Consider the following 1,140,773-nt stretch of genomic DNA (forward strand, 5'->3'; position numbering starts at 1 on the left):
TGGGTTTTCTTCTTCCTTCCCAGTCCACCCCGCCCTCTGGTTGCTATCACTGCTAGTCACACAGCCAGTGGCGGGGGAGAAGGAAGGGATAAATGCGTTGTTAATTGTACAATTCAAGCAGCCCCAGGTAGTGTTTGGGGAGAGAAAAGCAGGAATTATCTGCTCACTCGGGTCTGTGCCTCCAAATATTCCTGATGCTTCTCCCTTCCGCTGGCCCCTGCCTGATCATGAATAATCGAGAGGCTGGTCGTGGTCCAATTGCCTAATGCAGTCACTAAACGCAAACATCTGGCCCCATTAAAAGCCAAAGCAGTCCCGGGAGGCACCACGCCCAAGGAAGATATTACCAAGAGAGGGTGGTAAGAGACACAGATTTCCTCTGCGGCCACATCCCAGCTTAAGCCAGGCGTCCCCAAATGGTCCATGAGGTGAGAGCGGGGGAGCTTCAGGGCCTCAGGCCATTAATCTCACTCAGGGCCCTAATGCCGGAGCACATTTATGGCCCCATCAGTCCTTGTGCCTCGTCTCCTTGGCGTCTCCGCTTTGTTAATACTCAGCGTCCGTATTTCCTGGTGACAAACTAGGTCATATCTGTGGCAAAGGGTACTCTGAAATCATACTGTGTCGTGCTTATGAAATGAAACATACATTGACCGCAGCCTGCGGATCCGTTCTTAATTCAGATGGAAAGGTCAAGCCCAGCGCAGGGGACAGTGAATGTCCCCACCCCTCGATTTCCCAGACACACCCCGTGAGCCTACGCGGTGCCTTGCGACCGCCTGTTGCCAGTGGTCACAGCTGAGCTGACACGTGTCACCTCGGGCCAGGAGCATTTAAGAGCTGGTGCAAGAGGCGTTCGCTCCCTCTTCTGTGCTGTGGAATTGGGGCGGGCGACACAGGGTGGTAAGGGCGCACAGGAAAGCAGCCTGTGTGACTGAGGCACTGAATGGAAGGCTGGTTTAAAATGTAGTGTTTTAATAGAAACTTGGAGGCACAGTAGGGCCGGCAGACCCGGCGATGACTGCCGTTGGAAATAGTCTTTACTCACAGTTCCAGGAGGAGGGAGCACAGGGTGCCACGCGGGCAAGCAGCAGGGCTGGTCGGGAGGCAGAGGAAGGTAGCACTGTGGGTGAGAGCCTTCTCGTGGTTTCCCCGGGAAGGAGGGGCGAGGCGGGGCGAGCTGGCTCAGGACCTGCTAGTTTGAGTAACTCCAGTGGCTCTGGGCTTAGGGGCTGTCCTGGTTGTCTGGTCCGTGGGGGATTAGAGCAGGGGGACAGTGAGTGTGCAAAGCCCGAGAGCCCTGTGCAGGAGGGGTCACTGTGTGGGCTCTGGGTTGGTTGGTCTGCACTCGAGACGTGTGCTCCTGGGTGAGCGGTTTGGGATCGTCAGGAACGAGCTGCCTTGGGACGGGCAGGCCCTCCAGGGTCGGCGAGGCCCCAGGTGTGAGAACATCAGAACCAGAAAACAAAGGGCGTGGTTGATACAAATCTGACCTCTCAGGAGGTGGCGAAACTCACTGGGCTTTGTGGGAGGGAAATGAAGCTTTGCTACGCGAAGCCAGAGAGACTTGGATTGATTTACTAGGGCTGCACACCGCTGTAGGAACACAAGGAAAAGCGTGGGCACGTGGGTGTCAAGCTGAGTCTCAGCACCCATATGGCATCTGTGAAGTTCATCCTTCCATCCATCCAGCCATCCATCCGTATATCCACCAACGATCTCGGCACACGGCTGTGGGCTGGGCCCAGGGCACTCATGGAACTCTCAGTCTTACCAACAAGTGAGACACATCAAAGGTAGGGGTGGTCGCGGGTAAGACCGCCATGCAGAGGCCAGATCTGCAGTGGGTAAAGAGAGGAGGCAGTGACAACTCTAGCGGAGGAATCCGGGAGGGCTTCTCAGAAGAAGTGGCATTTGAGTCAGGTCTTGATGGAGTTGTGTAAGAGTTCCCGGCAGAGACAATGGTCATGGATGTTCTAGGTGGTCTAGGAAGAGCACGGATAAAGGCAGATCTAGGCTTTGAAAAGAGTACAGTGGGGCAAAACCCCCCACAAAATCCAAAGAATGAATAGCCAAAGTTTTAAAAAAATGGGCAAAGGACCTGAATGGATATTGTTCCTAAAGAGACATACAAATGGCCAACAGGTGTCTGAAATGCTGCTTGCCGTCACTAGTCACCAGGAAAACACAAACCAAAACCACGAAGAGAGACCACATGTTAGGGTGGCAGTTCTCAAAAAGACAAGAGGTAACTGGGTCGCCTGGGGGGCACAGCGGTTGGGCGTCTGCCTTCGGCTCAGGGCGTGATCCCGGCGTTGTTGGATCGAGCCCCACATCAGGCTCCTCCGCTAGGAGCCTGCTTCTTCCTCTCCCACTCCCCCTGCTTGTGTTCCCTCTCTCGCTGGCTGTCTCTCTCTCTGTCGAATAAATAAATAAAATCTTTAAAAAAAAAAAAGAAAAAGACAAGAAGTAACAAGTACTGGGGACGGCGTGGAGGAAAGGGAGCCCTTGTGCTCTGCTGATGAAAATGTGCGGTGGCACAGTCATTATGAAAAACGATATGGAGCTTCCTCAAAAAATTAAAAGTAGAACTACCGTATGATCCAGCAATCCCACTCTGGGTGTGTATCCAAAAGGAAACGGAATCAGGATCTTGAAGAGATGTCTGCACCCCCACGTTCACTGCAGCCAAGATAGGGAGAAAATGCATCCGTCGACAGATAAATGGAGGAAGAAGATGTAACACACGCACGCACACGCACACACACATGTGCACACACAGTACATATGTGCACACTCATGCGTACACACACACGCACACATATGCATACACCCGTGTGCACACACAGTACATATGTGCACACTCGTGCGTACACACGCGCGCACACACGTGTGCACACACAGTACATATGTGCACACTCATGCGTACACACGCACACACGTGCATACACACGTGTGCACACACAGTACATATGTGCACACTTGTGCGCACACGCGCACACACATGCATACACACGTGTGCACACACAGTACCTATGTGCACACTCGCGCATACACACGCACACACATGCATACACACGTGTGCACACACGTACATCTGTGCACACTCGCGCAGGCACATGCATGTATGCACACGCACATGTGCACACACGCAATGGATTATTATTCAGCCTTGACCAAGAACGAAATCCTGCCATTTGTAACAACATAGATGAACCTGGAGGACGTCATGCTGAGTGACATAAGCCAGACACAGAAAGACAAATACTATGCGATGTCACTGATACGTGGAATGTAAAAAAGCCATAAAAATCCCCAAAGTAGGTTACCACAGGCTCACGGGTGGGAGGAATGCGCAGAAGTTGGTCAAAGGGTACAAACTTTCAGGGACACAAGGAATAAATTCTGGATCCTGACATCCGGCACAGCGACCGGGGACCGTAGCTCATGGCGCTGCCCTGCCTGCTGGAAAGCGGCTAAGAGAATGGATCTAAAGGTTCTCACCGCACAGAAGAAACGGAATCTGTGGGAGGCGACAGATGTGCTAACCTGATTGTGCTCATCACTTCACAAGGTATACATTAAATCGTCGCATCGTACGCTTTAAAAAATCACACCGCACATTGGGGCACCTGGGTGGCACAGCGGTTAAGCGTCTGCCTTCGGCTCAGGGCGTGATCCCGGCGTTCTGGGATCGAGCCCCACATCAGGCTCCTCCACTGGGAGCCTGCTTCTTCCTCTCCCGCTCCCCCTGCTTGTGTTCCCTCTCTCGCTGGCTGTCTCTATCTCTGTCAAATAAATAAAATCTTTAAAAAAAAATCACACCACACAACCTAATATATACAGTTTTTGTTTGTCATCACACCTCGACACAGCTGGAAAAGAACAGCTCAGAGGGGCTGGAACAGAAACACTTCAGGAGTGTGCTCAGAGACTTGGCGGGAAGGCCCGGTGCGTTGCATCAGAGTCTCTGTGCTTCCTGCTGCGGGCACTCAGAGCCTGGACCGCAGGCGGACCAGGAGGCCCCATGGTGAGATGGGCTGTCACGGCCCTCGCTTCTTGGGTTCCTCCTTCAGTGGCCCCATCTGTGAGATGTGCGATGTTTGCCCAGCCCGGGTTGTCACAGCAGAGGACACTCCCTTAAGCGCCTCTGCTCTCAGGAAGGAAAAGGAAGTGCTTTCTTGCCCTGGCAGCCATGGCCGGCCTCGCTGAGCAAGTGACAGGCTTTACCTTGGAAGCTAGATTGAACCTCAGAGGTCTTCTTAACCTAGACCTTCCGCAGCCGCTCTCCATGGGTCCAGATTGGCATACATGTCAAATTGTGTGTCATTTCTATTTTAAGGGGTTAAGGATATTCTCTTTCTAGAAGTATTTTTATTTAAAGAAGAAGAAGAAGGAGGAGAGGAAGAGGAGGAGGAGGAAGATGAAGAAGAAGAAGAAAAGACACCTGGGTGGCTCAATCAGTTAAGCATCTGCCTTTGGCTCAGGTCATGATCCCAGGGCACAGGGCAGTGCAACCAAAGGAATGAATAGCTAATGGTGGAATTTCACTCCACGGAAGTTTTGGGGAAGGGAAGTATGCATGATCGCCTCAAATCAGACTTGACCCCCCCCCCCGCCCCCCACTCAGAAGTGTGTTCTCACTCCCCTGCCTCTGTTATCACCGAAAACGGTTCTGGTTAGTTCTCCAGGCCAAGGTAAACAGCACAGAGCAGATAGGAGGGGCTTCCATGGAAGGCTCCCCCCACCTGGTGTCCCTTCGCGTCCCTCACCATGCCCACAATCATGCAGGCAAAGAAAAGATGTTCAATAAATGTTTGCTGATCGAATCTAAGTTGCGATGCTATCTACCACCCTCCAGGAAGCCAGAGCTGGGGGGCAACGAAATTCCCCGCAACACCCTGAAGCGCACTGATGACCGGGAGCCAGTGTTCGATGATGCCCCAGACCCGCAAGGTCCATGTTTTTCAAAGGCCACATAGACCACAGTTCACGCAGCCCCTTGGCCCCTGGGGGACTCACACTTGGTCGTGGGCTCTCCCACGTTAGCTCAGAGGGGACAGACACGGTGGTTTTCACTGCTCCGTGTCCTAGTCCTGGACCTGACACACAGAAAGCTCTCCATCCACACTTGTGGGTGAACGAGCAAACTGTTACCAGCACAGCGAGGTGAATGGCGTGGGGCTCCTACCCCCTCCCGGTCAGGAGGCAAGGCGGACAGTGCAGCCCAGAGCTGGGCGGGATTCCATTCCCCCGTGTAAGATGCAGAGGGTCTGGGCGGCTGGGGTCAGGTGGGGTCTCGTGCAGAGGCCGGAGGGCATGCTGGAGGAGCAGTGGGAGGGCTGGGGTGGGGGCATGAGCTCCCCTCCCGGAGCTGCTTTTGCAGAGCTGTGTTTTGCCCAGTAACATCATTAAATTTCCGCAGACAACTACCGCCCAGAGAACCGAAGACTTTCTCAGCTGACAACCTCTTTCTTGGATTATTAGGAACCAGCCCCCAATCCCTGGGTCAAAGCTGCATGGTCTAATTTTATCAGAAGCTTCTGGCACCATTGCCAACCTACGCCAGCTTGGGTGATCTCTGCTCACCCTTTCTCTTGAGCCTGCAGAGATGAAGTCAGAGGCCCCAAATGTTTTCACTGACCCAGGGCAGGGAGGTGGATCAGGAAAACATTAGCTCACAGACACCGACCCTGCTGCAGCTGATCCGACAGGCCGAGTGGTGGCCCTTCCTGAGCAGTGGGGCGGGGGCAGGGGTGCAGACAGCGAGCCCCGGATCCTCAGCTTGGAGACAGCAGGGCCGGGGGCGCAGGGAGCCTTGATGCTCTGTATCTGGCTCAAAAGCCGCTGAATGCCTTCATCCTTGGCTCTGAGAGCAGCCAAGCAGCCTTCTGCGGGGAGCCTGCTTCTCATTCCACCCACCCAGACGGGAAACCTGCTCCCAGAGCCGTTCTGCGCTCTGAGCCACGGCACAGTGTCACTGCAAAGGTGACAGTCCCCGGAGGGGAGGACCACAGTCTCCCCCTGCCCTCCCTCCCACCCCCACATGCCCACACCCCTCACCTGCATGGTCCAGGTGGGCTCAGGGTGAGGGGCTGCGGGGTGACCAGGAGGAGACTCTCAGACTCTCAGCTCCAAGTTGAGTCTGGACGACAAATCAGAAGGGACCAGCACGTGTCGAGGCCTCAGGGTGAGAGGGGGCAAGGCAGCATAGTAAACCCTGCACGGAGATTCCGGGGGGTGCAGGTCAGGACGGACAGAGACACAGCAGGGGCAGGCAGCCCTCGAAGTGTGCCTTACAAAGGCAGCGACCACAGGGGCAACGGGGGTGGGACCCCATGGGGGAATTCTGGGAAATAGTGCCAAGCACCTGGCTCAGATGATCCTGGGCATGGAGTGAGGAGGCTGGGGTATTTGTACCGCCACTCGGGTGAAAATGTTGCCTTCGGGGGTGGGGGGGGGTAGATATTGATTCCCAGGGAATTCTGGTCTGCACTTCCCAGCGGCCCTGAGGGCAGCTCTCGGACAGCAATGAGGTTCTGGCCTTTGGCAATCAGACTGATGTGCCTGGGACAGATGTGGGAGGCCCAGGGCCATGGGGGGCGGGGGGGAGTTGCAGAGAGCCAGCCCAAAGCACTGTGAGGGGGTCAGCACAGTTGGGGAAGATCGGTAGCAGGCGGGGGAAGCCAGCAGGGGCCTGACCATGGAGGTGCAGACAGTACGCTAGGCCACGCAGGGCTTTGTGCTGTCTGCCCAAGGAGCAGTGGAAAAGGCTGGAAAAGTCACCTGTCTGAAGGCTCTCATTTCTGACCACAGTGCAGAGAAGGGACTGGAGGCTCCTGTTCTGAGCCTTGTGTGACCTCCGACCCTTCCCCTTCTGTGTCTCACAGCAGCTCTGGCCTTTGCCTCTGACCCTGGGGGCTAGCCAAGCAAGACATTTCTGGAAGCAAATTTGTTTGCAAAATTGTACCCACGCTTCTTTGCAATGTGCCTTGGTGACTTTGGGGTCTGCCCAACCACAGGTGGGGGCCGTTTCCCTGCCTCCAAGCCCCAGGCTTGCTACGACCAGTGCAATGCGGTGGGCGTGACACCGTGCGCTCTGAGCCAAGACCCCACGAGGGTTTGCTTGCCTCTGCTCTCTCTTTTGGAATTCTGCAGCCAGCACCACCAAGCCTGCGCTGACCCGTTGGACAACGAGTCTCAGGGATCCCTCGCTGCATCACCAAAGCTAAGCAGCGTAGAACAGCACGCGTTTAATATCTCCGGGCTCTGTGGGTCAGGGATCAGGGCTTGACTTGCTGTCTCTCTGAAGCCCATGCTCATGGGGTCAGCTGGGGCCGAGGTCATGACGAAGTCCACCGGGGCCGGAATCCACTTCCAGGCTCCATGACGAGCTACTGGTAGGCTTCAGCTCCTCTGGGGCTGCCGGCCACAGGCAGGGCCCCCATCCTTGCCGTCCTTACCGCATGACGTCCCCAGAGGGCATTTTGCTGCATTGCCGAGTGTCAGAACGAGAAACAGAGAGAGAACTATCCAGATGGAAGTCATAGATATTTAGGACCTCATCTCAGAAGTGACATCCTGTCACTTTTGCTGTATTTTGCTCATTAGAAGTGCGTCCGTAGGTCAAGCCCACACCCGGTACTTGCTGAGACCTATGTCCTCCCACGGAGCGTCCTCGGACCTCGCCGTCTTGCAGACCTCCCTTTGTCTGACCCCATCGCATCTGGTGCCTACGCTGCCACTTGGCATTGATCACGTCCCTCTAAGAGCACCTTACCGTATCCACACTGGTCTTGGCGGCTCCTTCCATTCCCTGAGAGATCTTTGTTACCCACCAATCCAGCTCCCCGTGCCCCGTGACGGACACAAGTTCTGTGCACTGCTTCTACTTCTGCGTCCCCGGCTCGGCCAGAATCATGCCTTCCGTTGTGCAAGAACTTCAGGAAGGACAGCTTTGAGTCCGCTTTCCACTGTTACACAGGTGTGAGCTTTTAAAAACTGGGAGATCATAGTAAATACATAGATCGAAAGAGACAGTGCAGAGGGATCCCAGATACCGCTCACCTGCTTGTCCCCAACTGTATGAACTTGCATAACTATATGACAATGTCACAACTGGAAATTCACATTGATGTGACCCACCCACTTAATTCAGTTTCCACAACTTTCACACGCATCCGTTTGCGTGTCTATGTCCGTATTTCCTTCTATACAATTTTATGATGGACGGATTGTGTGACCACTGCCAACCGCAATAAACACACAACAGTCCCATCAAACGGATCCCTTGTGCTGCCTTTTCATATCCAGAGCCCCCTCTCTTTCCCACCTCCCACCCCCCAGGAATTTCGGGCCACAACTGATCTGTTCCCCATCTCTCATTTCATCATTTCAAGAAGGCTGTACCAACGGGATCATGTGCCATGTAATCTCTCGATGTTTGGCTTTTATCGCTCAGCATCACTCCCTTGAGATCCATCCAAGTTACTGTTTGTATCGATAATTTGTTCTTTTCTATTTTGGTTCCATGGTGTGAACGTACTACCGTTTGTTCAAACGTCACACTTTGGAGGACATTTGGGTAGCTTCCGATGTGGGGCTGTCATGAATAATGCTACTGTGAACATTCCTGTGTATAGATTTCGGGGTGGACGTAAGTTTTAACTTCTCCAGGATAAATGCCCGCGAGTGCCATTGCTGGGTCGAACAGTACGCCCTGTGTGGTTTTCTGTGAAACTGTCACACGCTCTTCCAAAACGGTGCTTGTGCTATCTCCCCTCGACGGGATGAGTGGGTCGGTTTCTCCGCATCCCCACCAGCATCAGAAGTCATCACTGGTTTTTGTTTGAGCCGTCTGATAGGTGTGGAGCTCGTTGTGGCTTTAATTTGGGTTTCCCGACTGCCTAGTGATGTTGTGTTTTAAACGTCACTTTTCACACATTCATCGCTGAAATGCGATTGACTTTTGTGAGTTGTTATTCTTTCATGTGGTATTACTGGGCTCACTTATTTGTCCTAGAAGTTTTTTGGAGGCTCCTTAGAATTCTCTACATGGATAGTCGTATCATCTCTAAATAGTTTTATTTCTTTTCGTCCAACCTATGTGTCTTTTATTTCCTTTTTTTGCCTTATTCCACTGGCTAAAACCTCGAGGTACAAAAGATGTCCTTCTTTTGTTTCCAATCCTATGGAGAAAGCATTTAGCGAGTACGTACTTTCGTAAGTATGATGTTAGCGGAAGGTTTTTGGTAGATGCTCTTTATCAAGTGGAAGAAATTTTCCCTGCAGTCCTAATTTTCTGAGAGTTTTTATAACGAATGAGTGTCGGATTTTGCCAAATGTGCTGGGGTTTTATTTTGCATAAGTTGGTAAGATCCTATGATTTTTCTTCCGTAGCCTGTAAATATGGGGGATCACATTAATTTTTGAATATGGACCCAGTCTGGCATCCCTGGAATGAATTCCACTTGGTCATGGTGTATAATTCTTTTTTATATATTATCGGATTCACCTTGCCAGAATTTGTGTTGCAGATTTTTGCATCTAAATTCATGAGACATATTGGCTTATACACTTTCTTTCTTTCTTGACACTATCTTTTTCTGCTTTTGGTGTCAAAGTAATACTAGCCTCATAAAATGAGCTGGAAGGTGTTACTTTCCCTTCTACTTTCTAGGAGACGTTGTGCAATGTTACTGGTTGCTGTAGGGATTCCAAAAGGTACACAGTTTATTATGGCTTACTGGCATTGACACTTTACTCAAGTGGTAAACCTTACTTCGCTTAGGTCTTTCTCACCTCCTCATTAATATATGTGTATTATATATATGTTAAGACATATATTAATATGTGTATGCTATATATGGTAATACATGTAATAGTATATATGTATTTTATACACATGCACACACATACAGACAAACAACATGTCAGCCCTATTCTTTCTTCTCCTTTTCGGACTCAGAAGATATAAATTAATTGTTTTCTTATTGTCTGAAGCCCTCTGAGAATCTGGGATGTTTTTTTGTTTTTTTCCCAGCTTATTTTCTCCCTGCGAGTGAGATTGGGAAGTCCTAGTGATCTGACCTCAGATTTGCTGATTCTCTTCTCTGTCACCTCCACTCTGCTACTGAGCCCATCCAGGGACGGTTCTTCTTCTCCTGGTTATTGTGTTTTTCACTTGTTAAATTTCCATTTGGTACTCCCTCTTTTTTATATATATAACTTCTATTTCTTTACTAGGAGTTTCTATTTTTCACGTGTTTCAGAAGAATTCATAATTGCTTTTTTGAAGCATTTTTTTATGATGGCTGCTTTTATTTTATTTTATTTTATTTTTAAAAGATTTTATTTATTTATTTGACAGAGATAGAGACAGCCAGCGAGAGAGGGAACACAAGCAGGGGGAGTGGGAGAGGAAGAGGCAGGCTCATAGCAGAGGAGCCTGATGTGGGGCTCGATCCCACGACGCCGGGATCATGCCCTGAGCCGAAGGCAGATGCTTAACCGCTGTGCCACCCAGGCGCCCCCATGATGGCTGCTTTTAAATTTGTGATCATTCCAATCTCTGATTCATCTCTGTTTTGGCGACTGTTGCTTGTCTTTTTTCACCCAGGTAGTGATTTTCCTGGTTCTTGACAGAGGAGTGATTTTTATTTTGATCCTGGGTATTTGGGGTGTGATGTGGTGAGACTCTGAGTCCTATCCCATTTTTCTCCTAGAGCAGGTAGTCTCTGTGGGAAGACGTAGGGTGAGGGCTGGATGGGCTGTATCCCACTGAGCCCCGCGGACGCCATCCTGACAATCGTGGAGAGCTGACTCTCTGTCTCCTTCTGGTGGGGTAGGTGACAGTGAGCGTTCCCGTTGGCTCTGGGAACACCTTCCCAGTGAAAGTGGAGAGCCAACCTGCCCCGTGTGATTGTCTCTGAGCTCCCCTGCCAGGCTTCGCAGACACAGGGATGGGAAGAGTGGACAGCTGACTCCCACTGCTTCACTGTTGCAGGGCAGGGGCGAAGCCTTGCTGACTCCAGGGGAGGGGAGAAGGGAACTCTTCCTATGCTCCTTTGTCGTGTCATGTCCAGGAGCTTTAAGTTGTAAGAGGGAGGACCTGGGAGGAATGCGGAGACTCTATTTCATCTGGATCTCGAAGTTCAGGTTATGCCATGATCTTTCTATTCTCTGTCTATTTCTTTATCTGTAAAATGGGCATAATAATGCCCACTCCACCTGCACTACATAATAGTTTAAAGAATTAACTAAGGTGCTTATGCAAATGAAAGTACAGTGGAAAATCTTACACTGGTAGAAACTTCTATTATAATGATGGTTATTTCTGAAACTAGGGTCTGGCAAAATGTAGCTTGAGAAGAGACAGGATAAGGGGTAGGGCTCCTCCCTCTTCATCTATCAATTTAATGTTGGTGAAAACAAACCGGACAGCCAGAAGCCAGCCTTCTATTGCCTATACCTTGTTTCTTTTGAGTCCGTGGTGACCTTTCTCTTGACGAGCAATAACCCTGGAGAAAGCTAGAGGAAAAACGAAGATTAAGGTCATGGCAAGGAGAAAGCAGTAAAGTAGCCTTAAAGAGCCTAATAAACCAGGATAATTGAATGTAGTAAGGGCCGTGGCTGGGACAGAGAGGGGTGTCTGCAGCACCATTGCCAGGAAAACAATCATAAAAGGGAAATAATGCTGAACCCGGGAGGGGAGAAGCAGGTCATAAAGGGGACCCAGAGCAGACAGGGAGGGTCATTCAGAATGGTCAGTAGTGGCCCTGGCTTACTTAGGGGCACGGGATGGGAATACAATTCCAATTGGAATGTTGTATTATTAATCAGGATGGCCTGGGTCTCAGGGGTCATTGGCCCCCATTCCTGGGAGGCAAAGCGTTCTGAACTTCCTGCCTTGGAAACTCAGTTCTGCCCCCTTGTGTCTGTGTGATCTTGGGGAAGCTTTTTAACCCTCCCATAAAATGAAGTTGGTAAAGGTGCCAACCCCACCAGGTTGTTTGAGGGTCAAAGGTGAGAGGGTATGAATCGTCCAAACTGCCCATCGTAGGTGATCAATGTATAGGGCCATCCTTTCCTGACTCCAAGCCCGGCAGTTTGACCTCAAGGGCTAGTGGCTCAGTGTTGGGAAGGGCAGGTCAAGGTGACCTTGCCAGAATTCTGTCCATCCCATTCTCCTGACTCCTCTTTCCCCCCTGTCCCAGTGGGTCTCCACTGACCTTACTGTGCCGGGGGCTCTGGAGGCCCAGTCCTTGGGGCTACCCCTAAAGAAGGGGTACTCCTAGATCAGAGTGGGGGCTGGGGCAAACCAAGAGCCAGCCCCACCTTCCACCCTCCTGCCCTACGTCTAGCAGATGCTGGGTTTGATGGAGATCAAGACACCCCACTAAACCGTAACTCACTATGCTGCAACGACCAGGTGTTTTCACCAACATTAGATTGATAGATGAAGAGGGAGGAGCCCTAGCCCTTATCCTGGAACTCCCTAGGGCGCAATGTCTGTCCCGTGCGTGGTGGAGGCCCCCACCCAGTGCTGCGTTGGACCCAGCTCCTACCAGCCCAGAAGAGCCAACTGTTAGATCTCAGGGATTTTGTAAGCCGGTTGTTAAACACAGACATTATTAAAAATTAGATTGTAAAAACTTTAAATAAGTGATATTGAAAACAAAGCTGATGAATACTCAAAAGTCCTCACTCCCTAATTACTGTGCTATTATCTCTGCCCTGGAGGGTGTTTTCTTCTATTGCGTGTTTCGGACATACCGTGTAGCAACGTGGTGGCTTGACATTGGCCATCGGCCATGGTGGGAGGACGTGCACCCCAGGAATCCACAACAGATCAGAGCTGCATTTATTGCTTGGTTGATTGTTCACGTTTAATACAGAGATGGAGAAGACGTTCATAACGGAGGTTAAAGTTAAAAGTGTGCCGTGTTAAATTATAAAAAGCACGAAGAATTCAAGAAACGTTCTTGCGGTATTTGGGGACTCCTCCCCGATTCCACGAAGAAGTCACTCAGGTCATCGATGAAGACGTGAAGTCCGGCAGACACCTTTGCTGTTTTACTTGTGTCTTAACCTAAGTGAAAACGGGAACCACGACTCCTGACGGAATTCCTCTCAGGGCGCCAGTGGTTAAACGTTCACCGGAACGGCACCCTGTCCAGAACAGCGCCTTGCGGAGAGGGCGGGCCCAGTAAATACTTCTTGGGTGTCTGCAATCAGTGAAAACAAGCCGCGAAGGGTGTGTGGGGCCATCTCACCCGTTTGGTGATGGCTTGGTGGTGGCCCTGTGTGTTTTCGGTGCTCTGTCCCCGTCCTCGCTCTGTGCCCTTTTGCCCGTGTTCAACTGTGCTCTGTCCCAGGGCCCCTCCAGCGGAGACAGGCACACAAATCACTTGCGGGTCTCGTCGCCGGGCAGGCCCTGACCCAACGGGCCCGTGGTGGGGACCATGCCTTGCATCCCAATGAGCTTCCGGGTGACGTCAGTGCCGGTCCTGACCACACTTTCAGCAGCAAGGTTCTAGCTGGCCTCCTTCTCCCGTGGGAGGGTCAGGGCCGCCACACCGTCTTTGAACTTGCCATGTCCTTTCTCCGCAGCGCTGGCCCCCTGGGTCCTCCCACAACCGGCCTCCGTGTATCTTCCAGGTCTCTGCCCAAGACAGAGAACTGTCCGTAGAAAGAGAGAGAGCCCTTCCGGGGTACTGTCTCGGTTCCCTGTACAACATCAGTGGTCGTCAACCCCTCCCCCCACAATGTAAGCCCCATGGGAGCTCTCCTGACCACCCGGGGACTTCAGAACAGCAGGTGTGCAATACCTCTTTGTGGGGCGACAGTAGTGATGTCACCGTTACTCAGGTGGTTAGGTCAGAGCGCTGGAAACCTGGGGGGTGCGTGGTGGGGTGGGGGGTTTGTCTCTCACCTGCGTGGAAGGAAGGACTTTTCTTAGGCGATGGGCAGCAGAGCCCTCTCTCATCATTTTGGCTTCTCTACCATTATGACCCCCAGCAAGAGTGCAAGCTCCAGTCCCCAGCAGTCTCCCTGTTCCCTTCGCCCTGGACAGATCCCCCTGGTGTGCAGGGATGGCGGTGTGACTGGCCCCAACCGAGGCTCTGAGTAAGGGCTGGCTGGCTGCCGCTTTCCAAACAGCTTCTGTAGAGCTTTGCACAAACATGGGGCATGGGGCCGACACCCAGGTAGCACTGGAGGTACATTCTGGCCAGCCCGGCGCCCCTGGCATACATCTCGATTGCAGAGGCTCTCTGGAGCTAAGCTGAGCTGTGGATTGTGTTGCTTTCCAGGGCTGGCTCTGCCAAGAGATGCCTGGATCCCTTCAGTTTTGGGAGGGGGGAGATGACATCTCCAGAGTGTCTGGAAGTTGCTTCCCTTGTGACTACTCTTTTTTTTTTTTTAATTTATTTAAATTCAATTAATTAACATATAGTGTATTATTAGTTTCCGATGTAGAGATCAGTGATTCATCAGTTGCACATAATACCCAGAGCTCATTACATCACATGCCCCCCTTACCACCCATCCCCCAGTTACCCCATCCCCCCATCCTCTCCCCTCCAACAACCCGCAGTTTGTTTCCTGTGTTTAAGAGTCTCTTATGCTTTGTCTCCCTCTCCGATTTCGTCCTGTTTTATTTTTTCCTCTCTTCCCCCATGATCCTGTGTTTTGTTTCTTAAATTCCACATATAAGTGAAATCATAGGATAATTGTCTTTCTCTGATTGACTTATTTCACTTGGCATAATATCCTCTAGTTCCAACCACGTCATTGTAAATGGCAAGGTTTCATTTTCTGTTGGCTGAGGAATATTCCATTATACATATATATATATATACCCTCTTGTGACTACTCTTAGCATTAAATCAACACGTGGAGTGGCTTTTGTTATTTTTACCCTCTACGCCCAGAGATTCGATGACATCAGCACACACCAGACGCTGAGTAGGACACCCTCACCGTGTGCCAGGCATACATTTCAGTCCGTTTAATCCCCCCGACAGTCCCATAGAACAGAATCTCATCCTGTCCCCGTTTGGAGACGAGGCACTTGAAGCTCAGAGACTGAAAGCCGGTTGCCCCAGGTTAAACAGCAAACGGGGAGAGTAGTGATCCAGAAGACCAGAAACTCAGCTGCCTAGACGAGAGGTGAGTACACGTCATCTGTGAGGGACCAGACCATACATAGTTCAGGCTTTGTGCGCCAGACAGGCTCTGTGCAACCCGTCACCTCTGCCCCTAAAACGTGGAAGCAACTGAGGACAATCTGTAAACAATGGAGAATCGTGGCGTTCTGATAAAACTTTATTCGGGAAAGCAGTACTCAGCTCCCCTCCAGCAGACACGTGGCCGGTGTGGCCAGTGTTCAAGAGAAGCCACAGGCGTGGAAGTGAGGTGTGTGTGCATGTGCGTGCACGTGTGATATCTCCTCTTTAAATGTTGGCTCCGATTACTAAAATAAAATCAAAAGTTCCGAGCAGACCGAGTAGGAAGTGTTCAAGGAGAGACTCTGGCCCACGGGCTGCCGGCTTACGACCTCTCTGCTCTGGAAACCTACCAAACAACACGGCCTTTATTAAGTAATAATTCATCTGTTTGCCCATATTTTATTTATCAAAGACCTCAGGAACCATCCGGCCGCACTTCTTATCAGCAGGAACTGACCAGCGGACAAGTGTTACCTCCCAGGGGTGGACGATAAATCCTGGCGAACCAGGAAACCCTGACATTTTAATTAGCTGGAACATTCTTATCAGCAGTGAATCCCGACCACGCCATTTCACCTTGTTTGTGAACCCCTAATTGGGAATCTCTGATTTGGTCCCTTGAGGGCCACCTCACACACACACACACACACACACACACACACACACACACACGGGCACATCCTCATTATTTTACCGTGGCGGCTGCCTTTGTATTATTCAACAGACCCCACCAACACCAAGAGCAGTTCTCGCACAGTTGCTCTCACTGGAGCATCTTGAAGTTGCAGAAATTAAAAGTAAAAAGGGGTTCTATTTGCCACGGCACCAGCAAAAAATACAGATTTTTTTTTTTTTTTTAAACACAGAACAAATACTTACTCCGGACCAAGCAAGGCAGTGGACAGAAGATGTCCTCCTCTCAGGCTCTTGGAGAAACCGGAATGCAGCGGGGACAGGACTTTGTTACCCTCAAGCACCATGTAACCTCCTGAAAGGCTCCTGCTTACCTGCCGTCTCCATGGAGACCTGGTGGAGGGGAGGCCGGGTGGGAGGGGAGGAGTCCCTGTTTCTTATGGATTTAGAAAACCCAAGCCTTCTAGAGAACCACAACTTTGGGGAGATCCCACACAAGGATTCCCCCGTCAGATTTAGGAAGGAGGGACCTCATTCGAAAGGGTCGTTAGGGGAAGGAGGGGGGCAGGGCACGTGGCAATGTGGGGAGAGCTCAGGTCTTGGCTCTGCAAGCATCGTGGGATTAGGCAAAAGGGTTTTCTTTCATGGGGAGGAGTGAGCAAGGCTAGGAAGTGCAGGCGTGGGCTGGAGATGACCGGGGTGTGGTCAGAGAACTTGTCACCAGGGACAGGCCTGTTTTAGGGGGGCTGGCTGCCGGCAATCCCTGAGGGTGGGCCAAAGGTCAGGCACCCGCAGAGCGGAGAGGCTTAACCCAAGTTTGGTTAACCAGCGTTTGTTGCTGCGGTTGACCAGCAAGGACTAACCATTTGTGAAGTGAGGGATGGGAATGTGGGGGTCTGTGTCTGGCCTTGGGGGAGATAAATAAGGCAACAGCATCCTTGAGTCTTATCTGGGTCACGTGGGGAAGGGTGTTTGTTCCCTACAAGCTGTTTCCGGAACACAGAAGGGTGAGGGACTTCCTAACCATGCTCTTTTCCAGGAGCACAGGACTGAGGCAAAATTCAAGGCTGTCACCCCCCCAGGGGTCACCTAGAATAGTCTATGGCTTACCGATATCTTTAGATTTCTACCGCCTTTGCCTAGAGCCATCTAATGAATTTTCTGGGCCTCTTCCTTCTGGAACTTTCCCTTCCATCTCCCCCAAAGGAGCTGGTCCCTCAAATTCTGGAAGGGTCTGTGGTAGGAAGCCAGGCTGAGGCTGAGCAAAGAGGCTTATCTCAGGTTTCCCTGGAATCTGAAGGAGGCCCTTCCCAAAGTCCACCCATCCCTGACCCCATGTCAGGCCCTGCCGTATGGGGATTCCAGGGATATCCTGGACCCCAGGCCTCCACCCCTTACCTAACCCCTTTTCACCCCTAATCCCCAGCCAGCTTGTTCCCCAACTGCAGACTCAGACTCTACCTACCAGGTTCTGTTGCAAAACCTGAGAGCTTTTCGATATCCTAATCTGCCTGTAAAAATATTGCCAAGAGCTGGTTGCCGCAGATACGGAAAGTTCAAACCTATTTCCATATGACAATAAAAATAACATTTATTGGCATCGTTATTAGAAGCACTAACAGTACCGTGGGCGTGGCTGCGTGCCAGGCACGGAGGGAAGCAGTTGTCACTGTGAGGGGATCCCTCGGATGCCGCCACAGCCCCGTAGAGCTAGACTTATTCCCATCGTACAGATGACGGGACTGAGGTTCAGAGGGGCTGTTACTAGCTGAGGAGCTGGGATCTCAACCCCCGGGGGGGGGCGGCCCTAGGGCAGGACTTCCACAACCAACTCCAGGGCTCCTCTGAGGGCTGCAAGGCAGGGCCATTCTGATTCCCAGAAATGATTATTTTTTACTTGTTGGCAGGTGGCGTGGACGCAGGACACCTGCCGGGAAGTCAGTGACCCTTTTCGCTGAAGAGGCAAGTGGGTATGTCTGTTTTAGGGAAAACTGGCTGCGGACCTAGGCATCTGGTTACCCCAATGCACTGTTTCTAGCCCCGTGCTGGGAACCGAGGTGCTTTTCCTTTCAAGAGGCTCTCAGAGTAAATGAACCTGAGATTTCATTAAGATAGCTATTGTGTGAGAAAACTGGGCAATCTGGTTGAACAGGTTTCGGTTTTGTTTTTTAAAAGAAGTACCTATTTTAAAATAAGATTAGTATTGGTTACTCCATCTGTGCAGCCAACTCACCTCTCTCCTAAACCTCGCGCGGTGGGGGGGGGAGGGCGGTGGAGAAGGGGAAGCTGGCGGCTGAGATTTGGGAGTCCAGCCTGGAGATGGAGCAGGGCCCGCGTGCTAACAGCAACACTAGCAGGGTGCCTGCCTATTGATGATGGAGTCCTACTACGCACCGGCCGCATACATCACCTCTCGTTCTTACGATGACCCTGGAGCCAGAGCTTGGCATTGGAGCCCCCTCCCCGCCCCCTGCCCTGAAAGTGGTTTAAATCTCCGTTCCACCGCCTAACAAGCTGCGTGGGCTTCAGCGGGCTGCAGTCCCCCGTGGGAGCGTTGGTGTCCTCAGATAAAGGCAAGCGTCCTAACGGATCTGCCCAACGGGCTCGGTGAGGAGGAATGAAATCATGCACATAAACACATCCCGCATATAAAGTGATGACTAAGTAAATATTCTTTTTAAAGGAGGCGTAATTATCCTCCCTGTACACAGAGGAAACGAGCCGGAAGGACCAGACCCACGTCATAAGGCTGGTGAGCAATGGACACGGAGTCGGAATACGCGGATGCAAACTCCAGCGGGCAGTCAGCAATGAACGGGGGGGGGGGGTAGTATTATGCTAAGGGTGAGTATCATCACTGCTACAGGCTGGAGGCTTGGGGTCCGGGACCTGAGCTGATCCCCCGGGTGTGACCGGCCTGTGGGGGGACCCCCACGTTGCCCGCGGTAACCACTGCTAATGAGGATGGGGCTCGCAAGAGGATTATCGAGAACAGCCTTGGCCTTGCTGGCGAAGCCGAAGGGAGGCGAAAAGCTCTTCTGAGCCCTGAGAATTCCTCTTTAGAGGTGACACGGCCACCTCTGCCTGAAATTTAAAAACCCCGCACACATACTCAGGGAAACAGATCAGGAATTTAAAAGACCTTTTCCAGGGATGCTGTGGGGCCACTTCTCTGGATAATGATTACAAGGATTACAGAGAGGCAGCATGGTGCAGAGGCTGCGAGCAAAACTGGCGAGTCAGCCCCCCTAGTGGGTTCGCTGTGCAACTTTGAGCATGTACCTTACCCTCTCTGAGCACTGCTCTAGTCCTTCGACAACACGGAGGCAGTAATAACCTACCACAAAGAGCTGGGGTGAGGATGGAATTAGAGCCTTGTAAGGTGCCCGGCACCTAATAAAACTCATGATAAAATGTAGCCATTATTTGGAAAGATGAGTCCCTCTTGGGGGTCACATTTGTCGGAGGTGGGTGGACTGATTTTGAGGCACTAAAAATCATTCTGTTTTGTCTTCACACACGGCGAGGTGGCAACCTCGAGCCCACTCCTGACCTCTCGGAAGGAAGGAAGTGAGTGAAGACCTGGCAGGTCCCACCACCCTGCCCTTGCCCCCCACTCTTTACCTGCCCCCGGGACACACCAGACCCTTCCCTTCAGTGTGCCTGAGTTCTACTCTGTCCTGGGGAGGAAGCCACATTCTTAGCCATGACATTGGCCTTTTTCTTTCTCACTCAAAAATAAATAAATAAATAAATAAATAAAGTTGAGAAATGTTCCCTTCTTGCCATCCTGCACCGTCTCCTCTTTCTCTCCCTCAATTTCTTAGGAATGAAATCACCCAAGATATAAATAAAATGTTCTGAATAAAGCTCCCCTCAACTGCAGCATAAGACATAGCTGCCTGTGTCTGTGACTGTAGCCAAAATAAATTAACCTCCAATGGAAGTCATTTTCATGTAATTAATTATTCTTGTATCAGCTGAAAGAGACAGGTGCACCATTGGCGGGCCTTGCCCGAATTTCTCAATGAACATCTTAAGAAGGCTACACTTAAAACACGCCAATGACTAGTGCACAGATACCGCTTTTGTCCTGATACTGTTTCTTGACTTAGAACCTTTATTTCTCAATTACGGCAAACTGAAAACAAAAGGACTCACATGAAAGGCATCGTGAAGTACAGGAGATGTGTGACGTGCTAATTAAGCAGCAAGAATGCAGCCTAGGGTGTCAGCTGATGTTTTCCTTCTCCAGCTCAAGAAAGGGGTTCAGGTTGCTTAGGGATTTATGGCAAAACAACCCGTGATGCGGTAAGTCTGTTATTAGCAAGAGTTCTTTCTGTGTCTTGGAGGTTAAAGCCCTGGCATGTTAAAATATTTGTACAAGATGAGAAAACAGGATGAATGAGGAGATGGCCAGGTGAATGTGCAACTTGTTGAATGAAATCATCTGAATAAGGGCTATCAGGGCGTTGGAGTCCCTAGTGGAGGGCCTTAGGGCTCTTTCCTTAGCATTCTTTTGAAACCATCAGAGGGGGACATGACATGAATCTGGGGAAACAGTGATTATACTGCGTGGCAGAATCAGACCGACCAACCCCAACAGAACTGGAAATGTGGGGCTGATTGAACAAGTTGTTTTCCAAAATAAATGTAAATTCGTGCACTGGGGGTTAGAAAAAATACAGGGTACAAAGAATTAACCTGAAAGCAACCTTATAATCGTAGCCCTTTCTGAGGCATCTGGTTTTAAGTGTGCCTCTTATTTATACGAGCAAATAACTGTATTTTAAATGCAGTTAGATATTTAACAGATGAGCTTAACCCGATCACATTTATCGTGATGTCTGATGTACTGGGGTTTCATTCTGTCATCTCGTTTGGTATTTTTCTATTTACCATGTCCCCTCCCTCCCCTTACTTTTTTTTATGCCTTGATAAAATTTCCTTCTTTCCTTTTCTTCTATTGTGTTGGAAATGATAGCTTATGCTTCTGTTTTTTTTTCTTTGCTACCCATACATGTTTTGAACAAATATACTTTACATTGTTCTCCAAGCCCAAAATTACATAGTGTCTCTGTTCTTCCTTCAAGCGAGAAAAGGGCCTCTTCCATCCCATTTTCCATGTTACTGTCCTATCGAAGAGCACATCTGTCTTTTGTAAACACAAAAATCATTTTTTGCTAAGTTCAGTGGTTATTAAGTTTGATCAAATTACTTAATGATGTCTTTATTCACTCTTGCTGCTTGTGTCCCACTCCTTCACCAGGGTGGACTTTTCTTTTCTTTTCTTTTCTTTTCTTTTCTTTTCTTTTCTTTTCTTTTCTTTTCTTTTCTTTTTTAATGATTTTTTATTATATTATGTTAGTCACCATACAGTGGACTTTTCTTTTTGCTGAAGTGCATCCATTAGTAGCTTTCTTGTGGAAGGATGGGGCCATCTGTGCAAGTAAAGTCTTTGCATCTTTTTGTGCATGGAAATATCTTTACTTTGTTCTCACTCTTGAGTGACAGTTTCCCTGGGTATATAATTCTAGACTGACCGTGAATCTTCTTCAGCTGTTTTATGTTTGAGGGCATCTAATGCCTCTGATGAGATGTCTGGGTTATCTTTGCTTTAGGGGGAAATCAACGTCTTCTCTCCAGTAGTGATGAATCTCTTCTGTTTATCTCTAAAACTCTGCAGTCACTAAAATTGTCTGTGTGTCACTTTACTTGTGTTTACCCTACTTAGCACAAGATGTGAAATTTCTAATTAAGGATCCAATATCTTCCCACAAAAACAAACTTCAGCAAATAGAAAAGACACCTCTTATTCCTGAACAATATGGCTTAGCATCACTACGGTGTCAAAGTCTCCGTAAAAATGCCAAGTTTTTCCCCCCTCACCCCCACCCCAGAGCCAGACAAGATGATTTGAATGCTCAGATGGAAAGATAGACATGCAAAATTAGGGAAGCCACACAAAAGGGAAATAAAGGTTAACTATTGTAAACATATTATACAACTTCTTTAAGTAAGAATGTGGTGCTGGGGCATAAGTAGACAGAAAGATCTACACAGAAGCCAGAAACACAACTGAGGACATAAGAAAGCTTAGTATGTGTTCGATGTGATGTCTCAAATCATTGGGGGGAGGGGGAAAGACAGACTTTTTAATAAGTGGTTTTGTAGTAGGTATTTATACTTGGACAAAATTGAATTCGTTCCTCATACCATAAACTAGAATAAATTCAAAATGGATTAGAAAGCTAATGGAAAGTGTTTTTAAAAAATTATGGATGAATTCCTTTTACAACATGGATGTGGAGAAATCTTTTCCAAATATGAAAAATCCAGATGCAATCAATAAAAAGACTGATTATTTGATTGCATAAAAATATACCCTTTATGATTAAAAAATCAATGTAAGCAAAGTAAAATGAGAAACCACAGAATGTTAGTATGACCTATATTATAGACAAATATATGTCCCTAATAATATAAATCCTAATATATGTTGTAATAATATCCCTAATGTATAAAATCCTTTTAAAAGGAAGGGGTGAAAGACCACAAACTTGATTGAAAACCAAGGAAAAGACATAACCACATAGTTCATAAATTTCAATGTACAAATAGCTCTTTTAGACATATGAAAAGAGATTCAATTGTATTCTGAACAAGAGGAGTAGAAATTAAAATGGCACCCAGGTACCATCTCTTACCTTTCATTCTGGCAGAAATTCTAGACCTGAACAACAGTCTTTTGGGGAAGACACAGTGGGATGCAAAATGGCTAGCCCCTCCAAAAGGGAATGTGGTGATATCCAACCAACCACAAAGCCCTTACCCTTCGATGCTCCGATCCCACTCCCAGGGACTTATCCTGAAGACACACTTCTGCAAACATGAAACAGCATATGAACAGGCTGGCTATTGCAGCCTTGTGTCTCAGAGCAAAATATTGGAAACAACCTAAATACCATTCCTAGGAGATTCATCGAAAAAACTGTGGTACATCGATGCCGTCAATTGCTGTGCAGTTGGGAAAACAATGAGGAAGACACTTAAGAATTGATAGAGAGGTTTCCAGGATGTGTTGTGACGTGAAAAGAGCAAATTGCAAAAGAGTATGGGAATATGCTAAGGGTGGTATGTGTGTGTGTGTAATTTTTTTTTTTTTCTGGAAAGGAACCCAGGAAAGATAAACAAGAGCTTCTTCTAACATTTCTTACAAGGTAGGTCTACTGGAGACAAATTCCTCACTTTTTTTTGAAAACATATTTCTTCATAACTTTTGAAGGATAGCTTTGCTGGGTCAGATTTCTAGGCTGGAGTTCTTTTCCTTTTATGACACATTAAATATCCCCCTCCATTCTCTTCTTGCTTGCGTGGTTTGTGAAGAGAACTCTGATGTAATTCTAATCCTCGTTCTCTGTACACAAGGTGTTTTTTTCCTCTGGCTTCTTTCAAGATTTTCCGTTTGTCTTTGACTTTCTGCAGTTTGAGCGTGATATGCCCAGGTGTAGATTTTTTGGTATTTATCCTCCCTGATGTTCTCTGAGCTTCCTGTAAGTGTTGTTTGGTGTCTGCTGTTAATTGTTAAAAACTCTTGGTCATTATTATTTCAAATCTTTCTTCTTCTCCTTTCTCTGTTTCTTCTCCTTCTGGCATCCCCATTACACACATTGTGTACATTTTGTAATTGTCCCACCGTTTTCAGTATTGTGTCCCCCTCCCCACCGCCTTTTTCCCCATTCTTCTTTTTATTTGCATTTCAGTTTGGGAAGTTTCTACTGACATTTTTCAAGTTCACTGTTTCTTTCCTCGACCATTGCCCAGTCTCCTAGTTTGCCCATCAAAAACGTTGTTCATTTCCGTCACAGAGTTTTTGATTTTTCGCATTTCCTTCTGATTCTCTATTCGCATTTCCATCTCTATGCTTACCCATCTGTTCTTGCACCTTGCCCACTTTTTCCATTAGATCCCTTAGCATATGAATCATAGTTGTTTTAAATTCCCAGCCTGATAATGTCAACATCTGTGTCGTACCCAAAGTCTGGTTCTGGTGCTCGGTTTGTGTCTTCAGACTCTCTTTCCTCTTGTTTTTTAGTGTGCCTGTAATATTTGTTGAAAGTCAGACATGATGTGTCGGGTAACAGGAACTGAAGTAAGGAAGCCTCAGTCTAGCTCTCTGGGATTCTTACATTGGTGGCCTGTGGTTCTTGTCCCTTGGGGACGTTCACAGGATGTGATCTGACAGCAGGTCTGTAGGTGCCTCTGCTCATTCCTGCCCCCCTCAGGCAATCACCTTGGGCCACTGTTGGCAACGTTTCAGCCCCCATTTGTGAGTAGAAAAGTCCTCCCCAGATGACCCAGTCCTCAGATACATGGAGTCATTCTCTGTTCGCTTTACCTTGCAAGATTTAACTCCCAAAGAATCTGGGTGTTTTTCAAGGGCAGTTAAGTCTTAAAACAAATTTTAATACTTTTTCCATGATTTCTGTGATTTCGGAGATGGAAGGAGGGAAGCACTGTGTGAACTCACGCTGTCATTTTTATGGAAAGAAACCTCTTCTTCCCGCCTATGGCTTTGAAAAAGAAATTCTGTTTCATAGAGCATGGATTGCCCTGGCATTTCGATTGCTATCTTAATTAGTTGTAGACAGGCATTTGCTTGACTTGCTTGGATAATGATAACAATCCTTTTGGAAGATTATTGACTGATACTTTAGATTGTTCAATCAAAACCCTTAAATTGCAAAATTACATATTTCAGACATGTATTAACTTCAGTAACAAAAGTAAAGAGGCCACATAGAATCTTTGAACATCATTGAACTTCCTGCTCTGATGCACAATTACAGTATTTTTGTGAAATTACAAAGAAAGTAAGAGGACGTGATCTTTCCTCTCTTAAAGGCAATTGCTTTCTTTTTTCTTTTTTTTTTTTCCCAGCACAAACTCAGGCATGTAATCTGCGAGGCCAAGCAGGGTTTCTACTACCTGCTCTTCCCAATTGTCGTTCACATTCAGTGCAGGTGATCAGCCAAGATGCGTTTGGGCGAAAATAGCAATTTTGCCCACCCCCAATCCTCTTTCTTTTCTGTCCCCCATCACCACTCCGATTTGGCCATAATTGTACCGTTCCCATAACAACAGCCAAATAGCTGGATCTTTGCGGAGGGCTTATAACAGGGTTGTCCACAAAGCTGCTGGCAATGCCGTGCAGACCCTGCATATCAGCATCTCACAAAAGAGACAGCTATCGGGGTGAACGTTCTTGGCAGCTCCAGACCTCACTTGCTAACTTGCTCCTGATTACCGCCTCGGCGTTCCCGAACTGAGGCCCGTATTTCTCTTACATTCCTCACATACACTCAGCCTTCCGATTGTCATTCCCTCGGGGCCTGCCTGGGACATTAAAAAAGGCACACGCAGAGAGAAAAACACAGCGGAAACCCCTTCTCAGCATATATGCTACCAAATTGCAGCAAAAATCAAAGAATAACGTTCTCGAGATCTCGGGGCTGTTCTTGAGATGGCATGGTAGCACAATGCCAGCGCCGAGAATCAAAACACCTTTACGGGGATCTCTCTCTTGCTCTCTCTCTCTTTATGTATATATATGTATGTATGTATGTATATATATGTATGTGTATATATGTATGTATGTGTATATATGTATGTATATATGCATGTATGTGTATGTATGTGTATGTATATGTAGGTGTATGTATGTGTGTGTGTGTGTGTGTGTACGTATGTATGTATTTTTTTCCTCTTTGCTGAGCCACTGTGTGATTTTCAGGGAGCAAATTTGTTGATCAGGATGCAAGAGCTGGCTGGATGAGAAGTTCCTTTGTTATGGACTGCAAGGTATGTCAAGCTAAGTTAGATGAGTTCTTCCCAACAGCTATTTTGATCTCTCAGTAATGAATGAGACAGCTGCGGCAGGTCACCCTGGCTCTGAATCCCATTTTCTGTCTGAACTGAGAACTGGTACTTTGCAAGCTGACAGTTCCTAGACCCTTCCTTTGTGAGTGTGCTGCTAACATGCAGAGTGACTTGGGTCAAAATCTGGGGTGTAGGGAGGGCAAGAGGAAAGGACAGTGGAAATAAGAGGTTGTGATTCGTGTTCACCTGTGAACCCAGACTCGGGGTTTGTTCCAGAGGCTGTGCCGAACCTTTTCACACAGAGGTGTGAAAGCCACTGGACAAAACTGTAAGCAGAGCCCAGGGGCTCCCTCCAACAGAAAGAGATCATGGGACACCTCCTCTGGTGTCCCTGGGAGCTGGAGTGGCCTGGGCTATGGGGCAACTTGATACCAGGCAGCTGGAGACCTCCAGGCTTCACGCTGGACCCATCAGAAATGGGTTTCAAATGCATCACTTGGGATGAAATTTTCGTTTTTACCCTGTCCGGGGACAATGCCAATATTTTGCATTTGCAAGAACTATTGTCTAATTTTCGAAGCAATTTCTCGTGTTTTACTAATGATTTGATTGATCCCACACGCCTTGAAATATGCTCTGATGTTTGACTTTGTAAAGTGTGGATCACAGACCAGCAGCATTGCATCCCCCCGGAGCTTGTGAGGAATGTACACTCCTGATCCCACCCCAGATGTCTCGAAGCTTTTAACAAGACGCTCAGGTGGTTCAGTGCACATGAGGGGTTGGGAAACGCTGTTCCGGGCTCATCCTTTGCAAATCTGTTCAGATTGCTCTCGTATCTGTATTTCCTTGGGATGGATGAATTTGTCATTTTTTAAAGATTTATTTATTTATTTATTCGAGAGAGAAAGAGAGAGAGCCGGTGGGGAGGGGCAGAAAGAGAGGGAGAGAGAGAATCTCCAGCAGACTCCCCGCTGAGCGTGAAGCCCGACGCAGGGCACGATCTCATGACCCCAAGATCATGACCTGAGCCGAAATCAAGAGTCAGACACTTAATTTCAGACCCTGACTGAGCCACCCAGGCACCCCGGTTTGTCATTTTTTATAAGATGTACTTTGGAACTTTAGCTTGAAAGCTCATCTTGAATAAGTGTGTGTACGGGTATGTATGTGCACACATGTGTGAGTGTGTACGTGCATGTGTGTTTCTCCCTTGAGGCCCCGGTGAGCCCAGCTGGGAAGAACATGAGATTCAGCGGAATACACCTGAATGGGGCTCATGACTCCAGAACAGACCAGCTGTGGGGCCCTGGACATACTACCTCATTTCTTTGAACCTCCGTTTGTTCAACTGTTCAGTGGCGATGTTATCAACCTCACCCAGTTCTTATGAGGACAAAAAGAATATACATAAAGCCCATAGCCCAGTGCCTGGTACATAGTGGGTGTTTAATAAATCATCGTATTGTTATCACTGTCTTCAGTTTCGTGGAGATGTAGCCTAATACAATAAAGTACACAAAGTTCAAGTTTTGGGCTTGGCGAATGTTTGCACGTGTATCACCTGTGTAACCCCTGCCCTGATCAAGGTACGGAATATCTCCAGCCCACCAGAAAGTTCCCTTATGTCCTTGTCATTTCAGAGAAATAGAAGATTCAAGCTTTGCCCTTGGGAAGCTTTACCATCTCTCTGGGACAAGAAATCTTAACGATGTGAAATTGTTAGCCATCATTAGTAGCTATATATTCGATACTGTGTTTGGGGCTGGTGCCTTAGTCCGTTTGGGCTGCGACAGCAAAAACATCATAGACTGGGCACCTTACACAACAAACACTTATTTCTCGCAGTTCTGAGGCCGGGAAGTCCAAGATCAGGGCACTGGCACATTCCATGTGTGGTGAGAGCCTGCTTCCTGGTTCACAGATGGCCCTCTGGCCGTGTCCTCACATGGTGGAAGGGGGAAAGGAGCATGTTGGGGCCTCTTTTATAAAGACATGAATCCCACATCATCCCACAAATGTGCTCCCTCCTAATACCATAATATTGGGAGCTAGGATTTCAACCTACAAATTTGGGGGGTAGGGATATCAACATTCAGTTCATTGCCTCTGGGGACTTATAATAAAGAAAATGGGGTTATGAGAACACAGAACTTTGGAAGCTTTGAGAAAGGCTGTATAGGGTGAGAAACTCTGAATTACCTCCCTGTCAAGGTGAGGCAGAAATTCTTCCCCTTCTCAGGTGAGGATCCTGAGTGTTAAGTTAGTGAAAGACCTGAGATTAGATTTTTATCTTGCAGAGTTCTTGTTCCCCATCTTTATTCTCTATCTGATTTAGGGTTAGATTGTCTCTAGGCATGGGGGACGGTTCCAATGTTCATGACTGCTATTGGAAAGTTCTTTATAGGATTGTCATGAATTTGAGAGAGAGGTAGCTTCACAAATGAGTTCTGGGAAGGAGGGTGTGACACTGGACATGCTTCTCAAAGGATGAGGGAACAAAAGGAGACATAGGATGGGACAGTCCTGGTTCCATCATGCCCAGTCCTGGTGGAAACTCTGCTTTAGATCTCTATGTATATACAAGCTATGGAACACAATACATTTAGACAATTTGAATCCTGGGTCGCCCTTAGATGGGACTTGAGTCTTGTAGGTTTGTTAAGCCCAAAAGCAGCATGTGCTGATGAGATAGCGTGCCAGACTTTCAGCATGGCCAACTCCTGACAAAGAGATGATGGCTCAGCTTATGGGAGAGTTAGTACAACTGGCCCATGCCCTTCTGGTACAGTGTTGCTATTCCTGAGTTGGGCCAGTCAGAGATGCACAAACTATGAGAACAGGGACATCTGTCTGGAGGTGGGGGAGGAACCACCTGTTCCCCCAAGCTTCTCAAAGCCAACCAAGTCTGCTGCCCTACTGACAAGATGCAGCCTGAGGAAATGGCAGCCAATGTTTAACAAAACATGTGGGTTGAGAAAATATTGTAAAAACAAAAAATGGAAAGGAGTGGGTTGGAGCAAAGGAAGCAAAGGAGAACCTGATGTGAGATGAAGCTAGAGAGGTAGATAGGTCTTATGCCTCATGATAAATAATTTTGTTATTATCTTAAGAATGCTGGGAATCCATTGGAGGGTTATAAGCAGGCTCTGTGACATGACCAGACTTTGAAATGATCACTCTGCAGTGGGACAACTGGACTGAGAGAAGTCAGGATGGGTCAGCTAAATAGTCAGGAGGCTACTGCAGTGAAATGGAGGTGGCTTGGATGAGTATCATGGTGGTGGTAGTAATGGTGGGGATGCTGGTGGTGGTGATGATGACAATGATGGTGATGGTGGAGGTGGTACTGATGGTGACAGTGGGTGATGATGATAATTGTGGTGGTGATGATAATGATCATGGTGGCAACAGCAGTGGTGGTGATGGTGTTGATGTTGGTGGTGATGGTGGTGGTAATGGTGTTGAGGGTGGTGGTGACGGTGATGGTGATGGTGGTGGTATTAATGTTGATGGTGGTGGAGATGGAGATGATGGTGGTGGTGGTGATGGAGGTGGTACTGATGGTGACAATGATGGTGATGTGGCAATGATGGTAATAATAACAATCATGGTGGTGGTGGTGGTGGTGGTGAAGAGGATGATGGTGGAAATGGAGAGAAGTAGAAATCTGCACAATATTTAGAAAGCAAAATGGGCCAAATTTAGTGCTTTTTGGAAATCCCTTAGAATTGGAGGATGAGGGAAAAGTATAAATCAAATTTATTTTGCAAAGAGTCTAGGGATTACTTCACGTTGCTCCTTGCTTAGTTGCACACACAGATTTGTTAACTTCCTTCCTATACTGCGGTTGAACAACGGCCTCAAATGGTAATGGTCTCCAAAGCAACCCCGCCGGGCACGTGTTTGTGATGGCCGTGGTGGACTTGAGGCAGCTGCGTGTTTTGACAGTCCTTTCATCGGGAGGCGGGGCTTGTTTCCCTTCCCGGGATCTGGGCTGTCCTAGCACTGTTTCGGCAAACTTGTGGGAGAAGTCACGTGCATCACCTCCCCCCACAGCATCTTGTCTCTGAACCCAAGCAGTCAAGACCTTGGTAATGGTTGCTCCATCCAACAGCCTGGTCCCGGAGGGTACCGTGATGCATTGCCTATTTAAATTAGAGGGGACTTAAATTACTCACTTTGAACAGTCCTCCCCATGGAAGAGATGAAATCGCAACTAGCAGAGAGATGCATGAGAAGTAAGGGGCAAGAATCTGCCAAGCGCTATTCCTCATCCAACCTCAGCTTCTTGGAACAATGGCTCCTAAGTGACTGCTCGGGTCGTGGAAGCACATGCAATTTTAGGAGGGTGTAAAATGAGGAAAATAAATCGATGATTTCACATGGTAACTCTTAAAAAGTCTATATGGTCCAGTTAGGTTATTTTTATTAACGTTTTCATAATAAAATGGCATTTCTTCCCAGGATCAAAGCTCATCAAAACAATGCCTTCTTCCTAGGAGCACAGGCACAAACTTTACTCTCTGCTAATTGTATAACTGGTTGAGACTTGAATGCATCAAAACATCCTTTGGAATAATTAGAGACACTTCACCAATAGGGGCACAAAGCGAAATGTGTCCAAACATATCTGAAATCAGCGGAGATGGAGCTAGGGAAATTAATACGGCGTTGTGTCATTTTACAGTAATTTAAAAGAATGCAGAATTTGGCTTTCAAAGGATATGCTTTTTCATTTAGGGTAAAATAAGGTGCACTCTCCAGTCAAAATAAGTGGCCCATTCGTGTAAAGTTAATGTATGAAGTACAATTTATCTCCAGGTTGTTGAAGGGAAAGCAATCATTTAAGGGGCACTGCTGTTCCCTGGGAAGGGAGCCTCCAAGACAGTTTTGATCCATTGATGAGCGCTGTCTAATACGCTCCCCGAGGTACAGTTTCCCTAAATCTATTAGACTTTTACAGTCTTCCAGGATGTGCAGTCTGGAGATGCTCCATCACACTGTATTAACTTGACAACGTAATGTACTGCCATCTTTTATTTTCATAGGAAGTACCAGGTTTGACCTTGAAACTCTTAACCACACTTTATAATCTTCAGCCCATCCTGGCAAAGAGGGGTCCCTAAGAAAAATGCCCCAGCAAGATTTGAGCCCATAAAACCTTGGATTGGAATGAGCGAAATGGGGGAGGTTTGGAGAGGAGGGGTCCTGGCAGATCTGTCTGGATCCAGGGGGGCAAGGGAAATGGGCAAGGGAGGAGTCATGAAAATTACCAACAGCTGCAGTTACTGAGCTCTCACCTTGTGGCAGACACTGCACTTCACAGGGTTTTCCTACTTACTCCTTGTGAGATTGGACAGAGGCTCAGAGAGGTTAAGTAAGTTACCCAAAGTCACCCAGCTAGTAAGTGGCAGAGCCTGGAATCAAACTCAGGTCTTTTTGACTCAAAAGCCAGAGCTCTTAAGCATGATGCAGTGCCTCACCCTAAAATAAAGTCTCTGCTTTTGAGAAAAGTTAAGTCATCTCGGGCTGTATTTGTCCATCTGGTGCCTTTGTGTATTATGCCTAACCCTTCCCTTCACCTGTCATAAGCTGATGGCTGGGCGTTTCCTTCCTGGGTCCTTCCCTAGGAAGACAGAGAGTCCTTCCCTGGGGGCCCAGGATGGTGTGCTAGGGATGCTGGGTGCATATGTTTCCAGAGCAAGAAATTGAAAGGAGCTGAAACGATAGCTCCACGCAAACCTCCTAGATGTCGAACCCATTCAGGGGCCATCCTTTGCTTTTCCTGGACCAATTGGTCCATAAGCAAAGGCCAGGGGACACCTGCAGGTGCCTGATCTCTGCAGATAGTCGGGCCTTTGGATGGCTGAACGGAGGTTCCGGAGGCCAAGTCAAAGGTGAACAGTTCACCAGCCAATGGTGGATACGGACATTGATGGGTTGGGCGGAGCACCGCACAGATCCATGGTGGATACTCGCATACTCACAAAGTTGCTTCTTCCTGCAAGCCATAAAGGCTTTTAATTATTGAAGAATGATCCTTGTGTCTGGCCAATTTATCAGCCTCTGGCAAGAGTAAAGAGTCAACCGGCTATGAATCCTACGTGATTACTAATAAGAACGACATGAAATGACACCAGTGCTGAGGAATGTTCCTGGTTGGGCTCCAGCCAAAGCAGTCCTGGATTGGGTGACCCCAGGTGAAAAGAGCTGCTTCTTCCTTGGTGGTTCTAAGTGGGTGCAGAAGGCAAATTCTCCCAAAAGGCAGGTACACATGGGGCCACGGCAGGATTGGGATGTAGGCAAAGACGGTGTCTAGTAGGTCGCCAGGTGGCCCCCCATCCCAGGATCATGATCACTCCCTCCAGGCAACCAGGGCACCCCCGGAGCCTCCTCTATGTACTTCTTCACTCTGGGGTCCAGGCCCAGGCATTCTGCAGTGGTCCACAGTGGGGACTTGGAGCCAGCATGCCTAGGCTCAAGTCACAAGAGAAACAGCCCAAAGATCCAACAGCAGCTGAACGGGCAGACTAATTGTGGGACAGCCATACAATACAGAAGTATTCGTCCATAAAAAGGACGGAATTCTCATAGATGATACAACGGAGACGGACCTCCAAAATGATGCCGAGTGAAAGAGGCAGATGCCAGAGGTCACATGTGGTAGGATTCCACTTACAGGAAGTGCAAAGCCCCAGAGACAGATCACAGGTGGGAGGTTACCAGGGGAGTGGGTGGGAGCGATGAGAAGAAACGGCTTACCGAGGCTGGGTCTCCTTCCCAGGGGACCCCGATGCTCTGGAGCTAGGTAGGGGCGGAGGGGCCGCAACCTAGGGAACGTACCACATTCCACTGAGTTATTCACTTTGATATGGTTACTTTATGTCCCATGAATTTCACTCCAATAATAAAATAAATGCAAAAACAAATCAGATCACAAGACCCCGTTAAACCAGGTAGGGAATGCCTTGCTACCCAACAGGGGCCAATGAGACACCTTGGTTCACGTCCACAGCTGGGCTGAGTTCTAGGAGAGCCGCTGTGTTTCTGGTAGAAGTTCAGAGAGCTGGCTTGCCTCACTCAGTGACCTGGCTCTCCCTCTCTGGAGCACAGATGCACCATCTAGAACCCCAGAGCCATCCTGCGGCGGTGGGGCTTCCAGCGGGAGGGAAAGGCCACGGGACCGTGGAGAGGCTGGCCCTACCTCCCCGTGGCAGCTACAGAGTCAACACCTGCAACAGCCCCCTCCTTGTCTTTTTGTCATTGAGAAGAATCAATTCTTTTTTGTTTAAACCATCCCAAAAAACAACAGAAGCCGTCATCTGTGGAGAGCCTGCTGTGGGACCTGCAAGAAATCGGAAATAAGGTGGGAGATGAATAATCTGTAGATCTATACACGAATAATCCAACATTGCATGGGGACCGCCACGTGTGGGCTATGGTCAGGGATGCATGGGAGCCCAGGGAAGGCACCTGCCCCTGTCATCCAGGTGAAGCAGTTTTTCACTCCGGGGAGGGGCTGGGGGCTCTGCCTGGGCAGAGCTAGTCTTGAGAGAAAAGACCTGGTAAGGCCCATGCAGGAAGCTGATCCCCGGCTCAGTTTTGCTAGAGTACAGCGTGAATCCGATAAAGGGGAAAAAAAATGGTAACAGACATATCTGCAGTCTTCCAACCACTCCCCGTGCTTGCCTTGCCATGTTAACCTGTGCAGGGAGGGTACGGGACCCAGGCAGAAGGCTGGAGCTGGCCGCTTTCCTCCCCTCGAGGAAGGACAGGGGGTGGGTTGCAGGAGAAGGGAACAAGGGAGGGGCATTAAGGAATCAATGAAGGAGAGAAGAAAATGAGATGAGCAGCTCCCATAAGAACCAGGGCTTTGAGGGGAGAGGTATGGAAAGTGGGTTTTTAGGACAGCCCTCTGTGTGTGAAGGCCTTCCATGAGAAATTGTCAGTAAAGACTCTCATTAAAGCTCCGTGCTTTTAGGGGTTGGATTTTCTGTTGGTCCCACTGCTGGCTGTGGGAGTCTCAGCCTCCTTTAAGGCAGGAAAAAGAACACTGGGTTTCCTTTGGCGACAGAGAGGGATAAGGTAGGGGATAGAAGAGATGTGTGGATGGCTGGATGGAGGGTCACTCCGTGGAGAATCCCTGGGCTCTGGGACTTTATCCTGCAGGTAGAAGGGAACGTTTGGGTGGGCGGACAAATTATGTAGCTTCCCTAATGCTCAATTACATCTATGAAATGGAAATCATGATGGTACCCGTCCTATAGGTCTGTGTCATGGGTGTTACACAAAACCGCACATAGAAATAGACTAACGAATTTCCCAGCACAGAGTAGACTCCTGATGAACCATCACTGAATCCGGATCTTCCTTTATGCCCCCAAACGGATCTGCCCCATGTCCTAGTCATCAAGGACCAAGCATCACTCTAGAGCTGTTCCAAAATTTGCACCAGAGCACCACAGTGGCAAGAGCTTTGGGATAATGTCATGTCCTTTATCCAAAGGAGGGGGCGAGGTGGGAGTTTCTGTGGGCAGAAGAGAAATACACACACCGTCTGCTTCATTCCAGGGCTCTGATCCTTGAGCTCGCTCTTTATGCTGTTTGAGAACAAGGGCCTGCCGGAAATGAGGAGCACAGATGAAAAGAGTAACGAACACGTGTTACACGTTTACTCTGTGTGCCTCTGTGCAGTACCTCCCTTAATCTTCACGACAGCCCTATGACATAGCTCCTGCTCTTTACGGATGGAGAAACAGCCCAGAGAGGTAAAGTACTTTGCCTGAGGCCACACAGCTAGGAAGCAGCAGGTCCAAGTCTTGAACCCAGACTGTTTGCCGTTAGTCTGAGCTCTTGAATCCGAAGACATGCGCCTCTCTCAGGAAAGCCAAGAAATCCCAGTAGAGGAGTGAAAATCCAAAAATACATTACACATAATCATAAACTTGCCTTGAAGGGCCAGATGATTAGATTCTATGCAGTTAGCATTTAAAAAAAGGGTATTTATATGTTCATCCTTACCCTCATAACCCATTCTGTTCCAATAAACTGTGCTCAGCTTTGCGGAGAGGTGGGGAGCGGCCCCAAATCGGATGGCTCAATGCACACACTATTTCTCTTGCAGGATCATTCCTAGAGGGGATTCCTGCAGCCAAACGACACCGAGTGTGATCATTGCAAAGCACAAACAGGATTAAAAGGAAAACATCTGTGTTTTGCAAGCCTGCACTAGCTTAAGACAAGCTGTGTATCTACCCAAATGCTCAGTGACTTTTGCTGCAGAGGGGGCTGGTGACTGTCTCGGCTGGGCGTTGATTAGAAGAGACGCAGAAAATGTGTTGGCGTCCCTGCACCTGAGTTCTTCGGGTGGCCTGGGCGTGAAGACACGTGTGATTCCATTGTGTCAGAGTGACTTGGACACCCTCCCTTTGTGGTGGTGGTGTTCAAGCCAGTGAGTCGTCACTACACGTCCCTCCTGGGATGAAGTCTTTGGAGTTTCAGAATAACTCCATGTATGTACTACTATTTTATTAACGCTTCTCAGATGCCATGCCGGGCTCTGAACTTCAAACAAACTAGCCCGGATTTGATCCTCAAAAGAGACGACGAGGCTCCGTCAAGATGCCCACACGCCTAAAGCTATTTGTTGGATCCAAAAAAAAATAAGTCTTGTTTTGTGGGGGGAAAAGAAAACTTAATTATCAGTGAATGAAGCAACTCTCAGAACATATGGTTTCAGGTTGTGCCAAGATTTGGGGCCAATTTATTACTTTATTATTACTGTTGTTGTTAATGTTTACTTGAAAGATGTATGAAGGCACTCAGTAAGTTCCTTTCTCGAGGACACCGAAGCTGGAGAGTCTCCGAAAGGCAGATTACAGATCAGAGCCAAAGCATTTTTGTCATACATCAGCATTAAAGGGTAAAAGATGTTCCGTAATGGCTTTTCCCCCTCTTCCTTAACAAAGAAAAGGCACTCTCCTTTGTTTGGGAAACCCACTTCGATGCCTTCAAGAACAATTTGCTTTTCTGCTTCCGAGTTTGTTCTTCTCCTTTGGCAACTGGGCTCAGCCTGCATCCGAACCAACATTGGGAAGGGATGTTGTTCTCTGTTTATACTTCCATGTTTCAGGGAAGACGTCATGGCTGAAGGAGATGCAGTTTGAGAAAAGGTCTGTTCCCTGTTCTCCGCAAGCCAAGGAAAACATGTTTTTAAAATCTTGCTAACACATTAGCTTTGGCATCTTTAAAACTCATTTTTCTCCACATTTTTGTGTCTCTCCAACTTGGCTGTCGGTGAGCTGCATGGCCTGACAAATGACCAGAGGCAGAGATATGCACTGTAGCCTCATCACCGACTGGCAGAGGGCGTCGGTTACAAGACTATTGCCCTCGTCCAATGGAAGGAGACAGTTTCGAGAGGGCAAGGTGCCATCTGTGTCTATAGACACTGTCTGGAGATGGACCACACGTGAGAGCAGACGTTCAATCGCAAATTGTTAGAATGGACCAGAAAGTAGAGAAACACAGCAGTGCATCCCCCACCACCCCACCCCCAGCCTCATGAGCTGGGTTTAGGGCTGACAAATGGAGTTAGGGCTTTACGAATGACCCTCTTACTTTGTTGACACACAGGTGACCCCTGTGTCCTCTAAATGGTGCAGGCCAGACATCTTTTCCAAGTCCTAATAGTTCCTTCCCTTTTGTAAATGGCCAAGTCGAAGCACATTAGTGCTCCCAGGGGGGCAACTCTTTAAATGCCTCCTGTACAATGGGCCTCAGAGGCCCTGCCTCCTTCCTAAATGGGCCTTCCTGCAAATCCCGGCACACTTCCTCACACTCAGGCATCAGCTGGCTCTGCCGCACGTCCTTGCTAAGACCACAGCAGCAACTGCTGAATATTTTATTAGTCACTGTGCCTGTCCATGCAGTCTGCACCTGGATGTCATCTTTCCTGTTGTGACACCCTTTTCCCTTAAAGGAGCCATCGGTGATGGTGTGTTATAGTCTGTTTAGAAACAAGTCTCAAGCAGGGTCCCCGTTAACCTGGAGAACATTATCCTTTCTGGGAACAGGTCTTTGAAGGTTTGTGCAGATTTGGTAGAAGGGAATAATCCTAGGATGGCCTTGCTTTCATGAAAGCCCCCTCTCTGTCCCCAACTCCCTTGCACCTAACCCCAGGGAAGAAATTTTAAAAAGAAAATGTGGGCCTAGAAGACTCCAAAGGTTGCTTTTTCGAACGGCAGAACTTTCTAAGAGTACTATTCTTATTCTTTGGTTTTAGAACTTGTGTGAATTCATTCATTCCTTCAACAGATGTTTATTTAATTTCTACTATGTCAGGCACTAGGCAAGTCACTGGAACCCAGCTCTGAACAGTGAGACTCCCACCTTGCCCTTGGAGAGCCGAAAACCTAGCGAGGGATTCATTCACTCACTCTTTCATTCATTCAGTACTGTTTATTGAGTGCCTATTATGTGCCTGGCATTGTTCTAGAGACTGGGATACACAGTGGTGGACAAAACAAAGGAAAATCATCCTGGTGAGAGATGGACATTTTTCAAATAATCACATAATGTATATGATTATAAAATGTAACAAGCGCAGTAAAGAAATCTTAAAAACACCTTCCCTGGGATTCTATACCCAGCTAAGCTATCATTCAGCAGGCAAGACAAAACAGAGATATTTTCAGATGTGCAACAAATAAGAGACTTTATTACCAGCAGATACTCAATGTCAGAGGCAGTGGACAAGGAAGAAAGGCGTGAGAAATGAGAAACAGTGCAAAAATTAATGAAATTCACTGGCAAAGGCAATGCGCTACTGCTTCTGTTAAAATGTTCCTTTCTGGTTTTAACAGAAAAAAATTACAATTAATGAAAATGAACAAAATAGAAAACCAAGTTAAAGGAGAAATATTACAAAGTAACAGAAACTGGATTTTTAATTGAACAACTGAAATAGACAAGCCTCTAGCAAGATTTAAAAACAGATGGAGCCTTTCCGCACTACCCAGAGAGACGTCCATAGGGTGTTGTTCTGTGCTCCCGTTGTAACTTAAAGGGAAACTTTCACGATGTCTGGAGCCCTCAATGTCCTGCAATTGAAGGAGGGGGATGTCCTTAAACTCCTTGCAGCGGGAACCCACTTAGGTGGCACCAACCTTGACTTCCAAATGGAGCAGTACCTCCACAAAAGGAAAAGTGATGGAATCTATGTCATGAATGTGAGGAGAACCTGGGAGAAGCTTCTGGTGGCAGCTCGCACCATTGTTGCCATTGGAACCCCAGCTGATGTCAGTGTCATATCGCCCAGGAATACTGGCCAGTGAGCTGTGCTGAAGTTTGCTGATGCTACTGGAGCCACTCCTATCGCTTCACTCCTGGGACCCTCAGGAACCAGCTCCAGGCAGCCTTCTAGGAGCCCAGCACGCTGGCGGTTACAGATCCCAGGGCTGACCACCAGCCTCTCCCAGAGGTGTCTTCTGTTAACCTGCCTACCATCACTCTGTGTAATACGGACTCTCCCCTGTGCTGTGTGGACATCATCATCCCTTGCGACAATAAGAGAGCGCACTCAGAAGCTCTGCTGTGGCGGATCCTGGCCCCAGGGAAGTTCTGAGCATGCGTGGCACCATTTCCCGGGAACACCCATGGGAGGTCGTGCCCCATCTCTACTTCTACAGAGATCCTGAAGAAGTTGAAAAGGAAGAGCAGGACGCTGCCGAGAAAGCTGTGACCAAGGAGGAATTTCAGGGTGAGTGGACTGCTCCAGGTCCTGAGTTCACCACTATTCATCCTGAAGTCACAAACTGGTCTGACGGCCAGCAGGTGCACTCTGTGTCTACTCAGCAGCTCCCTACTGAAGACTGGGGCACTCAGCTGGCCACCGAAGACTGGTCTGCAGCTCCCACTGCTCGGGCCACTGAGTGGGTAGGAGCAACCGCTGAGCGGTCTTGAGCTGCTCTTCCACAAAGGCAAACAAAATGGAAAGAAGGTTGACAGAAAATAGTCTCTTTAAAAAAGGATGGAAAAAACTATAAATAATAAATAGGAATAATGATAGGAATAGACAGGATAATAATAGACAGGAATAGAAACAGACATGAAGTTGAGCTCTGTTTTAATGAGGGAAATGAAATAAAATAAAATGAAATAAAATAGGGGTGGCTATTTGGGTGGCCCAGTCAGTTAAGCATCTGGCTCTTGATCTCAGCTCTGGTCTTGATCTCAGGGTCATGAGTTCAAGCCCCATGTTAGGCTCCACACTGGGTGGAATCATAAATTAAAATAATAATAATAAATAATAATAATAAATAATGCCAACAAATTTGAAAGCTTAGATAAAATGAATAATTTTCTTGAAAAATATAGACTACCAATATCAACTCAAGAAGGTTTAAAAAAATCCCAAATATACCAACAACCATTAAAGAAAATGAACTGGCCATCAAAGTACCCCCACGATCACCCCCATTCTCCCATATCTCCCACCTCAAACACACAGACCAAAGGCCCTGATTCTGTTTTACAGATGAGTTCTAATAAATCTTCATTGAATGGAGAGAGCTCCTATCTTATGAAAGATAAAGACTAGAAACTATGGAAATAATTGGCCAAACCAAATTCTCACAATGCTACACAGAGGGTTCAAGCATTTTTGTTCTATAAGGCAGTGCCCTGCTTGCTAGCCTATAAAGGGCAGGGTCAGTTACCTTGCACGAAGAGTCTGGAAAACAAAGGGGGATTATCACTGGTCATCCTTCACATGAAACCGTGTGTTCAAGTGAGAACTTTGTTTACTGTACAAACACCAAGATATCTCCCATGGGACTTGGATGACAGCATTGCAGAAGCTGGAGGTGTGCTAATCCGTTGTGGTCCATCTGAATGCAATTGCTAGAAATATCACTTCATCAGGAATGAGGAACTTGGCACAAATGCTAAACCAGCTGGGATGCCAGATCAACAGGTGGAAACCAGGACTATCCTGAGCAAATCAGGAATTTAGAGCCCATACCGAGGAGATCAGCAGTATTCTGGATGTGAAATCAAAATGCAAAACCAATAAACAGCATTCCTCTATAACAATGGAAACCAGTTAGGATCATGTAATAGGAGAAGACACACGAACATAATAGAAGAAAAACACATACAACAACCACCAAAAGTATTTAGACCAATTGTGAACATAATAAAAATTTTAGAACTTTATGGAGAAAAGTACAAAACATGGCCAGAGGTGGCGTTTTTGTTTTGTTTTGTTTTGTTTTGTTTTGTTTTAATGCACGAATAAATCACATACAAGCTTAAGAATGTTCAGTGTAATAAGGATATTGGTTCTCCTTCAATTAATTTATAAACTGAATTTCATCCCAACAGGATTTCTCAAGGAACTTTCCAAGTGGTTGTTTCAGAAGGGGGCTGGAGCTCCAGCTGTCAAACCCACATTCGAGGCAACAAGAAGAGGGAAAGAAGTGGAACAGAAGGGCATGCTCTAGTCTGACGCTCTCTGGTCCCACTCAGGAACCCCTGCTTACTTTGTAGCAGCCAAAATATAGACGTGGCCACATCTGGGAACGAGACAGGTGAGGAAATGTATCCTTTCATGTTGCATTCTGAATAATGTGGACGTGTTACCGAGGAAGGGGGGAGGGGTTGGTGAAGCCACCAGGAGGCTTTGGCACTCAACTTAAATGTCTGTCTTTAGGAGAGTGGATAAATAAGTTGCAATTACATTCACGGCGGAGTACAACATAGTGGCTAAAATGAAGCAAATAGAGGTACTTGGAACCATTTGGCTAAGCTTCAAAGCAAAAATCTCTTGCCTGAAGAAGAAAGTTGCAAAGTGACTCAAACTATATGGTACCATTTATATAAAGTTTAAAAGCCTGCAAAACAACACGGTGTATCTTTTATGGCTACGCGGAATACTCCTGTTGGGAAGATATAAAAACATGAGTGGGAATGAAAAACACTAAATGCAGCATGGTGGTTCCTTCTGGAGAGGGAGGGCGGGCAATGGGATCAGAGACAGCTACGTCAAGGATTTCAGTTCTACCTCGGATGCTTTATTTCTGCAAAAATGAGGAAAAAAAGATTTGGAGGAAAATACTGTTAAAGTTAAATCATGAGGACACAGAATGTAAGTTATCATTCCCTAAACATTTCTGTGTTTGGTGTTTTTCATAGTTTATGAGCTAGAAGGAGAGAGCGTGAGAAAGGGAAAGTTATGTAAAGACATAACTAATGAGGTGTAACTTACGTACAGTGAATTCACACATCTCAAGTGTACAACTTGATAGATCTTTACAAAGCAAATAAATCCAGAACATGGTATAGAAGTGGGCGCTTAGGTCCCCTCTCAATGATAGCCCCTGCAAAGATTCACCACCATTGTGACTTCTGCCGCCATAAATTAATCGTGTGTGTGTTTGATTGTTGCATGAAAGAATCACGCAGCCTCCTACAGCGTATTCTCCTTAATGGCTGGCCTCATTGTCTCGGCATCATGTCACTGGGGTTCATCTTGAGGGGCTGTCTTCTGGACTGTCTTGGTACCGATCCAGGGGGAAGGCAGGGGCTGCACGTTCAACGTGAGGAAGAACGCCTTTCACTTCCTGAGCCCTACAAGGCAGTGGGGAGGAAGATCTCAATTTTGGATGGCTTTCAGGACCAACAACCCATGGCTGTTGAGGGAGCCGTGACCCGCCGACAGCTGTAGGTGGATTTAACAACTCTCCCAAACTCCCTCCCAACCCTCAGTTTCCCGTTTCCCTCGTCTGATGTCTGCTTTAAATAAAGTAACAGCCAAGTGTCAGGGACTGCGGAGAGGCTTGGGACAGCCTTCCCATCTCAGGCCTCAGACAGCTCACCAGGGGCGTAAAAATAATTAAAGTTGCAAAGGGAGATGTAGGTATTATTTTTAGCCATATGTCCGAGGTTTGCCTCTCTTCGGTGCCCTGTTCCAGTCCCTCGCTTGCTGCCGGTGGTTCAGAAAGTTAACCCCTTCATGGCGTTTGTGTCAAAAATGTTAACTTACAGACTAAAATGCCAAGGTATGATATGCTAAAAATGCATGCTGGTGGGTCCTGCAGCTGGACTGGGAGGATGTGGCGCTCTGGAGTTCCTTGACATGGGCTCTGTTTCCTGGGTGTTGAGAGTGTTGGCAGGCTCTGCTCCCTCTCCCGCTCCCTGGTGTGTGGAGGCTGCAATGAGGGCCCCTGTCCCGGGGGGCAGCCGGCACACCAGCCAGATGCTCCCACTGGCTGCTCACAGCTCCCTGGAAGCCGTCATGGAAAGTCATGGACCAATGCAAGGCTCGGGTCCAAACTACGAAAAGCTAACACAAAAACAACAAATGGAAGGTGGTGTGAAACGCACACACATTACACAGACCACAGCCGAATTCAACATCTATTTTAAATGAGTCATTCTCACTTCCATATTATCACTTTGTTTTGTCTGCAGCGATGAGGCTGATCCGACTTGTGTATACTCTCTGTGGTCTCTCTGGAAAGATGGATTGCCGAAGATGACAGTCTGAATTTGACCGCCAGACCCGCGGCTCATGCGCAAAGACACCACTCCCAACTTACCTAAAGACCCTATATCATAATGGTCTTGTTTTTGCACAAAGGAGGGCGGCACTAATTATCCGGGTAAAACAGGACGCGGGAAGCTCAGAAACGCTCCTGGCGATAATGCCGTTAATAGTCATGCCTGTGAGTGGGAAACGCAGAATCGCGATGTTGACCAGGAGGAAGAGGGCAGTTCGGTTGCCTTAGTGAAGTTGATTCACTATCCGTGCCAAGGAGATACTGAGCTTATTTCAACAAAGAAGCAAAAAGGTGGTAGAGTTCAACCCCCGTTCGGTTTAACCCAAACTGGATGGGGTCTCTGGGCTTGTGATTCTGCTAGAGAGTCTGTCCAGAAAATTCAGCCAAGGAGAACAGTGGAAACTAATGAATTATTTTGGCTAACCTTTTGGTGGAAAAGGCACAGAACAAGTCACTGGGAAGGAAAGGAGGGGAGCATTGGGTGAGATTTCGATTTGGCGCCAACTCCTCTGAAGCTGTGAGAGACAGCTGGTGCAGTGGCCACTGCCCTAGTCCTATGACGGCGGCTCCCTGGGGCCACACAGCACAACGCCGCTTCTCCCTTTGCCACCTGGAGCGAGAGGAGAAACGTTCCTCGTTAAAACCCGAGCCACTTGTACATTTATCCAATCTTGGATCTTCCAGTGTATGCCCACAGCAGGGATTAGCAAACAACAAAATGCCATTAATACCTTAAAAAAAAAAAAAAAAAACAACAGCCCAAACCCAAAAGAACCTCTGAAGGATGCAAGCGCCTTTGCAGAGTTCTCTCTGAGCCAAAGTCCACGGACTTTCAATCTTGTTGAAATCACTACTAATTAATACCTTTTCACTGGCCGGTGAAAGAAAAACAATTTACAATTAAGTCAGGCAGCCTACGCAAAATCACTCTAACACCTTCTATGTATGTTTTGAAACGTGCTCTCACATTTCATGATCCATTTATTTTACAAGATGGGTAAACGGCACACAATTATGGTGATAATATGGCCGAGGTGTTTGGTTTTTATCTCTTCGCAGTAAATTGTGGTTGTTCAAGCCTTCACAGTAACGTTTGCATCCCTCTCTCAATTTCTTCCTATCACTTGACAGTAAATATGAGGGGTTTCTTTAAAGAATCTTGGTTTATTGTAATCATACCACCTATTCAAATAGCACTATAATTTAAAAATTTCTTGGTAGGCACGACTCAACTAAATTAATTACACTAATAAAGATTTTCTAGGATATATGCCTCTGAAAATATAATATTAAGTATATTAGCTCTATTGTGTGTCATTTTTCTCTGCATAGACAAAAAGTGCTGTCTGGATAATTGAGCAGGCAATTTTGCTTTTGAACGATACTATCAAAGGACACAAGGATTTAATTTCAGATTTTTTTTTTTTTTTATTAGAAGACTACATTCCCCCGTGTAATTCTCGGCACTGGATGGCGGCTGATGCATTTCAGAGATTCACGAGCAGTTGGAATGAACATCAAAAATCAAAGCCAGGCCTGTGGGGAGAGCTGGACCACGGAGGGCGTCTGGCATCTTAGACCTGGTCTCTTTATTGCTCGTTCCCTCTGAAATGTCCTTAGTCTACCTTTGCCAGAGGCATTCTCAGACGTGAGTAAAGGGAGTCCAACAGCCTGTTTGTAGAGTTCCAAAAGGATTAAGATTTGAAGGTGACAGCCCTGTTAGGATAATCTCTCTCAAAACTCGCTAAACAGTTGAGGGTAATATCCTTATACCTTTTGCCTGTTGGCTCTCTCCTGGGGGCAGTCTCAAAATGTTCTTGAAAAAGGTGTCTTAAGGAAACAGGCGATCTCACCTTTGTAGAGTACAGCAGGAAACCATGGTAATGTCACAGTGAGCCTTCCACCACAGTGACATGGGTGGCCTCCCATTAATTAGGTTAGGGAAATGCAGAACTGCACTACCATCTGGGGAGAGTAAAATGACGCACTCTTTTTTTCTTTTTTCATGCCTCCTGAATTTTGAATGCACTGAATGTGGTCACAGCCAAAACCATCCTTTAAGACCCTCTGACGTTTAAAGTTGAATGGGAGTTGACTGTATTCTAAAGCCCTTCTCCCCAGTCCCCACACCATCACGCCAAGTCTACGGAGAGAGACACAAACCTAAATGGTCATTTATATGACAATAATGACAACCAAGCTCTGCCAATACCACCCTGCATTTCGCAAAGTGGCTTTGCAAATATCAGCCCATTTGTTTGTGAGCTCAAGATGCCTTGCACTTGGCAGTGGTGGTGGTGGGTGGGTGGAAGGCATGTGGGGTTTGATTTATTTATTTTTTTTAATCGTAATAGGAATCAAAGCAAAGGGAGATGTGATCATTCTGCTTCGTAGAACTCCCTCTGCCCATCTCTCTCCCTCTCCATGAACACTCCAAATCTGTACTGAGCTCCGTGGACCTTCATTACATCTTATTTGGGTGTTATCCTTTAAGTGCTTTCCATGGCCGTTCATAAGCCCCCCCCCCCCCCCCCCGAATGGCAGGAGGTGACCATTTCCTGCTTCTCTGGGGATCACCCATTCTGAAATGTGACTCTTCCCTTTTTCTCCGATCATTAGGACTGATGGGGGAGCAGGTTTATGCTGCAAAGCCGGCACAGCTGTTTTGTGACTCATGGGAATATCATATTTAGCATGTTTTCCCCAGTGAAATGTATTTATTTAGATGACACATAATACTGTTTAAAAGCCAACCCTCCTTTGCTCTTATACTCAGCCTTATGGAAGAAAACAGGAGTGAAAACGCAGAATGAGCTCATTTGAGAGAGACAGCTGGTCAGAGAGTTCTCTCGGGCCATTCATGCAATGAGCTCACACTGGAAATCTAAACAATAGGGAAATTGACGCTGGGTACTGAACTACAGAGCCGGAGAAATAGGAAGTAGCTTTGCAGCCAGCTCCTCCTAAGTATCTGTGGCTCACGAATCTTGCCACTGGGGCCGGGAGATCACTGATTGCTCACAAGCATTCTGGAGAGAAAAACACAGCCATCTACCACTTGAGTTGATAGGGCATCTCGGGAAGTGATAGCAGCATTATGGCTTTTATCCTCTCTGTAGGTCAGCCTCTGGAAGGTAACAAGACCATTAGCACTTGAACAAGCCAGATGGCCCACTCAGCAGATAGCAGGCTCCCCACTTGACCCAGTCCCCCAGTTCAGCTGTTCCCAGACTTGGCAATACTGTGCCTTACTGAGTTAGAGCTCAGAACATCCCCCAAATATAGGGAATTGGGGAGGAGGCAGAAGTGACAGTAATGTGTAAGTGATAGACAGTCTTCCCCCTTTTTTACTGTTCTTGGTGATGTCTGGAGCACAGCGACTTTGCCAAAGCAGCATGCTGAGGGCACTCTCCAAGGGCTCCCATTTTATTAAGTATATCACCTTGAACTTGCTCACATTTGACCTCATTTCCCTCCTTCCTGCCCACCTGCACGGTCTTAAGATCTTCCTGTTTTCCTGTCATCAATTTCCCATCCCTTGTCTTTTTATCTGCTAACCCTGAGTTTTCTCTGTACCCATCCCCCACCTCCTTCAGCTCTTGTAAAAGAATATTAAATAAAACTGGGTCTGGCGCTGATCTTTCAGGAGTATTGCTCTTTGTACCTCCCTTTAGAGAAAAGTCTCTGTCCCCTTATCACCACCATTTGTTCCTCACTCCCTATCGTCCCCCCACTGTGTCAAAACAGTCCTCATCTCAATCGGTCAGTGGTTTAATTATTTCAAAAGGTCTTAAGTGAATAAAATTTCCTAAAGTCTTGAAAGTTTAAGCACATGTTTTTCAAACCTTTTGTAGCAGTGAACCCCTGAGTTACCCCACTGTTGTGCCACTCACTGCTAGACACTCAGAAGGGTGTGAATGTCTCCAGCTTCTGGCTCCCTGCACAGTCAAAGCCGGGGAAATTACTGTCAGTTGTTCTGTCTTGGAGGGCAAGGGAGAGTATCACAGTTTTCTGTGGATACAGTGATAAAGAGGATGATGGTGGTGATGAAGATGATGGTGGTGATGGTGATGAAAGTGATGGTGGTGATAATGGTGATGATAGTGATGGTGGTGACAATGATGATGATGGTGGGGATGGTGGGGATGGGGGTGATGATAGTGATGGTGGTGATGGTGATGATGATGGTGGTGATGATGGTGATGATAGTGATGGTGGTGACGATGATGATGATGGTGGGGATGGTGGGGATGGGGGTGATGATAGTGATGGTGGTGATGGTGATGATGATGGTGTTGGTGATGGTGGTGATAATGGTGATGCTAGTGGTGATGATAATGAAGATAATGGTGATGGTGGTGGTGATAGTGTTGGAGGTAGTGGTGGTGATGGTGGTGATGATGATGAAGATGACAATGAAGATGATGGTGGTGGTGATAGTGATGATGGTGATGATGGTGGAGGTGGTGATAGTGATGATAGCAGCAGTTAACAGCACCAAGGCACCATCCCAGCAGTTTGCATGTATTAATTCATTCAATCCTCAGGACATCCTTATGAGCCAAGTATTATTATCATAATCAATCTCATTTTACAGATGAAGAGACTGGGGCCCAGAGCCGTTAAATAACTTGCTTAAGGTGACATAGCCAGTAAAGGTAGAGCTAGGATTTAGAACCAGTCTGCCTCCAAAACTCACGCTCTCAGCCATTGCACTAAAGGTGCAGATGCTTTAGAGTTTTTGAGGTAGTACATCGAGAAGCAAATGAACTTGTATTACTGTTATGTAGAACTATCATTAATTATGTTTGGCAACCCCATAAGCAATGAGGATGAGATGGGACGTGAGGGGACAGAGAACTCCACCGTATCACACCTTTTTTCAAAAGGAATCTTATGTAGAAAATAAATATAAGCAGGACTATTTGGGGAATACAGGGGAGGAGGCCTGGTGTCTTATTTCCTGACCTCCCCAAAGACCCTCCCAGGTGGCCCTAGGGTGCTGTGGAACTCAGCTGGAAAGTTCTTTGGTTCCATGTGTGGTCACCGTTTATTACCTACCTGCGTGCTACCCGCCAGGTGCTTTCCTTATCAGTTTTAATCCTCAACACTGCCTTTGAGGTGAGGTGTGATTATCCTCATTTCACAGGCTCAGGCAAGTTTTGCAACCAGTCCAAGTTTCCCTAATCTAAGTTGGTGGCAGAGCTGGGGTTGGAATCAGGACAGCATGGCTGAGAAAACCTGCTCTCTCCCAGATGCATGGGCTGCTTGCTGTGCATTCCCCACGGGAGTGAGAGCCATCCGTTTCCCTTTGTCCACATGCTGACTCAGCCTCTGGGGCCCCGGAGGACTCCAGGGCAGCCGTCAGGTGCGGTTGCTCTGGGCAGCCCCTGTGTGGCTGCTCTTGCTCCCACGCCCCATCTATTCCTTGCCCTGTGGGTTATTTTGAAGTCCACGGGCTTCTCTTCTTTCTTCCAGTTGCCACCAGCTTGGTCCAGATGGAGGCTGAAAGCTGACTCATCTGTGCTGTAATTCCCCAGGCCCCGCCGGGGAGCTCTCACTGACAGGGTCACATCTGTGAGCCGACATCCTCTCCAGCCCAGCAGCCATTTGCACTGACAGGTCCCACACTCCTGCCAACCAACCATCCCAATTTCATCCTTGAGCTCGTGCAGCTCTCTCGGGTGGATGCCATCTGCTTGCAGTGATTTATCCGCCCTCACTTCTTTCCAATCTGGCTTAGAACATCCTCATATTGACCATGGTTTGATCTAGTACCTGTCTGCTGGAGAAGCCATTCGAACAGCCTCTGTAGACCAAGGCTAGAAGTCCATTCAATCCGTTAACTGATTTCTTTTCATCCTTTTCCCTGTAGAGAACATCTATGAGTCATACCATCCTTTTCAAAAGTGGAGTGAGCCACTGGGTTGGTGGTTTGTGCTCTGCTGGCAGGATGCTGACCTTGTCTGTGATCTGGGAGTTGTGTTGCTTAGTGACTGAAGTACCAGCTTCAGAGCCAGACTGACCTGCGCGGATGCCCTGTTTCCACCACTGCCCATCTGGGGAGCTTGCTGGACCAATACCACTTTCTCTTCCTTTGGGGAACTGCTCCCCCCACTCTCCATCCTGGTGCTTGTGCTGGGGTCACTGATCACAGGACACCATCCCCTCAGCCACAGTGATTGGTCCAGGGATGGGTCAACCAGAATCCTTTCCTGAAATTTTTCTAAGAGAGCCCATGGTGGAGACATTTCTACTCATACAGATGATCCAGATCTGCTAAGGCCCTTCCTCACGTCTCCAGTGGCAAAAAAATCTCCTTGAAGCAGGTGAGAGAGATGGCAATAAGCACAGAGAACAAGAGTCAAGGGACAGGGAGGGATCAGGGAAATGGGGCACAAATAGGAGGCTGGTGCCCCAGAGACCCGTTTCTGTGGTCTCCAGAGCTAGAGTGGCACCATGCCTTTCCAGTTATGGACAATGAGTCCTTTTTCCCTTGAGCTATAGGATTGGGGTCCTGTTAATTACAACCAATGTGTCCGGATTAATCTAGCTCCCCAAATGAGTTTCCTACTGAGTCTCTAGAAGTCTTTCCTCTTTAATGTCTTTAAAAGGCCTCTTTTCATGGGATTACTTTGAGAGTCTCTTGCAAACTACACAACAAAATCTGGGGGACCAAATTGTGTCTGGCTCTGTTCAGAGAATTCTCTACTGCTGTTTGGACAAACCCTTCTTTCTTCTTCTTCTTCTTCTTCTTCTTCTTCTTCTTCTTCTTCTTCTTCTTCTTCTTCTTCTTCTTCTTCTCCTTCTTCTCCTTCTTCTCCTCCTTCTCCTTCTTCTTCTTCTCCTTCTCCTCCTTCTTTTCCTTTCAGTGATCCAAACTACTTACAGAGCCCTTGTGTACATCATCAAATGCTGTCAGTCATCTTTTGAGATAGGAATCCATTCATTCTGTCAACAGACCTACTATGTGCCCATCTCTGTTCTTGGCACTGGGAATACACTGGTGAATAAGACAAAGCTCCTACTCTCAAGAACTTACATCCCAGTGGGCAAGACAAACAAACAAGTGAGTAAATACACAATATAATTTCAGCTGGCAGTAAGTCCTATGAAGAACAAGTAGATCAACTCAAAGAATGGCTGGGGGTTGGGTGCCATTTTGATAAGGTGTTGCTACGTGATCATAGAAGGCCTTTCTGCAAAGCTGACATTAAGCCATAAATCTCAATCAACTCAGGGAGTAAGCCATGGCATTCCAGGGCAAGTCCAAAGACCCTGAAGCCGGAATGAGATTAGCATAACGTCAGAAAGCAAGGCCAACTGGATGGCCTGAAAGGGAGGGGCAAGTCTGGGCATCTATTAGCCCAGACAGTACCTTTGTCTTAATTAGAAAAAGGTACGCCTTCTAGGTAGACTAATTACCACCATCCATCATGGTGCAGGCCACAACCTGGACAACTGTACCTAATAGTCATGAAGAAAGTCTTAGGAGATATGATCAGAGAGAAACTGGAACCAGGTCATATAGGAAGGACTTTGTTTGGATTTTATTCCAAGTCATCACTGAGAAATATTACGTGAGCCACATATGTAATTTAAAATATTCCAATAGCCACATTTTAAAAAGTGAAAAGAAACAGGTAGAATTATTTTAATAATAAATGTTATTTAACCAATATATACAGAATATTAATGTTAACATGCAATCAATATAAAAATTAATGAGATGTTTGTCATTGGTTTTCTTCATGCTATTTTTTTTTTCAAAGTCTGGTATATATCTTACATTATAGCATAACTAACTCAGGTGCTGCATTTTTATTGGAAATACTTGATCGGTATTTAGATTTCAATAAGTTTACAGTGGAAAAAGTAGATTTACAGACCCAGGTCATCCAAACATACTTAGAAGTTTTCTAATAATTGAATTTGGCATCAGTTTTTAAATTTAAATTAAATCCAATTAGAATGGATTTCCTTAGTTGCAGGAACCACGTTGCAAGTGCTCGAGGGCCACAGGAGCTAGTGGTTCCCGAATTAGATAGGGCAGGGCTAAGTGTTGTGGGAGCGACCGTAGGGTTGAGAGCAGGGGTGGCGCGACCTCACAGACCTTTGAGAAGGAATGTTCCGGAAGCTCTGTGGAGAACAGACTGGTAAAGGGGAGGCCATTCTAACAGTCGAGGCAGGACATGGCAGTGATGTGCAGGGACGCTAGGCTGGCGAGACAGGGCAGACCAGGAGCTGTGCTGAGCGGTAGGCCCCGAGACTTCGTGGGGAGAAATCGAGAACAACTCTAGAGCCCAGGCAGACTTTCTGGAACACTAATGGTGCTTAAGCGTCAAGACTCTTGAGTGGGCTTCTCGCCAAGGCTTGGATTTTGTGATGTGTGTGGTATTTGTCAATTTTTTCAAATGTGTTAATTTGTGGAGAGTTTTTACTCATTCTAAATAAATACCTTCATTCTTTTTTAAAAAATGTTATTTATTTGTCAGAGAGAGAGAGGGAGCACGTGCACAAGCAGGGGGAGCAGCAGGCAGAGGGAGAATCAGGCTCCCCGCTAAGCAGAGGGACCCACGTGGGACTTGATCCCAGGACCTCAGGGTCATGACCTGAGCTGAAGGCAAATGCTTCACTGCCTGAGCCACCCAGGCGCCCTTTCACCTTCGTTCTTGACTTTATTAATAATCTTTTTTTTTCTTAATGAGGATCTTCCAGATTGAATAAGCTTCAAATTCCATAAAAACACGGATCTTCCTCTACTGAAGGGTGTTACCCGTCCAGTTATGAAATTAGACTGCGAGGGTAAAATGACGACTCTGTCTGCATGTTTTTCCATAACGTGGCATTTTCATCCAGTAAGTTTTGTTAAGACAGTGCTCTGGTTTTTACAGACTTATTGATTCTTTTTAATGCTCCCTTCATGTTTTCCTAGAGCCCACGTTTGACCATACTGTCCTTCTAAGGGGAACGGGTAAGCAGACAAGCTAATTCTTGGGTATGTGCTTCCCCCACCCTCCAGCAGACAATGAATTTGTTCTGCCACTAGAAAGTGGTCTATCCTGACAGCGAAGATGTGGATTTGCAGTTGGATGCCTTGGCTCAATCCTGATTCTGCCTCACTTGCTGTGTGACTCTGGGCACATCACTGTCCCTCTCTGAGCCTCATCAGTTAAACCTGGACCATAGCACCTCCCACAAGGTAGTTATGCAGATTAAATGAAACACTCCGTCAGCCGTTTGCCTCATAGACAGTAGTGCATAGTCATTAATTGCTGTTATTATTATTTTGTCTATTTTTTAGTGCCTTTCCTCCATGATTTCCTGCTCCAGTCATTGTCTGTTAGTCAAGGCCAGGATCCTAACCCAGCTGCAGCAGGAGAGAGTCAGTCAGCCCATCACCCTGTGTAAGGACTGGATCATTGCAGCACCTTAACCAAGCGGTGGAAGTTTGCGTCACCAGGTGTGGGACCACCTGACACCGTGGGCCCTGATGCGAGGCACCCAGAAGCCCCTATCAGCCTCGATCTTGTCCCAGTGCCGGACATAAAAGTGAGCGGGAAGGAACACTCAGCAGCTACGCAAAGTGAGGCATGGGGAAGGACAACTGACCTGGACTCTTGCAAAACCTGTAAGGTCATGAAAAACGAGCAAGCAAAAGGAGGCGGCACGCTCAGGGAGGAGGGTCTGAAGGGACGGAGCAAACGGGCCCCAGGCTAGCCCGGACTGCTTCCGGTGCAGGTAAGAGAAAACAAAACAAAACGCTGGAAACCCATCAGGGAAGAGGAGGGGAAGGGTGTGGGACACAGGAGGTCGTGTTAGTTCTCTGGGTGTGAGGTCGGGCTCAGAGTCGTCATCGTCATCCGTGCAAGGCGAACAGCCAGACCTCCCCTACGCACCACTCTGTACAATGGGGATTAAATGAAAGACTCCATGTAAACAAAAAAAGAGGGGAATGTCCTTATTTTGAGGCGAGGCCTGATGAAGGAATCAGAGGTGACAGGAGAGAGGAGAGAGAGAAGGAGGACGGGGAGGGAAAGAGAGAGGGAATAGCACACCTCTAGTCCTGGTAAATGTAGCGGAAAGGTACGTGCGTGTTCATTGTATCATTCTTTCAACTTTTCTGTAAGTTTGAAATTAAAAAAGAAAAGATGCTGACCTTCAAAGCCTCTTGACCTTTACTTTCTGTTCAGTAACACATGGGGCCTACCTGTGCACGGCAATGAAAGGTTTCCATCAATACTGGACTAAATTTGGCCCCTTGCTAACACTGGTTAATGTTTCTCTGCAAACGTTGTCGTCCGAGCCAGGGCACTGCGGAGTGGGTGGCGAAGTGCGGCCAAGCTGGTGTGTTACACGGGACAGAATTCCCATGCGCCGGGATTGCCTGGCACACCCTTCACTGGAGAAGTATAGGTGCCCCCATGCTGGGTGTCCTCCCTCTCCAGGCGGCTTTGCTCCCTCCGTCTGCCCTCCCCCTCCGCCCTCCCCTTCCGCCTGGCATAGGCTTTAGCTGAAAAACCCGTCTCATCAATTGTCCCCCTGCCACCGGTTCTCCAAGATGCCAGCTACCTTAAGATCTGCATTTGCTGCCAAGGATCCGTATGAACCATCTTATTATTTAGGCTCCTGGCTTTGGGATGTATAATCTGGCTTTGTCTGTCTGTCTCAGCCTCCCTAATGTCTCATTCCATGGGTCAGGTTCTATCTCTTCCATTTATTTTATTTTATTTTTTAAAAGATTTGTTCATTTGAGAGACAGCTCGCACAGCACACAGGAGCGGAAAGGACAGAGGGAGAGAAAGAGTCCCAAACCGACTCTGGGCTCAGTGCAGAGCCTGATGCGGGGCTGGATCCCACGACCCTGAGACCATGACCTGAGCTGAAATCAAGAGTCGGATGCTTAATCGAAGAGCCCCCCAGGCTCCCCATCGCATTTATTTTTTTTAAGAAGGCCACAAGGCTTCCTCTTGGCATCTATCACAGAAGCCTCATCAATATCATTTGCTGTAGGAGAAGGAAGGGAAGAATGAAGGGGGGTAAACAGAAGGAACTCTGGGAAACAAACTGAGGGCTTCAGAGGGGAGGGGGTGGGGGGATGGGCTAGCCCGGTGATGGGTATTAAGGAGGGCATGTATTGCATGGAGCACTGGGTGTTATACGCAAACAATGAATCATGGAACATTACATCAAAAACTAAGGATGTAGTGTGTGGTGACTAACATAACATAATAAAAAATTATTATTAAAAAAATGCAAAACTAGAAAATAAATCATTTGCCGGCTTTTTCCCATTTTATTTTAAGTTTGGAAAATCTAGTGAAACAAAGGCGGACCTTTGTAAACTCCCATAATGGAACCAATCTTAGTGGAGCTGTGATAGTGGAAGAGCCATTCGTATTAGAATTCATTGTGTGTCTTCTATGCTAGGGTGTAAGTTCCTTGAGGACGAGGACTGTGTCCAATTCTCTGGCCCTCCAACTGCGACTGCGTCTGTGTATAGTGGGAACTCAACAAATGTCTTCAGAGAAGAGAAACATTCCTATCACTGTAATCATTCAGAAGCAACAAGCCAATTCCCCTTGGACTCAGCAGAAGGTTAACCATTTGTAAAGGCCTCCGTGGCCTTTGATGGCTTCAATGTCATTGTTATGCAAATGCGGGGGTGGGGGTGGATATTCCCTGGGCTTAGGGCGCCAGAAAGGAGGGAGGATTCAGCACAACCTGTACTCACTAGCCTACTAGTGGTCAAGGCCTCTTGCTTTCATTCCGCAGACTTTACTGGGAGCCAGAGGTCCCGCAGGAGCACTGAGCACCAAGGATAAATGACAGAAGGGCCACTGGGGCTCTTAAGGAGCACCGGTATCTTAGGGGAGGATAACCAAGTACACAAGTCCTAATCAGAGGAGGCTGAGAAAATAACTGCCACGGGAAGAAAGAGGAAGAGATTCCTCCAGAGTCCCACTTTGAAATGATCTTGAAAGCTCTCAGGATAAGAACTTCGCAAAATAATACAAGCAGCAATATTGGTAGAGCTTGTTGTAATCACAGAACATTTTAGTTGCAGGTTCTCGTCTACATGAAACATGCTCCTCTTTTCCTAGAACAGGAAACTCAGGCTCCCGGAGGGAAAGTGGCCTGGCCCAGATCCCGCAGCCGGCGGGGGCTGAGCCAGGACCTTCATCCCCAGCTTTTCCTCTGAGGAATTGGTGTGAGGTGCTGGTTGCACAGAGGCCTCATCAATTTCCCTCCACATAGACGCCGCCGGCCTGGGGTCACTCTGTTCTAAAGCTCCTTCAGTGACACTAATGAGGACCACTGTGTATTCATCATACCTTTTTATTCTGTTTCTGAGCTTGGCTATCTTGGGGCCTTGCTGGCCCTGAGAAGCCGCCTTCCCAAGGTTAACCGATCCCTAGAGACAGTAAACAACTCACCCGGAGTGTGCCTCTCACCTCAAACCAATCAGCCCAGAGCCCACTCCCTAATCCTCTCCTCCGTGGCTCCAAGCACGGGACAGCCTTTATGCCCCTGAGCACATTGGAATTCTTCAAACTAGCCATACTAAGCCTGATTCGCCTGCCTTGACCATTGCTTTTTGAGAAAACAATAGTGAAGGCCTTTGCCCACATTTCTCCTTCCTGCTGCTGCCTCCCCATAGACCCTGGGACTCCCCGGAGTGACCAGCAGGGCAGGAGTGCCCCTCCTCCTGGAACTGTGAGTAATGAACTATCTTTTCAATGGCCATCATCTCCTGATCTGTTGGCCTTGCCATACCTAAATTATAATAAAATCTATGTTTAAAAACAGTGACATTAGGGATGAAACCAATGAGGGCTTTGCAGGTCCCCGGGGAATTTGGGATCACCCCATTGAGAGGTCTGTCTTTCTCTTCCCCTTAAACAGAGTGGCTTCCCTATTATCTGGTTTACATAATGGACCTTTTTTTTTTTTTTTAAAGATTTTTTTTACTTATTTGACAGAGAGAGAGAGAGAGAGAGAGCACAAGCAGGTGGATCGGCAGGCAGGGGGAGAGGGAGAAGCAGGCTCCCTTCAATGCAGAGAGCGCCACATGGGGCTTGATCCCAGGACTCTGGGATCATGACCTGAGCTGAAGGCAGATACTTAATCAGCCGAGCCACCCAGGCACCCCCACAATGAACCTTTTAAATATGATTCAGATCATGGCACTCTCTGGCTCAGAACACTGCTGTGACTCCCCAAAGCTGAAGTTCCTATCATGGCCTTGAAGGCCCTCCTCCTGCACATGCTGACCTCCTGTCCACCACACTGGCCTCTTTGCTACTTAGGAACCCTGCAGGCAGGCTCCCCTTTAGAGTCTTTCAGGCTGCCTGCCACACTTTTTCCTAGATAATCCCCACGCTCAACGCCTCCCTCCCTCCCTCCCTCCCTCCCTCCCTCAGGTCTTTGCTGAAATGTCACCTTCTCCGCGCAGAGATACACTGCCTTCTCTGTTCTACCTTTTCTTTTTCCCCATCACACTTATTATCCTTGAATATGCAGTATAATTTATTTATTGTGCTTATTGTCTTGTCTCTCCCCTCCCCCCCCCACCCTACTGAGTATCAGCTCCACAGGTAAGGAACTTTGTTCAATTCCCTGATAAATTCCAAGGACTCAGAAAAGTGCACGGCGCAGAGAAGGCATTAAAATTATAATTTGTTGAATGGATAAATCTCCTCTTAAGAATTTGTTGAACAAAATTTCCTCAGTTAAAAAAAGTTTGCGGGGTACCTGGCTGGCTCAGTCATTAGACATATCGCTTTTGATCTCAGGGTCATGAGCTCAAGCCCGACGCTGGGAGATAGAGCCTACTTTAAAAAAAAAAAAAAAGGAGTTTGCAAATGGCTTGCCTAAATCTCTTTGACCATTTTCATGTCAAGGATGTGCTGGGCCTTCAGGATATCCACCATAAAAATGTCAAGGAGAGGTCTTCCAGCAAGATACTGAGAATGGTCACCTGAATGTCACTTCTGTTCTGGGCAAAATGGTGAATCACAGTAAGTAGTGTGGTCACCCAGCACCAAAGGAAAGATTCTAGGAGAAAAGCATCATTATTTGGGTACAGGAAAAAGAGCTTGATGACATCTCTTTTAGGGAGTATACACATACAAAAGGAAACACATGGAAATAATATTTTAGGTTTTCCAAGAGCCCTGGATGACGTTCTGCACCAGAATCTATTTTTAAACCTTCAGTTGGCACAGAATGGAGTGGGCAGGGTGGGGTTCCTTAATGGATGAGACGATGACTTCGGGGCAGAGGGAGAAAGAGCAGAGATGAACGGGCAGCTGTGGCCCGAACAGAGTCAACCGTGGGGACCCCGGCAAGGAGCTCTGGGAACGGTCCCTTGTGATGTTTTTGCAAATGATGAGCCAGAAAATGTGCCCGGTGAAGCCAGCGACTCAGTAGGTGACCTTGGACCTTCTGGGTGTTGAGACGCCAGGCCAATGGAGGCAAACGGAAGGAGGTCTTCAGGGCTGAGTGCGCGGGCAGGGAAGTGCCAAGCAAGCCTCGCTGGGGCCGACTCTGGTCATGCATCCAGGGAAAAAGAACTCTGAGCTGTCAGCCGTGACCCAAGGAGAGGGCTGAGGAGGCACTGTGCACTATTTCTGGAACACATCAGCCAAGATGAGAACGGAGTACTGGATCCTGGGTCATTAAAGACAGTTCATCATCTTGCTGCTTTAGGAAATGCCTCATTCTCCAAAGTTCTCTCCCCACACCGTCCACCCGCGTGCTGGGCCTTCCTCCTAACTTCCCTGCTCTCCCTTTGTAATTTCGTGCCTCTGAAAGGGGTGTTGCCCTCTACAGAGAGGGCTGGGGATCTTGTGAGTTCCTATTATCTTTTCAATCCCAACTCAAACTCCTCTCCCAGGACAGGGCTCAGCCATCACTGCTCAGAGTTGAAAGCACCTCTTCCGAAACACGTTAGGATTGATGAGGGAAAGGAAGGCAAGCTGAAGACAAAGCATAAACTGACACCCTGCAACCCCCCCCCCACCCGCTCTTGGGTGCGACATGTGTGACATTCTTCCAGGAAGCCCCCAACCATCTCAATGCTAACGCCTTGCTGGAGGGAAAAGCAACCTTCACTTGACAATGGCAAGGCCTCCAGTATCCTGTGAGTCTTCTTTACGTAGGAAAGTACTTTCTCACCACTCTGTTTCCTTACCTCCCCATCCCCACAGTATATAATCAGCCACCCCGCACAACCCAGGGCAGCAGCTCTTTCTGCCCACGGGTCCTGTCCCTGGGCTTTAATAAACCACCATTTTGCACCAAAGGCGTCTCAAGAATTCTTGGTCGTTGGCTCTGGACTCCACCCCACCGAACCTCACCTGTATTCCAAAACTGCATCAGGATGATCTGCGCAAAGCGGGCCTCTTGCAGCGTGAGCTCCTCAAAGATGAGAAGTGTGTCTTATACAGTAGGTGCTCAGTAACTATTTATGCGATGTGCGAGTGGGGAGATAATCTGTGTATCTCAAGACAGACACACACAGAGAAGAGGAATGTCCGGAGCCGACCACGGTGGCCCCGGGGGAGGGAAGAGGGTGGTGGGGAGGCAGGTGTCCTCAGTGTGGAAAAGGGACAGCTTCAGAGGACACAAGTACCATGTTGAAACCCTTGAAAGGTGTCGAGGCAGTGAACACGGTCACAGAATACTGGACCCTGAGGACACCAGGGAGAGGAGGCAACCCTCCATGTTTCAGAAACACTTTGAAACATTTATTTCACTCAAAAAAAGGAAGCTAGCTGCCTTAAATCTTCGTATGTACAAAGCATCGCGTTTTTTTTTTAATAAAATCAACTTTGTTATGGGGAAATTTACATACAATTAAACATTCTGTGATGGCATAGTTCGATGAGCTTTGACAAATGTATACGCCCACTAACTATCCTCACTGTCACAATGCGGAATGTGTCTGTTGCCCCAGAAAAGCTCCCATGTGCCCCTTTGGAGTCCATCACCCCCATCCCCCACCCCAGGCAACCAATCTCCTTCTTCTTGCTGTAGATTAGTTTGCCTGGTCTAGGGCCTCACGGGGACGTGGTGGTGTCTGGCTTCCTTCTCTCATCACTGGCTTTTTGAGATCCATCCCTGCTGTTGCATGTATCAGTAGCTGGGTCATTTTTTTTCATCCATCTATAGTATTTCACTGTGGGACCATGGTACAGTTGATCTATTTACCCACCAAGGACATCCAAGTTGCTTGAATAAAATCGCCATAAACATTTACGTAGAAGTTTTTTTCTGGGTAAGGGACAGTGCAGACACAGTGGTTACCAAATAAAATAGAAGAGACAGAATCTCAGATTTGGAAGGGGAGTTGAGAGGAGTCTTCACTGTTGCTGAGTCCAACCCTCTGCCTGCTGCTTTCTCTCCTGCATCACATCCCTGAAACCTGGCCGCTGGTCTTTACTTGCCCCCACTGACAGGGAACTCACTACCTCTCAAAGTAGCTTATTCAGTGAGGGGAAGCTCCAAATGCTCGAAACGTCTCCCTTCACTGAATTTCAACTGACCACTGAATACGGCCCACCCCCCAGTGCCAAAATTCAGTCTACTAACACGTGCACAGAGTCAAATGTGTAGAAATAGCCACCAGATTGACCTCAAGTGTTTCCCACTTTAGTCTACAGATCCTTTGTTATGCCAACCATTTCACTAGATTTATGGCTCCAGCTTGTGGCTCTCACTCTTAACCTGGGCCACCAGTTACTGAACACATCACTCCAGCTGTGGTTAAGCCGGCCCGGCACTGGCCAGCTCGTCCTGCTCTCTGCACAACCATGTTGACCCTGCCTTAGCCCGGGACCCCCAGCACACATGGCTGACTCTCACAGAGTGAGAGGCAGCGAGAGAGCAGCCTGGAGCCTTTTCTCACATGTGTTGCTATTAAACCATGTCCCCCCCATTCTGTGCTTCCCACAGTGGGTAGCAGATTTATGGAAATAGCACAGACTTGAAAATACAAATAGTTTCAAAAATGATTCAGACAACTTCATGGTTGAGAGACCCAGAATGGCTTATTATGGCAAACTGGGATGTTCTCTTGCTTTTTCGGCTGACATCGGGATAAATAACTGAGCTGGACTGGATGTTTCTGAGGCCCCTTCTAGCTCTCAAAGTTTGTGATTCTTTGTCCTCCAAATGTTCTTTGGTGTCACGGCCCATCCCAGAATGAAATCAATGGGGCCAAGAGGCTGGCTACGTTGTAGGTTTTCTGAGAAAGAAGGTAAACAAAAGAGATAGGAAGGAGAGAATGTAGGGAGAAGTAGCAATACTAAAAATTCCCCACATTGCTGAGTATGAGTTTGTGCAAAGGCTGCCCCTTCTTCATGTGGGAGGGAGAGAACTGCTACTCCCACATCCATGTTAAAAGCACAACTCATTTTAATTTACCTATTGTTTCTTCTAAAATGCTATGTACCCATCTTAGACTTCTTAGAAGCTAAGGAAAAAAATTAATGAAAAAAAAAAACCCAACTATGATCCTAGAAAGAATGAATACCCTTAATATTTGGGTGCATTTTCTTCCAGTCCTTTTTTTAATGTTTGTTTATCCATCTTTCTGTCCATCCCTCCAATATATACCCACGTCTTTCAAATTTTGTAAAAGAAAAATGGCACAGATAACTTTCCCCATTTAACACGATCTTGTCCATTTCCCATGTCATTGTTCTTTGAAAAATATGTTTAATGATTTCATAGTATTCCATAAAGTAGATAAGCCATAATGTATAATAATTCCTACTTTTAGACATTTGAATTCCTTCTGATTTTTTCCTATTACAAACAATGCAGAGATAAGCATTCTGGCACACGAATCTTCACGTTTTCAGTCATTTTAAAGATATTTCTATTGGAGTGTAATTTGGAGGCAAAGCATATGAACTTTCTTAAGGCTTTTCATATATGAGAATCACTAAATTATTCCCACAATCCCAGTCGTGTTCATCTCTCAGCCAAGAACTTTTCAGAATGACAGAGCAGATAAACTGTTTCACCTCCGAATTGAATATACTCAGAAGAGCAATGGGTAAAAGCTATACAGAAAACCCCGAATTTCTCACTAAGGATCCCAAGCCCCTAAGAGAGGAAAAAAGCGGTTAGAAGGACAATTGGAGGTAAATTGCCATGGTTGAAAAAAACCACATAGTATGTGTCCCAGTTGAAGCTGAAATGCCAAGGACCACAGGTATGTAAAGAAGATAAACAAGAACGGCAGGTCCAAGGCTATTAATGCATCTTAATTCTAGGGCAGTGTGCGCACAGGGCTAAACCTAGTCACCATCGCATTGGTTTGCTCAGGCTGGGGGCTTAACCAGCAGAAATTTGTTTTCTGACAGGACTAGAGGCTGGAAGTCCGAGATTATGGTGTCAACAGGCAGGTTCCTTCTGAAGCCCCTCTCCCTGGCTGGCAGGTGGCCAACCTCTTGCTGCCACTTTGCATGGTGGTCCTTCCGCGTGTGCACTCCTGGTGTCTCTTCGTGCTCCCAAATTTCCATTTCTTATCATGACAATGGTCGGATTGGATTAAGGCTTACCCTAATGACCTCATTTTAACTGAATTACCTTTTTAAATACAATCACGTGAGGTGCTGTTAGGACTTTGGCATATGAATTTCATGGAGGGACACAGTTCAGTCCCTAACGTGCACCTCCTCGAAGGAATGGTTTACATGGAGGCCTTCGTATTTGCAATCTGATTCCGCAGGCTTTGAAGGCAGGTCTAGGAGAAAAGTACCTGCAAAATACGCTTCCCCCAAGTATCTCACGGAGCCCTCAGGAATGATCTCTGGCAGACTCTGTTTCCAAAATGTCTACAACAATACCTCCTATCTTGCCTGCTCTTCTGCAATGTGACCTTGCCTCCTCTGCATTAAGAAGTAGAGTCTACTTGCTCCTCTCAAATGCGGGCTGGCCTTAGACTTGCTTTCCACCAGCAGACTGTGGTGAGAGTGATGCCACATGCCTTCCAAGGCAACCACAGAAGGGGCCATACAACCCCAGGAAAACGGCCTTTCAGATGCTCCCTCTGGGAATCCAGCCGCCATGCTGTGAGGAAGCCCAAACCACACGTGCATGGTCTGGTTAATAGTCCCAGTGGCGGCCAGCCTGCAAGCCATCCCAGCTCAGGTGCCAGACTTTGAGTGAAAAGTTCTAGGGGATTCCGGTCCTTAGCCATTTCCCTGCTGTGCCCTCATTGAATTCCTGACCCCCAGACCCTGTGAGCAAAGTGATGGTTTCACATCCCATTTTGGGATGAAAGTGAGTCAAAAGAGAGACTGTGGCTTATTCAAACATATTCAGCTGGTGGGTGATGGAACTAGATTAAAATCCAGCCCTCACAGTGTTCTGTCCCGGACTCCTTCCACCATTTACTCTGCCAACGAGTGTTAATTGTCTGTCATGCACCACACACTCTGTTGGGCCCTGAAGAGACACCAGGGACAACTGCATGCAGCTCCAGGGTGCAGAATGAGGGGGGTGGAGGACATTGCAGAAGGGCCAGCTACAATTCAGTGCAAGTGAGACTCGGTGGGAACTGGAGCTCTCCTCACATGGAATGATCCCGAGGATGGACGCCGAGTTGCTGAGTGCCTCAGGCAGATGACGGGGCTGAAGAGGCACGTTCATATCAGCCCCAAGTCCCCCATTCAAATCCCTGCCTGTTCCCAAAGGGATGTAGGAGCTTTCTTTTCTTTGACTTAGAACTTCTTCTTTTAGACAAGATGCTCTTTAAGGTCCCTTCTGATCGGTACTCGTGATGCTGACTGTACAGTATTTGTCCTCCCTACTCCAGGGGCAGGAGACAGTGTCAGGAGACAGGGGTTCAAATCCCAGCTCTACCTGTTTGCTACGGGCTGGGTAGCCCCAGGGAAATGATTAAAGCTTACTGAGCCTCAGTAAAGTGCACAAACACACTTCCTATCTCACAGGAGTTGTTGTGAGGATTAAATAAAGTGCTTATGTAAAAATCAGGTGGAGAGATGTCTATTGAATCTGTTGCTAAAGTCTGTCCCTTTCTCTAAAGTAATATCTCAAACCTTCCACCTTCTACTCCAAAAAGCTGCCAATTCTCTTCCTCTTTCTATCCCTAAAATAGCCAGGTCCTCTTTGAGGAGAGCAACAGAAGGGAGAGAAAGAAGAAAATATGAGCTACCTCTTCCTCAGCTTTGCCCGACCACTCACCAATGATGCTGTGCCCTTGCCCATCCCCGGACCTCCCTTTGCAGAGGACTGGAGAGCCCTCCCCTGCCCACCGCCCAGCCTTCCCTTCACAAGACGTCCCCAGGAGTCTTCGGGATCCTGAGCCAATGATTACGGACCCCTCCTCACAGATCTCCCTTTCTACAGTAAAGAGACTTCCCTCAAGCCCAAACTCCTCGCCATCTTCTACCCACACCCAAACTTCTTCAAAATGTCACCTGCCTCTCTCACTTCTCTCCCAGCTGGGGTTGGCTCATGGTCCCACTGAAACTGTTGTCACAGGTCTAGGAGGGCTGTGTTGTCACTAAATCCAGGAGTCACTCTTCAGCCCTTAGCTTTTTGATGCTCTGTCATATTTTGATGCTCTGTCATATTTGAATGAATCTGTCATTCAATGTAGATCCCTTGAAGTCACCTTTCTCCCCATCACAGGGACACCACCCTCTTCCACCTTGCCTCCCACCTCTGCTCCCTTCTTGTTGGCTTTACCCCCAAACATTCTCCTGTCCAACAATCGTATCTGTGTGCAGACGTCCCACGGACATCTCAAATCTAACAGATTCAAAATCAGCTCAGGTGTCTCTTCGAACCCCAGCCCTCCAATTCTGTTCCTCCATCTCTGTTCACTTGCTTAAGAAACCAAGTGCTCATTTATCTGGCTGCACCAGCTGGAAAACAGGCATCATTATCCTCCACACAGTCCTATCTTATCTATGGATCCCACCTTTACCTCCTTAATCCGCCTCTTCTCTCCCATCCAACTGTCCCTGTCATTCCCTACTTTAAGGGCCACAACAGTCTCCTCTCAGGCCTCCAGGCTTCTGATTGCCCAACCCAATCCAGTCCATCGCCTGAATGATGTGGCTAAATCATATCTGATTACGAAACTGCCCTGTTTAAAAACCTTCAGCAGGGTTCCATGATTCTCATGCCGAAGTTCACACTCTGAGCTTCCGCACATGGCGTTCCCTCTGCTTCGAACATCCTGCCTTCTTCTCCAGGCTGTTGATTCAACTCCTACTCACCCTTCAGACTTCTGTTTAGACTTTACTTCCCTGGAAAACTTTCCCTGATTCCCCACGGCTGTGAGATCCTTCTCAGATATTCCCTTAAGTGCTTTTGCTTATCGCACAGTTTCTGTGATTATTTCTCTTGCCTGGCTAGCCCTGGGGCTGGCACAAATCAGGACATTAATAAATACTTGTTGAAACGTAAGAAGGGAAGGAATTACTTTCCACCGATCATTCTCAAACATTCTCAGCAAGCATGAGGGTGACCTGGTGGGCTTGTTAAACCAGCTTGCTGGGCTCCCCCCTCAGACATTCTGATGGGAGTTTCTGCTTCTGTCGTCTGGGGGTGATGCCCCAGAATTTGCACTTCTAACCAGGTGCTGCTGTAGCTGCTGGTCTGGGACCACACGTGAAGATCTTCTGCTTTATACACTTGAAAGCAGTCCGCAGGTGAGGGATGGTTATTTTTAGAGAAGGCTGGCAGAAGTTTTTGGAGGCTTGGTACATTTCTGGTACCTCTCTTCTTTGTAGCTTCCTTAATAAGAAGATTTCACGAGAGTTTGGCTTCTTAAAAAGTTCACAAAGGTGAGTGGGCTCTAAGGTAACCAAAGCCCACGCCCCATTAGGGATCAAAAGCAGCACCTGGTGGCTCCTTAGTCGGTTGCCAGGCTACGGAACAAAGGTGAGGGTAGGATGGGATTAGCGGCTGGCAGAGAGTTTCCAACGAGCTACTGAGGCATGAAGAGAGGGGAGACCTCCCATCAGGAGAAGACTGTGGAAACCAGATGCAAGGAGTCCCTACGACCATTGCCTTGATTTGCACGTGGAAGGGCACACCATCCCCTTGTGGACAAGCTCATGCTGCAACTTGTCCTCTAATAGGACTGGGGAATATTTTTCTCAGAAGAACCACTGAGAACCCGTAAGGGACATTTCTTAATGAGTTATGGGTAAGAAATGACTTAGGCTTATCACCATTTGCTTTTAAAAAATAAGCTCTATTCGTTTATTTTTGATCATCAAATACAATTCACATTTGCAAATTTAAAAAGTACAGAAAAGCATGCAATTGCATGTCCCCTGAAGGACATTTTACTAAAGTTTGGCATGCATCCTTACAGGAAAAAAAAAAAAAAAACATAAATGGGGATTACTCTATGTATTCTTCTCTATAACTTTATAAGAAAAAACTTAACTGAATACGGTGGACATTTCTGCATTAATACTTCTAACTCTACTTCATTAACAGTCATAGAAGGTTTTATTGTGTGGATGTACCATATTGTACTTAACCTTCCTGGCATTTAGATTGATTTCTATTTTTTTGCTGTTATTAGCAATCTTGCAGTGGACAACCTTGGACGTATAGCTCTGTGTGTTTGTGAGATGGAATGGCTAGATCAAAGACAATTTGTATTTAAAGTTTAGCTACGAATTGCAGGTTTCCCTCCAGAAAGACTGTGAATGTATATTTCCACCAATAGTATGAGTGTCCATTTCCACATACCCTCACCAGCACTTGCGCTCATCAGTGCCTCAACATAGTTTATGAGCTCTGTTACTTTAATTTTTCATTTCTTGGATCAATTTCTTTGGGCACTCTTCAAACACATTTTTTCCCCTTTGTATTTCTTCCTGACTTGCCTGTTCAGTTCTTTGCCTCTCTTTCTATAGGGATTATTCATCTATTTTTCTTATTGACTCACAAAAGCTTTTTATTTGTAGAAAGATTAATATTTTCTCCAGTTTGTTGCTTGTTTCTCTTAACATTTTTTTCCCCACAGTGTCATATGGATGTTCTTGTTTTTTTAATTTGTATACAGTTGGATCTGTTGGCGTTCTATGAAGTTGCATATTTTCCTTTTAAGATAAAAAAATAAAATCATAATTCTATCTTTTTTTCTATGAGAAAAAAATGTTCTTATTAAGGAAACTATGAAGAAGAGAGGTACCAGAATGAAGCACAAGAGAAATAAAGACAGAGAGGAAGAGAACAGAAAAGAGAGCTGTATTCATGTTTCTTCAGTTCTCAGGAGATATGGAGTGATTCCCTCCTGTAAGGGCCTGAGATGCTGTGTTTCGAATCAGCTCCCAGGTGGACCACACTTGCAGTGTCGAGGCTTTTTACATGGCTGAAGATTTTAATTTAATTTAATTTTTTTATATTTGTGTCTATAGTTTTTAAAGGTAAGTATACAAGGATGAAGTGTTCTCTTCTTGAGACCTTTTTGGGCTGGATAAAATTAAGTGGAGACATTAATTGGCCATTATAGGCAGAAATATTCCAGCTCTGTGCTAACTAGTCCTCTTCTGAGCATTATAAAGGGGTTTCTCTGTATTATTTTTTATGAGAAAGAATAGCTACAGTCTAAACACATCCCTGAAGACAGTAATCTAATGAGTCATGTAAAAGGCAACATAGTCTGGTGGGGGAAAAAAATCTTAGAATAGCACTCAGGAGAGCTAGACTCCTACTCTGGCTTGAACTTGGTTGCTTTGTGGATGTTAAACTTCCCTAGCTTAGTGCCTTCAACTGTAAGATGAGGAGATGTTCGAGCCTCACTGGCCCAGGATGATACTGGAATAAAAAACTGGAGGACGTTTTGGAGTAGCAGTGATATCAATGCTCCTCGTACAACCTGTCGTATACTGGACTAGGCTTTCTAATTTCCAAACAAGTTTGCACAAAACTGTCTCTGAACTGCAAAATAAGTTGTAGCAAAAGAGGCTCTGGACATTTTTTGAGTGTCCTGAAGTTAAGAAGTTGCCTGTGCCATAGTCATGCCTATGCTGTCAGGGCATATGGTCACAGCTTGCTATTTGCAAGGAAAATAATGGGCATATGTTTCTATTTGAAAGGAAAAGGTTAAATACGGACCGGACTCAACTGGTGTGCAGAGCAAGGGTAGTTAGGGACAGCACTGGCAAGTTGGTATGAGGAACAGGAAACTAGCGTTTATTGAGTGTGAATTATCTCATTCCCTTGCGACAACCCCGTGAGATGGGAATTCTTTCTAACTTTTTACGGGAATTTAGAGTCAGCAATTTGCCCAGATTTCACAACTAGAAAGACTAGGACCTCAAAGCCCTTAGCTCCACTCTTACCCCTCACCCCCCATCTCTGAGCAAAGCAGCTTCACCTCTTTTAGCCTTAGTGACCCCAAAGTTAGTAGTGACAGCACCTCTCACACAGGGGGATGGTGGGGATTAGTGCCACGATGTTCCTGCCCAGGGCTGGCCCACAGTAAGCGCACAGTGCACAGTAGGTATGATTTCTCTCCTAGGCTCTCATAGAGCCCCGGAGGTTAGAAAAGACCCAGGGCTGTTGCAATGGAAAATAAAAGTAGACACGCCCCCCCCCCCCCCCCCAGTCTCATCCACCTGTCCTCAGGGACAACGTGCCCAAGGGTGTGTCTGTGCCATATGGGGCAGTGCCCACTAGTGCTTCCCTATGTTCCCGGGGAACAGCCACCTTTCGGTTGCTTCCTACTTTTCTGGCCCTGCTTGCATGGCGTGGGAAGGGGGCAGAGCCCTGGCAACAAATCTAGGTCAGAATCCACCTCCTCCATTCCGCTACTGTCCTTGGGCCTCAGTTTCCCCATCTTTCCTTCACATGGTCATTGCTGAGACTTAATAAGGGTGCGTAGTGCACAGTAGGTGTTCTGGCAGTGGGAGCTAGTTCCCTCACATGAACTTGGGAGACAGACATGGCTCTTCTCCCCCTCGCCTGGGGCAATAAACGGAACAATCCCAGCAAACGTGCACCCCGTGCTTCTTGGGGATCCGGCACCAAGCGAGGCGCACGCCCTGTCCCGCTGCCATCACCACTTACATGATCTCAATCATCACATGCCCCCAGGCTCCTCCAGGCCAACTGCCAACAGCATCAGACTGTGTGTCACCTTCCAGGCCTCCTCCCACAAAAATACTGGCCTCCCAGCCTCCGGAGCTCTTAGTTCACCCCATAAACTCTGCTAATGCTTACCACATGCGGCTGAGCTTGAGCGCCCCGCCCCACGCCCCTTCCGCGGGCTCCCCAGGCCTGGCGCTAGGAGACCCTTGCTCCCAAGGGATCCTTCTCCGTAGGTGGCCCTTCCCCGCTAGGAGAACTTCTCCCGAGGGGACACTTCCCGCTAGCAGACCCTCCCCCTAAGGGACCCTTCCCCTAACAGACCCTCTCCCTAAGAGATCCTCCCTCTAAGGGCCCCTTCCCCTACGAGGCCCTTCCCAGAGATGGGCCCTCCCCTCTGCGGGAAGCGGCCGGCGCTGTGGTCCCCGCAGGCCACACATGACCTTGGATGCCTCTCCAAAGCCAGCGTCCACTCCTGGCAACAGGCGGCGGGTCTACACCCAGTGGTGCCTTTTGTTGCTAAGAATTGGAAACCCGATCGCGCTGGTTTCTCCTTTGCAATCACAGTAACTTGGCGCTTAACCACTCAACACCCACCCTCTGGCCGGAGCGGGCGGATCCCGTGGGGGTGGGGGTGGGGGGCGGGGATGGCGGGCGGGGGGCGCTGGCAGGGGGCGCGCCCACCTGCGCGGGCCGGGCTGCTCTGCCGCCCGGCCCACCTGCTCCTCCGCCGCACGTGCGCCAGCCCACCTGCGCGCCCGCACTCCCGGAGCAGGGCTAGGCCGGCGCCGCCCCCGCCCCCACCCCTGCGGCCCGCGCCGCCCCCGCCCGAGCGGTCGGCCCAGCGCGTGCCGAGAAGGCGCCAGCCTGCAGTGCGCGCCGCGCGTCCCTAGGGGGCGCAGCTGGCGCGGGAAGCCGCCGAGGCGAGCCCGAGGCCCGGCGCGAAATTCCAGGCGGGCGGGCGCGGCGAGTTTGAAAACAGGCGAGGGCGTGGGGGCGGGGCGGGAGGCCCGCGAGCCGCCTCCCCGCGGCCAATCAGCTGCGGCGGCGGGCGCGGGCGGGCGGCGCGTGCGGCCGGGCTGTGAATGGGGCGCGGCGGCGGCGGAGGGCGAGCGCCGGCGCGCGGGCGGGCGCACTTTCTCCTCAGCGCCGGGCGGGGGCGGCGGCGGCGGCGTCTCCTCCTCAGCGCCCGCCGGACCCTCCGGGAGACGCGGCGCGGCCCGGGCGCTCCGGCTGCGGGGGCGCTGGGGGCGGCGTGACAGGAATTTCCCCCGCTGACAACTTCTTCACCGCCGCGCCCCTCCGCCGCCCCCGGCCCCCGCACCTGGCCGCTCGGCAGCGGCCACCGCCCGCCCGTCCCGCTCGCGGGGCCCGAGGCCGGGCGCGGGCGGCGGAGGCGGCAGCTCTTCCTCAGCATGGCCCGGGGCGGCGGTGGCGCTGCGGGCCCGGGGCGGCCGCGGGGGTCCTCGCCCGGCCCGGAGCGGCGGCGACGGCGGCCCCGGGGAGCCCGCGCGGCGCCCGAGAGCCCTGGCCGGTACGCGGGGGAGCGCGGCGGGCGGCCGGCGACAAAGTTGAGTGCGGGCCGGCGGCGCGGATGGTGGGCGCTCCTGGCGCTGCAGCTGCACTTGCTTCGGGCGCTGGCTCAAGGTAGGCGCGGGGCGCGGGGCCGGGGCGAGTCCGAGCCGTCGGGGCCGCGGGGCGGGCGGCGGGGCTTGACGCAGCGGGCCGGGCAGCCGAGCGCTCGCCTGGCAGACGCGCCCTGCGGGGCTCTGTCGCCGGCGGGACCGAAGCCGTGCGGCCCCCGCAGCCCAAGTTGGGAGCCGGCCGCTCGTCGGAGCCCGGCGCCCCCCGCGGGCAGCGGGCATCTCCGCGGGACCTCGGGGGCGCGGCGCCCGTGGCGGGAGCCGCCGCGCGGTCCTGCCCGGGTCCCCATCCGTCGCGGCCGGCCGCCCAAGCCCGGGGCGGGGGGTGGGGGGTGCAGACAGCCGCGAGCAAAACTTTGGGTGCCCGCGGCTTTGCCCCCAGCCTGGGCTCCCGGCGAGAGCGAGCGGGGCGGGGGCTCTAATGGGGAGCCCCGCTCGCGGCGGGGCTGAGGACTGGCTGCAACGCGGAGCTTCCCGCCTCAATCTGGGTCCTGCTAAAAACCCGGTGGACAGTAGCATCCTTCTCCGCTGAAGTTGGCTCGTCTGCAAAGGGTAAAGATAGAAGCAGACAACAAAAATGCAGACAGGAGTCGGTGCCTCCTTCGGGGGAGGTCTTTACCTCGGGGTAGCGTACCCCTGCTGCTGTTGGCAGCTCCAGGAAAGCTGACTCGGGTGTTCCTTAGCGGCGTGGGGGAATACTACTGTCACTGGAAGGAGCCGGCACTGACGGCGATGGGCGCTCTAAACTTAAATTAGCCGTGCGCAGTGTCCAGTGGCGGCGACGTACGTGCAGGGACGTGTAACAGTTGGGATGTAATCACGTCTGCAAGGTATGAACTCAACGACTGTCCCCGGGTAGTGCAAGTACTCACTCACGGTTCTCATGTTAACGCTGACCTAACGTTATCTCAACCGTGGTCGTCCCCGTCCCCGCCCCCTCCCCGAGGCTCTCCTAACACCTGCTTTCATGTTTTGCTGCGTGAAAACAAATTGCCGTATTTCTGGTTAACTCCTCCATTACTAGGAAAATTTTCATTTCACTTTGTGTGTGCGTGTGTGTGTGTGTGTGTATGTGTTTGTATGCGCGCGCTTCTTTTTGCCTAATGATCGACTTTGGTAGAAAAGCGTTTATTAAGTCATTTTGTAAAATGGGATCCGTAGATTGCTAGAGAAGCCGGGTTCAGATGGAGAAATCTAAATCACTTAGGGCTGACTTTTAAAATGGAGATGGTGTTTATTTTCTTTCTTTCTTTCTTTTTTTTAAAGCAGTGACTTGCACTTTGCAGAAAGCTTTGTACATTTGAAGATTTGTGCACAAGTTCACATGGTGGTAGTGGTGGGGGGAATCTGGTGGCCTTGTTTTTGAGTACATTACAAGGATTTCGAGTTATCAGTTGCACTCTGAAGGCTGTATATGTGTCACATTTTTACAGCTGTAATGCTAAGGAAAATACATAATTAAAATGCACCAAGGCAGCAGTTAAACTTTGTTAGGAATATTTTATTCCTTGTTGCAAGTGAAAACATTGGTATCTGTTTTACATTTATATGGTTTTTGAAAGTGTACAGGTCTTTTAGTGTAAAATTTCAAATGGGTTGTCACAAATTTTAAATTCATTGACAGACTTCTGTTCTCTGTGCTCTGTGAAATGTGTAATATATCCATCATTTTTTATATCATATTGAAAATTCATATTACTGGGGAGATGTCACCATTTGACAAAAGCTCATGTATCTTGAAAATGAAAATTCTGGTGCTGCTGTAGAGATTTCTGATGGGATGATGAGTTGGTCATATGCAAGGGAATATATTCTCTTGAATCTTATCAGATAAAATGTAACATTCTAAATGGAATACTCAACACCAGGCTGGAACTAGTCATAAGTACGTGTTATTGTGTCGCTAGGTGAAGCATTTCCTAATTTCTCTTTGTTTTTCTTCTAATGATATTTTATGTGGTTAGGGTTGGTCATGATATTTTGGGAGAAGGGCAACATTGACTAGTAAAAGTTACATATAGTTACATAGCCCAAGTTACATAATTGGCCGTTATGAGAAATACCAGGTTCAGATATTCCAAATATACCTTTAATATGTCTTGGGGTTTCTTTCTACATGGTAATGAGAATTTCTGAGTTATACTCTGCTTATTGGTGTGTGTTTGTTTGTAATACTTCTAGATTCTTAAAGAGTTAAGTCTTTAATTCTGAAACACAGGTGGCAATGCATACTTTCTTTATATTGTCCACCAGAGTCATACCTGAGTTTATTTAAGTAGGCTCCACTCCGAATGTGGGGCTTGAACTCACGACCCTGAGATCAAGAGTTGCTTGCATGCTCCATAGACTGAGCCAGCCGGGTGTCCCCAGACCTGAGTGTGGCCTTCTGAGGATGCCTTCTGAGGTGAAGGATGGTTGGGTCATAAGTATCATATACGTTTAGTCTGTGGTGCCCTAGTTTTACTGCTAGGTCTTTGATAGGCTTATTGATTCTGGTAATGTTTAGTATAGCCTCCTACATTAAATATAGTCTCGTGTATTAACAGTTTATATTCATCAGGCTGAAAGGGATAGAAATGCCCTTCTCAGTTATTGCTTTGGGGTTGTTCATAGTTCTCTGTTTCTCCTTTGGAGTTATCGCCACTTAGATCCATGTTTTTTTTTTTTTTTTTTAAAGATTTTATTTATTTATTTGACAGAGATAGAGACAGCCAGCGAGAGAGGTAACACAAGCAGGGGGAGTGGGAGAGGAAGAAGCAGGCTCCCAGCGGAGGAGCCTCATGCGGGGCTCGATCCCAGATCGCCGGGATCACGCCCTGAGCCGAAGGCAGACGCCTAACAACTGCGCTACCCAGGCGCCCCTAGATGGATGGTTCTTGGGAGTTTGGTGATCCTGTAGAACCACAGCTTGCTTTCCGGGTGATTTTGATACACACCAAGGTTTGAGAACGCTAAGTTAGATTGCCTTATGTCTTTCCTCATTCCAGTCACCTGCTGCTTTCCTGGAGCCTCTCTGGCTCCATGTTTCTCCAACCTGGGTATGCATTGGAGTCACGGAGGAGCTTTAAACCATACTGAAGCCTGGATCTCATTTCCAGAATTTGAGGTTTGACCTGGGTGTCAGATTTAAAAACTCCTCAGGTGATCCTAATGTTCAGTCAAGTTTGAGAACCGTTGCTCTAACCCTTTGAATGAGATCACCATGATGCAGTTTCCCTTTTAACCTTCTAGCTGGCCTTGGGGTTTTATTGTACTCCCCTGCCCCCCAAATTCCAGTGACCTTTATACACTTTGAACCTTTTATTTAAACTTGTTCCATGTTTGTGATCTCAAGGTTTGAAGTTTCTCCCTGACTTAATCAGCTTTTAATGACTTATTCTGTTTATTCCTACTGTTGGGCTCCTACTTTGTGCTAGTGTGCGGTATGCATCAGAATCACCAGTGAAATTTAAAAATACAGTCATCTGGGCTCCACCTCTGACCTGGAGGATCTCTGGAGCATGAATCTGTGGATTTAAAAAAGCTCCACAGGTGATGCTTGTATCTTTGTGCTCTGGTTTTATCCTTGTTGGCCAATCCCATAATCTCACTCAATTCTCTGTCATCATTAGTCTGACTTCACGTGGTCTGGATGCTTACCTGGACCTCTACCTGGGCCACTTTTCTCAGGTCAATTTCCAGCCTTGGATCAGGTCCACTAATTAGGCTTCTCTGCCACTGGTTTGCTGGAGAAGTCGCAAAACTGTGCTAATTGGGTTTGCTGCAAATCTAGCTTCCTTTTGGGGCCTTACGCTTTTATTACCCCAGAAGCATTTGGTTTCCCCTTTTCTTCTTGGACCCCCTTTCTCTCCTAACTTTGTGATTCGAGTTTCATCTGGAACTTGAGTTCCAGACTACCTACTTTACTGGAGAGTCTTCATGGAGAGTGCTACACTAAGTAAGTGCTCAGATACTGATTAAATTTTATTAGACCACTGCATGTTTGACAGATGGCAACTGGCCACTTGGTTGGTAACTGTCTTGTAAATCCAGTAATAAGCAATTATCACCCTCTATGCAGCCTTATGTATAGCCACCTGTAGCTAACCTTTACTGAGCCCTTCTTATGTGCCAAGCACTAGGTGCTTTATAAGCAGGCTCATTTACTCTTCACAACAACCTCTGAGAGGTAGGTAGCGTTTTGTACTCATTTTACCTGTGGGGAAACTGAGGCACTGAGATGTTAACTAATTGGCTTGAGATCCTGAGACTAGTAGTGATGGAGCCAAAATGGAAAGCAGGCTGCTAAATCTATAGTCTGTTAGTAACCACTAAGCTGGAGTGCCTTCCATGTAGCCTGGAGCTTTCTATGGGGAGGAAGAGCATTCAGATCAGTACCAAGGGAAGATGGTGGTTGATGTTTTCTAAATACTGTAGCGTTGTTACTGGACCTCAGATTTCAGGTTACCTTATTTACTGTTGTCATTGTTAAATTCCACTGGATAATTTGGAAGAGAGAAGAGGAAATACGCATAACCCCCTCCATATACCCATTCTTCTCCCATAGTAAAGTGACTGTCGCCATTTTGGAGTTTTTCTTCACAGAGAATTTTTTTCATACTGTAATTTTCAAATTCCAACTGAGAATAGGTTGTGGCAGTCTATTGGCAGATTTTAATGCCCCAGAATTGACCACTGGGAGTGTACCAACCATTTCTTTGAGGAACAGTTAGAAAATTCTTTTATCTGCATTCAAGTACATGCATTTAAGTCCTTTTTTTTTTTTTAAAGATTTTATTTATTTATTTGACAGAGGCAGCAAGAGAGGGAATACAAGCAAGGGGAGTGTGAGAGGGAAAAGCAGGCTTCCCGCGGAGCAGGGAGCCCGATGCGGGACTCGATCCCAGGACCCTGGGATCATCACCTGAGCCGAAGGCAGACATTTAATGGCTGAGTCACCCAGGCGCCCCTTAAGTCCTTTAAATGCAAATAAAGAGGTGCATTTTGTATGATACAGAATTGTTAGTTTGCTTCAGCATACCTTTTATCTAACCATGGTTAAGTTTAGCTACGTACTGGGATTATACCTAGCTGGGAAGTTTCTTGTGCCCTCAAATATTGGGGCAAAACAAAGTGGAACTCTGACAAGTTAGACGGGTAATTAAGTGGAATCAGGTAAGATGTTATTAAATTCAATCTACCAGTTGCCTTTATATTATTTCCACTCTTTAGAGCCCTTGCATGTTTTTTGTTTTGAGACATGAACTTGAGGCCGTCCTCTAGGTGTCTCTTAGATCAGAGGCCAGTAATGTTGGTTGACTGAATCTATAGAATGGAACAGATCCAGAGTGAATAGGAAAACAGAGAAACTGGGTTTTGACTAGGTCACAGCTTAAATTTCTGCAATAAGTAATAAAAGCTGTAGTGTTTCTTTTTTTTTTTTTTAAGATTTTTATTTCTAAGTAATCTCTGTACTCAGTGATGGGCTTGAACTTAAAACCTCGAGATCAAGAGTTGCATGCTCTTCCAACTGAGCCAGCCAGGTGTCCCTAAATGCTATAGTTTTAAGAGTAGACCCTTGAAGTCCAAATCCATGGAAGGTGAGTAAAGCTGAGGGTAGGGAATAAATATCAGGTTGAAAGGTAGAGTATAAAGAGGAGTTAAAGTAGAATTATCTTTTATTTATTTATTTATTTTTAAAGATTTTATTTATTTATGTGACAGAGACAGACAGCCAGTGAGAGTGAACACAAGCAGGGGGAGTGGGAGAGGAAGAAGCAGGCTCCCAGCGGAGGAGCCCGATGTGGGGCTCGATCCTGGAACGCCGGGATCACTCCCTGAGCCGAAGGCAGATGCCCAACGACTGCGCCATCCAGGCGCCCCTAGAATTATCTTTTAAAAAGTGAAGATGTTTAAGTTTTATTTGGTTAAATATTCCTACCAAGTGATGATACATTTCTATTGAATGTAACTGAGCATTTTAGTATGTGTAGTTTTTTTTATTATAATTGTTATTTTTTTATTATGATATATTGGTCACCATACAGCACATCATTAGTTTTTGACTCCAACATACCTAGAAGCTATTTTCTTAAATTTCCCCGTATGTTTGTAATCTCTTTTAGTAAAAAAGGCATAAACATTTGTACCCATGATCCTGACCAATATGTTTTGTCAGCTGGGACAGAGAATATGGTACCTCCTGCCATCCTTTTGTATTAGCATGTAGAAATTATTCCTATGTTCTTTAGTGAATCTCTGAAGTGCAAAAGTCTGTCAGAGTTGGACAGCTACTTACCTGCCACATATTGATCCTGTATCTGAGGCCTGTTTTGGAGAAATATATTATTAGTCTTAGAGATTCATCGTATTAACACTATTCTTGCTATATCCAAATATAAAAACAAATGATGTGATGGGAATACTGCTTTAGGAAACCCTAGTTGTTTATATATTTGCTATTCTAGTATTTAGGTGGTCTGGCCTCTTGACAGGCATCTCTAAAGCCTTAGCCTGTCCCCTACCCCCACAGTCTTTTGTGGGAATGAGAATACTTTTGTAAAGCTTTCCTAGGAACATGGATGTGGTGAATGGAAAAGGTGATGGACTAAGTGTTAGTAGACCTGGTTTTTTATTTCACTCTGTAACGAACTTGTGATATGAGCAAATCTGTTAGCCTCTCTGAGTCTGTTTTCTCACCTGTAAAGATCTAGTTAGACTAGATCTTTAAAATTGTTCTGCTCTGATTCTCTGATCTTCTGTATATAGTCATATCCTTTCTGCCCTTTACCAGACTCTGTGTCTTCTATCTGGGATTCTGTAACTCCATATGTCTCAGCTCTTGGAACCTAATTCTCTTCATTTTACTTTTTCTGTTTACAATATCAAAGACAAGTAAGATGCAGTACAGTATTTCTCCTGCTGTCTAGCACATGATGTATTTACTCTAGCCTGAAAATGGTTCATGTTCAAAACTTTAGGTTCTGTAAAATGAATTAGTGCCATAATTTATCAGTGTAAGCCTGCAGTTTGGAGAAATAAATTTCCTTAAAAATATGAAATGTTTGTTTATTTAAATGGCTGGAAGAAGAAAGGGCAAGAGTAATTGAAATCTACTGGAGGTAATTAATGCAAAGAGAAATTTAAAAAGATATGAAGTAGTGATGGATATGAAAATGTTTATATTTATAGGACAGTGACCATCAGTAATTTATAGAGATTGGTAGATGGTGTTTGTTGATGTTTCTGTGCTCAACCTAATGTTATGTTGGTTAATTGTATTCCTTAGGGACTTTTAGTAAATCAAAAAGCCCTCAAAATTAGAGGAAGAACTATTTTTCACTCTAACAGGCTTAGTTGGCATTTTGTTGATATACAATGTCTAGTGAAAATAACAGCTATCAATTAAATAATCCAATTTCTTGACAACATGTGTCAGTCAAGTAAATCTATTAATTTACTGATCTTTGGAGATTAGCTTGTTGAACATGGGCTAAGACTATAGTTTCTGCACTGTTTTTGGCTTTGGTAAGTATTTTTTAACCGACAAGGTGAGCCTTTGGCGATATGGGCTGTAGAAAATGGGCTAGGCTTGTGGGTTCATATTATTACGTAGATAAAATTAACCTTTGGTGCAATATTCTGTTGCCTCTTCTCCCTTTCAGAGTTCTCTTCTGTATTCTAGACATGATTCCTTATCATGAGAGGTTTGGAAGCTGTCAGATATGTAAGCTTGATTTTACAAAGATGGATGATCTTTCCAAGAAGAAAAAATATAGGGAGGTAACCAAAGAATGGTTGTGGCTATTCAAGGAGGAGGGCCAGTAGTTGCCTTTATGTATTTATGTATGTATTTGTTTATAGAGCACATGGGTGGTGAGGGGGCAGAGGGAGAGGAGGAGAGAGAATCTTAAACAGAAGTTCCTCATCCAGGGTGGAGTGCAACATGGGCTCCATCTCACGACCCTGAGATGTGACCTCAGCCGAAATCAAGAGTCAGATGCTCAACCAGCTTAACCACCCAGGTGCCCCAGTAGTTGCCTTTATTAAGAGTAATTGGTCGTGGGAATTTTAGCAGCCCAAGTAGAGGACTAGTTAGGAAAAAGATTTCAGGTAAGGAGGAATTTCGTAGCTTATATCACAGAGGTGTAACCTGTCCTACTTCAATAAGTAGGACATCTCCGGAAGTTGTAGTTTCTATGGGTTCTTTGGTGCGATCCTTAATTTATTTTGTGTATTTGTGGTTTATTCATGGAAGAGAGCCTATTTTCAAAGCAAAGTTTGGTTCTGTTTGCCCTCTTCCTAGGTGTCACATGTGGTGGAAAAAGAATAGGAGATTTTTATTTTGTGGACCAAGCCCTTATATACAATGAATGTCAGTGTTGATTTAATACATGAACCACCAGATGGCAATAGAAAAAGTGTTTATAGAGGATATAATCTGTAGTTTTCACAGCTAATTTTTTTTTCCTTCCATGGATACACTACTTTTCAGTATACTTATGTAATATACAAAATATTTGGCTGTGAGCAAGATGAGTTTATAATACCTGACAATGCAAATCACAACCAGCAAAGAGAATAGCAGTAAAGTATTACTAGAAAAAGACAATTTCTTTATACAAACATGTGTATGCACTGTTCCCAGAGGGAGTGGATTTCCAAATATGCAACTTTCGATTTATGTCGTATAGTTGTGCTTTTAGTTCTAATTTTTTTGTTTAGCAGTTAGCTTTACAGTAAGCTGTGATGATTTCAAGAACATAAGAGAAAACATGGCTGTTACCCTACAGCATTTTATGTAACACCGTTTAAAGGAGATACATGAGTTTATGAACGTTGAACATATTTATATATTTTCTGGCCAAAGGTATTTTTACTTTATGTCGAATTTGTTTTATTTTTGCCTTGTAGGCATGTCCCCTTTTTCTAAGTGTGTCTTCTTGGCTTTTCTAAGGTTTTTTTCTTTCCTTTTTCTTAGCTAAGACTCTTGGCTGCAAGCTAGAAACTCAGTCTGAACTACTTAAGAAAAAAAGGATTACATTGGAGGCATCCTGGGGTATCACAGTGTAACAAGAAGAATACCTTGAAACTTGGCAAATTTAGGATTCAGCTCCACCTTAGGAATAACTAGAGCTAAGTGTTCAAAACCTCTCAGGTATTGTCCTCTATGTCATCCTCTTTCAGTTTGCTTCTGTTCCTATGTTTGGTGTCATTCTTAACTGTCACTGAAAATTGGCTTTACCTCTGTGACTCAAACCCAACTATCATCAATCTTTGCATTTCTAATGCTTAGAACCTGAAATAAAAGATTGACTTAAAGCTTTGGTTCTGAGTCCAAAATCTGTGAAATGGTCAGATTGGTATTTTAAAAGCATAATCTCAACAAGGGGAGAAAGCATTTTGGTTGCAAAACTGAGAGTAGATTGGGACAAACCAGAATGAATGACTGATCTTTAGAGATCAGCAGTTGTGGTGAGAGAAGGTGGTAGTGTGGACTGGGCTAGGTTGACAGTGTTGGAGATGGACAGAGGTAGATGTTGTAGAGACAGATTTAGGACACACACACACAAATTGGATTTGTTAAGGTAGTTGTTTGGATATGGGCGGTGGATGAGAATATGTCATGGGTGATATTCAGGTTTCTGGCCTGCATGACTAGTTGGTTAGTGCAGTCATTTGCTGAGGTTGGACCACTTCAGTTTGGGAACTATGGTCATACTTGTGGTTTTTGATATGTTAATGCAAGGTATTTTTGGGGCATCCGAGGAGCTCTTAAGAAAGTATTAGATATACCTTTTTCAGTCAAATGTGAGGTCTGGGGTTTTGCTGTAAATATTTGTGGAGAAGGTATAGCCTATTGCTTCAGAGGATGGGATTGGCATAAAATAGACTGTCATTTACTAGCTGTGCTTCCTAAGGTTGGCTACTTAGTCATCTTTTAGCATTATTTCTCATCCCTGAAGTAGGTATAGTAATCGCACCTATTTCATAGAGCTGCTGTGAGGATCGGTTGGTATGGTTGCGGGTAAGGTGTTTAGCACCTTAGCAAGTACATAGCATGCATCCTGTCAGTGTTAAGTGGTGGTCTTATTCTTTATGCTCTTGTGGACAGGAATTGTGCCTCATTCACCTGTTCTTTTCCCATAGTACTAGATATTAATGAGCCACTGTAGGGCAGAGTGGAGAGTGTGAACAGTTGACATGACTGGAGTGTAGTGATGTTAATCTGGCTATGAATTGATAAACTGAAGGAGGAAGAGATTGGAGTGATGGGAGTGAGAGAATGATGGTGGTAATATTGGAATAAGTATTTGAACTGGGGTGGCACAATTGGAATAGCAGTATTGCTGTGGGGAGGTGAATAAGATGAGAACCAAGAAGAGGCCATTGGATTTGTTGATTAGGTGGGAAATGTTTATCTTTTTGAATATAATTTCACTACAGTTCTAGGACTATAAAGCAGATTGAAGTTGATTACAGAATGAATGGGTAGTGAGAAAATGGAGTTAACAGGTGTGTTCTTTGTTGAAATTATCTGTTGAAATTCTCAAGAAAAAGAAACTATGAAAGCATTTGAAGTGTGTAGCGACAAAATGATCTTAAAATGCCTTGGGAATATTTATACCAATTTGGAAACTGTTCTCAAGGTTGGAAAAAAAAGTTGGCTGTTGTCATTTGGCAAAATGGTAAGTAATCATCACAATTCCCTGAAGTGATCATTTTAGTTTCATACTTGGTGACTATCGCAGGTTTCTAACAACATTGCCACCAGAGCTGATCTAGAGGATTTCCACCTGTACCCTGCCACAGACACATAGAAAGTGTGGACAAAATATACTAAGGACAAACAAAAGCATTCCTGAGCCTGATAGACCAGAACATCCCAGGTACCAGAAGTGAACGGAGAACTCAAAGCCAGGGTATAATTGGGAGCTTAAGGCCTGCCCTGCTCTCAGATCTGGATGCAGCCTCCAAGGTGTTGGTCCTGAGGGTGTCATGAAGGAACAGGAGACATGGCCTTAGGTCTCCATGAAGAAGGAAGGTGGAGTTGAGGTCTTCCTACATAAAACTTTGAAGGGTGTCCATCTGTGGAGAGAAGACTAGAAAAACCTGGTCCATGGAAGTGCAAAGAAATATGTGGTCCTCCTGAGGTTGTATATAATTAGAAATAAAAAGAGAAACATCAGAATCCCAAAGTTGTACATCACTTTGGGGTTGGGTTAAAATTTAACATTTCTTACAGTGCAACTAACCCTCAAGCTGAGAAATTAGCATGAAATGTGGTACAGAACTGTGGAAACCAATGGAGCCCTTAGAAGTGAGTGTGAAACAGTCCTGCAAAGCAAATGAAAACCTGGGACTGTCAATGAAGAAACAGTTCATGCTAAAGATGAACTTGCAGTGTTAAAAAAAAAAAAAGATTGCCAGCCACACAAGGAGATGAATCAATACGAAGGAGAGTAGGCAGGTGTTTTAAGTAGGAGAGTTGTACTCCAGGAGGTACTCCGGGGCATTAAGACAGAGATTGCTTGGTTAAAATTATTAGAGATACAAGAGGTGAGACTATAATGAAAGAACACCACAGATGAGAAGATTTGGAAAAGGACCAAAGAGAACTTACAGAAATGAAAATTATGGTCTTTAAAAGTAAACTCAGTGGACAGGTAAAACAGCTGAGTAGTATAATTGAAGAGCAAACTACTGTTTTTTTTTTTAAAGATTTTATTGATTTGAAAGAGCACGAGTGGATGGGGCCAGAGCAGAAGGAGAGGGAAAAGCAGACTCCCTGCTGAGCTGGGAGCCGGGTGTGGGGCTTGGTCCCAGGACCCTGAGATTATGACCTGGCCGAAGGCAGACTCAACCCATTGAACCATCCAGGTGCCCCCAAACTACTTTTCTTAGGGAGGTCTGAGGAAATTGCTTAGAATGAAGTACTGAAGGGTCAAGAGTTGGAAAATGAGTCCTTGAAACACATGACCTTTAGTATGAAAGTCTAGCACTACCTTCTGCGAGCTTCCAGGAAGAGAAAACGGAGGGGGTGCACTATCTGAAGATATAATGGCTGAAAATTTTCCATAACAAATGCAGGGCCTAAGTTCTGAGTTCCAAGAAGTACAAGAAACCCCAAGCAGGCTACATAAAAATAAATTTATACTTAGACACACTATAGATGAAATACTAGAAATAAGGCAAAAAGCAGCCTGAGGGAAGCCATTGTCTAGACTGGCAGGCATTTTGTTTGGGTCCATACAAAGTAAAGCCTTTGTAGATAAAGACAAAGGTCACTCATAGACTTGCTGGAGGAACTACTAAAAGGTGTGCTTTGAGAAATTGAAACTAGAGGAAGGAGTGAGATGCAAATAGCAAAGTGCGAGGTGTTAGGAAGCAGTTTCTCAAATTTACTCTATTATAAGCCTTGTGGTTTGGGAAGAGTGAGCATTAGCAGTTTCCACTGATGTAGGGTGGACAGATTAGTTTAAGAGTGAGGGCAGCAGAGTTCATTCATTCATTTAGTGCTTACTGAGGGCTTTCAGGGAGCAAGGCACTGTGTAAAGCAATAAAGGTACAATGATAAAACACAGTTCCTTCCTTCATGGAGCTTATTGCTTATTAAGGTAGAGACACACCAAGAAAATACAATATAGTTGATCGTGAGGAGCCCTTTCAGCTGTACAGATGATTCAGAACCTGGGGGATGAGCTTCAGAGGGATCTTAGCAGGGATACAAGTAGGCAGGCTATGTTAGAGTCTGGAGATTCAGTTTAGGACTTGGGAACACAGAGATTCAGGTAGAAAAACACTGAACAACCTGAGTGAGAAATTTAGTGTCTAGATAATGACAGGATTTTGCCAGACAGAAGGACCAAACATAAAGACTTTGTGTTTAGCCAACACATTCCAAAAGGGCGTTCTTTACATTCCGAATTGGGGTCTTAGCTGTGAAAAAAATTGGACTTGGATCTTAGCTGGCAGGAAGCTAGATTAAATGCGCAAGGATAAACTACTCTTTTTAAAAGAGATTTTCAGGGTGGAGTGGGGGTGGGAGAGAGAGCCCTAGAGCAAGCACACACACATGCAGGGGGAATGGCAAAGGGAGAGGGAGTAGCAGGCTCCCTGCTGAGCAGGGAGTTCTGCGACCCCTATGGGGCTCAATCCTAGGACCCTGGTAACATGACCTGAGCCGAAGGCAGCCATTTAACTGACTGAGCTGCCCAGGTGCCCCAAGGATAAAGTACTTTTAATAACATTTGAAGAAGAGCATACATATGGAGGAACATTGTTAAGATATAAAGAAGTTCGGTGGATCAGAATTAATGGCAGGTGAGAATGTAGACATTTGTGATTTGTGGAAACTTGATATTATTGGCTGTTTTTTTTTTTTTTAAAGAATTTATTTATTTATTCGACAGAGATAGAGACAGCCAGCGAGAGAGGGAACACAAGCAGGGGGAGTGGGAGAGGAAGAAGCAGGCTCATAGCCGAGGAGCCTGACGTGGGGCTCGATCCCATAACGCCGGGATCCCGCCCTGAGTCGAAGGCAGACGCTTAACCGCTGGGCCACCCAGGCGCCCCTGGCTGGTTGTTTTTAACAAACTCCTGGACTTTGAAAATTACTTAAATCTAGTATCACAGAATATTATAGTTAGAAAGGCAGAGGTGATCTGTATCTCTCACTGCTGTTTTCTGTGGACTCAAACATGAAACCTAAGTTGTGTGCTTCTGTGTTGATGGATATGTTTAGTGAAAATTTATAATTTAGCATTTCATTAGCTTCATATGCAGCTTAAGATTTTTTTTTTTTAAACCACAATTTCTTTGCTTCAAAAGTTGTTCTTTCTTGGGTAAATAAACTGAATTTCATCATAGATGATATTGACAATAAACATGTTTGTAAAAAAAACCAACAAAACAACCCCACCCCCAAAACAAACAACCCAAAACAAACAAAACCCCAGTCAAACCTCATATTGCCTGTGACTTCTCCCAAATCAGCTAGTGAGGAAACATTGGGACACTACTCTGACTCTCATTCCCCCATTTTAGGGAACAGGTTGGCTTGGTTGGAGTCCTCTGTCTATATGTGTTGGTAGCCGGTGACCCTGACCAAAATGATGAGAATCTGAATTTTTCTGGCATCTTTTCTAGTGGCTGATGCAGTGTAGGAGGAAAAACTGTACTGTATTGGTATTATGTATGTTGTAGAAGGGGATCTAATTGACATGGAAAGATGTTCAGAATACATTAGGTGAAAAATGAGGTTATAGCATGCGTTGCACAGTGTAATAGCTTGTCTTTACCAAGTCCTCATGCACTGGGCACTGTGATAGAGCCTTTTTTTTTTTTTTAAAGATTTTATTTATTTATTTGACAGAGAGACAGCCTGTGAGAGTGGGAACACAAACAGGGGGAGTGGGAGAAAAAGAAGCAGGCTCCCAGCAGAGGAGTAGAAATATCACAATTTTGTTTTCTTTTACTTTTCTCTATTTTCTGACTGTAATGGGGCTTAGATTGCTTTTGAAATAATATAAAATCTTATAGAAAATATAATAGGTTTAAAAAGTAATGGGGATGTAATATTAAGTCAGAAACGGGAAGCTGTTTTATAATCTATGCAGCAAGTATGAATGAATAGACCAGCCTGTCTAGAAAGTATTTCTGTTATGGGAAAATTTTCTGAATGTTCTAATTTTCAAACAGTAAGCATTTATAACTTTTTAAAAAATTATGAAAGCAATTATTATTTACCATAACGTGGTATTAGTGGATTTTAGGAGGACTATGATATTAAAGTAGTTTAGTGGTTCATGCTGAGATTCCATTAATGGGGACCTGAGATTTTGGTGTGCTTTTCTGTTGGAGGGAACTTAAATTACTGTTTTGGGCCTTATTTTGTTCATTTATTTGAAAAGACATGCAGTATTTTAAATTACAGACTCCCTGGAAGAACAAAAACTCCTTTGAAAGATGGATGGATAAACACATTTGTACCATCGATTTCTGGTTAGTGCTGCTTATCTTTGTTTTACGACACTGGTGTCAAATTCTCCCAATAACAACTCCAATATCAAATCAATAAATTGAAGTTTTTATGGTATTATGTACAAAAAACTTGAAGCATGTAATTGTAAATGAAAATAAGGAGTAATTTTAAATTTAAATATTTTACATAAATTAAGAACTTAATGCTTTTGTATTAGATACACTATAAGTGTAAATTAGGAGAGTGTTAGGTATGAATGTGGTAGTGTGGTAGGCAACACTTAGAGTGGCACCTGGCTTACAAAAATGTACCATTTTCTGGGAATGGCCCTGGTACACAGCAGGGCCCTCTGTTGGCCATTTTTCTGCTGTGTCATCTCTCGAACTGTTTTTGCAATGTTCTCTGAGTCCCTGCAGCCTCAGAGCTGCTCTGGTTCTTGCCTGTGCTGAAGTGTGGCCATTCTGCTTTTCCTCGTGTTTATTTCTGAGGATATCCTCCTTTTTGCTTAAGCTACTCAGAGTTGCTTTTCTTTGAGCAAATGGTATTCAAACCTTTTAAAGGATGTGGACAGGGGTGCTTAATAATAAGCATTGCCAATAATTTCGAACCAAGTAAATATAAAATTCTAGAGGTCCTAAAAGTAAATACTTTAAGGCAAGCAAAGGAACATACATTGAGGGGCGCCTGGGTGGCACAGCGGTTAAGCGTCTGCCTTCGGCTCAGGGCGTGATCCTGGCGTTATGGGATCGAGCCCCACATCAGGCTCTTCTGCTATGAGCCTGCTTCTTCCTCTCCCACTCCCCCTGCTTGTGTTCCCTCTCTCGCTGGCTGTCTCTATCTCTGTCGAATAAATAAATAAAATCTTAAAAAAAAAAAAAAAAGGAACATACATTGATTGTGAATAGGCATATTAGTCACTGAATTTCAACAAAAGTTTTGACTTTGTTTTCATCTTTCTGCTTTTCAGACTAATTGGGGAGTGGGAATTCCTTTTCCTAACTTTGCTATAGATGCTTCTGTGCCTTCATTTTCCTTCCCCATTTCTGCAGCTCAGCTTAGTTCTGTAGCTGTGCTCCCCAGGCCTTCCAGGGGTGGGCTTGCCTCGCTCATTCCTGTCTGTCTACTGACGATTTCCGAATGGCCTTGTTTCTTCCCTGTCTCACCAAGGTTTCCTACCCACAGTCTTTCCTCCCACGTTCACAGGAGTTGGTTTCTTCTTTCCATGTGTGGCAGCATTTTCAGTCCACGTTTAGGATGTGAACTGTAGTTAATAGGTACTCTTCATAGGTGAAAACATCTAGAAAGCATGCATGACTAAAATAGGTGTGCCTTTGTTGTCCATAAGTCTTTTAATTTTATTTAGCCTTGGTGAGCAGGAAGAGGTGTAAGGTATCCTTCATTATAGGATTTTAGCTTGTACGGTTATATTGTATTTTATTATGTAGTGCTTATTTCTTGTGAAAAATTACATGAGTAGGTTAAAAAGTCACACCATGCCAAAGTATATGTAGTGAAAATGCTCTTTTCTGATCCTCTGTCCCCTGGTCCCCTCTGCTTGAGGCCATTACTGTTCCCAGTTTGAATATTCTTTTTTTTTTTTTTTTAAAGAGTTTATTTATCGGACAGAGAACAGAGACAGAGACAGCCAGCGAGAGAGGGAACACAAGCAGGGGGAGTGGGAGAGGAAGAAGCAGGCTCCCAGCAGAGGAGCCCGATGTGGGGCTCGATCCCAGAACGCCGGGATCACGCCCTGAGCCAAAGGCAGACGCTTAACGACTGAGCCACCCAGGCGCCCCCCAGTTTGAATATTCTTGCAATGATATTTTTAGTATGTGGGACCATATGTGTTTTCTCCCAGCCCTTGACTTTATGCAAAAGGTAACATACTGTTACTTTGGAGAAGGGCCTCAGCACACTTGTCTTCTTTCACTTAACATTGTATCTTAGAGATTATTTCATATTAGCACATGTAGATATCTCATTTTTAAATACATAGAAAATGCAATTTTAAGTCATTGGCTATGGTGTATTGGCATTATAACATGATAATGTCATGAGTTTAAGAGCTGGGTAAAATGCTGGCTCTGCCGTTTATGAGCTGTGTGACCTTGGACAAGTTATGTAACCTGTGTTTCAGTTGCTCCTTTATGAAATGAGAAGTTAGTATCTCTCCACAAAGTTTTCGTAAGGATAGAAGAGATAATGTATGTAAAGCATTTAGCGCAGTGTCTTGCTTAATAAATCATAGCTATTATTGTGCTCATTAATTTAGCAAATCAGATGAACCCCTAATGTGTTTCTCCTTCCTCAACTAAAATAAAATACACAGAAGGCATTACAAATTTCTTGACCTTTTAACTTACCTTGTTGTCTGTCCTTTTCTTCTAGTCCATTGTATTCTTTCCCTCCTCCCTTCCCATTCTTTCCTCAACAAATAATGTTTTGTATTTCTTTTACTTTTTGCGATATCTTGGCTTGTTGATGACTTTCCTGACCTATCATATCATCTCTGTCATTGCATTAGGTACCATCAGTTGTGGTTCATTATAAAACCTCACAGAGAAGGAATATTTCTGTTGATGATACTCCAGAGTGAATTTAATGTCAGCAATCGAAATTTTTCAAGTCACTAGGCAGAATGATTCTTTTTGTGACTGGGATTTCAGCTGGGATAGAACTGAGATTTGGATACAGATGGCAACTGGCAGAAAGTAATAACTGTAGGGCTGAGATGCCACAGAAGCACTTCAGCGGTGTGGGCCTGTCTGGGGTTGGCCCTAGGAGGCCAGTCATGAGGGAGGGAGAGTGTGCATGGGGGGGGGTGGTGGTGGTGGGGATACAGCAACCCCATTGTTCACTAAAAACTGTCAGGATAATGATAAGTCAGAGGCAGTGGGGCCTCATGGGGAATGGTATGCAGGGTGTGGTGTGTACAAAATAGAAAAATACAGTGTCTGTAAACTAGATGAGCTGCCTTACTGAGCTATTTTAATGTTCTGCTCCAGGATACAAGAAGTCTAACTGGGAATCCCCCGACCCTTTTCACAGGGGATGCATGGATCTCACTTGACAGGGGTCTGTCAAGCTGTCATGCTTGGAGGAGTCAGTATTGCTACATCTGGAAATATTTTTGCAGGGCCCTTTTAAAGGAGTTGAGCGTCTGTAAGAGCATCTGGGGGTTTAGACCTCGTGAGTTAAAGGTATTCACTTCAGTGTGATTCCATCTATACCCACCAGCTTGTATGATCTAAGCAAGCCAGCTTATATTTTAGAGGTTTCCTTTGTGCCCTCTTCAAGAGTGGTTTTTGGCTGCGTGGCCCTGATACTTTTTCACTATTTGGATGATGTGTATTTGTACTGTTTGATATTCTTAATGTTCTTGTCCCTTGTGAGTGTCTGTCATTGTATGCTACAGTGATGAGCAAGGATTGGTTATCCACTCCCAAGGTACCTGGTAATGGCCTGCATGTCCCTGGTCTGCCTGTTGCCAACTCAGATGTCTTTTTTTGCTGTAGAACTGTAATCACGGAAGGAAATACATAGAAATGCAGCACTAAAACACATTTGAAATGTTCTGTTCAAGAATTTCACTTTTTTGGGTACTGTTTCTTTATATGAAAAATCTGGTTTTCTCTTCCATTTACCTAAATCTAACCTAGTCTTAATAATCCTTTCTTCCCCCATTTACTTTTCTGAAAATCTGAACATTTAAAGAGATGATGGCTTGACTGTGTACCAAAGCTTTCTGAGAAATGGAGAAAATGAGTTTCTCTTTGCTTCATAGAATTGCCCAGAAGCGGTGGGAGGATTATGGTGTGGCAGAATCGTAATTCTTTTGCCCTTTTGAAATGGTTCTTCCAGATTCCTTTCCCCTTTCCCCATTCTGTTCTCCCCATTCTCCAGCTGATTCTGCTTTGCACACAAGCTCCCCTCTCTTCCTCTCCAGCCCCCTTACATGCGTGTACACACCCAAAGAGTGAGACATTCTAGACACCTGATTCTAATTTCCGGACGTTTACCCTCCTTTGTAGTTTTAGCTGCCTTCTGTTTTTCTCCCCCCCATCCCTTGTTATTATTTTACACATAATACCTGAAGTCTGTGGAGAAAGCTACAAGTAGACTAAAAATGTTTTTATATTATACAGAATAAGAACTCCTGTTCCTGTAAATCGCTACATAGTGTTCAGAATTGTGTATTTCGGCATCACAGTTCTTCCTTTAGAAAAGTAATTTTGTTTAACATTGGTTGATTTTTCTTTTGGTTGGTATATGAAAACCCTAAGGATAGAGGAAACATTTTGACCCATTTTTGTTCTTTACAAATAAGTCATCAGAAATCAAATCTGTGGTGCCAGTTCACAGTCTGCAGATTTTAGTCAAATATCTTGTATATCTTAAGCAGTTGCTCTGTTTAAACAGTAACTGTTGCAACCCTCTCAGAATAAGTCCTATTTGAGGTATGGAATTTGTTCAGTTACTCATCTGTGTTAAGAAAGGAAGTAAGACCTTTCGTATATCTTTTGCTGCTTATAGAATAAGGCCAAACTATATGTAACATTAAACTTGACAAAAAATTGTTTAAAATGATTTTGATAGATCTCAGGAATTAGAGAAATGAGTATGTTGGTACTGTCAGGGAAAGTGTGGCTTAAAAATATCAGCTAAGGCTAAGCAGTCTTACTTTAAACCCGTGCTTGATAAAAATTGAATGTAGCCTGTAGACTCTGATAGAGGATCATGAAATTCTTGAAGTACTGTATTTTTCTTCTGAAATTTAACTTTGCTAATGTACTACAGGATTTAGTGATACCTTGCCATTTAAAAATTTTAAGATATTTCAGGGCATATCATCAGAAGGCTCTTGAAATGAAAACTTAGTGTATTTAAGTGTATTTATTGTATGTGAAAAGAAAATCTCTTTTGAAACTCATTCTTTAAAAAAATCCAGAATGACAATGCTGTGGATTTTTTTGAGTTTGTTCATTTGTTTGTTTTTTTAGAAGCCTCAAAATCAAAGTAAAAATGAATTAGAAAGTCATCTTTGATTTTCCTGGATCACTTAATTTGAGTTTATTTCAGAGTACATAAAGTTTCTTGGAGTGCTGTAATGATGAGGGAATCCTGGGTGATCAGACGGTGGGCACTGAGCTTTGGCCTGTCCTGCCACCTCTGGTTCTGGGGGTTCAGCCCAGGACTGTGATTGAGGTGCATCTATCAGAACCTGCAAGAAGAACTCAAGGCATTTACTTGATGGATACTGAATCAGTGTAATGATCAATTTACATGAAAACCAAGCCATGCCTTTTTTTTTTTTGGTCAGCTTTACTGAGAAATAATTGACATACATCACTATAAATTTAGGATGTATAGCATGATGCTTTGATTTACATATATGTGCAATGACTGTTGCAGTAGGTTCAGCCAACATTCATCATCTCATATAGATACTATACAAAGAAAGAGGAAACAACATTTTTTTCTCCTTATAAAATGTGAACTCTTAGGATTTGCTTTTAATGATTGTCCTGTGTATCACAGAGCAGTGTTAACTGTAGTCATCCTGTTGTACGTTACCTCTCAAGTACTTCTTTATCTTTTTTTATCATATGAGTTTCAGGTGTATAGCTTTATAATTAGAAACTACACTTTACAGTAAATCATCACCGGAAGTCCAGTTTCCATCCATCACCATACAGTTGACCTCCTTCACCATTTCACCCAACCTCCTTCCTCTCTAGTAAGCACTAGTCTGTTCTTTGTATCTATGACTTTATTTTGTTCATTTGTTTTGTTTTTTTAGATTCCACATATGACTGAAATCATATGGTATTTGTCTTTCTCTGACTTATTTCGCTTAGCATTATCCCTTCAAGGTCCATCCATGTCGTTGTAGATGGCAGTATTTCATTCTTCTGTGGCTGAGTGGTATTCTGTTGCATAAATATATCGTATCTTCTTTATTCATTCATTTATCAGTGGACACTTAGGTTGTTTCCATATCTTGGCTGTTGTAAATAATGATGCAGTAAACATAGCGGTCCATGTATGTTTTTGAAGTAGTGTTTTTGTATTGGAAATAAATACCCAGAATTGGAATATCTGGGTCATATGTTAGTTCATTCTTGAGGATCTTCTATAATGTTTTCCATAGTGGCTGCACCAATTCTCAATCCCACCAACGGTGTTTTAGGGTCCCCTTTTCTCCACATCCTGTCCAACTCTTTTTATTTCTTGTCTTTTTGATGACAGTCATTCTGACAGGTCAAGTTGATATCTCATTGTGATTTTGATTTGCATTTCCCCAGTAATTAGTGATGTTGAGCATCTTTTCATGTGTCTGTTGGCCATCTTTGTCTTCTTTGGAAAAATCTCTATTCAGGTCCTTGGCCCATTTTTTTAATTGTAGTTTTTGTTGTTGTTGAATTGTAGGAGCTCTTTATATTTTTTGGATATTATCCCCTTATCAGTGATACACTTTGCAAGTATCTTCTCTCAGTAGGTTACCTTTTTGTTATGATGATGGTTTTCCTTGCTGCACAGAAGCTTTTTAGGTTGATGTAGCCCTCTTTGTTTATTTTTGTGTTTCCCTTTGTAGTCAGATTCACGAAGGTGTCAGTAAGAATGATGTCAAGAAGCTTACTGCCTATGTTTTCTTCTGGGAGTTTTATGGTTTTCGGGTCTTACATTCACATATTTAATCCATTTTGAGTTAATATGTATATGGTGCAAGATAGTGGTCTAGTTTCACTTTTTACATGTGGCTGTCCAATTTTCCCAGCACTGTTTATTGAAGGAAACTGTCTTTTCTCCTTTGTATGTTCTTGGTTCCTTTGTGGTAGATTAATTGTCCATGAATGTGTGGGTTTATTTCTGGACTCTCAGTTCTGCTACATTGATCTGTGTGTGTGCTTTTTTCCCCCTCAATACCATACTTTTAAAATTACTATAGCTTTGTAATATAGTTTGAAATCAGGTCACGCAGTACCTCAGCCTTTTCTTTCTCAGGATTGCTTTGGCTGTTCAGGATCTTTTGTGGTTTTATACAAATTTTAGAATTATTTGTCCTAGTTGTAAGAAGTATGCCATTGGAATTTTGATAGGGATTGTATTGAGTCTGTAGATTGCTTTGGTAGTATGGACATTTTAACAATATTCTTCCAATCCATGAGCATGGAATATCTTTTCATTTATTTTTGTCTTGTTCAATTTCTGTCAGTGTCTTGAAGTTTTCAATGTATAGGTCTTTCACCTTCTTGGTTATATTTGTTCCTAGGTGTTTTAGTCTTTTTGATGCAGTTGTAAATGGGATTGTTCTCTCAATTTGTCTTATGCGTTTGTTATTGGTGTATAGAAACACTGCAGATTTCTGTATGTTGGTCTTGTATCCTGCAAATTTACTGAATTCATTTGTTCTAACAGGTTTTGTGTGTGTGTGTGTGTGTGTGTGTGTGTGTGTGTGTGTGTGTGTGTGGTTTCTTTAGGGTTTTCTATGTGTAGTATCATGTCAGTTGCAAGTAATGACAGTTTTACTTCTTCCTTTCCAATTTGGGTGACTTTTCTTTTTGTAGCCTAATTGTTGTGGTTAGACCTTCCAATACTGTGTTGAATAAAACCGGCAAGAGCGGGCATCCTTGTCCTCTTCCTGTTCTTACAGGAAAAGCTTTTAGCTTTTCACTATTGAGGATGATGTAAGCTGTAGGATTGACCTGTATGGCTTTTATTATGTTGAGGTACATGCCCTCTGTACCCAGTTTGTTGAGAGTTTTTATCCTAAATGGATGTTGCATTTTGTGTAAAGCTTTTTTTCTTCTTTCGCATCTATTGAGATCATCATGTGATTTTTGTCTTTCATTTTTTTAATGTTTTGTATCCTGTTGATTGACTCATGGTTGTTGAACCATCCTTGCATCCCTTAAATCTCACTTGATTGTGGTGTATGATCCTGTTAATGTATTAATATTTGTTGTGTATGTGTTCAGGGGGCCTCTTATGATTGTATTTCTGTGGTATCATTTGTAATGTCTCCTTTTTCATTTATAGTTTTGTTAATTTGGTTCCTCTCTTAGTCTAGCTAAGGGTTTGTCAATTTTGTTATATTTTTTCAAGGAACCAATACTTCATTTAATTTTTCCCCCTCTATTTTATTTCTGCTATAATCTTTATTTCCTTCCTTCTGCTAACTTTGGGTTTGATTTGTTCTTTTGTTTTTCAGGCATAGAGTTAGGTTGTCTTTTTTGAGATTTCTTTTTAATGTAGGCATTTATTGCTCTGAATTTCGCTCTTAGAACTGCTTTTGCTACATCCTGTATGCTCTGGTATGTTTCCTTTTTGATTTGTCTCAAATTTTATTTCCCTTTTTAATTTTTTCTTTGATCCACTGATTGTTTGGAGATTTCTGTTTATAATTTCATGTGTTCTTAAATTTCTAGCTTTCCTCTTGTTAATGATTTTTAGTTTTATGCCATTGTGATCAGAGTAGATACTTGGTGTGAAATGTGTTCTTGAATTTGCTGAGACCTAACATATGGTCTATCCTAGAAAATGTTTGATGTGTGCTTGAGAAGAATGTGTATTCTGCTCCTGTTTGATAGAATATTCTGTATATGTCTGTTAGGTCTATTTGGTCTGTAGTGTTGTTCAAATCTGCTGTTCCCTTATTGATTCCCTGGGTGATATAGCCATTGTTGAGACTGGGGTATTAAAGCCTTCAACTATTACTGTGTTACTGTTTATTCTTTTAGCTCTGTTAGGTTTTGCTTTATATATTTAGGTGCTCTGATGTTGGGCACATAAATACTTAATATATCTTGATTGACTCCTTTATCATTATGCTTTCACCTTCTTTGTTTTTGCCAGTTTTAAAGTCTATTTTGTCTGGTATAAATATATCTACTTTCATGCTTTTATTGGATTACCATTTGCTTGAAATGAGTTCTTCCATTCCTTTGCTCTCAGTCTATGTGTGTCTTTAAGGCTTAAGTGAGTCTCTTGTAGCCAGCATATCATTGAATCTTTTAATTCATTTAGCCCTTCTGTGTCATTTGCTTGGAGAATTTAATGTGTTTACATTTAAAGTAATTATTGATAGGTAATGACTTACTGTTGCTATTTTGTTCATTGTTTTCTGGTAGTTTTAGAGATCCATTGTTCCTTGTTTCTTCACCTACTTTTTTGTGTTTTGATTTCTTTTGATATCAGTATGCTTTGACTTATATTCTCTTGTGTAATTGCTATAGGTTTTTCTCTTGTGGTTACCATGAGGCTTACATAAAGTATCTTCTGATTATAACCTATTTCAAGCTGATGACAACTTCAATAATATCTCAAAACTATACTTTTACTTCTCCCTCTCATATTTTAGGTTATTACTGTTAGAATTTACATATTTTTATATTGTATAACTATTACCACATTACTGTAATTATGGTAACTTTTACTACATTCATTTTAATTTTCAAACCAGAGTTGTAAGTAAATTATGCACAATCATTGCCAAGTTTCACACGCTAACTCTGACTATATCTTTCTCATTACTAGTGAGTTTTATGCTACTTTTTCATGTCCGTGTGATGTTGATTAGCATCCTTTTTCTTCCATTCAACTCCCTTTAGCATTTCTTGTAAGAGAGGTCTAGTGGCAATGAACTCCTTTAGTTTTTGTTTGGTCAAGTCTTCATCCCTCCCTCTTTTCTGAAGAACAGCTTTGCCAGGTATAATACTCTTGGTTGACAGTTATTTTCTTTCACATTTTGAATATGTCCTATTTTCTCTTGGCCTAATGTTTCTGTTGAGAAATCTGCCAACAGATTTATGGGGGGGGGGTCCTTTGTATGTAACTTCTTTACTTGTGCTACTTTTAAAATTCTTTGACTTTTAAAAATTATGTGTCCCTGTAGCCCTTTCTGGGCTCAACCTCTTTGGGGTCTTTTGGTCCCCATGGATCTAGGTGTCTTTCTCTCACCAGGTTCAGGAAGTTTTTAGCCAGTATTGCTTTAAAAATACTGTCTGTGCCTTTCTTTTTTCCTTTTGGAATTTCTGTAATGTGAATATTGTTTTGTTTTTTTTTTTCCATTGTGTCTTGTAAGTCTCAGGGTTTCTTCACTCTTTTTTATTCTTTTTTTTCGTTTTTCTTCTGTAACTGTGTAATTTCTAATGTCCTAGCTTCCGGGTCACTGATTTTTTTTCTTCACTATGGTTGAATCTGCTTTTGAAACCCTCTGTTGAATTACTTACTACATTTTTCACCTCTAGGATTACTGTTCCGTGTTTTTGTTTTTGTTTTTTTTCTTTTTTTTCAATGGTGTCTGTTGCTTTGTTGATTTTATTTTGTTCATTGTTTTCCTGATTTCCTTTAGTTGTTTCTGTGTTCCTTTGGTTCGTTAAACTTTTTTTTTTTTTTTTAAAGATTTTGTTTGTCAGAGGCAGAGATTTTTTTTTAAAGATTTTATTTGTCAGAGGCAGAGAGAGCACAAGCAAGGGGAGCGGCAGGTAGAGAGAGAAACAGGCTCCACATTGAGCAGGGAGCCCAATGAGGGACTCAGTCCCAGAACCCTGGGATCATGACCTGAGCCAAAGGCAGATGCTTAACCAGCTAAGCCACCCAGGCATCCCTTCATTAAACTTTTTAAACTGAATTATTCTGAATTCTGTTTCTGATAGTTAATAGGTTTCCATTTTTGAAGTATCTTATTAGAGCTTGTGTTATTGGAGCTTGCTGTGTCATATTTACTTGGTGCTTCATGATCCTTGATTCCTTATGCTGGTATCTGCTCATTTGAGTAACTGGGTTTCTTTTCCAGTCTTTACAGGTTTGCTTAGGCAGGGACTGACCCTCACCTGTCAGCTCAGTTTGGGTTTCTGCGCCTCTTGGTTATGTCCTTTTGCAGATGGGGTCTGCTGTTTATTTTTGAGTGAGCCAACTCTGACCTGTGAGGTTGGAGATAGGTGTTGTACCATCGACTGAGAACAGCTAGATGGGATGGCTGGCTTGAACACTACTAAAGTGATGCTTTAGGATGGGCCCTGTGGCTGCCTGGATTCTCTGGTCAGGCTTAGTAGAAGGTTGGGTATGGGAACTATATTCACTCATAGATTGGATTATGGGAAGCAGGACAGGACCCAGGGCCTATGTGGCTTGTTGTTTGGAGACCTGAATCAGGCCAGAGTGTGCACTGAATTCCCTGGACATGTGAGGCCATCACAGGGGGAAGGCCACAGGCAGCACTCTTTAAGTGCCACTATAAGCAGGCTGTTGGATGGGCTGTGTAGTTTCCCATGTGCTCTGATGTATTCTGGTTGGGCAGGCTGGAGGCTGTATTTATTAATGAGTGGGGCTATGAATTAGTTTCCCTGTCTGGGCACAGTGGAAGAAGCAGCTCTAAAGCTGGCAAAGCTCTTTGTTGTCTCAACTCAACTTGACCCACACCCTAAGTTCCCTGGCTGAACAGGTCTACTGGTTTTGCTCTGCAGACTGTCCGCTCTGCCTGCCCTTCTTTTGGCTTGAGTGCCACTGGTCTGCATGACTTTCAGGTGTTCCCACCAGCCCATCTTATCAGATGTGGCTAGGAGACACTCTCTACAGTGCGTGGGGCTGTGTGTGATCTGGCTTTTTATTTGATTGTAGGCACATTGGCTGTAGGGCGGGCAAATCTCCCTGTTTGAGGATCTGAATCAAGCCAATCTGTATACCTGCGGAGCTTCCTGGACAGTTCCACCGACATGATCTTACAGATGAACAAAGCCTGCTGGTTGGGATTATTTTTCTTAGGCACTGTGCTATGGACTCTGTCTGCCAAGATCCTTGTGTTGATTGTTGTCCAGTGTCTGGGCCCTGCAGATTCCCCTGCAGTCCCCACTGAGTTCAAACTAGTGGCTTCCACATAGCTACTCACACTGCTGGGGCGGGGGGCGGTGGCTGGTTGTCTCCTGGCATTATCTTTTCCCATTGGAGGATCTGGAGGTTCAGGAGAGACCTCTCTGGAGGAGCGGTGCTTTGCTGGCTTGGGGATGGGCAATGTGGTCAACTTTTAGCTTCTTCTCTTACCCTTCTGGTGCAGCCTGTTGTCTACTCTGTGATGCAGGGGCGGTGCTTCAGATAAACCCTGGTGTTTAGCATTTTCTCATTGCTGTTCTTGTTCTTGAATAGTTGTTCTTGTTGTGAGAGGGAGTGAAGTCAGGAACAACCCATGTTGCCATCTTGGTCACATCATTCTTCCCTCCCTCCCTCCCTATCTCCCTCCCTTCCTCTCTCTCTCTCTTTCTTTAAAATTTAAAGATATTGTAAAGATCTTATGGTATTTGAAGTTACTTTCTAAGAAAATACTCCTTGGGGTGCCTGGGTGGCTCAGTCAGTTAAGCATCTGCCTTCAGCTCAGGTGATGATCCCAGAGTCCCTGGGTAGAGCTACATGTTGGGCTCCCTGCTCAGTGGGAAGACTGCTTCTTTCCCTCTCCCTCTGCTCCTCCCCCTGCTTGTGCTCTCTTGCTTACTTACTCTCTCAAATAAAAAAAATATAAGAAATATAAGAAATACTCATATTTTGTCATGTTGTGACTGAAGTTATTTTTTAAGCTAAGAGTTAATAAAATAAATGTGGAGTTATTTTTGCTTACTTTGTAAGCATATTTACAGGTCAAGCTATATAAGAATATATAGGGAGAGGTTTGCAGACACCGTTATCCCTCCAGCCTTTTTGTCCTGTCACAGGTAACCATTTTTATTAGCTTCTCTCTTTTTAAAAATTTGAGGGGTGCCTGGATGGCTCAGCCGTTAAGTGTCCTGGGATCCAGCCCTGCATCGGGCTCCCTGCTCGGCGGGAAGCCTGCTTCTCCCTCTCACACTCCCCTTGCTTGTGTTCCCACTCTCGCTGTCTCTGTCAAATAAATAAAATCTTAAAAAAAAATTTAATTGAGGCAAATTTCACATACTGTAAAAGTAGCCATTTTATTTATTTTTAGAGATTTTATTTGTATGGCAGAGTGTGCGTGACCTGCAGCAGGCAGAGGGAGAGGGAGAAGCAGGCTCTCTGCTGAGCAGAGAGCCAGATGGGGAGCTCAGTCCCAGGACCCTGGGATCATGACCGGACCTGAAGGCAGATGCTTAACTGACTGAGCCACCCAGGCACCCCAAAAATAGCCATTTTAAAGTGAACAGTTCAGTGGCATTCAGTACATTTTTTTCAGTGTTCCACAATCATTGCTTCTATGCAGTTCCAGAATATTTTTATCACCCTGAAAGGAAATACTGTACCCATTAAGTGCTCACGCTTTCTTCTCCTCTCTTTCTTCTTGTTCCTGGCAACCACCAGTCTGCATCCTGTTTGTATGGATTTGGCTGTTGGATGCTTCATAGAAATGGAATCATAGGGGCACCTGGGTGGCTCAGTCGGTTAAACATCTGACTTAGGCTCAGGTCCTGATCCCAGGGTCCTGGGATCGAGCCCCGCATTGGGCTCCTTGCTCAGCGGGGGAGTCTGCTTCTCCCTTTCCCTCTGCTTGTCACTCCCCCTGCTTGTGCGCACGCGTGTGCATTCTCATTCTCTCTTGCGCCTCGTCAAATAAAATCTTAAAAAGAAATGGAATCATACAATGGATGAATAGGAGACCTTTTACGTCTGGCTTATTCCACTTAATGGTGTTTTCTAGGTTCATCCATGCCCTGTGTAGCAGCATTTCATATATTTTTTTTTATGGCTAACTATATGAATATGCCACAGTTCTTTTTATCCATTCTTCCATTAATGGGTATTTGTATTGTTTCTACTTCTTGGCTATTGCAAACACAGCAGCTGTGAAAATGTGGGTATGTATTTGAGCATTTGTGTTCATTTATTTGGGATATGTGCCTAGGAGTGAAATTACTGAATCACATGATAGTTCTATGTTAAATTTTTGGGTAATTGCCAAACTGTTTTCTACAGTGGCTGATCCATTTTACTCTCCTTCCAGCAACGTATAATTTTAATTTTTTTGAGAAATATAATTTTTTAATATATTTGTCAACATTTGTTATTTTCCTTTAAAAAATAAATTTTTGTCATACTAAGATATGAAGTAGTATTTTATTGTGGTTTTGATTTACATTTCCCTAATGAATAATGATGTTGGACACCTTTTCATATGATCATTGGGCATTTGTATATCTTTGGAGAAATGTCTCTTCTTTCTTTGTCCATACCTAAATTGCACTGTCTTTTTGTTGAGTTGTGAGAATTCTTTATGTATTTTGTATACTAAGGACTTTTCAAATACATGATTTGAATTTTTTTTTTCCATTTTGTTATTAGTTTCTTATTTTTCCCGTATTGTTTTTGGAAAAAAGTGAGTATACAAACATATTCTCATTTCCTCTGTCATACATAAAAGGTAGCATATTATATAGTTTTCTGTAATTTGATTTTTTCCAACATAATAATATAATTTGGAAGTCTCTCCATATTAGTGCATAGGGATTCTCTTCCTCCCACCCTTCCTCTGCTCTGTTTGCACAGTACGTCTTTGTACAGCTAAACCAAGTGCATTCAGCCAGCTCCAGCTTACTTGGGTTGTTTTTAGTCTTTTACTATTCCATATAGTCCATATTGAATAATCTTACATTGTGGGTATTTTCACACTTGTGTTGGTTTTTCTGTGTGGTAGGTTTTTAGAAGTGGGATTTCTGCAGCAAATGCCCATAATCTTAAATATGATCTCTTTCAAAGCAGAAACTCACTTATTCTTGCCCAGACTTCTTCTCTTGTGCTACCATTACATTTTAATGTTCCTTTATTCCTAAAAGAACTGCTATGTAGTGTCAGAGTTATGTTTCGCCAAGAACAGAGGCTGCCCCAGATATGGGTACTCATGAGTGTTTTATAGGAGATGATTGTTGTACTTCATATAAATGGATCTACTATTTTCAAGTGAAAATCTAAACAGTTAAGTGAATATCCACTTTGGATTTTGATTCTTGGTCATAGAAAACATTGAGAAGCACCTGCACCAAACTCAGGAAAAGTATGTCTCTTCCTTGCCACAACCCACTCTCCCAGCTACACTCAACTTTTTGATTATCCTTTTCTTTTACAAATGAGAGTAGTTGCAAAGATGGACTCCAAATACAAGTAAAAGTCCACCATTGTTATTGTTTATAATTTCCCTTTATTCTGTTACCTTACTGTCTGTGTTTACTTTCCTTTCCCTCTTTGAAGGGTCAACTCTGATGCATTTTCCTTCATGTAATCTTCCCTAATTCACCCAAGCTAGAATAGTGCCCCATCTCCCATACCATTTGCTTGCAACTTCACTATAATACTCACAAGTTTCACCTAGTGTTGTCATTACATATACATAAACTCTTTTATTGTACTGTACAGACTCCTTGAAACCAGGAATGTGTTTCTCAGAGGCTTGAACTTATTTCATGCTCAATTAGTTATAGCTGAGTGTCTTGTGTAAATTAATGTGTAAGGCTTTATGCTGTTTCTTCCTCTTCCTTGTTACCCCATAAGTGTAGATGTTCTTCAGGGTTTTATCTCTGGCCTTTTCTTCCTTGTGATTTCATCTACTCTGTGTTAGCAATCATTCCTAAACAGATGACTTCATCTGTATCTCCTCACTCCAGGCCTTGATCTGAGCTTGGGGTGTAATTCATCCTACCAGAACCCCAGATACAGTGTCCCTCAAGCCAGAATTGTCATTGCATTGTTTAGGGCTCTATCGGCCTGTAGTAAGCATTTGTATTCGTGGAATGAATGTATACATGAAAACATTTTTCTTTTCCTGAGTACTGAAAAATGTTACTCAGACCCTGCCTTGCCTACCCGTCTCATCACTTGCTGGGCCCCATTGTTTCTGTATGGAAATATTGCACATATATCCCCTGTTTTTCTGCTGTCTCCACCTGAATGGCCCCCCCCCCGTGTGAGTTACTACAATGACTAACAGCTTTTTCAAAGGATACCTGAGGTCTACCCTTTTAGTTTTAGAAACCTTACGTAGCTCTCCAAAGCTGACCAAGTTGAGCCTAGCATTAAAACCTCTCCAGACTCTGGACATCTCTGAACACCTTTCCAACCTGTTTGCTATTCTTCTTCTTCTTTTTTTATTTTTTAAAGATTTTATTTATTTATTTGACAGAGAGAGACAGCCAGCGAGAGAGGGAACACAAGCAGGGGGAGTGGGAGAGGAAGAAGCAGGCTCCCAGCAGAGGAGCCTGATGTGGGGCTCGAACCCAGATCGCTGGGATCACGCCCTGAGCCGAAGGCAGACACCCAACGACTGCGCCACCCAGGCGCCCCTGTTTGCTATTCTTCTGTAGTCTAGTCTAGTTTCAGCCAGTATTTTCCATCTCTGGTGTCCCCATCATCTACTGAGTCACTTGAGCTGGAAACCCCAGAGTCATCTTGAGTCTGCCTCTTGCTTCCTTGACTCCCCCTCTCCTGCCATAGTCAGTTAGTCAGATTTGCAATCCTATGGATTTTATTCCTTTAAATGTTTTTCAAATCTGTCTTCATTCTAACTAAACTTTCTGCCGATATTTTTGGTCAAATCCATCCCCCATACAGCTTCCAAAACCAAAATCTCACCATGAATCTCTGCTTAAAATGGCTCTTAACTGCAGCATTCCAGGATCTTCTCATAATCTGAGACTTGTTTTCCCCTACAGTGCAATCTGTTCTTGGGTTTCACTTGGCACTCTTGAAATACTGAATTGCTGGTAGTTCCACTTTGTTGCTCCCTTCTCCAGAACACACTGTACTGTTTTTGCCTCCTTGCCTTTGTTTTGCAGGTTCCTTTAGCCCTGCATACTGCTGTCTAGCCTCTTTCCTGCCCCACCTTCGGCCACAGGCCACCTTCAGGTCACGTGTTGAGTCTCAGCTCAGGCATCAGTGCCTTCTTGTAGTGTTTTCTGATTTCTCTATCCTTCATACTGTTTCCATAGTACCCTGTACATCTCCCTATCTTTGTACCTTCCTCATTGTAGTTGATTATAACACTCTCTTAAGCTAGTCTGAGAACTTCAAAGATTATTTTATACATTGATATAATCCTTGCACCTGGCACAGTGCCCAGTACACAACAGGAACCCAATAAATGCTTGTGGAATAAATGAATACATTGTATAACTCTTGTTTGTTTATTACCATTTATGCCTGTGCTTATTGAATTTCCAGAGCTTGTTGTAAAAGATAGGAAGAAAATATATGGTAAATATAGGCCAGCATTTGGGTGGATCGTAATATATCCAGAGACTTCAGAGAAAATTCCACTTCTAAGCTCATTCAGACTGTTGATCAAGTTCACTTTCTTGTGGTTGCAGGACTGATGTCCCCTTTCCTTGTTGGCTCTCAGCTGGGGCTACTCTGCTTCTAGAGGCCACTTGCCTTCCTTCTTACGTAGCCCCTCTACAAACCAGCAACAGCACATCAGGTTCTTTTCATACTTTGAAAATCTCTGGCAACTTGTGCTTTCAGTCAGAGGAACTATGTGCTTGTAAGGGCTCATGTGTCCAGATCAGGCCCATCAGGATAATAACCCTATCTGAAGGTCAAATGTGCCATAAGATATAACATGACCACAGGAGTGATGTCATCATATCCACAGGTTCTAGAGGTTGGGGCGGGGCACTTAACATTCTGCCTACTGCTGTGCTCATAGTTGAGTGATGTTTTGACAGGTTGGGTAAATGTTCTGTGTTAGCCAGTAAAGTGTCTCTTTCCTTGACTTTAAGTTCAGGGTTTATGTGACCTATTTCCATTTCTTCAAGTCCCTTGGTCTCCTATTCCTGCATATGTGACAAGGATTTTAATCATGTAACATATCTCATAATGTGGAAATAAGTTTGGGAGAAATGAGTGTAAGTCCCCGTAATGAGGTCTGGTATGTGTTCTAGGGAAAGAGGATTCATTTAAAACCACTGCATAGATTCTTTGGATTGTATGCAGAATTTTTTTTAAAGTAAACTTTTTATTGAAACAGACATACAGAAAGTACATAAATAACGTATTTGATAAATTTTGAACCAACAGAACATAACACATGTAATTAATACCAAAATCAAACTATTTAGAATGGTTACCAGTTTTCCAGAAGCCTACCTAGCCTATGGCTCCTTTGAAAGCAGAATTTTGTTTGCCCATTACTTTGATAAACTTTTAGCCTATTTAATCCTTTTTAAAAAATTGCTTTTATTTTAATTTAAGATGCAGGTATAAAAAGATAATCCTTAAAATTCTTGGAGCATGTGATAAGAGCAGTTAGGAGGTAGCTCTTAGAGTTGGCTGCAGAGGATGAGATGTAGTGATCAAAGGTGATGCAGGGCTAGATTCTTTATCTTCTCAGTAATAGGAAATGAACTCCCAATTTTCTAACCTTTAGTTAGAAAAATGGTTTTTGCTCTTGAAGCAGTAGTAAGCTCTTTTGTTGTTAAACAGAAACTAGAAAACTCTTCTTTAGGAAATTCATCCTAATGGGGTCAACTTGAGGTGGTTGTTGGTTTTTATATTTTAAGACCAGAATTTTGAGTTGTTCTCTTATATAATTTTATTAAACCTGTGTCAGAAGAAAGTAAAGGACAAGATTTCAGAGTCGATATGTTTGAAAATTCTTATGGTCGAACATTAGAAATTCTTTTTCCTGGCTTAGTTTTTCTGTTTTAACAGAGGGCAAGCTTGCCATGTTGAACTTTCTTTTTTTTAAACAAGTTTATTTACTTATTTTATTTTAGATAGCGAGAGAGAGAGAGAGAGCATGCGTGTGGATGAGAGTGCGAGTGGGGGAGGGGGGCGGGGGGGAGAAGGCAGATGATCTCAAGCAAGTTTTGCACTGAGCCGGATGTGGGTCTGATCTCACGACCCTGAGATCATGATCTGAGCTGAAACTAAGAGTTGGACACTTAACCAACTGAGCCACCCAGGCACCCTTGAACTTTCCTTTTTTTTAACAGAGAACAAGCTTTAGGAAACTATTCCAGCACCATATAATGTTGTAGACTCTGCTGGAATACCTGATTGTTTTGTGTCTCTGGAACTGTGCTTGTCACCACTGTTACCCCCCCCCCCCCCAAAAAAAAAAGCCTAGACTGTCTGAGAAGTATGGCTTCTTAAATTTCTCTACCCAATTACTTTTTGGAGGTGATGCTTGAGTTTCACAGACCCCTCTTAAAACACCGATTCTGGGGGCGCCTGGGTGCCTCAGTCGGTTAAGCGTTTGCCTTCAGCTCAGGTCATGATCCCAGGGTCTTGGGGTCAACCCCACATCAGGCTCCCTGCTTGGCGACAGGGAGTCTGCCTTTCCCTCTCCCTTTGCCTCTCCCCCCAGCTTGTGCTCTATCATTTGTTTTCTCTCAAATAAAATCTTAAAACTAATCCCGCAGGCTCTGACACAGTGCTCTAGCGGATGCGTTGGAGATCTTCAAGCAGTAGACCATATCCTAAACATTGATATGCAAGGATTCATGATCTGAACAGCAGTAGCCTATTTTTTCTGATTACATGTATTATGGTAATCCCAATCTTTTTAATATAATGTCCTAATTTTTATATGTAGTATCTTAACCTATTACTCTGTAATTTCTCTAACCTCATGGATTATTGCATACATTTGTATGTGACATAAGTAATTTTACTTTTTATTTTCATTGATTTTATTTTCATTGATATTCAAACTAACCTTAAAAGGAGAAAAATAAGGGTACATTTTAAAATGAGAATTTAGGCATTGCACTTAAAAGTTTTTTTTTTTATTGTAGTAGGCATGTGAAGAAGCTTTTTAAATGTAATCTTGGTTCCCAGGAACCAAAGTGATTTTAATTATAGACGATAGAATATAAAAGTAACTCCATCATAGAAACTGTCCTAAGGGATTAGAGTGCATATCTACAAAATAAACCAGCTTCTTGTGAAAAATTATTAACATTGCTAAGTAATGTAGTTTTATATATCTGCAAAAGAGGACTAGAACAATTGGTGAATAATGTCTTATAAATAATCCTCAGACCCCTTTATTTTCTTTATGAACTTTTGCTCAGCTAATTTTTCATGAACAGGAAAATCTTAAGGGTTGTTACAATCAAAGCAGCCGGCTTTATGAAACGGTGACTTAGGTGCATGGAGCAGATCTCCATTTGGGAGACCGAGGAAAGACTATGTCATTTGGCTGTGCCCATACACTCTCATGGGGGGAAAAGAGCCAACCAGAGAAAAAGGCAGAAGTCTACTTAGGGGTGTGTGTGTGTGGGGGGGTGTAGAATATCTCTTAACTTTAATAAGGTGGTTTGTGTTTTTTCCATCCTAATGGCTTTGGTTTTATAAAAATGGTACCTTTTCATTAAGAACTGCAGAGTATAGAAAGCATAAAGTACAAATCAACAGAAATCTTCCTCCCTAGATGTAACCATTGTTAACATTTTGATGAACTACTTTCCAGAAATCTCTCTCTGCCTTTGTATGTATGTGGAAGATACATATCCATTGAGGTGGGATCACATTGTGTGCTGTTTTGTAATCTTTCAACCATCTCTCAGTCTTCAAATCTATAAATATAGACATATACTATTTTTTTCAATGCATAGTACTCTTCTGTTAATCATATTTTCCTTAACTCTAATAGACATGGGAGTCGTTTTAGGTCTTCATTTTAAATCATGATGAATATGGTTAGGTATACGTGTTTTCCTGTTTGTCTGATAGTCACCTCAGTTAGCATAAGTACCTTGGGGGAGGATCGCCGGTCACAGAGTACATCTGTTTAGTTTCATATCACAGGCGGTGTTACTGTACCCTTTGCTTGGTCCTCAGGTCTGCATCTTCTCCCCAGCACTGCTCTGTAAGTTTTTTTTTTTTTAATTGCAAATCAGAAATATGCAAACTGATAGCCTTTCCCCCCACTTTTTCTTTCCTTCCTTCATTTTTTATTGCTTAATCATGATAAATGTAAACATAAGCAATGGTAGAGTATGCATCCATCACCCCGTTTCAGTAATTTCAACTCATGGTTAATCTTGTTTCATCTAAATTGTACCTAGTTCCCTTCGTCCCATTTATTGTGAAGCAAATTCCGGACATATTCTCATTTAATCTGTGTTAAATTATTTAATATCTCAATTTTATTTATATCTCTCCACTTACTACTGAGAATGAGTATCCTTTTATATACATATTGGGTATGAAGTGGTCATACATTTAAATTCAATAGTGAACTAGTTGATTTTTTTTTCCTGTGGTTTTATACCAATTACATTAGTGTGATTTAGCACTTAGGTTTAATAATCTTAAGATGTAGATGTAAAGATAAGGTTCAGTTCTAGGAAAGTAACTAGAGTTTGTGCTGGTCATACATCTCCAGCATTTGGTTCTGGGTGTGACATTTTGGGGACGTTGACAAATGAGGATATCCAGAAGAGTGACCAGTGTGGTGAAATTAGGGAATAATGTCATGCAGGGAATGATTGAAGGAGCTGGGTGGGGATCTTTAGTTTGGAGAAAACGAAACAGGAAAGAGAGTGGTGGAGGGTGACAGCTATCTGAAGATATGTCGTGTGGAGGGGCTTCAGGGATAAGGGAGAAGCTGCTGGTTAGGTAGCAATAAATGATATCTCCTCTCTGGCTCCTCATACTTTTACTGACTTTGTTTATGTACTGCTGATGAAAGCAAATGATTTGTTATGTGGTGCGATGATGCTTTTGGGTGTCTGGGAAACCCTGAGATGATCTTTATCAGGTTGTGCTCCACACATCCGTTTCTCCAAACCAGGACTTAACTTTGATATTTAAATTGATTTTGCTGTATAAGAAAATACTCTTAAGTTAAAAAAAAATGTTTTTCTAGCTAGAAAGCTGCTCTGTATAGGCCCACAATCCCATACCCATAGTTTCAAAATAAAAAAAAGTTCTGGAATAATTTTCATAACTCATTTGGAGGCAAAACTTGACCTGAACAGATGTCTTTATTTATTCCACTTGCTGTGAATATTCATACAATTCTTTGCAGAAATAGTAATGTGTTTGATTACAGTGTGCTTTCCCCGTACCCAGGGGATGTTATGTAATGCTGTATTATTACCCTTCTAAAATCCAAAGAAGTCTGAATTTTGAAACGCTTCTAGCCCAAAGGGTTTTTGTACCTATAATTGTTTTTTTATATGTTGAATGATATACTGTGTATTTTGATACCTGATGACTATGCATATGTAAAAAGAGGACAATAGTTTACACTTGCTTGTCCTTTTGGAGGCTCTGAAATTAGGTTAATATGTAGAACCTATTCAAATTAGGACTGCCCCAAAATAGCATGTTATTAGCATGGTATTATTCTATACAGGTTTAACATTCTTCTGAAAATGGAAAGAACGATGTGACAATACAGAGTTGAAATATTATAACTGTTGAGTAGAGATGTTTTCTAGAGGCAAATGGCAAGATATTTTTAAATGTTTTCACTTTATCCAATTTTATTAGTGCATTATGGTGTTATATTGAATAATTCAAAATGAAGTAATGTATCATAAAACAGAATCAGGCCTGTTTTAAGTCTACATTTATGACCTTTTTGAATTTGCTTTTAGGCATAGATATTGAAGTTGCTTGTAAATGGTGATGATGATTTCATTTTAGATCATGCTGACATCCTAGTTCAAGTGATCAGAATTGCGAGTGTTGTAAGCCATGCCCCAAACTTTACATAGAGAGAAGGACAGTATGGTTTAATAATGTGTTTATAAAAAGAAAAACAATTTGGTTTAATAACAGCAGGAGAATGTGTTATGTGAAAGTCTCCTTCCCTCAATCATTCTACCCAAAGATAACTATTAATTTTTTTGTGTAATTTTCTAATAATTTTATTCATATCAGTAATATATATACGTGTGTTTTTTAAAGAAATCATACAATAGGAACATATACTCTCTATTGTCTACTGCTTTTTCATGTATGTGTCTTAGAGGACTTTCTGTAAGTGTACACATAGTTCTACTTTCGTTTTGGTCACTGTGTAGTATTCCACGTATACCATAACTTTCATAGCCAGCCCTTGATGAATCTATAAGCTGTTTCTCTTTTTGGTTCTTAGAGGTGTTCATGCAGTAAACATCTTTGTATGTGTAGCTTGACATATGCTTGCATGAAAATCCTACAGGTAGATTTCTAGCATGGTAATGCTGGATTTGTACAGCTAACCCTATTGTTAGTGTTGAGTTATCCACACAAAGGTCTTACCAGTATTATCTTTTTACTGACTGTGTTCATGAATGCTGTTTATTCCCTCTCATGCTGCTGCTTAGTGTTAAAGTTGGTATGTTTTTAAATATAATAAACATTAGTTTTTTTTTTCATTTAAAGTCCTCTTTTGTTAATGACAAATTTAAATTTGAAAAATAATTTCTATGAGCCATATTTTTATTTTGTAGACAGTGATTGGTCCTCCTGTAGGCGCAGGTTCTCTGCTCCCACCCTTTGGAGTCCCCTTCATGAGGCACTCTTCTTATGACTTTGAGGAGCAACAGATTATTTCCCTTATCATTTTGATCTCCTTGGGAGGGAACAAGCCCCTTGTTTATATACTTTTTTATTGAACAGGTTTATTGAGATAGAATTCACTCATTCAAAATGTAAAATTCAGTAACTTTTGGTATATTCGGAGTTGTGCAGCCATCAACGTAATGAATTTTGGAACATTTTCATTACTCCCAAAAGAAACCTCACACCCCTTAGCTATAACTCCTCCATCACTTTAACATCTAATATAATTAGTGGTTTCTTAGATTAGCCGCCAATCTACTTTCTGTCTCTATAGATTTGCTTGTTCTGGGCATTTCATATAAATGGAGTTTTGCCATTTGTGGCCCTTTTGCATATGGTTTCTTTCACTTAGCATCATGTGTTTAAGGTTTATCCACCTCATAGCATGAATCAGTACTTCATTCTTTTTAGGGTTGTGTAGTGTTCCACTGTATAGCTATATCACATTTGTGTTTGTTTATTCTTTTTGGTGGTTATGAGTAATGCTGACGTGTACAACTTTTTGTGTGAATGTAGGTTATCATTTCTCTTGGGTATATACCTAGAGGTGGAATTGCTGGGTCATGTGATAACTATGTTTAAGCATTTGAGAACTCTCAGACTGTTTTCAAAGTGGCTGCATCATTTTATATTCCCACCAACAGTTTATAGTGAGAGTACGAATTTCTCCACATCTTTGCCAATACTTGTTTTCCTTTAAAAAAATTAAAAAAAAATCATAGCTATCCTAATAGGTGTGAAGTAGTATCTCATTGTGGTTTTTGACTTGCATTTCCTTGATTGCTAATAATGTTAGCATCTTTTTATGTGCTTATTGGCAATTTGCATGTCTTTGGGAAAATATTCAGATCCTTTGCCCATTTTTATTTTTGAGTTGTATAGTTCTTTATATATGCTAGATATAACTGTCTTATCAGGTATGTAATTTCTGGATATTTTCTCTTGTTCTGTGGGTTGGTTTTTCACTTTCTTGTTGCTGTTCTTTGAAGTACAAAAGTTTTTAATTTTGATGAAGCCTAGTTTACCTTTTTTTTTTTTTCTTGCACTTTTGGTGTCCTATCTGAACATACTTTTAGGTGACAAATTTGCCTGATGTAACACCTTTCTATTGGATACTGGTTCCATTAGATTGGCTATAGGCAACAAGTTTCTCATCTCAACTACTTATTGCTTGAGGAGTTGACAGGTGCAGCTTATTTTAAGGCAGTACCAACAAGCTGACTTTTAGATGTTTTACTTGGAAATACGTTTAAAGGCATTTTCATAAAATCTAGCTTTTATAATAAAATATAACCTTGTGATATGTTTTTGCATATTTATGGTAAAACACTTGTTATTGCTTACATTATAGGTACTAAAAAATATACTTTCGCAATTCCAGAATGTAGCTTTCTTGTGCCTTATTCTGAGTAGCATTATGCTGATTTTTTACACTAAGAAGATGGTGATTAATTTATTGCAGGTTAAAAAATACCTTATCCAAACTATTACTATATTAAAAGTTAACATCTCTAAAATTTTTGCTACTAATTGATAACTGAGATTTTTTTTTGAGATTTAAACTGATCTATTTTTGGTCATACACAGAAAGTTAAACATTTCTTTATTATTATAGTTTTAAATCTCCTCACTTTTTCCCCAGATAATTAATGTACAGGGCACGGCTTACTGATAGCATGACTAGAACTGTACAACTTAATCCTAGCAGGACTCCATCCTTTAATGTCAGCACTGTAAATTGTTCTCACATTATTCCTGTTATTCTGGTGTTGTATCTTATGTAGATATAAATTCTTATTTTGTGGGCGAAAAGTGATATGGTTCAGTAGGATTCAAGAACTTAAAAATTACCCTCCTTCACATTTCTAATAAGTGAAGTCAGAGTAATTAAAAAGGAATGATAATGGAATCTGTTCTCTATTTAGAAAAACAAATTTTATTGCCATTTATAATACATGCAAATGGCTGCTATTTATTTTATTTTTTTTTCTTTTTTCTTTTCTTTTTTTTTTTTTTTTAAAGATTTTGTTTATTTATTCGACAGAGAGGGAGACAGCCAGCGAGAGAGGGAACACAAGCAGGGGGAGCGGGAGAGGAAGAAGCAGGCTCATAGCGGAGGAGCCTGATGTGGGGCTCGATCCCATAACGCCAGGATCACGCCCTGAGCCGAAGGCAGACGCTTAACCGCTGTGCCACCCAGGCGCCCCGGCTGCTATTTATTTTAGAAAGAATTATTTTCTAGGCCCTAGGAAGACTCTGCATTTCATAATTAAATTAATGTTAGTAGAGGTTGGAATAGTTTCTAGGAATGTAATAATGTGCTGTAGGGGACAGTTATACTTTTAAAGGTTCTGACATGCAGCCAGTAAGGTGTTTCTATTTCTAAATAACTCCCCTTCCCCCCTTAGAGTAGATACAATAAGTATTTTGGTAAATCTCCCAAGCTTTTTATGATTCTCACATCATTGAAGGTGCCTAAATAATATTAACATTCTAAGTTAAACAGTTACTCAGCTTACTACTTTGACATTACCACTGATGAGAGTTGAAGGCTAAGTTGAGCCTGGGGAATGGGTTTCATTGTCTAGAAAAGGCTCTTACATTTCTCCTTTTCAGTATATCATAACCTTTTGTTAGGGCATTGCCAAAAAAGGAAGAGGCTGCTTACTTTAGGCTGCGTCTTTGATTTTGGCATTCTTACAGGTATACTGTGAATGAGTTCAGATCTCTTTATTTTTTTATTTTTTGAAAAGATTTTATTAGAGGGAGAGAGATAGGGAGAGATAGCAAGAGAGAGAGCACAAGTGTGGGTGGGGGGTAGGGAGAAGCAGGCTCCCCGCTGAGCAGGGAGCCCAATGTGGGGCTTAATCCCAGGATCCTGGGATCATGACTGTGACCCGAAGGCAGAGGCTTAACTGACAGAGCCACCCAGGCACCCTAGATCTCTTGTTTAATAAATTGGAAGCTAGTATGTTTCCTGTGGTTCTGTTGCTCTTAGGGTACCTGATTCCTAATGAAGGCCAAAATGCACAGAGTTAATGGGACCAGTTATTGGCAAAATTATGTTGTTCAAAATCTCCTTGTGGGATAGCTGAAATTTCTTACTTCTAGGGAGTCAACTGACTTCTGAAGAGTTGTTTGAAAGGAACATTTCGATACGGCACGTATTGCATGGTGCACTGGGTGTTATACGCAACTAATGAATCATCGAACTTTACATCAAAAACCAGGGATGTACTGTATGGTGACTAACATAGTATAATAAAAAATATTATTATAAAAAAATAAAAAATAAATGAAAGACAAAAAAATGAAAGGAACATTTCACTTTCTGAGAAAATGTTCATTACATTTCATAATTGTACGTTACCTTTTTTTTTTTTTTAAAGATTTTATTTATTTATTTGACAGAGATAGAGACAGCCAGCGAGAGAGGGAACACAAGCAGGGGGAGTGGGAGAGGAAGAAGCAGGCTCATAGCGGAGGAGCCTGATGTGGGGCTTGATCCCACAACGCCGGGATCACGCCCTGAGCCGAAGGCAGCCGCTTAACCGCTGTGCCACCCAGGCGCCCCTGTACGTTACCTTTTAATGAAGTCAGACATCTTCACTGCAACTCTGAAATGCTCAGTTTGGTTCTGCTTGCCTTTGGTTGGGCACCTACATGGTTTCGTGTCTCTCATTATCTCTGACTTCTGGCTAGGTGGTGACTTTATTTCCTTTCATACTCAGCCTGGATTCCAGGGTCATCTCTAGCTCTTAAATCAGTACCCTGAACTTTGTCATGTTAATGAACATCTTTGTCTCTGTTTTTTTTTTTTTTTTTAAAGATTTTATTTATTTATTTGACAGAGATAGAGACAGCCAGCGAGAGAGGGAACACAAGCAGTGGGAGTGGAAGAGGAAGAAGCAGGCTCCCAGCGGAGGAGCCTGATGTGGGGCTTGATCCCAGAACGCCGGGATCACGCCCTGAGCCAAAGGCAGACGCTTAACCACTGTGCCACCCAGGCGCCCCGTGTCTCTGTTTTTTAATCTGTCATGCCTATCCCTAATGCCACATAGACTCCTCTTCTTATCTGCCCTTGTGTCCACATTGCTCAGTACTTTTGTGTGAATTAGAACAACTTGGAAGACTGTTGTTTGTATTGGTCAGTGTTCAGTTCTGTAGAGAACAGGATCTAATTCTTCCTACTTTAAACAGAAAGGGAATTAGTGTAGGGAATTAAATGACTTGCTGAATTGTTTGGGGGGGTTGGGAGCGCTTAAAGGCATACTGTAGCCTGACCTGCCAAAAGCAATGCCCACATCCACTCTGTAGAACTGGGCTGCCAAGGGAGCTAATGTTCCAGCCTGATGAGGAAATTGACTGCTGAAGCGGATGACGCTGATCAGCTCCTGACCCCACAGTCCTGCGGCCTTGCCTGTCATCCACATAAGCGTGGTGGGTACGTCACACTGTTTCTCTCCCCACTTAATCCAGATTCAGTCGTAACTCAGTTGGATCATACAAAATTTATATTTTGTATGATTCATATTTTTCGTGATCTGATGATACTTAAGTCCAGTCCAGAACACCAGCAGCAAGAGCGATGGGAAATGTGGTTTTTAGCTTTCCTGTCTCTGTGATTTGCTGGTAGAAGGCTAGAGTGATTTGAGTGGGGCTGTGGTGTTCTCCACGAATGTATGGTTTCCCTCTAAAGCTGGTTCTTTGAAATTGCCCTACCATCCTTTCACTTGTCCTTGCGAGAGTGATTCTTCTGTTTGCGAACGTGGTAATTCCTATTCTACTTCACTCTGCTCCCTTTGAGCAGATGACTAGAGACTAAGCTTGAGAGGAAGAAGAAGCTATTATTCTTCTGGTCTTATCTCCTGTTACTTTCAAATTGCCGGAAGTAGCTGCAACACCACCGTGTGGAATGTAGGAATGAGGAGGTGAGCGTCAGCAAAGTGTCTGGGGACACAGACTCTTGGAATTGGGGTCTAGGAGGTGCAAAGGACAAGTATGAGGAGAGACATAAAAATGTTCTGGCAATTTAGAAACAAACTCTTGTGAACATTTGACACCACAAAGTTACTCTTTCCTTCTTGAAAACCTTTCTTCACTGAGTCCAGGGCATGTTATTCTCTTGTCTAACTGACCGAAACCCTTTTTCTATTTGCTTTGTTGATTCCTCTCCTTGCCTCAGGTCTCAGTCCCTCTTTTTTTCTCTTTGTGGGCAGTCTCCTGCTTAGTTAATTTCTGGCCTCAGCCTTTCCTAGAAATCTAGACTTGCACTTCCAGTGGCCTACATTGTTCTCCTTGTAGGTGTCTAGTACATCTAAAACCAAACTCTTGATTGTTTTCTTCCTCCCCATCTGCCCCTCATCCAGTGTTCCCCATCTTACTAAAATGCATTATGATTTACCCAGTAATTCAGGCCCAGAACCTTGGAGCTGTCCTCGATCTTCTCTTTCACTTCTCACATTCACTCTGTTAACAAATTCTGTTGATTCTGCCTTCATACTAAGTTCTGAAACTGCCACTTGTAATCATCCTTACTGTTGCCATCCTAGGCCACCATCATCACTTTAAATGGTTACCCTCACTTTACTCTTCGGTACCCAACAGCCAGAGTGAGTAAGTCCTGCTCACTTAGCCTGTAAATCCCGTCACACCTAGAATAGTTTCAAGTTCTTACTGTAGCCTACAAGGCTTTGTGTGTATAGTCTTGGCAGTCGTTCTGACCTTACCTCCTGTCTCTATCTGGCTTACTAAACTACTTCCACATTGGTCTCCCCAAAAACTCCCCCACCAAACTTACTGGGATAGATACATAATAGTACATACCTATTTTTCTGATCCCCACTAGAATGTTTCATTCTCAGGAACTTACTTTTGCTCCCTGCGTTATGCTTCCTTTGGCACATGTGTGCTCACATGTTTGCTCATCGGAAGGTGGGGGTAGTGAAATTATTTTAAAGGTCTTCGTGGAAGATTAAAGATTAAAGTGTCTTTTGGAGAGGAGCAGTTTGTAAGAAATAGTAAAATATATGATTGATTACAGGTAAGAGAAAGTAAGCATTAAGGAATGATACAAATACGAAACTTTCAAATTAATAGAAAAAATGGAATGAATGGCAACCTGACCAAAACAGCAGGAGTTAGGAAAGGAAAGGTGAAAACAGTATAAAAGAGCAAAGTAAAATAAATAAAAGTGAGTGGGCCAGAGACTTCCCTCTCTGCCACGATGAAGCAATTCGTCCCCCCTGGCTCCACCCTTTTACAGCTCAGAACTCCCAGAGGTAACACAACAAACAAGCATAGGAAGACCCCAAAAGGTGGAAAGAAGGTGGTGGACACTCTAGGAATCTGGGGACTTTAGAAATGACAAGAGGGTGGGTTCTTTAGTTTTCCATATTGTCTCCCATGCATCCTGGACAGCATATTACAGAAGCTTCCAACTCTGAACAGCCAACAGCACAGGAAAAACTCCAAGAAGAGTTTTTCCCTAGCCAAAGTAAAGGGAAAGGATGGTCTAAGAAAATTTTATGTCAGTACTCACCCTGCTCAAGCCAAACATCAAGGAAACCTCTCTTGTGGCACACAGTTTGAGCAGGGCTGAGCTGGGAGTTGACTCTACCACCTCCTCTCCTTGGGAGTGACACATATGCCTTTCAGTTGATCACTGTCCAGCAGAAGTGGAGAGTGTAGAACATTTGCACTAACAAATGGCCCTAAATAATTACATGAGAAGAGGAAAGGTTTAAAATCCGTAACCCACGCTCTTAACCTCAAGAAATTAGAAGAACAAAATAAACCCAAAGCAAGGAGAGGGAAGGAAATTGAAACTAAGAAAACAGTGAAAAAAAAAATCAATGAAATAAATTGCTCTTTCAAAAATAAAATTGGTAACTTCCAGCAAGACTGGCAGAGATAAAAAGGGAGAAAACACATCATAGTAAATAAAACTACAGATCCTGCAGCTACTAAAAGAATAAGGGAGTGATATAACTTTACACTCATAAATTTGACCACTTAGAGGAACCGAATCATTTCTTTAAAACTAAAACCCACCAAAACTGAATTAAGATGAAATAACCTGAATTAGTGGTGTAGCCATTAAATAAATTCTTCATTAAAAAGATTCTGAGAAATCTCCAGGCCCAGATGGCTTCACTGGAGGAATCAAGAGAAGAATTAATACTATTTTTATGTAATCTCTTCCAGAAAATAGAAAAGGAGGGAAAACTCAAACTCAATTTATGAGGCTAGTATTACCCTAACAGCAAAATCAGGTAAAGACAACACATATGAAAAGAATTCTGCAGTCAATATCTTTCATGAACTTAGAGGCAATAATATTCAGCAAAATATTAGCAAAATGAATCCATTTATAATGAAAATTTGTATATATGTATACATTTTATATATATATAAATTTTAACATGGCCAAATAGGATTTATTTCAGGCATCCAAACCTGGTTCAATATTTAAAAGTCAGTGTATAATCTACCATATCTGCAGGCTGAAGAAGAAAAATCATGTGACTTATCATTTGACCCAGAAAAAGCATTTGACAAAATCCAACATTCATTATGATTTAAAAACTCCAAAAACTAGGAATAGAGAACTTCCTCAGCTAGATAGCATCTACCAAAAACCTCTAGCTAATACCATACTTAATGGTGAAAGGTGGAATGCCTTCCCTGGAAGGCTGGGAAGAAGGCCAGGATGTATATTCTTACCATTGCTATACATAGTACTGGAAATTCTAGCCACTGTGGTAAAGCAAGAAAAAGAACTAAACAAGATATCCTCTATTAGCAGATTACATTATTATTTACATAGAAAATCGTAAGGAATGTTAGGAAAAAACTTGAACAGTGAGCTCAACACAGTTGCATACAAGATAAATACACAAAAATCAACCACGTTTTTATTTACTAACAAAGAACATATGAAAACTGAAATTAAAACCAATACTATTGATAACTGTTCCAAAAATATGAAATTTTTAGGTATAAAGTTGTATAGGATTTTTGTACTGAAAATTACAAAATGCTAATGAAATCAAAGAGCTAGATAAATGTTGACACATACTGTGTTCATATATTAGATTTAATGTAGTAAATGTGTTCTCCCTAAATTGACATAGATTTTATGCAATTCTGTAAAAATCATCTTTTTTTTTTTTTGTGGACATGGCAAGGTTTTCAAAATTTTGTAGGCATAGGCCTCAGAATAACAGTTTTGAAAAAAGAACAAAGTAGTTGGAATCATTCTGATATTAAAAGTTTTCCCTGTACTACAGTAATCAAGATGGTGTGGTATTGGCAGAGGGATAGACACATAGATCAATGGAATGAAATAGAGAATCAACAAATTCACAGAAGTATGTTCAGCTAATTTCTGATGAAGGTGCAGAGGCAATTCAATGAAGGAAGGATAGCCTTGTCAGCAGATGATATTGGAGCAATTTGACATCCGTAGACAAAATGGTGAAACTTGATCTGAAATTTATACCTTACATACAATTAACTGAAAATCATATGTAAGTGCAAAATTACGAAACTGAGACAGGAAAAAAAAATAATCATCAGGACCCAGGAGTAGGCAGTGAGTTCTTAGTGTTGAGACCAAAAGCACAATCCACAAAAGAAAAAACTGATTGCTTGGAACCCATTTAAGAACTTTTGCTCTTGGTAAGACCATGTTAAAATAATGAAAAGAGAAGCTACAGACTGGTAGAAAACATTTGTGACCAACACATCTGCTGAAAGACTTACCTAGAATATATAAAGAACTATCAATATTCAGCAGTAACAAAAATCAATTAGAAAATGGGCAAAAGAAATCAACAAACATTTCACTAAAGAGGATATATAAATGGCAAATAACCACGGAAAAAGACATTCAACATTATTAGCCATTAGGGAAATTAAAACTACGAGAAGAAACCACTGCTGAAGGTAAAATTAAAAATGACACCACGAAACACTGGGAAGCATGCAGAGAAACAGCATTACATCTACACTGTTGGTAGGAACCATCGCTGTAGAAAACGGTTTGGCAGTTTCTTATAAAACTAAATGTGCAACTACCATACGATCCAGGAGTTGACACTTCTGGATATTTACCACAGACAAATGAAAATGATCACATAAAAACTTGTACAAGAATGTTTATAGAAGCTTTGTTTGTTTACCCCCATACTGGAAACAAACCAGATATCCTTCAGTGGGTGAATGATGAAATAAACTATAATGCATTTATATCCTGAAGACTACTCAAAAAGGAGCAAAATCCTGATACCCATGATGTAGATAAGTCTCTACGCTGAATGTAAAAAATTATACTGAAATGTTACATACCGTGTGATTCTGTTTATATATTCGTAAATGATGAACTTCTAGAAATGGAGAACTTGTTACTGGTTTAAGAGGAGTGGCTCAGTCAGCTAAGCATCTGCCTTTGGCTCAGGTCATGATCCCAGGGTCCTGGGATCGAGTCCTGCATTGGGCTCCTTGCTTAGCAGGGAGCCTGCTTCTCCCTCTGCCTGCTCTGCCTGCCGCTCCCTCTGCTTGTGCTCTCTCTCTCTGATCAATAAATAAAATCTTCAAAAAAAGGGGGGGGTGAGGGTGTGAAGGATGTGGCTACAAAAGGCAACATGAAGGGGTCCTAGTGATGGAAATATTCTGTATCTTGACTGTGTAATATCCTGGCCATGGCATTGTACCTGATTGCTCAAGATTTTGCCATTGTAGAAAAGTTGATCAAGAGTGAATGGGGACCTCTTTGTATTTCTTAAAACTGCATGTGAATCTACAATTTTAATAAATTTTAAAAATGTGAATGGACTGGATTCTATCAGAAGACAGGATTAGAAATTGATTTAATACATACAATAGGTTATAAGTAACTCTTAAAATCCAGTTGTTAAAGATGAAAATAGAGATGAGCAAGAAGATACCATACAAGGATGAAAAGAGGAATGGCAGTATTGATATCAGATAAGTTGGAACTTTGGCTGAAAGCACTCAACATTATTATAGAGAACATTATGAATTGGTAAAAGCTTGCATTTATGAAGAGGATATGGCAGTGAAAATGGGTAGATACCAGACCACTCTCTAAAACACATAAAAGAACTAGAAATGCATGTAAATTTTAATAAATTTAGGTCAAAGCAATAAAAAAATCATCACCTAGCAAAGCCTGTAGAGCACAATAAAAACCATATGTGAGGGAAAATCTATAAATTAAATGTCTCCAGTTTAACAAAAAAATTCTCCAAATCTGCATATCCAATTGAAAAGTTTTTTAGCAATTAACAAATATTTTTTAGAAATTTTAAGATACACATACCGTAAATTTTACCATCTTGACCATTTTTTAGTGTACTGTTCAGTAGTGTTAAGTACATTCACATTGCACAATCAATTTCTAGAACTCCTTTTATCTTCCCCAGCCCCTGGCAACCACCATTTACTTCTCTATGAACTTGACTACTCCAAGTACCTCATTTAAGTGGGATCATCTTATTAAGTCTGGCTTATTTCATTTAATATAATGTTCTCACGGTTCATCAGGTATCATATTTCAGAATTTTTTAGAAGATTTTATTTGAGAGTGAGAGAGAGAGCACAAATGAGGGGGAGGGAAGGCGGAAAGGGAGTAAGAGAAAGAGACTCCCCCTGAGCAGGGAGCTTGATGCAGAGCTCAATCCTAGGACCCCGGGATCATGACCTGAGCTGAAGGCAGACGCTTAACCAACTGAGCCACCCAGGCACCCCTGGAATTTATTTTTTTCCTAAGAATTTCTTTTTAAGGCTGAATATTCCACTGTATGTTTTATACACACACAGCTGTATACACCCCCCCATTTGTTTATCCATTCATTCCTTGATGGATACTTGGATTGTGGCTATTGTGAATACTACTAAGAACGTGAGTGTACAATTATCTCTTCAAGATCCTGCTTTCACTTTTTTTCTGGAATTTTTTAAATTGCAGAGGTGGAATTCTTGGACCATTAAAATCCCATTTTTAATTTTTTGAGGAATCACCATACTGTTTTCCATACCTGCTGTGCCATTTTACATTCCTTCCAATAGTACACATGTGCTCCGGTTTCTCCACATCCTGGCCAACACTTTTTTTTTTTTTTAACAGTAGCGATCCTAACAGATGTAAGGTGTGTTATCTCATTATAGTTTTGATTTTCAGTTCTCTAATTAATGATGTTGAACATACTTTCATGTGCTGATTATATATATATCTTTGGAGAAATGTATGTTCAAGTCCTTTGCCACATATCCAATTCTAAACAATTAGAACATATGAACCTATAAACTGAAATAAACCTACAAGAGGGAATTAATAGTTAAAAGGTGAAATGAATGAGATTGAAAAGACAAAGTAGAAAAGATACATGAATCTAAATCCCAGTTTGGGGCACCTGGGTGGCTCAGTCGGTTAAGTGTCTGCCTTTGGCTCAGGTCCAAGCCCCAGGTCAGTTGGGCTCCCCGCTCAGTGGGGAGCCTGCTTCTCCCCCTCCCTCTGTGCGTGCTCTCTCTGTCTCTCTCCCTCTGTCTCTGTCAAATAAATTAAAAAAAGAAATCTAAATCCTAGTTCTTTGGGAAGGCTAACAAAATGGGTATCTCCTTCATGATACTAGAGAGAAAAGAATAAAAGTAGTAGTATTGGAAACAAAAAGGATGCAGCTGCAGAAACATAAGAATGTTAATTTTAAGAAAAGAGTGCTACAGGTTTATGGTAATGAAATCACAAATTAAGAAGGATTTCAAAATTAAGAATTATTTTCTGGCTAATTAATAATGATCAAAATCAACCTAAAGGAGGTGGAAAACTTGCATACACCTTTTAATACAGATACCATCAAGATGATTTTAAAGTATATGTGAAAGAATAAATGCCTGAACATGGTCAAGAACAGAATCAAAAGGATTGAAGGAGAGTTTGCTTTTTTCATATAAAGCCATGTATTTTGTCAGTATGGTTTTAGTGCTGGAATAGTAAAACAGGTCAGAGGAAGAGAAATTTAGATTCCACCGTATATGAGAAGGTAATACATATCAAAGGTGGTAGTTCAGGTCTGGGAAATGGATGATCAGTGATGGTCTTACAACTGACCATCCATCTGGAAGAAAATAATATCAGATACTTAAAAAATATAAAAATAAAAACCTTAGGAACAAATTCTATATTGATTGAAAAAGTACATGTTAAAGCCGTTATATGGGATGATCTCAGAGACCTTTGTATAAATTATAATAGGATAAAATAGGGAAATCTTGGGCACTTGGGTGGCTCAGGTTGTTAAGCATCTGCCTTGGTCCCAGGGTCCTGGAATCGAGCCCTGCACTGGGCTCACTGCTCATTAGGGAGCCTGCTTCTCCCTCTGCTGCTCCCCCTGCTTGTGCTCTCTCTCTCCCTCCCTGTCAAGTAAATAAATAAAATCTTAAAAAAAAAAATAGGGTTATTTTTTTATTTTTTATTAAGCATTTATTTTAATTCCAGTTAGAGTGTTTTATTAGATTCAGGTGTACAGTACAATGATTCAACATTTCCATACGTCATCTGGTGCTCATTGCAACAAGTGCATGTCTTAATCTGCATTGCCTTTTTAACCCACCTGCCACCCACCTCCCTTCTGGTAACCATCAGTTCTCTAATGTTATGTGTCTGTGTTTTAGATTGACTTTCTCTTTTTTTTTTCTTTTGCTTGTTTGTTTTGTTTCTTAACTTCCACATATGCCTGAAATCATATATTTATCTCTGACTTATTTTGCTTATCATTATACTCTCTAGTTCCATGTTGTTGTAAATGGCATGATTTCATTCTTTTTTATGGCTGAATAATATTCCATTGTGTGTATCTACAACTGCTTATTCATTCATCAATTGATGGACACTTGGGCTCCTTCCATAATTTGGCTATTATAAATAATACTGCAGTAAACATGGGGTGCCCACATGTATCCTTTTGAATTAGTGTTTTTTGTATTCTTTGGTAAATACCCATTAGTGTGATTACTGAATTTTAGGGTGGGTTCTATTTTTCACTTTTTGAGGAACCTCCATATGGTTTTCCACAGCGGCTGCACCAGTTTGCATTCCCAACAACAGTGCAAGAGGGTTCTTTTTCTCCATATGCTTGCCAACACCTGTTGTCTCTTGTGTTATTGATTTTAGCCATTGTGATATGAGGGGATAGCACACTGTAGTTTTGATTTGCATTTCTCTCATGGTAAGTGGTGATGAGCATCTTTTCATGTGTCACGGCCATCTGGATGAAGTCTTTGAAGAAATGTATGTTCATGAGTCTTCTGCCCATTTTTAAATGGGATTATTTGTTTTTTTGGTGTTGAGTTCTATAAGTTCGTTGTATAGTTTGGATACTAACTCTATCAGATTTGTCATTTGCAAATATCTTCTCCCATTCAGTAGATTGCCGTTTAGTTGTGTTTTCTTGGTTGTGAAGAAACTTCTTACTATGATGTCAAATAGTTTATTTTTAGTTTTGTTTCCCTTGCCTCAGGAGACATATCTAGAAAAAAGTTGCTACAGCCAATGTCAAAGAAATTACTGCCTGTGTTCTCTTGTAGGATTTTTGTGGTTTTAGGTCTCACATTTAGGTTTTTAATCCATTTTGAGTTTATTTTTGTGTATGGTGTAAGAAAGTGGTCCAGTTTCATTCTTTTGCATGCTGCTGTCCACTTTTCCCAACACCATTTGTTGAGACTTTTTCCAATTGGATATTCTTTTCTGCTTTGTTGAAGCTTAATTGACCATATAATTATGGGTTTATTTCTGGTTTTCTGTTCTCTTCTGTTGATCTTTGTGTCTGTTTTTTTTTTTTTTTTTTTTTTTTTTTTTGCCAGTACCATACTGTTTTTGAGTACTACAGCTTTGTAATATAACTTGAAGTCTGGAATTGTGATGCCTCCGGCTTTGCTTTTCTTTTCAAGATAACTGTGGCTATTTGGGGTCTTAGGATTTCATACAATTTTAGGATTGTTTTAGTTCTGTGAAAAACGCTATTGGTATTTTGATAGAGATTGCTTTAGATGTGTATGTTGCTTTGGGTAGTGTAGATATTTTACCAGTATTCTTCCAGTCCATGAGCATGAAATATCTTTTCATTTCTTTGTGTCATCTTCAATTTCTTTCACCTTTGTTTTATAGTTTTTAGAGGTACAGGTCTTTTGCTTCTTTGGTTAGGTTTATCCCTAGGTATCTTATTATTTTTGGTGCAGTTGTAAAAGGGAGTGCTTTCTTTATTTCTCTTTCTGCTACTTTGTTATTGGCATATAGAAATGCAAAAGATTTCTGTAGGTTGATTTTGTATTCTGTGGGTTTACTGAATTCATTTATCAGTTCTAGCAGTTTTTTTTTGTAGAGTCTTTGGGTTTTCTGTATAGAGTATCAAATCATCTGCTAATAGTGAAAGTTTTACTTCTTCCTGGCTGATTTGGGTGCATTTTATTTCTTTTTGTTGTCTGATTGCTGTGGCTAGGACTTCCAGTACTATATTGAATAAAAGTGGTGAGAATGGACATCCTTGTCTTGTCCCTGATCTTAGGGGAAAAGTTCTCAGCTTTTCCCCATTACAGATGATGCTCACTGTGGGTTTTTCATATATGGCCTTTATTATGTTGACGTAGGTTTACCTGAATTTGCTTTGTTGAGAATTTTCATCATGAATGGATGTGATACTTTGTCTTTTTCTGCATCTATTGAAATGATTATATGGTAACTTATTCTTATTGATATAATGTATCACGTTGGTTTGTGAATATTGGACTACCCTTGCAACCTAGGAATAAATCACACTTGATTGTGGTGAATGATTTTTTAAATGTATTTTTGGATTCAGTTTGCTGGTATTTTGAGGATTTTTGCATCTGTGTTCATCATAGATACTGGCCTGTAGTTCTCTCTCTTTCGTGGTGTCTTTATCTGGTTTTGTTATCAGGGTAATGTTGACCTCATAGAATGAATTTGGAAGTTTTCTTTCCTTTTATATTTTCAGAATGGTTTCAAAAGAATAGGTGTTAACTCTTTTTTAAGTATTTGGTAGAATTTGCCTCTGAAGCCTTCTAGTCCTGAACTTTTGTTTGGTGGGAGTTTTTTGATGATTGACTCAGTTTCTTTGCTATTTATTGGTCTGCTTAAATTTTCTATTTTTTCCTGTTTCAGTTTTGGTAATTTATGTTTCTAGGAATATATCCATTTCTTCTAGGTTTTCCAATTTGTGGGCATATAGTTTTTCATAATATTCTCTTATGATTGTTGTATTTCTGTGATGTTGGCTATTTCTCATCTCTCATATGTGATTTTATTTGAGCCCTTTCTCTTTTTTTCTTTGTAAGCCTGGCTAGAGGTTTATCAGTTTTACTGATTTCCCCCCTCCCCCCAGTGAACTGGCTCCTGGTTTCATTGATCTGTTCTATTGTTTTTCTTTTTCCAGTTTCTTTTTTTTTTTTTAAAGATTTTATTTATTTATTTATTCGACAGAGATAGAGTCAGCCAACGAGAGAGGGAACACAAGCAGGGGGAGTGGGAGAGGAAGAAGCAGGCTCATAGCAGAAGAGCCTGATGTGGGGCTCGATCCCAGATCACCGGGATCACGCCCTGAGCCGAAGGCAGACGCTTAACCGCTGTGCCACCCAGGCGCCCCTTTTTTCCAGTTTCTATATTTATCTCTGCACTAATCCTTATTATTTCCTTCCTCCTGCTAGTTTTAGGTTTCGTTTGTTGTTTTTCTAGCTCCTTTAGATGATTAGGTTGTTTGAGATTTTTCTTGCTTCTTGAAGTAGGCATGTATTCCTATAAACTTTCCTTTTAAAACTGCTTTTGCAGCATCCCAAAGATGGTGGACTCTTGTGTTTTTGTTTCATTTGTTTTCATGTACTTTCTTCTATTTCTTGATTGCCACATTCATTGTTTACTAGCATATTATTTAACCTCCATGTATTTGGGATCTTTCCAGATTTTGTGTCGTGGTTGATTCATAGCATTGTGGTCAGAAAAGTTGCATGGTATGACTTCGATCTTCTTGAATTTGTTCAGGCTTGTTTTGTGGCCTAATATGCAATCTATCTTTGAGAATGTTTCACGTGCACTTGAAATGAATCTGTATTCTGCTGTTCAAGGATGGAATGTTCTGAATGTATCTGTTAATCCCCCTGTTCCAGTGTGTTGTTCAAAACCATTGCTTTCTTAATGATTTTCTGTTCAGATGATCTGTCCATTGATCTAAGTGGGGTGTTAAAATCCCCTACTACTGTATTATTATCAATTAGTTCCTTAATGTTTGTTTTAACTGTTTTATGTATTTGGGTGCTCCCATGTTGGGTGCATAAATATTCACAATTGTTAGATCTTCTTGTTGGCTTTGTTATTAAATTTATATATATATATATATATTTAAAAGATTTTATTTATTTATTTGACAGAGATAGAGACAGCCAGCGAGAGAAGGAACACAAGCAGGGGGAGTGGGAGAGGAAGAAACAGGCTTCCAGCGAAGGAGCCTGATGTGGGGCTCGATCCCGTAATGCTGGGATCACGCCCTGAGCCGAAGGCAGACGCTTAATGACTGAGCCACCCAGGCGCCCCTAAATTTATATTTTTATATATATCTTTTGTCTTTTGTTACATTTTTTGTTTTAAAGTATATTTTGTCCAATGCGAGTTTTGCTACTCTGGCTTTATTTTGACATCCATTTGCATGATAAATGTTTCTCCATCCTCTCACTTTCAATCTGCAGTTGTATTTATGTCTAAAATGAGTCTCTTGTAAGCAGCATATAGATGGATCTCTCTCTCTCTCTTTTTTTAATCCATTCTGTCATTGTATGTCTTTGATTGGAGCATTTAGTCCATTCACATTCAAAGTAATTATTGATAAGTATTGTCATTTTATTTGTTTTGTGGTTGTTTCTGCAGACTTTTTCTGATCCTTTCTTCTTTTAATGATTTGCTGATTTTCTTTAGTGTTTCTTTCTCTTTATTCTTAGCATATTTACTAGTGATTTTTGATAGATGGTTACCATTAGGTTTGTATATAGGATCTTCTGCATATAGCAGTCTGTATTAAGTTGTTCATTTAAATTTGAACCCATTCTTTACTCCTCTCCTTCCTTTTGAGGTATATGGTGTTACGTTTTTATATCTTTTTATTTTGTGAGTTCCTTGACTGATTTTTTTTTGCATAAATAATCATTTTTACTGCTTTTGTGTTTCCTACTCACATACTGTTATTTCTGATCTTTCCTTTCCACTCAGAGAGTCCTCTTTAATATTTCTTGGAGGGCTGGTTTCGTGGTCATGAATTCTGTTAGTTTTTGTTTGGGAGACTCTTTATTTCTCTTCTATTCTGAATGATTGCCTTGCTGCATAGAGTATTCTTGGCTGCAGTTTCCCATTCAGCACTCTGAATATGTTGTGCCATTCCCTCCGGCTTGGAAAGTTTCTGCTGGAAAATTCCCTGATAGCCTTATGAGGTTTCCCTTGTATATTACTGTCTTCTTTTGTCTTGCTGCTTTTAAGTTTTTTTTCTTTATCACTATATTTTGTCAGTTTAATTACAATATGTCTTAGTGTGGATCTGCTTTTGTAGATTTTATTGGGGGTCTCTGTGCCTCCTGGATTTGTATTTATGTTTCCTTCCCCAAATTAGGGAAGTTTTCAGCTATTAGTTCTAAAATAAATTTTTTGCCCCCTTTTCTCTTCTGGGATTCCTATAATATGAATGTTATTACATTGGTGGAGTCACCAAGTTCCTTAAGTCCTCATTTTGCATATAATTGTTGTTGTTGGTTAGCTTGATGACTTTCCATTATTCTGTCTTCTAGGTCATTAATTCATTGCTCTGCTTTTTCTTGCTTGCTGTTCATTGCATCAAGTGTGTTTCCAATCTTCATCTCTGATCCTTTTTTTATTTTTTAAAAATCTCTGATGGGTTCTTTTTTATTTCTGTGTTAAGGGTCTCACTGATGTTTTCCACTCTTTTCTCAAGTCCAGTGAGTATCCTTATGATCATTGCTTTAAATACTCCATTGGGCATGTTACTTATATGTGTTTTGCTTAGATCTCTGGCCATGTCCTTGTCTTATGCTTTCATTTGAAATAAATTTCTTTGTCTTCTCATTTTGTCTGAGTCCCTGTGTCTGTTTCTCTGTGTTAGGTAAGTCACCTATGGCTCCTGGTTCTTGAGGGTAATGGCTTTATGAAGAAGAGGTTCTGTAGTGCCTTGCCATGTAGTATTCCCTGTTCCCCAGGGCCTGGGGTTCCCGAGAGTCTCTCCAATATGTGCTGTGTGTCCTTAGCTGTTTTGTCCTGGTTGCTTTATCCTTTAGGCCAGTTGGCTGCAGAGGCTTCCTTTGCCTGTTGTGATCAGTGTTTTGTCCCTGGCCTGAATGTGGCAAGTTTTAACTAGGTATGTCCTGGTCTACTTGTGAAATGAGACCTGTTGTCACTGTCAGTGAAACTGAGACTCTGCAAAACTCTCAGGTCAGGTGATGTGTTGTGAGCAGGGTTTTGGGCTGGTCTTTGGGGGGAGGGGGCCTGCCATGCTGGGGCTGAGGCAAGCTTGGCTAGGAAGGGTGGTTTCACTGGTGCATGGGGCGGGGGTGGTCCTTGGTGTAAGCAAGTTAAGTAGCAAGTGTAGGAGTTGCGCTGGTTCCTGTAGGTGACCCTGTGCTTATGCTGAGGGTGGGGGAGGGAAATGGTGCCTGCTAGTTCCTTTGTTCCTGGAGCTCTCTCTGTGAATGCTGTCTCTCTGGGACATGCTCAAAGATGAGCAAATAACCTCCCCACTGTGTGCCCCAGGTACTCTCCAGATTGCTGTTTTCAGTCTGTATGTCAGTGGACTGTTTGCCTGTCTTCTGCCCAAATACAGTTCAACGTGTCCTGGCTGTATTCGAGCCAAGTCCAATGACCTTTAGAACTCCATGCTTTAAGCCCAACTTGATGTCAGAAGTCATGAAATTTTGCCCCCTCACTCTCCAAGCCAATTGCTGTGGGGATTCATTTTCCCCTTGTACACCAGGGAGATCTTTTTAAACCAAGATTGGAAACTCAGAAGTTATGTCGCAAATGACAGCACATTTGGTGATATGAAATCTTAACATTTTCACTATAAAATATAAAAATATATTTGGAAAGTTATTTGCAATTCAGGTGATAAAAGAATAATATATATTGATAAATTAACATTAAGAAAACAAGTGATTAAAGAAAAGTGGGTAAATCTGATTAGTCAAATAATAAAGAAGCAAATATAAATGATCACCAACATGGAAAGTTTCTAAAATTTACTAGTAGTTATTAGAAGAAAAATTCGAAATAAAGCAAAATTTAAAAGCTTCTCGGTTCTGGTGGGGATGTGGAGAAAAGGTAGCAACATAATTTGATACAACTTTTTGGGAATGCAGTCTAACAACATCAATTACAAAACTTTTTCACACAGTGGGCGTAGATACTAATATGCATCACATGCACACATACTCCCTTTGACTTCAATTCCACTCTGGTGACTCTATTTGGAATAAACTGCCAACATGTGAGGTGATGTTAAGAGAATGTTTTATTGTGCTATTGCTTGCAGAGACAATAGAAAACAAAGCTAATGACCATTAATCAGGGTATGGCTGAATAAGCTATGATATGTGCAGATCATCTGCAGCCATGAAATAGAAGTAATAGGGCTGTGCCAGATGTCTGGGGGGGAATTTCAAGAGGTGTTGAGTATGAAGATCAAATTGCAGAAAGGTGTATGTATTCTGATTTTGTTGTTAAGCAAACAATAATAAAACTTCTATATTTGTATTTGTATGATTATGTAATGGAGAAAAATATAGAGGGTACGTATTAAGGGAAGAGAGAGAAGGAAGGGAAAGGAGAGACAACTAAAACCTCACTGAATGGTCTGTGTGATATCACCACCCTTATTTTTAGGCAATGTACAGAGTTCCTATATATTATATATAAATTGTTTACAAAGTATACATACATAATAACTTCTAAAAAGTGAACTTGAAAACAGACCCACATAGTGCTTTCTTTGTGCAGATCCTCTTTTAGATCATAGTTTTCCTTTGAGGAAGGTAACCACACTCTTGAAGGGCTGGGCTCAGCCACTTTGTTCATCCCACTCTTCTCTCTGACCAAATGCAAAGTCTGTCAGGAGACTGTCAGGTGCCCCCCAGTTCATGTTAGAAACTTCTCTTTGTGATGCTTTCTTCAGCTCACCAAGGGAGGTTGTTCAGGCCCCTGTGCTTTTCTGGCATTGTTTTTGTGACTCGGAGACAGTTTTCCATATTGTACTTTACATAATTGTCATTAGGCCATTATACCTTAGGGTATCTTATAAGCTCATATTTATAACATTGACTTACAGTCAGGTTCATCAACAAGAACTGGATGGTTGCAAACAAAAAAAGAACTGAAGATTTATGGGTAATGTATACAATCATATTGGCTTTAGGATCCAATTTTTTCTGTTTTATTTTACTTGTATGATATCTGAGAAAATTGATTCACTTAAGTAGTGGCAGTAGTTAATAGCTTTTAAAAATAGCTTCTCTTGCAATTTCAAGATGTGTTTTAGTTATATTGACATAGAACCTTAAAAAGAATTGTAGGAAGTTTATTTCCAAGCTGAATAAAAGTGTGACAGCTGCTCATTATTAACATAAATAGAAAAGAAAGCCCCCAAATTTGCAAGAAACAGTGAAACTACATTAAGAGCTCAGAATAGATGGATGTTATGTCTTCATTTTTTTGTTGCTCAGCTGAATATAAATGCTGAAAGCATGTTGCAGTCAGACGTCCCTGAGTCCTCTCTGGTGCATAATTTAATTTGGCACATATGTATTGCAGAAGCATGCTTAGTACATAGTTCTGCGAGAGTGAACATAATAATTCAACAGTCTCTAATTCAGAAAACAATGATCACTGACCTGATCACTGCAAGTCAAACATATTCTTGTATAACAATAACAAGAGAAACTTTATTTCAAGTCTTATACAAGTAGAAATTAACCTGATTATGAAGGGTAGTACTTTGGGGGACTTCAGTGGTTTGTACCTATGTGAATAACAGATTTTATTTCATTATTTTTAAAAATTTTATTTGAGAGAAAGAATGAGGGAGTACAAGAGGTGGGGAGGGTCAGAGGGAGAAGCAGACTTCCCGTATAGTAGGGAGTCCGACGTTGGACTTGGTCCTGGGACTCTGGGATCATGACGTAAGCTGAAGGCAGACACTTAACCGACTGAGCCACCAAGGTACCCCTATTTTATTTTTAAAAGATTTTATTTGACAGTGTACAAAAGTGCACGATCAGAGGGTGGGGGAAGTGTGGTGGCGCACAGGAAAAGGGAGAAGCAGACTCCCTGTTGAGCAGGGAGCAGGCGATCCCTGGACCCCAGGATCATGACCTGAGCTGAAGGCAGATGCTTAACCAACTGAGCCACCCAGATGCCCCTCATTACAGATCTTAAAGTAAATATATTACAAAAAACTGTTTATGGAAGCCTTGAAGTTTTGTTGCTGAACTTTGAAGCTTTGTTGAACATGCTTTGATAACTACTATGTTGTGGTACGTGGACAAAATGTCATTAGAAATGGCATTTTGGGTTTGGAGGATCTTATTTTCCATGTGATTTATTGGTTGTATAGTAAAAAAAGTTTATGCTGATAAAGTATATTTTCTGGTTTATTTAGGATCCGGCTTGTTCTAGATTGACAATATTTCCACAGCTTAAATATCTGAATTTCAAAAGAATACATTGATTGAAAAAAGATTTTGAAATATAACATATGTCAAGAAACAAATGAGAATTAAAGACTGAGCTAACCTTTTAATTCAACATAAATATATCGTGAAAGCAAATTAAAGTAGCTATCATTTTTTTTATGAGATCAGGTTTCCTGAAAAAAATTTTGTAAAATCCTATTTCGTGATGTAAACACATTAAGTATATTTTACTTACTCCTACAGCAAGAGGTATGATTTGCATTTTTTCAAGTTGCAAAGAATTAACATCATTCAATAATACGAGCTGTCATTTTTCCAAAATTTTTTCTTAATCTGAAGATAGAGGAGTATGGTAACCTCACTTATCAGGACCTGTGATATGTTTACAGAAACCCAAATTCCAGAATGGGTTCTTAAAAAGATCTATCAGTCCGACTGCTTACTCTGGTAGTGCCTTTCCTTTTAGTGTTTCCCTGGAGTATTTCCTACTCAGTCATAAATGACCTTGTAGTGTGAAATTTGAGATTTTTTTCCGCATTAATCGGCTTTTGGCAGTAATATCTGGTATCTTTGGGATGCACATCACCTTGTCTAGATTACGCAGTTTGGGCTGCTGTGACATCAGAGTCCAGCTGTTATCAGCCTGTTAGGATTACACTCACACATGCTATACTTTTGAATTCTTGTTTTCTCTCTCTTTCAAGGATAATAACTAAAAGATTCTTGTAGAACAATCTAAGTGTTCAGTGTTTCTGATGTTTGCATTCCTGGGTAATCTGTATTTAGTTTGGGTCTAATTTTTAAGATTTAGACTCTGAATTTTTCTGAACTGCTACTTTATCTCATACTCTTCTTAAAATCTTTCATGGAATCCCTATTATCTTAAGGATAAAATTCAAACTTTTAAGCTTGCAGGACTGCCGCTCACAATAAAGTTGGTTGTACGCTACATGTGGGCCCCAGTAAGGGATTGAGTTCCAGCAGTTTGTCTGTCTAAGCTCTGGGACTGCTGGCGGTGGTGGGCACTTCTCCAGTTCTCTTAGAGGCATCATATGGGCTAGCAGAGCCTTTACGTAAGGCTATTCATCTGGGTTTTGCTTTCTTTTTAAATATACATTATGCTTTCTTCTTTCTTTCAACACCACAGACCTGTGTCTATTATAGTCCTGTTATCTGAAACTACTTGAAGTTCTCCAAATGTACTACGTTCTATAGTGCCTTTCTTGTAATAATAATTTGAGCCAATATTTATTAAACACTAGTGCCGGACACTTTATTGCATTATCTTAGCTAGTCCTTACTAAATGAGGGTTGGTCTCATATTGCCCTCAATAAATACACCTGAGGAAGTGTTAAGTGGTTTGTCCAGGATAACATAGCTCTAAAGTGGTAGAATCAGGATTTGAACCCAGGCTCTTGATGATTGGACTCCGTTTTTTTTTTTTTTTAGATATAATTGATACATAATGTTATATTGGTTGTAGGTGTACAAAATGATGTGATGCGTATAAGTTGAGAAATGATCAGTACTTTAAGTCTAGTTACCACTACATATAGTTTCTTTTCTTGTGATGAGAACTTTAAAATCTGTTCTCTTAGCAACTTTCAAATATACAATACAGTATTATTAACCATAGTCACCTTGCTATACATTATGCCCCCAGGGCTTATTTATTTATCACTGGAAGTTTGTCTCTTTTGACCATCTTCACCCATTTCATTCACCCCCTACCCTTGGCAACCACCAGTCTGTTCTCATAGATTAGTCTGGTTTGCTTTTTAGATTCCTCAAATACATGAGATCATATGGTGTTTTTTTTTTTTTCTGACTTACTTCACTTAGCATAATGCCCTCAAGCTCCATCCATGTTGTCACAAATGGCAAGATTTTATTCTTTTTTATGTCTGAATCATACTTGATTGTATATATACCACATTTTCTTTATCTGTCATTCATTAATGGACACTTAGCCTATTTCTGTGTCTTGGCTGTTGTAAATAATGCTGCTGTGAGCATGGGGGTTCAGATATCTTTTTGAGTTAATGTTTTTGTTTCTTTCAGGTAAATACCCGGAAGTGGAATTGTTGGATCATATGATAGTTCTATTTTTAATTTTTTTGAGAAACCTCCAAATTGTCTTCCATAGTGAGTGTACCAATTTACATTCTCACAGTGCAGAAATACTCTCTTTTCTCCATATCCTCACCAGCATTGGCTATCTCTTTTTGATAATAGCCATTTCAACAGGTGTGAGTTCATACTTCATTGTGGCTTTGATTTGCATTTCCCTGGTGATTAGTGATGTTGAGCATCTTTTCATGTACATGTTGGCCATCTGTATGTCTTCTCTGGAGAAATGTCTATTCAAGTCCTTCACCTGTGTTTTAGTCGGATTGTTTATTTTGCCATTGAGTTTTATGAGTTCTTTATATATTTTGGATATTAACCTGTTAACAGCTATGTGATTTACAAATATGTTCTCCTATTTCATAGATTATTTCATTTTGTTGATGGTTTTCTTTTGCTGTGCGAAAACTTTTCTTTGATGTAGTCACAATTGTTTATTTTTGCTTTTGTTGCCTTTGCTTTGGTGAGAAATCAAAATATCATTGCTAAGACCAATGTTAAGGAGCTTACTACGTATGTTTTCTTCCAGGAGATTTATGGTTTCAGGTTTTAGGTTTAAATCTTTAATCCATTGAGCTTATTTTTGTGACTGGTATATGAAAGTGATCCGGTTTCATTCTTCTACATATGGCTGTTCAGGTTTCCCAGCACCATTTGTTGAAGAGACTATCCTTTCTCCACTGTATATTCTTGGCTCCTTTGTTATAAATTAATTGACCATATATGCATGGGTTCATTTTGGGGCTCCCCATTCTGTTCCATTGATCTATGCATCTGTCTATATGCAGATACCATATCGTACTGATTACTATGGCTTTTTAATAGAGTTTGAAATCAGGAAGTGTGATGCCTCCAGCTTTGTTCTTCTTTTTGAGGCTTGCTTTGGCTCTCCAGGGACTTTTGTGGTTCCATACAAATTTTTAGCATTCTTTGTTCTATTAATGTGAAAAATGTGACTGGAATTTTGGTAGGGATTGTATTGACTCTTATAGATTGCTTTGGGTAGTATGGACATTTTAACAATATTTATCCAGTTCATGAGCATGGAATATCTTTTCAGTTATTTGTGTCTTGTTAAGTTTCTTTCATCAGTGTCTTGTAGTTTTCAGTCTACCAGTCTTTTACTGTCTTGGTTAGATTTACTCCTAGGTATTTTATACTTTTTGATGCAATTGTAAATGATTATTTTCTTAATTTCTGCTAGTTATTAGTGTATAGAAACACCACAGATTTTCATATATTGATTTTTGTATCCGCTTTACTGAATTTATTCTAAAAGTTTTTGGTGGAGTCTTAGGGTTTTCTATGTATGATTTGTCATCTGCAAATAGAACAGTTTTACTTCTTTCTGATTTGGATGCCTTGTATTTCTTGCCTAATTTCTCTGGCTAGGTGTTCCAATACTATGTTGAATAAAAGTGCAAGAGTGGGCATCCTTGTCTTGTTCCTGACCTTAGCGGAAAAGCTTTCAGTTTTTCACCACTGAGTGTAATGTTAGCTATGGGCTTGTCCTGTATGCCCTTTATTATGTTGAGGTACATTCCCTCTATACCCACATTAGTGAGAATTTTTATCCTAAATGAATGTTGAATTTTGTCAAATCCTTTTTCTGCATCTACTGAGATATTAGATGATTTTTGTTAATGTGTATGACATTGATTTGTGGATGTTGAACCATTCTCTCATCCCTGGAATAAATCTCCCGTGATCATGGTGTATGATCCTTTTAATGTATTGTTGGAATTTGCTTTGCTAATATGTTTAGGATTTTTGCATCTATGTTCATCAAGGATATTCGCCCTGTAATTTTATTTTCCTGTAGTGTCTGCCTGGTTTTGGTATCAGGGTAATGCTGGCCTTACAAAAAGAATTTGCAAGTATTCCCTTCTCTTATGTTTTTTGGAAGAGTTTGAGAAATATTAAGATTAAGTCTTTTTTAAAAAGTTTGGTAGAAATTCATCAGAGAAGCCATCTGGTCCTGGAGTTCTGTTTGTTGGGACGATTTTGATTACTAACCCAATTAGCATTACTATTACTATTTTTAAAATTTGTAGAAGTTTTCTGGCATTTCCAGAGATTGAATCTGAGGTCACCTTTGAGGACAAAATGCTGCTTTGGGAAGGTCACTAAAGTAGGCTTTTGGTTATGTAGGACAATACGGGATCTTGTTCTGGAATGTGGAGCCAAACTCTTCAGGCTAATAAAATCTGAGGATTCCTTCCCCACCCCTCAGCTGCCACCTCACCACCACCACTGGAAGAAGTGTTGCACTTCTAGATTATTTTTTTGTAGGTCTCTAGGGATGCCAGAGGCCTGGATTTCTGGAAGAGAAACCTTCTTAATGGTTAGGTGAAACCCTAGGCTTTCCAGGGCTGGGTGGAATGTGGCCTCTGAGCAACCGAGTATTCATGTCAGTACTCATGTCTTTCAATAAGGAGATTTAAAAGCTTTGATCATATAAGGACAGCAATATTAGTGAAGTAAGAGTATTTTAAGAAAAAGGAATCTTTAAAAAAAATGCTGGAAAAGAACAATTACTCCATATTAAGTATGGCTAGTTGTATCTTTATTTGAATCAATATGGCAAAAATATCAAAGGAGATGATAAAAACATCAGAATCAGTAAGAAGAATGACATATAGGAAAAGTTATCAGTGAAACTGAGAGGAATCTTTGCTCTTCTTTAGTAAGAAAATTGAAGGAAGTTTTATTTCAGATACCAGAGCCTGCAGTGAGATTCCATACTTGCTGTTCCCTGAAAGATTTAATGTCTTCACTTCTGTTCGTTTCCTCATGTTTCTTTTCCTTTCTTGTATTTTCTGCATCTAGGTGTTAGCCTATTATTTAAAGTTGTACTTGGCCTTATAGACCCTGCTTAGATGCCACTTGCTCCAAGAAATTCTTCTCCATTTGCACAAACCAGAAATGATTTTTTTATGTTCTTCCTTTTTTTTTTTTAAATATTTTTTTATTATATTATGTTAGTCACCATACAGTACATCCCTGGTTTCTGATGTAAAGTTCGATGATTCATTAGTTGCGTATAACACCCAGTGCACCATGCAATACGTGCCCTCCTTACTACCCATCACCAGCCTATCCCATTCCCCCACCCCCCTCCCCTCTGAAGCCCTCAGTCTGTTTCTCAGAGTCCATAGTCTCTCATGCTTCATTCCTCCTTCTGATTACCCCCCTTTCTTTATCCCTTTCTTCCCCTACTGATCTTCCTAGTTCTTATGTTCCATAGATGAGAGAAATCATATGATAATTGTCTTTCTCTGCTTGACTTATTTCACTTAGCATTATCTCCTCCAGTGCCATCCATGTTGCAGCAAATGTTGAGAACTCGTTCTTTCTGATAGCTGAGTAATATTCCATTGTATATATGGACCACAACTTCTTAATCCAGTCATCTGTTGAAGGGCATCTCGGTTCCGTCCACGATTTAGCTATTGTGGACAATGCTGCTATGAACTTTGGGGTGCATATGGCCCTTCTCTTCACTACGTCTGTATCTTTGAGGTAAATACCCAGTAGTTTAATGGCTGGGTCATAGGGTAGCTCAATTTTTAACTTTTTAAGGGACCTCCACACTGTTTTCCAGAGTGGCCGTACCAGCTTGCATTCCCACCAACAATGTAGGAGGAATTCCCTTTCTCCACATCCTCTCTAGCAATTGTTGTTTCTTGCCTTGTCAATTTTTGCCATTCTAACTGGCGTAAGGTGGTATCTTGGTGTGGTTTTGATTTGAATTTCCCTGATGGCTAATGATTTTGAACATTTTTTCATGTGTCTGTTAGCCATTTGTATGTCATCATTGGAGAAGTGTCTGTTCATATCTTCTGCCCATTTTTATGATTTGTTTATTTATGTCTCGTGTATTGAATTTGAGAAGTTCTTTGTAGATCTTGGATACCAGTCTTTTATCTGTAGTATCATTTGCAAATATATTCTCCCATTCCGTGGGCTGCCTCTTAGTTTTTTTGACTGTTTCCTTGGCTCTGCAGAAGCTTTTTATCTTGATGAAGTCCCACAAATTCATTTTATCTTTTGTTTCTCTTGCCTTGGAGATATGTCATGAAAAAGGTTGCTTTGGCCAATGTCGTAGAGGTTGCTGCTTATGCTCTCCTCTAGGATTTTGTTGGATTCCTGTCTCACATCGAGGTCTTTCATCCATTTGGAGTTTATCTTTGTGTATGGTGTGAGAGAGTGGTCAAGTTTCATTCTTTTGCATGTAGCTGTCCAATTTTCCCAGCACCATTTATTGAAGAGACTGTCTTTTTCCCACCGGATGTTTTTTCCTGCTTTATCAAAGATTAGTTGCCCAAAGAGCCGAGAGTCCATTTCTGGGTTCTCTATTCTGTTCCATTGGTCTATGTGTCTGTTTTTGTGCCAGTACCATGCTGTCTTTGTGATCACAGCTTTGTAGTACAGCTAGAAATCCGGCATTGTGATGCCCCCAGCTTTGTTTTTCCTTTTCAACAGTTCCTTGGTGATTCGGGGCCTTTTCTGGTTCCATACAAATTTAAGGACTATTTGTTCCAGTTCTTTGAAAAATGTCATTGGTATTTTGATCGGGATAGCATTGAAAGTGTAGATTGCTCTGGGTAGCATGGACATTTTAACTATGTTAATTCTTACGATCCATGAGCATGGAATATTTTTCCATCTTTTTGTGTCTTCTTCAATGTCTTTCAAGAGTGATTTATAGTTTCTAGAATATAGGTCCTTTACGTCTCTGGTTAAGTTAATTCCAAGGTAACGTATGGTTTTTGGTGCTATTGTAAATGGGATGGATGCCCTAATTTCTCTTTCTTCAGTCTCATTATTCGTGTATAGAAATGCAACTGATTTCTGAGCATTGATTTTGTATTCCACCACATTACTGAATTGCTCTATAACTTCTAATAGTTTGGGCGTGGATTCTTTTGGGTTTTCCATATAGAGTATCATGTCATCTGCGAAGAGAGACAGTTTGACTTCTTCTTTGCCGATTTGGATACCTTTGATCCCTTTTTGTTGTCTGATTGCTGTTGCAAGGACTTCTAGTACTATGTTGAATAATAGTGGCAAGAGTGGGCATCCTTGTTGTGTTCTGATCTTAAGGGAAAGGCTTCCAGCTTTCCCCATTGAGAATGATATTTGCTGTAGGCTTTTCATAGATGGTTTTTATGAGATTGAGGAATGTACCCTCTATCCCTACACTCTGAAGGGTTTTAATCAGGAAAGGATGCTGTATTTTGTCAAATGCTTTTTCTGCATCTATTGAGAGAATCATATGATTTTTGAATTTTTCCTTCTGGATAAAATCTAAGACACTGATAGATTTGTGAATGTTGAACCACCCTTGCATCCCAGGGATGAATCCCACTTGGTCATGATGGATAATCCTTTTAATGTACTGTTGGATTCTATTAGCCAGCATCTTGTTGAGGATTTTGGCGTCCATGTTCATTAGGGAAATCGGCCTGTAATTCTCCTTTTTGATGGGGTCTTTGCCTCGTTTGGGGATCAAGGTAATATTGGCCTCATAGAATGAGTTTGGCAGCTTTCCTTCTGTTTGTATTTTTTGAAATAGCTTTAGGAGAATAGGTATTATTTCTTCTTTGAGTGTTTGGTAGAATTCCCCAGGAAAACCATCCGGGCCTGGAGTTTTGTTTTTTGGAAGGTTGTTTATCACTGTTTCAATCTCTTCATAATTAATTGGCCTGTTTAAAAAATCGATTTCTTCCTGTTTCAGTCTTGGTAGTTTATAGGTTTCCAGGAAGTCCTCCATCTCTTCCAGATTGCTTAATTTATTGGCATAAAGCTGTTGATAAAAGTTTCTAATAATCCTTTCAATTTCATTGGTGTTGGTTGTGACCTCTCCTTTTTCATTAATAATTTTATTAATTTGGGTCCTTTCTCAATTCTTTTGAATAAGTCTTGCCAGTGGTCTGTCAATTTTATTAATTCTCTCAAAGAACCAGCCTCTAGTTCTGTTGATCTGCTCTACTGTACTCCTGTTTTCTAATTCATTGATTTCTGCTCTAATCTTGGTCAACTGCTTCCTCGTGCGTGGATTAGGCCTGTCCCTCTGTTGCTGTTCCAGCTTCTTGAGGTGAGAATATAAAAACTGCATTTTAGATTTTCTATTCTTTTGAGTGAGGCTTGGAGTTAAGATGGCGGAGGAGTAGGGGACCCCTTTTTCATCCGGTCCCCTGAGTCGAGCTGGATAGGTACCAGACCAGCCTGAACATCCACGGAACCAGCCTGAGGCGCAGGAAGATGCATCTGAATCTCTACAAATGAACATCTCCAGTGCTGAGTATTGAGGTACGAAGCAGGGAGCCGTGAAACTGCGCACAGATATTGGAAGATAAACAGAAGGGGGAGGGAGCCACCGTGTTTGGGCACCGGGAAGCGGTAGCCACCTGCACGGGGGAGCAGGCGGACTTACGGACCGGCACCCGCAAGAGAGCAGGCTGAGACCGTGAGCTGGGGAACGCACGCTACCAGACTGAAACGGAGCTCCGGTGTGATCACTGGAACCAGACTGAGACCGGGAGCTCCGGGAGTGCACTGGGGTGGCTGGTGGCTGGCGGCTGGCAATGTTAGAAACCCAAAGGACAGAGACACACCAGCCCTGGAAGTGAGGGCTGGGACTCCGGGTGTGGGGCGCACATCCCGGGACGCTGCAGGCTTGAGCAGCACCAACAGTAACAGAGTTAAAGTGGCCAGAGCATCAGTGGAGAACGGTCCGCGATCCCTCTGTTCTGAGACAGAGGCTGAGATTTGGCCACTGCTACTCTGACTCTCAGAAGAGGCACAGCAAACCGCCAGGGAAAGCTGCCAGAGAACAAAAGCCTGGAAATACCGGCTCACAGTGTGCCCATCCCCATCCTCCCTCGCAGGGGACACGGGGACCCTACCCAAACAGGGTTGCCTGAGTATCAGTGTGGCAGGCCCCTCCCCCAGCAGGCAGCTTGAAAAATCAAGAAGCCCACATCCCTAAGAGCCCTATAAAACAAGGGCGCACGGCCTGGGTCCCGGTCAATAATTTGGGTTCTGGACAACCACGCAACCTCTCCTCATCAGAATGACGAGAAGGAGAAATTCCCCCCAGCAAAGAAAAGACAATGAGTCTGTGGCCTCTGCCACAGGACTAATGGATATGGATATAACCAAATTATCAGAAATGGAATTCAGAGTAACAATGGTCAAGATGATGTGTAGACTTGAAAAAAGTATTAACGAAAATGTTAATGAGAATATAGAGTCTCTAAGGGTGGAAATGAGAGTGACGCTGGCAGAAATTAAACATTCTATGAGCCAGATGCAGTCAAAACTAGAGGCTCTGACAGCCAGGGTGGATGAGGCAGAAGAACGTATCAGTGAATTGGAGGATGCTTTAGTAGAAGAGAAAGCTAAAATAGAATCTGGACTCAACAAAATCCATGCTCAAGAATGTAGGTTACGGGAGATTACTGACTCAATGAAACGTTCCAATGTCAGAATCATCGGCATTCCCAAGGGGGCGGAGAAAAACAGAGGTCTAGAAGAGATATTTGAACAAATTGTAGCTGAAAACTTCCCTAATCTAGCATGAACGTTCGTGTCCAAGAGGCAGAGAGGACCCCTCCCAAGCTCAATCACGACAAACCTACGCCACGTCACTTCATAGTGCAATTCGCGAATATTAGATCCAAGGATACAGTTTTGAAAGCGGCTAGGGCAAAGAAATTTCTCAAGTACCAAGGCAAAGGTATCAGAATTATGTCAGACCTGTCTACACAGACCTGGAATGAGAGAAAGGGTTGGGGGGGGGCATTTTTAAAGCTCTTTCAGAGAAAAACATGCAGCCAAGGATCCTTTATCCAGCAAGGCTGTCCTTCAGAATTGATGGAGAGATAAAGACCTTCCAAAATCACCAGTCATTGTCCAATTTCGTAACCATGAAACCAGCCCTACAGGAGATATTAAGGGGGGGGGTTCTATAAAAGTAAAAAGGCCCCAGTAGTGATACAGAACAGAAAGTCACAATCTATAGAAACAAAGACTTTACTGGCAACATGGCATCATTAAAATCATATCTCTCAATAATCAGTCTCAATGTAAATGGCCTAAATGCTCCCATAATGCCACAGGGTTGCAGATTGGATAAAAAAACGTGACCCATCCATTTGCTGTCTACAAGAGACTCAGTTTGAACCTAAAGATACATTCAGACTGAAAGTAAAGGGATGGAATACCATCTTTCACACCAATGGACCTCAAAAGAAAGCTGGGGTAGCAATTCTCATATCAGACAGATTGGATTTTAAACTAAAGACTATAGTTAGAGGCACAGAAGGGCACTGTATTATTCTTAAAGGATGTATCCAAGAAGTGGATATGACAATTATAAATATATATGCCCCCACCAGGGGAGCAGCAAGATACACAAGCCAATTCTTAACCAGAATAAAGAGACATATAGATAAAAATACGTTAATAGTAGGAGACCTCAACACTCCACTATCAGAAATAGACAGAGCACCCATGCAGAAAATTGACAAAGAAACAAGGGCTTTGAATGCCATACTCGACGAGTTGGACCTTATAGATATATATAGAACACTACACTCCAGAACCAAAGAATACTCATTCTATTCTAATGTCCATGGAACATTCTGAAGAAGAGACCATGTTCTGGGTCACAAAACAGGTCTCAACCGATACCAAAAGACTGAAATTATTCCCTGCATATTCTCAGACTACAACGCTTTGAAATTGGAACTCAACCACAAGGAAAAATTTGGAAGAAACTCAAATACTTAGAGACTAAGAACCATCCTGCTCAGGAATGATTCGATAAACCAGGAAATCAAAAATCAATTTAAACAATTTATGGAGACCAACGAGAATGAAAACACAATGGTCCAAAACCTATGCGATACTGCAAAGGCAGTCCTAAGGGGGAAATACGTAGCCATCCAAGCCTCATTCAAAAGAATAGAAAAATCTAAAATGTTCTTGCTTTTCTTACAGCAATTTTGTACTACTGACAGTACTTGATATAAATCTTCTGATATTTTTTAGTATGTGGAGCAATAGCTTTATAAAGAGCATATTTCATTTGGTATTAGTAGTGTTTATATTGTCTTGAGTATACAATACATACAGAGAGGTTTAGATTGCAGGAGACCTGTGAGTACTGATGTGCTCTCACCATGAGACAGGAGGAGGAGTATTCTTGGCAAGAACTGTTAGTGAAGAGAGAATGGGAAGGTAGTGGTACCAGTTGGAAACCTGGAGACTTTTCCTAAAGCCATTGCTCCTACTGTCTCTGCCAAAAGTACTTGATGAAGCAGGAGCAAAGGAACTTTTTCTCTGCTTTCTGATGAATCATTCAAGTCTACACCCTAACCATTGGGTCCAAGTACTCTCACCAAGGTGGTTTCCTATCCAGAAGACCTAGATATTTCCAACTTTCCTTTAGTTTCATTTCTGCCAAATTCTTGAGGCCGGGGGCTAATCCACTGTAAGAGTATTTCCCTGTAGCTTGATTTTTAATTGTGTTCTGAATTTAGTTTATATTCCTGAATGGTTTTACAAGTTTTGTTCTCCCCATGCCCTCAGAGGAAGTTATGTGCTTCTGAACCTCTCGGGTACCATTTTAGTAAATTACGAATTCAGTTCATTGAATGATACCCCTGTGGCCTGAAAGAGTTAATACAAGTTTCTTAAGTACCTTATTAATTCCCAGGGAATAATTTATGCATTAGAGTGTAGCTTAGTTTCTAGTCACTTACACACACACTATGGAATTTTTTTTTTCCCTTTGGAAAGTAGATTTGAACCTTTGAAAAACAAGTGGAGAGTGAGCTTAAATAAAAAAATCCTGGGGGCGCCTGGGTGGCGCAGTCGTTAAGCGTCTGCCTTCAGCTCAGGGCATGATCCTGGCGTTCTGGGATCGAGCCCCACATCAGGCTCCTCCGCTATGAGCCTGCTTCTGCCTCTCCCACTCCCCCTGCTTGTGTTCCCTCTCTCGTTGGCTGTCTCTCTCAAATAAATAAATAAAATCTTTAAAAAAAAATAAAGGATAAGTGTAAAAAAAAAATCCTGTTTCATAAAAAATGTAAACATGGAACATTTAGGTGAGAGAAGGGATATTGTTTAAAATAGTGAAGATGAAGCAGGCTCAAATCCCAGCTCAGCCCTGTACTTTTATGAGACCTTGGGAGGTTAATCTCCCTGTATTTTTCTCATCTCTGAAGTGGGGATGATGCTTATATCAGCGACAACATGAAACAGTAGGTTAAGCACTTAGTAAGTGCAGCCGGGTTATGCTCTAACACCTGGGTTCAGTTCTTGGTTTCACTACTTGATAGCTATGTGACCTTACGCTCAATTAAACTGTGATTTGTAACAACTCAGTAGTGAGCTATTTTTATTATTCATCACTATGACTTTTGGAGCAGATCAAATGAAGTAGGGGATAAAAAGTACCAGGTACTGTGTCTAGGACATAGTAGCAAATGCTGAATATCAGATAGCTTTTGCTATATTATTCATTACAGAAGGTTTATCTGTGGAGTTCCAGTTTTAAGTTGCAGATGTAATAAGCCACTTATATAAAATATTGTGACACTCTTCACCTCATTTCTTATGTTGTTAGGCTCTGTCCTAGCTCTGGAAGGTACTCCTCACAGTTTTATAAATGTCAGCAGAGAGTTTATGCGACTGGCTTGCTCTTCCTGCTCCTTTTTACCACCTAGGCAGCAGTATCTTGGAAGTGAACTTTAGTTTTGGCATTTTGTTCATTTCCCTTCTATATCCTCTTTTCTTCCTACTTTTGCTGCCTTCTTCCTCAGTTTTCCATTGCCTTCAGCTGCCCTGTGGTTGCAGTTAAAAAAAAAAAAAATCACGTATGTAGGTGTATGACTTTGGCATTATGAGGACTGTGGTTTTGTGAGAAGAGCAGAAACTTATTAGACTATGGTTCATTATTACCTAATGGGAAAGTCATTCTTAGAGTCTCTTATCTGAAAAAGAGGCCAGCTCTTCAGGCTGGGGATTGGAATGGGCTGGGGAGAGAGTGGTAGGAAGAACTCTGGTTTATAGGATGGAATTCTCCTTGACTCTTGGACCTGAGGGTGAATGACTAGGATGTCCAGAAAGGAGCTGCCCTTGTATTTCTCTAGTAGGGACCAGCTACGTGGAGGCAGATAGAGGACTAAGAGTGAGGCATATGGGCAAGTAGTCTGTGGAGTTCCACCTGCCTTTTGGGGCCAGAGCCACATGTACATTGAGCTAGTGTCCTGGGTTGGCAGATCTGAGGGATTTACTCCTTGGGCATTGTTGGACTGTTGATGAAGTGGTAACAGGAGAATGAAGTTCCACTTGGGGCCTTTATATATCCCATGTTATGCCATCTTTTTACAAAGTACAATAATGAATGTTCATGCTGTTGGTGCTGTATGGGTGAGGTGCCCCAGTAACACTAAGTTTGGTTTGGGAGGGTTAATTTATTTTGTCAGTTAGTATATAATGGATCAAAGGGAAAGAGTGAGAGACCACCCCCTCCTCCCTGCCGAGACCAGCAAATGACATAATCTAAAAGCAATAACAGGATGAATATGCCATGAAGGAAAAAATCACTTGGCAGTGAACTCAAAAAATTTTTTGTCATTGTCTGTCTGAGCATTATCTATTGAAGAGGCTGATTTATTGGAGATGGTATCCTAGGATAGGCATATTTTCTTTCTTTTTTTTTTTAATAAATTTTTTTTTTAAAGATTTTATTTATTTATTCGACAGAGATAGAGACAGCCAGCGAGAGAGGGAACACAAGCAGGGGGAGTGGGAGAGGAAGAAGCAGGCTCATAGTGGAGGAGCCTGACGTGGGGCTCGATCCCAGAACGCCGGGATCACGCCCTGAGCCGAAGGCAGACGCTTAACCGCTGTGCCACTCAGGCGCCCCAGGATAGGCATATTTTCATAGGGGAATGGATACAACATGATACCACAAATGTCTGAAACCAATAAATAACTCCCTTTGTCAGGATTCCAATCTACTGAATGCTCATTTGATATTACTTGTTCTCCAGTATAGTTCACCTATGAAGACAGATTACAGTGATCAGAGGTATTCAGTGTTCAGGGGTGTCTGGGTTGCTCAGTCAGTTAAGTGTCTGACTTTGGCTCAGGTCATGATCTTGGGGTCCTGGGGTCAAGCCCTGTGTCAGGCTCCGTGTTTGGTAGGGAGTCTGCTTGTCCCTCTCCCTCTGCCCCTCCCTCCTGCGTGCTCTCTCACTCTCAAATAAAATCTGGAAAAAAAAAAAGTGTTCAGTATTCAGTCTTTTTGGCAGTTTTTCATTTTCTTGTAAATGACTGGTAATGTTGATAAAATGTCCTTCTGCTCTATGTAATTAACTGCCTTTAAGTTTGTTTGGCCTGTTTGAGGTGTTTTTCCCGAGTCTGATCAACTCTAGAATTGTGAAAAGCTCTCTGGGCCATAAGACTGAGGATCTTATCATGGACTGCTGCTGTGTGTGGCATTTGCCGTGGCCAGCTAGCCTTTCCCTACTGATGTCTCAGCTTTTACTTCTTCTTCTTTTTTTTTTTTTTTTTAAGATTTTGTTTATTTTTCAGAGAGAGAGAGAGAGAGAGAGAGAAAGCATAAGCAGGGGGAGTGGCAGGCAAAGGGAGAAGCAGGCTCCCCGCTAAGCAGGGGGCCTGATATGGGACTTGATCCCAGGACCCTGGAATCATGACCTGAGCTGAAGGCAGATGCTTAACTGGCTGAGCCACACAGGCATCCCTCAGCTTTTACTTCTATAGTTGCCAAACATGTCCCGTTAGTTTTGCTCCATTTCATAATGCTAAACTTTGTACCTGTTTATAGTTATATAGTATTATAATTAATCATGCATGTGGAAGTTGGCTTGAAACTTAAAAAGTTAGACAACTATAATAATCAGTTTTCCCCCCGTTAAAAGTGAAAAAACAGTTTTGTTTTTGAGGAATTTGGCTTCAGATGGTTTTTATTTTGGGCTTGATGTTAAAAGAGAATTATGATAGAGTAAACACAATTAGTGACATCTGGTTGCTGCAAGGATCAATAATGACTGATACATAGATATCTACTTTGTGCTAATATACCTAAGTTTCAGTGGATAAAACTAGAAGAATAAAAACAAATTTGAAAGCTGCTTGGTAACTGCCTAAATGGCAGTTACTCTAAGAGTATACTGCCATCATTCTTAATGGGGTAGACTTGTACTTTCATGGATTGGTTAATCTTAAAAACCAGATGGTAGTTGTAGCAAAATTTCATAAAGATTTTATGTCCTGTGTTTTGCTATCAGCGAAAAGCATAAGAATTTATTAACTAGGAAAGTTAAACATTACCCTATCTCAATGAGAAAACAAGCATATAAGTAAGAATAAAAATTGATGAATCATTTTATTTACCTAATAATTTACTGTCATTACTCAAAAGGAACACAAGGGGGAAAATTAGAAAAAAAATGGACCTTAGCACCATTGTCTTCTACAAAGAGAAAAAATGGAGAAGAGACAGGAAAAATATTGCAAAATAACATAATTATAAATTCAAGCATTAGTAATTACAATAAATGTAAGGAGACTAGATGATTCAGTTAAAAGACAAAGTTTCTCAGATTGGGTGAAAAACCAAATCCAAGGAGAGGAGATGCTAGATTTACAAGAAGCATATCTGAAACATAAGGATACAGAAAGAAAAGAAATGGAAAATTATATTTCAGGTTTATTCTAATCAAAAGAAAGCTGGTGTAACTATATTAATAAGAGACAAAAGAGAAATTAAGGTAAAAGGCATTAGTAGAGATGAAGAAAATCTCTACACAATGGTAAAATGTTCATTTCATCAGCTATGAAAACTTAGGTACCCAGTGACATAGGTGTGAATTATATAAGCAAAATCTACAGAGACAGAAGAAGATAGCCAAATTCACACCCCTGTGGGAACTTAACCCTTCCGAATAATCGAAAGACCTAGCAGACAGAAAAGTCAGAAGGATTTGGGTGACTTAAAGAGCATGAATAACAAGTTTTACCTAATAGAGATACATAGAACATTATTTTCACTTCCTGTATAACCCATTTTTTTCAAGCACGTATGGAACATTGACATTGGTTATGTATAGACTGTAAAGCAAGTCTCAAATGTTTGAAACCTGTAGAGTATGTTCCCTAAGTATGGTGGAATTATGCAGAGAATCAATAATCAAAAGATAACAGGAAAATCCCTATATGTCTAAAAATTAAGAAATAAGCTCGCAAATGTCTTATAAATAGTTATATAAAAGTACCAGAGGATGAAAAATTGTCATTTAAAAACCAAAAAAAAAAAAAAAAAAAAAAAATCAGTGTGCTGCTGAAGTGTCATCATTTGGGTTTATTTTTCTTAATGCCCAAATATTTGATACTTCTATATTCCAGAGAGCTCCAGTATTTTTGAAATTTTTCTTTTCCCTGGAGGCTAGTGATCATCTAAGTTGGATTAGGAAAGTAAGTCTCTGAGCTAAATGGGGAAAAACTCATTCCTGCTGGTGGCAAGAGGGTGTGCCATGACCAGGAAGTCTGTGGATTTATTAGAAATAGAACATTTATATGCGGGTTTTAGTCCGTGGTCTGTGGCCCCTCTTTTTATTTACCTAGAGCTGGAAGACCAGCTGAGCATATAGTGTGACCTTGGTCTAGCTGCCTAAGAGAATTTGAGGCCCAGACAGGTTGAAGTAGATTATTTTTACTTTTGTATTTAAATAATGGTAACAGAGGCACCTTTAGGCCCTCACACATGCACAGGTTTGGGATTTAACCACCCTTTCTCATTTCTATTCCTGAGGAAAAGAAAGGAAACGTTGTCTGTTACTCCTGATTGTTGGTGATCTAGAGAAATTTACTCCCCGCCCTCCCCATTCCCTTTCCCTCTCTCTTTCCTTTTCAAAAAGATTCAGGCATTCCCAGCTTCTAGTAAGGAAATGAATTCAGGCCTACAGTTTGAAAGAGTGGGAATCTAAAGCAGAACAGACACCAGGTCGAAGAAGTAATTTGTCATGTCATGGATGCAGAAACACGCTATATATGGGGAGAGTTTGTTGGAGTAGAAAGTCTCTGTCTTGAGGAAAAATAAAGCATGGAAAGGTATGTTAAATGTCAGGTAGATGTGTGTTTCTGGTCATCATATCCCATTGGCTCATTAGTTTTTTGTTTTTGTTTCTTTTTAAATTTTCCACATTATCCCAATTTATGGTTTCTTTTCCTCAGTTTCTCTAACTTGTTACCTGTTTGTGTCATTGGTACCTTTTTTGAGTAGAAGCTGGATATGTAAGTGATGTACATGGCATGGAAAAACTTGACTATTAAGTAGATTATGTCCTTTTTTACTCATCTTACAGTGTCTTAATCCTGGGTCACTACTTACAAGTTTTAATGAATGTTTTTCATTTTGGCATAATTTTGAAACTTGATGGCATTTAGAATAAAAGTGCATATAAACTTAGTCCATATTTGGATTTGTAAAATATATGGACAAAGACTCTAGTGTTTTTTTTTTAAATAACCATAACTTATAAAAAATTAAAATACAAAATAACTGAGATAAAAGTTATTTTCATATTTCTATGTTTCTGCTCTTGTAAAATTCAAAAAATGTGTTGCTCTGACTAGTTATGCCCTGTATGTAGTTTCTTGATGGTTCATCCCAGAAATGTCTCTTTTGAATGCCCAGTGGGGCTGCCCACCACTCTTAGACCTGCTACAAATGATGATACTTCCACTCTGTCATGAACAGAAGCCAATAATTAGATTAATGTACACAGACCATGAGAATCATAGCCAAAGGGGTCGTGTTTGTCATTGTTGGGTGAAGGACCATCCAGAGTGGATTCCATACAAATGGTGGACAGAAGCAGTCTGACTTACTTGGGCACGTCCAGTGTGTCAGCCTGCATGCACTGTGCTTTCCGTAGGGCACCTCATGTGGCCCTTGTCATGATTCCTTGTGGCCGGAGCTGGGAAACCAGACCTAAGTGAGGCTGACCAACTTTCCCAGGTAACACATTTCATGGTTGAATTGGGTTCCAAATCAGCATTTTAGACCCCTGTCCATTTCACCAAGATTCAGATTATTTTTTAAGGCAGACAAAAATCCAGGGCTCTGGACAAATCGGGATAATGACTTTATTTTAGGCCTTATGTTTATGTCTGGAAAGTTGAACATAAAGGAAAATGTTGTTTTTGAAATGCTGTTTTTCATTGGTATTTATGATCATTCTAGAAATTAATTTTCTGTGAAAAATGTTGATAAAAGAAGCATCATAAAAGTTAAATTTAACAGTCTTCATATTTCATTTGCAAGAACATTTTTAGTCATTTAACGCTTTAACAACTCCTGAAAAAAATTAAGTCAGCTGATCAGTCTATATTTTTTTCATGTATATCAAAGTCACACATTTATTAAATCACATACAGTTAATTACATTTCATTGGGAATTCATATTGACTTTATAAGTCTAGAGTAGACTGTTTAAATAGCCCTGCTAGCTAATGCATTAACCCTTGCCCTTATTAAAAACATATCCTGAAGGATAAGGGCAAAATATGATTGACTATGCTGTGCTTAAATATTTCAAAATGAAATAAAATGAAACAAAGTTAAACAAGAGAACTACTGGACTAAACTACGTTAAAGAATTCTTGCTGCTGGGGCGCCTGGGTGGCACAGCGGTTAAGCGTCTGCCTTTGGCTCAGGGCGGGATCCCGGCGTTATGGGATCGAGCCCCACATCAGGCTCCTCCGCTATGAGCCTGCTTCTTCCTCTCCCACTCCCTTTGCTTGTGTTCCCTCTCTCGCTGGCTGTTTCTATCTCTGTCGAATAAATAAAAATAAAATCTTAAAAAAAAAAATTCTTGCTGTTGTGCTTAAAAATAATCCACCAGACAACACTTAATGTACAGATTTTTCATGAGTTATGGTGGGGTTACTTCCCAATAAGGCCACGTAAGTTGAAAATATTAAGTCAAAAATGCATTTAATACACCTACCAAACATCGTAGCTCAGCCTAGCCTACCTCAGTTGTGCTCAGAACACTTGAGTTAGCCTACAGTTGGGCAAAATCATCTAACACAAAAGCCAGTTTTATAATAAAGGGCTGACTCTATCATGTAATTCATTGGATACTGTGCTGAAAGTGAAAAACGGTCATGTGGGTACAAGACGGTTGTAAGGGCACTGGTTGCGCTCATCCTGACACCGCTAACTGGGAGCTGTTGCTCGCTGCTGTCTAGCATCATGAGAGTATGACACCGCTATTGCTAGCCTGGTAAAAGAGCAAAATTCAAAATTTGAAGTATGGTTTCTACTGAACACATATGGCTTTTGCACCATCATGAAGTTGAAAAATCCTAAGTTGAACCGTTGTTAAGGCAGGAACTGTCTGTATGTTGAAATGGTCTCCTTTCTAATCATATGATTCTAACAAGTCTTCATTTATTTTCTCATTTTTTTTGATTAAACTGGGATGGACCTATCTGGCCACATCTGTTTCTTTTTCAGTCATGTTAGGTGATAATTTCATTGATATATTGATATGCAGCAAGGTTTTTGTTTTTGTTTTTAAAGGTAACTGAAGATTTCAGAATAACTCATATCTAAAACGTGATCATGAATATTCTCTGAAATTAGGACTAAAAGTCTGTTAAAATATAAATGAGTTGTCATTCACATAGACAGTGGAATTACTTTTAAAATATAGATCTCCGTTGTTGAAAATGTACTGTTTGCCATTTGTAAATTTTTTTTTTTACAGATTTTATTTATTTATTTGACAGAGCGAGAGACAGCCAGAGAGAGAGGGAACACAAGCAGGGGGAGTGGGAGAGGAAGAAGCAGGCTCCCAGCAGAGGAGCCTGATGTGGGGCTCGATCCCAGGACTCCGGGATCACGCCCTGAGCCGAAGGCAGACGCTTAAGGACTGAGCCACCCAGGCGCCCCTGCCATTTGTAAATTTAAGTCTCAACACAACCACCGTTTCCAGTCAGACTTCTCTTCTGTTCTCTGCATCCACACTTCCCCATTCTTCTCTCTCCCCAGGTGCCTTTCAAGAAGTGGAAGCTGTAGTGGGAACACCCTTAATTTCCTACCCACCTGTCCACAAGTTTATTCATTTAGGCACTCATCCTTACTATCTGTATTTTAATGAAATTTCAGAATCTGTCCCCTGAATTAAATTTATTTATCATGCCCAGATTCATTATCCATTAAATCTGTTTTATGCTTTCCATATTCTTACCTTGTCAGGATGAGAAGGCAGGGCATAGACCTTTGCAGCACATCCCCAGAGTTGTCCTCTAGAGGCTATTTATCTAGTAATTAATTCTCCTTATGGCTGGTTCTGCAAAGTTAGAAATCACACAATTGTCCCAGCATTCACGACATTCCTCCATCCTGCCCTCCTGTCCCCTTACCGTGAGGCCTGCACTGTGGGAGTGGGACACCACATTAGCTCTTATGGACTGGGGCTCCTGATGAGGAACACTGCCGAAAGGGGGGGGGGGTTCATGACCTTGTAGAGTAAGGCTCCCCACGTCAATTTCATTAGGTTGTACGAATGTTTGTAGTCTGTGAGGATCTTCCAGGGGCTCACAGTAGGTCTGTCTGTAGGTTGGAAATGGAGACAACCTTGCCTTCCTCCAGTCATATGTACCTCTTAAATTATTTAGCCTTTTTTTTTTTGTGAAATACAGCACAAATTGCATAAAGCAGATGTACATTTCAACCAACTGTAGAATAAACACCTGTGTGATCATTGCATAGATCGGGAAGTGGGACACTGCTGGCTCCCAGAGGCCCTTGAGTGTGTTACTGGTTCTGTAACAATTAAGGCAGGTATTCCATGAGCTTATCCTCAAATTCCTTTGTTTTGATTTAAACAAGTTAGGAGGCTGCAGTTTATTTAGAGTATCTGAGATTCACTCCTTCATTGTTTTCACCAATCTTTGGATTTTAGTTTCCTGTTTCTCATGTTTAGTTTTCTGTATGATTCTGAAGATTTTCTTTGACCAAACAAGTAGGTGTAGTGTTATGTGTTTCCTAAAATTATTTGTTACAATGTAATGTAACTAAATGAAACTTTTTTCATTTTTTGAAAACCTCATATTATTCTGAGATTCAGTTTCCTGATGCTAATTTTAGTGTCAGTAATTTGCCATTCTTTTATTCACATGATGTCTTTCTTTTCAACGTTTCCTTTGAAAATCTGAGCTCATCAGAAAAATACCTGCTTGGCCACATTAATCTTTTTAAGTGTCTCTCTAATTTCTTTCTCCTTGAAATCATATGTTTATATCCGAATTTAATCTTTCAGAGACTCTGGACACTCCTGTTGATGTACACATTCATACTCATGATTGTAGCAGATGTGACATTTTGTTTTTGTGTCTTTTTCTCTTGCTTTGCCTGTTGATCAGTCTTTTTCCTCTTCTGTTTTTCTGCTGCCTCTGTCTCCATCCATCTTTCTCTCTTCCCTTCCATTCTCTCTTACTCTAACTTAAACATGGTACAGAAACGAACAAACCCACAGCACCAAGTTTTTAAACTAATGGTGCAAGTGCTCAGATTGTCTAGATATTATATAGCTGTGACCTGAGGGATGGAAGAGAAAGGCAAATAGATTTTAATGAGTAAGGAGTTAGGAACATGTTTTAGGATGTCTTGAGAGGTGCACATACTATTATGTGACCCCTGAGCATATCTTCTGCAATGACCGTATCTTCTTGAAAACAGAAAGATAAACCATGAACTTTTTCTGCTACTGGATTTATGATTTGGGATTAAGCATAACTTTTCTTCCCCATTCATGCTCTCTGAGTTATGTTCAGGTTTATTTCTCAATTATATTTGCTTTAAAAAACTGCATAGTAACACAAACAGCATAGCATAATAAAACTTTAAACCATTAATGATATTCATAAACCGATGTGTAAGCTTTTCCCATTCATCTCTGGATGAAGTAGTAGAAGTGATGATTTTTGACAATTTCAGTAGTTACTTTAATGAGGGAGGATAGCTGAAACAATTAGCTAATCATTAAAATGTTCTTTCAAGCTTACAGCATAAGTTAAGGTATAACTCATAAAAAAAGTTTTTCTATAGAAGCCATCTCAAAATAGAATTAAGTGTTGTCTGGAATTACTATGCACCTAGAATTTTCTGTAGGATTGAAGGTGGTAGCAGCTCTGAGCATTGATATTGATTTTGAAAATTAAACCAATTGGCAGTCATCCCCTGGAGGACGTGGTTCCTGAGACCTTTATATGTACTTGCACTACAGTAAATAAAAATTCGTTCTAGATGGAGGCAGAATGTGATAGATTTTAAGCATTTAATAAAAGCTTTAAATATTTTAACTATTAAGTTTTTTCTTGCAGTTGCAAATAAGGATTAAATAATGATGGTTATAGATAAGAATATGGTACACTCATTTCTAAGGCCTGGTTTGGAAGGTTAGTGCAGCTTTCCCCCAGAAATCTCTAAATTAGAGCATGGTTTTCAGACTGATCCTCAGAGCTCCAGAGTTAGAGGAGTTTCCTGAGGTATCACTTTGGGGGTAAGGCATACAGGTAGGGGTATGCGTGTCAAGGGTGGACATTGTTCCTCTCACCTTTCCAGCTCTGGTCTTCTTTTATTTATTTGCCTCTGTATAACAGTGTAAGATTTCAAGAAAGGCTGGCTTTTGTTAAAATGAAAAGTTGAAAAATCAGTGTAGTGTGGGGTGGCATCGATAGCTTTCTGTCTAGAATGGTTTTTCTTCTGTCTTTGGTTCTTTTTGCAAACCCCGGCTTCATGCCACACTGTGGGCACCTCCTGAGTGCAGCAGTTTGGTGAAAGCTGACAGTTGCTTTGCCCCTCTTTTCCCTCCAGTGTGGAACTCATCGTGGAGACACACTTAGTTCAAGGGATGGGCATGTGAGCAGCCGGGTCATTTGGTGTCCCATTTGGTACTTTTACACAGAAGTACCTCGGTAAGACTGCCTTTTTTTCTTGGATTGCTACTTGTCTGTGGGCTGACAAGTGACCTTCTTCCTGGCTCTGTGAGAGCTCTTGGGAAGAATGCAGCACATAGAGGGAGCATAGCCAGGGGACAGGAGCCCTGCTGCCACTCTAGGAATCTGGTTCCTACAAAGGTAGAGGCCTTCCACTCCAGGTCTACTGACTAGCATGGTGAGGACATGCTCGCTTGCCTGCTGTGTGGTGGTTTTTCCATGTAGAATTAAGAAGTACGAATGATACCTTAAGGAAGGTGGTGTGTTAGGGGCTATATTGTTAGGCCACTGTTGTTGAAAGAATCAGAGTCTAGGCTTTTAGTTTGTAATTTTAAAATTTATTATTTTTTTGCTTGCCTGTGCCGAGTTCATTTTGCATCTGGCCAGGAAAACATTCAAATAAAACATTTTGTATACCATCTCTAAACTGTCTGTTCTCAGAACAGGATTACTATGTGGTCTCTTAGTGCTGGTGACATTATAGTCGAGGGGATTTGGGGGCTCTCTGTTGGGAATACTGTGAGAATACCAGAGCAGATGCGCCAATTCCAGAGCAGTGCCTGCCCTCACTTTTGAGTTTACAACCTTACTTTCAAGAGTTGAGCAATTTCAAGACAGTATCTTTAGGCTTCGTGGAACTCTTTTGGGGGGATGCTACTATTCAGGGCATTCTGGAGGTCACTCTAAAAAGGACTAATATTCAGTAATTAAGCCTTGGAGGTAGGAATTCATACTGTAGCCATGACCCTTAGTGTCTTAGGACAAATTGAGGGAGGCTCTTTGTTTGGCTAAGTGAATTTGGAAGCTTTTGCCTGCCCTTGGGGGTTTTGTCCTCATTTATAGCAGTAGGCACTTTCACGAAGAAATTTTATAAGCAAAATATAATAACACTTTATCCATTTTATGTCTGGTTCTGCCGTTCTGCTGTTTGTTGTCTTTGCAAGCTGAATGACATCAGGGGCAGGAGAAGTGTTCCTTCTTCTTTCATGGCCTTCAGCATTCCTAGACGGGAGGGAGCATTCTTTAACATTCAGCCACTTCTGTTAGTTTGCTTCTTTAGTTTTAGAATGTAAACTTCAAGAGGGTAGGGGTCAGGTTAGTTTTACTCACCATTACATTTTTCTGTAGTCCCTGTGGAGTACCTGCCTTAAGGAGGTGCTCAGTATACAGTTTGTCGAATGAGTGAACAAAGCTCCTGGGTTATCTAAATTTCAGTGATGGCTGGGGTTGACTCTTATGAGGCCAGTGCAGAAGACAGCAGGTATTTTTATTTTATTTTATTTTTTATTATTTGAAATAAAGTAATGTTTATTTTTAATTTTTTATTAACATATGATATATTATTTGTTTAAGGGTTACAGGTCTGTGATTCATCGGTCTTACACAATTCACAGCGCTCACCATAGCACATACCCTCCCCAATGCCCATCACCCAGCCACCCCATCCTTCCCACCCCCCTCCACTCCAGCAACCCTCTGTTTGTTTCCTGAGATTGAGTCTCTTGTGGTTTGTCTCCCTTTTTGGTTTCATCTTGTTTCATTTTTTCCTCTCTTCCCCTATGATCCTCTGCCTTGTTTCTCAAATTCCACATATCAGTGAGATCATATGATAATTATCTTTCTCTGATTGACTTATTCTGCTTAGCATAATACCCTCCAGTTCCATCCACGTCTTTGCAAATGGCAAGATTTCATTTTTTGATGACTGCATAATATTCCATTGTATATATACCACATCTTCTTTATCCATTCATCTGTCAGTGGGCATCTAGGCTCTTTCCATAGTTTGGCTATTGTGGACATTGCTGCTATAAACATTGGGGTGCATATGCCCCTTCAGATCACAACATTTGTATTTTTGGGGTAAATACCCAGTAGTGCATCTAAGCAAAAAATAAAGAATGTAGTAAGGGCTTTAAATGACCCACTGGACCAGATGGATTTCACAGATATATAAGAACATTCCATCTCAAAGCAACAGAATACACATTCTTCTCTAGTGCTCATGGAACATTCTCCAGAATAGATCACATCCTGGGTCACAAATCAGGTCTCAACTGGTACCAAAAGATTGGGATCATTCCCTGCATATTTTCAGACCACATTGCTTTGAAACTTGAACTCAGTCACAAGAGGAAAGTTGGAAAGAACTCAAATACATGGAGGCTAAAGACCCTACTGGGTCAAGCAAGAAATTAAAGAGAATTTTAAAAATTCATGGAAAAATGAAAATGAAAACTGTTCAAAATCTTTGGGATGCAGCAAAGGTGATCCTAAGAGGAAAGTATATAGCAGTACAAGCCTTTCTCAAGAAACATGGATGGTCTCAAATATGCAACCTAACCCTACATCTAAAGGAGCTGGAGAAAGAACGGCAAATAAAGCCTAAGCCCAGCAGGAGAAGAGAAATAATAAAGATCAGAGTAGAGATCAATGAAATAGAAACCAAAAGAACAGAACAGATCAATGAAACTAGGAGCTGGTTCTTTGAGAGAATTAATAAAATTGATAAACCCGTGGCCAGACTTATCAAAAAGAAAAGAGAAAGGACCCAAATAAATAAAATCAAGAATGAAAGAGGAGAGATCACAACCAACACCAAAGAAATACAAACAATTATAAGAACATATTATGAGCAAATATATGTCAACAAATTAGACAATCTGGAAGAAATGGATGCATTCCTAGAGACGCAAAACTACCAAAACTGAACCAGGAAGAAATAGAAAACCTGAACAGACCCATAACCAGCAAGGAAATTGAAGCAGTAATCAAAAATCTTCCAACAAACAAAAGCACCCAGATGGCTTTCCAGGGGAATTCTACCAAACATTTAAAGAAGAATTAATACCTACTCTTCTGAAATTGTTCCCAAAGACAGGAGGTATTTTAAAGCAAGTAGACTTTACAGGAACACTGTTATGCAAATGTGTAACTCTGGGTAGCCTATTCAAACGCTAGGCCTGTAACATTAACAAATAGTGTGTGTGTGCATGTTGGAGCAAATCAGTGCATGTCAACGATTTTCTTTCCTGAATGTTTTAAAACATGTCAAGAATTTATGACAAGTTAACGCTGGGTTGATTGTCTTAAGTTTTGTAACCCTGGCCCAGTGCTGTGGCTGCATTCGCAAACACCTGGCCTGCTTGATTCTGGAGCAGTGGGAGAGAAACTCTTATCCTGTCCGAGTCTCCTGCATTAGCAGTCGTCCTGCCCCAGAGGAAAGGAAGACTGTACCCTTACAAAATTGTGAGCCCACTGGGGTTAGAGAGAGGTGTTGATTTGGGGAATTTCCTTATTGGAAATGGTTCTGCCTATGTGTTATATGATGTATTTAACACGGAGGAGCAACTCAATACATTCGAATAGCAAGGCTTCCAGTTGGCATTATAACATGTGCTGAAGAAACAAAATGGGGAGTTGACAGTCATATCTGTCAGTTTTCCACTTTGGTTGAGTTTTAAAGTGATGCTTTAAGAAGTTTAATGATGATCAAAAGAGAATCTTTTTTTTCTTAAAGATTTTATTGAGAGAGAAAGAGCATGCACAAGCTGAGGGGAGGGGCACAGGCAGAGGGGGAGAGAGAGTCACAAGCAGACTCCACACTGAGTGCAGAGTCCAATGTGGGGCTCCACCTCCCCACCCTGAGATTATGACCTGAGCTGAAATCAGGAGTTGGACATTTAACCTACTGAGCCACCCAGGTGCCCCAATCAAAAGATAATCTTAAACATATACCAAAGTCTCAGAAAAAATATATGATCAGATATCTCTGACACTGTAGTTTCTATGTTAAAATTATTTAATTTGAAAACCTCAATTGAATTAGTTCTAATTTTCTGAACATTTGTGGTAAGAATACTTATTTGTCTTGTAGTACATCCGTGTTACTTGCTCTTTGATTCTACTTTATGTCCCACCTACTGGTGGGTTCTCTTGTTTGTATTTTAATTTCCTAGAGTTGTCTTTTCCTTCCTTGCGTTACTGTCTTATCTTTTCACCATGTCCTGCACCTTCTCTGTTCGTCCTTTGCCTGCTTTTGATTCACTCCATTTAAATCTACAATTTGATTATCTCTTATTTGTTTATTTATAAATGTCTACAAGCAGTTTCAAATAGGTCAAGAGCAAACTATGCTTCTTGACAAATTACCCTGTGACTGCCTCCTTTTTAGAACTGTTGGCCAGAATTCTCCTTTGATCATGCAAAGTATACAAGGTCTTTATTGCATATTTATTAGAGAAAACACTATGTAGAGCATTATAATTGTTTCTTGACCAGTATAGCTGGGCAGGTTTCTAATTTCAATCAATTTCAGAGTAACTAGTGAAATTTACAGGGTGATTATTTAAAATGCTGTCCTGATGATAGCTAACAAAAGTGAGCTATATGCACAACCTGGCATTTTAAAAAACCTGTCTTAAGTATTCCAGATCTATACCTTGGAGCAGATGAATTTTTCAACGGCAGTCCTCATTTTCTCTACATTGAGTTATGTCTTGGTACCACACTTCATTGCAAACTTCTCAGACCTAAAGGATTTAAGGTTTATTATTGCAATTTTAGAGCAGGAGGGAAAGGAAAGAAAAATAATTTTCCTGAGTGAAGGGACCTAGTTCTTGTAATAGCATTTTGATCTGAGGACTATACTGTGATAAATAACTCTTACTGTAGAATCTGGATGAAATTAACCCTGGGAGAACCTTATATATCCCTGAGGCGTTAGGTGGCTGATTATGACTTTGTGTAATCTGTTTTCACACAGTGTAATACACAAATGTGTGTGTGAGCTGAGTGTAATCGCAACCTTTCTTTACCTTTTCTTGACTGTTTTTTTGAAGACTCCTTTTGGAGAGGATTTATCTAACACCCACTTGAATCTTCTCTTATTTGAGTAGGATTTTGGTGATGGTGTTCAAATATAAATGTACGGCAGCAGAAAATTTATACAATACCAAATTCATAATTATTCTTGGGTTTACTGTATCTAAACTAATGCCTTTTTTCATATTTTTCTGATATCCTTATACGTTTCTTTAGAATAATAAGGTTTTAAAATGTTTTTTGAAGTATAGTTTACTTTTTTTCTGACTTCAGAAGGAATACCTAAGATTTAAAATCCATTAATTTTTAGAAAATAAAAAAGTTTGCATTTATTTTGTAAACTAACCCTCTGCAATATGAAATAGTGTTGAAACATATAATTAAGGAAAATAATATTTATTGAGAATTGTATGAATATAAAACCAGCTTTCCTGGAAGACATTTTCATGTACTATCTTAAAGGTACTTTTGGGGACTGTTTGTTATACTTTTCTTTTATAGGTTTCCATGCTTATTTTAGTAGACTTCTAAGAAAAACTTGGATAATTTTAAGAAATAAACATTTGTAACTCCTCATTTAAATTATTTTAATTTTGAGGTAATTGTAGATTCATCTACTGTTGTAAGAAATAATACAGAGATCCTTTGCCTTTTTTTTTTTTTTTAAACTAAGTTTCTCCCAGTGGTAACATCTTGACAACTATAGAGCAGTGTCATATCTAGGATACTGACATTGATACAGTCAAGATACAGAACATTTCCATTGAAAGGATTCCTCTTGTTACCCCTCTATAGCCACACCTGTTTTCCTCCTGCTGCCCTCAACACCACTCCTGGCAACCACTAATACGTTCTTCATTTCTATAATTTTATCACTTCAAGAATTAAATAAAGGGAGTCTTATGCAATGTAGTCTTTGGGATTGCCTTTTTTTCCATTCAGCATAATTCTCTTGAGTTTTATCCAGATTGTTGTATATACCAATAGCGAGTTTCTTTTTATTGTTGAGTGTAGTCCATGCTATTGATGTCCCACTTTGCTTAATGATTCGCCCATCAAGGACATCAGGGTTGTTGCCATGTCTTGGCTATTACACGTAAAACTGCTGTAAACATTTGTGTATAGGTTATTTTGCAAACTGATTTTCCTGTGATGAAAATGGGCTTATGGGTATAAATGTTGGTTGTATGTTAGTTGAATGTTTAATGTTTGGGAAGCTTTTTCTGAGATGGCTGTACCATTTTGCATTGTCACAAGCATTGTATGAATGATCCAGGTTCTTTTAGCATTTAGTATTTAGTTCATCAGCATTTAGTATTGTCATTTTAGCCATTTTGCTAAGTGTGTAGTGATACTTCATTTGGATTTTAATTGACATTTATCTAATGTTGAACATCTTTTCATTTGCTTGTCTGTCATCTGGAGATCCTCTGTGGGGAGATATCTCTTTATGTCTCTTGCCATTTTCTAATTAGATTGTTTTTCACTATTGGCTTTTGAGAGTTCTTAATGTATTTTAGATACTAGAGCTTTGTCAGCCATGTGGTTTACAAATATTTCCTCTCTGTGGACTCTTTTCATTCTTGTAAGGGGTGTTATGTAGAACAAAATTTAATTTTGGTGAAATTGAATCAATCAGTTTTCTTTTTATGGATCATCCTTTTAGTGTCAAATCTAAGAACTTGTTGCCTACCTGTAGATCCTGAAGATTTTCTCCTGTAATTTTCTGTTTCACATTTTAAGTCTTTGATTGATTTAGAGTAATTATTGTGTATGGTTGAGGTTCATTTTTCTATCTGTGGATGTCCAGTTGCTTCAGCACCATTTGCTGAAAGGCTTCCCCTCCGCCCATTGAATTGCTTTGTACCTTGTCAGAAATCAGTTGGGGTACATTTGTGAGTCTGTTTTGGGTTTTCTTTTTTTCTTTTTTTAAAGATTTTATTTATTTATTCGACAGGATAGAGACAGCCAGCGAGAGAGGGAACACAAGCAGGGGGAGTGGGAGAGGAAGAAGCAGGCTCATAGCGGAGGAGCCTGATGTGGGGCTCGATCCCATAACGCCGGGATCACGCCCTGAGCCGAAGGCAGACGCTTAACCGCTGTGCCACCCAGGCGCCCCTGTTTTGGGTTTTCTATTTTGTTTCATTGATCTGTGTATCTTTCAGCCAATATTATATAATTTTTGGTAACTATAGTTATATAATAAGTTTTAAAATTGGATACTAATTTTTTTTTTTCAAAATTGTTTTAGCTATTCTTGTTACTTTGTATTTCCATATAAACTTTAAAATACTGTTCTCTATATCTACAAAATACTTTTCTGGGATTTTGATAGGAATTGCATTAAATCCTTGGATCGGTTTTGAGATAATTGCTATCTATGCTGTGTTGTCTTTCAGTCCATGAACATGGTGTATCTCTCCATTTGTTTGCCTCTTCTTTGATTTCTTTTATTAGCATTTTTTTTTATTTTTTGTTATACAAGACCTGTACAAGGCCTGTAAATTAAATATTTAATTTTTCTTGGGACAGTTACAAATAGTATTTTTAATTTTTGTGCCCATATGTTCATTGCTAGCATATAAAAGTTTTGTATATTTATCTTATTTCCTGTGACCTTGCTGATAGAAGACTGTACTGCTGCATTATAAATCTAAAGCCAGTGCACTTGAAGGAGGCGGAAAATGAACTAGAGTAACTTATATAGAGTAGATTGCTAGAGAATGGTGGTGATGGAAATGCCTCTTGATTTTAAAGACCTTGAAGGCTTTGAATATGTCATTCATTTTCAATTGAGATCTGTCACTTTTCATCTTGTACTTTTTAAAAACCTGGAGACAGCATTCTCTCCAAGAAGCCCTGGTTTCTCTTAGAGAAACAGGATGTTCAGAAACTAAGATCTGGGTGCTATTGCAACAGGCAGCCATTGCTTTTAAATTCTTTCCATGGTCAGAGCTAGGAAATGAAAATAATTGAGTTCACAGTAATACTTTGAAGTTAGCAGATTTTTTCTCCCTTCTTTCACTTTATATTTCTATCCTTTTTCTGATTCTGAAAATACTGGTTTGCTTAACCTACAATATACATTCATGTCTTAAAATGACACAATATTAAAACTACTAAAGTTCAAGATTTTTTTGCAGGTTTTTTTTTTAAGGGAGTACTTTCAATATATAATACTAAGGATGTACAGAGTACTGAGGATAAATGTTTCTTCAAACAGTTCTCTGTGTAAATATTTTACCCATTTGATATATGTATTGGCTTATTTCCATTTTTTAATCTGCATTTTTCATTTTTTTAGTTCTTTGTGTGTATGTCTATATCTATGTATACATAGACATTGATATATGTGTGTATATAATATACATAGGTATACAGACATATGTACATTTTTAGGTTCAAAAGTCAAAATTAAGTAAAAGTTATCTTTAGAGAGCCCTCACTTTCATCTCTAACCTTCCATTTTGATTATTTTTGTAAAAATAAGCAAATATTTTTTTCTTTCTCATACAAAAGGCAGTATTCTATATTCTCTGTTCTCCATCTTTTTTTATTTCACAATATATCCTGGAGATTACTCTGTGAGAGTACATAGATCTTCCTCCTTTTTATAGCTGCATAAGTACTGTGTAATTTTGCATGTGTAATTTTATTAGATGTTTTATCTAATTTATCAAATTTTATTAGAGAAATTCCTTTATAGGAATTTTACTTTTTATCAGTAATGTTTGTGATTTTTCAATTTCTTTTCAACCTTACCAAGAGACTGGGTTTTTGCCAGATAGGTGAGAAGAGGTGTCTCAGTGTAGTTTTAATTTACATTTCTCTTATGAGTATAGTTGAGCATCTTAAAATGTCTAAGTGCTTTCTCTTCTGTCAGCTGTTGGTTCATGTCTTTTGCCTATTTGTCTATCAGGTTTTTGGTACTTATTGTCTGGATTTTTAAAGTAAAAGGAACATTATCTCCTCAGGAAATGAATTGTTACATTCCAGTTTGTCATTTGTCTTATGATTTGCTTTTTGGGTGGGCAAGTTTCTTAATATGGATCTTTTTTATAGTTGTAATTTCATATGCTCTAGATCTTTATGCAGATGTTCTACATAGATGGGGTAAAGAAGTTAGGAATTACTTTTCATGTTTGCATTCTCTAGCTGCTCCCCTTTTGGGCTATATTTCAAATCAACTGTTGCTAACAGTGCATTATTCTGGGTCCTATGTTGATTAATTTTCTCACCATATACCACAGAATCACAGAACGCCACTATTGGCTTTTTGTCTATCCTAAACTTGTCATCTGTAAAACAGTTGCTTAGTGATGTTAATTATTTTTGTAGAACTGCATTCATGTCCCTTTTTTCTTTGTAATTAATTTCCATAGTCTGTGTTCCTTGGGTTTCTTGTCTAGACTAGAGATTTTCATTCTTTTTCTGTAAAGGGCCAAAAGTAAATATTTTAGACTCTGCAGGCCATGTAATCTTTGTCACAATTATTCACATTTGTTGTTGGAACATAAAAACAGCCTTAGACATTATGTAAATGCATGGACATGGCTGTGTTCCAGTAGAATATTATTTACAAAAACAGGCAAATTGGGGAGAGAGAGAAGAATGGGCAGATATGGGTCATGGGGCATAGTCTGCTAACCCCTGGCCTAGACCATTATATTTTAACTCCCCTTTGACTGGTTTAACTGCCTACTTCCTTGCTGTCCTTTTGAGTAAATTTAATATCACTCCCCTTAAGTATAAACTTGGGTAATGGAATCATGTGCCTCCTGCAAAATCAGTATATTGTTTGGATGATGATGATGATGATGATTAGATTTTATTTACTATACTTTTAATGTACACTATTATTACAGCATAAAATGAGTAGATAGAAAATTAGAATAGCTAGAACATGGTTCAATTCCTTCCGAGATCAGACGAGATCGGGCGCGTTCAGGGTGGTATGGCCGTAGACTCAGGGTGGTATGGCCGTAGACGGTTCAATTCCTATTTATTGGATACTGCTGCTGAAATATTCCCTTTGAGGATGAACATTGCAGAAAGACTGTTAAACAGCGATACTATTACATCATCAGATACTTGGTCACTATCTAAGTGATACTTGCAAGAGAAAATGATCTGCAGCTGGAAGGAGTCCTGTCACATTTTTGCAAGTATATTATTGTCCTCAACTAAAAGTAAACTTAATAATAAGGGCGTCTGTGGGACGCCTGGGTGGCTCACTCAGTTGACTGTCTGCCTTCAGCTCAGGTCATGATCCCAGGGTCCCGGGATTGAGTCCTGCATTGGGCTTCTTGCTCAGTGGGGAGCCTGCTTCTTCCTCTGCCTGCTGTCCCCTCCCCCCCGCCCACCGTTTGTGCTCTCTCTCTCTGACAAATAAATAAAATCTTTAAAAAAGTAAAAAAAAAAAAAAAAGCATCTGTGAGTTTAAGAAAATCTGAAACAGAGAAAATATGTAAAATTTAGTTAAATATACCTGAGTCACTTGTATAAGATTGATCATTTTTAGGCATTACAAAGAGAAGAAAGTGTTCCTAAGCTTCTCCTTTCCTGAAAGAGCATTCTGTGTATCTGCTATTGACATCAAAGTTACTCGTCTTCCTATTAGGCTACTGTTTAAGTGAACATTTAAAAATCACCCATTGCCCAGCTCACTTTTGTAGGAAGTATTTCAGTTCCCAAATTTTATCGGCGGGATTGCAAATCTGATATCTCTACTACCGTATTTCCATTCAGTTTTGGTGGTATTGAAGAACAGTCATTCTAGATTAGAGGGCATTTAGTGAAATCGATAATTGGAGTTTAAAGTTGGTATGTAAAGGTTTGGGTTATGGGATGGTGGAGCTAGCAGCGGACAGCAGCCCTGGGAGCTCTTGAGGACTTGCAGAGTCCGTTATTTGAATCCAAAGCATGTGCCATTCCCTTTCATTCATTCTTTCCAATTATGGAAGTGAAAAGCAGCCCGATAGGACCTGGTATCTCGTTTATGTCTTAAGAGTTTATTTCAAACTTCTCCGGGTTGTTATGAGAACTGAATGAGCAATTAACCTAGAACAGTGCTTGACACATGTAAGAGCTGAATAAAAGTTAGCCATTACACATAAAATCTGATAGCTATTAAATAATATAAATATTGCTCCCTGTTTTACATCTAAAAGAGTCAAGTCTGTGTAATTCTGTGAAATTGTGTTGTCCCAGATTGTTACACCTCATTGCTCTGTGCTGTGTCCTGCTGCCTCATTTAATAATGTAAATAAAGTTTTATTGAAACACACAATGCTCATTTGTTTAAGTATTGTCTATGGCTGTATTCATTCCACAGTGGCCGAGCTGAATAGATGTGACAGATTTTATGATTTGCAAGACCAAATATATTTACTATCTGGGTATTAGAGGAAAAGCTTGCTAACCCTTGGTATATAGGGTCTTCTGGTCCAGAGGAAAAGGGAATTAAAAGTTCTCAATTATGGAACAGCTTTCTGAGACCAATATTTAGTCTTCATCTCTTCTCCACCTCATACTGAAGCAAATGATTTTATATGAGAAGATAGCATCAAATGTTTTTTCAGGTCTTCATTTATGTTGCTACCAAAGAGCTGATTGTTAAGAATTGTAAATTAATAAAACATTTCAGATTTCAGAAAACTGAAAAACTAAACCCATAAAATTTGTGGTACATTTCTTTTCACTTCAGAATAAGTACCTATAACCTCATTGGCTCACAGTACCAGCTCATGCGTGGGACACAGCATGTTACTACCAAGTGAAAAGGACTTTTAAAACCAATCTTTGTTTTAAAATGTATCATTAATATTATCTGAATCACTCAGATTCAGAATCATCATAAACAGAATGAACACAGACCTAAACGAAAGTTTGAATTTAGACCTGATTTTAAATTAAATTCTGTGTATGATTTTAGAGAGTATGGTTTTGCTGGTGTGATAATGTTTCAAAAGTGAATCTGGTTTATGCATACGTGGCTTTTCAGAGCAGTCTCCTTCCTGGCAGAGGAATATCAGACAAGTGGTGTTTTTTAGACAGCAAGGCAGATGGCTTTCTTTCTTCAGTACGGGGTGTGCCAACCAAAAGAGACAGCTACACGAATGTTAACCCCTGAGGGAATGAGAAAACAATTGCTGTCAGTTGTTCTTTATAAGCCTGTGGCTTGACTTCAGAATGATGTGGAAAAGTAATCTTGCCTTTCAAGAAAAATAGGCGTTAAATGCACAAGTGCAGCCTATAATCTCAGTTCTTACTAAAATGGATGATGGTGTAATTACTTAAACTCTTAGGTCCGACATTTCTGGGATAATGTGGTGCAGAGTACTTGGGCCTGATATACCGCTTCCAGAATTTAAAAAACATCCTTGAAGGTGACACACATAGGCAATTACACTATAAAGCGAATGCCATGTGCCAAGATCGGAGTAGGAGCTTCCTGAGTATTGGTTGAGACTAGTTTTAGACTATATAGCACATGTTCTACTTCTGAACCAGAACAGGGCAAATAGCCCCCCACAAAGTAGGACACAGTTTAAAAATGGATTCACTCATCGTGCCCAACTTCAGGAAGCATAGGGATTACACCAAGTGGCAAAAGTTTGTCTTTTTCAGACTTTAGAGCCAGTCAGACCGGTGTCCCTAGCCTGCCTCTTTCCCCATCTCCACTATTTCCTATTTATTTTCACCTGAAAACTGTCATTCCCAATATGTTACCCAGCGGCAGGAGCTAGGGGGAGATGGCTGAGGGTACACTACACCCCTGAATGCATGTAATTTAAAGAAAGGCTCTTTAAATAGGAAGGGCTGTGGGTGCCTGTGTTTCATGTATTATGTACTGTGTATGTGACAGCTGACAGGAGTACCTATCAGAGTAGGAAGAGTTATACTCTGTCCACGTGCTTACATGAGAGGGAATATGTGTCACACACTACCAGTCAAGCTGAGAGTGGGACACATCTCATTTCAGAGTTTCAGTCTGAGAGGGAGAACTTGCCAGCATTTAGTGGGTGTTGAACAGACTAAGGACGTGTTACCTGTCTGCAGGAACAGAAGATCTAAATAGAACTTGTGCTCAACAGACATAGAAGGTGCCTAGCATGTGGCTTTTGAAAAGATTCTAAAATATAAAGAATTACTTTGGAGACATAGTGCATCTCTCGGAAAATGATTACATGTAAGCAAATTTGCTATAAATTTATAACTAGTGTAAATCTTGTGTCTTAAAAAAATCATGGCCTCGAGTAAAAAGGACACCAGAGAACCCTGGTTCTGGGTTCTTACCCTGGAACTGGATGAGATGACAGCAGAAATGTTAAAACTGGTTGAAATAAAAGAATTCAAGGAAGCCAAACTTGTAATAAAATTTAAAATTTATATTAAGACAATCAAAAGAAGACTTGATACTTGAAAAAGTGGAAGAGTAATATGGATGACAAACTTGGGACTACTTCCAGAGTGCAGGGGGAAAAAGTGACAAAGATATGTAAGTGTGAAAGTAGGTGTGGATGACAGATAACAGATCTTCGGTTCAACAGGTGTTCCAGAGCAGGAAACCAGAGCAGTAATCAGGGAAATTGTGATTGAACTTTCCTGTGCCAGGAAAGAGTGTAAGTAAATATCAAAAGGGTCCCCTGAGAACCAGTCAGAAGTAATGAGAAAAGGTTTCTACTTAGATGTATCCTGGAAAAATATTTGAATTGTAAGGATAAAACAAGCAGGTTACCTACACAGGAACACAAATTAGGTTTGTCTCAGTATCTTGTCTATTAAATGTCAGTAGTCTGTGGCCTGGTAACCATATCCAGCTAAGTTGTTCATACGGAATAAAATGGCTGTTCTCAGGTGTGAAACAACAGCATTCATATTTCATCCCTTACAAAGCTACTTAGATAAATAGTTATCCATTTGGATTTTAGCTTATTTCTCGACTTTGAAGGGAGAGTGTGAAACCACAAAGCCTCCCGACCTTCTGGGAGGTGAGGGTGCATTTATGTGGCATGTCTGATGATTGGCGGTTAGCAACACAGGCTCTCAGGCTAGTCCAGCTCCGCTGATCAGTACGTTGGGTCATCAAAAGGAAAATGAATCCCAAGCTTCAGTTAGAGCATTAAAAACCCACCAACCAAACATAAAACTAAAAATAATCTGACTATATTTCCTTTATAAAAGCTACATTTGAAATAAAATAACTCAGAAAAACTTGAAATTGGTAAATGCAAACAAAGAGAACATAGAAGTTCTGTTATTGCAAGACAAAGCATTAAAATGGGACAGAAGTAATTATGAAGATGAAAGGTATAAGCCACAGTAAAATAATTTTTATGGGATAGTTTACATCATAGTAAACATTACTGGAAGACGTAAAGAAAAGCAAAGTAATGAGACCTACTACTCTGTTTCTTTTGGATAGATTAAGTTAGGTAAGAAGAATGGTAGAGGTTATGAGTATTCTAATCATTAAGGCTGCTCTAAGAGATACACATTGAGAGCTTTACCCTATACATAGAAATGATGTCTTCTTAGGGCCCCGAGGAAATTTTTTTCTAGATCATAAATCTAAACTTCCAACAAACTGAGGATAGTACAAAATACATTCTCTAACCACAGTGAAATTTCAAAAATGTACATGAAAAAAAAACCAACAACCCAGATTCTTAAGTGCCTGCACATCTCCTAATAACTTTTGATTGAATCAAAGAGGAAAGCAAAACTAACAAAATGTCTAGAAGGAGTTCCTAGAAAAAATTATGGGAAGTGCATATTAACATGGAGATGTGATCAAAGCAGGACATAGAGGGAAAGTAATGTATTTAAATTTCTTAGCAAAAGTGAATAAAAAGTACTTCAGCTCAGATGTTATAAAAGAAAAATGTATAAAGTTATTAAGCATAAAAATACTAGAGGGTGCCTGGGTGGCTCAGTTGGTTGAATGTCTGCCTTTGGCTCCAGTCATGATCCCAAGGTCCTTGGTTCAAGCTCCACATCTGGTTCCCTGCTCGGTGGGTAGCCTGATTCTCCCTCTCCCTATGCCTGCCACTCCCCCTTCTGTGCTCACTCACTCTGTCAGATAAATTCTTGAAACAAAAAATATTGAAAACAGAATAATAGTTCAATTGTTAAATTTAAGTGTTACTTCTTTGGAGAAAAAGCTCTAGTATAACAGGTAAGACTTTAGATAGCCTAATTGAGACAGAAAACAAAACATGAAAAATTAGGAATGGAAAGGGTAATTAGGAAAAAATGTATTTTGTGTGACTATACAATTGACCCTTAACGTGGGGTAAGGGGGTGCCAACCATGTTTAACTTTTGACTCTCCAAAAATATAATAGCCTGTGGGTTACCAGAAGCCTTATTTATAACACATTTTTATGATATATTGTATTCTTAAAATAAGCTAAAGAAAAGGAAATGTTAAGAAAATCATAAGAGAAAATACATATACTACATTTATAGAAAAAAATCCTCATGTAAGTGGATCCACCCAGTTCAAACCTGTGTTGTTCAAGGGTCAACATATATTCATAAATATGAAACTCAGATGGATACTTTTCTAGGAAAATATGTTACTCAAATTGACTTGAGTAGAAAAAAAAACATAAAGATTTGCAATATTAAGAGCAGAAAGTGAGGATTAAAGAGCTAGCAATGCCCCTCAGTGCACATACACTCAGTTTTGTTGCTAAATTCTTTCAAACAGATCGTAACTATAGTCCTGAATGTAGAGAGTTCCTGAATGTAGAGAGATGAGAAACTTTTTTTTTTTTTTAACTTTTTACCGCCCCGTTGGTTGTCTTTCAGTCATCCATTTTTCCTTACTTTCTTTCTAAAAAGATTCCTGATTTTGTCAGGAATCCATTCCATCCTTAGCTTTGTGGGATGGGCTATGATTACCAATTAATGGGAAGGAAATGGTGCCAGCACCATTTGTTGAACAGACTATTCAATGGAAAGGAAATGGGCTTTTTCACAAGTGGGACAATTGTATACCCACATGCAAAAAGATGAATCTGGGGCCCTGACTCACACATACACTAAGATCAACTCAAAATGTATCACAGACCTAAATATAAGAGCTCGAAAGACAAAAAAAAAAAACAAAAACAAAAACAAAAAAACAAAAAAACCCAAAAAAACCAAACTCTTAGAAGACATAGGGCCTGGCAAATACTTCCTTAGATGTGACTTGAAAACCACAAGAGATAAACGAAAATTTTGATAAATTGAACTTTATCAAAATTGAAACTTTTGTACTTCAGAACACACCCAGTTTCCTCTTACCACCATTTTGAAACTAGAACAAGAGCCAATCTGATGACAAATCTACTACCTTGTGAGGACAGAGCAGAGGGCAAAACCCCGAGTTTTTGAGATCACTGGGCCCCTGAACTAAAGAATCTTAAAACTAGCTCCACCTCTGTAGTGATAATTACATGAAATGGTTAGTTTCCTTTTTGTGAAAGTTTGAGTTGGAGTTTCTGTTATGTGCTGTTGAATGGATCTTAAGGGATATACACTGAAATAAAAACAAGCTAGCCCTAGAAGATAGCACATGATGTATGATATAAGATGGCAGACTCTGTAGAATGTATTGGGAGAATTGCAAATTATAAAGATAGATTTTATTTCAAAATAGAGAATTACCTGAATTCTGACATTCTAGAAATTTACTTTTATTTTTGGTTATTTTCCCAAACCACAGGATTTTGATGATGAAACTTAAATTTTAGAAACTAGAATCCAGTTAATTTAAAAATATCAAGTGGAATTTTGCTTAGTACTAAGAATAATTGAAATTATGAACAAATCAATGGTGGAAAACTATATAGTCTAAATAGCTGTTAGGAGGTTACTTGATAAAATTTAGTATCTATTCCTTGTTTTAAAAGGAGAACTTAGAAGGACTGAAGGATGTGTTCCATCTTAATATCATCAAAGATGGGTCTCAAATTAACAGTCAACATCATTTATTACAGTGTAACTCTAAACACTTATTTAAATATCCCAAATAAGGTTATCAAGGCCATTGAAAAATTTCTTTTTGGAAGTGTGACACAATGTTAATTTGATACTGAAAAATAAACAGTGAATGGCAGAAAGGAAGCAAAATGATTGCAATTCAAAGATATTATATGGTTAGAAAAACCAAGAACATCAACTGATGAACTATCAGAAGCAATTTGCTAGGGTGCTTGTTTACAAATGAAGTGTATGAAAGTGTTGAATGCTTTGAAAACATCAAGTTTTTCTCCACCCCAGGCCCTTTACATATGGTGTTCCCTCTGCTCGGACCAATTCCTAACCATCCTCTCCCCACTCCTTACCACACACACACCTGGTCAACTCATTCAGCCTTCAAATCTCAGATTAAGTGACACTTCAGAGAACTTTGACTTTTCAAAATTGGGTCCCTTGTGCTCACACCAGTTCAGATTCTGCTTTTCTTACATAGCACTTACCTATAATCATGTATTATGTGGTTTTTGTTGTAGCCTGTCACTCCCTTCAGAGAACAGAGATGGTGTTTGTTTAGCTCACCATTTTATATCTAGTACCTAGATGCTATCTGCCACATAACAGACATTAAATACGTATTTGTTGGTGAAAGAATAAATGTATAATAATTTAAAACAAGTTTTATGAGTAACATAAATGTACCATGTTTAGTGATGTTATATAGCCATTTTCCTAATACAGCTTCTATGAACAACCCTCAGCACTGTCAGAGAGACCAATCTGGTCTCATTCTAATAAAGTTAATATGTAGTTCATTTGCAAGAATACAGGCATATCTTGGAGATGTTGTGGGTTCAGTTCCAGACCACTGCAATAAAGCAGATATTGCAATAAAGTAAATCAAATGGGTTTTTTGGTTTCCTAGTACATATAAATGTTATGCTTACCCTATACTGTAGTTTATTAAGTGTGTAATAGCATTATGTTTTAAAAATGTACATACTTTTGGGGCACCTGGATGGCTCAGTTGTTAAGCGTCTGCCTTCAGCTCAGGTCATGATCCCGGGGCCCGGGGATTGAGCCCCACATCAGGCTCCCTGCTCAGCGGGAAGACTGCTTCTTCCTCTCCCTCTGCCCCTCTCCCTGCTTGTGTTCCCTCTCTTGCTATCTCTCTCTCTGTCAATTAAAATCTTTAAAAAAAAATAGATAAAAATGTACCTACTTTTAAAATACTGCTAAAAATGCAAACCATCATCTGAGCTTTCAGGGAGTCACGGTCTTTTCTGCTGGTGGATGGTTCTGCCTCAACGTCGACGGCTGCTGACTGATCAGGGTGGTGGCTGCTGAAGGTTGGGGTGGCCGTGCCGTGTTCTCACAATAAGACAGCAATGCCGTTGGCTGCACTGATGGATTCTTCCTTTCACGAGGGATTTCTCTGTCGTGTGTGATGCTGTTGGATAGCATTTTACCCACAGGAGAACTTCTTTCGGACTGGGAGTCCGTTCTCTCCAACGTGCTGCTGCTTTATCAGCTCTGTTTATGTGATCCCGTGAATCCTTAGTGGTCCCTTCAACAGTCGTCACAGCATCTTCACCAGGAGTGGATCCCATCTCAAGAAACCACTTTCTTCGCTCCTCCATAAGACACAGATCCTTGTCTTATAAAGTGTGAGATGGCAGCAGTTCAGCCCCACGTTCAGGCTCCACTTCTGACTCTAGTTCTCTTGCCGTTCCCATCGCATCTGCAGCGACTTCCTGCATGGGATCTTGAACCCCTCAAAGTCGTCCATGAGGGTTGGAATCAACGTCTATCAAACTCCTGTCACTACTGATATTTTGACTTCTTCCTATGACTCATGGGTGTTCTTAGTGGCATCTAGAATGATGAATCCTTTCTGGAAAGTTTTCAGTGGACTTTTCCCGGAACCATCAGAGGAATCACTATCTATGGCAGCGATAGCCTTATGCAATGTATTTGTTAAATAATAAGACTTGAAGGTTGAAATGACTCCTTGATCTGTGGGCTGCAGAATGGATGTGTCAGGCATGAAAACAACATTTATCTTGCTGCCCATCTGCATCAGAGCTTTTGGGTGACTGGGTACATTGTCAGCAAGCAGTCCTATTTTGAAAGGAATCTTTTTTCTGAGCAGTGGGTCTCGACGGTGGGCTTAAAATGTTCAGTAAACCATCTTGATAATAGAAACACTGTCATCCAGCCTTTGTCGTTGCGTGTATACGGGACAGGCAGAGTGGATTTAGCAAAATTCATAAGGGCCCTAAGATTTTCAGAATGGTAGTGAGCACTGGCTTCAACTTCACGTTACCAGCTCTATTAGTCCCTGACAAGAGAGTCAGCTTGTCTTTGAAGCTTTGAAGCCAGGCGTTGACTTCTTTCTAGGTACGGAAGTCCTGAACGTCCTAGACTCCATCAAGCTGTTTCACGTTCCCTGAAAATCTGTTCATTTTCAGCCGCTTCAGTGATGATATCAGCTCGATCTTCTGGATAATTTGCTGCTGTTTCTCTATCAGCATTTACCACGTGTTCATCTGTACTTTTATATTATGGAGAAGGCTTCTTTCCTTAAACCTCATGAACCAGCGTCTGCTAGCTTCAAACTGGTATTCTGCAGTTTGCTCACCTCTCTCAGCCTTCATGGCATTGAGGAGAGTTAGGGCCTTGCTCTGGATCAGGCTTTGGCTTAAAGGGAATGTTGCGGCTAGTTTGATCTTTCATCCAGACCACTAAAACTGTCTCCATAGCAGCAATAAGGCCGTTTCACTTTCTTATCATTCATGTGTTCACTGGATTAGCACTTTTAATTCCTTCAAGAAGTTTTCCTTTGCATTTCCTACTTGGCTGTTTAGTGCAAGAGGCCTGGCTATTGGCCTGTCTCAGCTTTTGACATGCTTTCCTCACTGAGCATAATCATTTGTAGCTTTCAATTTAAAGTGAGAGACTTGACTTTTACTTGAACACTTATGGGATCTTGTAGAGTCATTAATTGGCCTAATTTCAATATTGTTGTGTCTCGGTGAAAAGGGGGAGCCCCCAAGAGAGGAGAGAGATGGGGGAATGGCTGGGCTTTGGAGAGGTCAGAACACAAACAACATTTATTAAGTTCACTGTCGTGGGGTGCCTGGGTGGCTCAATCGTTAAGCGTCTGCCTTCGGCTCAGGGCGTGATCCCGGCGTTGTGGGATCGTGCCCCACATCAGGCTCCTCCGCTATGAGCCTGCTTCTTCCTCTCCCACTCCCCTGCCTGTGTTCCCTCTCTCGTTGGCTGTCTCTATCTCTGTCGAATAAATAAATAAAATCTTAAAAAAAAAAAAAAAAGATTTAAGTTCACTGTCGTAAATGGATGTGGTTTGTGGTGCCCCCCCCCCAATTACAATATTAACATCAAGGATCACTGACCACAGATCACCACAGCAAATATAACAATAGTAAAAAAAAAAAAGGTTTGAAATATTGTGGTATTTCAATGTGACTCAGAGACACAAAGTGAGAAAATGCTATTGGAAAAATGGTGCTCAATTCAGGGTTGTCACAAATGTTCAATTTGTTAAAAAAAAAAAAAAGGCAATACCTTTCAAGTGTAATCAAGCAAGTTATGCCTATAAATATTTGTGAATTGTGAAGAAAATTTTAGAAAATGAACAATGAGGGCAGGCTTGCCTTTGCACATAAACTTATGATAAAGTTGTAATTATACAATCATTGCAATACTGGCCCAGGAGTAGGAAAATGAAATAGTCTAGAAGTAAACTCAAGCATGTGTGGAGATTTAGTATATTTCCAATATTTTTTATTTTAAATTAGTAGAAAAAAGATCAGTGGTAACCAGTCTTTAAGATGGCCTCCAGTGATCCTTGCCTCCTAGTGTTTTCACCCTTTTTAACTCCTTCTCGTAATTGGATAGGGCTGATATATGTAACCTAAAGGATATTATGAAAATGATAGTGTGCCTCTTCCCAGGTTGGGTTATAAAAGACATTGCACCTTCTGTCTTGTGCTCCATTGGATCGTTTGGTCTGGGGGAAGCCAGCTACTGTGTCAAAAGGACAGTCAGTCATCCTTATGGAGGGTTCATGTGGGGAGGAACTGATGCTTTAGTCAACAGCCAACATCAGCCTGCCAGCCATGAGAGTGTGCCATCTTGGAAGCAGCTGTCTCAACCCCAGTCAAGTCTTCAGATGATTGCAGCTGTGGGTGACATCTTGCCTTGAACCTCATGACGATCACCAAACCAGAACCTTAGAGTTGGAACCATTAATATATTTAGAAGAACGTAAAGCCAAATATTTTCATACTTTTGGGGTAGAAAAGGACTCCCTAATTATGAATATGAAATCTCCAAACCGTAAAGTAATATCAAGAACTTATTTATGACAGAGAAATGATACGAGTAAGGATGAAAGAAAAACCACAATTAGGAAAACATGTTGCAACCTGAATTATAAAAGGCACTATCTCTTAACTCTTGAAAATCATTAATAAGACTCTCCATATAGATGCGATGGCTGAGGACCTGAACAGGCAATTCACAAAGTAGAAATACCGATAAAGGAATAAATAGTAGTTATCCAAGAAATATACTTAAGAACAAGGTAAAATATGATGTTTCATATCAGATTGGCAGAGGTTAAAAAGACTGATGAGGTTAAAGAGATCCCTGGATCTGCAGCAAGGTTAGAAAACATGGGCGGGAATGTAGATTTGTCTCCCCTTTCTGGAGGGCAGTCTGACAGCATGTCTCAAAGTACACATACAAAGTGAGTACTCACGGACTTTAGCTCTTCTACTTGTATAAATGTGTCCCATGGTACAGAAAGATGTATATATTACTATGAACTCAACGTGAATCTTTGGGCTAGTCAAGTTTCTTCTTTTTTTTTCTTTTTCCCTCCTCCCTCCATTTCCCACCTCTTTTGTTTCTGTTTCCCTTTTCAGAAATTCCTGTTGGACCCTCCTGGATCTATTCTCTACTTTTTAACATTATGAGCTTATTTTTAAAATCTTTGTTTCTTCTCTATGTTAATAATTCCCTTAACTTTTCATTTTTTTTTAAATTTTTGAATTTTAAGCACTCTGTATACCCAGCATGGGGCTCATACTCACAGCCCCAAGATCAAGTGTCGCATGCTTTACCAAGTTGGTAGAGCCAGCCAGGTGCCCACAGTAATTTCCTTTACTTTAACTTCTGTGTTGCCTACTCTCTTCTGCCATGTCTGTTTTAACATTTAACTCCACTTCAGAAGTTTTGTTTTGCCAGTTGCTTTTAACTTCTAAAAATACCATATTATTCCTGGGGTGCCTGGGTGGCTCAGTCAGTTAAGCCACTGATTGGCTGGGATCACTGGTTGTGATCCCAGCGTCCTGGGATGGAGCCCTGAATCAGCCTCCCTGCTCAGCCGGGAGTCTGCTTCTCCCTCTGCCCCTCTCCCTGCTCCTCTGTTCTCTCTCGCTCTCTCTCAAGTAAATAAATAAAATCTTTAAAAAAACCCTAAAAATTAGAACACCTTATTGTTCCTGATAAATTATTTTTCCACGAGTCTATTCTGTAATGGGCATAATAGCTCTTGAATCTTTCTGAGGATAGTGATTAGAAATTTTTTTTTTTAACTTAATATTCCTTGATTTTCTTTCTTCCAGGGATAATTGTAGGTGGTTGGTGTTTTTTTTTTTTTTTTTTTTAAATCTTTCTTCTTTCCTCTCATGTTGTTAGATGGTCTCCAAGGGCTGGTGATCCTTGGCTAACTGTTCATAGTTATAAGTGAGGACTAGGTTAATTAGTAGGTTTCCTTTTCAGGTATACAGGTCTGTTTTCCCAGCTCTCTCTGCCCTTGAATGAGAGGGTTTCCTGCACCTTCCATGTAGAATGTGGAGCACATTGCTTGGCAGTTTTCCCTGTTAGCTGCTGCCTGGATAGGAAGTGGGCAAGCACTTGGGTTAAGAAGGACTTTATTTTGTTCTGGAGTGCTTCAGTGTCAGGTATTCCAGGCACAGTTGCTGCTTCCACTTCCCCCCACCCCTATCTTTTGCAGAGCTTTGGAGTTGTCTTCTTCTCTCAAGCTGTAACATCTGGGAACTTTCCCCAGATAAATCATCCACTTCGGGTTGTGTCTGGGATGCTTACTTGTCCAGCTGTTTCAGACTCTACTTCGTCTGTATTTGTTGACTTTGGACTGGAAGCTTCTGTTGGACACCTTGAGAACTCATTCTTCTCTTGGGGCACAGTTATCATTGCTCTGACTTCTAGGAGTCCCTTTTATTTTTGATCCCTCATTTTTAATGATTTCTGGGCATCCATAAAATATTTGATCTGCTAATGGCACCATTTTTTGTGTTCCAGGATTCTTCAGTTTTACTTAAATATAGAAGTTTTTACATCAGTTCACAAGGCCTTTCGTGGGAGAAGTAGACACTTGTGCTCAGATGACCTGTTCTTATTTTGTGTGTTATCTCCATGAATTTTTCCAAGATTTTAACTTTTCTTCTGCTTATTGTATTAACTGTTTACTCAGGGATTAGGAGTGTGCACATATCCTTATTTTACGCATGAGGAAATGCTGAAATCATGGTTAGGATTGAGATCCAGACTCCAATATCCCATCCTTGTAGCTCCTAGCACCTTCACTGTCTTTTCTTGGTGTTAGTTTGGTGCCTCTGTTTTATGTTGTTTACCTCAAAGTTTTGTGTTCCTTGCATTTCTGTTCATACCTGTAGGTAAGGAACTATGAATGAGTGTATTTCCTCAGCTCAAGAGAGAATTTCTCCTCACCTGTTGGCAAATGCAAGTTCAAGTACAGGAGCTTGACTTCAGACCACTTTTCTGAGGAAGGCACAGGGCATGTTTTAGGGCAGGGTGTACCCTTAGCTGGCCTGCTGGGTAAAGCAAATTACTCCACTTACTTTGTCCCTTTGTGGGCTCAGCTGTATTCTCTGTTAGGACCCCTCTGTCAGACATCTGTGCCCATGGCCACCCACCCCTTTCCTGGAGCGAGTGTCTGAGTCAGGCATTTGAAGTAGGGGGACTAACTCAGTTCTTCTACTCTCCAGTTAATTACTTGGCTGATTATCTGTGGTCAGCTCCCTCTTCTAGTCTGCACTGTACTGATTATGGGATTATTCTGAGGTTCTGCTGGGAAACTTTTCAACTGTTACGGTTTCCTTGTATTTCTTTAGATTTGCCATCATTGTGTCCTGTCAGTTTCAGAATTTTCCCAGAAATTCACTCATCTGTTTCACAAATGCTAGCATGATGGGTATTAGGAAATAAGAGTAAACAGAAAGAGAAACAGAGCCTATCATGTTGGAGTTTATAGTCTCATGGGGGAGAAGAGCATTAACTAACGGACTCACAAGTACACGTTCTCTGAGGAAAAACTGGTTTGCACGGTGGGGGCGTATGAAAGAGCTGACTTACTGGGAGAGGGAACGCCCTGGAATTCTACCTGGACTAAGTGACAGTTGGCCTGAGATATGAAGGAAGAGAAGACCAAGTAGATGCGGGCACAGAATGTGAAAGGACCTTACAGATGAAGGGGAACGTGGTCCACTGCTGTCACTCCTGAATATTTACTGCTATGTGCATTCCTTTTTATTGTATATTTCTTCTCTCATTTCTTAGAGTTTTGAAAGGGGAAAAAGTTAGATAAAGTATCTTGAACTAGGAAGCCTCAAGGAATAATGTGGGAAAATTAAATAAGCAAAAAACAAAAAGGGATCAAACTTACATATCGTAAATTGGAGGGCAATAAATACAGTAATACCAAAAACATCGTTGGGAGCCGGATATGATCTTTTTTATACTTATATATTTCCAGTTTTCTGTGAATGTGAATTGCTATTATAATCAAAAAAATTTCTTAAAAGAAACTTTATTTTATGGTTTGGCTTATATGTAAAAAATGCAGAGTGTGTTAATAGATGAAGGGGAGTATACATTACAAGTTTATAAAGATGTTAATATGTACTTGATGGAAATGGCATACCATTGGTAGCAAAACCAACCAATACAGTAGAAGAAAATTACTTTATACTTAAGAATTCTTACTAGTGTCTCATGATATAATTGTTTTAAAGCTGTTAAATGGTTCAAAATCTTCAAAGATTTTAAATCTTTGTATCCTACAAGTAGTGTTTTAAGAGTCACAGGAAAGTTGAGTTTTGGATACCTTGACATTGAAGTGTCTGCAGAATAGCTTGTGTGTTTGAGGAGCTGGCAATTTAATTCAGCCAACTTTGGTATTGTATCAGTTGGGATCGTATTCAGCGGCAAGTAACCTCAACCTAGACAAACAATTGCTTAAATAATTTAAAGAGCGTAATGTTTACATTTAATTTCACCTTTTTAAAGTTTAGGACAGGGAGAGTAGTTTTTTAATGTGCCATAAAGGAGCCAGTCTTTGTCTTCCTGATTTACCATCCTTTTTTGGCTTCTGTATTCATGATAACAAGGTGGCTGCTGCATTGCTAGAAATTAATATTGTGAGCTAGACAGGCAAAAGGAGGAAGGATATTCCAGTTGCGTTTGTCCCTTTTTATCAGAAAAAATACCATTCACAAAAACCTTACCCATTAGACTTCTATTTACGTATCACTGGCCAGAAATGTGTCACAGAACCATCTTTAACTGCAAGGAAACCTAAGAAATCCAAGCTTTTGATTTTAAAAGAGAGCTCATTGCTCTTTAAAGCAAAAGCAGAGTTCTATTAATAAGGGACAGGGTGGACATTGGTTTGGCAACTTGCTGTGTCAGCTACAGGAATTACTTATAGATGGTAATGGAAGTCAAGAGTGTGATTAAGATTGGTCAGAGGAGGATACAGAATAAGAAAATCAATGGAAGATCCTTGAGGAACTTTAGTGTTGAACGAACAGAGGATTATGTATTCTGAAAGGGCACTAAGGAATGACCATGAGCGGACAGTGGGAGGGTGAGTACCTGGAGAGCATAGTGTTACACAAGCCTAGGGAGATGGAAGAAGGCAGCATTCACATTGCTCTGTGTGCTGGTGAGTCAAGTATGCCAGGCACCAAAGTGTCAACATGTAGCAAAAGGATGCCATTGGTGATCCTGGAGAAAAGTTATTTTCAATGGTGGCCGTGGGTTGTGGAGTGAGGGGATAAATCAGTGACAGTGACAGTAAATGTTTCTCAGAGGCAAACTAATTCTAAGCAAAGTAGAGGGGTAGGGAGAGGGAGAGGAGTGATTGGGGTGGGGAGATGTGGGTGTGGGAAAGGTGATACTAGAGCATGGTTGAATATTGAAGGTGTTTGAGAAAGGAAATTACAGAAAGATTGCATTTCCCGAGGGAGGTGGAAGGTGTGGAGATCCAGAGCCCAGGGGGAAGGATAAGTTTGGAGGAAGGACGGATGTGTGGATACAGAGGGACTTCCGTAGTTTCACAACATGGAATATGAGCGGTGACCTCTTGTCTTCTGTCTTCCCTGGGAATTGAGAAAGGCATCATCCTCAGTTAGGACAGAGACGGTAGGCCTGGAGTCTGGAGGGGACAGACAAGATCGTTGATAACATACATTGTAAAGAATTTGGGAGAGTGAAGAGTTGGAATTGGGCTGCATGAAGAGCCTGGTCCATGGCTCGAGAACCTGCCTTGAATGAAGTTCATTCCTACCAATCTGCTCAGTGCCATTATCTTACATAGAAAGGATTGAAAAATATCAGTTGACATTTTTGAGTGATACCTAAGAGCATTTTAGAAGTATTGAACCGTAAATTTATACAAAAAACAGTTAAAACACATTTTAATAGTTTGTCTCTAAAACAAATTATAATAATGACTAACGTTTGTTGAGGACCTGCTCTGACACAGACAAAAACCTAAGCATAGTCTCTGCGTTATTTTTGCAGTCTTTAATAAGAAAGACCGATGAGGCAGGTATTATTATTATGGTCTCTATTTTTAAAGATGGCAGAACCTAGGCTTAAATAATTTTAAATAGCCTGCTCTCGATCACATTGGAACTGCATCTCTTTGACTCCAGAGGGGTGTTAAGTACTCTTGCGTGGATTGAATCATTTGAATCGTTTGAAATTGCCTGTGATAAGATAGTGGCAATGTATGGTTCATTCTAATGTACTTAACAAAATATTTGCCAAGGGCAGTGGACTGCTTTGTGCCAGGACTTACCCTAGGTATTTTAATTGCCATCATCTGTTGTAGCATTTTAAAATATTTGTAGTCTTAATTATCCTGATTTTTAAAATTAATATATCACATTAATGCTGTTTTTGAATAACATCCTTAGTTTCCTTTAAATTTGAGTATATTTTGATAGTGATGTTAACTTTGCCTGACTAAACTGACAAATCAAAATGGGGGTGGGGAGCTGCTGGGAATATTGTCGAAAATAAAGAAGAAAGCAGACATTACAAATCTCCTTTCTCACAACATGAATAAAACATAAAAATGCACTAAACCGTGATAGTTGTTAGTCTGCTTGTTTAATCTTCATTTTATTACCTGTGTCTGTCTAATCGTAAGCCAAACCATAAGATAAACATCAGCTTTTTTTTTTTTAATAAAGATTTTATTTATTTTATTTGACAGAGAGACAGCCAGTGAGAGAGGGAACACAAGCAGGGGGAGTGGGAGAGGAAGAAGCAGGCTTCCCAGTGGATCAGGGAGCCTGATGTGGGGCTCGATCCCAGGACCCTGGGATCACGCCCTGAGCTGAAGGCAGATGCTCAACGACTGAGCTACCCAGGCGCCCCACATTAGCTTCTTTTTTTTTTTTTAATTTTTTTTTTTTGTTATATTATGTTAGTCACCATACAGTACATCCCTGGTTTCTGATGTAAAGTTCGATGATTCATTAGTTGCGTATAACACCCAGTGCACCATGCAATACGTGCCCTCCTTACTACCCATCACCAGCCTATCCTATTCCCCCACCCCCTCCCCTCTGAAGCCCTCAGTTTGTTTCTCAGATTCCATAGTCTCTCATGCTTCATTCCCCCTTCTGATTACCCCCCTTTCTTTATCCCTTTCTTCCCCTACTGATCTTCCTAGTTCTTATGTTCCATAGATGAGAGAAATCATACCCACATTAGCTTCTTTTAAGAACATTTTTTTCTGATTATAAAAGCCGTCCATAATCATAGAAAAGTTGAAAATCAAGTATATATAAAATGAAATATATATATTTCACGTAAGAAATGTGGATTCATTTTTAATTCCGTAGGTTTCTGACTTATTATGTAGTTGTTGACTCATGATCAACCTGATCCTCTCCCATTTCCTAAGCTTGTTTTGGGTGAAGGGCAGGAATTTCTTCTCATTTCATCTCTGACTTGTGAACACCCGCAGGTATCAGTCAGCGGTATTAATTAAAAGTAAATCACCCACTCTCTCACTTCACTAATAAAATGTTAGTTCTTAAGTTATATTCTCATACTTCAGTTAAAAACTCCCATTTAAAATCTGAACTAAGAAACTTGAATTTTTTTTTGCATTAAGAAGTCTTTATTAAAAGGATACAAAGTTATGCCTATGGTAATGTTTGGTTGTTTATAAAGCTTGTGGAGGATATATGGCCAACTTTTTTTGGCCTTCATATAGTCAGATTGCATGCATATTTGAAACACTTGAAAAGTGTCTGGCTAATTGGACACTCTGTGTTGAAGACCTAATCTTAAACTGTGTAGTCTTGGTATTTTCATGTAACTTTTAGTTCAGGTATAAGAATTCTTAAAAAAAAAAAAAAAAGGCACTGACAATTAATTATGTGACCGAGAAAAATAATTTCCCCAAGTTAATTGCACAAATTACTATAGCCCTAAAAGGTTAATGATTGTCAAACATCTTTGATGCATAGAGCCTATTAAGTGCCAGTGTCATTTGAATAAATAACTTGACTAGTCCTTCTTTGACAAATGGTCTTATCCAGAGGACAACAATACACACTGCCCCCCCCGCCTTTTTTTATGTTTTAGACATTTTTTAAACTCTTCAACAAAGCAACTTAAATAAATTAATCTTAGGAGCCACAGTAGATTCTTATATTTCAAAATATAAGGTAGTAAAACAGTTTATATTTCAAAAAGCAACTATGATCATTTATTATACACGTACTTTATAGAACTGCAGTTCATAAATTCAGTTTTTGTATTTTATACAGATTTAGCGTAGGCCTTAAATAATTAGATAGAATTAATGCACAATTATCACTATGCATATCTGAAATGAAACTTCTTTTATAGCTATTCATAGAAGAAAACTTTGATATTTTAGTATTTAATACTAAATAATTAACATTATCATTAGGAAAACTTTAAGTTTAGCATTTAAAAATAAAATAAAATATTACTATATATTTCTTAGACTTTGTCTTTTAATCTTTTTATACTTTTTAGTGTTTTGTGGCCAACAGCAGGTTTCCAAAGAGTTAACTGGAATATACCTTATTTTCAATAGCAATACATCCTGAAGAATTGTGTGAAGAATACTAATTTCTCTAGGAGACAGTTTCTCAAAAAGAATCCCATGGTTCAATAAATATGGGAAAGACTGCATGCTGTATGCTTTTAGAAGTGTCACAATTTACATTAACATACTGAAAGATCTGAGAAAATCTAGAGCAAACAAATAAATCAATGTGGCATTGTCTCATCCAATGTTTCCCAAAAATACTTGACAGAAATTCTTGTTTCACATAATACGATGAACATCCTACGCATTTGCTGTGACCTTGTGTTCCATTACCATTTCGGGAAATACTATTATAAAAAAAATATATAATTTATTATATATTTATAATATATAATATAAATTATATATAAAATATATAATATAATATATATTAATTATATATATTATATACGATATATAATTATATATTAATCATATATGTTATATATGATATATAATTATATATATTAATCATATATATTATATATGATGTATAATTATATATCATATATAACATATATGTATATTTTTATATACATATAAATATAATTAATAATTATATATGATATAATATATAATATAATTTATATATTATATTATACATAATATATTATGTATTTATATATTATATAATATATATAAAAATTTATATATTATATATAAATATATATTATAATTTAATATTATATATAATATATACTATATATAGTTATGTTTTATATATATATATTGTACTATTATAATTCCCAGATCTTGAACCCCAACATTCAAATGTAGCAGATAAATTCATCTGCTATACTTATACATACACATGTAGATAAGCCCATCTGTATAAACAAATAGACACATTTATAAGGGTATATGCACACATATGTAGATAAACATACACATTTGCACATGTATTTAATCTATATGATACCTGCAATGTATAGCAGATAGTAGAATCAGAAAATATTTGTTGAGTAAATGGATGAGAAAATCTTAACAGTCTATGGCATATTCCCAACTGCCTTCTTCAAGATGCAGAAAACCACACCACCAGCCTCAACAAGGTGTGCAATTCATAAGTATATAGACAGATATGATCTTTTTAGGGACACCTGAAACATTAAAGACAGAATACTAACAATTTTTCGTACCGTTTCACTATTAAGTGTGTCAAAAGTAAAGGCCCTGGATTTTGGGTCAGGGCACCCAAGTTCAGGCCTACATTCTACCATTTTCCACCCATGTGATTTTAGGCAGGTAACAGATTTTCTCTAAACCTCAGTTTTTCTCATTGATGAAGGAAAATAATACCTACTTTATAGCATTATTGGAATATAATGTAATATATGGAATATATTAAAACTTATTATAATTCCTTGGAAGTAATGCTGTGAATGCTTATTGATCCCAATATGGGGTAAAACTTAAAAAACAAATGTGATTAACCTAAATTTTTCATTCCATATGTATGTAGGATAAGAAAATCCTATTAGTTTTATTTTTGAAGACACTTTAAAACTATGAACATAAAAATATATTTTTCTGATTAGTGGAGAATAATGAATGAACTTTTCCCATTCTCTTTAAAAACTTAAAACCTTCCTCTAAGGCTTCTGAAAACTAAAACCTCCTGAAGAGTTAGTATCTTTATGCTTTTAGCCTGAGATCCTTTGCTCTTGTTGACCTCTGCCTGGAACGTTCTTCTACACATGGAGGTTTGCTGCTTCACCTCATTTCCCTGACCACCTAAAAACTGCCCCTGTCGATCTCTCTCTCTCCCTCTGCTTTACTTTTTCTTTATGATTCTTGATCACTGTCAAATATTTATTATATATGTTGTTTGTAAGGTGAAATGAAGGTCACACCATGGATATAAGTAAGGTATTGTAATATTTTGTAATTCTGAATTTTAACAAAATTTCTTTGGAGCAAATTTGTGTTTGCTTGTGTAGTTTTCCTTACCTATCATTTTAGCACCTTAGAAGTAATCCAGCTGTTATTTAGTAATGATACTTCTGTAAAATTCTCTAGTAGAAATTGTATCAAAATACATGTGCTCTCTCTTCCCTTTCTGCATGGATATCTCTGTCCCTACAAGAAGGAAGCTGTGGTAAAAATGTTACATATTTTCACTAGCCAGTAATATTAAATAAACAATGGGAAAGTATTTCTCCTGACACATCGAGTCGGTAACAATAGGAAATAATAGAGCTACTTATTTTAAAATTATGTTGATAATTTTCAAAAATACTCTGGGGTAGAAATAAGACTCCTTTTATGCATTAGCATCCAGTCAGATTTTAATAACAGTTTATAATGTAAGGTTACTGATATTTGAATATGTGGAACATTTGTTTTTCCATTGTGTCTGTTAGAAATGTATTGTGTTTTTTTGTGGTGATACTTTTAGTACTATGCAGATTATAGTTTTGGGTATCAGGATTTCTTAACACTTTAGGTAAAAAGTTTTTCTTTTTTAAAGCGTTAGGGTTAAAGTTTTGTAAGAACATGTTTTAGCTTTATATAGCTTATGACATAGACTTCTGCAATAATTTTAAAACATACCTTTTTAAAATACTCTGTTTGGGAGGGGTGCCTGGGTGGCTCGGTCGGTTAAGCATCCAACTCTTGATTTTGGCTCAGGTCATGATCTCGAGGTCGTGAGATCGAGCCCCGTGTTGGGCTGGCTCTGAGCCTGCTCAGGATTCTCTCTCTCCCTCTCCCCCCCACCAGCATTCACATGCACACACTCAAAAAAAAAAAAACCAAAAAAAAACAAACAAAAAAAACTTGTTCAGGGTTAGAAGAGCCATCTAGATGGAATGTCTGATTTTTCTTAGGTCCTTCATGATGTTCAGATTCTTTTGCATGTTCTCTGTTGAGGTATTTTTGTCTTGCTCCAGAAGTAAACTCTTTTGAACGTCTGTAAGTATGTTCCTTCAGGAGCTGTGTCCAGTCCACCCATTCACTATTTGCAAGGAAACGCTGCTTTCCTAATGAAAATCAAACTCAATCCCTCCAGTTTGGTTTCTGATGGCAGGGAGTGGCAGGTGGACTGGGTGGCTTAGAGTCAGTCCGAGGGACTCCCTTTCTTCTGGGCTTTCTGTTAATTACAACTGCTACCACCATACTTATCTTTTGGGAGAATGTGTGTTGGTTTCTTTTAACACTTTGGCCCAAAAGGAGACACCATATGTCATAATTGAGACAAGGCTGTAGTGTTCAAAGACGTTTTAAGGGCATCGTTACTGAGTACTACTGAGTAATGAAGGGATGAACACAGAGGGAACTCGGACTCATGAACTTAGGCATCCCAGCGTTAGGGCTATGGCATGTTCGTCTTCAGTTGGTTCACACTCCTGACTGGACATAAGTGCCTTTTTGCATTTAAGAAAAAGGTTCCCCCCTTGAGCATATGTTTTCTCTGGGCTGATAGATAACACAGAGCTGTCCCTTTTAGGCACATGCCTCCTTCTGCAGGCTGAACTGGCTCTGGCCAGCATGCGGCGTGCCAGGGCATGATGTCCGCTGCCAGTCGTGCTCGCAACCTGGGCTCCTTTGTGCCTTCTGTTTCACAGCTGAAGCCCTCTCCTTTTTGGCAGTTGGCACTAGAAACAAGCTCATCTTTCTGCTAAGACTATCTCCTCACCAAAATAGAATAGAATCTGACCTACAACATCGTGCAAGAGCTGCGTATGCTGGTCACAGTGGAGTTTTTATCCTACGCCAGGTGTCTGTATTTTGAAGGTACATGTTGGTTTTCACTTTTGTGTTTGCAAAACTGTGTTAGCTCAGGCAGCTACAATAAAATACCATAGACTGGGTGTCTTAAACAGCAACATTTATTTCTTATACTTCTGGAGGCTGGATCAAGGATCCATGATCAAGGAGCTGGAAGATTCAGTGTCTGATTAAGGCCCTCTTCCTGGTTTGCAGGCTGCCATCTGTCTGTCTTGTCTTTTCTTTCAAGATTTTATTTATTTGAGAGAGAGGATTCATGAGAGTGTGTGCACACACACGAGTTGGCAGGGAGGGGCAGAGGCAGAGGGAGAGGGAGAAGCAGGCTCTCCACTGAGCACAGAGCCTGACGTGGGGCTTGATCCCAGGACCCCAGATGCTTCACCGACTGGGCCACCCACATGCCCTGCAGACTGCCATCTTTTTGATGCATCCCCGTATGGTGGAGAGAGATATAGTTTCTTCTGTGTCTCCTCTTATAAGGGCACTAAACACATTCATTAGGACTCCACCCTCAGGAGCTAATTACCTCCCAAAGGCCTCACCTCCAAATACCATCACCCTGGGGAACAGGTCTTCAATATGTGAATTTTAGGGGGACAGAAACCTGTCATCCATAGCAAAAACTGTATTGCTTAATAAAATAATGCTTGATGAAGTTCATGCATTTTTACTACATGCCAGAAACTAGCCTGGGAATTTTGCATATTGGGATTAACTGAGTCCTTACAACAATGCTGCATAGCAGCTAGTGTTATAATACTTATCTTACATAGAGGTAAGGAAACCGTGTCACATGGGAGATATATAACTTCCCCAGATTTGCCTGGTGATTAAGTGGGAGAGCCATATTCAAACCCAAGCTGTTTGGCCCCATAGCTCACACTCTAAACCACTGTGTTCGTACAAATATGTATTGCCCTAATTTGATTCTGTGTGTGTGTGTGTGTGTGTGTGTGTGTGTGTGTGTGTGTGTGTGTATTTAAAGATTTTATTTATATATTTGACAGACCATAAGCAGGGGGAGTGGCGGGCAGGGGGAGAGGGAGAAGCAGGCTCCCCGCTGAGCAGGGAGCCAGATGTGGGACTCGTCCCAGGACCCTGGGATTGTGACCTGAGCTGAAGGCAGATGCTTAACCAACTGAGCCACCGAAGTGCCTGTATTTATATTTTGATAGAAGGAGCTCAGGGCTGGAAACCTGGAGACTCTGGCTTTGTGACTAGACCACATTTGTGACTCTGGCAGTGTGGCTTTTTTGATCCTCAGTTATTTCAGGTATAAAACAGGGTGATTGTACAATGTTCATTGTTAAATTCCCTTCTCATTCTAAATGCTTGGCTTGTGGTATGTTCTTATATAGGCTCTAAGGTTCAGTGGTCTCTACCAGCTGCGAGTCCCATCTTTCAAATGCTATGTGACTGAAGTAAGAAAGAAGAATGTTATTAAACCTCATTTAAAAAAGTTTTTTGATGGTGCACTGGGTGTTATACGCAACTAATGAATCATCGAACTTTACATCGGAAACCGGGGATGTACTGTATGGTGACTAACATAATATAATAAAAAATCATTTAAAAAAAAGTTTTTTGAGTTTTTCAACGATGAAATGTGAACTTACTCTTTATAATACCTGTCACACAGTCAGGTAATAGTTGAATGGTGGGTGTAGTTTGAAATGTGAGTGTTTTTAGACTTTAGTGGAGGTAAGATATTGAAAATTGTTCCTTACTAATTTTTTAAAATTTCAAGTATTTTTATGCATGCTCTATGTATGTGTATGTATATATATCATATAAATATTATATTTTATGGAACATGAAATCTCAGTTTAAGGGATTTTTATCATATTCATTCAACAGATATTTATTGAATACCTACTATGTGTCAGGTACCGTGCTTGATGCTGGAGTATAGAGAGGATAAAGAGAAGATAACTTGCCCAAATGGAGTTTACATTCCAATGGTAAAGGCAGCCGATCAACAAGTAAACAAATCAGTGAATAAAATCAGCAGAAGGTATGATACCTCCTGGGCAAGAAGTAGCGGCATGCTGTGTTAGAGATGGGCTCAACTTTTAAAGAGGGCCGTTTGGGAAGGCCTCTCAGAAGCGGTGGCATTTTAACCGAAAGCTGACAGAGAAATAAGAAGGATCCAGCTCTGGGAGGACAGTGGGCAGAGGTACAGGAAGGGGTGGGAGGGGGGAATAGCATTTTTGTCCAGTTTGAAAGATTGAATAATGGCTCCCAAAGTTACCCAGGTCCTAAACCCTGGGACCTGTGAATGCTACCTTCCATAGTGAAAGGAATTGCATATGTGGTTGAGGATGTTGAAATGGTGACATTGTCCCTAAGTACAAGTGTCCTTATAAGAGGGAGGTAGAGAATTGAGAAGAAGGCCAGGCGACAGACACAGAAGCAGAGTTTGAGAAGATGGGTGAAGGGGTGAGGAACCAAAGAATGCAAAGAGTGCAGATCTGGATGCTGGAAAAGGCAAGGAAATGGATTCTCCCCTTGAGCTCCCAGAGGGAGTGCAGCTCTGCCAACACTAACTTTACTCCCTTTATACTCGTGTTTTGGGCTTCTGGCCTCCAGGACTGTTAAGAGAACAAACTTCTGTTGTTTTAAGCCACAAACTCATGGCAATTTGTTATAGCAGCAATGAAAGACTAAAACAGGTTAGTATTGCTAATTAACTATTGGTGGGAATGTGGGGTTCAAGGCTCTGATGCTAAGGGCTCAGAAGAAAGTGAGGAACTTGTTCTTGGAAACTGGGGAAAGCACATGTTTAATATATTTGCAGAAAGTTTATCTGAATTATGTCTTATGGTTTTATGGAAAGCAGAATGTACAAGCGATGAACTTGAATAGCTGAGGACATTTTTTTTTTAAAGAGTTTGCTTTGCTTTTTCTTCTCTTTTTTTTTTTTTTTAAATTTTATTTATTTATTTGACAGAGAGAGACAGCCAGCGAGAGAGGGAACACAAGCAGGGGGAGTGGGAGAGGAAGAAGCAGGCTCCTAGCGGAGGAGCCTGATGTGGGGCTCGATCCCAGAACGCCAGGATCACGCCCTGAGCTGAAGGCAGATGCTTAACCGCTGTGCCATCCAGGTGCCCCTAGCTGAGGACATTTTTAAGCCAGGTGTTGAAGGTGCTGTTGGTTTCTTCTTTTTTCTTTTCTTTTTTATTTTTTGCTCAAGTATAATTAATATACAATGTTGCATTAGTTTTGGGTGTACAGTATAGTGATTCAGCAATTCTATACGTTTCTCAGTGCTCATCAAGATAAGTGTACTCTTAATCCCCTTTATCTGTTTCACCCGTCCCTCCTGCCTACCTCCCCTCTGGCAGCCACCAGTTTGTTCTCCGTATGTAAGAGTCTGTTTTGTTTCGTAAATCCTACATATGAGGGAAATACGGTATTTCTCTTTCTCTGCCTTATTTAACTTAGAATTATGCCCTCTATGTTCATCTGTGTTGTTGCAAATGGAAGGTTTCATTCTTTTATGTGGCTGAGTAATATTCCATTGTATACATATACACCGAATCTTCTTTATCCGTTTACTTGTCGATGAACACTTGGGCTGCTTCCATATGTTGGCTATTATAAATAATGCTGCATTAAACATGGGGTGTATATATTTTTTTGAATTAGTATTTTTGTTTCTTTGGATAAATACCCAGTAGTGCGATTGCTGGATCATAAGGTAATTCTGTTTTTAATTTTTTTTAAAGGTTAATTTTTTTTCTAGGGACAGCAAGCGGGGGAGGGAGTAAGAGCAGAGGGAGAGAGGGAGTGAGAATCCTCAAGCAGAGTCCCTGCGGAGTGCAGAGCCTGACATAGGGCTCAATCCCAAGACCCTGAGGTCAAGACCTGAGTCTATATCAAGAGCCAGATGCTTAACTGAATGAGCCACCTAGGTACCCTGTTTTTAATTTTTTGAGGAACCTCCATGCTGTTTTCCGCAGTGGATGCACAAATTTTCATTCCCACCAATGGAGCAGGAGGGTTTCTTTTTCTCCACAAACTCACCAACACTTGTTATTTCTTGTGTTTTTTGTTTTAGCCATTCTAACAGGTGTAGAGTTGTATCTCATTGTGGTTTTAATTTGCATTTCCCTGACGATTGATAATGCTTAGCATCTTTTCGTGTGTCTTTTGGCCATCTGTCTGTCTTTGGAAAAGTGTTTCTTCAGGTCCTCTGCCCATTTTTAATTGGATTATTATTTTTTTGTGTTGAGTTGTCTAAGTTCTATATATAGCATGGGTATTAACCCTTTATCAGATATGTCTTTGCAGACATCTTCTCTCATTCAGTAGGTTGTCTTTTTGTTTTGTTGATGGTTTCCTTCACCGTGCAAAAGCTTTTTACTTTGATGTAGTCTATAGTTTAATTTTGCTTTTATTTAACTTGCCAGAGGAGACATATCTAGAAAAATATTTTTATAGCTGATTTCAAAGAAATTACTGCCTGTGTCTTTTTCTAGGAATTTTATGGTTTCAGGTCTCATTTAGGTTTTTAGTCCATTTTGAGTTTATTTATATGTGTGGTATAAGAAAGTGATCCAGTTTCATTCTTTTGCATGTGGCTGTCCAGTTTTCCCAATGCCTTTTGTTGAAGAGACCATCTTTTCTCCATTGCATGTTCTTGCCTCCCTTGTTTTAGATTAAATGACCAAAAAGCATGGGTTTATTTCTAGACTCTGTTGTGTTCAGTTGATCTGTGTGTTGATTTTTGTGCTAGTACCATAGTGTTTTGATTACTACACCTTTGTAGTATATCTTGAAATCTGGGATTGTGATACCTCCAGCCTTGTTGTTCTTTCTCAAGATTGCTTTGTCTATTCCGGGTCTTTTGTGATACCATACAAATCTTAGGATTATTTGTTCTAGTTCTGTGAAACATGTTGTTGGTATTTTGACAAGTATTGCATTAAATCTGTAGATTGCTTTGGGTAGTATGGGCATTTTAACAGCATGTGTTCTCCCAATCCGTGAGCGTGGAATATCTTGCCATTTGTTTGTGTTATCTTCAGTTTCTTTCATCACTGTGTTACAGTTTTCGGAGTACAGGTCTTTTACCTTCTTAGTTAATTCCTAGGTATTTGATTCTTTTTCGTGCAATTGTAAATAGGATTGTTTTCTTAATTTCTCTTTCTGCTACTTCACTGCTAGCATATAGAAATGTAAAAGATTTCTACACATTGTGTATCCTGTGACTTCACTAAATTCATTTATCGGTTCTAGTTGTTTTTGGTGGAGTCTTTAGGTTTTCTATGTACAGTATCATGTTATCTGCAAAGAGTCAAAGTTTTAATTCTTCTTTACAGTTTGGATGCCTTTTGTTCCTTTTTGTTGTCTGATTGCTGTGACTAGCACTTCCAGTACTATGGTGAACAAAACTGGTGAAAGTGGACATCCTTGTCTTGTTCCTGACCTTAGGGGGAAAGCTCTCGGTTTTTCCCCATTGAGTATGATGTTAGCTGTGGGTTTTTCATGTATGGCCTTTATCGTGTTGAGGTATGTTCTTCTAAACCTACTTTGTTGAGGGCTTTTATCATGAATGGATATTGTACTTTGTCAAATGCGTTCTCTACATCTATTGAAATGATCATATGGTTTTTATCCTTTCTCTTGTTGATGTGATGTATGACATTGATTGATTTGTGAATGTCGAACCACCCTTGCATCCCAGGAATAAATCCCACTTGATTGCTGTGAATGATTTTTTTAATGTATCGTTGGATTTGAGGATTTTTGCACCCAGGTTTGTCAGGGATATTGGCCTCTATTCCTCTTTTTTTGGTAGTGTCCTTTTCTGGTTTTGGTATCAGGATATTGCTGGCCTTGTAAAATGAATTAGGAGGTTTTCCTTTCTCTTCTATTTTGTTTTGGAATAGTTTGAGAAGACGAGGTATTAACTTGTTAAATGTTTGGTTGAATCCACCTGTGAAGCCCTCTGGTCCTGCACTTTCATTTCTAATTGTTGCTTATGGTAAACTGCAGGAAGAAATCCTGCCCGTGGAGTACAGCTTCAGTGTATGCCTGAGAGTCCCCGTGTGCCGTTGCTGATGCCTGCCCTCCAGACCATACTTTAAATAGCAAGGTTGTAGAGAATCATATTTATTTATTTAGTGTTAAACATATGTCATATGTACAGGAGTTTGAATTTGCTCATCAGCTTTCAAAATGTTTACCACTGACAGTGACTTAACTGATCTAATTAAAATGGTCTAAGCCAGTATATAAGAAGTGTGTATTCTCTTACTTCAGAAACTTTATTTGGCATGTCTCCTGTGCTGGGTTAAACAGTGTTCCCCAAATTCATGTTTATCTGGAACCTGTAAATGTGACCATATCTGGAAACAAGGTCTTTGCAGCTCTAATCAAGTTGAGATGAGGTCATACGAGATTAGGTGGCTACCAGTCCAATGACTGGTGTCCTTACGTGATGAGGGGAATTTGGACACAGTGACAAACAGGGAGAATGCCATGTGAAGGCAGGAGCAAAGATAGAAGTTATGCTGTTATGCTGCCACCAACTGAGGAATGCCAAGGACGGTTGGCAGCCACCAGACAGACGGTAGGAGAGAGGCATGGAACAGATCATTCTTCTGAGATCCCAAGAAGGAACCAACCCTGCTGACCTCTTGATCTTGGAGTTCAGTTCTCATGGGAGAGAATAAATTTCTGTTGTTTGAAGCCACCCAGTTTGTGGTATTTTGTTATGGCCACCCTGGGAAATGAATACAACTTCTGGTAAGTAAAAATTAGATAATGGACTCTAGCAAATTAAAAAAAAAAAAAAGAGGAAAATGTCACTTTTTCACAGTGTCAATGTTTACTATGTCTGCTTTCCAAATTTGGAGTTCTGGAAGTTTAAGTTAGCTCCTTGGTAATGGCTAACCTTTTGCTCCACGTAAGATTTAGAGTGAGGTAAAAAGATCTTGAACACAGAAGCAACATTAATATCAATCTGAGAAGGGACAAGAACTAGAAGGAAGGTTGCGTAAAGTGATGCCAGGTCTTCTGCAGTTTGTTTCTTTACTTGTAATTTTTGCCCTGGGCTGGCGAGGGAAATAATAGATAGTCTCTACAGAAGTCAGCTCTTAAAAATGATTTTTCTATCATTCTTTTCCTCTGTCCTATCAACCCCACATGACCTTTTTTTCCCCTGTGCAGGACTTAGAAATGCACTTTGAATGTAAGCAGTTGCTTATAGCAATGCCAGAAGTAAAAAGATGCCTTATTTTGTGGAATAGAGTTGTTTCTGGAAATTTTGCTTTAAAGTACATTCAGAAGTTATTTTTTCCTCTTAGTTTTTCTACTGTAGAATGGAAGATTTTTTCCTGCAAAAATATAACCCAAAATGTATTTTAAAAATTATTTAAAAGTAGATAAATGTATGCTATTAGCAAATAATAGAAATACTTTTAAAAGAGTATTTATCATTAATTCACAATAGCAAAATATACTGTAAGGTTAAAAAAACACAAATCCACTATAGAGGTGTAAGAAGAGGCATAGATAAATGCACTGATGTTCCACATTTACAATGGAAAGTATCGATATGTTAAAGATGGCAGCTGTCCCCACATTATTTCATAAATTCAGTTCCACTCAAGAACTGAATACTTAAAACATTTTTCAGTACAGACATTTTTAAACTTTGCAAAAGTAAAGAGAATAGTTTAATGAACCTCATGTGCCCATCATCCAGCTTTGATGGTTACCAGCATTTTGGCAATCTTGTTATAGTTCCAGGGATTCAAGGGGAGAATGTGTTGTTTTATGTTCCTGGAAAATTTTATTTGTTTATTTGAGAATGTGCCTGCAAGTGGGTGGGGTGGGGGTGGGAGAGGAGCAGAGGTAGAGGGACAAGCAGACTCTGCCCTGAGCATGGAGCCCCATGCAGGGCTTGATCTCATGACCCTGAGATCATGACCCTGAGATATTATCTGACTGAAACTAGGAGTCAGACACTTAACCTACTGAGCCACCTAGGGGCCCCTTCCTGGAGAATTTTAAAACAGGTCCAGAGATTGTCATGCCATTTTTACCTGTAATTGCTTTTCCTGTTATCTTTAGCTTAGTACTACTAAGCTAGTCTAGTCCATTATCATACCTAAAGAAATGAATATTTATTCCTTAATATCATCTAATTTCCCATCCATATTCAGATTTCTCAGGTTGTCTCTAAAAAGGCTTTTTATCATTGTTTTATTTGAATCTGGATGTAAACACGGTCCTTACACTATCTTTGATTATTTGATTTTTATGTCCTAAGTCTCTCTTATTTTATAGTGGCCTCCCCATTTTTATTTTATGCAGTTGATTTGTCGGGTGTGTGTATGTTTAAGTGTGTGTGTGATGGTGGTATGAACCTGATGCCTCTCTTCTTCCACCTGAGGCTTTAGCATCCACTGATGATTAGTGCCCAAAATCAGTATTTCCTTGGGGGTTGAAAAACAGTACATTTCTAATTATGTCATTCCTTATACTTTTATTCGATAGAATTCTTTATGGATCTTATCCCTCATCAGCTATATAGTTACCCTGAAATAGTTTATACCAGAAAGGCAGGATAAATGCTTGATTTTTTTCTTTTATCAGTTTTCAGAGTAATGAGCTGATGCCTGCTTGGCTATCTACTGTTGCATAAAAAATTACCTCAAAACTCAAGGGGCGTAAAACAACTGTTTTATTATACATCATGATTTGATAGGTCAGACATTTTGGAAGGCTTGACTGTCCATTTTGTTCTCTATGGAAGGTGTTCAGCTGGTGGATGGGCAGGTCTGGAGGGTCCAAGATGGTTGCACTCACATGTCTGGCATCTTGATAAGGGTAGTTAGAAGGGTAGGCTCCCCTGGGACTGTTGATCAGAGAGTCTATACATGTCCCCTCAGGCATGGTAGTTTCAGAACAGTTGGACTTTTTCCATAGCAGCCCGGATTTCCTGGAGAAGGAAAGAATTTGCAGCCATCTTTAATCTGCTATGATATCCTAGCAAATTCTACTGATGACCCATGATTTAAAAAAATTTAATATCATTGATTCATGAACTTTTATATATTTGAGGTCTTCAATCTGTTTCACTCATTAGTTTTATTGATACTCAGATTGTCACATTATTGCCAGTTGGGGCCCCTTTAAGTTGGATCTTGTGACCTTTTGATACAACTTCATTATTACTTTTGTGGTTTAAAAAAAATATATATATATATATAAAATACATAACATAAAATTGTCGTCTTAACCATTTTTAAATGTACAGTGTCGTGCAGCGTCACCACTATTTCCAAACCACTTCATCATTCCAAACAGAAACTCTGTAGCCATTCAAGCAATAACTCCCCATTCCCTCCTCCACCAACCTCTAATCGAATTATTGTCTCTATGAATTTGCCTATTCTAGGTATTTTATATAAGCGGAATCATACACCATTTGTCCTTTTGCTATTGGCTTATTTCAGTTAGCATAACGTTTTCAAGGTTCATCCGTATTGTAGAGTGTATCAGAATTTCATTCGTTTTTAGGCTACAAGTTCCATTGCATGTATATACTACATTTTGTGTATATCCATTCGTCTGTTGAGGGACACTTGGGTTATGTATACCTTTCGACTATTGTGAATGATGCTGTGATGAACATTAGCATACAAATGAGTCCCTGTTTTTAATTTTTTTGGGTGTACACCTAGGAGTGAAATTGCTCATTCTTAAGGTAATTTTATGTTTCGTTTACAAAGAACTGCCAGACTGTTCTCCACAGAGGCTACACCATTTTACTTTCCTACTAACAATGTATGAGGGTTCCAGTTTCTCTATATCCTTGCTGACACTTGTTATTTTCCTTTTTAACTGTAGCCATTCTAGTAGGTGTGAAGTGATATACAGCATGGTTTTGATTTGCAGTTCCTTATTGACTAACGATATCGAGCATCTTATCAGGTGCTTCTCAGCAATTTATGTGTCATCTTTAGGGAAATATCTATTCAAGTCTTTGCTCTTTCAAAAATTGGGTCGTCTTTTTGTTGAGTATCAGACTTCTTCAGATATTTCTGGTATTGAATCATAATTAGATACATTATTTGCAAATATTTTCTCCCATTCTGTAGTCTGCTTTTTCACTTCCTTGATAATGTCCTTTGATGCACAGAAGGTGTAAATTTTGATCAACTGGAATTTTTTTCTTTTGTTTCTCATGCTTTTGTTGTCATATCTAAGAATCCAGTGCCAAATCCAAGATCATGAGGACTTACCCTATGTTCTTTTTCTAGCAGTGTAATGGTTTTAGGTCTTATATTTAGGTTGTTGATTCATTCTGAGTTAATTTTTGTATGTTAGATGAGTGAATGGTCTGACTCCATTACTTTGCATACAGAAATCCAGTCGTCCTAGCACCATTTGTTGAAGAAACATTTCTTCCCCCATTGAGTGGAGATGACACCCTTCTTAAAATTCCTTTGGCCATAGATGTATTGGTTTATTTCTAGACTCTCAGTTCTAGTCCATTGGTAAGTATGTCTGTCCTTATGCTTTGCTTGCTGTGGCTTTATAGTAACTTTTAAAATCAGAAGTGTGAGTCCTCCAACTTTGCTTTTCTTTTTCAAGATTGTTTTGGCTATTTGGGTCCTCTTGGAATTCCTTATGAAAGTGGCTCTTGGTATTTGACAGAGTTTGCATTGAATCTGTAGACCACTTTGACTAGTACTGACATCTTAACAAGGTTTTGGATCCATGAACATGAGATTTCCTATTATTTAGGTCTTACATGATTTCTTTCAGCAATGCAATATTCGGTAGTTTTCAATATATGATTTTTTCACTTTTTTGGTTAAAGTAACCCCTGGTATTTATTCTTTTAGATGCTATTGTAAATTGTTTTCCTAATTCCTTTTTCAGATTATTTATAACAGGCATGTAGAAACACAACTGACTTTCATGTTGATTTGTACTCCGCAGCTTGCTAAATTCATTTTTTAAGCTCTATTATCTTAGGGATTTTGGTGATTTTTTTTTTTTTTTAATAAATCAGATCAGGTCATTTTCAAATAGAGATCTACTTTTTTCACTTTTGGACACCTTTTATTTATTTTTCTTGTCTAAGTGTTGAATAACTGGTGAAAGTGGGCATCCTTGTCTTATTACTGCTCTTAAGGGGGAAATCTCTCCGTCTTTCACCCTTGAGAATGATGTTAGCTGTGGGTTTTTTTGTAAACGTGCTTCATCATTTTGTGGAACTTGCCTTCTCTCTCTACTTTTTAGTACTTTTATCATGAAAGGATATTGGATTTTGCCTAATGCTTTTTTCTTGTCAGTTGTGATCGTCATGTGGTTTTGTTCTTTTGTTCTATTAATGTGGTGTTACATTGGTTTTCTTACATTGAAACTCTCTTGCATTCCTGGGTAAATCCAACTTGGTCATCATATGTAATTCTTAATATGCTCTTGGGTTTGGTTTGTTAGTATTTTGTTGAGACCTCCATTCTTTTTTGATAGTTTTGTTACTTCCTAGAATAACAAGTTGTCTTAGTCTCACCTTGCATGTTTCATGATCTAGCCCTGGAATCAGTCATTTCTGAAAATAATCCTTGTCCTTTTAGTGAAAATAGTCCTCGTTCCTTTTAGTGAAAATAGTATTTAGAAGCCACAGTTTGGGTTCTTGCTTTTCGGTGTTTGTAGTGGTCAGAGCTAGGAAATACATACAAATACATACATGTCTGTGAAATCATATACACATGCACACGTGTGTTTTCATAGTAATATAATAATACACTATACGTTTATTTTAAATTAAGTGAAAAACTGAGGCTTCTAATTCAAATGATAGATTAGTAGGGCTGCTTTGATTTTGTAATGGTATTCCTTTTCTTTTGGCTATAAGTCCGGCTTCCTTACGATACTACTCATTTGATTCGTCCTATGATATAAGAATAATAGTTTAAAAATAACAATACCAGTATTTCTATTTACAAAAAGTCTATAGAATGCCATTTAACATTTCTTTGCAGTTCTTTGCCTCCTCTCACCATCTTAGGCTACCTCCCTGTGGAGAGAGGTGCAGTGAGAGTTCAATATTTTAAAGTAACTTGAAGTAACGATTTTCCCTTTGTGTTTATACTATCAACTTGATGTATAGTTTAGTTCATTTTCTATTTCAAGAATTGCCTTTCCTTTGTTTTTATTTAATTTTTGATAATTATGTACTATTCCATGGTTTCAATGTCTCCATTTTAAAACAGGATATATACAAAGAGATCAATCCATGTCCCTTTTTATTTGTGTTAATTTTAGTTTCTTCTTTATTCCAATTATTCTATAAACACTGTACTGCCTTTTGCATTTTCACTTAACAATAAACAAAACAATATGCACATGATGTGGAGATCTCTCCATAGTAGTTTGTGGAGATTGTCCTTACTCCTTTTCTAACTGTACAATACTGATCCAAAAGGTGTTCTCTACACGTGGTTTGATAAACTTCCTCAAGTTCACATAGTAGAGAGCCATGAATAGCCAAGACACAGAGAAGAAAGTTTGTACTTTATTAGTTTTCAACACTGGTTATAAAATTCATTATTTAAAAGCATGTTTTTAGTATAGGGATAGAAAATAGATCAGTGGAAGAGGACAGAGAGCCAGAAAAGTACCCACAAAAATGTGGGAACTGCATGCATAATAGAGATGGCGTCACAGTGTCACCGGGAGAAAGAGTGAACTGTTTAATAAATTACGGCAAGATACTTGGCCATTGATATTAATAGAGATAAAAAACTAGATCCCTACCGTACATTAGGGTCAAAAATAAATATCACATGGTGAAGACATCAGAAATAGATTTTTTTAAAGATTTATTTATTTTAGATAAAGTGTGAGCAGGGGGAGGGGCAGCGGGGAGGGAGAGACAGAGAATCCCAAGCTGACTCCGCGCCAAGCACAGAGCCTGATGTGGGCCTCAAGATCATGACCTGAGCCAAAACCAAGAGTTAGATGCTTAATGAGCTTAGCCTCCCAGGAGTCCCAAACTTCTAAAATTTCTTGAAGTAAATGCAAAAGGATATGTATTTTTTGATATCTGGGTAGAGAAACTTTTCTCAAATAAGAAGCACAATTCATAAAGGAAAAGATAAATAGATTGGTATACACTAAAATAAAAACCTCGTATATGACCAAAACACAGCATATACAGTTTAAAGGCAGACCACATAGTTGACTTGTAACAAATGTAACTGCTAGATTTGTATTTAAAATGGATGATGGACCACTCATAAATCTGTAAGAGAAAGCGAAATGATTCAGAATCAAAATAGGAAGAGAGTATGACTAGTCTGTTTACATAAAAAGAAATCCAAATATCCAATACACATATAAAAATAGGTTCAATCTTACTCATAAAAGGTGATATGCAATTTGAAACAGTGTCCATCAGGTAGTCAAAGTGAACTGTCTGCCAATCCCAAATGTTGATTTAGAAGAGGTGCGCAAACAGGAACTCCAGTATATTCCTGTGGCAGGTGTCTGCCCTAAAGAAACTTTTGCACTTGATTCATAGACGTTTATTCAGCACAGTTTTAAGAGTGAAGAATGGGTAAACCTTGAAATTATGCATCAGAAAAGTGTAGGTAGATAAACTGTGGCTTCTTCATACCACAGAATACCATACAGCAGTTAAAATGAGTAGACTAGATTTGTAGTGGTTTAAGGTTCAAACCAAAGGTCAGATGGAGATGTGGATCCACAGAATCTTAGGCACATGGCTGGTGGAAGTGTAGATTGTTCTATAAATTTGGAAAGCAGTTTGATATTATATCATAGAATTGAAAATCCATATACTTTACAATTTAGCTCTTTCAATTCCAGTTACGTATCTAGGAGAAGAAACTCTTGCCATGTATATCAGGCACATATATGTGATGTTCATGACAGCATTGTTTAATAGCAAAAATTTTGCAAACAGCCCGGATGTTTATTGAAAGGAAAGGAGAAGAATAAACTCTGCATGTTCCTATAGTGGATTACTATATAGCAATCATACAACATGCAACGATATGGGTAATTTTTTTAACAACTTATTTGCCCAACTGGTATGGCAGAACTAGTAGTGGGGATGTTAATCAACTGCAGCTAATTGTTTTTGACAGACACCCTGGGGATAGGGCTTTTCTTACTTAGTGAGCTCTGAGTGACATCAGATAATAATGCTTTGTGAATGGGGCTTTTCCAGGGATCTGAGATAGGTCAAATAGTGACAGTGTTCTGGAGATGGCGGTTTTGAGGAGATCCAAACCTGGAGGCTGCAGAGCTACAGGTTTTTGTCAGTTACTGTGTTTGGGAGGCTGCTGGTTTGCGAGGTTGCTTGTTTTAAAGCTACTGCGGAGCTCAGGAGAGGAGGATACGGTAGGCCATACTGAACTGTCATAAACTCAGCTGTTCTAACCGAGGCTTAGCAGTTTTTCTAGGATAATGCTAGAGTTTCATAAGCCTTTGGTTAATTTCCAGAATTTTGAGAAGTTGATTTTCACAATTGTGCCAGCGTTTCATTGTTTTTATGGATGGGAGCATTTACACAGGTCCTTATTTCACTATTCTGGTAGTTCTGTGCCTCTGTTCCCAGTATGGATGAATTTTAATAGCAAGTGGAAATAGTAAATCCCTGACGATTACATATACCGTTAACAAATTTTATAAACTTAGAAACAACTAAAAGAACACATACATATATAATTACATTATATATGTATATGTATTTATATGTGGGGTGTGTGTATGTGTATATATAATGCAAAAATACATGAACATATAACTCTAAAAAGTATAGGATTCCAGATAATGGTCATCTTAGGTAGGGGCAGACCTAGGGATAGGATTGAGGATGAATGAGAACATGTATAATATACATAATATGTATATTATAATTAAGGTCCGGTTTTATTTTGGAGTAGTGAGTTCATTTTTATTACATCATTAAAAACGTATATACAAGCAGAAAACATTTTATGGTTGTGATTGCTTTCACATTAACATGTGACATGGGGAATGTTACACAATGGAGTTTTATAAAGATGCTTTGACCTGAACTTTGAAGCCATTTTTATGGCTAGAGGAATTACTTAGGGAGCATATCTCTATACAGTCTTACACGGGGACTGCCTCAGTTGGCCTAACTCCTGTATCAGGACAAGACAGATGGTTATGAAAGAAGTGATAGGCATTAGTGCCATTTTGAGATGAGTAGTTCTCTAATACTGCCCCTCCTAGGTCCCTGCCCACATTTGCATTCTTATTTTTTTTATATAATAATTTTTTATTAAATTATGTTAGTCACCATATAGTACATCCCCAGTTTTTGTTGTAAAGTTCCATGATTCATTACTTGCGTATAACACCCAGTGCACCATACAATACGTGCCCTCCTTAATACCCATCACCAGTCTATCCCATTCCCCCACCCCTTCCTCTGTGAAGCCCTCAGTTTGTTTCCCAGAGTCCATAGTCTCTCATTTGCATTCTTATAACCCTCAGCTTCATAATGTGCTCTGAGGGGAGCTGTCAACAGAGCCCGATAAATATCCAGATAATTCTATCCTTACTGAATTTTATACTTAAAGCATGATGTTCATGACTTGTGCAAGTGTTGAAAAGTTTTTTAGAATTATCGTGTGAAGATTTTGGGGCAATACCCACAACTGCATTGAATATGAGTTGAGCATAATATCATGGAGGCAGGATAAAAATGGAAAGGTAACTAAGAAAATGGAAATTTAAACAATTACAGTTTTCCCGTTTTAAAGAATGAGTGTTTTTAAAATTTCATTTTATTTTGATTCCAGTATATTTAACATACAGTGTTACATTAGTTTCAGGTGTAGAATATAGTGATTGAACAATACCATATGTCACCCAGTGCTCATCATGACAAGTGCACTCCTTAATCCCTGTCACCTATTTCACCCATTTCCCACCTCCCCCCCGCCCTGGAAACCATCAGTTCTCTATAGTTAAGAGTCTGTTTCTTGGTTTGTCTCTCTCTCTTTCTCTCTACCTTTGCTCAATCATATAGTATTTGTATTTCTCTGACTTATTTTGCTTAGCATTATACTCTCTAGCTCCACCCATGTCATTGCAAATGGCAAGATTTCATTCTTTCTGTGGCTGAATAATACTCCATTGTACGTCCGTGTGTGTGTGTGTGTGTGTGTGTACATACATATACACACACACCACAGATTGTTTATCTATTCATCAGTTGACGGGCACTTGGACTGCTTCCATAACTTATAGTAAATAATGCTGCTATAAACATAGGGGTGCATGTATCCCTGTAAAGTTTGTTTCTGTATTTTTTTGGTAAAAACCCAGCAGTACAATTACTGTATCATAAGGTAGTTGTATTTTTAACTTTTTGAGGCATCTCCATATCGTTAACCACAGTGGGTGCACTAGCTTGCATTCCCACCAATAGCGCAAGAGGGTTCCTTTTTCTGTACATCCTCACCAACACCTGTTGTCTCTTGTGTATTTTATTTTACCCATTCTAACAGGGGTGAAATCATATCTCACTGTAGTTTTGATTCGCATTTCCCTGATGATGAGTGATGTTAATGATCTTTTCATATGACTATGGGCTGTCTGTATATCTTTTTTGGAGAAATGTCTTTTCATGTCTTCTGCCCATTTTTAATTGGATTTGTTTTTTGGGTGCTGAGTTGTATAAGTTCTTTATATATTTTGGATACTAATCTTTTATCAGATATGTCATTTGCTAATATCTTCTTCTATTCAGTAAGTTTTCTTTTAGTTGTGTTGATTGTTTCCTTGGCTGTGCAGAAACTTTTTATTTCTATGTAGTCCCCATAGTTTATTTTTGCTTTTGTTTCCCTTGCCTCAGGAAGAATCTAGGAAAAAGTTGCTATGGCCAGTGTCAAAGAAATTACTGCCTGTGTTCTCTTTTAGGATTTTTATCAGGTCTCACATTTAGGTCTTTAATCTGTTTGGAGCTTATTTTTGTGTATGACATAAGAAACTGGTCCACTTTCATTCTTTTGCGTATTGCTGTCCAGTTTTCCCAACACCATTTTTTGAATAGACTGTCTTTTTCCCATTGGATATTGTTTCCTGCTTTGTCAAAGCTTAAATTGACCATATAATTGTGGGTTTATTTCTGGGTTTTCTCATCTGTGTTCCATTGATCTGTGTGTCTGTTTTTGTGCCAGTACCATACTGTTTTGATTACAAAAAGAATTACAGGCCAATATCTTTGATGAACATAGATGCGAAAATCCTCAATAAAATACTAGCAATCTGAATCCAGCAGTCCATTAAAAAAAATCACTAATCATGATCAAGTGGGATTTATTCCTGGGATGCAAGGGTGGTTCAATATTCACAAATCAATCAATGTCATACATCACATCAACAAGAGAAAGGATGAAAACCATATGATCATTTCAATAGATACAGAGAACACATTTGACAAAGTACAACACCTGTTCATGATAAAAGCCCTCAACAAAGTAGGTTTAGAAGGAACATACCTCAACACGATAAAGGCCATACATGAAAAACCCACAGCTGACATCGTACTCAATGGGGAAAAACTGAGAGCTTTCCCCCTAAGGTCAGGAACAAGACAAGGATGTCCACTTTCACCAGTTTTGTTCACCATAGTACTGGAAGTGCTAGTCATAGCAATCAGACAACAAAAAGGAGCAAAAGGCATCCAAATTGTAAAGAAGTAGTAAAACTTCGACTATTTGCAGATGGCATGGTACTCTATGTAGAAAACCCTAAAGACTCCACCAAAAAAACTGCTAGAACTGATAGATGAATTAGTAAAGTCACATTCTTTTGCATTTCTCTACACTAATAATGAAGTAGCAGAAAGAGAAATTAAGAAAACAATCCCATTTATAGTTGCACCAAAATAATAAGGTACCTAGGAATAAACCTAACCAAAGAGGTGTCAAATGAGCTGTACTCTGAAAACTATAAAACACTGATGAAAGTAACTGAAGGCAACACAAAGAATATTGTTAAAGTGTCTATACTACCCAAAGCAATTTACACATTTAATGTAATTCCTATCAAAATGCCAATAGCATTTTTCACAGAACTAGAACAAAGAAATTCTAAAATTTGTATGGAAGCAAAAGGAACCTGGATAACCAAAGCAATTTTAAAAAAACAAAAAGCAAAACTAGAGATATCAAAATTCTAGACTTCAAGTTATTTCACAAAGGTGTAGTGAGGAATGAGTGTGTTTTAACAGAAGTATCAACATGCAGCCTTGAGAATGGCAGTACCCTCCTGGAAGTTTTTTTCTTACTGAAAAACGTTCATAGAGGCAGTACTGGTAGGGTCAAAAAGTATTCCCAAAACTTTTCCTATGTGGAATCCATAGAAAATGGTAATTTTATGGTTTGTTGGGGAAAACAGCAAGGCTTTCATGGCCACAATAGCCCAAACCAAAGTTCACTGGTTGTGAAGACCTAAATTTGATTTCTGGCTTTACTTCTTTCTTATTCTTTGGGCTATTGTATTATACTTCTCTGAGCCTTAGTTTCCCTATCTAAACAATAGGGATAGTACTGCTTATTAGTTATGATTTTATATCTACTAATGTTTGACTATAAAAATTATCTCTTAGTTTCCCAAATACTTAAAATGTAAAATAACATTTGAATATTGGTCAACATGAGAGCAAATCCCATTTGTACAAATGCATAGCCTTTCAATTTTTATCATTATTTATGTACACTTGAAGGCCAGTGATGGCGTTTGCTACGAGTTTATATTTATACTGTCATATATTTGTGTGGATATCTTTACAGCTTTCGTCAATCAGGGCATCTGAGCACCTGCTGTATGTGTACCTTGTGCTAGTCATTGTAGGAGATATAAAACAAGCAGAAAACTTATGGCTTTTACGCCAATCATGAATGATAGAGTGGTGTCATTTACAGAAAATAATGTGCAGAAAATAAATGCAAAAAGACCTTAAGAGAGTGCTCCATGGGGCTTAGTGTGTAGTACTCCGTAGGATATGCAGGGGATTTGTGTAAGATCTAATTGAGATTCTTAGGAAAGGCGTTAATGAGGTCTGAAGAATTGAATGATCAGACATACAGAATGGTGAAGTTTGCCTATTCAGAGAGTAATGGGAGAGGCGCCTCAATATTTTATTGTGTCTTCCCAAGAAATTCACTTGGAACACAATATTCATTTCTGAGGAGGCAAGGACTAAGTTTTAGAAAAGAAATTCTCTTAGATACTATTATAAAGCTTGAGTATTTTGTTATGATTTTATTACTTCCCATCTGTGGTAGATATTTTATTGAAATTATTTGGATGTTATCATCATGCTGTGACAATGATGCTTTAAAGGTCATACACAAAACACAATTAAATTTGCCAAGGGAAATAAGAATATGCATTGTGAAAGCGAATAATTTGAAGTAGTTCCTTTTTTTTACTTGGGCCATTTTATGATGACATTTTGAGGTGTTTAAATAAATCACAATGTTGTTTTTCTTTTTGATTGCAATTTTCCCTTCACCGTTTGTGTAGGTTAAAAATAGAAACCAATGTGTTTAAAGTTTGAGTCTATTAGTCAATATAAACTTATTCTGAAGTCAACAGTAGGTTGTATTATAACTCTGTGTGGAAATTTACTAAAATTATTTAGCTCTTATGTAAATGCGATGGCTTCTGATTGATAGAGATTTAATTATGCATACTTTGGTTTATTATAAATTACATAAACCAACATTTCCGTACCTCTGTTTGTCATTAGTTTACTCATTAGGAGATCTCTACATTTCCTTTAGTTTAAGATTTTGTGATTTTATTTTACGTTTTCCCCCCGAAAAAGTAAGGAATGATTGTTTCTTTCAAATGTTTGGAAATTAATCCTGGAAAAGTTTTAGTTATTATTGCCCATCTCAGATTATTTTAATATGTGACTGTTTGAGTATGTTTTCTGTTTGATTTGTGATGCAGACTCAAAGTCACTGAAAAACAGATATTTTGGTTCTAATTTAAGGAGTGTTTGTTTAGGTAATGACTTATGCAAACAAAAATTCTCTTGCATCTAGGAAGAAAATGACAGATGATACCTAGCTGTCTGAATAAAGAGTAAAAAAAGCACAAGAATAATAAGAAAGGGAGATCCAACACCATATCAGGTTTTTGGTGTAAAATAGTCCAGTGGTTACTATCTATTAAAATAGTCTGTTACTATTGTCTGTTTCCATACTGGTTGCTCACTTTAGTGCTTTGAGGTGGTGGGAGCATGGCACATGTCTCTGGGTACTGGAGTAGCATATTCCACATTGCATGAAAGCAGTACAGTAAGTATCTGTATGTGTGTCTGTATCTGTATCCACCTGTCGTTCTCAGATCATCGAGAATTGATAGCATTAGTATTAACGCACTTTGCTGTCTTTTGTTTACCTAAACAATGTATTCTTCTGCCCTTAGCTTGACATTAGTTTAGGGGTACAGGAATACTTATTGGAAAAGTAGTTGGAGATGTTTAGAATTATTATATACTTCTGAACTGGATTTGAAAGCTCCTCTGGGCCGAAAGCCAGTTGATTCTTGTCAGTGTTTTTACATGACTGAGGTCAATTACTCCAGAGATTGAACAACTGCAGCCTTGGTAAATGGTTCACTTCTGTCCAGGGTACAATATAGGATCCTTTTAAATGCTGCCGTAATTGGTATTTTAATAAATGTGTTTTGATTGGACAAGAACGTAAAAGCTATTTTGGAGTATTTTCAAGACATGAAGTTTAAAATACTGTAACTTGTTAATTTTGTGTTCTGTAATGTGCATAATAAGATTGAGGTTTCAGTGTTTGTATTAAGTAAATGAAAATATTCACATGAACCTTTTAGATAAGAGGAGTTGCCAAATGTAGAAAGATTCTGAGCAGAAACAGTTGGATTTAAAAATTGAACTAGTTGCCAGAGGGCTTGGGTTCTGATTATGGCCTGACTACAAGCAACATTTGTGACTTTGGCCAGTTTCAATTTTCCCATTGTTTTTTTTTATTTTTTTTTTATGTTTTTTATTATATTATGTTAGTCACCATACAGTATATCCCTAGTTTTTGATGAAAAGTTCCATGATTCATTACTTGCGTATAACACCCAGTGCACCATGCAATACGTGCCCTCCTTACTGCCCATCACCAGCCTATCCCATTGTTAATGAAGATCTATTCCAGAACTGGCCTAGTCCAACTTCCTCATTTGTAAAACCTTCCTTAGTCCTGAAATACTTTCTGAAAGAAGTAAGTGTGGCATACTGATAGCTCTGTCAAGTACCCTGCTATTACAGGAGCTTGAAGTTTGAGGGGTGGGGTAGAGTAATTGGAAATAAAACTTGGGACATGTCCTGTCCAGAAATCCTAGAGCCTTGTTGCTTGACAAAACAGCAAGGTTTTATGCTGTCAGTGCACAGCTTGGAAACAAGTAGCCACTGGACTGAACACTGGTTTCAGTGTTTACCCTGAACATACTGTGTCAAACCACCTTTACAGGTGTGTGCTCTCCCCGTTCTCTGCAATCCCTACACCTCCTTAGTCCCATACTCAACTATTTTACTTGCCTTTTGCCATTGAAAGCTTTCGAGTTTGTCCCATGCTGGAGTAATATGTAGACAGAGAAGGATTTTGTGAGGAGAGTGGCATGATAAGATATGCATATAAAAAAATTTAACTTGAGCAGGGTTGATAGAACAGGGTCAAGAGTAGTGGCTTAGTAACTGACCCTGTAAGGAAGTTAACGTTTTTACTCTTGATTTTATTTCATTTCTTTCTTTTGTTTTGTTTTAATTTTCTTTAAAAAAATCCTCTTGCGTATGTTAATCAAGTGGTTGATTCAGGTGATTTTTTTGCCCTCATTTAAAAGCTGATGCACTGAAATATGAACTTAGTCAATTATCATCTCCCAGAGGTTCTCTTGGCGTAGAACTTGGATATGTGTGTTACACTGGAATCTTGGTTTTAAAAATGCATATATATATATATATATATATATATATATATATATATACACACACACACTATATATATATATATATATATATATATATATATATATATATATATATATAGTGTATACACAATATATATAAATGCAATATACATAAAATCTGTGGGAAGACTTTTCAGATATCCCAGACAATGTAAATAACAGATTTGTACCTAAGTAGCAAATGTGTTTCTCATTTCTCTCTGTGGAATTACCAGTTGTGTCTGAGGGAAACTTGCTAGATTCTTTTTTTCCTCCCCTACTGTACTGCCTTGGTATATTATTGCCAAGATCAGATACTCTGGGATCAGACAGATCTTGTTTACGTCTTGTCTCTCTTTCTTCACCTTTGGGCCAATTCAGTAATCCACCTGAGTTTTGATTTCTCCATGGATCATTTTGCAAATTGAATGAAACATCATATGGAAAGCATTTAGCTTTACCATGCACACAAGGGTGCGAAACAAGTCTTCCAGTTTTTGGATGTGTTTCAGAAGAAGGGATATCTAAGAGGAAGTATCACTACTCTCTGATCCTTCATTAAAGACTTTGTGTGTAAGCCACACAAAGTGTCCACAATAAGTGTGCGCACGCACACACGCACACACACACACGTGAGTGGAGTTATATTTATGCACGTTTGGAAGCATTGATATACACACAGAATGAATTTTGAAAGTCAGTTGATGAATTGATGAAGTTTCCAGTTTGTAAAATAAGCATGAACAATACATTTAGAATGTGAGCAGTCTGCTTTTATATTAAAATGGAAAAGAAGAAAATATCCATTCTAATTTTTACCTCTTTGTAGACAAGGTTGAGTAAATTGCAGAGTGTTGAGGCACAGAGCATTGGTTACCCATGGAATCAAGAACCCTAGAGGAAAGGGCAGAGATTATTTTTTTCACCCAAAATTGCTCTGTCTCTCCGTAATGGGTGGGGGAAAAACAAATCCCCCAAAACACACAGTGAACTGAGACGAGGAATACTGGTCTGCTCTAATGATGCTTGGGGTCAAAGAAGACCCTGCAAGGTGGCTTCTGTTTGCCCCGGAGTTCACAGCCTACTCAGAATTCTCTGGGCTTCCTGGAACTTCATATTAAAAATTTGATAGATCACAGCAGGGATTTTCAAACAAATAGCCATTACCAAACATTTGTTCTTTCAGTGACTGATAGAAAACAAAGCTTCTGTGCGGGCTCTTGCACAGGGCCGGGCTCCACAGATTTTGCATCATGTGAGGTGGTATTTTCTGTGACCAGTTCATGGTTGACTGGTGTCAGCAACGTGCTTCGGTATCTGTGATTAAAAGATACAAATGAAAGAACACATAAATGAAGGAAAAATAAGCATAAAGACAACATCCTTACATTCAGAAATATGTTTATCTCCATGTGTCACATTGGGAAGCCAGTCCTCTCATATATTTATTTTCCGGAAATCAGCTTATGTGAGGGACATGTATTACTTACCTGCATTATAAAATCCCAAGCTGGGTGCTATAACTTGGAGATAAAGATCCTTCATTTAGCAAACATTCCCCGGGTGCATATTATTTGTTGGGCACTGTTCTATGGGTTCAGTGTACAAGGATAAGTAAGAATTGCTCCTTCTCTTCAGGAAGTTCCCGCTTTTGTGGCAGAAACAGATGTGTAAACCAATCCTCTAATGGCTACTTATTGCATGACTGCTGTGTGCCAGGCTTGGTGCTTAGCTCTGGAGAGAGAGGCACCTGTAGTCCTGTTCCCGGCAATAGCCGGAGCTGAGAATCAGGTAAAGACCAGTGTACTTGTAGGACCTGGAGAATGCCATAGTGCACTCTTTTATTTTGTTGTATTTCTTTAAAAAGAGAGAGAGGGTGCGCGTACATGCGCAGGGGAAGAGGGAAGAGGGGAGAGGGAGAGAGAGAATCCCAAGCAGATTGCGCACACACTGTGGCGCCCAACGTAAGGCTCAATGCCACGACCCTGAGATCGTGACCAGAGCTGAAATCAAGAGTTGGACGCTCAACTGACTGTGCCACCCAGACGCCCCCATCGTTCATTCTTTTCTTTTGGCTCAAATAATTCACTTTATGACTAAAATGTTGCTTTCCTCTATTTTATATTATTACTTCACAATCCTCTTTATAGTCTTTAACCATAAGCTGTGGCTTTATTGATTTTTTTTTTAATTTACATTCTGGTTATTATTTCTGAAGGAGTTATTATGAAGAAATTCCATACAGCATCCCATTTGATAAATTACTGAAGAAATATTTAATATATTTGAGTATCTCATTTATCTTGTTATTCAAGGTGGTTTTAGCCAGTTACTCTTTGGTTTTTGTATGTTGAATTGATCATTCTTTTTAGGCACCTGTTTATATAAACTTATTGATTTGACCTGTACTTGAGTTAACTGTTTATAGTTGATATGTGGGACAATACCATCGATTACTTTATTAAATAATCATAAGTTGTTTTATAGTAATAGAAATTTTAAATTCTGCTTTTAGAACTTTATTTGCTTTTCCATACTCAACTGTATTCACTAAAGTTTGATAATAATGCATTATTGAATGGCAGTGCCATTTATTTACTGAAGGCTTTGCAATGTTTATTTAGCAGTTTCCAGTTTTGCAATAATAAGTGATGCTGATGTACAGTTCCCATTGCATTTTAAAGACCTAGCTAGTTAATTAGCTTAAGTGGTTCTGTCAGCCCTATTGATAGTTGGAGCCACATAGTGCGGGCTTGTCAGGCTGCTAAAATGAAACCTGTAAGAATGACATTACTGGGGTTAGCTTCTTTCCCTCCCCACCCTTGAGATAAGAGTTTGCTTTCTTTTTCATGACATAAAAACAAACCCAGGTAATGTAAACTGACACTTTGCTTCTGATTAACATGGATTTTTATTCAATATGGATTAGTGTTTTTCCACTCCTTGCTCAGGTTTCACCAGTCTTCATAAGCTTTCATCCCACCTTTCTCTCACGATGGTCTCTTTAAAGATTTTATTGTGTTTTTGTTTTGGATGTCGTCAGGGGCATTTCAGCAGTGCTCTTGGTTACTCTGAGAACGGGTTGCAGTCTGATCACATATTTGCTCCTTCGTCTATCACCTGGTTGCCCTCACCATCAGGGAGTCTTGCTTCTGCCTCTTATCCCTCTGTTGCCTTTTAGACATCCCTTATGGATGGGCTTTGCGGTGTTGCCACTTTTTGTTTCCATCAAATTTTATATAAGTTACGGAATTGCTCTGGAAGCATATATTTAGTGTAGTTGGTTTGGCTCTGGAATCCAGCCCTCCGGCAGGACAGGGGTCAAGGAGGTGGAAATGGAGAAAAGAGGAGTCCAAGTAGGAAGTGAGCGCCGTCCTCCTGAGAGGCTGAGAACCATGTGCTGTGTGCAGGTAGGCTGCCTGGAGGGAAATGGAACCCTGAGTTTGAGTTTTGGCATTGTTACATTTATGCTGGTGAGACATGGTCTGGAAATCCCCCAGCAGAGTTCAAGTGAATGGAGGTCTGTGTTTTATGGGATATGCGTTTGACAGTCACAGTGTAGAGGTATTCATGAGAGCAGCCACTGTTTATTGAATGCCTGTTAGCTACGGTGATAGGGGCCTTGCGAATATGCTTTCTGTGTTCTGTGCCTTAGTTTTCTCACCTGTAAAAGGGGTGTAATAGTAGGATTCTTGCGAAGAGTAAATGAGTTAATATGTGTAAAGTGCTTAACGGTATGTGACGCATAATAACTAACATTTAAATGTTGTCATCATCATCATCACAATTTAATCCAACATCCCTTTGCAAAGAGGTATTATTGTACACATTTTATAGAAGCGGAAGCTCCAGCAACCTAACTATTCTGTCAAAAGTGACATAACCAGTAAGTGACAGGGTCAGAATTTGAACTGCGCTTGTTTCTTTCCTTCCTTTGCCGTAATAAGCTCTTCACCGGTGGCTGCGTGGTGTAGAGGGAAGTTGGAGGATGAGATGCCAGACGCAGATGTTGTTTTGAATGTTAAATGGACAGGGCCCTTTCAAAACACTGGAAGAAGAGCTTTTTAATAACAGATATAACAGAATATCTTACAGAAAAAATGAGGTTGAGGCTTGGCTTTTGAGAGCTGCCAGGGAAGAACAAGGGGAAAAGGGAGAAGATCACTGTAAGACACAGGAGAGTTAGAATGAGAGGACAAGAGGACGATCACGTAGTTTCCACACTGAGGAATAAGCGCTTCCAAAGTGCCTGCTGGCCATTGTCGTCAGGTGCTGCACGCAGGCCAAGCAGAATGAGACTCGAGGAAAGGCAGTCTAGGTCACTCTTCGGTGTTAGCAGATTAAATTTATTTCCCTTTCAAGCGAGAACAATTGGCTCTAATTACAATCATAAGAAACAGAAACAAATGATACAGTGATATAAATAAATTGGGAGCTAAAGTTTGGATTCCGCCCCTTTTGCCGTTCGTGTATTTTATCAATAGTACATTCTAGCTTGTCGTTTGTCAGCTTAGAGATCCACTCAGTTATCTCACGCAACTGTGATGCTTCTCAGCAAATCTGAAGTGCTGTAGATACGCTACCAGGAAACGGTGAACAGGGTGCTAATGTTAACCTGGAAAAACTCCCTTTTAATGCAGTGATTTCTGTTATTCACACTAATTTTTCTTATTTTTCCTGTATTTTTTGTGTCTGTTCTCTCCATAATTAAAAAAGGCTGAGCTGACTTGACTAGAACTTGAGAGCAACATACAGTGAATTCTGGAGTGTAACTTGTGTAATGTCAGTGAGGGCTTGACAAGTCCTGGAACTTGGTTCACTAGATATGAACCTATTGCCTTGGATAGTAGGTCTTTTCTTTAATAAATGTACTTTGAATGAGGAATGAAGGAAGTCTCCATGGAGTTTCATATTGATAAAACCTACAAATAATTTATCTGACACAATGTAATGATATACATAATTAGTGTATTGTTTCAAAGTTTACCAAAAGCAGAAAACAGACTAGGCAAATTAAATTAAGATTTAATTAAATAGATTTTCTTTTATATAATTAAGTCAGGTTTTCTGCAAATTCACATTGTCTGTGTTCATGGGTGGGAGGCTTATGGAGCTAAGCTCAGGACCCTGGACAGAAATTGTCCCTGGTTTCTGCCCCCACCCCCCAACCTGTGACCCAGCCTGATCGATCTCCCTGGAATTCCTTGTCTGCAGATTTTCGCTCCTCACCAAGTACTGGAAGATGGCACACTATGAACACCCATAACCTAGGAACAACTAAATTTATGATAGGATGGCCTCCACCTTCTTTAATAAGAATTACATTTCATCTTAATAAAATCAGAGAATAGATATAAATTGGGATAGTCTAGGGGCAAAGCTTCTAATTAATTTGGAGTAATGAGATTCTTGGTGTCCATAATATTAATGTACTAAATATATAACTTGAGAGCCTACCATATACAAGATATTTTGTGGGATGCAAAGATGCGTAAGTCATAGTTCCTGTCTGGGGCAGTTTACAGTTTAAAGCATTTTCTTTTTATTTTTTTGAGATATACTTCACATAGCATAAAATTCACCATTTTAAAGTGCACAGGTTAGTGATTTTTAGCCTACTCACAAGGTTATATAAACATCGCACCATCTAATTCAGAACATGTTCATCACCTCAGAAGGAAGTTCCAGACTGACTAGACTGCCCATTCCCTCCTCCCTGCAGCCCCTGGCAACCACTAATCTTTACTTTCTGTCTTTATGAATTTGTTTCTTCTTATGATATGTTATTTTATATAAATGGAACTATAAATACTTGACTTTGTGACTGGATTTTTCCCTTCTTTTTCCTCTTTGGATAATGTTCCCAAGGTTCATCAGCACTGTAGTGGGTGTCAGTACCTCCCCCCCTTTTCAGTGCTAAATAACATTCCATTGTATGGGTATGTGGCATTTTATTTATTCATCAGTTGATGGACATTTGAATTGTTTCTGCGTTGGGGCTATTACAAATAATACTGTAATACTACTGTGAACATTCATATACAAGTTTTTGTGTGAAGATATGTTTTCATTCTCTCGGTTATGTATCTAGCTGTGGAATTGTCGGGTCATATAGTAATCTGCGTTTAACTTTTTAAGGTTATGTGGAACTTGACTATTTAGAAAGTGCTTTATAGCCTTTATATTTTTTATTCATCACAGTAACTGACTGAGAAAGGAAACTGAAGGATCTGGAAGGTTAGATGGCCTAGAGGAAAACTTGCATGTGCCACAGAAATAGACTTAAAATGAGGCTCCTGGATCCATCAGTTGATGTAGGGGAGAGCTGCAGCCTCAGTATTTATTGGTCGGGAAGGGTAAATGAAATGTGTGGTAATCCTGTAGCGGAAGCCTGTATTGCAGGGGTGTCTCTGTGTGTATCGTGGCTTTGTGTATATATAAGCAGGGGCAGACTTAAAACCATAAAACATGAGGTGAGTTGCAGAATGATAGACACAGTATAACATCATCCGTGTAAGTTAAGAAAACCATAAAGTCATACTCTATATTGCCGTGCACTTGGAAAAGTATAAAAATGGATGCGAAGGACATCTACCCATCTATCTACTGGTTGCTCTGCATCCCTACTACTGAACTTTACAATCTCTGCCATTTTTCCTTACTGTGTATTTAGCAAATTATTTCCGTTACAAGACTGTCAATTTCTTTAGCATAAAAAAGCATATTAACCATATTTTCCTACTGTTTTATCTCCATTGTCTGGTACAGTATGCCTTGCATGTAAGTGTGAAAACATGTTTTTGAATGGCTAGGCAAATGAATGGCTAGGCCGCTTAAATTATTTTGGGACAAGGTAGGGCAAGACTAAATAAATTAGCTGTTCTCTCCTTCTCGGCGTGTTGTCTCTTCCGTACCTTCATATTCCGCTAGTGTTATTGTAATATGAGGCTTGCAATTACAAGAGCAGTTCTGTGTGACATGACATGCTAATAAAGCAGATGGTGTGTGCAAATAAGCAGGGTAAAAGATATCTTTGCTGCAAAAGTCATTGCTGTCTCCTTTAAAGTATGGAGTATTTTATGATAGTAGATTTTATCTTCGTTGTCAAGGTAATGATTATGGATCCTATAAATCTTTATGGCTTTGTTGTATCAAGTGTCAAATTACACAGCTTAGGTAGTTGTAGAAAGAAAGATACCTATGATCAGATTTGGAAGTAGTGTTACTAACATTTTCACCTTTTGGGAAGGTGTTGGTCTCACTTCTTTGTGTTATAGAGAACTCCGTTTCCACTTTGGGTCTCCCTCGTTTCTCTTTATTGGCTTCTCCCCATGGGAGGAAGAATGGCAAATTGTGAAGTTTGGAGCCTGACAATAATATGGGTGAAAGTACTGTGTCTCCACGTAGCCTCTGTTCTGTTTCTCACTAAGTGCTTCACAGGTGGACAAGGCTCTCCTTTACTTCTTGCCTTTTGCCTCCAGGCGATAACTTAAAGGGGAGATGGGGTCCTGGCCTGATCTGTCCTGTTTCTAGTTCTGTGTCCCAGCCTTCCTGTGGCTGGGTGAATCAGTGAAGTCTTGCTCAGAACCTGGTCAGGAGGAAGGACATAGGAACCCCATTTTGACTTCAGGCCTAAGCTACATCCTTTAACAGAGTTTACCAGAACCTGTTGGGAGTGTTGTATGCTACGAATTCTCTACTAAAGCCCATGTTTTAATGACCCATCTGTTTTAATTCCTGTCGGTTATTTGTGGTTACGCCTAGTTGTTTAGAACCAAGAGAGGTGGTAGAGGTAAACCATACATTCCCTATGCACTCCTTTTCCTCCCCTGCTGGTGGTGATACTCCTGATTTTTACCATTCTTGACAGTTGTTGAAACTTGTTTCCTTACAATTATGTCTTGCAGAATCTTCAGCCAGCGTCTTGGCAGTATAGGAATTTACTCAGCTCTTTAGAAGAAATTTGACCTATCTGAGCCCATAAAAGCAGTTACAGTCCTAAGGGATTCTGTCAGAGCACACTTCTGGTAGTTGTTTTTATAGGTGGTGAAGTCATTTATTTTCACTTAGGAAAGTACCGCAACAGTTTGCATTCCTTCAAATACCCACTCAGCATAGGAGCATTTTACTTTAAAAAAAAAATAGATATTATATTTAATTGAATCTCAGATGCCACTAATTAAAAAGATACATTGTTATTTTATGTTTCACTAAAAAAAAAGGCTGCCAATTAATTGTAAGATGTCATTGGGTATATGCAACCCATTTCACAGATGTTAAATGTAAAGAAAAAGAACTACAAAACAAATGAGTTATATAGATGAGCAATTCTTCATTTATGGAATAACTCAGTGGAGGCAGGTTGGTGTGTTAGAAGATACACAGGATGGTGAACTAGGCATTTGGAGACTGAGGCACTCTAGTTGTGGCTGTAGGGTAAAATGTATACCATTTCTTTTTAAAACTGTAGAACTGATAGAATTTGGAGCACCTCCTGGTCTTTGCCCACATCTCCAGCATCTTCTCATGACACTTTCTCTTCTTCCTGCTTCGTGCAGTCGGACCTTCTTTTAGTTTCTCCAGCTGAGAAAGACTCTTTCAGCCCTGCATCCTTTGCATATGCTGTGTTCTTTCCCTGAGTCCCATTTTGCTTCTTTCTGTGGCCAAGTGCTACCGACTCTTCAAGCTTTTACTTAACTATGACTTTCTCTGACCCTCCAGGCTAGGTTTGATTGCTTTAGCGTACTAAGGCAAATATAAGTCTATGTACTTGCTACCTCTTGTATCTCTCCTTCAGTCACCCTTGTCCCAATTGTAGTCAGATATTTACTTGTGCAGTTATGTATTTGTTGCCTTTCTGCCTGCCCTGACAGTCTCTTCCATGCCGTATCCACTGTGTGTAGTGTGGTACCTGGTGCACGGTACACACCGAATAGACATTTGTTGAGTGAATAGAATAGTAGTGTCCAACAGTGACATATACTGCTGAGATGTGGCAAGTCGAAGTCTGAAAGTCGTCTCCTGGATTTGGCAAATGGAAGTCATTGGATATTTTAGAAGGCATGGTTTCAGTAGGGTGGTAGGGAAAGAAATGAGATTGCAAAATAGGCTAGAATGAAAAGAAAGACATAAATACTTGCTGTAAAACACTAGAACACTTGGAAATGATTTCTCTGATGATAGCACCTTTTCTTGGGTTTTACTAATTTGCTAGATGCTGTCAAACTCCTCTAAATTACAACAATAGGATAAAAAATAAATCCCAAGGCGTACTGTGGTTTCTTTTTTCAGTGGTTGTGAATGGAATGGAATATTCACTTTAATACAAATAATCACAAGTAGGCAGTTGAGAGCATTCTGCTCCAGAAAGAGCAAAGAGTAACGCAGCCGTTCTTGATCCCCTCTGCTTAGCACTAAGCCAAAAGTGCAGTCATTTAAAAAAAACCAAACAAACCTATCAGTTGCACCAAAAAATATTTATGCTTTCATCTGTATGCTCAACAGGATTTGAAACAGAACCTTAATAGAACCAACTCTCCACATAAGGATGAGATAATTTGAAAGTACGTATGTAGCAGAAGTGGCCTTGTGACGACGTTCATTGTGAAGACCTTCCAGAGTGTATTCTGAGAGCTGCTGTGGGCAGTGCTGTGCGTAGTGTTGGTCTGTTCTACTTAGGAAAATTAATCACAGTAACAAGTATGCACAACACTTTGGGAGGGTTGACTGTCGGAAGCACTTGATGTATGTTAACTCGCTTCCTCCTCACAACAAATCCTGTGAAGAAACTGTCCTTATTCTTTTTTTTTACTGATCAGGAAAACATAGCCCAGAGGGCTTCAGTAACTTGCCCAGGGTGGCAGACTTGGCATTCATACGCAGGCATTCTGGCTTCGGGATCCACATTCTTACCTACTGTAATGTACCACATCTTTGTGGGAACTTGATTATGAAGTCAGTCCCTAGGATTGCTACCATCCTCTCTTCTGTCCATTTTCTCACCCCCGAAGCTAGAGCACCTGTTCCCTCTTCACCTCTAGTGTGACTGTCCAGAGAAACACCCATGAGAGGCTTCCAGTCTTTCTCACCAGGGCAGCCTACAGGGAAGTTGCCATACTGGAGGCTTTCCAGGACACCACCATCAGCTCTGTAGAATTCTTTTGTGACAGGAGCTTCATTGTGGATTCGGTCGATTTTTGAATGCTGGTCAGGAATCCTCGTCACCCTTCAGCGTTGACCACATGGGAAAATATGTTCCCAGTTCCAACAGCTGATTTACATGTACGCTTTGGAACATAATCTGTCTTTAGGTTGGTAACTACCTGTGTATGAATTAAGTACTGAAGTTCCCAGTGTTGAAGAAATATGCTACGCTATTAAAAGAGAATTAACAGCTTTCTCTCAAGAACAAAACTAAGCTCAATGTGGCCTGGTATTAATCCCTGCCTAGAAGTTCTACAATCAAAAGGGCGAAATGTGGAAAAGCAAAGATAAATAAGTAAAACTGGAAAATATGCAAAGCTGTTCGAGATGTACCAGTGACTCAGAAGTAGATAATAATGAGAAATGCATCCAGCCCCGGTGGTTGTGAACGTGCTACCAAAGCATGGGGTTTTTGAAGTATTATTTCTCTGGCCCTCAAACCTCTTTGTCAGTGGCACTTTGGAGCGCCTTCCATAGTTATTGCAAAGGAAAGAATGCCCTAGAGTGAAAACGAAATGCTACTTAATATTCAATTTGATGTCCTTTAAATTTAAAAAACGTTAGTAATATAGTAGGATTAACGGTATTGTCGTATTAGCATTAAAATTTTCATGTTACTTTTTTGGGTTGGTGAATTTGAAAGTATTGTTTAACCTAAAAGATGTTAAGAGGTTAGGTGAACTAGCATTTATTTCACACAGTTTGATGGATTGGTAGCAGCAGGGAAGACTTTACAGCTCAGATGGTTTCAACACCCTTCTGATCTTCTTCTGCATTTTTCCTTTCTCATTAATTTTTCTTTCAGAGCAGTAACCAAATCATTTTACTGTATGTAGAAGAGGTGCTCAAGTAGTTGGGTGTTAATGAACTTCTCCTGTGCGTTTTATAGGTCTGTGCTTCTTTATCATATAGATCTTTATAGTCTTCACAGTCTTTGGGGAGAGGTAAGGGGAGGTTTTGCTGAATTTGGTGACATATATTGTCTTTTACAGAGCTTGGTATGTGGCTCAACAGTAAGTAGGATTATACGTTGTTTTAAAGAAACATTTTCATTGTATGTGTTTTAACATAAGGAGAATCTTTCTGGAAGAATTTGTCACATCTCAGAACACTAATTTTTAAAGCATAAGACTTAGATTGTTTTATGGCATTGTTGTCTAAATGGTAGTCGAAAGGAGAAAGGGCAAATTAAAGCCTTCTATCAATGATTTTTTTTTTACAAAATATTTCCTTGTCTGTACACCCACCTCTAGTTATTTCAGTGTTAAATTTAGTTTTTTACTAAATAATTGTCACATTCACAATTACTCAATCTTTTAAAACTGCACTTCAGATTTTTTGCTACTTTCTGATAGAAAACCTTTTGACTTAAATATTTTATGAATATGCTAAAATTTCATGTTAATGCTATTAGTTTAGATATGTAAAGTTTAATTTTCAGCATTGACTACCATATGTAGACTGGCTGTATTGTGAAATGAAATCAATAGAGAATGGACATTTTCTACATTGTGTACATGTTTGAAACTAAAGAACACCACTAGGTGGTGAAGTGCCTTTTCGTTAGTTCTTGTTTGGGTTGATACTCTTGTGGACTTGGCAATGGTTGTTACACCATAAGACTTACCTTTCCTCTTCTAATTTAGAGATGACTTTTAGAGTACTGTGGGTTTATGAGAACCTGCTCTTAACCTCAAATAATAGAGCTTCTCCGGGGGCTGTGTCTTTCCTTCTTGATTTCTGGGTACTTGAGGCTCTTTTGGAAAGTGGGCAAAGTTCTTCTTAAGATGAGCTATCAATTCCATCGACTTAAGATGCCTAGAGTGGTTGAGCCTCTCCTGTGGAATCTAAGTGCTACTTCCTTATTTCCGCAGAGCTGCCCTAGTTTTTTATGACTAGCCTGAATAAAAGCCAGATAGCCTAGGTTTTAGTTTGGTTCCACATTGGATGAATGGCATTTAAACTGAGACCTGGTAAGTTTGTAATGAAATTTGCATTGTGGTGAATCTATAAAATAAGAGACTGACGTCAAAAAAGAAATAACCTGGCTTTGGGAAAGAATTCTTGAAAATGGAAAGCGTTGTTGCTGAATGGGGGAATTAAATAGACTGGATGGTGCCTGAAATCAAATAATAAATTGGAAAGCATGAGGCGTGATTACCGATAGCAGTAACAGTAGGCATATAATGAAATAATTATTGATATACCTATAATGAGATTTCTGAAAATCAGAATAAAAAGAAAATTCCACAAGTATCTGATCAGAATAAAAGATGTTACCTTCAAGTGGAAGAAGCTCAGACCTTAGAATTCTTTTTTTTTTTTTTAAGATTTTATTTATTTATTTGACAGAGAGAGAGACAGCTAGCGAGAGAGGGAACACAAGCAGGGGGAGTGGGAGAGGAAGAAGCAGGCTCATAGCGGAGGAGCCTGATGTGGGGCTCGATCCCATAACGCTGGGATCACGCCCTGAGCGGAAGGCAGATCCTTAACCGCTGTGCCACCCAGGCGCCCCCAGACCTTAGAATTCTATACCTAGCTAAACTATTGTTACGTGGTTGAAGGATCAGTATTTGCATACATGCTATTGTTCTAACTATGAATCCTTTCAGAAAAAAATGAAGAAAATACTGTGGGCAGTGACAAAATCAAGGGTGAAAACCCCCACACACTATCATAGAAAAGAACTCATAGCTTATATGCAACCAGTGGAACTTGAATTGGATCTAAATAATTGTTATTAGACTGTGAAGCTAAGTGGATTTCTTTTTTTTTTTTTAAAGATTTTATTTATTTATTTGACAGAGAGAGACAGCCAGAGAGAGAGAGAGAACACAAGCAGAGGGAGTGGGAGAGGAAGAAGCAGGCTCCTAGCAGAGGAGCCTGATGCGGGGCTCGATCCCAGAATGCTGGGATCACGCCCTGAGCCAAAGGCAGACGCTTAACGACTGAGCCACCCAGGCGCCCCGCTAAGGGGATTTCTTGAAGAATACTGTAGAACATACAGTTTTTCTTCCTTAACACCTTTACAAAAGTAAAAAAATATATATATGTATATATATATATGTATGTAAAAAAATATATTTCTGTAGCTCTGTGTTCACATGCATTTCTAATTAATTGAAAACTCTACTCTGGCAAAACCTGGCACCTGAGGATGAAAAGTGGGAGTAAAGTGGGGATATTTAGGGTGTGGGAAATGGTACAAATATGATAGACTAGCCATTCCAGGGAAACATACCAGAAACAATTGATCTGATTTTCAAAAGTAATCATATAAAAATAGGTAGCATTTATTAAGTATTGCAGGGTTCTGTGCTAATATTTTATTTTTATGTCATTTTTCCCTGCATATTATCAGAGATATTAATGGGCAGGCCAATTTTGTATCCCAGCAAAAGTATAATAAGCATTCATTAATATTATAGATTAATTTCAAAGTTGTTTTTTGTTTTGTTTTGCTACTTCCTTTTCTCTTAAATTGAAATGTCTAGGGAATAATCCTAATAAGGAGTCAAAGGAAACTATTCTAGATCTAGCATGTAAAGAGAAAAGAATAATTTGGTTGGTGAAAGCTGTCATCCTTTTCCCAAGAAAATTGAAACACAAATGATTCCAATAATTTATAGTTTTTTTTTTATTATTATGGCCCATATAGTTGGCTTGGTTTATATCAGATGGTAGAGAAGAGTAAAATTTTTATTGAGGAACCAGGACCTGAGCTTTCTGTCTTTGAGAGAGGAGAATATGTAGTTAATTTTCATGATTCCTACCAAAAGAACAATGAACTTTCGAGCAGATTGGCTGCTGAGCAAAGGGAGTACAGAGCAGAGCTAATTGAATCTTCAACAGGGAGAATTTCTTGAGATAAGCAGGTTTCTATGATTTCATAAGATGGATTTTTTTGGGCAGTGGGAACATAAAAATAATAAATTCAGGAATGAAAAGTCAATCGATAAAGACCCTGAATTGTGTTTTAATCATGGAGTCAATTGCTTTTTATTTTTCATTTTTATTTCCCATACAGAGAAGTCTAAATATAAAAGAAATATTTCTAGGTAGTATTGTATTATAGGACTCAGTAAATTAAACTGGGTTTAGTTTTGCTTTTGACATCTGAATGGATTAGGAAAATTCCTTTTGGGCAACCAGGGACCAGGAGTTCAGACAGACACCATATCAATTTATTTGCTATGAAAATTATAATTCAACCTTGTAGAAGTGTTCTAATGTTATGTTCTTGGTAAAGAGTAGAGTAAAAGTAGGTAAAACCATTATACATTCTGAACAATAAATGGTTCTTGGCAAATACATACTAATTTTAGGAATGTTATTTTATAGTTCATTTTGAAAAAAATTGTAAAAAGATGACTTATTTAATGCTCAAATATGTGCTAACTAAGGCAGCTTATTGTAGACGTTTGGTACCTTCTGGAAAACCTTTGTTTAGATAAATCTTTTCTCTGGAATTGTCTCCTTAAACATTTGAACCTAACTATGCCACCCTCAAGTATAAGGGATTTATGAGCTTAGACTTGTGTAGGATACTTGGGAAATCTCTTCATGCTGATGTAACAGGAGACTTTAGTATTATCAAGGAAAGAAAAAAAATGTGAGATCTGTGAGGGTATGTCTCAATAATTTTACTGCACAAAGTTTAATCATTTTTTTCTGCTGATAGTCTGGCTGATGTGCAGTTTAGTTTACTTTTCTAGAATTCCCGTTCAAAAACAAAACACATTTATATGTAACACATTTTATTCTTAGAAAAATAAAACCTAAAATATTTAAGATGGACAGCAAAATGTTTTAAATTTTTTGAAAGTAGCCATGTCTAATTAAAGCCATTTCTAGCTAAATCAAGTCTTTATTTATTAATGTATTTATTTGATCTAATATATGGAAAAAGTATTCAAACCTTGAGGTCTTTGTTTTTCCGTTCTTGACTGTCATAAAATTGTCAGCTCTTTTGCAAGTGATAGAAAAGTTGTAGGAACTACTGAACTAAAAATTATCTTCTCTTTTTTTCCCCATAAGCTGCTGCTCAACAGCTGAGTGATCTCAGGGAGGCAGGCCTGTGTTACCCTCCTGTGGCAAAGATTTACACTTTACAGAGAACAGATTTATGGCCCTTATCTGTTGAAGACTTTTATGAATGACTGGTATAAATCAAGAACTGAATGACTATTTTTCCCTTTGAGCATAAATCTATGATTGGGAGATTGATTTCTGAGAGACTCTTTGGTAACCCATTTAAATTATCATCTTCTACCGATTTTCTGTATTTTGGCATAAACTGAATAAGTAAAATATAGCTTAATACCAGTGTGATAGATTTGTTTTTCTTCTGTTAGATAGTTCTGGAATTCACCTGGACCCCTTCTGTAACTCAATAAATAACTCAGTTAATAGAGTAGAAAACAAATTTATATAGCGGGAATCCCATTGATGGAAATAACTGAAGCAGCTGTATCTACCTTTTAGGGAGGAAAGGAAAAATGAAATATGTGTTTAATTTTAAAGGTACTTATGATAAAATGTGCCATTAATTGGGGGAAAAAAGAAGATGGAAAATGCCAGTCCTGTCTAGGACATTAGCGGACTACATTGGAAATCCTAGAAAGTATAAAAACATGTCAGCCCAAGATCTTTTGCACACAGTTTCTTAAGAGGCTTTCTTTCAGGAAGACCCATCTTTCTAGAAACAGCACGGAAGAGGTGGAAGCCCATCTAGAATGGAAAGCTAGATTCAAGCGGCTTAAAAAATAGTTTCACGGACAGTGCTGTTCTTCCTCTCACAAAAATTTTTGATTTAAATGACAACTTATAGGTAGAGGGATTACAAAATACATGAAATTATATTATTTTCTTTTCAGATAAATGGTCCTTTCCTTCTTTTCCTCTTGTTCTGTGCAGCTGTACAACTTACAGTGTGGAAGGAAAGGTTGGTGGGGAGATAAGAAGTTGATCCGGGCTAGATTTAAATGGAACCTTTAAAAATACAGTGCTGGTCACATAGTGGTTGCTTAATAAGTATTCGCGCAAGGGCAGAAGTAAGGAAAGCAGCCTGCTGGGGAGGGATGACATATAGCACTAGAGGGCTCTACGTGTAGCGATAGGGTGAAAGATGAAAAGAAGGTGGTCCCCTGGGTGAGTGGGAAAAGAGTGGGTTCAGATTGTGGCTCTGGACCTGGGCACCCTGGTCCCAGTCTCAGCAGCATCACTTATTACCTGTATGACCCCAGGCAAGTTACCTTCTCTGTGCCTCATTTTCCTTATCTCTCAGTGAAAATAGTAAGAGAACCTACCTCCTAAATTTGTTAGGAGCATTTGCTGAGTTTAATATGTAGGTGGATTAAAGTCCTTAAGATAGTAGCTGGCACATGGCTTCCAGCAAATGTCAGCAAGTATGACACTGACTAGACAGCCACAGCCATTCTCAGCACCTGTCTCTAGTTAGTCACCGCCTTTGGTCAGTTCTGCATTTAAATATTTCTTAAAGGCGGTTTCTCCATGCTGAAGGCCACAGTTTTAGTTTAGAGATTCCTAATTTTAATACAGTTGCTTATTTTATTTTTTTTTAAATAATTTTTTATTATGTTAGTCACCATACGGTATATCCTTAGTTTTTGATGTAGTGTTCCATGATTCATTATTTGCGTATAACACCCAGTGCACCATGCAATATGTGCCCTCCTTACTACCCATCACCAGTGTATCCCATTCCCCCACCCCCCTCCCCTCTGAGGCCCTCAGTTTGTTTCCCAGAGTCCATAGTCTCTCATGGTTCATTCCCCCTTCTGTATACCCCCCCTTCATTCTTCCCTTCCTTCTCCTACCCATCTCCCTGCTATTTCTGGTGTTCCATAAATGAGTGAAACCATATGATAATTGTCTTTCTCTGCTTGACTTATTTCACTTAGCATAATCTCCTCCAGTCCTGTCCATGTTGCTACAAATGTTGGGTAATCGTTCTTTCTGATGGCTGAGTAATATTCCATTGTATATATGGACCACATCTTCTTAATCCAGTCATCTCTTGAAGGGCATCTTGGGTCCTTCCACAATTTAGCTATTGAAAAAATGTTCAAAATCATTAGCCATCAGGGAAATTCAAATCAAAACCACATTGAGATACAGTTGCTTCTTTTAGTAAAATTTTCCTGAAGTCCATCCTGCCCAGTACGACTAGGTATTTTTCTAAAGTGCAGGTCCTACCCTGCTACTCTCCTTAAATCCCTTCTTTGGTTCCCTGTCATCCTTAAGGGATTTGTAATTAATCCTCAGCATAAAAGGCATTTAGCCTTCTAGAGAATTTAGCCCATGCTTGCCTTCCCAACCTCATCTCCTGACATATTTTATGAACATCATTTAATTCTTGCTACAGCCTTCCAGAGGATGTGCAGGCAGTCCTTGGTTCGCAAGGCGGAGCGGGACCATGACAACGATGGTGCAGGCCAGACTGTGTGAAGTGATCTTAATAACCAATGGGAAAGATTATAGTAGTTCCAGACCTTTAAAATTTTTTGTTAAAATGTCAAAAAGTCCCTTGCTGTTGTTATAAATGTGTAGGTAAATGAACTAATACTGATTTAGTACACTGTAGTGTAAAATATAGAAACGTTGGCAGTTGAAAATTTATCAGGAGCGGTGCGAACAATTTCTCCCTGCTTCGTCTTGTCAGGTAACATAATATGGAGCACCTTTGCTATGCCTTAGTGAATTTTCATACACCTTTCTAGGTTTGGCCCAGCTTCTAGCATTTAATCCTTTTTGCTTTCGATGTTATGAAATACCTCCTGGATTTCCTTTAATATGAAGTTTTTTTTGGTGGCATCACTTCCTCTGGACATCTTCATCCTTTTGCTCATTTATGTTGATAAATGAGTTGACTTCAGGAAGTCCCTGCGGCTGCACATCCAGTCGTTCGAACAGTGATGGTGTTAACATTATCATGGTCAGCTGTGGCTTCTGTAAGCCCATTTCCGTTTGATTCAAATTTCACTTCCAGTTTTACCACTGTTTCTTTGTTGCACTTTAATCTGTGTTTGGGCCAGTAGTCTCTTTGGATTACCCATTTTTGAAAGATGTTGAGTAGATTTATCACTGGGAGAGACAGGGAGGCAACACGGCTACCTGCTTTTCTGTCTGTGCATGAACTAGCAGGTTCGCAATGATCAGTCTCCCATAGGCTTTGGAAGAAGGGATGTGATTGGTCATGGATCATGATACACATCTGTTACTGAGGTAGTGAGTTATGGACTGAAGAGCTAGTGGTGAAGTTTGTCTTTTTATGTAATCCTTCATGGTTATATGCCTAGTAGGTGACATTTGAACCTTGTTATTTACCTAAACTGGGGTAATTGAAATAGAAACATCTCAGAACTGTGGAAAGCAAGGACTACCTGCATGTTATAACCATTTTACAAAGAAACTGAGTCTCAGGAGCCTAACATTACATAGCTAAAAAGTGTGAGAGACCCATTAACTTTTTGAATGTCTCTGGCCTTTAATGTTGTAAGGAGACATGACCCATTTCTTGAGGTTTCTGTTAAAATATTGATGGGATCTGAATTACTAGTGGATTGTTTAAAAAAAAAAATCATCAGCATGTCTGATCTGGTCTATAGCCCTGTAGGGATCCTGTCTCTTTGTAACTGTGCTGACTGTGTCATATTGCCAGGGCTTGCATGAAAAATGAACTATTGTAAAAATCTTCTGGAAGCTCAGGATACATCTGACTTTATATGAGTTTCTTAGAATGAATCAAGAGTCCTCAGCCTTGGAATGAAGGAAGGACTGACCCAGAACAAACCAAAAATCCCTGAGAAGGAAAGGAACATCCCAGCAGCCAAATGGAGAAAAGTGGCTAAATAGTTAGTGGTGGAGATACTGGTTAGGATGGGAGATAAACAGAGTGGGTAGGGATATTAAGTGATCTGACCCTCAGCTTCTGGGATTCAAGGATGGCTTCCGTGGTCTCTGCTCCATTCATTGGCTGGCGGGTAGTAGGAGTCCACATTAAATAGTTAAATCTGAGTGAGTCTGATTCTGAGATGGCAGTCTTGCTTCTAAAACTGTGGAGGCCTGCTTCGGAGCATCCAAAGTTATTCAGGGTAGGACAGAGCTGTGATATGGCAGTGCACTGAAAGGGTTACTACTAAGGCCTGGAAAGATGAAGGCTGAGAAAAAATGTGATTAAAGAAAAAAAGAGGCATTATTTAATGTCTCTAAAATGCTGGGCCTTGTGCATGACTTTTACTTATTAATTATGTAATTCTCATAAAAACCTTGTTAGCGGTTGTGACAGTGAGACTCAGAAAAATTGAGTAACTTTTCTAAGGTCACAGAACTAGTAAGTGGTAAAGCTCAGATTTTCTTTTTAAACCCAGACCCCTTTTAAAGATTTTGTTTATTTATTTTAGAGGAGAGAGGGAGAGAGAGAGTGCGAGCGTGCGAGTACAAGTGTGAGCTGGAGGAGGGGCGAAGGGAGAGGGAGAATTCTAAGCAGACTCTGTGCTGAGCGAGTTGCCCAATGCGGGGCTTGATCTCACGACCCTGAGATTATGACCTGAGCTGAAATCAAGAGTTGGATGCTTAACCAACTGAGCCACCCAGGTGCCCCCAGACTCCTTTTAATATGTCACATAACTCTTAAGTAAATGGTACCAGACTAAAATATTATTAAAAGAAAATAAGAGGGTTGCCTGGGTGGCTCAGTTGGTTAAGCATCTGCCTTTGGCTCAGGTCATGATCCCAGGGTCCTGGGATTGAGCCTGGAGTCAGGCTTCCTGCTCAGCGGGGAGCTGCTTGTCCCTCTCCCTCTGCCCCTCCCCCTGCTTGTACTCTCTCTATCAAATAAATAAATAAAATCTTAAAAGAAAGTAAGATATTTACAGAATGTTTCTCTTATCATTGATTTTGAACTAAGCCTGTTGTATAGATCTCAGAATGCATTTTTTTGTAGAAAAATGTTTGAAGATGTCATTTGGTACCAGGTTCATACTACAGAACTCTATTTCATATGCATATATATGTACCTGTGTCTCTATATCTATATCTCTTTATATGCATCTTTCGTACTATTTAAAACACATTTAATTTTTGTATAAGTTACTGCATTATGAGTCCCAACTTGGGAACCCTGCTAAGTGCTCCTTACCTCGAGGGCAGCCCTTCCTGTCAGCCACACTACAGATAAATAAGAGCTCTAGTAAGTTATTAAATGTTTACATCTGTGCAGGAATGGCAGTCTATCTTCATTTCTACTTGATACTCTACATTCCATTTCTCTGACCATATACATGTTCTTAATAAAATATTTTTGTGTATTAGGACTGTGTCTTAATCAGTAATTAAAGTTCTTTAGTAACAGAAACAGACTCTACTTAAAGAGTCACCAGCTCTAAGGCTAAGGCGGGTGTGTCACAGTCAGAATTGCAAGGCCCCCGAAGGACCAGGGACTGGGGCTCTGTTCCATGCTCAGGAGCTTCTCTTACTGGCTAGCTCTTCTCTGCCTCTTTTCTGTCTCTACCTTTGCCTCTCTGGCTTTGAGGTCACTGGAAGCAAGCTTTGCTATGCTTGTCTGTGTCATTCTTCTCTCTCCATTGACTGGCTTGTTCTAGACCTCTGAGTACATAGTCCTGCATGACTGCCTCCTGGCTCATGGTTTTATATCTCTTCAGCTTCAGTGATGGGCAGGTTCTAACAACAGTCTCTGAGACTTGATTCCAGAAGACAGAATGACTTTAGTTAAGTAGGCCTCCGTCACTAGGTGGGCCTCCGTCCCTGGTTAGGCCTCCACCACTAGAACAGTTGTCAGTGACCTGGGGAGCTGACTCCTCCCCTCCCCTCATGCTCCTGGGGTTCAGTTCTCTGTTGGAACCAGAGCAGAGGGAGAATGGAAACTGCCTGCTCATGTCTATTACCACTAGTTGGATTTGGCTTTTTTGCTTCTGGCTTTTTGTCTGTTTTACCACTTTAAAACCAGGGAAAAATATCACCACACATTCTGTGTTTTCAATTAAAACTTCACATCCAAAGTATTCCTAATAATAAACGGCTCCCAAAGAACTGTGAAACAAAGAAGGACTGGGAATAGTAGACTTACTGTGAAAACTCTGGAATATATTTCAAAACAAATGTATCTGTTTTACTTAACCAGAATCCTAATGGCCTGCTAATTCTTGAGGTGAGTAATCTGAAGATGAAGACATTGGTACGGTCTCTGAGTGAGACTATGCCTTTTAGTCACATTCTGTGCTGCTTCATTGCGGTGAAAAATATCAAAGGTGAATGCCGAATCAATTTTTCAGTATTGTAAAGGCAGTCCATGAAGTGGTGAATGGAAGAATCAAACTTTTATGGTAATCTTTTATTATCATCTATTTCCAGTTCAGTCAGAGAAGCACCATGGCCCAGTGGACTAAGGGGAGGGTAGGGAATTTGGAGCTCTGAGATATAATCTGTTTTGCTACTGACTAGTTTTGTGACCTTGGGAAAGCACATTAACCTCTGTCTACTTCCTCATATGTAGAATGGGATCTACCGGATAGAAATATAGGTACCTTCTGATTTGCACAAACTGAATAATAAGAAACTTTTTATACAAATCAGGAGTGATTTTTTTTTTTATACCAGAAGTCTGTGGTTTATAAAAAGATTCTCCCTAGCATTCCTTTAACACTCAATCTCTTCTCAATCTTTTAAACTGTGATTGACAAAAATTAAATTGATATATACCAGTTTAAAAAACACACCCATTGGATAGAATGAGAAAAAAATAGTCTCATAGAATTATGACAAGAGCTCAGTAAATTTATGTGAAATACTCCAAAAATAGTGTTTTGCAGACTACAGTAAACGAAGAATACATCCATACCTTAGATTTCAGGGCTAATTTTTTCTGGTATGGAATGACATTGGTGCCAGTTTTGCCATATATTTGCTATCTTGTTGACATTGCTATCATCATATTGGTCTTGGCATTTTGATGCTGGTGCTGAGTCGACATTCACGCTGGCACCGTGTCATCTTGACCCAGTCAGAAATGACTGGAGGCACTTGCAGCTTCTGCTGCTGGAATGTTGATGTAGCAGTGTTGAAGGTTTGATTTGTACCCTGGAAATCTTAGGCCTACTTGTGAATTAATTCCCTAGAGGGTGAAATATCCTAAAAGCTAACATGTAAACAAGCTCAAAGGATTAAAGTAGTGGGAAGCAATAGTAGTTTGTCATGTATTTATGTTGAATTTACATAACAGTCTTTGTTATTTAAAAGTATATTACTGTAGGAAAGAAATATGTTTTGCTGGATTTTATATAGAGAAACTCTTGAAGCACAGAGATTAAGTAGCTAGAGACACAGACCAGTACCTGAATCTTGAGAACAACCCAGGCTTGTTGCCGTCCCTGTGTAGACTGCACCCTGAACTGTCATAGAGGGGTATTGCCTGACTGGGTTGTGAAACAGTCTGATATCTACATTTGAGTTGCTTTTGAAGGACTCCCTATCCTCTGCAAATAAGGTAACAAAATTTGCTTGTAATCCACAAATAGAGTTGTTTTTTTCCATCTGAAAGCATGTCTCCCAAACCAGTCTGAAGATAAACGCTGCTGAGCCACCTTTTCCAGAAAGAATTTCATGAGTGAGCCTTGTTGATATATAGATTCATAGCGTGCAAATACTCATTTATAGGAAAGAGTGACTAGAATCTTTGAGTTCTTTTATATTGGTATTTAGATCTCTATTCAAGTTAAGCTAGTTTTCCATTCATTTTACAGGAAGATTTTCCCAGAGTTTCATCTTGATTGCAAAACATATCCCCAGAGATGCCAGTGAGCATAACTCATGCTGACCAGTTGATTCCAAGTGTGATAGCACTGTCTTCCACAAGTCCAAGTGAAACCAGGAGGAGGCCAGAGAATATGCGTGCTTTTGCCTAAATCATCTGGTTCACTGTTCAAGTCCTCAATTTCAACTGGCCTCAAATGAATGTTAAACCAGAGATAAATTTTGTAGCCTTTTGGAGTACAACAAATGTTTTGACATTGCAATTACTGGTTTATAGTCACAATTCAAAAGGTGGGTGCAAATTGATGTTTGGTTTAGTCATTTCAGTACCTGGGAGGATGGTAGGTTGGATTAGATCTGTGTTACTACTTTTCTCTGAGAAAGGTCAGGCAAGTTCTCAGATTATTGTGTTCAGTGAAGGAATTCTCTTCTACCTCTCCTCTTCCCTCCTCTTCTCTTCCCCTCTTCCTCCTCCTCCCTCCCCCTTCAGGACTCCCCCTCCTCCCTCACTCCCATTCTTCCCCTCTTCCTCCCTCCCCCTCTACTTCTCCCCCTCTCTCCCCTTTCTCCTCCTTCTGTATCTCCAAACTCTTTTTCTCTCTCCTTCTCTTACTTCCTCTCCCTCTTCTTTACGTTTATATTATGTAGAGAAAAAAATTCCAGCACAATGACTGAGTGAATTGCAACATTAAAGACTACTTGGCCAAGAAACTATTAATCTTTGTATGTCAGCCTTTAGGGACTAGCATCAAATACAAACATGTTAGAAATCCTTTGGCCATTCCAGCTGAACTGACTCAGAAAATTTTTAAGAGCAATAGTCAGTGCTTAGCAGAAAAGAACCAAACTATTGTAAATTTGAGAAACACTCATTTTTAATATGGCTCTTATACATCACAAGCTTGACAACCTTACGGATTACATGCCTCCTGCAGCTGACTTCAAAAATTTGTGTTTTAAACACAATTTTACATTAAAGTTTTCTGTGAACTTGATTTACTAGTAAGTTTAACTTTTGTTGAAAAGTCAGGTTACTTTGCATGTAAATACTACGATGCTTTACGGAAGTGTTAAGAAGAATTGTTATCCCACATATTGGACTACTTAAAGCAGTGTTCCTTTTAAGCAGTCAATTGAAGGAAGTTCAATGAAGGATTAATAACAGAAAAGAGGCAGAAACCTTAGCTATGGGTCCATCTTATAACCTGTTTTTTCTTTCTCTTTGAAGACCCAGAGTTAGAAGTATGCATGCTGTGCTACTCACTTTACCAGGTCAAAGAGCCAGTGTGATGAGAGATTAGAAAACAGTGTTTTCACTCACTTAATGCAGATGAGTATGTTAATTTGACTTTTCTTTCATTAGGAACCTGTGAGAGAATTTCTGCTTTGTTCCCTTTGAGTTTTGTGTATGGGGGGGGGAATTTTTATTCAAATCATCTCTTGGTTAATTTTGTTGAGGACAGTTATCCTAAATGTTCTACCTTGCACTTATCCTGAAGAAGTAGGCTCAACCACAAGTGCCACCCACTTCTCTCCGATAAGATAGGGCGCCATGACTATAGCTACCGTTTGTTGAAGATCGAATATGTCTTCATTTTAATCCTCACAACTCCATAAGTATCAACCCCATTTCACATATGAGGGCAACTGTGGCTCAAACATGTCAAGGACAAATCCAAGGTCATTTTTCCAGTGAAGTGACCAAGCTGGGATTCCAGCCCAAGTCAGCTGGACCGAACACAGATGGTCCTAACTGCTTCTCTAGATCCCTTCCCCATGATGTGTGAGTTCCTGCCATCAGCAACTCAAACCTGTGTGCTTTCGGAGCTATGAATTGTGTAAACAGAGCGTATCCTGGTGGAGCCTTACTTTGCTTCCCCATTGATCCCCAGCAAACTTAGACATAGACTGCAACAGACCCATTTCATAGCAATGTTTATTTTATCTTTTCTTTCTTTCTTTCTCTTTTCTTTCTTATTCTTTTTTATTTTAATTAATTAACGTATTTATTTATTTAGAGTGGTAAGGAGAGGGGGAGGGAGGGAGAGAGTCCCAAGCAGACTCCAGGCCCAATGCAGAGCCTTACTCAGGGCTAAATCTCACAACTTTGAGATCATGAACTGAGCCAAAATCAAGAGTTGTATGCTTAACCAAATGAGCCACCCAGGCGCCCCAGCAATGTTCATGTTAAGTCCTCCTGTTTCACACGTGATTTTTCTGGAGGAAAGACGATGGGCTAAAATTCTAGATCAAGTTTTGAGGGACTTTTCCTAATTGTCCAATCCCCATCTGGATCTCACCAATAAGACATGAAGTTATATTCCAAAGTGTTAAGTACCAAATTATATAATTCTTACTCTGATCAGTTATTTGCAATTCATTCAGCTTCAAATGAATTAAAGATTTCTAACTTAAAGTCAGTTTATTTTTGTGATTCTTAACACTTTTGAAGAAAGCCTCTTTGTATGATTATCAATGTAAATCCTTTCCTTTTCTCACTATTTATGCTATGGAAGATAATGACTGGGAGAAAAGCTAACTATTATTAAGCATAAAAACAGATTACATTAGAAATCCTCTTCGGTGTTATTTCCAAACCCACATGTGACTTAGTTGACATGTGACTTAGTAAGGGGTTCCTGTTTAAAGAGGCAATAAAGGATGACTGATCTCTGTGCTGTTTTACATGTCCCTCCCCCCAGCCCCACCTTAGCCCACCTTCTGACTTGTCCCACCCCCTTTGTCTGTGTCTGCTCTCTGGGTCCCCTCTCTGGGGACCTTGTCCTTTCTCATGGATTTATGGTGACTACTCCCAAACTTCTCTTTCTGGCCCTGCCCTCTGCCCTATGATCACTTGTTAGCCACATGATTGTATAATGGAACCAACAAAGAGTTTTCGCTCCCTTAAAAATATTTAAAAAGGCAGGACTATTGGTTTCAACTAAATGTTAGCTTTGGAAATTAGGTCTAAATTATGTTTAAGGTTGTAAATGAGCTTAGCATCATGTGGCTTACATGGTAAGTTATTCTAAAGAGTTTAGTTCCATAATGGTTTCAAATAATTATGTTATTTTGTTTTCCATATAATATGCATTTTAATTGTAACACTAATGAGTACTGAGGACACATTTTACATTCAATCATACAAAGTTATTTGATGAATTGAAGTAAGGTGACATTTGATGGATTTAGTGGAAGTTTAGATCTAATTTGCATTTCAGTGGTATTTTATGGCTGACTTTAGAAAAGTTTTTAGATAGGATTTCTTGGTAAATTAAAGGATTTAGGGGGATGATTATGATATAATTGATTAAAAAGTGTGCAATATTAGTTTTCATTGAACTTAAGCTTGTATGGGTTTAATTTAAAACCTAATTCAATACATTTTAGATTTTATATTTCCCTGATCCTCTTTTGGAGTATTAATTTTGTCATGCTTGTCATTCTAATCTAATGATGATTTAATGTTTGCAAACTTGAAAAAATTTGTATGCAAGGAGTTCTGTGTTTCTAATCAATGAAGATTGAAATTTGGCAACTGAGATGATAAAAAAAGAAAAATTTTAAATAGAAAATGAAAATAATGATTAAACTTTAGAAAGTACTTTTATTAATGTTCTTGGCTATGAACCATGTGATATTTTTCTCTTCTTTTTATCGCGTAACATTTAGAAGGTGATTGAACCTTAAAAGAAGTAATTACTACTAAATTGTGAAGAATATTTAAATTAGAACAGATCCTTTGTGTTCACTTTCTCCTCTTTCCCTAAAACCTGTGATCTAGTTATAAATAAAAGCCAGAAAGATGCTAGCCTACTTTAAAAAAAAAACTCATCTACCTTCTCCAGGAAACTGCATAGATCTTAGAATGTTCTCTAATGAAAGTACATCTTTACTTCATTATTATTGAATAAAAATGTAGAAGTTAGAATGTTTAATAGACTAGTCACACCAAAAAAAGAAAAATTCTGGGTTTAGGTATCTAGGGGTCAACAGCCCCTCTTCAATCAATCCAGAAGAGCCCTGCCTGGTTCAGCATTGCTTTGCTTTTCCGAAGATGTCATGACACTAAAAGACAATTAATACAACCCTTAAAAATCAATACAGGACATCTGATTGTAGTCCTTCACCTTTATTGCTCAAGGCTCTTTGAAGGTGAAGGAAGATATTCCAATGCAAACAGTAGGTCTGAAAATCTAACAGAATGATAACTGATAAATGATTCTTGGAAAAAAAACAAAAACAAAGCCCAAAAAATTTTATAATGTTATTTCCCAGAACTGAAGGGTGGGTTTTGAGGTGGAATAAAAGATGAATGTGATTATTCTCAAGGCCGAAATTTGACTTTTTAAATAGAGTGATGTAGTGATTTAGTGATTAGTGATTTAGTGATTAAATAACACACGTTTTATAGTAAATGAAAAGCAAATTTTTTTGATAATGTGGAAATTTATGAAACCTGTGATGCCCTATTAGATGTCAACAGTTAAAATTGATGGAATTAAGGAGAACAGTACTCAGATAGCTCTGTAGAAGCTTTGGCTGAATTGAAGCTTCAACTTTTGTAGTATTAGAGCTAATTGGTGAAGAGAGCACACAGTGACATCCCTGAGAGAGATAATGTGACAAGAGTGAGAATCCCCCTTACCTGTGTGAAAGATGGAACCATCTCTTTTACATTATCTCATTTGATCCTCTTAACCCCAAGACCTTGTTAGGGCAGGCATAGTTATTCTGCATTTTATGGATGACAGAATGGACTTGGAACAATTATGTTATCCAAGGCTGTACGGTTTATATGTGCACTTGACCTCCCCGAGCTGCTGAGATCCTCCTGCCCCCCCAACCCCAGTGCTGTTAAAACACTGCGTTGTAGGGTCTTTTGATAATCTTTTATCCATGATATTTAACACTAAGTCAAAATTTGCTACTGAGACCTATCTGGCATTGTTAGTTCATATTTCCAAAGAATATGACTTATTCAGAAAAACATGTAACAAGGGTTATCATTTTATGTCATCTGTCTTCCAGCTAAATTCAACACCTTCATTTAAAGACATAGAAGATAGAATGTGCTGTGTATGCAAAATAATTTGTCTTTAAGCCATAGTGTATTCTAGGTCCTATGATTTCTATATGAGAGGCCTCGAAAACGTTGGCATAATGCAGACAGCTGCAGAGAAACCGCCAGCTTCAGGAAATGTCCACCGGGAAGGCCTCTCGCCTGTGTGTCAGTGCCTCTGATGACATGATCGCATGGTGGGCAGGAGTCTGGCTCTGGAGCAGACTGTGCCTGGGTCCACTCCTGGCCTGTTACTTCGTTGGCATGGGACCTCATCTTCCCTGCCAACCCTCATCTTTGCATCTTTATATTTCCACTTAAATTTGTAATCTCTCTCTCCATAGACTGGTCTCCTCTCACTTCAAGGAACCCCCATATATCCCAATCCTGAAAGTTTATTCTTCACTAATCCCCTCATTGTCAGCACTCTTGTTTCTCCTTTCCATTAATTATTGAGCATTTTGACTGTATAGTGCACGGCAGTTTTTAGTTGAGCCTCAACTGGTTAGACGCTATATAGTTATCTCATTTTAGAAGATATATTTCCCATGAGTGAACATTCCATCCAAAATGTATGCCACTTTCTTTCTTAAAAACTGGTAAAGTGGACTTTTCCCAAGCCATGATAACCCCTGAGGAGCATGCAAGCACCAGATCCAGCTGTTCCATTGGAGACCACTAGTGTATTCCTTACAGACCTGCGGAGATATAGTCAAGAGTAATGTAAGATTGTTTGGGGGTGTGGTTAACCTTTCCTAAGACTGAGTTAGTGGACAGTAATCAGTTATATGTGCAGATACGTAAGCTAAATCCAAAATTCCACATACTCATACTTCTACTGAATCTGTACACAAACCCTGAGTCACTGTTGCTGGAAGGTCCTGTATCTGCTCTGTTAATACTTTCCAGTGGGGTTAAAAAAAAAAGTTTTTCTTCTTTTTAATTTGTTTCTTAATGATCTGATACACTGTTGGAAGAGATATCATAGTTTGCTTTATAAAACAGTAAAGAGCCATTTTCATACATTATTTAGTTTTATTATAATGACTTAAAGCCATCATCCTTGTGAGAGGAAGACCGTCAGATGGCCAACACAGCTCTAACTACACACAGGAAGATCTCCTTTCCTACCAGAGGGCCCTTTCGTTTTGCCAGAAGCTTCTGAGGTGGAACAGAATGAGACATTAATTAAATTAGCTCCCAAACTGACCTTACTAGCCTATTTTTTTTTAAGTTACAACTCTATTGAGGTATAATTAACATACAATAAACTGAAAATGTTTAAAGTATGCACTTTGATAAGTTTTGATATGTATACATTAAGAAATCATCACCACAATCAAGAATGAATATATATATATATATATATATATATATATATATATATATATATATATATTCCCCCCAAATTACATTGAGCAGAGTTGTAGTTCCTCTGTCAGGTTCTTTGCACATGCCCCCATCATCAAACAATGATCTACATTTTGTTACTACAGATAAGTTTGCATTTTCTAGGGTTTTATATAAAGACGGGCTCTTGGGCAGCTCAGTCAGTTAAGCCTCTGCCTCTTGATTTTGGTTCAGGTCATGAGATTGAGCCTGTGTCTAGCTCTGTACTGGGTGTGGAACCTGCTTAAGATTCTCTCTGCTTCTCCCTCTTTCCCTCTCCCCCCCCAACCAAAAAACAAAAAAAGGTGTACAGCATGTCTTCTTCTTTTTGTCTGGTGTAGTTATTTTGAGATTCATCCATGTTATTATGTGTATTAATTGTTCATTTTTATTGCTGTGTAAGTATTCCATCGTGTAAATACACCACAATTCGTCTATCCATTTATGTGTTGATGGATATTTGGACAATTTCCAGGTTTGGACTATTAGAAATAAAGCTGGTGTGAACCTTTGGGTGGCAGTGTTTATCTGGACACGTTTCCTTTTCTTGTGAGCAAAGCATAGTACTGGAGTGGTGTGGTCATCTGATAGGCACCTGTTTTAAGAAACTGTTTCCAAAGTGGTCGCACCATGTTCTCTGAGACAGCTCTAGTTTCTCCACATTTATGCCAACCCTTGGTATGGCCAGTCTTTTTAATTTTAGCATTTGTAAAGAAGTGTGTAGAGATATCTCAGTATGGTTTCTCTGCCCTGGTGACTAAATGATGTTGCGTATCGTTTCATGTGCTTATTTGTCATCCGTGTATCTTCTTCAGTGAGGTGCCTGTTCAAATCTTTTGTATGTTTTAAACTGGGTGGTTTTCTTTGTTGAGTTTTGAGAATTCTTTATTTCTTTGGAAAGTAAGTTTACCAGGTGTATACTTTTCACAGGTGTTCTCCCATCTGTGACTTGCTTTCTCATGCACTTCACAGTGTCTTTTGAAGAATAGAAATTTTTAATTTTGATGAAGTCCAGTTTTCCAATTAATCTTTTGTATATTGTGCTTTTGGTGACATATCTGAGAAAATTTGTCTAACATAAGCTCATAAATAGTTTCTCCTAATTTTTTTCCTAAAAACTTTTACAGTTTTAGGTCTTGCATCTAGGCCTATGGTCCATTTTGAATTAAGTTTTATATATAGTGTGAAGTATGGATCCAATTTTTTTTCTATTTTTTATTTAATATTTCCAGCATCAATTATCCATGTATGTGTTGGTCTAATTTTGGACTCCCTGTTTTGTTCCATTGCTCTATTTGTCTCTTCTTACATCTGTACTGCAATAACAGTACAGTAGCTTTATAATAATTTTTGAAGTCAGGTAGCATGAGCCCTCCAACTTTGTTGTTCACATGTTTTGGCTATTCCATATGAATTTTAGAACCAACTTGTCAATTTCTACAAGAATGTCTGCTGGGATTTTGTTTGGGATTACACATGATTTTATAGGTCAATTTGGGGTGAGCTGACGTCTTAACAATATTGAGCCTTTCAAACCATGAAAAGAGTGTCTCAGTGTCTGAAATTTAAAACCATTATCTGGGTTTAAAATTTAAGCCATTCAGGATTACCGATCAGGAAAGAAAGCAAAAGGGATACTCAGGATGCCTCACAGTTAGATAAGCAGGACACTGGGGATTGGTCTTTCTGCTTGATTCACCCGATCGGTTCTTCACATAATTCTCATCTAATATGAGATGTCTAAATATTAGATGCCTCATCCAAAATAGGAGCCATGAGTCCCCCACAAGCATCTTTGTCTCACAGATGCTAGTCGGCCATAAATATATATACTCACCTAGTCTGCTGCCACCTTACCAGATGGAGCGCATTTTGTGTGAAGTTAGGATGGATTTAAGCCACAGATCCAAGAATATCCGAATCCTCTCCTAATCAGCTACCCTTTTTGGGTGTTTTCTGTAGGAAAGACAGAGAAAAACATGCAACAAAGATTAAACCGTTTTTAATAGGAACAACATAATTCTAGTTGTGAAGGAAAGAGGTCAGGTACCACAGATATTTAGATTGCCGTGTTGTTTTATAGACTATAGCCTTTCATGTTGGGACTGTACATTTTTCTGAAGGAGTGTCAATTATAGTAATGAGGCTAAGCTTTGCTTATATAAAGACAACAAATGGAATGGTGACAAGGTCACTGCAAATTACCAATTCTTCAAGGACAACTGGAAGCATATTTGTCATTGACAGTGGGCCTATTCTGTTCTCTAATGTGGAGAATAGATCTTTTTGAATTAGGGTAGTGGTGTGGTTGAGGGCATGAAGTCAGACTGCCTGGGTTCAAATGGCCGCTCTGCCCTTGCAAACGTGCAGGCTAAATTGTTCTGAGCCTCTTTTCTTCAAGGATACAGAAAATTGTCATGGAGAGATTAAAAGCAAATAGTTGGGCTCTGTGTAGTTGGTACAGTTTGTGTTTTTGGCATAATAAATTTTTTCCACTTTTTATCTTTCTGATTGTATGTTCTTTTTAACCACTGACCACCTGTTAAGATGTGGACTGTGTCTTCAGTGAACTACTCTGCTTTGCTTTCTGTCAATTAATTGTTCTGTTTGTCGGCCTCACCTCTCGCATCCCTTTGGACTTTCTGATATTCTCTCTCACCCCAGCTGGCCTTCTCCACTTCCAAACGAGTTTCTTCCAAGAAGCCTGCCCTCATGCACCACGAGTGACTCTGAGACTAGAGGAGGGATGGGCAATGTGTTTACTTACAAAGCAACACAAACAACCTTCCTACATCCAACCTATCACAACCAAAGCCAAATGCTCTTTCCTGCTCTAAAGTAAAGAGAAAAGTTTTAGGGTTATATCCTTAACGTGTAATTTAGAGAGTTCAAAATATTTTGTCTTAAATAGCAATGGAGGGAGTATTTAATAAGCATTGACAAAAAAAATTAACCATGTGGTAGATAGTATTCTGCCAATTAACAATTTATTTTATTTAGCTGCAGAATGAACTATGTCAGTGTGAGAGCTAACAGTACTGATTTCTGACAATTTTAGAACAGGAATAGGAAAAATACTCAACAGAGATAATGGTTGCTTGAAAACCGCTTATGTCAAATATATTAAAATTTGAAATAGTTGAAGGCTAAAATCCAAATTCAGGAGTAATTAACCAAAATAGTTGACAGATGTCAGCCGCGCTAATAAAATTTGTATACCCTGAATATTTTCCAGCTTGTAATTAACTGTGCAGATGATGTGATCTGATTTTTGTCACTAAGTGCTTATTAATGAAGGGGATGATGACTAGTTACAAAACCCATAGTGCTAGCTGAATACCAAGTTTAAATATTCTCATACAGCTGGCATAAATAGGGGCTACAGAAGCCTAGATACCGGTTTGATTTGTACTTACTTTCTTCATCTGTGATTGCCAAGGGGAAACTGAATTTGTTAAATTCAGCCCCGAGTGACCTTGAAGATAGTAAATCTGTTTTTATTTGATGGTCAGCAAGCATAATGGCTTTTATTTTTAGATTCTTTGTTATAAATGTATGTCATCAGGCTAGTGATATCACCACTGGAAGTTCCATAATAAAGTGCCAAAAGGTAATTTTGAGTTCAATGAAAGCTAAGCAGAATGTGATCTGCCAATATGACTTGAAGACTTGAATGCAGAATACTGGTAACAGAAATGGCGTGATAACAGAAGAGCATTATTCATTATCATCTTATAATGTGGCATTTAATATAAAAGAGAAATACTACTCAAATGGCTGATGAACTTCTAAGCATAAACAAGAGGTTGTATCAGGTGTTTCTGACTTCAGTGCCGATGCTCCTGGATGCCATTCATCTCTTCTGTCGACCAGTGCTTATCAAGAGCTCGTGGTATGTTGGGCACTAAAGTAAGTGCTGTGGGCATAGTAGCGAGCCCAGTCGTTCAGCGTCTCTAAGCAGCTTACACTGTAAGGGGAGGTAGACGGATAGTCACACCAACAATTCTAACTGTGGCTGGTGTTCTGAGGGGCAGGAACGTTTTATTGGCATTGTTGCTGGAGGTCAAGAAAGACTTCCTTGGGGATTTGCTGCTTAAATTGCAATCTGAAGTTGACCAGGTGAGAAGGGTGGGAAGAGTATACAGGTAGAGGGAGCTGCTGGTGCAGAGTCCCTGCGGTGGGAGAGGACACTCAGTATTTGAGGCACTTGGAGAAGAAGGCCAGCGAGGCTGGATCAGGGAAGGCAGTGGGTCAGATTACAGATGGTTGTGGAAAGTTAGGCAATAGAGCATCCAAGGTCCAGAAAGCCAATTTCAGGAGATGTATCTTTGGTTCTACAAGAGCAAAGGGAACCCGTGGAGGGGTTAAAGAAAGGAGGTAATGTGATCACATTTCAGTTTTGATAAAAATCTCTATGGCTGCAACTGGAACTTGGATTGAAAAGAGAGTGCATGTAGGCTAGGGCAGTTAGGGAGCAATTACAGTTGTTTTGGCAATAAGCACGGCAGCCTGACAAGAAGCAGAAAGATTCCAGAGATACCACTGTGCAGCCTTCCCACTGCTCCAACCCTCTCTTTAACAGGCTGTCGCTCTCTTACCTCTTTAGGAATCTTTACGCCATTGCTCTTCTCCTATTTGCTTTTCCCCATCAAGGATGAGTTTGTTTAGTTCCTTCCTCTTTTATGACGGATACTTTCAGACCTCAGTTCTTTGTTGTCTTCTTTGGGTGGTTTTTCTAGGAGAGTGGTCTTACAGTATTTATGCTTGTCTGCCAGATTAAACTGTATTTGAATTCAATCCTTAAGAAAGAACTCTGATATCTACACTTGGATGTCTCCCAGACATCTCCAACTTCACATGCCCTTAATGTTGCTTTGACTTTACTTTCTCCAAACTGGTTTCTTTACCTCCTCCTCCTCCTCCTCCCCTTTTCTCTCTTACTCATTTTTGTATCCCCCAGTTTAGGATAATATATATTTGTTGAGTAAGTGGGTGATTCAAGGTATGATTATAGTAGTAGGTAGTTCTAAGAAGAGGGAAGACTCTTTCCTTACACCATCTAAGAACAAGAAAACTCCATCCCTTTTATAAGAAAACTGTAGTGTGTCAGAGTTCTTTTAAAAACAGGTCACCCACAACTGGGCACACTCCTTTATTGTCCACTGCTAGTTCTCTAAGAGGATCCTGTGTTTACGTTTCCCTGCTTAGCTACGGATGCTCCACTCTACAGTCAGGTGTTAGACTGCTATCATTGATTAATATTCCATTTTCAATAGGCCAATATGCAGCTTGGTTGGAGGGAATTACATTTGTATAAAGCAGTGATCCCCATTTGCCCATATGACTCAGCTGCAGAGGCTGGAACTTGTTACTGTGGGTGGCGATGAAGGTCCTTTTCTCTGATACCACCCCTGGAGTTTGGGGGAGCAGTGCCTCCATTTGCCTGTGCAAGGATGGCAGTCTAGGCAGCCTAGTTGGCTTTTGCTTACAGGGAGGTTTTGTTTTTCCTGTGGTGTTTGGAGTAGAGTGGTCATTGTCTGAAGTTTTCTGTCTGTTAGGTTGTGCCCTTTCTAGTCCTTTGGTTTGAAAAAGCAAGTTTTCCTTGGAGTTTTTTTGGTCTACTTTGATTGTTTTTTCCAGGTTGCTATCTTCTCGAGGATTGAATCTGGGATGAACCCAAAAGAAAACCCAAGGAACATACTGCCATGTCATTCTTTGGGTCCTGAGGTCCAGTCTGACTTTTCTCTGCCTTTCAGAATCTTTTCATGATCATTTTATATATAATGTTAAGAGCGTTTAGCTGCATTTGCAGGAAGAATGGAAAGACATAATTCTTGGTTTGGAGCTGGAAATCAGGAAGTTCTCTTTAATGATTTTATGTCTTTCAAATAAAGTTTGGCCATGAAATTAAATAGGAATAAACTCTTTCTGTAGGAGGATGTAATGTTCCTCCAGTTTAACTTATATTTGTTTGATGTATATTTGTGTATATTGCAGAAAATCTTAAGAGTTTGTAAAATTTCCACTAGCCCTTCACACACAACAAAATTAAAATTACTCTCTCAGTGCTTTATGTGACTTATATTTAGAGTAGGATCTTAAGAAGAATCATGAGTAAGAACAACCAACTTACTTGCAGAAACTTTCTCAAATTAAATATATTGGATTTATCAAGTCTCTGCTTTTAATTTTGTCTAGTAGATTCCTTACAATGTATTGTAAAATAGCATTTGTAGAACAAGTTACCAATTTAAAGCAATACCTGTTTTCAAACAAGATTAAAGTGTATTTGAATTCAATCCCTAAGAAATAACTAATATCGAATCAGTGGCACTACAGAGTCAAGTTAATATCCCAGAGTATTGTTTTAGCTACAAGTGTTTGCAGATGTTAAACTGTACTGTTAAGTGGGTTTGCTTTTCAGATTATTGCTTTACCATGAATTTATTCTCTTCAAAATCTTTTTCAGACTTTGCAGTTACATGGCTCATCTTTTTAGACACCATGTAATCAATAGAATAGCTTTCAAGAAAAAAATTGAAAAAAAAACCAGAAGAATTCTATGAAGGGAAAATTAATGAACCAATTTGAAATGTGAATGAATCTGGGTGTGCAGTGGGTTTTAGGTGCCCCCCCCTTTTTTGCAAGTGAAAGGCTATAGAGCTCTAAACTTGAAGTTTTATTGAAATCTTTGAGGATGTAGATAGAATAAACCTCATTTAAAAAGTGTTCTTCACTCAACAGGTTTATAACTCAGTATTATTTATATCTGTTTTAATGTACTAAATATTATACATTAAACTACATTAGAGGAGAGATTTTTTTGTTTAATATTTTATTTAATTATAAAAATAAAATAATTATAACAATTGAAGCAATTAACATATCATAAAGGGAAAGTTAATTATTTTTTCCCCAGCTTTCTCTCCTCCATCCTTTCTCCCTTTCCCCAGCTAATGTTAACATTGTAGGGTTTGTCTTTCCATACCTTTCTCATTCCCCGAACAAGTACAAACACATACTTATATATACTCATATACATTTCACTTTTATTGGACCCTACTAACTATAATTGTATGCTTCATAATGAGGTAATTCTCTATATATACAAGTCTTCAAATCGCCTTTTTCCTCTCTTTCTTCCAGGACAATAGATAAGGGATAGACCGGTGATGGGTAGTAAGGAGGGCACATATTGCATGGTGCACTGGGTGTTATACACAAATAATGAATCATGGAACATTACATCAGAAACTAAGGCTATACTGTATGGTGGCTAATATAACAAAAAATTATTATAAAAAATAATAAAGTTACGTAAAATTAACTATAGTATAGAGTATCTGAAGTATGGATGTGTCCATTTATTCAGTCATTCCTGTTGATGGACATTTGGGTAGTTCACTGTGAGATTTTGTATTGCTTGTTGCTGTACAAACAGTTGTTTGTAATTACAATCAGTGAAGAGACGAACATCTTTTCTTAAGTGTCCTTAGTTTTATATGGCAGTGCTTTTATTTCCAAAGGGTGGATTTCTGATAGTGAGACTTGCAGGTCAAAGGATATATATGTATATGTATGTGTGTGTATTATACACACACACACACACACACACACACACACAATTTTGTGTAACTATTGTTGTATCTTTTCCCCAAATGTTGACTGCAGTTGTAGTCCTAATAGTGTCGTATAAGATTGTGCATTTTCTCACATCCTTAACAGCACTAGATATTCTCACTCTTAAATTTTTACTAATTTGATGGGTAAAAAATAGTACCTCATTTTTTGCTCTAAGTGGCACTTTGTGATTTGATGTTTATTGGCCGCTTCAGTTTGCTCTTCTGTGAATTTGTTTATGTTATTGGCTTGTTTTTCCTTACAGTTGTCTTTTTCTAATCAGTTTGTGGGAGTGCTTTCTAAATCAGGGGTATTTGCTCTTTGAAGATAATTTTTTTTGAAGTAGTTTTTTTTAATAAGAATATTATTATATTACATTAGTCACCATACAGTATATCCCTAGTTTTTGATGTAAAGATCCATGATTCATTACTTGCATATAACACCCAGTAGTTTTGTTTTTGCTTTTGTTTTTTGTTTTTTTACTGTTCTATACATCTTTGGAGTGGTTTGTGGTATTTTTTGTTATAGAATACTATATAAAGTAAGTAATAGATAATAATAAATGCTATTATGATTATGTGTCTTTATATCTTTATGGGTTTGTTACCATCCTTCATTCTACAGGCATCCTCCTAAGTTCTCTTATTGTGAATGTCACTGTCTTATTTTTTATATGGAGATCTTTAATTCATCTGGAATTTATTTTTATAATGGTGGGATATAGGGGCCAACCTTTGCCTTTTTCCTGATAGCTAGCCATTTATTATGCTAACGCCATTTAGTAAATAAACCATCCTTTCCCTTCTGAATTTAAATGCCATCAGTGTTCTTTTAAAATATTTAAATGATTACATTTCTTCTCCAGCTTAACCCATTTTCAGTAAAGTAATGACTTTTTAAAAGCAGGATTTAGTAAATTGGAAAGGTTATTTCTCTGCTCTCAAATGTCAAATGCTACCTGATACTCTTTACTGTTGCTGACTAAAAGTGCAAGTACAAGAAGGATTATTGCCGTGAACAAATCCACTAATCAGGATGTAACTTAACAATTTTAAGACCCTGGGTAAAAAATGGGAAATTTTGGGATATTCATTCAATGCTTCTACAAAAGCGGTAACATGTAAGCACTGTGAAGAAAGCCATTTATTAAATATTGAAAGAAATTTTTTTTTCTATTCAAACATATGCAGAGAAATTAAGTTCATAGAGGCCTTCCTTTTCCTTAATGGCATGAGCCACACAGGGCTGGCACTCCAAGTCAGGCTGTGTGACAGTTGCGGTCGGGGCACCTCGCGTGCAGAGATCTGTAGGCAGCTGTCTACTTCACAGTTATATTTTGGGCTCATCCTTGAAGTAAGCCCTGTACCAGAAGATCAAATCCAGACATCTTATTTTCATGCCTTTTGGGAATAAGTCCTTGGGCTTGGTGATACATCATCATGCTTTACAAAATCTTTTCGCCGGGGAATGATAATTGGGTTTATTTCACATCATATAAGTGGTGATGTAACTGAGGCCCAAGGGTTGCAAGAGCACTTGGCGCTGGGGCTCCCAAGTAGACCAGGTTTGGCCACTCACTGCTGGCAGAATCCAAAGGCAGAGAGATAAGTGATGGTGAAACAAGAATTTATTTCAGTGATGCCAACATTGGAAGACAGTGGAGTAACGTCTCAGAGGCTGCAAAGTGCCGAAAATATGTCTAGGTTTATATAAGGAAAATGTGGGATAAAGGTTGGTGGGTACAAGCAGGTGAGCAGGAAACGGCAGGTAGATCATTGTCCCAGCAGCACTCGCATGGGGTCTTGCTGGCACCAGGGCAGTCCTTGTTGCTTGAGGGGTAGTTTCGGTTTCCTCTTGGGATGCTTTGCCCGCCGGGTCTTTTGCCTGACTTAAAGATAAGCTGGTAAGAAGAACTTAATCAGTTAGAAAGTACAGTCTGAGGTCAGAATGGAGGTGGTTGAAATCCTCTTTCAGTGAAGGAGAGAGAGTCAAAGGGGTCTCCTGCATCTCTAACCAGGAGGAAGAATTGTATCAGTTACAGGTTTGAGAAGATTTGGCTGTATATTGCAATATAGTAATGATAGATCATCTTTATAATTAGAAATAGGATCTTGAAATACAAAGCATCCTTACTACTATACTCTCTGACAGTAAGGGCATAAGCAAATACAATACGCTGTGTCTTAGGTTGGAATAGTGTGTGGCTGTTAAATCATGTGTTTCCGATGACTATTTATAGTAGGTAAATATTCTGACATTATTATATTTCATGACAAAACAGTATCTACAGTGGATATCCAGCACTTAAACTCAAGAGATACCAAGCAGCAAAGGGACTTGTGTGACTCATTTGGTCATTCATTCACGCGTCTTTTACTGAGCATCCGCGGTGCTGGAGCATTCCATGAGGCTGTGGCACACAGTGATGAGGGGCAGAGTCTTTTCTTTCCAGGAGCTTACAAGCTAGTGACCAAGTAAGTTGTATCATCACAATACTGTGCTTTAACAATTATGTGGGTGCTGAGGATGCGAGGAGAGTGTAGTGGAGGCACACAAATCAGACTGGGCGTGTGGAGTCTGTAGGACTTCCTGGAGGTGGTGACATTCGAGTTGAGTTCAGAAGGAAGAAAAGAGAATTAGCCAGGCAAAAAGAGGATGATTGGAGGGAGGGAAACTTTCAGACAGGAGTATTAGTACGTGGGGACACTGGAGAACCAACTGACTGTAATGTTAGGATAAATTCCAAAGTGTCCGTATAATTGTATCAGGTGCATATATGTGCATGTATGCTTGTTCGTCAATGTGAGAGATGATGTGTAGAGATTCACAATAGCGAGGTCTTGAAAATCCTCCAACCCCACACTAAAGAGACTAGATTTTATCTTGAAGGAGGACATTAGGCAGGAGGGCGATCTCTTCAGATTTGCTCTTTAGAATGCTTTCTCTGGAGATCCAGTGAAGGATGGATGAGGTGTTGTTAAGTCCAGAGTCGTGAAAACTGGTAGGACAGAGGCATAATAATCCCAGTGAGAACCGTGAAGTGTATTTAGAGATTTCAGGGAGTAGCATTGCTAGGACTTGGAATAAGAAGGAAGGAAAGGAAGCTAGAATGATACCTAGATTGCTGGTTGGGAGCAAGTGGATATGGGATTTGATCCGTGAAAACTGGAGCGGGGGGTGGGGAGTGAATTTGGGAATGGGAAGATACTGAGTTCAATTTTGGACTTAAGCATTTTGAGGCCTTTAGGGAGAAATGATGGCATTTTTCGGGCAGCTGAATAGGTGTGACCTCGGCACATGAGAGAGTTGAAGATTTAGATGTTGTCAGCATGTAGGTGGTGGTTTTAATCCTGGCAGTATATGGGGTTGCACGAAAAGTGAAGAGGGCTGAAGATGACTGCAGATGACAGCAGAGCACCTGGGAGGGTGACTGAGATGCAGCAGCCAGAAGAGAGACTCTCCGAAGGGAAGCAGTCATCACCGCGGTCAGATGGCACAGAGAGTTCACGTCAGCTCAGTTCGTAAGGGTGTCTGTTGGATTTGGCAACCAAGAGGTTATCCGTGGGGTAGGCCAGAGCGGGTTCCTGAAGTGGCACCGATAAATGGCAGTTTATAGGGATTACACAGACAATGGCAAGCAAAGTGGCAACAAGCGTGCTGTTCCTCTGTGTTGGTAGGTTGGCTGTTAACAAAGTAGACAATCCAGCTTCTAGAAGGAGATGATGCAGGGCTGAGGGAGGTGTGTGTGTGTAAGATGAGCAAGATTCGAGCAGTGTCCTAAATCGAGGGATTAGAGAGTAATAATAAAGGTGCTGAGCTAGGTAATTGATGTGAGGTCCCTAAAGAGATGAGGGAGCTTGGAGCTCTGTAAAAAATAGGGACCCCTTTCCTGCAGAATCGACAGAGAGAGGGGGAAGAAAACGATGGGATGTAAGGTGCAGGGAAGTTCGGGTTGGAGGCAGAGCAGGCAGGGGTAAGAACAAGGGTAGCTGTGTTTTCCATTGTGAATTGGGGGGTGCCTTCTGAGAAAGGAGAGGGAAGAGCTGGAGAGCTTGGGGACTCAGGGCATGGGAGCGGGGGGCTGCGTAGCATGCACAGCTCTGCGCTTGGCCACCGCTGCCTGGTCCTGCCAGTGATGCGGCCACATGGAATCCGAATCAAGTGGATGTAATCCGACTTCCACGGTCTTTCATTATGTAAAATGTTTTTTGACACCGAGAATTTATGTTTAAGGTGGGACTGAACAATTTACTGAAATTTAAGCTAAAGTAAATATTTGATGAACAATACACATATAAAATTAAATAATTCCATCAGCCTCTAGGAGACCTGCTCTGCTTCAAAATATTAACTTTTCTTTTTCCCCCTTTAAACTAACTGACCATTTGAAAGCTGCCTGTATTCAGACAATCAAACCAGTGCAGTAAGGGAGAGGCTTGGAGAAGTACAGAAGGGTGTTGCTCTGGGCAGCGGCCAAGAAAATAGGCTCCAGATGGGAGTGTTAACGTCGCTTACAGGTTTTGCTGCTTATGAGCTCTGACTGTAATATTGATTTTTGTGTATATAGGAAAAATAATTTGTTCAAAACTCATTAGAGTGAATGAACTTGTATCTTAGAACCAGGAACAGAGGACTAAATTTTTTATTGAGTTGAATTGTGTAAGTTTATCAAGGGTTATTGAAGCTGGCTTACACGATTACGAATAATCAAGTTATGGACATTTTTGTGTCTTATCTACTCAACATATTCGAGGCCCTTGCCATGTCACCTTTCTTTAGAACAGGTAGCATTTCATCTAAACTTTTCAGAACAAGAGTCCTTTTTTAAGGGTTCTGAGAGGATGCGGACATTTCAAATTCTTAGATGCTCGCTGTATATTGCCTTTGCTAAGCATCTGATTTCCTTCTGTCCCTCTCTAGAAGCATGTGATTGATATTGGAAATTGACAGGTTGGGAGTGATGTACCCACGCACAAATAGCATGGATTTATTCATTTTGAATCCTAGGGACATTCTTACCTGGAAGCATCCCTGGAATAAAGTTAATCCTGTGACTGTTGTATGGAAAATAAAAGGCAAGAAAGTTACGTTGAAAGTGCGCAAATCAAAGCCTTTACTACTAAAATGTCACATTAAGAAAACTCTTAATTTTGTGTTTACTTGCTCTAGGACTAACATCATAATGCAGTCTTGCAAATATCTAAAAAAGGAAAATATTTTCCAACCTGCTATGTTATAGTATAGAAAAATTTCCCACAATACTGTTCTATATATGGTGACATTAGCATTCAAAGAGATATACATAGTTACATGACTTTGGGAATTTCTCTTCCTTCCACCACCACCCTGTTAGACACCTCATTGTTTACTGTTTCCAAAAGTCTTGTAAGGTTTTTTAATAATCAGAATCCTGTTGCTGCTGTGATATCCCTTTCTTCCCCCTCTTTTTGTTGTCTGATGTTTTTCCCAACTCACAGCATATTCCATTGGGAAGTCCCTAATGATGTCAGTTAACCCATTCCACCTTAATCAACCATGAGAAAACCACATGTGACTGACCATTATTTACTATTTTTTTGTAATTTTTAATGCCATGCATTGCTGCCTCATCTCCATCCTGACACCATGATAGAACTGACCTTGCAGCTGCAATCCCTCTGTCCTCATCCTGTCACCAGTGTCTGGAACCATAGCAGAACTTAGACCCCCATGTCCCCAATGTGATGAAGCCCCTATACCAGTGCCTGAACAGGGCAAATGCCTTGATACTGCGGCAGATGCCTTCCCAGTGCTTATGACAGTGGCTCTGAAACTTGACTTTGGCTGAGAGGCATTGCTGGCATGTAAAGAATGCAGACCCCTGGTCCCTATAACCAGAGGTCCTGATTTAGTAACTGTGGTAGGCTGAAAAATGACCCCCCCCCCAATATCCAACATTACATCCCCAGATCTGTGAATATTCCCTTATTTGGGAAAAGGGTCTTTGCAGATGTGATTAAATCCAGGATCTGAACAGGAGATTGCCTTGGATTATCTAGATGGGCTCTGAGTGTCACTACAAGTGTCCTTATAAGAGAGATACACAGGGGAGAAGACAGACCGAGGAGGAGGAGGCAGTGTGGTCACGTATACAGGAATGCTGACAAGCAGCCAGAAGCTGGAAGAGGCAAGGAAGAAATTTTTCCTTAGAGCCTCTAGAGTGGGGTAGCCCTCCCAACACCTCGACTTTAGAATTCTGGCCTCCAGAAATCTGAAAGAGTAAATTTCTGTTGTCTTTATTTTTAAAAAAGATTTTATTTATTTATTGACACCGAGAGAAGGCACAAGCAGGGGGAGCAGCAGGCAGGGCGAGAGGGAGGAGCAGGCTTTCTACTGAGCAAGGAGCCCTACGCGGGGCTCGATTCCAGGACCCTGGGATCATGACCTGAGCTGAAGGTAGACGCTTAACTGACTGAGCCACCCAGGTGCCCCAAATTTCTGTTGTCTTAAGCACCCAGTTTGTATTTTGTTATGGCAGCCACAGGAGACTGATCTGGTCCCTTTGGATGGAGCCCAGGAATATGCATTTTTGACAAGCACCTGGGTTATTCTGATGCAGGTGCTCACCTCACCACACTGGACATATGTTGGCTTAGAAGGAGGGGCTATCTGTATGTGCTCTTTGACCTGCAGTCAGTGTGAGATGACACCTAGCATCTCAAGTTGACACTTGGACAGCATTTTTTGCTGGACTGAGAGACACTGGTGTTCTTTAGTTCTCCTGGAACTGTGATTCAGGTTTGTTTGGGTTAACTGGTGATCTGGGTTAGTCCAGGTCTAGAAAGTAATGAAATTCATTACTCCATTTTGCTACAAAGCATGGCTGTGAGGTGAGAGAGGAGAAAAGTAGGAAAATTTTGGAAAGTATAAGTTATGTGGTTTTTTAATGTGGAGAACTTTGTCATTTTCATTAAAATGCTAACTTTTTCATTATAATTTACTATTCATGGTAAATAACAACTGTTTTCTTCTTTCCTAAAGAAACCGGGACCCAAGGTTGATTGGTTGGCAATTTACTTATACATGTCTTATTCTACAACATTTTTGAGGCACTATGCAATAGGAAGATAGAAATACAATATACATAAAGGAAAACCAAGTTCCAAGATAAAATTGATATAGTTAGATCGTAAAAACCAACTCAATTTCTAGAGTTTCATCTTTATCATTCATTTCAATGTTACATGTTGTTTTTCTTTGAAGTTTCCCCTTTGAAAATGAACTTTTTTTTTTTTTTAAAGATTTTATTTATTTATTCGACAGAGATAGAGACAGCCAGCGAGAGAGGGAACACAAGCAGGGGGAGTGGGAGAGGAAGAAGCAGGCTCATAGCAGAAGAGCCTGATGTGGGGCTCGATCCCAGATCGCCGGGATCACGCCCTGAGCCGAAGGCAGACGCTTAACCGCTGTGCCACCCAGGCGCCCCTGAAAATGAACTTTTATTTTTGTTAATGTATTAAGATTTTTTCAAGTCTCCCTAGATTTACTTGTACGCGCGTGTGTGCACGTGTGCGTTAAATTCTGTGCATGTTTTATCAGAGATGTAGGTTAATGTTTCCACAGTCAAGATCCAGAATAGCTCTGTTCTTCTGAGGGTCCCTCCTGTGGTGCTTTCATAACCATCCCCACCCTAGTCCCTAATCTGTGGCAATGACGGGTTTGTTTCCCATTCCTCTAATTTGTCATTTCAAAAATGTCACAGTATGTAACTTTTTAGGATTTGTTTTTTCAGTCAGCATTATTTCCTTGGACATCATCTAAGTTCTATTTATCAGTAGTTCCATTCCTTCTTACTGCTGAGGAGGATTCCACAATCTCTGCCTGCCACAATCTGTGCAACCATTTGCCCATCGAAGGACATCCAGTTTATTTCCAGTTTTTGGCTATTGCCAGTAAAGCTGCTGTGAACACTTACGTGCAGGTTTCTCAGGCATAAATGCCCAGGCGTGCAGTTGTTGGGTTGTATAGTAATTGCGTGTTTAGTGTTATAAGACACTGTCAGACTCTTTTTCAGAGTGGCTGTATAATTTTACCATTCTACCAGCAATTTAAGAATGGCATAGTTTCTCTGCATCCTTGCCAGTATTGGGTATTATCCTCATTTTCAAGTTTAGACATTCTGGTAGGTGTGTAGTGATAGCTCGTTGTGGTTTCACATTGCCCTGATGGCTATTGATTTGAACATCTTTTTATCCCTGTTCATGTTGTTTGCCCATTGTGTAGTTGGATTTTTTTGTTGAGTTTTGAGAGTTCTCCATATATTCAGATACTTGTTCTTTGTTGGATATGTAGTTTGAACACATTTTCTCCCAGTCTGTGGATTTTTTCATCCTCTTAACAGGATCTTGAGAGAGCCAAGGTTTTTAATTCTGATGAAGTCCAGTTTATCAGTTTATTTTTCTGTGGGTTGTGCTTTTAAGAGTCAAGTCTAAGAACTTGTTGCCTACCGTTAGTTCCTGAAGATTTTCTCCAATTAAAACAGTTTTAGTTTTAAGCTTTATGTTGTCTGTGATCCACTTTAATTTAAATTTGTATAAGATTGGAGACTCAGGTTGAGGTTCTTTTTTTTTTTTTCTTTTTTAAACCCATGGGTTTCCAAGTGCTCCAGCTCCATGTGTTGAAAAGCCTATTCTTTCATTGTATTATTTTTGCGTCTTTGTCAAAAGTAAGTCGAGCATATTTGCATGTGCATATTTCTGGGTTCTCTGTTCCATCCATCTATGTGTCTATCTGCCAATACCTCATAGTCCTGATTAACATAGGCCGTATAATATTGGGTAGAGTGATTCTTCTCACATTGTTCTTCACTGTCAAGATTATTGTAGCTATTCGAGGTTTTTACCTTTACATAGGAATTTTTGAGAAATCTTGTATATCTATGTCCACAGTGTCTGTATTTGTACTTGGATCTTGATAGAAATCACGTTAAACCAATAGATCAGTGTGTGGGGGGAAGATTGACAGTCTATAAGGAAAGGTTTGCTAGTCGTAAATTCTTTCAGTTTTCCTTTGTCTCAGAATGTTTTTATTTCCTCTTCATTCTTCAAGGTTGATTTTATTGATATAGAAGTTATGGTTGACAGTTTTTTCTTTCAGCACTTGAAGAATGTGTCACTTCCTTCTGGCCTCCACAGTTTTTGCTGAGAAATCTGTCATTTGAATTGTTATTCCTCTGTAAGTAAGAGGTTGTTTGTCTCTCACTGATTTCAGTTTTTTTTCTTTAGTTTTCATTAATTTGTCTTGGTGTGGGTTTTGGGGGGGTTATTATGTTTGGGATTTATTCGGTTTCTTGAATCTGTAGATTTATGTCTTTTGCTGAATTTGGGAAATACTATTTCTTCAAATATTCTTTCAGCCCACTGGCTTCTCTTCTCTTTCCAGGACTCCAATGATACCAATTTTGGAACTTTTGGTAGTGTACTGTAGGTCCAGAGGCTATGTATTTTCTCTGTGTTGTTCTGATCACTAAGTTCTGTGGTTCAGTCTTCAATCCTATTACCTACATTTTCCAATTGAGTGCTTCCAGAAGGTTTCTCTTTAAATTTCTCTTATTGTATTTTTCAATTCTTTAACTTTTATTTGGTTTCTTTTTCATAACTTGTATTTTATTTTTGTGCTGAGATTATCTTTTCCTTTTTTTCCTTTCATTTTTTTCAAGAGAAATAATTGGTAATTGCTTGTTGATGTATCTTTATGATGGCTACTTTAAAATTCTTGTTAAGCACTGTGGAAAACTGTATGGAGTTTCCCCAAAAAATTAAAAATAGAAACAGCATATAATCCAGTAATTCCATTCCTGGCTATTTACCCAAAGAAAACAGAAAGAGTAATTCAAAAAGATCTATGCATCCCGTGTTTATTGCAGTATTATTTACAAAAGCCAAAGTAAGGAAGGAACCCAAGTGTCTGTCAGCAGACAAATGCACAAGGAGGATGTGACACACACACACACACACACACACACACACACACACAGGAATATCACATCTCCATAAAAAGGATGAGATCTTGACATTTGCGACAACATGGATGGACCTAGAGGGTATTAGGCTAAGTGACATGTCAGACTGATAATACCATATGATTTCACTTATGTGGAATCTAAAAAACAAAACAAATGAATAAACAAAAAGCAGGATCAGACCTATAAATATGGAGAACAAAGTGGTGGTTGCCAGAAGGAAGGGGGGATGGGAGGATGAGCAAAATGGGTGAAGAGGAGTGGAAGGTACAGGTTTCCAGTTATGGAATGAATAAGTCATGGGAATAAAAGGCACAGCATAGGGGATATAGCCAATGATAATTTAATCGTGTTGTATGGGGACAGATGGTAGCTACATTTGTGGGGAGCAGAGCATAATGTATGGAGAAGTCAAATCACTATGTTGTACACCTGAAACTAATGTAATATTGTGTGTCAATTATACTAAAATAAAAAATTAAAAATAAAATGCAATTCTTATCAGAAAGTTCTACCGTGTGTGTTACGAGTGTTGGCATCAATTGATAGTATTTTCTCATTCAGTTTTGATTTTCCTGGTTTTGGGTATATTTATGATTTTGAATTGTATCTTGGATAGTTTGGCTATCAAGTGTTTGTTCCTACTCACACCTTTTATTTTAACTCTCAGTCACCATGTTTAGGTTCAGCACTTGGGTACTGATCTACATTTTTTAGTGGTTCCAATGACATCTTAATTTTTAGAGCCTTTGTTGTGCTGTTTTGAGCTGTTTTTTGTTATTGTTTTGTTTTGTCCTTTTTTGTTGTTGTTGTTTTGTTTTTTCTTCTGATGCCTACAGGCCTTGCACCAATTCCTGCTGCTGCCTCCTGAGGGTGCAGAAGGTGCTCTTCTGTTCTGGCCTGCTGGGTGACTTTGACTGGAAGAAGGGACTCTCAGATCTGGTGGGGAAGAGGAATGCTGTTTCTGCCACTTATCAATGAGATTCTTAATTGAACCCTCTTTCTGGTTGTGCTGTTATCATTGCTGGGATTTCTATTGATCAAGGGGAGAAATGAACTTACTTAGCTGCCTCCTTTGCTAGTTTAGAGGTGGAGAAGCACCAGGCCTGGTTTGCTTTCTTCTTACGGGTAGGGGCTCATAAGATGCCTACCATTTTGTTTTGCCTCCAATCTTGGCATCCCTGACCAATTCACTTCTACTTTCTGCCTTCCAGAAGTCTTGCAGGATGAGGATATAACTCTCTTAACTGATTCTTGTGCCCTTTCCCTGTCTCTTCCATGCATACCATATACATTTCCTTCTCCCCTCCCTTCGTCCTCCCAATTTTATAACTTTTGGTCAAATCAGAACTTGGTGCTTATGTTTTATGATTGTTGATTATTGGCATATACTATATCCCATGAGGATATTTCTTTTCTTCACAGGTGTCTGTTTTGTTTGGTTTTCTATGTACCTGTTATTAGCTTATCCCTAAACTGTGTGAAGTTGAGCTTAATATGGCCATATAAACCAGTTGGCTTATTTCCTTTTTTTTTCCTTTTTAAAATCATTTCTTCTCCTCCTCCTCCTCCTTCTCCTCCTCCTCCTTCTCTTCCTCCTCCTTCTCCTCCTCCTCCTTCTCCTCCTCCTCCTCCTCCTCCTTCTCCTCCTCCTCCTTCCCCTCCTCCTCCTCCTTCCCCTCCTCCTCCTCCTTCTCCTCCTCCTCGTCCTTCTTCTCCTCCTCCTTCTCTTCCTCCTCCTTCTCCTCCTTCTCCTCCTCCTCCTCCTCCTTCTCCTCCTCCTCCTTCTCTTCCTCCTCCTTCTCCTCCTCCTCCTTCTTCTCCTCCTCCTTCTCCTCCTCCTTCCCCTCCTCCTCCTCTTTCCCCTCCTCCTCCTCCTTCTCCTCCTTCTCCTCCTCCTCCTCCTCCTTCCCCTCCTCCTTCTGCTCCTCCTCCTCCTCCTCCTCCTTCCCCTCCTCCTCCTCCTCCTTCTGCTCCTCCTCCTCCTCCTTCTCCTCCTCCTCCTTCCCCTCCTCCTCCTTCTCCTCCTCCTCCTTCTCCTCCTCCTTCTCTTCCTCCTCCTCCTCCTCCTCCTTCTCTTCCTCCTCCTTCTCCTCCTCCTCCTCCTTCTCCTCCTCCTCCTTGCCCTCCTCCTCCTCCTCCTTGCCCTCCTCCTCCTCCTTCTCCTCCTTCTCCTTCTCCTCCTTCCCCTCCTCCTCCTCCTTCTCCTCGTCCTCCTTTTCTTCCTCCTCCTCCTCCTTCCCCTCCTCCTCCTCCTCCTCCTTCTTCTCCTCCTCCTCCTTCCCCTCCTCCTCTTCTCTTCCTCCTCCTCCTCCTTCCCCTCCTCCTTCTCATCCTCCTCCTTCCCCTCCTCCTCCTCCTTCCCCTCCTCCTCCTTCTCCTCCCCCCCTCCTCCTTCTCTTCCTCCTCCTCCTCCTTCCCCTCCTCCTCCTCCTCCTCCTTCTCCTCCTTCTCCTCCTCCTTCTCCTCCTCCTCCTCCTCCTTCTCCTCCTTCTCCTCCTCCTCCTTCTCCTCCTCCTCCTCCTCCTTCTCCTCCTCCTCCTCCTCCTTCTCTTCCTCCTACTCCTTCTCTTCCTCCTCCTCCTTCTCCTCCTCCTCCTTCTCCTCCTCCTCCTCCTCCTTCTCCTCCTTCCCCTCCTCCTCCTCCTCCTCCTTCTTCTCCTCCTCCTCTCTTTTTTCCCCTTGGAGGTGTTCCTCTAAGAGAAAGCTTTAATCTGAGTTGGTTGCTCCATGGGTCTTCCATAGAACAACCATCATGGAATGCATGTCACCACCATTCTGCCTCCTTCCTTTGCCAGCCTCCTTTGCTGTCTCTCTGTTGCTTATTTCAATCCTTGTTTGTTAGTGCACATCCTCTGGGAGTTTCCTAAGAATGCACGTGTGAAAGGAAATTTTTATGCACTTCACATCTTTGAAAATGCCTTTATTTTACTCTAACACTTGTCTAGGTATGAAATTCTTGGTTGAAAATCATTTTCCTTCGTAATTTTCAAAGTATTGCCCATTGCCTTACAACCTCTGGTGATTTTCTTGTGAAATAAAATGGCATTCTAATTCTTGTATTTGATGTACAAAAATGTGACTACTTTGAGATAGTTCTTTTTATCTTTGATGGTTTGAAACTTCGGGTTGATAGCCCTTGATGTGGCATTGTTGCGCTGGGATGGGGCTTTGTGGGTTTCTTTAATCTGGAAACTGTTTTTCTGTCCTGGGAAAATGTCTCATTGTCTTTCCTCTTGTGTTTCCCTTCTTGCTATATGGAACTCTGCTAGAATGTAAGTCCCATAACTAGAGGGATTTTTGTCTCTTTTGTTTGTTGTTTTATCCTGAGTGTTAGGACACTGTCTTTACAAAGTAAGTACTATTTGCAATGAATATTTGTTGGATGAAGGAATAAGTGAACTTCTTCTGTTTGGAAATACGTCTCCTGGATTTATCTTCGTAATTGTCTTTCCTCTTCTATTGCACAGCTCTCTTACCTTCTGTTTTGTACACAGGGAGATCCCCTCAGTGGATCTTAACCACTTTCCTGGTGTTTTGTCTGTTAGTATATTATTTCTATGATATTGTTATTATCTCTCCCTTTTTTCTCTCATATCTCTTTTTTATAAAGCACCATTATGGTCAGAGTCCTGGTAAGAAACAGAATAATCTAATAGGTATACAGTCTGTCTGGAATTGGCTTTTATATATATGAGTATGAGTAAGAGGTAGAGGAAAAGATTTATTTTTTCCAGGGGGGACCTGGGTGGCTCAGTTGACTCTTGATCTCAGCCTAGGTCTTGATCTCAGTGTCATGAGTTTAAGCCCCACACTGGGTTCCATGCTGGGCGTAGAGCTTACTTAAAAAAAAATTATTTTTTCCATATGTGTGTCTGGACACAACATCATTATTAATATGATAATCATTTCTCTTAGGCACTGTAGTGTCACATTTGTCGTAAATTAAGTGACTGTGTTTATGTAGGACTCTTTGCTTAAGCAAGTAGACATGTTTTATTGTTATCTTTTGTTTATTTTTGTGCCATTACCACACTATTTTTTTAAATTCAATTTAGGTAACATATAGTGTATCATTAGTTTCAGGGGTAGAATTTAGTGATTCATCAGTTGCATATAATACCCAGTACTCAGAATATCAAGTGCCCTCCTTAATGCCCATTGCCCAGTTACCCCATCCCTCCAACAACCTGCCCTCTAGCAACCCTCAGTTTGTGCCCTATGGTTAAGAGTCTGTTATGGTTTGCCTCCGTCTCTGTTTTTATCTTGTTTTATTTTTCCTTTCCTTCCCCTATGTTCATCTGTTTCGTTTCTTAAATTCCATATATGATTGTAATCATATGGTATTTGTCTTTCCCTGACTGACTTATTTCACTTAGCCTAATACCCTCTAGTTCCATCCACGTTGTTGCAAATGGAAAGATTTCATTCTTTTTGATGGCTGAGTAATATCAGATCTTCTTTATCCATTCATCCGTCAAAGGATATCTTGGCTCTTTTTAATTTGGCTGTTTTGGACATTGCTGCTATATAAACATGGGGGTGCATGTGCCCCTTCAAATCACCGTTTTTGTATCCTTTAGATAAATGCCTAGTAGCGCAATTGTTGTGGTGTAGGGTAGTTCTATTTTTAATTTTTTGAGGAACCTCCATACTGTTTTTCGGAGTGGTTTCACCAATTTGCATTCCCACTGCCATTTAAAGAAGGTTCCCCTTTCTCTGTATCCTCGCCAACATTTGTTGTTTCCTGAGTTGTTAATTTCAGCTATCTGACCAGTGTGTGGTGGTATCTCATTGTGGTTTTGAGATGTATTTCCCTGACGCTGAGTGATATTGAGCATTTTTCATGCGTCTGTAAGCCATTTGTATGTCTTATTTGGAGAAATGTCTGTTCATGTCATCTGCCCACTTCTCGACTGGATTTTTTTGGGGGGGGGGATGTTGAGTTTGGTAAGTTCTTTATAGATTTGGGATACTAGCCCTTTATCCAGTATGTTATTTGTGAGTATCTTCTCCCATTCTATAGGTTGCCTTTTAGATTACCACACTATTTTAATGACTCTAGTTTTATAAATAGACTTTATGTTTGGTAATGAAAAAGTCTCTAAATTTGTTCTCTTCAACATTGTCTTGATTATTATTGACCTTTTTGTATTTCCCTATAAGTTTGTAGAATCAATGTCATCATAGATACACACGAAGATGTAAAAGTACTCTGCTAAGATTTTGAATGGGATTGCATTAAATCTATAGGTCAACTTGAGGACAACTGACATCATTACAGTTATGTATCTTTCAATGCATGACTTTAGTATATTCTTTCTATTTTAAATTTTGCATTTTTAAAGAACAAATTGCATGAGGTTATTGTCTGTTCATGCCCTGAAGTATCTTGTCCATTTAGTAGGAATTTGCTATTACAGTTGTAGTAAATTCTTAAACCTCTTTTTGCATAAGGTATGCTTTCAGTCATAAAGTTTTTATATACTTTATCACTTTGAAATGTGTCTGGTTCCAAATGATTTGAACCTTATGAATCTTCCCTGTGTTTTGTTTTATTTTAAACTTTATCTGAAGTTGACAGATGGTCAGGACAGGATCAGATGTAGCTGCTCCCAATACCATCAAGAACTCAGGCTCTTCCTGTCTTTCTGCTTCTCCTTCTTTGTCCCTATGCTTGCTGCCTCATAGTCGTGGCAACACTTGTCTATTCCAGGCAGGAAGTAGGGAAAAGGGCCAAGAGATGAAGGAAAATGCCTGCAGAATGTAATTGTTCTTTCTCTGTTCTAAAACCAAGAAAGCAGATGATTTCCCAAGTCCCCACCCCACAGATCAGTGTTTCCAGAACTGAGAACTGTTGTTGGCCAGAACTCAGTCCCACAGACTGCGTGGACCTGTCACTAATCAAGACCGGTGAGGTCACCACAGTGACCGGTTTGTTTAAACCAGTTGTAACTCCTATCCTTGGCCTGGGGTAACGGCCTCCTCTCCCTCTCTACTGCTCTTTGAAAGCTCTTTATTTTTTTTTAAGAATTTATTTATTTATTTGAGAGAGGAGCGAGAGAGCATGAGCCAGGGGGTGGGTAGAGGAAGAAGCAGGCTCAGGGAGCCCAAGTGGGACTCGATCCCAGCACCTTGGATCATCATGACCTGAGTGGAAGGCAGATGCCTAACCTACTGAGCCACCCATGTGCCCCTCTACTGCTATTTGAACTGACTCGGAGTTATTTAAGCAGAAAAAGAGGAGAGATGGGTATTGTGTAGGTGAGAGAAGGTGTCAGTCACATTTATTGAGATTTCTCAATAAATAGAATGTTAATTTTTAGAAATCTGCCTGCTTCTGGGTAGCGAAGAAAGTGATTTTTATTTTGAGTATTTTTTGTTTTTTGTCCAACATTTTAAAATTAAGTGATTTTGGGATAAGTGTTTATTTTGAAGTCTTTTTTTTTTTAATCTATTAAGATCTGGTGGTATTTTAGGAAGGTAAATGGTGTTCGTATTTCCATAAACTATTGCTTCCTGGAGTGTTTAGGCATAATGGCATTTATCTTTTTAATGGGAAAATGCTTTCTACATTTTCATCAACCAAATGGTAGAATGGGGACAAGTGTAGTGCATGTGGGTCACATAATGTGGTCTGCTTGCTGTATTATAGTTTGGTATGATTGAGTTATGCCTTTCATAAGAATAGTCTGGGAAAGTTGGAAATTGGTGAATTAAGTCACTTTATCTGAGAAAGCTTAGTTAGCGAATTACTAATTTTCAGAAACTGCTTCAGAATCTGAATCAGTATATATCTTTACTATAGGCTGTAGGTGTTTATGTCATGGAAAAACTGAAGTTGTTTTTTCTGTATCTGTTATTTGATGCAGTTCAGATTTTATAAATGATTTTTTTTTTTTAGTCTTTGGGAGAAATTTGGAGATGTGCTTTTAGTGAAGAGCAGGAATTGTGGTAGTTTATGTCAGTATGCCAAATCAGTTGAGGTATACAAAATCTCATTCATTCAGTTTCCAAAGTTAATGACTTGAATCTTGCCATTTCCCCCCTTATGTTTATCTTTATTTTATATTACCTTGCTGTATGTTCCAATTTGAGAATAATTAGGATTACAGCTGACCTTTGATCACCATGGGGATTAGGGGCACTGACCCCTGCACAGTAAAAATCTGTATTTAACTAATGATTCCCCCAAAATCTAACTACTTACTATAGCTTACTCTTGACCAGAAGTCGTACCAATAACAGAAACAATCAGTTAACACTTGTTTTGTATCTTATATGTATTATATATTGTATTCTTACACTAAAGTAAGCTAGAGAAAAGAGAGTGCTCTTAAAATTTTATCATAAAAAAGGGAAAATGCACTTACAGTACTGTATTGTATTTATTGAAAAAAACCCAGATATAAGTGAACCCTATAGTTCAAACCTGTGTTGTTCAAGGGTCAACTGTGATTGTGGTGTCACGTAGCTTTGTTTAGTCATTGTGGACGAATCAGTTAAAAGAACTAATTTCCGGGCAAAAAAGAGCCCAATTATTATAAATTGGAGAATGAATGAATCTTAAAATTATTTAACATATAGAAACCAGTTCTGGTTATCTGTATTTCTTCATTGCTCTGTTCCTTATCATTTGGCATTTTTATCATTCATTCATTCATTCATTCATTCATTTAGAGAGGGAGTGGAGAGGGGCAGAGGGAGAGGGACAGAGAGAGTCTTAAGCAGGATCCACGCCCAGCACGAAGCCCAACTTGGGACTCGATCTCACGACCCTGAGTCATGACCTGAGCCAAAATCAGGAGTTGGAGGCTTAACTGACTGCGCAACCCAAGGACCTCTGGCATTTTTAAAATAAGAAATCTTAGACTAGATTCTTGACTGAAGAGCAGCCTTTTTATCTTTGATAGAGAAATCTGTATTTTTACATTCTAAATAATACATAAATATTCAAGACCAAATCACAGCCAATTTGAAACATACATATCTGAAGTGGAAATTTCATAGGATATTACATACGTACATACATAGCATTTAACTGGATTGTGCACATTTCAATATTTTTGATGGCTTGTGAAGTTTTCAGTTTAACTGTCGTGCATGATGGTTGGTGTGTTGTAGAAATCAATTTGGAGAGCAGTCTAGTTAAGAAATGTTCAAACTCTGTGACCCAGAGGTTGCCGAAAGTAGCCTTCCTGTTGTTGGATCTTGGCTTTCCTCTAGCTTTTCTTGATTCTTGCCCATTTTTGAGGGTTGTTTTCTAGTCGTTGTGACTGTTCTGTGAGCAACATGATCTCATTCCCATGACTTCCTTGCCTACTTGATATATCTAAAGTGAACTTGTTGTTTAAAACCATCACCCTGAGTGGTATAATAAGCTCAGGAAGTTTTAGCCAGGATCCACATCTCCCTGAGAAGTCCTGTGATTTCATTAGCCAGAATGTCTTTGTGCAAGAGTCAGAGTTGGGGAAAATGATGTGAAGAAAAAAACTAAAGGGCCGGAGGACAGAGCAGCCGCTGCTGTGGAGTGGCATGAGGGCTGAATTCAAGTTTTAAGATCTGGATTAGAATCCTCCTGGCACTTAGCGGTTGTGTGACTGGTCATCACTGAACTATTCTGAGGTTTTATTTTATTTTACTTTTTAATTTAATTTAATTTAATTTAATTTAATTTAATTTAATTTTATTTTATTTTATTTTTTATTTTACCTTACCTTACCCTTACCCTTACCCTTACCCTTACCCTTCCTTACCTTACCTTACCTTATTTTATTTGACAGAACAAGCAGGGTGGAGTGGCAGGCAGAAGGAGAGGGAGAAGCAGGCTCCCCGCTGAGCAGGGAGCCCGATGTGTGGCTCGATCCCAGGACCCCGGGATCACGACCCAATCTGAAGGCAGATGCTTAACCGACTGAGCCACCCAGGCTTCATGAGGTTTCTTTTTTGCCTCACAGTTTTCCCTGGCCTTCTGCCCCACCTTTTCGATAGATGATGTACTTTATACTTGACAGAGAAACAGAAGCCATTGGATTAAAAACTCCCTCACTGTCTTACTTGTAGAAATGACTGAGTTGCATACATCTTCAGCTTTTCCTCCTTTTGTTAAATATTTAAAGTTGGTTATCTCCACTTGGATTTGGAATTCTATCCTATTCTATCCTCCTACGAAATGTGTACTATCAATTTATCTTTTATCTTTTTCCTTTCTTAAAATTCAAAATGTTCCTCCTAACCCAAGACAATTCTGTCAGCATTTGAACATATTCAAGACTCTTCTATATTGAAAAAGAACCGAGACCTTCCCCAGCCCTACATCTACCTAGCTGTTGCCTTCTTTCTCTCTCTTCCCACTTAAAACAAACTTCTGGAAAGAGTTGTCTGTATTTGCTGCCCCATCTCAGATTTCTCTAACTTGGTTTCTGTTTCCATCATTGTACCACAGTTGCCCCAGATAGGTGATCAGTGGCCTCAGGGAAACCAGGCTGAAAGGATGTTCTTCAGTTCACATCTCACTTGACGTCTCAGTAGTATTCCTCACTAATGGTCTCTCAGTCCTTTTGAAATAGTTACAATAAGCTTTCTTTCCTATTTTTCTTCCTGAATGACCCCTACTTTCTCTCTTGATATTTTTTGGGGGGGCTGAATATCATTATCTGCCAGTCATACAATGTGCTCCCCAAAGCTAATCCTAGTTCTGTTCTCAGCCAATACTCTTCTAACCTTTTTCATGAATATGGTTTGGATCGTCCTCTACATGTGTTATTTATTGGTGATTCAGATTTATTTGGGCTCTCAAAAGACATCAACTCGATATTTTCACTTGGGTGTTTCCAGGGTACCATCAACTCGATATTTTCACTTGGGTGTTTCCAGGGTACCATCAACTCGATATTTTCACTTGGGTGTTTCCAGGGTACCATCAACTCGATATTTTCACTTGGGTGTTTCCAGGGTCTCAAAAGAGATCAACTCGATATTTTCACTTGGGTGTTTCCAGGGTACCACAGACTAACCATGTACTAGGCCAAGCTTTTCTACTTGGCCAAGCACTCCATAACATAGGAGTCATCATCGATGCCTCATCCACATTACCCCCACATTTCACGGTTTTTCCTCCTAAATGTCTTTCCCACCTGTCCTCTCTCTGTTTCTGCTGCTGCCACCCTAACCCAAGCTAACACCATCTCTTTCTTGGACAAGTGCAGTGGTTTCTAGTGGATCTGGTCTCATCCATTCTGCTGCCCTTCCTGTCTATTTGCCACTCATTGCCAACAAGATTTCTGAAACACAAAAATAATATCATGCTACCCCACCTGCTTATTCTTTAGTGCCTTCCCGTTGCTGTTGGGATAAAGGCCAAAGTCCTCAACATGGACTGTGTGGTCTGGATTTTACCTCTCTGCTCTCCCTTATTTTCCTCTGATGTGTGAATGAATGCCTTGCTCCGTCCTGCTAGGGGGCTTTACACTTGTTTCTTTCCCTTCCCTCACCTAACTTTCCTCCTTCTGGTGTTAGCACAGACGTCATTTCCTCAGGGAGGTTCTTCCTGACTCCTGTAGAGACTGGGTGAGGACTTGTAGGCTTTCCTTGTCCTTCATAGTCCTTTGTACACATGTAACTTTACATTTAATTCCGTGACAATTTGATTAATGTCTCTTTCCCCATGACATCAAGGACCATGTCCTCCCCCCCCCCGCCCGCCCCCGCCAGCATTTTAACCTTGGGAATGCAAAACTCTTAGTATTATATGTTTGGGACTGACATATTCCTGAATGAGTGAATAAGCGAGGAAAGAATGAATGAATGACATCAGATAGATTGGGGTTTGAGTCCTGGCTCTTATACTTACTTGTTATGTGATCTTAAGCAAGTTTTACAGAAGTCAGTTTTTCTGAAAGTCTTTCTTGCTCATCTGTTGAATAGGGAAAATAGGGGTGCCTGGATGGCTCAGTGGGTTTAGTGCTGGATTCTTGATTTTGGCTCAGGTCATGATCTCAGGGTTGTGAGATGGAGCCCTACTTTGGGCTCTGTGCTCAGTGGGGAGTCTGCTTGAGGATTCTTTCTCCTTCTCCTTCTGCCCTCCCCCACTTCCCTATCAAAAAAAAATTGGGCATAACAATTATACATAATATAAAAATATAAATGAAAATTTCATAGTTCAGTGCCAGCCTGTGATTAAATGCCAACTAATCATCAGATGATCATGATTATTACTACAGGAGTGTTTGTGACCTCTGGTTTTCTAACGTAAGTGAGTTTTCTGTGCATGTTTAAACTACTTTAGCTTCAAGGAAGAAATGATGGGCTTAGGTTTTGTGAGTCTTCATCTCTGCTTGTCTCTCCTGTAATGTTGGTCTTCCCTTAAGTTTGTCCATGTTAGTGTCTGGTTTTAGCACATTCCTTCCATAACAGGCTGTATGAGGAGGATCTAATGTAATGGTGACCTTGGCACCTGAACTGGCTTGTTTGACACATTCCAGGCATGGGGGCCCCGTCTTTCTCCTTTAATCCCACTCCAGGCACCTGTAAGCTCAGGGCCATGTCCCCCATCTTTGGGGCTTTAGAACCCAGAGGGCCAAGCAGATGTAAAATATTCTTACTCTTAATCTCTCCTTTTCTGACATCTTTAATCTGAAAAACAATCAGCCTCCTTTAGGATGCTCTGTGACTTAACCAGTCATTTAAATATTTTATGTACTTATTTCTGAATACTGTTATACTGAGACATCTTTCTCTGAGTGAAACATAGAAATGCTCATTTCAAGTATATAAAGTTGTTTTTTGGGTCAGAGGAACTTTTGCTTTCTGTTGTTAGCAAGATAATAGAGTTAAAACTTGGCATGCCTTTCCATTATGTCCCTCTTTTTTTAAAATAAAAATTAATTAATTTTGAGAGAGAGAGAGAGCACACACACAAGCAGGGGATGGGGGGTGGAGGGGAAGGGCAGAGAGAGAGAGAGAGAGAGAGAGAGAGAGGGAGAGAATCTTGAGCCGGCTCCATGCCTGGTGCAGAGCCCACTGTGGGGCTTGATCTCATGACCCTGAGATCATGACCTGAGCCGAAATCAGGAGTTGGACATTTAGCTGACTGAGCTACCCATGCACCCCTAGAAAAGCTATGCTTTTAAAGCCAACATTTATAATACAAGGACAATAAATATTTTCCTAATATGATTCATAGTGTGTTTTTAACATTCACATATAAAGAGAGTACCTTGGCTAAAGTACATTTCAGTTTAATGACTTATTTCCCAGTTCAATGTTTTTATAGCAGATTTTTACAAAATACATCATGACTTTATATTATATATTAGCCCTTATCTGGAGAAAAATAAACATTTATGTGATTTTTTTCCGTAAGAATTTGCCAGTGAACTATAGTTTACTCTGAGTATTTAAAAAAATAATAAACCCTGTGTGGCTCAGGCTAACATTTTTGCTAGCCATTAATGCACTTGAGGAAGACCCCTGAAAAGGGAGGGCACACACTCTTACAGGAACCAAGAATCAGAAATTTGAGTGTGGTGGAGCTAATTCTATGAGAGAGGCTGCTGCTGGAGAGCTTCCCAATGCAAATTGGAGTTAAGTCTCCACTCAGAGTGATTACTGGAATTCTGAGGATAAATCCTCAGAACTTTTTGATTTATGATATGGGCTGGCTTCTGGGGTGAAGCAGAGACTGTCATGTCTAGTTTGTCACCTATGACAATCAATGGCATTCTCTGGAGGCTCTCATAATTCCTTCCAACATTTGTATAACACGTACAAATTCAACTATGAATAAAACTACTTAAAACAAAAACGAAGATTTTTGGAGGAATGGGCATAGAAAACATAGTGAAAACCTCAGCGTAATTTGAGATTTCAGCAATTGAAGACTGAAGTTGGGAAGAGGTATTTCTAGTAGAGATACTCTGATGTCCCTAACCATTGTTTTTTCTTGTTATTTAAAACCTATGAAAGCTTTTCTTTCTTTTTTGCATGGCTTTACATCCCTCTAATTGGTGACTTTTGTATTGTTGGGTTATTGGTGGGATCAAGCCTGACATGTACTATAAACACACTCTTCCTGATTAATTATTTTTTGGAGGGTGGGAAATCTCATAAAGGAAGGTGGATCTCTGTTCTCTTATCTGCTTATCTGAACATTCAGCCAGACTTGGAAGGTCTGGAAGGAGTGCTGGTGAGCCAGCTTAGAGCATTATATTGGTGTTTACTAAAGGATTTTACAGCTTATGGATAGAGCATTTCAGGGAGTCAACGCTGAGTTATCCATTGGTCTAAAATCCTAACCAACTGTAGGGACATAGAGGAGGATTCATTAACCGCACCTGAGACATGCTCAGGTGACCAAATCCTTTCTGAATAAAAGGTGCTGTAGTAATTGTCCATCACTCTGTTTTTCTGGACTGATTGTAAAGCACAGACATGAACCCTTTGAATGCTACTTCGGGAGGTGGTGGTTTTCTCTCCTCAAGTGGGCAGCTCTAAGAAGATGAGGTTTGGTTACTGGCTCTGCCTTGGCTTCTACTCTTAAGAATGGGACCGTTGGACACACTGGCACATTAAACTCATGGGAAACTTTCTAATTTTGTTTGGTTCTTGGGCTAGGAAGAGCCTTAGGCCTTCGGGCAGATTCTTAGCTTTATATGCTAGTTCTGGGAGCTGTGTTCTGCAGAATATGGATGCAGATATTGACCTTACAGTGAGGCCCTGGATGCTGCTCCCCAAAACATTAATAGGAAGCACAGCAACATCAAATCCCTCTTTCTCTGTGATATTAGAGAAATGCTAGGTACTCACCTGGAGAACATTGTTCTTACCTAGTTTATGTCCTGACTTCAAGTAGCTGGTTGGGTTGTGTCTTATCATTTCGGTCCTTTAGTTTGGGCTGTGAGCTCAGCCTTGTACTTTTTTTTGGCAAGTTTTCTCATCTTCATCCACTCTTATCTTAGAATGAGTATATCTGTTTTTTGAGCCATGTTCCATATCCACAGTTCATATGAAATTGCTTGTCATTCTTGCTTATCACTTAAAATTATAACTGACTCCTTTCTTTTGTGACATTTACTAATAATGGCAGAGCTATACAAACACTTATGATAATCTGTCAAGAGGATTGCCCAAAGCCCCCCATCCCCATCCCCCTCTCCAAAGCAAAGATGAATTGAACAACATGAAGGGAATTTTCATCCATAAGGATTTTGACTAATGATTTACTACGTGATAGATTGATACCAAATGACTGGAGGCACTGAGTTCTTAAAATTGGAAATATTTATACACCATCTGTGGTAAACATCCAGTTCTTTTTTATTAGTATCTTTTTTCTAGTTCTTTTGATAAATATGCTGTAAAAATCTCTCTCTCTTTATACGCACACACACACACACACACACACACACGCCTCATGTATATTTGAAAAAAATATATGTAGTTAGTAAATAAGACCAAAATGTTGATAAATGTGGTTATACCTGGATGGCAGAATTTGGGATACTTTCTACTTTGCTTTATGCTTCTTGGGGAACATGTGTTATTTTTATGATCAATAAAAATATTTTTTTCTATAACAAACACATATTTTTATAATAGAAGAAATGCTTTTAAAATTTGCTGATAATTAAAGAAAGTAAAATTTGTATATTGACCAAAATTTGAATTGGAGCTAAATACCACTTACATCTCTCAAGAAGAGGAAAATATTTTTACTCCTGTAATTAAGAGCCCTGCTGATGGTGTTTAAGAATTGTTGTCCACTGTACTTTTGATACATGTGAAAACTGCACCCGGTAAAATAAGTATCTAATAGGTTTTTGGAAAAATGGACTAGATACTCCTTTACCTGAATGAGTTTGTCTGCTTTCAGCTAACTATCATAGTAAATTCTTTTAAATTTGGTACCTGTTACTAAAATATGACAGAAATCATAGTCCATCTTTGCAACTATCAAGTTTCTTTAAGCACAAAGTTTGTTGAAACCTTTACGAATTGGTCTTATAGCCAATTTCTTCATTAGTGATTTCTTTCTACATTTTTTGAACTTCTAATTTGAGGTAGGATTAAAAATAAACTTAATTTTAACTGTTTTAAATTGGACAGTATTTAATTAAAACTCATTCTTCAAGTGAAAATTTATTTCTTTCCCATAGCAGAAGACCTTATTTATTAGCTCATGCATTGGAACAGTGCTTGGAGAAATCTGAAAATGCATCACAAGGGTATCAGAGATCTTGCTTTTATATAATTTTTAAGTTTTCTGAGTTTGTAATTGTCATACATAGGGGACATAGTCATTATTGGTATTGTACTTCTTGAATGAGGATTTAAGCTTTTCTCCGCCTCAGACATTTATAATGTAATACATCCAAGAAATGAATAGTTATCTCAGTATTTTTGGATGGAAGAAATAAAGCATAGAGAAATCAGTTTGTTCAAGTTGTAAAAAAGTTCAGCTATGTATGTTCAACATTCCTTTATTCCTACTTCATGTGAGATATTCTTGTTGTCCAGGAGAAGCGTGCTTTCTTTTACTGGTGAAACAAAGTTCTCTTGTGCCCAATACTGTGTTTTCTGAAAGGGTTTAAATAGAAATTGGTTGATATAATTTTGGGGGCTAACTTTAAACAATTTGGGCTTTTCCCTGGTTACATGAAGTTACAAAATACTCATTAACAATACATTGTTAGGTTTAAGGATTGTTTTTTTGATCATGTGATACCATACAGGCTGGTTTTAAATTTGGAATTTTTGTATCAATTAATTGACTTCATCAGATATTCTTTAGTAGACTAGAACTGAAGACTTGCAGTAAGTAACATTAGGTTATGTATATTTCAGTATTTTTGAGTGTTTACGGAGAGCTGATCTAATTCCTTGTGATTTGGTTTTCCAGTCAGGGCTTATTTCTAGCTTGGTTTTCCAAAGAAAGTGTTTTGTGAGTGAATGCCATGTTTTTCCTTATCCAGTGACCTTTCTGAAGACTTTGTATTCTCCATTGAATGCCTAATTATTTAAGGATTCTCTGAGCAGTTTGCTTGAAGTCTGTTTTTCCCTCTTAGCCATTGACAGCAAAACACATCTGCCTGAGTGAGGCCCCTTTGATCTTCAGAGAGCTTTATCTAAAGGGAGATTAAAAAGAAGTCTGTCAGGCATTTTCCCAAAGAAATTGAAAATGCTTCCTAAGATTTCAGATCAGGTGAAGCTGCTTCTCTGAATTAAGGCATAGGAAAATAACTATGTTGATCAGTGGTTTAATCATAGGTTAAAGATTTCAGGGATTTGCCTTACTTGGTATGAGGGAATATTGTTTATTTTAGCACAGACACAAATTTCATGCAAAAATACTGATGGCCAGAAGCACTTCTGTCCATTAATTTTACCATATTTAGTGTCTCTGGAGAAGAAATGAATGAGGATCTGTTTGTTTTCAGTCTTGTTGGGGCCTAGCGTTCTGGGAGGAATTCTTAACTGGTCTTTTCTGAATCTAGAGTTTAAAGATTTCAGAGATGCATATGATGTAATTTTTGAATAAAAGTGAGGTTTGGTGGGGTGAGGTCCAGAGCTATGGCCAAGAAAGAATTCTTGAGACGTCTTTGGTGCAAAATGGTGGTTTTATTAAAGCACAGGGACAGAACTTGTGGGCAGAAAGAGCTGCTGCACCGGGGTTGTGAGAGGTGGCTGATTATGTATTTGGGATTTGGGGTTTGGGGGATGTAAGGAAAAAGGGAGGTTTTCAAAAGAATTTTCATATGCTGAAGAGGACCTACAAGATACTGAAGGCCTTGCCATTGTCAGGTTAAGGTGGTTTTTCCCTCCAGCAAGGCATTCACATGAAGACAGTTGGGAGCTTCCTGGAGGAACATTATACTCTTCCTGCCTTAAGTATTTGTCATTGGGCTACAGATTATAAGGACATTTAATTTTATCTACATTTCCTTCTGGAAGTTAGGTTATTGATAAGAATGTTTTTTTCCTGGGGCACCTGGGGGGCTCCGTTGGTTGAGCATCTGCCTTTGGTTCAGGTCATGATCTCAGGATCCTGGAATCCAGTCCCATATCGGGCTCCCTGCTCCGTGGGGGAGTCTGATTCTACCTCTGACCCTGCCCCCTCTCATGCTCACTCTCTTTCTCTCTCTCACTCTCCCTCTCTCTCTCAAATAAATAAAATATTTTTCAAAACAAGAATGCTTTTTTTCCCCGTTAATCACTAAGACGTTTGTAAATTGAGGGAGACTCCTCAGGACTATAATCTCTAAATTAACCATTTGTTTTTCCTTCCCTTAGCTTTGGGGCAGCCAGGAGTGCTGAGAAATGTCACACATATCCCACCTTGACTGTGGGGGGGAGGTGGTTGTGGGGTGTCACCTTGTGCTTTGTCCTCAGCTTGCCTTCTGCTCCCTCATCATATATGCCAATCCCCTCCCTCCTTTTACACACACACACACACACACACACACACACACACACACACACTGCTTATTTTGTGCCAGGCTCTGGATTTGTAGTCTTTACCAGGAACAAACCTAACAGGTATAGGATCTGATGCTGTAGGCTTCAGAGAAAGTTCATGTACTATCCTTAAAACACTATATACAGCTATTTAAAGATCTCTTGAAGGGCTTCTCTTTTAGTAAAGAAATACAAAATCTATACTCAAACTAAATTGAATTTCTGATTTACTATTATTTTTAACCTTTTAAAAACTTAGAGCTAAGAACAGCTAATGAAATTAATTTATAACATATGTCTGTAAAAAGTCTGCTTTGAGCCTTCTCAGCCAGTCAGTGAGAAAACTTTGAGGAGAAAGAAAAACCTGTAGCAGGGTACAATGGAAACTCTTTATTGAAGTTGGGTGTGTGGAAGGAGAGGAAGCAATAAGGAAGTCTGTCTAATACAGGGTTACACTTTGATTTCTGAAATGAATGGTTGAAAAGACACAGAAAATAAGGAGCTGACGGGAGACTCAAGCTTTCTGAATTTCTTTTCAGAAATTCCAGTCTTTTTATGAAATTTTGAGAAAATGGCTTAGCCTTATGTTTTTCCATTTTGAGCTGCTTGGAAGAAAATATCATATAAATGCAAATTTCTGCTATAATCATTTATCCACCTTGTATTATGTGCTTAAAGAGTTGGAGAATCCAGAAGCTGTTTAATATACAAGGCATTGCCTATAAAATATTCCTTTATCATGTAAATAGTTTGCTGTATCGATAAGCAACCACCTCTCTTTCCTTCTCCTCATTTTCACCCCCCAAGTAATCTCTGAGTTGACCAAAAAGACCCTGTCAACATCTGGCAATTATTATATCTGTTTGAGGACTATTGGAATATGGGACTTGAGTTGCTATTAGTTGATAACATTTTGATGTCCTTCATTTCATTAATTAGTTTAGGAAAACTATTTGGATTTCATATATAAGTGCTTGCTAATTACTTGAGTCATGAGAAGACTGAGAGAGGTCCAAGTGTCCTATTAATTCCTTTGAGTCTGAAAATTTTCTCATAATTGGTTTGGCAAGAAGAGTAAGTGAGATTAGTTGCTAATGAGGAGATAAATATGTAATTTTAGCATGATGTAAAGCTGTGATTGTCAGTAAGTGGTATTAGGAATCTAGATTATTTTTATTAGACCTTGTTTCTTTCTGCAAAATCATTATCATCTCCTGATATTGTAAATTGGGTTATTTCACACACCAATAATAACACATATTATTTTTAATATGTGTTAATCCTCAAACTACAGGTCCTTAAAACCTTGTTAATTAAGGAATCATTAATAAAGTTAGCAATATGAGCAGTCAGTTTGTATTCTTCAACTAATTCGGATGAAATTCAATTTGGCATATTTACGTTGTGTTTTCAATTTGGCTAAAATATTTAAAGGAAGTCAAGAATAAGAAATGCTGTCAGTTTACACAAGCAAGCTCTGTGTTCAAGTGGACTGATAGATAACATTGTAAAGAAAGATAAAATGCTTCTTTTAGTAACCAAGAACAAAATAAGCTTTGTACAATTTGACTTTTTATAGTCCATTTGGTTTACTGTTCTTAATGTACAACTCGCCTGGTTCTGCTAGTTTGAAGCATTCTCTGGGACTTCATTCGTTAAACCTCAATTGTAAGGTGCGGTTTCTCTGCAACAAATATTGAAGTATTTTGCATTTGATTTGTGGAAAAGGCTCATTTCCCTCTTAAAAAAATCAAACTCTTCAAATCATTCATAACTGCAATCACTATTACTTGAAGCATGCATTGTAGTCCTGAGTCAGTTTTTTACTTTTGTAGTCTTCATATCCCTCTTCTGTATTTTTGCTTATGCAAAAGAAGTGGTATTGTTTCAGTGTGTGTGAGTGCTTCCTCATCCTTTATCTCTGGCTCCTGCCCCACTCTGTTTTGGGTTAGTAAACCCATAGTTCTCTTCATTACTTTTTGTTGGCAAAAAGGATTAGAAATATTATTTTTCATCTCTTGTTTCTAGATATTCTCAGAACTCCATTTTTAGCCATAATTTTTTTTTTGTTATAATTTTGAAGCTGCTCTTGCTGCAGGCAGAGCGATTATAAAGAACAGTTTGGTTTCTACACGTTATACATTTTGCACGAATTTTATTTGTGGATCTGGCACATGCCCGTTATGTTGCTAGACAGCGGAAAGGAAAGGAAAATTTTTAGTGATTTTCTTCCTGAGGAGATGCACTATCTAATTAGAGTGATGAGGCTAATAAGTTAGGAAACAATAGAAGACAAAGATAGTATGTTGGTCTTAAAAGAACAAATATATACGATTATTATTGTTATATCTTCACAGAATATTTTGTAACCAGTAATTACTGGTTCTGTACTTAGTTAAAAATGGTTACTTCCCCATCGCGAAGACTTGAATTAAATGTGATACTACTGTTTGAAATTTTTTTAAAGATTTATTTATTTATTTTAGAGGCAGAGGGAGAGGAGAGAGTCTTAAGCAGACTCCATGCTGTGGGTGAAGCCCAGCGTGGGGCTCCGTCTCATGACCCACAGATCATGACCTGAGCTGAAATCAAGAGTCGAATGCTTAACTGACCGTGCCACCCAGGTGCCCCTACCATTTGAATTTTGAAGAAAATGATTCACTATTTGGTTAACGTGTGTGTAACACCAGAAAGCTGTCAAAATTTCGAACTTTGGACCGAAGGTACTCAATGTCTACTTGAAGAAACTGAGGCCAGCGACTTGCTTAAGTTACAAGCTAATAACAGGAGTGCTAGCATTAGAACGCAGGGCAACAGCTCCAGACATTGTGGTTGCTGGCAGTGCTTAGGGAAGAAACACTCGAGAGCATGACTGATGGAAGAAAATGAAAGAAAGGCCCTTTCCCTCCCTCCTCCTTTTCTTCCCCTTTTTTTCTCTTGCTACTCTTCTTGCTCCATCATCATCGTCGTCGTCATCATCCTCCTCATTACCCCTTATATTTGCACAGCTCCTTCTGGCTTACAGAATATTTTCACGTACACCAATATACTGGAACATCACAGCAACCTTGCGAGGTAGGTCAAGGTTGACTCCTATCTAAGATGAAAAAAACACACCTGCAAATCAATGAACTAATTTACTAAAGTAAGTGAAGCAAAACTTCAAACCCAAATTTCATACTCCAAGCCTTTCACACCACCTCTCAGAAAGCTGATTCTACCCCAAATCCTTCCCCAAACCAGGAGAATCAATTAGAAGAACATGCAGAAAATGAGTGAAATTGTGTGTGAATGCTTATTGTAATTATGCAGCTTGCACCTCTTAAAATGCTTCACAAATTGACTTCTTTGGTAATCCTCGTAGATTTGTGTTGGGTGTTATTAGTAGGCACATAGCATAAACAGACCTCTAGGCTGGCTTGAAGAACAGCCTTGTGGAGTTGTAAACCGCCGAGGGACCGCCCGGCCCTCTCTAGACGGGACTCCTGCACACAGTGAGATGGTGGCAGTCCTAAAGTGACCTCCAGAAAAGCCTTTTGAATTCTGCCCTACACTTCCATATGCTTATTCATTACTACATTTTCCTTACCGCTTCTGCTACTAATATATCTTGAATTACTTTTTTTTCTTCTTGTCACCTTTATTCTACTTCCAGCTTCTTCCTAAACATAGAGCCCTCGCTCCCAGCGTAAGGCGTTAGTGTATATGACAGTGTGCAGGAAGTGTGGTAGAAGCTAGGTGATCGTTTTAGACCATTGTCTTGCCTTTATTTTGCTTAGGCTATTTTTCCAAATTTGTATATATTCTTAGCTACCATAGCAGTGAAGGGTAGTGGAAGGGATTTGGGCTTTCAAGTCAGAATAGTTTGGGTTACAAGATGCCCTCCACTATTTGCTAGCTGTGTGGCCTGAGGCAAATGCCTTGACATCTTTGGGCCTTGACTTTTTTACCTATGAAATGAGGTAGATGCCTGCTATGTGAGATTGTAGGAGGGTCGTCTGCCTGTCCACTTCACTTCTCCACGAGATGTTTTAAAGACACTTCCTGCTCATGATGTCCAGTACTAACCTCAGTCTCGCCCTGCTGCCCTGATGCCTACCTGACTGGATCCCCTTTCAAAAGTGTTCTTTGATTTGGTTAATGGCACTATCCTCCATCTAGATACACGTTTCTCTTTCATACTTTATATCGATCCAGAACTGTTTTGCCACGTTTGCGTCCTATATTTCTCTCTCACCTACTTTTCTCCACCTGTAATGACATCGTATTTGTTCACACGACTGCTGTCTCTCTGCTGGATCATTGTAGTGACATCGTAACTGATTTTCTTGCTTTGGCACTTTGGCACCTTGCCGTCCATCCAGTATGCAGCAACCAGGATAACACTTTTAAAACAAACTTCATCATGCCATTCTCTAGCTCAAGACTCTCTAGTTCCTTCCCATTGTCCCTTCTGTAGCACATGGCCTGTAATGAGGTCCAGCAGGATCTGGGACCTCAGCAGCTGTCGGCTGCTTTCTGTTGTGTTTCAGCCATCCATTGTTCTTTCGCTCTGTCTGGAATTACTGCCCCGTGCTCCCTGCCACCCTCCCCAATCCTGTGCCATGAACTGCCCCACCTACTCTCCCTGCAAAACTGCTACTCATTCTAAAGGCCTCTGGGAAGACATCCTCATTGCTTTGTCTCCTTATGGATCTGTCAAACCACACAGACTTCCTTATGACAGCCTTTCCAGAGTAGGGTGTCCTCCCTTCAGAGCACTTGCGTCTCGCTCAGTGTATGGTCACTGGGTTTGGCAGGAGCCAGATGCAGCACGGTAGATGCTTGGCATACTCATTTTCTTCTCCTGCACTTAATTTTCAGTTGTGAAGTTTATTTTATTAACGCTTTATTGGAAAGTAGTTATTTCTCTTTAATTGTTTGATTTTCAAAAGATTTACTTTTAGGTATTACTTGTTACATTACGGCCAGTTTTTCCCCATCCAGCTAAAAGTCTATGGGGGAATTGGTCAAAAAGTAAAGAAATTCATTTGTCAAGTCCAGCTTGTATATGCATCTTCAAGAATGATGTACATTACACCCGCACATCGTGTGCAAATGTATGATTTCAGAGTGGATCTGCAGTGTTTAAAAACTTGCTTTAGTTCTGTAGTTTCCTGTGGCACCATGAGGTATTAATTATTCATTGTTCTATATGATTTCTGCCCAAAAACATTAATTAACTCAAACATTTTGACTTTCCTTTTAAAATTCCACTATAATTTAGTATCTTTAATTTAGTTTTAGAACCTGTTTATATATCCTGCTTATTATCTTTGTTAATTAAAACTTCTTCTATTTATCATGGAAGAGGCTCTGTATATTTTTAAACCTGTGTTTTAAAAACCAATTTAAAACCTATTTCAAAACAATGTTCCTCACTTGTGGATGAAGTGACTAATTTTATTTACATTCTGTCTCATTCATCAAAGGTTTTGGAGTGCGTCCTAAAATGTATAATATGCATATGGAAGCTGTTCCTGTAATTTTCTTTCTTTGATCCGTTTCCACGTTTTATGGCTTTCTTTAATGTTAATGACCTGAACGTTACGAAGGATTCCATGATCCAAAGCAGTGTGTCATTTTCATGAAGACAGTTTTCTTCAGTTACTGTTACCTGTGAACATCCAACATTACAAGGCTGTATTTTCAAATGGTGGTCAGTAGTGATTTCAATATTATTGTTTCTTAAAGCAGACATGACATTTTTTTTCTAAATTATCATATTGTTACTGTTGTTGAAATCCATATTCCACTTTCCCGCCAAATGATACAGCTTAGTAAAATCCTTCAAGATTTTATTACCAAAAGCTTGGGGTCATATAGGACTTTACCATTTTTAAAATTTCAGTATATGTATCATTTTTCTTACTGTGCCATTATCTTTTGATTTTGTAAGTGGTGGGTTTATTTTCTATATCGAAATCTACCGTTTTTATATAGCTAAATTTGTCAGTCTCTTTGTAGTAAGCTTTTCAAATCTCTAGTTCTTTCTCCCCAGCCATTTTCTGCAAACTGCAGTATAGTCTGGATAACCTCACCCAAACATTGATTCTGTTTGGTTGAGTTTAAAGGCAAAATCCCAGGCCCCTTCCTGTGAATGGAATTCAGGCCTAGTCCAAGTAGTGCGGGCATTCTCCTGGTTACAGTAACTATTAAGAGGTGGGTGTATGAAGAGGACTTTAGGCGTGGATGGAGGAAGAGCAGTTCCAGTTTAGATCAGATGAAGGCCTACAGATGAAGGACTGAGACCTCGTAGGCGTGATGGGAGCCATACTGTGGAGGAACTGGTACATGCTGACCAGGGCAGATCCAGAGAACTGTAGCAAAGTGGAACCAGAACTTTGGTCAACATGAACCTGAAACATGACCTCCCTCTGCTCTGCAGTTAAGCCAGTTGCTGTAGATTTCCTGTTTGCAACAGGTGGCATCCTAATGATTCATTTTTGCTTCATGGTTTTTATCTAATGTGTACCTTGAGAAGTTGGATGAAAATGTACCTGTATTTTCTTCTCTAGTAGTGTATCCTTTTCCATCGGTTTAAAACATACCTCTTATGAAACATTACCCTTGTGGATTTTCTGTTCTGTTCCACTGATTTGTCTTTAAATCCTTGTATCAGTAAACAAATGTTGAGGTATTATCCCCTTGTATTACACTTTCATGTTTTTAGGGCAAATCTTCCTTGTTATTTTCCCAAAATTTCTTGGCTGTTACTCTCTATTTACTCGAGGATTAACTTGAGAATTATTTTATGTTTTATAAAATAACCTGAGGTATCTAAATGTGGGGTCTCTCCTTATTGCATGGGGGCCCCCAGATGTGGGGTGCAGATCACGTGGAAAACGGTGGCACAGGGTGTGAAAGAATTCACCTGAGGAAAAAAAGGCGACAGAAGTTTGTTGAATACACCTGGAAGGCAGGACAGCAAGGCACAGAGGGTGTCTGCAAGGAGGCAGTGGGTGAGGCCTCTTTGGGGGAAAGTGAGGAGGTATAGTGACATAGGGCATTTTCCCTTTTTCGGTCACTGTGCCCGGTTGTAAGTAGCCCATTGCTAAGTTTGGGTCTGTGGATATTATGAGGTGGGTCACCTGATGGGTCTGTCTGTGATCAGCCGGGGGTCACTGGGGACCCTTTCAACATTCCATTGCTCAAACCTGTTTGCCTGAAAGCTGCCTCTACTATAACTCCTTGGATTTTTTATTAGAATTCTTCTTATTTTATAAACTTGTCTTATAAATTTGGGAGTTTTGGCATCTTTATGTTATTAGGTTTTTCTGTGTATACCAGAACATGGCAAATCTCTATATATCAAGTATTTTTATGTCCCTAATTTTTTGAGGTAGATTCTCCACATTTCTTGTGAATGTGCTGTTAGGCATTTAATATTATTATTGCTGTTGTCAATGAGGTCTTCACTTATTTCCTGATTTTTTTAATTTGGAGAAAGTATTTAAACACATACAGATGTAATTATTAGAAAAAGAATCCAGGAATGTCACATTTACATCTTCTCTTTAAATAAAATTCAAATACAGTTGAATATCCAATTACCATGAATGTTACATTTGTATCTTTGCTTTCATTTGTGTGGGGACCTATTCCTCCCTCCCTCCCTCTCTCCCTTCCTTCCTTTCTTTTAAAAATTTCTTTTAATTTAAATTCAGTTAATTAACATACACTGTATTATTAGTTTCAAAGGTAGAAGTCAGTGATTCATCAGTCTTATGTAATACCCAGGGCCACTGCATCATGTGCCCTCCTTAATGCCCATCACCCAGTTCTTGATCAGTGTTGCTAGAAATATATCAATTTTATTAGGCTTTTCAAGGAGTCAAAGGTTTTGTTGAACTTCTATTGAATCTTTGTTAATTTATTTCTTTTATTATTTTCTGTATTCTACCTAATTTAGGTTTATTCTACCTTTCCTAATTCTTAAATTAGATGCTTAGTTCATTGCTTTCAGCCTTTTTTTTTTTTTTTTAATAATTGAAGCATTTAAATTTAGAGATTTTCTGTCACTTTTGTTCCTTCTTGGGAGTTCTAATACGTGTTATTTTCTTTGTTCATGTGTAAGTATTTTAACATTTTAATTATGATTTTTTTGTTCAATGAGTTAGATATGTTTTTAAATGAAAATTTCCTTGTTTTTTGAAATCCTGATTTCAAATTTGCATTATAGTCGTAGAATTTGAGGTATATTAAACAGATTGTTTAAAATTTCTTAAGACTTGCTTTATGGCCCAGTATGTGGTCACTTTTTGTAAATGTTTCACATTTGCATGAGAGTATCTATTCTCCAGCTGTTGGATACAGGTTCTAAAAATATCTATTAATCAGCTTAATTATATTGTACAAATCTTCAATATCTTTAATGATTGTTTTTAGTCTGATTATCTGGCAATTACTGAGAGAGATATGTTAAAATATTCCATTAAATGATGTATCTGTAAATTTCTCTAAGTTCTTTCAATTTTTTCTTTTTGAGTTTTAAGGCAGAGTAATGTCTTCCTCCTTCCCACCTCCCCACCAAAAAAAAAAAAAAAAGATGTTCATATTCTCATTTCCAGAACCTGTGAATATGTTCACTTATATGGCAAAGAGGAATTAAGGTAACAGAAGGAATGAAAGTTGCTAATCATGTGATCTTAAAATATGGAGATTATCCTGGATTTTCTGGGTAGGCCCAGTGTAATCATAGTGGTCTTGAATGTGGGATATGGAGGCAGAAGAGGTCAAAGCAGTGTGATGTGAAAGTATTCCATCAACTGTCTCCGGCTTGAAGATGGAAGGGACCATGAGTCAAAAAACCCAGGTGCTTTCTAGAAACTTGAAAAAGCAAGGAAATAGATTCTTTCTCCTAGGGTCTCCAGAAACGAGGATTGCCTATTTCAGCCCAGTGAGCCTTGCATCAGATTTCTGGTTAATCTTTCCCTTCTGTGTCTTTTTTCCTTCTTTACCATTCTGTCTTTCAATATGCTTATGTTTTGTGTGTGTGTGTGTGTGTCTCTCTTTTTTAAACATTTTTTATGTAAATTCAGATAATATATAATGTATTATAGGTTTCAGAGGTACAGGCCTGTGGTTCATCGGTCTTATATAATACCCAGTGCTCATTACATCACATGCCCTCCTTAATGTCCATCACTCAGTTACCCTCCAGCAACCCTCAGTTTGAGTCTCTTATGGTTTGTCTCCCTCTCTGGTTTCATCCCGTTTTATTTTTTCCTCTCTTCCCCTGTGATCCTCTGCCTTGTTTCTTAAATTCCACATATACTTGACATCATATGATAATTGTCTTTCTCTGATTGACTTATTTTGCTTAGCATAATACCCTCTAATTCCATCCACATCGTTGCAAATGGCAAGTTTTCATTTTTGATGGCTGTGTAATATTCCATTATATATATATGTGTGTATGGGTATATGTGTGTGTGTATATATATATACACACACCACATCTTTATCCGTTCATCAATCGATGGATATCTGTGCTCTTTCCATAGTTTGGCCATTGTGGACGTTGCTGCTATAAACATTGGGGTGCAGGTACCCCTTCAGATCACTACATTCATCTTTGGGGTAAATTCCTCACAGTACAGTTGCTGGGTTATAGAGCTGTTCTATTTTCAACTTTCTGAGGAACCTCCATCCTGTTTCCCAGAGTGGCTCTACCACCTTGCATTCCCACCAACAGTGTAAGAGGGTTCCCTTTTCTCCGCATCTTCACCAACATCTGTCATTTCCTGACTTGTTACTTTTAGCTATTCTGACTGGCGTGAGGTGGTATCGCGCTGTGGTTTTGATGTGTATTTCCCTGATGCTGAGGGATGTTCAGCATTTTTTCACGTGTCTGTTGGCCATTTGGATGTTTTCTTTGGAAAAATATCTGTTCACATCTTCTGCCAGTTTCTTGATTGGATTATTTGTTCTTTGGGTGTTGAGTTTGGTAAGTTCTTCATAGATTTTGGATACTAGCCCTTTATCTGATATGTCATTTGCAAATATCTTCTCCCATTATGTCAGTTGTCTTTTGATTTTGTTGACCATTTCCTTTGCCATACAAAAGCTTTTTATCTTGATGAGGTCCCAATAGTTCATTTTTGTTTTTGTTTCCTTTGCCTTTGGAGAAGTGTCTAGCAAGAAGTCGCTGCGGCCAAGGTCATAGAGATTGCTGCTTATGTTCTCATCTAGGATTTTGATGGATTCCCATCTCATATTTAGGTCTTTCATCCATTTTAAGTTTATTTTGTGTTATGGCATAAGGAAATGGTCCAGTTTCATTCTTCTGCATGTGGCTGTCCAATTTTCCCAACATCATTTGTTGAAGAGACTCTTTTGTCCACTGGATATTCTTTCCTGCTTTGTCGGAGATTAGTTGACCATAGAGTTGAGGGTCCATTTCCGGGTTTTTTATTCTGATCCATTGATCTATGTGTCTGGTTTTGTGCCAGTACCATACTGTCTTCATGTTTACAGCTTTATAATAGAGCTTGAAGTCCAGAATTGTGATGCCATCAGCTTTGGTTTTCTTTTTCAACATTCCTTTGGCTATTTGGGATCTTTTCTGGTTCCATACAAATTTTAGAATGATTTGTTCCAGCTCTGTGGAAAAAGTGATGGCATTTTGATAGGGATTGCATTGAATGTGTAGATTGCTGTAGGTAGCATAGACATTTTAACATTATTTGTTCTTCCAATCCATGAGCATGGAATGTTTTTCCATTTTTTGTGTCTTCCTCAATTTCTTTCATGAGTGTTGTATAGTTTTCTGAGTACAGATCCTTTGCCTTTTTGGTTAGGTTTATTCCTAGGTATCTTATGGTTTTGGTTGCAATTGTAAATGGGATTGACTCCTTAATTTCTCTTTCTTCTGTCTCATTGTTAGTATATAGAAATGCAACTGATTTCTGTGCATTGATTTTATATCCTGCCACTTTGCTGAATTCCTGTATGAGTTCTAGCAATTTTGGGGTGGAGTCTTTTAGGTTTTCCACATACAGTGTCATGTCATCTGCAAAGGGTGAAAGTTTGATTTCTTCTTTGCTGATTCAGATGCCTTTTATTTGTTTCTGTTGTCTGATTGTGAGTCTGGGACTTCTAGTACTATGTTGAACAGCAGTGGTGAGAGTGGACATCCCTGTCGTGTTCCTGACCTTAGGGGAAAAGCTCTCAGTTTTTCCCCATTGAGAATGATATTCTCTGTGAGCTTTTCATGTATGGCTTTTATGATATTGAGGTGTGTTCCCTCTATCCCTACACTGTGAAGAGTTTTAATCAAGAAAGAATGCTGTACTTTGTCAAATGCTTTCTTTGCATCTATTGAGAGGATCATATAGTTCTTGTCCTTTCTTTGATTTATGTAGTGTATGACATTGATTGATTTGCAGATGTTGAATCAGCCTTGCAGCCCATAGGTAAATCCCACTTGGTCATGGTGAATAATCCTTTTGTAATCATTGTGTTTGTAGATTATGAATTTTTTTTTTTTACAGTTTGACAGTACTTTTTAATTAGAGAACTCAAAATGATATGATTTATATATATATTTGGAATTATTTCTACCATTTTATTTTGCCTCACTTTGGCTTTTAAAAATTTCCTCCTTTTTCAGTTTTCTTCCACTATTTTGGATTTAATAGATTATATTTCTGTTATTTTTGTAGTTATTCTTAATGGTTTAACATGCATACTTAGAATCTAAAGACTTCTCCCTAACACTCCAAGGACCACTAAATGATTTTAAATCTTGTCATTTCTTTTCCACATTCTTATTTTCTAGTATATTTAGTTCTCATTTTTTATAAACCCCAAATGCAATATCATTATTATTGTTATTTTATGTGGTTATATTTGTTTAGAGTTAATCATGTTTACTATTTTCTTAACCCAGCTTTTTGTCTTGCATTTCAGAGCATCATTCTGGGTTTTTGTTGTTGTTTTTGACTAACAGTTACTTTCTGTCTGCATCATAAAGTTGTCTTTTGTCTTTGGGCTTCCACTATTGCCATTGAGAAGTTCTCAGTGAATTGAGTTCTCTTCCTAAGATGGTCTGTTTGTCTTTGGTGTTTTGTAGTTTCATGATAATGTGTGTAGGTGTGAATTCTTCATAATTATCTTGATTGTATTGAGATTCATTATACTTCCCACATCTGAGGATTTATGTCTGTCATCAACTCTGGAAGATTTGCAGTTTCTGTTTTTTCCCTCTATCATTTTCTTCTGGGGTGCTGTTATATGTGTCTTGCTGCTGGTTGTTTTATGTTGCATTCTAGGTAACTTACTCTTCCCAACTCCTGGCTCACAAATTCTCTCCTGGAAGCTGTATCTAATTTGCTGTTTAGGTGATTCTATATATTTTTTTATTTTTAGAAAATGTATTCTCTGTGGCTTTGATTGCCTGTTACTTTTAAAAACATACTGAATACCGTACCTCATGTTCTGTATCTGAACATTATGTCTTAAGTTGTTTTTTTTTTTTTTGAGTCTGATTATGTTTGCTTTTTCCACTGATCCTTCCTGTGATGCTTTCTTTCCTTATATGTTATCATTTTTATTGTGAGTTCATGTGTGTGAAGATTAAAACTCACTTCAGAGTGAACTCATAACCAAATGCAGTGTGTTGCTCTTGGTTGGGTCCTGATTCAAACAAACCAGCTGTAATTTTTTTAGATATTTGTAGAAATTTGAATATGGACTGAGGATAGGATGAAAGTAAGGAATTCCTGTTAATTTTGTTATCTGTGACAATAGTGTGATTATATAGAAAAATATCCTTATTTCCAGAAGATGTATGCTGAGTATGTATGAGGCCCCATCATGATGTCTAGCATTTACTTGGAAATAATCCAACAAAGTATTGAAAAGATGAATATAGCAAAATGTTCATATTAAACTTGGGTGTTGGGTATACAGGTAATTGCTAAGCTATTTTTTGTACTTTTCTTTATATTTTAAACTTTCACCATAGTTCAAAAAGACGAAAAAACAAATTATTTGCTCTTCATTCTGTAATAGGGGTTGACAGACTGTAGTTTGAGGGCCTTATCTGGCCCTGGGCAGTTTCTTGTAAATAAAGTTTTATTGGAACATAGTCATACTTATTTGCGTATTTTTGTGTGGCCACTGTTTTGCTACATTGGCAGAGTTAAATAGTTTTGACTGAGACCATTTGGCCTGTGCAGCCTAAAATACTTACTATCTGGTCATTTACAGAAAAAGTTTGCTCTGTATACTTACCCTGATTTATTTTTCTTCGCAGCCTTTAACTCTCCACCGTTCTCTCTCCCCTTAACATATACTTATTTATTTGTTGTTTGGCTCTGGCTACTAGAATACAAACTAAACAGACTTGGTGTTTTCACTAAAATAATACCAAGTACATATTAGGAGCACAGTAAATATTTGTTGAATAATAAATGAGTTAGCAATGTGTGAGAATCTAGTTTCCCCACAACTTAGTTAGCGCCTAATATTATGAGATTCACAAATTTTGCCCAAAAAGTGAGTGGAATGGTATTTGATTATTGTTTTCATTTGCATGTCTTTGGTTAGCAAGGGTGAGATTATTCATGTTTTTTTTTCTGTGTTCTCTGTTTATTGATTATGTATATTTTATCTTGTGTGAATTGCTTGCTAATCCTTTACCTGTTTGGCTGCCTTCAGTAATGCTTTGCATACTGAATTGAAGAGGCCGTCCTCTTGAGGGGATTTGCATTTGCTTTTGCCAGTTGCCCAGGGCCACAGCTACCTGAGAGCTACATTTAAAAATTCTTTGCTGCAGGCTGTTTTTGGACTTCCCGGTAATGTAGCTGGAATCTGGGCTGCAGACATGTGTGAGGCCCCCTGGTGGTTATAAATTCTCAGGGATGGGCTTTCCCTTCTACTCCAGTAAATCAGACTTGTTCCTTTGCTTTTCTCTTCTACACAGGGATTTATTTCTCCCTCACCTTTTTGCCCTGATCAAAGGACTTTGGGATTCAAACTTAATTCGGAAGTCTTTTTTGAGCTTCCCAGTCCGTAGAGACCATAGACTTCATTGCCTGTTTCTGATACTCAACCCAGAGCTCCAGGGCACTGGAATTCAGAGATCGTGAAAACGCACTGCCCTTAAGTCCAGCTTCCACATTTTCCCCCGCCAATTTCTTAAGCTCTTGCCTGATCAGAAATACATTTTAGAATACTTTTCTTTGAAATATTTCATCTAATGTTTTTAATTGTTTTCAGTAGTTACGTAGTTTAGGGTGTCTGATCTGTCATTTGTCTGTAAGATGAAACCACTACCTTTTCAAACTCCAGTAATATATGTTTTATTACTGGAGCTTTACAGTATGTTTAGGAGAACCTGTCCTTTCACTTAACTGCTGTGTGGTTTATCGTTCCCGTAGGTGTTTTGACATTCTTCACGTGCTTTAATTGGTCATCCTTTCTCATAGTACAAATTCTCCCTGCCAAAGCTGTTGGCTTGTTTTTTGTCACACAAAATTAAAAATCTTGATGTCTTTAAATTCATTAAGTTTTTCTCTCATGTGATTTAAGTTTTGTGTCTTTTGAAGAAGGAATCCTCACTCAAGGTTATGAAATACTTTCCTATACCTTCTATTATATTTATAAAGTTTCACTTTGAGTATATTGATCTTCAATTTGTCTAGAATATTTCTTGTGAGTATTATGAAGGAGGGCTTTAACCATTCATTTGCCTAAAAGGATAGCTGATTGATTAACTGATCCTTAGTGCATCAGTTAGGTCCTGGCAGAAAACAGATGGTACAAGCAAACAGGGATAATTTGAGAAGAGTTTAATAAAGGGTCTTTCACAATGTGTGGCAGTTTAGGGAAATGGAAAAGAACTCTGTCCTTCTGTGAAGTAGGTGACAACTGCTTTTTCCACCATGAGGCTCTAAGTGATAAGGCCATGAAAGAGGAAAATAGATGTCCAGAAAGCTGAGTGGAAAGGCCATCTGATAGGAGCTGTGGCATTTTGTCCAGGGATGTCATGAGCCTAGTGGCAACCATATAGAAAGTGGCAACAGTATAGAAAGGGGATGGGGGTTTGGGGGCAGGTAGGATTCAGAACAAGTCCCTTGACCTAATTCTTTACCCTTGTTCCGCATTGGATAAAACCAGCTGGAAGTCACAGGAGCCAACTGTGTAGTCCCAATAGGTCAGCCTCCTGGAGTACAGAGCAGAGAGCAGAAGAGCGTAGAGAGGTATGTGACAATATTCAGCGTGTCCATTGATTGGCAATTTTACCTCTTTTATTTCTCAAACTCCTTGAGCTGTCCCAGGATAATATGGTGGTTACTATGAGCAGAGGTACTGGGCTTGAATGCACGATCTGCAGAGCACTAGTTATGGGACCTTAGACAGTTACTTAGCCTCTCTGTGTATTAGTTTTCTCAGTTGTAAAGTGGGGTAATGAAAATAACTAGTTTCACGGATTGTTGTGGGAATTAAATGAGCTTATCTACGTAATAAACTTAGACGTGTTTCTGACGTAAGTGCCAAGTGAAGGTTAGCTACAATGAAGACCTAGGCAACAATGATGATGTTTGATGGGTTTGAGGCTTTTTAATTCTTTCTTTATTAATATCACACCATATTACTTAAGACAGCGCTGTGTTGCTTTTGTATTGTTTTGTCTAGCTCATACTCTTTCAAGGTTTTTTGAAATATTTTCTTACATATCGTTTATTTTCTGTAAGTTTTGGGATTAGCTTGTCAAGTTGCTGAAAAATCAAGTTGAAATTTTGGTAGGGATAGGGATTACGTTTATCAATGAATTTGTTAAAAACGGACGGACACCTTTACAATATTGAGTCTCACCATTCTTGAACAAAGTGTATCTTTTCATTTTCCAGGCTTCTTTTATGTTCTTCAGTAAAGTTTTATAGTTGTCTTCATAAAGATCTCGAACATTTCTTTTAGTTTTATACCCACTTTAGTGTTTATGTTGCTTTTTTCTATTAGATTCTTAAATTGGCTATTTTGGAGGTGTAAGAAAGCTATTGATTTTTGTGTTGACTTTGTATGTGGCCCACTTGCCAAAATTTCTTTTTTTTTTCTGTTGATTACCTCTGATTTTATAGGTGAATTATCATATTATTTGTGAATTATGGTAATCTTGCCTTTTCCAATATTTATAGCTCTAAATTTTTGTTTATTTTATTGCAATACCCAATGAGTAGGTTTGTAGCAAGTAGAGTATATCTCCTTGTTTTACTCTTTCTTTTAATGAATGCTTCTAATATTTTACCAATAAATGTAAAATTTTCTCTGAATTTCTGGTATATACCCTTTATCTGGTTTTGCTAAGCATTTTTGTTAGTAATTGGAGTTGAATATTATCGATGATATTCCTGCCTCTACTTGATAAACTTAGGATTTTTTTTTCTCCTTTAATACATTAATATAGTAAAATCATTAGCACATTTTTCCTTTTCCCTCTTTTATCATTGACTATATGTATGTGCCTTGGATAAACCCCACACAGTTACAACACCTGGCTGGCTTTTATACTTCAAAATCATACATTGTTTAAAAATGTTACTTCCATGTTCATAAATGCTATTTCCATCTAAGTTTCTGTTTTCATCCTGTTGATGAGTCTAGTTATGTTGGTCTCTTAAAATGTTAGGTAGCTTTTTTAAAAAAAAATTCTTTTTCTTTGTCCTAGGCAGTTCTATACTATAGTAGGAATTATCTATTTCCTGAAGATTTCGAAAACTTCCAAAAACCATCTGAACTTAGTGCTTTTTCTTTTTCTTTCTTTCTTTCCTTTTTCTTTCTTTCTTTTTTTTTTTTTTTATAGTTAAAACATTACCTGTCATCTTAATTTTGTTTGTGATTATTTGGTCTGTTCATGGTTTTATTTTATGAAGTTTTTAGTACATTTTTCTAATATTTTATCCATCCTGCCTGGTTTTCAAAATTAAAATTTTATGGTGGAAAATAATCTTTTTCAAATCTGAGGTTATTTTTTTTCCCTTTTTCATTTCTACTGTGATTTGAACTTTCTTTTTTCTTAATCTGATTTGCAAAACTTTGCCAGTTTCCTTGATCATTTCAAAGCACCTGGATTTCATATGTCCTGGTATTTTTATTTTGTTTCCTAATTTATTTTTTCTTTTGTCTTTAATGATTTATTCTACTTTCTTCTTTGGATTTATTTGTGATCATTTTTTAAAAGTCATTTTCTGAGTTAAAAACTTTACTTCTTTTCAGTGTCTTATGTTTTCTAGTATATAAATCTTATGCTGTGAATTTTTTTTGACCCTGCTCAGACTGTTTCCCAGTCTTCATTCTGTAAGCTCTAACTAGTATTTATGTGTAAAGGAAATGCAAATTTTTCTTTTCTCCCCCCCCCTTTATTCCCAAACACATTTATACATAAGGTTTTATGGCTAAGTAGGTAAATATGGAGATAGCACTTTTTGTAATTATGTTTTAACTTTAACTCACTGCATTCATTTAAAAAGGTTAATATGATTTCCGTTTTTTTGAGTTTGTGAATATATTCTTTTGGCCTAATATTTGGTAATTTTTGTGAACATTCCACATGTGTTTGATAAGAATGTACATTATATTCTGCCTCTCTTAACTGTCTTATCCTCTGTCAACTTGTTTTTATCTTGCATGTGTATTAAAACTGTTGTATTAAGGGCATAAAGGTTATATTTGCATTGAAAATGTTGCATGAGCTATCTTTTTATGGTCTACAGTTTTTCTTGTAAAGGGCCAGATAATAAATATTTTAGGTTTTGTGAGTGGGATGTTATCCGTCACAGCTACTCGCCTTTGCTGTTGTGTGTGAAAGGTAGAGTGAGGCTGTGTTCCAGGAAAGCCGTGTAAGAACGTGTGGCAGGCCAAGATTGGCCTGCCGCTCTGTCTACCGACTCCTGGTCTAGCATAAGGATTATGAGAATTGGAAGTTTAGATACTATCTATATGTAATATCATTTGTGTCAATCTTTTTGGGAGTAATTTCTTGAAAACTCTCACAACTTTACCCATTGTTTTTTGTATTTCTTGTATTTCCTCTCTTGAATCAGTTGGAAAGTCCTTATTTTTCTAAAACATTATTCTTAGTATTAATGTGTGTATTCTCAACAAGGACAATATTATGAAAATTGGTTTGGGTTCCAGAGGAGGCAAAACGAACAAAAAATTCTTAGAGATTACAATGCCTATGGCCCTCCAGAGCTGACCCCAACCCAACAAAAATCTTATTCCTTAGCATTTAATTTCAAGGGCAGGATATTGATTAGGAAAGTCCCCTTAGGGCACAGTAATGAGAAAAGGGTAAAGTATTCAGATTTCATACTGTTAACTGAATGTAATGTCCTTTAAAATTTTTGTAGTATCCGTTTCTGAGGTTATACATTTTGCTTACTTGTACTGTTGCACATTGTGTTTTATCTAATTGTTCATCAGACAAGCTAAAAGCATGTCTTCCCTGCTCTCTTCAAAGACACTCAGCTCTCTCAGCTCTTTTCCAGATTCATGTTTTCATTTTTTGTCTTTCTTTATTTTGTTTATTGCTGTTTGCTTTCTGATATCTTTAAATGATTAATTTGTTAACTACTTCTCATCTCCTCAATTTTATGCTCTTTTGATTATAAATCTGGCGTTATTTCTTTTTTCTTTTCCTATCTTTTCTCTCTTTTCTGGAGTGTAACATTCTTACTATCATTATTTTCTAAAGATTTTGCAATTGCTTCTGTAGCTGCTTTGACAAGTGATTTCATTTTTGACGAGAATTAAAATTTTTTCCCTCTCATTTGGCTATTTTTGTCACGAATTTCAGTTTTTATTACATTATCTTCAGAGAATCTGATCTCTATAATTTGTTCTTTTGAATTAAGGATTAGTTTATGGCATAATATATAATCATATTGTATGATCACGGGATGATTTTTTGAAGCCCATTACAGTGGTCATGAGTTAGGATGCTTTCAGCTATAGGTAGTGGAAAAACAACTGAAAATGCCTTAAGCAGAAAGGAAATTTATTATCTACAAAACAAGAATCCTTCAAGTAGAGTAATTCTAGGGATTGTTAGCTGGGGGCCTCAGTAGCATCATCAAAAACCTACGTTTCACCCATTTTCCCATTCTTGCCTCCTTAGCCTGCCAGCTTGGGCTTGTGCCCCTACACACACTCTCCTCAAGGTTTCAGGGTGGCTCACACAGAAAATGACCAGAGGCTCACAAGAGTCAATGTCCCCATTTAAGGGCCTGTGTGTGTAAGGCCTTCTCATGAACTTCCTGTAGAGCCACCAAGCCCTTTCAGTCACCAGGATTGTGTCACAGGCCCATTATAAATCAGTCATTGTGAGGGAGACCACCGTGGGTAGCAAGGGCCCTAACCATTTGCTGCCTTAGGGTAAGTTGGGGCTGGCAGATTTGACAATAGCCTTTCCTTAAGAACAGGGGCCTTGGGCAGAGTGATCAAAATCAAGGTTCTGAGAGTCAGTTCAAGCCTGGGATGTTGAAGTGCAGGGATGGTGGTTGGGCGGGAAGCCAGTATTATTGTCTATATAGTGGAGTACTTTATCAGCTAGGACATCAAATAATCTACACACTTAATTCAAAATATTTATTTCTTCGGTTATAACTTAACAAGCATCATTTTGGCTATAAATAGTTGAGTTTGTCATGGAAAGTTTGGTATGATTTTTGTCTTCAATAAATAGTTGCTGCCCCATTGAAAATTGATTATAAAATTCTCTATTACTATTAGTATATTAGATATATATTTTTGCCATTTTCTTTATAATTCAGAATCTTTGGATTTTGGTAAGAGTGTGTGTGTGTGTGTGTGTGTGTGTGTGTGTGTGTGTGTGTGTGTGTTTTACTGTTCATCCAACACTGAGTACTGGAGTTTCAGAAACTAATTATTTAGTAATAATGAAAGGTGCATATCTTGAGATAGATTGAGGTGTGACTCAAGATGGGATTAGCTACCTAGTTTGTTTTTATTAAAAATTTTTTTCCTGCATATTTGTAATCCAGGGAAAGTTTCTAATGTGAAAAGTAAAGTAGATTTATTTTAAGGCAACATATAAAAAATAATTGGTCTAACAGCATTGTGTGAATACAAATGAGATGGTCCTATTAAAATTTGGTCACAAAGTATATATGGTAATGCAGCAGGATTCATGCCAACTAATTACTAGTTCAAGTTTTCTTGTAAAATCCTCAATTAATGGGAATTGTAGTGTCACTAAATGAGTCCTGTCATGAAGAAATGATATTGCCAGTGACATAAAATAGTCAAAGGCTAATACATTTGGATAGCTAATTCTCAGGTTAAACTTTTTTTACTTGCCTTGTGCTTACTGGTGGTTTGTTTATTTTCTTTTTTCTTGAGAGAATACACAAAAATGATATATTGTCACTTGCCTTCAAGCTGGAATTATTTTTCTTGATATTTAGACATAGGTACCAATTAAATGAAAAGAAGTCTGTCTTAAGTAAAATTATTACCACTCATATAGTGTATCTTGTAACTCTTTAATCTTGTAACTGCTAGGTTTCTTACTTTGCGTCCAGGTAATTTAATATGAATGATGGATTATTAAATTATCGTCATAGAAAATAGGCATATTTTAAGTTAATAGTCCTTATCACTGATACCAATTAGCAGAAGAGAAATGAATTCCCAGGATTTATATATATATATACACACACACACACACAGACACACACACACACATATATATATATATATATTTTTAAAGATTTTATTTATTTATTCGACAGAGATAGAGACAGCCAGCGAGAGAGGGAACACAAGCAGGGGGAGTGGGAGAGGAAGAAGCAGGCTCATAGCGGAGGAGCCTGATGTGGGGCTCGATCCCATAACGCCGGAATCACGCCCTGAGCCGAAGGCAGCCGCTTAACCGCTGTGCCACCCAGGCGCCCCATATTTTTTTTTAAAGATTTTTTATTTATTTATTTGACAGAGAGAGACAGTCAGCGAGAGAGGGAACACAAGCAGGGGGAGTGGGAGAGGAAGAAGCAGGCTCATAGCGGAGGAGCCTGATGTGGGGCTCGATCCCATAACGCCGGAATCACGCCCTGAGCCGAAGGCAGATGCTTTAACCGCTGTGCCACCCAGGCGCCCCATATTTTTTTTTTAAAGATTTTTTATTTATTTATTTGGCAGAGAGAGACAGCCAGCGAGAGAGGGAACATAAGCAGGAGGAGTGGGAGAGGAAGAAGCAGGAGGAGCCTCATGTGGGGCTCGATCCCAGGACCCTGGGATCACACCCTGAGCGGAAGGCAGACACTTAACAACTGCGCCCCCCAGGCGCCCCCCAGGATTTATATTTCTTAACAGTTCTTTCAGGATTGTTTTTTTACTCTTGGGGAAAGGGTATGAAATTTGGCCTAGGGATCACATCTGGCATAGAACAAATTTATTCATTAATTCAACAAATACTTATTGAGCACCTGTGATTGCCAGCCATTCATGTGTTCTATACATCATTTTAAAGATTGCCATTCCTTTTCTTCTGATACTTCCTTAGAGACCTTATTTTGTGTTAAGCTTTTACCATATGGAATGCCTTGGCTTCTGCTACTTCCAAGTAACTCTCTATTAGGAATGGAATTCAGTATGAACACACGAAACACAGCTACCTGCCCAGACACTCGACTGCTTGAAATGGCTTGTGAATGGAGAACACTGCCTGAGCCCACACCCCTGACTTGGGAGGCCTGTCAGCCCCTCACCCCCCTTTCTTACAGGATGTTGCAGGGAGTCCCAGACCCACGTGTGGGCAAGGAGCTTCCTTTAGGCCTTGCTGAAGTGTCTTCCCTGTCATCTCTTAAGGGATTTCTAGAAGATTAAGAGGGTAACGGGGTCTCCCTGTCCCACACTCCCACAGGTGAATTTGCTTCTGTTTGGCATTTATTCCTGTGTGGCATTCATCCTGAGGCTGCAAATTGCCGGGGTGACAAAACCGTCGTCAATGATTGATCACCTTTCCCACACCTTTGCTGTCTGCACATTTGCTCTAACCCTCATGTAACCCCACTTTACAGATTTACAGAAGAAAAAGGACAAGGATCTGATTTGGATTGCCTGGTGGAAGTCTGAGCATTTGGTGGGGGTATGAAGCCTAAAGTGAGCAGGATGTCCAAGCCTCCCTGTTTGTTAAGGGGCTCGCTTTGGCTGCCATTCAGATGTCTCTCGTGTTGACAACATAGAGTGAGCACACAGCTGAGGTCAGCATGTCTTCCTACCATGCTGTCTCCATAGGGAGGACTGCAAATAGATCCCTGTTTGGTGACTGGGAAGACTGGAATTGCTGAGGAGTCGTCTGAAGCTTAGAGTGGCAGGTCCCTCTGGGCACTGGAATCACCCGAGGAACATTTAAGGCTACCGATGCTCAGTCTGCCTCCCCCAGCCAATTACATCAGAGCCTATGGAGGTGGAATCCAGGCATCAGTGTTTTGTAAAGTTCCCAAACAACTTCAGTATGCAGCCCAACCACTGGTTGAGAGCTTTGAACAATGCAGTTATTGCTGTTTTATGGTAGATGTCATAGAAATATGTTGTTGAATTGCCTATAAAATGAATTAAAGATTAAAGTATTTCTTTTCTCCCCCCATTCACAAACCCTTGTGATAGCACTCTTAACTTTTATAGAATTACCTAATTTTGCCTGATGAGATTTACTTAGAAAAAGAAATAAACATATAGCTCTATCTCTCCTGAAGTCTTTGCAGCTACTAATTAAGGCAGTACACTCATTCTTAGCTGAGGTAGAACTTTAGATATTGTCTCTTTGCTCCACTGAATGTAACATGAGTGTTATGGCTTTTTAAATGAATCAGAGCAATAAATCCAACATTGTTTGCAAGCCAGATGCTTTTTCTCATATGCCAACAATTATATAATCGAAGTATAAAGTAGCCTATTAAAGATTCCTTGCTCTTGCACAGAATTTAAGAATTAGAAATAATAATTAGCATAGATAAAAGTATCTTACTGACCACCATTTATTTGATGCAGTGAATACAGGTGCTCTTACGAAATAGGCATTTAAAATCTTCTGTCTATATGGAACACATTACCTTTTGTTCAGTTTACATTGACTTCCTGTTGCTTTCTGGATACAATGCAAGGTGTTCATTTCATTTGCAAAGCCAGATGTGATTTGGGCATTTGGCAGAATAAAACTTAAATTTCCTAAAATGCATGCCTTTTAGGGGCTTAAAACATGAGAAAAACAATAATAACCATGTATTTAAATAGTGAGCATTTCCAAAAGTCTTTTCTGTTCATCTCGAACTTTCTCCTCTGCTGAAATTGTTTGTGGTGTGTGGGAGCAGATTTGTGAGTTAAAGAGTAATGTCTCTAATTAAGAAGCTGGTGGCGGACAGATGTGTCTGTGAAATTGGGGTGACCTTACCAAAGGCACGTGTGGACAGTTCTTCCTCAGCGCCCCTCCTCCTCCTTAACACAGTGGACTTGATCCGGGATCGCACAGTTCACGTTTAACAAGTGCCCTGTTGCTTTCTGGTTGACTGATGTTTCGTTTGTTACATAACATCTTGACATCCTATTAAGACTGTAATTATAAAACAAAGTCCCAACTCATTGACAATAATGGCAAACAGAAAGATGCAGCTGTCTAGCTTGCTCTTCTTGATTGAACACAGAACTTAATTTGGTCTCTACTTGATTAATGATTAAAATTTTTGTATTTAAAGATGAGCTGAGAAAATACTGGGAATTTGATATTCAAATCATATGTAGTTCATGCATGTCCTATGTTCTAAGATATTTTAATGTGTCTTTCTACTTTTCATCTATTTATCCATCTTTGCCATTACTTGAGAGCTGAAACTCTGAGTTTTTAATCTTCAAGACCAGAGCTCAATCCATCGAGTTACTTCATTAATCAGATTTTAATGATGCATATGGATTTTGTTCTCAAAAAAGAATTAGAAGTATTACTTTTTGTGTAGTGCGCTATTCTCACTACAGAGTAGTTTTGTTTTCTTTATTTCTAATTTATACATATTTACAAGGAAGTACCCACACTGATAAAAGAGTCATAATTAAGCAAGAAATATGACTTTTGGAGGCTATTCCTTTATTTAGTTAACTAAAGAAAAGGAGAATTATAGAAGGAATTTTATTTTATTTTTTATTTATTTTTTTATTAATAATGATTTTTTTATTATATTATGTTAGTCACCATACAGTACATCCCCGGTTTTCGATGTAAGGCTCGATGATTCATTAGTTGTGTATAACACCCAGTGCACCATGCAATACGTGCCCTCCTTACTACCCATCACCGGCCTATCCCATTCCCCCACCCCCCTCCCCTCTGTAGCCCTCAGTTTGTTTCCCAGAGTCCATAGTCTCTCATGTTTCAATCCCCCTTCTGATTACCCCCCCTTTCTTTATCCCTTTCTTCCCCTACTGATCATTCTAGTTCTTATGTTCCATAGATGAGAGAAATCATATGATAGTTGTCTTTCTCTGCTTGACTTATTAGAAGGAATTTTATGAACCTATCTTCAGGAGGCAGAGCTTTTGCAATGCTAAGCCTTTTCAGTTTCAATTTCTCTCTCACAAGGTTAAAAGAATCATTCTTGTGTTAGCTCACCAATACCGCGTTTGATCATCCTTTCTCACTTATGACATAGCCTCTGTGACTTATGGAACATTGGATTTGCTATAGTAGATCAGTCTGAATTTGTCTCTACATGGAAAGACCAGACTGAATTGGCACCGAAGTTCCATTACAAATCCTTCATCCAGCCTTCCAGTTTGAATTGGAAATATCAATTCAAGCAGCTCACAAGTCGTCCGATGTTTCAACGGGTTGTTATAGCCAGAGCAGGCAAAAGAATAAGTTCTGGTATAGACTTCATTGAAGAGTCTAGTTTTGTATTATCTTTAGGTGAGTTTTGAAAAATTAGATTTTTTAGTAAACTTTCATCTGGTTTATTTAGAAGTCAAATATGTTCTAAGAACCTAAGAGAAAGCAAATACCTCCTCCTCCCCCTAACATTTAAAACAGCTTTTTAAAGTCCCTTTTTTTATTACATAGGGAAGACTTAAATGCTTTTTAACCTTGGATCAGTATTTTTTACTTTATATATAATTTTAATGAGTTTTGTTATATGTTATTCATTACAGTCAAAATTAAAGATAGGAATTTGGAGGAGGGTGATGAGAAATGCTAGATGGAGCAGCGAGAAATGAGAGGGACATCATACCTGGAAGAGAAGGAGAGATTATACTAGTCTGGGACATTTAGGGTGGTGGTAAAGAGCTCTCAGTCAGTAGTAACTTCTGAGGGTATCGTAACATTGTTATTGTAAGAAAACTCATGTTAGAAATTACAAAATTTTGAAAAAAGTGTTGCGTTTTATATACTCTGTCAAAGAAATCAGGGTCTGTATTGGGAAAATCACCAAAGTTATTAAAACGTTAACCCAATTTTTAAAATGAGAAAAGCAAACATTTGTAAAGTGCACCTGTTTGAATCACCTCATTCTCTGATTATGCTGCATAATTCCGAGATTACTACATGTATTTTATTTGGTAAACATTTATTGTGTGCAAGAAGTGATATACGGACTTCTCCACTTCTTGGTCCCCTGGTTTCATGTCTGTCTGTTTGCACCCTGACTTTGAGTTCTAGGCCATTATCTTTTATGGGCTAATGCTTAGCACTGTCCTTCTCTTCTCTAGGACCTGAAACCTGTGACTCAAACACATTTATGGGAAAATAAGAGGGTACTACTAGTACGTTTGGGGAAACATCCCAAGGGCTACTGGGACAAGAACACTTATCACCTTAGGAGGAAAACTTGGGGACTGATCCAGGAGTGTCTTTTGGTAATTGTTTATTCCCTATTGGAGTGTATAAATGTAGGAATGAACTTATTCTCAGTGATGAGGCAACCTCACTAGCTGTGGTATTGTGAGTGTCTGAGAACCGCATTGCCTGTTAGAAGTTGGACTGATGCCCACAGATCTCATCTTCGACCTACTCATAAATGGTATCTTTCAATGAAGAACTTTCTCTGCTGTCTATATTTGAGAACTGTTTGGATTGGGAAAAGGAGCTTCCCCAGATTTTAAATTTGTAATAAAGGCATTTAAAAACCTTCTGTCTTTCTAAAGTGCTCCTACTCCAGGGCATTCCCTGTCTTGGTTAACGAGGGATGTCGCTGTCTGTCTCTCAAGCTGGAAGCTTTAGCACAATCTCTGTGCTTTTCTTAGTATCCACAGCCTGCTGATGACACCATATCATGATTCAGAACTGTTCTGTCAATGAGAGCTCCCTCTTGTTTATGGTTGCCTTAGTTCAAGCCCACAGCTGGAGCATGTAATAGTTCTAGCTGGCTTCTCTGTGTTTGGGCTCTCCACAAGGTAGACAAGATTATTCTCTTTAAAAACAGTGGGGATGATGTCATGCTTCCCACAAGATCGCCATTGACTTTGGCTGCATCACTGGTTAGCTTGGCTTCTCCACTGTCCTGCTGCACAGGCCCCACTTTGTGTCCCATCACAGCTCTGTGCCTTTACACATGCTGTTCTCAGAGCTTGGCGGCTCTTAAAATATGGAAACCACGGAGATGATATGCCAACTCTCTCCCGAGTTCACATCTTACTCTGTCATAGATCTGTTTACCTACACTTCTCAAAATTTCGATTCATAAATTCCAAAGAAAATTGTGTATATAATTAGAACATATTTATCATATGGTCTGTCACTGTAAAATCAAATAGGGTATTAATTGTAAAATAACATTATTGATAAACGTTTTTGAAGGAAGAGAGACGATATAACATAGTGGTTAAGAGCTTGCACTCTGGCAAGCACATGGCTTGGTCTTGAACTCCTGCTTTCCATTGAGTCAGTAGCTGCGTGGCAGACTTCTCTGCTAGCCTTGCCCCTTATCGCTAAATTGTCCATCACATGGAACCTGTCTCATGGAATTGCTGCAGGCGCGAAGAAGTTAGCATATCTGAACCTCTGGGGATAGTGACCGGTGATGTCACGTGCTCTGTGTGTTAGCTGTTGTTACTGTCATCACCATCATCAGTTCTGGCCCCCAACGTGTGTGTGTATACAATTATATATGATGTTATATACCATATACATTTTAAAGTTTCTGTAGCTTGTCAGGGTATCAAGCTGTCTTAACGTTGTATCATCAGCATTATAGAAGGAGGCTACCTGTCCCTACTTTATTTTCTTTTGCTTTCTATTTGTAAAATATGGGGAAAATCATATTTTGCATTAGCAAATGTGTTGTTTGGAAAATTCTTATGGCGAAGGTGAAAATTTAAAAATGAGGATTCAGGTCAAGTGTAATGCATTGGCTTATGCTTAATAAATTTCAGAATAATGACTTTTCACATGTTGAATTTCCCTGTTTTATGAAGAATGTCTAGATTCTGAATATTTTGCTTCTTAATTCCGTTTCATTAGTTACATTGTGAAAGCATAAAGAATGGGCCATTGGTTAATTCATTTAGTGTAGTGAAGGTATACAAATTCAAGCTAAATTTGGCTAATTTCTTCTACAGGCCAGAAGATAAAAATCCTTTTACCTCCCACAGTTAGGTTAGTAGTGCATGACCAGACTCCTCTTTAGAGGTCACCTGATTTAATTGTGGCTGTGAAGCAGCCCAACAATCTGAGTCCCCACATCCCTGTTTCTAGCCCTGTGCACTATCAGCACAGAGTGATTAAATAATTATTGTTGGTCATGTCATTTTTCCATGTGAAAAATATTCACAACAAATACAAGAGTGAAAATCCTTCTAGACAGGAATGTTTATTAATGGACAAGACCAGGCTTATTTCTGAGGCTTGATTTGACTCTATAGCTTAGCTAGGAAGAAAGACCCCCCAAAATGCTCCAGCAAGCATGTTAACTCTTACAGGAGCACGATGGCTGCTCTTGTCTTCTTTAGATTATTTTGCCCCTAACATAGGATTCCACAGTGCTGAAACTGTGAAATAGAAAAGTCCGCAAGGGGCCTGGGGCCTCTGTGGTAAAAAATACAGTATTTGTGAGGAATGTCAAGCTACCTGCTCTTTTTTATGTTTTATTTTTTATTTTTTGATAGATGATGTCTATCACTCTCGTAGCTCTCCGCTGCAGACATCATCGCACCTTTGTTATGAACGTGCTGTGGCTTTCCCGTCATTGCTGTTCCAGAGCGAGTCACTGCAGCAGCAGGAGTGAGATGGTTTTGCAAATTACAATATTATACCACATACGATCTTGTCTCAACCTGTACCACACATATCCTCACAGAAATAACGTTTAATTACGGCACTATCCTTCCTGATATCAGACATAGTATGGCGCCTGTTAAGATTATATTGTTTGTAGTAAGATAGGGTAAAAAAGTGGTTTAAAGATGAAGGAATAAAATCACATACCTTGATAAACCCCTTAGATGCCATTTAGGCTGTGGAGCACTTTGATTTTGTTTCCTGTCTTTACTCCCACAATAAAAATGCAAACAATAATTTGACAGACAAACCCTGTCAAACACTGTAACCCCATCTAATCCCCTCACTGCACATCTTAATTCCTGATGGACTTCTCTCAGATGTGTGGGCTGTGAGGTTAGGGAGTTTCTGGATGTGACACTTTTTCCAGAGTCTCCCAGTGACAGATGCAGTGACCTTATCATGCAGACAGCTCTATCTGGTTTGACAGTCCGGCCATCTGGCTTATATCGATCATAATTGATTTAAAGAAACCAGCCCTCAGAAGTTGGTCATTTAAAACCCTAAGGCTAAGTTGGCCTACATTTAATTTGGAAGTTTTAAACCTTTATTCTTGAAACTTGTTTTGAATTGATCTGTAAAATTAATCCTAGTTTCTTGTCTGTGTGAGGTTTTGGGGTAAAAAAAAAAAAAACAACTCATGGCTTGCCTAAAAATGTCAACTTTTATGAGGAATATTTTATACTCTAATGACCATATACGAATGGGTACTCATCGTTTGAACTTGGGTCTCTTGTTAGAATTTGCAGGAGTTGAAAACTGAGGTGTACTGACTCTCAGTCCTGGCCTCCTTATTTTCCAGCTTGCTAGGTTGGAGCGCATTACTCCACCTCTCGGAGTCTCTAGACTCTGTATTGGGGTGATGAGAGTAGGTGTTTCATCGCATGGCTGAGAGAATGAAGTGAAGTAGTAGACATCGAGTGCTTAACGTGCCACCCAGCACACTGTGCGGAGAAATAAAGATTGATTTTACTACTGGCTACTGTTACTGATCACCAGCTGCTGCTGGGAGCGGTACTACTTCCCCTCTTGAATCTTCCTCTCGTGGCTCCCCTAATACCGCCTCTCTTGTTCTCCTCCAGTTTCACAGACACGGCGGCCCTTTTACCTGCTTCTTCACTTGTCCACCTGTGCAGTGTTGGAATCTCTTAGAATTTGATGAGTGGGCTTTATCTTACTTGACTTTATGTTCTCTGAGGATAATCTCATGCACAGCCAGGATTTCCACGCTCACTTGTATGCTGATGGCTTCTGTATGGTTATTTCCACCCCAGATCTCCCTTTTAGGCTTCCGAAAGGCACTTCTCCTGCTACATGGCAGATTAGGGGCCCGGTGCCACACAGGCTGGTAAAGATCAGTTGGGAAATGAATCCCATTGATTCGGAGCCAGCTTTTATTGGTTAATTGGTAAGAATGTGTAGAAATCCAACATTTAATTAAAATGTAGGTGTTTTATACTTTCTGTTTTTTTCTTTTTCTTTCTTTTTTTTTTTTTTAAGATTTTATTTATTTATTTGACAGAGACAGCCAGCAAGAGAGGGAACACAAGCAGGGGGAGTGAGAGAGGAAGAAGCAGGCTCCTAGCAGAAGAGCCTGATGTGGGGCTCGATCCCAGAACGCTGGGATCACGCCCTGAGCCAAAGGCAGACGCTTAACGACTGTGCCACCCAGGCGCCCCTTTCTGTTTTTTTCAAAACCTGCTTTTGGCATGTCGCACTGTAATATAAATACATTTTGGTCAAGTGTTCCCTTTCTACAACTCCTGGTTATGATGATGCTTCTAGAATTATTTGTTTTGGAAAATCTGGTTTTCCGAACTGGTGAGATTGTACCCAGCTCGGCACTAAATGGTTTCTTTAAGATAGACATCTTTCCAGATTTACTTTATGCTCTGATTTAATTTGATGATTAACAGGGATATATACAGTCCTAGCTTGCATGGTGCTTTGTTAGGCTGCCTGTTCTTTTTTCTATTTTATGTTTTATTTTGTGGTAGATGATGCTTATCACTCTTGCAGCTCTCTGCTGCGGACATCACTGCACCTTTATTATGAGACTACTGTGGCGTTCCAGTCATTTTAATAAGGCACTACCTTGTTTTGTTAAAATGGAGTTTATTAACCAATCATTCCTAATGCCTTAGCCATTATTATTATTTTTGGGGGCAATTTTTGTTTTCTTTTTTTTTAAATTGTGAAGTGTATACTACATGAGGAAGAGTATATAAAATGTGTGTATGGTTTAAAGAACACTATTAAAGGAACAACTAAGTACCCAGCTTCCAGATTAAGAAAACATTATCATTTTCTTAGAAGCCCCCCGTGTGCTACCCCTCCTGTTGTTTCCTTCTCCCTCAGCCTCAGAGCCCATAATGTTTCCTTGATCTTCCTTACAGGTTAGCCACCACATTGTTATTTTTGCATAAAATAATTTGTTGTTTTGAAAAATTGAGGGACTTGTGTATAAGCCTAGCTGTGTAGGAGAAGGGCAGCGTTGCCACTGTAGACTCTTTAATTAGAGAGACTGAACTGAACCTTTGGGTCATGGCTGGGCTTCATTATCCCTGGCAGTTTACCAAGCCCTTCTGGGGTTGGTAGGCAAGGTCACGAACGAGTCCTGGGGAGCTTAGGGCTTACTGTGGTCAGAACAGGGCTGTTGTATGGGTCGTGTTTTAGATGTCTGGCAGATATATGGAAAGGGGATGAATGCTTCTCTGTTTCCCATTTCTGCATTCCCTGTACCAACCCCAGCTTTCCAAAGTAGACCACCGTAGCCATTGCAGGGTAAAAGGAATGTCCTCAGTGGATAAAGGCATCAAAGTGGGATTGGGAGTTGGGTGTCGGGGGAGAGTAGAAACTCTATCAGCTTGTGGTTAGGACTAGCCAGGTACACATAAGAGTCTGGGTCAGGCTCTCCTGAGCATTTTGTGTGCAGGTAGAAAAGACAATTGAAAGCAGGGTGGTTGTGGGGCGGGGTGTGGGTGGGGGTGGTGATTGTGGTAACAGTCCTCACATGTCTGTTTCTTGAGTCACATTGCTGAAATTTGGATCACTTCCCTCTTTAATCGCATAGCTCTGGTCCTGGGATCATTCTTCACTGTGTTCTGAGGATGCCATTTGCTTCTTCCTTCTGCTGGATCTCATGCTTCCTGTACCCACATTTCCCTCTTTCTTAGATTACTTTTTTGTTTTGGTAGAGCACCACCTCCAGTATCTTTTGAGTGAAAGTTGCGTGGGAGATGCATTTTTTTCAGATCTTATACATCTAAAAATCTCTTATTCTACCCTCATTTTTAGAATGATAGGTTGGAGAATTCTTGGTTGAAAATCACTTTTGTCAGTAATTTGAAGGTACCGCGCCATTGTCTTGCTTATAAAGTTAAAAAGCCATTCTGCTTCCTAATTCTTTGATGTGATCTTGTAGTTTTTCTTTGCTATTTGTTAGAATTTCTCTTTTCCCCAATGTTTTGAAGTTTCACGATGATATGCCTAGGTGTGGAGATTAATTTTCTTCCATTGTGCTGGGTGCTCAGTGGGTCCTTTTTAATCCAGGAACTGATTTCTCTCAGTTTTGAGTTTTCCACAATAATTTCTTTATGCTGTTGTCCCCTTCGTTTTTTTTTTTCCTGTCTGTCCTTTCTAGGATTCCTATCATTTGTTGGTTGTACCTCTTGTACTGGCCCTCTTCTTTTCTTTTCTTTTCTTTTCTTTTCTTTTCTTTTCTTTTCTTTTCTTTCTTTTCTTCTCTTTTCTTGTGCATTTCTTTGACTTTTTGCTCTACTTTCTGGGAGACTTCTTTAGCTTCGTCCTCCAACTCTTTGTTTTTTTCCTTATCATTTTGTTAATTTTTAAGAGTTCTTTTTTTGTTCTTTTCCTTTTCATAGCACCCTGTTCTTGTTTTAATAGATGCAATATTCTTACCGTATCTCTGAAAATTGTAATGAGTTTTTTTTTTGAAGTTTCTTTCTCTCTTTATAGTCTTTGTTCTCCCTGTGCTGCTTTTATTTGCCTTATGATTATTTTGATTTCTAACTTCTCTGTTGAAATCTTTCCATAGATGACCATTAATTCTACACATGCGCTTACAGTACAAGCCAGCAGGCTAAGATAAAATGTTGAATGAAAGTCCTGAGCCTGTGGGTGGGACATGTTAACTTTGAGTGTCATTGAGGGGTGATCTGCTTGAGCTCTTTTTTGGGTCACCTTCAGATTAATGAGATTCCCTAGAGATTTCTTCAGTTCCTTACTTGACTTTTATTTGTTGCTTTTCTTCCTTTTCCTCTTCTCTCATTTGCTGTCCAGTTTGCTATGGGCTAGAGAATTGGGGGAAAATCTTGATTAGGATTGTTTAAAATTAGAACAATTAGATTCTGAGTGACAGCCTAAGGGACTGGCCTGTGCATAAAATGCTTTAAATTTGTGGATTTTTTGGCATCTGTTTTGGTGACCCAGAAACATGTTTTTATTTATTTTGTATTCTTGGGTATATTCTGGAAATCTGATGTATTCATGTAACAGAATTCTAAATAGATGAAGTATTAATGCAGATCGTTCTGGAGCAATTTTTTTTTTTCCATAGCCATTTCAGTTGATCCAGTACATGTACTTACCTAGTTGATTATAAAATGATTTATTCATTAATTTGTTCTCTAATCTTACCAGTTACTGAAGTAAACAATACTGGTTCATAATGATCATAATCTTCTTTTATTTTTTTTTAAGTAGAGCAGTCATTTTAACTTCTTACCATTATTGTAGGAAATCCACAAGCTCTCAAAGGCAATGGGAGACTGAGAAATATTTCTTACTTTTGATGTTCTCCAAGGTTCATATCATGAGTCCCTGTTGATTTACAGAGATTCGGAAATTTATTCTGCAGCCATTTTAGCTTCTTCTTATTCTTGCTTGTTGTTTTGACTTCTCATACCAGAGGTGTTTCTTTATAACTTTGTTTTATATTCCAGTTGAAATTCTAGTGATAGACAAACCTTTAACAAAAATTCCATTTATACATAAGCTCACTGTCATTTGGTTACTCTGATTAAACACATGAATGTTATAATTAGGGTTTATTTAGTCACTGCCATTAAAACAAACCTATGAGATGAAAATTCAGTGTACACAAGGATCATTAATTGAGGATTGCTTCTTCAGAGAGTTTAAACATTCATTGTTTTAATTAAAATTTTTTGTAAAACGTTTTCATAAGATTTATTTTTAATAGCACTTCGAACACACTTAAAGCATGATCACATATACAAAATGTGGATTCACGTACACTTTTATAACTACATATTTTATGTAAGCCTACCCACTTCTATTTCTTGACAAATGAAAGGGACTTTTGTTAGAATCAGCTCCAGCTTCTGATTTTCTGAATGACCTTGAGGACATTGTTTCCTTGTTCTATATAACACACTTTTCCTGGCTATAAAACTAAGATGAAGATGTTAATCCTGATCCCAGCAAACCATTGCAGTATTGTAGGGATTAATGAACTCATGTCTGTAAAATATTTTGTTCTTCGTAAAATTGGAATTACATAAATAGATGATATTGTCATTAATTTATGTATTATGTTCAGCACAGTGGACTAGATGATAATGCCACTGTATCATCTAATGTTTTAGATGTCTTTTAATTAAAATTACATGGAGATACTGGTATGCTTTCTGCAATCTTGTCATTCCCTGCAAATAGCAAGTGAATATTAACAGGAAATATTTAAATCGTACGTATTTACAAGGTTCTTAAGAATTTATCAGCTCCGGGGGAGAAGAGGGAGTAAAAAAATATTCATTAAGACTCAGGAATTCCAGCAGTCATATTTGGAAGAATTGGATTATCTGTTCTATGGTATTCATAATACTTCATAATATTCATTTTCAGCCAGCGATGATTGAGTCTTGCCAAACGTAGTATACAGCGGAGAACAATCTACAAATGAAATTGAGAAAAACAACTACATTTACAATAGCATTGAAAAGACTGAAATCAGGGCCGCCTGGGTAGCTCAGTTGGTTAAGCAGCTGCCTTAGGCTCAGGTCATGATTTCCAGGTCCTGGGATCGAGCCCAATATAGGGTTTCCTGCTCAGCAGGGAGTCTGCTTCTCTCTCTCCCTGCCCCTCCCCACCGCTCATTCTCTCTCTCTCTCAAATAAATATATAAAATCTTTTTTTAAAAAAGTGAAATCGTAAGAATAAAAATGGAGTACAAGACTGGTACACTGAAAATTACAAATCATTGTTAAATCAAAGAAGATCTAAATAAATGGAAGATAAGAAATGTTTATAGATCAGAAGACTTAATATTATTAAAATGACATTATTCCCCAAATTGATCTTAAATCAATTCATATAAAAATCCCTGCTGAATCTTTGCATTATTGCTGCAGAATTCAACCAGCTGATCCTAAAATCATGTAGAAATACAAGAAACCCAGAATAACCAAATAATACTGAAAAAGAAAATCAAAGCTGGAGGAGTCGTACTTCTCACTTTCAAACACTCCAGAGCTACAGTCCTCAAGACAGTATGGTATTGGCATAAAGGATGGTGTCTATTTCAAGGGAATAGAATTCAAAGTCTAGAAATAAGCCCTTACATTTATAGTCACATGATTTTGAACCAAAATGCCAGGACAATTAAATGGAGAAAAGAATAGTGTTTCTAGCCAATTGTGCTGGGACAACTGGATATGCACGTGAAGAGAATATCTGGGCCCCTGCCTCACACCTGCACAAAAATTAATTGAAGTTTTTTTATAGCTAAACCTGTAAAATTCTTGGAAGGAAACATAGAAGTCCTTGTTTTTGAGACCTTGGGTTAGATAATAGTTTCTTAGGTATTATGCTAAAAGCACAGTTTATTCATTCACTGAATATTTATTGAGTACCTTTTATGTACCTTGCATAATAGTATAAATAAATAAAATATAATATGTAAAGTTTCAAGTGGTGATACACAACTTTAGATTTTTGGGGGCTTTTTTTTTTTTTAATATGATAAGTCTCTTTGGCTATTAGAGTAATTTTCCTTAAAGTATACAGATTGTATATACTTGAAAATAAGTAGAAATTTTCCTTTTTCCGAACTTCCTATGGATTATTTTTAAGTATAACCGGCTATCTCTCTTTTGCCTTACTAACTAAACCTTTTTGATTTTTCCTGGTTGTTCTAAGGTTTACAATACACATATTTATTGTCCATCTTTAATTAATATTCTGTTCCTTCACATGAAAGATAATACACTAAAGTAGTGTACTTTCATTTCCGTCTTCTTGCCCTTTGTGCTATTATCATCTCTTATCTTTATTATATGTGACAAGCATTACAGCAGTTTGTGGTTTTGCTTTAACTTTCAATTGTCTTTTAAAGAAATTAAAAAATGTGAAAAAATTGATTTATGTTCATCCATGTTTACCACTTAGGATGCTTTTTATTCCTTTCTGTAGGTACAAGTTTGCATCTTATAACATTGTTCTTTTGCCTGAAGACCCTTTTAAAGTTTTTCTGGCAGTTCAGGTCTTTTGAAAACAAATTCTCTAAGCATTTCTTTGTTTGAAAACCAGTCTTGATTCTATTTTTAAATGACATTTTCAGTGGATATAGAATTCCAAGGTGTGATGATCTTATTTTTTCCTGAAAGATAAGGAAGCACTTCCATGGTCTTCTGACTTGTATTGTTGCTGATGAAAAGTCAATAATTACTCTTATCTGTTCCTTGTGTATAATTTATCTTGTTTTTCCCTTCTGGCCACTTGTAAGCATTTCTGTTTGTCACTCGTCTTTAAGGAATTTCATTATGATGTGACTTGTGTTGTCTTGGTTTTTATTCTGTTTGGGTTTTATCAGCCTTTGGGATATATGGGCTTATATTTTTAACTAATTTGCTAAAATTTAAACATTATATTTTCTTTTTTTATTTTATGTTTTATAATAATTTTTATTATATTATGTTAGTCACCATACAGTACCTTATATTTTCCAAATCATTCTCCTTCTAGAGCTCCAATGACATGTATAGTATGTTTGATTTCTCTGTTTACCCAGATTATTTCTTTCAGGCGTATTTCTCTCCATGCTTCAGTCCGTACACTTTCTATTGCCCTGTCTTCAAATTCAGTGATCTTTTCTTCTCCTGTGTCTATGTACTTTTAAGCACATCCAGTGACTTTTTAATTTCATTTCATTTCATTTTTCAGCTGTATTCCCCCCCATGTTTTCATCTATATTCATTATGTTTCTTGTTTTTCTTTAAATCCTCAGATATATTTATGTGTTCATTTGAAGTCCTTGTCTATGAATTTCATCATCTGTCATTGCTTCATCTGTTTATATTGTCTGATTTTTCTCCTGATTAAGAGTTGCATTTTCGGGGCGCCTGGGTGGCACAGCGGTTAAGCGTCTGCCTTTGGCTCAGGGCGTGATCCCAGCGTTATGGGATCGAGCCCCACATCAGGCTCCTCCGCTATGAGCCTGCTTCTTCCTCTCCCACTCCCCCTGCTTGTGTTCCCTGTCTCGCTGGCTGTCTCTCTCTCTGTCAAATAAATAAATAAAATCTTAAAAAAAAAAAAAAAAGAGTTGCATTTTCTTTCAAAAAGTAAGTCTTTTTATTCTGGCAGCAAGCTACATTACACGTCTATGACCTTTATCTTGTCGAGTTTGTCTTTTGTGTCCTGGTGGTGGGCAAACTTTATTTGTTGTTCACTTGGGTGAGTCTTTATTGTGGCATTTGTTTAGCTTAATTATTTCATTTTATTTTATTTTTTAAGTAGGTTTAACGCCCAACGTGGAGCCCAGTATGGGGCTTGAACTCATGACCCTGAGATCAAGACCTGAGCTGAGATCAAGAGTCAGACACTTAACTTACTGAGCCACCGAGGCATACCTGTTTACCTTAATTCTAATGCATGCTCTTCGGATCTCTGGTCAGTGCCCCAGGTGCTGAAGGAGGTTCCTGTGGGGCTCTGATATCTTCTTGTTGGGCTCACTCCAGTCACCCTCCTTGATTTTTGCCTTGTGTCTTGGAATCTCACCCTACACACATATGGCTTTGTATTCAGACAGAATCCAGGGGACTCATTTTTAGATTTCTGCCCCACCTTTTTTCCTTTTTAGTATTCTGCTGCACCAACTCCTCTCATCACTGTGCTCTCAGCAGAGCTGATCTGTCTCCAAGTCACTTCCCCTAGACTGTACCCTTCTCTTCTCTTACCACGAGACTCTCCCCTTGATGTCATAAGGCAGGCTCATACAGGACAGGTATTCTCTGCCATTGGCCCTGTGTAGGATTTCTATAAGAAAAGGAAAAAGGCACAGAGAGCCCCAGAATATACATAGAAAATACCATTTAGAGGCTAAATTTTAGAGAATAGAATGAGTTAGATTAGTGGTTCTCAACTCAGGCTACATGTGAGGATCAGGAGCTCTGGTGGGAGGGCCCGTAGTTTGCAAGTCTCCCCATGCGACTTCGAGGTCCAGCTGTGGCTGAGAAGAACCACTACTGTAGAGCTGACCAGGGGCTCAGTTACAATCTTGTTCCTCTAGGTTCTTTATGAGACAACCTTACCAGAAGTAGATCTCTCACTGTTTTCCCAAGTGCTTGGGCCTGGGGATCCCCCCCCCCCCCCCCGCTTAATTCACCTTTGCAAACCACTGCGTGCTGCTAGTCACCGTGGCAAGGGAAGAGCAGAGCACAAGGTGATGAGAAGGCCAGCGTCTCTCAGGCAGTTTAAGATTTCATAGGGAAGCAGTGGCTAAATACTCAAATTGTAATTGATACGCACAGAAAATTCTGTTGCCAGAATGGGTGTCACTTAAAATGTCTTGGCTGCTCAAAGTTTTCCCTTTGCTGGCCATGGCAGTGTTTGATTGTTTATATCATGTGACAGTATTTCATTTGGCTGCTGATACTCAGATTTTTATGTTTTTTTTTTTCCTTTAAAGATTTATTTGTTTATTTTAGAGAGAGGGAGTATGTGCGAGACAGAAGACGGGCAGAGAGAGAGAGGGAGAAAGAGAATCCCAAGCCGTCTCCCTGCTTAGGGCAGAGCCCAATGCGGGGCCAGATCCCATCACCCCAAGATCATAACCTGAGCTGAAACCAAGAGTCAGATGCTTAACCAACTGAACCACCCAGGCACCTCTCAGATTTTGGTTTTTAAGAAAGAAAGCATGGCAGATGAAGGATTGCATGAAGAATTGAAGGATAATGAGAGGCTAGTTTTAGGGAAGGAATGTCTTTATCTTCCTTTTCCAACATTCTTTTCAGGTATTCTGGTGCGTGTTTTTCTCCACCATGAGGATAGTTTCCTGATATATGATGGTAATCACCTTTAGCAGTGCACACATTAAGTGTCACTTGTGTGAAAAGAGACATGTAACATTTTACATTTATTTTTAGGCACATTTCCCATGGTAAGCATGTGCACCACGGTAAATGTATCACTTTTTTCACTCATTTAGTACATATTTATTTAGCATATACTCTGTGCCAGTTAAATTCCAGATACTTGGGAGACATCAGTGAACCAAATGGACAAAAACTCCTACCCTTTTTGAGCTTTTACTTGGTGCAGAGGGGACAAAGACTAAATAATAAACATGACGAATAAATTATACATTATGGCATAAGGCGAGGAATGCTGTGAGGAAGGAAAAGAGCAAGGGGTAAGTGATGGGGCGAGTGGCCTGCAGTTTTCAGGGTAGTGGTTGAGTGCATCATGACGATGGTGACATTTGAGCAAAGGCTTGAGAGGAGTGAGGGGGTGTGCAGTGCAGTTTCTCAGGAAAGAGTGTTCTGGTGAGTGCAGACGTTGGCAGAGGAGTGGTCAGCAGGTTCCCAGGAGTAGCCGGCAGTCCACGGGCTGCAGACAACTCTAGTCCACGGAAGAAGAAGCAGCTGGAGCGGCAACGGGGGCCTGGCCATCAGTGCCTGTGTAAGGATGGTTTTTACTGCATCAGATAGGAAGCTATCAGAACAAGAGGTAATGGGGCCAGCAGGAAGGGGCCACGGTGGCAGCTGTGTTGGGGACATCCATGCTGAGGCTGAAAGCTGGGGCTCAGGGCCACGGCTAGTGCAGTAATCCAGGCAGAAGAGGGGGTGGGGCCAGGGTGACAGCGACCTCCCTGAGGGTAGAGCCCACTGGCTTCTGATCTGAGAAAGAGGAGTGGAGAGTGACTCCAGGCCACGCTCATTTCTACTGAAGTTCACCATAGACCGCATCTTTTCATTTAGTACAGTGATTGTGAATTTTATTTCTTTTGCTTGTTGGGCATTTATAACATAATTTACTATATTCTGAAAATTATACTATATTTAGATTATTCTTCTCATTTGCAGAGTGATAATATCTTTACCTATTTATATGTTCAAGATTTCACATTTGATATCAGGGATAAAGATTTTAAATAAAACTGTAGTTCAAAAGTAATTTCAGTTCCTCGAAGTTAAATTATTTAAAATTCAATAAGTAGATTATTTGGGTCATTTTACTTCTCTTAGTGCTTTACATTAAAATTTTCCTGTTTAATGAACATTTAACTTATGAGTAAAATTTGCTAATCAAATTGTCAGACTCTGTTAAATGGCTTGTTGAAATGTTTATTTAGCAGCTATTCCTGACTTTTTAACATTGTGGAATGCCCACTAATCCAGTTTTTTCCTGGTAATTGTGATACGTGGCAGTAGTTAACAATTATTTAAAAAATTCCTTATTATAAAAATGAGCTCATTGTAAGCAATTAGTAAAGCATAAAAAGTTTAAAGAAGCAAAAAATAGAAATAGAAAACCATAATTTACCTTTCTGAGACAACTACTCTTAATCATATTATTTCCTTTAAATCTTTATTTCTGTGCTTATTTGTATTAATAGTTGATATTTGGGGTAAATATAATTTTGTGATCTGCTCCCACCCCCTACCCCCCCCCCCCCCCCACTTAAGATCACAGTGAAAGCTTTTCTTCCTGCTTTGTTAGAAATGCATCAGGTCATCCTAAGAGCTGAGTGATGTAATGAGATTTAATGTTCACCTATTAGAGATTTTGGTTATCTTCACCTCTAAAAAATTATATATAACATTGCATTAAAATAATGGTGCATAAAAATCTTTCCGGTATTTTGGATTATTTTCTTAGAGTACATTCCCAGAAGTTAAGTGACTAGTTTGGGAAGTAGAAACATTTTCATGGTTTTTATACATATTATGGTGTTGCTTTCCAATAATTATACTAATAAAAAAAATAATAGTTAACATGACTGAGCTCTTAGTTGTGTCAGGCACTACTCTTAGTGCTTCTGATGTTTCCTCTCGCTAAGTCTTCCCAACAACCCTGCATGGTGGGGCATGTGCTTTATTCCTGCTTTATTGCTAGAAGAACCCAGCCCAGAAAGATGATAAAGGCAGAGCCAGGATTCACGTGGTCTGTCTCCTCCGGAGCCCCCTGCTTCTGCATCTGCTCAGCTGTGTTGCTTTGCAGGGCATGAAAGCTCCTTATCAGTTCAAGCCTAGGTAGCTACTACTGTGGAGTTCCCATTTAAAAATTTCATTGATTTTACTATGATGTGGTTTCTTGTTCGGGTTTACTTGTCTTTGAATATTAATGAAAAGTTACTTAAATACATATTAGCCCTTTGTATTTCTTATTTTGTGCATTGTCTTTTCATGTTATGAAATTGTTATTAACCTCCCATGAACTCTTTATACATTAAGGAAGTTAGCTCTATTGTGTCAAATTTGTTAGATATTTTGTCCAGGTTTGTAGTTTGCTTTTTATTGTAAGCTGGCTTTGATTGCAAATTTCGAGTTTGGTAGAAAAATATGGTCAAAGTAGATTCATTTGTTTCTTTTATGATTTCTTCTGTTGCTTTGAAATGTAGAAACATCATCCAGAAAGTTGATATTTATATCTGCGTTTTCCCTTAATTATGAGATTTTGTTTGGAATTGTGTTAAACTTATAAATCAATTTGGGAATAACTGACCTTTAAGAAAGTCTTCCTATACACAGCAAATCTCTTTATTCAAATCTTTGTCACTTTTAGTGTCTCTTAATGAAGACTTAAGAGTCATGTGGCTAAAAGATAGAGTTATGGCAAACAATATAAAGAAAATATTAGTATTTTAGAAATGAAAAGGAAAGAGCAGGACAAGAGAGGTTATCTGTTTCAGAGCAAATGTCTACAGACTAACTGTCTGATGGAGTTTGTATGTTTTTACTCTAATATCCAAGAATGATTTTTTTTCTGCAAGAGATTTATAATAGACATTTCTGCATCTCATAAATTGAATATGGTGCCCAATTTTCTGCTGTGTCTTGGGTTTGTTTTTATGTGTTAATGTGTTAATTCTGTTAATGAAACAAGGGAAAATATGTAGTTAAAACTTATATTTGTTGGAAATTTACATATCCATCAGATTAGCTTTGGTTTCCCTTCACTAAGAAATGCACGTGGTTTAATCAAGGGAGAGATTTATTTCTCTCTTAAATTTTGAGAGGTAGGTGGTGTAGGGCTGATGTGGTGGGTCCATCATCACTAGGACTCAGGCTCTGTGTGGCTCATTGCTTTGCCTTCCGCAGTGTGCCTCTTCGTGGTCCTGGGTGGGTGCTGTAGTTCAACTGTCCTGCGTCTCCGCATGCAGGAAGGAGGGGAGCCGAGGGACACAGGACAAATAACATATGCTCAGCTTTCTTGGAAGGTTTCTGAAAGTTGCTCCGCAGTACTTAGCACTGCATCTTCTTGGCCAGAACTCTAAGCCTGTGGGACAAGATACGATGTCTTGTGCCCAGCTGAAAATCAGGAGTTGTAGTACTAAAGAGAAATGGGAGACCAGTTACTGAACTAGTTAATTAGCCGTCTCTGCTCTGCCTCGTTTTTATTTATTTAGGTCTCTCTCTCTCTCTCTCTAGCATTTATTTTATGTAATTAAAGGAAAGACAACATTTCTAATATTGATTAGAAAAATAATTCCTAATGCTCTTTCACCCCTGAGTGTGAAGTTTTTATGATGAGACATTATTGGGCTTGGAAGGTACCTTTGATACTATTTAACCTTGACGTCACCCAGTACATTCTGTGGGCAGAGGAGTGGGTGAGAGAAGGGAGAGGCTGGACTTGTCTGGGAGGAGACCAGACCTGGAGGTGCTGTGACTTCTCATTCTGCTCTGTTGTGAAAGTGAGCATGTCTTGGACTGAGAGTTGACTCTTACCCACTTGGGACCATCCTGAGAAATAGTCCCATAGGAGGAAAGACTTTTATATTTTAGGAAAAGAGCTTTTCTTTATTGTGTCGAAATTGAATTAAAATTGAAAGAGAGGTATCTCTGACTAGCAAGATTCTGGAGGGCAAATACTGCATCCTTATGAGCTGCTTGGCACAGATCCATGTACATAAGGCCCTTAATAGATGTTTCCAAGGGCAGGACTGAAACTATGTTTAACTCATAGTTTCAACTCTGCTTGTAACGTCATGAATGATTACATTTAAAAATACATACTGTAGTTAAGTGCTAGGTAATTTATGCTCAGAGTTGTGTTTTTGATAAAATTGTGTCCCTTGTAACCTAGAATGTATTTGTAAAATGCTCAGGCTTTTCTTGACTTGTAAGACCTAGAACTGAAACAACAGGTGACTTTTTTGTTTTCATATTTGAATGTCATTTCAGATTGTATAAGGGTTTAGCCAAAGAAAAACATTGATTTAAATTATGCTTTGTACATTTTGCACTGTTTTTCAACTCACTTGACTTTATAAATCACTTGATTTTCCAAATTACAAGTTACAGTCGACCCTAAAACAACATAGGTGTGAACTGCGTGGGTCCACTTGTATGTGAATTTTTTTCAATAGAGTACGGTACTATAAATGTATTTTCTCTTCATCTTTATGATTTTCTTAAAAACACCTCTTTTCTCTAGCTTTATTGTGAGAATATGGTATGTAATACATATATAAAATATGTGTTAACCAACAGTTTATGTTATTGGTAATTCTGGTCAGTGGTAGGCTATCAGTAGTTAAGTTTTGGGGGGAGTCAAAACGTATACATGGATTTTTGACTACGTGGGGGTTGACACCCCTAACCCCTGCGTTGTTCAAGGATCGAGCGTACTTGAAATTACAAATGTATCAGTGTTATAGTCTCAAAGATGTAAATCACCTTATTTTGATCAATTTTTGAAAATTGAAACAAAGCTAATGAAAAATAGTCTTCACCATGTATGAGATTTAGCTGAAATTTTTTATTTTTGATCTTTGAAAATGTTTATGTAGTATAATTAGAAGGGCTTTCTGCACATGTAATTATTTCATTATTAATTGTTATTTTATATTTATAGTTCATCAAATGAGAACTAAAGTATTAAGTCTTTAATGTAAAAACTTAAAAAAATGTAAGAAAATTTTAGAACTCCTTTGTTCTTTTAACTCAAATATAGTTTCTTGTTTTGATCCACTTTCAAAATAGGCACTCACATTTATTTATATATCTATATAATATATATTATATAATATGCAGATTGTACATATGTATTTTTACATACATACTATACATTATGTATTATACATACATGCGTCTGTATAGAGTACATTACAGGTGCACACACACACACACACACACACACACATAACCTTGAATGGAAGCTACCTATGTCAGACCATCCTGCTCGATGACATGTATTTTATATTCTTTTAACACAAAACTTTTATATTTTGAATTTATTTTCCATTGCTAATATTTGAAAGTACAATAAGCAATTTTTAAGTATCTTACTTTAAAAGGCTGTTTTATACTTTAAGAAATAAAGAAATAGTTGTCAAACCTTTTATGAAAATACTCTGATTTCTAAATGCAGTATTTGTAGAGCTTCCGTGACCTCTTAAGGAATTCATTTTCTAGTGTACTACTAATGATACTTTTGCAAAGTGTTCTAAAAATATATTAATTAGGGTGTAATAGCCTTTCGAATGAGTTATTATGGGTTTGTATAAACGATAATTTGAAAAAGTTCATGAAGTCTAGTGTGAAGAACTATGGTTATTGTCTGACAATTAACAATTTGAAATATATCCAATTTTACAGATTTTTACTTTAAAAGAAATTGATACAATATCAGTCAAAGAAAAGTACTTTCTTAGGAATTCATTAACTGTAATAGACTTCATTACCCATAATTTGGGGACACGGAAATGCACTCACTGAAAGAGCTGTGAAGTGCCATGTTGGGTCACATCAGCCTGCTAGTAGCTCTCTGATGTTGACAACCAGGGTTTTGTGGTTTGGAGAGGAGTATGCTTGCCTTTGCTTATGTTATCTCAGAGGACTAGGGTTACAAGCAAGCAGCCCTGATTTTCCTCTGTGACCTGTATTGTATACATCATTTCTAAGTGAATGAAAAGTCTTAGTGAGCCTACTTAAATTTTTAGTCTGAACCATTTTTGGAAGGAGCTTACTTTTTTTTTTTTTGTTAAAGATTTTGTTTATTTATTCGACAGAGATAGAGACAGCCAGCGAGAGAGGGAACACAAGCAGGGGGAGTGGGAGAGGAAGAAGCAGGCCCACAGCGGAGGAGACTGACGTGGGGCTCGATCCCATAACGCCGGGATCACGCCCTGAGCCGAAGGCAGACGCTTAACCGCTGTGCCACCTAGGTGCCCCGGAAGGAGCTTACTTCTAAGCCTTTGAATGAATAGCAGCAATTGCTCTGGCCATCAAGTCAGGAAACTAGGTCTCCAGTCGATCAGAGGAGTGCCCCACACTTCAGTCACATTCATCATTGCGTGAAGCTTTGATTATGCCCAAATTACTCTTGGGTTTGTAGAGCACCAATACTTCTAATCTATTGTTATGTGGGCCTCATATCATCTGAATTATTTTACCTTATTTTTTTTTATTTACTGCATCTCCTCTTGAGTTGAACCTGTGCGGATTCTCAACAGCATCGGTGGTAGAAATGCATCATGGTTCCTTAGAGGAGGAAGTCAAGTAATGGTCTGTTTCAAATACTCTTCCTGATGAGACTCCTCACTTTTGCATGCTTTCTACAGGAACTTATTGAGCTGTTTCATTAGGAAATAGCCCATGACCACTTAAGGAGCCCCGAATATGTCACCTTTCATGACTCATAGCTCAGGGCCCGTCATCCCTAGAGTAGGTTGAGTTATTATCTCGAGTGTGTAAACTGCAAGTTGTCGGTGTTGATACCCACAACTCTTCTGACAAGGCTCTCAGCTTTTTTATGTTCCATGGTCTATTAGCTTTGAATTTTACCACCACCAAATGCTTTCTTTTCTTAGCCCATCTGGAGAATTCCTTGTGCATTTCTTCTCCTAGGTCATCATCAAATAAGACCATTTTTCTGGCACTTGACACTATAGCTGAAATTGCTCTTTCCAGAAAACAAACTCCCTGTTATTATTCTACCTTGAGCCAGGGTCTAAATGTTTTTTCTTAGTCTAAAGGTAATTCATTTTGTATTTTGTTTATTGGTTCCTTTTTTGTGCCCTTTCTCTTTTTGGTGGAAAAGCCTACCAGGGTGTTTAAAGAACCAAATTAAGTTATAGTTTTAGGCCATTTTTTGTCAAAACATCATTTATCTTTCAGAGTGTTTTATAAGATATGATATTTGTGTTGATACTTATAGTATTGTTTTTGCCTAGAAGATAGGCTCAGTTCATACCCAATATTGATACGAGGCAGAAAAATACGGGCTTTTTCTCGTATTTTAGGAGAATAAAATTGTTGATTCTCCAGAACATACAGCAAGAGGGAAGGATTAGGTAGGAAGGTAGGAGATAAGAATGTGAGTGCCTGTGGAAAGAGTTTAAAAATTTGCTAATGTTCTGAAGAGGGAAAGGCTTCTTCCTGTCTTTCAGAAGGTCTCAATCCAGAGGCCAAGAAATAGGGCAAAGTAAGTGGAATAGTACTTAAGATGCTAAGTTAAATGGAAAATACATTTCTTCTGGGTTAATAACTTATTTTGTACTTTCTTTTCTGGAAAAAATATCAGTAGTACATGTTAGAAATTCTTAAAAGTGTGAGCCTTTTATGCAATAATTACATGTCTTGGAATTTATTGTAGGAAATAATACCAATCATAGCCAACATCTCTCTGTTGCGTGCCATATTTTGGGCACTGTTGTAAGTGTTTTACGTATTTTAATTTATCTAACTCACCATACCCTGTGGGGATAGTACTATGTTGTTCCTTTTTTGGGGGGGACCAGTGGGGCTAGGTAACTTATGTGGTATCACAAAGCTAGTGAGTAGTGAAGCCAGAATTTTATTTTGGCTCTGTTATATCCAGAGATGTACATAAAAAATAAATAAAATATTTAAAAAATATTAAATTTAAATAAATTAAATTTATTAAATTAAATAAAATTAAATTTAATTAAATATTAAATATTAATTTAAATATTAAATTTAAAAAATACTTATATTTCCACAAATAGAAGTTACCATTAATTAGGAGAATCATATAATTTTGTGATGAGATTAAAAAGTCAAGTTGTAGAAGATACCTTCCATAATGCTAAACCTGAAAAAAAGTGTAATACTGTGTTAATAAAAGGGGCATTAATGCACATGTATGGAAAGGAACACTGTGTGAATAAGGAAAACACCTAACAGAATAGTGTATTGATTAGTACCCTGGATGCTGGGATTATTGGTGATTTTATTTATATGTGTGTGTGTGTGTGTCTTTCTGTTTTCCAAACTTTTTTTTTTCCATTGAGCATGATTCTGGGTTTGGGAAAAAAGTTATTTAAAATTACTTTAATTAGATGAAAAGTTTTACTTATAATCATGTTTTTGTCATTGTGCTAGTTTGGTAAGTAAAGATAGTAGGTATCAAGTTATCGGAATCTTTTCTGGAGCCCTCCTTGTGGGTGTTACATTTATGTCCCACCTGTCTTTTAGCACAGTGATCTTGTGAATGACATGGCTTTGGGATTTTGACCAACAAATTCATGGTTTCCTTCTGTGTTCCTGTAGAACACCTGGATAAATGCTGTCTGGTTCCACTGATTTATCTGTGTATAGTTTATCGGGAGTTAAGAACATCCTGTGCTGTTTAGATAGCCGTCGGATGGTTATTGTGTTAGTACAGTATTTTTTTAGAGAGAGTAGTATTTATTATTTTTTTTAAAGATTTTATTTATTAGAGAGCGTGAGCGCCCATGAGCGAAGGGGAGGGGCAGAGGGAGAGGGAGAAGCAGAGTCCTGGCTGAGCAGGGAGCCCGATGTGGGGCTCAATCCCAGGACCCTGAGATCATGACTTAACTGACTGAGCCGCCCAACCGCCCCTGCATTAGTATAGTATTAATAATAACATAGCTATGCATACAGTCTTTCTGTATGTTATTTAACTTTGCCTTGTATTGTGGTACAGACTGTACCCCTAACCCTGTCTAAGAAAACTGATTGGATCATGAGGGGAAGTTTTGCCTGAATTTGAAAATTTTAGTGTGAGTTTCTCGCCTTATTTCAAAAGCAGCTGAAGCAAATAGCCTAGCATATGCTATAGTTTTGATATATTTGATCTGCTTAGTTTAAAATTCAGTTTGGCTATGAGAATTGCTCCATGGTTTCCTTAATAAAAACTGAAACATTAAGGATGTTCTTTCCTGTTATCCCTGTTCAAGTGGGCCTGTTGATTGTTTAACCAATTTACCAGCATTTAAAAGAACCATTTATGTTTGGATAGCATGTCTGAAATTGCCTTTTGACCTGTGTACTTTCTTATTTGACCTTGTGCTGCCCCAGTTGTTAGCAGGTTAGTTTCTTGTTGCTACCGTAATAAATTAGCACAAATACAGCAGCTCAAACACCACTTATCTGTATTTCACAGTTCTGTAGATCAGACGTCTAGGTACAACATGGCTCCACTACTTGCTCTGCTTCCAGTCTCACAAGGCCCAAATCAAGGTGCAAGCAGGGCTAGGTCCTTTTTTGGAAGCTTGGAAGATGAATGTGCTTCCAAGCTCATTCACACTGTCTGACTTCAGTTCCTTGAGGTTGTAGGGCTAAAGCCATTTCCTTGCTGGCTTTCAGTGGGGGCTTATCTCTGCTCCTAGAGGCCGCCCACATTCCTTTTCATGTTTCCCATGTGGTCTCTCCACAAACAGCAGCTTGAGTCCCATTCAAGGGAATCTTCTACTTCCCTTCCACTCCATCTCTCTGCTTTAAGATTAAATTAGGCTCACCCATATAATCCAGGGTAATCTCCCCATTATTCCACAAAGTCCTTTTTGGCTCGTAAAGTAATACATTTATAGATTTCAGGGGTTAGGGCGCGACTGTCTTTTGGGTGCTGCTCTTTTTAACACAGTGAGCCTGTTTGTTCTCTTATAAACCTGTTCCTTCTGTATATTAACCATTGTGTTATGTGTAACGGGCACCCAGAAATTAAGAGAATCAGTCCTGACACAGGAGCTGGTAAAAACTTGTAGAGAATTTATGATAAACACTTATGTTGGTATTTTAGGATTTTTAAAGGAAAGTAAAGCTGGTAGAGATGGAAAATAAGGCTTTATACAGAAGGAAGCACTGGAACGAGTCCTTTCAGGCTGTTTTGGGTTTTGATAGTGTAAAGATTGAGGCGTTAATAGAAGGTGGGAAGAACTTGATCACCTGAACAAATACAACGTAGAACTGAGCATGGTGTTTGTGTGGCAGCGAAGGGGCTACACTGACTTAATTAAGAAGTATCAGGAAGTAAATATATGCACATTGTAGAAGGGCTGGACAGTTATGCAATGGAATTTAGGTGCAATTTACAAAATGGGAGACCACTTCCTTGTGGAGTGAGAAAGTAACGTGAGGAAACTAGTGTGAAAATGAGTGTTGCAGCAATGTGCAGGAGGGACTGAAGGTGGGGAAAGTGGAGTTAGGACAGATGGTCAGTCAGGTGCTGCTGTCATCAGGGCATGGGCTACCCAATCTGGACCGTCATCATCAAGCACCTTCTTACTTTGGTCATCTTAAATACGAATGTCGTGAGAGTTTATGATTTTAAAGCAGAGGGGACTTCATTAATTCCTTCATTTTGGTGGTGCTTTTGGTTTGTATGCAGTAAATCTCTCTCTCTGTCTCTCTCTCTTTTTGTTAAGGCTGTGATGTCAGTAAGAGTGATGAACTTTTCTCCTGTGTCAGACTTGTAATGCTTCACATACTTTCCCAATAGCCGTCTTCAGAACACATTCAGGGTAGAAAGAATTGCTTTTTCTATTTGAATATGAAGAGCTGAAATTCAGAAATCTGAAGTTATTTTATCAAGATCATTCAGCATGTCAGTGTCATAAGTAGAAGCAAAATTCTGGGCTTTAACTCTGATCCAGTGCCCTCTCCCTGCAGCTATTCTTAGAGATGAGTGAAACTTCAGACGGCACAGCTTCAACTAAGCTGAATAATCTTCCTGCTAAATAAATATATGTATATATTTACTAGTTTTTAAGGAGATAACTTATCTGTGAGGCATACAATAAGTACTTTGGAGTTCCTTGGATGCCAGAACTTGAGCATCTTGCCGCCCCAGTGCTCATTATGGGGTTTAGGGTCACAGAAGGAGCCATGAGATGCTTATTAAATCAGTGATTGATGATGTTGGTGGGGGGGGGGGAGAATCACCTGGGCTGACCTTTGAAGGCTGCTGCTTTCTGATAGTCTTCTAAACTGCCAGAGGCCTGAGGGCCAGTTGACAACCTGGGGCAACCCACCCTAGATCACTGATGTCTGGGGTCCCAGCTTGATGGCTCACAGCACCCTTTGTAAAACACAGTCTTGTTTTAAAATACTTTTTTTAATTAATCCTATTTTGCGGATGTCGAGATTCATGAGTTTTTACATTAGAAAGTGTAAATAGCCTTTTTTAAGGAGATCCGATTAGTTTGTTAAATTCAGACAAGAATTTTAGACGTGACTTCACTAAAGGTTACAGGCACTCTTTGGCTCTAAAATTTCATTTCAAAGTAAGAGGTCCTTAAGGGCTAGTTTGACTTATTTAATTATACCTTACAGAACTTGGGTAATAGTTTTATAAAAGCACCCTTCAAGGCAAATTTGTAATTTAATACAAAGTGGTAAATTGGTATACCTTTAACATTTGTATCATGAGACAGGTAATGTAGATCAGGATGAAGTAAAGGGAAAAATTTTACGGTATCACATTTGAACTAGAAATGACAATATTTGTATAGTTTTGAGAAAACTTGAAGATGTGAAATCTGAAAAACAGCATATGCAGTTGACCCGAATGCTGTAATTTTAACGTGCCAGTAAATACTCCAGAAGCATTTGTAAATCATAAATGAAACCGCGTATTTTCTTCCTAGTTAACAGTTTCTGTGTTTCTATATGCAGTGAAGTGCGCCAAGCACTGGGTCCTGGAGGACGTAGTCTGTGCTGTCACAGGGCTTCTAACCTAGTGGGGGAGGAGACACAGAGGCCTCGGGCAGAGATTTCCAAGGTAGCTTCCTGCCAGTCCAGAGTACTCAGCAGTAGGGACTCAGCACACAGTAAGTTATCGCTAAGTATTGGATTAGTGTATGCAAGTGGCCCTTTTTCTAATCTTGTCTGTCTGATGAACAGCCACTAATCTTTTGAGGTTATCTAAGATGTGTAAGAGGCCTGGAGAGAATCTTTTTTGACCTTTCACTATGTTTATCCCTGGCACTATGCGGATCTGACAGCATTTACGACACCGCAATGGGTGTAACGCTCCCGAGCGAGTGCAGAACGGGCAGGCATGGGGCGCCTTGCCTCCCAGAACAGGAGGGACAACTTGTTAAGTGTCAGAAATCAGAATTATCAAATATTAAGTAAACTGTGCCAGTTGTTAACTAGTCAGACTTTTGATTTGCAGCAATGTGAAAACTTTGTTTTCTTTTCATCAAGCTTGAAGATAAAAGCAAAGCAAAATTAAACCTTTCCTTCAGACAGGAGTTAGTTCTGCTCCAGTGAGGATAAGGTCTTTGCCTCCCCACCCTTTCCCCCCTCTCATCATGTTCTTTGCTTTAGCAGGTGCCTAATAAATGTTCAGGTATAATGTGGGGATAGCATTCTAGTATAAAGGAAACTTTTTTTTTAATACTGTGCTTGCTGTTGTTATAAATTACTGCATTTCTAATATTTTCTTTTACTTTTTTGCATCTCGTTGCAAAAGTCCACTTCCGTTTCACTAGGTTTGTCTGATGATAGGCTTGTGAGTTTCTGGAATAAAGCTCATTCACTTGCACAGCTGAGAATTATACCATTGTCTGTATCCCCCTCCTTAGGAAACATGTCCTTCTCCCTTTTACCAGTTGATGGCCTCCAAATTTTCTGTCACCTGTGGTTCACTTATCTATACAAGATTAATTTATTTATTCACTTGTTCAGTAGGTATTTATTGAACAACTAATAGGAGCCAGGTATTATTTTAGGTATGGGGATAAAGCTGTTTTGTAATTCAGATATGGTGCCTGCCCTTACAGATAGAACAGTCCAATAGAGAAGGCAGATGATTGAACCAGTAATTAGAGTATAATGTGATGGAACTGTCATAGGGGAAAGATGGAGGACTGAGGGGGTTTAGGAAAAAAGATATAAACTTATAACGGAAACCCTTTGTTATCAGAAAGCTTTCTGAAACATGTAACCTATCAGTGTCTGTTAAAAAAACAACAACAACAGAAAGAACAACAAAAAAGCCCTTAAAGTTTCCAAATTGCAATCTGTTATGGGTATATGTTGTCAAAAGAGAATTGAATAGATGTTTGACTTAATAAAAAAAAATGATGAAAAGCAAACATTAATTTTTTTAATATATTTAAAGGAAGAAATATTATCAGGAAGATGCTTGTATTTTGGCTACTGAAAAGCATACCTTAGAGCAGTGCTTCTCAAACTATCTGTGATGAAGGATTGTTTTTCCTGTTTTATCTTTACTTTTTTTTTTTTTAATAGATTTTATGTATTTATTTGACAGAGACAGCCGGTGAGAGAGGGAACACAAGCAGGGGGAGTGGGAGAGGGAAAAGTAGGCTCCTAGCGGAAGAGCCTGATGTGGGGCTCGATCCCAGAGCGCTGGGTTCACGCCCTGAGCGGAAGGCAGACGCTTAACGACTGCGCCACACAGGCGCCCCTTATCTTTACTTTTTTTGAAGTAAGCTCTGTGCTTAGTGTGGGGCTTGAACTCACGACCCTGAAGTCAAAGGTTGCACGCTCTACCAACTGAGCCAGCCAGGCGCCCCTGGTTTTTTTCTCTTTTAAAAGTTCTGGTCCGGGGCGCCTGGGTGGCGCAGTCGTTAAAGCGTCTGCCTTCGGCTCAGGGCGTGATCCCGGCGTTCCGGGATCGAGTCCCACATCAGGCTCCTCTGCTGGGAGCCTGCTTCTTCCTCTCTCACTCGCCTGCTGTGTTCCCTCTCTCTCTGGCTGTCTCTCTGTCACATAAATAAATAAAATCTTTAAAAAAAAAAAAAAAGTTCTGGTCCATTGCAGACTGATTAATGGTGTTTCAGCACACGATTAGTATGAAGCTCACACCACATGGAACCCAAACTGATATACACTCTGACCAGATGCACTGATGTGTCACAGCAAAGTCAAATTGCCACAAAGTTTCTAAGTGTTATTCTTAATTTCTGTTCCGACACGTGCAGACTGGCGCCGGTGCTAGGTCACGTTTTTGAGCAGCAGCTCTGCAGTGTAACTGGATGATTAATTTCATCTATATTCTAACAGATAATTTAAGTCTCTTTGTTCTAACGTTGTCATCACCAAGCAGTCTCACGGTTGTGTATTTGGTTTTCTACTCACTTTCATGGCCAAAATTTTGCTGTGACTGGGCCTAGACCCCGCTGTCAGCTGACAACTTGATATCCGTACAAATCTGCCTCCTCTGAGACTGGATTCTCCTCTCCAGCCCGTGATTCCATCCCAGGGATTGAAATCCTGCAGTGCCTGACCTGAGTCCGTATGGTCAACACATCAGCTGTGTTGACAACACTGATCGATCCATTCAGTAAGTGTTGCCTGAGAAGATGACATTTGAGCAAAGACCTGCAGGAAGGAAGGGAGTGAACTAAGTGGAGATGTGAGGGAAGGCCTTTCCAGAAAGAAAGAACAGCAAAAACCATAGCTCCGAGATACGAGGGATGAGGTCAGGGTACCACAACGTGTAGGGCCTTCCAGAGCATTTTAAAGACCTTGGCTAAAGATTATTTGGATTAAGTTGGCAAACCATTGTTGAACTTTGAGTAGAGGAAAAATCACAAGATCCTACTTACATTTTAACAGTTACTGTGGCTGCCGTGTTGAGAATGGTGTGCGAGGACAAGGATGGAAACGGGAAGATCAATCAGGTAATTTAAATGATCCACAAGAAAGATACTGAGATCCTTGGACCAGATGGTAGCAGTGGAAATGGTGGGAGGGGATGTTTGGATTTGTTTTAAAGGTTTTGCCAACAGGATCTGCTGACACAGGAGACATGGAGTGTGTTGTGTGTGCTCATATACACATGCCCACATACAGATGTGTCTGTAAAAGAAAAAAAAAACAAAACAGAGCCAAGGATGACCTTAGCATTTTTGACCTGAGAAATTGTGTCTCTGTCCACTGAAATGGGGAAACCAAGGAACTAAGGTCAAAGAGTGACATGTTCGTTGTGAGACGTCTCTTAGACATCCAGGTAGAGTCATCAGATAGGCAGTTGGATGTACAAGTCTGAGTTATGCTCTGGAGAGGTCCAGCTTAGGGATGAGAATGGGGATCATCAAATAACAGGAGGCTTAAAAGCCACGGGAACGGGTGCGGTCACGTAGTACGTGAAGATAGACCGGAGAAGAGGTCTTTTGTTGTTGGTGGTGGTTTTTTTAATAACAATTTTTATTATGTTATGTTAGTCACCATGCAGTACACCCTTAGTTTTTGATGTAGTGTTCCATGATTCATTACTTGCGTATAACACCCAGTGCTCCATGCAATACGTGCCCTCCTTACTACCTACCCATCACCAGCCTATTCCAATCAAAAAAGCAAGGAGACTGGACGGAGCAAGCAGAGTAGTGGGAGAACTCGGAGGCTGGTGTCCTGGGAGCCAGAGAAGAAAGGAGGTCAGCTGTGCGAACTGCTGCTGAGTCCAGTGAGGGGACACTGACACTCGAATATTAGGTTCAGCCTTACTGGTAACCTTCGAAGAATTGTTTTTATGAAGTGATCTTGATGGAAACCTAACTGGAGTGGGTTCAAGAGGCAGTGGGAAGAAGAAATTGGAGATCTCCAAGGTGCAGTTTGTTGTAAAGGGGAGTTGAGAAAAGTAGCAGTAGTTGGAGGAGGGAGTGACAGGCTTTCAAGAGAGGCTTTGAAAATTTTAATGGGAGAGTGTTTGTAGGCCCAGGAGGAAAAATCCAGTGGAGGGGGAGAAGTCAACCATAGGGAGAGAGAGCGTAGAATTGCCAGAATTATGTTTTTGATCTAGTGTATAAATGCAGGTTTGGGCCTTGGATGGGAGCACGGCCAGGTTATAGTCACAGGAGAGAGGGCAGAATACACGGGTACGGAGACAGGCAGGTGGGGAGCGGTGGTGAATGCTTATGCAGGGGCTCTTCTGATTGCATTTATTTTCACAGAGAAACAGGAGGAAGCTGAAAATGAGGAGGTCTGAGGAAAGGGATGTATAATTTTCATCTAGGGGTGTGGGAGAGGAGACAGAGCAGACAGTGGGATTGCCAGGCAGTGGGAGGTCCTGTTTGAGGTTTGTGATCATGAATTTAAAGAGAGCCCAGTCAGTATGATTGTGTGTCTTTCTCCATATACAGTCAGCTGCCTGGGAGCAGAAATGGAGTTCACACATAACAGAGAGCAGATTACTCTTGTAACATAGGGTGGGTGTCTCCCCATGGATTCAAGCCGCCAGGAGTGGGTTCTGGGCACATCAGGTCACTTTCTTCTGCCTCTGCCCTTCTTTCCTCTAGTGAATTTGTATTGGGCAGCTTGTTCATTTGCACTCAAGAAAAAAACTCTTCACTCTAAGTTTGTTTAGACCCCATGTCTTCCTTTTCTTATCTTCTGAGAGGTTGATGGCATCGTGCATTCACTCCCTAAGTACAGTAGTAAGTGTGGCTGGTTGCTAAGGGAGTAGACTTAACTCAGTAGAGTCCCCGGCACCAGCAACCTGGAATATGCTTTTGTAACTGCTGTATGTACAATATCCTTCTGATTGCAGAGACCTCTATTCTTGAATAGGGCCAGGATTAATCGTTGTCACCTCTCTTTTCTCTTAAAGTCACATGTCTGATAAAGGGATGGCTTCTGGAACAGGTAGTGTCAACATGGAAGCCATATGTAGAGTTGGTCTTGCAGTGGCTTCCCCTACATGCCCTGTTATTTCCTGTCTCTGTTGCTTTGTGGATGACTTCTTCTCCCCGGAGTTCCCTACTCCCTATTCTCTGGACAATAAAAAAATTATCACATTTAATGTAATAATTTTTTCCTATGTAATTTTGTTCACTTAAATAGAATTTAAATTCTACCAAGGACTTAAAATGGGGTTGGGATAGAGATTAATGAGACAGTAATATATCCCTGCTCTCAAATAATTCAGCCTTTATTGAATTTGTTATTTTTATCATCCAATTTTACATTGTAGGACTTATCACAGACTTTTGTTACGATACCTATTTCACTATAAACTGGCAATATTTTTCATCTATTGGAGAAAAATGTTAAAGTCATTGTTTTCCCCTATGATTTGATGTAACTTCCATTTAATAATGATTGTTTTTAGATTGAGATTTTATCAGCCTCTTTTTTATACCCTGTATTTTCCCCATATTCAGTAACGTGAGTATATGTATTCCGTATATATTAGGATTTTTTTCATTGTCTGCATGTAGTTATTTGGTGGAATTTTTATTTTTAGTTGCTATACTTTCCTCCATCACTTTGCTCGGGAATGCTGGATGAAATGGTTGCTTTCATTTCTCTTTTTCACCATCATGATTGTTTCCTGCAGTCCCATTTATTTTTGTCAGGTTTTCCTTCATGCCATCAATCTGTCTCATTTGTGTACTGGTTCTGTTTCTTTTTCTTTTTTTCACAGCCGCACAGAGCCATGGATGGTCTTTTATTTGCTTGATTTTCATTCTTGATGCATGTACAAACCATTGGAGTGTGCATTTTTGAATCCCACATTTGTCTTCCAGATTTAGCTTTATAGTATTATGAAGATATTTGTCATTTGGGCAGCTCTGAAAGTCTTTATTTTTGAGACTTTTCTCTGCTTACCTTTCTTAATGTTCACATGGCAGGTTGTCAAATTGCTATAAATCCATCTTCAGTGTTAGTATTCTATAATTACATAAATTCTCTTAACAGCACACCTCCGGTCTGGTGGTCCAGTCTTGATGTTGCTAGTGGTCACTAACTCTGTTATTTTGCCATTTATAGAGAATCTTCATCTTCATTTTTTTTTAAAGGTTTTATTTATTTATTTGAGAGAGAGTGAGAGCAAGAGAGATCACAGAGGGAGAGGGAAAAGCAGTCTTACTGCGGAGCAGGGAGCCCGATGCAGGGCTCTATCCCAGGACCCTGGGATCATGACCTGAACCGAAGGCAGATGCATAACCAACTGAGCCACCCAGGCGCCCCTGAATGTACATCTTTAGATGATTATATTTCTCTTTCACAGAAGTTTGTTATATATATATTTCTGTTGATGTGTCAATATAGCAAATATTTATTAAATGCCCACAATGTGTTAGCCACATAAGTGATGGGAATACGATGCCCCTGTAAGAATTACATTCAGGTGTGGGAGGCAGACAATAAGCAAGTAAATACAACACATTATAGAGCTACAGATAGTGTGCAAAGACAGAACTGAAGACACGGGGTGCGGTGAGGGAAGGCCTCTTGGGAGAGGTGCCATTCGAGCAGGGAGCTGATTGATGTGATACAGGGAAGGGCATTGTGGGGAAGGGAGAAGAGAGCAGCAGGTGGAGAGGCCCTGCAGCAGAACTAGCATGGAGTGTCTGCAGGGTAACAGGAAGGTCGGGGGGCTGGATGGTAGTCAAGTGGAAGAAGGTGAAGTTGGAGATGCAGCAGGGGCAAACCAAGGGCCTAAAAGGCACAGTAAAGGGTTTGAATCTTATTCTAAGTGGAGGATTGGTCCTTAAGGTAGAGGATTTTTAGTAGAGAAGGGTTGTGAGCTTGTCTACTAAAAAACAAAAAACCAAAACACACAAAAACAAGAATACTCTCCTTCATAACCACAAGAGAAACATCTGAGTCAGAAATGAGTGTTAATATAACACGGTGTGTCCTATCCACAGATTCTGTTCACGTTTCAGTTTCCATCCCAACACCTCTGCCTGCTTTCTACTCCAGGGTCCACGTGCTGCCTCTCGTGTCAGTCTTCTCCCTGTCTTCACAGTGCTGACGATTCAGACTGTTTCCTCTCCAGCATGTTCCTCAACTTGAGTCTGTCCAGTGTGCCCTCATATCTAGACTCAGGCTGGAATTTCAGCAGAAATAGCACAGAATCAGTAGTATTCTTAGCACTTCTCATCAGGAGGCACGTGATGTTGACCTACTCCACACTGGCAGTGTTAGCTACGATCACCCGGTCACCAGTTCTCCCTTTGTGACTGGTAAGTGTTTGAGAGGAGATACCCCAAGCCAGCACCAGTATTCTGTCCCCCATCAAATCCGCCCACCAACATGAGCATCCGCTGATGACCCCAGCTTCAGCCGCTGCTATGGGGCTTGCCAGATGGTGATTTTCTTAACTCCATCATTCCTTCCACATTTATTAGCAGGCAATCTGCTGTAAGGAAGAACTTTCCTTCTCTCCCATTTACTTAGGTGTTTATTTGTATCTGTTACCACCATTATTTATTTTGATGCACAAACTGCCCAAGCTTCAGCCCATGTGAGCCCCTGCAAGCAGGGTCCTGTGACTTTTCGACATGCCCCATTCATTCTGAGTACTTCCTTACTTCCTGGAACAAATATATTTTCCAGGCTCATCTGGTGTTTATGCTGGAATCAACTATTCATTCAAGAAGCCCTGGTTTCCTTTTGGTGGAAGATAGAATTTAGACACCAAGACCTGGTGTGCTTGTTGCATATAGGAGTCTACGTTTCTGAAGTTACGGCTGCAAATAATTGTAGGATTCATTATTGAAAAGATGGCATTTGAGGTGAGACTGAGTGAGCTTGCTTTTGTGACATTCACGAACCATGTTCAGCCATTCGTGTGTGAGTGAAGCAAGGGCAGAGCATTGGGTGTAATAGATATTGGGTTTTCCAGGTCTCTGTGATAGAGGGACAGGGGACAAGGGAGTTAGGGGTACTTGGAAGATCATGACTGTAGTGATGGGCCACGGAATCTAAACTGGGTAGAGGCTGGGGTAGGACATGGACAGAGGAATGACCAGTCAAGGTGTTTTCTGGTGGTCAGTGGATCGGAGGTCTTGATGGAAGCCAGTTCTTGTTTGGGGGTGCATCGGCAGGACTGCCTGTGACACAGCTCCCATTATCCAATGCGGTGACCTTGATAACTGAGCAGGTGAGCCAGGAATATAGCAGGATACTTAAGACTTTGTCAAGGTCACTAGAGTTTAGTGATGGAAGGAGGTGACCAAGTTGGGTTAGAGGAAAAGTTCTTTAGAAATGATAAAGAACTGAGAGAGTGGCACGATGGATGGATTTTCCATGTGCTTCTTGCATGATGACAGATACTGTGAAGGGGAGAAAAGAGTGCCTCAGTGCTACAGTTTTCACCAGTGAGGGGAAAGGGTGCCCAGGAGGTAAGTAACTGGTTTTAGCAAGAAGCAGCTAGGGTGGAGTGGTCTGGTAAGTAGAATCGTAGGAATATGTTGCCTTACATGGTGGAGGGCCTTCGCAGATGTGATTACAGTAAGCTACTTGAGATAGGGAGACTATTCTGGGTCTTCTGGGTGGGCCAAATCCCATCACCAAGGCACCTCTAAGAAGGAGGCAGAGAGGTTAGAGAACACAACGTGCTGGTGGTGGTGGAGCCAGAGGGACTGAAGAAGCCACTGGCTTTGAAGGTGGAGGTAGGGGCCCGGAAGCAGGGAACACAAGAGGCCTCTAGAAGGGCAGGGAAATAGAAACTGCCCTGCCGGCAGCGTTAGCTTAGCCTGGTGAAGCCCATTTTGGACGTCTGACCTCCATGATTGTGAGGTAATAAATTTGTGTGTTGTTTTAAGCCACCGAGTTCGTGGTGATTTGTCACAGCAGCAATAGGAGAATAATCGGGCTATTCGGAGAAGAACTTGAGCGTGTTGGGACGTGACCAGTGGTCTATTCCTTAAGGCCTAGTGAGTGGCAGGGTATGGAGGTCGGGAGAGGTGGAATTTGAATCCACTTACTGCATGGAGAGAGTTGTGTGGGGTTAAGAATCTGCATAACGTTTGATAACCTCAGGTGCTGAAAGCCCTTGTTGTGGCTGAGGTTTACAATAAAACAAATAAACAGTAATTTAAAGCATAATGGGATTGCTCCTGGGAATGGTGGGCAGTCACTTCTCCCCACTGTGTTGTGGCCACTGTGTCACGGCCTAGGGCCAGCAGCGTGCCTTCCTCCTTACTAGGGCTTCCTCTGGTCTAACTTGGGACCTTCCCCTCACACACCAGGAGGGCACCTTAGCAGCTAGAGACATGCCTGGAGATCCTTTTCCATACATGCCGTAGTGTAATAGCCTGAACTCAACCATTCAGGAACTCAGTTACCCCTAAAATACAAAACAAAACTCACCTTTGTAACAATTATCTTCATTAATTCCCCTGAAATTAAAAGAAACGTGTGCATCGTAGAGATTATAATAACATATAAAGAAGAAAACAGAAATTGTTCACTCACTTAATGAGCATTCCACTTTGGCATACTGCTTTACTGTTTATTTGATGCAGTTTTACATAGTTGAAATCATGCTATCATGCAGTTCTGCGTCCTGCTTTTTTAAACATAATATGCCTCAGAGCCATTTCCCCTTCTTTGAAACATTACTTATAAGCAACCATTTTTTTTTTTAAGATTTTATTTATTTATTTGAGAGAAAGAACATGAGCAGGTGGGGGGGGCAGAGGCAGAGCGAGAAGCAGACTCTCTGTTGAGCAGGGAGCCGGATGTGGGGCTCGATCCCAGGACCCCAATCATGACCTGGGCTGAAGGCAGATGCTTAACTGACTGAGCCACCCAAGCACCCCCTATAAGCAACCATTTAATGTAAAAAAGTAATATTCCATCATATAAATAAGTCATAATTCAACATTATGTAGTTTCAGATTTCTAAGTTTTTACTATTATGTAATGAACACCTTTGTGGATAATATTCTATACGTAAAACTATTCCTTGGCATAGAGCTCTAAGAATGTAATAACTGGATCAAAGAGTAAGAACTTGTAAGGGCTCTTGAAAAGTATTGTTAAATTGTATTCCCGAAACCTAGCACCAATTTATACTCTCACTGATGATATATATGTAAGTGCCCATTATGTCAGCTCAAAGTGACAATGACTTTATTTACATACATTTTAAAATTATGCAGTAAACCATAGAGTCTTAGAAGTGACCCGTTTCAACTTGCCAAAGAGCAGGAGTTAGTTGTTTCTGGTCCAAGAACTGTTGTGGTATCTCTTACAGATGTTCATTACCCTCCTGCTTAAGCACTTCCAATGGAAGTTTCTGGATTCTATGTTTTTCTCAGTGGCTAATCCTTATTAAAATTTTAGGGCTTTCCAAGCTACTGTTAATCTGTGTGATAACATATAGGGGACATCTACTGAAACTAGTTCTTTTTTTTTTTTTTTAAAGATTTTATTTATTTATTCAACAGAGATAGAGACAGCCAGCGAGAGAAGGAACACAGCAGGGGGAGTGGGAGATGAAGAAGCGGGCTCATAGCGGAGGAGCCTGATGTGGGGCTTGATCCCATAACGCTGGGATCACGCCCTGAGCCGAAGGCAGACGCTTAACTGTTGTGCCACCCAGGCGCCCCTGAAACTAGTTCTTGAATGACTGTTAGCCATGAGAGAAATAAGTAAACCAAGTTGGAGAGGAGAAGAAGGGACTAGAATTTGAAAGATTCACTCATGTTTTATAGAGGAGAAGTACATGGATGGAATGAACAACGGAGGGAAGAGCGTATTCCTGTTGTTTGTGATGTTACTGACAGAGTCATAGATATAAGGAAAATCCTCTATTTCAGGATTACCTTGAATATGTAGTTACCATATGTGCATGACTGAGAAATAAAAATGTAAGCCAGGGTAGCTAAATTCATACCTGGGATACCAGCCTTCATTTAGTTCGTGAGGAATAATGCTAGTGAGTCTATGAAATTATGAATAGATTTATGTGATAACATACTTTCCTGAAAGAATTGCTTGCCTGGGGGCGCCTGGGTGGCACAGCAGTTAAGCGTCTGCCTTCGGCTCAGGGCGTGATCCCGGCGTTATGGGATCGAGCCCCACATCGGGCTCTTCCCCTATGAGCCTGCTTCTTCCTCTCCCACTCCCCTTGCTTGTGTTCCCTCTCTCGCTGGCTGTCTCTATCTCTGTCGAATAAATAAATAAAATCTTTAAAAAAAAAAAAAAAAGAATTGCTTGCCTGTTGTTTCCCTGTATATAAAAACAGAGACAACAATCCGGAAGGTCAGATCTAAATATTATTAAAATTCATTTCTCCGTGAAAAATCCTTATTGTACTGTTGATCATCCCCGCTGAATTTTCATTGGTTTGGAAATGATATGGCTGGTGCTTGGAATTATGCTGTGAGAATGTTCTACCAAAATAGCTCTGCTTCACGTACCAGTGAATGAATCATTCATTTAAGAGTCTAACAAGATCTGACTAATGGGAACTCTAGTCTGCATACTGGACCTGTTCCCGCCTGTCAGGCCAAAGGACTGACCCGCAAACTACGTGGGGCTCTCACTCGGTGTTAAGTGTGGATCTTTTGATAAGTCCGTGTTTTCACTGGAATAATTCAGGGGCAGGATCTTAATCTCTGCCGTGTAGTAGGTGCTTACTGGAAGTCCTTTCTTTATCCTGAGTTTCACATTGAAATGTTCGTGATTTTTTGACTTCAGTTACTTATGGGTTGGGAGAAGTGTGTCAGAAATTTGGTCTTTATTTGAATAATGGATATTTGGAAGGCCAAATTGAGGATAAATTTAACTTTCACTTTCTTAAAATTAAAAAAAAAAATTAGTTTAAAGTCCTTGCAATTTGAGCAGTTAATTTGTCTTTCGGATTTTTTTCATCGAGTCCCACATTTTCCTAGCCATACTCTGAGTCTAGCCAGAAGGAGTGTAGGTTGGTTAGAATGTAGTTAGTGTATAAGGAATTAATTTGCATCACTATCTAAGTACATCCCAGATAGTCAAATATAAGTGGTCTTAATATATTCATTATTTGGCATCATCCATACTATTTTCTTCCCCATTAGTGTAGATAATTCACTTAAACCCATTACTTATTTTTGTTGCTTCCACCTGGGTGCTGGCATTTGTAGAAGTGAAAGTGTAGAAGTAGGAGAGTTTATTTTTGAAATAGAAGTGATTTTGGTTTACTACTTACGATGCTTACCTGAACAGTGTAAAGTGCTACCCATTAATATTTTAAATATACAAGGAATTCACAGGAAATACTTCGCAGTTCAGGAACAATAAGCTGTCCAGAAATTAAGTAGGCTTTTGTTTTAAACTTGATTCATGTATTTGTACTAAAGTAGCACATTCAGTGACACCCCATTTATCTGGTCATTTTCCAGAATAAGATGGAATTTTCCAGGTAACTGATCATAAATTAGTTTTCCAGGTAACTGAATCTTACACCTTCAAGGACTAAAATCTTTTAAATCTAACCATTTTTGATGGAAATCTTTATAAAATATATACTTTCTACCTTCTTACTTTTGTACATTTTCTTAATCAGAGGATACTCAATATAATTTAATCTATTTTCTGATGATTCAGGACCACTATTTTTAACATGAAGTAGTTGAGCGTTATGCCTCCTTTTAAGTTTTTTTCTTCTTGGTTGGATTCTTAATAAGCTGCCATTTCTCCTGCTGTTGTATCTACCTCTGATATCTCCTCTTGCTGCACCCTCTCTGGTTTTGCTTTTTGTTCTTCATGGCTTTTGAAACTGAAGTGGTTAGAAATTACTGTTTATGGTAAATCAGAATCCAAGGGGATCAGAGTGAGGGTCTGAGGAAGCAAAGGTGGTGCTTGAGTGCTGTTTTTCTCCACCGGCTGTGTCTGGTATTCACAATTCCCCAGATTCCTTTTGGATAAAGCTTTGTTCTGAAAGGTTGGTTGCTGAGAGGTCACGGACTCATGGTATGTTAGGTCTTACCTGGTACATTCACTTTCCCTCACAGGTAAGTAAACTGAGCCTTAAGAGAGCATTCTGGGAATCTCCCTGGTGTATGCAAACTAGTTCATGTCTATACCTAGGGTTTAGGACTTGTTCTCCTGTCTACAAGCCCAGTGCTTTTCTAATGTAACTACAATGTTAACTCCAGGTAATGATTACAAGCATTGTCATCAGTCTTGGTAGGTTTAAAAAAAAAAAAAAAAAAAAAAAAAAAAAAGTCTGTGTTCTTTCTCATTGGGTCTCTTGTTACTCAGCCTTTTACCTAGCCTGTAAACCAGAGAATCATCCTGAAGTTCTCCATACTCTCCATTCTAAGAGTTGTTAAAACCTTGCCTGGTTTACAGCCTCAATACTTCTAGAAACTTCCCTCCTCTCTATCTCTGTTACATGGCCCTGGCTAAATCCCTTGTCATCTTGTGCCTTTTTTCCTTCCTTGTTCTGTTCCCTGCCTCTGGAGTAATCATTCTCAAAAGCACCACCCACTTGGCCAATATAAGCACTCAGTAAATGGAGAAAATATGGGGATAAATAGGGATATGGAAAGACTGTAACAAACATGGGCACCTGAGGCACAAAGAATGCATACCAGTGGGTAGAAAAATAAAAACACCCCAATACAGATGGAAAATAGTTGAATTATGCATGTATAGGTGTGAAAGAAAATGATTCAAGTGTTATAGCAAGCCCAAACCATGTGATGAAGGTAGAATAAGACAGTGAAAACCCAGAATACATATGGTATGTAACAGCAACTGCTCTCTTACTACATACTTGAAAATGAGTATTGCTGCTGATCAGACTCTGATTAGAATTCCATTTCCAAGTAAGGACGGGGCTGAGGGATGTGAAGTCTACTGAGTAAACTGAGAAGTTGAATATGAAGAACCACTGGTAAAGACTTAAGGAAACAGAATTAATGTGACTTGAAGAGATTAAGAGATAGCTCATATGTGACTTCAGTATATAAGTTGTATTATTCTGAGGGTGATGTCAAAATAAACTCTGTGTATTCTTCAGACAATAAGGGATTATATTGTAAGCAGCGCTTTAAATATTTTTGTTTTTCATCAATTTAATACATGTACTCTATAAATAAAGCCAATTAGCACTGTAAGTTTATAATGAAAAATAGCAGTACCAGGTACTCTGCTATCCTGAAATGTGGAAATTGATGTCCTAGGAAGTTTTTATTTTTGGTATTAGTTCATTGATAGTTTTCTTCTCCCTTTTTGTCTTTTATCTCTCTCTCTCTCTTTTTTTTTAGAGCCCTTGCTAGTTTCCTGTTGCACTTGCTGTGTTGATCCTCCTATTTTAATCTATTTTTCTCTCCTGTTGTGTTTTTGGCTTCCCCCATTCAGTGTTTCACAGTATTTCTTTCTTAGCTATTTGAGGATAGTAATTTTTTTCTTCCTTCATTGCTGCTGCTTCTTGCATCTTTTTTTTAAAAATTGAGGTAAAATTGGCATATAACATTATATAAGTTTCAGGTGTACAGCATTATAATTCAACATCTGTATGCACTACAAAGTCATCACCATCAGAAGTCTGGTGTCCATCTATCACCATACAGTTGACCTCCTTGACACATTTTACCTATCCCAATCCTCTTACCCTCTAATTGCAATCAATCTATTCTCTGTATCTATGAGTTTTTATATTGCTTTGTTTGTTTTTAAGATTCTACATGAGTGAAATCATATGGTATTTTCTCTGTCTTATTTTGTTTAGCATAATACCCTTAAGGTCCATCCATGTTGTTGCAAATGGCAAGATTTTATTCTTTTTTATGGTCATTGTGTGTGTGTGTGTGTGTGTGTGTGTGTGTGTGTGTGTGTATCTTCTTTATCCATTCATCTATTGATGGACACTTAGGTTGTTTCCACATTTTGGCTATTGTAAGTAATGCAGTAAATATAGGGGTGCACATATATCTTTTTGAGTTCATGTTTTCATATTCTTTGCATAAATACCCAGAAGTGGAATAGCTGGATCATATAGTAGTAGATCTATTCTTAATATTTTGAGGAATCTCCATACTGTTTTCCACAGTGGCTGCACCAATTTACATTCCCACCAGCAGTGTGTGACAGTTCCCTTTTCTCCACATCCCCTCTAATATTTGTTATATCTTGTCTTTTTGATAATAGCCATTCTAACAGGTGTGAAGTGGTATCTCAATGTGGTTTTGATTTGCATTTCCCTAAAAATTAGTGATGTTGAACATCTTTTCATGTGCCTGTTAGCGATCTGTAGGTCTTCTTTTGAAAAATGTTCAGATCCTCTGCCTATTTTTAAGTCAGGTTCTTGTTTTTATTGTTGGATTGTATGAGTTCTTTATGTATTTTGGTTGTTGGTCTCTTATCAGATATGTGCTTTGCAAATATCTTCTGGCATTCAGTAGGTTGCCTTTTTGTTTTGATGATGGTTTGCTTCACCATGAAGAAGCTTTTTGGCTTGATGTAGTCCCATTTGTTTATTTTTGCATAAGGTGTAAGATAGTGGCCTAGTTTCATTCTTTTGCATGTGGTTGTCCAGTTTTTCCAGCACCATTTATTGAAGAGACTATCCTTTTTCCATTGTATGTTCTTGTCTCCTTAATTAATTATTCATTTATGTGTGGATTTACTTCTGGACTCTCAGTTCTGTTCTGCTAATCTGTGTATGTGTGTTTATGCCAATATCATACTGTTTTTATTTTTGTAGCTTTGTAGAATAGTTTGAAATAAGGAAGATGATACTTCTGGATTTGTTCTTTTTTCTCAAGATTGCTTTGGCTATTTGGGATCTTTTGTGGTTCTGTACAAATTTTAGAATTATTCTAGTTCTGTGAAAAAATGCTATTGGAATTTGATAGGGATTACATTGAATGTATAGATTGCTTTGGCTAGTATGGACATTTTAACAATATTAATTCCTCCAATTCATGAGCATGGAATATCTCCACGTATTTGGGTCTTCTTCAGTTTCTTTCATCACCGTCTTAGAGTTTTCAATGTCTTTCATCTCCTTCGTTAAGTTTATTCCTAGGTATACTACCCTTTTTGATGCAATTATAAATGGGATTGTTTTCTTAATTTTTCTTTCTTTGTTATTATATAGAAACAACACAGGTTTTTGCATATTGATTCTGTATCCTGAAACTTTAGTGAACGCGTTTATTAGTTCTAACAGTTTTTGGCAGATTCATTTGGGTTTTCTATATGTAGTATTATGTCATATACAGATAGTGGCAATTTTACGTCTTCCTTGCTGATTTAGATGCTTTTTATTTATTTATTTATTTTTCTTGTCTTATTGCTATGGCTAGGACTTCCAATACTGTGTTGAATAAAAGTGGTGAGAGTGGGCATTCTTGTCTTGTTCCTAATCTTAGAGGAAAAGATTTCAGTTTTTCATCACTGAGTATAGTGTTAGCTGTAGGTTCGTCATATACAGCCTTTATCATGTTGAAATATGTTCCCTGTATGCCCACTTTGTTGAGAGTTTTTACCATTAATGGATGTTGAATTACTTTGTGTCCTGTTCTTTATATTTATTTGTTTTGGTCTCTGTCCTTTCTGTTGGAAGCTGTCCTCCAATGTCTGTTGGTCATAAACCCTTTTGCACACAGGTGGAAGTCAAATGCTCCCCCCCCCCAAGTGATCTGTCTTATTTCATTGGAGTTCTCTAGCTGTCAGTGTATATAGTCCTCATGTATTAAATTCTCCATATTTAACTAGCAAAACTAGAAAGCTATTTAAATTAAGCATTAGAAAGACTTAAATTCTGGGGATATTAGATATTGCATTGGCTTAGCATGGGAGGCTTAATAACTTCTGAAAGCTTTTTGTTTTGATTTTTAAATATTAATGTTATCTGTTTGTAATGTATGGTTGGTAGATTTTGTTGGGGGAATCAGGAGTAGAATTCTTGCCTTGTTTTGGATGGGAGGGGTTGTTTTTAGGAGTTTTACAATTCTCCTTCCCCAAAGTTCACAGTAATTCAGAGATAAAATTGGGTTTAGATTGATGAATTACAATATACATTTCTTATTCTGGTAGAATTGCTAGCCACTTGTGGTTGAGAACTCCACCTAAGTGATACTTCATTACCGTGACCCTTAATTAGGATAAGATAATGGGTCATTTTCTTCATTCTGAATACTTAGTTGTTGAGAAATTATTTCATATAAGAATAATTTAAATGTTTTAAGACCATCTGGGTGTCTCAGTTGGTCAAGCATCTGCTCAGGTTGTAATCTTGGGGTCCTGGGATAGAGTCCTTCATTAGGCTCTCTGCTCCGTGGGGAGCCTGCTTCTCCCTCTGTCCGCTGCTCTTCCTGCTCATGTGCTTGCTTGCTCTCTCTCTGACAAATAAATCTTTAAAAAATTTTTTAAATGTTTTAAACCAATGTAAAAAAAAATAGGCAGATACCACAAAGAAAGTTCAATGTTTTCATAGAAGGAGTAGTGATAGATATTTTCTCAAAATTATTTTACTAATAGATCCTAAGGGTCTTGTAAAGTGAGAAAAATGCATTATGGTTAAATTAATAAAATACACCAATTTATTTCAGAACTATTGAAGCTAATAAAATAAAAAAACTTAGACATTAATTTTCATTAGTATGATTGTGTTAAGTGTGGGTAGTTCTTTTATTACATTAAAACAAACTGCTAGGCTATAAAGAATCCTTTGTTTATCTGTTGGTTTAATTTAAAAGTAAAATGTACATTATTCTAATTATATACAGTGTTGAATGTTTCATTTATAAATTCATGACTCTCATTCTTAATTTTAACAACATTTGATTACCTTATATTCTGTGGCTACTGTGTGGAAAGAAAGCTGGACTAAGAACCAAGAGAAGAAGACTGTTTTCCAGGTCGAGTTATACTACTCATTTAGCTATGTAATATTCCCTTATTATATGACTAAATATTTCTAGATAGGTATTTCTTTTTAAAGTAATACATGTATAATTAGGTAATGCAAATGATGTGTGTGTGTGTGTGTGTGTGTGTGTGAATCATAGTGGAAAATTCAGACATTATCAAAATGTATAAAATGAAAAATGAAAGTCTGCCACCACTTTCACTGAAAACAAAACAGGTTACAAGCAAACACAAGTCTACAGTAACAGAGCTCACAATTGCTAACTGTTTCTGTACATCCTTGCAGAAATTTTTCATGCCTGTGTCAATATATGCACATAAATCGCAATACAGGTACTATTTAGCACCTTAGTTTTTCCCCTTACATCTTGGAAATGGCTTTATGTAAACACATTCCTGAACATATTTCTAACAAATATCTGGTAGCTATAATTTACAAATTAATAAGAAATTTAATTTTTAATTCTTTTTTTCTTAAATCTTAATTTTCCTCATGCATGTCTGAATTATATTAGCAGAATAATTTTTAAAAATCTGTGCGGAGAAAAATGTCTGAAAGTAAGTAAAGCAAACGTTAACAATGCACATTTTGGGTGGTGAATTTGAAGTGACTTTTTCCTTTATGCTTTTACGTATATTTCATATTTTTAACAATTGACATTTTATTGTGGAAAATCCATTTTAATAAAAAGTACCATGCTATTATGAAGTAATTACCAATCAGTTGTTTAATTGAATTATAAAACCATATTCTTTATTGACTATTAAATCACACCTCATTAAAAATATTTTATTGTTATTTTTCCCAGTCTCTATTTTTAATTGAAGTATAATTTACATATAATAAAATGCAGAGATTTTAACTGTACCCTTTGATGAGTTTTTTATCCACTGCACTTAAGATATAAAACATTTCAATAATCCCTTAAAAATCCTTCAAATCCTGTTTAAATCAACCCCTCGTCTCCACCCAGGCCACGCCCGATCTGGCATCTATCCTATGGATTAGTTTTTTTTCATTCTGAGCATCATGTGAATGGAATCGCACTCCAGGTATTCTTTGGTGTCTGCTTCATTGAACATATCAGTATTTGTGTATCTTCCTCACAATTTAAAAAATGCCTTCTATTCATCTTTTTCTTGGTGTTTAAGTCACACAGCTAGGAAATGCCAGAACCAGGCCTTGGTCTCTGAGCTGTGTGAGCCTAAAGCTCTTTTCCCTGACTCTGTACATGTGGCTTTTATAGGGCTTGTGATAAGAAATATGGTCAGAAAGGGGGGTAGTCTCTGGTTGGTAGTACCTTGAATGTTATGCTAAGGAATTTGTCCTTTATTCCTTGTAATGTGAGTTCTCCACAACAGCACTGTGATACCTTGGGATTGAAGTACAGCAAACTACAAGTTTGTTATAAAAAAAAGAGACGAATTCCAGTTTTCCTTTAGCCAAGTATTTATTAAGTCGCTCCCGTGAGTCAGATGCTGTTCTAAGCCGCTTGCTGCCAGAGCCATGGGGTGGTCTGACTGGACCTTTGAGCCCGGGGGCTTGGTTTGAGATGTTGGCCTTTTTAGGTGTTTCTCCACTGAGCAGGTCAGTATCCCTGGAGAAGATTCTGTCTACCATCTGGAGGGTGATAGCCTGGCTGTCAGCATTCAGGAAGTTGAGTTGGGGCATGTATGCGGACATTCAGATAATCTCCCTCTTTTCAGGAAGGTATCGGGCCACGACTGTCCCGGAGTTAGTTCTCTGAGTCCAGCTGTCCCTATGTAACCCTCTGCAGAGAGTAAATCTCAGTGCTCGTCCTGAGTGGCTGAGGGCAGGCACGGGGTTGTGCACAGTGGGCAGGACATCCAGTTGCTGGTTGTGTGCCTCCCCTGATTTCTGCCTTTGCACTCCTTTGGGAGGTAGGTCAGGCCACCCAAAATCCTCCGGGGATTTTGCATCGCAAATCATGTCCGCTCTTAGTTTCCCTTTTACCAGCTTTGGAGTCAGCCGTCTTTTGTTGGCTGTAACATTTTGCATCTCTCCATCTTATATTCTCTCCTGTGTCCCTTTACCTTTAAAAGAAAATCCCTTCACTGTCATTTCAGTGAGGTTTCCGAAAAGGAGTATATACATGCTTGCATTCTGTTGTCTTTATCTTGGAAGTCCTGTTTGTTGAATCATTCTAGGAATAGTTAATTTTGTTTCTTAACAAGTTTCCTTCTGGTAATTCTCAGGCAAGTTCAGAAGTACTGAATTTCTGTATTTTCGGAAGATCAACATAATTTTGACTCCAAGCATCTTCCTGTTACCCTGTTGGCAACTTATCCGTATTCATTCTTAAGATACATCCCTTACCTGGAAAGGGGGATAGTGTCACATTGTGAACTACCTTGGATGTCACCAAGGAATTGGTATTTCATTCCTTTTGGGTGGGAATTGGTTGGGTCCACATGGCCCCCTTGTATCTGCCAACCCAGCAGATTCTGTGGTAGGTTTAGGACACAGGAATTTGAAACACTCATCAGCCCAGAATGTCATGGACTTGGAGGAGGCGGGGGGCTCTTTAGGTCCATTGAGAGGAAATCACTTTGGTGGCTAATGTTTTAAGGAACCAAAGAGGGGAAAAAAAAAGAAAGAAAGAAACCCCAAACACATTTATACTGCTGGCATGATTTTATGGTTGTAGGTGCCAAGCTGTAGACGGGGTCTCCTCGAGAGGTGCTTTCGTTGCATTCCTTTTCCTGTCTTTTGTCCATTGTCCCAAATTGGCATCATCTGCCTTCTGCCTTTTCAACCCAGTCACTAACTGGTGTGGCTCAGCTCATAAGAAGTGGCTTCTAGTTTTGTTGTTAGTGGGTTGGAAACTCTCTACCACCGTTAGGGGTGCAAGAAGACCCACAGGAGAGGTTTTCCAGTTGTTCCCTCTCTTTGCTTATGGCACATAGTTCCCAGGTGGTTAAACTTTTCTTTTCATAGGTAGGGCTTCTTGGGGAGCTGGTAGCTAGGGCGTCCTCTTACTTGTACTTACCAAGACGTTGGAGCATGGCTATAAAGACCATCCAGTTAGTGCTTCATTTTTAGCAATTCCTTCAAAGACTTGGTGTATGCATGGTTTAAAACATTATTTGCATATTTCTGTGGAATTTAATGGGAAAGTGAAAGAGGACCTTGTGGGGCTTTGCCCTTGCCACCTGTGTGCCCAGGAGGGGCTTCTTGCAGGAGCTTTAAGCTGGACAGGCTGAGTTTCTGCTGGCATTCCAGGATCCATGTGAGAGGTCCTTATGATCTGGAGACTGTGGGCTGGAGCTCAGCAGAGACTGATTACTTGCCTGGCCCCCTCCCCTGAACTGCAGACTCATCTAGAGTGTGACCACCTCTCATTGGTCTTTGAACCCCTGGCAACTGGCATAATTCATGGAATGTATGGGTGCTCAATAACAATTATAGACTGATTACATGAGGCAGTTATCACCATAGTGATCATCTACACTGAGGTGAGTCATGGGCATGAGTGAGGTTACAAAAATTATTGGGTACATTGCCATGGCCAGCTCATCATCTCAGTGCATGCAGTATCCAAATTGATGAGTGGAGAGCATCCACTTTAGGATGCAAAAGTGCTGCTGGAGTTTGGCTCAGCATCCGGATAGACAGTGCTGGTTGGAGAGCACAAGCCTTATCTGATGGGGGCAGTTGCTGCTCAGCCACAGCCTGTAGACATGATGACAGAGCTCCCAATTTTTCAGATTTAAGCAAAACTCTAAATAGAAACATGAAATATCTTGTTTGTTTTTTTTTTTACTTAAATTTGTAATACTTCGAGGAGACAGTGAAATACATATTGGGGTCAGATTTGGTGTGTGGGCCTTCACATTGTGATTTCTAGCTAACCAAACAGGAAGAAGTCTAGGCTGCTGGGAACCTTCATATGAAAGGCAGGTGGATGAAAAAGAATCCTTTAACAGGCTTGAAACAGAGCAATTAAAGAGCTAGAGAGGAGCAGTGAACTTGAATCTAAAGAGGGGAAGACTTGCAAGAAATCTGGCGGAGGTTGATGGAGATCTGCTGCGATGTGTGTATATGGTGTGGAGGCATCGCATGATTAGAGAACACAGTGAGTCTGCCATGAATACAGAGAGAATTCATGTTAGCATTATGCAGCTGGCTTTGGTCTGGCCTAAGCACCCAGCTCCAGACTGTGACTTAGGCATCAGTGGAACCAAACTTGTTTTTGAAGTGATTTCCTTAAAGCTTTGCAAAAAGAGTCCAGTGTCGTATAAATTAATTTGACATTTCGAAAACCATTACTCATGTATCTGTAATATAATACTTTAAAGGAGTATTTAAAATATTTCAAGGAATTTACATGAAACTGGCATGGAAACCACTCTTTTTATATCTTCACCATGAAAGGATGGGCCTTCATCTTGTCTGTCTGGGGAGAATTATGATAGTAGATCCTATTCCAAAAGGTTTTATTTTATTGGAGGGAAGCCCAGGTAGAGTCCCAGTATTAATTTTCTGTCATGTTATCTACCAAAGAACAGATTTCCAAAGTCTCTCAAACATTTGTCATAATTATTTCTATTTGCTAAACTTGATCAATATTTTTCAAGTGACATATGCATTACAAGTCAAAACTGAACAAAGTATATCCTCGAGTATGATAAAGTCTGTCCTCTCTAATGTATTGGACTAATAGAAGATGTTTTCATTTGTTGAAATAAAAAGTTTATAATTAGTTGTAAATTACTCTAGTTAGTGCTTTGTGCAACTTAGAAATTCTCTAGTTGGTCAAACAAAACCCATTTACTCATTCCTTCCATGTACTTCCATATGCTCAAAGCGATGCAGATTGATTTGTTGTTATCCTTGTGCTGCAGTGGGTATTAGTGGGTATAATCTATGCCACACACTGATCACTCTGTGTGCTCCATGCACTCACGTGTGTGCCCCAGCCCCCAAACATCCCACCCACTCTGTCTCTTTCCCATGACCTCCTTCTTATGTTTCAGGGACAGCTGAAAATACCAGTCATGCTAGAGCTATCCTTAACTGCTCCTTATTGTTATTCCCGTAACCCCTTGTATGTGCCATGGATACAGCACTTATCAAAATATAATATATATATAGTATATATATACTATAGAGAGAGAGCGAGCACACGAGTTGGGGGGAGAGGGAAAGAGAATCTCAGGCAGACTCCCTGCTGAGTGTGGAAACTGACGCCAGGCTCAGTCTCACGACCCTGAGATCACAACCGGAGCCAAGACCAAGTCGGGCACTTAACTGACAGCACCACCCAGGCGCCCCTCAAATAATATTTTTGGTATTTAATTTTTTCTTCAGCAAAACTGCATACTTCCTAAGGGGTGTGTGTGTGTGTGTCATTAATTTCTGCATCTTAGTCATGTATCTGACATAGGGGAGCTTTTCAACAAATGATTGTTGACGTAGATTGAAGCTGTTCGTTAGGACAGATACCACTCTAGTGCATGACTCAGGAAAATAAACTATTAACCCAATGTGTTATTAGGCATTTAACGTAACAGTCTGCTGAACTTAATGTCCTTATATATTGCTATCATATCATTCAAACAAAGGAACAAAAAATAAGAATCTTTAAGGGAAGAAGGGCTAGTAGATATATACTTAAGTCTTCATAAACTAAAAAATCCAACACTATCTTATATTTTAAGATATAGATTTAAGAATTTAATTATTGGATAAGTAGTCAGTGATAATGCCAAACTCTAGAAATTTCATTCATAATGAGAGTTTTTTAAATAATCTGTGATAAATTCCTGTTATGTCAAAGCCTGATATTGCGTTGTTTAGATATTCCGTGAGTAAAAGCGTTGTCCAGAAATCTGATTGTGAAAGTCTCACATAAGACAGCTTAGAACATTATTTTTACTCCCAACAGGAATGTTGGAAGGGTGGTCCAGTGTATCAGAAATATCCTGTTCACCCTCTGCTTTGTAGAAATCATGAGCATGCCCCTGCTTTGTGCTGGCCTGTGTGTCCAGCAAGGGCTGAGACGGGGAAGCACGTTGGACTGCCCAGTTCATGCGATCATGCCTGGCATATAGTAGGTTAGCATTTCACAAGTGTCCATGCTATATTGCTTGATTAGAATAGCATCGATATTATAGTCAATAAAAATATTAAAAGAAAAATATTTAAAATATTAAAATAGAAGTCATTTTAATCTATAAAAACACCTTGCAGTAGCTATTGGTGTTGTGATATTGTCTCTCTTTAAACCTCTCTTGGAAATTACGTGGTAGGCTTAGTTTTTTTTATTATTGTTACTGAAGTATAATGGACATACAGTGTTACATTAGTTTGGGGTGTACAGCATGTTGATTTGACAATTCTGTACATTACTCCGTGCTCACCACGTTAAGTGTAGTCACAATCTGTCACCATACAACATTATCACAATGTTATTTTCTATATTCCGTATGCTGTACTTCTCATCCCCGTGACTTACTTAGTTTATAACTGGAAGTTTGTGCCTCTTAATCCCCTTCACCTATCTCACTCATCAGCTTCTCTCCTGGCGATCACCTGTTTGTTCTCTGTGGTTAAGGGGCTGTTTTATTCTGTATTTACTAGTAGTACCTTCAGAGAAGGCAAAGAGCTCCAGAAGGAGCCTTTTTAAAGAGCCAATGGAGAAATGAGAAAAACATTAAAGACAAAGGAAGACTTCTAAGAAGTAAAAAAGGATTTACCCTTGCATCAGAAGCTTCCCCAAAAAGGGGACCAGAAGTAAGGGGGTGGGCAGCCCTTACTGAGAGCATCCTCCATCCCCTCAGTGCTTGTCTCACTCCCCGGTGCCAGGAGCCTCCTTTGGGGGAGATGAGCCTTTGTGTGAGTTTGCATTTGTTGTTGCTGCTCTCGTCCCCATGTCTGAGACAAGCTTAAGAGTGATTCCTATTTGTCTTTAAAAGTTTCCTGCCAAAATGTGTTGAGCTATGTCTCCAAGCTGAGATTATTCCTCATTTTTATTTTACTTTTAAAAATTGATGAATGAATGTTTCTACCACTAGCAAGAAAAACTGAAATATCACCATAGAGGAATTATCATTGAGATGGCATTTGTGATAGGATTTGCCCTTTGGAAGAAGTAGGTCCCATTCTCCTTGGCCTCTATGTTCTACTTTATGTGTTTAATTTTTGTTTTATGAATACACTCATTGTCTGTTGTGATTGTGAGAGTAAAGCCACAAGGCCAGACTCCTACCCTGTTGGGCAGCTATTCTTACTAAAAAGATGGAGCTCTTAAGTCTAAAAGGAGCCTAGGCAGGTCAGGTGGGAGGTGACTCCCTTTCTCATGGCCTGCACTTGACTAGCAGTATCCTTCCAGGAACCATTTCTAATAGCAGGCAATCAAGAGGACACATAACCACACAAAGGCAAGTCTGGAGACCTGTAAGATGGGCATTTGCTTATTCTGAGAAAGCTTTGGAATGGCATTCAGTATGTTTCTGAGACTGTGGTGTGCATGCTTACAGACATGGGCAGGAATTATAAGAACTTCATTTTTATAATGCTATTTTAATATTTAAAATTTCGTTTTAAATCCTATTGATGCTCATATGGTTTGAATTTCATTTTTGGTTTATTCTAGTGTAAAAAAGATAATTTTTTTTCAGAGCATTTATTAATGTTAGCTTCTAAATTACTTTAAAATGTTCATTTATTGGTTACCTGATAGTATAAATACCAACAGCAACCTCAGTTTTGTAAACTGTTTTTATCATTAAGAAGGACTTTATCTTATTTTTGAGAAATGATCACTTCCTTATGCATAGATGGTTATCACTAGCCGTCTCTGCTCCTTTCAACTTGTTTAATTCCTTCCTCAACCGTAACAATTGTATAGTTTTTGTATTTGAATTATTTTGCTCATAAATTATGTTATCCTTGGCTAAAGGCTTTTCTCTTTTAGTAAATGCTTTTGACTATCTGGCCTTTATAGCATCAATTTCATTTTTAAATGCTTACGGAGACGTGCTTGACTGCTTATAAATTTTCTAGTATAGTTCTGTAAGAATTCTTCACTTTCCAAGGACCATATGTATCTGTCTTGGTTTCCAACAGTTTATAACTGCCAGAATAATTTAAAAGACATTTTTTTTCTTTTGCAACTTAATTTAGAGCAGAGTGTATTCTGTCAGCCAAGGCGGTGTAGGAAGGGGCACGGATCAAGCAACATTAGACCCCCAGCATCCTTGAAGGCAGAGCAGGGCGCCCAGAGAGTGCTGCCCGAGGAGTCTGAGTTTTTAAAATTTCGGTTTATTTCATCCTTAGGCTACATATCCATTGTAGGTGGGCGACGGGATTTCTGCCCGGTGCAGTCCGAGGCAGACAGAGGAACCCCCATATCAAATGCTGCGGATACCTTTCAGACCGGAGGAAGTGCAGCAGATATGTGGCCTGGAAGTGAGCCCCGTGACTTCTGCTTGCATTTCATTGGCTGAAGCAAGGTGCCATACCTTACTGAGCGGGCAGGAAGTGCACTCCCACAACGGGCCTGGAATATTCTGTGGGCAGCAGAATTGAAACCACACATTACAGACATCTTCCAACCAAGGCTAACATTGGGGGGGAATTTTAACTGGTCGGTAATAGCTTTTTTGCTGGAGACATTTCCACATTATGCAGAATGAAAACAGTCACTGGTGTCAAAGCTATTAGGGATGGGGAAAAAATTAAACAGGAAAGCAGAGACTTGATGAAGGGGTTTGGAAAATTGTAGCGGTGCGCCACATAAACAGTTTGGCAGAATGCCAGATGGCCTAGTGTTGATAATCAATTTTGGGCCCACATGACTGAAAATTTGGGGGAAAAGAAAAGATGAACGTGGAGTCGATTCTAGCAAGGTAGAGGTTTGGCTTCCTTGTCGCTGTTCACTGCTAGAACTCTCAGTTCTCTGTACTCTTCATCCTTCAAGGCTTAATTCAAATATGAGTTATTTGTGTGTACTTCCCCCCCTCACATATGCACTTCCAAGGAAGGATGAGTGGCCTGTTTTTGTATCCTCTGTGCGTAGCACATAGCCCACAGGCGCTACGTGATTATTCAGTGAATGGATTAGAAGCAGCGGGCAGCCCTCTCCCACGGTGCCCAGGAGCCTGCCACCCCTTTGGGTGCTCAGCATTTCATGACCTGGCTTGGGGCATTGCTGCTGGTGGCAGCCGCTGAAGCACGATGGAGTTTCTGACAACTCCTGCCCTGCTCTGCTCATTTTGGTGAGGTCAGTGCAAGTAGGAGGGGTAAGAAATAGTGTTGGGAGCTAAGAATCGAAGGGGATAGTAAATTTGTACCTAATAAGTGTTTTTTGTTCTGCATGTTTTTGTTTCATTCTTTTTTGAACATTGAGTATATTAGAATGAGGAAAGCCTTAATTAATATAATCTAAAGAATTTAACAACTCTTCATGAAGCCTTCATATAATTAGATAAACACTTTAACTTTCAATCTTTGCAATGTAGAGCAGTGGTTCTCCAATGTGACAGTGCATCAGAGTTGCCTGGAGCGTTTACCAAAACCTGGATTGCCGGGTCCTGCTTCCAGACCCTGTTTCAGCAGGCCCAACATGGGGACTGAGCATCTGCATATCACAGGTTCCCAGGAGATGTGAGACTGCTGCCCTGGGGACCACACTTTGAGTAGCAGTGATGTCCAGGAAGGACAGTGGAAATGGGATAGAAATATATGCGTTTAAAGCTCCACGATGCTACCTAACAAACATTTGGCTTTATGCAAGTTACTCAACCCCCCTAGTCCTCTGTTTCCTTCTTGTGGAAAATGAAGGTCATAATTGATTGAGCTCACATGGTATCAGATGAGATTGTATAATAGAGCCATTTAAAAAAGTAAGGCTCTGTAAAACATTGTCTTACAATATCTTCAATATTATGAACCATGAATGTTTACTTTGTATTAGATGTACACAGGGCACTGTGCAAGGGAGTAGAGGGCAGGGCATGGAAAGGAAAAGAGCAGCACGAGTGTGGCAGATGCCCAGGGCCAAGTGTGTGAAAGGGACATTTAGAATTCAGGGGAGGACAGGTTGCAGTGGGCTGCTCGGGCGGCCTTGACCCACACTGTACTTCGTAAAGACCATCATTTCATTAGAAGACCCTGGTCATTCTATGATGTAGAACTGTCTTATTGCAGAGGTAGTATCCTGAAACGTAGAAATCTGTAATGTTAGTGCATTTGAGTAAACTTTATCCTTTCATTGGTCTCAATCTCGGGTTACCTACCTGTTAGAGCTTGGTAAAACTAGAGGTGTAAAATTCTTCATTTTGCCAGGATTTAAAACGCATCATCTCAGTAAGATAAAATTATAAATATAAACACCAGAAAGAAACCAAAAAGTCATTTTCTTAGTCTGTTTAAGCTGCTATAAACTGCCATAGATGAGGTAGTTTATAAATAACAGACATGTATTTCTCACCGTTCTGGAGGCTGGGAAGTCCAAGATCAAGCCACGGGCCGATTTGGTGTCTGGTGAGCGTCCCTTTCTAGGTTCATGGACAGTCATCTTTTTACTGTGACCTCATATGTGAAAGGGGCAAGGGAGTTCTCTGACATGTTTTTTTATAAATAAGGGCACTAAACCTCTACCCTCATGACCTAACCCCCCTCCAGCCCCTATTTCCAAATGCTATCACATTGGAGGTCAGTTTTCAACATACAGATTTAGGGGATGGGCACTTATGATTGAACCAAGTGAGATTGGTTAGGAAAATCTCTGAGAATCTCAACTTAAAAATGTAGCGTGTATACAGTTAATACATAGTAGACCAGCACTAGCATTTTTCTTTTAAGGCATGTGACCTTGTCCATTCTTGAGTTTTAGGTATTTTTATTATGGTTTAATCCTAAGGTTTTAAAATTATACTTAATAGTAGGTTTAGAAATTAATATTGAAAGTAAAATATTAAAATTTTATTCTACTTTACGTGATTTAATAGCCCAATATTTACAATTAGATAAAAATTATAATTTACCAGTAATAATTTTTATTGATTTGAGTAGGAAATATGGAATAATTTTATAGGTCAGAGTGATTTATCTGGTAAATAAATTATTTTTGACAATAAAATTGGATTTTAAACATATCTTGGACAAAGACTACATCTGGTAATAGACTGGGCTCTAGATGGAGAAGTATAATTATATATGCCACCTACCATTATGAGTAATCCCATTTATATAAAAGCTTTACTGTACCCATCACCAGCCTATTCCACAGGCTGGTGATGGGTATTAAGGAGGGTAAATATTGCATGGAGCACGGGGTGTTATACGCAAGTAATGAATCATGGAACTTTACATCAAAAACTAGGGATGTACTGTATGGTGACTAACATAATATAATAAAAAATATTATTAAAAAAAGCTTTACTGTAATTTTAATAATTTTTGTTATGTATTTTTCAACCAATGAATACTAAAAGGGTGGTTACTACCATACGTGTTCTATTTAGATTTTTGACATTAAAAGAGTGATCCTCATTCTTGAAAAAGATTGAGAATCCCTGACCAAGTTCATAATATTAAATATAATAGTATTACCCAGTCCCTTCATCTTGACTGGCTCTTTGCATCATCTTGTAACACCATGTGTCTTACATAGTTCTTACCTGATTGGCTGGAATCAGAGCTTCTGTGAAGTGGGCAAGGATAGGAAAATAAAAACATTAACTGGTTTGAAGATGTGAGCATATTTCATCACTCTGAAGGCACAGATACCCCTTAGCTTTAGAAGGTGGCTGTTTCCTTCCCTACTTTGTTCTCCGCCTGGCCACCTCCTTCTCAGAACCTTCCCTTATCATGTTGCCTCACATGTCCTTGTTGAAGAATGTACTAGAAAGCACAACCAAATTCTTCCACCGTCGTTTTTCATTTTAATTCTTTTAAAGATAACTTGTTTCTGAAGTACCACTGGAATAGTAAATCCAAAAATTTGCCCCCAAATTCTTTTTTTTTTTTTTTTAAGATTTTATTTATTTATTTGACAGAGATAGAGACAGCCGGCGAGAGAGGGAACACAAGCAGGGGGAGTGGGAGAGGAAGAAGCAGGCTCCCAGTGGAGGAGCCTGATGCGGGGCTCGATCCCAGGACTCTGGGACCATGCGCTGAGCCGAAGGCAGACGCTCAACGACTGAGCCACCCAGGCGCCCCTGCCCCCCAATTCTTGAAAAATTTTAGCATGGGACAGTTATAAACCCTGCACTATGTACTGTCAATTTCCCACAATTAAATAAGTGTGAATTAACATTGAAATGGATCAATTGAATAGAGATCCAGGTATATATGAATATCTGATGTGTGATCACGCTGACAAAAATCAGTCCAGAAAAGGTGGTTTATTTAATAAATATTATTGATATAACTGACCATACTTCCGGAGGAAAATAATTTTAGGCACCCTTCTTACCTGTGACAAAATTTAATTTCAGATAAGTTACTATTCTAAACATTCTAATTATACAAGTCATAGAGGCAGGATTCAAATTCAGGTCTGACTCACTCCAAAGCCACATGCTACATTTTAAGTGTCGTTGGATGTCATTGTGTCACATTTCCTAAAGGAGAAACATGTTTGTTGCTCGACACTTGTTTGTTTCCATTTTGTTGTCATGAATAATGCTGTGATGAACATCCTTCTATATAAATTGCTAAGTGGAGTCATGTTATTTATTTGGTTAGAGCAAATTCTTAGAAGTGAAATAGCTGGGGCAAAGGATCTCACAGTTTGAAGACTTTTGAAGTGAATTTCAAGATTGCTTTTCAGAAAGGCTGTGTGGATTGATTGATTTTATTTTTTTGGTATATTCAGTATCTTATTGTTTTTCTGTTCAAGATGGATCATCATTTGTTAGAAGTATTGCACCCCTATTTTCTTTTTATATTGGCCAGTTTCTAATGAACTCTGGACTTCCTGTGAAATGTGGAGTTGATTCTGTGTATCCTTTTTATCATCTGTTATGAATTAACATATTAATAAGCTCATGAAGAAAATACCACTTCTCTGAGCCCACACGTCTCCTTCTCTAGCATTATTCAAAGGGCTCTGTTAGGATCTAGTCACAGCAGCAGGGTTCTGCTTTCCATAGTATCCTCGTGGCCAAGATGCTGAGGCCAGAAGCCCTCTGCCCTCACAGTCTCTGAGTTCTGTCTCTCCGTGAAGCTTGTGGCTACGTGATTTCTGTTGCTCTCCATTATCTACTCAGTGGAAGTGCATTATATTTCCAAGTTGTATAAAAACATGTACTGTCTTAAGACTTACTCCTGTGTTTTGTTATCTTTTATGCATATAGTTCTTTTTGATAGAATCTAGAATTTACTAGAATTCTGAAGGCCATGAAATACGATTTCTGTGAATTCTCGTCTTCCTGCGAGGATGCGTTCTCATTGTGGAAGCCGCCACAGGGTTGATACAGTATTCTTTATTTTTCTTCCACATACTTTGTACCTTCATCTGCAACCAACAAGAGACGGAGTTGAAATAATGACATTTCACGACTTACTTGATGTACACAGAATTCCTTGCGAGTTGCCATTTTACTTAAAATTTTTAAATAATACATTGTGCTAAATATTATCCCTTGTGCCAAGGGAAAATAAAAGAAAGTTCTTTTCAGAGCGGGAGTTTTATGTCCTACAGTATTCTTTGTGAAATAGGGTGGAGGCACATCGTCAATCACAGTACACTCCAAACTGAATTTAGGGCGTCTGCATCCTGTGATCAGACTTACCTGGTCTTTGTGCAGTTACATTTAGCCAGGATGGAAAAAATCCTGTTTCAGTGCATGTGACACTAAAACAAAACAATGCAGCTTCATTTTCAGTCTCTGAAATCTGCATCTAAAAATATGTACTTAGATATATAAAAAATACAGTGTTAAACGTCAGCACAGTTATCACGGTGATAATGATATTTGTAAAGTCAATGTCAATTTTTAGTTTACATATAAATATATATACACACATGCATATATCTCTCAATATATTTAGGTATATATATATCTCAGCTGAGATGAATTAGTATACTCAAAATCAATGTTCTATGGCAAAACAAAAATTATGGGTATTGCACATGTTACCAGGGATTAAGTTAGAGTAGTCCGGAGGACCACTTGCTTAGAGCACCTATCTCACATCCCTCCACCGACAGAACCTCTCCTTAGTTATTGCTGGATATTTACTATTATGCCTTCCTTGATTTTATTGGAATACTGTGAATTAGAATACCTCTCTGCCTGTCTATGACATAATAGTTTGGTTTTCCTCCATCCTTGTACTTGATTGGTGACTACTAAAGCTGAACTGCTAGAACACATAGAACAAGTTGGGGATTCTCTTGTACTGATTATATCCACTTGACAGATAGATGTGTCCAGGAACTTTCTGTAGTCATTAAAATGTAAAGTAAAATTTGAAATGCTTTGTGTGATATTAATATTATTACTATGGTAAGTGATGGTCTAAGAAAAGATTCCTTGTAAGAACTCTTGTCATATTTCCTTCTGTTTTCATGTTTTGATATTTCTAGGAAATGTTTTACTCTATAAAAGATAGGTTTTTATAATTTTGTTTTGCAGTATTGGTCAAAAGCCTAGTTGAAATGAACATATTGGCTTGTTTTAAAACTTCGTTTACAATTCATGATTGTTTAAAGTAGTAAAGGTTAAAGTAAATTCTATAAGTGTTGGATAAATTCAACCAGCTTCTAATAATTTTATTTTAGCATGGTAGGAGAAAGAACAACCTATTTAATGGCCTTCCCTACTTTTCAATCATGCAAACTAAATTTTCTTTTTTGTTTAAAAAATCTTTTTCCTTTTTGTTCTTTTGTATTTTATTTATTATAGCAGTTGCTTGCCAGGAGTAGATGTTTTTAAGAGTTACAACCCAGGCAAAAAAAAAAAAAAAAAAAGAGCACATCTGTGTTGATGATGCAATATTTATTAATACAGGTCATATTACTTTACTATATCAGCACCTGATGGGTATGTGAATTATTTAACATGAGCATCTGTGTACTATTTTCTGATATTTGAAATAAAATGAATTTTTAATATTCGTATGTAATACAATCTGCCAAGATTATCCTGGTACAAGTTTTCAATCCAAATGGGAAGTCAGCTGCAGTGTTTCTCCCTCACTTTATAGGTCAGCCAAGCCTAAAGTTGGACACAACCTTCAGTGAAGTTTTCTTGCTTCAAAATGGGATAATTATGTATATATATTTATACACCATTATGCTAATAATTTTCAAGTCAGTTAAACTTCCAGCTTGCTTGCATGCCTCCTCTGTCCTTTTTTCTGGAATTAATGCTATCCAAAAATAAAACCAGAAACATCGATTTAGCTGACCTCACTTTCCCCCTAAATTTAGAAGTTTTATATAACAGAAAACTTAAAAAGTTTCCATCTAGAAAATTTTCCTCAGGGACGCCTGGATGGCTCAGTCAGCTAAGCGTCTGCCTTTGGCTCAGGTCATGATCTCAGGGACCTGGGATCGAGTCCCACATCAGGCTCCTTGCTCAGCGAGGAGCTGGCTTCTCCCTCTGCCTGATGCTCCCCCTGCTTGTGCTCTCTATCAAATAAATAAATAAAATCTTTAAGAAAAAAGTTTATTTACCTTAGAGGGCCATTGTTAGTACTAAATAAGCTAGCTTAAAAAAAAAAAAAAAAGAAAGAAAAGAAAATTTTCCTCAATGGAATTATTTAGACCCAGAAATTGTTAATCTTGTTATCAAGCTTTAAAAAACTCTTAATTTAACTGAAAAAATTGAGTATTGGTTTCGTTCAGGTTTTAGTTTGATACAACTCCTGAGGTTAAGATTGGATTTTCTGGTGAGTTGAAATCAAGGCCCTGGGCCTCAGGAGCTGTCTGTCGGGTGAACGCTCGTGGGGCCGCTCCACTGTCGAGAGGCTGCTGGATTTTTACCTGCCTCTTCGCCCCTCACATCTTAGCTGACACAGTCTGAAAGGAAGTCAGAATTTGCCAGTATGTTAGTTCATGATACATAGTTTTCTCTTTACAAATAATTATGTTCATTTTGCTGCATCTCATTTCAGAGAGCTTTCTGTTGTGTGGATTCTGAGCAATGTTTCTGAGCTGGACTGACCACAGGGTAGGATCTTAACCTCATTCATGACCGTGAATCATCTGAAGCTGTTTATCTTAGCTGCCATGCAGTTCGCTAATTAGGTCAGTCTAGGGGCTTAAGGGAAATGAAAGACTGAAATAATAGTTGCGTTCTCAGAACAAAGCCCAGTCGTTTTGTTCTGTCTCATAAACCCAGAAAGGGAAGAGCGGTTTAGACCTTGCTGTAGCATTCATCACCTTCCTCACTGTGTCTGAAGATTGTGCAGAAGGTATTTAAATAAGTACCTTAAGAGGGATAAGGTACATATTTAGATTATACTTATTTTTAAAACATTTTTTTTATCCTCAAACTGAAACCTGTTAATTGTAGAACATTTAGAAGACACGGAGAAATAGAAAAGAGGAAAATTTAAAAGTACCCATGATCCTACCATCTAGAAGTATAATTATTTAATGGATTTCTTTCTGGCCTTTTCTATTCGTATGTTTTATTTCACACAATTTAATTATTGCTTTCTATTGTGTAACCGTAGCTGATATTCTCTGAGTGCTTATTTCATGGAAGGCAGCGAGCTAAGAGCTTTGCCTGTGGATCTGTTTCATGTTCACTGCAGTCTATGAGACTGTTATGTTCCAGCGATGAATCTGAGACTTAAATTAGAAACTTGTGACTTCTAGTCTGGACAAGAGAACATAGGTCTGTTTCTCCCTCCTCCTCTCTACTAAGTACAACTATAAACTCTAGAAATAATGCAGGAGGTGAAAAAGGAGGACTCTGAAAGGTTGGGACCTTTGCACTGGAGGAACCATAGAGTGGCTGGGCCAGTCACATTCCCCTAGCCAGGAGGAACCAGCCAGACCAGGCATTTCTTGACCCCTAAACCAGCAACAGAAGGTCGCTCAGGTGGCCTGCCTCCTTCCTTGTATCCAACAGGAGCAAGCCTGGCACCAGCAGCAAGAGAGATTCGTAGGAGCCCATCCAACATTCATCAGCCAGGGCACGTGATCTCCTTCCCTGCTGGGCCTGAGATACCTCTTCTCACTGAGAGACACCTGGGCATCTGGCAGTTCCCGCTATAGGATACCACCACCAGAAGTGGCCCAGTCCTTTCCTGCCTAAACACACTAGGTGGCCAGGAGGCACAGAGAAGGGGGATCCTGTCACAATAAGCACGAGGCCAGGGAAGCCTCTTCCAGCCTGTGGGCCTGATCTCCAACCCTCTTTCCACTGAGAGATGTGGGGCAGCCAGGCTTGGGGAAACTCCTTCTACCCTCTCAGACAGCACCAGCAGGACACTTGGGAGTCCCTTCAGCACCAGATAAATAAACCAGAACAAAAGATCACTGTAAAGGCTATGAAAATTAGGCTGTCTTTGGAACTACAGCCCACGAAAGTAGGCCAGGACCTTGATGCTGAACCCAGACAGGGTGATGGCCTAAACAGAAAATCACCAAGGAAGAGCCGAACAACACAGCCACCAACAGGGCTTAATTGGCATTTATAAACACACCACCCAACAGTAAGGTAGAGCTTGTCCTGGGCTGTAGAGCAGACTTCAGCATGTCTAAAACAGTTGAAGTCATGCAGGGTGTGTTCTCCGACACTGCAAATGAGCAATCAGTAACAGAAAGACAACAGGAAAACCTCCAGACAGGTAAAAATGAGATCACACACTTGTAAATAATACATGGGTCAAAGAGATCTTAAAGGAAATACAAAATACTAGCACCAAATGGAGATGAAAACACAACATGTTAAAGTATGTGGGATGCAGCTAGCATAGTTCAGAAAGGGAAATTTATAGTACTAAATTTTACATAAAAATTGATGAAAGGTCTCAAGTCAATAATCTAAATTCCTACCTCAAGAATTTTGGAAAGAAGAACAAAGAATCCCAAACAAGTAAAAACCCCAAAGTAAGCAGAAGGAAGGAAATAATAAAAAGCAGAAGCCAATGAAATTGAAAATAAGAAAAAAATAATGAAAATCAAGGAAGCAAAAAGCTTCTTTGAAAAAAAAATCAATAAAGTTGATAAGCCTCTAGCAAGACTAAGAAGGACAGAGACAGTACACAAATCACTTAATATCGGGAATGAAATGGGATAACACCACAGATCCTGAAGCCGGAGAAGAATAATAAGGAACAATATTATTCTCATGTATTTGCCAACTAAGAAGAAATGGGCAATTTGTCTAGAACTACAAACCAGCACAACTCAAGATGCAGTAGATGATCTGAAGTGTTTTCTAACCATCCGGGAGATGGATGGGGGAAGTGGCTGCGGTTACGGACGAGCAGTGCCAGGGACCCTCGCCGTGATGGACACATGAGCCGACACACGTGCAGAAATGGTGTAGAGTCACGTATGTTCATGAGTACAAGCCAGACTGGGTCCCAAAACCCTACTATCTTTTTGCAGAATGTTACTCACTATTGCAGGAAACTGAGTAAAGGTACTTAGAATCTCTCTGTTATTTTTTACAACTGCATGTGAATCTACAATGATCTCTAAGATTTTCAATTTTTCAAAAAGCTAACAACTTGTTGCTTTAGGAGTTGAATCCTGTTGGTGATGCCAGAGCCTGTGTTCTCAGTGGCACATCTGTGTTGCCATGTTACTCTGAGATTTTGCATTGCTGGTAGTTCTGTGCAGTCACATGTGAATCCTGTGTGTAAATTTTGAAGTGTTCGTGTGTGTGTATGTATATATGCACGTGCATATGTATCTTTATCAGCAATGATCAATATTAGATAATACATATATATTTTCTAATTTCTGTATAATTTCTCTATATATCAAAATATATGTGTATTTTCCTATTTCTGTCCCATAGTTTTAACGCTCCTCTAAGTATTAGCAGTTGTAGTCACTGAGGACTCTCTAGGTCCCAAGTGGCAAAAACCAAACCTAACTTGGTAGGGAGAACCAATTGAAACTGCTAGGGTTGCTGCCAGATTCTACCATTTTGACTTAACAGAGATGGTAGTTTCATATGGTTCAAAGAAATTGCTGGCATACACGATTTCTTGGAAGAATCTTAGAGTAGGTCATAGGATCCGAGGAGTTGTGGAGAGGACAAGAGTGCTCTGGGGCTTCTGAGACTGGGACACATACTCTCTATTTCCATTTCTTCGTAAATTTTGGGTTCTGCTGCCCATGTGTGTTCTCCATACTGCCTACAGTAGTTTCATTCATGGCCTTCAGGGTCTTAGCCTAACAGTCTTTCAGTGAGAAGGAAAGGAAACCTCTCTGAGACTTGTTTGAAAAAAGTTCAGGGAGAAATGAAGTTATCTTGGCTTGGATCACATGCCCAACCATTTTCCAGGTGTTGGGCAAGGAGTGGTGGTTGGCACAGCACAAGTCTTATGAACAGGGAGGCAGAGATTGCTCTTGAATGAAGAGGGAGATGGGGGAGAGCGCATGAGGGCTGACCCAGACATGGCCAGCAGGGTGACCTGTGGGATCCAGGAGCTGCCGCTGTGGCCTGTGTCTCTTGTTACCAGGGCATGACACCTAAATGGTAGTTAAATCATGAAGTAAAAATGACTCTAGACTAGACTTAATTGTTACAGCTTTTGAGTTCATTAGAATTTTTTTCTTCTATTAATGACAAGCTTATCAAAATTAGAGACTACCAAAGTGTTTTCAAAGGTAGCCTTTGAAGAAGACATAATATTTATAAACTTTTATTTTTTTATTATGTTATGTTAGTCACCATACCATACATCATTCGTTTTTGATGTAGTGTTCCATGATTCATTGTTTGCATATAACACCCAGTGCTCCATGCCAAATGTGCCTTCCTTAATACGCATCACCAGACTAATCCATCCCCCCACCCCCTTCCCCTCTAAAACCCTCAGTTTGTTTCCTGGAGTCCACAGTCTCTCATGGTTTGTCTCCCTCTCTGATTTCTTCCCATTCAGTTTTCCCTTCCTTCCGCTATGGTCCTCCACACGATTCCTTATGTTCCATATGAGTGAAACCATATGATAATTGTCTTTCTCTGCTTGACTTATTTCGCTTAGCATAATCTCCTCCAGTCCTGTCCATGTTGCTGCGAATGTTGGGTAATCATCCTTTCTGATGGCTGAGTAATATTCCATTGTATATATGGACCACGTCTTCTCCATCCATTCATCTGATGAAGGCATCTCGGCTCCTTCCTTCCACAGTTTGGCTATTGTGGACATTGCTGCTATGAACATTGGGGTGCATGTGGCCCTTCTTTTCACTACATTCACTACATTTACCTTGAGGTAAATACCCAGTAGTGCAATTGCTGGGTCATAGAGTAGCTCTATTTTTAACTTTTTGAGGAACCTCCACACTGTTTTCCAGAGTGGTTGCACCAGCTTGCATTCCCACCAACAGTGTAAGAGGGTTCCCCTTGCTCCACAACCTTTCCAACATTTGTTATTTCTTGACTTGTCAATTTTTGCCATTCTAACTGGTGTAAGGTAGAAGCTGGTTCTTTGAAAGAATTAATAAGATCAATAAACCACCGGCCAGCCTTTAATACGTATTTTTTGGCAAATATGATTCCACCACAAATTCACATTTTTTTTAAGATTGATTGATTGATTTCAGAGAGAGAGAAAGAGTGTGAGTGTGTGGGGAGGGACAGAGGGAGAGAGAATCCTTAAGCAGACTCCCCACTGAACACAGAGCCCCACATGGGGCTCAGTCCCACGACCCTGAGATCATGACCTGAGCCGAAACCAAGAGTCAGACACTTAAGTGTGTGAGCCATCCAGGTGCCCCTCACATAGTCACTTTTTTCTACCATGCTTGGGGTCACATAGCAAAGACTGTTTGAAGGCAGACTTGTGAATAATGGGCATGAGAATCAGTGGCTGAATGCTTTAAATCTTCCTGTAACATACAGGATGCATGTTTTAAGAACTTAAGAATGCAAATAGGAGGCTCACATGTCCTCTCCAACTGAAGGTATTTTCCTTGAAGCTTTTAGTTTGTGACTCAGATGCTGAACCTAGCTATGGTATATGAGTGATTATTATTATTACAAAAGTCAGATGGGCACTGGAAATAAAATCCCAAACAGTGGGGGATAGTGACTCTTGCAAGGACTTGCTAATTGAGTAGTTTGCCGCTGTGCACTCTGACTTCAGAGCTCATCAGCATAGGAGGCCTCTGTCTGAGCAGTGCAGTTGTATCCTTTGGAAAATGGTACTGACCAGGATCGCCCACCCCGTTGTCCAGGGTGGCTTACATGAAGACCCATGCGAACTTTGCTTGGGTCCATTTCCAGAAAACAGTATTTTCTTTACTAGTGAATGTCTGTGTTACTTCTGCTAGGAAACAACAACAACAAACATGCATGTTTGAAGGTTTTCTTGAGTGCCAGGGCATCTAGGAGCCCCGCTCGGTGCCCAGATGGAGTCATCAGCATCCTCAGATGTAGCTGCTCGTTTGTACTCTTCTCTGATTCATCCCTAAGTGTCTTGCAGTAACTTCTGCTTTCTCTGCAGCCCCATTCAGTGTCCATTCAAGTCCCTTGCATATCTGTTTACAGTTTCTAAACTGTTTTTGTAGTCATAAATATTTGAACTTAAAGGTAGTCCTGCAAAGTATAAACAAAGATGATCTCATGCTTTTTCCTTTAAAAACCTGCCTAGACAGAAACCAGCACAAGTGAGTCTAGTATCATCAACATAGACTGTAGACTTCATAAGGGCAGGGATCTGTTCTGTTCACCACGCCAGCCCTAGCTCCCAGTATAGTGCTTGACGTTTGAGAAATGTTTCAAGATCATTGATGTTGAATAAACCTAAAAAGTACTGAGCTCCTCAGAACTTGGAAGAACAGAGAAAAACTTGTGTTGGTAGAAGAGAGAAATACACAGCCCCAGGAGACCAGAATGTAGCTCAAAGCAACCTGTCACAAGCACATTTCTTTGAAGTCTGGTGTTTTATCTTAAAAACTCATATAAATTTTGAATCCTACTTCATATTAAGAATGTTTATTTTATCGCAAAATTATTTTCAATGTTATTTATCCTAAGATAATATTTCTGGGAGATGTGCTGTACGTATCCTGAATACCCTTAACTGAAATATCTCTAGGATACTTGTTTTGCTTTTGAGAAATACAAATGTCCAATTAATTACATCCTGTCGAAAGACTATCAATATGCGGATGAACCAAATTTATGCCTTCCACCCTTGCCTTACCCCTGAATTCATCATCTTAGTTCATGGCAATTCTACCTTTCAAGTTTTTTGGGCACAAAACCTGTTGCATCATCCTCGACTTGTTTCTTTCTCTCACAGTTTACATCCACTTTATTAGGAAATACTGTTGTTTCTACCTTAAGAATGTATCCTCAACGTGATCGCCTGTAACCATCCCTTCTGCTACCAGACTGGCACCATCATCTCTGTTAAATTAATGCAACAAGGAGGCTGTTCGTGGCTTTAATGCGGTAGCAGCCTATGTAAGCAGACTGGAATCTAAGCCTGTAAATGCCTCCAGGTTACAAAATCCGAAACGCTAAAGATGACCAGTCACAACAAACAGCCAACTAGCCTTAAAGCTGTAGCCAGTCCATTTCCTTTCCTTGCTTCCTTACGCACTTTCTGTCTTTCCCCTGGCTCCTGGGGTGGAGGGCTCCTGACCACTCACCAGCTGGTGCTGCCCCACTCTGGTCAAGTTTTGCTGAAATAAAGTCTTAAAATGTCTGATATGCCTCAGGATACCTTTGCCATCTTTCACCTGCTTTGTGCTCGTAACTGGGGTCTGTGTCTCCACACGGCAGCACGAACACACACGTCAGGCCATGGTAGTGCTCTGCCCAGCACGCCCTGTGTGGCCCATCTAACCAGAGTGAAGGCCTTCGCCGGAGCCTCACCTCCTCCATCTCTGTCCCGGACACTCTGGCCACCAGTGCCTGACGCGCTGCTGGTTTGCATGTGCCGTGCCCTCTGTCAGACCTGCTCGTTGCCCAGAGAGCCAGATGGCTAGCTCTGTACCTTGTTTGAGTCTTTACTCAAAAGTCACACTTGCAGTGAGGTCCTCTCCATTCATCCCACATGAATCTCCACACCTACCACCAAACACACTCCCCTTTCCCAGTTTATTGTTTAGCCCTTGACACTTACCGTATCTAACATACTATCTCTTTCACGTCTTGAAGGCGTTTATTATCTCCTCCCCCCACCCCCTTTCTCTCAAAAAATACATCTCTAGACAATGCGCTTGAGAGTAGCAGGGGGTGGCACCCGACACGTACCAGGAATGCCAGGATATCTTTGTTTTCCTGATCTTTTATTAGGAGTTTTATTAGAGTGCCGTCTTTGAACTGTCCCTCACTCTCTTCTTGGGCTCAGAACCGTAATGCCCACCCCCAAAGTCTAAAGCCTCCTTCTTGTCTTTACGATATTCGGCCGACTTTGCACTGACTTTCTGAGTCACCCTCCCAGTTGTCCATGACGGCTGCTTTCTTCAGGCATCAGGGGCAGAGCTGTTCGTGGAGGAAAGAAAGATACTGTCTCCTTTCTGCTTACTGATTTATTCCCACACATCCCAGTGCCTTTCTCCTTATTAGAAATTGTAAGTGTGGTTGTGGAACTGGAAAGTTCTTGAGACCATCAATATCCTGGTGACCTTGGGGTTTCCCCGGGCAGGCGACTCCTAAAGAGACGTGCTACTCGGGGTTGGGGTGCATCTGTTTTCCTTCAGTGGTAGTTTCTGGCTGGGCATGATGCCTGGTACGTAGTAAGTGCTCAATAAACCGTTTTTGAATAAAGACTGGACCCCTAAATTTGAATTTGGTTACTTAGTGTTTCCCTATATGGCCTCCATGTGGCCTTTACATTTTTACATGCTGAAGCTGGAGGAGACCGTGTCAGAGGCCAGGCTACGAAGAGCATATGTTTCCTTCCAGAATGTGCTGTGTCTAACAAGCAAGCTAAATAAGTTTTTCTGAATATGTATTCACACAGGATTCACTATAGGGCTGGCCTTCCATTTGGAACATGTTTTTACAAGGAACCTGGAAGTTATGAATATTTCACTTTCTTTTCATGGTTTTCTTTTTAAATTCACATTTGCTTCTATTTTCTTGTTAAAATGGATTGAGAAAGATTAATTTAACAAAAATGCCAGTGGGGGAAATGCAGAGAAGATGTGCAATCATAATAAATATTTTAGGTCCCTGTTACTCAACACCCCACAGCTATGTGGACATAGCGGATCCAGGACAGAGTGCAATGCCGTATCGCCACAGTATGCTGCCTCGGAGCCGGCGTCCACCTGGGGAATATCACGTGGGTGTTTGGGAACTCCCAGGGTGCCCTAGTGAAAAATGATTCCATGTACAAGGCAGATCCTATCTCGGAGGATTTCAGACCATACTATTGTACAGTTTCCAAAACTAACTGGCCATTATCAGCTTTGACCCCTATCTTTAGAATAACATTTTCTGTTTATTCAAGTAAGACATGCTCATGGTAGAAAATACTTTGGCCTATTCCTGTGTAGGTTTTAAAGGCAAAAAGTGGTATGCAGGCTTTTGGTTCCAACCGAGTAAAGTAGCATAGACACCAATGCCCTAACCCCAGATTAACTTTTGAGGAAGTGTAAAAGCTCTAGTGCTAAGAACTAACCACAAAAACATGAGGACCCTTGTGGAGACTGAAGGCTGCTTGAATTTTGGTATCATTGGAAAGTGGGGAGGCAGCCAGGGACGTCATGAGAGTCTGGAAGAGCCTTTTATTTTTTAAATTGTGGTGAAATATACATAACATAAAATTTACCATTTTAACCATTTTCAGTTCATTTTACAATTCAGTGGTACTAAGTACATTTACACAAAGCTGTGCTTTTACCTTTCCCAGTACTTTGGATTTTATTTCTAGCCGAACAAGGCCTTAAAGGCTTTCTGTATGAAGACCTACACTGATGTATGTTTGGAGGAAGTATTTAAATATGCAGGGTTGTAAGCACACGGGCAGCTCCAGCAGACCGGGGAAGTAAGGAGGATCAGGGCCCCTAGGAAGGTTTATTGATGTTGTCAAATGACAAAAAAATAATCCAATTTAGTAGGAGGTTTGATATCCTTTATTCAAGGGAAAACAGTTGATGGATTGTTTACAAGGATCTTCACAAGCAGTGGAACACTGTTCCGGAGGGATTTGGGGGAGGTCTGTAGAGCCCGACAGGAGCAGCAGAGCTGAAACAGGGCCTGATGGGCTAGGAGGTGGGGGATTTCCTGGGAAGGCTAGCATGTCCTGTCTTCTGGAGTAAGGTGAGCTAGCTAAAGCATTGCTGGACGATTGTGATTGGTGTGTGTTAGGTTTCCCTGGCAGGTGTTCCCCGTAGCACAAGGCTGGCTTAGGATTTGATTTGTGCCATGGATGGGGTCACGCAGCTGGCCTCCATTTTGTGGGTCCTGATATGGGAATTAGCTTTATCAGTGCCTTTAAAAAAAAGTCAAGGCCCAAAGAGAAGAGACCACAGGGCAAGTAACCTGGTACTAAAATTCCAGACGTTATCTGAAGGATTGAGGGGAAGGGAAACCAAAGAGACTTGGCTACAGGGCTACTGTGCTCACAACACAGAGGTATGGCTTTTATACCAGCAGGAAAATATTTGCTCTGTCTAATCAAAAATAGGGAAGGGGGTGTGATGGGCAGAAAAGACAAAAAGAGAAAGGACTACATTAAATGGGAAATATGAAAAGAGTGGCCAGCATCTAATGTGATAGTAATTATTAACATATCCTTTATAAAGAGGAATTCTCAGACCCAATGGAAAAACAAGATGCAGAAATGAGTTATCTACAAGAAACACACTTCAAAAGAAAGGCGGTGGAAAGCTGAGAATACAGGGTAGGAAAGAGATCTGCTACACAAACAAGAACCCAGGCAAAGTAGCGGTACCTTAAAGGAACTATAAGGAAGAGCAAGGGATGTTCTATAATGATAAAAGGAGCATCCGAACATGGTATACTCCTCGAAAATGTGGGTCCCTAACAATTCAGCTTGAAAATATACCAAGCAACAATAGAACTGCAGAGAGGAAGAGAGAAAATCAACGATTGTTTTGGGAGAGTTTCAACACTTCTCTCTCAGAAACCTAAACCCTGCTGTGAAAAAATAAGCAGACACGGAGAAGAACTGGGCAACACAGTCAATAAGCATTAGCTATTAAAAATATGTCTAAAACTGCACACTCAACAGAGTGTGATTTTGGGGGCTCGTAGGGAATGGTTGTAGAGAGAAACCATTACTGTGCCATCCAAGAAGCCTTGAGGGTCCCCATGAACGCAAGTGATACACTTTAGGGTCCTTCAGTACGGCACCATATGACAAGAAATTACCAGCAAATGACAGCCCCCCCCCCAAAAATCCCTGTGTTTATAAATTAAATATCCTATTTCTAAATAGCCCTAGGGTTAAAAAGGAAATAAAAAATTAAATTGTGATCTGTTGAAAACTGAAATGTCCCAACTGTGGGATAGAGTCCAGGCGCACTCAAAGGGGTTTTAGAGTCTTAAATTTGTTAGCAAACAAAAAAGGTTAAAAAATGAGCCAGGCAGTCATCTCAAAAGTTGGTAAAAAAAAGAACAGCAAAACCAAATCTAAGGAAACAAGAGGAAAGGAAAGAAAGGTAAGTACTAAAAGCAATAAAGTACTGAATAATAACACTAAATGATACAGAAGTTTAAGAAAATCAAGAGCTGGTTCTTCGAAAGTTAAATAAGATCTCTGACAGACTGAACAAGAAGAAAAAAAATGAAAAAAAAATTAGGAAATAGCCATAGGCCCAAGACATTTTCAAATGATAAAAGAATATTGGAACAAATACTATATACTAATAAATTTGGAGGAAAAAACTAAATAAAATGAATATGTTCTCAGAAAAAAATATAAAATGTAAAAATTGCCATGAGAAGAAATAGGTAACACGATTAGATCAATAAACGATCAGACCAATACACAGACATGTAGTCTGTTTCCCAAAATCTCCAGAGAGAATTTTATAGATGATTTCTGGCAAACTTTTAAGAAACAATCACTTATTATCTTTTACAAGTCGTTCCAGAAAATAGAAGGTAGGTGGAACAATGCCCAGCCTCTAAAGCTTCTGAAGCCACTGTCAGAAAATCTGTGAACGCAGTACTGCACGTGAAGAGAACGGAGGAAAACATATGATCATCTCAAACAGCGTAGCAAAAGCACCCGATAAAGTTCAGCCCCTATTTGTGATTTTAAAAACACACACAGGTTACATAGTAGGAAGGGGAGGGGTCTTCTTTAAGGTTTCATACCAAACCCTGTATCAAAGGCTAACTTAATGGAGAAATTTTGGATAATTCCTTCTAGGAACAAAACAAGGATACTGCTGTCAGTCACAGTTTAGTGCAGGAAACAAGACCTTCCAGGTTTTCAGGTGGGAAGAGATGTAGTGGATTAGGTACTTACGTTGTTAGAACGCCTTGGAGGAGCAGGTTTGGGGGAGCGGGTTTGGGGGTAAATTTCAAGGTCACCCCATAGTAGCTACAGTCCAAGGACAGGAAGTTTCTGCTGCTGCCACTTTCATTACCATTTGCTTTTTGTCCTGCAAGCAGATAACCAGACACCAAAATGCAGACTCTGGCCCCACAAACACATCTCCCCAAGCTTGCTTTCCAGCATCCACTGGGGCAGGGGTGTCCTCTGCTTTTGCCTCCCTCTTCCAATCTTTTGGAGAGTGTCCCTCAAGTGACACATTCCAAGTTGCATCCACAACCTTAGTTACAAGGAAGCCTGAGACGTGTAGCTTCTGGATTTCAGACCTATATAGATAGAGGTAGAGTGGAATGGAGTTTGAGAGATTCAGTCAGAAATATCCGCCACATTCTCCATCTCTACTGCTGCTTGTCCAGGCATTGATGTCCTGAGGAATGCTATCCAGAAAGAAAAAGAAATAGAAGCTTAATATCAGAGGGAACAGATAAAATTGTCATTATTTATGGACAATAAAGTCATCTTAATTAACAGCATGTAATAAACTGTTTATTAGAACTAATAACTATGGGGACATTGGGGTATATATGCTCAATCTATAAGAATCAATGTAATTCCTCTATATTAGAAATATCCAATTAAAAATGTAATAAAACATAAGCTATCACTCATAATAGCAACAGAAACTATATAGTATCTATGAATCAAGAATGTAAAATACCTCTTCAGAGAAAAAATTTTAATATTAATAAAAGACAAAGAAGATTATGTGGGTAATAGATTTTTAGTTCTCTTAGGTGTAGTATTAAGAAGACATTAGTTCTTTCTAAATTAATCATTAAATTCAATTATATCTCTCCCAAAATTTAATTGTTTGTTTTTGAAAAATTTGATAAACTTCAACAAAAGCATAAAGCAATAGGGGAAAAATTGACAAATTTGATTAAGTTTTGAATATGCCATGAAGGTATCCGTAAATAGATGGCCAGGTGACAGAGCAGGAGAGGATGTATGCAATGTCCAAAACCTGTAAGAGATTAATAGTGAGTCAATGCCTAGAACTGCAGGACACTCCTTCAAAATGGCATGAAGGAGATAGCAGGCCTAATAGAAAAAGGAGGAAGACATATGAACTTATATTTCACCAAAGAGTAAACCAGAAGCCTAGCCAACATATGAAGAAGTCATCAAACTCATTAGTAACCAGAGTAATGAGAATGGAGGCAACAGTGTGATAATCACTATTAAACTAGTAATAATTAGAAAGCTGAAAAATGAGTATAGGAATTCTCATGCGGTGATAGTGGAAATGTAGACTTCTGTGGCTATAATGGAGAACAATCTGGAAGTTCTTAATTGAATTAGGAACACAGACTGGTTCAATTTATTCTCCTGGGTATATGTCCCAAGGACATTGTCAGTAATTGAATAATGTATGTGGACGAGGTGTTTGTGGCAATGTTAGTTCTAGAGGCAGGAAGTTTAGGTGCTATTCTAGGAGAGCAGCTGGGTAGGACATGGTGGCTACACGCATGGAACGATTAGAAGCACCTGCAGGTACTGTACACAGAGGGCAAGTTGTGAGGTGTCACAAAGCAGCAATGTGGGAAAAAGGAAGTTGCTGAATGAGATGAGTATCATAATACCAGCATTCATTTGAATTAAAAGTACTCGCACACAGAACAATTTGCCGTTTTTAAGAGTACGTTCAAATAAAAAGTTACCCACAAAACACAGGAGATTGCTTTATGGGTTTTTTTTTTTTTTTTAGACTTTATTTGTCTGAGAGAGCGATAGTGAGAGAACGAGTGGGGGGAGGGGCAGAGGGAGAAGCAGACTCCCTGCTGAGCATGGAGCCCAACATGGGACTCGATCCCAGGACCCTGGGATCATGACCTGATCTGAAGGCAGATGCTTAACCGGCTGAGCCACCCAGGCGCTGTGTTTTAGGATTTTTAAAAAGCAGTGTGATGAACATCTTTCATGTATTTATCGGGTCACCTTTTGTGTTATCTGCTTAGAGAGGCATAGCAGTGCTCTTTGGTTTGCTGACTCTGTGGCCTCAGGCAAGATGTTGATCCCTCTGTGTCTGACTTGCCCCGGGCTCTGAGAATTAGATGGCTGGAACTTCTAACAGGATCATAAGATTGTCCGGCATGTCATAAATGCTCAGTGAGTGGCAGCTGTCTCTATAGCGTTGTTCCTGGAAACAGAATGTGGGGTTGACTGGTATAAACTTTTTTTTTTTTTAATTTTTAAAGGTTTATCCCTTTGGGAGGGGGAAGGCAGAGGGAGAGAGAGAATCCCAAGCAGACTCCCCACTGAGTGCGGAGCCCAACACTGGGCTCAATCCCATGACCCCAAGACCATGACCTGAGCCAAAACCAAGAGTAGGACACCCAACCGACCGGGCCACCCAGGAGCCCCCGGTACAAACCTTCTTTAAGGTATATCATTGGTTTGTTCATTCAATAAATATTTATTGAATGCCCACTGTATGTTTTGGCATTTAAATAAAGTAGGCAAACATCCTTGCCCTGGTGGAACTAAACTGCCACCATAAAGAAAAAAAGTGAATAAATGAAATATGTAAGATGGTAGTACGTGTCATAGATAACAATACGGCTGTGGTTACTTTTCATGGTAGTTTGATTCAAATGGGCTCAGCGTCTGGGTCATTCACTTACCTTTTCATTCACACGTTCTCAAGAGAGTGGTCATTAAGAGATGTGTTGTTTGAACCAGGGTCACTAATGATAAGGCATAGATCAGTTCATTGACCGTATTAATCTTTGTTAGCTACTTGAGACGACTCTGATATGCCTTCCCTCCGGGTGAAAATGTTTTCCCTCCCTTTGCTCCCAGGATTCTGTACCTGTGTTAGAGCGGTAATCACCACTACTTTTTCTATGCCTAGATTTCAGATTCTTCTGATCAGGGACTGTGGGCGGGTCATCTGTCAATCCCTAAAATGGTCAACATTCAGGGTGTTTTTGTCTAGTTTTGACTTTATCTTCTGGTATCCTTTGGGCTTCTTTCTGGTAGATATTCTGGACCGTCAAGTGTATTCGTTACCATATTCCCAAAGACCTCAGGAATGATTTGTACCAGCGGTTTGTGGTAAAGAGCAGACCGTTGACAGATAGAGCTTTTATAATTAATGATTCTACCTTTGGTGACGTCCCTTTAGCATACTCCCTGACGTGAAGTGTATTTCTCCTATATTGACCTCAACTTGGATTATCTGTGATGGGTACTGTTGGTCAACAGATCCCTTCAAACACCATTCAGATTCCAACAAGTTTTGCTCTGACCTAGGAACATATATCCATTTTACGTTAATAAACAGAAAATATTTTTCCCAAAGGAATTAGACAAATTGATTTAGTATCTTTTTCATTATACAAATAAACATTTATTTTTAGTTTAGCTGCTCTAATTTATTACTGAATATTTAGTATGGCATGTTTTTTCTGCACATCATTATCAACGGTTCTTTGGACCTTAATTTTCTCATTTGAAAAATTAATGAGTGTGTATTTTTTATATTTATTTACTCATTTAAAATTATATCTTGCTTGGTTTTAAAATCCATTTAAAACTGGTGAAAATAATACAAAGAGTACAAAAAACAAATACATCTGAAGTGAGAAAAATAAGAAAAACAGAAGTAGGCCCACACACGAGAACTGGATGTGAGGCGGATAGGAAGATGCAGAGAGTCTGGTCCTTTGCCATGAAAGTGCCTGATTTTAGTGAGTGCCACCCAGCAGCCGACAGACGAGGGAACCCCAGCCGGTGCTCGGCTGCCCAGGGCTCGGCGGGAAAAGCGAATTCCATGTTGCAGAGAAGCACAGGACCAGAGGGAGTTGTTCTTGAGAAGTTAGATGCGGTGGACACTGGTTTAATGGGAAGCGTCCCGGTTACAGAGCCTTAGGAAGAGTGCTGGAGAGCTACCTGTCCACATAGGCGGCGAGGTGGCCCTGACGTACGAGCCCGGACCAGAAGTGAAGGCGCTTCTCTCCATGCCGGTTTGGCGACCCTGTGCTGACCAGGCCCCATGTCTGTACCCGGGAATCATTGGCTTCTGCTTTGCACTTACTGAAGGAAATCTTCGTTTTGTCATCCTGCATTACAAATCCGTTGCTTTTGGAGGAGGAATTTGACCTTAAACTCGTTAGGATCTGTTCCCTGTGACATGCAGTTAACACTTGGTTTACCATTTTACCGGTAACTGCGTCCCTTGCTGTGTCTTACGTGTGAGCAACCACTGTCTTCCTTTGGCTGCCTTGCTGCGGCTCAGAGTGTCCTTCACTTTGGCCTTCGCACCATCATTTTCTGCTTATCACTCTCCTTTCCTCGCAATCCTAAATCCCGCACAACAGCTCCTCGATTGAGGGAGGTGGGGACAGACACCACTGGTGCTTCGTTCTCTGTGTAACACCAGCACCCAGTTGGGTTGGGACAAGCCTTAGGCTGCTTCTTCCCTGTCTTTTCTCAGTTATTTACTTAACTAATGGTTCCCTTTCCCCATACTACTGTCTTCCTCTCACTGGATGGTGAGGATTCCCATTTAATCCATTGCTCTTTTGTTGTTGTTGTTGTTGTTGAAAACCTTTATTTATTTATTTATTTAAATAATTTTTTTTATTATGTTAGTCACCATACAGTATATCCATTGCTCTTATGAGAATCACTCAACTTCTGTCTTATCTGGAGATGCCTCTTGTTTTCTAATGATAGTTTTGTTTGTAACAACACGATCATTAACTTCTGTCACAGTCAACAGATGGCACTGGTCTGGTCACGTCCCCCTGCATGGCATGCCGAGGCAGGCAAGAGTCGGTGTGATTTCCTGCACCAGTGGGTCCCCAAAGGCGTTTCAAGCTTTGTGCCACAACGTGCTTTATTTTAACACAAATTAATGTTCTTTATTTTGTTCAGTGATTTTTGTCAATACATAAATGCTCAGAATTCATTTTGCTTGCTTTTCATGCATGCTTCTTTAATCTATGGTGATTTATATGTTTACCATCTGTGTTAAGAATTTCCCTGTCAGAGTATGTACTGAGATATTTGTACTTACAGTACATAAATTTGTTTTATGTTTTCCCAGGGAGCTGATATTTTATATTTTTCTCAAATATATATATTAAATGAAATTAGGATCTTCCCATTGGAATGTTTGTTTTAAATATTCCGGTTAAATGTCCTCTGTTATTTGATTTAGAGTTGGATTATTGAAGTTGATCATTTACTTAAATGTAATATCTGGAATACCTGTCTCTCCCTCTATATATATCAACTTATTTTGATGTTTTATATTATCAACCTGCAAAATCCTTTTTGTGATGTTACTGGTCTTATTCTGTTTGTTGTTAACGAAATAGCTTTTTGTTTTAGACTTTGTTGTAAAGGAAATCCCAAGTACACATCTTTTAAAAATTATTATTAGCTCATCTAAAGCCCTTTTTAAAATAATCAACTCTGAGAAATGTGAGCTCATAGAATATACCATTCTTGGTAATCAAAGAATTAGGATCAAATTTTTAATGTGGACAAGCAGTTCTGGTATGAGTTAGGAGGGGGTATAAAGTGAGCTGTTTTATTAATGTTGAGCTAAATCTGCTTTCTGTATTTTTTAAGCTAATTGGTAAACCCTTAAAAACCCTGCCTCGCCCTTAAAAAAGCCCTCAGTCATTCTCTTCTTACTCTCTTATTCCTTTCTCTTACTTAAATTACTCACTTGCTGTCCTATTAGGAAAATCTTCAAAATCTCCTTGTCAAACCTCTAAGTACACAGGATTAATTGGCTAACTACCAGTGCCTAACATCAAAGGAAGGGTACAGACTTGTTAAGTTAAACTTTTAGATCAGCAAGAAATGACTAATTTTTTTTTTAATTCAGTTCAACACGTATCTGCTGGGTATTTACTATCAGAATACTGTGGCTGATAGCAAGACTAATAAGTCAACAGTTCCTAATGTCAAATAATTTACATTCTTCCTTTTAAAAATGACTCTGATAGATCTTTAATTTGTTTAACGGTATTTCATAATTTTTGTAAAGTAAGGTGTTTTAATTGATGACATTCTTAGGCAAAAATGCCTCATGGGAGAGGATGTGGAGCCTAACTGGGATTAGGATCTTCTAGACCCTCAGGGCAAGAGTGTTGAGATCGTTTTCATAATGGGTATGAAAACCTGGGCTTGGCATAGGCATCGTATCTGACTGGACTAATCTCTCCCTGTGTGTCCTAGAAAGATACCGCTCACTGACCATAGGGGAGACCACTGGAATGTGCCAGAAAGAGCATGGATTAACTAAGCCAAACACATAAAAGGGCCTAGCAAATTGCCTCACAGTGTATGAGCTCAATAAATGGTGGCTTCTATTATTCTATTATTTCTTATTCTGATGAACATTCTTTAGAGAAGATGGACAGCCATTCATCTATGGCTGTTTATCCAGTGCCTGTTTTGTGACGGGCATGGTGGTAGGCATGGACGATTTAACTGTGAGCTAGACAGACATACTCAGTGCCCCCAGAGAGATTTTAGTTACACGGGCCATTCAGGCGCGTGCACAGGCTAAGCAGCGTCTAAGTGTGATGGGGTGAAGTACGAGGTGCAGTTGGGGATATTCCCCGGAACTGGGGGTTCAGGATGATGTTCCGTTGAAATGCGGGTGGAAGCTGGTGAGAACAGGAGCTGGGGTGAGCAGAGTTCCAGCAGAAGCAGCATCCTGTGTCACAGCCCCCTCCCCCCGAAAAGAGGGGAAGTACAAAGCACCGTGAACCTGTGTGTACAGCCCGGGTGTGGGGCCAGGTAGGCCCTGCTTGGACAGTGCCTTGAGCTTGCTCTGAAGGAGTCTGGGATTTATCCCAGAGCAGTGGGGGAGCTAGAGATTAATTTTAAATACTGATAGGATCTGATAGAATCCTTAATTTAGAAAGTTTTCTGTGATCTCAGCCGAGAATGGGCCAGCTTGGTGGAGGAGTCGCTGTGAAACCAGGGCTGGAATTGTGCAAGGGGCTGACGCTGAGCAGCTATGGTTGGGAGGGCCAGAAAAGCACAGAGGACACCGGAGGGGTGGACAGTGGGCAGAATCGTGAGTTGGAGGGGCTGAGGCGGGGGCCCCTCTCTGCTGGGCCTGCCCGGGGGTTCCGTATACTCTTCATCAACAGGAAATGGGGTGGATCTATTTGCTTGTGGGCCCAGGGCAGAGCAGACGTCAGAGAGCCGTATCCCAGAACAGTAGCTGTAGCTGTGCACTGGGAAACCGCAGTGCTGCTGGGAGGACACAGTGGCAGTGTCTTTTCGGTCACACCTAGCACCTAGTTAGGGAGCTTCCTCCAAAGCCAGCCTTTGAATGGAAAGAACAATAATCAAAAGATCCTCTCCCCAGGGGTTGGGTGGGTTATCCAGATTAGTTCAAGGCCAAAGCTATCTAAACAACGGAAGGCTTTCTGGGAACTGGGCTGTGTCCCTCTGCTGTGGCCAAGTGCCACAGTGATCCCTGCTCTTCTGTTCTCCCGCTCAGGGAGAGCCCCGGAAGCCTCTGTGGTTCTTCCCGTTCTCCGCTCTCTCACTCCAGTGCTGAGACAGACAGACAGGAGGAAGAGGAGGGAAAGAAGGAAACCTGAATGTGTGATGAGGCCAAACCTAACAACTGTGTTTTTATCTTTTTTTTTTCTGATAGCTTCATCAATTCTATGTGTATTTTTTGTTTACTTATTAAAGAAAGGACTATATTTTACGTGGCATTCTTTGCAGAGTTGGTATTTTCACTTTGGTTCTGAAGGTAGGGCAGGAGTCCTAATAGTTTTCCTTTGATGACATGGTTAGACTGGCTTCCCAGCGGAGGCCCAGCTCTCCTTGCAGAGCAGACTGGTTAGTTCCCAGGGGACCTGGTATGTGAATTGACATTTCTGCTGCTGTTGACTGATGCCAGAATCTGGGTTCAAGGTAGCCAGTGTGGCCCGTGTTCTTGTTGCTGAGCGTGTATGAACTCGGGAAGGATCCTCGGCCTCCTTCCCACGCCCCTAACTCTGGTGAGTGCTGTGTGCAGGGTGCTTGCCATTCGCACATTGAGACCTCTGCCCCCTCCACACATAGGCATTCCGACCAGCTCAAGGAAGGTAGAAAGTGATGGGTGCAGCATGGTGCCTCCTGGATCATGAAACGCAGAAGGAAAACATTGCATTTAAACGTATGAAGCATACCAAGTGCTAAACCAAATAAAGAAATAAAGAAACAAGTAATAAGAGATAAAAGTTGGAAAGAAAATCTACTGGAACGAGGACATTAGAGTTCTAGGATTAAGAAAAGAAGTAACAGGTTCACAGATTAACAGTGTAAAAGGCACTTCATGTGAATTCTAGATGTATGAGTGTGAGCTGTCGGGCTGGAGCCACTGGTATCTTCCAGCGCAGGGGAGTAACTTTCTCAGTTTCTCCTTCAAGCCCCTTCAAGTTGTCAAGTTACTCCTGTTTCACACTCATGGGAAGGTTTCTTTGGTTTCTCAGAGGACAGACCCCAAGTCTGAACTGGTGTCTGTTAGTCTGCTTGGGCCACCATACAAGATACCTCAGACCGGGGCTGGGGGGCAGGCTCAGACACCAGAAATCTATTCCTCACAGTTCTGGACGCTGGAAGTCCAGGAACTTTCCAGGGAGAGCACTTTTCCTGGCTTGCAGACGTGTTGCACATGGTGGTGAAAGAGACAGGACAGAGGACACTCTGGTGTCTTCCTGTAAGGGCATTAATCCCATCGTGAGGACCCCACTCTAACAACTCAGCCTAATCCCAATTATCTCCCAAAGCCTGAGCTCCAAATACCATCTCCTGGGGGTTAGGGCTTCAGCATGTGAATTTTCAGAGGACAGAAACATTCATTGCAGAACAACATCTCATTTGGTATTTTTATTTAAACCAAAAGAATACATTTATACATTTTCTGGAGGAAAAAAAACACACGGCTATAAATAGTGGTTTCCGCTGGCTTTTGATTTTTTCAAGATCAAGTAAAATAAATCTAGAGGTAAACAATAAAATTCCATTAAGTAGGAGCTTCAAAGGGACCATCTTAGCAAAGGCAGTAAATCCGTTTGGAGAAAGTTTTGGGGATCAACTTATTAATAGCATTCGAGCCCATCAAGATTTCTTTGTTCTTTTAAAGTTACGGGAATGAATTAAAAACAAGCTTCCCAGTCTATCATGTATCATTGAAACCCAAAACACAATAGCATTTGTCTTGTACAAACCAGGAGGCTGTAAATCTGTTATTTATTTTTTATGAAAGGTGCAAGCCCCAGAGCGAGGCCCGTGTGTGGCCAAGAGAAATAGGAGATGAAGCCTTTCATCTCTGCCCAGTGTTTCCCTATGTGACCCAGGTCGGCCGAGATTCAGTGTTCCTGCTACTCATATGACCGTGTTTGTTTACCTGGACTGTGTTCAGAGGTAAAGAGAAAAGAAAGGGAAAAGTGAGGAAAATGACAAATGTGACTTTACATTTTAGAACAGAGTTAAAAATTGTAATTAGAGAAAGCTACATGATCATTTCTAGCTCTCAACACAATTTTCCATCAAACCACTTGTGCCTTGGATCTCTTATGGATCATTACCCATAATGGAGAATGATAATGCCGCGCTATTCACACAGCTCTTTTATGGCCATCACCTTAAGTAGAACCCCCGGGGTCACCATTGTTTACAGGGTTGGTAGTGGCCTGGCCCAGGTGAGAGCTCCTGAAATGACACCAGACACCTCAGTCTGACTCTGAACCAGCAGGGGCCCCTGGAGCACGGCTGCCTGTGCCTCCTCAGGGAACGCCTGTGCCTTCCTCAGGGGGCTGGGGAGCGAGCCGGGAAAGCCTGGGCAGGCAAGTCCTGGTGTGCAGCCGGGTGGCAGGGCTGACAGCTGGAGATCCCTGACACCTTCCTAAGGGGTCTGCTAGGGAACGGATCCAGTTCATGGGTGCCGTGCCCTCCGCGATCCAGCAAACAACTTCTTTACTTGAATATTTTAGCTGCGCTACAGTAAAGGTGCCGGTATCTTTAACTTGCTAGAAACAAAACCAAAACAAGTGGTAATTAAGTCTCCCATCTTCTGCAGTGTAGGAGACCTGGCTTATTTACACCTGTGGCACTTAGCGTGGTCACGTGTGGGGCTGTGTGTTGCCTGTTAAGCGCATGTGCATAAACTGAAAGGAGTGCTTATTGTCCCAGAAATCTAGAGTGTCTGCATTGTGTTCTTGATGCTTCCTTGATTCGGGTGGAAGGTGCGCACCTGTGAATTATATAGAGGTCAGCTGCCCTTTGCTGGGACTGCGGAAAGCTGCCCATGGGGAGTAGTGGTTTGATTTCCCCGCTGGCTGGCGGGCATCCGATGCACTTCCGCCACCGTGGGCGGCCTCTCCTCATCTTGCCTCTGCGCCTTTGCGGCCTCCTGACATGACTCCTGTGTCTGGTCCGCCTCGCAGACACTGGGCTGCATATGAATCCCCCTGGAGCCTGGCCATGCTGGAGAATTTCCCCTGCCTCTGAGCTTGTTCTAAATTAAACCGGGGCTCCTCCATCTGGATTGCAGGCCCACTGCAGTACCACCACCGCCCCAGCTGTGCATCTCCTTTCCTTCCGCTTCTCTGCAAGTCCTCTCGTGCTGGTAACAGTAATGATGGCTAATAACAGTGCTTCAAGGCCAGTCCTTTTATTTACACAGTTTAGAAGGAGGTGCCCGGCCCAACATTCCAGAGGCCGCAGACTGCTCCGGGCGGTCTGGCTGCCACCTCTCAGCCACCCTGGACTTGGCATGCTTCTGGGGGTCCGTGTGCCCCAGGAGTAGGCTCTTTCATGCCTTCCTGGCCCCAGTACAACCTTCTGTGCTGTCCTCAGTAAAACTTTCCCTCCTTCCGTGGAACCCCCATGGAACTCTTTCATGTTTCTGCTATTTATGGAGCCCCGTCTGTCAGGAGCTGTGGTAAGTGCTCTGTCTGTTAAGTTAAATTGAAGTGAAATAAACTGAGAACTTTATTCTTCAGCACTCCTGTGAGGAAAGCATTCTCTCTTTTACAAATGAGGGAATAGGCTTGCACTAGGCTTTTGTTTGGTTATATTGTCCCCTAGCCACGTTCTAAGCTTCCTGAGGGTGGAGTCAGAACTTCCTCGTTTCCTGTATCCTCAGGCAATCTCTACTTGGTCCACACACCAAGGAGGCCGGCAGCCAAGTGTGAAGGAATTCTGAAGCTGTCAGAACCCATCAGAAGAAGAAACATTTATGAGAGGCGACCTCTACCTTGTGATGGGGTCTCTCCTTGCTTTTCCTCCCCTTTGCTGCATGCATCTTAGATATTTTCCCTGTAGTTGGCATTACTGTTCTCACAAAAAGGGGGCTTCGTGAAAGTAATGGACTTGAGTGCCAGTGTCTTGTCTCCACTCAGCTCTGTGGTCTGTAGCTTTGTTTCTTGGGCTCTCCAGGTGCCATAGAGGGAAACTCCGTGTACAGGGGAGGACTGTGGTGGGTAACAAAGGAATCACACAGGTAATGGGTGTCCCTCTAGGAGTTCACAAGCCTCTCGCAAACTTGTGTCCCAAGGTCTTCCCTTCTGTGACTCAGGCCCAGACCTAAAGGATGATGGGGGTGGGAGCAGGGGTGAGGAGAGTAAAAGCATTTTGATAAACCAAATTGGAAATTGTGGACAGATTGGTGTAAACATTTTTCAAGCATCTGGTTGCTTCTTACATTTAGGCCCTGGCTGTAGCCAAGCGGGCCGTATATCAGCAGGACCTTGTTTACAGCTCTCAGACTTATGAGGATTATCATTTATGCTTGAGAGTATGTAAATTTGGCAGTTCTTGCTCTAAGACAACATTCTCCATCTTTCCGGGAGTAAACTGCTTTCTTAGTAAACAAATTTTCAGTTTATTATGTTACCATTTAGAAACTTTCTTATTCTGGTGCCAAATTGCTCTTAAAGGTGACTGATTCATAAAGAATATTTTATTTACCTTGAAATCAGATTCTGTTTAGAACAGTATTAAAACACAAGGAGAGTCAGCAATCCATCGCTAGAAATATGTGAGGAGCTAAAACCTTGGAATCCACACCTGTATTTATGTTTTTGAGAGGTGGTTTCTATCCAGTTCATAGCACATATTTCTGTATCATTCATTGAGCAGCGATTATGTGTAAGACCCTCTACTTGGGGGTCTCTTTGAGATGTAGAAATGAATAACAAATTAGCTTCCCGCCTTGGAGCCTCTAAACTTTGAAACGGAGAGTAAAACAAGTAGTAAGTGAGAGGCAGAGAGTCCAACGTGCCGTCCGAGAGGCTGGCGTGCAGAGCAAGGCTCGGGGAAGACCGTGCAAGGAACTGGTGCAGAGAAGCCAGTGTCTGTGACAGCAGGTTGGTTCAGCGGTAGACGGGAGGTGACGGGCATTTGTGGTGGAGGGAGCGTTACCAGCAGGGGAAAGCCTGGGGGCCTGTGGAGCAGTGAGAGGATCAGTCTTGTTGGAGTGAAGGTTACATGCTCGCAGTTTAAGGCTAGAACCCTGGTGTGGGGTCAGATACCCTGCCCCTCACCATCCTGGGACGCACCAATGCTAATCTGAGATGGTTGATGATGGAGGAGTTTCTAAAGTTTGCACAGCCGGGAAAATAAGTTGATTTGAATAATTTTTCAAAAGTATGTTTTTACGGACCTCATTTGGGATATGGTGAGTGAAAAGGGTTCTGTGCTTAATTAAGTTTGGGAAATAAACAGGTCTTTATTGTAAGATTTCTTAAAGCCTTTGATACACTTTGTGACTTTTTGGAAGGGGATACATTATGTGCCGTTTCAAACGTATTTGACCACAGAACCTGAGTGGGACGCAAACTAGGCACACCTTACTGGGTTTCTTTGGCCTCCTCTTTCTTTCTGGGGTGCTGCCTGCCCAGCACTCCCTGCCCCAGTTTAACTTATAGCCCCAGTCCTTCCTGGCCCCTTACTCTGGTCTCAGTTCTGATTTAGTGGCCTCTCCACTTCGGGACTTGGATAAAATGCCACACCCACAGTGTTCCTGGAGCGGCACACAAGGGGCTGGGGGTCCGGGGGTGTTAGCTCTTCAAGAGATGAATTTCCATCAGTGGGAATTGGGAGGGAGCCAGGCTGGTGGATTTCCCATCTTTTCTCCGTTTGTGGACTCCTCCAATGTGTGCTTGCTTCTGAGAACTTTCCAGAGATGTCACCTGTGTCTATGTATCTGGACATGTCTAGCAAGTGAGCTAATGCACCTTTGAGTCTGTGCCACGGCAGCAACTGGGATGACTCATTACTTCACATCTCTCCTTACCCTGAGTCTGTGTTCTTATACATCTTTCTGCCTAGCTTACACTTCCCAAATAGAGTGTTAGCATGTAGTCCTTGCCTCAGACTCTGCCTTCTGGAGGACCTGGACAAAGTCAAAATCCCTTTTTCATTGACTATCTGAGGCCAGTGTCTCCCAGGGCTCACTCTGGGCAGCAGCGGTCTGATGGATACATGGGCTAGATGGGGGACACTGAGCTCTAAGGCTGACCTGCTTCCCAATAGTCCAGACAAACAAGAGGAAGAACAAGAAGGAGAGGAAATGCCCACTGGGTAGTTGATGAGGTGAATCAGAGCTGGGAATAGAGGAGCTGGAGGTAGACTTTTGCGGGGAGGTCTCTTACAGATGGCTGAAAGGATGGTAGTGTAGACTGCACAGGGTGGGGGGTGAGTAGATGAAAGATGAGTGGTGGGAATATGTCGGCATGGGAAGAGAGGAGGAGCCGCTCTGGATAGAACGAGGACCGATGACAGAAGCAGGAGTGGTGCCTTGAGCACATGGAGGAGCAAGTGGCATAAGGAAGGGGGTGGCGTTACGCACATGGTCACTGGTGAGTTCCGGGTGGGACAGTGGGTGCTGCTCTGGTGGCACTAAGATTTGAAGTTTGGTGGCAGAGGGACGGAGTGTGGGAGCTGGAAGGTACATCAGGGGTGAGAAAAGAGTTGGGTAGATGAGACAGGAAAAAGCTAACCGTAGAACGGGTTTAGCAATTTTCCCCTCTAAAGATGCACTGTAATTTTTGTCAGTGGGGAAATAAGTCATTTCTTCTACCTTCCAAGCCTGGTGGCAGAGGGATTACAAGGAAGACTCGCATTTCAGGGCCTCTGCCATTCCTGTGTTGTTAAAGGAGACAGAGCCGATGGCTCTTTGTCGAGTATGCACATGTGGCTCCAGAGTGGGTGGAGGGGCCGAGTTGAATTGCTGTGCTTCACAAAGTGAGGGGGTTGACTTGACTTCCAGGATGGACTGGCCTGGGAGAGCAGAGAGGCAGAGAGAGGTGTGACTGTTAGGGCGAGAGGGCGGAGCCACTGCTCAGTTGTCCTAACTTTTATGGTGGCCACACACAGATGAGTGTCTTTGACAGGAAGGAGTGAAGAGGAAGAATTTAAGTCATGCCAAAAAAAGGGGGCCGGGGGCTAAGTTCTACTGGGTCCGCGTGGACTAGCAGAAGAATCCAGCCATGGGGCCAACAGCTGTGAGCTGAACTAGTATGACCAGCTGATGCGGCCCTGAGAACGCGTCTCTGGCATCAGCAGCAAAATTGAGGAGGGCTCTGGACTTTCCACAGTATGTGGGAAAGGACATCAGAAGCAATTTTATTCCTCTGTCCAAGGACAGAGCAACCTTAACTGTCATCTGGATGTCATGGGGGATTTCTTAATGTTTGTGCAGACAAGGGGAAAGCACTCCGTGGAGATAGAGACGCTGCCACTTCTGCAGAGGTGACATGCTAGAGGAGTGTGAGAAAGCCAATGTGATAAGGACTCCACAAGAGATTTCTTTTTAAAGCGAGGGTCCTTGTAGGGTTAGCGAGCACTGCGGTGAAGCAGTCAGGACAATTGCTGGCTGGAGGAGGAGGGGGAGGAAGAGGGCAGTGGGCACAGTGCAGAGGTTTAGGGATTGGCATGGTGGGCATGGACCGAGGGTAGGTCAGGGAGGGATGCTTGGGTGTATGTGAAATCTTGTTGAAAGGGGTGGTTATGGGTCCAGACACAATAGCTAAGTCCTAACACAGCCCGAAGAATTGAGAATGTGGCAGTCAGACTGATGCCAAAGACGGGAGCTCAGGAGTGGAAGAAGCAGGTGGCAGGGATCAAGCGGTTAGAGAGTTTGAGACTTCCAGCATTTGCTGCTGACATTAGTCAGGGCTCTCCAGAGAGACAGAACCAATAGCATGTATCTATCTGAGACCGAGGAAGAGAGGGAGATTGATTATAAGTATTGGCTCACATGGTTGTGGAGGCTGAGAAGTCGCAGGAAGCAAGCCGGAGACCCAGGAAAGCTGGTGTAGCTTGTTTGAAGCCCTGAGAGCCCAAGGGCCGATGATGTAGATTCTAGCCTGAATCCGCAGGCTGGAGAACCAAGACCACTGAGGGCAGGAGAAGATCAGTGTCCCAGCTCAGCAGTCAGACAGAGGCAAGGCAATCCAACTTTCCTCTGCCTTTCTGTTCTATTCAGGCCCTCAATGGATTGCATGAGTTCCACCCATGATGAGAAGGGCCATCTGCTTTACTCAGTCTATCAATTCAAATGCTAATCTCTTCCTAAAACACCCTCACAGGCACATCCAGAAATAATGTTTAACCAGCTATCTGGACGTTCTTTGGCCCAGTCCAGTTGACACATAAAATGAACCATCATGGCGCTCCATGACCTCTCTTGGATTGGTACCTAGCTTTCCATGTGTGTTCATCAGATCTCCTTATCCAAGTTGTAAGCTCCTCCAGGGCAGGGACGGACCCTGTGTTCTGCTTTGTGTTCTCGGTAGCTGACACAATACATTCCATGTACTAAATATTCAATAAAAATGTGTTGGATGGTTCATTGATCCAATAAACTTATGTCTGTGCCAATACAGAATTGGTCTTGAAAAGCAGTGGGTAAATCAATTCTTTGTAAATTGAATCTTATTTCAAATGTACCAGGGACGTTTAGCACTTAAAGGGACCCTAGGTGAATCTTTTGGGAATCCAAGGGTCCTTTACTCTGTTCTTCACATTTTACAGAAAGGGAAGCTGTTACAGAGAAATTAAGTGACTTGTCACAATCTGATTTGTTGGTCAAATATAAGGTTTCTTAAAGAGAAGTATCCCTGTTGTTTTAGGTAGAGAGAGACTTGGTGAAGAGCCCAGCCATAGGGTTTACAATGTCCGATCAATAACATCATACTTTGAGCAGTATTTATTTTAGTCTGCCGATACTTAGCAGATTTGTGTAAATCAAACTATTATTTCAGTAATATACTAATGGCTACAGTCTATACTGCACAGTTTTGCAGGCTATATAGCAGGTTGGGAGATAAAAACCAAAAACAAAATAACATACAAACAGAAAAAGCTTCTGGCTAAGAAAATCACTTCTACAAGAGCCTGGCTGGGAGCATTTAACTTTTCTTCTGTGACTTGTGTGAGGGTGATGGGTGTGCTCGATGGGTGCCGGGTCTTGGGGTCCTGAGGCTGTGCTCCCAGATTCATTGTGGAGGCGATGGGAATCTCGTCAGTCAGTGGCTTCATGTTAAGTTGAAGAAAGATGTTGAAAGGATTTAGTGAAACCTTTTGGACACCTCACTGATTGAACTATTCATTTTAAATTGATCGGGTTTTATCAACATCTGTATTGGGTTGATTTAGTTTCTTCTTGCTGCATTCTAGAATAAAGTAATTTATTAGATGTGAGAAACTTGAGAAAAAAAGTGGAGCTACTTTGGACTACTATCTTTGGATGATCCAAATAAAAGAAATAAAAGAGTCAAAATGTGCATTTGATTTGCTGTCCTTTCTCTTCATAGTTGTTTTCACATGTCTTCTGCTTGTCAAAAATGATTTTGAAGTTGTCATTTACTTACAAGAGACACTTCCTTTGCATTTGGGATTTTAGTTTCTTGACGTGAAACATTGAATCAGATGTGAGGGGCAGGAGCTAATTTGTATTGATATGAGCTCGCAGCTGTTGTGCAGACACTATCTCACGCAGTTCTTGCCACTCTGGGGGGGCAGACATTATTACCCCCCTTTTATAGATGTGCCAGCTGACACCCACGGGGATAACAAAACTCGATCCCACAGGTGTGCAGGTCCTTTGCCATAAGTGCCCAGACTCATCCTGCTCGTAGCACTGTCTCCGTAGCCTGAAAGTCTTCCTTCTGTTTTTTATGTTTATTATTAGTGTTGGCTGCTGGGACCACTATTTTTTGAAGACACTGTGATATATGGGGCGCCTGGGTGGCTCAGTTGGTTAAGTGTCTGACTCCTGATTTCGGCTCAGTTCATAATCTCAGGGTCTTGAAATTGAGCCCCATGTAGGGGAGTCTGTGGGGGAGTCTGCTTCTCCCTCCCTCTCTGCCCCTCCCCCTGCACGCGCGCTCTCTCTCTCAAATAAATAAATCTTTGAAGACACTGTGATATTACTTACATAATAATGTCTTATAATAATAAAATGATACTAAATGAATAATCCTAAAATAATACTATTTGAGCACTGTGAAAAGTATGGATAATGGAATCTTCAGGTTTTCCAGACTCTCCGTATTTGTGCTCATCGCAGTCTCTACTTAACCAGAATTGTGTACTTCTTGAGGTTGTTGTATGGTGCCACACTAGGATGTACACGAAAGTGGTAATGAGTGGAACACTGGCTTTCGTGTCAGTGTAAATATGACAATGTTAGGGCTAGAGGGAGCCGTGGTGGGTTTGTAAAGTTGAAAGCTGAACTTGAAATGGGTCGCTTCTAGCAGGTGGCTTCCCGCTGTGCTCCCAGAACTCCCGGGGTGCCTGTCCAGTTTCTTCACCTGTTACGGGCACTTGTGGGTAAAAGTTGAACTTCAGTGGTTTTGAAGTAGTAACATGCATAGTCTTTCATGAATTCTAGTTGGTGTGAAGTAAAGAAACAGAATGTTTACCTCCTTTCCTGTTTCCATGTCCTTTGCCTTTCTTCTGATTCAAGTGTGAATGGGTAATGCTGCAGTCGAAATATAAGAGGGCCGATTACGGATAAGCTGGAAAATCAGACTCTGCGGAACAAAGACTTGTTTTAAAATTACACAACAAATGTAATTAGGTAAACTATACCAGAGAATGAATCGACAGTGTAAAATATGCTGTGTAGCTTCTAAAAAATGAATACTTAATAAGTTTGAAATCACTCAATCATAGTAATTTCTTGCTTTATGCAGCAGAGTTCTATTAATTACAATCAAAAGTCAACGTATTTTAGGGAAGATTGCTAGTTTCAGCTAACTGTGTATGCTATCCTTCGGCTCCCTTCGGGGGTCCCCAGGCTTAGTTTCACATTGAAATCACAAGGGAGACTTGAAAAATACGGATGCCCAGGGCCTCACTCCCAGACATTCAGGTTTAACTGGCCTGGAGTAGAGCCTGGGTAGCAGCATTTTTTTAAAACTCCCCTGGAGGTTCTGATGTGCCTCGGAGTTAAGAACCACTGTTGATATTATAATCATTCTCTCATTATATTTGGTTCTGTCTTTATAGATGGAGCTCTACGGTTTAGCATTTTGACTTTAGAGTTCTACTCTTCCGAGGCAGGCAGTTCAGATCAACTTACAGGCAATTTAAAGTGCTGACCTTTATCTCTCAAGTTTTTATGTTTAGACGGCAGTTACTGTAAGGATTACCCTTTTCCTTTTGCAGCATCATAATACTGAGTGCCAGGACCCAAGTTTTTGAAACCTCCCAGTAGACCCTTTTTAAACCGTTCTGAGCCTGCAGGGTATGGCAGGACCTAGCTGTTAATTCAGTACTTTCATCTGATTGACGTGGGGAGGATCACTGGCCACCTAAGGGAGGCCTTCCCATTATTAATTCCTTTCTGGATGTCCTTTGTGTGTCTGCCCAGAGGCCTTGGCATTGGGTACGTAGCGAGAGTCATAAAATTAAAGAAATATCTTGTACTGGCTGCTCACACTGACATTCAGAAAAACAATCACAGTAATGGCTGGGGCTTTCTCCTTTGAAAGAACACGCACCAAGGGCCTTTGGTGTATTTCTTGATAAAATTTGCAGTGGGCCTGCTGTGCACTGATGGGTGGAAAAGGGCTAATGGTCATGTTGGGGCTGCTGCTACTGGAATTGTCCAAAATCTTTGAACTCATTTTGGTGTGCATGCGTGTGCACGTATGTGGATGTGCACGGGGACATACTAGGATGCACATATGCCATTTTTTTACTGTATTTCAAACAGGCTTATTTTTAAAATGCTTGCAAAATTTGTTCAAAGAGAGGAAAACCTTTAAATTGGTGATTCTCAAATTTTTGTACGCGTATCAGGATCAGATATAGTCAGCCTCGGATGGGGTCGAAAGTTTGAGAGGCAAAGATTTAAATGAATTTCCCCAAAAAGCTACTTTTCTTAGATGCCCTGATACAGATTACAAACAAGGCTATTGATGGTTCTGTACAAAAACAAATGAATATATTTTTACCATTTGTGGAAATCATAGTTTTGAAGCTGGGTAGGCCTGTGTATCACTATCTGCTCTATTTTTGGAAGTAATGGAGGAAGTATTTCAACCTGATTACTGCCTGTGGAGTGAGGAATTTCTTAGTATTTGACTGACCGCCTGCTGGCACTTTATTTCCTTAGAGCTCCTCAAGTCATTATAAGAATCACCCAACGGTTTGAAATGAAAATGATGTCTTACTATAAAATGTCAGCTATCTATGGTAAAAAGATTACACGCCATTTAAAAATATAATTGCCATTCCCCACTCCCCCTTACATCCAAACATTTCAGAATAACAGAATCCTTGCAGAATGAGAAGGAGCACTCAAGCTTCAAGCCTTGCAAATTTGAGAAACTGCATCTATTTTAAGTCTTTTAATAGTCCAGATAATTATAACTCCACCTACTGCCCTTTTCTTTCTGTCTACCTCCTGGTCATTTTAATGATGCAGTTTGTGTATTGCTGCTGATGAATTCTGCCCTGTGAAGGTTATTTATTTATTTTTCCCTGAGCTGTATTTTATCCTCTGTTTACTTATCTTGGTGTTCTGTTTCCCTTCTGAACTGCCACCAGACGTTCCTTTACATGGCCATTGTGTAATGCACAGCAGGCAGAAGGAGCTTGGGGACTCCTGCTGTGGGAGCCCTGTTTGGGTAAATGTCACCTCTTTAGACAAAGAGGAACTTGGCTGAATCACAAATCCAGAAACAGCTTAGATTGCCCGTCTTAAACATTTTATCTGACAATTTGAAAGTCTATGTCTGCTGTATGTGTTTGAAGCACTAACTGGTTTGGTGCAGGGTTTTACTGCATTGCTTGTTAATATCCTTGGGGTGAAGGTGGAAAGGAGGCAGTTGGGGATAAGTAATCTGGAGTCCACGCCTTCCTGCCCCACTTCCCTCCACAGACCTAGGAGGAGCTGGGACATGGACCTAGGAGAAGAGAGCTCCTCTCTAAAAACGTGGTTGGCTCCCATGCAAATTAGTGTTGCCACTGGAACTCAGTGGGGGTGTAGAAGAGAGCCTGCCTCCATCGACTTGTGGGGGAAAGTATTTCAGTTGAATTAGTATCTGTGACAACAAGCTAGGGTTTAAGTACCGTTTTAAGAAGTCTTACTGATCTTTAGGCTTATTTGTTGACCTTAAGAACACTCTTAGGCAGTAATGCCGCTTCCATCAGGGGCCCTGGCCTTCACTGATTTCTACCCGCGGCTGCCAACCCTGGCCTCCCTTTCTAGTGTATAGGAATTGAAGTCAGTGTAGACCACTTCCATGTGGGCTTATCCCTTCCCACCTTTCCTCAAATTTTGCTTTAGTTAGAGACCTTGATGGCTCTGAAAGTACTTATCTTTGTAGAATTCTGCTTGTTTGGAACATGATTGCTGTGAAGAAAACTTGGGGGACACCTTTTCATGATACTTTCCATCCCATTCCCAAATTGCATTGGGCAACCTTGTCTAAGGACCTTATCCAAAAGAGTAGCTAGGGCAGAGCCTTTTAGCTTTCAAGAATGTAGGTGCAAACTTAATGCAACTGCCCTTCCCTATTTCTCTTGTCATCTCTCCTGTGTCCCCTCCAGTCTCCCTGCCCTTCCTCCTGCTCACTGGCCACAGCTGACACCCATACGCAGAAGGTTGGCTCTTTTCCAGAGCACACATGGCACAGTGGGCAAGACAATAAACTTTGTGGACAGGTTCCCTGGGCACAAGTCTGGGTCTGCCACTTCCCAGCTGTGTACCCCTGGGCAAATTCCTTGACCCTTCTCTGCCTCAGTTTCTGCATCTGTAAAAGAGTAAAAATAAGAGTACTTACCATGCGTAGCACAAATAGCTATTATTATTTCCTAAATATACTATTTTAACAGCTTTATTGAGATAAAGTTTATAGCCATAAAGTCCATCTGTTTAAAGTGTCAACTCAAGATTCTTAATATGTTTAGAGTTGTGCCAACATCTCCATACTTTAATTTTAGAACATCCCCAAATCATCCTTGTACCTACTAGTGGCCCATCCCCACCCCCTCCTTGCTCTCCTTCCCTGTTTGCCGGGCTACTTTGTGTGGATTTGCCTATTCTGAACATTCCTGTCAATGCGGTCACACAACACATGGGCGTGACTGGCTGCTTCCAGTACACATGTTGCCAAGGCTCGTCCATGTTGCAGCATGGATGGGTCGTGTATTTAATTCCTTTTGATTGTTGAATAATATTACATTGCATAGGTTGTTTATCCAGCCATCACCTGACAGACATTTGGGTTGCTTCTGCTTTTTGGCGCTTAGGAATAATGCTGCCATGAACATTCATGTATAAATTTTTGTGTGGACGTAACCCACGCATTGCATTTCTCTTGGACATATACCCAGGAGTCATATGTTAACTCTGTTTTAACATTTTGAGGAACTATCAGACAATTTCCACCTTACATTCCCACCACCAACGTATGAGGATTTCAATTCCTCCATATCTTGGCCGCCAGCTGTTGGTGTCTTTTTGATGATAGCCCTTCGTGTGTGTGGTTTGGGTTGGGTTATCTCATTGTAATATTGATTTTTCTAATGACTGATGAGGTTGAACATTTTTCCTGTGCTTATTAGCCTAAATATACTATTGACTATATAAAAACCAGCTTGCTGGTTTAGAGATAATAGACTGTAATATCAGTCCCTGCCTTTATAAAGTTTGCAACCATGATGAGAGTGAAGATAGTTTCTGAGTCAAGCATACTTCAAGTCCTATCTGCATCCCATTAACAGTAAGAAAATGTTAGCTCTAGATAAAGCTAAGTCATCATTAGTGTCTGGAGTTTAATCATTTCCTAATAGGTTTATGTATAGAGAGATCATTTTGTTTGGTTTCATCTCTACTTGCTTTTGTGTTTTAATTTTTACAAATTCAATTGGTAACGTGGAAAATGCCTTTGTTGCCACAGTGTGAGTTCCAATTTGTTCTCAGCAACTCTTAGAAGATTGAAGTCAGATGTGACCATTTTTCTCCCTTTATTAAAGCCCCCCCCATCTTGCCTGAATTATGTAAGCTATTTAGCTGGCCTCTTAACAGTGGTTTTCCTGTAGTATTGGTGAGTTTATGTAATTTTGCTTGTAGGAAATTATATATATTCATTCTTCTACCTCAATTTACCCTGTCCGTTGAATGTTACCTGCACGAAATCCGTGGCTACAGCACTGATAATCTCTGATGGCTTTTCTAATAGTGCTTATCTGCACATAGCTTGGTCTTGGGTAGCAGGTGTATTTGGTGCATGTTTTCTGGGTTTTGAAATAGAAACATGAATTACTCCCTCTGTTATAAAACTCACCAACACTAATGTTAGTATTTTGTCGTGCAATTATGTTTCTATTCATTTTTTCTATTCATTTTTAGTTTACATTCTGAACCAGAGAGCCAGTGGGCAGAGTGCATGGTCATGGAATTAATTAGGCAAAGAGGTTTGACCTTGATACTACCACTTACTGTCTCTCTGGTCTTGAACAAGGTGCCTAATCCCATTTGTATAATGGGCATAAAAATACGATGTCTATCTGATGCAATCGTTGGGGGGATACCTGAGATTTTGTTTTTTAAAACCTTTCCTCCTTGGTATGCAGTAAATGCTCAATAATTGTTAGATAGTAGCACTGGTAGTACAAATAGGAACTACGATCTTGTTGGCTCCTCCATCTGATCCGGAGGAAAAATGCACCTAAGAGTTAAATGATACTAGGAGGGTTTGAAAGCTCGGTAGCAGAGAGCAAGCTCATTAGCATGATAGAACAGGAGCTTGTGTTTAAAGTGACTAAGGAAGGTGTGTCTCCATTCTGAAAGATGTATGCCTTAAGGACTTTTAACTGAGGTAAAGTTTGTAAGTAGTGAAATTCACAGATATTAAGTGTACAATTCAATGAGTTTTGACAAATGTATGGACTCACACAGCTACCACTCAGTCCGGATGGAGAACGTTTCTGTCACTCCAGCAGATTTCCTCGTGCATGCCCGTTCCAATCAATCTCCGTCCCTGTAGGCAACCGTTTTTCTGATTCCTTTTCACATAGATTAATTTTGCCTGTGCTTAGATTTCTTATAAAGGGAGTCACGTAACACGGGGGGTTTTGTGTCTGGCTTCTTTCACCCAGCATGATGTCTGAAATTCCTCCATGGTGTTGAGTTTATCAGTTTGTTCATTTTTATTGATACATATCTCTGTTGTTTTCAGTTTAGGGTATTCTAAATAACGCTACTGTGACTATTCATTTGAACTTATATGTGTGCATATGTGCTTTCTTCAAGAAATATCTCTTGAAGAAATGTCTAGGCCTGGTACTTCTGGGTCATTGGGTAGATGTTTGTTTGATTTTATAAGAAATTGCCAAACCTTTTCCCCAAGTGGTTGTACCATTTGTCCAGTCTTGCCAGTAATGGAGGAGAGCTGCCATGGCAACACACTTCTGCCTACGTTGAGTGTTATCTGTCTTTTTCAGCTGAGCCCTGTAGTCCAAAGTGGCAAATGATGTTAAGTGCTTCCTGTGTGCTGTTAGCTCTTTGTATATTTTTCTTTGCGAAGTCCACATTCAAGCCTTTTGTTCCTTTTACTTGTGTGTTTCCTTCCATCTTAATCATTGAGTGGTGGGCATTTTTATATAATTTGGGTACAAGTTTTTCAAGGTATATGTAACCAGAATATTTTCTTCCACCTTGTGGCTTTCGTATTCATTGGTTAACAATGCACTTCACAGTACATTTGTTTTAATTAAACTTTTCTTTTTTTAAAAGATATTCATACATTCAAAGGCAGTTATTAGAACCAAGACAGAGATCCCATGTACCTCTGTGCCCTTTACTCAGTTTTCCCCAATGGAAATATCTTGAACAATTATTGCAACCAGGCAGCTGACATCAGGGCAGTCAACACAGAGAATCCCTTATGTTGCCCTTCCAGTGTCCCCCACGCCCTACCCCTGCCCCCATTTCTGGCCCTTGCCACCACTAGTCTGATCTCCACTTCTATGATTTTGTTGTTTCAGCAATGTTATATAAAAGGAATCCTATTGACTGTGACCTCTGGGATTAGATTTTTTTTTTTTTTTTTTTTTTTCACTCAGCAGAATTCTGTGGAGATTCATCCAGGTTGTTGTGTGTATCAGTAGTTTGTTCTTTTTTATTACCTAGTGGTGAACTGTGGTTTGGACGTGCTATGGTTTGTACGACTGTTACCCTTTCAAGGACATCTGGGTTCTATCCAGTTTTTGCCTGTTATGACTAAAGCTGCTGTTAACATGTGTACAGGTTTTCATGTAAATAGAAGTCTTCATTTCTTTGGGATCAATGCCTGAGAGTGCAGTTGCTGGGTGTGTATGGTAAATACATGTTTCGTTTTATCAGAAGCCGCCAAACTGTTTGCTAGAATGATTGTATTACTTCATGCATCCACAGCAGTGTATGAGTAATCCAGTTTTGTTTTTGTTTTCACATCATCAGCATTTAGTGTCGTCACTGTTTTTTTAATTTAGCCATTCTGATAGGTACGGGCTGATAACTTATTATGGTTTTAATTTGCATTTCTCTAATGATTAATGTTGTTGAACATCTCTTCACGTGTCTATTTGCCATCCATAGGTCCTCTTCAGTGAAATGTCTGTTTGTATCTTTTGGCTGTTTTCTGTTTAGATTATTTGTTTTGTCAGGTTGACTTTTGAGGGTTCTTTATGTATTTTAGATACTAGTCCTTTTTTAGATATGTGGTTTGGACTTATTTTCTCTTAATCTGTGCTTATCTTTTTATCCTCTTCACAGAGACTTTTGGAGAGCAAAAGTTTTAAATTTTGGTAAGACTCCATTTGTTTTTTTTTTTTTGTTTTTTTTTTTAAAGATTTTATTTATTTATTTGACAGAGAGAGACAGCCAGCGAGAGAGGGAACGCAAGCAGGGGGAGTGGGAGAGGAAGAAGCAGGCTCATAGCGGAGGAGCCCGATGTGGGGCTCAATCCCGGCACACCGGGATCACACCCTGAGCCGAAGGCAGACGCTTAACCACTGTGCCACCCAGGCACCCCTGTTGTTGTTGTTTTTAATGCATTGTATTTTTGGTGTCAGGTCTGAGACACTGCCTAGCTGTAGATTTTAAAGATTTTCTTTAATATTTTTTCTAACAGTTTTTTGGTTTTACACCTAAACCCATGATCCATTTGAGTTAATTTTTATATGAAATTAGAAGGTTAGGTAGAGGTTCATTTTTTTTTTTTTCTTTTAATCTTCTGGATATTTGGTTGCTCTGGCACCATTTGTTTTAAAGACTATCTTTCCTCTATTTTTATTTTTTTTAAGATTTACTTATTTGGGAGAGAGAGAGCATGAGTGGTAGGGGCAGAGAGTGAGAGAATCTCAAGCAGACTGTGCGCTGAGCGCAAAGCCAGATGCAGGGCTCGATCTCGTGACCCCGAGATCATGACCAGAACTGAAACCAAGAGTCAGACACTTAACCAAAGGTGCCTCCCAGGCACCCCATCTTTCCTCTGTTGAATTTGTTTTTCACCTTCATCAAAAATCAGTTGGCTGTACTTGTGTTGGGCTTTTGTAAGGTTCTCTATTCATTTCTTTGATTTGAAGTTCTGTCTCTCTGCCAATACCATACTCTCGCTTTCTTTTCTTTCTCTTTTTTCTCTTTATTTATTTATTTTTCTTTCTTTGTCATTCTAACTTGGTTGTAGCATGCTCCACTCTTTAACTGAAAACTTCAAGCATAACCACTGGCTTCGGTCAGGCTATTTGTGACAATTGATTTCATTTTTAAAGTCACTTAAAATCTTTACCAAAATCAAACAGAATTGGAAGGCTGATAAAGGAAAATCAAAAAACAAAACAAACTCAGAAGTCCCTCCTCCACTCCTCCCTAAATTATTCTTTGTTGAATACTAGTTCTTCATTTATCAAATTTTATCATTTTCCCCCTTTTTTGGCTTTTTGTTATGAAGATGAGGATTTCACTTCCTTATATGGTACAACATCCTTGCTTTCCGTCCTGTTTTCCAAATGTAATTATATCAAAAATTTTAGTTAAAGCAATGTAAAATGTTTGACTAATTTTCTGTCTAGTATTTTGTAATTATGTTTCCTTTCTTCAAAATATTTTGCTTTCTGGAGTTAATAATTACTTCATCCCCCCCCCTATGTGTCTATGTTCCTATTACTAATTATTTTCAGACTTTCCAACTCCAAAGATTATGATTTTCCCACCCAGCCCAATGCATCAGCTTTTCTTTGTTCTTAAAGATGTTGCTCTGGGAGTCATCTGTCCGCATGCTCCTGCCTGACCCATCTGTGCTCTAGGTGTTCCATATAGATCGTGCTCCTGGCCTTTCTCTTTGTTCCTCTCTAACATGTATCTTGTTTCCTAAATCTTACCTCTTTCTAGTCCTTAATATATACTCTAATTTTAGTAGAGTACCTCTTTTAGTAGTTTCATTTTGAGAAAGCATGCACGAGAAATAATTTTTGAGACCCTGGAAGTGTTAATATGTATTCGTATGAAAATATATGTATCTTTTCATCCTTAATTGATAATGTGAATGTAGAATTCTGGGATGCAAATATTTGTTCAAAATTTGAAGCTATTGCTCCATTGACTTCTAGCTTTGTGTTGTTGAGAAGTCAGATGACATTCATATTTACAGTCTTTTAATGTGAACTAGTTATTTATGACTTGAAGATTTTAGTATCTTCTCTTTCTCCCCAGTGCTCTGAAATTTCATAGCAGCATAACCTGGTGTGGGGATTTTAAAAATTTCATTATGGTATACATCCAGTAGGCTCTTTAATTTGAATACTTATGTCTCCAGTTAAGAGAATATTTGTGTATCAGTATTTTGATAATTTCCTCTTTCTTTTACTCTCTTTTCTGTCTCTGGAATTCTGTTACACAGTGGTTAGAATTTCTGGACTGATTGATACTTGAATTTCTTCTTATACCCTATTAATACCATATTGTCTTGTTTACCGTAGCTGTATAAGTCTTGAAATCAGGAAGACTGATACCTCTCACTTGCTTCTTTTTTTTCTTTTTTTTTAAGTTTTCTTTTCTTTTAATTCATTTGAGAGAGAAACAGAACACAAGCAGGGAGAGAAGCAGAGGGAGAGGGAGAAGCAGACCCCCCACTGAGCTGGGAGCCTGATGTGGGTCCTGATCCCAGGACCTAAGCTGAAGGCAGGACTTAAGCTGAAGGCAGACTTTTAACCATCTGAGCCACCCAGGCACCCCTCTTCTTCATTTTCAAAATTGTTTTAGATATTCTAGTTCCTTTGCCTTTCTGTATTAATTTTAGAATAATCTTGTGAATATCTATAACTAATGTTGCTAGTGTATTAACAGAAATTCCATTAACCCTGTAGATCTGTTTGCCTAGAATTGACATCTTTACTATGTTGAGTCTTCAGATCTCTGAACATGGTATATCTCTAAACATTTGTTTAGATCTTCTTTGATTTCTGTGATAAGCATTTTATAATGTTCGGGATAAATATCATGACATGTTTGTTAAAGACTGTACCTAAGCATTTCATTTTATTTGGAGTAATTGTAAATGGTATTGTGTGTTTAATTTTGGTTTCTACTTACTCATTGGTAGTTTATAAAAATGTGATCAATTTGTGTGTTGATCTTATATTCTACAGCCTTGTTGAACTCACTTATTAATTCTAGAAGGGGTGTGTGTGTGTGTGTGTGTGTGTGTGTGTGTGGCTTCTTTGGGATTTTCTACAGACACAATCATGTCATCGACAAATAGGGACAATTTCATTTTTCCCTTCCAGTATGTGTGTCTGTTATTTATTTACTTACTTATTTGTTTGTTTGTTTTCTTCTTTATTTCAGTGGCTAGACCTTGAATAGGACTGATGAGAGCAGACATTCTTGACTGGGTACCAAGTTCAGGGGAAAGGTATTCAGTCTTTAACAGTTCAGTAAGATGTTATTAGATGTAAATTTTAGGTAGATTTTCTTTATAAAGAAAGTTTCTCTCTATTCCCACTTTGGTGAGAGTGGTTTTTTTTTTCTTTTTTCAATTTTATGAATGGGTGTTGGATTTTGTCAAATGCTTTTTCTGCAGCAATTGATAGATCGCAGATTTCTTTTTAGCTCATTGATATGGTAAATTATGCTGATTGATTTTTCAAATTTTGAACCAGCCTTGCATACCTGGAATACATTCCACTCAATCTTGGCATATAATTCTTTTAATACATTACTGTATTTGACTTGCTAATATTTTGTTGAAGATTTTTGTGTCTAAGTTCAGTAGAGATATTGGTATATAATTGACTTTTTTGTATTATCTTTGCCAAGATTTTATATCAGGGAAAAACTAGGCTCATAAAATGAGTTGGGAAACATTTTTTTCTCTTCTGGTTTTTGGACAAGAATATGTAAAGTCAATGTTAATTCTTTAAATGTTTGATAGAATTCTTTAGTGAAACCATCTGGGTCTGGAGATTTTTCTCAGAAGCTTTTTAATTACAAATTCAATTTCTTTAATTGGTTGCAGGACTATTCAGGCTGTAGATTTCATTTTGGCTGAATTTTTGTAGTTTATAGTTCCTCAGGAATTAGTTCACATCTTCTAAGTTCTCAAATTAATGAGTTTAAAGTTTCTCATTGTATTCCTTTTTTAGCGACTGCAAGCTCTGTAGTAATATCCCCTATTTCATTGCTGATATTGATAATTTGTGTTTTCTCTTTCTATTTCTTTCAGTCTTGCTAGAGCTTTACACTTCTTGTTCCTTGAAAAACCAGGCTTTTGATCCATTAACTTTCTGTTTTATTTCTCTCTTTCTCTCTCTTTTTCTTTTTTTAAGAGAGAGCATGAGTGGGGGTGGGGAGAGGGAAGGAGAGAATTTAAGCAGGCTCCACGCTCAGCATGAAGCCCGATTCAGGACTCAATCCCATGACCCTGAGATCATGACCTGAGCTGAAACCAGGAGTGGAATGCTTAACCAACTAAGTCACCCCGGCACCCCTAAAAATTGAGCTCTTAAGTAAAAATTAGAATTTTGTATATGCCACCCTGAGCTGGACAGTTCCCATTATTTAGGGATTTTTCTGATGAGATAGGGAGCTGTATTAACGTGTGATATTTTTTATATTGTATAACAAAATATGCCAACGTAACTCAGCAAACCAACAGAGTCATGCAGGCATAAGAAATCCACTCAAAGTGTGAGATAGGCTGAAAGATTTTAATGTAGGAAAGGACCAGAATTTCACTGATAGAATTACAGATTTCACATGGGGTCTCACCTTTATGAAACTTGCCACTCCTTCAGTTTTGGTGCCGGATCAAGAATATTCACAGCTGTCTGAAAAGGCTATTAAAATACTCCTCCCTTTTCCAGCTACATGTTTGTGGGAGGTGGGACTTTTTTCACATCCTTCAGTCGAAACAACATACTTGCAAGAGATTAAATGCAAAAGCGCATATGAGAAGCTAGTCATCTTTTATTAAGCCAGACATTGAAGAAATTTGGAAAAAAACCAAAACAAAACAGTGCCATTCTTTTCAATAATTTTTTTTTATTTGGGAAAATTTCTTTTTCTAAACTTCTTGTTAAAACATAGTGTGATTAACCTTGTTGCTATTTTTAAATGAATTAATAAATATTTCAAAAGTTCTCAGTTTTAGTTTCTTCTATGTATAGAAAGATGTAACTCACCTAAACAAGAATTTGGGGTTAATAATTTTTTTTAAAGTCGTAAAGGGGTCCTGAGACAAGAAGGTCTTGAGCACCTCTGCTGTAAAGGAGGTTGGTTTTATTATTTTGTTGATTGGGAAACTTAAGCACAGGAGGTAGGCTTACCAAGCTCAGGAGCTAGAAACGGTTAGAGCCAAGATCTGTATGCAGGCCGTCTGGCTCCAGGATCCTCGCTGTAGCTGCCGCCATACACGAGTACTTCCCTTTGAGGAAACTTTATGGTTTGTAACTTTGCCACAATCAATAGGCCTTGTCTATTGGAACTTTGATATCCATTAGAAGTTCCTTTCCCATGTAATTTTCTTGGTCTGATGTTAAATCTTTACCGTTTAGGTACCCTTTGAGTCCCACTTTTGATGTCAGTACATACGTGGCGTAAATTCACCGTAAGCATCTAAGCAGGGCAAGGTAAATCACCTCTGGATTTCTTTTCTTGGACTTTTCGGCCTTTTATTTAATCTCAGTTGAACTTTTAGGATTATTTGAAAGAAATACTGTACCATGTTCAAAAAAAATGTTGGTTATTTCTGATAACTCTTCTCTCATTTTTGGTTGGTCCTACTTCTCCACTACAAACCATAGAAATGACAATTTAGTGCAATTCTACTTTGAAATAAAATATTGGAGAGCTGGAAGCTTATTTCGGTTTGGAGAAGTAGGGGAATTGCTTCTATCCCACTGCCTCTTCTTATTATTAATTTATATGCTGAAATATATTAGCACAGTGCAGGATCAAACCAGTACATAAATACAACCATTTATGTTTCTACCATAAGCTTCACTGTAGATTAATCTCACTGAAAGCTTGAATGTTTTCTCAGGGGAAAATATTAGAAGGGTAGGTTTACCCCATGAGTTCCCTTAAATATGCTGTTAATTCGCATTGATTTCAGAGAAAACAGAGATAATCAGTTTGACTTCCTCCTGACTGAATGCATCATCAAGCTGTTCCCAGTACTGTTTAATGGAAACCTGAGGGCCCCTCCTGCTTTCTGGGTTTTCATATGCACAGATCCAGATGCCAAGAGAAGACTGCAGACACTACTCAGAGAAAATCCCACACTTCCTAGTCAAAGTTTTGAGTCCAAAATGATGACTTCATGGTGAGATCTGGGAATATGTCCTGGGAGCTCTGTTCTGCTTTCTCCCTTCTGATTATGATGCCCTCCGGAAGACAATGGGACAGAGCCAGGAGAGGGGTGAGGTGTACTTGCTCCTGTGGTGTGCTCCGGCTCCCCAATGTCGGTCCCTGACCAAGCTTAGCAGTCACTGCCACCCCACACCAGGCCATCCCTCACCCTCAGAGGCCTCTCCAGGGTGGCCAGGGTACTCCTACAGCCCTGCTCACCTTTCACAGGCCAGCCACAAACACACGCACACACAGAGGCTTGCCCAAGTCCACTTCTTAATTGGGGTAAAGGCACGCAGTAATCTAAAAAAATTCTCATTTGTCATCAAGGAGGGGACAGTTCTTTAACAAGCCTTTACATGCCTTTGACAGCCTCTGTGCAGCATAAGCAGCACTAAAAGGTGTACCTGAGCCCTCACATTTCTGTGAGATCTTGGAGCCTCGGCTCCTGGGAAGCCTGAGTCAGGCTGCCGAGGGCTCTCTGGGCGCTGGTGCCCCTTCAGCTCCTTCCCTGTCTGACTTATAGATGCTTTAGCCACGGGAGGTCCATGGCCATGAACCCACCAAGGGCCCTCTCAGGCAATGGCTTCCTACCTCTGTTTTCTTGCCTCTTGGAATTGCTCTTGGCTTGGTGGCCAGCATCACACTTCCTGGACTGTGGCTCCTCGGGGCAGGGTCCGGCTGTATCCCCAGTGCTGAGCAGCCAGGAGACACTCAGTGACACTTGAGGAAGGGGGAGGGAGGGTCCTTTGTAACTGCAGAGCTCCTGTCTGTGCCTCTTCTGTGCTGTGCTCTGTGGAGACTGGGAGGCTGGTAAGGGTCTTCTGGCTCTTGGAGTCCAGAATGGCGACTTGCCTTCTGGTGAAACTTGCAGTTCCACCCCGTCAGATATGCTCGAGAGTATAAATGTGGAAAACACGGTCTGTTTTGTAGTCATCAGGTTAGTTTTTTATTATGTTTGAAATAGTATATTTGTTCAATGTAGCTACCTTTTGCCCTGAAATTTCTGATACTTGTTTATTGGCTGTTTTTTTTTTTAGACCCACAGAATATGATGGGTCTATCCCTGAAAAATATTTATAAATATTTCTGATAAGCTAGGAGAATGAAGCCTGGAATTAGCTCTGATCACAGAGCTGCCTCCTCCTCCTTCATCTCACCTGTAACCAGCAAAGGCTTCCATAGGTGCTCGCAAAAAGCATAGCTTGAATCAGCTTGTTCTAAGCACGCGGAGGACTCAGTCCAAAGAGAATTATCTTAAAGTATCATCTCACGTCATTGAAGGGCGACCTTTCCGTATTTGCATATTTAACTGTAGTAGAACATACCTGATCGTATTTACATTTTTACCTCAGAAATACACTTGAAATGCACAAGTGCTGCCTTTAAAAGATTAATATTACTATTATGAGAAAGCACAACACGCTGTGAGATTGAACTCCCGGCTTCAGTAGGTATACATAATGACCTGCCAGCAGCAGGGATTTGAATGACTGTATTTACCAGAAAAGGATCTTCTACCTGTATTTTTCGGAATAGGTGTTCACAAATGATGCATTATGCCCTGTGCTTTTGTTTCTCACTGGGATTTGAAAAATAAAACTTTCCGTTAGTTGTGAATTCATAAGCTTGGGGCATGAAAATGTTTGAATTTGATATAAAAGAAGTTTTGAAAGGAAGATTAGTGGTTTAAACCAAAAGATTAGTCGCCTTGGGAAATTCAGCTGTTGAAAAAGCCGAGTTCAGTAATAAAAGGTCCTACTCCAGCTGATTGCTCCATTCACGCTGCGATTCCTAATCCTTCCCGCTGGACCCTCGCCTGAGTGACAGCGCTGATTACCAAGGCCTAATAGCGCTCATCGTCACTTTACCAGAACATGTGGGGTTCGTCTGCCTTAGACCCCCCTCGTCTGTGGTGCACTCGGCTCCTCTGTGGTGTGGGAGTTGATGATTATTTCTCGTATTCATTATTGCTTTAAATGGAGGAGAAAGGTGAGGTCCCAGAACCGCTCACGATTATGCTGGCTGACCTCTCTCATTGACAGAGTCACAGAGGAGCTTGAAGTTGGGCTCTCTTGGCAACCAGCAGTTGATTCCTATCTATTCTACTGTGAGAGAGTTTCTGGTAGTAGACCCAGGATTTTCCATGATGGAACAGATAATTAAAACCCAGGGCAAGCCCACCCTTCTTCAGGGTGGGAAACCTGGAGCCGCAGGACGGGGTTCTGCCTCAGGGATTCTTCCTCCCCCGTTTCCCACAGAAGTAAATGATCTTTACTGTGGCAAATGGATTGTGGTCCCTTTGTAGATGAGCAGAAGATTATCTCCACGCTGAACAGGTTAGGTTAAATCCTTTTATATTATATCAAAACCTTGAAAGTCCACTTAGGGAAGTGACTTACTTCTACATCATAAAATTGTGCTGTTATCTTGAGAGAACATTACCTGCATTCCTCTCCTTTGGATGGCCCTTAAATCCGTGTTATCCAGACAGACGGGACTGTCTTGTTCATAACTGATTGCTCTTCTATTTAAAAGTATATGAAAATAGAAATTTCAGAGTTTTTCATAATAAGCCTTTGCAGGGTCTTTGGTGTTCATTGTTAAGAACATAGAAGCTGACTTAATGACTACTCATTTTTCCCAAGGAGAGGGAGAGCTGCCAGTCATTATTTGGGAAAATACACATGTGCGATTGCACACGCACCCCCCTCAACGAGCACCAAGTAGACCATTGACTTTTCCCCAGGTCAGAGTTTGATAATCTTACTTCAGAGGTAACTCAATCATTTTTGTCTTTATGGATCTTTTCAGACTTTTCTCTGTCCCATTTAAGGTGTATAAGGATCACATGCTTTTTGTCAGGGTCTGTGCAGACCTGAATCCCAACACTTCTGTCTCTCTTTTTTTTTTTTTTTTTGTCACCAAAACTTTTGTGCTCTGTTGCCTTTATGTCCTCTGAATGTCATGATCTGCATGTATTCAGTGGTAACTCGTGCCGGTTGGTCTGCACACTGGCTCATCTGTGTTACAGTATTTGCGTAATGATTTTGCTTATACAGGGAAGTGCCCAGAGCACTGAAACGTTTGCCTCCCTTCCTCCTATCATAAATGTTAGTGTCTGTGCTAGCCACACTTCTGTTACTATTTGGATCACAAGACATTTGCTGGCCAGCTATGTGAAACTACTCTTGATGAAGATTTCTTTTCCTAGTTCAGAGTAGCAGCATAACTTGTGGAGAGTATAGGCATGTTTAGTAAACTATGAATTCTAGGAAAAACTGAATTATGGTATCATTTACATTTAAAACAGTTGTATAATATATTAAATTGATGATGCTTTGTCAATTGTAAAACCAAATTCACACTCTTGAGTGTCTATTTTGAAGCTTTTTTCTTTTAAAAGGTATATTTTTTTATGACTCATTTTTGTAGGACATGGGAGCCATATGAAGTGGTGTTTCTTTCTCCTTTTTTAAATATGGTACAAATGCCAGGGCACTGATAGAGCCTGGAGCTCAGTCAACTCCAAGGTGTCAAAGCTATAGTCATCACACTTCAGCCTTATGAGGCCATTGAGTGGACAGTTGGGTCATGAGAGTGGACACTTTTAGCTGAAGTATGTAGCCAAGAGGGACATCAGACACGCTGTCACTGCTGGCGGTCAGCCTGAGGATGCCCTGGCAGCGTAGCTCAGAGTGGGTGGTGTGCAGCAGCACCTTAGGATGAGACGAGGATCGACTGCCTTCCTGTCTTTCAGTCACAGATTTTGGTTATAGTGCCCGACCCTTTGCCTTCTCTATTCCTGCATCAGACCTAGCCAGTACCCTCTTATGGACGGCATCTGTGACTTATTCTCGTTGCGTTCCCGGCGCTAATAACACAATCAGTGTGTATGTGTTGAACAGAAAATCATGCAAGTCAGAGACCTAAGAATCCTTCTTGACACCTCTCTCTCCCTCAGTCCCATATTCAGTCCATCACTATTTTTTTTTCCTACCTAAATACTGTTTTAAAGCCACCCGTTTCTCTCCCTCTCCACCACTGCAACCACTGCTGTTATCTTGTCCCAAACCACTGTCACCTTTGCGAGCATTTGCCTGGATCACCACAGTGGCCCTAACTGGTCTAATTCCACTGCTCTGACCCCTCTTAATCCCTTCTCCATGGTGGGGCCAGTTGAGCTTTTAACAGCACAGCCCCTTCAAAGGCTGTCTGCTGTCCTTCTGTATTAGTGGCCAATCATCATTATCATCGTAACACTGGCACTACTCTGACCAAGGCTGATGAATAGGGTGGTCATATAATGTATCATTCACACAAGGACACTTCTGAATGTGAAGCGGCGCCATTGAAAACCACACAGGGATGACACGGAAGCAAGGATGTCCGCTCGCCTTGCCTGCAACACCCTGTAAGGCCTAGAGCTTGTTCACCCTCCTTCTATTCACTCTGTCTTCCATGCGCCCATAGATCTGCTTGTTTTTCAGTCTTTTGTTACTTCCCAGGTTTACTCACCATGTTTGCTACCACTACAGGGCCTTTGCACATGATATTACTTGAGTATTTGAATCCTACTGATCTTTTAGCTTCTGCATGGGATCTCATTGGCTAGGCTAAATCTTTTTTTATAGGCTTTTACCACATTTACAAATGCAGTTTAACATTTAATTATTTGAATGAATACTAGTAAGAGATTGGCAATATTCTATTATCAATATACCAGTAATAGAATACAGTGACCAGCACAATGGCAAAATAAACCCTATGCAGTTGGCCCTTGAACAACATGGGTTTGAACTGTATAGACCCACTTATACACGGGTTTTTTTTATAGTACAGTACTATAAATGTATTTTCCGTATGATTTTCTTAACATCTCTTTTCTCTAGCTTACGGTATCGTAAAAATTCAGTATATAATACATACAATATGGAAAACATGTATTAATCTGTTTATATTATTGATAAGGCCTCTGGTCAACAGTAGGCTATTAGTAGTTTGGTGAGTCAAAAGTTGTATGTGGATTTTTGACTGTGTGGGGGCTTGGTGCCCCTAACTCCTGTGTTGTTCAAGAGTCAACTATATATTTAAGTTCTATGTATTGGGGTGCCTGGGTTGCTCAGTCGGTTGAGCATCCGGCTCTTGATATTGGCTTGGGTCATGATCTCAGGGTCGTGTGATGGAGCTCCGTGTTGGGCTCCACTTTCAGCATGGATTCTGCTTGATTTCTCTCCCTCTGCCCCTTCCCCTGCTAGCACTTGCACATGCACTCTCTCTCTCTCTCTCAAATATTAAAAAAATTAAATTCTATATATTAAGTACAAAAAAACCCAGCTATATGTACTACAGTGTAATGTAAAAATAGTCTCAATTTTAGCACTGTTAATATGCTATTTGATGGGTAATTTGTTAAAAAATACTGTAATTTAAAAGCCCAGTTCAGTAATTCCACAAATTTATCCAAAACTTGAAGTTAAGATATGCGTTCTTGGGAAGGTTTTCTTAAAGAAAACCCATGGCATTTAGAGTCATCATATAGAGAATTCGAGGATTCTGTAACAGATTATCTGAGTTTTAAATGGTGATTTCACCACTCACTGTCTGGGCGGCCTTAAGCAAGTTACTTAGTTTCCTTGGGTCTCCCTTTACCCATCTGTAAAAGGAATATAATAATGGCATCTATCTCCTAGGGTTTTTGTGAAAATTAAGTAAGGTAGTGCATACAAAGCCCTTCGCACAGTTTCTAGCACATAGTAAATACTGACTGCCAGCTATTGCTGTTATCTGTGTGGTTATTCTGTTTATTTGTTCAGCAAATATTTTATTCAGTATCTACTTTGCCTCTGGCATTGTTCTAGGTGCTGAGATTGAGAAGTAGTCAAGAAGGGGGCATAGAGTGAGTTGGTATAATCCATAAACACTCTAATTTCGAGATCTTGTAGGTGTCATGACTGAAGCAAATGTCATGTTTGTTGGGGCATGTTGGCGGGGAGAGGTTTTGTCAGCTGGAAGGGTGAGAGCGAGTCAGCTCACACAGAACTGGGGGCGCGTGGGGTTGGGAAGAAGCACCCGGGAAAGCCTCACATAGGAAAGGGCTCAGCCTGGTTTCAGAGTTAGAGTGTTCATGTGTGAGTGGAGAGGGTCGGGAGCCCGAGAGAGACGGGTGTGCCAGGGGTATTGTATTCGAAAGTGAAAAGCTAGAATCTGTTCATTTTAGTGATGAACATACAGAAACCCACAGGCCCTAATCCGGGTCATGTAGAAAATCCGTGACGGGGCCGGAACGAGAAGCTAAGTGTCCTGTGTTCATATTGATGTATTTTTAACTAGTGGAAGTGTACACACAGAAATTGCACAAACCTTATATAGAGTAATTTTCCATGAATATTCTCAAAGTTAGGTGCCCCCATATGATCACATCGAGAAATAGGTCCTGGCCTACTCACCGTAAGCTGCCCTGTTACACCCCTACACCATCCCTATCCCCCAGAGGTAACATTTATCCTGACCTCTAACACCACAGATGAGTTCTACCTCATTTTGAGCTTTCATGAACTTTTGGGTGGAAGCATATGCTATAAACTTCTTTCTGTCTGGCTTCTTTCATTCCGCACGTGTCTGTGAGATTCATCGAGGTGGGGGGCGGGGGGCAATAGCTGTTGCATTCCCATGGCCGGGTAGGATTTTGTTGTATAAATACACACAGGTTTCTGGATTTATAGCCTGGCGGAAGGCCCTAAAGAGATGAGGGGTGTGTGTGTGTGTGTGAGAGAGAGAGAAAGAGAGAGAGAGAGAGAGAGAGAGAGAGGGAGGTGGAAGCTGGATGGTGATTCCTGTCATTTATGTATGCATGGTAATCTTGCTTATCCTAGTTAACTTTTTTTTTTTAACCAACTGAAGGTTATATGAAGAAATTTCTTTCACAGCCTCTGTGTAGACCTTGGTTGTTACTTTGAAAATACAATGCCAAGTTAAAACCAAGGCTTGTGTGACCGAGATTGTCCAGCACGCCCCCTTGTTAAACAGGTATTAATCATAAATGGAAATAACTTGGATGAACTTGTCAGATGTTTTCAAACGGTGCTGATCATTGAGCTTTCTACCTTCTGAAATATCATCTAGGGAATTACATGTTTCTAAGGGGTCAAGGATTACTGGCTACTTAACTGGGCCACATAGCCATCATTTATACTTTTTTAAAAATTAGGTTTGTTTAAATAAGTGATTGATTAATTGGATAGATGCCATTTTCGTGTGTACTTCATTCTGTCTCTCTCTTTTTTAATATTTCAGATGATGTTGTGCCCTATTTTAAAACGGAGCCAGGCCTACCACAGATTCACCTGGAAGGCAACCGCCTTGTTCTCACTTGCCTTGCTGAAGGGAGCTGGCCTTTGGAGTTCAAGTGGCTGCACAATGACCGAGAGCTCACCACCTACACCAGCGAATATAAGTAATTGATTGCTTGAAAATCAGATTCCATTTCAAGTTGATGTGTTTAGAATATTTGCCTTATTGGCCATAATAGCACAAAGGATGAAAATATTTGATTGAATTTTTAATGCATTAGGATTAAAGGAATAGAATTAATTAGAATGTGATTTAATATTCTGATCTACATTGTATTTACACCTAGGAAGTCTATCATTATATTTGTAAAAGGAAGCCCGTTAGTGAAATTACCAGACTAAAAAAAGCTATAGTTACAGAGGAATGCAAATAACAGCTTTAGCAACAGCCCCACCCACCAGTATTGTTCGTATTTAAGGAGCATGAATGTTTCAACAGAGATCTTTAAATCAGTAGCTTCTGGAGCTCTGAGCAGTCAACAGAAAATTTACCTGGCTAACTTTTAGAGTCGGGATGGGAGAAGATGAAGCTTTGGGGAGGGACAGGAGCAGAGCCTCTCATTCCAGCAGCAAAAAACGATGTTTCCTGAACTCCTGCATGTACTAGGTGTGGGTGCAGGAGTGAGTATGATGCTGGGGGCAGAAAACAAGCACTGAGATGGGGGGAGGCTGAGATGAGGTCACACCTGAGCTGTGGCTTCTCCCAAGACCCAGGGCCCCAGCTTGTAAACCTCCCGGTCTCCCTGCAGTGCTCAGGTCTCTCAGGTTTAAATCTATTTAGCTTCCGTTTCTATGGGAGGGTCATTGTAACAGATGCTGTAGTTCTGAGTAGGACAGAGAACTAGTGACAGCCTAAAAAGTCCAAGAGGTCCCCAAATCAGCAATGTCATGTTCTTATTTAACGGAAATAAGAGAATTGGCTGTCGGGTATTTTAAATAGAGTAATGGGCTTCTCAACATGGGGCATAGCCCATCACTCACTCACTTTGAAAGTCAGAAGTTAGGGGCCTCTGGCTGGCTCAGTCAGAAGAGCACATGACTCTTGATCTCAGGGTTGTGAGTTTGAGCCCCACGTTGAGTGAAGAGATTACTTAAACAAATAAACCTTAAAAAAATTTTTTTAAATAAGGGTTATAATATGACGGTTCATAAACCACATCCAGTCTGCCCAGAATGTGGTATGTGTGTATGTATTTAAAAAATCAGTTCAAAATATATATGGATATACAAACAGAATATATTTCTTTTTTCTTTTTTTTTTTAATGTTTTTTTATTATATTATGTTAGTCACCATACAGTACATCCCTGGTTTCTGATGTAAAGTTTGATGATTCATTAGTTGCGTATAACACCCAGTGCACCATGCAATACGTGCCCTCCTTACTACCCATCACCAGTCTATCCCACTCCCCCACTCCCCTCCCCTCTGAAGCCCTCAGTTTGTTTCTCAGAGTCCATAGTCTCTCATGCTTCATTCCCCCTTCGGATAAAGAAAGGGGGGTAATCAGAATATATTTCTTAATTGCTTGGCAGCATTTAACAATTGTAAGATTTCATATAAAAATCCACTTTCCGGTCCCTCTTGAGCAGTCAGAAGGCCTGGCCACCGGGCTCTGCTGCCCCACACAAGCAGGCTTGGCCAGTGCTATCCTTCAGGAAGGGCACAGCCTCTCTGGTCCTTAGCACTCTGGTCTCCACCCCGTGTAAAGCCACACTTGCTTTGCTCAGTTCCCTTATCCACCTGCTCTTTGTAGACATAGAAATTTGTGACCACCTCTTTCATTATTAGGCCTATACTGTCAGAGTACCTGCTGTTGTAGGAGCAGTTTATCATAACAGTTAAGAGCATGTTGACATCAACAGATCCAGGTTGGAATCCCAGCTCACTACCAATTAGCATCAGCAATGTAACCTCAGGCAAGCCACCAATACCTGCAAAATGGGGTTGGTCATACCTCATTTGTGGTGTTGTGAGCATTAAAAGGCTCTAATGTACATAAAATTGTGTGTTTTCTGGCCCACAAGCAATCTGCTAATAAATCCTAGTTGACATTGTATATTATTATAATGAGGTATTAGGGGATTTGGTTTTGTAGGAGGGGTATAAGAAAGGAAAAGACAAGCAAGCTTAGAAATGAGAACCACATGTGAGTAATGGGCTTTAACAGAAGGTGCCTTGAATTCAGATATTTCTGTTCAACTTCTGTGTGTGACTTTGGACAAGTGACCTAACCAGTTTGATCTTGATTTTCTCATCTGTGAAATGAGTGTAATATAACCCACCTCAGAGAGTTCTCACAAAAATGAAATGACATAATGTTTTGTATGCCCCAGGAAGAAAGGAGTGAAGTTTCAGAAGACTCCAGGTTGTTCTTCCCTATAAAAAGTAGTAATGTGGATGATCTACAACATGGTCTTCAAATTGGGGAGCATGGCCATGGATAGTGGCAAAGGAATTGCTTTCTAGACGTTCAGTTTCCATATGTGTGTTTCTGAGGTTGAGCTGACTGAGAACGTGTGTAGGCACCTGCGGTTCTCTTTTCCTGCGCTCTTTGTGCTCTTTCTCCCAGTTCACAGAAGGGAGGTTACTCCCCCCGAGTCCTCCTATGGAACTGCTTCTCAAAGATGCAAGACAAGTGCGTAGTTCAGAATATTGAACAAAATGTTGGGCTCTTTTAAACAACCCCAGAACTTCTTGCCTTTCACATATTCCCTGTAGGGGAAAGTAGGACACTAGAAATGGGATATTTTGATCAATTTTGGGTTTTTTAAAATTCGGGTATGTCGTGTGGGTGGGCAGCAAGAGCTATACCAATTTTAACAACCCCACCTTTTCCATTCTCCAGCTGTTATCAAAGAATGTATTGTGCCTCAAGGAACATGTAATGAGAGCAAAACAAAGAGCGTGTGCAAGATAGATCCCTGGCAGGCAGGGCATCTTGTTTTATCTAGGTGGCAAACCCACAGCCGTGCCCTCAGGCTTGTCTCCATACACAGAGCAGGAGGAGAGGATGCGGGATTTGTTAGAAGAATGAAGTCGAGAAATATTCTTTTGTGAAGCACGGTCTGTCTTCATTTTACCCTCCTCTGAGATGAGAAGCGTGTGGTGAGGCCTTGGTTGGAGATCTCAGGGAGGAGGTAAAAAGTGCTGTTTCCTTTGATCAGATCCGTGTTCCATCTTGATATAGAAGGAACACGCACAAGAGGAAAGTTAGGGCTTTGTGTTTTCTCAAACGTTTATTCAGAAGACACTTTCATTAACTTTTGCAAAAAAGATTTGACATTCTATTTTTTTTTTTTTTTAAGATTTTATTTATTCATTCGACAGAGATAGAGACAGCCAGCGAGAGAGGGAACACAAGCAGGGGGAGTGGGAGAGGAAGAAGCAGGCTCATAGCGGAGGAGCCTGACGTGGGGCTCGATCCCAGAATGCCGGGATCACGCCCTGAGCCGAAGGCAGACGCTTAACTGCTGCGCCACCCAGGCGCCCCAAGATTTGACATTCTAAATCCATATCCATTTTTTATTGCTTTCCTGTGTTTTGCTTGCTGCTATCCTTCAACCTCTTCTCTACTTGTTTATTTGCTGCTTCCATGTACTCACTGGATTTAAATGAAAACTTAATTGACCACAAATATGTGGTCAATACCTTCTCTTTGCTGTTAATTTCTATCCAATTCTGTTTATTCCAGTGGCAAATAACTTCCCATTCAATGAAATGTAAAGTAATTGGAAAAAAAGCGCCACTTTCCTGTCATTAAGAGACATTTTCTTTCTAAATTTTTAATGCTTAATAATTATATTTCAAAATTAACACGTTTAGTTGTTTTGATTAGCTGTGATAATTGCAATGAACATGTAATACAGAAGAATTTTTATAAGCACTTAGAATCTTTTGATCAAAGGACATCCTTTTTAAGTTGCCATTTATATGTGTATTTTTATTACAGAGAAGTATGTTGGATAATCAATAAGTATCTTTCATGCATAAAAATGTTATATTAGAATAAAATTCTATGGGGTAAATAGATTTACAACTCAAGTTCAAAGAGTAAAAAGGAGCAGTATGAAGGTTCTGTTAGTTCATTATTAAAAAATGGATAATGTGGATTTCAAAATCATTATTTAGATTCCATTGGGTACATGTGAAACAGCAGTGTAACAGTTTTGTTTTAAAATGCTAAATCAGGGTCATCTGGGTGGCTCTGTTAGTTGAGCTGCCGACTCTTGGTTTCGGCTCAGGTCATGATCTCGGAGTCCAGGGATAGAGTCCAGCCTTGGGCTTGTTGCTCAGCAGGGAGCCTGCCTCTCCCTCTGCCTGCCACTCCCCCCTGCTTGTGCTCTCTCTCTCTCTCTGAGAAATAAAATCTTAAAATAAAATGCTAAATCAGGGATGCCTGGGTGGCTCAGTCGGTTAAGCGTCTGCCTTCAGCTCAGGTCATGATCCCAGGGTCCTGGGATAGAATCTCGCATCGGACTCCTTGCTCAGCGGGGAACCTGCTTCTCTCTCTGCCTGCTTCTCCCCCTGCTTATGTGTGCTCTCGCTCTCTCTCTGACAAATAAATAAAATCTTAAAAAAATAAATAGAATGCTAAATCAGGGGGTCCTGGGTGGCTCAGTCAGTTGAGTGGCTGACTCTTGGTTTTGGCTCAGATCATGATCTCAGGGTCCTGGAATCGAGTCCTGCGTTGGGGCTCTGTGCTTAGTGGGGAGTCTGCTTGTGGATTCTCTCTCTCTTTCCCTCTCTCTCTCTCATACACACACACATAAATAAGTTTTTTAAAAAATGCTAAATCATACACCATGCCATTATTATATATACAACTATTTAGACTTAATGATGAAACACTTTTGGTGTCCATTTTAAAATATGCGAGGAGATGGAGCTTTTTTTGCATTGCTCTTTGCACTAGCAGATTTACCTGTTAATTTGGTACACTCGGGATAATCCACAGGAAGACAAAGCATTGTGGGTCATTGAAGCAAGATTGCAGGGCTGGCTCATTATATATGGACCATTAAAATGAGATACATGCTTCATTCCCATTTCAGTAGAAACTTAGTAAGAAGAAATGGGTTATTCTAAAGCAAGAATGGTTTGGGGTAGATGTGATAAATTATATTCTGTTCACTGAGGGCTTCAGACACTGAGATGGGTTATCAAGGATCCATTGTGTTTTGTCATCATTTTTTTAAAGATATAAAACCTGTCGAAAACTCTCATGCTATTTTTCCGAATTACTCTTTCATCTACTTCCTCCCAATGAGCACCTCAGCCGTCGTGTGTTAACCTTCACAGGACCATTCTCAGTCTCAAATTGAAAAGCATGGCTGCTTTATGAAAATGGTAGCTGTTTTCTCCCTGAAATTGAGTCCCTTTCCCCCCATCCCCACTTCGGTGTCAGTAGAAAATACTAATCCTATAAAGGCACATAATATAAACTCAGCTTTTCTAGCTTTGACCAAAAATAGTGTTTTCTTTGTTGCTTGTGTTGCGAACTGCGCAATGAATTTCAGTGAGTTTCCGATGCTTTTCATATCGATGCTCATATGCACATTTAGGCACAGGTGACTATATCGGCAAAATTGTAGTAGCTCAGCAATTAAACCAAGTTCTATAGCTGTCATAGGCACATTTTTTTTCCCCAGAAAATATTTATTTTCAATTATTTTCTACTTTGAGATAAAAGAATTATATTCAGATAAGAATAGATAGATATCTAAACCAATAATTTCTTAGTGGTAGGCATGATATTCATTGTTGTAAGAGGGGGTATAATTGGATACTCTGAACTGCTAAGAATCTTCTTGTCTCCTTATGTGACCTGTCTCCTGTCTCTGTGGTTCAATTTCTGTGACAGTATCAACAACAGAAGTTTGATGGATGATTATTCTTTTTTTTTTATTCCAATAAGAAAATAGGAATGGTTAAGGAAAAAGTAACTTTTTCTTATGTCTTTTAGAAAGATGAAAAAATTTACAATATCAATAAAAATTACTAAATACCTGGGAATAACCTTTATAAGAACCTAAGGAAGTGGAAAATCTCACTAAGAGATATAAAAGAGAATCCTAGATAAAAAATCTAAACAACCATAAAACCAGACAAAGTATATGAAACAGTGGTGTTTAAGATACTGGACATCAGGCAGCCAAAGGTGATGATACCAGAGAAACAGAAAATCAGTGGGCCCCCTGATTGCCCCAGCTTTAATGCTGTGCGGGAATTTCCAGGCTCATGGCCCAGACATGGGGGTGCTCATGTGTCTGGAGGACTCCTGAGTTGAAGACATTGGAGAATGCAGAGAGATCAAGGCAGAGTACCAGAGAGAGGACTAGCGATCTGCAGACGTTCTATGTTGAGTATTAGGCAGAATATTCATCAGCACATTCGCTTGAGGAAATTCCCCAAGGCCAAGGAAAATACTGCCCAGAAGTGATAGTAGTTCTTACCATGCTCACCACACAGGGCTGGGTGGGGGACCTGTTCTCCCCAGCCATACCAAAAACCTCATAATTTGTAGGGTTATTGGATAAAGGATACAGAATTATCTTGGGTCTGTAATGAGAATTATTAACCATTGACCAAATGCAGCTCTGATCCTGCCTAAGATTTTATAAACAAGACCAGAAAGGATCAGATGACTTTTTAAGTATTTGTGAAGCATTGGAGAGTAAAACCCAAGAATATTTATAGAACTACAACAATATCCAACACCAAACAGGGTGAAATTCTCAATGTCTAGAATGGAATCAAAGATTATCAGTCACATAAAGAGGAAGGAAAGCATGACCTGTAAGGAGGAGAAAAATCAATCTATTAATCTCTCAAGCCAAAGCTGACACAGGTGTTAGAAGTAGCAGAGAAAGATACTGAAGCATCATAACTGTATTCCATGTGATCAAAGCTAAAAACATACCTGAAGGATATTAAAAGGCAGAAATCAAACTTAAGAGGATACACCCTATAATGTCTGAGATGAAAAACACATTGGATGGGGTATCAGCAGATTAGACATGGCAGAAGAAAATGTTAGTAAACTTAAAGGTATAGCAATAGAACTATCCACAGTGAAGGGCAGATAGAAAAGAAAATGAATGAAACACAATGAAATGAGCATTAATAAGTTACAGGCCAACTTCAGCTAGCCTAATGTATGTGTGATTGGAATCCCAAAGGAGGCAGGGGCAGAAAAATATTTGAAGGAATAATATTGAAAATGTTCAACATTTGATGAAAACTACAAACCCACCAATGCAGGAAGCTCAGCAGATCCCAGTAGTGGATTTTCTGGCCAGTGCAGTCAGGAAAACAAATATAAAAGAAATAAAAGGCATCTTGGTTGTAAGAGAAGACATAAAAATGTCTTTTTTTGAGGGTGATATGATTGTCGATATAGAAAATGTGACATTATTAAAAAGCTGCTAAAACTAGCAAGTGGACTTAGCAGTGTTACAGGATACAAGATCAGTATTTAAAAATCTTAAGACTCTGAGACAAAGCATCTAATTATGCTTTATTGCTAAGCTATGGGAAAGACTCTTCTGCTTTTTTGTTTTGTTTTGTTTTTAATCTGCTCTACCCCCTACTCACCAAAAGGAAAGGTCTATTGATTGAATTGAGAACTTGTTTGTTAGGTGACATGTAACCAGTTGGTTTCTTCATCATCGCACTGAACTGAGTATGACTCCCGCCTGCCTGCGTCTTCCCACAAAGGGCTTTGGTTGTTCCCAAACAACAAGTTGGTCGGCTTCAGTTTTCTAGATTTGGTTTATAGTCACTTTTCTGCTGGTTAACTCTCCATTGGTCCTGTCCTCTTGGAACTGCCCAGTTCTCAACAATAACAGTTATATTTTGGCTCAAATGAACTAGTCTTGCACATTTTGGCTAAAATAAGTAGAATCCCTTCTAGTACCACACTGCTTAAGGCTCTGGGTCCTTTGATCTTTTTCTCAACGCATTTCAGTTTGGATTTTTCATTTCAGTATTTTGTTTGTAAAGAAAGCTGTAGACTGATTCCACTTTTGATTATTATTCTTTTTTAATTTCACGTAGGAAATTTATAAAAATGAAATTGAAAGCCTAATTATTTATCATCACATCTCCAAAAGAAGAATCAAAGTAGTTCCAAGAAGGGTATAAATGACTTACAGGGTTTTTTTTGTTTTGTTTTGTTTTTTCCTTGACCATTTTTTTTTTTCACTTTAAATATAAGATTGGGCTCTGGGCCAAGACATGAAAGTTTATTATAGAACTTGGCTGTTTATTTTCATGCAAAATAGATATTTTTATACCAGCATAAAAAATTAAAGTTGTGGGGTGTAGTCTTACCTGGAGTGGCATAAAATGGATGTAGGACCCCCATTTAAAGAAAAAAAAAAAAGCCTTAGGTCTAATTTTAATGAGCATGAAAACTCTCTCTTGAAATTGAATGATGTTGCCTGACCTGAGAGGGAGAAATGCAGATGTGCCTTCATTGTTCAGAACCAGCGTAGGTCTCTGTAGACCTGTGTCCTTAGTCATAGTATCTCACTGTTGCTGGAAGAACTCCACAGTAGCATGTCTGGACCCAGGCAGTATTTTGTCAGACATTTTCTAAAATTTTTGTGTTTCATGTTCAGGAAAACTCATAACAGGTTAATTTATCCCAGTTTTGGAGGGACCGTTTATTGCCTAATGATTCTTAGTGGTTTACCAGGAAGCCACGACTTTTAAAAGAGAGATGATTCTAAGAGGCATTATTTAGGTTTTTCTATGACCGTGGTGAGTGCCTGGTAACTTGAGAAGCTTTTTCAGCTGAAATTATTTTGGCTATGTCCTGTAGTGTGGACATTTGGGGGATTCTAGGACAAGCCACAGAAACAAACTCTTTCTTACTGAAATGGAGAGCAGGGAAGTTGTTGCATGGACATTGGGCTGCTCGTAGAATCAGTCACCAGGCAGGCTGGCGATTGGGCAGGAACAGAGTGAGGTGAGCCCGCTAGAGCCACATCAGCCCAGGAGCCGGTCCTGCGAGAGTCCTGCTGTTAGTTCACCTGGGGCCTGGATGCTGTTATTTGAGCCACTGCCCTGACTGGCATTGGGCACTGCACTGCTCCCCTGGGCCAGGCTCCGCTGCATCCTGGAACCACTGCTGTCAGATGAATCCTCCTTCAGCCCCATTCCTGCACATCACCAGCCTCTGATCTAAAAATCCAGAGTACCTGTGGGCAGTGGTCATGCACTATCTCCTACCTGGGTCCAGGGGTCTGGCTCCACCGAGACTCAGAGTGGAAAATTCTCCGAGCACAGGAAAATGGTGTAGATCTCAAGCAGACAAAAAAAATGTCAAATGTTCACTCCCGGCAGGGCTAGTCAAGCAGCTGTTTATGGACTGAAATAGAGCTGCAGTTGCTTGCTAGACAAACTCTGGGGCTGCTCTTGTGGCCCGTCCTGAGGGGCAATGCAGAGCTGAGGTATTCTCCTACTTAGCAGGAATGGACATTTAAACCCTTGGTTTTGCTGTGATTTTGTGTTTGATTTTCTTTAATTTGCTGTTCCTGATAATGAACTAGCCCCGGAAAATGTTCTGTTGGTCTAGTAGAATTCTGCCTTTATACAGTGAATACAAACATTCCCTGCTGTGTTTATTTGAAATAGGAGCAGGCATTTCCTATATTTTAGTGGCATATGGTGCTAAGATTTTATCATACTTTCTTATAAAGAGCCAGGAAACTTTCTCTGCTTAAAAATGTGTGTTTATAAACAATAGGCTTGCAGTGAATATTCCCATCTGTTAGGTGAACATAATTTGTGTAGAAATTCCTGTGATAGGTGGAGTACTTTGCAACTTTTTTGTATATTTTTTCCCTGGTGAGACATTAGACTAAAGAGATGGTACAAAGCAGCATATGCCTAATATTCAATTTTGTATCTGCTCCCCCCTGTGGTTTGAAAACACTGCTATTTTTGTGCATTAGTACATAGGATTACTATAGAAATTCATAAGAATGTAAAATCTATTTAGGATACTGCAAAAGAAAAGGAAAATGGAATGGATAACAATTATACACATATGGAAATGTTGCAATGATGAAACTGTTCATGTAGTTTTTCAAATATGTACTCTCATAACTTGCGTTATTTCGTTTCCAAAAACTTTTGTTGACTTCATTTTAACTTAATCTCAAAACTCCTCCTTATTATAATTACAGTATCTGACATTTAAAGCTGCTTATCTTTCTAGTCTTCATTTATAATTTAAATACATGGCATTGACTCTTTGTGTTCAGTTTGATATTATTATTATTACCCACACTAATTTTTTGTTTGAGATGAGCCATTCCTCAGAATAGAATAAAATTTTGAAGATTAAAACTCAGCAATATTTTTCATAAAAGATTTTATTAATTTTGTCATGGGAATATCAAGATGGTTATCACATGGAAAACATACTTTGATTAATATTTGCTTAGTGCTGAATTACCTATATTGTCCAAATGTTTTATTCACTTAAAAATTACGCCTTTAAGTTCCTTTTCCAGGTTGACTAATTGGACATACTTGAGCAAAAAGATGAGCAATCAGTTGAATATAAGCGATTTCAAGCTATGCTTAGGAACTGAGCCAATAAGCATACCGTTCATGGTGCTTTTTACCCTATTTTTAAAAGTTTCTCTGATTATCCTTTGTGAGAAGTATTTTTAAATTGAAGACCACTATTAACAGAACATCTTTGTAATAAAGGATAGCATCGCTGAGTTTTCTCCTTTTTGGGAAATAGGCTACCATTCGATTGCGCGTAAGCTCTCTTTTTCTTTCTTGTGGTAGGCAACTTCTTATTTGTAAAAAGTACCCAGGACTCAGCCTTATTCTTGATTTGTTTTTGAACATGGCCTAGAAACCAATTAATGTGCTCTCTCAGGTATCGTGAAAGATTTGGGCTCTGGAGCTATAAAACTCACTTCAAGTGGTCCTTGGTTATAAATTGTACTTGCTTATGGATTTCAAAACATCCCACGTTATAAAAGTAACAGTAAACCTAAAGCAGGGCTTTTATGGAATCTGTATCTTCTAACTACCTTTTTCCTTCTATAAAATGTTACTGAAGTTTTTAGAAAGGCACTGATTTGAAGGATGTGATTACTTACAGTCACAGCGGTGGAAAATACCAATGAAATCACCTTTCAGTTACCCAGAAACGTTTTTAAAGTTAATGTCAGGCCATATGCGGAGAAGGAAGTGAGGGAAGTGTATGAATTGTGTTGAGGGGTCTACAACAGTGAGTGCAGAGGGGAGTTGTGTCACGGTGTCCCTGCTCTCTTTGCCTCGATGACACCTGTATCTCATCCTGAAAATGTTGTTTGAATTTTTAGGTAGAGTAACATGGCACATTATGTAAAGATTGTTGCCAGTTCTAGAAATAACTTTTAGAGATTCTGAAAGAGAATTATAAACACTTTTTGTTGAAAGGTCTAGTTTAAGTGTAATGATCTATCACTATTTTACATTTGTCATTTATTCAGCTAGTTGTGAGTGTTCTCTACTACACGCATGGCGGTGTGCTAGGAGCCAGGGGCACAGGGGTGAGCAAGGCAGGTCTAGAACCTAGCTTCATGTGCTACTGACAGCCTCGTTGGGGAGACAGACATCGATGATGTAATCTCACAAACAAATTGCTGTTGGGGTAAGTGTGTCGACCAGAGAGGGATTACATAGGCATTAGTTTACCAAAAATAAAATATTTGTTGAGCACTTGTGAAATGAGATGCCAGAGCTGCTCTAGATACAGAAGCATTAACACTTCTTTTTGGTATTTGGCAGGTATATTATCCCGTCTTTACAGAGGCTCGATGCTGGGTTTTACCGCTGTGTGGTGCGAAACAGGATGGGAGCTCTCTTGCAGAGAAGATCAGAAGTTCACGTCGCATGTATGTGTGCATTGGAAAAGTCTCCAAATGATGAATAACAGAAACAAAATGTCTGTGGGCAATGCTGATCAAAATCACTTTTAACCATTGTAGGAATCGAGATTCTGTCTTGGATTCTATTTGGAATAGAATAATTGCTAAAGTTGTTGGGAGATAAGTAAACAGCTAGTGAGGCTGGTCCGGTGGTGGTGACGGGGCTAATGAGGTAAATGCCAGGCCTGGCCTTTCAGCCGTCAGGGGCTCTGTCGGGCCCTGTGGAGGACAGGAATCAAAAATCAACAAGATGCCTTCTGTTTTATGATTAGCTGCTCTTAGCGTTCACGATACTCAGGTTCAAATGTTTTTCAAATAAAAAATTAAACCCAGTTAGGTAAAATTTTATCAGTTCATAATGAATTTTTTTCCAGTGATTTGTTTAGAAATCCTTTAGCTACACAATAAAAAGTACGTAGATCGTAATGTCCTCGATGGTATTACTGTTAGTGATTTGATGAGTTCTCTGTGGGGCAGACCGATTTCAGAGTAGAATTAACTGAAGGAGATATCAGAATGCAGGGAGTTTGCATTTGATGCCGTCTTTTAGGAGGAATTGGAGAGACAAGCTGGCCGACATGAAGCACTAAATACTTCTGTAGTCCAAAATCTGTGAACAGTTAAGTCCGTCTAAAATGGCCTATCTGCTTTATTACGTTTTGAATTTACTACCAAAATGTCTCTTCCTTTAAAAGAAGCAGAAAGTGTTACGAAGTTTTAAGTTACATGTTACTATGTTATGACAGATTGGAGAGAACTCTAGAGAGCTCCTAAATTGGGCTGTCAACCAACAATGAGAATGTTTTCTTATTTGTTCTTTGACCACAGGTAAGGCCTATAGTTTTCAGCATCACTATATCAAATAAAATAATTGCTCATTACTCTACTGTTCTGTAATTACTACTGACTGAGTGAGGTGCTGATCCTGTCCACGTTTAGTTATGTTTTTAATTAGGAAGGCTTAACTTTTCTGAATTGTGGTAAAGTCACTCAGCTAAATCTTTCTGCAGAATAACTGCGAACTTCTATTCAGTTGAATAATTGAAAACATAATTAATAAATACAAAGTTCAGATCGATACCCCAAACATATTTGAATAAGTTAACAGCTTGGAATTTATTTTCATGTATTAAATTCTATTATGTAATATTAAGTTTTGGGCTTTTTTGGGTTAATTTTTTATACCCTTGTTTCTGTCATTTATCTCTAGCTCTTAGATGTTTTCTTATCTCTCTTTCTCCTTTTTCGATAACAAGTTTCACTTTGAAAATAACTGCGGCTATTTTCCTAATCTGTTTCATTAGTCTGTTTCATGTCTTTCCTAGAATAGTAAATGCTGCTTATTACATAGGAAATAATTTCCTTTGAAAAAAAATCCACTGAAAGTAGAGATTTTCTATGGACTATTCCAAATTTTTATATAAATTGAGATGAAAACATAGGATATATGCCACGTGTGTATACGCATGTATCTGTATCTAAATAACATAGACATTTTTCAGAAGTTTCAAATGTTACTAATTTAAAAATTGGCCTCTTATACCTACATTCTAATCACTGTTTTTTTCTGTGACGCCCATTTTTTTTTTTTTTTTTAATGCTGTTTACCGGTAGCACAGGTACTGGAACAAAGCCTGCTTGCCCCAAATTAAAAGAAACCGAACAGGGCAATGGTGGCTGCCTGGGTGACACCAGCCTGAGAGACTGGGGAGCTGGGGGGGCGGGTAACCGACAGTGCTTCGTTTCAGTCTCTGTGGTGGTAGGGTGCTTTCCCACAGGTTATTCCAATATTAAAATCAGTTGCAAACGTTTCATTTTAGTGTCGCAGCGACACAGAGACCATGAAGTTCTGCTGATTAATGCATTTCGTGGGCACTTTGGAGGCACATGGCTCTGCCTCATGCTCCCCTTCACCACCAGATCTGCACTCATCAGCATTACCGCTCAATCTCTCTTGTCTTATTGCTTAATTATAGCAACGTCGGTGACTTTGTGGTAATATATAGTTATTTCTATCTTTGACCCTCCCCCCCCAAAAAAAAGAGTTTTCTGGAACTTCAAGGGTCTGATTTTTCTCTGCAGATATGGGAAATTTCATGGATGCAGACCAGAGGAAAACGGTGTCTCAAGGACATGCAGCAGTTCTCAACTTACTGCCCATCCCCAGCTGCCCAAGACCACAAGTGACTTGGTTCAGAGAAGGGCACAAGATCATTCCCAGCAACAGAATGTAAGTTGCTCCAAACTTTAGAACACAATTCATTACACTTGTTGGCACCATTGGCATATTATTTAATGAATTTCACTGTATCAGTGAAGCCTTGAAAAGAATAATAACCTGGTCTGGGAGTCCTCCCCCAGTCCTTACTAAGCAGCTTTTTGGAAGACTTGGCTTGGAAGTGTTTAAGCAGTTTAAAGAAATCATCATGTGACATTACTGTTACTGTGAAAGCATCCGTTGTTACAGTCCGTTTTTTCCTTTCTTGAATGCACTTTTTGAGATGTCATTGTCATCCTTGAGTTGTGTTTAGCTCCAAGTACTAATTTAATGAGTTCTGGTATTTACTTATGGAGCTGTGGAGTTTTTTCCCTCCTTTTACTCAGCCATGTTTGATACTACTTTTTCTGACGATAAAACAGTAATTACTGCTTATTTCTCTTTATCCTTTTATCCTGCCGTGACAGTTTTATTTCCCTTCGTCTAATTAGTGGTTCACCCATCTATTGCAGAAGGGTTGTTTTGTGATTAGTTAAGCATTATTTCAAGGTGTTCCTGCCTATCCCACATTCAAGGTATTTATCTAATGCCAAACAGATTTTCTTCATTTAGAGCCGTAAGTGATTAAAAAGAACATTTGGTATGTATTTCGTAACTGGACAATTTGCAATCAAATTTAAAGATAATATGTGAAATGTAAACACTTCAGAGATGTACATTTCTGAAAGAATCATGAAATACTTGTAAGCTTGGTCTAAAAGTCAAATACTCATGCCGTCAGATGGTTGCACTCATACAAAAATTCATGAGAAGAAAATGCTTTTGTTTTCTTCTGTTTTTCCAAAAAGGATATATATATAAAAGATAATTTGCTGAATAGGTTTTAAATTTAACTCCAAAAGTCACCGTGAGGTGTAAACTTGCTTTTTCCCCCATCCATGGGATCCCTTCTCTAAGCCAGGTGTCATGGCTCCTCTGCCCGGGCATCTGAACCTGCTTGACCCCAGACCATTCCTAATCTTATTTAACAAGCGTTTCTATTCTTGTTATTGGAACAGGAAAAATATTGTGGTGTATAAAGGCCATGTTTAAAAATTTTAGTAAAAATCCTAATCACCTTAGAAAATGGGATAACTGCTTTCCTTTTTTTAATAATAATTTTTTATGATGTTATGTTAGTCACTATACAGTATATCCTTAGTTTTTGATGTAGTGTTCCATGATTCATTATTTGCATATAACACCCAGTGCTCCATGCGATATGTGCCCTCCTTACTACCCATCACAGGCCTATCCCAGTCCCCCACCCCGCTCCCCTCTGAAGCCCTCAGTCTTATCAAGAGTTGCTTGGGTGTCCACATTTATATTGATTCCAGTGATAACGAATGCCTCTTGAGGTCGGTGAAACAAAGAACAGGGATCAATTTTTCATTCTTTTAGAAGACTGTTAGGCTGAACAAAAGGCAGCTGAGGTAGACTCTTGTGAACTATTCTGGAAGGTTCTAGCATTGAGCGCAGTGTGGCCGGGCCAATTTGGGATGAATGCTAGGGAAGAGTGGGTGCTAGGGAGGGTGGGTAGATTGAACTAAGTTTCCTCTCCTCCATCAGAGCTTCTAATTAGTGTCAATGGGAGCGCAGTCCGGCCTGGAAGGATTAGTATACCTCAGTAGTAAGCAGCTATATAGCAACTCCTTGTTCATTTGCGGTCTAGCCATATTCACGAGGCAGCGTTTATTCAAGAAGTATGAAAGGAGATAGAATGAAATATCAGCTCTTAATTTTATAAGCTTTTCTCTTTTACTTGCAGATTCTTGCTAAAGACTGTTTAATTCCTGGTGAGCTACTAAGATAAAGATGTTAAGTAGGCTTTAACTTAGTGTCCTATCAAACAAATGGTCTGCGAAGCTGTTGATAAATCTCCAATCTCAGTAGAATAATATGCCGGTGATCTTTTTTTTTCGGAGATGAGATGAGATGAGATGAGGCTGGTGATGGGTATTTCCACATTTGCAAGGCCTTTTGTTTCATATTTTCCACCTCATCATCACCCCCATATTTATTAAGTACCTGCCGTGCAAGACGTCATAAATCAGTGCGTGTGTGGTTTTCTTCATTAGTTTATACATCATTCAAAGATATATGGCTTTACACGTCTAAGGAAGTTTGACTTGGGAGAGCAGTTGGGAGGGCATTTCTGCATGGCCCCTGCCCAGACGTCTGGCAGACAAAAGTCAGATGGCATTGGATCTGTTCTGCACCACCAGAGGTGTCATTTAAACCCGAAACGTTTGACTCAGAGTGTTGCTCATACTGAAACAGGTCAAGCTTCTGTAGCTGCCGTAAGCTGTTTAGCTGAGGTCAGTTCCCTGACACAGCTGGGGGATGGTCCTTGGCCACGGGGAGGAGGAGCCTCATCTCGCCAGCCCCACCTCCTTACTATATATTTTTTAAGGATTTTATTTATTTATTTGAGAGAGAGGGAGCTCAGGGTGGGGGGAAGGAGCAGAGGAAGAGGGACAAGCAGGCTCCGCCCTGACCCCGAGCCCTACGCGGGGCTTGATCTCAGGACCCTGAGATCATGACCTGAGCCGAAACCAACAGTCGGACATTTAATGACTGAGCCACCCAGGCATCACCCCCTTCCCCCCGCCCTCCACTGTGCCCTTCAGATTGTGAGCTTTTGGCTTACAGGTCAATGATTTTTTTTTTTATTTTCAAGGGAAACAATAATGCTAATGTTCCCTAACTTGAGAAGTTAGTTGAATAGCCTATTAATAATTTTAACAGCAGCTGTTATTTGTTGAGTACCTACTTTAAACACATCTTCCCTTCTCCTCACAGTTGCCTTCCGAAGGAGTAGAATTAGTCGTGCTTCTAGAGATCAGACTGAGCACTGGAGATGTTAACCAGCCCACCCAAGGACACGCAGCTGACCAGTGGCCTGGCGAGGGTTCCACCCCAGGCCTGTCTGGCTCTGAGTCTCCTGCTGTCTTCTGCCTCACACTAATTCTTCTTTTCACTTTATTTTGCTGAACCTTCTTGGTGCTTTTGATTTATTTTTCCATACACTTCTTATATTCCTATTTCTCCCTTTTTAGAACACCAGCCTTCAATTTGAAATACTACAGGTTGCCATGAGCCACAGGCACACACAGACACATGCGCCCAACATAGCCCTGAGTGGGCCTGCAAGTGTATTATTTATCCATCGTGTTGGATCTGTAAGTCCCTAACTCAGAAATTTTTGACAAAAGAGAAGGCAAACATGGTTTTGCAATTAAGGCATGGGCTTTATGAAATTCAGAGGCCTAGTGGGAGATGGGGTGGAAATGATGTCTGTATAGCACAGGGTGGGGGGCAGCAGGAAATAGAGGGCAGCTGCCCTGTGCAAAACCCAGCACCCTATCACTGGCAGCCTCTTTGTCCTTGAGCTACATACTTGTTGAAGGAGGAGGTTTAAATCGTGTAGCAAAAGGAGCAGCAAAAATAAGTAGCTGGAGTGAATGTCCCCGTGGTGGATGTGAGCTGCCTCACCTTCACATCAGAATGAGGCTAAACGAAACACTCACAAAGTTCTGACTGCGGTTTGGGCTTTCCCCCCATTCTTTCACTAAGTACTTATTGAGGGCATGCCACATACCAGGTCCTGTTCTGGGCACCGAATATGCAGCAGGAAACAAAAGAAAGTCCTTGTCCTCAGGAAGCCTGTCTCCAAGTGGAAGGAAACAGATGATGTGCCAGCTGGGATAATAGGAGAAAATAAAGCCCAGGACGGAGTGGGGAACGCAGGGGTCAGGTGGGTTGCTGTTTTAGATGTGGAATCAGAGAAGGCCTCTCCGATAATCACCTCTTTGAGCAGTGTCTTGGACAAATCAGGGGAGGAGGCCTGGGGGTAAATCCGTGAGAAGAGCACCTGAGGTAGGAGGGTGGCCTGTGCGTTGGAGGAGCAGCCAGGCTGGAGTGGGGAGAGGGCTGGAGCTGAGGTTCCTGAGCTGAGGTTCCTGAGCTGGCTGGGCCTGATTCCTGGGTGCCGGTGACTTAGCCGGGGTGAGTGATCCACTTCGGCATTGCTCTGAGGATCTTAGCAGAGCAGCAGCGTGAGCTCCCTTGTGATTCTTCGGTTAGGAATTCCGTGAAGAATGGACTATAGGGCAGCAGAATCCGAAACGAGGAGGCCCGTTAGCGGTTGGCTACAGTAGTTAGGTGACTCAGACTGAGCGGTTTGGTTTGGGGAGGGATGGTGTGAAGTATGAGATACTGATATATTCTGAAAGTAGAATGAATAGGATTTCCTGCCGGAGTAGATGGTGGGGTGTGAGAGAAGGAGAGAAGCCATGGAAAACTGTAGGAATTTTGGCCTTCACAACTGATAGGATGGACTTACCATTTCCTGAATGGGAAAGATGAATTGCAGGCAAAGCAAGTTCTGTCCGGGGGCGGGGGGGGGGGGGTTGGTGTCTAAAATCTGTTTTGTACGTGTTTGAGACACATAGTAGATGGTCAAGAGGGTCCAGTCATGACATAGTTGTTTATATCAGATTCAAGGTCAGCAAAGAGGTCTAGGCTAAACTTGGGGATCATTAGTGTGTTCGTGATTTTTAAAGCTCTTTATTGTTCCGTATGAAATACCTAAGTCAGTGAGTGAAGCCCGAAGAGTTCCATCCTATCAGTTGAGACGTTCTTGGTCACAGAGGATGACTCTGGCTGAGCTAAAAGACTATGCACTGGAGAACTTAGAGAACTACAGAGCCAAGCCAGTAGAAGGACAGGGAGAGGGTGGGAATGGGGATGGGGGACGGGGGTGGGGGGTACCGGGCCTGTGATCGAGGCCGAGGAGCAGGGAGCGAGTCAGCACTTTAATGGCTTCCCAAGGATGTGAGGTCCTACCTCCTGGAACTTGTGACCATGTCAGGTAACAGGGCAGAGGGGGAGGAGGGCTGCAGAGGCAGGAGGGGATTCGTAAGCTGGGAAGCGGGACAAAGGAGGAAAGGCGAAGTCTTATGACTGGGGCAGTTGCATTCAGCGCCAGCACCCTCTGACTGGCCTGTGCCCGCCGCAGGCAGTGCTCAGTCTTCTCGCCTTCAGACATGAGCAGGTGAGAGTCACAACCCCACGTGGCATGTGTAGGTCGTCTCCTCCAGTAGTTTCAGTGTCCCCTGGGTATTGGCCATTGAAAACATCCTTGTTCTGAGAACTCTGTCTTGCGTAGCAGATATGCACTCCTGGAATGGCTGAGTGGGTACATGAAGAAATGTGAAGAAAGGTCATGTAGTGTTTGTAAACTTCCTCACCAAAAAGGCGGGGGTGGGGGGTGGGAGCATAACAAACCTCGAGAAAAAATGCTATTTGATGAAGGAGAAATATATCTTAGGAAAGGCAAACAATACTTTGAAAGAAATGAGAATAAGTTATACTCAGAATTTTTGAATAGGTAATTATAGTTTTTATTTATCTAAGAAGATGAAAAAAATGCGTGTTTATTTTTCTGATTTACTGAATCCAAACAGTTAGTTTGCTATCTTTGCATATCAGAGATGAGGATAGCCTTGCCTTATAAATATTGCCTAATTTGATAATAAAATTGTTCCATGTTATTTTGGTTTTGATATATGTGCTTTGTTTCCTTTTATTTCTCAGAATGTGAAATGTGAATGTTGATGTCGTGCAATATTTCTCTCACCTCCAGGAGGTAATTTATGTCGGCAGTTACCAGATTAGGACGCAAAAACTTGTTTTGTGCCGTGCCATTCTCTTGCTTAATTGCACGTTCTTGTGCTCAGACTGCATGCGGCAGCCTACCTGATGGGAATGTGGAAGCACGGGGTACTTGCGTGTGTTTTCTGGGGAATGCGAAGTTTATAGATTAAATATTTCAACCTCCAGTCAGCTTTTTGCAGGATGATTTGCCAGGAAAGATGTGAATTGTGAAGTATGGGCAGTAAACAGCATCCCAGGCGACGTGGAAACAGCCTGACTCATAATTGTCCATGCTTAAATACTTGAATGTCCATTAACTTATTACCATTTCATTTCAATCGCTTCAAGAAAGATTTGTTTAAATTAGCACTTGTAGTGGAAGTCACAACTTAATGCTTGAATGAAGTAGATCTGGTTGTAATAATATTTTTATAGTTAACCGGGCTTTCAAAATAATATGCTTTTAAAAATTTTATATTATATTTTATAGGCATTTTGTGAATGTTTATAGAGTATGTCTATACATGCGAATTGAGCCATATTTGGCATAAGTGAAAAAGACTAGATGTGGGCTCCAGACCTGCTTCCATCATTAATTCTGACCTTGGGCAAATTACTTACTCTGCTTTGCTTCCATTTTCTCATGTCAAAATGGGGAAGGTGTGCTAAATGACCACTGAAGTCCTTTCTGGTGTTCACATTCAGCGATGCTCGCGGAAGGGCAGGCCAGCTCTGCCTCTCCCTCTCTGTCTTCCTTCATGCATTCAATAGATATTTATTGAGCACTAATTTTGGGCCAGGCACTGTTCTAGCTGCCAGGGGCGGAAAGGGGAATGAGGCATTGAAGGTCCTGCCATCAGTGAGCTACGGCCTCATGTGGAAACAGGTTAATAAGCAGGATACTCTCGGGGGAGGACAAGCACCGTGAGGGAATGAACAGGGACGGGAGAGCTCAGTTGGGAGGGGAGGAGCTGGCCCCTGCTCTACACTGGGAGGCCCAGGACAGCTTCTCTGGGCAGGCGACATTTTAACAACCACATTACTCTGAGTTATAATTTACGTACAACACGAACAGATTTTCAGCACACAAACTGATGAATTCTAGCAAATATGTGACAAATGTCAGCCCCTTCCCAGTCAAGTACCCTGGTGCAGTTAGTACTCAAATGCCCCCTTACCCCAGCCCTCCCCCCAATCTAATTTTTATTACTGTAGGATAGTTTGTCTATTCCAGAATTTCTTATAAATAGGATCAAAGAATATGAAATCTTTTATGCCTGGCTTATTTCATTCAAGATAATTTCTGTGATATTCTCAAGGTGATGTGTAGTGAGAGTAATTATTAATATTTCTGAGTGTCGGCATTGTTTTAAGTGTTTTCCATGTAATGATTCATGAGATCCTCCCAGCAGCCCAGTGAGTCGTTCCGTTATTATCCCCGCTTTACAGATGGGAGCTAAGGTGGGGCAAGGGCAGCAGCTGGTCAGTGTCATAGCCCACACTTCCCCTGCCGTGCTGACTGCTTTCTCAGCTTCTGTCGGCAGGGCAAGGAGCCGGCCCTGCACGGAGCTGGAGGACAAGTGCTCTTGGCAGAGGGGCAAATACTTGCATCCTGGGAAAGGGCTGCTTGTATTTGCCCAGCAGGAGGGGCTGTTGTGCAGTTAGGGCGTCGAAAAGAGGCAGAGAAAGTGCACAGGGCGGAGGCTGGGAGGGACACAGGACCTGGAGGCATCAGAGTCTGCAAAGCAATCTGGACTTATTCCCTATACAGTAGGAAGTCTTTGTGGGAGTTTGTGGTTATTTTTAGAAAATGTTTTGAGATTGTGGTAAAATCATGTCACATAAAATTTACCATCTTAACCGTGGTTCAGTATACAGTTCAGTGGCATTAAGTGATTCCCATTGCCGGGCAGCCGTCCCCACCGTCCATGTCCAGAATCCTTTCTTTTCGCACACTGAAGCTTTGTCCCTGCTAAGTAATAATTCCCCACTGGGCCCTCCCTGCCCTGGCACCCACCCCTCTGCTTTCTGTCCCTGATTTTGACTCTTCCAGGGTCCCTCATACAAGTGGAATCATGCAGTATTTGTCCTTTTCCTCATTTTTAATTAAACTTTGTATTTTGAGTTGATTGAGTATTCAGATAGAGTTGTAAGAAATAGTACAGGGAGAGTCCATATACCCTTTAACCAGTTTCCCCAAATGGCGAGATCTTGCCACACTGTCGCATCATATCACAGCCAGGATATTGACATTGATACAGTCAAAACACAATGCATTCCCATCCCCAGAGGGTCCCTCCGATCCCGTTTATAGCCACGCCCCTTTCCTCCAGCCCTCACACCCACCCTAACCCCTGGAAATCACTGATCTGGTCTGTATTTCTGTAACTGCATCACTTAGAGAATGTTACGTAAATGGAATCATGCCGTCTGTTTTAGGGTTGGCTTTCTTCGCTCGTCGCTCGTCGTAGTTCTCTGATTCAGTCAGGTCATCGCCTGTGTTGGTGGTTGGCTTCTTCTCACTGTGTAGTGTTCCATGGTATGGACGTACCACAGCCTGTGTAGCCGGTGGTGAAGGACATTTCGGTTGTATCCAGTTTTCCACCATTGTGAATAAAGCTGCTATAAACATTTGTGGACAGGTTTTTGTGTAAACAGAAGTCTTTGTTTTTCTGGGATAAACGCCCGGGAATGCAGGTGCTGGGCAACATGGTAATCGCGTGTTAGTTTTTGTAAGGAAACGCCCAGCTCTTTTCCAGGGTGGTTGTACCGTGTTATACTCCCTCCAGCAGCGTCTGAGCGATCCGTTTCTCAGCCTCATCCCTCGCGCTGCCTGCTCACACTGTCTTTTATTTCAGCCATCCTGATAGGTGTGTAATTACAACTGAGGGTGTTTTTAATTTGCATTTCCCTAATGGCTAAGGATGTTGAATATGGTTTAATGTGTTGATTTTAAAAGGAACCAAATAGGAAAAAACTAAACTTCTTGAAGTGAAAAATATAATTATTTATCTAAAAAGTCAATTGAATCAGTGAAAGAACAGACAATATGCAGCTAAAGTGGAAAATATTGTCCTGGTGGGTATGAGGAAGAAAACTCAGAACAAAGCACGGAGATAAAAAAGATGGAAAATATGGAATACAGGCTAGGAGATAAAGAGGATAGAATAATCACTTGAGCTCTAAGAAGAGGAAGAATGGAGAGAATGGGTGGAGATAATGTTCAGAGATAATTGTCTTAGTATTTCCTAAAATGATGGATCCTCAGAGTCAAAAGGCAGATTAAGCTCCAAGTAGGATAAATGAAAATATATCCAAATCTAGCCGTACTGTAGTGTCACCATCGAACTTCAAAGACAAAGAAGAAATCCTAACAGCAGCCATACGTGTAATTCAGGTTGCCTCAAAGGCATAGCAATTCGATCTCTGTGGATGGCGATGGTAGAGAAGATAATGGGCTAATAGCTCCAAAATTCCAAGGCGTGTAACTGTGATCATGGAGTCTCCTATCCTGCTAAACTCGTGTCCAAACTGAGGGAGACGTGAGGATACTTTCAGACAAGACTGGGAACTTATTTTTCTGAGCGCTCCACTGAGAGACCCACCCACAGTGGGCTCGAGGAGATAGGACACTGAGTCTAGAAAGGAAGTAGGAGGTTAGGAATGTTGGTCTTCATTTGATTTTTTTTTTCTAGTTAGGAAATGTTTAGTAATTGCAGTTTTACTATGTTTAAATAAAAGATGAGGAAGGGGAGAGCAAATGGAGATAGTTCGTGGGCATATTTTTACTGGGAATGGCTGCAGAGAAAGGGCTAGTGTCCACACGGAGTACCTGAGATCAAGGGGGTGGTTTTTCTCTTAAGGTGGGAAATACCAGAGAATATTTGTCTGCTAGCAGAAGAAGTTCTTCATGAGAAAGGGAGAATGTGAAGAGTCAGGGAGCGTGAGTATAGCTAGAGGAGCAAAATCCAGAGAGGGTGAGAGGCCAGGTGGCCTGGGCACGCACAGACGCAGCGTGGGAGGGAGGGCCTGGCATGGTGGGGTCCGCAGGCTCACACCTGTACACGGGGCCCTTCAGCAGGGAGCCTTTGAGGGAGGCAAGGACAACTCCCACTGTAACAACGGAAGCCTAATGGGGATGTGGACACGTGTTGTGTGCAGATATTCGTGTGGGAAATTGAGGGCTTGTAGATTTTCCTTTCCTCTATGGATATTGAGAGGAAATATAAGTTTAGAGTGGAGTGTGGTGCAAGATGAGACGGGAGGGGGTTTAATCATCTGGGAGTCAAAGCAAGTGGAGAAACACGTGGGGCACTGGGGGCCATTTGAGTGCACATGCATGGTTGCGGTTTATGGTGATGGAGATCTTCCGGAAGCTTGACAAGTTCTGATGCAGTTGGAGGGAAGACAGCTGATTGGATTCGGGGAAGGTGAAGTTAGTCTGTCACATGGGAGTGAAAAACTAGGATGTCAAGGGTGTTTGCAAGGAGGCGATGGCTCTCAGTTGACTCCCAGTCATCTGAGGGAGGAAGTGAGGGGTGGTCATACATGGCAGGGAGTCAGAAGACTGCAGGAGTCCCTGAAGTAGAGGAATGACTGAGTAGGGAAATGAGGGGAAGTGCTGCATTGGGCCCCACAGAGCCTCTCATCCCCACCTTGGCCACTCCCAGTCCCAGACAGTAGGTGTGTTCTCCCATTGGAAGGGAGAGAGTGGGTGTTGCAACGCAGAATGGTGGTCCAAGTTAAATTTTTGTAGGGTGAACTTTGACCCTTAGGGAATCTGAGAATCGTGTATGTGGGGGAGAGGGAGCGGACCAGCAGAGAAGTTTGCCACACCACCCGAGCGGACTGTCTAGTGACACGTGGCTTCAGGCAGGCTCTCTGAAGTCATCCTGTGAGTCAAGCACAACTGCAAAGCTGAGACCAGTGGGGTCCCACCCTCCTTTGTGCTCTGTCCTCTCTCCCTTCTCCCTGCTTTCCAGCGACCTCACCCACCTGGAGCAGGCCCACAGAGAAGTGGCTGGGAAGACTGTTCCCCAGGACAGCTGGGATATGATGTGAGGGATTTGAGATTGAGACTAAAGAATGTAACTTTTTTCATAGGGGTTGGCAAGGCTGGGAGGGTGACCCTGCGTGTGGGGCTGAGATGGCACGGGAGACAGTATCAGCAGAGGTGAGAGGGTTAGTCACCAAGGTCACAGCAGGGGTGCTCAGCCACCTGGGGTGACAGCAGGAGGAGGAGACCTAGTGATGTAGTTTTGACTAGTGTTGTTGTTGGGGTCTGGATCCAAAGGCCAAGGAAAGAATTCTTGAGATGTCTTTGATGCAAAAAAGTGATTTTATTAAAGCACGGGGACAAGACCCATGGGCAGAAAGAGCTGCTGCCCTAGGGTTTTGAGGAATGGCCGATTATATACTTGGGGGTTGGGGAAGGTAGGGAAAAAGGGAGGTGTCCAAAGCGACTTTGCTATGCTAAAGAAGACTTTTTTTTTTTTTTTAAGATTTTATTCATTTATTTGACAGAGAGAGCGAGCGGTCACACATGCAGCAGGGAGGGGCAGAGGTAGAGGGAGAAGCAGCACCCTTAAAGAAGACTCTTGGGATACTGGAGGCCTTGCTGTTGTCAAGCTGAGGTTCTTTTTCCCTCTAGCAAAGTATTCACATTAAGACAGTTGGGAGTTCGCTGGAGGAATGCTCCGCCTATCTCAAGTGTTTGTCAAACGGCTGTAGGTTATAAGGACATTTAATTTTGTCTTTCTTTCTTTCTTTCTGCCTTTGTTTCCCACATCACTAGGGAGATGCAGAGCTGGGAGATTCCTTCTTCAGCAGATGGTGGGAGTAAGTCGAAGCACAGTAGGGGCGCCCGGAGAGTAAAGGGTGCTCTGACTCCGTCACTGGGGCTGCAGCGGAGCTGGGGCTTGGAAGGAGAGGCAATGGCTTGGTGGTGCCCACTGATGGCTCTGGCTCTGGGTAGACTGGGCTCTGGGAAGCCCTTCTGGGTGGTTCCTCCAACATAAGGCACTTTGGAATCCCAATGCTATAGACAGAAAATTTGTGTCTCCCTCAGTTCCCCCAGTTCATTTGTTGAAATCCTAATCCCCAGTGTGATGGTATTAGGAGGTGGGGCCTTTGAAAGGTGCTTAGGTCATGAGGGTGAAGCCCTCAGGGCAGAGACCTTCGAGAGCTCCCTCCCCACTCTGCCACTCAAGGACTCGGCCAGAAGCTGGCCACAAACAAGGAAGAGGCTCACTCCAGGCACCCAATCCGTCAGTGCCTTGAGCTTGGACCTCCAGCCTCTAGAACTATGAGGGAAATGTTTCTTGTGTATGAGCTGCCCCGCCTGTGGTACTTAGAGCAGCCAAAGGACGAAGCCCTAGGAAGTGTCTATCCTGCGACAGATCACATAACCTCCCAGTGCCTCTCTTGTACTTGGGAGCCGGGAAATTGGTCTCTTTCTCCTGAGTTGTCCTGAGATTTAACAAGAAATAATGAATGAGAAGTAATTTACTAACTAATGTTTGAGGAAGTGAAAGATGGTACGTGTCACTCCCCCCCCCCCCCCATTATGTCCTCATGCTTCCTTAAAGATGTCCTGTGTAGATGTGGCTCTGTGTGTGGCTGTGTGTGTAGATGTCTGGGGACCTAGTGCTAGCTGGGAGGGAGGGACCCAAGGGTAGAGAATGTGCTGGGGCCGTGGGTACCACTCTGCCCCAGTCGGCCTCCCCTCCTGTACATGTCCTACGGGCTTTCCCAAATGCTGGTTTCTGACATCTAGGAAGTTCCTGTTGTTGTTCTGATCACATCCGGGAGGAGTCCCATTGTCTGAGCTGATACGTTTGCAGGCAGATCACTGTCTGTAGACATAGGGAAGAGAAGAAATGGGAAGCACAGCATTGCTTCAGTGAATGGCCTACAGAATGCTGACTAAGTTTCCACCTTCCAGTGCTTCAAGCCAGACCTCACTGTGCACAGTGGAAGGAGAGTCAGGATTACCTGAGAAGTTCATGTTTCCTTTTAGCCTGTTAGGCGTTTTGACACTATTGGATGAAAGGTCGCCCTTAAACACCATTCGATCAGGTTCTGGGCTATGGCTGGTGGTAGCCGAGGCTGCCGATGGGGCCTGCGTGATCACAGGACGCAGATGCACTTAAAGGTTGTTAAAGTGTCTTCTGTGTCGTAAGATTTGTTGGGCATGTGTGGGCAGCTTATACCATCCTACTGCTTTGGGATAAGGCTACATCACAGCCAGAGAACCATTCCTGAGCAAAGTGAATAGCCGAAGGGCAGGGGTGGGGAGCTTACAATTACTTGGTTCCGTTTGAGTTGGCAGTGTAGTGTTTAATGACAAGACTTTAATATTCTATGTACCAATTTTTCATTTGAAAATAAAATACCACTTCATTTTACATGAGCAGATCTAGTGACAATAATGCATTTCTTTACAAATATTAGCCTATTATACATCTCAAGTCAGTTGCACATAATTGCATTTCACCAACTCTACATAATACTTTAATTAAAACTAGGATAATTAAAATACAGTTTTAATGAACAATAAATTCTGAAGTTGCCAAGCCTGGAATGTGTTGTGTGAATCATACCTTGCTTTCTTTTTAGCTCTTAAATCGGTATTCACATTACATTTTGCAATGGCAACGATCTGAACAAGAAGCCTTCTTTAAATGCCTCTAATAAATAATATATTTCTTTGTGGCTGTCATATATCTGTCTGCCCCCCTTGCATACAGTTGGTTGTTTGCTGCTACTTATAAACCCTGGGAGCAAGGAAAAGCTTTTCTTTATGTCCCCCCCCCGCCCCATTTTATTGAGATATAATTAACATATAGCGTTGTATTAGTTTTAGGTGAACAGTGTAATGATTTAGTGTATGTATGTATTGCAAAATGATCACCACAATAAATCTAGTTAACATCCATCACCACACAGAATTACTTTTTTCTTCTGCTAAAACCTCTAAGATTTACTCTCTTGGCAACTTTCAAATATGCAATATTTTTTGTTTGTTTGTTTGTTTTTTGAGAGAGAGAGAAACCGTGAGTGGGGGTGGGGGAGAGGGAAGAGACGATCTCCAGCAGACTCCATGCTTAGCACGGAGCCTGATGTGGGGCTCGAACTCACAGCCCTGACTGGGATCATGACCCAGGCCGAAATTAAGAGTTGAAAGCTCGACCAACCAATCTACCCGGGTACCTCTGCAGTACGGTATTCTTAACTACACCACCACGTACGTTATATACTCAGAACTTACTTACCTTACAACTGGAAGCTTATACATTTTGACTCCCTTCACCCCTTTTCCCCCTGCCCCCACCTTTGACAACCACCGATCTGTTTTCTTTCTATGAATTCAGTTTTCTTAGATCGCATGTATAAGTGAGATCATACCGTGCCTTTTTCTGTCTCAATGTTCATCCATGTTGTCACAAGTGACAGGACTTCTTTCTTTATTAAGGTTGAATGATACTCCATCACATATGCATATGTATTGTGTGTGTGTGTGTGTGTGCGCGTTTGTGTGAGAGTGAGTACACACCACATCTTCATCCATTCAACTGTCTGTGGACACTTAGGCTGTTTCCATGTCTTGGCCTTTGTGAATGCTGCTGCAGTGAACAGGGCTGCACACATCTCTTTGAGAAAGTGATTTCATTTCCTTCAGACGTACACCCTGCAGTGGAATTGCTGGATTGCACACTAGTTCTACTTTTCAGTTTTGGAAAACCTCCCGACCGCCTTCCATAGAGGCTGTGCCAGTTTCCGTTCCCACCAGCAGCGCACAAGGGTTCCCTTTCTCCACCTCCTCTCCAACACCTGTTACCTCTTGTCCTTTGATAATACCCCCCTAACAGGTGTGAGGTGAGATCTCGTGGTTTTGATTTGCATTTCCCTGATGATCAGTGATGTTGAGCACCCCTTCATGTAACTGTTGGCCGTTTGAGTATCTTCCTTGGAAAAATGTGTACTCAGCTCCTTTGCCTGTTTTTAATTGGATTGTTTCTTTGTTTTTGAAGGTTCGGCCACTTAGCACAGTGCCTGGCCATCCCTAATAGTGAATGTTTATTAGGTGAATGGAGAAGTATTTCCTGAAAGAATAAATAGTAGTCCTTGGCTCATTCTGGGGAGATAGTGTGGGACAGTGTACATTAAATTAAGACTCAGAAAACTAGGGTCCCAGTCTCAGCTCCATCATTTAGGAGCTGTGTGACCTTGGACAAATCTTTTATTCCCAACAAAGGTAATATAGTGGAACCTCTCAAAGGGAGAGGGTAGTAGCTACCCTATCAAGCTCTTGGAATTACTATAAGGATCATGTATTTGTTGGGTAATATTACAGATGTGAAAACACTTTCTAACCTGTAAATGTAATGTAGTGCTATTGTTTTTTTTATCATTTCCACCTCTGCTCCGTATATTCTCCATACACATAAACATGCATTAGTATTAAAATCCACTATTTATCAACTCATCTGGAACTGTGGATTTTTAGGTCGTTTTCATCATGAATCTTTAGTCCTCAGTCAAGTGGCACCTGGTGGTCCAGAATGCAAGGAGTTCTGCCCCCTCAGCTTCCCCCGGTTATAATGTCCTTGGGAGAGACAAGCCGGTCTCCATATTGGCTGGGTAATTAGGGAAGCCTTGCTGCCTGTGCCTCTAATGTATAGCTCATCACACAGTCAAGTGTAAGTGACTTTTATTAGCTTCTCTTTTGGATTAGCTTCCCAGTGCCACTGTTACTTTCTCCCGGATACAGGCCACTTCCTCAATCACTGGTCTGTTCATTTAACAAGTTCGCAATTGCCCTGGTCTCACCCATGAAAGTTACTCCTGAAGCACCAAATTCCTTAGGAAGGAAATAAGTTTTGGACTCTGGCCAAGGGGGTACTGCTACAGTTCCTAAATCAAGACTTTCTAACACTGTTTCATTTCTAATCCAGACGCAGGGCTTGGTCCCTACGGGCAGCTTCTGGTGATGCTCCAGGATGCATATCTTCTTGTATATCCATGGAGAGCCAGTGGTCAGAGTGCAGTTCAACTTATATGGGCACTTGGGGGGCTCTATGTCATGGCAAGCCAGGTCTCGTCTGGTCTTGCCCCAAAGTCCTTAGGCAGAAATCTTGGCTACCAAAGTGAAGTTCTGTCACACAACAGAGGAAGGAAAGGAGCGCTAGGAAGGTAGGGATGTGGTTAGAGCTCAGGGAAAGTCACATGCTGTGTGTGCACTTTGGGCTGGGACCGAGAGGAGGCTGTGACATGCAGAGATTGAGGCTCTGGGGGTACAGGGAGGGTCAAGAAAGGCAAACAGATGAGTGGTGGGCCAGCTCAACTTGGCAGGAGATGCTGTTACACTTGGCAACCTGTGTCCACAGGTAGGAAGAGAAGCATTTCCGGGGATGGGCCGGGGTGGGGGCAGGGGTACAGTGCAGCCTGCAGAGTCCTTGAGATCGTGTTTTTGAAGGGGATCAAGGCACATGAACTGCGAGTTGAAGACCCCACACACGTGGAGATTGGGTGAGGAACAGGATAGGCTTAGAAAGCACATGGCATTTAAAGTAGGAAGGGCAGACTGTGAGAACCAGCCGTATTCGTTAACCATTTTCCGATTCTGGGCAGACCTAACTTAGTAATTGAGGAGCTCAGCTTCGTCACATGGGACGTGGGGTGAAAGCAATCCTGTGGCTCTCCGATGTGAAGCACATTGCTGATTTGTCGGCCGGGGCTCTGATGCGCCGTGGAAGGAGATGGCCGGCCGTAGGATGAAGTTCCTAGCAGCGGGGGAAGTGATGTGCAGCCAGTGCAGATGCTGTGGAGGGCCGTGCCTTTCCTCGTCTTTCCGCAAGAGTGCTCTAAATCTTCATGGCATTCGAGTAAAGGAAGCAGAGGAAGTCTTATCACACCAATTTTGTGGATGACTGCATGGGGGAAGAGAGTGGCTGTGTGATTTAAGGTCAAATACTATGTTAGTGAGAGAGCCGGGGATGGAGTTCAGCACCTGAATGATGCCTTTCTGGTCATTTCTGTGAATGTGTATGACAGAGTTGACCTCAGCTTGCCCATGTGGGGTTTGGTATGGCAAAAGGGGTCCTGTGCTGGGCATTTGGCACCCCGTCTTCAGCCCCATGATGCCGCATGTAGTCTGGTGCCTGGTGGCAAGCCTGCAGCTTCTGTAGGCTCCTTTTCTTCCTCTGTAAAATACAGGTGATAATAAACTGGCCTGCCCACCTCACAGCACTTTTATTTTTGTTTGTGATCATCAAATATGGTAACTGAAGAGCCTATTGTGAGTTACACAGTGTCCTGTCTGCGTGACCTGGACTCATTTTCTCACGAGGGCTCGTTCCTCGCTGTAATCAGATCTGACCAAAGCCTAGTTAGATCGAATTGCTCAAGCATTTGCATCCAGAGGACAGTCCCTAATGTCAAAGCTGTCGCTCATCCACTCGGTCTGTCCACCAGTCAGCAGGTATGAGGCTCTGGGGATAAAGAAATCAATAACACAGTCCTGGCTCTGAAGGTCTCACAATCTAGTGAGGGGATTGTAGCTACTTCATAGTTCAGCCTGCATCGCCTCTTTGTTTTCTTAAATATAGCTTTATTGAGCTGTAATTCACCTCTCATAAATTCTTTTTAAAGAATATACCGTTTTAAAGTGTATAATTCAGTGGTCTTTAGTATATTCAGAGTTGTGCAATCATCTCCACTCTCTAACAGAGCATTTCCACCACCCCAGGAGAGAATGCCAGACCCCCTAGCAGTCCCACCCCCTCCCCTCTCCCCAGGCCCTGGCCGTGGCCAGTCTACTTTCTCTCCCTGTGCATTTGTCTGTTCTGGACATTTCGTATAAAAGGAGTCATACACTGTATGGCCTTCTGATACTTCGTGGTCCTTATTCAATGGATTTTTTTTTCCTTTTTTTTCCCCCCTCTCTTACTGATCATCATTAAATATTTCAGTGGGTCCTTTTTTGGTACCTTTCCTGAGCTAAATTCTACCTGGGTAAAGAAAAGATGTCCTTCATTTCTTTAACAAACATTTGTCCAATGTCTCCTTTGTGTTGGGCACTCTGGCAGGCACTTATATCACACAGGTCCCTGTTCTCACGGGATTTACAGGAGGAAGGGGAAGCGGACAAAAAAGTGGGCAAATGAACAAACACATAAGCAGAATCAGGTGATGAGGAAAGCCTATCCAGGATATAATATTTAGAACAAAGTTTAAAAAAAAGAAAAGAAGCCAGCAATGTGAAGAAACGGGCCTGAACATTCTGGGTATGGCATTGCCAAGAAACTGAAGTGGGGAAGAGCCCAGTGGGGGTGTAAGACCTGAAAGGAAGCTGGCATGGTCATCGTGCTATGGGAGGGGAAGGTAGTCCCGGATGGGGTCAGCAAGGCCTGGTTATGCATGCATGGATGGCAAAGGGTTGGGGTTTTATTTTTTAAATTAGTTTTTAGAAGATTTTTATTTATTTATTTGAGAGAGAGAGTGTGAGAGAGCACAAGAGGGGTAAAGGGCAGAGGGAGAACCAGACTCCCTGCCGAGCAGGGATCCCGATGTGAGGCTCGATCCCGGGACTCCAGGATCATGACCTGAGCTGAAGGCAGATGCTTAACTGACTGAGCAACCCAGGTGCCCCAAAGGGTTGGGGTTTTATTCTAAGTGTGGTGGAAAGCCATGGGGGATGCCGTGATCTGATTTGCTTTCAGAAAATCTGGCTGCTTTGTGAAGAATGGATGGTAAGGGGCAAGAGTAGAACCAGAATACTTAGGAAGTTCTTGCAAATATCCTGCAAGATAAGATGGGAAAGGGGAAATGGGGAAAAGTGGACAAATTGAATAGGTTAAAGCAGAATCAGTAGTTATAGTATGAATAATAACAAAATAAACATAACTAAAAAGTAGAATCAATAGGACTCACAGACAGAGTGGGTGTATAGAGGAGTCAGGCTTCTTATTTCTGATTTGAGTCCTTGGGTAGATAGCTACTGAAATAATGACGACTGGGTAAGGGTGGGCTTGGGGCATGTTTAGTTTGAGATGCTTGTGACACACCTCGGCGGAGAGATCAGTGAGACACTTGGGTGTACACGAGTCTGGAGCTCCAGCGGGGATCTGGGCTGGGGACAGGAACTCGGGAGCCATCCCCATGCGGAGAGTGAATGTGTACAAGAGTGGATGAGCCTTTCTAGGGAGACAGAGAAGAAGTGAAGCAAGCTGAGGAACACCAGCATTTAGTGAAAGATCAAGAAATAAGGTGCCCATGAGAAGAAAGAGACAGCTGGAAAGGGAGGGACTAGCAGGAGCGCTGCATGTCGTGGAATCGCCAAGAGAACGTTTCACTCGATTCCAGGCCCACGTGGTCTTGAAGTCTAGTAGAAACCAAGGAAGAGGAAGAAGAGATCAGCTCTGCACAGGAGGGAGAGGTAGTGACGAAGAGCCAGGGGAAAGCCCTTTGTTCTGTAGCTTTCACCACCTTTTTGGTAAAGCCCGCACAGAAAGGACTCAGCTGTGCCACGTGGCTGGGAGAGGGTCCAGTTTCAGTCTCTGCTGCAGCCACAGATTAGGAGGCCCTCTGGAAAAAATGTGTTGTGGACAGATTAGAAAGTTTGGGATTAAGCAGCCATAACGCTAGTTCATGCTTCACCCAGGATGATTTTTCTTCGTGTTTTTGTGCTTGGTCTTTATCACTGCTGACGGGATTGCACTGTTTTACCTTGGAAGGTTGTAAATGGGGCGGAATCCTTAGGACTCATTCATCTTTGAGAGCATGAACCTTTCCTTCTTCAGTCTAGATGTGCCTGTTCATTATTAGACAAGGTAAATCACTATATCCAAGAGCTAAATCTTGTCCTTCAGTCATATGTGCAATGTGCATACGTTACCTTTATAATCAGAGCCTGTCGTTGAACGCATGAAGCGGTTCTGTGAAAGGCCTATGCTGAGTAGTTTCGGGTATTTAGAAATTACCTACACGAAGTCTACCTGTGCTCACAGTCATTTTCACACGTGCCTTTCGTTCAGTCAAATCATGGCTAAACCATTAGTGCCTACTGCGAAGATCCAGATTACCATTTACCTATGCTTTGTTGAGCTTAATATTCTGTCTGAAACCTGTGTCATGCCAAGTTCTTTGAATAACTAATTTACTGTCAATAATTTTATTAACCTTTTCTTATTCTCAAACTTGATATGGACAAAGAAATCATAATATGGCTTGAAGCTGTTATCTGTGGGTTAATATTCTTAAACTACATTCAAAATTAAGAATTTTGTCTATGGAAATGAATGTGCAGCAGTACTTGTGTTCATTAAAGTTGGAGAGAGGGGAGGAGCTGGCAGCCCACCACCGGCTTATCTCCTCCGGTCCTTAGTTGTGAGTGCGATGTCTGGCTCTTCAGTGCCTGGCTCTCATATAAAACACTCCGTATGCATTGAAATACATTGTAAATGCCCTGGATAAAATTTATTCATTTCTTTGATCTAATAATGAAATAAGGAATTGTGGCAATCATGGAATTTTTGAAAAGCATCTAATGATTAAGACAGAAAAATACTGTTTCTAAATATTTACTGGAAGGTGCCCTGGTCTTAGCATTTCCTATGATCTTGCTGTTCTTCTTAGTATCTTTAAGGAGGATAGTACATACAGCTTGCAAAGAAGCAACACAAAGTGGTGGCTGAGAGTGAACTCTGAAATCAGACCGTTTGAGTTCAAACCCTGATTCTGCCCTTTCATAGTTGTGTGACCTTGGGCAAGTTGCTCAACGTCTCTGTTACCCTAGTTTCGTCTTCTGTGATGCTGGTATCCTAATAATATTTGTCTCATCAGAGGGAAAGATCACCTGCGTAGCACCTGTGACATTAGAGGGCCTGACCAGCACCTGGATCATAGAAGGGCATCGTAACTGTTCATAGTTGCTGTTACTCTCATTGTTATTTTTACGAATTTGAATGTTTCAAAAAGAGGAAGAGGCAATGGTTGTGTCATTCTCTCGGTGTTCTCTTTAAGTAAATCTTGCAAAGCAAAATTGCACTTTGTATTTCTGATTACTGTCATCCTATCTGGAGGCGTGAAAATTATTTCCTTAATCCTTTATATGGACGGAAGTCCAAGTTCTCAATAGCCATGGGTAAGATGGAGGTAATGGGGCAGTAATGAAATAGGTCTTATGGGGTGGCTTGTAATTAAGTTGTGCAGATTTTGAAGCTATGATGAGAACATATCCCAGTGCTCTTCGGGGACACATCCTCTTTGGTAACAGGAAGCAGAGGACTGTTTCTCTATGGGAGACCTGGAGTAGGGTCTCTTCCTCCTACTCCCTTCTATGCCTTGTGCTTCAGTCCCAAAAGGAACAAGCCATTTGTCTATTTCAAGACCCTATTTAACAAGGTGGAGAAGGTTCTAGGAGTCACACAGTGCCAGCAAGGGCCGCTATAGGGCCTCAGAAACTCAGAGATCTCGGGGTCTCTGGGGAGTGGCTGGTTTCTTGAGAGCACAAGTGTTTAGGTTTCTGTGTCCTCGAAACGTGTCTCCCGAGTGTAGAGTAATATTTGCATACACACACATACGGATCTGTACCTACTTGCATACATGCGTACACACACATGTATATCTGCATGCACATGTAAATCTATCAGTGTGTGTGAGTGCACGTATGCACACATTGTGTCTACACACAAACATATCTGTACATGTATGTGTGTATAAACACAAGTGCGTATATATGCACACACATGCATGTGCAATACACATTTATACATGTGCATATATAAATATAAATAACAAATATATGCATATACACATATGTATGCGTACATGCATATCCATGCACATATATATCAGACAGCTCGTACACATATTTGACTTCATTTTGGACTTTGAAAGAATGCATAGATTATTTTGTGTTAAATTAGTCGATGTGCTCAGACTGAAGTTGAGTCAGATGTTTCCATATTTTAAAATCTATTGCAATGGTAAAAGATTTTGACTCTTATCCATATTAAAGTGAGTAGAATTGTGATACTGACTTTTAGAGTAAGATCTGTAATGATAATAAAACATCCTGGATCAGAAAATGGAACATCTGTGTTTCTGTCTTCAAGTGGGGTAATTTTGGGGGGGATATTAGAAAAACCGAAGGTGATTTCATGCATACTATTTCTTCTTTAAGTTCTCAACTAGATAAGATATTTAGGGAAGTTGACTTTATGCTTGAGACACATCTTGATTTGGGTCTCCCTCTCATGGTTTTGTTTACTTTCTGTGAGGTTGTCCTTTGAGAGCTTTGTGCTGGAATTGAGAGGTTTGTACAAGAAAACATTGCATCGGGTGAGGAAGCAGAGCTACTGTTTATACCATGTGGCTAGCAAGGGAGTGTGTGTGACATGTCGGTGACCAGCTCGTCCCTGTCTGCCCAGGACTGCCCCAGCTTAGCACTCAAATTTGCGAATGTTCTTGGCAAACCAGGTGGTTGGTGCTTCTCTGTGTAAGGCTCCTGTGGGTGTAAAAGGTGCCATATTCCAGTTACACATTTTCCCTGCTGGTGTCAAAGGCTCCACATCTATAAGGAAGCATAGAAAGTAGAGAAATAAATCCAACATTAGCTAACTATCCTGCAAATGCTAAGCACGGCAGAAATGTTTTGTGTTCAGAATTCACTTGCAAGGCCTTTTGCTGACTAATGCATCATTGTCACTCTAGGAAGAATGTGATATCGTTCCATAGAATGCTAGGCATTGTAGACTTGGGAAAATCAGCTCTAAGATCTTCCCTGACCCCAGGATTTCATCTTGGTCTCCCAGAGTGGGTGGTGGCTAGTCACGCCTTTTACGAGCTTTCTAGCAAATTTTCCATGTGCACGACACTCATGCTTGTTGAAACACACCTGTTGAAATGAGTTCCGTGAGCGTTTCCCGCATGCTCACAGGGAGGCATTTTTCTTTCCTCTTGGTGGAATGCTTGACAAAAACACTCGTGCCTTGAAGGAGATGTAAAATACAAGGCAAGTCAGAGGGGTGCCACCAAGCTGTGTCACTGGGATACTCTAAGTCACAGCAATTGTTATAATGAGAAACGCCAGGCTATTAATTGCCCCCACAGCTCAGGGCAACTCCAGCTAAAATGCAATTGTGCTGTGAAAAAGTGTACTGAGAAAATCTAATATGTGTACTCTGTTCTCATATGCACATTTTATTGTGGTCATCTTAAAGCCTTTGCTGTTGTGCTTATAAATTTGGAAAACAGAAATGGTATGATTCAGCTTTTGGTATGCTTATATTTCTTTCTAGGGAACCTTTTTTTCCCTCTGGTTGTGGAAGTAGATGAAATCTGCATGAGCTCTAACAACCTGGCATCTCACTGTGGCTCTCAGACAAAGGAACACTGCCTCCAAGAAATCCAAATCATACTTTTCTATCTTCATACTTGAAAAATAACAATGACTTTAAAGAACAGTCTGCCATTTTTCAGGAAGAATAGATATGAACCAGATTATCAGCAGAATGATTAAGACCTTTATCGGTTTGAGTGGGTTCTTTTGACTGACTCAGAAATCCTTGCGTTTACATGAAAGTAGAGAAATAAATTAATGAACTAAGTCTCTACAAAAGAGTGGACTTTCTCTCTGTTATTTTCTCCAAACCTGTGAAAACTTGTGGACAGGCTCTTCATCTGTGAAGTAGGGTTCAGGCGTGAACTCCCTGTGCCTTCTCGGCGCGTGCCCCCATGCAGGAAGACCCAGGGTGCACCCCAACAGCATCCAGTCCCACCTCCACCATGTAAGGATGCCTTAGCCCCTTTTCCACCACACTTTACGACTAATGGCCTGACCTATGGAAAGCTTCAAGCAAGTTCTGCAAGCTCTCTGTAACGTAAGGGATAATTCCTGTGAATGTATGCATTCATTACAATAATGAGTACCACTGCTTTTATTCCTGTCCCCGCCACTCCTACCTTAAATGAAGCTAGGTTGGAATTCTTTGAGGGCAGGGACGTATTTTTGTTCACCTTTGCATCTCCTGCGTACAACGCAGTGCAGCACACACCCTGGCACGCAGGAAGCGGTGATGGGTTTGATGAACGCATGAGTGAGGAGTGAAGGAATGAGCTTTATCTTGTGCCTGATGTTGTGTGAGCTCATCTTTTCCTTTTTCCTCCCTCCCCTTTTCCTTTGGGAGGGACATAATGCTACAGCAAAAGGCAGCGAGAAGTGGTGTTTTGAGGTTATTCTGGGATGTGGCGTGGGATCCCTGGTCTCTGACACTGCGACCGCGGCAGCCTGTTGAGAGCTCCCCATGCCCAGAGTTGGAGAGAAAAGGGATAAATGGTTTCTTCACGTTTGAAATATTGAGTGTCGTTTGCCTTGTTTTTCCTCCCACTGTTAACAGATTTAGCTTGATTTTTAGTGATAAAGGCGGTCTCTCAGTTGGCTTCATTAATGAAGAGGCCAAGAAACTTAGAACCTCTATGCCATGTTCCTTGGAGTCGTCCAGTGCCTCACCCTCCGAATCCCAGTCATTCGGAAAGTTCTCTCCCTCCACTGCCACCGCCTTTGTTCAGGCGATCAGCTGTTCGACTTCGACTCCTGCAGAGACTCTTAACTGATCTCTAGGTCTCCAATTTTGTCCTTTGTCCCCCCGGCAGTCCAACCTCTACCCTGGAGGCTAAACAGATCTTCCTGCAAGTCACACATGGCCCCCTTCCTTTAAAGACTGTTAGTGGTTTCCCATGGCTTCAGGATGAGGTCTGAGCTGTGGTCCTCCTGACCTCGCCCCTGCCTCCCTCTGGCCTCCTCACAACTCCCCCTTGCCCTTAACGCCACAGCCACGCCAAGCATTCTGTGCCGCCCCCACTGCTCCAGGCTCTCCTTCATCTCGGGACCCTTCCACATGCTCTTCCCTCCCGAATGCCATTCCTCTGACTGGTTTTTACTTTGGCTTCAGATTTCATCTTCCATCTCACTTTCTTTGAGAATATTTCTCAGGCCACTTTCCTCAGCCTAGCTGCTCACTGAGACCAGGTTCAGAGTGATTTGTGTGGTCCAGTGTCACCTGTACTTCCTTACCTCCATTGTCGGGCCCGTCAGCGATGTGATGGAACGTTCTGCTTGTTGGTTTCTCTCTGCATTGTGACCTTCTTGAAGATGAACACCATGTTTTAGTCACCAGTGTGTCCTCAAACCTTAAATTAGTTCCTGGAACATAGCAAGTAATCGCTATTTATTTGAAAGAATTGTTTGATTTATGCCCAATATGAATTTTCTTTTAATACTCTGCGTCCGTTAAAGTACATTTGTGGAAATTAAGAAATCGAAGAGCGAGAGCACATGTTAACGATGTCAGTGGAGGATTAATCTGACTTTCGCCTCTTCTGTCTCAGGTCTCGCAGGATGGAAATGAGGGATAAATGCTCGCATTTCCTCTTGTCTGAATCTGCTGAGTCACTAGGGAGGCTTGCTGGTGCAGTCATATCACACTCTTCACACTCTTTTTGAACTTGGAATTGAAGCGGGTTTTCAATTTACTTTTCTCTTTAAGGAGTTGTGCTTTGTTAGTTTGGGTGCTCTTATAGTCTGGGAAATTGTATGGTAGGGATTTGTTTTTCCACGAAGTGCTCCCTGAAGAAAAATAAATGATAAAAGAAATAAAAATCCCAATGAATTATGACATATGCAATTTCTTGTGCCTATCTCTGTACCCTGCCAGGTTATTCTGACCTAACTGTAGGTAAATTCTCATTTGAGAAATATATATCCATGAAGGTTATATAGTTGTTCAAATGTAATTTTGTCATAACTATATTATTATCAAAAATGCATCTTTGGGACTCTGCAGCTTCTATTTATTCCATTATTAAAATGATAACACATTTACTTTTTTTATGTGAGTAATTTATAGAACAACGTTTTAGCCTAGAATGACTTTTTAAAGCTATTTTTGAAAAATGGGGGCTAAATGAAAAACCGTAAGTAGCTGACTCATGGGGACTGGTAGTTCTGGTTACCGCTGATAGTGTAATGGGGACATGCCCTGCATTAACTTTGGGGGTTTCACACATGTGAAAGAACTTGCAGGTTTAATGTTCCAGCAAGTCATAATCCATTACGCTCATCCTCTCTTTGTTCAGTTAAGACGGAGAGGCATATTGCATTGAGATTTTAACGACCAACGCGTGTAAGGTGTCACTTGCTTTATTTTATATAAACTTATTTATTTTAGAAAAGCACTTCTGTGGAAATAAGATTAATACAATATGGTGATATTAAGAGAAAAAAATAAACATGTATTTTTACTATTGTAACTCTCATATCTGTCTTTGTTTCTCCTTCAACATTTCTGTATTTCTACAAGTATTAAACCACTGTCACCTTAAACTCACTACTTTGTAATCTATCTTCTTCCACAACCCAGCGGTACTGTTGATGTCCCTGTTTCACCTGATGTCGCCAATGTTTTCCCAGTCCCATAGGTTCTGTGCTTGACTCCTCCCCCTTTACTTTCTTACCTGTGTTACATTAACTGTCAATCCTACAGATTCTCCTACTCGGTGGGGCTGGGGTGGACTTTAATTATGAAATATATATGGATGCAGAAAAATGCATAAAACCTAAGTGTAGAGAATGAGACATGATTATCGAGCAAGCACCCATGTGACCACCTCTCATTCACCTCTCACTCCAACACTGAACGTGATCTGTCACGTGGCTCCTTTCCAAGCACCCCCCACTCCTCCTCCAGAAGACTTGACCTTTATGGTCATACTTGGTTGCTGCTCTTTAGAGTTTTACCATTTACATCTTTCTTAAACAAGTGGAATCAGATAGAATATATTCTTTCATATCTTGCTGCTTAAATTCAACATTATGTGTCAGAGACTTGTCATTTGTAAGTGCGTTTTATGTTCACTGATGTATGGTTTTCCATTGTATGAATGTCATAATTTATCATTCCATTGTGAGTGGTCGTTAGTCTTGTTTGTATTCTGCTGGGAATACTCTGGTACGTTCTTCCTGAGGCCTGGGCCACTGGATATTCCTAACTTCAACTGCACTAGATCTTGCAAACAGTTTTCAAAGTGGTTGAACCAATTTACATTCCCACCATCATCACAGGAGTTAAAAAGTCCAACTCTTTGTCAACATGTGGAATTGTCACATTTTTAAATATTCGCCAATCCAGTGGGTGTACAGTCACTCTTCGCAATGGTTTTAATTGACGTTTTCCTGATTAATGAGGTTGAGTATGTTTTTATATGCTCGTTTGTCAGTTGCATTTCCTCTTTGGTGAAGTGCTCGCTTAAACCTTCAGATCTTTCGCCCATTCTCTGTATTAGGTTACCTGTCTTTTCTCACTGATTTGTAGGAGTTCTATATAGACATTGGGCGCACGTGCACATCTCTGTGGCTTGCCTTTTCGCTCCTCTTTGGGTGTCTGTTGATGAGAAGAACTTACTTTTACTATAGTTGTATTCATCAACCTTGTCCTTCATGGTTAATGCCTTTTTAGTTCTGTTTAAGATATCTTTCCCTGTCGTATGGCATGATATTCTAAGTTCTTTTCTGAAAGCCTGTGGTTTTGCCTCTCACAGTTGAGTCCTTAATTGATACACTGTTGATTTTTGTTCTGAAGGAAAACCCTATCTGTTCTTCCTCTTCTTTCCTCCAGGTCCCTCTTTTTTTCTACACCCACCATCATTTTATGTTCTTATTATCTTCGGACTGGTTGTTGCCTTATTACCTTCCTGCCTTCTCTTCCAGCTCATGGTCCATGTCACTTCACTAGGTAGAGTTTCCTGAATGTCACTCTGGTAATTGTATGTTGAATTTAAAACCCCCCACAGTGTCACTTACTTTATTCATGATTAAATTTTGTCTATTTTTCTGATATTCAGAGCTACTCAAAAATCTGTTGTTATTTGTAGTTTCACCAAGAAGAGATAACATCTCATCAGGGAAGATAAGCTGGCTCTTACAGTGATTCTTCACCATGTCCAGAATCAGTCCTCAGCTCTGCACATCCCGAAGTGTTGTGTTTATTTATTTTTATTTCTTTTTACTTCTTATTTTTTGTCTGAATTCTTGGAATTGATCCTACTCAGAGGAGGGAGAGTAATGTAAGAGCCAAACACCCATTGACAGGGAGGAATAGCACATTCCAGCAACCATTATATTCATAGCTGTTCTCCAGGCCACACTCTCTCCAGTATCACAGTATCTAGGAAGCCAAGTTGGTATTACAAAATTGCTTTCTGTGCAGACAAAAGGAGCTAGGACATTTTAACAAATATTTATTGTGAACCACAGTGAGGCTAGACACTTCGTTCTATCTTTGCAGCAGTCTACCTGGGTTTTTTTATATGCATCCAAATCAATCTCTTTTTCTCTCTTGGATTGGGCCAGAGAAAACAGTCAAATCTTTGTTCTTTGAACCTCTCTTTTTCAGGCTGCATGATGACCTGCCCTGCTCCCCAACTCTCACTAATTTTACTCCTCCATCAGGAAGAGCAGAGTACAACTGAATCAACTTCTACCACCGCAATTCTGAAAGTAGCCTCTTCTTCTGAGATATTGTATGTCTCATTGTTTCTTCAGCTCCTGCCCCAAACCCTCTGGCACCCAGGGACTCTCTCCACCCAGGGACATCTGTTTCACTCAAGCCTGTCCCGGGTTATCTCTTTTTAATCCTACCACAATAAGTATTCTGCTTTACGCAGAACAGGCCACTTGAGACACATCTTTTTTCTCATTTCTTTACCTTTAGTTAATTATGTCATTTCTTTGTCTCGGTTACCCTGCCCCTGGGTCCCTTAAATCTGTAACTTCTAAAAAAATCCTATTTGATGACATATAATGAACCTTTCCAGTTCATTCCTCCCTCTCTAGAAAATGCCTTAAAATCACGTATCCTACTGAAGGGCAGAAGCTGGTGGGCCATGTTTGAACCACGTGACTCCTTCCTCTGAAACAGCAATTAATGCATTGGCTGATGACCGACTAATTATAATCTTCAAAGAGAGCTGTATGAAGAAATCCAGACACCATAAAGCATGTAGAATTGTTTCTTGGAAAAACCAATGTCACATATCATTTGGAGTTATGGGGTTACAGAGGAGCCACAATACAGAGGAAGCAGTTCTGTGAAGGGTGATACGGGACAGGTGCCACTAGGAAAAGGGAAATGAGAGGTGTGAGGCCCAGGGAGAGATAGAGACAGAATGCCACCTCTGTCCCTTATGGCTCAACACCTCCTGGTCCAGTGCCCGTCCTCCTGAGTATGGCTGTGCCTCGTTTCCAGGAGATCTGTGTCCTCATGCTGTGTAAAGGGCATGAAGAGCAAGTCTTTCTCCCAACCTCTTCCTACCTGAGTCTTTTCTACCCAGAAGTAACATCTGTTTTTCCTTAATTTTAAAAAGGTATAAAATTCACCCTCTTTGGGGTACAGGTCAGTGAATTTTGACAAACACACGCAGTTCTTACTCCACCACCCCAATTAAGGTATAAAATACTTCACTCACCCCAAAGATTCTCTTGTGCTTTGAGCTCTCCCCCCACCAGCCCTTGACAATAACTGATCTTTTTTTTTAATCCCCCTGTAGTTTTGAGTTTTTTGGAATGTCCTAAAAAAAGAATCCTAACAGCATATAGTCTGTGGAGTCTGGATTCTTTCACTTATCAGTACGTTTGCTGTTCATCTGTGCTGTGTTTATCAGTACAGGCATACCTTGTTTTAGTGCACTTTGCTTTATTGCACTTTGTAGATAGTGGGGTCTTCACAGTTGAGGGTTTGTGGCAACCCTGCATTGAGCAAGTCTGTCGGTGCCATTTTTCTAATGGCATTTGGTAATTCTCATGATATTTTATACTTTTTCATTATTATATTTGTTATATATATGATCGGTGATCTTTGATGTTACTACTGTAATTGTTTTTGGGTGCCATGATCTGTGCCCATTAAGATGGCAAACTTCATAAATGTGTGTACTCTGACTACTCTACCAACTGGCCACCCGCGTCTCTCTCCTTTCCTTGGGCTTCCCTATTCCCTGAGACTGCAGATGTGGTGGAAATAGCAAGAGAAATAAAATTAGAAGTGGAGCGTGAAGATGTGACTGAATTGTTGGAATTTCATGGTAAAACTTTAATGGATGAGAAGTTGCTTCTTATGGATGAGCAAAGAAAGTGGTTTCTTGAGATGGAATCTACTTCTAGGGAAGATACTATGAAGATTGTTGAAATGACAAGAGAAGAGTTAGAATATTATACAAACCTAGTTTTTAAAGCAGCAGCAAGTTTTGAGAGGATTGACTCCAAGTTTGAAAGTTCTATCGTAAAATGCTACCGGACAGCATGACGTGCTACAGAGAAATCCTTCATGGAAAGAAGCATCAATCCATGTGGTAAACTTCAGTATTGCTTATTTTTAAGAACTTGCCACAGCCACCCAAACCTTCAGCAACCACTGCCTTGATCAGTCAGAAACCACCAGCATTAAGGGACTACCTTCCACCAGCAAAAAGACTGCCACACAGATGATTGTTAGTATTTTTTTGTAATAAAGTATTTTTTAATCAAGGTATGTACATTGGTTTTTTAGACATAATTCTATTGCTCATTTAATAAATATAAAAAATAAATGTATTGGGTAAACATAACTTTTTATGTTTACCCAATTGCACTGGGAAAACCAAAACATTCATTGTCCTGCTTTATTGCGCTATTTGCTCTCTTGTGGTGGTCTGGAACAGAACCTGCAGTATTTTCAAGGTACACCTGTAATTTGTTCCTTTTTATTCCTTAGGAGTATTTTATTGTGTGGTTGTATCTCAGTGTGTTATTTGCCTCACCAGCTGAAATATTTGGGATGTTTCCAATTTGGGCCAATTACAGATAAAGCTATAAACATTCACAAATAGGTTTTTGTGTAAACATAGTCTTAATTTCACAGAGTTAAGTTCCTAGAGTGGACTTTCTGGGTCTTAAGGTAACTGTATGTTTAACTTTATAAGAAACTTATACGAAATTTCAAAGTTCTGAGTGGCCGTAATCAGAAATCTAGTTTTCTATACCTAGCCGAATTATCATTTGTCAGCAAGGGGGGAGGGGTGTTAATGGCATTTTAAGGCCTGCAGTGTACCCTTATTATCTCCTGTTGCTTAATAAACCATCCTAAAGTTTAGTAGCTTAAATAAAAAAAAATTATTTTGTACACAAATCTACAATTTGGGCAGGAGTAGAAAGGCTTCTCTTTGCTCCACATATTGTCAGCTGCGGTACTCAGCTAGTGGCAGCTGACTCCTCCTCCAAGACAACTCCTCTCATGCCTGCAAGTTGGTGTTGACTCTGCGTGAGTAGTTCATCCAGGGTTGAGGGCCAAAGCCTCAATTCCTTTCCACATGGACCTCTGCATGTGGCCTGGGCTCTTTCAGAACATGATAGCTGGATTCCAAAGGCAAGCATGCCAAGAGGAAGAGCCACATGGAAACTGTATTGCCTTTTATGACTACCTTTGGAAGTCACATAGTGTTATTTTCACCATTAAACTATCAGTTGAGATAGTCCTATAGGCCTGCCCAGCTTCAAGAGAAAAGACTTCCTCTGTTTATGAGGGAGTGGCAAGGATCTGGACGAGCATGTCATGTGGGAAATATTGCTGTGACCCATTTGGAAATTAATGGCTCGAGAACTTTACCACCTAGCAAACCTCTTTGAATGAATTCTAAAAGGATACATTCCAAGAAAAAGAAAAAGAAATCAGGGGAAAAGTAGAATACAAAGACTGATAACGAAAACTAAAGTGGTAAAACGTATTGGTTAGTCTAATTGAATGTTGAATTTTTTTTTTTTTTGATTAAAAAGGTGGAACTAAAATCTCATAATAACATGGAAACGTAGGAGCAGAGAGAAGTAAAGGCTTGTGAAGTTTCTCTTTTTGTTTAATGAAATGATATAGACACTTACTGACTCTGGACTTAGTTACAGAATTCTTTTTAAAAAAATTATGTTTTTTTGAGGTGTATCTGACCTATGACCTTGCAGGATTCTTTGTGAGAATATTTGGAACATGGGCAGGTTCTATAGCGTCTCTTCACCTCCTTTTCACACATCGACTCATGACATTCTGCTTCTGCTCCCACCAAAGTGGAATCATTGTTCTGTTCTTACCCTATTTAAAATTAACTGACTTACTTGACCCTTTGGTTCACTTGCTCCTTGAAACATTCTCTTTCTGACTTCCATAACACCACACACTCCTGGTTGCTTCTCCTGTTTGTTGGATTCTTTTGCCAGGTCATCTTCCTCTAAATATTGGATTTTTTTCAGTCTTTGGTCCTAGGACTTTTTTACTTTCCCACCTTATTTTCTTTCCTTAGGCAATCTCACAAAGTTCACATGCCAACTATAGTATTCGCACATGACTTGCAAATTTATTTCTCCAGCCCAAGCCACTTCTTTGACCTTCAAACCTCCATATTCAATGCCATCTTCATGGCATTTCCTTAGATCTTCTTCAAAGGTACATTGATCCTGTTTTCCCTTTGTCCTGCTTCACTTCACAAAGACCCTGACTCTCCTCCAGTACTCCTTTTTTCATATAGATGACACCGCCATCCAGCAGTTGCCCAAGCCAGAACCAGGGGATTGTCCTTGATACTCTTTTTTCTCCACTGCTACATCTGGTCAATCACCAGGTGCTTTTTATTGTACCACCTAATATCCCACAAACCAACTCACATCTCTGCGTCCATCTCTGTCACCATCTCTGGCCAAACTGCTGCATCTTTCATAAATTTCTGCTGGAGTGTTATAACTTCTTTTACTGTGTCTGCTTTTGTTTTCTCAATCCATTCTTCATGTTGTGGACAGAATATGTTAACATGAATACGGTGCCAGTCCCTTGCTTAAAATTCATTAGTATCTTGGTCCGAGTAACCAAATCCCTAGTGTGACCTATCTAATATGGTTCCTTACTTCCTCATGTGGTCTAATTTCTTGGCTTCATCTCTGTCTCTGAAACTCAGCTGCGTCACTTTGTATAATGGTCAGACTCATAGTATCTAGGGTCACACTGCATGAATTTGAATCTTAGTTTTTTTGCTTACTGTAGCTATGATCTTGGACAAATTCTTGAACCTCTACATATTGGGGTTCTCTGCTTTGAAATGGAATTATTAGTGTCTACTTTGTAGGGGTGTGTGTGAATTAAATGTGAGGAAACGTGTAAAGTGGTAGCATAGTGCCTGACATTTAGTAAGCCTCCAGTAGATGTTAGCTTATTTCCTTGAATGAACCATGTTCATGACTCAGGGAATTCTTACTGGTTCTTCCGTCTGCCCAGGATACTCCCATCATTTCACCTGGTTAATATGGACTTATCCTTCTGCTCCAGGAGGACCTTCCTTCCTCGTTGGCCTATGACAGACCCAGTTCATGTCTTTTGTAGATTAGTTAATGCCTATTAATTATTTTTAGGGTGTCCCCTTTACTTCTGGTTTGTGCAGTAAATTATATGGACACTCTTCCATGCTCAGTTCAAAAATGACTTTTTCTGGGGAACTTTCCCATTACACCAAGTCTGGTACCTTATTATTTATTCTCATAACACATCCTGCATCTTTCTTTGCAGTAGTTATAAACAGGTCATTGTGTAACTCATTACTTGACGTTTGTTTCTCCCACTAGGTTGTAAGCTCTCTGAGGATGAGAACTGGGTTGTCCAGAATCATCACTGATTCTGCAGCATTGGTCTTGTTTGCTGTCAATGCTCCCTAAATATCGCTAGAGGAAAGAAGAAACACTAAGCCAGGAATCTGATCTGGCCTTTCATCCTATTTCTCCCATTAAATGTCAAGTCACGTCCCCTTTCTGGGCCACAGTCTCTACCTGAAAAAATGACAAAATTGGACTTGATGTTCTCTAAAGCTCCTTTGACTCTACATTACATGAGTGTAGGCACATCAAAGAAATCTCTTACCTATTTTCTAATATTTAGAATCATGAATTCTAAGAAATACATGGAATCAATTTAATTCCCCCCCAAAATAGAGTAATATCCCTGTATTACCCAGTGAATGTAGCCCTGATCATTATCCCTTTTCTTGTTATGGACTTCTGATGTGTAAACTGATGTTATCCCTTTTTTCTCAATAACTATATGATTATATGATCATTGCTGTACCTGTTAACAAGTTGAAAACCAAGCTAATAGGGGAAAAAAAAACCTAGTTAAGATTATTTAAAATAAGTTTGTCTTTCTGTAGGTAGGTAGCCAATTAAAGACATTTTGTTGTTGTTGTTGCTATTGTCATTCAAAAAAATAATCCTTGAGGAGAGAGGGTCCTGAAAAATCAAAGGCATTTTTATTGAGTTTTATAATGAAATTAAGTAGAAAATAAGAGCAGGAAATGAAATCTATAACACTAGTGGGAAATCTTAAAACCATTTTATAAGGGTTTTTTTTCCCTAATTTAATTGGGTCTCACAACATTCTGTGAGGTTGGGAAGGTTTTTATTTGCTTGCTTGCTTGCTTGTTGTTTGTATTTAATAATGTGAGGAAATCTGCTAAACCTGTCTGTTCCCTTTCCAACTGATAAATGCATACATAGCAGTTGCTCACAGCTAAAAGCAGGAAGACCCTGGAAACTGAGAAATAGCTACTCTGAAGTCATTCTGGCTGCTGGGAGGGCTTAACAATGCTTTGGCATGTAAAATTTCCTGAGGTCTTTAAGAAATTTCCTTAGGGTCTGAGAAACTCTGAGGAAGTGGTGGGTCATGGTGTGGTGACTATTTGTGTAAATTGAAGGATTGTGGGATTGAGGGGCAGAGAATTGTGAAGAGGAGGCCCGTGACTTCCAGTGAGAATAGAAACATCCCCCCAAATGGCTTCCACACCAGTCTTGATTCCCCGGTGCTGGGTTATCTTGGATGCCTACCACGCTTTATTCTACCATGGCAAGTCATTCATGTGCTCCACCCCACCCTCAACACCTTGAAGTACCTTTCTGTTTCTTGGCCTTACTGGATGTGGGCCAATATGAAAAACTAAATTTATCTAAATTCATCCTTCTGCTGAGAACTCTTGATACAAAAACTGAGGCATCATCAAAAGAGGGAGGCCATATGGATGAAGAAGATGATGAACTGGAAACCAGTGACTGGAAAGGTCCAGAAGTAATCTCATCCAGAGACTCCAGGACTGGCTCCATGAAGGGGATACTATGGAGGAGAGTGAGAGAGCTTGAGAGAGCTCTGAGCATGCAGGGACACACTCGTGCCCCAACAGACCCCAGCCTGAGGACCTGCTTTGGACCACCTACATTGAGTTGGGCTTAAAAGCTCAACCTAACTTTTGAAACTGTTAAATTTTTTTTTTCTAGGTGCATCTTTCAACATACTGTTGAAGGATTCCTAGTGATTTCCTCTTCATTTTCTCTTTTCCATCATTTTTAGAGGATAAACTTTTTTCTTTTTTTAATTTTTAACTTCTTCTGGCTATGGGGCAGTCAGACTGCTAGTGAATAAATTCTTACAGTACCAAGATCCCTTTTTGTAGCATTTGACCAATTTGTAAGGCAGTGGTTCCTAAATTTCAATGATACACCGAGCTTTACAGAAAATGAGTTCCAAAGGGAATTGATTTTTATCTGCAATACTTTCATCCTACAGACAGGATATTGACTACATTTGCTAGAATGGAAGTGTGAAACTAGAAAGAAGCATTGCAATAATAAATCCTCTGGGAGCCGTTCATGATCAACAGGACCATTCACTGGATGGAAATATCTGAGAGCTGGACAGTGTCAATAGAGAAGAAAGATGAAATGAAAGCATTAGGCTTCTGGAAGAGTCTTCTCCCTCGAGTCATATGGCTTTTGTTAACGGGCTCTTCTTCTCAGTATCCTGTCCTTTCTCCTTGTTCATTAGCTCATATGAGAATCTTAAAATTCCTAATAACTTATAAGCAAATATTTTAAAATGTCAAAATACTGGCAGACCTCAGTCCTGCTGGCATGTTGCCATATGAATTGATCCACAAGCATTGTGAGATGCCTTGGTATAGTCTTCTTCTTTGATCTCTCTTACGTTATTTTGAATTTTATGCTTTCCTAATGCATTAGGTAGTTTTGTCTTGCTGGGGGAAGTAAAAGGTCTGTTGTCAACATGAGCTTCTCTTCATGAGTTTCTCTTCCCTGCTGTGTTGTGTAGTTGGTTGCTGGCATGGTCACTTCATTAAATGGCTAACCATAGTTTTCACCTATGTGTAGGAAAACCTGTCTCAAATGTTGATTTCATTTGAGAATTATATAAAACTCAGTTCTAAGTACCTCTTCGTGAAAATTGATATTATTGATAAAATGATTGTAAATCATTTTTAGAAATAAGAACAGTTTTTATCTCATTAAAGCTCATATATAATTTTGTAGAGAATAAGGGATTATTTAGAAGAGTTTTAATAGGTGATAATAGGGAGATTGCTTTGATCATAGAGTTTTTAAGAACTTTTGAAGTTTGGATGTCTGTTCAGGAAAAAAGAGAATGAGGAAATATCTCTGGATAGCACAGACTGAGCATATGTGGACTGAAGGGCTATCAGTGTGCACGCGGAAATTTTGAGTCAGGAGATAAATCATACAAAAGAAGGGAGAGACAGCATCAGAAGCTGACTAGAAGATGAAGGGATAGTGGGAAGTAAAGTCAGATCCCACGAGGTTTAGTGATGGAGGCAGGTAAGGAAGAAGACGGTAGAGTGGACTGGAAAGAGCAGCGAGGCCAGGGTGACCACCGCCTCAGCTCTAAGCCCAGTGGTGTAAGGCTATGGGAGGTCTAGAGAGAGCCAGAAATGCAAGAGGGTCAGCAGGGGAGAACGAGGTTCCAAGTGGCACAAGGCGAGGAAGGAAACATTCAGAGAAGAGGTGGACCGACCAGGCAGGGGGTTTTGCAGGGGTTCAAGCATGAGTCCCTTAGGCACCTGAGAGTGGTTAAGGACTCTGGGACCAAGGAGGGATGCAGTAAAGTAGGAGATATGCAGACATGTCGAGGGATTTGAGTGTAGGAAATGAGAGAGAAATTGAGATTCTGGGACTTTACCCATCAACAGGGATAAAGGCAGTGACGTGCTGGTAAATGTTTAACAACTGGCTTTTGGCAAGGAAAAGTCCTAATTGGTAGCATTTGCCAATTTCCATGGTGTTAGTACTCCCACCAAAGCAGATTTCATCTACCAATATGGCATCATCTCATATGGATTTGGAAAGAAAAGCACAAAATTGGCACATGTGAGCCAGTAGAAGCTGGCTTCAGCCACACTGGATAAAGGGCATACTTGGATTAATGTTTTTGGGCAAAGGCAGATAATTGGCCAAAATTGCGAGTGATAGAGTGTAGAGAGCGTTTGGTATCCCTTTTGACTTCTGTGGATAGAGGTACAGTGACCTGAGGCCTCTTAGCTTGGGCCGTATAAAAAACAAGCCTGGGATGGATTTGGTCCGCAGGCCATGGTTTGCCAGTTACTGCTATAAACTTTATCATGCCTATGAAACATCTCCACTTGGAAATCTAATAGATCCCTCAGATTCAACTCTGTTAAGGTATTAATATCCATAATATACATATTTTTAAAAACTCCTACAACTCAACCATAAAAAAACAACCCAATTAAGAAATGGGTAAAGTATCTGAATAGATACTTCCCAAATAAGATAAACAAATGGCCAAAAGCATATTAAAACATGCTCAGCATCATTAGTCATCTGGGATATGCAAATCAAAACCACAAAGAGATACCCACTTTACACGCATTAGGATGGCTATTATAAAAACAAAATGAGGAAATAACAAATTTTGTTGAAGATATTGAGAAATTGGAGCCCTCATGTATTGCTGATGAGAATGTGAAAGAGTGCAGCTGGTGTGGAGAAGTTTGGTGGTTCCTCACAGTATTAAACAAAATTACCGCATGATCTAGCAGCTTTACTCATGGGTATATACCCCAAAGAATTGACAGTGGGAGACTTAAACAGATATTTGCCCACTCATTCATAGTGGTGTCATTCACAAGAGCCAAAAGTTGGCAACAACTCAAGGGCCCACCAGCGGATGAATAATGAATAAAATGCAGTCTGTACACACAGTGGAGAATTATTGAACCATAAAAAGGAATGAACATTTGAAAAATGGTATAACATGGGTGAACCCTGAAAACATGCTAAGTGGGGAAAAAAAAGCCAAACACAAAAGGACAAATACTGTATGCTTCCAACTATAGCAGGTATCTAGAACAGGCCCATGCACGGAGACAGAAAGTAGAATGGGAGAGGAAGGGATTGGGGCGTTTGTTTAATGGGCACAGAGTTTCCGTTTGGGATGTTAAAAAAGATGTAGAAATAATGATGGGTGCACAACGGTGTGATATACTCAGTGCTGTTAAATTTTACATTTAAGTGGTTAAAATGATAAATTTTATGTTATGTATATTTTACTTCAAAGAAAGCAATTCCATGGAAGAAAAATAATCTTTTCAGCATATGGTGCTGGAGAAACTGGACATCAGCAGACAAAAACCATGAACCTCAACCTAAAACTCACACCTTATGCCAAAAAAAAAAAAAAAGAAAGAAAAACAAACAAACAAAAAAACCAACTAAGAGTGCACTTTAGATCTAAGTATAACATGTAAGCCTGTGAAAATCTTTAGAAAAAGCATAGGAGAAAATCTTGAGGACCAAGGAATTAGTGAAGATTTGTTAGACATGGCACCAAAAACATGATACATAAATGAGAAAAGTAAATAAATTGGGTTTCATCAAAACTGGGAACTTTTGCTGTGTAACAGATGCTATGAAGAGGATGGAGCAAGAAACTGTAGACTGGGAGGAAGTATGGGCAAGCCACACATCTTTTGAAGGATTTATAATCAATTTATCAATAATATCAATACACTTATTGTATGACCCAGTGGTCACACTTCTTGGCAGTTATTCCAGAGAAGTGAAGAACTAGGATCATACAAAAACATGCACAGAAACATTAATAGCTTTATTTGTGATAGCCAAATTTAGAAATTTATTTGTAATTAGCCAAAAATTAGAAACAACCCAGATGTTCTTTAGTGAGTGAATGATTAAACCCACTGTCATCTCTCCTTACCATGGAACACTACTCAGCAACAAAGAGGAATGAACTTATTATTACAGCAACTTGAGCAAATCTCAAGGGCATTGTGTTAAGTGAAAAATATCCAATTGCAAAAAGTTGTATGCTGTATGATTTCATGTATATAACACAGTTATGGAGGTGGAGAAAAGATGAGTGGTTGCCAGGAGTTAGAGATAGAGGAGGGCTCGGGAGGGCAGGGAGGGAAGCAGGGACAGATGTGAATAGAGAGGGGTAGCACGAGGGATCTTTGTGGTGACGGAATGGTTCTGTATCTTGTGGTGGGGTTACACAAATGATGTGCACACGCGTATAGCTTTATGCACATGCAGATGAGTGTCTGTATAACTGGGGAAACCTAAATAAGGTCTGGGGGATTGTACCAGCACCTATACTGGTTTTGATACTGTACCGCTGTTTGTTATTGTATCTTTGAGGGAAACTGGGTGGAGGGTACATTAAACCTCTCTGTACCATATTTGCATTTTACTATGAATCTGTTACTATTTGAAATCTATGATTTTAAAATATAGTTGTACAGTTTAATTATCATAAGATAAATATTTGCCCAAGCAATGTCCAGAAATGGATCATTGCAGCCTCTGAGAAGCCCTAGGTTTGCCCTGTCTCCCCCTTAAAAGCAGCAGCTCTCCTGACTCCCGTGTATGGTAACTACTCTGTGATTCCTTGTCATTTTACCACATAAGTGCTATAATTTTGTTTTTGGACTTTTATAAATGAAATCTTTATTCTTCTATCTGACCTCTTTCACTCAATGTTATTTTTATGAAATTCTTACTTGTTCTAGAAAGCAAATATTCATTTTTATTGCTGTTTAATATTCCATTGTATGCACACACGACAGTGTGTTTATCCATTCTAGCATTAGTAGACTTTTGAATTGTTTCCTAAGTAGACAACTACAACCAGTGCTGCTGTTACCTAATACCATGGGTCTGGGTTCTAGGAGCAGCCCGTGATCAAACATATGAGTGTCTCTGTGCTGGAACAGTGACAATCACTGAATGAGATAAGAAAAACTCGAAATAGCTTTATATCAGTTAAAGCAATTGTTTGATTAATAGAATTTTAAAGGATCTACATGTCAGATCGCCGGGTGAAGATTTTGGTGCTAAAAATATACATCAAGACTTACAGAAATGTCTTACCTTTCCTTACAACTCTGGGAGATGATAGGTAGCGTAGATATGATTATACTCACTTCACAGATGAGATAATTGAGTCACCAGGAAATAGGGATCTTACCCAAAGCTTTACGAAACAGCAGAGCTAAAACCCAAACCGTGTCCTGTGATTCTAATACTTTTCCAACAATGCCACAGCTGCTTCTCATTGATGAAAGTGGCAGTTTTTGTGATTCGTAAATTAACATTTCCAGAGGGGAAAAAGCCGCTTCCTAATGAAGCTGTCATAAATCACGCACAGTTGTCCTGAGATTTGGAACAGAGCTGATGGCAGTGCTCCCACCGAGGCACATGTATGCGCTGGACTGTCCAGGGTCAGCATTCGTTTGTCGGCTGCAGGGAAAGCTCTGACCCTCCACACACAGGCACGTCTGCCTTCAGCATCGCCTATCTCCCCTTCCTGTGTTCTCTCTTTTCTTCGTTGAGACTTCTTTTCCCACATCAGCTCCACAGTGCCACCCATCACACTCAGCCTCTCCCCTCTCTCGAAACAGAGGAGGATCTGAAATAAGGCATCTGGATTTATAAATTAAATAGCAGTTTTTACTGGTAGTGATTTTCAGGCAGGGTATTACCTGGTAAGGCATTGACATTGAGTGAATTGATTGAATGAATGTAGATTACAGACTTCTCATGAATTACGTTTATTGTATTTGCCTGTCTCCTCCAGTAGAAGTAAGCTGTGTCCGTGTAAGGCTTTTTTTATTTTGTTCTCTAATGCTTTCCCGATACCTATAACAGGACCCAGAACATACTCTGCACTTGTGTAATAAATTAATGATAGTATATGCCTTTTATCTTTAAGAGATATATGCCTTTAAGCTCTGTTAAAATACCATTTCAGACTGGAAGAAGTAGATAGATTTCTGTGGGGAGTAAGTAGGTTTTGGAATGCCCTATAGGAGCACTCATCACAGATTATTACCATTATTTCTTGTATAATCTTTTATTAAGATTTAGTTTACTTCATGAGAACAAGAGAGTCATCTGTGCCTGGTACATAATAGGCATTCAGAAAGTATTTATTGACTTCATGTTCTGTCAAGGTGAAGTTGCCCCATTGCTCCCCAGTCCTCCCCTTACAACAAAATTCCCTGGATACAACACAGCAAACAAGCATAGGACATCTGGGAAAAGCAGAAATAAGAGGCCTGCCCGGGGACTTCGGCATTTAAGGATCAAGGTGTTGGCAAGTTCCCCCAGTTTCCTTACTACTGCCCTTATATCCTGGACTAAGAGCTGCAGATACTCTCATCTGAACCAGCAACACACACACACACACACACACACACACACACACACACACGAGAGCTCCAAAAAAAGCCTATTCCTTCTAGCCAAAGGTCTAGGAAAAAGGTGGCCTACCAAGAGAGTTTTCTCTTGGTAACATCAGTGCTACTCTAGCCAAGGAATAGGGAAAAACTGCCCCTCCCTCCCCCACTACCCCGTCATGTGAACGTCAGTGTTCTACCCCTACCTGCTCCGCGCTATCAATATAGGCAGGTACTCTGATCTGCCCATTCGGTGGTAGTGGCAGGACTGAGCATGGAACTGATCCTCCATCTTCCGCCAGTGAAAAAAGTTCGTGTTCTGATTCCTCCACCACGGTACTGTCATGGGGCTCTACAGCAGCTGAGCCTCACCCCAACTCAGCAGCAACAAGACCTAAGGAGCTGGTGAGAAGTGCGCTAATTGCCATTAGGCCTCACACCCCAAACTTGTTTCAGCTGGGCCCAGTGGGACAGGAGCTTCAGCTCCACTGTGTAGCCACAAAGCAGTCAGCCTTTCCCCCTTCATCCTGGTGGTTGTGGGGCCCACAGCAGAGCTCATCTTTACTCTCACTCAGAGACAATGAGGTCGTGGGAGTCAGTACCCCCCTTTTGCCAGGGTAGTGTTAGAAGAGCCTGGTACAAAGCTGTACATACACACCCAGCCAGCTCTTATGCTACGCATCAGCCAAGGGTATGCCTGCAAAAAAGAGAAGATTACATAGGATCAAGTCTTATTACATATGATCCAAAATGTCTAGGATATAACTGAAAATGACTTATCATACGAAAAACCAGGAAAATCACAACTTTTATGAGAAAAGCCAGTAAACACACTAATACAGAAAGAAATCAGATGTTGGCATTATCTGGAAAAGATTTTATTTCTATTCTATTTTATTTTTTAGAGAGTGAGGAGGGTCAGGGGGACAGGGAGAGAGAATCTTATCAGCAGGCTCCATGCCCAGCATGGAACCTGACACATGGCTCGATCTCACAACCTTGAGATGCCCTTGAGCTGAAATCAAGAGTCAGATGCTTAACCAACTGAGCCACACAGGCACCCCTATCTGGAAAAGATTTTAAAGCAGCCAATCATAAAAGTACTTCAAAAAGAAATTATTAATTCTCTTCATAGAAATGAAAAAATAGGAAAGTTCAACAGAGAAGTGTAACAAAAAAAAATGGAAATTAAAGAACCGAAAAATACAGTAACCAAAATAAAAACTCACTGGATGGGCTCAGTAGCAGAGGAGAAATGACAGAGGATTGAATCAGTGAGCTTGAGGGTAGAGTAAGAATCAACCCAATCTGAGCAAAAGAGAAAAGGTGGACTGGGGAGAGGGGAAAAAAAGAGACCCATAAGGATCTGTGGGACCATAACAGGAGATAATATTCATGTCATTAGGACCCACCCAAAGGAGAAGAGAAGGAGGGTTGAGCCAAAAAGTATTGAAGACATAATGTCTGAAAACATCCCAAACTGGGCAAAAAACCATAAACCTACAAATTCAAGAAGTTGAGCAACCCCAAATCACATAAATGCAAAGAAATTTACACCAAGACATATAATTAAACTTCTTAACACCAAAGAACAGGGAAAAGTCTTGACGTCAGAGAAACATGACACATTAGTTGTAGGGGAACATGAAGTCTAATGCCAGCAGTCATCTGAAGCCATGGGGGCTAGAAGGAAGTGGCAGAACATTTTTCAAATACTGAAAGAAAAGCACTGTCAATAGCAAATTTTATATCTTGTGAAAACATCTTTTAGGAATGAAAGGGAAATCAAGACCTACTCAGGTGATGGAAAACTAAGAATTTGTTGTTAGCAAACTTAGCCTTAAGTAATAGGTAAAGGAAATTTTCTAAACAGAAAAAATAATGTAACAGAAGAAAACTTGGAACTTCAGAAAGGAAAGAAGAACATCAGAATGCATTAAAATAGGGGTAAATAGATGATCCTATTTTCCTTTGGTGTCTTATATTTGATGCTTAAAGCAAAAATTATGACAGCGTTTGCTATGGTGCTTAGTATATGTAGAGGAAATATTAAAATGATTTCATTAAACAGTGGAGAAACTAAAGAGACCTTAGCAAAAATAAGGTTTTTAAATTTAATTGGAGTGATAAGTTATATATGTATATTGTAATACCTACATCAACCACTAAGAAAACTATACAAAACAAGATACTGAAAAACACTAGAAATAAATAACTATGTATTCTAAAGTATGTTTACGTAATCCACAGGGAGACAAGAAAAGAGAAACAGAGGAACAAGAATCAGATTAAACAGAAAACAAATAATAAAATGACAAATTAAAACCCTAACATACCAATAATTATAGTAAATGTAAATGATATAAACATGTCAGTTAAAATCATCAGTCATACAGAACAGAACAACAGGATCAACCAACAGAACTTAACATATATACAACACTTCACCCCCCCCCCAAAAAAAAAAACAAAGTAAATGGTTTTTTCAAGTATGCATGGAACATTCACAAGGATGGACATATCCTGGGCCATAAAACAAACCTCAGCAAATGAAAAGAACTGAAATCATACAGAAATATTCTTTGGCCATAGTGGAATCAAAGTAAAAGTCAGTAACAAAAAGACAACAGGAAAATCCCCCAAACATGAAGAAATTAATCAACATACTTCTAAATTGTCTACGGGTAAAAAAGAAAACAAAGGAACTTCTTTTAAAAAATGAAGAGTAGTGAATGATATTAAAATACAAAATGTCAAAATTTTTGTGATGCTGCTAAAGCAGGGCTGAGAGGAAAATTTATAGCCTAAAATGCTTACATTAGAAAAAAGGAAGAGTCTCAATAAACTATAAACTCCCATCGCAAGGAAATAGGCAAAGAAGAACAAAATACACCCAAAGGAAATGGAGGGGAATGATAAAGGTCACAGCAGAAACCAGTGAAATTGAAAAGAAAAATGGGGGAAGATTGATATTAAAGAAAGCTTGTTCCAATTGCACTATGAGGTATTTACCCAAAGGATACAAAAATACAGATTCAAAGGGATACATGCACCCCACTATTTATAGCAGCATTATTCAACAATTGCCAAACTATGGAAAGAGCCCATGTGGCAATCAACTGATGAATGGATAAAGAAGATGTGGAATGGAGTATTAAACAATGGAATATTGTGGAATGGAATAGTACACAATGGAATATTACTCATCCATCAAAAGGAGTGAAGTCTTGCCATTTGCAGCAACATGGATGGAGCTAGAGTGTATTATGCTAAGTGAAATATGTCAGAGAAAGACAAATACATGTGTTTTCAGTCACATGTGGAATTTAAGAAACAAAACAGATGTACATAAGGGAAGGGGGAAAAAGAATGGAAAGCAAGCCATGAGAGACTCTTAATGACAGAGAACAAAGCGAGGGTTGATGGAGGGAGGTGGGTGGGGGATAGGCTAGATGGATGGTGGGTATTAAGGAAGGCACTTGTGATGAGCACTGGGTGTTGTACGTTAAGTGATGAATCACTGAATTCTCCTGAAACCAATATTACAGTATATGTGAACTAACTAGAATTTAAATTAAAATTTTAGAAAGACAAAAAAAGAAAGCTCATTTTTTGAAAAGATCAGTATAGTGGACAAACCTATAGTGAGACTGACAATGAAGAAAGAAAAGATAAAATCACCAATATAAGAAATGAAAAGGGACTCACTATAGTCCCTGCAAAACAAATGAGAGAAATAATATGAATAACTCTGCACATACACATTTGGTCACCTAGCTGACATGAACTATTCCTCAAAAAGGAAAAACCACCAAAACTCAACCAAGATGAAATAAAGAACCTGAGTAGTCTCATAACCAATAAGGAAATTGAATTTGCTATGAAAAACTGCCTGGAAAGGGAATTTCCCTGCAGTTTCCAGTGTCATCTCATTTGAAGTGAGTTTCCAGAGAAGTTTACCCAATTTTACCAATGTTTTAAAGAATGTCAGTTTCACACACTCTCTTCCAAAGAAATGGAGAGAAAACACTTTCCAATTTATGAAAATATTACCTTGATACCCAAAGCAGATAAAGGCAGTTAAAAAAAATATAAAAATCTGTAGACCAATATTTCTCACAGCTTTGGTCATAAAAATCAAGAAAATATTAGCAAATCGGGGCGCCTGGGTGGCACAGCGGTTAAGCGTCTGCCTTCGGCTCAGGGCGTGATCCCAGCATTATGGGATCGAGCCCCACATCAGGCTCCTCCGCTATGAGCCTGCTTCTTCCTCTCCCACTCCCCCTGCTTGTGTTCCCTGTCTCGCTGGCTGTCTCTCTCTCTGTCAAATAAATAAATAAAATCTTTAAAAAGAAAAAAAAAAAAGAAAATATTAGCAAATCAATTTCAATAATGTAGAAAACAATTTACATATCATGACTAAGTAGGATTTACTTTAGTTATCTGTCAAAGGCTGATTCAACATTGAAAGCCAATTCATGTAACACATTATATCAACAGTGTAAAAAAGAAAAAAAATAAAATTTATGCAGAAAAAATTCAACATTTATTCCTGGTAAGGACTACCAGCAAACTAGGAATGAAGGGAGAACTTCCTCAAATTGATAAAAGGCATCAGGAAAAAAAAGAAAGAAAAAAAAAAACCCGAACCTATTACCACTCACATACCTTGCTGGAAGAAAGGTAAAATGGTACAACTATGGGAATAGATTGGCTGGGTTTTTTTTTCTTTTTTTTTTATAAAACTAAAAATGCAATTACATACAACACAGCAAGTGCAGTCTTAGACTATTTTATAAGATGTAAAAACTCGATTCATGGCTAGACACAACATGCTGACCCTGGGATAGGTGGAAAGACAGAACTCTTTGTTACTTACAACACCACAGGGGAAGGCCAGGCCCCAGTACGGCCATGCAGGGAGTTGCACGCTGGAGCTATGGGGGGCAGATACTGTGTCAAGCAGGGTAGGGTTATCTAGGTTTTTTGAGCTCCCTGGGGATTGGCCAATTTGAATAATTTCAGTTGCCCGCAGGGTCTGGAGGCTGTCCCTAGTCTCTGGAGTCTGGCCCCAGAGCAATGAGGGCTAGTGCAGAGTGGTCCTGGAGCACGAGAGCCCCCTCAGGGAAGTGGCTGGGTGTGGACTTACCCGACTCCCCAGGGGGACTGACTGGCCTCTAGTCAGGGCGTCCAAACTTGATCATGACAGCATTTAAAACAAACAAGCAGTTTCATATGGGTATTTTTTCCATAGAAATGAAAAGTCATGTTCACATAAAAATCAGTACGTGAATATTCATAACATTTTCTATTCATAATCACCTGAAACTGAAAAAAAAAAAAAAAAAAAAAACCAGTGTCCCTTGACTGGGTAATGTTAATTACGCTTCGGGATCCAACACAGCAATAGAAAGGAATCAACAACTCAGGTGAATCTTCAAGGAGTTAAGGTGATGAAAAGATTCAACCCCAGAAGCCACATCCTGTATAATTCTGTTTATATGACATTACTGAAATGACGAAGTTCAAGGGATGGAGGACAGACCAGAGGTTGCCAGGGGTCAGTGAGGTAGGGAGGAGGTGCCAGTGACTGGAGGCCCTCACAGGGGAGCCTTGGGGAGCAGGGGATGCTCTGCGCCTGCCGCTTGTTTCTGGCCGCTGCAGTGCAATCTGTGTTTATCGTAAGAAGGTTTTTTTTTTTTTTAAGATTTTATTTATTTATTTGATATAGAGACAGCCAGCGAGAGAGGGAACACAAGCAGGGGAGTGGGAGAGGAAGAAGCAGGTTCCCAGCGGAGGAGCCTGATGCGGGGCTCGATCCCAGAACGCCGGGATCACGCCCTGAGCCGAAGGCAGACGCTTAACAACTGCGCCACCCAGGCGCCCCAAGAAGGTTGTTTTTTAAAGTGTTTATTGAATGGATAAAGGGAGGAATGCTCATGGGATGGAGCCTCAAGGTATGCGTTGAAATTATTTTGTGTGAAGTCACTTGTGAAGAGGCATCAGAAGGTATAGGAAGGACTTTCGCCTCTTCTCGATGATGGCCCCCCCCCCAACAAAAAAGACAAAAAGGGAATGGAGAAAGTCTTACTTTCTGTGGCTTCTCAGGATGCATGGAAAAAAGAAAAATCGTAAAGTTTTCAATTCCAAATTGCTTTGAAAACACTATGGGAAGCACCCCCTTTTTCTGTGAACTAGGCTTATTAGCACATTGATAATCGGAGTGTAGAGCCTATAATAGCCGAGAGTAAGGGAACGAGAGTAGAGCCGTGACATGTTCAAAGACTGTTAGAAAGGTTTTACTCAAAGGTTAGAATATTTCCAAAAGGAAACTACTCTGGAAACTATTTTTAACTACGTTCAGGGCAGCCCGAGCATTAAGAGCTTTAGGACAATCAGTGCTTAGTGTGGTAATGATGCGGCTGCTTCCTAACTCCTTTCTGAGTGCTGTGTCCGCCGAATTAATTGTATTATTGCTATTTATAGCAACTGAGGCTTTGAGAGTTTCTTCGGAGTGTTGCAAGCCTTTCTCAAATCCCGGGGAGCAATGCAGTGTGCAGGAGGCGATCGGTACAGGCTGGTGGGTCGCGGATCCGACCTGGGTGGTCATTCCGGCTCTCGCGCTTCCTGGCTGTGTGACCTGGGACACACTGAGACCTGAGTGGGAACAACTGTGTCTGCTGCACTGAAGGGTGTCTTGAAGAAGAAATGATGCAGGTGCTGGGTGGGCAGCACTTCTGACTGCTGCACAGATGCCAGGGCTGCTGCTGTTCTCATCCGATGAGAAGCAAGAGCAGGACCCGTGGTGCCAGGGCATCAGGAGACAGATTTCATCTCTGCTTCTGACTCATCCTGTGACTTCTACAAAGTCACATACTCTCCAGACCTTCGTTTCTTCATCTAGAATCTTCCTGCGTTGGAACAGACAGTGCAGTGTGCAGAGTATCTTCCAGCTTTCATGTGTGTGGATTCTGAGCTGAACTGGTTCGAGGCAAAACGATGGAGTCGTGTAGTGTTTGGGAGCGTGGGCTCCAAGTCTTCCAGGTCTAGGTGTGAGCCCTGCCTCTTTTCCCGGTGTGTTCCAGGCCTGGCAGCCGGTTGGCTTTCTTCGCAGGACTATAGTTCTGTTCTCGCCAACGTGGTGCACCTGCCCTCCCCGCTGCCGCATCCCGGTTGCCCTGCGACAGGTCAGCACAGCTGGCCAAGACCAGACGGCACCCCCACCTTCCGTTGGCCCTGTGTTTCTGTGAACACACCACCTGTTCATTCACGCATCGTCTGTGGCCGATTTCCAGCTGCTCGGGCAGAGGCGGGTAGTTGGGGCAGAGACCATGTGCCTGCGAACCTGAAACTTTTTACTGTCTTGTTCTTTACAGAAAATATTGGCCAAGCCCTTCTCTAGGAAAATTATGCTAATCCTGCCCCTTGGTTTCCTAGGTCCCCTTCATCTATAGAAAGGTGGAAGGGGCAGGACTGTTGACTGACGTCACTGAGCCACTAGTCCCTGGCTCCCTTCTTCTAGGTTTTTATTATATGAGAAAATGGACTATTTTCAAGTCTCTTAAACTTCTCTGTTACTGTTATTGCTTGCAACTCAGTGCGGTCCCACTCTTTCACTGTTTGTGAAACTTTGCACAAATTACTTCTCCAGGCCTCAGCTTTCTTATCTGTTTCTCACTTTTAATAATAACCTGGATTAAATTAGCGATAAATATAAAGGTTTTGCTCAGTTCTTTTCATAGAGTAAGCAAATAATTGGAAGTTATTATTTTTACTTTTGATGAGTCCATACATAATTTTAAAATACTTTGTGTCTATGGCTACACAAGCACATATTTGCCAAATTAAATACCTTTTGCAAGAATCATGTTTTATTTAGAAATGTTTTGACAGCCAGAACATATGTTTCTATTGCAAACAAAAATATTTCCAGTTTAGAAATACTTGTTCTGATCATCTGTGTGGAAATGAATGTTTTGTATTTGAACTGTTAAGCTACAAAATATATTTGCTAAATGCTCTTGCAAATATATTTGTCCATTTCTTAGAATATTGCCTTGGAGAAGTACCCAGTGACAATTATTGGTTTATAGTTTATTAACCCAGAACAGATCTAACCTTTTGAACAAATAGGGGCTGGCAGCTGGGACAGACAGCTTGGTGGCTGTCAATGCAGTGATCCACATTGCTCCTGTGGCTCTCACATTATGTCCAGCACTAGCTGGGTGAGCCCGTGTTTGGTGATTACCATGCATCCAGTATGAGCTGACATGTTATCCTTCCGTCTCAAGCACCAGACAATATTGACTTTTTTTGTTGGCTGTAACAATAATTTTTTTCCTTTGAGGGCCATGAGTAAATAGAATTTTTTTTTGTTTGCCAAAATTGTAATAATTCACTTGAGGCTTATTGTTAATTTTCAATGATAGTGGCAAGAGTTCATCCTTTTATAATTCTCATATTGCTTCTTGTTCTCATTTTACATGTAGTAAATGAAAAAGTAAGCCCACTGGATAGCCTATGTCTTCTGCTGGCATTTAGGATAAAGAGAAACCCAATAAATCATGCATTGAGCAGCCCTACCGATATTGAATTATGAGATCATGGTATAACTTTTACAGATAAATCACCAAGCCGGTGTCACACAGTCAATCTTGTTTGGAAAGTAGGAAAGCATTTCTTCTTTTTAAGATTCCACATTAGTTTTAACCCCTATAACATTATACCAATATTTTTTCAACTTGATTATACTCTCTGCTGCAAGGTCAAGATAAACTTTACATTAATAAAAGCCATATGACTTGTCTTTTGAGTTCCAAGAAAATTTAATTTAAAAGTGGTACTTTGCATTTATATAACACCTTTCGTAATGTGTGGTCTCAAAACACTTTGGAAATAAAATACGCTAATATGTTAGCCTGGGTTTACAAGCAATTCACTAGGCTAATGTTTCCTTACAAGACTGTGACCCACCAGAAATACTCAAATATAGTGTGTTTGTCCTTGTCAGGTGATTTTCTTCTTCAACAAAAATTATTTGGAAGAAAATTTCTTCAAGTTATGATAAAAAAAAATACTTGTCTCTCATTTTTTTATGATTTAGCAGGAAGCTCACCAATTTATTTCAGACAATTATGCCAATGTTTCATACCTAAAATTACCTGTCAACATGAAAAAATTCAAATGTATATGAAAACCAATTAGAAATTTCTGAATTTCAAACTTGTGAGAGAAAGAAATGGCTCAGATTTTTCTTAGTTGTATAATTATCACAAACCAGAGTAAAAATGCCATAGAAGAAGAATGTCTAATGATATGAAGAGGTCTGGCTATTCCCTGAAGTGCGAGGTGAATTACAGACTGAATTTTGGACTAGAATGGACAACTTCCCGACTTTAGCTGTGGAAATCTACAAACAACAGTTCCATGAAACAGCCATATGTTGGAAATGGTTCAGAAAATAGGATACCCTCTTCTCTTCTCAGGGACCTATATAAGAAGGCAGTGGTATTCACAATAAAAAGTAGAAGACAAATGTTCTCTGGTGGTATGATATTTTAAAAAGAAATAAAAAGATTATTATCTGACATGATCCATGGGAACCAATCTTATTGATTTTCCTGTTGTGACCTTGTTGTCCAGCACCAACACAAGTGCATATCCGTTACTGTTAGGTCTGGTTTCATTTGTGCTTAGGACGCCTTAAAGTCAGAGGAGAAAAAAATAGGTGCTTGTAATATTTGTTTTTGCCTTAATTAAGAAGCAAATCTTAAACTAATAGGATATTGTATGTCAACTATACTTCAATAAAGAAAGGGGAAAAGAATGAAGCAGCTTTGGATATACTTATGTAGGATACTTCCTAAGATGTTGTACGTGAAAGAAGCAAAGGGCAAGAAAATGTGCACAAATGCCTCCATTTGAATAAAAAAGATAAGATCTGTGTGCATATGCCCTTTGGAAAAAGGCACAGGCTGCTGCTAGCGGGATTGCCTGTGAGGCGGTGTGGGGCTTGGGGACACCGATGGCAGGAAGGTGCTTTACCGCCACTTTTGGGAATGTTTTGGCTTGTTTTGTGAGTACATATTAACTATTGAAAAAAAAGAGTGAATAAAATACTAACAGTGTGTGGGTGAGGAGGAAGTGAATGCCACAGATGGAGACAGCTTTTCAAGAACTTTGGCATTGAAGGGAAGCAGAAGTAAGGAGGGGTCAGGGAGTTCCCAACTCTTCCAGGCCGGAAGGACGCATGAAGGTCACGGGAGACAAGCAGACGTGACAGATGGGAAAAGGGAAACGGGAAAGGAGGGGTGTAGCTTTAGCAAGCAAGATTAACCTTGAGAAGGAGAGAGGGGCTGGAGGGATACGCGGCGGTATGGCTGCTTTGGGGACCCGTGAGCTCTGAGGAGAAGGACCGGGAGGAGAGGGTGAGGAGTACGGGGTATGCCGGGTGCTGTCTCAATAACACAACAGTGACGCACTGCAGATGTTTTGCAGGCCGAGTGCAGGACCTGGGGCTTGAGGAACAGGGTGAGGGGTGGGTAGGGAGACTAGTGGCATCTTCAGCACCTTCTCCTAAAGTAGAATATCTTCAACAATTGCAGGGTAGTATGTTCACTTGATGATGGTTCAGTTTCATGGGAAGAGAAGTAGCAGCAGGGCGGGAGGCTAGGTGCCCATCTCATAGGCATGCCTGCCTCTGCCCTTCTCCCACTGGACCTCATACAACATGGCCCCAAGATGTTCAGTGCATGGTACATGGCCCACGGCAGCTCGGCAGCAGGCGCGTTCTTAAGAAGCTGATGGACAAGCTCCTCGTCTGCCAGATTCACCAGGACCTTGCTCTTCCTCTCCCCTTCTCCCGCCTTTCCTTCCTGTTTTTCTTCCTTTCTTTCATTTATTCATAATCAATATTTATTAACTTCCTAGAATGTGCCAGGCACTAAGAGTATAGCTGTGAGTAAGACGTATATGATTCTGACTCTAATTTCATTTATAATTGGGGAGACAAACATTAAATAAATAATTGTATAAATAAATTTTATTATAATTATAATTCGTATTCAAAGATCCCAAATAACTTTTTTTTTTTTTCCTTAAAAAATTCTTTCTGGGGGAACCTAGGTGGTTTAGTCAGTTAAGTGACTGACTCTTGATCTCAGCTCAGGGTTGTGAGTTCAAGCCCCAGTTGGGCTCCACTCTGGGCGTGGAGTCTACTTAAAAAAAATAAATAAATAAAATAAATATATATATATATATTTCTTTTTGATTCTAAAACCTTATAGACTATTTAGAAAATATAGGGATATATCAGGAAAACATTAAGATCACCCACCCACCCAAAATAACTGCTGCTAACATTTTGATATATTTTCTTCCCCTTCTTTGTTTCTCTTTGTGTGCGTGCGCGTCCATATGCACCCACATGTGTGTACATTTGGGGCCATGTTGTATGTTGTTTTGTTATTTCCTTCAAATGATCATTAAGTAGTGAGAGTTTCTCATATTATTAAATACTCTTTAAAAACTCTTTCAGGTTTGCTGAATACTTCTTTTGTTATGTACCATAAATTACTTATTCTCTATTTGGCTCATTCCAGTATGTCCTGTTGATTTTTGAGTGTTTTGGTGGTCTTTTTTTTGTTTTACCTGATGTGGTGATGAAAGCGTAAATTTTTTGTCACATTTCTGATTATTAGTCTGACTTATAATCTAGAATTGGAACTAGTGGCTGAGAGGATGTAGATATTTTGGACACTCGCAATTAGATGGAACCAGTGAGTGGCCACTCCTGGCAATGGGGACAGCAGCTGACTTCTAGTAGACTTTGCAGGATGCATGGAAGGAGGGCTGACAGGTAGTGAAATTTGAAATGACAGCTACAGACCTGGGGATCACCGGTTATCACCGGCACTTATACTGGTCTGGAAAGGGTGTGCATAATTTGATGGGAATCGTTGCAAAAGGAAAAATAGGAAGTTGGGAAAGTGAACGGTTCAATAGGTAATCTAAAATAGTCTCAGGAAAATAATACACAGATCTTGGTGTGATCAGTGTCCTGGGAAACTTAATAAATACAGATTTCTAGGCCATATCTCTTGAGATTCTGATCCTAGAGGTTGTGCCCAGGAATGTACATTTTTACAAGTGGCCTTGATAATTCATCTCATCAGGCAAGTTTGTGAAACAGTCACTAGAACAACAGGACTCTTCATAGAAACATGCAAGCCTTAGGAATAGCCGCAGTAACGTGCCGCAGATCATTTCTTTTGTAAAACGAGAGGTTGACACACGTACAAGCGCACACCGTACAATGGTAGGCATTTCCGTGCTCTGGTGTTTCTCTGTGCGTCGTCTTACTGATCGAGCAAACTCTGATCCTGTTTCGGTACGTAAACACTTTGACCGAGAAAGCAGGCGCGGAGGCGGCTCTTCGGAGCCCGCACGTGTTACAGGCAGAGTCGCTCTGATATGCGGCTTTTCTGTAGCGCTGTGGAACTCACACTTTCCTGATCACTGCAGATATTTCTGGCACATAATCTCAGAGTTGTTGTAAGACAGCTCTCTTCTAAGGCAGTGTGATCTGTGGTCGCTGCTTCACACAGCAAATTCAGTAGGTGTTTCCCTCGAAGAGCTGGCATTCTAAACACACTTGTAGGAAGAAAGGAAATTGATTCTGGCTTTATCATAGGGTTTAATTATTCCTTTTCGTGATTAGTAAAATTACACAAAACACATGCTTATTGTGATATGTTACAGAAATACTGAAGAGTATGAGTAAGCAGAAAAAATCCCCCATAACACTATTTTCTGTAGGCAGTGACAAGCGTTTTGTCATGTGCCTGCTTTCTTTTATGTATGTTTTGATTATTGAGATCCTACCTGATAAACTGTTTTGTAAACATTTTCAAACTAGGATTATATCCTAGATATTTTCATTTGTCAAGAACTTCGTAAAAAATCATTTAATGGCTGAATAATAGTTTGCTGTACTTAGGTGGGAGGCGCCATACTTAGATGTGCGTATCCTTACAGAATCAGAAATATAAAACATGGGGAAATGCATTGCCAATGCATTAAGTATTTCAACTAAATATATTTAATTGAGCTTTATATCATGTAAACATTTTCCTATTTCCTTTGTAAAATGTGTTTATTAATCTGAGTAATATAAATGCGTGGACATAAACAGAGAAGAAAATATGAGCCCGTAGCCAGTATATGTAGTGGGGAACACTGAGGATGATTGACACTAACACCCAGAAGACACCACCACAGTTGCCTTCTCCCGGTCCTTCAGTGACAGCGCAGTTATCAAAGCTAATGGACGTTTTCCACTTTTTACATTATTTTGCTTTTTGCAGCATTTGGAACTATTATGACTTTCAGCTTTCTGACACATTTCTTTTGCCTTTTCAATATTACTCTTGTATGTCTTCCTTGGACTGTTTCTCTTAATTACTTTTTTACCTTGTCACTAAAATGTTAGTATTTGTTTCTTCTGTATTTGAACTTCTTTTTTTCCATTCTGAGCAATCTCCCTGCATTCCTTCTTCTTCCTTTCATGTCTTTAATGGCCTCCTACGGACGATGGCCTCAACTTACCTGCTACACTCTTCTGTCTTGGAACTCACAGATAACACCTGCCATTCATGGTGGTGGTCCTGGTTCAAATCCATGCTCGCTCTCTATGACCGCTAACCAGCCTTCTTGCCCCAGACTCCTTGGGTCACACACTCTGTTTCTGCAGATCGTAGGACACATGTTTGCTGGGGCCTGCCTCCTTTGGGGCATGGAGCTCACTGACAGTGAGTGACTGGTGGTTGATCAAAGGACTGACCAATGGTGATGAAAATTCCTCCCTCACCAATTCCTGCATAATTCTCATTTTCTGTCCCCAGGACTGGGTGATGTGCTCTGAATATATAGTCCAACTTTCTAGAGTATGCTTTTCTCTCTTCCTTTGCATCACCATCTATATTTAAGGTTATTGAGAAATTCTTTCTAGTACTTCCTAGGTGCTAACTTATAAAACAACATTAAGAAAATTAAAGAATGAATGAAATAACATATTTAATTATTTCATAACATTCTCTAATATATTAAATAGTTTATTGAATTTAGATACTAAAATGTAATTATAAAAAGTGATCCACTGTAAAGGAGGAGAATCTCATTGTTTCTAACACCCTGGGGTGTCAATCCCAGCAGCCAGGAGACTTCTCATACTTACTGTTCCAACCCCTGAAAGAAAACGGAAGCACCGTGGCATGTGTATATAGAACAGTGGTGCTGAGCAAAGCTGTTGTTTAGCAATCGTTTAAAGACCTTGGAGGGATACACCCAACGCAATGCGAAAGAAATCTTTTATTTTCTTAAATTTCTTTCTCAGCTGACTTTGACCAACTCTTATAATAAAGCTAAGAGGAATGAATGAAGAGAATGTCAACCATTCCTTGTTAGATTTTTTTCTGTTACCTTTGGAAAGTAACAATAATGATTTTGTACAAGGTGGTTTTTAAATTATGTGACTGCTAATTATAAGAAAAGCCACAATACTGAAATTTGCGTAGTGCTAATTACTCATCCCTTCTCTCCTGCTGTAATTCACAGTGTGTCTCTAGGATGTCAGTGGCTGATTTGGAACTTCTGCCTCTGCTTTTTTTCAGCAATTAAGTTTTGTCTTCAACTAATGGAATTGAGCGATAGTTGGCTAATGATATGGAGAACTTCTCTTTCACTTTGCTGCATTAAACATTGACATGAAACCTTAAAAAAGGTCTCCTGGGGTGCCTGGGTGGCTCAGTTGGTTAAGCGTCCACCTCGTGATTTTGGCTCAGGTCATGATCTCAGGATTGTGAGATTGAACCCTATGTTGGGCTCCACTCCACCCTGAGTGTGGATCCTGCTTGGAATTCTCTCTCTCCCTTTCCCGTTGCCCCTCCCTGCTTGCGTGCATGCTCTCTCTCTCTCTTAAAAAAAAAAAAAAAAAAAAAAAGTTCTCCTGTTTTTTTCTTCCTAAGGCCATATGATATTAAGACACTTTGAATCCTCTCTTTTTATTAAATTATCATTGTCTTCTTACTGTTTGCCCCAGACAGTTCTTTTACCATCTCCACCTCTCCATCAATGTCTTCTGCCCTAAGCTAAGCAGATGAGTCATTTTCCCCCCCAAACTTGGTGTAGAGTTAATAATTTGTTAGTGTCTTCATCCTGCTTTGCTCCTATGTAGGTTTTTCTGTTATTACTGTTCCTCTGGCATTTCTATGTGCTAATGATCCTTGAATGTTATTTTGCTGATCATTAATCTGTGGAAGAGAAAGAAAAACTGTTGAGAATCTTCTCAACTCATGTCTCTGGAGAGATGGAGTGGACCTACTTTTCTCTATTCTCCCTTCAAAAGACAGCTAAAATCCCTGAACATTTTGTATGAAAAACATGAGACGACTCTGAATGGTGGAAGGAGGAAATGGACTGCCTAGGGACCTTGAGACTCAATGAATGACACAGTGCTGGACTTCTTGACATTATTATTTTCCTCATGTTTATTATACTGGGTGCCAGAGAAGCTAAAACCCAGATACCAGTGGGCACACAGAAAAGAAAAGCCTCCAAGAAACCCTGCCCTTTCTAGCCAAAGAACCACAAAAAGGGAGTAGCCTCTTAAGACAGAAAACTTTTAGACAATAACCACCTTACTGCAGTAAACACCACAGAAAACACTGTGGGCACACTGACAAACCTCACCAGCAAGACCAAGTGGGGAGGCTAGACTTCCAGTCTTGCCAGGCTATCATGAGGTTCTCTATCCCCCACCCCTGACAAGAGTAGTAAGAAAGAAGTTGAGTGTGTAGCCAAGGCTTACATCCCTCTGGGTAGTAATGAGTTCCCTCCCTGGCTTCAGAGGAGACCACACAGGGAGCTTGGCCTTCTGCTCAAACCTGGTGCTATCAACGTGCCCTTCTCTTCTCACTGGGTTATGTCGGAGGAGGCCTAGTAGATGTTCACTTCCACCAGTGGTAACAAGGACCCCCCTCCCTGACAATGTCAGTGGAGGCAAGATCAGGAACAGTGTTAGACCACCCTCCACCTCCCAGAGAGGTATCAGCAGAAACCTAGTCTGGAACCTGAACCCCCACCCCAACCCAGCACTAGTCAGGAGTGCTCCCACTCCTGGATGTCAGCACAGGCCAAGTAGGAATCTTAGACTTCCACCCACACCTGGTTATAATGAGGGGAAGGGCTACCTTTCCTCCACCAAAATAGTGTCAGAAGAGGCTGGCTAAGATAGAAGATTTAGGTAATATCCAGAATCTCATAGCATGCTGTTCAAAATGCCCAGGTTTTAATTGAAAGTTGTTCACCATAACAAGAACCAGGAATATCTCAATGTGGATGACAAAAGATAACAGACACCAACATGACACAGATTTTAGAAATATGTGACCAACATTTTAAAGCGACAGTCATAAAAGTGTTTTAATGAGCAATTTCAAGCATGCTGGAAATACAGAGGGAGGAGGAATAATGTCCTGTGACATAAATAGAAAGTCTCAGCAAAGAAATAGATAAAGCAATACAAAACAAATATTTTAGAACTTAAAAATACAATAACTTAAATAAAAACATCTTTCAATGGATAAGCTTAAAAGCAGAAAGTGGACAAAGAAAATAATCTCTGAATTTTAAGATAAACATAGAAATTACTTAATTATACAACATAGACAAAAACAAATACAAAACTAGAGCCTCTGAAACTTCCAGGACTATGACAAAAAAAAAAAAAAAAAATCTAACATTTGTGTCATCCGAATCACAGAAGGAGAGAAGGAAGAGAGTAGAGTTTTAAAAGTATTTAAATAAATAATGTTTGAAAAATGTCAAATTTGGTGGTACCTGGTGGCACAGCAGTTAAGCGTCTGCCTTCAACTCAGGGCATGATCCCGGCATTATGGGATCGAGCCCCAGATCAGGCTCCTCCACTATGAGCCTGCTTCTTCCTCTCCCACTCCCCCTGCTTGTGTTCCCTCTCTCGCTGGCTGTCTCTATCTCTGTTGAATAAATAAATAAAATCTTAAAAAAAAAAAAAAGAAAAATGTCAAATTTGGCACAACACACAAACCTACAATTTAATAATCTGAGTGAATTCCAAATAGCATAAATCCAAAGAAATGCACACCAAGAAACATAATGGTTAAACTTCTTAAACTAAAGACGAAGTCTTGAAAGCAGCCAAACAGAATAGTACCTTGCCTATAGGGGAAAAAAATTCTAATGTCATCAGATTTCTCATTTGAAACTGTGGGGAGAGCATAAGAAGGTAGCAGAATATTTTTTCAAGTACTGAAAGAAAAGAACTGTCAACCACTAATTCTATATCTTATCCCATTTAGTAGATTGTCTTTTGCTTTGTTGATGATTTATTTTGCTGTACAAAAGCTTATTATTTTGATGTAGTCCCAATAGTTTATTTTTGCTTTTGTTTTCCTTGCTTTAGGAGACATATTTGGAAAAATGTTGGTATGGCTCATATCAGAGAAATTACTGCCTGTGTTCTCTTCTAGGATTTTTTATGGTTTCAGGTCTCATGTTTAGGTCTTTAATCCACTTTGAGTTTATTTTATTTTTTTGAAGTGTTAAAAAGTGTCCTAGTTTTATGTTTTTACATGTAGCTGTCCAGTTTTTCCAGTGCCATTTACTGAAGAGACTGTCTTTTCCCCATTGTGTATTCTTGCCTCCTTTGTCATATATTAATTGACCATATAATCATGGGTTTATTTCTGGGCACTCAGTTCTCTTCCATTGATCTATGCATCTATTTTTGTGCCAGTGCCATACTGTTTTGATTATTATAGCTTTTTAGTATATCTTGAAATCTGGAATTATGATACCTCCAGCTTTGTTCTTCTTTCTCAGGATTGCTTTGGCTATTCAGGGTCTTTTGTGGTTCCATATAAACTTTAGTATTATTTGTTCTGGTTTTGTGAAAAATGCTGTTGGTATTTTGATGGGGATTACATTGAATCTGTAGATTGCTTTGGGTAATACGAACATTTTAAGAGTATTAATTCTTCCAGTCCATGAGCATAGAGTATGTTTCCATTCGTTTGTGTCATTTTCAATTTCTTTCATCAATGTTTTATAATTTTAAGAGTACAGGTCTTTTACCTCATTGGCTAAGTTTATTCCTTGGTCTTTTATTCTTTTTGGTGCAATTGCAAGTGATGTTGTTTTCTTAATTTCTCTTTCTGCTACTTTGTTCTTAATGTATAGAAATGTTCCTGATTTCTGGATATTAATTTTGTATCCCGAGACTTTACTGAATTCATTTATTCTAGTAGTTTTTTTGTGAAGTCTTTAGGATTTTCTATGTATAATATCATGTCATCTGCAAATGGTGACAGTTTAATTTCTTCTTTACCAACAGGGATGCCACTTCTTTCTTTAGTTCTTATCTGTTTGCTCTGGCTAAAACTTCCAGTACTGTGTTGAATAAAAGTAGCAAGATGGACTTCCGTATTTTGTTCCTGATCTTAGGGGAAAAGCTGTCAGGGTTTTTTGTTTTGGTTTTGGTTTTTTGTTTGTTTGTTTTTTTGTTTGTTTTACCATGGGGTATTGTGTTAGCAGTAGGTTTTCCACATATGGCCTTTATTGTGTTGAGGTATGTTCTTCTAACTCTATTGAGAGTTTTTTTTTTCATGAGTGGATGTTGAATTTTGTCAAATGCTTTTTCTGTGTCTATTGTGATGATCATATGATTTTTAACCTTCAATTTGTTGATGTGATATATCACATCAATTTGCAAACATTGAACCATCCTTGAATCCCTAAGGTAAATCCCACTTGATCATGGTGAATGATCTTTTTCATGTATTGTGTGTGGTGTTCTAATATTTTGTTGAAGATTTCTTCATCTGTGTTCATCAGGGATATTGGCCAGTAGGCTTCTTTTGTGTGTGTGTGTGTGTGTGTGCGCGCGCGCGTGTGTTTGGTTTGGGTTTTTTTTTTTTTTTTTTTGTCTAGTTTTGGTATCAGGGTAATGCTGGCCTTGTAGAATATATTTGGAAGTTTTCCTTCCTCTTACATTTTCTGGAATAGTTTGAGAATACTTATGAATTTTCTAAATTATGTTTGATGGTTGAAGCAAAAAGTATAACACTGCAAAATGCTTATAGGAAATGTAGAGGAAATATTTATGACAATCTTATTATACATGGGGTAGGATAAGGAGTCCAAAGTGAGGTAAGGTTTCTGTACTTCACTCAAATTGGTAAAATGTTAACACAAGCTCACTGTGATAAGTTATGTGGTTAAAATGTAATACTTAGAACAACCACTAAAACACTATGCAAAGAGATACACTCATAAACACCAGATACATCAAAATATAATTCTGAAAACATTCAAGTAACATTCAGTGGGGGCCAAAAAAGAAATCAGAGAAATTCTCTTAAATATATAGAGAAAACAAGCAGCAGACAAAAATATGAATGGTAGACTTAAACCCCAAAATATCCATAATTGCAGTAAGTATAAATGTTAAGTTATACCAGTGAAAAGACAGAGATTGGTAGGGTAGTTTAAAAAAAGTCATGACCCCACTATAAGCTGTCCACAATAAACTAATTTCAAAATAATTGTATAGGTACATTGAAAGTGAAAGGACCTAAGAGATAGGCCATGCACACATAAATCAAAAGAATTCAGGACTGACTAGATTAATATCAGCTAAAGTAGAGTTTAGAGCAAAGAAGGGATGTAACAAAAAAGGGCCAGTTTACCAGGATGACATGTCAATTCCAAATGTGTATAACAATTGAGTTGCAAAATATGTGAAATAAACCTAATGGAAGTGAAAGGAGAAATCACAATCCACACTCATATTTGGAGACTTACATAGCCCTCTGTCAGTATTAGAGAGAACAACTAGTCAGGAAATCAGCAAGGATTTGAATAACTCAGCCACGCTATCAACCAACAGGATCTAATTGGTATCTATAGGACACTTCACTCAGCAACAGCTGAATATACATTCTTTTCAGCTCTCATTAAACATATACCAAGATAGTCATTGTCCTGGGTCAAAAAGAAACTTTAATGCATTTAAAACAATTGAAATCATAGAGTATGTTCTCTCACCACAACCGAATCAAATTAGACATTAATAACAGAAAGGTACTGAGAAAGTGTCCAAACACCTGGAAACAACACATTTCAAAATACCACAGGTCAAAGATGTCACAAAATAAATACTTTCAATGAAAATTAAAACACAACATATTATAATTAGTGGGACACACCTAAAGCAGATGAAGAGGGAAACTTAATGGTACTAAATTCTTACATCAGAAAAGAAGAAAAGTTTAAAATCCATCGAAGCTCCAACATTTAGATACTAGAAAAACAAGAGCAAAGTAACCTTAATACAAGCAGAAAGAAGGAAAAGAACAAAGACGAGGGGGCACCTGGGTGGCACAGCGGTTAAGCGTCTGCCTTCGGCTCAGGGCATGATCCTGGCGTTATGGGATCGAGCCCCACATCAGGCTCCTCCGCTATGAGCCTGCTTCTTCCTCTCCCACTACGCCTGCTTGTGGTCCCTCTCTCACTGGCTGTCTCTCTCTGTCTAATAAATAAATAAATCTTAAAAAAAAAAAAAAAGAACAAAGACGAGAAGGAAAACAATGAAGTTGAAAACAGAAAGATAGAGAAAATCAATGTAAAAAACACCTGGTTGGGGCGCCTGGGTGGCTCAGTCATTAAGTGTCTGCCTTCGGCTCAGGGCGTGATCCCAGGGTCCTGGGCTCGAGCCCTGCATCGGGTTCCCTCCTTGCTGGGAGCCTATTTCTTCTTCTTCCACTCCCCCCGCTTGTCTACCCTCTCTCGCTGGCTGTCTCTCTCTCTGTCAAGTAAATAAATAAGATCTTTTAAAAAATAAATAAATAAATAAATAAATAAATAAATAAATAAAATAGCTGGTTGAAGAAATCAATAAAATAGACAAACCTCTAATAAAACTGACACACAGAAAAGAGAGGACACAGATTCCTGATATCTGGGCTGAAACAGGTAATGGCAGTACAGATACTGCAGGTATCAAACGGAAAATAAGGAACACTATGAATAACCCTACATGCAAAATCTGACAATTTAGATGAGATAAATCAATTTCCCAACAAGCACAAACTGCCACAACTTACCCAACGTGAACTAGATAATTTGAAAAGCCCTATAAATGTAACGAAGTTGATTCCATAATTTTAAGCCTTCCTAAAAAGAAATCTCCAGGCCCAGGTAGTTTCGCTGGAGAGTTGTGCCAAACTTTAAAATAAAAACCAACCAACCAACCCCCCATGCCACGGCAGTTCTACCCAATCTCTTCCAGAGAATAGAAGAGGGTGAAATGCTTCTCAATTAATTTTATGAATCAGCAGTATTATTTTGATATCCAAACCAGAAAACACACACACACACACACACACACACACACAAATGCACACATACAAAAGAAAATTACAGATTAGTATTCCTCGTAAGTACAAATAAGAAAGCCTTAACCAATTGTTAGCAAAGAGAATGCAGCAGTATAGCTAAAAGAATTATACATTGTGATCACATGGGATTTATGCCAGTTATGGAGGCCTGGTTCAGTATTCAAAAATCAAGCAATGCAATCAAGCGTACTAATAGCCTTAAAGAAGAAAAGTCATATGATTGTATCAATTGATGCAGAAAAATTCTTTGACAAAATTCACACCCATTCCTAAAAAAACTATCAATAAACTAGGAATAGAGAGAACTTTCTCAACTTGATAAGTAGCATGTACTAAAACTATGGCTGATATCATATTCAGTGGTGCCATGCTGAGTGTGCTCCCCCCAGGCTTGGTGACAAGGCAACGATGTCCACTCTCACCACGTCCCTTCAGCACAGTACTGGGATTTCTAGTCAGCTCCATAGCTGGGGTTGGTGGCGGTGGGGCGGGGGGGAGGGGGAGAAATAACGGCATACAGATAAGAAAAGAAGAAAACTAACTTTGTATTTGCTGTTGACATGATGGTCTACCTGGAAGATTTCAAGCATTCTATTAAAAAAAAAAAAACTCCCAGAATAAAAAACTCCAAGGTCATAAGATATAAGAAGAGCATACAAGAATCAGCCACATTTCTATATAGTAATGACGAACACATGGAAATTGAAATACAAATATGGTACTTTTTACGATTGCCTTAAAAAGGAATAATTTGGTGTACAGCTATGAAAAAAGTTCAGGGCCTGATGCTAAAAACTATAAAGTACTGATGAGAAAAACCAAAATCTGAATAAATGAGGAGACGTGCCATGTTCATGGATTGACAGAAGTCAGTTTTCCCCAAACTGATGTATAGGTAGGTTTAATACAATTCCTATCAAAATTCTAGTGAGATCATTTTGTAGGTATAGAAAAAATGGTTATAAAATTTATGTGGAAAACCAAAGGAGCTGAAACAATGTTGAAAAAGAAGGTTAAAGTGGGAGAAATCAGTCCACCCAATTTGAATTCTTACTAGGTAGTTAAAGTAAGAAAAGCTCTGTGGTGCTGGCGTAGGGATAGACATATAGATCAATGGACAGAACAGAGAGCCCAGAAATAGAGCCACATAGGCACAGCCAACCAATTTTTGACAAAGGTACAAAGCAATTCAATGAGGGAGGAATAATGGTCTTTTCAGCAAGTGGTGCTTGAATGATTGAACATCCGTAGGCAAAAAAATAAACCTTGACCTAAACCCTATTCCTCATACAAAAATTAACTCAAAATGTGTTGGATTAAATGTTAAACGTAAAATGACTAAACTTTCAGAAGAAGGCATAAGAGAAAATCTGTGGGGTTAGGATTTGGTGAAGAGTACTTAGGCACGCCACCAAAGGCATGGCCCATGAAAGAAAAAAAGCTTAAATTGGAATTCTTCAAATTTTAAAACTTTAGCTCTGCTAAAGAGCCTGTCAGGGAATGAAAAGACAAGCTACAGACTGCAATAAAATACTTGCCAGCCACGTATTTGCGAAAGCACTCATGTCCAGAACATATAGAGACCTCTGAAAACTGCAGTAGAAAACCTAATTCTAAAATGGGCAAGACACACGAGGAGACATTCCATGGAAGAGGAAAAGTGGACGGCAAATAAGCACATGAAAACATATTCAACACTCCTGACAATCGGAGAAATACAGTTAAAACCATGACGAGGTATCACCATGTAGCTATTCGAACCGCTAAAATAACAAGTAGTGACCGATAGCAAATGCCTTTGAGGATCTGGAGAACCTGGCTCGATCAGACATTACGAGTGGCAAGGTAAAATGGTCCGGCCACGCTGGAAAATAGTCTGACGGTTTCTTTAAAAACAAACAAACAAAAGACGGAACGTACAATGATTATAAGACCGCAGTTCATTCCAGAGACATGACAACCTATGTCCTTACAAAATGGGCACCCATTGTTTACAGAAGCATTGCTCAGGGTGGCTGAAAACTGGCACTAGCCCGTATGTTCTTGAGTGGATGAGTAAACAAAGTGTAGGGCATCCGCCCGCAGAATGCTACTCGGAGTTATAAAGAAATGAACCACTAGCAGTGTGGCCCCTCGGGTGGAGCTCAGGGACTTATCCTGAACCGAAAGAGGCCTGTCTCAAAAGGTCACATACTGCTGGGTTTATAGAACGTTCCTGAAATGCCAAAATAATATACTTGAAGAACCAGTTTGTGGATGTCAGGTGAGGGGAGAGGGTAAACGGGTCCTCCGACGGAGGTGTTTGTGGTGACGGAGTAGGTCAGCACTCTGCCCGGAGGGGTGTTAAGGGCACCCCTTGTCCCCACCTCAGCTTCCCGGTCTTTCATTGCACTGTACTTAAGATGTGTCCGAGGAGTCCAGATGAAGGGTACGCAGAGTTTCTCTCGGTTAGTTTTCCAACTTCCTGTGGGTCTAAAATTACTTCAAAATAAAATGTTTTGTGTTTAAAAAGCAGTTTTCTTAGATGTCGTTTTGGTCAGAATTGTCCCCTTTCCCAAGCGGTTTGCTTTGGCTGCAGTCTCATCGTGGCAAGTTTTGTGTGCTTGTTGGTTTGCATCAACACATGGTTCCTTGTTTTTTAAAGTAAAATTCTTATCTTGAAATTTGGCTTCTGCAAAACTTTTCTAGCTACTTTGTGGCAGGAAATAAACTTCCAAAACCAAAGGAGAGTGTGGCTCCCTAGAACATACAAAGGTTAGAAATTCCGGATTTTCACCGCTGATGCCTGTCACCTGGGACCTCAGTGATGAGCTCCACTGCAAGCTCAAGGGAGCAGAGCATGGGCTGGATGCCCCAAGATTTAAAATTCTCTTCATTTTTGTATTTTTTTTACATCAATTTATTTTTTAATTATCTGATGCATTATTTGACTGTAGAGGAGGAGATTTTATTAAAACTCTAAACGTTTCTTATTAGACTTTAGATACTGCTTACAACATATTTTCCATATTCAGTCCCTTCAGGACAGATACAGAATTGATATTTGTCTCTTTTTTCAGTGACAGATTCTGTGGTACTTACAGCCAGTGGTAAATGCTGTAATTAGTTCTGTTTCCCTGTTTGTATCTTGTCTTCCTACCTGGGTTTCTGGTAAGAGACGTCACGTGAAATACCTCCGTGTCCCTCAGGATGACCAGCTTGATGCGAGACCATCACATACTGGACACAGGAACTTGCTTTTGTGCACTGGTTATTCCATTCATGTCATTTTAATGAGGCCAGAAAAAAAAATTCATTGCTCAAATAGAATTGTTTTTTATTAGAGTTCACATGCTAGAATTATTAAGGACAGAGCTCTGATTGGAGTGCTTTCTAGTTCTGGTAGGAGAACAGGCTGTCTCAGTGCTTTGCAGTAGTGGTCTAGTTCATAGATTTTCTTAAACAGTCTTCATACGCTTCCTGCGCTCTGTCACACGGTAGAACAGTGGCCGCTGAGGCGGAGAGATGGGCGTGCTCGTGCACCGCACGTGAGCTGCCGCTGGGCTCGCGCTGCAGCAGGAGGGGCCCCGGTTCCCGGAGAAAGCAACAGGGAGACTGCAGGGTCGGCAGTCTCAGGAGCCGACCTCCATCTACGTCTTAGAAAACGTCCTGCGAGCGTGTGCACTGGCATTTGATTATTTCTGTTTCCAAATTGCCTTATGCTGTTATCTAGCATATTGATTGCTGTGTCATTAATAAATACCTGGCTGATACCTTTATTACTGCGGCTTCGTGTAGTAATATAGAGATTTTTCTCTAAAATATCAAGCGTATTTGAAAGCTATTCTTTTACATTCGTGTCATTTTCAAACTTTAAAATTAAATTTTACTTCCAGAGAGCTCTCAGGAGGTGCTTTTGTGAATTCATCAACTGTAATTTGATAGCAATTTTTATTATTGTTCAGAAGGTAGAATAGCTTTGTGTCCAAAAGTTCGAATTATGTGATTTAAGAAAGTTAATATACTGTCTCTTTTATCATAGGAAATGGAATCATTTGACTTTTTTAGACAGCATGAAAGTATTCCTAAACAGTTTTGCAACTTTTTTTTTTTCCCTGTAAAATGAAAATACTCTCAGGGGCACCTGGGTGACTCGGTTGGGCATCTGGCTCTTGATTCCAGCTCAAGTCATGATCTCAGGATTGTGGGATCAAGCCCTGCATCAGACTCCATACTCAGTGGGGAGTCTGCTTTTCCCCCTCTCCTTTTGCCCCTCCCCCCACTCATTTGCTTGCTCTCTCTGAAATAAATCTTTAAAAAAATAAATAAAATGAAAATACTTTCCCTTAAGAGTCTGTACTGTCCATCAGCTTTGCTATTAAGGACTTATTTATTCTGTCATTAAATATTTATTTAGTTCTGGGCTTATACCTCAGGGGTACATCAGAGAGTAGACAAATAAGGTCTCTGATCTCATAAGGTTTACATGGGGGAGACAGGCAGTTAACAAATGAATAAACAAGATAATTACAGATGGCTAGGAATTATATGAAGGAAACAGATTCATGTAACATGAGTGGTGGGTAATTTGGTGGTTGGTCAAGGGAGGCTGCTTCTCGCGTAGGTGACATTTGTGCTGATTCCTGAAGTTTAAGAATGAGCCAGCAAACATCTGGGGTTTGAGCATTTCAGGCCGTCAAGGTACCTGGCAAGCTCAGAGACCCAAAAGCAGAAAAGCTAAGTTTATTGGAGAAGTGGGAGGAAATGAGTGGATGGGACTATGGTAAGTCAGGGAAAGAATCCCAGCAGTAGGGATGGAGAGAGGCAGGGACCAGACCGCTCGGGGCCCTTTGGACCATTTGTGTCCTTTGGAATTTCGTTCTGAGCACGCTTATTCGGAGCATCCACGGAGTGGGGTGCGGCCTGATCCTCTGTGCCCTTGGCTGCTGTGGGAAGCAGAGGCCGGGAGGAGACTGGCACGGCTGACCCTCCAGGAGAGTTCTCTCCGGCTGCTGTCCTATGTGGGCAAGGTGCTTACTTAAGTCTCTCTAACGCTCAGTGTCCTCACTTGTAATTGAGATTAGTGTCAAGAGCTACAGAAGAAGGTTGTTGGGAGGGTTCTCTGAGAAAATGTGAGAGGCTTATGTTTGGAACAAAGCAAGTGCTGGATGTCATAACCGTAATTGTCACCCATTGTTATGAAGACGAATAAGATTTCACTGGCTTCGTGACCTACACGGCAGTGGGCACGAGACAGACATGTTGTATACAGTAGTTCTGTTGTTAGAAACACACACACACACACACACACACACACACACACACACTAAGAGGGTGTACCTGGACACAAGGGAAAATTTGTTCTGGGGGAAAGGCTCAGAAAAGGTTCTGTGAAGAGTTGAGTCTAAATGTGGCTGACTCTCCACTGAGTGGCCCTGTGAGGGCCCAGGCACCTCACAACATCTCCCCCCACAGACCCTTTAGTCACACCACTCGGTTCCCTCCTTTGGGTTAGAGCATTTCCAGAAGCCTCTGTGAAGGTGCAAAGCCACACACTCAGTACCCAGAATACCGATTGTCTTGTCTTAAGGGGAGAGATACAACCACGGAGACATCTGTGTGGCCTTGTGGCGGGGGGACGACAGGCTGCCCCACCCAGGCCATGGCCCTAGTGGTCCTGCAGGAGCAGGGGTCTTGGGCTGCCGGAGGCAGTAGAGGGTGCAGGGAACCGTCCACAAGCTGGAAAGTGTGAGCACACCCCCGGGATAAACACCTGCTTCAAAGCCACGTGTGTCTGGTCAGCAAACTGACTGACGGTGAAGACGTTGTCTTCCTCTGTTGGGATAAGAAAGATAATGATGTTTTACCTCAGTTCCTTTGGGAACCGAGGCTCTGTGTGAAGTGTAGTTGTGGTTGTTTGTCTTCCTGTGCCTGAAGAAATCCTGGAAGAAGAAAAAAAAGGTTTCCAAAGAGTTTACAGTAAGAAAGGGTTTGGAGAGGAAAGGCATAGAGGATTACACACTTTGCGTCCCCTTAGGAGTTTCTGCGTTGCTTGCTTTCGTGATCTTAGACATCCCTCCACTCCATTCTCCCCAACACAGTCTTCTACCATTGAATTAGACTTGGTCTAGACTTTAGTGTTTGTAAAAGAAAGTACAGAAACTTACCTTTTCAAACCTATGTCAACTCTATTAGAATAAGAGCCAATCAGTCATCAGATATCTTTCCACAGCTTTCTGTCACAGTATTTGATCGTGAAGCCACAGAATCTGAACTTGAGCTTTCATCTGGAGGATTCACCAGCCTTGAAAGCAAAACCACGCCACAGTTTAATACTTAACTAATTATTGTGCAGTATTGCTTATAAGATGATATGTCACAACCTGTCACTGGTTAATGAGTCATATTCCTAGTCATCACTGTGATCAAGAACATAAAGGAGAACCAGGAATCAGCAAAGCGGGTTTTGCACAGCCGAGATAGACGTCCCAGTAATTCATGGCTTGATTTGAAAGGGAGAGCTCCTCAGACCCTAATTCAAAGGCTGTTTCATCTCGATCCACAAACACATTTGAAATATCAGATCAGAAACAGTGAAAGGACAGGGTACAGACAGCAGCAAGGAGTGAGCCAACAGCCCCGCGGCAGCAGAGGGGGCGGGAGAATGCAGAATGTGGAGCCAGGGATCACAGAACGGCAGGCGTTTGAAGCCACGTCGCGAAGGTGTGACTAACTGTGCAGACGTGGTGCGGCCGAAGCAGCCTGGACTTTAGATCTAAGGGGGTTCGCAATTCCCCCAACTACAGACGGCCCAGGATCAGGAGGCAGACGCCTTGCTTGCTCCCTTTGTGACCAGACGATTGCTTAAAATCTCTGGGCCTCAGTTTCCTTATAAAATATGAAGGATGATATTAGCATTACTAAAATTAAATGAAATAGTATTTAGGAAAAGGGCTTTGGCTGTATAAAACACAATGTGAATGTTAGCTTTTTGAACCCCTTTTCCTGCCTTTTGATGGACTACTTAATTATCTACTAGTCATTCGCCTTCCCTGAGACTGTTTCCTCCCAAATTGAGAATAATAACTGTATTTTGTTTGCCCATTCCATACCAGTAAGATGATGGCCTTAAAGTGCGGTGTGTTCTGTACACATCATGTAAGTAGTGATGTCATTATCAATACACAATATACAAATGGTGAAAATGGTCCAGAGACATCGAGAAAAGGCTAAGTGTCATCAATACACTTCATTTAAGAATGAAGGGAACTGCAGTATAATTAATTTCAGAAAATTTTCTTTAAATAGTGATTCTAAAACAAGTTTCCATGTTTTAAGCACTGAGCCTTAAATGCCTGAGAAATTTGCTCTTGTAGGATATCTTATTTCCCAATTGTGCTGGAATGAGTTGTCTTGTATATAAGTCTCAAACAGGGAGAGGTTCTAATTAAGTGCAAATTACAATGAAATTAATAAATGACACCATCTTTTAGACTTTAAAATGGGCTGTGAGAGAATGCAATGTAGGCTTAGATTGATTATAATTCTGATCTTTTAAGTTGTAAATCAATATTCTATAGTATTAAAACTCAATTAAATAAAAACTAAGTGAAAAATCAAGTAGAGAGAATGCTCATCTCTCAGTTGGTTCAACCTCTCAAATGATGACTTAAAATCTGTTAAATGCTAAGACTGTAATTGTCCTTATTGTTCACTATATTCCAAAATAATTGCACATGTAATTAGTATCAGTTAATGGTAGATATTAAACTAGACTACTCACAAATATACTAGATTGTCATAAATTGTCCAAATATAATTGCAGACTTAAGGTTTTATTTCACTTTTTGCAAATGAACTGCAGACTATAAATGAATGAACTATTTAATATTACCAGAAATTTTATTAAATTAAAAACTCTTTGATTCAGCATTTTCTGATCCATCTCCAGTGGAAGAAGGTAGACCAGGTGGGCTTCCCTCCTCAGGTCGTACCAGCCAAGACTGAGTGAGAAACTTACTATCACCTGATGGCCCAGAGGAGCTTTCTCAGTCCACAGGGCCAGGTATCCCTCACCTTGCAGCCAGTGACACAGGGTAGACTAGGGAAGTGCCTTCCATCTCCACAGGCAGCAATAGCAGGAATAGAGCAGGAGCCTGAGCGGACCCCATAGACCGGAGGAGACCTGAATAGCTCTGCAAAATGAATTGTCATTGGAGCGACAGACACATAAGTCGGCTAGATGCTATACATGAAGCTCGGCTTGCCCGCTAAAATAAAGTATTTAAAAAGGACCAGGAGTCTCAAATAATATCCAGAATGTCCAGGATACAACTGAAAATCACTCACCATGCCTAGAAACAGGAAAACCCCAACTTGAATGAGCAATCAGTCAACTGAAGCCAACATTGCAATGAATCAGACGTTGGAATTACCTGACAAGGATTTAAAGCAGCCCTCATAAAGGTGTTTCAATAGCAATTTATTAATTCTTTTTAAACAAATGACAAAATAGAAAATCCCAGCGAAGAAGAAGAAACTTTAAAAAAAGAATCAAATGAAAATTAGTGAATTGAAACATCTAATAATTAACATAAGAAGGTAGGTGGATGAGCTCAGTAGTAGAGTAAAGATGACAGGATAGAATATAGTGAATATGAGGACAGATCAATAGAATTTACTCAGTCTGAACAACAAAGAAAAAGTAGACTTAAAAAAAAAAAAACAACCCAACAACAAAGAACAGAGCCTCCAGGATCTGCGATCTAACATTCAGGTCTTTGGGATGCCAGAAGGAAAGGGACGGGCGAGTGGGGCTGGAAAAGCCTTCAAGGAAATAATGGCTAAAAACTTCCCAGATTGGAAAAAACCCACAAACCTGCAGATTCAGGAAACTGAGTGAATCCCAAAGAAGATAAAAATCAATGAAATCAATACAAAGATGTTTCATACTTAAACTTATAAAAAGTAAAGAAAAATCAAAACTCTTTAGGCTGACAAAAGGAGCTGCCAGTTTGCTGATTCTGTATCTATGTCTGGCAACGATGTTCTTCAGGAATGAAGGGGGCAACTCAGAGAACCTGTCGTTATAACACCTGTGCTTGAAGCATGACTGACCGGGGCTCTCCCAGCAGAAAGGAAATGAGCAGAGAAGGAGGTTTGAGACTGTAGAAAGGAAAGAAGAACAAAGAGATAAGTAGGCTGAAAGTTAACAGTACAGACTCCTTCGCTTATGAGTTTCTTATGTTATTTTTGGAATTTGAAGAAAAAATTATAACACCATCTGAAGTGGTGCTAAGTGTTTGGAGAGGGGTACTTAAGACATTTATATTTAAACAGTGGGGAAGGGAACAGGCTCTCCATATTTCATCTGAAGTAGTAGGGTGTTGATACAAGCTACCTATGTCTACTGTAAGGATTAGAGCAACCACTAAAAAAGCTATGCAAAATGAGATACTAAAACCCACTGTAAGTAGATTAAGATGGAATCCTAGAAATCATTCAACAAACCCACAGTAAGGCGACAGAAGAGAAAGGAAGAATGAGAAACAGAGTGAATAAACAGTCTAAATACACGAGTTAAGTGACAGAGATTGGCAGAGAGGCTGTCAAAACTACATAACTACAAAAGCCACTTCAAACGTAATGATGTATATATAGGTTGAAAATAGGAGGTGGAAAGTTGTATCATGCAAGCACTAATTCAAGAAGAAGCAGGACTGGCTATGTTACTATCACTGACGTAGATTTCGGAGCAAAGACCATTGCAAAGGGAAGAATCGGCCATTACTTAAGGACGAAAGGATGACTCCACCACAAAGACATAGGCATCCTCACTGTGTGTGCCCTGAACGTCACAACTTCAAAGCATGGGAGACAGAAGCTAACCTGAGACAGAGGCACAGCCATAGTTCTACCTGGGGACTCTCACCAATTGACAGAAACAGTTGATGGCAAGGATATGAAAGAACTGAACAATACCATCAACCAACAAGATCTAACTGATATTTTTATTTTTAAGGTTTTTTTTTTTTAAAGATTTTATTTATTTGACAGAGACACAGCGAAAGAGGGAACACAAGCAGGGGGTGTGGGAGAGGGAGAAGCAGGCTTCCCACTGAGCAGGGAGCCCGATGGGAGGCTCGATCCCAGGACCCCGGGATCATGACCTGAGCCGAAGGCAGACGCTTAATGACTGAGCCACCCAGGCGCCCCCTAATTGATATTTTTAGAACAACTCTACACAATATACATTCTTTGAATGTACCCATGGAACATTTTCCAAAATAGAACCTATCCTAGCCCATAAAACCGAACCTCAGTCCAAATTTAAAAGAATTGGAATCATGTGAAGTATGTTCTGTGAACGTAATAGAACCAAACTAGAAGTGAATAACAGAAAAATAACAGGAGACTCTCTAAGCATGTGGATATTGAACAACATACTTTTAAGTAATTCATGGATCAGAGACAAAATCTTAAATAAAGAAATACATAGAACTGAATGAAAATGAAGTAGAAAAGACCAAAGTTGTGGGATGTAGCTAAAACATGCTGAGAGGAAAGTTTATAGCATTATGTTTATATTAGAAAAGAGGAGGGGCGCCTGGGTGGCTCAGTCGGTTGAGTGTCTGACTCTTGGTTTTGGAGCCTTACGTCATGATCTCAGGCTCATGAGATTGAGTCCTGAGTTGGGCTTCATGCTCAGTGCAGAGTCCACTTGAGATTCTCTCTCTCCCTCCCTCTTCCTCTGCCCTTCCCCCTGCACACGCGCACTCTCTCTCTCTCTCTCTCCCACTCTCTCTCTAAGATAAATAAGTAAATCTTAAAAAAAGAAAAAGAGGGAATGTCTCAAATCAATAATTTAAGTGCCCACCTTAAGGACTGGAAAAAGGAAAAAAGATGTAAATTACTCATATTAGGAATGAGTAGGAGATATCAGTACAGTTCCTACAGCTATTAAAAAGATACTACTACAGGCAGTGTCAAGCTCATAAATCTGATTAGATTAATTGCACCAAAGTCTCAAAAACTACAAAAACCCAAACGCAACCTATGTGAGATAGATAATCTGAATAGTACCACAGCCATTAAAGAAATTTAATTTGTAATTAACTTCCTCCTCCCCAATCTCTTAGCCCAGATCTTTTCATTGGAGACATTTACCAAACATTGAAAGGATGAAAACCAATCTTATACAATCTCATCCAGTAAATACAAAAGTAGGTAACACTTCCTAATTCGTTTTATGAATCCAGTCAAAAGGACAAAAGCAGAAACTATCAACAGATGTGTCTAATGAGTATAGATGCAAAAATCCTTCACACAACATTGGCAAATTGAATCCAGAAAAGTATGAAAAGAGCTTTATACCACAACCAAGTGGATTTTATTCCAGGTACGCAGGGCTGGTCTGATATTTGAAAATTGATCTATGTAATCCATCATATCGACAGGCTAAAGGAGAAATCTTTTTTTTTTTTTTAAGATTTTATTTATTTATTTGACAGAGATAGAGACAGCCAGCCAGAGAGGGAACACAAGCAGGGGGAGTGGGAGAGGAAGAAGCAGGCTCACAGCGGAGGAGCCTGATGTGGGGCTCGATCCCATAACGCCGGGATCACGCCCTGAGCAAAGGCAGACGCTCAACCGCTGTGCCACCCAGGCGCCCCTAAAGGAGAAATCTTATGAGCATATCCGTTAACACAGAGAAAGCATTTGAAAAATCCAGCATTCTTTCATGATAAAAATTCTCAGCAACCTGGTTAGGGGGAGTAACTTGCAATACAGTTCTTTGCAACTTTTTATGACTCTGTAATTATTTCGATTTCAGGGTTTTAAAAATTATAAATACTATTTGAATGTGTAAAAATCAAGTAACAATAAGGCTTTCAAAGTATAAGCTTCCAAATTTTGGAGAGGGTCCTGCAGTGATTTGGTCACACGTCTATTGGTGTCCCCTTGTGAAGCAAACTACCCTGTGTTGTCAGTTCTGCTGGAACCAGACATCTGCTGTCATGGAATCTGGAATTTCTAGAGGAAGTAGGGACAAGGTTGGAGAATGCACTGTGTTCTCCCCGAGGAAGGGCAAGAAGAGGGAGGAGGAGATATGCCCCATAAGGAAAGAGAATCCAGAGCTGGGAGCTCGTGGAAATGTGTTCTGCATCATTTTACTAGGACTTAGGAACAGGTAGCAGAAAACTTCATGGACTGTCTGCCGTCCTTTCAACTCTCCTTTGCATGGCAGTTATCCGCTGATTTTCTTCTAATTATTTGTAGTATGTCTTTCTAGGAGGATTTACATGAAGAGAAGGCTCTGGCTCCGTAGGCTTGATGGAAGAAGGGGAGGCTGGGAGGCCATGTCCTGTGCCGAAGCCCCCATCAGAGACAGGAACCCCCAGAACAGAATAGCTGAGCTGAAGAAACAGTCAAAGCGATCTCTGTCTCCTGGCACTGCAGCCTTGAAAATGCAGCTCTCCCAGGGAGTCAGCCCAGGGTACAGCAGTGCATACAAAGTTTTTACTTGGCAGAAGCCCCCGGCTCTCCTGCTTGCTGCCGGAGACACCACCAGGGGGCGAGCACACAAAAGCCCCTTGCCTGGATGTTGCCTCTGTCCTCCATTTATGTCTATGTGCTCTTTCAGAACTGGGAGCTCTTCATGGAGGCACCGTGTACTCTCCATAGCACACCACCCAGTGCTGGACATGAAGGGGTGCTCCTAAAAGGCCATAATGTATTTAACAGCACCCCTACACCCCATGACGCCCAGACATGTGTGCTGGGAAAGCAAGTGCACCCCCCACACACACCTGGTTCCGGGCCCTTGGAGACAGGGACTGTCACATATCCCTCAGTCCATTCTTTGGGTCATGCCCGACCCTGGAGCAGATGGGCTTCTGGCTTCCAAGGCCACATACTCCTTCCCCTTCTGGACTTTTCTCCTACACTCTCAGGAAATATGTATTTCCCCAAGGCAGAGAGGAGAAGCAGCTGAGTACTTAGTATTTATAAACTCCTTTCCCCTTGAAATTGCTTTACAAGTTTTAAACTTTACATTACTCTCTGGGAGAAGAAAGAGGTAACGTATAATATTCAATTTCACACTTGGGAAACAGAAACAGTAAGGTTAAGTAACTTGAGCAAGGCCAGATAGCATACCCGTTAGGAAGGAATTTGTGACTATATAATTCTGTTCTCAGGCCTTTTTCAAGTGTGTTCTAAAGTAAAAAAAACTTCTGAACTCAAAATTTAGCTTTGTCCCTATTGAGTAATAAATTAAGAGTTCAAAATGAGAAAGTAAATAATGTGCTGAGATATCGACATAAATTTATATGATTACCATAGAAATCAGAGGGTACTTTCCTGAAATACTAGAATAAAAATCTTTGTCTTAAATATAAGCTCTTGAAAACTACGATAGTTGTTGCTAAAAATAAACTCTGAAGGGCTGCTCCAATGTCTTGCTGACTTGACAAGCACAGAAGTTGAAGGAGAGTACTTCAGTTTTCTTTATTCACACATTAATAACAAAATGAGAGAAATCAGTGAGAGAATTAGATCTGTTTTGTTGACCTAATGATAATATAACTTTTCATTATAAAGCCTGAATTTCTAACTGTACTCTTTCTATTATTGAAGGTTGAGGATTGTAAGAAGACAGTTCACACTTTTAGACAGTAAAACACAGCATATTAAGTAGTCATTCTATTGCACTGTCAGCCTATTATGTCTGAGCAGAATTTATTTATTGTGCGCCAAGAGGTGAGGTCAAGAGAAAACTTTTTATGCGATTGCGTTCACGTCTTCCGAGGTGCGGGTCCTCCTACTGCGCCCTGTCGGGCTGTGGTGACAAACAGGCTCAGATGCAGAGTTCAAACACAGTGAAGTAGTTTTACAGCAAAGCTCAGGAGAGGTGCTCCCAGTCCCTGGATTGCTATCTTCCTTGAGGGGCTTCAGAGACACGGGCTCACTCCACTCTGCAGTCCCTGCACTGCCGCTCCGCATCCTGCCTTTGGAGGGAGGACCAGCGGGGAGGAGCACCTCCCTAGTGAGAGCCTGGCCTGCAGGGAGCGCACAGCATTCCTGCCAACAGTCCTCTGAAGGGAACTTGTCCTGTGGCCACACCTACCTGCAGAAGGCCTTGGACATACAGTTCCTGGTCGGGGGGTGGCTTCCCTGGGTGGAAATGTGTATTTTACAAACCAAAAAAAAAAAAAAAAAAAAAGGATTTTGGTGAACAGCCAGCCCAGCTGCCATGGAAGCTCTTTTCAGCTGCATTTGCTTATACTTTCCTCCATCAACACATTCTTTTCCCCCAAATATGGGCCTAAACGAGTACTTTAAAGAGAAAGATGGTTCTAGAGAGTTGAATTCACTTTCAGCTGGTAGAGGAATTGGTTTTTCTGATTAAAGTTCAGTCAAGAAAGAAAACTTGCTGGGGCATTCTGAAAATTCCACAAAACTGTACTTAGTTTACCAGAGAGGGGAAACAATGCAGGGTGAAGGACGCGACTCTTTGGCTGCCACTCCTGGGAGTTTCACAAGCTGAGAGCCTGGCCTCAACAACTCAGGCGTTAAGACCTCAGCATCTAACAGTGTTGTTATGTGACCAAGGGCTGGGGCAGGTCTGCAGGTATACTGTTTCGAAAATAACCATCTGTTCTTTCTCCTTAAAATTAGAAGATGACTTAGGTTTTAACCAATTTCACATTTTAAAAAAGTTTTCCAATTATAATGACAGAAGAATCTATAATTAAGGATCTCCTTAAGCAAACATTAATACTATCAATAATATTACTGTGATTGCAAAATTCCAGTCTATCTCTTGCCTTCCACTCTCTGACATAAATAACCAGTAGAGACACAGGAGCCCAGCAAAGAGAGGGCAGCGCATTGAGGAGGTCATCGATGTCCTCTGCTCTCCCTGACTCAGCCTGAAGCCATCCACCTTCGCGGCTGTGCAGACCAAGACCATTGTGAGCACCAGCCTGAGAGTATACGGTCTTCCTCTCCCTGTAAGCCTGGCCATGAATGACATCTGATTTGAAACCACAATTTACTACTGTAATAAAGTTTCTAAAATTACTACAGAAGGAATTCAATTATATTGAACAGTCAATTGATTCTGGGCTAAAACATGCTTACATCACAAGATAATGACTGGCTTGAGAAAAATAAGGTTGTATTCAGGCACCGATATCTCAGAGCCAGAGGGACACTATTCAGATTCTTTAGGGAAAAATAAATTGCTGATCTTCTAAGTATGCTTGAAGCCACATCACCTGCCACCATCCCAGCATCCCAGTGAGACAGAGCAGGAATTCCCACTTCAGGGTCTGAGAAGTTATTGGCGAAGAACATTTTAGCCTAGTTACCAGCACCCAATTGGTAAGGCTCTTCACACTACTTCAAGCAACAAGTGATGGCCACTGGATGGAGAGGAACTTTCTTTTTTAAGGATTGGATTTAGAGGGATGCTTACTAAAATCCATTAACTCTGATCAGGTAATGAAGAACAAAGTGAAGGCTTTTGAATATTAAGATAGATGGTAGATGCAAACAACGAAATTGGCAGTTACTCAATGTAGACATTTCTTACAGAACGGGTGGTTTTTGTTTTTGTGTTATAGCCTTGTGGGAAGTTCTGAGGCCCAGCTGTCACTTCTTCACATGTTTTCCTTTAAGGGAGTAAGTGAATTCTCTGTTGTGTGTTTCGTTAGTTTTCTAGAGTATTTGTTTTAATTGGTCTTAATCCATTGCATTGCGGTTGTGTCTGATTTTATTCTTTGTTATTGAATCATTTCTAAGATTACAAAAGAAACTTTAAAAGATTTGCACATGTAATGCTTTAAAGACTTAAAAATGTGGATAGTGTGGAACATTACCCTCTGGGTTCTCTCATGGACTCGGGAGCTAGGGGAAGTCACAGCTCACCACAGAGCCAGCAGACCTCCTGCTCCCACAGTTCTAGTAAGCGGTCGACCACCAGGCCCAGCTCTTCCCAGCACCTTGTCACTAACCACGTCTTCCCCGTGTAGTCCAGAGGGGTGTAAATCACAACAAAAGGGTTTTGCTCACCCACTTTGCTAGATATATTGGAAAGAAACGCCATTCATTACACGCTAATCAAACTGTAATTGCCTGTCTCCGTGATAAATAGATCATGAATAAGGTAGGTCTCTGAAGTGACACTTTCAGGAACGTGCCTTTCAGCCTCTACAGCCATGACATGCTTGTGACAAGAAAGCAGCCTTGCTGTTAGACAACAGTGTTTCCCTCTGTTGAAGGGAATTGATTCTTAAAATTTTCACCTGCATCATAAATAGGCATTGGAGAAAGTATCCCTCCCTGATTGTTTACATGGCAGAGAGAGGAGCAAGTTACTTTTAGTTTAAAAAGCAACCTTGTTGCCATATTGATTTAATCAGAGTTCTATTTGTTTGTGTCTGCTGATGTAATGTGTAATCAGAATCCCTAAATAGAGAAGCAGTTTCGTTCCAATGCTCTGTGTTCTGGAAGGAAAGTGTGATGTTCGGTTTACCATGATCATTTACCACCAGCTCATCACCGCCAGGCACCGAAGCCCTCTGCGTTATTTCTGTGCTCTCATGAGACTGCTTCTGCCCTACCCATCCTTGCATTTTTCCCAGGCACAACAGTTAAAAAAGGAATCATGAAGAATAAAGCATATTAACCAAAGTCCATACTTTATTCAGAATTTCTTAGTTTTTACTTAATATCCCTTTTCTGTCCCAGGACCCCCTCCAGGACCCCATAGTTACACTTGGTCACCTCATCTCCTTAAGTTCCTCCAATCTGTGATAGTTTCTCAGACTTGCTTATTTTTTATTACCTTGACAATTTTGAGGTAAGGCTCATCATATATTTATGTAACATGCCTTTAATTTAGGTTTTTCTGATATTTTTTCTCATGGTTAGACAGGCGTTACAAGTGTATGGGAAGAGGGCCACAGAAGTAATGTGCCCTTCTCATCATGTTATATCAAGGGCCCGCCTTGTCAACGTGACTCTTCATTGCTGATGTTGACCTTGGCCACCTGGCCGAAGTGTGTGCTTGGTTTCTCCACTGCGACGTTCCCCCTTTCCTTACTTCTTCTCCCTATTTTAGTTCTGCCTATGCCACAAAGACTACCTCAGGGTTCACCGCCTTCTACATGTGTTCCTTTGAATCTGATCAATGTTGTGGGTTATTAGACCATAGACTTATTGTTGGAAATAAGACTTATTTATTGAGAACTGACTTAAGGAGGAAGGTGGGAGGTGCTTGCCTAACTCTTAGCTGAGTGACCCACGCTGTGATTCCACAGCGTATCAAAATTATGGTCTTTCTTTTACACATGGGGAAAACCTCAGAACTCCTCTAAGAATTGTGGTCAGTGGTGAAGGAGGGCCTTTTAGCACTGAGATGAAGTGAGGGGAGGATGACACAGTCGTGAGTTAGCAAACTCCAATGGCTAATCTAGGAGTGCAAATATATATTTGAGAGGGAGCCAGTGTTTCCAGAAAAAATACTCTGTATCTGCCACTTTGCTGGCTGGCCTTTGCCATCCACCTGGTTACAGGACGTGTAGCCCTGCCTGCTTCAGAGGTTGACCTCCCTGGAATCCTGCCCCTTAGAACTCTAAGCCTATGGTGTTCCCTCTTATTTCTCTGAAAGTTTCTCCTGTATTAACCTTGAGTCAGAGACTGTGTCTTCTTTGACTGCAGCCGCCAGGCTTTAGCACAGAGCTGAGCACTTGTGAACAGGTTCTGAAAACTCTCTCTTCAGCTTCTGTCACGTGTCCTACTGTGTTATCACTGTGGGTACATCTGCCTGCGCCATAAGGACTGAGCGTTATGCATCCCGAACCCCAGTCTAGTGCCTAGGACAAAGCAAACTTTCTAAACAGAAAGAGCAACGAAAGTCCTTATAGCTTACGGAAGAAGCGCAGTATAAAACAACCTCAAATTTCCATCAGAAGGACTACGTTCAAGAATGAATGTGTTCATGTCAACAGGAGACATAGAAAAACTTGTATTTAAAAATTATGAAGGAAGACAACTTGAGGGAGAACATAGGGTTTCCCTGGACCTCATGACCTTAGCCTTTCAGGTTAGCTGCTGACAGTGCAGGATCCCACTTGATAACTTGGGTTAATCTCTGTGGGCTGCGCTGTCCTCCGGGATAGTGTCGGCACTTCTTTTAACACAGCATCAAACTATTTTGGGGTATTAACGGAAGTTCGGATTTAAAGTCCAGTGAAATTAAGTGTCTTTATCTTCGTAAATCACATAATATTTTGTTTTCAATTTAGAACCAAAGTTAACATTCATATATTCAGGTGTGAAATTGCTTATTAGCCCAAAGGAAAATAGACTCTCACAAAGGAACATACAGTTTAATGGCTGTAATATTGGAAGTGTTCACTCTAGTAGTGCTGTCTTCAGATATTCATCATAGTCTGAATCAGTGGTTCAGGGGCAGGGGAGGATTTTATCCCTTAGGAGACACTTGATATCATCTGAGGACGTTTTTGGTTGTCACGACTGGGTGGAGGGGTGCTCTTGACATCTTGTGGGTGAAGGCCAGGTGAAGGCTGAAGGATTCTGCTGAGTATCCTCCGATATGTAAACAGCCAGCCACAGCAAAGAACTATCCAACCCAAAATGTCAACAGTGCCAAGGTTGAGAAACACATGGTTATGTTGTCTCTGGTTTTTGTCTGGCACACCTTTCCCTAGACCCTGAGACTTATTTATATTTGGTTTGATCTGAAAGATGTTAGATAACCCCAGAGAATATCTGTGACCCTAGGTCAACCTAAAAATGAAACTACTAGAATGTTCTAGAATGACTTCTAGAACAGTGGTTTCCATTCAGCCTGTTTGAATAGGAAGACCCTTTTTAATGACCAAAACTTTCAAGGAGTCTCACATAATTAATGACCTCTTGTTATTCGATAACTGAGAAAATGCATAATGGTGCTAGTGCGTATGTGTGTGCATACACACACATATAGTGACTGTGGATTTAGTGCAGTGTTTACAGTAATTTCTATTTTATTAATCACAATATTTGAAAAATAATAATACTTTTGTGCCTGTGTGAGACCCACTATTTATTCAGTCTGTAGTTACTGCTTGGATGTGTATGGATTTGATGGCCCCTGGAAGGAAGTCTCTGTCCTCACAAGAGAAAATGGCTTACAGCTTGGGAGTGGGGATAATTAATGAGGATTCCTTTGAGACATAGGTGACCTAGAGAATACTCACATCTGTAGCTAAACAAATGGTCAGTTTGGGAGATAGAAGGGATATCTTAACTCAACACACAGTGACTGCTTATTAAATGTCTGTGAATGAAGGCGGGGGCTCTCCCCTACTCTTCATGCCTTACTGCCTGTCGTTTAAGGAATCTGGCAGCTGAGGCATCAGGCTGCTTTATGTAGCCCTAGTCAGAGTAGGAGCTCGGGAGAGAAGCCAGTGGATAGAGGAGACTATTGCCAAGACTCTGAATCTTCTGGGACCATCTGTGTCCACTTTTTCAAAGAGCAGATTGTAAAATGACAGGAGTGTAGGACATGGAGGGTAATAGAGATGTGAACGAGAAGACTCTAGGAAGGAAGAGAGGGGACCGGTGCCAGTGGGAAGAGCCCATCAGAAGATTAAGTGTCCTGGCAGCAGGACTGAGTGGATGAAGTGACAAATGGCCTTTTTCTCTGGGAAGGAAGCCAATGGCATGTGAGAGTTGTGGCTTGGGTTCCAGATCTTAGGTCATTTTTCCTTACTCACAAAATTAAGGCCCATATTCCTTCCAGGAAACTAGCTAGAGCAAACAGATCAAGAGGCAGCCAAGTGGAAGAGCCTCAGATGTGGTAAGAGGGTGCAGGGAGTGAGAGGATGTATAATCAGCTATTTGGCAACTGTACCCACCATACTCTGGCCTTGAAGATTTTGCTTTGGCTCCCAAACTAGAGGCATTTTCATGGCTCTGCCATCAGTCTTTGAAATACAGCATCAAGATTAAGGTCCCAGATGGACCTCAGGATAGCTTTTATTTTGATAATTTTGGTTCTCAGTTTAATATTCTCTGCTTTTCCATTGAGTAGTGTATCCGTTAGCTATTGCTGTGTAACAAACCACTTCCAAACTTAGTGGTTTCAAAGAGTAACTTTTTGTTATTTCTCATGAGTCTGTGGGTTGGCTAGGTTGTTCTGCAGTTACCTGGGCTCCCTTATGCACCCATGGTCATGGATAGCAGGATGCCTGGGAATGGCTGATCAAGGATAGCCTCAGATGGACTCATTTCTCTTCCACATGTCTCCCATATCCTTCCATAAGGCTCACATAGGCATGTTTTCACAGTAGTGGGTCCAGGAGAGAAAGCAGAAATTCACAAATGCTTTTTCAAGCTGCCACTTTTCAAGCTGTTACATTTGCTACTGAACCACTGTGAAGCGAGTCACATGACCAAGTCCAGCATCAATAGAGGAGGGCATTACTCCAGAAAGTGGATACAGGGAGGCAGATATGTACCAGAACTGGTGAAATACTACGTAAGCCAGTTGATACCTACCAGCAGTGAGGATGACTTTTCTCCTGCATATTCTTTTACTTTTGGTATTATTGATTCGGAGCAAAACACATTATGTATTTTAATCTACTTCGTGGGTGAGATCCATCTCTGTGGACATCTTGAGTAGGCATTTTAAGTAGATAATTTTTCTTTCTCTTAACCCATTCTGTCTGTGATCGTTCTGTCACCTACATGATGATGACAGAAACCCCAGGAATACAAACACCACTCTTAGACAGTATGTTCAGGGAACTGAATAAAGGAAGCATATAGATTTATGAAGAAACAGAATGGAATCCCCACGGAGAAAAGCCTCCTGCTAATTTTATTTCTAAGGTGAAATGATGAAGGAAGGAGTGTTCATTCCAGTTGGCTGTCTAGTTTTAGGAGTAGTGGTACAGAATAGTGAACTAGGGAACCCCAGCTGTTGGTGTGTTTTGTCAGTATGGTGTGGGAAAACCTGTTTTCAAATTGTTGTGATCAAATGAATACAGAAGAATTTATAAACATATATGAATATAAAACTACATTTTTGCACTTTGTCAGGAGAGAGCTTACATCTTATTTGGAGCTATTTAGACAGAATAAAGTGGAATTTTCTAAAATTCCAAGGTAAGCACAAGGAAGATTTTTTCTAAAACTTTATACAATTAAGTTTCTGCTTTATACCATTCATATTTACTCATTTCCATCAGTCCCCTCTCAATCCTAACTATGTCTAGTCACATATTTTTTGTTCAGTGCTAATAACTATACTTTTATATTCTTATTAGCAACACATTTCTCTGCTTTCTCCACGTGAGGTGTTCTGAGACTGAGAGGGAAACACTAATTAATCCTTGCGATATGTCTTCTTTATTGGTTTAATTGAGGCACTGAAATGCCTAGGAATTTAGTGGCAGAGAGGATGTGAATCCTTCAATTCAGGATTCCACAGCTGCTACAATAAGCATTATAAAGCAGAGCCTGTGCACCACCCCAAGGTTTAACCCTCACTGGACTATTGGGGTGCCAATTAGATCTCCTTATGTGCCATTCAACGTTTCTTCAAACGGCCATCCTAGATGTGGAAAATGAATATCTTGATTGGAAGGGCAACCCAGTTTCTAGGACGTAATCTTTGAGCTGTGGGCTTGCATTTTGGTCATTTGTCTACACGTTGGCAAGTGACCCCATCTCTGGGGCTCTATTTTTTCCCCCAATTAAATAGAACAGACATTAGGCAGTTCAGTGATAAGCATAAAAGACTTTGATAAGTTTGTTGAAAAGAAGGTGTTCTATCACTCTGAACGCCCACTTTGTGATGTGTTTGGTCTTTAAAGGATCTTTCAATTTATTGCCTTGTGTCTTTAAATAGGCCTCTTGAGTCAAACTCAGTTTCCCAGTAGATACTCTGAAGAACTTGAACAGGACGGCATGAAAATAGTTGCTACGTTGGGAGGCCTTGTGAACGTGTTCAGTTAGATGGCTGCACACAATAAATTACTTGTAGTATTTCATTCGACAGAGATGTCTCATGAGTTATTTTTCACCATGGATATGTAGAGACCACAAGTAATGGAAGCACCCTCTTTGCTTTAAATGGACTTACTTGGTCCTCGCTTCAGAGCTGCACGTTCTAAATTTCCTCACGCCGGGGTCAGAGCACTGACGGGTGAGTGGCTGTGGAGCTGTGGCGGGTGTCCCGGCTGCCTCCTAGAGCTCCACCCCATTTCGATCATGCAGTTAATATCTGCGTCACCCCCAGGCCCTGGGTGCCCAAGGCTATGTCTGTCTTCTTTGGCTCTTGCTTCCTTAGCCCTTGGTACAGTGACTAGCAATACAGTGATGAGTACATATTTATGAAATGGAGGAATGAATGAAATAGCATGGGGGGCTGCAAGAGGCTCTCCAGGGTGGTGTTTCAGAAGGCTATTGTCTCACAGCCATCTCTGCATGGAGTTTATCCCAGTCCTCACACCCTACGATGACTGTTCTCAGGACAGATGGCTCTCAAAATTGAATGCAAATCAGGATCACCTAGGACATTTGGTCTGGGGTCCCATCCCCCAGCTACTGATTTGGGATCTCTGAGGAGTGAGCCCCAAGAGTTTAATGTTCAAAAGGCTTCAAAATGTTTCAGATCATCTACCCTGAGAATGCATGTCAGGAACTGTTGATGCAGACCTGCCACACACCCTCGTTGTGCCTGTACTGAAAAGGAGCTTTCCTTTTCAGGAAAAAGCTCCTTTCCTCTTGCCCAAGTTCCCAATAAGATGAAAGTTCAAAGAACCTGTTTCATCTTCATGATCCGTGCTTGGAACTAAGGAACAATAGCTCTGTTCATTTACCTATAGGATCATGCTGATATTTAATTATAGTTGTTTGAAAATTTATTTCTATCATTAAACTCTGCCCCTCCTTGGAGGAGTGGTCTAAGCCACAGTTGGTGCTCAGTAAGGAACTGGAGGAGGGATGCCTGAAATCTGTGACTTGCTTGAGAATAAATCCACATTGGCATAACTAGATGAAAAAGAATGTTAAGTTTGTCTTTACACACATCTATCCAAATTCATAAAAGGTCATGAAATCTGCATTCTGACTTCGATTCACTATAGATGATGTTAAAAATTATACTCGAAGAGAGATTCATTTTAGAATTTGTAATGGAGTTTCTCTGTAAGTATTAAGTCAGTAATTCAGTAAGAGTAAACATTTCAGTTAAAGATATTATCTGAGATTAGTTACCAATTGCAGCTTAAATAATGTTTCCTTTCCAAAACTGTATCAAATGAAATAACTATTAATTAAAACTAGCTCTTTTCCAATTGGAGGGAGTGACTAGAGACCAAATTACGTCTGAGATGTATCTGGGACAGTCGTGGTGAGTGTGGTGATGTATATCTAAGCCACTTAATCTACTACATAGGTTTTGAGGTGAGCAGCCTCCCTCTTGGAAACAAATTGTAGTATATTTAGGATCAGACATTTTTGGGGGCAGTGTTTCATTCCCAGTAGTCTATATTTTCCAAGTTAAGCACAAAGCAGGTTCCTGGGAGAATTATGAAGTCAGCAATGTGTCTTTAGTGTCAGGTCCCTCTCCTTCCTCTATGTGTACATGTCGGCTAAAACTCCTACAGTTGCATGAAAACCACTCCATGGTTTAAGCCCAATGGAGAATTTATAATTAGACTATGAGAAGTATCTTCAGAATCCCAGGGTAGGAGTCCAGCTGGAACTCAGGAAGGGCTTTGAAGCAGAAGCTAGAAAACCCCCTAGATTTTCTGTTTGTGCCTCTACTTATTTTGTTTCATTTATTTCACTGTATATCCATTTCTATTTCTTTTTCATTTATTTTTTTATTTTTAATTGTGGTAAAATACATTTAAGTTATAATTTAACCATTTTTTACTGTACAGCTCAATAGTGTTAAGTATATTCACATTGTTGTGCAAACCATCTCCAGAACTTCCTTATTTTGCAAAACTGAAACTCAGTGCCCATTCAACAACGTCCTGCTCCTCTCTTCCCTTAACCCCTGGCAACCGCCATTCTACTTCATGTTCCTTTGAGTTTGACTACTCTAAGAACTTCGAGTAAGTGAAATCATACAGTGTTCGTTGTTTTTTTGACTAGCTTATTTCACTTAGCATAATATTCTAAAGGTTCATCCATATCATAGCATATGGCAGAATTTCCATACTTTTTTTTTTTTTTTTTTTTTTTTTTTTAGAGAAAGAGAGCAAGCAAGAGGGTGGATGGGCAGAGGGAGAGGGAGAGAGAGAATCTCAAGCAGGCCCAGCACAGAGACTGATGTGGGACTCGATCTCACAACCCTGAGATCATGATCTGAGTGGAAACCAAGGGTCAGACGCATAACTGGCTGAGCCACCCAGGCATCCTAAAATTTCCTTGCTTTTTAAGAATGAATACTATCCCATTGTATGGATAGACCCACATTTTGTTTATCCATTCATCAGTTGATGGACACGTGGGTTGGTTCCATCTTTTGGCTATTATGAATAATGCTGCTAGGAACATGAGTGTACAAATATTTTCTAGAGACCTTTCTGTTCTTTTGGATATATACCCAGAAGTGGCATTGCTGAATCATGGAATAATTCTATTTTTAATTTTTTAGGAACTGCCACACTGTTTTCCATAGTGGCCATGCCAATTTAACATGATTCCCGTTTCTCCACATCATCACCAACACTTGTTATTTTCCCTCTTTTGGGTAGCAGCCATTATAGTGGATGGCAGGTGATCTTGTTGTGTTTTTGGTTTACATTTCCCTGTAGGCCAGTTTACCCGTTTTCACTTTTGCTGCCTGTGCTTCTGGTGTCATATCCAAGAAATCATATTAAATCCAATTTCATGAGGCTTTTCTTCTGTTTTCTTTCTGAGAGTTTTATAGTTTTAGGTCCTACACTTAGGTCTTTGATCCATTTCAAGTTCATTTTATATATGATATAAGTTCATGGTCCAACTTTATTCTTCTGCCCTTGGATGTCCAGTTTTCCTACCACCGTTTTTTGAAAAGACTGTTCTTTCCCTATTGAGTGCCCATGGCACTCTTGTTAAAAATCATTTGACTACATATGTGAAAGGGTTTACTTCTGGGCTCTCTATTATATTTCACTGGTCTGTATGTTTGGGTTTATGCCAGTGCCACACTGTTGTAATTATTATAGTTATGTTATAAGTTTTAAAATCAGGAAGTATGAGACCTCCAACTTTGTTCTTCTGCAAGATTGTTTTGGCTTTTTGGGGTCCCTTAAGATTCCATACAAAATTTAGGATGGATTTTTCTATTTCTGCAAAAACAGCAAGGGGTCTTTATGGTGATTGCAATAAATCTATAGTTAACTTTGGGTAACATTGACATCTTAATAATGTAAAGTGTTCCAGTCTGTGGACATGGAATGTCTTTCCATTTATTTGTGTCTTCTTTAATCTCTTTTGGCAATATTTTGCAGTTTTCATCGTGTAAGTCTTTCATCTCCTTGGTTAAGTTAATTCCTAAGTATTTCATTCTTTTTTCACTCTGTTTTAAATGGAATTGCTTTCTTAATTTCATTTTTGGATTGTTCATTGTCAGTGTATAGAAATGGAACTGATTTTTGCGTGTTGATTTTGTTTCCTGCAACCTTACTGAATTTGTGTTTTTTTGTGTGTGGGGGGGGGAATTTTAGGGTTTTCTCCATATAAGGTCATTTCTATAAACAGAAAATTTTGCATTTTCTTTTCCTATTTGGATGCCTTCTGTTACTTTTTCTTGCCTGAATGCTCTGCTAGGACTTACAATACTGTGTTGAACAGAAGTGGCTAAAGGGTGGTATCCTTGTCTTGTTCCTACTCTTAAAGGAAAAGCCCTCAGTCTGTCATCATTAAATATGATGTTAGCTGTGGGCTTTCCACATATGACCTTTATTATGTTGAGATAATTTTCCTTTTATCCCCACTTTATTGGATGTTTTTATTGTGAAAAGATGTTGAATTTTGTCAAGTTCTTTTTTTGCATCAATTGAGATGATGTAGTTTTTTCCCTTCTTTCTATTAATGTATCATATTTTCACATATTGCTGCATTCTTGCAGAAGTGAAATTTTAGGGCTTTTTCAGGTCTTTCCTGTATACATGCAAAGTCCTGCACATCTGTGTGGCCTTCTAAATTTCCTGGAATATGTCTGAGCTTTTCAAAACTTCCTTTGGACATCTCGTTCCCCAGTTTTTTCCTTTTAAGCTTTTTGATCTGTCTCTTGATAGCCACCACTGCCTCAGGCTACTGCAATATTGAACAATTGTCACTGATTGTTTTCAACAAATGCTGTAGGAATAGCACTTGTCATAGAGGGTGAAGTCTGAGTTAGGTCAAATAAAGGCAAACACTAAGAATGGAGCTTTTCTAGGAAACTTCTTGACTAACAAAATAGTAACAGTTCTCTGTTCTATTCTGCTTAGTGGCTTCAAGGCAACTTGGTTTTCATGGCTACTGTAGTTTCAGGGCTCTTGGTTTTCAGGATTCTGTGGAAGCAGGGAGAGGGATATAGGAATAGGCCAAGTTGAAACACCCAAAGTTTCCTGTTTTGTTTTGTTTTTTTTAATTTTTAATTTTTATTTATTTTTTTATGTAAAGTTTGATGATTCATTAGTTGTTTATAACACCCAGTGCACCATGCAATACGTGCCCTCTTTACTACCCATCACCAGCCTATCCCATTCCCCCACCCTCCTCCCCTCTGAAGCCCTCATTTGTTTCTCAGAGTCCATAGTCTCTCATGCTTCATTCCCCCTCCTGTTTTTAACAAGGATCATCTTTTAAGGTTGAAAGTTTTAAGGTTAAAAGGTCATCTTAAAGGTTTTTCTTTAATAAACACTCCTTGGATTATTGTAAGCCTCTGATTAATTTCCAGAGTTCTGAAAAAGGTTTTGCAGTGTTCTTATTAATTTAATGAAGAATTTGATTTTCAGAAGTTTTTACTCTATTCTGGAGGTGCTTCTCTCAAGTGACTTCCTATGGTTCAATCAGGTTCAATCAGGTTAAATCCATAGGGAAGAGAGAAGAGTCTCTGTGTATAGAAAAGCCATCAGGGACCTAAACTTCTGGTTAATGTGCCTATTGCTGCCTTCTGGAATCTCAGGGAGTAGAATGTCCGCAGATTACAGAATACTTGGCTTCTTTGGCCACATCTCGTTCAATAGCCCACCCTGCCATCTCATACACACCAAGTGGTTGTTCTAGTTACTTTCTGAAGTGCTAACAAAAATGTGGAGGGTTTGCTGGGACAGTCCTCCCTCCACCAACCATGGGACTATCTGCAGTGTTTTAAGTTTCTCTTGTCTTTGGAGGACCCAGAACCTCCTTTGGAGGACCAGATAGGAAGACCCTATCAACCCACCTACATTCCTGGAGCACTGAACAGAAATCTACAGCTCCATGTCATCCCAGCTCCCTGGAACACTCTTTATCTTTACCCTGCTCTCCTGCAGTGGTCTGTGTGGGAGTTGTGTACCCCGCTGACAGTGCCATATGTGTATGAAGCTTATTTTAGCTATTTTAATCAGGAAATGATTAAAACAATTGATTTTTAAAACTCCTCTGTATTTTATCTGTGTTATTCTTGAATACTAGATTCATATTAAATAGTAGTTTGCCCTAATTAACTTTAATATTACAGATTTGTGCCTTTTGGACTCAGCATGCAGATTTATGCAAATTATATAAAGCTTTTAAGCTAGGAGCCCTAGCATTTACAATCTCATTTATCCCATGTCACTATGTCACTAATTCACCAAAGAAAGAGATTGAACTACTGGGATGGACATGCTTGATCATTTAAATTTTACTACGGTGCAAACCAAGGAGCACACTGTAAGTGACTTCCCAAAGATGTACCTCGTTACTGACATTGAGAAACCACCAATATCCAAGTCTGTTGACTCTAAGCTCAATCCTGTGCCCCTTTTCCTAAACTGCAGTTTGTGTACCTGTCCCATAGCACGTATGTTAAGTGTGCAATATTTTTAGTGATTTCAGAATTAGTGTGTGAAATAGAAGGGACAGACCACCAATTTCTCACCAATATAATTTGACATGGGAAGTAGTAATAACACTACAGGAAAAGAAAAGAAGAAAAGAATATATCATTTGCAAATTTGTGTCTCCAGAAAATTCCAAAGTAATTGATTGAAAACTATTAATTTGAGAGTTCCTATATCATGGTGATTAAGAACATATATCCTGACTGTGGGTTTCTATCCCAGCTCCGCCACATACTGGCTGTCAGTTTTTTGGCACATTAACCTCTCTGTAAAAGTTCTCTTCATCTGTAAAGTGGGGATAATAATAGTACTTACCTCACGGAGGTGCTTTAGGGATTAATGAAAATAATATGTGTAAATCATTTAGAATTATACCAACCACATTGATGAGCTTGTGGAATATCGGTGAGGTTCTGTGGGGTGGAGTCCGGAGCTGATGACCAAGAAAGAATTCTTGAGGCATCTTTGGTGCAAAATGGTGGTTTATTAGAGCACTGGGACAGGACCCGTGGGCAGAAAGAGCTGCTGCCCTGGGTTGTGAGGGGTGGCTGATTATATACTATGGGGTTGAGGGAGGTAAGGAAAAAGGGAGGTTGAGAAAGTACTTTCATATGTTAAAGAAGACTCATAGGATACTGGAGGCCTTGCTATTGTCAAGTTAAGGTTGTTGACCCCTCTAGAAGGTGTTAATAGTAAGATAGTTGGGAGCTTCCTGGGAGAATGTTACTTTCCTCCTATCACATGTCCTTATCAATGGGCTGCAGGTTTAAAAGAAATTCCATTTTATTTACATTTCCTTCTGCCTCAGCCTCCCTCAATTTTATGGAGAGGATGGTAATGTTAGGGCTCCAGGAAACTGAATTATGGGCCTCTGGAAGTTAGGCTATTGATAAGAAAGCTTCTTCCTTGTAAATCACTAGGACATGTGTAAACTGAGGGAGACTCAGGTCTTGCAGGATTGTGATCTGTATTAGTTAACCATTTGTTTTTCTTTTCCTTAGCTTTTGGGCAGCCAGGGGTGCCTGAGGAATGCCACGCACATCCCGTCAGTGACGGGGGTGGGGGGGTGTTGCAGGGTGTCAGCCTCTGCCCCGTCCTCAGCTCGCCCTCTGTTCCCTCATCAACATAATAGTTTAAATAATATGAAATAGCTGGATATTGGCAATTTCATCTAATTTGACCTAAAAGCAATGTAGAAAAAAAATAAATGAACAAGGGGGGTGGGGGAGGAGAGAGAGACAGTCCAAGAAACAGACTCTTAACTATACAGAACAAAGTGATGGTTACCAGAAGGGAGTGGTTGGAGGATGGGTGAAATAGGTGATAGGGATTAAAGAGTACACTAATCATGATGAGCGTTGAGTATTGTATAGAATTGCTGAGTCACTGTATTATACACCTGAGACTAATATAACACTGTATGTTAACTATATTGGAATTAAAATAAAAAAATGAATAAATTTTAAAAATAAATTTTTTTTAAATTTTAAAATAAAAGTAATGTATAAATGTTTTCTCTTATTAGTATTATTACCACCAGTAAGAGAAATCAGTAATTATCAAAAATAGATAATAAAAAAATCAGAGGATATCAACTTCTAGCTTCACAGTATGAAGAGCTCCACTGACCTACTTCACAGTGAAACTAATGAAAATTGTTCTTTTTAAAACCCAGCACTTAAAGACTCTAGAAATAAAAATCTATTCAAGAAAATCTACAAAAATTCTAGAAAAGTGAAAGTTTGTGGAATTTGAATCAAAATTGCTCCTTCTTCTTCACTTCCAGTTTAATCAAGGTAGAGACTCCACTCCAGAGTCCTACAGACAAACACACAGGGCTCTTTATGCCTCCAGCTCCCCAGTAGAGGGCTTTCTTTCCAGGAGGAGCAGAACATCAGTGTTTCTTATCCTGCTACAGCTACCTACTGCTGAGTCTCAGCCCCAGTGAGTACAGTAGACAGGTAGAGGCTCCCTTCCACCCAGCCTCCACTTGTGAAAGGGACCCTCCACTTTTAGGGCTTAGCACATAAGGAATACAGGGTCCACATCACCTTTGTCTAGACTTGTGAGGCACACCAAGAGAGGCAAGTTAAGAGGAGCTCAGGCCTCTACCCTACCCTTCCACTTGGAGATCAGCTCCTAGCATGACACTCAGAGAAATTTGCCATTGTCCCCACTCCTAGCTCCAGAACCCTGGCTAAGAGATTTTTCCTGGCCACTGATGGGAGGGAAGTCCTCCTGAAGTCAGAACAAATATCAAACACTGGCTTCAAAAATCATTATTTCAAAGAACCCAGAATTTGATTAAATTCATTTGTTGACCAATTTATGCCTCAGGGTATTATTGGAAACAATAAAGCAGTCAACTGGCAATTAGTAGAGTTTAACAGCTGGACATGTTCAGAAAAAGAAAGGAAAAGACCCCTACAGAAACCACTGTCATCCTAGGGTGACCATCAGTATACCCAAAGAGCAACATCAGAGGCTTAGCATTCTCAGGTAGAAATATACTTTACTAAAATAATTCAACCAGTCAATAAATAAATAAACAAGCAAATAACAGTAACAAGCCCCATAGTGGGCCAATACCAATACTCAGAGTTGCAACAATGTATTTTCTAAAATGTCCAGTTTCTGAAAGAAAATCTTGAAAGAAGCAAGAGAGAAGAATGGCTATTACTCACCAGGGAACCCCAATAAGATTAACAGTTGACTTCTCACCAGAAACAGTAGAGGCCAGAAAGCAGTGGGATGACATATAACCTGCTCAGAGGAAAAAGCTGTCAACCAATCTTGAAAAGATCTCTTTCAAAAATGAAGATAAAGCGTTCCCAGATACATAAAAATTGAAGTTATTGCTATCAGATCTTCCTTATAAGAAACACTAAAGAAATTTCTTCAGGCTGAAAGCATGATTCTAGATGGTAATTTGAAACTACATGTTCTCAGTGTTAAAGACCCATCAGAGAATTAAGGTCACAGGGCAGACCTCCACCCCACAGGCTGGGGAGGCAGGTGAATACGGAGAATCACAGATGAGGTCAGCTATCCAAACAGAAGCCACTGAGCCACTAGATGATAGGAGCACTTAAGTGGTAGTTTTGATGAATCACTGGAGGCTGAGTGTGGACTAATTTGAGATTTAAAATTATTGGAGGCCCAGTCTTAGGGGACTCCTAATTTTTGTGAGGTTTATCTCCTGGAATCTTCCTGGATTCTTACTGTAAAAATGGAAGAAAAGCTTCCTCTTGTTCCAAGCAGGGAAGAGAAAAAGTAACCATTGTGAAATGCACCCAGAGCATTCTTCCCACAAAGTCCAGTTCTGTAAGGAAAAATAACTCACCAGAGCCTTATCTAACATTACAGCAGAGCAATTAGCCAGCTCCAGCCTCCTCTAGCCTTCTTGTCTCATGTAAGGGAAGAGAAAAATGGTCTAGATGTACTTCTTAAGGTCTCAGCCCAAGGATTCAGGTCCACTAAAAAACTGAGACTTAATCATAAGATTACAGATATTTTCCCTTCCAAACACCCACCACCACATCAGCAGCATTCCAATGTAATTACAGTGGATGGCAAGTGAGATAGCTGCAAGACACAGGCTCTACTTAAGGAGTTTGTAGGACCCTGAAGACAATAGGAGGGAGGGACAACAACAAGGGAACTTGTTTCTGGCACTACAGAGACAGCAGATGTTAAACACAGTCCAGCGGCTAGCCAGCTGGACATAAAACCTCACACTAAATGCCTCCTCACATGAATTTCTATTACCCATCCATCATACCTGGCTTTCAAAAAACATTACAAGGCATGCTAAATAAAAAGCAAGAAAAATCAGTCTGAAGAGTCAAATCAGGCATCAGAACCAGACTCAGGTATGACACAGATTTGGGGATTATCAGATAGAGAATTTAAAATGACTGTGATTGATATTTTAAGGGCCCTAATGAAAAAAAAAAAAAGTACAGTAACAGATAGAATAGCAGAGAGATGGAAACTCCAAGAAAAAATCAAAGGGAATGCCAGAAATAAAAAACACTGCTACAGAACAGTCTTTGGTGGGCTCATTAGTAGCCTGGACATGGATGAGGAAAGAATCCATGAGCTTGAAATATGTGGCAATGGGAGCTTCCCAAACTGAAATGTAAGGAGAAAAAAACTGAAAAAATGGAACAGAATATCCAAGAACTATTGGACAATTAACAAAAAGTATAACATATGATAATAAGAATAATAAGAACATCAAAAGAAGAAGAGAAGAAATATTTGAAGTACTAATAGTTGAGAATTCTCCAAAATTAATTACATACACCAAATCGCTATTCTAGGAGACTCATAGAACACCAATTAGGATAAATTCCAAAGAGTCTACTACAAAGCAGATCTTTTTCAAACTGGAGAAAACCAGACAGGGAGAAAACGTTGAAAAAAAAAAAAAAAACAGAGTGGGGAGAATGCATTGCTTAGCAAGAAACAAGAATAAGAAATACATTAGAAGTCTTGCTGGAAATCATTCAAGCAAAGAGAGAGTGGAGTGTAATATTTAAAGCATTAAATTAAAAAAAATAAAACAGCAACCTAGAATTCTGTATGCAGTAAAAATTATCCTTCAAAAGTGACTTTCTCAAACAAAAGACAAACAATAGATTTTCTCAAACAAAAACTGAAAAATTTATTGCCCATAGACCTGCCTTGCAAGAAATGTTAAAAGAAGCTCTTGAGAGGGAAGGAAAGTAATATGGGTCAGAAACCCTGATCTACATAAAGAATGGAAGAGCATTATGGAGGGAATAAATTAATGTAAAATAAAATGTTTTAATTTTTGTATTCTTAATTTAAAAGGTCAGCATCTTAGGAGAGCTATTTTATAATTCCATTTTTATAAAGTTCAAAATATCGGCAAAGCTAAATTATGTACAGAGATGAACATATAGGTGGTAAATGTATCAAGAAATGAATCGGTATTTGTGAATTGTTCCTTTTGGTGTGAAGAGGGGTAATTCTTGCAGGGGCACCAGGCACGAATGTTGCCAAGGTTCTATATTTTGATATGGGTCATAGTCATGTGAATACTTATTTTTGTTTCATATACTCTTTTATATGTGTGTTATTTCACAATTTACTTTTTTTAAAGATTTATTTATTTGAGAGAGAGAGAGCACACAAGCCGGGGGAGGGACCAAGGGGGAGGAGAGGGAAAGAATCTCAAACAGACTCCTTGCTCAGAGCAGAGTCCAATCTGGGGCTCGATCTCACAACCCTGAGATCAAGACCCGAGCCAAAACCAAGAGTCAGACACTTAACCAACTGAGCCACTCAGGCACCCCTGTTATTTCACAATTGAAAATTTTTTTCAGATAGCTAACTTTCCTGTATAATTAGCAGTAACCACATAGAAAACAACACAGAAAGAATGTCTTAAAACAATATAATATTTGGAAAAGTATACCAAGAAGTATATAAGACCTCTGTGAGGTAAATCTAAATTTACAAGGGTACACAAATAAAATCTTGACTGTATAACCCCATTTCCTGAACGGGAAAACTCAACGTTGTAAGGATACTGTTTCTCTCCAAAGTGATTGATAGACTGATGTAATGCAATTTCAGCCAAACTCCTGGAAGATACACGTGGTACTTTGATACAATAATACTCAAGTTCTGAAGAAGCTAAATAAGTTAGAAATAATAAGACAAAACTTTAAAAACAAATTAAAGACCCTTGCTTTAAGAGCAACAAAAGTGGAATATCAAAGCAATGATTATAGAAATGACTTTTCAAAAAATATTGAGACAGATGGCTAACTACTTAGAAAATGACGTTAAATAAATCTGGGGATGCGGGTATGCGGACAGGCAGGCTATCATAGAAGAACTGCCACTAGCAGGTAAATATATGGGAAAAGGCGTTTCACCGGTAGTATATCGTTTTTACTTTCAAATAAGACAACATTTAGAAAATACTGATCTAGTAGTTAGTGTTCATGTGTACTTCTAAGGGCGGAGTATCATGCTTACTGTGCTATTTTCTGGAGGAATACATGGCAATATTTACTGAAGGCATTTAAAATTAGGTAACATTTGAGAATTCTGTTTTTAGGAATTTATTCTCAAAAGTGCTCACACTATAGATTTTGTTTGCTAAGACATTATGCTAGGAACTGGGAGTGAAGTAGGTAAGGAATGAAGCTAGGTACGTGCTGATGAGGACAGGAAGACAAACATTAAAAAGACACATAAGACAAACGTAAGAGTGAAAAAGGAAGTGATCACCACTGTTCAGAAAGGGAGTGTTAGAGGTGAGAGCGCCTTTCACTGGAACATTTAGCTTGGACTGAGGGTGAGTCCTTGCGTGTGCTGGGGATGGCCATCGGGAAGCTTTCCCTGGAGAAGCAGTAAATGCTGGAACACGGAAAAGTTGTAGGAGTCAAGGAGAAGAGGCTGGGGGAGTAGCATGTGTGAGGCCAGCAGTAGAACAGGCAGGAAGAAGCAAGAGGATGGAGCAGGGAGGACACAGAGGAGGGACCCTGGGAAGGCAGGAAGAGTCCTATTGCACCAGGCTTTTCAGGAATATTTAAGGTTCCAACCAAGAAACTGATGGGAAAAATAATGTTTCAAAGAAGGCAATGATTCAATATGACATTATATAATTTTAATGATATGAGTATATGGTCATTATATGGTATGTCATAATGACTATGATTATATTGTATATCATTTGATAACTATATAAGCAATATTACATGATATTTAGTAACATAATAATATAATATTTAATGATATATGAAATGATACAAGCAGGTGCAGTTTAATCTCAGTTTTGAAAAAGAAAATTGTGTGTACATACATGCAAAGGGTGAGTGGCTGTGCCAGAGTTTTCTGTGGGCTGGCGTGAAGGGTGCTCTTTATATTCTCCTTTATTGTCTAAATCCCCTAAAATGGATGGGTATTACTGTTCACTTAGAAAAATATGTATTATGTCAGAAAAATATGTTCAGTTTTATCTTGCAACAGTTAAATGAGTAGTCTGTGTATATTATAATGGACTTAGGACATGATACTGACAAATACCCGTTACAGCGCATAGCATCTGGGCTAAGGCTGGCTCTGTCCCTTTGAGGTCTCCTTCTATGTCCACTTTTCCATTAAGGACCCTTAAGCTTCGACGTTTTTATTGAAATATATTATTCAATCATATGGATCTGAGAGAGAAACTGAAACCAGCTAGCCTCGGGCAGTTGCTTTAGAAATTCTAATACATGTTCAGTTTCTTCAGGCTTCATGTATTGAACTGTAAAAATTCTGGTTTTGTTACCATAGGAAAATCATAGGGTGAATTAAATCTCATTCCTGTTTTATTTGACTGGGGGTAAAAACAAATCTTAAAATTCAAAAGTACTTGGTGCAACCATATAATTACGATACATAAACTCAGAATCTCAGCTACCGCATGCTTTTATTTTCAGTATTATTCACAGCATCACTGTGGTTCAAGGATATCTGATTCATCATATCTCGACATATTTTTTCTGTTTTACAGAAATTCGGGAACAATAATGATATTCCGGTTTAGGATAAATTTGAGGATAGCGGGGAATAAAGACACAAACCGTATGTAGATGGAAACGTCAGTAATGGGAATGTTTTGATAGATCATATTCTCACTATTCCGTGCCTCCAGAATGTAATCAGAGGGTCTAATGGATGAATGCACTAGAGAGGGAGGACACCACCTCTTAGTCTGAAATGAGAAAAGAAAGCAAGATTCTGATTAATGACGACAGTGGCCCTGCTGCTTAGTCTAGCTCCTTCCCCTGCGCCAGCTTGCTCACAGATAAACCTTGGGGTAGCAAGAAGAAAAGCACCTTGTATCCTTTCTTCCTCTTGTAAGGTGCCAAGAGCTCTGGCCTGGGCTCCTCTGTGGCTGATGAACTGGGCTGGAGTTTCCTGTCTCCCATATGCCAGCGGTGGTAACATGCCCTACAACTCCCAGGGCTCGAGCCATCTTGGTGTAAAAAGCAGCAATAAACATTAACTTGACCCAAGTCAGAACTAAAAAGAAGAAACAAAAATGAAAACAAAAACATCACCTCTCCCAGCTGGGTGTACCAACGTACTTGGTGTAACATGAGTTGCCGCGAGCATCCAGGCATTTTTCACACTTTTTAATACAAAGCTCACACAGGCTTTTACAGACTATGGTAAGATATGTGTTTAGGGACCAAGGCATGATGTATTTGCCCGGTACAAAATTAACCTAATTTATAAACAAAATTGGCAAAAATGTTTTACTCTCAGAAGATATAGTTATTCTGACTTGCTTCAATTAAAAATCACTGAATAGTATCAGAGTATCATTGCTAAGAAGGACTAGAGATTTAGTATGATCTCACAGGCCTCTCTCAAGGAAGGCGCTTGATTCAAGCAAAAAAGTGAGTAGATGTGGGGCGCCTGGGTGGCTCAGTCGTTAAGCGTCTGCCTTCGGCTCAGGGCGTGATCCTGGAGTTCTGGGATCGAGCCCCACATCAGGCTTCCCCGCTGGGAGCCTGCTTCTTCCTCTCCCACTCCTGCTTGTGTGCCCTCTCTCACTGGCTGTCTCTCTCTCTGTCAAATGAATAAATAAAAAATCTTAAAAAAACAGTGAGTAGATAGGACAGCAAGAAATGTGAAATAGGTGTTAATTGCATTGCAGGCAAGTGAGAAGTAAGGTAAACCATTTAATTTTGACATCCACTTTCATGTGCCAAATCAACAAGTGTGAACGTATTTAAATGTGTAGCTTATAGGCGATGATCTCTATAGGTAAGTACCAGTGAAATAAAGGATATCTGGTAGAGTCAAATGGGATAAAAGATTCCCATTTCTGCCATCTGTTCACACCTTTCTCTTCTGCACCTTTTTCTGCTTAAGTGACGTGAAGATGCCTAAGGGTGGTGACCGCAGAGCAGAGGCGAGATATGTCAAGATCAGGCTCCTTTGTGTGATAATCTCATATACCTCCATGTGCAGAGGCTTTCCTTTCTGAGAATTTACTTTTTCCTTCTAGAATGGGCCTGCATCCCCAGCGGTCGCTTCAGGCTGCACCTTGCGGCTGCTGTCCCAGGGAAAGCCTTGGGAAGCCCTTCCCGCGTGGGTCTGTAGCGCTCCTGCTGGTCCCTGCCTCACTGCCAGCACTTTGTCATTATAGAACATTTAGGCCCTCGCTGACATGAAACTTAAATTTCAGCCAGTGGTTTTCATGTGCATTTCAGCCTTCTGAAGGTCTGAGATTTCTCAAGGTATCAAATAAGAGGCTATAAAACTAGGATGATGCCCTCTTTACTTCCTGTCCCATAAACCTTGAAGTTGGTGCCTGCGTTCATAATTCATTGCTGCGCCACAACTGCTCACCCCAGGATGCTGCGGGTAGCAAACAGAACACGAGGGCCAGACCACATATGTCGGCTGCAAGAAAGGAGAGCCTGGGGGCAGGGAAGTGGGCGGACAGTGAGTGTGGTTAAATTCTCCAAAGCCTAAAGGCAACTTAGTCATCGTTAACTGTCCAGCATGGACTGTTGTCGCAGGACTGAGTCTCTTCCAGTGAGGATTCTCTGACAGCCATACAGACTTCCTCTTGGAAGTCCTTTTTCTCAAAAGAAATTATTCAACACTTCATTGATGACAGTGCGGAGTTCTGATCAGACACAGCTGACACAGGTTCTGGGAAGGCGTCTGAGGCAGGACATTTATTGGGGGTCCTGGAGCCTCCTTACTCAGTGATGGGCACACAGGGGCTGCAACAGCCCTCCTCGCCTTTCCTCTGATGACCACTCCCTCCTGAAAGCCCCGGGAACATTGTTGCCTACCTCCATTTCTTTCCCTGGTTCAGTTGTAAAATTTGTGTGGTTACATCTAATTTTAAAAAACCTCAGGAATGACAGGCGAGAGACTGAGATAGTATTTCACGTGAGGTATATTTCCAGTGAGCAGAGGATAAAATGAACTCTCTACCAGTGGAGAAAGCATTTCTTTTGCCTCCTGTGAGTTCTATTTCCTAACAACCTTTTGGTAGAGGTTAACTAATAGACGCTTTCTACACTGTTGCCTATATGAATGTTCATGGACAGCAGTTTTTATTTTTATCTTGCCCAGCCTGATGGCTTAGCCTGAAACTGACTTTGTTAACTTGTCTCCATAAGCTTTTATTCACTGTTATTAGGAACTGCAATCTGTGTAATGAATTTATTAGATCAATTATTTTTATCCTGATGCATGTTTAAAACTTCAAAGACCCTTTTCTTTCAGTTTTTCTTTCATTGAAATGGTTTCCTGAACATCACAGCTTCCGTGCCTTTGCTTTGATACATAATTACTATTCTGCAAGAGCTCTCAGTACTTTTAATGTCATCTGACCTTCGGAGTTTAATAGAATTAAATGCAAACAAGATGAGAAAACAAGGGTCATGGGGAAACTTTATTTGTTACTGAGCATTGGGAGAAGTTTGAAACTCTTGGTCAAAGTGCAGTTCTGTGTTTAAGAAATCAAAAATATGCCAGGAGATGCCTTTAGAAACAGCGTTTATAGAAATTGCTTTTTGGGGAGTTTGATTTTAGAATTCATCTGGGTCTGTATGGGGTTTATTTCTTTCTTTGCATTTTTATTATAAATCAAGAGACTCATCTTCCAAGGCAAAAGCCTTATTATTGGAAACAGTGTGTGAAAGACTCTTGATTTGTTACTTGTAAATAAGTAGTGAGTCTTGTCAACCTTTACAAGAAAAAGGTAAGCAGTTTAGCCAGCAAAATCAAGTTTACTCAGGAATAGCAGAGGAACCGCAGTACAGGACATGCAGACTGTGGTGAGCCACAAGCAAGTCCAGAGAACAAAGCACCAGAGTGTTCTGGAAGAGAGGAAGGTGCACATGGGGAAGGGTCATTCTGAACAAATGTTCTTTGGAGGCAAGTGAGAGTTCGAGGTTGGGGTGGCGTCTCCTTGGCCGGGATGTGCGTCTCTCGTTGGCCAGCTTGTGGAGTCTCGTTGGCCGGGTTGTTCCTGGGCCAGGAGAAAATATTTCTTCTTCCTGCTGGCATATGTGAGGTAGGCAGCTGTAGAGTGAGTGGTCTGTGCATGACATCCTTCCCTTAAGTGCTTCCCCATTCCATTTTGTATGTATTAGTTTTCAGTCTATTATCTTAACTGTCCCTCAATTCCAACAAGATCTGTAGTAAATACACAGTAGGTATTTGAATATTTTTTCTATCTAGTTGTGTTATTATCTCAGCTTTAAATTCAAACTTCCTAATTACTGTACCCCCCCACCCTAAAAGAAAGAGTCAACACTGTTGCTACTAGTTCTCTAACTAAAGAAAAGGACAGCCACTGAACTCCCAAGTGGTCTTTGAATTCTGTTGCTGTCAGATCAGTAAGATATCTGGGGTGATGATCAAAAATTGAGAGAAGCAGGGGTTGGGGCACTGTTTCCAGATACAGTCCTTTGTAAGCTAGATTTCATAACTGGTTTGTACTTACCATATCTGGAAAAGTGTAATTTCAATAGTAATTTCTTTCCTATTTTTATAACCTGAATTTATGGAAATAAAAAGTATAAACTATCATTTTATGAACCTGATTTCTGAATTCTCCTAGAAACTAGATGTTCAAGCCATTTTTCATTATAGTAATACATCACTGATGGTAAAAAAAAAAAAAAATCACCATCAGTATTAGAGAAACAAGGAATGAAAATTTTCTAAACTAGAGTTAGTGCCCCTTAACCTTAATAGCAAAAGAAGAGAACTGCAGGCCAGAGATCTTTTGTAGGTGAGAAAACAGGAGTAAGCCTGGTGGGGCTGCAGCCACCCCCAAGACAAGAAAGGTCTTGCAGATTATTGTGGTTGGCTCTTGACCCTCCCCCTAGAAACCTGGGGCATTAGACTGAGCAGCCTTTCCATAGGCTGCTTATCACAGGGGAAGTGCCAAGGAGCCTGACTATGGTGGAGTTTTTCTCACCAATGAGATGCTTGAGGTGATGCTCCTGGGTTGGAGAAGTGGCTTTTGTAGGCTGAGTATGGCTGTGATTTGCAAATAACACATTCTAAAATGCACGCCTTGAAGTCGCTAGAACTGGACCCTTTGGTAATGACTGTCGTTTTTTCGTCTTTGTACTATCTTTAATATAATGTGTCAGAAAGAATTCAACATTACCTAATAAAATTCTGAAGAAAAGTAAAATGCAAAAAAAAAAAAGTGATTTGATGAGGAAAATCTTTCTTAAAGAAAACCTGATATTTCTAGTATTCCTCTTGGCTTTCCATTCAAGACTTCTGCCCAAAGTGTAAGCATAAATGACTAGACCATATGGGAACTGGTTGTAAAAGATGTTTTAAATTAGCCAGTCCCTCCAAGAGTCTTGGAGCATCACATGCATTGATCTTATGCTGGCTAATGAAGTTGCCTCTTGGAGAGTTTTTATTCAACCAAACTGAAATTCTTTCTCTGAGAAATTCGTATTACTTTTAATACAATTGTCTTGGTTCATACCCCAGGGATATATTTAAGTTATAATTGAATATTGCATTTTTAAGAAGGTTCCTTAATTTATTGCTTCTTTCAGCGAATTTTGCTTGGTGTTGTTCTGTCAGAATAATTTAATTTTACATCAGCTAATTTAGCTCATATTAATATTTCCCCTGAAATTCAGATAGCTTGGCAAGCTGTTTTAGGTGGTGAGAAAGAAAACTCTTTTATAGGAAGCATTAAAATGTTAAATTATTGTGAAGTGAAATCATTTTATCAGGCCTGGGAGGCAGTCCATTACTAATTCCATTGTATCCTTTCACGAAAAGTCAACTTTTACTGAAAAAGTCAGTTCTCTTTTCCCACTTGGTCCTCTCTCTCTGTTTTCCATAATGCCATCCTTCCTTCCTGTGTCCTCCTGCCCCCACCCAAGTCCTCCCCGGATTGCCGACTGCAGTAACAGCTCGACCTGGTTTCTGAGTCGCGAACAACAAAGTCCCTCCTCGTCAGTGGCTACAACATTCAGTGAATAACTCAGATCTGATGAAAGAAAGCCTCATGTGACAAGATAGTCCTGTTTCAGTGAACAGCTAGTGTGCAAACAATGCCAGCGCTAGTAGGGGGAATACGGGAGTTCAAAGGGTTTGGTGATTTTGAAAGTGAATCACAGCTCTGGGAGCTTCACCAGCATCCTTTCTACTGTTCCGCTGCGGGCCTGGGGCTTCTGCGTTGCTGATTACATAGCATTTGGATGATGTTTTATCTAATTTCTGATAAGGCTTTGTTTTATAAAGTGGGCTTGCTTCTGTGGAAATAAACCAAGAGCAAAGGAGAACAAACAGATTCATAGTTTGCTTTAGCGAGGAGCCTTGCTTCCTGCCGATATGCAAAGGCAGGCCAAGAGTGGCAAAGCTCTGCAGGGAGAGAAGGGGGGGTGCTAGGTGTCTGCTTCGAGGCTGTTGGCCTGGGGAAGCTGGAGGCAGCTGGCTAGAAGGGGGCATCCCAGGGAGTTGCTTTAGGGAACATATTTGGCTTTCTCTGGTTGGTCCTGAGCTGGAAAGGATTTGTGGGGACAAAAGTAGAGAGGTCGGTGGTCATTGCCCAAGTCCTAACCTTTCTGGGCCATTGATGCAGAGGATGTGTTTGCCCTCCAGACTTGTCACATGGGTTGGAGTTCCCTTGGCCTGGCCAGAGTCTTCGGCACATTCAGTCTCTTACTTTGTACTGAGAAATATATCTAGCAAAGTGTGAACTGAATATACTTCAGTGGGAAATTTTAAATTAAGAAAGGTAATGGGATATTTTTTTAAATTTACTTTTTAATTGGCTTACAGTGAAATTCACTCTTTTTGAAGGACGTGGAGTCTAGTAACCACTGCCATGGTCAGGATACAGAACATCACCTTCAGAGTGTCAGCCCTTCCCCTACCCCTGATCCCAAGCGACCATGGGCCTGTTTTCTGACCCTACACTTTTACCTCTACCAGAATGTCATGTAAATGGATACATACAGAATGGAGCTTTTTGATCTGGCTTCTTTCACATAGCACAAAGCATATGGCACATCCACGTCATTGCATGTATGTCAGTAGTTCATACCCTTTTTTTAAAAACCAAACTCCAGTCTTTATTTGTATTTTGCCAGTTTTTCTCCTCATGTCCTTTTCCTGGTCTAGGTTCCACCCAGGACATCATATTGCATTTCATCCTCATGTCTCTTTAGTCCCCTCTGACCTGTGACAGTTTCTCAGTCTTCCCCTATATTTTATGCCCTTGGCACTTCTGAAGAGTCTGGTCGGCTCTTTTGTGGAATGTTCTTCCCCTTGAGTTTGTCTGATGTTTCCTCATGATTAGACTGGGGTTATGGGTTTGGGGGGGGGATACCAAAGACATGCCGTTTTCATGCCATCATACCTGGGGTTACATATCAACATGAATTATTCCTGGCGATGGGCACTTGGACCACGTGGTGAAGGTAGAGTTTGACAAGTTTCTCCACAATGCACTTGCTATTTTTTCCCATATTGTATTCCTGAAAGATTTTTTTCTCATACCAACCAAATATGTGATGTTTTTCCACACCAATTCCCTAATTCTCTGACACCAACTCCCAGAGTCAGCACAGATCCCACAAGACGGCCTCTATTTCAGATGGCAGCCACAAATGGGGTGCTCAGGCTACCTACATTTCTGCCCAACCTATTACATTCAGAGGTTCTCATGACCCTCCCCCTAGGTTTGATAATTCCCTATAATGACCCAAGAAAGTGCTTTATTTATCGTAATCGGTTTGTTATGAAGCATGCAACTCACAGGAACAGCCAGTGAAAGAGAGTCGTAGGGCAAGGTATGGGGAGAGGGTGAGGTACCAAGCTCCCATGCCCTCTCTTGGCATGTCACTCTCAAAGCACCTACATGTGTTTACCAACCTGGAAGCTCTACGCACCCCTCAATTTAGGGGTGTTCATGAAAGTTCCATTACGTGGGCATGATTGATGAATTCATTGGTCGTTGGTGATTAACTCAGTCTCCAGTCCCTTTCCCCTCCCCAGAGGTTGGGGGAGTTGAAGGGCAAGTTCGGTGCTCTACCCTCTGAAGCAAGGTAGGAGCCCTCCAAGAACTGCATCCTTACAGCCAAGATGCTCCTGTCACCCTTATCACTCAGAAAATCCCAAGGGTTTTAAGAAATCTCTGCCAGGACCCCAGACAAAGACCAGACGTGGATTTCCCATTACGCTGCAGTTCCTCAGAAACAAGTCCCCGGTCCGGCCTATGCTCAGGCCGAGGGGCGTTGTGCTCCACGATGCAGCGTATGTTAGTCAACGTAGTATATTCTGGGGGAGGAGCTTCGAGGCCCGGCAGATACCTGTTTCCCCTTCAGCTCGCCTCCACCAGTGCGAGCGTTCGTCTGCGGGTTGTGCCTGTGGCAGTGACTGATTCTGCTGTTTCCTCCATTTCTTCTGCATCTACTGCTCGGAGTTCTTCAGCACTGCAGATTCGTCCCTTTCCTCATCTGTTTTCTACCAGTCGTTTCTTATATGGACACATGGACACTTACGTTATTCCTTGGGTATTAATCTGTTTTTAATTTGTACCTCAAATTCTTCCAGTTTTGACCTTGGAGCTTTCTTTGGTTGGCTCCTCTATCCATTTGGGGTTTTTTTCTTAGCACTTCCTTACTCTCTGGCACCATGAGATGCTCCAGGCTTCTTTTACACATGGCCTGCACCGGCCCCAGAATTAGCCCTTTCCATGAAGATCCCTGGTTTCTTTTATTGGAAAACGGGATTAGAAATGAAGATCTGGGTGCCAGGTGCTTGTTGCTGCCGGACTGCTGCATTTCGAGGCCTCTCCGTGGACAGAGCTTGCAGATATATGCGTGTATTCTAACCCATGTAAACCTGCAAGTCTATTTCCCTAGCTGTCTGTGTGTATTTTAAAATAACCATGAGTTCATGGCGGCATCTCTGACCATAATGCGGGACCGTGAGTCCATTCCATTTCCCCGTGCCTCGTATTTGTCATTTCTTTCTCTGCCAGTGAGAAACCTAACTCCCATTATCTACAATTTACTCACTTCTTTAACCCTATCATGCATGTGCACTAGTTTCAGAATCGCTAACTCGTACGCCTGTGAGAAGCAGATTTACCATCTGAGCCGTGTCTCTCCGGAGCTCCTCTCTCGATCAGCCTCCCAGTGACCACACACTGGTTTCCAGGGCTGCTCAGGCAGCTCACCCCTGCCCCCGCCGGCTGGGGTCTGTGGCACATTTGTACTTGGTTCATCCGTCCTTCGTTTACCACCGTCTGCCTCCATCCTGACTTTTCCCAGTATCCCAGCTGGATTTTGTCTGTCTTTAGTCTTTAAACAATGAAGTTCACTCTGTGGTGACCCTTTCTTTCTTTTTTTTAAATTTTTAATTCTAGTTAGTTAACATACAATGTCATAGTAGTTTCAGATGTACACTATAGCGATTCAGCACTTCCATACCTCACCCGGTGCTCATCATTACGAGTAAGTTCCTTACTCCCATCCCCTATTTATCCCACCTGCCACCCCCTCCCCTCCACGGTAAACCTTTCAGTGAGACACACAGAAGCATAGAGTTGTGTGTCAATTACTACCATCCAGAACGGTTCCATCACCCTCAAAACCCCTGCAGTCCTTCGCTCCAGCCCCCAGCAACCACTGCTCTGCTTCTGATCATACAGTTTTGCAATCATACAGTGTCATGCAAATGGGATCTTCAGGTCTTTTGCCTAGCAAAGCGCATTTAAAATGTATTCATTCTCTCATATGAATCAACAGCGCATTCCTTTTAATGCTGAGTAGTGTTCCATTGTCTGAATATATCACGATTTGTTTATATATTCATTCATCTGTTGAAGGATGTTTTGTTTGTTGGGGTAATGATGAATAAAGCTGCTACAAAAAAAAAAAAGCTGCTACAAACATTCGCCTGCATAATCTTTTGTAAACTTACATTTTTAGTTCACTTGGGTAGATACATAGGAGTGGATCAGATGTTATAGGTTTAATTTTAATGTAAGTGTTTGCAAAATGTTTATCTAGAACATTGAATAGCACCTTTCCTTATTGAGCATTTTGGGTTGTTTTGTTTTGTTTTGTTTTAAAGATTTTATTTATTTGACAGAGACACAGCGAGAGAGGGAGCACAAGCAGGGGGAGTGGGAGAGGGAGAAGCAGGCTTCCTACTGAGCAGGGAGCCCAATGAGAGGCTCGATCCCAGGACCCTGGGATCATGACCTGAGCCAAAGGCAGACGCTTAACGAATGAGCCACCCAGGCGCCCCATTATTGAGCATTTTGATTGTCAAATTACATATAGCTTTTTAAAGTTGACTGATTTTTTCCCCTTAATTTCTTTGGAAAATCCAGAAGTTATTGTATTTATCAAGCACATTTTTCTTTTGATCCATACTTAGTGATCCATTTAGTTATGTGGGGGCAGCTCCTCTAAATGAATGACTTCATGTGCCATTTCATCTTTTCTTGCCTTACAAAACTAGGCCTAATCATTGTATAGGGATGATGGAAGTAGAGGAGAGGAGCAAGAGAGGAAGAGGGGAGAGAGAGAGAGGAGACAAAAGCAGACACCATATAGGATGCTGGGAACGAGTGGGGAGGACATAAGCATGACTCAGGAGTTTTGATGATACAAGCTGATTAGGGTAGAAATGTGCACGGCTGTGGTGGCTAAGTGAGTCATGGAGACGGCAACATTCAGGTTATGAGACATGCAGTACTAGAACACTGAGGTTGAATAATCTGAAAATTGATAACAAAATCATAATAATATTTAAGAACAAGTGTGAAGTTTTTATATTTGCTTTGTTTTTTGAAGAGCAAAATATGGAGCTTTTCGCTTCTTGCTCAGTGGTTTAAACCTAGCCCTAGGCAGGAGTAAGCAAATACTATTTTCATATGACAAGTCTTTAGCTACTATTTGAAATGCTTTTTTTGTGGTGAACTGTGATCACAAAATATCAGTAGATGACTGTGAACCTGAGCATATCTTTGTGGGGTTGCGTTATTTTCAACCACAGCATGGCCACAGATTGTTTAAAGAGATTGAAAATACTTTTAGATGGAATGAGTTGAGAATGAATATATGCCTCTTAATTCTATTTTGGGGAATATATCTCTGCAATTAAAATCTAAATGTTTCTAAAACAATCCATTACTCACCTTAGATCGGTCTTTAGGAGCAGTAGTACTGCCTCCTATGGGATGTTTGTGGGGCCGTTTCGGGTGGTCCCAGTGAGGACAGTCATCAAGAGGACAGGGGCCAGGCTAGACCACGTGCAAGGCCAGGATGGTCCTCCACGATGAAGACTGCTCCATGCCCTCCCATGTCTTCCACATGTCCCCTTGGATGTTTATGTAGGTTGCAAGAAAAAACTCTATTCATCGTAGGACATAGCATTCCATTTTTTAAAGAAACATATAGCACTTTTGCAGTGTTTTAATACGTACTGGAATTCTCCAAATGCAATCACTGAGTAAATTAAGGGAAAGTTGTACTTTGTTTTGTTGGGAACTTTACCAGGAGCCACTGTGGTTAGCAACGCCCTGTGGAGTGGGAGCTGCCAGTAAAACACACCTGTATCTATCTTCATTTCTGGCTGTGCCATGCAAATATGTAACAGAGGGGACTTGAGATTCATTGTAACAGACTTAGAACCAAATGTTGTTTAATTAGTGGAAGAGCATGAACTGTGAGGATATCACACTTTAAAGGTTTAAAAGAACCTGTATCAATAAAAGTTTTTAAGATGTAATTTATTGTCGTCCTCTCTATTTTGTTAATTTTTGTAATGTGCTCCCATGAAATAAGTTATAAAATCACATAATTCAGTGGTTGATCGGGGCGGTTGTCTGCTGTTTTTCAGTCTTCTTCTGGGACTGCCCCCATAGTCTACAATGTCATTGTGTTATAGCCTCTCAGCTCTTCCCTGTTAAGTCCCAGACACCCCATCTGATCTGTTGGCTGTCATGTGACAGGGATTCAAGATGTGAGCTGTATATGTATTTTTAAAGATTTTATTTATCTGAGAGAGAGCTAACATGAGCAGGGGAAGAACAGAGGGAAAGGGGGAAGGAGAGAGACAAGTAGACTCCCCACTGAGCATGGAGCCCAGTGCAGGGCTCAACTTGGGGCTCCAGGTGGGGAGGTCTTGATGTGGAGTTTGATCTCAGGACCCTGAGATCATGACCTGAGCTGAAGGCAGACACTTAACTGACTGAGCCACCCAGCCACCCCTAGACGTGAGCTAAGTTTTCTGGGATCCTTTGTCAGTGGCCTATCCCATGTCAACATGGCAAATTGTTTTAATACTGCATTTAAAAATAACCCGCATTATTCCTGAGAATGCCGTCTATTTCTTCACTTGAGTAATGTGTCATTTGTCTAGGAGTTTTATTTCAATAAATATCATTTCCTCTTTCTCTTATCATTTGCAAATAAACTTAGTCTGTTATTACTTAGCCTAACCTTGGTATTTTTAATATTTTAATAGTTTAAATTTTTTCTTGGCCTATAGCTTACATATAATAAAGTACACAGGGGCACCTGGGTGGCACAGTTGGTTAAGCCTCCAACTCTTGATTTCAGTGCAGGTCATGATCTCAAATGAGATTGGACCCTGCACCGGGCTTTGTGCTGGGCATAGAACTGCTTGAGATTCTCTCTCTCTCCCTTTTCCCTCTGCCTCTCCAACCCACCTCCCCATTCATGCTCTCTCTCTCTCAAAAAAATTTTTAAAAGATTACTAAAGTACACAGATCTTAAGTATGCAGCTCATTGAATTTTTTCAACATTTTATTATGAACATTTTCAAATGTAGAAAGAATTATAAAGTGAACAACCTTATACCCACTGCTTAGATCCTACAATTAACATTTTGCTATATTTGCTTCATCATGTGTCTATCCACTGACCCATTCCTCTGTTTTTCCACCAGTCCATCATATTCTTTGGTGCATTTCAAAGTAAGCTGCCGACATTAGTAGACTTTACCCCTAAACACTTCACCACACATACTATTAACCAGAGTTCAATATTTGTTTACTTTCTTTAAAAGAGAATTTGCACACAATGATGTGCTTAAATCTTAAGCGTATCGTTTGAGTCACTTTTTCAATGCATACCTGTGTGCACAGCAAGCCCGGACACTATGGAAAATCACCATCACTCTGAATGGTTCCCAGGTGCCCCTTTCCCATCAAACACATCCCGACGCCAGAGGAGACTGCTCTCCTGGACTTTGTGGTCATTGGTTAGCCGAGCTCTGGCCTGGGATTCGTGGGTGCCCATGAAACCCTTGAAAAGGGGGACCATGGGGTCAAAACTGTTTTTGTAATACTACTCAGATGTTCTTGTTCTTTCCATCTCATTCCCTGGCGAGTGTCCAGTGGGGTTTCCCAGTTCTACAGTCATGTTTTGTGTGGTAGTGTTCTTGCAGGTAGGGTCAGTGAGGATAATGAGCTCGGGGGGGAAAAGAAATACTTAAAACATAATCTAAGGCACTATTCTCAACCCTCCTGGACAAAATAATCCCCTCCTTTTTATAGCAAATATTTAATCAAGCTTCCTTACTGTCTTGCAATGAAATTCATAGATTAAAAAAAAAGCCTACACATATGATTTCAGAAAATCAATATAATGTCCTCGCCTTGATAGTAAGGAGAAATAAAAGAAAGCAATTCATAATGAATATGTATTTTAATATGTAAATTGAATGCAGAAGTAGATATGAGAATCCAGCTGTCTTCTATTAGGCCAAACATTAAAGAGATTTTCAAAAATGTAAAACAGTACCATTCTTTTAACTATTTTTTTGTTTTAAAAATATAATTATCTTTCATAAAACATATATGTTACTATGTAAGTTTTGATATTACCATTTTTGATGAATCAACACATATTTTTAACTGTTTCAGTTTAAGATTTAATATGATAAGTAGAAATAGATATCAACATAAATCAGAGCTTCTGGGAGTTCTCAGAATTATAATTTTAGGGCTGCATGATAATACTCAGACCAAAAAATATGAGAACCATTGGTGTAGCCTGTACTAGAACTTCACATACATGGAATCCTGCAGAATGTTCATGCTTTGTATGTGACAAGGTTTATTTTACCCAACATAACGGTTTTGAGATTCATCCATGCTGTTTGGTGTACTAGCAGTTTGTTCCTTTTTTTTGGTAAATAATCTTCTATTGGACGAAAATGTACACATCCATGAAAACCCTATCCAGTTGGGGATATAAAATATTTCCATGATGGCTGCCCCCTCCAGGTAGCTGTTATCCTGACATCTAGGACTCACATGAGTGGAAAACAAGGCACACACTGCGTCCTCAGCACCACACGTGCCTGTGAGGTGCTGCCGTGTTGGTGTGTACCATGGTCACTGCTCTGTTTCTTCTTCCTAACACCGGTTCTTGCTCTACTGTCCACCTCCTATACCTCTACTCTTTTGTCTCCCTGTACTTTCATACAGAATGGTTTTTAAACTTAGAGTTTATCTGTGCAGACATATTCATTATAAAATGGTACAAGCATCTACCAACCTTATTATGCCTCTAGTGTAGTCGAGCTTATGCGTTTACAGATTGAAATGCATGGTCGTTATACATTGTTTCCCTCCCCGCCCTTTCTATTGCTGTGTGGGTATTATATTGATTTTTTGAAATTATGTGTGAAGGCTGGTTATTTTATCTATGAAGTTCATCTCAGAAGAGTGAAGTGGGCATTATTAAATATTTGTTGTTAAAAGGGGTGGGCTTTGGGTCCAACAGGATTGAGAATACTTCTTGGATCATAGTTTAAATTATTTATTTTCTTCTTCGCTCATCATCCTCACTGAAATACAGAACCTAGTAGCAGTAACACCATAATGCAAAGAATTAATCATTTGCTTCATAAGAACTTGTTTTTAATAAGTGCATCATTTATTTAAAAATGGCGTTTTTCCAAGAGATGACATTTCTGGCCAGTTGGCCAAGATTTGCTGTGATGGATAGAAACGTCATGTTTGAGGATTGGCATCTTGAATTATGTGTAAAATTCTAATATTGATTTATAGAGGGCATTATTCTTGTTGTGTATGATTCTATTGATCTCCTTGGTATTTGATTTGCATTAGTTAATGTAAAATAAGAAAACTAGTTATCCATTTTTTCTCAGTCTGAACATTTTCTGAATTCATGCCTTGGGAAGTTCTTTTATTCCGAGAAAATGATCCAGCCACCATGAATTGCAAAGCGTGTTATCTTATTTTTCACCTTGGGAAATAAGAATGGCAGCTACAAGTGAGGTCTCTGGAGTCAGAGCGGGTTGACTTTTCTCCAGGCTCTCCCAGACGCCACATCTCTGCCTCAGTTTTCTTATCCGCCAGATGATGGTAACTGTGCCTGCTGAATAGGGTTGTTGTGATTATTAAGTGGAATGACATGTGAACACTTAGAATAGTGCCTGAGTTTTAGTAAAATACCAACAAACAATAGTTTTTCGTTACTCTTGGTTTTATCACAAATAGTAATTAATGGTGAACTTAGGGATTGTGCTGCTCTGAAGAATTTTATGGAATTAGATTTCTCAGTAGACAAGTATATATTGTGCCTATTATGTGTAGACACTTCGGAATTAAAGATATGAGGGGATAGTGATTATTCCTTGGAGCAAGCTCAGGTGATCGCCTCTACAGTAACGGACCCAGAGGTGGTTGTATTTAAATGTCACCAAAGAGAAGTAGCAATATCAGGTGGAGTGTCAGGTTCCAGTGGTCACTGCTTGGATTTGGAAATTAGGAGCCTGTTAGCAATCTTCGTAGGAAAAGCCAGAGGAATTCAGGATAGGAAGGAAGTAGAAACAGTATATCCATTTTGGAAAGTTTGGAGAAAAATGGAGTGGAATGGGCATCGAGGAGGTCCCTTGGTAAGGGTGGGGGAGGGGAAGGCAGGGGCCATACGAACAGGAGGGACGGGCATGGAGGTGCTGCGGAGAAAGGGGTGGAGAGGCCCATTGGGGTTCAGGAGGCCTGCTGAGGCCGGAAATCCCACTTATGCTCTGGGACTGGCTCCAGGGAGGTGACCTGGGCGCTGAGCGCAGGAGGTTTGAAATTACCGCTGAGGGGAATGAGAACAAGAGCAGCCCAGAAAGATGTTTTTTAAAAAGTGCAAGGCGGTGCTGAGAGCCCACTGGGACAAGACCGGCAAGGGTGAGGATATATAGTAAGGTTTCCTCCCATTTATTTCCCATTATTTTCTTTGTAATTACTCATTTTAACACAAAGTGAAATGCATGATAGCTAACGCTTCCTGGATGAAGGCACCACTCTTGTCTAAAGACTTGAGCTCCTTTCGCCTGCCAGCAACCCTAAGAGGCCGGCAGTCTCCTGCTTGTCACTTTACAGATGAGGAAATAGAGCGACTGAGATGCCAGGTCACAGACCCAGGAACCAGGGTTAGGTGGGGGAGCTGGGGCCTCAACCAGTCGATTGGAGGCCTGACTCTAGGCTCTAAACTATGATGTGCTGCCTCAGAGAACAGAGTAAGACAAGAAGACAACTTTGGGATTCTCTAGAAGGAACAAATGCAGTGAGACAAACTTAGAGTTTTCCTCCTTGGGGGTCATCATTGTCATGGGATGGCTTCTTACCAAAGCAAGGAGAGATGATTTCTGAGCGCTTACTCGGGGCCAGTTCTGTTTGTGTCGTTTATATGACTCTCCCCTTCCCGCCCTCACACGGGCGTAGGGTCAGCACTGTGGCTTCCACCCTTGTTCACGCCTCCAGAGACCAGAGAGCAGTCATCTGCCTGGGGCCACACAGCAGGGAAGAGGCAAAAGGCCGGTGCTGTCCTGGCTCCTGTCTGCATGCAGGCGCTCACTAATGTCCCATTCGTTCTTACAGGCCTTAGTTCTGTTCTCCTTCCGCTGGCTGTGGCCGCCATAGTAGCAATGATCTCTCTCCTCTATGGAAGTTTCACCTGAGACACTGCTGCTTTGAAGGACAAGTGGCAGCATAGATATACTTTATAGAAGTAGAGGGTAGGGGCGCCTGGGTGGCACAGTCGGTTAAGTGTCTGGCTCTTGATTTTGGCTCAGGGTCCTAATCTCAGGGTCGTGAGATCGAGCCCCATGTCAGGCTCTGTGCTCGGTGGAAAGACTGTTTAATTTTAAGATTTCTCTCTCCCTCTCCCTCAGGCCCTGCCCGCGCTCACATGCTTTCTCTCTCTTTAAAATAAATAAATCTCGGAAGAAAAAAAAAAAAAGAAAACAGAGGGTCAAGGCCTCTGGATTCGAGGAGAATATTATAATGGGCACATACCGCAGATTTAGCATGCCAATGAAATATTTCGTTATCATCCTGACCCCTAAATTTTAAGGAAATGAAATAAAAAATGAGTAACCGCAAAGACAGTATTGCATTGAACAGGCAAGTCTTTGTCATTAAACTTCGCGGTACTCCTTGGCCCAGCAGCCGTCTCAGAGGCTGTCTGATAATTTGATTAGAGCACACAGGTGTGGGTCATGCATCTGGAATGTGTAGAGCCGCTTTGTGAAAACTCCAGTGCCACGGGATGTCTGCAGCAAAGTATATGCATATTCTCACATCCTGACAGAGATGTTCACACCCTGCCTGGTGTAGGGCCTCCAGCTCTGGTACACAGCTGTAGGAGTCCTGAAGACGTGACTAGAAATAGTCGCAGCACTCAGTTTCTGAAACCCCCGTGCCTGTCCCTCTGAAGCCCGTTCCCCCTTCTTTCCCTGCACCCTCTCCCGTGACGCAAACTGTCGTTTGTCCGCTCTTCCCTTCCCCCCCCTTAGATCCTGTTCGGTGCACCTGTTGTGGGAACACCGCGGAATGAAGCCCTTCGTTGAGGGGGCAGTCAGTCTCCCCGCGGCTCTGTTCCGTCATGTCCACGATTTGTCTGTGTGCTGAGGGACCTCTGTGAAGTGGCTGCGGTAACGCTGCTCACTGTTGGTGCCCGATCTGTGGCTTCCACTGAGTTCTGGATAGTAGAGCTTTTTAAACGAAACCTTTTATTTTGAAATAATTGTCGAGTCTCCTGCACCTGTAAGAAATCACGCAGAGCGATCCCGTGTGCCCTTTACCCAGTTTCCCACAGTGGTGAGATCTTGCAGAAGTCTGCCCCAGTATCACAACCAGGATATTGTCACTGATCCAACTTACCAGCCTTATTCACTCCCCCCCAGTTTTACCTGTACTCACCGTGCGTGTGTATTTAGATCTGTGTGATTTCATCACGTGTAGGTTTGTACCGCACCATGGTCAGGAGTCAGACACAGCCGTACCACAGGGGGCCCTGCTGTTGCCCTCAGAGCCACCTCGCCTGCCCTGACTCTACTTCATCTCCTCTGTCCTCCGGCAGCCACAGTCTGTTCTCCATTTCTGTAATTATGTCATTTCGAGGTTATATAAACAGCATCGTGTGGTGCGTATGTAACCTTTTGATACTAGTTTTGAGACTGGAGCTCACACAAGTCCCTTGAAGTCCGTCCATGCAGTTTTGTGTATCAGTAGTTCATTCATTTTTTTAATTTTAATGTTTTTTTATTATATTATGGTAGTCACCATACAGTACATCCCTGGTTTCTGATGTAAAGTTCGATGATTCATTAGTTGTGTATATCACCCAGTGCACCATGCAATACATGCCCTCCTTACTACCCATCACTCATTTTTATTGCTAAGTAATATTCCAGGGTATGAATGCACCACACAGTGTGTTTGAAAATTCAGCCACTGAACGGCACCTGGGTTATTTATAGTTTGGGGCTATTATGAATAAAGCTGCTGTGAACATTCGTGTTTCAGTTTTGTATGAACATAAGCTTTCATTTATCAGAGATAAATTTCCAAGAGTGCAGTTGCTGCATTGTGTCGTAGCTATATGTCGAGTTTTATAAGAAGTTGCCAGACTGCTTTCCAGAGCACCTGTACCATCTCACATTCCCACCAGCAATGTCTGAGTGATCCAGTCTCCCTGCGTCCTCACCAGCATTTGGTGTTGTCACTGAATTTTAGCCATCCTGAAGGGGAGCTGGGCTACCTCATTGTGGTTTCATTTTCATTTCCCTAATGGCTGATGATGTGACTATCTTTTCACATGCTTATTTGCCATCTGCCTTTCCCTTCATATATGTCTTCATATCATTTGCCCATTTTCTTTTCAAAGATTGATTGATTTTAGAGAGAGAGCATGAGCAGGAAGGGCAGAGGGAGAGGGAGAGAACCTCAAGCAGAGTCCCCGCTGGGCTCAGAGCCCAATGCGGGGCTCAATCCCACAACCGTGAGATCACAACCTGAGCTGAAACCAAGAGTCAGACACTTAACCGACTGAGCCACGCAGGCGCCCCTCATTTGCTCATTTTCTAATTGATTTTCTTGTTGTGGAGTTTTAAGGGTTCTTCATATATTCTAGATAGTAGTCCCTTTTTGGGTATGTGGATTGCAAATATTTCCTCCTGGTGTGTATCTTGTCTTTTCGTCCTCCTAACAGACTCTTTCGCAGAGCAAAGTTCTTAAATTTTGACACGGTCTCATCTGTCAGGTTTTTTCTTTTTCTTTTTTGGATCATGCTATTAGAGTCAAGTCTAAGAACTCTTCACCGAGTCCTAGGTCCCAAAGAAGGTTTCCTATGTCTTTTTCTAAAAGTTTTATAGTTTTGCATTTTACGTTTAAGTCCATGATCCATCTGAGTTAGTTTTGTATAGATGTGAGGTTAGGTTGAGGTTAATTTTCTTTTTCCCTATGAATATCTGAATGTTAAAAACACTATCCTTCCTCTATTTAATTAGTTTTGTGCCTTCGTCAAAAGTTAATTGTTCATGTTTCTGTATTTCTGGGTTGTCTCTTCTGTTTCACTGCTCTGTGTGTTCCTCCATCTGCCAACACCATAGTGTCTTGATTGCAGTAGCTTTATATTGTCTTAACATAGGGTAGAGTGATTCCTCTTACCTTAATATTCTTTTTCAAAATTGTTAGTAGCTATTCTAGTGCCTTTGGCTTTCCATGTAAGTTTTACATTAGTCTGTATATAGCTACAAAATTTCTGCTGGAATTTTGATCAGAGTTCCACTAACCCTACAGACCCCTTTAGAGCTAACCCACATCTTTCTTTCCCATGTGGTGTCTTCTATTCCAAGAACACGATGTCTCTCCATCTATTTAGCTCTTCTCATTTCTTTTATCAACATTTTGTAATTATTAGCATACAGAGTCTGTAGATGTTAAATTTATAGTTGAGTATTTCATTTAGTTTGGAGTGAGTGTAAATCGTGTTGTGTTTTTAGTTGTAATTTCCACGTGTTTATTGTTGGTATATGGAAATGGAAATGTAATTGATTTTTGTGTGTGTTTATCTTGCATCCTGTGACTTTGTTCAACTTTATTTATTGGTTCCAGGAGGTTTTTCTTTTTGGATTCCTTGGGATTTTCTACATAGACAATCTTGTGATCTGCAAATGGAGATGATTTCACTTTTCCCTTTCCCATTGGTATGCCTTTTATTCCTTCTTCTTTCCTTACTGTGGTGGTTAGAACTTCCAGTGCTGTGCTGGATAACAGTGGTGAGAACAGACCTCCTTGCCTTACTCTCAGCCTCAAGGATGAACACTGTCTTTCACCCTTGAGTATCAAGTTCGATGTAGGTTTGTGGTAGATATTCTTCATTTGGTTGCGATAATTCCACTCTCTACTAACTCACTGCGAGTTTTTATCAGGAATGTTGGATTTTGTCAAGTGAATTTTCTGTATCAATTGATATTCTGTGATTTTTCTTTTTTAGCCTATCTGTAGGATGCATTACATGAATTGATTTTCAAATGTTGAACACCTCGCACACCCAGTATAAGTCCTCCATGGTCATATGTATGTAATTCTTTTTACACATTCTTGGATTCAATTCACTAATACTTTATTGAAGATTTTTACATCAGAGATTATGAGAGATACTTACCATAATTTTCCCTTTTTGTGCTATCTTTGGTTTTGGTATCAGGGTAATACTGGCATCATAAAATTAGTTTGGTATGTTTTTTTTATCTTCTTGATGAGATTATATAAAATTGGTGTTAATTCATCTTCCAGTGTTTGGTAAAATTCTCCAGTGAAACTATCTGGACTGGGAGCTTCCCTTTCGGGAGTTTTGTTTTTGTTTATTTTTTGTGGCTTTTTTTTTTTTACAAATTTCTTTAATAGCATAGGACTACTCAGGTTGTCTATTTCATCTTGGTTGAATTTTGTTTATTTGTGATTCAAAGAATTGGTCCATTTCATTTGCATTGGCAAATTTATGACAATGAGAGTTTCATTTTCTGAGCCCTTGTGTTGTTATTTCAGTCTGCTGGGTTTTTCTGATGTCTCTGGGTCTCCCACTAGTTTTCTGATGCTTTCTAATGGGGCAGAAAGAGTTCTCCTAGGCTGGACTGCTTGATACCTCTGGCTTGGGAGAACGCTGTCAGGCTTGAGGGAGAGGACAGAACTTCTGATGCTAGACTCTTGTTTTGGTTGGATTCCTCTGCCTGTTGGGGTGGAAATCACTTTCCAGGTTCGTGCCACCTGGCTACATGAGGGTGGTCTCAGATCTCTGAGAAAAAAGGGGCTTTCCAACCTGGATACTTGTGGAGAGATCTCCCTTGTCATGACTGCCAGCCACCTGCTATCTCTTGAGGAGGAAAGGAATCTTAGTCCTGGTAGGGAAGGAAGGCCCTTCTTTTGACTGCTTTTTCTTAGTGGGCTCCTTATTGATGGACCCCTGGCCTGTTTATAGGAGCTGCTGGGCTCACCTTTTGTTGTTGATGGGACTTCTGTCCAATTCAGGTGAGGGAGGAGCCTTCTGTTGCCATGTTGGGGGCTGGGCAACTCCAAGCTGGGGTCACTTTCTTTTGTTGATTGTGGTGGTGATAAGTGTCCCATGCTTTCTTTCTCCCTCCTGAGGTCTCTGACTGGTTGGCCTTCTGGTTCACAGTAACCATTTATTGTTGCTTATGCATCTCTGGGTCACCTGAGTGCATTTTCTGGTCTAAGCTGGGCTCACCCATGTGGCTGTGGTCAGCTGAAGGTCAGGCAGGTGGCTCTGTTGAACCAGACTGGCTTAACCACACTTGTGGGGATTGACTGGCTGTGGGCCAGTTGAGGGCGGCCTCCGCTGAGGCAGCAGTCCTCTTCTTGGTGTGGTCTCTGACCTTTCAGCAGAACTGGCACCCTATCCCTTCAGCTGCACCATGTCAGCTGAAACAGGTCACAGGACCAGCCCAGATCCCAGGGAAGGGGAGATAGGTCCCATCTTTTCATGCGAAGCACTTCAAAGTCATTGCAAAGAGCGTAGATAAGGGGGCAGGGGATGAAGAATCGAGGCCATTCTTGTAATAAATTTACCTCATCCTCCCTGTCCCATACAAATGATTGAGTTAGTCTCTTGGGTTCTGAATCCCTGTAACTTGTCTGGGGGCTGCTTACGGAAACTGACATCTGTGGCATTTCTCTTCGCTTCATAGGTTGGATTTGGTTTTTAAACAGATCAAGTTTAAGCCATCCACCATGGAAAGCAATATGCTTTACCTTCTCAGAAATAGGTATCTTTGCCAGATTATTTCTTGACAGTTTTCTGCATTTTCCAAGTTTTCTTAGAAAAGTATGCATTGATTTTATAATCTAAAAAATAGTTAAACACTTGGATGCATTTTTCCAGGATTTATGATCTTATGAATCCTATTCTTTGCCTGGGCTTTTAAAATTACTTTGTGATATTAATATCTGGGTAATTCTGATCCTCAGAGTCTGACAAACTGAGATGGGCCACTAAATGAGATTATTAAATTGTCAAACTCATGCTTTCTTCTCTGAGGGAGGCCTTTTGCCTCTGTGGTAATTCCTTTCTGCAGGGTCCCCCAGTTGAAGATTTGCAAAGGCTGGACAGTGTCCAGACACTGGTTGGCAGGGTCGGCTCTGCAGGCAGCCCTGTTCCTGCTCTTCCAGTCCTGTTCTTGGAGGAAGTCTCCTTCACGAATTTCAGTCTCAGTTATTTTGGAATTACCTGGGTCGCTGCTCTGCATGTGCTGGTTTTCAGTAAATACAGGTCAAATTAGAGGTTCAGAAGTAGTTCTGGGTGTTTGTTCTTATGAGCTCCTAATAGTCTTTCTTCACTGTTTTTGCCTTTTTTAGGCCTTCTTGAATTCTATTCAGTTGAACCCTGTGCGGTGACCAGTTTGTAGGTCAGGAGCTGCTGAACGTTGGCAGTTGCGTACGGTTCAACCTAATCTTCTGCATTTTACCTGAAGCGGATTGTGGCCTCACTTGGGTGGCTTTTCCAACCTTCCAAGGAAGCCTTTCCTTACCGTCTGCAGGCAGGCTCTTCCCACACCTGACATCTTCCCGTCCTTGACACACACACTTCTGTCCCGACCGTGCAGGCTGACGTTTTCAAGGTAGTTTTCAGCCTTCCATAACATTTTTATTCTCTTCATTTTTTCCTGCTTAAATCCTATGCTCAGTCATTATTACCTCTTTAAGTGAAATAATTATTTGATTAATGTCTTTGCTTCTCCCTCTCCTACAACTTAATTGCTTGTGACCAGTCTTCGCGCTGATTCACGAAGCATGTTCCTATTTGCTGTCCTAGTCAGCTGTCATCCATTCGCCACCCTCTATCCTCCCTAGTATCCTGTGTCCCGCCCTGGTATCCTGTGTCCATCCTAGTATCCTTCATTCGGCACCTACCATGCATCTGGCTGCGTGCCAGGCCCTCGGGTCATGAATATGATAGGAAACAGACGTGTGTGCTCAGTAAATGTTTGTTGAATGAATACATGAGAGTGAGTAGATGAGTGAAAGCTATTGGCTTTGGAGGAGCTTTCTGTCCTCGGGGGAGATATACTTATAAGCAGACAGCTTCAATCCAGTTTGCAGAGGACAGTAACAGCCGTCCACACAGGTGATTTGGGAACACGAGGAGACTTGTTTTTCTAACGTACCATACCCACATTCTGCTTCTCAAATCTGTCTCATTTGACATTTCTCGCCCTGTGTGCAGAACCGGTCAGGGGATCTCCACCGTACGCCCACCTCCACCTGCTGCAGAGTTGCTGCGGGGCTTGGATGGAAATGATAGGGGGCTGGGTGTAAACCACCCAACACACAGCATGGATTTTCAGCATGCAGTCCTATGTGTGATAAAAGCAAGTTGATCAAAGCAAGTGTGCTAACGGCCCACAGTAAAGAACTTGAGCAATAACCACTGGGAAAAAAGAAAAGGAAGTACTTTGCTAACCTACCTTTTTCTGGAAGTATTAGAGCAGAGACTTAAAACATGGACCTGTAAGACGGTTTCCTGGACAAGGATGAATCTGAAAAGGACATACAACAGAAATTGACCTTGGTTTTGTTACAGAGACCTGAGACTGTCATGCAGTAGACTTGCATAACCATATAGTGAAACTTCTCAAAATCTCCATGGTAACACGCAGAGAGCTGTATCACAGAGAGCCGCGCATACCTGTGTGAATGCCAATCCAGCAGGAGAGCGTATCCATTCCCCACTCACCACTTGCTCATTTTCATCTCTGTGCTTTCCCCGTGCCTCACACACCTGCCTCCTCATCGCTAATAATGCTGATATTTTTGTCTCAAATCTATTTCATAGCTCGCCCTTTCTGGTGTTACTCTCTACACCCTTGGCACTTATGTAGGACAAGATAAAGGTGTCACTGTAGGGCTGCAAACTTTGTGTCATGATAAAAACACTTGACACATAAAATGAATGTTTTAACTGCAGACTGAAGTGAAACACAAGTTTGATCTTCAAGTGACTTTTGTCCCATCCTTTGTATTCAGATGGCTGTGCACTAATTTGCCTTTATTAGTATGCTGCTTAATAGATATCCCTAAGTCTTTTTACAAATAGTCTAATGTTTGAGGAAGACTTTACGGCTGTCAGAGTGTTTACTCCTATAATCCAACTTGATCCTCACCTGGCGTGGCAGTCAGGGCGGGGAGTGGGCTTGTCACTTTCCAGGCGGGGGAGCATCGTCTGGTGTGGAGTCGCAGATCCACAGTGGAGCTGGAACCAGGACAAAGGCTCGTGTCCTTGTGCTGATGCCACCACGGCAGATTTGTCAAGAACCCGAGCCCTCTCTCTGCCACCTGTCTCCTCTCATAGCTCCTGGTGTCACGTGCTGCCCTGAGCCCAGAGTGAGCATGCCGAGGTTTTTGATGGACTGTCACTTTTCATGCTGTCGCACGTGTGTTTACATATTATTTTGCACTGATTCTCTGAAGCTTAGGGACTTTGCAGAAGTCCTTAGAGGGTTGCTCCTTTAAGGAGAGTATGAAAAGAGATGCAATCCCCACCCCAGCTCAGCTCTAGTCTACACCAGCACTGGCTTCCTGCTGAGAATTGATCTGCAGGGGATGATGGACGGTGTTGTTGGGTCGCTAGCATTTGCTGACACAGTGTTACTCTATGTGAATAGCTGCAAGTCTTTCTTGAGATCATTCTCTCCTTTTCCTTTCAGGCAAAGGAGAGAAATCAAATGGTGCCAGGCATTTTCCATGACATTATGACCGCCATCTTTGGGACAACCACCCATGCACGAGATGAAAGACATTTCTACCCTTAAGCAAATTTTTGTTTTCCCTATTAATAAAGAAGGTTAATCTGAAGCCAGAATTTTCTGTACTCACGTTAGTCCATATTTTAATAGCATTTTCCTGAAGAAAATCTGTCAGCATGAAGAAGCAAGGTGATACTCTATGTTAGGCTTCCTGGCTTAGATGTTAAAAATAATTATTTTGTTAAGTGCTTTGGACTTTGAACAAAAGCATCCTTGAGAAACTCCATTTAGCTGGCCGGGTTCAAGTTCATGTTCTTTATCTTGTTACGTCTGACAAATACAGTCAGAGAATGTTTCTGTTCCACCCGACAGTTACTTCTGCACACGCGACCAGATGGCTCGCATGCATCTGTATTTATGCATCGAAGACACGAGTGTGGGTTTCGTTATGGTCTGGTACACCACGTATGTTTCTAGTAGGCTCAAGTATATTTAGATCAAACGTGAATCTAGCAAGATCCATACACTAAAATGTATTTAAGCTTAACAGAAGAGACTTGATGGAACGGCTGCTTAACAGAAGAGACTTGATGGAACGGCTGCTTAACAGAAGAGACTTGATGGAACGGCTGACTTTAAACATAAGCTGGAACAAAATGATGAGCTCATAATTATTTAATGTAAACTGAGTAAGGTTGAAGGGCCCTGTGGGGTCGATTATTTCAAGGGCCTCGGTGATTACACCTCGCGAACCGCCTCTCCAGGCAAACGCTACTCAGGTGGGAGGCTAGCTGGCAGCGCCGTAAAGCACCTGAATGGTTTCAGACTAAAGAATCTGTTAGTTTTATACGTTTAACATCCTTGACACTTAATAGGATTTGGGATTCCACTGCAGCGGCGGCTTCATTGCATGACACTTTAATTGAATGCCTTGGAGTAAAATGAAATTAACAAAGACAGTATTGAATTATGGATGTTCCTTTTTTATCATTTGGCTAAGAATTCTGCAGAGTTTTTCTCTAATTATATTTTTTTGAATTGATTGATATAAAAAAATAAACACGCTACCTTTAAGACTAGGTCCAAGAAATTCTGACTAGCGTGAGTGCGGGGTTGACGTTCACCACCGTGTCTCTCCAGAGCTTGGGAAACAACTCCACTGGGGCCAGGGTAGTTTTAAAAAGGCCAGCAGTAGATCCCCATTCCCAAGCGGGGAAGGGCCGGGCAGACCCATGTTCTCTGCTGCAGCTGCCAGAGTTAGAAGTGACTCTACAGACAGATGGGGGCACTGACTAGAACTTGGTTTTTGCTCAGGAAGTCACACTCTTCCAAAAACAAGCATCCCATACATGTTAGAGTCAAGGCCGGAGTCAGACAAGTCCACGCCGGTTCTGTGTACACATCCGTGAGTGGAAACTGATTTTCGTATCGGGATATTGACGATCTTGATATCACATCTCTCTTCCTTTAACACCACCTAAAAGGAATCTTCTAACGGAATGAAGATCTGGGGGGGAAATGATATAGTTAATCAGCTAAGGCCAGTCTGCTTAGAAAATGTGAAAACAGAAAAGAAAATGTAGGGAAACATTACAAATTAAATAATTATTTTGTTAACAGAATATTGGTGTAAATCCTTCATGAAGTAATTGTCTGCTGGAGGAAAAGGGGGTAGAAAACAGAATACATTTGGGAAATTACTCAGTAAGTGCAGGCATTTAGCTTGAAAAATACAATCACCGGTGATTACAAGCACCCTTCCAAGCTCTGCGTCTGAAGAGCGTAAGGAAGGAACAGGCAGTCTCTCAAAAATGTCCTGAAGCGCCACAGATGAGGAGGCCACCCCCCACGGCTGGCACTCCCCCTGTGACTCACATCACCATCCTATCAAAGGACCACACGCTTATCTTGTTTCCCCATGCAGAATCGTAGGTAAATATCAAGTAAATACGGTATGAATCTCAGATAAACACAGTTTTGGTGAATTCTTCCTTTTATTCGGTCATGGATCTGGTGTTGTCAGATAACACGGCTGTGGTCATGGGTGTAACACACACGTGTGATCGTGTGCCCAACAGGAAAAGCAAGGATCACAATGGAGCCCTCAGAGGCCAGATTGTTTCCCTTGTTTTGTTTCACTTTTCTTCGGGGTCTGTCTGTCTGTGTGTCTCACTGTCTTTCTCCCTCCCCCGCCCTTCGCTCCTTCCGGTACACAGCATTTATAGGGTTCACGAAGCACGTCTAGGCTGGCTTGGGGCTCAGTCCTCTCGTAGAGCTGCCGTCTTCGGGGACAGTCAGCAGCTGGTGTTGTCCACCACTGCAGGGTCAGGCACGGTCTTCTGATGCCTGCTACCCTAGCACAGAGGAACAGCGGTTAACAGGTGAAACACATCACCTGTTTCATAGCCACTACTTAGTACTCTTTCTCTCCTTTCCCATCTAAGCACATACCAGATCGTTTGGGGTCCAGGATCTTAAATTCTGGCCTAGTGACAGTCATCTATGTGGAACACAAGAGGAGAGAAGAGTCTAGCAAGTGCCCTTATAAGCCTCTCCGTGTAAGAGGATGCAGGTGAAGATGCAAAGGATACCACTGGACGCCTCGTGATTAGAGAAGCTATTCCCGTGCCCCAGTGGGTGGACTGAAGCCCTGTGCCATCTCTTTGCCCCAATAACAAATGAACTTTATACAATAAATGCTCTTTACGGTCTTTATCTCTCTGACGTGATGCATGCTTGGGTAGGCTTGCCTCTTCCTGAGCACTTTACAGTTTGCTCTTCCTTTAAGAAGATTTTTTTGAACATGGCGTAAGTAGTACTACCCTACGATTCCTACCCTCCAGGCCGCTCTAGTTCTTCTTATCCTCCTCTGAAAATCCACCAGCTCACACAGAATTTATCACTGGAGCACCACATCATCGTTTTAAAACAATAACAACAGAAGTAGCAATAGGTTTTAAACCGTGTTCTCTCCATTTGCTCAAACCCACTTGATAGTCCTCTCCCTGACACTTTGGTGGTGGCTGACGTAAACATTGCCTTTGTTCTCAGGTGGCAAATAAGATATATGACTTCTCTTGACAATTCATTGTCATTAAAATTCTCTCATCCCAGAAAAGACTTACTATTGAAATCATTTTTTAAATCCCATAAAGAAAACTGTCCTGCATGTATTGTGGTCCTTAATCTTCTTTCCCTTTTTTGCCCACTTAATTTAAATTTTCTGGCATTGTTTGAATGCTAATTATACTTGACAAAATTCTGTTTTCTAAATATCTGCATCTAAACTCTGATTAACTTGGGAAAGTACAAAGAAAATATTTCTTTCATTTGCAGAAAGGCAAGGGTGCCAACGCATAGCAACAAAGTAAAAATGATCTCACCGAAGACCTATTTGTGTTTCCTATTTCACTGCTTTGAAGAGCGTCTTCTTAGCCTAGACATGAACCGATATAAACAGAAGAAATAAGTACTTATGGAAACGAGTTTTAAAACATTGGTTTTTCTGAGGCATTGGTGCAAAATAAATCTCTTCTGGTTCCCCCGATTTCTGTATCTCCAGGATTCCCAAAGTACTTTTTTACAATAGCAAGACTCGTTCCTCTAGGTAAGGATTCCTTTTTTTTTTTTTTAAGGCCCTATCACCAGTTGTCCTTTCTCTACAGATGTTGGCCAGTTCACCATAAAACAGTTAACTCAGAGATGCTCTCTTAGAACCCCAGTGAAGTTGACCCACTTGGCAGAAGCGTAACCTGTCTGGTCTCTCTGCTATCCCTTAGACACTTAGATGCTTTCAGAAGTGCTGCATAAAAGCATTTCTAAACCTTAGAGGTCATTTCTTTGGGGCCCTCCTCCTTCAGGACTGAGGTTTTGCTGCTGCCATTGTCAGAGGTGGACAAATAGCAACCGTTCTCTGAAGTCAGCGGAGCAGAACCGAAGGAGAGCGAGACGCTCTCAGAGCCATCAGGAGGACTGCAGGGACAGGCCCTGGATTGAGCTTGAGAACAATTCCCAGATTAATGCCAAGGCACTGGCCTTCTCTGGGGAGTGGGGTTCCTGGTGGGCAGTCTCAAAGCAGGGCCACCAGTGCCGGCCCCAGGACCACCCTCCCTCTGCTGGCATGGGAAGCAGGAAGCTACCTGTGCGGCCTGTTGGCTCCAGGATAGAGCACCTCAGGGGCCGACATCTGCAGCAACATAGCCTGCCTCTCGGGAAGCGAAGGACTTCCTGGGTCCTTGGAACCTCCGATTGCTGCCGCCCCCAGCGGGACACCCCCGTGTCTGCGCTTGTCAGGAGAAGCTTCTCCACCACCTGCAACAGTGCACGCAGTTGATGTGTGAAACCCGGAGTCTGCAAATGTGTTCTTGAGCTTTCTAGCTTCTGCCAAGCAAGATGGTCTGCCACAGGGGGATGGGATGGAGTTGGGCAGCCATCTGTGATATCAGCCACCTTATCTGCATTTGAAATGCAATTAGCTCCTATAGGCAAATAAGCCATATTTTATGCGGTTTTCCATTAGAATCTGCATGCTGCACTGTTTTCATGTCATTATTTCTATACCTTTAGGTTTTTTTGTACGCTGCTCTCTAAATGCCCCTCAGAAAGCATCGCTTTATAAGGACATGGTATCTCCCAGTACAAGATAAAGAGGTAGAAGTCGGGCCTGGATCTTCAGGCTGCATGGGCCTCCTGGCCAGTCCTGGGAACGAGGCTTGGGAAGAGGCTGCACAGGAAGCTAGAGTCTGGAGTGGCAGTGCTCCTGGAGGACAGTCAGCTCCTGAAGCACCGTCATGGCCAAGAGCCCCAATAGCTGGCTAGGGGAAGGAATACCTTCCGCTCTCCTGCTGCCTTTCCGTGTCTTTGTGGCCGATCCTTGATAGGACTGAGCCATTTGCTGGCTGGCAAAGGAGTCTGAGCTAGTCTGCAGCACCCCGGCCCAGCACCCAGGGCAGGAGACCATCCAAGGGTGAGTTTGGGGCTGGGAGATCATAGGTGACCAGCCTACACAGAGGCAAATAACAGATGCCAAGGCAAAAAGACTTGAAAGTGTTTGCCTCTGAAAGTGGGCCTGGGGACCTGAGGAGAGGTGGGACAGGGGACTGCTGTGGTCAGAGAGAGTTGGAAGTGTTGGGGGAACTAGCTAGAGTTTTTACAGAGGTCAGAGGAGCTCTGCTCCGGCGGAGCCTGTGCTCAGGTTTGAATCACAGCCCTACCACTCGCTAGCTGTGTGACCTTGGACAAGTTACTTAGCCTTTCTGAGCCTTGGTCTCTATTAACAGCGCCTAGCTCCAGCATGTTGTGAGGATTACTTCGTGTTTGTAGGGCTGAGCAGTATCTGACATTTGGTAAATATTACGTTAAGTGCTGGTTAAGCAACCTCCCCCCGCCCCCCAACCATGGCTTGTATTGCTGACGGCTGAGCTGGTGGACAAAACCAAAATTTAGGTGAGCAGGGGCACCAAGTTGCTAGATCAACCTACCTAATAGAACTACAGCTAATGAAATGGGAGTCCAGAGCAGAGTTAACCCTTGGGAACTGATTTGAATGAGACAGATGTCAGGGCTTCTGATATTATGAGGGAATTACAGCAGAAACCATGTCCTAGGGACCAAGTCATGGTATAGACGTGAGGAAAGACTTGTGACAGCTGTTGTTCAAAGACTCCTCCAGGCCCCCTGGTCAGGAGCCCAAAGCTGTACAGTGTTCCAGATCCTGCTAGATAATGGAATAAGGCCGCTGATGTGATTCCTGCTTGGTCTGCATTCCGTCAAGACTCAGTCTGAGGCTGAGTGGGATGATGTCAGCAGCTCCCTGGGTTGGTGGTTTGGGAGAGTGGGGAGGCAGGACTCACACCAAGTGGCCTCTCAGCTGCAGGACGCCTCTGATCCCCTGTTTCTGAAGGGGGACTCCATTGTGAAATAGACCTTACTCCAGGGTGATTAGTGCAAGATGTGCTCCAGGGATGTATTCAATTCTGGGTCCTTTGGCCAAACACAGAGCAAAGCTCCCAGATACCTGAAGTAGGCCTGTTAGAGCTGCCTGGCTCCAGACTGTCCTGGTCCCCGCTTCATGCCGATAATGGCCAGATTCTGACCCGCAGCTGCCTCCGGGGGTGGGAGCCTCGTACCTCTGAGCCACAGGGCGCCTGGGCGCCTGCCTGTATACCGCTCCCTCTGTCCCTTCTTGCAGTCCTCCTCCCTTTCTTCCTACTCATTTCTACTGAACACTAAAGGCTTAATTTTTTTTATTTGCCTCACTAAGGTGTATGTTCTTGAAGACATGCTGTATCTTATACATCTTTCTATTCAGTGTTTCCCTCCCAAGCAGGCCCAGCAAAGAGCTGACCCGTGTTTGTTGATGAATAAATGAGTTATACAAACCCGCCTTTTATTATCTTACTCTTTCCCACTGTCCAACTGAATGCCCTTTCTTCTCTCTCCCGTCCGTCCATCTGTCCGTCCATCCATCCATCCATCCATCCATCCATTTATCTATCCACTTACTCCTCCGTGCATCCATTTACCCAGCTAGCCAGCCACCCACCCCCCAACTATCCACCCACCCACCCGTCCACCCAACCACCCATCCAGACACAAATCTACCTACCCATCCACCCACCAATCCATCCGTCTGTCTGTCCATCTGTCTGTCTGTCCATCTATCCATCCTGTTTGTTTCTCTATACATCTCACTCTGAGCTTGTTTACTTAACCTCAGAACCACTGCTGGCCCCTGCTTAGATTCTGAGACACTGTAACCTCTTCTAGCATACATTCCAGCCTAGCTTTTGACATAGAGAGCTTAGTGAATATATTTAGGTGCAGCTTTGAAACAATGAAATATTAACATTGTACTAACTCAAGCCTTTCATACAGGGGAAAGAAAAAACTCACTTCACAATAATACACAGAATTTTGTGGGAGATAACGGAAGAAAGGTCAAAGGCTGGAATCCCACCAACAGGATGATAATAAAATTCGTTCTATTAAGAAGAATGATGTCCTGTTATGAAAAACTCTACCGAGCATCCTTTTAGAAAAAGTTACAGTAACATGTGAGGGGTATAGGTTTAATATTGTGGTCTGTTTCTATAAAAGAAAATTTCTAAATTTGAAGGCAACCCTTCACTATTGTAAGATCCTATAAATGATTCACTTATTTAGCTTTGAATCTTGTCGTCTTATATTCCTCTTTGAAAAGACGTGATCATTATTAATGGATTAATCAGCTACACAGAAGATGTATTTTCTAATAGACAGAAAAGCTGTGTAGGCACATCTTCATGCTCTACAAAGAGAAGCCTGCCCAGCCATTGACGCGACTAACGTCGAATCTTTCCGCACACAATGATGGTCACTTTTAGCTTATGAAAGGCTTCCTTGTGCCTTAGATAGTCTTCAGGTTTCTTTCTGCGTGCGAACTTTTTAAGTAGACCCTTGAGCCTCTGCCCTTTACAGCTTTTGCTCCCTCCTTGTCTGTCTGCTCTATAGCTATTGTCAGCAACTAAGCAATCTTGTTTTTTCTTCAGATTTGGGAAGCTATAAACTGCATCTTTTTTAACCTTCCACTCCTCTGCCACTTACTGAGCTGTTGGAAGCGAGATTTAAAGTATAAATGGGTGTCAGCATTCAGAATGCCGGTTCCTTAATGGCTGTGCAGCGCAGTTATCCGGTTAGGTTATCCCAGGATCACAGAAGGGGAATGGACGGAGCCCGGGGTGGGGGGGCAGCATTCTTGCTCGGCTGCAGTCACCTTGGAAACCAGAGTTCGGTCTGCCTAAGCCTGATTAGGACCCCTCCCTGTGAAGTCTTAAAAGGGATGTCTGGAAATAGGGCCCTCCCTGACCTGCTCTCAGGAGAGCAAGAAAATCCTCTCTGGAAGCCTCTTTTTCTGAAGGTGCCCTCCAGCCTCTGTGTGGGAGTGGGGTCCCCAGACTTAGCACAAGCCCACCTGTCCTGGTTTTAATAAACATGTGATCTTTTTTACCGTTTTATTTTATTTCATCACAATGAGTGTACTCTTTTATCCCCAACCCCTGTGCCCCCACCACTCACCCCCTCCCCTCTGGAAACCGTGTGTTCTCCATATAAACATGTTAGATTTATAAAATCTCTCTAGTATGTACCTTGAGTTCATTTTATATTTTATAATTTTACCTCCTTTAAAAAATGTTATAAATTATTTCTGTTTTACAAAAAAAAAAAAAAATTTAAAGGAGCATGTCATGAATGCCCACCTACCCAGCTTGCAGTTTGAAGGTGTAAAGCATTGCCAGTGTGAGGTCTCCCAGCCTCAGGTCACAGATGCTGTCCCAAATTTCCTACTTAACATTCCCATTTTGGCTGCTGCTGCTTTCATTTTTTGATAATTTTTTAAATAAAGATGTTAATATACCAATTATATCTCAGTAAGGCCAGAAAACTTTTAAAAGTTAAAAAAGGAAGGAAGGAAGGAAGGAAGGAAGGAAGGAAGGAAGGAAGGAAGGAGAGAAAAGGAGAAGAGAAGAGAAGAGAAAAGAAAAGAAAAGAAAAGAAAAGAAAAGAAAAGAAAAGAAAGAAGAAAGAAGGCAGGAAAATAACATGTAGCAAGGGGGCGAGCTCTGGGGCGTACCCCACTCTACTTCAGGGTGTGGACCTCATCCTCACTCCTCTGTGTGGCAGGCCCAGAAGACATCACATCTGCTTTAGACCCTCTGTCTGTTGCCTTACGTGAATTCTTAGGCACTAAATTTGTCCTTTAAGGAAAGATGAATGGGCTGATTATAAAAAATACTGGTAGAATTGTATTGCTGTGGTCATTACTATTACGCTGTGAGTGTGAACTCAGTGCCAGCCGCTGTCCCCGAAGCTTTGCATGGGCTGGCCCGTGCCCTTCCTGCAGCAGTCCTGGGAGGCATCTGCTGGGGCCCTGATGAGCTCAGACAGCTTGTCCAAGGTTGGTGGCACAGCGAACGGTCTCCAGAGCCTCTCAGACACACCCAAATGTCCTCGTGTAGGAGATGGACTTCATTAGTGGGGACTCAGCCTCCTCGGTCCCACGTCATACTGCCTTGGGACGATGTACTGTGCTTTGACTGTTCTTCTGTACAGAGCTGTTGGATATGGTGTCTTGTAAACTGATGTCCGCTGGCAGGCTGTCTGTAGGAAGGGCCAGCCAAGTCTCACACATCCTCTTGTGAGTTTATGACAGAGAGGGCAGTTTAAGGGCCTAGAAACAGATACAGAGTACATAGAACTCCTTCAGAAATGGAGCCCAAGAGGGACGCTGGTGTCCTCAAAGAGCAACGGGGTGGGGGGGAGGTGCTCTCAAGGGAAGTCTTCTTTCATCCCTCACTGGGGGCATCTGGTTGTTATGTGTCTGTCTTTCAGTTGGCATTCTCTCCTTTCTAGTATTTGTCATGAAAAGTTAAATTACAGTAAATTGAGCAGTGACACAGATGCGTTAACCCATCATGGTAGATCGGGAGCTGAGACCTGACGTGACGTGTCCTTTCTGAAGCGTCAGCTCTAGGAAGTGGCAGGTGTTCTCTCCACCCCACACAGTTACAGGATAGAGTCACAGGCATGGGTTTCTACCCATTTGTGTCCTTTCTTGACTCAAGTAGTAAGACCTGTGAAATTGACTGATTGCACTCCGAATAGTATCAGTGAGGACGATAGACTAGCTTCAGCGCTCAGACAGTGTGTTTCTGGGAAGATAATGACTTACGATCAGATGCACTCACAGACATCACAAGAGCGTGAAGAATTCATAACCTTTGGCTTTCAAAACCATGGACCGCTCTGTGGGCCCAGGCTGCCCGCCTGGGGGCCGGGAATGTGGAGCAGGACGGTTTGTGCAGTCTTTCTCTCCCTCTCTGGATTTGCTTAAAGGCCTAAGCTCTGCTTCCTGTGACATGTCAGGGAGGAAGAAAAAATGATGAAAGGAGGAGAAAATACTTCTGCAATTAGTATAGGCTAATAAAGGGAAGACGAATGAGGTCTTTAAGTACCAGAGAATGGGATGCCCACAGATGATCAGATAAAATGGAAGAGGCATCAAATAGACAAAGAGGTTTCTTGGGCAATGAAGAAGCGTTTCTTACTTGAGAAGGTACTAGAAGATAGAAGTGGGTCTCAGAGCGAGCCTTTGAGGCTACTTTCCTGTTTGCATGTTGGTGTCCTTTGCTGGAAGCAGAGCTCCCTGGAGACGGGTATGCCTTCGTGCCTCCTGTCCAGCGTGGTGCTGGTCCCATTCATCCTGGCCTCCTCGCTCTATGACACCTGGCACCCCGCCTGGAACATTCCTGGGGCCCACCTGCAGCAGACATTTTGGATGCAAGCACTTCTGACTGTCTCCCCATGGCCACCTGCATCCCAGCACCTGGAAGGCTCTGTGCCCCTCTGGATTTGATGACCTTAGTGGTACCCACTGGTTTTGTTTGCATTCCTTTGGCTATTCATGCTGGGCAGTTTTCAAGTGCGCAGTTTTCGTTTTTAATCTTTTAATGAATTTTGTGTTTGTTTTATACATTCTTGCCAGTTTGCCTTTTGATTTTCTTGGTGTTTTTCTTTTTTAGATAAACTAAAATTACAGATGTTATGTAGTCAGGTTTATTATAAATCTCTTTCTTTCTTACGTTACATAGTTTTCACGCTTTGTAAAAAGCACATTTACCTTCAACAGTTAAATACTTAGTAAATTTTGTTTTTGTTTTATAACGTTTAATTCTTAAAATTTAGTATCTTTAAACACATACACACATCATTTTATTTTATTTTTATTTTATTTTTTTTTAAAGATTTTATTTATTTATTTAACAAAGATAGAGACAGCCAGCGAGAGAGGGAACACAAGCAGGGGGAGTGGGAGAGGAAGAAGCAGGCTCATAGCAGAGGAGCCTGATGTGGGGCTCGAACCCAGAACGCTGGGATCACGCCCTGAGCCGAAGGCAGACACTTAACCGCTGTGCCACCCAGGTGCCCCACACACATTATTTTAAATACGCTCATATGCGTGTTCTTCGTTTCATCTCCCCCCCCCTTTTCCTGGCTGCTTCCTTCCCTGCTTCTCTTTTCGTCCAACCCATATTGGTAGCCTAATCTGTATCTTCTCTCTCTCTCTCTCTCTCTCTCTCTCTCTCTTTTTTTTTGTATAGTCATGTAATCCAATGAAGATATGTGTATGCACACACACACACACACACACAGTTTTTATTGCCACCATTTGTAAAAATTGGACGATATTTTATATGCTTTTCTGTATCTTTTCACACTCAATAATACTTAAAAAAATCATTGAACTCAACTTGTATTGCTCTAATTCAGTCTTTTACTTTTTACTTTTTTGAGAGAGAAAGGTGGGGGAGAGGCATAGGGTTTAACTTCATTCTATAACTGATAGGATCTTGATTCTCCCTTTAAAAACAATTTGGGGTCTTTTATTACTTTTTCATTCTTCTTATAAACTTAAAAAATATTTATTTTCCATTTTCAGAAAGTTCAGCTGGGGTGTTCCTTAGAGCTTTGTTAAACTTTTCAACTACATCTAGAAAGAAATTATATCCGTTATGATCCAGTCATTATCTTACCTGGACGTGTGGCACACCTCTCCGTGTCCTCACTCTTTCTCCCGAGATCCCTTCTGCCTTCTCCACGCTGAAGACACAGGACTGTCTTAGATATCGTTTATTCTAGATTGACAGACAAGACTCTATAACTTATCTTTGCCCTTGCCTGGGTTTACTTGTTCTGCAGGATGGCAAATTTGGAGCTCTCTGCTTTTGGTATCTATTTAGACATTTATCTTATTGACTAGATTGCTATATCTTAGGTGCTTGGTTCATGTTTTTTCTAACTTTATTCTACACTTTTCTTTTTTCCTTTTTTGTGTTAAGCTGTGGTTCCACGTCTCTGTGAGATGGAGCAGTATACCTTTCCCACAGTGATGTAGCTAGTTAGGTTTTTGCAGGAGCTTCATTAGGACCTTCAACTATGTACAATAAAAACCAGATTTTTTTGGTTAGATTACACCAGGAGTGTGGATTTAGCACTCGATCCCCAACCTTCTATGAGCAAGCTTCAGTACAGTAGGTTTTCTGCTTTATGGTCTGATGAACCGAAGGGAAGGGAGTGATTCTATTTTCTTATTTCTAAAAAAAAGAACCGGGTCCCGTCACCTCTTAGCCAATTTGGTATTTGAGTAATGACATATACGTATCTTTATTCCTATTATTCATTGGTGAAAACATCCAGCCGCATTGATGTCTTCTTGACTAACTACTAGTTATCTTTTCTTTTTGTGAAGCAAAGTGCTGTTTCCTCTGCTATCACATGCCAGATGATTCATAAAGTACCACAGTGTTCAGAGTTATCAGTATCACTCCTACACAGCTTATTCCTGCATCAAAAGAGGAAAGTCCTTTGTGCCCTTTGAGATATCTTATCCACCTGCAGAGGCGTGCTGGAAGCCTGGGTATACCAGCAGGCTGGCCTCACCTTTCCTTGACTCTGTAGACTTGTTCCTGTCCTAAGTCTGGGTTCTGGTTAAGCTAACTCCCTTTAGCTTTCTCTTCTTGTCAGCCCCTTTGTTCCTCCTGCCCTAACTGAAGTGTCTCAAACTTCCAGATAGTTGTACAATGAAATGTAGTGTTTAGCAAATTCCTTTATTTTACTAAAACATTCCAAAGCACAGTTGAACTATTATAGTAAGCTGAGAGTTTTGGAGCAAAGGAAGACACAGATGCAGACAATAACATAAGACACATCCCTTTTTCATTTAGGAGGCATTCTTGTGTAATTAGCTATTTCATTTAATAGGATTTTTTTAAATAGCCGAAAGTCATATTTTATCACCATAACTTTTTTTTTCTTTGTGGTAGCTTTAATGAAAACTTTTCTAATATGTCTCTACCTTTCTTTGGAGCATAGTGCATATAATTTATTCTCTTTTCAATATCACCGCAAGGTTATAATTAAAAGCATAAATTCCTGTTTCATGACCCTGAGAGTCTACTGAATTGTTCAGTCCCTTTTTTTTCTTAAATTCACCGACTGGCCTCAGCTGTGCATTTTGCATTCTTGTAGCTACATTTATGTACTTGATTTATGTCTGTTGTTGATTGTCACTGTGCTGACAGTACCTCTGTCCTTTTCATCCTCCCTCTTTGGCCCCGAAGGTCTCTCTTCAAGCTTGACCAAAGCAGGAAATGGGCTTCCCATTGATAAGGTCTGGAAAGTTCCGGATGACGTGGGTCCTCTTACCTCCTTGGCTTCCTTGGACATCCTGTAACACCCCAAGCCTGTCCCATGGCGGGGGGGGGGGGGGGGGCTTTGCACTTGGTGCTCTCTGTCTGGATCCTCTAACCTTGCTTTCATGTGGCACATCCTGTTTTATTATTCCGTTCTCACTGTCCAGCACTTGTCTGTCCTAGAAAACTGTAGCGAGAACCGTGGACCTCTGGTATGCTCTTGGAGGGTTAAATGGCTTGTTTGTTTTCATATCCAAACCGTTCTAGTCCATAGAATGAGTTAGGAGTGTTCCTTCTTTTGCTTTTCTCTGGCATGGTTTTTTGGTTTTGTTTTTGGTTTGTTTTTATTCTGAAATAATCCTACATTGTATGTTCCCAGAAAGTTGCAAAAATGCTATCTTTCCTCAGAGAGGCTCCGTGTATCTTTCATGCAGTGGTTATATTTTACGTAACTACAGTGCAGTTTCAGAACTGGAGACTGGCATTGCTACTGTGTGTGTCTAGTTCTGTGTTATCACGTGTGCAGATCTGTGTGCCCACCACTGTAGTCCAGACACAGCGCTGCCCACCACCTCAGAGATCTCCCAAACACTGCTCCCTCCCCTACAACGTCCCCACCAGCAACCACTAACCTGTCTTCCATCTCTGTAAGTTTGTCATTTCAAGAACAGTAATATAAGTGGAGCCATACAGTATGTGACCTTTCAAGATTGGCTTTCTTCACTCGGTATAGTGCCTTTGAGGTCTGTCCAAGTTGTGTGTGTCCCCAGGTAGCTCTGTTTTATTGCTTCAGGAGTGTTCTCCAGTGTAGCAGCAGCAAAGTTCGTCTCACCCTTCACCTACTGAGGGCCATCTGAGTTGTTTCCAGGTTTGGGCTGTTCCAAACAAAGCTGCCGTGAACATTTGCCTATAGGCTTCTCTGTGAATGTGAATTTTCCTTTTATATGGGATAAATGTCCAGGAGTACAATTGCTGGGTCAAATGGTAAATATATGTTTAACATTTTTAAGAAACAGCCAATTTTCTGGCGTGGCTACCATCCTATGTTCTCGCCAGCCATGAATGAAAGATGCAGTTTCTCCACATCACCATTTTTAATTTTAGCCGTTTTAATAATTATGTAGTCATAGCTCGTTGTGGTCTTGATTTGCATTTCCTTAATGGCTGGTGATGTTGAGCATCTTTTCATGGACTTGTTTGCCATCCGCATATCCTCTTCGTGAAATGTCTCTTCATGTCCTTTGCCCATTTTCTAATTGGATTTTTTTTTTATCACTGTTGACTTTTGAGTGTCTTTATATCTTCTAGGTGTATGTTCTTATATCAGATTTGTGGTTTGCGAATATTTTCTCCCAATCTGTAACATGTCTGTTCCTTTACAGGGTTTTTCACAGAAGTTTTTATTTTGTTTGTCTAGTTTATTGATTTTTTTTTCATTTATGGGTTGTGCTTTTGATGTCATGTCTGAGGATTCTGCAAAGAATTTCTTCTAGAAATTTTATAGTCTTACATTTTACATAGAAATCTTAGATCTTGCCTTGTCTATTTTTGCCATTCTAACTGGCGTAAGGTGGTAACTCAGTGTGGTTTTGATTTGAATTTTCTTGATGGCTAATGACTTTGAACATTTTTTCATGTGTCTGTTAGCCATTTGTATGTCTTCATTGGAAAAGTGTCTGTTCATATCTTCTGCCCATTTTTTGATTTGTTTATTTGTTTCTCGTGTATTGAGTTTGAGAAGTTCTTTGTAGATCTTGGATACCAGTCCTTTATCTGTAGTGTCATTTGCAAATATATTCTCCCATTCCGTGGGCTGCCTCTTAGTTTTTCTGACTGTTTCCTTGGCTGTGCAGAAACTTTTAATCTTGATGAAGTCCCATAAATTCATTTTATCTTTTGTTTCTCTTGCCTTTGGGGATATATCATGAAAAAGGTTGCTTTGGCCGGTGTCGTAGAGGTTGCTGCCTATGTTCTCCTCTAGAATTTTGATGGATTCCTGTCTCACATCGAGGTCTTTCATCCATTTGGAGTTTATGTTTGTGTATGGTGTGAGATAGTGGTCAAGTTTCATTCTTTTGCATGTAGCTGTCCAATTTTCCCAGCACCATTTATTGAAGAGACTGTCTTTTTCCCACCGGATGTTTTTTCCTGCTTTATCAAATATTAGTTGCCCAAAGAGCCGAGGGTCCATTTCTGGGCTCTCTATTCTGTTCCATTGGTCTATGTGTCTGTTTTTGTGCCAGTACCATGCTGTCTTTGTGATCACAACTTTGTAGTACAGCTAGAAATCCGGCATTGTGATGCCCCCAGCTTTGTTTTTCCTTTTCAACAGTTCCTTACAAGGCAAGAAACAACAATTGTTGGAGAGGATGTGGAGACAGGGGATCCCTCCTATATTGTTGGTGGGAATGCAAGTTGGTACAGCCACTCTGGAAAACAGTGTGGAGGTCCCTTAAAAAGTTAAAAATTGAGCTACCCTATGATCCAGCCATTGCACTACTGGGTGTTTACCCCAAATATACAGACGTAGTAAAGAGAAGGGCCATATGCACCCCAATGTTCATAGCAGCAATGTCTACAATAGCTAAATCGTGGAAGGAGCCGAGATGCCCTTCAACAGATGACTGGATTAAGAAGTTTTGGTCCATATATACAATGGAATATTACTCAGCTATCAGAAAGAACGAGTTCTCAACATTTGCTACAACATGGACGGCACTGGAGGAGATAATGCTAAGTGAAATAAGTCAAGCAGAGAAAGACAACTATCATATGATTTCTCTCATCTATGGAACATAAGAACTAGGATGATCAGTAGGGGAAGAAAGGGATAAAGAAAGGGGGGGTAATCAGAAGGGGGAATGAAACATGAGAGACTATGGACTATGAGAAACAAACTGAGGACCTCAGAGGGGAGGGAGTGGGGGAATGGGATAGACCGGTGATGGGTAGTAAGGAGGGCACGTATTGCATGGTGCACTGGGTGTTATACACAACTAATGAATCATCAAGCCTTACATCGGAAACCAGGGATGTACTGTATGGTGACTAACATAATATAATAAAAATCATTATAAATAATAAAAAAAAGAAATCTTAGATCTATTATGAATCATTTTTTTGCATAAGGTATATGAGCGTTAGGTCCACGTTGATTTTCCCCCCATGAATGTCCAGTTGCTCTAACACCATTTGTCGCAAAGGTGCTTCTTGCTCTATTGAACTGCATCTTCACCCTGGTCAAAAACCAGTTGGACAGACTTCTGTGGGTGTGTTCCTCAGTTCTATATTCTGTTCCATTGATCTGTATGTCTGTTTATCTGCTAATACCATACTGTTTCATGAATTTTAGAAAAATCTTCACTATAGCTACCAAAAAAAAAAAAAATAGTTCTGGGAGTTTGATAGGAATCACATTAAGTCTATATACCTGTTTGGAAAAAAACTGATACCTTTGTTGTTTTCCAATTTATGAAATTGATATGTCTTTTCATTTATTTAGAGCTTTTTTTCTTCCCCAATATTTTTGTAGTTTTTCATATATAAGTCCTAGTCATACTTGTCAGATCTTCACATAAGTATAATTTTCACATCTGTTGAGTGATTGTGAATATTATATCTTTAATTTTTGTTTTCACATGTTTGTTACCATTACATGGATATACAGTTGGTTTTTGTGTGCTTATCTTCTATCCTGAAACTTTCCTTTCTGATTTATGATGCTGAGGTCATGGCCTTTCAGGGTCCTGGGAAATTCCTCAGTTGAATCCTGAGTCCTTGTGATGCGACCTAGCCTTTGATTGTTTCCTGCCTGTGTGATACACCATGTTCAAGGCTTATCTCATACATTTCCTGGCACAGACCCATCATCAACCATTTCTCCACAAGAAACTGGTTTCTTCATGTAGAAAGGGCATTTAAAGACCACATCTGGCATCAGGAATTGGAACTATCACTTTTAACCACTATGAGAGACTGCCCGACTCCGCAGTTCTCTGCTGGAATGTGGTGACTAATTAAACCGCTTGATATTCTCTTATCTATCAGGAAATTCCTTAGTAAGTGTTCAATAATCGTTTGTTAGATAACTGAGTGAGTGAATGAATGAATGAATGAAACACATCTTGTGCTAGTGTCTAATGGTGGCAAAACAAAAAAATATGGCCCATCCAAGAAGAAAATTGTCAAAACAATTCAAACCACTACCAGTCTTTCAAAGAATTCCAAAACTCCTGCAAACCATACAACTTCTCTTTCCACCCTCTCTCCTTCCTCCAAGTGACCTCCCCGCCCCCCCACCCGGCCACCCCGAGCCTGGCCTCTTTACTCTCCCTCTTCCTTTCTGGATCCACTCCAGACTTCCTGTTTCTCTCCTTGGTGTGAATTCCCAAGACTCTCCCTTCTCTAGACTCTGCTGCCACCCCAAACTGCTTGGTAGGGCCCCACAGGAGAGGAAGAGAGATTGCAAATGCTCTTGATTGAAAGTCTTCTCTACTCACCACAAATAAGCACATGGATGCCAATACTCAGTCAGGGGAAAGTCTGAGACCGTCCTGTGGTGTGATTCTGAGACACGCATTGTTGAATATGGACAGTGCCAGGCCCCATGCTTAGCACATGTACACACTTCACACTTATTTTTAATTTTTTTATTTATTTTTTTAAAAAGATTTTATTTATTTATTTGACAGAGAGAGAGAGCACAAGCAGGGGGAGTGGAAGAGGGAGAAGCAGGCTCCCCGCTGAGCAGGGAGCCCCACGCGGAGCTCGATCCCAGGACTCTGGGATAATGACCTGAGCCAAAGGCAGTCACGCAACCAACTGAGCCACCCAGGCACCCCACAAACTTATTTTTTAGTATACAGGGTGGCCCTGTGAGCTAGGCAGAGATCTCTCATTTCAGAGATGAAGACACAGAACCCAGAGAACTAACGTTTTTAAGGAGTTTCTGTGGCTGCTGTAACAAATTTCCACAAACTTAGTGACTTCAAACAACACAGATCTATTTTCTTGCCATCGTAGAGGTCAGAAGTCTGACATGAGTCTGACTGGGCTGAAATCAAGGTGTGTGGAGGGCTGCGTCCCTCTGGGGGTCTGGGGAAGAATCTTGTTTCTTGCCTTTCCAGCTCTAGAGGAGCCTGTGTTCTTACACCTGCAGCCCCTCATCCATCCTCCAGCCAACAGTTGCACCTTCAGATCTCTCTCTGGCTCTGACTCTCCTGGCTGCTTTCACTTTTAGGGACCCTTGTGATTACTTGGACCTACCCAGATAATCCGGTATCCTCTTCCCATCTCGGGATCCTTAGTCACATCTGCAGAGTTCCTCTGCCGTGTGAGGTAACATATTTATAGGCTCTGGGGGTTAGCACGTGGCCAGCCCTGGGGCCATTATTCTGTAGACTCAAAGGAAGTGCATACGCTAGGCACAGGGGCTGAGAGTTGGGCTGTGCCTTCTCCTGCCTCTGCACCCCGCAAGGCTGGCCTCTCCTGCAGGGCCTCTCAGATGGCTTTACCTTCGGGGAGCTCTGGCAAGGAGTCAGCCATGGTCTTTCACTCCTTCGGACTAGTGCCTGGTTCATTGTAATCATTTTGGGCCAGGGTGCGGGTTGAACACTGCTTGGGGCAAACCTAGAGTGCCTGCTGAGAAATGTGGCCAAGGACCGAGAGCAAATCCATCAGCACCTAACGAACAACAGTGCGGTTCTCCACGAAGACAAATGGAGGCAATTACGTTTTATGTTATCGTGTTATGTTCGTCATGGAAATGAACTGCATGATCATTAACGATGGCAGCAAGTGGAGACAGTTGGGAAAAGCGGCTCTTACCCTTTTTTCTATTTTTATCCATTTTCTTCATTTTGTTTTCATGTGGGGTGTCTAGGCACTGTGAGTGATGTTACCTAAATATGCATACTGCCTGTATCTCACAGGTGTATTGTCATGGTTAATAATGTTTTCAATATACTTAGACTTTCCCAAAATGGTCCTCTTTAAATTACTTATGGCTATGTTTTGGGCATATCACCATTTACCCTGGCAAATCTGAAGTTGCCTGCCTATTTTCTCATTTTAGACACATCCTAATGTCCAAATCAAATGGTTTTATAAAGCTTTTCCTGGAAAAGTCCGAAGTGCGTAGTCCTTGAGAAAAAAGATAGCCTGTCTCCGAAGGAAAAGATCACTAATCTTCACAGTGGACCCGGCCTCCGATTTCTGCCTCTTGTTAGCAGGAGCAATGGCTGAACCTAGTGGGGAAGATAATTCCTATAAGAGTCACCAAGGAGGCCTGGCTTTTGGGTTCTGCCAGGAGAGGAAGGGGAACCCCTCACCTCCAGCTTATATACCTCAGAGGCACCGGGCTCCCCTGCCAGGCTCTGGCCTATTGTGAAGCCTTTGTCCTCCTGGCAATGTCAACACATGGGACTCTGACAAACCCAAGTGCATCACCAGCTCCATGGTCACTGTTTCACGCTGGGCACTGTCTTAGCTACTGAGGGGCCTGACCTGAGTCCTAGAGAAGTGGGGGAGAGAGACAGAAAGAGAGAGATGGAGACAGGGGGAAGGAGGGAGAGAGGACGAGAGGGTGTGAGAGGCACACACCCAGGCCGCAACGTTCTTGAATGCCAGGACAAAGGTTTGTGTCAAATACTATTCCTGGCCTTGTGCCCCACCAGGTCTGGGGAAAGGAAAGGCAGCTAGACTCAGGTGAGGGAACTCGAGAGAATTTGGGGTGGGTGGAGTGGAGGGGACTGGGTTACAGTCTTGATTCCTCCCCTTTGTTTGGGAAAGTTCCTTCACCTCTAACAGCATCTGTTTCCTATCTGTAAATTGGGCATGACAACAGTAGCTCAGCATTTTGGAGTTGGGGGCATATGCCAGGCATCACGCTAACCAGTCTGTTACCTCGTTTGTTTCTTGTGCCAACGCTAAGCAATGGGTGCCTTTGTTATACCCACCGACAGACAAGCAGCCTGTTCGGACCCCGCAGCCGGGGGGGTCGGGGCAGAGCAGGGGCCCCCGCAGTGATCTCTCGAGCCACTTCTTGGTCACAACCACCGGGTACTGGGAGAACCAGGTGTGGCGATGTGTGCAGAGCTCTGAGCACATGCCAGGCCCACGGAACGTGCCCAGAGAAGTCTGCGTCTTAGCACTCTGTGAGGAGGGCAGAGCAGCTTGGCAGAGGAGGACGGTTGAAACGGACTTCCTGCTCCTTCTGTGGAACTGTAAGCAGCCCGAGATAGTGGGATGAAGGGGGGTGCCCCAGGGCCCATTCTCAGGGAGACACATCCAAAACAAACAGGTTCACCCCTGCTGCAGTGGAGCTTGGAGAAATCTGTCAGAGCTCAGGAAAAAGCACCACTGTCCACCCCCCAGCCGTGGCTAATGGTTCTGTTGGATTTGCTGATCAGCGCCTTTGGAATGACTCCCAGCGCGGGGTAAATAATGCAAGGTCTTCTGGGCCCTTAGCCCAGCCTGCGCTCCCTGACGAGATTTTCATTTCACATTAACAAGGGATGTGGTAACCCTTCCTGAAGGTTTAGTTTAGGAGCCCAGGGTTTTAATACCTCCCAGCCTTATTTATAAATTAGTTGCTCTGTGTTGACTGTTCACCACTTCCCCGCGTTTGTCTGCCGGGCTGTGTGCGTAGGCGCAGAAGGCTCGTGGGCTGTATGATGGAGCGTTCTGTTTATACACAAATGCCACGGCCATTACTGGTAGTTTCCAGAAGGAAAAAGAGTCAAAAGGAAGTTGGGTATTCTTCTGGATTTATTTTCTTCGTCACTGCTGACAGCGTTCTGTCCCTGAGCACGAGGCTCTCGCGCCACAGTCTGGGGAGCGTGCGTCTTCCAGGAGCGCGTGGAGGGGCACTGCCACGGAGCAGCAGCTGTAGTACTTGAGGCGTTGTGACTCTGCCACAGCCACGTGTGCTTTGCAGGCACAGCTTTGTCCCTGAGCTTTCAAAGACAGTTTAACAAAGAGTAGAACCTCTTTGTCATAATCACGTTCCATTAAAGAGGAACTAATGTTGTGACTGACTTGCAAGGAAGAGAACATTCCAGAAGCAGTCTGTCCCCCAGTGATCTGCCAGCATTCCTCGCTATTGTTTGCTCTTCAAGAAGCACTCTCTTTCATGGCCGCTACTCCTTGTGCTTGATCCTGCCACAAAACATGACCCCACACAGGCACTACCATGCAGAGCCAGGGTCAAGTGGCCTGCCCACTGCCCCTTCCTCTGCAGGAGGAAGAAAGCCTCCATGTGCCTTGTGCTGAAAAAACGGAGATTCAGAGAGAAACTGTCTCACTTGTCCGGATGCTGGAATTGCCAGCCTCAGCCTTCCAGACATAGTCCGCTGGGCGAGGATGGCTGCTTCAGGAATGACTGGTGGTCACAGGGGCTGCAGGCAGGTGCACACAAGCCCTGTGGGGCCTTCACGAGGGGTTCTCACATCCACCGCCTGGGCAGCCCCCGCTCTGCACACCATCAGTTCGGGGAAGAGTGTCTCCGTTGGCCATGGCAATATTCATTTACTTCTGGGCTGACATACGTATTGTTTTTATAATGCCGTATGTAAAGCTAACTTTTTTCAGATCTGTCCACTATTTGGAGAGGATCTCAGGAGAGCCCCCTCTGGGGAGGATTTCGTTGGGGCCTACCTGGGTTCCAGACGTCTTTCTGTCGTCCTTTTTAATGGTTTCTAGTGTGAGTGGATTTTAAGGTCTGTGTGAGTTCCAGTGTTTAAGGACCTGACTACGTTCTACACATTTTGTTGAGTTTTGTTTCTTTTTCTGATTGTTTTATTTTAGCAGAAAAAAAAAATGTGGCTGGGAATTTTTATGCCCGAACCTTAACTGTTTGAACCTTCCTCAGTCAACTTCGTTCTTCCGCATACGACCAGGCCAGAACTGGGGCACAGACTCTTATTTGGGCCCAGAGCTGGAACCATTAGCTAAAATAACAAAAGGCCCTGGGCAAAGTATACATTGATTAAAATGCTTCTTAAAAGTAGCTAGAAAAAAAATAAAAGGCAAAACAAAATGAGTGGACTAGAAAAAATAAGTAAAAGTAGCTAGAAAATTTAAGAAGCACTGCTATAAATAAATACATTTCTCCTGGGAGAAAATCCCCAATGGAATATACCCTTTAGTGGTTGTATCATGTTACCCTGAAATTTCTTTATTTCTTTCCCATCTCTCCTGTTGTGCAGTATCTTTCCAAGAGGAAAGGATAGATTCTATGACACGTCAACATGTGTTGAGAAGAGGCCAGGGATTTTCCAGCATGAAAGTCTCGTATCATAGGTGTTGCTGTTGGAGTGGGATATGGGGGGAGGTACCTGAAAATGAGGCTTTTCTAGACCTCTTTGCTAGAGCATTACTCTGGCTTCCGGGCACATGGCTTTAGGTAGTAGCAACTTCGGAGTGTTTTATCATATAAATCTGGTAATTCAGTGACTTGGCCATGTTCGTATGGCAGTCTATTCAGTAAAACTCTAAAAATTATTTCATATTTAGCCCTTCTAGGAGGATGGTTGACTACACTTATTATCTGACTACCTGCCATCCGTACGCACCACACCTGAGGAGCCAGATTCAGATCCGGCAAACACCGAGCGGAGGACTTAGTGTCATCCCCACTCATGTCACTGCCTGATTTGCTCTTGACAAAGGTCCTTTTGATATAAGTACTGTCAGCCCTGTTTCACAGATGACAAAACCAAATAGTGATCCTAAGGGAACGAACCAGAGCCAGACCTGATTCCAGGCCTGTTGACCCATTCAGGCCACACTTGTCTGGGCATTTCCAGGACCTCTCTATATCAACACAGGATATTGTGATTACTTCAGCCTGGGTTTACCCGTGGAGTGACTGCCTGTCATCTGTAATCATCTTGAACTGGTAGAAAGAGGGAGCGTCTTCTCTGTAGACCCTTTGAGATTTTAATGTGAAGGCGGGCCATGTTTTACCTCAACCCACCAGGAACTGGTCTTGGAGAAGATGAATGAGCTCTGAGCGCTGGCGTGCCTTCTGCTTTTATTCAGAGACAGACATTGTGCACTCAGGAGGGCGTCCCTCTTCGCTTCTCTTTATGGCGCACGGAGGTTCCCTCTCTTCCCTCTCAGCTGCTAGGCGAGCTGACCCCAATGCCCACCCAGTGCCCTGCTCCTAGCGAGCAGTCTGGGAAGCCCCAGGCCACGCCCACAGTTTGGGGGAAGGGTGGACGCTTTGTCCTTTGGGGCAGGACAAATAGGAGCCCTTGACCGAAGCTTCAGGTGGAGGGCCAGAGACACGTGGGTAGGAAGTGAGGGTGGTACTTCCTTCCGCGTCACCTCCAGAAGCAGCCCTCTTACCCCTGAGCTGTTAGGTATGTTCTGGGTTAGAGAACCTGGCTTATCTGTCTAATATGACATCTCATCTGCATTTTACTTTTTAAGAAGCTGTCACCAGGAAGATAGATGTGGTCAGACATCCACATTTTCAGCTGCCTCTGTGGCTTCTCTACTGCCCCTTTAATATTCTATAAAATGCATGTTTGGGGGGCGCCTGGGTGGCACAGCGGTTGAGCGTCTGCCTTCGGCTCAGGGCGTGATCCCGGCGTTCCAGGATCGAGCCCCACATCAGACTCCTCCGCTAGGAGCCTGCTTCTTCCTCTCCCACTCCCCCTGCTTGTCTTCCCTGTCTCGCTGGCTGTCTCTATCTCTGTCGAATAAATAAATAAAATCTTTAAAAAAAAATGCATGTTTGGGACTTCACAGACCTACTATTTTCTTTTTCTATCTTTTGGATTGAGTTACATCCTTATATTCAGCATCCTTGCATTCAGTAACCGTATTCCCCGGTTACCGTCCCTGGATGCTGCCAGGCACACCACAGGCGCTCCATACAGACTCACTGAATGGTTGGGTGACCGCTTCCCTTGCCTGGGTTCTAGCACCAAGATGGAGTTACAAGCTCAAAAATGAACAGTCAGAGAAAATACGTGAATATGAACGTGTGTGTGTTCTCTTCTTTCTGTTCAGCCAGCACACACATATTGGTTCCATTCTGTTTGTCAGGCTCTGTGCTTAACTCCTGGGGGGCAGCTGTGTCTAAGGCAGAACATGTGTGCTTCAGATCCAAACAGCTTTAAGGGAGTTATCATTTTAGAAATCCTGTCCTATAATGTACCCCCACTTGTATCTGTAATTAAGAGTCGACAGCTAATGTAGAAGATTAGATTGAAGAATTTATATAAATTTAATTATATTTCCCCATACACTTGCCCTAATGAAATTAACCATACGTGCTATAGAAAAGATTCCCTGCATGGATTAAACTGAAATATTTGGCAAGACACGGACCACAGTGGTAACTAAGCTGGTAGAAAGCTTAAACGGGCCCTCCTTGGCTCTGTATCTTACCACTCTTAAGGGAAAGTCAATAAAGTGTTTCCTATTACTTCTTGTAGTTCATGAAAACACTGACTCTAAGCTCCATGGGACATGGGCCGTGTGCACCTGGTTCGGGTTTGTACGCCCTCTGCTCTGAGCTGGGCCTGGGGACTCAAATCTGACTAAATAATGAATACCGCTATTTGGTTCTCTTCCCTAGGCAGTCCGGGCGAATGCCTACCCTTGCTTTCCTTCCTGGTCTCGGGCAGCTCCGAGGGGGGAGGTGCAAGCGAGGCTGTTTTCGTCAACCACCAAGCTGGTGCTTCCATAATTAACGTGTCAGGGCCCCAGGTTGGAAAGTCAGTGTTCTGTGCGGCATTGAGAACGCGACGTCCCCCGAACATTGGCAAGCATGGCAGGAAGCTCACTTGTAGATATGCCCGCTGCTTACCCCCGCAGCCCCATGCATCCAGTGCGTAAGCCCTTGGATCTAGGTGTCCAGGGGCAGTTTCCCCTCATGGTTGATTTTGATCAGAGCTGATGGTCAGAGACCCCAGGGATCTCCTCTGAGGTTTTAACTTTCCTGAAATAGAGAATTCTTATTTTGCCAACTGCCTCAGGAAAGTGTTGGGAGAATCAAGTGCAGAGCCAAAAGCTCTTGGAACCTGCCCTTTCAAATGAGTTCCCTTCTGAACCACTGCCTTTCCTTCTTAGTGAAGCCCCATTACTCAGGACAGCCGATAGATTTCTCTCTGAGAACCGTCTCTGTGCTTATGGTCGGCAGCAAGCAACCCTTCAACTTGTTCTTCGTGAGTCCAGCACTCTGCTTTCCCAAGCTGTGGTGTGCTGACTTTTACATTTATGTATTATTTTCTTTATTATTATCCCATGGAATTTGAAGTTAGAAGATTTCATTTGGAAATGTAGAATTAAAATGGGGAAGGCTGAGGAAATAATTTCATATAAAACCATACACACATTTATTTGAATAAAGTGAAAATAAAGGAAAAATCTCTCTGGCTTAATGCTATAATTTTCCTGTAAAGTCAGTGAAAGTTTTAAGTTAGTACTTTGGAATTATGCGATAAAAAAGCAAAGTAGTCTGTATGATGAGCAAAGCACTAAATGCACGCCCTTGTGTTCATTTTGAAAGTTGTTCTCCTATAACAAAAGTGATTCATTGTGGAAAAACATTTTAAATTACAGAAATCAAAAGAAAATAAGTTATAATCTTGCCATTCAAAGTTAACTGCTGTTAACATTTTATATATACACACAGAGAGAGAAACACACAGATAGGATGATTTTCTGTGCACTGAGGACACATTCTTCTTTTCTTGAACCCCAAATGGATGCTACTGCATAGGCCGTTTTGCATCTGTATCAGGATTTGTTTGACTTCTAGAAACAGAAGCCCTAACTTAAGTTTAAACGTGGGTGAAGTACATCATCTCATGAGACAGGAAGCCCGGAGAGAATCTGGGCTGCGGGATGGTTGGTTCATTGACTCGGTCAGGTTATCAAGACGAAGGACCTAGCTACTTTCTTATCTCTCTGTCCTGCCACCAGCATCATCAGCTTCATGCTAAGGTTGTTCCCTTCGTGGCCATACAGTTGCCACTGTGAACATCTGGACAACAAGCTTCTTTATTCACAGCTGGTAGAGGGAGAAAAATCCTGTTCCGCCAACCACGGAATAGAAATCCTGCCCTTCTGGCTGGTGAGAGGAACTTAGGCGTGGCTGCCCGAGAGCAAGGACAGCCACCAGATACCTGCCATAGGCCAACTGGCCCAAGCCTGGCTTCCTCTGTCAGTCCCTGGCAAGACGGATTGGCTTACCATGATTGGTTTAGACTGGTCGGGGCCAGTTCTCCAAACCACATTGCTACTATAAAGTGGTGGGGATGTGGAATAGATGTTGGAAGTCAGCCCCCACCTCAGTAACCTGATAGTCCACAGAACGTTTTATGGCACATAGAAGAGTCACTTTAAAGGATCACTTAGCTTACTTTCTCATCATCACCTTCAAGCTATTGTATAATTTGCTCTGATTCTTAAAATTCTGTCTCTCTTCCTGCTTTTGTCTGCAGGCCACCTTCCCCAGCTTGCAAGGGTGGCTGCCAGCCACCAAGCGTGGGGCAGCACATTTCCTGCCTGGCTCCTGCAGGGGTGAGAACTCTCCCCCCGGCGTGCTCCTGTCCTTTGTCCAACCAGGCAGCTTGGGTCCCATGCCAGTTCCTTGTGTCTTGCATGTGGCACCCGTACCTGTACTGGACTCTGATGACCAAGAGCCAAACTGGTGCTGGGCACGGGCCAACTTCCTGGCGTACGTGGCGGCCTGGGCCAGGCGTGGGCACGGCAGAATCGGGGTCTGTTAGGGAAGAAGACTCAGAGAATGAATGCGTGGTACCTGCTTCAGTGTCTTTAAAAAATTGTTCCTTTTTAAAGCTTTATAACAATTATCTGAATTATCTGAAATTAAGATGAATGTCTTCAGATGGTTTAATTTTCATTTTAAAAACTCAGTTTCTTTTGTAGAAATGCTCTGTTCAGAAAGAGTTGGATGGGAAGAAAGAATAAAGTCTTCTGGGGAACTGATCCTCATTAATCTAATGTTCCCTAAAGCTTCGGCGTTTTTGCGCTTTTTTGGCATAGACAAGTTTTTCTTCATAAGTTTTGACTTAAAATGGTCTAGAAATTAAAACCTAGAAGGAAAAAAATGAGCTTAACGATACAAATTCTAATAGATGTAAACTTTAATATTTTTATTCTTTATGTACTTTTTATTTTCAATACCCTTGAGACCATGCCATAAATAATACAGAGAATTAATAGGCATTTTTGGAGAATAATTCTGAGAAATAATAGGCATATTTGAAATTACTATGGCAAAAATCAGATGTTAGGGAAAAAAGTTATGACATAAATCAGTTTTTTAAATTGTACTATTAAATGTGTAACTTCATGTGTAATAAATATTCATATTTAATTTTAGGTGCCAGGGTAACATATACTAAAATAAAATGGAACAATTTCTATGGTTCTATAAAGGAATCTATAAAGGAGTCATAAATAATTATAGTAATACTTCTTTGAGATATTTTTATGGGACTAAAAATTGAAAACTTGTTAATAGGGAAATTTTCATAAGTGAGAAAGGAGGTAGGTTAGTCCCAGAGACCTCAAACTGCAGTATATCCTATGGAACCCTGAATAAGCAGTAACTTCGTAAGATAATCTTGTATAATGTTTAAAAGTCGAGAGTGTGTGAAGAAGCTTTCTAGAAGTAGCAGGAAGAAAAAGATTATTATTATAGTAAAATTCCTCATGACTGGTCACGCAGTTTTCATGTTTTTTTATGTTACCAGAACAGAGATCTTATCTGAATTTGGAAGGGCTGCGACTGTCTAGGATTTAAAATGAACAAATAAACGCGTTCCCTGTAGAGTAACAACCTGTGGGCAGCAACGCAGTTCACTGCAGATCCCGGGTGCTTCCGGCGTTTGGATAAGAGCAGGGACTGAAGGGCACCGGGGTGCTCAGAAGGTCTTACCTGCAATGCCCAGTCCGTCCTTTGTATCTTTTTGCTTTGTTAACAAATTCTGCAAATTATAGCAAGAGCAAAGGATACTAGGACACTTATTTTCATCAAAAGCTGCTTGGATTTATGGAAGTTGTATCTTTGTGACTTTTGTTCCTCTTCTTTTAAATAAGTAATCTGGTGAGTCTGTGTGTGATCTGCCCAGCAGAGCACCAGCCCACATGTGCGAAGACAGAGCTTCCGTCTGGTGTTGTCAGCTTGCTCTGTTACCTTGCACAAATAACTTAACCTCTCTGACCTTCAGTTTTCTCGTTTCTAAAGAGAAGGTGGTGGCTCAGATGTGTCTCCAAGGTTCCTTTGTGCAGCAGAACTGCGGTATACGAGAAGGTCTCCGTGATGATGGGCTAGACTGTTTGCACCTCTGGAATGTGGGGAAGTGGATCAGGTGAAGAATGTGCAGTCCTAGCATTAGTGGTTACGGAAAATCAAGTCGAAGGGGTCAGCACTGCCCACTGGCAACTTTTCTTCTACCCACTAGTAGAGAAATAGAGGCACAGAGGCTCTCGTGAGACTCCTTGGGAAGTGGAGGAAGTTGCAGTGAATTCGTTTGCCCCCAGTCCAGGTTTGGGGTGGTTCAGCCCTCCATTTGTGAGCTTCGTGACCACTGTGTGATCAAGTGGAAGGAAAAAGACCAGCTCTTCTAGAATTTCTTCTAACTTGTTACAAATTCCCGGAGGAGGCTTGCAGTTCCAACACACCTTGGGTATATATGTTCTAAAATGTGTCTTCCTCACAACCAAGGGTCGGAGGGCTCAGACTCTCCCCCCAGGAGTGTGAACTGGGCCAGGGAGGGCTTAGCCACCACCGTATTCCTGAGGTCGGCCTGTACGTTTGTTTTTTGTCCTTCCAGATCTTTTTTAAATCCTGGACATTCCTTTCTAGTTAGCCTAATAAATTAATTTGCCTTACAAACAAGAAGTCCTGTGGAGAGGCTTTGACACTGTCTCTTGTCTGACACAGAGCCATCACGCTGGAAAATCAACTGGTGATCCTTGCCGCGACCATGGGTGACGCCGGGGCTTACTACGCACAGGCCGTCAATGAGCGTAATGGAGAGAACAAGACCAGCCCGCTCATTCACTTGAACATAGCACGTGAGTTTTGAAATTCCAAATGATAATTCTGAAAGCAATAAAATCTTGATTTAATTAATATATGACACACGGGACATTTTGCAATAAATCTTTAAGATAGTGGCCATGGTTTAATATTGATCCGGTGTCAATAGTTGCCTTCTTTGAAGTGGTACGCAGAAAATGGGAGCACAGCCCGTAATTCCGACTGCTGGATCTTATTTGTTTTGGGGATTTAAAATATTTTTGCTTTTGCACACTGTTACTGCATACTGTTTTTAACAGTATAAATCTTGATTTATACGGAGTTGTATCTATGAACCTTATTTGAGACTAGATTAAGCACAGGTTATGTTTGATTTAAAAATAAGATCTTTGAGAAAATATATATACTAAGTTGTGTTAAAATTAGCAGTATTTCTTTTTTTAAATTTTATTTATTTATTTTGAGAGAGAGAGAGCAGGGGTCAAAGGGAGAGGGAGAGAGAGAATCTTAAGCAGGCTCCATGCCCAGCACAGAGCCTGATGCAGGGCTTGATCTCATGACCCTGAGATCATGACCTGAGCTGAAATCAGAGTCGGATGCTTAACCAACTGCACCACCCAGGTGCCCCTAATTAGCAGTATTTCTTAATTATAATCCGCTGACCATTTTTTCTACCTGATTTAACTGAATAATGAAGAGAATACACATAAATTACAGTTACACCTTCAGCTTATTTAAGGAAACTTTAGTTTGAGGAAACTTAAACATTTGGCCTTTGAAAGAAGGCTCTAAAAAGTCTAGTAGCCAGAGTTGGTTTTTGCTGAAGAAGGGGGAAATGGCCAGAAGCAAAAACTCTGAGCTAAAGGAGATGAAAATGTGCACCCCACAGGGCAGGTCACCAGGTGTTGGCGGCGTGAAGTTTCACGCGATGAAATGCAGTGACTCCGCTTCTGAGAACATACAGTTGGGAAATGGTTGTAAATTTAAAAATTTGATGATCACATCAAACAAGGGTGAATTAAACGGGTTTGTCTGTGTGGTAGTAGATGTCATCTTTTTGAGAAACACCTCAAAGGGATGGCCATCCCCTACCGGTGGTTTGAAAATTTTCGTGTCATACACGGGATGGGATCACAGTGTTTGCTCCCCGTGCTCCCTGAGGGATACAGTTGCGTGAAGCCGAGTAGGACTGATGGGTGAATGTCCGTAGCAAACATGGGGCAGGAGACCACGGGGCTAAATGAGTGTGCTGTCTCGGGCCTGTCCCCTTCCTGGTAAGTGCTCCTAAGTGGTCGTCATTCTGCCATCAGCAGCTCCGTTCCTAGGAGTTGAATTCTGATCTCCAGACCACAGACTGGGTGTGGATTGGGCTGTTGCCATGGCCTTTTTAATGCCTTGGAGAGTTACGTGCATTGACTGGGTGTGGGCTTCACAAAATACAGGCCATGATGTGCTATTTAAAGGACGCTTTGAATCGAGAATCATAATAGAAATAAATGTGACTTATCAAGAGTTTTTGGAAATTGTATTATCAAATAGATTGATTACTTTAGTGATTTCTGAGTTTTACAGTTAGAGACATTTATTCTGTTTAGAAAATTGATTTAGCACTCAATTATAATACACATACCAGGATAATAATAATTGGTCAGATTGGTAGAATTCTAGGTCAGAAACAAGGAAATTGGCCTTAGCCTGTTGAAAGAGGGGGGATAAATTCCACAAGTAGTCTGGTTACCATGATGCTAACATCACGGAACTCGGAATAGTCTGTTCCTGTAGTTTCCTACATGCCTGCTCTAGAAAGGTCAGTAGGAAACAAAACGAATACAGTGAATTTGCAAGTTGCCATCCTAATGCAGTACCATGGCGTTAGATAATTGGAATATGTAAATTCTTTTTCAATAATTTCAGTTTCTACTCCAACCAAGAAGTATATTGGAAGCAGCTCATAAATATTATAATTAACTGCCTTGCATTTTGTTCTCTTGTATATTCTTATCTTTTCATTGGCACCAGGTAAAATGTGTAGAAGGTGAGATATAAAGAGGTTGATGATGTGGATGGACTTATTGTAAATCTTGGGAGAAAACCCGCATACTGTTCCCTTATATATTCTTTGCTTTTTATTTGGGACCAAGTAACATGGGAAGAGTGAGAAGTTTGAGGAAACAGCCTTATTTTGATTCTCGGGATAACATTCTGTTGACATATTGGATTTAGCTAAAAGTTAAATGGCACTCTATTATGCATTTTCTCACTAAAAATTCTATTTTGAAACCTCTAAAGATCAGAAATATTGATAAATCTGCAGAAACCCCCAGTATTGTATGTTTAACGGTTGCTCCTTTCTGGACCACAGCCAATGCGATAAGCAGCAGAGCCTGCTCTCGGGACCACGGCCAGCACCGGCTGAGGCCTGGGAAGGCCGCAGGTACAACACCTCTAGGTTTATCGTGGTATTAGGCGTCCTCAGGACCCGTCCGTGCTGGTAGTAGGACACGGTGTGTGCTGCAGTCTTAGACATCTTGTTTTGTTTTTTTTTTTTCTTCTGATGGAGGCTTTGTAAAAACACCAAACAAGATTGATGAAATTTCTTAAAAACTTGCCAGCCAGTATTTCTGAAGAATCAAAAGATATTACAGCCAATTATCATTTAACAAAGATAAATTTTTTTCGGCAGCAGGAGACTAAAATAGGGAATCTTTATGTAGTGAATACGATTGAGGTGGTAAGGTACTGGAAATTAAATTCCTGATGGATCGTACTCTAATTAATTTAAAATTGGAGAGCGTCAGGCGGCCCCACCTCTTGTTTCCTGTCATAATAATAAGCCCGTTCCTCCTGCAGGACAGCCTAGTGTCGAAGTGGAATAGCACCCAGGGGCCAACCTTGTCTCAAAACATCTAAGTGAGTGATGCCCTAACACCAGCTCACGGGAGAAGATACTGTATCTTCCCGAACAACTGTGTGCTTGAGAGTTCAAAACCTCACCCCCTTTTCAGTCGCTAAATGTTTTGGCTACACTTGAAGCTTATGGGAAGCAAAAGACAGAGAGGATTCAGATAAAAATAAATAATAAATGTTTCAAAAAGCGTGAGAATTAGAAGGGAGATGCAGCCCCTTCACCGCGCCTCCCGCTACTCTGTTCGTGTTTAGTGGATGGCGTCCTCATCTCTTCCCCTCTCCCCGCCGTGTGGCTCCGAAGATAAATTGCAGCGTGTTCTGCACAGACACCTCCTGCCCAGAAGGAGAGGCCATCTCTGAACTATCCATTCTGTGCTCCCCAGCGAAAGCTTGCTGCCATCTCAGGGGTGGACTCACTTTGAAGTTTTAATGTGACGTGAAGCCAGCAGATGTTAAGGACATAGGTGGGACTGCGGAAGCGTCCTGCATGAATTTTTCATAGCTGGCTCCCACAGCTCAGGTGCGCGCCACAGAAAGAATGGGCTGAACTCACCCGAGAGTAGACGTTTCTATTCTGAGGTCAGACCCAGGCAAGCTTTATACACCTGTCAACCTGCTTTTGGTTTTCACTTTGAAGATTTTACATCGAGTTAACTTTGGTGGATCAGGTCTTCTGAACTGAATTAATATGTGAATAAGGGTTTCTTCTTAAAATCAGAAAAAAGGGTAGAGTCGGGAGATGAGAGGAATTCTGTACGATGATGAGTCCGTCATTGTGTAAATGCCACTGTGCACACCTTGACACGTCCTCGGTCCCGGCCCAACGTGCAAGATGTCTGGTGTAATGAGAGCCTCCGGCGGGGAGCAGGATTGAAAGGAAGAGGTGCCCGTCTCCTTCCTGTGTTTTCACCTCTTTCATTTTATTGCCTCCTCTTCAAACAACATCCACAGATAGGATATCATTTCAGCTGATCCTCCTTCAGGCTGACAAGCCCTTGCTTTTCATTCTGAAGACCACTTAACATTCTTTTGTCCTCTATAATGCTAATTTAACTGCAGACCTCATATATGTGTAGTAGTTGAAAGTGGATTCCTGAGAATAATGTCCAGGAACAGCCGTCTGAGAGAACTGCCCTGGAAAACCTGGCTTTTGTGCGCCCAGATAAAATTCTCTCACGTTTTCTTTGTGCCTTAAATATTTCTGGGAGAAAGGGGCGAGGCAGAAGCCTTTCAAGTGTAGTCTGACATGGGCTGGATTCCCAAAGTAATAGGAACAGTTTGAAATATTACTGGAAACCTACCCAGAGACAGTGTCCATACCACAAATGAGGAATTTAGAATCCAGCTATAGCTTTATACGTTGGATGGAAATTTACTGCCAGAATTTTTGGAAACATAACTAGGAAGTGTACTTCACGGTAGAATAATGAGTTAATCGTTTAGGATGTATTGAACCTTCCACGTGGGGTGTGTAATGAAGCATAAGGCATGCTCGGGTCCCGGCATCCTGGAGCTGGTTGCGAGCAGATCAGAGTGTAGACTGGGGTCTCTAAAGCGATTCTGTAGGCACTCCATCAGTCAACAAGCCTTGTGCATTCACCCCTCATACGTGCATACTCAGTAATTTATAAATTATAAATTATAAGCATAGAACTATCATACAAAAGAGATAAAGATGAAGTAAGTGGTATCTTAAGTATCTTGCTAATCACGAACATCTTATTAATCTCAAAAATAAAACAAGTTATTTTTCCAGTAGAAGTGGCTTTATTCAGGAGTAACAGAGAATGCAATTCAGGACAGGCAAACTATGGCAAAGCCATAGGCAAGTCCAAGAAACAAAACAGGAATGTTATTTTTGGAGAATAAGGAGGAAGTTGCAGGGGGTTTTGAACAAAAGTCTGTTGGAGAAAAGCAAGAGTTCATGGTGGTGATGGTTCCCAAGTGGCTGAGTCGCAGGGGTGGTTGATTTCTTTTTGTTTTGTTGTTTAAAGATTATTTATTTATTTATTTATTTGAGAGAGCAAGCGAGTGTGAGCGGTGGAGGTGGGTGGGCAGGAGAGACAGAATCCCAAGCAGACTCCCCGCTGAGCGCAAAGCCTGCCACGGGGCTCCGTCTCACAACCCGGGGATCATGACCTGAGCGGAAACCCAGAGTTGGACGCTCAGTTGACTGGGCCTCCCAGGCGCAGGGGTGGTTGACTTCTTGGAGGAGATGCGTTTGCACATCTTTCCCTGTTGGGGCCTGTAGTTGAAGATTCCTTCCTGTTGACCATTCTGCTCTCGGGTCCGGCATTGACCATTCCTCCTTTAATCGCTGTCAAGTGTAGGCTCCCTGCTCCCAGCCTCCCGCTTCTAGCTGCCCGAGCCCACTTCAGTGAGGGTCCCCTTTAGTAATTTTCCGATTCATCCCATCTTTAGTTCATGTCTCATGGCACAACAGACACTTTGTGACTGGAAATCTATATTTTACATGGTCCTGATGATGTTTAGCTTTTTGGACAAATTCCTATGACTTCTGTTTAAGGAGAGTGATTTATCTGGTGTCATTGCCGATGAATAACCCGCACAGCCGACACAGGCCTCGATGCTGCCGTTGGTTACAAAGTCCTCATTTGTGCTCCCCTCGGAGTAACTCGGATCTGTGCTCCTCCCCACGGTCACTTGTATCCGGTTATCCGTTCTGTGAGAGTTAGTCTAGTTAAAACCGAATGCAGTTGACCCTCAAGAACGCAGGTTTGAACTGCATGGGCCCACTGATATGCAAATTTTTGCAATAAATACAGTACAGTCCTATAAATATATTTTCTTAATAACATTTTGTACCCTAGCTTGCTTTATTGTAAGAATATAGTATGTACTATATTTAACACACAAAATGTATGTTACTTGACTGTTATGTAATTGGCAACAGTAGGCTATTAGCCGTTAAGTTTTGTGGGAATCAGAAGTTACACACAAATCTTCTTCTGTGCGAGGTGTCAGCAACCCGAACCCACGTGTTGTTCAAGGTCCACTCCACACAAGTACACCCGCCCATTGGCAAGTTCTGAGGGCAAACATACACAGAGGCATCCTGTCCACTTCCCTGAAAATGAACATTTTTAGCTCTCCTCCTAAGATCACGTGAGTTACAGTGTGTGACATCGGGCCATCCCACTGACACACTCATCTGCCTAGTAAATGGCATTATTAAAGATCAGTTCTCTTCTTGTGGCTCTGGTTTAAAAGCATAGATAAAAATGCCAGTTCTAACACTTTGTTCCTGAACCCCAGATGTATGTTTATATGGATTCGTGACAGGCTTAGAATCAAGTAGAACTGGTGATTCCCAACCAGACTTCAGCTTAAAAGGAAAAAAAAAAAAAAAGACCAGAGATGAGGAAGTCAATAATAAGTCCGTAATTCTCTCCAGCCCACAGGACAAGACGGGGTTATTTCTGTTCCCTACCCCTGCTCTCACCCGTCTTCTTTTCCCACGCTGCCCATCTTTTTTCCCCGTTGTGCCAGATTTCAGCCTAATCTCCCCCTTGGTAAATTTTAGGGAATCAGGTTATACCGTGAATTGTAATTTACCTTCCACTTTTGAATGAATCTGGGATAGCCCAGTATCCCCAGTCTCCCAAAGCAGCCATCTTCACACCGGGTGATGCAGACCTCTGGGGGGGGGGGGCACACGGATTTCTGGGGGGCAAGCAGGCACATAGCATCTTCAGGGAATCTATTTCCAGGTGCTTTCCTGTGCTCTTCCTAAAATCAGGTGTGTGTGCGTGCCTGAGTTCCAGGGGCTTTCTGTCCCGGTTGCCCCTCTAACAGGGTGTGAGTCACACACATCCTGAACCTTTAATACAGGCCTTGTGTGAGGGCGTAAATGTCCAGGCGCCACACGAAGGGAGAATTCTAAACGTCAGTGTCAGAGTTGTGGAAGGGAAGTACTCCAACAACTGGGAAATAAATCATTCTATAAATTAGGTGTTTTCACTTTCTTGCGGTCTGCAAAATGAGGCAGGACCCACACACATTGTCAGCTGACATTTTATCACAAATAATTTTTGAAGATGGCTAATACAGTGCGGCATCAACTTGTAGGACAGGAAGACATTTCAGCCCTTTTGCAGTTTGGGGGGTGACGTGACTAACTCTGGTCAATGGAATGTGAGTGGAATGAAGCATGTCACTTCCAGGCCAGGGATGTAAGAGGCAGCAAGTCACCTTCACGCTCTCCCTTCCCTGTGGCCAGGCCACGTTTGGAGATGGCAGAGCCACAGGCGGGAAGCTGCCCAGATACCGGAATCGGCACGTGGACAGAGCAGCCCGGAGAGTCACCCCGATGGTGTGGGGCGTTATAGGGCAGGGAATAAACCTCGGTGCTAAGCACTGCAACTCCGGGCTTTATTTGTGATTGGAGCAAAAAGCGGTCTGTCCTAGCTGGTAAATTACCGTGTGGAACTCAGAAGGGACTAAAAGAATCGAGAGATATCCTTGAATAAAATTCCTTCCATCCTCATCTGCTTTTCTACATGAACATAATTTCACAGGAGTTGAATCTATAAAAAGGAAGTAGGATGAGAATCACGGTAAACCTCTGTTCATTTCAGGGAGAGATACATTTTCAGTGATTTTTTTTCTTTTATAGGTAAAATTCATCAAAACTGGTTATACATTTGTTTTGATTAATTGAGTACAAATAATAATTATAACAGTAACTCAATCCAAGAGAACTTTTTTTATAACCCCAGAGCCATATGGTTGCTGGGAAATTTTAATTTATATGCATATTTTATCAGTCTGATAGGGTGATCAATAAAATACTTTGAATCATTAAATGTAATAAATTACGATAAAATTCTGTGGGAGGTGTAGAATGAAAATACAGGTTCAAGAAGAAAAAGGAATGAGGTCAGATTTCCAGCCACTAAAATTAGAGCTCGTTCATGTGTTTCCTCAGTGCGTGGTGATGTGTATCAAATCCTTAGACCCACTCAATCAAGTGTCTAGATTCCTTTGGACACAGATAAAAGAGTGCTGCAGACTTCTGTTTTATTAAAATACACCAGCCTAGTCAAATATTAAAATACATGAGAAATTCTGTTCTCTGCAGTCCTTCAAATCGGTCTTGAAAAACGTGAGGTCTTAACGTTGTTAACATCAGCTATGGAACAACACAGAGTTTTGCAAAATTCTTCTAGGTGATGTTGGAGCAAAAACTGTTCCGAGCTGTATGCAGATTTGATGATGATTTATAAATAAGTGTGCTGTTCAGTGATTCCCCGAGGGAGAGGCAGAAGCAGGGCCCTGATGAGCCTGGAGCTCTAGATTGGCGGTTCATGGACATTTTCCCTGTTAAATCCCACAGCAGCCTGGAGTCAGTGACCAACAGAGGTCCGCTTGGGTGGCTGCGATGAGACCAGAGCACAGGTCTGCCGAAGGCTGAGGTGGGAGAGGTGAGAGTCAGCGCTAACTAACGGAGTGGTACAGTGCTAACTTACGGTCCCTAACAGCACGTGTGTTGTCACCCATCATGCATTACGCACCACGCGGGGTGTCGAGTGAGACCTGGCCTGCCCCGGTGACATGCACAGCCATCCTCGTCTTCCCTACTGGGGACCTGCTGTGGCAGATTCTGCCCCGGGAGTAAGCCACATCCCAGAGTGATGGGCCAGGTGGATTCAGTGAACAAAGCATCAGTATCCGTTTGCTTCTCCCAATATGGGACGATTATTTAAGGGCAGAAATTGTCATCCAGTAGTGACTTGCATAATCAGATTTTAAAAAACTCCCCCAATGCCCATCTTTAATATTTTTCAAAACCACCTCTCCTCCTGCCCCCTCATGAAATACACCAATTGAAAATATTATATTCAGACATCTAAACACAGGAGTCTCCTGACCGTGGCAGTCTTAGGGCTGCAACTAGAAGTAGCCCCGATAATTTTACCCTTAACTCTGGGATCTCATTTCTTCACCTTGGCCAACAAACAGCCGCATGCCCGCATTCAGGTGACCGAGGACTTAACATCCTGTCATTGCAGGCTCTTAATAATTAAACGGAACATTTCAGAACTTGTCACGGTTTGGGAGGGACTCAACACTGTGACTCACTCATCCAGTAAGTACCTTGCCAGCCCAGATCCCTTCAGATGCTGAAGTACTTCGTCTGCTCTCCCTGTTGCTATAATTGATATGAAAAGATAAGCAATTTTTAGAGGGCACAAGCAAGGGGGATGGAAAATTGAATTTTCCTTGCAGTCATTTTATCAGCTCTAACATCCATCCATCACACAACTTGTCTGGGGAGACCCTAAACAAAGTCATGGTTATCAGCTGAGATGAGGCCACAGAACCGGTTGTTAGTTGCAAATAGAGCTTTCTGTGAAAAGCTGTGTTTACTCAGTAGTTGGATAGAGATGACGACCATGGTTAGTTCCCTGGCGTTCGAGCTTTCACTCTTTTTCGGACGAAATAACCGCACTCTGTTTGTTCTTCCTGGTGTCCCCTTTCCTTTTATGAATGGGCTCGGTGTTCCGAAGCCGCTGATCAGGAAACACCTGTTAGGTTTGTCTTCCTTCAGAACTTCTGAGGTTTGCAAGCTCCACATTTACCAACTTGCTGGGCTGGACTGTCTTCGTAGCTCACCCTTCAGAAAAAGGAGAATATGTGATTTTCTGGTTTGGAGGGAATATGGAGTGTGGAACCAGCCCCTTTAGTAATGGCCAGTGTTGAGGAGGGCAGGCCTGATAGCCCAGGTGCTAATGTTGGTTTCGAGCGGGCAGGTAAGGATGGGAAGACATGATCTGGCCTAACGTGGGTTGAAAGCGTGTGATAGTAGTTGTCGTAGTTTGGGCCGCTGTAGCAAAATGCCATAGACAACAGACATTTCCTTCTCACCATTCCAGGGGCTAGGAGTGCCAGCATGTCAGCTTCTGGTGAAAACCCTCTTCTGGGATCTAGACTTCTCACTGTACCCTCACACGGGGGAAGGACCCCTTTTATAAGGGCACTGATCTCCTTCACGGGGCTCCATCCTTATGAGCTGATTATCCCCCGAAGGCCCGCCTCCTGACGCCATCCCCTCCCGTCTCCACGTTGGGGCTTAGGATTTCAGCCTACAAACTTTGAGGGGACACGATAATGCTGGGCATTGCAGTAGGCGAAGCAGTCGTCATTCACTGAGTGTCTGCTCCGTGTCCAGTGTGTAACTATTATACGTAATCTCAGGCCTCGTTTTTTAAAAAAGCCCTGGGGGGGGGGGTCAGTATTATCCCCATGTTGCAAATGCGGAAGCAAATGAAGGGAATAAATAGCGTGCACAAGGCTACACATTTAATTACGTGTTTTACTTCATCCCAAGTCTGTCCCCTCCCAGAGAGATTTTCACCATTTTATTTGTTGAGATTATTTATATTGCGGATCATTTTTGGCTTTTAAGCTCACGTTGAAAGGCCTTACTCCGGTGGCTGCTTTTCTGTTTGCTGCCTAACAACTGGTCACCTTCTGATAACAGTTTCGTTCTTCCTTTACAACTTAGTCATAATGTTTTATTGCTGATCGCTGTAAATGATGTTCTTTTGGCTCTTATAGAAGGCAATTATAGCAGGTAATTAGAATTGTAGATCTTTACAGTGTGCTTGTGAATATTAAATCAAGCCTTAAGAAAATCAGGTATAAAGCATCTGTTAAAGTTAAAGGTCACTCAGCAACTCTGAAGACCATTACCAAATCCAGAGAGCTGGACTCACCGCTTCTCCACTGTATCTGACGTGTGAAAACCAATGGAATTGATATCAGAAATAATGGGAACCAGAAATTTGTCTTAAGATGTAGACCCTCTATGTTCTAATTAGCGAGTTCTTAGCAATAGCCCCACCTGTGATTCTTTGACCTTTCAGGTAATAATTCTACGTGTACCCTCTGACCTTTTACCATCTCCAGGAATACCCTCCTTGGCGCAAAGTCAGTTCCTACCCTCAGAGCCTAGTGTAGCTCCGTCTTTGGTAAAGCAAGTCCTAGGGCGATAAGAAACATGACTGCTGGTTGTCAGCGTAACTCGCTGTTTGCCCAGGAGCATTTGCAAGTGTAGCTTTTTCAGGTGGAATCCCAAAGGCTATTATTTTACGTGGTTCTATAGATTAGGAAAACGTGAGCTGAGAATTTCCTGGTCCACTCTGGCTATACACCTGAACGACCATCTGGGAAGTCTGAAAGCTGTCACAGTTCTGTGATTTTCTTAGGGAACAAGATTCAGACACCAACCCAAAGGTGCAAAAGCTCCTAATGGAACCCCAAAAACAATTGACTGTTTTTCCATTTGGTCCCTGGCGTGGACTCAGGAGTCAGCGTCAGAGGTGCAGAAGCAGGAAGCTGGCAGTGGCAACCCACCAGCTGGCTCCCGGGAGTGAGTTGGTTGTTTGCTTGTCTAACTGAGAATGGGTTTGGGGACTGTATCCCACCGGGTACGGCAGGCCCCACGCTGTGCTGCTCCCTTCACTTTCCTGGACAGACCGTAGCGCACTCTAATTTATTTCCCCATCAGGGAGTCCCTCTGTGGCTGTATTAATGGAGACAGGGCTGAATTACACCCAAGTTTGCTCTCCGGTGGGAAGGTTTCCAGCACAAAATTGCTTCAGAATTCAGACTTTTCCCTTTCCGTTCCTTAAGACTTTGGGAATCACCCTCCTCAGAAGACTTATGCATGAGACCATACGCAGAAGTTGACCTTTGGTTATCAGTTCATTTCAGAAAGTTGAAGTGGATTCACACTTTTTTAGCCTACGTAGGAAAACTTCTCCTGAAATGAGAAAATAGCCTCAGAAAAAAAATATGCAAAAATGTTACTATTATAAGGAAATATAAAACGAATAGGCAATGTTCTGAGCCTTTTGTGTCTTTGTTCATGTTACAGTATTCACGATATCATGACAGTAAGCATGTTCTTGATAAAAATCCAGGAATTTCTAGTTAGCTTGAACCCTGTGCTGGCGTGAAGATTAGCTGGATCGTATCCACCTATAAATTTGTACCTGATGGATGGGTACTAAGCGGTTATGCCCCCGCCGGCCTCCATTCTGACTGCCAGTCAGTTATATTTTGAATATCAGTGCAGCCTGCAAGAATACTCAAGGACACATGAAGAAGTAAGCTTACCATCATCGTGGAAACACCTTGCATACTTCGCCTGCTGTTCTGGAATCATCTGGCACCCTCCTCCATCCTCCTGCATGCACCACTGTCCATCCCACAGAACAGGCAGCTGGAAGTGCTGTGGTGTGATTTCCTTCCACGTTTAGGGTCTGAGTATCTCATTGTTGTCCCACAGTATATAGCCCTTCCTTTTAAAAATTCAGATTTCATTTCTGCTATTTCATTCAGAAAACGCTGAGCATCTCTCCTATGTACCGGCGTTATACTTGACGCTGAGGAGACCGAGTAAGACCCGTTCCTGCCGTTCACGAGCCCGGGCTTCGCTAAGGAGAGTCAGACCACGAGTGAATGGCCAGGATGTGACGTGTGGAATGCCCGGGGAATGGACGTAGGTGGGAGTGTTGTGGAAGTGCAGGGCCGGAGCAGAATTTACTGCTGCCAGGTTGGAAAAGCATCCTTAGCAGAATTCTATCATCTTTTCGTTCATTTATGGAGAGATGCACTCCCAGTGACACGATGACAGCAAGGAGTTTTGGGGTGAAACAACGCTCTCTTCGACTAAGGATGGTTGCAACCGCTGTCCTGTTGTCTGCTCCCAGTTTTCAATACCAGTGTCCCTGCCAAGATTGCGTTTCCCACATGCTCATTCCAGTAAGTGACCCGTCTCGATCTCTTACCAGAATGCACATTGCACAAGGGTAGGCTTTTTGTTCTTATTCCCCAAGCAGAGAGAGGCACTCATGACAAACAGTGGGGCCTCGTAAGTTCTCGTTCAGTGAGGGAGCGAGAGTGCTTCGAACCCAGCGCACTGCCTTCCCATCTTCGCTGCTCAGCCCTGGGCAGCGCGCCACTTTTCAGGCCCGCCCCGTCCTGATCTCCCCCTGTCCCCACCTCCTCACGCTCCTGCTCACCAGCTCTGTCCCGCTCCTTCCGCCAGCTCCTCTTTTGGTGTTCATAGCTCCTCTGGTTCTCCTTACCCCTAAATGTGAGGATTCCCCATTGTTTTTAGGCCTTAGGTGCAATATTTCATTTTGTTTTTCTGCTCTTTTGTTCTCACCCCAGAGAACTCATTCATTCTTATGATTTATGTATCACTTTGATCAAATGCTATCTCCAGACCTCAGTGCCAGTCTGAGCATTCAGCCTTCAAGTGAAAAGTTGCATGAAATGGTGTAAGTCCTCGATGGCTGCGATTTTCTGATTGTCTCCTAATTGTTGAACTTACCAGTCTAATTTAGTCAGATGCCCTGAAACAGAAGGCATGTCCCCAAGCATCTCTTCAGTTACTGACTTCCCTTCCTCCTATGCTGGGACCACCTGGCCTGCTGGTCGCCAGCTTCCCTCTGTGTGGCACTGTCGCTCATGCAGCTGGTCATGCTGCTCCCAGGCTGACACAGTGCTCGGGACACTGTGCCCTGAGAGTGACATCTACTGTGTTGCTGTACGATTTCACTTGGAAATTAAATTAGCCTGTCTCCTTAGACTTGCTGTCCAAATCAGGCTCATCTCCTCAATTCCCGAGGGAGTCCTCTCACTGCCTTTCCATGTTTCTACCTCTTCCCTCTCCCTGAGCATTTCAGCTGAATCCCTGCTTCTTCCAGAACACATATCCATCTGCCCATCGGTCCATCTATCCATCCATCCATCTGCTCACTCAGCATGTATTTATTAAGTACTTAGTACGTCAGCATTTTGGGTGCTGGCAATACAACAGTGATCGAGGTGGACTGGTTTCTGCCATCACAGCTTATGCTGGTGTGACAGAAAGGCCAGCAAGCCTGTATAATATGGTATGGGATGTCCTAAGTTAGGGAATCATAATTTCCCATTCATCTTCAGTGTCTGCCACTTCCGTTTCTAACCCTTTGCCTGCTGTGAAAGATTGGGCTGGCTAATATAAAGACACGCAAGAAGAAACCCTTCAGGGGAAGAGCTCTGATAGATCTCATTTATGTGGCCATTGGTGTGCACTTATATACAGAAAATAGGGAAAAATTTCAAGAGATGGATTACGTGAGAAATAGAAGCAGCCAGTAGAATTACAGCCTTCAAGCCTCATTATTCTCGTGAGCAGGGCCCTTTCATGGGCAAAACTGCCTGAGCCACTGGAAAGAATGCCAGCACCCACGCTCCGCGAGCCCAGTATGTCAGACACTACTCTAAAAGATGAGTTGCTTTACAAATGGACTGTTAATAAGAGTTCTTCATCTCTAAGCCATCCAATATGTGATTTGTAAAAATTGATTTCCTTATAACTTATGTTTAAGTTATGCATATAACTTAGATACATATACATAAAATAACTCAGACGGAGAAGTTAAAACTACAACATTGGGCCGCTGGACTGCCACACCAGGATACCACTGACCGGGGTTCTAAACCACTGACGTCTGTTTTCTCACGATTCTGGAGGCTGGAAGCCCGAGAACAAGGTGCCAGTAGGGTTGACCTCTTCTGCTGGAGGCTTTCACTCTACGTCCTCACACGGCTTTTCCTCTACGCACGTGCAGAGTGGGAGAGGTCTGGTGTCTTCTCCTCTTCTTAGAAGGACACCAGTCCCATCAAATTAGGGCCCCATCTCTATGAACTCATTCTTCTTTAATTACCTCATCAGAGTCCCTTTCTCCAAACACATACTGGGGATTAGAGTTTCCACATATGACTTTTAGGGGGACGCAGTTCCGTGCGTAACAACTGCCCCGTCCCTGTTGTGGCTTCTTTCCTAAAGTGCCATCTTGCTGTAGATGACATGTCCACTTAGCCATCTGTGGACTGTGTTTCACTTAGTCCACACAATACCCCTAAAAATACATGAGCCAGTATTTCAAAGTCGAGAGAACCTCTTCCAGTTTTAAATGATGCCTGACGAGCTGACCGCACTGGGCCCACTTTCCCAGCTTGGACAGTCTGTATTTGAGAACATTCTCTGGTAGCCGAGGCTTCCATTTTCCTGTGGAGTGCAGTATTTGTTTGGGGAAAATATTCATTGTGGATTTTAAATCATTACAGATTTCTTTATTTTATTTATCTTTTTTAGAGAGAGAGAGAGTTGGGGGGTGCATGGGGAGCAGCAGAGAGAGAATCAAGCAGGTGCCACACACAGCATGGAGCCCGATGTGGGGCTCAATCTCACAACCCTGAGATCCCATGACCTGAGTTGAAACCAAGAGTCAGATGCTTAACTGACTGAGCCACCCTAAAATTTAGGAACCCCTAAATTATTGCAGATTTAAAGCATTGTAAGGGACAGGTGTTTTAGAGTGGGAAATTAAGTCTCTTTTTTCTTGACAGAGAAGCACAGGTCACTATGGAAACCCCAGCATGGGGCACCCACACAGGTCTGGGGGACCGGGAAGGTTTTCCCTGAGGAACTGAGATTTAACTGTGACCTTAAGGTTGAGTGAGAACAGTTAGATGAAGAGCTGGGGAGGAAGGCCACCTCAATAAAAGGAACAGCCTTGCCTGGGGTCCACAGAAGCTCCTGTATTCACAGATTTAGACGTACCAACTTCCAAGAGAAGAACAAAGCTCTGCCCTAGCAGAGGGCCCGAACATAACTGTTGGGAAATATGAACAACGCTTTGAAAACCAGGGGACTCCACAAAACACTGACAATCTGGTGACCTGGACCCACATCCCCCTCAAGACAACAGTTAGCTTAGCGGAGTAGATGTGGCTCACTTTCCATACACATGCACTCCTCTGGCCATGGCCTCAACTCTCCGGGCTGTGTCCCTAATAAGGAGAGCAGCCAGGCATGATTTATTATAATGTTCATACTGCTGTTTTTCTTATAATAGAGAACTCTTTTGCTCTCCCCAGTCTCTATCCAAAATAGGGAAATAAAAGTTAGACAAGGAAGGTGGAGAGTAGCTCACACTGCCGATGGGGTTATTTGTGCTGCCTGTCGGCTTGGTGCCTGCAGGCAGGAGTTTGGGCGAAGGCATGTCAGCGCTGCTCACCAGGAACATGTGGGGTTATCTAGATCGGGGATCCCCAGTCAGGACTGTCACTGCAGGGACCTTCCATGATGGATGCTCTACCGAACTCGGCTTCCATGACGGACACACGTCCTGTCTCCCAGAGGGCTACGCCCGAGGACGTGCCTCCCGCTGCAAGATCCTCTCCCACGTCCTTTCACAGCCCAGAGGGGCGTTCCTCCCAGGACCCCGTCACCTTCCCTGGGGCGTTGCTCTGGACTATCGAGCCCTCCACCTGCCAGACCAAGGACAATTCCAGAGAGGCCAGTGCTGAGAAAGTGGGTTATTTTAACAACTGGGTAAGAAATCCTATTTAAAGTCAGGTGGCCTACAATTCCCAGCTTTCAGCAAAATTGAAGGAGGACCGCATCAAGTTGTCAGCCAATAGATCATTAAAAATAATGTTCGATGATAAATTACTGTGTAATTTGGGGCATAGTCATTGGAATGATGTCAAGGAATTGACACTGTTCTAACAAAACTCCTTCCATTCCCATATGCTTATGTATGAAAATAAGTTTTCTCAATGCATACATTTATAATAACAAAAAATAGAAATTGATGCTGAACACTTTCTCATTTCAGCTGGAAGTACTATTCATCCATGAATACATGAACTAATTTTTTTAAAAGTTCCGTTCATCCACTAAGAGATGTATTTCCAATAAAAGTATACTTTTTCATGTTTAATATTCATCAACATTGTAATGATGAATGTTGGTGTGATTATTATTACTAATAATTATAATGGATGACCAACCAGAATTTTTTAACATTTAGAGTTTCTGGGTCATGGAATTTGAAAAAAAAAAATTGAAATATCTATCCTTTCTTGTGTAGAGAAGTGTGATAAAAGACTTTCACATAATATATATGATAGTAAATAAAATTCTATGCATGGATTGAGAAAAAGGAATGATGTAGTATTTCCAGGTATTAAAAAAGAGATTTTAGAATGAAAGATATTTGGTATGAAATCACAATCATGTCTAGGTCTCTTTGGATACATTTAAAAGAGTGATCTAAAGTTTCATTTAAAATACACTAGAATTAAATGTAAATATTTAAATGTAAAGTTTGTGTGAGGGGCTATAGTATTTCAAAATTCTTTTATGGAATAAATGGGCAAAAATACCCCATGAGAGTTATATGCTGGCTTTACAAATGAGAGATGAAGCAGGGGATGGGATACGAGACCCTCCACACAGTCCTGCCAAGGGCACCAGGACAGTGGGAAAACCACAAGGTCAAACAGAGGACAGATCTTGCCAAATTTATAAAAGTGCTGAGCCAATATATTAAACAATAATCGTATGAAAAGTGACAAAATAGAATAAAAATATTTTAAGTATATGACAATTTCTTAGCCCTAAGTGCCCATGAAAATCACCTGGGCTGGTTCAGGACTTTTCTTTAAGCACCAGGTGATCTTACTATATAGCCAGGGCTGAGAATTATTTGGTTCAAGTCAACGTGTGGTCCTTGGACCAGGGATGTAAGCATCATCTTGGGAGCTTGTTAGAAATGCAGAATTTTGAGCTCCACCTCAGTCCTACTGAGTCAGATTCTGCATCTGAACTAGATTCGTAGGTGATTCATACGCACGTTCAGGTTTGATGAAGCCAGGAGTTCTACCAAGCTCCCAGGAATAGGAGAGTTCTAGAGCAGAGCTGTTCAGAGGATGGTCCAGGGCCCTGCAGCATCAGCATCACCTGGACATTTGGTAGACATGCAAATTCTCAGGCTCCCACCCCAGACTACTGACCAGAATCTCTGGGAGTAGGATCCGGGAATCTGGATTTTAATGAACTCTCAGGGGATTCTGGTGCTCACTAAAATTTGGGAAGGACTGTTCTAGAGAGAATCCACATGGACCAGCTCTGAGCCTCAGCTTGATTTAGGGAGATGGCTAGGAGCTGAATGCCCGGAGGCCCAGCCTAATGAGAGAGTCGCTGCTCTACTGCCATCATGACAGGCCCCGGCCGACTTCATGCAGGCGTGACCCGATAGCGCCTTCCATCTTCCCTTGTGCCATATGCACACACAGCCCTTGGAAACACGGCCCCTCGCCATACACTGGGGGATTCAGAAGGCTAGATGCCAGATCTGAGAGGGCTGTCCAGTAGATCCAGGTGCAGACTTCCCCAGTGGCTCACTTCCTTTGATCTGGCAGATCTGATGGTACCAGAGGCATCCGCATTGGGAGGGATGCTGTGCAAGTCTGTGGCAGGGCCCAGACTGGAGCAGAGCACTGTTCATTACTTGAGAAGGACAGACATCTCGCTCTACTGAGTTTCTGGGCCCTTGTAGACACTGAGCACCAGGGGACCAGTTCCCGGAACTGCCCATCATAAGCCAGGTGTTGTGAGGCCCTCCAAGTCATGAGGATGGTCAGGTGGAGATGGCACCTTTGCGGCCAGGCCCAAGCAGATAGAGAAGGCAGCAATTACATGAAAGGTAACCCTAGACTCCCCTGGCACCCACCTCTTCAGCACTGACAGCTCTTCCCCATCTCGTGAGCATAGCCACCATGGGAAAGGGTCCTTACAACCAATTGACAAAAGAGTGAAAGCCCCGGGACTGGTTCCCAGGCGGGTCAGGACCATGTGCTTAGTAGTGCATGGCCGTGAAGACACGGGGGAAGGGGAATCCTCCCAGTGGGCAGAGCTGCAGGCAGTGCTCACCCTCCCAACCCCCGACCCCATCCTGCGGTCTTCCTGTCCCTAAACCCGGGGCTCTGCCCTCTTGGAGCTCCTGCATCGTGGGAGACAGTGCCTCTAGCAGGACGTACACCCAGCTTCCCTGGACCAACAGACGAGGACAGAGATGGAGGAACTGGCACCGATGACCATGAGGAGCCTGGGCCATTGCCCCACGACAGGGGTGGAGAGGAATCTGGCCCCAGGTGACCCTCTGGCATGTCCCCGCTGCTTCCATACCCAACAATCAGAGGCAATGGGCAGCTGTAGCAAGTGGGGCAAGTCAACTGAACACTCTGAGGGAGCTCTGGGTCACCGTGCCAGACTAACCAGCAGACCTTACCCGACAGCCATTCCCCACCATCCGGTGCCCCTGAAATTTGCCTCCCTCACAGTGCTCAATGCAGGTGCAGATGGAACTGTCTGACCAGATTGAACAGAGAACTTGTGGTGTCACCACAGGGGCAGCCAAGACCTTGTCCGTGCTGTTCGTGGAGGTCCCGTAAACCAGACGTGTCCTGTCGGAGAAGGATTCTCAGAAGAGCATAGGTCAGTGATGGAAAGGAAGGTGGCCCAACTCATAGTCCTATTTGGTGGAGAAGCATCTAGCACCTGCCTACACCCCCCAGTCCGTTTGGACTGAGGAGAAAGTGGCTCTCGGGAGCAGCCTTCAGGTACTTCGTGATGGAGGAACTCCGTAGCTCAGGGCGGCCGTGCCTTCCCCGTGTTCTTGACTTCCTCCATGCTCGGCTTCAGGCGGACTAACAGGCTTGTAGGCCAGTCCTCCTGGTAGCATGGAGCCCGATGCTAGCTAGCCCCAAAGGGAAAACCAGAACCACTTTCTTCGACTTTCTGCTGACTTATATTTACTTCAGAATTCCGCATCACATGGGCTCACATTGCTCTGTGTTCTGGACCAAGTTGAATATTCTGGTTTCGGATTGTCTTCTTTATGACTACAGACGGGATATGATTTATTAACTTTGTCTCTAGCTATTTAAGAAAAGAGCTTTTGTTGTGAAGAAGAAATTGTTAAAACCCTATCACCTGCAGGTAGGACTTGGCTCTTTCTTCTCTGAATTAACTAAAATCAACCTGTTTTCAATTGATGATATTCTTTCATTAGTTTTAATTCATTTTTAAGCACATCTGATTTTTTTATTCATAATGCTTTTGATGAAAATTAATTAGTTTCTTTAAGAACTGAAACAATATTACCACGGGCACTCAGTGTTTGACGAAAGGGCCCTATTATAAAGCCAGCCTCAGGGTCCAGAGCATGCGTCTGTTCCAGAGAGAACCCACCGTAGGGTGTAGCTCTGTAGGCATTTTGCTGCTGGTGATCTGGGCCTCAGTTTTCTCATCTGTGAAACTGTGAACCAGGCGAGCCCTATCTAAACTTTCATGGGCCCAACAAAATTAAATTAAATTTTTATAGGATATATGAAGAATCTATGCAAAGGTTATGTTATACTTATTAAACATTTTCTTAGCCCAATGTAGAACGGCAGTCAAAATTCTAAGCCGTAAAGTCCTAGGAAAAAGTGCAGATGAGAGAAGAACAGTAGACTCAATCAGGTATCAGGTCCACCCCAAGCTAATGACTAAGACCTAGAGGAGCCCCAAATGTGCTGCCCTGGAGGGGGGCCCCCGGATGTGCTGCCCTGGTTGTCAGGGGACAGTCAGGCTTGAAGTCTACACCTTTGCTGATCTTCCCCCGGATAGCCAGCTTTGTGCAACTTAACCTCTTCTGCAACAGGCAACTGTGAAACCAAATGTCACTAAGCCAAAGAAAAATCTACTACCTTAACTGTAATTTCAATAATGAAGAATTTAGAGAGAGAGGGGGGAAAAAACCACTTTTAAAAAGTACCACTTAACTTAATGCAGCTCTTCAGCATGCATTTGACATCGCTGTTTGCCTAAGGCCTTGGAGACAAAAGTCAAATCTATTTACCTACCATGTTTCTGATTTGGTCTGATTAAACAAGAGCATTAATTTTAATAAAATGGGTGATCCTGTATTCAAAATCCATTATGAGTAGACCCTCCTGAATTAATCCATTCATTACTTACCAAATAAATGTTGTTGTTGTTGTTGTTTTAAGAAGAGGGCTTTTAACATAATACTTTATTAGTCAGAATCTATGCTTCAGCAGAACATCTGTTATCACAGATACGGGCTCAAGGGCCTGGCCCAGGGAGGGAAGGCAGAGAAGGGGGTCCTGAGAGCCAGGGTGGCTCGAGAGCAATGACCCAGAACGTTCTCATGGCCGTGCCCAGTTGGGGACAGCAGAGAGGGAGGGGCACAGAGTTGGGAGACGAAGGTACTTCAGGCTGGAGGGTGGGAGGAGAGGAAAAGCTTCATCGGAGACCCCCAAGTCCTCACCAAGCCCAGCAGCAGAATGGAGGCCAGAGCAGCTGCAGAGCTGGTCAGAGGGCCTCACGCTGGCAGATGCTGGGCGTGCTGGTCAGACTTGAAAACAGATCGCCAACCTGCCCCCCAAAAAGCCCAGCTCTTGATTCAGTGTCCTTGAAGCTGCGGGTCCCCCTCCAGCATCCCAGAGAGGATTCTCTCAAACACATGGTTTTTTTCTTTTTAACAAATGCAGCCAAGTCAATTAAAAAGAAATTGTTTGCTGTGAATATTTATTTAACACTGAACAGGTTGCTTGCAGTACAAGCCCCAAAATAATACAAATAAAATAACATATTTGAGTGGATAGAGAAAATTACTGGATACATTTAGAAAGTGACTGGATCATCAGTATAAACAGATTGAAATTGTGGTTTCTGGAATAAGTTTGGTAGAAATGATATTTTATTTGAACTGCTCTCCTGTATACAACCTTACAGAAATCCAATTTAATCATGTTAGACCATATTCCCAATTACTTAAAGATGAAGGGTGGGTTTGTATTTCTTGATAATGCATTTGCGTTTCTGTTTGAAGTAAATGAGAGTAACTCGCGCATAGCAGGAGGAAAGAGAGCCGTAGAAATTTTGTTAACTTTAAGTTTAGGTTGCTGATAAATGACACTCTCATTTTCATGAGTTGAATAATAAAAGAGCTCTCAGGGGACCCCCACCCAGCCACATGTGTGTGCGCACACACGCACAGGAAAAGAAAAACGTGCTGGCATGTCCCTTTGGGTATGTAGTTAATATACTGCTTAAAGGGATCTCAATAAAGATTTCCTATAAATTATGTTTATTGCATAAAAATAAGTAGAGCATAAGGTATGAATCCTAAATGGGTTAAGGGAATTCTGCCCTCTGATTTTAAAAGAGAAGGACGTTTCTTTAAGGAGTTGAATTATCTATGATAGGTCATTTCTGAACATAATGGCAAGTGCCCGTCACCCAGCAGAGCTGATGTTTGGATGCTCTTTCCCCAAACCCCCACTCCCTGCTCACCTCCCTGATTCTTTGAGAAGTAGCCAGCCACCCCTCTGTAAAGTCCCTCCAAATCTATGTGCGTTGACACGTCCTATTTGCTTCCCTCCTGTCCCAGAAGGGCATTTCTGCTCTTGTTCAAACCTGAGACGCCCCCCACTACTTCCCTGACCCTGTCTTCTCCAGAAGCTTGTCTCCACCTTTCCTTTGTCCCCTCACTTGCCCCTGCACATCTGTAGGCATACCCAGTGCCTTCTTCTTGACATCATCTCTGAACCCCCAGTTGCTATCAGATACCCTCAGACTCTCTGCCCCTGGACCTTCGCCCTTCGTGGTCCTCTGGGGTTTCGTCCCCACTGGCACTGCCACCGACGGGTCAGAAGTGACCTGCTCATCTCCAGATCCTGGGCTCTGTGCTGGTCTCCTCGGCCTCTGGATGAGGCTGGCCACCCTCCTCGGCGCCCCCTGTTAGCTTTTCTAACTCACAGGCAGCTCTTGCTCAGGATTTCTCTTAGACTCTTTCTCTTTTACACCTCCTCTCCATTCAGTGCCCTGCTGGGGGAGCTGTCCTTGCCTCACAGCTCTCCCTGTTAGTGTGGCTCACTTGGGCCTGGAGCCCCTGGTCTGCTCTCATGATTGTGCGCTCCACTGCTGGGGTCTCACACAGCCAGGTGTCCCATGAACTCCTCAGACCAACGTCTGTGTGATGCCAGGCCTCATTTCTTGCCCAGACCCAATGCTTTCTCACTAGCCACTGAGACCTCTTAAAACTGGAAACCAGAGGATCATGTTACATTCCTCACCTAGTCCCAAACTCCGTCGGTTCTATTTCTGAAATAGTAGTAATTTTATTTAGCATTTCCTGGGGCCTTTAACATGCTACGCGGAGGGAGGTATTTTACAGAGGAACACGCAGATGTAGGGCTAGTCAAGGCCACAAGACTAGTAAGTGGTAGAGGCAAGATTCGAACCTGGTGTGCAGCTGCAAAGCCCAATATTTTAGCCTCCCATGGGCTTCGCGGTTCCTGCTGCGTCCTGATAGCCATGCTCACGCTCTCATCGTCTCCACCCTGGAGGGGAGCTCCGGGCACTTTTGCTGCTCTTCCTCCTGATGCGAAAGCCATCTACCTCCTTGCACGTTTTTAATGACTTTCGTAAGTATAAATAGTTGCAAGGGACATTATTGTAAATATTGACATTTAAAAGTAAAACTGTCACTTCATTCTTCTGAACGGATCCCCTGGAATAGCTGATTACCATAGTGATTTGATATCGACGTCTATTTCCAGAGTACGTGAAAACTGTTTTCTTGGAGTTGGAGGTAGCTCGGTACGTTATTGACTTCTGCTCCCCCCACCCCCACTGAATTCTATCCCGATATAATGTTCTTTTATGCTTCAAAAATTGTCATTGATCACCCTATCATACTTTCTTGCAAAGATCGATCAGAATACCATTAAGTATATTACAAATTTCATAAATAATTGTTAAACAAAATTTTAATGGAAGCATTATCTCTTAATGAGATGGATTCAAGGGTATTTATGTTTTGGTACCTTAATGAAAGGAACTCAAAACCAGAAGGGTTTTACTCAATGTGGCAAGTCCTTAGGATTCAGTATGGAAAGATTCCTTTTCAAGTGGCAGGGTAGTGGTGGAGGGTTAGGGCTAGGGTTAGGAGAGGGAGGGCCTGGAGCTCACACTCCTCAGGCAGGTAGTTTTAGGGAAAAATACATATGGAAGTTGAAGATCTGGAAATTGATTCTCTTAAAACTGCCTGTGCTTAGAACGTTCCTTGCGTCATCTTACTCCCGGGGCAGAGGTGCCCTTCTTTGAAGACCACACTCTGGACTGTTACAGTGGCCTCCTCCGGCAGGTACCCGACCCCAGGCAACGGAGTTCACTTTCTATGCCACTTCCTTCTTCAGAACTTAAAATCTTCGCTCCTTGCCTGGTATTTAAGACTCTTTACACCTGTCCCAGCCTGTGTATAGAGTTTCAGTTTTTCCAAATTTTCCCTCTTCTCCCCAGATTAATGCACCCGTCTCCTGCTTGCTCTTCTTTGAACAAGTCCCCTGGCCTGGAGTGCGCTCACTCCCTTTATTTCTGCCCTCAACATCTTTAAGATGGCTCACATGTCCCCTCTGTTGTGAAATCGTATCTAGTCCTGGGTGCATTCATACCTCTGTCCTAATGCCTCCCACATGGAGGTCCACGCACCTGCCTTGCCTCTCAAGGCCTGAGCTCCTTTCCAGACATCACCTCCCTTCTGACCTTGGGTCCCTAGGTTAAGTACAATGCCCAGTATACTGCTTGGAATGGAATTGATAGTTTCAGATGCCAAGAAACTAAACCTCTTGAATATTTGTAAGAAAATTGACTTATTATTATTTAGGAAGATCATTTTCTTGAGGAAAATCTGTTTAAACAGTTTGAATTGTATTCATTGATTGAGAGTAATTTTTGACTTGAGAGAATATGGCAAGAAAATACTATGAATGTGGAAGATCTCTTGAGCCTTATACTGACTGGGGAATTTCAGTTTAAAGCAGGAAGTAGAATTCATTTTGACGGATGATTCTGACAGGGCACACATTTTGATAATAGATTGGAATGTTGCTGATAGCAGCCATCATCTGTAGTACAAACACACAGTCCTTTGGGTAGTGGGATCATTGGTTTCTTTTCTTGTTATCGTACCTATCTATGTAACTTTCAAAAATCATAAGTAAATCTTTTTTAGAAAGCTGTGTGGAGGCTCCCATAGGGAGTATATACTAGAGAAGCCGACAGACCTTTAATTATGAAGGCTGTGTTTGGCACCACAATAACATATTAGCTTTACAAAAAGAGAATTCAGAAGTTAGGAATAATAATATGTATTTTCACAAGTTGAAATTACCAATAATTCACAAGTTGGGTAGGAACTGGAGGCACAGCACAGTTTCTTCAATGTTGCCTAGCAAGTTAAAATATGGAAGGCAGGGGCAGCTGGGTGGCTCAGTCGGTTAAGCCAGGCCTTCAGCTCAGGTCATGATCCCAGGGTCCTGGGATCGAGCCCCACATCAGGTTCCTGGCTCAGCAGGGAGCCCGCTTCTCCCTCTCCCCCGTGTGCTCTCTCTCTCTCTCTGTCTCTCTCTCTGCGTCAAATAAATACATAAAATCTTTTAAAAAATACGGAAGGCATATCCTTCTATAATTGTGTTGCACTCTTCCAAACTGCTGTCCTATAACAGCAAAGCCAGTAAGCAGAGGTGCCCGTTGGGTTGAAGAACACCAGCCCTGGGGACGGGCTGCCTGCCTGAGTCTGGTCGCACCGCCAGCAGGCACGTGGCCCGGCATGGCTCCTGAGCACCCCCTCTGCTCAGCACCTCCCCTGTCTCACGCTGGGGACAGTGACATCCACCTCACGGGAGTGTGTGAAGTGTTCATTAGGTCCATGTAAAATGTGTAACAGGGCCTGACATGTAGTAAAGTGATTCCTATTTTAATTATTATTTAATTATTACTCTTACAGAATTATTAAGTACAGTGTTACTTATCTTACTATTGTCTTATTTTAATTATTGTATATTATTGTTTTTATTATTAATAAAAATAAGACACTTAAAAAATTTTCCAAAAATTGTCTGATGGGCTGACTACAAAAAAAAAAAAAAAAACACATGTGCGCATTATTAGTAGCTCACAATTATACAATACACGTGGGAAGTTTCACTTGTTGGAGTAAAAATTATCATTTTATTAAAATGCATTTAAAGCTTGTTAAGAGCAGACAAAGATGCTATCTACCATGAATAATAAGCTTTTAGGAGACAATGTCTTTCTGAAGACATGATACAGTCTTTTTTAGAAATTGAATTATTTGGATGATATTAACATTTTAATGAAGGAATTATCCCTTTTTCATATTTCTTAAGAAACTGATATTTAATTTCGGCTTCATGTTACTGATGTTATAAGTATTTAACATATTCAAAATCTCAGTTAAAGCTAATTTATGCTTCATATTTCCATAAAGATAGAAGCATAATGTGATTCTTTATATCATGTGTGTATCACTCTCGCTCTGTCATCAGTGTTTCCTTTAATGGAGCTCTATTTTGAAAATACCAATCCCAAGGAAATAATAATTGAAATAAGTAATATCTTTGATGTGAAAACTTGCCAATCATACAAGTACCGTGAAGATGTGTATTTTTAAGAAGAGCCTCATTCGCTAAGTGACAGTCACTGGCATTGGGCAGGTGGACGTGATTACGGGAAGCCTTGGCATGGTTTTACCTGGTCTCCCAGGAGACTGCCCTCATAGGTGGCCGTGGTGGGCGTGGAAGATGTGGCCTTTGGAGAAAGACTGGACATCGAAGCTAAATGGCTGAATTGCTTCAGACACCCCCTAGAGGAAGAAAAATAAGATTTAAAGCATAGTTATTAAAGAACAAGATCTATAAGTAAAGCAGTTCATTCTCATACCCCTGGCAGATTGTGACAAGAGAAAAATGTGTCCCTAATAGGAAATATGTGTTTGCGGTATATTTTGAACTACTTCATGCTGCTGGGGCATTGAGGGCTTGCTTGTGGAATTGAAGTGGAGTTAATCTGGTTGAACAAAAGGGGAAGGAAGGGTTGCTTCGGACCAGAGCTCTGCTTTTCCTAGAGTGTCTTCTGGACAGCCAAATAAGAATTCGTGGTTCCTCTTGTTCACGATGAGCGGCATGTAAGAGTGGGGGTCTACTCTTGCTCTTTCTTGGAATTATTTAAGTCATTTTGAAATTTCAATTCTAAAAATGGTTCTGGCCAGTGTCCTGTAGAAGCATAGAAATGACCAGCCCAGAGTGATGAGGGCAGAATGTCTCTGAAGGACACCCCGCAGGTTTGGAAGCTGTGGTTGCCTTGCTGTGGGTACAGGCTCACCGCTGGACATACATCAGTTGTAAGAGTCTCAAAAAAGGTGAGAGAGGTACCTTTGGGTTTGTTTCTTGAAATTTACCTTTAAGACATGCTATTTAAGGAAAGAAAAACATGGGTTTTTTTGTCTTTAAATACTGTGTACCCTTGTCACAGTAGTCACCGACCCTAGAGCCCTAGGTGAGGGAATCACCTCGTGTGAAGGCAGATTAGCTTGTGGTGACACTAACTAGTTCTGTCCTCCTGCACGGCAGCGTGGAGAAGCGGTGTGTGCCATTTGGAGGATGCCCCGTGCTTATGTTGATTTTGCTGGTGGGAATGATGGAAAGCAGTCTGCTGTTCAGACTAATCTTGGAAACATTTGCAGTCCTGAGTGTAGATTCTGGAATGAGTTTGTTTGTTCATTCAACAGTTTTGGAGAGCATTTATTCAGCGGCAGCTGTTGGGGACAGAGCAGTAAAGATGACGTCCTCAGGGACCTCACAGTCTATTCTGTCTTAAGTTTCACAGTCTTTGTGGGGTTTTTGATCAAGTGATTTTAATATTGAAAGACTTTGCTAGAAAAATTTTCTAATTAGATTTTGTATATGTACCTGTATACGTACACATCACTTTTATTTTTAAATAAGAAACCTTATGAATTTCTTTTTTTTTTAATATTTTATTATATTATGTTAGTCACCATACAGTACATCCCCAGTTTCCGATGCAAGGCTCGATGATTCATTAGTTGCGTATAACACCGAGTGCACCATGCAATACGTGCCCTCCTTACTACCCATCACCGGTCTATCCCATTCCCCCACCCCCCTCCCCTCTGAGGTCCTCAGTTTGTTTCTCATAGTCCATAGTCTCTCATGTTTCATTCCCCCTTCTGATTACCCCCCCTTTCTTTATCCCTTTCTTCCCCTACCGATCATCCTAGTTCTTATGTTCCATAGATGAGAGAAATCATATGATAGTTGTCTGTCTCTGCTTGACTTATTTCACTTAGCATTATCTCCTCCAGTGCCGTCCATGTTATAGCAAATGTTGAGAACTCGTTCTTTCTGATACCTGAGTAATATTCCATTGTATATATGGACCACAACTTCTTAATCCAGTCATCTGTTGCAGGGCATCTCGGCTCCTTCCACGATTTAGCTATTGTGGACATTGCTGCTATGAACATAGGGGTGCATATGGCCCTTCTCTTCACTACGTCTGTATCTTTGGGGTAAACACCCAGTAGTGCAATGGCTGGATCATAGGGTAGCTCAATTTTTAACTTTTTAAGGGACCTCCACACTGTTTTCCAGAGTGGCTGTACCAACTTGCATTCCCACCAACAATGTAGGAGGGATCCCCTTTCTCCACATCCTCTCCAACAATTGTTGTTTCTTGCCTTGTCTATTTTTGCCATTCTAACTGGCGAAGGTGGTATCTCAGTGTGGTTTTGATTTGAATTTCCTTGATGGCTAATGACTTTGAACATTTTTTCATGTGTCTGTTAGCCATTTGTATGTCTTCATTGGAAAAGTGTCTGTTCATATCTTCTGCCCATTTTTTGATTTGTTTATTTGTTTCTCGTGTATTGAGTTTGAGAAGTTCTTTGTAGATCTTGGATACCAGTCCTTTATCTGTAGTGTCATTTGCAAATATCTTCTCCCATTCCGTGGGCTGCCTCTTAGTTTTTCTGACTGTTTCCTTGGATGTGCAGAAACTTTTAATCTTGATGAAGTCCCATAAATTCATTTTATCTTTTGTTTCTCTTGCCTTTGGGGATGTGTCATGAAAAAGGTTGCTTTGGCCGATGTCGTAGAGGTTGTTGCCTATGTTCTCCTCTAGGGTTTTAATGGATTCCTGTCTCACATCGAGGTCTTTCATCCATTTGGAGTTTATTTTTGTGTATGGTGTGAGAGAGTGGTCAAGTTTCATTCTTTTGCATGTAGCTGTCCAATTTTCCCAGCACCATTTATTGAAGAGACTGTCTTTTTCCCACCGGATGTTTTTTCCTCCTTTATCAAAGATTAGTTGCCCAAAGAGACGAGGGTCCATTTCTGGGCTCTCTATTCTGTTCCATTGGTCTATGTGTCTGTTTTTGTGCCAGTACCATGCTGTCTTTGTGATCACAGCTTTGTAGTACAGCTCGAAATCTGGCATTGCGATGCCCCCAGCTTTGTTTTTCCTTTTCAACAGTTCCTTGGAGATTCGGGGCCTTTTCTGTTTCCATACAAATTTAAGGACTATTTGTTCCAGTTCTTTGAAAAATGTCCTCGATATTTTGATCGGGATAGCATTGAAAGTGTAGATTGCTCTGGGTAGCATGGACATTTTAACTATGTTAATTCTTCCGATCCATGAGCATGGAATATCTTACCATCTTTTTATGTCTTCCTCAATGTCTTTCAAGAGTGACTTATAGTTTCTAGAATATAGATCCTTTATGTCTCTGGTTAAGTTAATTCCAAGGTAACGTATGGTTTTTGGTGCTATTGTAAATGGGATGGATTCCCTAATTTCTCTTTCTTCGGTCTTGTTATTCGTGTATAGAAATGCAACTGATTTCTGAGCATTGATTTTGTATCCCGCCACATTACTGAATTGCTCTATAACTTCTAATAGTTTGGGAGTGGCTTCTTTTGGGTTTTCCATATAGAGTATCATGTCATCTGCAAAGAGAGACATTTTGACTTCTTCTTTGCCGATTTGAATACCTTTGATCCCTTTTTGTTGTCTGATTGCTGTTGCAAGGACTTCTAGTACTATGTTGAATAATAGTGGCGAGAGTGGGCATCCTTGTCGTGTTCCTGATCTTAAGGGAAAGGCTTCCAGCTTTTCCCCATTGAGAATAATATTTGCAGTAGGCTTTTCATAGATGGCTTTTATGAGATTGAGAAATGTACCTTCTATTCCTACACTCTGAAGGGTTTTAATCAGGAAAGGATGCTGTATTTTGTCAAATGCTTTTTCAGCATCGATTGAGAGGATCATATGGTTCCTGAGTCTTTTCTTGTTGATATGATGTATCACGCTGATTGATTTGTGAATATTGAACCACGCTTGCATCCCAGGTATGAATCCCACTTGATCGTGATGGATTATCCTTTTAATGTACTGTTGGATTCTATTAGCAAGTATCTTATTGAGGATTTTGGCATCCATATTCATTAGGGAAATCGGTCTGTAATTCTCCTTTTTGAGAGGGTCTTTGCCTGGTTTGGGGATCAAGGTAATATTGGCCTCATAGAATGAGTTTGGTAGCTTTCCTTCTGTTTCTATTTTTTGAAATAGCTTTAGGAGAATAGGTATTATTTCTTCTTTGAATGTTTGGTAGAATTCCCCAGGAAAACCGTCCGGGCCTGGAGTTTTGTTATTTGGAAGGTTGTTTATCACTGACTCAATTTCTTCATAATTAATTGGCCTGTTTAAGGAATCAATTTCTTCCTGTTTCAGTCTTGGTAGTTTATAGGTTTCCAGGAAGGATTCCATCTCTTCCAGATTGCTTAGTTTATTGGCATATAGCTGTTGATAAAAATTTCTAATAATCCTTCCAATTTCAATGGTGTTTGTCATGACCTCTCCTTTTTCATTCATAATTTTAATAATCTGGGTCCTTTCTCTTTTCTTTTGGATAAGTCTTGCCAGTGGTCTGTCAATTTTATTGATTCTCTCCAAGAACCAGCTTCTAGTCCTGTTGATCTTCTCTACTGTACTTCTGGTTTCTGCTTGATTGATTTCAGCTCTAATTTTGGTCAACTGCTTCCTCGTGCGTGGATTAGGCCTGCCCCTCTGTTGCTGTTCCAGCTTCTTGAGGTGAGAATATAAAAATTGCATTTTAGATTTTTCTATTCTTTTGAGTGAGGCTTGGATGGCTATGTATTTCCCCCTTAGGACTGCCTTTGCAGTATCCCATAGGTTTTGGACTGTTGTATTTTCATTCTCATTGGTCTCCATAAATTGTTTAATTTGATTTTTGATTTCCTGGTTTATCGAGTCATTCCTGAGCAGGATGGTTCTTAGTCTCCAAGTGTTTGAGTTTCTTCCAAATTTTGCCTTGTGGTTGAGTTCCAATTTCAGAGCATTGTGGTCTGAGAATATGCAGGGGATAATTTCAATCTTTTGGTATCGGTTGAGACCTGTTTTGTGTCCCAGAACATGGTCTATTCTTGAGAAGGTTCCATGGGCATTAGAATAGAATGAGTATTCTTTGGTTCTGGGGTGTAGTGTTCTATATATATCTATGAGGTCCAACTCGTCGAGTATGGCATTCAAAGCCTTTGATTCTTTGCTTCGTTTTTGCCGGGGTGTTCTGTCTATTTCTGATAGCGGAGTGTTGAGGTCCCCTACTATTAATGTATTTTTATGTATATGTCTCTTTATTCTGGTTAAGAGTTGGCTTGTGTATCTTGCTGCTCCCCTGTTGGGGGCATAGATATTTATAATTGTCATATCCACTTGTTGAATACTTCCCTTAAGAATAATATAGTGCCCTTCTGCATCTCTAACTATAGTCTGTAGTTTAAAATCCAATTTATCTGATATGAGAATTGCTACCCCAGCTTTCTTTTGAGGTCCATTTGCGTGAAAGATGGTACTCCATCCCCTTACTCTCAGTCTGAATGCATCTTTGGGTTCGAAATGAGTCTCTTGTAGACAGCAAATGGATGGGTCATTTCTTTTTATCCAATCTGCAACCCTGTGGCGTTTTATGGGATGGTTCAAACCATTTACATTAAGACTGATCACTGAGAGATATGATTTTAATGATGCCATGTTGCCAGTAAAGTCTTTGTTTGTATTGGCTGTGACTTTCTGTTCTGTATCACTCTTGGGGCCTTTTTACTTTTATAGAACCCCCCGTAATATCTCCTGTAGGGCTGGTTTCGTGGTTACGAAATTGGTTAGTGACTGGCGATTCTGAAATGTCTTTATTTCTCCATCAATTCTGAATGACAGCCTTGCTGGATAAAGGATCCTTGGCTGCATGTTTTTCTCTGAAAGAGCTTTAAATATGCTCCCCCAACCCTTTCTCTCATTCCAGGTCTGTGTAGACAGGTCTGACGTAATTCTGATGCCTTTGCCTTGATACGTGAGAAATTTCTTTGCCCTGGCCGCTTTCAATACTGTATCCTTGCATCTAATATTTGCGATTTGCACTATGACGTGACGTGGCGTAGGTTTGTCGTGGTTGAGCTTGGGAGGGGTCCTCTCTGCCTCTTGGACACGAATGTTTGTTTCCCTCACTAGATTAGGGAAGTTTTCAGCTACAATTTGTTCAAATATCTCTTCTAGACCTCTGTTTTTCTCCACCCCCTCAGGGATGCCGATGATTCTAACATTGGATCATTTCATTGAGTCAGTAATCTCCTGTAACCTACATTCGTGGGCGTGGATTTTTTTAAGACCATCTTCTATTTTCATTTTTTCCTCTATTAACCCATCCTCCAATTCACTAACCCTTTCCTCCGCTTCCGTGACCCTGGCCGTCAGAGCCTCTAGTTTTGCCTGCATTTGGCTCATAGAATTTTTAATTTCTGTCAGATTCGGTCTCATTTCTGTCCTTAGGGATTCTACATTCTCAGTAACCTTTTCATTAATAGTTTTTTCAATTCTACTCATCATTTTGACCATCGTTACTCTGAATTCCATTTCTGATACTTTGGTTACATCCATATCCATTATTTCTGTGGCAGAGGCCACAGACTCACTGTCTTTTCTTTGCTGGGGGGGGGGCTTCTCCTTCTTGTCATTCTGATGAGGAGAGGTTGCGGGGTTGTCCAGAGCCCAAATTATTGACTGGGTCCCAGGCCGTGCCCCTTGTTTTATAGGGATCTTAGGAATGTGGGCTTCTTCTTTAAAGATTTTATTTATTTATTTATGTGGCAGCCAACCAGCGAGAGAGGGAACAGAAGCAGGGGAGTGGGAGAGGAAGAAGCAGGCTCCCAGCGGAGGAGCTCAATGAGGGACTTCTTTCCAGAACGCCGGGATCACGCCCTAAGCCGGAGACAGGCGCTCAATGACTGCGCCACCCAGGCGCCCGGGTTGTGGGCTTCTTGATTCTTCAGCCTGCCTTCTGTGTTCTGGGGGAGGGGCCTGCCGCGCCGATACTCAGGCAGCCCTGTTTGGGTAGAGTCTCCGTGTCCCCTGCGAGGGGGGATGGGGATGGGCACGCTGTGAGCCGGTATTTCCAGGTTTTTGTTCTCTGGCGGCTTTCCCTGGCAGTTTGCTGTGCCTCTTCTGAGGGTCAGAGCAGCAGCGGCCGAATTTCAGCCTCTGTCACAGAACAGAGGGATCGCGGCCCATTCTCTACTAATGTTCTGGCCACTTTAACTCTGTTACTGTTGGTGCTGCTCAACCCTGCAGTGTCCCGGGATGTGTGCCCCACACCCGGCGTCCCAGCCCTCACTTCCAGGGCCGGCGCGTCTCTCTCCTTTGTGTTTCTAACACTGCCAGCCACCCGCCAGCCGCCCCGCGTGCGCGCTCTGGAAGCTCTCAGTCTCAGTCTGGATCCAGTGAGCACACCGGGATTCCGGTGTTCCACGAGATGCCTGGTGGTGCGCGCACCCGGCTCACGGTCTCAGTCTGCTGTTTTGCGGGTGCCGACCACGAGCCCGCCCGCTCCCCCGTGCAAGTGGCTACCGCTTCCCGGCGCCCGAAGGCGGCGGCTCCCTCCCCCTTCCATTTATCTTCCGATATCTGTGCGCGGTTTCATGGCTCCCCGCTTCGTACCTCAATACTCAGCGCTGAAGATGTTCATTTGTAGAGATCCAGATGCATCTTCCTGTGTCTCAGGCTGGTTCTGTGGTTGTTTAGGCTGGTCTGGTACCTATCCAGCTCGACTCGGGGGACCAGCTGAAAAAGGTGTCTCCTACTCCTCCGCCATCTTAACTCCTCCCCAACCTTATGAATTTCTTAATTTGCCAATATGGATTATAACTCCAAGGAATAAAGTACTCGAGAGTGACATCGCGAATCTCACTTTACTGGAAAACTAGTAGGAGCCCAATCAGATGCCCGGTTTTGGTGGAGGAGCAGGGTTTGGGTCATCTCACCTCTGTTCAGATCTCAACTCTTCTTCCCAGTCCTGTGAGTGCGGGAAGGTTACTGCAGCTCTTCAAGCCTTGGATGCCTCATCTGTAAAATGTGAATAATAAACATAACAATCCACAGCTTACAGCGTATTTGTGCAAATGAAATCAGATTATATAAGTAGAGCCCCTAGAACACAGGAGACATTCAGTAAATATGAATTACATCCCCCTCTCATCTCCTTGCCTGCAGTCTCTGTACTTATTACCAGTACCCATTATTAACGGTTGAAGATGATCTGATATCCTAGGGTAAGATGGTCACCATATCCCAGAATACAGACAATGAGAATGGAATGTAATTTAAGAAATATTTTGCTCATGAAATTTAAAAATGAGTCACGTAATTTCGAGTGCCTGTATTTATTAGAAAACATAAAAGCGACAATTTGGCTTTATTTTGCAATATTTTCTTCTGAAAATACAGGAAGAATATATGAGGGGTTAGGTCAGATGGCCAACTAAGAATGTACCGTAGTCTTTCTGTCTCACTCCAAATAATAAAAACAAAAAAGAAAACAGGTAGATGATTGATAGGTAGATAGATCGATAGCACAGATAGGACATAAAGGGATATATTATTACAAGAAATTCCTGGAGGACAAAAGCAGGTGGGAGTGCCTGAGAGGAAGCCTACAAAGAGTAGGAGAAGCACTAGGAGTGGGAGACAGGGAGAGCGGGGTGGGGCCCGGGGCCCGTGCAGGGAGACTGACTGAGCTCTGGTGGCTCCATCCACAGGCGTCCGCATGTGCTGTACTTCCTTAGTCGGCCCCAGATGCATTTGCCTGCAGGTGAGAGCTGTGGGTACTGGGGCTGGAGTCAGAGTGGTTGGTTCCACCACATGCTAGGAGGAAAGGAGAGTGCTTCTTCCCGAAGAGCATCTAGGTGAACATCCTGGTCAGCGGCACATCCGCACCTTCTCCCACAGCAGGACTCGCACACGGAGTCTCCAGGACAAAGATGTACATAACATTCAGAGTCACTGGGCAGCTGGGAAGCCCCAGGAAAGAGAGACACAAACTCAGCAAAGAACACTCATTCGAGGAAGCACTTAAGAGAGCAAGTGGAAAAGAACTATAGAGAAGGCACAAATTATTGTTTTAGGAAAGATCCAAGAAAAGATTTCATCAGTAAAAACTGCACATCCTGGAAAGTAAAGATTGACTGTTGAGACAAAAATTCAATATGGGTGGAGGAAACCAGTGGACACAATTGGAGAACAAGCTTAGGAAACCCCCTAGAATGTGCCACAGACAGTGAGCTATTATGAAGTGGGGAAAAGCTAATGGTCATAGAAAATACAGCCAGAATTTATTCAGTAACAGGTGTTTCATGTTAAGAGAAGGTGGGGGAGGTGCTATGCAAAGAAATATTAGGGAATCTCCATAATTGAAGCAAAGCAAATTAAAGAGGTCACTGGGCGCCAGCGGAAACAGCAACAAACCTCCTGACCCAGTATTCTGAAGGAAAAAATAGAATACTTCTAGTCGAGATTCTGAAGGAAAATCACATTGAATGTAAAACTCTGTACCATAGTCTTTCGAGTGACAAAGACATTTGTAGACATTCACGGTCTCAGAAATTTGCCACCTACTCATTGTGAAAGAATCGATAAAGGATATACTCCAACAGTAAGAAAACTGTTTACAAAGGAAGTAAAAATGAATAAAGAATTTGCTAAACCTTACTATTAAATCTAAAGATGTTTCATATTGACTATCAACACAGAACAAAATTCCAAGAATCATCAACAATGAGAGGTATTGATGGTCTGGGGAGAAGAGAGGGAGGGGGTGGTGAAGAAATGAATAAAAAGTATACTAATTTTCTTATCTTGTTCAGGAGAAGGACATACCTATTGATTAAGTCTAGATAAAGAAAAAGTACATTTAAGTAAATGTTAAAATGTTAAGGATAGCCGCTAGAAGAATAGGAACTGAATGCATAGCTTCCAAACACTGGAGAAAAAAATGGAATGAATCAGATCAATCCAAGAAAGACAGGAAAAGAGGATTTAAAAAAACCATGAAGAATCATGGGAAATAAATATATGAAACAATATATTAGGACCACTACAAACAGATGAGTCATCTCAGTAAATGTGACTAATTCAAACTCACCTTAATGAAAGACAAAGCCTTTCAGATTGGGTTTTTAAAAAGCAGTTGATTATATGTGATTTACAGGAAATATTTCCTCATCTATGTAGGAAGGTTGAAGTAAACAGATACAAAGACATATCAGACAAATGTTAACCATAATCAATCTGATTTAACAATATTATGTTAGGTATTAGAGAAATTAGAACTCAGGTCAAATGGTATTACAAAGAACAAAGGAGGGGGCTCCTGGGTGGCTCAGTCATTTAAGTGTCCAACTCTTTGTTTCCTCTCAGGTTGTGATCTCAGGGTCTTGAGATCAAGCCCCATGTCAGAGTCCATGCTCAGCATGGAGTCTGCTTGAGATTCTCTCTCTCCCTCTTCCTCTGCCCCTTCCCTCTTTCGCTCACACTCTCTAAAGTAAATAAGTAAATGTTTAAAAAAAAAAGAATATTTCATGCTGAGAAGGAATCTGCCAAGACACTATGACAGTCATAATTAATATGGTGGGTTGGGCACCTAAAAATGGAAGGATGGTTCATAATTACACTATGAAAAAATTCAACTGTCATTCATTGTCAAAGTTAATCAGCCACTGGGAATAGAAGAAAAGCATATTAACCAAATAGAGGGTATCTAAGAAAAATCTGGAAATAACTTAGTCATAAATTATTAGAAGTCTTGAGTTTAAAGTCTGGATCTAGGCGAGAATGTCAGCTATTACATTATCCTGAGGACAGTAAATGAAATAACAGGGATGGAGGGCTAGAGGGAGGGGCAGAAAGACAGGAAAGAAAAGAGTTACAGATACTATAAAGAGGCCAAAGTATCATCATTTCAGGCAATGTGATTGCTGACACAGAAAATCTATTGGGAATTAGGATTTATGAGAGAGCCCTGAAAGATGCCTGGATACGAGATCAACATGGAAAAAATTAACAGCTTTCCTGTTCATTAGCATTAACTTTTTAGAAAGGCATAGTAGAAAAGTAATAAAAATTAAAACATGCCATCACTATAGCAAGCTAGACTTTTAAATATGTTTTTAACAAACCCAAGAAGAGGGGCGCCTGGGTGGCTCAGTCGTTGAGCATCTGCCTTCGGCTCAGGGCGTGATCCTGGCGTTCTGGGATCGAGTCCCACATCAGGCTCCTCCTCTGGGAGCTTGCTGCTGCTGCTGCTGCTTTTTTTTTTTTTTTTTTTTTTTTTTTTAAGATTTTATTTATTTATTTATTTGACAGAGAGAGACAGCCAGCGAGAGAGGGAACACAAGCAGGGGGAATGGGAGAAGAAGAAGCAAGCTCCCAGTGGAGGAGCCTGATGTGGGGCTCGATCCCATAACGCCAGGATCACAACCTGAGCCAAAGGCAGACGCTTAACAACTGAGCCACCCAGGCGCCCCTGGGAGCCTGCTTCTTCCTCTCCCACTCCCCTTGCTTGTGTTCCCTGTCTCGCTGGCTGTCTCTCTCTCTGTCAAATAAACAAATAAAATCTTTAAAAAAATAAAACAAACAAAACCAAGAAGAAATACGTAAGAATCTGTAGAACTTCACTGAAGATTTTGAAAGAAGGAACAAATGGAGTGGTAGAAAATGTTCATGGATGGAAAACTCAATTATGTGAAGCTATCGACTCTCCTCAGAGTAATCTATAAATTCAGCACAGTGATGAGACTTCTCAAATTTATTTCAGAATGAATGTGGAATCCTCAGTAAACCCTAGAACATCCATTATGATGGGATACAATGGATCTGTTCTGGTTAATGAGGTAGATTTGTACATATGAGTATGGCTCCAACTCCAAAACGTATTTTTTCTGTGGAAAAAAGAAAGTCATAGAACAGTGCGTGTTGTATGATTAGTTTATCTCTCTCTCTCTCTCTCTCTCTCTCTCTCTCTCTCTCTCTCTTTTAAGTAGGCACCACAGCCAGTGTGGAGCCCAATGTGGGGATTGATCTCAAGACCCTGAGATCAAGACCTGAGCTGCGATCAAAAGTCAGATGCTTAACCGACTGAGCCACACAGGCACCCCTGATTGGTTTATTTTTAAAAACACGAAACAGTCCTTTATACATTTTATTAGTACACATATATACAGATAAATGAATTGGGAAAGATCCAGAAAAGAATCGCACTGAACTGTTGACCATGGCTTTCTCTGGAGAAGGAGGATGAGGACAGAATGGAGAAAAATTTCAAAGGGGTTTCACCCTACATTCATTTCTACATAAAGCCCAGGGTTTCGGGGTGTGCTTATTTAGCAGAAGGAATTGGGGAAATGCATCTAGGCCGTCTTCCTGGAAGCACAAGTCTCCAGCACAAGTGTCACAAAGGCTACAAAAATTTCCCTGTTGCCATAAGGTAATAAATTTGTCACGTTGGAGCAGGAATATACAATGTACTGTTTGGTTACCTAGTGTAACAGCTATCCCCCATATTTAGTTGTTTATAACAACGTCTCTTTTTCTTTGCACATGATTTTATGGTTCATGAATTGGCGAAGGACTAAGCTGGGAGGTTCTTCTCTGCCCCACCTGTCGTCAGCTGGGTGGTTGGGCTACAGGTCTCTTTTGAAGGTAGCTTTTCTCTGGGATGTCTCATTCTCTGGGGCCTTAATTTATGGTGGCTTCAAGGTAGTGGCACTGGATGTGGTGAAATCCACTTATCAATTACGTCACTTTGGACTTGAGGCAACAGAAAACCTCAACTCAAACTTGTTTTTAACTGTAAGGAGATCTGTCATCACCAAGGCCAAAGGCAGAGCAGGTGTCTGGTGTGGCTTGTGATGTCATCAGGGCCCCAGGTTCTTCTCGCTTGTCTGCTCTATCATCCTCAGCATCAGCTTCATCCCAGATCAAGGTAGCAGTTGAGGTTTCATGTGTCCTCATTAGGAGATAAAGCCACACCATGAAAATTCCTTCCCTTTTGCCTTATTGGATCAACAACAATCACAGTCACCAGGGGAGAGCCAAGTGGTCATTGGCTTAGACCAGTTTTTAAGGGTTGAATTAATACTGCAGAGTCAACCACAGTGTCCTTGACACCTCTGTCACTCACACCATACTTAGCAGAATAAATTCCAAATTAATCAAACACATACGTGTAAATAAAAAACTGTGAATCCTTAGAAAATACTGGCATAGGGAAGACCTTTTTAAGAAACAAAAATGTAAAGCAGTGAGAGAACTGGGAAAATACTTTACTGCGTCATAATTTACAACCTCTGTGTAATAAGGAGCCCTATAGGCAAAATTAAGAGACAGACCAGAAGTAAATATTTACAATACAGTTAATCTACAAAGACTTAGTATTCTAGAAGTAATCACCATGAAAAAAGGTAACTCAAGGACAAAAATGGTCAAAAGATCTGACAAGGCAGATGATAGAAGGTGAATTACGTGTTGCCACTAAGCTGTGCTCGGATGGACAAGCTCACTCTTCATCCAGGAAGTACAAATTAAAATAGGGTACAAATTTCACTCATTAAATTGTTGAACATTTAGGAAGTTTGATGATATCCAATATCCAGTTCAGTAAGATCCAGTGTTGGGCAGGGGGTAGGATAACGGAATTTTCAAAATGCTGTAAATTGATGTGTAAAATAAGGCAGCCGTTTTGATAAGCAATTAGCTCCTGTTACAATGAAGGATAGTTTCCCATGCTCTGAACCTCTTTGGTTCACGGCTCTGAGAAATACCTGCGTGTGATCGCAAGGACGTACATGGAAAGCTGTTTGCACTGACGTCAGCTGGAAATAGCCCTCATTCCTATATGGAGACCTGAGTAGAGACCAGCGAGGCAACCTACTGCTGGGGAGAAGATGGGGAAAGAGTCCTGATTGTTGCTCCAGTGATAGCTGTTTTGTTTGAACCAAATCCACCCATTTCATTTGATGTCTGTGTGAGACCAGAGCATCTCCAGACGTCCGGGTTCCGGTGCTTGCACTCCCGTGCCTGCGGAAGTAATCACCACATAGACGTTTCTAGGGTTAGGGAGTGCTTGTGTGCTTCAAACGGAAGAGCTTTAGCTGACCCCCTGCTGCTTCGGTACCACCCAAAAGAAATGGAATGAGTGATTTGAACACAAATGGGAGAACGCAAGGCTCATTTTCATACCATGGAGCACTTGAGTGTCTTCACCAGAAGGGCCGTTAACTTGGTGCTCATTCGGTACCCCGTTTGGAGCTAACACTTCCTTCTAAGATGCCTTCGTGCGCCTGAAGTGATTCACAGAGATTGATTTGTAAAACATTCTGAATCAATTAAGGCTTTAATCAGCAAAGTAGCAAACTTCACATGGCTTGTGGACTAATTTTACCGTCTCCCATCAATGCGAACCTAAGCTGAAAAAAGAAGACAATTAGAAGGATGCAATTATCTGTCCTGATTACTGAATTAGAAGTTTGTGTTTATCTGTCCCGCTGTAAAGGTGGGGATCTTCTGTGGAAAACAATCCCGGCAGCTGGTGAGGTGGGGGAGCTCCTGGCTCCAGGGCCCCTTTCTGAAGACCCCCTGAGAGCGAGGGTGAGACTCTAGCCGTCCAGCGGTAAGTGACCCAGCATAAAACAAAGGCTCTGGGGAATTACTCTGTAGAACGTTTGTGAGAGCAAGTTTCCAAAAAGCTCCTTGCCAATGGCGGTGGGAGTTTCCTGCACAAACATCTCATTTGAATTACTGAATCTACACATCTATCCACTTGCACAATGATCAGGAAATTGGTTTCCTTTATTTAGACCAGCTCTCTGCCACGGCTGCATATTAGAGCCACACGGGGAGCTTTGGAAAGTCCCAGAACCCTCCAGGAGCCGGGTCATCAGAGCATCAGGGGAAGACGCCAAGCACCGGCACTTGGCTAGGCTTCTGGTTGATTCCAGTGTGCAGCCAGGATGGAGAAGCCCTGGTTGTGAGAGTTCCAGGCCAGTACAGTCTGTCTGCCTTCTTACCATATGGTGACCATGTCTTTTTGGGGTAGGATTATTTTTGACAGTTCCTTCTTTTCAATAAAGCTGTGTGTTAAGTGTGTAACTCAAGGTAACTTTTGCATCCTTATCAGATTTTTTGTTTCATATTTACAAATCAGGAAGATCCCTTTCTCAGGTAATGCTTCCTAATTCTTGCTTTGGAAAAGGTCATCATATGAATAACTTGTTTGGCAATATCAGTGAATAACATATGAGTGATATTCCGTTTATGTACCAGGGATGTCAGTCTTTTTCTGACAGAACTGGAGTTTGAATTACAGCTTGTGTATCTGAGGCATCTTCCCTTAGCTCCACGTTCCAGAGCTGCTAGAATATTCTACTCGGCAAAATGATGCAAACATGTCAGGAGGAATGCTGGGAGCAGGTGTTGTCCCCAGAGCGCCTTGCTTCTCACATAAATGGACTTCCCAGACATTTTTCTCTGAGAGGAGTTCTGGACGAAACTTCTTCCCACTCCAGCAGCTGTAATAAACTATCCATACCATAAAATGTATCATTTTAACCATTTTTGCATATACAATTCAGTGGCATTAATCACATTCACAACTGTCCATCTCAACTGTCCATCTCCAGAACTTTGTTTATTTTCCCAAACTGAAACTCTGTCCCCACTACAAACAAATACCTGTTACCTGCTCCCTGCACCCCCATGACTTTTGATCTACTTTCTGTCTCTGTGAATTTGGTGACTAGGCACCTCAAACAGGTGGGATGATGCAGGATTTGTCCTTTTGTGACTGACCACTTCCATACTGTCCTCAGGGTTCGTCCATGTTGTAGCAGGTATCAGAATGTCCTTCCTTTCCGAGGCTGAATACTATTTCATTTGTGTATGTGTGGACCACATTTTGTTTATTCATTCACCTGTCCGTGGACACTTGGGGCACGTCCACCTTTTGGCTCCTGGGAATAATGCCACTGTGAACATGGCTGTACAAATACCTATTCAAATCCCGGCTCTCAGTTCTTTTGGTCACATGCCAAGAAGTGGAGTTGCCGGATCATATGGTCATTCTGTGTTTCACTTTTTGAGGAACCACGATCCTGCTCCCCTAACGGCTCCACTCCCACCAGCACTACTTAGGGAATCCGACTTCTCCACATCCTTACCAACACTGAATTTCTGTTTCCTTTTTAACCACAATGGGCATTCTCATGGGTATGAAGTAGTTGAGTGGTTTGGCTTTTTTTCAATGTACATTTTTGTTGTCGTTGTTTGCTAAGTTTCTCATTTTAATGCCATATAGTTAACAATACAGTATTATATTAGACTCAGGTGTACAACATAGTGCTTCAACACTTCTGTACATCACTCAGTGCCCATCATGATAAGTGTACTCTTAATCCCCATCACCTACTTCACCCATGCACCCCCCCACTCCCCTTTGCTCACCATCAGTTTGTTCCCTAGAGCTGAGAGTCTATTTCTTTATTTCTCTCTTCTTTTTTCTTTGTCCATTTGTTTTGTTTCTTAAATTCCACATATGAGTGAAATCATATGGTATTTGTCTGTCTTTGAGTGACTTATTTCACTTAGCATAATACACTCTAACTCCATCCATGTCGTTGCAAATGGCAAGATTTCATTCTTTTTATGGCTGAATAATATTCCAGTGTGTGTGTGTGTGTGTGTGTGTAACCCTTGACTGGTCTGTTTTTAATACAGTTCTGTCTGGAACTGGCTCACCTCTAATATTTTTACATGCAGCAAAGAGATTCTTTTTGTGCAAAATTTGGGAAGAAGGCTCCAATTAGTGGCGCCTGGGTGGCTCAGTTGTTAAGTGTCGGCCTTCGGCTCAGGGTCCTGGGATCAAGCCCCACATCAGGCTCCTTGCTCAGTGGGAAGCCTGCTTCTCCCTCTCCCACTCCCCCTGCTTGTGTTCACTCTCTCGCTGTCTCACTCTCTGTCAAATAAATAAGATCTTTTAAAAAAAGAGGGCGGCTCCAATTACTCTGTATAGAGCTATGCATTTCCAGCCTCAGGCTCAGCCAAACTGTCTGTGACACCTGCAGTCTACAAGGCCTGCGTCTGTTCTGGGTTCTACAGTATAAATTGCCTCACTTTTTAAAGGTTTCTTAAACAAGGGTGCATGGGTGGCTCAGTCAGTTAAATGTCCGACTCTTGATTTTGGCTCAGGTTATGATCTCAGGGTCGTGGGATTGGGTCCTGCAGTCAGGCTCCATGCTGGGCATGGAGCCTGCTTAGGATTCTCTCTCTCCCTTTCCCTCTGCTCCTCCCTATCTAGAAAATAATAATTTAAAAAGTTTTTAAAATAGTTTTTAAACAGGCACTTGAGTGGTACCTTCCCATCAAATTTTTTCCCAAAAATTTGTTATATCTCCTCTTCTGGTTTGCTTTGTACTTATAGGCCAATAATTTAAAAAATCTTTTAGTGTCATTTTAGTAGGGTTTTGGGAGGGAGAGAAAGTGAATATATGTTAACAATTGTTACAGTTTGTGGAGCCCAGTAAACAGCCCATGTTCTCCTTCCAGCCCAAGTTCTCAATCCGTTGGAGGACATGACAAATGTGTAGAGTGGATAGGAGGTTAAATATTATCTTTATAACTAATAAAGCAGCGTTTGAAAATGTGGCTAAGATCTACAGGAAAGTGGGTTTCTCTAACACCAAAACAAGCGTTGAACTTAGCCACTCGGTGGTAGATGGCCCTAGACAGCACGCGTGCCAGCCCACAAGGAGCACGAAGGAGCAAAGCAGGTGTATGTCCTGGGTAGAGCCTGTGTAGGAAGGAGAGAGAGCGAGAAGCTAAGCTAAACATCTTGTTTATTTATTTTTCCCAAATTCAGTAATTAGGTAAAGTTCTATCTCTTTCCGTAGTGAGGGAGATAATGAGCAAAGAAGAGAAAAAGACAGAGACAGAGAGAGAGATCAAGAATGGACTTCTCTCCACAAAAAAAGAAAATAGACATGGATAAGAAATATTTGTCCAGTAGGAATCCTCCATTTTCAACAGACTATCCTTTGTCAAAGCCTGCTTGAGGTTGATCTCAGCTGCTGGCATCTTGGGGTTCCTTGCCATGACCACATTCTCCATACATTTATGCAGCTTCCCACTACTTCCCAGTGCCCTTTGACCTCAGGCCCTATTTCCTCCCACATGTTTTACTGACAAGAGTAGAAACAAGAATATGTCTTGGCCCCTGGTGTTGGGGGTACAGCATGTCCAAGGAAGCTGTGTTGGAGCCCCTAAAGAGTGGACAGGAGAAGGGGAGGTAAGAGGGTGACAAAAGCAGAGGTTTGGTGAGATGTGTGGATCCTTCTGGAAAAGTGAGGGTGGAATTAGCTTGAAACGGTGAGCCAACTCCACAGGGAGAGAGAGCGCAAGAAGGGCATTTCATCTGTCTCCCTTTGGAGGGATGTTGGAATATGGTAGAAATAGGACAACAGACTCCATTTTTTTTTTTTTTTTTTTTTTACATAAGACCTGGCGATTTACAAAACCTTGTTCCTGCAGGAAGGAAGGATAGAACAGCAGCCAGCTAGACCCAGGTGACCACTTCACCTCTATTCTTAACACACTAGTTTTGTGGCTTCTCTTCTACATAACTCAAGTATAACCCAAGATCCCAAGAAGCCACTTACATCTTTCCAGAAATTATTTTGGGATTCATAGGAAGGGAAGCCCTTACTTTTTTGTTTGTTTTTTTTTTTCAAATATTTTATTTATTTATTAGAGCACGAACGAGGTGAGGGGCAGAGGGAGAAGCAGACTCTCCGCTGAGCTGGGCGCTGGATGCAGGGCTCGATCCTGGGACTCCAGGATCATGACCTGAGCTGAAGGCAGATGCTTAACCAACTGAGCCACCCAGTCTCCCAGGAAGGGAAGCCCTTGTAGTCATAAGTAAAGTACAAACTTTAAACAAACTTTATGCATTTGAAAAGCAAAGAGAACAACAGTGAACAAGGCACCATACACATCTGAAAGGAGATTCAGATGCACATTTGAAAGGAAAGGGAGTCACAAGAATAGAGCAGAAGACAAAGAGAATAGAAGATTATGATTATATTATGCTAGTTGATTTTTTATATATTTTAGAATATATGACATACAGCCCTTTTGATTATTGGGAGGCTGATTTCCATCATGCAGAACAACCAAATCAGAGCTTTTCTTAGATCTCAGACCACTTTGAAAGGTTGATTCATTCAGGTATTCATTAATTCAGCAAGTATTGATTGAGCACCTCTCACTGCTTTGGCCTGTTTTGGGCTCTGGGAATTCTGTGGTGAGCAGGATAAAGGTGACCCTGCTCTAGCGAGCTCCCATTCTAGAAGGGAAGACAGATGACAAGCAAGTCAACAAGCACCTAACTTCAGTCATTCCACAGAGTGATGCATACTTTGAATGATGAGGATGGATGCAGAGAAGAAGTACAAAGGCCCCAGGAGGGAAGGGATTTGTTAGTTTTAAGGAGAGAAGCCAGAGTAGCTGGGTTATAGCTACCAAGGGGGAGTGTAGTCTGAGATGATGAATGCTACAGACTGGCTCTCCGCACCAACACACCCACTCGACATTTCATACAATTCAAGGGACGTAATGGGCTCCCCGTACCTAGAATCCATGGACCACAGGTTAATTCAAGCGAGAGACTGAACTTTAGCTTTGGTACCTACAGAAACCAGGCTGGTTAGATTGGGGGAGCATACCATTATTCCATGTGCATGGGAACAACATGTCCTGTTTTAAGGGCAGCAACAATGGAGAAGCAGTGGGGGAGAGAGCTGAAGAGTTTGAACTTGATTCCACTGGTTGTGGGAGCTGGGTCACCAAGACACTGAGTGTCCCCCAAGTGGGGTGACCTGGCTCTGGGTTCCCTGCAGGGATTCAGACTGGAGGTACACACCCATCACCTTCTTCCTCTGTCCTTAGGGCAAGTGAAGAGTGATGGGGTAGGCACTAGGGAAGTGTAGACAGGCCAGTGTATCTGTGTGTGGATTTTCATTCCTGGGGCTGATGGAAAAGTCATAGTGTTCCAAGTGATGACACAGAATGAAGGGAAATTAAGGTTCAACCAAACACAGAAAAAGCGTGTTTTGTGATTTTATCGTGTTAGATTCAAATGAAGTAAGAATTGGCCTTGGCCAGTCTATCTGAGGAGATGAATTCAAACCTGCCGAAGAACAGAAGACCTTCAACCCAGGAGGGAAAAAATGGATTCTTCATTGAAAGCATATTTTCTACAAGCACATTAAGGAATTGGAATTGAATTATTTTGGTGTTAGAGATATATAAAAATGCAGCTCCCTTTGATTAAAACATTTTTATTTTAAAGATTGATTGATTGATTTGAGAGAGAGAGAGAGAGAGAGAGAGAGAGAGTGCATGCGCCCACAACCTGGGGAAGAGGTAGAGGAGAGAGAGAGAGTCTTAAGCATACTCCATGCTAAGTGCAGGGCCCGACACAGGGCTCGATTCAACGACCCTGAGATCATGACCTGAGCTGCTGTCACGAGTCAGACACTCAACCAACTGAGCCACCCAAGTGCCCCTAACTAAAACATTTTAAAAACTTAAAATATAATTTTTGATCTCTAGGTTATTTTTCATCTTGAGATAATGTTTTTTATTTTAATCATAATTTTCTTTAGAAATAATAGTGTGTTTTATTTCTTAGCTGTGATTCATTGGCTATGCGTGCTTTACCACTGCGTGAACGTGTTCTTTTTCTTTCTTTCATGGAAGAGATAAATATTTTTTGGCAGACCATTACTTATCCTTTGTATCTTTCCAGAGATGATCAGAGTTCACAGATTACATGAAACTTCTCATAAAAAGCCCTATTTCATAACTCAAGAGTAATTTTGGTTCAAATGTTTAGCAGCATGTGAATCCTGGCATATTCAGCTGCCATGATGAAGGATTGCACGTGCGTGGCGTGTAAATTCAGAAGAAATGCCCAACCTGGTGAGTCATAGGTCAGCCTTATAAATTGGAAGGAAATACAATCAAGTAACCTGACATTACCCACTAGGAATGTTACCGTTTATTGTTTATTAATGAATAATAAGCAAACCCGTCAGCAATCATTGATTCTGAAAAATGTGCTGCTTAGTTTACTCTAGTGACTGGTACCATCAGAGCAGGGGTTTTGTCTCAGGGAACTGCAGTGATTATTAAATACCGTCAAGCAGACCCTTGATATAATGAGATTAAAACTGTCTGTACAGAGGAACTAGACTTATTAAAAAAGAAATAGGAAGAGAAAGCTACCTTATCAAAGTTGGCTTTACAGACTGGGTGACATCTGGTTAATAAATTTGCTATTTTTGTTGGAAACATAACTTGCATTACTATTAGATTTTAAAAATATGTGGAAGTCTTCATAACCAGATAATGTAATATGATCTTCTACTATGGTCAAACCCTATTCTTTCATCTATACTTTTCTTCCACAAGTATCTACCCGTATTTTAATTCTGCATTCTGTCATGATAAACAGTCTAGGCTTACATCCTAATATCAGACTTTAGCATGAATGTAAACCAACACTCCTGTTGATTATATTTCTTCAGAAACTAAGGGCACCTCTTGTGCAGATAAGTTATATGTACAATGGCATATACTTTCTTGTCCATAACAAAAGTGAAATTGCAAATACCCTGTTAATTTGCACACATAGGCATGTGTTCAAGAGCTGCTGTTTATAAAAAGGAGTTTCCTTTGGCATCATTTTAGCCTCGAGGACAAGAAACATCTCCATTGCTTGCTTTTCTTGCCTAGTATTCTGAGATGAATAATTTACATGTACAGTATCATTGCTCTATATAAGAAAGCGTAAATTACTGTGTTACATTGTTGAAAGGCAATAATACAAAAGGGAAATATGAAGTTGATTGACATTTCTCATTCGGGAAAAACAAAGCTAATTCTGCTCATTCTGTGTGGGGCAGTCTACTTGGCTACAGAAGACTGTCAATTGAAAATTTCTTTTTAAAAAGTAGGTGAGGGACACCTGGGTGGCACAGCGGTTAAGCGTCTGCCTTCAGCTCAGGGCGTGATCCCGGCATTATGGGATCGAGCCCCACATCAGGCTCCTCCGCTATGAGCCTGCTTCTTCCTCTCCCACTCCCCCTGCTTGTGTTCCCTCTCTCATTGGCTGTCTCTATCTCTGTCAAATAAATAAATAAAATCTTTAAAAAAAATAAATAAATAAAAAATAAAAAAAATAAATAAAAAGTAGGTGGAAGCAAGTGCAGTGTGCATTTGGGCACTGCTGTATTTTTCATTTCTCTAAGATCTCAATTGGGAGCAAGGCCCAGAGGGAAGTGTGGTGGCTAGGAGCCAGGGCAAGCTTCCAGCTTTCTGAAGTCAACCAACTGACCCAACCCACTGACTCCCCTTCTCAGCAACCCCTTCTCCCCTCCTCCCCCTGCACACACAGCACTCAGCTTCCACAGGCCAGGTAGATTTTCCTTGCAAATGAGAAAATGTAGACACACTATATTTAAGTCTTTGAAATTTAAGATTTTGAGACCTCACCTAGAGTGGAACATTGGCTCTCTGGTAGTCACCTAGGCATGGGGATATCATGCTGCCAAGGAAAAGGGAGGAGGCCTACAGTGTACGGTTAAATTAAAAGCCAATATAACCCATTGCCTGCAAACTTTAACAAATCACAGATGGGTTCCTTTTTTTCCCACAGGGCAGAAAAAGAAAATGCTGTTTAAATAATTTTATTCTAAAGAAATGCCATCTGATATTTATTGTTCCCTGAGTATTTTAACTTAAACATCTTGGGGATTTACTTCGGATCATCCATCTAAGTATAATGTAAAAGGTCTGTATAAGTGGAGTATTGTCCTCGTGTCGTTAGAAGTAAAAATGATCAAGATAATAAAAGGCACTTAAAATGCATTATTCTTTAATACCACGTCTTTGTCAGCACTCAAATGTTTATGTCAAGCTACATAATGCTTCACTTTTAAAAGTTCATAAAGATATTACGATCTAGGGCCCAGAGTTTTTGATGAGTTTCTGATATATTAAACTGAACTCTCTCATTCTAATATATCAAGTAATTGCTACTTCTCATTATTTTTACAGTTCTCTGGCCCTTTTAACTAAGGCAACTCACCTTATATGCCAGTTTCCAGGGGAAGATGATGGTTATCAGGAATAAAATAAATGCTCGATAGGGGTATAACTGTTGCATCGAGCAAGTAGAACTTATGAATGTAATCATTTTTAGAAAAATAGCTTTAATTCTGGAATTAAATCATTTTAAAACACTGTCCTTAGACTAGTCTTTCCATAACTTCTTGGGGGAAGTCTCCAGCAGGTGCCATTTACTTATTTTTAAAAGAAAGTAAACTGAATTTTAAGTAATTTTGGATTTACAGAAGAGGTGCATAGTTAGTACAGAGAGTTTTGAATGCACTTCATCCAGTTTCCCACATAACATTAACATTTTATATAACCGTAATACATTTATCAAAACTAAGAAATTAACATTGGTACATTGCCATTAACTAAAAGATAATTTATTCAGATTTCATTTGTTTTTCCACTTCTGTTCTTCTTCTGTTGCAGTATCCACTCCAGGCTGTCACATTGCACTCATTGTTATGTGTCCTTAGTCTCTTCCAATCTGTAATAGTTTCTCATCCCTCCCTTGTTTTTCATGACCTTGATATTTTGGAGACGTACTGGTCAGGTATTTGTAGAGATTATTTGATGTATAGTGAATTGTATGTAAGATCAGATTGGAAAGAATTTGACGTCTTCACAACATTGAACTTCCAATCCATGAATATGGTATACCTTTCCATTTATTTAGGTCTTTGATTTCTTTCATCAGTGTTTACAGTTTTTAGCATATAGATACTACACATGTTTTGTTAAATTTATATCTAAGTATTTCCTGCCTTTTTTGTTTGTTTTTGGTGCTAGTGTAAATAATGGATTCTCCCCTTCCCCCAAATTCACCTTGTTCATTGCTGGTATACAGGAATACAGTTGACTTTCATATATTGACCTTGTATGCTTCCATCTTGCTAAACTCACTTATTCTCAGAACTTTTTCATAGATCCTTTAAGAGTTTCCACATAGATATTTGTGAATAGAGACAGTTTTATCTCTTCCTTTCCAATCTGTATTTCTGTATTACTTCCTTGCCTTGCCTTGTTGTGCTGGTTAGGACTGAATAGGATGTCGAATAGGAGTGGTGAGAGTAGACATTCTTTCCTTGATCCTGATCTTAAGGGAAAAGTCCTCAATCTTTAATTATTAAGTATGATGTCAACTGTAGGGTTTCTGTGGATATCCTATGTTTGGTTAATAAAGTTGCCTCTGTTTCTCATTTGCTGAGAGTTTTGAACATGAATGAATGTCAAATTTAATCCAGTTCTTTTTCTGCACCTACTCAGGCGTTTATATGGTTTTTCTTAGCTAGTCTGTTAATATGGTCACTAAATTGATTGGTTTTTTAATACAAAACCCACATTCCAATACTGGGATAAACTCCACTTGGTAATAATGTATTATTCTTTTGTACACTTTTATATATTTTTGTATTCAATTTTCTAATATTTCATTGAAAATATTTACATCTATATTCATGGAGGATAGTTGTCTGTAGTTTTCTATGTTTGTAATGTGTTTATCTAAAATTGATATTAGAATAACCCTAGCCTCATAAAATGAGTTGAGAAGTATTCTGTTCTCTTCTATTTTCTATAGGATTATATAGGAGAGTTGAATTGTTTGGAAGATTTCACCACTGATACTATCTGAGTCTGGAATTTTATTTTGTTTCATTTTGTTTTTAAAGTTTACAACTACAAATACAATTTTGTTGATAGATATAAGACTATTCAGGTTTTCTTCTTTTTTTTTTTTCTTGAGTGAGTTTTGATGGTTTGTTTCTTTCAAGAATTGGTCCATAAAATTCTAAATTGCCAAATTTATTGGCATAGAATTTGTGGTATTTCTTTATTATCCTTTAAAGTACAGGGTCTCAACACTGATGTTTCCTCTCTCATTCAATATTTGTAATTTGTGTCTTCTCCCTTTTTTCTCATTCAGCTTGCCTAGAAGTTTATCACTTTTATTGATATGTTAAAAAAAAAACAGCTTTTGGTTTCATTGACTATGTACCTCTTTTCTTAAAATTTTGTCATGGCTGCTATAGAATTTACAATATACATTTTAAAATAATCTGAGTCAGTCTTCAAATAATAGTCTACCACTTCATATATAGTATAATCTTAAAACAGAATATTGAGGAGGGCACGTATTGCATGGTGCAGTGGGTGTTATATGCAAGTAATGAATCATTGAACTTTACATCAAAAACTAGGGATGTACTGTATGGTGACTAACATAACATAATAAAAAAATATTCTTATAAAAAAACAGAATATTCCCAATTCCTCCTTCTCATCTCTTTTACTATTATTATCATATATTTAATTTTAAATATGCTATCAACACACAATATGTTGTTGCTGTTACAACTTTAGACAGTAGTCTTTTAGAAAATAACTTAAAAATAAGAAAATGCACCTTATTTTATCTTCATTTATTCTTTTGCTGATGCTCTTCACTTCTTTCTGTATATCAAAGTTCCTGATCTATATCATATTCTGCCCGAAGAATGTTCTTTAATGTTTCTTGTATCACAGGTCTCCTGGCAATAAATTCCCTGAATTTTGGAGGAGGGGGTTGTTTGTTTGTTTTTCCTTAAAAGGTCTTTATTTCTTCTTCACTTTTGGAGGAGAGTTTCACTGGGTATAGAATTCTATACCTGCCATATTTTTCTTTCAACTTCTGATGTAATTCCATTGTTGTCTTGCTTTCCTGGTTTCTGACAAGGAGTGTTCTGTATTTCTTATCTTGTTCCTCTGTAGGTAATGTCTTTTCCCTCTTCTTAAAGATTTTTTGTCTTTGTTTTTCAGCAGTTTGAAAATGATATCTAGAGGTTTGGTTTGGTTTTGTTTTTATGCTATTTGATGTTCTCTGGGCTTCTTGGATCTGTAGTTTGGAGTCTTTCACTAATTTTGGAAAATGCTTGGCCATTATTTCTTCAACTGTTTCTTCTCTTTTTCTTCTGTCTTTAGGATTTCAATGTGTATGTTAGATTGTTTGTATTCTCCCACAATTCATGCATGCTCTCTTCTGTTTTATTCACCTTTTTTTTTCTTTAAGTTTCTATTTGGGTGATTGCTATTCTGTTGATTTCTCTTAAAGTTCAGTAGTCTTTTCTTCCAGAGGTACTCATGAGCCATTCTTCATTACCATAATTTTTTTTATTTCTATCATTTCCATTTAATTCTTTATTATAGTTTTCATTTCCGTGTAAAACTACCTATTTGATCTTGTATGTTATCTGCCTTTTCCATTAGAACTTTTAACATATTAACCAGAGTTAATTTAAATTCTTTGTCTGATAGCTCCAACATCAACATCATTTCTTAAGTCTTGTTCTGATGATTGTTTTGTCTTCATGGAGTGTTTTTCTTTGCCTTTTTCATATGCCTCATGGTTTTTGTTGAAAGCCAGATATGTCATAGATCTGCTAGTGCTTTAGTGTGAGGGTGTGTGAATTCAGTCAGGGATTGGGCTGGGTTTAAAGTTGCCATTGTTATGGTTGCCCTCAGGCCACTGGAGGCTTAAATGCCTCTAGCGATATCTTGTGTTTACAGTGTGGGCTCATTTTCCAGAGGGTTTTTCTGTTCCCCTTGTCTTCTCCCACTTGTCTTTGAGTCCCCTAGCTTGTCTTTGAATATTCTCTTTGCACTGTTTCCCAGAGAGAACCTATCTCTTGCAGAAATCCCCAGCTGTATCCCTCAGTTGTTTTTACTCACTGGTTTTTAGTATTGGCTGGGTTACCAGGGCAGCGGTGTCCTGTGTTCCGATTAAGCCTCTCTCTTAGGCAGACCCTGTGAACCTAGGCTTGGAAGTGTGGGCCCTATAACTTGTTGCTGCTCTTCCTGGACATGACCTGCTGGCCTAGTACACATTCCAGTCTTCCTCCTGAGGTAGAGCTTACCCCTCACCTCCCACTCCCACTTCCCTGCCCAGCCTTACTAGATTACTTAGTGGGATTCCTGTACTGCCCTGAGGCTACAGTTTTGTTGCTCTTTTTTTTTTTTTTTAAGATTTTATTTATTTATTTGACAGAGAGAGAGACAGTCAGCGAGACAGGGAACACAAGTAGGCGGAGTGGGAGAGGAAGAAGCAAGCTCCCAGGGGCGCCTGGGTGGCTCAGTTGTTAAGCGTCTGCCTTCGGCTCAGGGCGTGATCCTGGCATTATGGGATTGAGCCCCACATCAGGCTCCTCCGCTGGGAGCCTGCTTCTTCTTCTCCCACTCCCCCTGCTTGTGTTCCCTCTCTCACTGGCTGTCTCTCTCTGTCAAATAAATAAATAAATAAAATCTTAAAAAAAAAAAAAAGAAGAAGAAGAAGAAGAAGAAGAATCAAGCTCCCAGAGGAGGAGCCTGATGTGGACTTGATCCCAGAACGCCAGGATCACACCCTGAGCCAAAGGCAGACGCTTAACAACTGAGCCACCCAGGCGCCCCATGAGCTCTTTCTCCTGCCTGTGAAGGCTTTTGTTCCTTTGGGGATTTAGGAGAGAGAGTGTGGGCAGTGATGGCTGCCATTCCCCCTCCCAGCTGCAGCAGGTTTCCTGCAGTGCCTTAAGGCCATGTTTTGTTGTTCTTTCCCCTACAGATTATGGCTTTTGTTTTTCAGGGGACAGAAGAGAGAAGTCTGGGCAGAGTTTCAGTGGTGGTGCTGTTCCCCAGCCCCAGCCAGCACCTTGGAGGGAGCTTTTTTAGGATCCCATTGACCTTCCCTGTGCGCACCCTCTTGGGTTCCTGGAGGAAAACCCTACACTAGGCCGTTAGCACCTTTTTGTCCGTGACCCCTGGGATAGCAGGCACTTGTACTAGCCCCCTTGGCCTTAGGCAATTCATTAGAACTTTTAGCAGAATCTTTGTGCTTGAGTCCCATTCAGTGGTGTTCTAAACTAGCAAATGCTTGAGTCCTGTTTCTCCATGGAGGTGCCTCTTTCTAGATTTTGGGTTGTTTGCCCCGCAATGTCTGTTCTCTGGCGAGTTCAAGAAAAGTTGGTAGTGTGCACTCTGGCCAGTGTTTTGCTTGTTGTGAGGGGAGTGATGTTCTTTCCAGGTCTCTACATGCAGGAACTGGAGCCAGAAATTCACTATATCCAGTTTCTGCCATTTCCGTTTCAAATCACTCAGAACAATAAATAGTCCTTCACCCACTTTCTCCAGATAATCTCCAGTTCAGAAATTATACTGTCTGGTAAAACATAGAAGAAATGCCCTCGAGTGAGTTGATCCTCCTCCCCTTTCAGGCTTGTGTTGAACTGGCTGCAGTGGGAGAGGGAACTGTGGCTGGCTTCTCCTCTGTGTCTTCAGCTCTTTCTGCTCTGACCCTCCAGGCTAGCCAAGGATTTTACTGAACCCTCACAGTGTGGAGATTTAGGGTTGGGGCAGGAAAGATTGGCTAGAGGTTGGGATGGGGAGGAGGAGTATAAAGAAAGGACGCAGGAAGCCTCTTACTTGACCAGGACGTTCTTAAACTAGCGTAGGTGTTTCAGGTGACATTCTCCTGTGAAAGCCGCAAGAATACTCCTGAGACCCACTCATGCCAGGGAATCTTCACCTAGGATCCCTTACTATGGACGAATGCATGTCTTCCACCTCTGGGTCCTTGTGTCCCTTTCTTAGCCCCTAGGGATCAGGTGTGATGCTTCCAGCTTCTTTCCTCTCTCACTGTCCAGGCATTTCTCTTGCAAAAGCTCTTATGTGATCCCCAGGAAACACCCACCGTGGTGGCCTTGCTGCCACAGGAGGGAGGACTACTGCATTCCCAATGTCAGCTCCCCTGCTGCAGGCACAGCCTCAGGGCTCTGGGCCTTGATACTCTAGTCTGCCATTCCCCTGGGACTGCCAGGGACACCAGGACACTCTCCCAGTCATCTTCCAGAGGCTCTGTCACTTGACTTGAGGTGGACTGGGGTAAGGGTCAGACTCTCAGCATTATAACAACTTTCTCCCCAATTTTCCTTCTAATCTCTAGCTTTTTTGGTGCCATTTTCACCAATCTCCTTTAGGTTGGGAATTTGTGATCAGCTAAAAATTGCAAAACACATTTTTGACACCCAGTGTTATAAGTCCTATTTTGAGGATCTTGCACGGTGGGATGTGGAAGGAACCATGACTTAAATTTGCTGGGCTCTCAACAAGACAGGAAGAATCCAATGTAACCATCTTCTCACCAGTGCTTGTTCTATTTAAGTGAATAGATGTTTTTAGTAACTGGTCACAGAACAGTGCTTCTTATTTTAAGATGTGAAAACAGTTAGATGACCATAGAGAGCTCATAATGTCCTAAGACATTTCAAGTTTAAGATACTGAAGATTACATTTGAGATTTCAGATTTCAAAACTCAAAATGCAGTGCTATAGTATATCTTAAGTGGTCAAAGGAAAGATTTTTTGAAGGGTCATGATACTTATTGTCTTTTCTTTTGTCATAGTGACACTTTTTTTTAATGTTTTTTTATTATATTATGTTAATCACCATACAGTACATCCCTGGTTTTTGATGTAAAGGTCGATGATTCATTAGTTGCGTACAACACCCAGTGCACCATGCAATACGTGCCCTCCTTACTACCCATCACCGGTCTATCCCATTACCCCACCCCCTCCCCTCTGAAGCCCTCAGTTTGTTTCTCAGAGTCCATAGTCTCTCATGCTTCATTCCCCCTTCTGATTACCCCCCTTTCTTTATCCCTTTCTTCCCCTACTGATCTTCCTAGTTCTTATGTTCCATAGATGAGAGAAATCATATGATAATTGTCTTTCTCTGCTTGACTTATTTCACTTAGCATTATCTCCTCCAGTGCCATCCATGTTGCAGCAAATGTTGAGAACTCGTTCTTTCTGATAGCTAAGTAATATTCCATTGTATATATGGACCACAATTTCTTAATCCAGTCATCTGTTGAAGGGCATCTCAGTTCCTTCCATGATTTAGCCATTGTGGACAATGCTGCTATGAACTTTGGGGTGCATATGGCCCTTCTCTTCACTACGTCTGTATCTTTGGGGTAAATACCCAGTAGTGCAATGGCTGGATCATAGGGTAGCTCAATTTTTAACTTTTTAAGGGACCTCCACACTGTTTTCCAGAGTGGCTGTACCAACTTGCATTCCCACCAACAATGTAGGAGGGATCCCCTTTCTCCACATCCTCTCCAGCAATTGTTGTGTCTTGCCTTGTCAATTTTTGCCATTCTAACTGGCATAGGTGGTATCTGAGTGTGGTTTTGATTTGAATTTCCTTGATGGCTAATGATTTTGAACATTTTTTCATGTGTCTGTTAGCCATTTGTATGTCATCATTGGAAAAAGTGTCTGTTCATATCTTCTGCCCATTTTATGATTTATTTGTTTCTCGTGTATTGAGTTTGAGAAGTTCTTTGTAGATCTTGGATACCAGTCCTTTATCTATAGCATCATTTGCAAATATATTCTCCCACTCCGTGGGCTGCCTCTTAGTTTTTTTGACTGTTTCCTTGGCTGTGCAGAAGCTTTTTATCTTGATGAAGTCCCACAAGTTCATTTTATCTTTTGTTTCTCTTGCCTTTGGAGATGTGTCATGAAAAAGGTTGTTTTGGCCGATGTCGTAGAGGTTGCTGCCTATGTTCTCCTTTAGGATTTTGATGGATTCCTGTCTCACATCGAGGTCTTTCATTCATTTGGAGTTTATCTTTGTGTATGGTGTGAGAGAGTGGTCAAGTTTCATTCTTTTGCATGTAGCTGTCCAATTTTCCCAGCACCATTTATTGAAGAGACTGTCTTTTTCCCAGCGTTTGTTTTTTCCTCCTTTATCAAAGATTAGTTGCCCAAAGAGCCGAGAGTCCATTTCTGGGTTCTCTATTCTGTTCCATTGGTCTGTGTGTCTGTTTTGGTGCCAGTACCATGCTGTCTTTGTGATCACAGCTTTGTAGTACAGCTTGAAATCCGGCATTGTGATGCTCCCAGCTTTGTTTTTCCTTTTCAACAGTTCCTTGGCTATTCGGGGCCTTTTCTGGTTCCATACAAATTTAAGGACTATTTGTTCCAGTTCTTTGAAAAATGTCATTGGTATTTTGATCGGGATAGCATCGAAAGTGTAGATTGCTCTGGGTAGCATGGATATTTTAACTATGTTAATTCTTCCGATCCATGAACATGGAATATTTTTCTGTCTTTTTGTGTCTTCTTCAAAGTCTTTCAAGAGTGATTTATAGTTTCTAGAATATAGATCCTTTATGTCTCTGGTTAAGTTAATTCCAAGGTAACGTATGGTTTTTGGTGCTATTGTAAATGGGATGGATTCCCTCATTTCTCTTTTTTCAGTCTCATTATTCGTGTATAGAAATGCAACTGATTTCTGAGCATTGATTTTGTATCCCGCCACATTACTGAATTGCTCTATAACTTCTAATAGTTTGGGAGTGGATTCTTTTGGGTTTTCCATATAGAGTATCATGTCATCTGCGAAGAGAGACAGTTTGACTTTTTCTTTGCCGATTTGGATACCTTTTATCCCTTTTGTTGTCTGATTGCTGTTGCAAGGACTTCTAGTACTGTGTTGAATAATAGCGGCGAGAGTGGGCATCCTTGCCGTGTTCCTGATCTTAAGGGAAAGGCTTCCAGCTTTTCCCCATTGAGAATGATATTTGCTGTAGGCTTTTCATAGATGTTTTTATGAGATTGAGGAATGTACCCTCTATCCCTACACTCTGAAGGGTTTTAATCAGGAAAGGATGCTGTATTTTGTCAAATGCTTTTTCTGCATCTATTGAGAGAATCATATGATTTTGGCTTTTTCCTTCTGGAGAAAATCTAAGACACTGATAGATTTGCGAATGTTGAACCACCCTTGCATCCCAGGGATGAATCCCACTTGGTCATGATGGATAATCCTTTTAATGTACTGTTGGATTCTATTAGCCAGCGTCTTGTTGAGGATTTTGGCGTCCATATTCATTAAGGAAATCGGTCTGTAATTCTCCTTTTTGATGGGGTCTTTGCCTGGTTTGGGGATCAAGGTAATATTGGCCTCATAGAATGAGTTTGGTAGCTTTCCTTCTGTTTCTATTTTTTGAAATAGCTTTAGTAGAATAGGTATTATTTCTTCTTTGAATGTTTGGTAGAATTCCCCCAGGAAAACCATCCGGGCCTGGAGTTTTGTTATTCGGAAGGTTGTTTATGACTGTTTCAATCTCTTCATAATTAATTGGCTTGTTTAAAAAATCGATTTCTTCCTGTTTCAGTCTTGGTAGAAAGCTGGGGTAGCAATTCTCATATCAGACAGATTGGATTTTAAACTAAAGACTATAGTTAGAGACACAGAAGGGCACTATATTATTCTTAAAGGAGGTATCCAACAAGTGGATATAACAATTATAAATATATATGCCCCCAACAGGGGAGAAGCAAGATACACAAGCCAACTCTTAACCAGAATAAAGAGACATATAGATAAAAATACGTTAATAGTAGGGGACCTCAACACTCTACTATCAGAAATAAACAGAGCACCCATGCAGAAAATTGACAAAGAAATAAGGGCTTTGAATGCCGTACTCGACGAGTTGGACCCCATAGATATATATAGAACACTACACCCCAGAACCAAAGAATACTCATTCTATTCTAATGCCCATGGAACATTCTCAAGAATAGACCATGTTCTGGTCACAAAACAGGTCTCAACCGATACCAAAAGACTGAAATTATTCCCTGCATATTCTCAGACCACAACGCTTTGAAATTGGAACTCAACCACAAGGAAAAATTTGGAAGAAACTCAAACACTTGGAGACTAAGAACCATCCTGCTCAGGAATGATTCGATAAACCAGGAAATCAAAAATCAATTTAAACAATTTATGGAGACCAACAAGAATGAAAACACAACGGTCCAAAACCTATGGGATACTGCAAAGGCAGTCCTAAGGGGAAATACATAGCCATCCAAGCCTCACTCGAAAGAATAGAAAAATCTAAAATGCAGTTTTTATATTCTCACCTCAAGAAGCTGGAACAGCAACAGAGGGACAGGCCTAATCCACGCACGAGGAAGCAGTTGACCAAGATTAAAGCAGAAATCAATGAATTAGAAACCAGGAGTACAGTAGAGCAGATCAACAGAACTAGAAGCTGGTTCTTTGAGAGAATTAATAAAATTGACAGACCACTGGCAAGACTTATCCAAAAGAATTGAGAAAGGACCCAAATTAATAAAATTATGAATGAAAAAGGAGAGGTCACAACACCAATGAAATTGGAAGGATTATTAGAAACTTTTATCAACAGCTTTATGCCAATAAATTAAGCAATCTGGAAGAGATGGAGGACTTCCTGGAAACCCATAGTGACACTTTTAACTGAGATAAGTGACCGTGCTTCCATGTGACATCTTTATAGCAAAGGCAGGATGTAGATGTTGAGCTGATTCACCAACCTTAGCATTTTTTTAAAGATTTATTTATTTAAGATAGAGGGGGGTGGAGGGGCAGAGGGAAAGAATCCCTAAGCAGACTCCCCACCAAGTTCAGAGCCCAACGTGGGGTTCAGTCCCAGGACCCATGAGATCACGACCTGAGCCAAAACCAAGAGTCAGACACTTAACCAATGAGCCACCCAGATACCCCCAAACCTTAGCATTTTAATACAGCTCTATCATACTTTATTCAGTGTCCCTAAAATAATTTTTGTAGACTTTAAATATATTGATATATTAATAGGGATTTTCTTTTTCAATGACTTCTACATTTTTTTCATAAAGCAAAGACTTTTTAGATTAAGTAAATAGCTTCTCTCCCACTATCCCTTCCCTCCCTATGTAGAAATCTCAATTCTTAGATTCAGAGGCAACATGTTCATGGCATAAAGGACGTAGTTAAAAGACCCAGCTTCAGAATCGAAGACATCTGGATTCAAATTCTGGCCAGGAACAGACCACTAATCAATCACAGTGACCACCAGACCCACCAGAATGAGTTTCTGACTAATCACAATGGCCAACCTGACCTGTCAGAGCCCCTCCGCCCTGGGCTGCTCTGGCCCATGGCACGTGGTATCAGTCCTTCTTCTGTACCCCCCATGCCCTGAGCGGCCATCCTTTCTGAGCCTCAATTTCTTCCCTATGTGGGGGTAATAATCTCTATGGTGTTGAGCTGTCAAGAGGATTGCCCGAGGTACAGTGGTTCCTGGCACCCAGGAGGCCCTCGGCAGACGGTAGCTGCCCTTATGACACTGTTAGGTGTCAGGCATGGCAAAGAGAGGAAGCGTGTGTGCTCCTTTGCTGCCTCACACTTCCGTGGGCCTACTCTTGAATCCACATCTTGCTGGGGTTGGTTATGTGAACTAGATCTAATGAAGACATTTCTCTATTTTCCAGCTAAAAATCCTTAGGCAAGTTCCTCCTTTAAAATTTTTGTTATGAAAGTATAAAACAATGAGAGAATACAGAAAAAGTATGGAAAAGAAATGCAAAGTCACCCATAATCCTGTCCTATCAAGTTAACCACCGTCAACTTTCAAAGTTTATCCTACTATACTTTTTCCTGTGAAAACATACAAATGTTTATGAGAATGGGAACATACTAAACATGATGTGTTGAAACCTCCCTTTCACTTCATTGCTGTATCACAAATGTGTCCGTGTCAGTAAATAACATCATCATAGAATGCCATTATATGGACTTTCCAAATAAATAAACTAGGGTTAATGGCCATCACTGGACTTCCCGTGAACTGCTTTAGATGTTTATCTTCTCATTCATACACAGTTACTTTCTTAGAATGCGTTCCTTGATGTGAATCTGCTGGACGGAGAGAATGTGCATTTAAATAATGAAACATCACCAAATTCACTTGGGAGAGCTGGCTCCAAATTAAACTCCCCTTAAGCCATAGGTAACATCCATATCTCCACATTTGGGAGTTTTTAGAATAAAATAAACTCTTTCTATGTTCTTTGATAAGTAAGAGCATTTTTCCCTAAAATTAATTAGTACCTTTAAAAAGTTTCTTAAAGTTTGAAATAAACAAAAGCTTTTAACTACAAACCAAGTCCTTTCATCACAGCAACTATGAGGACTGCATTTCCCAGAATCCTGGGGTCCCAGGTAGTCCTCTCCTTTATAGGGGGGCGCAGCGAGGCTTGTAGGCAGTGGGTTGAGAGGAAGAGTATTCTGAGTCCTGCTGGCTGCTTTTCCTTTTCCCCACCTCCCTATGTTAGGATAGTCCTGCAGGATCCATTATTTTTCTCCTAACTTCAAGGCTGCCCTGTGACATTTAAGTTTTCTTTTAATGCAACTATAACAGGCATATAGAAAAGTATAAAAATTTCCACTGAATGAATTATTACAAAGTAAACACACCTGTGTAATTGCCACCCAGGTTAAGATCAGAAAAATATTTTTATAAACATTTTCTAATATATATGGTCATAATGAAAAATGTAAAAATTTCCTGACAATTCCTTGGACTACAACATTTATATCAGACAGTAATTTTTCTTTGGGAGAATGTACCCATTGGTTTCCCCTCTTCTCTTCTTCTCCAGGAGCAATGAATTCTCAATATTCTCTGTGTAATAAATTGCCTGGTTTTTAGAGTATCCACAGCACAGAAAAAGCTTTCAATAGTTCTAGCCTTTGACAGCGAAACCAAACTAAGATATTTGAAGGGTAAACGTGGTGGTTTGCAACAGTGTGTGATTGAGAGAACATGGCCGCGCACAACCAGTCAGAACCCAGGTATGCATGGTTTGGTTTGCATCATTACTCGGTGCTGACTCGCAGGTACCAGATGATGGTGGAGGGACCATAAGAAACCATGTGCTTTGCATCGGGGGACCTGTCAGGGAGTTAGAAGTGCCCATAAGGTGATTTGATGCAGCGCTTGCCTACGGACACAGACCTGGTTGGATGTAGGGGCCATAGCCTCGCCCCCAACTCCTGGAGGCTGTGCCCTTCCCCAGGTGCCAGGCTGTGCCCGGGGAATGCTGGCAGAGAGGATTCACGATGGGCCTCGCCTCCCAGCAGCCAGCAGCCGGCTCCAGCTCTGTGCTGAGGCCAGTCCTGCAGCCTCACTTAGCCATTCTGTGCGTGTTCAGAATGGACACCTGGTTTAATCTTGTTGTTCAGTCAATAGCTTTTGCATTATCTTTCTTTTTTGTGGTTAATGTACCATTTTTCTTCTCTTTTTTCCCCTACACAAACACTGCTATGCCTGAAGTGCTTCCCCTGCTTGTAGAAAAGTTATAGCCTAGTCTGCAGTGGAACAGTGCTCTGAGTAAAGTGATTAAACCATATACAGCATGCATAATTAACCTTTGCGCGGCTGTCGCGGCGAGCTGATGCATGGAGCTGATACTGTATCTGTGGCAGCTGGCGTATGCTACATGACCATTTTTTTTTCTGCAGAATTTTAATCACTTGAGATAAAGAGCCAGGAGAGAGAGATCAAGGCCGTATTAATCCTCTCAATGGCTTTATAATTTCCCTTCTATTCTGCTGCTGGTAATCAAGAAAAATAATGCTGCCTTAATCCTAGATGCCAAGGTCAATCATCTCTGCGCCCTTTGATAGTAAGGATGTCATTATGGAAAGATTTTTAATGAACGTAATTCTCACTGTGCTCTGCAGGGAGAAGGGTATGTCCCACGACTTCAGAATGGTCAGGCATGCCTCAGTGTCTGGCAGGACTGATTTTAAAATATTAGCTCTATTAGAAATAAATTCCTAACAGCTGGTTGGGGCCACAGACCAGCTACACGTAGCCACGAGAGATGGGGGTGGGGGGCAGCAGCAGTGGCCAACAGGTGAGGAGGACCTGACCCTGTGATTAACACTTGGGCCACAGCAGCGAGAACGCGGCCCAACGTGAACTCGACATCTCCCTGGAGTGCTGCCAAGATCGAAATACAAGTGCGCCAATGCACAGATGCATGGTGACATTTTAAAACAATGCCCTGGGTGGTTTTTTGTTGTTTTTTTTTTAAAAACATGCAGACAGGTGAAAAACAAAAATCCTTTCAGCTCAGAAGCACCTGAGCCAGCTCCCAGATGGCTGCCTGTGCTTCTTCCACCCACCTTCTCTCTTCCTTCATTTTCCCCAAAACACGTTCTCTTGGTCGAGGCAACATGACAGGAGCTGACACAACCTTGACCAAAAGTCACCGGGCGGGCGGGCTGAGAACAGGCACGGCCAGCCATGGCTCTGAGCTGCAGTGAGGGAGGGCAGGATCATTAGGAAATCTCGTGCATCCAGGGTCATTGATCCAGGGGAAGATGGGGCTGGAGGAGGCGCCGAGTGCAGGCTTCAGATCCCCACACGGTTACGGGGTGGTCAGGAGGACATGCGTGACCGGGTGGCTATTCACCCTTGGGAATGGAAGAGAGCTTCACCTCTGGGGGCCGAGGTTTCAGAACAACCCAGCAGAGCAGTTCTGCCCTGAGTCTGCACACCAGAGGGGTTACTGTATACACATGGTTTGTATTCAGCAGTCTTTAAAAATGTGTTAGATTGACCTTCCCCTGAGAGGTCCCTGTGCAGTCTCCCTCCGTGTTAAGGGGAGGGCAGAGATTAGCAGGTGGGGTGGCAGTAGACAGCTGGAGACGCCTGGGATGGTGCAGGCAGGTTGACCTCGGGATGCTGGGAGTGAAGGTCAAGGTCAGTATTCACCAGGAGACCCTCTTTCTCCTTCAGGCATCCTTTTCTCAGGGCTTTGATTGTTCTTCTCTCCTTTGTACTCTGACCCCAAATACTGATTCTGTCCTTCTAGAATTTGTGCTTGAATTCAGTAAACACGGCTGCTTGGATTCTACTCATTGAGAATTTATGACCATCTAGCCTAGCCTGGAACAAAATTTACCCTTGCACTGTGAGGAAAGTATGCACAGAGCTAATTTAGAATGTAAATAGCATCGTAGGGGGCACGTTCTGCCAACTTACATGAACAAACTATTTTTAAGGGCTCAGATACCACTGATGTCACTATTTGCAAATGAACCTTTTTTTTTTTTTGAAAGCAGGCTTGGCAGGGTCTCTCCTTGGAACCACTTTGTTAGCAATTCATTTGAGCAGTTAAAATGAATGAAACTGAATTTTTAAAAAAATGTTCTATAATTTAGACTTTTCTGCTTCCTCTGAATTACTGTGCTGTATCAATGCAGAAAACAATTTAGACATGCATACCTGAGAGATGGTTCTGGCTTTTGTCCCCTTCAAATGTAATTTCCGTAATGGAGCATTTGCCCCATTTCCATAGATCAATACTGATCTATGGGAGGGCCACGCAGATGGGATCCTCATAAGAAATTGGAACATAGGAGCTGTCAGTCTGAGTTACTGGCCTGAGTTCTGGCACCCAGAGGCTTTTCCATGGGGTTCTCCAGAGCCCGGGCTCCCGAGGAGGTGCTGAGAGTCCCCCCCTAGGGTCAGTCAGATGAGCTGGGTGGCTGGTGGGCAGTGTTCCAGGACTGGTCCCCACACACACACACTTATCCAGTGTGGCTCCCACTTTTCTGTCTCCTAAGATTTCTTTTGGGGAAAAAAATATTCTTAAAAGTTTAACAGCTTGTATGGCCCTTTATATACAGCCCTTCACTCTGTCTCAAAGGACCTTATAAAGGAAAATTGGTCTCCTTGGTAAGAGGGTGTATCTGAAAGAGGACATTCTTTGGGCTGTCACTGTGTGTCTTCCGTACGTTGTGTGTGTGTGTGTGTGTGTGTGTGTGTGTGTGTGTGTGTATGCTCTTTGTCATTTGAGGCTGCCTCATTGCAAAATTGAGTTCCAGAAAGTCACCCTGAAGGGTAACCAAGGAAACAGACACATGGGCCAGGGGAGGATTTTGATGACCCCAGAATATTAAGGCCTTTCGTGTCCCTTCTAGGAAATATAGACTTTACCATGAAGAACTAAGAGTTCTTCTGCAGACCTCGTTTCCGTTGTATATCCAGTCAGTGGTCACCGTGCCCAGTGATTGGAGACCGTGGGGCTTAAATCGCCCTCCTCTGCTCCCGAGGCTGCCCCAGACCTGATCATGGACGCGGGACCATCATCATTCTGCTGCCTCCGGCCTCCTCCCTTTACTCAAGCTCCACGTGGCCTCCAGAATCCCACCTTTAAAACACAGGTTCGCTCCAGTCACCACCTTACCGACAGTCCTTCGCTGTCTCCCCTTGCCAGAGATGACATCCGTACCTCTGAGCGCGGCCTGCAAAGCTGCCCACAAGGTATACGGTCTCCTGAGTGATTTCTTTGTTTACTGCTTTTGGATGTGCATATTTCATTCCTGGACTCAGGTCATTGAGGGCCCCTTGCATGTGAATTCCACGTGCCTAACACAGGAAGGGTGTTCAGTACGTTTGAAATGAATCCGCCGGACAGTTTCCTTCGCCGTTGTTGCTGCTGTTTATTGACGTAACTGTGTGCGCCGGGCATCTGCACGCGGACACACGCCTCTTTAACTCCTCAAAACAACCTTAAGCAGAAGGTGTAGTTAATTCCACTTCCTAGATGAGGAAACTTAGTCTCCAGAGATTCAGCACCTTGCCTGAATTCACTGTTATTTTGTTGCTGTTAAAGATTTTATTTATTTATCTGAAAGAGAGCACAAGTGGGGGGAGAGGGAGAATCAGGCTCCCCGCTGAGCTGGGAGCCCAGCTCGAGGCTCGATCCCAGGACCCCGGGATCATGACCTGAGCCAAAGGCAGACACTTAACCATCTGAGCCACCCAGGTGCCCCCTGACCTTATTGTTATTGAACATCCTTCCAACAAGCAGTCTGCGAGCACCTGCTGTGTGCCAGGCCCGTGCTCAGTGCTGAGAATGCGGATGCCAGAGGCTGAGGAGTCCCTCCCTCAGGAGGCTCACTGGCGGGTGGGGGCAGGCCCCTCCCTCAGGGGGAGAAATACGGCAGGAGGGGAGGCCTGGCACGTGCAGGAGCACACAGGAACGTCCCCCACCTCGTGTGAACCAACATGCTTACCCCCCTCCCCCCATAAGTCATTCCAGATTAGGCAGTGGGGGCTTCTTATCCCCCTGTCCTCACCAGTGGCCCATGTCCCTCCGGGTGGACAAACTGGAAATGGGATACGGTGGGAAGGAAGGTGATCTCCCTTGACCACCTAGGCCCTGGGCTTCTCTGACACTAGCCCCTGGGTGCTGCTCTTGTTCCGGTGGGAGGGGTGGGTCAAGGGTACATGAGGCTGCTGTGGCTTGATTGGAATGCAGTGTGTACAGCAGAAGGAATTTGAGTGGAGGTGGCCCAACATGCTAGGTCGTGACAGCCCAGAGTGGCTGGTTGCAAGGGAGAGCTGTCGATGAGCTGCCAGTTACTCGGGGCTGGCTGCTTTGTGAAAGAATGTAGGTGAGCTGGTTGACGCCTGCAGGACTGGGTCCCTGAGGACAGCAGCTCATGGGGCTGACCGCACAGGGCTTGGGGCTGGAACTTAACTCATGTCACACGTTCCTCACATTTTGTGGAAAAGGCACTGCAGACCTCTGGTGATTGTCCTCTTTACGCTGGGTGTTTATTAGACATAAGCTTTTTATGTATGTGTCTCTTCCTGAGAACCTAGGGTAGCTTCCTAGTGTCAGGTCAGCTGGGTCTAGCACCCCGGCCGGTCGTCTTGCTGCCACTCCCAGTCCTTCACCCTTTCCTCTTGATAGTGGGCCTGTCTTCTTCTCCCCTAAGTTGGTGAATGCTAGGGCATCATTACCACATCTCTCAATAAACTGGGTAGATGCTGCTTAATTATTGAGTTGACCCCTGGCCTACTTCCTTTCCCGTCATACCACAATGCCAAACTTCATTAGGCATATAGTTCCGCTGAAGCCTCTCCTCTCTCATTTCCTCCCAGAATTCATCATAAATGCAATGACAATAACAAATGCTAACATCTCTTTCTGAAGAGAGGGCACAGGAGTGCATTTTGCATGTTGTTTCCTTTTGAATTCTCCCACTTAGACCCTGAGCTGAGTTCTGAGCTTTTAATGTCCCAGAAGCATCCCGGGAGACAAGGATTTGAGTGCAAGGAGTTCATCTAGGAGGCAGTCCTAGGACAGGAGTGACGTGTGACACAGAGAAGGCAGGGCAGCCCGTCGGAGTTTCCTCTCTGGCAGTACTGGGAAGACCGGAGCTCGGTGCCGCTGGGGCAGTCACTGCGTGATGCGTACTGGGTCCTTGTCCCACCTCAGGGCTGAGGGAGGGAAGTGGGGTGTTATCCGACCTCTCGCAGCAGCCGCTGTCTGACAGCTGCGCGGGGCGGAGGCTGATGCTCCGGCATATCCGGCCTCTGGGATGAAGGCAAAGCCGGCTCCAGCCACCAGGGAAAGCTGTCCAGCATCGTGATCCAGATGCCGGCCGCGGGAGGTTGGCTGGTGTGCGCCAGGCGCGGAGGCTGGGGAGGGTGGGTCTAGGCAGGCAGCACTGTCTGCACTAGGTCATTGTATTATTTTCATTTGATAATAAAACAGAGTCTTCGTGGACTAGGTAACTTGCTGCACGTAACACTTGTGTCATTCATGTTCTTCCTGCTGTGGGGATTTCCCCTCCTTCCTGCCAGTCTAGACGTTTAACTTGAAGTTCAGTTCAACAGTTGCTTTGTGAGCTTGGTACCTGGCTCCGTCTGGGTTGGATGTCTTTGGCACCTGCCCTCCCCAGAAGTTGGCGCTTGAGGTACAAAGCAGACTGGCTTCCGTGAAGGAGTAGATTTCAGCCTAATCTGAAGGGAAACTGATGAGGCCAGGCCCAATATGTTTGCGGGAGCGATGTATTTGTAATCCAAACTTTGGGTAATAAATAGGCTGGGCTCTGCGGCTGTTATAAACAAGCTCATAATCCCAGTGGTTTCACACACGTGGGTTTAATTCTCACTGCGGGGCTGCATGGTGACACCAGGATCAGGCAGCCTCGATCTTGTGTCTCCCTTATCCCAAGCCCACCCCTAGTCTGTGGCAGGTCACAAGAGTTGACTGGACACCCCTGCTTGGGCTTTCAGTAATTCAGTCCTGAAATGATGATGCCATGTCTGTTTCCATTGTATTGGCCAAGCCTTGTCACATGGCCCCAACAAATCACAAGGAGGCTGAGGAGTGCAGCCCCAAGTGCCCAGAAAGGGCTGGGGAGGGACAGCTGGGCACCAGTGAGCACTAGGACGGTCTTCCCCGTCAGAGAAGTAACGATAATTAAACAATCATGATCAAGGCCCGCCTAGGGCATTTCCTGGGGGTTTCCAAAAGGCTAGAAGAATTTTGCCGTGGGCTGTAACTGTCAGTTGCTCATTAATTTGTCAGAAATGCCCAGAGCCAAGGTTGCTATTACTAATAAGATATATTTGTTTGGTTATTTAACAAATCAAAAAAGCATGTTGTCATTTTCCCCCGGTCCTGAGGATTCTTTATGCGGATGAATACTCCCCATCTCGCACATCATATTAGTTATAACACCTTTTCTTTTCTCTCTCTCTCCAAGTTATGGCTGGGGATAAATCTCCTTGGCATGAAATATCATCATGGGGTAGCAATCAACAGTTGTTCGCACAGCTGTTTTGAAACCTAAACAACTAAAAAATGCATTCGAATACTCCCTTCTTTCCCCCAGCAACTGATGTGAGGTCTGCTGCTGGTGTAGGAACCTGCAAAGTTTCATTTACACTTGGCGATCTCTTTCTTTGCTCCGCCTGGTTGTTTTACAGAAAAAAAAAAAAAGTGACAATTAAATGATGTAGGTCTTACCACCTTAACACGAAAGATGTACAAATGCTTTCCAAAGGGTATTTAAAAAAATAGATCATTCAGCCAAAAGGAGACCAACAGATTTAGGGAGGCCTTGGATGTGTTCTCTTGAAACGGTTGCTTGAAGTTTGACTCCTCTTTTCATTAGAGAATAACAGACGCTGTGCCTTCAGCCTGACTTGCACAGATTTCAGCTGATAAAGGAGGAAATCATACCTTTACAGCTGTTCCCAGGTTGTCCTCACTTGGCTCTTTGTTGTGAAAACTGTGGAAATAATTCCTTGTTCCGAACGAGAACGACTTGTCCCTAAGTCCAATGCTGTTCTCCTTAACACTGCCTGGCCCCAGAGCCTGGCCTCCAGCCTCTGGGATGGAACTGGCCGAAGCTTCCACTGAGAGCGGCACGGACACACACTGCCCCCTGGCCCCTGGAGGGCTTACGTGGATATTTGCCCTGGTGTAGAGTGGGTTTACAAAGTCTTTTGAAAGCCCAAAGAGAAAATGTATCCAATAAATCAATGGTGATGCATTAACAGACTACTACTGTATTCACTGTTCACAGAATGTAATTCCTTGATAATGGCATTTTGTACAGTGTATCATCGCAAAACAATGGCAGTATCACCACAGTAGAAGCGACTTTGATAAATTATACAGGACTAGGATCTTAGAATTCTAGTGTAGATCTAATTTGGGGTTATCAGGACTTGTGGGGCAGTAGATTTCAATTTTGCATTGTACAGAGGAACAGCAAATCCCGGGAGGAAGAATGCGCTATTGTGAGAAGCCGTGTTTCCCCCGTAAGTTTCTGGTGCACAACTGACAGGGTTTTCACCTCTTTTGACTCGTTCTCTTCTTGTTCTATATAATAAGCTTTGTTCGTGTTAGTTTTTTTCATTTTACCTAAAAATGAATCTATGTATACTTCTGAAAATTGCCACAACTTTAAGAAGAAACTGAAATTTGATTTCTCTCTCTCTCTCTCTCTCTCTCTTTTTAGTTTAGAGAAGGAGAGAGTGGGGAGGGGCAGAGGGAGAGAGAGAATCCCAAGCAGGCTCCATGCTCAGCATAGAGCATCCCACAACCCCGAGATCATGACCATGTTTGTGTTTTAGTGTCGATCACATGTATAAACGATAATATTTTAGATATACCGGGTGAGACAAAATATATTTGTAAGCATTTTGTCTCTTTTTATTTTTTTTCATTATGTCTACCAGTAAATTTAAAGTTACATGTGTGACCTAGATGATATTTCTATTGAATAAAGCTGCTGAATAAAAAGATCATGAGAGAAGATGACACCGAGCTTCTATAGGTAGCCTTGGGTCTGTGGTTATCATGCCTGGACACTGCACTCGTCATTTTTTCTACAGACGTTCAGGCGGCGAACATGCATTTCTCTCTGCGGGTCCTCCAGTCAGCTGCGGCTCTGTTGGGCTTGGCCAAGCTGGGCTCAACTTAGCTGGTACCCATGCTTCCTATTTGGGGACCCAGGCTCTGGTGGCGCAGGCACTCTCTGGGTCACGTGCTCGTCCCTGTAGAAGTTCCAGAGGGTGAGCAGAAACACACGATGCCTCGTAAAGCCTCTGCTGGGAATTACTGGCCAACTGTCGCTTCACCTCCCACTCCCGTCGTCCAAGCAGGTCACATGCCCAAGGCCAAAGTAAACATGGCAGGGTTTCAGGGGTACAGCATGGGCAGGGACGTGAGGGGTGGTGGTGAGCCTGGGATCGAGGCTGCCACATCCTGCCCTCTTGAACACGCATGTTCACTCTCCTCTCATGGAAATACACTCGTCCTTGCCTCAAGACAGCCTAAACGTAGCATAGATTTATGGCATCGGTGTCAAGATCCACAGCATGTCCAGATATAGCTCCACTTGACCCACCTTCTCATGAACCAAAAAATGCAAGTGAATTGCTTCCTCCCCTCCTTTCCCGCCCCTGCACTCCCATATTTAATGTTGGAACAAGGACAAGTCAAGCTCAACAGCGCTCCCATTGGGAGGAAGGGAGGAAGCCCCACAGCCGTCCATGTGAGTCCTCATATCCAGCTGCGGAAATACTTTGAGGTCCCCGAGGGATGCAGAGAGTGGGGTCTGGTCCTCGATGAGGCCCCTGGGAGAACCCAGTCTGCTGCTGACCTCTGAGGAAGGCACTCGGAGATAGGCCCTCCCCCACAGCTGGGCAGATTTCTTAGCCTGTTTCCTAGCCACAGAAACGATGGAGGCTAAGGGTGATTTTAGATCTCAGACGGTCACAGTCAACTTTGATTCAGGCTCAATATGTCTTGCGCTTCACAAAACCATTGCATTTGTCTTCACCCGTGGCCTCAGGCGGCTTCACATGCCTGCAGTGCTCACAGTCCTTTCCAGCCCCGGGGCTTCTCTCTCCAGACTCAAGCACAAGTGCTTGGAGTTCCTGGTGATTCCAAGAGACCGAATTCTGGGTCTCTTTCCCTGGGCCGTTTCGTGCAACTGAGTGATTTCATCGGGGCCACACTAATCCAATTGGACATGCCGACAAAGCCAGTAACAGCCATCCCTTTGATCTGGCCTTTGCCAGGAGGCGGTGCCGTGATAGCCACTCTTGGTTTGCTGAGAAATAGTTCCGTTTTCAGATACTGCAAGTCCTGGAATTGGGGAATTTTCTACACTCCCTTTCTATGGTGTTTGCAAAGCACTGAAATGATTTTTCGAAGGGGGAGGGTCATCTCTTACCTACGTGGGATGTAAAGGCATCCCGTAACAACCAACTCACACAGCTAATATGACATTTCACAACAGGTTAAGTAGGTACATTTTCTACCTTCTAAGTTAGCACAGGTGATATTTTTTGCCAAATGTTTCAGTGCTGCATACCTTGGGTTGCCGTTTTTCCACCTTCCCATAAGAGTTCTCTGGCTTCCCATCACCTAGACCCCAAACTAATGCCGTGCGTATCAGGTTTTGTGTTATGGCGGCCCCTACTTCCGTGTGCCAGTTTCTGTATTAGTCATCTCTTGCTGCAGTAACTTCACAACCCCCAGATCACCGTGGCACTCAACGACCAATATTTATTTTTCACTTAAGAATCCTGGGAGTCAGCTGCAGCTCTGTGGAGCTTGGCTGTGCTCCCCATGCCTTCTCATGCCAAGGCTGGGGCGGAATAAGCAGCCACCATCTGGGCTGTAGTCTTCCAGTGGTGGAGGGCAGGAGCTCCGGAGGCCAGTGGAAACCCACACTACCTCAGAAGGCCTCTGCTGGGAACTGGCCCTCTGTCACCTCCTCCCACAAGGTACATAGCAAGCCCAAAGTTAATGGGGTGGGATGTGCTCTTCACCCTCTGGGGAGTCACGATAAGGGCAGGGTGAAAGCAAATAATTTCGAACAAGTGGTACAGTCTCTCATAGCTATAGACTCCATAAGGGACCCTGCTGGTGAATCAGCCAGAACCACTGCATTGCATTTTTGGAGAGGCGGAAACACAGGCAGGATAAAATTCATAGGGCAGGGGGACCTCCAGCCTAGGCAGTCATCCAGCTGTGCGTCCCACCCAGTGCAGCAAAAGAACCCTGTGGGGAATTATAAAGCCCTGAGTTCTGGCCTCAGTTTAGCCACCACTTCTTAGGCCTACAGCTTTTCCTCTGCGGATCTCAAGTCCCTCTCAACTATTGGCAAAGAGTTGGATTAAATGGCATCGTGGGTTGCTTTTGAGGACGGTGCTTTCTCTGCCAAACTACTTTATATGGTGGGGAGCATGCTACACCATCAGGAGCCTGAGCTGCAGCAGGAAGAACACAGGTTTAGGAATCAGGCTGATCGGAGTCTCATTCTGCCAGTTGCCAGATGTGGAACATGGGCCGTCTTCAACTCTCGGGTGTGTTTCCTTGCCTATGAAATGAACATAACAGAGCCTCTCCTAGAGCTGTTGTTAGGGTTCTTATTTTGTGCGGTTCCCACTGTGAGACAAGTTCTTGTCGTGGAGAGTCAAAATCTGACCCCCACCACTGAACCGTGGCCCAGTTCCACCTGTGTCGGCGGACAGCCAAGCAAAGCAGTGAGGAGCATGGGAACCCGCCAACCTGGGTCTGAACCCAGCTCCTGGCTCCCTGTCCAGGCGGCTATGGGAAGGATGCTTCAAGTCTTTTGGTCTCAGGACACCTAGCTGTACGTAAGCTACCCCGATGTGCGCCCCACGGTCTTCCTGCGAGAACGAATGTGCCGATGCCTGCCAGTCTAGCGGCTGTTAGGAAGATTGCTGTCTGCTTCACAGGGCAGCTCTGCAAATGTCTGAAGCCAGCTCTCGTGCCTTCTACACCCTCCCGAGATTCTTCAGGCTGGACAACCTCCGTCCCTCAGCGTCAGGCTTCCTGCACTCATCGCTGGCCTCGGTCGCCTCTTGCAAAACAGTTTCAGCAGCTCTGGTTGAGGTGAAGGAACAGAGGGTGCGTTCCAAGTTGGAGTTCACGCCCACAGGGGCGGTCGCACTCTGGATGTCTCCGGACAACTCCACAGACACTCAGAATCTGCCTGCAGCTCTCACCTGTCACCCCCTGGCTGGCTCACCTGGCTGTGGGCCTTGCCCGGCCCTCTCCTGAGGGTGGTGACTTCATGACCCCGGTTGCTTACCCCGATCCTCACCCTATCTGACCCTGACTCTTGGGCCACCTACTCACCAGTTCACATTTTTTTGCCCAACTTTGATTTCCTGGGCTGGTATTAAGGATTTTACAAGTTTACCTTCGATGGACTTCTTAATCCCAGTGTCATAAACCATTTATTCATTCTTTCCTTTAGGGAGCACCGCTAACTCGCCAGCATCTCCTTTACTGATCCGAAATGGTTAACTTATTCAGTGGGTCCCTGGAAGACTGAATCCAATCAAACGGGGAGAGAAAACTTCACAATTCTCTTGGTTTCTTGCTCTTTTCAAGTGGAGAACAAGGGGAAAATATATTATTTTTCTGAAACTTATGAAGTGGTCACTTATTCCTTTCCTTATTTTTTAAAGTGGGGGTTGATAATTCAGCCCCCGCTATCACATCATTGATGTGATGTGATGTGTCCCCCCATCTATCCCCACACATCAAGTCAACTAAGACTTCTTTAACAATCTCTATCTTTAGATATCAAGCAAACCATGTAACACTCTAAATGAATAGCTAATTCCCACAATACTTGTATAAAACTCAGCCGTCTTACAGGAAGCGCGGTCTACTCTAGGAACGCAGGGTTTACACAAGTGGGAGCGCCCGGGGCAGACCTGCTGTAAGCACCACCTGTGGCACACCGCCTCCTGCCTAGCAGTTTCCTCTCTGGGCTTCTCTAAGCTTGGCTGACGGTGATCCTGGCTGGTTTCTCCATGGCCACCACTGCAGCAATGGTTAAAGTACGAGAATAAATTCACTGAAAGACAAGGAAAGTTCTGAAGTAATGTCTCCCAAGGTCCCCCATTCTAAATATGGCAAGGAGGGTTTTAAGTACTTCTGCTTCGAGCTGTTCATGCTTTCCATCATTGGAGTTGGACCAGTTTTAGAAAATATGTATCATAAATAATCTTTAGAACATTTTAATATACTGCCAATAGTATTAAAAGTCAAAGCTTTCATAAAATGTAATTTACTTCTCCATGTAACTTAAATCAGGAGTTTTAAAATGTGCATGGTTCCTGCTAAATTAATAGCTTCCCTTTAGCCTTCTGGGCTTGGGGGCTTCACAGTCTGCACCTGGAAGCTTGGTGACTGACTGCGGGGAAGCTGTGGGCTCCGTGTCTGTCGCGAACCCTCCTTAGAGCCTCCGCAGAGCATTCATGCCAGGCTCCCAGCGGGTGGGGCGCACGGTTTCCTTCCCACAAAGCCTTAACAGGGTGTCCAGGAAAAAACTCCCAGATGGACCCAGTTACTGAAAGGAATTCTCCGCCTTCCTTAGCAGCCTCGTGACGCCCCAGGATCTCCTGGAGATCCATGGGGGCATCTTACTGGACAGCTATAATGTCAGGGCATCGAATCCACCGAAAACAGATGTGCTTCACTGTACATGGGGTGTGTACTGAAACGAAGGCAGAATGATGTTATCCTTCTTTCATACCTATCAATTGTCAACATATCCCTGACAGTGTATGTTTTGCTCGTTCATTCCTCTAAGTCTTTTGTTGTTCTTACTTTGAATATGGTGTAAGTTCCTATTAGAGGATAAGAAGAATTGCACAAAATACCCAACAGGTGTGGGGAAAATCATTTAGGGGGAGAAAGAGATCGTGATAAAAGGTAGTTCAGGAGCTTGGTACCCATAGATTCAATTTGATAATCACTACAAGAATTGATTCGTATGTTTGGTTACTGGGGCATAATTAGGCTAATCCCTCACTTTTGTATGCGATTTACGGTTAATCAGGTACTTCCACCTACGTAGCCAACACGGTAGGTTGCCCGACCCAGCGTGCGGTGCCTAGGCCCTTCCAGCTGGACATGACCATGTGACAGAGTTCTCGCTGATAAGAATTTAGGGGAAGTCCGCTAGGTAGGGCTTCCAGGAAAGTGTTCTATTTAGAATAAAGAGAGAAAGACACGGCTAGCACCACTTTGCCATTCTCCCTTTTTCCTGCCTGGAACAAGTTCTGTAGGGCTGGGGAGAGTGCGGCCCTCCTGCCGCTATGAAACAATGAGCATGAGGACAGATGCCACCTCCCTGAAGGACCCAGGCACACTTGCTCCCTCTCCCTCTCCCGCCCCAGTCTTGGTGCTCCTTGTGTTTGAAGTTGCATAAAGTGGGTTCTTAGATCACCAATTTGAGACCTTTCTTCTTTTCTAATATAAGTGCTGTACATATTTCTCTAAGCACTGAATTGGCGCATCCCAAATTTTTAATATGTTGGGTTTTCATTTTCATTCATGACAAAATATTTTCTAATATCCTTTGTAATTTCTCCTTTGACCCATGGGTTATTTGCGTGATGTTAAACTCCAACTATTTGGGGATTTTCCAGGTAGCTTTCTGTTATTGACTTCCGACTTAATTCTCTTGTGGTCAGAGAATATACTTTGCATGATTTCAATCCTTTTACACTTATTGAGATTTATTTTATGACCCAGAATATATTGGCAAATGTTCTGTGTGCACTTAAAAAGAATTCATATTTTACTGTTGTTGGGTAGAATGGTTTGTAAATACCAGGTCAAGTTGGTTATGAAGCTGCCCCAATCTTCTATATCTTTACTAATCCTCTGTTTGATTTTTAAAGAATTTTTTAAATGAGAAACAAAAGCCTTTTATATTTACTCACATACTTACCATTTTTGGTGCTTCTTATTCCCTTGTGGGCATCCAACTTTCTGTCTAGCATCTTTTTCTTTCTGTCTGAAGGCACTGCTGTCACGTTTCTGGAAGAACTGGTCTGCTGGTGATAAAGTCTATCCAGTGGCCGGTGTGGTGGGAGCACAGACTCTCTGGCCTTGTTGAGCTCTTGGTGCCCTGCTGCCTGCTCCTTTCCTCCGTCCTCTTAACACCCCCCACCTGGAAACCCCCACCTTGGTGGTTTCCTGCCTTGCAAAGACCCCGGATGCCCAGCTCAGCACTCGGCAGAGCCTGGAAGGGACGCCCTTGCAGATCTCTGGGGCTGCGTGTACACTGGCTCCTCCCTGGGTTCTGCCCCCACAAGCTTTGACTTCCTCGCCCCTCAAATGCTGAACCCAGTCTTGTCAGCTCAGGAGGCCCAGTGGGATCTGTCTGGGTTCCTTCCTGCTGGGCTGGAAACCCAGTAGCGAGCTAGCTGGGGCCCCCATTTGTTTTCTCTCACTCGGGCATCACCGTCCTATGCAGCCGGTGATCCAGTGTCTAAAAATCACTGTTTCATGTGTTTTGTCTGGTTTCCTTATTTAAGGTAGGGGAATAAATCGGATTCCTCTTATTCTTTCATGGCTCAAAGCACAAGTCCTCTCCATCTGCTTTTTAAATAAAGAATTTTTAATTGTGGTAAGATACACATAGCGAAGTTTACTGTCTTAACCGTGTTAAGTGCACGGTTCAGTAGTACTAAGTGCATTCACTGTGCAACTGCCCCCCATCCATCCGTGGAAGTTTTTCATCTTCCCACCTGAGATCCTGTCCCCGTAAACACGCACTCCCCACCTGTCCTCCCCTAGCCCACGACGCCACCGTCTACGTCCTGACTCGATGACTCTGAGTCCTCTGGGCATCTCGCAGGAGTGGAAGCACACAACAGTTGTGCTCTGTCAGGCTGATTTCTCGCAGCATCACGTGCGCAAGGTTCGTCCTTGCCAGCACCGGTCAGAACCCCTTCCTTCTAAAGGCTGAAACCCCATTGCCCGTGTGGACCACGCTCCATCCCTCAGCTGTCGGCGAGCAGTTAGTCGGGTTGCTTCCACCTTTTGGCCTCAACGCTTTTGTCCGTGTACTTAACGTGTTCCACAAATGCGTTCCAGTTCTTCAGATGCTGGTGGCCATGGGGCCACCTTGTCCGGTCTGTGCTTGCAGGTGCGAGTGCAAGTGCGTGCACGTCCATGTGTAGCCCCACGGGAGAAGAGGAGAGGGACAGATGCAGCGACTTGGCGACATTTGCTCACATCCCCTTGCCTCGCCCTTCTCATCTCCTTTGTCCTTCCTTCCTTTTCTTTCTCACCTTCTTCTCTCCCTTCCTTCTCTCTCTGCCTTCTCCTCCTTCTTTTGCTCTCTTTGCTCTTCCTTCTGCTGTTGCTCCCGCGCACCAGCACTGAGCTTACCGCGTGCAGAGACGCACGCGCACGGGCGCCAGTGTGCATGGGCGGTGTGCCGACCGTGGGCGGCAGGGTGAGCGTGCCGACCGTGGGCGTGCGTGGACAGTGTGCTGACCGTGGGCGGCGGGGTGCGCGTGGGCGGCCCGTATGCGACGGTGAGCACGCGCAGTCTGCACAGGAGCATCCGTGGCTGGGGCAGAACCTGGGATGGCTGGAGGAGCGCTCCTGCAGTACCTCCGTTATTCGGGGAGCCGGGCTGTTTCTGGCTGCGGACGATCCTAGAAGGCCTGGCTGAAGGGCTGGCAGCCGACTGCGCCCCAGGAGCCGCGCACCGTAGGGCTCACCATGGTGGCAGAGGTTCCCCAGGTCGAAGGAGTGATGGAGCCAGGAAAAACCTTCCACTTTCTCCTCCCCTGGCCTTGTCACTATGTCATTCCTGTGTCTGCCCAAGAATTCTGTTTAACCAGCTTTTAAAACTTAAGAGTAAAATATGGAAAAAGGTATATGCATGTAATCATGAAAATAAGACAATGAAAATTAAGTTATTTATTTTTCATGCACTTTGCCCATTTTTTACTGGTTTTAGACATTGTGTATTACAAATGTGTTTTCTAACTTTATCATTTGTCTTTTCCTTTTTACATCCTATTGTCTTTAGGAAAATAATGGCTCCTGAAATAAAAGAGCAGGCGCTTAGTAATTCTGACGAAGTGATAAGTCATCTGAATTCATAAAAAGTTTGAATGACTAATTTCGAATTTTAGTTTTATTGTGTTCGAGGCATCTTGTCACCCTTGATTGTCAAACTGAGTCTTAGCAATTAGAGCTCTTTGGGAACATGTTTTAATAAATAGATGGTGATTTTATTTCGGTGAACGTTTTTCATTTATAAGTGCCAAGAAGTTATCAACTCTCTAACATCTTGTTTATATTGTTGATTTGGTGAGAGAAACGTTTATCTTTATACAAATGTAGATTTTCTTTACCCCAATCCCTAAATGAATTATCATAAATTCTGCATTAATGGTTTTCCAATTACGAAGTAAGATAAAACAGTTCGTATATACCTCATTTTATTATTATATCAGCACAATTCTAGGTTTCTCTCTGGTTTCAGTTTTAATTATAAGAAATTTATTAAAATATCATCCTTCCTGTAATCCTCCCAGATTTGCTGGCAGCATCAGGTAGGAATCAGTGCATGAGAACAGTCTTGGAAAACAGAGGGGCTCGCCCTCCTTGGCCTGGTGAGCCAGCCTCGACTGTTGATATCACACGCTCAGTTCCCTGCAGAGGTGTCCTGCCACGGAACGTCCTCTGGGCGTTTCCACGGCACATCTGCTCATGCCCTCCTCTTTTGAAGGTTCTTGAATACCTCACCATTGCCTACAGGACACAGCCCGTTTGAGGGCTGAGCTCAGGAGGACCTGTGTGCAAGTCCTGTGTCTCCCCGTCCCACGTGACTTGCAGAGAACTACCCACCCTTTCCGTGCATCAGTCTCCCTGTCTGTGCAATGGAACCGGCCGTGGCTCCCTTAGACCATCGAGGAGATTGAGCGCAAATGCAGGTGAAGTCCACAGCTCAGCTCCCGGTCTAGGGTAAGCCTTCCGGATATGGAGCCGTGGCTCCTACGCCCTCCGACCTGGTCAGGGCACCTCCCCTTCCCACTGCAGGCCCTGGTCCGAACACCCTGCTGTGTTGCATCTGTGTTTTTGCCACCCTGCTTCTCTGCCCTGATACCTTTGTCCACTGTCAAATGTCCTCAGGTGTCACTGCAGGCTGACACTCCTCCAGCGACTGTCCCCGACCCCGAACACCCTGCTTCCCCCAGGTCTGTGCAAATCTCAGCTGCAGGAATTGTCAGAGCAGATTGCAGTTCTCCCCTTGGGTTTGGGTTCTCTTGCTCACATGCTGCCTGACCACATGAACTGAGAAGTATTTGAGTGGATTCTTTCTAAAAATGTTTAACTGTAAGAGATTTCAGGACTGTAAGAAGCTGTAATTTGGTACCAGTGCACCCCACCAACATGTAACAAATATGAACATTTAAACTGAGGTACTTTTACAGAAAAACGAACCCCTCCCATCCCTTCTCCTCTCTTTGCTGAGGATACATTAACCTGAATTTGGGGTGACTCCTAATCCAGGGTTTCCTATTTTATTACACATTTTCATCCTGTAATTCTATAGAATATCGCTTGTGCAGTTTTAATTTACATAAATATTTCCATTTTATAAAGCAGTTACCCTCAAATATTTATCATGCACAATTGACTTAATAGAGTCTGAAATTAGGCAGCACTTTCTGAATATAAATGGACTTTCCAACTTCCACACCAATCAACCTCTCTTCTAGATTCCCTATCTTCTGTGGTCTTCTGTGTTGTTTCTATCTTGTTTTTAATCCCCGGATTAGTTCTAATAATGTACAAAATTACTTTTCACAGTTAGTATTTATTTAGATTTGCCAACATGGTTTACTCCTCATGGCTTCTCACACCCCCTCCCCCCTCTCCCACAAGTTCCTCCTTCAGAAGTCATTTCCTGTGGATAGCCTGAAAATATCTTTATTTCACCTCACTCCTGTTCTTCCTTTTTTATTTTGGGAAATTTCAACCTGCAGAAATCTAAGACGAATAAAATATGTGTCTTATACCCTCCACCTAGATTCACTGATCGTTAGCATCTTGGCACTTCTGCTTTCTCTCTGTCTCTCTGTCTCCTTCTGTCTGTCTGTCTGTCTCTGTGTGTTGGTCTCTGTGTTTCTGTCTGTCCCTCTCTCTGTGTCTGTCTCTCCCCCCACACACACAGACTTTTTTTTTATACTGAAGCATCTGAGAATCTGTCATAGAGCCCCCCACCCTAAATACCCCAGCATCTGTAGGTTGTGAGCAACAGCCTTCTCCTCCACGACCACGCTAGAACTGTCACTCTTTAAAGCTGAGCATTGATGTAGCGTTATTATCTAATGTATAGCCCACATCTAAATGTCCCTCATTATAACAATAAAGAGCATCGGAGATTGTTTTCAGCTCTGGTGTCCAGTTAAGCATCATCCTCTGCGTTAGTTCTCATGTCCCCTTGTCTCCTTACTCCTGATCTGCGAGGTCCTTCGCCTTCTGTTTGTCTTGACAGGAACATAGTTGAAAAGCCCAGAGCAGCTATTGTAGAATGTTCTTCAGTCTTGACCGTATCTGACTGTTTCCTCTATACTAGCCTCAGGTTAAACATCCTGGCGATATCGTGCCCACCTCAATGCCCCACACCAGAGCCGCTGAGTGTCACTTGTCTGATTATTGATGATTTTCTGGTGAAGTGATGATTTGGTTAAATGGAGGCCAGCAGGTTGCTCAAACATGAAGGTGCATTCCCCCTTTGTAATTAGCTAGAAATCCATGTGGTGATACTTTGACACTGTGACTGCTGTGTTGCCCAGTAGTCTGTACGTGGCGGTTCAACATTCCTGGAAGACTCTCGGTATCTGTCGGATATGACCGTGACGGCTGGGTGCCACCACAACCGTGCTCGGAACTTCCACCCTCTGTGCATGGTTGTTAGGTTAACTGCTCTTCCTTCTCCATACCTCCACCCTTAAAATTCTTTAGGAGGGACCCGTGCGTTCTTCTTCAGCATGTTATAACGTAATCATGCAATTACTCACTTTGAGACTCAAATTGTTCCATGTTTGGCTGGGGGAGTCCATTCAAAGTGTCTGTTCTGTCTTTTCAATATGCTTTTATCTGCTTGTGAGCATTTCTCACTTTCTGGCAAAACAAGGTATTCCAGGCTCACCTTGAATTTTCCAAGCCATTGTTCCAAGAAGCCATGGTTCCTTTGAGTGGGGTGTGGCCTTTAGGACCCAAGATCTGGGAACTAGGTGTACTCATTACCACTGAGGTATTATTGCTTCTAGACTCTTTCAATGGACAGAACAAGGATACATATATAAGATTTTATATATGAAATGTAATAACTATGTTACATAGTTTTAAATGTGTATGTGTGTATATGTATGTGTGTGTTGTGTATATATATATATACATAAGCAGTTCTTGTTTTAATAGTTTATACTGGCACTTCAAAATTCCAGTTCAGTATCCATATCCCAGGATTTTTTCTTCCCTTTCTCCCCTCCGTATTTATGTCTCCCTTCTCCCACAATGAGAACACCAAATTCCAACAGCATTAGTTTACTTATTCATTTTCTCAATCCTGTAGTTCACACTGATTGTTTTGGACTTCCCACACCAGTACAGTTACCTACTTCAAAGTCACTAGGCACAATTCAGGATTTCTTTCTTGTTCTTTTGGTGCTTAGAAGATACCCCCTTGAGGGTTACAATCAGATACTGAGTTCTAAGCTTTCTTGGATTAATTCTTTTTTTCTTCTGTGTATTATGTTATCTAGTTGATGGACTGTTAGGTTCATTCATTTCTGTATGAATCAATTGTAGGAAAATTTTTCTGTCCCTATTGATTCAATAATATATTTTTGGAAATATAAATCAGCATAGTTCAAAAGTCAAAACCACGCAAAAAGACACACTTAAGAGAAGCCCTACCCCTTCCCTATCTGTACCTTGTACCCCACTCTCAACCATGCCCCATACACAGGAAGCTTCCTTAGTTCCTGGTGTATCCTTTCTATGTTTCTTGTTGCAAAAATAAGCATATACCAGAGAATGGGAGAAAATATTTGCAAGTCATATGCCTGGTAATGTCTATTATCCAGAACATATAAAGAATTCTTACAACTGAACAATAAAAGAACAATCTAAGGTAAAAACGAAGGATTTTAAGAGACAGTTCTCAAAGAAGATAAACAAATGGTCAGTAAGCAAATGAGAAAATGCTTAACCTCATTAGTCATTAGGGGCAAGCAAATGAAACCACAATGAGACACCGCTTCACACCCACTAGGATGATGATTAGGATTTTTTAAATGGAAAATGACCAGTGTTGGTGAGAATGAGGAGAAATTGGAATGCTTCTAGCTGCTTGTGGGAACGTACAGTGGCGCAGCTGTGCAGACGACACGTTTGCAGCTGCGCAAAATCTTCAATGCAGAGCTAACTATATGACCCAACAATTCTGCTCCTAGGTATATACTCAAGAGAAGACAAAACATGTGTTCACCCAAAAGCTGGCACATCGATGTTTTCAGTAGCTTTATTCGTAGTAGCCAAAAGGTGGAAATAACCCAGATGTCCACAACAGGTGGCTGGATAAACAAGATGTGGTCTGTCCACACAATGAAGTATTACTGGGCCACAGAAAGGAAGGAAATACTGCTACATGGTACAAAGCAGATGAACCTTGAAAACATCAGGCTGCGTGAAAGAAACCAGACAAAACGGCCCACATATTGTGTTATCCCCTTGATATGAAATGTGCAGAATCGGGAAACCCAGAGACAGAAAGTCGATTAGCAGTTTCCTGGGCTTGCGGCAGTGGGGAGTGAGTACTGAAGGTGCCGTGTTTCCTTCTGGAATGAGGTAGTGTGGATGGTGGCCAAACCTTGTGGATATGTTAAAAACCACTTACCTGCGCATTTTGAAATGGTGACTTCTATGGCATATGAATTAGGTCAATAAAAATATAAGCATTTCTTTTCTTAGATACTCATCACCACCTTGTTTCGTTTTGTTTTGTTTTCAATAGGCTCACGGAGGTCTTCACTGTTCCTTTCTTACAGCATTACACACTCACGGTACCGTGCTTCATCCTACCCGTCTCCTATATGTGGGCACTTAAACGGTCCCCAGTATTTTTCGGTTACGAGTAAATGCCTCAGTGCACCCTTGTCGCACACGTTTGTGCCGCTGGACGTGATCTTACTCTCGATCCTGAATGGCAGTCTGGGTTGCCTCAAGTTCTAGGTTGGTAGTTTACTTTCTTTCAACCCCTTGATGCTGTTACTCTATTTTCTTCTAGCCACTTTATTTTTCTGATAAGAGATCTGCTGCCAGTTCAATTATTCTTTTGTGGGTCATCTTTCTCTATGGTTGTTTTTAAGATTTCTTCCTCGTCTCTGCCGTCGGCCGTTTCCCAACGCGGTTTCCTTCTACTTCACAATCACCGTGTTTCTGAAGTCTGAGGAATCACGTCCTAGCAGTTCCAAAATCCTTAGGTTTTTTCCTTTTCCTGAAAACTGCTTTTCTGTCTCTGGTTGTCTCTTTTTCTAGAACTCCTAGGTAAACGTATCTTGGACCTCCTTATTTCGCCTTCCTTCCTCTTACCCTCATTTTCATAGTTTCTACCTCTTTGTCTGTCTTTGCTACGTTCTGGGATGCTTCCTTGATCTCTTCCATTTAATTATTTTCACGTTAGCTCGTCTCATCTGATGTTTAACCTCACCTTTGAATTGTTTATCCCAATGGCTACATTTTTCATTTGTGGAAGTTCTATTTGCTACTCTCAAAATCTACCTTTTCTCTTTCACATAATTCTATTTTTTGTTAGAATTTCCATTTTTCATTTGTTCTTCGTAACTTCACACTTCCTTATTTCGCAGTGCCTCTCAGATTACTCCATTATCTCAAGTTCAGGGGTGTGAAGCCTGCTTTTTTAATATATTGGCTCTTCCCAATGGTGGCTGTGTTTTGTCCGAGTGTGAGCTCATCCTCGTTAGTAATCAACTCTCATATTCATGGATTGTAGACGTGTTGCTATGGAATGGTTTGGCATGTCTTTGGGCCATTGTCCGAATGGTTTTTATTGGTTTGGAACTGGTTTAATTTTTCAGGTTAATGAGTCCTATAGAACACAGATGGTACTTCTTTGTCCTTTTGATCTTTGTTATTTTCTGGCACATACTACTTGCCCTTTTTTTTCTATCAAGTTTAGCTCTGAATTTTAAATTTCTTTGCTATATTTCACCTAGACTTTTATGTGCTTATACCAGGACTGAAGGGAAGGTTGTTCCATCCAGGTGGAAGAGCACTTGGTCTAGTTACCCGCGATGAGCCTCGGTGACATTGGCAGATCCCTTCATAGGCTGCTGGCTGGATGGCCACCCAGGTCCGGTCAGCTGTGACCAGAATGGGTGGGTCATATGGAAATAGCCTAGTGATTCACACGGAGCAACACCCTTAAAGGGTGTGGTAGACATGTCAGGATATTCTGATGCCTACTCTAGCCGACACCACCAGCCACTACTGTCCCTTCCTTTAAGCACTCTAGCAGCGGGTCATCTCACACTCTTACCACACCCAAGCTTATTGTCTCTTTCCTCCAAATCACTTTTAATATATTTACTGATGTCTGTTTTGTAAGTAAATACATAATAAATGTATTTTACCCATGTCTTCCCAGGTATCTAGAGCAGGTAAGGGAAAGAAAGCATCCTTTGCGGGGTCCAGGAGGGAAAGAAATGATTTTTTGGATGCCTTGGAGTGAAGAAGGAATAAGCCACATTTGAGAGACCTGCGTTGAAGTCTCTTGCTTCCATAGATGTTCTTTCTACCACTGTCGGTCATTCTGGAGTCCTAGGATGGTCATCAGGAACAGAACATGAGACTGCACCTGGATGGTGTTTCTCTGCTGAGCCAGACAGGGGAGTAGGTTAGGAAGGCAGCCCCTTTGGCTGTGCCTCTTGGCCCATTTTCCTCTTGGTTGCCCTGAGTTTATTTATTCCTGGAATGCACTTTAAAAATAAATGCAGAATTTCTTGCCACAGGTAATGGAAGGGCCCAGGGACAGGTGGTCTTCAGGCACAGCTAGGCTCACACACTTGACTTCATCAGACTGGGTTTCTTTCCATGCCAGGCTCGACCGTCTTCCAGCTTGACTCCATCCTCAAGCAAGGTCTCAGGTGGTGACCAGAAGGCCTTACATCCTGCCTCTGCCACAGGGCACATGCCCTGTCTCTTCCACGGGGGATGCTGTTGGCCAGTGTGAGGAGCACCAGGGAAAGTAGGGTTGGGGTGGGCGCATCCCAAGGACCGTCCCTGATCCTGCTGTTGTGGCCTCTGCTCAGGCTGGCATGGCCACTGGGCAGAGCTAGTCCACTGTTTATACTTCGGCGGGCCCAGCTCTTCCGAACATGACAGGCTAGAGAACGCCTAGAGGGCAGGCGCCACGTGAGTGGTCCCCACAGCGCCCGGTGCGTTGTCGTCCAGAAAGCGAGTGTGTGTATATGGATTTGCACTGCGTGTGCTATGCAATATGAGCTTGTGTTAAGTCTAAGAACAAACAAACACGCACATTCTAGGTACAAATATTTCAAAACTTACTACAGAGAAGTTCAATGATTAAAGAATCTTCTCTTAATTCACGTGATCTATGGCTTTATCTTTTTATATACCTTGCTAGCTGAAAGTAAAATACCTCTTAATGCATAAATCAACCCCTTTCGAGGAAAAGTTAAATACAACACAGCCTTGAAAACATAAATGAGCAGTAGGGATCGTTGCGCACTTCTGCCCCCAGGGAAGTGACTGTTTTATATGAGAGGCAGTAGAGGCCAAGGGTAAGGTTCATTTAAAATGTATAAAAGTAATAAAAGCACTCATGGATTGAAAGACCATCTGAATGGACTGTTCACTTTTTTGGTGGTGCTGACGTGGGAGCATTTCTTTGCGGGGAAAACAATGAGACGCTGTCTGAGTGGCTCCTGCCTCCCGCTGCATCAGCAGACAGTCCCATTATTTTTCCGTGGAATGTGCAGCGCTCTGAACCTCTGTTCTCTCTCCGGCGCACAGAACCACAGCAGAGAGAGAATCGGGACGTTTCAGAGGCGAAACAAAACCAGATTATTCTGCTGTGCTGCCGCGTCGCCCCAGCACAATCCTCTGTTCAGAAGTGTCTCTTGTGAGGCACATTTTTAAACTGTATTATGCCTCTCACGGCGGTCTGTGTGGGAGAATTTGCGCGTGTAGGGAAAAGAGCTGCACGTTGCAGAATGTTGCCTGAGGAGGCCGGGTCCTTCTGGACAGGCAGTCTGTTTCCTTAGCATTCTGGAAGGTGCCTGAGCCTTCCGAGGTCACTGGAGGTGTTAACTGGCTGCACCATTCTGTCCCGTGGGTGCTACTGTCCTGCTCGGAAGGCTTCCCAAGCCTCTAAAGTCTGCCCTTTACCCCAGCGGGGCTTCTATGTCCAAGCGTGGAATCTGGGCATATCCGGTGGAGAGGTGTAGAAGTGAGCGTCTCTATTTGCCCGTTGCCCTGCCGTTGTAGCCTGATGTAAGTAGTCCTCAGTGTAACTTTCTGGAGTGCAGGTCTCCTGAAAGGCTAGTCTTTGGCCCTTCTGCCTAAATAGCCATTGATTTTTCCTCTCGAATCCATCATGAGCACTTACCCAGAAAAATTGATTATTCGGATCGTTAAATCCCCAATTAGTCTGGATAATCGACGTCCTATTGTATCCCATAAACGTGACACATGCCGGGGGGCACAGTGGGCTTCTTCCTCAGTGCCCCATGACTCCTCCCTCCTTGACTTCACATGCACGGCTCTCCTGGCTTTCCGCTCTCCTCATGTGCTGGCTCTGCGGCACCTCAGCAAGATGGCACCCTTGACCCTATGCCAACTCTCTGTTTTGTGGTGGCTAGAGTGGCCCAGCTGGGGAATTTCCATGGAGCCTCTCTTTTTTAACTGGGACAGAAGTTGAAATGACACATAAATAAAACACGAATCACATGAACATACATGCCCTCACACAGCCCTCACACATGGCTGCCTGTGGAAGAGCTGGATTCAAACCCATGTTTATCTGATGCTGTGTCTGTACCCTCAATTAAGCAGCAGTACAGCTTAGCTGACCTACCCAAAGTCTTCTAGCTGGTAAGTGGGCCAGGCCAGCCAGTTCCTTACTGGACTCTTGTTTTGTCCCCAGTTTTCTATCAGGTATTGGGGAAGAGAGGTCACACGGGTATGATAATGAGTAGGTTACATCTGGAGCCGGCCCTGCCCTGGAATGTGTGAACTCCCCCACGATGGTGTGTGACAGGAGTAATCTGGGGCCAGGGTGCACATAAATGACCCAGGGGATGGGATGAAGAGCTCATCTGGCTGCAGAGACATTTGAGATGCACCTTGGAGGTTGGGTGGAAGCAGGATTTGGAGATGAGGGAGAACAACCCAGGTGAGGGATGGGAGTGGGGTGGCAAGCAGGGCAAGTGGCCCCGTTTACTTGGAATGAAGGGCAGGAAGTAAGTGCGCAGGACGAGCCAGGTGACAGAGGAGCTTGGAGGGACCTCGGAGTGTGTTGTCATGGAAGGGTTTAGAGACAGGGAGCTCTCCAATGACAGCTGTGTTCTAGGAGTATGGGTCTGGTGTGCAGAGGGGGGCTGGGGGCTCCGCTTCAGAGTTGTGTTTCCTCAGACACAGGGAGGGAAGCTGCCCTTGTTTCTTGCAGATTTTGCTTTTGCATGCTAATGTACATTATTGTGAATTCTGAGAAGAGGGAGAGTTCCTAAATTTATTTGACCACAAAACCTCTTTTTCCCAGTGACTTGTGCCTAGTAAGCCCTCACTGTTTGTGCGTGGACCAATAAGCAAGTGGGACGTGGGTACTCTGCAGACTATGGTTCAGGAGCGCTGCATTCTCGAGAGAGAAGAACAGTGAGGGAAGGAGTACTTACTGGCGCTGAGCTTCAGCGGGCTGAGGACAGAAAGCCTGCCAAAGACGCCGCCGAGCCCCAACCACGGCCCCCAGCAGGCTCGGACGCCCCGCAGGCTGGCTGTCCTCTCCTCCGGTTGGAAGTGGTCTGTGCCCTCCTTGTTTCTTCTTGTGGCTCACCCCCTCCCTTCTAAACCCGAAATCTGTGATCCAGGTAAAGGGATCCCTGTATCAGGGAAAGGGATAAAGATGAGGGCGAGGCCGCCCCTCAGGGCATCACTTGGAAGCCCCCCACACCCCATTTCTCTTTGATTTTCCTTCACATTTCCCCCCCCCCCGGTCTTTGGTTTTGTCCATCTCTTTTTTTTTTTTTTTAAGATTTTATTTATTTATTTGACAGAGATAGAGACAGCGAGAGAGGGAACACAAGCAGGGGGAGTGGGAGAGGAAGAAGGCAGGCTCCCAGCAGAGGAGCCTGATGTGGGGCTCGATCCCACAACGCCGGGATCACGCCCTGAGCCGAAGGCAGACACCCAACCTCTGTGCCACCCAGGCGGCCTGTTTTGTCCATCTCTTGATGTGCTGTGTGAAAATCAGGCGAGCCAGAGAAAACGGCCTGGAAGGTGACTGGCTTGCCCCAGAGGACACGTGTGCTTCACAGCAGTGCTGGGGCTGCAGCCCAGGGCTTGTCCTACTGTACCTCACACCCTTCCTTGACAGTGCCTGCTTTTCCAGAAACTTCCTGCTTTCGTTATAAAGATAGAAGGGTCCCCTCCAGATGTCGAGGAAAGGTAAGGAGCAATTTCAAAGGCCCGGACTGAAGGTAGCTGCACATTTTGCATTTAGCGAAAGCCCATTTGCAGTTTTTCCTCATATGTGGCTTAAAGCGTGCGTATTACACAGTTCATTTATGCCTTTATCATAATTAGGTGCAAGCAAGTTGCTGCTGTAAGTTGCTTGTCTGTGCTGTTATCATGTTTGCCTTTTCTCTGTTCCTGCTTATGTTCTTACGGTGTTTCATCTTATTGGCTTCATGTCAGATCTTCAAGTGGTTATAATATTCTCCTTTCTGAGCTCGATGGTGGTGGGGGACACGGACTATGTCAAAAATTCAGGGAAATGAAGAAACGTGCATATATATGTACGCACTTAGGGAGACAGTACCGAAGTCACAGCAAGGGTGTGCAGAGATGGGGTGACGTAAGGTTAGCCACTTAGAGCATTTCCTGCTCCTGCAACTCAGAAATGGTGTTTGTGCAGAGGCGGGCGACTTGCTGCAGCGAGGTTCATGGCAGGCCGTCAGATGGCAGAGGGGGGCCTTCGAGGCTTGCTCCTCCACACGCGGTGTGCTCCTCCCCCAAGTCTCATTTCACCACGATGTCTTCCTTGAGGGCAGACTGACGGTGGGAATCTGCTGGAAGCACAGTGACATGACCTGACAGACAGCTCCAGCCCTTTGGGTAATTAAAATCTAAATGGAATAATAAGAAAAGTCCATACAGTCTGATTGGTTAATTTACTTGCTTTCTGAGAATTTCAGTGAGACCCCTGCCATCATTTGAACTTTTAAAAAAGAACTCATTTCAGAAGTCTCCAAAAGTACATATGTTTTGTGGTCTAAGTGTGTGTTGAGATTGAACCCGTTTCACGTGGGTTTTGGTGACGGGGATGCTGGTGTCAAGCCTGCACCGTGTGCCGTCTGTCAGTCCAGGTTGTGAGGCTCATGTCCCATGGAAATGTCACAGTCACTGATTACTCACCATAACAGACCCTGTGCCTAGGTGACCCTCGGAGCCCAAGGGGTCAAGGATATTTTTCAAATAAGAGAATGAAGCATCAGGCAGTGGTGGGGGGTGGGAGCCTGGTGTCTCCCCCAGTCTCGCCGACTCTTTGACAAAGCTGGTGGTTGTGACCATGAGGGAAGGACCTGGATGGAGCAGGGAGTCCTTGTACGGGGGTGCATGGAGATCATGTGTCCTAGCAAGCACTGTCTCCCTGCAGCCAGTTCCAAGTTATGGAAATTAATAAAGTGCCCTCAGGAGCTTAGTATTGAGCCACATTGTGACTCATTGGTCCTCGCACTCCATCAAAAAACCCAGCATGGCCAGGTATATTTGGGATAACTGTCCATTTGGTAGATATTTAGATATTTACTTTTTTTCTTTATTTTGCATCCTACTGTCTGTCCATTTACTCATCCCCTACCACCTCCACTAAATGAGAAGAGAGCTAAACCCTGAGAAGTCTGCCCTGTTACTTTTTAGCCTTCTGGTAGATAAAGGGGTTATTTATACCCCTACTGCCCTTGTGTTTAAAGACAATTGAAAGTTGACTGTTCACGTGTGTGAACAGAGGCGGGCGTATACATTGTATTTCTAGGAAAAATATTGAATAGATTTTTTTTACTGAATTATTAGGTATTAGAGAAATTTAACAATATTCCTCCCAAATTCTACATGCTTCATATTATCTTCCATCTGATAGAAGAGGAAAAGTTATAGATGATAGGTAGGTAGGTAGACAGACAGACAGACAGAGTTTGGATTTTAGCCTCTCCAGTAATTCCTGATTTAGGCACAGATGTACATTTGCTGTACCAAGTTTTTCCCCAGGCCCAAGTACCTGATGGCATTTCTCCATTTCAGTGACTCTCCTAGGCCCAAAGGTTCACATGCCTAAGGCAGCTCTCCATCTAAAATCACTAACGTCTTCCCTTAACAAACCAACTACAACATAGTCAATCGGTTTCTATCAAATGACTCCTGAAGTGGCATAGAAAACAGAAAGATCCAGTCTGTTGCATGGACCACACATATACAACATTATTTTCAGGCTTATCATTTTGAATCTAATTTGGCACTAAATGAAAATCTAACACTTGATAGCATTAAGTCTCTGATTTCTCTCTGTTGTGTTGTGGGCAAGTGTCTCTGTTTCAGCTCACCATCCATCATGCATTCAGCTAATGTCTATTGAGCCTTCGCTTTCTGTGCATGACCGCAGGGTGACTCCACCGTGACGTGTCCAGCTGTGAGGGTTTCTGTCCCAGAGGAGACGGGAAGTGTCCTTAGAGCCAGCACCAAGGAGCCTGCAACTGGCTTCCCAAGGCAAGGGCTGGGAATGCTCCGGGTGCCCAGGGAGGGCAGGACAGGAATTAGCAGCTGAAGGGCCCCTGCAGGGGCGGGTGGACATGGTAAGAAGGCAGTCATGGCTCCCGTTGGAGTGCTGCCAGTCTCCTTACCCAGGCTTAGAGGCACTCGTACACGGCCAGCTGTCAAAGTAAAACCATGAGTCATGCCTTGTATTTCCAGAGCTCCGAGGAGGGAGAGACTAAGACGTCTAACAGACGTTCTCAGAGTGACTTTCCTGCTTGTACGCACGTGCACTGTGGGAGCACACGCACACACCGTGCTTTTCCTGCGCTCAGGGTTTATGGTCGCCATGGGAAGATGAGGAGCTTTACGGCTCACAGATTCGGATCAAACTCCCGATAAAGCCAAAACAACTTCTGTTGCAATTCTGGTTTCTGTTTCAGGGCCCGAGGGTTCATGGGCTCGTGCAGAATCCGTAGTTCCGTGGGTGCCCCGTTGTCGGCAGAGGCAGGGCAGCATTTCCTTTGACGGGGTCTTAGACCCACTGCCGCAGGTGCTGCCTTCCCGCCCCAAACTCAAGGGAGGCCGGGGGTCCAGGGAGTAGTGCGGGCCCCCGTGTCCTCCATCTCCACACCACGGCAGCTTGGAATCCTCGGGAGACTGGGTGCCTCTGGGAATGCCGTCCATGAGTCACTCTACAGAAAGCATTCCTTCCTTCTTCTGCCGGCCCAGCTCGTCCACTCACTTTTCCGCATACACGGCTTCTCACTGCCTTCTTCCCATGGACACATCCACGTCACTGGCAGTGTTATATTTCACTTCTTTGGAAGTGATTGATCTGTGGGTATAGAATTATCCTTCTGTCCATTATTATTACAACATTCAATGCAATCCTCATTAGCTCGCTAACTCGTGACTATTACTATCATTGCTAATACAATGACTATTAACTAAATATGAATAATTCATGCTATCACTAATATAATTACTGTTATTAACTATACTTCCTCTCACATAATCTGTCTTTGCTGCCTCATCTCCCTCTACTTCCCATCACCTTCTCCCTGCCTATGTTCCCCACAGATCCCAGGAGCTGGGCTTCTCTCCCGGGCCAGAATCAAAGTGTGCCAGTGACCAACCAACACTTAGTTCATCTGCAGAGCAGAGGCAAGACGTAGGGGGAATTGCTGGCTTCGCGGCTCACCTGGGTGCACCAGAGTTACCGGCATAGCTCTTGTCTTGAAGTGGGACTCTGTCCTCACTGAGGCCGCAGGGCGCCTCTGATGTGGCAGGTCAGGAGTCAGGCCGTGGGCCCTGCCTGCCCTGCCTCCAGCGATGGCAGGTGGCAGTTGGAGGGGAAGAGTGGAGGCGTCGGAGGGACCAGGGTTCCTCCCTTACTCCTCCTGGTTAATTGAAAGAGTTTGTGGAGAGTGTCAAAAAGATCAGGGCGTTGACCAAAATATCACCATGGTTTTATGCTCCATAGATTCTGCTTCTAAGAGCATCAGCATCTCAAGCATTTAAACAGTCTCGTATGGGGCACCTGGGTGGCTCAGTCGGTTAAGCCTCTGCCTGCGGCTCAGGTCATGAACCCAGGGTCCTGGGATTGAACCCCCTGTCTGGTTTCCTGCTCAGCAAGGAGCCTGCTTCTCCCTTTCCCTTTGTTCTTCCCCCAGCTCGTGTTCTCTCTCACGATCGCTCTCTCTCAAATAAATAATCTTTAAAAAAAAAAAGTCTGATTTATCAACTGTCTGCAGTGCTGCTGTGCAGAGCCCCATGGGACAGCTAACGGCTGCTAGCTTGAAGGGACCTGCAGTCGGCTTGGGAATCCTATGGTGTAACTGCTGAGGCCCTGCTACAGGTCAGGCTGCACACAGACCTCCCAGCTCAGACAGACTTGCACCTCGGGCAGGTCGCAGTCCTCCAAGGGGAGGAGAACAAAACAACAATTAGAGATGCAGTCAGTGCTGTGACACCAGCATCAGCACAGGGGGCTCTCAGGTCACAGAGGAGGGGTGCCTCATTAGCCTGAGGGAGGGGCCAGGTCTGGGAAAGCTTTACAGAGAAGACAACAATTAGCTGACTTTTCTGGGTGCAGGGGTGCAGCAGGGAGGGCTGGGTGAAAGGACACTGCAGCCAGAGGGAACCCTGTGCAGACGGGGAGCATCCCAGGAAAGGTGATGACCCCCTGCGGCTGCCGGGAGGGAGTCCAGGATCAGGAGGGAAGATCGTGCCGTGCATAACCAAGACTTCTGGACTTTATTCAGCGGGTCACAGTAAATCATTAGGGAAGGATTTTAAAACTAGGAGCATTTCAGGAAGATCATTCTGGCTGCAGCATGTGGGCCAGCTTGAAGGAAGGCTTTTGAATATGTCGGATGCAAGGTCATAGGACTTGAACTTCGAGAGGGGCAGTGAGTGTGGAGGGAGGCACGCCCTTGTGAGTTTGAGGCAGATTGTAGAATCCACACATACTAATTTATGGGGCTAGAAAGAGGGCAGCATCTTCCATGACTTTCATGTTTCCAGCCTGAGTGGCTGCTCGGGTGATTTTCCCAGGAGTCAGGACGACGCAGGAGCAAGTTGCGGAGATCGGGGGGCAGGATGGGAAGAATGAAGAGATAGTGGATTCTTCTTTGATACACTGAGTTTTAGATCCCAAGATGGGAAGTTCCAGAAGGCAAATCTGCACCTAAGCTACCAGGCTGGGGCTGGAGACAGAGATTTGGGAGTCGTTACTTTAGGGTGGTTTTTGATGACCCCAGAGAAGATAGCCCAAGAAGAGGATGGTGGGAGGGTGTGTGAAGGACGAGACAGCACTGAATAGTGAAGAAAGAGGACAGATACTAGCGGAAAGCAATTGGTGATAAGTGTCTAACAGCTACAGCACAAAGCAGGGGCTCTGGAACCCCAGTATGAAAAGGCAGGAAGACCCCTTGAAGTAGTAAGGAAGGCTTTGTGGTGGCTTGAGTGCCCCGTGTGGCAGTCCCAGGAACTGCAGGCACGGGTGCACAAGCACCATCCCTGTCCTCAGGTGAAGGCAGCAGAGACCAAGAAATCTCAGCTCAACTTCCTGCTTCCTGTCGCTGAGAGGCTATGAGAACAGAACGTTTCTTTTCTTCTATCTTATTAGGAGAGTAATAAATGTTAACTGTAGAAAAATGAGAAAACACAGATAAGCAGAAAGAAGATATCCATAACTAGCAACTCTGTAGCCCAAACTCATGATGGTTAGCGCTTTTCACAGTTTCATGCCAACAGAAAAATAAACATTTTTTAGCAAAACAGGATTATACCATAGATACTGTTTTGTAAGCTTTATTACTTAATATTTCATTATTTATACAATGTTAATGATCTACTGTATTGTTTTAAATAGCTGCCTTGTTTGCTTTCTTAAGCAAACTTATCATAATTTATCAACCTAGCTCTCAACCGTTGGACATTTAGATTGTCTCCAGATTTTTACCGTTACAGACAGAATGGTGAATATCCTTTTAGCTCCATCTGCGTGAACATCAAAATTATCTCTTTACAATAAATTCCTAGAAGTGGAGCTGTTATGTTGAAGGATGTTGTAGTCAAGCTTTTGAGTTACAAGAAATAGACACCCATACACACTCGCTAGCTCCAGTATAAAAATGGGGGCAGGGGGCTCATGGGAACAAAAGGAAATGGGGGGCTCTCACGTAACTCGAGAGTAAGATAGCCCCAGGGTGAGAAGCCAGAAATACAAACTCCCGGGACCCAGAGCACTATTCCGGCTGCTCAGGAGCCATGTGACCTCTCCCTGGGCTCTCTGCTCCCTCCTCTCCTTCACCAGCCCCTTCTGCTTCCTTCTTTTGCCACCAGACTCAAATTTATATCACAACCACGCAGCTTTGGTAGCTGATGGTCGTGTCTGTCTCTTAGATAAAGGGGTGAGCAGATTCTTAGTCGTGAGTCCTGGCCTGTTAACTCTGGGGGTTGAGAGCGGGGTTTCGGTCAGTTGTGGATTAGTGAGAGGTGACTATACGCATCTCCTCCCAAATCCATCCTCCGTGACGTCACATTTGCAGCCGAAGATCTGCCGTGGCTGGAGTGTTTGCAGCTCGGAAATCGGCGAATAGTATGGATCAGGGCTCATTTTTCCGTGTTTATCAGAAAACCACTGGGTGTCATATGGAATTCAACTGTCAGACTCCTTTAGAAAAATGTATGACCAGTGACTGACATCTTCAGAATGTTTTTGACAGGGGCACCTGGGTGGCGCGGTCAGTTAAGCGTCCGACTCTTGATTTCAGCTCAGATCCTGATCTCAGGGTCATGAGATCGAGCGCCGAGTTGGGCTCTGTGCTCAGCACAGAATCTGCTTAAGACTCCCTCTCCCTATGCCCCCCACCCTGAAATAAATTTAAAAAATAAAACTTTAAAAAAGAATAAAAGAATGTTTTTGACAATTTAATTCCACGAAAACACTGTAGATATTACTTTATTCTAGCATTTTATGCTGTAGAGAAGAAATCTGGAGGGTTTTGGGTTTGGGTTTTGTTTTCTTCTGGTTGATACCATGTTTTATCTATCTGGATTCCTTTAAGTTTTATTTATTTGTCCCTGAAACTCAGACATTTTGCCAGGATACGACTATAGTGGCTTCTCTCTTTCTTGGTACTCAGGAAGCCCTTTTTATTTGAAGATGCAAATCTTCTTTGTTCACGTCAGGGAATTTTTCCACATTGTTAATTTGATTGATGGGTTTCTCTCAGAGACTCTATTTTCACCTTCTGGAATTCCTGTTGTGCTCACACCGGATCTGTTGGGTCAGTCTTCCATTTTGCTCATCTTCTCATCATAGCTCATTTAATCTGCTTTCTCTAAATTCTAGGGAAAACTCTCAATTCCAGCCAAATTCACTGATCTGACTTTATGCACTATCCAGTCTGTTCTTTGGGGCTTCTGCTGTATTTTTAATTTTGGCAATTTGTATTCTCATCAAAAAACCATCTTTCCTGATCTAAGATCTTTCTGTTTTCCTATTTATAGTATTTATAGTATGTTATCAACCCCTCTCAATGGGGCTTTTATTCAATTCAGATTTTCTGATTCATCTGAATCAATTTGATTTGGAAATTTCCTGAAGTATTTTTTTTCAAAAAAGGGGATATTTCTTCATAGTCTTTAAATTCATCGATCCCTTTCTTATGGATTTTTTCCACTATGGGCTTCGTTATTAGGATTATTTAGCTTTTATTTTGCCACACTGACGAACGTGTAGATTGTAGTGAGGTATCTACAGTTCACCCTAACGGGACGAAGTTTTTATTTCAAGGCTGTTGGAATTCTTTCCCCCTTTAGTTTTAACAATCCAGAGGTTGCCGGGACCCTGTTCCTCTCCCACCTATGCTCCCTGAGCTCAGGAAGTTCTCAAAATGGGTACCCCAGCCAGCAGTGTCAGCATCACCTGGGTGCAAGTTAGAAGTGCAGATTCTCAGACCCCACCCCAAATTCACTGGAGCAGAAACTCTGGGGGCAGGGCCTGGAAATCTGTGCCTTAACAAGCCCTCTGGTGACGCGGATGCCCTTCAAAGATGGGGAGCTGCTCCCTACTGTCCCTAGCAGATTCACACCAAGTGTGAGTTTATGTTCAGCCCCTCATGCCAACACCAGTGTTCTGTCCTGAGGTCACTGACGGGCCCCACAGACTGCTCTGATGTGCTCTCTGGCACCCTGACCTGAGTGACACTTGTGCAGTTGTCCCCCAGGGCTGGGGGTCGTCTCTTCAGCTTTCCTTCTGCAGATGGGGAGTTCCACATCAGACGGCTTTGCTTCAGACCGGGTGCCTTCATGCCCTCGTGCAAAAATTCTCATGGTTGGCGGTTATCCTGATTTTCACTATGAATACATCTATTTCCCTATTTTTTTTTTTATCCTTTGGACATTTCTGTAGGGATTTAAGAAGTGTGAAACAGGTGAGTTCAAATCACCTAGGGGCAGAAGTTTGAATTTTTTCTTTAATGACAGCATTTAGGATGATCTAAGGACTGTAACGTCAGAGACTCACAGGGCTGTGGGCAGCTGTGATCCTTAGGTGGGGGTGAGGATAGCCTGCCTGGGGCAGTGAGTGGTGTGGGGACGGGGAAAAGCTGGGCTCCCACGAGTTTGTGAGGACAGGGGCTCAGCCTGATAACCCGTGGAATGAGAGGGCTGTGAGAGAGGACAGAGGTGAGGAGGACTATGTTTTCTGCATCGGCCCCTGGAAGGTTTCTTGGAAGAGAGGCAAACTGGACTCCGCTTAGGCAGAATGGTGGCCATGGAGGTGGGACTGGGGGAGGAGACCACTCCCGGCCAGGGTGGGCATAGCCGAGTCAGCGGGGGGAGCAGGTGCCCAGCGTGCAGACAGGCGCAGCCTCACCTGCTCACGAGCCGGGCGAGTCGCAAGCGTGCTCACGTCCAACGGCAAACCAGGTGGAGAACCGGTGCCACCCCCGCTTGCTTTTGGGCTCTTACATTCCGTTTTGTTGCTGATGAAAATAGTGCTGAGGACATTCTCCAGGTTCCTGAGAGACGCGAGGAGAAGCAGCACTGCCCTCAGGCTCACAGTCCCTTCGCTGTGTCCATGTTTGAAGCTTTCCCTCCAGCCATCCCTCAGAGAGTTTGGCATGTTAATTTTCAAGTTTACCAAGTGGCACTGAAGATAATAATGAATTTCTTCACCCATTACCCTCCTCCTGTCTGTCGTAATTCCTCCTGCTCTGAGTGTTTGTTTTCCTGTTCCTGCATGTGTGTCATGGGGGTGAAGGGGCCAGCCTTCAGAAAATAGCCCTCTTGTCTGCTACTCCAGCTCTCGGATCCTCATTCCTAATTACGGCCATGGTAATTCTCACCCGGCCGCGATGCGGGGACATCGGCTAGTGTCTCAAGTGCTCCATGACCTGCTGCAGCCAGCCTCCTCATTTGACCCTTGACAATTAATCTTGTCCGCTCGCTTTCCCACTTTCTCTTTGTCCGGTTGCAGCTTACAGTCTGTCTGCTTATGCTGAGCACAGGCTGCAGCACGCAGGCCAGCCCGCTCTCTGAGGAGCCGGCAGAGCCGAATCCCAGTGCCCTCGGCCTTCACCACCTCCTGGTTTAGAACAAAGCCCGGCGCCCTCTTGCCAGGGGTCGGTCAGAACACTGAAGCAGGCAGAAACGCGGGCCACGGGATCTGCAAAGAACCCTCGACACCTTGGGAACTTTGCACCCTCCATGAACACAACTGGCGTTGAAAACAAGGAAGAGAGATGACGGGAAAGTGATAGACAGCCCCATGCTCTCAGTTTGCTCACAGGACAAAGCATGCCCAAGTTTCCCAATGGAAGCTGCAGGCCGCGGTGCGCGCACAGCCCGTTCTAACGCTCAGGTTGTGATCAGCAGGCGCCGTGGCACGCCCATCATCAGGAGAGATGAGCGCCATGATCTCTAGTCACCAAAGGAAGCAGTTTCAATCCAGAAATAGAATGGAGGTGAAGGAACCCGTGGAGGATGCTTCCCTGGACGCCTCCTGGTCCACCGGCCCGTCTGCCACCCGACAGGATGCTCACCGGCCGGCCCTGGGCTTCGTGGCGGGGGCAGGATGCTCTGGGACACATCCTTTCCTTTCTCTGCAGCTGAGGAAGGGTGAAAGGAAAGTGTCATAGGATTTGTAGCAGTGTCGGGGGGAAAGCTGATGCAGGTATCTGCTGCGGGCAAGCTCAGCCGATGGGCTCTGTGATCTGCTAGGAAGACACCCAAAGTGTTCCCTCAGAAGTGGAACATAAACTCCAGCTATTGTGCAGGCTGGCCGTCGCTCCATTCTTCTCGCATTGCCCACTGATGAGATGGAAACTGTCTTTTAGGAACTGTGTTTTTAACAACCGTTTGTATTTCCACAAGTGGGTGTTTACAATAGTAAGTCCTACAAACTCTGTGCCCCTTTCACGTCCTCAAGTGAAGGGGGACTGCTGAGCACGTGACCATGGGGGCCCAGAGCCTGTGTGGAGTCTTTGCAGCCACTCCACGGGGAGGGGTCAGCTCCACCTGCTCGGCCCTGAAATTAGCCCAGCCTCAAATACACTCGAAGGGAGGCCCCGGGGCGAGGACTCAGGGTGGGAACGACGTGGCTATGGTGCTGAGCAGACCTGTACATGGTCCTTCTCACCGGGAGAAGGCTGCTTCATCCAGACTCCTGGCGCTGGGAGAGCGGGCGTTCCGGCTCCTGGTGGGCAGCGAGAATGGCCTCGAGGTGTGGACACAGCCTGGCGCAGAGCAGCTGCCCACAAGTGTGGGTTTGTCGCTATCTTCTGCTCCCAGCGTCCCCTGGGGTTGCTTACAGAGAAATGCCATGAGATGGTTTGAGGTTCGGATTCACCCCTAACACCCAGGGTGTCCTTACAAGGGTTTCTACGAGGCAGTAAGGCTCGGTGGTTAAGCATGCAGTCTCTGGTCGTGCGGATCTGGGTTCACATTCTGTATCAACGCTCAGCCGCTAGGAGACCGAGGCCAAATGGCTCTACTTTCCATGTATCAATTTCCTTAAGTGTAAAACAGGAACAGTAATCCCTTGTGTTTATCAGAGAGAGGAGGCAGAAGCCAGATTTCCAGCAGGATTCACAGGAAGCTGAATGCAAAGAAAAGCGACCTGGACCGCCTGGTCACCCCTAGGGGCCCTCAGGATACCCAATACTGCGTTTCAGGCCACAGATAAATTCTCCGTTGGCTCATGTTTTGCATGATGGGCTGCTAGGGGCTGACACTCTTTTCTCCCTTAGATTTCACTGTGTGTGTGGGTTCGGGGGGGGTCTCATTGAACCGGGTCTGACCTCACATTACGTATACGTAAAAGGTTATTACCACGTTGGTATTTAAGAACCCTTTTAAAAATATTTGACGTTCCAAAGCCATCACACAACTTATTGAAAGAGAATTTGTTTTCATTCAGTAAATGTTGGGTTCTTTCATTAATACCCTGTTTTTAATCAGATATTTCGGGGCGTTCAGTTTGTTGAGTACCTACTGTGTGCCACATGTGGGTTATAATCACCTTACATACGTTATTTCATTTAGTCCTCGCACAGTGTAACCCACTTCTCTCACAGTGAAAGGAAGTTCGGGCGTAACCAGGGAGCTGGTGAGCTGAAACGCCAGAACTCGGGCTCCCGCCCCCCACCCCCAGCCCCATCACTAAACGGAGCCTATGGTGCCACGGCCACAGAGCACATGGGCCCCGGCTGCTGCGGGAGAAGACTCGTCTGCCACAGCCTCTACCCGCGAGTCCGGCTTGCTTGCCTGGACCCAGCCTAGGCCACCTGAGGAAGTTCAGGAAATACAACATCCTCTAATTTTATAAACAGATTGGATTTTGAGGTGTATTTCTTTGTAGGAATCTAGCTCATTGGACATCTTTAGAGTGGAAATTGTGGTCACACCTGAGGTTCTTACATAAGTTAACAAATGATTATTCCTTGCACAGAACTACAGGACTGACCCGTACGAATGAACACATTCTTTGTTTTCTCCTGATTGCTGACAGCAGCCGCTGTGTGTTCTGAGTAGAAGAGTATTTAGTGACAAAAGCCAGGCGGGTGTTGCAGCGGGGGGAAAAATTAGGAAATTGATGAATTATCTTTCCATTTGCACCTTCAGAAATAGGTTAATTGTTTCGGTGACTGGCTCCGTCTTGATTAGGAAGCATTAGTAGCAATTAATGATAGAACTTCAAAAAAGGTATAGAAAAATTAATAGAATTTTCAGTTCACATAAATTATAGTCATTATCTACTGTATCCAGAACCATCAGGGCTGCCAAGCCTGCTGATTAAAGTGCAAGTAGATTTTTTGGTCTGAATTCTCTGGATAATTGAACAACTCTTTTTGTTACGCTTTCAGTATATAATTCCCTGTAGTGAGCTAATAATATTATTTAGTTTAAAATGCCTCAATTCTATGACATAATTGAACACTTTTTTACAAGTTAATTTTATGACTATATGCACATCTTACCTACGTGGACAAATATTATTTGATTATGGTGATGAAACTTTTTAAATAAAAAAGCAGGTGCCAACGTGTAGCCTAGCACAGTCTAGGCAAGAGACACAAAATCCTGAGACAGATTTTATGTGGCCTTCGTTCCCAGCAGCGGGGAGACTGTGGCTCTCGCAGACGGGCTGGCGGAAACAGCAGTGTGTGTACAGTCGAGCAGGGGTGCTGGAGGAACATGGAGAATACGTCTGGGTTATTGGGGTGCAGATGGGTGCACAGGGAAGCCCAGCAAGTCGGTCAGAATACATAGCCCTGGAGATCCCCGGGGTCTTAGATGGCAGAGTTTCTGTTCGCTCATGTTACATGTGCACTGCAGGCCTTGTACCTCATGGTAGGTAAGGTGCTCGGTCCCGGGCTGTGGCACATGCCACCATTCCACAATGCCGCCATCACCACAGGAGGCTTACCCCACAGGTCACGGGGTCTCACATCCTCACAAGGATCATCTTCCCCTTGTGCCTGGAGGAAGCAGAGAAGTCAGAAGTCTGATGAGCATCGTGAAGGTGATGTCTCCCACCCCAGCTAAGCGTGAAGCTCGAACTGGCAGGCAGTGGGGCAGCGGTCAGGGTCTGAGTATGAGGAGCTGGGGTTCCAGGAAGATCAGCCTGAGTTCAGCTCTGAAATGACGGCTCTGGCTGCGGAGCCCCTCAGTCTTCTCTTCTCTGTGGGTTTTCACCTCTGCTGCCTGTGCATGGCCGCAGCTTGGACCTTCTCCGTGGAGTCAGGAGAGAGTAGCAGTTAAGAGCACAAATTCTAGCCATAGAGCCCTGGGTGGTTTGTATGCCAGCTCGGCCCTGTAATGTTGGGCGGGTGACCTGCCTTGTGAGTCTCAATTTTCTGTCAAAATAGGAGCAATAAAAAATACACATAATGATGAATGCAAGATGATTGGCACAGTGTCCAGCCCACACGAAGTGGTTAATAAATGTTTGCTATCATTCCTATAATCTCTGAAAATGTTCCGCTGATGGATCTTTAATTCTGTTCACTGTTTCCCTCCCATCGGCCTTCCCTAACCTTTGCCCTCTTTGCCTTATTGAAACCTAACTCGTGTCTGCTCACCCAATCCATGAGTCTTTTCCTATGCACCATGGTGTCCACATTTCCTTGTGCATATCAGTCCTCTCTTGACCTTCCAGTGTGCCCACCTTGCCAAGGCACTGCCCATCTTTCCCCTGCTTCCTCTCCTGTAGGGCTGAAGATCCACGGAAGTTGTCTACACTCTCGGGGATGTCAGTGCTGCACAGAGATCCTTGGACTCCTCTCAGGTTCCTCCTGCCTCTTTTTCCCTGGTGGTGGTCCCAGACCTTGCCTCCTTCCACAGGCTTCACCTGGTCACTGGTTAGATGGAGAATGTTATTTAGAATCTGCGTGTATGCAGGGTACCCAGGTGGTGCCCCCATGTGCCCCTAAAGGTTTGAGAAGGACTGGCTTGGAAGATATAAATAAAAAGGTCTTAAGAGTAGGTGTAAAACCCTATGTGATTTTTAGTGCTCTGGAAACTGAAAATACCAGTGTCAAATTAGGCTAATTAGTGAGTGGGTTGAAATTGATTAACCAGAAAAGACTCTCTGAGGAAAATAAATTTTGGACCAGGTTCAGGAAAAGAAAAGCTTATTTATAAATGTATTTAAGACTGGTTACTTTTATCATCATTCAGAGCGTCTTCATCTACAGCCATTACTTAGAAAAGCCTGGTTGTAAAAGAATGATTTCCTCATCTGCCCTACTGAATCGTTTTTATTTTGTTATTTTTCTTTATGTAAATAACAATGAATATGCATGGGTAGTCTTATTTCTGCCCTCTTTTCTACCTCAAAAGCAACCCATTGTACATCCTTTCAGCTCTGTGCTTCCTTCACATGTCAGCGTACCATGGAGGCCGCTGTACGGGCCTGGGAAGAGCTTTCCCGCCATGTGTTAGACATGCACAGAACCACATTCACGTTTCGCTTTTCAGATGATATTTGAAAGTCTTTTACACAACAGTCACTGGCACTCCCACATGAGCGGTCCTAGCCTCAGAAAAGCATTACTAAACCCATGTTAAATTTCTCTGCCTCTTCAAGTAATCAACACAGCCTTCCAGCTGAGGTTATGTCAGGCTGTTGTGTCTTTCCCAAACAGTACTTACATTTCAAAATGAAGAAATATTTGTTTTCTTTGAGACGCTTTGCAAAGACTCAACCAAAGACGCATCCCTCTTTCTGGAGGAATAATTCTGGGGAGAATTCTTGACTTACATTCAATCATATGGGGTCACCTCCAGGCTCCTAATATGCCCCTCTGTCTCCGTCGGCGAGTTTCACCCTATGCTGGTTACCCAGAGAGTGCCATCCTGCCCTCAGCCCCTTTCCCTCTCTCCCGGTGTGCAGGCTTACCGGGCATTTTACTGCATATCGACGAGTTGTCTCAGGGATTGAACAGAGACTAAGTCAAATTTTTGAATAAATAGATGGCATCCTCTTATTGGAAGCTTTGGGAGAGGTTTGGTGGAAGTGCCTGTTGTTTAATGATTTGCCATAATTGCTTTTGGATTTCCTATAAATTCTCTGTAAATCCGTTATTCCTGCTGCCTCACAGAAAGCCGAGCCCCCGCGCTGCTTTAAAACTACGGAAGACCGCTAAGTATGTGAAGTGGGCTTCGTGCTCATTTGCTTGAACAGATCGTTTGCACAGTCCAGATGTGCTGAGTAATCATCGACCTTCCACATTGTAAACAAGCCCACACTGACCGGCTTCTTTCTTAATATATTTGAACAACCACATAAATGGGATTGGGGCTTTATTTTTTATTCACCTGCCTTCCTGTCTGTGTGAACAGACTTCTTATGTTTCCACCAACAATACACTCCCGTCTCAATAACACTTGGGATAATGTATTTGTAAGTGTGGATCTTAAGAGGGATCTTAGCTGTGTTTTTGTACACTTAATTCTTTAAAGCTTCTGCTTTCTGTATTCTGTCTCTGTCATCAACCTTAGATTTATTGTTGGTGTGGATTTTAGACCAAAATATAAATGTGTTGACATTTTAAAAAACCTTGCTTCATAGCAGATTGAGTCGAGAACCAGTTGGTTTAAACAGATAACCTTGGGTCATATCAGAAAATGTCTTGTTCTAGCTGAGTACTCTATTCTTGCACCGTGGGACTGACTTTATTCATTTAATGGAAGCTAGGGCAGACAGGAAAAGAAATATTTTCTTCTCTTAAGATTTCCTGATTTGTTTGTACCTCTATTGTGACACCCAAGGGTAATTCTGATATAGCAACTTCCAACAACAAGAACAAAAAGAGATGGGAAACAGGCGGGGAAGACCTCTATCGTTATGATTTCTCATTCTTCACTCTCAAAGCATCTGTGTGTTCTGCCTCATTCCGTGGCCTTGTTTGCTGTGCTCCTCATCAAGGACAATGACCCACCTAATTCCCAGAGATGGAAGGAGAAAGAGTGAGTGCACAGGATGGATGGGAGGGAGAGAGAGTGCACGCCAGGACCCACACTCCTGTCTTACCCGTGTGCTCAGACTGGGTGTGGCACTGTTCTGCAGCCCAGATCTGAGCCTGATTATTTATTCTGCTCAGGGTCAGGGATCTCCACTCGGGATGCTAAACAGCCAATGAGGCAGCACCCAGCACCTGCCGTGGTACACTGGCAACAGTCGGTGCCGCCACATTGGGAGAGGGTACAGCCCTTGCCAGCCCCACCTAGAGATGAGGTAGGCTGAAGTCCCCACTCCTTTGTCCAGAGGGAAATGCTCCTTTATCCTAACGTCAGAAGGCGGAATGCGGTTCCCTTCCTGAACGTCTTCTGGAATGCATATGGCTGAAGGACTTGGTTGTCCCTCAAGTTGTTTACTTACTGTTTATTGTTTGGGTACATTTACATTTCACAGTTGCTTTGAGATGGTTAGGATAGAAATCCTACAAGATTTTCTGTTTCAGAGTTTGCCCTCCTCTAGGATGAAATAAATAAGAAACTGATGACCTAAAAACACGGCAGAAGAAGTGTTCATCAATATGTTTGTGTGAACACTTGTGTTTAGGGTGGGGGTACTTAAGAAAATGCCAAGTGATTGGTAAAATCTTTCTTCAGTTCTGTGTATAACCACCTTTGAGAATTTTAGTTTTGTAAAACACTAAATGTGGAAATGAGAGTTTTTATTTGGCTTTGGATTTCTAATTTGAGAAGCTCTGGTTTTATTTAAGGTATCAGCCTTATATGGAAAAATCAAAAGAGGGTCATCTGTTGGTCCGTGGGTGCCCCTTCTGGTAAGGAACTGGAGCCTTGAGAAACCCGTTTCTCCCCAGATTGGCCCTCAGCTCTGTGTGTATTCACACGGCTGGGGAAGGATATAAAATATAAAACTTTCTATTTTATGTTGTTCCAATCAAGCAGAGTCTTCCAAACATAACAGCCCTGGGACTGTTCACTAGCAACATGGCTTCCTGAGCAGGCTTCTTAATAACCAGACTATGAATTTACCTGAAGCTCCGATAGCCATCATTTCTCATCTGTGAGTTGAACAGTAGTATCTGTAGCAAGGGAAAATAACTTCAGTTTAGTCTGGTTTTCTAAAGATCCTTATTGTATTTTAAGGAGGAGGGCACAGTCGTGATTTTTGAGATCTATTCTGCTGAACAGACTGTGACCCCTTTCTCTCTTATTTATCTCCTTTTTAGTTTTTTCTTTCTCTCATGTGCTCAGAGCATTTGTTAAGTTAATTTTCTGTTTTCTCCAGGGACTCGGGATTGAATTTCTTTGTTCTTGGTTTTATCTATTAAAGACACTTTTCTAGTTACAGATTCTGTTTGTGAATCACATGCTTTGTAAAGAACATCTGATTTTCCGCAGGATGTGAGCTTGGCACATGGTCACACACATACCCCAGGAGCCGAGCTGCTGTACTGTCCAGACACGTATATGTACAACTCTTGTCTTGGGAAGAGATGTTGATATTTTAGGAATAGATCTGCATATCTATTTGGAAAATGTAAGTTAGGTTCATTCAATTTGGCAAGCATCTATTAGGCACTTACTGTTTGCCAGAGGCTGTGAGCGTAAAGGGGTTTATGAGCATCACATGCCTTTAAGGAGTTTACAGTGGATGGAGCAGATATGCTTATACAGTCTCCCTTGTCTGGAGGAGAGAGGGTCTCGTCTTACTTTCCCCAGAAACCAAGTGTGTGAGTCTGACAAAGATGTGAGTGTGGTAGTTTACTTAGAGGTGATCCCCGGACACACAGGTAAAGGGGTGTATAAAGGAGATGGGGAAAAGCAAGATGCCGATATGGGGGGCATTACTGAGCCCATCACCTCTGTGAGCACCTGTTCTCAGTACCCACCAGCTACAGAATTCTTTCAACAAGTGTAAACAGCACCACGTGCCTTGCACCATGGACAGCATACTTGTATTCAAAAGGGTCAAAGGCCGAAAACTGTAAAACCTTTGGAAGAAAACATGGCAAAGCTCCATGACATCGGATTTGGTGGTGTTCTCTTGGCTATGACAGCAAAAGCACAGGCAACAAAAGACAAATAGGCAGATTGGACTCCATCAAAATTTAAAAAGTTCTACATCAAAGGACACTATCAACAGAGTAAAAAGGCAACCCATGAAATAGGAAGAATATTTGCAAATCCTATATCTGATAAGGGATTAATATCCAGAATACATAAAGAACTCCTACAACATAACCAGCAACCTGCACCCTGATCTAAAACACTGAGCAAAGGACTCGAATAGACATTTTATCAAGATGGTGTACAAATGGCCAATAAGCACATGGAAGGATGATCAACTTCACCAATGATTTGGATAAACAAAATGCAGTCCTTCCATGCAGCAGAATATTATCCAGCCTTAAACCGGAAGGGAATTTTGACAAACGTTGTGGCATGTGTGAACGTTGAAGACTGAGTAACATAAGCCGGTCACAAAGGGGATAAATGCTGTGTGCTTCCATTTATATGAGGCACCAAGAATAAAACTCTCACGGGGACAGAAAGTAGATGATGGGCGCCAGGGCCTGGGAGAGGTGGGGTGGGGGGGTCAGTGTTTCATGGGGACAGAGTTTCAGTTTGGGAAGATGAGAAAGTTCTGGACATGGTTGGTAGTGATGGTTGCAAAACAACGTGAATTAATGCCACGGGACTGTACGCTTAAAAATGGTAACTTTCGTGTTAAGTATATTTAACCACAATAAGAAAAAAAAAGTGCACCACACATACAAAGAGGGAGGATCATTGTTACCGAGGGCCTGGGAAACTTTCGTGGAGGAGGTAACCTATTCCCAGGCCTGGATGCACGGGTGGGATTCAGGGGGATGGAGGTTGGGTGGGGGCACTCGGGTCAGAAGGGGGCAGCCAGATGCTTCAGAGTGCCATGTGGTCTGGCCATTGAAGCTCAGGAATATGGAGCCATGAGGGAGACACCGAGGCAGAGAAGACCCGGCTGCCTCGTGCCTGTGGTCACCTGGGGCACCAGCAAGTCAGGGAGGCTGTCTGCAGTGTGGCCAAGGGTCTGGATCAGGATGGTCCTCAATGAGACTGTGACTCCTCACGTCTGTGACATCCAGCCTGGCAGAGTTCTCCCAGAGACACTGGAAGGAAAGACTTGTCCCCAGACCTCCACTCCAAGTTCCCTCGAGAGGTTTTTATTGAGCACCTAATGAAGCATCAAGCACTGTCCAAGGTCCAACGAGTATGGCTTAAACAGAACCGATGAAAATGCCTGAGTTCCTGGTCTTGCAAGCTCGTGGGGAGACATGGACGAACAAAGCCAACAAGTCCAGCGAGCCACACGTCAGGTGGTGAAGGGCCAGGGGAAAGCTGAGCAGGGCAGGGGGGCGGGCATGGAGCCCTCCAGCATGCAGAGGCAGAGATCAGTGTAGCTTGTATCCTCAACATAACAGCTTGGTGGCCATTAGGGAAAATCAAATGTGGTTCTGATCCCTCCCTTACAGTTTACTAAATGCAGTGGTGTTCTTCCTACTGATCTACCAACCTCTAAATATTTTACGTCTCTCATTTGGACTTTGAAGAGAACTCCTTGCCAGAGAGCTCCTCCGCTTGGGCAGTAGAGAAGGACCAAGCCTTCAGAGGTCCCTGCTAGGGGGCCTTGCATTTTCCCCTGTCCTTGCGAAAAGCCTCAGATGGGCATCAGTTGCCCTGGTGGGCTTGGGCTCCATGCCCAGATCTGCACGTTTGGCACATTTACTCAAGGGAATTTCTTAATTAAAGCCAAAAGTGATCTGTTATTGTTCCTAATTACATTCTCAATAATTTTAGAATGCCGTTCAGAAAATTGACCTAATCTCATGAAAAATAGATTCTCTTACCCCTGTAGCCCACCCAAACTGCCTATAGTCCCAGGTTTTCTATTGGTTATGGTTCTTCTAGTATGAAGTGGTAGATTACGCATTTGTATGTTTAAATAAGAAGCACTGAGTAAATCTGTCTGTCGAGTCAGATATTTGGGTCACTCCAGTGTCCAGTCATGATAAATCCTGTCTTCTGTATAGCAATTTGTGCTCATCCCCAAATAAATAGGTAAATAAGCCCACTGTAGAGCTGCCTCTGTCACCTTCATTTTTCTCTGCCCAGTACAAAGCTGATGAAAACACATTCTTTGTTACATTCCATTCATTTCCAAAGGCACAAGTTTTCAAATATATTATAAATGAGAAGAAAAGAAACTGCTGGATTGTTTGTCACACTGTCATATTATTTTATTTATTGTCTCTTGTCAATAGAAAAGTCCAGAAGTGTATTGAGATAAAAATGGAAGTACACGTAAAGATAAAATTGTAAATGGCATAGACTGCTGTATTTCCTCCCATTTTTCTTCCCCTCCTCCTGTTAGACAGTAAATAAGAAGAATTGGGTCGGCTGGGGTGCACACTCCTCTCAAGAGAGCCGCGAGAGCCTTTGTGATTGGGTTTGCCCCCACAAACTTGCCGCCAGCCCCACGCACCTGCCTCCCTCTCCCCGCACCGGCGTGACGCTGTCGCGGTTCGTGACCGGGTTCTGGCTGACAAATGATAAGGGACACGGCATCTAGAGGAATAGGAAAGTTCCCTTAGACACCTCCACACACCACGGATTATTAACCCAGGAAGTAACACTCCAGCTTTACCTCTTCAGGAGCCAGGTGACTACAAATTAAAAAGCAAACTTGGGGAAAGAAAGAGGTGAGAGGAACCTTCCACTTAGTGAAGAAGAATTTTTTTTCCCTATCAGGAGGGAAATTGTGCTGTTTAGTTCAGTTGTCACAATACAGCTGCTGTTAACATTGTCCAAGTTCTGCCACGAGAAAATCACCTCGTGGAGTCCTAGCGAATGACCTGGTCTTTGTTGCTGACATACCTTTCACTGTAGCACATTTTAATGAAAATAATAATAATAATGATTTCCATGAGTCCTTGGATACATATATATATGTGTAATTTATATATTATCTATATATGTATATATATGTAATTTATATGTGTCTATATGTAATTTATATATATATTTATATACTTATATATAAATTTATATATATGTATATATATATATACACACACACACACATATATATATATTTGGGTGTATGTCAGTCTCTTAAAAATATGTACCCTGGGGTTCAGCATTACAGGATTTGAGCTGTTGACACGCTGGCTCGCCAGGGTGGCAAGAAATCAGACATACCTATTGAGACGCTCTTGTAGGCAGGAAAGCACTTACTCCCTTTGCCAGGCCATGTTAATAATGCAGAGAAAGACGATAGACTCCAAGTGGTTACAGAAGCAATCGACAAACAGAAAAGCCACCTGATTTTCTTTAAGTAGAGTATCTTGGAGCCGTTTTCACTCATCCCCCAAAAGAGCACCAAGGTCCCTTGCTATGCGTGGGAGAAGGTTAAGAATCACAAAAGACTGACCAATTAAATGACACTTTTTATTGTCAGAAAGCAGGTTGAGAATGGTCAGAGCCAGCCTGTTGGCAGACCCTGAGCTACGGAAGAGAACAAAGTGCACCTCCGGCCCTACAGTGTTCTGTGTGTCCTGTGCTACGATGAAGCCCTTGTCACTGAAGGTCAGGAGTTTTACCTGCATGGAGCTCTGCATTCCTTAGCAGTTGTCCCACAAGGGAAATGCAGAGATTCATCTTCAAAAACTGAGCAGAACAAAGGATACAAACATAGTGATCTGAAGGGGCACCCACACCCCAATGTCTATAGCAGCAATGTCCACAGTAGCCAAACTATGGAAAGGCCCAGATGTCCATCCACAGGTGAATGGGTAAAGAAGATGTGGCATATATATACCCAATGGAGTACTACTCAGCCATCAAAAAATTGAAACCTTGCATTTGCAATGACGTGGATGGAACTAGAGGGTATTATTTTCAGTGAAATAAGTCAGTCAGAGAAAGACAACTATCATATGATTTCATTCATGTGTGGAATTTAAGAAACAGAGGATCATAGGGGAAGAGAGGAAAAATAAAACAAGATGAAATCAGAGAGGGAGAAAAACCATAAGGGATTTTTGATCATAGGAAACAAACAGGGTTGCTGGAGGGAAGGGGTTGGGAGGATGGGGTAACTGGGTGATGGGCCATAAAGGGGGCACGTGATGGAATGAGCACTGGGTGTTATACGCAACTGATGAATCACTGAACTCTACCTCTGAAACTAATAATACACTATATGTTAATTAATTGAATTTAAATAAAATTTAAAAAATAAAAATTTTTAAAAATTAAAAAAAAAAACTGAGCAGAAGTAGCCTTGGTTTTTTATATGGGAATTCCTGTCCACTTGGAACAAAGGAATGGCATAAGCTCTAATTTCCGTAGGGTCAGAAGCTCCTTGCCTTCCTTCCCTTCCCTGACCGCTCTTCCTACAGTCCTGTGTGCACTTGACTGCCCACCCTTGAGAGGTGGGCTGCTGGGGTTTGTCCAGGCCTGCCCTCTGTCCTTGCTCTTCCTGCTGTTCCGGCGACATCTTCTTGTCTCAGGATTTCAGTCACCGCTCCCGCACTGACCAGCCGATCCCCCTAGACACCCCACAGGCACCTGAACATGGCCGTCTTCTCCAGAAACTCCTTCCTTCTCCTGCATCCTAACACACCAACGTCCTCACCCCCAATCCCACTCTTTCGTCCAAGTTTTCACCCCTGAGTCGCTCTGCTGCCCACCCAAACCACTCCGGCCAGCAATCTGGAGCACTTCTGTGCACAAATCCAGCTGCCTGAGGCCCTTCTGCTCTCTCTCCCTCATCCCTGTGGCATCCACCGTCTCTTACTCAGCACGGTCCCCTCATCGGGGTCCTTCAGTGACCCTCCACTGGATCACTGGATGGGGTCCGTGCCACATCCAGCAGCACTTCCCCTTAACCTCCGGAAGGACTGGCACTTTCCGGTACAGGCTGGACGGGTTTCCACCCTCATTGTTTTCTGTTCCTGAAATGCCTTTCCTTCCCTCCTCCGCCTGGTGAATGCCTGTGCATCTTTCAAGGACATGGCTCAGGCTTTCCAAACCACCCTGGAAGAATTAACCTCGCTGCACACACCCACCCTGTCCTGCAGTGTCCCTGCCTACTCCTCTCCTAGCCCCAGACAGCCTCTTCGAACTGGCTCTGTTAACGGGATGTCTTCCTCTACTAACCCACGCCTCCCTGCTGACACTGACCTCGTGCATTAAGACTTTGAATCCCCAGCACCAGCGCAGCGCCTGACCACTGCACCTGAAATACGAGGCAGCTGTTATGTTGCCGTCACCTGCAGCCGTGATGCTCTGCTGACAATAACCAAGCCTGTTCTATTTGCACAAGACTTAATTCTTCATTTAACAAGTACCTGCGGAAGGGCTGTTACGACCAAAGCACATTGTTTCATACCAAGATGACTAACGCTTACGTCCTTCCTTATTCCGAAAGGGGGACAGACCTAGGGGCACCTGGGTGGCTCAGTCGGTTAAGTGTCTGCCGTCAGCTCAGGTCATGACCTCAGGGTCCTGGGAGCGAGCCTCCTGCGGGGCTCCCTGCTCAGCAGGAGCCTGCTTCTTCCTCTGCCCTTCCCCCTTTTCACGTGCTCGCTCTCTCTCTCTCTCTCTCTCGAATAAGTAAATAAAATCTTTTAAAAACTCTGTTTTAAAGGTGGACAGACCCACGGGCACATCATGATGTTGCGGGGAGCTGAGAGCCACGTGCGGGAGGAGCCAGGGCACCCGGGGTGCTGGCTTGGGAGGGGCCGCTGTTCTTCTGTCCAGATAGCCAGTTGCCTGAATCTTAAAGCTTTTCTGTAACTGTCAACATCATCTGCTCAACGCAAGCAATATGTGTTATTATTACTGGTGTTAAAGATTAAAAAAGAAAAGCCAAGGAGCGTAATCCTCAACACAAGGAGCCTTCATTGTCTTTTATTCCCAGCTTTGTTTTCAACCCTATTTTCTCTTTCGTCCTTCCAAATTTGGGTCCAATTTTTTTTTAATAGTAATTTTTTATTATGTTATGTTAGTCACCATACAGCACATCCTTAGCTTTTGATGTAGTGTTCCGTGATACATTGTTTGCGTATAACGCCCAGTGGTCCATGCAGTACGTGCCCTCCTTACTACCCATCACCAATTGTTTTTGGAGCAGGAAAATTCTGAGGTTTCAAACAGTCCTGTCGATTCCATTACCTGCTAGCTTCTTGATGAGATCCTGTTTTTACGAAACTGAAAACCCTATAGCTGTACACACACTAAGCACTGAAGAGCCAGAGATTCGTTCTAATCTCAGAGAACCTGGCAGCTGTCATAGTCCCGTTCTTCCTCGAACGAGGGCACCTCTCACGGAACACGTCTGCTTGTGTGCAAGAAGGGCACATGGTTTTCTCATTTTGCACATGTTTATGGGGGAGCTCTGCCCGGGTTTTGTATCTCAGGGCAAATGTGACTCAGCACTCTTTGGTGGAGGGCAGCGTGCGACCTCATTATTTTCCGGCGCGGCCCGGGGAAGAACGTGGCGGCGTGCAGGTAGCTGAGCCCACGACCTCAGCCCTGCCCGAGCTGGCTGCTGCAAAGCTTTCCTGAGGCGTATTTGCCAGGAGCACCCACCTATGAATCAGGAAATTCGAGACAGCGGTGCTAATAGATAAAACCAAAACGTGGGATCTGCTGTCTCAGATGGCCTGGAAAATTCCACTCCTTTAGGGCACAGACTCTTTTTTGAAAGAAAGAAGTCTGTGTTTCTTAATGAGATGTTGAGATCTTTGAAGCAAGAGAGTATGGGGAAAGGTGTCTGTGCTCGGGGCTCCGAGTGTAGGCTGTGCCTCTGAGCTATGAATGGGGCTGCAGGCCTTCTCAGGGCTTGGGATGTTCGTCTTCACGTCCTTGGTGAGAAGAGCCGGGACACTGGCCCCAAACACCTGCAGGGCTCCTGTGGGGAGGAGAGTGCTGGCTGAAGAGATGGGTGAAGCCCTGGGACAGAGCAGGGGGTGAGGGCTCTGTGCCCAGGTCCACGATAGTACTATTAAGCCCCCAAGTTCATGCAGTGCTCTCTCCGTGCCGGGCACCAGTATGCATGCATACCTACAGACACACATACACGTACCCTTGCTTGTAATGACCTGTGAAACGCTTATCGGTTTACAAATGAAGAATGTAAGGCTTGGAGAAGTTAGGTGACTTGTTCCCAAACAATTAGGAGCCATGGTGGTATTTCCAGGTCGCTTGGATTCAAAACTGTTCTCTTCATAACTGCGCCTTTCAGCTGTCGGGCGCCTGGGACTCTCGTCTGGGATAGTTGGGGGCAGGGAGAGAAGCTCAGAGTGGGATAGGACCAGGGATTGGGGTAGGGGCCCGGGCCACGGGAGCCTGATGGAGTCTGTTCCCAGGGCCGGGCCAGCACCCCACGTCCCCATGTCCACGTATCCAACAGAAGGGCTGGCGGTCAACAGCAAGCATGTCATCGCGGCGCGTGCTCAGGATGGGGCTGTCCTTCTCAGCAAAATGCAAGGATATAGCAGAGAGCAGGGTGGGCATGGTTATGGGAACAACAGCCGGGTGGGCCGGGCGGAGACCAGCCACATGTCAGAGGGCGTTAGCATCCGAGGCAGGTGGCGCACCCCGCTTCAGGCCTCAGGACCAGTCCTGGGCTCTGCCCGGGGTAAGGACGGAGCCGGGTCTAGAGAGGCTCAGGAGGCAGGCCTGCAGGCACCGATGCTGAATGGCATTAGTGTCTGGTATACTGAGCTGGGCACGGACCCATGGAGGCTGATGTCCCCCCACAGTGTCTGGACGGGGCCGCCTGGGCCTGCCCACAGGGTTCAATGCGTGGCTCCAGGTGGAAACTGAGACCCCGGTTAGGGAGAATCTGTCTAGTTATCACCCCACAGCAGGAGGCTGCTTTCTTTCCTTTCCTTTTCTTTATAACTATGAAGAAAGAAATTTTATTCCTGCCCATATCACTGACCAGGAGTGTGACCTAGAACCAGCAGTTCGCAGCTGGGGACTGTTTTGCTGCACAGGAGACATTTGTCAATGCCTGGAGACTTTTATTTTTTTACATTACATCCTCAGATCTTATCTCATAAGTAAAAGTGTGTCCATCTGTCTACCTCCACCCGTTTCTCTGCACCCCTCCCTCTGGCAACCAGCAGTCTGTTCTGTGTCTGTGAGCGTCACTCTTCTAGATTCCTTATGTAAGTGAGGTCATACGGTGTTTGTCTTTCTCTGACTCATCTCACTTAGCACAATGCCCTCAAAGTTCATCCATGATGTAGCAAATGGCCAGATTTCCTTCCTTCTCATGCCTGAATTATATTCCATAAACGTACCACATTTTCTTTAGCTGTTTATCTACACATGGACACATAAGTTGTTTCCACATCTTGGCTATTGTGAATGATGCTGCCATGAATATGGGGGTGCAGACCTCTCTTTGCGTTAGTGATTTCTTTTCCTTTGGGTCCATACCCTGAAATGGGATTGCTGGATCATATGGTAGTTAGTCGTATTTTTAATTTTTAATTTTTTGAGGAATGGACAGAGGTGGTGTTGGAAACAGGACGGAAGAATGGACTTTGGGAGCAGAAAGGCAAAAGACCAAGTGTGGGGGAAGACACTGGGGTTGCTGCTGAGCCTTGAGATGAGTAGGCATCCCACCCCATTGCACACATCCCAAATCCCGTTCCTGAACTGCTCCCCACAAGCCTGAACCCGCCTGGTCTTTCCCCCTTTGTGACGGCAGCTTCTCTCTCCATAGCTCCTCTTCCACAGACATCCCCGTATCCAACCATCGGCAAACTCTGACTCTGCCCTTGAAAAGTGCCCCACACCTCGTTTCCACCCCTACCACCCAGTCTTTCGGTCACCTGGCTGACCTCCCGTGTCCTCCCTTGCCCCCTAGAGTGAATTCCAGAGTTTGACTCTTAAAACAGGCTCATAGCATGTCATCCTCTTCCCCAGACGTCCCAGCGCCTTCCCACCCGCCTTTAGGTTATTTCCCAGAGTTCTCCCCGAGGCAGGAAGTCCTTCCTGAGCCCACCCTCCCATCACCGCCCCTCACCCCACGTCTCCCCTTGCCCTCAGGGCTCCAGCCTGCGGCCCCCGGCGACTCCTCCAGCACCCTGAGCCCACCGGGCAGCGAGGGCGCTGCAGCACTGTGTCCCCCATCTAGAATGTCCTGCGGCCAGGCATCCCCAGGCTGGTTTTCCTCTCTGCTCCCCACCACTCCTGCTGGGTTCCAGACCCCCAGTCTGTCTCCCTGTCTCCCGATGCTTGCTCTTCCCCTAAAGCCACGCAACAGGGTGTCTGCCGTTCACCCTCCTTCATCCACAGCCCTACAGCTTTAGGAGTTCAGGTGAACTTTGAACTTTCTTGTGGTTGCTTGAGAGATTTGATCTTCTTTAGATGGACTTTTTAAATTTTTTTTTTTAGAGATTTTATTCATTTATGTGATAGAGAGACAGCCAGCGAGAGAGGGAACACAGCAGGGGAGTGGGAAAGGAAGAAGCAGGCTCCCAGTGGAGGAGCCCGATGTGGGACTCGATCCCGGAACGCCGGGATCACGCCCTGAGCCGAAGGCAGACGCTTAACGACTGCGCTACCCAGGCGCCCCTAAATGGACTTTTTAATTAAATGCAACCTCGACAACTTACCCCTACTCAGCTCTCCAGTGATTAAGGGGTTCGTGGCGGGGAGATTGAGGAGGATTAGGTGCCGTTTCTGGGCTCAGATGCTGTATTCCCGTAACTACAGAGAGGCCTCCGCTAAAGCGTCTGCCTTGCTGCCATGGAAGCCGCCTGGTGCCCATTTGTTGCTGACCTCTGCAGAAAGGCTCTTTGATTCAACGTCTTCACCTCCAACCACCTAAAACCAGCCTGGGAAACGTTCAGGTGGAAAACTGCAGTAAAGTCTCCATTAAGGAAATGCTTGTGGGAAGGAGCATTCTAGTCCATTTAATTTTTGGTTACCTGAGCACCCAGAGTTTTTATTAGGAGCAGACGGCATTATGCGGAAGGAAGTTGACAAATTTTGGATGGAGGCTTTCCTTTATTTAAGCCCTTCCGCTGCTGTTTGAAGTGATGTGACTCTGGACCTCAGTTTTCTCGTCTATAAAAGGGGGGCAGTAGTAACTCTCTTGTTGTCTTGTCATTAGATTAAACGGGGAAGCGTTTGCAAGTCACTTAGCAATAGGCTTGGTGCCTACACGGGAGCTTGGTAAAGTGCGCTCCCTTCCTTCGTCTCTTTGTTTTCATTCTTCTCGGAAATAATTCTTAATCCGTTGGCATATAGCATTTCAAAAACCTTGTGTTAACATAGGGCATTGAGGGAGAGGGTACTATTCCTGGTGGAGGGAGCAGTGACTCATTACTGTGGAATATTTATGAAAAAATAACCAATCATTAAGGGTTTTGAGTGCTTTTGTATCTCACTGTGGAATAGCAGAAATAAAGAGGTCGTTTTATTCTTTTTGAAATCCCTAGGTATTCTTCTTTGCATCTCTCTTCTAAAAATTGAATGTGGGGGAAAAAAATTGGTAGATAAGTCAGCATGGCAGGTTCAAAATGGCAGGTAAAGCACCTCTATTACCGCCTCTCACTTAAAAAAGAAGTAAAACCCTCTAAAAAGCAGTAAAGGAAGAGACTGAAGAGCACAATGACAAAAAGAAAGCGACAGGAGTGACTCGCGGATGGGAGGTGAAACCGTTTCCGGAGAACCGCTCTCGGATGGCGGAATGGGGGCCGCGGGGGTGAAGGTACCAGACTGGGGACGCCTGGAATGGGCTGGGCCATGGAGGGGCTGGACACAGAGGGAAGAGGTAATAGTTTGTCTCTGGGAACAATCTACTTCCTGCCCTGGTATTCAGAATAGTCAGCTGCTAAACAGGACAGACAGACGGGCACATAGATAAGCTTCTCCTCCACCGAGGATGAATGGCCCAGAGAGAAAACCTCTGCGCTCTGGGATCCGGGGTCTCTGCAGAATAGTAGTGAGTCTCCCACGTGACCAAAGTTGCCAGTCGACAACGGGGCCATCTGAGGGCCCACACAGATCGACTGAGATTTAAGTTCTTTAGAAGAAGAGAGCGCTGCAACGTCGTGGGCTGTCGTGAGCACGGTCCCCACTGTTGGGAGATCTGCGTTCTGGGCGCTTGGGTGAAATCGTACTGAAAGGTTGCGACAGCAGTTTCGACAGCAGATGCTCCGCTTTGCTCTGACCTTGCCGTGGCGGCTCCCGGGAGTCAAGGTCACCTCACCACTGGGATCACAAATACTCCAGTGAGGGGGCCACCACGGTTTAATCTGCACCTCTTGTCCCTACTTCTCCAACAAGTGTCCTGGGCCCCAAATCAAACCCAAGGAGTCACGAGACTTGTCCTGCCGACCCCGCAGGTGGGACGCCCTCGCACAGCATGAGTTACAGAAACACCACCTGCTGCCTGGTCTGTCGGTGTGGCTGGAACCCTCAACAGAGTGGCGCTGCTCTGTCCCACTCGCCCCGAGGGGCCGTAAGCAGGGCCCTGGTGCTTCTCGGTGTTGCACACAGGGTGTCCCGGGGTCAGCGTGCCATGGAGGCCGACCAGCTGTGGGCCCGTCTTCTCTGGGCAGTGACAAGTGCTGAGCACGGGTTTCCTCTTCTGCCACCGTGGCTACGCGGTGATTAACGCCAAATTAGCACCTTGCTCAGTGACCTTTTAGCATTCACCGCTGCTCTCCTTCACTTCACATAACTATTTGCAAATATTAGCTTCTCAGGTTATTTCTCCCCATCAGCAACTTTCACAGCTGACAGGCAGGTTGTTAATCTGATTGGCACTCAGCTTCTGTCCTTTGCCCTGTCATGAAAGTGCGTGCACTCGGACATCTGCTCAGGAATCCAATAAGCAGCCCAGCAGCCGCTACAATGTTTTAAGCAGAGAGCGTCCGAAGGAGGCTCTCGGAGAGGCCCTGCCGGGCTCGCTTCAGGGGCAGAGAGGCTGGGCAGGGCTTGAAGCCACCCCTGGGACTCATGGAAACCGGCTTCCATCTAAGTCATCAATGTATAGGTTAAAAAATTAATTTGTTGGCTCTGTGCACATCGAGTTGAGTTTTTTGGTGTGGTTGGGTTTTTTTGGTGTTTTATTTTATTTATTTATTTTTTTTTGTAATTCACATGAACCTTTACAACAGAAATCACATACCGCTTAAGCAGTAAAGGCAGAACACAGACAAGGCCAGTCCTGGTTTTCCCTGCCGCGTTTGCTCAGCGGCACTAACCCACTGCAGCCGGGCGGGCGGACGAGAGCCTCGCCGCCAGAGGTGTCCCCAGCATGGGGAATGGGGCCCGGCACTCTAGCATCAGGCACTAGACGAAGCATTTCTTATTTGCGGAATCCAAATTTCTTTTTCTTTCCAGTCTCTGCCTTCTCCACCCTCAATCGAAATCCCTGTTCTAGAAATGTTGGATCCGTCTTCATTTCCCCTAAATAAACAGCAGTAAAGTGTACTGTGGATAGTTTAATTTTGATATTACATGTATTTTAGAGAAAAGTGGCAAAGACGTGTCATATTTTTCTCTCCCTTGTCACCAGAAATACAAGCTAAATTATTTACAGTTGATACTCACAAAACAGAGGTGGATTCAGGATATTTACTTTTCAGAAAAGAAAAAAGGACTGAAAGTACACAGACAGAGCAGAACACTTTGTTGATTGAATATTTTTGCTCCGGGGAGTCACATTTGGGCCCAAGTGAGAACGCCAGCCGCTTTCTAGCACCACACGTGCCTGGCAGAGTGCCTGATGCATGGAATATTTGTGGAACTGAGCAGACTTAAAAAGAGTGGGTGCACTAGGTAACTCAATGAGCAAAGTCTTAAGTCAATAAACACATAAGGTCAGCAAACATTTGGAAAACGCTCAACCCTTTAACCCCTTATCCACATGATACACATACAGCGGTCTAAGGCTCTGGGTCCCTTCGTTTCTCGCTGGAATGTTCACTTACAGGCTATGGATTCTACCCCAGGCTCCTATGGTCTGATGAAGACCAGTGACAATGACCACACCCAAGGGATCCCCGCACAGGGTTGGGGTGGGGTCATGACATTCGGGTGTCCGATCAGAGTGGCTTGACAAGATTCCCCATTTGTTATGTTCCAGTCTTCACATCTTCCGTACTTAGGAGAGTCCCATGGATTTTGCTTTCTCTGCCACAGGAGATGTTGGCACCCCTGAAACCATGGCGCCTGTCATTGTGATTCCCCCCGGCAACAGAAGCGTGGTGGCTGGATCCAATGAGATCACCTTGGAATGCATCGCCAATGCCAGGTATGCGGCTGGTCCTCCCCTGGGGACACGAATCCATTATACCTGTGATGAGAAAGATCTTCAGCGGAAGACACATCACACGTGTGCCTGCTCTTCCAGCAACAGTGCTCTCGTTTGAGCAGCTGGGCTACACGCACGGCACACAGGGGAAGATAGGGACCCGGCTTCCCAAGCCTGTGATTGCAGTGCTTATGTTGAATGTCCTGTGGGAGCGGCCTCTGCTGAGAGTCCAGCCGAGGGCAAGCCAGGAGTTCAGTCCCGTGGGTGCAAAGGAAAGAGTTAATCCCTCTTCTCCTCTGCAGTGCTGGGTGTCCTCAGCCTAGTTAGTGGTCGCTCCAGGATTCAGTTCCCGTGATCACGCCTCCCATGTAGCCAGGTCCCCTAGTAGTATTTATTTTCAACATTCTTTTCCTGAGCAAATGGAATCATTAGCACTTATGGTCCATTGCTGCTGCAATTAGCTATCCTTGCTCAATAGCCCTTGAGCAGAATGTGTTGTTGATGCATGCCGTAAGGGAGTCGGGCTGTATCTGGATTGATTTTTAAATGTCCATTGTTCAACCCGCCATGGCTCCTGGTAGCATTAGCTTTGTCAAGCTTGTGCTGAATGCCTGAAATTATTATTATTACCATCTATATGATTCACCGTTTTTGTCACTCATGCCCTGCGTCCTCGCAGGCCTGTCGAGGAGCTGCACGTGAACTGGAAGAGGAACGGGGTGAAGGTCACCAGCGGGCTCCACAGCTTTGGGAGGCGCCTCACCATCGGCAGCCCGACCTCCGCGGACACCGGGGTGTACGTCTGTGAGGCGACGCTAAGAGGAAGCGCTTTCAACACAGCCACAGCGGAAGCCTTTCTGTCTATCATAGGTAATGCCGGGCGGCAGAGGCATGCGGGCCCTGGAGGAGCGGCCCCTCGGGGAGCGGCCCAGAAACACCTTCCTCTCACTGGCTCCCTTTCTAACTCAGAAAATGAGGGTGAAGCGGAGGCTACTTTCCAAATTCACCCCATTCTTCCTTTTCCAAGAATATAAGCCCACTGAACCCATAGCGCTGATGTTCTGAGTACTTCCAAGAAGTGTTATTCTAGATCCTTCCGAGCACAAAACTTGGGAAGTGGCGTGGTGAGGCCCTTGTCACATACGTCACCTTCTGGTGCTGGCCTCTCTGCCACGAAGCTTCTCAGTAGCCCTCGCTGGGCTATTACGGTCAGTTTTCAGAGATTATGCTATTACTGGTATTTTTGACCCAGAAAAAAGAAGCTTTAGGATATTACCTTCTGTTAAATTAAAAGGTGAGAACAGAGCTGCTTCCTAGGACGTGCACCCAGGGTCGCTCCTGAGCCAAGGAGAGCGAGAAGATAAAATTCGGCACACAGGAGCGCTCTAGACCCTGGAAAGTGTCACGGTTCAGGGAGTGTGTGTTGTACGGTGGCTGAGGGAATCCCCAGGGTATTTTCGGATTATGGTAGGATCTCATTACCCTGTGAGGCACAAGCCTTCATTTCTCGAGTTTCCTCAACTCCTGTAATACTTTCAGTCTTCAGTGGCTGTGGCCACTATCGCCGTGACCCATCCAGCAGGATGGTGGCTGCTGCAGGTAAGAGGGGCCATGGCAGCCCACCCCAGGAAGGAGAACCTCTGCCTCTTCTCTCCTCTTTGGGAAGAAGGGAATGAGAATGAGAAAGGTCAGAGCAGCAGAGAGCCCTGGGGAGAGCTGTGGCTCTTCACATGACGTATGTCACAGTTTGCCACTTTGCAAACTAAGAAAGAATAAAAGCTTGTGTTTTCATATGAAATTAGCAAGACTATCAAGAAATGCTGCATAAAAGGCGGTTTTCCTTGAGTGTGTTACGCTCCTTTCGATCATGAAGAAATGGCTCCTTGGCCTGAAAACGACCCGGCCAAATACACGCAAGCCTCTCAGTTCCTCCGAACGGAGAGTAAAGACTTTTAAAGTATCAGGAAGGCAGTCCTTGAGTCGCACGATGCTGCGGACTCCACACTAGGGGACCAAGCCGGTTCTCTTGCTGCCTCTCTCGTTGTGCTTCCGACAGAGGGAAACACCGCAGTCCCGCGTCCTTCGAGGCCTTTCTTCTGAGGGTCCCTCCATCGCGATGTGAGCATCGCACATTATAGACGGAACCGGAATTAACGTTCAGAACGCGTCCGTCTCCAGGAGACGGGACTGTATTGTGTTAAAACATCTTAAGGTGATTTAAACAAGAGAAGAAATTATCTTCCTGTAAACTGGAATGTTTGTTTCCATCATAATTCCTTTTAGAAATATTTAAATCTCTCCTGTGAACTTTGGTTTTGCATTGACAACTGAATTCCAGAGCAGACTGCTGCTCCCTGTTCCAGCTTTGAAAGGGGCACAACTGCATCTTGATGATGTTGAGTTACATTCCCTTTTGTTCACAAGAATTTGCTGTGACAGGAAGGATGTTGTGAAGGAATCGTCCTGGGAAAGCCCTGAGGAGCGCCCCTGTGAATCCAGAGTGTTCGCGAGACGACGGCCCCAGGCCCGGTGATCTGGGAGGAGGGTCCCTGGGGCGCCGTGGGGCCGGGCAGGGAGCGTCCTGGAGCAGGCAGGTGCAGGAAGGCAGAAACGTGCTGGCTTTCAGTTACTTTCATCTCGGCTGACGAGACGAGACAGTGGTGGCTGTTCCCTCCGTCTGTCAACTTCGCTGGCATATTGCTTAATTTCTGAGGTTTACACAGGAGCTCAGGCTGCGTCACACCTGCTGTAAGTCCTGGTGGCCATCCACGCGACAAGGAGCACCGGCCTCTGGGGTCCATGCCCCCCCCCACCTCTGCTCGGGGCCTGCTGCTGTTCCTCAGTTCTTTCTCCTGCCCTGCCCTACGCAGCCTCCCCACTCCCCAGGCCACGCACACCCCACATGCTGAGGCAGACGCCGCGACCTGCCCACACGGCCCCCCACCCTCCCTGCTTCAACTACTCGTACCACCATTCCTTCCTCACGGCCTTCCCTGGCCACTGGAGACCAGGCGCCCACCGCGCGGCAGGTTGGAAGTGCTGGGTCTGACGGATGGTGGATAAATCGCTGAGCTCCCTCCCTGCTGTGATGGGGATGTGATCTGGAGGTCCTTGCTCCCAGTGTCCCCAGCAGGTGAGCTGACTTGGTCACATGCTCATTTCAGCTGACCTTCTCCTGGTGGTGTTGCCATCACCTCCCCGATAAACCGTGGGCCGCCGGGCTGGGCTGTGGGGACAGACCTGGGCTCAGACTCTCGGCACCACTCACAGGCTTGAGCAAGTTCCTTTGCCTCTATTGGCCTGTTTCCACATCCGTAAGCTGTAGACGAGGAAGGAAATGATAGGGGTTTTTACCGTGAGCAGTTGTTAGCAGAGCGCTGGTACCCCACCTGTGGCGTTGTTTTAGTGATTTACTGACAATTAGTCACATGACACACTTTCCACCTTTACTGTTCCCGAAATCAGGGTGTGTCTCGCAATCCCTGGAAGCCTTTTTCTCTCTCTTGGGGATAAATACAGCGACGATGCCTCTGGCTGCAACGTCTCAGACTCACTGACACAGAGCGTGTACATCCTCCTGTCCAGACTGACAGACAGACTGACACTGTCTCCCGTCACTGCCACTCACACGCTTACCCTGCTTCGCAAGTGCCCGTGTCCCCGCACGCCGGATCCCCCAGCACTCACACACGCGTCAGGGTGAGCAGCCGCCGTCCAGAGCCATCTGTGCACCTCGGTCTGTTCCGGTTTGCAGACACAGATCACTCAGGGATTCCAAACTCGTATCATTAAAATCACAGGTTACTTGTACCATCTCCCGGCTGATACCAATGCCACGACCAGGAAGTTACAGCCGTACCGGAAGGTTCTCTAGAGCTGAGACCCAGCTGCTCTTCAGAGTTTGAGTCCCAACATAAAATGCTTCCTCCCTCTCTCCCCCCTCCTGCTCTTCCTTCCTTTCTGCCACTTAACATTTCTCGAGTCTACATCTTGGACGCTGTGCTGGGCATTGATGACTGGCTCGAAGTAGTAGCCATGGCCCCCAGCATCCAGGAGTCTTGTGTGGAAGGCAGGCCCTCACGAGGCAGTTGGACTCAGCATAGTGAGCGTGCAGGAAGGGGCGCCTGACCTCACGCAGCAGGTGCCGGGGGCAGAGGCTCTCTTGGCGTACGGCCAGGACAGAAGCCTGCAGTGGGCCTTGTAACCCATTCACATTGGTTGAGGATGAGCTCAGGATGTCTTCTTCCTGGTTTTACACATGGCCTACATTAGATGCACCCGCATTAATCTTCGGTGCCCTGTGACACTGGAATTTACCTGTACAGCAGGTCATTACCAAGTGATGTTCAGAAAATAGAGCTGTTACAGAACTGTTTCTAGAGCAAGAGGGAAACTTGTATGAGGCAAACACCAGTGGCACGTGGGTCATTTGCTCTGAATGCAGGATGGGCAGGCCAGCTGTGATACCCCAGGATGGAGCAGGGTTCAGGAGGCGGGGAGCCACGAGCATGCTCTTTGTGTCCCACCCGTCCTTCCGGGCTCCCTGGCCGTCTCTGCCCTCCCTGCTCATCTGCTGACCATTTGTGGAGCACACGGTGGTGCAGGACCCTGCTGAAGGGCCAGCGTGGGCAGAGGACAGAGAAGGAGGAATTGCAAAGATGAATGGAACACACCTGCTCCCCGACAGGCTTCAAGGATGTAAGGTCTTTGGTAATCTCCTAGATCTCTCCTTCCAGCGAATAGCTTTTAAGTGTTTCCTTGGAAGCTGTGCCAGGCACTACCAGCACGGAGATGAGAGGACCCATTTCTACTCTGAAGATGGTCCTGTGTGGAGGGGGCACCCTGCCCGAGGAGGTCTGGGAACTCTGCAGAAGAAGGGCGCTAAGGGCTGATCTTGAAGACTGACTCAGGATTTGCCGACAAGCGTCTCCTGTGCAGGAGCCCGAGCGGGGGGGCGCTGCTTGGGCCCCACAGTCCCAGTGGGCAGGCTCAGCCAGTTTCTCAGCTGCTGGTCTCACAAGGCCAATGTCAAGCCTTCAGCTGGGCTGGGCTATTTCCTGGGGGCCATCGGGGAGAATCCGCTTCCTGGCTCACTTGAGGTGGGCAGACTAGGGTTGTAAGACTGAGGTCCTCACCTCCTTTCTGGCTGTTGGTTGGGGTCACTGTCAGGTCCCAGAGGCCTTTCTGCTCCCCCTGGCTTAGGCCACCTTCCTCTTCACGGCCAGCAGCACAAGCCAGTTCTTTCCTGCCGCGGGTCTCTGAACTCCCTTCTTCATCTCCCCTTCCAGCTCCGGGAAGGCCACTGCTTTTAAGGGCTCCAGTGAGGGGACTGCGGGCCCACCCAGCTAATCCAGGATCGGCTGTCCATTTCAAGATTGACAGCCTTAACCACACCTGCAGACGCTGTCTTGCCATATAGTATGACTTGTTCACAGGTTCTGGTGACTAGGGGGTGGGGCCATTCTTCCCACCACAGTGGACAAAGCACCACATATGGACGATGGTGGCAAGTCAAGGACACATACTGGCATGAGACGGTCATTCTGGAGCAGAAGGGAAGACAGAACAGGGAGCACCCTGGGTCTCATGGTAAGCCCTACTCAGGATAGGCCCTGCCACTCAGATGTGGGGGCTTTGGCAAGAGAGTGTGAGGAAACCTTGGGATGCACGGGCCATCTACCATAGCTGCCTCCACGAAGTCAGAATGAGCGCTGTACGGCCCTGGCATTTTGGAGGATGGTGGGGTTGATAGAGGCCTTGGACTTAGGCTGTCTGGGAGGCATCCCACCTCCTGTTCTGAGACCCGGACAGTGCAGGACAATCAGTGTGGCTGGCTGTTTCTCAACACGGGATGGCAATGTTTTCCTGATGTCTTCGTATTGTTTGAAGAGAGATAAAAGTGTTCGTTTCAATCCCCCGTTTTACTGGCTGCAGTTGTGATACATTTTTAAAAGTCTGGTGTGCACCAGTGTTGGCAGTATACCCTTTCTAGAAAGGGTTGTTGCCAATTAGCGAAGACACGCACTTACCCCTCAGAGGTTAAGTGGTTGCAAGTCTGTGCACAAGACAGCTAGTTCACAACGAACTCACTATTCAGCCCACAGCCCTCTCACTGTGGCTATGCCTGATGCGCCCCCGCCCTTTTTTCCTTAGAGCTGACTACGTGTAAAAGTAGCTGGGGGTCCAGAAAAGAAATCTTCTGAGCACCTGTTGAGTTATGCCAATATGAAGGGTGAGCTGTGAGCGAAATCCTAACACACAGATAGTGGGGAAAAGAAACACAATTACCATCAGATGCTACAGGGGCCTTTTGGGGTCTTGGCAACTCGCACCCACTCTGCTTTGCTCAGCCACCTGGAAAAGCTTCAGGAACAAGGCAGGGTATCCGTAAATGAACAAACATGCTCGGCCCAGGCCATTCCTGGCCTTCCTAGTTGTCAGCTACGCAAACTTCCCCGGTTATTGGCTCCGGAGGAGAGAGACAGCACTTCGCAAGCATTGGCAGGACGCCCTTCCAGACTGTGCCTAAGGAGCCTGGCAGAACTGCAGTTGGTGTGGCAGAGTCTGTGGGGCAGGCGGGTCTGTGTCAGGCTCCCATGGTGACTGTCTGCGGTGGGGAATAGTGGTGTTTGCAGCTGAGCGGCCTTGGCCAGGCCTCTAATGCACCCAGCCCCGGAGCCATGCTCTGCACAGCTCGAGCCAGCTTTGGGCCATGGTGTGATGAGCACCCCTTGTCTCTGACTCCAGGCTAGGTCCTCCCCTGGCACTGGGGGGAAGCTGTGTGGCATTGCACAGGTAGGAGGGGCAGCACTGGGACACTGGCCATTGTGCCCAGTGCCTGGGGGAAGGCCGTCTGATCCTGTAGATGTTGACCATTTCTTTGTGCAGGTTTCTATTATCAAAGTGTATTTCCTCTGGGATGAATCCCAAAGGACCTGGGCCAAGTGAAAAAAGCCAATTCCAAAGGTTACACATGGCATGATTCCATTCGTGTATCATTCTTGAAATGACAGAATTACAGATGGGGAACAGATGAGTGGTTGCCAGAGGTGAGGAATGGGATGTTGGGGTGGCCATGGTCCTAAAAGGGCAGCGTGTGGGACCCTTGGGTGACAGCCCCCTTCTGCCTCTCGACTGTGGGTACACAGCCCCGCTCACTGGTGACGTCGCCTAGGGCTAAGCCTGCACACGCGCGTGCGTGCACACAGACCGCGACGGGAGAGTAGGGTAGGTCAGAGTCTCGGGTGTGGTGCTGAACTGTAGTTTTGCAAGATGTCACCATCGGAGGGAACTGGAGGATGCCTGGGATCTCTATTATTTCTTAAAAGCACGTGGGACTCTGCAATTATCTCAAAATAAAATGTTTAATTTAAAAAAAGAGAACCGTAATTAATCACAGGCAAATGTTGACTCTGTCACTTAGTCTTTTTTTTTTCTTTTTTTCTTTTCCCTCACGTCCCTTTCCTCAGACCATGGAGGTAGATATCGACTTTAGCACTCACTGATGAATATGGGGCATGACCTACACGTGAGGGCCATGACAGGGTGCAGCTCTTATATAGCTGGAATATAAATTTCGCTGCTGTCATGGTTGTTGATGAAGGAAATGGGGCTGAATATGAACACGGGGGTGTGCGGTGAAGACCAGCTTGAAAAGAGACCTTGAATCTCTGCAGTGTGTCTTTCCACCGGTCTACACACACCCAAAACCCAGTAGAGGGCTCTGCGTCCACCTGGCGAGGGTGCAGCCCTGGCCTCAGGCAGGTGGCATGCGCCCGAGTGACCTGGGTCATCACAGAGGGGTTCCGAGCTCCCATCTCCGCGGAGAAACCCTTCAGCCTTTTCTCGTGAACCACATCTTTGAAACACTAAGTGCTCATGTCTCCTTTCCCTCTCGTGGGTTCCACCCTGTTTTAAAGACCCGGGCGGTGCAGGAGGCATTCCCAGCTACGCTACCCACATCCCACACAGCGACAGTGGGAATCAGCAACCCGGGAAGACAGTGCCCAGAAAAAATTATCACACAGAAAGTGAACACAACGGCCTTTTATTATCACAATAATGAAATCACTAGCACCTTCGTACCGGATGAATCTGGCCATGCCACTGTTGAAGTTCTGCTGAATACACAGAGAAAAATATTGCAATTTACTCTCCAAGGAGATCCACCATTTAATACACCCACTATTTTTTGTTGAATAGGCGAGGGGAGTAGCTAGAGATATACAAGCAGTAGAGTTTCCTGTGCTCCTAAAGATGGATGAGAGGCCCTTTCTCTTTCTTCTCTTCGCTATTATTTAGCCTTCCGTTGAAGTATTAAATCTATGTTTTGGAGAAGAACCGCTAAGACTTTATAAAATATGTTAATGGGCCGCCCCGTTCCCTGACACAAGCCCCGTGCCCAGCTGTGGCGCTGTATTTGACAAGCTGCGTGCATCGGGGTTTGGTTTAGATACTGAAACAAACTAGCCTGTAAAACACTGTGCTGTAAATATAAACCTTTATGAACCTCTCGGGATAGTCCTTCTAAAATGTGAATTAAGATATTCCATGATTCAAGCCCGTAAACGGAAAAGTAGCCATCACCCTGAGTAGTAATTTGCTTTCTGAAACCTTAGAATGTAAACCGCCTTTGGCCTCCGCTCACTGAATTCTGAGTTCATGTATACAATGGCAACTAATGAACTTTCCAGAAATAGTTTTTAAAAGGAGTTCAAACTCTTTCAGGCTAGACGGGTCTCCCAAAATACACCTCTTTTGCTTAGGGGCTATTTTGTTTTTTTCTTGTTTAAAGAGCCACCGTATTTTACTGCTGAGCCCGAGAGTCGGATGCTAGCGGAAGTGGAAGATACCGTGGATATCGCGTGTCGAGCCATGGGTGAGTGTGCGGCGGCTGCTCCGCGGGCCGCCGTGAGGTGGAGGGACCGAGGGGCACTTCCGTCACAATTGGGGCACGCATTGAGTGTGATGTTAGTGACTGGGCCTTTGGATCTAGTAGAACTCAGTTACTTGGCATGTGACCTTGAGGAAGGTGACCTTGACCTTGCTGAGCTGTTGGTTACTCGCCTGCAGAGCAGAGATAAGAATATTCACCATATATACGATGGAATATTACTCAGCTATCAGAAAGAACGAGTTCTCAACATTTGCTACAACATGGACGGCACTGGAGGAGATAATGCTAAGTGAAATAAGTCAAGCAGAGAAAGACAATTATCATATGGTTTCTCTCATCTATGGAACATAAGAACTAGGATGATCGGTAGGGGAAGAAAGGGATAAAGAAAGGGGGGTTAATCAGAAGGGGGAGTGAAACATGAGAGACTATGGACTATGAGAAACAAACTGAGGACCTCAGAGGGGAGGGGGTGGGGGAATGGGATAGGCTGGTGATGGGTAGTAGGGAGGGCACGGATCGCATGGTGCACTGGGTGTTATACGCAACTAATGAATCATCGAACTTTATATCGGAAACCAGGGATGTACTGTATGGTGATTAACATAATATAATAAAAAATCATAAAAAAAAATATTCACCAAAGGGAACAAGAAGGAGGCCTTCACTCCATCCGTCCCCACAGAGAGGGACAGCCTTGTCCTCTCGACTCCCTTTCAAACGCTCTGGTTCCACAAGAGCATGACCCCCCAAGGCTGAGGGCAGGAAATGCTTTCCCGTCCGTGGGGTGATTGGGACTGGTGACCACGTGTGCTCTGTAGTAAGAGAGATGGTTTTAAATTCTTTGAACAAGAAAACTTTTTTTTTTCTTCCTTTTTTGCCTTTTCAGGTTCAGGTTGACTTTTTCTTTGTTACTCCAGTAACCTCAGCTCTCACCCCTTGCCTTGATGACGAGCTGTCCACTGTCAGGCAGCACAAATAGTTACACGAACCCCCCTCACCGAGACAGGCTTTTTAAAGGCAACTTCATTGACAAAGTCTATGTTAGTGCGCTGGAGACTGTCAGTGAAAAGGACCTTTTTCTTTTAAGTTTAAATCTGTGCATCTTAAGGGTGGGTATTTTATTCTAAGAGCTTGGAGGGTAAGGATTACTAGCAATTTTGTAAATCTTCAAAACAGCTCCATAAAAGAGGTACTATTATCTCAGAGTACACATACGAAAACAAGACCTTAGGAAGCAAGGTTAAGTAATGTGCTCAAGGCACAGAGCCAGGGAGAGGAGATGAGATACCTCTGAAATCACAGCCCGGCGTCTGGCATGTAGGAGCTGCTCATTAAGGACTGGACAGCCTGCCAGGGGTCACACGGCAATAGAGACAGGATCGAAACCCAGACCCGTCAGCTCCCAAAGCAAGGGCTTTGGACGGGGCACCTGGCTTCTCCCAGAGAGCAGAGGTCCTGGGCCTAGAGCTCATGCCAGCAATCCACAGGTACGGGCATGTCATCTTCCGTCTCTGAGCAGTGCTGATGGCTCCTGTGGAGATCGGGGTCTGCTGTGGGCCCCTTCCTGTACCCACTGTGCTTCCACCCAGAGCGTGTGTCCTGGGGGGCTCGGTCCCCAGCCCCCAGGCATCTCACGGGAGCACTGTTGGCACATCTGCTCTGCGACGTCCTTCTCTGTTCAGGATCCTGGGGAGGGGTGGGGGGAGAGCCATGTGAACTCTACATGGAAATGTCCCCCTTGCTCTCAAAGATGCTCTCTTCCCGGTACAAACACCGTTTTCTAAGGTCAGCGGTGGTCTGGAAGTGAAACTCCGCAGTATTGTGAGTGCTCAGATTTTAGAAACCAGCATCTGCTGTACTGTAGGGGAAAGATTTCTGTTTATGACACTAAATTGCCCCAAAATAGAAAGGCTGCCAGCTCCCTGTATACTAACAATTATTTTTCGATAAATGACAATCTTAAGCTCTTCCCTTGACAAGAGAATGCTCTTTTTGCATGATTTCTACAGGGCAAACTGCTTGTTAAATACAGACGTGTAAATATATACTGAGCAGGCCTTTCAACGTTACCATTGGATAATTTACTGCTTTCTTTTAATTTTGACAATGAAACTATAGCCGCACGTGAAGTGGTCCCTCTTCATGAAAGCTACATCATGTAATTGCTCTTATGAGATTTTACATGAATTGGTTATGCTTTTACCTTGAAATGGATTTTTTTAATTTCATGATTTAATGAAAAGTGACAGGAAACATAATTAAGGCAAAGAACAGAATCTGAAAATACATTATCTTGAAATATTCCACGACATTAACTTTATTTATTAAAGAAGACATCTTACACCTACATAGCATCTGAAATCAAGGGATTTGGGTGTGCTTTTCACCATGAATCATGTCGAGATGTGTTTTATTTAAATTAATTTCATAGGCAGGGAAACCAAGGTACAGACCCAGCCTAGACAATCCTGTGCGTTTCCCTTGGGCCCACAACAAGCATACACGTGCCCGCCACGGCTCAGGACCTCGTTGTGTCATGTGCTTTGGCGGAGTTTCTATGCACAGCCTGTCATGTCTACCCAGTTTTCCCCTCTTCGGTGGCTTAGGAGGGTCAGAGACGTGCCAAGGAAGCAGTGTCCCCTACCCCTGGTCACGCAAGCCTCCCGGGGGAGCTGCCCAGGGCAGGAGCCTGGCGTCTCCCCGGTCAGAGCTCGTCCACTGCAGTAAGGCGCCAGGGGAATAACGCATGCCTCATCATCCCCCGGGCTCCATGTGCTGAGCAAGCCGTGTGGGGGCCGAGCAACAGAGGTCCTCATGCTCTCAGGCTGAGGACAGTCCCTTCATGTACAACCCAGCTTCTGCCCCCGTGAACTTGTCCTTTGTCCCCCGCATCTGCCCTCCCAAACCCAGCCTCACCTTCCATCAGATGGGCCAGCTGGGTGCCACGGAGCTCTGGTCCCACTGACCGAAGCCTGGGTTTTCACCGTAACATCATTAGGATGAGGAAGATGCACCCAGCCTCAGTCTGACCCTCCATCCTCTGGTCCAAGTGTTGGCCTTGCTCCGGGTGCCATCAGCTCCTAGGGACAAGGATGGCACCATCCTGTGGCCCCTCCTCGTCACCTGCTGGACTGACATTTGTCTCTGGGGCCAAGGCAGCTTTTCCCAAGTCTACAGTTGAATGCCACTTACGTCTCCTCAGTCTCCACCCACAAGCATCTCAGGTGCCTGCTTAACCGCAGCCATCCTTCACTGCTGTAGATGTCCGCTTCGATTGGTGATGTCGGCCCCCTCGGCAGGGGACAGCTAAAGAGATGGGACCCCTCCTTCTCGCGGTTAGTTGTAATCATAGTCATTCTAGACATTGAGCGTGGGCCGTGTGCCGGGCACCCAGAGATTTGTGTGCGCCCATGTGGTTAACCTTCCCAACAGCACTTCGAGGTGGCAATGACCGCTTTTTTCCAAATGTGTCTCCTGTCCTGGTGGCCCTCCCCCGAGCCTTGAGTGGTGGAGTCAGACTCTGCAGGGCAGCAGGGACTTTCCTCCACCTCCCTGTCTGTCCCCAGGCCGGTCACGGTCACGGCTGGAATCCCTTCCTCTCCAGACCAGGGCACAGACCTGCGCCAGCTCAACAGATCCAGAATGATCTGCAGCCCGGCGTCAGGAGTTCGTTCCTATTCTTCCTCTTACTGCTTCTCTGTGTCCATTTCTTCACAGAGATGAGAAAAATGATACCGTACAGGGTGGATGAAGGGACTCCCAGACGAAAAATACCACTAAAGATCACCTGTAGCCTCTGAAACACGTTTGCCTCACCCTCACATAAAGTGCTCGAAATTGAATTTTTTCAAATGCCCAATTATTTCCACTCCCGCACAGGGGTCCCTCTTCCCACCCTGCAGTGGTACAAGGACGCTGTCTCCATCGGCACGCTCCAGAACCCCCGATACAAGATGCTCTCAAGCGGGGCCCTGCGCATCCAGGGGCTACGTCCAGAGGACTCGGGGATCTTCCAGTGCTTTGCCAGTAACGAAGGAGGGGAGATCCAGACCTACACCTACCTGGACGTCACTAGTGAGTACTGCCCCTCAGCAAAGCCAGACCCCCCGGGCTGGACCCTCAGCCGGAGTTTCCTACCCTTCGTGTGTGTGACACACTCGGGAAATGGTAGCATCTGTTCAGCAAATGGACAGGGTGCAGGGGCCCGTGGCGCCCACGGCACCCGCTACGGAAAGCCACCTCTCCGGCCAACAGGAGCCCATGTGCTGGGCAGCAAGTACGCCCTGTTGTCCCCACGCCCTGGCACCCCACCTGCTCTCAGGCGAGCCTCGCACCCTCCTCTCTACTGAGAAGCAGGGGGAAAAACATCTCCCTTTTTCTGGACAGAACTGGAAGGACTGTTCAGTGAAGAGCTCATTCCTAACCTTTTTCTTTTGATCTTTTTCCCATTTTTTTATATTCATTTTCTATTTTAGTTTTATTGAACAATTATAGTTCTTCTGTAAGTTTCTTTTATTATCCCATTAGCAGAAATACTTTGGCACTCTTTGAAAAATAAAATGAAGGTACAGGTTTTCACTGTATCTGTGGGTTTTCTTTTTCATCTCCACAGTTGTAATATTGTTCTTTAAAATGAAGTAGAATTTAGCGATTATGGAATTATACCTTTCATGTTTGCCCTTTTGGAAGCAAAATGCTGATCTCCTCGGGTGTGAGAGCCGTTTGAGAAAGCAAATCATGTCAGTATGCAGACGGCTCTTGTCTGCCCAAACTTACAAATTTAAGGATTCCGTGTGTGTATTTTGGTAAACGAGGGGTCATGCCCTTGAACCTTGCCCAGGGGTCAAATTTAGCCTCTGGTTTGGAGCATACGAAACAGTATCACTTCAAACAGTGGGAATAATATTGGGTACTTATGCCAGAAACTGAGTTTCGATCAATTAGAATTTAAGTGTATCTTATGAGTGCCAGTCGGGCGGCTGTGGGGCACAGAAGAGCAGGCTTTTTTTCCTTTCTTTCCTTTAACTTTATTTTAATTCCAGTGTAGTTAACCTACAGTGTTATATTAGTTCATTCATTTAACAAACAATTTCCCAGCATCTGGGGTCTGCCAGGTTTGGAGACAGACAGCAGAGGAAGGGATCATTTAGCCAGGGATAAGGGTCGGGAAACGAGCGAACAGGTGAGGCCCGGGGTGACCAGGGAGGCCTCTCGGAGGGTGGTCAGGGAGCGTTCCCTGAGGTGCTACCAGAGCTGAGGCCCAAAGGTGCAAAGTCTTGGGGGATGTGCGTGTCACGGGGTGAGGGAGGGGTGCTGCAAGTGCCTTCCAGGGACAAGCTTGAGGAGGTATCTGTGCAGGGAGCAAGGAGACAGTGGGGACGCAGTCTGGTGAAGAGCCAGGGGTCGTGGTAGGAGACAGGCTGGAGGGACAAGCAGGGCAAAGGCCCAAGAGCCAGTGGGAGGATTTCACGGGCTTTCGGCAGGGAGTGGTGGGGTGTCCTTTATAGTTGCCACAGGGCACCCAAGGCTGGGTGTAGAATGGCCAATGCAGGGAAGACCAGAAGGCTTGGGATCCAGTAGGAGGTCACTGTACTGTCCACCTGTGGGTCCGGACGGGGGGATGAGGGGGCTCTGGGCTTTGCTTTGGGGGAGGCATCCACAGGACTTACGTGGTTTGTGGGGATTCCCACCCAGTGGAAGGAGAGGTGGCCAGCGGTGCTTTGGTCCCAAGCCCCATCCACTTGTCCTGGGAACCCCAGCCCAGGCTCCTCAGGGGCCTCACGGGGTTGGGGACATGCAGATCCCTGTTCTTCAGGGGTTTCCAGTTAAATCGTTATCAGAGTAGAACAAAGTCACCCGAGCCTCGCCGAAGCCAGCCTGAGCTACCCCAGCTGTCTCGGGCTGATTCGGGGCTCTTAGGAGCTGGAGGCCTATGCCATCCCCCAAGGACAAAAAGACCCAACACTTGGGGCCAGGATACTTCCTGGAAATCCCTCACTGACGTGCTTGAAATCCCATTGTGAAACTGTCATCTTTGGGTAATAGTTAATATTCAAAAGTCAGCTTTTCCTATTTTTTCTATTTTTCTATTTTTTAAAAAGTACTAAAAGCGAGCTTGTTAGATTTTTCTAAATAAATGTCTCCCCCTCATTAACGATCACCTGAAACAGCCCCCACCCCACCCCCGCCCGGGCTCCTGCACTTCCCCACTTGTGTGTCTGTTCCATTGTGAGACTGGATTTCTCTTCAGGTTGTAAACACAGATAGGCAGCTCCTGGGGGACAAATAAGGGAAGGTTATAGTCTCTCCTGAAAGGTTTTCCTCTGTTATTGCTACAGTTATCTCTGTGATTAGTCCCATAAAAGTCCATATGGGCCACCCCAGCAGGCGGGTCTGAGCGCAGCTGAGGGACAGCACACTGAGTGTCTCACTGTTCGCTCCTGCTTAGATGTTGCCCCAGCGTTTACTCAACTTCCAGTGGACACCACGGTCACTGATGGGATGACGGCCGTCCTGAGGTGCGAGGTGTCTGGAGCCCCCAAGCCCGCCATCACGTGGAGGAGAGGTAGGTGGCCAGTGCAGCCTGGCCAACATGGGACATGAGCCCATCGGGCCAAGGCTTGTGTATTTTCATTCCCGCCCTCCTTCATTCCCTAAAGACTGGTAGCCATCCGTGGGGCACCTGCCAGGCGCTGGATGCCGGAGCCACCAGCCTGAGTAGGACAGGTAAGGCCCCCGGGAGCTTCATGGAGCTTACCTCCACGAGACAAAACAGCCGTGTTTTAAAACGTGTGACTATCCCTGTTTTCTGCCTAAGCCCTTCGTAGGGCACCTTAGGCTTGTGAAGGGGCTCCCCAAAATACAAGGTAGTAGATTCGGGTAAGTGCCACAGGACCCAGTGTCCCCATTTGTGAAATGAAGGTCCTGTTAAAAATTAAGAATAGTATCCTTGTTCTTTTAAGAAAGAAAGGTGCACAGGATGCAGATCTGAAACTAATAGGATACGTATGCCAATGGGACTTCGATTGGAAAAAGGCAGAGAAACCAAAGCCTGGGTTATGCCAAGGTCCTTCTCTGTGTCCCTTAGGAGAGTGGCCACGAGGGGATGAAGCTTCCCTAAAATAGGAAACGGAGGGAGAAAGATGCTCTGGCTCATTTGACACAAGTGATGCTCTCGGCTCCACCTGGTTTCAGTCCCCGTGAGGACTGGCATCACGCCACAGGCTTTCTCTGTAGTTCCAGCCCCTTCCTCACATACGCACATGTGTCAGTCAGTGAACCGCACACACGGTCTGTCCTTAATACATGTGTGCTGAACTGTGTGGGTTCACGTAAAGGAACCGCCACGCCCGCTGGGCCCTGTCTGGGCGAGAGTTCAGGACTCACATCTCTGTCATCTCTCAGAGCACCACACAGAGGCTCTCACCTCTCCCAGGGTGAAACGCGCACCCTCAGACCATAGCTCTTAAACGTGAACATCTGAGGAACTCCAGGCCAGTAAGCGAGAGGGGTGCTTCTATCTTATATATACTTTCTCTCCCGATGCGGAACGTGATGATGACTTTACAGAGACAAGCATCAAGTGCATGCAGATATAAAGGAAACTCAGAATCAGTCACCCAAAGATAACAGTCGCATACATGGATCGTGATTTGTTTAACCAAGTTTCTTAATTTTGGACAGTTAAGATTTTCTTGGTCTCTGTTATCCTAGACAATGCTAAAGGGAACTGCTTTGGTTATTGACGTACGTACAGTTCCCACTTTATTATGACTGTTTCAAGTTATTTTCTTGGTCTTGGTGCTAACACTCCTGCTTTCTCGACTTTTCTTCAGGAAAACATATTTTGGCCAGCGGCTCCGTGCGGATTCCTAGGTTCATGCTTCTGGAGTCTGGGGGTCTGCAGATTGCCCCCGTCTTCATCCAGGATGCCGGCAACTACACCTGTTATGCAGTCAACACGGAGGGGTCCCTGAACGCGTCCGCAGCGCTGACCGTGTGGAGTAAGGACCACAGGCCATGTGGAACTTCCTGTTAATCACAGTTTAATCACCACGTCAGCTGTGCTTAGGGATGTCAATATGCCCTTGGACTCTCTAATTGAATCATAAGAGAATGATTATTTTTACAACTAATTTATAGAAATCTGTTGAGTAATTAATTTTTCAGTTTCTGAAAGCATAATTAGAAACTGTATTCAAAGATTTAGTGGGGACGTTTCAGGAGAGAGAAAAGAGGGACTTTTTGCAGTCAGTGGCGTGGAGAATAGATACTCGCCCTAACGAGCCCAAACAACAAAACTGGTAGGGCAGTTAATTTTGGAATCTTCGTATAAGGAAACCGAATTAAGGGTTAACGTTTTAGAGAAAGTATATTTTTTCTATAATATCATTATAACCAACTAAAACACTCCTGGCATATTAAATATGAGTGTTTTTTATGTTAGGGGTGACCTGAAGAAAGATCTTTGTTATTTCTCCAACTTTTGTTTCTCTATTTGGAACACAGTTTTCTGAAATGGAGAATAGATGGTTTTCCAGACATAAGGATTCATTACTGAGTATTTCTGCACAACACCCCCCAAACCTTTTTGCTCACTTGCTGGCGTACTTTTTCCTCTCTGCTTCGTTCATAGCTATATTACTAAAAATAATAGTAATAAATAAATAAATAAAAATTGTTGTTCAAAAAAGCAAAAAGTGCTCACTGATTTTCGTAAAGCTTATCTGTATGAAGAGAGAAAATTTTAATTTGCATCAGTGACAAATTTGATAAAATACTATCCTCGAAGAGAAACTGAATTACCATGCTTCATTTCCTGTCCATTTAGCTCTCCAAGATATAGTTTGTGTCCACTTTGATCAATGACCTTACTAATCTATTAGGTATTCTAAAAACACCAGGAGTTTTAAAAGGGAAAGAATTCAAACCCCCCTCAGTGTTGTCAGTTACCGAAAAGGAGGTTTTGACTTGTTTTGTGGCCCACTGTGCCCATCACTTCAGATTGGTCACGTGTCCCTTACATGTTAACCTTGTATTTAACAGCTTGTGAAGAGTTGATGTCTGCATCTCTGTAGGTCACTCACCAGAAAGTTCCGTAGATCTGCTAAGATTCAAATTCTAACAGCACTAGAGCAATGGGTATGCTCGTGCGGCCTGCCTCCCCCTTCCGCAGACAATAAAGCTCACGTGTTTTTCTGGACACTTGGCCACAAGCAGTCAAGCTGGGTGCCAGTCTCGTCGTATGACTCCCACGTTTCGGGCTCTGTTGGTGGGACCAGAGCACTGTCCACCTCAGAGGCGTGCAGCAGTGGGACCCCCACTGCAGGGCTCTTGCTGGGGCCTTGGCCGTGGAGGCTACTGTGTGGGGGCGGCGGCCACACGGAGCACCAGACCCCACTCTGACCCACACCCGGTGTAGGGCAAGCCACCGCGCCTCTGAGTGCCACCTTCTAGTCCTGAAACCTGGGAGTGGTGCTCTTACAGCCCTCCCAAGGTTGTTGTGCGCATTAAGTAAAACAATATAAATGGAAGCCCTTTGCAAAGTCATGAAGTGCTGTGCAGACAGCAGAAATGACCAGAATGTTAATGATCTTGGGAAAGAACCAAGATTTTCACCCAAGACTGCAGAACCTAATAGCCTCTGCATATGATCTTCATTCTCGATGTCTTCCAGAGAGTTCAGAGGTTCAGGAGCGGCCCCCGCGGGGAGGGCAGACCCGACAACCGTGGCTATAGCCTGGGAAGGCTTCTTCCAATCCCCTGAGTGTTTCCAGCCCTTCCATTTACGCTCGCTTTGCCAAGATGAGAGAAAACTTGGAGGTTTTAATGTCAGATGACCAATTCATTCCCCGCCGAGGGAAGAAACTCTTGAGCATGTAATTTTGTCTGAGCTGTGACTTGTGTCTTCACAGATCGCACGTCCATCGTTAACCCTCCAGAGGACCGTGTGGTGATTAAGGGGACCATGGCCATGCTGCACTGCGGAGCCACTCACGACCCCCGGATTACTCTCCGGTCAGCTCCGTCACTCACAATGTCTGGGGCTCATTCATGTTCTGGGAGCTTAGGAACTGAAGTGGAGATGAGACGGGAGAATTCGGGGAGCTTTGATTTCAGCCACAGATCCCTGATTACGGCATCTCACGGTCTTGGGCTCCATCATTAATCACACAAATCCCATTTTCCACTCCAGCCTTATGTATTATTTACAGTGAGCTATGTTCCACTTCATGACTTCGGTACAGCTTTTCATGATTTTTCTGCCAAGGTTAATACACTATCTGTAAAACGTACTTGTCAGAGGCTGATACTTAATGAGAGAAAAATCCGAAGGGATCGAATAGGATTTCAGCAGTGTTTACACTGGGCCGTGCAATACTCAAGAAGGGTTTTCTCTGCTCTGGGATGGTTTCATTGTGAAATGGGGAGCAAGGGAGACCCACACCCACAAGACAGGCAGCCACAGTCACCTCGTGCATATAGAGGAAAATACTTGTATAGACGGGACTAGGTGCCTTGAAACGCCACTAAAGGAATCAAAATATCCCGTCTTTGTCCAAGTTCAGATGGGAAGGTAACAATGAAGCACATGACACTCCAGGTAAATGCGTGACAGCAGACATATGTGACTGTGGGTGGTGAGCTTCTTCCCAAAGAGCTGCCACTTTCAGAATAGTTTTTAATTTTCAGAATCAGCCTGGAAAATAAATCTAGAAAAAAAGATACAGTCATCCTAGAATTGTCTCTCTGGTGTTAGCCCAGAAGGCATGCTTAGCCAAATGGATAGAATCAAGATGCCTGCCTTCTTTCTGGAACATCTCACTCTGGGCAGAGGGAGGTGGCTGCTGCCACACGCGTTATTAACTGGATTTGGAGACTAAGCTGCTTTCTTAGTCTTCTTGGGCAGGTGTTTGGCAAATCGTGAATTTCTGTGCCTCCACCTGGCTCTCTAGAATTCCCCAGAGCTCAAAAGCCAAGTTTGGTTTAGTTATAAGAATGTTGGGTGCAAAACCAAGAAACAAAAACTAACAAGTTCAAGATTACCTAGAGACTCCGTGGAGGCTGGCTTAGAGTTGCATGCCCAGCAGAGAACCCGTTCATCTCTAAATGGTTTGGGAGTAGGGTTCTAGAGAGAAAGAAGGACAGATAAGCTGGTTTTCTGCTACTCTGTGAGCTCACATGGAATCCCTTTGGATCTGTATGGGTTTCTCAGAGCTTCTTATGTGTGATTAAACAGACAAAATTGGAGCCTCCTTCCTGAAGAGGACTTCGATTGCTCACTCTTGGGGTGCCCCTTGTCCCCAGGTTTCTCTGTCCCAAGATCACTGACCCTAAGGGACAATCTGCAGCTAAATGTTGTACCCCTGAGCGTGCAGTTTATTCATTTCCTCCTTGGGGGACCAGGTCTATTCTGTCTCCGTTTCAGATAAGCAGTTTGTTAATGTCTGTGCTCTGTGCATATTAAACCTTTAAAGAACTGGCTATGATTTGCAAGTCCAGGCAAAGTATTTTGGAAAGGAAAGCCAGCACTTCGATCCCATCCAGCAGTGAGTAGTGGCCCCCTGTCCACTGACAGCCAAATGCTGGGCAGGCTCTCATTTGCTTCTGCGTTCAAAAAGAAAAATGTGCTACAATGGTCATAAGTAAAGAATTAAACGAGAAAGAAATGCAGTTTTAAGGACAATCTGCCAGAATGGTTGTATTTTAAGAAAACACGTTTACAGGGTATGACCTGTCTTTTTCTAGAAGTTGGGCGGTTCCACTCTGAGGAGTTTTTGGACAGTTATTGCCTCCTATCCAGTCAACACTCCCCTCCTCCAGGCACAGTCCTGGGCAGGGAGGTGAAGTTTTAGGAAATGGTGGGTGTGATCATGACACGACACACTTCCTGTCTCTAAACCCAAAGACCAGATCAGTGTTCTCTGTGATCTTCACTGACCCATTTTTTAACTTTAGCATCTGTTGTTGTACTGTGACCAAGAGAGCTGGTTGCTTTTCTTTTTTCTTCATTTTAGATATATTCACATGTCATAAAATTCACCCATTTAAAGAGCACAGTTCTGTGGCTTCTGATTCATTCACAAGGTGGTCAGTTGCCTGCGGCCCAGATCCTAACTCTAGACCCTTGACTGGATCCTAACTGGAGATCCTTCCTAATTTGTAACTCCCCGCTTGGCCCACAGCTATGTCTGGAAGAAGGACAACACAGTCATCACCCCGTCTAGCAGTTCCAGGATCGTGGTGGAGAAGGACGGGTCCCTCCTCATTAGCCAGACGTGGTCGGGTGACATCGGAGACTACACCTGTGAAATCATCTCCGAAGGAGGGAACGACTCTAGAACAGCCCGGCTGGAGGTGATGTGAGTGTCACTGCTGTGTAGCGTTAACTGTCTCCTCATTACCGTCAGCTGTCCTGACTCCACGTGACCGTCACTGAACGCGCGTGGCACCACAGTGGGTCCCAAGCCCGTAGTCAGAGGCCATGGCCTTACATAGGGCTTTTGTTGGATCCTCAAAATTAAAACATTTCGCTCTTGGTTTAGAAGGTTTGATACTTGGTTTTCATCCGCCTCCTCTCTTGTTTCCCTCATTTCTTCTGTTGGCACCATATCATGGTGGGCCCTCGTCACCGCGCTGCGTGTAAGGAACACTCGGTCCACTTTGTCGTGTGATGCCCATCAGCAGTTCCGATCAGTGAGGAACGTCAGAGTCAGGCCACTGAGGCGAGACCATTCCATGAGAGCCCGCTAGACAGTGTGTAAGGTCAGAGCCAGCTGCCTCTCTGCGGGTAAACACACGCTTTCCACGAAGTCTCGGGAAATCCTGAAAATAGCAAGCAGCGACCTGGACTTCCTGGGGGTCCCCAAGGCCCAGGTGGGAAACCACCGCCCTCCTCTGCCTCTGGGCCCTCTGTAGTACAGCTGCTCTCTGTTCATGGGCAGGGGCTGAAAAGCCTGCCGACAAATTCCCTTTTTCTGACATATATTTATTTCTTTGAAAACGGTGTCCTCCCAGACAGTCCCTGAGCACATCCATACAACAGTACAATCTGAAGATAGAGCAGCAGAGCGGGAGGGTGTCCCGGTGGCAGCCAGTTCCGGGGGTGAGGCCGGCAGCTGACATGGGCCCTGCTGGGCCCTTAGAAAAGGCAATTTGGAGAAGTTTCTCTTACTGGTCTCTGCCCACCTCCATCCAGGAGGGGTTCTACAGACAAAAGCCCCTCCCTGAACATGCAGTGTGAACAGTGTGCATATAGGGCCAGTCTCATTTGTCTTTGGATCCCTAGACTCCGGCCGAGGGGATGAAAATAAGAAAAATGCTGGCTACGTGCTGCGCACACGGGCTCCCGTGTCTGTTGCATGCACCCATGAGCAAATGAGCAGACGGGCAGCTTTGCACAGCCTCTCTTTGTGGAATTTGGTGGGTTAATGATGTATAGCAGCTAATCCAGAAAAGCCTCGTGTTGTGCCCCTAGTACCTGGAAAAGCAACATTCTGTCTCCTCGTTGGCCTCTGCAGGATGACTCCTTATTCTCCTGCCGGTAAAGGTTAGTCCCTTGTTAGTCACAAAACAGCAGGTGCCCCACGGCCCCAGGGGACGTGTGGGGGGCCTGGTGCCGCAGCCGCAGGGCCACTCGACAGACGGCTTTCCAAGTGTGTGTGGAGTGCAGGGTCTCTGCGCCACTGCACCTGCTGACCCCGTGCTCTATCTGCCCCCCCCAACCCGACCCCGCTCACCTAGCCCTCGCCCAGGGCCTCAGCCTGCTGCTGCCTCCACAGCCAGGCCTCTGTCTTCTGCCATCCCCCAAAGGGGTCATGCCTCCTCCAGGGCTCGGCCACAGGGTTGCCCCTGCATCAGGACACCAGGTGTCTCACAGCCTCCCGGCCCTTGCGTGGACCCTCTGTCAGAGCACTGGTCATTTGGGGTGGAAACACCTCTTTTCAGCGTTCCTTCGCCACTGAAGCAGACGCACCTGGATGGCACAGATTTGCATTTTGAGTGCCTGGCGGTGCTCTGAGACACCGGAGGGGCTCAATAAATGTATGTTGGTTGGTGGGTGTGCCCATGAATGGATAAATGTGTGTAGGTTACTGGCCATTGGCTGGTTCTCCTTCTGATTGGCTCTTCCCTCAGAGGCTCACACGCCCCGGGCTGTTCCTCCTAAGCACACAGGCTCAGATCCCACCTTGGAGAGCCCGGGCCCCTGGCGCCCAAACCCCCGTTTGGCTCTGGGCCTGTGCCTTTCTTCCTCCTTCTATCACGTTGGGGATATTTTTTTTTTTAATTTTGACAATATTGGAGTATATGACCAGCAAATTCACATAATCCACTGTGCTATTCTCATTTTTATTTTATTTTTTTATTTTTTTAATGATTTTTTTATTATATTATGTTAGTCACCATACAGTACATCCCCAGTTTCCGACGTAAGGCTCGATGATTCATTAGTTGTGTATAACACCCAGTGCACCATGCAATACGTGCCCTCCTTACTACCCATCACCGGCCTATCCCATTCCCCCACCCCCGTCCCCTCTGAGGCCCTCAGTTTGTTTCCCAGAGTCCATAGTCTCTCATGTTTCATTCCCCCTTCTGATTAACCCCCCTCTCTTTATCCCTTTCTTCCCCTACCGATCTTCCTAGTTCTTATGTTCCATAGATGAGAGAAATCATATGATAGTTGTCTTTCTCTGCTTGACTTATTTCACTTAGCATTATCTCCTCCAGTACCGTCCATGTTGCAGCAAATGTTGAGAACTCGTTCTTTCTGATAGCTGAGTAATATTCCATTGTATATATGGATCACAACTTCTTAATCCAGTCATCTGTTGAAGGGCAACTCGGCTCCTTCCACGATTTAGCTATTGTGGACATTGCTGCTATGAACATTGGGGTGCATATGGCCCTTCTCTTCACTACGTCTGTATCTTTGGGGTAAACACCCAGTAGTGCAATGGCTGGGTCATAGCTATTCTCATTTTTAAAACTACCTTCGAGAACTCTTAAATCATCCATCATTGGTATCAAATAAATAAGTGTTAGCATTTCATAAAGACTCTGTCAGCAGAAGCCAGACTGCATGCTTCCAGTACAACACATGCTTTGTATTCTGCACAATTTTTATGTTCTACCGATTTACATATCTTCCCTTCTATTTGCTTATTTGATTTCCTCTGAGTAAAATACATTTTTCAGCAAATGTTGCTGTATCTATAAAATAATAGGCTTTCTGTAATGGTAAAACACCTCATCTCCAAATACAGAAATATTTGCAGCTTTGTGATTCAAACCAATTTAGGTACAACGGGTTGCAGAACTGATTTGGAAGACGGTGGTTCCTTGTGAATTGTGAGTGTAATAAACACTCCACTCTTGCAAATCTGAATGAATTGAGGGAGCTGTAGGTTACAGCGTGGTCTATCTTTAGATCCAAATAGGTCTTAACGCTGCGACATCAGTCATGACAACAGTAATGAGAATAGTCATAAGTCACGATTGCCGAGCATTTGTGCTTTTCAGAGAACTTTCAAATCAAGCTCGGTAACATTTCTGTGATTTACTCAGATGACAAAAAAAAAGGGGAAAAGAAGGAAAAAAAATCTCATATTGCAGAAGTGACTGAGAGGTACTTACAGCTAAATAGTGTCCTTCAAAGGAGGCTGAAAGCCTGCTTCCTCTGCCTCCGCACTTGAGTTAAAAGCTACTTTGTTAAATATAGAAATTAGGGGCATCAGAAGTGGGCTTTGCAGAAGCAGACCGTCCGTTGGCTTGCTCTTGGTGTGTTTGTGGTGAGTTTCAGTGCCACCCTGTATGCCAGCCTGGTTGGACGCATGTCCCCTTACCCCCAGGACAGCGCTGGAGAAGGCGCAGTCCTGGCAGGGCCACGGGGGCCAGCGGGTCCCCGGGAGATGCCGCCCACCAGGCAGGCAGGACTGGACACCCCGCTCCAGCTCTTCCTGACTTTGGGCAAGAAAGCTGCCACGTCTCAGCCTTGGCGTTCTCGACCAAGAGCTGGACACGTCGTCATGACCTCATAGGGCTGTTGTGAGGTTTGACCAAACCAGCATTTGTAGAAGCCTGGCCTGGAACTAAGCTTTGGGTGGGTACTCCATAAATCACATCTCCTCTTCCCCCCTCACCATCTCACAAGAAGTGCCATGACTCCTTCATCAGGAGCCACCTCCCCACACCCAGGGCCAGGAAGTTTCTCTTGTATCCTGCTTTATCTTTGACCACATTCTGTGACCCTCACACCCACTACGTATGTCTGTTTGCTGCTGAGCCCTCCATGCCTGGAATGGTGCCAGGTGCATAAATGTCCCATAAATGTCAGAGTGAGCCTCACCCCCCTTGTAAGGTTGAACTGGGCTTGCGTAATTGGTATCACGGAGGAGGACTAATTTATGAGGGGTCTGCCTTCATCGCCTCCCCGAGAGGAGAGGTTCCCACAAATTCCCATGGTCCCACGTTGTGCCCTATAAATTAACCACATGCAGGTCATCATGAAATGCTGGTCACTGGTTGGTTGGCTGTGTCTTTCCTACTAGTTCCCTGGTGCCTCGTGGGAAGGAGCTCGTTTGGGATGACCCCATACCCCAAAGCGTCTTGCTGTATTGAACGACCCAGGGGGACCAGGCTCCTAGGGCTTTATGGATTGAGTAATTATTAATCATTTAAAGACCCAATTAGCTTTGCATCTTTCCTTCTGAGATCAGAGACTAATTCTTAGGAGCGTGGAGTACAGAGAAAACCTAATTTTTGGAGCTGACTTGAAGATTCAGTCCCTGAGGCAGTGGGAGAGGTTTCTCTCAATAAAGTTACCTCTGACAAAGCCATAATAAGGAGTGAACAATCTAAGATGCTTCTGAAGAGTTGTCAGGCTCCCATCATCTTCATCCTCAGAGTGAAGTCAGAGAAGATGGGTTTGACCGGGGTCATCATTTGTGCATTAAAAGGGCAGCGCTTCCACCAGAAAAATACTTAGCTGACCTTCTTCCACACAGCAAGTCCCCCCGTGGCCACAGTTTTGCCAATTGCTTTGAATCTTTTTCAAAGCTGTTTTCCCCAAACACACTTGGCTTAATCTCCTTCCCATACAGTCCTGGTTTCTTGTTGATCTCCAATAGTCTTGTGGTGTAATTCGCTTGAGGGCGACTTCCCCACCGGCTCTCTCTAAGTTTGAGTGACTCAGCACCGGCTTCACTCTCATTGCTCCCAGACCCCTTTCTTTGTCACCCTGTCTGCATATCACTGTCTGTGAGTCACTGCTGATCATTTATCTCCTTTCAAAGTTGGCAGAGAAACGCCAAGACACAATCTATTCCTATTAGATAAGATTTTCTGAAATGGATTCAAAATATATTAAAGCCTCATTTATCGGTTATTGATGGGTCAGTCAAGTATTGTGCAAAGCTTAATTTCCCTGATAACCAAAACTTATCATTTAAAGAAACAGTGTACATTTCCAACACACATTAAAAAGTTCTTTGTATTGAGAAACAGGTAGTATTGAACACAAGAGATATTATAGAGGGGATTCTCCTACAGAACAGAGGCTGGAAAAATCTCATTTTGCCTCTGACTCGGAGACCTGTGTTATGTGTAAAATGTCACACTGCACATTGGGGCGCCATCTTGGGTGAGACCAAGAGCCCGTGAGGAGGACTGTGTGGGGGCAGCGGCGGGTGGTGGCTCATGATTTCTTGATGCATCACGTCATGTCCTTGGGCACACTGGGCTTGTAGCTCCCTGTTCCTACATTAAATGTCTCAAGGCTACTTTGTCTTTACAGTTCCAACGTCTTTTCAATCTCAGGCCGCTGGCTGCCATTTTGCCATTCAGGGTGCCCCCTTCTAGCAGGCCCTAGGGCCTCCTCCTCATTGGTGGCTCTTGGTCAGCGAGGAGGAGGGAAGTCAGAAACCACTCTTACTAGAATCACATGCTGCGTGAGGACCAGCAAGCTCTGAGGGGCAGACAGAGCGACTGTGCACAAGCACCCTTCAGGAGCAAGTGCTCAAGTAGCTTCCTCTTGCTCCAGGAGTGGCTGTGATTGGCCCACAATTGACAAAACACTCCATCCCCCAGAAAAAAGCTGAAAAAATCTGACAGGTGACCAGACTGGTCATCTCTTAGCCCTCATTTTAGGCTGAGAAAAGCACGATCTGAAATTGAGTGGAAGAACCCCATATTTCCCCAGCTGTGGGAAAGATGTACTTTCAGGATTTAGAATCGGATCCAGCGTGGCCCACGCAAGGCCATAAGACAAGGTGTGCAGAGGCATGGGAATTTCTCTGGGGCCACAGTTTGAACACTCTTGTTGTCCAATAGGAGCCTGTTCCTCTGCAGCCTTGGGTCCAGTTCATGCAAACTCAAGGTCCAGAACGGCCACTCTGCAAGTCTTGTCCCCAGCAAGCTGTGTGCGCGCCCCACAGTCTCCTCTCAGGGCCTGGATGCCTGGCTCCCTAACCTCTAACCTAGCTTTTGTCTCAGGGTCTGTCCTCTCTCCTGACCATTATGCAGATGTCATATGGTATTTTGTCTAGTGCCTGGGACACTTTCCAATGAGCTTCCCTTGGGATCCCAGTTCCAGCCCTGGAAAATCAATGTCACACAGATTGGAAATTTTGAACACACATGTCTCTTACTTGCCTTCCTCTGTGACCCAGTGCAAATCCTGCATTCCCACCACAGCCTCCCAAATACCCCCTCTCTTACCCATGCCCTCAGCAGGCCATTCCCCTTCCTTATCCTTCCTGCCTAAGGGAGCCTCCTCTCTGCCTCCACTCACCCACACCCTCCAGCCATGTGGCCCCCACCTCCTCCACAAGGTGACCCTTGATGTAGCCCTGCCCTGCATTCCCGCCCATCGTTATTTTCAGAACCATCCTGTGGCTCCTGATCTGAGGTGCCTCACCTTGTCCCCGTCTATAGATGGACCTTGTGCCCCTCCTTAGCTTGTCAGCTCTAAGAGAGCAGGACAGTGGCAGCCTCTCTCTCAAGGTCAAGAGAAAGAGGCAAAGAAGGGAGAAGAGAAATGTCCTACCCTAGAGAAAGGATGCAGAGTCATAATCAAATAGGATGCAGTGGGGTTCCTACCCCTATAGGGCTTCAAGATGTTTGGTGAACTGAAAAATCTATAAATTGCAATGGGAATCAAGAGGTAGAAGTGATTGGTTCTGCTCAAGAATTAGTCAAAGGTGAGAGGAAGGCTGAGCCTTGGAGACTGGTTTTCTGATTGGCCTGACCCTCCAGTCAATGGGACATCATGTGTGCCTGCACACAGGTCATGGAATGGCTCTACTCAGGGAGCTACTGGCGGTTTGATGCTCTCGGGAGGAAACCCAGTGTGGGGTGGGGGCTAAAGAGTGTGGGAGGTGGTTGTAGCAGATGCAGGGGTTAGCTCATGGCATGACCCTATACAGTGGCAGCAAGCTGGACTGTTGGGAGGATTGCGTGTCATGGCTCTTGGGAGAGCTGGCGTCGGTCAGGCTGAGGCTGCTCTGCGGCGGTGAGGGGTTGGTGTTATGGGCATTTCTCAGGCGCAATAGGTAAGATATAGCGACTACTTAGATGCGTGTGAGGGTGGACATGGGAGTGGAGATGGGAGTGTAACCACTGACTAAAAGAAGGAGGAGCAAACCAACATCCTGGTTTGGGTGAGAAGAATGATTCATGATTGACTGTCAACCCCCAGAGATCGTTCCTCTGAAATGTGTCATTGGGCTTGCCTCCTGCCCACCGTAAGATCCTCTTAGGACCTCCCAGCGCCTCATTTCCTTCACCCTGGTCCTTCCAGGCTCTCACATTGCTGCATCTGCTTCCAAGCCTTGGGGCTGCATGCACATCTCTCCTCCCGACTTGGAAGTGTGGGGGCGGGGGGGGGGGGGGTGGCCCTCAGGCCCATGTGCGGCAGTGTCCCGCATGAACAACGGCCTAGAACACCAACTAGCCCTGTCAGCCTTTCCAGTTAGTGGTCATCATGTCAGAAAACCTCATACTTTAGGGGAAGTCTTTACAAAGCGATTCTGACCCCCTGGAGTCAGCATGTACCCCACAGGTGAAGGGCACCGTTCTTGACTTCAGTCACCAGTCACAGCTCCACGGCCCCCAGGCCACCTGTGACTGACCAACTCACTAGGGTTTGGAGCTTCCCACTACCTCAACAGGGTGGATGATTGCCTAGAACAACTCACAGAACTCAGTTAAGTGCCAGACTTAGGATTTCATTCTTATCATAAAAGATAAAATCAGGTCCAGACATACAAAGAGAGGTAAGGGCAAGGTCTGGGAGGGTCCCAAACACAAAGCTCCCACATCTTCAGGAGAAGTAATCCTCCCAGCACACAGATGTCTGATGACTGACCAGGAAGCTCAACTGAGCTTTGTGTCCAGAGTTTTTATTGGGGTGTCATTATCATTGACCACATGACTGAGCTTGGTCTCCAGCTCCCACCCCCCTACTTCCAGGAGATCAGAAGGTCTGGCTGATCTCACTGGCTCAAAGACCCAACCCTCTAACCACATGGTTGGTCTTTCCAACATGGCGAGTCCCCTCTTGGAACTCTGCAGAGGCCGCCGTGAGCGCCATTTTTAGCATAAACTCAGGTGTGGCCCAACAGGCCCCCCACGAACAGCTAAGACTGTCCCTCAGGAACTTGCAAGGATTTCGAGTTCTACCTCAGGAACTGGGGCAAAGACCTTTATGATTCTACAGACCTTTATGATTCTACATAAACCTCTCTTTATGATACTACAGTCTTATTTGGACGTATTTATCTGAGTTTACCTTGGTTTGTTTTCAGGTGGGTCTGTTTCAACAACAGACCTGGTTTCAACAACAAACCTAAACCTGGTTTAGGTTTCAGAACAAACCGATTTCAATAGAAATGGGGCGTGGGAGAAGAATAGGTATTTTATCCTGGCATTCCCTTCAGATTGGTCTTCACTGGGAATTTAAAGGAGAATCGGTGACTGGAGAACTCATAGAAATAACAGACAGCTCCCTCTCTGATTTAAAACCTAATTCACAATTAAAGAGAAAACAAGCCAGCATTTCAGGCTCATGTTGATTCTTTATTGTACTAATTTAAAGTTTCAGTCTACACTGGAAATATTAGTTTATTAACGGTGTGCCTGGGTGAGAGAGAGCTGTGTTTCTTAGGTAGCTGCAAGCATATAACAGCTTAATAAATTTCACTGTGTAATGAGTACATTTTTAAAATTAAAAATATCAAGCATAATTATGGCTCTTTGTGCTGACCTATGTGGGCCAGCAGTAATTGATGTCTAAGAGAGACCAAAAACTAGCTAATAGATGAATCGGGTCCACGTGGCACTCCTCTCCCAGCACCGCCTGGGGACGTTTCTAGAAGAAGCCATTCCTGACAGTGGCCACAGAACAGGGTGCTGCTCCCGGATCCATGAGATGGGAAGTTAAGTCCCAACTTGGGGCCCCTTAGGATTGTACAGCAGCAGACCCTTGCTGATGCAGCTGGATTTTGAAGCTTTGTCACCAGTAAATCCCAGTGAACACTTCTCAGTATTTCTATTAGTCAACACTTTTCAGTATTTGTTTGCTTTCATTGTGTTTCCATTCTATAGCCCTGCTGATGTGTCCTTCACTGTTTCCAGGGCGTTTTAGTTAGAGTGTTCTCCACATTGCCCTGAGTCCTTCCCCCAAACCCTGTTACCCCCCAGAAGACGGAATGATAGCACAGCCCCGTGCTGTCGATGGAGAGCCAGCCACGCTCTCCAGAAACACACGCAGGCACTTTGGCTAGTGACCCCACATGCTAGCGTCCAAAACTTTCGTGTTAAATCTTATTTCCTAGGCCTTTTCCCGTTTGCACGGCTTCCTGCATTTCCATTAAGAGTTTCAGATAGTAAGAACTAATCTCTGACCAAGTTTTCTCAATTAAATAACATAGTGTGTAGAAACTGGCGCTCCCCGCCCGACTGAAGTTACGGAGTCATCAGCTGTATCATCTCCACTAGAAGGATCAGATCAAATTTCTGTGATAGAAAAACATTGTGAACAGGGAAGTGTTGAGGGGGGCAGTCGGTATTTGTGTTTGGGGAATACTTTATGCTCTCCATTTTCTGAACATTGCCCACTGGGACTGTGCAGTGTCAGGACCAGGCTAACCGTCGACTCTGATGTGCGCTCTCTTCTCTTTTTGTTCCTTTGTGCCCCAGTGAACTGCCTCACTCACCGCAGAACCTGCTGGCCAGCCTGAACTCCTCCCACAGCCACACCGTGGTGCTGTCTTGGGTTCGACCCTTTGATGGAAACAGCCCGGTGCTTTATTACATCGTGGAGCTGTCTGAGAACAGTAAGTAGCGAAGCCACGTAGTCGCCTTGGACAGTAAGCAGATTGCTCTCTGCACACGTAACGCCCTCAACCTTTACTTCTGGCTCAGACCCCAAACAACTAATAACATGCTACTGCTGCTTTACAGAGTTCCAGTGAAAACCCCAGCTCTGGCTTTGGGAAGAGAAGGTGACGTGGGAGCCTGGGAGGGATGAGAAGGAAGCCTGGGGGTCGTCCCGTGAGAGCCCGGATCTGGAGGCTGGGGCCCCGCAGGGAGGCTGTGCACACACCGTTCAGCAGCATCCCCAGGGTGAACTCGGGCTTGGGGAACAGTACCTCCACCTGGGGCTGGCTGGGAGCCAAGGACAGTAATAGCGTCTTCACATGGCTCCTCTGGTGCAGACGCGGGCTCTGGTGGAGAAACGGGCTAAGTTTCCCCGGGGCCATCCCTTCCTCCACCTCTTGGCCTTGGGCAGCATGTTCTGGCTTTGCTCCAGCCCTGCTGGTCCTTCTTTCCTCCTGTCCACGGGCCATGGGATGTGCTCCCCAGCGTCTCTCCTCTCTGCCCCCTGCAGTCTCTTCTTAGGAAGTCATGTGCATCCCTGTGATTTCAATGGGCATCTTTTCCCTGAAAAGAGATCTTGGTCTCCAGCATCCTTACCCGGACCTCCAGGGTCAGGCACAGAGCGTCATCCATTCGCATGTCTGTCTGGTGGTCTCACACACGCTTCCCGCATGAATTCTTCAAACTGTGATTTCAACTCCTTTTAACACTAACGGTCTTCACTGCGTTAGTGTGGGCATTCAAATCTCGGTTCTGGGTAGTAAGGAGGGCACGTATTGCATGGTGCACTGGGTGTTATACACAACTAATGAATCATCAAGCCTTACATCGGAAACCGGGGATGTACTGAATGGTGACTAACATAATATAATAAAAAATCATTAAAAAAAATAAAATAAAAAAATAAAACATGAAAAAAAAAAAATCTCGGTTCCAGCCCCACGGTCCCCTTGGTGAGGGCTGTGTTGCTCGAACTGGAAGGCCAAGAACAGCCCTCGGCTGGCCCCAGGCCCACGTCCACAGCTCAGCCACCCTGCCGGTGTGTGTCCTAGGACGAGCTGGACCCTGCTCCCCTCCCCAGCTCTTCAGGCCCCGTTCTCTCTCACCAGGACAGCCTCTCACTGGTCCCCCTGCTTCCACTCTTCTTCTCTTCCAAAGTGTTCTTACACAAACAGAAACACTGGTCTTAAAATATGAAGGCTATGTCCTCCCTGGATACACCCTGCAGGGCTTAGAATAAAACCCACCGATCTTGGTGCGTGAGTGGTATCACCTGCCCCCCACCTCCCTACCTTTATTAGATGATCTCAGCTGTGATCCCCCTCCTCCCCGGTCCTCCCCCCGGGGGTGAGAGCCACACACAGGGAGCTGGGCTCCTGTGACGGGCCATGTCATGGGGCCCACGGCTTGTCTCCTCGTGGCGTCGTTGTTATGAACGGGCCCTGTTGCAGGACAACTGGAACGGAGCTGTCTGGGGCCCGGCCAATGAAGCCCGGGTCGCGCTGGCAGAAGTGCACGCGGCTCGCGGCCCGGGTCACTCCTGCGGTGGAGGCGTCGCAGCTGTGCCCACGCTCACGCCCACCCGTCCGCTCTTCCTGTAACTAGTGGCTTCGCTCACCAAGTCTCCTAATCATCGTCCGTACTTGCCCTCGTCTTGGGGAGCGACCCTCCTGATCTGCGCATGCTCAGGCCGCAGCAGCCCCGCCCGGCCTCCCCCGCTCGCATTCCAGCCACGCCCGCTGCCGCGCCGAGTAGTCGCTGCCCGAGGCCGCGCAGCTGGTAGGAGGGGACGGCGGAGCCCCGCGGGCCCTCTGCCTCCGCAGCCTGTGCTCTCCCCGAGCGTCAGGCCCCTACAGAGAAGTTCCACGGGGCACGTTCTGGGCACTTGGGCCGCGGCTCTGAGGTGAGCGCCGGCCCCCACGGTGCGCTTTGGTTTCCGTCTGTGTGGAGGCGACGGTCGCGCTGGGCTTGAGCGGGGCGGCTCCCGAACCGGCCGCCGAGGGGGCGCCCAGAAGCAAGGCGCTGGTCCCGGCTCCTGCGGTTCTGACTGACACCGCGGGCTGTGACGGCTTCGCGTCTGAGCCCCGTGTGAGAACCCGGTGCCCGAGGTCCCGCGGGCCCCTCTGCCGGCCTGTGTGGTCTCTCCTCGAACTGGGCTGTGAGCGGAACCAGGCTGGGCCGCGGGGCTTGGGCGCAGCGGCTCGGGTCGGAGGGGAGGCACCGGCAGCGTCCGGGAAAGTAACCTGTCAGAGGTAAGGGTTTCCGGAGGACGCCGTGGTCAGGCGGCCGTGACAGCCGTAGCCTTGACGTTTGTGTGCGGACACAGCCGCAGGGGCGCGCAACTCTGGGGCTCGGGGTTCAGACACGCGCCACCGCCGCTGGGCGTCCGCGGCCTTGGGGCCGGACCGCGCCCGACGCCTGGTGGGCCCTGGGCAAGGGAACTGAGACGCGTCTCTCTGGTGATGGCCCCGGGCTGCAGTCCTCCACCCGCTCCAAGAGACAAGTGCTCCGCCGCCCTCGGGTACCAAATAACTCAGTGTTTCTTTCGCAGCAGACTGCGTGGGGGATCGGTTCTTCCAGGCGGACGTCTTGCCCGAGGAGGAAACAGGCTTCCTGGGCCATCGCTCATCCCCCGCGTCCCCTCACTCCTCCCTGCGTCCTGACCGGCCTCGGCTTCAGCCCGGGCGCCCTGCGGGGTGCTGGGGTGCAGAGCTGACGTGACCGGTCTCCACTCATTAACAGCGAGGAGAACTCAGACTCATCACCGCATCCTGCCACGTAACGAGCTCCCACGGGGCACGTGCCAGTGCTGCGGGAGCCTCGTATGGGGGGACCGGCCGGGAGGTGGAGCGTGAGCCTTCAAAGGGGACGGCCCGAGGGGACGGGGCGGCATCAGCAAAGGCCCCAGAGCGTGAGCCTCGCGGCCTGGCAGGAGCAGCCAGCTTCCACAGAGACAACAGGGGGGCAGGGCCGGGACATGCCGGGTGCTGTGGGAGTGTCTGTCTGGGGAAGTTGTCCCTCGCTCTTCCTGTCCCAGCTCAAATATGGCTTTCCTCCATACCTCTCCTTGACCCACACCCCCATTGTGCCCAGGCAGCCTTCCTCTTTCCCTCCTCGGCATCCTGATACTTTGTATGTATTTGCCCTTGAGTATTTAGTACCGTGTGTCATACTTCCTGGTCTACATGTGTGTCTTCCGGCAAGACTGTGAACCCCAAAAGGGCGGGCTGGGCCTAGTTCTCTTTGTACCTGTGACAGCCAGCGGAGACCCTGGCACACACGGGTCCTCTCTATAGGCGTTCGGTGGCTTCACGTCACTGTGAATGGGTTTAAGAGCATCATTATTCCCTCATTAGCGTGGGGCTCTCCCAACTGGACCTTTCTGGAGCTGGCTCTGACTCCCATCTGGTTTTCCTTCAGAGACCGTGATGTAGAAGAATCTAGAGTATCCTACACTATTGTTATTATTGCTCCAAGTATTGTTACCTGAAAAACTAGAGCAGATAAGATGCTTATCCCTGGGTTGATTCTGATTCCTACTGTGCGAAATACGTCTGTGGGCTTTGCCGAAATAGTTCACACCACTGCCAGTTGCATAGTTGCCCATCTTCCTGCCACGGCAAACAGGAAGACAAGCACTGTCCCCTGGGCCAAGGGTCTGGTTTTTATTTTTGTTAGGAAGCAGTGCCCTTAAGAAACAGCTGAACATGGTGGCTAATTATGGCCAGAAACAACAGCTTAGCAGCAATACACTAAAATGGAGATTGTATTTGGCCTACGCTCTGCACTGTTCTAAATACCTCCATCCAGCAGTCCATCCACCCGGCTACTTGGGACACTCTCTGCAGCCAGCTCCTCCTGGCAGGCTGATTGGGACGCCATTCTACTGGAAACCGTGGTTCCTGCAAGGGCCAAAGTGGCGTGGTTCCGTGGTGGGGCAGGCCCTTTGCAACACCTGCACTCACCACATGCCAGCCATTACCAGAGGGCCTCTCCAGAGCTTCCACCGAGCCTTTGTCCGTGCACTTGCCTGGAGTTGAAACCCTCCACAGAGAGCGTGCTGGGCCTCGCAGGCACCATGAGGACTGCCTCTCTGTGGAGCGTGATAGTTCTCCTTGCTGAGCGGGGGCTCAAAGAGGGCAGCAGCGTCCAAAGGCCTGGTTTGAGGTACCAGCCTGAGGGGCTGAGAGCACACAGGGTCCGCGGACAAGGGGAGCTGGGTTAAGAGAGCACAGGGATTGTTGCAGCCTGATGGCAAGCACGCGGTGAACTGGTCGAGAATTCTGGTGAACAACTAGAGCATTTGGCCCAGTCTCTTAAGTGCTCGTTGAGTTGGATCAAGAATAATCTTTCTTTGAGAAGATTATGATAACAAGGCAGGGGACTGAGGAAACAGAGAGAGGCTTTGAAGTGGACTCAGAGACAGATCAAACCCACATTACCAGCCGTCTCATCCAGCAGCCTTCGGGGCTGTCTGCCTCTGTGAGACCCGCACTTCTCATTGCTTTCAAGCTGTCCCACAACTCCGTGGATCCTACAGAACAGAAGCGTAATTCAAATAGTTCTCATCCATAGAAATGCAAATAAATCGTGTCTGGGTTATAAATGGTTCTTGCAATAACTGGTTATCACTCTGTAGGTATTAACCAGGTTTGCATCTATCTGTAAATTCACTTTGTGCACTTCAAATTCCCTTTTGATACCGTTAGAGCACCTTACTGGTTCCTTCATGAATTAATGAGCTACCTAAAATCTTTAGCATACGTTCATTTTGTATTTGGATGAGAGCCATGATTTCGCCTTTTAAAAAATGTATCCCTTCAGGTGAGTGAGTTGGCTTCATATAGTATTAGAAACACATGCGCTCATGGAATGAGCTTTTGCGATAACCCTGATCTTTGGGAGAGGCGATCCTTGTCTTAATCTAATCCTCAAACTGAGCCCTTTGCTTGTGTTCCCTGAGCTGCACTGAGGCCTTTATTCCACCTCTAAAACAGAATAGTTGAGGGCTCTCACCAGCTGGTAAGATTATCTCTTTCCTATGAATTTTTTTACACCGTAGCGCGTGTCCCCCGGTAAGCAGTCGCAGGTAACAAGCACCCTTTTGCAAAACTCCAGGCTTCGTTCTTCTCTTCGTTTTTTTAATCCATACAGGTGTTCATAGTTACGGTTTTGCCATCACATTTTAAATTCTTGAATTTAATTAAAATATAAGATAACCTTGTAATTTTTATTATTAAAGTTAGGCATGCTCACTAATAAAAATCTAGAGCTTACCTGAAGCACAGAGCATGAAAGGAATCACCACAGTCCCTTGTGGTTGAAAGCCAGCCCCTCTGCCCCACGTCTGCCAGGACTTAAAGCCCGGCCGTCCTCTGTCTTCCAGCTCTCCTTCCCTCCTGGCTCTTTCCACCCCACCAGAGAATCACTTCCTCATCCTCATCTCTCAGCCACTCCGTCCACCCGCTCTTCTCAGTGGAGGCCAGAGCCTCCCATGCTGAAGGACAGGTGCAGTGAGCGGTCATGGTCTTCCTGTGCAGCCCAAGCTCTTGATCTCCCACTACCCGAGCAACATATTCCCTTGGCTTGACTCCCGCCTCCCTCTTGCTTCTTACCCCTTCTTCTTCTGTCCCTCAGGCCATTCCCTGTGACTCGCCTGGACACTTTGTTTCCTCTCCTCCCCTAAAATGCCGGCATTCCTTGCTTTGCTCGCACCCACAGGTCTTCACCTCCTCTGTGCCCCCCCGCTAGCAGCCCTGTGCCGCCTCCGAACTCACCTGTCACCCATGTGCTGCCTGTTCCCTAAAACGTGTTTGCAACCTAGACCTCGGCCCTGGACCCCAGACTCACATGACCAGATGTCCCACAGACATCCATGCCCAGCTGTCCCACAGGCTCAGCAAACTCAAACTGTCAGAACTCATCATGTTTCCCCCGAAGTTGCTCCGTCTCAAGATAGAAACCCAGACATGGTTTTGACTCTGTCCCCCACAAATAGTAAGGTTTACCTCATAAATGTTTCTCCAACCTATTGCCCTTCTCCGTTCCTGCAGCCTCTGTCCCCGACTGGCTGCCCCCCCACCACGCAAGTCCTTCCAGTTAGCGTCCCAAACTCTGCCCTCCTCGACCTGTCAGCAGGCACCCTTGAAATGCACATGTGCCTGAGTGGAACCCCCCCCCCCAGCTAGAAACCCCTCAGAGGCCCCTCGGGCCCCGCGTTTCTCCGTGATCTCCTTCAGCTCCTCCAGAACGCGTAGGGCTCCACACGGCCTGCAGACTGGTCCCTAGCCCACCTTCTAGCCACACGGCCAGCCTTGATTCCACCATAGAAATTTCATTGCTCAAAGAATAGATTCTAGGCTGATTAGCGTGGTGCATAGTGCTGTTCATCATCCAACTGCCACCTGCCTCTCCAGATTTATCTCCAGCCACTCACTGCTTTGCCTGTTACACTTTAGCAGCAAGGCTTTGAGTGTGGATCCCTGCGCACACCGAAGAGCCAGTGCTTCTCTCCCCACCCCTCCATCTCTAGTCAACTTCCTGTAGCATCTCCTCCCAGCAGTGTCCCCTGTCTCCCCTTCTACGGGACGCTGTTTCCAGGTCTCCTGCTCCGGCGGGGTGTTGTCCCAGGTCTCCCCTCTGGGGGTTCGGGCGCTGTCCCAGGTCATCTTCTCCAGGGGGCTGGGGGTGCTGTCCCAGGGCTTCTGCTCCAGCAGCACTGAATTACCCAGTAGGCAAACCAGGCCCTGAGGGCACAGCGAAGGCAGGGCACCAACACATGAAAATATCAAGAAGGAAAGTCGTAAGGGTATTTTTCCTCCTCCCAAGTTTGCAAAGACACTCTCCTATGTTTCCATTCGCAAGATTTTTACTTTGAATTTCTTTGATTACTGGTTCTGCTGAGCACATTTTCCGAGTTCCGTGGCTTTCTGTACTTCCTCTCTATGATCTGTCAGTTTCCTTTCCTCTGGTTTTTTATCAGAGCCTTAGGGGTTTTTTTCTGTCATGTGCAACACGTATTCTTTCAGTTTGCTTTTTACTCTTAATTTTTGTGTATTACTTTTTGACATACACAAGTATTTGGTTTTTACGTAGTTAAATCTGTTGATATTTTCCTCTGTGATTTCTTTTATTGTATGTTTGGTTGGATAGTTCAACACAAACATAAAATACAAGTTCTTGCAAGTTTTCCTCTTGTTTTCAAGCTTTACGTTTTCATGCATTTAACTCTTAAATCCGTCTGAAATTTAGATGGAAATTCTGACATATGATTTTTATTTTTTCCAAATGACCCTCATTTTCCCAACACAATTCACTAAATAATCCATTTATTTATGGATTTTTTTCCTTTTCTAATACATTAAGGGGACCTGTTTCTATAAAGGTCTGTTTGGGGTTTACTTGGACCCATTGATTCATTGTCTGTTTTTCTGCCAGGGCTCTATTTTAATTGTTTTAGTTCTGAGATGTGTTTTAATAACTGACAAAGCAAGTTCCTTCATCTTTTCAGAATTCTGCTAGTTCTTCTCACCTGTTTATTCTTCTGGGAAGAAAATTGGAATTATTTTGTCAGCTTTCAAAAATAGTCCCACTGACTTTTTAGTGGTGTTAAACCTATGATGAGTTTTATGAGAACTGACTTCTTGGAGAGTCTATCTTTCACCTTCTCCATTTTATTAGCTCCTTTTTTACATCACGTAGGGAGTTTGTAGGCTTACACCCACAGGCTCTACACTTCTGTGTGAAAGCTGTGCTAAGATTCTGTCCTCTTGCTCCTGGGAATAGGATTTTCTCTCTATCCCATCTCACAGCTAGCTCACCATTGCTGGGATACAATGACAGTCCTGATGTTCAGGTGTTTGTCTTCTGTCCAGACACTTTCCATATTCTCTTATTATTCTAATGATTTTCCAGTTGATCCTCTTAAGTTTTTGAGGTAGACAATCATATCGTCTCCAAATAATAAAGTTTTTCTTTTCTTTTCTTTTTTTTTAACTTAACAGGGTTGGCCAGAATGATTTAAAAGAATAATCAGCATGGTAGTGAATCTCTTGTTCATCCTCTGATCTCAGTGGAACGTCTACCAGGGGTTTACTGTTACATATGATACTGATTTTTTGTTGCTTACTGATATATGATTTGTATATCATGAAATGCAGAGATCTTAAGTGAGTTTTTACAAATACACATACACCACATAACTCCTATCTCAAGTAAGGTCTGAAACGCTTCCACCCGCCGGGAGGTTCCCCTGTGGCCCTTCTCAGTTCGTGTTCCTCCTGCAAGGACAAGCACTCGGCAGGCCTCTTTCCCCATGCAGCCTGTTCCTGAACTTCATACAAATGAACAGGATCTTGATTTGAAACAAGTTCTTCATGATCTAGTACATTCATCCCATTTGTGGTTCTTATGATTTTTAGAATATCTGTGGAAATTTCTTCTAAGCCAATTATTCCTAAAATAACAATATTCCACTTAGCAATACCCTACAACTTCCTCCTGTGAACATCCTTGACTCCACAGTCCTGAGGCGAATTCCTAAAGACCCACCCTCCACGCGGCTTTCGGAGGTGACACTCCGAGGGATTTGGTCACCATCATGACGCCAGGTTCCGGAGCCTCAAGCTCCACGTTAATATATTTTTCCTTAACTTGGAAAGGAACACTGGCTTCCATAAGTTAAGTTAATACCATACTTTTTCTTTTCTAAAGACGCGCTAGAAGAAACGTGAGGTCCTTCTGCGTGTCTCGCTGTATCTTGGCTGGAGGTGGGCGCCTCTGCCACCAAGACAACACTTGTTTCTCCCGAGCGACCTAGCAGCTTCCTTTTCAAACTCTGCCATCCAGCACGTCACTTTTCCCTTTGGTCTCCAGGAAACCCAGAGCTGAACTGAGTGCATTGCTGGACTACCTGAGTCTTCTCAGGGGCTCAGCACTGTCTTCTCCTCCTGAGTGATTTTGGGTTTGTTTTTTATTTTCATTTTATATCCAATTTTATGTGTATTTTCACTTTAGGTGTTTAAATCTTCTTTAAAAGCACCAGAGCTCTCTTTCCCTCTCTCCCTCTCTCTGTCCACACATGCACACATACATACACATGAAGCCAGACCGCAGTCCTGAGCCACAGAGGGCTGTCTAAGGTCACTGAGCAATGCCTCGAGAGAGCAACTTGAACCCGGCAGAAGGACCCACGGCGCTGCAGGCAGCTTTGTCCTGGCAGGAAGGCTCTTATTCTGAATTGGTGATTGAATTCCCTGGAAGGATGGGGGCCAGAGAGGACTGGGAGCCCAGGGGCTGGGCCTGGGAACTGCCAGTCCACTGAGTGGTGTTGTTCTGGACAGATCATCAGCTAACCTGGCTGGAACATCCTGAGTCCGAGGTGATGTTTTGGGGTCCAGGTAGCAATTTCCCACAGGCCTCTGTCTTTTCTCGAGCATAGAACATTGTCGTGGCCACAGCTTTCTTGAGCAGGGCATCTTCTATCAGCGGCTGGTCTACGACAAGCTTTTGGGGAGCACTCTGTGGGGCCCGGGGCCTCTCCAGAGCCCCCTCCCAGCATTTTCAGGGAGGCAGGAAGGGTTGCTCTTCCTTCACAGGGATAATCTCTAAGCCGTGTGGCTCAGCTCTTTCTTCTGCGCTCCCAGCGTCTTCTCAGCCAGGGCCCGGCAGCTGTCTCTCACCCCGCTCTCCAGGAGCTCATTTGCTCCTGAGTGAAAGCCTCTCCTGACTGGCTCTGCACAATGTGTTCAACGTCTTCATCCCCACTTGCTATTATGTGCTTAAAAGCTGACGGGCTTTGTGCTGTTTTGCTTGCCAAAATTGCAGAGACTTTGTTCTTTATGCTTCAAATCGTTTTAATGCTGTCTTTGAAACATAGCTCACACAGGTATCTACTAATAGCCTCAGAGTTGTTAGGAAGTATTTTATGTCTCAGCTCATTTTTCTGGAGGCTTTTGCATATTGAACCTCCCATTAATGGCATTTGCTCCCATTTTAAAATCCATGCGGGAGGATGGAGTGTGTCAAAGACACTTACTCATCTTTGTTACCTTGCTGAGCCATGGGCCTGTGGAGGGCTGGGGGGTTCTCTCCCTCTCGGGTCCCTGCCCTCTGGCAAGATACAGGGGTGGGTCAGGAGCCTGAGGTCGCTCCCATGGCCCTTGCTGGTGCTCACCTGTGGCAGGCCCTTTCCAAGCCCATCACACACACTGGTGTAAATTCCTTCCTAGCTTTGCCTGTTGTGACCACTCGGTGTGGATACAGAGTGGCCCCTGCGATGCGTCTGCCCTGAGGCTGGGGAAGCTTCGATGCAGAGAGGGCCAGCTGCTTCTACCCTGCCACCTGCCTGCCAAGGCTCCTGGTCTCCAAGGTTTCACCCGTTATGTGGGGCGCACACCCCGCATCATGATATGGCTCCTGCCCACAGCCCCATTCCCCTATGCTTTTGGATTCTTCTAATCACTGTTCCCAACCCCCTGGTTTCTCTCCAATTCAGTGCCCACACCCTGACTGGGAGTGTGTGTCCCTTTGTGGACCCAAGCCCCGGGCACATTTGGGATCTTATCCACAATGCGGAGCCCCCAGTCCCTTGGATGTGAAGAGCATAAGGCCCCGAAGCCTGTTCCTGGCATTGCTTTGGCCCCGTTCCCTAGTGGGGGGAGGGGGGTTCATTTATTCCCCAGATGCTCAGTGCTTTCGTTTTTAACTTTGAAGGTCATGCTTGGTGCCTTTTCCCTCTGGCCCTGAGAACTTTCTCATTGCTCTGATGACGTCTCCAGCAGAGAAAGCCCTTCCCAAGTGGGGGACACTAAACCATACTTTAACCGTCTGCTCCTTAGGGCTTTGTAGGGAATAGCCCCCTGCTGTCTACCCCTCCCAGGCCAGGGAAGTTCCGTGGGTTGTGGCGTCCCTCCCGTGACCTCAGGCTTCTTTCCCAGGGTTGAGTCACAGCATTCTCCCAAACCTGTGCTTCGGTTCACTCATTCTAGATACGCGTGATGACTCGATGGCATCAGGTCCATCCCGAGGACCTTGTCTCGTGTCTCGAGCCCGGCCCATCCTACCAGTGTGCCGTCTACCCTCCAAGCATGACCCTGCAGTGCCTCTACAAAGTCAAGTCCTCTCTGTCTCGTAACACTTTGTAACCAGAGTCTTCTTTACCCTTCGCAGAACTAGTTATAATCTGCGCTTCTCTTTGAATGTCCAGATGAGCTTTGAGTGAACTGAGAGACACCCGTCTATAGCGCCGCCAGGCTGCCTCTGAGTCCCCGCTCCGGCCTGATGTGGACGAGGGGCTCGGGGCAGGGATTAGCTGTCCGCCCGAGCAGCGGAACTGTGCGGGTGTGGACACGATTTGTTGTCTGGGCTTTGAAACCGCCTTTCTCGGGTCTCGTGACAATCGGACTTTCAGGGCACTTGGAAGTCGAGAAGCAAACAGTGATCATCCCACCAAATTTCCGTGACTCAGTGAGCTGGACGCTGGAATGTAGGTCGGAGTGATCTCCAAAAAACTTGAAAACAATTGCCCAGAGCACTGGAAAAATCATGAAAATGGTTTTTAAAAAGCAGTAGAATGACCTATGCCTGTTTTGTTTCATTTTTTCTCGTACTCTATTTTCCAAGTTTTTGTTGATGAGTACGTATTTTTGTGATGTGTTTTATATATATATATATATAATTAATAATAATGCATATTTCATATATTATTGGGGCACACAGAGTGGGACCCACATTGGGAGGATCCATATATAAATATATATATATACATATATATATATCTATTTTAACCTTCTCGCATTACTTCGTGGGTGTGCGGTTTTGTGGGTGGACTTGGGTTTTGGATGGCTGGTGTCGTTTTGGAGCTCTCGTTAAAGGAAAACTATTCAGAACTGGAAGAGGGGCGCCTGGGTGGCACAGCGGTTAAGCGTCTGCCTTCAACTCAGGGCGTGATCCCGGTGTTATGGGATCGAGCCCCACATCGGGCTCCTCTGCTGGGAGCCTGCTTCTTCCTCTCCCACTCCCCCTGCTTGTGTTCCCTCTCTCGCTGGCTGTCTCTGTCTCTGTCAAATAAATAAATAAAATCTTTAAAAAAAAAAAAAAAAAAGAACTGGAAGGGCCTCTGCGGGGCCTCAGGCAGGGCCAGTGCAGATGAGGACCAAGAGCTCAAGGACCCTCGGTCCTTACACCTTCCAGAGTGGACGCTAACCTCCTACCCTGAGGGCACTCAGAGACTACTGTTTACAGCCGCGCCACGCCACAGACAGCAGGCCCCCGAACACTGAGAGATGAAGTGAGCCGCGTCTGGGACGGTGGGACAGTGCATCGTCCAGGGCTCCAGCATCAGGAATGGTCGCGGTGGCTTGAACCTCGGCTCTGCAGCAGCTCTGAGCCTGCTGTCTGTCTCCCTGTGTGAACTCACATGCCCAGCTCCGTTCTCCTCTCCCGCAGAGCACACAGGGCCTCCCAATGCAGGTCCCCCTCCACGTGCCCCAACTTGTCCCTCTCCTTCCCGGCCCACACTGAGCCACTAACTGACAGGCCTTTTCTTCTCTTCTGATTTACTTGAGAACAGTTTCAGGTTTGCAGAGTTATTGTGAAGATAGAGAATTTCCAAAAGCCCCACACCCAGTTTCCCCGCTTATGAACATCTTCCATCCATGTGGTACATTCATCACAATGAATGAACCAATATCGACATATTTATTATTAACTGAAGTCCATGCTTTATTCTCATTCGCGCAGTTCTTCACGACTATCTTTTCTGTGTCCCAGGATCCCATGTGGGACACCGCACCACATTAGCCATCGTGTTTCCTTAGGCTCCTCTTGGCAGGACAGTTTCTCAGATGTTCTGTGTTTGTCGACCTTAACAGTTTTGAGGAGTCCCGGCCAGGTGCTTTGCAGGACGTCACTAGGTTGGGATTTGGAGATGTTTTTCTGACGATTAGACCAGCATTCTGGAGTTCTAAAAGGAAGAATGCAGAAGCAAAGTGCCATTCCATCCCTTCATATCAGGGGTACGTTGCCATCAACATGCCTTACGGCTGCTGATGCTGAAGAGGCCTTTTAACCATCGGGAAGTGCAACTTAATTTGTGGCCAGGCTTAGATCCTCACCTGTCCTGACTGTGCGGTATCTTCTTAAGATGCCCAGAGTCTTACATTCAGTGTCTAAACAGCCCATGTGGGGAAGGAGAGCCTCTCACGAGTGTGGCAGGCTGAGACTCTCGGAGGCTTTGGGCCAAGAGCAGAACTCTGCTTCTGGGTCATCTCTGTGACCAAGCCCTTGACGTGTGAGCTTGAATACTAGCTGTGACCAGTGATGCGAAGTCGAAAGAACAAAGTTGCCTTTATGTGGACGTTTCTACCCAGGTGGAAAGATCAGACCGTGATCCGTGATTCTGTCCCTCTGTGTCTCCTTTTCTCATATGAACATGAGGATAATCATACCTGCCACGAGGTGATTGTGCAGGTTAACTCTGTACCTATAAAGTCACCCCAAGTGCCCAGGACATGGCAGGTCTTTCGCTGAGCAAATATTGATGGAGCCCCTGTTTCTATGTCAGGCACTCTTCTAGATGCGAAGGATCTAACAGTGAGTAAAATTGATTTGACGGAGTTTATCTTGGGAGTGGCTATGAAATGGGTGTTATTTATTATGTATATTATTATTATCATAACCTAAAGCTTATATTTTAGGAGACACAGTACGCAGAAGGTTGTAGCCAAAACAGCAGTGGAATCAGAATTAAGAAAATAATAAATGTGCATCTTTAATTTTCCACTTAACTTGCTCTGTAACGCAGGGGAAGTTGTTTTAATACAAGATTGATCATTCTCAGTCATATAAAAAATACAAGGCAAAGCATCAGTGAAGTCACATTTTTCATCTATTAAACATATGATTTAAGACAGTCACAATGCTCAATGCCGGCAAAGTTTTAATAAAACAGTCACTTTCCAGAAACTTCTTATTATGAAAAGTGTGACACACATACAAACGTTCAGGGTAATCCAGCTTTCAGTTTCGATATCATCGACATATCACCATATTGGTTTCTTAAGTCCTCACCTTTTGTTTTATTTTGCTAGAGTATTTTTAAGGAAATCCCAGATGTTATGTCATTTCAACCTTAAGTGATTCAGTAAAGAGTTCCACTAAATGACATCACATACAATAAAATTAATGGTAATCCTTAGTATCATTTTATGCCCAGTCCACATTTAAATGACCCTAATTGCTTTTTTATGTATTTATTTAAATTCCACTTAGTTAACATATGGTGTAATATTAGTTTCAGGTATAGAATTTAGTGATCGATCACTTACATATGATACCGGTGCCCATCAGGACACGTGCCCTTCCTTAATGCCCGTCACCCAGTTACCCCATCCCCCGACTCCCCTCCCCTCCAGCAACCTCCAGTTTGTTCTCTATAGTTAAGAGTGCTTCTTGGTTTTTCTCTCCCGCTGCCCCCACCCATGATCATTTGTTTTGTTTCTTAAATTCCACATAGGAATGAAATCATACTGTATTTGTCTTTCTCTGACTGACTTACTTCACTCAGCATAATGCAAATGGCAAGATTTCATTCATTTTCATGGCTGAACAAAATTCCATTGCATGTATATACCACTTCTTGTCTATCCATTCATCAGTCGATGGACATCTGGGCTCTTTCGTGGTTTGGCTATTGTGGACATTGCTGCTATAAGCATCGGGGTGCAGGTGCCCCTTTGAATCTGTATTTTTGTATCCTTTAAGTAAATACCTAGCAGTACAATGATTAGATCATAGGTTATTTCTATTTTTAACTTTTTGAGGAACCTCCATACGGTTTTCCAGAGTGGCCGTACCAGTTTGCATTCCCACCAACAGTGTGCAAGGGCTCCCCTTTCTCCACATCATCGCCAACACTTGCTATTTCCTGTGTCATTGATTTTAGCATTGTGAGTGGTGTGAGGTGATATCTCATTCCACTTTTGATTTGCATTTCCTTGGTCATGAGCAATGTTGAGCGCCTTTTCATGTCTGTTGGCCATCTAGGTGTCTTCTTTGGAAAAATGTCTATTCATGTCTTCTGCCCATTTTTTTAACTGGACTACTTGTTTTTTGGGTGAGTTTTATAAGTTCTTTATATATTTTGGATACTAACCCTTTATCAGATATGTCATTTGCAAATATATTCTCCCATTCTGTTGGTTGCCTTTTAGTTTTTTTGTGTTTTTTTTGTTATCTTCTTTTTTTTTATTATAATAATATTTTTTGTTATATTATGTTAGTCACCATACAGTACATCCCTGGTTTTTGATGTAAAGTTTGATGATTCATTAGTTGCGTATAACACCCAGTGCACCATGCAATACGTGCCCTCCTTACTACCCATCACCAGTCTATCCCATTCCCCCACCCCCCCTCCCCTCTGAAGCCCTCAGTTTGTTTCTCAGAGTCCATAGTCTCTCATGCTTCATTTCCCCTTCTGATTACCCCCCCCTTTCTTTATCCCTTTCTTCTCCTACCTATCTTCCTAGTTCTTATGTTCCATAGATGAGAGAAACCATATGATAATTGTCTTTCTCTGCTTGACTTATTTCACTTAGCATTATCTCCTCCAGTGCCGTCCATGTTGCAGCAAATGTTGAGAACTCATTCTTTCTGATAGCTGAATAATATTCCATTGTATATATGGACCACAACTTCTTAATCCAGTCATCTGTTGAAGGGCATCTCGGCTCCTTCCACGATTTAGCTATTGTGGACATTGCTGCTATGAACATTGGGGTACATATGGCCTTTTAGTTTTGTTGATTGTTTCCTTCGCTGTGCAGAAGCTTTTTATTTTGATGAAGTCTCGATAGTTTATTTTTTGTCTTGTTTCCCTTGCCTCAGGAGACATATCTAGAAAGAAGTTGCTGTGGCCAATTTCAAAGAGGTTACTGCCTGTGTTCTCTTCTAGGATTTTAATGGTTTCCTGTCTCTCATTTAGGTCCTTAATCCATTTTGAATTTATTTTTGTGTATGGTGTAAGAAAGTGATTCAGTTTCATTCTTTTGCATGTTGCTGTTCAGTTTTCCCAATACCTTTTGTTCAAGAGACTGTCTTTTTCCCATTGGATACTCTTTCCTGCTTTGTTGAAGAGTAGTTGCCCATATAGTTGTGGGCCCGTTTCTGGGCATTCTGTTCTGTTGCATTGATCTGTGTGTCTGTTCTTGTGCCAGCACTGTACTATCTTGATGATTACAGCTTTGTAATAGAGCTTGAAGTCCAGAATTGTGATGCCTCCAGCTTTGCTTTTCTTTATCAGGATCACTTTGGCTATTCGGGGTCTTTTGTGGTTCCATCATATTTTAGGAATATTTGTCCCAGCTCTGCGAAAAATGCTGTTCGCATTTTGGTAAGATTGCATTAAATGTAGATTGCTTTGGGTAGCATAGACATTTTAATGATATATATTCTCCCAATCCATGAGCATGGAATGTCTTTCCATTTCTTTGTGCCCTCTTCAAATGCTTTTGTAAAAATTGACTTTTCGTGGTTGGTTCTTTTGAATCCAGATCCAGATCCAAACAGGGTCCATCATTGCTTTGACGGTTCTGTCTCTTCATCGATAAAAGCACCACCTCCCTTTCCCTGCTCTTGTCTTGTACAGAGTCCAGAACATTCTGTCCTGCAGAGTGTCCCATGCCGATTGCTTCCTCATTTAATTGTTCCTGCATCTCTTTAATTGCCCAGAGACCATAATGAATTTGTATCAGCTTTTGGTTTTGGATCACGTGCATGCGTGTGTGTGTGTGTGTGTGTGTGTGTGAGAATGTCAGTGGTACCCGGGTGTTGCTCGGTATTTCCCACTGCACCACCCAGGGAGACGCTAGAGGCCCATCTTTTAGTGATGTTCGATCCGCCCCCAAGTCTGGGAAGTGGTGGCCTGTAAGGCCAGGGGGCGCTGTTTATCCCTAAGTCTTGGTTTCCTCATTCTCACAAGAGGAGATAATACCTCCTCCCCAAGTAGATTGGCGTGGTTATGGCTGTGAGTGCGTGTCCAGACTGCAACATGCCATGCAGACGTCAGGTGTCAGTAATAATTATGGTCCCTCTGGCAATGAAAATTTTCTTTGAAAAAGTCTTTTCCTTCCTTGGATACCCTTAATGGTAAGGCTCTTTTTTATTGGAAAAAAAAAGCTTCCAGTACATTTGTGACGATTGAAAACCACTGGCTTTTTCACCAATAGACAGAGCAAAGGAGTGATTAACTCCTCGCAGATTCTGGGCACTGAAGCTAAGAGAAAGATTAGTGATGCCCGTGTGGAGCAGAGGTTTGTTTAATAGCCTGACTGGGGAAGACCAAAATTCCTTAGGCTTCTAGATCAGAAGAGCAAGAGGAGTCCCTGAAGGGGAGGAAAAAAGCTATTGAAACTTTTATGGGATGGTGTCCTTTATCAAAAGAATCTTCTACGTCCCAGCCCCTCCGATGAACATCTTGGAGCCCTCCTTTCTGAGGACCAGGAGGAGTATCTTTTAAAGGGATTTGCTTATGGATTGTCAGGGACAGACCTGTTGTTTACATTTTAACAGTTCTCAGCAAGCTCGCAGTCCAGAGTCTTGTGAGGGAGCAAATCCTTCCCAAATCACTTTTTTTAGTACAAATCAGAGTACCCATGAGATAGATCGGGTTCATTTGTATTAGTTTCCAGTTTAATCTCTCTTCCTGCCAGACCTTTTATCTTCTAGGAGGGAGAGGGAAAAGAATAAATAAAGAGATCTGTGGATGCATCCGGAGGACTGAGCCGAGCCCCCAGGTTCAGGGTAGATTCATAGGCCCTGTTGCTAAGTCAGACGGGGCTGCAGATCCTGCTGCTCGGGTTACACACTTGGAAGAGCTGTTTACACTCTGAGAGAGCCAATGAGCCCACCTGGCGGAATCTGGGAGGGAGGGTGCATGGGGTGGGTGAGGCAGCATGGGGCGCTCTCTGCCCCCTTAGGGCTGACATGCATTGTCTCCGTCAGCGGACTCGGCCACTGTCCTTTTGAGTTTGCCTCTTTCTGACCTTGGACTCTGTACATGACTGAGTAGGTGAGCCATTCACTTAGACACTGAGGTCTGCAGGAAGAGAGAGACGGAAGAGAAGTTTTATTGAGCACTGCGTCAGTCAGGGTCCCCACAGGGTTCCCACTTAGAACAGTCAAGGAGGGAGTCTACAAAGGGAAGGTCTGCCCAGGTGTGGATGGATAGAGACCCCGGGAACCCGGGGCTGGAGCTGGCTGACTCAGGACACAGAGGCAAGGGAGTTGCAGAGCCCAGAGAGGGAGGCAGTGTAGACCTGCCCCCACTAGAGGAGCAATAACCTTTGGATGAAGAATGTGATAGCCCTGGGCCATCACCTAGGGAGTAAGAAAGAGCCCAGCCCTGCCAGGCAGGTTGTCCATGGCCCAGAACGTGGTGGGGAGGTGGAGAGAGAGGAGGGCAGTGGGAGGGGGTCAGGCCCATCCAGTACAGGTACCCACCGTGGGCCAGGCTCAGTGCTGGATGTGTCAGCACAGGTCTCTTACTTCAGACCAGTGACAAGTCTCGGGAGTTCTGTGTTATTTCCCCATTTTTTTCTTCCCCATTGAAAAAAGTGTTTCATTGTGGTAATATACACATCAAGTTTACCATCTTAACCATTTTTACATGTACAGTTAAGTGGTGTTCAGTACATTCTCATTGTGCCACCAATCTCCAGACTTCTCCTCTTCTGGCAAAACTGAAACCTGTATCCATTAAATATGACTCCCCATCCTCCCCACCTCCCCACACCTGGCAGCTGCCATTCGCCTCTGTGTGTGCGGATCTGACTCCTCCGGGGACCTCACATCAGTGGAATCCTACACTACCTGTCCTCTTGTGACTGCCTTATTTTCAAGGTTTAACCTTGTTGGGGTACGTGTCAATATCTTCTCTTTCAAAGCTGAATAATATTTCATTGTAGGGATAGACCACATTTTGTTCATCTGTCCATCCATCGATGGACACGGGTTCATAACAAATATCTCTTTGCAACCCTCCTTTCAGTTCACTGCGGTAGATATTTTGAAGTAGAATTGCCGGATCACATGGTGTTCTATTTTTAGTTTCTTGAAGAGCCGCCATATTGGTTTCTGCAGCAGCCGCATTATTTCACATCCCCACCAGCAGCGCACGTGTTCCAGCTTCTCTACACCCTCGCCCGCGCATGCCATTTCTGCTTTCTTTAGTAGCCATCCCCATGGTTGTGAGGTGGGTCTCCCTGTGGTTTTGACTTGCCCCCCCCACCCTTATAGAAGAAGCTTAAAGAAAAGTGAACAGCTATCAGAGGAAGAGCCTAGTCAACTGTGACTAGTCTGTATCTGTTGTCTTCAGAAGGAAAACTATCTCTGCCGGAGTGCGGCTTGGCAGGGAGAGGCGCTGCTCCCCACCAACCAGTTACATGGATGTGAGGGAAGGCTCTTGCGTCGTCCATGTGGACAAATGGCTCTTCCCTGTAAGCGAGACTGCTTAGCTGTCTGATGCTTCTAGAAGGGTCTCAGACTCCCAACGCAAAAAAGAGAAATCAGTGTGAATTTTTCCGTAGTTCACTGGGGATGCACACATTGCACTTTTAAGGAAACATAAAGAGCGGGGGATCCTCATTGACCGTAGATTACCTATATCACTGAAAATCAAAAGCCAAGAACACTGAAATGCCCAGCTGGTGCTGAGGACTGCATTCCCAGAAAGCCATTTTTGGAAGCAGCTTTATTTGAAATAATTAAAAAGATTCAGCCTTTGTAGCCCAACTGGCATCCTGCTCCAGAGCGGCATAACTTTTTGTCGAGGAATCCAGCTAACAAACCCCAGCTTCATGGTAGGCGGCTCGGCGTGTGAGCCAACACACATTGCCCTCGAGAGTCTCATTTCATTTTGGAGCAGCTCGTGGCTACTTCTTGGTGACTCCTAAGGAAGCAGCGTGCATTTCTGATGAGCTCTCGGCACAGACTTGTGACTCCTCGTAGTTATGTCTTTAGATTTTTGTCGAAATGGCAGTGTTTTGGGCCGGGGGGCGGGGGGGGGGGGGCGGTGGCTTCCGCTGGCGGCATCTGCAATCCGATCGCCGCCCAACGCCATAGTGAAAATCATGCCTCTCCTCTTTCTGACCATCTCCAGTGTGGGTGAAAGGGATTTGGGCACCGCTTCCAAGGAAGGAGACGGTTTGATTTCCACAAAAGCCCCCTTCCCCCAAGTTCCCTTCACTGGAAACTTGGAAATGCAGTTCAGGCGATCATGACGATTCCAAATAAGAAGTGACAGTGGGTGTTCAAAGTCATTGCCAGGTCTTGTTCATTCCAGCGCATCATTCTAGAAAATGATCAGGCCAGAAAGCATGTTTCAACTCTGCACCAAAAAAGGAAAAAAAAAAAAAAAACCCCACTAAGGTGTGAGAGCCCAGTAGAATCCTCTGAGGCCTTGCAGGCGGGGGCCCATTTGGCTGACAGCATCACTCTTCCACACCTGCCGGAAAGCTGGGTGCAAAGATATTCTAAACTAGCTGCGAATTTCATTACGTCTGTCTCCAGCCAAAGCCACTGAGGGGTGCGGTGCTGTAATGGGCCGCCACGCAGATGGGTTGCAAAATGCACAGCCCATCTGTCTTTATCATGCTCATTTCCTCTTTTATTAAAATGTTAATGAATATAGTTTTTATTTATCATTTGGTGACATGTGCGGCATCCTTTTCTGGGAGACAAATCTGCAATCTGCCTCACCGTGTGAGCTGACAGGGAACGCGGGAACGAGGAATATTTTGGTTCCGTTCAAACTGCCAATTGCAGGTTGAAGGAAAAGCTGCTTTACTTGTTGACAGCAGTGTAAGGATGACGGGAGGTCTTCGAGTTCAATGCCAGGCCCAGTGGCTACCAGCAGCTAGCCATGTGGTTCATGAGCTTTGGTTTCCACTTCTGTGGAATGGGGATGACCACTGCATCCGCCCAGGAAAGCAAATGAGAGAAATTATGGAAACGTACTTTGCACTCCCTTGTTAGTATTCAGACATGTGCTTGTATGGTTCTGAATTCCTTTTGCTCATTCTTTCAGACTCTCCATGGAAAGTACATCTGTCAAACGTTGGCCCCGAGATGACGGGCGTCGCCGTGCGCGGCCTGACTCCAGCTCGCACCTATCAATTCCGGGTGTGTGCCGTGAATCAAGTGGGCAAGGGCCAGTACAGCGCAGAGACAAGCAGGTGTGTGATCGCGTGGCCCGCGGTGGTGGCGAGGGGCAGCTTGGGCCCGAAAGCAAGACTGAGTGTCCAGTTAGGAGGAGGGTGGTCGAAGGAATCAGCCTCCATCCCGTAGTACCGGCAAAAACGTGCGCAGGGAAGACTAGAACGAAGAGAGAGACATGGTCACCCGTGTGTTGGACTAGCTGGGTTTTCCTTCATTGCTCTGAGGGAAGTTCCTCCGACTTCTGTGGTGCTCTGGCTGCGCCAACACAAGGCGTTCCTGAGAGCACGGCCCTCTGTATCCACAAGGTGAGGCGCTGACCATGTTTTTGCACCCTCTGTCCACCCGGACTGCCAGCAGGACAGGAGCTCGTGCCGCCGTCTTGACAAGCGAGCATCTGGCAGGGTGAGGTGCGTTCTGGAATGGTCCTGACGCTCCTGCTGGGGCAGCCACCATGGAAGTCCATTCCGACGTGACCTCGGACAGTGGCTTCACCCCATTTCAGTGTGCCCTCCCCAGCCAACCTGAGCATTCGCTGGGCCCAAATTGTGGAAGAGTTGAGATTTAAATGACTTTTTTCAAAATGTGGGAGTTTGGTATGAGAAATATTGAAAGGGGCAAAGAGAAAAACAATTTGGAAGGTGTCTCAGGCTGTAGGCCAGCGGCCTGGCTCACTCAGGCTTGTAATCCCTTCCCGGAGTGGAGGAGCTGTGGGTTATCCAGACAGAATAAGGTCACCGCCTGTGTCTTCCTGCTTTCTGGCTGAACTGACTCTCTGTTATGTTGATTTGCTGTACCTGTTTCATGCATGTCCTCTGAGTTTGATCAGCTGTGTGCTTTGCTTTATTCATCACTTGATTTTGGTAAATAGTTAGGCTCCAGAGTCAGCCAGACAGAGAATGCAAATGGGGACTGTTTGTCTCGGATGCTGATCTCTCTTTCCCTCCCCATATTTTATTTCTAGGTTGATGTTACCCGAAGAACCACCCAGTGCCCCCCCGAAGAATATCGTGGCCAGTGGGCGTACCAATCAGTCCATCATGGTCCAGTGGCAGCCACCCCCAGAAACAGAGCACAACGGGGTGCTGCGTGGGTACATCCTCAGGTAAGTAGGCCATGTTTGGCCATTTTTAGACTGTCATTATAAAGAGTCAGGGACCTATTTTGCTGGGGTCACAAACTCAAAGGTCTATAGGAGCCCAATAATAATCAACAGAATCAGGCTGGTGTCAGACTCTAGGGAGCAGTGGGGACTGTGGCAAATAACTGATCGTGGGCGGCCTTGCAGGGGCAGCCTCTGCATATCCAACCGTAGCATGTCCACATATGTATCAATGGTTGCATTTTGGTAGAAGAACGAAGGGGGCGATATTATGAGTTGGTGTCAAGGTGTGCTAGTCATTCTAAATCTTTTCTTTCTGTTTCAGTTTTTACCACGGGCATGCATTATTAATAGAATAATTTATAATTAGTGATATTGCAATTGATTTCATTATTGGCGAGTTATTACCAGGCTAGCTCCTGTATTGTTCAGTATTGCCAGGTTTTCTAGTAGTTTAATGAAATTTTTTAAGATCTAGCTTTTTACATGCGATCTCACAGTTTTTAAACGTCGGAAATGAAGTCATGACGTTTTGAAACACAGGATAGGCCAAATTCACACCTCCACAGGCTAGAAATGGCCCAAGGGTGGCCAGTTTGCTTTCTGTGCCTTATAAGGGGCAGTCAGCCTTCTAAGAATGTTGAGAGGACTCTGCAAGAACTTAGCTGGGTTGGAGAGAAGAAATCTGTTTGCCAAAACTACTGCTAATCTTGAAATTGCACCAAATGTGATAATTGCAGTGGTTTGTTGATACAAGTAGTGAACAGGAAAAAGTACAGCAGTTTTAAGGGTATTTACGAAATCTCTTCTAACAGACGGTACAGCCACAGACATATTCATTCATGGACATGCACTTTGTCTCCCTCCCCAGCCTTATGGGCCAAGAACCGTGGGTGTCTGTCACTACTATCCTCCCAATGCCCAGCCCGTGCCCATGCTGAGCTTGTGATCAGCAAATATGGGGTTAACAGAGGTCGAAAGGGGCCAAATGTAATGTCTTAGACAAATGTAAGAAGTTACAAAAGTGTGGCTTCTTTAGCTCTGTGCTCTTTGTATATGGAGGACCGCTCCTTCCAGTATCTATTGATGTAATCATCCACTCATTGTTTAACACACCCTTATCCATATGCATGTCATATTAGCCCATCACAACCACTTCACTTCTCTTCCCAAGTCTTCCTCAGGCATGTGAATTATCCTCTAAACACAAGCTAGATCATTATCCACCTAAAGTGGTTTAAATGCAGCCATCCCTTGGGGTACATGGGGGCTGGAGAACTGGAATCAGCACTTGGGGCCCCTTTGGTCACTCTGCCCCCAGTGTCCTCCCCCTTTCAACAAGAGACTCTGAACTGGCCCCTTGGGGTAGGGGGCAGCTGTGGGCCTGGGGCAGTTCCCAGTTTCCTCCCGAAAATAGGCTGGAGCTTCCCACTGCATGTACACCCAGATTTCCTATCCGTTTCTGCTGCTCACCTCTCACTCCAGCTGTCCCCCATGTCCCATGCTCATCAGCTAATGAAAATAATTTCCTTGCCCTCCCCGCCCAGCCCTACACACGCTTGTCATCCTGGCTGCCTCTATCTCTTCTTGAGCACACAGAGAAGGTTCCTCGGGCTCCAGCTACCAAGTAAGGACTTTAAAAGTCAACCCGCAGAACCAAGCTCCAGGCGAGGACTTTAATAATAAAATCTCTCTGATGTTACAAGACCCCATCAGGAACTGCACGTTTCTCTATTTTGTGGGATTACCACCATTAAAAGGATTTTGTATGATGGTGTCAGTGGAGTCGAGTGCTGAGAAAGAGGGCATCTGTATTTGTGGGGGTTTAAATCAAGAAAGTCCTAAAATGAGGGTGCACTACCCAAGCCCTGTGAATATCAAAGTTTTCAGAAATCGAAGACCCATGCCAAAATGAATTTGCTTGGAAACATTTCCGAATAATCCTCTGGTCTGCAAATCAGCTCTGTTTGCAAGTGTGTATCCTCCAGGGCTCAAGTGTCTGTGTCAGACGCGCAGCAGAATCCACGGAAGAACAAAATGGAAATAAATCACCGTCGTGGCTCCGGCCATAAGAAGTAGTTAGGATGTGTGCGCAGTAATAAAATATTTATAATAATGGGCAGGGTGCTTCTTTGAGAGGAGCATAGGGGTTATGTCCTTTAAAAACATTCTCCTGTTTATTTCCATATGAAAAAATTGTCTTGTTCTGTCTGAGACAGTCTCCCGGGCAACGTATCCCACCAGTCAGAGGACGATGCCCTGCACTTGCGTTATTAACTGTGACCTTCGCAGACATCCTGTGAATATTACAGAAGCGCCCTGAGCCACAGGTCAGAATGGACCAACCTGCCTGCCACAGAAAGGAGGGTAGCCCGTTTCCAAGACATGAATCCTGTGGTTTGTTTTGCACGATCATATGAGCAGGGATCTAGGAGAGGATACGGCTCATGCAGGCTTAGTGTCTTAGCTTAGCATACTTCCTAGACGAGCAGTGTTTCCAAACCAGAAATATTTACGGGGGGCTTTACATCGTACGGCTCTTTGGCACCCATTGTTTCATTTTATTCTTGTGACAACCCCGTGAAAGGCCATTATGATGATGTCATTTTCGGGAGTTAAAAACCAGGGCTCAGAGACAGTAAGACTTTGCTTGAGGCCCCCGAGTGCGTCAGTCTTCTTCCTGGCCTTGAGCCTTCTGGAGCTAACTTCTTTGCCTTTCCCCGGAATGTGTAGTGTGTGGTGATGGGTCCACACTAAGGAGCTCTTCTGAAGCGATCATGCCCAGTACGCGCCATATTGGTTGTAAGTGGTCCTGGGCACCATTCATATGCCAGGCAATCCTGGCACCACTGTGGGTGTGGGGCTGAGCCTTGCGTTCTTCCAGATGTCTGATTGTCTCTCTCCCTCTGGGCCGCCGCCTTGAAGACCATGACGTCATACAAACGAACCTCACCCCCCGCTAGGAAGTGCACCCACACCTGCTTGGTGCAGGCAGTTCAGTAAAGGACCGTCAAGTCAGTAGGTGTCAGAAGTGGATGGGATAGGAAGCAAACATGCAGGGTGAGGCATTCGCTTTCGCTTTTGCCCGTCACAGAGGAGCACATCCGTCCCCACGCCTCCTGCCCCCCGAGCTGCTGCTGCTTTCAGGCAGGAGGGGGCAGGAGGCCTGGAGCCTTCTTGCTGTTCCAGTGCTGCCCACTCTTGATCATGGACTTCCCGCCACACAGGCCTTGCCTGTGCAAACGGTCTGTAGCAAGAGGAACTGAGAGACAGCCCTCACAAAACCTGGACTTTCACGAAGAACCGTTGACTGCCTTCTCTGTGCTTCCATACTGTATTTGTAGCTGTCGTTCTCTTTGGAGGACTGTTTTCCACGGAAGGGCCTGAATCTCAGGGGTTGTTCTTTCTTCTGATGGCAGCAGCCTGGCACGGCCTTCCCCTTTGTGCCTAGGCAATCTGCCCGGGATGGCACAGGGAACAGAGCAGCCCGCAGTGGTGCTCAGTGTAAGTGGGGAGCCGGACCCCAACCTGCCATCAAGGGCCCTCTCGCTCAGGGTCCCCTCCGTCTTCACCCTTTCCCACTCAATGAGGCCGCATCTTCCCAAGGCAAGAGCTGCTTCTTGGACAGGATTTGGGTGTTTTCGAAGCTGCAGGATGACCAAGGCAGGTCCTCCCAGCACATGCCTCTTGCTGGACCCTGGGGAACCAATCCACTTCTACAGACAAAATCAAGAAACACATTTGCTCTTCTAAATAATGCTACAGAAGTCCTTTCATAGTACACATGGCAATTTCCTAATATCTATATTTTCTAAGTCCAGAGGCACGTATGTCCCTTTTTAAAATAAATACAACTTTACATTTATGTCTTGGGGGGGTTGAATTATTCTGTTCATTCTACACATTTCCTTTTCTAAGATAAAATTGGTCTATAACACTGTGTTACTGTCAGGTGTACACCATAATAATTCACTTTGTATACACTGCAGAGCGATCACCCGGTAAGTCTGGCCACAGCCCGTCACCATACAGTTAACCCCTTCACCCATTTCATCCGCAAAGCTCCCCTACAAAGCAGCTTGTCCTACGTAGCTTTGGACTGGTATTGGAGAAGTGGGAACACCATTTAGAGCCGCTTGTTCTGGTGCTGGGACCCGCGTGAACAGACCTAGAACCCCAGATGCAAGGGGAGACCAAGAGGCAGCAGGATGCCTGCTCCTCCGCTTCTTCCCACATTTCGGAGCCACGAGAGGGGAGCGTTGCTCCCAAGGTGTCATTTATGGCAACACCCTGACAGAAATCATGTCTGAAATTTTTGGTACTGAGTCACTGTGCTCCCCAGACGAGTTACACTTAAAAAGCCATCACTTTTCCTTAACCGTCACACCGTGGAGATGTCAGTTCTGTTTAGCCCAGAGCTTACAATCGCTGTGAGACTCTACACCGTTTTGGAATGGTTGGCTTAGGAGGCCGTGTTGTCCGGGCCTGACCTCTGGCTTCACTCTCGTCTGTTTACTTCATTTCCCTCCAACTGCGGAGCGAGTGTGGGTACATGCGATGCCTGGTTCCAGCCGTTTCTCCCTGCTCTGCTGCAGGTACCGCTTGGCTGGCTTGCCGGGAGAACACCAGCAGCGCAACATCACCAGCCCAGAGGTCAACTACTGCCTGGTGACAGAGCTGATCATCTGGACGCAGTATGAGATCCAGGTGGCAGCCTACAACGGGGCGGGCCTGGGCGTCTTCAGCAGGGCCGTGACCGAATACACCCTCCAAGGAGGTAAGCTTGCTTTCCTGCGCCGTTGCCTGGTCTTTGCTGGGGAGCAGGAAGCGCCGAGTTTGCCTGGAGTGTGTTGGAAATAAAAATAAAGAGCCCAAGCCTCTCGGGGGCAATGAGAAGGAAATTCATCACTCAGTAACTCAGTCTCTCTGTTGCTACACTGTAGCAGCACAGTAGAAGGGACACTGACAACCTTCTAGCTGCTTTCTTCCAGGCGGTAAGGCCAGGAAGCTTCTCCACACACCCTTCAGCTAGTCCACGTGTTCTCGGAAAGATCTGTGCAACCGCCTGTTTGTAAATGGAATAATGGTACATTTCACAGTAAAGCTGGCTGTGGAGTCCCAGGCGATACTGTGGACGTTCTTCAAAGAGAGGGGTTATTTAGAATTTTGTTTTTAGTAAAGGAATCTGCTGCCTGGTGCTTTTTTTTTTTTTTTTTTTTTTTTGGTTTTCTTTTTCAGTTACACAAGCCAAACAATTTACTAAATCGGTAAAAACCCCTCCCTGCGCCCACCCTCCCCAAAATGGCCAGGCAGAATGTAGGCTACACCCCAACCCCATCATTTTAAGGCTGATCCCCACCCTGTGTTCTGGAAGACCTGGTTCTCAGCTGCAGGAAGAGCTGGTGTTCAGAAACACATTTCCCTGTTGGTACACTCGGCAGGAATAAATGGACCCTGTGTTGGAGCGGCTGCATGTGCCCACAGCACCCCGATCCTGGTCCAGGGAAGCAATTGCCCCACAAAATTGACAACTCCTTTCATTAAGCACTTTTAGCCTCTGCTGACTCACAGGTGTGAGATTATTTGCTTAGGCATTTTTATTACCACCAGGCCTTGACCTTTTTCAAATGATAAGGTTTCTAACTGCCCACTTCTCTCCCCAAATCATGCCAGAGACCTAATGTTCCTTGATATTACATACTGTTATCATCACCCTTATCGATCGGCTGTCTGTCATCATCCGTGAGTCCATAAAGCCTCCTTTATAAATGAAGTACAGTCCGTTCTGCTTCCACAGGGAAATATTTCACTGGCAGGAATATTTAAAATGCAAGACAGCCAGGAAGGACCCGCTCATCCGCACGTGAGGCTTGATTACTCATGGGAAAATGCAGACAGCTGAGCACCTGGACAATTAATGTTTGCTTTACTTCGTCTACTTAGTAACAATAAATTTGGAAATACTTAAAATAATGAATATTGCTATTAACAGTCCCCTATTACTATTAACTACGGCTGCTTCATTTTAGTACTGGTGCATCTGAATCCTGTGGGGGGCGCGGGGAAGCACATCTCCACCTCGCCGAGGAGGGCTTGTGGCCTTAGAGTTTGGCTTTGACTTGGTTGGCACTGGGGAGCCATTGAAGGTTGAGACCGTGAGCAACAGGAGCAAAATGCTGTATGAGGAGGACGAACCTGTTGGTGGGTGTGCAGGTGAGCTGACAGGGAGCCCCAGTGACCACAGCGACTCCAGGCTGAAGGGCAATGATTTGGCCATGAATTGATGGGTTCCCTGCAGCTCTGACACTGGCCATGAGAAGGGCAGGCCGGTATGTTTGGGCGGTGCTTCATCATTTTTAAACTAGCTTTACCTCTGTTCTGTCCGAGAGCCTCACAACAGCCTGCCCCAGGAGCGCGATGCCTTGTGCGTGGGACTGGGCGTGAAAGCCGGGGGGTCCAGCCCCTCCACGGACTGGACAGCTGGTCTGGGCACCGGCTAGAACAGGGCAGGTTTTGCTTGCAGCCCTCACAGGGGAACTGAACGCTGGCCAGCTGGAGCTTAGCTGGTCTGAAACGCCAGGGCGTAGGGCTAGGCAGAGGTGGTGGGTGTGGGGGCTCCCACCTCTGGGTCGGACGATCTTCCGGATGCAGAGATTGTCTGAGGATGCTTCCGTTCAGTGCAAGGATTTGCTTTCCTCCGCTAGGTGAGAACCCGACTTCTGTTAGCTCTCTGTGCCAGTATGGTTTTTTTAAACTCTTGATGAGCTGACGTCTCTGAATAATGCCCTGTGTGTAGTTTCCCCATCCGTGTCTCAGCTTATGCAGCTGGGTCATCTTCCTTTGTCTGGTCGTTGGATGGCTGGTGTTGGAGCCCCAGCCCGGAGCCCCTGCAGGTCTCAGGGGCACCCAGGGGAGTGGTCATAATTCACATCTTCCCTCCATGCAGGCATTTCTGCTTTGACGTTGCTCCCTCCTAACCAGTATAGGCATAGGAAACACGGGCGTCTTGTCCTCCCCTCTCCTCTAGCTGTGTTTTTGACTTTTCCTGTGCACTCACATGACTATAACAGCCTGGGGCAAGGACCCCGTGCTTCTGGAATGCAGTGGGTCTTTTCCCACTGTTTCCAGACCCTGCTGTACACCTATTGCTACACCCATCCCTTGGTCACTCCACAGAGCTTCTCCAGCCTTGCTACAGCCTCTGAGTCTTAACCAGGAAGCACCACCCACCTGGCCCTCCTTTGTTTGAGGAGCAAGCCTGAGCCCCAGGAAAAATCAGGGATGAGACCCTTGTTGACCACAGCATTGGGATACTGTCCCTTGGGCATGGCTGTGGCGCTTGACAGGTGTCAGAAGGGGTGCATGTGCAGGGGAGGCAACTGGCCCCACACACGCCTTACATTCCCACTGTGCAGGTCCAGCCCTGTTCCTCAGGGGCATCCTGGTCGACCACCCCACAGCTTCGCAAAGGGGAACCAACTGGTAAATTCTGTCCCTGAATCAACATCCCCACCCAAGAGAGGATACACATAAGAGAGGATTTAGACGTTTGGTTGAGAAGAACTGGGGAGTGGGGGCGGGAGACCTGGTCTGGAGCAGGGGTGGAATAAACCAGATAAAAAATGATCTGATTAGAAGGTGAGGCATTAGGAAGAAAAATGGCAACAGCAGGGGCCATGAATAATTTAGGGAGACGATGATGGAGAGCAGGAGTTTGTGAGCTGTCTTCCCACACACACGCTCACTCACATCTGTCCAGAAGCAGCCCTTTCTTGCGATTCCATCAAGGCCTGACTCCATAGTTACTACTTACCTGCCTTCAAGAAACACCTCAACCTCTGTGAGCCGCAAGTTTCCCATTGTAAAATTGCAATCTGTAAACTATCTGCCCTGACTGCTTTGCGGGCAGATGTGAGACAAGATGAGGTCAAGGCCTAGAAAGCCCTGAGCTCCTACATAAATACCTGGTTGCTGCTATTGTCCCCGTCCGTCCTTCCAGGGCAACGCCCGGCGTCTCCTTTGTATCTGAATGTTTCTGCAGTGGCAGCTGTACCGAGAGAGATGGGCTCAATCTCTCTGCTGATAGGACAATCTCAAGAAGTGATGTGAGCACCTACTGTGTGCTCAGGGTCACATGATGGGCCACGGCACCGAGAGTGGGGAAGACACCGGACACACTGTCAATCTTAGGGACTTGCAGCCTAGCCTGGGAGGGGAGGCTAACATTTGTGACAGAAGAACTACTAACGAAGCCAGCCTTGCTTGGGCGCAGTCGCATCCTCTCTGTCCCCAAATCGGTGTGATGAGCGTGCTTCAAAGGCTCGCCAGCAGAGAGACTCAGAGGAACCTGCCATCGATGTGAAAAGTGGCTTTATTGGGATCTACGTGGTGGGACCGCAGCAGAGGAGTTGGGGTTCTGTGGTCTGTAGTGGTTGAAAATGGAGTCCAGCTGCGAGAAAAGACCCAGAGTAACAGCTGAAACACAACGGAGGGGAGTTTTTATTTTCTCCCATCAAGAGTAGGCCTTGGGCTGCACAGGATCCCCAGGCAGCTCCATGGTCCCCAGAGAGTCAGGATCCTTCTTTTTGCTTTACCATCTTTAACATTTGCCTCATGGCTACAGGCTGGCTCCTGGAATGCCAGCTGTCACACCCACATTCTAAAAGGAGGAAAGCACAAGGTTACGCCTTGTAACCAACTACGCAAGTATGCTCATCCTTGAAGAACTTTCCATCTGCTGCTGACTTATGCTTACAATTCATCGAATATCTCTGTGCCGGAAAGCCTAAAAAAAAGGTGCTCTTTCAGCCAGATACATTTCTGCCGGTTGCTAAGAAAGGAAGAGGGGACAGATAGTAGAGGGCAGCTAGCAGTTTCTGCCTCGCTTTCTACAGCGACTCCTGCTAAGGAGTCAAATGCAGAGGATATGCAGTTTCTAGACGTAAAATCATATGACCTCTGTCTCATGTGTGGCTGCATGAAGAGCGCCTCATGATCCTTCAGAATCGCCCGCATAAGAATTAGCAGACACTAGCCCCACAGCTCCTTGGGCCCTTGGCCTCGGGCCTTCAGCTTGAGGTCTGTTTGGGCACCAGCTGAATATGCTTGTGGACACTGGGGGCCCCTCCCCATGGACTTGGGGCACCCCGCAGCTGCTAGTGCTGCATGTTGACAAAGCCTGTAGGACTGAGCTGGCCCTTGCAAGCTGGAGAGAGAATAATTTCAGTGCCTGTATATTAGAGGGGAAGAGAATAACTCATAAAATTAATTATTTGTCAGCCTAATTTGGAAAATTATTGGAACGTATATGCACATAATTCTGAAGTCTGTCAGGACACAGTGGGAACAGCAGGAAGCACCCGGGCTTCGGGAAGAATAAAGCTTCCGGCCAGCCCGCCTGATTTTTCCTCCTCCCTTCAGCCAAGCGGCAAGCCCGATCCATCAGGGGAAATGAGATGTAATTTGTCCTGACTTTAATAAGCTCTTTGGATTTAGCTCCTCTTGAGAAAACATCGGAACGCCAGGGAGAGCTGGTGCGGCTCCCGCCACCATGAGGCGGTGGGTGACACGGTGGCCAGTCATTCTCAAAGAGAACTCAGGAACGTCCCAGCCTCAGCCTGGGGGACAGAGCCAAGCATGCACAGGTAGCCTGTGCTGGTGCCCACAGCAGACATGGAGTGACAGGCAAGCGTTGGCCCTGGGGGCAGGGAGCGCTTACCTGCTCCTGGGCACACAGGTTGGCTCTCGAGTGTATTTCCTTCACGGAAGCTCCGAAGGATGATAAGCAAGACATCCGTACCTTGAGTTCAACACAATGGGCTATCGATCCCTGAAGTAATTTGAACCTACTATTCACCCGTCACATGGCCCATTTTTCCTTTCAATCCCATTTATTATTGAGATCTATTTAAAGTGTCTGGTTCGTCTACTTGGGTTATTTGCATTATCAGTGTGGGCTAACACCTTGGACACGTGGGGATTCTTTAATATAAACTTTCTCACCACCATACCCCCCTTCATACGCCCCCCTCATCCACCATTCTGACATTATCCTGTCCGCCAATCCCATTGAATAGATCTTCTTAGCCGTGCCTCCATGACCTTTTTTGCTCTAGGCATTTTTAAATGCAACATATTAACTTACAAATCGAGCAGTGAAACTCTAAGACACTCCCAGCCACATGAACTTTCCAAGGGGATGAGAGGAAAGGCCCCTCCTGCCACAGGAGCTGCGGCCTAAAATCCGGCGCACATGGAACCCGCTCGTCAAATTTCCATCGTGATTACCCAAAATGAAATGGAAAATAACTTAAATTGACTCAGGAATTTCTTTCAAGACGCTGTGGAAATCAGTATGCTTTCGGTTGCGAGTGGAAAAAGCCATGGTGCGTAAGTTCTGCATAACTAAACGCCCCGTATAATTACAAGCATTTTTCTTACTGCCACTGTCGACGCCAGCAGCTTCCCTATCGTTTAGGAGGAGGGCACTGTAGTCATTTGAAGCGATGAAGGGTCCAAATCCAGCGCTGATGCAGTGTTTGGTTCCCAAATTCAGGTTTTGTTAAAAACGGTTCAGCTCCCCGGGAGAGCCCCATGCAGACGCAGTGTGACCGTGGAACTCTCAGGCGAGCCTGAGTGGGGAATCCTGCTGGAGCATGAGTGGGAGAGATGACCGCCAGATCCTAAAGTACACCCGTGTAGACGAGCAAACTTCCATCCGTTTCTTAACCGTGTTCACAAAGACGCAGATGCTGGTGTTTCCATAAAGGGTCGAAAGACAAATTATACTATAAATCATCATTTTGAGCACACCAAGGTTTTAATTTCTTCCTGGTTTTATTTCTTTATCATTTTTCTTCCTGTAACAGGTATTTTTGTGCTATAATGATTTATTCTGGTTTCAGAACATTACCTTCTAATGAAAGAGAAATATTTCATATTTAAAGAGAGATGGAAAAAACATTTGGTTATCCACATTTCTAAAACATTAGTAAAAGCTCCTAAATGTTCACTTGGGCTTTGAAAGGTTTTCTAAAGTAAGGATTATAAATGAACACTCTGTTTGCAAGCTCCATTCGGATCTCCTCTTGGGAAATTCTCAATGTGGCATAAATGACATTGCACAAAAGATTTGTTTCTCAATCCTTAAGACTTCCTAGACCTCGGGCTGTGCCTACAGAATAGGATAATGTTGCAGATTCTCCCAGAATCACCTACAACATTAAGTAAGAACTGTAGAAAATGACATGGGATGTTCCATCAGGAATAGGCTCAATTCAGTCTTTTAGAATTTTCAGGAAAGAAAAGGAAAGGACAGGAAACTAGCATTTTGGAGGAAGCCACTCTATACGAGTTTTCACAGGCCTCTGCTATGCACGAACACGCCATGCCTCACCTTGGTCATCCCCCTGGCGGTCGTGAGAGAGAGGCGTCCCTGCTCCTACTTCGCAGAGAAAAATGGGAGCTCCAAGAGGTAACTAACTTGCCCAAAGTCACATAGCTGGAAAATGCTGGAATCTGTGCTGTTTTCATTCTGCATGTATCAAACATGGACAGAAATTACTTCCAGATTTCCAGTGCAGCTTGAATATAGGATAGAAAAGAAGCGAGATCTCATCTTACTTCTGTGCACACGGCAGGTGGATTTGCCGTAGTTGTGCATATTTTGGACTGCAGTGTACAATGGGAAATCTGACATTGAAACCCAGTACACACACACACACACACACACACACACACACACACGCAGCTGAAACAAAAGATTCATAGAACAATAGTCACCCTTACGCTGTGTGATGTTCTTTGGTATTTTCTATCCCATTTCACTCTGTTTCGTTCTCCCATTCTTTCACAAACACTGGCTGTGACCACTAAATGGATTTCCTGGTCTGCTAACGCATTTGTGACCTACAGTTTGAAGAAAACTGAATTCAAGCAACACAGGGCGCTTGGTTCAGCTGATGTGGCAACCCTTTCAGAAGAGGCTCCCACCGGCCTGTAGGATGCTTCAGGGTCCACAAGGGAGACACCACTGGAACCCACGATAAAACATCAAACAAGGTTCTGAGTGGGGTGTGAGAGGGATGACCGTCCCGGGCACAGAGCCAAGATCTGGGGGCTGGAGGAGGGTTCCAGCACCTAGATTTGTGCAGATGACCTCACGATCGAGGAGGGCTTCCCAGAGTAAGACCTGCCCTTCAGCTACCACTGGAAGACACAAGGAGAAATCACACCAGTCTTAAGATGCTGTGACCAGCGTATTATTTTGTCATGTACAGACTGGTCTTCCCTACAAGCCTGGGAACTCTTCGAGGGTGGGGGCTGTGTCCGATCTGTCTGATTTGTATGTGTATCCCCAAATCCAAGCACAATGCCTGAGATATAAACACGGCATAAATAGATGTCTGATTAAAGACAGATGCTTCTCGTTTCTTCTTCAGTCTCCAACGCTGTGCCAATTTCATCTCCATATTCAGCATGACGACCCCCCTTCCCTCCTGCTTCTTCTTTTCTCAGAAGCTCCAAGGAAAGCCCAGTGCCCTCCCGCTGTGCCCCCACACACTGTCCCTCCCTAGCCTAAAAACCAGTCGCAAATGTTTTCTTCCCGATGCCTGGCAAAAACATTGGGGAAAATAAGTTCAGAAACGGCTGCACAACGCTTTTAAAGTTTTAAAGTATTTTTTTTATTCAGGCCATTAAAAAAAGATACTCGAGCTTATTTGTCCAAGATTTGTTATCCTAATAATGTGTTAGGAATGTTTAATGCAGCGAGAACATTCAGGTGTATCAAAACCGCAAGAGCCATCACAACACAAGAACTCATCCGCAGCCTGTAACGATCTGGAATTAACGATAACACCCAACACACAAATTGTAATATATACATCCATGCAGCAATGTGGAGCCAGTAATTCTTCCAAATAATGAGCTTGCTTCTCCCCTATTTGAAAGGCAGAGACATTTAATTCTGTAGGATTGCCTGAAGAGCTAGATGCCCATGAATCCCCACTAAGCTCTGGATAGACGCTGCAGTCCTTAATATTCGAGATCATCTACTTTAAGGCTAATGAAAAACAGAGTGTGCAGTTGCGGTGAAGACATAAAGACCCGAGCGCCCCAGCGCAGCGCAGCAGGGGGCCCCTCCAGGAGCTGCTGCCCGGACGGCAGATCCATCCCCAGCAAACAGGTCCGCAGTGACGGGACTGTCTCCCAGGCAAGGTGGGTCCTGAACGGCCCCATGCCACGCTGCCCCCCGGCGTCCTTGAGGGCCACAGGAGATGAACCGTTTCTGCAGCAGCACGCTGACTTTCCGGGTTTATCTGCAACAGATAAGACAGTGCTACTTTACTGGATAAAAACTGTGTGGGGCGAAGAGTTGTAATTTCATCCTGTGCTAAGTTCAGCTGATTTCACAGCATCATCAGGGGGCTGCCCAGCACTGTCAGCCTGGGTTTGCCCCTGTCCAATGGAGGTAAAAAACAGTGTGCAGAAGTCAATCATTGTCCTAACACAGAGGCCTGGACACCCATGGCCCCTGTCCCAGGAGGCCCCGTGAATTCCTACAGCGTCACTTCGTTCACCTTGTCTGACGTGTTGTGCATCTCCACACCGCCAGATAGCCTGGTTGTCAGTGCCGCTTCCTTTAGATTAACAATGACCATAAACCGATTCTGCCATTTACGTAGACTGAGTCACAGACGAATGGTAACGATGGCCTAGAATTTACTCAAGGGTGTTGCACGTAAGCTTTGCAGAGTCTGCATAATATTGTTTGAGCGCTCGCCTGAGAGACACTCTTTCAGCTGCAGAGAACAGCACAGGAAAAGGGCTCACCCGGCATCATCTCAGATTCTGTGGGTTGTAAATAGCAGTACGTGTTCCTGGTAGAGAAGTGGGGAAAGAGGCTTGTGATCATGGACCCGAGGAGAGCTGCGACCACAGTCTTAATCTCCCGGTGCAGACCACGCATTTCCAGATCAAGCCAGATCACAATCCTGTGGAATCAGGTCTTGGCTGGATGCCACCTGGGGCGCTGAGCTCAGCTCCAGGTGCCTCACTGTGAGGGGCTGTGGGTGAACCAAGGCTTCTCAGAGGAGGAAAGCAGGACAGAGTGGGCAATGCTCCCTAAATCCTGCCATACTGGAAACAGAAACAGCATGTCTCTTTGGCCAGTTGGAGTAAAGCCTAACTGGACATTTTTGTGATTTTCAAATTGTCTAATATGTGCGAGGGACAGTTTCCCCAGGAGACAGATGGGGGGTCACCGGGCACAAGTCATGGAAGGCGAGGTTTGAGCGGAGCATAAGGAAAAACCCTTTTACCAGGCATAGCTGAGGTGCAGGGTGACCTAGGGAGCAGAAACACTGTGGCTGAGAAGCTCTGAGAAGCGGTGCCCACAGGAGCTGAGGGGCTACCCGTCTGGGTGCTGTGGGTGAACCCCACAGCCTTGTCACCCACAGCCTTGGAGCGCCCTTGCATGTCCTGCTCTAGTCCACACAACCCGATCTGCACCATCAGCAGGGTGCCTGGTCTGGCCGTGGCCTCCAGGAAGCTGCACAGAGGGTACATTCTGTATCAGAGCTCTGGTTATCATCAGGTCATAGAACAGAACCATGGTGTTGAGTTGAGTGCATGCCCTTGAGTCTGTGTCCGTGCCCAGTTACAGTGTCAGGCACTGCTCAGGCAATAATTTTCCAACCACATTTTCACCTGGTGATTCCTACTTACACTTAAAGATTTGGCTCCGGAACGGTCTCATCCGTAGAGTCTTCCTGAGGGAAATCTGCGTTGACCTTCCTAGTAGCACTTCTTACATGGAATTACAAATGTCTGCTTACCCCACTAGACTCTAAGCTCCATGAAGGCAGGACCCACAAACCTATATTCACCACGTAAACACAAAGGAAGGACCTGATCTGATCAGAGGGGCCCCAATACACGTATGGATACATGCACACATACACACATATGCACGCACACGCACATATATGTGTGCACACACACATGCATACTCACATAGACGTATACACATACATGTGGACTTACGCATTAGCATGCCCTCACCAGAGATAAAGCTGGCATCTCTGTGTGTAACTGAAAATCTGAAGCCAAAATAAGAAGCCTTCCAGCACATTAGAATAATCCTTCCATATTGAACTGGTGTGTTTTACTGTATCATCAGTTCGTGGGATCACATCACCGTGTTTCCAGGGAGGAAGGAATGCAAGTTTGCAAGCTCATTGAGATATTGCCTGCAGTAGGGAACCAATAGATTGTATCAAAAAAGAGCACTTAGGAGCTATGTAAACACATTACTGTGTGTGTGTATTAGAACAAAAATACAAACCTTCCTAATTTCCAAAACATATCCAAAAAGAGAGAAAATAAAGCAGACCACGTGGTGAAGCGTACACACAGAGACGTAGCAGTGAGTATGTGTGTAATTATAACGTGCATGTGACGTGTGTGTGACGTGCAATATACAGAACTGAAGCCAAATTCATTGGTTATATCAATAAATGCAATGCACTTAACTAGCTTATAAAAACTAAAAAGGTTCCCAGATTGGCTGGCAAAGCAAAATCTACCATGATACTTGAGACGCAAGATACCCAAAAGGAAGAGATTTACAAAGGTAAAAAGTAAAGAGATGTAGAAAAGGTACACAGACAAATACGAATGAAGGAAAGCAGGGGACTTAGTCTTGATTTCTGACCCATAGATCGCATATATTAAAAAAAAAAAAAAAGACGTTATAATGCCAGAAGCTGCAGTTCACCGTGAAGTAACAACATCCATTCACGGACCCAGGAACACAGTGGCAACCTGTGTAAAGCAGAAACTGCACATGCAAAGGGAACAGAGAGACACTAACGAAAGGAGACGTTGGCGTGTCTCTCAGCCCCAGGCAGATGTAGACGGAGAGTAAAACCAGTCACAGTACAGAATACCGAAATGATGTGATAAACCAGGTAGAACTTCCGTAGCAACTGTGAACCCTGGCAAGAGAGAATGCACCTTGTTCTGCAAGGGGACGGGGAGCATTTATGAAAATCGAGCGTGTCTCGGGCCACGAAAAATCCCAGACGACTCCAGGGAATGCAAAGAGCATATCAAAGAAGCCAAGTTACAAACTGGCGTTTCACTCTATGGGTATTGATGCAAAAATGCCCCAAAATTATCAAACAAAACTCAACAGCCTGTGAAAAAGTACTATATCGTCTCCAAGTGGGGTTTAATCCAATAATGCGGTTTGACAATATTCAACACTCCTCCATGGTAAAAAGATGTCATAAAACAGGAATTCATACATATCTACTCAGTATGATAAACGGCACAGGTACCTCAGCCCCCGAGTCCATTTTCTGTGTTCACGTAATGAGAAGGCACCGCAGGTGCTCCTGCGAACGAGGACCAAAGGGCGGTCCACCGTCTCCACCCTCGAATGTCGCAGGGGAATTGTTCTCCAAAGCATAGAGAAGAGAAAGCAATCAGAGGCACTAGGGCCAAAGAGGAAGTACTAAAACTATCTCTACTTGCAGACAGTAAGATTTGGTATCTGGAAACTCTAAAAGAGCCCACAGAGAAACTACTGTCAACGATAAGAGATTTGTCAAACTAGCCCCTTACAAAATCCAACATAGGAAAACAGGAGACTCTGTGAGCACAAACAAAACACGCCTAGAGGTTACAATCAGAGAGAAGACCCCACTTACAACAGCAGAGTAACATCGGAAGAGAAAAGAAGGAAAAGAAATCTGGGGGTGAACGTAACAAGAAACGGCCAACTGCCAACATTTCTGAAAGTCATAAAAAGAGACACAAACGGACGGAGAGTCTCACCATATTCTTGGGTGAGGAGGCTTACCGTCACAGTGATCGTGGTGCTCCCCACCTTAATTTAGAAATGTCGCATGGTTTCAATAAAAGAATCTTCTCCCTAGCTAGAGAAGTTCATTTTAAAAGTTCATCCAGAAGAAAATGAACAAGAATGGCCAGGGAAATACTGAATGGGATAAGCAATGAGGGCGGACCCGTCCTTTAGGAATGAAAATATATTACCAAGCTCTGTAATTAAAAGAGTGCAGTATCGGTTCAGGAAGGGAAGGTGGACGGAACAGAGTAGGAAATCCAGAAATGGACTCAGTTCCATCTGGAAATCCAGTAACAGTGAAAGCGGCGTCTCGTGTGACTAACCAAAGACAGACTTTTTGAAAAATAATATTGAAGTAAGTGGATTCCTCTATGGGAAAAGATGAAGCTGGATCCATGCCTGACACCGTATTCAAGGATGCATTCCAAATGGGTCAGGGAGATCCATATTAAACACAAGAAGTACTAGAGAAAAAAAAGAAAAAAAACCAGTGAATTCCCCTATAACCTGGAAGTGGGGAAAATTTCTCTCTCATTTAAAATCTAGAAGCAGTAAATGAAAAGAATTGGTGAATTTGACTACATAAAATTTTTAAATAGCTAAAAGATTCTGTATGCAAAAAAAAGAAAAAGTAAGGGGGGAAAAGATAAACAGCGGACAAATTATATCCCAGACAAGTTGTTATTAGCTGTTCATTAAACTCTATATGAAGCGTTTCTAAAACAGAGAAGTAAAAGACCAGTAAGCAAAAGAGAGAAGTTAAGAAATAAGAAAAGAGAATTAACACAAGTGCAAATGCCCCTTGGACACGCGAAAGGATGCTCACTTTCACCGATAATAAGAGGAACACAAAGTGAAGCTACACAGAGACGCCATTTCTCACCTATCATTTTGGCAAAAATGTGAAAATTTGACTCTGAGATGAGGCTTGAAACGGGCACACTCATTCACTGCTACTGGGAAAGCAACACGGTACAAATGCTGATAGGGCCATCAGTGCAAGTCGCTGGATGCCGCCGTCAGCGGGAGGACTTCCGATGAGGAGTGGGTACCCAGGGTCTCCAGGTATCTCCTCCCAAAATGCATGCGACTGACAAGGGGAAGGGGATAACTCTGCAGAGGGGAAACCTGGCAGCAGGGGGTGAAAGGGAACTTCCCCAGCAATGGAATGGGTCCAAATCGTGCACCACAGAGAAGACCCCCCCAAAGAAGAGAGCACCGCCTCTGAGCTCCTCCTGCCTAAGACGTGCAGCTGGAGCCTAGTCGAGAAGCAACATCAGACACAAACCGGGGGACAAGCTACACAGCAGAGTAGCCTGGAATATCCCGAAAAGCCCCAGCCATGGAAGTCAAGGAAGAATTGAGCAACAGCTCCAGGGGGAAGACAGAGGGACATGAAATTTAAAGCAGCACAGAATCTAAGTGGGCTCCTCACTGCCACAGAGGAGCCTACAGGAGAAACAGGAGAAACTGCAGATTAGATGCAGTTCTGATGTTCTGGGTTCTGTGGCTGCATTGTGGTCACGTGGTGAACATCCTCGTTTCTGCGAATTACATGCCACGGATTTTGGGGGGTGAGAGGTGTACCTTGGTAGCTCACGATCAAACGGTTTTGGAAAAAAGTCTTTATATAATTTCAAATTATTTGTAAGTTTCACATATTTCAAAGTGAAAATTATCTGTCTCATTTAAAATATCACTAATTCCTTTTCATGTTCTACCCAAAACTGATAGAACTTCTGATGCTAATAACTGGCTAAACTGTCTAACCCTCCAACCTGTAGGAACTTATTCCAATGAGACACTTACCAACACATGGGAAGATGGGAGGCCCATACAGGAGACTGTCCATCACAGCCCTGGAAGTTCCATGAGGACCAGACCTACCGAAATGTCCATCACCAAGGTCCTGTGGGGGACAAAGCCTGGCTCGTAAACCATAACACAGCTGTCCGGAAGGAACATGGGCATCCCTAGAATAGCCCCTGCAGGGAAGAGGGGAGCACGAAACAGAAATCAGGCTTCTCTTCAACTTTGAGATGTGTATCTACTTTATTTGTTTACGAAACTAAATTGACCTTAAGACATTTATAAAGAAATTCTAGGGGCACCTGTGGCTCAGTCAGTTAATCGTCTCCCTTCGGCTCAGGTCATGATCTCAGGGTCCTGGAATTGAGTCCCGTGTTGGGCTCCCTGCTCAGTGGGGAGTCTGCTTCTCCCTGTCACTTTCCCTCTGTGTTTTCCTTCTCTCGCTCTCTCAAATAAATAAAATTTTTTAAAAAATTCTAAAAAATCGAAGGCAAAATTTTTAAAAATGAACACAAGCATATATCGAATTGGCACACCCAAACAGAAAGTGATTACTTCAAGTCACTTTAGACCATGATCATTTGACTGTGCGTCCCTAGCAGGATATCCTCCAGGCACAAAAACAAAAACTGGGCGGGAAAAAAGTCCTAAAACTGTTTTCAGCAGTCATGTGGTGGTGATGGTGTTGGGTTTACATTTTTAGGCAATTGCATGAGAGTTATGAGGTAAAGCAAATAAGGTATTATGTTGTCGATGTTATTGGGAACTGAGATTTTTGCCAAAGTTGAAACTCTGAATTTGAATTGGTAGTATAATGACTTTATCTTAAAAAAAAATTTTTTTTAAAGGTCTAGAAATTGGAACCAACCCAGTAGCACTGAGCTTCTCAGTAACCACAAAAATAAACAGGCTTTCTTGGATAAGTAAATGGATGATTCCAGGTCAGGTTTCTAGCAGGTAATGTATAAGATGAGCCTGCAAGATCTTAGCCTCTCAAAAGCAAAGAAACTACCAAACACCAGGGAGGGCTTGTCAGAAAGACTCATGCCCACCTGGAGAGACTCCCGCTAGTTAAAGATGGAAACCTATGAAAATCAATACCGCTAATAATTGCAATGAAGTGAAATGCTTCAAATACATTTCAGTTCTTGGATTCATAACAGTATTGTTTTTAAGCCTCAATGGTCACCTTTGGAGAATGTAACAGAAACGATTATATGCTGAATTTGTATAAACCTTCCCAATCAAAACTCTCAAGATGTATAGTGATATCCTTGACCTTGACTGGTGAACATCATGGTTTCAATATCTGGGTTTATTCTTGAGATGGCTCTGTTCAGACAGTGTGCAGACTTTTAACCTCTTCAAATACGTGGAAGTTACCATTGACGAGAAAGTATTTGCACAAGTAGCTGGTCACATGTTTGAAGATTATTTATTACCTTTTCCCCCATTAGGAGAAACTTCTTCCTTGCCATTAACTGGAATGCGGATAATTCAACCTCCTTAAATGGCATTTTATGGGTATAATGTTCCTTTAGGTTAACAGCTCTTCCTTTTATTTCCTTGACAGACACAATGTTGAACTTTTTTTGTGATGAAGTGAATGGTTTGGATTCTGAGCAAATGTTTTTCATATCAAGTATTTCAAAATAATGGGTGTTTCTATGAATCTATACAGATGCTGCTGTCAGTCTTAATATTTTGCCTTCAGAGTTCAAGCAGTGACTCCTTAGAATTATAAAATCGACCCTATTATCGCAAGTGCACAGTTAACTCCATAATCAAGCCGACTATCTGCTTTGACCTCGTTGGGGTCAGGGTGCCTCCACAAGGTCTCGGTAGTTCTCAACCACTCAGGTGCTCAGAAATGTCAGTTAGCGGGATGCCTGAGTGGCTCAGTCGGTTAAGCGTCTGCCTCCGGTTCAGTCGTGATCCCAGGGTCCTGGGATGGAGCCCCACATTGGGCTCCCCGCTTAGCAGGGAGTCTGCTTGTGCATTCTCTCTCTCTCCCTCTGCCCCTCGCCCCAGCTCATGTGCTTGCATGCTCGCTCTCTCTCTCTAAAATAGATAAATAAATCTTAAAAAATAGGACACAGAAGTTCCCATTTTCAAGTAATGCTATTAGAACGCATGTCAGGTGGCCCAGAGACAAACTTAGTCCAGATCATTAAATCTGAAAAGTCTCCATCACAGGTGGATAAATACTGATCACTCTAACCTCACCTGACATGTAGCATTATCTTCAATCCCTCAAAAGAAATTCTTTTGTCAAAAAGGATGCCATTTTTTTTTGTCTTTCACAAAACAGCAACAAAAAAAGGTCTTGGATATTATTAGATTTACCATTCCGATAGCATCATTTAATGAGGAGTCTGAGGCCACAGGCCACCTCTTACAGAGCAGAACTTCTCTGTGAATAAAACAATGGATTTCTTGAATCTGAGGCTTTTCAGATTGAATTTTGCAGTAGAATCTTTATATCGTTCTGTTGGCTTTGGTATACAAAACTTACAACTGTGTTCTTTGACACCTTATTTATTCTCAATATCCATTTAGCTTTTGGCCATTTCCTCCTTCCTAGTGTGTCTGTGTGGAATATACTTCGGTGCCCCTGTCCCACAGTGGCTCTGGGGGGCCCGTCCATCCCCAGCGCTGGCACAGGGCCTGCTTAGGGCTCACTGCTGTGACCCCCCCCCCAGGAACTGCCCTCTGCCTCAGCCAGCCCCCGCCCCAGGCCAGCCTGTGGCTAGTGGTGCTGCTGTGGGCATGGAAAAACCCAGTCCCTCGGCCTCAGGTGAGGACAACTGGAAGGGCTCAGCGAGGCCTCGCCAGCTGCCCTCCTGCAGAGCATCTTCTCCTGCGCTGTCCTGGCCTCCTCACTTCCTTCTGGGTGTGTCACCTGAGCCCCCGTAGAGATGATACAGGAAATGCATCACAAACAGGATGCTCAGTCTAACACAGGTGCGCATTTTTACAACATAGGTAACATCCTCAGCATTTCTTTTGGAGGAGTCAATCGGAACGTTTTGCTTTAATAATCTTCCAACTAAGTTTGTCCCTGGTGGTCTGACATGTCATCCACACAGCTCCTCACAGTGTTATTCCAGAGGGGCACCTCTCCTATCTGCCGTACCCCACTGGTCGGCAAGATGAATGATTCGAGTGTTGGCCTTACCTCCCAAGAGCAGGACGTTGTAACCAGCTTCTTGTGCTCGATCTGATACAGATGTAACCAAACTCACAAATACCCTTCCTTCCGATTTTGTAGCTGCAGCCAACTTCCCACTTCTAGTCTTTTCTGGGTAGGGTCAGTGCTGGCATGATCCGCCTGGCATCCTCACTTCAACCGATTCCTTTGCCATTAAATACTGACTTCAGGCTGAAGAAGAAGAAGATTTGAGCACGCAAATCTCAACTTCAGATCATCTCCATAACATTCCCTGGGTAGAAAATTTTTTTACTATCTGACTTGGTGTACCCGATGACTCCCTTTATTTTGGGTGTTTTTTTTTTTTTAATATTTTATTTACTTATTAGAGAGAGAGAGAGCACAAGCAGGGGGGTGAGGGTAGAGGGCGAAGAGACTCCCCACTGAGCAAGGAGCCCAATGCAGGGCTTGATCCCAGGACCCTGGGATCATGACCTGAGCCAAAGACAGACACTTAACCAACTGAGTCACCCAGCGTCCCCGATGACTCCCTTTAATCAGAAAGTTGTTCATTATGCTGGGTAAGTTTTCTCTATAAATACAAAATAGAATCAATAATACAGACATAAATATTTTAAATAGACATTTTTATATTTAAATATAAAGCACATACAGTGGACTGTGGGCCTTAATGACTTCAGCAATCAACTTTTCAAAAAGTTTTGGTTGCGTGCATTCTTAAGTTTTTCAAATGAATTGAGTCGAAAAATCCCAAAAAAGGAAGCATGCACTAGGCAATATTGACACTTCATTTCTATTTGATTAAACACCTAAAATTCTGAAAAATTCATGACCTATAAATATTAACTATGTACTCTCTGATCCCAAATATTTCAAAAAGTGAATTATTTGAGGCTGTAAAACTCTGTAGTCCTCTTTAATGAGTTGATTTATTTAGGAAGCTTATTATTTTAAAACATTTTTATATTTCTAAAACCAAGGATGCGTTTTGAAATCCATCAAGAATCAGATCTTGCTGAATTTACGTGACTAGCCAGGAAGAGAGGAAGGGAAAGAGGAAGAAGGAAATTTTAAAAAATCATTTTTTGAGGAGCACCTAACACCAGGAAATAAGAATAGTCCCACACGCCCTCTATGTATGACTGGATGGAAATGCTGGCAAATTAATTGAAAAAAAAATCCATACACACTTAGCAGCAACAACAAAATCCACTGATAATAAGCAACTTGCAATGAACATAAAAGCGAACTTGAGAGGATGGGCCGGTGGGGATGTCGGGGAGGGCGCCGTGCGCTTTGCTGCCTGGGGACCTCCCTGCAGGTGTTCCAAGGAGAGTGGGGACAAGGACTGGATTCAGAAAGCGTGGCAAAGTCACGGCTAGTTTTGTGTTTTAAATAGACTTTATTTTTTAGAGCGGTTTTAAGTTCACAGCAAAACAGAGTGTAGGGTGCAAAGATTTCCCGTGTACCCCACACCCATCTCCAGCACAGCACCCCCCACCATCAGCATCCCCCAGCAGAGGGGTGCATCTGTGACAGTCCATGAACTCCAGCGACACGTCACTGGCACCCACAATCCGTATTTCACATGGGGGTTCACTCTTGGTGTCGTATGCCCTGTGGGTTTTGACAAAAGTGTAATGACATGTGTCCATTATGACACCATATGCAATAGTTCCACTGCCCTAAAAATCCTCTTTGCTCCGCCTGTCCCCCTCTGTCCCCTCCCCTGACAGCCACTGATAGACTACCCCCATAGTTTTGCTTTTTCCAGAATGAACTCTAGTTGGAATCACACAGTATGAAGCCTTTTTTAGATTGGCTTCCTCCACTTAGTGATATGCAATGCGTAGGTAAAGTTTTCAAATGTAATTTAACAGTTGTAAATTTTTCGGTGGCTGTGAACAGCGGTTGATGACAACGAAGAATTGACAGACATCAGTAACTCTGGTGCTGGTATAACCCATCGGAGGCACCTGACGGGGCCTCCCTGCCGTGCGGTGCCTCCTCCGGGGCCACTCCAAGAAGTCCCACTTTTGGCCTCTGCTTTATCCTGGCCACAGACTTTCCTGTAACGGATCAACTCCTGTTTATAAAACTGCTCGTGTGGTTTCTCTGTCCACGCACCGTAGTTGTCGGGTGCCTGTGGGTGCTGGGAGCTCATGACAGAGCTCCTCGTCCTTGGCTGTGAGAGGAAGACAGGATTTCAGCTGTGTTCAATTCAAGACAGAGAGCATCCTAGGATCAGTGCAGGGGGAATTATCTAGAAAAAATGGATTTTTTTTTTTTTTTGAGCAATGAAAACCACAAAAGAGCGTAACACCTGTCCCTTCAGATAGGGACAAGGAAAGAACCGCACTTTAAATGCTAATTATCTGGGGAGAAAAATGTCCCTGGAGGCCTTATTTGGAGCAGCGGGAGGTCCCTGCTTCCCTAAGCTCTCCTGTGAAGACTGCAGAGAAGTCCCACCCAGGAGCGAGGCCCTGGCCTTTCCTCACAAGAGGAGGGTTCCATGGCCCTCAGTAATTAAGGCCTTTCAGCCTCCGTGGGAAGCACCGTCGACAAGGATTTTCTGGCTGTAGCTCTTTCTCTCACTCTAGGAAATTTTTAATTCCATCGTCCATATGTGTATGAGTCATTTCCGATGACAATAATTAGGGCGACAAGAAGCTAAAGGATGGCTAGGACAACTGGTGATTTTTTGGATGATGCTCCGGGTGGGCAAGAGAAAAAATCAGGCTCCAGAATCTCCTTCCTGGGACTTTGGGAAGGACCGTGCACCCGGCTCTGTGAGCTTTGGTGCAAGGATGCAACAGGCAGAGCCCTTCTTACCTCCTGATTTTACGTGACCCCAGGTAATGAGAAGAGAGGACAGAACTGCCTTCCTGACTAGGTCAGCCCAGCTCCCTGCGGAGTGTTTTGCTGAGGCTTTGGTGGGCGAGGAGACGCGCTGACGTGAGGATGAACAGCCCTACCCAGGAGAGCACGAGCCTCTCAGCATGCCCGTTATGTTGCACCAAAGCGAAGCAGAGACGTGCAAGACGTCCCCTTAGAACACTAGGAAATCATTGCTTAATTTAATTTACGCAAAATGCCAATTTTTACAAGTGTGGTCTTATCTAGAGAATATCACAGTGTTGGATGAGAACGTTTTATGGAATACTAGAGTCAGTAACGGGGCCCTCGAGTCCCCAGAACGAAGCCTGCAGAGAGCGATGCATTCCTCTATCTCCGAGAACGTGGCTTCTGGGAGAAAAAGCCAAATACTTCAGAGTCTCCTCCCAGTCGCCCCAAGTACTTTTCTTCCGTCTCCCTGAGACAGTTGGAGGTTTAAGACAAGCAGCGTTCTCTTGTATGTCACGGCGCTGCGGGCCTGGACGGGTGGCTCCTCAGTCCACTGGTGGCTGGGCTGGGCTGGTGGCTGGGAGCAGAGGGGGCGACCATGGATCCACTCACATGTCGGGGCCTCAGCAGGGAAAGCTACAAGGCTGGGCTCCCCTGGGACTGCAAGGTGGTGTCAGGGTCCTGGACTTCTTACGGGGCTGCTCAGGGCGCTCCCAGAGAGGCTGGTCCTGGAGAGTAGAAGCTTCGGGCTCAGTAAGGCCCGGGTGCTGCTCTGCCAGTGGGAGTATTTGCGGAGCCTGCGTTCAAGGGGCCCAGATCCAGACATCACCTCTCGGTGCGAGAAAAGCACCAAAGAACTTGCAGCAGTTTTTACAAGTCAGATTCCCTGTGATACAATTTACAGAAAGTGATAGAAACTCCCCCTTGTTAGTGTACAGTTGTATATGTTTTGATAAACACGCCACCCACAACCACAACCATGATGAGACAGACGATCTCTGTCACCCCCAAGCCCCCGCCGTGCTGCCCTCTGTACTCCCGAAGGGTTATATTTTCAGGGTGTATTTTTTTCTGTTCTTTTATTTGTAAGCTTTGTGTGTCTTTGCCTTAAAAGTGAGATTCTTTTAAACACCACACTGTTGGGTCCTGCTTTTCATCCAATAGCCCATCTTTTATGGGTATGTATACTGTTTACATGTTATGTGGCTTGACAAATGAGGTTAAAATCTATCATCTTGCCAATTGTTTTCTATTTGATCCCCCCCCCTTTTTTTTCCTTTTCTGTTCCTTTTGCCTGCCTGCTTTGGGATTAATTAGGTATTCTTATATTTATATATTTTCCCCACTCTTGCCTTATTTTAGATCTCTTTTCCAGACTCGTTTAGTGATTGCTCTGGAGTTTATAATATACATCCTTAATGAATCACAGTTTATCTTGAAGTTACCGCATGCATGATGTATGAGCCCCGTCAGGGCCTCCGGGGCCTCCTCCCCGTCTCTCGGGCTGTCAGGACCCCCCATTTCACACATGCCCATGCTACCAGTCCCGAAGGAATGCTACCTTTGTTGCTTTAAACAGTCAACTATATTTGAGAGTGAGTCAAAAATAAGAAAAGAAATATATTCTGCCTACCGTCATCTTACCTGTTTCTGGAAATCACTCATTTCTCTGCATAGGTCTGCAGCTCGGCTGTGCGTCTGATAGCACATTCCTCTAGCGTTCTTCACAGCACAGGGGTGCCGGGGGTGAATTCTCTCTGTCTCTGTCTTCCTGAAAATGCCTTTATGATGCTTTCCCGGGGCAAGAACCCTGGGACCCTAGATTTTCCCATCAGTACTTGAAACATAACACTCCGCTGCTCCTAGCTCACTTGGCTTCCGACGAGAAGGCCCTTGTAATTCGCTCCTGTGAGTCTCCGCAGTATTGAACTTGTCTGGCATCGGCAGCCTCCACACACTGCGTCCTCCGCTGCTGGCCCCCAGTCAGCCGCGAGCACGTCATTAGGAATTTTAGCTGAGTTTTCTCTACCCCGCTGTACGATGTCCCCCATCCTCTCTCCTGCTCCATCGCGGGTGAGCCGGCACTCACATGCTCTCCCCTCCAAGAAGCCCATCTTCTCTCAACATTCCAGACTACTCAGTGGCCCTGTTCACCTCTGCTTTCCTACGGGCTCAAGAGAAGTTAAGATTTTGCAGTTAGTTCAACTTCTTCATGTTCTCAGACGTGACGTTCTTCCCGGTGTTCTGTATGCGAGGCATTGTGACCCCCCTGGCCATTCTCTTTAATCCGCAAATGCAGAGTGGGGAAACGGACCATTCGCTCAGTGACTTGTGGAGGCAGGGACCCAGGAATATCGCAGCCGGAGTCCAGAGCAGACGGGAGAAGAGCGTGACTTGAAGAGTACACTTGAGGGGCTTGGGGGAATTTTATGCTTTTTTCACTTCTGCCTAACAAGATGAGCTTTTGAAGAAGAGAATAATGAGAGGCTTCGTTCTCTTTAACAGGACCATGCTCTGTCCCCTTGTGCTCTGTGCCAGGAGACTCTTGTCTTTATTTATTTACCTGGAGCCAAAGGATCCATTTGGCTTCTGTGTCTTATTTTTGAAACAAGCCCCTAAAGAACAAAGACTTTCTTTTGCAGAAAGTTGGATGTCACCGCCAGTGGGCTTGTCCCTTCCTTCGAAGCCGCAGAGGTCCTCGTCCTCCAACAGCTAGCCGTGTCACATCACTGCCTTTTTCAAAACACTTTGGATTCCCCATTGCCTGCTGTGTACGTTATCAACCACTGTGTTTGGCATAGGAGACTGTGCCCAAAGCGACCCACCCGTGTCCTCAGCCCAACTGCCCCCGTGTGCCCCATGTCTAGCATACTCACTGTTTTCTCACAGTACACCAGGGTTTTATAACACCAGGCCTTGCTCATTCTATCTTCCCAGTGGAGAAGGCCTTTTGCAAGGCCCTTCCCTCTTCAGACATCTGCCCTTTCTTCCAGACCTGGTCCAGGTGCCTCCCGACTGCAGCCTTCCATCTTTCCTTTGGCAGAGTCGGCTGCTTTGTCCTGGGCGTCCACTGCTCCGGAGAGCGATGTGCCTGTTTCGGCTGCATGAGTGTCTCCCCAAGATCGTGACTGCTGGAAGGCCATTTGGCAAGCGTATAGTGGTCAATGACAGAAAGACAAAATGGTGGTCCCTATTTAGCCTCCAAATGAATGAACTGTCCATATGGGAGGGGATGCTTTTTTTTTTTTTTTTTCCATATGAAGGATAAATGGGCTTGAAACATAGTGGTACCTAATGGAGGAGGGTGTCTCTCAGTGAAACCTTGCCTGGATCTCAAACACTGAGTAACTGAGAAACGAACCAGAGAAAGCTGTCATTAGCTATTTACCTGGAGATTCCTGGGAAAGCCTCACCCATGGGATGAGATGATCCGGTCCACTTTTCCGTCGATGCCTTAAAGAATTCTCCCGCAGAAAATGAGAAATAGCCCCAGTTCTTTTTCTTTGTAGTGCCACTATTAGCTTCCAGAAACATTCATCACACTTCCCTGTTCTCAATGCCGTAATGACCTGTGAATCATGAGTGGCAGCTAAGAGTTTCTTTTTCGTCTCTTCTCCCTACTGTGCCTCCTACCGTTTGTTTTGCTGTCTTCTGTGACCGCCTTGGAACAGTGCCTACTGCACCCCCACAGAATGTGCAGACAGAAGCTGTGAATTCCACAACCATCCAGTTCTTCTGGAACCCTCCACCTCAGCAGTTCATCAACGGCATCAACCAGGGATACAAGGTACACAGTCTTAGTTCAGAGCCCTGGGTGGCCATCCTGGTGTGTCATGGTCTTGTGACCAATGAGAAGGCTGCCCACTCCTCATTTCATGGAGAACCCATTGCATCAAGTTACCGAGTGTGTTAGCTTTGGTGGTGGTGGGAGGGCACCATTTATCCAAGGTCTTATCTGCTCTGCTGGTTCAGAAACTTAAAATAATAGTTTTCAAGTGGATGGTTCATACATAACAGAGCAATTTCTTTTGAAAAGAGCCATCCATTTTTAAATGAGCAGTGGAAAACCTATCTCGGTTGATTGGAATCAGCATTTGTACAAACCACATCTTCCTGGAGAAGAGTCCTCTCACAAGAGCTCAGACTGAGAACAAAGGGCGCTAGATACAAGGGAATGATATTTCTCTCCGGTAAAGATATTTACTCTCTCCCCACCTCAATTTCAGGGAGAGTTCTGTTCATAGAACCAAGACCAGTGAATTCAGGGCACCTACCTGGCCTGAATTAGAGGCAGAGATTCCCACTATCCAACCTCCCTCTGTCCTTCGCTACCAGAATGTTACCCTCATAGCTGTATTTGGATGCAGTCTCCAAAAGTGTAGTCTATCCTGCCTTCGAGATCAGCTTCTGGTTGGACTTGGGATCCCGTCTTGATGTAACCTACAGCATAGTCACTAATGGTCTGCAAGAGCAGGTGAACTCAGGGAAGATCTTTATGGAGAAAGGACTCCATGTGGTCTGCTTGAATTCTTGGTAATTTCAGATTCAAAGAGTATTATTTCCTAAGACACATGGTTCACTTTTATTCCCCATTTGGATTCAACTTACAAAAACACTTTTTTGTTTTCACTAGAAAGGCAGATGTAGCTAGAAATTTGCCCTGCCTTTTCTTTTCCTTTTCGATTCCCCAGAGGAATCTACACTCAGAAGCTTTTTTGAAAGAAAGTCATATTGATCAACCAAGATGATTTTGCCTCCTTGACTTTCCTGTCAAGTCTTATTGGCAAGACCAGAGCATTCACTCGATGGCTCAGTGTCAGTTTGATCTATATAAATACGCTTTGTGTCCCACAGCATGTCGACCTTCAAACCTAATTAACCCTGGAAATGTTTGGTGTCAAAGGAATTAAAAGTCACACTCATACATAATGTTGCCCAAACGTTAAAACAACTTCCCTTGGAATGTTTGCATATGTACTATATTTCTTCAAAATTGTAATCAACCTCCTAAAATTCTTTTCAGAAACCTAGTGTGACATAAATCGTAAATAATTAAGATTCGTTCCCATTGAATCAGGGGCTTCTTTTTGAGGCAGAGTAGGTTCCTATCTGGAAGAAAATATCTGTGTTCATGTTTCATTGACATTCGTGTTTATGTTTCATTGTACTGATTAAGTCAAATAAAGATGGCGTTGTCTTTATTGCCTAGTGTTAAAACACATTACGCTGTGAAACATCTTTAAGTGAAGAGAAAGTGAAGGTTTGAGGAGTGTCTATTATTCCAACATGGGTTAAAGTAGATATTTTATATGTACATGTATAAAATACATATAAATGTACATATTTGTGTTCAGTTATCTGTGGGATATCCTTTCGACTCCATATTTTTAAGTGGGATTATAAAATGTAGGATTTATGGAGTTTCTTACTCATGACTTTGCTTTCTTTGAAGATATATTGATTACAAAATAAAAATCTTGATACAGACGTGAGAGTGAAGATGTGCAGTTAAAAAGGATCTCTTTCTCAACCTGTCCCATCGCAGCTCCTCGCGTGGCCAGCTGAGGTCCCCGAGGCCACCACTGTGGTCACCATTGCACCAGATTTCCACGGAGTCCACCACGGGTATATAACGAACCTGAAGAAGTTCACTGCTTACCTCACCTCAGTTCTGTGTTTCACCACTCCAGGAGACGGGCCTCCAAGCACGCCTCAGCTCATATGGACTCACGAAGACAGTGAGTACTTGTCTGCCATGTGTCTTCTCAACAGTCAGAAGTCAGGTGTCAGGGAGGTCCAGACCACTGTCATATCCTGCACCAGGCAGGGACCAAGCAGGGTCACCAGGAACCTCCATGTCCTCAGAGTGTTTGCGGTCTGCACACCCTAGGGAGATAAGTCAGTGGAAAGTATTGGTAATGAGTGGTGGAAGGAGGTCCCTGGAATCGGAAGCCAGGTTAGCGGAAAGAGCTCAGAGGTCCAGAGAAACAGAGCCATGTGATCCACCTGTGGTCTTGCTGGACTTTTCTTCCCCCAGATTTCAAATTCCAGTCCCCTTACCTTCTTCTTTTATTTTTTTTTTGTTCTAGTATTTTCTTTTTTTTAATTTAAATTCAATTAATTAACATATAGTGTATTATTAGTTTCAGAGGTAGAGGTCAGCGATTCATCAGTCTTATATAACACTCTGTGCTCATTACGTCACGTGCCTTCCTTAATGTCCAATACCCAGTAACCCCATCCCCCCATGTCCCTCCCCTCCAGCAACCCTCAGTTGATTGCCTATGATTAAGAGTCTTTTATGGTATGTCTCCCTGTCTTATTTTTTCCTCTCTTTCCCTATGTTCATCTGTTTTGTTTAAGTTCCACATATGAGTGAGAGCATATGATAATTATCTTTCTCTGATTGAGTTACTTTGCTTAGCATAATATCCTCTAGTTCCATCCATGTTGCTGCAAATAGTAAGATTTCATTTTTTTGATGGCTGAGTAGTATTCCATTGTATATATGTACCACATCTTCTTTATCCATTCATCTGTCGATGGACATCTGGGCTCTTTCCATAGTTTGGCTATTGTGGACATTGCTGCTATCAACATTGGGGTGCAGGTGACCCTTTGGATCACTACATTTATATCTTTGGGGTAAATCCCTAGTAGTGCAATTGCTGCATCATAGGGTAGCTCTATTTTCAACTTTTTGAGGAACCTCCATACTGTTTTCCAGAGTGGCTGCACCAGTTTGCATTCCCACCAACAGCGTAGGAGGGTTCCCCTTTCTCTGCATCCTTGCAAACGTCTGTTGTTTCCTGACTTGTTAATTTTAGCCATTCGGACTGGTGTGAGATGGTATCTCATTGTGTTTTTGATTTGTATTTCCCTGATGCCAAGTAATAGCATTTTTTCATGTGTCTGTTGGCCATTTGGATATCTTCTTTGGAGAAATATCTGTTCATGTCTTCTGCCCATTTGTTGATTGGATTATTTGGTTTTGGGGTGTTGAGCTTAATAAGTTCTTTATAGATTTTAGATACTAGCCCTTTATCTGATAAGACATTTACAAATAGCTTCTCCCATTCTGTCGGTTATCTTTTGGTCTTGTGGACTCTCCTTTGCTGTGCAAAAGCTTTTTATCTTGATGAAGTCCCAATAGTTCATTTTTGCCTTTATTTCCCTTGCCTTCAGAGACGTGTCTAGCAAGAAGTCGCTGCGGCCAAGGTCATAGAGGTTGCTGCCTACGTTCTCATCTAGGATTTTGTTGGATTCCTGTCTCACATTTAGATCTTTTATCCATTTTGAGTATATTTTGTGTATGGTGTAAGGAAATGGTCCAGTTTCATTCTTCTGCATGTGGCTGTCCAATTTTCCCAGCACCATTTGTTGAAGAGACTGTTCTTTTGTCCATTGGGTATTCTTTCCTGCTTTGTCAAAGGTTAGTCGACCATAGAGTTGAAGGTCCATTTCTGGGTTTTTTACTCTGTTCCATTGATCTATGTGTCTGTTTTTGTGCCAGTACCGTAGTGTCTTGATGATGACAGCTTTGTAATAGAGCTTAAAGTCCAGAATTGTGACGCCTCCAGTTTTGGATTTCTGTTTCAACATTCCTTTGGCTATTCGGGATCTTTTCTGGTTCCATACAAATTTGGGGATTATTTGTTCCAGCTCTGTGAAAAAAGTGGATGGTATTTTGATAGGGATTGCACTGAATGTGTACATTGCTCTAGGTAGCATAGACATTTTAACAATATTTGTTCTTCCAATCCATGAGCATGGAACATTTTTCCATGTATTTATGTCTTCCTCAATTCCTTTCTTGAGTGTTCCATAGTTTTCTGAGTACAGATCCTTTGCCTCTTTGGCTAGGTTTATTCCTAGCTATCTTATAGTTTTGGGTGCAATTGTAAGTGGGATCAACTCCTTCATTTCCCTTTCTTCTGTCTCGCTGTTAGTGTATAGAAATGCAACTGATGTGGCGCCTGGGTGGCACAGCGGTTAAGCATCTGCCTTCGGCTCAGGGCGTGATCCCAGCGTTATGGGATCGAGCCCACATCAGGCTCCTCCGCTAGGAACCTGCTTCTTCTTCTCCCACTCCCCCTGCTTGTGTTCCCTCTCTCGCTGACTGTCTCTATCTCTGTCAAATAAATAAACAAAATCTTTAAAAAAAAAAAAAAAAAGAAAGAAATGCAACTGATTTCTGTGCATTGATTTTATATCCTGCCACTTTGCTGAATTCCTGTATGAATTCTAACAATTTTGGGGGGGAGTCTTTTGAGTTTTCCACATAGAGTATCATGTCATCTGCGGAGAGTGAGAGGTCAACTTCTTTGCTGATTTGAATGCCTTTTATTTCTTTTTCTTGTCTGATTGCTGAGGCTAGGAGTTCTAGTACTATGTTAAACAACAGCGTTGAGAGTGGACATCCTTCTCATGTTCCTGCCCTTAGGGGAAAAGCTCAGTTTTTCCCCACTGAGAATGATATTCACTGTGGGCTTTTTGTATATGGCTTTTATGATATTGAAATATGTTCTCTCTACCCCTACACTGTGAAGAGTTTTAATCCAGAAAGGATGCTGTATTTTGTCAAATGCTTTTTCTACATCTATTGAGAGGATCATATGATTCTTGTCCTTTCTTTTATTAATGTAGTGTATCATGTTGATTGATTTGAGGATGTTGAACCATCCCTGCAGCCCAGGAATAAATCCCACTTGGTCTTGGTGAATAATCCTTTTAACGTACTGTTGGATCCTATTGGCTAGTATATTGGTGAGAATTTTGGTATCCATGTTCATCAGGGATGTTAGTCTGTAATTCTCCTTTTTGGTGGGGTCGTTGTCTGGCTTTGGAATCAAGGTAATGCTGGCCTCAGAAAGAGTTTGGAAGTTTTCCTTCCATTTTGATTTTTGAAACAGCTTCAGAAGAATAGATATTAATTCTTCTTTAAATGTTTGGTAGAATTCCCCTGGGAAGCCATCCAGCCCTGGACTCTTATTTGTTGGGAGATTTTTGATTACTGCTTCAATGCCCTTGCTGGTTATGGGTCTGTTCGGGTTTTCTATTTCTTCCTGGCTCAGTTTTGGTAGTTTATATGTTTCTAGAAATGCATCCATTCCTTCCGGATTGCCTAATTTTTTGGCATATAGTTGCTCATAATATGTTCCTATGATTGTTTGTATTTCTTCAGTGTTGGTTGTAATCACTCCTCTTTCATTCATGATTTTATTTATTTGGGTCCTTTCCCCTTTTTTTTATAAGTCTGGCCAGGGGGTTATCAATCTTATTAATTCTTTCAAAGAACCAGCTCCTAGTTTCATTGATCTGTTCTACTCTTCTTTTGGTTTCTGTTTCATTGATTTCTACTCTGATCTTTGTTATTTCTCTTCTCCTGCTGGGCTTAGGCCTTATTTGCTGTTTTTTCTCCAGCTCCTTTAGGTGTAATGTTAGGTTGTGTATGAGGCCATTCTTGTTTCTTGAGAAAGGCTTGTATTGCTATATACTTTCCTCTTAGGACTGCCTTTGCTGCATCTCAAAGGTTTTGAACAGTTGTGTTTTCATTTTCATTTGTTTCCATGAATTTTTTAATTCTTTTATTTCCTGGCTGATGCATTCATTCTTTAGTAGGATGCTCTTTAGCCTCCATATATTTGAGTTTTTTCCAACTTTCCTCCTGTGATTGTGTTCCGGTTTCAATGCAGTGTGGTCTGGAAAATATTCAGGGAATGATCCCAATCTTTTGGTACCAGTTGAGACCTGATTTGTGACCCAGTATGTGATCTATTCTGGAGAATGTTCCATGTGCACTCGAGGGGAATGTGTGTTCTGTTGCTTTAGGATGGAATGCTCTGAATATATGTGTTAAGTCCATCTGGTCCATCGTGTCATTCAAAGCCCTTGTTTCCTTGTTGAGCTTCTGCTTAGATGATCTGTCCATTACAGTGAATGGAGTGTAAAGTCCCCTATTATTATTGTATTATTATCAATGTGTTTCTTTAATCTTATTACTTGCTTTATATAATTGGCTGCTCCCATGTTAGGGGCATAAATATTTACAATTGTTAGATCTTCTTATTGGATAGACCTTGTAATTATGATATAGTGTCCTTCCTCATCTTTTATTACAGTCTTTGGTTTAAAATCTAATTTGTCTGATATAAGGATTGTTACCCCAGCTTTCTTTTGATGTCCATTAGCATGATAAATTATTTTCCACCCCCTTACTTTCAATCTGGAGGTGTCTTTGGGTCTAGAATGAGTCTCTTGCAGACAGCATATTGATGGGTCTTGCTTTTTTAATCCAGTCTGATACCCTGTGTCTTTTGATTGGGGCATTTAGCCTATTTACATTCAGAGTAACTATTGAAAGATATGAATTTAGTGCCATTGTATTACCTGTAAAGTCACCATATCTGTATATTGTCTCTGTTCCTTTCTGGTCTATGTTTCTTTGGGGCTTTCTTTGCTTAAAGGATCCCCTTTAAGGGGATCTTGTAGGTCTGGTTTAGTGGTCACAAATTCTTTTAGCTTCTGTTTGTCCTGAAAGCTTTTTATCTCTCCTATTTTGAATGACAGCCTTGCTGGATAAAGTTTTCTTGGCTGCATATTTTTTTTTCATTTAGCACCCAGAATATATAATGCCGGACCTTTCTGGCCTGCCAGGTCTCTGTGGATAGGTCTGCTGCCAATCTAATGTTTCTACCCTTACAGGTTACCAACCTCTTGTCTCAAGCTGGTTTCAAGATTTTCTCTTTGTCTCTGAGATTTGCAAGCTTCACTGTTATATGTCTAGGTGTTGACCTATTTTTATTGATTTTCTCTTTGTCTCTGAGATTTGCAAGCTTCACTGTTATATGTCTAGGTGTTGACCTATTTTTATTGATTTTCTCTTTGTCTCTGAGATTTGCAAGCTTCACTGTTATATGTCTAGGTGTTGACCTATTTTTATTGATTTTGAGGAGGGTTCTCTGTGCCTCCTGGACTTGTATGACTGTTTTCTTCCCCAGATTAGGGACATTCTCTGCTATAATTTGCTCCAATATACCTTCTGCCTCCCCTTTCCTCTTCTTCTGGAATGATCCCGATTATTCTAATATTGTTTTGCTTTATGGTATCACTTATCTCTCAGCTTCTCCCCCTCGTGACCCAGTAGTTGTTTATCTCTCTTTTTCTCAGCTTCTTTATTTTCCATCATTTGGTCTTCTAGATCACTAATTCTCTCTTCTGCTTCTTTTATCCTAACAGTTAGAGCCTCCATTTTTTATTGCATCTCATTAATAGACTTTTTTATTTCAACTTGATTAGATTTTAGTTCTCTTATTTCTGCAGAAAGGGATTCTCTAGTGTCTTCTATGCTTTTTTCAAGCCCAGCTAGTACCTTTGTAATCATCATTCTGAACTCTAGTTCCGACATCCTACTTATGTCCATACTGATTAGGTCCCTGGCAGTCAGTACTGCCTCTTGTTCTCTTTTTTGAGGTGAGTTTTTCCAGCTTGTCATTCTGTGCAGAGAAGAATAGATGAACAAGAGAATAAAATACTAAAATGGCAACAACGACCCCAGAGAAATATACACTAAACAAATCAGAAGAGACCCAAAACTGAAAAAAATAAATAAATAAAAACCAAACCAAAAAAAAGAGAATATAATCAGATAGGTGAACAGAAGAGAGCAATACACTGGATCCTGTGTGTATTTGAGTTTGTTTGTTAGAAAACTAGATCCCAAAATTTTAAAGAAAGAAAAACTTATATACCTACAAAAATAAAATTAAATACATTGAAAGGATAGAATGTAACTGTAAAAATGAAAATTTAAAAAGACTTTAAAAAAGAAAAAAAGAGAGAATATGATCAGGCAGGTGAAGAGAACAGAGCAATACAGTAGATTCTAGGTGTATTTTGGTCTATTTGTTAGAAGAAACTGCATCCCAAAATTGTAAAGAAAGGAAAGCTTATATATATACAAAAATAAAATTAAATACAATGAAAGGGTAGAATGTAAGTGTAAATGAAAATTTAAAAAGATTTTTAAAAAAGAGTTGATAAAATAAGAAATTGGTTAAAAAAGGAAAGAGAAAAAAATTAAAATTGAAAGACTAAAGGGTTGTGGGGGGAAAAAAATACCATGAATTCTATATACTATTTTCCCCTAGCACTGGAGTTTTGTGGTTCTCTTTGACTGGTGACCTTGGTGTTGGCTGGGTGTTCTTGCTGATCTCCTGGGGGAGGGGCCTGTTGTGCTGATTCTCAGGTGTCTTTGCCCTGGGTGGAATGGCACCGCCCTTGGTCTGGGACCAGGCTAAGTAATCTACTCCAGTTTGCTCTATGTGCCTTTTGTTCCCTGAAGGCTTTCCACACAGCTTTAGAGGATTAAACCGAAAATGGCAGCCTCCCAATCCCCAGCCCTGGAGCGGAAAGTTCGGGGCCCCACTCCTCAGTGAACCATCCAGGAAAAGCAGTTAATCAGTCCTGTCTCCCTGGTCTCTGTCCACACTCCGTGCTCACCCAGCCTGTGACCGAGCATTTCTATCTCCGGCACATGTCCCTGCTTTGAGTCTCCAAACCCTGCAGACTCCTGCAGCGCCCACCCCTGCCGCTCCTCCCTGGGGAGGGAGGGGGGTCTTGCTGCAGTCCTGCCACTTGCTGGGCCCCTGCTCGGAGAGCAGTCACCCAACGGTGCCGTGGTTCACAGTATATGGTGATCCTGAGCTGAGAGCCCACTCCTGGGCTCACTGTTTGCAGCCAGCTTCCCCTTTCCAGTGCCTGGGAGCTCTGCCGCACTCAGGCACCCCTGGTCTTCCTGCGACCCGGGGATCCTGAGACCACACTGTCCCACCCAGTATTGTGGCCCACTTCACCACCTGAGCACCTTTCAGGCAGGGGTGTCCCTCACCAGAGTAGACTTCTCAGAGTTCTGAGTTTGCACTCTGTTGCTCTATCTCTTTCCAGTGCTGGCTGACCAAGGCTTCCTCCCCCCGCAGTTTATCTTCCCATATGTGGCCTCGGATTCGCTTCTCTGCACCTCCTACCTTGCAGAAAGTGGTCGTTTTCTATTTGTAGAATTGCAGCTATTCTTTTCTTAGATCTCTGGTGTTCGCAGGTGTTCAGAATGATTTGATAGCTATCTAGCTGAATTCCTGGGACCAGACAAAACTAAGGTCTCCTACTTCTGCACCATCTTGCCAGATCCCCTTACCCTCTTCTTGAACGCCCCGTCAGGCCTCCCAGCTACACCTTCCCCGATCCTCCCCGGGCATCTCAACCCAGCCCCTCTGAGCACCTTCACTTGACATCGTCCCCATATGCTCAGTTCAAACCAGCTCCTTCTCTGCACTCAGGCCAGCTGACACCTGTGGACAACATCATCTAGTGAAGCTCTCTGAGAAAATGACCACAGATGTGCACTGACACTTGAATACGGGAAGGTTCATTGCAGTTATTTGTAATTGGAAAAAAAGAAAGAAAAATATGCAAATGTTCCAGAGGGGTGTAATTTTTAAAATTATGGAATGGCAGTATGCTACATATTTTGTCATTATTAAAAAGCTTTTAGAGAAAATGGTCATGATCTAGTGTTAGGGGAAAAAATAATATGCAAAACTATAGGAGATCCAAATTTTATAAAAACATACTTGGATAAAACTACATGAGATGCCACAAAAGACCTTGAAAGAAACATGTCATAAATCTGAGTTGTTATCTCTATGTGCTGGGATCATGGGTATTTTCTACATTTTTGTTTGGATTTTGCCACATATTCTCGTCTCTACAGCGAGTACGTACTCTCTTTATAAGGAGAATTGAAACTAGTATAAGTTTAAGATAAGTCACCTGCGCTGCCACTTGTTGGTCCTCCAGCTTCCCTGTCCTGGCCGTGGGACTCTGGGTGTGGCCAGCCTCCTGTGCCACCGAGGGCACCGTGGCCCAGCCCTGCCCTCCTCCCCAAGGCCTCAGCTTCACTGTACTCCCCCCCCCCCGCTCCCATATCAGAGTCCTGTTATCACCCCAGTTCCTCTCTCAGAGGATGAAGTGTCTGACCGGTTGTCAGCCCACAAATACGCTCAGATCTCCCTCATCAGAAAATGGCAACTCTGCACCCACCCCGGCCCACTGAGTTCCTGGTGAGCTCACCTCCTTCCTGAAGAAGCTACTACTTGGACCCCTAACCTCTCAACTCCCCATAACCCTTAGCAGCCGCTTTCACCCCACCCCTGGACTGTGAGCACCTTACCAAGCATTCAGTTTTTTCAGCTGCCACGAATGCATCGAGCAATACAATTGTGTGGTTTCTCTTTTCAGCGAGTTATTGATACAGCAGATTGATTTTCAAATGTTGAACCAGACTTGCACATTTGGAGGAGATCCCACTTGGTCCTAGTTTGTAATTATTGTTTATGTTGCTGGATTTAGTTTGCTAATACTTTGTGGGAGATTTTTTGCATCCAGGTTGACAAGAGATATTGGTCTGCAGTTTTATTTTCCTGGATTTACCGTCTGTCTGGTTTAGTGTCAGGGCAATTCTGGCCTCATAAAGTAAGTTTGGAACTGTTCCCCCTCTTCTGCTTTTTTTTTTTCTTTAAGATTTATTTATTTAAGAGAGAAAGTGCATGAGTGGGGGGAGGGGTAGAGGGAGAGGGAGAATCCTAAGCAGACTCCCCGCTGAACACAGATCATGTCCTGAGCCGAAACCAAGAGTCAGGTGCTTGACTGACTGAGCCACCCAGGTTCCCCAGCCCCTTTTGGCTTTCTAGAAGAGATTGTGTAAAATTGGTATCAAGCCTTCTTTAAATGTTTGGTGGCATTTTCCAGTGAAATCCTCTGGGCCTGGGTGTTTCTTTTTTTTTTTCTTTTTTTTTTTTTTTAAGATTTTTTATTTATTTATTAGAGATAGAGACAGCCAGTGAGAGAAGGAACACAAGCAGGGGGAGTGGGAGAGGAAGAAGCAGGCTCATAGCGGAGGAGCCTGACGTGGGGCTCGATCCCATAACGCCAGGATCACGCCCTGAGCCGAAGGCAGACGCTTAACTGCTGTGCCACCCAGGTGCCCCTGGGCCTGGGTGTTTCTTTTGGGGGAGTGTTTTAATTATAAATTCAGTGTCTCCAATGGTTATCGTCCTATTCTGTTGTCTGCTTCATCTTGGTTGAGTGTTGGCAGTCTGTGATTTTTCGAGGAGCCGATCCTCTAAGTTGTTGAGTCTGTGTGTGTAACGCTGCTGGTAGTATTCCCTTCGTATCCTCCTGTGGCTGCAGGATATGTCATCATGTTCCTTGTTTCACCCCTGATATTGCTGATCTCTTTTTCCATTTCTGTCATTCTTCCCTAGATATTTGTCAATTTAATTGATTTTTTTTTTTGAGGAACCAGCTTCCTATTTCATTGCTTTCTCCATTGTTTTCTGATTTTCAGTTTCATTGATTTCTGCTGCTTATATTTTCTTCCTTCTGTTTGCTTTAGGTTTATTTTTTGGTCTTCCTTTTTTAATTTCTTGAGATAGGTACTTAAACTATTGATATGAGACTGTCCTCATTTCTTTTAGAAAGAGTTAATGCCATAAATTTTCCTCTCCACACTGCTTTAGCTGCATCCCACAGATTTTGATATATTGTGTTTCATTTTCACTCAGTTCTATGTACTTTTATTCCCTTTGAGACTTCCTGTTTGGCCCATGAATTATTTAGAAGTGTGCTATTTAGTTCCCCTGTGTTTGGAGATTTTCCTGTAGTCTCTCTGCTACTGATTCCTCACCTGGTTCCACTATGTCCAGAGAGCACACTGTACAATTTCAATTCCTTTAAGTTTATTGAAGTTTGCTTTATGGCCCAGCACATACTCAGTCTTGGTGAATGTTTCATGAGTGCTCGAAAAGAATAATGTGTATTCTGCTGTGAAACCTGCTTTTCAATTATAAATTGTATACACCACCGCCAACCAGAGTTTAGGATTAAAGGGAGAAGGTTGATCAAGTTTAGCTTTTCCGTTTAAAATATATGTATATATATATATGGCTGTCTCATCAAGTCTTGTTCCTGCTGTGATTATATTGTAATTAAGTGCTGATTGATCCATCCATCCATCCATCCATCCAACACAGAAACAAGTATGCACACTTACATTCGATGTCTGTGGAGCCCCTACTACGTGCAGGGTAGCCAACTGGGTGTTGAAAGGGCTGCAAAGATGAGCAGAGCCTCTGCCTGTAGAGCTTCTAGCCTAGTCAGACCGAGGGACGTGGGGACGTGGCTGAGGCCGGGCCACCGAGGAGGGACTTCTGGAGAAGTGGCTGCAGACGCCCAGTGAAGAGCATCTGGTTGAGGAATGTCGGGTATCAGGGGAGCCTTGTAGACGAGGTGGCAATGGACCTGAGAGAATGGCTGTGGGCATTCCAGGTGGAGGAAACCGCATCCATCCATAGCGGCAGGGAGAGTACGCAAGTGTGAGAGTGCGAGCAGGGTGTTTGGCAAGGCTGTGCTGCAGCGTGCGGGAGGGCCCAAGCCCCAGAAAACAAGAGTCGGAACAATCTCGACTGCTAAGCTCAGGCCCTCAGACAAACCCACAGAAGATTCTCCATGAGCGGTGTTATTTGAATCCATCCGTGTTTCGGAAGTTCTGTCTGGGATTGTGGGAGGACCCACTGGAGGTAAAGGTGAGGGAAGCTGGGAAGCAGGCACAAGACTAAGCCCACACCCATACTGTGGGGACCGCGTAAGGGGAGATGGATCCGCAAGACATGTCTCAGGGAATTTGGGGGCTCATTAATGGAGGGGTGCAAGGGATTATCTCGGAGGACTCAACATGCTTTGGTTTATGTGACTGCGTAGACGATGATGATGTGGGACACAGGTCTCGGGTGAGGACACCCCACCGACTTGGGGTGCACACAGTGTGTGGTGGCTGTGGGGCATCTGGGCCCATGTGTCCGAAGCGGATTTGGGAGTCCTTGCAATTCACGGTTGTGATCTTACTTTCCAAGGAAGGGTTAGGGAAGGTAATTGAATATGTGGTCTAACCACAGAGGGAAATACCTGAAATCCGTTCCGCCTCAGGCTCTCTGAGCTACAAGGTCCCCAGCAGTTAAAGCCACCTACGCAGATGACGTCTCCTTAGGGATCAGGGAGGCAAAGTGTGGGACAAGGGGGTTAAGAGAAGGGTGATGCCGCTGGGCTCTGGCCCAGTCGTGTGGCACTGAGGGTGCAGAGGGGGCGTGCAGGGGGCCCTCATGGGGTCTCGAAGGAGGAAGGAGCCTGGCTTGGATGAAGGGTACTTTCTGCACTCATCTGTAGGAAAGCACAACCCGGCCCCCTTCTGTGTGTAGATGGGGTGGGGAGGATGGTAGTGGGGTGAATGTTACAAGCACCCCCCATATAGCTCTTCATTATGTGGACATTTTCTTCTATTTCACTTATTCAAAGAAGAGGCCAGGGCCACGTCCAACAGGATATCAGACTTCACTTTTCAGAGGGTGTACTAAAAATGCAAAGTGGCAGAAGAAGGTAACTCCTTCCAAAGAAAAGAGATGACTCCTGGCTGCTATAAAAAAAAAAAAAAAAAGCAAGCCCAATTTTTGGCAGTTAAGCAAGCCGACAGGCATGGTGGAGAGACATCCCATTAAGCTCTGTGGCCAGGAAACAACCTTAAGTGCATTTTTGCCCACCATTAGTAGGTAAAAAGAGAAATTGGAAATTTCTTTCTGGGGAATTGAGAAAACTGGAAGTGATGTCATCGTTTTAGAATTTTTCTAACGGAGTCACAATTTTCGATAGCTATTGATGCTGTTCGGAGCGGGGACCGTGTCACGGGAAGGTTGAGGGAGGGCAGATGGCTCAGCCCGGCGGGTGCTGAGGCCTGCCCCCCCCCCGCCCCCGTGCTCTCCGGCTCAGGGCACCTCCCTTGGCTCCGCACCCCGCAGGCCTCCTTTTCCACAGCTCGGACTCGATAAGAACTGGGGGGTGGGGTAGGGAGGGGGGGCAACGCAGTAAAGAGGAAACAGAATATAAATTTTAAGCCGAGACATTGCCAGCTGGTTCCAGCAGAGCTAGAGGACAGCAGATTTGGGCAGGAATCCAAGAAGCAGAAACACAGAATATAAAAGGAGCAAAAAGCTTTCTTTGCTGCTCTATCGATCGAAGAAAGAACAAGTCCGTTCAAAAATCCGTCAGAATGTCTTTCTGAAAACTCAAACGTGGACAAGATGAGCTGGATTCAACAGCCACTCTATGTCACCGTCTTCCCGGCTCGGATAGTGCCCTTTGTCAGTGTTGAGCTTACCCGTAAAACGTCTTTTGGAAATTTCACCCAGATGGGTGTTATTTGCTGAGGCTGTTTCCATCTTTTTTCTTTTTTAACTAGAAGTTGTGTTAGGAAGCTTTGTCCAAGTGCCGCCGAGAAGCAGGTACCGAATCCGCCATCCATGCAAGCAAGACCCACAGTAGCCAGAGCAGGGGTGAGGCTTCTCTGTGGGGATGCCCCCAGCTCTGCTCTCTGGCAGGACAACCAGCACCCTTGTCTTCATGCTCTCCTGTTTCAAGCTGAAATATTGCGTGCGGTATGATTAAAAAGACCTCGGGGTAGCACATTCAGGGCCCGAGCAGGGGAGTCCCAAGGCAGGGGCGGCTCAGGAGGAGCCTGGTGTCCTCGCCAAGCACGGGACATGTGCTTAATCGGTCTCTGCTGAGCGAGTGGGTCCCTTGGCTCCTCCCCATTCTCCTTCTGTTTCTCCTTTGTCTCTGATTCTGCCCCTCCAGCCTCCTTGACCCGGTCCTTCTCCCTGACCCGGTCAAGTGTAGTCTCGAGTGTAGTCTTCAGAGTTGGGCCCGGGGAGGGGGAGGCCTGTGGGGCCTTGCAGAGCCAAGCAGAGCAGACCTGAGCCAGCAGCCCCACTAGCTGGAGGAAACGACCAACCGACCCACGCCCGGCTCCATCAGTGGTGGAGCCCCTCCCCGTCCCCTTCCCTCACCCCATCCCCACGCCGTCCCAGACTCCAGCCTCCCATAAAGCATTTCCTTTTCCCCACTGCCCCCCCCACACCCACCCCTGCAGAGCGGGGAAGGAAGCAGCCCTGTGAGAGGGCCCGCAGGCAGGGGCTCCTCGCCCTCACGGACCGGGCCTGGCCTTGCACACCAGAGCTGCAAAGCAGGCGAGGGGTCCAGGCAGAAGGCTCATCAGGGCCCCTGGATCTGAGCGTCCATGACCTTGGACTGCTCACCTCACGTGGGGCCTCTCGAACTTTTTCTCCGGGAGCTTTTTAAAGTGGCAGAAAGTTCATCTCAGAAATGACTTTGTGTTGGGATAGTAAGACAACTAGAAACTAAGAGTAGCAGCTAACGTCCGGGGACAGGCCTCCAACCCAGCAGCTCCTCGTTATCGCACGACACTGCGCCTCTGTCCTCCACAGCTGCACACAAAGAAATTCCTGGCAAAGGAGTGCATTGTTGCTGGAATTTCTCACAGCACCCTGCCCCACGAGGCCCCTCAGGGGGAGAGGGGGTGGAGGCGGGGAGCCTGGAGCTCTGGGTCAGGTCTGCGGGCGTGGCCCTGCGGCCAGGGGTGGGTGACCCTGGCTGCACAGAGCAGCAGGGACCCCACCCCAGCTGGACACTCGCTGCAAGGCATGTCTGGGGACACTGGGTGCCAGCCCCTGCTTTTCAGGACCCAGCCAGCCTGCTTGTTCTCATTATAGTAGATCAAAGAGAAGGAGAATGAGGTGTGTGTAAGTCTCTGCTCCCTGTCTTTGGTTCTCGGCATGGCTGGGATGTGGCCGAGAAAAACAATTTATGTGCCCAGAACCAGGATGCCTTTTACACCTTGAATTCCCTCACCTCTTCTGGGATTTTACTGGCATTTCCTTCAAGTTCGGCCTGCGGGCCCCAGCCCAGGCTCCCATTTCCCTTCCCTGGTTAGAACTTTCCACTCACATCTGACCCAAAGAGAGAAGGGGGCGCTCATGTAAACAGGTGATTTTATTTTATTTTTAATTGCTAGAACCAGGAGCTGTGGGACATCTGAGTTTCACGGAGATTCTGGACACATCCCTCAAGGTCAGCTGGCAGGAGCCTCTGGAGAAAAATGGCATCATTACAGGTTAGTATCCCTGTCTTTGGGAAAAATGAAAAACAAGTTCACCCCAACAAGGGAGATGGGCATCACTGTAAACAGCCCAGATGGCCAGGGGACGGGCGCTGGTGGCCTCTCTGGGAAGTGGACACGTCTGCCTGGCCATCAGCAGAGGGCCAAGGGCTCAGTCCCCACACCTGGCACCGCATGCCCCAGACCCCACCTCCCTGGGGGCATTTCCCTCCATGGGCCTCAGCCTCCGAGTCTTAACAAACCTCTAAAGCCTTTCATCGGGGAAAATCGGCATTTCATGGCACATCCCCTCAAACTCACCGTGCCCCCACGGTTCTCTTTGCGACGCGGCAAGGTTTGTGCCGATATCATGTCCCGTTGACAGAGGAAGCTGAGGCCCGGAGAGGCCCTCCTTCAGCACACGAGCACAGGATGCCAACCGGGTACAGACGCTTCACTGAAATGCTGCGATCAGGCAGCAGCCAGGTCCCTCCCTGCCCGAACCAGGGTGCCAGAGCAGAGCCCGGGCATCCTGGCTCCGGCTCCCCTGGTCCTCTGCCCAGCGCCCCCCGGGGACCTGAGGTGAGGACAGCCAGCCTGCAGGTCCACCAGAGAGACTCCTCTCAGGCTGCAGGTGTTTTTTGTGGGGCTTTGATGATTTTTTGGGAAAGAGAAGAGTTTTAACCTGAAAGGTTAAATTTAAATTTAAATTTAAATCTTGGCTTCAAAAAAAAAAAAACATTCTGGATGGCTTCGGCATCAGGGGAAGGTGGGAGCCTCGCCTTACCTCCTAGACCCTCCATTTCTTTGTGGGGCTGCAGGGAGGAGGCACTAGGGCCACAGCTGCCAGCGGCCCCATCCATTTCGTGAGCATTACTTGAAATGTCAAGCCAGCCGCTCGTGTTCCCACCACTCAGCCAGTGGGTCTGGGATATTCAGTCTGTGGCAGGCATTCTCTGGGACTCTGCCTGCAGCACCTCCTGTCACGTCTGGGCCTTCTGCCTCCGCCCTCTAAGCCTTCAGGGGGACCCAGCTCCTGAGCGAGTCATGTCCATCCTGCTTGTGAGTCCACTTAGAGCCTGGGCCTCGGGACTCAGGGCTCCTTCCCCCCACTGTGTCTGGACAGCAGCAGTGGCGGCCATGGGCACTTCCACGTGCCGGCACCTTAGTGTCACAGCTCAGCCCCACACAAAGCACCTCCTACAACCCCCACCTGAGACCGTGGGTGGTGCTGCCCCAGGGTCCCACGGCCAGCAGGGGACTGGGCCAGCACCTGGATGCGAGTGTCCATGTTCTGGCCTCTACATCCTCAGTGTGCCGGTGGTGGGATTCGAACCGTGCTCCTAACCCCAAACCGGAGAGAGTTTCCCATCTTCCTGCAGTCACAGCCTCTCGCCAAGTCTCTCAATGTACCCAGGGCCAAAGAAGCACCTGACAGCTGTTTCTGAGGTCACTTGGTGCAAACAACTGATTTATATGCTAACAATAGCTGTTTGAAATGAACTAAAAGAGCAGTATTTCCTTCTTCGAACAAGTAAGATGTGTGTTTCTGATGTTCCTGATGGGATCGGTCTCTGCCCACCTTCTTGAACGTGGGATCAGAGTGGGCCCCACCACCTTAATTTCCCACATCTGTCTTCATGCTGTATGTGCTCCTGTGTCACAGAAACCACCAGAAACTCAGCTTGGCAAAGACAGGATGTGTCCACAGACAGGCACATAGCACACCCTGACCCTGAACTTGGAAACAGGTCAGGCTCCAGCTCTCCATTGTCCCCCGGGGATGCAGGTGGGTGGTGCCCAGCATCACTGTGCCCCTGAGCTGTTTCTGGGGCTCGGGGCAGTGTCCTGGGTGCCCGAAGGCATAGCCTGGGGACTGAGTTCCTCCCCTAACTCCTCTTTTCTCTCCCATTAGTCAGGAAAGCTCCTGGTGCCAACCCCTCCCCCTTCTTGTCTGCAAAACACCGGGTAGTTGCCTTTGTTAGGCCAGAGCCCCCTACAGACCATGCAACAGAGGGCACCTGTCTCCCTGACTTTTAACCAGAGTACATGTGTGGGTCTGGTTCTGCCCTCAGATCTGATGCTTTGAAATACTCACCGTCAGTAATATAGTAACTCCAGGAAAGGGGAGAAGTCACTACTGGAACTGGACTGCAGGAGCCAGGATATGTATTCTGCAGTCTCTCAGCCCTTGATCGCCAGTGCGAGTGTGCAAAATCACAGAGGTCTCCTGCCCGCCGCCCGGAGCGGAGGAACCGAACGCAGTGGGGGATGGGCAGAAAAGGGAGCCCGTTTAGTTTGACTTTGCTTTAAGCCATACAGAGGGAGGAAAAAGCAAGCCAGGCAGTGCTAAGGAAAAGAAAAAAGCAAAATCACCAAAAGCGCATAGAGGGACACTGCCCTCGGAAGCAGAGTCTCCGGCAGACCCCTTGGGGACCGGTCGGTGCTGTGGCTGGAATGAAACCTGCGCTCCCCATCAACTTCAGAGGCGGGCGTCCGCGGCTGCCTGGTTGGCTGTGGGCATCACGACGGCCGAGCCTCAGAGACCTGGCTAGGGCTCCTGGGTAGACGTATGCACACGGAGACTTCCGTTCCTTCAGATACACATGCTCACACGGCACGCCTCACTCCTGGTGTAAATCTTCGGGGAAGCCCACAGGCACACGTCATCACCTGTGGTGAAGCAGAGCCAGCATTTCCCGGCTGAGCGGTGGTTGCCAATATTCCAATTTATGATCCTCTGTTCTCGCCAGCTAATAGGGCTTAATGAACTCATTTTCGTATTTTATTTAAACAAGTACGTGTCGTTACAAGCAGCAGCCTGTAGTCTACGTGGAGCTTGGCCTTCTGACGGCTGCCCGCTGGGGTCCTGGGCTGGCGGCACCACCACGACAGCATGGGAGATGCTCTGCACTCCCTCCCAGCGGCCGCTTGGTCCCCGCCTTGGCGCTGTCTGGCCTGTGCTGTTGTCTTTTCCATGCGTGCTATGAAGTGTGCCCAGCGTCCCAGGAGCTCTGGGGGAGGCTGCCGAGGGAGAGGGCCTACAGGAGCTGAACCCAATGGCTATGGTTCCCTGGGCCTCACAGCTCATCCCTCCAGCCACCTCCCCGGTGACCCCTGCCCTCAGCGAGGCCTTCGCTCTGCCCCCCAGACAGGTCTGTACCCTCCACAGACGGGGCTCCAGGCGGGGCGTGCCAGCCGCTGCACAGAGTCTATCCCAGGCTCCGGGCCGAGTAGCTCACCGAGGAGCAGAAGGAAAGTCTGATCTGTGGGCAAAGCCAGCCTCGGAAAACCACAGACTGTCCTTCCCGAGCCTCCTTGTTAACGCAGCTGCTGTTGGAGCGGCTGCAGGGCGGACGACAGCGGCCCGGCGTGGTCCTCTGCATGGGGTGCCGGGTGGTCCAGACACCTGGGGGAAGCCGTCCCTTACCAGCCATAGGCACACGGAGCAGCCCCGGGCCTCCCTGTCAATTCAGGGCCAGAAAGAGAGCGCAGCCCCAAGCAGGGGTGGCCGGCCGGAGAGCAAATTGCCCACTGCGCTTATTGTGAATTCCAGCGTCTTCCCCTCTCCCTGCGCAAAGTCTGATTTATGAGGGCCAGGATGCAGACAGACAGCTTGTGATTGGGTGTACTGCTCTCTTGTAGAGCATTTACTTCAGATCAACAGAAAATTATTTCTGAAGCTGCCGCGGTTGTTAGTCTCAGGCAGCGTTCGGAGCAGGTAGGACATCCACCCGCCGAAGGCGCCCGGCGCCGGCGGGGCGGCCTCTCCTCCTCTGGCATGCTGCAGCAGGTGAGACGCCCCCAAGCTGCCACACACCCCCTGAGGAGTGGTGCAGGAATCCAAGTGCCCCTCCACCCACCACGTGCCCCCCCATCCATCCATGTGAGGCTTCCCCCCCCATCCATCCATGTGCGGCAAGCCTCCCGTGCCGTTCCCCGCGATGTGTCCGGGCCGTGCTTTCTTGCCGTGGGGGCTTTGCTTGTGTCGTTTGGTTTTGTCTGTGTCCACAACGCCAGCCCACCTGTGTATCAGGCCTGACGTAACAGACCCCAGCCACGCTGCCCTACCAAGGACGCTGGAAGCTCTGGGTTTGGGATCCAGGTTGCCACGACAAGCAGCATGCTATATTTTTGTAAATTTTTATCAAGAACAGCTTTTAAACAAATAAAATTATCTGGCAGGCAAGCTTGGAACCTAAAACAAAGTCCTCTCCTCCTGTACATTCAGGGAAGACTCCCAGGACCAAACCATTCAGCGATGTATCGGGTGTGACCCACCGAGGTCAGGTGGCAGTCAGGTGTGCACACATCCGCGCTTCAGAGAGAAGGCCGTGCATGGACGGAGGCTCTGTGGGGAAGTGTGGAGCCCGGGCCAACCCTAGAAACCCTTGCTGGCTTCCAGCAAGTTCACAAACCTCTCTGAACCTTCGTGTTCTCCATTGTGAACAGGTGTAGTGATTTGGAAGTTCTGCTGTGAGGACTGAATGAACTAACATAGGTGACATGCTCAGCACACCCCAGGAACATTGGGAACACTCTGGGTACTTGAAGCTGTTGATACCCATTGCCCAGAAGGCTCGATTTTTAATTGTTCCGTTAGGTCCAAAATTCTCAGTTGACAAAATGAACTGATTGGTCTGGTGCACTGAGGAGGGGGGAGGCTGGACCTGGGACACAGGGAGGGTGAGGAGGGAGAGTCTGAGGTCCGGAGGGTCCAGGGCAGTGGGCGGTCTGCCAGCTCGAGCACCATGTGGGAGAGGCGAGGTCTGGGGCAGCCATGGCCAGATGGGCTGCGCAGAGCACAGGTGCCTGGGTGGAGACCAGAAGGTAATGGGAGAGATGGCACGTGCATGGAGGTGCCCAGCGCTGCCCCTGTGCTGCCCTCCCCGGATGTCCCGTCAGCACCACCCGGCCTGTGGGCCTGGTGTCTGCGCACGAGTCGCTGGGCTGTGGGACTGCAGACGGGCAGCAGCTTCTGACATTAATTTTTTTTTCAAAATATTAAAGTCCCGAGATGCTCTCTAAATTCTTGTTTACCTACAAGCACAAGTTTCTAACTATATTTATTGCTTTCATCAGAATGAGCTTTAAGACGCCTCTTGGTGCTTCGGTATTCCTGAGTTTATTGACTGGAAAGAAGGAAGAGCAAGCGTTTTCAGCCATTCCCCTTGCCTTTGGACCCGCGAGCGCCTTCCATCACTGTCTTCCACTTTAGAAGACGCTCTGCTGGGTCTCTAACCACATAAACCTCCCTCCACGGGGGGGTTGATTCGGGATCTTGCTGGGGCTTTTCTCTCTGAGCCTCAAGTTGCGGTGGAATCCGAGGCTGAATAAATTGTGGTCATGAGGCCCCACTGGACTGAAGAGAGACCAGGGGAAAATCAAATTTTGCCAGGAAAAGAGGAGGCTCAGAAAGTGGGGATGCAGCAGAACTCAGGCAGAGAGGGACTTTTTAGGAAAAACACTTTGTGTGGGAGAGAGCATCTATCAATCATTTCAGGAGGGAAAAAGTGGCAGTGTTTCCACAAATTAGTAGCAAGCCAGGAGCAAGCTCCTGATTTAGAGTGGTGTGTAATGAAAATATCAGCGTATAAAAATGGAAATATTGATGAAACGCACCCACAGTCTGACGCGAGATGAAATCAGGCACCGCAGGCTGGTGGCTGTCACTCATCTTTCCTCAAGCCAGCTGGGGTGCTGGGGTCACCGCGCGCAGGCGGCCCAGGCTCCCGCAGTCCACTGGGTGGTGGGGGGACAGGAAGCCCGTGGGTGCAGGAGGGGCCCGGCCCGGAGTCTTGTGTGCTCAGGGCAGCAGGTTCCCACCCAGCTCCAGCACACCTGCCAGGCTCTCGTGCCCTTTCAGATCCTCCGCGACATCAGCGGCTTCCGGACGGCGCAGCTAACCCTGTGTTCTCGCTCCCCAGGCTACCAGGTTTCCTGGGAGGTATATGGTAGGAACGGCTCCCGGCTCACCCACACCCTCAGTAGCACAACTCACGAGTACAAAATCAAAGGATTGTCGTCGCTCACCACCTACACCATTGACGTGGCTGCTGTCACCGCCGCGGGGACTGGCCTAGCCACTTCGTCCACCATTTCTTCTGGAGTGCCCCCAGGTCAGTAAAACCCTATGGCCATATCTCTAAGGGCGTGGCGCTCCAAGATGACTAGCGCTCTGGGTGGATGGCAGCCCTGTGCGCAGCCCTGGGTCCTTCAGAAGAGGGGTGTCCTCTTCCTGCGGGGGCGGTGAGGTGGCAAGTGAACTGTGACCCAACGTGGACCTTGTCCTCTGGCGTCTGTGGTTGGGGCATGGACTGGAGGGACATGCCCCAAGGAGCGAGCTGGCCCCAAGGTCTTGCCCTTCAAGGAGACCATCGGTCCGGGCCCATGCACAGGGAGACAGATGCAAGCTTCCTCCGGAGGGAGCAGGAGGAGGCATGGATGTTAATACCAAGACTAGGAAGCAGAAAGCTTTATTCACTCAGTGAGACAATGGAGATTTGGTTTGCAGTAAGAAAAGGGAGTAAGAGGAGGTGGGAGGGAAGGGAAGGCCTTGAAGACAGAGGGAGGCAGATGCGTCCCTGTGGGCTGGGGAGGGTGTTAGCCCAGTGCTGGCCTCTGCAGCCCATTGCCCATCGCCCATCCCTCTGCAGTGTGGGTGCAGGGGATCCTTGGTGTCCTGTCCTTTTTGAAATGCAGATTCTCTTTCTAAACGTGCAGCACTTTCATTTCGGCTTTGGAACTCTGCACTCAACTCTTTTCTCCCTGATTTTAAAGTTTATGTTTAAAATAAAAGTGTTTTTCCTGGGAATTCACAAATACGAGGGAATGTGAGAAAGTATTGTGGGGCTCTCGGTTCAGTTCTGCAATTAAAGCTGTGAGGTCTCTTGCTCTTTAAAAGACGTCAGTTTGCCTTTTGCGGGTTGGTCTTTGAGGATAAGGCTCTGAAGCTCTCTCCGAAGTCACACTTCCTCCTATGACGTCCTCCACCTCCAGACCCGTGTTCAGAGCCCAGTTGTTTTCTTGGACAGGATGCAAAGCACATAAAACACAGTAAGGAAAGAAATCCGCACAGAAACAAGTGTGTCCTCCTCCCAGGGACCGCATCTGGAGAGTGCCCGGCAGTCCTCCAAGTTGTGTGTGGTGGAAGGATGAGGCGCGGTGCTTCCTCCCCCTGAGCAGGGCGAGCTCATAGGACACTTTCTAGAGGCCAGTGGCCACCTGCCGTGCCCGCTGGGGAGCATAGATCACCATATCCTCCCTCTGAGGCAGCAGGGGGGCGCTGTCACTCACAGCAGCACCCCAGGGGCTTCTCATAAAGCAGATTGCTGGGCCCCCGGGGGTGGGGCGAGGCTGGAGGATTTGCCTCTGGAGCGGTTCTCGGGTGTGCAGACACTGCTCATTGGGGACCATACTTTGAGGCAATCCGGTATTTTTTTTTATAATAATATTTTTTTATTATGTTAGTCACCATACAGTACATCCCTGGTTTTTGATGTAAAGTTCGATGATTCATTAGTTGCGTATAACACCCAGTGCCCCATGCAATACGTGCCCTCCTTACTACCCATCACCGGCCTATCCCATTCCCCCACCCCCCTCCCCTCTGAAGCCCTCGGTTTGTTTAAAGGCATTGACAAGATAAGTTTACTTTTTTAAAGAAAGAAGTCTTTGGCTTATGGGAAGATTTGTTCATTCCATGTAAACAGCCGGTTCCCACAGCACACGTTGAAAACATTGTTAACGCTCTCAGGGCGTCTGGGTGGCTCAGTGGATTGAGCGTCCAACTCTTGATTTCAGCGAGGGTCATGGTCTCAGGGTGGTGAGATCAAAGCCCACATCGGGCCCCTGCCTGAGCAGGGAGCCTGCTTGGGATTCTCTCTGTCCCTCTGCCTCTGCCCCTCCCGGCTCGTGCACACTCGCTCACTCTCTCTCTCTCTCTCTAAAAAAACCACATTGCTAACACTAATAACTAGTGATGGTGGCCTGATGCTGGATTTGTTAGAACTGTCTCTCACAGAGGCCGACAGTAATGCAGGCAGAGCAGGCACATGTGAGCAGCTTTCCGCGGATGGTGTGGGCTCCGTCCAGCCGCGGCGGGGAGCAGGCTGGCAGACCTCCGGAGGCACCGCAGAGCGAGAACTCGGGGGAGAGGGCCCCACTGTGCTAAGTAAACCCTGATGAACTAAAGGTGAAGGAAGCAGTGGAGGGGCTGCCGCGTCCCCTAGAGGTCAGGTCACCCGTAGCTGGGGATGGATCCCAGGGCATCCCCGAGCACCCCGCATGTCGGCGGAAAGCAAACTCACAACGACCGTCTCTCTGGAGGGCCCTGTGCCACTGGCTGTGCTGAAACTCCACAGCCATTCATGTCTGGAGCACCGTTGAGAGAATCCAGTGAGCTGAGACATACAAAGACAAGAGTCACTTGTCCTTCGATTTCAACATTTTCTGCTTCAAATTCATTGCATGAGATGTGGAAAGCCCCCTTGAGGTCCCAGAGACCCTGCCTGTGCCAGTGCCGAACGGATCACTAAAGCAGTTTTATTGCCCCTCTGCAAGTCCCGGTTTCCAGCCCCGCCCCCCCCACCCCCCACCACGGGCGGGCAGACCAGGAGGCGTCCCTCAGACACCATGCAGGCAGCACGCAGCTCCCACTCCCTGCACATCATCCCTCTCTCCTTCCTTCTATCCCACTGTCTTTCTCTAGAGTAGCTTGTGTTGCCCAGTGCTTTTCCCAGACTTGCGGTATTTCACTTCCAAGTGGGACAGGCTCTTGGGGTGGGGGGAACAGGGGTAGCCTGCCCGAAGCTCTCTATTCAATGAGTAGGCTGCAGCCCCAGGTAACCTCCCTGGATGGGAGCCCATCAGAGCCCCCTCTCCCCCCATTTAGTTGCCAGAGCAACTGAACTCAGACAGAGTGGGGAGAGCTCTGCACTTTCACTTGAATGCGGTTGTCTTGGAAACCAGACCCAGGTCCTAAGGCTCAGGACCCACACACCTGGCAGCCATACGCAGCACCCGCTGTCTCCCACCCGCCCCACTCTGCTTGCCCTGGCATCACGGTCATCACCAAGGGGAGGGCGGACATTTGGTTGTGTTCTTCTCGGAGCCTGGAAGAATCACATCCATTCGTCCTTTCTTCCTTCAACGAGTATCTGTTAATTACCTGCTGTGCACGGAGATGAGTAAGTCCTGACCTTTAGAGCAGATCATCCAGGGGCCACATGGATATGTGTCCTCATCTCCCTCAGAGGCATGGGACCTGATGCACGACCCCCCCCCCCCCCAACGTGAGGATCGTGTGGTGGTTGTGTTCCCGGAGAAGCAGCGCTTCTCACTTACATGGTTTTGAAAACAATTCCAGGCATTTTGAAACCATTTACTCGCTGACATGTCTGGTGCATTTCCTAAGCTGTTGGAACTTGCATCTCCACATCTTGTCTCTCGTTTGTCTCTAGAGCTCCCTGGCGCCCCGTCCAATCTGGTCATTTCCAACATCAGCCCCCGCTCAGCCACTCTTCAGTTCCGACCGGGCTACGACGGGAAGACCTCCATCTCCAGGTGGATCGTAGAGGGTCAGGTATGCTCTCATGGGAGCAGACGGCAGGGTTTCCAGAGATTCCTAGGGGCCCTGTGCGTGAGCGGCAGGGAACTGATGTGTGTACAGAATGGTTGGTCAGGGGTGCAGTGACTCTCGGGACAGGGAGTTTGAAGGACGGGTTTGAAGACTGGAGATGATGGGCTGCTGGGGGCAGGACGTGGAAAGGTAAGAGAGCCAGGATGTTAGGCTGGGGTCTGAATGGACCATAGAACGAGTGATAAGAGGGCTTCATGGTTGAGTTCTGACTCCAACTAGGTACCCAAATTGGATAGCATCACTGATTTATTTCTTTTGAATTCCATGTAACAATAAGCTCCAAATGTACAAATAAGATGATTTTTTGGTACAACTTGTCTATCCCATGAGTGAATGCATCTGCAATGTGTAGAGAGCATGTTTGTTCCCTAGACTGTTCCAGGCAGCACACAAAAAGGAGGAATTTCCATCTTGGGACAAAGGAACACACATCACAGCTGAGGACCAGCAGGGAGGCCCGAGGGCTGGAGCCAGTGTGGGGAAGAGTGGGAGGCGCTGGGCTCGAGGAGCCCCAGGCACACATCACACAGGGTCCCGGACATGGGGTTTCCTGGGACTGGGGAGCACCACACAAGCCACGGTATCCTCTTCCAACAGGAGCAGGAGATAAAAAGCTGAAGAGACAAACCGGGGAAGTAGAAGTGTCAGAATATTCTTGTCTCTGGTTAAATCCCAGTGACTTCCGTCACTGTGCTTGTATTCTGTTGTAAGACAATTCACTCTCGGAAATTGGCCGTAAATTAAGGAACCAAGTCCACATACATCCTCAAAACTTTGATTAAGCAATGATTTCTGAAAACAGATGCAGAAATCTAGAAGTGTAAGCCAGCTGGTTGGGGCTTATCGATAGAGGAGGCTGGAACAACTATTTCCTTAGGAAAAAATCAACAGAACATCCACAGAGGTCCCCAGTGAATGAAAACCAAAATGATAAAAGCAAACTTTAAAACACATAGAGGAAAACACAGGAGAAAATCACTTTGTCTCATGAAAAACAATTCTAGCATCTCAAGTCCATCAGAAATAGCTGGGCAGGGAATACAGAGGCATGTGGTGCCGTCTTCGGTGTCACGGGTCCCGGCACAGCTGAGCCCCATGAATACCAAGGACGCGGGTCTGCAAGCTTCAGACCCGCGTGTCAGGCTCGGCTGGGCTGCAATGACGTAGGAAGGCCAATATCTTGGGGGCTCCCCAAACAGGGGCTTTCCTTGCTGCCTCCGGGGCCAGCCGGGAGCACGCTACTTCTGTGTGGATTCTGTTTACCAGGATTCAGTTGTGAGCCTCCAGGCACACGCCAGAGAGTCTGGGAAGCGGCTTAGTTTTCCCGAGAAGTGGAAGCCACGTGGTGGGTACAGAACCACTTCTCCGCCACAGTGTCTGCTCTCCGCCGCTGTCCCATAACCACAGCTTTATGTTTGTAACATAACAAATTGTAAACATACCCAAGAGGAAAGACAATAACACAACGAACTCCCACGTACCCATGACCTAGATTCATCTGTTCTATTACCTGGATCCATCTAGCTCCCCTTTCATTGTTGCTTAGGTGCGTTTGGTCTTTTTTTTTAATGCTTTTATGCCATAAAATGCAGCTGTGAAAAATATAGTAAAGACTACCTTCATTGACGTGTTGACATAGGAAGATGTTCACACGCATATTATTTAATGCAAACAAGCAGATCAAATGTAGTATCTGTATTATATGAAGTCATTTATGCAAAGTGATGTGGTCGTATTTGTGTGGAATGGTGACATTAGCAGCTAATCTGGTTAGGTAGTCTAACTTCTTTATATATATTAGATACACATGTACATAATTTTATATATATATACACACACACACACATCTGTACATTATCTCCCCCCAGTGTCATTGAGAAATAACCGGCACACAGACATCACTGTCTAAGGTGTAGGCATGATGGTTTGATTTGACTGCAGTGTTGTAAAGCACATCTCAGACCGCACGTCATTTCACCACGACATTTTCAGGGTGTGTCTCTGTCTCTATGTGCGCACAGCAATATGGGTGAATTTCACAGACATAACATTGAGCAGACAAAGCCAGACTCGTGTTCTCAGTCAACACCGATTCCACTTATATGAAGTTCCAATATAAGATAAAGTAATGTTTGGTGTTGGGGTCCTGTCTCCCCCTGGGGTCTTGGGGTTCCCCGGTGGGGGAGAGGGCAGCTGGAGCCTCCGGCACTCTGGGAATGTTGCTTTCCCGTCTGGATGTGGGTGACGTCCGTGTACTTATCCTGCGCATGGACCTGTGCATAGAGTGCTTGTCTGTATGTCTGTATTGCCTTCGGTAAAAACTTTACATTAAAATATGGATACTTTCAAGATTATAATGCCACTATCACACCTGATAAGATTAATTAAAAATTCCTTAATATCAGGGGGCACCTGGGTGGCTCAGTCGGTTAAGTGTCTGCCTTCGGCTCAGGTCATGATCTCAAGGTCCTGGGATCGAGCCACACATCAGCTCCCTGCTCACTGGGGAGCCTGCTTCTCCCTCTCCATCTGCCACTCCCCCTGCTCATGCGCTCTTGCTCTCTCTCTGTCAAATAGATAAATAAAATAATTAATTAATTAATTAATTTAAAAATTCCTTAATATCATCTAATAATCAGTCCACATTCATATTTCCCCAAATTTTCCAAGAATACCTTCTTACTCTGGTTTTGATGAAAGCAAGATCCACAGGAAACTTGACACTATGCATTTGATTGTCATGATTCATAAATTGTTTGAAGAAATTTCTTAACAGCTATATCAGTGGTTAATTGGCATATAATAAACTTGTATTTCTAGAGTGTACAATTGGATAAGTTTTTACCTAGATGCACATAGTCCTGTGGAACCCTCACCAGGATCAAATCGACGCGCAAACCCATCACCCCTAGAAGTTTCCGTGTGTCCTTTGTGACCCCCAGCCCGGCCCCAGCAACCATGTGTCTGCCTTCTGTCTTTGTAGGTTTAGACCCTTCATCTAGAGCCCCCCCCCCGCTTTGTTCCCATGCCAGCGCCCTGTGGACCAATCCCAGCCAGCTACCCCCTGGCTGTCCCGCGTCGGAGGGGCACCCTTTACCTCCTTGGCTGTCACTTGCCCCTCGGCCCATGTGTCCTGAACACTGGGAGTTCACTCCAAAACCTCGATTAGCATATCCTCGGGGGACACATCCCAATAGCCTCAGTGCATGCCTGAAACTGGGGTAGCGCCGACCGTGTGTGTGCTGTGTCTTTCCCCAGACATACAGAGCTAGACGGAATTTATACACTTGCACAGTAAGAGATGAATAAGAGTAACCGGTAACAAAATAGAACAGTTATAACAGCACGCCGTCGTAAAAGTATGTGACTATGGTCTCTCTCCCAAAACATCTCACTGTCCGGTACCCACCCTTCTGCTTCTTGTGATGATGTGAGATGATGAAACAGCCGGGAGACCAGATGAAGGAGGGGAATGATGTAGGCCTGTGACTCATTGTCAGGAAGAGGATCCCCTGCCTCTGGACCAGGGGGTGAATGTGGGTGGATCCCTGGAACACGGGGCCACAGAACACGGGTAACGGCTGACTGTGGACTGTGTCCACTTTGGTGCAGTTCCCAGCCAGCGCCCGTGTGCCCCACACTGCAGCATGCCAGGACACGTGGTGGCCACTCGTCCCGCTCTCAGGGATGCCGAGATCCCTGCAGCTGCGCGTTCCCCCATCAGCCTTGCAGTTAGTGGTCTCAGCCATCGATGGTCTTCCCGGAGTTAAGCATTTTCTTAAGGTTTTCAAAATGGCCGTTTCCTATCATCTGAAAAGAAGCACGTCCCCTCATCCCTCAGGCAGGTCAGTTACCCTGAACGCAGGAAGGCAAGATAAATGCCAAGTCCTTTTCCTGAATTCCCAGTCTTAGAGTAAGGGACTGCTCCCCATTTACTCCCAGTATTAAAGAGACCTACCTTCCTTCCTTCCTTCCTTCCTTCTCTCCTTCCTTCCTCCTCCCTCCCTCCCTCCTTCTCTCTCTGCCTTATCCCTGCTATCTCTTTTCCTGAGTTATCAATATGAAAGAATATTTTTTAGAAATATATTCAGTGCTTTTAAATCACCTACAGTCATTATTCTTTGTGAACATAACCTTGGCCCATCTCAGCCAGTGGGCAGCCCTCCATGTTCTGGACTTTCTGACATGGAGATACCAATCTTTGATGGTTTCGTACACAGTAGGATGTCCCGGGGTCATCCTGTGCCTTCCTGCCCTGCAGCTCAAGCTCAGAGCGAGTCATTCCCATCTGGTTTTGTTTAGTGTCAGATGGTGTTTAAAGACCAGAGTCTGGGCACTGCGGGCGGGGAAGGGGTGCTTACTGCCTCTGAGTGGTCATTCTAGACCTTTCCAGGGGCAGAGAAAGGAAGCATCATGAGTTCATGCTGGTATTTCCAGTCAAATTTAAGATTACTTTAACTTTGAATTTACAGTTAAATACCTTTTTTGTAAAATTGTGTTTTTAGAAATATTAACATCATTGCTTACGTTCTTTCTTCTACTCTTGTACAAAGAGTTTCACAATGATAATTTCAAGGGTACTCCTTACAATAGACTGCTGAATGCACTGTAAGTGTTTGTCCTTGGGCTGTATTCCACTATGGGTATACAGCCAAAATACTGGGTTCTGCATTATTTTCTCTGTGTGGTTGGGTCACCAACTTCATACAAAACTAAGCCCTTTCATTTCAGGGCTGGGTTTCGTTTTGTTCTTTTGCTTCCTTTTTTTAATGACTACTTTCTTGAAAAATCATTTTACTTTAAAAATTTGTTAAAATATTTGAAATTTATTTTCCAACATGTAACTCATTCTCATGAGCTCAAAGTCAAAACCATAGAAAAGGTCTATTCAGAGACTTTCACGTTCCTCTTTCCCGCTTTACCCCATGGCCTCTGTCCCCCAAAAGCCCCATATTAGGTTTTTGGTTTACCCTTTCTTGTTTTTTGCAACATAAGCAAATACAACACGTTTGTGTTCCTCGCTTCTCACTCAGAACACAGCACCCGGCTCTCTTCACCACATCCCAAGACCCTGTGTGTCCTGTGGGCAGACCTGCAGCATCCCTTCCTGCAGCCGCAGTCCTCCCCGTGCCCGCGTGCCAGAGTCCTCTGCACCCCCTCATGGTGCACACCCCTTTTCTTTCTGCCATCATAAATGACCAGACCCTTAGTGGCTCAGACAGCACTTGTGCATTGGCTCACACTTCTGTAGGTCACAAGACCAACACGCATTTCCTGGACTAAACTCAGGGTGTGGGAGCCTCTAGAGGAGAATCGCTGGCCTGGCTCATTCACGTGTTGTCAGATTCACTGCCTCGTGGTCCTAGAACTGAGTGGGCTGTCACCATCCCCAGGGTCCATGGCCACCATGTTCCTTGGCCCATGGCCCTGCTTCCTGCACTCCCTGAGCCAGCAGTGACAGGTCCAGTCCCTCTCCGGCTTCATTCCTCCTCCTCCTTCCCTCTCCTGTTTGTGACCACCCTCCTGCCTCCCGCTGACACTGGTAAGGACTCAGGTGAATAGACTGGACCCACCCAGATAATCCAGGATAATCTCCCTATTTCAGAGCTCTTAACCGTAATTGCATCTACTAAGTCAGGTTACAGGCTCACAGGTCCCAGGAATTAGGGTGTGGAGTTCTGGGGTGGGGGCATTATTCTCCCCGAAAGATTTTCTTCTGCCTTTTGCATAATCATCTTGAATCTTTGGGATGGATTCCTGGGAGTGGAATCACTAGATGGGACAGTGAATGTCTATGTAAATTCTCTAGACATTACCAAATCCTCCTGCTGTAGGTGGTAACACATTGCACGCCCATCAGCAATATATATGAATTTGTGCCATGCCAAAAAAAAAATACAAGTCTAATTTATCAATCATTTCTTGCATGCTTTTGGGTTGTCAGTCACAGAAAGGTTTTCCCCACCCTCGGATTATAAAGGAATTCACCTAATTTTCCACTTTTTTTGTGTGTTTTTTTACGTCGCTTTTTTGCGTTTAGCTCCCCAACCATTTGGAATTTGTCCTTATATGTGGAGTGAGGTATGAATGCGTTTTTGTAATTTTGCAAACAGCTATGTGATTATCCCAAAGCCATTTAATAAAAAGTCCCATTTTTTTTCCTCCTCCTGATTTGTAATATTAAATTCCCATATGCACTTGGGTTTATTTCTGAACTTTTTATTCTGTTCTATTAGGCTGGTACTCATGCACTAATGCCACATTGTTTAATTATAGAGGCTTTAAAATGTGTTTTCATGTCTGGTAAGGTCTTCCTGACCCTCATCACTACACACCCGTGCACCCTCCCCCCATTTGCCGTGTTTAGGACTTTTCTGTCTACTCTTGTTGATGTCTTAGTACGGGGGGTCCTCTACCCAGGAGCATGACACGTATACGCCTTTCCATTGGTTTAAATCTACGTTCGTCAGCGGTTTTCCTCTTGGCAAAAGCACTGGGTTATCTATTCCCACCCCCTCTCTGCTCTGAAAAATGCAGGAAAAGTCAGGGGCCACCAGCGTGCCTCGAGAACTGTGGTAAAAGGAGTGTGGGCTTTGCCCCAGGCAGACCTGTGCCCCCTTTTCCTAGCCCCCTCTTTCCCTGCTCTGTGATCCTGGACATATTTCTTAAGCCTTAATCTCCTCATCTGTGAAATGGGGTCAACAGTACCATTTGCAAGATCGCCATGAAGATTAAATACTGTGTGTAATTTTAATTACATTTTCTGACATTCTGCTCACATATAGGATTACAATTGATTTTTGAATATTTTTCTTCTTTGAATGACTGGCACTAAGCCGCCACTCAGCCTTGTGGGCCAGAAACTCTTGAGACTCCTCTTCTTACTTTATTAATTCTACCCTAGTTTTCTACAAGGAAGTCCTATCACCCGTTAATAGTGACAGCTTTGTGTCTTCTTTTGAAATCCTGTTTCTCTTTTTTTGTTTCTTTTAATTTATTTATTCTGTAATCTTGATGGGAGGCCGAGCTGCTCCCCTAGGCTATCGAACTAGAGCAGTGATAGAACAGTGGTGGTTTTATTACTAACTTTCAAGAAATTCTGTTAAGGTTTTATCATCATTTATGACATTTACAACATTTATGGTATGTTTTTTGTTTGTTTTTATAGCTAGCCTATGTCGGGTTAAGACAGCTCTTTTCTAATCCTAGTTTGCTAGGAGTTTTTGGTTTGTGGGGTTTTTTTAGGATTTAAAAACATCATTGATGTTTATTTTTATCACAATATTACTTTGCATTGTTGAGTCATTCATGGTTTTTCTTCCATCATCTGTTGGTAAGATGATGTATGTTGATAGTCTAATGTTCAACCACTGCAGTGTTCCTGGGATAAACACAGCTTGATCATGATGGCTCTTTGGTTTGGTTTAGTTTGGAGCTGAGATTGTTGTATTCGTGTTCATAAGTGAACTTGGCCTTTTCTGGCTGTTTGTTTGGCTTTTAAGATCAATAGTTTATTTTCTCACCAGTTTTCATAAGCAAAGATGTGATTGCCCTCCAGGCAGGGTGAGAGGCAGGGCTGCTGACACAGAACTTGGACACGGAGCAGAGCCTCAAGGGCGAGGGCGTCTTCCCAAAGTGCTCTGGGTTTCCCAATCCTGGCTGAGCCTTAGCGAGTGGGGCGGAGCTGGGGCGTTGCCCTGTGGGTGAAAACTTCCAGGTGGCACTGTGGAAAAACAGCTGCAGTCCCTGTTGTGCTGCTCCCTCAGGGACTCCGGGTGCCGGGTCTCCAAGCGGGACGCGGTGATCCAGCCTCTCCATGTCTTGTCCCATGGGTTTAAAGGCTCCAGTTCCCCAGGGGAGCACGGTCTGGGCAGCCTCTGTGCCTTTCCCCAGGGGTCTTGTTCCCCCAAGTCTGCCTGATAGCGTCCCATGTGGTGAAGGTCCTGGGTGCGGTACCCACAGCCAGCAACACAGACTCCCCGGGTGTGCGCCCCAGGCTGCTGGGCTCACCACTGGCTCAGCTTGTAGCCATCAGTTAAAGGTTCTACCTGGAGTTTGAGATTTCCCTGAAGTTCATGTTTGCCTTTCACCTCAAAAGTATTTCAAAACTACAGAAAAGTCGTGAGATTACTACAAAGAGCTCCCTTCACTCAGAGACCCCATATAAGTTTGGTCAGTTGGCCCAGTGTGTTCTCGGTGGGAAAAGGATCCAGCCCAGGATGACGTGCTGCCCCTGGTTATCACATCTCTCCAGGGTCCTTCAACCTGGCTTAGTTCCCCAGCCAGTCCTCGATTTCGTGACCTAACGATTTTGAGGGTTACAGGCCATTCGTTTCCTAGAAGACCCCTCAATTTGGATTTGTAAATTTCTTTATAATTAGAGCCAGGTCATCCATTTTTGGTCAGAATGTCACAGAGGTGATGTTGGGTTATTCCCAGTGCATCCTGTTGGGTTGAATAAGACATCGACAGGTCCCATGATTGGTGGAGTTAATCTAGCTCACGTGATTAAAATGGCCTCTGCCAGGTTTCTCAGCGGTAGGACTGCTTTCCTCCCCTTCACGGTTAGTAAGTATTCTGTGGGGAGGTACTTTGAGATTCTGTGAAAATCTCATTCTCCTTTCCACTCACATCCACTAGTTTTGTCCTAAGAAACGGAAATTTCTTGCCTGGATTAATTAGCACAATGAGGGCACCAAGTAGCCACCTTTCTAATTCAATCTTTTCTTCTGCATTTGTTGATTGGACTTGCCCTGTAGGAGACAGTTTTTCTCCTCCCATTTATTTATTCATTTGTTTGTTGGTATCAGTGTAGACTCATGGATTCCTACTTCACTTAACAGATTCTAATCCACTTCCGTTGGTGCTCTAGCTCTCCTGCATTTATCCAGTGGGAGGCCCTTCCACCTGCTTTTCGTGTTCTCCTCGCGTGCCTCCATAACTCTAAGCACACCCTTGCCTTCTATCACAACAAGGTATTCCAGGCTCCTCTTCTTCATTCTTCTCTTTTCAGCCATTCCTCCAAGGAACCTTGGGTCCTTTCAGTGGAGAGTGGTACTTAGAAACCAAGATCTGGGCATTAGATGTGCTCACTGCCACTGGATGTCCAGGCCTCCTCCAGTGCGTGGAGCTAGGAAATACACACCGTCAGGCGCATACATGTCTCCACCTAGGTCTATTTCTGTATCTGTCTACTTACGCTGAAAATCACTAATTCACATCACACCTCCAAATACAGTTTAGTACCACCTATTTATTCAGGCTGCCCCTTTCCATGTTTACACTAGCCTTTCTTTGGCTCCCTCTAACCTCGGTTATTTATTTATTTGCCAAACCCCCCTGTATGTGGGCAGTCCTCCAACCTGAGTGGGCTGCCACCTGCTTGGATACCTTTGCACAGGTCCTGACCCTACCTCCCCCTACCAGCTGCCCTAAAAATTGTAACATGCAAATGTAAGTTATCAAAATCTTAAGTTAATCATTATGTCTTAATTCTGAGCCAGTCATAATTGTTCTTATGTCCACATTTCAAGTCCACTGTGTTTCTCTCTGTGCCCACAGGCTGTGGTTATTATGAGCGTCTCCTCCCACAGGGAGTGCTCAGTTAGATTCTGCAGTAGGTTTGGCCACAGCTTCACTTCACACTTACGTCAGCCTCGAGATACATCCCTTGCTTGCCAGTGCTCGGTCAGGCATCTGAGAAGACATCTGTCGTACCCAACCCAGCACTGCTCTGGCTTTGGGGCGAGAGGCTAACCTTGAAGGTTATCTTGTCTGCCTTATTGCTCCAACTGGAAGTCCCTTAGAAATATTCTCTCCAAGGTATTTTAAAATTAACTCAGCAAGTCTAAAAATTCTGGTAGTGGTGCAGATAGTTGATACTTTAAAACCCAAAGAGAATTTTTCCCCTCAAAGCTCATTATCTGGATGATTTGTGTTTAAATGTTCCTAGAGAGTAAACATCTATAAGCAGAAGTTCTGTTCCAAGCCCCGAAGGTAAGGATTATAGACTTTTCCTGGGCTCCTTAGGACAGAGTAACGGCCAAGAAGAAGACAGAAGACAAGCCATGGGCATTTCGCTGCGTGGTGTGCTGGGAGCCCCCAGCGGGTTCTGTCACGGAGCCAATCCGCGCTTCTCCAGTGTCTGCTTGGCCACGTGAAAGAGGTGCCCTTTTCCTCAAACCTCTGGATTGACTCCATCAACAGACCGCTACCCTGGTTTACGTTGTCCTGATCCATTCAGTTTGGGTTGAACAGGCTGGACCGCTTTTCAATCATATGTTAAGTTATCCCAAGGAAATTTCATGATGATGTGGCAACTGTTAGCATGAATATCCATTTTTTTTCTTTTGGCCAAACCAATCCTGCTTTTTTTTTTTTTTTTTTTTTTTTTGCAACCTGTTCCTGCTAACCTCAAAGGCATATGGTGAGGGCATGTCTTTACAAATTAATGAAGGGGCGTCTCTTTAAATACCTTGGCCAACACTCTGCTGCAGTTTTCTATAAACTCCTGGCGGAATATACTCCAGTTCACCCACGTCACCTGCCAACGCTTACACGGCCTCATCCAGGGGAAGAGCAGGTCTGCAGCCCTCCTTCTCACTCCGACTGCCAGGACTCTGGCCGTGAGATCTTTCCGGAAACCCCATCCTACCCCTCTCCTGTGCCGCCTCCTGGGCATTCGCCACCTTCCATGGATCATCGTTCAACTCATCCCCCAGGAAAGGCCGCAGACAAGTTCCCTGAGGATACCTGGTGCCCAGATGAAACAGTCAGTGACATGAGGACAAACAGCACAGGCGTTGGGGTCAGAGAGATGGGACCTTGAACTCCAGCTCCACCACATCCCAGCTGGACAGCCACAGGCAAGCCACTCAGCTCAGGTGCTTTGGCTGGGACGCAGCGATATTAATACCTGCTCTGAGGGGCTGCTGGAGAGTTAGAACACTTTGTCATATCTGCTTATCTAAGATGTGCACGCCTCTGCTTTCTCTAGGCATGAGGCACTTCACAAATGAAATCCCCTCTGGTACCTGCCAGCCCTCCAGGCCGCAGGGGCTGTGTCCCCGGCCTCCGTGTGTACTGTCCGCCCATGTCAAGTTCCCCCCACGAAGCCTCTCTTCAGCTCACCAGCTACTTCCCCGAGAACATCTTGGTGGGTGCCATGGTCGAGACAGGCTCCAACTTTCCTAAACTCAGAACAGCATGGCCCTTGAGACTGTCACCGGGATAGGTGAAACCTCTGGAATGTTCCTCACCTAATTCTCTTTGGATAGATGCAAGCTGAACCCAGGCTTTCTATGCCATGAGACTCTAGCGTTCCCTTGCCCAGCCTCTTGCCCTGTGCCTGGCCGCAGGCCAGAGTTCAGAGAGCAGTAAGAGGCTGGAGCACCGGGTCCGGTGAGGAGTCGGCCGTCCAACGACTCATCATACTGAAGGCAGAGAGTAATTTCTGAGTGAGCCCGGGTGCCGGCAGAACACGGGAAGGAGGGACCGCCCTGGTTCAGGGGGTGGTGGAGGCCCAGGAGGAGATGGCGTCTGCCCCCCATCTGCAGGAACCATGACATCGGTCAGGGCAGGCAACAGCCCAGCGGCCTTCCAGGTGTTAGGATTTGGGTCCTTCCAAACACTTCGTGGCAGGATACTGGTATTTTCTTCCCTTTGATCCACTTCTCAATCACATCATCTTTGCAGAAAAGTTTCCTTTAAATTCTGGCTGCTTTGAAAGCTCACCAGGAGGATTGTATCACTCGGCATTATCTCCAGTGAATCATGGAAGGAAAGACCCTCATCCTTGGAGGAGTTCATTGCCAGGCCCTGTAGCGAGCCGATGCACAGATGTGGGTTAAAGTTTTAGAAAGCAGCTTTTATAGGTATTTCTGGCTCAGTAATGCTTTATTTAATTAGTAACCTTTGACTGTAGAGTGAGCAAAACCTCTCTTCCCGCATTTTTATGGTGCACGTAGAAGGGGAGAATGCAAATGTTTTATGTTTTCATTTGCCAATCCTGTTTGCCTTCTCGGTCCCTCCGTAAACCCCTGCCATCTGCAGCCATTCGCTGTGCTCTAATAGCCAAAATAACATCTAGTCTTCTCTAAAGCTGCTTCGAGCAGGTTTCCTGTAATGAAGATGCTGGCGGTACAGATAAAACTGTTTCCATTCCGAAAATGGGAAGGGGAAAAAAAGCCCACTTAGTGCTTGTCTGTGCATAATAGTACCATTTTCTTAAAAGGACCTGTTTTAGAGAGCATTATGGGCTAATAAAGTAAAGCATCAGTCTGCCGACTGCGGTCTCGGTAACTACAGGGCAGTGGGGATGGAGCAGGTGGGGGCGTCACAGAAGCCCCAGGTGGCCCCGATGTCCACAGCGGTGGCATTCAGAGAGGAACATTCCTGGAAGAAATGGAAGTTTCGAGCAACATTCCCTGTATCCCAGGGCACCTCCCGCCGAGGGACTGGATCGCGGGCTGATGAATGGACGGCCAGGCTTTGTTTTCTTTCCCATGTGCTGGGTGCTCACCTGTGAGCGTGACTTACCAGGCGTCCCCTAAGCTGCCCGAGCCACGGCCTCTCACAGTGAATTTCTCCCAGCGGTGAGCTGCAGGGAAGACATCCAGGTAGAAACATGCATCTCCTTTCTCTCCTCCCAAGTAGAAGCCTATACAGCCTGGGTGTTTCCCTCCATGCCCAGGTTCCCTGGGGCTTTAAACCAAATGTGCTGCCAGAGAATTCTAGAACTGTGGCTCTTCTGTGCTCCCTTCAGCTGGATTTGCCTCCGTTCTGCACCTTCATCTACTCCCCGTGGCCGAGCGCTAGCTGTGTTCATCCTTGCCAACCTGGAGCCTCAGGGAAAAGCAGCCGTGCCTCTGATGAACAGGGAGACACGTCCCAGCCTTATGGGGGAGCAAACGGCTGTAGGCCTTGGAAGAGGCTGGAGTTGTGAAGACCTTGTGTTTGAAAGTAGGAGTGTGCGCACTCAGTTCCCCTAAACTGTTGCTCGAAACGGTCCCCTTGCCTGTATGCTATTTTCGGTGACTTCTTACCCTCTAAGAATCCATCAGAGTGTTAAAGAGCGAATTTGGAAATGTGGAGGCCAAGAGATCTAAGGTTTCTTGAAGTGAGATAGTCAACGCCTGAAGCTTTGCCCTTGACCTTTGCAGGATGGGCAGGACCGGCAAGGGCCCCTGGAGTCTATTCAGCCCAAGGCAAGACTGGAAAGGAACAGGCCAACTGGTAAAGCACAGCGCCAAAAAGCAGGACCCTAGGCCCGTTTGTGAGGAGCCAGCCTCCAGACCGCTGGGTGTGGGAGGGTCTGTGGGCTCCCCGGCTGGCAGAGGGCGAAGACCACACACACTGGGGCGTGTTGTGGAAAGAACAGTGCATTGAAAGCTCTGGCGTGGAACTCACACATATTGAGCATTAATAAATGGAAGCTCATAATAAAAATAATAAAGTCAAGGCAAGCATGTGAGGAAAGGCTGCCTTCCTGGGGAGGCCTTTGGGGAGGATGCAGGGCCACACCCAGAAACACCTGGAAAGTCAGACAGGCCCAAGCCCAGGCCAGCTCAGGACAGGAGGTGCTCGTGGTCAGAGAGCGGAGGAGGGCTGAGTCCCCGGTGAGGGGAGGGTGTGTAGATTGGGAAGAGGCCCAAGCTCCAGGGGTTGGAAGCCAGCTGGGCTCCAGCACCCGGAGGAGTGTCAGCGGAGAGTCAAGCTGCCAGTACTTAGAACTCACTCACGTGGAACCCAAATCCCACAGCTTGAAAAATGTCAAGTTCAGCTCACCCTGGCCTCCTTTTCCCCAGTATGAATTAGGCCATGAATGGCAGGGGGCATCCCCAGCGGCACCCTGGGCTCTGAGGCTTCACCTGGCCTGGAGGGCGCGGGCCAGTCATCCCCACCCCATACCCGCCGCCGCCAGCACGGCCCTGGCAGCGCTGCCTGGGCCCCCGGCTCAGTGAAGTCCCGCCTGCTCAGGAAGCAGACGAGCCAGGAGGGCCAAGAGCCTCTCATGCTGCTCCGCTTTGTCCGAGAAATGCTCTTCTCCCTTGGTTACAGAGTGTCCTGGGAACGTAAGCCTGGTGAGACTGGGACCTCGTCTGTCCTGTTCCAGGTGCACCCCTCCGACCCAGAACAGGGCCCGCTACATGGCAGGAGGGTGCCCGGAGAAGCCTGTTGCCCGTTGGGTGGGGTTGGGTCACCACACAAACCTACGGACAGAGTTTCCATGCTTTCAAAGCATTTCTTTTTCTTATTTAACTGTCCACCTGACTACTATCCCCTCTGACGTTGGAAAGGCTTTCCAGTGTGTTCTGTCTCCTGCAGTGACAGAGGCCAGACGTTTTTTGCCTCATCACTTGGAGATCTGCAGGCGGGGGCTTCTAATCACGAATTCTTTCTCCCCTTTCCCTCATCACGCATGGAGGTTAGGGCTGTCGATGGCCCTCTTCCTCAGTATCTGTCAGCATCTCAACTGTCATAAACTCTGACTGTAGGTGAATTTCTTTGTCATAATAGGAAGAAAAAGCGTGACATTATTTCTGAATAGCCTGTCGAGTGTGCAAAGGAGGGCTGTCACTGGCTCTCTGGCTCCTTCGACAATGACGCAGTCACCTGGAGAAAAGGGACAGCACCTCTGCTTGAGCATTTGGGTGCCACAGTGAGAGGCAGCGGCAAAGTACACGCTCGGATATTTCAAAATGTTTAGCGTTGGCTGGATTGTCCATAATAACACCCTGACAGTGACTTTTCTCTCTTATTTCTTGACCAGCAGGGGAAATCTATGTAAGATGAGCGGTTTGAACTGGGCTTCTTGTTCGTTAGTCTATCGGATCCTTTTAGGTCCTGTTATGGGACTTTTAAAATACCACAGAGCAGAAAATATCTTAGCACAAGGGACCATGCAGGTAGGAACGAGGGAAACATTTTATCACAAATGTCATTTTCAGGAAATGGAGGTCAACGTATAGATAAGTCACCACTGTCAAACCAAATTAAGTGTCATGAGAGAAATATTTTCCTATTCTTTTTGAGGACTGCTCAAAATCTTTCATCCTAATTCTCTTGTTGGATTTTTAGGTTCACCCATGTTTCATTTTTCCAGTCGTCGGGTTTTGTTTGTTTCATTCAGTCACCCATTCACCCAGCGAACATTTATTAAGCACCTGCTGTGTTATACAGGTTTTGGGTCTCGTGCCCAATGCTGGATTATAAAGACCTCCAGAACCTCCCAGCCTGGGGTGACGTGGGAGGGACGGCTGACCTGTAATCTGGTCGACAACGATGAGACCTGCCACTGAGAGGGAACCCGAAAGCAAATGGGGGTCTGTGTGGTGTGGCCAACGAAGGCTCCTGTGGAGGCGAGGTTGCTGCAGGGCATGGCAGGGTGAGCAGGACTCGGACGGGGAGGGGGGCAAGCGAGCAGGAAGAATGGCGGCATGAAAGGCAGAGTTGGGAAGTTGCATGGCTCCTATCGTTTTAGAACCTAAACTTTGTTTTTATGCAGGTGTGGTGAGACCAGCAGGTCAGGAGACGACTCACTGAAAATCTAGTCTTTACTCGCAGATCTGAGAGGAGGGGGCATGGGATTTCACGTGGGGGAGCACCAGGGCCAGCCAGGAGGCAGAGGGAGGCAGCGATGTGGGTGAGAGCCTTCTTGAGGTTTCCCTGGAAAGGAGCGGGCAGGGCGGGGTGAACAGGCTCAGGACCTGCTAGTTTGAGTAATTCTGGCAGGCTCTAGGCTGAGGGGCTGTCCTGGTTGTCTGATCCCAGGCCCTGGGGGATTAGGGCAGTGGAGAGTGGCCCGGAGTGCGAGAGCCCCGCAGAGGACGGGTTACGGTGTGGGCTCTGGATTGGCGGTCTGCATTTGCAAGGTGCATCACAGGCAAGTTGTGGGCTGAGTTCCTCCTTGGGGGCAGCTCCTCCAGGGTCAGCAGAGCTCCAGACATCAGTGATCAGATATAGAAACTAGAAGTGTGGCTGGTGTATCTGCGGGGAAGGCTGAGTGGCTGCAGGGGGGGCGGGGTATGTGTGAGCAGGCAGGACGGGAGACAAGAAGGTGAGCTGGAGCTGGTAGGAACGGCCTGGTTAGTTTCTGTCTAAGCAGGTGGTTCTCATGCCCCTGTGCCTGTCCCACCGCTCCACTTAGACCCCACTCTGAGCACAATGGGGCCCAAGTCCTCAGTGGCATTTCAGCATCTTGGGAAGCTGCACAGGGAGGTGTGGACATCCCTGTTTGTCCTTGAGAGAGGTTGGATCCGATGGGAGAAAAGGGACAGACACAGAGGAAGCCAAAGCACTTCAGAGATAAGCAGGGGCCGGTGTTGGGGACAGCAGCTCATCATCCCCACAGCGGCTGGGACCCTGCGGGAGGGAGGGGCCCACAGCCTCAAGGCAGCCATGCTCAGAACCCAGGCTCCCAGACAGGGACTGTCAGGGGTGCACAGAGGGCCTGTGGGACAAGCCTGTTCGTGGGAAGAGAACACTTCATGGAAAAAAATGTTCCTAGAAGGATATTTCGGGTGGGGATGCATTTGGGGACGGTGTGTAATGTGGGGAGATCTGGGGAGCCCAGAGGAGGTGAGACAGGGAGGACTGCTTAGGACGGGGCACAGGTGAAGCTGAGGACAGCCTGGAGAGCAGGGCGGTGGGGATGACGTTGGAGCTCCCCCATGCCCAGTCCCCCTTTTATGGCCATAGCATCCAAGGCCCACAGCATTCTGGGGCCTGTACCTGAGGGACAGGACTCAGTATGCTGTGCAGGATGACTGACGAAGAAGGGACTCCTTCACGGAGATGCAGGTCAGGGCGCTGTCAGACTGGCGGCTTTCCAACGGCCAGTCAGGGAAGCAACTCACCAGGCCAGTGGCCGCCGTGCGGATCCTACAGTGAGCGGTCAGCAGCCCTGAACCTTTGGGCTTTTACAAGCAAGCGCTCTCTTCTGTTTTTAATTCACTGAGCGAGACTATCAAAATCATTCAAGCAACAGGTCAGGAGCTTCTAAACCAGGGTCCCGTCACTGGAATCAAGCAGCCGTGAGAGGCGGTGGGGGCCACCAGCACGGCACAGCGCGGGAGGGAGCAGGACGGGGCAGCAGCTCGTGTTTTCCATCCTCGATGACAGAGGGCCGCGGTGTCATGACCAGATGGCAGCAACCCGGGGAGGGGTGCGTCCTGGCAGGGAGAGAGCAGGGGCTGTTGCAGGCCTGTCGGGTATGAGGCACTAGCTCAGAGATGGCAGAACTCACAAACGTCCACCTGGTGGTCAGTAGGAGTGAAGGCCACATGCAAGGGTCTGAGCCATCGCAGAAGGACACCAAACACTAGGAGGAAGGAGAGCAATGCCGAGGGAGACTGAGGAGGAGGGCCAGGACAGACCCACAGGGAGATTTCATTTTGGGGTTACTGGAGGCAAAGGAGGAACCAGTGAGGAGACAGCTGGAAGGCCAGCAGAGGCCAGGAAAACCCAGTGTTCTTGATGCCCCAAATGGTTGAAGACCCAGCGGTCATTTCCTAATCCTCTGAAGATGGAGAGAATGTTAAACAGTTAGGAAAGAATAAATAAATGACCAGCAAGCCCGGCTGTGAACAGAAGGGAGGGCTGGGGAGCGCGGCTCGGGCTATTGCAAAGCGCGAACCCTCCTTGGTCAAGTGTACAAACAGTACCCCCAATGACTCGTCAGGGCTGCAGACTGTGCGGATGTTTGGAGAACTGGCCTTGGGCCCATCTGTCCCCCAGCCTTGCTGGGGGGGCTTCATTTGGCGGGGGGCGCTGGGGACAGCACTCAGAACAAGAGGGGACTCGGTAACTCTCCAAGTTGCTTGACTCGCAAGTTTTCCTGCTGACACCAGAGTTTCAGCCGGCAGGGTGCACTTGGCTTGGCAGGGTTCCATGGAATGAATTCTTGGAGAGTCTTTTTTCCCTCTCCTAGCTCTGGATGAAAGGAGAGCTGTCTCCTCCCTCCCTCCCGACTCTGTCCTCCCTCCTCTCCCAACGTAGATGCGGGTTTTGTGCTCCCTCTCTGTCTGCCGTTACCTTTCATAGGGTGAGCGTAATGACCGTCCTCTGAGTAGCCGTTCACCTCATGGCCGCCGGGTCCTCGGCGGGGTGTTGGAGGTCCTGCCCGGGGAAGGCTGGCCTCGCCCTGACTCCTCAGAGGCCCCGATGACTGCAGAGGCTTCCCTAGGACAGACAAGTCCAGCTGTAGTGGAAAAACCCACTTAGCAAGGGGGGGGGCCGTCTGTGACCCCCAGGTATTACACAAGCACCTGCGTCCAAAGGAGCCCGGTCTCCCAGCCAGACGTGGAGGCGGACGCCCAGTCAGAGCCCTCAGGGAGGAACGTGGGCAGGGCAGCAAGTCCTGGTGTTTTAGGAAGGACAGCAGCTCCCTAATGGGTCCTAACGACCACCCCCCGATGAGCGGCATTTGGAATGTGTGGCATTTCTGTTTTTGTATTAAGTATTGTAAGTGCTGTTTGTTAGCTTTAAAAGAGGCAGAAGAAGAAAAAACCCATCAAAATCGCAGCTTCCCCATGGAGCTCTGATTTGTTTCATCTTTAAAGAGCTCTGCCACACTGTATGTCCAGCGCATCATTAGTGAGCAGCCAGTTACTTCTAGAACACTCCGCCGTGATGGTCTTAGAATCTAACTAGAGAGCCGGAGGAGCCCAGCAAGTGCTAAAAGACTTCTGTTTCCCGCTAAAAAGAATTCTGGTCTCTTTAGATCAAAATGTAAACCTTTTATTATAGAAACTTAAGCACCCCATCCCCCCTTCAGAGGTCCGTAAAGTAAAATTACATTTTCAGCAATCATCCGCTTTTGGAGCTCAGTGCAAGACAACCCGTTTTCAATACTGATTTTGAAACCATGTGCATGTTCACTGCATATTCATTTGTGCGTGGAGCCAACAGCCTGGGCTCGACCCTGGGGGGGAGGCTGGGAGTGCGGAGAGGCTAAGACCCTGAACCTGCCTGGGGGTTCTGACACGGATGGACGGGAGAACACACATGGCAAACCAGCTCCGAAGTGAGGCAGAGGGAGCACTGCATGTCCTGTTGGTGAAACACTGAAGCAGGGGTTGGCAAACTTTTCCTGCAAAGGGCCAGAGAGTTAATGCTTTGGGGCTACGGGCAGATGGTCTCTGCTGCAACCACACAGCTCTGCCGTGGAAGCATGGAAATAGCCACTGCCAGTACACAAACCAACGAGCATGGCCATGTTCCAATAAAACTTTATTTACAACAACAGGAGGTGGGCCAGATTTGGCCCTCGGGCTGTACATAGTGTGTTAACTCTTGTCCTAGGTCCTGGTTTCATAAGCCTGCCTACGGCTCATCTGACTTAAGGACCAAAACTGTGTTTGTCTTACTATTTACGATTTGGCCAGGGCTCTGTGAAGTTAGACGTGACTTTCTAGACGAAGGAAAGCTGCACGCCCAGAGGTTATGATCACCGTGCTCTTGTAACTGGTCTTACTTCTAACTTGGCCACCTTGTCGCAGTGTCCTTGTTCGTGGACTCCACGGACTTTGAATCTGGTATCCTCTGAACAATTATAGTATCTTCCTGGTTCTCTCATCCATGAGCAAAAGGAATCTTTGCCAGGCACCATGTATTCATGGGAGAGTTGCTTCACTAAGGGGACGTGACAGGTGGGAGGAGCGCATATGTCAGGTGCGCGGAAGATGTCCTGACAGTGCAGAATTAGCCGCCCGGTATGGGAGGGCCGGGGGCAGGGGTTGTGGTTCACGGAAGCTTCCCAGAGGCTCTGCAGATTCCAAAGGTGCTCACCAGCCACAAGGACAAGAGCGGGAGGGGGGCACACTGTAGAGAGAGGACAGAGGAATTGCGAGGTACAGGTGCTTGAGGCTGAGTGATGCCTCCAGGTAATGACAGACTGGCTTTGCAGGGAGAAGTGGCAGGAAGAGCCAAATGGAGCCATGCGGCGCCCACCTGGGCTCGCCACTCATTTGGCACATGTCCAAATCCAGGTTTTTAAAAAAGAGCACTCCGTGGGAAGGCAGGAAGTATGACCTTGGGGGTTCCCACCCGTTCGTCCTAGCCCTACAGCTGGAGGCCGAAACAGAAACCCTGCACTCAGCCAGCAGCGACCTTCTCAGAAGGCACGTTGGGGCTGCCGTGAGCATGGCCGCAGGGCCCTGGAGCTCTGGAAGGAGAGCCCTCCCGCCTCAGAGGCCCTCAGTGGGGGAGGTTCTTCCCCCAGGAGGCGAAGTAGGAGTTCTCATCCTGCCCCTCTCCCGATGTCCTGGCGTGGAGCTGCTGGCCAGCCTTCCCAGAGAACCACACTAGCCTGCGGCGTCTTGCTGCTTCATCCTGTCCTGCCTTTGCGACGCCCATGGGTGCTCCTTCGGTGGCACAGGAAGGAGGCCTTGCCAGTTCTCCACCAATCTTCGCAGGCACGTGGGTGGAACAGGCTTGGAACCCAGTGCGGCTGACCCCTGCTGACTCTGCGAGGCCGCGTGCTGAGCCCCGTCAACCACGGTAGCTGCATGGCCAGGGGCGTCCACGGGATCAGGGCAGCCACTTGACCAGCAGATGAATGCTTCTAGGCCAGCAGGGCAACCAGACGGATAGAATGCAAACATGCCAGGGTTCAGGGCCAAGTGCCTGCCACCACCAGCCCTGCTGTTTCTTAGCCTGGGGCATTCCCCTGCACCAGGAGCTCAAACAAAGCATCCGCAGTCGGAGGGGTGGGGCTGGGGCACAGGGAGAGAGGAGGGGGGCAGTGGCTTTGCAGAAGCAGAGGTGCCTCCACAGTTGGGCCTGGGGTTTTGGCCAATAAGCAGCACTGAGCGTGCATGTTTCCCCCACACGCGCACAGACGTGTAAGGACACGAATGCGCCACGGCAGCACGAGCGCCGCATGGAGGTGAGAGGCGCCCGTGGCCAGCGCCTGCCTCCACCACCCAATGCCGTGAGCACCCTGCGCTCCAGCGGCCTCCGTGGAGTCTCAGCTTGGGATCCAGTGGTAAATAAAAGGTCTTGAACTGATTGCCCGGAAACCGAAGTTGTCTCTTCTTCCTTTTTTCTTTCTTCCTTCTCTCTTTTTTTCCCCCTAAACTTGTCTTCCAAGAAATAGGACAAGCTCTCTGGTTCCGTCTCCCAGGGATCCCTTTCACTGTGAGGAGCTCACCTGTCATCTGGGACTCAGAAACCACCCAGCCCTCCCGTGAGGCTCCGTTCCAGGGGGCCCGACGCTCAGTACAGTTCAGCTGGATTGTTAGCATTTTGACTTTAAGGCGTTCATAAATCTTGTTAACATCTAGAATGGTGCTAACCGAGCAGAGACTGTGGCCCCCACCCTCCTGCCCACCCCGCGGCTGCACGTGGTTCCCCTCACCTGGAGGCATGGAAGGTGTGAGCTGTGAGGAGCTGTGACAGATCCTCTGAGTCTGCTGTGCGGCTGTGGCTTGCCCCGACATGACAGCATGGGGTACCCGACTCCCTCCAGCCCTGTGGCTCCTCCGTCAGCTCCTCCGCCCTTCATCCCACAGAGGCCTACTGCGTCTTCTCTCAGCGGGACTTCTCTCTGCAGGGCTCCCACGTGGGCAGTAGTGCACTGCCCTGACGTCACGCCCGCGGGGGGACTCACCTGCATTTGCCCAGCAATGTTGCGCAGACCCAGGCCGTGGTCAGCGCTGGCTGGCCTTCCCCTTCTGGTCCTCTTGCAGTTCATGGACATGGTGGAGGAGGCAGGTGGCCGCCATGGGCCCTGGGGGCACGTAGAGTTGTCTGTGTCTGTAATTCTGCTAATCCAGGTTAGCCCAGACCCTCCCATTCTCCAAGACAAGGTTCTGCGCCCTCTGGATCTAGCCTCGATTTACGTCTGTTTTCTCCCTCTTTCATCTCTGTGTCTCTGAAGTGAGGGTCTGTGGGCTCTGGTGGGGGTCCCACCAGGGCTGAGGACTGGAGGAGGCTGGCCGCCCTGGGTGCTGGGGTCCTGGAGGCTGCCCACCCTGCTCCCAGCTGCGGTAACTGCTTTGTCTTCTCCTGATTTCACTGCCCCCTTCACCTGCCTCATTGCTTTGCTGACTCCCGGCTACTCATCAACTCTGATCTCCAGATCTTTATCCACCAGATGTTTCTGGCCAGTCCCACATCTTAACGCTTTTTTTTTTTTTTGGAAGATTTTATTTATCTGACAGAGCAAGCACGCACAAGCAAGGGGAGTGGGAGAGGGAGAAGCAGACTCCCCGCTGAGCAGGGAGCCCCGTGCGGGGCTTGACCCCAGGACCCTGGGATCATGACCTGAGCCGAAGGCAGACGCTTAACCCACTGAGCCACCCAGGCACCCTTGACCACTTTTTTTTTAAAGTGAGGTGAAATTCACATAACGTAAAGCTAACCGATCTAAAGTGCGCAGTTCTTAGGTTAGTGCATTCATGATGTCGTGCAACCACCCCCTCTGCCTGGTTCCCAAACATTTTCATCACCCCAAAAGGAAATGCCATCCCATTAAGCAGTGACTCCTGTTCCCTCCTCCTTCAGCCCCTGGCACCCGCCCATCTGCGTTCTGATTCTGTGGATTTACGTATTCTGTCAATTTTATGAAGTAGAATCATTTAAGGTGCCTTTGGGGTCTGGCTTCTCTCACTCAGCATCCTGTCTTCGAGGCTCACCCACGTTGTAGGCCCCCATGTGGACACACTGCGGTGTTCATCTGTGCATCCGCTGACGGGCCTTCGTGTGGGCCTGCCCTTCGGCTGTTGTGAAGAGAGCCGCCGTGAACACATGCGCTCGTGTGCTTGCTAGAGAACCACCTTCCGGGTCTTTCCGGCATCCACCTGGGCGTGGAGTTGCTGGCCCATAGGGTCATTCTACTTTTAACTTTTTGAGGAACTGCTAGAGTGTTGCCATGTTTTCAAAGTATTTAGAGCTTCGAGTTTGCATTTAGCTTTCTGGAGGCTCTGTGTCCGCTTGGCCTCCTCCACAACCTCCTGTACCTTTCTCCAGTTTTCTAAGACTTCAAATCCTGGTGCCGTCCTCCAGCCACCTGGGCTCTTGCCGACTGGCCTCTCTGCAAGATTAATGAGCATGTTACTGCATTGTCGTCTGACACATTTATGAAGCATTAAAAGCAAAGGGCCCTGGGCTGACCCGCCTCACCCCAGATTGTTTGGCCTGAAACCCCTTCTCTGCTCCCAGCCTTCCCTCCACACAGTCTGTTGGGTCCCCCAGAGCCACACAGACTGCACAAAGCTGAGTGTGCCTGGCCCAGGGATGCAGAAACCTGCATGGGAGAATTAGGGCTTTCCTGGCTGGCATGCAGTCATGGTGTCTCCCCTCGTGGCTCTCTTGACTTGGCCTGCTGGTCAGGCTCCCAGGGCAGCGACCAGTCCTTCTCTGTGCAAGGCCCGTGCTTGTTCTTTCCTCCAGGAGGAAGGACAGGATGGCGTGGGAGGTCCTCTCCCACGGTTGGCTAGCCCTGGGAGGTTTGTTCCCAGCGACTTCATCCTCTGGGTCCTGACCTTGGCGGGAATAGCAGGAGCCATGTCTCCAGGGCTTAGACTGAGGGTGTGTGTGCAAGATCCAATTATCTGCCCATGTGGGGGACACGGCTGGGTCTGCCCAGCCCGGCACACACCAGGCGGCTGCACGTCCTGTGAATGGCAGCCTCTGCGCCACAGCTCATCCAGCCCCTCTGAGGATCGTCTTTCCCACAGGTTGGAGCCATTGGTGATGAGGAGGAGTGGGTGAGCCTCTATGAGGAGGAGAATGAGCCTGATGCCCAGATGCTGGAGATCCCAAACCTCACACCCTACACTCATTACAGGTGAGAGCAGCAGGTGACAAACCGCCATAGGAGGAAGGCTGGCAACACCAACAGGTGGCTTCAGCCTGCAAGAGCAAAACCCAGTTACATGCATGTAACTGAGACATTTCCAAGGGGCAGTAACAGTACCTTGAACCTTAGGAGCAAGATACATGGCTGAGTATTATTCCCAGAGTCAATGTATCCCCGATGCTGGATTAGCAGTGCTCCTGCCATCAATGCCAGCTGCAATAGCTCCCTCTTCCATTAGGCTCAGTACCAAGAGCCACAGGCGGCCGCGATGTGGGGCTTTTCCTCACAAACTCCACGACCCCTTGGGCCCATTAACATGCTGTGTGTAAACAGAGCAGCCGTCCCGGGAACGTCCTCTGCTTCCCCCTTCCGGGACCCAGGAGTTGTGGGGCTCACTAATCAAGCACTTAACTCACCACAAAACCTTTTGCTTCTTGATCCTGAAACCTATTCAGGCAGTAAATCCTTGGCCTTAACAAAGGGTAGCGTGATCACAAGCCGTTAGAGACGTTATAACTTCCCGTAAGATCATTGACCGAGATGAAATTTCCAGTTATCACCAGATGTTGAGTTTGATAATGTCATTGCTCTGCCAGGACGGATACATTTCATAAGATCAGGGAGTAAAAGACTAAGAATGACTAATTCAGAGAGTAAAAGGTGACATTATATCTTCGTGAAGAACATTTTTTTCGGTATAATACCGACGTTAGAGCTTTTTAAAACAATGCCTAATGAGAGCGGCTGTTCAGCCTCTGTTCATTGTGACATCCTCCGTGAGATCAGAGCGGACGAATTAAGCGCCATACAATCATTTTTAGAGAAAAACAGTTCTCAAAAAACGAGCTGCAGGGGCTCCAAGTTTACCCTGTGAAACTGGTACGAGCTATACATTGCATCCAAGGTCAGAAACTGTGATGGGAGCCCCCCGTCCTCTTCCAGCCTCTGTGGTGAGTATGTTCAGGGCGCGTTTCCTAGGCAGAAGTTCACTCCAAGTAATCGTACAAATAAATACAGGAGAGAGAACTGAAAACATTAACTGAGGCTCTAAGGCACGTCCACTCCACTCTCGTTTTATAGGTAAGGAAATGGGGGCAAGTCTGATTTGCCTCAGCTCCCAGTTACCAATGGGGTCCTGGGTTGTGGGTTCTGGGGCCAGTGCTCCTTCCCTGAGCCAACAGAGAATGGGGTGCAGCCACCTGTGCTCATTGAAACAACACCACACTCTCAAGGCCGTCATTTGGCTCCTCAACTGCTAATTCCCCGACCTTACCCTAAACACGAATCAGCCAATGGCATTTGATGGCACAGATGTCCGGCCATGTAACCCATTCAGTTACTCATCGCTTGGGAATTTAAAATCTTTGCGTTGGAACAAATTTACCATTCTTTGGAGGCCCTGGGGGGAAAGGGCCAAATATGCAATTTGCCTTTTTTCATGAAACCAGGTGGAAAGAGGGTGTCCTTGGGCAACAGCCTTCACAACACAGGTGGACACAGAGCCGCACTTCTGAGAAGGTTGTGGATTTTTGTTCTGTCCGTCTGTCCATGTGGCCTTTTCCTACAGAGTAACTGTGTCCACGATTTTACCTCCAGATTTCGCATGAGGCAGGTGAACATCGTTGGTGCTAGCCCCTTCAGCCAGTCATCCCGGGTCATCCAGACCCTGCAGGCCCCCCCCGATGTGGCTCCCACCAGCATCACTGTGCGGACGGCCAGCGAGACCAGCCTGCGGCTCCGCTGGGTGGTGAGTTGGGGGCCGAAAGTTGGCTGCAGGGACAGTCGCCTTGAGTATCCAGGGTCTGCATGTGAAACCAGAGCTTAGCAATGTCTTAGTCATGGCTTTGTCCCAGTCTAAGCTAATCTCTCCGTTAAACCAAAAAGTATTATATTTTACAGTTGGTGTTGGGTTGCAGACCAGCCCAGGCAATCCTGTTAATGAGGAGCATTACTCACTGGCTTTTTGGAACGGAGGGATATTCTTTGGGGGAGGGAAGCCAGTGGTGCCACAGGCTGGACCTATAAGTCCCTTAAGCTGGGTCAACACGGAGCCAATACTCAATGTTTGTAGGAGAGCCAGCTTGATATTTATTCAGAACATTTCCCCCACAAAATTAAGCCAAAATGTATTAAAAGAAATTATGTCCAGCCAAAGTTACTGACAGGATTTCATTTAATTAACAGAAGGAAAGTTCCAGGGAACAACACAGTAAAGGTTCTAAGACTATTCCCCCCAGAAAATATTTTCCATGGAATTGGTCTGCTAAGGACAGGCCGACGCTTGGGGATCTCGACAGGTGGCGGGTCTGAGATGTCGGCTCACCATGTGTGTCATTTGCTTCCAGCCGCTGCCCGATTCCCAGTACAATGGGAACCCCGAGTCGGTGGGCTACAGGATTAGGTACTGGCGCCCCGACCTCCAGGCTCCGGTGCTGGCACAAGTCATCAACGACCGGCTGGAGAGGGAGTTCACCATCGAGGGGCTGGAGGAGTGGACAGAGTACGAACTCCAGATGCAGGTGTTCAACGCCATCGGGGCCGGGCCCTGGAGCGAGACGGTGCGGGGCCACACGCGGGAGTCAGGTGAGGCGGAGGCTCAGCCCCGACCTGGGTCTCCCTAGAGATGGGGCTCCGTGTCCCCCAGTCCCTACGTCGCATCTCACTGCTCAGTCCCCACTGTGTCTATGCTGACACATTCCTAACCCAGTAATTAGGTCAGCCTCGATGGTAAGTTCAGGAAAAAGTCATTAGAGTCCACGCCACTAATTTGAAATTAATATGGATCTTACTGGGGACTGCACTCATGGTGTTATCTTTTAAATCAGTATAATTTTCACCATCAGTGATAATAAGCAAGGGTGTATAGAGATTCTAAGGGAGATCTTTATAACACAAGGCACTCCGGACCTCCTCTTGATGAAGTAGTGTGTGGGATGGGTTAAGATAGTCTCCCTGCACTAACAAATAGCCCCTCAAAGGTTCGAGTGCCGTGACGCAATAGAGCTTCATTTCTCACTCATCATGGAGTAGGACAGCGGGTGGCTCTCTTCCTCGTGATTCGGGGACCCAGGCTCTGCTGTGCTGTAGGCCTAATCCTCATCTGTGCCCCGTGCCTGAGGAAGAAGAAAGCGCAAAGAACGGGCACCCCTGCCCCCAACACCTGTCCAGAAATGACACGCATCCCTCCGCACAGAGCCACCAGGCTCGGGGTTACTGCTGGTGGCCAGGGAGGAAAGGAAAATGCTTTGGGTCAGCACTCAGTAGTCTGTGTGCATTCTGGTAAGGACCAGTGTGTTCCCCTGACCTGCTGGCTTTGCGGGCTGACCTGTGGTTTGGGGGACCCCTGCTAGCCTGGTTTGAGTTTGTGAGTGACAAAGAGGGCTGCTGTCACGTTTAAATACACACTGTGACACAGACCAGTCCTTCCCACCTGGTCTGAAATGGCGAGGTTGTCTCCTGAAGAGAAGGAAGCATACCGCTCCCCTTCCAAGAGGACCGATATTTGAAGAGGGGTTTGCCGGAGTAGCTGGGCTGCCTCAGATGCCTTCCTGGCTTTCTTTCAGGCTGTAGATTTTATTATATTAGAAATAAAAGATTGAGACACTACGCTCAGCTTGTGGCTCTGCGATCACATGGAATTTTAAAAAGCTCTATTCAGTATCCGAGTCTTTATGACAAAGAAGAGGACTTGAAACCTTCTAAGGGGACTGTTCTAACCCCAGTAACAGGCAGAGCTAGAAAATATTAAAAAAAAAAAAACTTTGCTATAACTAACTAGAAAATTATGGACAAAATATCATTTTTTGAGATTTCAAATTTATCAATGTCCTCATAAGAAAAACAGAGGAAATCCCCAGATGTCAGAGGCACACAGGGTCTGAAGCAGTAGGTGCTGAGCTGGTGTGGCTGCCCTGGGGGATTGCCATGGGGGGGCATCCATCCTGGGAACTTCAAGACTCGTGACAAGGTGCCCATCCAGGAACAGGAGGTTCAGCTATGAGTCTGCACAAGGTGGGGAGTTAGAATCAAGGCCCTTGCACACAGACAAGGCTCCTGAATTCCGTACCCTCTTTGAAAGGGGAAACTGAAAATCTCTACCCACCCGTCTACCCAGACGCTGAATAGGAACAAAAATGTAACTCTACGTCCTGTGCCTGATTCAGGTTTGAGTTCTTAATTTAGTCTGTCTGGTCCAGAAACTCCTAGAAAGCAAATTAATGTAAAACTTGGTTCCAGACACCAAAAGCACAACCTACAAAAGAAAAACTTATACTTCATTAACATGAAAACCTTTATGTTTCAAAGAATACTATAAAGAAACAAAAACAACAACAATGAAAAACAGTCCCCCAATCATAGAAGGTATTTGCAAATCATTCATCTGATAAGGGTCTCACATCCAGGATGTATATAAGAAAACCTCTTACAACTCCACAATGAAAAGACAACCCAATTAAAAACTGGACATAGGATCTGAATAGGCATTGCTCCAAAGAAGACATACAAATGGTCAGTAAATCACATGAAAGGATGCTCAACATTATTCACCGACAGGGAAATGAAAATCAAAACCACCATGAGATACTAGTTCACACCCTTAAGGTGGATAAAACAAAATCAAAAAACAAGCTGGACAATAACAGGTATTAAATGTTACTAAAATAAATATGGTTCAGAGATTGTACACTTTGTAGATCATTGGAAGGCCATGAAGAGCATCCTCACTGACCAGAAAATCTTCTTACCCTGGGGGAAACAGTGATCCACTCCTCCTGAAATACTATGTACTGTACCCCAATAAATGAAACAAAACAAAACATAATTTTTTAAAAGACAAAAAAATGAAAAAAGAAAAAGAAAGAAAGAAACATGGTTCTAGGCCAGACTTTCTGGGCAACCAAAGAAGGAAACATCTCTGGGGAGATATTGCCACAGCCAACTTGTCCCAAATAAAAATCAACTTTTAAAAGATGAAGTACAATTTTCTTTTAAGATTTTTATTTATTTATTTGACAGAGATAGAGACAGCCAGCGAGAGAGGGAACACAAGCAGGGGGAGTGGGAGAGGAAGAAGCAGGCTCATAGTGGAGGAGCCTGATGTGGGGCTCGATCCCATAACGCCGGGATCACGCCCTGAGCCGAAGGCAGACGCTTAACCGCTGTGCCACCCAGGCGCCCCAATGAAGTACAATTTTTAAACACACAAGAAAATACTCTGCCATGAGTAAGAATACAATCTTTTTTAGGAAGGAATGAGAGAAGGAAGGAAGGAAGGAAGGAAGGAAGGAAGGAAGGAAGGAAGGAAGGAAGGAAGGGGGGAAGGAAGGGAGGAAGGAAGAAGGAAGGAAGGAAGGAAGGGAGGAAATAGGGCTCTTATTGCTTTAAAATACATACTAGTATGAAAGAGAATATGCAATAAGTATATTTAAAATTATTAAAGACTTCCACTTGTAAAGTGAGTAAGTTCTGAGTAATCTTATGTAAAGCATAGTCATTATAGTTAATAATACTGTATTATATACTTGAAAGTTGCTAAGAGAGTAGATCTTAAATGTTCTCACTACAAGAAAGGGACAATAATTTTGTGACTGATGCAGGTGTTAGCTCATGTTATGGTGGCAGTCTCTTGGCAGTACATATGTGTCTCAAATCAACATGTTGTACATTAATCTTACACAATGTGGTGTATCAATTATATCCCAATAGACCTGGGATAAATATAAAATAAGACTAGTCTTAAATTATGAAAAGAAACCACTGAAACTTTAGGTAAAGAGTAAGATGCCACATTTAAAGCACTTTTTAAGACAAATAGGACACAGCCACTGAAAATAAAACATTACCATTAGGTGAAAAGCAGTTTAGACACTGCTAAAGAGAGAATTACCAAATTGGAAGCTAGATATGAGTAAATAACTTAAAATACAGCACAAAGACACGGAGACTGAAAATATGGTCGAAAGGTTAAAAGACACAGAGAATAGATTGAGAAGGTCCAACATATATCTAATACAACTTGGAGGGGAAGGAGAGAAGAGATGAGAATGAGAAAATGTGGGGAGATAATTGCCATGCACCTTCAGAATTGATACTTTATCAGACTGAAGAAAAGTGAATCCTGCACAGAATAAATGAAATAAATCCACACCAAAATGCAATATGCTGCAACTGTAGAGCATGAAAGCCAAAGAGAAAATCTTAAAAACACTTGGAGTGAAGGCATCTTACTACAGAAGGCAGACGATTTGGAGCCAACTTCTCAAGAATAGTGGAGGCCAGAAGACAATGGAACAATGGAATCATAATGGAGTAAGAATAATCTTGAAGGACCTGAGAGAAAATAACTGTTAACCTCAAGTGTTACACTCAGCTAAATTACTTTCAAGGATTTTGTTCAGAAAACTGTAAGCTAAAATGACATGTAAGGATGAATAAAATGGAATAAAAATGGAAAATAATACTGTTTTGTTAAATTTCCAAAGAACACTCTCAAAAAACAAAGTAAACCCATGGCAAAATTGCTGAGGTGAGACTATATTTTTGTAAAAATCTGTTCAGCTGCCACAGAGCTCCCTTTATAGTCATCAGGAGAAGGCTGAGGAGACCACTCTATGTGTCAACTCACCCCAGATGCTTTCTTCTACCTCTGTTCCCTTCAGACAACCTTGTGTTGTCTCCTACTCAATAACCACGAGGAGACTCTCTTGAACAATATTGTTTGTTTTTGTAGACATCTCTGTGTTATAGTTAATATCGAGTTATGGCTTTGGTATAAAAAAAAGGCATAATGCGTTTGTGTTTGTCTTGGTTGACGAAAACCGATACAGACATAGGTACGCATAGCTAAAGGAGAATCATAGGCGGCCCCCAGAACTAACTGCCTCGACTTTGGTATTGCCACATTTATCGTTTGCTTGTTGAGAAAGCTTTTGGTCTAGAAATTGTACTTGTAATGTAAGTTTTGCCTTACGCTTTCACATTCTTTCTTATTTTGAGGGTTCTGGCTTACAGAAAATTATTTTTTAGTTTTTAATGGGATGTTTGTTCTGCAGGTGTTTTCATCACAAATTCAATAATAGGGTCATTGATCTTCATTTCAAGATGAGATGACTCAGACTTCAGACAATTTTAATGCCAGAAAAGTGGGCTCCTCAGGACCCCTCTTAGGCTGATATCTCCCCCAAAAGTACTGGTGCTCACACATCGGTCCCCCCAACATGGGGCATTCTCTGGCACCCCTTCCAATGTTGCTGGTCCTTTGGGGCCTTCGGCAACTCCACCTCTGAACAGTGCTTCCAGAACCTCCTGCTGGGGGCAGCCCCTCACCTCTGACCAGCAGGCCCCTCCCTGTTGCAACAGTTTTGATGTCTTGCCTTCCCTGGTCCAGCAGACGAATCACCCCTTCCAAGAACAGATCCTGCCAGGCACTGCTCAGCCCTTGGGGATGGGTAGGAGAGGGTGCAGGGGTTGCAAAGGCCAGTGATGGAGTACAGCTCATGGGGAGAAAAGGAGAGGAGGGAGCTGATGGAGAGAATAGAACTGCAGACCCATGTCTCGTGGAGATGGCCACACGTGGGTACTCACATACGGCACAGTCATGGGCATACAGAAAGCCGGTGTGGGAAGCACAGAGCAGAACGTTTTGAACCACATTGAAATGACGTTTCCCATTTTGAAGTACGGTCTAACTGGCTTCATGACATCCTATAATTTATTATGATACAAGAATAAATGAGCCCTAACCATCAAAAGACTGAGCAGTGAGGAGTCCCGTAGAGGAGAGAGAGCAAATGAAGGACGAGAGAAGTGATTTAATCAGGATTGTTCTTCATGAAAGGGAATCTCTAGGACTGTCCCCAAATGCAAGATGGCAGGTTGGACAGGGAGTTGAATCTACCTCAAAACAGATAATGGGTAAGATTTTTAACCAAATCTTAAAACATAGATACTTTGTAACTAAATGGCAGATTGAATCCTGGTGGGATCTGAATCCACTGACACTGTAATCCTGAATGTGGCCATTTTCTGTGGCTTCCCTCCTTGGAGACCCAGCCATGCTCTTCGCACCATGTCTGGGTCACCCCCCTCGCCAGGTGGCCTTCCCTCTCTAGGGCTGTGAGTGCCCTTCAAGAAAGGGAAGTACATATTACCACACCCTAGAAAACCAGTATTATTTGTAGACCCATAGCGAGGACTGAGCACTCACGGTGTCAAAGACGGGCCTGCAGGAATCCGTTACAGATTAGAGAAATGGACGCGTTGTGTCTCTGTGACAATGGCCTCTCTTAGAACACAGCACTGCTGTTGTGGGCACGCAGCGCCTTTGGAGTTCTCATCTTACCCTAAAGTCAGATAAATTGTAGGCTTGCCTATTCTTTGAGTGGTCGTGAACCAGAAAGCACGGGGGACACTGGGAAGCGTGGGTGGCAAGCATGCTTCCCTTAGAGGGCTAAGCTTGAGATTAAAAATATTCTTTTTTGTGACACTTAGCTGCTTGGATAAATTAATATTGTTTAGTTGAATGACTGACAAACCATATGAATGACTCTCAACTGACATATATGGGAAGAAAAAGTCTTATCTATCAGATGTGGGCTGACTGGCATTATCTTTCTCTAAACGTATAAGGAAGATCCCTGAACCCTTAAGCAAACAGGCACTAACAGGTAACTCTTCTGTTCTGGGGACACGCTGGCTGACCACCACGGGCAGCCAGTCTAACTCTTGTGTTCTGAAGACTGTTGATGTGGTGAGTAGAAGGGGTCAGGACTGCCACTGGGCCATGGAGGCCAAGGAAGTCACATTATGTTGGGGCTAGAGCCAAGGGGTTTGCCCCCAGGAAGCCTCCGTGACTCCCCTCTCTGGGAACCAGAAGGTGCCAAGCCCTGGCCCTCACCCCTGGTTCCATGTTCCCTCAGCAGCATGCCCTGTCAGACTCTCCTTGGTTTCTCCCCTCAGCCTCTGTCTGCAGGAACCACTCTGGTGGCAGTAGTGACCTGGCCAAGCTGCCAGATAAGGTAACAGCACTTCTAGGACCTACACGAATCCTGGTGCTTTTTTCTTAAAGACGGTGTGAGTTTCCCACAGCCGCCATAACAAAGCACCCCAGACTGCGGGCTTAAAACAACACAGATTCACTCTCTCACCATCCTGAAGGCCAGAAGCTGAACACCCAGGCTTTGGCAGGGCCACACTCCTCTGCAGACTCTGGGGAAAGATCTGCTCCAGGCCCCTGTCCCAGCTCCCGGTGGCTTCTGGGCTCGTGGCTGCGTCCCTCCAGACTTCCCATGGCAGCCTCCCTGCGTGCGTGTCCGACTCTTCCTGTGGCGTTCTTAGAAGGACGCCGGTCATGTTGGATTAGCTGCCCTTCTCCAGTATAGCCTCATCTAACTAATGACATCTGCAATGACCCTAGTTCCAAATAAGGTCACATTCTGACCTACCAGGGGTTAGGACTTCAGCGTGTGGAGGCCGGGGCGGGGGCGGGGGGTACACAATTCAACCCATAACAAAAACCAAATCACTTCAGTGAAGAAAATCCAGGAAGCAAATGTCAGAGAGCAGCGTTATTGTCCAAACCCCTGTTACTTTGTATATTCAGAGTAAATGACTGAGTTAGCTACCAGCAGCCGCTTTGCTAGGAGGAAAGAGTACTTGTGTGAATGAATGAATGAATGAATGAATGAATGAATGAATGAATGAATGAGAGGGTGGAGAGAGCCCCCGTGAGCGGAGCATTCCTGCTTCTGAGGTGCACTTGAAGGCGCCCCTCCTTCTGTTCACAGAGCCCCAGTGGGACGGCAGAGAAGGGAGTGGACACCGTGGGTGCCGGTTGCTTGGCAACCTTTCACTCACCCTCCTCCCGTAGGGAAGGCAGGTTATGGTGTCATTGTCTCCCTTTTTCAGAACAGAGAGCCCCTGGTCACCTGCTCATCTCAAAGCCCAGTGCTGAGCACCAGGAGGGAGGGAAGGCAGGCTTGAGGATGGGTGGACCGCACTGGACCATTTCATAGATGGGACAATCAAGGCCCAGAGGAGAAGAGCAGCTTCCCCAGGCCACACGGCTCGGGACTCTTGTTGAGTGTGGTCTTGCTCCAGAGCCTGTGAGCTTGTCGCTTCCCTGTGGACACCTCAAGGCCTCCTGGCTTCAGGTGGTGACTTTACACTTGTTAGTGATGTGGGCAGGCCAGGTGACCGCTCAGAGCCTCCATTCCCTCCTCCGCAGAGTGATCCCTCCCACTCTGAGTGCCAGAGTCCTATCCCATATCACTCTGTCCATGAAACCCAGTGGACTTGCAGGGTTTCGCCTCCTGTTCAACCCCGGAGGCTCTGGAGGGTGGCGGGTGGTGTGACCTCCAGGCCACAGCTGACAGCTGCCTTGTGCTCGGTGCCTGTCCGTGAACACTGCATCCCCTGACTTTGCTGGGAGCTCTGGGTCTATCTTTTCTGTCTGAATAAAGTTTAAGTGGGTTCACAAGGAAATTCTCAAAGCAAATTGAGATGATCTAGAATAGAAAGCCTTGCTTTTAAAGTTTCACTGTTGTCTTTATACACGTTCTGTCCAAACCACTGCCAACACATGAGACAACTTAAAATTAGTTCAGTGACATACATAAACAGAAGAGAGTAAAAACGTTCTCTTCCACATGCATGGGTCAAGAGTTCCACAGCTCACCTCCACGGGCCCATCTCATTGTGAAAAGCACTCAGCGACACGGAAAGTATGGAGAGCCTTCCAGCCTTGGTTTCTCCATCTGTAGAATGGGGTAATTGCCCCTGCCTCACTGGGCTACTGTGGCTGTTCGAGGCGACTGTGGCTCTGAAGACCCTCAGCACAGGGTGTGTACTCATCCCTCCCCTCTGCTCCCCTTCATGTGGATGATAATGTCCCCTCCCTCTCTCCGGCACCCCAGCCCCTCTCAAAATGCCACATTTAGAGATGTCACTGAACTGGTGTGTGAGAGTGAGGATTTCCCATTTGAGATCAAAGTCTGTAGCTTCCACAAGTTAATATAAAAACAGACCAAGCAGATTTTCTTGCTGGGTAGATTCAGGTAAAATTGAGCTCCTAAATACCCAGGATTTGTGGAATTTGTTGCTAATATTAAAGAGATTTACATTTCTGTGATACCTCTGCAGGTTTAATCTGATCACTCCAAAATGCTCAGAATCCGTTGCTCTTTCAAGGACAACTTGATTGGGTAAAAATTGGACCTTTATTTATAGAAGCCTTTGGACTTTGGGTACCAATCTATTTTACTCATCCTTTGCAGTTCCTTCAGCCGCCCCTGAAAACGTGTCCGCTGAGGCCGTCAGCTCCACCCAGATTTTACTGACGTGGGCTTCGGTGCCTGAACAGGACCAGAACGGGCTCATACTGGGCTACAAGGTATGTGTCGGAGGTGACCATCCCGTGCGTAGGCTGTGCAGGAGACCCTGCGTGTCACTCCCTTAGACCAAGGAGCGCAGAGCATCTTCCAGACCTGTGGCACCAGCCCGTGTTGTGATGTTCACATGTGTTCTTTCCTCTAGACTTCATTCCCATCTGGGGACGAGGCCTGGGGACAACCTCCTAACATAGGCCCAAACAAGGCATGGATGGAAGCTGGCTACTTACACTCGAGCCTCTGCTTCCTGGCCTGTACAGTGGGAGTGATCATGGCGGCTGGCCCTGAGGCTGGTCTGAGAAGGAAGGGGGTTTGATTTTGTGAGATGCGCGTTGCTCCTAGCGCGTGCGGAGTTGGTATTCTTAGCTACTTGCACGTGCATGGGCCCACCAGTATCCTGGGCAGTCCAGGGCAATGGTGGCAGCAGGAGGGGCGAGTGCCTTCCTGCCTTTCGGGAGCTCTTACTGGGTTCAGTCTTACCTGCACTTACGCACCTGTGTTTCTGTTTCCATCACCTCCCCTGAGCGGCGGGATGGATTTTCCTGGATGTGGCCAGCAGGGCCACCCCCACCTGTTATACCATGCCCAGCCTCTGGCCACACCCAGGCTTTCCGTGGTTTCGATCCCTAGTGTCTGTTTTCCCTTCCTGTTCTCCTGGGCAGTCAGATTGCTCCCTCAGGCCGCATTGGACACGGTGATCTCACTGGGGCAGGTGCAGGGAGCAGAACGCCACACCACATAGCGGGGTCCCAGAGAAGAGAGCTTGCAAGCCGTGTGCAAGCTGCTCCCTGAGTACCACCGTCTTTGATGGCCTTCTGGGTCCCCAACTAAAGGACCAGTTCAGGAAGGGTGAGCTGTGAGTGAGGACTTACCAAACCAGCAGAACAGGCAGGGCCAAGGAGGGGAGCCTCCCAGGGTGCTGTGTCCGTGTGTGGGCAGCAGCATGGAGCCCAGGGGGACCGCAGCCCAGGCTTCTGGGAACTACAGCAATTCTCCTGAGGCAGGGGTCCAATTCCCAAGAAGCTAGGGAACCAAAGGGATCTCTGGCTCCTTCTGTAGGAAGCACATCGTCTGTGTTTATAAACGAGTTTCTGTTCTAGTGGCTGTGGTTGGTGTGGCTGCTGTTGTGTGTCTCGGATCTTGTAAGTCATGGCACAGGGCAGCTCCCCCGCCATCGGCTAGGTCATGACTCCAGCTCCTCGTGTGCTCTGGAGGATATCTTCCCTACCAAATACCAGCGTAGGGAAACTAGATCCATAGCTTTAAACACTGCTGTTGTGGGGTTGGTCTGTGCCTTGAGGTTGAAAGGTCCCCTCCTGGCACCCTGCATCCCCATGACCACACATGCTTTTGTACCAACGCTCCAGATTCTGTTCCGGGCCAAAGACCTGGACCCCGAGCCCCGCAGTCACGTCGTGCGAGGGAACCACACGCAGTCGGCGCTGCTGGCCGGACTCCGGAAGTTCGTGCTGTACGAGCTCCAGGTGCTGGCGTTCACCCGCATCGGCAACGGAGTCCCCAGCTCTCCGCTCATCCTGGAGCGCACCAAGGACGACGGTACGGTAACGGCGTGCTCGAACAGCCCAAACGACCTGGACGGTTGTCATTTTTAACTTAATTTTCCAAACCACTTTTCCCCCCCCTTTCTTCAGTTGAGAAAAACAAAACAGAATTGTTTTTCAGTCACTGAGCGTTTATATGGCCAATTCCAGCCCGGAGTGAATTTTTACAGCCTCATTATGAACCTCTGCGAATTTCCGTCATAACTCTGCAAGAGGCCGCACAGTAAAGGCCGGACGGGCGGGGCCATCTAACATCCGGCCGCTCCTGCTGGCGGCGTCCACACAGACTGGGTTGCGAGCTCCACTCCCAGCCCGGGAGCCTCGATTTCCGTGGTGCCAGCCACTCCTGTCATTCGCAGGCCAAAATGTCCCTTCAAGTTCCTGCGTGGAATGCAGTGGGCTCCACAGGCTTCCAGGCCAGAATAACAGGCACCTCTTGATGGCTCTGTTTTTATGCAAGTCTAAATCATCAGCAAATATGTTTTTCCACTTTGCAGATGTCATACACTTAAAGGTTATCTCTTCTTACATTTTTATCGTTACACGGACTGTAGCAAATAGTCGGAGAGGGTATGTGTATTCTGGAGGAAAATACTGCTCTCCCCCCACACACACACACACACAACACCCACCTTAGGGATCAGAAGCTTCCTGCAGAAGAGAAACCATTGTAGATTTCCTGGTACATGTTGGCCGAAGTCATTCAGTTACCCCCATGGTGCTCCGGCTGCCGAGCTGGACCGGTCCTCTGTGTTCTGCTGGGAGATGGCACAGCGCTGGGCTTCAGTCGAGGAGAGGAAGGAGCTCTGCATACCGTCCTTTCCTGGGGGGCTGGGGCCTGACGGGGGGCAGCGGCCTCAAGGTTGTCTGCAGAACTGTGCGAAGCCATGGTGGCCCAGGTTCCACAAACGAAAAGTACAAGGAGCCTCCAACCTTGGCCGATCACAACTGCCTCTTTCTAAAGTGGAGGCTGGAAGTCACAGGATGACTTTCCTTCTTCTCCCGCAGTACGATTAGAGGCATGTTTCCACTCCCTCATTTCAGGGTGATCCAGATGATCAGCCTTGGGGATGGCACAGGGGATGGAGGCCACGTAAGGCAGCCGTCAAAATTTGAGTATCTGTGCAGTTGGTCCTGGCGTGCGAGGCCGTAGCCTCCTTACATTTATGTTACCAAACGCAAGGGTCACAGGTTTATTTAAACACAGATTTAAAATTGTAAATGCTGTTCTCCGCTTAATAGCCAGAGGCAGAATTCAGCAGCCCCTGAATGACTGTAACACACATCATCCTATCTCTGTATTCATTGCTCTGAGCCCATTGCCTCTTGTCTGGGAATCCATTAAGTTCCAACAAGAATTTCTAGTACTGACCACGCACTCCCTCACCTAGCCGTTTCAGTGACTACATTTACGAGGGCAAGGACACTGGTAGGCAAGGCACCTCACCCCACAGAATCATTAGACACGTTTGTGCACATCAATTCTTAATTTTCTAAGACGGTGCATACGAGAAAAATCACTCATTGAAAACATGTGACTTTGTCAGTGGGGAGGGACTTTAGGCCATTTGATTTATCTAACACCTGCTGGCAGGTGTCAAGCCCCCAAAAGGATTCAGCCCAGATTGGCTGAATCTTGAGCTTGGGCTTGACGTGCTTGCAGCCTCCACCCTTTGCACTCACAGGCTCCCAGCACGGTTTATGAGCACCGCTTCTGAAAGCTGAACGAGCAGATGAGCTGGATTCCAAATGAGGTGTTTTCTCAACATTATTAGGGGGCCACACGGTGCCAGCTAGATTCCAAAAGTCACTCACAGCCTTGGAGTGTCTGGTCCATGAACAGTCACCTGTGGTCGCGAATGCTCGGCCAGCCCACAGAGTCCTGTGTAACGTGGTAACCTTGTCATGTGCCCCCCGTCACACCGTAGTGGCCCCTGGCTCACGGGTTTCCTCTCTTCCCTCCAGCCCCGGGCCCTCCCGTGAGGCTTGTGTTCCCAGAGGTGAGACTCACGTCTGTGCGGATCGTGTGGCAGCCGCCGGAGGAGCCCAACGGCATCATTCTGGGTAAGGAAGCGGCCGTGATTAAAGAGATCATAGCTCAGAGGGAAATAGCAATTACATTGATTTCATCTGTTCTTATTACATGTCAAAGAGGTTGGACAACAACAACAAAAAAATCCTGCCTGCCACAGCCCAGCACTTACTGCACTGAGAAATGTGGGACCCTCTACTGTCTTGTGAGCTGTGGGCTGAGGTTTCTTTGCGGGTTGAAATTTACATTTTGTTAACCCAGAATTTCTTCCATTTGTTCATGGTTCACAACAAAACCATCTGTAATTGGCCCTTCCTTCAGCTCTGAAATAACCAGGCTGTTTCCATGGGCGTCTGGGAAGCAGCGGCCTTGTTTTTCATGGGAGCCAGAGACCCGGGCTTCACTCCCAAGTTCCAGGAAACATCCTCGGCTGTGGGGCCTTCATCTCATCCTTTTAAGAAGTTTCCAGAGTGAATTGTGTGCCTTGGGTCCCCGGGAAATTGTTTACTCTTAACGTTTCGTTCAGGGGGCAACTCTGATAGCATTGATGAAAAGCCTTAATTTTTCTTAGTTTCCCAAAGGCAGCAAGTTTTATTTAAAAAAAAAATCATTGGTTCCCTTATTTAGTCATCCTTTCACCATGAGAAATTCAGGGCCTCCCCTGTGCACAGAGTCAAGTGCATGGTGGGCAGTGAGGAGTGAACTAGATGCGCCCGTCCTCAGGATTCGAGTGGCCCACAGCGCCGTCGGGGAGAGGCACAAGGACAATGCAATGTGATAGGTGACTGATCGAAGTTCACAAGATGCTGCACAAGCAGGTCCCCTGGGCTGAGGGGCTCGCAGCGGATGGAAGGTGGCTTTGGAGCTGGGTCTTGCAGACGAGTGACCCCTGGAGTCCTGGAGGAAGGGAATGGGGGGGGGGGGCGTCCACTCAGCTAGACGGAATGCCTTGTGCCTGTGGGAGTGTAGACAGATCCCAGCTGGGAGATGTGGGCGGGGCCGGGCTGGGGATGGCTGGGGGTGGCCAGCTCCACCATTCAGGGGGTGCCCAGAGACCCAGATGCATGAAATCGGGCATCTAACGGCCAGGGCCCCAGCTGGGTCTACTCTCTAGACCCAGGCCAGCATCCAATAGGGTATTTCCCCAATCCAAGCCTGCCGCAGACCCCCACATGTGTTAGCTTGTACACTGAGTGGTTTATAGGGAGATTATAAACCTGAGCCTACCGACAGGTAGTGAAATTCACCCCTTACACGTTAGAATTCTAAGATTTGGTTTGAAAAAGGGTTTCACTTCATTAAAAAATTTTTTTCACAAAAATCTGTGCTGAAGTCAGTAGGGAATCACCCAAGGACTTTGAGCAGCAAAGCGACATAGTCAGGTTTGCATTTTAGGTGATAACTAGAGAGAGAGGCAAATATTTTTTGAGTTCTTCTTTCATGAGGACGGGGGAGACGGAGCCTGGGGTGTAGCGGCATCGTCTGCTGCAAGGCTGGGGCCCTCCTCAGTCCGACCCTTCCTCGTGCGATTTCCGGAATTGCTGGGTGGGGTATTTTGCTAAGAGTACAGTTTTTCTGAAGTGGGTGACTTTTGGAACTGCAGGTTCTTGCTATTTTAAAACCACAACGAGCCGCCAAAAAAGCTGCTGGTGAAGTGTGTATTCTGGACCCCATTGGGATGAGACGGGATCACAGACACCTGTTAGGCCCCACACTTGTGCTCCAGACCCGGGGCGGGAGATGGTCTGTGAGCACATGGCTTGGCCAGGGGTTTCCTGGAGCCCCTCAGCACTGCACCCGGCTGCTGTCTCTTCTGGACGGAGCAGGGCTAAGCATCTGATGACCCACGGGGTGTCCCCAGCTTGCCGTGAGACAGGAAACCTTTCTGGAGCACAAAATGTGAATTCTGACCTGTCACAGTACCCGGAATCTCTAAGAAGCAGAGTCTCTCCAGCCTGCTGAGGGAAGCCCCATCCCCAACCCTGCGCCGGTCCTGCTGAGGGAAGCCCCATCCCCAACCCCTGCTCCTGCCGTTCCTGCCGCTCCTGCTGCAGCCTCTGCCCTCTGCCAGGACCAGCCCACTGTGCTTGCTGGTCCTTTGCCCCTTCTGTGCCTCTAAAGTCCCATTCAATGTGACCTCCACCTGCAAGCTCCCTCCACGCCCGTCCCTGCCTGGCTGTGCCCACCATCATCACATGAGTCTCACTGTCCAAAGGTGAAATCTCGTCACTCACTTTGAAGGGCATCTGTAACGTTCGTGCGCCTGTTTGAGGAATCAGACCACAATGGGCTAGCATTTACATCATTCAGATCCGGAGCCTCAGGAAGTCGGATACTACCCAGGAGAGACGGGGGCGTGGGCAAACACACACACTCATCGGCTCCCAGAGAATGACCTGGTAATGTCTGGGCGAGGGGAGCACGTCTGTCCCCTGCATCCCAGAGGCCCTTCCCATCGGGTCTTAAACCTGGAGTTCTCACCCCTGTACCCAAGGAGACACGCACGGACGCTCCTGCCGCGTCACGTTCGATGGCAGGCGAAACAAAGAGCCAGGCACCTGAGTGTCCATCAGTCAGACAACAGAAAGGTGTATTGTGGGCTCTTCACACAGCAGAAAACACGATAGCAGTTAAAGGAATGACCAGGAGCTACACGGGTCAACATGAGGAAGTGTTGCAAGCGTCTGTTCAGGGGAAAAGCAAGTCGGAGGAGAAAACACAGCGCGAGGGTGTTCCTGTACATTTAAACCTCTGTGTGCGTGATTGTCCTCATTTACTGGGCCCCACGTACAGTCGAAGTGTGAACTCACGGACAGCAGTACACCCCGAGTGGAGAAGGGAGGTTCCCTCTGAGGAAGAGGATCCGGTGGGGCCTCAGCTTTGTCTCATCATTTCTCTTATATGAAACAAAACACAACAAAACAGCCCAATCTGGCAAAATCTCAAGATTTGTTCAGTTGGTGCAATGAATATTTGGGTATTCCATCTATATAATTCCCAGTATTTTCTCTATGTTTGAAAGATTTATAATAAAAAGGACAATCATAAGATTAAAATGACACATTCACTATAAATGTCTTAAAAAACAGAAAATTCAAATATGTAACAGGAAGAAAATGAGAATCACCCACAATTCCACTGCCCCAAAATAATGTTAATATTTTTTATCATTTTTCTAATATTTTAATTATAAAATATTTCCTATTTAGAAGGGAGCCTCTTCGTCGTACTGCATGTATGTTTAGTACCGGTGACCCGCCAGGTCCCCCAAGGGATTTCGTGTTTATCTCTCCTTCAGTTTTCTGTACGATTTTCCTAGAGTTAAATTTAAGCCTAAAAATCTAATATTAGTGCTGCACATGTTTACATTTCATATAAACTCCTCTCGCATGTTTTTCTGCAACGTGACTCTTCCCTCCCCCTGTCATGAATGTTTCCTACGTAGACACCCCCGCGTCCACGTCTGCACACCCCGATCACGACATTTGCAGCGTCCCCAGCATCCTGGTGCTCGCCTCCTGGTGTGCGTGCAGAAGGGTTCCCCAGGGCACACACCCGGGAACGGCCAACAGCGTTGGCACATTTTCAACTTCGCACAATGACACCAGACCATTTTCCTGAGCAGTAATACCAGTTTGTACTCCCACCAGCAGGTGTAAGGACCCCCATGGCTCCGCACGTCTTTGCCAACACTTGATAGGCTCAGCATCTAAACTTCTTTGCCATTCTGGTGTCTCGTTGTGGTTTTATGTTGGATTTCCCCAGCGGCTTCCCCAATGCCAGATGAGTGCGCCCAGCCTTGCAGGTCTGTTGGTTGCTCCCATCCCTGGACTGCCCTGGGCTTCATCTCAACTTTTATGGTTCCCATTTCCTATTCACTCTCTATAATTTCTCCTCACTTTCCGGTTCAACCGTGCACTTAGGCTTTCTTTTCTTGCTACCATATTTATTACTTTTGGATGTCTTAACAGGAAGGTTTTTCAGGACATCTGGTTTACCACATTGCCAAAAGCAGACTGTCTCTGTATACTTCAGTACGATTCGGGCATCCATGGTACGAACACATCCAGCCCGATAATGTAACCTTTAAATGCAAATACGTTATAATAGAAAATTTTAAAAAAATACGGATCATCTCCCAAATGATGCAATCAGAAATAATGATGTGACCGACATCCTTAGAGGTGAATCTTCACAGCGTTTCTGATGATCTCCTCAGGATGCAAGCCTGGAAGCAGAGTCACTGGGAGAAGGTGCTAGAACATTTCCAGAGTTGTTCACCTACCTATCACGCTTTCCCTCCGGAAACACTGTGTCAGTCAGCTCTCCTGACAGCAGTGCCCATGCCACTCCACCTTCACCAGCATCGACGTTGATGGTTTGTTTTGTTTATCTCGGCCAGTTTGATACATAAAATAGAATATTCATATGAAGGAGACATTTTCAAAGTTCGCTAGCCATAAGTTGTTGTTTTTTTTCCTTTTGGGAATTTCCAGTTTATATTCTGTACTAGTTTGCTGGGGCTGCCACAGAGAACCATGAGCATGGGGATTAAACAACAGGAATCTATTTTCTGTCAACTCCGGAGGCTAGAGGTGCGAGATCCAGGCACAGGGAGGGCTGGTGTCTCTGGCAGCCTCTCTCCTTGGCCTCCCCGTGTCTTCCCTCACCTTGTCGTCCCTCTGTGCGTGTCTGTGTCCTGATCTCCTCTTGTAGGGGTGCCAGCCCTCCTGAGTCAGGGCCCCCCCAGTACCTCATTTCACCTTAATCCCCTCTATAAAGACCTTCTCCCCAAATACAGTCACATTGGGGGTGCTCAGGGCTAGGACTATAACGTGTGAACGTGGGAGGTGTAATTCAGCTCGTGACACGTCCTTTGGCCATTTTTCTCTTGGGGACTCACCCCTTCCCTACTGGTTTTCACATACCTTGCACACTGGCAGCATCCAAGTACCAAGTGGCTGAGAGACCTGAGCCCAAAATCCGAGTCTGGGTTGGAGGCCTGACTCTGCTGGCGTTAGCACCGCGACACTGGGTCCGGACAAGTTAGCCCAGTAAATACCACCCAACATGATCATTAACAATATTAACAATATTCACAGTCACAGATGTTGCAAAAGTTCCCCTTTTAATTTTGGTCACGGAGACTTGCATATAGACTTGAAACGTGTGCCTTCCCGTCGTCTGCTGTTCCCACAGTGAGGAAGCAGGTGCTGTCCCTGCACACAGGCCCCCTAGGCTGGGGTCAGCGGGCACCCCAGTCCCTCTTAGGGCCATCGTGGCTCCTTCCGCTCCTCACTCCAAGTGGTGACCTCTCTTCCCCCCGCCCCCCGGACTTATAGCCGCATCACTCCCTGGGCACCGCGTCCACTCAGCATACTGGCAGGACTGGGGCTGCGGGAGGGGTGACGGGCTCGGCCTCTTCGGGCTGCGGAGGGCGAGACACAACAAGAGGAAAGACCAAACAGCCACACGAACCCCGTGGATCTCAGGATCTGACACAGCCAGCTCTTCTCAGGAAGTGGTCCCAACTTCATGCCCCAGGCCCATGATTCACCCTCCCCCACATCCCCAGCCAGCCACGGTCTGCTCAATAAACTCAAGAATCCCAGGCTGCCTGCTCTGCTGTCCCTGGGGTTTGAAGCACTGCACTCCGGACAGGCCGAGGACAGCGTGGGCAAGCTTGCAGACTCAGCAGCCCAGCCCAGTGAATTTAGGCACATTACTGAGTCTTTCCATGCCTCGGCTTCCCTATCCCTCAAATGGGAATACCACTCATACTCCCTTGTAGTGTTGATTGAGTTGTGCATGAGGACCTTAGGATGACGCCCAACCACGTGGTAAGCACTCAAGGAACGTTCGCTCAAATGCATGGCTGTTTGGTATCTCATCGTGTGTCCTGGACCAGAGAATTTCTTCATGTCGTCCAATGCCAGCATCTAGCTGGTAGTCCCCAGCAGAGGTTTCACACGGACAAGACAGGGAGAAGAACAGGGAAAGGCAGGTTGGAGCCAGGTTATCAGAGGCTCCTAAGGGACATGCAGAAGCTTGGATTTTGAGCTATAGTCCCTGGGGGTGGGGGCATCACTAAAAATCGCAAAAGTCCAGGTAAGGAGAGGGCAGTATTTAAATACTCCCAGCATTCCAACCGTGGCAAAGCAGACAAAAAGTAAAATAGTGCTATGCCTACCTGTAATGCAGAAAAACACCACATTCTGTTGTAATGGCCTTTAGTTGTAATGGTAACAAATGTTGTCTGGGTAACCTGTCACCTGGATATTGTTACAGCTAGCACACCAAATTGCAGATGCCGTAGGAAGGGTGAGAAAACAGTTTCTAAAGATTCAGATCGGTGTTTGTGGGGGAGAAGGGGAAACATCTTTTTGCAAGACTGGCTTCCCACCCAGAGACCTCGAATCGATGCTCCCACTCGGGCAGCACGGCCTTCCGAGTATATAAACAGCTCTGCAGCCGTGCTTTTGTAATCTATATCAAAACATGTTCTTGCATTTCCCAAAAAGATTAACAGCATGAAACACCACCAGACGCCTACGGGGAAAAACACTTGCTTATTTGCGTAAATATTTTACCGTGGAGAGCTTTTAGCATTTAGAGCCTGCCTTTGGGGGCTGCGGCGGGAGCCACCTGAGCACGGTCACCCTCCCTCCCTCGCTGACGACTCCGCTCTCCCTTAAATGCTGCCAAGCTAACGTGATGCGTGTGCTCTTTAAACCCGCGTGCGGGGCTGCCCGGCCACCCACGCCAGAGCCTCCCCCCATCTCCACCTGCCTACCGAGGGCCTAACATTTACCCTTAGCTTATTACAGAAGGGTGTGCAAAGTCTCTGCTGAGAATTAGGAGCGCAAGTGAATATAATCCCTGCTTGCAAATACAGAGTTTTGATCCACTGTTGCGTTTGCCCCCAGCCCTCATGCGCATAAGCTGTAAAACCAACAAGCCACACGGTGCCTGGGCTGGGCGATCCTGGGGCCATTCTGCTGCCGTGGGCTCTCTGAACAAGTCGCGGGTGCTGGCAGGGCTGTCACCATTCACACCCACCTACAGGGGCTACCGAGGGCGTCAGCAGCACCGTGCCCCACTGGAGGCCTTGGCTTCGGCCCCGAGCGTCAGGCCCTAGGGACGTACCACCAAACAGGAGACTCTCAGGCAGGTGCCTTTCGCTTGCCCAGGATGCACGCAACCTGTGAGAGGCCTGCCACCACCCAATACGCCGTACACAGGTCCCCCAGAGGGCTCTGGGTGCCAGTCTACAGTTACCCCATCTGAGCGAGCCAGCTGAGATACCACCACCCCCCCCCAAGGAGGCTCCCAGCACAGCATCATCTTAGAACTCCTCCTGTATCTCACACAGCTGAAGGTTCTAGAACTGGTGTCAGGCTTGAAACACATGCCCTTTCCTGATTCTGATTTTCTAGATGCACATTGTTTTTTTCCATCTTCTGGGTGTGTTCAGAGACTGCGTAGTTTCAACCTTCACCGTGGATCAATGTGGCTTATACTTGGCATTCCCCCTCCCCCAAATGCCTGTATTATCATAATTCACCCATAACCTTACAAATCAGACTTCACTCGGGCCGTGTTTTCCTCCTAGTATTGATTCGGCTTGCCCATTCTTTCCTAACACCCAGCACAGCCCGTGCACCGCTGACATCCGGGACGCTAATGTTTCTATCTTCCTCGAACTGTAATTACGTAACCAGCCTTTCCCACCAAAACACTCTTCTCCCTCAACATCATCTCCCGTTATTCTCTACAAGTACAAGAATGGGTACTCACCTGCTTCCTTTTACCATTTATCTGCAGGAAAAAGCTCTCTTCTACTGTCTGTTGAGGCTGGGTCATTGCAAGGACATTCGAGGTGCCCGTCTTTACGTTCACCGGGCCACAGAATGGGGACAGGGCGCTATCACCCTGACTTAGGGCGGATAAGAGGAAGGTACGAATATACCCACAGGATGAGGGAGTCTCTCCCAGTGGCTCATGGGAGCTGGAGCAGAGGCAGAGATAATAAGCCGGGTGTCCCACAGCTGCGCACAGATGACACTGTGCCTAGCTGTTCCGTGCATTGTTCACAGTTGTCGCCGTGGCCGTAGGAAGTGGGCCTCCTCGTCTCCGTGCTTCGGTGGCGGAGGAGCCTGGGGCAATCCCGCTGCAAACAGCCTCCTTCCTGCTCAGTGCTGGTGGCGCCTCGGGGCAGGTCCATGTCGTGGAATATTACACACGTTTCTGAAGGAAAAGGATGACGCTTTCGAAATGTGGTGAGAAGACACGAATGAAAAGCCTGCGCTCGGAGTAAAATCAGTTTTGTTTCAAGTTCATATGCGTAGAAAAACGATGACCAGAAGCATTCCCTGAGATAGGAACAGTGACCTCTGGATGGTGAGGTCACCTTGTGGCAGGTGCCGTGTACGCAGTCGGCCTTCGGGGCCCGGCGCTGCCCCCCACAGTCCCACAGTGTTGGAGCGGCCAGCAGTGCGCTGCGCCCAAGGGCGCTCTCTGCCCTGGGGCCGGGATTCTGGGGGAGTTGCCCACCAGCTGCCCCCGGCCCATGACTGCTGGGGGTTGGGAGGAAGCTGCCGCAGCCCTCACCACCCCCGCCACCCTCTGCCCAGTGGGCAGAGCCTTGGGTGCCCAGCAGGGTAACTGCTTCCTCTGGCCATCTGTCAGCTTCCTCTGTCTCCTGGGCTCACCTCCAGAGAAAACCCTTCGTCCTGGGCCATCTTGGAGCCGACTGGGCCTCTCAGGACTCAGGCAGCAACATTCATAGAACGGAAAGTATCTTGTGTGGGCAGAGGCCTCCCCCCATCCCCCTGAGTCTCTAGCACCTGCCCCTGTGTAGCCGGCTGCATCATCCTCTCCTGGCCAGCATGGCCAACAGTGACCCACGGCAGCCCATGGGATGTGACATTCAGAGCGTCCTGGCCCTCGGGTCACTTCCCATCCTGGTGCACGCTCTACCCCTCCCTGGTGCTCTGGGCTCCAATGGCTGAGGGCTCTGGCATTGGGCTGGGCGGGGGCTGTCCCTCGTAGGTTGTCATGCCCGTCCCAGACCTAGTGGTGGCTCTGACCCCAGGCCCTACTGCAGGGGACTTGGACCCACTGCCCTGACCTTATTCCTTATGCAGGTACCCCAAGGCTCTTCCAGACAATCCTGTTTTTCTGTCCACTTTCTGAAACAACTTATCCTCTCCAGAGGAACCCTGGCCTTGGGGTTTCTGCCTCTCTGCTGTGCTCGCATCAACCCCCTGGCGCTGGAATGTCCCCCCCAGACCCCGTTCCCAAATGCCTGGTGGTCTCTCCCAGTCACTCAATGTCACCTGTAGTATGACCAGATTATTTTCAACTTGTCTCTCTTTTCTTCAGATCATCAGAATTCTACCATTTTAGAGCAGGAAGGAGCTGCAGGAAGCAGCAGGGCCTCCCGGTAGAGTGGGGTTCCCACGCTGAAGGCCCAGCTCCGTCCTCTGCTCACCATATCCCCTTCTGGCCCTCGGGGTAAAATAGACACACGTCCTGTGCCTGAAATGCAGAGACACTAATACTTGGGGGCCAGTCGTTTTCTTAATTCATGGTGTAGGGATGAGAGCTTCTCTCTCCTCCCTTCTGGGTTCTACAGCGGGTCCAAGAAGTAAGTGGACATAAGACAGGAGAAGATCAAATTTAATTTTGTGTCTACAGGAGCCCCAAAGATTTGAGGCTCAAAAGTGACCAAAGCAGGCTGGTTTTAATGCCTTCGAGTCAAGGAAACAGTAAATTGGTGAAGAATTGACAAGACGAGGGGTTTGGGTTTGGGGCGGTCAGTAAACTAGCGAAATAACCGGGTTATACAGGCACCTCGGCCCCGAACTGCCTGTGGCTTGGGACGAGGCTGCCTCTCTTCCTCCAGGTGCAGCGAGGGGGACTGATTCCCTGCTTTCAGGGGACAGAGGAGGGTCTGAGTGTCCCTCTGGCACTGCCCATTTCTTAAGTAACTTGAATCCAAAATAATCAGCATGTGAAAATGGCGTATTTGGGGGTAGCCTAAGCTTCTCTGCTTCAGTGGCTGGAAATGAGAAGCTGAGAGTCACGTTGGGGTTGGGGTGGAATCCTGGCTTGGGACCTCCTGGCCGCCGAGGTGTTGAGTAGGGAGGAAGGGCCTGCAGGCTGCAGTCTTGGGCTCCGGGGAGGCCTGGGACGTCTCCCGAGCCATGTGTGTGCATAGCCGGTGTCTGCCCGCTACGGATGCTGGGAGAGCGTGTGCCAGCAGGTGGTTCCGATGTCTCCTTGCCCTATGGGCATGTATTCTCACACTGGGAAGAAAAAACCCATTCAGCTCCTCCTACCCAGGAATCCGGCGTGCGCATAGACAGGGCCCCAGCCCCGGGCCTACGTGCTTAGCCTGCTTCTAGTACAAAGTCAGACTCTGTTTCTTTGAGGAGGGTTGCTATCTCTTCATCACCAGGAACTATATTCAGATGGCTTAACGCACGGACGCCGGGTCACACCTCATTCTTGAGGTTTTAAAAATGTTGTGTTTGCTCATGTTCTTATAGGTAACGTCTGTGTCTGCCAGTGTGGCCTCTGTGTTTAATTGTGAAGATCAGTTTGTCTTTGCAAAATATCTTTCCTCTTTTTTTTTCTCTAGTTTAGGAATACGCATATGTTAATGACACTGGTTGGTTGCTTTTTGTTCTGGGCACAGACTGACCATCTTCCACAGGCTCAGGGGAAGAAGGGGTCGCCACCAAAGCCCCTGGCTGACCCCAGTCCTACGCGAGGCTTGCTTCGGCCTCTGTCTATTGAGCACATCCCAGCACGGCAACACTGCCGGGAGAGAGCGGCTGGCTTCCACCCAAGCTTTGATCTGTCCTGCGCACCGCTTTAAATTTGCTGAATGGGCATCTCTATTCCCGCAGTCCGCTGCAAATCCTGACAACATAAAAATAATAACACGACCCATAACAGCCGGAGGGGGACATACTGAGGTTAGAGGTGCTTTAAGAGCATTGATTTACATAACTTTCATAGCAGCGGGTGAGTGTCAGAGAGAAGTTCGGAGTTAATAGCTCAGATAACAGAGTTAAACGCACAGACCAGAAGAGAGAGAAAAGCAGTACTGTAAGCAGTCAGCAGTTTGTGACCGACAAGCCAGAGGAGGAAGTACGCTGACTTCACCCCCATTCCCAGGGACGAGTCCGTGGTGCTGTAGGAAGAATTGGGGACTGAGTACCTTGTGGAAATCATGGCCGTCGGGGGTGAGGACGTCGTGACTCTCAGGAGTGAATATGAGAAGAGCCACAAACAGATGGTGAGACGCGGGAAGGACCAGACATGTGACAGAGCAAATGCCGACCCAGAGGAGCTGCCAAGGAGAGCCCAGTGCGGGGCAGGATGCGTGCACACCCAGGCAAAGACGAGCGTCTCTTCACAGATGCCTTAGCGGCTCTGTGCTCTCCGGTGCTCCCCAGAAAGACGGACAAGAAGCTGGCAGAGCAGACCTGGCAGGCACGGCTCAGTACAGAGCACACAGCACACAGCAAATGGGACAGGCCTGGCAGGGCCAGGGCATTCCTCCCACGTCTAGATACCTGTCCCCAGCTCCGAAGGGACCAAGCCGGAGCCTGACCTGTGTTTGTCTGGGTCCTGCCCGCGGGCTGCCGCTGCCTGGCGCTCACCACCGTTCCCCAGAGCTGCCAGACTCAGCAGGTGCCTGGGTGAGGACCAGAGGCCATGGGGATGAAATTCCCTGGAGGCTGCATGACAACGGATGTCCAGAGTGGCTGGCGGCTGGTGGAGTGACTGGTGGGGATGCTGTGTCCTGCAGCCACAGAGGGCGGAGAACTGCCTTTTTCTGTAATGACGTTACAACCCAGAGTGAGTGTGCGTGAGTGTGTGAGTGCACTGGGGCCCTGCGCACCTCCCCTCCCCTCCCCTCCCAGTAGGCCAACGCCCTCCCCATGAGCCACTCCCTGCTGTGCTGCCCCCTCACACAGCCTAACAGACGGAGACCCAGAGCGGGCCCGCCACTTGTTCGCAGTCACACAGCAGAGACTTCCCAGAGCCTGGATCGCAACCCCGGGAGGTGCGTTCCAGAGCATGGGCCTGCCACACCCCAGATGCTGTTCTCCCTTGAAAACACACTCGTGCTGCAGGCACGCAGGACGCGTGGTCTCCAGGAGCCAGGATTTGGCAAGGAGACTCTCCCTTTGCTGGACGATTGGGGCGGATGTTCTCTCTTCACAGGAACAGTATGACTCGGTAGAAAGTGAGACAGACTCAGGGTTCCCGACCCCGTTCTGCTGGTTACTTTCTGTGTGACCTCAGGCAGACCACTTACCCTCTCTGAGCTGTATGGCTTCATGGCCACGTGAGGACACGTAGCTTCTTATCGTGGCCATTGTGGGGGCACAGGGAGCCAGGAGGTCAGCAGGAGAGCCCCATGCGGTGGCTGTGGTGACCACGGCGTCCTCACCCTCAGGAGGCGAGGTGCCCAGGAGTCTCTGAAGGCTCAGGACCAGCTTCCCATGGCACCGAACCCCAGGCACCCCACTTACAACAGGTGAGGGAAAGAAGGGTGGGAGGAGGGTACAGAGAAGCTCGGCCCGGCTTCTCTGGGCTGCTGGTCATTGGTCCCTGAATGGGGAAGGACACGTGTCTAGCAGGACACCCTGGCCAGAGGCTGGAGGCCAGCTGAGCTGCCCCTGGTAGCCTGGGGACAGCTGGTCGTCGTGGGGAGAAGGAACCATCGGAGGCAAAGCAGCATCCTAGCAATCACACGGAGTCCTGCAAACACGAGGCCTGTGGACTGGGCAGGGAGTGCCGGACCCCCCCCGCCCCATCTGTGTTGTGATGGTGGTGACCAGCAGTTGTCAGGGGCTTGACGCTGATCACGTGGAATCCTCCCCGCCCCGCGGCCTCACATATGGCCAGCTGGGAGAGGCTTGTCATGTGGTTGGACAGATGACGAAGTGCGGGAGCGGGGCAGATGCCTGTAAGCCCAGTCGCCAGCGGAGCCGAAGAAGGTGCGAGAAGGACAACAAAGGAGCGGGGTCGTCTCACCCAGAGAGGCGGGTGGATGGCATGGAATTCCTGAGGCCTTGTCTCTGGGCGGCCATCCCACCCCTAGACCAGCAGAGGCCGAGCTGGTGGAGGACAGAGTTTGGCTCTGCTGGCCTGCCCTCCCCCCGCCCTGGGAGGTCCCTGTTTAACCCCAGCAGGTTGGCTGTCATCCGTGTTTGTGGATGCCACCGCACCCCACCATCTCTGGCTTTAATCAGGGCAGGAGTACAGCTGTCTGCACCCGCGAGGAGGCCGCGCCTGCTGGGTCCCGGGCTGGGCTGACTGTTGGGATTGCCTCTTCAGACGCGGGCGGGGGGCGGCGTCGGCGCAGGCTGGTCGGGAGGCTCGGTCATTAATAACGTCTGATCAACCATAATCCCTTGATAATCAAGGAACTTCAAGAGCCGTTCAGAGCCGCGGAAGCCCCCCAGAACTCATGACATGCACCCCGCTGCCTCCTCAGCAGGAGAGGGGGGATTATTTGCAGGGGAGCCCCCAGCTCGGGGGCCATGCTGGGGTTTCCTGGGGGGTGGGCACAGAGGAGGGGCCAACAGCAGGATACAGAGCCACGCCAGCACCAGCTGCCAATCCCAAAGCTGGGATCTGCGGGCAGACGGGGAGGATGACCGAGGAGAAGGACATGTAACCATGGGAGAAGGGTGCACTTGAAGGAACAGTCTAGAAGGAGGCACTGCCCTTGGCCCTGCAAGGGGAAGGGCAGGTAGCGGGAGGGGTGAGGAGGGACAGAAAAAGCAGGGAGCGCTGGGCTTGCCCCTCAGGAGGGATTCCCACCACGTCCTCTCTGCTTCAGCAGCCACAGGGAAGATGAAACTGTTTCCACATCTTGGTGGTGGGAAGGATGAAGGGGAATGAGGGTCATGGAGACCCAGTGCTCAGGGGTTCCATCCGTTACTACAGCTGTGCCCCCTCTCAGATCCCGGCCAAGGAGGAAGGATATCAGGGAAACAAAGCAGAGTGTTGGGCAGGTGGCGGGAATGTGGGGTCCCTAGGGGGTAATGTGACTGACGCGTGGCCCTCCTGCCCCGCCCACAGGGTACCAGATCGCCTACCGCCTGGCCAGCAGCAGCCCCAACACGTTCACCACGGTGGAGGTGGGCGCCACAGTGAGGCAGTTCACAGCCACGGAGCTGGCCCCAGAGTCCGCATACATCTTCAGGCTGTCGGCCAAGACGAGGCAAGGCTGGGGGGAGCCGCTGGAGGCCACCGTCATCACCACTGAGAAGAGAGGTAAGACCCGAGGCCCAAGTCCACTGTCATGGTGCTACAGGGCCCGAATGGGAGCCGCACACTTGCTGGGTCCGCAGCTTCCCGGGTCAGGCCCTGCACCGAAGGGTGTCTACACAGCCCGACATTTACCAGACAGGCAGGAGTGTCCCTCTCTGCTCTCAGAGAGGTTGTGCAACTGGCCTGGGTGGCTGAGTCACCATGTTGGAGGGCAGCTCCCTGAAGCCAGGCACTTGGTCTCCGATGTTCAGAACCACGTGCCCAGCTGAGCAGCTGCTCAAAGAACACGTTTCCTACCAGGCGGTCCTAATGAGGTCTGTCCTCATGGACGCCGCTTCTGTTCAAGCACTGGCGACGTGCTTGTTGTACGTTGTCTTGGTTTATCCTCACCAGCGCCTGGGGAAGAAAGTGCTGTGAGCCCCCGTTCTACAGAAGAGGAAGTGGGGCCCCAGACAGTCAGTCATTTGCTGGGGACACAGCTGTGGTGCAGTGACGTGGACACCCTCCACAGACCCCCCAGGCCATCTCCTCCCACAGAAATCTCCATCTCTGCGAGCCCCTCATGTGCCCTCCAGCCTTGCTCTGGGATCTGCCTCAGCGGGCTCCCTCCCCAGGGCCACCCCAACTCCAGGTTCAGAGGTCAGAGCCAGGCCCAGAGGTCTCGGGGAAGAGGACGACAGGAAGGCACTTGCACACATGTGTGCTGGGACAGATGACCTGTCCTACCTCCCATCTGGGAGTCCCCAAGCACCAGGCTCTGGAGCTGTGTGACCTTAGGCAAGGCCCTTTTCCTCTGTGCCCTGGTGCCCACCTGGTGGCCTCTTGGGAAGCACCCGAGGGCCAGCAGGGTCCGCAGACCTCCAGGAGCAGAGCTGGTGCCATGGCCGCACTCAGAGGGTGAGCCAGGTCCCTGCGGCCTCTGTGATCACTCTGGGACAAGATCTAGAGCAGACAGTCTAAGGGCAGCATGAGTTGAACCCAGAGTGCTTGAAAAACAATCCGAAGGGCCGATCCGAAACCTACAAAAGGTAAAAGGCAGAGGAGGCTAGTGTGCACTGAGCCCTCGCCACATGCTGGCCACATGCTGGCCACGTTCCAGGCATTGCAGCCCGCTGCTCTCTCTAATTCCCACACAAACAGGCCAAGCAGGTGGGGAAGCTGATGCCCCACAAGGTGGAAGGGCCCACCGAGGTCCTGCAGCCACTCAGTGGCCACCCCCACTGGAACACCTGGCTGCCCAGGACAGGGCTGCTCAGCCCAGGCACACGGCTGACCCTTCCAATGGCCAACAGGGGGATGCTGACATCACCTGTCTGTGGCTTCGGGTCTTCCGGGGGCTCCACAACATCCAGGGGAAGGATGAACCCTTCAGCCCGTTGTGAGTCCCCCAACCCCAACCACTGAGCCTCAATCCCCCATAGACGATGACAAAAGCACAGCCCCTACAACGACGCGGTTACCTCTACTGTTAACTGGAGGACAGAAACCTTGGAGTCACCGGAGATGCCAAAGTGTGAAGCAGATGGAGAGACAGCCATGCACACGTGGGCCCCTGGGTATCAGCACACAGCACTGCCCCACTTATGGCCCCTAGCACGGGGGGCCCCCAGAGGACAGGTGCCAGGAGAACCCCCTCCTGCCCTGGTCCTTAGGCTCCTCCTTGTCCAGGACATGCTTGGGGCCCTGAGTGCCTCTCCCAAAGTCTCTTGCCTTCTCCCTCAGAGTTGGGGCAGCCCCATAGGGAAATCCGGCACTTTCTAAGGCACAGGGAAAGACACAGGTTTGCTAAAGGTGTGACGTGACTTAAATCCAGTTGGAAGCATTAACACGAGTGTCCTTCTGAGGCACCCTGGTCTGGTCCACAGCAGGCTGCCGCTGATGGGGCTGGGGGGATGCACGCCCAGACCCCGGCCCACGTCCCAACCACCAGCATCACCTGCCTGGGACCCATAGAGCTTAGGGGATTTCCGCCAGGGCCCGCAGACCCCCCAGCAGTATGCCCAGGAGGGTGGTCCTGACGGCTGGCGAGGGGATGCAAGCCTACTGCTCCCGGTGAGGAGGAATGAGGAGGAACCGGGCAGCCCAAGCGTGTGCTCTCGGAGGAGCACCAGCCACGTCAGGGGGAAGGGCTCCTCCCACCATCACCCCAGGGCCGGCCAGCCGTCGCTGCTTTATTACCCACCACACATTCTCAACAGGATCGATAATCATCATGATAAACAATTAAACAATTATTCCTCCCTCTGTGGAGTTTCTCTGCTGCAATCGATGGGGCGAGGAGATGCACGACGGGAACGATCCACGCTCAGGAGCCAGGTCCCGGCCCCCGGCCCCCGGCGCCCTGCACTCCCAGTCACCAGCGCTGTGGGCACAGAGCGGCCGTGACAGCCCCCGGAGGAGCTGAGTGGGATGCCGTCCATGGTTCAGGCTCGGGTTGGCTTCCAGGGAAGGGAAGTCAGCACAACAAATGCACTGAGCCCGAGCCCGGAGGGAGAGTCCACAGGGCCTGGGGTGTCACTCAGAGATGCCCGTAGGGACGTGTGGTCGTCGGGGAGCACATGTGGGCTCACCCCCCTGTCTGTCTCTGCACTGAGAGCAGCGCCCCGGAGGCAAGCCGGGATCTCTAGTCAGATCCAGGCTGGGGCAGGTCCGGAGTCGGCCGTGGAACCAGGAATCAGCTCCCTGTTCTCTGCCCTCCCTGCCTGTGACCTCCGTGGAGCCTTTCTGGAGAAGCAGTCCCTCACGTGTCCCTGGTATGTTCTCTTTTGGTTGCAGAGCGGCCAGCTCCCCCCAGAGAGCTGCTGGTGCCGCAGGCAGAAGTGACCGCGCGCAGCCTCCGGCTCCAGTGGGTCCCGGGCAGCGACGGGGCCTCCCCCATCCGCTACTTCACCGTGCAGGTGCGAGAGCTGCCCCGGGGAGAGTGGCAGACCTACTCCTCGTCCGTCAGCCATGAGGCCACAGCCTGTGCTGTCGAAAGGTACCCAGCGCCAGGCACACCCTCCCCGGGGGATGGAGCATGGAGTCTGGGGGGGCCAGAGATGCATCCAGACAGCTCGTGTCTCCTCCTAGTGCACACTCCCTGTACCAGGAACCAGGACTTCCACCTCCGGGAGCCCACTCTGGCCTCTGCCCTGGGTCTGTCCTTCAGGGCACGCCCTGTGTGGGTGGTGTGCACACCCCAGGTCCCAGGGATGGATGAGGCACAGATGACAGGGCCAGAGAGCCTGGAAGTGTGGGCTCCAGCACCCTATCCCCTGAGAGGCACAGGTGGAGGAGGGGGAGCATGGGGAAAGGGTGTCGGGGGCTGAGAGAGTCGTGCCTTCTCTTTGTGCTCTGTCTCCTAGTCAGTGAGGCAGATGGCTCCCGCTCCTGCTGTCATCCGCTAGTGATGGCTGATCAGGGAAGTGGGAGGGGCCTCCCCACTGCACCATGAGAACCCAGCATTTATCCAGTTACTGAGCGAACCATCAGGCAAAGGCAGAGGGGAGCAGTGCCGGCCACCACAGCTCACCTCTTGGCACCTACAGCCTCATTTGGGCCCCTTCTCATGTTCCCACCCCTCTCTATGGTGAGGGACCAGGGCACTCCCCCCTCTACAGTGCTATGGTGGGGAGATGAGGGCACCCCCTCTATGGTGGGAGACCAGGGTAACTCCCTCTGCATTGGGGGAGGAGGGCACCCCCCTCTACCGTGGGGGATGAGGGCACCCCCCACTATAGTTGGAGACCAGGGCACCCCCCTCTACAATGGGGACAAGAGCACCCCCCTACAGTGGGGACAAGGACACTCCCCTCTACAGTGGGGAACCAGGGCTATGTAACCATCTAGGTGAGGGTTCTCAGCAGTGACCTCAGGCCCTGCACCCCCACCTGGGGGGCCCAGGCTGTGCAGACTCACCACCCTGCAGAAGCCCCCTGGGTCTGTCCAGTGGGCAGGCCTGTCCAGGGAGCCAGCCCGGCGTCGTCCCTGTCCTCCTTCTCTGGCCCTGACTGTGGTTACTTTCCATGAAGCTCACATCAGGCTGTGAGGGGGCCACGAGGGAGCGTGTTCTACAGGCGCCGAGGGTTCCAGGACCCTGGCCAGCACCTCTCGTGGGAAGGGTGGACGAGGGCCTAGACCCCATTTCCCGGGCTGGCCAACATTCCTCTTTCAGACAGAACACCACGTACTCATTGCCCCCTATTCTGGGCACCGTGCTGAGAAAACTCACACATTTCTCACTGAACCCGCATGATGGCCCAGTGGGGGAGATCATCGTCCCCAGTCTACAGAGGAGGGCAGGTCGGAAAGTCATATTCGCCTGCAGCCCCAGCACCTCCCACAGGGGTCCTGACCAAGGTCACCTGGCTCAGCTCCTGCAGGAGGCTGAACCTGAGCCCAGGGAAAGGAGCAGCCAGGGCGGGGTGCCAGAGTGGAGGCTTCTGCAGCCTCCATCCTCAGACACAGACACCCCACCCCCAGCACAGTTCAGGCTGTGGGGGAGGGGCGGGGGCTGACATGCGGCTCTGTCACTGCCTCTGGCATGCGGCAACAGCAAGGTTTAGAGAAAAAAGGAGCGCCCCCTGCCCCGGGTTTGAGGTGTAAGCATGTGACCGAGGTGACGTGTGACACACACATGGGTGTGGTCAGCACTGGGGCATCACGGGAAGGCAGACTTTGAGGCCACAACTGCCCAGGCTCATGTCAGCTTCTGGCCACCTGCATAGTGGGTGGTCTTGGACGGCTCCTCAGCACTCACCCTCCGGCTTGTTGCACAGTCTGGGACCATGCAGGGCCTGGCGGCACCAGGCCGGGGGCAGTGGCGGCCACCCTACACTGCCCACCCAGGAGGCACGGCTGCGTGTTGAGCGTGCGTCCTCTAAGCACATCGGTGGGCGGCCCCAAGCAGGTGGCACGGATGTCCCGGCATCTCCGTCATGGCTCCCAGACCTAATGCCCCCTGTGGGGAAGGCCTTCAGAGCAGGTTACAGTCCAAGAAGGAAGGCAGCTCGTCGCTTACAGCTCTAGCTCCCTGGGGCCCAAACGATACTCCGTGCCCAGTGACCCCCTCATCACACGCTCCCGGGGGTGCCAGCTGCGTCTGAAAGCCGAGGGCGAACAGTCCCCGGGCACAAGGGCTGTTTCCAGTAGGGCCAGAGGCACCACCTGGACTCCTACTTGAAGGGGCAACAGTAGCTCAGATGTGTGCGGTGGTGAGTTGGTGTTTAGAAAACTGGCTACGGCTCCATCTTTCCTTACGCTCCTCACGGTAGGAGAAGGAGACTGGAATGGCATCTGGGCGATGCCCACCTCTGTGACCTGGTCTGGGGGCTCCGGGTGCGAAAGCTCCCGTGGGCTCTTCCTGGTCGTGGTTACAATCACTGTCGCTGTCCTTTCTGTTGCCACTCTGACACTAGACAGCATTGCATCCTTTTCAGCACTTTCCGTGCGCTGCTCCAGACGCGGTCCGCAGCGGGCCTGCAGACCAGACCTCACGGATGAGGAGGTAGAGGCAGAGACGTCCTCAGTTGTGAGCGTGCTCCTCCAGAGGGAAACCGAGTCCCTCAGAGCCCCTAGCTCTGACATTCGCTGGGCCTGTGCCTCGAAGCCTCACGGCTGCAGACCACACAGCTCATTTATGAGAGTCGGTGTGTTATCACCTCAGCTACCCGTTGGCCCATCGGTGGCCACGGGGCCGGGGCAGGTCTTCCATGTAAGCTTGCCAAGCCTGGCTTCCTCATCTGTGAAAGATGGAGATGGACGGACACCCCGCCTCTCCTCTCAGCTCTGAGACCCCAAGGTTTGCCTCCGTAGCGGACGGCAGGGACCCGGCAGCCAACTCAGAAGGCAAGCCGCAGCAGCCCCGCTCTGTCCTCCCAGCTTTCTGCCAGCACTCCTCTCACCCTTTGAACGCCGGCCACACTGCCCAAGCGGCCCCACTCTCAGCCCCCAGAGGAGATCACCCCTAGCTGCTGGCACCACCCCATCCAGAGCCCAGAACCCCCCCGCACAGCCCCAAGGGTCAGGGGGCATGGCCCGGCGTGCCCAGATGGCTTCATAAACCACACTCTGTTGCACTGGGTGCCTAGCTTAATTAGAATGTGCTTGTGGCTGAAAATAACATCCCCCCTTTGTGTAACCATCTGAAAGAGAGGGGAAAATAAACTCCAATGGCCTTTTCTGTCCTGGGGCCTCCTGAGATAAAACAGACAATTATGAGCAGGGTACTTCACATTGGAAGGGGAGGGTCCCTGTTTGCTGCCAAACAGTCTGATTTGGTATGGGAGACGCCGTGGCCAGTCCACTCCAGGGCCCCCTCTGCCCGTCAGCAGACACACGCCACGGGCCGAGTTTCCAGGAAAGCCGCACTTTTTTTGCCCGCCGCCATGGCGTGGCCTCCCTCCTGTTCCAATAGCTTCAGAGCTACTTTATCTTTTCCTTTCTCGACGTTCTTTTTACATTTTACTTTTGCCAATTGCATGCTATCTGCTAATGACCAGAAAACGTAAAAGTTTAAACCAAAGTTCAACGCAAAAGTTTCACCATCTGCATCGTCGAGCGGCTGTCCCCACATCTAAAGGGTGTGGGTCTGGGGCAGGAGGGCAGGCACCAGCTTGAGGGACATATCGGGGCTGCATCCCACAGACATGCAGTACAGTCGAGGAGGAGAAGGCCCCTGAGCCCAGAGCCAGACAGACATTCTGGGTGTCACTAGGATGGGACTGCAGCAGTGTGAGCTCAGGTCACATATACACCGATAACAGGTCCTGCTCGTCCTCTGAGCATCCCCAGGGTGACACTATGGACCCAACCAGGAGGGCCGAAAGGGGATTACCGTGTGAACCTAGAGGGATTCAGTTCAAGTCAGGATGCCGGCCCCATCTCCACTGGGTTCTTTCTTTTCTTCTTCTGTGTCATCTTTAAAAATAAAGCCATGTGAAAAGTCAGGTCAGTTTGGCCAAGGATATTATGCATGGGTTCGATAGTCTTTGCTCTTTGTGATGCAAATCACGAGTTCTTAATAGATGTTTTCAGTATCTTAAAGGTGAGTGAATAAATACATAAAGGAAGCCTAGGTAGCTTCTAAAAGGATCAGGACTCAGGCTTCATTATCATAACCAAACCGGGTGAATGAACATGGGGAGCGCCTTCTGTCTATGAGACTCTGCTTCCAGCTCCGTGGGGGGAACAGGGACAGGAAGCCGAGTCCGTGCCCCCACCCCCACCCAAATACTTTGGCCGTGGAGCCAAACGCAGACAAGAGGGCAGGCAGGGCACTCAGGTCAAGAACAAGCTTGCTTTCTAAGTGTGCTTGCATCCTGCAAGCGCGGACGGTGAGGGTCCTGTGCCCCCAGACAGCTGGGGGACGTTTACCTAAATCCAGCCAGTCTCCAACTTCAGATGGCAGAAAATTGGCACATAAGGATGCTGAGTGGGAAGAGGCCAAGGGAGGCTGCGCGTGGTGGATGCATCTGGGGACAGCGAGGTCGCTGTGGGCAGGGGCAGGGGGCAGCCTTTGGGAAGATGAGAAAGAGGAGGTGACGCTTAGAAATTGCCTTCTCTATGAGGGGGTCCTGTGACTGTCACAGTGGCCCTGGGAGCAGTGGGTCCCAGTACCGCCGTTCTCACAGATGAATAAAGGGAGCCTCAGAGAAGTTCAAGGACTGGCCCAGGCTGGGGGGGCAGGACCAGACTCTGGATTCTGGTTGGGCCGACCCCAAGGTGGACCTGGACGAGTGAACAGGGAGCAGAATTGGGGGAAATGCGAGGGGTTGAGGAAGAGTGTCCAGGGTGGTTTGTGCCTTTCTTCACGGGTCACCACCCCCCTCAGGGGGGAGCACGGCAGGAGCACGGGGGTGGGTGGAGGCCGGTTCAAGACTGGGAGGTAGACCAGGGGTCCGAAGGACAGGCTACTCAGGGATGAGGAGGAGGGGCTGAGTGAGCTTGCAGACCATGCGGCTGAGCCCAAGGACAGGAGAGACTACACGAGGGGACTGTTGTCACCTCCCGTCGGGCTCCCCTCCCATCGGGCTCCCTTCGTTGCCGCCGAGTTTCTCTTGGCCTGTTTTTAGGGCATCTGGTGGGCTTCTTACTCTGAGGTAAGGGTGAGCTCCTGCAGCTCAGCCTGTGTGCCCTGCGCCCCCCCCCCCAACCAGACAGCTAACAGTCCTGTGAATGTTGCGGACCCAGGAACGGGCCTAATGCTGGGAACTCTGCTTCCTGCTCTCCATGCACCCTCCCCCAACCTCAGACCCGGAGGGGCCTCCTCCAGCCTGGAGCGTACCTCACCCCTGCTGTGTGCCCCGGGTGGGAACGGAGGAGCTGGCTCTGGCCTCAAATTCTGAAAGCTTAGAGAGCAGAGAGGTACTAAACACGTAGGGATCAGTGACGTGTCCAACACGTGTCCTAAATGCAACGTGCTAAGTGAACGTAAGCACTAAATTCAAGGACGAGGACGTTTCCCGCACAGGGACACATGCCAGATGCCATGCATCCTCTCATTCACCCCTCCCAAGTCCCACCCCCATTCCTCCCTCCCTGCCTTCCTCCCTGCCTTCCTCCCTCCTTCCCTCCCTCCCTTCCTCCCTCCCTTACTTCCTCCCTCCCTCTCTTCCTTCCCCCCTTCCTCCCTTCCTTCACAGATACTCCACCGAGCACCTCCTGGGCCCTGGCCTTGTTCCTGGCACTCTGGGCACGGCAGTAAACAAGGCCGCCTCGATCCGTGTCCCTGTGGGGAAGGCAGGTTACTTACAAATCATGGTGGGGTTGGTGAGGGGACAGAAGGGCCGAGAGGACAGCGTGCAGGGCATGGGCTCTTCCTGGAGCCACTTGAGCTGAGGCCCGAGGGTCCTGATGGTAAGAATAGCCGGGATTCCGTGAGCACCCGTGTGTGCCAGAGTCTCTTCCAAGTGCTTCTCCTGAATGCGATCCGCACAAGCGCCTCACGATCTCGGTGCTCCCGTCAGCCCAGGTGAGGACCTGCCCGAGGTTACATGGGGATTATATTGAAGGCAGTTTGGCTCTGAAGTGTGCGCCCCTGGCAACCGCCCTCTAATCTGAGAAGGAGACGCTAATGCAAATGCGGGGCCTCAGGTGGTTGAGGCAGGAACCAAAGGAGAAAACCATGTGGTTGTCACCAGAATTAGATAAAATAGCTCCTAGGAAGCTAGGAACAGAAGGGAAATTATTTGTTTTAACTTAATAAAGAATAGCTCCCCCAGAAACCAGAAGCAAAGATCATTGTTAAGGGTAGAACTTTGGAAGCACCCCCAGGACAACCAGGGCCACAGCAAGGTCACCCAGCACGGCTTCTCCCGCTGTGGAACAGGGGTACAGAGAGGCCAGGGGACAGGCCCTCGGTCGCCGACCAGCTGTGGCAGGGCAAGCTGGCGTGGTGGAGGGCTTGAGGGAAGAGCATCCTTCGAGGGGCCGGCCGACAGAGAACCACTGTAATCCCATTTTAGGCAGGAGGGCATACGAAAACACAGAGGAAGATTCTTCCGATCCTGTGTCCAAAGATGATTATCAGTCTTTGAAAACGCAGAATCCTTCCTCTAGGCAAAAGATTACCCAGACCCCCCTTGCAAACCAGATGGATGTGGGGCTGCTGTTGGCTGACTGGGGGGGGGGGTGCATGGGAACCCCCTGCTCTCCTAGAGGACCCCTCAGAGCCTCCGGGATTCCACGGTGCTCAGTTTGAAACCCATGAGTTTATAGTTTGGCCTGGGAGGGGGGACAGGGGACTGGCTTGGAGGCAGTGAGGTTTTCCCAGTGGTAGCTGAGGAAGCAGGCAGAGTCCAGAGGCACTCCTGGTCTCCTAGTCTGGGAGATGGACACGGACAGAGCCTCCTCCGAAACAGAGCTGCAGTCAGCGGGCAAGGGGTGGGGGGGTCTCCTCATCTGCTCCTTCAGAAGTAACGGCAAGGACGGCCAGAGGAGCAGGCTGCCCAGGGACCCGAGGAAGACCGGAGCTCATCTGCTCAGAAGTCTGTCCGGAGTCTGTGTTAGTCCAGAGCTCAGCACAGACCATCAACACAGACTGTGTCGATGGAGGGAGGGAGGGAGGCCTGAGCGGTGGCAGCGAGCCATGCTCCTGGAGCGTTAGTGCCCCTTAAATCCCTGTCAGCGGGTGAGCCGGGACGTTTCCCCCACGGACAGTTGGCATCACCTCGGTCTTAGGTACAGCGGAGAGGTTGCCTCAAAACAAGACCCTCTTCTAGTCCTGGCCAAGCCAAGGGCAAGGGATTTAATGGGACCGGGCCTCTATTTTCTCATCCCCACGAAGGGAATCATAATGAGTCCACCCCACAGAGCTGCTGTGCGGTGGACCCAGGCACTACCTGGCCGGGGCTTGGCACCAGGTCCAGCTGGGTACACGGCGGGGACAAGAGGCAGGCGGGGGTGGACCGTGGAGCCAGGCGGGCCCAGCCGGCGCGGACCTCCACAAAGGCGCGTTCGCAGGCGAGGGAGGAAGTGGTTAGGCGGGCCCTGGTTTCACGCTCTGAATCCTGTGAGGGCTGCAGTAATTAGCTCCTCCTGAGAAGTTCTAGTCCCTCAGAGAGCCGTGATTGGCTTTGCAGGAGAGGCTCTAATTACAGGAGGAGCCCTGAGTAAAACCTCCACCCCAGGCCAGGACATTCCGCACTCCCCTCCATCTGGAAAGCCCTCCGTCCCTGGGGGCAGGCTCAGAGACATCCCTCCCCAGGCAGGGCGGATTCCGGGTCCCCAAGTGAGCGCCTCTTCCTCCGGGCTGCTCCCTATGCTCGCCTCCCTATGGCAGGACAGAGGGAAGGGCTCAGGCCCTCAGGGCTCTTCTGTGTTTCAGGCTGAGGCCGTTCACCTCCTACAAGCTGCGCCTGAAAGCCACCAATGACATCGGGGACAGTGACTTCAGTGCAGAGACGGACGCGGTCACCACGCTGCAGGACGGTGAGCCAGCTGGGACCCAGGCGGGCATGCAGACACCAGCCCCTGCCCGGCTGCCGCCTTTGGATCCCGAGACATGGGCTCCCAGAGAGAGGCCCCGCTTTCATCCCAAGCCAGGAAGGGGTCACCCGGGGTGGGGGGGGGCGGTGGCTGGCGAGCAGTAGGATTCAATTAGCAGCAGACAGCTCGGAGCGCTCCATACAGCCTGTGGCCGTGAAGCCGACTTCAAGGGCTCGCAAGTGGAATGGGGGTTCCTTTGATCGGCTTCCAAACCCCTACGATCCATTAGCATCCTACAAGTTGAATAATTTATAGGGTCATTAAAAATAAATGTCGAAGGGTAGCTGGGTTTTGAGAGGTTTCCCCATTTTTCTCATTCTCAAACCGCTCTGCAGTTTTGCCATTTTGACAGAAGCACAGGGAAGTGATGGAGGTGAGATCCCCTCAAAGCTCCAGGTGGCTCTTACCCACGCTTTCCCACCTCAGAGGAGCAGACCCACAGATCCCTTGTGATTTCGGGTGCCGATCCTGCCAGGCCCAGTGGCAGGCCGACTTTTAGGATCGGAGGGTCATTCTTGCTTCACAGATGCTGGGGCCGGGATCCCGGGCTGCGAGTCTGAGCCCTCAGCTCACCCAACAGCTGGGTACTCATTTCCCACGTTTCCACCCTCCTCCTTTCTAACCTGGGAGCATGGCTTCACCAACATGGGGCCTCGGGCAAGCCGAGGGCCAGCAGAGGGGTTCAGGGGGACCCTTCCGGCTTCTCGGCCTCGTGCAGGATTCCTGGGCTGCACACCCAGGGCGCCCGTCGCGGGACAGGCCCCTCAAGTTGTCTTTGTAGCTCGTATTTTAATATTACATTTAAAACAACTGAGGTTCTGTTCAGGAGGAAGCACTAATTCTTAAAAGAAAGGGACAAACACAGTGAGCTGATTTTGTTGGTGAGTCTTTGAGGAAATGGCAAGCCGGCAAGCAGAACACCACAGACTCCCTTTGCCCTTACACGGTTCAGGCTCCGCCAGAACTGGCCTATTTGGAAAAAAAAAAAAAAACATTCAAGGGCCTCTCCAGGTTCCCAAAGGCCTGTCTTAGTCCTTTGATATTTAAATCCTTCCTTCTGATGCACCTATCCTGTTATCTTCCTCTTCTGAGATTTGCCATTTCTCTTCTCAGTTGACTGCACTGTGTTTGCACTGTATTGTCTCCAGGACCACAGATCCACTGAGATGGACAGACTCCGGGGCTTGGGGAGCCCTGGGCTGGGGGGTGGGGCAGTGGGGGGCTTTCAGTGTGTGAATGGTTTGCTGATAAAAATTTTCTCATTATGGTGGTTGGGATATTGAGACCCCACCAATCAGTGTGATCCAGAAAGCTGGACAAGGGTCCACCATGGACCTCAGGCCAGCAGGAGGCCAGAGAGCATGGGGTAGAGGGCTCCCCAGAAGGCAGGGTGGGGGGGCTGCAGGTGTGGTTGCTACTGGCATGTCCCAGGTGCTGGGTGCCCTGGCAGGTGCAAAGGAGACTCACAGAGCAGGTGACCGAGGGGCCAAGGGTCAGATAGTCATGTGGGTGCAGGGTGGGGAGAACAGACTCAGTCATTCCACTCAGTGACTCTTGGCAAACATTTGATGAACAGTCTCAGGATCTTACAGTGGGCGGCCATGCAAAGGCCAACATGCCGGCCAGGACCACACGGGTTCAGTGGGGGCAGAGGTGGGGAAGGGTGTCCGAGGAGGCCGCGGGACAAGCCAGACGGTGCAGGACTATAGTTTTCAGCGTGCAGGGCATGGCCACAGGCAGAGCCAAACTGACTGTATCCCTCCAGAGAGCAGAGCTGAGCCGCCGCCGCCCCAAGCAAGGCAGCCGTCCCTCCGCCCCCAGAAGTCAGCCTCCCTCCCTTAGTGTCTGAAACCAAGAGCACTCGCGCCTTGCTTGACCCTTTGTCCTGTTCAGAGCCTCCCTGACCTAAGTACCTCCAACAAATGATGCCTGTCCTCCAGGGAGGGGTGGGGGCCCCTGAGAAGATGTGGGACAGCAGGAAGGCTACCCAGCCTGGGTTCCCAGGGAAGAGGGCCACGCACCTTTGTGTGTCTCCATGTGGGTCTGCTGGGGGGCAGGGGGGGATAAAGGCAGGGCATTATCTCGTCACCTCCATCAGGATCTGGTCCCTTCTGTCTGGACGGGAACAGTCTCCACAGGCAGAGAAGGGCATCCATCCACAGGGAAAGGAGGGAAGCAGGGATGTTGGCTTGCCGGCCTCCCCACCCCCCGAGCCGGTCCCTGTCCTGCCTCCCGGTCAGAGCCAGGAGGGAGCTGGCTCCAGAATGGCGGCCAAGTACAAGCAGAACCAGCTAATCCTCGCTTTCTTCTTTCTTGGATTGCAGTTCCGGGAGAGCCTCCAAGTTTCGTCTCGGTGACGCCGCACACCACGTCCTCTGTTCTGATCCAGTGGCGGGTAAGGCCCGGGAAGGGCAGAGTGTTTCCTGGACCGGCGTCGGAGGCTGAACCTGCCCACCCGCCTGGCCCCGTGTCAGCTTCTGAGGGTCGGTGGTGGGTCAGAGGACACCGTGTGGTCGGTGTGCCCGTCAGGGGCGGGGGGCAGACTCCCTGAGCTGTGCCGTGAGAAGAAGCCTGAGCACGCTCACGGGAGGGCCAGTAGGAAGGCGGGGCTGGTGCAGGGCATCTGGGGCTGAATATTCCAGGCATTTGGGGAAGGACGGCCTAGCGAGGCCTCCGTGGTACACACACAACTGGGTAACATCCGACAGGGCAGCGAAACCATAGCCTGGGGAGTGATCTTTTCTACAGGAATCATCCACTACCGTCAAAATACCCACAGGGTTACATGTGTCCTGCCTATGTTCCAGGTGTTAATCCTCCGTGAACAGTCCAATCAAGGCATCTTATCCTAGGCAATCAAGTAGTGTTGGTGGGCCGTGAATAGCACTGTAATATGACGTGGAAAGGACACTCTGCCCTCTCTTGGCATTATTTCCAATTTGGGTACTTTGCCAACAGCAACATGCATTGAAGACAAAAATAACAGGGGAGAACTGGCAAGGAGGGCTGCCCTAGCCCAGGGCAAGCCCAGCAACAGTGCTCACGGGTCTGTGGACGGGGCTCAGCCAGGCTGGAGGCAGGCCTGACAGACACAGCACAGCAATGGGCAGGGCCAAGGGCAGTGAGGAGAACATTGTGGGAGCTCTGGCCAGCAAGGGAAGTTCCCGAGGCCAGAATGGGGTGGACTTCCGGGTGAGGGCAGTGCCTAGAGTGGGGGGGTCGTGGGGTAGGGAGGTGGGAACAGGTGTTCTGGTCTGTGTTCACGGCCACAGTAAGGTGAGGTCTGCCAAGGAGTGGGCAGACACTGGGCTGGTGGTCCATGGAGGGGTCTGTACAGCTGAGCGTCTTCTCCCAGCTTGATGAGATTGTCCAGGAGAGTGTCAGCATCACATCAAGACCAGGCAGGTAGGAGGGGACGGTTTGAGGTCAGGAGATGCAGGGGCCCAGGCGATGTGGGAACCGAGAGCAAACTGTGTTCTGGACATGGCCTTGGAGAGGCAGAGGCCATGCCTCGCTGGGGGCAGAGGCTGGCAAGAGGGGAGGACTGGAAGGGATTCCCTTGCAAAGGGAGGGGCCAAAGGGCGTATGTGGGCATGCCAGGAAACCCAGAGGAGGCCCTCGGGGAACCCATCCTAAATGGACCGCCTCCATGTGCCTTGCAGGCCTGGACAGAGCATGCTGGAGACTCCTCCAGGCTAGAGCTGGTGCCCAACAAGGAGCAAGGGGGCGTGAAGCTCTGAGTCAGGGTCACTCCCTGGCCTCCTGAGGCTGCTAACGGAGTGGGGGTGCTGGGTGGGAAGTCAGGGCAGGAAGACCAAGGTTGGGGTGCATGCTCCAGCCGTGAGGGGGCTTCCTGAACTCTCAGGTAGTGGCTCCTAACCGCCGAAGGTTCCCACTGCCTCCTCTTATGTGGCAACTCGGTGGCATCAGTAGACATTAGCTCCGCTCGCATGCAGTTTGACCATGAGGGAGGAGCACAGGTGGAAATTCCATGCGGGTCAAACAGACTTGACACAGCCGCTCCAGGAGGAATGAGAGCCGGACTTTCGTAGCCTGGCCTCTGTGACGCACACAGAATCCCCAGATATTGACGGAGTGGCTATGGTCCCCTTCCTCACTCCACTGCCAAGTGACACGTCTCAGAGGTGAGGGAACCCTTAAAGATGGTCAAGAGACAGTTCCCAATGTCTTCCAGTGAACATGGAAATTCACTGCCTGGCGTTCTGTAGTTTCCAGCCTCACCAGCGTGTGGGGACAGCTGGCGGACAGCTGGCTCCCACCCCTGCCTCTGGGCAGCCTTGTCCCCTGAGCACATCTCGGGGCCCACTGGCTCTAGGTCTGTGAACCCCAGTTTGCCAGTGGATGATATAACCCTGACAGGCCTCTCTGGTTCCCCGTTCTTCCTCTGTAAACATAGGAGGTCAAAGGTGACCCCTGATGCAAGGCCCATTAGGTCTCACAGCCCTGACTTCCAGTAAGGCCTTTGGTGGGAGGCAGGAGACATTCAAAGTGGAAATTCAAGGTTCCAAGAGCCTCTGTTACCCACCCTACACTAACTTAACCCAAAGGTTGGTCTTCTCTACTGAGCTAAAGTCTACCAGAAGACTTCCTTTTTCTTTGTAGACGTGGCATTTGCCGTGCCAGTAACTAGGTAAGCTCCTTTTCTATAAAGGCAGCTCAGAGGCTTGGGATGGACCGTCACCTCCACACGGTGGCTGTCAGCCCCCGCCGTCCTGGCCCCCAAGCACGCGGGGCTCCAAGCCCCGTGGTTGCGGTTGGACAGCTCTGTGACTGGCGGAGAGCTGTACCAAAGGAACTTGGCATGCGTGTCCATCAGCTGTCCCCGTTCAGAGCCCACTAGAACAAACTAATTGCAAGAAGCCCAGAGCAGGAGGTGGTCAATATGATGTATTGTAGAAATAAATGCCTGTCAACTGCCAGGCAATTGAAGTATAATTAAAATTACGAGTAATTTACTAAATCAGAGCTAACAGAACAAAGAGACTATGTTTAAATATAGATTTGCATTCCAAATGAAATGTTTCACCTGTAAACCCCTTTTTTCCAGTAATTTGTTTAAAAATGCGAACACCGCCTGTAGTTTCAGGGCTGCTGACCCACTTAAATGTCTCCTCCGTAGAAACTGTCAGGTTTGATTTTTCCTGGGAGGAGAATCAATCTCTGCCTTTCATGGGGTCCAGCGCTATTTGAAATCTAAGGATTTGAGCGTGTGTTCTAGACAGTGGTGGTATTGTGTTCACACTGAGTGCAGCTCATAATAGATCCCAGCGTTTCTGAATCGGTCGCAATATTTAAGCTGGCTGCTCTGACACTCCCAGTGGCTCACGCGGTCTGTCACTCAGGTGTAGTTCCCCTTGTGTGGCTCTAGGCTTCCCTAAGTGGATTTTGTGGCCATTTTTTAGCAAGGAAAGAAGGAAGGGAGGAAGGGAGGAAGGGAGGAAGGGAGGAAGGGAGGAAAAGAAAAGAAAGAAGAAGAAAAAAAGAAAGAAAGAAAGAAAGAAAGAAAGAAAGAAAGAAAGAAAGAGGAGAAAGAAAGAAAGAAAGAAAGAAAGAAAGAAAGAAAGAAAGAAAGAAAGAAAGAAAGAAAGAAAGAAAAAAAAAAAAAAAAAAACAGAAAACTTCTTGGCAATAGATCACGTCATGCACGTTGGACTCCGCAGAGGGTAGACTCAGTGTTGTAATAGATGTCTTCCTAAGAGGAGTGTGACTGCCACCTGGACAGAGGGGAGCAGGCAGCGGGGCCTCTTCAGGACATACTTGGGGTTTGTTCCTTGTCTCACATGGGCTCCATCACCCCAATCACCCAGACGTGGGCAAGACAGACGCCAGGCCTTGAAGAGCTTCTGTTTACCAGGCTGAGCCCTAGGACGCATTAATGGGGAGACAGTGGAGGGGGAACTGGGAGGGGACTCCTGACTGTGTTTTGCAGGGTGAATGCACCCCCCCTCCAGGCCCCAGATACAGGGCAGAGATGGGCATCTGGGCATCACCCACAGCTGGAGCAAAAGCTCAGAGGTGTGACAGCCACTGGGACTCTATGCCGGGCGTCAAGGGAGGCACGTTGGAGCCAGGTTTTCTAAGGCTGTCTGTGCTCAGGCATCTCCCAGACAGATGGCCAGCCCAGGATGAAGCCAACCGTAGATGGGGTGATGCTGGATGTCAGCAAATCCAGCTCATTCCCACAAGCATTGAGTGAGTGCCCGCCATGACCAAAGCCTGTTACAGGTGCCGCAGGGAGATAGAAAGGAAAAGACACAGACCTGGCCTTGCGTCCAGTCAGTGTGGAATCAGAAACTGCAGGCACAGTGTGGTCAGGACCGAGGGCTGGAGAGCAGGTCTGTAGCTGAAAGAGAACCTTCTGTTGAGAGTCACAGGAGGCTCAGACTTCCACCCGCTATGGGCACAGGGCTGAGCCTGGGAGGGTGAGCCACCAGCCCAAGCCCACACTGCAGGGAGCCAGGACTCAAATCCAGAGCCTGAACTCGGCCCATGGCTTCTAGAACTCTCCATGTGTCACACGGAGCTGCCCTACTGATACCTTCCAGGAGGTCCAGAGTGTTTCACGAATGACAGATGGGTTTACTCCAAACTCTAGGAATAGAAAACCCAATTCCGAATCCCGTGCAGGCAGGCCCCAGAATCTCCGTGGAGCCGGGGGCTGGGGCTCACGGCAGCCTTCACAAGGCCACCCCCCAGCTACGTGGCCCCATGTCCCCCTCACTGAGCCCAGATGGCTGCTACAGGCGTTTCCTGTCTGGTCGCAGGTAGCGGTTATGACTGTGGGCATAGGCTTGGCCTCTTCTCCTCACACCTCGGAAGTACCCTCTCCTCTTTGGCTAGAAATGTCTGTGAGCCCAGGATCCGTGGTTTCGGCCCTTCTCCTCTGTCCTCCAGCCCCAGGATGTGCGTGGACATACATGCCGTGGGTGGGGTGTTTGCTGCCTGTTGCAGAACCCCATTTGGTCCCCAGTGAGGACACTGTTATTTTCCCAAACTTCCACCTTCCTGCTTGTTGATTGTTGTGGTGAGTTAAACCCCAGCTCTCTCTCCATGAGAAGTGAATTACCCTCGAGCAATCGTGTCTCAGTCCTATGCATCTGCAGAGTCAGGCCCTGGGGCCTTTGCAGCCTTGGGGTGGGGGGGGGGCAGTCAATTGTGCCTACGGCTGCCAGCAACACACCCTGGATGGTGAGGGAGGCTGCGGTGACCCAGCAGTGGTGACGTTGCTGGGCTTGCACTTATGTAAACCCAGCCACCTCTTCCCTCTCGCTGATTCAGGTCAGCTCAAGTCCCAGGAAGGGAGTGCAGTGTGTCTCATCATTGCTGCCCAGACCCCTGCCACTGGAGGACAGTGCCTGGGGACGCTCAGCCAGGATGGCCCGTGTGTGAAAAAGTGTGTGAAAGTGCTGTGAAAAAGGCTGGATGTGGACAGGAATCGTTCCATGTGTTATTCCCTGAGCTCCGGTGGTTCATGTGGTGTGAGCAAACACGTACTAGCAAGAGCCCCTCTGCCCTGTGACCCGCCCTCCCTGCAGGGTAAACACGGGGCCGGGGCTGTCCCCGCTCCCTCACGGCCACACCCGTGCACCAAGCCACCATCCGAGAGACAGAGACGCTGGGATCTGGGGAGCAGTTCACTCTGTCCTCTTTGCGGAAGGTCATTTCCCGTTTTCCTGTGAAATTTAGATGAATGGATGAAGCAATGTCTGTTTTTCATTTACACATCGATTTTTTCCTACTTTTCCATGCGTTGTATTTTTTTAAGAAGTGGGTTAAACAAGCTCTCTATTCCAATGTGATAATAGCTGTGTTTGAAGGACGCCCTGTGGAATTAGGATTTTCATCCTCGACTGTGTCCAGTCAGAAAACCAGGACGAGAGCTGAGGTGGCAGATTGTCGTGACCACCTTCTGTCCTTACGAACAGACGTGTGTGTGTGCACGCAGCGTACGCGCACACGGTCCCGTCTCAATCCACTTCCATGGGGAGGCATGCACACCGACACCATAGCTGGCACCAATCAGCAGTAATACAGAATGTCCCCTGCCTCCTCCGGTGGGAGCCAGTTTCTAAAGCAGGGTTTGTACTGAAAGCTGTTCTGAAAGCAACTCTCTGAACGCTTCGGGGAGCGGTTTGAACACAAACCCTGTGGGCAACACCCTGTGTTAACGGAGGGGCTGCAACACGGTGGTCTGTGGGCAGGGGCACAGCCCAGGACACGGGGGTGCACCCTCACGAGTATGCCCCAGGCCTCTCGAACATGAAAATTTTCTCCATCAAAGTTGGCAGAAGAGGGGGAACTTTAATAAGATAGAATAAAACCCACAAGAAAACCCCAGCCTGTTGCCCACTCCCCAGGCTCATGGGCTTCACCACCGGTTCTCCCTTTCCTGCCAGCGCTCAGCTTCCTTAGCCCCTAGCCCCCTGTTATCCTGCTGAGCAAGAGACCAGAGGGTGTCCTACTGGAGAAGGTGGTCACGGTCGTGGTTTGGGAACAGGGGACTGGAAGGAAGGGCACACCCATCCGAGTCTCAGGGACCCCACCCGGTGCTGCTGATCACCTGTCCCATCACAGACCCCCGTCACAGATGCCCTGGCTGGAGGGCAGTCAGAAACAGGGGAGGGAGCAGGCTTGCCAGATAAACCACAGATCCCCGGGTAAATGTTAGTTTCAGATCAACAATAATACGAAGATTAAAGTTTAACTGGGTGTCCCATATTTTTACTGGCTAAATCGGGCAATCTCACGAGGCCAAAAGCAAAGCAGAAGAGACTGACCTGACATCAAAGTCCCTGGACTCCATAGTCCTGTGAAGGCGGCCCGAGCCGGAAGGGAGGGTCCTCTCTGTTGCTGGGAAAGGCTAACCAAAGTCAGGCGGGAAAGGGAAAGCCAGCAGACACAGTTCCTCCCAGATTACAGCTGCCCATTGGTTGAGGAGGGCTGTGGAGTGTCTCTGTGGGGTGTCAAGGCGACTCCAACACAGGATGTGTGTCCCACACTGGAGTCTAGCGTCCCTGGGCCAGGAGGAGCGTCATGTGCTGAGGACGTGTGGGGCCCTTCCACAAGGGACGCACATGGATCACCACGGCATGGCAAGTGCACTCACGTCTCCCAGCTATGCCTTTCTGCAGCTGGTAGAGGGAAATGACATGCTGCAGAGCTGCTCCTCACGAGTTGGGGGCTTCACAAAAGACTCAGGAAGTGTCTGTGGAGGGTGTCGGGGGCTGCCAGCAGCTTGAGTTAACGTGAGCAGTTCTCATGTTCAAAGACATCCTGAATATACCGGGCGCACCATATCCCCCTGGTTCAGACCTGCGTGTGAACTGTGGCTCGCTGCGTCAGTAAGAGTACATCTGGCTGTCTGGGCCACGCCGCTGGTTTCTCTGGGTTGTGAGTGGCAAGGGTTGAAAGAGAACAGGATTCCTCTGAGCATCCACATCCCTCTGGTCCCTGGGTTCAGGCAGTAAGAATTGCATAGCAAGGGGCGCCTGGGTGGCACAGCGGTTGGGCGTCTGCCTTCGGCTCAGGGCGTGATCCCAGCGTTCTGGGTTCGAGCCCCACATCAGGCTCCTCTGCTGTGAGCCTGCTTCTTCCTCTCCCACTCCCCCTGCTTGTGTTCCCTCTCTCGCTGGCTGTCTCTATCTCTGTCAAATAAATAAATAAAATCTTTAAAAAAAAAAGAATTGCATAGCAAGAATCTGGGGGCAAGGATGTGCTAATGTCCTGGGGCTGCTTCCATAAGTTAGCTCAGGCTGTGTGTTTAGAACAACAGAAATGTGTTCTTGCACAGGTCTGAAGGCCAGAAGTCCAAAGCCAAGGGGTCGGCTTCCTTTCTGGCTTCTGGTTCCTGGTGACAGCCCTTGGCAGTCCCTAGCTGGTACATGCATAAATGTGTTCCTGGCCCTGGTTCCAAAGTGTGCGTGTGGAGCCTTCCCACACCAACAAGCAACAGCAGCAGGGGCTCTGGGACTCCAACTCGACTCCACCTGGAGATGGCATCAGATCCCACGGGTAAGGGCTTGGTCGCCAAGATGGCCCCCCACTTCAGATGCCAATCATAAGTATAGTTTGTCCCCTGTGCTTCTGACCCACTGGCGGTAAATTGGGTTCCTGCAACCCCCTCCTCAGGTTTGACTAATTCGCTAGAGCGGCTCAGAGAACTCAGAGAAACATTTGATTGACAAGGTCAGCAGTTGACTATGAAAGGATGTAGCTCAGGAACAGCCAGATGGAGGAGAGGCACAGGACAGGGTCTGGGGGAGGGGCACACGGCTTCCATGCCCTCTCCCCAAATCTCCGCATGTTCACGGACTCGGGAGCTCTCCCAACCCCGTCCTCTAGGTTCTGTGGAGGCTTCATTACACAGGCTTCAATGATGAAAGCATTGGCCGTTGATTGAACCTCCAGTCCCTCTCCCCTCCCCAGAAGTCAGGGGTGGGACCGAAGTTCCAACCCTCTGATCACAAGGTTGGTTCTCCTGGTGACCAGCCCACATCCTCATTAACGTGACAAGAGACACCTTTGTCGCTCTGGACAAAGACACGTAGAAGAGAAATATATTTTGCTCATCTGAATGACTACAGAGATCTTCTAAGTCAGTGTTGCAACGCATCGCTTGTCTCCGCTTCCGTGCTTGCATGACGCTCTCCCAGGGGTGTGTCCAAATTTCTCTCCTCTCCTAAGGACCTTTGGATCTTCTTATTGCCTTAGTCATTGTCAAACGATTGCTGGACCCTAAATTGCTTCTCAAAACATGCTTTGTCTTCATCTTCAGCAGCTGATAACGTGGAGCACTTGGGCTCCCCGTATGAATTCGCTGTTATAATACCTTGCTCGTGTTCATCCACCCAAAGTTTGCCATTACACTTGCAAGCAGCTTTGCGGTTCATGACCTTCAAGCTTGAAGGCCGTCCTCTTGTCTTTGGGTGTCATTGAAAAGACCCGTAGATACTTGGTTTGGGGGTTTGGGGGAGATTGGGAGCTTTAGCTTGTATTTGCAGGAGTCAGGACTCTGTATATGCAAACACTTATGTTGGGTAGATTTCTTAAAGTGTAATTGCTGGATTAAAAGGCAAATGCATTGAAAACCTTGATAAATAAAACCAAACTGCCCTCCAAAAAAGAAAGCAGTCATGGATTAGGGCCCTCCCTACTGCAGTGTGACCTCCTCTTAACTTCAAGGTCTGCAAAACCCTGTGTCCATATAAGGTGGCATCCACAGGGACCGGGGGTTAGGACACCAACATATCTTAATGGAGGACACAGTTCAACCCACGACAAGGGTTTTCCTACAACAAAGCTGTGGCCTCTGCTGTGGGATCAGGACAGTGTTTACTGATGGTCTGGTGGTACCCTATAGACAGTGGCTGTGTAGACATCACGGGGAATTCGGCATGCATCCCTGTCCCTGGGCAAGCTTCATGACCCTGCTGCAGCCAGGGGTCCTGGGCCTGCCGTTTGTCCATCTGTCTGGTCACAGCTTGACCAGTTCTTGTCCTTATTTGCTGAGTATTCCAGAGGAGACATGGGACCCAGAGCCCCTGGCCCCCCAGTCCCCCAGCCGCCCGGCCCTCCGGCCCCCCGGCCGGCATTATGGCTCAGCCCTCCCCAGACTCCTTAATCAACAGAAATTGACAGGAGGGAGAATGTGGACTGGTTATCCCAGTGCGCATCCCGGTGTGGGTTAAATTCTGAGCCTCGGGACTGTCTACCTCCATTCATGTTCCTCGGGGTGTCTAAACTTCCAATGAGCACCTACTCTATCCTAGGCCCTTTGTACGCCAGCTGACATTGGAGGGACCATGGGCATTCCAGCTTAGGTCTGAGTCAGAGCAGAGTGGGGGGTGACCTGGCATGCAGACCCCCCAGTGAGGCTGCCACGAGCCCGGGTGGCCATCAGGGGCAGGGTGGGGCCAGCCGATGGGTGATGCAAAACTAGCCCACATGCAGAGTTCCCTTAGAGTTCTGGGTTCACCAGGCAATGGGCAGCTTCCTTGCCCACCCTCGACCTGGGCCGTAGTCCCCTGCCTTAGCCTGGGGCTACTAAAAGCATTCGGCCTGCACATGGGATAAGATGCTCAGTGCCCGCATCCTGGCACCAGGAAACCTGGGCTCTCAGAGCCTGATCCCCTACCTGCAGGTCCCCTGTGCTCCTCTTCATGAATGTGGCACCTGCCTTTTTGTCCGTAAACAACCAAGAACCCCTCTTTGAATTAGTGACTTCCTCCAGCGCAGTTGGCTGATTCAGCCTGAAGCGGAGGTCAGCCAGCCCCGCCGGCCGGCTTACTGTGATGTATTTGCAGCCTCCAAGAGACGAGAGCCTGAACGGCCTTCTTCAGGGATACCGGATCTACTACCGGGAGCTGGAGTCAGAGACATCCTCAGCCACCGTGTCCAAGACACTCAAAACCCCTTCGGCTTTACGGGCTGAGCTCGCAGGTGAGACGCTTTCCCTGTCCCAGCATAGGTGCCGCACCGCGCACCCAGGAGAGGAACGCTTGTGCACGTTGGCTCCGTGCACGGCATGGTGGGAAATGCCCTGGAGGGCCAGAGGAGATGCAGCTCGCCTCCAAGGCGGCACAGCCACTGAGGTGGACAGGTCTGGGGTAGCCCCAGAGTGCATGGAGAATGGTGGCCCGTGGAGAGCTCCTGGGCTTTGGGGACTTGCACCTGCTGTGGAGATCAGGGAAGGCTTCATGGAGGAGGAGCCATTTGAGATAGGTTGTCAGGGAAAAGGGATTTCACCGAGAACACAGGGAAGGTATGACTTATAAGGGCCTGGCAAGGCTAAGTGGTCAGGAGACGGGAAGAGCCGAGGGGCTCCTGGATGGAGCCTTCTGGTGGGCCAGCCAGGAGGACCTACCTGCCTGAGGCTGGCGGGGTGTGGCGGGGAGGGAGGAGACGAGCCAGTCCTTCCAGGGACAGCATGTCACTCCCCCAGAGGAGCACATCTTCTGGGGGGGGATGGACAGAGGCCGGTCAGAGCCTGCTGCTCTGATGGGGTCCAGTCGGGGGGCCCCCGGCCTCATGGCGCATGCACAGTCCTCACCCTGAGCCGGTCCACTTGCTCAGCCATGCTCCCCAGTATCCCCAGCTCAGGCTGTGATTCAGATCCAACAGCAGTTAAGGCAGCTTCTGGAACTTCTGGAAAGGCCTCTGCTCTCCCCCATCCTCCTGTCTCAGAAGGGGGTCAGAGGGTATCCCCCAAACGGTGTCACAGAAGATCCTGCCTACGCCTTGACATCCTTGTGGCTTCAGAATGTGTGGCTCGGGGACTGCATCCCTGTTCTCTCCACCTCCCACCACAGAGCAGGCTGTGCCTTGGGCCTGCTGGGGTCATGGGGCAGCAGACAGGCAGCAGATCAACCCGGCCTATCCCAGTAGTGGGGCTGACCAGAACAGGTGGCCCGTTTGTCTCCCATGCTCTTGACCACACACCGCCATCCCCGCCCCACAGGTATCCCTTGCTGGTGGCCAGAGAGTATCTCCCTGGGCTTTTTTCTGAGCAGGGCTCTCACCTGAGCACAGGTAGGCCAACGACCGTGCCTACCGCAGGGTATCTGGAAAAGTGGCCCCCCGGGAGAAACCCATCTCCTGTTTCTCGAGTGTTATTTGCGCTGTTATGCCGGATACTTGTCTGATCCACTTAATCAGAGGGTGAGCGCAGGCCCCACCTGTTGCAGGCGGGGGGCCTGGCTGTCTCAGGAAGCAGTGCAGGGACCCCCAGGGAGCTAATGGGAAGTGTGGAGGCGGCAGTGTGGACGGGCAGCAGGTTCTGAGCGCGGTGCCAGCCCTCCGTGTCTGCAGACATCATTTGCAGTAACTGTTCCCTGCTTGCTAACTGCCTTTCTGCTTTGCTTACCCCTAATAGCCCAAAGCAGCTTCAAGACCGTGAACAGCAGCTCCACGTTAACGACATATGAATTAACACGTAAGTGCACGCGGCCTTCAGCAGGAGGCGCCGTGACCACAGGGCAGGCCAGGGCCAGCGCCAATTGGCCTCTCAGTGGACCCAGTGAAAAGCAGCTTGGATTAATGGCTCTAATTTCTGGAATTCCCCCTCTCCAGCGCCGCTTCTCAACACACCAAAACCATCGGGGAGACAGGAAAGGAAACTTCTAGAAGCAGAGGCTGGGAAGGGGTTTGACTGACAGCTGGTCTTTGAGTTTGGGAAAATCAGACGGAGCCAGATCTCCTGTCTGGTTCCCTTTCACCTTTTCCTTTTACTCTTTATTTAACTGGGGTAAAAATATATACAAAATTTACCATCGTAACCGTTTCTAAACGTGCTGTTTGGGAGCACTAAGCATATTCACGCTGTGCAACCATCACCGCCCGCCTCCATGGCCCCGTCCCTCTTCCCGGCTGAGCCTCTGTCCTCACGAAACGCCCACCCCTCTCCTGCCTGGCGCCCCCCTCTCCTTTCTGTCTCTGAGTCTGGGTCCTCCGGCGACCGCACACAGCACTTGTCCTGCTGCGTCTGGCTTCTTCCCCTTGGAGCTTCACCCCTGCTGGGGCACAGTTGGGACGCCCTTCCTCTCCAAGGCTGAGTAGCGCCCCACTGTGTGCGCTCACCCCACATCGGCTGCCCATTCATTGTCCCTTGCCTCTCGCTTCACCACGTTGCTTTCCCTCATGCTCCTGGTCCTCAGAGGGTTTCATGCAGGGCAAAGGGGGCCCCACAGTGTGACTCCCTTCCATGCACAGAACTTCCCAGGACTGGCACGTGGATACAGGAAGGGGGAGGAGGAGGGGCTGGCCCTCCCGAGGCCCTACTGTGTGCGAGCACTTCTGTCGCCAGCCAGCGCCATCCCACTGCATCCCAGGCAGCCCCCGGGCAGCTGGTCCAGCCCTGGTGGCCAGGCGTGGGGGGTGGGGGGACTCACACGAGCCATTTTCACCTCCACACTGCTCCCCCAAACATGGCTGCACCCTCTGTTGTCCGCGCGTGTCCCCACCCAGCCACCACTCCTCCACCCATTACCTCGTCCACCACGACGCTCCCCAGCTGAGGAGCAGCTTAGAGAGTTAGGTGCGGACTGGGTTCCAGAGACGAGGCTTCCCTGGCTGGACCTCGCTCCAGGCTTTGCACGCCAGGTTATGAAGGAGAGGGGCCCTGACCACGACCGTGTCCACGTCCACCCTGGCTTGTCTCGGTTGACGCTGAGGAGCCTCAGGGTCCTGGAGGGTGGGGACTAACAGTCCAGGCGAGTGCACAAGCCCCATAAGGCAGCACAGCTCTGGCAAGGCTGAGAGCAAGAGAGGGCGGGTCTCCACGTATCTGTGAAGCTGGTGGGGCAGGAACCTGCTGTTCCCGTTCACTGAACCTCTGCAGATAGGCTCCCCGGGAGGCGAAATCTGAAGCCTGGCCTGAGTCACCATTTACTCAGGGGTCAGACCCGCACGTAGGGCCTCAGGAAAGCCCAGCGATGATGAAGCAATATGAACCAGTGGGAGAACCTTCCAGAATGTGCTGGTTCACAGGTCAGCTACGTTCGCCCTGTCACTTGGGCTCGGCCTCTGAAACCCTATGTACGTGGCTTCACACGCCCTTGTCTTCCCGGGACATGGTTGTTAACAACTCAGAGGACTTTGCGTTGCCAGTGCATTTCTTCCTCAAACGCCGGGGTCTTTTTCCATCAGTTCTTATGGAGAGATTCTGGAGCAAAGGCAAGTCCACATCACGTTCTGCCGCCACCTTCACTCTTCCCTCTGGAGGAGGGCCCCCTGCTGCCTTTACCCTGAGCACATAGTGAGACGGGTCTGCTGCCACGCACGGTGGCTGTTAATCCAGGGCCAGGGAAGGAGGAAGAGGCTGCTGCTCGTCCTCTGGGGATGCGCGCGGCCTGCCCTGTGGCCCCTTGGTGTGCTTCCAAGGCAGGGAGTTGGTCCCGGGCCAGCTGACCCCTGTCTCCTTCCACCTGTAGGTCTGAAGAAATACCGGCGCTACGAGGTCATCCTGACAGCCTACAACATCATCGGCGAGAGCCCGGCCAGCGCGCCCGTGGAGGTGTTCGTCGGCGAGGCTGGTAAGCTCCGGGCGCCCCTGCCCTCCGGGAGGCCTGGCCTGGCACTCTCCGGGCCGAGCAGCGCGCCTGCGTTGAGAAGTATGGGGCCGCTGCACCACCGGGAGCTTCCAGGTCTCCACTGGGAAAGACAGGTCTGCCGAGGGCTGGGCTGACCCGGCAGCCAGAGAAACCCGTCCAGTCTTGCTTTCAGACCCGAGGGTTTATTTCACACCCGGAGGCGGCCTCGTGCGTACCAGGACATGCTCCCGGGAGAGGCTGTTGCCTCCATGGGAATCCAGGCGCGTGTGGACCTCGGCCTCTGCGGGGAAGTTTGTGTTCGGTCGCCCACGGTTCCTGGTGGGGTCCCAGCAACGGCCCAGCACCCCATCAGCCTGACCTGGTAATTGCCCTTTCTCAGGTCTGGGAAAATCACATGGATCATTGTTTGTACCCCTTTTAGATAAGACATGGGCCCTGAGTTTGTTTGCAGGGCTGTCCATTGTGTGTAGGCTCACAGATGTCATGTCGTGTTGAGAGCAGATTGGGCTCCCGTCTGACCCGAGGGCCCTGCCGGCTCTCCCCCTCCTCTGCTGGGGTTCCTGCTCGGGTCAGCTGGGGCAGGTAGAGGGCCGTCCTTCAGGCCGGGAATGACGGGAATTCCCTCCGAGAACACAGCTTGTAGAAGAACAGGCTTGTAGGAGAAGGCAGTTCGGCTGCTGGGCCAGCCCGCAGAATCATGTCAGGCGACCTTTTGAAATTTGGAGAGGTTACTGTTATAAACCAAACGACAGCACTCGGGGCCTAACTTAGCAAGATTTTTCTGGAGCGGTCAAGCAACATTTGCACCAAGTGAGGATGAGTGAAATGCGATGCCTGGAGTGAGGTTGTGTTGGCGTCTCTGTACATCTGTCCCCAGGGGTTAGTCAGGCCAGCAGGGTGGGGGCTGGGCGGCTGGTGTTCCAGGCAGATGCACCTCGCCTCAGAGGAGCCCCCCTCCCCAGGCCGAGCAGGAGCACCGACAGGGAGGGAACGTGGCCTGTGCCGTCTGGAAAGAGGGGGGTCCAGTCCTCTCTTGCACCTGGGCCCACGTTGGTCACCCCGGGGGTTGGGTGGAGGGGAGTGCACGGCCAGCCAGCTGGAATCCGCAGCACCTGAACTGCTGGTTGGCGGCCTGCACTCGGGGCTCGGGGCACTGGAGGCAGAGCCTGAGCCCCAGGGGCCAGGGTAGACACTCAGAGGAAAGGACTGGAGCCAGGGAGGGAGGCAGGCAGGCACAGGGAGCCGTGTCAGCCAGCCAGGTCGCCATGGGTCTGGAGCCCGGCTCTGTGCTCTGCACCGCGTTGGCGGGCTGGCATGCTTGGGGACAGAATGCATGCAGCGTGAAGTCTGCTGTCCCCGCCACCCTGAAGCGGACAGTGGGGCATGGAGCGCACTTACGCTGTGGCACGGCCGTCACCCCTGCGTGGGCAGAACGCCCTCTCTCCAGAGACAAGCCCCCTCTCCATCCAACTCTCCCTCCGTCCCGCATCCTGCTCTCCCGGCCCGGCAGCCCAGAGGTTACTGTCTGTCTCTGGGAATCTGCCTATGCTGAGCGTCTCCCAGTATCTTGCTCTTGACCTGGCCTCTTTCACTGCATGCGTTTTCCAGGTTCATAGCATACGTCAGCACCTCGTTCTTTCTCACGGCTGGGGAATCTTCCACTGTGTGCACACACCACATTTCATCTCTCTCTGTCCGTTGATGGACACTTGGCTTGTCCCCGCCGTCCGTGTTCTATGGCAAGAGCTGCCGTTAACAGTGGTGCACGGGTGTTTTTCAGCAGGGCTGAGCTGACACCGCGCCTGAGTAGGCAGGGGGAGCCAAAGAGGCTGCAGCAGGCCACTGGGCCCTGAGGCGGGTGCGGGCTCCTCCTGCTCCCCAGGGCCCCTCTTCTCCCTCCGCTCTCTGGGAGGGGTCCCGCTCCAGCTCTTCCCTAGGGTACCCGTCCTCCTGGCCCGTCTCCTCCCAGCACCCACCCTCTTCCCATGCTCTCTCCTCACATCTTGGGTGTCAGCCTCCTGGACCCCATAACCCCCAGAAGGGAAAGGGGAGCCCTCCTCCATCGAGCCTGGCTCCAGGGCCATCTGACCCCCCCACACGCGCTCTGTCGGGCCAGCTGTGTTGCTAAGGGCACTTGCAGGAGATGCTAAGAAGTGCTCTTAAAGCCTCCTGAGAGCACGTGGAGCACTGCTCAGCCTCTTAGCCCTGATTCCTCCCCCTCCTGCCCAGGACCCAACTCCAGGGGCTTCTCCTCCAGAAAGCTCTCTCTGACCCCCGCCCCAGTTACGGGTCCAGCTTTCTCCTTCTGTGCCCAGACTCTCGGGCACTGCGTGGACACCTTTGTTATCAGATGGGACTGTCCTGTCTTCCTCCTCATGGGACCATGACCACTCATCTCAAAGTGCTCCCCACCCTGAGCTTAGGACCAGAGGGGTCTTGAATGCCTTTGCTGTCCTGCAAATAGAGGTCCCCAGACTCCCATGAGGACGAGGCAGGGGAGCAGCTGCGGGAATCCCGGGCACTGAGAAGCGCCCAGATGGGGTGAGATGAGGCAGGCGGACTTCATGTCTCAGAGCAGGTGGGGGGACAGGGCTAATCAGAGATGCCTCATCCTGCAGCAAGGTGACATGGGACAGTGGCATCTGCCCCGTGACTGCTGTGACCCAGTACCCTTGCTGCCACAGGCACACGTGTGCAGTGGGCATGTTTCTCCATCGAGTGTCCTTCCCGACACTCCTACAGCGCCTGGGCAGGGGAGGGGCAGCTAGCCAGGGTGCAGGAGCGTGCTCTGGGGGGGCAGGCAGGTGGAATGCTGGCCCATGGGTCGGGTGGGCAGGTGGCGGGGGCAGGGACCAGAGAAGCCTTCTAAGTGCTAAGGACCAGGCTCTGTGCAAGGGGATTCTCGTAAGAACCACACAGGAAGAACCACATGCACGCAACCCTGCAGCTCTGCTCCCCCCGCACAACCTCGGATGGGTACAGGGAGGGAGGGAGGGAAGGAAGTTGTATGTTCGCTCCTTCCGCCATGACGTGGGTTACAGCCTTCCAAAGAGACCAGTCGAGGACACGGAACACAGAGGCAGAGTGGCCTGGTGGACACCAGGAGAGGTCGTGCACCCCCGGGGGAGAAAGGGCGAGACCTGCCTGCCCATGTGGGATGCCAATGGGCACTGACCAGGACTCTGGGCCTCGAGGTGCAGGACTCAGGGAGGAGCAGGGCCACGGCCCAGGGATAAAACCAGGGAGTGTTTGGTATCTGGGTGGAGAAGACAGAGCAGCAGGCTTCTCGGTGTGCATGTTAGCTGCTCTGGGGTTGAAGGAAAGTCCACCATTTGTAGGCGGCTGTGCCAGTTACTGGCTGTGTGATCATGGGCAAGTCACTTAACCACTCTGGGCCCCAGCCTTGAGGCATCATGGTGCAAAGGGGTGTGCTGTGAGCTAGGACTAAGGACACTCCGGTCCTCATGCCCACTCTGCCCCTATCTCATCTGTCTGGCCCGCAGGATGAATATTGCAGAATATGGCCACACAGGGTGGGTCAGTATTTGTGAATGAATGATTGAGACCCTGAGTGAGTTACTTGACTTACTTGGTCTCATCTATAAAGCAAGGTGTTTCAAGTAGGTCTCTGGGTCTAGCCCAAACATACAGTATTCAACACTGTTTCGCCTCATGGAGACAAGGTAATTTTTAGGAAATTTCTCATTGAAATTGATTTCTGAGCCCAGACATTGCAAACTGGTAAAAATAATACATCAGTATGGACTCCAGTTTGCAGGAGATAAAAGCCCAGCCCAAGCAGGCTTAACCTGAAAGAATCACGTATTAACTCATGTCACAGAGATGTCGAAGATCCTAGTGACAGCTTCAGGCATGGCTGGATCCAGCACCCTAACAGGCTGGTTTGATGTCCCCTCATGGTTCCACTCTCCTGTCAGTTTGCTCCTATCTTGGGCAGACTCCTTGTCACGGTGGCCCTGCAGCTCCAGGCAGCAGGAAGGCAGCTTCCCTTCAACAGTGTCTGCAGAGGAAACCCACTGGCTCTTCCAAGCCGGCATTTAGGGACACATCAATCAGTAGACCAAATGCGGTAGCCGGTGGCCTGAGGTCCCCAAAGCCAGGTGATGGTGTCATGTCTACCTGGGCCCCATGGGCCAGATGGAGGGAGGATGCCCAGGGTAATAGGTGCTTCCTGCAGCAGTCTGCATGGCACTGAGGGCAGAGGCTGCCAATGGCCAGAGCTGCTTCAGAGAGGGATGAGAGACCGAGTGTGGGGTGCCTTGGCATGGCTGCTGTTCCACTTGTCCCCAGTGAAATCTCTAGGCCCATCTCTGTGTTCTTGGGGTTCTGGATGCTACAGGGCTGTAAGGAGCCCACACCCCGGCCTTTGAGACATGTGCTACTCAAGGATGGGCCCCCACTTTCCGGTGAAGGCTGCTCTCCTGCCCTGGGACAAGGGCCGGGCACATGGGCCCCTACCTGTGTTCCCAGGCCTCCCAGGCCGCTCTCCCCTGGAACAGACACCTGCTGTGTTGCCTAGAATCCCCGCTCTTGCCCCCCCATCCCGGGAAGACCCACAGGATTCCTTCAGCCCAGCTTCAGGCCAGAGCCTTGGGGGAGAGCTATCTCCTCCCTGTCTCCAGGCAGAGCCGGGGTTCCCTCCTCTGTTCCGGAACATGTTGCACACACAGCTTTCTGCACTCGCCATCTGTGGTCTGTCTGTGCTCTGTGCTCCACGGAGCAGAAAGCCCCATCCAATTCATCCCACCATCCTCAGGAGTCCGTGGATTACCTGGAACTCTGTGGGGAAGGAGGGAGGTGGGGAAGGACAAGAGCGGATTAGACAGGAAGGAGGGAAGCCAGGCAGCCCTGCTCAGAGGCATGGACACCAGAGACAAATGACAGCAGGAAGCACCCCGGAGGGTGGGGACACACGGGAAGTGCCCAGAGGAAGCCTTCAGCCCCAGCTCCCGTTTGCCCCATCACCCCTCCACATTTAAGGACAGGCATCTGGGGACCCCAGGAGCTCGGCAACCCTGAAGGCTTCTGACGAAACTCAGCACAGCAGACCTGACTGGCCCCAAACCAAGCCCAAGGCTTTCTGTTCTGACTCTTGTTCTGCTCTGATCAAAAATTGATCTCACCCTGAATGCTTTGTGGGGACCAGTGGGGGCAGAGCACCTGTTCCCTGCTCTGACGGTGGGAGTTATGGAGCAGAGACCCCCACACACACACATACACACAAACCCTGCTGCCAGGGAAGGGGGATGGAAGCCCCTGTTCTTAGGGAGCAGGGACCCCTCACCCCCTCAGCGCCATCCCAGCTACCCCCCAGGACCCAGCAGCCCCCAGACTCCACTCTGCTCCCCCCTGCTGCCCACAGCCACCACACGGGCCGAGGGCCGAGGTCCCTGGAGCGGGTGGGCTCTTGCTGAGTGGTCTTAAGTGGGAGGCAGGGGTGTTGCTAGAGTCCCTGTGAATTGGGGTTTGATTTCCTGAGGCAGCAGGCCCAGGTGCCTCTGTCATTGGTCACAGTGAAGATTTAGTGAGACTGAAGAATGAGAGGTCCTTGGCCTGGCGCCAGGCCCAGGGACACACGGACAGCTGTCGGTCCGCCTGCACTCCAGGGGTGGGGCAGGGTGAGCAGTCCCCCACCGCCTCTGGCTCCACTTCCCCTCTGAGCCTCGGCCCAGTTTTAAAGGCAGAATGCGCTCCATCTCCCAACTCCGACGGGTCCATCTACAGAGCCGAAAGGTCACGGCAGAGGAGAGGAAAGCCAGTATAAACCCCAAGAAAGCTTGGCCAGACGGGGTGATGGTGGCCAGGAGCAGTCTTGGCCCGGGAAGTGACCGAGGCAGCCAAGTGCTCAGCCTGGACCTGAGCTGCCAGCCCAGACACACCTGATGTTCAGAGCCTGGCCAGGGGCCCGGAGCCTGTGGTCTGGCTCCAGGATGAGGGGGCACGCTGCATAGCCCACAGAGTCAGTGTGATGCTGTGGCCCAGGTGTGCCATCAGGTAGGAGGAGAGCCGTGGGCACCTGGAGAAAGGCAAGCTGCCATGGAGGGAGGGGCACGTGTGCAGGGGCCTCGCAGGGCAGCGGTTCTGCTCCAGGGGAGGAAACACAAGGTCGGTCTCACCCTTTGACTCTCTGCCATGAAAAGCTGCCATCACAGAGATTGGCACGCAGAGAAGTAGTCAATCCACGGAGGCTTCTGGGCAGGCGGGCTCGCAAGGTCAGGCCTCACAGCAGTCCTGCAGGGGAAGCCCTCAATCCTTTTTGCGTATGGCCGACAGAGCTCCAAGAGGGGTCCAGCCACTGGGCCCAGGGCACACCTCCTGGCCTGACCATGCTGGCACTGGCCTTGGGCAGGTGTTTCTCCGCCAGGGTCCCAAAAGCAAAGTCAGAAACCTGCGGAGCTTAGAGCAGCCAGTCTGGCTTTCAGGAGCTGCCCAGCCTGGCTGAGAGAGGAGAGCAGGGCAGCCTGTGTGGGGCAGCAGGCCGAGGCCAGTCCTGGGGTGGTTACTCCTCTGGCCTCTGTTTTCTGTTCTACGAAATAGGATGACCCCTGGGCCCAAGCACAGCATACTCCAAGGTCCTCCCGCTGCTGGGGGTCAAGCAATGGAAAGAGGTGGTGCCTGGATGGTGCCTGGGGGTGGGGGCTGCTCTGAGCTGGGCCATCAGCAGCAGCTCACAGGGGGCACAGTTGGGGTTTTCAACCACACCTTTGAGGCTCCTCTTGCTCTCCCTCTTCCACTGCTTTGACTATGAAAAGCCCAGCAGTGGCTTTCCCAGGCTGGCCACAGCCTCCCCATCCCTGCAGTCCTGCAGAAGGTAAGCACAGGCAAAGCCAGGCTGGGACTTTACCCCCAGCTCCTAGCCCCATGGGGTCAGGGCGGCCGGGCCCATGCAGCCCCTCTGTCCTGATGCTGCAGCATGGCTCCTGCCAGCCGCACAAGGCCACCTGTTCTCCCAGTCTGGCTGCTATGTCTCCTTTCCTCCATGAGTGTCTCCAGCACCTTCCCGGGAATGTGCCTGAGTGTAACCGCTGTGTGCCCGCCTGTTCGTGGAGACTCGGTGCAGCCCACAGCCGCTCCCACTCGGGGAGAGGTTAGGAGACTCCACCACGCCCCCCGAGTCCCCAGACGCTCTGAGTGTGCCAGTCCTCTGACCCGCTGGCCCATGGGATGACCCCTGCAGGGAGTGCAGGGCACAGCCCTTCGGCGGAGAAAGCAAATGTCCCCTCCCGGCCTCCAAAGGCTTCTCCAGATCTTGCCCCTTGGATCGGGGTCTGGCAGTGGTGTATCGAAGTCAGGTCTGAGGTTGCACCTGGAGCTTCATCCGGGGGCTGGAAGCAGCAGGGGCTCCAGAATTTCCCCGTAGGAGTGGTTTAGGGGAGCAGGCAAGTGGGGCTCACGGCTACATAAGGAATGGGGGGCCAAGGCCAGGGATGCTTCCCTGGATGAGGCAGGTGGTACCAGATACAGGGTTGGGTCCAGGTGGCCGGGAACCTTTGCAAACCACCTGGGATTACCTCCTGTGTCACCTGGGCGGGAGACACGCGTGGACGCTGCGTGTAGGGCCTTGCCGTCATACATAAAGCCTCGTGAACACTATTGCAAATCCTTTACAACCTCTCTGATTCTCTCTTTGGGAGAAAATGCTAGAAGCAGAATCCCTGGCTCAAAGGACATGAGTGTTTTTTGCTTGGAGAAACTCAAACTCACTGACATGCTGTGTCCTGGGGACCAGGACGTGGGCCTTGTGGCCTCTCTGTTTCCATGTTTGGATCTTGCCTCATCTGTTAGGTGAAGATATATCTCACTGCCGTTCTGTCTGCCGGCGTTTAATCCCCGCTCTGCCCTTAAATGCCCGCGACTGTACACAGCGAAGTTTCTCACGGAGTCTCAGTGTCATGGGGGTGATTTGTGAGAGCTCTGTGTGTATCAGGGACGTCACGTCCGACCCCACTTGTGGCCCGTGGTTTCCCTGTCTGTGGTCTGTCGTTGAGTTTCCTGGGCTAAAATTGCGTGGCCAGACCTCTCGCTCTGCGGCATCTCTGCTTCCCGTCCAGGAGCCCGGGAGGTACCCAGATTGTCTTCCGGATTTTCACAGGTCCATTGTTCCCCAAAACTCTTGAGTGCATTGGAATTTGTGCCAGTGCTGGGCCAACGTGAGCTGCTCAGCGGCTGGTTTTCAGAGATGCTGCCCCAGTTCCATGTCTGACCGACCTCTCTTCCCGATGCTCTCCAGCGGGCTCAGGTGCTCGCGAACTCGTGCTCCCTTGGTGCCGCCAACCCCTCCCTCGTGCTACGTTATCACCCGTCCTTAACGGCACTCGCCCTATTCTTTGTTTTCCAAAAATTCTCAGCCGTTTTTAGGTAATTTACAATCATTTTGGCAAATTCTGCCAGAGGTTTGATGGATTGTGTGTTATGTTCTGAAGGGACAGAAAAGTGCACCACGCGGTCATCCCGCTCGCCCTTCCTCTCCAGACCCCCTTCGCCTGCCCCCTGCACCTCCCTTGCTGGAGCTGCACTCGGCTCTGCCCTGCGGGTCACCTGCTAGACTCGGTCCCCACAGCATCATCACCGCGAGCCCTGACCCCCGACGGCTTGTCCTCGCTCTATGCACACCGGCTGGAGCCCGAGGCCCACCTGCTTGTCAAGATGTGGCAACTATCTCCCCAGAGAAAGAAAGGACTCGACTGGTTCTCCCTCCAAAAGAGGGATTTGGCACTTTCTCCTATGCCCTGTGGGAAGTGCACACGAGAGGTCAGGTCAGCAGCCTGACCTTTTCTGTATCACACGACAACTTTTGCCAAAAAGGGAAGATGGATGGTCACGTACTGTCGTCGTCGGTTGTTTTAGGGGCCATGTGGGTCACGATGGGCCTGAGTGTTACTTCACGAGACCACAGCACGTCTTGGAACGATTGTTTGGCTCTTTTTTAAAGAACAAGAAACTGGGAACTGCGGGCTCTACCTTTCTTGCAAGTCACTGAGTTTTTAATTGGGGCCGCCGGCTGCAAGGAGGGAGGAATGGCACCACTTCTCGCTGTGTTAGCTCCCCCTAGCGACACATAGAGCTGGGCTCCAGCCTCAGGGAACAAGAGAAGGCTTCAGAGCTCTGCTGGTCTGAGCCGGATGCACGGCCAGCAGTCGAGGGCACCTTGCCTGCGGCATCTCCCCAGCACTGTGATCTCCAGGTAATTAGGGACACAGGGTTGAGACAGGATGAAAACCACGGGCAGCTTCAGTGGCAGATCCCACCTGTCGTGTGGTGGGCCCTGCAGTGTGTAGGCGGAGACGCCGGCTTACAGGCAGGCGATCATGAATGCTCAGAGGCCATCACCCAGTCTGGAGGTGGCCGGGGGCCCCTGGGGCTCCTCACCCTCGGGGGCCACATCATGTGGTTTGCTCCCTTGATGCACAAACTCCCAACAAGCCATCACCTTCAAGTTCAAACTAGAGAGTCCCCACAGAGGGGTATCCTCCAGCGTCTCTCGGCCCAACCCCAGCAGCCCGGGCAGATGTGGCTAAGGGAGTGGGGAGCTTGCCCGTCCCCTTCCTAAGCCAGGGAGAGTTGCAGGGGATGGCCCTGGCCTTTGCTGCCTCCTCCAGGCTGTCTTCAGCATGCCTTACTCCAGGACCCCCTGTTCTGAGGCTGTGTGGGGAATGAGGCAGTGGTGTCAGGCAGCTGTGCTGATTCTAAAGCCCCTGCAAGCACATGGGGAACGGGGTGCTAAGCAGGTGAGGGGAGGGCTGAGGCAGGAGTGCCCCCGGGACTAAGCCAGCAGTGCGGCCAGACACGGCCCCGGGAGAGGGGAGAGGAAAGGAGGGCGGCTCCCACAGCCTGGCCAGTGCTGGGGTGCTGTGAGGGGCACAGACCACATCCACAGGTGTGAGCCGAAGCCCCTCAGCAGGGATCCGTGGAAACTTCTAGAATCACCACGGCCACCCCACCCTCCATACCCCTGCGAGGGTGATCCTCCCCCAACCTAATCTCATCCCCTCACTTTTCTGTTTCAACCCCTCAGTGGATCCCCATTGTCCATAGGGAGAAATATGAATCTGCCTCTGAGACGGGCCCTGGGGCCCTTCCCACCAAGCAGCATCTCTGGCCACCGTGAGCATCAGCTGGTCCCCCAACTCTGGGCGTCCCTCTCCTGCTCCTGCTCAGCCTGGATTACTGCCTTCCCCAGCAGATGAAATGTTGATAGCTAAATGACATTTCTAATAACCTAATTTCCATCAATGTAGGAAGGTTATGGAGAATATTTGAATGCCTAATGCTTTATTTGGAAAGGATCCCAAATATCACGCCATCCAGAGTCCAAGTTCTCGGCAGATTCTCAGGACGTCCCTCTGAGTACCGTACTGGCGATGGGTGGAGACCTCTTCGCTGAGCACCCGCCCTCGGCAGCTAGACAGGCCCCCGAAGGGGGAAGACCGAGTCCTGCCCTTGAGCAGCACACCCTCTGGGTGGAGAGAGAGGCCTCTCCTGGGACCTCTAAGCGGGTGAGGCTGTCCAGGGTCAAGCTGCACTGGCTACGGGGCCTTCGCGCCTTAGAGAGCCCTGCATGGACTGGCATGCGTGCTGGGTGCGTGGACACCTGGCCATTCCCGGGGAGGAGGGAGGCATCGTCCCCACGTGCGTGAGTAAGCAGACCGGCCACATGGGGACGGGGTGTTCAGGCCCACCCACTGGGCTGCTGGCACCATAGACGAGGTCGCGGATTTGAAAGTGCTCTGACCCCGGAGTCTCTCCCCACAGCCCGGCCTCGCCTGTGCCTCTCCTTCCCAGCCAAGCTCTTCCTGAATTTAAGAACCTTCCTCCTTTCATGTGTCGTCTCACCGCTGACCGGGGAAGCCAGGAGAGTGGGCAGAAGCCGACAGGCTAGCTTCACGAGCCCCGGTCCACCCGTGCATTCACCACCCAGCTCCACCCCAGCGCCCACCGCCGGTCATGCTTCCTCCGTCCTTCCACCTGCGTCCCTCCACCCCGTGATTCTGAAGCTCTTCTCAGACGTCACAGCCTTTCTTATAAACATCGCATCATTTCATTAAAAAACACGTCCAGCACGTGTGCTTAAAAGAGCTCTTTAAATACATACGTACATATATATGCAAACTATGAAGTCATTACCTCACCTGGAAAAATTGATAACGATTTCTTCGTGTAATTCAATATAGGTCAGCGCTCAGACCCCCGTGGGACTGCCGACCCTCCGTCTTCCATTCCGTCCTCCATTCTCGACCACCAGCTTCACGTGTTTGCCCTTGGAACTGCCGAGCCCCTGAGCTCCTTGTTACCAAGTCCAGCAGCGGCTTCCCAGCCCTGCTCCTGACCTGGCCTTTGACTCTGGCCGACTCCAGGCCCCGTCTCTGTGGCACAACCCCCCTGGCTCCCAGGCTCCGCCTCTGCCCTCTCTCTGGCTCCGTTCACTCCCTTCTGTCCGTCCGCTCTCCCGGGATGGTACCCTCATTCCTTCAGGAGCCACCCGGTTCCCGAGTCTCCTCCTCTGTGTGCCCCGGGGTCAATTCCTCTGTCCATCCCCAAATCCCAGGCAGACCCTTGGGGGGCAGCCTTGACACCTCCCAGCCCTTGATGCCCACAACCATTGGCTGGTCACCATTTGTTGACTCGCGGTCCCCAACATCAGATGCACGGTCACTTTCTCCTTTGTCGCGATCACCACCCTCATTCGGTGTCATCTGCTGCCTGAGTCCTCACCACAGTCCTGCAGCTGGGCCTCACGGCCGGTGCACTCCCTAGCTTCAGCCCAGTCATCTCCAAGTACACCTGTGGCTTGTAGGTGTTCAAACACCAGCTGACACAGGGATCGTGGGCTCTCACCTCCCCAGCTTGTTTGAGACGTGGAACAGGACGCTCTGGGCTCGAGTCCCAGCCTTGCTCCTCGTCAGAATGCTGTTTCACTTTTCTTCTTACAAGGCAGGAATGCCGGTGACAGCCCCACGGGTGGCGGTGGGGAGGGTCCATGTGGGGCCTGCAGCCACCCCCCTCCCTGCTCCCTGTGATCAGAGCAGCAGGGGTGAGGGACAGCATGCCCAGCCCAGCTTGTCCAAGGTGGAGGCTTGCTGTGGCTTTTCCCTGCTGGGGACCTAATTCCCCAGCCTCACTTGTGCATCGATTTCTTAAACCATGTTCCTTTCACCCAGGGGTCTGGCGCAGTGGGTCCTGGCACTGGGACGTGGGAGAGAGTAGGAATTGGAGGGAGACACCCTCCCCATCCCAGACTTGCCACATCCCAGCAGGTGCGGGGCTCAGAGTTTACCTTCATTTTACAGGTGAGGAAGCATCAAAACTTCCAGAAGGTTCTCCAGGAATGTTCAGCTGGTCAGGGGTAGCAGGACACACCAGTGTGGCCACCTCTTCCAAGGCAGCAGTTTTTCTTAGGGAATAAGGCCCTCTGGAATCAGAATCCAAACAGAAGGACACAAGGTTTCAAAAGTTGAGAAAACCGTGGCTTAGGCCAGTCTGGGCCAGCCTCACTCTCCCTGGGGATGCCTGCCCCATGTCACCTGCCTCTCCAGACTTCCTAGGCCCCCCCATTGCCTGCCCAAGCACGTGCACACTCACCTCTGCCTCGACCTCCACAGGGGTCCTGTGTGGCCAGGCCCTGGTGGCTGTTCGTGTTGCAGCGGGCAGTTTCGGGGTTGCATCATGGGGACAAGCTCACAAGGCTGGCGGCCAGGGATGTTCCCACACTCATTATACTTTCAAAGCAGCTAAGCAGCCAAGGAACACACCCACCCCCCCAAGCCCTGCTCTACATCCTTGCTTTACTGACCCAGAGCAGGGTCCGCAAACCAGGCCCACGGGCCAAATCCAGCCAGTGCCTGTTTTTGTAAATAAAGTTTTATTGAGACGCCCATTCATTTACATTCTGTCTGTGGCTGCTTTTGCCATATGAAGGCAGAGTTGAGTCACTGCAACAGAGACCTTGCATCCCTCAAGACCTAAAATGCTGCCCAGCCCTTCACAAAAAGCTCCTCAATGCCTGTCCTTGACAATCAGTAGAGCCTTCCAGGTACGCAGACCCCAGGTCCAATCCGGCCTGTTCTAGGACAAACAGCTTAAGCCCCTTCAGGTGCAGTTTTCTGTGGTGTGAAGTGAGAACAAGTATCCCCCGTCTAGCTTGAGTTTTGCGAGTACAAAGTGCACACACTGCAGTTGATTAATCAGGGACTGTGGTTTGTGCTACTCAGACCGTCAGCGGTCACGATCCGGTCATGGCCTGTGGGCCTGGGTCTTGCTCTGGGGGGAAGCTCACTCTGCAGGCGAGGAGAAAAACCCCACAACAGGTGCAGGCCACATAGCTGGTTTGAGCAGCTTTCACCACTGCGTCTCCTGCCCGCGGGGTGGGTGAGCAGGGACAGAGCTGCGCTGCTGGTGCTGGCATCAGTGACGGTGGAAAGCAGGGAGCCTCACTGGAGGGGAGCAGATGCTGGGTTTCTTCAGCACTCACCTTTATCGTTGACATATCTGTGAGAGAACTGCATTCACTCTTACAAGTTTGAAACTCTGGCCTCAACCTCCCTTCCTGTTGAAACAATTGTTTTTAAGGCACAGTTTGTAAAACAAGCATCTTAGGACTGCAGCTGCCATGTGATAGCAGGTCAGCCCACATCCCATGCTGAGGAAGCTTCGCTGCCATTAGTCCCGGGCCTGGGGCTCCTCTCCTGCTCCCCACATGGGCAAGCTCGCTCTGTCAGAGCCCTCCCGATCTCCTCCTCGTCCTTGCTCGGGAGCACCCATGGCAGAACCTCTCAAACCCCACACTGCTCCAGACATCTGCAATTCCTGCGACACATCTACCAGTCTGAAGGCCGGAGCCGCCTTCCTCTGCATGCTCACGGTGCCAAGCCCAGAGCTGCATCTGGGCTGCTTATGAACATGTGTTGACCATAACAGCGGGTTATCACTTGAACACCGTGAAATCCCACATTCAGCACAGGGGCTACACCAAATTCAAGCTATTCCATCGGAGCCTGGAATGTGTAGAGACTGGGCTTTGGCTGAGTACCTTTCCTAGAGGAGGTCATGCTTGTCAGATATATTGGTTATCGATTGCTGCATAACAAGTGTTCCCTACACAGCTTGAATCAACGCACATGTGCTGCATCGCAGTGTGTGGACACCAGGTGTTCAGGCACAACTTAGCTGCGTCCTCAAGTTTGGGTCTCACCCAGGGTGGCATCCAGGGCATCTGTCTCATCTGAAGGCTGGACTGGGGAAGGATCCATTTCTAAGCTCACTCGTATGGTGGTTGGCAGGCCTCTCTCTCATGGGCTATTGGACAGAAATCTCCCTGAGCTCCTTGCCATGGCGAGCCTCTCCAGGGGGCATCTCCCTGCATGGCTGCTGGCTTCCTCAGTGCATGAGAAGGCAGTACAGGCCAGCAGGATGGGCACTAGCCATGGAGAAGCACAGTCTCCTGGAAGCTAATCATAGCGCCACCACCTACCACATCTGCCATGTTCTGCTGGTCAGAAGCAAGTGCTCGCAGGAGGGGATTACACAAGGGAGGGTGTGAGTACCAGGAGGTGAGACCATGGCACGTCTCCACCGTCCAGGATGCTGGTGTTCAAGGCTATGGGAGGCAGAACCCCCAGGACACACCTGTACTGCTCCTGGCTCGCGAAGGACCCGCAAGGAGAGACAGACATTTAAATACATCAGCACGTGGTGACATGACTACTGACAGTCCCTCCAGGGACACAGCCCAAGCAGGACCAGGGCACCATCCACACCCGCTGGGCAAGTAACTGGACAGTGCAGGGGAAGAGCATGGAGCAAGACACTGTGTTCGGGCCACCTTACAAAATGCCTCCTCCTTGCTGGCCACCAAGCTGTGTCCTCTCAAAACTTACTTCATTTCATCTCTGAAACCTGTGACGTCTGGTATTTTCTCCTATTTTACAAAAGAAACTGAGACTCAGAGAGTTTGAGCTGTGTCCCAAGTCCCACAGGCTGAGCCCAGATCCTAAAACTCACCATCCAGGGCTTTTCCCATGACCTTCCACCTGCAGCCTCTGTAGCCTGGAGTCCATGACATTGATTGTTTTTGAAGATGGCTTTTGGGACCCATTCCCTGATTTTTCTTGTTAATAACAGCTTCCTTAGAGTTGTTTTGGGTTTGGCTCAGCAGTGAGGTGATTGGAGGAGAGACAGGCATTTGAGCTCAAGGGAAGGGCACCAGGCTGTGTGAGCTGGGGCTGGGCTGAGGCAGCCACTCCAGGAACCTGGGAATGTGGCCTTGAATCCCCTGCCCTCCCCTGCGCGTTGTGCTGGGCGCCGGGCTGCCTGGAGTCCAGTGCTGTGTGAGTCGAGACCTGGAGCCAAGCCCTTCCCTCTCCGCCCCAGTCTTCCCCTGCAGGAAAGGCAGTGATGAGTGCCCACCTCCTGGAGTTATGAGGGGGAGGTGAGCCCCAACAAAAGGCTTGCACAAGCACCCCCACACTGCCCTCAGCTCTGTGGTCACACCCCACTGATGGGTCACTATGGTTCCAGCAGCCGGCAAACTAGATGAGAACAGCACTCTTCAAAAGGCCCTGTAGATTTCTGGAGAGAAGGGGCTTTCGCTTGAGAAAAGGGTGATCCATATCTTTTGTGTTCATTACAGATTTATAAAACACGGTCTTCTCACTTTGAATTCTGTTGTAGGCTTTTTTAAACATTACTGTGTGCTATCGAACTGAACACTCGTTTACAGACCGGGAGTTTCTCAGGGCGGCCCTGGCAGCTGCCTGGCCTCCTGCGGGGCCCCAGGCGTTGGATTTGATGTTGGGTGACAAGAGTGATTCTCCTGTCTTCCTTCTGGGTACTGCGCCCCTGCCCAGAAGTGAACGAAGCCTTGTGTTTCCGGGCTCCACTCACCTTTGAGACTCTGCTCCTTTCCCACATTCCTGTGCTGAGTCATTGTTCTGTCTCCGGTCTTGACTTGTCCCCCACTGAGTTGAAGAACTATGATCCATTTAAGCCTCCTTTATGTATCACGAAGACCCCAGAGGTTAGATAATTACCAGAGCCGGAGTCTGTCTCCAGGTACCAGCTTAGAGGAACAAAAGTTGGATTGGCAAAGTTTGCTGAGAAGGTAAACTACGTTAGAGAGTTCTATTTCCTGTTTACTTTGACAGGAAATCAGAAAGAGTGTTTGGCCAGAAAAACAGTGATGTAATTAAAGTAAACTGATGAACATGTAATTTTTTTATTATATAAGCAAATACCTGTCTTGTTATATTAAAATGTTAACAATGATCATTAAGGTATCAGTTAAAAAATTGCTCTACCCAAATAATGAGTCACTGGGTTACAGGAAGTGAAAGAAACCTAGCATAGCCTAGCATGGCCTAGCATGGCCTAGCATGATCTAGCATAACCTAGCATGGCCTAGCATGGCCTAGCATGATCTAGCATGGCCTAGCATGATCTAGCATAACCTAGCATGGCCTAGCATGGCCTAGCATGATCTAGCATGGCCTAGCATGATCTAGCATAACCTAGCATGGCCTAGCATGATCTAGCATAACCTAGCATGGCCTAGCATGGCCTAGCATGATCTAGCATGGCCTAGCATGATCTAGCATAACCTAGCATGATCTAGCAGGATCTAGCATGGCCTAGCAGGATCTAGCATGGTCTAGCATGACCTAATGTGATCTAGCATGGCCTACCGTGATCTAGCATGGTCTGACATGTCCTAGCATGATCTAGCATGGCCTGACATGGCCTAGCATGGCCTACCATGATCTAGCATAATCTAGCATGGTCTAACATGGTTAGCATGGCCTAGCATGGTCTAGCATGACCTAATGTGATCTAGCATGGCCTATGGCCTACTGTGATCTAATGTGGTCTGAGATGACCGAGCACGATCTAACATGATATAGCATGGTCTGACATGGCCTAGCATGATCTAGCATGGCCCGATATGGCCTAGCATGGCCTACCATGATCTAGCATGTTCTGACATGGCCTAGCATGGCCTAGCATGGTTTAGCACTGGCAGATGCCCAGCCCGGCCCCAGGTGGCACTGGACCTGGATAATCATCTGTCCGGTGTGACCCCAGCAGATGCCCTACCCCACTGCCCTTCCCGTTCCCACCTCCTACATGGCCCTTGCTTCCGTGGCCCATTGTCACCTATTGAATCCTCCCCGTTATTGAAGGATGCTCTGTTTTCCAGAAAAGACCCCATGTCCCCCAGCCAGAAATGTCTTCTCATGGCCCTTTGAACCTGTCCTCACATTACATCCTGTATCGTGATTACCGTAACTTTGCTCTCTTGTTACACGTGTCACTGCATCTTTATATCCACCCACCCCTCAGCGCCAAGCCTAGGGCCTGGTCGATATTCAGGAAAATGTCAGCACATTATGCTGTGGTGACAACCAGCCACCAAGTCCCAGCGGCTTACTCCCCAGCCACAGATTGAGGGATCAGCCCCCACCGTGGGAGCTGCCAGTCAGGTGGTAGTGGGGCAAGAGGAGGTAGCAGGCCGGGGAACCTCTGGAAGCTTCTGCCAGGAGGTGGCCTGGGTCACTGCTGCCCACGTGTTGCTACTATTCCCCTGTCATCGACCACACTGGGGCCAGAGGGGGAGACGTGTTGGGCCCCCCTCAGGAGGGAGACTTCCACAGGCTGGACGGATGACCCTCCCACAGAGGCAGTGGGTAGTTCGAATGAGTGAGTGTGTCTGCAGGGTTAATTCCTGCAGCACAGAAAACCTTCCCTGAGACTCTCAAGCATGCCTTCATCTACCCAATATCTTTCCAGACCTGTTGTCTTTTTCTTTCCGTGGTGTGAGCACACAGTTCCTGTCCAGCGACCTCACCTTGTAGCAGAAGCTCTTAAATGCTGACGAGGGAGGGTCTGCAGCTCAGGACTGAGGAGTGACCACATCCGCTCGGGCTCCGGCAGGCATGGAGTTAGGCGGCCGTGAGCCAGCGCTCTCCACTCTCCAGCAAATTATGACTGAACCAGGCACAACCGTGTTGTTCCGGTGTCCGCTTGTTGACCCAACTGCTGCTGGCTGGCCACGTCGGGGGGCAGCGCGTCCGCCTGGGGGGTCGCGTGAGGTGGACAAAGTGCGCCCTTCCTGCTCTGTGGGGCTTGCGTGCAGGGCCTCCGTACACAATCAGCCAGAATCCCAGAAGATTCCAGAAATCTTCAGGTGCAGGGTGCCTCTCAAGACCCCCAAGTTCCTCTGTTACTGCCTCGGCGGCATCGTCAGCCCTGATGTGAGACGTCACCCTTGCAAGCCACCTCTCGGGGCTGCGTGCGGGCAGCCTGGCTCTCAGCACGTGCCAGAGCCTGCTGTGCGAAAATGCTCTTTACAGCTGATTTCATGCATGTGAAGAAAGCATCCCGGTCTGACATCTGTGTTTACCATGCAGCACGGGCGCGAAGCAGGGAGAACACGCACACAAGGGCTCATCAGACGGTCCATCTGTGCCCCCAACACACACGCGCAGTGACCAACAAGCACGGCCTTTGGGGCTGCAAACAGCAGTGCCTCCCTAAGCCGGGTCGTCCTGCCGGCGTGGAGACCCCGACGCTTGCAGGAGCCAAGAAAATACGTCTCCAAACCGACATGCTCTGCTCTGTGTTTACACTCATTTCTCTCTTCCCTGCTTGTGTCATCATCAAAAAAGTCCTTGTTCCCCGCAGCATTTTTACGGCACAAAAGCTCTGTGCTGCAGGCCAGCTGGTGGGCACATCAGAGCAGCTCAGCTTGTGGACGGCGGTGCACGGGGCTTAGCTGCCCCTCACGGGACCCCCGGGTTTTGTCCAGCACCCGACGACCCCAGCAGAGAGGCACGTGGCCCTGGAATTCCAGGAGCCGCCTCGAGCCCCTGGGAGCCCCAGTTTCTGTGGACCTCCGCGTCCAGAGAACAGTCGCAGGCCCGGGGTTTGGAAAGGAAACCCTGGGGTGGGGGTGGGGCACCTCGCGCAGACGGTTCTAACCGACTACCAGGATAATGGCCGTGCTCAATTTTGCCTTTCACGTTTTAATTGTACAACAGTAATTTTGCGATAGAGTTGCCGATGGCAAACATGCAAAAGACATTAACTTTATTTATGTTTTGGATTATTAATGTGGCTGTTAAAATTCCTCCAGTTAGTTTTGATTGAATTGTTTTTTTGTGTGATTCTGTTGTTTAATGGAGCGGTAAATAAGAATTTCTGATAATGAGGCCGAGCATCTGTCACAACAACCTGGTGTGGGTTATTAACATTTCCATTAACGGCAGGGTGGGCCGCGACCGTTCGGGAGCCACACAGTTAGAACAAAATAAATAGTCGGTGTCAGGCTGAGTGGGTGTTAATTACTATTTTATTCTACACTGGGGGAGAGAGGGGAAGGGGTGACTCTCGAAGGTCGTTCTCTCCCGAGAGTGTGTGCGGGGCCGTCGCCCTCGGACAGTGGCTTTTGTGTCGTCTCCGTACCTGGTCTGGAGACGCTCCTGGGCCCACAGGCCGAGGCCCTCAGGCAGCTCCCAGGGCTCCGGGGCTCCGGGGTCCAGCCCAGCACAGACCCGTTGAGGCACGCGCACAAGCAGGGGAAGGGAGTAGCTCTGGGAGGCAGAGAGCGGCCCATCAGGCACAAGTGCCCGGGGACGAACTCAGAGACGGCGCGGAGCTGGCAGACGCAGAGGAGACGTGTTCTGCGCGTGCACGCGTGCTCTCTGCGCTATCCCAGCTTCCCAACAGCCGTCTGCTGAGCTGACGGCCGCGGTGTCCTCCCCACCTCTCCTGGCACGGTGTGGCCCTCAGGGCGGGAGAATCAGGTGCTCAGAGTTGGAGCCGTATGGGGCCTCCGGGCAGGGGCATGGGGAGTGGTGCGGTCTCTGCTCCTGACCCCGTTGAGGGGGGCAGCCCCAGGGAACAGGGCTCCACAGCGTGAGACTCCTGGGATGGGCACACGGATGCCTTATTTTCTCCACGTTGCATCCAAAGCACAGTGCCTCCCTCCACTGTGAACAGGGTGACACCCCCTACACGTCCCGCAGGACCTGCTGCTCACGCAGCGATACGCCCCCAGACATCCCCTGCCGAGTCCCGGTTGGTGCTAAGACCTCAGATCCTCCTGTACTCCTCACACCCTGGCGTCACTGCAGCCCTTAGACCAGCCTGCCAGCACCACCTCACGTCCCACTCCCGAGACTCACAGACGACCAGATCATACCTTTGTTTTTGAACACTCTGCCTACTGTGTCTCAATAGAATCTGTTTTCTCTGTAATTCTCCAGCCTGCATCTCTAAACGTGATTCTGGGAAGGGTTTGCAGTGCTCCCTGGCATAAAAGCCGGATGGCCAGGGCAGGCTCTCAGAGAGCCCCCCTGGAGTCAGGGGCCCTGCACGTGTCAACAGACGCCTCAGCTTCTGTCCTGTGCTGCTCTCTCCCCAGCCCCGGCCATGGCTCCACAGAACATCCAGGTGACCCCGCTCACGGCCAGCCAGCTGGAGGTCACGTGGGATCCGCCGCCACCGGAGAGCCAGAACGGGAACATCCAGGGCTACAAGGCAATGCTCTCTCGCATGGTTTGGCTCTTCCTTCCAGGTCACTTGTAGGCCAGGATAAGCGGCCTCAGTCCCGAGTTCCCGAGGGCTTTGCTGGAACCCTGGCTACACTCCAGACTGCCACCCTCGGCTCTCCGTGTCCTGCCGGCAGACACACAGCCGACCGTCAGTCCGGAGAGCCACGGGCAACACTGAGCAGCTGGGGCAGGCTCAACCTGACCTTGCCTCTCGGGCTGGGGGTGGGGCCCTGATGCACTGCGAAGCTGGCTTGTGCCCAGCAGCCCCTCCCTCCTAGGCCCGGCCGGGACCCTTCCTGCCCCTTCACGTGCTCTGGGAGCCTTCAGAATGTCTGCTGACAATAAAACAGAGCCGGCTAAAGGGAGCAGGTCCTCCAGCCCAGCTCTCCCCTTGGGTTTCTATCGGATATCTCGTGAGGTCCGGGTCAGGAGGCCCAAGAATTTGCATTTCTCACAAGTTCCCTGGGGGTGTGGTTCCTAGAAGGCCCACTTTGAGAACTACCACACTAAAACCTTACGATTTCACATTAGCTAACCGTTCTGGAGATGGGTCAAACAAAGACAGCGGGCCAGTGAGTGATTACCCAGAGCAGGCTCAGCTGGGGAGCAGGAAGCCCCCCACACCCGTCTGTAAGGCCGCATCCGTGCAGAGGGCTCTGAAGAACCAGCTAAACCGCCCCAAAGAAAGCAGCCCCAGGCCGTCCCCAGCAAAGTCCCCCTTCCATCCTTCTCCTGAATGCCTCTCCTCTGCCCGCCCAGGTCAGTCAGTCAGCAGCTTCTGCGGGCCAGCCTGCCCTGATGACTATTGGGCCAATTAAATGTCCATTTAAAAATGATTTTTGTCAGTGTTTTATGAAAATAAATGCCTTCCTCCACGGCAGGGCTGTTACAGTGATTAATGAGGTAATGGGAAGTCCTGTGAGCTTGGAGGCAAGATGCTATTTATGTATGTCCAAAATATGTTTTCTAATTTCCTTAATGATAAAGACATTGAACTTGGGTATTGATTTCGAGTTAGTAAGGCCTGTTCAAGCGCAGGATCGGACGTGCGCAGTTGGGAGAGCAGACGCTGGACCTGGTCTTGCCAGCGTGAGTCAGCAAGTGCCCAACGTGCGAGCCCACGTGGGACGCAGGATGTGGTCCCTGGCTCTCCGCGGCCGGCCGCCCTATGGGCCAGCAGCTCTAACGGCCTGGCTGGGTTTTGGGCCACGGGGCCAAGCTGGATCCATGGATGGGTGTTGTCTTCGGCAGCCCGGCTGGCACTGGCACAGGGCGGCGGTCCTCGGCCAGCTGTCCAGGGAAGTGATCCTGGAAACCTCCTCCAGCCGTTGTACTTGGGCATCAAGTCCGCCCGCAAGCACATACAAGCTGGGTAAGGGGAAATCAACCCAGGAGAAACACGCAGCCTTCCCACAGTGCTGAGCCTGACGTGGTTCTTCCCTGGGTGAGTTTTGGTGCCAGGCAGACTGAAGGCTCACGGGTCAGCCTGCTGTGGGAGCACAGGGTAGAGCTCGGGTTCTCTGCACAGGCTGGCGCAGGGGTGGATAGGGTCCGTCTCCTTCTGTCCAGACGACTGAGGGATGGGCCAGAGGCCATAAATAAAAGCACCAAGCTCTGGGAGGGAAAAGGCATTCCCGGGGAGCTGGCGGAAATGCCACTTTCCGTGTTCAGTTAGACAAAGCTCAAATTGCAGAAGAACAACTCAGAAATGCAAATTATTGGCTTCCCAAACTGTATTAGCAGTGAGGACCCCCTCCCCCCAGCTCAGACCCTCCTCCCGCCGGCTCTCCGCCTTCCCAAACACAGTGTGGCCGACCCAGGGGCTTCGTGCTCAGGCCCACAGTCCTGCCACACCCTGCACTGGGTGGCCTCCTGCCCCACGCGCTCCGAAACAGAGACTGTCCCTGTGGCCTGCCTCCAACCTCTGGCTCTTTCCCACAGGTTTACTACTGGGAGGCAGGCAGCCAGAACGAAACAGAGAAGATGAAGGTCCTGTTCCTGCCGGAGACGGTGGTGAAGCTGAAGAACCTGACCAGCCACACCCAATACCTGGTCAGCATCTCGGCCTTCAACGCTGCGGGAGACGGGCCTCAGAGCGCGCCCAGGCAGGGGCGCACCCATCAGGCCGGTAGGAGAGCAGCGTGTTTCCTTCCCACGGGCTTTGCAACCCCCTGCCGGCCACAGGCCTGCTGCCCCTGCAGCCACCCCTGAGCCCAGCTGAACGAGCAGGCCCCACTCTCTGTCTGCACAGCTCTCTGCTCTGCCTGACCTGTGACACACACTGCCATGTGCCGGGAGCTTCTGGAGAGGCAGGCCTGGGTTCGAGTCATTTCCTTCCCCCAGGGCCTGGCCTCGGCCTGCTGTGTGCCAGTGCCCGCTACCCGAGGTGGCTGCAAGCAGTGCATGTTTTCCCCCAGACCCTCCAGGATCGCAGAGGGCAGGCGGGCTCTGCATCTGCACCCAGGCCTCCTTCCACTTCCTCAGGGAAGTGGCGTGTCCACACCCCTGGGGGATGAGCACCTGTGCATGGAGCCCAGGCCACAGTATTGGGCATTCCCCAGGTTTCCGGGCCACAGACCACCCGGAACAGCTCACGGCACGACCTCTCAGACTCCCGCCACCAGCCAGGTCCAATAGCACTGCGTGGCCAGAGGTCACCCTGCCTGCCGCCCCACCCCCCCACACACAGTGTTTCCAGCACGTGGCTTATTCTCCCGTGGCTCTCAGCTTCCCAGCAGCCTAGAGAACTTAGGAAGTGGTCAGGAATTCCAAGGGAATGCAGCTTAGGGCTGGTCCTGGGGCTGAGAGGCACATCGTGCGTGGGACCCGTTAAGTGTAAGGCCAGGAAAGCCAGGGAGACCTGTCCCTGTCAGGGCTCCCAGGCAGTCGGTGGGTTCAGCCAGTGAACTTCCCCGCCAGGGTGCTTCATCTCCTGGGGACGGGGACTCCCAAGCATCACGTGTCCTTCCCACAAGATGACTGACCAAGGGCTGCTTCCTGGGGGCCTTGTCCAGCAGCTGGGGAAGGGCCATTTCTGGAATCCCAGCTGGGTCACCTGTTCCTCCCCAGGGCACCGGGGACCTGGCAGGTCACGGGGTGACTGGAGAGAGTGCAGCCAGGAGGGTGGGTGGTGCTGATTCTGGGGGTCATCCTGGGCACCAACACCCCCACCACAGAGCCCAGGCAGGGGGGCGGCAAGCAGGCTCCACTCCCTGACCACACGCCTGGCCCTCCACGCCCGTAGGCAGCTTCTCCCACCCAGGGTGACACACTGGGCCCCCCTCTCCCCAGCCCCAGGGTGAAGCCCATGAGGGCCACCCCTCCGCAGGCGAGGGAGGAGAGGTGGGCGAGTCGTCCAGCGGCCCTAGTTGCTGGGAAATGAAGCCATCGCATTTTACTCTGCACCTCAATCTATTAGTCATCTTTATGCCTTTGTCACTGCGTCTCTCAGGCTCCTTTGTGTTTAAACCCCATCGTTTTCTCTGCTCTTCTCGGGAGGGTCCAGTTTTCTGATTGATCCTGGGAAGTTCAGAGATGGTCAATAAATCTTCCTTTCATCCCGGAGCGTGGAGACTTTTACTGAGTTGAAAATAACATCTAATAACAGTTTAATTCTATGTGGAGGCATAGACGTGTATGTAAATGATCTATAAAGGAGCTTGCTGAAAGTCCCTTTACACTCTGTTCCTCCAGCTCCTGGGACCCCCAGCTTTTTGGCCTTCTCAGAAATAACCTCTACCACCCTTAATGTCTCGTGGGGCGAACCAGCAGCAGCCAACGGCGTCCTGCAGGGCTACCGAGTGGTCTACGAGCCCTTAGCACCTGTCCAAGGTGAGACCCGAGGGGAGCGCGGGGAGGGTAGACCTCACAGGGGCACACACGCCACTCCCCAGTCTGCAGGGCAGGGAGCCTTGCCCTCAGGAGGCCTGTGAGCCATCGCAGAGCTGGGACCAGGAGCTCTGCGCCCTGGGCTCCGGCACAGCCCTCCCCCAACCAGCTTGCATTGGGATATACTTTGACCTAAGACATTTCTCTCCTGTTTCTGCTGTGTCCTCACGGGGAACCACTTGTTAGGACCACACGGAGAACATAGGCCCATCAGCTTCCGTGGGCATCCTAGGAGAGGCGCTGACCACCCAGTGTCCTCAGAGATTTTTCTGGGGACACCCTTCATGCGTTCGTTCACTTGAGTCTTTATTAAGCACCTGCTGCATGCCAAGTACTGTTCTAGATGCTGGAATCTGTAGATTCGGGGAAGCAGGGATCTTCACTGAATTACTGGTCAAGATCCCTGCTTCCCCGAATCTTTGAGTTTGTATTCCATCGAGGAGAGAAGCAACACACCCGCCAACAATCCGCAATGTGGTGGTGACCAGTGTGGGGAGCGCCCCAGCGCGCCAAGCTCCCAGCCCTGGGGGAAGGCCTCCCGGGGAAGCGCAGCAGCGCATGGGCCGCTCGGGGTGGGGCTCAGGGTCCTGAGGCCAAGCCTATGGAGTGCGGAGGAGGTCATGGGAGAGTGGCGGGCCAGGTCACGAGGGCCGGGTCACTAGGGCCCTGAGAGGGTCTGGCTCACGCAGACCAGGGCCCCTCTGGCTGCAACCACAGTGTCAACGCCGTGGGATGAAAAGATTGATTAATCCGCTCCACAAGTCCAGGGATCAATCAGAAGCCGCACAGACCCTCCAAGAAGAGCAGAGGAAATGTTTACACACACAGGAGCCTGGGAGACACAGTGACAAAGGAATAAAGATGAATTCTCGATGGAAAGAGAAGATATAGAAGCTTCTGGGCGGAAGGGGGTACAGCCCCACACAGAGGCCAGGGCCTGGGGAGACCAGCGGCAGCCGCAGCACCTGGCAAGGGGCTTGGAGCTGGAGGTTAGGTGGTGAGGAGTCGGGACGGGGGATGCATGCATTTGTGGTGAAGACTGCACGCCACATGGGGAGGGCGAAGTGACCGGAGTGCGCGTGGGCTCTGTCATTGGGCGGCGCTGCCCCGCCCCTGCTGCATCACTCCCTTGGCACTGTGGTAATTTCTCACATACCCGTCCCTCCTCCCCGCTCACGGCTGACGTGCCCTCAGAGGGCTCCACGGATATTCTTCCTCACCCGCCATGTGCCCAGCACCGTGCCAGAGAAGGGAGACGAGCCCAGGGCGGGCTCCCCCTGGTAAGATGCACAGCCAGACGGTAAACATTATAGATTATTTAATGTCTAGGAGGAAAAAATATAACCAATACATCAAATAATATTGGCACTCCATTTAAAGCCGTGATAAAAGTTTCCTTTTAAAATAAGTACATTCAAGTAAAACGGGGTTGATTTGAAGAAAACGTAAGCACTAGATTTTATGTCATCGAATCTAAAATGCCATTATTGACTATAAGATTCATTGTTATTTTATGAAGTGCTAAGAAAGAAAAAATGCTTGCAGTAAACTGTGGCCCAATATGTTTGCATCATCAATCCCAAATCAGAGATGTAAAAACATGCGAGAAGAAAGTCTCAGACCACTGACGCACTTTGGTAAATACCCGTAGATGTCGGGCAGGTGTACAGTTCGAGAAATGGTGGAGGGCCCGGCACCAGGCTGTGGAGGCGGGGTCATGCCTGCTGTGTTCTTTTCAGAGCCAGGTGCCTGTCTGGGGACCAGGCGGCCTGGGGCACGGCGGGGGTTGGGGTCCCAGCAGCACAGGCATCGTGCCTTGTGGACAAAGGGCAGAGTGCCACTGGACACTGTCCACCCTGCTGCCCAGTACTGTCTGCACACACTGCCAGGTGTGCACACACCGGCACACACACAGGTGCCGTGAGCCCGTGCTGCAGACGTGTTAACTAGTACCACACAGAGGAGAAAGGACTGCCAAGAAGCACGGTTCTGAGCCACCACGGAGTCCCTCCTCCTCGAGACAGTGAGTCTTTCTGTACTTCCTCAAATAAGTGACTTATCCAAATACATGCGTTAATGGGTTTGTAGACTCTCTAGAAACTCCATGGCGGGCACTCCTGGGCCTGGCACCCGGGCTGGCTCCCCTAGTCTTGTAAAAAAGCACTTGCCATCCAAGCAAGACCATGGCCATCGTCCCCACCTGGTCCAAAGCCATGGCGGGCCCTGCTTCTCCATCCCCCGAGCTCCACAGTCCCGATGTCCCAATGTCCTGCTGGCTCACCACACGTCTGTCCCCACGGCCTCACCTCACCTTCCAGGGAGATGGTCCTGCACGTGTGGTTTCCCTGGTGCGGTCGGGGTTGTGGTCCCATGACCACGGCAACGCTGACATCATTCACACGACGCCAACTAGACAGGCCGGTGCCTCGTGTGCAGCTGACACGCAGCTTCCTCGGTGCTCCCTGTAAACAAGGCCCCACGATCGGAGGTGCGATGACACAGCTCTCTCTACAGACCAGCCCATGCGAAGCACCGACGCGCACTCCATCCGTGTCCTCACATGGCTGCGTGGTGTGGTGGCTGCTTTTGCTCGCATCTCATAAGAGCTTCGAGCCCTTGAGACGGCCGCCTGGGGCTACAGGTGGGGAATGTGGACATGCGTGGGGTTTGAACCCAGGCAGGCTGGATCGAGGGCCACCGCGATAGGGAGACATCCGGAGCGATTGCACTTCTGCAGGTAAACACACCGTGAAGGCCACAGACAGGAGTGTGCGGAGCGGTCACTGAAGTGTTTTGTGGCTGCCTGTGGCGCCTGCCATTCTCCCTCGAGTGACAACAGGTGGAATCACTTGGTGGCACCATTTCGCCTCTTCCCACAAGTAATAAGACCGTCCATCACTGGCATCATCTCTTCCGTCTGTCGGGAGGGCTGGTTCTTCCCACCTTCCTGGATCTTCCTGGCTTTGGCAGCGAGCGTCATACGCTCTGAAATCAGGGCAGGAGGGGAGCTCGGCAGCTCATGCACTTCCCCAAAATCTCGGGGCGCACAGAGGGCAAACCTCCTCAGGTCCCCTGGGCGCTCAAGAGCAAACCATCCAGACCCCGACACTTAGACCATGTTGGTGGCTCAGGCACATCCCAGACACACTGGTCCCTGCTCATCCATCGCGTGGCTGGTCCAGGCCTGGGGCTGGTGACGGGAAACATCGAAGCTGCCGCTGAGCTCCAGGCTTTCCGTGAGTCCAAGGGTCCTCCGTTTCAACTGCAGACCCCATCCTGAAACAGCACTGTCCCCGCTCCAGCAGGGGGTGAGGCCGGCCACGGGCCCCTACATCCTCCCCACGTCCTCCCACTTCCCTGGCCACCAGCAAACAGCCTCTTCCCGAAGAACAGAGGTCACCAGCCCTGTTCCTTGGTGCCGCCCTGGTTGACCCTGTGACCTTCTGGGCATGTCCCTGCTCACGAACATCAGTATCAGTTTGCAGGATCCCACTGTGTGCCTGCCTGGTCTGATGGCATCTGCCAGAGCCCCTGGCTTAGCCAGAGAGCGGACACTAGTCCTGGCCCCTTCCAGCCCAGAGGGGAGCACAGGCCAGTAAAGGGCAGGAACTCGGAGCAGGAGAGGCTTGCCCATGGCCTCTCTCTGCCCTTTGGGGCATTTTGACCTGGGGCTGGCGAGGGGTGAGCAGAACTGTCAGTTGTACAGAGGACACTGTGTGCTGTTATATAGTGAAAAGGACCAGACGCTCAGGGGTGAGGTCATAGGGGCTGAACAGAAGGCAGTGCTGGGGAACACACACAGTGCAGCGTCCTGTGCCCTGTGCCTGGCTGAGGTCGGATTGCCCAGCGTCTCCGGCGGGCTCGTCCAGCCCTCGCTGTCCCACTTCCATACCCAGATCCGTCTCTCCTGGGGGCCAGTGGGGTGGCGGGCTCCTCTTGTTGCTCCAAGAAGCCTTTGTTGTGTCCCCTCCCCTAGGGCAGCAGCTGGCACCCCGCTCAGTGTGCAGGCCTCTTGAGTGGGGTCTCTTGGAGAAACCCAGCCCCTGCCCCCTTCACACTGGATTCGGATTTCCAGCAGGGAATCAGGAAACTAACAAGTGGGTCTCTGAACAATTTCCAGTTCTTCCCAATGCCCCAGAGTTGGAGCTGCAAATGTAGTGAAAACATCAGGTATCTTTCCTGGGGGGCCAAAGTCATACTAATTCTGCGGTAATGCCAGCTCTCTTGTGAAGGTTGCCGAAGACATGACATGTGTGTTTATACACAGATGGGGGAAACTGTAAAACGGTGATGTCACCTGGTGGTGATTCCACTGGCTGCTTTCCTGCCTCCTCGCCCAGGCCCTGGGTGGCGCCCGGGATACACACGGGCAGACTCCAGGCCGGCCTGACATGCGTCAGCCCAGGCCAAGGGAGCAGAGAGCCCAGCAGCCTCCCCCTGCCAGCAGGCCCTGGGCCGACTGCATCGAGAAGACAGGCCCGGTGCATCCCTCGCCTCCCCAGGGCCAGTCCCCTGGTCACGGTGGGGAGCACCAAGCCACGCAGAGCCTGGGCCACGTTCTTGGGGAACAGATTTTATAGCACAGCTACTTTCATGTTTTTTAAAATGTTTTAAACGGTAGTATTCTATGCGATTGCACCCCGGGGCTTTGTAGAGCAGGGCAGAGTTTAAACATTGACTAAATAAATAAGATTCTGACATGGTTGAGATGCAGGGGAGGTCGGACTAGCTCTACCTCCTAGTGGGATAGAAGTCACGAAATCTGCACATGGGTTTGTTTCTGCTCTGGGGAAAAGAAGGCATTTTTAATTAAAAAATAAAGGGGGGGTGCTATCCAGAATAACTTTATATCCAAGAAGAGCCCCTCCGTTTGCTCATGATGGTCATTGTGGGTGCAAACTGACACCCTGAAACCCCTTTCTTGAGCCATGCAAGGTGAGGGCAGGCTCTTGGGGCAGAAATGGGCCAAAAACCTCCAATTCGGAGGTCACTCAAGCGCAGTCAGAATCATTCTGAAGTAGTTTGGAAGAGAATCATTCAGCTGAGTCAATGTTATAAAAAAGGCATAATATGAAAACAGTGAACCAACCAGAACATATTTGGACAACTGCAGGATGAGACATTGGCCTTGATGACTGAAGGGTGAACCCATTTTGTAGTAAGAATACACTTTGTGGGGCACTTCTGAGGTCAAGGCCACACGAGGATGAAGGGTGGGGCTGGCACCAGCCGTCCACACTGAGGGCAGGCCCGGCCACAGCCGCCCTGGGCTGTCCATTGCTCTCCTGACGAGCTCTGCTGACAGCGTCAGAGGGGCCGCCTCTTCCTCCTCCCCCTGAGGGATGCCCCATAGACACCCTTGTGCTGAGAGCTCTCAGAAATCCTGAGTCAAGAGCTTACGAGACTTTTTTAACACATCATCTTCAACCTTATTTAACTAGAGAGCCCCATTTCCATCCTGGAAAATGCTGCATTTGTATAATTTTCACTATGCGTCTTCTTCCCCAAATGTTAAATCTCAACTTTTTCATTACATGTGATACAACCAACAACACTTTCACTTCGTTTATGTAAGTGAACTGTTGTCTGTCTGTCCTCATAGTTCTCCAAGTTAGGGCATTGATATTTGCAGTGATGGTCTGTCTTCATCCTTGCTTGAGGGTCCAAGGATCAAGTTCTCACGAGTGGCTTGGGGGTCTGTAGGCCACAGGTTGGCCAACCCAGTGGGGCTGGAGACCCCTCTTGGGGGAAGCCCATCTTATAGCTGAAACGAAATCTCCTTCCTCTTCTTCCCTAGTCCCTTCTCCGAAGTCGGGAAGCTCCAGGTCACTACGCAAGCAACTGAGAGCCTGGTGCAGCTCAGAGCCTGTGGGGAGGGGAGCCTGACCCCGGTGCGGGTGAACGGGGTGGCCTCCCTCGCACAAGGCGGGACTCGTGGGCAGCCTCCCCACGTCACTCCGTGAAGCTGGCTCTTCCCTTTGCCAGCACCACTTATCAGACTTGAACACTAATTATACTTATCTATGCTGAAAATTGGCTATTACCACCACTTAAACTCCTCCCAATTGTAAGAAATACTTCCTTAGCAAGCCAGGGACACCGTCACTGTTGTCGCGGGGAAATAGCTGGTGCTCATTGCTCCTCTGACACTGTCCCCCTCCTGGCCTTTGCTCTTGATGGTTGCAGGAGTGAGCAAGGTGGTGACGGTGGACGTGAAGGGGGACTGGCAGCGCTGGCTGAAGGTGCGCGATCTCACCAAAGGGGTGACCTACTTCTTCCGCGTGCAGGCGCGGACCATTGCCTATGGGCCTGAGCTGCAAGCCAATGTCACGGCCGGGCCAGCCGAGGGTAAGTGGAGCTCCGCCGAGGGCCCCGTGCCCGTGCCGCGACAGTGGCTCACCGCATGTCCCATGCAGTCAGGGGCCCGCCCTTGCTGCAGGCCAAGCGGCTGTGGCCCACTCAGAGCGGGCAGAAACGCAGAGGCCTTTTGGCAGCATGGGTGTCTTCAAAAGCATATGCTAGCACCAGCTTCTACAGACGGACTTGTTAAACAGAGATGAGCCAATTCTTAGGTGTTAAACATGTAACGTTTAGTGTTGTTTTCTGGAAAAGCTTAGGAGAAAACAAGTCAATTTTTTAAAGGTTTATGTACTTACTTCTGTGGGGGGCTGAGGGAGGGGGACAGGGAGAGAGAAACCCAAGCAGACTCCACGCTGAACGTGGAGCCCAACTTAGATCTCAACCTTCACGACCCTGAGATCATGACCTGAGCTGAAACCAAGAATCAGACGGCCAACCAATTGTGCCACCCAGGCGCCCCCAAAACAAGTGAATTTTTGAAATAAGATACACAAGGGAAGTGTGAAGTGTCCACATCCTGCTGAGGAGCCCCAGAGCCTCCCACTTACACTATCCGGGCATTTGTTTACATCCCTAGAAAGTTGAGGGTGTCCAAATCTAGGTTCACAGAGGGCCCGCTACACGCCAGGCACAGTCCTGGGCCCGTTGCGTGGCTCATCTCTGCTCACGTCTTCACCTGTGAGGCCAGTGTAGCCTTCCCACGTCTGGGATGAGCAGAGTGTGACCGGGCGAGGCTAAGCCATCTGCCTGGAGGAAGGGACAGGGCCTGGGCAGGGCTGGCCCCACCTGTGGGATGAGGAGCCCCCCAAGTGCCAGTCTCCATCCTTCCCTGTCTCTTTTATCCCACAGGCTCCCCGGGGTCCCCCAGAGATGTCTTGGTCACCAAGTCCGCCTCCGAACTGACCCTGCAGTGGACCGAGGGAAACGCGGGCAGGACGCCCACCACCGGCTATGTCATTGAGGCCAGGCCCTCAGGTAAGGGGCGGGGCCGGGGCACCTGCCAAGCTTTGTGTCGGAGCCCTCGGCATCCTTGAGGCCTTTCCCTAATGATGCAGAGATGAGGACAAGTCGATGAAACTCTAGGCGCGTCTCTGCCTCTCCTCCGTCACTTTGCGGGCATGAGATTCTCCGTGTTTCGCCACAGTATGTGTCCCTAGGAGAGGGGTCATTGTCACCGTCAGAAACACGTACCTGCAAACTTAGCGACACTTGTAGATACTTCCGACTCATGAGTAGGATCCAAGAGTGTTTCCGGGGGCTCGCGTCAGGCTCTGCGTCTTTGCACCCAGATAGACAGAGTCCTGCTCCTGTCTGATCACAATGAAGATTCCTATTCACAGTGAAGCCCACACATCATCTGCCCCCTCTTTAGACTCCTGAAAATGAAGTCTAAGATCGGTCCCCTACCCTGTCTGTCCTAAGAGGGTTTTTGCTCCCTTCCTCCCATTCAACGGTAATAACTAAGCATGGACATTATTGGAAAATACATTTTGCTGCATCGAGCTGGCTATTACTCCCTGGAGCTAGGGGGTGTCGCCAAGTGCAGCGAACACTGAGCACGTCCACTGTGAAGTCAGGGGGTGGCACATTTAATCATGAATATCTGAGCATGAAAATCCACGGTGTGCCGGGGCTGCGTGCAGAAAGCGCGCCGCCAGAGCCCGCCCACAGCGCTAGGCATCACCGTAGTCGGACGGTTCAAGAAGCCGTTGGGCCGAGAGGGAAGGTCTGCGGCATTGCATTCGTCACTGTGTTAGACAAACTGCCCACCAAACTGCTTTCGAGAGATTACTAGTTACAAGCACCTCCTAGAAACTTCTAAGTAGAAAAACCTGGTGCCTGAGACCAAAACAGCATCCATTAAAGGCGATAGGATAAATTCTTTGGCTCAAGCAATGGCACATTCAGCGCGTCAGCCCGAGAGATCCTGGGAGCTTGTGTTGAGCCAGGCATTCGGTCTGTTCTGGAAGCGGGGGTCTCAAATCGGTGACAGGCCTTCTGTGGCCCCTAGGCCCCCGCCCCGTTCCTCTGAAAGCAGGCGGCCCCGAGAGCAGACAGCAGGCTCTCTGCTGAGGACGTCCGATTCCTGAGCACTTTCCGAGACCACAGGAGCTTGGAATGCGGGCCCGGTGAGGTCTGGGCCCAGCCGAGGGCCGTGGAGACCGCACCAACCCCAACGGAGCAACTCGACGCTTCTCTCCCCGAATCTAGGGAAAGCATTCATTGCAAAGGTTACTTTGTGAGACTTCAGGCCCAGCAAGGGGCTCCTGAGAGAATTCGGGAGATCCGTGGGCATCACTGACCCCTCACTGAAATTCAGCCTTCCCTTCCCTCCTAAACGCGGGCATGTTCGTTTACTCTGGCTGCCGTAACCATGGACCCCACGCTGGATGGCTCCACTGCGTGCATGTCCTGTCTCCGTCTGGAGGCTGGGCCTCCAAGGGCGCAGGGGGTGGCATGGTGGCTCCTTTGAGGCTGCGAGAGGGGTGTCTGTTCCAGCCTCTCCCCCGGCATCGGGTGGTTTGCCCTCGATCTTGGGTGTTCTTTGCCTTGGGGGGCATCACCCCCATTCCTGCCTTCTCTCCCTGGTGCCCTTCTATTCTTGTACCCGAATTTCTCCCTTTTATGAGGACACCAGTCATACTGGGTTAGGGCCGCCCCTCAAGACCTCATCTTGACTAATTACATCTGCAAAGACCCTATTTCCAAATACGGTCACACACTGAGACGTTGGGGATCAGACCTTGAACACGTGAATTTTGAGGGGACGCAATTCAACCCCCCACAGTAGGTAGGAAACCACAGATGAGCTGCAGAGCCCGTGGAATTGCCAGCAGCAGAAATCACACTGCTTGGCATCCCGTCCTAGCCGCGGGCGCCTCTCAGCACGGCTGACCTCGTCATCCGAATGCTCCCCAGGCCTCCTTACCCAGCCCAGCCCTGGCATCACGACACTCACTGAAATCCAAGCCTGTGCATCCCATATTCCAGAGAACCACGTAGTCCAACATGTCACCCAACGAAAACCACGCGTGACCCACACAGTCTGCAGACCTGGGAGACGGGGCTGCCATGAGCCTCCGGTCAGCTCTGCCTAGTTACAGGCATTAACAGCACAACTGGCTTCCCTTCCCGTTTTATTTTATGCATCTGAAGCCATCCCAAGAAGGTGTTCCTTCGGAGTCAGCATTTTGCCAAAGGGTCTGTGGCCCCGAGAGAAGGTAAGAGGCCTTGCACTAGAGGACACACACACACAGAGGACCCCTGCCAACTCCTTTCCTTCCACCGAGTGCTTGCTCCCCGACTAGAGTGTTAAGAAGCCCACGGATGCGTGGCCGTGAGAGGACAGCAGTGGGGTCCCTGGGGTGATGGGAACACTCTGTGTCTGGGCTGTGTCAACGTCATTCCCAGCTGCAATGCCGTGCTGGGGTTTTGCGAGATGAGCCCGTTGGCGGACACCGGATAAAGGACACATGGTTTCTCTCTGCATCATTTCCCATAACTGCGTGCGGTTTACAATTATCTCAAAATAAAAAGCTCAGCTTAAGATTTAAAATATATAAATCTATTTATCTATCTATTATCTCCACCCCACGGATGGTGTCCTGTTCAGTCAATCTTTGGAAGGAGCATTTTCATGACAGAGATCAGTCGTGGGGAATGGACCACGTCAGCAGCCAGACACGGGTGTGTGGGCTCGGAATCCTAGCAGTGGAGAGCACGTTCCAGCACTTTCTGAGCAAAGAGAAGGTATTGATTCTCGGGCTTCTCATCGGGTTCTCGTATGCACATCCATCCACCCTAAGGAAGGAAGCGGGTTGCCTGTTGGCAGAAGTGCAGCTTTGGGGAGTCCAGACCAGGACGCCGGCCTGGGCCTCAGCCAGGCGGATGCCTCCTGAGATCAGCAGGACCCTGAGCTCCGCCGGTTGGTGCCGCGATGTGGAAACCGGCCCCCGGGGACTAAGACATGACAGGAGGCTGACCTGCAGGACACTGTCTTGTTCCATGAGCGCTAAAGATTTCACTTCCACTCTGTTCTGCTGCAACCGCTTTCCCCTTGCAGACCGTGGCCCAAACCAGGGCAGCCGCGGGGCTCGCCGTCTCCCCGTGGAGGGGCGCCTCCTCCCTCCCGTGACGGAGGCCAGCAGCAACTCAGAGGCAAATGAAATGCTTTTATGGATTGTCAATATTTAAACACCTTGCTGGTGCCTCAGGGCTTTGGATCTCAGCTGTCATCTATTACAGGCCTCATTACACAAAACATTAAACGCTCTATCTTATTTTCTCCACCGAAGCTCTCTGGCAAGACTTTCTCCAGGCAGGGGAGTGGTTTTCGAAGGGAGCAGGGATCTGGGAGATGGGCCCAGGTTTTCATGAGGAGGCCCTATTTTTGACAGAGTCCAGCCGGCACCTGCGGGTCCCTCACCACCGGGTGTCTGGGGAGCCTGAGCCGCTTTGCCCTACGTGACCCCCGGGCCCCTGCCTGTCTGTCTCCCCACCCAGCCAAATCTCCGTCTTGCCTCCGGGAGGCAGGTGGCTCGCCAGCTTGGTGGCTGGTGCCAAGAGGTGGCCAGCGGGCTGGGGCAGGTGGGGACAGGTGGGGGCAGGTGGCAAGCAACCTCTACCTCTTTGGCATCCTCACCGTAACCCCTACAAATTCTGCAGGATCGCCCCATTGCTGCCCTAACATGGAGACAGAACCCAACAGCAGCTATGAGATTAGCTGGAACATAGACTCTTATTCCTGGGAAGGATGGTCAGTGAGCACGGACCCGAACAGCCTCGCCTAAGATACATGTCTCTGGTTGTGCGTATGCTTCCTCCCAGTCAGTGTCGCAAAGTTCCCTGGAAGGCCGTGGAAACTATGCAGTGGGCTTATGCAGATGATTTATTTACACAAATTATCCCAAGGCATTTTATTGTGTAGATCACGAAACCGAATTTACATATTTACACAATAGACTGGAATGGCACTAAAGGAACTATAAATATATTTTCCTCTCCGAAGCAGCCATGAAATTCATATTTAGGACATACCCGGCGCAGGCAGCCTTTTCCACAAACAGTGTAGTTAGCCCGGAGATGAGAGCTGGTCAGCCGGAGGGCAGGCCCCTGGTCCCTGTCCCTGATCGCGACCCCACCCCACCCCCACCCGCATCTCCCAGCTCCCTCCCTGCTCATTTTGTTCATTTCCGGTCTTTGGCCCTGGGACTTTGAACAAAGAAGAAAATCAGTCTTTTTCCTAAGGTTTAAAATCCGTGGAAATCCCCAGGTCAGCCAGTGCGGCAGGTCCGAGCCGCGCCGGCCCGGCGCTCACCCCTGTCCTCCTCACTCCCACCCCGCGCCCGCCTCCTTCTGGGCACAGGCATCCTTTGCTTCTAGACCATCTCATTTCGCCTCCTGCCTTAAACCAGGAACAGGTAAAAGGTGTTTGGGGTTTTTTTTCTCAAGGGTATTGAGCCTCGCGTTTGAGCCCCACCTGCTTCAGCTAGATTTCGGACCTCACCGGACCACTGACACAAAGAGAAAAGGCAGTGTTTAAGAAATAAACAGCTGACAGGCCTCCCTTTGCTCCGAGCTGCAGGCTGACAGTCACGTTGTCAGTTGCGTGAATTAGTGGAACCAGAAATCTGGGGCCCGTAAGTGACAGTTTCATTCAGCATGGAGACCCTGTTTAATTGTCCATGAAATCAAACTTTTGTGTTGGCCTGGCGTCTGTCTGAGTACCTGCAGCACACAGCTCGGTTCTGGGCGTTCAAGGGATAAATTGAGCGACCCGCGGGTGTGCCTGAGCTGGGCTCCGTCTCAATTCAGAAGAGAGGTGTTCATGTTTCCAGGTTTATTAGGACATTGTCTGGGAGCAGATGTGCCTCCTACCGCCGGGCGGGGGAGAGGCGGGGGCTGCGAGATGAGAACTGACGCGTTCTGTCGGCTGCGGGCAGGTCTGCTCTGAGGCAGCGAAACCTATTTAGGTGGGAAAAGGGTTGTTTTTTTTTTTTTAAGATTTTGTTTATTTCTTTGACAGAGAAAGAAAGAGAGCACAAGAAGGGGGAGCAGGAGAGGGAGAAGCAGGCTCCCCGCTGAGCAGGGAGCCCGAAGCAGGGCTCCATCCCAGGACCCTGGGATCATGACCTGAGCTGAAGGCAGACGCTTCCCTGACTGAGCCACCAGGCGTCCCAAAAGGGTTCTTTCTTTAAGGACCTTTACTATAAGCCTCTTCCCTGTGTTTAGGACACAGATACGGCAGCAAATACAAAGCAGAGTTCAGATTCTTTAAAGAAACACCCAACCGCTGAGGAGCCAGACTGTGTGTGTGGCTTCTTGTCACCTGCCCAGAGGCTGGCAGGACTTGGGGTGTGTGATCACTGGGATCCCTTTAGGAACATTTGCAAAGTTCATCTCTCGGCGGTGTCCCACCTGCTTACCTTGTGGCAGGAGGAAGAGGGGGCAGGCCCCACACACAAGTGTGATTTGGGCTCACTCCCCGCCCTGGACCCCCCTCCCACAGACATCAGGAGGTGGCCAGCCCAAAGGTCGAAGGTTGACAGTACCCCAGGACTTCTAAGCCCTGGCGCCATCAGTGGACTCGGCACCAGGCCTCAGTCAGGCAGGGATGCGGCTTTGGAATACATTTCGACTCTTCTCTTCCAGCCCATCCTGGGTTTCCCAGGAGGATGATGTAGGAGCTCCCCAAATGGGGCTGGGAGGCCAGGCTGGGGTCCCCTGAGCCTCCCGGCGGGGGCGAGCCTCACCTGGGGTCTGAGCGTGGCTGAATCGGATCCCCAGAACGGCCTGTACAACATGCACCTCCCACATGTTGACTGAGATGGGAATCCGACGCTGGGGATTATGCCAGTGCGCGGAAAATCAGCTGCACAAACCTCATTATAGCTAATAGTTCTGTAATGTTATCTTCTCCCTAATTTGTAGAGATACTTTTCTCCATCATTGATTTATTGAGATATTTAATGGCATAATACAAATGAGAAAAGCAATCCGAGGTGGAGACAGAGTGGACGCTTCAACAGCTGGCGGGCCTTTAGGTGATGGCAGAGGAAGGGGAAATAATTTTTATTCTTCGGTAGCAGGAAAGCATTACAGAAACGTTAGTGTAAAAGACACTCAGAGAACCCACTCCAGAAGAGTTCAGACCTACTCAGAACAGTCTGAGAATTCCTCTCACGCTTAGTCCCTTAATTGCAATGGCTTAAGCAACATTCATTTTAAAAGAGCCTATATTTTTTTCTTTAGTCTCTTTTACAGCATAAAGTCGTCTACCCTTTTTTTTTTTTTAAGGTTTTGTTTATTTGAGAGAGACAGTGGTGGGGAGGGAGCAGAGGGAGAGAGAGAATCGCAAGCAGACTCCACACTGAGCACAGAGCCTGACACGGGGCTCAGTCCCACAACCCTGAGATCATGACCTGAGCGGAAATCAAAAGTTGGATGCTCAACTGAGTAAGCCACCCAGGCACCCCTTGTCAACCTTTTTAGAGGAAAACACTGCACAATTCAGTCAACATGTAAAGCCCTTCGAATAGTGACTTGCTCATAGTAAGTGCTAAATAAAATGGTGGTGGGTATTTACTAGAAGCCTGCCTGTGCTAGGCCCTGCAAAGGGCTATGGAGACACATAGATGGATGGGTAGATGGATGGACAGATTGCTGGTGGATGGATGGAAGGAAGGAAGGAAGGAAGGAAGGAAGGAAGGAAGGAAGGAAGGAAGGAAAGAAGGAAGGAAGGAAGGAAGGAAGGAAGGAAGGAAGGAAGGAAGGAAGGAAGGATGGGGAGATGGATCACATCAATGGATATTCATTGAACTCTTGAAACTCTCGAGGGCCCAGTGCTGCGGACAGGTTAATGTGAAGGAGTGCTCAGGAACCCCGTTGGTGGAAGCAAGTGTCTCTTGCTGGAGTGTAGGAATGAGGCCAAGAGGAGTCTGAAAGGGAGGAATGACCTCATTGATCTGCCTCCACCCCCTGCCCTTGACTACGAAGTGCTCATCTGAACAGAAATCTCACCTGATTTCCCGATGTGCGAAACGGGGCCCAAGCAAAGAGTGAGCACTTCAGTATCTGTGGAATGAGCATGTGGGTGGATGGGAGGCAGAGGAGGGGAGAACGGGGCCACGGGGGCTCCCGAGGCACAGGGAGCAGCTTGTGCAGAGAAAATGCGCTCTCCGTGCCCATTATTCCCTGATCATTCTTGTGCAAAACTCTGAATGAACATAGACAGCAATCATTCCATGTGCAAACCTCCATCTGTTAGGGCCGGAGGGGGGAGGCTAGAAGCTATGGCTTGCCATTTTGACATTATTAGTGGCAATAGGTACCTTGGTGAGAAATGAGCAAAACTGTGAATATTTGGAAATAAATAATCATTGTGCTCTTTTTCTGCCTGTGCAGAGATTTGTACCTTTAAAATCTCATTCACATCCGTTCCTTCATTAACCTGTGGCTGTAAGGACTTAATCGGTGCAAACTCTAAATCCTATGCAAATACAGACTGATACACTAGCAATTTTCTTTCTGTGTACTGTTGGGCTAATCCACTTGAGCATATCTGGTGTTCCGAGGTGCGTGATAAGGTTGGTGCCAGATAACGCTCAGCTCCCCAGAAAGCTGTCCGTGCGTGTGCATGCATATTCAAATGCGCCTCCCCTCTCCAGATCACCTGCTCTTTTTAAAAGATCACATACCTGTGCCTGTAAAAGAAATTATAATTCATGATGGATCAGTACTTCAAATGCACATTTTGGGCTCTGAGCCCACTTTCTGCCGAAGCAACTCCTTCGAGATTGGGTTTATATATACACTGCTTCCTCCGTGTACGACACTGTTACAAGCACTTTATAAATATTACCTTGTTTAACCCTCGAAGCAAGCCTACGATGTAGATGCCTTTGTTGTCACCATTCTGCAGTTGAGGCCCAGAGAGGTTGGGTACTCTGCCTAAAGTCACACAGCAGCGGTGCGCTAGGGCCAGGCTTTGCACCCACACTCTCTGGACTCTGTCCTCCTCCAGCCACGGTGCTGCGCTGTCTCTGAAATTTTGATGACAGACATCGCTGATCACGTTCCCTTGGCCCTGTTGGTGGACGCCTCAGAATCAGATTCTGAAGAAGCATTGGCTTCTTCCTATCTCTCTGCATCTCGACTTTCTGGCCTTAATTTCAACTTTATGAATGTTTTCCTACATGTCAGGGTTTAGATAAATTCGATATGTATGTTTATTGTGGCAAAAATATATAAGATAAAATTCACCATTGTGACGCCTTGTAAGTGTGCGATTTGGTCGTTAAGAACACTCACACTGTTGTGTAGACATCACCACCATCCGACTCCAGAACTTCTTCATCTTCCCAAACTGAGACTCTGTCTCCATGAAGCCATAACCCCCTCCCCTCCCCCAGCCCCTGGCACCACCGTCCACTCTCTGTGTCTGTGAATTTGATGAGTCCAGGGACCTCCTAGAAGTGGGATCACACAGTGTGCATCCTTTTGTGTCTGGCTTCAAACTCAGCATCACGTCCTCAAGGCTCATCCATGTCGGAGCAGGAGCCGGAATCCCCTTCCCTTCGGAGGCAGAATGATATTCCATGGTGCAGAGGGACCATGTTTTGTTTATCCGTCTGTCTGCTGACGGACCCTTGAGTTGCTTCCACCTTTTGACTGTTGTGAATAATGCCATGAACACGGGTGTGCAAGTATCCGTTCCAAATTCAGTATGTGTTTGTGTCATTTACGCTTGTATTTGGCAGCCCCGGGGCAGAGGTTAAAAAGCAAACTGGGGTTAGGGCAGGTGGGCCATTGCTCCACTCCAAAGGATGAGCGAAGTGGAGGGCAGCTCTTGGGGGGTCTGGTGTGCGAGGTTCGGGCAGAGTCCCCAGGGTGAGCCAGTGCAGACCCCGACCCCCGCACCTCTGTGCCAGCTGTCACAAGCACCTTTCCTACTGACGAGCCGGCAACACGTCTGCCCACGGCTGTGTGGCCGTGGCGGCCTTGCCACGCTGGCAGCTGGCTGGTAAAACATACCGTCGTGTAGTTTTCCTTCTGGGCTGCTGGGGGGATTGTCATCTCCAATTAGGATGGTGGGACAGGTGGTCCAAAGAACCCAGAACCTTGGCCGGTGTTGTGCGGGATGAAGGGTGACAGACGGGCGGGCCAAGGAGACAGGATCCTGGAGTTGGGGAGGGCACGGCCAGCCAGAAGGGAAGCAGAAATCCTCAACAGAAGATGACATCACGTCAGAAACCAGAGGGAGGCCTGGAGTCCGATGGGACCCGATGAGATCCGATGTTGAGAAGAACATTCAAGAACACGAGGACTGGCCTCCTCTCTGGCTGCTGGCCTGTGCAGCACACCCCGCCTCTGGCTCTCACATCATGTGCCCTGGGCAAGGGCGGCTGTGAGCCCACAGCAGGGCAGGAGCCGCGTCAGAGGCGGGAGAAAAGCACCCCTAACCTCTGCTCTCATGTCGTTTCCCCAGACGAAGGCCTCTGGGACATGTTTGTGAAGGACATCCCCCGCAGCGCCACATCCTACACCGTCAGCCTGGACAAGCTCAGGCAGGGAGTGACCTACGAGTTCCGGGTGGTGGCCGTGAACCAGGCAGGCTACGGGGAGCCCAGCAGCCCCTCCATGGCTGTGTCAGGTAGGGAGCCCTGCCTGAGGAGGGGAATCTCAGGGCGCAGCTCTTCCCTCTGAGGGAGGAGGGGACGTCTTGGAGCCGTGGTGCAAAGGAAGAGGCCAGCGCCTGGCTCCGCGCAGGCGCCAGCAGGTGGGGGCCCAGCCTGGAGAACACGGTGCAGGGAGAGCGGTGTGCCCCTGAGCCCGTACCACCGCCTCCACCAGGCCCCTAACTGTCCCCACCATGCTGCGCTTAAGCAAGTCTTAATTTCTGTATTATGTTTTCCTAATCAGAGACCCAAGCAGAGTCAGAGCAGTCAGCTTGAGCTAAGCAGTGTGCCCTCCAGGGTAAAGGCTGCCCCCAGCCCAGTGCAGCCCCAGCCCCTCCTGTCAGCTGAAGTCTCCTTACTGGGCATCCTTGTGTGAAGCTGGAAATGCGAGTATCGCCCCGGCAGCCACGGGGGAGAGGTGTCTTAGCACCCGACCCAGGTTGTGTCTATCAGGGCCTCCTCCGAGATGGCTGAGGGGCCCACGTGTGCCCTGGGCCAGTCGTCACCCTGTACGATGAGCCCCCCGGCTCCACTCTGGGCAGAAGAGGCAAGGTTTCTTTCCCAGAGCTCGTGGGGTGCTGATGACAGAGTAGCCACCCTCACCCACCCTGTGGCAAGGGGTGTAATAGATGGGGGAAATCAGGAAGGGCTTCTTGGAAGAGGGAACATGCATCTGGGTGGTGAAGGGTGCACAGGGGCAAGGACACAGGGAAGGGAACAGCAGAGACAAAGTCCCGGTGGTAGGACCGTAGGCAGGGAAGGGAGGGGAGGCTGGCCTCAGCTCCCCCTACACCTGGCCTTACCGAGGTTGCTTGGAGGACGCCCCTGTGGGACCCTACCCAACACGGTGGTCACACGGCCTGGGGCTCCGTGGTGGATCTGCTGGGCAGCAAGGGATTGCAGGGAACAGTGGAGGTGATTTAGAAAGGGAGCTGGCAGCCCACTGCAGGCAGGGGTGTGGGAAGGGGGATGGGGTGAGGGCGGGGCACCGGCGGGGCGCAGGCGAGGCCAGAAACCAGAGGGGCGTCCCTATGACCAAGAACACGTTGCACTTGCCGGGAATGTAGATTTTTTAAGCTGCCAACTGCTGTTGTTTAAATCAAAAACACCTTCCATCCCTCTTTGCCATGAATTTGGAGGAAGGACAGTGTCTATGGGCCGGCTCACCCACGAGTCCTGGCGGCTCATGAGGGGGGTCTGCCAGAAGGAGCCCCAGCACGCCGCGGGCTTGTGCAACAGGAAGACTTAGAAAAATCAGAATGCTCTCATTTCCTTCACTTTTCTTATGAAAAATTTAACATACCCCCAAAAGAGAGACTAGAGTCAGGAATCCCTGGGTACCCATCACCCCAATGGATCAAGTCAAGATTTGCCTTTCTCGGTTCCTCCGTGGAAAATCCACGTAAAGCAATCCAAATGCACAGAGCCTTCTGTCCCACACTCAGGCAGCTCGGGGCAAAGGCTGGTTCCTGCAGGAGAACACAGCCCCCTACCCCTTCTGCTCATGGGGCCCCCGGCTGGGCCGTCCTCTGAAGCCCGCTGCACCCCCTTGCCCGCTGGGGGTGCGGGCGGGACTGTGGTCAGCTTCCTTCATCCTTCAGAGCAGATCTGCAGGGTCCTTCCCCAGGGGAGGGGGATGGGGTCCCGCGGGCACCCGGGCCTTTCTTTTCCATGCCCACCTGGGTGCTCCGTTGGGATCTGTTGGCTCATTATATGGAGCACTTAATGTGCAGCCTGAGAACCACTTCCATATTTTGGATTCAAAATGCCGCCATCTCCCAAGAAACCCTGTGCTGTTGCGTTATCCAAAGTCGGTTCCCCTCTTTCATCCCCAGTGTGCACACATTTTTTCATTCATCCAGTGAGAGCTTTCACGTAAGGTAGATGGGTCTTCTGGGGGCTTCAGCAGCTGGGAGGCGGACCATGGCTTCCTGTTAGCGTCTGGTCTGATGCCTCCCAGCCAGCTCCCCTGCAGGGGACGGGTGGAAGGCGCGAGCGGGACCCCGGGGCCATCCGGCGCCTACCAAGCAACAATTCCCGTGTTTCTGCTCTTAGTAAACAGAATAAAACATGAGCAAGAAGGGTATCCTTCTTCAAAGCAACTTTCAAATGAACCTTTTCTATTCGTTTCTCAAAAAACGTATCTAAAGATGGGGCCAGTGGTTCTGGTCAGTTTTGCTGGAGGCAGGAGATACAGCACAGCGCAGCCCTTGGGGAGGCCTGATGTGGCAGAAGCCCGCGGGAAGTACTTGCAGCAAGAGGTCTCAACGCAGGTGTGGACGGGATCCAGCACCGAGCGGGAGTGAGCAGGAGTCAGCTCACGGGGCTCCCGGGCTTGGACTGTGCTCCAGGGCTAATGTGGGGCTACCGAAGGCTTTCGGGAAGGGACGGTTCGTTTCCATCATAGGAAGATCACTCTGGCGACAATGTGCGGAACAGATTGGGGGGAGGGGGTTTGAGTCAGGAAGAGGTGAGGCCACCGGAAGAGGTTGTAGGGTGGTGGCCGTGGTGCAGAGGGTAAGGGGCCCCAGGGGCCATCTGGGAGGGAAGCCTGAGCACTTGAGGATCGGAGGACATCTGAGTATGTTGGTCCTTCCTCCCTTTCCCCAGGACAACATCTGTAAGCAGATGAAATCAGGGGATGTAGCGTGAAGGGTGGTGTGGGTGGGCAAGGACAGGGAGAGCTCTGGGAAAGGGCAGCGAGGGCGCCAGAGGGGCCAGAGCCGGTTCCCACAGAGGAGCAGCCGCCGAGGGGCCCATCGTGCCCGAGCTCGTGTCTGGGAAGCTGGCCCATCAGCCGCCCTAACCCACACCAGCCGGGTGGGAGGGGGCTTCATCTTCCCCACGACTCGGGGCTGCCCGGCACATCCTTCCTCCCCACCCCGGGCTGCGGGCAGGTGACAGGAGTCTCCATCACCTGTGACCATGTGCTCCTGTGCCCTTCAGCTCAAGTGGAAACCCCGTTCTACGAGGAGTGGTGGTTCCTCCTGGTGATGGCGCTCTCCAGCCTCATCGTCATCCTGCTGGTGGTGTTCGCCCTGGTCTTGCACGGGCAGAACCGGAGATACAGGAGCTGCGGCACAGGTGGGGTGTCCGCGTCGCGTTCCGCTTGCCCGTGGGCGATAAAGCAGGTGCGGGGGACTTCCCCTGGGAGGCAGCTCCGTGTAGCAACCAAGCGCCCTTGGCAGCCCGGGGTTCAGGCCTGGCTCCGCCCGCCAATGAGCCGTGTGTCTTGGATCCGTCACGTGGGTGGTTTTGGCCTCCCTGAGTCTGTTCCCTCATCTGCACCATTGCCCAAATGCAACAGTATTTTTGAATATGACACGGAAAGCATCCGACATCCGTACGACTCAGTATCACGGGCACAGTGAGCAAGGCGCGTCTCAGAAACGTTGGTGTGGCTCCTGGAGCCACGTGTGGAAACACGCTACCGGTACAGCCGTAGACCAAAGTGTGTATCTCACCTTACGCCCGCATTCCAGCTCCGAGCCCTCTGACGCCCAGCTCACCTTTGCACTCCCCAGCATAAGCTCCATGCCTGGCATACAGTAGGTGCTGAGTAAGTGTTTGTTGCTGCATGGATCACCCCCATCAGCGAAATGGACAAATGAACATGGGGCAAAGCTGGACTCTGTTTATAGGAAGGTCTGCAACCACCCAAATGAGTGGAAGTTTCTAGAAGACAGAATAGTGGCTGTCTCCTGGCAGAGAAGCATCAACAGAGAAGGTCCGTGAGGGAACCCCTTGGGGCTCGGAGAGTGCTCTGTTCTGTATCTCCAGCCAGTGGAGGTTATACACATAACAGACACAGCACCCCGGAGGCCTAAGATCAGTACACTCCATCCATTCTATTCTCCTCAGGTTTTAAAAAATTCTCGTAATTACGCATGAGACCCGTTCTTTGCACCATCGGAACGTAATTGTGCTCTGGGTGGTGGTGTGTCCCCCCCAACACACATCTGCACAGCTGTAGCTGGGCCACGTGTGTGACCACCTCTGTGATGTCACTGCGGCCACAGGACAGGTCCCATGGCTGCAGCTTTCCCCACCAGCTCGTCCATCTGTCTTTGTTTCTTGGGAAGGCAGATCCCTGATGGGGTTCCCCCACAGACAAGTGTGAGCCCCTGGGGGCGAGACGTGGGGCTGAATGGCTGCCCTGGCCCCCAGCCCCCAGCACCATCCCTCACCGCACCTGAAGGGTTAACAGAGCCAGGCGCCTCTCCATTTACTTTCCTAACGTTAAGCAATTCATCCCTCCAAGAAAGGATTTATTTTTTTCTGTATAAATTCACTTCTAACAAGTGTTCGTAAATCAGATTTTATTCCTATGGGACTTACTATGTATGAATGGCATGTCATTTTACTGAGTTAATGCTATTACAGAATCCTGTGTCTGGTGCATGGAAAATCTCCCCGCTTTTCACTCTCCTTCTGCATCTGGAAAACAGGCCTGAAAAGACAGATCTGACCTGCAGCTTCTGATACTCAGCCTCACCCTGGAGTATTAATTTAACACCATAATTGAAGCCTAGGGAAAAAAAAAAAAAAACACCCTACTTGTCTGCTAGAATGTCTGTCTGCCTTGCTGCCAGGAGCCGTGCAGAACCCAGGCCTTCTCGATACGGCCCACCCCTCTCCCGCTCGCTCCCCTCACACCACCGTCCTCGTGGGACTTCCTTTCTGAGAAAGGTTTTCACCTCTCACCCTCTCATCAGCCAGATCCCACCGGCCAGCGGCTCCATCCTCCCTCCATCTGCTGGCCGGTGTCCTGTCGGCTTCCTCTGCTGTGCACACCTCGAGCATCCGGGCCCGTCCAAGGGCACTGGGGCCGTGGCAGAGAGGGCACCGTGGGGTTTTAAGGAACCAGGAGCAGGCTCCTGTTCTGGAGGCTGGGACAGTGGGAGACAAACAGGGGAGGTCCCGGCCTCCAGCTGGGAAGATGGAAGGCAGACAGTAAGGAACAAGCCAATATGTCAAAAACGCACCACGGGGGAGGCTCTGCGAGCCTGTGGGAGCGGAGGAGGAGGAGGGCCAGAAGACTCTCTCTGATCCCAGCCAGGGACAGCCCTGAGGACGCAAAGCCATCAGAAACCCTTCAGCCCCTTTAGTTTCTCACAACTGCACGGTTATTCATTTGATCTGATATATTTTAGAATATGTTTTCACATGTGTTTATAAATTTATGGTTTTTAAGTGGCGTTCAGTATATTGACAGATACGTGCAGTCATCACCACAGCCAATTCTAGAACATTTTCACCCCCCCAAAGACGCCCTGTCCCCTCCATGTTCCCCCCGTAAATCTACTTTCTCCTTACTATTGTTACATGGTCGTCAGTTTTTTATTTTGAAATGTATTCAACGTTTAATTTCCCCGCTTTTTAAAGAAGGTTATGCATTCTGAAGACTCTTTCATAAAATCCTGTAAGAATACCGGTACTTTGGTGTCGGGCAAAATAAACAAGGAAATGCACCAGCATCGTCCTTAATACGCAGCTTCCGCCCCAGCGCGCCTCTGACGCCCCGCGAGCTCAAGCGACCCGGCTCCGGGCTCCGCTTCGGCGGGAACTCGGTGAACTCCCGCAGGCTGGCCGGCTGGGGCTCCGCATCGCTGCGCCGGGCCCTTTCCTAGAACAGCTGACCCCATTCTCCCGTTCCGGCTGCAGGTAAGAGCATCTCCAACATGGAGGAGTCTGTGACCCTGGACAACGGAGGGTTCGCTGCCTTGGAGCTCAACAGCCGTCACCTCAACGTCAAGAATACTTTCTCGAAGAAGAATGGGACCAGGTAGGGACGCGGCAGCCCTAACTCCCCTCCCCCGCAGTGTGCCACATCTCCCCAAAGATCTGAACCAGCCAGGGTCGGGCGCCGGCCACAGACAGGCCGCCGTGCCGGCGGGCACCCACCACACCCCAATAGGGCAGCGTTGAGCCTGGGAGGGCAGGAATGGCGGGGGGGGGGGGGCATCCTACATCCCTCTCCGGAGCTATAAAAAGAAGGCATATCTCATGCGGGGCGGGGGGCGTGAGCTTGGGAGACCCCGTCCACCTCCCCCACTGGCCCTCTGTGGGCTGGCGGCGCACGTGGGATTAGCGAATTCCTGCTCCACGTGCCATCACGCAAAGCTGTGGCGGACAGACCGCCAGCCTGGATGTCCTCTCACCAACATGACAGTAGCCACAGGGTGGATCAGGAGGCCCCCAGGGGAGGTGTCCGCGGCCCAGAGCTGCCCTGAGCCTGAGTTTGTCCCTTGCGGCCCATCCCTGTCCTAGGTCCCCGCCCCGGCCCAGCCCTGGCGGGCTGCACTACTCGGACGAGGACATCTGCAACAAGTACAACGGAGCTGTACTGACCGAGAGCGCCAACCTCAAGGAGAAGTCGGTGGACGCTTCGGAATCCGAGGTCAGTGGCTACAGCCGCCATCCCCTGCCCATGTGACGAGCCCTCTGCCTTCCTGAGGCACTGCCTCTCTGGTCCCGTCTGTCTCCAAGCCGCTCCAAGCAGCAGGGCCAGTGGGAAGTGACTCCCTTTTGTAAATGAGGAAAGTCCATGCTTAAGCTCCTTCAGGCCTGGAGGTCACGGGTACTGGGCCAGCTCTCAGATCAATAGCTCGCCCAAAGTGGGTTCTGATCCTGAAGCCAGCTCACTTTCCGTTTGGCTTCCAGAAATAAACCGTGTTTTCTGGTGGTGACCGTAGAACCTGACCTCTAGACCCCAGCTGGAGGGGTGGATGGCCTGAGGCTGCAAAACCCACCAAACCCAGGACCCCGGCCCCGGCAGCCCCTTCCCCTCCCACCTGCCCTGCTTCCTTGTGCTGAAGGGGGACTTAGCCACTGCCATTCTGGGACCGTTAGAGGGTCTGAAAAGGTCTGATTTGTCCCCATCGTCACTGATGGACCAGGGAGATATTGCCCCTGAGGGGGTGCCCCCCTCCCGGAACCCATGGGCCTGCATATGTGAGGTCTCCTGAGCGTCTGAGTGTTCACGCGCGGAGCTGAGCCCTCCTGGGGGCAAGGCGTCCGTCAGGGAGCAGGCAGGGGAGGACCTCATCCGAGGGCAGCCATGGGAGGCTTCTGCAGGGGCTTAGCACCCCCACACCCCGGCCGCTAGGAGGTGCCTTTCCCCACAAGGGTGCTGCCTCGGTACCTTGCATTTACGAGCAAAACCAGCTAGAGCAGCAGTTAGAGAGGTGGCTCTCCATCGTCCCAAACTCTTTTATTGCACGTATGCCAAGTCTTGAGAGAGAAGAAAATCACCAAGCCATTTGCTGGACACGCAGGCCTGCCCCACCTCTTGGCATTCATACGCTAAATCAATATTTAATCTAAAATAAGTCTCACCTTCATTTGGACCTGAATTCAGGCCTTATTAAGCCCTGGGGCTCAATAAAATGGCTTCTTTTAAACTGTGCTTTGTAGATGAAGTCCAAGTGAGACGGGGCAGCAGGTGGGTGTCCTGTGACACTGCGTCCGCTCTGCTCCGAGCTTTCTGTTTACAAAGGACCCCGGGCGCCCTGTCTGTACCGTAGCCTTGGGCGTGGGGAAAACAGCAAGCAGCACCGCAGATGTTCAGAAAGGTACATTTGTCTGAAATCAAGGGGCTGTCAAGTGAAATGCTGCAAAAATGACTTGCCTTTTTGTAATAAGGAAATAACAGCTTTTCTGGAGCTGTTCCTAGCTGCTTGCCCCAAAAGCCGCAAGTTGGGAATGAGTAGGACGGCCTTCCTGCAGACACCGTCTGTGCCGCCGTTAGAGATGCGTTCTCAGGGCCCCTGCCCGGGGTCTGTCCGTCATTCCAGGGCCTGCGGCTGTTCAGGGCTCGCAGGCCCCCCAGACGGGGCTCACATCCCTCACACATGAGCCCTGCAGGTCGAGCTCGTGAGGGTCCAGCGGAGGGTAAGCACTAACTGAGCACCTACTATGGACCAGACACACTCATCTCATGCCAGCCCCTGAAGTAGAGCGATTTTCCCCCTCGGCCAGCCAACAAGACTGAGTGTGAGGTCATGCAGGGCTTGGCTGCGCCCCGGTCTCCGCCGTCTCCTCCAGCTCATACTCTGGGTCAGCAGCCTGAGTGCGATACATGAATTCTGAACCCTCTGTTAGTGAAAGCATTCTCAAAATGGGTTGACGGACCGCATTCAGTCTGTTTCTCTTCTCACACATGTGGGGTGTTTTGAGATGCAAATTCAGCTGGTTTTTATGGAGGATTATTAAATGAGCTCGGCATATGCACGCATGCATACACACGCACATACATGGATTTCTACATACAAACACACACAGGCACAGAGGGTGGAGGAGGGAGGGAGGGAGGGAGGGAGGGAGGTGATGGGGGTAGGGAGGGCAGAGGGAGGAGGACAGGTGTCAGAGAGAGGGGTGTGGAATTCACACTAAATCCTGCAAGGAGGTTGTCATGATCCTCATATATAGAGGACGAAGCCAAAGCTTACACAAGGTTTTATGTCTTCCCTGGACATGTGCTGGTGGGGGGCAGTGTGGGGGTGTGGTGCTTGAGAGGCAGATCTGAGCACCGGGTTTCCAGTTCCATCCCTCCAGGCAGACCTACTGCACAGAATCGAGTTGTCCTAGCTCTAGCACTATGGCTAAGCACAAGCCCTGTACTGGGAGGAAGGGGCTTCTTGTATAATTCCCACGGGTGCCTCTCGTGGTTCCTAATGCTTTTTGGGTCAGGGGCTCTATCAGACACCTGATGAGAGGTGTAGACATTCTCTCTAAGTATGTGCAGAATTTCACCTAGGATCTGGGGGACCAGACCCCCAGAAAGCTCTGACAGTCACCTCCAGCTGAGAATTCCTGTGCATGGGTTCTGTCTGCCCCCTGGGTCCTTGGGTAGATACAGTGAGGCCCGTCTTTTCTTCCAGAATTCTTCGCTTTATAATCTTGCTGGGTCCTGTCTTTGAACCTTATGCATTTGGGAGATTTGTAGGCACTAAATATTCACAGGATCCCAAAAGAGGGACCTGGGGACGTTCATCATCTCAGAAGTGCCAGCTCAGATGGGAGAGTTTGCTTTGAACCACGTTTATTAAACAGCTTGATTGGGATGTAAGTCACATACCACACAGTTCACCCATTTGGAACATGGGTTATTTAGGAGTGTTTTTAATTTCCTCATATTTGTGAATTTCCCAAATGTCATTCTGTTATTGATTTTTTAAAAATTTTCTTCCATTGTGGCCCGGGAACATGCTTCGTATATTTTCAATCCTTTTAAATGTATTGAGTCTTGTTTTATGGTCTGTGCCGGAAGAATATTCCATATACACTTGAAAACAGCGTGTCATTTTGCAGTTGCGTGGAGCACTCCATACGTGTCTGTGGGGTCTGGCGGATTTATAGTGCTGTGGAAGTCAGCTAGGTTTTTGATCTTCTGCCATCCACTAATGTATTGAAGTCTCCAACTAGTATTGTCGAATTATCTATTTCTCACTCCAATTCTGTCAGTTTAATTTTGTGTATTTTGGGGCTCTATCTTCAGGTAGATATATGTTTATAATAGTTATATCTCCTAGATAGACTGACCCTTTCATTAATACAGTATGTCCCTCTTTGTCTCTGGTAACAATTTTGTCTTCAAGATTATTTTGTCTGATATTACTCAACCACTCCAGTTTTCTTTTGGTTACTGTTGACATGGTGTATCATTTCCATTCTTTTACTTTCAACTTGTTTGTGTCGTTGAATCTAAAATGTATCTCTTATAGATAGCATGTAGCTGGGTGCATATCAGTTTTGTTCTGCCAATCTCTGTCTTTTGACTAGATTGTTTAATCCATTCACATTTAATGTAATTACTGCTAAGGTAGAATTTACATCTTTTATATGTCTCATATCTTTATTTCTCTTTTTTTCCCACTTGCTTTCTTCTTTTTTAAGTGAAAATTTTCTAGTGTACCATTTTAATTTGCTTGTTTTTGCTTTTACTCTATTTTTTTCAGTTTTTTTTGTTGTTGTTAGTGGTTGCTCCCGTATCAAGATTTACTTAAGATTTATGCTAGGGGTGCCTGGGTGGCTCAGTTGGTTAAGCGTCCAACTCTTGATTTCAGCTTAGGTCATGATCTCAGGGTCCTGGGATGGACCCCCACATCAGGCTCCATGCTTAGCTGGGAGTCTGCTTGAGATTCTTTCCCTCTGCGCCCCCCTCCCCGAGCCTCCCAGCTCATATGCACATGTGCGCACTCTCTCTCACACACGCAAATAAGTAAATATGTCTTAAAAAAAAAGATTTATCCTAAATCAGTGACATATAGAAACTTATTCCTATATAGCTCTATGGCCTCCTCCCCTTTCTGTGCTATTATACATATTATGTCTGTATATCCATACTGTTACAAACTCAGGAATACATTTTTATAGTTACTACTTTACAGAACTATATGTCTATTAAGGAAGTCGAGAAAGGAAACGAGAGCAAGTATATTTCTGGAGTCTACCATGTTAGCCTGTTTATGTACTTTTTCTGATCCTCTTCATTTCTTCCTGTGGATTCAAGTCCATCATTGGGCACCATTTCTTCACCTAGCTGCTTCCTCTGTGCTATTATTGTTAAATATGTTACATTTTTATACATTATAGGCCGAACAATACAATCATACACATATTGTTTTATGCAATTGCTTTTTAACTCCAATAAGAAAAGCACAGAGAAGAAATAAGCCATCATGCTGTCTTTTATAATGACCCATGTGTGATCACCTTTGTTGCTACCATCTGTCTTTTCGTGTGAATTTGAATTTCTGTCTGTGTCACTTGCTTTCAACCTGACAGTCTTCCTTCAGGATCTCTTGTAAGGCAGGCTGGTCAGCAATGAATTTTCCTGTTTCTGTTTATCTCATTATGTCTTTATTTCACCTTCATTTTTGAAAGTAGTTCTGCTGAACGGATTCTTAGTTGGCAGTTCTTATTCAGCACTTTGACTACATTGCCCCATTGCCTTCTGTCCCCCCAGCTTTTTCTGATTAGAAGCCAACTCTTAATATTATGTGAGTTCCCTTGTCCATGATTTCAAGAGTTTCTGTCTTTGTGATTTTGACTGTGAGGTGTCTGGGTGTGAACTTTGTTCCATTAATCTTACTGGGCGTTTATGGAGCTTTTGGGGTGTGTGGATGCTTTTGGTCAAATCTGGAAAGTTTTAAGTCATTTCTTCCCCTGTTTTTTTCTGCCTCTTTCTTTCTCCTCTCATCCCAGTCCTGTCATGACTGTCTCACGTACCAGTGCTCTGTACATTTATCAGATTCTCTCTTCTTTTGTTGTTGTTCTTTCTTGTAGGTGTTCATTCTTTTTTCTCTGTGTTTCAGATTGCATAACCTCTGTCGATATCTCCCCATGCCCTGATTCTTTCCTCTGCCAGCCCCAGTGTATGTGGGGCCCCTCTGGTGAATTGTTCATTTTGGCTATTGTATTTTTCAACACCAAAACTTCTCATTTGGTTCTTTTTAAATAATTTCTATCTCTATTGATATTCTCTGCTTGGTGCAATATTGTCATCTTACTTTCATTCTTTAAACACAGCTTCCTTTTGTTCTGTGAATATATTATAACAGCTGCTTTCAGAGCTTTTGTCTGCCGTCATTCGGGCCTCCTCAGAGGCAGCCTGCTTTTTGCCCCATGTAGGGCACACACTGTCCTGTTTTGTTTTGTTTAATAGGTCATTTTAGCTAATATATTGTACCAACTCAAAATACTGACATCCCCCACCCCAAGGATTGTTCTTGCTGTTTGCTTATTTGCTTATTTCTTATTTAGTGACTTGGCTGGACTAGTTCAGTGGAAATCTGGTTCCTGCACAGTGTGGACTCTCTGATGCCGTTCCTGAGAGGTGCAGCCTTGGGGATGGATTCGGGCCCCCTGAATACAAGGGATGACGATGGTCCCAGCCAGGCTGTCTTTGTCTCTGTTTCTCACTCCCGTTAAGATTCTGGGTGGTCTGTCACTGTTGGTATCACACCCAGCTCTTAACCTCCAGCACTCGCTGGCTGTATTATTTTTCACGATGCCCCGGGCTAGACATTACTCCAAAGCTTGATCCAATTAAAGTGCAGCCCTTTTGCAGGGGCAAGATGTTGTCGCTCTGAATTTTGCTCTGATCCCAAGAGGGCTCTCCTGAGCTGTCTCTCTTTCCCTCGTTCTCTTTGTTCAACTTCTGGCTGGTTTATTGCTTCACCTGTTACAATCACGGAACTACCAGCTTCCTCTTAATTTCTCACCTAAAGGACTCTGGACTCCATTGTTTTCAGCAATGCCCTTAGGCATGCTCTGTTCCCAACAAAGCCATTCCCCTTAGGGGAGCTCCAGAGCTCTCTGTCCTAATGGACTGTCTCTCCCGCCCTGTGCAGGACTTCTGTGTCGCAGCACCAAAGCTGGGGGTGGGGACAGTGGCTCTTCTCTCATAGTGACACACCAGCTGTGCAAGTAGGGCACTGGGTGGAGATGGTAGTCCCTGGGCTTCCGAGCTTGCCCCTCCCAGTGTCAAACATCTTCCCTACAAGCTAGCCGAGGCAGGAACGATGGGGCCTCAGAATTCTCACCCCGCCACAAGTGGTGTAGATCACCCAGCCTACAGGTGAAGACAGGGTGAGGAAGGGAACCCAGTTCTTTGGCCATACCCCCCTGGGATAGAGCTTCTGTCACGCTGAGCTGGGGGTCAGGGGTGGGGGGTTGATGCAGGTCACAGTTCAAGTGCCTCCGACTCTTGCTGCTCTTAGTGAAATTTAGATTTTTCTGGAATAAATCTTTCTCCATTTGCTATATGTCCTTGCCACTATTTCCAGAGACTTTAAACGCCTATTTATAAAGTAAATTTCCCCAGTTAAATCATTGTCCCACCAGAAGAGAACCTGCTAGCTCTTCACCAGCCATTCTGGAAACATTCTTTCCATTCGTAACTGGTGGTTCTGAATCATATTCACAAGGGAGAAGCATGGGCTTCCTAAATCTGGCAGTGATGACTTCTGGCCTGGTCCCTGAACCCCAAATTCACAGAAACAGAGTCAACATATGGAACTGTAGACAGAGCCTCAGAGAGGTGTCCCAAGTGTCCCAGGGAGACTGACCCAGGAGTGGGCAGCAACGCAATACACCAGGGGCACCTATCTCAAGTGGGACTTGGATTTAGATTTCAGATTTTAAGCCTCCCTACCAAAGGCAGCTTCTAGGTTTGAATAGACTGCACGCTGAGATGTGAGGGGTGAAGAGTAAGGCACATTCTGGGCCCTGGGTTTGATGCCCTCCCCTCCTGCCCACCCTTCTCTGCAGAGCCCCAGGAAGTTAGGAGGCAGAAACCCTGCCAGGTCTTGGCTGGAAGAGCTCTTCTGCGAAGCTAATGTTTCACTAAGGAACTAGTGATGCTGTCCCTTTCTCCCCAGGGTATTTTTTTTTTTAACCAGTTTCAGGAATATTGCTGAAAGGAAATTCTGCGAATGGGTTCCCAGGAGCCCCAGAACCTGCCTGATCGGAGCCGCTCTGAGCCGGGCCGTTGGTGTCTCCCGACACACACAGTGGCTCTCTATCTTTCTCCAGTTCAGAATAAGAGGGTCAGTCACTGGGTTTTCACACAACTGCTTGTGAACTCTATCACAAGGACCACTATTATTATAATATAGGACCACTATTCAAATCGCACGATGTAAACTGTTTTCAAAATCCAAATCAACAGTTTTCAAAATCTCTCCTCCTCCCACCACCTTAGACCAACCCCCTCCTACCTAATTAATTCCCTAATAATATTTGACTCTTTCATCTTGCTAATATAATACCGGAAGTGTGGAGATGACCTCTATTAGCTGCTTGCCGGGCGTCTGTGTCCCTTTAGAAACTGCCACCACGTCCAATCACCTGCTGTCCTTCTCTGGTTTCCTGGGAAACCAACACACATCGCTACTTCATATCACACAGGAAACTTAAAAAAAAAAAAAAAAGGACCCTGCAGCATTGCCTTTTTGTCAATAATTCTAACTCACTAAAATACATCCCTATTAAAAAATAATAATGTCATATAAACAATAAACGGAGCAGGCAGCAGGAGGAAGGACGGCATTTTAATTCAGTGCTCTCTTGTGGAGATAATGCCGAGGGCTGAGCAGGAACCAGGAGGCCGGGCCTACGTGTCACGTGACCCTCCCCTCTTAGGCTCCGGTCTGTCCTATCTTTCTGCAGGGTGGTCTTCTCCTCTCACAGGGGGTGTTGGCTGGGTCTCTGGGCCCTGTCCACTCAGGGCACACAGCTGGCCACCCAGCTTTGCCACATAAAGAACTCTGCTCTTCCAGATGCAGTGCAAAGAGTCCCAGGGAGGACTCTGATGGGCTCAGCTGAAGTCACGTGTGTGCCCATTAGCCAATCACCGTTTAATGAGGGATAGGCCATTCAACCTGTGGACAAGGACAGGCAGAGAAGGATCACTTCGTGAAGTCTGTTCGGGAAAGTCAAAGCCCAGACATGCACATTGGGACATCACTGTGAGCCAGACGACCACCCGAATGTCTCCTGCTGGGGCCTCTTCTCAGCACCCACATCTGTCACAGACCCCTCTCTCCGTAACGTAGGACTCTGAGGTCTGTGGTTGAGAAAACACTAAATGATGTAGCTTCTGAGCCGTCTCCAGCAAGACAGTATTGTTCCTCAGGTAAACAGGCGTACGGGCATGGGGCACGGGACGCATCCATCCTCTAAGCCAGGCTGGATGTGCCCTTGGAAAGGCTGCCTCCTGCAAGGACGTGGGAGTCCCTCCTAGGCCAGACTGCCCCTCCTCCCCCGGCTGCCACCTGGCAACCGTGAGCCCAGCTTCTCCATGACCCAACAGCTGCAGGAGGTGGGGTGGGCAGGGGTCGCAAGATGGGGGAGAAGTGAGTGCTAGACAGGTCTGCCGAAGTGGACTCCTGCGTGTGGCCATTCCCCCCAAGGCAGAGAGCTGACCCTTTACACAGCTGTGCTGGAAGGTATCCGGACATGTTTCTAAAGAGGCTTTATTTCTACCACCTGTTTTTTTTTATATAAAAATTTTTTATTATGTTATGTTAGTCACCATACAGTACATCCCTGGTTTTTGATGAAAAGTTCCATGATTCATTACTTGCGTATAACACCCAGTGCACCATGCAATACGTGCCCTCCTTACTACCCATCATCGGCCTATCCCATTCCCCCATCCCCACCCCCCTCCTCTCTGAAGCCCTCAGTTTGTTTCCCAGAGTCCATAGTCTCTCATGGTTCATTCCCCCTTCTCTTTACCCCCCTCCTTCTTCCCTTTCTTCTCCTACCGATCTTCCTACTTCTTATGTTCCATAAATGAGTGAAACCATATGATAATTGTCTTTCTCTGCTTGACTTATTTTCCTTAGCATTATCTCCTCCAGTCCCATCCATGTTGCTGCAAATGTTATGAAATTATTCTTTTTGATGGCTGAATAATATTCCATTGTATATATGGACCACATCTTCTTAATCCAGTCATCTGTTGAAGGGCATCTCGGCTCCTTCCACACTTTAGCTATTGTGGATAATGCTGCTATGAACATTGGGGTGCATATGGCCCTTCTCTTCACTACGTCTATTTCTACCACCTTTAGCTATGATACCAGCACTGGGTCTGGCCCAGCTCTGTCCCCGGCCAGTATGACCCGGCAAGGGTCGCATGCTTATGTGAGTCTCAGTCCTTTCAGACACAAAGCAAGGCAATTGAATCCAATTGCTCCTTCTCACATTTTTGCTCACGGGTATCCTTTGTGGTTGGGTCGGATGGTGCATGGGGTGGCCTCCAAGCACAGGAGGGTACAGTGTGAAGAGGGTGAAAATCTTGAATCTTACATTCAGTCTTCAGATAACCAGAACCCCTGACCCCAGTTTGTGGGAACTGCTGTCATCATCTTGAGTGTTCTATGCCTTTCTCAAGAGGGGCCTGCCCTGACACATCTCCACGTGAGCTCTTTGCTCCTGAGCTTGCAGAACTTAGAGCCGAGATGGGTGTGTGAAGAAGGGACAAACCCAACTCAGGGGCCGATAACATAGATTCCACCTGTTCCTTCTGCTGACCTTTGTCCCTGTTCCTGCCTGTGTGGGTATACACAGAGCTTTGCCTCCTAAGCCCCTCAAGGCCTCTGGAAAACAGAATTACAGGTGCCCCATCTCCTATCTGCACAGCCCGAGGCCAGAGCCATCGAAGAACTCAGCATTTTTCGGGTGTGGGAATACATTGAACATTAGGTCACATCCCCGGCAGGGTCAGGGCAACAATCTCCAATCAAACACATTAGCATTTCTGCAGCACAACTGAACACTTTTCACACTAAATAGTTTCACATCAGTTCAGCGCGGGGTTAGCTGCCAAATTAGCCCAACGCAGGTCAAGCTTGGCCACCAGATGAGTTACAAAACCAGCTTTTGGTTTTCAGAGCACGGTGGGTCTGGGAGTGACCAGGGGGTTGCGAGTTGGGTCAGCCGACACGAAGGAGGGGCTGAAGCGGACAGAGCCGGAGGCTCTGGGCTGCCAGGCTCGGGCGCGGCTCCCACCCCGCCTGGGACAGTGGGCCGCTGGCCTGCTCTCTCAGCCTCTCTCTTCATCCCTAAAATAGGAATTAAATCCGCAGCTCACAGGCCGCTGTGCAGTGTCAGAGACTGTGCAGGGGGCCACTCTGTATGCAGCAGCATCTGCTAAGAAGCAGCTCCTCTTGTCCCTATTGTCACCATCCCTGTCCGATCGTGGGGGAGCCGGATCCTCCCTGTGTCCCGGGATGTGTCAGGAGGGGACCTTCCACAGACCCGCACCTACGTGAGCTCTGACTCAGTGAAACCCAGAGGAACCAGGGATGCCTCCAGCTGCCGGCAGCTGACTGTGCCGTAGCACAAACAGTTTACATTTCACGTCCTGAGAAGTCCCCACTCTGTGAATTACTGCTACTTTCCTGTAAATATTCCAGCGAGAGCCAGATTTTCAGTCTGTGTCTGGAAAATCCCAGGAGTCTGCAGCTCCTCCCCCACCCCGAAGTCCACAAGGGACTTCTGCCCACTTTGACAGGCTTACAGGACACAGCACCGGCTCCCTGGGTGGAGGACAGCATTAGCCCCCACATCGAGCTTCCTGCGTGGGGGTGACATGGGCCATGCCATCCCCATCGGATGAGGGAGAGTGGCTCAGAGCACCAAGGGACCGTCTCTGGCTTTCATGAGTCTCTATACAGATGACACATAGAATGGGGGCCAGCAGTCACCTTCCCTGCCCTCACTCCAGCCTGGCCACTGACCAGAATCCTCCCGGAGCTTCTAAGAAATGCACATTCCTGGGCCCTGCCCCAGACCCTCTCCATCAGGACAGCAGAAAATACACCCAGTAATCTGTGCTCTCCCAAAACTTCCCTGGTGATTCCGAGACAGCCTTTGGGGGCCCCCTGACCCCCTCTGGGGAGAGGAAAAGGGTGGAGCTCAGGCACTGGAGCCCGGAGGGGAGGCATGCAGAGTGTCAGGGACAGAGCCCAGCCAGGGCATCTTGGAATGGGAGAGGCTTTACCCAGGCGCAGGCTCCTGTCCCCCCCCGCCCCCGAACGTGAAAGGCTGGCAGGCACATGTTTCTGGATCCATTTTTGGCATATTTGAGGTGTCCGTGGCCTCTGCTAGGTCCCTGGTGGCACAGGGAGGAACCCACTGTGGTTTCAGGGTGTGTGGCGTGGGTATCTCTCTGTGAGGCCAGGCGGCAGAGCCTGGCCAACCTGTGGACCCCATCCTGGCAGGTGGCAGGGTTCCCAGGGGTGCAGGAAGGTCCCAGGGCCACACAGCATCTCTGGGGCAGGGAAAGGGGGAGCCTCCACTGTCCACTGGGAAAACGGCCTCTGCCCACCTGCTCTGTTAGCAGTGCTTCCAATGGTTTAAAATCAACCCCAAAACCATGAAATAGAGTCTTGCTTCAAGAAAATGAACATAGAAACGACGTGGACTAAGTGTTCTTCATGGAAACTGCAGATTTATTCTATAAAAAGAAAGGGAGAGAAACCCTCTCAGCCTGGCCTTCACGCGTCAACAGGGCGGGCTCTTCTGTACGGCCCGGCGAGGGGTCGGGTCTTTCTCGGGCCTGGGGAGCCTGGGCTGGATGGCTCCGTTAGACCCCACGGCTCACTAGGGCCTCGTTCCTCAGCAACCTCCCCCCAGAGGTCCGCATGCAGGCGACAGCACCTGGAGATCTGAATCCCATGGAGGGTCCCCGTCCTCTCCTCTAGGTGTACTCAGGGCCAGCTCCCTGTGGTCTGGGGCAGCCTACACCGTAGGCTCGGGCTAGCCGAGGACAATGGGCCTTTCATACTCCCCCTACCGTGCAGGACTTCTGTCCTGTAGGACATGGAGCACCCCCTTGAGGTTCTGTAGACCCGTCCTGGGGCCGAAGTGCAGTGTAGACCCCTCCTGGGACAGGCTCAGACACACAGTGGTTCAGGAGCAGCTGGGACAGGGCATTGTCCCCGTGTGAACGCAGTGGAGATGCTGAGCTCAGCTAGGTGTCTGGGGGGGGGTCAGAAGGGGGAGGTGTGGGCGCACCTTGTGTGGAGGGTGGGAGTGGGGGGAGGAAGGGAAAGAGGGTGGGAACTGACACAAACCTTTCCACTTTGGGTGGCCAATGCTGGTCCTACCTCCTGACCACTGCCTGCCTCAGCCCTGCTGCCTGTGGCCGCCTCCCCCAGAGGCACCCTTCCCCTGTGACTACGCTCCCCCTGTGGCCACCGGGCCCTCCGTGGCTGGCCCCCCACGCTCCCCTGTGGCTGTCCTCCCCCTCCCTCCAGGCCACCCCAGCCCCTCCCCCATACCCCCCCAGGGCTGCCCTCTCCCTCTAGGTCCCATGTGCCCGCTTACACCTCGCTGTCCCCCCAGGGCACCGACTCCGAGTCCGAGGACGCGCCCCCCCAGCACTCCTTCGTCAACCACTACATGAGTGACCCCACCTACTACAACTCATGGAAGCGTCGGGCCCCGGGCGGGCGCGCCCCACACAGGTACGAGGCGGTGGCAGGCGGCGAGGTGGGGCCGCATCTGCACACTGTGGTCACCACACAGAGCGCCGTGTTCGCGCCAGGGGGCCCCGGCGCCCGGACTCCGCTCACCGGCTTCTCCTCCTTCGTGTGACGGCCCCCGCGGGGCCTTGGCGACCTCCCAGCCTCCTTTTGTTAAGACAATCAACTCCAATAACTGAGCTCAAGCTTTTGTTTAAAGAGAATTCTGATAAGTGATGATTTTACCTACTTGTGGACACTAGATTTCAATTAGGAAGGTTTTTTTAACGGCTTTTTGTAACATCGCTGCAGGAAGCGGGTTTCTTTGTGTTCTTTTCTTTTTACGAGAAGGTGTATTTCAGTGGTGCAATGGCGGGAAGGCCTCAGACCCCCCCACCCCCAGCCCCGGGTTTCTCCATCCCGAGGCCCAACTGGGGAGGCTGCGGGGAAGGAAGAGCAGGGGTCCAGGGAGCTGTCCGCCCGCGTCCAGGCCGCTCTTCCTCTTCTCTACCTCCCGTGCCTCCGGAGAACCAGCTGCGCTCCAGGCTCTCCATCGGCGACACAGCCTGGCTGGGCTCTCACCGGCCCCTGGGGCCCGCAGGGCGAAGTCTGCCCCGGGCTCGGCGCTTTTCCACCCGATGCATCCACCTCTGAACTATTCTCCCTCCGCAGTTTCTAGGCAAGGAATCAGCTTCCGGGTTCCAGGCAAGGGGGCAGAGATTTCGAGGTGGGGTCCTCTGACCCGGTGACGACTCCGTTGGTTGCACCCTGTGTCATTCCAGTGGTGAAATATCGGGGCTTTTTTCTTCCTTTCTCTCCTTAAACCCGACGGTGCAGAGCAGGAAACCACCCCCAGGGCTGGAAGCCGCCAGGCCGGCCCTCACTTAGCAAGCTAGCTCCTTCCTGAGAACACAGCACACGGCCAGCCCCGCGAACCCAGAGAGAACCAGACGGCGCTTGCAGAATTGCTTGTTGTGTAAGACGTGTGCATTGTTAACCAGAGTATTTTTTAAATCTTTTTATCTTTTTTTAAACTATGTCACATGAAATGAATGAGTCTCTGCTGTCTCCAGGTGCCTTTTTATTAATTGTTTAGCTTTGTACATGAGAAAGACGGAAAGCGTCAGTGTCTCCAAATAAAGCAGAAGAGCTCTGAGCAAACGAGGCCCCGAATTGCCTGCTCCCTGCCAGGCCTCCTGCGCAGGTGGGCGCCGGCCTTCCTCTGAGCGCGGCCCCCTGGTCTCCTTGCTCCGCCCGCTGCCCACTGCCTTGACCACCAGGGCTGCTGCTGTCCCCTCCCCCAACCCCAGCCCAGCTTCTAGCCTTAACGGGTTTTCCGGAAATTTTTTTTTTCCCTTTGCTATTGTTTTGTTTTAGTTTTTTAGCTACATGAAAAGAGCATGAACGACGTTGAAAATTCGAGAGTCCAAACCATAGCTGTGGCCCCAGCCATCACATTATTCCTGCAAGAGGGGCCTGATGTGGCTGAGCAGCAGGTGGCCAACCCTCCAGGCCAGAGCCTAGGTCCAGGCGTACACGGCATGCGGCTGGTGCCAGTGGGAGCCGCCCAGAGCTCGGGGAGGGCCCGGTGTCCCCGACTCGCCAGGAGTGTGGCCATGACACTGCCCAGCCATTCTGTTGACACCCCAAAGGCCCCGGGGGAGCGAGGCAGGTGCTGTCCTCCCAGGTGACCTGCCGGTGCCCTGAGGGCGGGGGAGCCTGTCTCCCGGCCACGTGGAGAGCTTGTGGTGTCTACTCAGCTGTCTTCCTTCTGTAGCTCCACGGGGCCCTCTGCTTTCAGAGACGCTGCCCATGGCCCCAGGAGACCGAGAAGTTTTGTGTTGGGTGAAAAGCCCCTATTTAGTTTTTTCAAAACTAGAGGATATTAAAGGTTCCTTTCTCCCTCTCTCAGTCCCCTCCTTTTCCTTCCCCCCCTTCCTTCTCTTCTTCCTGCCTTCTTTTTCTGAGCGGAGGCGGAAATATTCTAAACCAAAAATCCTAGACGCTCTTCCCAAAGCCACTTGTGCGTGAGAATCACCCCCCACCCCCGCCACAGTTCACTGGACACAGGAGTCACCTCGGGGCCGGAGACCCCCTCCTTGCTCTCCGCCCAGCAACGGCCAGCAAAGGGGGCAGGAAACCACGAGGCTGCAAGCGGAACTTCTTGGAAGACAGGCACCCCGCGGAGACCTCAGACAGACCCTGCCTTCTGTGAGCTTCGCTCTCTAAGCCATATGGACTTTGCTTTAAATAATGGGGGAAAGTGTTAGAACGTGTTGGAATGAGGACGATTTGGTTTGAGGTATGTTCTTTGCTTTGGAGGTTTCTGCTGCGACATGACACTTTTTTTCAGGTTCATTCTCTTTCCCGTGCTTTCTCTACCTTCCCTGAGCTTGCTTTGTGTGGAACTGAGGCTACACTGGCTGTGGACGGACTGTTAGCACCCGCGCTCTAGCCCGTCCCCCAGGAGAGAGGGCACCAAAGAGAGGGCGTTGGCAGCCCGGTTTCTGCCTCCCCCAGCAGCATGCGCCTGGACAAGCGTCACTTCCTGGCCTCTCACCTTTAAGGAGAAAAAAATATATATCTCACACGAACAAGCAACATTTCTTTAACCAAGGCAAGACAAAACGTCCGCTTCTTGTCTTCTGTAGTGACGTCCTCCGGGTGCTTCTGCCGTAGCTGAGCCCCCCCCACGCACGCCGTCGGGTGGGTCATTGGAGATTGCGCTGACAGGTGAGGGTGAACCAGTGAAGCGGCCAGGAGGGGCCGGGCTCTCTGTCGGAGCTGCAGGGCTGGGCTTGCACGGGGCTGCCCCTCTCCGCCGGGCAGCAGAGCACAGCTTTCCAGACAGGTGAGCAGCGGGGCGGCTGCAGGTGGTCCCCGCACCCGGCGGGCGTGAAGCACGTCAGCATGGTTCGTGTACCCCCTCCTGGATAAGTCGGCCCACACCGAACCCCTCCTCCCCTCGCCTCCCCCTCCGCTGCTCTCACTGCCGTGCTTTTAAGGAGTACTCGATGAGATGCCGTAGCAGAGGACGGTGTGACTAGGGCAACATGGGGACCCATGCGCCCGCAAGCGAGGGACGAGGCCCTCGGCCAGGGAAAACGTCCACACCACCAGGAGGAAGGGTCGCGCGTGCTCTGTAAACTTTTGATGCTGGGCTTGCACTTGATCACGACTGGACTGAAGCATGGTGTTTGCGTAACGGATCGTAGCATGGTTTCTAGTTTTTACAAATTCTTGGCACACGGTGTAGTTACTCTCCCAATGAGCAACCCATCCGAGTATCCAAATCTGGATGTCCTTGATGCAGCATCCCTGTAGCATGGATCCGGTCGGGAAGGCAGAAACACTGTGGCCATCCGTGAGCGGAGCTAGTCAGCGGAGGCACGCCTCATCTCCCCTCCGTCGCCTTCTGGGTTATCGAGAGTCTAGGTCGTCCTGAAGTTTTCCCGACAACTTTTTCTGCAATTGTGCAGAAAACCAGATCTCATTAGAAAGAAAGAAAGAAAGAAAGAAAGAAAGAAAGAAAGAAAGAAAGAAAGAAAGAAAGAAAGAAAGAAAGAAAGAAAGAAAGAAGAAAGAAGAAAAAAAAACTTGTAGTAGGAAGACAGAGAGGTGCTATGGGTACGATTTTTAATAAAAACATAATTTTGTTCCTTATGCGCTTGTGGTTTTCTTCAACTATTGATGAAATGACTCGTGAATTCTAGGGCTGTAAAGACGAACTCCAGTGCGGTCCTGAACCACACTCGCAGCTGTCCCAGACCCCACTCCTGGGGAGATGCAGGTGAACACAGACAGCAGGCCTGAGGTCAGAGGGATTTACCCTGTCCCGGGGAGACGCACACGGGGGGCACCTGGCCATGTAGCCCCACGACCTGGTCGTGCCCCCCAAAGGCTCCACAGACCCGAGGGGAGACTGCTCCCTACCAAACTTAGCCTTAGTTGGCGGGAATGCGGGGCCGGAGCAAGACCTCCCTCCCGAGCCCCCAGGAGAGGCGTGGCCTCCCCGCATCCGCACCTGCGTCGCTGGGTGGCTCTGCATGCACGGTGCCTGCTGTGTTTCAGAATCACTGGGAGTGCGCACAAATCCCAGTGCTGCGGCCACACCCGCACCAACTAAGACAGGCTCTCTGGGGGCTGGGACAGACATCCGCTTCTTTTTTGAAAGCTGCCCAGGTGAGTCCCATGTTCAGGCAAAGCAGGGGAGAGGCAGGGCTGCCGGCCGCAGGAAGCACGGAGATCTGGGTCGCAGGGGCACCGGGGGGCTGCATTTCTAATTTTGCCCTTTTACTCCAGAAGCCGGCACTGCCATCAACAAGCCAGAGGTAAGAACGTTTTCGTTTTCCTCTTTTCCCCGCCATCGACCGCCTACGTTCCACCCTCCATAAATATGACATTTTTAAAAAGTACGCATTTCCCACGGTCCCCAGGATTTCAGACATTGCGCCTGGTGAACGGTTACCGAACAGGACCGTTTGCCAGGTGGCCTTCTTCGCCTGTGTCAATCCACGGGACTCCACCAGGCCCTGTGAGGCAGGCACGGGCAGGGCTCCCAGTTTGTAGATGAGGAAACGCCCGGAGAGGTACAGACACCGGCCCCAGGGAAGCCCCTGGCAAGGGGCAGATTGGGCTCCAAACCTAGGCGGCTGGCTCCGCAGGGCCAGGGTCTGAGCCACCGCACTGCCTTCCAGGGGGGTCTGCTTTCCCTGAGAGCCTGGGGCGCAGGGCTTGGAGAACGAGGTGGTGCTGCGTACGTCTCGGAGCCTGGCGGCGGCGCGGCCCCCCTACACAGCAGTGCGCAGGCGCGCAGGAAGCTGCGTGTCCGCGTACGCTCTCCTCCCGCACACGGAGAAAACGTGCGCGTGGCCTGTGCCTGCCTCGCGGAGCTTCGTCATGTTGACTACCGTCGTTGGAAAGTTTGTGGAAGGCCTTTCTAAACGCAGCATTGGTCACCAGGAACAGAAACGCCACTGCCCTGCTGGGTGACAGGTAGGTGGGCTGCCCCAGGCAGGCAAAGCGACGTGGGCGAGAGTCCCAGCCGCGCACAGGAGCCCCATTGCGGTTCCTCACCCCTGAGGACAGGACTGGGGGAGGGGGAACGGCAGGAGCGCAGCGCCCTGCTCCAGGGTTCCTGGGCCGAGTCCCGCAGAGCCCCAGGGGGCCCAGAGGCGCCCGTGGGCGCAGGGTCCGGGGAATGTGCATCTCCACGATTCAGGCTTGCGTTGAAGGGGACCGGGGCTCTGGGTCCTCCTCTCCTTCACCGAGGGCCCCAGCACAGGATGATGAGGACCTGGGTCCCACTAGGGTGCTTGAGCCCCTGGCATGGCCCTGAGCAAAGCGCCTCTGAGCAGAGCCCCCCCCACCCCCATCCCAAGATCATGGAGAGCGGTGGTTCGGGGCTTTGGCTGCCTTTCCCTGCACACCTGCGCCCCCGCTGCCTCTTGGGCATCGTCTCTCCCCCGGCCACGCTGTACAAGCCAACCTCCCAGGCGACAAGTGCCCGGGCTAGGCCAGGGTGTCGTGGCCGCCCCCTCCTTGCAGCGTGAGTCTGCAGCAGCAGAGGGGCAAGCTGGAGGTGCCTGTGCACCTCTCTATGGAGATTGCCTTACTTTGTGCCGGTTTCCAACCTTCCTGTCAACGGGGCAAGCTCCCCGCGTTCTGTCGAAAAGTTCCATTTGCTTAGGTTAGCCTGAGACTCTTCACCTACTTGCAGTGGGAGAACCCTGTTTCTTACACCTGGGCGGCGGGGGGACCCTCGTCACACTCTGGCCTGAGGTCTGCGTGGCCGTGGTGCACCTGCCGGAGGGGGCCAGCCTGTGGGGCCGCAGAGGAAGGGCCCTCAGGGCGGGGAGTAGCAGCCACATTGCCGCCTGGGCTCAGGAGAAAGTCGGTGCCACTGGCTTCGGGATAAGAAAAATGGTGGGTCGGTCCAGAAAAGATTTGCCAACCGAGGTGGGGCCTTGTTTGCAGTGAGCTATGGATGGAAGCCCGAAGTGTGTTTTCTGCAAAATGAGATATTTTGGGGACAAAAAAAAAAAACAAACCCAAACACTCAATGAAAATCATGAACTGTTTCTAAACGGCCCGAGCCTCTGTAGGGCAGCATTGCTGCACCCACCCACCCAGAGTATTTGGGGTTGACTCGTGCCCATGAGGGCTCAGAGCCCGAGCCTTCCTGCCCGCTCACCTGCCGCTGATCTGCCGGCTTGTGGCCCCTCCTCCACGCAGCCGCAGCCTCTGACCCTACCGGCAAGCAGGGGACCCGTCAGCCCCGCCGCCTCACCTCTCGGGACATCCACCTGCAGGAGGGAGAAGCCAGAGGGCTTGAGCTGGAGACGTGCTGTTGGCCTTGAGCTGACCTTGTCAGGGGTGACTTGACACCCTGGTCTCTACCTCGTGATGATCTGAGGTGACTCTGCCCAGGCCTTTTTCACCCCGGTTCTGACCTCGGGCACCAGGCCCCACAGCGCCAAGGAAAAGGCAAATTGAGAAGAGGTTTGGAGGTTGGTGACAAGGCCTCACCATGTTTCCCCAGACGACCGAAATTCAGTGCGGTGGTTGCCGGCTTCTGTGATGTTCACAGTGGGTTTTAGGGGTTTGGTTCTGTCTAGAGGTGGAACGTTCTCAGACACCGTTTGGGAAGCACAGAAGCTTTTGCAAACCTTCTGATGAAACAGCCCATTTTCCTAAAATGATCGGTTCGCCAGATGCCTCTTGTTAAGTGGTCTGATCGTGTCCATGGCTTCGCTTGTATAAGTACTTCAGGATTTGCCAGAATTTCTTTCCCTTTAATGGCTTAAGTCAATTAACAGCCAGCACGGGCGAAAATTCCAAGCTGTTAATTTTGGGCTCCGCGGTCTTAAAACGTCCTGCTTCTCCTCAGATAAGACCATATTCTACAGTCATTGAGCAAACCACTACATTATGGGGTTGAATGTGATCCAGGTTCAAATATTTTAATAAAAAATTCATATTTCTGAGGCATCCTGAGATGTTTCTGTGGGATTCTTCAGCCAGCAGACAGCATAATTGGCCTGATGACTTGGGGGAGGGGCATGGGGTCCCCAGACGGAGCCCAAGAGGAAAATCTCATTCAGCTGGTGGAGGCCCAGAGCCTGTCCTCTCTCTGCCTTAGAGGACATATTTTCTAGAATGTTTGCCTTAGGGAACATTTTTTCAAGAATATTCAGGCCCCAAAGATTGGGGACTGGCTGCTCCAGAGGTGAGGTGTGGCAGGAGCCAGAGACCCAGATTAGCCACTCAGAAGGTCTCCAGGGGCGTCTCTGATAGAAAGGCCATGCAGCATCCCGGGGACCCCAGTGAGGGGAGGCCCCCTTCATCATCCACCTCAGTAGAGCCCACTCGCCCCCGCGTGGGCCTGGCCACAAGGCCCTCCTGGCCCAGTGCCGCCTGTAGTACAGATGTCCCCAGGCCACCACGGCAGGAAATGAAATCAAATCTGCTATGTCCACACACTGGAAACTGCGCAGCTGTTTGAAGGTATGAGCTGAAATGACATCTGTGGGCACAGAGCGATCCTCAAGTTATGCCCTTGGGAGCAAAACGCAGTGTGCTCTCTCTTGCGTGTGTGCACACGTGTGTGTGTATGTGCACACCCACACACACGTCAGGATGTGTAGAGACCAGCTCTGGAAAGACAGACAAGAACTCAGTAACAGTGGTTGCCTCCAACCTTGGCGGGGTCTGGATTTGTCACCACAGACAGAGTATCTTTTCAGACAGAAGAGGGAAAGGGCGCCAGGGCATCCAGGCTGACTGCCCCCCTCGCCGGTGCCTGTCCTGGGCGCCGGTCATAGATGTGAATTGAAGAGGGTGGGCTGTGCCCTAGCCGTGTGGTCTTGGGAGATCACTGATGCTCTCCAATTTGTCTATTTTCTGTAATATCACACTAAACTGTTTTGAGACGTGAGAAGTGGGTGGGGAAAGCTCCGGTTGTCACCACCACCACCGGCTCAGGGCCAGTGCATTTCCAGTTTTAGCCTGAGCTGGAAATGGGTCCTCCAGTGGGGGGGCCTGGCCACCCAGCCGTGCACAGGAGGGCCAGAGGTGGGAGGCCGTGGCACCTGCTCTGACATAGAGGCCCAGACTGCCCCACGCCAAGACTTCACCGTCAGCCCCTTCCTGCTCGTAGGCTTGTAGGTAAAATCAGCCCCATCCAAACCAAAATCCCCCACCCTGGTTCAGCCCCTCGCCCTGAAACAGGACTGTGGTCAGCATGTTGTTCTGGAACAACTTAGGCTCTTCTAGCTAAGAAATTGCACCTTGGGTCAGTCCCATCTTCCGTTTAGAATTCCGTCGTACTGGGAAGGGTCATACATTTTTTTAAATTATTAAGGAAGTTTTAGAAATATTTGCAAGTCTAACTTGTGACTTGAAAACACAGGGAGCCAAGCCCCGCTCTCCCCCTACCCTGTCCTCTCTTTCCCCCTCCCCCGTCACGTCCTCCTTGTCCTGGCCTCCTGAGTAGCCTCTACTCATGACTGTCTTTCATCTTGCCAAGAACAATCACCACTAAATGTGGTTTCTGAATTTTCTATTGCCTTTGAGTGACTCAGAATCCGGCTCGGGCTAAAACTGGAAATGCACTGGAATCGCAATGAGGCTGCAGAGAATCCTGGTGGCTATTAGCAGAGATGATTGGAAAGTCAGAAGATTAATGCCAGAAGCACTTGGTTAGATGAAGTCATCGTAATCACATCCCCCAGTGCCCATATCTGCGTTCAGAAAGGTGGTGGTTTTGCCAAATCCACCACCACCAGCCAATCCGTCTGCCCTCCGTTGACACCCTGCTCCCATCTGGCTGACAGGAAGAGGGACTTGTCACCGTGCTGGGGCTTAGGAAAGAGCCAGGTCAGCAGGAGGCAGCTAACAGAGGACGAGGACGTTGCAAGATGTCCAGGATCAAGAGAGCTCTGTGCTGGCCTCCGTCTCCTGGAGGCCCAGTCTTTGCAGGGGTGTCTTCCCAGTTTAACCCCACAAGGGTCTCCAGGAGCTGGAACGCCACAGCAGAGGCTGTCACAGTCCTGGGGTGGTCCCCCTCCCAGAGTTGCACCCGCTGATGATAACCATGGTGTGTGAGCAGGGAGGTTCTGTTCACAGGTCTCTAAATCGAAATGCGCCTGCATATTCATTCCTGTTCTCTGGAGCCATAGACTCTCCACTGTCCGTGAGTGTTTCTAAACTGGCCGGCCTGGTCCCGTAGGGGTTCACCAAGGTCCCATGAGGGGGTGTCACAGATATTTTCAATATTTCAAAATGCCCAACAGAAAGTTATCTCTTTTTCCTTATGTAGGCTGTGGAGGGGTCAGCCCTGTGCTGGTGGGTGCCGAGGGGTGGGCTCCAGAGGCCCACTGTCTGGATTCGCACCCAGGCCCATCTTTCCTGCCCTATGACCTGGGCTGGGTTCTTACTGACGCTGAGCTCAGTTCTCCCATCAGTAAAACATGGACACTTGAAATACTCAAGAGATGGTAGCAATCATTGTAGTACCTGGTTCTGGAAACAAAACATAAAGGAAAGCCAAGTACTAGGTATCAGTCACTCACTTCTGAACAGATCTCTCATGAGCACTACGTGATGTCTCAGTACTTGGGGCACCTCATTGAACGAGACAAAACACCCCCTCTTGTGGAACTGACTTCCAAGTAAGGGGATCCAGAAATAAGCAATAAACATAACCCAGAGATTGTAGGCTGCTCAGGGTAAGAAGTATGATAGAAGCAGAAGTAGAGCAGGGGAGGGGTATTGGGTAGGGGGCAGGAGGAGCAGTTTCCATCTTGACTAAGGCCGCAGGGAGAAAATGGCCTTCCACCAAAAACTCAAAGGAGCTAACCACACCGTTCTTTGAGGAAAGGGGAATGAAATTTGCTAAGTGGATAAGATCTTACAAAATATGGGATTTATGGGGACAGAGAATGATAAACATAGCTCTTCTTAGAACACATTAGGAAATCCAGAACGCACCGCATTGTGGGATTTGGTTTGTACCACGAACCCTCCCCGAGAATTTAAGGGGCAGAGGTTTCCGCGAGCCTCCCGGGCAGGTCACTGGGTCTTGCATTGAGAGAGCAGGCCTGGGAACACCTGCCAGCTGGGGCCGGTGAGGTCACTGGTCTAAATCAGGGCTTGGCAACCCACAGCCACAGGCCACAGGAGGCCCACTGCCAGGTGGCTGTTTTTCTAAGAGCTTTTATCGAGAAATACTTGACATGCCATACCATAAAACTCACCTGTTCATAGTGTTCAAGCCAGTGTTGTGCCCCACACACGTACACCTTCTTCAAGAGTGTTCTCTTCATCCCCAAAGGCGATCTTGTAGCCGCGGACAGTCACTCACCATTTCTCCCTAAGCCCCCCCAGCCTGAGCAACCTCTCATTTACCGCCCACCTCTACAAATGAGCCTCTTCCAGACATTGCAGAGAAATGAAATCATACCTCAAACGGCCTTCTGTACTGGCTGCTTTCGCTGAGCGTCATGTTCTCAAGAGTCATCCATGCTGTGGCAGGAATCAGCAGTTCAGGCCCCTTTTGTTTGTTTGTTTCCCCCAATAATATTCCATGGTATGGACAGACCGGATTTTGCTTATCCATTCAGCAGTTGATGGACATCGACCATTTCTACTTATTGTCTGTTCTCAATAATGCTACTGTGAATATTTGTGCAAAAATGTTTGTGCGGACATAGGTTTTCATTTCATTGGAGTGTATACATACAAGTAAAATTGCTGGATCACGGGGCAACTCTAACATTTTGAGGAGCTGCCAGATGGTTGGCCAGGGTGGCTCCGCCATTTTGCATTCCCAGCATCAAAGTATGAGGGTTCTCATTTTTCCACATCCTTGTCAACACTTGTAATCATATGTCTTTCTTATCCCAGCCACCCCAGTGGGCATAAAGTAGTATATTGTGGTTTTAGTTAGCATTTCCCTAAAGGCTAATGCTGTGGAGTATTTTTCTGTGTACATAAAAGATTCATTTATCTCCTTTTGAGAAATGATTATTGAAATCCTTTGCCTATTCTTAAACTGAGCTATGTATCCTCATCTCATTGAGTTTTAAGAGTTCTTTCTATGTTCTGGATTTAAGTTCCTCATCAGATATATGATTTGTCAGTATTTTCACCCGGTCTGGGGTTGCGCTTAAATAGCCAGGAATAAGGATGTTAATAGCACCATTGTTTATAATTGCAAAAAATTATAAATAATGTGAAGTTATTCAGTAGTAGTTAAATAAACTACATTTACTTACAATATGGAAAACATTTCCCTTTTTAACAGCAGCTGAAATTAATGGGGACAGTCCCTGTGTAGTGACACGGAGTGATTCCCGAGACGTATTGAATAGACAAAGCATGGGGAGCCTGGGTGGCTCAGTCAGTTAAGCATCTGACTCTTGAGCTCAGCTCAGATCTTGATCTCAGGGTCATGAGTTCGAGCCCCATTTATGAAATAAAATAAATGGACAAAGCAAATTACAGAACTATATATATAGCATTTGACTACTTATAGAAGGCAAAACCACACTTTTCTGTAGGTGTGAACGTGTGTTGGTAAATACAGAGGGGGAGGAGCTATGAAGAAGCACAGGAACCGAGAAATAGCTCTGGGGAAGGATCACAAGATGGGAGGGTCTGATAAGGGGAAGCCAAGAGTTTAAGAAGAAGATATAGAAAAGACACTTCTGCTCTGGAAAAATGGAGTAGATGTGCTTTCTTTCTCTTTGCCTTTTTTTTTTTTTTTTTTTTTGGCTATTCCTCCCACTAAATACAGCTAAAATCCTGGGTATTTAGATAAAACAAACAAAATAAATGGAAAGAAGCTGGCAGATTGGCCAAGGACCTGAAGAGCTGAGGAAGGGCATAGTGGTGGGCATAGTGGTGCTTCTCTGGGTTTTGACCAGAGTCTCTGGGTTTTGGCCTCATGTACCTCCAATGTGGTGCTTGGGAAGCCAGAACCTGGAACAGGTACAGACCAAAAACCCCCAAGGAAACCTGTTCTCCATAGCCAAAAGTCTAGGAAAAGGCAACCTAGCAAGACAAACATTTTAGACAGTGACTGTTTTACTCCAGCTGAATACCATGGGGAAAAATGGGATTTCCTACCCCTGCCAGCAAAGACAGTGCAGACTCCCACCTCACCAGGCTGTGACAAGATATCCTAACACCTCTCCCTCCTGCTGCCACCTGGTGGTTTCAAATCAGGCCAAGGGCAAAGCTGAGCCTGTGCCAAGATCACACAGGCAGCCTGGACTTCCACCACCACCTAGAGGTAACACAGCATTCCTCCACCTCCCCAAGAGGGGTAGGGGTGGTGCCAAGCGAGTATAGTGGACAGTCAGGATTTCCACCACCACTCAACAGTAGGAAGACACCACCACCACCCAGCATCAATAGAAGCCAGTTGGAGAACAGTAATGACGTGCCTGTCCATCTCCCGTCCAGAGTGGTATCAGTGGGGAGCCTGAAAGTCCACTGTCACTCAGCTGCAATGAGAAAGACCTCCACACCCAGGAGACCAATAAAAGCCAAGTGGAGAACCTGGATTCCCACCCCCACCTGGCGGTAACAAGGTACTGTCCCTCTCCTCCATCTGGATTGGTGTTAGAGACCAGGTAAAACACAAGGTTTAAATAAGAGTCAGACCGAAGAACCAGGAAGATCATAAACTGAATGAGAACAGACAACTAACAGATGCCAACACCAAGATAACACAGCTATTAGAATGATCTGATGCAAATTGTAAAGCAGCCATCAAAAACAAAAACAAAGAAACAAACAAAAACCTTCAATGCACAATTACAAACATGATGGAAAAATTGAAAAAATCAGCAAAGAATTAGAAGATATAAACAACAGTCAAATGAACAGTACAATAACTGAACCAAAGTCGTAGTGCGGGGAGAGGAGTGGGGATGATACATGCAAGAATTGATGAACTTGAAGGTAGAACAATAGAAATCACCCAAACCAAACATGAAAGAGAAAAGAGACTGAAAAACAAAATGAACAGAATCTCAGAGACATCTGAAGTTACAACAAAAGATCTATAATAAAAGATTTGGGTCATTGGAGTCCCAGAAGGAGAAAAGAAAGAGGGTGTGGGGTGAAAAGGTATTTAAAGAAATGATGGCTGAAATTTCCCAAAATTGGGAAAGGATATAAATGTACAAGGTCAAAGAGCCAAATGACCCCAAAAAGATACATGCAAAGAAATCTGTGTCAAGACATGTCATCGTCCAACTTCTGAAAACTAAAGACAAAAATCTTGAGAGCATTCAGAAAAAAATGGGACATTAACTCTAGGGAAAAACAATTCAAATGATAATGTTTTCTCATCAGAAACCACAGGGGCCAGAAGGAAGTGTCACAACATTTTCCAGGTGCTGAAAGAAAAGAATTGTCACCTACAACCCTATATCCAGCAAAAAGTAACCTTCGGGAACAAAGGGAGAATTAAGAACAGTGTCAGATGAAGGAACACTAAGAGAATTTATAGCCAGAAGATCTATAAAAGAATATTGTTAAATTCTTCAGACAAGAGGAAAATGAAACCAGAAAAAACTTAGGAGCCTGAGGAAGGAAGGAAGAAGCAGAAAGACAGAAACATGGGTAAATCTGATGGACTTGCCTTCCCTTCTGAGTTTTCCAACTTATGAAGCAAAAGTGATAATACTTTTTAACGTGTTCTCATTGTAAGTAGAAGAAATATTTAAGATAATTATTTTATAAATGGGGAGGGTAAGGGATGAAAAGAGATGTAAGTTTGCATACTTCATCTGAACTCCTAAAGTGTTGACACAAATAGACTGTGGTGTGTTACATGGGATGCACATAACATGCCTGTGACTCATGAGGCGCCTGGGTGTTTCGGTCGTTGGGCGTCTGCCTTCAGCTCAGGGCGTGATCCCCGTGTTCTGGGATCGAGCCCCGCATCAGGCTCCTCCGCTGGGAGCCTGCTTCTTCCTCTCCCACTCCCCCTGCTTGTGTTCCCTCTCTCGCTGACTGTCTCTTTGTCAAATAAATAAAAAAAAAATCTTTAAAAAAAAAAACATGCCTGTGATTCTTAATATATATGCATATATTTATATATTTATATTTCATATGTATAATTCTAGAACAATGACTAGAAAACTTTGAAAGAGACTCAAAATCACTGTAGACAAATAAAAACAGAATTCTAAGGAAAAAAATGCTCGTATAACCCCCAGGAAGGCAGGGAAACAAAAACAGAAAAACATAACACAGGGAGACATAATACTGTGAACAAAAAATAAAATGGCAGTGCTAACATTTCAATCATTACATTAAATGTAAATAATCTAGATAAACCAAGTGTAAGAGATTGACCGGGGTGGGGGGGGGGGGGCAGATAACCAAACTATTTGCTCTCTGTAGTAAAGTTACTTCAAATATAATGATATGAGTAGGTTGCGAGTAAAAGAATAGGAAAATTTTAATTAAAAAAGAGGGAATGGCTATATAAAATCAGATAAAGTAAACTTCAGAGCAAAGAAAATTACCAGAGACAGAGAAACATTACATAATGATTAAAGGGTCGGTTCGAGGAAAGATACAGCAATCCTAAATATGTATGCACTGAACAACAGACCTGAAATATGACACGCAGAAATTGATAGAACTGAAAGGAGAAGAGAATCAGTCTACAGTCACAGTTGTAGCCTTCAACACCCTTCTCTCAACAGCTGATAGAACAACTAGGCAAAAACCAGTAAGGTTACACTGTCAGCCATCAGGATGAATTGACGTTTATAGAAAACCCCATTCAAAGACAGCAGAATACACATTTCTTTCAAGTATTCATGGAACATTATCCAAGAGAGATCATATCCTGAGCCACCAAACAAATCTCAGTGTCTTTAAGAGCATTGAAATTGTACGGCGTGCGCAATCTGAGCACATGGGACTCAGACTGCAAATCCGAACTGGAAAGGTAACAGGAAATTCTCCAAATATTTGATATCTAAGAAATACAACTCTAAATAATCCATGAGTCAAAGGAGTCTCAGGGAAATTTTAAAGATACATAGCACTGAATGTGAATGAAAATATGTATCAGCTCAAAGAGCTCTGGAGAGGGAAATTTATAGCACTGAATATTTACATTAGAAGTGAGGGAATTCTGAAATCAGTAACTGAAGCTTCTGCTTCAAGAAACTAGAGGAAGAACAGAAAAAGAAAAAAGCAAAGCAAAGGAAGTAGATAATAAGAATAAGAGCAGAAATCAAAGAAATTTAAAAAAAAAACACGTAGAGAAAAATCAGTAAAACAAAAGGCTGTTTATTTGAAAAAGTTAAGAAAATGGACAAACCTCCAGCAAGGTGAAGAATAAAAAAGACACAATTATTATGAATGAGACGGGATGTCCTTACTGAGTCTGCCAACGTGGAAAGGATAAGGGAACCCTACAAACACCTCTACAGACATAAATTTGACACTGAGATGAAGTGGGTGACTTCCCTAAACAAGACCAACTGCCACAAGGCACGCAGGAGGAAATAGATCATCTGAACAGCCTTGTCGCTATCAAGGAAATTGATTCGTAATTTCAGGCATCCTATAAAAAAAGTTTGCACACTGAGATGGATTCACTGGAGAGATCGACCAAATATTTGAAGAAAAATTAGCACCAATTCTATAGAATCCACTCCAGAGAACAGAAGAGATGAGAACACTCCCCAGCAAATTTTATGAGGCACATATTAGCCTGATGCTAAAATCCGATGAGCCCCGTGCAAAAAAAAAAAAAAAAAAAAAGTCTCATCCACATACTGTGTGAATATAGAGACAAGCGTGTGGTCCCATTTATAGAACAGCCTCGAAATGACAAAGTTCTAGAGATGGAAAACAGATCTGCGGCTGCCAGGGTTTAGGGATGGTTGGTGGCGAGGCGGCTGTCACTGTAGAAAGGGACAGGACGGAGAGCTTTGTGGCGATGGGACAGTTGTGTGTTTCCATTGCCGTGGCGGTTCCACACATCCGGGATGCGATAAGGTGCAGAGCTGCACACGCACGTTGTACCGATGTCAGCGTCCTGGCTTTGCCATTGTACTAGCATCGTGTAAGAGGAAGCCATTGGGGTAACGGGGTGAAGGTCTGTGGGAACCCTTTGTGGCAGCTTTACAACTCCCTGTGTACCTGTGACCATTCTAAAATGTTTTAAAAAATCACAGTGAGCTACCCCTACATACCTGTCCAAAGGGTTAAAATTAAAATGACTGGGGCGCCTGGGTGGCACAGCGGTTAAAGCGTCTGCCTCCGGCTCAGGGCCTGATCCCAGCGTTCCAGGATCGAGCCCCACATCAGGCTGCTCCGCTATGAGCCTGCTTCTTCCTCTCCCACTCCCCCTGCTTGTGTTCCCTCTCTCGCTGGCTGTCTCTATCTCTGTCGAATAAATAAATAAAATCTTTTTTAAATAAATAAATAAATAAATAAATAAATAAATAAATAAATAAATAAAATTAAAATGACTGACTACAGCAAGTGTTGGTAAGTCTGTGGAGGCGTCAGAGCCTTTGTGCGCTGCTGGTAACAATGTCAGCTGGTACAACCACTGTAGAAAACAGCTTCACGGTTTCCCAAAAAGTTAAATACACACATGCATATAATTTAGGTCTTCTAGGTATTCAGCCCAGAGAATGAAAGGATGCTTATTGGAAACAGCCCACATGTCCATCAGCAGGGGCACATTCACGCGGTGGGATACCACAGGAAGATTGGGTGTAGAATACACATGGCCTCGTGGACACATCGCGAAAGAAATCTGAGTGAGGCAGCCAGGCCAAGCCGAGAACATGCCGTATGATTTTGTCCTGTATAAAACGCTAGGAAATGCGAGCAAATCCATGGCAACCGAAGGCAGGTCCTTCATCGGGGGATGGGCAAGTGAGAGTTCGTGGTGGGCAAGAGGGAGTGATTAGAGGAGGGTTTTACGGAGAGCAGATATGTTGACTGCTTTGACTGTGGGGACGACTGCGGGGGTGTGTGCATGTGTGATCTCATACTGTCCTCTTTAAATATCCGCGGTTTGTTGTATGTCAGTTATACCTCAGTAAAGCCGCTAACGTTGAAAAAAAAAGAAAATATACTTGTGGGTTATCTGTGTAATGATAAAAACAAAGTAAAAAAAAAAGTACACAGTGTTTGGGGAGCACTGATGCTGGGTCAGAGCTCAGGCCGGGGGGCAGCCCACCGCAGCGGGGCAGCTGAGGCCGCTGTCCAGTTGTACGCTGCGTAGAGGTGTGAGTCTCACACTCCTGCTCGCAAAGGAGGGGACAACGATGAAACTCCTTCTCTCTAACCCTCCGCCCCACCCCTCCTCCTGATAGTGGGCTGTGTGGCCATACCTCCGTGCGGACTCCGGCCACTACGTGCCATCATCGTTGCTCTGAGATCTTTGCTGCACCCCCGTCGTCCCCCGTCGTCTTCTGAGAGCCGCTCCCAGGCAGCTCAGCCTGCGACCCCTCAGTCCCAGGTTCAAACCTCCGAGGCTCTGAGAGCCTGTCTCGACGGACGTTTCTGTGTATCCAGCTCTTGCGTCTGCAGTTGGCAGCAGCTGTGAAAATGACACAATGAGGAGGCCACATGTAGGTATAAAAATCGTGTCCTTACCACACAGACCCGTGGCAGTGCCAAAGGGAAGAGAAGGAAGGCAAGCACAGGGACCGTGGGCACAGATCCCGTCACTCCCTACAGGTGCCCCTGAGTCTGTGCAAACTGTGGTGTCCAGGGATGTATAACCTGCATTTTTAAATTCCACGGGCCGGCAGGGAAGGCACGCCTGCCTCCTAGGACTGGGGAGAGCTGGTGGCACTGAGTGTCTCCAGCTCAAGACCAAGCCCTTTGAAACCAAAGCACATGTCCTGCCTGGAAATAAGAGGGTGCAGCGCCTTCCCCTCTGTTTTGTCAGAAAGAGAGCTGATGCAGGAGTTCGCACGGGCTTGTGTTCTGGGGACGGACTCATGAGCAGCACTCAAATGTAGAAGCAGCTCTCGGTGGCTGCCCAGTCCTCTCCAAGCTGAGGACGTGGACATCTCTGCAAGCCTGTCCGTGGGCACGTGGATGCACCTGGTAGCCTGTGTCACACACCTGCTGCTCACACAGACTTCCTAGGCCTCTGTGGGGGGCAGGCAGTTCCTATCCAGAGCAGAGGGACTGGGGAGGGGTGGGGAGGTGCAGTGTCTCTCGTGGAATCTGGGGGTCTGGGGACAGCTGGATGGGGATGGGAGGGCAGTGAATCTCCAGGGCCGTGGACACATGCCTGTCGGGCTTTCGGGAAGCTCCTGCCCATCTTGGCAGGGCCTTGGGAATGCACCTGGGGGTGGCGGAAGGGGTATCCAGGGATCCAGATGGGGCAGCGCAGGGCCTGGCAGCCAAACTTGAATTCCCACAGCTGAACGAGGCCTCAGGGAGGGTCAGGAAGGGTTTGGGCGGGTTCCCTGCTCATCCCTGTGTGATATGCTGAGCAGCCTGGGTGAGTGACATGCAGGCTCCATGGGGAGGAACTAACGTTGAGGAGATGAGGTATAAAGTGCTGTGTGGATTGCCGGACGCTGGGGGTCCTCGGCCAGGTCACAGTGGACACAAGTGGCTCCGATGAAGGTGTGAGGAGACAGCCCTGGCTCTGCAGACGTTAGCTATCACCCTTGTCACTTCAAGTGTTCAGAGGACGTGGTGCTTGTGACAGGCAGGAGGGACCGCAGGTGCTTCAGATGAGGGCGGTATCAGTGTGTCACAGAACAGAGGGACAGAACGTTCCAGAACAAACATGGCCAGAGGTGGAAGAGGAGAGAGAAAGATTTCCAATCACTGGAAACGAGGCAGGAAGAGCTCAGGCAGAAGTGAGTGGACCCAGTGTCCCTGTCCGTGGAGCATCCTTGAGAATGATGTCTATACGTAAGGAAAAGCCCGTTCTTGCAGCTCAGTCCCACCTCTTAGACTAATTTACAAATGCAGATGCCGACCAGGGCTAATGTTTTGTGTTGAAAGGTGGCTGAGCCACACAGGCAAGTGTGCAGACCACTTCCTCTCCCGCCCCTGAGCAATCTCGACAGGCCAAGAGCGGATGGTTTAAATTACCGCACGGTCTTCTTCCGTCGTGATCAGGGCTTTGAGCTAGTCCACTGTTTTATCCATATCCAAACACTGTCTGTACTATAATTCACTCCATGATTTTCTTTACATCAACTTTTGTTCTTCTGTTTTAAACTAAATCAACGTAGCTTTATCTTATGACATAATATCTTAGAAATTCTAAACCACACATACTAACGACATATCTTTCTAATTTACTTTAAAACAGCTCATATTAACCCCACAAGTGTTCGTGCATGTCCTGACTACGCCATCTTGCTGGCCACATTGGGACATGGGGGATGGGAAAGTGGAGGATGGTCCCTGAGTGTCTGAGCAGCGGTGACATAGCAGATCACCAGGAATAGGACTTTCTTCTTCCACGGGGGATTTGGGGATTTGAACTGGAATGTCTTAAGAAATATGGCAAAGTCTGGGGGTAACGCTCTCACTGTTAACCCTCCCCCACACCACAGCAACAGAAGGCACTTTGAGGCCTTCTCCTCTGTGCCATGCTGTACAAAAGCCCGTCCATCCGCCAAGCAGGGGAGAACGGCAGCAAGCACAGCACCCACTGTCGTCTCACCTGTAGAACACCCTGTCTCCCTTATCCCATGGATTTCGAGGCATTGCTGTAGCCTCATCACCTTAAAAATCCACCAATATTTGGGCCTCCACTGTATGCAAGGTCCTGAAGGGCACGAGGCGAGGACTAGAATTTCCAGAATCCTCTTGGATTGGGTGAAACCTGAGTGGGGTCTTGAGAAATGCGTAAGGGTGAATAGAGCTGGCTAACTAGAGAAACCTGAGTCCTGTAGGGGAGAGCTGGACCAGTCCACATACAGCACGCTGGGACGGGGTATGGAGGACACAGAGCCAGCCAGGAACCCCGCTGGCCCAGGCCATCATGGCTAGTGATCGTCATGAGGATGAAGCAGAAGCCACCACTACCCCCTAGCAAGACGAACACCTTCTCCAGTGTGCACGGAGGCTGACCTCTTCGTTAGTACGGGCCCGTATGAAAGGCCCAACCTAGCACCCTGTGTGCCCAACCTAGCACCCAACCTAGCCCGGTGCCTCCCGGGCTTCACTTTCTCCCTCTACCCTCCGAGGAGTCAAGCAAAACAAATGTTAGTGCTGCTGCCAATGTGATCTACTCAGGAATTTGAGGACAGGGAGATGGTATTGGACACCATCAATCGATATATTGATAACACTTTATACAGTTTAACCTCAATGTCTCTTGAAATTCCCATTTTAAAAGAACCAGAAAGGCCAAGATTGCAAAATCAGAAACCAGCTTCACACTCCGTCTCTGCTCCTCATTCGTTCCTCAGGCTCGTTTGGGCTTTTGCTACGGGGCAGGCACGTTGCCGAGCACCGGGGGTGGGGGAGACAGAGACGCATGAGCACTTCTGTCTTGGAGCCACGGCTGGTTCAAATTCAGCACCAAGCCCACGCCAGCTCTGCAGGGAACAGAGTCGAGCCGGAAAGCCACGCAGAAAGGGAGCTATCTGAGCGGTCTTGAGGGATGCAGAGCAGATGGTCACACGGAAGGGACAGAACCGCTTCTCACGCACCAGATTGGCGAACCATACGAAAGGGTTGCCGTTACCAAATGCCGGTGCTGGTGCGGGTGCGGAGCTAGTGGAACTGCCTCGTTGGTGGGCGTGTAAGATGACTCCGTCCCATCGAAGAGCCGCGTCTCCTATCACATTAAACACACACGCTCTACCCCAGCGAGTCTTTACCTGGGCGCTCACTGGGGAGAAGTTACGGTGCACCAAGAGCAAACCGTGTGTACAAGGATGTTCCCGGCAGCCTCGTCCGTCATCCCAGTGTCCATCAACACAAAACGGATAAATCGTGGATTCGTTCGGAAGGTGGATAAACAAACTCCAGGCAGTGGAACCCTACTCAGCAGTAGGAAGAAACAAACTACCGATACATTGCGTACTGATAGACAATGTGCGTGAATCTCGCCAACATTACGTCCCGCAGAGGAGGCCAGACGCAGAAGAATTGTGTAATGTGATGTCATCCAGTGCAGTCCAAGAACAGATGAAAGAATGAATCCATGGTGGTAGAAACCAGAAGGTGGTTTGGGGGGAGGGAAGCTGGGTGGCAAATGGACCGTGTCTTTCTAAGTGGTAGACCTGTCTACACCTTACTTTGCGTGGTGGTGATCGCGACTGCCAGAACCTGTTGGCACTGTCCTCTTACGATCACATGCCCCAAAGCAGGACGGGGGGAGGTCCTGGAATATTCCGCATGGAGTAGAGACTAAGGAGTTCAATCCGGCTGGAGCACACAGCGCCTTCGATCAAGTAAGAAGTGGATGGAAGCAAGATAGAGAAATTCTGTCCTTAAAATGAAATACTCAGATTTTTTATGCTATAAAGGGGGAAATGATAGGAGCTTGCATGATACTAAAGTTCTCAGAGAAGAAATGATGAAAACGCCATGCTAGCCAACTAGGGCGTTTTGGCTCGAGGCCTGGTTTTTAAGTAACGTCGTGGTCCATTTCGGTTTGGTCTCGGTGTCTGCGGCAGCATCTGCGGAGGCAGGCAGCCCTTCCTTGTCATCCTGGATTCCGTCCTCATCGTGTGTGTTCTGGTGAAGGAGTTTTCCACCCTTTTAACCAACCGAAGGGTAGGTTCCAGCTCTCCCTTGCTGCTTCCATGCGTGTCCTTGACCGGAAGCTAGTTAGACTTGAGCTCTCTGTGCTGGCATCATCCTGTCCCTCCCTCTCAGCCCGAGATAGGAATTAATCATCAGCTAATAGGCTTGAAGCCCCTTTTCATATTCATAGGTTCATTTCATACTCTGATGGCTTTGAAAAATATGGTGTGGCTCTTTGCAGCCATGCCAGCATCTAAGACATGGAGCAGTTGCCTGCGAATTGTCAGTCATTTCTGGAAAGTAAAGGGAGGTCAATGTGGAAATGACTAGACACACCCAGTGGTGGCATCTGCAGTACCACCATCTACCCTTTTGCCAAAGTTAAAATAGCCAGCTGTCAGGGCAGCTAGGATCTGAGTGGTTTCAGTGGGTTAGAAGCCTTCACCAGTGGCGGTCTCCAGGAAGGAGGCTCTGAGAGGTCCTGGGCACACGTCTGTCCGAAATCTCTCTCACCTTCCCTGGTCATGACAACTAAGTCTCTACCCCTGGACAGCAATTCGGTGGGAACTTTAGGGTCAAGACCACATTTTAATCCCTTCCCCAGCCATCCTTCCTCCCACCTTCCACACAGCGAGAGAACATCAGACAACCCCGAGTCATGCTGGACGTCAATTTTCCAGAAGGTTTTTTTCCCCCACACTTTTCAATGTATTATTAGTGGCCAAGGTCCCAAACCTGGTTTCCAGCCTTGCATTTGGCTCCAGTCAGCCACCGGCGCCTTAGACACCTGGGTTTCCTCACATCTCCAAAAAGATTGGACAGTCCAAGGGATTATCTCCTCATTGTGCCGGATTTCAGCATTCTTCCCTCAAGCCCGTTACATTAGACTAAAAACTAATCACTTGGAAATATTCTTGCCTCATAATGTCCCCCCAGCTTGACTCCCAGCAAAGAAACAGATGGGCTAGCTCAGGAGAGGGGACTCGTCTGAGCCCCCGGACGCTAGTAACAGGGTCGTCGGCCTGGCACGCGGCGTTCAGTGTTGGCTGTCAGCACGCGGCACTCAAACCCACCACCTTGTCACCACACTTCTTCAGAACGCCCTGGAAGGAGCCAGCATCGCACATGATCTGATTCCATGGGTTTTTTCTTCTTCTGTTGGTTATGTGTCTAATCCTTCCTTGGAGAAACTCCCAAGCCGTTTCTCTACCCTGAACCGTACCTTTTTTCAATCACGTAATCCACTTTAGAACTGGGGTTGAAACGGAAGTTTGGAATCAAGCCCCATCTTTGCAGAGGGTGACAAACGGAAACGGCTCAGAACTGTCCTCTCCTGGACCTTGGCCAGCGGGAAAGCTCCAGGAAGTAGGTGTTGACAGGCTAGTCCCCCAGAGCAGGTGGGGGACGCTGGGCGCAGGGTGGGGGGAGTTGCCTGGGCAGGTGGGGAGCCATGTCAGGGTCTTAGAACTCCTTTCATTTTCCGTCATTGGGTTCCCTTCCTCTCTTCCATCTTCCTTGTCATCTTCTTCCATTCAGCTTATCTTTCTCCGATACAGCTTTTCTAGGCACCGTATTGGTACCTATACACTACTTACACTGGAGTGCCAGACGCAGACATTAAGAAACGGATCTGTCTGCGTCCAGTGGTGCCAAAGGAACAGAACCAGTTCTGTGAGCATCGGTAACCCGAGACCAGGGGGTCTCCCCGAGGATGGAACACACCCCTCTTTTCTAGTTTCTCTCACCTGGAGAAGCTACATGTCGGATTTCAGACCCCCCATCTGATAAAAATCCTTAGATCATAGGAAAACGTGGACAACATGATTACATCACTAACGCGTGTACCAAAATGGTTTAGCCAGACCTGATTCGTACTGTTAACAAGGGCGCGGTGGGGGGAGGAGGCGCACAGGACTCAGGTGTGCAAATTCAGGTATAGCCATGGCATTGTTTCTCACTGTATCTTCTGTCCCGATCCCCCACCACCACCACCACGGGGGGACCTAGGGAAGCAGGAATTCTGCAGGCAGATCCCAGTGACACAGAACCCACGTGGCTTCCACTCTCCTGGCCTGGAGCTGAGGCTGGGGAGGCTCCCTGGGCCCTGTCCACTCTGGGAGGAGGCAGCTCGTGTGGGCTGATGCAGCTTTCTGCCAAGTTCTTCAAAGAGCAGCTCCTCTCACGAGAAATGAATTTAAGGTGGGAGAAACACGGAACCGGTGCTGGGTGAGCGGCTGAGCCTTCCTCCAGGACCAGGAGGGTGGGGATGATTGCCAGCAACAGTGGCCGATCCAGGGCAGTCTGAGCAGACAGCTCTGAAGACGTCCAGGCTCCATGGTCAGCTCCAGGACTAGATCCTGTTCAACTAAGAGCATCTTAAAGGAAAAGACAGAGTCTGTACTGTCTCAACACTTTTTTTTTTTTTTTTAGCCAGAAACCAACCCAGACCCTCCGTTTGGCCAGGCTGGGATGCAGTAGGACGACCCCCGCGGGACTGTTGCATCCCTTAGTTTTTTACCTGCGCTTGCTTTTAGGTAAAAGGGGTCAGATGATAGAATAAATTCATAGCTGGTCACGTACACGTCATCCCCGCTCACGTTCAGGGCTGTCACACCGGCCACTCCAAGTCAGCCGTGCGCGAGAGTTTACACCATGAACTTGCTAAACACCACAATCAGAGCTGCCACCCTTGGAGAGCCAGCGGACGAACACTTGCCAACCCGTCAGCGATATCCCTCCATCGAGAATTCGGGCCAGTTTCCTCTCCGGCATGGCAGTTCCTTAAACCAAGATGATCTTTACGTCCTGGAAAGATTGATATTCATAGACGAGATTTGCAGAAGCAGGGAAGTCAGTTCAAGCTCCAGAAACATTTTAACGACCACAATGAAATAAAAGTCTTTTTCTTGCTTGATGGATTCTTGCTCAATGGAATTAATCAGAGTATGTCATGCCTCTTTTAATTCATCTGAATCCCCCGTTGCTTCGATTCTGTCCGATGGAGGGTTTATGCTAGATGCAGGTTTCCCCTAGTAACTGAAAGGAGAGCGTTGCTATAAAACCTTTTCGTAAGCCACAGTGGCATACATTAGTACAGGAACCAGCTTTTCTTGTACAAGCAAAAATCCTCTTCTGATTTCTTTTGCTTAGTGAAAACAGGCACCGATATAGATCTTCCCTAAAATCAAGGTGGCAGTAACGTGAACTTTCAGAAAGCCGGCATCCCCGAGCACCCAAACGTCTTTTTCGGCACCAGTTACCCATGCAAACACCACTGACTGGATGCTGAATGGCATGGATGGTGCCCCCAATGCTTCCTGGCACCAAATGCCCCGGAGAGTTTCTGGTGTCAAACATCGGGAAGGAAGTGGCCGGGAATGCATCCCTGGACGTGAGCGGTGTGGCCATCGGGGAGGAGAGGGGCGGCAGCTGGCACTTGACGGTGTCCGGGAGTTGGAACAAGATGGATGGAGGGGGTTTGGGTCCAGGAGCCCAGGCATAAATATTCAGGGTTTTCTTTTCCCCTTTTTATAGACGACAGTATGAGGCCAGACAAGCCCCGTTTGCCTTTTCCCAGCCCTGCACATTATTAGCGTGGCCTAAAAGGCCCAGAGCCCACATGAATTTAGAACAGGTATAAAAAAAATATGTGAGGATTTTACTGGAGCTAGAAATGATGACCCGAGGCCTCGGGCATCGCTCGCTCTGGCACCTGCAGGCCAGGCCGAGAAGCACAGAGGCGGGTCTGGCCGTGCAGACGCACATCCTGTGTGTGTGGCTGGGATTCTGCAAGGGACCCGACGTTTGGGGCAGCGGCTCCAGCCCTGACCCTTGTGAACGTGCAAATCCCCCCGCACCTCCTCCCCTCACCCCCTCCCCACCACGCTCAGCACGTCGGTGTGAAGACAGGTCAGCACGCGTCCTAGCGGCGGAGCTGCCGGGGAGGCTAAAAGTAGGATTGGGTATACCTGCGGGGGCACATGGGGTGCCTTTGAGGGAGGCCGCGGGGGCAGAACTGCGGAACCAGGGGGGGATGGCAAGTCCTCCAGCTCGGACAATTTATCCGGAGCCGACGCCGTGCTATTAGCAGAAAAGAGACTTTGGATGTTTTGCTTAATCTCCTTTTATTCCTTCAACATCTGAGCACTTACTGAGCGCCTCCCAGCAGCCTCGGGTTCAAGGCCACCCCCCCCCACCCACCACCACTCAGAACTCGCTGTTTCCTCTCTTCTCCACGGAAAATCCGCAGCAAGAAAGGTGCCTGCCCCGATGCTCTCTTCCGTCTCCGCCCAACCCTGTGCCCCACAGCCGCCGACAACGGTTTTCTGAATGTTAAAACCGTTTTAAATATTTCCCGCTGCAGACGCACTTTGTGGCCCCTGTGTACAGGGTGTTGTTTTAGAAACTAAATAAATCTACATATTTCCAGTCTGCGAAACACATCTTGTTCAATGAAGCTTCAAGGGAAGGACGATTTTGCTGCGGAATACTGATGCATTTCAGAGCATTTCCCCTGCAGCCCAGGACGGGTGACGTGTGGCAGCCATTAGTGACAAGGACCCCGGGCCAGCAAGGACCTGGACAAGTGTGTCTGCACAGGTGTGCATTTCTGCTTCAGGAAGGACAGAAGAAGAACAACTCAAAAGCTCAGACTTCGGTTTCCTAAAAATGATGGAAGAAGTTTCTCCCCACGAATTACTGGAATGTGGTTCTTCTCGTTGCCTGAACTGTCTTCTGCTTGTTTGTGTGGTGACTGTTTTTGGGGGTTTTTTTTAATGTTTTTTTTATTATGTTAGTCACCATACAGTACATCCCCGGTTTCCAATGTAAAGTTCGATGATTCATTAGTTGCGTATAACACCCAGTGCACCATGCAATACGTGCCCTCCTTACTACCCATCACCAGTCTATCCCATTCCCCCACCCCCCTCCCCTCTGAGGCCCTCAGTTAGTTTCTCATAGTCCATAGTCTCTCATGCTTCATTCCCCGTTCTGATTACCCTCCCTTTCTTCCCCTACCGATCATCCTAGTTCTTATGTTCCATAGATGAGAGAAATCATATGATAGTTGTCTTTCTCTGCTTGACTTATTTCACTTAGCATTATCTCCTCCAGTGCCGTCCATGTTGCAGCAAATGTTGAGAACTCGTTCTTTCTGATAGCTGAGTAGTATTCCATTGTATATATGGACCACAACTTCTTAATCCAGTCATCTGTTGAAGGGCATCTCGGCTCCTTCCACGCTTTGGCTATTGTGGACAATGCTGCTATGAACATTGGGGTGCATGTGGCCCTTCTCTTCACTACGTCTGTATCTTTGGGGTAAATACCCAGTAGTGCAATGGCTGGATCATAGGGTAGCTCAATTTTTAACTTTTTAAGGGACCTCCACACTGTTTTCCAGAGTGGCTGTACCAACTTGCATTCCCACCAACAATGTAGGAGGGATTCCCTTTCTCCACATCCTCTCCAACAATTGTTGTTTCTTGCCTTGTCTATTTTTGCCATTCTAACTGGCGTAAGGTGGTATCTCAGTGTGGTTTTGATTTGAATTTCCCTGATGGCTAATGATTTTGAACATTTTTTCACGTGTCTGTTAGCCATTTGTATGTCTTCATGGGAAAAGTGTCTGTTCATATCTTCTGCCCATTTTTTGATTTGTTTGTTTTTCGTGTATTGAGTTTGAGAAGTTCTTTGTAGATCTTGGATACCAGTCCTTTATCTGTAGTGTCATTTGCAAATATATTCTCCCATTCCATGGGCTGCCTCTTAGTTTTTTTGACTGTTTCCTTGGCTGTGCAGAAGCTTTTTATCTTGATGAAGTCCCATAAATTCATTTTATCTTTTGTTTCTCTTGCCTTTGGAGATGTGTCATGAAAAAGGTTGCTTTGGCCGATGTCGTAGAGGTTGCTGCCCATGTTTTCCTCTAGGATTTTGATGGATTCCTGTCTCACATCGAGGTCTTTCATCCATTTGGAGTTTATCTTTGTATATGGTGTGAGAGAGTGGTCAAGTTTCATTCTTTTGCATGTAGCTGTCCAATTTTCCCAGCACCATTTATTGAAGAGACTGTCTTTTTCCCACCAGTTGTTTTTTCCTGCTTTATCAAAGATTAGTTGCCCAAAGAGCCGAGGGTCCATTTCTGGGCTCTCTATTCTGTTCCATTGGTCTGTGTGTCTGTTTTCGTGCCAGTACCATGCTGTCTTTGTGATCACAGCTTTGTAGTACAGCTCGAAATCCGGCATTGTGATGTCCCCAGCTTTGTTTTTCCTTTTCAACAGTTCCTTGGAGATTCGGGGCCTTTTCTGGTTCCGTACAAATTTAAGGACTATTTGTTCCAGTTCTTTGAAAAATGTCATCGGTATTCTGATCGGGATAGCATTGAAAGTGTACATTGCTCTGGGTAGCATGGACATGTTAACTATGTTAATTCTTCCGATCCATGAGCATGGAATATTTTTCCATCTTTTTATGTCTTCCTCAATGTCTTTCAAGAGTGATTTATAGTTTCTAGAATATAGGTCCCTTACGTCTCTGGTTAAGTTAATTCCAAGGTAACGTATGGTTTTTGGTGCTATTGTAAATGGAATGGATTCCCTCTTTCTTCAGTCTCATTATTCGTGTATAGAAATGCAACTGATTTCTGAGCATTGATATTGTATCCCGCCACATTACTGAATTGCTCTATAACTTCTAATAGTTTGGGAGTGGCTTCTTTTGGGTTTTCCATATAGAGTATCATGTCATCTGCAAAGAGAGACATTTTGACTTCTTCTTTGCCGATTTGAATACCTTTGATCCCTTTTTGTCGTCTGATTGCTGTTGCAAGGACTTCTAGTACTATGTTGAATAATAGTGGCGAGAGTGGGCATCCTTGTTGTGTTCCTGATCTTAAGGGAAAGGGTTCCAGCTTTTCCCCATGTTTTTGGTTATTTTTAAACCCACTTTTGCTGAGCTGTAACTGCAGTATGGTAAACCACACAAATCCCACGTGCACAGCGGACACGTCGTTACCTATGTTCCCACCTGTGTAACCATCACCCACGTCAAGATACAGATGACTTCCAGCTTCCAGAAGGTTCCCTCGTGGTCCTCCTCCATTGTCCTCCGCCCCCGCCCCCCGGCCCCCACCAGGTTACTACTTCTCCAGCACTTCATTGTGGATGAGGCTGGCCTGCGTCCAAACTCGGCGCTGATGTGATCACGCCCTGGGGCTGCTCTGTTGCTGTTACTCGTCCGGTCTCCTCCGCTCCGCGCTGCTTGTGGCCGCAGGTCACTCTGCGAATATACCCCAGGTGCTCGTCCATCCTACTGTCCAGGGATGGTCAGAAGTGTCCTGTTTGGGACTCCGTGGTTAACACTGCTACGAACCATCTCGGACGTGTCTTCTCGGGGACAGAAGCGCCCATCTCTCTTGAGTGTCAGCTCAGGAGCGCATTGCTTGGGTCCTGAGCCGGTGTACGTGTCAGCTTCAGGGGAAACCGCAGAACTGTTTCCCACGCCCCAGGACCGCTCGGAGCTCCCAGCGATGATGTCTGTGCGTCCCAGCCGCTCCTGTTCCCGCCACGCTTACAGCGCCCACTGGTGGTCATTCTGGCGGGCACACGGGCAGTCACTTGTGCCTGCTTCGCATTTCCCTGAGAGATGACCACGTTCACCGCACTCCTGCTCGGGCCCACTTACCGAAATCCTCCCGCACTCTTCAGGCCCCGCTTGTAGCTCACCTTTTCCGCGAAGCCCTTACTGACGCTGAGCCTCGTGGTGCATTCCTTCCACACCCCTGTACTGAGAAGCAGACGGCCAGCACCCCACGGACGGGAACGTGAGTGTCCCCTGACTCTCCCATGCCCATGTCGCAACATCGCTTGCCGCACCAGGTGAGCCATTACGCCGCGGGTGCTGGTGACAGGAGGAAGGTTTCCTTCACCTTCTTCATCTGCCCCGTGAGTCCGACACTGCTGACACGGCCGAGCTCTGAGCAAGGGCTCGGGGGCCAGCAGGTCGGCTGGCTGGTGAGTTATGAGGTTGCCAGACATGCTTTTTTTTTTTTTTATGATTTTATATATTTGAGAGAGAGCACAAGCTGGGGGTTGGGCAGAGGCAGAGGGAGAAGCAAGCTCCCCGCTGAGCAAGGAGCCCAACATGGGGCTCGATCCCAGGACCCTGAGATCATGACCCGAGCCAAAGGCAGACACTTAACTGACTGAGCCACCAGGTGCCCCCAGATAGACCACTTTGCTGTCTCTGCTTTATTTCCTTAAAGTGTGAGTCATGTTTTCTAGCCCAGGATTTTGGGGGCCTCCAGTCTGGATGTCATCACCAGCACCTCCTTTGGTGTGGACACAGATCCCGTCTGTAAGCCGAGTGATGTTCGCGGCCACCACCGCCACCACCGTGGATATCACGTGTCACTTCCTGAGCCCTTGGCCCCTCCTCGAGGTACAAAGCACTCCTCCCACCCGAATGTAGCATGGGCACCTCCAGCGTTGGCCCCTGGCCTGCTCCCGGGGCACCTTGCCTCCTCCCAGCTGCCCCGGAGGACGCCCGAGACCCGCCCGGCCACGCTCTGGGCTGCTGGGAGCATTTAGTAAGAGCAAGTGCGGGGAAACAATTCGCCAGCCTGAGGGTTACAAATCAGGAACTAAAGAAGATGCCCCACGTCACCAGGAAAAGTCCTCCACGCGTCGCCGTGTGGTTTTCCAGGAGCAGCTTACAGTAGCGCACGGCCCGAGTACGCACGCCCAGAGTGTTCCTGGGGCCCCAGCGCTCTGCTCGCACACCCGTGTGAGCACACACAAGTGGATGTGTACCTGTTTGTTTATGAAGCATATTATATGCGACTGTGAGAACATATTACGTATGTAATAAAGTGTGCTCCGAAACAGGTATTTTTTGGAAGGATAAAAGAAAAATAATGCAAACAGCAGCTTTACTGGTATTTCCCGTACCGTGAGGATTGTTCTGCGTGCCCCCAGACGCAGCGCACCCCGTGTCTCTTAAGTGACGAGGCTCATGGGACGGGACGGGCTTTCCGTCGACAGCACGTCTCTGTGGACAGACCAGGTTACTTATGAGGCCTTCTCCTCTCGCTGTGCATTCTCACCCCGCCAACACCCTCTCAGCGCAGCTGTGCTGTCCTGGCCAGGCACCTTTACAGAAATGACACTGGAAGGCGACACAGGCAGAGAAGGCCGTGGTGCTCGGAGCAGGGACCCGGCCCGCACAGGCCTGAACCTGAGCTCCGGTCCAGGCCGGGCCTAGAGTGAGCTCGGCGACTCTGTCACCGCCACTGCCCTCGTCCATGAAGAGAGTGATGCAGATGCCGTGTGCACGTGCTCAGTGCGGTGCGGGGGGGCGCCCACAGAGCGCGTGGGAGCGCCTGACCCTCAGCCACAGTCCTTCACTCTGCGCACCTTTAGCCTCAGACGAGCGTGTCCCTGACTCTGTCCCATCAGGGTTCACGCAGGTCCCACGCGCTCGGGCCTGGATCCCGTCCCACCCGTAGAGACCTGACAGCGCCTTCCCCGTTCCCTCTAGAGGACACCAGCCCCCAGGACGAGCTGGGCTTGGACTCTGTGGATGTCACTCAGCATCTTAAAGAGGAATGACACCCACCAGGTCCCACCAGATGCCAAGCAGAGGCTGTCAGAGGCACCCCGCCAGCCTAGTGAGTCCTGCACACTCAACGTGCGTGAGCTTTTGCCTGAAGAGCCAGCTCTCGGCATCCCCCAGGGCTGCCTCGGTCTCCAGAACTGAACCCAAATGTCGGCGGCCCAGGGAGATTTCGGGTGGCCCGAGCAGCCTGGGCCCCGGGGTGGCAGGCCAAGGAGCAGAGAAGTGAGCAGCACACGGAGGTGGTCCTGCTGAAGCAGAGGCGGGCGTCATCGCTGCCCCTTCAGCGGGACAGACTCTGCCACAACCAACACCGGCATGGTGGTGGCAGGGCCAATCCAGCGCCGCTGCTGAGACCAGGCAGGAAGGCCGGTGGTGGCCTTCGAGGCAGATGACAGGGAGCGCCGTGACCTTGTGCCTACACCCAGTCTGTCCTCAGAGCAAGTCTGTCACCTCGTTCCCTGGGGCGGCCATAACAGCGCACCACAGACCGGGGCCCTAAAACCCCAGGGATCTGATCTCTCGCTGTTCTGGAAGCTGGATGTCCAGCTTCTGGTGGTCCTGGCAATCCCAGGTGCTCCCATCTCTGCCTGCACCGCCACATGGCCTTACTTCTCTGTGTGACCTCATGTGGCCTCCTTGGAAAGACACCAGAGACGGGATTCTGGCCCAGCCAAATCCCACATGACCTCGTCTCAACCAGATTCCGTGGGCAAGACCTTGTTTCCAAACAAGATCACAGTCGCAAGAACCAGGGCGGGGGACTTCAGCCCATCTCTTTGGAGGACACAGTCTAACACAGAGCATTGCCCGTTGTTACATGCGAATATCCTTTGATGGAATTGCACATTAGCCATCTTCAGTCAGTTGTACCTCATTATAAAAGAAGAGACGGAGCTTCCAGTGATCTCTTAGGAGGGTTCATTTCGCCTTCCAGCTGACCTCGTTCTGCACATTTCTCTGCTGCTGAGACAAGTTACGCAGGCTGCCCAAACCCACACGGTGAGCAGCTTCCCGAACGCGGGTCTGGAGACCCCAGGCTCCCACCCGGTTCCCTTACGGCACCTGTCCGCAGTGAGCCTCGCGGACACGCGGGAGGAGAGCACAGGCCAGCAGGGAGGAGGAGGAGAGAGACAACCCAAGCACACCACTGATCCACGTCATTAAACTTGCAAACAGCGAGGTGGGCAAAGTGTCTGCAAAAATACGACAAATGAAGTGTTCCAGACTTAATTTATAAAGAGCTTGTGCGAATCAAGAAGAGGAGCAGGCCCCATAGGTCGATGTTCAAAGGACGTTCACAAAACAAGACACGTAACTGAACATGGTGTTTAGATGCTGTATTTTACTACCAACGTGGAAATGTAAAAGTATTATCATATATGTATATGCTATATAGTAACCATTATATAATAGTTTAACGATTATTATATAATGTATGTTATATACGTTAAGTACACATATGAAACGGGAATAGTCCGAGGCATAAACACTCTCAGTGAAACTGTAAATTGGTACAAACGCCCTCGAAAACAACCAAAATACATAATGAAAAAGTAAGAAGTGTTCAGTCCCCAGTCACTGAAGGAAATCGTCTGAGCCCGGCTACCATCAAGAGAATAAATCATGCTCGCGTGTTAAGCTTACAGCGGTGAGTAAATATACGGAAAGCAAGCCCACTCAAATAGCAGAACAGAGGGGCAGAGTGTGGGAGAAGTTTCAAAATGATTCCCACCTTTGAATCCACTTCCAAAAAAAATCTGGAAGTCTCTTCCAGGAGGGTCATTGGCAATGTGTACCCAAAAGAAAAGATTCTCAAGAAAATTCGCTTATGGCACATTATTTGCAAAATAGAAACAATGAGAAACAAAGCAGGAGCGATAGAAATGGTGGCGTGGTCACGCGGCGAAGTCTCACACCCATGGGCTAACTGCACGCCCAAGAATTTGCATGACGTGGGAAAACGCCAAAGTGAAAATGCGAGGCGGAGAACCTCAGAACACAAGATTGTGCAGACAGCGTTAGCTTATCTTTCTAAACAACACTCGGAAAAAAGATTAGGAAGAAACAGAAAGACGCAATACAATAGCGTGTATTTTAGGTTTTGGCTTACAATTGATTTTTATAACTTTTTTTAATGTTCAAATATATATATAAATTTAAATAACTCACATAAAAATAAGTTTGTACTCAGTATTTTTGCTGAAGCTGGGTTCTGGAAGGGGAGCGGCGGTGGGGGCGCAGGGCTGCGACAGGTAGCAGACAAGGGCAGAGGTGGCCGGCTTCTGGTTCTGCGGGGTGGGTCCCGGATGTGACACGGGCGGGCGGAGGCTGGGAAGCACAGGGGCAGCCTCCCTCCCTCCCCATGCAAGCAGGACTCGGTTGTCACCAGCTTTGCCAGTGTCAGCTCTCCCCTCTCCGGCTCGGACCGATGCCCAGGCCGGCCAGGAGCCCAGCACAGCCGACCAAGCCCCCAAAGGTAGCGTCACAGAGGCGCCCAGGGGCCTGTCTCCTGGATCGAGAGTTGGCTCGTTCTTAAAATTGGGGTGAAATATGCATAATACAAAATTTACTATTTTAACCATTTTTCAGCGTCTGATTCAGGGGCATTAAGCACACTCCCTGTTGCACAAACCACCACCATGTCCATCTCGATAGCTTTTCATCTCCTAACACTGAAACTCGGACCCGTTAAACACTCACTGGCCATTCCCCTCCCCAGCCCGGGGTCCTCACCATCCTGCTGTCTGTCCCTGTGACTGTGGTTCCTCTGGGACCTCACAGACGTGGCCTCAGCCAGGTTTATCTTCTGGGTCTGCCTTATTTCACTCAGCATCACGTCCTTGAGATTCATCCGTGTGGTAGCAGGTGTCATAATTCCTTCCTTTTCAAGGCTGAGCGATATCCCAGTGCCTGTCTGTCTGTCTGTGTCAGGTATTTATCTGTTCATCCATCAGTGGGCACTTGGGGCACTTCCAACCTTTCTCACGATTGTGAATGATGCTGCCGTGAACATGGGTGAGCAAATAAGACCCCACTTTCAGTTCTTTGTGGACCTGCTGGGTTCTGTGGCCATGTGTTAAATGTTTTGAGGAACCGCCATACTGGTTTTCACAGCGGCCATATCATTTTATATTCCCTCCCATGGGGCACGAGGGTTCAAATTTCTCCACATCTTTGCCAACGCCTGTTATTGCCTGGGTTGTCTGTGTGTTCGGTTTGGGGTTGTTTTAAAGATTTTATTTATTTATTTATTTATTTGAGCAAGAAAGAAGAGAGAGAGCACAAGCAGGGGGAGTGGCAGGCAGAGGGAGAAGCAGACTCCCCACTGAGCTGGGAGCCCGACATGGGGCTTGACTCAGGACCCCGATCCTGACCTGAGCTGAAGGCAGGTGCTTAGCTGACTGAGCCACTCAGGTGCTCCTGGTTTTTTCTTTTTTTGTAATAGCCATCCTAATGGGTATGAAGTGGTCGGTCATTATGGTTTTGACTTGTATTTTGAGGGGCTTGGCTTGTCTCCAGCTCACAAAATCCCACGAGCCTTTGCCAGGTGATGTGATGGGATAGATGCAGGGGGCAAAAACAGAGGCAGGGCGCCCAGTGAGGAGGCCACGGTCCAGGTGGGAAAGAAGACAGCAGTGGACGTGGAGAAACCGGTTGGATTCGAGAGTGGTTTGGGAAGCGGGACTGATGAGATTGCCGACAGGTCAGATAGGGTGTTTAAAAAGAAAGAATGAAGGGAAACGTCTAGGTTTTGTGCCTGAGGCAGTGGGTGGGTGGTTGGACCACCGACAGAAATGGAGGTGGGGGGAGGTGGGAAGAAGAGTTTGACGGGGACGGAGAATTTTGTTTGGCTGTGTTGAGTTAGCCGTCCCAGGGGGTGGCGAGTGACAGCATACACGTAAGGACACAGGCTCTCCTGAGAAAGGAAAGGTTACACCAACCGGACAGCCATCAGGATGCCTCTGTCTCCCGCCCAAACCGGCCCTAACCCAGTGGAAGAGACGCACACAAACACAGGATGAGGGCGGATGGGACGGTTCCGCCCAGTCGCACCCGCAGCTCACACATCCGCTCGACGGGTCGTTACTCAGCGGGATCTGAGCAGGCAGACGGGCCCCGTGAGCTCGGAAAGACAGAATTCCTCGTTAGCTTCAGACCCCCGGCTCACCGTAGCCACTTCATAAATGGCTTTCTCGCCGGCAGGTGGACCCCACCGGCGAGGTCCTCCTCCAGATGGAGTCTCTGGACATGGCGGGAAGGAATCCCTCAGGCTCCACCCCCACGGGGACGTCTGGAAGGGTCTGGAAGAAAACCCCCGAGGGAATGCTGGTCGTGATCCCCATCTGCCGTCTACACTGCCGTCCCACGCCCTGGCTGGAGCCCGAGGAGTCCATCCCGACAGGTAAGTGAGCTGAGGCTCGAATTTCTGGTGACTCTCAGGGTTGTATCATCGCGGAACTTTTTCCCTTATTGTGAGGTAACATTTACATGCAGTGAGATACACTGGTCATAAGTGTGCACGTGATAAACACGGACACCAGCGCGATCACCACACCAGCGAGACACGGAACATTTCCATCACCCCAGAAGTTTCCTCGTGCCCCTGCCAGGGTGATCTGCGCCCGCCGTGGGGCACCGTGTCCTGGGTTCTGTGACTGTAGATTAGTCTTGCTGGCTGCCGCATTTCATCCAATGGAATCGTCCAGTATATACTTTTTCTGTTGTTTGTTCCTTTTTGTTACTGAGCAGTAGTCCACGCGAGCTGGGTGTACGGAAGTCTGCTTATTCTCCGTCCTGGCGACAGACACTTACGGTGTCTCCAGTTTCGGGCTAAAACCAATAATGCCGCTATTCCCATTCTTGGCAAAGCCTCCCACGACTGTGTCTTCATGTCTCTTGGGTGGATCCCTAAAGGTGGGCACGTTGTGGAATTTCTGAAAGGACCTTAGAAGTGTCGCTTCCCATCCGATCTCAGATGCCCTCCACCCATTCTGTGTTGACAACCATCATAAAAAGATAATCCGAATGTTCGCCTGGACGCATCCAACCCACTCTCTCCAGCCAAGGAGTTTTACAGCCTCCGTGTGCACGCTGTGCTCGGAATTTAATTAACTGTATTGAGGAAAGTGACACCAGGACCAGCTTATAGTGGCTGTAACACTGAGGGTTTATGGCCACATATTAAAACCAAAGCCACAGGGACACTGGCTTGGAGCCAGGCGAATCAGCCGCAAGAAGGGTAAAGATGTGTTGAAAATAAAATTTAATTTTCCAGCTGTGGTTATGAGCAAGCCCTGTTCCGGCTTCACTGTGGGGTCACAGCCTGACAAACGAGGCAGGCGCGGAGGCCTCAGAAACCCGGGCGTGCGGCGGGCCGAGGAAGATTTAGCAGCCCCTGTGCGGGCTACATCCCTAACGAGCTCAGCCGCAGAGAAGGGTATGACGTCGGCGTCCTTTTTGCATAAATCCTCATGGTCACAATCAGGGGAATCACCTGGAACCTGTTTTACTAAATCGCTTTGCACAACACGTCAGGCCCAGCGGGAATTAATTCTGTTCTCAACGTGGAGTGAGAATGTCACCATCCAGGCAGGCCCCGCGTCTGCGGCAGAGCCCGTCCCCGGTCAGAGCAGCCGTGCGGCTGATTATGTGGCCGCTGCAAGCCCGGCTGCTGGACTCATTGTCCCCCCACCTGTGGCCAGGACATGTCTGTCTTTTGCAGATGGTCCTGCACCCCCCCACCGTGGCTTCTCAGCCCTGCTGGCCTTTCCCTCATCCCTGCCTGCCATGTACCACTGTCCTTCCAGGTCTGCCTGAGATGCCAGCTCTTCCATGTGACCCTGCTGGCTCCCCCCGCCTCCCCCGCGCACCCAACGGCTCCCTCTCCCCGTTGCCGTCGGCCCTGTATTAGTGCACAGCTCACCTGCTGTGCCCCTCATCCGTCTCCGTTCTGCACTGCATGAGTCTGCCGGGCCTGCCGTCACAAGGTACCACCCGCCAGGTGGCCTGAGCATCAGAAATACTGTCTCACCATCTGGAGGCCAGAGTCTGAGATCGAGGTGTCGGCAGAGTCACGCTCCTCTGCAGGCGCTGGGGGACGATCCCGGTGGCTCCTCGGCTGGTGGTGACCTGACTCCAGCCTTCTCCATGTGTCTGTCTCTTCGTGTGCCGGTCTTCGTATGAGGACCCCAGTCACACTGGATGGGAACCCGCCTGATTCCATCATGGCCTCATCTTAACTAAGGAACTATATCTGAACAACCCAGTTTCCAAACACGAACACATTGTGAGGCACGGGGGGTTAAGACTTCAACAGATGAGTCTCGGGAGGGTGGGACACACCCATGAAACCTGGAACAGTTCCTACACATGGCAGGCGCCCTATAATGAAGTGTGTTAATCGTACGCCGATGGAGCACCCAGGACGTGCCAGGTACGGGGAGAGCAACGAACAAAGTGCTCAATGACCGTCTTCAATCATCTGAATTTATATGAATGTCCAAGAGCAGAGATGCTCCATGCTCTCACGGTCCTCACTGTCTCCTTGCCTGGACCTTGGCTCAGCACAGACGACAGGGAACGTCCGCAGCCCTACACGCCCCTCCCTGCAGCACTGCACTGGATGAGGTGTGCGCGCCTCTCCAAGAGGCACTCCCCGGATCATTCCCCTGGAACCTTGCAGAGAGACCACAGAGACACAGCCCTCTCTACTTTGAGTCGGGTTTGGTTCGGAAGTCCCGTGGGCTTTGGGTTGTACCGGTGAGAAGCGGGGCTGGTTTGAGAATGCACTCTCAGGGAACGGTCCATAAGGCCGCCCTCACTTGACACCAGCTACAAGTTCAGGGGCCTCTAAAGCCACCCTTAAGTTCAATGATCTGCTGAGGAACTCAGAGAACTCCTAGAAAGCTGTTCCGCTGATGGTAATGGTTTCGTGCAGTGAAAGGATGCAGGTGGAAATCGGCCCAGGGCAGAGTCCAGGAAGGTTCCAAGCACGAAGCTTCTGGTGCAGGACATGGCCAGCCAGGGAAGCGCCTCTGAGCCAGGGATTTCACGGGGCGCCGTCACGTAAGCTTGACCGACTCCCTGGTGGCTGACCCCAGTCTCCAGCCCCCCTGGAGGTCCAGCTGAAGCCGCAAGACCCACAGCCCCCACCCTAATTCATAACTACTATTTGGTGTGACCCAAGGCCGCTGGGGAAACAAACACACGTCGATCAGGCATGACATTCTGGGGGCTTTGAGATCACCTCCCAGAGCTGAGGTGCAAGGGCCCGACTCCTTACTGGCAGTTACATTTTTTTAGTGACACAGTGAGGGATCCATAGATCCATTCGACAGGGGATTTTAGCGAATTACATCATTTCTATTGGGTGGGACGGGGGGACGGAGGAGCCCGCGTGAATGGGGGGTGGTGGTTCGGACTGAAGCAGCCAGTCTGGGGAGCACTGGCCGTGATCACCACCATGATGTAGCAGTCCTGCCCCAGGAAATCGGTCCCACGGCGCTTCTCTCATAGTCCGCAGGGCACGTACGGGAGGGTGCTGCAGGATTACTGACGGTGCCTGGGAGGTGGAAGCCACCTGCGCCACCACCATGGGCGGGTGGACGGGTGAAACAGCGGAGCGCGCGGTATGGCGCAACACGGCCATTAGGGGTTGGCGGGTTAGATGCGTAAACAAAAACACGGGTGATCGGCATATGTTCATGGCGCCCAGTGAAAAACATAGAACAAGAGAACGTGGTAAGAGGGCACAAAACAATCACATAAATTAAAAACCCAGCCACACCAAACAAAATGCATTTCACAAAAAGATACACATTGAGAGAATATTGGCCCATGGTGGGGTGGGCGGAAGGCGATGGGAGTGGGACCCGGCCTTAAGATGGACTGAACACATGAGCACGAACACAGACCGGGAGCGACCGTGCGCCACGACCAACTTCACTCCACCTGAACTTAGAATCTCTCCCTTACTACACTGGACATTCAGGTGAAATAATGACGTGTTAGGTAACCATGAACAAGCAAAGTTAACTTCAGAACATTAGAATATCCCATGCCAGAGTCGTACGGACCATTCTGTTGTGTCATGTGACTGTCTCATTTCATTTCACTATATTATTTTACTTCACTTTTTAAACATTTACATTATACTTACTATGTGCCAGACACTTGCTGGTTAAAATATTAACTAGTTTAGCAGCAGATTTCCACGATACATGACCAGTCACTCAAAAAACTCAGTTAAAATTCTATACACGAGCAATGAACCGTCCAGAAATAAAGAAAACAATCCCATTTACAATAGTGCCAAAGAGAATTTAAAACATCAGAATAAAATTGAAGAAGTGAAGAAAACGTTTACACTTTGTACTACAAACCCTTGTTGAAAGAAATTAAAGATCTAAATAAATGGAAAGATATCCCGTATTGATGGAACGAAAGACTTAATATTTCTGAGGTGGCAGTGCTCCTCAGAGTGACTTACACACTCAGCACAGTCCCCGTCGAAATTCCTCCTGAATCCCTTTCTTTGAAGAAATTGACAAGATGATCTTAAAACGCACGTGGGAATTCAAGGCACACAGTATTGCGAAAACAGTCCTGAAAAAGAGCAAAATTGGAGAACTCACTTGTCCTGATTTCAAAAACAAAGCCGCGACAATCAGGAGAGCTTGGTGCCGGCGTGGCGTCGACAGAAAGATCAGCAGTAGGACTGAGAGTCCAGAAATAAACTCGTGCGCCTACGGGCAGTTGATTTTGGACAAGGCCACTAAGACCATTCAATGGGGAAAAAATAGTCTCTTCAACAAATGGTGCTGAGGGTCTTGGACCCTTACAGCCCACCAATCACAGAAATCAACCCCAAACGGATCAGAGACCTAACTGCAAGAGCTCAAAGTGTAACACTCTTAGAATCACACAGAGTTGTCCATTTTTGTGACTTTATATTAGGACGGATTCTTAGTTATGACACCGAAACGGTAAACAACAAAAGAACAAATAGATACACTACGGCGTCATCAAAATTCAAAACTTTTGTGGTTCCAAGGACACCATGAAGAAATTGAAAAGAAAATCCACAGAACGGGAGAGAAAAAAAAGTGCTGATCCTATATTGAACTGGGTCTGCCCTCGGGTATGAATCTAGATCTGATAAGGGACAATATCTAGAACATATAAAGAACGATTACAACCCAATAATAAGCAAAGGACCCAATTTAAAATGGGCAAAGGATATGGTTGTCTATACATTCTATATTTTTCCCCCAAGGGAGAACTACAAATGGCCAATAAGCACATGAAAAAAATGCTTCATTAGTCATCAGGGAAATGCAAATCAAAACCATAAGGAGGTAACATTTCACATCAGGCAGGATGGCTGTCAGCAAGAAGTCAGACAAAATACAAAGGTGGGAACGTAAAGTGGTGCAGCCACTTCGGGCAGCGGGCTGGCCATCCGTCTAACAGTCAGACGTGGGGTTGCCGCAGGACCCAGCAGTTCCACTCCTAGGTGTACGCCCACCAGACATGGAGTGTGTGATGGTGCAAAAAGTCATCAGAAGTACTCCCAGCAGCGTGACTCACCGCAGCCGAAGTAGGAGCGGCTCAAACGTCCATCCCTGGAGAACGGATAGGTAAGATACGGCAGACCCACGGGGTTGAGCTGAGTTCGGACACGAACAGGAGTCAAGTACGGGCACATGCCAAGTGGCAGAAACTTATCACAAAGGACCACCTGTGGTGTGATTCCATCCATATGAAGTATCCGGAAGAGGCTTTTTGGTTAACAAAAACGTTCTAAAATTGATTATGGTATTGGATGCAGAACAACTGAATGATACAGGGGCGCCTGGGGGGCTCAGGCAGTTGAGCATCCGACTCTTGATTTTGGCTCAGGTCATGATCTCGGGGTCCTGAGACTGAGCCCCAAGTCAGACTCTGCACTTGGTGGGGAGTCTGCCTGAGATTCTCTCCCTCTGTCCCTCCCACTCATGCTTGCACGCTCTCATTCTCTCAATAAATAATAAATATTTTTAAAACATTTTTTTTCAAGATTTTATTTATTTATTTGACAGAGATAGAGACAGCCAGCGAGAGAGGGAACACAAGCAGGGGGAGTGGGAGAGGAAGAAGCAGGCTCATAGCGGAGGAGCCTGATGTGGGGCTCGATCCGAGAACGCCGGGATCACGCCCTGAGCCGAAGGCAGACGCTTAACCGCTGTGCCACCCAGGCGCCCCAATAATAAATTTTTTTTAAATAAAAAATAAAAACCATTGAATTATACACTTTGAATCAGTGAATTCATAGGTATGTGAATTATATCTCAAAGTAGAACTATTTAGAAATAGTAATTTAATGCTTCAAGCAAGCCCACCATGCTCTGCGTTTTAAGGATCGCGCAGACAGGCTGAGGGGCATGAAGCCCAGCGGCGCGGCCCCGCTCCTGTGTCTTTATTCCCGTATCTGCCAGCGCAGCTCACACCGCCCACCGCTCACTGACGAAATGCAGCAAGATAGGTAATGAATGGATGAAAGTGGTCCGTTTCCTTCCTTGTATCTTAGACCATATAAATGATGGATGGTCTAAAGAGTTCAATATAAAAACCGAGCCAACATCAAGAAAGAATTACAGGGGGAGTCTCGAGGGAGAAAGGACTTCTCAGGCATAACAACAGAAAACAAACGGCACCAGAGATGAATGGGATTATACCAACATACTGAAATTAGGAGGGAAAAAACCATGAACACAATTAAAAGTGGAAAGACAGAGTGGGAAGAAACATTTGCAGTGTGCACGAAAAACAATGGCTTTAAAGGCAGTTCTAAAACTAGAAAAGTAACTACCAAACGTGTACGATATTGGATGTCTTCATCAAAAATATAAAGCAATGCAAAGTGAAGTATTAAAATGGAAATTTCAGGGCACCTGGGTGGCTCAGGTGGTTGGCTATCCAACTCTTGATTTTGGCTCAGGTCACCATCTCATGGTTCTGAGATCGAGCCCTGCGTTGGGCTCTCTGCCCCTCCCCCTGCTCACGCTCTCTCAAGTAAATAAATAAATCTTTTTTAAAAAATTGAAATTTCGAGGCTCTCCAAAAGGTAGCACCCCCTGTGAGTATAAGTGCAGTGACTCGGACATTTTCTTTCAACTGCTCACAGAACAGAAAGCCCCGCAGTACTCCTGGAGCAGCTCTGGGGCCGAAGCATGCGCAGCACACACAGTGTGTACAGCTGGGACTAGGAGTCTCAGCAACTCACGCCCAAGTAGCAAATCAGTAAACACACGAAGGTGTAGATACAGGTACGAGTTACAACCAGAAACGAGAAAGCTCCTGAATACGTAAACACGCATACAGTTAAATAGACCGTGAGAAGCTCGTCTGACAATTCTACGTTCCAGTTAAAACGCTACTGAATGGCCTCGGGAAATGCAAGCAATAGAACATGACGGGGCAGAAAGCAAGAGCCGAATCTGAAATAAGTAAATACAGAGACAGATACGCACAGGGGAAAAAATACTGAAAGAAGCAGCATCTGGTGCCCGGCAGGCCCTCGATAGCCGTGCGCGGTGGGGGAAAACGACACAACAGACACGCTAAGAAGGGAACGCCGGCTTTGTGGAGGGCGACGGGCGGCAATCTCTGTTTTGTCCACAGTTTTGTGCATTTCCTCGATTTTCTGCCATCAACACGAACTGACCTGATCAGAACATCACGTAATTCGATTTTGAAAGTCTGTGGAGATGTCGGGTAGAATAAAGACTGAGAGCTGCCCGTATTCTCAGAAGGAGGTGAGAACAATCAGATACAAGTCCAGACTGAGCAGAAGCAGAACAGTCAGGTGTCGGGACTGGACAAGGAAACAGGCTCTTGGTCTCTAAAGAAGGAGGTTAAGGTTCACTTTCACCCCTGTGCGGCTGTGCGGACCCACAGCAAAACGTTTCGGTGGGTTTTCTTTCTTGTTTGATTCCCAGTCGGTAGTTTCTGTCCCTTGTTGGAAGAGATTGTGGCTCCTGGCTCATGGCGGGTGTTTCATCAGAAACCAGGGGAGCACCTCAGAGGGCAGCACACCTCCGTGGACCCCAGCGGCAGGTGCCGGCCCTTCAAGGCCATGGGCCTTCAATGGAAAACACTCCTCCACGTTTGAATTAGGCTGTGCGCAATCCTGGATTGTTTCATTCATGGTGAAAAGTCCTTAACGATGCAGAGAGGGACCCAAATTCCTAGAGAGCGAAAATGTGTTAAATGTAACCCTGAAATCAAACACCCTCTCAGCTCGGAGAGCCAGGCCATGTCATAATCTGTTGACGACAGTAACCAGAACGTGCCTGGAGAGCGGCTGGGGCACGGATAATAACGAAGATTTAGGATCACGTTTGAGCCAAATGAAATAACGTGATTCGTATTAACCAGCGGCGTGATGCACCCAGTCGCTCTGTCCGTCTTCTCCCACCACATACTCCAGAGTCTCTTCTTTCGCTCAGATGTAGTTGTGGTCCTAAAACTATGGTTTCAAAGTCTAGATGTTTGGGGAACCGTAAAGCAGTGCAGCCACTTCCCCCTCCTACTGCCCCCCCCCCCAGGGCGCCCCCAGTAACCTCCCACGTAGCTTCCTGTAGGGTGGCATTTTCCTAGGACTCCGGATGTTTGTTCCCGCCACCGACGAACAGGACCTCAGACCAGAGCTGACACGAATATTGGTGCTGAAGTGGGGGTTCCCTGCGTTGCTTTGCACGTGCCCCCCCCAAGAGGAGCCCCGTGTGACATGTGATGCTTTGCAAACTCGCCACCCGGGGGGCAGCAGGCACTGGAGATGAGCCTCAACCACTCTCCCCCCAACACCTTGTCTTCTATCTGCCGTGTCCACTGTCTGTCCAGCCCCGAAGGGCTTGGCAGGAGACGCCTCACAGGGACCGGAGCTCCTGCAACGGGAAATGTATTCAGTACGTGTCCTGCTCTCCGATCTTCTTCCCGAAGGGGCCACAAGCACGGCGGGGTGACAGCAACCTGAGGCTGCAGGAGTCAGAAACTCCGGAGGTTTCCCGAGCGTCAGTATCATAGCCGCTCTTCTTTGCTTCACTGTCAAAACGGCCACAGGAATATCGAGGAAGAAATAAATATCCCCTGGTGGAGATTGTGCGCTTCGAGAATTCACAGAGAGGATGTAAGAACACAGCTTGTGAGCTTTATGCCCCACAGCAATCCAGGTGCCACTGTTAACGTGAGAGGTCACCCGTACGCAGATGACAATGTCAACAGTGCCCCCGGAGTTGTGCACCCGGACAGCCCTAAGATGTGACCTCTGCCTTGTAGCAGGCTTTTCCCACGGTCCCCTCGAGGGGTGGGGTTTGGGTTGCTTGGGGCCTGACCACACGCATCACAGACCTGCCGGCTCGCACCCAAAGTAATGGAGCCTTCCATCATGATGGGTAGGGCCAAAGCCCAGTGCCATTACCCCTGCCAAAGTAGGAGCTGACCAGTAAGACCTCAGCCCAGAAAATCGTGATATTTTAATGCTCACAAACTGATGTCAACGGTAGAGGTCTTAAGAATCAGCCAGAATCATGTGCAGATTCTTTCAATATATATGTATGCATATGGCGACAGAGAGAGAGAATTCAGATGCCGTACAATTCGCCAGTTAAAGGGTACAATTCAGTTTTGCATCCATCTCAAGTCAAATTTTAGAACAGTTTCATCACCCCCAACAGAGACCCTGTACCTTGGGATTCACCCCCCACATTACCTCCACCCCCACCCCAGGCAAACACTAATTTACTTTCAATAGATCCGCCTGCTGGGCACTGGAGACAGAGGGCATCATACAGTGGTATTTTGTGACTGTTTCTTTCTCGTGCTTTGGAAGTTTAGCAGGTTTCAGTAGATCGTTCTGTGTTATCGTTGAAAAGGAGTCCACCGCATGGATAGAGCACAGATGACAATTTCATCAGTAGAGGGACACTTGGCTTGCTACCACTTTGGAGGGATGTGCATTTATGCAGAGTTTCTGTGTTCTCATTTCTGTTGGGTACAACCCAGGAGCAGAACTTCCAGGCGAGAAGATAACTCTGTGTCTAGAGTTTGGAAGAACTGCCATAGTGCTTTCCAAAGCGGCTGATCCATCCCACGCTTCCGCCAGCGCTGCATGAGGGTTCCGATTTCTCCCTGTCTTTGCCAACGCTCTGTGTCATCCGTCTAGGTGACCGCGGCCGTCTTGGAGGGTGGGGCGTGCTTGCCCGTTGAGGTTTTGATACCCATTTCCCTAATGGTTATGATGTTAGGCATCTTTTCGTGTGCTTTTTGGCCATTTACATCTCTTCTGTGGAGAAATATCTGTTCAGATCCTTTGCCCACATTTTTAAATTTGGGTGATTTTTTTTTTAAATCAATTATTACTGAGTTGTAAGAGGTCTTATGTTCCTGTCAGGTACAAATCTGCAAACATTTTGTCCCGGTCTGTGGTTTGTCTTGTCCCTTTCTTGATGTTTTCATTCAAATTTCCAAAGTTTTTGATTTTGATAAAGTCAGATATATCTTTTACTCTTTTCTTGCTTATGCTTTTGGTGTCATATCTACGGAACCCTTGGCTAATCCCAGGTCATGAAGATTTGCTCCTGTGTTTTCTTCTAGTTGCGGTTTCAGCTCTCACAGGTAGGTTTCTAATCCTATGGATCATGTGAGGAAGGGGTCCACTTTGTTCCTTTCCATGTGGCTATTTACTTGTCCCAGCATCGCGTACTGAAAAGACTGTTCTTTCCCACTGAATTGTCTTGGCAGCCTTTTCTAAATCAATTGACCACAGATATAACGCTTTATTTCTGGACTCTCAGTTCCATTCCCTTGATCCAAATGTCACTCCTTATGCCAGTACAATATTATCTTGATTACTATAACTTTGTCGTAAGCTTTCAAATGAGAAAGTGTTAGTACCCATTTTTATTCTTCTCTTTGAAGAGCATTTTGCTATTCTGGGTCCCTTGCATGTCCATATGCATTTTAGGACTTCCGGGGTGCGGCGGGGAGGTAGCTGGGATTTTGATAGGGATTGCATTGAATATGTAGACAGTATGAGTCTTCTAATCCATGAATATGGGATGTCTTTCCATTCTTTAGTCTTTTGAACTTTTTTTTTTTCAACAATGTTTCATGGTTTAATGTGTATGAGTTTTGAACTTCCTTTATTAAATGTACTCCTAATTATTTTACCCTTCTGATCCTATTATAAAAGGAATTGTTTTCTTAATTTTATTTTAGGTTGGTTCATTGATAGTGTAGAGAAATACATGTGATTTCTGTGTGTGGATCTTTCATCCTGAAACCTTACTTAACCTCATCATTTGTCCTAATAGGTTTTTTTAAGTGTATTTTTTTTTAATTTTCTAAATACAAAATCATATCTCTGCAAACAGAGTTGGTTTTATTTCTTCTTTTCAAACAAAGCCTTTTTTTTTTCTTTCTTAACTACCCTGCCTAAAGCATCCAGTACAACATGGGACAAAAGTGGTAAAAGCAGCCTAATGGTCTTTTTACTGATCCTAGTGGGAAATCCTTCAATTTCTTACCAATAACTGTCATAAGTAGAGGTTTTTCATAGATGTTCAATATCAGGTTGAGGAAGTTCCCTTCTATTCCTAGTTTATTAAATGTTTATATTATGAAAGAATATTGGATTTTGTCAAATGCTTTTCCCGTGTCCACTGAGATGATCATACGGTCTATGTCCTTTATTCTCTTAATGTTTTTATTATACTGATTTGGTTTCATATATTAAACCAACCTCACTTTCCATCTTAGTTGGTCACAGCCTGCCTTTTTCATATGTTGCTGGACTTCATTTATTAAGATTTTGTTAAGGATTTTTCATCTCTATCCATAAAGGATATTTTTGTTTTTGTGATATCTTTGGTTTCGGTATCAGGGAAATTCTGGCCTCGTAAAATTAGTTAGTAAATGTCTTCCTCTTCTTATTTTTGTAAGAGTTCGTTAGGCATTAGTGTTAATTCTTCTTTCAATGTTTGACAGACTTGACCGGGGAAGCTCTTTGGTGGTGGGCTTTTCTTCATGGGAGGTTTTATTGCCAATCAATCTCTTTACTTGCTGTAGATCTATTCAGATTTTCTGTTTTTTCCTGAGATGGTTTTGGAGGTTTGCAAATTTCTAGGAATTGGTCTCTCTCATCTGTTATCTTGATTATCTCTAAAATTGTTCACAGAATCCCCTGTAATCTTTTTTATTTTTGTGAAGTCACTAAGCACACCTTCTCTTTCAGTCTCGATTTCAGTAATTTGACTCTTCTGGTTTTTTCTCTTGGGCAGTCTGTGTGAGCTTTGTCAGTTTTGTTGATCTTTTCAAGAGTGCATTTTCGTTCTGTTGATTTTCTATATTGATTTTCTATTCTCTATTTTTATCGTATTTCTTTTCTATTCTTTACGATTTCCTTCTTTCTGCTTGCTTTGGGTTTGGCTTGCTTTTCTTTTTCTTGTTCGTTAAAGTGGAAAGGCTGTATTGGTTGGAATCATTCCTCTTCTTTCTTTGTTTTTTACTACTATAAATTTCCCCTGAGCTCTCTGCAGCGGCATTCTTTAAGTTCTGGTATGTTGCATTTTCTTCTCACTCATGTTAAAATACGTTTGATTCTGTTTGCGATTTCTTCTTTTGCCCTACGTTATTTAGAAGTGTGTTTTTTATTCCATGTCTCTCTGAGTTTCCTAAATTTTCTCCTGTCATTAATCACTCATTGAATTCTACTGCTGTTAGAAAGTGTACTTGGTATGGTTTCAACCTTCAATGTATTGAGGCATTCCAGTTCTCTGAGGCCCCCCTTCACAGTCCTCTGGCCAGAGCTTGAGGCTCTGGTCACTGCGGTCTGCTGGCCACCTCTGCAATCAGGACTGCATGTGGGTCCATGTGGACAGAAGACAGGAAGAGAAAAGTCCCCAGGGACGGTGCCCTTTTGAGGGTCATAGTTTCACTGAATATAGAAGGAAGCTCCCTCTCTGAGTTTGGGCTTCTGCTGGCCCCTTCACCAGTCACCACCTCTAGGATTGTCCGAGGGCCAGGATATGAGAGAACGGGGGAAACAAGGAAGAAAGAAAAGGAAGCCCAGGGCTCTGCTGTGCTTTCTGGGAATTAGGAGTCCCATTTTTCGACTTTGAGCCAGAGCTGGCAGCTTCCCCTGAGCGCTCTCTGCCTGTGCCCCCACAGCTCACAGGGGGGAAATTGCCAGCTACAGCCAATCCAGGCTGTGACACTGGAGGGGAAAATGGCAAACTCACTCACCACCAAAGATCCTTTAAATCCTGATCTTCTGCCCCAATCTGCCCGGCACTTTTTTCTTCTGAGGGTCCTCCGGTAGCTGCCCCATGCATTCTGTCCAGGTTTTATAATTAGATACAGTGGAAAATACAGGTGAAGTGTTATTCCGTCTTATCCAGAACTGGAACCTGAGGTGGATATTAGAAACCAGAAGTGAAAGAGGAACACAGATTAGTGCGAATCCAGTATTTTTACTGGAAAGATAATTAAACCCAGTGTCTACTGCTGGTGAGGGAGCCATGTTTCTTCATCTACAAATGATGGCTTCATTACCCTCATCTAAATTGTATGCCCAGGCATGTCTTTATCTAATTCTGCTTGATTTGAAAGAAGTATTCATAATTATTGGAATTTTCATCTGGTTCTAGACTAGGTTGAATGACTAAACAAATGACTCTTAGGGACGTGTTCACTTTTTAAAGATGTTTCATGACCCAAATACTCCAAAATCCTGCTGATTCTACAGCCGAGGTCCTTCAGGGATTATCTCAAACCCACAGTCTTAAATATTAACTTCCATTTTTGACAAGAAAGTTCATGGCAATGCCAACTCTAAGAACGTGGATTAAAAGACACTAGATCACATCATTAGAGGCACACGCACTGATTCTCCCTATTGATTCTTTAAGAGCTGGCCTACCAAGACACAAGGAGAGGTCAGAGAACAGAGATGCCACAGCCCCACTTCACTGAAGTGCAGAGTTCAGGCAATGGATCCTGTTGATTCCATCAGCCTCGGAAGATTTGGTGCAGGAAGGGAGTCAGGAAGTGCTTGCCAGATACTTCTTTCCCAACCTGGTTTGGTTTCAAAAGCTTATGCTCGTTGGGAACATAGAGTTTGAAGAGAGAAGTGAGCTCTTGAGGGAAATGTGGAGACAGAGAGTTTCTCTCAGATAAAAAAGGAACATCAACATCTTTTGGGGGTGTGGGGTAGAGGCTGCAGGGCAGGCAGGGACGCTCCAGATTGCACCCCGACCTCAGAGACAGTGGCCACGTGACGTCCCACGGATGTGGATCTCACCCCAAACCTAGTTCAGAGGCAGCAAGAGAGCTTCAGATCTGAAGGGTCCGTGGGAGCTGGCAAGGGGGGTCTCTGCCGTCGGCTGTCTTTGCCCCACCTGGAACTCCAAAGGCGAGACTCAATTTCTAGAAAAAGCTGCAGTGGGAGAGTGCCATAAAAATGCCTCTTGTATTCCCACCAGCCAAGTGGAGATAAAATTAAGTTGATTTAAAGACACTGAAGACATAAAACATTTCTGGCACACCCAAGTTGTGGACCGAGTTTCCCGTCCATCACCCCCCACCCCTGCCACCAGCCAGCCACATGTGCACAATAAGAAATAGTAAACAGAGGGGCGCCTGGGTGGCACAGCAGTTAAGCGTCTGCCTTCGGCTCAGGGCATGATCCTGGCGTTATGGGATCGAGCCCCACATCAGGCTCCTCTGCTATGAGCCTACTTCTTCCTCTCCCACGCCCCCTGCTTGTGTTCCCTCTCTCGCTGGCTGTCTCTATCTCTGTCGAATAAATAAATAAAATCTTAAAAAAAAAAAAAGAAATAGTAAACAGAGACATAACCTTTGTGGAAAGGAGGATTTTCAGCAAATATAGGAGGCTGCCAAAGCCAGGGAGTCTTATTCAGCCAAATGATTACAGCTTGGATTTTATTTCTAAGCATCTTTTTAGCATTATGTTGTCACCTATAATAAGTAGCCTTCTTGCACAAGGGGTAGAAGATCCTAATTGGCCCTGGCGAAGGAATTTTTCACACGTTTCAGGAGGGAAAGGATGAGCAGCATATGCAGTTACGCTAATGGTTCCATTTTTTAAGACGCTGAGTATTGTTTATGTGCTGTTCCTATTTTACTGCGTGCAGATTAACAATTGCTCATCCTAAGTAGAGGGCTCTGTTGGGGGGGGCGGGGAGGGTGCATTTCATTTACTGGCAGCTACGAGCCTCCATGATTGGTTTTTCTCTCCCCTGCTGAGGTCAATAACCAGCTCCGATATGATTTCTGCTGAATCAGTTTGCTGTGATTTGTCTTGTCCTCCTGCCCAACGTTAATTATATCTCCCAACGAGTGCTGGGCTGAAATACAGAGCTTATTTCAATAGAGGAAAAATGTATTTCTCCTTATTTGATGGCCCTTCATTTTGACTTTCAGCTCCCTCTCCGCCTTTCCAAGGTCTGTAATCAATAGTCACGTGGTTCTGGGTCCTTTATCTGGGAGAAATGGGGAGACCTTGGAGGTACTTTCTTTTCAGACTTCAGAATCCAGAGTTAATGTAGGGATAAAAAGGACTTTATTCTCCTTCCCTTTCCAGTGAGATGCACTCTCAACCCCTTATTTTAAAATAGTCCTTCCTTCTAGAAATCTGCTGGATTTCTCTCGCCTATCTTCTGAGGAATTTATATGGTTCATCTTATAGAAAGATAGCTCTGCCCCCAGGTTACCAAAAGTAAAAGCAAAGTTCAAGCAAATAACTAAAACAAAAACAACAGAACTTTCCTCCAAGAGCAACTAATTTGTTGTCCAGTTCAGGATGTGGATAGTTGCCCGGTGCCCCCAGCTCACCAGAACTGAAGGATTGCACAAACCCACTGTGTGGGCTCGGGCTCGCGGCCATACACACGTGAAGACGTCCTGGCCTCTAGCCTGGCACAAAGTATATTCTCTAGTAACGGTCATCGATATAAAATCAGGGTCAGTAGGTGAGCCTGTTGCCAAAAATGCTGATATTGGGACTGCACTATGTGGAAAGAAAATTATCATCTCTGTTGACCAAAATAATGGAAAAGAGTGGGCACACTGAGGTCTGCACACATGGAAATGACCATCTTCTCCCCGTGGCTTCACGTCACCCTCTCTCTGTGCGTGTCTGGATGCTGATCTCCTCTTCTTACAAGGACACCAGTCAGACTGGATGAGGGCCCGCCCCTGTGACCTCAGTTTACCTTAATGACCTTTCTCACGGCCCCACCTGCAGATACAGTCCCGTTCAAGACCGCGAAGTGTGACTTCGGGAAAGGCACAGTTCAGTCGGTAAGAGTCCCGTCCCTCAAGCCCCTGCTAAGCCACCTGGATTTACTATCTCCATTCAGGATGTCAGGATCTTAAATATTTCCTGTCTCAGAGTCCCTGTGTTGAATTTTAAGTGCAAGCAGAAAAGGCTTTCTTCTAATCAGAGCTGGGATCAGGCTACCAGGGTTAGGCCCATGACGAAGACGAAGATACAGAGCAGACAGAGGTGTCGGTCACCCTGCCCCACAAGCGTCAGTTACTCGGGGTCCATGGTGGGAGCAGAACAAGGCTCACCTCCGTAGGAATCCTGGCCCCTGAGTCCTTGGGGAGCCGGCAGGTGACTGCTGCTCAGCCTGACCCTGCTGATCTTTATTTGTCCGAATTCCTCCCGGGAGCCTCAAACCAGGCTGGGGGTAGGGCACCTATGGAGACGCTGTCAGCCCGGCCTCCGACCACGGAGGAACAGAGGAGCACTACACTCAGGGAACGAAGTTAGACTTCAGCCTTGCACTCACGTTCCCAAACCAACCCCACGGACACCCTGACTTCAGACTCGTGGCCTCCGGAACCGGAAGACAGTACACTTCTGTTGTTCAAGCCACATGGTTTGTGGTGTTTTGTTATGGTGGCCCCAGCAAACTAAAACACACAGAGAAATTGTTTTTAAATTGGATCCTTTCTCCTCTCTGCTTAAAATTCACCATCACACTTAGGATAAAATCCACCCTCCTTACCAAGGCAGATAAGCCCTGGGTAGCCCGGCCTTTGATGACATCTACCCCACTTTATGCTTCTTCCTGAAATGCAATGCACTCCAGGCTCACTGGACCTCCTTCTCGTCTGCAGACATACCAGATCCTCTGCTACCTCAGGGCCTTTGCACCAGCTGTTCTTTCCCCAAGCCTTCTTATCATTTTGGTTTCAGTGGAAACACCACCCCCTCTGAGAGGCCACCCTGACAAGCACGTATGAGACGGTAATTCCCCAGTCCCCCAGGCCTGTCCCAGCCCCATCCTGTTTCATTTCTTGCACAGAAGTAAATGTGGTCTGAGATTATCTTGGGGATAAAAGAACTGAAAGGAAACACGCCAGAATGTTATCAGCGGTTCTATCTCAAGTGAGATTATGTGTGGCAGGATTCTAACTTGTGGCTTTCCAGAGCTTCCACGATTAACACGTATTATTTTCTGATCAGAAAAGAGACAACAGGCAGGAGTTAAGATGGCGGAGGAGTAGGGGACCCCTTTTTCAGCCTTGTCCCCTGAGTCGAGCTGGATAGGTACCAGACCAGCCTAAATAACCACGGAATCAGCCTGAGACTCAGGATGATGCATCTGGATCTCTACAAATGAACATCTCCAGCGCTGAGTATTGAGGTACGAAGAGGGGAGCTGTAAACCGTGCATGGATATCAGAAGATAAACGGAAGGGGGAGGGAGCCGCCGCGTTTGGGCGCCGGGAAGTGGCAGCCACCTGCACGGGGGAGCGGGCGGACTCACAGAGGGCACCCGCGAGAGAGCGGACTGAGACCGGTGAGCCGTGAACGCGCGCCACCAGGCATCTCCCGGAACACCGGAATCCCGGTGCGCTCACGGGATCCAGACTGAGACCGGGAACTCCTGGAGCGCGCGCGGGGCGGCTGGCGGCTGGCGGGCCACCTGCACGGGGGAGCGGGCGGACTCACAGACGGCACCCGCGAGAGAGCGGACTGAGACCGGTGAGCCGTGAACGTGCGCCACCAGGCATCTCCCGGAACACCGGAATCCCGGTGCGCTCACGGGATCCAGACTGAGACCGGGAACTCCCGGAGCGCGCGCGGGGCGGCTGGCGGCTGGCGGGCCACCTGCACGGGGGAGCGGGCAGACTCGCGGTCGGCACCCGCGAAACAGCAGACTGAGACCCTGAACCGGGTGCGCGCGCCACCAGGCTTCTCACGGAACTCCGGAATCGAGGTGTGCTCACCGGGCATAGACTGAGACCGGGAGACCCGGGAGCCTGCGGGGCGACCGGTGGCTGGCGGCATTAGAAACACAAAGGACAGAGACGCGCCGGCCCTGGAAGTGAGGGCAGGGACGCCGGGTGTGGGGCGCACATCCCGGGACGCTGCAGGGTTGAGCAGCACCAACAGTAATAGAGTTAAAGTGGCCAGAACATCAGTGGAGAACGGGCCACAATCCCTCTGTTCTGCGACAATGCAGCCTCTGCTGCTCTGACCCTCAGAAGAGGCATAGCCGGCCGCCAGGGAAAGCCGCCAGAGAACAAAAGCCTGGAAATACCGGCTCAGAGAGTGCCCATCCCCATCCTCCCTCGCAGGGGACACGGAGACTCTAACCAAACAGGGTTGCCTGAGTATCGGCGCGGCAGGCCCCTCCCCCAGAACACAGAAGGCAGGCTGAAAAATCAAGAAGCCCACAACCCAGGCGCCTGGGTGGCACAGTCATTGAGCTCCTGTCTCCGGCTTAGGGCGTGATCCCAGCGTTCCGGAAAGGAGTCCCTCATCGGGCTCCTCCGCTGGGAGCCTGCTTCTTCCTCTCCCACTCCCCTGCTTCTGTTCCGTTCTTGCTGACTGTCTGTCTCCCTCTCTCAGATAAGTAAATAAATGAAATCTTTAAAGAAGAAGCCCACATCTCTAAGATCCCTATAAAACAAGGGGCACGGCCTGGGACCCAGTCAATAATTTTGGGCTCTGGAAACCCCGCAACCTCTCTTCATCAGAATGACAAGAAGGAGAAGCCCCCCCCAGCAAAGAAAAGACAGTGAGTCAGTGGCCTCTGCCACAGAAGTAACGGATATGGATGTAACCAAATTATCAGAAATGGAATTCAGAGTAACAATGGTCAAGATAATGAGTAGACTTGAGAAAAGTATTCAGGAAAATATTACTGAGAATATAGAATCCCTAAGGGCACAAATGAGAGCGAATTTGACAGAAATTAAAAATTCTATGAGCCAAATGCAGGCAAAACTAGAGGCTCTGACGGCCAGGGTCACGGAAGCGGAGGAAAGGGTTAGTGAATTGGAGGATGGGTTAATAGAAGAAAAAATAAAAATAGAAGATGGTCTTAAAAAAATCCACGCCCACGAATGTTGGCTACGGGAGATTACTGACTCAACGAAACGATCCAATGTTAGAATCATCGGCATCCCCGAGGGGGTGGAGAAAAACAGAGGCCTAGAAGAGATATTTGAACAAATTGTAGCTGAAAACTTCCCTAATCTAGCAAGGGAAACAAAAATTCGTGTCCAAGAGGCAGAGAGGACCCCTCCCAAGCTCAACCATGACAGACCTACACCACGTCACGTCATAGTGCAATTCGCAAATATGAGATCCAAGGATACAGTATTGAAAGCGGCCAGGGCAAAGAAATTTCTCACGTACCAAGGCAAAGGCATCAGAATTACGTCAGACCTGTCTACACAGACCTGGAATGAGAGAAAGGGTTGGGGGAGCATTTTTAAAGCTCTTTCAGAGAAAAACATGCAGCCAAGGATCCTTTATCCAGCAAGGCTGTCATTCAGAATTGATGGAGAAATAAAGACATTTCAGAATCGACAGTCACTAGCCAATTTCGTAACCACGAAACCAGCCCTACAGGAGGTATTACGGGGGGTTCTATAAAAGTAAAAAGGCCCCAAGAGTGATACAAAACAGAAAGTCACAGCCAATACAAACAAAGACTTTACTGACAACATGGCAGAATTAAAAGCATATCTCTCAGTACTCAGCCTGAACATTAATGGTTTAAATTCTTGCTTTAACGCCACAGGGTTGCAGATTGGATAAAAAGAAATGACCCATCCATTTGCTGTCTACAAGAGACTCATTTCGAACCCAAAGATGCATTCAGACTGAGAGTAAGGGGATGGAGTACCATCTTTCACGCAAATGGACCTCAAAAGAAAGCTGCGGTAGCAATTCTCATATCAGATAAATTGGATTTTAAACTACAGACTATAGTTAGAGATGCAGAAGGGCACTATATTATTCTTAAAGGAAGTATTCAACAAGTGGATATGACAATTATAAATATATATGCCCCCAACAGGGGAGCAGCAAGATACACAAGCCAACTCTTAACCAGAATAAAGAGACATATAGATAAAAATACATTAATAGTAGGGGACCTCAACACTCCACTCTCAGAAATAGACAGAACACCCTGGCAAAAACTAAGCAAAGAATCAAAGGCTTTGAATGCCATACTCGACGAGTTGGACCTCTTAGATATATACAGAACACTACACCCCAGAACCAAAGAATACTCATTCTATTCTAATGCCCATGGAACATTTTCAAGAATAGACCATGTTCTGGGACACAAAACAGGTCTCAGCCGATACCAAAAGATTGAAATTATCCCCTGCATATTCTCAGACCACAACGCTCTGAAATTGGAACTCAACCACAAGGAAAAATTTGGAAGAAACTCAAACACTTGGAGACTAAGAACCATCCTGCTCAGGAATGACTCGATAAACCAGGAAATCAAAAATCAAATTAAACAATTTATGGAGACCAATGAGAATGAAAATACAACAGTCCAAAACCTATGGGATACTGCAAAGGCAGTCCTAAGGGGGAAATACATAGCCATCCAAGCCTCACTCAAAAGAATAGAAAAATCTAAAATGCAGTTTTTATATTCTCACCTCAAGAAGCTGGAACAGCAACAGAGGGACAGGCCTAATCCACGCACAAGGAAGCAGTTGACCAAAATTAAAGCTGAAATCAATCAAGCAGAAACCAGAAGTACAGTAGAGCAGATCAACAGGACTAGAAGCTGGTTCTTGGAGAGAATCAATAAAATTGACAGACCACTGGCAAGACTTATCCAAAAGAAAAGAGAAAAGACCCAGATTATTAAAATTATGAATGAAAAAGGAGAGGTCACGACGAACACCATTGAAATTGGAAGGATTATTAGAAATTTTTATCAACAGCTATATGCCAATAAACTAAGCAATCTGGAAGAGATGGAATCCTTCCTGGAAACCTATAAACTACCAAGACTGAAACAGGAAGAAATTGATTTCTTAAACAGGCCAATTAATTATGAAGAAATTGAGTCAGTGATAAACAACCTTCCAAATAACAAAACTCCAGGCCCGGACGGTTTTCCTGGGGAATTCTACCAAACATTCAAAGAAGAAATAATACCTATTCTCCTAAAGCTATTTCAAAAAATAGAAACAGAAGGAAAGCTACAAAACTCATTCTATGAGGCCAATATTACCTTGATCCCCAAACCAGGCAAAGACCCCCTCAAAAAGGAGAATTACAGACCGATTTCCCTAATGAATATGGACGCCAAAATCCTCAACAAGATACTTGCTAATAGAATCCAACAGTTCATTAAAAGGATTATCCACCACGATCAAGTGGGATTCATACCTGGGATGCAAGCGTGGTTCAATATTCGCAAATCAATCAGCGTGATACATCATATCAACAAGAAAAGACTCAAGAACCATATGATCCTCTCAATCGATGCCGAAAAAGCATTTGACAAAATACAGCATCCTTTCCTGATTAAAACCCTTCAGAGTGTAGGAATAGAAGGTACATTTCTCAATCTCATAAAAGCCATCTATGAAAAGCCTACTGCAAATATTATTCTCAATGGGGAAAAGCTGGAAGCCTTTCCCTTAAGATCAGGAACACGACAAGGATGCCCACTCTCGCCACTATTATTCAACATAGTACTAGAAGTCCTTGCAACAGCAATCAGACAACAAAAAGGGATCAAAGGTATTCAAATCGGCAAAGAAGAAGTCAAAATGTCTCTCTTCGCAGACGACATGATACTCTATATGGAAAACCCAAAAGAAGCCACTCCCAAACTATTAGAAGTTATAGAGCAATTCAGTAACATGGCGGGATACAAAATCAATGCTCAGAAATCAGTTGCATTTCTATACACGAATAACGAGAACGAAGAAAGAGAAATCAGGGAATCCATCCCATTTACAATAGCACCAAAAACCATACTTTACCTTGGAATTAACTTAACCAGAGACGTAAAGGACCTTTATTCTAGAAACTATAAATCACTCTTAAAAGACATTGAGGAAGACATAAAAAGATGGAAAGATATTCCATGCTCATGGATCGGAAGAATTAACATAGTTAAAATGTCCATGCTACCCAGAGCAATCTACACTTTCAATGCTATCCCGATCAAAATACCAAGAACGTTTTTCAAAGAACTGGAACAAATAGTCCTTAAATTTGTATGGAACCAGAAAAGACCCCGAATCTCCAAGGAACTGTTGAAACGGAAAAACAAAGCTGGGGGCATCACAATGCCGGATTTCGAGTTGTACTACAAAGCTGTGATCACAAAGACAGCATGGTACTGGCACAAAAACAGACACATAGACCAATGGAACAGAATAGAGAGCCCAGAAATGGACCCTCAGCTCTTTGGGCAACTAATATTTGATAAAGCAGGAAAAAACATCCGGTGGGAAAAGACAGTCTCTTCAATAAATGGTGCTGGGAAAATTGGACAGCTACATGCAAAAGAATGAAACTTGACTACTATCTCACACCATACACAAAAATAAACTCCAAATGGATGAAAGACCTCGATGTGAGACAGGAATCCATCAAAATTCTAGAGGAGAACATAGGCAGCAACCTCTACGACATCGGCCAAAGCAACCTTTTTCATGACACATCCCCAAAGGCAAGAGAAACAAAAGATAAAATGAATTTATGGGACTTCATCAAGATTAAAAGTTTCTGCACATCCAAGGAAACAGTCAGAAAAACTAAGAGGCAGCCCACGGAATGGGAGAATATATTTGCAAATGACACTACAGATAAAGGACTGGTATCCAAGATCTACAAAGAACTTCTCAAACTCAATACACGAGAAACAAATAAACAAATCAAAAAATGGGCAGAAGATATGAACAGACACTTTTCCAATGAAGACATACAAATGGCTAACAGACACATGAAAAAATGTTCAAAATCATTAGCCATCAAGGAAATTCAAATCAAAACCACACTGAGATACCACCTTACGCCAGTTAGAATGGCAAAAATAGACAAGGCAAGAAACAACAATTGTTGGAGAGGATGTGGAGAAAGGGGATCCCTCCTACATTGTTGGTGGGAATGCAAGTTGGTACAGCCACTCTGGAAAACAGTGTGGAGGTCCCTTAAAAAGTTAAAAATTGAGCTACCCTATGACCCAGCCATTGCACTACTGGGTGTTTACCCCAAAGATACAGACGTAGTGAAGAGAAGGGCCATATGCACCCCAATGTTCATAGCAGCAATGTCCACAATAGCTAAATCGTGGAAGGAGCCGAGATGCCCTGCAACAGATGACTGGATTAAGAAGTTGTGGTCCATATATACAATGGAATATTACTCAGCAATCAGAAAGAATGAGTTCTCAACATTTGCTACAACATGGACGGCACTGGAGGAGATAATGCTTAGTGAAATAAGTCAAGCAGAGAAAGACAACTATCATATGATTTCTCTCATCTATGGAACATAAGAACTAGAATGATCAGTAGGGGAAGAAAGGGATAAAGAAAGGGGGGGTAATCAGAAGGGGGAATGAAACATGAGAGACTATGGACTATGAGAAACAAACTGAGGGCTACAGAGGGGAGGGGGGTGGGGGAATGGGATAGACCGGTGATGGGTAGTAAGGAGGGCACATATTGCATGGTGCACTGGGTGTTATACACAACTAATGAATCATCGAGCCTTACATTGAAAACCGGGGATGTACTGTATGGTGACTAACATAATATAATAAAAAATCATTATTAAAATAAAAAATAAAAAAAATAAAAAAGAAAGAAAAGAAAAGAGACAACAGCTGCTCGAAAACACGGTCTACAGTTTCTGGGCATCTCTGCTTTCAGCACAGTGCTGTTGGCCAACAGAACGTTTCCCCTCTAGATGGTTCTCCAGCAGAATCTCCTTCTGGATGATTGTGCTTGGCTGCATAAACACTTGCTTAGAATTCTTTGAGTCTACATCCCTCCAGCCAGAGCGAGGCTGACCTTAGTGAGCTGTCTGTGTCCAACAGGTTGAACTAGAAGTGATGCTGTGTGACTCCCAAGGTCAGATCAGAAAGAGCCTTTTCTCTTTGGATGCTTGCTCTGAAGGTTTCTGGAGGAGACCAGATGCCATGTTAGAAATAGAGCAGCTCTGAGACCACCATGCTGGAGGGGCCACCTGCAGGTGCTCCAACCCCCAGCTCCATCAACCACCAGCCTGAGGAGTGAGGCCGCTGGGTACTCCATCCTGGATGCCCGTCCCCACCCAGTCCTCCGATCACTGAGCATCAGCCACCATCTGGTGGCAACAGCATGAGTGACTCAAGTGAGAACTGCCTGCCAAACCCTCCTCCCCACCTTCTTGTCCTCCAACATCATAAGCAAAATAAAACGAGTGCTGTTTTTACACCCCTGAGTTTTGGGGTAATTTTTTTTTGCAGAAACAAGCCATTTCTCCACAGAAAAATATTGATTTCCCAGTCGATTCAGAGGACCCGGTAATGCCCGGTGCTGCAGGAACAGCAAGGTGGCACACCCAGGGTTCCTGGAGCTGCGACGGGAAAGACTCCTCTAGGACGAGACCGGCCACCAAGTAGGGTAGGTCCTGCTGGATTCCCTGCCTCAGTCAAAGCTACAGCCCCCGCCACCCACGCTTCAGACCGCACTCGTGGAGCAGGCTTGGCCTCAATCCAGGGGACTTGGGGCTGAGTGAGGCAGGAAGGACTTAGGTGACTATTGCCCAGCAAGGTGAGACTCAGCAACGTGTGTGTGGCTCCTTCAGCCTGACCTTGCTGCATGACATTTTTGCTGTGTTCCATTGGATTCTGAGAATCCGCTGAGGAGTCTTTTGCCAAGCAGCTACCACAGCAGAGTGAAAACCACAAGGACTTTGTGGTCAGACAGCTCTAAAGACAGTTCAACTCTGCTACTTTACTGCGTGTGCATTTGGCTGCAATTAAGAGAAAATGTGAACAACATGGGCTCTTTAAAGAGAGGATTATTTTACTCACAGAAATCTGGAGTAGGCAGCTGTCGGCATTGCTTTAGCTGCTTTAATAATCTCATCAGGGACCCAGGCTGTGTTAAGTCAGAGACTCATGATTTTCCTTCTTTCCCTCCCTCCCTGCCTTCCTTCCTTCCTCTCTTCATGGTCACAAGATGGCTGCAGCAGCACCAGATATCACATCTGCTAACAAGGCAACAAGAAGAAGTGTGAGAAGTCACGTGAGCCACATTCCCCCCACCTTTTTTTCCCCAAAAAGCAAAAGGCTTTTCAGAGCCACATGGAGCAGTGTTTTCATTAGGTTTCATGGGTCCGAATTGGATCACATGGCTCCCTCTAACTACAGGAGGGGCTGAGGAATTGGGAAGCAGCTTTGTCTTGATTGTCTTAATCATGAGTCATCACTTGGGGCTGGGTGCATTGCAGCCTTAAACTCGAGTTCCTGTCAGCAAGGAAGAAGAAGATGAGAGTTTTAGAAATAGTTAGCAGTATCTACCCAAGCCACATGACCACTTTCATGTCTAGTGACTCTGAACAAGACACTCAAGGCCTGTGAGTCTGTAAAATGGAACACCCGGTCCTCAGCATCCGGCAGGCGCCTGGCTTACTGAAGATGTCCTGCATGGAGGCATTCCTGGAAGAAAGCCATGCTGCCTTATCGCAATGCATCACAAAATGTGTAGTCTAGCGTTAGCCTGGCGGTGGTTTACATCGTGGCAACAGAAGTGTTCACAGTTCCTTCCTTCAGAAGGAAATCATGACAAATCTGCATGCTGCAAGCCACAGCCACGCGGAGCTGAGTGGGCTGGAGACAGCAGACAGAATGCAGCCCCGACAGTGCGTCTCCCAGATCTCTGCTCTCTGCGTCTCTATGACCCGTAGTTGCTGTGCCCAGCAAGGGCTACCGGGCCCCATGGAGATCTCTCTGCATTTACTCAGTGCCACTTACACATTCCCTTCCAGGAGTTTTTTCTACTTTTTTTGTAGGATCGCTATCTATGATCCTAAGAAAGGTGCATCTAGACCAATTTCCGTGCTGGAAAACCAGCTCACATTTTGCCCAGAGCAATGTTATCAGGGTTGTTTCACTTCCAACCCTAACTCAGATGCATTCTCCCCTCCTTGTCGGATCTTGTCATTAATCAAGCCGATTTTCTGCCGCCAGCCTAAATTGCTACTTGCTGCGGTCTCTTCGCCCCACAGAGAAATCCCTTTTACCACCGTCTCCCGAGAGGCTAAGTCCTTGACTCCTAACCAGAATAAAGTGACTCGTTAAACTAGGCCATTGCCTTTCAGAATGAACATGGCCGCATAAGACCATTTTTCTATGTCTCCTCCTAGAAATCATGATAAAAAACAAGGAGAATTTAAAAACCCCATAAACTCAATTTTCGGGGAAACCAGAAAACAGATATAGTCCACAGACTTCGGAGTATGTGCTCATACTGATAACCAGCCAGGACGGAGCAGAACTAACCGTGGGGGATGGAGGAAGTGGGGACTGAGGGGGTGCTGGTGGGGGCTGAGGAGCACATCAGCTAGCCTGCACATCCTAAGATGAGGGGTTTGCCCGGAAACTGGACAGACAGACGCGGGCACCAGGCCGCGAACAGTGCTCTTTCATCTGGGAGGTCCGTAAAGAATGGAGCTCATGTTTATGAGAAGTAGCCTAACTCTGGCAGAGGAGAAGGAAAACCCACGCCAATTGATGAATTAATTCTGCCACCCCTCAAGCACTTCCTGCTGACTGTCCTCCCAAATCCTTCCTCTCCTTTTTCCAAGTTAAGGGAGTTTCAGCCAGGCACAGGGCCACCCACGTGGAGACTACACTTCCCAGACTCCCTTTCAGCTTCATGTGGTCATGTGACTCTTAGAGGCCAATTAGAGGGTTGTGAGCAGAAAGGAATCTCCCTGCCTCCCTTGTGGTCATGTGACTATTAGGGGCCAATGGGAAGTGAGCAGAAGGAAAGTGCGTAGCATCTGGTGTGAGGGCAAACCACTTATCTCGGACGTCTCCCTTTTTCCAGTCTTTTCCAGAGGCTGGAATGCAGGTGCGGCAGCAGTGCCGCTTCCAGTGTGTTTGCGGCAGGCAGGAGTCTAGGGGATGAGGGAGCAGCAGGAGGGAAGGAACGTGGTCTGGGGTGACTTCATGTAGTATGGCGCACCCCCGCCTCAGCCGGGAGGGAGAACCGCGGGCTGTGGTGTGGGAGAGGTGGGCCTGGGTCCTGCTGGGGCTGTCGGTCCCTGCGCCCTTAACCCGCAGGCCGTGTATGTGTATACGTACACGGAAGCTGGAGTGGCAACCGTGAGGGGTTCCGTGGGAGTCCTCGCCCCAGCCCGAGGGCTGTCAGTCACTCCTGGTGCGCCCCACGGGAAGCCCGGTGTCCCGATCCGGGCCCCTCCCCCACCTCAGAATTAGGCAGTCTCTCTGGAATCCTCCCACTACGCGGTTGCTAGTCACTTTCCAAAGTTGATCCTCATGCAGGATCGCAAGTGTCAGGAGCACGTGCCCAGAAAGCCCCTGCACTGTCTCGGCAGCAACCCCACCGTGAGCTTATCCCGCGTGTGCCCCGCCTCTAATCTAGTCCTTGTACTTCACAGGGCGCAGGGAGGGCCTTTCAGGCTCCCTGGCTTTCTGCGAGCACCGCGCCCTCTGATACGAGACCGTGTCTAGCTCACTGTGGGAACGCAGCAAGGGCTCCTGACCAGCGTTGTTTCTCATCTCGCCAGCGAGGCCCTGGACCGCTGCAGGTAGGGTCTTGAGGTCTGGGGAATCTTCCAGAGTCGCGCACGATGGGCAGTCAAATGTGTGTTCACTGACTTTCTGAAAATCTCACACTCACATGACTGTGAAAATGGTTTCTATCTGGAGGGTGCACTCAGTTCAGAGAACAGGCACTCGGCGCTTACCTAAGGTGACCAGCCCGTGGTCCCCCAAACGATGTTTAGGGAGGAAAGTCGTCTTTTCATCCCCAAACAAAGCTTTATCCAAATCATCAGTGTAAAAAGAGACAAAATCGAGCCTGACTATGGTGTTTCCGGGGCGGTTCTGAACCCACGTGACCCACTTTCCTCCTTCCTCAGCAAAAGTGGGGAACTGAAAGTGATGGAGGTCTCAGCTGCCCTACGGTCTGCCAGGGCCCGCTTCATCCTGTCCCCTGAGCAGAACCCCCAGGCTAACTGTGAACACACACAACAGCGTGGATGAGTGTCATAAACGTTTTGTCAGTGAAAGAAGTTGGACATGATAGAAGGACATACTGTTGTATTCTGTGGGCGTGAAATTCTAGAACAGCCAAATCTGTAGTGACAGAAAGCAAACCAGTAGTTGTTTCTGGGGACTGACTGGGGAGGGGACATGAGAGAATGATCCGGGTAATTGAAAAGTCTGTATCTTGCTAGAGGTTTGGCTGATGTAGGTGTTTGCACTTGTCCGCACTCGTCAGATCGTAATGCTTAAGGCTGGTGCATTTAGCTGTGTGAATATTTTACTTAAAATAAAAAGAAGAAACCAACAAACAGTGAAGGTGGGGTGAGTAAGTGGCCTGTTGTAGCCAAGCAGAGGGAGGGTGGGGGCTCCGCTGAGAGCTAGCCTGGACAGGCAGGCTGGAGCCAACCACGGAGCCATGACCAGGTGACCAGACTGTTTTGCCAGTAAATGGGATGCACTGGAAGTTGCAGTGTAAGAGTGTGATGTGACCAGAACTGTGTGTGGGGAGGATTGATTATTTTGTCACGACCTCGGGTAGGCAGATCCCAGCTTCTTGCTCTGAACTTTGCTGCTCGTTCTGGCCAGCACGCATCTGAGCATCTTTTCCGTGTTCGGGGAATCAGGCAGAGCTGCCTCTCGACCTCCCCCCAGACAGGCTGAAAGTGCCAGCAACTTGCTTTCACACCTCCCAGGCAGCCAGGCCAGGGCTCGTGGCTCAAGTTGCAATCAGAGCCAGTAGGCAAAGGAGCAGGGACCTCCTGGGAACAGTCTGCCAAGAGTGGCCACCACAGAGCAGCTTGTCCAGTGTCCAGAGCCCCCGTGTTAGGGCCCAGAGAGGCCAGTGGGGGAAGCAGACCTGTCAGTGCCCCGGGGTGGGGCCACAGCATCTTCCAGCCAGTGTGAACTGGGGTACTGTTCACAGCAAAGCAGCCCCAACACCTTCCTCTTAAGCCTCACGGAGATCTGTGAGCTCCCTAAAATCCTCTTTATAAATTCCTTTTGTGCTTTAATTAACTAGATTCCGTTTCTGTTGCTTGGAACTAAAAACCCTAACCAAAAACAGTCCTTGCTCTGAGTGTTAGTTCCTTGGATCTGTGGGTAGCCATGGCAGAGATGAAATGGGGAGGACAAAAGTTGGGATCTGAAACCCAGCCCTCTCATTAGTGCCCTGGATAAGCGCTGTGAGATTCTTACTCATGTCCCTGGGGCTCCTCGCCTAAGAATGCATAAGCATTACAGCAGATGACTTGAAGACCTCATCTAGCTCCAAAGACATGGTGTGGTAGCTGACAGGTAATATCTGATATGACTTGGTGTCTCTACTTGGAGGACTGTCCTGTGTGGAAAGGTGGTGCCACTGTCCCCCTGCCACAGTACCCCTACCCTGGGGGCATGTGGAGCCCCAGGTAGAAGCAGTATCCACCAAGAATTCCAGCAGCAGACACAGCAGAGGCTCTCTACCGTCGGCTCTCTCCTTTGTAACATCCCTCCACTCCAAGACTCTGGCCCAGAGGTGGAGGTCAGGATATTCATCTTGCCCTGTGGAGAGCTGGGTCCAGCTTCACTAAGCGCTCAGCTTAATTACCAGAACTGGGAACTGGAAATTCTTGCTCAGACACATGTGGCTGTAATTCAGTGAAGGACTTCACCCCTTGTTTGAGGAACTTCATCAAAATCAGCTTACCTGAACTATAGATTTCCCAAAAAGATCCTTCCAACTGGGCAATGCGTTTGCTTGTCAAGCAACTGTGTATTTATCCAAACTCCTTCTAGACCTTTGTGTTTTTTTATTTAAATTCAATTAATTAACATATAGTGTATTATTAGTTTCAGAGGCAGAGGTCAGTGATGCATCAGTTGCATATAACACCCAGTACTCTTTATATCAAGTGCCCTCTGGGGCATCTCGGTGGCTCCGTCATTAAGCGTCTGCCTTCGGCTCAGGGCGTGATCCCAGTGTCCTGGGATCGAGCCCCCCATCGGGCTCCCTGCTTCACTGGGAGCCTGCTTCTCCCTCTCCCACTCCCCCTGCTTGTGTTCTCTCTCTCGCTGGCTGTCTCTCTCTCTGTCAAATAAATAAATATATCAAGTGCCCTCCTTACTGCCCCTCACCCAGTTACCCTATTCCCCCTACCTCCCCTCCAGCAACCCTCAGTTTGTTCCCTAGAGTTAAGAGTCTCTTATGGTTTGTCTCCTTCTCTGATTTCATCTTATTTTATTTTTCCCTCCTTTCCCCTATGCTCCTCTGTTTTGTTTCTTAAATTCCATATATAAGTTAAATCATATGATAATTGTCTTTCTCTGATTGACTTATTTTACTTAGCATAATACCCTCCAGTTCCATCCATGTTGTTGCAAATGTAAGTCTTCTTTTTTGATGCCTGCGTAATATCCCATTGTATATATACATACCACATCTTTATCCATTCATCTGTCAGTGGACATCTGGGCTCTTTCCATCGTTTGGCTATTGTGGACATTGCTGGTATAAACATTGGGGTGCAGGTGCCGCTTCAGATAACTATGTTTGTAAAAAGACCGTCTCTTCAACAAGTGGTGTTGGGAAATTGGACAGCCACATGGAGAAGAATGAAACCAGAGCACTTCCTTACACCTTACATAAAAATAAACTCAAAATGGTTGAAAGACCTAAACGTGAGACAGGAATCCATCAAAATCCTAGAGGAGAACACAGACAGCAACCTCTTTGACCTCAGCCATAGCAACTTCTTGCTAAACACGTCTCCAACGGCAAGGGAAACAACAGCAAAAAATGAACTATTGGGACCTCGAGATAAAATGCTTTTGCACAGCAAAGGAAACAGTCAACAAAACCAAAAGACAACCAACAGAATGGGAGAAGATATTTGCAAATGTCTTATCAGATAAAGGGCTAGTATCTAAAATCTATGAAGAACTTACGAAACTCAACACCCAAAGAACAAATAATCCAGTCAAGAAACGGGCAGAAGCCATGAACAGACATTTCTCCAAAGAAGACCTACAAATGTCAACAGATGCATGAAAAAAATGCTCCACATCACTTGGCATCAGGGAAATACACATCAAAACCACAATGAGATGCTACTTTTCACCGGTCAGAATGGCTAAAATTAACAAGCCAGGAAACAGCAGATGTTGGTGAGGATGCGGAGAAAGCGGAACCCTGTTAACACTACTGGTGGGAATGCCAGCTGGTACAGCCACTCTGGAAAACAGTGTGGAGGTTCCTGAAAAAGTTGAAAATAGAGCTACCCTACGACCCAGCAATTGCGCTACTAAGTATTTACCCAAAGGATCGGTCCTTGTCTTATTGTGCAAACCGAACCTAAACTGTCACGTCAGGACCTTTGAGCCATCCCAGTGTGGTCTCCCCATCGAAAAACCCACCCTAAACCACTGAAGACACATAGTGGGCTACATGTGGACCCAAAAGATATGTTCATGTGCTAATCCCTCAAATCTGTGAATGTGACCTTATTTAGAAAAAAAGGGGGGGGTTTTGTTGATGTAATTGAGGGACTTTGAGATGAGGAGATCATCTTGAATTATCTCAGTGGGCTCTAAATCCAGTGCCAAGCACCCTTATAAAAGACACACAGAAGAGGAGAAAGCATTGCAACCACAGGGGGGAGGACTAGCGTGGTACCACCACAAGGCCAGAAACACTGATCACCCCAAAGCTGGAAGAGGCCAGGAACAGATTCTCCCCGGGCGCCCCCTGCTGGATTTTGGACTTCTAGTCCTCAGAACTGTGAGAGAAGAAATTTCTGTTATTTTTAAACCACATAGTTCATGGGAATTTGTTACGGCAGCCATGGGAACCAGTGCGAGGGCTAATAGTCATCTCTCAGTTGACGTATCTGAACCTGAGCTCTGGGTTCCTCCCAAGGCCACTGCACTCAGGATCTTACCTGAGTCGGTTATCTCCTTCGTTCCAGCTGCTCAGGCTAAAACCTTGGACACATTCCTGCTTTCTCTGTCTCTCTCACGTTTCATAGTCAAACCATCAAGAAATCTGGTAGCCTCCACCTTGAAAGTAGGAACCCAGAATCTGTGCTCCCCCCGTCACCTCCCCTGCTTCCATATGCTGGATTACTACAGGGTCCTCCAACTGATCTCTCTCGGTTCTTTTCTGTTTCTCACTCACACATTCTCGTACATTCCATCCCATCCTCCTTATTGTCCGTTTAATACCCCAGGGCCTTCGCACAGACTGCTTCATCACCCTAGAGCACATTCCCCTGACAGCCGTATGGCTCAGCATCTCTCCACCTTTAAATTTTGCTCAAAGGTCACTTTCTCAATAAGTTCTCTCTTGACCACTCATCTAAAGTACCAACACTTCCCCCAGCATTCCCGATCTTTCTTATCCTGCTCTATGTTTTCCCTGTAGCCCTCAACCCCTTCTGTCATGCTGTGCCCTGTACTTCTGCACCATGTGTGTTTATTGTCCATGTCTCCCCACTAGAACGTAAACTGTAGGCCGGCAGGCATTTTTACTTCCTTTATTCCCTGATCTATCACCCAGCCAAGTGCCAGACTCTGAGTAGGCGCTCAATAAATACTTGTTGAATAAATAAGTGAAATAAAGAAAGTGCCGGCTATTTCTTTCATAATAGAGTGCATTTGTTGAGATCACAAAATAAATGAAATTGTGTGGTCATCAAAACTTATTGTCTGTGCTGTAGCATTTTGAAATATGAAGATGTTCCACTTTACGAAAATGGTTGTCATTTTTTTTCATCTTATCAGCTGCATTTAGAAGCCTCCCTACTCTGCAGATGCCTTGGAAGACTTAGCGCTGGCAACAGCAGCATTTTTCTCCCTAGTCTGGACCAAGATAATAATTGTCACAGGGCACGCCGAGGACATCCGTAACACTCAGAGAGGCTAGGTGATGCTGTGCAACAATCAGCCCCCGGATTTCCGTGCTTAGAACAGGGAGGGTTTATGTCTTGCTCCCGTGAAGTCCCTGGTGGAACTCAGTGATGTGCCCGCAGCTGCTCCCCATGTAACGGTTCATTTCTGCTCCTCCATCGTAAATGTGCTCCCAGGACCGTTTTGGCAGCAGGGGAGATGACCGGAGCCTCTTCTGCAGGCGTTTAATGCTTCCACCTGCGAGGGACTTGTTTCTCTTCGGCTGCATGCCATTGGCCAGAGCCAGTCACGTGACCTCAAAGGCACAGGGTCCAGAAACGAAGGGAAGCAGAAATCCTGACGAGCTCCGTCATGGATACCCCTGCAAGTGGAGCGAAGTATCTTTTATATATTTTTGAACTCTTCATTCCTATCTTTTGTCAGTTTGTAATAAACTGTTGGCGGTTTTTCTTATTAATTTGAAGGAACTCGTCAGTGTTTTGCTTCTGATATAAGTTGCCAACACAGTGTTACAATTTGTCTTTTGACTTTTGATGTTTTTATGGTGGTTTGTGCCATGCAGAGTTAGGCATTTTTAAAACCTTTTTATTATAAAATAAAATTGTATGCATGGGTACAGAAAAGCACACAAAAGAGATGTATAGCTTAATGAGTGATTTTAAAGCAAACACCCTTGGAAACAACACCCAGGACAAGAATAGCCTCCTTAGAAACCATCCCCATCTATCCCATTGCCCCTTCTCTCTCTTCACAAAGTGACCACTCTCCTGAGCTGTTGGGTCATCACCTCCTTGCATTTCTGAATAAATTGGTCACCCAGTGCCTGTCCTAGGACACTATGGTTCAGTCTTGCCCATTTTTTAAAAATCTTGCTAAGCCTCTTAAGTCTCATTTAATTTCACGATTACCCTTCCATCCTTTCTTTTCTTGCAATTTACCTGTGGAAAGTTCTGGGGTATTTTTGGCTGATTGCAACCCCACAGCGCAATTCAGTATGACCGTCTGGTCTCTGTGTTTCCTGCAAATTGACAGCTGGATCCAGAGGCTTGATTAGGTCCACGTTTCATCCTTTTGGCAAGACTCTAGGTGGTATCTCTTGTCTGCTTGCATAGGCTAGACTCTCCAGTACAATGTTAAATAATAATAGGAAAGGCAAGCATCATTATCACATTACCGATTTTAGTGAAAGCAATTGTAGGGGGCTGCCATTAAGAATGACGCCGGATTTTGAGCTAGGATAAATATGTTTTATTACGTATCCATGGTGGATAAGGTAGGATGTATCTATCCCTGTTTCTTTGAGTACTTTGTTTTAATTGGAATGGATATTGAAATTTTTCAAATGCCTTCTTAGCCTAAAGTAAAGATGATCTTTTCATTTCCTTTGAATTATATTGTTTTATTAGATTCCCTCAAATTGAATTGTTCGTATATTCCTCACATAATAACATACTTGGTCATGATGGATTTGAAAATGTTACTAGGTTAGTTCATTAATATATTTTTATTGAAGTTTAATTAACATTACTCAGCCATAAAAAAGAATGAGATCTTGCCATAAATGTATTTTAGTTAGGATGTTTGCATTTGCATTCGTGAGTGAGAGTTTATTGTTACCATTACCGTGTCTGGTCCCGCTGCCGTCCAGCGGCTATTAATGTCAAGGTTATGCTCTCTTCATAAAAAGAATTTGAAACATTTCCTTCTTTTCTGGGTGTATGCTGCATGGCTGGAGTAGGTCCTCTAGGAACTGCCCCAAGAAGGACGCATAGAATGATGTTTTCATAGTTCTTCCATGTTAGAGGTATTTGTGTGGGTAGCCTTTCTACTTTAAGGACAGTTTGCAGGGATGTAAAATCATGGCTTTCATCCTCTTTCCGTAAGGCTATTGTAAGGATTTCTCTGTTCCACCCTCTTCTCTCTCTCTCTCTCTCTCTCTCTCTCTCTCTTTGCTTTAAGCATTACTATAAAAACATCTGAGATCTGCTTGGATTTCTTCCTTCCACATGTCTTCCTTTTCTTGCGTGGCTGCCCAAAGGAGGCTTTTCTGTATCTTGGAAGTTTAGTGACCAGCCAGGAACGTTCATGAACTGCTCCAGGGGCTGTAGTGTGCGCTGTCATCACAGAGGCTCAAGCCTTGTTTTCAAATGTTTCAAAGGCATTTTCTAGAGGTGTTTCTTCAAATATTTCTTCTCTGCCTTTCTGGTTTCCTTCTTCAGGGACTCCAGTTACACAGTATATAATTTCTTCTCTCGTAGCTTTTGTATCATCCACTCTGTGCCCCATTTTAAAACTGTCTGTTCTAGATTTTTTCTTTTTGTTTCTGTCCTCTACTTGTGAGGTAGGCTACCACTTTGCTGTTTTATATTAGTTTTAGCTTGGATAGTATCCCTTTTGCTCCCTCCAGCTCCACCTGCATTCCTGAGATGGTTTTCTTCACCCTTTCTCCTGAGTTCTGTCAGCTTTCGCTTCACCTTCCTTCTCTATTTTGGACATTTTATTTTCCATCTCCTTTATTTGAGATTGTTTCCTTCAGTTTTTAAAAACTTATGGTGAGATGTTTGTTTGCAGATACAGTTTTCACGTGAATGCTGTGATGCTGGAGGCAGGGTAACGTCATTTCCCCCACCCCCAAGATAGCCCCATCCCGACTGGGCCCTGTGAATACACTGTGTTATGTAGCAAAGGGGAGGGAATGTTGCAAACGGAATTAAGTTTGCTAATCAGATTACCTTAACTGTAGGGATATTTCCCTGGATTTTCTGGGTGGGCGTAATGCAATCACAAGCACCCTTAAATGTGGGAGAGAGAAATCAAAGTGATAAAATACAACAAAAACTCAACTGGCTATTGCTGGCTTGGCAGCTGGAGGAAGAGGCCATGAGCCGAGAAATGCAGGTTCCTCCAAAAGCTGGAAAAGACAAGAAAACAGCCCCCCCTCCGGGCCTCCAGATGGAACGCAGCCCAGCGACTCCCATCTCAGACATCTGACCTCCAGAACTATAAGATAATGAATCTGTGTTGTTTGAAACCACTGATTTTGCGGTGATTTTTATAGCAGCGATAGGAAACTAGTACACACTGCAAAATGCCTTGAGCATTCTTTGTAAAGGTTTGCTGCAGTTGTTTTCTTTTAGCTCATGTATGTAGACATGTGTGTTTGGATAGACATATATATACACACGTGCATACAATTTATATATATGTGTGTGTTTGTATATATATGTATTATTACTGAATGAGTTAAGGCAGAGAGGTCCTGGCAGCATCGAAGCCCCACAGGCGTTCACAGTGCCATGTCTTGCTCAGACACTACCCCAAGAACAGAATGCTTCCTGTGATGTGACACATCTTCATAATTCTTCGTGCAGACGTCTCCAGACCCGAGCGGTTCTAGTGGGGGCATTTGTCCATCTGTTTCCTTCCTGCCCACGACAGAGCCGCCGGCAAGAGGACCTGTCCATCAGGGTGTGTCGCTGGCCCTCCAGAACTGTGTTTCTGCTGGTGTTCTCCGAGCTTTGTAGCGTCTGGGCCACCACCACTCAGATCGGTCCTCAGTGGGTCTCCATGTGCTTTCAGCAGCTCTTGTCACAGTGCAGCTGCTTTCAGGGGTATCTGCCTTCGTGTTGGAGTTCACCTTCAATGCTGAAAATGAAGTTTTGCATTTTTTACTAATTATTATTATTATATACGTTCATAAGAGAATTCTAATCTGAATTCTTGACAAGTGTCCCAGTTGACCAAAAAAAATCTTTGGGCCACACTTTGAGAAACACCTAGAAAATGTTCATTACTGGATGGAGAGACCTGACCCTGAATCAAAGACAAGCTCAGGGGTCCAGCCAGGCGAGCACCTTACATCATGCTTGGCAAATGCTAATGGCTCCATAAGCATAGTGCGTGGGGTTTTTTCTAGGTCTTCTGCTAAGGAAAATCCTAGAGGCCAAGTATTTTTTGTTTTTCAAAAACTAGCAAAGATGTTAAGTTTAGCCCCAGCCCCTAGCCAGTTGATGCACTGTGGGGACCCTTGGTGAGAAAAGACCCAAGGAAGGTCCACAGGCTCTGTTTGCCTAAAAATATCTCTTAACCAATCTGCACAGCTTGAAAAATCTCACCAGCCAGTGGGCTGAAAAATGAGATGGGAGGAATTGTCTCCAAAGGCATGTGAAGATGCCCAGTCAAAGAGAATAGGACTGTATCCAGCCCTGCCATCGAACGAGAAACAGCCTTTGTTTATAACAGCAATGAACCAACCGCTGATGCAAAGGTCTTTGATTAATGCTTTAAACATTTGCTACTATCCGTGTTGTACCAGTGACTACATTGTCACATTGACCGAAACTGTGGAGGCTGCTCTCAAATTTATTTAGATAATAAGTAAACATGTCATAACTGATAAAAGTACGTGTCCTGTGAGTAATGGCATGTTTTCTGTACTTTTGATCCAAGTATCACTCAAAAAATACCCCGCCATTACTACGCCGGAAAGAGTTCTGCATGTGCTCGGGTCCTCTCTGACCCTGTCCGCTGGTTATTCACTTAGGTGGTGCGATGGGCTGAACTGGGCCCCTCCCCCAGACTCAGGTGTTGAAGCCTTAACCTCCAGTACCTCAGAATGTGCTTGCATTTGGAGACAGGGTCTCTTAAAAGGGAATTGAGTCAGAATTAGGTTCTTAGTGTGGGCCCTGACCCATTAGGACTGGTGAGGACACAGACACGCACAGAGGGACGACCAGGTGAGGACACAGGAGAAGACAGCCACTTACCCGATTAGGAAAGATGCCTCAGGAGCCACCAGCCCTGCCGACACCTCAGTCTCGGACTTTAAAACGAGGGGCTGTTGCTGCAGCCCTAGTGCGTGGGCTTTGTTAGGGCGGCCCGCGCAGACTGATACGGGCTGGTGGATGGACAGAAGCTGGGCTCCGTCAGAGAATGTGTCTGCTAAGTGTTGTTTGACTTTATCCTTGGAAAATTTGTTGCCCTGACAGCAATCCCCCATTCTCATGCTTTTCTGTGACTTCCTTGTAACAGACTCTTAGGAAATAATATCTTGAAACCTAAGACTGACATGAGTGAATAAGTCTGACAAGTTCACGTCAGGATCCCAACAGAGGCCCGCCTTTCAGATGGGCTAATGAAGGGGGTACTTCCAGGTTCTGGCTTGGGTTTCTGTAAAATTCCCAGCCTAAGCACCCGTCCTTCCCTTCCCCCAGCACCGGAGTCTGTGGACACAAAGGTCAGCTCGGATTATGGGCCGGTTAGCCTAATACAATCAATGACTGTGTCTCTTCCAAACTTATTTCCAACTCAAAAGATGGGTAATTATAAGAAATTTATTCTTAGCTAAGAAGGAGGAAAGCAATTATAATGATTTTTGCACACATTTGGAGAATATCAATGCATTCCCCCCAGGTGTGTGGAAGCAAATTAGCATTTCCATTAATATTCGTTAATGTATTTAGTATTTATCGAGCACCTTCTCTGCCAAGCCGGGCAGTGTGCTTGGTGCTGCAGATAGGAGAGCTGGTGCCTGGCTCAGTGAAGCTTAGGGTCTCGGGAGAGAACCAGGCATTCATAAAACAAAAACAGAGACATTTCACAGACTGCAACAGGCACAGTCCAGGAGAAGACACGGGACCCGGAGAGAGGGAGGCAGCTGGGCCAGGCCGAGTGGGGGCCCAGGACGCGACAGCGTCGGAGAAGGTGTGCGAGCAGGATGGAGTCTAGCCCAGCCTCACTGCACGGGCTGTCACAGACACCTAGGCTGATAGCTAAAAGCAATGAGGGAACCTTCGAGGGTTTCCTTTTGAACAGTTCCACTGAGCTACAGTTGGTCCGTTGAAAGGGTACCGTTTCCGTGGCTCTTCGTATATTCATGAATCTGTGCAGCCATCACCATGGTCAATTTTAGGTCACTTTCCTCCTTTCAACAAGTCCTGTCCACCCCAGCAGTCACCCCGCTACCCCCACCCCACTCCAGTCCAACCCCCGTCCTGTCTCCATGGGTTTGCTGACTCTGGACATTCCCCGTAAACGGGATCCCACGGCGCGTGCTCCTTTGGGCCTGGGTCCTCTCGCCCAGCCTCACGTTTTCCACGTCCGTCCGTGCTGCAGTGTGGGTCACTGCGCCATCGCTCGTGGCTGAGTGACACTCCACTGTGTGAGTGGACCCAGCACATTTTGTCCGCTGTGCATCGACAGACGCCTGGGTTATTTCCGCCACTTGGCCGTGGTAGACAGTGTGTGAACAAGGGGTGTGCGCGTCTATGTGCGGGCGCGTTTGCACTTCTCGTGGGCATCGAGGAAGGGAACTGCCGAGTCGGACCCTAACTATTTCATCGTTTGGAGAGCCACCAGCCTATTTTCCGCACAGCAGCGCGCAAGGCTTCCAACTTCGGCACATCCTTCGCTGACCCTTGTTACCATCTGACTGTTTGAGTCTGTCTGCTCTGGGGGGCGAGAGGGGTGTCACGTTGTCTTTGGGTGGATTTAAGCCAGGACGTGCAGGGACAGCCCAGGGCTGCTTGTCTAGGGGTGTCGTCCTCAAACCTGAACGCCCGTCAGCAGGGAGAGCCTGAAAACACAGAAGCCCGGGCCTGCCCCACTGTCTGATTTGGGGGGGTCTGAGACTGCATTTCTGGCAGGTTCTCGGCTGCCGCTGCTCCAGGGACCACGCTCTGAGAACCGCAGCGCTGAAGCACCGAGAAAGGCGGCAGGACTGGGCCGGCCTGAGAAGTGAGTTGGAGATGAGGAAAGAAAGGCAGAAAGACACACGGGGAGGGGAGTGGAGAAGGAGCCTCAGGAAGGGCAATGAGGAGTCGGCGCTTGTCCGTGTGGACGTCCAACCGGACAAACACCCGCGACAGGTGTTCACAGCAGCTTTGTTCCAGGTCGCCCCAAAACCAGAAGCTAGCGAGATGCGCTTCAGTCGGTGCTGGACACACAGGCTGTGGAATATTATTCAGCAACGAGAAGAAACGAGCCATGGAGCCACGACAAGCCGTGGAGGAACCTTAAATGCGTACGGCTCAGTGAAAGAAGCCAACCCGAGAAGGCTGCACACGGTATGGCTCCAGCGACCCGACATTGGGAAAAGGCAAAACTATGGGGACAGTAGATGATCGGTGGTTGCCGGGGGTGGGGGGAAGGAGGGATAGAGCAGCTGAGCCCAGAGGGTTTTTAGGCCAGAAAAATCACTCCGCGTGGTACAGTGCGGCGGATGCATGTCGTTACGCGCCGGCCGAAACCCACGGAGCCCTGGGGTGTACGACTCCAGGAGGGAACCCCGTTGTGGGCTTCAGTTACTGACCACGTAGCGATACCGGTTCATCAGCTGTAACAAACGTACCCCGCTGAGGGAGATGTGAAGCACAGACTGGGGGGGGCTCGGGGGAGCTGCCCACCTCAGCCCCCGCGTAGCAGGTGGGAAGGAGGGGACGTGCGGACACAGACTGGGACGTCAGAGGACTTGGAAACGGGTGGCTTCCATTCCCTCAGTGGTGAAGGACACAAAGTCATTTTCTGAAAACAAGGGTGGGAGTGGGGTGGGCTCTGGGTACGGGGTTAGAAGACAGATCAGAAACAATCGTGGGGCAGTGGGCGAAGGAGCAGATGAGAGGAGCCTAAGGGAAGGACATGCCGAAGCGCAGAGAGCCTTCCCCTTCCCCTGCCCGCTGGAGGCCGCCGGCGCCTGCCAGGGAAACCTCATTCCGCTGCCGCCTCCTGCTCAAACCGGGTGCTTCTGTCAGCCCCGCAGGTGCCTCGGGCTCTCGGCTGCCGAGCCCCCGCCCCCAGCAGACCTGAATACCCACCTCGGGAGTTTCCTTCTCTTTGAAGCTTCCAAGAGAGGTGAGAATTCCCTTCTTTGTGTTTTTCCTAAATGGGAAGCATCCTTGGGCACTCCACTTACCACGTGATTATTCGTGATTTTTTGTGTTGGTGACTGTTTCTAATCCGGGTCGGGCTGGGGCAGTGCCTTCGCCATGTTTTTCAGCCAAGCGTTGGGCAGAGTTGAGTTATTACCTTGGTGTTTTGTCAGGAATCCAAGTATTTGCCATTCGTTAATTAAGAGTGAAAATTTCCCCATGTCCTTGACAACAAACATGAACTCCGCGAAGGGCTCCCTCTGAGCTCTGGTGTTACAGAAGAGTCACTTGGGCTCTTTCCCTCATTAGTTCTCAGAATAAGTGGTGCCGACTTTTTTTTCTTAATTTATTTTTATTGAGATTAAATTCACATAACTAAATTAATCGTGTTACAGCCAACAGCTCTGGCATTTAGCACGTCCGCAGCGTTAGGCAACCACAGCTCTATCTAGTTCTAGAACTTTTTCATCAGCCCGAAAGGAGACCCCTTTAGCAGTTATTCCCCACCCCACCCGCCCCAGCAGCCACCGGTCGGCTTTCTGCCTCTGTAGACTTGCCTACTCCGGACATCTCATATAAATGGAACCCTAGGACATGTGGCCTCTGGTGTCCGGCCCCTCCCCCGAGCATCATGTCTCCAAGGCTCATCCGCGCCGTAGCGGGTGTCGCGTTTGTTTCTTTTCATGGCTGAGTAGCATCCCTGGATGGATTCCATTTTGTTTATTCATTCACCCATCGGTGGACACCTGGCTTGTTTCCACCTCTTGGCTCTTGTGAATGATGCTGCTGTGAACACACGTGTGTGATGCCCTGCTTTTGCACAAACGCTGCCCTGCACTGTCTCCCCAAATACGTCCCCTTCCCCCTGCTCTCTCTCCCCAGAGCACCTCTCCCTCTGCTTCTCCAGCGGCTGCCAAGGCTCTGAAAGGCAGGCTCTCAAAGCCCTCGCTTCATCCTCAACTAACCCCCCACCCCATCCTTCTCCTTCCAGACTCACCACCAAAAGCCCTCACCAATCCCTAAGAGAAAGGAGATGGCGGTCATGGTGGCCCTGCTGCTCCCAGTGTTTCCACATCTTTTTCTACATTTTCCTATTTACCTGCACAAACATGCAGCTGAGGAAGATGGGGTGTTTGTGTGTGAGAGTGTAATATAGATAAAATTATCCTGTACCTTTCATTTGGTAACTTGCTTTTTATTTCTTAATGCTGCGTCTCCATGTTCCAGCATGTTAGTACACACAGATGCACCTAATTATTTTTAGCTGCTGCAAAATAGTCCGTAGCACCAGTCACAGCGGCATAATTAGCTGCTGATCTGTGGACGGACACGTAGGCTTTCCATTTTTCACTATAGCCAGTAATTTTGCAGTGAACATTGTTTAAATGCTTCCTCATCTAAAGCGTTGCTGTTTCTTCTGGGTCAGTACTGGAAGGAGGTCTCCCGTCCTTGGATATGTGCGTTTTTAATTTTAACAGAAGCTACCAATTGCACCCCCCCCATACCTGTTCAACACTCCTGCCAGGAGTCACCCGTTTCCCTGACTTTTGCCGACGTTCTACGTCATCCAGCTTGATGTGCTCGCAAACCTAGTGGGGCAAATAGTATTTAACTCCTCTTTTAATTTGCATGTGCCTGATTACCAACCACATAATTGTTTCTAGATTGGACTAGAGCAGTGGTTCTCAGCCAGAGGTGACTCTGCCCCCGCAAGGAACAACTTGGCAATGTCTGGAGCCATTTTTGGTTGTCATCCTGGGGGAGCAGAGCTCCTGGCGTCAGGTGGGCAGAGACCAGGGATGCTGCTACACGTCCCGCGGTGCACAGGGGGCCACGCAACAAGGAAGGTCAGCAGTGCCCGAGCTGAGCGTCTATTGTTGAGAACGCCCGCCCAAATGCTGTATTTTACAGAACCGAGCAGTGCAGCTGTGCCATGGCAGTGAGAAAGATTGCTGAAAACAGATCATGTGGCTTTTATAGAAATGATGATAATGAGACATTTCCCAGTGAAACCTCATCTCCTTCCCCAAGTACCGGAGCATCGCTTTCCAGAATGAAGCACACGAGACTCGCGGGCGGGCAGGACCTCCCGGCCCTGGTAATTAGTGTATGACCACACGTTACTTCTTGCCTCCAGCTTCAGGTGGTGCGGACTGAATCGGTTGGTTTGGTAGTTTTTGAGTCACTCCCTGATGCGATCCCTTCTGTCCCTGCCTGTCCCCCTCCGACCGTCAGCACCAGGCAGATTCCTGCATCCGGACAACCCCCAGCATCCCTCCCTTTATGCGTCTCACCTTTATTTCATAGGCAGGCCTTTGAAAACACCTATTAAATTATTCAACGTTTCCTGCTACATAATGAAAATTTATTCCCCTCAACTTTCCAAAATCATTTTTGCAGTAAGAATTAACTGTTTAGGAAATAAATATTTATGCATATGATTCCTGACCTCTGCCTCTCTACAAATTGCGAAGGAAAATTCTGCACAAGCTCGACAAAAATGAACCTGGAAAGCAGATTTCACTGCGTAAAAGTCCCTGGGATTAACGTCAGTGCGCTGGGCGCTGCAAAGGGCCCATCTCCCTTGGTTTTCTCTAATAGAATTTCACAAATAACCAGAAGAACAAACAGTAAGAAAAGAACAATAAAGAGCCAAAATATTTGCTCTTTCCTAAGCTTCTGTTAAGAATGCCATGCATATGCCGGAACTCATCTTGCAGTGATGGTCTAAAAAAATACGATGGCCTCCAAAAATTTAATATGGTTTCGGCTCTTTGCTCCCATTTGATGCATGCAGGAATGTTAGTAGAGGAAACAGGAGGGCTGAACATAGGGTTACCCAGATGGCGCTCGGTTGTGTGGCCTCACGATGCTGGACAGCCTCAGTCAAGACTGTTGTCAGTTTACGATGCTGAGTCCTGGAGTGCTGACCCTCCAGGTTGAGTTGAGACCGTCAGTGCTGCTTTAGAAATGGATGGGGGGCGCTTGGGGACACATTGGAAGCACCTTCCCAAAGTTTGGTCTTACACGTGTGTCAATTTGCAGTTGCTAAATTCTGTACAACCATGAGGAACTTTCCTGAATGTCTTAAATATTTCTTATTTGTTGATGCAACACATAAGTGCCCTGGGTTAGACTGCGTCGTGGTCTGAATTCTTTACTCCCGTGTAATCGTATATGCACATCCTTGCCGTGGCGCCCTGACAGGCAGAAGATCTCTCCACGACCAGACACAGGGCTTGGCCATACATCCTGTTGTGGTCAACACGGTGAGATGCAAAGGCTCAAAATGGGCTCATCCAGTCAGACTTGCCCTCTTGCACTTAGCCGTCCCCGTGTGAAGAGTGTGCCTCAGGTATCCCTGAAGAATAAGAGACACCAGAGCGACTGGAACTGAGCACATACTCAGAACCAAGCAGAGCCAGACCTAGCCTGGATCAAATCCCAGCCAAGCCACAGACATGTGAGCCAGAAATAAATGCTGTCACTGAATGCCAGAGAGTTTGGGGATGATTTGTTATGCAGCATTATTGTGGAAGTAGCTGACCAATACACACCTATAGTATTCTCAAACTCGAGGGGTGCAGAGATTTTAAAAGTTTAATAAAAGAAGGTCCCAATGTTTAAGGAGCTCACAATCGAGTGGGGGAGAAGACTTGTACACAGATGTACAACACGGAGAGATGCTGTTACAAATGTGTGAGCCATCGAGACCCAGAGACAGGGTGCAGGGCTCTGCTCCTCCTGGGAGACCAGAGAACCCTTCCCAGGGCGGTGACTCAGACTGAGAGTCAACAGGCCGATCAGGGAGGGGAAGGGCCTTTTAAGCAAAAAGGAAGTGTGCGCAGTGTCCATGAATCTGCTCCCATTCAGTCTGACGTTAGGGGAAAGAATACTGGGAATGGAGTTAAAATTGGGGGGGTCGCACCACCCTGCACCCCATTGTAACCACAGCATCACCCGCCCCCACCATCCCTGCAAAAAAACCTGATGTAAAAACCTGAAAATGATTAAAAGACTTTGAAGCAGTGGAAGAAAAATTTGACCTGAAATCCGTATAATAATAAATGAAATCCCAACCTTAAAAAATGCTGGAACCTCCAGATGAAGCCTGCTCGTTAGGCTCTGCCTGCTAGAGACAGACCAAGGATCTCAGAAGCAGCATCACCCAGACTGACAGGCTCTGAAAGTCAACAAAGAATTGGAAAGAAAACCCAAAAGGATAAAACTCTCCTAAGTGGGCTGAAGTCTCCCAAGCAGGGAAAAAAAAAAAGAAATGACAAATGTCAGTTGACCAAAATGTAAGCTGCACTCAGGGCAAGGTTCCCGCTCGCCCTGTCTCGTGCACGACAGCAGCTCCTGAGGGGCTCCGTGGTCAGGTGGCAGGACTGAGAGGCAAGGGCTTCCAGCGTATTCTGAACCACAGGAACCACCTTGGGAATTTTAACCATTTCACGTTTTTTTCTTAGTGTATCTGTTAGGGCTCAGCCAGGGGAGCAGAGCCACCATAAGTGTGATGGGATAGGGGTTTACTACAGGCGTCGGACCTTACGCGCATGTGGGTGAGCTGGGGAGATGAACAGATGGAGGGCGGAGGTGGGAGAGCAAAGGAAAGTCATTCTGTGGTCCCCCCAAGCACAGAGCAGACAAATGGCTCCGTGGGGAAAATTCAGGGAGTCACGTACGAGCCGCAAGTTGAGTGGGCTGCGCTGGGCAGGCTGTGGAGAGGACTGGGACCGCGGGCCCGTGTGGCTGCTGTTACTCCAGACCCGCGGCCAGGAGTCTGCAGGTGGTGAGAGTGGAGGGTCCGTCACGTGGAGCCCCAGGCAGTGACTGCAAGGATGAACAGAGGCTCATGCCTGGGTCACTGGGGAAGCTTTTGGTGCAGAAGCCGAAGAGCTCAAGTCAAACTGGCTTCTTACAAAAATCCAGGGGTAGAGCTCATCCCAGTCCAGGGGTTCAACCTTGTCCTCAGGCCCGGCCCCATTGCCAAGCTCTGCTGTCACCACGTGGTCCTCTCTGTTGGTTGGATTTGTCTTGGCAAACAAGAAGCAAGACCAACCGCGGCCGCACATCACAGGAAGAGCCACAAAGGACACTTCTGGCAAAAGAGGGCTCTGGCTTGTTTGCAGCTACGGGAACCGAGACCGGCCCTGGAGACAGAAGTTCCGCAGGGAGGGGAGGGTGAGTGCTGAGGCCTGCGGAGGAGGTGGGGCGAAACGGGAATTACGAGCAGAAGCGAGGCCTGCGCTTGTGTGAGACCATGGGCAAGAAAAGGGAAAGAAACAACATTGATATATAAAAACTGATTTGACATCTGTGAAACAACTAAATAGAATTCATAGCAGAAGGACTAACCCTGACAGAGCAGTAACAGCGACGCCAGAGCAGCTCGGAGCTTTGCTGGGCCTCAGCTGGGAACGCAGAACTGGAGAGACTGATTTCTCCCTGTCCTGTCAGTGGCTGCAAACACGCCAGGCGCACCGTGAGCACTGGCATGGGGGTTACAGATAGATTTTAGCAGGAAGGCAAAGTCCCAAAGACAGAATCTGCACATGATGAGAGCGGCCGAGTGATCAAGCTGGGGAGGCATATGTGCTACGGTAGACGTGTACGTGCTGAGGAGGCCAGTGTCACGGGGTCGGGAGATCATGAGAAGTACCGCTAGCCCCTCCCAGTCACCCTTGAAATCCCAGCCAGTGATCTGCGGTTGCTGGTTAAGGGTGCGGATGCAGCCGTGTCAGTCAGTAGTCCCTGCCAGGACACAACGGAGGGGTGCGTCCGTGTGGCTGTGGGTCAGGCTGTCGCGGCGGTCAGCGCTCAGTGCACGGTGCTGCGGCCGCCAGGGATCCGTCCACGTGGCGTCGCTGCACAGGAGAAAGCCTTCACACCCCTGGGGTTCAGGTGGTCCTATGGCTTCAGTCGGGCTCCAGACCCCTAAAGTATGTTCAGTTCAAACGAAATAAATTTGAACTATAACTGAGTTGAGAAACAACAGACCCCACAGAGCACGAACCGAGCTGGGCTCTTGATGAGAAATCCTCTCCTTCAGGCCCTGTTTTACCCACTCACGCCTCTGAGATCCTGGCCTGTTGTCTGAGAGGGGCTGTGATTCAGTCAAAGCCTGGGTGCCTGATTGGGGCAGCACGGAACGTTCCCAGCACTGGACTCGGGCAGGCCAGCCGACCCTCCCCATTTGTGGACTTGGCATTCAGGGATCTGCATACTCACTAAGATTGCTTTGAAACCCCCCATCAGTGCTCACAGCACCTCTGTACTTGCCCAGGAACACACACAGGCCAGCAATGTATTGGGGTGCCCATCAGTCCACTGGGGTCATCGTGTGGGGTCACCACACATGGGCTCTTACAGAGGAGACATTTGTTGCAGTCTCGAGGGTGCAAGTCTGAGATCAAGGTGTCGCAGGAGTTGGCCTCTCCTCGGCTTGCAGTCACCACCTTCCTGCCAGTCCCTGCGTGGCCTTCCCTCTGCACACAAGCGCTACTGCTTTCCCTGTGCGTCCCAGTCTCCCCTGAGGACACCAGTCAGGTTGGACTGGGGCCCATCCCGGTGACCTCAGTTTAGCCCAATCGCATCTGTAAAGGCCTGTCTCCCATACAGTTATTTCTGGGGTGCTCGGGGTTAGGACATCGGTGCGTGAACTTGCAGAGGGGACACGGCCCGGCCCCTCCCGTGGCTTCACATGGTCACGTGGCGCACACGTTTCCAGCCGAGGTTGAACAAGGCCACGCTCTGCCTGCTCACGGCAGCTCTCTCTGTGTAAACGAGTGTCCTTTTCACGGGCTCTTTAGTGCACCTGATTCACATTTTTGTGCTTTCTGCTGGGAATTTTGCTATTAAAACGCTCCTCGGGCTCGGCGCTGAGGTGCTGACTCGTGTTTCCAACCTCAGCAGGCTGCCCCGCGCCTTACAGACAAAACGGAGGTGTGAGGTGAGCGTCGTTCAGGCCGTGTTGTGATGCCATCGTCCTCAGGTCAAGCTAACGCATCCACAGTGTGCCCTAACTAAGGTGTCTGTAAACACAAACACACATACCACAACCTAACTATTGACCGACTGACAAAAATGGGACCAGAGGCTCGCAGGAACTTGACCCTGTATTTCCCCAGGAAAAAGTCCCGAATTTGCTAATTCGGTGCTCACGGTCCCCTCATGGGACACCACTCTGAGTAACTTAGAACCGACTGAAGCTTATTGCCCATTCAGGCTGAAGGAGACGTGTTGAACTGCCTTTCGGTTTAACTTATTTCACTCGTTGCCTAACCTCCCCCACCCCAAACCCCTCAGAGCCTGAATGTCCAGATATTTCCATTACCTCCCTCGTGGAGGATGCAAAGCCTCCCCTAAAATCGGTATGGGACAGTCTGTTTCTTTAGAAGACGGAGCACTGGGGCGCCTGGGTGGCAACAGCGGTTAAGCGTCTGCCTTCGGCTCAGGGCGTGATCCCGGCGTTATGGGACCGAGCCCCACATCAGGCTCCTCCGCTGGGAGCCTGCTTCTTCCTCTCCCACTCCCCCTGCTTGTGTTCCCTCTCTCGCTGGCTGTCTCTATCTCTGTCGAATAAATAAATAAAATCCTTAAAAAAAAAAAAAAAAGACGGAGCACTAAGCGAAGAAAGACTTTGATCACAGGTGTCTAGGAAGCTGCTCCTGAGCTCCTTCTATTCCTGCATCAACTTGTCATTCAAATGCGAACCTTCTGTGTTTATGTATTGTTTCTTCCACATAAAAGAAGTAGGAAGCACATGATGTATTTGAGAAGAAGAAAGGGAGGGAGGGGAAGGAAGGGACTCTACACGCAGTAAGTCACCCACAACCAAGCCCCACTGTGGCTGACGCAGCCCTGAATGAGGTGTGTCGGGGCAGGGCACTCCTGGCCAGTCTCCTTGAAGGAAGGAGAGCTAACCCTTACCCACGATACCTCAGTTGATCAGGACAATGATGCAGAGAGCAGGTTACTGTCCCTGTCTTAGGTTGGGTTGTCCGTAAAGCAAAGCCTGAGACAAAGATTTGGGTGCAAGTATTTTATCTGCGAGTGGCCCTAGGGAGGGGGGAAGCAAGACAGAAGGAAGACGGATAACCAGGTGTGTGAATGTGAAGGTTCTTGCCATGAGAACTCTCGGAGAGGCTGTGCACAACATCGAGAAGTGCCCTCCCCCGAGCAGCCAGGGAGCTGGGGTGTTCATCCAACACCCCCTTTCTGCACTGGCTGAGGGTCTCTCCTGGGGCAGTAATGTGCATGGGCCAGGGACCCTCCTGTGGCACGAGAGTGGACTCAGGTGGGGGACACAGGGAGCTGCTAGTGAGTGTAAGACCTACCCGTGGGGACCCCTGGTAGGGCCACGGGGATGTGGTTGGGGTACTCATGTTAAAGTCTCCATTTTATGGATGAAAACTGGGAGGCAGCACGTTCAAGTTTACCCAACGGTAACCGGTTAAAGAGGGCTTCTCCCAAGTTGGAAGGAGGGCATGCATCCCCTCTACCCTCAGATCCTAGAACTTTCCAGAAGATTCTCTCCTTCTTGTCCACCTGGTGGAGGATGTGGGTTGCAGAAATCTCCCCAGCATCTAAACTTCTGCTCTCTTACCAACTGCCTTCCCCCACCATTCAGGGATTTATTTCCTCCAGAGCGACGTGAAGTTTGGGGATGTTGACTCCACAATATATATACCAAAGTTCTCTACCTTCTGTCTAGTCTTTAATTCTTTAAAACCCGAAGCTCGGTGATTTGATTTGATTTGATTTGATTTGATTTGATTTGATATTCCAGGTTCCCGTGGGCTAGGGGCCTCAAAGGAGGTTGTCGGGTTGTAAGTGACAACGTTGGGGGACTAACAGAGAAGACAAACGTGGGTGACTTCTCCACACAATCATCCCTAAACACGAGTGACCTCAGGTACCCCTTGCCAGCTACCATCCTTCTCTGCAGATTAAGAAACAGATGTGGGGCAACATAGAGTGGCCCAAAGTCACAGGTAGCATAGTGTCGGAGTCCAAAATCTGTGACTTCCCACCTGGCGCCACTTGGATATTTCTTGCAAAGACCAGAGGACCGTTCTCCCAGGTAACTGGGCTTCGTCCTGTGGCCCGGTGCTCGAATTACAACACAGAATCCGACCAAAAGGTGAGCATTTGAAAACCGGCCTGTCATGGGGCATCTGGACGTGCAGGTGCCACACGGACCGTCATCGGCTCCGACACAATAGCAGGTCTTGAAGCATCCGCATCCCTAAATCCACGTTTCCGTCCCTTTCTCTGTGTTTTTCAGCGCGCTGTAATTCTGCTGTTGGCTGCGGTTGAGGTGGCTCTGTCCTGGGGGAAGCACCGATAATTCCAGCGCGACAGTGGGCCGCGAAGCCTCCGCGATGCACATTTGGGATGCGTATTTTCTTCCCACTTGATCTGTTTCCTCTAAGTATTCTCTACACGCTACCGACCCCAGTTTCCCAAGGGTCTTGGTAAAGTGTTATGTAAACAAAAAAATACGTCCAGTAAACATCTAACAAATGAACTAATTTATTAGTTTTCTGGACCGAGATGCCTCTGAGCGAATGCGGCATGTCCCGCAGCGAGACTCCTTATGTGAAGGGTGCTCTCGGCGCTTTTCTCTTTATCGCGTACATCCTCACGCTCGTGTGGTGTGTTCTGCGTAGGGCCTTGGGAGCCCCTGCAACCCGGCGCTGAAGACAGAGCGTGCGACCTGAGGGCAGAGAGCGATTGCCCAGCGACTCCCCAGAAGCCCACGCACAGGTGTCGACCAAGCAGAGCTGAGTTCACGACCCCCCAGGCGCTTGGCCATCACCCTTCCTCAGCAGTCGGCTGTGCCCCAGATGAGGGGTCAAGGGTCGACACAGATGGGGTCTTGGTGTGGAGGCTTGTATTCATTTCCTGTGGCTGCTGTAAGAAATTACCACACACTGGGTGGCTTGAAAAGAAAACAAAATTTTTCTGCCACAATTCTAGAGGCCACAAGTCCAAAATTAAATGTCAGGAGGACCGCACTCGCGCCAAGCACTCTGGAGGAGAATCTGTCCTTGGTCCCCTGGCTTCTGGTGGCCGCTGGCGCTCCTGGGCCTGTGACCACCCCGCTCCAGTCTCTGCCTCCACGGCCACCGTGCCTCTTCCTCTCCTGTCTCCGTGTTTCTTGTAAGGACACTTGTCACCGGACTCAGGTGCCACCAAGATAACCCAGGATGATCTCCTCATCTCAAGACCCTTCATTACATCTGCGAAGACCCTTTTCCCAAATAAGGCCACAGTCACACATTACAGGGATTAGGACGTAGACATATCTTTTAGGGGCTATCATCCAGCCCACTACACGTCTTCAGTCGTTTATGGAGGGTTTTTCAATTGGGAGACCACAATGGGATCGTGCAAAGTTCTCGACATAACAGTCGAGGTTTGGCGGGCACAGCAAGGCAAGGACTGAGAAGGATTTTGATAAATACAGTTGTTTGATAAGCAAATGTTTTGCCCGGTTGAACCATCTGTTTTAGAAAGAGTGTGTTTGGGAAATCTGTGGGTCAGAGAAGTTGGTTTTGGAGTTCACCTGATGCAAGTGATACCAAAGTGAGACACTACTGGACTCCAGCACGAGATGGGGGTCTCGGCACCAACCCCACCAAGGAGCAACCCTCCTAGGAATGGCACTGGCCAGGCTTCCTGGAAGCATGGCGAGAAAACAGACCATAGATGACCCTAGCTGGGAATCAGTTCAGATACCAGCTGAATCCTGGGAGTGGGACAGGGAGCATAGCTTCCCGGTGGACACCAGCCGGAGAACGCACACAGGGCAGAGCAGCCCCTCTTACTAGAGACCAGCAGGTAGGAGGCCAGGGGCACTCCCTGACCCAGTGCGCTGTGTGGGGAAGCTCCTGTACCCACAAATGCCTCCCAGGGAGAGCAGGAATGCTGGGAGATTGAATATGCACCCAGAAGATGGTATTTAGGATGGCGGAGGCTGGTTGGACAAGTGTAAAGTCTCCCTCCCACCCTCGATTCCAGCCAGGCGGGGCCCTACCAAGGAAACTCAGATCCAAGGTAGGAAACAAGCTGTGTTTCATGGGCACATCTGCGTGGGTAAACATCTGAGAGGCTGCAGTAGGACTGTTAGCGAGGTGGAAGGAAGGGATTTGGGTGTCCCAGAGGAAGGGACAGCTGGCACTGTCAGAATGATGAACAGGGTGTTGGCAGGTGGTCGAAGCCAGCTTGCCACAGAGATTGCTCAAGTTCTGCCTCTGGGGCTTTGGTGCTCGTCGTGCAGCTGGGATGGCCAGAGAAGCCTGCTGTGTAGCCCACCTCCTCCTACACCTTGGGGGGTTTTTTGGTGGGGTACCTGCAGGGAACTGCACACCTAGAGCAGGGAGAAAAGAGACCCAGGCCCAATCCCTGGGAACACCAACTCCTGAGGGATACACTGAGGAGGAGGAGGCAGGGAAGTCAAGAGCACGGGAAGGTGGAGGCACGGGGGGGAAGAAGTCCCATGAAAGAGGCTGAGAAGCCCACAGACAATCCTCAGCGCTGCCAGAAGGCGCCACAGGGCATCAACCACCTGCTCAGCCAGCAGTGTCCGGGGCTCTATGGAGCGGGCCTCCCACTCTGCAGGGGGTCTGGAACACCTCCGGGCCGGCCCATGGCGCTGGCCCTGCATCTGCCCTCTCTCTGCTTTCCCCGAGAGTCTCTGCCTTTGTCCTCTTGGACAGGAAAGATCCAGCCCAAGAGGCCCTTGGTCTTGGGAGCATTCGAGTTCCTCTAGCCTTTATGAGTCCGTTGTCTCCAGCTCACCAGCCAGAGGGGTTTCTCTCTGGAAACAAAACAGCATCACCACTGCCCACTTAGCTTTCTCTTAAGAAACGGGTCACGGTGTGGCCCTGAGTGGTACTGGAGCCCAGAGGTACAAAAGGGCAGGGGTGATGACATCCCTTTATCCCTTGTCTGTGGCTGGAGTGGGCCTGCATATCGAGTAAGACTGTACTGAGAGAAGAGGTCACTGCCCTGCCCCTGAGTCACTTTATGTCTCCCCAAAAACAGCATCCTGAAGGGAAAGGAAAGCATCTGCCTGGCCACTCACCTGTGTAGCTGAGAAATGCCAAATCATTACAGTCCACCAAAGTACTATTGATGGGTACGGGACTTACAAGTTTCCCTGGGTAGAGGGATGGGAAAGGAGTCAGCAGTTTCAGGGCCCCGGAGGTTCCAGGTTCCACCAGATTCATTCATCATCTCTGGTTACTTTGATCTGTGACGGTCCGTCCGCGGTGTCCCTGGCGGCTCCCCGCGGGTTTGCTGACAGATGTGCTGAATCCTGTCTCCCCGAGTCGCTCACTCCCTGCAGACGGGCTCCCCTTCTGGCAGGGGGAGGGGGCGCAGAGCCTTCGCAGCATTGCTTGGATTCTGTACCCCCAGACATTCCAACACCTGCAGGACAAATCGGACAATACACCTCGTCTTACCTGAGGCAACTGTGGGTTTCCCCTTAGATTCACGCCTCCTGATGTTCCCAGTCTCCCAACAGCGATTGCCTTACCACCACGTGGCGTCGCTCACGGGAATGAGTGTTCCGCGCAGAGGACACCCGAAGGAGCAATGCTGTGATCTCCAAACATCCGATTTGGTCCAGGTTTGAAGGTACTTATCTTGTTCTTCAGGGGCTGGGTGGTCTCTAATGTAAACTTATGTTTTAAATGTACCACTTGGTCCGGAGCCTCAATCTTCACGCCAGTACTGTTCACAATAGACAAAAGGTGGAAACAACCCAAGTGCCCAGGGACAGAGGAATGGGTAATTCACTTGTGCTCTCTACATTTTCTATATGGCGTCTACAAAGAGCATAGTCCACTTGTACATGTTTTTACACCTAAATGGAATATTATCCAGCCTTAATAAGCAGGGAAATTCTGGGTCCTGCTCCAACAGGGATGAACCTTGACAATGTTCTGCTCCATGAAATAAGCCGGTCATAAAACGGGAATCCTGTGTGTTTGCACTTCTCTGAGGTCCCAGGAGTCGTTGATTCGCAGAGACGGAAAGTAGAATGGTAGTTGTGGGGGCTGGGGAGGGGGTGGGGGTCGTGTAATCAGGACAGAGTCTCAGTGTGGGGAGACGAAAGTGTTCTGGAGAGAGATGGTGACAAAGGCTGGACAACAGTGTATCTTACCATAATAAAAACGTTATGAGTGGTTATCTCTGAGGAGCAGGACTTGGGATGGAGGACTGGGTTTCGATATAAGCCTTGTGATACTGTTTGATTTTTTTAATTACGTGTACATAATACTTGGATAAATATTTTAATTTAAAAAATCAAACACAGGGCTTCTGGGTGGCTAGTCATTTAAGCATCCGACTCTTGGTTTCGGTTCAGGTCATGATCTCAGGGCCTGGGATTGAGCCCCTCATGGGGCTCACTGCTCAGCAGGGAGTCTGCTTCTCCCTCTACCCTTACGCCCTGCTCCTGATCTCTCTCTCTCATGCTCTCTCTCTCAAAGAAATAAAATCTTTAAAAAAGAACTGGCAGAGATGTGGACGCGGTTTGGAATGACTGAGCTCTTACATCAGACGTCCTTCTCGCAGGAAAAGGGAAGACTCTCCCATTGTTCGAAGCTCATACACATCTCATTCGATATCACACCTTCGTATTATGAGGAAGTGCATCTTATCTTCATTTTTAAAATAAGGAAGCTAAAATTCGGGTTCACGATAAATTCCCAGCGCAGGATCCTCCTCAGTGGGGTCCAACCACACACGTCACGACAGCACGAATGCGCCGGATACCTGTGGCCAGCGGGAGCACAGTTGGCTCTAGAAGTCATTGACAATTAGCAGAACTGTCGGTCATCGGTCTTCTGTCTGTGTCATCTGTCCTCTGTGCAGTCTGTGTGTTATCTGTGTGCTTACCGGTCACCTGAAACAGTACCAGCTTACGTCCTCTGGCCCAGGTTGGCGTTCGCCCAGGACTCCTCCACGTCTAACAACACAGTGCTACGACCGCCGCATTCGAAGCAACCCACTTGGAAAGCGCACGGTGTGTACTGGAAGCTGTCGTCCGGCTGCATGTGAGACAAGCATGCAACGCTTGGAGTGATAATCCCCAGCCTTGTGTCCCAGGCATTTCCAGCACAAACTGATAACGTCTCTTCCAGGGACAGCATGTGGGGGACTCAGTGGTGAAATGAAGCAGGCTTGCCAATAAAATGGAGTGAGTTTGGACAGCAGAGGCTAGACACCGCTAACTCCTTCCAGTCTGGGGGTGAGGGGAAGAATTCGGCCCAGCTGCCAGTGCTTCCGCTGCAGAAGGTACTAACTGCCAGGCCCCCATTTGGCGAGGCCAGTGAGAAACGCAGAGATGCGGGAGATGTTCGTGTGGGAAATACAGAAAGGGCCGCCCTGCCGGCAGGGGCGTTAGAATAACCTGAATGCTCCTGCTCCGTTCGCGTGGACGTCTAGCGCGCAGAGTAAATCAACGAGTCCTGCATCGTCTTGTGTGGTCCTGTCTTTTTTATTTAGCAGCAAACTCTTAAAGTAGTAATAAACTGAAAATAAAAGCCAAAGTGCATGTTTAATACAGATTAAGGGCTGGGCTTCCGTGTCTCTGGATGCTGATGACGAAGACATAACTGACAGACCATGCTTGTGGACATTGAGCACCCACCACAGGGGCCTTAGGGGGACCCCCGCCCACGCGCGAGCCCGGAAAAGGCCAGCCAGCTGCAGAAGGTCAGCCCCTGCTTCAGAACTTCGCTGCCATGGAGCTCTGCTCAGAGACACAGTGTAACCCCACGTGCGGGTGCGTTTACACAGTAATCTCGGAAGCGTGACTTTCCCCTTTGATCACGTGATTGTTCTGAATTCGTGTCGCTCGTTTTTCCTCCCGAGTTTCATCACGTGTGCACGGAAGTGCAGCAAAAACTGCTGATGTGCTCCCTTCTTCCGCCAGAGGTTTTCACCAGCATCTACGTGACGCCGGTGCTGTGTCCAGGCCATGAGGTGTGTCCAACAGAACCTCAGTTTATTCCAGCTGGAGTTTGATTTTTTTTTCCATCCCCCTATGAAAATGCATACTTTTGAGGATAAAACACCTAAAACTGTGAGGAATGCCATGAAACTTCAATGAGAAAGTTCAACGCTGGAGACCAATACGGGGGGGCTGTGATAACAACACACTCGATGGAGAATGCTCGCAAGGTGAAAACAACATTCGTACTAAACTGTAAGATCTGTGGGGCAAAACATGTTTGGAACTTGGTTGTGCTGCAGACATAATTATTTCCGAACATGTGGCAGTTTTCTGCCAATGCACACGGAAACTGTGCCTGTCACAATTGACAATATTTAATTCATCCACAGAGTAACAACTGAACTACAAAAATACGGAAATAAAACTGATGACAAACTTTTTAAAAAATTCAGCACTTTCTCTCCTCCTTTTCCATAGATGCATTTTTAGAAATGCTTGAACCTTTAGAGAAAACTTTTTTTTTAAGATTTTATTTATTTATTTGAGAGAGAGAGGACAAGCCGGGGGAGAAGCAGAGGGAGAGGGAGAAGCAGACTCCCCACTAAGCAGGGAGCCTTACACGGGGTTCGATCCAGGGATTCTGGAATCATGACTTGAGCCAAAGACAGACACATCTTAACCAACTGAGCCACCCAGGCACCCCTAGAGAAAACTATTTAAGTATCCTGCAATGGTAAGTGACTTGTAAATATATGAATCCTCCAAGTCTTGGGTGCATTTATAAAAAAGAAATCAGGGGCACCCAGGTGGCTCAGTCGTTAAGCGTCTGCCTTTGGCTCAGGGCGTGATCCCAGAGTCCTGGGATCGAGCCCCACATCAGGCTCCTCCACTGGGAGCCTGCTTCTTCCTCTCCTGCTCCCCCTGCCTGTGTTCCCTCTCTCGCTGGCTCGCTCTCTCTCTCTGTCAAATAAATAAATAAAATCTTTTTTAAAAAAATAAAAATAAAATAAGAAATCCGTTGGAAATATTTAATTAAAGTAATCAAGGAGTTCCAAAAGATCTTCAGCACTTAAAGGTCTTAGCAAAATGCAATTATTGAAAATAAAGTCAGCAATCAGGAAGGTATTGAATGTGTTCCCACAAAAGCAAGCGTGGAAGTAAACAACTGAAATCATGTGAGTTTAAACCGTGACAAGATTGCATTTTAAAATTCTAAACTTGTGTCTGGGAATACCTGGGCTTGCAGGAAGCCTCTTTTGATGAAGCTCCTGTTTTTAATTGGATACACTGATACTTAGTACATACAGTTTCCCCACATCTTTGATCAGCAAAACCTCAAAAGAATCTTAGAGTAAACTCACTTCATGAATTTTGATTCATGAAAATATTTGTCAACAGAACATATTCTGAATGGAAGCAAAAAGACAGGATCTGTAAAAATTTGGACCGAAATGTTTACACATTTTAACACAAAAGTCGTAGAACTGACCATGGCCTCTGTTCACTGGCATCGTCCCGAGCTCACCAGACACCCCTGCACCTGCACGGGAGAGTGAGAGCTTGCAATCGACAGTATTACAAATAACAGAGAAGAATTGACTGAAGGTGATGAGAATTTCAAATTCATGAACCACAAAAACCACTTTGAAGAAGTATGCAAGCAATCTGATGAAAAATAAAATAGAGCATTGAAAAACTTAGTTTTTCAGAAAAATATCAGTGATGTCACATTAGAGAAGACCTGGCTAAAAACTGAGAGAAATATGTGACCAACTGCCGGGGACAATGACTCTTCCCACGTGATTACCCTGTGTTCAGCTAAAGATGACCTTAAAAATATTGTAGCTATGTCCTTAAGTACAAAAATAATTTAACATTTTTTTCCTTTAATGCACATAGATTTTTTTTTAAGATTTTATTTATTTATGTGACAGAGAGACAGCCAGCGAGAGAGGGAACACAGCAGGGGAGTGGGAGAGGAAGAAACAGGCTCCCAGCCGAGGAGCCCGATGTGGGACCCGATCCCAGAACGCCGGGATCACGCCCTGAGCCGAAGGCAGACGCTTAATGACTGCGCTACCCAGGTGCCCCAGATTTTTGGGTTTTTTTTAACATTTATGTTTTGGAAATAATTTTTGAAAAGAATTTTTGTTATAATCCCACCAAGATAAACTAATTTGTCACCCAAAAAAATAAATATTTTAAAAATTATTTATATTTTAGTATCGCTCTTTCATTTCAGAATTTTCCCAGTTGATACAAAACAAAAAAAAAAAGAATTGTGTGGTTTTCCCATTTTATAATCCTTCCTCTTCCAGAAGAGATTGAGGCAACATAAAAAAAAACGGACCATCCCAGCTCTCAGCCTCACTCACTCGGTCATATGTTGGGGGCTCAAAGTCCTTTTCAGGCTTCGTCCTGTGTTTAGTTAAAATGACCAGCTTCAGGACACCTGGGTGGCTCAGTCAGTGAAGCATCTGCCTTCAGCTCAGGTCATGATCTCAGGGTCCTGGGATTGAGCCCCACATCAGGCTCCCTGCTCAGAGGGGAATCTGCTTCTCCCTCGCTCTCTGCCTCTCCCCCTGCTTGTGCAGGCGCGTGGTCTCTCTCTCTCAAATAAATAAATAAAATCTTTTTAAAAATAAATAAAATGACCAGTTTCAAGCTAGAATGACATGAGCTGGATTAGCTGCTACTGTAAATAAAATTAGGATCGCTAGTTTTTATTTTATTTCATCCTTAATACTTTATCTGACTGGTCCTTACTACCAAGACGCGAATTACAGATACAGTGTTGCGGACACGAGCTTCAGGGGCCATCATGCAGGTACTTGCTTACACGTGTAATTTGAAAATCAGTCACCCCGGCAGGGACACCCCTCCCCAGTCTGTGGGGTAGCAGGACTCTAGAATGTGAGCATGAAGGGACACAAGCGAACAACAAGATTCTTTATCAGAACATTTGGGTAGAACCGCGTGCTTTTGCTTGGAGGGAAGCCCAGCTTGTACTAAAGTATCTGAACATCCAAGAACGGAAAAGATATTTTTGCAATAAGAGCTGTAGAGATTGCACAGAAACATTTTAAGGAGATAAACCTGTCTTCGGTGTGTAGTTAGCAAGTTAGCCGAGCTGACGGCCACAGGGGCTCCTGTCTGGAGACAGATGAGGGCATATCTGGGAGGTCAGAGCCCTCCTCTCCTGGCCGAGGGCTACGGAGAAGAGGGTACAGGGGTCAGCTGAGAGAGCCGAGTGAAGTAGAGACAGTTAATGCTTCTTGCTCGCAGTGGAGCCTACGGGACATTTGCAAAGGATTGCTGGAATGTTCCCAGAGACGGCTTGTTGCCAGCTAGGTCTTAGCCTGTGTTTCCTCCAAAGGCCAACCCTGAGACAAGGATGAGGGGCTGGGTCATTTATCTGGAGGGAAATAAAAAAATAGTAATAAATGGTAACTATTAATAATAGATCTCCTCCCTCCCCCCCCCACCTCTTTGGATCACCTCCAAATAAAGGGAAAGGCACGAGGCTTGGTACAGATGCTGGGGCTCCACTCCGGTTGGGGGGGCTCTCAGAGACACACAGGACAGCCCCGTGAGTTCTGTGGCCGCCAGCTTCCACAGCCCTTATGGGAGGACGGCTCTCGGGGGCTCCTAACACCCCACACTTCCAGCCTTGCTGCACGAGGAAGGACAGGTTGGGTGGCCCCATCTCAGGTGCCTGCAATTGGAAGCAAGGTCCACACCCACAGGAGCCACCTGTGGTATACATTGTGTGGCCGCGACGGCGCTTTTGCCCCGTCTCCTGGTGACGGACACTTAGGTTCTTCCCATCTTTTTGCCTTTGTAGACACCGCCGATACGTACGTTCTCAGACGGGTCCCTGCAGACGGTTCCAGGCCCTGGAGTGGCTCTCCAGCTCTCGGGCGGGGGTGGGCGACCCCCAGCCCCAGATGTCGGCAGATCGCCTGCAAGGTCATTGGCGGTTCATGAATATTCCTACTGATTCGTGTCCTCACCAGTGTTTCCTCCTCGGTCTCTCCAAGTGTTGCCAGCCGGTAAGTGAGGCTCTCATTTGCATTTCCGTCATCTTTACTGAGGACGTGCTTGCCGTCTACTGAATGCTCTAACAGAAAAGGCTGGTATTGAGTGCTTCATTCCTCAGGCCCATGTGTGTGGCACGGGAAGGGTGTGTATGTGTGTGTGTGGATTCTTTGGTCACCTTGAGGACTTCCTCAAGCAAAATTCTTCGAGCCACCTAGGGAGGATACTTGTGACAATTATTAGAAGTGTCTTCTATGGAGATCATCATAATGACTCGAACCACTGGAACAGTGAAGGTATGAACGATAACCTCCTGATAACCTGTCCCCAGCACCACATCACAGTCCCTTCACTTTGATCTCGCTTGTCCTACCGCCTGCATTTGTATTCGTTAAACTGCGCGAGTACCCGGGAAGGCTCAACCCTCCCAGTTCTGCATGGTTCCATGAGATTCTGAATCGCTCCCTCATGTTTTGACCGCTGTCCAAGCTGTGGTTCTGTTTAGCCAGCATTCCCTGTTTCAGCCGGTGACTCTTTGCCTATCAACATACCAGGTAGAGAGTCCCCACCTGCCAAAAAATGCCTTTCTTAGTTTCTGAATTAGATTCGAGAGCAAGATAAGAGAAGCTGCTGAGCAGGAGGGAATCCCTGTCAGGTCACTCTTGTCTGTCATCTCAGCCCTGGGACGAGCGAGCGTCAAGGGAGGGGGCGGCACGGGAGGAGCCTCAGCCATAGTGCAAATGGACAGGGAACCCCTGCCGTGAAGGGTGAAGCTGCAGGTCCCGGTCCCCTAAACCCTGCACGTGGAAGGTTTGCCCTTGACCGGCTCCTGGGACGCCACTGCTGAAGCTCTGCGTGTCCTGCCTGATACGCTGTCTTTGTTTCCCCGGGGCCCTGCGCCCCGCCGGACGGTCTACACTGACAGCATGATTTATGGCGGCATCCTTGGGCCGCACGGTATCAGCTCGGTCTCTGGAGGGGCTGGAGACTGACTGCAGCCACGTGCATGGTCAGCCATGCCTTTGTCACGGGCCCCCAACCAGAGCTCTGGACACCGAGGCATGAGTGAGCGTCCCGGGGTGGGGGGGCGGTATTGTCACGCATCGTTGCTGGAGAAATCGGTGCCGTCTGCGTGGCTTCACTGCGCGGGGACAACGGGAAACTGCCCTACGCGCCTCTTCCCTTTGCTGACTTCCGCCAGCGCCCTTCCACTGCAGTGAACCCCACCTAACTAGAAGAGTCCCTGAGCCCTTCTAGTGGCCACGGACCAAGGGTGGTCTGGGAGGCCCCCAGAGGGCGGCAGCACAAGGGGCACACTTAGAGCTCTCGAGCCCAAGGCACCTCAGCCTCAACCTCTGTTCACCCGTCTGACTCGGTCCAGGCTGCTGCCACGGTCTGGTACCCCACACTGGCCGCTGAAACCACACATCTATTGCTCGCTCTTCTGGAGGCTGGCAGTCTGAGAGTGGGGTCCTTGCAGAGTCAGCTTCCTGATGAGGGTCCTTACTGGCTTGCAGACGGACGCCTTCCTGCTGTGTCCTCCATGCGGCAGAGAGAGGTGGAGGAAGCAGGCCACCTCCTGTTCTCTTCTCAGGGCACTGATCCCCTCAGGAGGGCCCACCTTCCGGACCTAGTCCCCTCCCAAGGCCTCTCCTGAAACCCTCACATTCGGGATTTCAGCACAGGAATTCGGAGGAGACACAAGTAGTCCAGAGCAGCCACTCATCACGGATGAGGGCCTTAACCCCATGGAGGCAGCCAGAATTTCCTGAATTTTAATGAAGAGATCCTGGAGAGAACATTTACTACAGACCGCCTCTTGCTTCCATCGGCTAAATTCAGTACTCTGGGCTGGCATCTGAAAGAGTTGTTTTAGAACTGACCCAGCCACACAGATGGCGTCCTTTAGAGACACATAGTGTCAGTTCCTTTTCTTGCTGAACCTATTTAAATCCTCCAGTTAATAACATCTTTTCAGGTGATGCGTTTGTATCCTGTGACCCTTACCCAAGAGGCCATATCTTTAAAATTTTCAACCAGCAAATAAACATAAAAAAGCATTGATTATTCATCCTGTTCTCCTCGACTCGGGTTAGAAAGTTCATTTGACTGCAAAGAAAGTTGCATGGAAAAAGAATATATTTTTAAGTGAGAGAAACGGATCACAGCATCCCATAGTAGTGTAATCCTGAGGTGGTAAACACCGCACGCACATTTGCAGGGAAATAAGTAGAGAAGGGAAAACCTTCAGACGCCAATGGTGGGCTCCGGTGGCGGGGACAGAATTCTGGCAACTTTCCTTCCGCGTCTCTCTGTTGAGTTTATTGTGTGACTTTTCTACCACAAACACGGACTATTCAAGAAAGAAAGGAGGAAAGAGTGATAAACAAAGTGCATTATCTCGATGGTCCTGGTTTGTTTTCCTGGCCAGCCTTCTCTGTGAAGGAGGGAGGCCGCAGTAGTCATGATGCTGCCGGTGAGGGCCCGCTGTGCTGTGTTGCCAGAGTGTGGGGCCGACCCCAGAGTGGGCGAGGGGCACGTGAGTGGGGCTGGAACATCTGCTTCCGTGGGCAGGGCCTGGTCTCTGCCTCCCAGGACCCAGACCAGCACCTGTGTGTGGAATTGAGTGGCATTCCCTCCGTGTCCTTTACTAAACTTTTACCAAACTAGAATGGGGGGGTGGTGGAGAGAGCAGCGGAAGAAGAAGGGGAGAAGAATTACCTTTTGTTTTATTCGGGAACCTCAAGGGATGGGGCGAGACTCACCCACAGTGGGGAGGGCCGTCTGCTTTCCAGAGTTCATGGACTCGAACGCTCATCTCATCCAGAAACATCCTCATGGACACACCCAGGAACCACGTTCAATCTGGACGCCCCATGGCCAGTCATGTTGACATAAAAGTAACCACCATGGTATTTAGATAGATACAGATATATTCAAAGCTCCTTCTCTGTTTGATGTCTTCTCAGCCAAACCTATGAACAGAATGTGCGTGAAACACAAGCTTTTTGTCGCCCCTGTTCACACACACACTATGCTTCCCCCCCCCCCCACCCTGAGCTTCGCCCCATGTTCTAGATGACCGTAAAAGAAAGGAGCGGAAATACAGCCACTCTCCCGTGGGACAGTCACTCAGCCAGCTTCAGTGGTCCTGTGACTCACCTTTCTGGACGTGGCAGAGAGTGTGGTCCAAGGGCTACACACCACCGTATTCAGATACCGCCATCTCCATGTCTGGACACCTCACAAGTGGGAGGAAACTCAGAAAAATAGCTGCCAAAGACGTAGTTATAACAGATATAAACTTTGTCTCCTGCGCTTTAAACGTTACTCCAGATCAGCAGCTTTGCCTGCTCCACTCTGTACCCTCTTTGCTGATTTTTACTCCAAATGACAGATTGTCTGATAGGCAGGATGCATCATAGAGAAAAAAAAAAAACATTCAAACACATTCGCTTTTATTGCCCAAAAAAAACACCTTGGTCATAGCAACTGCCTTCCTATTTATAAAATATATGTGATTTTTATTGCACCCAAGGTGAAATTTATATATGTATTTTTTATTACTGTCCAGAAGTCACCAAAAAACTAACCTCTCTTAGTGGCGAACAGGGGAATAAAATGGAGCAGAGGCAAACATTTGTCCACAGGACGACCCCTCTTCGGTGACCCAGCCGCTGATGATTCACCAAGAGGCCTCCAAGGCCGTACCCAAAACAAGGCCAGACTGCAAACTTTCCAATAACCGGCATCCAAGAACAGGACGTTTCACACAGGAGCAACCATAACCCTGGCCGTGTGATTCTTGTCCCTTCCAGGTCCTGCACAGATGTGCCAGGCTGCCGGGACGGGGTGCCTGCCCCGGGGCACTGCCTATGCACGTCCAGCTGCGCCCATCCCAGCACGCCCTTCCGTGGGGTTCCAGCATGCAACCCCAACATGTAGAGGCTGAAACGACCATTTTATTATGCTCCCAGGTTCTGTGGGTCAGGAATCCAGACACGGGTCACCTGGGACAGCTTGTCTCCCATCTCTGCTCCTCCAGCTGGTCTGAGGCCTCAGCTGGGCAAATTTGAAAGCTGGCTGTTCAGTGGCCTTTGAGCATTTTTTGAAACGGGGCTCGTGCGCATGCTGAGGAGCTGAATTTTAAACTATTAATTTCAGTCGTGAAGTTTAAATGGCCACACGTGGCTGACAGCCACCACTTGGACAGCAGAGAGAGAGCAAACTTCACTCCCGCGTCTGGCAGCTGGTGCTGGCCTCCGCTGGATCCCCGGCTGGGCCGGTGGCTGCAATGCCTACCTGTGACCTCTCCGTGCCATCTCTCGGCAGGGGCTAGTTGGGCTTCCTTGTTGCATGGCAGCTGGTTCAGGAGTGAGCCCCCCAGAGAGCCAGGGAGGTGAGCTCACTTTGGAAAAGGCTCCTCCACATCTGTTCTAGACCACCCACACCCAACCCGCTAGGCTGGCACTACCTTCATCGGTTACCTCCAGTGGGTGCAAAGTGCACAGGAGATTGGAATTGATCGGAACACAGATTTTGAGGCCAAGTTCTGGTGGCCCAGTTCTCACTAGGTGAACCTAAACAAGTTAGTAAACTCTTTGGTGCCTCAGTGTCCTCAGTGGGACACTTAGCTTAAAACAGTTGTCAGAGATCCAAGATCACACCATTCTTTTGCTCGTTCATCTCTAAGAAGTGAGATTTGATCTCATGCTTGTTGCTTAATGGTCACAGGGTGGCTGCTGCAGCTCCAGGCATCATGACCTCAGAAGCAGGAAACAGTGGCAAGAGGTCATTTCCTCTGATGGTTCTCTCTTATTATCACCAGAGGAAGAACTTTTGTTGAAGCCCATCAGTGTGTTCCCTTAGGATTATGATATATGACAATCCCTGTAGCATAAATAAATAAATAAATAAATAAATAAATAAATAAATAAATAAATAACTGGAAAGCCAACAGCTGGCCATTTTCCATTCTTGAAAGTGGAAGGTAAACAAAAGAGAAAGGAGCTGGGAGTGGTTGTCGTCTGGCAGAGAACTTCTGGGCCCATCCGAGGGCTTCACCTACCTCCAGCCCTGGAAAAGTCGGTCGTTCTCATAGTCTGGGCCACATAAAATCAAATTTAGTTAACAACTTCATGTCGAGCATCTATTAAATGCCACCCCATATACAAGACAGAGAGGGAGGCTCCGTAGGCAAGGAACACATAGGCATGAAGGAAATGTGATCGTTTTAAATTGTGATATAGGCCTTCCAGGAAATAAAAGGGCATAATGGGGTGGCGATGCCAGAAACATGAATAATTCAGGCCAAAATATAAAAATAATACTTGCGAAAAACGATATGAACACAGAGCCTATTTTTCGGAACTCCGGCCACCTTCTAATTGAAAGTGGCGGTGTGACTCTGCCTCCCTCCCGAGATGGCTCTCGCTGCTCCCGGAGATCGTCCTTCTGCTGAACCAAGTTTCCTCGGCCCTTTGTGCTCCGCCCGTGGGCACCCCACGCGGCACCACGGGAGAACGAGTCTCATTCTCATTCTTCATCTAAGAACATTTGTTTCCCTCCACCGGGAGCCCTGCTCACTGTGCAGCCTTCTTTCTGACGCTTTTCTTTCCGTTTTGCTTATTGATCCTGTGAAGATTCTTGTCCTTTGGGGAGTTGGGTTACACTCAACAGTTTAAGAAGAAGAGCTGGGAACGTAAATACATCTGTAGAAAGAAAAAGAACACGCGGCAGAAACAGAGGCTTCCTGCAAGAGCATCTGTCTGCCTGGATGTTATCACCGGGATGAGATGTACTCGCCCCCGAGGATTGTGGGGCCACTTTCACAGAGCCCACGACAAAGGGAATGATGGAGTCTTAGAGCTGTAAGGGACCTTATCAGTCGCCCCATGCTGCCTTCCACGTGCTGCAGAAATCCCGCCACCATGGTCCTGATCGATGTGTGCATCGGTTTCCTTTGGGCCAGGTCCAAACAGGGAGGTCCCTGTTGAGAAGGGTCCACCATGGGCAACCCTAGCGGGCATCTGCTCTTTCTTACAAACGTCACCCGCCGGTCCTGAGGTTGCTTCTGGACCCGCAGCCGGTTCCCCTTCTGCCACCTCTCCAGCTGATTTCATCTCACCGGCTCTTTGTCGACTCCACCAAGAATTGCACGCCCTGAAATCCAACGCTCAGTTTTCAGCCTGCATCTTACTGGTTCCAGTAGCAACATGTGACACACCATGTGGTCACCCCTACCTTGTCCAGCCACTTTCTCCACCTGGCTTCCAGGACACAGACCCTCTGAGTTTTCCTCCCCTCCCCCACCGGTGGCTCCTTCTCAGACCCCTAGGCTGCTTCCTGCTCTCCCCCTCTCCCCAGAATCTTGGGGCACACACAGGCCCCAGCTCCTCTCCAGCTCCGCTCGCTCCCTTGGTCACCCAGGCTCGGGGCTTTCAGTTCCATCTCTGCGTTGTGCCGAAGACCCTGAAAGGCCCCCCAGCCCAGCCCTCCCCAACCCTCAGACTCAGAATCCCACTTCTTTCCCTTCCATTCCAGCAGGCTTCCCCCCCTCGTGTGCCCGAGCGCTCCCTGTGCTCCCGGCTCAGTGAGTACAGCTCCGGCCTTCCGCTGCTCAGAAGCCAGGACTCAGCAGCAGCCACTGTCCCTCTGTCCTCAAGGCCCCTTCAGACTGGCCCCTTCCTCACCACTTCCACCACTGGACCCAGCCCGCCTCCCCCTTCTGCTGGTTTACCCTCCCGTTCCGGCCCCCACACTGACCACATCCTCTGAGGTCCCAGCTCAGCAGGCAGGTCAGTGTTTCACGAGGAGCCCCTTGACCTAGGCCGCATCCCTCCCCCTCCCACTGCCCCCACTTGCTCCACTGCTGTGGGTCAGGCGCACTGTGTCTCGGGACCTTTGCTCTAGCTGTCCCTCCGCTTGGCGTGCTCATCCTACGTCACCCATGTGGCATCCTCGTTTACCTCTTGGAGGCCCATTCCAATGTCACATCATCAGTGGGTCCTCCCTGACCCTTTCATTTCAGATTGCATCCTCACTCCAGCCCCACAGGCCCTATCCCACTTCCCTACGATCCAGCGTACTGCTTAATGGTTTGTTCTGTTCTATTTTGTGCCCCCCTCCCTCACCTCCTCCCCCAGAATGCCAGCTACCTGACGGTGGGTATCCTGTCCATTTGGTTCTTGCTGTATCCTGGTATCCAGAGCAGAGCTGAGCATACAGTAGGTGTTTCCTGGACATTTGTTGAATAAACTCTCCTGTACCAAATTATTTCCTGCGTAGCCTTTACCAAACAAATATCTCCAGTTCCTTCATCCCTTTCCCATATGACGTGCTTTCCAGACCCACCCCCCACATCACCTTTCTCTTTGTCAGTGTCTCCCTTGAAAAGTAAAGGAGAAATGGAACTCCACCTCAAATGCATTCCGGAAAATGGACATTTTACTGGTGGTGTCAGTTCCTGGGATTAGGGACCGATTTATCCATCTGTTTACAGCAACTAGTATTGCTGCTTGGGCGTTAAATAGCAGTTTGGCTCGCATTAAGCTTGTGATTAACAGAAACTCGCGGATCTTTTCCACAAAAGGTGTTGCCAGGCGGCATCTGTCTCTCCTAACCTGCATAGCTGGCTGCTTTCGAGTTCTTGAAAGGGATCGACATCAGACACCGGCCTTCTCCAGCTTCCCTCCAGAGCCTGCATCTCCAGCTGCCCGCCCAGCAGAGGGCTCAGGGCTCAGCCAGGACAAGGGCTCCGGGAAGCTGGCTGTGAGCGGGGCTGGTTTCCTACCGGCTGCTCCGGCCCTGAGCTCCCTTCTCAAATAAGACATATTAGGATCACAGTCACGGATGCGGAAGTCGTCAGTGGGGTGCCTGACACAGGCCCTGCGACCCGCTGACCTGTAAACATCAGTCTCCTCCTCCTGCGCAGCAGCACGGCAGTGATAGAGCCCCATTTCTAAGAACGATAACTGACACACAGATGAGTTTTTCATCCAGTGCTTGGATCATTCAAGAGATCGATACTCATCGCCGGGCACACGTGGGTCATTGTGTCTATAGGCAGCAGGTTCCAGCGACAGTGAAGCAAAACCACCAAGTTCCCTTCCTTCTGAGCCCCCAGACGACTCCACCCCATGCACTGAGAATCCTGATCTAAATTCATGATCAAGGGGTCGGGCGAAGGCTTACGATGTTCCGTGCCATACTTCAGGTCAGACTTCAGATCCGTGAGTGCGTATCAACTGTGTTGGTCGAAAGTTTCTCATTTCCATGCCAGAGACAGTTCTGTGAAACTTATGGACCTGGAACTTACTGAGTAAGGGAATAAAAGCAGTTGCACGTACCCTATAGCCGGCCTGGACTCTCCAACTGCTGCCGATGACATGCGGATTACTTGGACATGACCTTATACATACTGGCCGCTCCCCGTCCTCCACCCCTGCAGGGTACTCTAGCACCAGCGCCTCCACGGAGCCCTGTCCAGGGTGAGGCCGGTCGCCCGGGGCAGAGCTCCACACACTTGTGCCCGCTGCGTCAAAGTTGCCAAGGAAAACACAACGCAGTCAACTGCTGGTTGGAACACTGTGCTCACCTAGAGAAGAGGCTTCGCAAGATCAGCTTCAGCAGTGGGCATCTGGCCCCCGTGGCCCCTGGTCCCTCCTGGCAGCCAGCGCCGAGCTACGGCCTGCACGTGCTCCCCCTTGGGCCGAAACAGGAGGGCCCTGTCCCCTCACCCCAAAAGGACAGATGCAGCAGTGGGGTTGGCCCAGTGCCAAATGACACACGGATGTCACACAGATGATGCACAGATGACACACTCAGAGCAGAGGACAGGCACCGAGTCTGCAGGAGAGGACATACTCCCACTCAAGGCCGTCAGCAGGCGCGGGCGGTGCTCTCTGGCCCTGGTGAGGACGTGCCCCAGACCCAAGTCTATGCTCATGAGGCAGAGCGGGGTTGGGAATGCTACCCACAGGAGACTGCCCTTCCCAATGGAAACATCTAGAAGATACTATTCTCTTCAAGACTGTAGAGAAAGATGGTATTTTATAAAGTGCCACCCGACAATAAAGAAAATACTTCTTCTTGTTACTTCAGCGTAGTTGAAGTTCATCTCCCAAAGAGATTAAATTAAGAATGGAAAAAAAAATGGAGAAACCAAAGATGCTTAGATTTCAAGTCAGCTCTGCTCACAGGCGCATTCTTATAATTTCTAATTTTCAAAAAAGATAGTTTTTCACCCCACTCGTGTGTGTAGCGAGGACACAGAAGCTCGTCTCAATGTTCGTCATCAGTGATAAGCTAGAAGAAGCCGGCCCCCACGGGCTAAAGCTCTGGGAAGTAAGAATAAGACTCAGTTTAAACTTTTCCAGTGAATGAGCATTTTTCAAACCTGGGATCTTCACTTAACCATTATGTAGGACCCAGAGATTCCCGTCACATGGTAAGGGGTGACTGAAGGAATGGCTAGAGGAACCACGCACACGTGCTCACATTCCCGAGTCCTGATGAGGGCCAGTCGCCTCCAGACACACAAGTCCCGTACGTGGCTGGAGGTCAGCGCTGCCTTCCCAGGCATCCACAACACTTACAGATGTCCTGTAATGATTGTCCCGTGCCACCTCGTATAATAGTTATTTGCAGGCGTGCCTTATCTTCCCTAGGAACATACCGCGCCCTTGAAGACAGAGGATGTCTTCCGTCTCTGTTCAGCCTCCATAGTGCGTCATTTGTAATCGGGCCCTGCAAGTGTTTCCTAAAGAAATGGGTAGGATTCCTAGCAATAGGAACTCAGTCTTAAATACCAAAACCGACAGGTCACTTGGGAAGGGCACCGCCGGTTCTGTCATGAGCCGTAATGGGCAGAGACTGGACCCATGGTGAGCGCCATGAGGTGAAGACCATCACAGAGTCCGTGGAGAGAGAGGTGTGCAGCCAAGTAGCCCTGCGTTGACTCCAAAATCAGTGTAGTGGGGCGCCTGGGTGGCTCAGTTGATTAAGTATCTGACTCTTGATTCCAGAGCAGCTCTTGATCTCAGGGTCGTAAGTTCAAACCCTGTGTTGGGCTCCATGCTGAGTATGGAGCCTACTTTAAAAAGTCAGTGTAGAGTTCTCAAATCCCATTTTCTAAATTGTTCCCTATGACCCTTTCTCTGCAAGGACAGGGCCATTTCTTGCTGGATAAACAATGAATAAACATGAGCAGCTCTTTGCAAAATGTGATGTCAGTTTTTCCAGTGGGTTCCAGTTTACTCCATATCCAGTAAGGAGACTGCAAACTCCCAGACTACAGTTTTGTACTTCTCCTTTTAAATGAACGTACACATTTTATAAAAATCAAAGGCAAAGTTAAATTCTATTTTTTCCTGTCTGTCAGTTGGTTCTTAAACATTAGAAGCTGTTTGCACCATTAAATATGCTTAGGAAACTAATGCAATCCTATTCATATTTTTAGAATACACTCAGTTTTTCCAGATTGAATCAAAAGTTGAAAGTGGACAAGAGGGATTGTTTCTAATACTTAAATGCAGACCCAGTGAGAACGAGTGGGCTTTCTCAAAAGCAGAAAGCTGAACAGGTGGTGACCTAGCTCTCAAGCAAACCGTCCAGAAAACATTCTAATTGGGGAAAACAGCCGCGAGGGCATGACATTCCCGGCACGAAGCTCCCTGACAGCTGAGCGCCTGTCTCCTTGCTGCCCCCAGCCCGGCGAGGGATGAAGGTGCCGCTGGCGGCGTGGGGGATGAAAAGGCAAACAGCCAGCGGTCCTCCGGGTGGTTCGAGCCTCATCCTGCAGGAGACACCATTGGTGAAGGTGAAACCTGCCACCGGCGAGACGAGGCGAGGAGGGCGGGCTGGGGGCCGGTGTGATGAGGGGAAACCCTGGACTCCCGACACGCAGAGCGGAGCAGGTCGGCACTCGAAGGAGCCACGGGTGCCTCTTCCTGTCTCTCTGTTTAGTGTTCTCTGTATTCTTCTGCTTGCGCTCTGGCACTTGAGAAATTGCGATGGGGAAATTCTGGAAGTCCCAACAGTGCGTCTCTCATGAGAAGGGTACTGATCCGAACCTCAGATGCGGAGCTCTAAAAACCTGGGCTCCTTCTGAAGTCGTGTGCATAGCGCATTCGAGATGAGCTGCTTGTAGCCCGGAACCTGAGCTGTCTCAATAGCGGGGAAACATGCCCACCGATGCTCTGAGCAGGGGAGCAGACCAGGGAAGGGAGACAACCACTCTTGAGGGCTTGGTTTCAATGATCCTAAAAGATGGGAGACACCCCCTGTGGTGGACCCGGGCTGTGCCCACGGGAGCCCCGGCTGCAGAGTCCGTCCCTCCTGGGGGCTCTACCTCTGGTGAAGGAGCTCCAGGCGGCCACCAGGGCCACCTCAGCCCGGAAGAGGGTGCTCCGACAGACACACTCATGCCAGGGCCCCTGGGCTGGCATGGCGGCCTACCTCTCCCTCCTTCCTCCCGTTCCCTTCCCAGGTACGGGGCTCCAGTGGCCGTCCTCACCCACAGCTTCGTCTCTGTGTCTGCTTCTGGAGACCCCAGGCTGTTCCCCTGGCCACTGGCGTGGGACTTTTGTCCCTTTCAGCTCAAATGGCTCATGGGGCTAAAAGATCTACCTTTTCTAGGTTGGAGACCCTTGTCAAGTGACAAAAGTAAAACAGTTGAGTAGCGACTTTGATGTCCATGGGGTGGGGGAGTGCAGTGCCTCGCAAACCACACAGCTCCCAGGGGATTTCGGGCAAGAGCGAGCTTTGCAGAGTTTTATGGAGCATTAGTGCGATGAGGAAACAGGACCTGATTGACTAGGAGGTCGGGGATTTCTTTATAAGGCTAGCAGGTCAACCCAGGGAATAAGGAGCACGCACGTGGCTTAAGCTGGTTGGCTGAGGTTGCCTATCTGACCTTATTTAGAACAAGGAAATGGTGAGTTCCGTAGCAGCTGGGGCCTGGCTGACTCGTATGCTGCATTTCTGGTCAAGCGGAGCATTTCTAGACACGTGAGTGCTCTTCAGCTTGTGGTCAGCTGACACGGCATCCCAGGCAGGAGCGGCTCCATCTTGGACTAGAAATTTATGTCAACACCGTTTCAAGAAAAAGGTGGAAGACTGCATTTTCCCCCAGAAAATGTACATAAGCACATACAATTTTTGCCTGAAGTTTCAGGGAGTCCGGAGAACCTCTGAAACCTACCTGTGAAACCCCGAGAGTTACGGCCCCAAGTGCGAAAATCCCTGCCCTAACCCTCGCTTGCATAAAACTCATAAATTCCTCGGACTCTGGGTGTCACGAGCCGTGTGTACTGGTAAAATTTGCCTCTTAAGGTAGATGTTTACGGAGCCAGAATAAGCCATGAATTCTGGATAAGCCTGAAAGGGATGGTGACTCTTGAATTAGGAAAATGATTTCCTCACTTGGCTTATGCTCTCCTGTCCTTCCGAAAAACCCATGTAAGAGACTGACGGCCAGAGCTGGCTCAGAGTGGCAGACGGAAGCACCCTTACTCTTTGCTCCTACTGGCTCTTCAGACTCCTTTTCTCCTCACCCCTTAATGAAGTCTCAGGCAGATCACACAGATGTTTGGGTCACTTCCAGAAACTATCAACAAGCAGCATTTTTTCCCAAGGATAAAGTATGAAAATGTTCTAATGTCATTGACTCTAAAATGTCTTTCGTCCATCAGCTGACCTGCCTTTAGGATCAAAAAATGTCTATGGGAAGGAGAAGGGCCCTTTGCTTCCTCTTCCTCGCTCGGCCTCCACGCACACTCACCAGCTGTTCCTGTCGGTCCCCCACGGTCAGGCTCCGTGGGGAGAAGGAGAGGGACGGGGAAGGAAGCTCACACTTGGCTGGGACCGTCATGACCTGAATTGGAGCTCCCTACATGTGGCAGATGCTCTGAGGGGTGTTTGGGGGTTCCCCTAGATATTCCTGCAGGAAATCTCACGACACATCCCCGACCCAGGCAGTGCCTCCTCCATCTGACTGCTGCCAACAACCCCAGACTTCCTGCAGTCCACCTGTCTGCTGAGTCACGTTGCCTCCCAGGCAGCCTTCCGAGGATGGGAGTCACCTTCCAGGTAGCCCACTGTTTGAGTCCACATTTGGTCAATGCCCGCTCACCACTACCACCGGCCTTTGGTCCCCTCCCGGTTGAGGTGGGTGCAGCCTGTTCCCAAGGCACCGTCATTCCCTGCCCTGCCACCAAGGGGCGCTCCACAGCACCGTCACGTTGCTGTTCTCCGGAGGGACTCTGATACCCACCCACTCCACAGGCTCACGTCAGGTTTTTGCAAAGGCACACCAAACCTCTCCCACTCCAAAGAACCCCTCCCCTGCCCATCTCCTCGACCCACATGTAAATTCTCTCCCTTCTCTCGTCCGGGCTGATGCTGACAGAACCCCCAGATGACATCTGCGTGTCCTGGCAAAACTCTTAAGACCGAATATTTCCATGTTCGCGTCCTGTGACAACTCTGTGATTTACTCTTTAGAATGAAGTCCGCCAATATCCTTTCTTCTCCTCTGAATCGTGAGCCGTGTGGGAACAGGGGCAACGATTCCTCTCTGTTAGAAATCCTAGCATCTTGAACTACGTAACTGTGAGCACCTATTAAATATTTTTGGCTGATTAGGAATAGTTTGAAATGCTGAAGGAATCTGCCCATCGGCGCCAAGACCCCGGACAGAGTCTACGGTAAGAGAATATCCGTTCTGAGGACAAAACTGTCCAGAGCAGCGTGACTGCGTTTCTTTGAAGGAGGCCCTGCATCCGAAGGCAGCTGTCTTCGACTCTGGGAAGCAGCGCAGTGAAACTATTTTTGGAAAACCTAAAATCACAGAACCCCAAACTTCCAGAGGAAGACCATGAGTTACCTAAAACAGATGTTCCAGGGGCGCCTGGGTGGCTCAGTCGTTGAGCGTCTGCCTTTGGCTCAGGGCGTGATCCTGGGGTCCTGAGATCAAGCCCCGGGTCGGACTCCCTGCTTAGTGGGGAGTCTGCTTCTCCCTCTCCCCCTGCCCCTCCCCCGTTTGTGTGCACACTCGCTCACTCACTCTCTCTCTCGCAAATAAATAAAATCTCTTAAAAAATGCAAAAACCATTCTTGGCTCACGGCCTCTCCAGGTTTCAGGTCAGGTTTGGCCAACAGGCCCCATCACGCTGTGAGGGAAGCTGTCCCCTCCTCAATGAAGAAACTGAGGCATGAAGAGTTTGAGCGACTTCTGAAGGTCAGCCGGCCGCGAACGGCAGAGCAGTGGTTGGGTCTGCCTGTAGAGCCCAGCTTCTGCCACAGCATCAGACTGGCCTCTGGCTACTGTATATATTGTGTGTCTATCGATCGCTTCGCCACCTCCAGCATGATGTCATTAATTCATATGAAATTCTCTTCCAAGTGCTGTGTTTTATTCCTGACGCCTCCAAAGCTTTCTGTTACTGGACTTATTAACAGCAAAGCAGTGGTTTGCGGTCAGTCGAGCAAATTGCCCAAAACAGTTGATGGTTTATTTTTAACGACCCCAGGCTCAGAAGACATGGTCATTGTAATTATTTTCGTATTTATTCCCATCCTACAGTGTCTCTACAAGAGTTTTAGGTAACTAACAGCACTATAACCTCATAAATTAATGAAGCTCTTATAAATGGGTGATGTTAAACCTTTGAATATAAACCGTAAGGCCCGGGCATGCGCTTGTAGGGGTTATTAACTTACTTCCTTCTCTTCCCAACATGGGAACAAGAAAAATAATTCACCCGCAGGAAAAGCCAAGGGTGGGCTTGTCAGCCTTCCAAGCCACGCACCCCAAGTTCTGGAAGGTGCTGACAACTCCTTTCCATGAATATTTACTCACTGCTGCTCTGTGCTCTCTCTGGTCTAGCAATTTGAGAAATTCCAAAAAATTGCTGAATACAACCGGTTATTCTCAGGGAACTTAAGGACCACTGAAGAAATCTATTCTAGATGAATCCATCACCTAAGAAATGTCATTGCAGCCACATTTGCTTCTGTCTTTACTTTCCGGAACACGTCTGGCAGCAATGTGCCACAGGACCTTTGCAGCTGCTTCTCCCCCTGCTCAGAATAGTCTTTCCTTTGCAAGGCAAGCTCCTTCTCCCCCAGGTCTGGGCCTGAGAAACCCGCCCTCAGCTCTTACATAAGGCGTTTTCCATCTCCTGGTCTGTTTCACTGTCTTTTCTCCTTTGTAGCTGTTCACAGTCTGTAATCACATGATTTATTCATGGTTTACAAGGGCTTTCTCTGTCCTCCTCTAGCTGCAAGCCTGGAGGGCATCACGCCTGCTTCTGGCACAGCCCTGTTTCCCCAGCACTCGCAGGGTGGCATCTTGGAAACACTAGAGGGAGACACGGGAGAGGAGGTTAGCGAAGGCACCCATGTTGGCAGATGGGGCCTCCGGGAAGGTCCCCCAGAGGCCACCAACGGAGGCGATGTTTGCAGGAGGTGAGGGGCTCTGGAATAGAGAGCAACTTTCACAAGGCAGGAACTCGGCTTCCTCTTTCTTCCCTCCGGCAGGATACCTCCTTGGATGCTTTTCTCCTTTGTCCCCATCAGTCAGAATCCTGCCATCCGGGGAATGTCGTTGGGGTGCATTTCCCAACTCCTCCACCTCACGTGGGCACCCTTGTGTCCCCGTCCAGTCCGCCCATTTGCTCTGGATTCCCTGCATTCAATCTGAGCTAAGACGCGAAAGTTAGAAGAAAAAAAAAAAAAACAGCTAACGGATTGAGGAATATATTTACTCTTGTGCTCTCCGAGAGATGGGCTGAAAGGTCATTTCAAATAATTATCGCCCTGATAATTGAGCAGATGGCAATCACCAAATCAGGCAGTTGCCTGCCAGTCAGCGTCTCTGTAGCTAATTCACCTTCATGCCTGGGCAATTTGTTCTAAGTAGATTATATTTCATGATAGTAACTTGTATTCTGTGCTTTTCGGGGCACCCCAGAAACTGACGTTCCAAGAGCTTTGGTGCCACACAAAAAGCTTTTCCTACAGAAGCTAGGAGAACGGGCATGGGCCCAGAGAGCTGGCATCGGCCGCCTGAGGCACCATAATGATAGTCCATCACGCCTCTTTCCAGGGCTGCCTCTGTCCGTGCTGGAGCCGTGCCTCCCCCAGGACTGTCCTCCTCAGCGGTGTCACCCAGTGTCCCCTGATGCCTCCTGCTTCACACAGGATGTGCACTCAGACGGTCTCTCCCCTCGTTTTAAAGAATCGAATCCAAAGAGAAAAGCAACCCGATCATGGCCACCATGCTTCTTAATTTGTCATCCTGGCAACCAACTGTTCCCTTTACCCTTTTCTGCCTTTCAGTTTGGTCCTTTATACAAGAATTCTGAGGGAGTTTCCTACCTGTGCAAATTCACCTCTCCCCAGGAAGCCAATCACCCACCCTGGCAGGTGCTCCCTCCGTGAATGGGTCGTCACTTTGAGGCAGGGATCTGAATAGTCCATTTACTTGGAGGAAATTAGAGGTGAGGATCGAGGCAACAACGTATAATCACTTAATTTGGAGCAGATCCAGGAATGAATATAAGCACCTTTGATTTAAAGGGAAAAAAGCAATTAAAGGCAGTTGGCAGAAAGTTCTTTCAAGTCAATGAAGTCATTCAATCAGTCCATAAAAAATGACTAACTTTTGAAAGCATAATTTGCTCCCAAGTGAGAAAAGGAGAAAAAAAAAAGATTGGCGCCCACAAGAGGGAAGAACCAAACATTAGTGGATGATCTCATTGGCTTTCTGGTTCCATCTTGTTTTCCTGTCATCCTGCTTCCCCAGCACACGCCAAGTCTGCCGTCCCTCCTGCTCAGCCAGCGTCTCAGCCCCCTCGGAAAGCATTCAGCAAGGTCTCCCCTTCACGGCGGGGTGGGAAGGGGCAAAGACTGCAGTGCTGGGCGCTCGCTTTCCCTGCCCGCCCGCAGCTCCGACTCAGCCCTGGACACGCTGCCCGCACTGACTCCCGGGCTAGTGATGTCAGGAGCAAGGGAGGGGGGGCTCTCTGCCACTGCAGGGGCACGGAGTCCTCGCAGACCCCGTCCTGAAGTGTGGTTAGCTGTCTGCAAGAGGGATTATGAGCAAAACACCAGTGCAGTAAAAATGTCACAACTTCCTGGGAAAAGTCAGCAGTTTCCTTCCAGCACAACTGCCCCATCCTTCCTCTGTCTTGTCCCAAACTGCTTTGAGTCCCATCCTTGTGCTCACAGCCCAGGCTCAGCTGCCAGGTGCCCACCAAGTGCTGCTTCCCCGAGACCCCCCACGCCCCACCTTCACGGGACTGTCCTCCTGCTCGAAGCTGAGCCCTGATGACAACTGAATTTTAACCATATCATGTTATATTGCCATTAGAGGCCCACGTGCCTTCTCTGCAACCCTTGGGCCAGATGTGTTTTGGAATTCAGAACTTTGCAGCTTTCAAAAGGTAATGCACCGCATATGCTCTATATTACATTAAAAACCCTGAAGGCTCTGGGGGCAGCACCCTGTAATCAAATCCATTAATATTTCTGCAGGAAAACACATGAATATTCAGACTAAGTGGGGAAAATAATGATTATAAATAGTCTCTCATCAGGTCAGGTTTTGCAACCAAAAGAGTTCCAAAAAACTTGCAGTGTGCAGAATTTTTGCATTTCGGAGTTCCATGTGAGGATAGTGGACCCGTATTTACATATCTTCCTACCCCGCCAGACTGAACACCAGCAAGGAGATGCGGGCTCCCTCGCCGTCCGTAGAATCTGAAGCCTCGGCGCAGCGTATGACTAAACCAGGGATACGTAAAGTAAAAGCAAGTGCGGAGGAATCGAAATAGTGTCCCATCCTTTCTGCAGAGTGCTGCCCCTCCTCGGGCCACGGCTGATCCCGCAGATAGTCCGAGGCTGCCTCGACTTCCATAAAGGGCCAGATGGCAGTTCTCAGCTTTCGGAGCCAGCCAGCCTCCCTCGCAGTAGGCCACCCCGCCCTCATCGTGCCAAAGCAGCCGTAGCGACATGGACATAAGTGGGTGTCTGTACCCCCTCTATCCCCATAACACTTTATCTATAAAGGCAAACTGAGGTCCAGAGTTGGCCTACAGGCCACATTTGCTGACTCCTGAACAAACCCACGAAGGCGTTCTGTATGGATCAAGACTCATTCAGCAGGTAGGGCTTCTGTCATGTGATGAGCACGGTCCTCTGGGCTAGAAATTCAGCAGCAACTTAAACACGAGTTTTCACCCTCGTTAAGATGATAGTCTAGCTGAGTCCAGGAATTCAATTCTTCAGACCGTCTCAGCCCTGTGCTTCACTTCACCTTTATAAAAGTGGACCTTGGCCAAAGATCTTAGCCGACACCTCAGCAAAATATTTACAGATGGCAAATAAGCATATAAAAGATGCTCCACGTTCTGTGTCATCAGGGAAATGCGAGTTAAGACAGCAGTGAGATTCCATTGCATGTCTAGTAGAACGGCCCAGATCCAGAACACGGACAACACCAAACGCTGTGGAGGAGTGGAGCAGCGGGAGCTCTCACCCATGGCCAGTGCGAATGCGAAACGGCATAGCTGCTCTGGAAGACAGTCTGGTGGTTTCTTACGAAACCAAACACACCCTAGCCAGAGGGTCAGCAACGGCGCTCCTGGGCCATTTACCCAGACGGATTGGAAACTTCTGTCCCTCCAAAAGCCTGCTCATAGAGGTTTATGGCAGCCTTATCCATAATCGTCCGAACTTGGAAGCAGCCAAGATGTCCAGTAGGTGATGGATAAACGGCAGTCCATCCAGACAGGGATATTATTTAGCGTAAAAGAGAAATGAGCTATCAGACCGTGCAAAGAGATGGAGGAAACCTCAACGCGGATTTTTAAGCCAAAGAAGCCAGTCTGAAAAGGCTTCACCCTGTATGATTCCAACCATAGGACATTCTGGAAAAGGCAGAACTATGGAGACAGTAGAAAGTCCAGTGGTTTCTTGGGTGGGGAGTGAGGGAGAGAAGAATACGCAGAGCGCAGAGGGAAACGCTGTGTTTCTGATACAATGGTGGGTACACGTCATTATCGTTTCGTCCAACCCACAGAATGTACAACAGCAAGAGCGAACCTTAAGGCAAACCATGGGTGATGAAGACGGGTCAGTGTAGATCCCATCTCAGTAAGGACGTGCCATCCTGGTGAGTGATGCCGATAGTGGGGAGGCTGTGCTGGGGGTGGGGCAGGGAGCGAATGAGAAACCTCTGCATCTCCCTCTGTTTCGCTGTGGACCTAAAACTGCTCTAAAAAGTCGTCTTCAAAACCAATTGATGCACGTAGAGTCAGTCCTCCCTATCCACAGATTGCAGACTTCCAATGTTGCCTGCGCACTGAAACCTATTTGTGACCTCAGAGTAAACACCCGCAGACCTTCAGGTGCGCAGGACGCGGGCGCGTGTGGAGCCGCGAAGGACGGGGCCGACACAACGCACACGTTCTTGGCCGCGGCCGAGCAAGCCGGCCCTCTCTCTGCCTCCAGTTCGGTTCTCATGGTACAAACAAGTGACTTTCCTGCCTCTAGCGGGTGTCACGGTTTCACATTTTTGAGCTCTTGGCTGTTTAAAATGTCCCCAAAGCACAGTGCTAACTGGCATTGCTACGTGTCTAGGGGCCGTTTGCAGAGAGGGCACGTAAGTTAGTGAAGTTTCATTCAGGCGTGAGTTATAGCGCTGTTGGCTGTGGGTTTGCTGTTAATGAATCAGCAACATATATTAAATAAGGTGTCTTTAAACAGAAATACACATAAACCAAGGTGATGTATTGATCAGCTGATGAAAACGTTGTGACCGGAGGCTGGCAGCGACGCAGGCCAACTTTTCCCCAGGGACAGCAGTTCGGCATTCACTAACGCGGAGTTCGTGGTGACTTAATAAAACAGGCGCCGGAAGAACCCAAGTCAGCTGTACCTGCCAGTAGCGTTCTTTCCCTGTTTAAATCTTGTCCTCATCCATAATTATAATTCTTCATTTGTAACACGACCGTCGTTAACAGTCTCGCCAGAAGTTTGTCTATAATGGTTAGTTCAGGTGGTTTTATTTCCCCTAAGAATCAACTTTTGGCCCATTTTGTACTTCAAACAGATTCCTTCTCTAAGCCACACATTATTTAGCCGCGTGTTACTAAACTCCCAACCAGCGTGCATTTTTTAATTTGTCTTTCTGCATCGACGTGGTGCGAGGACGTGGGCTGTGTGAAAGCCACCCCGCCGGGCGGGGGCAGGCGGCTCTCCTACGGCCCTGCCCCTGAACGCGGAATTCCACGCGGGCGTGCGAGGCCAGAGCTGAGATCTGTGCAGCTCTCCCATACCCCTGCTTATTTTTGTCCGATTAATTTCCAGCCTTGGGAATCATGGTCAAAGGGGATTTATCCGTTTCCCCTGCCGCTCTGTCCAGCCTTAGCTTCCTCCGTGTGGGGGCCGTTCTGTTAAGTGCTCCATGTCTTCTTGTTGAACGGAACCTGTGGCCTTTACGCAGAGACCGGCTCCGGGCCTTACCACGCATTCCGGCTCTAACTCTGCTCCGTCTGCTGTTTACCTGAGCACGGCAGTCTTTGGGGGCTGTATTGCTGATGAGTCTTTTCCTCCTTCCTTTTATTTTCAATCTCTGCGGGCCTCATGCCTTAGACGTGCCTCTTAAATACAGGAGACGGGGCGGGAAAGAGTGGGAAGCCTGAGAACAACCTCCCCCACCCCCACCCGCGCCCCCAAGGCGAGCTCTAAAGCCCCCGGCTGCTGCAGACACCCCCTGGATTGGAGGAGGGGGGTCCGTGTCCTGCGCCAGCCCCCCCCCCCCGCCATGGCTCCCCAGATGGAGTCACAGGCACCAGGGGGAAGAACATGTTTGACTTACTCCATTGGAAGGGCCAGAGGAAGCCACCTGTCACACCCTCCCTCTGCCTTTACCTTTTTTCTGTATGCCAGCTCTGTTTGAGTTGCCTCCACTTTGTACGGGGTCACACACTGGACTCGGGGACCAGGGGCTGAAGGGGACCTGTGAAGAAAGTATAACCCAGAAACGCAGTGGAAAGCCCTCCCCATTGGGGCAGAAAGTGCTTCCTTGCCAGACCCGTTGATCCTACAAGGCTCTGTGAAATCCAGTGCACACATAACTCACTTTACGAGTTCCTCATTTGCTTATAATACCCTCTCTTTCCAACCCTGAAGAAAGGAGATCTAGAATGACCCTCACGTGCCCACAGAAACAAGGCAGGAACGAAAGTGGGGAAGAAGCAGCTGTAACCGTGCGGAGCAGTGGGAGGTGTGTGAGTCTACAGGCTGCCCGTTTGCAGCCCCGAGAATTTCCCAGCTGTTCAGAGGAGATCAGTGCTGGTTTGCTGAAAACACCACTATCTTGGGTCAGTGGGCTGGGAGGAGATGCCTGAGGTGTGCAGAGCAAGTTTGAGCCAAAGTCTTCGGAGAGACCCAGTAGCACCTGTGCCGCTCCCCCTGCATTTCTATGGCTGTCCCTCCCAGGGCGGGCCAGAGCTTACAACAGGGAAGGGAAGGACTGCCGGACATTAGCTGAAAGGACCAAAACTCACAGTTTTTGATGGAGTCCTGAGGACATCAACCTTTTAGAACCAACTTACACACTTGAACAGCCTTGGACATGGAGAGACTCAGATCCATCATGTATTTGAATTGTGACATAATCATCTAATCAAAATAATGCACATTGTTTAGAGAAGACATTTACCACTGAGCCTTTGGAAGTCAGTGTACCCAAATATATCCAGGGCTTGATACAAAAAAGCTTACGTTTGACCTAAACATTCCACACACGGCCATTTGTCTTCAGGTCGTAAGGGGACCGTTGGACATACACAAATGTATGAGGATGTTAACTGCATTGCTCTTTATAACCAGAAAATCAGAAAGTAATCTAAATTGATAGAAAACTGATGAAGCAAATCAGGAATACTTCGCAGCCACTAAAATTATGGCACAGATCGGCAGTTACTGACCAGCAAAGTTGGCCATGTCACATTAAGTGAAAAAAGCAATATGATACCTTAAAAAAAAAAAGGAAACGCGTATACAAAATTACCTAGTATGTGCAGTGAAAAAAATGTCTGCGAAGTTATTCATCAAAATGTTAACAACGGTTATTTGAATGTTAGGATTACTGGCAATCTGTATTTTCTTTGTGCCTTTTTATATTTGGTAAGTTATTTAAAATAAACACAAATCATTATAATGGGTTATAAAAGGAAGGTTCCTAAAGAGCCCATTGTGAAAGCTCCCTCAGCATTTTAAATGAATAATTGATCTCTTTAGCGGCTCAGGTTTACTCTAAGTTCCCGAAGAGCAGGGAGCATTTTCGCTCCCGTTCCTCCCCCAGCGCCACGCACAGCCCTGCGCGTGAGCCGAGCTCCCTGACAGCCGTCGACTGACTAGGTATTTAGGGTGTCAAGTACTGAGAAGATATTAGTGAAAATCGCTAAGGACTAAATTGCAGAGCTGAGCCCTTGGCACTAGAACTTTTATAATTGAAAACTAAAACCTCCGAGCCATTTCATTTTATTACAAATGAACCCACCTCACAACTCCCCTTCAGTTTTGAAATCTCGCCAAAGTGTTGGTTATGAACCCATCACTTGGCTAATGTGAAAGTTTTAAAAGCTGTTTAATGACATCATTATCCTGCAAATCATAATGAGGGAGGCAAAAACGAGTCTGGTGTTTGAAAAATCCACACATGGACCTGTGGTTTCTGATGTTTGAGCAGGGCCCGTCTAGGTAAATTTGAGGTGATGAAATTTTATTATTTCGCATCTCAACTTCTCCATCAGGGCCTTTGCCTCTGTACCAGTCAGCTCTTGCTGCGTAACGAACAGCCACAACATCTCTGCGGCAAAGGAAAGTGGCGTGTTTCTTGAGGTACACTGGGCTCGTCGAGGGGTCTCTGAGTCTGGCTGGCCTCTTTCCCATCTACCTCTAGGATTCAGACTCTAGTCTGCACCACATATATTCGCTTGGGGTCCAGATGAAAGGGCAGAAGCAATTTAGGGGAAGCTCTTCTTCTGTCAAGGTAGAAGGTCAAGGTCAAGAGTGCATGCACAATCATACCATCACACTTCAAGTTCCTGCATGTGTCATGCCTTCTCACGCCCCTTTGGCCAAAGCAAATGCCCAACAACAGTGGGGCCGGGAAGCCCACAGGAGGGAGCATTCGAGGAAAGTGAGGAATCGTGACCAGTGATTGGACCTGCCATACCCTCCGCTAGCACAGGGGTTCGTCCCCACTTCCTGTCCTGATCAACCAGCGTTTCCCTGTAGCCCTGTATAGGCCCCCATTCCGACTGAAGGAAAAGCCAGCCGTGCCTGCAGGGTAAATTTGGTGTCCTTTTTGGGTAAATAAACACAGATTTGATGTTTTGTTGATCAAGCTCTTATCCTGTTCCGAAGTTCTTTGGAGAGGACGGGCCTTCCCCCGGTTGGGGCAAGCTTTCATCCTCTAATCCTAGCGGCCAGGAGGGGGACAGAACACTGGTCGGAGGCACAGAGGGACTTGCCGGCCCCACATACAGCCAGAGTGCTACGGGCTGAGGAAGAGCAGAGCCCACTTCCCCTCCGTTTGAGAAGACGCGTGGCAGTGGGAGGTGGCTGGCAGCAGGCAGGGGGCCGGTCATCGAGCTGTCACACCAGTCACCAGCGGAGAACTCACACTGCTGAAGACCAACAGCACGTGCACTAATGACTCCTTACTTCAAATCTCTGGGAAAAGCAAGTGCAATTTTACTTCCTAACGTCGTCAATTAGGCCGGGTTCTCGGGAACCGCAGTGAGGCGCGTCCGGATGTATATAAGCGTGATCAATGCTGTGGACGTTGAAAGGAAAGATGTCTTGGGTAAAAGGGTCCGTCTGCTGACGCACAAACCTCAGAGAGGCTTTCAGCTTTTTCCTTCCAAATCTAGACACCACTTGGCAATTTGCGCATCTATTGTGTTCTAAACGAGGCTGGCTACACTCAGCTCCCGAGGCTTAGCCGTGGCTGAGATGGGAAGAGAGGAAAGTCTAAGCAGTCACACGAGCTGGTGAATGGTAGGACTTGGAGCTCAGTGTCCCAAATGAGAGAGGCTTGGGGACAGGATGGCTCAGGCAGGGCTTCTCAAAGCACGGTCCTCAGAGCAGCAGGGGCAGCGTGGCCTGGGTACTTGTCAGGGGTGCACGTGCTCGCCAGGCCACTGGGAAGCAGACACTCGGGCAGGGGCCCAGCTACCCAGGTTCTTAACTGGCCCCGGGGACTCCAGCTGGAGGATCAGCGGTGTGGTGGGCGTCTCTCCCCCGGGCCGCTTGAAGGAGCTGGGGCAGTCTGCAGGGGAGAGAAGGAAGGGCAGCCCCAGGGGGGTCGTGGGGCTGGGCACAGAGCAGGGGACTGTGCAGTTTGGTGGGCCTGGCCGTACCCTGCAGCTTTCTTTTCCTGCGGCCACTATAACGAAGTCCACGGACCTCGTCACTTAACCCGCGTGCATGTCCTGTCTCCGTCTGGAGGCTGGGCGTCCAAGGGCTCAGGGGGTGGCATGGTGGCTCCTCTGAGGCTGCGAGGGAGGGTCTGTTCCGGCCTCTCTCCCGGCGTCGGGCGGTTTGCCCTCGATCTTGGTCGTTCTTTGCTTTGGGGAGGCATCACCCCCTTCTCTGCCTTCTCTCCCTGTGCGTCCTTCTATCCCTGTGCCCGAATTTCTCCCTTTTATGAGGACAGCAGTCATACTGGGTTAGGGCCTCCCCTCAAGACCTCGTCTTGACTAATTATACCTGAAAAGACCCTATTTCCAAATAAGGTCGCATTTACAAGTACTGGGCGTTAGGGCTTCAACAACTCTTTGGGGGACACAATTCAATCACAATTTAATTTCTGACAGTTGTGATTCATACAGGCACGGGCAGCTGTGACCAGCAGGAGCCAGTCAGGTACAAGACACTACTAAGATTCTGGGTTGGAACCCGGAGGACATTAAGGTCCGACACAGCCCAGCCTTCTGAGGCTTGTCAGGGAAGGATGGGAGTCCGTGAACACGTGGACGCAAGTGGGCCAGCTCCCTCCTGGTAGTAAGTGGAATGAGGAGAATGTAGTGAAACACTGGCTCCAGGTGACATCACTTAAATGCTTAAAGTCAGACCTATTCCCAGATGTTCCAGATGCGTGAACCAATGTCTCCTTTTCATCAAAAGCTTGTGGTTTTCTGTCCTTTGCAATCTAAAGAATGTGACGATAAATATGGTCCCGTGTCTCTGAAGTCAAAGCTCATTCTTAGCCCGGTGTGGCACGCAGAGAAAAACAGAGCGGCTGGAGTACAAGCGCGGGCTGCTCTTGGCTCAAGAGGGGCCGTGCAGGGGCTCCCGCTGCCCCAGGGTCTGTGCAGAGAGAGATCTCAACCCAAGGGACCCACGGCCGGCACACCAGGGTCTCCAGGCCGGCCACAAGGAAGCCCCAGGCCCCTGCTCAGAACGCGGTGTGCGGTCCAGTGGCCCCCCGGCCCCCCGGGAGCTGGTCAGGAACGCAGGTTCTCAGGGCCCACCCCAGACGTTCAGAGCCAGACTCCGCATTTTAAACAGGATCACCATCGATTTATGTGCTCATTAAAGCTCGAGACGCAAAGTTCCAACCTAATTAGTGAGCAAAGTTTTGGTGGATTAAATCCCAGCTATCTAACAATCAAATTGGATTTCTGCTCTTTCAATCTGATTTAAAGCTATTCCTCCAAGGATTGAGATGACCAAACAACCAAGTCATCCTATGAATATTATATTATATTATTATATTCTGTGATATCATTATATTATAAACACAACCCATCAATACTAATTTATATTAGAGAGCAGCATCGGATATAAATTGCACTGTGAAGTACATGAGGCATTGGACAGTATGTTTCATGTTCAATCCCTGTCTTTACTGACTGGCGTGATAGAATACTGCAGCCCGTGAACACGAAGTTCGTGCCCCCGGTGATACTACGCTAACCGACGTCTTCAGCATCACGAGCAGAAGTTGCTCGGTCATGCCTCAGCTCTTGGCTCCCTGCGCTTGCACACCCGGGGCGTCCCGAGAAGCCGAGCAGACCCTGGATCAGCACCAGAACAATCCAGAAACCCAGGCGGCCGAAGCCCCATTGCAAACCTCTGGCCGTTCATCTGCTACAGAAAGTCAGTTGTCTCTTGCTTCTGAGTTTCATGGAGATGTTTTGCTGGCCTCACACTGGGTTAAAGACCTGCTCGGAAAGCCTTTTGGGAGTTAGTTTCCGGTGGCGGTCATCGCTCGTGGCACAACGGCCGGGTGAGGACGCCGGGCCACCACATTCCAGCAGGGATCGGCGGCAGGAACGAAGAACAGTTAGAGGCCCCGGGCAACAAAGAAACCAAAATTAAACTCATCCTCACACATGCAAGGCTTTGCAGATAAATAAAAATTAATTTTGGCCTTTTCAGATCTTTGACTCTTTGTGTCTGTATTTTATTTCTATCAGAATGGATACCATCAAAACATAAAGACTGCCAGAGCTTAAACAAAATGTGCAAAGCAGAGCCTGTTCACACGCAGAGCAGGAGCGCGTGCCCGAGCGGAAGCGCAAGGCCTGGATTCCGGACAGGGGAGTGCTAATTAATCATCGACAGCTTCTGTTGTGGGCAGAACAGAAGGAGCCCGTAGGTGTGTGCACCGTCGGTTAAAACAAGCCCTGTTGCTCCCTGGTCTGGAAAGCGCTGTCGGTTTGGTCCAGGCGGGCTCTGGGGTCTGTCCAAATCCACGGCCCTCCGTCCGTGGCCACTGGCTGGAGCCAGTCGTGTGGCATGTCCGGGACACGCGCTGCTGTAAGGGGGGGGGGTTTATAGACAATGTACATTCACTCAGTCAATATCCATTGATCCTCTGATATTGACGACTTCTTTTTGATTGTTGCTCAAATGGCACCACATTAGAGGAAACTGCCCCCCTCCACTCCCCACCCTCTGGGTCGGTTCTACTTCCCCTCCTAGCGCCCGCCACCACCTCTGCGGCTGCCCGGCTGCAGACTCGCCCCGCTCCCGGCGGAAGCTCCACGGGAAAGGGGCTCTGCTTTGCTTCCAGCTGCGTTTTCACATCTAGGACAGCACCCGGCTGAGAGTAGGTGCTCCGAAAATATTTCTGAGTGAAAAGCAGCGTGTCAGGTGCTAGACTTCCTAGAGCTTTTCAAATAAAAACAGTATTATAAAACATAAGCCAGATGCTCTATATTTTAGTAAAATATATTTTAAATCCTATACTAAAGAGCACAAGGGGGAGAAAAAAACATTTGTATCCTGCTTTGAAAGGCAATTTATCAGCATCTCCACACATTTTAAATTCTCATCCCCTCCAACCCCAGAGCTCTGTCTCTCTGGGTCTACACCTCTTCTCGTGCACGAAGAGGCGTGCCCTTGGATGTTCACACGGCTCTGTTTGTGAAAAATTGAAAACAAGCCTCAGGCCCCATCTGCCTCGTGCTTCCTGTGGGTCTGGTCGGAGAACACAGCAAGTGCCCAGGGAATGCAGACCTTACCATCCGCGGCAGGAATCCGGTCCCTCCCCTGTCATGGCCCTGCCACCTCCAGGAGGGATCCAGCCAGTTCAGTCAGCAGTCACGATGTCTCCACATTCATGACCCCAGGTTGGGGTGTCCTTGATCTGCCCTGGTCTGAGAGCCTAAGCTGCCCTCGCTGGTGGAGCAGTCCTGTCTGTTCGCAGCCCACACCGCCCAGCAGACACTGTCAGGTGTTGGCTCAGCCGGGCCCCGGTATTCAGGGGAAATTTTGTGAATGAAGGACCCCAGAAGAGCCAGCAACTTATGCTTAGCTTCAGGCAGCAGAGTGGGAGACAAAGCTTCCCCTACAAAGAGCCTCCACTTTCTCATACGAAGCGGAGACATGTCTGGGGCCAGGCTGTCCGCAGCTTCAGTGCTCCATATCTGCTGAGCGAGGAAGGCTCGCTCCACTGGCCAGTCATAGAGTTCCACTGAGCCAGTCCTCCAAAATGGAATACCAGCCAGAGAATCCCAGACATCTAGGGGTCAGGCATTCAGTTCCACAAGAGCTCAGGTGCACGTTAATAGCTGCTTTTCAAAAGTCACGTTGTCCAGTAGCTTCGCCCAAACTGCAAGTCCCAACCGCACAGGGTACCTGGCGGGTACTCTCCTGGGGGAGGCTGCCTCCCCTTGGAGCCCCGAGGCTGCAGTTAGCAAGATCTTCATGCTTGTTCTGTCCGCGGCAGCTGAAGATTTCACTGGCGCCAGCCGTTCCCGCAGGGTCCTGACCCATCACTGGAAGAGAAGGCAGTGGGTTAACGCGCTGCGGTTCCGTACGGCTTTCCCCCGTCATGGAGGGCAGTCTGCTTACTCAGAGTTCACCACTTGCGATGTAATCTCACCCAAAAACAGCCTCCAAGGTGACCCATAAAATAAACCATCACAGTGTCTTTGCCCCTCCCCCACCACGCCCAGGGCCCCTTCCCCAGGGGGCCAGGGAGGGTGGTGACCCGGGAACCCATATCCAACAGAGAAAAGAGAAGTTGAGATCATCTCCTCACAGCATATTCAGGCAGTCCCGTAGGGTCTGGGACAGGGAGACCTCGCCCCAATCCTGAGTCCTGAAAGCAGCGGAGGGCAAGATGGACAGTGTCTCTGGCATCCAGTCTTTAGCGGCATGATGACCGCTTGTGGCTCGATCGGCCAGTCTTCCAATGCCAACAATCCCCCCAAAGCCCTCCACCAACTCTGGGACGAATAACACTTTCCTTTACCTGGAGGAGAGGGCAAAACCCAAAAGCACCATATGGACTCCTTGCCTCAACCCTGCAGCCACCACCAAACCATTAACGGGCAACAAAGTGGAGGGGACACCGTTTTACCAGCTGACCATACCGGTCAGTCAGCGTGTCAATACCAATTCTCGTGAACTTCCCTCGGGTCCCATTAATTGGTCTTCAGAGCCCTTGTCCACCTCATCCAGAAGCCATGTCAGCGTCCCAGAATCATTGCCAGAAGTGCAAACTCAGAATCTGGGAAGGGCCTGGGATTTTACCCTACATGCATGCTAATTGCTTAGTTTGCCGCAATTTTATATACAGATCCCGACAGAAGGACACAAGACCCCTGGGGCAGAGACAGGGAGGGTTTATTACTCACAGCAAACAGATAAACAGAGCAGTAACGCGTACGTCCCCCCATACCCTATTCCCCGCAGGGCCAGGCACTGAGAGCCAGATGTTACCTGTACGTGCAGTGGGGTGCACCGCGGAACCCTAAAACTAAAAGACTCTGACTTTTTAAGCACTGCTTAGTTGCTTGTCCTCGCCTCTGAAGAGAAAGATTATTCATTACTCTGGAATGTAAGCAAATATTTCAAGAAGACGAAGGAGATTGTATCTTTCCTATCCAGAGATCTCACGAGGGAGGTATGTCTCTAAATTTCTCGGCTGGCAAATTCTCTTTAGCTTCCAGTACAGGCTTGCTCTTCAAGCCCGTTCTTTGTTCAGAAGGCCTAGACCATGCAGGAACCCAAGAACTCCATGGAGAATTGTCTTCCAACAATAACACCTTTTGTGAATTGTCTTTTCAAATATTTGGCCCATTTTTTTTTATTTGGCAATCCACCTTCTCATTGAGTTGTAAGAATGTTTATTCAATTCAAGTCCTTTGTAAGATATGCATATTACAAATATTGCAAACAACAACAAAAATCTCCAGTTATGTGACTTGCCCTGTTGTTTACTTAATGATGTTTTCGAGTAGGAAGCTTTAAATGTCTTATAAAGTCCAATTTATCCATTTTTAAAAATTTCATAATTTGCTTTTCATATCCTGTTTTAAAAATGCTCGCATGCTCTATGCATTCTTCTAGAACCTTTATAGTTTTAGCCTTCCCACGTAGGTCTGTGATCCATTCCGAGTTCAGATCGCCTGTGGTAAGATGCTTTCTGGAGTCCCGTACGGATATCCCATCACTGTAGTGCCATTCGTTAGGAAGACTGTTTCCCCCACTGGCTTACCTTGGCATCTCTGTCAAAAAATTATTTAGTCATGTATGGATGGATCTGTTTCTGGATTCTCTGTTTTAGCACAACCCGGTGTAAATATAATACAAGATGTAAGTGTAAGCTACGTATGTGACTTTAGATTTTCTAGTCACCACATTTTCAAAGGTGGACGCATATGGGACTGCCGTCTTAGTAACCCACAGTTTAGCCAGCCATGGATATTTACCTACTGGTCCTGTTTTTTTTAATGAATAGGTCCAGGCTGGCCAACACAAGGGATGGTCCATCATGAAATACGTGCCAAGTAAAACAAAATTTGACGTAGTAAGATTAAATTGGTCCATAAGCTGGAGCCTCAGCCAAAAGCAGAGCCCGCGAGTTGTGACTTTTAATGTGATGTTGCATAATCAATGCTCCACCTTTCCTCCTGCCCAGGCTACACGGAGCAAAGAGCAAGATTCTATAATCAGTACCATGAGTGATATCAAGTTTATTTAACTCAAAGAGGAAAGAAATTATTAAAGACTGAAAGAAATCTTACAGTTCCGTTAGAAATAGCATACACCAGTCTGTGCCCAGGTTCGTGGGTTAAGTCTCTAGAAAAATTGGTGAGGCTTCGCAATGAAAAAACAAAGATTTGTGGGAGAATCACCATTAGAAGAACAAAGACTGTGAACAAGCCTGCCTTTGTAATCCCTGACTAGTCCACGAAAAATAAACAACAGAGACAAAGTAAAATGATGTACTAAGCATTGCTTTCCTCTGATTCCAAATCCCATAAAATGGCAGAAAATACAATTTTAAAGAAGATAAATACATAATAGTACTAGACTAGAACTTGAGAAGATTTTTTGAAGAATAGAAAGTACACAGGATATGATCTACTGAGGGGGAAAAGACAACAAAAAATAGCCCAAAGGCAACACGAAAGCTAAAGCACTTCAGGGACCCTCCAAACCCAGAGCAGACCCCGGAACTACAGGCTGGCCACTGACTTCTCCATCATATTCCCGGTCTCCGCTAAAGGTTCTCCTAAATAATGTAATATTTTAGAAGTACTCCCAGATTATAAAATTTTGGCTTTTTTAATCAATTAACATATAGTGTATTATTAGTTTCAGAGGTAGAGTCAGTGATTCATCAGTTGCACATAACACCCAGGGCTCATGACATCAAGTGCCCTCCTTACTGTCCAGCACCCAGTTACCCCTTCTCCCTTTTCAACCTCAGCCACAGCAACTACTTGCTAGACACATCTCCGAAGGCAAGGGAGACAAAAGCAAAAATGAACTATTGGGACTTCATCAAGATAAAAAGCTTCTGCACAGCAAAGGAAAGTGTCAACAAAACCAAAAAACAGCCAACAGAACAGAAGATATTTGCAAATGTCTTATCAGATAAAGGGCTAGTATCCAATTTCTATAAAGAACTTACCAAACTCAACACCCAAAAAGAAATAATCCGGTCAAGAAATGGGCAGAAGCCATGAACAGACATTTCTCCAAAGAAGACCTACAAATGGTCAACAGACACATGAAAAAATGCTCCACATCAGTTGGCATCAGGGAAATACACATCAAAACCACAGTGCGATACCACCTCACACTGGTCAGAATGGTTAAAATTAACAAGTCAGGAAACGACAGATGTTGGCAAGGACGCGGAGAAAGGGGAACCCTCTTACACAGCTGGCAGGAATGCAAGCTGGTGCAGCCACTCTGGAAAACAGCATGGAGGTTCGTCAAAAAATTGAAAATAGAGCTACCCTACGACCCAGCAATGGTGCTACTAGGGATTCACCCCAAAGATACAAATGGAGTGATCCGAAGGGGCACCCGCACCCCAATATCTATACTAGCAATGTCCACAATAGCCGAACTATGGAAAGAGCCCAGATGTCCATTGACAGATGCATGGATAAGGAAGATGAGGTTCATATATACAATGGAATATTATTCAGCCATCAAAAAAATTAAATCTTACCATTTGCAATGACATGGATGGAACTAGAGGGTATTATGTGAAGCGAAGTAAGTCAGTCAAAGAAAGAAATATATGATTTCACTCATATGTGGAATTTAAGAAAACAGGTGAACATAGGGGGAAGGGAGGGCAAAATTTTGGCTTTAAAAAGGAAGCAAGGGGCCCATGGCTGGCTCAGTCGGTAAAGCATACAACTCTTGATCTCAGGGTTATGAGTTCGAGTTCCATGTTGGGTGTGGCGATTGCTTACAAATAAAATCTTTAAAAATAAATAAATAAAAGGCAAACAAAAAATTCCCTCATAAAACAGAATAGAGAGCCCAGAAATGGACCCTCAGCTCTTTGGGCAACTAATATTTGATAAAGCAGGAAAAAACATCCGGTGGGAAAAAGACAGTCTCTTCAATAAATGGTGCTGGGAAAATTGGACAGCTACATGCAAAAGAATGAAACTTGACCACTATCTCACACCATACACAAAAATAAACTCCAAATGGATGAAAGACCTCGATGTGAGACAGGAATCCATCAAAATTCTAGAGGAGAATATAGGCAGCAACCTCTACGACATCGGCCAAAGCAACCTTTTTCATGATACATCCCCAAAGGCAAGAGAAACAAAAGATAAAATGAATTTATGGGACTTCATCAAGATTAAAAGTTTCTGCACAGCCAAGGAAACAGTCAGAAAAACTAAGAGGCAGCCCACGGAATGGGAGAAGATATTTGCAAATGACACTACAGATAAAGGACTGGTATCCAAGATCTACAAAGAACTTCTCAAACTCAATACACGAGAAACAAATAAACAAATCAAAAAATGGGCAGAAGATATGAACAGACACTTTTCTAATGAAGACATACAAATGGCTAACAGACACATGAAAAAATGTTCAAAATCATTAGCCATCAAGGAAATTCAAATCAAAACCACACTGAGATACCACCTTACGCCAGTTAGAATGGCAAAAATAGACAAGGCAAGAAACAACAATTGTTGGAGAGGATGTGGAGAAAGGGAATCCCTCCTACATTGTTGGGAATGCAAGTTGGTACAGCCACTCTGGAAAACAGTGTGGAGGTTCCTTAAAAAGTTAAAAATTGAGCTACCCTATGATCCAGCCATTGCACTACTGGGTGTTTACCCCAAAGATACAGACGTAGTGAAGAGAAGGGCCATATGCACCCCAATGTTCATAGCAGCAATGTCCACAATAGCTAAATCGTGGAAGGAGCCGAGATGCCCTGCAACAGAGGACTGGATTAAGAAGTTGTGGTCCATATATACAATGGAATATTACTCAGCAATCAGAAAGAACGAGTTCTCAACATTTGCTACAACATGGACGGCACTGGAGGAGATAATGCTAAGTGAAATAAGTCAAGCAGAGAAAGACAACTACCATATGATTTCTCTCATCTATGGAACATAAGAACTAGAATGATCAGTAGGGGAAGAAAGGGATAAAGAAAGGGGGGGTAATCAGAAGGGGGAATGAAACATGAGAGACTATGGACTATGAGAAACAAACTGAGGGCTACAGAGGGGAGGGGGGTGGGGGAATGGGATAGGCCGGTGATGGGTAGTAAGGAGGGCACATATTGCATGGTGCACTGGGTGTTATACACAACTAATGAATCATCGAGCCTTACATCGAAAACCGGGGATGTACTGTATGGTGACTAACATAATATAATAAAAAATCATTATAAAAAGAAAAAAAAATTCCCTCATAAAAAAAGCATACCAATTCATTACCTTTTCTTTTCTATTTTCTATTTTATATTTTCTTATTTTGAAGTGTCTTTACATACGCATAATTACAACAGTAGTACACATACAATTTTGTGTCCCGTTCTTCATTTAACCTTATAGAAGTATTTCCCATCTTGCCACTGAATCTTTGTAGCTATCATTTTTGATATCTACATAATATACTTTGATTGAGTGTACCATGGTCTATTTTCTGCTTTCCTTCTTTTTGACCACTTGGGTTGTTTCCAATGTGTGTTATTATAAATAATGCTGTAATTAACATCTTTATTTCCTTGGCTAAATTTAAATCTGTTTTATGAATTAAAAGCAGCTGAACTGACTTCTGTGTCATTCCTTTTTGAACAAAAACGGAATGTCCTGGTTTCATAACAAGGAACAATCTAAATTTAGGTGTCCAGATAGAGCTGTGTGACAAGTCCGAATCGCAGTGGCAGAATTCCTAAAGCTTTTTAGACAGTGTCTATTTAGCTTACTTGTCCCTCTTCGGGGAATAGAATAAATCCCAGGTTGCTTCAGTTTAAAATGAATCTCAAGATTGGTAACGTTAGCCTTGACAGGAGTAATTTTTTTTTTAAAAAACAGTAGCACTTCTGGCTGTGTTACTTTCTTCAGATCTTTCCCCACTTGACCAAGTTGAAGGTCAACCGCTAATACATAATTTTCAAGCTATTTGAAATACTGAAACTGACACTGAAAAGGTTTCCATTTTTTCATAAAGTATTTTGTTGCCCCAGATAAAGCAGTGCCTGGTGAGAGTAAAGCAGATAGGTGTGTGTGCAGGCCGGAGTGGGGTGGGGGCATGCATTTTATAAAAGGACCAATTACCAGTCGAAGAAATGTAAAATATGACATTAAAACTTTTAAACTCAACTGAGCAGATGACCAGTAGATTGATGCAGCTGCAAATGAATTACTTCCTGGATAATTGAACCACTCCAAGAGCCACCTAATCGGAATTTCATATGTAGAGAATTGTGGGAATGAAGGAGAGAAAAAAATTAATAATAAAATTATCCAGAGTTAAATAAAGACACAAGTATTGAGGTGGAGTGAGTTCCTTGAAAGTTGGTGAGAATGCATGAAACACCTACAGGCACCCCTGGGAAATTTCACATCAAAGATGAAGGAGAAAGTCCTAAAAGCTTACAAAGCAGGCAAAAAAAAAAAAAAAAAAAAAGCAGAAAGAGAAAACAGCCTACAAAGGACCAAACATCAAACTGGGTTCTCCCCTCTCACCGGCAACAATGATGCTGGAAGACAATGGACCAACCACCTCGAAAGTCTGCCTCTCCTGCTACAAAATGACCCCCACAACCAGGTCGGTTAGCGTATCCATCACATCATGACAATTGTATTTTGGGGTGAGAACATTGAAGATCTACTCTTCTAGCAACTTTCAAGTATATAATACACCATTGTTAAGTATAGTCACCATGCTGAATATGAGATTCCCCAGAACGTTTCTATCTTATCATTGGAAATTTGTGCCCTTTGGCCAACATCCGCCCATTTCCCCCACCCCCAGCCCTGATCACCGCCATTCTACTCTCTGTTTCTATGAGTTGGACTCTTTTTTTTTTATTCCACATGTGAGATCATATCATATTTGTCTTTCTCTAACTTATTTCATTTAGCATAATGGCCTCATGTCCATCCATGTCGCAAATAGCAGGGTTTTCTTCTTTTTTAAGGCTGAATCATATTCCGTTGTGTACATTCCACATTTTCTTTATCCAGTTATCCATGATGGACACTTAGGTTGTTTCCACGTCTTGGCTAAAATGAACATGGAGGCGCAGACATCCCTTTCAGATAGTGCTTTCATTTCCTTCTGATACGTACCCAGAAGTGGGATTGATGGATCATGTGGTAGTTCTGGTGTTAATTTTTGAGGAACCTCCCTACTGCCTTCTCTAGGGGCTGCACCAATTTACCTTCTCTCCAACGGTGCACGAGGGTTCCCTTTTCTCCACGTTCTCGTGGACGCTTTCTACCTCTTGCCTTTCTGATGACACCTATTCTCACAGGTGTGAGGTGACCTCACTGTGGTTTTGATTTGCATTTCCCTGATGATGAGTGATGTTGAGTACCTTTTTGTGTACCTGTTGGTTATTCGTATGTCTTTTTTGGAAAAATGTCTGTCCAGGTTCTTTGTATTTTATTTAATGAGATTATTGCTGTTAGGATTATTTTTCTATTGAGTTATGTGAGTTCTTTATGTATTTTGGACATTAACCCTTTATCAGATATATGGTTTGCAAATATTTTCTCCCATTCTGCAGGTTGCCTCTTCTTTTTGTTGATTGTTTCTTTTGCTGTGCGGAAGCTTTTTAGTTTGATGTAGTCCCGTGTGTTTCTTTTTCCTTTGTTTTTTTTTGGGGGGGGGCTTGTTTGTTTGTTTATGCTTTTGGTTTTGTATCCAAAACATCATTGCCAAGACCGATGTCAAGGGGATTTTCCCTGTTTTCTTCTAGGAGTTTTAAAGTTTCAGGTTTTACAATCAAGTCCTTAATGCCTTTTTAGTTCATTCTTGGGAGTGGTGTGACATAGGGGTCCAGTTTCAGTCTTTTGCATGTGAATATCCAGTTTTGCCAACACTATTTATTGAAAATACTGTCTTTCCCCATTGAGGATTTTTGGCATTTCTGTCAAATATTAGTTGGCCATATGTGCATGGGTTTGTTTCTGGGCTCTCAGTTCTGCTCCATCAGTCCACATGTCTGTTTTTATGCCAGTGCCATGCTGTTTGACTACCATAGCTTTGCAGTATAGTTTTAAATCAAAAAGTGGGATGCCTCCAGCTTATTACTTCCTCAAGATTGCTTGTGCTGCTTGGGCTCTTTTGTGGTTCTCCATGAATTTTAGGATTGTTTTGTCTATTTCTGGAACCCAGTAAAGGGGCACTTTCAGAATCTACAGTGTGACCAAGTTTGGTGGGCTTCCCTCCAGGGGCCTCCAGACAGCAGCCAAGAGGGCCTGGAGCCAGTTCACAAACCACTTCGAAGTCCACGACCAGTACTGAGGTCTACGTGCCTGCTACCCCACACATGGCTGGGCATGACCCCTCTCGGGCCCCTTGGCACTTGGTACCTATGACAGGACAAAGCCCGACGGGGTGTGCCAAGTTCTCAGGAGCATGGAGCTATTTCTGGGGCTGTAGCCAAGACCACAACTGGTGAACCAGCTGCCTGGGTTCTAACCCGTCCTTCTCAACATCCTCTCCTTGGTCTTGGACTGCGTCGAGGCTTCCATCTCCTACCTGGACTCCCACAAAGACACTTTTGTCCACGGACTGATGCCACATCGTTGTTGGGGGCAGGGGGGTGTCTTATTCAACTGTCTTGCTGGCATCACCCCAGGATTTTAGTTCATACACTGATTTCTGGACCCCCTCATCATCCTGGATCCTCTTATCTGATCACATTTCAAGTTTGTCTGGGATTTTTTTCCTCTTAATACAGAACACTCAGGGCAGTAGGCTTATCCTGAGAATCGCCGCTTTTCAAAATCTGAGACTTGTTACTATTATCCACCAGTGGACTTTGCTTCCCAGCATTTTGGAGGGATTTCATTCTCCAGGAGATGAGGACAATGACCACCTCCAGGCCCCTGGAGGGATACACACACACCCCAAAATCAGACATTCCCCAATTCTGTTCAGAGTTTCTCACAAATCCCCAAAGAGATTGTTGGTGGGTTTCATGCTTGCCCTCCTCGAGCGGGTTCTCCGCGCACATCAGAGTTGCAGTTCAAATCCCCAGAGTGAGCCAGGCAGGTGGGGAAAGGACCTTTGTTAGCAGGTAGAAGGAGCCATCCCAAGGTGGCCCTGTCTTCTCGTTTTTCCCAAAAAGTCAGAAACCTAGATTTTTGGTTTTTGGCTGGGGACTCTCCTGACTTCTGTAGTTTGCCAACACAATAAAATAATTTTTAAACATTCTATGAGCCAAGCAAAACAAATACATGCACCTGATTCAGAATAGACTGGAAACCTCTATTGCAGCGAAGTCTAATGGGAAATAGTTCAGAGAGGCGATTAAATTTCCAGGGCCAGAACTTTGGATCGAGCAGAGACAGGGAGGTGTGGCGGGGCGAGGAGAGCCACAGCCATCTCTTTGCCATGGACACCCCATGGGAGGAGGCTTATTTTTTTCCTGTATTAAGAGATCCATGGGAGATTAATAATAATCCCATACATTGATGTAGCACTTTAAACCTGACTGCTTGCTCATGTGCAATCTCATTTGATCCTTATAACGGCCCCATGAGCTTGTCAAGAACATCCAACACTCTCTCACCTGATTAAAGGGAGCCAAGGACTCACGCAATTTCACTCACAGAAAGAAAGAGGAGAGACAGAAAGGTGACCTTTCCCAGCTTTCAGTGGAAATGCTCAGAAATAAGTTCATTTTTCCCTAACTTTCATCTGTTCTCTCATCCTCCCTCTGTTCCCTATGCTCCCCTGTTCTCTTGCTGCAGAAGGAGGAGGAGCGTGTTCACAGAGCGTGGGGCTCGGCGGCCGCAGGAGTCAGAGTTCCGGCCAGTGAAAGAGAACATACCTGGCAAGGTTTGTAATGAAAATACCCCCTGGTGTTTGAGGATCCAGAAACGACCCTCACTGACTTGTTGCTATCCAAAGAACCAAGCCTTGACTGACCTCGGTCAAGTCCTTGGTCGTTAAAAAAAAAAAAAAAAGCAAAACAAAACAAAACACATCTGGAGCCAATATTTAGAACCCAGTGGCTCAGAGATAAATGAGTCTCTTATCAGAAGTGGGGTGAACATGCCCATTGGGGTGGCTTACAGCCAAAGGAGGGGCCAGAAAATAACCAGTGTTGGCGAGGATGGAGCCCTCGTGCTCTGCAGGTGGGAACGTAAAAAGTATAGTATTTCCTCAAAATGTTAAAAATAGAATTCCACCTCTGGGTATTCACCTACAAGAGTTGAGATCATGGTCCGGAAGAGGTATTTGCACACCCATGCTCACAGCAGTGTTGCTTGCCATAGCCGAAGGTGAAAGCAGCTCAGTGCCTGTTGATGGATGAACGGATAAGCAAAATATGGCCTATACGTACAAAGAATATCACTCAGCCTCAAAAAGGAAGGGAATTCCGACACCTGCTCCAACACAGATGAACCCTGAGGACATCGTGCTAAGTGAAAGGTCGGCCCCGAAAAGACAAATGCCGTGTGATCCTAACACACAGCATCCCTCCATTCAGAGCCACCAGGTGCACACAGGCAGAGAGTAAAAGGTGGGTCCTGGGGCTGGGGAGGGGGAGTCAGGGTTTACTGGGAGCAGAACTCCAGTTTTTACAAGATGAAGAGTTCCAGAATAGGGCAGGACTGTTGTGGGGAAGACACATGAAAGTTGATGGTAACTGGGCAGTTTCTCAGCCACCCAGGGCAGAGAACAAAGACCCAAACGTTTGGAGATGGAATATAATTCAAATAGGATTATATTGGCCATAAACATGCATACTTCGAGACTTTGTGGGGCATCTCCTACCTCCTTATATTGTAAGTGTAGCAGAGGCTCTAGGCTGGTGTCATTGCAATTTTAGGCCTCTCCAGGGTCTCAGGAAGGCTCCATAGAAAGAACCCACGGGAGATGGCTGGGTTCCTGGCCTGGCTCAGGATTCAGATTCCTGGTAAACTGTGTCCGGTGGGGCAGGAGTCCACTGGGATTGGGGGCAGTGGGCTGAATAATGAAATGCTTTCAAAGGACAGCCCTGGACACCTATGCACACCTCATCTTGCCCAACCCCTAAAAGTTCTTGGGCTAGATTTCCTGGAAGAGGAGAGCCTACAGTAAACAGTAAGAGACCAATTAAAAAAAAAAAGTGATGCCCCCAAAGGATACGTAAAAGCGTATTAAAAGGAGAGAGATACATAGAAGGAAGAAATGAATTATGAAATAGACCACATACAGTAGTCCACTGAGTTATTACAAAAGTGCCAAGGCCACTGACAGAGAAAGAAATAAACAGTGCAGGCACAGGTGAATACCCGAAAAGGGAAAACAGAGTTATCCCTTACCTCACACCATGTACAAAATTAACTCACAATGGATCATAGGCCTTAATGTAGGAATGAAATTCCTAAAACATCTAGAAGAAAAGCATTGAAGAAAAACTTTGTGACTCTGGGTTAGGCAGAAATTTCTTACGTCTGACAACAAAATTACAATCCTTGTAAACAGGAAAAATTCGACTCTATTGAAATTAAAAACCATTGCTCTCCAAAAGGCACCATTAAGACAACAAAAAGACAACCCACAGGCTAAGAGAAGGTATTTTCAAATCGTGTATCTGATAAAGAACTTGCATCCAGAATGTATAAGGAACCTCCGTAACTCAGTAAGAAGACGACAAACAACCCAATTAAAAATGAATGAAACTCTTGAAAAGACATTTCACCAAAAAGTTACACCAATAGTTAATAAGCACAAGAAAAAATGCTTGGTATCCTTCATCATTAGGGGATGCAAATTAAAACCACTGAGGGATCCCATTACACCTGCTAGAACAGCTATAATCCAAAGGCCTGTCAGGTGGCAAGGACTCAGAGGGACGGCACATGCTGTCAGTACGAATGTAAAACCAGAAAGCACTTGGCAGTTTCTTGACATGTTAGGCATACATTTACCCTATAAGCCAGCAATCCCACTCCTACCTCTCTGCCCAAGAGAAATGAAAACATATGTCCACCCAAAGACTCGTACACGAACGTTCATTACACTATTATTCGTAATAGCCCCAAGCTGAAGACAAGCCAAGTGTCCATCAGCTGGTGGATGGATAAGCCAAATGTGATATATCCACGGTGGAATATGACCCAGTAATAGAAAGGAAGATACTGCTGATACATTAAACAGCACGGAGGTAACTCGGAAGCATTATGCTAAATGAACGAGGCTCAAGACGAAAGTCAACATATTGTATAATTTCATTTATAGGACATCTCTAGGAAGGATAGAGCTTCAGAGATGGTAAGCAGATCAATAATTGTCGGGGCACCTAGGTGGCTCAGTCGTTAAGCGTCTGCCTTCGGCTCAGGTCATGGCCCCAGTGTTCTGGGATCGAGCCCCGTGTTGGGCTCCCTGCTGGGCAGGAGGTCTGCTTCCCCCTCTCCCACTCCCCCTGCTTGTGTTCCCTCTCGCTGCCTCTCTCTCTCTGTCAAATAAATAAATAAAATCTTTTTTTAAAAAAGTTAATTCAAAAAATAATAATAATTGTCTGACTTTGAGGTTAGGAATGGGCACAAGCAAATTTGAGGGGTGGTGGAATTGTTCTAAGATCAGATAAGAGTGATGGGTGCAAAGCAGAGAAAGACAACTATCATATGATTGCTCTCATCTATGGAACATAAGAACTAGGATGATCGGTAGGGGAAGAAAGGGAGGGTAATCAGAACGGGGAATGAAGCATGAGAGACTATGGACTATGAGAAACAAACTGAGGGCCTCAGAGGGGAGGGGAGTGGGGGAATGGGATAGACTGGTGATGGGTAGTAAGGAGCGCACGTATTGCATGGTGCACTGGGTGTTATACACAACTAATGAATCATCGCACTTTACATCAGAAACCGGGGATGTACTGTATGGTGACTAACATAATATAATAAAAAACCATTAAAAAAAAAACAGTGATGGGTGCAGAATGTATAAATTTACTAAAAATCATTGAACCTGCCACTTAACAGTGGTTGAATTTTATGGCATATAAATTATACTTCAATAAAAGCCATTTCCCAAAAAAAGTGTTGTATACATTACCCAGAAATTCTACACCCAAGAATCTATCCTTAATATGCCTTAGCGAAAATGCAAAATGGCCTATGCATTAATCTATTTACTGTAGCGTTTTTTTACATAAGCAAAAGATGGGAAACCCCCCAAATGCCCATCGGTCGAGGACTGATGAGCTGTGGTATATCCATAAAGTGGATACTCAGCACCTATAAAAAGGCATGAAGCAGATTATGGTATAGCCTGTACAGCAAATTCCCCAAAATACTGTTAAATGAGAGGAAAAAAGCTGCAAAAGAGTTCGCTAGTAAAGGAGCTGAAGTACAGCGGTAGTAATGTATTTAAATATGTGTTTGCATATCCTTGCAGTAAAGAGACCATTGCGGTCTATATTGATTTTAAACTTTGCTTCCAGAAGAGCCTCTCACTGGTGTCCCCTTCAGTCCGGAACAGCGGTGTGGCCGAGACCGTGTTTAATTTGGTGACAATAACAGCTGCCACAACCACACCGTGTTAAGACTCCCAGCCAGCAACAGGCAGAATCTCTTCAGTCTGATAACCCGGGAGTCAAGAAGACGGGGTTCGGGGTGGAAAGTGGACCTTGGTGCCGTGTTGGTCAACGCTCACTGCCTCTCCAGGAGGAAAATCCTGATTCGCAGCTTTTGCTGGTTTCCGTGGTGCAAATATTCCCATCAGGGCCAATTTCAAGCATAGGGTGACGTCCCAGAACCCAGCGCTGGGGAAGGCTACATACAATCAGCTGCCCTGGGTGTCCAGACCAGTTCAGCCCACGGCTGGCAACGAGCTCCCGCTTCTCTGCCAGCACCAAGCGTTTCATTGGAAGAGGCCCTGCCATGTGCCGCTGTGTAGACGGGCTCCAGAGAGCCGCGCGGCATTATCTGGTGAGGTGCTCAGGCTGCATCCAGAAATGTTTGCAGCAACCCCCCCCCCCCGGAGCTGTGGGAACAGCGCTTTCTGCACCATTGTTGGTCAGAGCAGAAAAGTGGAAACAATTTAAATGTCCATCGGTAGGAAAAAATTATAAATAAATCAAAGAACAGTCATTCACTAGGAGAACACCAGCCAGCCTTTGAAATCAAGAAGCTAATATATGTATCAAGATGGCTGTGCCTTGGAAAACACAGTGTTGTATTAAAAATTAAGCTTTAGGATGTACGTTATGCATAACAGAACTTCTGTGAAAGTGGAAAATGCATGAAATAAACTGGGCGATACAGTATAGAAATGTACATTCATTGAAACGTGACGAAATCATTTTAAACAGGGTCAGCAAATGCGTACCGAAGCTATGATGACAGTGCCTCTGGGGAGAGAAAGGAGAGACTGAAACTGGAGAGGGTACGGAGGGCACTTCGTCTTTATTGTATTATCCTAGCTCCTTTAAATATTAAAAAATATTGATCTGAAATTAAAGTAGCAACCCGCTAACGGTTTACATTCTGGACTCTGAGTCATAGCGCCCGGGGCTGGCTACCGCTGCCTGTGTGTTTCTCAGTGTTTCAGAAGCTCGCTCGAAACACTGAGGCACTATGTTCTGTGACAGAGGTTGTCGATCCGTCACTGTTCGCTGGTAAATCCCACAGGCCACGTGCCCTGGCAGCAAAGTGCCACTAAAGCATGATCATCTGGGCACTCTCCACGCAGGTGGCGTGGGACCCCCTCTCCTGACTTCTTCCTCTGAAACCCGGCGGTGTCTCATGAATGTGCCTACCGTGACATTGGTCACACCGTATGTACAGTAATGACATTGCCTTCTGTCCCATCACACTGCGCGACCCTCGTGGGGAGGATCCATGGTTTGCTCATCTCTGCATCCCCAGGCCCTGAGGGCACCACGGTGGCCACGGGGGTTTGAGCGAATCCATGAATGAAGGAATTATCTCTGTTTGGCACTGCCACCTTCTGAATTCAGGGGGAATGCTTGCGGCCCTCCCAAATTCACAAGTTGAAATGCTAACCCCCCTTTGCAGTCCTCGGAGGAGGGGCCTTGAGGAGGGGATGGGGCCGCAAGAGTGGAGCCCTGAAGACTGGGATTTGCGGTCTTATAAGGAGATCCTAGCGAGCTCCCTCACCGCTTCTGCCCCCTGACGTCCCAGGGAATGGGCCTGGGAGCGGCTTCCCCACACACTGAAACTGCTGGAGCCTTGGTCCTGGACGTTGACCTCCAGGACTGAAGAGAGAAATGTCTGTGGCGTCTAAGCTTCCCCGTCCATGGTATCTTGTTACAGCGGCCAGAATGGGCCAAGACAGACACAGAACGCAGAGGTCACACTCCTCCGAAAACAGACCAATCAAATCACCAGTACCAGCCCTTGTGGCATTTACACACACGGCCGTGGGGCACGATGACGAAAGCCTCTTGAAGTCGCTGGAATAGGGGGGGTCAAGATCTGGCCACTGTGGCCATGGCCACGACCACATTGACACCTGGAGCAGCTGGCTTTGGGCCCACAGCTGGCTCTTAATTCAAGATAAGTCAATTCACCAAACCATAGGACAATAAGACCCAGAACATTCTGTCACTCTCATTTCTCTGTTACAGACAGGGACATAACTCCTCAAAAATAGAGAAAATGGGCTCCTGAGTGGCTCGGTCGGTTAAATGTCTGCCTTCAGCTCAGGTCATGATTCCACGGTCCTGGGATTGAGTCCTGCATGGGGCTCCCTGCTCAGCGGGAGTCTGCCTCTCCCTCTGCCTCTCCCTCCCCGTCTCGTGCTCTCTGTCTCTCTCAATAAATAAAATCTTTTTTAAAAATCAAGAAAACAATAAAGCGGGCTTATGGGAAAGCCCACCAGAGCGCCGTTGTGCCCGCAGAATGGGGGCGGTGGAATAGGACAAAGAAAGGACAGTGCAGGGGATGGGCAGGTGTCAAGGCAGGACATATGTCCTGATCTCAAAGAGTAGGAACACCACTTCTTCACATCACAGAGGTGGGGGCTGGGGAATAACTGAAACCTCAGAAAGTACCCTCAGGAATCCAGTGACTGAGTCATTCAGCAAACTGCTCTGTGCTAAACTGGCTGACTTCTGTCGCTTCCGTAGCTCGCGAGAGCCTGCTCAGCAAGTGTGGATCTCCGTGACCACGGCCCGCCGCGTCGGAGGCTCGCTCGTGCCTGGAGTCCCGTCAGAGCACCACCTGCGTTACCGCCCTCAGTCCTCACGGAACATCCCAGGTCAGTGCTCTTATCATCGCTGCATCACAGATGGGGAAACTGAGGCTCCCCAGGGTCGAATAACTAGATCCCCCAGCTTGTAGGAGCCAGAGCTGGCTGATGAATCGAGGCAGAGTCTGCCCCTCAACCAGCACCACCTCGTGGCGGCAGGAATCTTCAGCCTCCCAACAGAACAGCTGCGGACCCGAATCCTTCACATGAGTTAGACATGGCCCCCAGACGTCCACACACACACACCCCTGCACATACAGACACACACCCCTGTACTCGTGCACACACACCTGTATACATAAATGGACACACACACCCCTGGACACAAATGCACGCCAGGTGACACATGGAGCCCCAGGACGCAGAGCTTCCAGAAGCTTCACTATAGTGGGCCACATCCCAAGGGGCTCTCAACTGAGACTGTCCACACCACAGGGGCCTCATCATAACAAGCCTATCCGATGGAAGTTTCCAGAATACTCACCCCCACATCCTACCGTACTTCCTAAAACATTTCTCGTCAAAACCACAAAAACCCTGCAAAAAACAAAACCTATAACTAACCTAAAGGTCCAGAGCCTTACTTCTAACGGGGGCAAAAATGACTCCGATCCCATGAAATGCGGCTTACTACCTCTCGCTGGCAGTTAGAGGGGAGCTCTTATTCACAGGCGACTTACAGGAAAGGAGAGAAAACAGAGGAAATATTGAAACAATTTCAAGTCCCTCTTGAATTCTCTCCGAGTATTGTAGATACTGAGCAGCTTGGCCTGCCTGTCAGGACTGCGTAACCCCTGTCTGTCCGTTCGGCCTGTGCCTGTGTTGTCTCTAAATCTCAGAACCCCCTGAGTTATTACCTCCAGGGCCACGTGGGAGACCGGAGCTGCGGGAAAGTCTGAACCCTCAGTTCGCATCGTTGTCATTGATCTCATGAGCCCGACTAGAACCCCAGTGGATACAGGAAATTAAGACACCAGTGATCTCTTTTAGTCTAGCAGATTTACATAAGTCTAAGGCATGCTTGTTGAGTGAACAAACGCGAGATGAATGAATGAATGACAAGGTGGACTTGCCTTCCAGTCGTGCGGCTCTACACGGAAAGGGGGGCACCGTGTCACCACCCCACAAAGAACAGAGCCAGTTAAAACATTTTCCCTGTGTGGCAGCTGGGTGGCTCAGTCAGTTGGGCGTCTGACTCTTGATCTCAGCTCAGGTCATGATCTCAGGGTCATGAGATCGAGCCCCACGTTGGTTACGCACGAGGTGTGAAGCCTACTTAAAAAAAAAAAAAAAAAAAAAAACACTTGCTCTGAATTTTCACTTCTGTCACTTAAAAAAAAAAAAAATAGAACTTCCCATCACTGAGTTTCAGCTGTGATTTTGATAGTTTAACTGTGCAAAACAGGGTCCCAGAAATGTGGGTCTTGGGTGTATCTACTAAGAAATTGATCCAGAAAAAGTGGAAAGGAAATTATTGCTTTTTCAAAGGGAAAAAGTCCAGGAGTTCTTAAACAGTAATTGGGCACTGAGGGTGTCAGCGGGGAGGAGTGGGATCGGAGAAACAAGCCTCAGGTCTGGGGGAAAGGAACTCCACAGCAGAGAGCAGCCTGCACGTGAGACTCTGCCTGCGGCCTTCTGCTGTGAGCTCCTAACCTTCTGTCCAGGGGCCGGGCCTCGGACAAGCCATCAGAGCTGGATGAGCCACAACGGCTCCATCTCCATCAGTCTGTGTGTCCGCTAGTACGTTCCATTCAGTACCTTAATTTCTCAATAATATTGTCAAGGCATCTCTTTTCTAGTGATTTCGTATGAGTGGTTCTAGCTTTATGTGTAAAACAACACACACATACACACAACTCGATCGAAGATTAAAATCTGAAGTCGATAGACAAGCACCACCTCCCCTCAGCAAAGCTCCCTCCCTGCTCAACTCACCCAGAAGGTGCCTGCAATGAGGGTAGAGAAGGAAAGCAGAGAGCTCTGGGGCAACCTCTCAAATCCCAAGACACGGCGCCATTAGCAACGGGTGAGGTACAGCTTGGAAATAACTGCAGGGGGGTGGCAATGCTTGACAGGATTCCAGTACGTGCACATTCCCAAGGTAAAGTTGGGCTGCCCAATAAACTGAAGTTCCAGAGCTATCCAGCAAAACAAAAGGCTACCCAGAGCTCGTACTGTGACAGAAAAGTCTGACTCTAGCATACACAGCTTAATGGACCACTAGTGTGGACCCCCGATGCTCTTGTCCTAAAACTGAATATGATGATGCCTTCCTGGGAATCCACACCTGCCAGAAACAAAAGCCTCTTCTCGATGCTAGAACATCAAGCCCTGGACTGAAGCAGCCAGAGAGCTGGAAGCCCACTGAGGCAAACCCTGAGGCTCCTAGCAGCTGACGATAGAGCCCTGGGGTTGACCTGGCCACGTGCCGGGTGGGGCCTGTGACACCATTTCTGGAAAGTCTCAAACCTAAGCACTTCTCCCGAGGAGGATCCTTTTTACAATGAAACTAAGCTGGGATTTGCAACCGTAAGAAGCAAAAGGGGGGCTCAAGCAGTACTTCTCTGATGGTAGCCCGGTGCAGTTCCAAAAAGGCAGAGGTGCTGGCTCTTCCGACATTGAGGGGAGTTCTCTTCTGGGTTGGGGGTGTCTTTTTGTTCCTGGGATGGTGAAGTGTATGGGTCAACTTGGCCAAGCTGCCGTGTCTAGTTTGTGGTCAACTGGCTGGATGAGGCCCCCCACATTATGGACAGTAATATGCTTCATTCAAACCACTGACGTAAATGTGAATCACGTCTCAAATTACCGTCACAGAAAGAGTCTGTGTCTTCAAATTCAGAGAAAATTCTGGCCTGCCTAGAATTCTATGCTTACGCTACCCATCAAGCAGAATTATATTCAGGCGTGCAAGTTCTTAAAAGAAAAAAAAAAATTTACTCCTACGCGTCAGTTCTCAGAAAGCTCTAGATGTAAGGTGAAGGGTGTGTCAACCAACCTTCTTGTGGGAAGCATTTTGCAACATAGACACGCATCGAACTGTCATGTCATACACCTCACGTTTTCACAATGTTATTTATAAATTGTATCTCAATAAAGCTGGGGAGGGAAAAAAAATAAGAAGGTGCCCTCTACCAAGGCAAAGGAAGAAACCAAGAAGGGGAAAGCCCTGGGATCCACGAACAGGTAAACAAGGAGAGCCTGGGGTTGGCTGATGTGCCGCGGGCAGCAGCAGCGGTATTTCTGATGACCTCCTTGGGGCCAGGCAGCGATGGGGGGCCAAGCGGTAGAGCCCAAGTTGTAAGGCTGCATGACACAGAAAGCAGGATAAGGTGTGTGGAGAAACCCACCTGCTGCTGCTTTCCCAGGTAAAATTAATGAGCTCGTCTTATCATCGGGAACCCAGAGTGGCTCCAGGGAGCATTCGGCCGGGAACCCGCCCCACACTGTGCAAGCAGCAAGCAGAGGCCGCACAGAGAGCAGCGTCTATGCAGGAGCTCAGCGTCTATGCAGGAGCTCGGCTGGTGTTGCCCCACAAGGAAACGGGCTCTTCCATCCTCTCTGCTCAGGCGGGCAGCCCATCCAGTCCCATGGGGGGCGTTCTCGGGGAGTCACACAGCAGTGTCCCCGAGGAGGGAATGTCCCAGGCCTGGTGGGGCGGGGGGAACCTTTCAGGTCAAGATCATCTCTGTCTTGCGTATTATGTTGCTCAATGTCCTTTGTGTGACCACCATTGAGAAAGTCCTTTTATAGTTTAAAACCAGAAAACGACAAATGGGCAGCTTTACTCCCCATTAAATAATGTGACTCACACAGATACTACTTCGCTTATTGCCCCGACCAATAGGATTTCCGGTGCCAGATTTAAAATTTAATCACAGTAACTTAGTCCTTGAGGGAGCTTATTTGTTCCTTTCCGTGGCTTTGATTTATTTTTCTTTTCCCATAATCTTATTGGATATGTCTTTTATTCTAAGCGGCCTTAATATCTGTCTGGGAATCTCCACACGCGGCCCCATGAACTCCTCACCACGAACGGCTCTGGGAGCCAGTTAGTAAAATTTACAAGAAAGCGGACCATCAAGACCTGTCTAGAAAAACAGTTTTAGGAGCCTTATTTAAGGGGAAACAGGAGAAGGAAGAAAGAAGGATGTTCAGAGCATCGTGGCCACAAGCAGCCCTGCTGTGCTAACTCGTGAGAGATTGAAGAGGACAGCGAACATGAGCCGAGGCCGTAAGACAAGAAACAGAAAGAAAGAGGGGGAAAACGTGGGAAACACAATGTGCGGTGCGTCTGTGTGATCCTAGGAAATACATGAACGCTTGTGGGCATCTCAGGGAAGGGGGAGCGATTGCCGATGCAGATAGAAAGCTAATTATAAATGTGGATATTGTTCTGATGCAGAGAATGTCGTATTTTCATACTACGCATGTTTTTAGATTTGCAACCTGAAAAATACTCCACAGAGTCGGGGGTTTCGATAAAGCCTTGCAAAAAACAGATGACAGGCCTGCTCAAGGTCACCGCCCTTGAACGGGGAGTAGGGATGTCCAAATCTGATGTTTGATCAAGAATTTCCAGACGTCTCGTGCAGGGCCCGAGCGCTGAGAGCCGGGATCTGCAGCCCACTCCCTCTGTTGCTGCATCGGACAGTAAATCCACGCCGAGCAGGGCAGAACCAGGTAGCTTATGAACTATCCAGGCTTCCAAACCCCAGATGAAATGCAAAGGGGATAAATTTCAATGGCAGATAGCAGCCATCCCTAGAGGCCTTCCTTAATGAATGATGTTACCATAAAAAATGGAAACTTTCGCGACATTTAAACAGGAAAATCAGTCTGGGGGCGCCTGGGGGGCTCAGTGGGTTAAGCATCCAACTCTTGATTTCAGCTCAGGTCATGATCTCAGGGTTGTGAGATCGAGCCCCATATCGGGTTCTATGCTCATTGTGCAGCCTACGTGGGATTCTCTCTCCCTCTGCCCCTCCCCCCACTCTAAAAAAAAAGTATTAAAAGGGAAATCAGTCTGATTTAGAAGCAGGTGAGGGAGGGAAGGAATCTCTTGCTTTCTAACAACTTTTTAGCCGAAGGGGGGAATGGATAGATATTTCTTCTTGCAACATCTGTCCCCCAGGCTCTCTCTCATTCCTGGATGCATGTCCTCTACCGTCCCTTCATCCCCACCAGATGGTGTTCCACATGTGGGTGATAGAGATCCTGGATCTCCTGGTGCAGCTCTGTTTTTCATGTCACATTCAGAGTCATCACTAAGAATTTAATGCTTGCCCACTGCACACGAGGCCTTGACACGCACTTCCAGGCACTGGAACCTTGCCCTTGTCTCTCCTAACTTCTCCGGCCAGCTGGTGGGATATCCAACCACCCAATCTCCAGCTGGGAGCCTGGAGCTGACATGTTAGACGTTTCTCTGTAAAGGTGTGTAAGTTCATAAATAGGACAGTGAAGTTTGGAAGAAAGACCGCATTAGGGGACAACGGTCACTGGCGTAATCTTAAGTGGAAAGAGTTGACCTGTTCTCCCCGGCTACAGGACCCAGCTGCCTGCCAGGCACCGAAAGAGGAATGAGTTCAAGTGCTTCTCTCGTCCTCGGCAACCAGAGTGACCTAGTGTGTAGGATAGTGTCCCCCATTAAGATGCGCCCAAGTCCTGACTCCAAGGACCTGTGAATCTCACCTTCGTCGGAAACCGAGTCCGTGAGGATGTAATCAAGGATCTTGGGACGCGCTCATCCTGGGTTGTGGGTGGCTCCTGTACCCGAAGACAGGTGTCCCTGTAAGAGAAGGCGGGGAGATTTGAGACGTGGGGCGCCCCACGGAGGAAGGCCATGTGAGGGCGGCGGAGGAGAGAGGGGGGCAGAGAGTGGAGTGATGTGGACGCGGGCTGAGGGACACCGGTGCCCCCAGAAGCTGGAAGAGGAGGGAGAGGACCCTCTGCTGGAGCCCTCCGAGGGAATGTGGCCGGGCTGGCACCTGGAGTGTGAACCTGTGTGCGAATACATTTCTGTTTTAAGCCACCCAGCTTGTTGCAGCACCCGGTAATTTGTAAGAGCATCACTGTGACATATGAAGACAACGTGCAATTAAATTGTTCAAATAATCGGGCAAACAAGACCTGCTGATCAGAAAATGAGGGTGGGGCGGCCCGTACTGACCCGGCGGGGCCCTAGCGGGCAGCAGGTCAAATCATCCTTCTCCTGGGTCACGGTAAAGAGGGAGGTCTGTTAGGGTGGCCACTGAGTCGTGCACAAAAGTAGGATTCGGCTAGGGTCAGAGGTACGTACGGAAATGGCAGGAGGCGCTGGAGGCAGCGTCGTCAACAAGTGGAAGGTGACGGCGTGTGTCTACCCCGCCTCCCCCGGCTGCTTCCCCAGTCTGGTCCTGCTGGGCCACCAGCCTTATCTTCTTGGGAGGTTCTCTGGCCTCAGGGGCTCACGGCCATGGGTTTGCTGCAGCCTCAGCCACACACACTGGTCCACACTGGCGCCTCGGAGCTCCGCAGTGCCAGGAGGCCGCCGGTTAGCAATTGCTCCTCACCCCACCGAGGCAGGCCCTCTCGGCCAGCCTTCCCGTCCTGGCGGGATCCCAGGGTAAGGAGCGACTCCCGCTGCAAGGGTTGTGATGAGCCATCCAGCCCCACAGGTCTGCCAGCTCTGCGGATGGGTCCACAGCCCGGGAGCCCGTCGGAATTGCTGGCTTTCTTGAGCTGCTTCAGACAAAGCTGGCCGGTTCCACCCACCCTGTGCTGTCCAGAGTCGCCGAGAGCATTGGTGCCTCTACACCCACCAGGCTCAACTCCCAGGAAATATTTCTCTCCGACCACAAAGTAACACTCATCAAAATCTTCTCTATTCAAGGAGTCAAATGAGCGTCCATGATGTGGCCATTCATCCAGGGAACATGTTCTTGGAGCCTCCTGGGTGCTCTGCTGGGTCCCACGAGGGGGTCACAGAGAATTCGAGAACTGGAGCAGCAGAAGGACGTGGCACCACCTCAAACTCCAGAGATCAAAGCACAGACTTTTTTGGGTTTTGACTATTAATACAATTCATTCCGTTACTCACTGAACTGTTTATCGAGGGCCAGGCATGCAATTCAAAGCTGAGTCTATAGCGTGGAAGAAAACAAGCATTTTCTGCCCTCACTGAACTCACTCAGAACTGGCAGGTGAATTAACAGTAGTACGAATTACAAGAAGAGCAGCCAAGCTCACCGCTGCAGGGCTGGGCACCGAACACCCCCGGGCCATCACGCCCGCACAAGACAGGTCGGGTTATCACTCCCAATTCTCCAATAAAGAAACAGAGGCACAAAGAACTTCAGGATCTGTGACTCCCAGAAGCGTTTTTTGTCGGCCGGTGGTTCATTTTTTTTTTTAACATTTGGCACCATTTGGGAGATGTTATGACTTCTGATTACCCTCTTTCTTCTTGGCCGTTTCGTGGCCAGATCTGCCATTTCCTAGGGGGAAAGTTCATGAGACGTTAAAAGTTAAACACAGGCTATGGGAGAAGAGTCAGGCATTCCCTCTCGGGCCGCTGATAATAAATGAACAATTTTTTTTTAATCAGAAATCTTGCCAAGGTCACAGAACTCGTAAGTGGCAGAGCCGAGCCTCGACCCCATTCAGTATGCTCCACAGCTTGTCCTCTTGACCATGACATTTGCTAAATTAATCACATAAAGTCAGTTTGCCACGGCCAGAAGTCTGAGCTCACCGCAATTAGCGAGGATAGATTTAAAGGTGCTGGGTTCACTCCCTGCACCTGGCTCGGAGATCGTGCCATAATGTACGTCGATACTGTTTTTGAATTATTAACGAACACCCTTTGTTTCTTTTTTCTTATTGGGGTGAAATCCACACCACGTGAAATGAACTTTTTTAGGCCATACAGTTCGGTGGCATTTGGTAACATTCATAGTGGGGTCTAGCCATCACCTCCACCTGATTCCAGAACATAACTGGTGCTTTTCTCATCCCCGGTACTTCCTTCGACCCTGCTGGTAGTGCTTCAAAGAACGACTGGCAAAACAGAAACGCAGAAAGAGAGCAAGCCATGACTACGCTCTGAGGGTGGCTCCCCAAATTCGTATGTTGAAATCCGAACCCCCAAAGGGGATGGTGTCAGAAGGTGGGGCCCTTGGGAGGTGCTTGGGGCGTGAAGGTGGAGAGTTCTTACAGAATGGGATTCACAAATGGGGTTTGTGTTCTCATAAAGGAGGCCCCACAGAGCTCCCCGCCCCCTCCACCCTATGAGGACACAGCGAGACCACTGTTGCCTGTGAACCAGGAAAGCCTTCACCAGAGCACAAGTGTGCTGGCGGCTTGACCTCGGACTTCCAGCCTGCAGGATGGCGAGAAATAACGTCCGTTGTTTATAAGCCTCCCCTCCCCCCAGTCTGCAGCAGGACAGTCTGAACAGACTGAGTTTCAAAAGTCTATGCCCAGAGGCCTAGAATGTTCTCTCCTTTGTAATGAGGTTGGAGAAGCAAGATGAATAGGGTAAGAAGGCATCCCGCCTCTGAGAGCAGAAAGGCTTCCCAGCTGGGGGGAGGGGAGAGAAGAAGAGGGTGTGAAGGGCGAGAGGACAGAACATGGAGGAACCACGTGGACCAGAAAATGTCCACGACGGACGGCTGCTGGGAGCTGCTTGGAGGCCGAGGCCATGCCTAAGGCTGCCAGTCTGCCTGAGCAGAAGGCTTCTGAGGGACAGGTCACTAGCTGTCCTTCCTCTGGAAAGCAGTGAAGCCCTGCCACCTTGCCCTCACCCCCATGTTTCAAACCCTTTTGCCGAGACATCACCTACGTGCAGAGGTGCACAGATGACAAGCATAAGCTCAGTGTCTTTTCACAACCTGAACGCAGCGACGTACTCAGATTAAGGAGAAGAATGTGACCAGAGCCCCAAAAGCCCCCTGGGCCCACTTCTAGTCAACTGCCCCCCCCCCCAGACGGTACCCTCTCTCTCGACTCCAACAGCACAGATGAGTTGGGGCTGGTTTGTCTTTTATATACAAGCAGTCACACAGGATGGACCCTCCCCCGTCTGCCTTCCTTCGCTGAACATTCCATCTGTGAGATGAGTCTGCGTGTGGCGGTGATTCCTTCGTTTTCACGGCCATGTAGCCTTCCGAGGTGGGACCATGCACAACGCACTCACCCGTCCCCCTGCCTGCAGAAGGCAGCTTCGGGCTTGGGGCCTCTCTCTATGCATTTCACTGGAGCAGATGCCTCGGCTGGGATTTCCGGGCTCGAAGCGTAAACAGGTTCAGCTTGAGCAGCTACTGCCCAACGGTTTTCTCAAAGAAGTCTACTGAAATTCACAGGGAAATGCAGAGGGCCAAGAAGGGACGGGGCAATGCTGGAGAAGGGGAGAGAAGTCAGGAGGAGCAAGTTGGAGGGTAGGACTCTCCTGTGGGACTTATTTTAAAGCCACAGTAGCTAAGACGGTGTGGAAATGACTCAGGGGGACGAGCAGAGGCTGAGAAACCTCTCAGAAGAAAACCAAAAGCCTTAAGCTGGGAATTTTCATCTCACTGGGAAATTAAAGTGTCTGCAACGTTAAAAAATATTTGAAAGGGTAACCAAGGACTCTCATGAAGGGGGCTGGATAGAGAGGCACCTGAATGCCCAGCCGGGGCTTGAGGCACAGCCCACCCCCCCAAGGGGAGGAGTGGGGCTAGAACCCAGCCAGCACTAGGCTTGCAGTACTGGGCCCCCTGGGACTGGGTCTGCCCCAAGGGCCCTTTCCCCCAACATTTTATCATGAAATGTTTCAGACAAGTAGCAAAGTTGAAGGAATTCTACGGTGAATACCCATCTACCCAACACCTCGATTCCAGCATGAACACTCAGCTGCACTTTCTTTATCACGTATCTGTCCATCACTTCACCCAACCCCCTTATTTTTTTTTGATGCATTCCAAAGAAATTGCAAACATCAATACACTTTTTCCTAAATACGTCGGCATGCATATCATTATTTAGCGTCCAAGGCTGTTTCCTGTCCTTCCTGTAAAATTTGTATACAGTGACATGCACAGATTTTAAATGAATGTTCATTGAGTTTGGACAAAAGCATACCCTGTGTAGCCCCACCCCCATCAATATGTAGAATATTGTTTTTAAATTAACACAAAGTGACCTGTGGTTCTGGATGGAAGATTCTAAAAGCTTAGTAGCCAGGAGCTCCTCAGCGCGACTTCAACTCTGGAAACTGTGACCTCAGGATAATTATTATGTTTGAAATACATATATTTTTCTAAGATTTTATTTATGTAGAGAGAGAACGTGCATAAGCAGGGGGAGAGACAGAGAGGAGCGAGAGAGAGAACCTCAAGCAGACTCCCCACGGATCACGGAGCCTGAAGCCCGATGCGGGGCTTGATATCGGGACCAGAGCCGAAACCAAGAGTCTGACACTCAACTGACGGAGCCAGCCAGGCGCTATTTTCACTTAAATCTTCACTTGCCCAGCAGAGCCCAAGTCTGATTCAGTGTTTCACACAGGACCAATTTTGCTCATGTCCCGTGAACATTTAGACAAGGAGAGTCCATGGCAAAAGGAAACAAGTGTTGATGGGCCCCTCTCCTCATAGAAGAAAAGTACTTTCTAGAAAACTTCTTTTAAAAAATCCAAAGAGGTGACACTGTATAAAGGAAGATTCCTTCTCTGTGTAAAATGTTCCCCCAAACTGCTCTGTGGTGAAAACCTCGGGCTCTGAGGGCAAACCTCCTGGATTCAGATCCGGGCTCCCCCAGAACCCATTGGGAGGCAGGCTGGTCACCTCTGGACCCAAAGGCCCCCCCGCCCAGTCCAATGGCTTATAGTAGTGTCGGCTCCATGGAGACGTTGTGCCTGTTTTTGTTGACGCTGCGGTCGTTTACGGAGGTGGGATTCCCATCACCTACAGTGAACCATTTTCAGACGAACCATTCAAGGGCATCTAGCGCCCCCCCAGGGTTCAGCCCCCTACCTCCGGCGTGGAACAAGCTCACGCGTGTGATGGGTCAGACTGCGGGGGCCCCGCAGACACAGGAGGGACACTCCTTCTCAGGACCTTTTCTAACTGCGCCACAGCAACGGTAACATCCGTGGCCTCGTCTGGGCCAACTTTCCCTCCATCTAACAGATGGGCCGGTCATCAGCCTCAAGAAGCAGGAGCAGGGACCTCACACACGTGGCATGGTGGAGCATTCCAGAACCTTGACGCTGAGGAAGCTGCAGGGGCCCTCACCAGAAACAGCCGCATCCCCAAACGGAGGGCCTCCGCTGCTAGAGCAGCCCCCGGCCCTCTGTCTCAGGCCTGACTGCCACTTCACTGCTCCTCTCCGTGTATGCTGCTTTTCAGATCAGTTTCCTTCTGTTTGTAACTAATTTGGACCTTAATTAGTTTGAGTTCTAGAGGGTGTGCAACAGCTCCAAAGGCTCTCTCGGGACAAAACCACGTAAGGCTCAACCTAACCAAACCAAGCCATTCACAGCGGCCGCCCGCACAGGCTCCCTCGCCCAGGGAAGGCAGCGGGGAGGTGAGGCTTCTCATAGCCGACCAAGAGGCGGGGGCAACCCAGAAAGCCCCGTCCCCTCAAAACCTGAGAGCTACAGTGGTGTCGTTCTGTGCATGGGTGCTATGAGTCTGGACTTGGGCAGGGCACAGCAGGGCCAGAAGGATCTGGGGCTCCACGGTGTGGGGGCCTCGGCTGGAGTCTCCCGAGGGCGGTCTCGGCTTGTGCATCTGGTGGCTGGCCCATTGGCTCAGACGTCCCCAGGCCGCCCGAGCACAATACTCAGCACCCCTGTGTGTCTCTGTGTGGCTGCTTGGGCCTGCTCACAGCACGGTGGCGCATCCGAGAGCAGGTGTCACACAAGAACACAGCGGAAGTGCGCCATAAGTTTACGACCTCGCTTCAGAAGCCACATGGCATTCCTTCTGCAGACCGTGTTGCTTGAGGCAGTCTTGAAGGGCTGCTCAGTTTCAGAAGGTGAGGGGGAGCTTGATGGAGGCAAGGTTCTGGAAGAACACACAGAACTAGAGATACCACTATGGCCATCTTTGGCATCTGCCACCCCAGTGTCCACCGAAGGAACACCTTGCCCCACCTCGGCATGCCCAAGACAGGTGCCCTGTCTCTCAGCAGAGCTGCCCCCCAGCAAGGAACCTGGCAGTGACTCCAGAAAGCCCAGCCAATATCCGTCTGTGACCTGAAGGAGAAGTTAACTCTATCGAGGTGGCATGGCGATGTGGAGAGTGTCTGCGGCAGCAGCTAGGCATGCTTGTGCTGACGAACAAAACCATCAGCCCAAAGAAGATGGAAACACTCATCTGAAAAGCCATATGCACCCCATGTTTGTCGCAGCATTATTTGTAATAGCCACGTATCCACTGACAGATGAATAGATACAGAAGACGTGGTGTATACACACAATGGAATATTCTTCAGCCATAAAAAAGAATGAGATCTTGCCATTTGCAACAACATGGATGGAGCTAGAGGGATAATGCTAAGGGAAATAAGTCAGAGGCAGACAATACCATACGATTTCACTCATACGTGGGACTGAAGAAACAAAACAAATGAACAAAGAAAGAGACCAAAAACAAAACAAAACAAAAAACAAAACAGACTCTGAAATGCAGAGAGCAAACTGGCCGTTCCCAGCAGGTGGGGAGACGGGTGCAACAGGTAAAGGAGAATAAAAGCACACTTACCGCGATGAGCCCCGAGTGATGCATAGAATTGTGGAATCCTATATTGTACGCCTGACACTAATACAACACTGTATGTTAACTATACTTCAATAAAATGACAAAAAATAAAACCATCTAAACGTGGAAGCCATACCTGCCTTTCTCACCAGGTTCTAGAAAAGGGACGCAGCCCTGCAAGAGTCATCATCCATACTCCTCCAGTGCTCATCAGAACTAACGTGCTCTCGGCTCAGTTTCTCCATCTACAAAGCTCTTTCGTGGTCTTCTCCCTTAATCGGGGTAACCAAACCCAACCCGAGACCTGCCAGTTTCACCTCCCAAAGACCTCCAGACTCCACCGACTTCCCTCCACCTCCGCACCGTGTCTAAGCCCGAGCTGTCCTCCTCCTCTCCCTCCTGGCCCTCTGCGCTGGGCTCTGCACTCGCATCCTGTTCCCACACCAGCCTTCTGGTCGCGCTCTTAACAACCGTCAGTGGCTTCTGCTTTTCTTAAGACCAAGCCCAAAATCCTAACCGTGGCCACCGGGCCCCGACTGCTCTGAGCAGCACCACGCTCTCCAACTTTACCCCTGCCTCCCCACCCCTACGCTCCAGTCCCCACAGAGGCTCCTTGGTGACACGTGCTCATAAGCCATGTGTGGCCAGCAGCCCCTGGAGCGGACGCCCGTGTCCCCACGTTGCTCTCTCTGTTTCCTCTTCGCTCCATGGGCAGCTCTTCATCAGGGTCACGCTCTATTCCGCTTGTCCCCCTGAGGTTGATTTTTATGTATGTATGTGTTCCTCTTTTTAGTACACATTATTCTTCTAAGCCACCTAAAACCGTGCGTGGACCGAATTATCAGCTTTGTTCCTTTGAATGGCTGTGTGTGGCTCTGTGGCTGGACCGCAGGATCATGTCTTTTTAATCATCTCATTACAGAATCTGCGATCTTCAATTCTGCCTCTCATAAACTCACAGAGGACATCTTACTCTGTTATATTTTATTTATTAGCAGCAAAATACTTTTGTCAAAGGAAATGTCCCTGTGGATACAGAGACCCTCCCCCCCATATGAAAAGTCACAGGCAGTCAGAGCTGCTGTGATTGAAGTGGACAAGGACAGGAAACACTCCCACCTGCCCCCCTCACTCTCCGCCCGTGCCGGGAGGGCCCCAGGGCACCCCAGCTCCAAGGAACGAAGTTTGAGAACCCATGATTCAAGTCATGACAACACATAAAGCTTCTGTATGAATTCCAGCATCGTTTGCATATAAAATGTATATCAAAGTCTGGCGAGATTGCTTAGGCTCTTCAAAGTTATTAAAAGATCATTTTAGAAGTGAAAATCGCCTTAGAGATAACTTCTGGAGAATTTTAATTTGTCTGTGAGTTAAAGGCAGCTGAGATATAGTGAAAGAAAATGTTGGTTAAAGTCAGAGGACCTGGCGAGGAATTCTAACTCCAGGTACAAAAAACACATAGCTTCACGAAGCTTCTGTTAGCCATGTTTCCTGCAAAATGGCAGGAAGACTTCCCTTGGAAGGTGCCTTGGGAGCTAAAGAAGACAGAAACTGGGAACATGCCCAAGGATAGAAAGAAGGCACAAGAAACTTCCCCCTAAAAAATAATTGGACAGGGGCACCTGGGTGGCTCAGTTGGTTAAGCATCTGCCTTCAGCTCAGGTCATGATCCCAGGGTCCTGGGTCCGAGTCCCGCATCAGGCTCCCTGCTCAGCGGGGAGCCTGCTTCTCCCTCTGCCTCTGCTGCTCCCCCTGCTTGTGCTCTCTCTCGCTCTCCCACTCTCTGTCAAATTAATAAAGTCTTTAAAAAATAGTAATAACTGGACAATTAGCACAATACAGCTATAGAAATTGATGTTGAGGAAAAGGTATTTTTAAAAGAAATTCGTAATCTGTTGCAGAAAGGAAAAGACACATCCAAATGTGCTGGTGAGTATGCCAGTAGTTTGGTAAGCATGTGCTCTTTGTCATTTTATACAAATATATAATTTTATAATTATCCAGAAATCATCCTATAAGTACATACAGTGCATGTGTGGGTGTATATATATTTAAAAACCAAAGGATTACTATTAAAATAGTAGTAGTGGTTATCTCTGGTTGGCAGACTGCATGAGGGATATTTAATCTTTGTGTTTTCTGTGGGTTGGTTGAGGGGTTTTGTTTGTTTGTCCGTTTTGTTTTCTTTCAAGTTGTTTTGCATTGGGTTTGAACTGTTTGTAATCAAAAGGCAGGGTTGCCCGTTCCCCTGTGTGAGCAGAGCTGTGAGCGCCTGGATCCCCCTTCATCCTGGACAGTTGGTACGGCATTCTTGAGTCTGCCGAAACTACCCTGGAGTTTAGTATTTTGAATTACAAATCAACTGAACAATCTGTTTTAAACTGAGTAGAGAACTTTCCTAGATTAGGTCGTCTGGTTGTGAAAATGGCTGAATAAAACAGCTCTATCCTTCCAGACGCGCAGGCAAGGAGAGTTGCCACTCGAGTCCGACTTACAGGAAGTTGCTTTGTTTGGTTTGTCCATTTGGTTCAGGTTGGCCTGACCTGGTTTGAATGAGGCCCAAAGAGACAGCTCTGTCTTGACCTTGGATCTTCGACCCAACCAGCCACCGGACACCTGGTGGACTCTCGCTGAGGTGGCTGGGGGAGCGCCCAAAGCTGAGGAACGTGCCAATGTCAGCAGAGATCTGCCTGGAAGGGGGTGTGGCAGTGCCCCTGGAGGGGGCTGGGCACAGATGGATGGTGGACAGGTGTGCCAGTGACACAAGAGAAGACCGGGGCCCAGGTGGGCGTGCACAGGTGTGACAGTGTCATGGAGGGGAGCAAGGACATGGGGAGAGCCATGGACCAGGCAGACTCTCCAAGGGTGTTCTCAGGAGCTTGTTGTGCAAGCTCACACTCAGATCTGGAAACAGAAGACACTAGAAGTCTTCTTGTCAGAGCAGGATGCACACGTCCACCATCCCAGGTGCTAGGACAGGTGCAGAGGGAATCTAATTGGACTGTCTGCTCAAAGTGAATTTGAGCAGGAAACAAAAGACGTTGTAGACAGGTGCTTGGGAAGATGGGAGTCCTGTTCCTGCTCTTCCCACAGTACCAAGAAAGTGCCTGGTGACAGAAAGCTTGTGGGCGGAGCTGACGCAGCACAGCATCTGCCTCCATCCCCTCCCCCCCTCCCCTGCAGCAGTCCCAGGCACTCAGCCCTGCTGCTGCGTACTTGACCTTGTGCTCCTTCCCTTCACCGTCCCCTCTCCTCAACGACGACCCCGAACAGGAGACCAGTTCCAGTGTCCCACAGTGTGACCTCCCCTCCCCTTCCTCCTGATCCTTCCCAGCTTTCCCCACCCTCCCCACACCTTATCCAAAGCCCCAGACTCATCACTCAGATGGGGCAGCCTGGCCTCTCCCTTCAAGGGGATTAGGACACTGAGGTCTGAATTCATTCATGTCTCCTCTCCAACCCTCCTGCACCTGTGCCCATTCTGTGCACACCTGCTTCCCTCCCCCACTCAGCTGAATAAACAGCTAACTCATCCCAAAGACATCGCCTGGATTTGGTCATCAAGAAGTCATTCCCGGCCTTGAGCAGGACATCTCCAGATGTGAGGGGACATATGGCAGATTGTGGTAGATTGAGGAGGGGGTAAAAAGGAGGAGGTACAGATGAAGCTTTGGGGGATGATGGAATGTTCTAGATCTCCATTGAGGGGGAGGGTCCATGACATTATCTATTTGTCAGAATTCATAGAACTGCACACTAATGAGGGCAAATTTCACTAAATGTAAATTACACCTCAGTGAAACTGACTTCAGTGTAAACACATAAATCATTCTTACTCAGCAATGATCCCTTCCCTCCCCAAATGACTCCGTTCCCTTCCGCACATCACATCTTGGATGGCGCTAACAGAAAAGACGACACACATAAATATTTCTCTCCTCTCCATTTTCCGCTTTCTCCGTTCACCAATTTTCTTCCCATTTTCCCCTCAGCGCAGACTTTCCTCTGTTCCCTTAATAGTCCCCGTTCTATAATTAGTAGCTCTGATAATTCTTTTATCATGTATGTTTTATTTCTAAAATATTCACTGCTGTGGCTGTCCCATAATGCCTTAATTCTCAATTCCCTAATCACCATTTTTACAATCGTGCAGTATTAATAATATCTTCTATTTCAGGTAGTGCCTTTTTTTTCTTTTTGTCTGACGAACAAAAAAGTACTTTGCAGGCATTTTATATCCCTGTGAGGTGGTTAGGGAAGGAAGAGAGATCCCGCAGATGGAAATACACGGGCACAAAACGTCCGCCGTGTGCTGCCACGGACGATGGCACCGAACATTGGCCAAAGCTCAATTCAGAGCTTCGCAGCCCAAGAAAGGTGTGGACCCCCCACCCCACGGCGCCCTCCTCCACTCCCTCCACACCTGGGGCAATCTAGAGCAGCCCAAACCCAGCCTCTGGGTGGGAGCCCAGACTGGGCACCTCCCTTTACAAGGCGGAATACGGAATCTGCCCCATCCTGACCCTGACCCAGAGACTCACTGGAGGTTGGCGTGGGAGACACGGTGCTCACCTGGAGAGAATCGTGGAATTTCTCTAACTCCAGAGACCAAACCCCCTGACTCTGATTTTGTAAGCATGCAGCACAGCCCACGCAGTGCAGCAGGTCCCCAGCCAAGACCCACCCCCCCCCCGGGGTTCCCTCCAGCATTTTTTCCCTGTGTTCCCTGGGTCCAAGCCATTCTCTCAGCAAATGTCCTCTGGGTCATTGGACTCTCCCCATGTCCCCCCTCTGGCAATACTCTGCCACAGAGGGGCGCCTGGGTGGCTCCGTCCGTGAAACATCTGCCTTCCGCTCAGGTCATGATCCCGCGGTCCTGGGTTGGAGTCCTGCATTGGGCTCCTTGCTCCACAGGGAGTCCGCTTCTCCCTCTGCCTTTCTCTCTCTCTCTCTCTCTCTCTCTCTCTCTGTTTCTCATGAATAAATAAATAAAATCTTTAAAATAATACTCTGCCACAGAATCCGCCCCTCCCAACAAATTCGGTGCTAGACAGCGTCAGTCTTCACGACAGCACAGGGCATGTCACATACAGACCATACACTCGGCAAAGGGTTAAGACGTGCAAAGGGCCTCGCCACAGACTTGACCAACCATGACTAGTAGCGGTGACCCTAACAGGCACTCTGGCCACCGCTCATCGCGCGAGCCAGCTGTTATGGATGCAGGGAGGTGCAGGTCGAAGGTCACGCTGGGAGTAAGTGAATGAGCTGAGTACGGACCACGGACCACGCTCCTGCATCTCTCTTATGTAAACCGTAAACATGGGCCGTGGGTGGGATTGGCAGGGGTTCTTCCAAACCTCTGATTCCCTAGTGTCACTGTCGCCCTCCAGTCTTAGGCAGCTTGTGTTTTCCAAAAGTAACCACAGCCGTATCTCGCATCCCACCTGCTCTTTTGAAAATATTAACTTGACACTCCTTCTGTGGAGTAACAGGACCTGCGTCCCCTCCCCTTGAATCCAGGCAGCTTTGGAAGACTAGACTTCATTCACTCATTCATTTATTTTATATGTATGTATTCAGCGTGACCTCTTGCCCAGCACCCTCACTCAGACTTCAAAGACTTAAGACTCCACATTTGCATTTCAGGAGAGAAACTGCTCCCTCGAGGGCTGCTCCTTGGTTGGTTTGCTTGGAGGAAGACGACCATGAGGACCCAAGGTGGTGTCTCTGCAAGGTACCAGGCAGACCCAGTACTGAATCGGTGCCGTGTCCCCGCCCTGTTCCCTGGGAAGCTGTGCTGCGCGTGGAGCAGGGAGGAAATGTCCCACGTTAGACTCCCTCTCTGGTTGTAGAGGATCCAGCGTCACTCTGGGAACCTTACATGTAGCCCGGAGCAATCAGCGTGACCACCCGTCCCCTCCCTTGTTTGTGCGTTCTGTTGTTAATGCACGCCAGTCCCCTCGCTTTGTAACGTTGGCTTCCTCTTAAGTCATATCCCAATACCGTAAAGCGTCAGGCTGACAGGGAGCTTGGGAAATGCAGCGCTTTGATTGTGTTTCTGGTTGACAGAGTCGAGCTGAAGCCATTCTGCCCTGATTCTGGGTGTTGTAAAGCTTTCTACTCTCCAGACTCAGTAAGTGTCAGCTAATAAACCTAATTGGGTCCCACTTTGATGACAAGCCTTTTTGGACACCGGGGAGCCTCTATTTCCATGTGAGGTAGGACTTCCTTGGCTCTGGGTTCCAACCAACCGCAGACGGGATTTGCGTACTGAGGTTGCAGGAGTCACGAGTGTAGGCTCCAGAATGGACCATAGCCAGGAACTGGAGCCCTTGAAGGAACCCAGGCATCGGTCTGCCTTCCTGGCATGCCTGGTCACCCGGGAGAAGATGTCCTCTGCCAGAGGCACACGGGGCTTCTCTCCCTGTGGTCCAGAGAGCCATGCTCAACTCCAGCCAACCTGGAGTCTCTGGTTGGACCGACTGTGGTCAGAACGCCCCCCTGGCCCACGCAAAGGCCTGAGTCTGCGGCAGATGCTGAGCAAGCATGGCGGCTCCCACTGAGACCATCAGTTGGACGTTGGAGGCACAGGCTGGGGAGAAGGGGCAGTTTCCAAAACTGGAAACTTGAGTAGATAAGATCGCAGGTGTCCACTGCACTTTCAAGATCTGTGGTTGACATATAGCCCCAGACCTGGAAGCACAGTTCTAACTAAGCCCCCGATGGTGTGTGTGTTCTGTGTCCGGTGTAAACGGCAATCACAGTGGGCGCTCTCGGTCTGGGTTCTCCCAGAGGCAGCACTGAGATGTCGATTTGAGTACAAGTGGTTTATCTGGGGCGTGTGTGGTGCAGAGTCTACGATCACTTTGACACGTTCGAGTTTTGTCTGGAGACGGAATGCAACCGCCAACAAAGAAATCACGTATTTTATGCGAATAGGAGAGACAACACGGTGTCCGTCGGCATGTGCAAACCCCAATAATCTATTTTCAAGTTTTAGGGCAGTACATTACTGACTATTACCTTCTTTGAAAGATACTTGTAGTTTAGAGGCAATACTGGAGCTAGTTTTCCATGGTGGTGTGTGTGTCTCTGTGTGTGTGTGTCTGTGTGTGTGTGTGTGTGTGTGTGTGTGTTGTTTTTACCTAAAGCTTAGAGTTTCAGAGACTTTGGATGCATCGTGTGCAACAGCGCCCCCTAGTGGTCGGTATGTTGTATCCTGTGTGTTGGCGTGTTGGGGGCTACACTGCATATCCCCCAGGGAAGGAGTCTCTTTCATGGGTCAATTCTGCTCCTCTCTTCTTGCCTGCACTTTCTTCTCCCAACACCTCATTTATCAACCCCGGGCTAGCTGCCGTAACGAACCAACCCCAGATGTGCTGGGGCTTAAAGCAGAAAGAATGTGCTTCTCGTTTGTGGACCAGACCAAGGCCGGGGTGTTCCCGATGGGTTGGGGGCTCTGCTCCACCCAGGCATTCCAGGGCCCAGCCTCCCCGGGAGCTGCACTGCTGTGGATGGGTCTGGGTCTCCCCGGCAGACCTCCCCCGCTCTCCACATGGAAGATCGTGGGGGAGGGGGCACGGGGCAGGCAGGCGTGCTGTGCCTCTGAGGACACTAGGGACACTCTGGTGGTGGGCAAACAGGGCTGACAAAGAAAGAGGAAAGCACACACTGGCAGTGGCTTTCGGCCCAAGCTACCTATCCAAGGAGCCACCCTCCTTCCGCAAGGGAGCAAATTCCCCTTCCAACGGTGCTATGCCCTCTGAGAGAAAGCCTCCTTTCCCTGGAAATATGAGGCATGGAGCCCCCACCCAGCATCGGAGGCTCTCCACAGCCTGATTTGGGCTCTCCCCTTCTCCCCAAGTGCCTTATGTTCCAGCCACCCCAGGTGAGCCCCAATACTTCCTGCACTTCCCAGCCTCAGGGCCTTGGCTCATGCTATTCCTCCACCATAAATGCCTGTCCCTTCTTTGTCTAATGGGGAAAATCTTATGCATCCTTTAAGACCTAGGGCAAACGTTACCTCATTTCCAGAAGATTCCCTGACACCCACCTCCCCAGCAGCATTGACGTTTACCCCATCAGTGCCCCGCCAGTACTTTGTCACTTGTGTGGGTATCCATTTCTGCCTACACTTTGGGCCCCGAGGGCTGGGTCCATACATAACACAAGGCATGTGTTCAATACGTTATTTTTTAATGAGGAAATAAACAGATGAACACGTCCAACCCGTTTTGACTCCTGCCCGTGGAAGGACTCCGCACGCACCACCGCCCCCTGCCCGTCCCCAACACCCTCCCTGCAAAGGTGAAGAATGCTCCGTGAGTGGTGGAATTGACAGGAATCAGGCAACGTCTCTTTATTTCCTTCTCAGAGGGAAATTTCTCGTTCCCCTGGATGGCTACTCCTACATAATGCAAAATAATCACCTCTGCGTGGCCTAAAAAGAGCTTTTCTTGGATCTAGCTGGCAGATGTCTCAGGTGGAAGTCTCCAGTGCAGCTGAGCGTGCAGAGCCGGGGAGGCAAGGAGTCCAGCACCCCCCCACTTGCTTGCACGGAGCCCGACGAGCCCTGCAATGTCAGAGGGATGGCAGACAAGTGCCGGCTCCGGGCCCGACTCCAGAGGAGAAGCTGCAACACCCTCCCATCCGCCTCCTGCTCACTTTCCCACCCACGCAATCACACTGCTGTATTCGCCCAGCACGGCACGATTTTGCCAAACGCTTGCATGCCCGTTTCTCGTGGGATCCTTACCACACCCCTGCAAGGGCCTAACACGGGCCTGGTTACCCCCACGCTCTCCGGCAGAGCCCTGGCAGCAAGGGCAAGACGGAGCTCACTGGAGCAGGAGTGCCGGCGGGGGCTGCCTCTGCGCGGCTGGAATCAGAGATGAGCTGCGGTCCCCGAGCCAGACGACCGCTCGGAAAACCACGCGTGGATCAAGGCTGCTGACATCTGTCAATGTGAGAAAGGCCTCTCCAGGAGAGGGGGCAGCCCGCGTCGTCCTGCCGATGAGAATGTAAATTGGCTCATCTTTCTAAAGAGCAGCGGGCTCCAATGCCTGCCGGATTTGGAAACTCTGAGGCTCGACATTGGGTGGAGCAAATCAGTGAGTCAGGACCTAGGCTTCTAATTCCCGTTCTGCCACAGACCAGCCGTGTGACTCCATGCAAAGCGTCAGGTCACTCTGGGAGGCCCTGTAAGAAGAAGATAAGGGTAGGCCTCCGGTGGTTTTCAGCCCATAGGCTCTCAAAGATCATGACATCCAAAATCAAAAAGAGCCACACTTCCCAGAGTGCAGCAGTACCGTACCAGCACATTTGTAATGATTACAAAGCTCTGGCTGCCCACCTGGATGCCACCCTGTGCCACCAGCGAAGAGGTCCTGCTTCTGAATCCGTATCTGAGCGGACGGGCGGAGGCATCCGGGGCAGGAGCCCCGCAGTCAGCAAGGTCTGGGTTCACACCCACCCTCCCGCCACCACTGAGTGTGCCCCTGGGCCTCAGGCTCCAGTTTGCTGATCCGTAAAACGAGTGTACACAACAGCGGGGCTTCTGATAGTGCGCACGGCGGGGCAGACAGCGTTGAGCGGAAGGCCAACCGAGACGGCACAGCGCCCGCACAGAGTAAGTGCCCAAGAAACACACGTAAGAGTCCAGTCACTCATGTTTCACAGAAATGATGAAGACCGTCACTTCACAGTTAGTTGACTCAGCCACAGATGCCAATGTATAGATAGGGAGGTAGATAGATGTAGACAGATACTGAAAAATTCTGGAATTGATAAAGAGACTAGCTTAGAACAATGTCACAGAAGGACATGACATGTTGAATTCTGTCTCAGCCCCACAACAGGTTAAGCGGCTGCCCCCCCAGCCCTGATCCCTGGGACACCAAGTTCCCTCTGAGCAAGTTCCAGATGCAAACCCCTCCCCCTCCCCCGCTCGCCCCGCCCTCCCGCCATATTCTCCCACCTTCACCATTACTTGGCCACCAGTGTGTGAGGCGCCAACCCCTTTGGGGAGGGCCTGCCAGTAAACTGCAGCCTTTCGACCCCATAGTTCCATAGAAGCCCTGTCCAATGGGATTTTCACTCCAGCACAAAGAAGATGGGAGTTACTTTATCTCACAATCTGATGAGCAGCTTGGGGTGGGTTTTTTTTTTTTCCTTGTCATTGTCAAGACTAGTGATCACGAATTTATATGCCTGTAGCAGCAGTTACCATAAATAAGTGAAGACTCGGGGAAGGAATCTGGCACTAGCATTAGCATGATATTTCCATTTTGCTACAGCCATTGACAGAGGCTCTGGGCTTGGGGGACAATATGGTGTGGTGAAAATTGAGGCTAACTGGAGATACATGCAGAACAGCCCCTGTGTTATAATTTGGGAGTGAGGGCCCAATTTCTCTACTTTCTCCAATTTCCCGGATTTTTAGACAAAATCTGCCAAATTTTAAAATACCAGCTCGATTTTGTTTCCTGTGGGTCAAATAACACTGCAGGCCAGATTCAGCCTCTGGGCCATCATTTTGTGAGCTTTCATTGGGCCGCCTCTACCCCATCCTCACCATCACCTCCAGTGTGTGTGGACAAGAGTGAAGAGTGTCAGGCTCACCATGTGTGGTTGTCCAGGGTGTGCACTGCCCAAGGGTACCACACCTACCAGGCTGTGGATTCAAGGTCTGTACTATGAATTTCAACAGTTTTCCAGCAGAGGGCAGTCACATGTCATGCTCTAACAAAATCCGTTTTTACCACATTTTCATCAGATGCAAGTGTCTTAAGGCAGGGGTGTCCTTTTTCTAATTCCCACAACAATGTTGTAAGAACCAGTCGCAGTCCTGAGGGTGGAGAATATTTTTTTTAAGATTTTATTTATTTATTTATTTATTTATTTATTTGAGAGGGAGAGAGAGCGAAAGACAGAGCACGAGCCAAGGGGGAGATAGAGAAGCAGACTCCTCACTGAGCAGGGGGCCTGATGCAGGGCTTGATTCCAGGACCCTGAGATCATGACGTGAGCCGAAGGCAGACACTTCACGGACTGAGCCACCCAGGCGCCCCCTGAGGGTGGAGAGTGTTCAAGGGTATGATCCTATCCATTCTAACTGGATTGCAAAATGGAGATTCCAAATACCAAGTGCTGGTGAGGCTCTGGAGGAAGCAGAGCTGCTGCACAGCTCTGAGGGTGTAAATGAGTACACCCCCACTTTGCAAACCGGCAGCGCCTGATCAAGCTGAACGTGCAAATTCCCGTGACCCAGCAATTCCACCAGATGTATGCCCAACAGCACACATACATACGTGCACCCAGAAACACGTTCTAGAATGTCCACAGGCACGCCGTTTCTAAGAGCCCAGACCGGAAAGAGCTGTGATGCCCATCAGCAACCAGAAGGATCAATAAGTGGCAGCATAGTAGACAGCCATGTAAAAGAGCAAACCGCTATGACATACCAAATACAGACAATCTCATAAAGCTCATGTTGAAAAAACTAATCCAGCCACGGAAGAGCACATCCCATGAGACTCCACCTGTACAAACCGTAAACGGCAAGCAAAACTCACCTCTGGCGTCCAATGTCGGGACAGTGTTTTCCCGGGGCGGCGGGGGGCACACAGGGAATCTCCTGCGGTGCTGGGAAGTTCTGCTTCTTGAGCTGGGTGGTGGTCACATGGACAGGTTCACTCTGGGGAAATCCGCCCATCCATCACACTCATGCTTTTTGCACTTTTCCATAAGCGTGCGTTAGCCCAGTAAACAGTGCACAGTTTGATGTGCATTGGGCAGGGAAGGCTTCGGAGGAGAGAGGGAGAGAAAACCAGACGACCACTGGAAAGCATTGCTGGCGTCTTGTTTCCTGGAGGAAACAAAAATGTTACAAGGTAACGGCACACATTTAACAATTTATCACACCCCTGGAGCCTGATGAAGGTGATTGGTGATTTGTGAGCAAGATGGAAAGCCACCCATACCCCCAGTTCCAAAACGGAGATGCTCAGGCAGGAAAAGCCAGGAGGGCAAGTCTAGACCCAGAATCCCCCCCCCCCATGTCCCAGTAGGATGACCGTGTGTACTGTCGAGCTCCCCCAAAGTCTTGTAGTTCTTCTCGGCCTACCGTGGCTTCGGGGTGCTTTGCTTCTGATGGCCTGCACTTGCAGATATGGAGGGGTGCCTAGAGGGTGCACCCCCAGGTGAGCCCTTGGTCAGTGACACATAGGTACTTGAATATGAGAGCCCAGCAACTTGGCCGGAGCCTGGACAAACCCTCTGGGGGACTTTGCCAAAAACACTGACCCCACTTCTGGTCTCCTCCCCCCTTGACCTGGGACCGCGACCCTAAAGGATGACTTGCACGCCCGTCTCTATCTCAGGGTTTGCTCCTGGGGAGCCTTACCTAGAGAGAAGGGAAAATGGATTTTAGCATCTTGGAGATTTCAAAATCTGAGACGGCCGTGGCGGGGACTCCTGCCTCCCACACACATGCCTGAATATCAGGTTTCCGCAAAGGCCAGCCAGTGGCTTGCAACCAGCTCGCAAGCAGCTGTCATCATTTCCAGGACTTGCTATTACTCAAGTTGTAATGTTTTCTTTGGGTACACAGACATGCTCCCACGGGCAGTGCACCAGGGCTCATTCCGACATCCTGGCTTGGAACCCGGAACACGCTCTCCTGTAAAAGTCACAGCAACAGCGAACATCGGGTAGCGCGCCATAACTGACAAAGCCTGCTCCCCGCAGACCTTCTGAACCCATGTGTTGCCTGGCTGTAATGATTAAAGTGCTCCTCTGAAAAAATAAACGAGGTGCAACACTGAGTTCTCGCGGTCTTCCTCCAGTTTGTGGGGAAACGAAATTGTTCCTCTCCTCAAACTTCTGCAGTCCCGCGGGTGAGTGTGCGCGCTCTGTCGTCGGAATAAACCCGGGATCCACCATGTACCAGCTGCTCATCTTCGGACAAGCCACGGGCCCCTCCTGCCCTCCGAATGTCCCCGTCTATCCACAGGAACGCCAACCTCTCAGGATTACAGTGAGTGTTACTCAAAGATAATATTAAGTGGGAAACCGGCCTATGACAAGGTGTTCCACATTATTAACCATCAAAGAAATACAAAGAAAAAATACAACTCCATCACAGATTGGGCAAAAGTCAAGTCTCTCCCATTCCGTGGGAGCACAGAGGGTACCCCGACTTCAGAAATGTGCCCGGGAGCTTCTGCCAAAGCCATCTACACACACCCCACATCCGGGCAAGCTCGCCCATTCCCAAGAGAAATCAGGGCCCGCATGCACCCAACGGCACGTTCAAGAATGTCTGCCACAGCCTTATTTTGACCGGCAAAAGCTGGACACAACCCCCACGTCCCTCAGTGGGTTATAGCGTGTAGAATATTCTGGTGATGGAATCTGATACAACAAAAAGAAGGAGCCACCCACCTCCCCCAACAACATGCGTGAGTCTCACAGACACTGCCAAGCAAGGAAGCCCAATCAAGTTAGAGAACGGGCAAAACTGTCGCCGTTCAGGCCACTACAACGAAGTTCCGCAGACTGGGCGGCTTGTATGCAACAGAAACTTATTCCCTGCAGCACTGACAGCTGCAAGTCCCGGATCAAGCTGCCGGCGTGGTCAGGTTCTGGCAGGGACCCTCTTCGGGGCTGCAGACCCCTTTGCCTAGAATGATCCAGCAATTCCACTCCCAGGTAAATAACCAGAAGAGCGGAGAACAGGCATTCAAACCAAGACTTGTGCATGAATGTTCGTTAGCAGCGTGATTCACGAGAGCCGGAAGGTGGAAACAGCCCAGTGTCCAACAGTGGATGAACGGGCAAGCAAAATGCAGTCTATCCAGAGAGTAAAACAGTATTCCTCCATAAAAGGAACACAGTACTTACTGCTACGTGCCAGAATGTGGTTGAACTTCAAAATGTGAGTGGAAGAAGCCAAACGCAAAAGGACATGGATGGTAGAATTCCATTTAAATGAACTACTTGGGATCACAAAGCCATGGGAGAGAAAGCAGATGAGTGATTTGCAGGGGCTGAGGGGAAAGGGAATGGGGAGTGGGTACAGGGTTTCAGTTGAGGGACAACGTTCTGGAACTAGATCATGGGGGTGGTTGCGCAATTTGCGAATTACTTAGTGCCACTGAACTGTGTGCTTTAAAATGGTTCAAATGGGGCGCCTGGGTGGCACAGCGGTTAAAGCGTCTGCCTTCGGCTCAGGGCGTGATCCTGGAGTTCCGGGATCGAGCCCCACATCAGGCTCCTCTGCTATGAGCCTGCTTCTTCCTCTCCCACTCCCCCTGCTTGTGTTCCCTCTCTCACTGGCTGTCTCTATCTCTGTCAAATAAATAAATAAAATCTTTAAAAAATAAAAATAAAATAAAATAAAATGGTTCAAATGATAGATTTCATGTTCTGTGTATTTTACTGCACACACACACACACACACACACACACCCACCCAAAGCTAAACACAGAGCTGCCATGTGACTCAGCAATTCCCGTCCTAAGAATGAAAGCATATGTCCGCACGGAAACCTGTCCGTGAGTGTTCGCGGCAGCGTGATTCCTAACAGCCAATGGGTAGAAACAATCCAGATGTCCCTCAAACCGTGAGCTTCCTGGGGCTGCCGAAACAAATCACCTCACACCAGGTGACTTGGAACCGTGCAAAGGCACCGTCTCACAGCTCTGGAGACCAGATGTCTGAAATTGAGGCATCGGCAGGGCCGTGCTCCTCCGGGAGCTGGAGGGTCTCCTTCCTTGCCCCTTCCAGCCTCGGCGGCGGCCCACCGTGCTCGGCGTTTCTTGGCATGTGGCTGTGTCACTTCACTTTCTGCCTCTGCTGTCACAGGGCCCTCTTCTCCCCACGTATCTTATCAGGACCCCAGTCATAAGGGCTCACTCCTCAGTATGGCTTTATTCAACTGGTTACGTCTGCAGCCATCCCACTTCCAAATAAGGTCACATTCTGAGGTATGAAGGGTTAGGATTTCAACATCTCCTTCTGGGAGGACCCAGTTCAGCTCATAACAATGGATACACGCAACGTGGCCTGTCCATACAAGGGAATACTATTCAGTCAGAAAGGCGAATAAAACACCAACACTTGCTATGACGCGCAAAGCCCGAAAACATGATGCTGAGGTAAAAGGAGCCGGACACACAAGGTCCCATTTACGTGAAATACCTAGAACAGGCGAGTCCAGACAGAGTAGATTCAGAGGCTGGAGGGAAAGAAAGAGTGAGGAGGGGCTGCCAGTGGGTCTGGAGTTTATTTTCGGAGTGACGGAAGTGCTCGGGAATTTAATAGTGAGAACGGTGGTAAAATATTGTGAATACACAAAATAGTGGGTTGTGCACTTTAAAAGGGTGAATTTATGGTATGTCAATTATCCATCAACAGGAACAACAAAAAAAAGACCCTGTTAAGGGGATAAAAAACAAGTTACACACTAGGAGAGAATATCTGCAAACCACTTATTTAGCAAAGGACTTGTATTTAGAATATATTTTTTAAAAAAAGAACGCTTAAAAATCCATTGGGAAAAAAATCGAATTGGAAAATGGGCAAAAGAAACAAAAAGACATTTCACTGAAAAAGATAAACAGATGGCAAATGAGCACAGGGGGAGAGTTCAACAGTATTCGCCACTGGAGAACTGCAAATTAAAACCACCGTGAAATGCCACTACGCACCTACCAGGACAGCTAAAATAAGACACAGGGACAACTCCCCGCGCCGGTGAGGATGTGGAGACGCCGGAGGTGCACGCGCTGCCAGCAGAAACGAAAAACGGGCCGGCCACTCTGGAAAACGCTGTCTCACGAAACTAAGTCTGCACTTACCATACAATCCAGAAATTACACTCTTGGGCATCCGCCCGGCGATGAAAACTTAGGTGCACCCCAAAACCTGTGCAGGACTGTTCGTAGCAGCTTTATCCGTAATGGCCCCAGACTGGACACAGACCCGGTCCCCTTCCACAAAACGGTTACCGCCACCACCGCAAATGCTACTTAGCAATAAAAGGGAGCAAACCTTGATACACATAATAACTTCTATGAATCTCAACAGAATTATGCTGAGTGGAGGGAAAAAGCCAATCTTCAAAGGTTACGTGCACTAGGATTCCTGTTCTAGAACATTCTTTAAATGACGAAATGATAGAGAAAACAGACAAGTGGTTTCCTGGGGGCAAGAATGGAGGCGCGTGGTCTGCCAGCATGAAGGGGCAGCGTAAGGGGGATCTTCGTGTTGGTGGCGTGGTTCTGTGCCTCGACTGTGGTGATGGTTACCCAGAGCTACACGTGAGATAAAATTACCCAAAACTGCACACACGCCCCCCACCGAAGTGGTGAAACTGAGTTCTGCAGCTTTGCACAAATGTCAGTTTCCTGGGTAGGCTACTGGGCTATAATTACCCACGTTAGCCATTGAGAAAACTGACGCAGTACATAGGATCTCCTGGATATATATTTTTTGCAACTTCTGGAGAATCTACAATTTGTTCAAAATAAAAAGCGTTTTAAAAATAGATCATTTATTTACACATCGGACAGCCAGTGCTGCCTGGGCACTAACAGGTCGGAACAGAGCCGGCAGTGAACACGCCGTGAGGCCAGCCCCATTATGGCGGCCCATCAGCCTTGCACAGACCCCAGAGTGAAACCAAACGAGGCAGCAAATGTGTCATGGAAGGCTGCATCCCTTTAAGATTCTGTTTATTTTTCAGAAAGCTAGAAAACCAGGAGTTGGTAGAGTATTTATTGTTATGAATACATTATCAATGACACTTATCTCTGGGTAGTGGGATTACAGGTGATTTTGCTCTATTTTTTTCTTTCCTGTGTTTTCCTTTTTCCCCCACAGTAAATCTGAATGCATTGTTTTTGTAAGAAGAAAAAAAAAACAATAAGTGTCAGTCTTCTTTGGTTGAAAGTCACAGAAAGTAACTCAAATGAATCTAAGCAAAAACGAGTCCTGGGAAGGATGTTGGGGCTGGGGTGGAGAGTTAGACTCCCCCCCCCCCAACATTCCACTCTCTCTCTCTTTCTTCCTAACAGAAGCCTGGTTTTAGTCAGGGTGGGAACATGTCCACTTAAACTGCCCCTCCCAGCTTCCCTAAAAATTCAGGCTGGCTGTGTGACATTGTTACGTCAGAGCAGATATAAATGGAAATCCACTGGGTTCAAATCCTGGGAAAGATTTTTTTTTTTTTTTTTAAAGTGGCTGACTGCTGGCAATGCCCTTTTGTCCCTCCTCCCTCCTCATTTCTCCCGTATGGAATATCAACATGATGGCTGGTGCTGCAGCAACAGTCTTGACATTGTGTGACTTTGAGGATAGAAGCCACACGCCGAGGCTGGTTGGAAGAGAAAGACAGGAAGACTCTGGGACAGTAGTGACTCCGTGGAGACACATGCTAGACCAGCTGCCTATCCGATATGTAAGCCACTCTTTTTCCATGGTCTGCAAATTCCTCCCTGAGCAATTCTGGGCTCACAGGACCCACCAGAAGCTGGAGAACCAGACTTGAAAACAGGTCAGAATGAAAGCAACTCAAGAGTTAAGAAGCGAGAACCACACCCACAAGGCTATGGGTGACCTCCTCTCCCGCATGTGACAATCCTTCTCGAGGGAGCGGCTGGGTTCGTAAACAGTCACCTGTGTCTGAAAGCAAACCACATCCTTTCCTGGAAGCCAAGCTACAGGCTGGGAAAAGGAGAAAAACACACAAGTCTGTACAGTTGCCTTCCAAAAGTCCCTCCTCGGGGATTCTACTTGCTTATTGTTACAGTGTTTCCAGGGAGAAACTCACCTTCTCAGTGTCTCAAATAAAGCCTAAGTTATGAGTAGATGTGCCCGCCGGTCTCCATCACGAGAGACTTCCCCACGTGCTCAACGGTAAGCTGTGAGCAGCTGCCTGCACCCACACCCCCACCAGATAAGCGTTGCCCCCTCAGACGCCCAGGAAAAGTGATGAGACCTGCCTCTGGCTGAGAGCTCCATCGAGGAGGAGGGCTCCATCGGGAAGGACCGTGGGCTCCATCGAAATATGGTGTCCCGTGGCATTCCCTAAGGCAGAAGAGGAGTATAGCAAAGCCGTTAGGAGCTCTAGAAATTCCATCTCATTGTAATTATCAAAAACCTAAGTGTCCCCTAACCCCATAGGGGGCGGGCCCTCGTTTTGGCCACCCTAAGATGAAAGAAGGCCCATCAGAAGGGGCACGAAAAAGAGCCCCACTCATTTTGTAGCCTCTTTGTCCTTTTGCCCTGGGCTGGGTTTCCAGAGGAAGAAGCATCAGCTGGGGCTGGCTTGGGTCGTGTGACGCCCTGTGGCTCCGGGAGGGCGGGCAACTGACTATAAGCCCCCTCACCCCCCCACCCCCGCCACTGAACTGTCTCCAGTTCTTTCAGTGGGAAAGAGACAGGTGATTTCTCAAGCAAAATGGGAGGGAATGGGTACTTGGGAAATACACCTTTTCTTAACTTTTAAATAGATAAAAAGTAGATGTTCAAAAGACAAATTAATCTAAAACTGTCACTTAAAATGTTTTAAAAGAGAAAACCAAAGTTCCAGGGAGGTGAGGTGATACTCAGATGGCATGTCTGTGCTTTACGAGTTCAAGTTTCTCTGCCCAGAAGAATCCTGTGCTGCCATCAGCCTGAACAAAGCTGTGAGTCTCTCGGTCGCATGAAGATGAGTGAAGGCGTCCCTGGCGTGGACAAGTCCTCAGTCCAGAGAGGGAGCAAGAGATAGAAGCGACAAACCATAAAGTGATGGGTAAGACCTGTTAAAGGTACCTGGCAGAAGCGCCATGGGAGAACAGAGGAATGGGCGTGTTCATTTTGACCCTCGAGATCAGAGAAGGCTTCCTGGTGGAGGTGACCCTTGAGTAGAAGATGAGGATGAAGACCAAGACTTGGACCAAAGGATGGGGAGTTTTGAATGTCATGCTGCATTTTCCTGTGGAAAATGGAGTGTCTCTGAAGGTTTTTGAGCGGAGGGATGGAATACGATCTTATCTCAGCAGGAGGGTAGAGATTAGATTGCCCCAGCAGGAGAGGTTAAAGGTCAGGAGACCAGCAAGAATGTGGTTGCAGTCGTTGGGATGGGCCATGATAAGGGTCTGTTTCAGAGGCCGGGGAAGCCGTGGTAATGATGAGAAACCACATTCCAGGGAACGAGCCTGGGCAAGTCCTGATGAATAATTGGACATCCTGGGGGGTCAAATGGAAGATAATGCAAGATTTCTGTCTTGGGTGATCTGGTGAATAGCGATGCCATTAACCAATCTAGGGAACTCGGGAGCAGGGTGAAGGGGAAGGTGGTGAGGTTGACTGGGGCCAGGTAGGGTTTGAGATGTTAGAGACACCCCGGCGGAACTGTTCTACAGGGAGCTGGAAATCCGAGCGGAAAACTCGGAAAAAACGTGGGTAGTCATTACCTTGAGCACTGAAGTATGGACTGCCTTTGTTTATTTTTAGGATCCTTAGTAGGCATGTGTGACTCTTATAGTCGCAAAAAGAGTATGCTGTGTTTTAAGGAGCGCTAACGCGGGAGCCAGGCGGGGATCCGGGACGCCGGGAGGATCAGACAGAATGGCAGAATTGGCGTCAGTTCAATTCAGGGCCGGTTGACACAGTTACTGAGCACGTCCTCTCTGCCAGGCTCTGGGGGCGCCGCGGCACACAGGACAATGACCGTGACAGATGTAGCCCCCATCCTCAGACAGCCCTGAGGAGCGGGAAGGTGCCAGGAGAGGAGAGATGAACATCTGTCCCTCTTTGCAAAAACAACGAAAGGCAGATTCTAGAAGCTGCAGAACTCAACGACTGGTTGGGCAAAAATGCTAAACTCTTGTAAACCCTAGGACAAGAAGGGGCAAGCAGATGGTCCTTGGGGGGCCGCCTCGATCCACAGGGACCACTCACACTGGAGGATGCTCATCTCCCTTCCTGGGAGGAGGGACGGAAGAGACCACATGTCTGGGGCTCAGCAGACAGGTGACAGAGGTCCTCAGGAGTTTCCTGTGGGTGGGCTGGACAAACCCGAGCCGAGGTGAGTCAAGTGAGACAGATTCAGAAGAGGCCGAAGGACCAAATGCAAAGTTTTGATTAATGGGCCGATGTCAGGCTAGAGAAAGGTCTTGAGACCCACAGTTCCCCTGGCTCTGTCCTGTTTATCACTGTTTTTACAAAACTAGGGAAATAAATATCAGCTTGGGGTAACGAAGAACTTAAGCAATCTGAAAAAAAGCAATGGGAGACCCTTCGTGGTGGGAACAGCCCCACGACCGCCCTCCATGAACATGAAGTCCTGATGAAGGGCATAGCAGTGTCCTTTCCAAATCGAGCATCCTTCCCGTCTGTAAGCAGCCTCTGGACGCGACACCCAGGACCACCTGCCCCACTCACCCTCTCGGCAAACTTAACAGGCCCTCGAGTGTGTCTCCCCCGCTCTGAAGGCGGACGGGCTTTGTGGGAGGTGCGGTCCGGCAGCCACCGCCGCCGCTGCTGTCCAAATGCACACGTGGGGGACACGGCACTCGCTCCTGCCCTCCCTCAGCCTCAGGCTCTGCGGCTGCCACAGGCAGACAACACCTCCCTCCCTGTTTTGAAGGTTCAGTGTGGACCGCTGTGCCCTTCAAGGGCCCGGATCCGCCATCGATTCGCGCCAAGTCCTGTGTGAGAGGCCGGGTATCCCGCAGAGGGGCTGCACACGGACAATTAGAAGGGGCAACTAATGACAGAGAGAGGGACAGACCTGGGGAAGAGGGGCGGGGGGGGGGGCGGATCAGAACACACCTCTCTGAGCTTAAAAAACAATCATCTGTGCAGAGCCTTTCGAGCGCGGCACACAGCAGGTATCTAACAAACGATGGTCCCCTCCCCGCACCAGCTGGGTTCTGCAGGGTGTATGATTCCACTCCCACTGCTGTCACCAAGCATCACAGACCCAGGGCTCCGATGACAGAGGCCTGTTCCCTGCACAGTTCAGGCGGCTGGAGCCCGAGGTCCAATGCGGCAAAGCCTGTTTCTGGGGAGACCTCTCGCCCTGGCCTGCCGACGGCCACCTCCTCGCCGTGGACCTTACGTGACAGAGAGACACTCTCTAACAAGGACACTCGTCGTCTGGGATCAGGGCCCACCGTCCTCGGAGGCCCCAGGTCCAGTTGCAGCCACACTGAGGGGCCAGCTTCAACGGACGGATTTCAGAGAGACACAAGCATCCCCCTCCTCCCCGCCCATCACCAGTGGGCAGCCGCACCTCACAATGCCCGAGCAAGTCCCAGGGTGCGAGAGCAAGGGGCCGCTCCCTTGTCTCTGCAGCTGGGGAACCTGGTGGTGTGTTAAGGCTTCCCCTCAACGTTTCCCCAAAGGCCAATGGCAACCAGATCCTCATGCCTCAGACCCTGCCCGTTCACCCCGCCGGCCCCCAAATTCACAACCATTCAATTCTTAGGACCTCCACTGCCCACCCCAGACCTGGACACACTTCTTGAAGTGTGAACCATTCAAGAGCCCCCCTGACCTGTCAATGACACCGAAACCCATAACGTCTGCCACTCACTGACTGACTAGGATCATAATAGTGAACGCTGATCGGCTAACTGTTGGCTACGGGCCGTGCTAAGGATTTTCTGTGTATTCACCCCTTCAGTACTCACCCAACCCTGCAAGGTGGGTCCTGTGACTCCTCCCCTTCCAGGGAGCCCAGGCACCAACAGGAGAAGGCTTTCCCCCACCAGGTCACATGGGAAGGTCACGCGGAATTTGAACCCAGGCCATCAGGCCCTGATGCACCCAGGGCAGTAGCTCTGCCCCGCCCACCTGCCCGGCCGAGGAGGGGCTCAGTGAAATGCCTGCCTTCCCAAAACCTCAGTTTGTCTTGAAGTGTTAAGGAAGAATATTCAATAATTTAGCTAGTAATTCAAAACATTATTTTTATGCTAAACATGCCTCTGGCAGGGAGTAGAATGCAAAATGTCTGAGCATTTTTAAGATAAAGCTGGGTGCTTCAGGGGAATTTCAGCAAGGTGGACCCTGGAGGCCTTCCTTCTCTTGCCCCTCAGGGTAGCGCAGTGGATGAGCCGGGGAGCCCTGGCTCCCTGCTCCCAGCATCAGCCTTGCCACCCACCCCACCTCAGGACTCTGGTCCACACTGCCCTCATCTGCCCCCCTGCACCCCTCAGCGGCCTGGACCACCCCCAGTCCTCCCCAGCACCCCACCCTCTTCCCTCTGAACTCCCCGGCACCCCCCACACTCCTCCCCTCCAGCACCTGTTCCCAAACCACACTGGCCTGTTCTTTTCCTTCTCCTGCATGGTTTCCAGTCTTTTCCATAAAATCAGTGGTTCTTTGCAGACAAGAGCCGGGCTGTTGCTTCTCCACATGACTTCGGGCCACGTCTCTCACGTGGTACATGTCCAGGGGACACGTGCTCATTATTTCGGGGGTGGCTATTTCCTCAAAAATTGAGGCGTTGCTGCAGGAGAGCTTATGCGCGTTTTGAGTGACAGGATGTCCCATAAATTCTAGCTCTGATTGGCTAAGGCTAGTTTGAACCAGCCATAAGGGGAAACTATAGGGAAATCTGTCCTGTGTAGACACCATAGGGTTTGTCTCAAAGGCACTGCGTGTGCTTCCTGCCCACCCGCTCCGCCAGCCCTGGGAGCTGCTTATCTATCCCTCAGATCTCGCCTCCCAGATGAGGTCACAGCCCTCTGCGGTCTGCCCCGAGCACCAGGAAGCTCTCCTCCGAGCACTTACTCATGGTTCACAGCGCACCTCACAGTTGCCCACGGTTTGTTTTCTTTGCCCTGGATCTACGTCCCCAGCGCTTAGCAGGCTGCTGGTCACACAGCAGGCAATCCAGTAATTATTGCTGGTCGACTATTGAACGCTCCCCCATTCTGGCCAATCAACACGACCCTCCTGCCCCTGTCCTCCCAAACTGTCCTGTCGGAGGGTGGCTCAGGGAGGGGTGCTTGCCTCACATGCCCCACGTGGCCAGGAACCCCGGGGCTCGGGGATGCAAGCCCGGGGAGAACCCCAGGCCAGGGCTGGGAGGAGCCGCTGCGGTTTGCAGCTGCGGCCTGGCCTCGTTCAATCCCCGGCCTGCACTGCCATCTCCAGGGCACTGGGGCGCTCTCCAGGACCAACGGGGCAGCACACTTGGCCAGCAAACACAAAATCACCCTCCTAATAGGGGCTTTCAATCCAACAAAGGTCGGGGCCCTTGCGAAACATTCACTCATCATTACTCTCTCTGGAGGGGAGCAGGCAGTTGTTCAAAGCTACCAGGTACAGAAGCCCTGACATCCAGCGCCCGTCCCCTCCACTATGAGCTGGGGAGACCACAGGGCCAAGACAAGGAGTCGCACCCTAGCCCAGGGCTTATCCCAGGGTAAGTGCCCGGCAAGCACCTAGGACCTTATCAAATGCTACTTCCCAGGCAGTGAGCTGGGGTGGAGCCTGGAGAGTCTGTCTTTCTTGCAAACCCCAGATGCTGCTGGTCTGATGCTAGTCGATCCTTGATATTCAGAATGGTCCAAGGACCAGCAGCATCCGCATCAGCATCACCTGGAAGATGTTTGCTACTCAAAACGCAGTCCTGTTTTGGCAGCACCTGCATCACCCGAGCTCGTTGAAAACAGAGTCTGCCCCCCCCCAGACTTCCTGGATCAGAATCTGCATTTGAACCAGTCCTCACATCCCCCCCCCCCCCCGTGAGTCCCAGACACAGTGAAGTGTGAGATGCTCTGTTCTAGAATGCTGGTCCTTGAGCCCATCAACACGTTACAGGTGTGGGAATTCCTGGAGACCCTAATTCAGTCTCTATTGGGTGCAACCTGCCTCAGGACACTCAAGACACTTCCCCTCTTATTCCAACATAAAGCAAAGTTTGAGGGCTTTCCTTTATATTCGAATATTTTCTCAATATTTTATTTTTTAAAAAGTCAAGTTCTGGGTGCTAGATATGTTCACCATTGCTGGAGTATTGTAGATTCTAGGCCCTTCTTTGTCTGTCTTGCATGTTAAGTATTTATCTTGGTTCCTGTTATCTTTTGATACTGTTTATAATGTTTGCTGTAATACATGTTGAATTATCTTTGTTGGGCTGTCATTAAAAAATAGAAAAAAATCTTTTATTAAATTTTACTACTTTTTTTCTTAATATTTATGGGCATTTCTTTTCTCCAAGGAGGACATATAAATGTCCAACCAGCACATGAAAAGATACTCAGCATCATTAATCATTAGGGAAGCGCAAATCAAAATACAGTGAGATACCACCTCGCACCTACAAGGATGGATATAATTTTTAAAATGGAAACTAGCAAGTGCTAGGGAGGACGTCCAGAAATTGGAACCCTCCGTACGTTGCTGCTGGGAATGTAGGAAGGTGTGGCCACTGTGGGAAACAGCCTGGCAGTTTCTCAGCAAGTTGAAATGGAATTTCCATGTGACCCAGCGGTTGGCAGTCCCAGCTGCATACTCGAAAGAATTGCACACAGGGCCTCAGATACTTGTAGGTACGTGTTCGCAGAAGCATTGTTCTTAAGAGCCAAGAGGAAAACACAAGCCAAGTGTTCATCAGCAGACACACGGGGGAGCAAAATGTGGTCTCTCCATACGATGGAATATTACCCGGCTATGGAGCGGAATGAAGTGTTGACTCACGCCAGAACACGGGTGAACCCTGAAAACGTGATGCTCGGTGAAAGAAGCCAGACAGACACAAAAGAACCCGTACGATTCGCCTACAGGAAGTCTCTAGAATGGGCAGGTTAGACCCTCACCACGGCTCTCCTGGACATCCTCTAGGTCTCATGTGAAGTGAGTTGGGGTCCTTCGTAACCTTGACTTTGTCAAGAAAACTTGCAGTGTCTTCCCGTTCTCAAAGAGAGAAAATCATTCATAGATTGTGCACATTTGCGTTTATTCCTGGGTGTTATTTATTTCGCGTGGAAAAAGGGATCGTTTCTTCTGTTTTCCGAGGAGCTGCTACTTGTATATAGGAATATTACTTTTTTTTTTTTAATCTCCATCTATTGTATGGTAATTTTCCAGCTGTTGTCTTGGGTTTCTAGGTATGGCTAAGGCCGTGCCCAAAAGTTTTAGGTGTGTTCCTTCTTCCAGTCCTTCCCAAGCTACAGGCAGTGAAAGTCCAGGCTTTGGGCCTCTTCCCGTTCATTGTGTAAAACAGACGACAAGTCCATCGGATCCAGTCTCAGCTGTCATTGAAATGTCAAATTCCTAAAGAAGTTTCTAAACGTGTATTTCCAATGTCTGTACTTTCCAGTCACAGACCTATAAACAGTTGGCAGACCACGAGAAGTCCACATCCTCACTCTGCATGTCATTGCTTTCGCCCTGTTCTCTGACGTGATGAGATGCTGGAACTCCACTGCTGGACCTCGCTCTCCATGCCCAGGTACCAAATTCTGTTCCCCGCTGCAAAGTCTTCTGCAGTGATTATGCACAGTGTGGGAACCTGGGTCAGTAAGTTCCTTAGTACCTGGGGTGTGGGTGCGTGTGTGGGTGTGTAACAGACTTTTTATGTCTAAAACCAGGAAAAAAGGAGGAAGAACGGACAATATTCTAGGGATAGATATACAGAGATATCGATACTGAAAGATATATATATATAGATACAGATATTGATAGAGATTTTCTCCAAATTTGGAGGATTGGGACGAAGTAAGATAAAGTTTAGCCAAAATTTAAGGTTTTAAAATTCTGAATATGGGGCGTCTGGGTGGCTCAGTCAGTTAAGCATCTGCCTTGGGCTCAGGTCATGATCTCAGGGTCCTGGGATCAAGCCCCACATCCAGCACCCTGCTCAATCCGGAGTCTGCTTGTCCCTCTGCCCCTCTCCACCACTCATGCTCTCTCTCTCGCACTCTCTGTTTCAAATAAATAAAATCTTTTTTTAAAATAAAATAAAATTCTGAACAAATTATAATTTGGTGGGAGGGGAAAACTATGTTTTTAAAAATAGGCCCTTTAGTGACGATGTCTTGCCTTACTATTGCTTCGTGGAACAAGAGGCATTAATGGCCCAATCGCTCCTGCTGCAGCAGAACTGCCCCCATGTCTGGGATCCCGTGACTACACATCCCCCCACATCTTACGAGATCCTCGAGGCACCCTCAAGACCAGCGGCATCTGGGACTCCAGCAGTCCCATGGCTCTGCTGGTGGGGGGACGGGTCACATGAAGTATGGATGTCTTCCTGGATCATGAGGACCTTCTACCCAGCTGGGCTTCCCCACCCTGCCGGCCAGCAGCCAGAGACCACGTGTGGGCACCCTGCTCTATGCTCTTCATTCTAAAACCCACCGCTGCTGTCATTAGAAGCAGCTGCCACCAAAGGGTGTGGCCAGCCTGTCCCCATCTGTCCTTTAAGGGATGAGGTGTGATGTAAACACATATTTTAATAAGAAGTCCTCACCGGGTACCAGTGGGACAACACAGCTGGCACTTACCACCCCTTTAACCCATGAGGAGCTTGCGTGAAGCCTGCGTTGAATCCACAGATTCCTTCCACAGGATTTACTGAGCGCTTCCGGTGGGTAAGGCCAGGCTGCATGCAGCTCTGGGAAGCGGGCAAGGCACAGCAAACCATCATCCGAGGCTCTGAAGGCTGTGAGACAGGGTCACAAAACAGAGGACCGCGTGCTGCTTTAGGAGGGGATGGTTCTCTGAGGCGACATCTCAGCCAAAACTAGGTCCTGAGGACTTGGACCCCGAAGCCCTTTCCGTGTGTCCGGAGCAGAGGCCGTGGGACGAATGGGGGAGAGAGGGCCCAGCTCCAGGCCCCACTCTGCCCTGCAACCTTGGCCCCATCACTTCACTTTACGCATCATTTTCTTCATCTGAAAAAGGAGCTAAGATCAGCTATAGTGATTTTGAAACATGGCTCCAAAAATCGTGGTTGCTCCCCCCTCCAACGGTGGATCGGTGTCCCCTGTCCTTGAATCTGGGCAGGGTTCGGATTGCTCCACCCAACAAAGTACGACAGAAGTGAGACTACGTGACTTTTGAGGATACGTCCTAAGAGGCCATGGGGTTTCTGCCTGGTTCTCTTGGGAGCCTCTCCACACGAGAAGTCCAGCTACCCCAAGCCCACCGAGCTAAAGGAGCCACAGGTGGGCACGCCCAAGGCAGCTCTCCCTGAGCTCCCAGCCACATGAACCAGCCATAATGTCTAGCAGAAAATAAGCATGGATCCGTGTCTGTTGAATGAATGAATCCATGAGAAGGGAACAGCTGTGCGCAGAGGGAAAAGCATTTCTATCAGAGAACAGCAAGGAGCAGTGAGGATGGTGTGTTCTAGGTAAGGCGGCTAGTTGGAGCTGGAGGGGTTCGGGACGCTGTGAGCAGGGATGAGACAGGTGGGGTAGAACATAGAAAGGATATCGGGCAGAACGCGGTGTGATGTTGAGTGGGGAGGATGTGGTAAAACGTACGCCACACACGATTTGTCATTTTAACCATTCTTCAGTGCAGGGTTCAGGGGCATGAAGCGGCTGCCACCACCATCCGTCTCCAGAACCTGTTCATCGTCCCAAACTGAGCCTCTGTCCCCATCAAAGAATTCCCATCACCTGGGAACCTCTATTCTCTGTCCTTTTGAATGCGGCTCTTCTGGGTCCCTCCTGTTAGTGGACTCCTACGGTAGTCATCCTTCCATCTCTGGCTTCTGTCACTCAGCCTAATGTCCCCTAGGTTCACCTAGCCCTTGGCTTGGGTCAGAGCTGTCCTTTTTTATTGTGATGAAATACACCTAACAAAATTTCCTTCCTTGATTTCTAAGGTGGAGCAGTATCCCACTGCGTAAACACCACATTTTGTTCACACATTCATCAGCATGGGGGGCTGCTGTGTTTAAAGGCTCTCTGGGGCGGCCACGTGGGCCAGGGAGGGCAGCGGGGCAGGTCTGGAGCTCACCTGCCCGACCTGCCACCTGTAGCCCCCTTCACAGATGAGACCTGGGCTCAGGGCACCCGGGCAGCCTGCTGCAGGGCACAGCCTGGGAAGGACCAGGCAGGGCCTCGCAAGGCTGCAGCCTTAGAAACCAGCTCTTCCCGGGCCACCACCCTCCCCCTCCCGGACACACGTCCCCCACCGGCACAGAGGCGCGCCCTGTCTGCCAGTGCGCATGCGCAGGAAGGGGGGGGGGGAAGGCCCAGGGAGCACGCGCTGGAGGCTCCGCTCCCCGGGAGTCAATCCGCAATCCGGGGTTTGGGCCCCGCCGGGATCTCTGTTTATAAACACACAGCGGGGCCACCGGCAAGGGGGAACCCTAAAGGCAGTGGGGTCGGAGGTCAGAGGTCAGCAGGGGTGCCAGCGGGGAGATCAATCCCTTCGCCTTAGCTGGCTGCTCGTTGCGTGTTCTGGCCGGCAGACCGCCCTACCGGGTCCGGGGCTGCCGGGTGCGCCACGTGGTGCGCACGTGGTCCGGTTGGGCGCTGCGCCGCCCTTCCCCCACGGCATCCGTGGCTGGCAGCGCCCCCTGGTGCCGGCCCCGCATGCCGCACTACTCGTCGCGCCTGCGCACAACGCGTCACGACGTGCCTTCCGGTCTGCGCAGGAGCCCGGCGTGGGTCGGTTACGTCCTCACGACAACTGCGCGACCGCGCGTCCCGGTCTGGCGAGGGGCGGGTGGGCGGCGACCCGCCCAAGGTCACACGCGCGGCGCCGGGGAGGCCCTGGGACCCCGCGGCAGTCGGGGGCGGGGCCTCCAGCGTCCACGTGGCCCTGGAGGCGGAGTGCTCTGGTAGGGTCGCCACTGCTGCCCGCCCAGCCCGGGTTTGCGCTCCTGTGCGGCGGCCCCGCGGGTGCTCGTGGGGTACCCCGTGCGCGGTTAATGCCAGCGGGGCCGCGGGCCCAGGTGACGGGGAGAGTGGAGAAATGACGTGTCTGGCTTCCCGTCACCTGCCAGGCGCACGCTGAGCACCGGGCTGTGCTACTGTTAGGGCTGTTGCTTCCCCTCCCCCCAGCCCCGCCTTTGATTTTATACCCTACTGATGGCCAACAAGATGTGAGGAGGCTTACCAAGATGAGAAAGCAAACTTCCCCGGCCTTCTTCTTTTTTTTTTTTTTTTTCCTTTTTACCGTTTTCTCGTAAGGGCTCACGATTGCCTTGCCGCTGCTGCTTCCCCTGTTAAAATCAGTATTCCTCTGAAGTTTGCCCTCTTCAGCAACATCTGTTAAGTGCCTACTGTGTGCTAGACGCTGCTCCGGGCTCTAAGGTGCCTGGGTGACATGTGGGAAAGAGGCGACTCTAAACCTGGTTATCAAGAAAAGCCAGGAAGTACTCACGCTCAAAATCAGGCTGGTGGTACTGTATACACGCATTATGTTTATTATGAATGTCGCTGATATCAAGCATGGGCAGTGCACCGTCTGCAAAGAATGATAAGACAAACAGCAGTCTTGCCCGTAAATCTCTTAGAGCCCACTGATGCTCGGAGAATGATTTGCTTACTTTGGCTGGACTCTTGTACCCTGGCCAACCTGTAGTTGAAATTCTCCCCGTGATCTGGCAAATTGGCCAACCTACTATTTTCCCAACAAACTTGTCATTAAATGTAATCTGTGATGTGAACATGGTAAGACAGAAATGAAGCCAAAAAGACATTAGAATTTCATCAGTGACGTGAGCAACTTCTTTGCCGAATCCAATTGTGGTTTACAAATACAGTTTTTCCTCAACGTTTTGTGCTGTTTACAATATAAAGGCTACAGACTTGACACAAAGTTAAGTTTAACTACATTGTTAATTTTCTCTATTCTTTAAGTCTAGACGGAGGGTTGGGTCAGATGGCAAATATTTTAGGCTCTGCCAGACACATATAATCTCTGCATATTCTTTGTTTTGTCTCCCACCCTTTTCAACCTCCAAGCTCTGAACTATAGAATATTCAGATTCCCACAATAGAAATATTCCTCTGATGGCCAATTTCAAGCTACCGACGTGGAGTGTCTGAGTGCAGGGTTGGGAATGCTCCAGCATATGGATCCGATCGATGTACATAACCTCAAAAGCATAGGTCAGGGTAGGATAATTGGGAAGTAATGTGTTTTGGGACCTTGTTGTCAATAGTACTGATTTCACCGTAAACTTCTATAGTTTAACTTTTGATAATATCTGTTTAACAGCAAGCCCACAGAATTCCTGAAAATTTAACATTTGGTTTGCATGAGCCGACTCCAGCTTGGCACTGGTCTTACCTCTAAGTGGAGACGGGGGTGGGTAAGTGAGGCTTCTGGGTTGGTGGTCAATGTTCAGTTTCTTCACCGGGGTTCCACTTAGGCACACCCCAAGGGGACCCCCAGTGAGTCAACCCCCTGTATCATCCTCTCCCTGTGAGTGTGGGCCAGACCGGTCATGTGCTTCTAACCAACAGAATTTGGTGAAAGGGGCAGGATGCCCCTCCCTTGACAATGTCACGTCGTATGTGAAGGATGATGGATGTCACACCCATCGTGCTCATGTTGCCGGGATGATTGGAGACATTCTTCTCCTGCTGGCCTTGCAGGAGCAAACAGTCAAGTGAACAGCCTGCAGAGAGGGCCACGTGGCTGGGGACTGTGGGCAGCCTCCAGGACCCAAGGGTGGCCCCAGCCAGAAGCCAGGGAGAAGCCAGGGCCCTCGGTCATGCAGTCACCAGGATATGCACCTGCCGCAACCTGAATGAGCTTGAAAGAGTCACACCTCCAGATAAGAGCAAGGCTCAGCCTGAACCTGGATGATAGCCCCATGAGACCCTGAGCCAGACCCAGCTACAGCTGAGCCCCGGCTCCCACCCCGTGGAAGTGGGGGTGAGCGCATTTTGAAAGTTCCCACGTGTGTGGTCATTTGTGACACTGCAACAGAAAGTGAACACGTCGTTCTTCACTAGACTTCTGCACCTTTCTGTGTGTGTTACATTTCTCCATTTTAAAAGGTTGGGGGAGGAAATGCACACATTACACAATACAGATAGGGAAGAACTGTACCCACGTGTTGGCCAGCATACTCTTGGACAGTGTGACTCTGAGGAAACCCACGGTGCGTTTCCATTTGGGGTTTCGTTTTTTTGTTGTTGTTTTTTTTTGCCCCCAATGACTCACTGTCCTGACTGTAAGTCCTATCCATACTGTGAAGTGGGTGTGAGGTCGGGAGCTAGCCCTGTTTTCACCTCTGTGCCAGAGCTCCCTGCCTACCTGTGTGTCTCAGCATGTCTCCATGTGCCCACCTTTAAAGCGGAGATGACCATAGTACCTGCCTCAGGGCACAGCTGGACAGGATTCGGTGAGGCAGACGTCCATCTACAGTGTTATGTGGCCATCGTCCCTTGCAGCCCTCACCTGTTATGGAGCCGGCAGGGAACGGGGGGGGGGGGGGGGGCAGGTGGGTCTATACTGTGCATGGTGAGTGATTCAGGAATCCAAGTCAGTCACTGTCTTCATTCTCAGCCTTCAGGGAGATGTCAGGCCTCTGTTTGAGAGGAGTTTCTGGAAAAGTGTTCTCTTCTGAGATGCTGCTGTGCGAAATGAAGGGCTTTCCCTTTCCAGAGGCCACGGGAGAGGGTGAGCTGTGGTGGCCATGGGGGCTTCCAGGCTGCCGCAGGAAGAGAGCAGAGCTGGCCTCACTGTCGACTGAGGGAGCTGTAGCCCCGGGATCGGGCCACCCTGAAATTCCACCTGCATCCAGAGCCTCGTCATACAGACTGCTACATTTCCGCATTGTTTAGACCATCTTGAGCTGAGTTTTCCGACATTTGACGGCTGAACTTGCATCCTGATTAGGTCGTCACGTGAAGCTGTTCCCTGGGGAGAGCAGGGTGGGGGGCGTGAGGGACCGTGGACGAAGGATGTTGGATTCTGTGTCTGCAGCTCCCCCTGGAGTTGGGCGCGGTGGGCGTGGCACGCTGGCAACATTTCGCTGTGGCTGAGCCCAGGGAGGCTTCCCACGTGCTGGCTGCCGTCCGCCAGCACCTTGATCTCAGACTCCCGGCTCCAGACTGAGAAGTCAATGTCTGCTGTTTGTAAGTGGCCCAGGCTGTGGTCTGTTAGAGCAGCTCGAGCTGACTACCGCACTCCCCACATCAACCAGTATGCTCCATTGCCTCTGAAGTCTTGTCGCAAAGCACCTCCGTGCTCAGGCGAACGCACCTTTGGCCACGTTAGCGTCGGGCCTCCCACGGCGCCAGAGCTCGCAGAGACTCTGCAGGCCCTGAGCGCCTGATGTTGGAATTTGCACAGGAGCCCACCCTCCACCCTGCCTCGCACTTGGCGGCTGTGAAATGAAAGGAAGGGGTCTGGGCTCTGAGGAAGGGAAATGTCCCCGTTGCCCCACACTCTAATGTGACTGGAGCAACCCACTGATGCCCCCATTCAGCCTCGGGGACAAGTGCACCCAAGGAACATCAAGCTGGCGTGGGACCCGGTGGGGCCACGGTTTCGGGGCCGGGGCCTCCTGGCTGTTGCTTTGCTTCCTGCTTTAACTCCCCTCTGCCTTGTGCCCTCCCTCCCACTTCCGAAGCACTCCCCAGATTCTGTTGTGGTCACAGGAGACTTGTCCCTGATCACGGGCCCATCGTAGTCGTCTGCTCCTGGCCACAGAGGCCTGGAGGCCCAGCTGCCTTGGCGTCTCCGTGGAGGAGCCCTCCCACAGCCCCTTCGTCAGGACCACACGTCACCAGTGCTCCCCCGACGCCTTGGCTCTTCTCTTGCCTGCGGGATCTCACAAAAGAGGACAGGGTCTCTGGGCCCCAGCCCGGCCCAGGCACTTTGCGCGGCCCGGCCTCCCCCCTTGGCAGCCAGACTCCAGGGTCCGCCCCGGAGGAGAAAGCTCCTGCTAATCACACTGCCCAGGGTGTGGGCCAATGGATCTTCCCAGACCGGCGCGGGTCTCAAGGTTGGCCTGGCAGGGACGAAACTGAGCAGGCCCGAGGACCGTTCCCCCAGTCGGCAGCCCCATCTCGGCTTTATCACCCGTTTCTGCCAAACAAAGGCCCTGCCCGCCCTGGGAGCTCCCGCTGCTGCTCTATTGAAATCTCGAGTTGGTTCCCTATTAATCACTCCCTTTGGTGCCTCGGAGGCCTAAAAGAGTCAAACAAAACCTCTTTTCTAAGCAGGAAGAGCTTTACAGAGGCCTGAGCAGAAAGATCCCCCCACAGATCTCCAGTATAACACTAACAAGATGCTGGGGCCTCCCAGACTCACACAAACAAACGAGACTCGCTGCCTGGCTGCTGAGAGGATGTGCGATGTGCCCAGTTCCCCCGTGTGCCCCACAAGGCTCCACGCAGGAGGCGGGACCGGTGAGCGAGCGCTCTTGCCAGCATGCAGCCCTCTTCGTTATTTTAAAAACCAAAAAAGACCCAATTAAATGATTTTTTTAAAGCAGACACATACTAGGAAGATGGGAGAGGGGAAAAAATTCCATTTCACTCCCTCCCCTGACATAACCTTGAGTCTCAACTCCCGTGTCTGTCTTTTCTTCTGCTGCCGCCATCCTGCATTAACCAAGAAGGACTATCGCGTTATTCCTTATTCTGTAGATACGAGGTTGTGCTTCTCGTTTTAGACAGACACACCAAGGCCAAGCAGCGAGCCATCATTCACCGAGACGTGTCTTCATTTCCCAGGGAGCAGGCCTGTTCTCTGTGGGCAGCCTTTGGATTGTCCTGTTGCAGAGAGAAATGGCTTTTTTGTCCAGATGCTGTGGCCCCTATCAGGCACAAGGAGCAACTGTCCTGGATTTTTATGCCTCTGCATGGAAGCCCATTCTTTTTCATAAAAATTTAATTAAAAAAAAAAAGGAGAAAGAAAGAAAGATAGGGGGCAAAGCCGGCTTAAAGAACACTGGAGTGCCATCCGTTCGCATGAGGACAGAAGTCCATTCAAAACAAGTGCATCATATTAGCTTGGAAAATCGGACTAATAAAGAGACAACAATTCATTGGAAAGGCATCATCCTTGGCCCAGCAATAGAGGGAGCGTACTTCAAAGTATAGAATTTGGCACACCTCGGATACAGCGGCCGTCTTGTGAATATAAAACAGGCTTGGTGCAGAGGACAGGAAGGATGCGGTGGGGGAGACATGTAGCGTCCTGGCGCTGGGTGATCAATAGGGCACTTCAACCAAGGGGGCAGCAAAAATACTACACCTGAGAAACAGATTACGCGGCTTCATTTGTGTTGGGCAAGGCCTCCTTGCTCCTTAGAGGTTAACAGAATTAAACGACTGGAACGTACCCATGTTCAGAGCATGGACAGTCTAACCTAGCCTGCACCGTGATCAGCTAGCAGGGGAATCCTACCCGGACAGTTAACAAGTACTTCTGCAACCTCGCTGTGGTGAGGTTTTGTGGGTTTTTTTAATTAAAAAAATGACACTTTTAACAGGAGAGATGATTATGTTAATGGTTCTCCAGTGCTTCCTAAGGATCCATCATACCAGTTAAGGGAAGAAATCTCCGGCACAGTGGGGGCCAACTCACCATTATTCCAGCGCTCAGGCACTTGATGGCTCATTTTTTTGAAAAATGCCACTAATAATTAGAGAGTTTTATGTTTCGCTTTACGGTTTGTAGCACAAATCAATGCACAGGGCTCCCCCCGACCCCCCGTACACACACAAATCAGACACGGTCCTCCCACCCCATCCTCCTTGATACAGGCTTTCTCTCCCCCCAGCTGAAGAAAAGACCAGAAGGCGGCTAAGCCTCTGACCAACCCTCACAATGCAGCACATGAGAACGGCGAGTCATGTGGGCACTTAGGTACCCCACTCCCCGCTCCCCCCCAGTCCTTCCCAAGCCAGATTTACGGTGTTTTGCAAAAAGTCATTGATCAATGCATTTACTCTGCACTTATTTAAGATGATGTCAACTAAGAACCTTTGATGACATGGGGAAATACCATGTAAAGTGAAGTGACGTGGAAAAGGTAAGCTAGGAGACAGCGTGCGTGCACACGTGCGCTCAGGGAAATGCGCCCAACTATTGAAAGTCGTCACTGGTGAGATTAGGCATGCAACTAGTTTCTTTTTTGTAATTATTTTCTAATTTTCTCAAATGAACATATATTGCATTTCTAAGCAATTTTTGCGTTTTTTACATGCATTTTTTACAACGGAATGTAACACACTGGAATGGCTCTCCGGTATTCTCCGCCCCCCCCCCCCAACCATGCCATCTTTTTCTGACAATTGATTTCTGTGGCCCATTCAGATCCCCTTTACTTCATTCTTGCCGTGCTGGCTTGTTGCTTGGTAACAGTCCTTTTTACTGATTGCTTGTTTCTCGCAGGCACTCGCCAGTGATGCTGCTGCGACATGATCTTCCGTCCAGGGGTCCAGGGCCATAAACAAGACCGTCTAACCTCCTCAGTTATCACACCTTCCACCTTGCGAGACGTGAGTACCACTGCCAGCTTCCCCAAATGTTGCATTTCGTTAATGTCCCAGCAAGAACAACACCTTGAGGATGCGAGGGTCCTAGTTTTTCATTCCACGCCCAGGCGTGAAAATCTCTCCTTTGAACCCACCCCTGATGGGCCGCTGGTCCTCAGGGTCTGTTCTTTGCCCTGTCGTGGCAGATGCATTCTGGCAGCCTACCTAGCGGCCCCTCCCCACTTGCCAGGAGAACCCAGGTTTTGTCCAGATACCCACCTCCTCTCCGCTGCAGGAGAAGTGGGGCCCAACTCTTAAGAGAGGATCACGACTGAGCTATCAAAAGCATGGTGGGGGTCAGACGACCCAAGAGAAAAACAGGTAAACAGCTTGCACAGGCATAGCACACACGAGGCAGTCTGGACGGCCAGGAAACTTGTGAGACAGGTGTTCTAACCCATCAGCAGTCACCCAAGTACCTATTTCAACCACGGTGAGGTATCTTTGTGCCTTCCAGGCTGACAAAAATTTAAAAGTCTGACTGAGCCAAGTGCTGGCAAACAGAGAGAGCAAGGGGAGCTGGAAGACACGGGGGGGGGGGGGTTGCAGATTGCTACAAAGGCTTCTGGAAGTAGCTTGACATTATCTGGGAGATTTGAATTTTGCATATCAGGTGACTCCGAGTGTACTTCCAGATACATAACTGAGGAGAGTGGTTCTTCTGTGTCCGAGTCCCCTGGGGGGCTTCTGGGCTCCACTCCCAGAATTTTGAGTCCGAAGGTCTGGATGGGACCCCAGAATCTGCATTTCTAACAAGTCCCCGGGTACTGCCGACACCACTGCTCTGGAGACCACGCTTCGAGCAACAGCTAGAGAGGTGTGTGCTCACGGGCTCCGGGATACAGAGACGAGACGCGCTCTTGGAGTCACTGCTGAAAACCTCCATCCACAGCTGAATGAATGAAGTATGGCGTACGCATACAGCGGACTAGTAGAAAGCATCGGGAATGAACGGACCAACACCGCTTGCAAATATGGATGCATCATCCGAACAATTTGAGTGTAAAATGCCAGACACAGAAGACCCTCCACGGTATTGTTCCGATCAGAAGAAGCTTAAAAACAGGCAAATGCAGCCCACGATTCAGGGCTGCGGGCATACATGATAAAACTCTAAGGAAAAGCAAGAAAACACCACCGACGTCGGTTTTCTCCAGGGCGAAGGGAGGGTGAGTGGTGTGACCAGGGAAAGTGTGCTGGTTATTAAGTGATGGCCTCCTGGCTCCAGACCCATCCTTCTCCACTGCACTCGGCTTTGTGCTGTTGCATCTGGGAGCTGCTCTCCACACACTTCACACTCAGCCTGCCGGCTGCTCTTCGGGTCTTCCCATAGGCAACACTAGACAACACCCACAAGGCTGGAAGAGGGCGGAGGAGCCTTCTCCTTCTGGCTCCTTCCCTTTGGGTCTCTGCTTGTTTCCTGTTCCTGTAAGCGCTGTCCTAGGGAGGCTCCTTTACCCCCGTTCCTCCGCACCTTACGGCAGCACCTGTCTGCTATTCTTTTGAGAGACAACTCACTGAGACCCCTCAGAATCACCAGCACCAGCCAGCCCCCGCCTCACACACCAGACTTTCCACTGCTCCAAGCTCCTGGGTTCCCACAATTCCAACCTCGTCACGTTGTCCCCTGGGGTCATATGCACTTCATTTTGTTACCACCTCCAAGAGGCACTCAGAGTTTGCTCTTTACCCTCCGGTTACCTAGCTCACAGCCCTGTGCCTAGTACGCAGTTCCTTACATCAAGTTTTGTCTGTTAAAGTAAGTCGGTGGCTCTTGTCTTCACGCTCGATGCTTCATGGTTGCCTCTAGAATTGAGCCCACATCCCATGGAGCAAGAGGGGCACAGGCAAAGGGGACACACGCTGGCCAGCGGCCTTGCCGCTTTCAAAGAACCTGCTTGGAGGATGGCCAACCGTTCCAGTTTGTCCAGGACTATGGGGTCTCCCCGGAAGCAGGACCCTTGTCGCTACACCCAAGAAAGTCTAGGCAGACTGCAACGAGCCTGTCATCCTGAGCCCTGTGACCCCTACTCAAGCACATTCACCACAGTGACATTATACGGCCGCCCCTGGCCCTCAAGGACAGCGGGGGCCTGTCGTGTTCCGGCGGGGCTCAGGCCCATCCCAGGCAAAATCGGAGTTGTGCGAATTAGGAGGAAGTGCAGAACAGATATGGAGAAGGCTGCCAGTTCTGCCCTGGTAATTCCAGACTGTGACCATGAACCACCCTGTGCCATCGCCTGTGAGCGCATGACGGCCAGCAGCTCTGGGACCAGAGCCAGGACTTCCCACGATGGCCTTCCGGGGGACCCAAGGCCTGATCTCCTCGTTGGACCACCGCTTCACTTCTGGCGTCCTAGAGAGGAGAATTCTCTTCCCCCTGCAGCGTTGTAAATCTTCGATGGTGAATTCAAGTCTGTAGGTGAGGGGCTGGGCTCTAAAGCCGCCCACCCACGGGGGGTAGCTGCTGAGTGCTGTGGTCACCAAAGAGAAACGTGGAGGCTTTATGGAAGTTCCATTTGTCTCTCTGGGTGCGGGGTCAAGCATGGCTTTTCCAAGTGGGAATCAGGACTTTACATTCTTCGTTTTGAGAGAGGTTCAGGGATCTTGGGTCCCATACTCTTTTTTTTTTTTTTTTTTGTATCTTCTGTTTATTTGGTGCTTTTCTCAGACGTATCATTTTATTCTAGGTTTATTCTAAATATCCTTCAGGACCTGCATTGGCTACTCTTGGCATGGTAAGAAAATGCTTGCCGGGGAGGATTTCAAACCTGGTAAGCGAATATGCCCGCTCACTTCGAATTCAGCAGCTAGCCGCCCATTCTCCACAGCGCTGATAAACGTAAAAAGAGGGAAGCAATGATGTCTTACAGATTTAATCCTTTTCGATTAGCGTAAGCTCTGTAAGACTCTCTTAGCCAGCTTGTTTTTCCCTTTGAAGCCTTGATCGGGCAAACCGTGGAGGGGAACTATGACCGGTGGGTACCGGACAGCCGGGGGATGCTGGGGTGTGTGTGCTCACGTGCGTTCCGTGGCCTCCCCCTGCCACATCAGCAAAGGTACACGCGGAACAGAAGGCCCCGTCCCGTCTGCTTCCAATGACCCCGGCGCGGAGTGCGTCTGGTCCAGCCACATTTTTGATAAATGGCTGGGAGTTGGGCTAGAAGCCAGGGCTTCTCGAATTCCATTTCCTTCTCTAGGCTACAAATTTCTTCACGGATGTGGGAAGCTGCGTTCACTGTTTCCTTTTCTCCCGCTTCAAAACAGGGACTGTGGTCATGTGTGTTTAGAGGCGAGTGAGAAACAGGCCGCGCCGTCCTATTTCATTTTGTCTCGCTGCTTTTGGCTCCGTCTTCTTCCCCGTTCAGACCTCAGGGGATTTTTGGTTGCACTCTTACACTTGGGTCTGTGTTTTTATGTTAAGCTTGAGCTCCGATAATAACTGTGGGTTGAAACATGAAATTAGTGACCGTTGGCCACAGTTGACCTTTCTGGAATGGCAGTAGGGTGATTCGGCCCGATGATGAGTAGCAAGACTGAGATCTGGCTTACCTGCCACGTGCTGCCCCAGGTCTTCTACGCATAGGACCCCCCATCTAGTCCAGAGGTTTACAGGAAGTGGGGAAACTGAGGCAGGGGGTGGGATCGAGTGACTTGCCCAGGGTCATGCAGGTAGTAAGTGTGGGAGACGCAGCTGAGGGGATTGTCCACGCACCCACTGCACCTGCGTGCCGTCGGCTCTCCTAACCTCAGGGGCAGAAGCATATTGTCACCTGCGTGGGTGACGGAGCATTTTGTAGGAAGGATTAAGGGAAAACTTTTTGCCGATGTATTTTAGAAAATTCCCCTTCAACTAATAAATTTCAGCAATTGGCAAGGAGCAGGGGGTACAAAGAGCCCACGTGGGTTTAACAACACCCTGTCTGGGACCTAAAGTAGCCGCGGCCCTCAGATGACCCCCTTCACCTCTTTAAACCTCTTTTCACTTTTCTGAGCTGTCAGACGGGGCTGGTGGTCATGCTTTCACGGGGTCGCTTAGAGGGTGAAATAAGACAGGCAAGGTGCCTAGCACAGTGCCTGGCATACAGCAAGAGCTCAGTAAATGTTAACGGAAATGAAGTATGATGCAGCAAATTGCCAAGGGAAGAGATCTGCTTCTGGGACTCGTCTGGTTAATTTTTCACCAGCAGCTTCAGTGGGCTGGGACGAGACACTTCGAGCCTGAGTCTCCGTCCTTCCAGCTGTCGAACCAGGACAACACCTTATGAGGCTGGATGAGAAGGCGAAGCTGCAGGGGCTGTGGAGAAGACCGTACACGTGTAGGTATGAGTGAGACGCCGAAAACCATGAGACTGGGGCCCCAACCCGCCCTATCTGAAGGGTAGCCCCCTGTTTATAAATAGATGTGATGGCACTTCCCTCCGTTGTTGGCATCTGCTAGCAAATCAGATCGAAAGAAAACCCCACAAATGACTTTGCACAGGACAGAAGCAAAGTATTGTTTGAAGACGTGAAGACATGATCCTTACCGTGACATGGGCAGGATATTTCCTGATACCTAAATCTTTATCTTGTTGTGTCTGCATTTATTTCTGGAAGTAGTCCAGCCTTGTGTGCCCCTGTGTTGGGGCAGCTGGGCTTGCTGAACTAGAAGCACCAGGTTCCAGGTTGGGGGGGGGGGGTTGGCGCCGCTAGAGCCTCTGAGGACGGAGGGGAGGGAAGAGTTCCCAGGAGGGGCACTCAGGCCGCCCCGAGCTGCCTTTTCTTCTAAAGTTCTCCCTTCTTACCCGTTTGCCGGGCACGGAATCATTCCTCGTGGGGTCCGCGGTCTGAGGCTTTCACGGAGAGCCAGGCTTGTGGTTCACCCACATTGTCCCGCACTCCAGTGCTCCATCCTCGTGAGCGCTCGCCGTGCTTGACGGCAGGAGTCTACCAGTTAAAAAAAAAAAAAAATCAGCCCACTTGTTGATAGACAGATGGGTCACTTCCAGTTTGGGTTTTATGAATAATTCTGCTGTAAACATTCACGGAGAAGTCTTTGGCGTGTGCGTTCATTTCCCCCGAGCGGATTCCTCAGGGTGGAAGTGCTGGGTTGCACCCCGAGTGTATGTTTAACTTTTCCCTAGACTGTTTTCCCAAGTGAGGACTGGCTGCAGAAGGCCGTGAGGGAGCGGTTTGGGCGGCGGAAACATTCTAAACAATATTGGAAGACTGGATGGGACTACAGTTCGTCAAACCGCGCACTCACGGGGTGAATTTGATACGGAGATTCTCCCCGTAAAGCTGTTAAAACATGAGAATCTGAACACCGGCCAGAAAGCTGGTCGTATTATGGCATTCTTGGGATTCTTTTATGGGTGATAATATCGTCATGTGTGTGTGTGTTTTTAAACAAACTCGTCTTCTGGACATACACACGGAGTTACAGGAAGTGATATAATGCCTGAGATTTGCTCTGAAATAATTCAGGAGGATTTGGGTGGCTTATAGATGAAACAAGCCTGACCCGTGTTGATCCTCGTGGAAGCTGGGTGACGGGTCCGTGGAGATTTATTTTCTCATTCTGTCCTCTTTCGTACATGTTTTATGTGTTTCCATATTTCCAAGTTTGCAAAGATGAACTGAAGAATCTCTCAGAAGAGCTGAGCTGGCCTCCTCCAGTGGTCACTGACGAAATCAGGCTGGAATGAGGCAGTGGATGCATATTGTTTCTGCCTGCTCAGCACACCCTCCCCCTCCTGCGAACAGTGGCCAGACTTTGCTTTGAGGAAGGGCGGCCTCTGCTTGCTTCTTCAGGGTCTGCCCACCTTTGGCCCACACCTGGGCCCAAAGCCCCTGCCAGCCAATCAGCCACGGTCTCCTGGGAATTCCTGCCCGGCTCGGCTGGTGGCTGGTGTGGGATGGTGCAAGAAGGGGAGAAGCCTGAGCTGATCGATCCTCACAGGCCCCCGCCGCCCCTTCCCCAAGAGAGCAGCCTTGGGGTACTGCTGCTATAAATCCCCATGGCAGCTGACTCCGGCCCTTTTCGGAAACCTGGATCTTGGCTTTCTTTGGTTCTGTGAACTGCCCAGCAACACGCCGATAAATTCCCTTCTTGTTTAAGTTGGCCAGTGTTGGTTTCCGGGGCCGAAGACCGAAGCACCCCAGGGCAGACACAGCGCACGGCTCGCCAGGCACTCTGCATGTTCCCGCGGCGTCTGCACCTCCCTTCCGAGGCAGATTCAGCTACGGGCGCAGGCCGCTTGGACGCTGCCACTTGCACAAGGCGATCCAACCAGTAAGAGAGGAAGGAATGAATACACACCACATAGAGACACCAAACTGAGAGCTAGGAGCCCTCGCTCCACTCAAACACAAAAGTATCGTCACCAAAACAGAAGCATCTATGGAACCAAAAAAGTGTCACTGGCCTCTAACACACCATCCCGCAGAAATAACGTGAGGCACAGATACAATTCTAAATCTTCTAGGAGCTGTGTTAAAATGGTGAAAAGAAATGAGTGACATTGATTTTTGAGTGTTACACTTTATTTAACCCAGTATATCCCAAGTATTATCATTTCAAACTGTAACCCATACAAAGACTATGAATATAGGAATAATATGTTGCTTTTTTTTTCAACTAAGTCTTTGAAATCCATCGTACAGAATGTTTGACACTTGCAGCACTTCTCAGCGTGGATCAGCCACACCGCAAATGCTCCGTGGCCGTGTGACCGGTGGCCGCATGTGGGAAGCACAGGGGCTGCACACTGTCCCTCGAGCATTCCTGCACGTGCCCAGGATCAGGACGCCTTTGAGCGGCCACCACCTCACCTCACCGTGATGCTTCACTGGCTGGGCTCTGAGCTGAGGACGGGAAGCCTGGCGAGACCCTGGTCACCGGCTCCAGGGCTGATTCTCAGGGCCCTTCAGAGCTCTCCCCGGAAGAGCTGGCACTGGTGCTCTTAGGGAATTGAGCCCTTGGCGGTGGGGGTGGGTGCACAGAAGCTTCAGCGAGAAGCAGGAACAGAGGCGCAGAACGATCACTTCCAGTTACCCCCCATTTCCAGGCCCGCGTGCCGGGAGCGCAGACGTCATGGCCCCGTCCCTGCGACACGAGAAAGGCTGAACATGCAGGAAATGAACAGTTCTTCTCAGCTCCCTCACAGAAGTGAGGCCACGGGGCAGACATCGGTCCACACACGGGCGAGCAGACAGTGGACGCAGAGAACCACAGCTTCCCAGGGCGCAAGCCCGAGAACAGGAAGCACCAGGGGAGCCACCCCTCGATGACGCGGTGCTGGAGGCTCGGCGAGGACACGGCCGAGCTACAAACTCTCGCTCCTGGGGGGTCCCCACCAGAGGCCCATCCGGCCTTCGCGGTAAAGATCAGAAAAAAATAAGCCCGGCACATCCATCGTGCAGTCCTCTTGCCGTCTGTCCAGAGCGCTCTACTTTGGAAGACCTGCTGAGCTGAGTGGCTTCTGGAGGCTTCTGTGGACTGGCCTTCAGGCTAGGAGTCTTACTTTCCTCGCCTCCAAGTCTTTTCTTGTAGAAACACACTGCGTGTCTCAGAGTGACGTGAGTGAGGTCGTGAGTGTCTTGCAGCCCTGCTGGCGCTCTCTTTTAAGCTCTCCCACACGCCCCTAAGTCCGTGTTACAGCAGAGGACGCCCAATAACTTGTCCATGGTCACACGGCTGGTTCACAGAGGAGCGGGCTCCAGCGTCTGTGCCCGCCCAGTGTCCCTCCACGCCGCTGTGTCTTAACGTGGCCACTCCCCTCTCCAGCCAGCTCAGAGCTGGCCTCCTTCAGGCTGCTCCCATCGTTCCCGCCCACATATTGTCAGGCTGCGACATACATGTGGGGAGCGTCTCCTCCGCCTTTCTACTCCCCTCCTGGTGGCCACACTCCTGCGGGGTCCCCTCCTGTACTGAACTGGGCTGACCTTGTGACCACGGGGATATTATAGAAATGGCAGGGTGTGGCTTCTGGGGGTCCTAGAAAGACCGTGCAGCCCCCTCTCTGCTCTGTGTTGGATCCCTCACTCCGAGGGAAGCCAGCCGCCCTGTGGGGACATCACCCAGCTGGTGAGGGACGCGGGCCTCCAGGCAATAACAGCGCTGACCTGCCCCGTGCCTGAGCTCGCCACCTCGGAGGCGAACCCTCCAGGCTCAGGCAGACTTCCCAAAGATGCAGCCCCGACCAACATATTGACAGACAAACCTCGGCGGACACCCCCGAGCCAGTCAAGCCGCTCCCCAGTTCCCGACCCACAGAAACTGTTTCTGTTTGAAGCCACTGATCACACGGCAGTCGATGAGTAACACACAGCCCGTCCCTCTTTCTAAGTGCCAGCGCCAGGGTACTCCACCAAGAGTACTTTCCAGCCCTGCCTCGGTTTCAACAGGCGTCCTGTGCTGTCGAAGCCAGACACAGCTTTTCCTGAACTGCTGTTTTAGGATCGATAGGGTGGCTGGGGGAGGTAGTCTGCAAAAGAAAAACAAGTCAGCCTGCTCCCAGGGAGCTGCGGACACAGGGCTCACATCTCTCGGGTCTTGGGCTGTGGTCTCAGCTGAGCAAGGAGGTGTTTCTATGGAGGATTGCTCGCTATCGCTCTCTCTCTTTCCCTCTCTGGCTGTCTTTTGCAGGCCTGCCCAGTAACGGCCAGAGGTCCCGTGGCTGCATGACGTGAGGCCCTCGGGACTGTGCAGAGGCAGGAAGCAGTACTGGGGCCTCAGGAAGGATCCCAGAAGGATACGGCAGCAGCAGGAAGGGACACTCAGCAGACAGGAAAAGGATGAGAAGACGCTGGTCTGGGTTCCCCAGGCATTTGACAGATATTAAGTGAGCTCCCACCCCTCGAGGACACGAGTGTGGACCTGCAGCTCCCAGACTTGGAGGCTTCTTCCCAGCCCCATCGGCCTGCCTTCAGACTCGGCCTGCTCTGGGGCTGAGGGTTGCATCAGCCTCCCGGCTCGTGCTGGGGTTTTGCTCTGCTGCTTTGCACGTCTCCGCCCCAGACCAAGGGTCCCGGTGAAAACCCCTCGGAGCTGTTGGGGGCCCACCCTTACTTCTCTGTGGATCTTGTGCGGCTCCTCTTTGCCTGGCATGATTCCTGACTTTGGAAGATAAAGAGAGGAGAGAGCAGAGGCCGTAGCCCAGCCACACCCCACCCTCGGAGCCGCTCGGCCCGCCGAACGTTCTGCAATGATGGGAATGTCCTTGAGCGGCAGCAATCGGCATGGCAGCCACACAGCTCTCCGGACCCAGCACTGGAAACGTGGCTCATGCCACTGAGAAACGAGACGTTTCATCCTACTTCATTTTAATTAGAGTATACATAAAATATACATTTTAATTAGGATACACATAGCCAGTTGCAGTTCGCGGCTTCTGGATTGGGCAGCATGGTTCTCAGTCTTCATTTGGGGGTCTATAAACGCAAGCTCTGTAAAGTTCTTGTTGTTTTAATTTGTAAAAAGGTACTATTTACCAAGAGTAAAACTCACTTTTCTTAGTGCACAGTTTTGCCACTTTTGACGGATACACAGAGTCACACAATCGCCACCACAGTCAACCTC

General features: G+C 45.3%; 1 protein-coding gene, 2 long non-coding RNA genes and 1 pseudogene across 5 annotated transcripts; 3 read left to right on the plus strand and 1 right to left on the minus strand.

Annotated features, from left to right (window-relative positions):
• Positions 1-37,825: 37,825 nt before the first annotated feature.
• LOC123802568 (small ribosomal subunit protein uS2 pseudogene) lies at positions 37,826-38,708 on the plus strand (annotated as a pseudogene).
• A 29,859-nt stretch (positions 38,709-68,567) lies between these two features.
• On the plus strand, positions 68,568-943,644 carry SDK1 (sidekick cell adhesion molecule 1). 2 transcript variants are annotated; one of them, XM_045813352.2, is made up of 45 exons: positions 68,568-69,055; positions 406,858-407,017; positions 418,718-418,824; positions 420,940-421,087; positions 573,738-573,871; positions 693,901-694,012; positions 694,692-694,882; positions 702,807-702,890; positions 706,791-706,985; positions 709,360-709,476; positions 710,747-710,914; positions 712,826-712,928; positions 715,097-715,273; positions 725,109-725,245; positions 746,374-746,521; positions 747,466-747,606; positions 752,199-752,380; positions 775,973-776,088; positions 777,847-778,039; positions 792,277-792,375; positions 798,288-798,479; positions 801,822-801,943; positions 825,682-825,791; positions 827,400-827,550; positions 828,149-828,386; positions 837,077-837,192; positions 838,558-838,747; positions 840,718-840,816; positions 854,897-855,091; positions 857,864-858,065; positions 865,893-865,996; positions 868,378-868,448; positions 878,377-878,512; positions 879,945-880,004; positions 882,001-882,102; positions 902,555-902,670; positions 904,626-904,812; positions 906,378-906,515; positions 912,759-912,920; positions 913,782-913,907; positions 923,419-923,583; positions 926,555-926,692; positions 929,273-929,393; positions 929,879-930,008; positions 942,473-943,644. In XM_045813352.2, exons 1-45 carry the CDS (start codon positions 68,824-68,826, stop codon positions 942,722-942,724), a joined length of 6,567 nt encoding a protein of 2,188 aa, XP_045669308.2. In that variant the 5' UTR covers positions 68,568-68,823; the 3' UTR covers positions 942,725-943,644. The 2 variants fall into 2 exon arrangements, with proteins under 2 accessions (XP_045669308.2, XP_087723113.1); XM_087866987.1 differs by lacking the exon at positions 879,945-880,004.
• A 1,384-nt stretch (positions 943,645-945,028) lies between these two features.
• Positions 945,029-949,574, plus strand: LOC148110456 (uncharacterized). Of its 2 annotated transcripts, XR_015726671.1 has the most exons (5): positions 945,029-946,218; positions 946,305-946,381; positions 946,663-946,773; positions 946,894-946,922; positions 947,028-949,574. It is a non-coding gene; the product is annotated as an uncharacterized LOC148110456 (long non-coding RNA). The 2 variants fall into 2 exon arrangements; XR_015726670.1 differs by having other exon boundaries at positions 946,894-949,574.
• Positions 949,575-1,133,815: 184,241 nt separating this feature from the next.
• On the minus strand, positions 1,133,816-1,136,107 carry LOC148110457 (uncharacterized). The gene is made up of 2 exons (XR_015726672.1): positions 1,135,996-1,136,107; positions 1,133,816-1,135,505 (listed from the first exon to the last, which is right to left on the minus strand). It is a non-coding gene; the product is annotated as an uncharacterized LOC148110457 (long non-coding RNA).
• Between the last annotated feature and the right edge of the window lie 4,666 nt (positions 1,136,108-1,140,773).

The sequence above is a fragment of the Ursus americanus genome, chromosome 2 (assembly GCF_024610735.1).
Source record: "Ursus americanus isolate L20-20 chromosome 2, mUrsAme1.1.p, whole genome shotgun sequence".
NCBI classification, from domain to species: Eukaryota; Metazoa; Chordata; class Mammalia; order Carnivora; family Ursidae; genus Ursus; species Ursus americanus.

Coding starts and splice junctions, on each gene's coding strand:
- SDK1 (XM_045813352.2), top strand. CDS start 68,824: ATGGCCCGGGGCGGCGGTGGCGCTGCGGGCCCGGGGCGGCCGCGGGGG. Junction 776,089..777,846: donor GCATCAACCAGGGATACAAG/GTACACAGTCTT, acceptor GTCCCATCGCAG/CTCCTCGCGTGGCCAGCTGA. Junction 904,813..906,377: donor GGGGCGCACCCATCAGGCCG/GTAGGAGAGCAG, acceptor CTGTTCCTCCAG/CTCCTGGGACCCCCAGCTTT.